General features: G+C 42.7%; 3 protein-coding genes across 10 annotated transcripts; all 3 read left to right on the forward strand.

The window, feature by feature from the left end:
- The first annotated feature begins 1,335 nt into the window (after positions 1 to 1,335).
- Positions 1,336 to 164,487, forward strand: LOC126284081 (PAX-interacting protein 1-like). Of its 6 annotated transcripts, none has more exons than XM_049982720.1 (23): positions 1,336 to 1,584; positions 1,673 to 1,857; positions 2,660 to 2,837; positions 5,757 to 5,928; positions 7,685 to 7,998; positions 15,660 to 15,815; positions 25,842 to 26,441; positions 29,271 to 29,405; positions 32,439 to 32,705; positions 49,620 to 49,791; positions 54,599 to 54,843; positions 76,224 to 76,307; positions 79,846 to 80,043; positions 103,464 to 103,776; positions 118,163 to 118,341; positions 131,696 to 131,805; positions 136,156 to 136,305; positions 138,006 to 138,190; positions 138,633 to 138,868; positions 140,062 to 140,230; positions 140,319 to 140,419; positions 155,923 to 156,130; positions 162,278 to 164,487. In XM_049982720.1, the coding sequence occupies exons 1-23, from the start codon at positions 1,447 to 1,449 to the stop codon at positions 162,337 to 162,339; spliced, it is 4,557 nt and encodes a 1,518-aa protein (XP_049838677.1). In that variant the 5' UTR covers positions 1,336 to 1,446; the 3' UTR covers positions 162,340 to 164,487. The 6 variants fall into 6 exon arrangements, with proteins under 6 accessions (XP_049838677.1, XP_049838681.1, XP_049838679.1 ...); XM_049982724.1 differs by having other exon boundaries at positions 1,348 to 1,584; positions 54,599 to 54,813; XM_049982722.1 differs by having other exon boundaries at positions 1,364 to 1,584; positions 103,467 to 103,776.
- A 22,013-nt stretch (positions 164,488 to 186,500) lies between these two features.
- On the forward strand, positions 186,501 to 196,037 carry LOC126284082 (NADH dehydrogenase [ubiquinone] 1 beta subcomplex subunit 5, mitochondrial). The gene is made up of 4 exons (XM_049982727.1): positions 186,501 to 186,692; positions 186,845 to 187,062; positions 187,890 to 187,996; positions 195,799 to 196,037. The coding sequence occupies exons 1-4, from the start codon at positions 186,599 to 186,601 to the stop codon at positions 195,935 to 195,937; spliced, it is 558 nt and encodes a 185-aa protein (XP_049838684.1). The 5' UTR covers positions 186,501 to 186,598; the 3' UTR covers positions 195,938 to 196,037.
- A 60,050-nt stretch (positions 196,038 to 256,087) lies between these two features.
- LOC126284057 (lysosome membrane protein 2) lies at positions 256,088 to 899,828 on the forward strand. Of its 3 annotated transcripts, none has more exons than XM_049982647.1 (11): positions 256,088 to 256,202; positions 306,271 to 306,341; positions 801,573 to 801,664; positions 828,386 to 828,546; positions 872,560 to 872,701; positions 875,500 to 875,706; positions 878,828 to 879,054; positions 888,880 to 889,046; positions 889,577 to 889,698; positions 889,847 to 889,972; positions 897,047 to 899,828. In XM_049982647.1, exons 2-11 carry the CDS (start codon positions 306,317 to 306,319, stop codon positions 897,365 to 897,367), a joined length of 1,590 nt encoding a protein of 529 aa, XP_049838604.1. In that variant the 5' UTR covers positions 256,088 to 256,202; positions 306,271 to 306,316; the 3' UTR covers positions 897,368 to 899,828. The 3 variants fall into 3 exon arrangements, with proteins under 3 accessions (XP_049838604.1, XP_049838605.1, XP_049838603.1); XM_049982648.1 differs by lacking the exon at positions 256,088 to 256,202 and adding an exon at positions 300,894 to 300,984; XM_049982646.1 differs by lacking the exons at positions 256,088 to 256,202; positions 306,271 to 306,341 and adding an exon at positions 677,372 to 677,750.
- The last annotated feature ends 14,609 nt before the right edge of the window (positions 899,829 to 914,437 follow it).

The raw sequence follows: 914,437 nt of genomic DNA on the forward strand, positions 1-914,437 counted from the left end.
AAAGACAAAGGTCTCGACTTCGAGTCTCGGTTCAAAAAATGGTTCAAATGGCTCTGAGCACTATGGGACTCAACTGCTGTGGTCATTAGTCCCCTAGAACTTAGAACTACTTAAAACTAACTAACCTAAGGACATCACACACATCCATGCCCGAGGCAGGATTCGAACCTGCGACCGTAGCAGTCGCACGGTTCCGGACTGCGCTCCGAGAACCGCGAGACCACCGCGGCCGGCTTCGAGTCTCGGTCCGGCACACAGTTTTAACGTGCCAGGAAGTTTCATATCAGCGCACACTCCTCTGTAGAGTGAAAATTGCAATCTAGAAACATCCCTCATGCTTTGGCTAAGCCATGTCTCCGCAATATACTTTCTTCTGGGAGTGCTAGTTCTGCAAGGTTCGCATGAGAGCTTCTGTAAAGTTTGGAAGGTAGGAGACGAGGCACTGGAGGAATTAAAGTTATGAGGATGGGGCGTGAGTTGTGCTTGGGTAGCTCAGTTGGACAGCCGGCACGGTGGCTCAGCGTGTTCGGTCAGAGAGCCGCTTGACCTCTGTAATAAAAAAACTGAGTGGAAGGATCGACCACCGAACTTGAACAGGATGTCTTGCAACGTCCGCAACGACCAACCACAACGATAAAAAAAAAGTTGGTAGAGCACCTACCCGAGAAAGGTAAAGGTCCCGAGTTCGAGTCTCGGTCCGGCAAACAGTTTTAATCTGCCAGGAAGTTTCATCGTTTGTGCTACTTGTGACTGAAACGTGATCGTCCATTTTCAGATATTTTTGTGGTTAATTTTGCAACTGCAGCACTTTTACAGATCTCCGAATTTAACTTTCGAGAAAAGAGAATAATCAGTACGTAAAGTGTCATAAACATATGTTGAAGGCTTCCCCCCGTGACTGTTCGAATAAGTTAAAAACTTTTTTTTTTGTTGCAGGGGCTGGAAGCTCTTTAGCTCTATCTTTATCGTAAGTTCAGCTGAGGTTATTTCTCAGAGACAACGCCGTTACAGCAACCTGCAAGATTTTTTTCATTCTTTCTAAGATCTTACTTAATTTTCAATTAGGAGCTTGCTCTGAACGAGTGTATACCGTAATGGATAAAATTTATTCTGATATTACTTTCGAAAACAATCTTATAACCTTTTAAATAAATTACTGTGTGTGAAAGTAATGTTTTTTTTGTATTGCGATAAATTTGTTAACATTATTTCAACTTAGCAATCTACTAAATCCCGAATCGGGATATATATCGTTTTAATCAGTTACATACACTGCCGACTATCGATATACCTGGTGTATGTCTCCACAATGATAATCGAAGGGAATATTTATCGATTTCAATTTTGTTTGTGTATACTTACGCCCGCCAAAAGTGATGTTGCTCGCACCATCAAAGATAATAAGTAGCGCCATTATTGTTATGTTGTTTAGATATGTGTTGAGCCATGGGAAGCGAAAATGAAAATACTGACAGCAATGTAAAAGTTTACGGACGTCTCGGAGAAAATGAAGATATAATTCTCACTGATACTTCACTTTTTAAAGATGTTAAATTTTATATCAGCGGGAAAGCTCAAGATAATGTAAGTTTTTGCTCACTCAATGCTTAAGAAATGCTAATGTGGAACAGCTGATTGTATTGTAGCCCTGTAAATAAATATTTTGTTGCAGGTTTTGCGTTTGCTGTTGGACGGCGGCGGGGAGCGTATGAATTATTTTTATGATTTTGTTACCCATTGCATTATAGGTGAAGATGCGTCTGAAAGTGATATTAGTGATGCAAAGGAATTATATGAAGTCCCAGCTGTAAATCAGAATTGGGTTTTACTATCAGCGCAGTGCAGGAAACTTTTACCGTATCCTTTGCATGAAGTTATGATAATACTTTGTGAAACCTTTGGAGCAGTCACAAGACAGAATTGTTTAAAAATTGTTGGAGCATTAGTTGGAAACCCTTTGATATTGCACTTCGTTCTCCCATGTGTTGTGGTCCTTGTATACGCAATTTGTTGATTCGTCTGCTTATATTAAATCTACTATTACTTGAAAATTCTGGACCTATGGTATCACTTGGATCATAGGCCGGAGTGAAGCACTTCTTAGTGTAACATGTTTATTGTAACTTACGTGAATTTCGATGCTGTCAGTAATGAAAGCAGAAGTAATATAGGCTCTATGCCTAGTACTTTTTTTTTTGCATCGAGTGTGAAGTTAGTTTACTACCACTCCTATTGTTCTGCTGTGATGGAGCCCTGTCTAATGAGTTGTGTTAAGGCATCAGGTGATGCAGGATGTGCAAGTTGACCATTAATGGCTAATTGTAAATGTATTATGTAAGACAGAAGTGTGCTTAATCTATCACAAAGGAATGTGCTGTTTTGGAATTACAGGAGAGTAGTGGATGTTCAGTGATGTGACAATGTATTTTCTTGTCATCCAAATAAAATGTGTTTGGTGGACCACTAATTTCACTTTTACTGTTGATGTTCATAAACACTGACAAATTCTTGGATTTAGTTGAAGATGTGATGAAATGTCTGGATTTTGTCTCTCTTGGGGGGGGGGGGGATGTGGCTATATTTCATTGCACTTGTTTACAAATTGAAATAATGAAATGTGTGTGAGTTTATTTGATAATTTCTTTAATCATGTGCTTAGTACATCAGGATTCCCACCAGAAGGAACACAGCTTTTTGTTAGAGTCACAGCATGTCTGTCTCAACTCAGCTACGAAGATGCCAAAGCCCTTTGGGCAATGGTAACATTCAATGGTGGTAAATGTCAGCTTCAGCTTGATAGAAGCTGCACTCACTTGATTATATCAAAACCAGCTGGTGTAAGTGGATAACAACTCAGTGTTTTATGAAAGATTTTTATTGTGTTTTGCTTTTATGTGCTGAAAATTTGTCTAATTGAAGACTGTAATTTCATGAATATAAGCTAACAAACTTTTCCTTCAGTTGTAGGCCTACTGCATAGTTCTAATCTGTTATGACCATTTAACACATTCGTCAAGATGATTCTGTTTGATATGGTTAACTACTTTTAGATTGAATTTGGTTGAAGATATATTGCCTTTTACAGTAACATTCCTCAGTATATCTAAACTGTTACTTTTAATTATTAAACTCACAACCAAATTATGAGTTGCCAACCTACCTCAACCTCAGGCTAAGATTCAAAGTAGTGTGGCACGACCACAGTCTTTCTTTCCTTTTTTTCTAACTTCTAATTCTTTTTTTCCACTTTCATTGGCTTTACCAGCTTACAACCAGTTTGTTACCTTATGACTAACTTGGACCTAAGGTTATGTTACGGATCAATCTGTCACCTGATCCAAAATTTTGGGATAAGACACTGTCACATACTGACCAACTAGTTTGCAAATACCTTGCCATTATACTTTTCAGAAATGATTTCATGTCTGTTGCGTATGATGAAAGATGTTATTCTCATTTAGTATTTACTTTATTTTCTAATGGGGTGCTAATAACTATGCCATTGAGTGCCCTGAAACATATGTGCTTCACCTTGTCCTCTACTGTTCAGCATTCCACCTGTCTGGATGTTGAACTCCACCTCTCCAGTGGCTCCATAAAACCCTCCCACCATATACGTCCGACCAACTCTTAACTCCTAGCCACATCAACCATATATATTTAATCGATGTGTTTGTTGCAGGTTTTGGCATTATAACATTGACGGTCAGTTGTGAATAAAGGAAGTAATAGATCTCTGTTCGTTGATAGGGCACTGGACAAATGCTGTCAGCTTATAATAAAGATTGCCTACACAACACTCGTGCAACCCACCCTATAATAATGCTAAAGTGTGTGGAATACGTGCAAAATAGGTCTAAAAAGGGATATGAAATGTATACAAAACAGGACAGCACAGGTTATTTGACTCATGGGACAGTACCAAAGAAATGCTTGCAAACCTGTACTGTCAGGTGTTTAAACATGTACACCAAATATCCTTCAAAAACCTATTTACACAGTTCCAAAAACCCATATCGGATACCCCGTAGATATCACTCCATAAGGATCCCAGATACTTTTTTTGGATAATTACCTCATTTGTAGAGGCATTTAAGTCTTACTTCCCTCATCTCAGGAAGTAGAATACAAAGTTCCCTCTGCCATCACTTCATAGTGGTTAGTAGAGAGCAGGTGGAGATGTAGATATCATTACGGTGACCCAAGTAAGAGACCTGTCCTGTGCTAGTCTCATCAGATATATGCTGCCCTACCAGAACCACCTGAGGAAAATGTCATGTCATATTCCAACTCTGCTGTAATGTGTGCACTGCCTTTTATGTGGGCATGACCACCAACCAGCTGTTCATTTGAATGAGTAACACATTATGAAACTGTAGCCAAGAGCAAAATTGACCTCAGAGAGACAGAATATGCTACATAATATTCATATTCTTCAGTGGCTGCTTCAAAATCCATGCTGTCTGAACCCACTTCCCTGATTACCTGCTTCTCATCGTGCAGGTGGGAATTGTCATAACAGCTCCCTCATTTGCACAATTCTTCTGATCCAGTGAGGTGAGACAGTGGTTAGCACACTAGACTCGCATGTGGGAGGACGATGGTTCAAACCCGTGTCTGACCATCCTGATTTAGGTTTTCTGTGATTTCCCTAAATTGCTTCACGCAGATGCCGGGATGGTTCCTTTGAAAGGCCACAACTGACTTCTTTCCCCATCCTTCCCTAATCCGATGGCTTAGCTGTTTGGTCCTCTCCCCAAATCAACCAACCAACAATTCTGTTTTCAGTCTCCATCCTTGGCATCATGCTCCCTACTTCATACCATTAATCTACATGCAACCCACTCCTCCACTTCATCATGTGCTGCTCTGCCCTTACCTGCACCAATGCAGACTCACAGGTGGCATATTGCTATCCCATTCAAGTGCCACTTCTGTGTCCTAGATGTAACTGTTCTCCCTTTTCTCCATCCCTCACTTCCCCTCCCTATCTCCTTATTTGTCTCATCCACTCCAACACCACAACATGTAACCCAAGATTGTTTGAAATGCTGGTACAAAGTACTAGTACAGGTGTTTAATGTATTTTGTTAGCTCATGTCCTAAAGCTTTGTGACAAATACGATCTCGTTTGTGTGCCTGTAAGCTGGCAAATGCTTCACAGTAGTTGGTTTCCTTTACTCCTTCCATTATTTGTATTCCATCCAGTATTGTATTAATATAACAGAGTAAGCATTATTGAAACAGCATTTGCTTGATGCTTTATTGGAAATGATTATTGACTAATCACCTTCAGGCAAGACAAAAAAAGGATTTCTTTTAATGAGTATCTGAGGAGTTAGTGTCATGCTGGAACACTCGTGTTGAAAGATTTTAGTCACCTACCAACATTAGCAATAAATGTTGTACAAATTGGGGAGAGTTGTAATGGAACCTGCAGCAGTTCATGATGTGAGTTCCTGGAGGAAGCATCTCCCTCTGAGGCATTTATTTGTCATATATGTCTTGTAAACAACTGTTCTGGTGTGGCACTAATCCTTGTGACACAGGAAGGTAGCACATTTCTTGGAACACCAAAAAGTATTTATCCACCAATCAAAAACAGTCATATCAGTAAAGCATTGTGCAACTGTAGTTACCCATTTCATTATAACACATTTATAAAGTACAATTGTCTCATACTAATCGTGAACAGCTAATTGGATCTGTGGTGGAGTTGTTTGCAGTTTTGTTCAAGAAGTGTAATTTGTTTGCAGGACAAATATGAGTGTGCACTACGGAAAGGTGTTCAGATAGTGACTCCTGACTGGATACTGCGCTGCATTTCAACGCGTTCTTTGTGTGATGAGAAGCAGTATGATCCACGACTTTTAACGTTCCCCAAGCCTCAATCTCCTACACAACAGACATCAGATTTTGAGTTAGCAGGTTTGTGTTTTACATAAGCAAATTTTATATATGAAGTATGTCTGGAAAGCAATGCAATTTTTTTGGTGCTGGCACTTAAAGTGGCTGCATTGTGTTCCGACCGGTTGGGTTAAGTGGGGAGACAACTTCAATGCAATACCTTCGCTAGTCCGCTCTGAGCAGTTGAGGTGTCAGGATTGTTGCCTCCCCGCTCCCTGTTTAGTGCATGTGACATGAAATGCGATGGAATTCTTACTCGAGCAATGATATGCAATTACAAATCTCTTGTAGAGACCTGCCAATTGGTTGTGCAATCTTATGGAGGCAGTGTTCAAAATATTCCCAAGTTTTGCTGTGATTGAAAGCATTTATGGGAGGCCAGGAAGAGGTGGTTGATGAAACCTGTGCAGGAAGGCCATCAACCGGCACAGTCAATGGCAATTTGGGACAACCTGTTAAATTCTAACCATTGGTTGAATGTTTGGATGATTGTGGAAACTCTCAACATTCCCAATACAACTGTACACGAACTGGTGACCGATAAATTGCGCATGAGGAAGCTGTTCGCCAATTTGGTTTCCAAGCTTTTGACAGATAATCTGAAGAATCAGTGGGTGGCGGACATGGCTGAACGTCTCGAATGCATGGAAATTGAACCTTCTTTCTGGGATAGTGTCGTTATTGGGGATGAGACATGTTTCAAGTACTACCCAGACCGAGCGAGGTGGCGCAGTGGTTAGCACACTGGACTCGCATTCGGGAGGACGACGGTTCAATCCCGTCTCCGGCCATCCTGATTTAGGTTTTCCGTGATTTCCCTAAATCGTTTCAGGCAAATGCCGGGATGGTTCCTTTGAAAGGGCACGGCCGATTTCCTTCCCAATCCTTCCCTAACCCGAGCTTGCACTCCGTCTCTAATGACCTCGTTGTCGACGGGACGTTAAACACTAATCACCACCACCTACTACCCAGAAACAAGAGGTTAAAGCTGTGAGTGGCACACTATACTGTTCCCCAAAACCAAAAAAGTGAGAATGAGCACAGTGTTGAATGTGTTGTCCACAAAACTTTGTGCACACTGTCTACTACATTGATAAAAACTACAAAAGAGAGTTGTCCGAGTGAGAAAGGGGATTGTCACTACCCGGGAGTTCCTCCAAGACACTGCTCTAAGACCCACTGCTCTGTGCGTCCGTGAGTAGCTGGAGAAGCACAACTTGGTGACCCCACTGAAACCTTCCTATAGTCTGGACGTGGCTTTGACCAACTTCTATTGCTTCCCGAGGATCAAGGCCGCACAGAAATGAAGCTTTTTAGGATGCTTACTGCCCATGGCAGAGCCACTGTCACAGTGTGTAGGTGCCAAAGATAATTACTTCAGAGAATATTAAATGTTTCTGATGATATCTACAGTAAATCTGTTCGTTTAAAAAAATGCATTGCTTTCCAGACACATTTTGTATATCATGTTCTCATAAATATTTATGTATCACTCTATATAATGAGATTTGATTTTTTGACATTTGATACTATTATTGCACAGTTGTATGATATAATAAATGTGGCTGTCAAAGCTTAATGATCTGTTTTGTTGGTAAGGTTGCAGCAATTCCTTTCTGTGATTTGTGTACTCCTACTGTTCTGCGTCATTGCTTTCCTCTTTAGCGTTGACCAGGGCTCTTTACATTTGTAAATTCAAAATGTTCAGTTGAATAGCATTCTATTACTCTGCTGCAAATTGTGTACTTTCTCCTGAAAAATATTTGCCTTCTTACAGGGGATTTGTCTACAGCTGAAATATTAGGTTTCTCAGATGTGACTAACTTCAAGCAAGAGCAACAGTCACAACAGCAGCAGCAACAACAACAACCACCACCGCCACTACCACCTCCACAGCAGCAGCAACAGCAGCAGCAGCAACAACAACAGCAACATCAACAACAACTATTGCAGCAGCAGGATGGCACTATTCTGTCGTTGCCTACGGCACCTCTTGGCATCCAACAGGCAGCTGGAGCAACAGTTAACAAAGCTTCTCTTCTTGAACAACTGAAGCAGCGTATGCCTTGGAATCAGCCACCACAGCAACAGGTATGGTGTCCTGATACTCTTACATAGAAAACATGATTTGATCTACAATAATTAACACTTGTAGATTAAATGTCAACTACAGTGATTAAAGGTAACTTTTTGTCACCTCGTGCATAAACTGTTGGCTCAAATTTAGTATGACACATTTGTAGAAGTGACATCCACTGTTTGGCCACAATAAGTTGACTCTTCATAAGGTGGTTTTTGGGAACTGCAGCACGAGACATGCCTTGCCCCTGCATTAGGAGTGTTGAGAGCAGGAGTGAGGGGAAAGGCAGTGCTTACTACTCCTGCAATACTGGTACCGTTACCCATATTTCGTGCTCATACGAAAGTGGAAGTGACACACACAGAAATATTGACAGCACTCATATACAAATGAATGTCTTTCAATTAGTGCCGATTTTCTCCATTACTGGCAGCACCAGCAAAAAGGGTCAGCTTACCGTGGCTGAACAGTGCAGCATGTAGCTCATAGCATATGCCATGCGGGCTAAAAGAGCACTTACAGTGTCTGCGGATCTTCATTTACGTGCTTCTGTTAGCAATTCCTTATTGTAGGTTTCAACCAATTGGTTGATAGTATACGGTAGCCAATCAGAATCGCCTGAGCTTATGATGTTGTTTTTTCACTAATATTTAGCTGATTTTTCAGAATATTTCATGATTTCCTTGTTGGTGGTTAGGGTAGGACCTAATATTTTGGCGTAAAGAGAATTCCAGCAAAGTTAATTTACGAAGCAAAGGAAATTACTTACGGGCAGTGTGATTGGTTACCCATATCCAGCTCATGATTTGTAATTTTCGTTTCCCGTCATTTATCACGTGAACCATTGCCAATTACAGTATGCAATAGTACAGTCACAGACACTGTAAGTGCATGTTTACCTGTCACATGGTGTGCACCACTAAAGTATATGTCTAAGGGGACCAACAGATGTCCTTTGTGCATTTTGCTCTCTGCTGCCTTAGGTAGAAAAAAGTGATTTATGTTAAGTTATAAGATGGAGTGATTGTTACTGTTCTACCGGACAAAAATACATTTGGTAGTACAATCGTGGGTGTTTAAGTTTGCTCCCGGAGGAGACTGAGCGGATACTACAACACATAAAATATTGGTTCACTTCATTAGAGCATACATAAGAGGAATTACTTAACTTAGTACAGTCAATTTCCACAGGAATGACACCTGTATTTACAATTGTCTGATCATTAACATGTAAGTTGATATAGACAAAATACAAGTCTCTCACTTAGAATACTTTTAACCATAACTTTCACATTGAGTTCTGCATGTTACATTGATCACGCAGCTGATCTGATGTAGTCTGCTTAAAATCACTTCATAGTTGGTCTCTGTCACTTGCCTCTACAGTGTTGCCACGTTTGCTGCTGGCTACCACTTAGTAATAGGTAACATGCAAACGTGGCAGGTCACTTCACAAATGCTGATAATGTGTAACGTGGAGCAGTGTTGCAAGTGGCTGCCGCAAGCTATATTGGAAATGTGAGAAGCTCTATTGACAGCTGATTTAAGTGACCAGTGACTGAACTGTGGCAGGAGACTTGTTTTGTAGCTCTGAATTTAAACTCTTGTCCTAAACCAACCACAACCTCCTTAGATGTTATATATCTGAGACAGGGGTGGTCAACAGTCTGTGTAGAACTAAAATCATTATAGATTTCTTCACAGCTGTTGAAGCTAACCTCAACAAGCAAATTCAAGACAGAAAAAGTTCAGTTTCAGCACTAAAACAAACTGTAATTTCTTGCTGTCACCGGTTGCCTGAAACTATCCTCTCACTGGCTACAAGAGCTGCCACATTACCAATTGATGAGCAGTCCTTGTTGGCACTTGGTTCCAGATTATGGTAGAGACAGATTCCGGGCAAGAAAAGAATGATAGAGAGAAGAGTAAGAGCAAATAAAAAACTCAATGCAATGAAGAAAATACCATGTCAAAGAATTAGGAATTTAAAAAATGACATTGAAACCAGTTAAATGAATAAAAATGATAAAATCTTTTGCTTAGATTTAAAAACAAGAAATTTCACAATGTTTGACAAGATTAGCAAACTACGGTCAGGATTTTTAGTGGAGTATATTGTTTGTGGCACTTTATCCTACCACTGTACAAAAATGTGCGACTATATGAGTTATTTCCCATATTCGACCTTTTTTTGGTCTTTATTGACTGGCCGGCCACCAGTTTAGTCAGCCATTGTGTTAACATTATCAATTCAAATTTTCCTGTGCTGGAAGTGAAAGAAAATAAGTGTTATGCAAAAACCAGTTGCACTTGCCATTCAGTCTAAATTCAACCTTTATGTGCATAATAGTTTCATAGTAACAAGCCCAGACAAACATAAAAATTTAATTATTAATTTTATGCTGTAAAAATTCATGGAATTATGGGGTAAACTTTATGCAAACCTCAGTTTTACAATTTGTGAGTCTGTGAGTAGGATGGTGGCATAATAGCCCAGTGAAAAAAGACCAAAATAGGTCAAATACAGCAAATAATGAGAGTAGTCACAAATTTTGGTAGGTAAAAAAGTAGTTGGTAGTGCCACAGACAACATACTAAAAATCTTGACTGATGGGTACTGAGTGTGAGGAAGGACATATGTTTGAAAGTCATTTTCATATAATTTTCTTGAATAACTCGAAAACTACAGCCTCTACTGAAAATGCGTTACTGTACAAAATTATACTACATTAAATTTCCTACAAATAAAGGTCTTATTCATTTCTTCTCTAGGACTTATAGTTTGTATGAAGAGAGCTGTAGAATATTGAAAATTTCATGTGATCAACATGCGCTGTAGCTTTAGGTGGCTTTCACAGGACAATTTGAGGTATTTTCCCAGCTTGACAGACCATAAATGTCCTGTATCAAACTGTTCATCTCCATTTCCTTTACACCACTGTGGTACGTTTTGAATGATTATTGTTTACATCCTATGTATTAGACAGCCCTGGTCTATCCTATATGCAGTTATCAGTTGCATGGATTGATTACCATGGTCTAATTTCATCAAAATGTGTCTGTGACTCACGAGTAGGTGGTCGCACGAGTGGGCTTTCACGATGGCCCAAAATCGCAGGCCGCATCTGTAACAGATCAGGCCTACTGATATGAAGTCCATTGTTTCCCACTAATGTGTTGGCCCGCCAATCAGATCTAGTCTCACCAACCTGCCTGCAGACGACATCTTTTTGTGTGTGGCATGATGCAGCGGATTTTCATGGTTTATCCCAGGATACTCGAGAGACCAGAGGGCAGGGGCAATGGATTTCAGAGATTGTGACCGTTTTACTACAAGTACATTGTACAGTGCGGCATTTTATAGACATTTTATTTATTCTATTACGTTTTGGCACTTTGAAAGAAGTTCGTATATTAGAAAGTATGGCAGTCGCTGGAGGTTAGTACTCTGTGTACTCTTATATTTCTAGAAAGAAAAATGCCGATAGTTGTAAAATGAAATGACTGGCATTGATGGCTGGAAGGCTCCGTCTGAGGAAGGTTATCTGCGGGGTTGCAAGTCTTTGTTCAGGTGATGGCGCATTGGGTGACTTGCATCTCAGTGATCATGAAATGGTGATGAGGACAACACATCACCTTGTCCACGGGTGGAGAAAATCTCCTACCCATCAGGGAATCGAACCCAGGCCCGCTGCACGGTAGGCAAACATGTTACCACTCAGCTAAGCCACAATATTTCTAAAATAATAGACATAATGCAGTGGATAACAACTGATATAATGAATATAGTAGCACCAATATTTCATTGGCGGTCATTTACAATGTTGGCTTACACAACTCTTCCCCACCTTATACACTTCTTTCGAGAGGCCTACTTTTTTCTGAAGTTATTTCTGAAATCAGTGAAGGTATTTTAAATCTGCTCTGCGACTCCAAGGAAATGAATATATTTGTCACCAAATATCATTTGTTTTACTGAAATATTATAACATCAGTGGTCTTAATGAAACACATATTTAATTTTGCTTGCTTTCTCCATTTTAAAAAAAGTTTGTTACAAAAGATGTTGATGTTAGTACCTATGATTTTTGCTTACATGTTTAGAAATACAGAAGTCCTTACACTTATTTGTCAACTTGTGTCTTTATGCACCCTTGAGATCTCAAAATTTGTTAGGGAAGAATGCTAAAACTTATCTGAAATCATGGAAATATCAGGGAATTTCACTTGGGGCAACCCTGATGTAGTGCGCTCTTAACTGATTTGATTATGAATCTATATTAAAACATCTTATTCACTTTTACATGATCATTGTGTTTGCTTTTGAGTTTGGTGTATTTCAATTAGATAAATATTGCCTTCTGAGAATAGCACTTTGTTTCTGGCCTGGGTTGTGTTGGTGCTTCTTCTGGTGGCTATATGAATGTTGCTGCCTCACTGTTCATGTGCTGTCATAGCTTTGAGGTGGTGAAATAGGATAATATTAGTGTTTTTGATTCAGTGGAAGAAATACTTGATGGTTCTGGCTCAGGAGGGGAAAATGGATAATTTTGGAACTGATTAAGATTTCTGTGCAGTTGAATGTTGAAGTATGTGGTAAGGAAATGAAGTAATATAGTGTGTCATTTGCAAGAATGTGCCTGCCGAAAGAACATGTATAAAAACAGTTAGGGTTGTATAGTGTGTCACATTTTGGTTAAAGCTAAAGAATATGACATTGCAGTATCTTTTGCACTATCAGCTTCACTACTGTTACTACGTAATACATTCATGGCAGCAGATGAGACACTTAGATGTTAGCAGCTGACTGTCCTCCTGTACACACTTTTCTTGAAATTGGTGATGTGAAGGCACCACTTGACATTTCTCAAAGCTCAACTGTTTCTTCCGCATTTTAATTCTGTGTCATCTTTTTCATTTGTTCTATATAGATGTTTGATAGTTGATGAAGATATGTCGCATTTTTTGGGCCAATTCATTTTTGCATTATTCAAAAAGCAAGCAAGAGAAGTTCGGCATAAAGTTGTTTAGCTGCTTTATCTTGTATGTGATTTTGGATGGGGAAGTGTGTTCAGGGGAAAAAGCACAGGAAGCAAGTGTTGTCAGACCTTTGAATAGACTACTGGAAAATTATTTCTACAAGCCACAAAAGATTTGAGAGTATTATAAATTGCTTCACTACACATCATTATCGTAGAAGAAGGTGGGCCTCAATGTTTTGCAGGAACATCAACTGTATATGATTAATATATCACCTACACCTGAGGTACAGGCAAGATTAACCTCAATTTGCTCATTGTTAAGGTGGTATTCCAATATTGGAGAGCCTCGGCAATACTGATGCAAGTTTAAAAGGGCCTAGCAATGGGCTGAGGTGTGGATCAGAATTTGTATCGGGAAGGGAGATGCAATAGGGTAGTCCATGCATCTGCATAGTAAGCAGGAAATCTGGGTTCGAGTCCTTGTGGTACAAATTTTAATTCATTGTTTCAGATTATATCATTATTGTATTATGAAAAAGATAGATTTCTACTCACTATACGGAGGAGATGCTGAGTAGCAGGGAGGCACAGTGGAAAGAATGTTATGTATAAGTTTTCAGACACATTTCTTCTTCTAAAGTAGAAAACACACACACACACATCTGTCTCCAGCCACTGTGGCACGACTGTGAACTGTGCCTGTGTCTGTTGTGTGTAGTAATCTGGGGTGTGTGGTGGGGGTAAGGAGGTGGCATGAGGTCTGGAGGAGGAGGGTGTAGTGCTGTTTGTGTGATCAGGATATAGTGCAGGGAGGGTTTCCACCTGTGCACTTAAGAAAAAACTGGTTTTGGAAGGAAGAATCCAGATGGCACAGGCTGTAAAGCTGTCATTGAACTGGAGCACATTGTGTTCGGCAGCTTGTTGAGTGACTGGCTGGATCAGCTGTCTCTTGGCCACTGTTTGTCAGTAGCCATTGATGCAGACAAGCAGCTTGTTAGCTGTCATGCCCATGTAGGAAGTAGTACAATGGCTGCGGCTTAGTTTGTAGATCACATGACTGGTTTCACAGGGAAGGGATGGGAGATGCCTGTGACTGGATTGGAGTAGGTGGTGGTGGTAGTGGTGGTGGTGGTAGTGGTGGTGGTGGTGGTGGTGTATGAGATAGGCCTTGCATTTAGGTCTATTGCAATGATATGAGTCATGAGACAAGGGATTGACAACAGAAGTATAATGGGGATGGACCAAGGATATTGTATATTGCATGGAATACCACTGTGGGAGGTGTGGGAAGGATAGTGGATATGATATTCATAATTTCAGGGTGCAACAAGAGGTACAAGTGGAGAATACGACTCAGTTGCTCCAGTCCTGTGTGGTGTTGGGTCATGAGGGGGATGGTTTCTTGTGACAGGGCACTGGGTACATGGGATGTTGTTGGCGACTGGAGGGATAAAGCTTGGGAAATTGTTTCTGTATGAGGTTGGGAGGATAATTTTGGTCCATGAGGGGCTCATTGAGACCCTTGGTCTTCATGTCAATGATTGCTTTGCAGTCTGTGCCATCTGGATCCTCCCTACCAGCACCAGAATGCGCATGAACTCTTGTGTCGGTACATCCTATGGTCCTGTAATCCCCCTTGCCTCAATGTTGGTAATCCCTGTCATCTATGTACCCCTTCCCTGCTCCCATTCCAACATTGCACAGCCTTCTACTCTGCTAACACACCACTTATTTCGCCCTTCTCTACTTGCTTACTCGCCCCCCCCCCCCCCCCTGCTCTTCACCTCAAACATCATGACTGCATCTAGCAGCCCTACACTGTCCCCACTATTTCCAACAGCACTATACCTTCCCCAATTCGAACCAACCAACCCTGCAACCCCCCACCCTCCCCCCTCCCACCCTTGCACTATGCCTCTTCCTTAGCCCATCACCCACTACAGGTTGTTGGACACTTCAGGCACTTGCACATTTCGTAGCCCAGTCACTGCTGCCAGAGAGAATGGTCGTGTGTGTGTGTGTGTGTGTGTGTGTGCTTTTCCTACTTTGTAATAAGGTCTTTTGGCCGAAAATTTAAGTGTAACAGTCTTTTTGTTGTGCCTGTCTGCGACTCAGTGTCTCCTCTATTTGGTGAGTAGCAATCTGTCCTTTCCATAATACTGTTGTAATACTGTCCTGAACTTTCCATTGTTTGAAAACATTTGAGAGGTTATTTGCTGCACAAACATAAACTTTATGCCCATTTTATTCCATGTATTCAGATTATGTTTCAGGAAGAATGGCTTTTTGTATACGACTTCAAGCTTTATCAAACTGAAAAAAAATAATTGTTGAAAACTAATTATTTTACTTGCCCAACAGTACTGAAATTGCATGGTAAATTGTCGTGCACATGGCTTCCAGATGTCTGTATAGACTGAGCTACAACAGTTTTGTAATTCAATTTTCTTTTCCCTTTCTTTATTTTTCCAGGCCATGAAAAATTAGTGGTTTGCCTTTAAGACTTTTGGGATAGAAAGCAATGTGACGAATACACACACAGTGGGAAGGACACCAATACTTTTAAACTTGAATTTTGTTTAACTTGAATTTTGAAATTTGAAACGTCTGGAAAATATTGTACAAAGTAATGTTTTTGGATAGCAGCAAATGTTTACTACTAATTTCTGATAAAACATAACTTTTTCCAGGCAACTCCTCAGCTACAACAGTTGCAACTAATACAGCAGCAGCAGCCCCAGCAGCAACGGGTTATGCAACCTCAGGCTGCAATGCTGCGGCAGCAGGCTCTCCTTCAACAGCAGAGAGTCATTCAACCACCTGGGCCTCCTTGGAGGCAAGTTGGGGTTAGTATGACCACATCAGACTGTAATCCATATAAGCAAAACTTTTACTGTCCACCAACCTGTAATAAGGGCCTGAAAAATATTTGTGAATATAGATACAAAATTATTTAATAAACACCATTTTGTGGCTAGTGTATTGTATCCAGATAAACAATTTTTTCAGTGATAGTTTAAAACAGCTTTATTTTCTGTACATAAATATCAAAATATTTACTAATTTCGCTTAAGTATAGTGATGTTATACAACACTTGGTGAAGATGTTATATCCTGTTGTGGACAACGAACACACAAATGGAGAAGGGTGCCCAGATAGTCAAGAACAATAGAACTTTATAATTACAGAGAAAGTACACAATTCATTTCACAGCTGAAACAGCTTCTCAAACTCAACAACTGTTTGCAGCTTTGCTTCTCCTTGGCTATGTAACCTGTTCGCGTCGAGGCCCATCAAACACTGAATTCTTCCCACGGTGTTACGCTAGGTTGCTCGATGGTAGAATGGCAATGGCAGAAATCCAAACATACCTCTCTGATAATGGTGTCATTGCAGTCCATCAGATGATGAAAAAGGTAGATGCATCCTTTGTGTCTACATGGACTCTTTTTTTTCACTTTTGATAGAGTGGTGCTTCTGTCCAAGATCAAAGCACATTTTGAAGCTATCACAGTCTGACCATACATTCTGAACCTGTTACACTGACACCAGTGTCAATCATTTCAACCCCATTCTAATGTCCCAAAAGCAAAGATGATATAACTAAACAAAAGTGTTGGCATGTTGATAGACATGCAAACACATACACAAAATTCAAGCTTTAGCAACCAACGGTTGATACCTGTCCAAATGTGTAACCTGTTGTAGGGATGCTCATGAGGTCAATTGTCAGCCTCTTCCTACCCTCTGTATCAACTGCAAAACTAAACATGCTACCTCCCATTGAGATTGTCCCATGTATCTCTATGAGTGGCCTGCCCAGGAGATCTGGCTGAAGGAAAAAGTGCCTTACACGGTCGCTCAAAAGTTTTTGGCTAGCCAGAAACCCTGCGTTCTATGATCCTTCACCTACAGTACTGTTCGTGCTACATCTCGCTCCACGAAGGACAGGGCCACACAGACATGTGACCTTAAATTTACCACCACGGTTGTGAAATCACCCAGCATCATGGTAGCATCCCCGTTTCCTTCTCCAGCTGTGTAACAAGCCACGAAACTTTCGCTTCATGGTGAGGAGTAACTAGGTACACAACTGGCAAGCCGGAAAGGACAGAAGGAATACTCCCGTGAAGGCTTCCTACATCCCTCCAGCCAGCAAACATCTGAGTTCCTTTGCAAACCTGAAAGGCTCTAAAAAGTCAAACAAAGGCAAATGGTCTTATCCTTTGCCGAATCGAAAATCGTCTTATATAGTGTCGCCACGTGATACCCTCTCCTGCCTGACCTCCGTGTCGCTGGTGTGCACCACCAGCTGTTTTTCTGTCCTGGACTCCGCAGGCCGACAGAAGGAGAATGCTGATGCTTCTGTGGAGCTCTTGGAGCACGATCCTCCTGCCCCTGTGCCGTGTAGCAGCGAGTTCGAACGCTGACACTCAGCAGCCGCTGAGGTGACACCCCTTCATTATTTCCTGGTAATGACTCTTCACCAATGGACTGTTTGTGGTCTTCAATTCAACAAGTGGATTTACGGCTGCTCTTACAATTGCTGCGTCCACCTGTCCTCTGCCTCTACGAAACAATATAGTGTCCTCACGACCGCTTTGAGCTCTCGCATTTCTTCTCAGACCATTTTGACCTTACCTCGAGGAGCCGTCCTTTTTCTTTTAATCTCATCTACATCTACATCTACATTTATACTCCGCAAGCCGCCTAACGGTGTGTGGCAGAGGGCACTTTACGTGCCACTGTCATTACCTTCCTTTTCTGTTCCAATCGTGTATGGTTCGTGGGAAAAATGACTGTCTGAAAGCCTCTGTGCGTGCTCGAATCTCTCTGATTTTACAGTCCTCTCATAGGGGAGTCATGCTGCTCATACGGGATGATGATCGTAGTCATTGTCTAGACTACCTGCCTTCAAGCTGTTGCAGTTCGCCTTTTCCTTCGTCACTTGACATTTTCCCTTTGTACCGTTTATCCCCCTCTGTCATTTGATGTCACCAGGACAGACTTCCTCCAACTTATTGGGCAGCTACCTCACCCCTTTCTGCTGCTCGGTGACTTTAATGCGCGCCATCCCCTTTGGGGTTCTCCCAGAACCTATCTTGAGAGGTGCCCTCTGGGGTGACCTTCTCAATCAGCTTAACCTCTTCTGCCTTAACACACAGGGACACCCACCTTCCTTTCAGGCTCCACGCACACCTATTCCCATTTGGACCTATCCTTCTGCACTGCCCAGCTTGCCCATTGTCTGAAGTCTGTACTCTCTGACACATACTTGTGTGACCATTTCCCGTGTGCTATCCATTTACTGACTCCTACCCTACCTATGTGTGCACACCCAAATGACAACTAAGGCTTACTGGAGGCTTTATTCCTCCCTGGTGTCCTTCGATGAACAACATTTCCCTAGTTGTGTTGACCAGGTAGAATCGTTTAGAAACTTTATTCTTACCACTGCCCAACGTTCTATTCCTCGCACTTCCTCTTTACTGTGTCTTGTCCTGTTCCCTTGGTGGACTGAGGCGTGGCATGTTGCAATTTGCACACAGAGACATGCTCTCTGCATTTGTAACTGTCATCCTATGATGACAAACTCCATTCATTATAAACGATTGCTTGCACAGTATCATCGCATTCTTCGAGATAGCAAAAAAACCTAACTGGATTTCATTCACTAGTGCTTCTAACAGTTACAGTCCCTCCTCTGGCAGCTCTCTGGGACTAAGATCTAGTCCCAAACTTCTGGCTTGACAGTAGCAGAAGATGTCATCATGGATCCTACTGCTATCTCCATCACCTTGGGCCGCCATTTTGTGGAGATTTCAAGTTCCACCCATTATCACCCTGCCTTCCTTCATCGGAAATGAGCAGAGGTGGCTCTGGCGGTACCCTTCTTTTCTCAGAATCGTGAGTGCTACACTGACATCTTTACTATGAGGGAGCTAGATCATGCACTCACTTCGTCCTGATGCTCTGCCTCAGAGCCAGACGATGTTCACATTCAACTGTTACAGCACTTTTCTCTTATTTAAAAAACTTCTATTCTCATCTTGTTTGAACTGCTAATATTCCACATTTTACTTCCGCACGAGGCTGCACACTGGAAGAACATGTTCAGAAAGGACTTCCTAACACTTAATTTTTATTAAAGTCCTGTTTTTCAGAAATGCTTTCCTTGCTATTCCCAATATGCATTTTATATCCTCTCTACTTTGGATTCATCAGTTATATTTTGCTACCCAGACAGCAAAAGTCGTGTAATAGTTTTACTGTCTAATTTCCTACTCTAATTACCTCAATATTTTCTCCTCCTCTGCCTTTTCTTGTGCCTTTGTCTCGCATCTTAGTGGGATGGCATGGTTACTGTTGGCTTTAGTGTAGCTAATTTAAGGTGTAGCTGGATACCCTTCCTGATGCCACACTCTTGTCTCCCGAAGTGGAATGTGTGTACCCAAACTATCTGTAGACAAAGATTGTGAAAGTTTTCCAAACATTTGCAAATTGTGTAGCTGAGGCATGGCATGGATACAACAGTATTTAGCTAATGAACTGTGGGCAACTGCCTAAAAACAACATCCAGGCTGGCCTGCTACCTCACCATTCTGGATGTGATGCTTTAACATCATGAATGTAAATTTCATTTTAAATTTCTCCTTAATTTCCTTTATTGCTTGCTCAGTGTACAGGCGAATAAAATGGAGGTAAGGCTACAACCCAGATGGTGTTCTAGAAGAAGTAAGGCCTAGTCACTCCATCTGTCCAAAATCCGCAGCGAACAATGGCTTGCCCCCCTGGGGTTTCGGGGGTTAGAATAGGCCTGCGGTATTCATGCCTGTCGTAAGAGGTGAGTAAAAGGAGTCTCAAACGTTTCGGTCTTATGTGATGGTCCCCTCTCGGGTTTGACCTCTATCTTTCTAAATTCTTCCGTAGAGCGAGCCAATTTGGGAAGGGCGCCTTACATGGTGCACTGTATCTGTCGTGCATTCAGACCTTTAGCCGGCTGTCTCGTTGTCGCAATGCTATCCTGCTCGTTTTCCACATCTTGGGAGAGCATACATTCCTGGGTGCGATTACAACTATGCACTGTGCAGTGTTGCTTTTTTCTGAGACGACGACCTTGGACATTTTTGCACCTAAGATCCAGCACGGTAGCCATTCTGTTGTGGTGGGGCCGCCATGTACCCTGTTGGTTGTAGCCCCCTGACAACACAGGGATCGCTCTGCTGATGCCTGTGCCGTTAACTCCCCACGTATGCCAAGGAGTAGTTGCCTATCCTTCTGGGGTATCGGGACTCCCGGCAATGGCCATCCTACCAGGTGGCCCTTGCTGAGGCTGGGTGGCATCAGGGCAGATGACCCAAAATGAAGTGTGGTACATCATCTCTTGCTGGTGACCAGCCTCCAGCAGTCTCTAAGCGTTCTCGGGCTTAATGCTCTGAAATGCGATCCGAAAATGTTCCTGTCCCTGGCCACACCGTGGGAGGAGTGTAAGTCTCAGGATGGCAATAACAGTTATTTGCCCCAGTTCCTAGTTTGTACGAGAGCTGATGGGGAGTCTTTCATGTGCACAAAGCCTCAGTTCTTCGTCGAGCATTTAGAGGACAAGTTTGGGGAGGTGGAGGGCTTGTCCAAAATGCGCTTTGGGTCAATACTGATACAAACGACATCCTCTGCCCAGTCAAGATGGTTACTAGCTTGTGACAAGTTGTGGGATGTTGCCGTTACGATCACACCCCATAAGAGTTTAAATATGGTCCAGGGTATTATTTACCATAGGGACCTTCTTTTGCAGTCTGATGACGAACTGCGCGCCAATTTAGAGTGCCAAGGTGTCCGCCGCATTCATCGGAGTCCGAAGGATACTCAGATTGCTACCGGTGCCTTCATCTCGGCCTTTGAGGGTGATACATTACCGGAGAAGGTCAAAGTGATGGTCTACTGATGTGACATCAAGCCCTTTATCCCTCCCCCGATGCAGTGCTTTAAGTGCTGGAAGTTCGGCCATATGTCTTCCTGCTGCACTTCTAGCGTCACATATCGAGATTGCGGAAGCCGATCACATCCTGATACTCCATGTGCCCCGCCTCCCATCTGTGTCAACTGCGGAGAGCGTCATTCACCTTGCTCGCCATACTGCAGGGTCTTACAGGAAGAGCGCAAAATCATGGAATATAAGACCCTAGACCGACTGATCTATACTGAGGCGAAGAGGAAATATGAACGACTACATCCCATGTGAATTACTTCCTCCTATGCTGCTGCATCGACAACTGTGTTAGCCCCATCAGTTCAGCATATTCCAGCCAAATCACAGAGCTGTACAACTCTACATGCCCCCTTGCCCGTGGGGGGCTCTCCCAACTCTGTTGCAGCTCCTGTGCCACCTACCTCGGGAGTAACACCCTCCCACCCATCGGGGACGTCCGTCCCCGCTTCTCACCTGGAGAAGCGTCCAACTTCTTCGGCTACCCTCACTCGGAAGGGTCCTTCCCTACCCAGGTTTCCACCAGCGGGAAGGATGACACCCGATAGTGGCATAAGTTCCCACCAGCGGCTGGTCGTAGAGCTTCGCGAACCTCCTATGTCCCAGAGACTGAATCAGTGAAGCCCTCCCAGCTGGTGAAACCCAAGGTTCAGCGAGAGAAGTCCAAGAGAAAGACCTCTAAGGCCAAAGAACTTGCAGTGGCACCCACCTCACCGCACCCTTCGAGCTCTGCGTCTGAGGACGAAGTGGAGATCCTGGCGTCTGCTGAGGACCTCAATCTCGTCGGTCCCTCGGATGCAATGGGTAGCACTTGCACAGGTGCTCAAGCGGAGGCAGCAGGTGGCCCAGTGGTGTAATCTGCCTCCCCAGTCCCTTCACGCCTTTCTCAGCCATGACAATATCATCCTCCAGTGGACTGCAGCGGTTTCTTCCACCATCTTGCTGAGCTCCGACAACTTATCAGCCTTCACCCTTTCCTCTGCATTGCTCTTCAGGAAACTTGGTTTCCGGCAATGCAAACCCTTGCCCTCCGTGGCCAGCAGGGTTATTATAGGTACCAGGCAGCTTCTGAAAGGGTATCTGGTGGCGTCTGCATCTACATCCTTCACACCGATTCTGTCCCTCTACAAACACCTTTAGAGGCTGTCGCTGTTCGGGTGTGGATGCCACAGGCTGTTACTGTCTGCAGTCTCTATCTTCCACCGGATGGTGATGTCCCGCAGAATGTCTTGGCTGCGCTGATAGCCCAATTGCCACCACCGTTCCTGTTATTGGGTGACTTCAACACTCATAACCGTCTGTGGGGTGGGTCAGTGGCAACAGGTCGAGGCGCCACCGTCGAGCATGTATTGATACAGCTCGACCTTTCCATTTTAGTTGATGGTGCCTTCACACATTTCGTTGTGGCGCATGGCACGTACTCATCCATTGACCTTTTGCTCTGCAGCCCTAGCCTCTTACCGTCTGTTTAATAGAGTGTGCATGACGACCTGTGTGGTAGTGACCACTTACCGATCTTTCTGTCACTGCCACAGTGTCATTCTTCTGGGCGCCCTTGCAGATGGGCTATGAATAAGGCTGACTGGGACTTGTTCTCCTCCACTGCCACTAATGAGCCTCTCTCTAATGATGACATTGATGCGGTGGTTCACTCGGTCACCACCGGCTTTGTTATTGCCTCAGAATCTGCCATTCCCCGTTCTCCTGGGTCCCCTCAGCGGAGGAGGACTGTGCCTGGTGGTTGTCTGCGATCGCCAAGGCGATTAAAGATCGCAGGTGGGCACTCGAGCATCACAAGCGGCATCCCTCAATAGAAAACCTCGTCGCCTTTAAACGGCTGTGTGCACGGGCCCGCCATATCATTCGCCAACACCAGCAGGACTGACGCAAAGTTTTCGAACTTGGGACACTGAATGGCACAACCTGACCACGCCAAACAAACTCCGTCCGACGGAATTGTGGCGGTCATCCATGCGAGCCACTCGCAGGGTCTCAATAGTCCTTTGTAGGCTCCGCATTGGCCACACCCGCTTGACACACAGCTATTTACTGTGCCATGAGGACCTGCCTCTATGTCGTTGCGGGTCGGCTTTGACAGTAGTCCATATTTTGTTGGCCTCTCCCCTTTTAACTGTGCTCAGGCAGATGTTTTGCGCTGCCTGATATGCTCCCTGCCCTTTTAAAAGATGACACTGCTATGGCAGCCTTAGTTTTGCGTTTTATTTGAGCAGGGGGCTTTTATCACTTAGTCTAAGTGTTTGTCCTTTTTGTATTGATCTGGCCTTTGGCCTACGATTTTAGTCTGAGTTTTTAGTGTGTTTCTCGGTGGTTGGCTTTTTCTTTTTTGTCCCTATGGTCGGCCAACCACTAACACACACTGTGTGATTTTAATTACTTTTGTCTGGTCTCAGTCTAAGTCTGTCTTGTCCTGTGTAGTCTTTTCCATTGTCCTTTTTATTCTGTGTGGATGTTTTTCAGTTTTGGACCGTAGCAGTCTGGTCCCTTTAATCCCCCAAACCACCAACCCAACCAACCAACCAGCCAACAATGGCTTGTGCATGCATTGATTGTTGGATGGTTATGCAATGATTCTCCTTATCTTGACTCTAAAAATTAAGCTTTTTGACATAGCCAATCAATAGAAAATGTGCCTCATCACTAAAGATGACATTCCTCGCAACATTGCACCCACATTTTGGTTTTCCAACACCTAACTTGCAAATTCAAAATGCCGGAAATGCTCAATTTGCAGTATTTGTGGCCTAAGTTGATTCATGTAGGTATTTAGATGAAAATCCTGTGTCAGAATTTGCTGCATGGCTCTCCTTAAACTCTTCATTTCTTGTTATCAAGGTTCGGAGACTTGGACTATGCTGTCATTTACTGATGCAATATTTTCAGCAGAGTGGCTATTACAATGTCACTTTGATGTCTCAACATCCAGTACCTGAACCACTTTTTTCAAATTTTTCAATGACTCAGTAAACTGTCAATGAGCCAGGTATGTTTTGCTGACTGAAAATTTGTGCGTTACTTGCAAAATATCTTTGAAGTTTTCCCACACTTGTAAAAAGTTTTGTCAATGGCAGTGCATTGCTTCATCATGTATAAAGTGAATCATTTTCACTGACTTGCCATGTAGAAAGATGAGAACTGAACAGTAGCAAGTGTTGTTAACTGATTGAAACTATAATTGTGTGCAATTAAAATTGTGCATTTCTCATAGTCCCGTCCCTCCCCCTTCGCACCACTGTGACCATTCATTTCATTGTACTAAGTTGCATACAATTTCTAGGTAACTGCGAAGCCCCAGTAAAACCATGGTTTGTATCCTGCAGCAGTATATGCAATACGAAATGTGTTAAAAAAAATAGTGAGCTTTGAAGTAGCACGTCTACTGCAGAGGAAGCATGCTGTGGCTACAGAGCATCCCTAATGGCAGATTTAGATAACAAAGTTCTGCTGGCCATGTTTTACTATGACTGATAGTTGCTAATCTACAGCCACCGAAGTGAGCACACGCACAAGCTGTTTGTCGGATTAGTGAGAAAATGTCTGTGAAAGAGCTTGAAGAAGAATGTGGTGTGTGTGTGTGTGTGTGTGTGTGTGTGTGAGTGAAATTTTGCTACGTACTTGGGAAAAGAGTTCCTCATGTAAAATAGTTTGCTCCTAGATCAGGGTGATGTTTAACTATGAAGGCATTGTCCATCATGAATTTGTACCACCTGGTAAACAAGGAAGTCCGTCAGCAATTTTAGTGTGTTTGAGGAATACCGTGTGCAGTAAGAGGCCTGAGTGTAGAGGCATCAGACTTGGTCATTTTATAATTACAGTGCACTCGCTGAAATGTCACTTCTTGTATGCCGCTATCTGGCGAAACATTAGAGTCCCATTGTGCCTCATCCATCTTATTCTCTGGACCTAGTAGGCATAGTACAATTTTCCAAACTTGAAAACACGACGAGAGAATATTGTTTCCAAACCGTAGAGGAGATACAAGACAATGTGCACACCCCATAAGCAGCGTTTTAGGAGGCTTACCAGAAATAGAAGAAACCTTTGATCTGGTGTATTGTCAGTGGAGGGGACTACTGTGAGGGTGGGGGAGGGGGGGGGGGGCGACGACAGTGCTTTAAATGTATTACAATCAGCACTAGAGATGTTATAATGAAAGTTTAGACTTATTTTGAACACAGCTTATGCATTAATCTGTACAACAAGATAAAAGAAATTAATATATCCATCAGTAATTATTAAGTGTGAAAGAGTTATATCATCTTTCCAAATGTCTGGGGCTCAGTACTCAGTCTGTACTAGGAAGTTTTTCTGTCACTTACCACTTTTTTTTTTAATTTGTTAATGTAAAAAATTATGAATTGAACTGCTGGTCCACTGTAACTATTCTTATCTACTTGTAACTGTCTTAGTGAGTCATTTTGAAAGTTGAAAGAAAGAAAAGGGTTCACCTCAAATATGACAATGTGTATTAAATACTGTAGTATGTAATTAACTTAGTTTTACCTTTAATGATGTTCGCCTTGTGACCTCTTTTCAAGATTATCCATTCCATTAAACTAATGTAATTGCACATGCCATTAAACTGTTCTTCCAAGTCCTTTGCAGTTTCTGACAGAATTATATTTTCATCTGCAAATTGCAGGGCTGTAATTTATTGAAGTCATGTGATGATGACTTGCCAAGAATCGAAACCAGTTATGATATTTGTTCAAACTGAGACTGAAAAATACTATGCAACAATTTCCTTCCAGTTTTTATTTCTTCTACTTTAATTCATTTCTTAAAATTCCCTTAGGTTTTTCTTACGGTTTGCTCAATATAAGGTCTTACTGTTTGGCCAGCATATAGCGTTTTGATTGCTGCTTTCAGCAACTTCAGCAACAACAGATTCAGCAGCAGCAGCAGCAGCAGCAGCAGCAGCAACAACAACAACAACAACAACAACAACAACAGCAACAGCAGCAGCAGCAGCAGCAGCAGCAACAACAACAGTTGCAACAACAGCATCTTGTGCAGCAAGTAGTTCAGCAACAAACTCAGCAGCAGCAGCAACAACAACAACAACAACAACAACAACAGCAGCAGCAGCAGCAAGTGCAACTTCAGCAACAGCAGTTGCAACTTCAGCAGCAGTTACAGCTGCAGCAACAGCAGCAACAAGGCCAACCTCAACAGCAGTTGCAGCTCCAGCAGCAGTTGCAACAATTACAGCTCCAAAAGCAGCAGCAACAGCAGCAGTTGCTGTTGCGAGAAGCTGGCCAGCAACAGTATACAGTAGCGGCAGTGCAGCGAGATGTGACGTGGCAACAGCAGCAGCAACAGCAACAGCAATACCAGCTTCAGCAGCAGCGTCAGATACAGGTAGTGCAACAACAGCAGCAGCACCAGCCTCAACCACCACCACAGCAGCAGCAACAGCAGATCCAATTGCAGCGACAAGTTGTATGGGGCCAGCAGGGCCAACCTCAGGTTAGTTGTGGTTGTACTGATTTTTGTTGACATAAGTATGTGCTTAAGATATCAAATTGATGTGTTTATTTTTGTGTTACTGTAAATAATCATCTTAATTTTCAGAATTCCCACCACCAACATCATAGTACTTTTCAGATCCTTAATACATTATTTCGAGCTTTAGTATCCCCACCAGCGGACATCACAGCTGTTAGCCATCCATTCCAACCGTTCACGGAGTTCTTCGCGTGCAGGTCTCTAAGTGGGTTTGGACTCTGTGCTTCCCATAGATTGAGTCGCACCACAGATTTGCTTCCCATGTGTGGGGTTCTGTTCCCTCTCTATTATCGAACCACCATCAGCACTTTAAGTACACACACCAACTGTGTAGTGAAGCAGTGTTGTCACTCCTGGGCATCTACTAAAGTAGCAACAAAGGGTGTTCTTACACTTGGGACTCTTCTATATTTTCTTTCCCTTTTCCTAGTGTTCATTTGGGTTACCGTGGGCCCATCACTTTTACAATGCTGGGAGGAAGAGTTGCACTTACAGAAGGAGCAGCAACAGGAGCAGATGCCGACCTGATAACACAGAATGGGAACTACTTTGCACCTTTGCCTTGCTAGGGAGGAGCTGGGCATCCACTGTTCCGTTGTCTGCAACCCCCCCTCCCCCCCCCCCCCCCCCCCCCCAGCACCACCACCCCATCCACCCTCCCACCTGTCAATCAACCAATCCACCCACCCAACCACTCATCCCTGTTGCCGTATGCCAGTTTCAGTGAGTCAGTGGAAAGGTGGGAAATTACTTTTGCCAGTTCTTGCTGCATGACTAGCTAAGATAGGTAAGATATATCATCAGTCAAGTTAATAAGGCTGCATTTTTGTCCAGCAGTGCAGGTTTGTATAAAGTTGTCCAAAATTTGAAGCCCTCTGCTGAGTTTGAGAAACTACCCTTTGACGAGCTTTGTCAGTTGCTTCCAGCGCCCAACCATGACCTTCACACTAGAGCGTTGTTGACCTTGTCCGACCTTTCTTTAGGTCTTGTTGCCCAATTTTGGAAACATCAGCTGCAAGAAATGACGTTTATGATAACTGACACATGGCTCAATCTGGTGTACATGCTTAGAAGCCCCCAGTGCCCCATGGGATACCTCAGGCAGCCCTGACTCCCACTAATTCGCACTGTATTTCCTCCATTGACAGTGCCAGTGCAGTAGCATTGCATTGTTGTCTATCCGTGTGTGTGTGTTGATCTTGGGAGGTTTATGTCACTCGCATCATTGTAATTCGTGCCATTGGTGTTTCTTGGGTCCTTGGCATTGTTCTTTCACTTGTTGAGCTAGCCAGCGGTCCTGCCTCCATTGTCATTTGTTACATGTTTGATGTTGCCTGCATGTGGAGGCTATGTGTGGGGCATGTCGGCGTGAAGGTCATTTGGCAACTGTTTTTGACAGTTGAGGGCTGCGAGTCAGTCATTTGACCCCCAGTGTTTCCACTGAATGCTACAACTGTCTCCAACTGCGGCTCCGTCAGAGCGTATGCTAGGGTAAATAGCACATTCCTTTGCGGGGGCAGTTTTCAGTCTGCACGCTATAAGAATGTGGAACGGAACCTTGCCTTGTAAGTGGTAAATTCACTGACGGTGCAAAATATCTTTGAGCTCTAACAATTTTCCTGTTTTTGGCTTCCAGATTGTTTACGAAGTGCATTTGGTGTGTCAGTCTGTTTCTTTACACCATTTGGTCTCCTTACTGCAGTCCTACAGCCTGCTGTTTTGAGAATACCTTGGGCCACGTAGAAAATTTCAAGGCACATGTTTCTGTTAAGCAGTTGGCAGTTCCCAAATTTTGTCATCCCCGCCCTATTCCCTTCACCATTCGTGACAAGGTAAAGGCCAATTTGGAGCGTTGTCAGGATCAGAAAGTTGTTTCTCCTATTTTGTTGAGACAGTGGGCGACTGCTTTGGTGGTGCTTCAGAAGCCCAATACCACCTTGCACCTATTTTAAACAGATGGTCAGTGCACAACGTGTTGCGAATTCGTATCCCCTTCTGCAGCAGGTAGAATTGTTGGCAAAGTTGTTGGGAGGAGGCTAATATTTTTCCCACATCGACTCGTGTGGTGCTTACATGTAGTTACCATTTGATGCAGTTTCTCAGACTTTCCTGGTTATCAACACTGCCTTTGGACTTAACTAGTTTAACTCTTGCCATTTGAAATCTTTTCTGTGCCGGGAATTTACCAACAGTATTTAGAGCAGTTGATTCATGACATTCGCTATTGCATCAGTTACCATGATGATGCAGGAGGAGCATTTACAAAACTTTCAGTTGGTTTTCCATTCCCTCTTGGAGAATGGCCTTCATTGCAAGCTTCAGAAATGCAATTTTTTTTTATTATTGAAGGTGACTTTTTTGGGACTTGTGCTTAGTAAAGGTGGTCTTATCCCCACAGATGAAATCAAGACCATTGTCCACATAGTGGCAGTCAGCACCTGAAAGAGCTTTGGTCTTTCTTGGTTAAGATTTTGTATTATGCTCAGTTGAGGGGAGAGGTGGGGGGGGGGGGGGGGGGGGGGGCAGAAGACTACCCCACAAAGGCAGTGCCGTTTTTAACTTGTTCATATGTTATAACATGCTATTGACTCTTATAAGTCTGTGAACTCTTGTTCTCCTATTATGTTTACCTAGTGTGTTATGTTGTATTTTTGTAGACGCATGACAATGGCGCAAGGCACATAAGTAACACAAACTGTGAGAGGGTTTAATGAGTTTCTACCTTTATCTTGTTCTCAGTTTAAAAGAGTCTAAATTAGTTACGTATAAACTGTTGTATCATCCTTTCAGGGTCCTCCACGACAACTGATTCACCTAGATGCTCAGATGGTAGCTCAGTTAGAGCAAATGGATAGTCAGAGGCGAGTTTTGGTTTTACAGAAACTACAAAAACAAAGGCAACTTCAATTGCAGCGTCAAATGCAGGTAAGTATTATTGTAGTTTGTTCCCTTTTTTTTTGTTTTGTTTCAAAGTTTGATACGGTTAGGCAAGCGTATAGTTTTTCGCGGAAGTTTCAGGTTAGGTGTTGCCACGACAGAATGAAATTTAGGTTAGGTCGTTAATTTTACTACAACTTCCTGTCATCTACATCAAAATATTTTTTCTGTGTTATTTGAAAAGAACTTAAACTGACTCATATGCATGCAAATTTTCACATTTTTGCAATTTACAGCACTGAAATTTGGTTGCCAGCTCTATGTGCTTTGCACCTTATTTGTATAGTTATATTTTATGTATTAACGTTGCTTGCTATGTACTTCATCAAAATTAAAATGTTATAATGTGGGATATGCATTGATGGTGCATGTTTTCGAATCTTAAAAGTTGCTTGAAGTACTGTACTGATATTTCACTGTTAATTTTCTACAGCACTTTGTTATTTATAAGTTTTATTGCGAAAATGCATGTATGTGTGATTATTTATATGTTGTTATTATTAAATTAGACACACACATGCTCACTCTGCAGCTGAACCTTCTGGCTTGTGATGTACGGCCCCCACCCCTTCTGTCCCATGCACATCCTTGATAACATCCAGTTGCTTTTAAGGATTAATTATTACATCCTGAATGGTGTGATGGCACTGTTGAAGAACAGGGCACACACTATTCCACAGGATTGTTTACTGTACACTGCAAATTATGTGATGGCATACATGGAAGAAGGAAACTGTTTTGGGTGTGGGTGGACTGAGACTTTAGCCTCAAAGTCACAACATGTGCATGTACATTGATACTTCAGTGGATTAGTCTTGTATAATTGACCAACAGTCCACCATGAACATGGACTCCGTTGCAGTAGGGTAACTTTTGTGCCTCAATAATACAGTTAGCTGTACATGGTTCAACCACATTTGATGGGTATTTATTGAGATGCCAGACTAACATGTGATTCTTGAAGATAGGAAGCAATCTTTCCAGTAGTTGAAAGGACAACAGCCTAAATGATTGACTGTCCAAGTCTTGTAACATTAACCAGTATGGTCTTGTTTTATTCGTACTGCAAATGGCTGAAAACAAGGGGAAACTGTAGCCATTATATTTTGTGTTGACGTGCAGCTCTATTGTATGACTTATGTGATGGCATCCTTTTGTGTAAAGTGCTGTGGAGGAATATTATTGTCTCAATCAGATCTACTGGTGGAGACAGCTCAGGAGGATGTAGTTATCAGGAAAAATGAACCTGGTATTGTATGGATCAGATGGCGGAATGATTAGCATCCCTTAATTGGGTTCGTAGAATTGAAATTTAAAAAGAGAAATGGGTTGGTTGAAGTTAGATAAAGTGGGAAGTATTGAAATGCGGTGCCAAGGAGAATAGGTCTTTTGGTCAGATGAGCACAGGTTTATCAAAACAAAATCAAGTATGGGTACTGCAGGAGTAGTTCTTATAATGAATAGGAAAATATGAATTTGGATGAATTTATACAAATGCCATTCTGAGATAAAAGGAATTATTCGGGCCTTAAGAGAGCTGAAAATTTAATTCTAATGGGGGATTGATACAGAATAGCAATAGAGAAAAAGGAAGGGCACCAGCAAGAAAATGCTTCAGTGGGAGCACAAAAAAGGTGAGTAAGCACCTGTTTATTAAAACGCTCTGACTGAAAGGTCAGCTACTTCATTCTACCTTCTTCTTAAATATTGCAAACGCAAACATATTCACCGTTTTTTGTACTCAGATAAGAGGTGACAGTGGCAGTAGGAAAGAGATTGAAAAGTAACAGAGACTGAAAGATAGGAGACAGTGGTTATGGTGTAGATATAGTGCATGAGACAATAGCAATGTGAGAGAAAGATTGGGGAACAGTGGCAGTGGAGCATAATTGACAGTGACAGAACAGTGCTAGGAAAAAATTTCAGGGGTCAGAGCCAGTGCCAGTGAAGAGGAATAAAGAGGAGGAGAAAGTGGACCTGGGTGAGAACCAGTGATAATGACAGACAGATTCTAGGACAGTGGCAGTGAGGATGGGGGGCGAGAGAGAGAGAGAGAGAGAGAGAGAGAGACAGAGATAGAGAGAGAGGGGGGGGCAGACAACAGCATTAGGAAGGAATGAAGGTGGTAGCAGTAAGATAGAGCAAGAGGGAGACAGTGACTGTGAGAGGAAACCTTGTAGGACAGAATGAAGGAGACTATGGCTGTGGAGGCAGGGCACCCTGACAGCGATGGACTAATGGGTGTGAGCGAGTTACAATTATGGGAGCTTGTGGGAATAAGAGTTGAGTTGTGTGTTAGAGAGAGTATGAATATGTTAGTATGCCAAAAATTTTTGGGAAAATTTTTTAAGGGTGCTGAGGAAGGTTGAATGAGGCAGCTGGTTTCCCACTTTTAAGTCTGTCATTTTAATAAACAGTAGCATATTTGCCCTTTTTATCCTCAGATTGGAGCATTTTTCCACTGATTATTGCACAGAATTGCTGGCCAGTACATGTATTCAGGACAAATGTCAGTATTGCCAATAGATACATATAAAAAGACCTTGTGCGCGCGCGCACACACACACACACACACACACACACACACACACACACACACACACACACACTCGCGCCACAGCACTACTCTCTCCCATGCCTGCAATTTAAATCAGGTGGACAACAGCATTGGGGTATGTGTGTGTGCATGTTGTATGTATTCATGTACTTCGAGAAAGGATGCAACTTCAGAAACTGAGTCCTAATGTCCATTCTTTGTTTCAATGTATGGATCAACACATCTTTTAAATACTGAATGGTTGTCTTCTTATTTCCTTTTTTGTGATATTAATTTAATTTGTTGCTTGCTTAATGAAATAAATCATTTTTTGGAACCATATATGTCAAAGGCACTTTACTGATAACTGGGGTTTACAGTTTCTGTTGAATGTGTTGTCTCACCAAATATTAGCATCAGCCATAAGTACTTAATGATGACACTTCTTGCCTTCACTTTAGTGGTGTGCTCTGTTTATGTAACAGCAACAGCAGCAGCAACAACAGCTAGCGAGGGCTGCCCCTCCTGGCACTCCGGCACCTGTTATGCAGCAGCAGGTGGTGCAGCAACCACAGCAAGCTGTCCCACAGCAACAACCGCAGCCACAGCAGCAGTTGGTGAAAGTGCCTCACGGGTTGTCACCTCAGCAGCAATTACGCTGGGTGCAACAACACCGCCAGCTGCTTCAGCAGCAGCAGCAGCAGCAGCAAGCACAGCAGCAACAGCAGCAAGCACAGCCTCGTCCTCAGCAGGTGTGGCAGAAAGATAGTAAGATTGGCACTGGTCATACACCTACCGAGGAAGCTTCACCGGCGTACTTTACTAGGATCCTAATTGTTTATATACTCGTGAGTTGAGCTCTGACACAGAGAAAAGTGTGTTCGTTAAAGCAACAACGTAAGAATTTTTTAGGCTTGGATTGCTTACATGTAAACTGAGATATAGTGCTGACTTGTTACAGAATTATGTATTTTAATGTGCTAGTTAAGAAAACCATAAATATCACCCAGCTGACTGGTGACAATATAATAAGGCTACCACCCCAACCCTCCTTCGTAATTGGATGGAATGTGAATTGGCATACAAATCACATGGATTTTCTTCACTTTGGCACACTTCATAAATGACTAGACGTTGACATTGTATGATACACGGACTTTTTGGAGACTGTGTCACCCAGAAATAATGGCCTGAATGAATCCAATATCAGATGGTGGCTGCAGCAGTGGCATCTTGTTTTCAAACATATCATTTTTGTAATCTTGGTTGTATATGAGAAACAAAGTACCAGTTTTCTTTGTTGGTAATTCTAAGATTTTTTTCAAGATCTCAGTGCTTTTATTGCAAAATATGGAGGCGACCGTATAGTCGAGTACTGCTTTCAACTCTGTTGATATTTTGAATGATAGCAGAAGTTCTGAAAGGTATTCTGGGAGTGCATTTTACTATTCTGAAATTAACTGAGGGAATATGAGATTCAAAAATGACCAATAATTCCCTGAAAAAGTATAATTTTGTAGAAAATAATTTCAAATGCATTGTGTGGCACTGAAAATACTCATGACCAGTTAATAAGGCAACATAATTAAGATCAAACTAAAGTTAATTTGCAATACCAACTTCTATTTCTTTATGATAAATCCAATGATTTTTAGTTCATACTATGTATCATTTGCTATACTCCAGCTTTTTTTACGTTACTCAAGTTGCTTCATTTTTGATAAACAGCTTTTGTTTTTCTGTTTCCACTTCAAATTACTCCTATTTGAGACATATATTTCTAATGTTCTGTTGCAGTCTCCATTTGGGCTAAAGTTTATTTTACAATACTCGTTTTGATTTCAATGTGAAATTCCAATATCCTAGAATTTATTTTGTACCGCATTTACTCATCTCCCCTCCAGCTACAGCCCCTTTTTTTTCTACAATACTCTATTTTCTTTATTTTATTAACATTTGGTTGAGTATCATAGTTGTAACTCATGATATTGTTTTTTAATGTAAAAATTGTGATAATCACAGCTGTTTAATTTATGGTTCAAACCATGATTTTATAGTCACCATATTTATTATGTAGTTGCTGTGCTTATTACTTACTGGTCAAAGTAGACACACAATATTGCAGTCTCCACTTTAACTGATTAGTGCACCAGAAACAAGTGATCTCTGAGGGAAGTAAGTGATATCTGAGGGATTGTGCACACATAGGCCCAATAGTTTCTTTTCTGTGGTACCAGGGAGGTTACAGTTGCATCCAGCTTTTGAAATGAAGAACTGTCAAACAATGTTCCAACATGGAAACATATCCCAGTATGACTCATTGCCATCAAAGTCTACAATACCATCATGTGTGATCTCTTGGAAATGGATTTGTTATAACATTTCAGCTCATGCAAGATATATTACTATGACACTAAAGGGTGTGGGGTGCCAATGGATGGAAGAAGATTGCTCTCAATGATGAGTGGATTCTGGACCATAACATATGCTCATAATATGGGAGATTGCCACATCATATGTATGACCATAATAGACTTTAAAATTAATCGTCGTGTTGTCTCAGTACTGTGGAGGACTACCATAGGTATGAGACCAGCTGTATCGACAATTAGACATGGTATTCTGTGGGCCAGATATGTGGCATGTATGTCATTGCATCAGCTTCCACTCTCCAAACTCACCATCTACTGTGTATCAAAATTTAGTGCTTTTGGCAGATTCCTGTCTTTCTGCATTGACCACAGTCTTGCATTGTTAATACTGGGCAGCATAAAATACAACTGTGAAGCCTGATTGAGTGGAGCACCATTGGTTACAGCATATAATTTCAGCTTGAATGCATTGAAGGCAATCTTGAGCAGCAACCAGAATACCAGGGAGGTATTACAGGTTAGCATCCTGAGCCTTCTAACAACTCCACATGCCGTATTTTGGCAGGAAAGTGCCCACACTACCTGTTGTGAGGCACATATGAGCCTTCTTCAAATAATGTTTAGTAACACTGCTACACTGGTCTGACATGTTTACCTGACATGCTGCCCATCAAACATTTCTAGGATACAATTGGATGACAGCTTGTTATGGTTCTTTAGCAATCACCATTGATGCTTCTGGGAGTTGAGTACAAACCATATGTAATCCAAATCGCTTGTGTGTTGTCATGTACATAACTTGTGGTATAAAGTTCATTTCAGTATCATTTATCGTTAGTATTGCTGTTTTTCCAAGTATTAATGGAAAAAGGGTATTGTGAGTTCTTTCAACACAATAGTAGGATGAGAGAGAGAGAGAGAGAGAGAGAGAGAGAGAGAGAGAGAGAGAGAGAGAGAGAGAGAGAGAAATCATTTCATACCGATACACAGTATTAATTGAGCCAATGAGAGATACTAGTCAAGACCGAAAATTCACCATATGCACAATTTTAAGTTGATCCATGCGCAGGAGGCACACTCTCGCCCTGCATATTGTACCCGGGCTGGTGAAAAGTGTCACTTGACATCTCGCGTGTAGTTGGTTGTACTGTGATTCCAAGGTTGCAATGACTGCCACCACACATGCCCACAGCTCCGAAGTATGTTGTGTAAATATAAGCTACAATCAACGTTTATACATTAGTACAACAAAGTACGTTTTCCTAACAATGGAGAGAATGACGACGAGACAAAGCGTTTGATAGTATATGAAATCGAGAAATAAAAATGCCTGAAGTGAGTGACAGTTAGAGGCGGTCAGCTGTTGCCGTATTCCCACTCGTTCTCGTAAGTGGGACTGAGCAGTGAGAATGCTGCCTGCGAGATTATCGGGTTCCGAGAGCGCGGTCTCGAGAATGAGGTGACCCGACACTCTCTGCTGGCCATCTGCAGCGCTGCCGGTCGCTTGGTTCCGTTCAGAACATGGGTCGTACTGTGTACGGCTATCCGACTTACAAGTACAGTAGTAAGGAACATGAACATGTGACATGTCACAGTTGTGCTGGTATGTGTGAATGCATTTTGGGAGATTTAAGACAGATTTCGGTCGATCAAATAAAAACTGAGACATTCGAAGAAATCTGGTCTATGTAATTATAAATTTAAAGCTACCAAACTTTCATGTAAAAGTGCTACCAGTGGTGGCATTCTGGTTACTCAGAAACTGTATGTAACGGCAACAAGGGAAATAGTGAAACCTTATGACAAAGCAAGAGATGACGTCTGTAAATTATATTCTACATGATGATACGATTATCGTGGAGTCTAAGCTAAGCACTAACACAAAGTCATTTCTTGCAGTAGCAAGGAAAACCAGCCACCCACTTTCATGACTACCATAAATATTAATGTTGAGTTTCGTGTGTGCGCGTTTTGTAGTTACGGCTGTTTTTAAAGTGACGTCTCATTTTATAGATGTTTCCTATTTCGTTGTGGAACTGCGCATACACAAGATTTTCTTTCGCGGAATTAGTTTTGAAGTTTATTGCCTTTATCCTTGTGTTTATTTCTTCCTCTTTATTTAACTACAGATTTATTATCCCACTGTTTCTTCACTCGTTGACGACTTAATATGGTTCCTTGTGTTTATTACGACCTCCGTTAGCGTTAAAGATTGCCATCAACTAGGGCAAGGTTGTTAACGTATTATCTGTTTCAGAGTTAATTTTGTAACGTTTGCTATCAAAGCTAATTGTGTGACTTTTGTGTTTTATTTTTATTTTGTTGTAGGCCCTAGTTCTATTAAAAATATTTCACTTTTGCAACAACGCTGTACAAGTAGAATGTTCGAGAAGGCAGGTGCTTTGGACTTACAAACAGTCTTTCGCAGGCTCTGTAGCTACATACTTGGAACGCTTGGAGGAAATGACCACCTTTTGAGTTGTTCCACTTTTCAGGTCATAGGTGCTTAATGTATTAATCACTGTACATAGTTACCGTTTGTTATTGTTTGATACCCTTTTGTTAACCATTACCGCCTTGCAATTTTATTTTCATATGCTGTTTTTTCTGACTGAAAATATACAAATCACAGCAACAGGCATAAGAAAAACTACAAAAGGCCATATCCACCTGTTGCTAAAGCTGGAAGAACCTGAAGATTACGATGCTTGAACTCAACAAAGAGAAATGCGGTATGGATAGATGTTCTTAGGTAACTCATCTCTTAGAAAGAAAGTATTGATTGCACAAAAGAGAGCAGTAAAAATAATATGCGATGTTCACTCATGGAAATCATGTAGGCACAATAATCTTCAAGGAGGTTAGCATTTTAACTGCACCATCAAAATACATATATTTGCTAATGACATTCATCATAAACAGCCCATCACAGTTTGAGAAGAACAGTGATGTCCATAAGGGAGAACACTTGAGGGGAAAAAGATCTTAGCCATAATTAAAGCTGTCAGTGGCTCAGAAAGGAGTACAATATGCAGCAACAAACATCTTTGATCACATGCTCAATAATATAAAATGTCCGGCAGGTTGCAAAGTAAGTTTTAAATCAAACTTAAAAATTAAAATGTCTGGCAGGTAGCAAAGTGAGTTTTAAATCAAACTTAAAAATCACTTCTCCTGGACAACTCCTTCTGTTCCATTGATGAATGTCTATTGAAAATGTGGTAGCCAGAGAAAAAAAAAAAAAAAAGACGCTCTTTCCATGTCATTTCCATAAAAGAATCATTCAAATGATCTATCGAACATTTAATTAACCAACTTACCAACCGAAGACTGTTGTACCGACAGTGATACAATAGCACCCAAAAGAAAAACCATTTAAAGCAACAGCTGAGGATTTGATCCACCTGCTAAACAGTACGTTGAAATTATTCTGTTATACACGACTAGTTTTCTTCTACTCAAGCTATGTAAATGACCGTAGTACACAATAATAAATTCATTTAATTAAAAGAAAGTGTACATAGTCAAAAAGAATAATGTACAATATAGTTACGCAAATTAATCTGAAACCTTAATTCAGCAGTCCAATTTCTGAAGATATTGCACTGCAGTCGAGTCTGTTCTCCTGTTAGTACCATAGTTATACAACAATTTACGTTACTTAGTATGAAGTATGTAATATCCACTGCATAATTGTGCAGTCATTACTGATCACTTCTCAATATTATATTTGATTACGTATACACCTCATAAAACCAGTTTTCAGTTCCCCTTGCTTCTGTGCTTCAAATTTAGCTTATTTGGTTGTCTTATTGTTATTGATGATGAGAATATCATTAACGCGATTGGAATCTAGACAGCCTCTTTTCTGAGTCAATGCCATCCCTGCCTTACTAAAATTTCTTTCACTCGAGGCACTACTGGCAGGTATACAGAAAACCTTTTATCTGAGTTTCGACAGGGCACACGAATTTGTTTTCCACCATGAGAGAAGGTCTGTGAACTAATCGTTTGGACCCTCCATGTTCATATGTTGTGATATTGTGATCAAAGACTGGAATAAAAAAACATTTGACACTGTTTTTTAGTTTCCATTTGTCCGTCAACTCATAAATGTAGCTGGACGTGACAGTCAGGAAATGGGTCTTACGGTGACTGTCTGTCCACAGATTGCACGTCGTTGAACACTAGTTTTTACCAATTGCATCTTTCACTACTGGAATAAGTTCACTCCTGACTTGATCAGTCAATTCCTTAATATGTTGTGCTATGGTCCTTGGGGAAAGTAGCACGCCTTGGGTGGTGATTTGTCCATGTTTTGCTCCCCGTATTTATCAGTTCTTAAGCCAAGCTTATGAATCCTTCACCACTTACCATATTAAATGGTTGGAGTTCTGTTGCACACATTGAAACACATTTGTCCCTAATAGATATTTTATCAGCACTGGCAGCTGCAACGCTTGACAAGTGTCGATTATCCTTACATTTATGTCTGTTCATTCTGGTTGTGCTTCCTTTGTAAGAAAGCAATGCTCCACAATTTCCATTTTGGCACTGAACATAACCAACTGGAAGATGTGTATCTCTTTCAACGACCACTTGAAACAGTCGTAATAAACACCTTCATGTATGTTTCACTAAGCCAATTTTTCTTTTCGTTTACGGACACAACAGTTCATTAAAAAATGCTACACAAATGAAGCGATTCGATTAATCAAATACTATCACATCTCGAATTTGGAAGCTCTATTCTGTAATTATTTAGTAATAATTGAAGGGCTTACCTTAAATTTTTCCCAACTGGAACTGCCACTTCTTACTCCCACTTTATTTATCAGAATGCCCATCCCATTGGCAAGTTTCTTCAACACAACATCTTTTCTGATGGTAGTCATCATCATTGGTCCCGGTTCAGCAACCACTCATGCTGTGTTTAGTCCTGTGACAAATTACTGCCTATCGCTACGTTACGATAATGCGAGTCTCTTGGCCATCTCACGCTTTCGCAGTTTCGGGCCGGCACGTGTCCTATTCAACAATCCTTGTCTCAGCTCAGTTTCGTAGCATGACGTCAGTCATCTCCACCTCATGCACCTGTGCCAGCGATAATGAGCCGCGTACTCAGTGAGAAGCGAGCGAGACTAAGCAGCGTTTTGACGTGCTCTAGTGACAGTTTCTATGAAAAGTTGTTCCAAATTGTTACCAGAATAGTTGCATACCAATGTACGATGTCAGTAGTGCAGTTCCATCCAATTCTCCTGCAGTATCAACAGAATTGGTGCCAAAATCTTGTCTTCGCCATCATCATCGTCGTCATCATCAGTTGTTTGTTTTTGTTTATAATTCAGACTATAGACTGTACCTCTCTTATGAGTTTAGCAACATGGTCTACTTTCTTCCTCCATGAGGTTGTGTGTACAGTCGCAAGACCTTCACAGAGCAGTCTTTCTACATCTGTTATTGTAAAAGTCTTGTTATTACTTCTAATGTACGCCTTGACATTACTCCAAACCAATTCAATTGTAATAATATGGCAGTGATAAGGCAGTAACTTACTTACCATTTGAACCTGTTTGCTTGCAATATCATCTACAATGTATTTAGACGTGACAGGCTTATTTTGTTTAACGAGAAAACATAACAACAGTTTTGTCATGTTCTTTATGGCCACTAGTGGTGGGAGTTTCGTCTAAAATTACAGAATAATATGGTACATTGCCCATCACAAACACTGTTGGAACACTAAACTGGAGCAACAAATTTTTAAACCACTGTAGAAACTGTGAGTAATTCATATCCTCACGATAGTCACCAGTTTTTCTCAATTGAAAAACTAAAAGCCACTAAGCCGTTTGAAGATCCGTCATGGGCCACAATTAATTGGTATCCTCTTCCTGTTGGATGATGACCGCTGCTATTTGAAGTATCATCTGTCCAGTATTTATCAACTGATTCTCCAGCGTCTAACCATATGCCTGAGTGTATGTCCAGTCCTACAATTTTGTGTAAGAAAATGCTACAAGCTGCAACAACATGAGCTTTTTCAAGTAAGAGCTTTTGCCCATCTAACTTTTGAAAACAAAATCCATACTTTTTGATACCATCTCAAGTGATGTTTTCCTTCTGAGAAAAGTTCATTTTCTTTTAAAGAAATTAGCAACTTCGCTATTGTGGGTATTGTTTCCTATATAATATCCGTACGTGTGCCGACAAATTGCATCAGTTTGGAAAGAATCAATATCTGTAATTGGACGAGGCTGATTTTTTTCTTTCCATGAGTACTTAAAAAACACACTATTTTTCCCTCTGGGGCTTCGTTCCACACAGTTTACTTCAGTATCTTGTACATCTTGAAGTAGCACACCTTTTCTTATAACTGTTCTTTGACTGAGTCCTAGAGTTTCCAAGGTACGCTCTGAAACTTCATCGGCAGGAATCGACAGCTGCTCATGAACAGAAACAAATTCTTTTTCTTGCTCATAAAACTCATGCATCCTCCATAGCAATTCCAAAGACTGTTTAATGGCACTCCATGGTGCAATGGATTGTCGCTTGGTGAACAGCGTCATTTTGGTGATGCTGTTTAATAAACAGAAGCTGTAGTCGAGGTGCTAACACTACACAACACAAAAGCAGGCAGTTGCGCACTAACATACGATGTTTAGACGGAAGCCGGCAATGTGGGAGCATCAACACCAGAACCGGCTTTTGTTGCGGTGCTGTTACTGGTTCAGAAGACACAGTGCTTTGCGCTCCTCACTCAGGGAGTGACCTTGAAGTAAAATGTTTCAACGGCCTAGGTATAGACAAGTTCATCTCTTTGTTCCAAAGGGGCAGCCAGCATGGTTGCCTGCGGGGTGCCAGCCAGTAAACTTTGAGTATTGTTATCTGCTACTTCTGTCACACACACACACACACACACACACACACACACACACACACACACACACAGTATCACAGTGTCCAAGTACGTTGTGTGCATGGAGAGTATTTGATAGTCGGACTTGTAGGATTGTGTGTAATTTCATGAAATTTACATTGGAAGAGACCAATGATATTCAGTATTTCCAGTGTTGGCCGCTCTTAATGGAACCTCCACATTTTTTACATACATTCTCTTTCTTGCGTGACTGTGTTTCAAGTTGTGCTCAGACACTATAAAAGAGAGAAAGAAATTTTTGTGATGAGATACACATGTTGGTCACATATTGTCAAAATATCATTGCATGAAGAACAATGCAAAATCCAGGACAGAATATTGACAGTATTGTGAAAAGAATAGATTGCTACTCACCATATAGAGGAGACGCTGAGTTGCAGCAGGCATAACAAAAAGACTACTAAACATATGAGCTATCAGCCAAACCACACACACACACACACACACACACACACACACACACACACACAAAAGCACAACTCACCCGCCCATGACCTGAGGCCTCTGGTCAGAGACAGTGGTCTTGTAAATACATACATACGTGTGTGTGTGTGTGTGTGTGTGTGTGTGTGTGTGTGTGTGTTTTTTGTCTACTTTAGCAGAAGGCCTTTTACCCAAAAGACACATGTTTAGCAGTCTTTTTATTGTGCCTGTCATATCATCTGTATGGCGAATATCGACGTACCCTTCTCATAATGTTGCCATTGTACTATTACAGTATCATGCATTGACAATGTCTCCCAGAAATAAAGCAAATAATGGTTAAATTTGAACACGGTACAAGGTGTGATTGCATACTACTACTATGTTTGTGTCTGTCATTTGACAAGAACTAATTTGTAAATGGTAAGGCAGGCTCATGCACTGCAGACTGCACATTGTATGACTTGACCTGGTTTTTTCATTTAAAGACTGATCTGAAAGTTTCTTAACATGAAGATTCTCTGTAAGTATGAGAAGCGACATGCACCCAAGTCCCTCATTCAGTGACTGACTTCAGACTATATAAATGTATATGTAGTGTATGGGGAAAGCATTGAGGCAAATTGTAAAAATTAAAGCAATGATAAAGTAGCATGGCAGGATGCATCAAACCAGTCAGAAGACAGATGACTCAAAAAGAAAAAAAAAGTAGTAATCATTTTCATTTGATATTTGGCGCTTAGAGAAGAGCTGATGTGTATCTATTTGATAAGGGAGGGCACAGAAATATTAACATCGTGTGACTACCAATAACTGTGCAATTCGGCTGCCCAGAGAGCATTTGCCCAGTATCTGCAAACATTTTATACTGTTAAGCAGAGATACTTAGTTTGAAATACTCACATAAATCTTCATGTAACATCATTGTGTGATGGTGTTCCTCCTGAAACTGAAGCCTGTTTAATATTGAAATTTCATCATCTTTCATTGTGAACCATTGAAGTGTTTGTTTTCTAGCTTGAAAATACCTGCTTCTCCAAATTGTCATTTGAAAATTAGAGGTATGTTTAGTGGCAGGCTTGTAACTACAGATCATTAATCAAAAAATATTGTACAGGTATATTGTAACCAATTGAGATCATTATTATGTATGTACATGTCTTGGACTGGAAAGCAGAAGGAGAATGCGGTATATTAAGGAATATTATGAGGATTTTCTGAGTCATGACAAAAATGAGACTTCATTTAAATGCATTTAGTGTACAGTGCAGGATACGGTGCCCTTAGGGACTGTATCGGAAGGAAATTTCTGTGCTGCTGTTGCTGCTACTGCTGTAATAAGATTTAGAGTTTAAGTTTAGAAACTTTAGTTATAAAAATCTCTGATATATTTTGGAGCAAGAGCTACCATTTGCACTCTGACTGGCCTGGTTGTCTGTATGAGTTGGTTACTGTTTTACAAATTTCTTTGATGTTGGACTGCATGGTCTGCATGCCACCAGATGCACTCAAATACTTGATGTAAGAAGTATGCACAATTTTGTAGTTTTTTAATTACCATTCTTTTGTTTTCTGGCATGCTGCACATTCACTGTGGCAAGGAAAGCACACCTGTGTGAATATTGAATATGACAGTATAAAAATGACTCTTAAACTAAGAGTCAATGTATTTTCAATTATAGCTCGAGATAAAACTAGCCTTTTTTATGATACTCAGATAGTAAAGAAATTGCAAATATACACTGGTTAATGCCATTATTAATTTCAGAAGTATCTTTTGATGTGTGTGACAAGGCATGACCTAGCAAACACAGAATAGTTTCTGTATGATGAGAACTATGAAAATATGAATAGTAAGATAGACTATTAATAAGGCAACAAATACATGACATACAAAGTCTCCACATCTCTTTCACACTGTAGCAGCATGTACGTACTACAAAAATGCCACGTAAATATGGTAATGAAAAGTGCTGGTGGAATGTAAATAATTCGGGGGATAAAGGTGACAACTCATCAAATAGTAGCAGCGCCGATTCGTCGAAGGACACACAAAAAAGACTGAGAATATTATTAACTTTCGGATGAATCATTTTTCAGCGCTTGTAGACTCACAAGAGGAGCTAAAGCAAATATTGGAAGAGTATTGCAAGAAGGGTGTGTAATATGGAATGAAGGTAAGTGCAGGAAAGACAAAAATGATGCGAATAAGTAAGAAGGAGGCTCCAGTAACATATTTGGAGAAAGAAAAAATGTAGAACAAATGAAATCATTTCTGTACTCTGGAAATTTAATGATGTGGAATGGAAGCTGTTCAGAAAAAATAAGAAGGATATCAATGGAGAAGAGAGCATTTGAAAAGGCGATGCAGTTATTAACATCTAGAAGAATTCCAATGGAACTCAGGAAAAGATTGCTAAATGTTATGTCTGGAGTATAGTATTACACAACAGTGAATTATGGATGGTTAAAAAGATATTTAGAAAGTTTTGAAAAATAAAGGAAGAAAGCTTAGAGTTAACATTTCATTGACACCAAGGTCATGAGAGACAGATGGTAAGCTTGCAATGTTTCAAGGATAGGGAAGGAAATTGGCCATGCCTTTTCAAAAGAATCATCCCAGCATGTGCCTGAGCAATTTGGGAAAATCATGGAAAACCTAAATTTGGATGGCTAGATGTAGATTTAAAGTGGCTGATTTGAAGTGACTGAGCTGCTGAAGATGTCGTGACCATGTGAGGCAAGGCAAGAACTGTAGAACAGAAGCAGTGATGAAGTCCAACCAAAAGCTCAGAGAGAGTGCCCCGAAGAGAAGAGCCTGGCACTATGCTTGAAAGAGAAAGCTCTTGAGGACACAGGAGGCAACCAAAATTGCAGTCCAGTGAGGAGCAGATCTGGGAGAAAGTACATTGAGCATCACAAAGGTGTCTGTTAGAGAAGAAACCCAGTGCATGCCCCACACCCTGAAGAAATGTTGGCAATATGCAGAAATGGCGATGATTCAAAGGGCTTGGAAGGAATAAGATGCAGTCAGCAGGGATGACAGAGGATGGGTGATGTCGCCATCACACCGAAAAGATGAAGGCACAAAGGAGGCAGAAGCTGATGCCACATGAAGCATAACAGGACCACCAACGGTGGAGGACAGCATGTGGGCTGTTGGTGTGTGATATGGTGGGTTTGGGTTCAGAAGAAGTGTCAGGTGCAGTGGTGCTGGAACAGTGTGGCAGGCACCCCACATGGTGGCCTCAAGGTGTGCTGTGTGGTGCTGATGGAGGCTGGGCAGGAGAACAGCACCAGGGTGCTGGCAGCCAGTGGGAGATAGATGTTCAAACCAGTGGTAGCCATTATGGTGAGAAGCTGCCAGTGCTGCCAGTCAGATAGTAATGGCTTGAGAAGACGTGGGAGCAGCTGGGTCCGAGTGTGACAGTGGTACCAAAATGCCCCTTGAGTTTGGTGGACGCATTGCTGCTGTGTTATGATGGAGAGCCCAGGTGCTGAGCCATACTGGAAAGGAAAATCGACCTCGGCCAAGGGCTCCCAGGAGAAGGCACAAGCAGCGTGGGTGTGGCCAGTGAAGGGCAGACACCATACAGGAAGGTGTATGAGGTGAGGAGTAGACCTGGAAAAATGAAGAGACATAAAGGACTCTCATTGAGAAATGGGACCAGTCCACTGAAGGCGATTGAACAGTGCGTGGCCTTGGAAAGAAACTTCAAAGACCGCAGAATAGAAGGTGCACGGAAGTCAGAGGCCGCATGAAATGACTGTGATGAACTGATTTTTATATTTGACTGGTTTGGTTTGAATGTTTGTGTAACGGTCTGCAATTGATGAATGAAGGGGTAGCCTTATTCAAAAGAAGTAAGAAATCTATGGATACCAGTAATTGTATGCTGGCCACTGTTTTGATTGTACAAGAGGTGGGATTCTTCCTACACGTCGGACAGGGCATCCTGAAGACATTGTGGTCCAATGTCAAAACTGGTAAAAAAAAAAAAAAAAAAAAATTGGAAATTTAGATAGCTGAACGTATTTTTGATAAGACATTTTTTATTGTGATGAAAGATGTATGGGAGTAGCGACCGGGACATGGTGGCATCAGGCAGGGTCCCCACAGGAAGCGGATTGCGCACCATGTAAGTGCCTGTTGGAGAAGAATGCGAGAACAGAAAATGGACGCAACTCACACGGAGAAGAGAGATGGTCCAAGAGGGGAAGGAGGACACCGAACCGTCAGTGACAGACAGAACTGTGGGGTTTGCATCTGGAGGTGACAGGCCAGGTTAGGTAGAAGCAAAAAAGAGATGAGTGATGCCTCCGTAGGATGGTGAATGGGGTCCACAGAATGGATGGGTGCTGAGGGTATCGAAAGTACAAGAGATTTTCTGTCAGAGAGGGGTGTCGATCGGGCTGGCTGTGCTGGGGTAGGTGGTGCCAGGGCAGTATCAGAGGAGGCAATGCTGGAGGCAAGTGTGCAAGAGGAAGAGGGGCTGGAGGTGGCCCGAAGAGAAACGTCTGGAACAGCAGAAACATGAAGGAGGTGGTTCCATGAAGCACAGAACGTGGGCCGTGAATCCAAGATATTGTCAAACTTCTGAGGGAGCAGAGATGAGTCCTAGGCAGAGGGAGTATTGTGACATGTGAGGTGCCGTAGAAGAAGCCCAGTGGTGTGGAGGAGATGTTGTGTGTGATAAACACTCTGTGCTATCCCATCTATAGTGCATGAAGACTTTGCACAGAAAATTTCTTAGTCAAGTGAGTGGTGCCTTGGTCTAGTGGTGCAAGTCAGCCCCATAACTGGCAAAGCTGCAGGGATCACAAGTCCTGTGCAGAAGCAGCCATGGCAAATAGGCAAGTGAGATCAGTGACAAAAACACAAAAGAGGGTTAAGTATTGACAAGGAACAAGAGACGCAGATGGGTGCAATTAAACAGTTTATACAAGAAACACCGGAGCAAAGGAAGGAAGCCATTCTAGTCTATATGCAGTGTTTATATGCAGCCCTGGTGACATGTGAGGTCCCAGCATGGCTCTGACAACTACATACACAGAACATGTTGTTAAGCATTGAGCCTGAATCTTGCATTGATTGACTAGCTGCTGGGCGGCGTCCTTATGAATACTGCGAAGTTAGGCCAGTATCACATGGCTTGCGGAGGTGAGTTAGTGCCACCACAACAGTGCTGTATCTGATAGATGTGGCACCTGCAGATACTGCAGCGGATGTCGCAGGCAGGATGGGTCTGGTTGAGTTGCAGGTGCCTTAACAGGATGGCAACTTGCAGCACTCTGTTCTGTGACTGGATCGTAAGGTGTCAGACAGATGCCACTGAAAGCATTCATTTGAAATCAGACATAAGACAAATATGATAAAGAATAAAGAACAATGAATAATCCTTGCATAACTCAGCTGGTATGAGCATTATCTGCATAAGGCGAAGATCTGTATTGGAATCTTTGTTGCATGTAGTTACATGTAAAATTACTGTTGGGTCGATGCTCAGAATTAATTGAATCTTAGATGACATTCACAGTGTCAATACACTAGTTCCAGTAGATCAGTAAATTTGAGAAGGTATGTGAATTTATTTTGGCGATTACACTATTGAATGAAATTTATAAAGAACTTGGCAGTATGAATCCAATTATCAGTAAAATGTTGCACTTACTCTGGCATTGATTTATTTTTGAAGAGTGTCGTAAATTGTTGTATCCTGGCCCACAACTGTTGTAACTTATCCTGGGTATTGACGCTGGGACGGAATTGGCATTCGAATTGGATTGACTCATGTTCTATAGGGGCAGATCTGGAGATCTTGCTGGACATGGGAGTACCTCAACATCTTGCAGACAGTTCATAGAGAAATGTGATGTATGTGGATGAACCTTGTTGTCCTGTTTATACATGGCACCAACATACTGTTGCATGGGACTGCAGGTTGTCTATGATGTATTTTTGCAGAGAGTTCCCTCAGACGCTACCAGCCTTGACCTTAAGTCATAATCAATCCACTCCCTCCCCACCCCACACACATACATAATGACGCCAAGAGTGCCTCTCCAACACATTGCAACAATGGGTCCCCTCTCTGGATTGTTACTGTAATCGCTGCCCATTTCTCATCAGGGATAGTGAAGAGCTGTAATACAGTGCTAAACACTGAAACACCATTCATTAGCAGCCCATGCCTCCCAGTCACAGCATCTTTCCAAATTCAACTTTGTGTGTTGTGTTAATAGCAGTCTATGTGAGGGACAGTAATTCCCATGTCCGGCTGCTGCTAGTCTCCAATCTGTGGTGCGTCGTGACACACAATTTTGCAGTGAGCCTATTACTTTTTCTAGGATGGCGGGTGCAGATATGAAGGGATTACAATGTGTTTGGTGCTCAAATACGGTGGTCCTTCCTTGTGATGTTCAGGTGTGGTCAACCAGAACATTGATGGCAAGTGTGCCAGGTGTGGTCAATCAGAACATTGATGGCAAGTGTGCCGTTCTTCATGTTCCCATACAGTCCAACGAAGTCCACTGTCACATCAGAATGTGGGCAAAAATCTGATACTCCACGATTTGACTAGCTGGCCAAGTGCAACCCACAATTAGGCATCTTTTCAAACTCTGTCATGCTGCTTCACATGTGTATGCAGCATCTGCATGTCCTTCACAATGTTCGTTCAGCATCTGACACTTTTCACCCCCCTGACATAGTCTACCAGGCCTGTTAACAACTCAAAATGTGAATAGTACTAATGTACTCTGGTGGCTGTTCTACCTGCCACAAAGAAGTACAGCTCTAATCATTTACGTACCCAGCAGTGGTGTGTAAATGTAAGAAGTAAGATAAGCATCTGGCCATGTCTTCTGGATGATACACTTTTTTTGTCAGTCAGTCTAATATTCTACTCAAAAGGTAGGGAAAATTTCTGTAGCTGACATTATGTTTGGTAACAGAAGGCACAGAGCAATTGGCATGAGAATTCAATATGTTGTAATGATGAACTTCCTTATTGTAAGGGGGTTGGTTACACATTAGATAAATAAATATCTTAATTGTTATATGTAAAAACTACTAAATTGTCTAATGTCTTTACAGGTAACATCATTGTCCTGCAATGTATTACACACATTTTCCATTTGTAAGAAAATTTCTCTTAAAAGTATTCAACCGTATAAAGCTAGTATAAATATTGTGTTTTCATTATGGAGAAGTAAATGCTTGTGCTTCCATTTTTATTGCTGTTTTGACAACTACTATGTATTTTGAGTTTGCAGGATTGGAATTATTTCTAATATATTTGTTACAGAAACTGAAAATTGTAACGTCCAATGGTGAAGTCCAAAAGTACCCCAAAGATTGGGAAATAGTTATTGGCTAAATAATACCTGTACACCATTAGCAATAAAAATTTGTTTGATTGCAACTTTTTGTTGACAAAAAATTGCTTTTGGGAGCTAAGGAATAAAGAAAGTAAATGAGGTGTAGTTTATTTTGAAAAGTGAACAAATTTAAGACACGAATTCTAGTAATATAAGAACGTAGTGTTTGGTTTGAATGCTTCACATTAAAACGGAACATTGTAGTAAAGTATACAAAGGTAACACACAGACAGATGCTGGACAGCAGTGGTTCATACATGTAAGAAAAGAGGGAAAAGCATGAATGGAATAGTAGTTAGTAAGATAGAAATCTTTCCTTGATTTTTACGTATTTCTCACTTACACCTACACTTTTTATCTCACTGGTCTGTCACAAGGCTTGTTTTGCTACTAATCTTTTCCTTATCAATTATATTGAGACACTTTTTTATTGAATTTTATGCTGATCCTGATATTCTAAAACTTGAAACTTTTCTAGTTTGCGTTGAGCTGATCTTCAGCTTTCTTCTCTTTCCTCTGCCGTTATGTAATGTGTGGTGCTGACATCGTAGGTCCTCCAGCAGGCCGGTGCAGTGCTGAGGCAGGTGCCGGGTCAGCAGCAGCTGGTGGCGGCAGGAGTGGGGCAGCCGCAAGCGGCCGGCGGGAACTGGCTGCCGCAGCAGCCGGTCGCTGATGGTGCTCAGCCTGCAGCAGCAGCTGCTGCTGCTGCTGCTGCTGCTGCAGGTATGTGGCTTTATATTTTCTGTAGCAGTGTGAAGACACCACAGAGGCACTTCTAACTTTACAAGTGGTAATAGAAGCAGTACTTAGCAAAAGTCGAAACATGCTTGGAGCATTTGTTGACCTAGAAAAAGTGCTCCACTGTGTAAAGCGTTCCAAGATATTTGAAATTCTGAGAAAAATAAGAGTAAGCTGTAGGGAAACGTGGATAATGTATAATATGTCCAAGAATGGAGAGGGACCAATAAGAATTGAAGACCCAGGACAAAGTGTATAACGGTGTAAGACAGGCATGCAGTCTTCCGCCCCTGCTCTGTCTTGAATCTACACACTGAAGAAACAATGATGGAATTGAGTTCAGGGTGAAAGGATATCAATGACAACATTCCCCTATGGCGGTGCTATTTTCAGTGAAAGTGAAGATGAATTACAGGACATTTTAACGTGCACACACTTTGGCTTGAGAGTAAACTGAAGAAAGAAGTATCAGAAATGAGATTAGGGATAAAATTGACATCAAAATTGGTGACTGCGAAGTTGATGAAGTTAAGGAATTCTGCTACCTTTAAAGCAAAATAAGATATGACAGATTAGGCAAGGAGGATATAAAAAGCAGTCTAGGCAGAGAGGTCATTCCTGGAAAAAAGAAGTTTGCTAGTATCAAACATGTGCCTTAATTCAGGAAGAAATTTCTGAGAATGTACAGGGTGCTGGAAAAGTTGGTGGACTGATAAGATATAAGGAATAAGGAAGCATTCCACAGAATCGATGAAGAAAGAAACATACGGAAAACACTGACAAAAGAAGGGACAGGATGATACGGCATGTGTTAAGACATCAGGGGATAACTTTTGTGGTACTAGAAGGTGCTGTAAAAGGTAAAAATTGTAGGGGAAGACTAAGATTGGAATAATCCAACAATTAATTGAGGACGTCAGGTGGCTTGCAAGTGCTTCTTTGAGATGAAGATGTTGGCACGAGGGTACTTTGTTGCAGGATACATGAAACGAGTCCAAAGATAGATAACTGAAACTTAAAAGAAAGGTATGCAAAGCAGAAAGTGGAGTCTGAGACAAATGCTCAGCTAATAATCGCAAAGAGACATTTATTATTCCAGCACCTTTCAGGCATGTGTCCAGAATTGCAGTACTTCAGTTTCCAGTGATTTAGCTGTTGATCATATAGTTTCTTCAGGGTGACTTCTGTGTGTTTTGGCATATGTATTTAAATGCTGAAATTTGGAAACCACATGATTTAAAAATATACTGTGGAGTAAAATGTGCGTGTATCATAGATAAGCCAGTCATAGGTAAACTTTAAGTGCCTGATATAAAACTGTAGCAAGCACTGAGTCAGGAAATTCACAGTGCCTTAAACACCAATAGTACGTCCCTTACAAATCTGCAGTGGTTGAGCATTGTATTTCCATTTGCTGTTGTACAAACCATCTGAAAGGCAAGATTAGCAGCATCTTGTAACTGCTTGCAGATGACACTAGTGTATGCAGCTCTCACGCTACGTCTTTAAATAACTGTTGGAGAATACAGAATGACTTGGGCATAATTTCTATTTGATGCAATGAATAACAACTGGCAGTAAATGAGGAAAAACCTAAATTTTGGCAGATGAATAGGAGAAATATGTCTATAATGTTCAAATACTGTTTTAGACATGGGCTGCTTGACGCAATCATTTTTACTAAATATTGAGGTGTACTGTTGCAAAGCAACATAAAATGGAATGAGTACATAAGATCTTCGTACATCTTCATCTGCATTTACATGATTACTCTGCAATTCACAATTAAGTGCCAAGAAGATGGTTCATCGAACCACCTTCAGGCTATTTCTTTACCATTCTACTCTCGAACAGCTTGCAGGAAAAATGAAAACTTAAATATTTCCCGATTCCTCTTATTTTATTATGATGACCATTTCTCCATATGTAAGTAAGTGCCAGAAAAATATTTTCACACTCTGAGGATAAGTCAGTGTTCCAATTTTCGTGAAAAGATCCTTTGTTTCAACTATTGTCACCCCTATTTGTGTATCACATTTGTGGCACACTCACCGTATTTTGGGATAATACAAAATGAACTTCCCTTCTTTGAACTTTTTTGAGTCCTCCGTCAATCCTATGTGATGCGGCCCCACACGACACAGTATTACTCCAGAAGAGGGCGGGACTGAGCAAGGCAGTGCAGTGGTTAGCACACTGGACTCGCATTTGGGAGGGCAACGGTTCAAACCCGCTTCCGGCTGTCCTGATTTAGGCTTTCCATGATTTCCCTAAATTGTTTCAGGCAAATGCCGGGATGGTTGCTTTGAAACGGCATGGCCTATTTCCTTTCCTATCCTTCCTTAATTTGAGGTTGAGCTCCATCTCTAATGACCATGTTGTCAACAGGGTAGTAAACACTGATTTCCTCATCTGCCTCCTCAAGACAGTGGACGAGCATGGTATAAGCAGTGTCTTTAGTTGACGTGTTGCTTTCTTTAAGTGTTCTGCCAATAAATTGTGGTCTTTGGTTTACTTTTCCCCTCAATATTCTACATATGTGATCACTCGCATTTAAGGTATTTGTAATTGTAATACTTAAGTATTTAGTTGAATTTACAGCCTTTAGATTTGTGTGATGCATTGCGTAACCAAAATTTAGCATATTCCTTGTGGTATTTATGTGGATGACTTTTCCACAAATAGTCTAAGAGGGCTGCTCAGAGTATCTCCTAAATTATTTATGTAGATCAGGAAAAGCAGAGGGCCTGTAACACTTGCTTGGGAAACACTTGATGTCACTTCTGTTTTTCTCTGTGACTTTGTGTCAGTGACTATGAGTTGTGACCTTTCTGGCAAGAAAACCTGAATTGACATGCCATAGGCATGTAATTTGAATAGAAGTAGCTTCTGAGGAACGATGTCAAAAGACTACTGGAAATCAAAAAATATGTAATCAGTTTTACATCCCATGTCAATAGCAATCAGTACTTTGTAAGACTAAAGAGCTAGTTGTGTTGCACAAGGGAAAGGGAATGGTCTGCTTCAGTTTTTTGAGATAATTCTCATAAAGAGTAGCTCATCTATAAAGGAGATGCATACAGAGAACTTGGGTGACCCATTCTTGAGCACTGTTACAGAATTCGGGATCACTACAAGATCGGGTTAAATTAACACACCAATTCAGAGGCATGTTGGAGATTTGTTGCCAGTTGGTGAAATCAAGATATGTCGAATGTTACAGTAATGCTACATGTCAAGATATGTCGAATGTTACAGTAATGCTACATGAACTCGGATGGAATATCCTGGGGGGAAAGGGGATGTTCTTTTTCGAAACACAGTTAAAAGTTTAGAGAATTGTATTTGGCAGACTGTTGAGCAGTCCTAATGCCATCAGCATACAAATTGTGAAAGTGCCAAGACAAATCAGGGCTCATATGGAAGCTTACAAATAGATGGTTTTCCCTGCTCAATTTGGTAGTGTAACAGGAAAGGGAATGACTAGCAGTAGTGGAAGGTACTGTCCCTGTGCACCTTATGGTGGCTCACAGAGAGAGGCATGATTGTGGCCACACCTCATCCTACAGGGGGTCAGTAGTTAAGGAAGCTGAGGATATACAATTAGCAGTTTACCTTAGATGCATACATTTTATTTATGATTGGTGCTGTTGTACTGACTTATCTGTGATGCCTACTCAGAATTCAGCCACCGACTTGCCATGTAGATGGCTGTACAGTTAACACTGAAATATTGTAAGATGGAGTATTGCTGTCCTGGATAAATGCGTGAATGATGATAGAATATTCTATCTGCAGTGGAAACTTGAGAGTCACATTACACAAGAAATTGTCACATAAAGAACCTTACACCAACATTACGAAACAGAGTACAATAATTAACAAGGATGCTGTATTAATGTAACAATAACAGTTGTAGAAAAAAAATGAGTAGAGAAGAATGGAACTATAAACTAAGAAAATTGGTCAGAGCATCATGCTTTATTTTGATTGTAGTGTTATTAATTTAACAGTGACGTGTAGTAAATCAGAACAGACATTTGTTGTGAGGAACCAATCAGCAAGAATGTATCAAAATAGTATACCGTCTACAAAAAAACAAAAAAAACCACCAACAGAGTTTTGAGTCTTATTTCATTGGTATTGAAGATTTTATGTTTATTTTCATCGTGTAGATAGGTACAGAAACATGTTGCCAGAAGCATTGCGGAATGTTACTGAAAAAAATCTTAAGATTATATTGATTTTATCACAAGTTTGGCATGTTTTTGTCCTTAGATCAGAGGCATCTTTGTGAGTGTTATTTGGGAATGGTAGGGTAATATGCTGGCACTTGGTTTCATGCTATCTGTACTTTCATCATTACACAAAACAAGCACAATGCCACATTGTACATAAGCACACATCGGTCATGAACACTTTAAGACTCCATCTCTCTTTGCTTTGCAATGGAAAGGTGCCATTGTGTACAAAAGAAGAAAAACCTTCCAGTCGGGTGACTGAACATAACCCATAGGATCTCTCAACTAGCCATTCCATACAACTTTACTTCTATACTGAAGAATAGAGAATGGGGGCCCTATAATGATTAGTTGGAGGGACGAGAGGAACCTAATACAAGAGTGTATCATACAGATGTGAATTATTTTGTGAAAAGTAGTTTGGGACCTAAAAGGAGGAAATTGGGGGGGGGGGGGGGCGGCAGAAGTCAGGAACCCATAAAAAATGTTTTCCTTGTGATTATATGTTTCTTGATAATGCAGCTGTTTACCACATTGGCGTAATTTTCCAGCAGGTGTCGTGCAGCAAGCAGGAGCAACTGTCGCAAGTTCTACCCAGCAACAGCAGCAACAACTCCAACAGCAGCAGCTGCAACTACAAAGGCAACAGCAAATGAGGCTGCAACAGCTGCAGATGCAGAGGGAAGCAGCAGTTTTGGCACAAGCGCAGAAACAGCAGCAGCAGCTGGTTGTTCAACAGCAGCAGCAACAGCAGCCTCCGGTCCAGGCAAGACCCACACTTCCACCACAAGCACAGGTTTATGAGTTATACTTTTACATAAGGTACCTTGAAAAAGTACCTCCTGTGCCAAGTAAGTACTGGTAAACAATAAAACAATGTTCTGGAATGTGATCGAAACTCATTGTCATTGGGCATTATTGTCCATTTCAGGAAGTCAATGCCTTTTGGGCTGTTGGGTTCAGCGGCTCAAATACTGCCAGCATTTCAGTGATTTCAGCATCTAGAAGAAATGGGTGACTGGGAAAGTTGTGTTGCAGGAAGTTTGTTGAGAAAGAAAACTCAGTAGAAATCTTTCGTTTTATTTACAGCATAAGGAAAAGGATATATTGCCACTCATTGTAAAGATAACACGATGAGTATCAGACAAGTGCAACAAAACTGCATTTCAACCTGAGCTGCCGGAGATGGCACTTGTGTTAACTCATTGTGTCATCCTTACAGTGAGTAGCAGTCCATTCTTTTCCTTATATTGTCAACATTCTAACCTGGAGTTTCCATTGTTTTATTTAGTGTTGGTAATGTGACTCACTATGACTTTTTCGGGGATTTCTTTGTAAGAGATGGTCTCAACACTGCTTTCTGTTAGAAATTGTGTGGTAGTGCCTGTATCAAAGTGGCATAGATACCGTTTCTTGTAACCCGCGTCACATAGGACAGCGTGTCTGCACATAGAGGCAGAGCAGTAGAGTAGTGTGGAGCAGATTAGGTTTGCATAAACATGGTGACAGAGAAAGGGCAAACAAAGTCCGCATTGCCAAACCATGTTGGTGCTGAGAAGAATCAGATTCATTTGCGTACTGTGCATCTTGTTACACATTCAGATCTGTGAGGGATGAAATAAATTTTATAAACGATTCAATCAGTTATCTGTATGAGACAAGTCTTAAGTCAAATGTTGATGAACTGCATCAGGTGCTCAACAGCTTTATTCCGTGTAATGTCAGAAGGCAAGAACAATTGATGCAGTTTTGTGAATGCATAAAGTACAATTTTTCTCAAAAAGACAATTGTCCAGTGATAAGACCATCAAGACCGCTTACAATATTTGTCATTTTGGTGTGATTGTAAATAAAAATGTAATACGAAGTTGTGTGTAGATAAAAAAAGTGTTTGTCACACAGAAACTCATAACAAGGGTAATACATAATATCCATGTTATAACTTGTCGAAGGCAACTCATTAAATAGTTGTTTTCAACAATCAGTTGGATTTTGAAAACAACACTAGGCTAGCATTCGTCATTACGATAAGAGGAAGAGAAATTCTTTACAATAATCAGTGATTCATAATACTGGACACAGAAATTAGTAAGATATTTTCTCACGGAAATCTTTCCCAACTTAATCATTGAAGTGAAGAATCTAATGGGTAACTAAATAACTTCAAACACAAGCTGAAATCATTATTTTTGCTTGACAGCTCCTCCTCCATAGATTTTTAAGAAATGTGAATTTTTGTAATATGTTTATGTGGCTGTGTTTGAATGTAGTTAAATCTGAATCACTGTGTGCAAAAAAAGAATTACTGGTAGCATAGACTAATGCAACAGACTGCAGTGTAAATGGTCAGTATGTTGTCATATTTTTCTCTGACAAACACCATTGTTAGTGTAAACTAACACTTTCGACTGTAGAGTTAGAGACCACACACTAACATTTTTCAGATGACAAGAGACAGTGTGGTATTGGGTTGCAAGACACACACGTCTCTCAGTTCAATTAACTTGCACATTGTGTGTAGCCGATCCTCTTTTCTGGGCCGTCAGCTACGTCGATCTTCCATGAGCTTCTTCTCCGAAGGTTAAGGGAATTTATTAAAATACTTCTCTATCCTTGAAATAATTTTGGTACTCATATAATACTTTTCAGTTCAGTCACTTTATATTTTCAACTTTCAAAGATAATAACTTCTGCAAGCTAACTTATTACTTACATGTTAGACTCATTTACACATATTCAAATGGCATACATGTGTCTTGTTTCGTTCACAGCCGAGCCATGAAATAATTTAAAAGTCTCTAGTCTCAAGCGAATCCAATACGTGAATGTGCATAGCACTTTATATTCAACTGTTCAATAGTCTTTTTTACAGTCGCCACAGACACTAACACATCAAAGAATACAACATAATTATTCGTTGAGTTCTCCTCAAGTCTCCTATGATGCCGGTGGCAAACACTTGTTGTTGTCAGTGACTCGCCTCTCTTACAGTCTTCTAATAACAATCTTCCGGCCTGCACATAGAAACAGGTGGAACAGCAGAAATGTTCTCACTCTCCCGCACTCGTACCTAAAATATCAGGTGTTCAAGACGGTTGAAGGCCGAGTGTTCCTAGAACTTACACAAAAATACTTGAACACTACATCACCTGTTAGCTATGGAACAATCAAACAACTTACATCATCTTCGAATAACTTGAGGAAATGCTGCCCTGTTGTTGTGGTCTTCTGTCCTGAGACTGGTTTGATGCAGCCCTCCATGCTACTCTACCCTGTGCAAGCTTCTTCATACCCCAGTACCTACTGCAACCTACATCCTTCTGAATCTGCTTAGTGTAGTCATCTCTTGGTCTCCCTCTACGATTTTTACCCTCCACGCTGCCCTCCAGTACTAAATTGGTGATCCCTTGACTCCTCAGAACATGTCCTACCAACCGATCCCTTCTTTTGGTCAAGTTGTGCCACAAACTTCTCTTCTCCCCAATCAGATTCAATACTTCCTCATTAGTTATGTGATCTACCCATCTAATCTTCAGCATTCTTCTTTAGCACCACATTTCGAAAGCTTCTATTCTCTTCTTGTCCAAACTATTTATCGTCCATGATTCACTTCCATACATGGCTACACTCCATACAAATACTTTCAGAAATGACTTCCTGACATTTACATCTATACTTGATGTTAACAAATTTCTCTTCTTCAGAAACGCTTTCCTTGCCATTGCCAGTCTACATTTTATATCCTCTCTACTTAGACCATCATCAGTTACTTTGCTCCCCAAATAGCAAAACTCCTTTACTACTTTAAGTGTCTCATTTCCTAAACTAATTCTCTCAGCATCACTCGACTTAATTTGACTACAATCCATTATCCTCGTTTTGCTTTTGTTGATGGTCATCTTATATCCTCCTTTCAAGACACTATCCATTCCGTTCAACTGCTCTTCCAAGTCCTTTGCTGTCTCTGACAGAATTACGATGTCATAGGTGAACCTCAAAGTTTTTATTTCTTCTCCATGGATTTTAATTCCTACTCCAAATTTTTCTTTTGTTTCCATAACTGCTTGCTCAATATACAGATTGAATAACATTGGGGAGAGAGCTGCCCTATAAGTACATAAAAAATGACTGATATCTTGACAGGTAATCCTTCCTCTTATTTTAAGACGTCCTCCAATTTGCTCCTTGAAAATGACAGGTTGTTGCTTGTCAAAAGTCAGAGTTTTAGACAAATTTATCCGGTTACCTTCTCATGAGTGCATAGTAAATGCTGGAAAAAGATTGAACTTCACAACTAGCAAAGAACTAGCTTATTCACCCTGTGCAATACATTAAAAATTATAGGTATACCACTCATAAAAAGTTAACATCTGCATACTTCTTAGAATACAAATCTCCAATCAATAAAGGCCGATACGTATACTATATTGCAGCTGATGTATTGAAACACAAAAACATATTTTTTTAAATTATGAGTCTATAAAAATAAATACTATTATTATCTTTCTTTGTTCCTGAGTCTACGTGTAGTAATACCATTGTCACTGCTATCTGAGTCTGTGTATGAACCATTTGACTACAAATTTATGATTATGGGTTCAAGGCTTCTATCCATCTTCACCTCCCTATCAAAGTCATCTTCCTAAAGCTTTTCAGCATGCCACATACAACATGCCCATGCTGAAGGGGATATGTTGTCTATTGCTTCATGCACAAGTGATTCAGTGTCTGCTATCTTGAATGTTTTGTTCCTTCCTGCCACATTGCCTTTAACTTGTGCCCAAATTAATTCGATTGTGTTATACTGGCAGTGGTACAGTGGTAAATACAAAACTGTGTGACCACATCCATATGCAAGTAAGTCAAGTTTGTATGTTTTCTTATGTGACTTGTTTAAACTAATGAGCTGCAATAGTTCCCCACTGGTCTGGCTAATATTGTGCGCAATATTTTTAATTTTAAGCAGAGCACAATATTCGCTTTCTTGGTGTTTGTACTATGTGTTTTCTCTGTCACAGTGAGTGATAGCTGACATTGTGCATTACAATGACAGATTATGGAGTCAAGTATGGCAAGAACTGTTCAGCGAACCACTTCTGGAATGTGACAGTGTTCATTTCTGTATAGTGGTCACTGCTGGTTTTCTTACATCTAAAAACAATTTGCTCTATTGAACAACCTTCTCTTATTTCATGCATCTTTCTCAGAATGTGGCTTGTGCTGCAGCTGTCACATCGTTTCATTAAAAACTTTCTCCCATCATTACTTTTAACATATTTGAAACCAATGACTTTCAAAATTCTTTGCATTGATGAAGCACTTCCTTTGAAGCCAGTTTTGTCATTAATGATTTTAACAAGTTTTTGTGAAGTCTGATATTCACCATTCATATACATTTCAAAACATTCTTGTCAAAACAATCCATTTGTGCTACAGGTTTCTTGCAATTTCTATGCTTTCCAGGTAACACGAAACCAACATCACCTGACATTTCTAGAGCTTTGACACATTCATTATAATTCGCTGTACAGTTCTCTTGCCTACACCACATGCTTCTGCAGTCTGTTCTTGTGTCTTCAAAATGTCAACGATGGGAGCCTCACTTTCAGATTCACATTTGAAGAAGTTGTAATACGGGAGATAATCTTCGCCTGTTTGTGAAGCACTTCACATTTATTGCCCTCAACTGACATAGTTATTTGGAAACCGCACTAACACGTTTAAAGATAGACATTTACAGCTATGAGGCAGTAAGAAAATAGGACCGATAATTGAAAGAACAATATGCTTGCTCTTTGAATTAAATTGCATTGTTGTGAAGTATGACAAATGTACAGTTTTCAGGAGAGAAATTCTCATAACTCGTTGCTAGCCGCTCAGAAAGAGAATGATTTTAATGGCTGCCAGCAGTTTATGGAGGGGTACCGGCAGAATGGCTGAATATTGGTCCTCCTTCCTATATGAGGTGCACTGTAGAGGAGGACTTGTTAGCATCTACTTTGTCACTTTTGGAATCCTGCCAACAGTTTCCCCATGCATGGTAGTGTCTTGACACACTATGTTTGTATGGCACACTGTGAGGTAAATTGCTAGATTTCCATAACTGCTATGGGACAGGCTGCTTGTTCGGGTCCTGTCATTCTCTATACAGTCAATGTGGGGAAGTATGGCCACTATGTTGGCATAGAGCGCCTCTGATAGGTTGCTGGAAAACAGGAACTCTTAGGCAACTTACGCATTGCAGACAAAGTTCTTGCAGACATCTTTGGAATTTGTCATGTATTTTAGATCATATATTGGGCCTTTCGTGGCATCTCGTAAACTCTTGATTTGACATACACTTTCCAATGATGAATATTTCCTGTTTTGAAATTACATGTTGGATCATTCAGAAAGCCACCATGACTGTTGAACTGTCTGCGTGGCATCAAGGCATAAGAGACTTTTAAAATGGCAGTATGGTGTGTAGCAGAGGATATTTTGTGTACCATGTCACTTCCCCTTTTTCGTGTGACAGTCATGAGTGGTTTGCTGGAAGTAAGATAAGCTGGCATACCTCTGCGTGGGCTCGACTCTCTCTCATTTTATCTTGTTGGCCTTTTCCTGAAGTATATATAGGAGAAAGCAATATATTGGTTGACTTTAGTAGTAAACCGCACTGTGGTGCACAATGCCTCTCTTGCAGCATCTGCCACTGGTGTCACTGAGCATTTCCATGACACTTTTGTGCTTTTAAATCAACATGGAACAAAACTTACTGCTCTTCTATGGATGTTCTCTATTTCCTCTATCAATCCTATGTGGACTGGATCCCAGACCGATGAGCAATGTTTGAGTATCGTTCTAACCGCCTCTTCGTACTACATTTCCTGAGGATTCTTCAAATGAATCTCTGCCTGGCATCTGCTTTACATGCAATTAATTTTATGTGGTTCTTCCACTTTAAATCACTGTACACACATTCGTAGATAACATACAAGTTGGTGTGAGAATGGATCTTTTTGTGGACATTGAGGATTGTTGCGTTCGTAGACAAGTATCACAGAAGTCTGGTTAAAATCATTCCATCTTAAAGGGATGTATGTGGTTCACTTAAGGAAGCCACCATAATTTTGGAAATTGCTGTTAGGGTTAAACTCCCAAACGGAACACACAATAGGAGGAGAGACATGTTGGTGCATCGGAAGGCAGCAGCCAAGAGAGAGAGAGGCATCTCTGTTGTGACCCTCTGCTACTGAAGCACGAAATTCCATGTGATCCTCCCCTATACTTATATTGATCAAAGATTGCAGCCGATGCTCAGCAAGGTGTCTGTCTGTGAATAATCTTCGCCATGAGAACCACACCTAATCCAGCATCATGTGTTGGGACAGTGGATAGGCTGTGAATGGTCATCACAGCAACAAACTCCAAGTGTAGAAGTTAATTCTTGAACAAAAAGTTTTAATTAATGAATCCCTACTCCCTCCAAGTGGGTGGCCCGTGCTCAGCCCTTCCCCCCTTCCACGGAAGTAGAGCATCAACTTTACGAAAGTGCTTCTGTACTGAAGGCTCCTTTTAGCCAAGTCAATGAAGAGCAAAAAATGTTAACTGGGGAAACAATTTTGCAGTCTCAAATTTTTGTTATGGTAGGACAGAGTGTCATGACCAACATACTAAAGATTCTAACCAGTGAGTGTGCAGGTGGCTAGTGGGTAGAAGATCACATTTCTACATTTTTCTTGAATATCTCAAAAATCATGGCATATAGTGAAAATGTTTTCCAGTACAAAATTAAACTACATTAAATGTCTTACAAAAAGGGTCTGTTTATTTTTCCTCTAAGACTAATAGTTCCCATGTTGCAGGGTATGGAAAAATCACCGATTGTTAAAAATTATGTTTTAATTGTATAAAATTGATGTTTATTGTTAAATGAAGTGGGTTAAGAACAGGTGTTAAATTTCTGTACTATGTATAAGGGCAGTAGAACCGTATTAAGGGATAAATTGTGTTCTGGGGCTGTAACAGGGTTGAAAGGCAGGGGTGCAGATTAGAAGCGTGAGGGAAATTAGGTCACCAGAATAGTGGTCATGCATTTCCCTCCTTCATAGGTCTGCAACATGAAGAGCAAGCAGGTAATTCCTCGTTCTCTCTATCTCACTGTGTCCCAGAAAGCAACATCAGGATATTTCATAAAGTTGTACTGAACCTTCTGCAGCTCTCCTTGTGAATGGTAATACACTGATTGCAGACACTCATGGAGGAGGATTTTGTTTTTTCTACAAAATGTACTAACATTATATTGAATACAGATATGAGTCGCTATTAGTAAAAACCCAAGAAAGGCATATGGGCAGAATGTACGTAAATTTCTGAAATCCCGTATGCTTGTATTTTACTCACTAGGTGGCAGTGTGGAACTGTATCGAATTCCTTCTGGATGTCGAGGACGATGACTTCTGCGTGGATGCCAGTATTTACTGCTCTGTGTGTCTTGTGTACGAGCAGCACTCTGGGTTTCATATAGTTGTTTTTGAAACCAATGTTGATTTCTACAGAGTAGACTTTTGTTGCATACATGAGTATGAAACATGTTCCAAAATTCTGTAACAGACTGACATCAGAGATGTGTTCACACAGTTTTGTGCATCTGTTCAATGACCTTTCTTAAGAATGGAAATGAACTGTTGTTTTTCGCAACCATTAGGAACACTTCACTCCTGCAGAGGCTCACAGCACCCTGCAGCTAGAAGAAGGGCAACTTCTTCCGCAAACTCGACATAAAATTGTGTTGGTGTTCTGTTAGGTCCTATGGCCTTTCCTCTGTTAAGCAGTTTTTGTCCCATGGTCATCTATTTCAATATTTGAAACTTTGACATTCATTGACTCTTGGAGAGAAGCTTTGTATCCTCATGAAAGTCATAAAATTCAAGCATATAATGTGATCTACAATCTTGCAACAGATGTTAAGGATATTGGCTTCCAAATTGGGGAGATCTACGTTCCTTTACCCTTTTTGCAAACAGCAGTGACTTGCGAAAAATTTCTGTCATAGGGAACAATGCAATGCGTGTATTCTCATTACATATGGTCTAAGAAATGTAAAACGTGATAGGAATTCTGTTAGTGTCACCTTGAGCATTTTGAGTCATTTTAATTTTCTGTGTTGGGAGATGTGACTTTAATATTCAACAATATTTGAAATTACTGGATGAGCAGTAGGTGAAGTATGGGAATGGCAACCACACACCTACAGCAGATTGACATGCAGAGCACAGTAACATGAAGCAGAAAACAGCATTCACATTAGCTCTCAAGCACTACTACTTTTTCTAGCAGTAGTACACACATTCACAAATACTACCACACATGCGCCGACAGGCTCACTCCTATGACCACAGCAACACTAATATCTGTGATTTTTGATGGGTACAGCAGACAAGGAGAAGCATGTGACTTCTACAAAGAGGGGGGCATGGAGTACAGAAGGGATTGGGAGGGGGGGGGGGGGTGAGTTGCTGTGAATTGCCAATGCCAAGAGGGAGGTGGGGGGACTACAGTTTGTGGGGGATTGTTTTATCAATGGATGACTGGTTCTAATCTCAGTTTGGTCATTTTCCTTTGGTTTTCTTATTTTTCATTTTTATCTAAACACATTCATCATTTAAATATAAAATTTATGAAATATATGCTAATTAACAAATACCTAATCATCTTTATGAAAAATGCATGTCTTTTTGTTTCTAATTACATGTTGTTGTTGTTGTCTTCAGTCCTGAGACTGGTTTGATGCAGCTCTCCATGCTACTCTATCCTGTGCAAGCTGCTTCATCTCCCAGTACCTACTGCAACCTACATCCTTCTGAATCTGCTTAGTGTACTCATCTCTCGGTCTCCCTCTACGATTTTTACCCTCCACGCTGCCCTCCAATGCTAAATTTGTGATCCCTTGATGCCTCAAAACATGTCCTACCAACCGATCCCTTCTTCTAGTCAAGTTGTGCCACAAACTTCTCTTCTCCCCAATCCTATTCAATACCTCCTCATTAGTTATGTGATCTACCCATCTAATCTTCAACATTCTTCTGTAGCACCACATTTCGAAAGCTTCTATTGTCTTCTTGTCCAAACTAGTTATCGTCCCTGTTTCACTTCCATATATGGCTACACTCCAAACAAATACTTTCAGAAACGACTTCCTGATACATAAATCTATATTCGATGTTAACAAATTTCTCTTCTTCAGAAACGCTTTCCTTGCCATTGCCAGTCTACATTTTATATCCTCTCTACTTCGACCATCATCAGTTATTTTACTTCCTAAATAGCAAAACTCCTTTACTACTTTAAGTGTCTCATTTCCTAATCTAATTCCCTCAGCATCACCCAATTTAATTTGACTACATTCCATTATCCTCGTTTTGCTTTTGTTAATGTTCATCTTATATCCTCCTTTCAAGACACTGTCCATTCCGTTCAACTGCTCTTCCAAGTCCTTTGCCGTCTCTGACAGAATTACAATGTCATCGGCGAACCTCAAAGTTTTTACTTCGTCTCCATGAATTTTAATACCTACTCCAAATTTTTCTTTTGTTTCCTTTACTGCTTGCTCAATATACAGATTGAATAACATCGGGGATAGGCTACAACCCTGTCTCACTCCTTTCCCAACCACTGCTTCCCTTTCATGCCCCTCGACTCTTATTACTGCCATCTGGTTTCTGTACAAATTATAAATAGCCTTTCGCTCCCTGTATTTTACCCCTGCCACCTTTAGAATTCGAAAAAGAGTATTCCAGTCAACATTGTCAAAAGCTTTCTCTAAGTCTACAAATGCTAGAAACGTAGGTTTGCCTTTTCTTAATCTTTCTTCTAAGATAAGTCGTAAGGTCAGTATTGCCTCACGTGTTCCAACATTTCGACGGAATCCAAACTGATCCTCCCCGAGGTCTGCATCTACCAGTTTTTCCATTCGTCTGTAAAGAATTCGCGTCAGTATTTTGCAGTCGTGGCTTATTAAACTGATAGTTCGGTAATTTTCACATCTGTCAGCACCTGCTTTCTTTGGGATTGGAATTATTATATTCTTCTTGAAGTCTGAGGGTATTTCGCCTGTCTCGTACATCTTGCTCACCAGCTGGTAGAGTTTTGTCATGACTGGCTCTCCCAAGGCCGTCAGTAGTTCTAATGGAATGTTGTCTACTCCGGGGGCCTTGTTTCGACTCAGGTCTTTCAGTGCTCTGTCAAACTCTTCACGCAGTATCGTATCTCCCATTTCGTCTTCATCTACATCCTCTTCTATTTCCATAATATTGTCCTCAAGTACATCGCCCTTGTATAAACCTTCTATATACTCCTTCCACCTTTCTGCCTTCCCTTCTTTGCTTAGAACTGGGCTGCCATCTGAGCTCTTGATATTCATACACGAGGTTCTCTTCTCTCCAAAGGTCTCTTTAATTTTCCTGTAGGCAGTATCTATCTTACCCCTAGTGAGATAAGCTTCTACATCCTTACATTTGTCCTCTAGCCATCCCTGTTTAGCCATTTTGCACTTCCTGTCGATCTTATTTTTGAGACGTTTGTATTCCTTTTTGCCTGCTTCATTTACTGCATTTTTATATTTTCTCCTTTCATCAATTAAATTCAATATTTCTTCTGTTACCCAAGGATTTCTACTAGCCCTCGTCTTTGTACCTACTTTATCCTCTGCTGCCTTCACTACTACATCCCTCAGAGCTACCCATTCTTCTTCTACTGTATTTCTTTCCCCTATTCCTGTCAATTGTTCCCTTATGCTCTCTCTGAAACTCTGTACAACCTCTGGTTCTTTCAGTTTATCCAGGTCCCATCTCCTTAATTTCCCACATTTTTGCAGTTTCTTCAGTTTTAATCTACAGGTCATAACCAATAGATTGTGGTCAGAGTCCACATCTGCCCCTGGAAATGTCTTACAACTTAAAACCTGGTTCCTAAATCTCTGTCTTACCATTATATAATCTATCTGATACCTTTTAGTATCTCCAGGGTTCTTCCGCGTATACAACCTTCTTTCATGATTCTTAAACCAAGTGTTAGCTATGATTAAGTTGTGCTCTGTGCAAAATTCTACTAGGCGGCTTCCTCTTTCATTTCTTAGCCCCAATCCATATTCACCTACTATGTTTCCTTCTCTCCCTTTTCCTACTACCGAATTCCAGTCACCCATTACTATTAAATTTTCGTCTCCCTTCACTATCTGAATAATTTCTTTTATTTGATCATACATTTCTTCAATTTCTTCGTCATCTGCAGAGCTAGTTGGCATATAAACTTGTACTACTGTAGTAGGTGTGGGCTTCATATCTATCTTAGCCAGAATAATGCGTTCACTATGCCGTTACCCGCATTCCTATTTTCCTATTCATTATTAAACCTACTCCTGCATTACCCCTATTTGATTTTGTTTTTATAACCCTGTAGTCACCTGACTAAAAGTCTTGTTCCGCCTGCCACCGAACTTCACTAATTCCCACTATATCTAAGTTTAACCTATCCATTTCCCTTTTTAAATTTTCTAACCTACCTGCCCGATTAAGGGATCTGACATTCCACGCTCCGATCCGTTCATATTGCCTGAAAAATTCCAGTTTTCATTGCAAATATAAATCTCAGTTATGTTTCTTACAGATAGTTCATAAAGGTTACGTCGACTCAAGCCAGTGGTCGCTCGGCCTCAGCAGTCTCCAAGCGCGTACGAAATGACTTTGATGCTGGGACCTACGATTCCCGATCGTTCCTTTCCCTGGCCATGCCTTGGAAGGACCGTAGGGCGACTTGGCCTCGTGAGCCGTATTCACCTCGGTACCTAGTTAGCTGCTGGACTGATGCAGAGACCTTCTAGACAACGAAGCCCCAGTTTTTCATAGACCACCTTGAAGATAGGTTTGGGGAAGTGGCGGAGTTGTCTAAAATGTGCAGTGGGGCGATTTTGATCCAGGCGGTCTCCCCAGCCCATTCACGGGCGTTGCTCGCCTTTGAAAAGCTGGGTGATATCCCCGTCTTCGATTACTCCCATAAAAGCCTTAACTTGGTCCAGGGTCTTATTTTCCATCATGACATCCTTTTGCAGTCGGATGAGAACCCCCCAGGGGCTCAGCATTCACTTGCTGAGTACGGGCTTGGCGACCCCGGGGTCCTGAGCTGGGGACTGGTCTGCGCCGCCAGTGTCCTGTCACCGTAACCCCCGGACATGCTTCAGCGACCACCGTACGGCGCGGCGGTGAAATTTTGTGTGCTGCGGGGAATGGTAATCTTGGCTTGACCGCCTGGATTGCGAGGAAGGCCAACCTCTATAAAAACCCCTCAATCTTTCGGTGTGCTCCGCGCCTAGAAGATGCATGGCTGTTGGGGTGGAACAGTCGCAAGCGGGCAACCTCTGGGGCACCTGCCGCACCCCAGTTGTATAAGGCTTACTCAGGCACGCGGGGCTCTGTCTGAGCGGACTTTTAGTTCCCTAGCTGCTCATGGGACCACAATGGACCCTTCGACCTCTACATTTCCCCCTACCAGTGGCTTGGGTGGGCCGCTGGTAGGAAAACACACCCAATCGAAAAAGCGGCTACGCGCTGCGTGTCCTCCAGCACCTGGTGCTGCTAGAGGTTTAACAGAATGTAGTAACGGAGCACATGCTGATAATCAGAATGTGTTTTTGATTATTAAAAGGAAGGAGGGTAGCTTTGAGAGGGTTTCTCCCTTTTACATCCACAAGGGTCTTGAGGGAATTGCAGGAACACTGAAATCTGTAAAGCGACTGCGCAATGGGACTCTGTTAGTTGAAACTTCTAGTTCCCGTCAAGTCGCTGCCCTTCGGAAGGCAAATTGTCTAGGAGAGTACGCTGTCGAGACCGAGCTCCACTCCACTTTGAACTATAGTAAGGGTGTTGTGACGTGTAGGGACTTGGTGGATATCCCCATAGACGTGCTTAAATCTGAGTGGGCTGACGAAGGAATTGTTGACGTGCAGCACATTATGAAACGAGTCAATGGGGACCTCGTCAAATCTGACTCGTTTATTCTCACATTCAGTTGCCTGAGACTCCCGGAGCATGTTAAAGCGGGGTTCTTACGTTTGTCCGTACGGCCATATTTCCCCAACCCAATGCGCTGTTTTAAATGTCAGCGCTTTGGGCATACTACGTTGGGGTGCAATGGGATAGCCACGTGTGGTAAATGTGGTCAGCCTGCCCATGACGGAGCCGATTGTTCATCGCCTGTGAAGTGCGTGAATTGCTCTGGGAGTCACCCGGTCTGGAGCCGGATCTGCCCCATCTATCTCGAAGAGCGGAAGGTACAGGAGATTAAAACATCTAAGCGCATCCCCTATGGTGAGGCCAAGAAGATCTTTAAGGCCATGCAACCTCCTGTGTTTTCCACATCTTTCGCTTCCGCTCTCAAAAAACCGGTACAACTGGCCACTGTTGCTACACAAACGGAGGTTGCTAGTGTTAGCACTAAAACCTGCGCTTGCCAGTGCACTTGTGCTGCTGCGGTTGTTTTGCAATCTGCGGCTCTCCCCGCTACATCGGACAAGGCCGTGGTTGCTGCCATTGAGGTACTTTCAGCCTCCCCCCATATGGCGCCTTCTGCCCAGGCGAGTCAACCTCCAACTGTTGACAAGGCTCTGCATTCCAAGCCCCCCAAGACAAAGCCTCAGAAGATGAAGGTACTGCCACCTGAGGAGACTAGTCAGCGTCGGTCCGATGATGATGCCATCGTACTGTCTGACATCTCCCGTGGGTCGTCATCGGATCTTATGGACATTGATGTCGACCGGGGGCGATCTTCTCGCCCCAGGAATAAATCTCCGGCCAGTACGGTCTCTCCTCCAAAGCACGGAGGCAGGGTGAAAGTTCAGCCACCCTGATCACTGGCTCCCATATTACAGTGGAACCTGAATGGTTTCAGGACGCATGTGGCCGAATTACAACTCCTCATACGAGAGTGCCCCTTGTGCTTATGTATCCAAGAGACACATTTTCGGGCCACTGATTCTCCTTCTTTACGCGGCTATACCGCATATTGAAAAGATGATCTGACGGGGCAAAGGGTAAAGGGTGGTGTTGCGGTTTTTGTCCGTGATGTGCACCCCTCATCTGAGCTCCCTCTCGTCACCGACTTGCAAGCAGTTGCAGTTGACATTCTTGTGGGTCGGAGGCTCACAGTCTGTTCTGTTTATTTACCACCTCCGGATGCGATAGACTCTGAGGCTCTCACGGACCTTATTAGCCAACTCCCTCGCCCATTTCTTCTTCTGGGGGACTTCAACGCTCATAATGTCTTATGGGGCTCTCCGACTACTTGCCCCAGGGGTCGCATTCTGGAAAGCGTCATGATGTCTGAAGAACTGTGCCTCCTCAACTCTGGTGCTCCCACTCATTTCTGTACTGCTTCCGGATCGTCATCGGCTATTGACCTTTCCTTTTGCTCTCCAGCACTCGCAGATTCTGCTCTGTGGGAGGCTGCAGCTGACCTCCATTCTAGTGACCACTTCCCCCTCTGGATTCGCCTCCTGGATGAGGCTGTGGCATTACCAGTGCCGCCCCGGTGGCACCTTTGCAGAGCTGACTGGACACTTTTCAGCCAACTGGCTGTTTTGGAACACCGTGCCAGCGTCCACGAATGGGTAGACCATGTTGCAGCCGTGATCTCTCATGCTGCTGAATTGTCAATCCCACGATCATCCGGTCATCCCAAGAGGCGTCCTGTCCCTTGGTGGACCACTGAGTGCCACTCAGCCATCCGCGCCCGCCGTGCAGCACTGCGCCGCTTCAAGTGGCGTCCCTCAGCTGACAATCTTGCGGCCTTTCGGGTGGCAAGGGCCAGAGCGCGGCGAGTGATTAAAGAGAGCAAACGACGGTCATGGCAATCGTTCTTGAATTCCATCTCTCGCTCCACTAGTTCTACGAAAGTATGGGAAGCCATCAGGAGGATTTCCGGGAAACTCAGCCAGCTACCTGTCACGGCATTGCTGCATCAGGGATGTCTCCTCACGGCGCCGAGAGACATTGCCCAGACACTGGCTATGCATTTTGCGGAATCTGTTGTTGTTGTTGTCTTCAGTCCTGAGACTGGTTTGATGCAGCTCTCCATGCTACTCTATCCTGTGCAAGCTGCTTCATCTCCCAGTACCTACTGCAACCTACATCCTTCTGAATCTGCTTAGTGTACTCATCTCTCGGTCTCCCTCTACGATTTTTACCCTCCACGCTGCCCTCCAATGCTAAATTTGTGATCCCTTGATGCCTCAAAACATGTCCTACCAACCGATCCCTTCTTCTAGTCAAGTTGTGCCACAAACTTCTCTTCTCCCCAATCCTATTCAATACCTCCTCATTAGTTACGTGATCTATCCACCTTATCTTCAGTATTCTTCTGTAGCACCACATTTCGAAAGCTTCTATTCTCTTCTTGTCCAAACTAGTTATCGTCCATGTTTCACTTCCATACATGGCTACACTCCAAACAAATACTTTCAGAAACGACTTCCTGATACATAAATCTATATTCGATGTTAACAAATTTCTCTTCTTCAGAAACGCTTTCCTTGCCATTGCCAGTCTACATTTTATATCCTCTCTACTTCGACCATCATCAGTTATTTTGCTCCCCAAATAACAAAACTCCTTTACTAATTGAAGTGTCTCATTTCCTAATCTAATTCCCTCAGCATCACCCGATTTAATTTGACTACATTCCATTATCCTCGTTTTGCTTTTGTTAATGTTCATCTTATATCCTCCTTTCAAGACACTGTCCATTCCGTTCAACTGCTCTTCCAAGTCCTTTGCCGTCTCTGACAGAATTACAATGTCATCGGCGAACCTCAAAGTTTTTACTTCGTCTCCATGAATTTTAATACCTACTCCAAATTTTTCTTTTGTTTCCTTTACTGCTTGCTCAATATACAGATTGAATAACATCGGGGAGAGGCTACAACCCTGTCTCACTCCTTTCCCAACCACTGCTTCCCTTTCATGCCCCTCGACTCTTATTACTGCCATCTGGTTTCTGTACAAATTATAAATAGCCTTTCGCTCCCTGTATTTTACCCCTGCCACCTTTAGAATTTGAAAAAGAGTATTCCAGTCAACATTGTCAAAAGCTTTCTCTAAGTCTACAAATGCTAGAAACGTAGGTTTGCCTTTTCTTAATCTTTCTTCTAAGATAAGTCGTAAGGTCAGTATTGCCTCACGTGTTCCAACATTTCGACGGAATCCAAACTGATCCTCCCCGAGGTCTGCATCTACCAGTTTTTCCATTCGTCTGTAAAGAATTCGCGTTAGTATTTTGCAGCCGTGGCTTATTAAACTGATAGTTCGGTAATTTTCACATCTGTCAGCACCTGCTTTCTTTGGGATTGGAATTATTATATTCTTCTTGAAGTCTGAGGGTATTTCGCCTGTCTCATACATCTTGCTCACCAGCTGGTAGAGTTTTGTCATGCGCCGAGAGACATTGCCCAGACACTGGCTATGCATTTTGCGGAATCTACCGCCACTATTAACTGTGATCCAGATTTCTGCCGCTACCGCACTGCCGTCGAAAGGGGTCACTTGGACTTCCGGTCTCTAAATTCTGAACCCTATAACTGCCCCTTCACAATGTGGGAACTGGATTCTGTGCTGTCTGTGGCTCATGATACTGCGCCTGGTCATGATCAAATCCGGTACAGCATGCTGCGGCACCTGTCGCTGCCATCCAAGGAAGTTCTCCTGAACTGTTTCAATATGATATGGTTATGTGGCACGTACCCTAACTCGTGGAGGGAGGCAATTTTGATTCCCCTCCTCAAACCAGGGAAGGACCGAACGCATCCCAATAGTTATCGGAGTATTGCCTTGACGAGCTGTGTTGGGAAGACGTTGGAACGCATGGTCAACCGCCGCCTGGTTTGGCTGCTCGAGACCAGGCAGCTCCTTAGCCCCTCTCAGTGTGGCTTTCGGAGATGTCGTTCCACTATAGACAACTTGACCCTGCTTGAGGCCGCCATCCAGCAGGCCTTTCTACGTAACCAGCATTGTCTAGGGGTCTTCTTTGACATTAATAAGGCGTATGACACTACTTGGCGCCGCCTTATCCTCAGTCAACTCCATGAGTGGGGCTTTCGTGGCCGTCTCCCCATCTTCATTCGGTCCTTTCTTTCTCACCGCCTCTTTCGGTATCGGGTTGGTAATGTGCTATCGGATTTGTACGTGCAGGAGAATGGTGTTCCTCAGGGCAGCGTTTTAAGTGTCACCCTCTTTGCCGTTGCTATCAACAGTATCACGTCCACTATCCGGAGTCCTGCCCAATGCTCCTTGTTTGTGGACGATTTTGCTGTTTTCTGTTCTTCCTCCAGTCTTGTCAGTGCTAGTCGGCAGTTACAGCTTACGATAAAGCGCTTAGAGGCATGGACTGCAAAGACGGGTTTTACCTTTTCTGCAGACAAATCTGTGTGTGTTCATTTTAATCGTTCTCGGCGTCTTTTTACCTCCCCTGAATTGCGTCTGAGGGACACCGTTCTTCCTTTTAGAGACACTGTGAGGTTCCTGGGCCTCACTTTTGATTCCAAGTTGTCGTGGTTGCCTCACCTTAAAGACCTCAAGGTGCGGGCCCTGAAGGCACTGAATATTTTGAAGTGTCTGAGCCATCGGTCCTGGGGAGCAGATCGGGCGCGTCTGCTGCAGTTTTATAGGGCTTTCGTCCGATTGCGTCTTGACTATGCTTGCACCGTGTATGGGTCAGCAAGGCCTTCGTATCTGAAGATCCTTGACGCAGTACACCATGAGGGTATCAGGCTGGCCACTGGTGCCTTCCGTACCAGTCCCATCCCCAGCCTGTGTGCTGAGGCAGGGGAACCGCCACTCGCCATCCGGCGGAAACTCCTCATGGTGCGACGGGTGTGTCATTTCCTTGCCTGTCCTACCTCCCCTGCGTACCCTACCGTTGCCCGACCGCCTATGGAACGTCTCTTTTCCAGTCGTCCCAGGGCAACAAAACCATTTGGGATTCGTGCCAAGCATTTGCTTGAGTCCCTTGGTGTGGAACGTGTGGCCCCCCAACGACAAGGTTTTACTCGCCTGCCTCCCTGGTTGCTCCAGAGGCCCAGCATCCTTTTAGACTTGTCGGAGAACCCGAGGAACTGCACTCCGGCGTTTGTTTTTACCTCCTTATTTTACGATATTTTAAACCAGCATCCGGACCATGTACCTGTATTCACAGATGGCTCTAAACAGGGGGACACTGTTGGTTGTGCTGTTGTTTTCCCTGATCGAGTCGTCAAGTTACGGCTTCCTGCGGTGTTTACCATCCTCGATGCCGAATTGTTTGCAATATTGCGGGCATTGGAGCAGATGAGATGTGTTCCCAGTATTAAGTTCCTCATCTGTTCTGACTCCCTGAGTGCCCTTCAGACCATTCAACACTTGTACCCAGCGGATACGGTCGTCCAGAACATCCATGATGCCCTACTCCACCTGCAACGGCAGGGGAAGGAGGTTTCTTTCTGCTGGGTGCCGGGGCACGTGGGTATTAGGGGAAACGAACTGGTGGATGTGGCTGCCAAAGATGCATGTTCCCTCCCTCACGTTGTTGAATGTGCCGTCCCCCTCCATGCTGTAACCTCCCTTTTGCGTTCTCGTGTTATGCATCAATGGGAAGAGGAGTGGTTGGCAGTTTCTGACAATAAGCTGCGTCTGGTAAAGGCCACTACGCGACCATGGCGTACGTCCTACCAGTCATACAGGCGGGATGAGGTTCTCCTCACTCGCCTCCGCATTGGACACAGTCCCTTCACGCATGGTTTTTTACTCCGGCGGGAGGACCCCCCAATCTGCAGTGCTTGTGGCGTCCAGATTACTGTCCGCCACATTTTACTTGACTGTCTTTTATTCTCTGACCAGAGGGCGGTGGTTTCCTTGCCACCGGATTTGCCCTCTATTTTGCAAGACGACGCAGCGACTGTGGTTAAGGTTTTACGGTTTTGTGTCCTGTGCAATCTGTTGCCTCGGATTTTAGGGAGAAGGTTTTAATGTGCTGCTGGGTGACTGGCTCACCCAGTTTTTAGGTAAGAGGTCCGCCAGTCACGATTACCTCCTTGTTTCACTTCGGTATCTGTTCTCTTTTCCTTGTGTTTCCTTTCCTTTTTTAGTGTGTTTCTTCTCCTCTTGTTTTGCCTCTGTATGTGCGCATTTGGAACTGCGTCAGGCCTGTGTCTTTTAGCCGTTCTCATTGTTCGGCGTCCGTCTTCGTCCCTTCACCGCCTGTGTTCCTGTTTCTATGCGCTTGGGCGCTGATGACCACGCTGTTTAGCGCCCGTAAACCTCAAACACACACACACACACACTCGGATGAGAAGGTATGTGCCAACTTAGAGCGATGGGGTTTGCACTTCGTCCGGCGCACGCATAGGGGACCCAAAGACAACAGAGTTGCTACCAATGCCTTCATCTTGGCCTTTGAGAGTGACTGGTTGCCTGGAAAGGTCAAGGTGATGGTTTACCATTTGACATGAAATCATACATGACTCTCCCTATGCGGTGCTTCAATTGTTGGAAGTTTGGTCACAAGTCATCTTGTTGTACTTCCAGTGCCACATGCAGGGATTACGGTCATCCTCTGCACCTGGGCGCTCTGTGTGCGCCTCCTCTCACTTGTGTCAACTTTCGGAATAACCACTCCCCCTGCTCGCCTGACTGCCCTGTTCTCCATAAGGAGCGGCAAATAATGGAAATAAAAACCCTGGACAGGCTCACCTATCAGGATGCAAAGAGGAAATACGAACCACTTCATCTTGTGCCGATGACTACATCCTATGCTGCGACTGCAAGTTTGTTACACCCTGTGGCGACATCTGTCCCTGCGGTTGTTAAGCCCCCAGTGGGCCCTTGGGGCTGCCCTGGCTCTTCTTCGATGTCTGTGATGGGGGACACTGTTTCTTCTGATGCTCCCAAGATACCTCTTTTGGGAGACCAATCCCCCAAACTGACGGGGATATTGGACCCCCCTCCTCCCCATGCCGGAGGTACGCCAACCTGCTCCGGCTTCTCTTGCACGGAAATGGTCACCTGGAAGTCTATCTATCTTCTAAGGCCTCCTCCAGTGTGACAGCTGACATCAGTCAGTGGCTCAAGGAGCCACAAGCGGCGGATTGAAGAGCTTCCCGCTCTCTGTCTGTCCCTGACACTCCTGAGTCTCCCTCCCAGGTTGCTCCTAAGGAACAGCAGGAGGAGGTGAAGAAGAAGAAGAATAGGCTGGGTAAGATGGGTGAGGTTCAGGCTGCCTCTGTGCCCCTGTTCCTACCAGCTCTGAGTCTGGGGACGATTTGCAGAGTTTGGTGTCCCCCAATGACCTCAATCTTGCCCCTGCCTCAGACGCACTGATTCTCGATTCAGGCTCCCCTTTGGTGGCGGTCGATGACCCAACGCCATAATCTGCCTCCTCAGTCCCTTCACGCATTTTTCGATCTTGGACAGTGTCATCCTCCAGTGGAATTGTAGCGGTTTTTTCCACAGCCTTGCTGAGCTCTGACAACTTTTCAGCCTCCGCTCTTTCTTCTGCATTGCTCTCCAGGAAACTTGGTTTCCAGCATTGTGAACCCCTGCTCTCCGGGGCTATCAGGGTTATTATAAGAATCGGGCAGCTTATGAGAGGATATCTGGTGGAGTCTTCATTTATATTCTTCACTCTCTTTACTGTGAGTGTGTCCCTCTTCAAACACCTTTAGAGGCTGGACATTTTAAGCAGTTTTTCCAAGACTTACCAAGCAGGAAAGCGCCGGTAGATAGGCACAATGAATAAAACACACACACAGAATTTCGAGCTTTCGCAAGCTGCGGCTGCTTCGTCAGGAAAGAGGGAAGGAAAAGGAAAGATGAAAGGATGTGGGTTTATCCTTTCATCTTTCCTTTTCCTTCCCTCTTTCCTGACGAAGCAGCCGCCGGTTGCGAAAGCTCGAAATTTTGGTGTGTGTGTGTTTGTGTGTTATTTTATTGTGCCTGTCTACCGGCACTTTCCCGCAAGTCTTGGAATCTTTGTTTTTAATATATATATATATATATATATATATATATATATATATATATATATATATATATATATATATATATATATATATATATTGGTTGAAATCAGCCATTGTTTCTTCACTGTACTGATATTTGCTGTTAACATTTTCAGGTTCAGTCCTTGCCTCAAGCGGCAGTCCAGTCTCCAGTTCAAGCTGCACCCACTGAGGATGTTCTGCAACAAGAGGCATTTCAGGTATATTTTGAAATTAGCACTGGAATGAGCTCATATTCTTAATATATGTTTGGTAGTTGATTTAAGTGTGCCTCCCCTTTTTTACAAATTCTCACAAACAGTGCAAATGCCAGGTTAAAAAAAAATTCCTTAATTATGAAAGTCACCAAATCAGATTCGGTCTAAGTAGTGGATAGTGCTAACAACAGACGGTTTTCAGTTTGGAATGTTACATCATACTTTATGCTATATTTCACATACATGTTTGGTGAGGAAAATACTATTAGCAGACATTAGTCTTAGTACCAGTCACAGTTCAAATTGCAATTTTATTTTTTACTCACACAGAGTATTTCAGTTCCCCCCAGATTGTACTATCTTGTGTTTCATCATGCACTTGTATTTATTTAGAGAGGCTGGTCACCTTGTTCATTGACACACTGATGCTTGTCTCATGTGCAACCACTTTACTATGTTTTATGTCCTCACCTAGTGGCAAGGGTGGTGTGCAATAACTAAGGACTGTTATAGTTGTAGTTATGTACACCTTTATTAACAGCACATATTGTTCTGGATAATAACTCAAAGATCGTCCATGATCACTAAGAATAACATAAATATTACACATTAAGTATCCAACAGGTGGAAGGGTACCCACAGGAGTTTGACAGTCACTTGACCCGCAGAAGAAGCTGGTGCCATGACAGCATTGCCACTGTTTGCTGATATGTGCACTGCTCAAGAATGTTGCTGATTCCTCCTGGTGGTGGCTGGAACAAAGTGTGCAAACAGTTTGTAAAAGATACTGCATCTACAAAAAGTGATCCCATGTGATATTTGTAAATAGTCTTAGCAGAGGAACACCTGTGGCCCAAGGTTAGGCCAACATGTAGTGTGCAAGCAGGGACCAAATTGGTGAAGGCTCTTGCAGTAGGGTGGGCAACAGCCCGAGATACCAATTTTATTGGTAAGCCCATTGGGTGGGATATCAAGTTCCAGGCAAGACTTCTGAAAGAGGATGAGCAATTGGAGTTTCTGTAGGGCCAAGGAGAGTATTCAGAATTGCCAAAAATAAAATAAGCAGGGATTGGTGGTTGGATGGTCAGGAGACAAAAGAAGTGAGTGATAAAATAATTTATAAAGGTTAAAAATAAGATGATTAAAACTTACAGTAGAAGGGCCATGTTTTCAGAATGAAAGGAAGAGTCAGTGCTAACAACAGTTGTGATAGAAGAGGAAGATCTTACCAGATGCCTGATATTGACATGCACGCAAATTCAAAGACCCAATTGACTCCCTCTTTACTTTCAGGTTCTAAATCTTTGTGCTGTTGAAAGAGTTATAGTAAATATGTCACCTCGTTAGTCAACACACTGGCTACACAAGGAGAATGCTTTTGAAGATTGTGACAAAAGGCTCAGCAGATCTCTGTCTCTCTTACACACACACACACACACACACACACACAAAATCAACCTTTGGTCTATCATTTATTTTTGAAGAACGTGTCACAAGAGCAGTGTGATGATGATATTTACTTACAGAATGTGTTTGAGGTTCTTGACTTGAGATCCTCATTACCTGAGCATTTTATAGGTATTCTATTGCTTTAGGATCAGTCAGGTAGTTTTTGTTTTAAGGTTACACAGTAGGTCTCATCTTCAAAGTTCACTATGTTATTTTCCATTCAAGAAGGCAGCACCGCAGTTAAAGTCAACATTGCTTGCAGAATCTTGTGTGTCATGAACAGAGATTCACCCCCCCCCCCCCCCAAAAAAAAAAAAAATCCAATATTGAATTAATGGGTTTACTCAACCAGTTTGCTACAGTAACTGGAAATGGCAAGATTGCATATAACTAATGAGATGTTTCCCACAAACACTTCCATCGTAATGCAAGCAGTGATTACTTCAGTTGTTGGAGGGTTTTATTTTTTGGTCACACTGTTTACAATTTCCTGAGCTTTTAATGTAATATGTTCTTTTTCCAAAGGTTTGAAGATCCTTGTTAGGTCACATATTTTTCTATCAGCGTAATATGAGTCCCCCCCACCCGCCTCTCCCCCCACACATCTCATGTCACTTCATGGCATTAGGTGTGATGTGACGTGAAACATTATTGTTCATGTTGACCATGAAATTTAATAATACATTCTTGATAGTTGTATATTTTTAAGAGAAACATCTGCTGTGTACTTTTTGAAATCCAACTATATTAAATTAGTTTATCATCCAGTAAATCCCAATATTGGATTACAGAGCATCTGGGGTTTACATTAGATTAATCTGTCAGTTTGCTCATAACTGATAGTGAAAGAAAAGCTTTAGTTTCCTCTTCCCCATCTAATAGCTTCTTCTTATTTCTGTCTATACTGATACAATTTAGTCATTTCTTTCTTTATTTCTGCACCACACCAAAAATTGCTACGTAGCCACCATATCCTCTGTAACCATTTGTACCAAAGTATTGTATGCTCTATGGTACTCACATTGCTCCACAGTAATTTTTGTAGTGCTGCCCATACGTAGTGCACATTTTTTTTGTTATTAATAAGCATAGAATTTCTAAATGTGAACATATTTGGTTAGGCTTCACCATGACTCTTATTGATATTGAATGAAAGAAGTGTACTGTTAGCAATCACTGTTTAATTTAATTCCACAATGCGTTTTGAAGGTTTAAACTTGTCTAGTTGATTTATGTATTTAAATTGGCATATGTGTATTGTGTTTTGTATTATGATAACATATGACACTGTCTCCATAGTCACATGCTCCTTTCAGTGCAATTTTATATTGTACACATCATCATGCCTTGTAGTTTACACTTTGTAAATGAAAATGAAAGGATCATGTTACCACTGACTGCCACAAGTTATTCTAAACTTGTAACACAGTAGGTACATGCCATATTACATACATAATTTCACCTGATGATGGAGGCTTAAACTTTGAAACACATTGTGGAATTAAAATACAGTGACTGATAACAGTAAACCCGTTATTTCATTTGATATAATGTCTCATGTGAGCCTTTAAACAATTTTTATGACACACTTCAGGTTGGATGTCAAATAGCATAGCGGCAAATATCAAAACTTTGATGTTACTGTTAGAACATTCTTTTCGAATCAAGTTGCAATCGTTTGTCTTTCTAATGTCTCTCTTGATTTTAAGTGCAGAGTTGATGAGTACAGTTACATTAACAAGAAACAAAAATGAGTAAAAATGTAATTCTTTCTGTGCCCCTTTTTTCTCTTTATAGTACTTCTTATGAAATATGTTCCGTATGTTCTTGGCTGCCACAGTAATTCCTTGTATTTCACAGTGTTACAATCTTACAAGTTTTCATCTTTCACTGCCATCATGTATTGAAGTTTAATGTGTGTATTCTATAACTTAAAAGGTGAACAGTTCCTGGTATCAGTCCAATGATTTGTTGACTGTTGTGATGTAAAAATAATGTGACTTTAAAGGTAACAAAATAGTGAGCATACTAATGTAGCTGAGCATTTTTTCTCACCATTGTCATGTTCGAGATGTTTCATTTGGTAATGCAGGTGCAGCAACAGCAGCAGCAGCTGGTAGTAAACCCAAACACAAAGACTGCACTGGCCAACATGCTAAGCATTCGGTTGCAGAGTGGAGGGGAACGAAGTGCTGCGGGCCAGCTAAGGCTCATGACAGCACAGCACCATGCTCAGCAACAGCAGCAGCAGCACCCCTCCCTGGACCCTCAGCTGCTTGCTGCCTACCAGGTACATTCTTAAGTATGCAATATGATTACATTGATACATTTCTCTTTCAAGTTAATATGGAGCCATGTCCAGTTGCCAATTAACAATAAAGAAGTGGAAGTAGCTTCCTGTTGCTTCCCTGGTTGGAAAAGACTTTGAAGGTCAGAAAATCTTTGCGTCAGACAGCTCTCTGTTGCATTCGTCAGTATGTAGGCCACATGTGGTTGACATTGACAGTGTTGCTTGTCTACACGGAGAAAGAGACTGTATAGGTCAAATTGCAGATCTGCATAATAAAAGTGTTTAAGAGATACATTCAGAAATGACAGATGAACCGGTGCAACGTGGTAAGAAAATTGCACAGGCAAGATATGTGTCCAGAATTTCTGGACATTCTGCAAATGTGCCTCAGATTTCATGCACAACCCTCTTTAACACTGTCACAGAGAGGTTACGTTACCATAACTTTGGTGGCCAGTAAGTACCAAAATGCATAAGCGATGCTCACAAAAGTGAAAGAATAGGTTCAGCCTTGACAGTCTTCCAGCACTATACTGAAGTGGGGGAAGAACTTCTCAACAGAATCATGACTGGCGACAAGACATCAGTGCAGTACATGAACTCTGAAAATAAGGAACAGTCCAGCCCAAAGAATTCGAGCAGGCTCTGTTGAACTGCAAAATGGTGGTTACTGTTTTTTGGGATCACAAAGGAATATTGACAACAGATTTTGTGAGGGTAGCACTTGATAAAACTATAACATCATAATTTTATTGTGGACTCCGAAGATCAGTCCAATACAACCCGCTCGTGATGTGGTTACCAAAGGTACCATTGCACTGTATGACTTTCATCTCTTCTTAAAGATGGACCTCTGACCAGCTACTCAGCAACTAATCAATGATGTGCTCAAGGATGTGTTCAACAACTGGGTGAAGCATCAGGCAGCTCCACTATTTAATGAAGGGACAGAGATGGTGTCACAGTATCACAGATATTTGAATTTTGATGTTGGCTATGTGAAGAAGTAATGCCAAGGTGTTGAGTATAGATTATATACAAAGAATATCTTTTATGTATATATACAGGCTGAAGCACTGAATGAAAATCTGTACCAAGGCAGGCAGGACCCTGTTTTGTTTGATGCTCGGGTGTATTCCAGTTCAGTTGGAGAGCCTCTGCAATGCTTTTCAAGTTTAGGGATAATACCAAGTGCGCTGAGATGTGAATGGGATATTGGATTGAGGAGGGAGGGTTGCAAGGGTAGTCTGTGCAGTCGAGCAGGCTGAAGCACTGAATGAAAATCTGTACCAAGGCAGGCAGGACCCTGTTTTGTTTGATGCTCGGGTGTATTCCAATTCAGTTGGAGAGCCTCTGCAATGCTTTTCAAGTTTAGGGATAATACCAAGTGCGCTGAGATGTGAATGGGATATTGGATTGAGGAGGGAGGCTTGCAAGGGTAGTCTGTGCAGTCGAGCAAAGCCACTGTGCCAGGGTGGCATAGCAGCTAGGGCATCTGCCTTGTGAGCCCAGTCTTGGTAGAAATTTACATTCATTGCTTCAGTCTGCATGTGCACATCATTGGTGTTTAAGACCTGGAAAGGACTCTGGAACCATGTATTTTCATTTGATGAAAAAAAATCCTTTTTTTAAATAGCCAATTGGAGATTAATTTATGAATAACCTTTGAAGTCTTACAGTATCTGCACATATTACCTGCCTGAAATATCTTTACTGGTACCAAATCCTGAAACTAGATAGGCAAACTGTCAAATGGATCGCATACTATCCCAAAAGTTATGCTACTTCATTATGAAGGCAGGTTGTATGTTTTTTGAAGAAATCTGTGATATCCATAAATGTTTGTTACAAAATTAGAATAATCATGGGGAATAATATGTAGCTGAATGAAGTAACTACAAAATCATGTTAAGAATTATTGTTGTTCATACTTGAAGATGCATGACAATCCATATTACAGATTAATTGCATTTTCTTAAGCAGACCCAAAGCTTAAAAGTTCATATTAACTTTATCTGTAGTGTAGTGTAGTGTAGTGAGAAATCACTTACCCTGTGAATATAAACTTGTTTCATATCATAAATAGACAGGTTCTGTTATTAGTCACTTCTTCGTTGCTCGTTTATTGTTTAATAGATTATGTGTTTTGAAAATTCATTCTTGTGTCAAAGGCTTCATGCTTGTATTTTTATATGTGATGTGCAACATATTCATTTCTCCTGAGCAAAGTATAGTAAAACCTCTTATTAATGGTCCCACTTTTAATGAATATTTCTGTCTGTTCTGATGAAATTGCCATAATAACAATGATCTGCAATTTGGTTTTAACGAACCCTGCTTTCGGAAAAAAAAACCCTTTTAAGGAATAAACATTAAACATTTTACAAACTGAAACCCTGCTATGATGAAATTCATAATGTGTTCAAGAGTTTACGACTATTTCTTTCATTTTGTATCTCCTTGCATTAAATTGCTTGTACAGGAAATTTCAGTAATTCATAATTGATTGTGTTGTAGTTTTGGTCAAAAAAATTGAATAAGTGCCAATTTCTGCATGTATGTGATCTGAAATTACAAAAAATATTACCATTATGTCTGGGCATGCAGATTGATCACCTTGTCATAGTGTTGAATTCTCTACTGTGAAAGTTTTTGTAGTTATTCAGCAAAAGAAGAAAGCGTAAGATTCAGCATAGCTGACAGTTATTGTGATACTGAAGGCAAGCTAAAACATTAAACTCTCCAACATGGCAGAGAAATACAATTTAGTGCAATCTTATTTGTGCTCTATGTATGGAGACATTTCTGAATGCTAAAACTCAGGGCCCTTATGTATTAAAAAAGGAGGACATTCTTGCTTCATTATTAAAGTTCTGTTTATCTGTGCAGTTATTAACCCAAGCCAAAAGCTGTATAATTATCTGAACTGCAAGTGTGTGGACTACATTCAGATTTCCCCTCAGTTATGTCATTTATGATGATAAAGTGACAGTGCGACAGAAAAAGGGGAGTTGCAGTTTGTTGTGTGGTTGCAGCTGTATTGCTTCTTTAATTCTTTCTGGAAAGCAGATTGAGATTGTTTAATTTCTTCACTACATCATCAGATGTCATATCAGGACCCAGGAAGTTTGTTTTATATTGGAATATCTTATGTGAACACTGTGTTATGAAACACGTATTATATCCCAGTGTTTATGAAGGTTTCGGAAGTCTTCAATAAAATTGAAAAGTAAATTTTTTTTATCATGTTAATTATGATAACAGATAATAGGTGATGATAATAGTGTGAAGACTGTACAATTACTGGACGGTGCTGCACAGTTTATGGTTACTCTTGTGAGCATAGTCATATCAGACAATTGTCTGGTTAATGTGCCATGTGACAGGATGCACAGCTAAGACTTAAGGTGTGTTGGGTTCTTAAGTATTTGGAAACCACTTTCTTACTAATAAAATGTCTTCATTAAATGATTACTTGAAACATTCCCATTGATGGAAATTTATTATTGAGAAGGCCCAAGAAATCTCCCCAAAACTTGGAAATAAAGATTTTTGTGCACTGAATGACTGGCAGGATCCCTTGCATGGGGTAGTGGGTGGATGTTAAGTGAGGTGGCATTGTGGAAAGTATTGGACATAGGAAGAAGAATATTTTGCCATGGGTGATTATGGATATGAGCTCAGGAATGTTTTCAATACTGATGGAACTGTAGCCTTTCATAATTTACATACCTGAAAAACGTAGGCCTATTCTGTTCAGAGAGAAAATGTTACAGAGACAACAAAAGGAAAAAAAGATTGATGGCCCTGCTGACAAGGGGAAGGCCTCAGACACGGCCAACCAATTTGGCTCAAATTTGTCAGGTCGCATGTGTAAACCTAAAACGAAGGAATCTAAGATATTTTGGGTCAACACCCCCGCGTTTTTGAGAGAATCACCCCTAAAGGTTACGGCGAGAATTGACTCAAAATTGGCAGGATCGATAGACAATTGTAAATAGAGCATTTTTCATCATCAGGTATGGGGTCCAAAAACGCATATTTTTCCAGAAATCGAGGTAAGAAACTTTTATAATGGCTGCTTCTGTACTCACATGGTAAACGCTTTTTGCCGACAGCACCGATAGCACAACAGCCAAGGTAACTGGCTGGGAATTGGAGAAACCTAGCAGATGTTCTTTTTGTTTGTATTTTTCCATATCTCAATTGCTAGGGATAGGAGGGTTAATAAGGTAAGTAAATCAATAAGGAATGATGATAATAAGGTAGGCAAATAAATGTCTCAAACCTCTTTGGGGTAGTAAACAACTAAAATGTTACTCCAGGTCAATTTATAATTGCTCTTCCAGTCACTGTTACTTGTCCTCACTTTTTTTCGAACAACTAGATGGATGGTACTTGTCATATAAACATTCGAAACAAATATACTCACAGCACCAAGAACCTCTAATGAATGTAATCTTTCAACAGCTTCACTGTTCCATCCAAAGAGTCAGTGGAAAACAAACTTGGTTTACATTTAAAAATATGTTCTTTTCGGGAATTAATTTTGATGCGTACCACACTTACGATATCATTGCCTGAAAAATCGGTGCTGAATGTTGGTTATGGATTGTGCAATGAATAGTTATTGCATCCGTGCGGTTATTCTGGGTTTCCAGAAGCACACTGTAATTCTGAAGCCTGGAAATAAAGTTTCTAACCTGGCGATAGAAATAAACATCACATGGCTGGCACACAGGTGTGCTGTTTGGCGGTATTACTTTTATTGTGCACGTTGGCTGAGCCTCGCCATCTATAAACATTGTGTCATATATTGTAGTATTAATTTGCCCACTCCAGGAATCCAGTATTAGACAGAAGTTGTTATCAGAAATATATGGTTTTAAAACATTCTCAAGAAATGTTCTGTAAATCACATTTGTCAGTTTCCCGGATTTGGAGCAGGTAATGTAAACATTTTTCAATGAGTCGGTTAAGCAATTGACCTCTTCTATAACCCGAGGACCAAAAGTAACATTCCTTTCCTGTAAACACAGGAAAACCTTAGGCAACACTTTTCCACAGGCTGTGATGGCATATTGCACCATGTACAAATGTGTTAGTTTGTTTTTACTACCAACTGTGACAAGGGTTCGTTTTCCCCCCTTACGCGATAATGTGCTTCGAATGTTCACCTGATACTGGCATCCTGTTTGGTCGGTGTTGATCATATAATCATGATTAAAACTGATCATAAGTGACGCCATTTGTATGCTGAAAAGAGCCGCCACTTTCTGTATATCTTCTATATTTTGTACCTCCTTATGAGAGACGTATTTAGTGACTTGATGAATTTTATACTCTGATTTGAAATTTCTTGCCTAAGATAATGATGCAGCAAATGTAAAATCCTTGTTGGCCGTATATTGAAGTGCTGCACCTGCAGCCCATTCCTGAAGTATTCGCATTGTTATATTCTCATTACGACAACAAGATTCGACAAATTGGTTGTATGTCCACTTATTTATCGCATGGTATTTGTCATATCTTGTCCCTCCTTTAACAACATCACTTTCCCACAATTTCAAGTCCTCCTTCCTTTTTGGGGCTGTTGTTGCTCCATTCTTTTGCAGTGTTTGTAAGTTCCAATTTGGATGATTCCTGGCTAGCACTACCGCCTTTACTTTTACTTCAAGGGGTATAGTGCCGTAGTTCAATCGTTTAGTAACCAGTTCGTAATACTCATCGGGAACAGATGAAGCTAATATTCCCAGTGACGTGAAGATTTCCAAAGTGTTATGACCATTTTGCGATTCACTAGTCGGGATATATTCCACTTAATCACCTTCTGCTTCGTCTTCATGGTATAGTACTTCAGTATCAACAAAAGTAATTTCGTTCGTCAGCTCCAAAAATCGCTCGACGATAGCCGCTCCTATCAATCTGGAATGCTGAGAAACAAAACTACCTGCTTCCAATAGTGCATTGATAATGCATCTGTCGTGCAACTCTTTTACAAACCAAAACACAGTGTCAGTAACTTCCTGCTTGCCATCATCTGTGACATGCTCCCAACACAGCACTAGCCGAAAGGTGTACATCCTTATTCAGATTATGCACCTGAAAGATATGACACAACAAACAATAACTAGTTACTACGGCATAAACAGACGAACTAATTACTACAAACTACATACAGTACTCGTCATATGTTAGTTACGGAACGACACTGTATTCATCCACAAAATGTATTTCACTCGGCGCATTAACAATGCAAAAATCACTACATGTATCCGCAAGGTTCATGGCAGCCTAATGACTGAAGACAACTTTTTCCGATTGACTTCTATAAGGCTCGTGCTGGACACCTTCACTCTTCCAGGTTCACAACTATGATGTGACGAAGAGGCAACCGGGACAACATAACTCTTCTCACATGCATTCTGTCCCATGCATTGCTGTAAATAAGCGTCGTGCAGTTGGCTATCTGTGATCCCTCATGAGGAATTCGCAGCACTCTTACTCGGAGTTGTTTTCATGTGACAAGGCTTAAAAGTTTAATACTTTACTAACTTACAGCATTTGGGAAATTAGTTTGCCTACCTTATTATTGTCCATTGTGAAAGTCTAAATTTTAGTACATTATTATTAATATCATTCCTTATTAATTTACTTATCTTATTAACCCTCCTGTCCCTATCAATTGAGATATGGAAAAATACAAACGAAAATAATAACATCTTAGGTTTCTTTGAGATTCAAGCCCGGGTTCCCCAATTCCCAGCCAGTTACCTTGACCGTAGCGTTATCAGCACTGTTGGCGTTTACCATGTGGCTACCGAAGTGGCAGTTGTACAAGTTTGTTTCCTCGATTACTGGAAAAGTTTGCGTTTGCGGACTCCATACCTGATGATGAAAAATGCTCTATTTACAACTATCTATTGATCCCTCCAATTTTGAGTCGATTGCTCGTCATAAACTTTAGGAGTGATTTTCTCAAAAATGTGGGGGTGTTGACCCAAAATATCTTAGAGTCCTTCAATTTAGATTGTACACAACTGATCTTCCAAATTTGAGCCGAATTGGTTGGCCGTGTCTGAAGCCTTCCCCTTGTGAGTGTTAATAGTAACAACAGTGAAAGTTGCCACCATTAATAATGGGAAAATCTAAAACTTCCAGGTGACTTAAAAATAAAAACTCACTTTTCAGCACCTGCAATTTTATTAGCAATGCTTGGATTATTGCTGAAATTGATACTGAGTTTCTTAGCACTTTAGATGCCAAGATGGATGCAGCAAGATGAAAGTTCACTGTTATTACTGACATATGCCCTGCATACCCAAAGGTCTGAACTACAGCCTCTAGACTGGACCTAATTCAGCATGTGAAAGCTAAATACAAAATGGCTGTTATACAGTGGAAAATTTAACTGCTTGAAAGAAAGGGTGTAATAAGAGTGAATATTTTACGGTCTGTTCACATTTGGCACTGAGTGCAATCTGTAATACAGCAAACTGTGTTGAACTGATTTTCAAATGCTAGCTGTTGGGCAGTACCAGATACTACAGAAGTGAAAGAAAACTATTTACCTGGATGCTGTCACAGATATTCTGGCAAATGTGACATTTCAGGACCTTTTTGTGATTATAAATTATTGACTTTTGCAAAGCAGATAGGTTATGAGTGTTATTTGGGGGAAGGGAGGCGAAGTTACAACTTTTCAAAATGAAGAATTTCTTCTTCATTTTGAATGTTGTCTTTAAACCGAGAGACCAGTTGATGGAAAAAATGAGATACAAGCGCAAGTACACAGTACAATAAGATACAGAACAATTCGTGTTTGGGATGCCACCACAATCAGAATATTCCATTTATTGTTTTGAATACAAATATTCTTCAATTTAATATTCATTGCAGTACATGTGTGTGGATCGATTGTTAATTTGGTAGGTGTTAGACAGCAAACCTAAAGATCTTGGAGTCTATCCTCACTCAATCGTAGAAATTTTTGTGTCCGTTCTCTCTTCATTCACCTCCAAAAAGTATGAAAAATGTTAGGTTCCACATGGTTGTAGTTAGTACAGCTCCTGTTAAACTACTGCCAAAGTTCACCACAGTCAAGCAGTATACAAGTATGAACCACAGTACTTCAGTGCACCATAATTATGGTAACAACCTAATTTGCACTGGGCACAGCTCACATAGACTGTTATGGAAATTCGGATTTAAAGACGATGTGCTATTCTTCAGTTGAAATTTCCTGCTCTTATTCTCTTGAGTTATAATACGGTGATGTACTGGAAATATGTAACTAAGAAAGCAGATAGAAGCCTAGCTCTTCTCTTTCAACCCCAAACTCTATAACTCTCACTTATGTTTTTATTAATCAGAGTCTGGTTTACAGGACACTGCTTTTATATGTATCAGGCATGTTCTTTGATCACATAAATTCATGTATGTCACTGCATCAATATCAGAATACTTGACTGTAACCATTTCCACATAGCAAACTTGCCTTTAAAGATCAATGAGAGCCCCACTCTTCATTTCACCCATTGTATCTTAAAATTATCTTGTGTTTCATCTCTAGGTCTGCTTATATGCATAAATTTCACTATGCCATGAGACTACCTTTCTTATTAAGTCATCAGAATTGTAACATACATATAACTTTGTGCCTTCTTTTGGTTTAGCCAGTCATCTGTATAGGTCCACTGTCAGTGTCATGTTCAGTTGTGAAATCTGTTCCCATTGCCTCAACTTATTACCGTCCAAGGTTTGTGGATTACTACCACTTCGCCTTAGATAACTTTTGCATTGGACATGTCATCATGCTAATTCAAGGATTTAGATGTGAGGTATTTCATAAGCTTCCTTTTGTCCAATCACCTTATATTTATGATTGTATACTGTTTCTTTTATGCAGCAGTAGCCACTGCCAGTTCACTCTAACTCATTGAATACTTAAGCATAGGCCAGTTGCATGCCTTCTTTTATGCACATTCTGATTTGTAGATTCAATCTGCCATTGTGAATTGCAAATCTTAGACATTCAGGAAGTCAAACATGCACAGAAACACTGCTGCTCAACTGCGATGTTAGCCTGGTAAGTCTTTTTACATTGTACTAGCTTGAAGTAACCTTTGTGAATGAGAAAAACAATTACTTGCTTCTACACCATCTTCTGTAGCTGGATAATTCATAATTACCTTTCAGTTTAAGATTCTGATGTGTCTATACAAACCAGCCTCTCCTAACATGGTTCAGGTCATTCTTTCTGTGGATTCACCTAATCTAGGCATAGGCCATCTCTTCTATGGGTCCACTTACCCCTTACTCTTACACACTCATTATACTGGGTATATTGCATCACAAACACTCACCAGCATGCAAAGCACCCTACCCTTTTCCCCTGTTCGTTTGCATGAGGACATTGCTCCTTAACCTTTTGATTCTTCCTGGTCACTATACACTTGAGTTACCACACTCTTCTAGATTTACATTCACACCTAGACTTCTTTTCATTTGGTATCTCAGTGCTGTTATTACATATAGTTTATTATTTATGTTACTGTGTTTCAGACCAATGATCATTTTAGTAGAGCATTTGTAAAATTGTCAGTCCTACATGCTACCTTAAAATATTGTTGCTCTTATTTTCGATATTTTTATCTGTCCTAGCATAAACATATTATCTCTTTTTAAAACTTTAAGGAGTATATTAGTGCGAAGTTATAGCTTATCTTCATCTCCTCTCCCTTCATCATAGCTTGCACTATGTAGGTACCTGCAACTACTGTTCATCTGGGAATAACTCTACATTCTAGTTTCCTCCTTGTTCAGTATGAAGTTACAGCCTCTTGCTTACTCTTATGTTAGCATGCCACAACCTCCTTTAGGGAACAGCTTCCCTTCCTCTTCCCCTAATTTATTTGAATGTTGCTAACATGTTTTCAAACAATAATATAAATGTTCCTATAATTTTTAGTGAAAAAATGTCATTTGTATGTAATACATGTGTGGTTTGTGTCACTTCATGCTATGTATGTAGATTAGATTAGATTAGATTAGATTAATACTTGTTCCATAGATCATGAATACGACACTTCGTAATGATGTGGAACGTGTCAGGTTAATAAAAGATGTCTGTACAAGAAATTACATTACACAAAATATTGCATGACACTAATGATTAAGTTTTTTTTTTACTTAGTTTATATCTAAAAATTCAGCCAATGAGTAGAAGGAGTTGTCATCTAGAAATTCTTTTAATTTATTTTTAAATGTTAGTTGGCTATCTGTCAGGCTTAGCATAATTTACCCCTTTCTGTGCCAAAGTCAGATTTAACCCTGCATAGTGAAGATCATCCTTTCTCCTGGTGTTATAGGTATGCACACTGCTATTACTTTTGAATTGGGTTGGATTATTATCAACAAATTTCATAAGGGAATATATATACTGTGAGGTTACTGTGAGGATCCCTAGATCCTTAAATAGATGTCTGCAAGATGACCGTGGGTGGGCTCCAGCAATTATTCTGATTACACGTTTTTGAGCAATGAATACTTTTCTACTCAACGATGAATTACCCCAGAATATGAAACCATACAAAAGCAGTGAATGAAAGTAGGCATAGTAAGCTAATTTACTGAGATTCTTATCACCAAAATTTGCAATAACCCTAATAGCATACGTAGCTGAACTCAGACGTTTCAGCAGACCATCAATGTGTTGCTTCCAGTTTAACCTCTCATCAATGGACACACCTAAAAATTTTGAAAATTCTACCTTAGCTACAGACTTTTGTTCAAATTCTATATTTATTACTGGAGTTGTGCCATTTACTGTACGGAACTGTATATACTGTGTTTTATCAAAATTTAAAGAGAGTCCGTTTGCTGAGAACCACTTAATAATTTTGTGAAAAACATCATTTACAATTACATCACTTAGTTCTTGGTTTTTGGATGTTATTACTATACTTGTATCATCAGCAAAAAGAACTAACTTTGCATCTTCATCAATGTGGAATGGTAAGTCATTAATGTATATCAAGAACAGTAAAGGCCCTAAGACCGAACCCTGTGGGACCCCGTGCTTGATAGCACCCCAGTTTGAGGAATCAGCTGTTGTTTTAACATTACACGAACCACTTATTTCAACTTTCTGCATTCTTCCAGTTAAGTATGAATTAAACCATTTGTGCACTGCCCCACTCAAACCATAATGATTTAGCTTATCTAAAAGAATTCCATGATTTACACAATCAAAGGCCTTTGAGAGATCACAAAAAATACCAATGGGTGATGTCCGGTTATTCAGAGCATTTAATATTTGATCAGTGAAAGCATATATAGCATTTTCTGTTGAAAAGCCTTTCTGAAAACCAAACTGACATTTTGTTAGTACTTTATTTTTACAAATATGGGAGGCTACTCTTGAATACATTACTTTCTCAAAAATTTTTGATAGAGCTGTCAGAAGAGAGATTGGGCGGTAGTTGTTGACATGTGACGTATCCCCCTTTTTATGCAATGGTTTTACAATGGCATATTTCAGTCTATCAGGGAAAACACCCTGCTCCAAAGAGCTATTACATACGTGGCTGAGAATCCTACTTATCTGTGGGGAACAAGCTTTAAGTACTTTGCTGGAAATGCCATCAATTCCGTAAGAGCTTTTACTTTTCAGTGAGTTTATTATTTTACTGATTTCAGAGGGAGAGGTTGGTGGAATTACAGTTGTTTCAGACTGTGCAGGTATGGCCTCTTCTATTAATAGCCTTGCCTCTTCTAGTGAAGATCTAGATCCTATTTTCTCCACAACATTTAAAAAATGATTATTCAAAATATTTTCAATTTCTGATTGTTTGTTAGTGCACTTGTCATTCAGTTTTATTGCACTAAAGTCTTCCTGTGCTCTTGGTTGCCCTGTTTCCCTTTCAATAATATTCCAAATTGCTTTAATTTTATTATCAGAGTTACTGATCTCAGACATGATACACATGCTTCTGGACTTTTTAATAACTTTTCTTAGTACCGCACAATAGTTTTTATAATATTGAACAATATCGGGGTCAGTACTCCCTCTTGCTGTTAGATACAGTTCTCTTTTACGGTTGCAAGATATTCTTATTCCATTAGTTAGCCAAGGTTTTTTATATGTTTTCTTGGAATTATGTTTAACTATTTTCTTGGGAAAACAATTTTCAAATACCCTTAAAAATGTATTGTGAAATAAGTTATATTTCAAGTTTGCATCGGGTTCCTTATACACTTCATCCCAGTCTAGCTGCTGTAGGCTTTCCCTAAAGTTTGCAATATTTATATTGTTAATTGAACGCACTGCTTTGAAAGTCTGATTTATTATACTGCATGGAGCTATGTCATGTACTGTAACAAGCTGTGCACTATGATCTGAAAGACCATTCTCAACAGGATAAGCATTTATGTCCTTAAACTTATCTTGGTCTATAAAAAAGTTATCTATCAATGTACTGCTGTTCTTTGTTATCCGAGTAGGAAAATCAATGACGGAGCTCATATTGAAAGAACTGAGTAATACTAAAAGGTCATTCTTCCTATTACACTCTTTCAGGGAATCAACATTGAAATCCCCACAAATGATAATTTGCTTCCCCCTGTCTGACAGATAGCACAACAAAGCATCCAAGTTTTCTAGAAATAGCTGGAAATTCCCTGAGGGGGACCTATACACTGTTACAATTATGAAAGTGCCATCATTTAGTTTAAGTTCAGTGGCACATGCTTCCATATGTTGCTCTACACAAAATTTTTTAGTTTCTAAATTTTTTGCACTGTGGAAGCTTTTGACATATATGGCAACTCCTCCTCTCATCATATTATCTCTACTTACATGTGCAGCTAATTTGTACCCATTGATGCTAACCTTTTGCATATCAGTGACAATGTGATGCTCAGACAGGCATAGTATATCTATTACATTCTTGGTTTCTATATCTTCTAAACAAAGCGGAAGCTCATCAATTTTATTCTTCAATCCCCCAATATTTTGATGAAATATACTAACAGTATTTTTCACTTTACTTTTGTGAGTATCTTGAACTTTTTTAACATCTTTAGTACTTGCCTGGCTGAGTTTCCCACTGGACACTGATCTTACACTAAAAAAGAGTTTCCACCATGAGATGTAGTTCCTCTCCCCTTTAAATTTCCTGCTATCAGCCCAGCCAGTTTACCCTTCCCTTTCCTGTTGAGGTGTAGGCCATGTCTAGTATAGTCCCACCTACAGAGTGAATCAACAGGAACCACACCAATGTGTGACCCTGCACCAGATCCAAGTAGCCGTTCCAACTCCAAATTAACTCTCCTGACAGAAGAGGTCAAATGAGGTCGGTCGTGGCGCTCCAGAACCGACACAAACCCAACACTGGTATGATTCGATGCTGATGCAATCTTTGCCAGGTTACACTTTATGCTGTACCCCGGATCTCTGTCAATACTGTTGCCCGGCCCACCCACAATAACCACGTTGTCTTCCTTAGTAACACCTTTACATAGTGAACCTAAATCCTCTGTAACCTGCCCAAGTTCAGCACTAGGTTTGAAAAAACTTGTGACCTGGTAATCCAACCCTAATTCATCCTGCAGAAGTTGGCCCACACCCCTAGCATGCGAACTACCTAGCAACAAGACTTTCTTTCTCTTTGCAGACTTCCCTACATTCTTAATCAATTTGCTGCTGAAAGCTTGTTGAGCCCTGTCTACATCTACTTCTGTGAGAGGCTCATCAGTTTCTGACTGAGGCAATAGGTCAAACCTATTTTGTACATTAATAACAAAGCTGTCAGAAGAATTTCTTGGCCTGTTCCTCATGCCTGTTGCCACTTCCCACCCCTGTTTACCCTTCTCCCCCCTTAACTTGCCCAGTTCTCGCCTAGCCTCATCTAACTCAGCCTGAAGGGCAGCAATTTTCCCCTCCTGTTCCACAATCTTCCTATCTCTACTGCATAGCCTACAGAACCACTGATGAGTCTCGCTCATTTTCCCAATTCCCACGCCACTACAGTCGCCCCAATGAAAAAAGTTACTACATCCATCACACCAGACCCGGAGCTAACGATCCTACGGCACGTCAGGCACTTTACACTCATGGTACAAATCGATTTTAGTGACAGAAAGACAATTAAGTTACCGGAAAACAATGAAAATACGTGTACGAAAAATTAGGCCTACTCGCGACTATGTAAACAGTGGTTCAGAAGTTTTTTTACTGGAAATTACTTAAGAGATGACGATACTCTACAGATATAAAGGGGCAGCAAACGTATTTAGCACACTAAACTATCAGTAAATGCACTTAAGATTGCGGTATGAAGTTTAATCTGAAAACTCAAAAGTTCGGCCTGGCCGCGATATGTAAACAAAACGAACTTTACGTGATTACTGTGAAAATATGCGAGTAAGACAAAAACCTTTAATGGTACGCTTGCAGAGCACTATAATTAACGTAATAAATTAGTTTAAAGTGTTAAAAAACAGTTTATTACTACTTAAATTACTTATCTTGTACAAGAGCTGTGACTCAGACGTCCGTGTAGCAGGCGCAGGGCTACCAATGTATCTCTCTCTTATATTTATTCTCTTGGCTTTCATATGAGAAGCTTGTACAAATAAATTTCTGTATTCTGTTGTTTCATTTCAAAGTAGATTACACAGGCTCTGATTCTATTAATCTTTTCATATTTCCCCCTGTAAGAGAACAGTATAATTCTCACTTAATGTAAAATATGTTGTTAGCCTGGCTGATGGAATATTTGCAGATCACATTCCATTGGTTTTAACAGTTTATCATGAGCAACCAACTTATTCCATTGGATTTAGTGTGACATGGGTAAGAGGTCAAAGAGACAAGTTAAAGAACACAAATTGGGATCATAGATGAGTGTCAGACAGGAAAAACTGGAGTTAAAAGTTATTTTGATGACTTTTTAATATAGGGTCTTCCAGTTTTCAGTGCTCCCCATTAATAAAAGCTTTCCAGATAAACATAAAAATTTTAAAAAAATAAAATAACTGGTACGCAAAAGAACTGCCGAAATTTGAGAAAACTTGCTCATACTATATTAAATATGTAAAAGCGAGAATAACCAGGGGCTGAGCTGTGGGATTTGGTTTACCATGTTTACCTTAGGAGTAAAAAGTATTACAAATTTCAAGCTTATAAAAGCTAAAAAAGCAGAATGTTAAAAAGTATGGATAAGGTACTCCAAATAAATGTAAGAAAGCATGGAAAGTTGTTAGACAAGATACATTCTTCCAGTCAGGTATGCTCAACCCGGCTTGAACTATGAGAATTGAATGATTACTTTGTCATGTAAGAGAACTTTGAGACTAAATTAAGGCAACAGACAAATCTGCAGTGGATCTGCTTGGTCCCCAGCTGTCTGAATTGGCTCTGTTGCATTGGATAAATTCACGGCTGATGGAAATTGTTTCGAAATTATCTAATTTCAAAAGTATGGATTTGTGCTTAATGTCTGATTATGTTGATAAATGAACAGTTCACTTGATAAGTAAGCCACTAAGTTCTGTTTTAGTAACTTGAGTATAGAGTTCTCCCAGATTCCCCCAAAATCTCAAAAATTATCACCATATTAAAAAAAAGGTGATAAACAACTCCCCCAGAACTATGGACCAATAGTTGTTGTGCCAATATTCTTAAAAATATTTGGATCACTCATATGCATTCAATTAAGCAATTATTTTGAAAGTATGACCTCCCTTGCAACAATCAGTATGGATTTCGGCCAGGTAAAAGTACTACTGCAGTTGTTCTGGAAATTGTTGATCAGACTACTTATTTCCAAAATAAGAAGATGGTGTTACTTGTATGATGTGATATTGAAGCATTGACTGCATACCTTTTGGCATACTGTGAACAAAATTTGAGAATTATGGTGTATACAAATCTACATTATCAGTAATTTCCTTCTACTTCAACAACAGAAGACAGTTCGCCTCATTATGCATTAAATTGATTTGCAGCCAATAAACTTGTTTGTAATTCAGACAAAACCCAAAAGCTTATTTAAGGATTGTCTGAGAATGTAGGAAATAAATGTGTCAAACCCTTAGGAATACATATTGACACCAAACTAATGAGATGATCATATTAACAAAGCCTGTAAAGAGATCTCACAAGTGTCCTACCTCATGTGGAGACGCGGAGATATGGTCAGTAATAATTCTCTCTGTATGACAAATTTCACACTCTTGTAGCCACATATTTCATATGGCCTTCTCATATGTGGACATTCTCCTCATATAAGTCATGTAAAAAAAGTCTGTGTAATGTGCAAGCCTGCTACTATAGGGCAGGGGTTCTCAAACATTTTTGTTACACCCCTCTTCTGTAACATAAATTATTTGGTTCCCACCCCATTGCTCTTTCCATCCTGAGCACTTCTCATACTTGACACAAAAGCTATTTAGTTCTGTCCGGTAATTATACAGTGTTCTCTGAGCACACCATGGTTAAGCATTTTTTTTAAAAATTTATCATATGTTATTATTATTATTATTCAAAGGCAGTCAAAAGTTAAGAATTACAACGTGTTTATAAATAACCATAACTATGTGTGCAGTTATTGGGATTGAGCAAATATGTCTATTTCCCTATATATTTTCAAACAATGGAAACATCAGGCAGGCACAAGTGAAAAGACAATTACACATTTAGCTTTCAGTCAAAGCTTTCTTCAGAAAAGGAAACATGCACATTAATTCACACAAGCAAGCACACATGGCAGCAGTCCTTCTTTATATTGTTCACTACATATTTTTTTATAAATTAGTTCATAAATTAGCCAGATAGTTAAAGTTTGACTGTGTCTGTGTATATTGCTTTTAAATAATTCAGAATTTTTAATTTGTGAAGGAGCAAAATTTACAAATGATTATAGAACAATTGTCATTATTTTAATGCCAATTTAAAAACTTATATTCAGACTGATCAACCAAGAAGGAGATAAACAAGAGTAAAAATACACACAGTTCAAAATTCGGAACTTTTCTGACATTTGCACACTTAGTGTGATGTGCGTGCTTGAATTTGTGAAGAAAGCAAATCCAGTCTTAATCAGATATTTGCAACAGCAACTTACAGATGACATCTCAGCTATACTAGAGATTGACCCTTTTTCCCCGATGAATGCCGTTGCAGGAAATGTTGACTCATACAAGTAAATTGATGTGAAAGTTAATAACATGTCCACTGTCCTCACTGAACTGGGGTATTCATTCTGAGTCTGCACTCAGAATTGTTTAAGGGACTTTGATTTAAATACATTTTTAAGTGTTCTGTCACTCGTGAGTTCTATTAGCTCCTGCTGTTCTAGTGTTGGCAAGGGGTCTCGTGATTGATTGAATGGACTGTGAATCCAGTCACATTTAAGATGAAGGTTCTGAAAATTTATTCTGAGATTGTTGCTGAAGGTTTTTGAGATGTGCTATGCCGACTACTACCGACTACTAATTTTACCTACATCCAACTCATTGCACTTCACGAAATCATTCAGGCATGAAAACATATCGCAGTTACCCTTCTCCATCTGGATTTTCCATCATCTAAGTTTTTTTCATAAATGCAAGCACTTTATCGATTAGATAGATGATAGGACCTTTTTGGCCTTGGAAGTGATACATTAAGATCGTTCAATTTTTCAGAAACATCAGGCATTAGAAGCCGTTTCGTATCCAGAAACAGAACCGCAAGTGCAAGGCTGCTGTTCAGTAGGAGAAAACAAATTTATCCATGTGCTCCATTACGCAACAAAGAACTTTACCAAGAGACAACCAACTTACCTCAGTGTGAAATAGAAGCAACCCATGAGTGAAACCCACCTCCTTGCAAAAAAAAATGTAAAATACCCTGCTGTGTATAGCTCACCTTTTCACAAAATTTACAGCTCTAACTACATCATTCATCACATTATTGACTCCTGGTTGTACTACATGTGTATCAAGCAGTGTGTGAATTATACAGGAGGAGAAACTGCACCCACTGCTGCTGTGAACTCCTTCTTAATTCCATCCCATCAGTACATATGCTGACACAATTTGTCTGTGACAGATTGTTGTCACCGAAAAGGGAATCCACAAAAGGAAATATCTCCATCTGTAGTCCTCTCTTCCAGAGCTTTATGAAACAGAAACTCTTTCTGCCCTTCATTTTCATAACAGTAGCATATGGAAACAAGAAGGTGGGAAGGATTTCTGATATAATTTTTGTCATCAAGCTGCAGGGTGAAGTTTGGGGCTATAATGAAGATGTGGTAGCAGTTTATTTTTAATATCAGTGGTCATTGCGTCAATACAGTGAGAGTGGTATTGACTTCAGACTTTCAAACCTTTCTCCGTGCATGATTTTGCACATTTCGACAGCTGCTGAAAGAAGTTCCCCATGATTGTAATTAAAGGATAACTACTCACAGAGGTACAGCGTAGGCTGTAATTATCGTATGGTAGTGAAACTTTGTAGCTATGCTAATGAGTTAAAGCAGATCCGATTTACGCAGGAGAAACAATTAGTTTGAGTTGTGGCCACCAGGTGCAAATCTGGTGCTCTACACTGTTTGTATGACGGTATGATGTCCACACTGATATTTGACAAGCCATAACATGTATGGCCATTGAGGAAAGAAATTGTGTGCTGTTAATGAAACTGTTTCATGTGAATAGCAGCAGTTAAAATGATACATTGAGGGAATATCATTGACAGTAAGATCTGAGGAGAGACCCAGTATCATTAAATGGTATAAAGAAGATTATAATGAAATGCAAAAATGTGGGTGAATTTGGGGTGGCACCTGGAAGAGGAAGGCATGCTGTCCTGGTGGAAATTGTTGATGAGGTTGCTGTTACTGTAACTAACCATGCACCATGAGCCCCAGATAGTGCTAGTGCTTGTGCAGTGTCACAAGAATTTTCCATGCCATGGTCTGTTTTACATTGGTACCTGTAGAAGATCCATATGGTTGCAGTGACTGAAACCTCATGATCCGCAGCAACATTCTGAATTTGCTCTTCAGTTTCTGCCGTGGTTCAAAGTTGATGACATATAGCCAGCCAGTATTCTATCGAGGGATGAGACACATTTTAGCCTGCAGGGTGCAGTGAATGCACAGAACTGCCGAATTTGGGGTACTGTTAAGCCACATCTTGGCACAGAGAGCATCGGCTTTTAACAACTCTTGGAGTGGGCTAGCTTTGATACAAAAGTCTTTGATTAAACGACGGTAATAAGAACATAATCTGAGGAAGCTTCTCACATCTCTAATGCTTTTAGGAATAGGAAATTCCGTTACAGATCTCACCTTTTCTGGGTCTGGCCGCACATCTTTGTTTGACGTAAGGTGTCCAAGTATTTTGATTTTGTTTGCTTCAAAGACACACTTTCTTGGATTAAGTTCAGTCTGCCTTGTTGGAGACACTTAAGAATGGCCCTCAGTCTTTTTATGTGTTCATCAAATGTCTCTGAGAACACTATAATGTCATCTAAATAACAAAGACGCATCGTCCACTTCAGGTGACTTAGAAGATTATCCATCATCTGTTGAAAAGTTGCTGGTGCATTACGAGACAGCATTACATTAAACTCATACAGGCTCTCAGGGGTGATGAATGCAGTTTTCTCACGATCAGCCTCATCTACTTCGATTTGCCAATGTTCCGAGTACACGTCCATGGCTGAGAAAAACTTAGCCCCCTTCAGACAATGTTGTGTATTGTCAATTCGTGGAAGAGGGTAAATGTCCTTTTTAATTATCTTATTAAGCTTCCTGTAATCAACGCAAAAGTACCAACTGGCATCCTTCTTCCTGACAAGAACTACTTGTGATGACCATGGGCTCTGCGAAGGCTTAATGATGTCATTCTTCATCATTTTCTCTACCTCATCACGAATTATTCAACGTTCCATTGCTGACATATGGTATGCTCTCTGGCTTATTGGTTGGTGGTCTCCAGTGCTAACCGGTGCTTCACCGTCGATTTTTTTCTAATTTGCTCTTCACCTATGGATTGAAACACTCGGAGAACTCTTGAAGAATGGCAGGTAGTTGCTTCTGTTGTTCCTTAATGAGATCTAGCGATAGTTGAGCTAGAAGATCTTGTGTCGTAGTGGTAGTGCCAATTTTGCCCACAGACTTGGCATGGGAGGTTTCTATGATGCTCAGCTGTTTGGCAATTAACGACTCAGCGTTTGCTACTCACATGTGTCTTGGAAGGATCTGCGGTTCTCGGCGACAGTTAACTATCCACAATTCACCGAATCCATTCTTAAATGAGACAACAAAGGCTGGGATGACCAAGTTATTCTTCAGTGGTATGCTTCTCTTACATTCCACTACAAGATCCATGGGTTGATGCATGGCATGACACATGACAGTTACCTTTCAAGCACTGACTGCGGGAATGATCACTTCATCCAGCACACATAGTCTCCACACAATCGGACGCGCATCTTCGTGACCATCAGTATCTCATCTCGTCTAGCATAATCTTCAAGCGACCACAATCTATAATTGCCTTAGAAGCTTTCAAAAAGTTCCATCTGAGAATGACGTCATGACCCTTGTAAGAGGATGAATTCTAAGGGCTGTGTACGGCCACTTATACCCAACTGAATGACACATCTTCCTGTAGGTTTTACATATTTCCCATTAGCCACCTTCAGCACATATGTTTTATTGTCGACAAATACTGTTTTCTGCAACTGGCGACAGTACTTCTCCGAAATGACTGAATATGATGCTTCAGAGACCATAAGAGCTTGGGCTGGTTGGCAATCCATGAGGATATTGACGTCGTTTCCTGTTATTTTTGGAGTGATTGATAGTGGAAGAGTTTTCTCTTCGGTGGCCTCACCTCCAAGGAGGGTCACACCTTTAGTTTTCCAGGTTGTGGCGGTTAGGTGATAGGCTGGAGCTTCTAAATGGCGATGGAGACCTTGATCGGCATGTTGGGGAGCGTCCTCTCCAGTGGCTAGCTTGCGGCGATGGTGATCTACATCGTCCTGCACCCACATCTTCTTTTTCATTTTCATCGTCCTGCACACACATCTTGTTCATCTTGTCTCGGAGTTGGCATCGGCTAAGATCGGTGTGCTGTCTTCTGGCGCGGGTATCATAAAATATCTGCCACCTTTCTGAACAGTAGCGCACCGCATGTCACAGTCGTCCGCAGTGAAATAATACTGGTTGGTTATCCTGAGTCCTCCAGAAGTCAGTCTTCCTTGGTTGCCAAACAGATTCCTCATGTGGCACTGTAGGAACATAACTTAGCCTGGGTCTTGACTTTTTCACCATTTTAAAGGGAAATGAAGGACAAGAGATTGGATTCAATGTCTGTTCCACTTCCTCCCTTATGACCTCTTGAAGCATCTCGGATTTTTGCTCGCCGTGCAATCCAAGTGCCTTCTGAACTTCCTCTCCCACTATCGGATGAAGAACACTTGTGAAATCAGTTCCTTTCTTCCATCGCAGACATCGATACAACGTTTGGAAGCCGTTCAAACTTCTTGCATTTAATTCTTTTTCGATCCATTGTCTCTATATACTGGCACCAGTTTATGAAGTCGGCTGCTGTCGAAACCTCCTTCAGAAATAGGGCTTGATACATGTCTTCAGCAACCCCCTTCATGAGATGTGCAGTCTTAACGAGCGAGGTGGCGCAGTGGTTAGCACACTGGACTTGCATTCGGAAGGACGACGGTTCAATCCCGTCTCCAGCCATCCTGATTTAGGTTTTCCGTGATTTCCCTAAATCGTTTAAGGCAAATGCCGGGATGGTTCCTTTGAAAGGGCACTCCCGATTTCCTTCCCAATCCTTCCCTAACCCGAGCTTGCGCTCCGTCTCTAATGACCTCGTTGTCGCCGGGACGTAAAACACTAACCACCACCACCACCACCACCACCACCAGATGTGCAATCTTATCTTCCTCCTTCATTCTAGGCTCCACTATTTTACACAGCTTCAAGATGTCTTGAATGTAGGATGCTGTTGTTTCTCCTGGGCGCTGTGCCCTGCACTTTAATTTATCTTCAGCCTTACACTTCTGTCGTTATGTGCGCCGAAATACTTGCGCAGTTCCACCTGGAATACTTCCCAGCTTGGGAACTTCTCCTCGTTGTTCTCATACCATTGCTTGGCAGTGCTTTCCAATTAGAAAAATACTTTAGCCAAACACACAGTGTCATCCCATTTGTTAAGTTTGGCTGTACGCTCATATACCTTCAGCCACTTGTTTGGATCTTGGCCATCATCACCAGAGAACCTGACAGGATGTCTCATGTGGTGGCACACAGTTGCTGTCATCGTAGTGTCCTCTTCTTTTTCTGTCTCCAATAGATTGTCATCTGTTGAATATGGCTCGAACTCGGGTTTCTTGCTACGTAAACAGCGGCTCTTTTGCCACCTGATGGGAGCCACTGTGTCGTCGATGTGTGTGCTATCACAAGTTCCAATACCCAGCATCTCCACCAGAATAATGTCACGTAGAAGAAGATGTAATTAGATGAATGACAAACACTAACTTCACTTAACAAAGGTTTATTCAGCACTTGCACTTTCAAGTGTGCGGAGCAAACTGCCTCCGGCCAGAACACACACGGTATATATAAAGTTACAGAACATTCCAGTACAATGATTCTTGACATTTGTGGATACTTTTAGAATGTACTCTAATCAAATATAGAAATTAAAATTGTACAGTTCAGGTGAGTTTTGAACTCACGACCCTCCATGCAATAGTCTAGTATCATAACCACTCCACCATGGTGACTGTGCTACTCAGCTTCTTCTGCAGGAATATTTTATTCCCAAATCTTCCTTCCTTCCTTCCTTTAGTCACTTGAGTTAGCAGGATCCTACATATAATATTTTACACAGTCTTTACCCAGCTGTTTATTTTTCCAAATGAGCATAAAACAGTCCATGTTTACCTTAAGAAGACCAGTGGTGAGTAGGTGGTAGTATGACTGTAGGTACAGTGCTGAGATTAGAGGTTAGTATTGTCCACTGCCTTTACCATTCACAATTGGGGATATTCTTGATGACTTTGCAATATTACATCCAGAATGTAAACAGAAACCACTGCACCAGTTAGACATATGTTGTTGGGTTACATTGGATCAAGATGACACTTAACTTGGCTGCAGACCAGAGACGATTTGCTCAGTGGAATTCACTTGGAAAAATGTGTGTTTCATTGTTTCTTTGTAGCATATTTGTTTCGCGATAGCTTTATTTAATGTATTCACACTGGAACAGCTTTTTCTGTTTCAGATTTGCTTAGCAGCCCTGATGTTTCATTTCCAAGGGACAGTATGATTATTTGCTTAATCAACTAATACCCTACTTTGTTACTCAGGCAAGTATTTTATCTGTGTCAACAGCAGCAGCGACGTGCTCTAGCCAACGTAGCCAACACTACAGTAGCGGGTGCGGGGCTGGCTCCTCCGCCTGTCGTTGGACTGCAGCAGCAGCAACAGCAGCAGCCACAACCACCAATACCTCAAGCACAGCAGCAGCTTGCTGCAGTTCCTTCACAACCACCGCAAGTCCCGGGAGCCATACCGTACTCTCAGACAGCAGCAACCGCAGCTAGAGTGGCAGCAGCACTTGCAAAATCCGCCCAGGGAGCTGCGGCTCCACCTCAGCCACCACGTGCACAACAACAGTTTTATGGTCACAATCCTAACCTTAAACGTAAGTCTTGAGTTGTGTTGTTATACAAAAACATTTTCCTAATTTGTTCATGCAACATGTGTGCCTCAATTACAAGACCTTGGGAATTATTCTATAATACATTTGTTAGAATACTTTTACTCCTTGCATCTTTGCTGATATAACTGAAAACCGAGGCTTTTGGCTCTGGTGCTTTACATGTGGCTTTTCCAACATGATACTGCAAATGACTGCCTAGAAGTAACAATTGCTAAGAAGCATGTTAGTTCATTGGCAGCATTCAGCGCTAGGAGACACTAGAGCATCTTGCTTCACTTGCTTATAAATCACAGAATTAATGTATGAAAAGGAAAGTTGCTACTCGCCATATAGTGGAGATGCTGAGTCACAGATAGGCACAACAAAAAGACTGACACAAATAAAGCTTTCAGTCAGTAAGGCCTTCATCAAAACTACACACACACACACACACACACACACACACACACACACACACACAAATCACACACACACACACACACACACACACACACACACACAAATCACACACAACTGGAGCCTCAGGCGGCTGAGACCACACTGTCTAGCACCAGTGCGAAGGTTGAGGCCAGGAGGGTTATGGGAATGAAGGATATATTGCAGAGAAAGTTCCCATTTGTGCAATTCAGAAAAGCTGGTGATGGTGGGAAGGGTCCATATTGCACAGGCTGTGAAGCACTCATTGAAATGAACGATGTTATGTTTGGCAGTGTGCTCAGCAAGGGGTGATCCACTTGTTTCTTGGCCGTAGTTCGTCGGTGGCCATTCATGCGGACAGACAGCTCTCAGAGAATGCAGCACAGTGGTTGCAGCTTAGCTTTTAGGTCATGTGACTGGTTTCACAGGTAGCCCAACTTTTGATGAGGTAGGTGATGTTTGTGACCTGACTGGTGTAGGTGGGGGTGGGAGGACATATGGGACAGGTTTTGCATCTAGGTCTATTACGGGGGTATGAACCATGAGGTAAGGGGTTGGGAGCAGGGATTGTGTAGGGAAGGACGAGTATATTTTGTAGGTTTGTTGGATGGCGGAATATGATTGGAGGGTTGGGAAGGATAGTGGGCAGGACATTTCTCATTTTAGGGTACAATGAGAGTTAGTCGAAATGCTGGCGGAGAATGTAATTCAGTTGCTCCAGTCCTGGGTGGCACTGAGTTTCGAGGGGAATGCTCCTCTGTGGCTGGACGGTGGGAGACTGGGAAGATAAGGCACACGAGATTTGTTTTTCTACAAGTTTGGGAGGATAATTACAGTCTGTGAAGGCTTTGGTGGGACCCTTGGTATAATTCGAGAGGGACTGCTCATTACTGTAGCTCCGATGACCACAGGTTGGCTGTATGGAAGGACTTCTTGGTATGCAGCGGGTGGCAGCAGTTGAAGTGGACGTATTGCTGGTGGTTAGTTGGTTTGATATGGATGGAGGAACTGTTGAAGCCATCTTTGAGGAAGATGTCAACATCTAGGAAGATGGCTTGTTTGGTCAAGGAGGACCGGCTGAAGAGAACGGAGGAGAAGCTGATTTTCTGAAGAAATGTGGATAGGGTGTCCTCACCCTCAATCCAGGTTGCAGAGATGTCATCAGTGAATCTGAACCAGGTGAGAAAAGGGCAATAATGGAAGTTGAACAAACAAATTTTGGTATAAAAATGGTAACTGAGGAAAAGTGTGGGCTCAAGAAGAAATACAATTGTTCGTAAACAAAAAAATAAATAAATAAATAAAAAAGTAATTCAAATTATTGAGGGGGAAAAAGGGAGTACAACAAAATAATAAATTAAAGGAATAGGAAGTGAATGTGCAATGAGAGGAGAGAGCGGACATGTGGAAAGGGTACATTTGGGGGCCTGTGTGAGGAGAAAAAAAAACCTTTATTATGATAGAAGAAGAAGTGCTTGTCAATATGGAAGATATAGAGGATCCAATCTTAGATTCAGAGTTTGGTAAGATTCCTTCAAATTTCCAAAATCATTGGTGGAAGTGGCAACTAATTGTGCTTGATAATGGAAGCAAAAATTAAGTAAAACTAAGACACTGTCATTGGATTTGTCAACCTAGAATAAGTTCATGGAGGTATGTTCCATCTATGCAACTAGTTAAAGACAGTTTGCTTATTGACATATGCGTTTCACTTCTTCTATTTGTGAAGCATCTCCAGTGGCAATTTCCAACATTGTTGGCCCATTTGTGTGGTTCTGGAGATGTTTTCATTAGTCTCCAAGCTCCAGTTGACTGATTTCTGGCATTTCTTCACCCACATTCTCTAGGGATGTAGATACTGCAGTAATGAATACTACAGCAGGTTACTTGTGTTGAGAAAGAATGGATAACCCTGAAAAGAATAATAACAGAAGTTGAACAAACAAATTTTGGTATAAAAATGGTAACTGAGGAAACTGTGGGCTCAAGAAGAATACATCATTTGCGCTTTATATTTTGTGCTCAGCATATGTGTGTTTTGGGTGTGTAGTGTTGCCAACTGTTGGCAACACTACACACTGAAAACACGCGCATGTTAAACACAAAATATGGAGTGCAAGTGATGTATCCGATCTGTTGAATCAAATGTGGGTGAAATAATGCCAGAAAGAGGCCCACTGGAGCATGGAGACTAATGGATATATCTCCAGGACCACACAAATGAGCTAACAATGCTGGAAATCTTCACTGAAGATGTCTCACAAGTAAAAGAAGTGAAACATGTATGGCAGTAAACAAACTGTCTACTAGTTGCATAGACAGAACATACCTCCACCAAATTTTTAAGCAAACAAGAAACTATGGAAAATAGAAAAAAAGACTAGAAAAAGTGTTCAACCATGTAAACGGGTAAAAAATAATTAAATCCTCACAAAAATATATGCATGCTATGGAGAGATATTAGTAATTACCATATACGCTAGAGCCAAGAGTAAACAGTAAGAATGGAAGTCCCAGAGAGAAACTCTTACCAAAAGGCAGGGATGCAGTCTTTCTACTCTATTGCCCGATCTCTTTACCAAGAAGCAATAAAGGAAATAATAGAAAGGTTCCAGTATGGTATTAAAAGAATATCAGTGATAAAGATACACTGAAGACCTTCCTATCCTCTGTGAAAGTAAGGAAGAATTATAGCACCTGTTAAATAGCACAAACAGTCTACAGCACACAAACTATGAAAGGATGATGACAGAAGTGTTTAGAATAATCAGAAATGAAATAAGTGATAAATGTAACATCAAAATAGAGGACGAGGTGTAGCACATGAAGTGAAGGAATTCTGCTACCTTAGAAGAAAAATAACATGTGTTGTATGGAGCAAAGAGAACACAGGAAGCAGATAAGCACTGCCAAAGAAGTCAGTCCTTACTAAAAGGACATTTGACATAGGTCATCATTTATTATACTACGAGTTTTTGTATTTATTTGTCAGACTGAAATTCGAGCACATAGTCCACCATCAGTGGCATATATGGTACACGCCTACATCAAAAGATGTATCTGTCAAGTATAAAATATTTATTGTGTTCAAAAATGATATGGATCTCTGCAGTACTCAAACTGTTGTTTGTATATGTTCTAATGGTGAAACACTAAATGACTGCTTGTATTGGGCACTACTGTAACGGTAAGAAAACAGGGCACTGGTGGGGGAAAATTTCTTAAAAAATATCTCTTTGTGCACAGCATTGTATGATTCTGAATCATGGACTGTGTGAAAAACAGAAAAGAAGATAATTTAAACTGTGGGGTGTGGTGCTATAGAAAGATACTGAAAGTTAAGTGGACTGATAAGCTAGGAAATAAGAAAGTTTAACTAGGAAGGACAGGGTGATGGGACATGGATTAAGTCATCATATTACTAGAGGGAGCTCTAAAGGACAAAAATTGTGAAGGCACACTGAGAGTCGAGCTACAGAAAGCTGCTATGGTAGCAGTGGGATTTTTTTCAGAAAGTTTAAGAGTATATCAAAAGGACAGGCTATTGGGAAATGGAGTTGGTGTATTTGTTGCAGTAGACAAGAAACTCAAATCCACCAATATAAAAATTGAAGCTGGATGCAGAATTGTTTGCGCAAGACTCAGCATTATCAGTGGGCATAAAACCTCCTGATGTAACTGAAAACTTTAGAGGAAACTTCACCTCAGTTGTACGTAAGTTCCCCAATCGTACTGTAATCACTGCTTTAAGTATCCAATTATCAGTTGGTATCATTACAGTTTCATCAGTGGTGGACTGACAAGACAGCCCATGAAATATTACTAAATGCCTTCCTTGAAAACTATTTAGAAAAGATAATTAGGAACCCCATTCATAATGGAAATGTATTAGCACTAATGGCAACAAATATACCTTACCTTTTTGAGGGTGTCCACATTGAAACTGGTATCAGTTATCATGGCGCAGTTGTACAGCAGTGATTACCAAAGTACAAAGAACAACTAAAACAAGCAGAAAGATATCCATGTTCAGTAATGTCATATCTCAGTGAGTGACTTGGAACTTTCAGCGCAGGACAAGAGCCGGTATAGGAACAATGGCTGAAGCTTAAGAATAGTTGACAATGCACTGGATAGATGTATACCCAGTGGAACAGTTGATAATGGGACAGTCTCTCCATTTTATAATCACTGAAAAGAAGTTTCTAAAGAAACAGAGGCTACTGCATAATCAATGAAGAAGGAAAAAAAAAACAAAAAAAAACCATAGGACTGTAGATAGAGAGGTGCTAAATGAAATACATTTAGCTATCAAGAGAGCAATGCGTGAAGTATTTAGTGACTATTGTAGCTGAACATTTTCGAATGATCTACCACAGAACCCGAAGAAATTCTGATCATATGTAAAAGCTGTTAGTGGCACCAAAGTCAGAGTCCAGTCACTTGTGGATGAGACATGCATTGAAATGGAGGGTAAAAAAGCAAAATCAGAACACTTGACTCTATTTTTAAGTGTTCTTTTCAAAGGAAAACCCACGAGAGTTGCCCCAGCTAATCCTGGTACCACTGAATGGATGAATGAAATGGTGTTGGAGTTAGTTGTGTTGAGCAACAGCTGAAATACTAAAATTGAATGAAGCTCCAGAGCCCACCGGAATCCCTGTCAGATTCTATACTACATTTGCAGCAGAGTTAGCCCATCTGTTAACTATAGTCTGTTGTAAATCCCTCAAACTAAAACCCTTGCCCTGTAATTAGAAGAAAGTGGAGGTCACACCCATTTACAAGGAGAGCAGTAGAAGTGAGCCATAAAACTACCATATTTAACATAGATTTATTGTAGAATCTTAGAACATATTCTGAGTTCAAACATAATGAGGTATCTTGAAGAGAATGACCTCCTCTATCCCAACCATCACAATTTCTGAAATCATTGCTCACGCGAAACCTAACTTACACTTTTTTCACATGACATGCTGAGAGCTTTGGACAAAGGCAGTCAAGTAGATGGAGTATCTCTTGATTTCCAAAAAGCATGTGGCTCAACCTGTGCTTACTATCAAAAGTACGATGATATGGGGTATCAAGCAAAATTTGTGACTGAACTGAGGATTTTTTGATCAACAGATGTAGAAGTAATTTTGAAAGTACTCCAGTGAAGTGTGTCAGGACCCTTGCTGTTGATATTGTATATGAATAACTTTGTGGGCAGTGTTCATAGTAACGTCAGACTTTTTGCCAATGATGTGTGTCTCTAATGAAGTACTGTCTGAAAGAAGTTGTGTAAATACTCAGTCAAATCTTGATAAGATTTCAAAGTGATGTCAATGCTGGCAACTTGCTTTACATGTTCGGAAATGTAAAAATGTTCACTTAAAGAATGGGGAGCACTGGGGTGGAGGGGGGACCCACAGTATACTTTGACTGTGATATCAGTGAGTCACAGAATCAGTTAACTCATACATAAACCTGCTTGTAATGCTTTGTAGGGCTATGAAATGAAATTGTCACATTAGCCAAGTCGTAGGTAAAGCAAAGGGCAAACTTCAGTTTATTGGTAGACAAATGGGGAAATGCAATCTGTCTATGAAGGAGATTCCTCAGAAATCATTTGTGCTACCTGTCCTAGAGTATTGCTGGAGTGTGTGGGACTCATACGAAAGAGGACTAATGGGGGACGTTGGCCTGAATGGTTGCAGGTTTGTTTGATTCCTGGTAGAGTGCCACAGAGATGCTAAAGCAATTGAACTGGCAGTCTCTTGAAGATAGATGTATGCTATCCCGAGAAAGCCTACCAACAAAGTTTCTAGAACAGACTTTAAGTGTTGACTCTAGGAATGTACTACAATCCCCTACCTATTGCTTCTGTAGTGATCATGAGGGTGAGATTAGATTATCAATCATTTATCCCATACTCCAGACATGAAATGGCATGAAAAAAAACCATAATAACTGATACATGGGACGTACCCTCTGCTGTGCACACCACAGTGGTTTGTAAAGAATAGATGTAGATGTAGACTGGAATATAGACAGCAAATAATTGACAACATTGAGTGCTTCTTTTAAATGAAGAAGAAATTTTGGTGGGCTGTATCAAATCAGTCAAAAATTGGATGACCCTAAACAAGATCACCGCTTTAATAATCTAATAGTTATCATAATATTGTCCTGGAATTCAAACAATCTAGTAGTTATAATATTGTACTAGAATTCAAATTGTCTTTTAGTAGTTACATTTGCCTCTAATTTGTACAGCAGTGATGACTTACATCACATTCTTCTTGACTTAAGTGCACTAAAAACACATTAACAAAAGCAATGTTCCTACTCTACATGTGCAGATCAGTTACAAAATTTATGAGTTTACACTGTACAACACGCATACTTTAACATCCAGTTCTTTATTCCATCTTTGGTACAATCGACCTAGACCAAGCAAAGTGGCACAGTGGTTAGCACACTGGACCCACATTTGGGGTGATGATGGTTCAAACCCTCATACGGGCATCTTGATTTAGGTTTACCATGATTTTCATAAATCTCAACAGGCAAATGCCGGGAAGGTTCTTTTGAAAGAGCACAGATGATTTTCTTCCCCATCCGTCCCTAATACGAGCTTGTGCTCCATCTCCAATGACCTTGTTGTTGATGGGACATTGAACAATAATCTCTTTCTCCTTCTCCTCCGCCCACCTAATGAGGTGTAGTGCAATTGACTGCATCACTCGTTACAGTAGTGAAGATATTAACATCAGGTGCAAGGAACCTTCATCTGTCAGATAATGGGAACTACATTAGGAATATCAACAATTTAGGTAAGACAGATTGCTACTTACTGTAAAGAAGACATGTCTAGTTGCAGACAGGCACAACTAAGAGACACTTACATAAAGCTTCGAGCCACAGCCTTCATCAGCAAAATAAAGACCACACCATTCACACGACCGCCAACTCCAGCATCTCGAGCTAAAATGCAACGATCATGTGGGATGCAACCAGCACTATTAAGGGGGGCAGGGAAGGGGAAGGGATAATAGTGTACGGGCGGGGAGAGAGACAAACGCTGTCTGATAGAGTGTGCAGGGATTAGACTGCCAACAGACACAGCATCAGGATGTGGGGCAGGGAGGTGGAGAAAAGAAGAAAGGAGCGAGGAAAGATGGGTGGATGCGTTGACTGAGGGTTGCAAATAAATTAGGTGGGAGATAGGAATGGGGAGAAGATGATAGGACAGAGGGAATGGAAACTGTTGGGTGGAGGGTGTGGAGATAGTATTTTACTGTAGATTGAGGCCAGGATAATTATGGGAACAGAGAATGTGATGTAAGGATAGCTTTGCTCTTGGCCACAGTTTGGAGATGGCCATTCATCCTAGTGGACAGCTGGTTGATAGTCATACCAATAAAAAAAGCTGTGCAATGATTGCAACAGAACTGGTAAATGACAGGACTTCTTTCACATGCCGCTTGGCCCCTGATGGCGGAGGATAAACGTGTGACAGGACTGAAATAGGAAGTGCTGGGTTGATGGATTGGGCAGGTTTTGCACCTGGGTCTTCCACAGGGATGTAATCCATGTGATGAAGGGTTGGGATTAGGAGTGGCGTAGGGATGGACTAGGATGTTGTGGAGGTTGGGTGGACGATGCAACACCACTTTAGGAGGGGTGGGAAATATATCAGGTAGGATATCTCTCATTTCAGGGCATGATGATAGGTAATCAAAGTTGTGGTGAAGGATGTGGTTCAGTTGTTCCCATCCAGTGTGGTACTGGGTGATGAAGGCGACACTCCTTTGGGACTGAATCTTGCGAGTTGGTGAGAGTGTCGAGGCTATGAGAGGAAATGGCACGAGAGATCTGTTTGGGCACTAGGTCTGGGAGATAGTGCCCATTTGTGATGGCCTTGGTGAGATTCTCAGCATACTGCGGAATGGACTTTTTGTCACTGCAGTTGTGCCATCCCTGGGTAGCCAGGCTGTATGGGAGTGAGTTTTTGGTGTGAAAGGGATGACAGCTGTCAAAATGCATCTACTGTTGGTGGATGATGGGCTTATGTCGACAGAGGTGTGGGTGGCGCCATCAGAAAAGAGGAACATCTAGGAAGGTGGCATGATGGGAGGGAACATGTTGAAATTGTGAAGGAATGAAGATAGGTTGTGTTGGCCCTGAGTTCATATCATGAAGATATCTATACCAGACTAGGGGTTTGGTGTTTTGGGAGGCTATGAAGGTCCCCTCTATATGTCCCATAAAAAGTTGGCACAGGAGGGTGGCATGCAGGCGCCCGTGGCTGTGTCGCAGATTTGTTTATATTCCTTCCCTTCAAATGAGAAGTATCTGTTGGTTAGGATAGTAAGGTGTACGAGGAATGAGGTTGTGGTTTTGGAGTCTTGAAGGACATTGGGAAAGGTAGTGTCCAATAGTGGTAAGACCTTGGGTATGAGGGATGTTGTTATATAGGGTGGTGGTGTCAACAGTATAGGGAGGTGGCATCAACAGTGACAAGTAGGGATCCAGGAGGTAAAGATGTAGGGCTGGTGGACAGTTGGTGAAGGAAGTGGTTGGTGTCTTTGACAAGGGAAGGTGGATTACGGGCAATTGATTTGAAGTGTTGGTCAATGAGGGCCGAAATTTTTTCAGTGATGGCACAATAATTGGCCATAATGGGGTGTCCAGGATTGTAGGGTTTGTGGATTTTGGGGAGTGTGTAGAAGGTGGGTGTCATAGGGTGAGGGGAGAACGGGTTCAGGGAAGGGCCTAAGGCCTTAAGCAGGGTTTGGAGTTTGTATTGGACTTCCGGGATGGGATCACTCTGGCAAAGTTTGTAGGTGGAGTAGTCAGATAATTGGCAGAGGTCTTCTGCCAGGTAGTCACTGCTGTTCATAACAACAGTGGTGGAACCTTTGCCTGCAGATAGGATGATTGAGTCAGGATTTGTGTTGAGGTTGTGTATGGCTGTTCTTTCTTCTACTGAAAGGTTGGTGTTCTGAAAGAGAAACCTAGGGAGGAATAGTGAGGCTAAGTTTGAGGTGAGAAATTCCTGGAAGGTGGTTAGGTGAGAGGGGGAGAGGATCACAATTGGATGGTGGTATGAACAGGAAGTGACAGGGTTCAATGTTGGAATTGGGGTGGTTTTGGTTGGAGAGGTTGGCAGCAAAGCTTTATGTTAGGTTTTTTTTTTTTTTATTGTGCCTGTCTGCAACTTGATGTGTCTTCTTTACAGTAAGTAACAATCTGTCATTTCCTACATTGTTGCTAAACCTTTATCTGTCTCGTGTATACAGAACACACAGGTGTAGTTGTTGGTAGGAAAGCTGTCAGTATTAAGAAAAATTTCATGTAGAACAACAATCAGGCACTACTGGCATTACTGTCCAGTTCTAACAATTTAAGAAGGAACACCCATGATTTTATGTTAATGGTTACTACTTTGAACATAGTCAAGCACATGTTAAAGTTTGACTGAGTTGAACTGGTCATAACTGAGTATTGCAGTGTTTGTGTTGTTTCCTGGTACTGTGATTTGCAGCAAAGTGTGTTTTCTTTGCTGTGAGGGGATGTTGACATCATCTGGTACCTGAATATCCACATTATGTGCTGTGGCAGTTTCGTTCCTAGCACCAGCCTCACCTATATTTTCTGTGCCTCAAAGTGCTGTCTCATTTAGAGACTAATTGGTCTGCTACATTATTAATGCACATGGCTCGTGGAAAGGGCGTATAGACTGCAATACATGTGAAATAAAATTAAATGAATCCCACAGTTCTTTATAAGACACTACATATAATATAAGCGACATTAAACTCCAAACTGTTCTTTTCGTGACTTATGGAAATAACACACAGATAATTTTAGAAAATGTCCCAATAAATAAATCTCAGTGGGCATTTGTTAGATTTGGGACCATCAGAAATGTGGTTTCAAGAACTTGCTTCTAAAATGTTGCTATAAGACCTTCGGGAGACTGTTAAAGTTACACTGTTTTTGTTAATTCAGCAAAAAGTACGATAAAACTACCAGACCTGCTGTGTAAAAAATGCTTATTACATGTTGCTCACTAAACTAAAATGTAGTACAGTAATAACTCATTAATTTTGTAACTCAGTTTCATTGAATTGGCCTATTAGCTGCCAAGTCATATCTTGGAACTGCATCCCATCATTTCTATCTCTTACCATCAAGAATGAATTGGCTGCTATTGCCACTGTGTCACACTGATACATCAGTTTACTTGCGACATTTGAGTAAAGTAGTGCACAGCAGCTGATGAACTCTGAATAAGTGTCATTGAACATTTGGAGGACAGAGTCCTGCTCGCAGTCATCTTGCATGTCATCAGCTGTGGTGGCATGTTCTAGCCACTGGGGTGTTCCCTACCTTTTTGACCTAGTCTTAACTGGGATTGCAAGCAGCTGGTGAGGCACCGCTGTAGTGGCTTGTGAATAATGAAAGATACTATGAACCAGCTGACAACATTTATAATGTAAATTAAATTAAAGTTGTTACATGTGGACATACAACATTGTAGCACCTTAGCTTCTCATTCACATTTTTATGAACCAAGTGTTTTTCAGTATTTGATAAGAGTTGGTCTTTAGACAGTATAAGGGGCAATCAAAAAGTTTCTGTTCGGAGGCTGGTACAGCTCAGAATTGGTATGCCAATCAGGCGAAATTGTTGTGAGCACTGAGGAAATCATCCAGCCGACATACCAGGTTGAAGTAGCCATAGGATAAAACACTGTGTCCTGCTGTGTGATGGAGCTTGTAACTGCCTCCTGCATATCCTCATCTGACAGCAATCATTGACCCATCAAGTCCTTTTTCAAGGGACCGAAGGTGTGATAATTGCATGGGGAGAGATGAGGCCTATAGAGCGTGTCTTCAAGTGTATCCCACTTGAGTTGACATTACAGCATTTTCCATATAGGTAATTGTGTTGTAATGAACCAGCAGCACCCTTTGTTGTAGTTTTCCCCACAATGGTGGTTTTCGACAGGCGTGCTGCCCCGTACACATTATTCATTTTCTGATGATGTCTACTGGTGTTTGTCCTTTAGCAGCTAAGAAAAGAATAATAGCTTGTGGATCCTATTTGGGTGGATTTAGTAATAGCATTGCCATTGTTCAGATTTCTGCATTTATCTCACATATTTGGAAAGACATGAATGCCATGCTAATTCCTTGACTACATGTCTGGTTATATACCTACATTGGAGTCACGTTACATTGCGTACGTGCTGCAGCAATGCCCTCAAATGGAAACTTTTTGACCACCACCAATAACACAGGCCAATGACGGAAAAACTTTTTTGCTGAACATACCTTATTCTTATGTTTTTTAGGGTGGGAAATCCAAATATGATACTTAAAAACTTTATCACCAACCATTTCTTCACATTTTATGGTTAAATTTATTACATTAAACAATTCTTTAAATAATTTAACAGCTTTTATATAGTTAAAGTAATTCAAAAAGGAGGTGTATTGAATGTAGATGACGCTGGTAGCGCTGCTGAAAAACATTTGCTGGCAAAAAAAGGTTGTTTCTATTTTTGTGTTAGCAGATGGTGTTTTGTTTACTGTCAACCTAACCTCACTTTCCCGTTTCCTGCACACATGCTCAGTACAATGTCTAATCGTGGTTGTAAAAACTCTGCTGACTGTTTTTGTTATATTTGTAGTGAATTTGTGATTAAAAAACACCAAAGAAACATTACAGACTTTGTGAAAAAGGTTTATCTATCGTGCTTTGGATGTAAACTTGGTGATCAAGATAAATCTTGGGTGCCACATAAGGTATGTTGTGTGTGTGTTGAACATATGAGCAAATAGTCCAAAAAGGAGAGAAAAGCCTTCAGATTTGCTTGATATGGAGGGAGCCAAGAAATCATCCTGATGATTGCTACTATTGCAGTGTTGATATTACTGGTCATAATTCGAAAACCAAGAAGGTAATTTGCTACCCTAACCTTCCATGCGCCATCAGACCAGTAGGGCATAGTGTAGATTTGTTGGTTCGTGAACCACCAGATGATTTAAATTCTATTCCAAGGGAAGTGTTTTCTGATGTACAATCTGATTTAGATGAACCAGATGATGATGAATTCCATTGTAATACAGAAAGTATAGAGTCGAAATTGTTTACTCAGACCGAGCTTAACGATTTGGTTAGGGATCTGGGCCTAACGAAAGAAATAGCTGAACTGCTTGGCTCTAGATTAAAAGAAAAGAACTTATTGGCAGTTGGAACCAGCAAATACTTGTATGGAAAGAGAGAGCAGCAATTTTTAAGTTTTTCAACAAGAAAGTGATTTTTCCCAGTCTGATGAATGAGGTTGGTATTTAATACAAAAAGGAAGACTGGAGGCTGTTTATTGATTCATCCAAAACTAGTTTAAAGGCTGTTTTATTACACAATGGTAACATGTATGCATCTATACCTGTTGGAAGGAAGCTGTGAAAACCTAGAAATACTGCTAAATAAAATAGGCTATTCTGCTCATGGTTGGATGATATGTGACGGTCTAAAAGTAACATGCATGCCCCTTGGTCAGCAAGGTGGCTTTACCAAATTTCCATGTTTCTTGTGTGAATTGGACAGTAGGGCTAGGGATCAACACTGGTGCAGAAACTGGTCTGTGAAGGAGTCTTTAAAACCTGGTGAGAAGAACATTCTACACAAAAACCTTGTAAATAAAAAGAAAGTTGTACATATAAAGTTGGGCCTAATGAAACAGTTTGTAAATGCTTTGCCTAAAGATGGACCTTCTTTAAGTATCTCTGCCGAAAGTTCCCACACCTTTCAGAAGCTAAAATAAAAGACGGCTTCTTTGTTGGACCTTACATTAGAAAATTGATGTTAATTTTGAATCCACAATGACCTTAAATGAGAGAGAAACATGGGTATCGTTCAAGCAAATTGTTACAAAGTTCTTAGAACATGATAAGACCCAGAATATGTTTCTATTGTAGCTACAGTGTTAAAGAAATTTAAAACTTTAGGATGTTTAATGAGCCTGAAAGTTCACTTTTTGTCAGTCACCTTGATTACTTCCTGGACAATATGGGAGATGTTAGTGAGGAGCAAGGAGAGTGTTTTCACCAGGATGTTAAAATGATGGAAAAACACTACCAAGGTTGCTGGAACACCAACGTGATGGAGGACTACTGTTGGTCACTTCACCAAGAAGTTCAGCAAGCGACTCATCGTAGAAAAAGCTACACAAGAAGAAGCTTCAATGAAAAAAAGAGAAAGAAAATACAAACCAATTCCAGCTGACAAGTGAAACCTCTATTAACACATATCATTGTTTTAAGTAGCTTACTGTACATACAAACCATGCTTATGTTGCAGCAAAGTCTTTCATTAATTTCCCCGTTTTCTGTATACCATAGGATTTTTATACTATATAATAAACAGCATATTGCTCAAAAACTATGGGTGACACAAAAAAACCAAGGCTAGATTTGGATTCAGCTCATAAAAATCTATAAAGATCAGCTATAAAAGTAAAAAAAAATTGTTGGCCTGTGTGATTTTTTCTTAAATGTGTTGTGTTCGTGCCAAACATGTAAAACTGGTTACAATATCTTTGGTGTAGATGGACTGTTGTAGAAAGGAAAAGGAAACTTGTGTCTACCATTTCCTGTTTAGCTATTGCTGGGTTGTATGTAGCTTCAGTTGTTTCCTAGTCTTTGTTTCGCTGAGTAAATGTTTATCTTTTACTTTACTGAGATTAGCTTGTAGGCCTGTCTTCTCTGCCATGTATGTGACAGAAATACAGTGTTCCCAATACTACAGTAGCATTTCATAATTGAATGTACGTTTCCATTTTGTTCAAATTATTTTTAAAGGTTAGGGTATGTTAAGACTGTTGTAATTGTTATCACTTTTGAACCTGAACCTGACTTTTTCAAGAATAGCATATAAAATTTTTATTCTGCAGTTCCACCTGACCTCTGTCTCTTGGGCTGTATCTTTTTCTTTGTGGGTTATGAAAATGAACCAGAGCTAAATAACTGGAAGACCTTAGTTCGAAGAAGTGGTGGTGAGGTTGAAGAAACATATGTTCATCGTGTTACACATGTAATATGTGATACACAAAAGAACTCATTTGTACAACAGGTAAGAAAGAAAACTTACGTTATATCTCTAAAATTTGCATCTATGTTTCATTTGTAGTCCAGTGAATTGGTCAAATATAATAGAATGAATTTTTTAAAATATATGCTCTGTTAATTACTATCTCTGAATGACATGACATAATCAGGACCCACATACACTCCGCACACTTAAATTAGACATTTGTTATTGCAAAAGAATATTACCGAACCCATACACATTTTGTGTTTGATTTCTGTAATATATCTTGCTCAAGTTTTTATTGTGCAGTATTTGTTGAGAGCTTATGCCACTTAAGCTCTAGGGTTCAAATCACAATGTAGGCTGTGGTAACTAATATTTGCATGATACCACATAATTTTTTCCAAGTCAGTTTGTCCCCTTTGTTTATGGTGATTGTTCTCTTCTAAAAATAACATAAACAGACACAAACCAGTAAGGCTTTTGTTGTGACTAGAATTTCATTACATGATATTTTTAAAACATTTCATGGAGGCTATAACAATCCACCTTGTTGAAAAAATAGTAGCAAATGGACAGCCCAGAGCACTTATACTAATTGATCATCACTGGGTGAAATGAAAGCAACTGAAAATAATTCCTGAAATTTTAAAACTGTTTGCAAAACCAGGATTATAATGCAGTTACTTGCTTTACATTGAAATGTGTTTACCAACCATTCTATTTGATCTTGCATCACTGACTGACTCAATGTCAATAAACCTCAGATGTTTCTCCATATTAGCCATTTCCTGTAGAAAAGTTAGCCTGTAAAAAAGTACTCTGTTAGTGCAGTCAGTACCACATTGCTCGGGAAAGATAAGTATTTGTATCCAAGACTTAGCCTGATACACAGTTTTAACTTGTCACTTATGATCAACAGCGCAAAATATATTTTAAGGACTATAAGATGCACATTAATTTTTAAGCAGATTTTTTAAATAACATTTTTACCATTTTTATTATTAGATTGTAAAGCCAGACTAGAAAACAATTCTTAGTGTACAAAACCAAAATAACCCTAAAAATTGTCATCTCAACTGTCTTCTTCTTCTTCTTCCTCTTCCTCTCTTCATTGTTGTCCTCTTCATACATAAGATGATCTTCACTGCCATCTAGAGCATTACTTATGCTACATGTCTTGAAAGATTTAACAATAATATCTGCTACCACTGTAGACCACGGCTGTTTTATCCACTGACACACTTGTCTGTGGGTCATTTTAAAGCTCCCTTTGATGTGAATTGATGTTGGGTTTATCCATCTTCCATCATCCATTTGTTCCATTCCTCTCTCATATACAGTTTAAATGGTTTATTTATTGAGACATCAAGAGGTTGCAATTGTGAAGTAAGTCTTCCTGGAATAACAGCAAGCTCTGTATTTCCCAGTCTCAATTTGTCTTTCACAGACTTTTTTAAGTGATTACCAAACTGATCTAGCATGAGAAGAGACATCATCTTCAATAAAGCACCTTTCCTTCTCTCCTATATGCTGTTAAGCCATAATTTCATATCATACTCACCCATCCAACTCTTACGTGACTACAACACCTGGCCGTATTTAAGATGGTATTGGCATTGTTTTCCACTTGAAAATGATCATTGGATTAAGTTAAATGCTGTCAGCTTAACATGAAAAAGACAACAGCATTTTTTCGTGTCCACCATTTTTTGTTTTTTAGTTACAATTTTAGCCTCTTTCATAGCAACAGTTCAGCTACTTGACGCATCAGATATCAGAGGAGTTCCATCCATATTTGCTATTTGGCTTAGTTCCACACTGGTTTCTTTCAACGTTGAATAATAAAGTGATGGAAAGATGAACGTCCATGATGCTTCCTAAACTTGTAGTACCAACTAACTTCACGCGTAAAGTCTGTGAACTTCCACTGCAGTGCTTGCGTATGAGTGTGTATTTGGATCCACTTCACTACATTGTCTAGTTCTGGCCATTTTACATTAAGTCTTCTGTTTGCAGATTTAGTTTTCCTCTTGTTTTTTAGTTTTTATTTACTGTCCTGTCAGTCACGTATTGATTTTTCTGTTGGTGGAGGGCCAAAATACCACTCAGCTACTGAGCGAGGTGGCACAGTGGTTAGCACACTGGACTCGCATTCGGGAGGACGACGGTTCAATCCCGTCTCCAGCCATCCTGATTTAGGTTTTCCGTGATTTTCCTAAATCGTTTCAGGCAAATGCCGGGATGGTTCCTTTGAAAGGGCACGGCTGATTTCCTTCCCAATCCTTCCCTGACCCGAGCTTGAGCTTCGTCTCTAGTGACCTCGTTGTTGATGGGACGTTCAACACTAAGCACCACCACCACCACCACCACCACCACCACCACCACCACCACCACTCAGCTCCTCTGTTCCCATGTTGTTCAGCATATACTATTGCTTTCAATTTATAGTCTACGTCATATGAATATTTTTTATTTTTTCCATTACAAAATAGCTACTAATAAAAATATTCTACGGTTGCTGATAACACAAATCACTTTCAGTTCAAGTTCACCGGCAATGTAGACTGCAATGACTTATCATAGACTAGACAGTGTTCTGGATGTGCGATGCTGGTGTGTGAGGGAGACAAGTGTTAGCAAGCTTGTGAATCCCCACCCCACAACTCACGTTTGTTGCATCAGTGCACCTCTGCTAGTTGAATCTGATGTTACCAGGTAGAGACAGGTTTCCCGTAGCATCAAATATATGGCCCTTTTCAAGACTATCAGGAATTTTAAATCAAACACTGGACATTTTTATATTAATTTCAGATATAAGATGCACCTGAATTTTGGAGGCAGGTGTCGTACAGTCTGAAAAGTAGGGTATACTGTGCAAAAGAGTGGAAGAACTGATGACTGGATATATTTGCAAACAATGCAGAGGCAGCAAAGAACTCAGTCTGTGTATGGCGCTTGTGCATGTGTGCGAATTTCTCTCACCTGTTTGCGCACTTACCCCTCCACCATGCCATGCTGTCTGAATAGGTAGAGGGGGAAGGGGTGAAACCTTGAAAGCGCCACATGTGACATGCAGTTCTGTTCCATGTTTCTCAGCAGCGTTGGTCACAAGCAAATCAATTTTTTAATATTATTTTTGCCATACTGAGGACATAATAAAATTCATATCTCCCTCACCCCCCATGAACCATGGACCTTGCCGTTGGTGGGGAGGCTTGCGTGCCTCAGCGATACAGATAGCCGTGCCGTAGGTCCAACCACAACGGAGGGGTATCTGTTGAGAGGCCAGACAAACATGTGGTTCCTGAAGCGGGGCAGCAGCCTTTTCAGTAGTCGCAGGGGCAACAGTCTGGATGACTGACTGATATGGCCTTGTAACACTAACCAAAATGGCCTTGCTGTGCTGGTACTGCGAACGGCTGAAAGCAAGGGGAAACTAAGGCCATAATTTTTCCCGAAGGCATGCAGCTTTACTGTATGATTAAATGATGATGGCGTCCTCTTGGGTAAAATATTCCGGAGGTAAAATAGTCCCCCATTCGGATCTCCGGGTGGGGACTACTCAAGAGGATGTTGTTATCAGGAGAAAGAAAACTGGCATTCTACGGATTGGAGCGTGGAATGTCAGATCCCTTAATCGGGCAGGTAGGTTAGAAAATTTAAAAAGGGAAATGGATAGGTTAAAGTTAGATATAGTGGGAATTAGTGAAGTTCGGTGGCAGGAGGAACAAGACTTTTGGTCAGGTGACTACAGGGTTATAAACACAAAATCAAATAGGGGTAATGCAGGAGTAGGTTTAATAATGAATAGGAAAATAGGAATGTGGGTAAGCTACTACAAACAGCATAGTGAACGCATTATTGTGGCCAAGATAGATATGAAGCCCACACCTACTACAGTAGTACAAGTTTATATGCCAACTAGCTCTGCAGATGAGGAAGAAATTGAAGAAATGTATGATCAAATAAAAGAAATTATTCAGATAGTGAAGAGAGATGAAAATTTAATAGTCATGTGTGACTGGAATTCGGTAGTAGGAAAAGAGGAAGCCGCCTGGTAGAATTTTGCACAGAGCACAACTTAATCATAGGTTCAAGAATCATAAAAGAAGGCTGTATACATGGAAGAAGCCTGGAGATACTAAAAGGTATCAGATAGATTATATAATGGTAAGACAGACATTTAGGAACCAGGTTTTAAATTGTAAGACATTTCCAGGGGCAGATGTGGACTCTGACCACAATCTATTGGTTATGACCTGTAGATTAAAAGTGAAGAAACTGCAAAAAGGTGGGAATTTAAGGAGATGGGACATGGATAAACTAAAAGAAACAGAGGTTGTACAGAGTTTCAGGGAGATCATAAGGGAGCAATTGACAGGAATGGGGGAAAGAAATGCAGTAGAAGAAGAATGGGTAGCTTTGAGGGATGAAGTAGTGAAGGCAGCAGAGGATCAAGTAGGTAAAACGACGAGGGCTAGTAGAAATCCTTGGGTAACAGAAGAAATATTGAATTTAATTGATGAAAGGAGAAAATATAAAAATGCAGTAAATGAAGCAGGGAAAAAGGAATACAGACGTCTCAAAAATGAGATCGACAGGAAGTGCAAAATGGCTAAGCAGGGATGGCTAGAAGACAAATGTGAGGATGTAGAGGCTTATCTCACTAGGGGTAAGATAGATACTGCCTACAGGAAAATTAAAGAGACCTTTGGAGATAAGAGAACCACTTGTATGAACATCAAGAGCTCAGAGGGAAACCCAGTTCTAAGCAAAGAAGGGAAAGCAGAAAGGTGGAAGGAGTATATAGACGGTCTATACAAGGGTGATGTACTTGGGGACAATATTATGGAAAAGGAAGAGGATGTACATGAAGACAAAATGGGAGATGCGATACTGCGTGTAGAGTTTGACAGAGCACTGAAAGACCTGAGTCGAAACAAGGCCCCCGGAGTAGACAACATTCCATTGGAACTACTGACTGCCTTGGGAGAGCCAGTCCTGACAAAACTCTACCATCTGGTGAGCAAGATGTATGAGACAGGCGAAATACCCTCAGACTTCAAGAAGAATATAATAATTCCAATCCCAAAGAGAGCAGGTGTTGACAAATGTGAAAATTACCGAACTATCAGTTTAATAAGTTACGACTGCAAAATACTAACACGAATTCTTTACAGATGAATGGAAAAACTAGTAGAAGCCAACCTCGGGGAGGATCAGTTTGGATTCTGTAGAAATGTTGGAACACTTGAGGCAATACTGACCCTAAGACTATCTTAGAAGCTAGATTAAGGAAGGGCGAACCTACGTTTCTAGCATTTGTAGACTTAGAGAAAGCTTTTGACAGTGTTGACTGGAATACTCTCTTTCAAATTCTGAAGGTGGCAGGGGTCAAATATAGGGAGCGAAAGGCTATTTACAATTTGTACAGAAACCAGATGGCAGTCATAAGAGTCGACGGACATGAAAGGGAAGCAGTGGTTGGGAAGGGAGTGAGACTGGGTTGTAGTCTCTCCCCGATGTTATTCAATCTGTATATTGAGCAAGCAGTAAAGGAAACAAAAGAAAAATTTGGAGTAGGTATTAAAATCCATGGAGAAGAAATAAAAACTTTGAGGTTCGCCGATGACATCGTAATTCTGTCAGAAACAGCAAAGGACTTGGAAGAGCAGTTGAACGGAATGGATAGTGTCTTGAAAGGAGGATATAAGATGAACATCAACAAAAGCAAAACTAGGATAATGGAATGTAGTCGAATTACATCAGGTGATTCTGAGGGAATTAGATTACGAAATGAGACACTTAAAGTAGTAAAGGAGTTATGCTATTTGGGGAGCAAAATAACTGATGATGGTCGAAGTAGAGAGGATATAAAATGTAGACTGGCAATGGCAAGGAAAGCGTTTCTGAAGAAGAGAAATTTGTTAACATCGAGTATAGATTTAAATGTCAGGAAGTCATTTCTGAAAGTATTTGTATGGAGTGTAGCCATGTATGGAAGTGAAACATGGACGATAAATAGTTTAGACAAGAAGAGAATAGAAGCTTTCGAAATGTGGTGCTACAGAAGAATGCTGAAGGTTAGATGGGTAGATCACATAACTAATGAGGAAGTATTGAATAGGATTGGGGAGAAGAGAAGTTTGTGGCACAACTTGACCAGAAGAAGGGATTGGTTGGTAGGACATGTTCTGAGGCATCAAGGGATCACCAATTTAGTATTGGAGGGCAGTGTGGAGGGTAAAAGTCATAGAGGGAGACCAAGAGATGACTACACTAAGCAGATTCAGAAGGATGTGGGTTGCAGTGGGTTCTGGGAGATGAAGAAGCTGGCACAGGATAGAGTAGCATGGAGAGCTGCATCAAACCAGTCTCAGGACTGAAGACCACAACAACAACATCTGGTACAAAGTGCTGGCATTCAGACAGTTTCACAGACTTTCATCACCCAAGTTGCCATGTACTTGAGACTTCTGTTGTTTCATAATTGAAAAAATCTTTTCATGCAAATATGTTGGTGAAAATAACCAAGAGGCCACTGCCTAGTGAAAACATTACAGAAGAAGAACAGGAATAGGCACACAGAGCCAGTGCTCCTGTGCCCGCTCCCCTGTGAATCACCTCCACTGTCATACCATATGCGTCGGCAACAATTAAAATAAACTACGCAAGCTTTTAGTCGCACGTCCATTGTTTCAGTTTAGCTTTCTGTTTACTTGTACGCAGTTGAACGTGTTTACGACATGATGTTTGTCTATAGCTGACATCCTGGAACATTTACATATGACGGAACTGTTTTACATTGTTGAGTTTGCAAGAAAAACGTTTCGTGCAAAAAAAAAAAGTTTAAAATAGACCAGCATGTCAAGACAAGTCTTCATATACAGGAAAAACACAGAAGAAAGGACCACAACAACAACTTCTGACAACAGGAAGTTGCAGTAGGAGGGATTTGTCCCAAGGTAACCATAACAGTTGGTTTAACATGGATCTATATGAAGCATTCATTGCAAGCAATATTTGTCTTCACAAACTTACAAACCCTATCCTCAAAGGATTTCTGCGTACATATTGCTTAATGCAAGATATATCAGATGAATCAACATTGTGTAAAAATGACGTACTGACAATTTATGTAAACGTTCGGGGGGGGGGGGGGGGGGATGCAATGAACTCAAGGACAACTTTATCTGGATTTCAGTTGCTTAAACCACAGATACTTCTCACTGCAAATTTAATTATTGGTGCCTTAAAGAAGAACCTTCTGCTTCCTATTTAGTGGCCTGCAAAGAACTTAACAGTTAATCATTCTACAGTTGCCAGATTTACAAATGTGGATATCAGAAAATTATTTTTAGAATCTTCTGCACATGAAAGGGCGTTTGTGTTTATTTCAGATGCTGCTCCCTATCTTTTATCCCAATTTGATTCATGTGACGTGCTTTGCTCATGGAGTACATCGCCTTGCTGAAGAAGTATGTTCTACTTTTGTGAATGTAAATAAACTGATTTCATCCACAAAGAAAGTGTTTCTAAAGGCTCCTGCTACAAAATAAAAATACCAAATGTGCCTTTACCTCCCAAACCAGTAGTATCTCCTTGGGGTATGTGGGTCAAAGCTGTGTTGTTTTACAATGAACATTTCGAGACCATTAGAGGGGTAGTAAATGACTTCGATAGTACAGAGGCTTTGGCAGTTCGCCAGTGCAAGGCAGTTTTTAATTATTCCGGTACTAAAAAAGACGTTATTGTGATTAGCACTCATATTTTTCCATTTACCTGCAAGTATTAAAAAGCTTGAAAGTCAAGATTTGGATTTAATGAACCTATTCAGTTAATGAATAAAATTATGCTAGTGAACTACTCATTGGCAGAGGTATTCCCAAGAAAACTAAAACTAAAGTTTGAAAACATTTTAAACAATAACCAAAGCTTTAAACTGTTGTGCTAAATTAATAGTTTTATTAATGGGAGGGGTGAACTATTACCAGAAACAGTAAGTGACAATGTAGCACCCAAATTCAGATATTGCCCAGTTACCTCAGTTGATGTAGAATGGTCCTTTTCTGATTATAAAAATGTTTTGAGTGACTAAAGACACAATCTATTTACCAAATATTTGAAACAGTACTTGGTCATTTATGTTTACAATAGTGTAAAAATGTAAAATAAATTGTAAATAATGATTTGGTCCAATAGTATTAATTAAAAGTTAATGCTGTTCAAAAAATTCAAGATTTTATATTGTTTTTTTAATTAAAATGTTATTGAGTTTTTGAGCGTGCCCCTCTGCGTGTGAGATATCTCAAAGTTGGTTATGTACATACCGATTTTTTCGCTATGAGTCACTCGCATTGCATCTACTTGTTAGCGTCAACAATAGCAAGGAAGGAGTAATCGTTGAAACACAGTGTGCGTCCCTATCTTGAATATTTTTAGAAAATAATCCCAGGAAGGCCCTCTTCCTTACCTCTACCAGAAAGTATTCAAAAAGTAAATTTAGCGTTCTAAATGTACCAATTTTTCGCATGGCTGGCGCTCTCCCTCATAATTGATATGCACAGGTTCGATTTTGAGATATAATGCATGCAGTAAATACCATGTTCTTTTATTATTTGATCTTGATATTTCACTAGTTTTCATGCATATTTTAAGGTTTTTATGATACATACAATCCGGTTTTTAGATATCATCTTTGCAATTCAGTCTCAGTACAGAGACATAGAAACTCAGCCTCAGGAAAACAATGTTGAATACCTGGACAGTTTTAACTTAAAAGAGTTTGCCATTTAAGAAGAAATTACATTGCAAATCAACCCCGGTCACACTGCAGATGCGCAGGGATGCTTTCAGCTGAAATAGTAAACAGACTCGAAAACAGCTCAAAAACAGGTGTGAGTATGACAGTGTCCTCAAACATTTAGAAAGCTGTTGATCTAATTCTTTCAACACCACAGTATATTGTGCAGAATTCTTGTTTTGTTTGAAGCAAATGACCTTAGGGGAATGGACTGATTCTTATCAGAAGCTGAATGTTCCACATTGCAGTTTTCTTTTTAAATGCGTCGACTTTTGCGGACAGTCACTGGTCTTGTGAGCTTCATTTATACCATGAATGAATAGCAAAGTTTTAGCAGTATTCGTGTTGTAGACTTAAGCAGTTTCAGTAGGGAGTTGTTTACTACTCACGGAATGCGCCTAAACAGGTCAGGAAGAAAGTGTTAGGTCCCCTTCTCAGCGCAGAAACTTAGGAACAACTATGCTGTACAAAAGGTAGTGCATATAGACAGACCACATTAAATGAATGGTTTCCGAAATAACAGGTTAAGAAAGCATGCCTGAGCTCACCGACTCAGAATTCATTTTTAAGTACAATGTTTTAACTAGCACTGGAAAGCACCACCTGGCAATCATCCACCAGAACATTAGAGGCTTATGTAATAAACTAAATAAACTCTCTGTCAGTGTGAAAGACAATGGAAGTACAGATCTCTTATGTACTGTGCTTCACTGAGTATCAAGGCTTCTCAGGAATGGAAAGACTTGTAGTACCTGAAAACAATCTTATTCTTTATACTACAGAAAACAAGGAAAAGGAGATGGTATTGCTATTTTCATAAAGAACTGTATCAATTATAAAGCAATTAATGTAAATGATTTTTATTTAGAGCAGAATTTTGAAGCACATGCCATTGAGTATTCTGTAAGTAAGTCTACCCTCTTAATTTTAGCAATATATAGGACACCCTCAGGCAATCTTGACCTCTTTTTGAAGCAGCTTGACTGATTCTTACTTTATCTATTTTATTCTAAAAGAAACATCATAGCACTTGGAGATTTCAGTATCAGCTTCTTCACTCACTGTAATAGGAAATCAGATCTGGAAAATTTGATGTACATCTACAACCTTGTCCCAGTGGTCAGTTTTCCCACCAGTGTAACTTTTAATTCAAGAACCCTAATTGGCAATTTATTTGTAGACCAAGGGACTCTAGGCAGTGTTACCATTTGTAAAATACTGAAAGGCCTCTCTGATCATGATGGTCGTTGACCTACCATTCATAATATGATTACTTGCTGAATAAAACTGAGCCCCAGTGGAACATAGCCAAGCTCATAAATGATGAAACGGTTAAGGCCTTTAAGTCATGCCTCGAAAATATAGATTGGAATCACATGTACTATTAAGCAAATGTCAGTTCAAATCCAATTGTTCAGCAATGAAAGTGTGTCATTATTTAAAATTTCCTTCCCAGAAAAGGTTTACAAGAATCAACCCAAAGATATCACAAGAAAATCATGGATCACCAAGGGATAAGAATATCCTGAAAACCTGGAAACTCAAATGTGAATTGTACATCACAGCAAAACATTCATGAAGTCTTCCCAAAGAATTCATTGTAAAAAGTACTATAAAATAATAAGCAAAGTAATGAAATGCCCAAAAGTTCATATTTTAACACTAAATTCAACCAATCCGCAATGAAAACAAAACAGTCTGAGACATAATCAGGAATGAGACAGGTGTCAACATTGCTAATAAACATGTAGATTTCATTTAAATATTGACAATAAACATATAAGCCTTCAAGAGAGAGTTGCAAAAACCTTCAGTGTGCACTTCATAATTGCTGTGGTCCAAATAGGCTGCAATGGTCTTTTAGAAAGTGCCGTGGACATATTGAAATACCACATCCGAATTCAGTAAATGAAATAAGTGTATCCCCAGTCTCAGAAATGAGTAAAGAATGCCATTGAATCACTAAAAAGCATAGGATCATCAGGTGTAAATAATATTTCCAGTAAAGTACTAAAAGCCTGCTGTGATCAACTATTCAAAGCTTTATGTGAATATGGTGTCGAAAAGAACAGACACCATTGGTGATCTTGCAGCTCTCTAAGAATGAAATTACTGTGAAATCCAGACATTTGTAGCTAATCCTTAAGAGTTGAGTAATGTGAGTGCATCTGCACTACAAATGTAGTGGGTGGACAATAAACTGGAAATGTGGGTCTCACGGGGAGAGTGCCAGAGACAAGTCTCTCTAGTCGCACTGTCCTCTGTGTCCTCGGTGGCTCAGTCAGGTAGAGCATCTGCCATGTAAGCAGGAGATCCCAGGTCCAAGTCCCGGTTGATATTTATCAACACCTGTAAACAGCTACAAAGGTCTGGATTTCACTGTAATTTCATTATCCAAAGCTTTGGCCTACACATTTAATGCCTCTACGTATCAGGGTGTCTTTCCAGATGGAGTGAAGCTTGCTGTAATGAAGCCACTCCACAAAAAGCGAGACACAATACATGTCACTAACTATTGTCCCATCTCTCCTTTGACCACTTTTGCAAAAAGTCCTCAAAAAATTACTGCATTCCATAATTGTGAGGCACGTCGAAAATTTTGACATCAGTGATAATTTGGTTTCCAAAAAGCTATGTCCACTACTGAAGCAATATTTTCACTCACAAATGACATATTGGAATCCATTAATATAAAAATGAAGTCAGTTGGGATCTTTTGTGTTCTCTCTAAGGCTTTTGACTATGTGGATCAAAAAATACTTCTCTAACTATGTGGATCAAAAAATACTTGGCAATAAAGCAAGCCACAATGGCATTAGAAGGCAGTGGGAATCTGGCTACAATCTTAACTAAATGAAAGGAACAAGAAGGTAGTTCTTCATGAGAACAGCATAGCAGAGGAGGAGGTGGAGTCGAACTGGGGCACTGTACTCCATGGAGTCCCTCAGGTATTTGTCCTCAGTCCTCTGCTGTTTTTGATTTGCATAAATGACTTACTTTCGTCATGCAAAACATGCGAGTTCCTCTGGTTCAGAATAAACTCACTAACATTAAAACAGAGCAAAACCAGTTACATCCACTTCAACTTTGCTCACAAAGTCCCACTAGAGATCCCTGTTTTACATGGCAGTCAGCAAATGCAAAGAGTGCATTGCACCAATTTCCTAGATCTCTTCATATAGCCAGCTGGGAACATCATATCCTCCAAATCCAAAAATGTTTCTTCTCCACTACTTTTGGCATTAGGACAGTCTCACAAATTAGGGTGTCACAATATCTTCCAAATAATGTGCGGAGTACAGTGGAGAACTTTGTGGCGTAATCTGTTCAAGAAGCTTGAGATACTTACTACAGTGTCCCAATATATTTACTCAATTATGAGTTTCATGGTTGGCTGTCCTGCCCACTATGAAACTAATGAAAGGTTCCATGGCACAACACAAGGAGGAAGTAACCTCCATTGTGAACTAAAATATCAAACTCGGGTGCAAAAAAGTGTACAGTACTCAAGTATTAAAAATTTTAATTCAGTGCCAAACTATATCAAACACCTACATAGTAACAAAGCATTATAAAAAATAAATTAATTATACATTTACCTGAAGAAGCCTTTCGTTCATTTTCGATAGAGAAGAGAGAGAGAGAGAGAGAGAGAGTGGTGTGTGTGTGTGTGTGTGTGTGTGTGTGTGTGTGTGTGTGTGCGCATCACTGCATGTTTTTTAGGTTTTAAACAACACAACGTGTTAAACCATGTCTTTATCACTTGTTTTTTTATGTTGTAGTTTTATATTATGTACTTTCCATGCAATTGGTTTTGTAAAAAGACTATTATATCCTGTGTCTGTTTTTGGAAAGTAACTACTATGTTCTGTGCAAATACGTTTGTGTATTCTTTAAGCCGTTCCACATCCTAGCACCTCACATACATTAAAGGACCCAAGGAATATGTATATAAATAAATAAATAAAAATAAACAGTGTTTGCACAATGAGTCTGCCAAACTGAAGAAAGTTCTGCCAATCAAAATTAGCCAAGCCAAATGATGGAAGAAGTGTCACATCACAATGATAAATGAAATGTTGCACTATACCAAGGAGGACTGACCAAAGCCGAGATGTATCAAGTAGTGCCTGCTGGATAGCAGCAAATTGTGCACACATGAAGTTTTGTGTGCTGTAGTTGACCGTCATCTACTGCAATGTACTAGAAAATCTGCCTAGAAGAGTAGAAGCTGTATTAGGTTTGAATAATGAACCTATTTCATACCACCTTAAGAACTCCAGATAAAGAATTCTATGTAATGTCCAGTTATGAACTTCAACGCAATGTACTTATCTGCTTTTCTTCGACAACCTTACTAATTTCTGCATTGAATTAGTGTGTATTTGAATTCTAATTGGTGTTGTTCATAACTTGATGTGGGAACAAATGAAGTTGTATGTACTTGTGTGTGTGTGTGTGTGTGTGTGTGTGTGTGTGTGTGTGTGTGTGTGTGAGAGAGAGAGAGAGAGAGAGAGAGAGAGAGAGAGAGAGAGATCATAAATTGTGTTTCTGTTTTGGAATCTTACAGTTAACTTTCATTCACTTTAGGCCTTGAGAGATAGTAAACGATGTGTCACGCCATACTGGCTCAGTGATGCCCTGGAGAAACAACAGGTAGTGCCACCATCATTGGCAGTTCATTTTCCACGCCCTTACAAGTATGTATGATATTTTACCATCTTAAAAGTAAATTGTATTCCAGAGGTGTTTGCCTGTTGTGTAGTTGGTAAGTTTTAAGTGGAGGGTCAGTTATTTTAAATAGATGCAAAAATGAAATTAAAGTAGTACATTTAGGATGCAGCAAGCTCAGATTTTGAGAAGGGATTATGGGTAGCATTAATTATTCATGCGAGTTAAATTTTAGTATATGTAGGTTCTGTTATGGATGTGACTGATCACACAAAATTAATGGAATGTAGAAGTAATGCTTAATATTTGAGCTACTTTTATGTTACGAACACATAAGTTGCTAGCATCTTCAATTTTTGTGGAACTGTTGTGCAGGTGTAATCATGGGTAACTGATACTCTGGACATCTTAATAAATTTTCATTGGTATTTTGTAACTGTTATTAAATAAAGACTGTAAAGACATTATAAGTTAACTGTGAAGTGTTATTATTAATATATGAACTAAAAAACAGTCATGTAGTGTAACAGTTATCATTTTCAGTGACACACAGCTCATCATTCTTATGTGTGTGGAATTCAAAGGAAGTCTTAAAGCAAAAGTATTGTGTTACATTATTATGGGGAATGAAACTACAGACAGCATTCCACCCCATGCAATTTTAATTATATTAGCACCCATCACAGCTCTAAAACTATAACAGCCAATCTACTCTTGTAGTTGTAGTAATTCCTCCACCGTCTACGAAAAAAAGGCTAAGAAACTGCACATTTGCAGATTTGACAAATATAATGTACTAGCTGAGTGCCTGGCATTAACCCAGATATGTGTTTATTCCAGGCTTCTGTTGGCCCCCCTTTGCCTCTCCCCCTTGTCCAACTGCACCACCTCCACCTCCAACCCCCACTTTCTATTCATCTTCTTCTGCCCTTCTCTCTGTAAATCTCCTACTCCCCCCTCTCTGTCCATCTCCTCTTTCTCTGTTCATTGCCTCCTCCCTCCTACATGTGTCCATCTGTCCCTTCCCCCTTCTCTGTCCATCTCCTCCACCCCACCTTTTCTCTCCTTCAGTAGGTTATCACTCTCACCCCAGTACAGGGCTCATTGTTCCTTATCCCCACAGTATTTCTTTCCAGATAGTAAGTAATGCGTGTACCAGGTTTTGTTGAAATCAATCCAGGGGTTTAGGAGATGCTTTTATATCCAGCTTTGCTAGATATTGCATAGGTTATTTACATTTCACATACAATTAACTTGTTTGTACATATTTCACCTTTATTTGTAGTGAATTTTGCCCTGCCATTCCCTTTTTCTCATGGTTCAATCTTTGCGACATAGTATCTTCTGATCTACGTGTAGTGCAATGATAAATCTACAGATACATTTAGTGGTATATGTGATTACTGCAAAATGTGCGTGAAAACAGTTAGTTGTAAAGAAGTAATAAATTAAAACATTTATATATTTACTCAATTATGAGTTTCATGGTTGGTAGTCCTGCGCACTATGAAACCAATGAAAGGTTCCATGGCACAACACAAGGAGGAGGTAACCTCCATAGGGAACTAAAATATCCAACTCGGGTGCAGAAAAGTGTACAGTACTCAAGTTTTATGTCCAATTACAACTTATTGTAAGTTATTTAGGGAGAATAGTCAGTATTCGTTTCAAAAACCAAGAACTGATACTTTTGATTTCTGCTGTGAGTATGAAGTTATATTGAGTGCGAATGCAGACAATCTCCATAAAGACACACGTGAAGAGCTACCTGGAGCCATGCTGGACTTTCCATATCGGTGGTCTCAGTGTTTATTACTTTGATTATATGAAGTGTTGTGTGATATTCTCCAGAAAGTATCAACAGTAAACTATGTGACTACCATGTGGTCCAGGTTGGAGTATCGAAAGTTCTGGAAAGAATAGATAGCTACTTTCTGAGACACAGACAGGCACAGCGAAAAGACCGTTGTACACTAAGCTCTTGACCAAAGCCTTCCTCAAAAAAGAAAGGAACACACACACACACACACACACACACACACACACACACACACACACACACACACACACACCTCAGACATACATGACTGATATCTGTGGCCACTGTGACTAAGCTACAACTATTGCGTTGAACGAAAGCAGCTATACAGAATGGGAAGGGAAGGGGGAGGGGGGTTGGGTTGGAGAGGAGCAGTGTCCGGCAGAGCGTGCAGGGAGTAGAAGGCGGCAGGACAAGGCTGCCAGGCACATGCGAGGAGGGGCTGAAAAGGGGAGGAGCAGATAGGTGGAATGACTGGTGGGTGGGTGTGCAGAGAGCGGCCCACAGTGAGAGTGAGGGGATGTGAATTGGGACGAGTTTATAGGAAAGAAGGGATGGAAACTGTTGGGTGGACAGTATGGGGACAGTAGGTTAAGGCAGGGATAATTTCAGGAGTGGAGAATGTGTTGTAAGGATAACACCAATCTGCACAGTCTGGAAAAGTTGGTGGTGGAGGTGAGGTAAATCTGTTTCCTGTGCCATATCCTCATTCACACCCCAATCCTCCCAGCACTCCCAAGAACCAGCTACAGAGGAACGCCCACTTTGTCACTCAGTACCACCCCGGACTGAAACAATTGAACCACACCCTTTGTCAGGGCTTTGATTATTTACCATGCTGCCCTGAAATGAGGGACATCCTACCTAAGTTCCTTCCCACCCCTCCTAAAGTGGTGTTTCATTGCCCATCCATCCTCCACAACTCTTACATCTACATACATTCTCTGCAATCCACCACATGGTGCAAGTTACCATGTGGTGCACGATACTATTAGTAATTTACTTTGCCCTGTTCCAATCGCAAATTGAGTGAGGGAAAAACAACTGTTACATGCCAATGTATGAGCCCTAATTTCTGTTATTTTCGTGGTCCTTACACAAAATGTAGTCTTGGAACTGTTGGTACACCTCATGTCACTTGGTCCTGGCCTTTGAATGTATTAATCACCTACTTCACAAGAGTACTTTCTAAAACTGCACTGTAAAGGAGAAATTTATTCTGTCTGACATTTTCCCACTACGCCAAGAACAGCTTTTCCTTGTTCTCTGAATCTCCACAATATTCTTGGCAGACCCCATGATCCTTCTGCATCCATTTCCCTACCCTATGGCTCTTACCTCTGTGACCATCCCCGCTGTAAGATTTGCTGTATGCACCTTTCTACCACCACCTATACCAGTCTTGTAACTGGCAAAACATATGCACATCAAAGGAAGAGCCACCTCAGAAATGACATGTTAAATACCAGCTGTTATGTAAACACGTTTGGCCTTTCATATCACCATGACTAACACCAAGTTATAAGTTAAAATGAATATGCATAGGAAGAGGGTGTGTACAGACAATGTGGAATATCCCATTGCAAAACATGCTGCTCAACATGATAGTTGTGACCTCGGTGCCTTTGTCACCACACGTGCCATCTGGATTCTTCCTTGGAACTCCGTGAGTGGAAACTGGCATCACAATGTGCCCTTCCTTGCCACCCACTTGACCTAAAGTTATGTTAATTTCTTTGGAATTGGCATTTCTTAACAGTAAGTATTCCTTTCTTCCCTCCTTTTTAGTTCTCTGTATCTTTTATTTTCTGACGTGTCTATTTTTTCCTGCCTACCCCACCTCTGCCACATACAGTTCACTTGGCTTTCCACTCTTATTAACTTGTGCACTATATTTTGGCAGTAATCTGTCTTGGACATTAGCCTGTCTTACCCGTAGTCAGTATATTAGAACAAACTGTTGTGGCACTAGCCACTAATCCCTGTTTTCAAGCATATTGTGTGTACGTTGCTCAGAAGTGTTCCTTTGTTAGGAATGTCTTAGAAAATGTAGAGTAATACTTCACAACACTTTTTTGTTTACCTACGTTGTGGCCGGCCGCAGTGGCCGTGCAGTTCTGGTGCTGCAGTCCGGAACCGCAGGGCTGCTACGGCCGCAGGTTCGAATCCTGCCTTGGGCATGGGAGTGTGTGATGTCCTTAGGTTAGTTAGGTTTAAGTAGTTCTAAGTTCTAGGGGACTTATGACCTAAGATGTTGAGTCCCATAGTGCTCAGAGCCATTTGAACCAACTTTGTGCCAGGAAGTAAACTGTAGTTTAAAGTGGAATACTTCTCTAGGATACATCATTGTTAGACTTAAAATCATGTATGTCTTAAATTTTTTGTTTAATATCAAGTAAATGCCGAGCAGCATAATATTTAGTAAAATAAGCAATGTGTCACTGACAAGTCACCAATATCTTGACCTCACAACTGTAAATTTGTCTAGAGACAACAAAAAAATCAAATCAAATAATTGAAATGTGAAGTCATGCTTCATTAATACCGTACCTTGTTATAGGGTTGACGAAAAACCTTGCAATAACCACATAATATCATATTCTGGTTTTGAGAAAGAAGAGAGAAGAATGGTCCATTTCATGATTGTTGAAATTGGTGCCAAACCTACTGCCTATTTCTCAAGAGAAAATCACATTCTAGTCTGTAGAAGGTAAGTTAAACTAGTTTTTCCTTCATTATCTACCATTCAGAAAGCCAAATTAATCATACAAGAAATTATTATTAATCAGCAGAAAAAAGCTGGTTTTTTTTTACAATTGTCGACATTTCTTGCTGTTCTCACCAGCATTGATAAAACTACACTTTGGTAGAAAACTGAGACAACTTTTGTCCAAAAATGTCATAAAAACTACTTTCCCATAAAAAAGTACTTTCCTATAAAAACCTGCAGTGGTAAGGTGCATTCATATTATTGGAATAACAGAAAAATTGCCAGCAAAAATTACTCCTGTAGTAAACTTTCACGGACTTAAAAAAAAAGGAGGGGTGAGGATTCTAATCTTGCTACAATTATGAAGGTATTGTGAGACAGAAATACGCTTATTAGCTGTAAAGTTGGTATGAGCTGAGCATTGCATGCTGTAAACAAAATTCTGAATTCTCAGGATACATTTGAAAGCTTAAATCTTTCAGCTCAGTCATTTTCCTCTTCTATTAGCTTTCAGAATTGAGTTTTGACAGAACATCCACCAGAAGCACATTATGCTCACACCAGAAGCCTGTCCCTGTCTTTTTTTAACACAGATGGTTTCTACCTTAAGCTTTTTATTGGATATTCAAATGGCGTTGTTTGGTAGTCTCCCTTCTGAACTCTTACACATTGCGGTGACACATCATCACATATTTTTGACAGTGCTGTCCAGGAAACTATCATCTCCTCCATCTTATTGTCCCAGTGAGTCCTGACAGGCTTTGATTTGATAGTGTTAATGGCATTGACTGGTGCACTTGTTAGTGATGATTATTTCATCGCCAGGCCAGGCACACCTTCTTAGTCACTAGACTTTTCTCTGGCTGCTAGTGGTCATGTGGCAGCAGCTGTGAGGCTCCACTGTGGCTGTTGGTGGCCTCATGGCAGTCATTGTGTTAATGTCTTTGACTTTGTGTCACTGACCTTCTGCATTTGTGGTCAGCTAGGGCTATTAATAGTCTCCAGTTTGGTAAGACAGTGGTTTCTATTTTGCAGCCAATTAGATGTTACTTTCCAAATATCCCTAATAGTAACACTTGCAAAAGAACACTGCTACTCTAGATTTTAGGACACATTCATCTTCAGGGGCATAAGGATGAGAAAAGTGGAAAGAACGAGCTAATTCTGAGACCAGGTATTGATTGGCATGGATTCGGAATGGCCCCCATTCTCTCAATCATGGCCCATTCTCTCATCTGCTTTTTCTCTGCTATTTGGCACCTGTAGTTGGAACTTTTCTGGCCTAAGTTCTCTCTAATCCAGTTATTCTTGCTTGATTTAAGAATTACGTAGTCTGTTAAACACCCTGCTTCTCCATTCCTGTCCCCCTCCGTGAACTCCAATCCAACATTTTTATCTATCCGTTATTTGCCTTTATGTTCTTTTAAGAAGGGAATCAAGATTCTAAAACCTTGTAACTCGCAAATTTTTTGTAAAATGTTCATATTAATTTCCATCGTTGATAATGTCCGTTTTCTCTGCTTTCTTTTTCTCTGCCTTTTTTCTTTGCTTCTATTCCGAATACTTTGCTTTTGTTTTAAGCTTTTTTACATGGTGCTGCTTAGTTACAAAAATGCACCATTTTATGGATTATTTATAGAGATATTTACATTGATGATAATGGGTTATTTACATATCAGTAAAACTGTTATTTGTTTTAGACCAGATGGGCAGAAGTACAAGAAAGCCCGAGAATGGGGCAAACCAGTAGTCAATGTGCAGTGGCTTACAGATATTCTTTTCGGACAATATTCATGCATTCAGCAACCAGATAATCCAAAATATCAGCAGTTTAACCTTGTAAATCCTTTTCGAGTTGAATATGCTTTAATACCAAATCTGATGGGTGAGTCATAGCAGTTAAAAGTGGTGAAAGTATTTCTACTAGATTTAATTCCCCATTCATTACTACACTGACATAAAAGTTTTTTACTTAGAAGTAATTCACGTTGTTCAATGTCTGACATTGGAATAGTTTATACAATGCTGTATATCGTAAATTCAGTAAATATGTTCAGTGGTTCATATACAGGATATTTCAGATAAAAATGTGTGTGTTTTTTAATATCTTCTGATATTAATTTTTAACACTAGCTATGGACAGAGTAACTACAGCTTTGAGTTCATAATAAGTTTGTTTTTATAAGTTAATAATTTGAATGAAATTACTTTTTGAATTAATTTTTTACAATGTTATGCAAAGAATCTAGGAGTATGGGTTTATGTTATATGTGTATGTATGTTATTTTTTGCAATACTATACATATTCGAATTTATCTAAAATTTAGCTGCGTGGAAAATGCCAATCAATATAACACAGGAATCTTATGACAAATTGCAAAAAAGTCCACCTAGTCAGCGGAGACATAAACGAGCTCGGCTGGACTGTGAAAATTCTGTGATTCCTCCAGTTGAGGAGGAGCCACTGGGTGAGGTAGCAGTTACAAATCCTGATCCACCACCTCCTGACAAGAGGCCACGCTTCATTCTCTCAGGGTTATCTAATGAAAATGAGGTTACGAAGGTTAGTCCACTTTGTTTATCTGCATGTGAAAATGTGATTTAATTAGTCTTAATAAAATTATCTGTATGAGTATGCATTTTCTCTTCATTTGAAAGGTCGCCCCATCTTCTTTAATTGTTTTCAGGAAGGAAGCTAATCAACCAAATTATGTTTCTATTGTTAAACCTGTATAAACTTCTACAATTTCTCATTTCAGTATTTCTTCAGACTACATATATGTATTTTTGCCTTCTGAGCAGCTGAGCGACTGAAAAACACCACCTGTTAATGTATTTCGATCATGCAGAAAGTCTTTCCCCAATATGTTAGTAGAGTTCTTTTTGGCTCTCTTTTTACATTATGTACTTTGTCAGTTCTATCTGTAGTGTTGTCAAATATGGATCAGATGACTGTGAATGCCCACCAGGGTTCAAAATCAGTATTCTGCAGATTTTTGTAATTATCAAACTGGGTCAGAAGAAAAATGATGTTGAGAAACACGTTAAATCAGAGCAGCACTCAGGTCACTGGCAGGAAAGTGCTGCTGCTTCTCAACAGAAACAATCATTTATTGAAAGCTTAAATAGGGCCAAAAGAAACAGGCAAGCAGAAGTGTTTGCAAAAGTCAAAATTCCAGCCAGAAAGCTCCCCAATTACCATCTTTTTATAGCAGGCAATTTCAGGCACACAGTTTGACAATATTCTAAATTCGTATGTGTTTTAGAAAGGGTAGGTTAGGGAAGGTAAAACGAAGAGCAAGTCACTCAGAGCCTGCCTGTAGTACAGACAAGGGTATACAAAGGAATTCTTTCCAAACCTAAATGTTTTTTGAAGCTCGCTTTATATGTCCATGTTTGCTTAGCAGCGAAGTAATATGAGATCACTGCCTTCTCAGGTTTTCTTTGACCCACACATCCAGTACTGTTGCCCCATTGTTATATGGGTGATGCAACATTACTGAAACCTGATTGGTTCAAAAGAGAAAAAGAAGAATGTCATTACTCTAAAGAGTGACCTCAAAATACTTTTATTATATCCTTATTTATGTTGTTGTTTGTGAGAATTAAGTATTATGCCATAATATTTGATTTCATGTATTGAGATGTAGCTGCAGTTTTATATGTGCAGTTGAAGCTGTGCTGCACTTCTTTGAGAGACATTTCATTATTGCCAAAATTGTATAGTTGTTTGTGATTCTGTTTGTAATTTTACAGAAATTGCTACAACTAGGGTGTGAGAAAGCAACCTCGTGTAAGGATGCAACACATTTGATCATGCCAAATTTAGTGCGAACTTTGAAGCTTATGTGTTGTTTGTCCAGTTGTCAGTATATTGTTTCGGTGGTGTGGGTTCACGACAGTCATGCTCAAAATAAAATTTTGGGTGAGTGCTTGTTTGTAGCTGTTACTAAAATTTACATATGTTGTATTACAGAATTATTGAAAATCTTACAAATGTTTTCTTTTTCTAGATGAAAAACCATACATTTTAGATGATCCAGCTTTTGAGAAGAAATTTGATTGTAACATTCCTAAACTTCTCGAAAAACCCAACCGACGGGAACTGTTCAAGGTAAATGGAATGTATATTTTTAAGTGATGAAAGATAGATATGGATTTATTGGATAAGATTTAAGATCTGTGGCTTTCAGTGACACTTCTGTGGCAATGCACTTTCTGTTCTGGTGAATATTACTGTAATTGCATGATCATTATTCATGTAGTTCCTGTGCGTGACTGACTGGATATGTCTGATCTTGAAGTAGTGCACATTCTGCTTTCTTCTTCTGGAACCATTTTTCAGAAATCCTTTCCCATACTTCAGTCCTTTGTGGAACCGTAGGCTGTATAGTGATGTAAGGTTGGATGCACACATTGCCATTGAGCAGTGCTTCTCTGCAGTGCACTGAGATGTATGACATGTTGTCACTAAGAAGAGGCGTAGCTGTTGTCATTCTGTGCAGCTGTCATGCTACCACTACTGCTAAGTCAACTGCTGCCCCTCAAAGTTTCTGTTGCATCATAGAGTCTGATGAGGTGCATGCCTTTCTTTTACTTCTTGTACTGTATAAGGAAATCAAAAATTGAAGTTTAAAAGTAAATTCTGGATGTAACGAAAAATAGTTAAATGCCAATTTCATATATTGAATGATTACCTTAAGTAAGTCAATGGGAAATTTTTTCTGTTTTTCTGAATGTCACAATACTTTGACATTTTTTAGATGTATTTTCAGCATTCTTGTTAACAAGTGGAGAAATTTTCATTAACTTTTAAACACATGTCCTGAATTTGCTGAAGATAATACAGAAACAAACTGTGTGTTGCACAGTTTTGTACTTGATCGAAATAACAGATTTGAAGACAATTGACTCCTTGCAGTTTACATGAATGATAGTCATCATGTGACGATATGTACATTTATTGAATGTTGCTTGACTTTACGATGTTCAAAGTGCTTAAATGTATTTGTTTGTCTGTATAAAGCTTTTTGTGGATTAAGAACATCTGAAGATGGCAATTATTTTCTGAAATTGGTAATATGAATATTTCCTATGTATATAAGCAATTGTTTGTGTAGTAAGCTATTATGGCCTACCTCCTTGTTTGTATACTTTGGGTGTGTGATTGGCTGCTATAGTGGGTTGTGGAACTAGGGTGTCTGTTGTCTGGATGTCAGAATACCATCACCTAAGGCATGGGTTGCAGTCAAGGGGTGAGTGGATTCCTGTTAGATGTCCGAGGAGGCATCAGAGAATAAACGTTATAGAAGCATTCCTTTATTACTCAGAGTACATGAATCAAATCATTGTCGGATGCCAGCTCCCACGGGACGTAAACAGCTAGTGCCCTGTCGAGGAAGGCAGAGCAGTCAGCATGCAATGGCATGCTGACTCAAATGGTACGACAAGGCCACTAACCCAGTAGGACAGGAATCTGTGTCAACCACCCTGTTTGAAGCTTTTAGCAGCCCAGACTAGGACAGCCAAGGTGTGTGTGTGATCGTGCTAGAGACCCTGCACAGCAGAAGTGGCAGCAGAGTCCGCCCAGAGCAATGGTGTGCAATAAGAAGTTTTCCCACCCAGGTGATGGATGAATGGCTGCTCATTTCCACAGGGGAACCTGAGACCTCCAGGCTATGGCAGCAGCAACTAAGGTAGGTCCTCTAAAATAGGTCCTATGCATGGTCCACCAGTGAGCGTTAAAAGCACAGCGTCAAGCTTGGCACCAGCAGCAGTGTCACAGTTAGCAGTGGTGGAGTCTGAAAAGAATAGGTCCCTCGTCAGGACAGGTAGTCGGCAGACTGCAATACCGTGATTAAAAACTGTGGTTATTGTAAACTCGCTTGAAGAATACTTGTTTTGTTACAGCGTTGGTTCTGATCACATAAGGACAATAAGTTCATAGCTCAGTTGTGAAGCAACCATGCCATCAAAGCTGCAGTGGCTCTCTTTCTGCTGAATCAATGCTTTTGCTTGGTGGCAGCATAAACTAATGACCTCGGCATCATAGCACTTACATGGCCAATTGCTTTAGCTGAAGAAAAATCATAGTTTTTTCCAGCTATGTCAAGTACATCAGTTTGCAGTGAAACACTGTTCCCTCGTTTAGAACCAATCACATTACAGATCATCAAAGTAGAAAACATATCCACTGTGGACAGATCAGACATCATTGTATATTATTGTTCAGTGTGCTGCTTGTGTATTGTTGTACAAAGTGCTGCCACATGTACAATGTGGACACTTAAATGTGGCAGTTTCAGAAGGGGGCGGGGGTCTTTGAACTAGGGCTGTGCAAGATACCTCTAAAGGTCAGGCCAGAACTCAAATGTTCATGACCCTTCTAACCTTGGCAAACAGTTGCACTGTAGCCATTACTGAATGCTCTTTGTGTTCCAGTTAGCTTTGTGTTGTACGTTTCTCGTTGGTTTTTAATTTTATTTATTTATTTTTTTTATTTATTTTTAAATGAATTGAGAGACTAATCCTGGTCCATGACAGCATAAGAGTACAACCTTCACAACACCAGAATGGATCAGCAATACCTATGGTTGTTATGCTAGTTCCACTTTTTCAGGAACACAGAATATGGACAGCCAGCCCAGTGATGTGGGCCTAATTTGTACTCTCAACTCCTCAACCATCAGGAGGTCTACTTTCACTTTTTTGTTTACATTGTCAGCTGACTGTCCCATTGTAATGTTGGAACATTATTTGTATAGAAACATAAACAGGTTACAAATATGAGCCTCATATACATTACCCATTCGAGGCCGCAAATCACCTGCAATGTTTTAACTCAAAAGTGTTGACAATGTTACAGTTTTCAGAACTATTAGTTCCTTCCTCGTGGAGAAGGGAGGGATAAGTTGGGGATAGTTGAAGAGGAAGGGCAGATCACTCATATCTCAGGATGCCAGAGACCCATCTGTAATGAGGAGGGGGTTAGACAATGATGATCATGATAAAATATTTAAAAATCCACAATGGAACAGGAAAAACGCAAGAAGCTTTTTTTAAAAAAAGGGGGGGGAGTATAATAAGTAGAATATAAGAGAGAAGTAGGACAAATAAAGTCGCTTTAAGGCATTCTCTAGCCGTGTAATAATGCTCTTAAAAGTTTGTAAAGACCGGTTGACTTCTAAAATGTTGGCTCCTGTCTCTGAAATGCAAGCCAGTAGCGTTGGGCGAAGATGAGTCAATCATTTTGAGTGTCATTGTGATGTTGGAGACATACTTAGTAGTGTTACAGAGCATGTTGCCAATATGTACAGTGTCCAATTTTGACTGCCCATTATAAGAAGGGAAAAAAGTTTGTTAATATGTAAAAAATGAAAGTAAATGGTTTGAGAAAAGATCTTTAACAATACCATCTGTCAGTAATTTGTTTTCAGTTTTAGTGCTGTTACAGCTGGAGAAATTTGAACAGGAATTCTAGTCTGTGACATAGCTCAGATGTTCTAGAATGTGGGGCTTAGAGACACATGATACAAAAAAAGCCGTGTACGAAGTCCCATATATCAATCAGCGTTGTTATCACTCTCTTACATTTGTTTGAACTTGATATAAATACCTGTTTCTTGAAAACAGAGAGCTGTACAGAGCAGGCATTTATACCGGGTAGGGGTAGGGGAGGGTGATCATAGGTAAGTTAGATAACATTCTGAAAGTAAAATCGAAGATTCAGACATTCTGAAAGTTAAATCGAAGATTCAGCCATTCTGAAAGTAAAACCGAAGATTCAGCAGTGGTGTGTATGTAATTCTCAGTGATATTACTTGAAACTTTAATTCTTGCACCTTTTCTGCTGGCTCTTTGTGCCTAAGAGCATGTTATCCATTGGCAAACAAAAGTATGACCCTTGAAGGATGTTATGCTAATTGATGTTGGGGATGTAGGATCTTCACTGTGAAGCTCTTGATGGGGGTAAAAACATGTCTCCGAAAACAGTGCACTGTTTGTATATCTTCTGTGCTGCATGGTTGCTGTCTCTATTTCACATTTTATTGTGAGCATTAATGTCCTAAGTGACAAAGAGAGTTACCAAGGTGTTGTTTTTTAAACCTTCCTGAATAGTTATCAAGCAAGGTGACAAATGGGCTCACATTCAACACCTGTTCAGCCATTGTGATTATATTTTTCCAAGGATTCCCTAATTTCATATGGTTAGTCTTCAGATGGGTTCTATGAGTGGGACACACCTAATTATCTTGCCTAATTACCTTGTCATCAACAAGACATTCAACTATCACATCTTTCCTTTTTTTTCGCTGAGCACAGATCAGTTAATAGTGTGTTATTGTGTAGGACCATCACAGCTTTTCCTCTGTTGTGTTTGCTGTCTGTTTTATCTGCCTACATTCCCATTTGTTATTTACACATATAAACATGTACATAATTATATGAAAATGGATGCATGCATTTGTGAAAGTGTAATTTCCACATTTCCTCCTGAACCACTGAACTGATTTCAGCCAGATTTGGTACACATACTACGTATTGCAAGAGGCAACTGTTGGGAGGGCACGAATAGAGTTTGCTTTGATGGGAGGCACTCTCCCATTCCACTCCTTGCCAGTTTTCGGCTGAAGGGTGTAGGTTACCTGTAGTCGCCAGTAGGTGCAGTGAAAGAAGATTCAGAGTTAGTTATTTATTTCCATGAAAATACAGTTAGCATCTTGACTCGTGGTTGGCATCATCTGTCAATGCCCCCTGAGGAATCGCATCACAAGCAGCCTTCAATTCACTCACGGCAGCTGACACCGCACACTTCAGTCCAGCTGGCCGCTACACTGACAGTTCACTGATTGTGTTGGCCGCAGATCTGGCTGTACCATGAATCTACAGCAGTGAGTGATGGCAGCGCCTTTATTGAATTCTCACATGCTGACTTGGGAAGTGCTCTGTTCTCTCCTGCTCACCAGCCTTCTTCGTCATCCCGTGCACCACAATGTTCATCATCCCTGTACCACGGTGACGGTTGTCGTGAAGTTTGACGATATTGGTCTGCTTTACAGGTAGGCTCTGTTTAGTCTGCCAGAATGTCAGGAACACTGGTGTCCTGATCCTGTTGGGACAGAAAAACCTCAAGGCCCCCTTATCAGTGACAGAGGCAGACTGTGGTGTTGAACTCTGCAATTGGTAGACTGTGATGTTGAACTCTGCGACTGGTGATTATGGCAAGATAGCCATCTCTCCCAGTAGTGGCTGTTGTTGTCTGTAGTGTGCTGGAAATCTACGACGACTTGTGCTGGACATCATTTTGCTGTGATGACTGCCTCACAATCTAAACTGCTGGGATATTTATGGAGCAAAATAGTGACTAATGTTTACCTGACGTCATTCATCATGACCTATTATGAAGGTATTAGCAGTTTCCCTTCTGCTGTGCTTGCTTAACATGTTTATTAAAGCAAAGAAATAGTTCATAAGAGCTCTAAGTAACATTTGTTGCATTTGCCTTAGCCTTTCTTTTGTCACAAAACGAAGGTGGCATGATGCTGTGTGGTTGCTCTGACCCACAACATTCTGTTGAAGTCTGCTGTCTGGCTCACCAGAAGTGCTGATGTTGTTTTTTGTCCTGTCCCAGTCTCCGTGGTGAAATGTTCCCATTCTGATCACCTTGCGTCAACATTGCCATAATGTACCTAGGTAGCTTCACTCAGGGACTTGGAAAATTTTACCAGTTTTACTGCACTGTACAAAGTTGACATGCAACATACCCGTTTTAAATTTTTAGGCAAAAAAAAAGTCTTATTCTTTAATATAATAATCTTACTCCACTTATAAAATTCTTTATCAACTTAACCTATGTTGCAGTTTCTCATTGCCTTTTGGTACAACCCATTCCAGACAGATCTTGTGTGTGAGTTTCGACTCTGCTTTTGTTATTTTACTCCTTAGGAAAAGATAAACTGCGATAGTGACTGTTATTACTCCAATTATACTAGTGTTGATCTGTGCTCCGTGTTCACCCACAGTGATAATTCTGAACATGTCTTAACATTTGATCAACAGCATTTAGCTCCTTTTATGCAGCAATCAATTTGTCTATGCCCTGTAATACCGTAGCATCCGCATTCGGGAGGACGATGGTTCATTCCCACGTCCGGCCATCCTGATTTAGGTTTTCCGTGTTTTCCCTAAATCGCTGCAGGCAAATGCCGTTATAGTTCCTTTGAAAGGGCATGGCCGACTTCCTTCCCCGTCCTTCCCTAATCCGATGAGACCAATGACCTCACTGTTTGGTCTCCTCCCCCAAACGACCCAACCCCAACCATAGCATCTAGCGTGTAATTTAGAAAGGAAATATTCTGAATAGGTAAAATGCTGAAGGGATTTTCTGGCCAATACAGTGTTGGGTCTACACAGGAAAGATGTAGGGGCATCTTCTTTAGTGCATAATTGTAACCATTTTTATATTCGTATTTTTCTGCTGCTTGGTGAGTAGGTTTTTTATCTATACAGTTACATTATATTGTCAAAAATTGATTGTTTTTGTTGTAATATTAGACCAAGTGGTCATCGTTCCCTCTTGTGTCCCTCTTGTCAGTCTTTGTCTATTGAAACTGTGTTTTTTCTAGCTTATGTGCTAGTCACCAAGATTAATCAACACTTTGCGCATACATCTTTTCTAGTGCGTAATTATAACCCTTTTTTATGTCCATGTTCTGCCACCGCTAGGTGAGTAGATTTTGTATCTACCCAGTTACATTCTACTATTACCCATGTATGCTTCTTAATTCTAGTATGTGGCACCTCTGCTGGTACTTGAGGAAAGAAATCTGTGGCCCCTTTAAAAGGTTTAATTCTATTAATATGGACTAGTGAAGTTCATCCTAGTAATTGCAACTTTACATTTACAGGTGACTTTACTTCGACCACTTGGTAAGGACACTAAAACTTCATCAAAAACTTTTTTATCTTATTGTTGAGAGTGTAAGGGTTTGCATGTAATACCCATTGACCCATACAATACTGTTGTAAATTCCTCTTACTTAATCCTACGTGCTCTTGACGTTAAAGCGCTTTTGTGTTTTCCTTTTCGGACTTCCTTTAGAGTTTACGCTAACACCTTAACATGTTCACTTTCTTTTCCCAATGTTGGTTGAATAACATCAAATGGAGAAGGTATTTTGCGTCCATATACTATCTCTTAAGGCAATAATCCTTTTCCTGTATGAGTTTTTGAATAGTACGCGCATGTTACAGAATGTAAATATACATCCCAATATAGGTGTTGAGAATAATGTAATGGCTTAGCAACTTAGATATAGTCCTATGAACTCTTTCTGTACGAACATTTGCCTATGGCTGGAATGGGCTTGTATATAATTTCTTAATGTTCAGTAAGTAACACATTTGCTTAATGAGTTCAGACATGAAATTTGTGCCGTGGCCCATAATAATTGTTTGTGGCACCACAAATCTAAGTATCCAGTCCTTTATCATAGCATGAGCTCCTTTGCTTGCCTTCTGATCTAGTATTACTATCATTACCAGCTACCTTGAGAAGTGATTGATAACACATACTTGTTACCTGATTGACTCTTGTGAAACAGCTCCAGAATATCTGCTCTCTAGTAGTTTTTGTAATTCTATTTTTTGATGACATAAATCAGCACATTGTGCACACAGAATACAGTTACAGTTCTTGACATACTGTTGAACATCAGCGTGTGTTGTTCTCCACCAGAACTGTTCTGCTACTCTTGTTCTGTTAGCCCCATGACCCGATAATGCATGATCATTTGCTTTTCGTAGTATGTCTGCTCGAACCCCAACACACAGTCCACACTTGGTTGATCTACACAAAACCCCATATTGTATGTCAAACTGTATCTGCTTGCGGTACACCTGACACTGTACCATTAGTTTGTGCTCTCTTCAGATCTTTTAGATCAAATGCATATGCTTACAGTGTTCCAATCTTCCTGCTAAATGTGTCTGCATTTCTGAGTCTTTAACACCCATTTTGGGAATCACATCGTATTGAAATTCACACAGTTTCAAAGCCGATCTCGTTAGATGATTTGGGATCTTTTACCCCTGGTAGCCATTAATCAATGTGAACTTATGTCCATGTACATAATGTCTAAAATAAGAGAAACTATGTAGAATAATATTGTTCGGCCTTATCAGGCTGACGTGATGCATATGCCACTGGGTGTTCATTACTGTAAATGATTTGCCCTGGAATCACTCCCAAAGCAGTACCACTTGCATCACATGACCATATGAATTCATTTGTGAAATCTGGTAAAATCAAAACTGGATCTGAATAAATTTTGAAATGCAGTGTGACACTCAGGTGTCCAGCTAAACGTCATCTCATGAATTTCCTATAGTAATTTCTTAATCCAAGGAAAGACTGCAATTGTTTAACTGTATGAGGGACTGAAAAGTCATGTACTGCTGATGTAAGGTGTGGATCTATCCTTACTACATCTTGGCTTATTATATGGCCCAGATAGTTTACTTCTGATTGTGCAAAGTGAGGCTTATTAGCATAAGTCAAGTCTTTCTCAACCTGACAAATACCATCTCCAAATGCCGAACATGCTCTTCCAGGCTTTTTGTGAGTATAATTATATTGTCGAGATACATCATGCATTTGTTTGGTTTTTAAAGCTCTGAGGACTCCATCTGATAAATTCTGAAATGTAGCTGGTGCATTTTTCAGCCCAAAAGGCATCCTACAATATTAGTAGTGACCAGAAGTCATGGTAAGTGCTGTTTTAGGACTATCCTTAGGGTGTACCCTAATTTTATGATACCCACTTTTTAAATTGAGGGATGAAAAAAACTTGCACTGACCCAAATTATCTAATGTGTCACCTAATATTAGTGATCGGATACGCATCTTTTACTGCTTTTCCATTTAAGAAACTGCAGTCGCAACAAATCTGATATTTTCTTGTTCCATCTGGTGACTTCTTACCCACAGTCATCATACTCGCTGGCCATGGTCTACCAGTATGTTTTATAATCCCATTTGATAACTGCTGATTCACCATGCCCTCTACTAAAGGCTGTAAATGCTTAGGTAGCCGATACTGTTTTCTAAATACTGTCAGATGGATTGCCTGTTGATATTCTATGTTGTGTGATTGGTGTAGCAGGTAACACTCCTTGTGGATTGAACAAATCCTTATACTGTGTTTAACACTGATTCGATTAATGCCCCATATTTGTCCTAAAGGTGTTTAACTTTTTCTCACAGCACAGATATGTCGACTGTTCACTCTGTTCTACCGTGTACCGTAGACTCCTCAGTATCTTCCTCTTCGAGAACCTCTAATGTGGCTATCAGTAATTCCTATGGAAGACTCACTTCATCTCTCCCAAAATTATCCAGGTTTATTGACAGCATAACCTGACCATTAATATGCCTTGTATGCGTTATACACCTACGTACAAAACAATGTTGCTCATTGCCAATGGTTGATTCTAGCACAATGCCTACCCAGAAAATCTAACCCAAGTATCACAGTGACACATTGTCTCACACTTGACCAAACTTACATTTGCTCATGAACCTTGTGTTTCCTATTTTAAACCCATGCCATGTTGTCTTGACTGAATCAACTGTGTTAGCCGGCCGGTGTGGCCGTGCGGTTCTAGGCGCTTCAGTTTGGAACCGTGTGACCACTACGGTCGCAGGTTCGAATCCTGCCTTGGGCATGGATGTGTGTGATGTCCTTAGGTTAGTTAGGTTTAAGTAGTTCTAAGTTCTAGGGGGCTGATGACCACAGATGTTAAGTCCCATCATGCTCAGAGCCATATGAACCATTTTCAACTGCATTACCGCACGAGGTCCAGACTGACAATCTATACGTGTGCTCCTGTTTCTATCAAAAGTTCATATTGTTTCCCGTTCAGACAAGCCACCAATGAACAATCTGTCTCTGCATTTGCATTGAATGCACTTCTAATTGAGGCATTCCAAGGAAAAATGACATTACATTCATTTTTCTAGTCATTTTTCCATTTCGTGCAGTAATAGTTCTCACAAATTATTATTAGCCTACGACAGGCGCAACACCCTCTAGAAACATTTGAAGGCCGTGTTGCTTCATCTCATTCCACTGACCACCATAGCATGATAGACAGCTTCCATGCCGTTTTTACCAGTGTTACGTGTGCACTGCACTGAGACCTATTTGTCAGAGACAAGATATCTGTGCCATGGAATTTATGTTTTCCAGCACCACATGGAAACTAAATAGTGACTGTAAACAAAATATGGGAAGTGATTGTGATAGTATGTCCAGTATGGAGTGTGATTATTATGAGAACCACCTAATTGAAAGGAAACATAAGATGCAGAAAGGGAAGTGGGAAAAAAAGAAGTTGTGAAGAAGAAAAGAAATTCAGGACAATAATCCATTTCGGCAAAAACCAGTAAGAAAGCCTATTCTAAGAAATTTGCAGTCGGTATAAAGGTTGCCCAAAGGAATGCTATATAAAATTATTCCCAACAAATCCATGAACAGTTTTGGACTTTAGGTGACAATAACACACAAGATACATTGATGTTAAGTTTAACTGAAAAGAAAACACTATCTTGAGCATCAAATGCAGCTAGGTCTGCTCAGAATTGTAGCACCACACATATATACCACCTAAAATGCAACAATAATAGCACCATAGTTTGTAAATCCCAATTCCAAAGTATCTTGCAAGTTACCGAGAGTCACCCAAAAACAGTTTTAAAGAATGAATGCTACTGGTCTTATGGTAGAAGACAAAAGAGGGAAACACAGCAACAGACCACATAAAATTGCAATGGAAATTTGGGACATGGCCTGCTCTCTCTGAGACCAGTTTCCTTTCAAACCCTGTACAAGTATTTGAAGTCGGCTAAACTTAACAACACATATACCTCAGTGCTCAAATTTGATTATGCACAGAGCATGCCTCTGCCTGCACTGAGCATTACTATGCCATTCTGTAACAGGCTACTGCAGTTCTATGTAATTAATGTTCACTGTCCAGTGACCAGTCAAGTACATTTTATTGGTTCCTCAAAGGTTCAGTAAAAAGAGATTCAAATTCTGTTTCTTCCTTTTTATATGACTTCATAAGTAGGAAACTCCAGGAACCAAACAATATTAAGACTCTTATGCTTCTATCGGATTTTTGTGGGGGGTAAAACAAAAATATGAGTGTGCTACTATTTTGTACTGTGCTTTCAGAATCAAACAACCTACCATACAACACGTATTTCCAGTTCAGGGATACTCATACAGTCAATTTGACCATAACTTCGGCATGTATGGAAAAATGATAATGAATGTTGGAAACACTGAGAATGTGTGCCATTATATGTCAGAGCTGCAGAAAGAATCCAGCACCCTTTGGAGTGGTGAAAGGAGTGGACATTATTGAGGAGTGTTATCACCATACTATATCACAAAACTCAAAGAAAAAGACACTATTTGGAATACAAAAATATGTCATTTTGTGTTACAGTCTTGTCTACTTATGCAGCAACATTCAGTCCTTAACAAATAAAGAAACGAGGTTGTACATTGCTACTGCACAAAACAGACGTGGTGACGGCAAAGAAGTCTCATCCTGGGATTATGGATGCAAAGAAGAAAGATATCTTCGCACTACTCAAGTTCCTTTGAGACAACAATGCAGAAATGCTAAAGAATATTGTCGACATTTGTGCATCTGTGGCAGACAATGACTGCTCAGGATGCGAAACAGACATGTGATCAATAGTAATCATGCATAGACTGTTGCAGATCTTTGTTGAGGACTGTGTTGTGTACTATTTATGTCTGTAATTGAATAAATGCATTTCTTTCACTTTGTGGATGATTATATTAATACATTTTTAAAGAGGATTATTGTGTGTTATGTTCGTTGGTATAATGCCTTCAGGAACACCTTTACACTGTACTGTTGCTTTGAAAACTAATTGTGTTTGCTGAATAAAAATATATTTTATTGCTTCACAGCCTGACTATGCTACTTTTAGATTTGATGACTGTTCAATAGTCAAATATGGAAAATGTCATTTTCTTGTTCATGTTATACAGTGATTTGTGGAAGAATAACTTAAATGTGGTACTGTATTTTAAGCTCAAATCAGCATGTAAGTTGTACGTAGAACAGTGTTGTGTCATTTATCCTGAAACAACAATATGTCATTTCTGTTTGAGTGAAATTTTGTCCATGTACATGGGATTTAAATGAATGAAAACATGTCGTCAAATATTTGATGTTTACATCTATATTTCCATATATTGCCATTAAGTCATTGTTTCAGAAAACACCTCAATTAATGGGAATGCTTCTCGATGGAAGGAAGATTACCATTGTCATTTAATGATTTCTTTTTCCCATTGTAGTTACCCTGTTCCTTTGACCTAGACTCCTATGCCTTATGACCAATCAATTGACAAACATTGTGGTTGGCAACTCTGTGCTTTAAAATGACCCTTTCTTCTGCAGTGATAACATTCTTTGTTCAACAGAAACATTTCCTGATCATTCCAAGACTCAGTAGTACTGTCTATCTCTTGCAGCTTATTGGTTGCCTGCAGTGCTGCTACTACATCTAGTGGATTTTCCATTCTCAGCCTGCAAAAAAATTCTGGAGAAGCCCCTTTAGCAACAGATCCAGTGCCCTATCCTCAGCCTCTCTCAATAAAACTGGATCACTGTCCGGTTTGTTAGTCAACTCGTAAGTTTGGATGTTCAGCTTGCGTATCCTGTCCGATAATGCTTTGGTGGTCTCATTTGGCAGTTGTCTCAAAATTACTTTTCTCAAAAGAAATGAGCACTATTTTGTTTCCTGTACAGTTGCTGTAAGCCATATGCCAACTCTGTAATTGTGGTTACTTTACTTGAAACCTCATGGTACATGATGTACATCGTAACCTCACCCAGAAAGTGCAATGATGTTTGTTCAGACTAGTAGCACAAGCTGGCTGTGGACAACACATTCTGAATAAAAATGGAGCCATCCTCTGATGTTTTCCCAGAAAAAGGGAAAAATAAGACTAGCGACCATAGGGTCCACAAATGCGGAAGGTATTGCCAGTATTGATTTAACTTGACTGAGGCCTGACTGTGAAGGCTCTCCCATTAGGTTATGTAACTGCTGTGCCATCTGCTTGTCCTCTTTCTCTTTCTTTAATAATGTAACCTGTTCTGCCAGAGCTGATATTGTGTCTGCTGTAGTAGTTGCTCGCATTTGTGCCATATTTTTGCAGCTTCCTTTTCTATCAAAATAAGCCTTACACACCACACACAATATACACTATAATGAATATCAAAATTTACTTATTACTTTGTCTCATTGACACCATTGACACTTAAAAAAGTTATCTTTTGCATGACCATATTGCCAATGGAATATATTACAGGAATAAACCTATGAAAAGGCACTCTGTGCCTCGACAGATTTTACAATGTACTGTTACAAAATACATTGTACTGTAACTCCTCTTAAATTGAGATATTAGGCATTGCAAAAAGTAACCCAGAAATCACTGTCTCTTATTCTGGACATTGATACACCAAAATGAACTTGGGTGAGAAACAAAGCTTTTCAATGATTCACTCCATGATTATTGTAACTGCTGTTGTGGCTCTGTATGAAATACTCATACAGCCTTCTGATGTAGATCAGAAAGACGACCACTTCCTGACACCAATTTTGCAGAAAGCTACTATTGGGAGCGCACTCTTCCACTTCCACAGAAGTATGTTAGTGACCCGTCGTATTCAGTAGGCACAGTGAAAGAAGGTTCAGAATTAGTTTCTTATTTCCATAAAAATGCAGATAGCATCTTGACTTGTGGTTGGGATCGTCTGTCAGTGCCTGCTGAGAAATTGCAATGTAAGTGCCATTCAACTGGCTTACAGCAGCTAACATCTCGCACTTCATTCCAGCCTCTGCTGCACTGGCAGTTTGCCGCTTGCAGTGGACCTGGCTGTGGCTGTACCACAATGCTGCAGCAGTGTGTGACGGCAGCGTGTGTATTGAACTTACACATGCCGAGTTGCGAGGTGCTCTGTCCCGTCCTGCTCACCACCCTTCTTCTCATCTGTCGCACCGTGATGGCGGTTGCTGTGTAGCCATGAAGTTCAGTGATATTGACCTGCCATCTAGGTAAGCCCCATTGAGTCCACCTGAATGTCAGGAACGCTGTTTTCCTGATCTTGGTGGGACCGAAGAACTCCAGGTCCACCGATCAGCGACGGAAACAGATTGTGGTGTTGAACTCTGCAATTGGTGATTAAGGCGAGGTAGCCATCTCTCTCAGTAGCAGCTGTTGTAGTCTGTAGTGTGCATGAAATCTACAACAGACTTGTGCCAGATGTCACTTCACTGCAATCAGGGAATTGAGTGTTAACGTCGCATACTCGATTGATCTGTCTGACTGACTGCCTTACGGGCTAAACTAATGTTTACGCAACATTATTCATCATGACTGCATAGGGCCTGCTACTATGAAGGTATCAGCAGTTTTACTTTTGCTTTGGTTCATAAGAAAGCTGTAGGTACCATCTGTTGCATTCGCCTTAGCGTTTCTTTTGTCACATAATGAAGGTGATGTGACTCTGTTTGGCTGCTCTGACCCACTACATTCTGCTGAAGTCTGCTGCCTGGCTCGCCAGAAGTGCCGATGTTGTGTTTTGCCCTGAGTCAGTCTCCGTGACAAAATGTTTTCATTGTGGTCCCTTGTGTCAACATTGCCGTAATATAGGGAGATAGCTTGGCTCTGGGACTTAAAAATTTTTATTCATTTTACTGCCCTATTCAAGGTTCACATGATACAGTACTGTCCGAAGGTCGGCATGAAACAATACTGTCTGGGAAGTAGTACTGTGGCAATTAAAATCACCAAGCGCCTATATGGATGGGATAATGGGAAAAGGGTTGATAACCCCTGACATCTAAGTTGACATGTGTGACAGATGTGTTGTGTGGGTAGTATTGGAATGCATTCGAGGTGCTATATGTGTGTAAGGGCACATCTGAGCAAAGAGACACGGGGCAGTGAGGCGGGGGGGGGGGGGGGGGGGGGGGTTGAGAGTGAGAGGACAGGGAGGGAATGGACAGACAGATAGAAGGGGAAGGCAGAGATGGACAGATGGGAGATGGTCAGAGAGAGGACAAGAGAGATGGTGGAAGAGGATATGAGCATAGAGGTGGGGGAGGAGGAGATTGACAGATAGACGTGGGAGAATGAATTGACGGAGAGGGGGGAGATGGACAGGCAGGTGTGGTAGGAGGAGATGGACAGAGAGAGGCGGGAGGAGATTGACAGATAGTGTTGGCAGGAGATGGGCAGAAAGAGGTGAAGGGGAAGATTAGTGAGAAGGGGAGGAGGGAGAAGTGTCGGAGGCAGGTACAAGATGGAGAGGGGTAGTGGGTATGTGGATGAGGAAGAAGGGTGAGGAGATGGACAGAGAGAAGGGGCAGGAAAAGATGAACTAATAGGAGGTTTGAATAAATAAATACCCAGGCAATGCCGAGTGCTCAGCTAGGTTTTTTTAATGTAAGTGAACATCTATTATGTGATATTTAATAACTGTTTTATTTAACAGGGAATAACTTTTTTTATGACTCCTGGCATCAACCCGTCTCCATCAGCTCTCGCTGAAATGATTGAATGTGCTGGCGGAACAGTGGAGAAGAGACGGAAGGCCTTGCGAAACTATGCCCTAGAAGCACGACAGGATGGTCGACGTTTTGTTATAGTTTCGGTGAAACATGATATGCATCTTCTCCTGCAGTGTTTTCCCTCTGGTTATGGTGAGTGTTTTCTCAGTGCAATATCAAGTCTCTCTATATTCCGTATATGGTGTATTTCAAAGAAAACTGAATGTATGTGGAAGCTTGTAGTCACATACTACAGAATGTTCTTAGTAAAATGAGTGTTGGTGGAAGATGCAAGAGCCTTATATTGCTATTCTGGGCAAGGTCCCAGTGAAGATTGCATTTCTCTGACCATTTATGAAATGTCAGATGTTTGTTTGTGTAATTTGGATAACTGTGATGGGTCTCGTACAGTGTAGTGCTATGTTTTTGTTGTTGTGGGTGAAGGGAAGGGAGGGTGAACCTGCCACTGACACACAGTTTACTTCTCTCCAGTAGCACCAAGGAGTAAATCCAGTGAAATATCCCCTGCTGACTAGCAGATCATCAGCAACAATGTCACATGACCTCACCATGAGGGACTATGAAGAAGTTTGGAATTTAACCTTGGTCATTGGCACAAAGTATGATGATCAGTAGCTGTAAGCCACCACTTCTCATCCCGTTGAAAGTAAAATACTGACCGTGAAAATTTCTTCCACTATTGCACAGGTGTGCATTAGCCATCTCTACTTTGAAGGAAGGGGTGGGGTCCATATGGAGTGAAGAATTAGAATTTGCTACTTTGGTGCAATCTCACAACTTTTTTCCCCATAGTGCAATGGATGAAAAATCTTTGATAAAGGTGCATAAACCCAACCTATTTAACAAACCTTATTATTAATATGATGCAAGAAAGTCCTGGATGGGATGCAAATAAGGAGCCACGGAAACGACTCAACCTATAATTTAGGTGCAGAGCCTTTGACAGACATATAAACTGTAATCCATTTTCTCTTACAACCATACCCTCAAAAGTAAGGCAGAGTGGTTCAGCTCTATTCTGTTATGATTACATACTATATCTTTTCAGATATAGCATAATTTTTAGTAACATAACATAAAACACAAAAATTACAAATATTGAATAAATACACATATTTCCACCTCTTTTCTATCGAGCGAGGTGGCGCAGTGGTTAGCACACTGGACTCGCATTCGGGAGGACGATGGTTCAATCCCGTCTTCGGCCATCCTGATTTAGGTTTTCCGTGATTTCCCTAAATCGTTTCAGGTAAATGCCGGGATGGTTCCTTTGAAAGGGCACGGCCAATTTCCTTTCCAATCCTTCCCTAATCCGAGCTTGCGCTCCGTCTCTAATGACCTCGTTCTCGACGGGACGTTAAACACTAACCACCACCACCACCACCACCACCACCACCACCTCTTTTCTGGCATGCCACATTCTTCATCTAATCCTGTTATTTATTGTTTATTTTATTAATTCATGGTTTCAGACTATTAAATTTAAATTCATTGCCACACTGTTAACAGTCCTTGGCCTTGTAATTTGTGGATTCCTAAACGATGATAAATGGTAAATTATGGTATGGTATTCTTTTGAAATTACATGTACTCACCAGTTGGGGACCAGCATATAATAGTTTCCACAGGGTTCATAGTTCTCTCTGGTTTTGGGGGAGATAATGTGAGATCTTCTTCCCGTTTGTAGCTCATGTCACATGAGAGAATTTTGGCGGATAGTTGGCCTCCTACTTGCTCTCTTCTCATTAAACATTCAGGGAAGGGAATTATTCATATCAAGTAGCAACAAACCATTTGCATTACATACTTGAGAGGAAAAAAATTTCACAACAAAATTGACCAGTTATAAACAGCCTATTTATTGTTCTTATTTAAACTGAATATCAATGGGCTGAACAATTTTGTTGTTGTTGTTGTGGTCTGTAAAGAAAGAGCCTCCATCTCCCAAGACGTCTTTGGCAACTTAATCAGTATTTGCCACTGAGAGTATAGACTCCAAGGCAAATTGTTTACAGAGCCCTAATAGAATGCACGTGGAGGCTTCAGTGTAAAAATTTATTGTTGTAGGTATGTGTGTAAATATTTTTGGTCACAAGATAGATGTGTAAGTAAGCAGTTTAAACAATGTAGGGAACAAAGGGGCTGAGCTAAATAGTCATTGGGGAGTTATGGATCACAGTTCACTTGTTAAAGGATGTTTGTAGTGAGTATCACAACAAATAAGAGACTTACTGATTTCAAAAGCTTTTCTAGTTATTGGGGAAGCTGAATGAGCAACATGCCATGTTCACACCTTGAAATATTTGCTTCCCTTTTCTGCTTCACTGTAGCTCATGAAAGAAATGTAGTCACTTAGTAATTGAAGAATCTTTCATTTAACTGGCCACATTTTCAATGTTGGAAAGTTAAGTGAATTGTCTAACTACATTTACTTAATTAAAGTATTACATATTCTATTTTTTTAACTTAAAGAACGCATATATCATACAATGGAAACTCCACATATGAATGTTAACAACATAGAAAAACATAGATTTCCACAATAATATATAACATCCAATAATGTATATAGGAAAAGAGAGATTGCTACAAACTAGACAGAAAACACTTTAAGTTGCAGACTACACATAGTTTTCAGCCACAGCCGTCATCAGCAAAAGAGAAACACACAGCATTCATATGCACAAGCAAGCACATCTCACATGCACATGACTGCCAATTCCAGCAGCTCAGATCAGAATGAATTCTGTAAATGTCTTTTAATTGTGCCTGTCTGCTAACATGTCTTCTGTATGGTAAGTAGCCTTCTCTCTTTTCCTACATATATTATCATGTTTGACTTAATGACATTAGGTTGTTGCTTAGTTTGTAGCATTTTTGTTTTGCATGTTAGTGTTCTGGTTGGTACGGGTTTATTTATCAATTGTAATTTTTTATTTGTAGTTCATCATTACTGTTTGAATTTACATTTGTCATTTGGAGATAGTGAGTGGAGCTGCAGATGCTAGAAAATAAAGTGCCAAATGGAGAAATCGGAACATTTACGACATGATTTCAGTAAAGGGTAACATTTGCACTGTGTATGGGGGTAATCCCATTGCATAGAGCATGGCAAGAAAATGGTTTTCTCATTTTAGGGAGGATAATTGTGACATTAGTGACTCTCCACATTCAGAAAGACCTTTGGAGTTTGTTGAAGATTGTTGAAACACATTAATGCACAATGATCCACATCAGTGTACAAGAGAACTGGAAATGTGATGAACTGTGGTCATACCACTATTGTACAACATTCCTATGCATTAGGGAAGGTTCATACATTGAGTGAATGGGTACCACATGCTCTAAGCCAAAATTACAAAAATGAGTGGGTGGCCATATGTACATCTCTGCTTGCTCTTCATCATTTGGCTCGTGAGGAACACTGACCACTGCTGACTACCAGCAACTTCCTGTGCAAAGACCTGCATGCATCCATGGAAGATAATGTTAAGCATTTGGTGGAGCGGTGATAGTGTGATGTACTATGAATTGCTTCCCCAAGGTATAACCCTCAAGGCTGACATTAATTGTCAACAACTGTGACATCTTATAGACGCATTCCAAGAACAACCAGGAAGACTATGTGAAGTGATGACACTCCACAATAACTCTCGCTCATGTTCTGCTATACTGACAAAAAATACTGTACAGGAGATTGTTTGGGAAGTCATTCTGCACGTACCTTATTCATCTGATCTTCCACCCTCAGATTTTTAACTTTTCCACACTCTGTTAAACAACCTTAAAGAAACTTCCTTTCCAAGTGAAAAATAACTTCTGAACATGGCACAATGAGTTCTTTGCCTCAAAACAATGTGATTTCTACAGTCTATAATCAGAAAGTTACCCCACCATTGGCAGACTGTTCTAAATAGTGAGAGAGAATGTATTATTGATGACTAAGGTTTCTGTTTTGTGTATGTGTTGTGTTTGTTAAACTTATGGAAAAAAGTAATGAACTTGTGCACCAACCCAGTAAATCAAATTGCAAGCAAATCTATATGCTTACTAGAATTGTGTGTCTTCCCCTCGTACCTTCCCCCTTCCACCACCCTTATTCCTTACACATATGATATAGTACAGTTGTTAAGGCACTGACTAACCATACAAATTTAGTTTTTCCGTGGGATCTCACACCTGCTGGTTCCTTTGAATAGAACACTCTTTTTTTTCCTACCCATCCTAGCTTGTGCCTACTTGCTTAACAGCGTTATCATAGCATGTTTGTTAAATTGTAATCTTCATTACTTTGTCTGTTTTTTTGGCTGTCTGTACATGAAACAGTATTACTCTCCTTGTTTGTGTCATATTTGTCTTCTTTCTTTTTGTCACCCATGGTGAACAACACAAAGATGGAAGCAACCATCACAAGTGTGATTACATGAAAATCCCTGCTCATTATTTCTATTTGCTCTACAAAATGCACACGTGAACAGAAATGTCAAAGTGATGATTTGAAATTGGGTATAAAATTGTAGACTTTATTTTGTTGTTGCACAACTCCTCATCAGTTTTCTTCAGGTACACATACTACTGTAATACTTTCGTTGTCCATGAAATGAACACTTACTTTTAAACTTGCAGGTAAAATGCCGCTTGTGTATAGTACGTTAGCAACAATGCCTGTGTGTTGGAAAAATTTTTGACTGTAATGCTTTAATGATGTTGAACATATTAGTACTGTGCCCATCCCCTTTATATATATAATCACTTTCTTGCATATTTCTTTATAAATGTTTCGCATAGTATTTCCAGCTTTTTATGTTTTTTGTCATTCCTTAGTCTCCCCACGGGGTAGCCGCACAGTCTCAGGTGCATTGCCACAGTTCGCATGGCTCCCCCTGATGCGGGGGTTCAAGTCCTCCCTCGGGCATGGTGTGTGTGTGTGTTGTTCTTAGCATAAGGTAATTTAAGTTAGATTAAGTAGTGTGTAGACCTAGGGACCGATGACCTCAGCAGTTTGGTCCCATAGGAACTTACCACCATTCCTTAGGTGCATCTGTGCTTACCCGTTAATGCAACAAAATCAAAGATTGTTTGTATCCTATTTTACACGTTATGCTTCTTTGTATTTGTAAAGCATCATCAGTGGTCTGTAATACATGTTTGTTTTTGTGCATAATAATTCTGTTATACAGATTTGCTATTACACTACAGTTTTTTGTGCTACAAAAATTTGTTTCTCACCTAACACCAAGAAAGTACCAAATAACAACAATGTAGTAACAAATCTGTAATTATTACATAACAAAGTTATTATACAGGGTGATTGCATGATGATGATGATCAAAATTTTCAAGGTTGATGTATCAATTTGAGGATTAGGGACTCTGTTCTGGAAATAAGCATGTTGAAAATTATGGGCGAAAATTGTTCTGATACCTCATGATGGTGGAATAAGTGCATCAGTACTGTGGTCAATAAGACTGTAGGGCAGGCAACTTTTAGAGGTGTTAGCATGGTCAAAAACAAGAAAAACGTCTAGCAAACACGGGCTCTACAGTTGATACTAAAAAAGCACACCCCTTCTGCAGTAAGCTCTTTGCTTTCCATATTATTGGAGTAGATAGAATGTACCAAAACAAGAAAAAAGGTCCATTAAATATGGGCTCTAAAATGCATATCTTAGCTGTGTATGCTTGTTCATCTTTGCTTCAGTGAAACACATATCTTTACCAACCAAGTGCGCATAGCTCTCAATGTATGCACCTCAGGGCCCATATTTACTGGACTTGTTTTAATTATTTGTATCCACACTGTCTCCCCCCCCCCCCCCCCCAAAAAAAAGAGCTTGCAGTATAAAAGATGTGTTTCACAGTATCGGAGTTGAACAAGTGGCCATAGCCCCTGTTTACTAGACACTTTTTTTCTTGCATTGGTCCATACTAGTACCCCCTAAAGTTGGTCAGCCTACAGTCTGTACATGTATTCCACTGTTGGAGGTATGAGAACCATTTTCACTTAACTTTTGACTTGGTTGTTTTCAGACCAGTGTCCCTTACCTCATATTGATAGTTACCCTTATCCATCACCTCTGAAAGTTTCTACTATAATTGTGGAATCACACTAAATACTGAAATAAATGTGTTGCAGGCCGATGAAGGTGTTAAAAAAAAGGAGGCGTATATGCACAGTGCAACCAGCTTTTCATTTAGTTACATTAGAGAAACCACATGTCCAAGATTCTACAATGATTTGCTATTTTGCTATTTATTGCTTCTTTTCATTTGGTTCCAGAAGTGTACAATTCTGAGTGTGTTATGGGATCTATCATGAGGCAAGAGTTGATGTTCAGCTAAATGGAAACACACACAACGTCTGCCAATGTACTGAGAAAGTGACCTTATGAAGCAGAAAAAAAACCAATCAAAATATGTTATGTACTTCAGAGGCAAATCACAGGCTTTAAAAGGCATCATAAACAAGAGAGTAGGCACTTTTTTATATTGTACATGTTTTACTGTTTGCATAGCTTTAATGTTGAATCTTTTAAAGTTTATGTTGTAGCCTGTAAAGGGGTTATGTAACTGTTGAAAAATAATGTATTTTAGTATAGACACAGAGCTGTAGAGGGTAAGAATTATTGCTGTGTTTTAAATAGCATCTCCTCTATGGGATGTAGTCTGATGCAGTACCCATGCTAGTGTGTATAACTTTACAAAACTGTGATCTCAGTTTGAATTGAATTTCAATGAAAGATTGCAGTTTAACAGCAAAAGGGTGTCTATATTTTTGATTTGCAGAATTTACCTCCAATTTTACCAAAGAATAATTTAAAACATCCCATAGGTTGTGCTTATTTAATTAATGAAGAATTTAAGTAGTGAAGATTAATAATATATAGGACTCCAAGGGTCTCTTTCAATAATAGTCAGTTGCTTATTTGCGTAGATTGGAGACGAAAAGTCATTAACAAAACACTGTGCAATGTTCATGTATAAAGCTAAAGGATGATTCAGATTCAAAATGTGTGCAACACTTTTGATGAGGAAAAGCCATTAAATGAGATGCTCAACAGTGAAATACTTTTTATTCTCATAGGAGTTTACATTTCCAATCATCAGATGTCCATAATGCTTTCTGGAGGGACATTTTCTGTACTCTCTTTCAGTTGTATCCTTTTTTTCAACTACTATGTGGAGCACTGTAAAGTATGCCTTGTTATTGGACAGAAGACAGTCCAACAGTTTCAAAATTTTCTGCATTATTCTTTTTTCTTATGAGTCACTCTTTTCAATATGTGTTTTAAGACTGTTTTGTCTATATATGACATGTATTTTAGTTTGAAGACTGATTTTCTTTTGAAACATAAAACATTTTGTCAGCCACTTTGCAAAATGTTAGTACATTTCTAGTGTTGTTATTTACCTTATAATATTGTTGCTATTAAAAGTCTTGAATTTAAATTATCATGACAAAAATATTCTTATTTTAATATGACATAAATCATTTTTAAAATGTGACAAGAAGAGAGTCATTCTGTAAATGTTCGTGAATGCAATGAAAGTGACTGATAAACTCATGCAAAAACAAAGCTTTCAAGAAATCAGATTCCTGTGTCAATAGTATCTGTAACTCAGGTGTGACCACACAGCAGAGCAAACTTATCAAAGGGAAGAAGTTGTGAATCCTTTGTTAATTAAATTACCAGAGGAGGGTCTTAAATTGCTTTATTTATTTTTATACTGTGAAATAGGGAAATGGGACCAGTCTTAACTGTTTCATACTAACCACTACAGCAAGGGAAATATTAACTCTTTTCTTAATAAATTCAGTAAAACAAAGTGGGGAAGCATAGAACAATCAAACTTTAATTGCTACTGTCAGGTAAATTAGCTGACTAATAATGTTTGCAACTCTATCCTCCTAAATTGGTGTACTTAGCAGTTTGTCGAGCTAGAGCTATAGATGTTTGCGTACTAAAATGTGACACAGTTGCTGTCTGGCCATCAACCATTCACCTTTTGTATGTTCATACAAATTTACTATTTTGTACTTTTTTTTCATGAGCTGTGCTACTCAAACTGTACTCTTATGTAAATTTATGGTACCTGGTCTTCATACACATTTAACAGAAAAAACAGTGATGTGATAAAAAATTATTTAAAAGTGGAGATGGTTATCTCATACAAACTTTTTGAAAGTGATATCTATAGTACAGCACAAAAATGTAATCTCATGAACTTAATTCAGTGTGTTGTTGTGATAAGCAAGAATTGAAGACAGGAGTCACTTCTAGACATCTGTGTTAACTTATGAGGAGTGATCATTCCATGTACTTGAAAGAAGGATTTTCTAAGTAAAGGAAATTTGGTCCTATGGATTTCTGAATGCTGTAAAACTCGTGTGCCAGTCTGTAATGTTACTGTCCTTAATTTATTTGAAATATCTCTTTTGTACAATTGTTTGTTGTTTCTGGTGGCAGTTTAATAAAAATGTAAAGTGATCTTTTTTTTTTACAATTATTGCCGCGAAGTTGCAATAAACTTGTGAGGTTTCACTCCTGCATATGGTGACGATGTGCAACAGGAAATGCATGGCCAGTTGTAATGTGTTGACTTACAACCAGTTGCAAGGAAAAAGAAAGAGAGAGAAACTTGCAATTTTTATGTGGCAATGAAAAATTTTCAGGGGAATACAAGTAATAGAAGAGTAAAGATAACAAATGACCCTAAAGTAGAGACATCGAGTTGTCAAAACAAAATAGATGTTTGTTGACCTTTAGACAAATACTGCTTCAGAGCTAACAGAACACACAGACACTTGCACGGCTACAGTATCACAACCAACTATGTTGTGCAAACACTGCAGCGCTGCTAGTGCAAGATGTTTGTCAGTTGAAGTGGGTAAGAGGGAAAGGGTGGTAGGAGCTAGGAATGTGGCACAGATGAGCTCATTCTGCCGCAGGTGGGGGGGAGAGTGTAACCTACAGGACTGGGCTGGATGGAGGAGGGAGAACAGAGGAAGAGGGGGACTGTGTAGGGAAGAACATGACTGTAGGATGAGTGGAATGGGGATAGAAGTAAGGGTGGAAGTGAGTGTGGGCCAGAGGCTAGCAAACTGGGGGCAGGGGCTTTACAGGACTGAAGGATGGGTTGCAAGCTTATTTAAAATTAGTTATTAATACTTAAATTTGAAACTTGCACTTCATGTAACCAATTGTAATGTGTTGACTTGCAGTTGGTTTCAGAACAACATTGCAGTTTACTTTCTAAAAATTTGACCGTTGTGGGCCTTCCATTTTCAGTAGTAGTGTGAACATAATTTGAGTTGATTGAAGAGCTACAACTATGTGCCGCAGTGCTAGCCAAACTTGTAACACCACCATACTATCCCAGCAGGCTGGAGAATTAAGTTTCTCATCACCAATAATATGCTCTGTATTTTCTTCATATTGTTTAGCAACCAGCAGATATATTGAAACTCCACTAAGATACAGCTGTCAAAAAACATAAACTCTTTCACTGATATATTTTGTGCCTTCTCCCTTTCATTAGTTGCTTCAGCTTTCAGAACCAGTGATGATAATTTTTTCTCCTCTTAACAATTTTTGACTATTTGGAAAATGTTTATGTACTCTTAACTGACAAGTTCATTACTATGTTTAGTCCAGTTTTGAAGAAAAGACTACAAATAACACTATATCTCTCGAAGTTGTTAATTCATCATTTTTGATAGGTCACATATGTAATTGAATCAGTGAAGTCCAATATTTCACAAATTCAGATTTAAGTATTTTTGCATTCTCCATCTGTAGACATATGTATCTGTGTTGGGAATGTCATGAGTTTCTGCCTTTAAAGCCAAAAAAGTCACTGCCAAACTCTAAAGCAAATAAAATCATTGCCAAAATATTTAGTTTGTTCGAAAATGTCATGAGTCCAGGACTCATGACTTTTCATACTACATCTTCTCATCAGTTTTATTTAATATTTTTTAAATCACTGGAAGTAACCTACCGTTTATATCCCTGCATTAATAACAGTCAGACTTTACCAGTTCCGACTCATGATCTATTGCTGGCACCATATTGTAAGGCAAATCCTGTGTGGTGGTTGTCTAATCTTTCATTAATAGTGGCAATTTAATCAGAAAAGAGAGCATGGACTCATATGAAGAAGGTAACAGCTGTAACAAGAGGAAAGGTATACAGCATTATGGTAAATACAAACACATCTTAATAAAGAAGGCTAGATTATGAGGAGAAGTGTAAATTAACTACAAAGGACAAAACATTCCTTCAACTGCAACATGGAAAAATTCCATGTAAGTATGAATTTAAGAACTAAATTTGAATACATGTTTTGTATATGTATAGTAAAACTTAGAGCCAAAGTTTCCCTTGTTTATTCTAAACATTGCTTTCTTCTATTGCATTTGTAAGCTTCGATGTTTTGATGCCATTGATGAGATTGACAGGGTCCAGATCCTGGAAATGTTCAAGGAATTTGGGAGCAAGGATGCGCAAGATGGAAATTATGGAAATTATCTGCAGACACCAAAGGAAGGATAATCGAAAAAGCAGGGAGAAGAACTTCAAATAAATGTTCGAGTTCAGGGAAAGAGACTACTGCTATTTAAAACAGGGGTAAGAGCATGGGATGGAGAGTCAGGGCTATAAAAGGTGATGTTACTGATAATATAAAGGAACACATTGAATCATTCGAGGTAATAGTTACTTACTATACAATTGTAGTTAGAGGTCTGGCAGATCTCAAAAAGATGTTTGTGGTTACTGTGAGGAACTGAAAATTCAACTAAAAAGCTCTTACCTTTGTGATTCAGCTAAAGGAGTGATTGTTGCTGGGCAAATGGTTCATATTCAAAGGACCAAAAAGTTTTATAAAAAGATAAAAGCTGTACAGGAAAAGTGCAAGCAAAACGAAGATGTCGAAGGCGTATGTCTGGATTTTATGCAGAACGTACCACTTCCCTGCATTGAATATATTGAACTTATCCTACTTTCTGCCAATAAAAACAACTCATTCATCAGCTATCTTGAGGATAACAACATTGTTAAGAACTATAAGGACTGGTGACCAGATCATTTAAACACAATTTGTAGAGTTTAGAAACAATGGGAAAAGACAGTTCAGTGAAAGTCGACTTAAGTGTTTCACAGTACAATATGTTTAAGTATGGCAGCCACAACCCAGGAGTATTACTACCCGATCATTCATTGATGGACTGACTCAAAACTCCTTCAGACTTTTAAAGCCCCCTAGCAAATAACAGACTCCCAACAACCTTAACACATGTAGAGAAATGTGCAATAAACAAAGTTAAGATAAACAATATAAAAAAAACCAGGAACAATATATTCCAGAGGAGTACAAAAACTTTTATATTGATTTATCCACTCGGCCTACAACAGCTGAAGATGAAAAATATATGAAACCTACGGAAAGTGCTGCAACAATGCTTATCTGTAATGATGATCATGTTATTTGTAATTTGTGTTTATTAATAAATTTTCTCAAAATTCTATAGTTTTACTATTATTTATTTTAATTTGGTTCAAAAAGGTCGTGAGTCCAAGATATAAAAAAATTAATTTGGAGAAAATGAAAATAATAATTGATGATTTGAAGACGTAAATTTAATGGTTTCCAGGTACACCAGAGTATAAAAATCCAAGTACTTCATATCTTCTACCATTGAAGCATAAAACAGTTTTCTATGAATATCTCAAAATCATGTTTTATGGACTTAGGACCTTTTCATAATAACCGATTCAATTAATCTTTTTGTGGATATTGCAGGGGACATTCACTACTGTAGGTTTCATTGTGCCAGTTAGTTTAATTTTGTCTTGTATAAGTCACATCTCTATCTTCATCTGCCATTCATTAATGCCATACTGTTGCTCTTCAATGGGGTTTGCTATCTATCCCAGGTATGAAACAATGGAAACTCCAGATTGGAATATCTGCAATATTAGGAGAAGATAGATTGCTAGCCATAGTAAAGATGACACATTGATTTGCAGACAGGCACAGTGAAAAGACTGTTACACATTTAGCTTTCAGCTAAAGCCTTTTTCAGAAAAAAGACACATACAACACATTCATGCAAGCAAGCACACCTCATGCACACATGACCAGTTTGGAATGCTTTTCTGAAGTAGGCTTTGGCCAAAAGCTAAATGTGTAACAGTCTTTTTAATGTATTTGTACGCAAGTCAGTGTGCCTTCCTGCAGTGAACCTGCAGTCTGTCCTTTTTCTAATATTGTTCTCATCCCTGGAATGACTATTACAATAATTTAACTTCTTTGTGTGGCAAGATTTAACACTGCAGTAATTAACAAGTTCAGCATGATAAGTATATAGACATTAGTTGAATTAATCAGTTCATCACTGTAGCTCTTACTGTAGGATATCTAAACAGAGTCATCAGCCTGAACAGTTCCTATCACTGGAATTATAAAAAGAAACATCATGATTGTTTCTAAAAAATTACACACAAAATATCAAAAAGCTACAAAAATAGTTGTAACATTGCTGAACCATTGAATCAGTTTATTAATGTTTAGCTTTACTAAACCATATGCTTTCTTGTAATCATAAAATGGTATTTCAAATATGTATCACCAAGAATTCACTTCACAGTAATTGAAAATGAGGTTTTCAGTTGCATACAAACATTCATTGTATCATATACTTCCACCATGGTAATAGGACACTGGACTTCCTTACCCACAGTCCTGGGGACAGCATTTTTATTTACATAAGGTATTGCACTTCACCTTACTGGGTGTACCATGTGAGGGTGGCAACGTATCTATAAATTATCAGGGGAATTGAATGTATACAAAGCCAGGCAATTACGAACAAATCTGGAAATTCTGAGAGACTGGGGAGCTGAGTAGTTCATGTACTGAGTAATTTTGTTAAAAATCACTCGGAAGTTATGCTTGTTCATTCCTGAGGAAGGAGATGGCAGGTTGGGTGGAGGAGGTCAAAAAGAAAGGTCATATTACTCATAGTGAGGAGGACTCATCTGTTTTGCAACAACTGATTAGCTGGTGTATAATATGTATGTCCCTGTCATTCCTCTTTTATTTCCCCCAACTTATCTCCTGTCCTCTCTTAGAAATGAACTGTTCTGAAAGCTAGGATAGTGTATTTACTTTTACACGCATCTGTTGATAATACTGAAATTTTGCCTCACAAAGGTAACTACTAGCCAGCAATCCTGCTTCATAATTTCATGTTTTTTTCTACTCGGTTCCAGATATAATTTTATTCCCAGTGAGAACATTTACAACAAAAGTATTTGGGCTGTCACATAGAAAAATAAAAACTGAAATAAAAATATAATTCATTTAATATTGTTACTAGCACAACATGATCAACTTCAATAGTTACTTCTGCAATTCATGTCAGATCTGTAGTTATATCTGCATGCTGCCGAGAATGATGGCTGAAGTGAAATGAATGTACGGCATTATTGGCTGGAAGACCCCATCTGGAGCTGTTTGGCTGCTTGGTGCAAGTCTTTCTATTTGATGGCCCTTTGGTGAATTTTGTGTCGAAGATGAGATGAAACTATAGAGGCAACAAAAATACAGTCCCGAGCAAAGAAAATTTACATGCATGGGAATTGAAAGGTTCACTGTATATCATTGTAACTGATTGGGGCAGTATCAAATACTGTGCACTTCTTATCTGAGAGAGCAGGCTAAAAGTGTCCATGACAAGTTGTGTCAAATGTTTCCACTGCTACCTTTATGAATTCATTCTCTTGAGAAATACTGTCCTGGAGAATCATACCAGGATGTTTCCCGGTGGATGTGCACACCAATTAACAATGGACATTTGCTGCATTTTTTTTCTTTCCTTGCTTTCTCTCTGGGCCAAATTCTATTTTCCACAATTTTGCAAAGTAATCGGCTGCTAAATTGAAGGAAAACAGTCAACACCCTCTCCTAGAGATAAAAGCATTATATCCTCTTTTGTTTATGCTTGTGAAACACATTTCCGACCCAGTTAAACTTAAGTTTAACATGGAAAACAAACCTGTACTGTAAAGTAGCTTTGTTTCTTGCATATATAAAGCATTGAGGACAAAAAAAGTGGCGATGGGGCTGGGCTCAGGCCATGAAACTGCCCGTAAGTCTTATCATTTGTAACAGTTACTTAAAAAGTACATATAATTATTCCATTTATGTAGAGACCTGGAGGTAACAAAAAGTTTTGGATAGGTTTCATAATGGTAAGACAGATTTTGTCGCAGATTTTAATCTGCCAAACATTTCTAGAAACAGATATGGAATCTGGCCATAATTCATTGGTTGTGAACAGGAGAAATTGCAGAAAAGTGGGAAATTAAGGAGACTGGGCCTGGATGAATTGAATGCAATGGTTGACAGAAATGGGGAAGAAAGATGATAGAAGTCGAACAGGTAACTTTCAGGCATGGAATAGTGAAGGCAGCAGAGTAGAAAAAGGACAATCCCTTGTGGAAATCCTTGGATAACATACAAGATTTTGAAGTTAATTGCCGAAAGAACAAATTTAAAAATGCAGCAAATGAAGAGGGCAAACAGGAGTACAGGCATCTAAAAATGAGATGGCAGAACATGCAAAATGCCTAAATGGGTATTATTACAGGAGCAACACAGAGCAGTGGAATTTTGCAGGACTGTTAGAAAGATGCCACCTATAGAAAAATCAAAGAGATCTTTAGAGAAAATAGGAGCAGTTGTATGAATTTAGAATTGAGGTGATGAGGCAATACTAAGAAAAAGAAGGGAAATCTGGAAGGAGTATGTGGAAGAGCTATACAAGAGAAATGAACTCAAAGACAATATTCTAAAAATGGAAGAGGAAGTAAATGTAGATGATACTGCGAAAAGAATCTGACAGAAAACTGAAGGCTAAACAAGACCCTTGGGAGAGAGAGCCAGCCATGAAGAAAAATATAATATTTCTGATTCAAAGAGGATACGAATGTTACTGAACTATCAGTTTAGTAAGTTATTGTTGCAAATACTGACAGGAGTTATTTACAGAAGAATAGAAGAACTTCATAACTAACACATTGTTCAAGAATCATAAAAGAAGATTGTATACATGGAAGAAGCCTGGAGATACTGACAGGTTTCAGATAGATTATATAATGGTAAGACAGAGATTTAGGAACCAAGTTTTAAATTGTAAGACATTTCCAGGGGCAGATGTGGACTCTGACCACAATCTATTGGTTATGAACTGTAGATTAAAACTGCAAAAAGGTGGAAATTTATGGAGATGAGACCTGGATAAACTGACTAAACCAGAGGTTGTACAGAGTTTCAGGGAGAGCATAAGGGAACAATTGACAGGAATGGGGGAAAGAAATACAGTTGAAGAAGAATGGGTAGGTCTGAGGGATGAAGTGGTGAGGGTAGCAGAGGATCAAGTAGGTAAAAAGACGAGGACTAGTAGAAATCCTTGGGTAACAGAAGAAATATTGAATTTAATTGATTGTAGAAGAAAATACAAAAATGCAATAAATGAAGCAGGCAAAAAGGAATTCAAACGTCTCAAAAGTAAGATCGACAGGAAGTGCAAAATGGCTAAGCAGGGATGGCTAGAGGTCAAATGTAAGGATGTAGAAGCTTATCTCACTAGGGGTAAGATAGATACTGCCTACAGGAAAATTAAAGAGACCTTTGGAGAAAAGACAACCACTTGTATGAATATCAAGAGCTCCGATGGAAATCCAGTTCTAAGCAAAGAAGGGAAAGCAGAAATGTGGAAGGAGTATATAGAGGTAACAATTTGTCCATTTTATTTGGACTGTTGAGCTCCGTGGCCGTGGATAATGATATTTCACTGAAAAAATACGGCAACCAGCCACTTTTTAATGCGTTTTTTATTTATGCCAATAATTTGCCAGCTGAAGATGGGTGCAAACCCGAAATGCATATTGGCGTAAATAAAAAAACGCATTAAAAAGTGGCTGGTTGCCGTATATTTTTTCAGTGAAGTATATAAAGGGTCTATACAAGGGCTATGTACTTGAGGACAATATTAAGGGAATGGAAGAGGATGTAGATGAAGATGAAATGGGAGATATGATACTGTGTGAAGAGTTTGACAGAGCACTGAAAGACCTTAGTCGAAACAAATGTCCAGGAGTAGACAACATTTCATTAGAACTACTGACACCCTTCGGAGAGCCAGTCTTGACAAAACTCTACCATCTGGTGAGCAAGATGTATGACACGGGCGAAATACCCTCAGACTTCAGGAAGAATATAATTATTCCAATCCCAGGTGTTGACAGATGTGAAAATTACCGAACTATCAGTTTAATAAGTTACGACTGCAAAATACTTACTCAAATTCTTTACAGACAAATGGAAAAACTAGTAGAAGCCGACCTCGGGGAAGATCAGTTTGGATTCCGTAGAAATATCGGCACACGTGAGGCAATACTGACCCTACGACTTATCTTAGAAGCTAGATTAAGGAAAGGCAAACCTACGTTCCTAGCATTTGTAGACTTAGAGAAAGCTTTTGAGAATGTTGACTGGAATACTCTCTTTCAAATTCTGAAGGTGGCAGGGGTAAAATACAGGGAGCGAAAAGCTATTTACAATTTGCACAGAAACCAGATGGCAGTTATAAGAGTCGAGGGGCATGAAAGGGAAGCAGTGGTTGGGAAGGGAGTGAGACAGGGTTGTAGCCTCTCCCCGATGTTATTCAATCTGTATATTGAGCAAGCAGTGAAGGAAACAAAAAAAATTGGAATAGGTATTAAAATCCATGGAGAAGAAATAAAAAAGTTGAGGTTTGCCGATGACATTGTAATTATGTCAGACACAGCAAAGGATTTGGAAGAGCAGTTGAACGGAATGGATAGTGTCTTGCAAGGAGGATATAAGATGAACATTAATAAAAGCAAAACAAGGATAATGGAATATAGTCTAATTAAATCGGGTAGTGCTGAGGGAATTAGATTAGGAAATGAGAGACTTAAAGCAGTAAAGGAGTTTTGCTATTTGGGAAGCAAAATAACTGATGATGGTCGAAGTAGAAAGGATATAAAATGTAGACTGGCAATGGCAAGGAAAGCATTTCTGAAGAAGAGAAATTTGTTAACATCGAGTATAGGTTTAAGTGTCAGGAAGTCGTTTCTGAAAGTATTTGTATTGTGTGTAGCCATGTATGGAAGTGAAACATGGATGATAAATAGTTTGGACAAGAAGAGAATAGAAGCTTTCGAAATGTGGTGCTACAGAAGAATGCTGAAGATTAGATGGGTAGATCACATAACTAATGAGGAAGTATTGAATAGGATTGGGGAGAAGAGGAGTTTGTGGCACAACTTGACTAGAAGAAGGGACCGGTTGGTAGGACCTGTTCTCAGGCATCAAGGGATCACCAGTTTAATACTGGAAGACAGCGTGGAGGGTAAAAATCGTAGAGAGAGACCAAGAGATGAATACACTAAGCAGATTCAGAAGGATGTAGGTTGCAGTAGGTACTGGGGGATGAAGAAGCTTGCACAGGATAGAGTAGCATGGAGAGCTGCATCAAACCAGTCTCAGGACTGAAGACCACAACAACAGAAGAACTTTTAGAGACTGGCAGAAAGAAGCATGTTGTATTATGTCTTCATTGAATCATTAGCTAGATCATGGTGGCCCCCACTGAGCTGCATAATCTACTAGTTGGAGCCATCAGTGTGAAGCCAACAGAATCAAGTTATGGTTCAGGCTTCGTGCGTGATCTGCCAGGACGAGGCTGTTCAGCAGTCATCACTGTCTGACATACCAGCCTGTCTTCAAGGGTCTTGGGTTCGGGCTGGTGTGCTTGTACACATTGTGGGATTGCCGGAGTACAACAGCTGTCTGGCCTTGTGCTGGCTGAGCTGACGGGGTACCTGGTCAGTCAGGATGTTGAGATCTTAGGCGCTATTGTGCTGCCTGAGCATTTCGCACTGAGGATGTCACGCATTGCCTGAAGACACAGGCAGCTACCATTGTATTCCTGTATGGACTTAACCAGTCAATAAATAGAGTACCAAGTTCATTTACACCTAATTCAACACCTGCCACAGTACAGGAGAACCCATCCTGTACCCAGCACTGAAGTCTGAAGCGACTGTGCTGCAACAGACTGAACACTTATTATAATTTCTAACAACAAAAGAGTATTACAAGATTTTGAAACAATAGCTTCTGTATAAATCGTTCCAGCTACCACTTCCATTGCTTCCAAGTATAATCAGTTTTGTCCAGAATTACAAATCTATCAGTACCGTATTTTACTATAATGTCTTAGAACATATTTAATCAGTAATTCACTTGCAAAGTGCAATATTTTCCTGTTCAAGATGTAAGCCTGTTGTGTTCCAGAAATAAATAAATAAACAAATAAAAATGCAGCCTGGTGGACAAACTGGATAGCAAATTTAATTGACTTTCACATACTATTGGTAGCTGAACTGTGTCTCTGGGGATTATATCATTTGAAACAAACAACTAACTATGTTTACTCTCACTTTATTTATGTCAAGATGCATTTGAAGGTCAGTCAGTAGAGCACGCCCATGAAAGGCAAAGATTCTAGTTTCAGATCCCAATCTGGCACACAGTTTTAACATGACAAAGATTCAAAAGGCGGAAGGCTCAGAATACAATGGAAGCCGAAAGACGGTTAATATTATAATCAGTGATTTTGGTAATATTATTGGCATGTGAAGAGAAGGAGAAACTATCGGCCAAATGCGAATGCTCTGTGGTGCATCACTGCATTTGTGAACCTGAACTCTTGTAAGTACGTGTGTCGTGAGCATGGGTTGTGATCCATTTCAGTGCTTCTTATTTTCCAACTTAACTCGTCTAGGTTGGACATTCAACTTTGCAGATATGCAGGGTAGATTGCCCAATACCCAGCATGATAACCAATTATGTGGAGGGGGTCACCAGGTAACCGTGCTGTGGTGGACCCCTGGCTACGGAGGATGGAGGGAACATCCTATTGATGCCTGAGCTGTTACCTCCTTGTATCTTCTGAGGAATAGGTGCTGTCTGCTTAGAGACTCTGGGCAGTGGCTATCAAGCTAGGTGGCCATTGTTATGGCTGGGTGATATCCATGGGGGGAACCAACATTTGGAGTAGACAGCATCATGGCAGATACCTCAAGCAGTGAAAAGATCAAATATATCTTCCAGCAGCTGTGAGGATCTGACAGTCTCTTCAGATAGACCTGAATGGTACAGTGCAGATTATTACAACCTTAACAACTTTTTTCTTTGGCTGTGCCATAGGAGGAAAGCGAAATCAAGCAAACTGCAGAAACTTATTGCCCTTGATTCCTGGTTTGCACCTCTACTGACGGAGGGTCATTTTTATCTACTAACTTGAAGGTTGTTATCAACAAAACAAAAATGTGTTTGGAGAAATCTCTTCCCTTGGTAAATTATGAAGTGGTTCCATCTTAATTAAAACGGCAAATACCACCCAATCCTGAGGATTATTGATGTACCTGTTACAATGAAACCAAAAGAAGCACAGGACTTAGTACAGGGATTTATATTTCATTGGAATTTACGTATAAACCTGGAACAGCAAGGTGTCCACTTCATATGCTTTATACATCAGTGCCTCTTCCCCAGACAATAAGGCTGATTCCACAGCAATCATCATCACTTCTGAGGGGGTTCATTTCATAAAAAAGTCAACATCATAATCTTCCAGTGTGATATGGAGCCGTATTTCCTACACCCAATGCATTGTGCTTTAAATGTCAGTGGTTTGGGCATACATTTCCCTATTGTATGATGAACCCAATTTATGGTCAGCCATTTCATGGAAGTTCACCATTTGAGCAACACCATTCTGAGTTAACTGCGGAGATGATCATCTTCCCTGATCTCCAAAGTGAGCTACACTGATTAACGAATGTAAAATGAAAGAAATTAATCTGGAAAAGTATGATGATCTCATCCCAGTGGATGCAACTTCATGACAGTACCTCGAATACTTTCTCCTTACATTTACTGACCATCAGCCTCTGGTAATCACCCAAGTAAATTAGGTCATGCGAGAGAGAAGCCCTTCCCTCCTGTGGTTTGTGCAGTGCCATCTTCAGGGATCTCAACTCCCTGTGCCCAGCCAGAGAAACAACATCCTCCTCGAATGAGATTTTCACTCTGCAAAGAAGTGTGTGCTGATATGAAACTTCCTGACAGATTAAAACTGTGTGCCGGGCCGAGACTCGAACTTGGGACCTTCGCGTTTCGCGGGCAAGTGCTCTACCATCTGAGCTACCAAAGCACATCTCACGCCCTGTCCTCACAGCTTTACTTCTGCCAGTATCTCGTCTCCTATCTTCCAAATTTCACAGAAGCCCTCCTGAAAACCTTGCAGTACTAGCACTCCTAGAAGAAGGGATATTGCGGAGACATGGCTTAGCCCCAGCCTGTGGGTTGTTTCCAAAATGAGATTTTCACTCTGCAGCAGTGTGTGCACTTATATGAAACTTCCTGGCAGATTAAAACTGTGCGCTGGACCGAGACTTGAACTAGGGATCTTTCTGCCAGGAGTGCTAGTTCTGCAAGGTTCACGGGAGAGCTTCTGTGACGTTTGGAAGGTAGGAGATGAGATACCAGCAGAAGTAAAGCTGTGAGGATGGGGAATAAGTTGTGGTTGGGTAGCTCAGATGGTAGAGCACTTGCTCACAAAAGGCAAAGGTCTCGAGTTAAGAGTCTCGGTCCAGCGCACAGTTTTAATCTGCCAGGAAGTTTTCAACATCCTCCTCCATTGCCTAGCAGTGACAGAGATCGCTTAGGGATCCTTTCCTCACAAATCTACAGGCAAGTGACCCAACAACATCCAGTGGGTGAAGGCACTAGGTCTCAGGACTGCTCACTCCTCTTCTGGATAAGTTGTCACTGGAGTCTTAATCCTCTGATATAGTTAAAAGAGAAAAAGAAGAAATCACAAGAGAAGGCCGCTTTGATGACCTAGAGATGCGAGATCCTCCCGCATCATTAGACCGCAGACCTATATTTGTCATTGTTGTTCCACTCTCATTGTTAACAGAAAGTGCTCCTGGGGAGTCGCATGTCCCTGTGGCCCTTCACACCTATCCAGGGTGATCTTAACGTGGTAATTCGATAGAACTGCAATGTACATTACTGCTGCCTGCCAGAACTACAACTAATACTCTTCTGTTCTGTGATTTGTATTGCTTTCCAATAAACATAGGTCACTGATCACCTTCCCCATCCCTTAGAGTTTACTGTGCTCTGTATCAAAATCATACTGGTCCTGAGAGAGCATCTGTTAATAGTGGGGTCTGTTCTTTACTTTGCACAGATGTTGTCAGTGAGTAGATTTTTCTTGGTATCACGCTGGAAGAATAGCAGTGTGAGTGCAGATGACTCACGATCTCCACTTGAAATGTTTATTCACCTCCCAGGCAGGATATTTTAAGTACCTTGAGATGGCCACCTCAGTCTGATAGTTCTTCCCTTATTCTCTTGGTTGGGAATTTCAACACAACCATGTGGGACCTACCACTTCATCTGGTGGTAGGTTGCATCCTGACTAGCCAACTATTTTCTAAGTGTGAACCGTCTCATTAATTGCACCCTTTCACATTTTAGTGCTACCCAAGGCACGATGTTGGCTGTCGACCGTACAATCTGTTCTCACTATCTTATGGCTATGCTGTAAAGGTCACTATATGACAATCTTTTTCACAGTAATCACGCTCCAGTAATCTTATCACTTCTTGATGGACAACCTGCCACTTTAAACTCTCTAAAGGGCCCACTAGCAGTTATATACCTCTGCTGTCACCTTCATCCACTCCCCATCAGACTGTATTGACAAATTTGTTAGAGACGTTTCTAATGTGATCGCGTATGTCTCTGGACAAGCAACAGCTATTTATGACCATCAAAAGGCCCTGATCTCAAATGATATCCTTTGCAGACTGCCCTCATCACTTTTAAGCGCATACAGACTGCTCATGTCACTTTTAAGCACCTCTGAGTAAAGGTCTGCTACCTACAACAAGTAATTAAGCCTGGGAACACTGTGTCTCCTCCTTGGGAAAATATGCCTCTTCATCCAAGTTGTGGGCCAAGCCATGTAGTCTACTCGGCCGCTAAAGGTCGATAACTGTTCTGGGCATCGTCCTTAATGATGTCTTCTTCTGTGCCCTCTCCTTTTGGGGAGCAGATAGCTTTACTCTACCTCACATTTACAAGGCCTTGTCTCATCCTGACTGGACTCTGGGCACCAGATGTATGGTTCTACAGCACGTTGGGCTGTGAAATTATTGGACCCATTACATCACTGTGAGGTAACACTGACCACTGCACTTCTCAGACTAGTCCTGTTGACAGTCTCCTCACAGGAGCAGGAATATTACCTCTCCAGTTCGAATGACGCGAACTCTTATTCTCTTAGGCAATCACTATACAACAATTTCTTAACCATCCGGCTCATCGGACTCGTCTTCCATACTACTTGTATCAGTCCCAGTATGCTTGCCCTTGGGTGGATTTCCCAGTTGAAATGTGCCTCATGACTCTGCCGGGACCAATGGCTACTTCCTTACAGTGTAGCCTCCTTGTATTCCTATGCACTCCTCTTTCGTTAGATTCCAGACCATGAGTTGGTACAAATCTATTTCAAGAACCTAAAGTTCCAGTTGCCCCCATATCCTTTCGGTATATGTTCCTCTCAGTTCTTCAGGATGTTACTCTTATTTACATTGACCACTCTAAAACCATGGATAGGACAGGATACACTTTATCGTCTCTTGTGAGTCAGGAACCACATTTGTCGCTGGGAGCATGTAGTGTTATTACAGTGGAGCTGAAATCAGTTAAAGTGTCCTGATTTATTAAAGAGGCCCCCATATACTGTGTTTTAATTATTTACTCAGTGAGAAATCTGTGAGACACTGATCTATGTTACTCCTGTTATTCTGTGAAATGTGCTATCCATGGTGATCTCTCTAACCTTAGTCATACTACCTGCTCAGTCGTCTTTGTCTGTGTGCTAGGTCATGTTGGAATGAACTGGCTGACAGCTTGGCTAGAGAAGCAATTACTGCCTAACATTCACTTTATCAGTCCAGGCACAGATAAGAGTTGCACTTACTTGGAACTGGAAAAATATCTGATGCATTACTGCCCCCTCTTATAAATGCTGCACTATCAAGGAGACTGGGACTACATGGCGTTCCTCATTAGTTTCTTCCAGGGGGAATCCACTATCCTACATCACCTTCACTTTTGTCGTATCAGGTTAATCCATAGTTTTATCTTATTAATTTGCCACCCTCATGTTGTAGAGCCTTATGTATAGTAGTTCACAACCTAATTAAATGCCTTCTCCTGCTGACTTTTCGATGTCAATCACAGTCTTCCTGATTCTTTACCTCTGTTACTGATTGATAATGTATAGATAGTTGAACTGCCTTTTCATTTCGTTTGAGAAAATGGTTTGGATTCTCAGATCTAATGTTTTAATCTGCTATCAGTCTAGGGTTGGGTTTGGGGTGTGTCTGACCACATACTACACCTGCGGGTCCATCAACACTACCTCCTACACCAGCCACTCTGGTCATCCCTCTTTTACTTGTTTTTTTTTTATTATTTTTAGATGAGATTAGCCCTTTTTTCTGCCATATCCTATTTTACTTTTTTTATGAGTGCCCTTTGTATAATATCTTAATGAAGGCAAGACTTTAAGGATTCCTTATCCTTGATACTAGCTGGTAAGGAAACTAGTTGTACAGGTCTCTATGTTTCCTTTGAGAAGGTGGGTGCTATTCCCATATTTACCAGATTAGGGGTCGGACAGCTGTGAGAAGGACATCTTCCACTACAAGCCGAGGGTCCACACAGCTATGCCCAACCAATGTACTGACCTGATTATTTCCCTCACCTTATTTTGCCACTGATGGTGCTATTGGTGTTAATTATGTTTTATTCTTTTCACTTTTAAAATTACAGATCTCCTCTTCATCCCAGCTAGAAGCAATTATTTATTCCATTATTGTCTTGCTCCTTCACCGAGTTGGAGAGTCAGATATGGGCAAGGTGCCTTTCACTGCAGATGAGTCCCGGAGGCCTACATTGGCTGTAGCCTGTAGACCGGTGCCAATCCCAAATACTTTTACCTCTCATTCAGTTATTTCTTGTCTCTGACATCAATATTGTTTTCAGTCCCAAATACTTTTACCTCTCATTCAGTTATTTCTTGTCTCTGACATCAATATTGTTTTCAATCATAATTCAGTCAAATTTCTGTTATATGTCATTGAGTACAGATTAAATAAAGACATTAAAAGAGGGACTGGTGTCCTAACTGTTTACTCCCTTAACCTCTCCTTCTCCAACTAACCAAAATACACCTTACAGGAATATGGTTAAAAGATTTTCTTATGACAGACATTGTCTGCATACTAAAGATACCAAATGTAAGGGTCATGGAACTATGCAACTGGACAAAAACAGGAGATCTTGCACTAAAATCATGTAACACTGTCTCTAGTCTGAGCAATGATCTCAGTCGGCAAGAAAGAGAGTTCACAGATTGCTTTACTTATGCCTTGTCTAGCAGAAGCAATCTACTGATGATAGATCGTCCTGAGATACCAAACTGAAATGACATGATTGCTATGTTTCACCTGCTGTTCTATATAGTCAGTCATCTATTAGATTAAGATCATGTGACTGAGTGGACCAGTCGAGGTGGGACAGCGTGCTTAAAGGTTTGTCAAACCAGGGATTTTTACATGCAGACCGTGTAACAAATAGCCTGTTGTAATCTTGCTAGATAGAAGTATTCATAGCCATCATATAGATTTGGAAGATGCAATACATGGTCACCAAGATTGTTGAAACAAACGTCTTGATTCAGGCTGATAGTAACCCGAATGAACGAACCCAAGTCATGGTATAAACACCAGACCACTTCTGCCCTCACAATCTCCAGCATAAATTACGAGAGGCATTCAGTAAGTAATGCAACACTTTTTTTCTCAAAGCAATTTGTTTTTATTCAGGATTCCTAAACACCATATTATTCCCCACTCCTTTGAGTACAAAATCCCATATTTCGACATAATCTCCATTCAATGTGATGGTCTTACACCGCTTTACTGTGAAGACCTGTATGCCAACATGATAGCACTCTACTGGTCGATGTTGGAGCCAACATCTTGCTGCATCATTAACCTCCACATCACCCACATACTGCTTGCAGCAGAGTGCTTCCTTCATTGCACCAAACAGATGAAAGTCACAAGGTGAAAGATCTGGGCAGTAGGATGGAAGAACAGTCCAGTGAAGTATTGTGAGCTCCTCTTGGATGTGCAGACATGAGGCTGTGCGTTGTCATGGAGGAAAAGTGCATTTGCATTTTTGTCTCAATGAATGTGCTTAAGGCATATCTGCAATTTCCTGAGGGTATCTCAGTATACTTCATACTTGATCATTATACCACAGGGTGTATACGACCTTGGAGATCTCATTCTTGAGAAAACCAGGAATTTTTTAGAATAACATGTTGCCGGACATAACACACTGTAACAATGCAATCGCTGAAGCTCAGTTGTTTAGTGGTGTTGATTGTGCAGAGGCCTATTTGCAAATTCCGCCCATGTTGGGTGTTATTTATGAAAACCCATGGTAACAACACCTTTTTGAGCTGTTTCAAAATAGATTTAAGGTCTTCTGATTGAGAAACTTTGCACGAATGTGGCAGCATTTTATGCACTAAGTATTAGTATTATAGGGTGTGCCATTTTCTCCTATTACATGCACAATATTCTCATATTTTCACCAACAGCTGAGGTGGAGATTTGTCGGTGTTTGCAAGAATTCAGCATAATAGTTAATCCTGATTAGTGTGTGTCCTAGAAGTGCCCTTCTAGCATATGTAGTTTCTTTGGTCAGGCTGGCACTGCTGCTGGGAATGCTCAAGGCAGAACCGAATATTCCCATTTTTTATCAGTGACATCTTCTGGGTCTGGCAAGGCAGCAGGAACTGTTCAATGCATTGCTCGTGAAAACACAGGACCCGTAATTGGAAAGTACATTAATCTCTAGCAAGCAAAGCCACATTTCTCACAGTCAAGTGTTGTTTAGAACAAGTGACACAACTGGCTCATCCATGAATTAATGCTCCATTGGCCATCATCGTGGATGCAAACCACCTCATCCACGGACCCAACGATATTTTCACGTGCATATTTCCGCTTATTTGCGGGTTCACCACTTTATTGAGCTCCTCAGTATCCATGTAATTAATTTCTACAAATACTGTTTCAGGAAAACTATAACTTTATTTGCAAAAGGCCTAATCAGTTCCACACAAGGAGCGAAGTGTTGAAGAAACGAAGAAAACGAATGTAACAGATTACAAACAACATCTTCTTTCACGGGCGAAACAACAACATGTACTGTGCACTGAGTTTGGTGATGGCTAGTCCCTCATCATAAACCATTCTGTCAGTTACTTGTATAAGATTATTTCCTTCTGTTGCCAGGAAAACTTTCCAGTAGGGCTTACTTACACTGAGTTTTCGCTATATAATTACATGTGCTTAACCAGTAATTTTTTAAATATATTTATGACACTTCACATGTTGTTAAAACAGTGTCAGTTATAAGACAGTCCACTAACCATTTACAGTTAATGATCGGTTCAGCTGGTCCAGAGATTCCACTTTATTCTATGTAAATAAAGCGCACACCATTATGGAGCGACCACCAACTTGGACAGTGTTGTTGACGACTTGGATCCACGGCTTTGTGGGGTCAGCACCACTCTCAAATCCTATGATCAGCTCTTACAAACTAGAATCGGGTCTCGTCTCTCCAGGCCACAGTTTTTTAGTCGTCTATTGTCCAACGGATTGGTCACGAGCCTAGGAGAGCCGCTGTAGGGGATGTCGTGCTGTTAGCAAAGGCACTCGCGTCGGTCATCTGTTGCCATATCCCATTAACGTCTAATTTCATCGCCCTGTCTTGATGGATACTTTCGCCGTACGTCCCACATTCATTTCTGCTGTTATTTCATGTAGAATTGCTTATCTGCAGCAATGACAACTACGCAAACGCCACTGTTCTCAGCCTTTAAATGACGGGCGTCGGACACTGCGTTTTCCGTGGTGAGAGGTAATGCCTGAAATTTGGTATTCTCAGCACACTCTTGACAGTGTGAATCCCGGAATATTGGATTCCCAAACTATTTCGGAAATGGCAAGTCCCATGCATCTAGCTCTAACTGCCATTCCACGTTCAAAGTCTGCTAATTATCGTCGTTCGGCCATAATCACGTGGGAAATCCTTTCACTGGAATCACCTGAATACAAATGACGGCTCCGCCAATGCGCTGTCCTTTTATGCCTTGTGTATGCGATGCTATCACCTTCTGTATATGTGCATTTCCTTATCCCATGACTTTAGCCGCCGCAGTGTATACTGAAGTCACAGTTTTACATACTCTTTGCGTTTGTGTCTCCTATTTGAGAACGGCATTAACATATTATGCTCCTTTCTAGGTTTGGCTGTTTATTATTAAGTCTTCAAAAAACCGTAAAAGTAAAAATCTGTTGTAGCTCAAAACACCTACCAATACTTCCTTACACAAAGAGTGGTTCATACTGCTAAATGCGAAGTGAAACTCCATATACCGGCATCGGACCCCAATCTTGTTATATTGTGACTGGAGCTGTGGAATTACGTGCAGAAGGAAGGGAGGGATTTGACTGAAGTCAGTTTTCGTAATAAAGTTTTTACTGGAGCACCTAACAGCCAATAGTACACACACGAAGGTGTCTTTTGTAGTAGAGATGAAACTGGGTGACCCTACACGTCTAGCCCAGTGGAGAAGCAGCGTGAAACCCCAAATTAATGTGAAATAACAGACAATTAAATAAAAATGGCGAAAGATATCTTGTTTGCGAGGAAAATTACTTTTTTGTGATTTTATACTATACAATACTGTCTTGCCCAGTTCTTAGTGTGCGGACTATGTTGTACTATTTCATATGATGACGCCTTAATACTGTCAAAAGGACTATGGTGCTATCTCGAGTCAATAAAATACAATACAATACAGAACAAAGACGAAAAGACTCATACACTTTGAATAAGCGTTAAAGTTGGTTACTATGCTTTAAGAAGCCCTTTCACGTTCAATAATATTGTCAAACCACCGCTATACTGAACGTCTGAGGACTCGCAATGACATATTGTCAATATTAAAAACACTGATGAGCGATATTGATGACCCTCAAAATATTCTCAATACTGTCAATATCCTCCATTCATATGTGGACAGAGCTTCATGAACCATCCACAGTATGTTAGTGTGCACTATTTATGTTTTCAGTTCGCTTTTGGGCGTATCGCACCTCAGATTCAATTCTCCAAAGTTGACTTTTAACACAAAACAATTGTAATAATTCTACACAAGCATAAACATTGTATGCAAGACTACAACTTTAGGATAATCAACGGAAGATTCTCTATAACTCGGTATGCTGTATTAATTTAGAAAGATAGTATAGGTTCGAGAATTACATAGCAGTTCGAAAAAACCCTTTACATTTCGAAAAATGCATCGCATACCTGCAGTGACTAGTAAAAAGTATGTGAAGTACATGTCGATTTCACCAATTATAACAAGTCGTTAAAGATGTTTTACGATAATTGTCTGAACTTATCTTTCCCATACAGTTACGATTGCTTCACAGGTTTCCATAGTATTTTACTAATTGTGTTTGCTGATATTACAGAACTAAAGTTTGGAGCATTCTGATGATGTGCCAGCCGCTAGAACTCTCATCGAATGCAATTGCCTCTCTCATTATCGTATTTTACTTCTGTATTTTATCTCGTATTCACCTTAATAAATTGTCGTATGCTACAGGACTCTTTGGAAAATAATTCATAAAATTATCCGGGTGCACAGTTCTGATTTCAATTAGTAAATTAACTTGTGACCAGCCGCTCCTTTTTTTGTCAACTACTCTTGGAATCATTTCCACTTTTTCGTTGTTTTCTGTTGCTCGCAAGCTAACTTATATAATTGCGGAGCATGCTTTCTTTTGGGTATTCGACATCTTAACCTTGTAAAACCGCGTGGTTAATGTTAATTTTTTCGTATTATTGATGATGTAAGGTCGCTTCAATATGTTGAAGGCTTGACATGCTGGTATTGTCAATAAATACGTTCAGTATGCATTGAGAATATTTCAAGCCATCAGTACTGCTCGTGAATATTTTTAGTCTTGACAATACGTTGATATGAACCGTAACGTTCAATGTATTGGAGGTTTGACAATATTATGGTACGTGTGAAGGACGCCAATTGACAGTGATACCATATGATGATGATAACATAGTTTTACCGAAACTGGTCATCCAAAATACAGTGTTTTACTGCGATCTTGGTTAAGAAGTTGCTCTTATCCTAAGGAAGCAAGTACAGATAATTAACATTGACAAAAATGTCAGTTGACAGCGAGATTTTACAGGGTTAAGCTGTCGAACACCCAAAAGAAAGCGAGTGCTGCAGCTATATTAGCTTACAAGCAACAGAAAACAACGAAAAAGACGAAATGGGTCCGAGAATGGTTGAAAAAAGGAGCGATTGGTTACTTGTTAATTTACTGACTCAAGTCCGAACCACGGACCGGAAAGATTTCATAAATTATTTTCCGATGAGTCCTGCATCGTACGTCAAATTATTAGCGCTGTTACCAGATAAAAGAGAGAAGCAAATTACATTAATGAGAGAGGCAGTCGACAAAAGATTAAGAGTAATTTAGAGATTTCTGGCGGCAAGAAGGTCATTCTAATGCTCGAAGTTTAATTCTGTAATATCAACTAGCATAATTATCAAAATTTTGTGGAAACCCGTGAAGCAATTATATCTGCCTCGTAAGGACCTGTTCAGGCAGTTAGCGTAAAACAGTTTTTTTTAATCTTTGTGATAATTTGATGAAATTGGCTTCTATTTCGCAGACCTCTTACAAGTCTTTGCAGATACATGACGTATTTTCCGAAGTGGAAGTGTTTTTCCAAACTGGTATGTAAGACACCAATCTATACTCCGTGGGATTACTCTTTCATATGCCTATTAAAATTATTTCATGTTAAAATACTTCTTAAAAATTAAATCTGAGATATGATCTACCGCAACGACGTGCTAGAAATATAAACACACTAGCGCCGCATGTCTGGTTCCTGAAGCTCTGTCAACAACTGAATATTGTCAGACCTTCAATACTTGACCTCAGGCATTCAGTATGTATTTACAATACTGAGAATATTTTGTGGTCCATCAATACTGGTCGTCAATATTTCTACTATTGACGAAACGTTAGTATGCTCCCTCAGACGATCAATATATTGGTAGTTTGAAGGTGTTATCGAATTTGGGAGGGCCTTCCGGACAGTCAATATGTCTTTGGTTTTCTGTGTGGTTGGTCTTCCGCCCGACAGATGTTTGATGCTTTGCACAAGGAGGTGATTGTGTAGGTAGGACTAGGAGTAAATAAGGTACGGAAAAGAAAACGGGATGGTGGTTTGGAGTTCGTTGAGTACAGCTCTGTTGAGAGTAAGACCGAACATAGTGACAGCAACAAGTTCTGCCCTAAAGAATGTTAACAGTGGCAAGTATAAATTTTATTTATACTGAAATGTGGCATACCGCAAATGGCAGTTAATGAAATATGACCACCAGGAACACTGAACAATGATTTCGATACCATAGTTGTTTAATACAACAGACCAATTTGTGTTTATTAAGAGACCTTCTTTTCAGTTCCAATAAGATGCATGAGTGGACATGGCCCAAGAACAATGCCACTTCAGCCATCTCGTTTCCAGTGGAATAAATACAAGGATTTACTACACTTTTACATATTCCTTGGAGCAATACCAGTTGGTTTAATTATTTTCTTTACGAACGTGTTTGTTGGGCCTGCTACACTTGCAGAAATTCCTGAAGGTTATGAACCAAAACATTGGGAATATTTCAGGGTATGTGTCAAAAATCAATTTTAGTTACTTACATTAAGAATTAATTTCAAAAATCATAGTGCACTTTTATGTGCCTACAAGATTGAGTTCAATTCAATTCGACCTCAGTGATCATTTCATCTTACTGGATATAGCCTGTGTAGAAATTGAGGGAAACATGTCAACAGCTGTTGACCACTTTATTCAGTTTTATACTGTTCGTATTTATTCCAAAACGAACAGATTGAATGTCGTAATGTATTCGAACATATGTTTGCTCATGGTCTCGTGGGATAAACCCGCCCGAAGCAGCAGTTTGTTTATATTTGTAATTTTGTCATGTTTGTTCTATTATTTCTTTCTATCATTATTATTTTATGTATTCATACAGCATTTTTCTAAGAGGAGCTATTACTTTTGTTTATCTAATAGTTAAAATAAAAAATTAATCTCTCTCCTTGTTTAAAATGTTAATGCACATATATGATAGCATTTTTGCAAGTATGCTATAAGAATTCATTCGGCAGCCTAAGCCCTTACTCATCCACTGAACCAGCTACCATATTCTCTAGATTGTCCTTCCAAAATTTTGAAAGAGGTTCTTATTAATATTGATTTTCCTCTGAAGTAAGTTTTTGTATTTGCTAGTTTATTTGTACTGATCATAAATACACACAGTTCCTCATACAAATTTATTGTAGGTAACCTAGGCGTTTTTTGCATTTTTGATGTACTAAGAATAGTTCGTCTCCTCTTCGTATTGAATGTGTAGAATAATTCAATAAATAAAAATGTAAATGCAATACAAATAATAAATTAATACAGGTTGTATATACGTTTGTTTTCAGCACCCTATTACACGATTTCTTGCACGGTACTTATTTCCAAATCCCCAGCAAGAATATGAAAAATTCCTTCATTATTCTTATGAGGAGGATGAGAAAGCCAAGATAAGGTGAGATTCATTATTTTAATTTCCAGTTTGAATGAGAAATGTAATGTAACAACTTCAAGATAATGTTGTAGAGGAGAATTGCAGCTAAATTTTACAGTGTGCCCATGCACTGATGTTGGCAATGCCTGTGCATGTATGTTTAAGAGTGAATGTGCTTTACTTTCAATAAAAAACCTCATCGCTTATCTTTCCCCCTCCATCTCACTATACCCATGCTTTAATTCAGAAAAACAAGAAATCTTAATAAACATTGTTTCACAATTCTGGTGTTCTGCCACATTAAATTTTTCCAATAGTCTGTTGTAAGGTTTTAACAGAATTTCTATTAAGAGAGGGAACAAAAATCTCTCTGCCTGTGGAGGGCTGACAGTGATAGGTTTTCTTCCTAGCTGCCTGTGCTGTGTACTTTTTAAGCAGTTGGTTGGCCATCACGTAGCAGCATTAGTGATGTTCTTTTAGTAACTGACAGTTATCTATCTCCTGTGTGGTTTCCACCAGCAATCTTAACACATACTTGTACTAGAATGTTCCCTCTTTCCTGAACCTTAGATAGGGATACTTTTACTTCTGACATTACATTTGCGAATTGCTCAGATAATCCTAAATTTACCCTTTTATTAACCAGAAATACCATTGTGGAGTATGTGTATTGAAATGTAAGTGCAAGAATCTTAATGTCCCCGAAAATGCCTGTGAAGCATGTTTATCAACTTTACACAGTTACTCTTACTATACGCTCCTGTAGAGTGAATACGGTTTGATTTTAGCTGCTTTTCTGAATAAGATTACACCCTATGACAGTATTGACTAAAAGTCCACTAGGAAGTCTGTCTGTCTGTCTGTCTATGTAAATACAATCAGAGAATTTTTGAATAAAGAGTAATATTCTATACTAGTTGGTAGCTTTGAACAGTGCTGTAGGAAATGTGACAAACATAAGCAGGATGATGACTATAACATGATACCAGTGTCATTGTTTTTTCAAATGGACTACGCTATGGATCAGTGTGTCATTATAAATAAGTTTTTTGAATTTACATCTGTTGGCTTCAACTCTCAACCAAGCTCTGAAAATATGTGCCAAAAGGTGACACCACAGGAGCCATCACATTATGTCCATGTTAAAAGCCAATGACTAATATGTTTTTAGCTTCTCTTATGTCAGTTGGGGCTGATGTGTAGCTGTTTCTTAACTCCCCTCTGTCTTCGTGTTCTACAGTTGGACTTAGGCGTGTATGACCCCAGTTGTTTTTTGCACCCTAAAACAATACAAAGCTAAACCAAACCAATGACTGGTACCAAATATTCCTCCTGATATGAAATTTCTAACAAGAAGAGCAAAGCAGCCAAAACTGAACTACTGCTTTCTTACCCACAGCTGTTTCACCTCAGTTTATTATTCATCTTGCTACCTAAGAGCTGCACTTGGGCGATCTCATACATTGTAATTCATTGATCAACACTGCTTGTACCATAGTCATTTTTATTTGTATATTTATTTTTGTAATATGAATCACTGAATGATTTGCTAATTAGTTGTAAACCTGTCCCATTATTCTGCATGTTGTCAGGTATGTATGTGTTTTGGTCCTTGATCAGCAAACACTACAGTCTTTAGAGTTCTCCAATGACGGAGACAGACAATTTATCTGCACTTATGATGTACCAAGGCTTTTTTGCTGTGTGCTGATGTTAGCGGTTTGTTTCTGTCATTATTATCTGGGTGCTGAATCTAATGATTCCTTTCAGCAAAATATGTGAATTGATATGGAGAGTAGGAAGAAAACGAGATGCGCTGAGAGAAGACTGATCTTTAATGTAGCCTGTGGCCTAGATCATTTTCGTATATGACAATTTGGATGTGAATTAGCAATGCCAGTGAATCTCAATACCAATTTCTCATTTTGCTGAAAATTCTGACGATTTAATGAAATTCTAACCTAATAAAACAAAGTACCAGCTGTCTTCATTTTATGAACTATGGGAAATTGCAAACGAGTATTCCAGTTGGCCAACAGTTAACCAACAGCAGCTTACAATGAAAAGCTGCAATACACTGTAAGTGTCCTTTTACTGATCAAGAAGAGGGGGGGATTGACTTTTGTGAGGCTCTGTAATGTGTCCCTACTATGAATCCTATCATATTTCTGTGCTAGCATTTGTTAATGTGACAATCTGTTTTCTGCTATTAAAAAACTGAGTTCATCTGTGCAATTGAGTGTCTTTAATATCATAATATCTTAGGTTTCATTAGTAGAATTTTATGATCCAAACAATCTCACATGAGCTCACAGAAATTTCAACAACATAGTTGTTCTTGTTTAATTCTAACAGAACCATTTGTGAGATATATTGCTTTCTCAATCTTAACGAAAGCAGAAAGTTGATTCAATAATTGGCTGTTAACTACTTGCCATTGCATGAAAATGTGTGTCCCTTTTAATTCTGTTTTCATTCTAGAGAACAGCGAAAATCACAGTGGACCGGATCAGGTCAGTAGTGTAGGTGTAAACCTCTGTGATTTTGTTTTTGGCTAACTTCTGCATAACATGCAACATGGTGACAGTGTGTGTTTTAGTGGTGTATGAGCACCACAGTGTGGACAGTTTTATCCTTAGTGCCTCTCAATCATACCACATGAAGGTGGTGGAAACCAAGTGGATTATCATATAAATGGAGGGAAACTAGATGTGCCACACCACTGATTTTACACTTGATGTTAACTGTGTCATTGTATGCAAAATTATGGTTTTGAAATGGATCACATTTGCAGAGGACATGGTGAATTGTTTGCTAGTAATGTTAACGATTCATTGATCCCTTTGAGTGTCGCTTGTGAGAAGAATGTTGGAAATGTTTGTAATATTTCGGCTGAATACTGTCCAGCCACCTTCAGAGTGAGCCGAGGTGACTAATGCTCCAGCACTTGCACTGTTCTTTTAAACCTGAGCATCGAACCACTGTCTATGTGGCCCAAGATAAAGGTGCCAGAGACATTGATAGGTGGCAAAGAGGTGTAACATATGCATGGAAATTAAAGCTATGACTGTACCATCGTTCCTCATGGTGATATCAATATGTCATGGAGAGCTGCACCGTCATGTCTTTGTGATTAATGACAGAAATTGATTGATTCCATGATTTGTCCAAGCCAACCAAATTTCAATTGCATCTTTCACTACTGAGTCCCAGGAAGATGAAGTCAGGGCTAAAATTTCGACATTATCGTACACCAGAGTGCCCAGTGTCAATACAGTGCTCCTCCACTACAGATTTATTAGGTTGTAAGAGACGGGTGTACCAACGGTGCTCTGTGCATCTCTCCTGGACTGTACATGTTGTCTGTCTGATGTATGAACAGCTGCACTCACAGGGTATCTCATAAACCCCAGGCTTCCAAAGCACCATATCATCTTTAACGGAACCCAGGAGTGCTGCAGTCTTTGGTGGAGGGCGAAAAATCACTTTCAGTTTGTGTTTACTGAAAAACCGGCCTATTTTTGAAAAAATGGTAGGAAAGCTGTGGATCTAAAATTTTACGTGTCTCCCATGTTTGGATGTGTTGGTGCGGTGCAAAGATGATGGCACTTTGGGACATGCAGTGTATTGAAAACCGACCCATACGGATTTATATTTACGTGCAAATAGCTGCCACCATACTTCGCAGACGATGTGTACTCAGAACTCTAGTACACAGAGCACATGTCATTGCTGACGAGAGCAGTCTGTCGGACGAGCTTCTACACCTGAGAAGAGTTTTTGAAGCCAAAGGGTACTCTCCACAGCAGATACTTAAAGCACTACAAATTAAATCAACAGTGGGCACAAGAAAAGTGGAAGAAGACATGGAAAATTCTTAGAACTCCGCAGGTAGGAACTAGCACCACCACATGTCCTTGGTTCTTGCCACCACCTGGTCTTTATTTACATTAATTCCTTCAGATGCCCTCAGCAGACTCTCAAGATCCCTTACTCACTACCCAGGTATTAGGAGACAATGCCTCGGAGCTGATTTAGTTTTACATGTTATTTCTGAAGGCGGCTTTTACCACTCTGTTTAAGGGAGGGCAACTCAACATTATTGGCCCATTTAGGGTTTGGCAGAACACTGTTACTTCCTCTGCCCAGACTGGGCTGAGGCGGTCTGGGCTTGGTGGTCCACCCTGGCCCTCCATCGTACCTACTCTTTTACTCTTTCTCCCCCTCTTGCATGGTTTATTTGACTTGTTCATTCTTTGTCTGCTTCTCTTGTCCTGTCAGTGTTCCTAGTCTGGCAATTTCTGAATGGGGTACCTCTGGTAAGTGACTGTTCTTGCTAAATCTCCCTTTGTTCTTTTTGTTCCTTATCTAGCGTTCACTGAGCTTTGGCAGACCTTGGGGTTTTCTTCCCTTGGGTTTTGCACGGTAGGCCATATCTGATGAACAGTTGTGTATAGCTTTCTGTCTGAGAGTAAAGGGACTAATGACCTAGTTGTTTGGTCCCTTTAATCATCCAACCAACCAACCAACTCCTCTAACAATCTGTCCAATGCCACTTACAGAAATTCTGCAAATTGACAAGAATCAAACAGGTGCTACTGGCTTATTGCAAAGTGTGTAACAAAAATCGAGCTCCTGGTCTTCAGGTGGTGTTTCTACATTGGTCTACATAAGCGGTTAACAGATCCCCCCTCTGTACTTCACTTGAAGCAGTGGCTGTGCTTTTACAAACATACATAAATCTTATCCTCTGTAACATTTATCTATTTCCAGATGGGGAGGTCACACATCAGCTGATCACTGATTTGATCTTCTAGCTATCCAAATGCCTATTAATCTTAGGGCATTTTAATGTTCACAGTCTTTTGTGAGGCAGTCACAAAAATCTCTGTGAGGTAGGATACTAGAACAGGTATTATTCAGTTATAGTCTTTCTGTTTTAGACCCCAAGTCGTCCACTTATTTTAGGCAGCCTATGGCACCTTCTTCGTCATCCATCTATCAGGATGGTGCCATTTATTCTGATGTCACTATTCTTGCTGTACAATTGCCAACACAATTTGCTCAAGCCTCAACATGTGGGAGTTAGCCTCCCACCTTCCACCATCATAAAAATGAGTGAACAATATTTAACTATTCTGTAATTCTCAGTGCTCAGAAGCATACATTTACCCATGCTGTGAACAGGAACGTCTCACTGCCTTGGTGCAATGCTGTGACATAGCTCCATGCTCAGATTGCATAAATAACCAGATGCTACATTATGTACTCCTGAAGTAGAAACATCATATTTTTGCTGTTTTTTTACCATTTGGTCTCCAGCCTTGCAATCCCCTCCCCCACCAGTAGAGCAAAAGTGCAGGTGTCACTATGTTGAAAATAGGGAAGAACACCTACAAGATGGACAGCTATTTCCATGTTTCTTACAAATGTTTTATGCAATTGTTCAAATGAATGGTGCACAGGTAACTTATTTGGACTCTTGAGACTAAGGGACGTATCAAAATTTCAGTGTGGATTTTGAGAGAGCTCACCTACCAGTGACCACCTAATTTGCTTGTAATCCACTATCAGAATGGACTTCAGTCAACATCAGTAACAAAGTATGACCCCACGTCATTCCCTTTCCTTGTCATGCTTTGGGTGGAGTGCAGGACTGGACAACAAGGAGCAAAATCCCCCCCCCCCCCCCCCCCCAATATCTGGTCTGTACCAGGGTTGACACACACATTTTGGCCACAAAGCCAAATATGGGGAATTTGGAGCCATCTCAATGATGAAGACCAGTCCCTTCCTCATTAAAACGTCATCTCTTGTGCACAGGCACTGCTCTCTTTTGAGAAGTTTGTGACATTCCTGTGACTGTCATTCTCCAAGTTCAGGGCATCATCTTTCAACATGATCTTCTTCTGCAAGCTGACAGATGAGCTGTGGCCCAACTTAGAAGCAAAGGGATGTGTACTTGATTTGTTGGGTCCATAGGGGACCAAGAGGAAATAGAGTTGCTACTGGGGTCTTCATCTTGGCTTTTGAGGATGATACATTGTGTCAAAAGTCAAGCTGATGGTTTATCAGTGTGATGTGAAACCCTGTGTTCCTCCTCCTATGACATGCTTCAGGTGCATGAAATGTATTACATAAGGTATAGTGGAAACTACCAATCTCTAGGACTTAATTTTTGATACTAAGATAATATAGCTGTCTCATATACACTACCTGAACCTGAAACTGAAGTGCTAGTCAAAACTTTATGCTTTATGATGTTTGGGCAACATTATTTGGGGGTGGTGATAGCTCCATCCTCTCCTGACTTTATTAAAGTTCTCATGTCACCCTCTTATGTTATGGTAGCCTATGTTATGGATTAGAAGTCTCACCAGTGCTACGCCTTTTAGATCGAGAACATCATTGTGAGGTCAGACTTGCAATCATTGCCTTTTGGATAGAGGTAAAGATAACCCCTCCTCATTTATTAAACCTATTACTTTAGTGTCAAAGACAATTCAAATTACCATATTTCCTTCCCGATAAAACAAGACATGACTTCCACAAAATTGCTCTCAGTTAGGTGTCCCGATATTAGCCTATCCTGTCTGAACTGTACATGACCTCCTTGAACTTTGTCATGATTATTCTCATGAACCCACTGGGAAGATTCTGTGCCTGCAACTACAGATACATCTATCTTTCATGCCAAAAGACACAACAAACCTATCTGTTATAAGTGATTGTTTTGTGCAGTAGTGAACAAATTTGAGTTTGGAAATCATTTGCACTGATGGCTCATGCGTTGATCGTCAGATGGACTCTTCCTTCACATAAACAGGCAGTGATGGACAATACTCCCTATCACAGGAATGTAGTGTATTTCTTTTGTGGATCTAGGAGCAATTACGCAAACATGTACAAACATGAGCATCTGTCTAAAAGTGCATTTCATAATTTTTAATGACTGTCTGGGCAGTTCACAAACAATAAGTCACTGTTACCCCTGACAGCCACTGGTATTGTCCATTGAAGCCACTGCCCCCCCCCCTCCCCCTGCCACCTCAGTTTATTTAACTTTTTTTTTATTATTCTATAATTTTGTCTTCCATGTGGTCATCTTCCTCAAACAGCAAATAACATTTTTTAAGGAAATAACGATTCATTTTATTTGGTACTAGCTGTTGTCTGCAGCTGTGCAGAGATAGCTGTAGTTTTGATATTGTGAGTAACAGTTAATAAGTAAGCTATTCTATGTGCAGTAACGGCAGCTGCACTCGCTACTATTGCCATTAATGTGGACTATGGTCATCAAAAATACTTTTAAATCATCGCAAAAAGCAGTACAAGACACACCATAGCTAATCAAAACTTCAGCCAAAACAAAAAGTCACTATCACCACAGTGTGAAAACACAGTATATGTCAAAGTGGTGCAAACAAGTTTGTCAGAAATTTCGTGGGAAACTTGTTCATCATGAGTCTATGTTTGTCATTCAGATAGCTTTTAAAACTAAAATACTGAGATACTGTAAAGTCAAAAAAAATTAGGTATCTAAAAGTGATGTAAACATGAATGACATCCTGTCTGAGTTGACCCTTGTCATGTCAGCCTCACCACACCATGTTTTATCATAAAGGAAATGGAAATAAATACAAGCGGCATAATAAAGTTTCATGGAGTGGAGCCGTACCTCTTTTTGTCGCTTAACTCTGTTGACTAGTTCTGAAATAACCAGAACAGTTTGAACATTCCTTTGTTACGTTCTTTATATAGATAGATAATTGTTTGAGTAAAACTGCCTTACTTAGTCACACCATTTTATTTATTTTTTTCAGGAAACTTGAAAAAGAAATCAAAGCCAAGATGGCAGAGAGAAGTGATTACCAGGCGTATTACTATCGGCCTGCAATTGCCAAATATCACCGCATCTCTAAAGAAGCATCTAATTATCTGGAATCTTTGAGAGGAGATTAGTTATTGAAGAAATACAGAATTTTTTGTAGCATATTGCTAGTGTATATATGGAATGATTTCTGAATCAATTTACTTGTACAAATATATTATTTATAAAACATTGCGTGTGTTTGTTGTGTACACATGTACTGAAACTTTAAAGTGCCAATCTGATATCATAGTGTTGATAACACAGGTCTAACAAGTACAGTTACTAAAAACAGAACACTTTTAAAACCAAAATGTCAAAGTAAAATTAGAATGATGCAGTTGTTGGTAGTATTAGAGTGAATGCCTTATATCATCAATTATGTAGTAATCTGTATTCCACACTGTTCAGTGATTTAAAGTGCATCCCATACAATTCCTGTGAATGAGCTCATCAGAAATTTGTCAGTATGCTACCTTATCATTGAAATCATAACATTTTGAAGCATCCTGTAAACTTGATTTAATTTTAAAGCAGCTGCAGTACTTATTCAAACTTTAGATCCCATTGTAAGTTATGTATCACTGCAGTTCAGATTAAGATCTATGCCACAGCAATACTACAACTGAACATTAACTGGAACAACGGTGACAATTTTGTGACTGTGCTCAGTGAAAGACCTGTATGCCTACGGTGGACTGGATAGCCGAGCGGTGACCTCTCCAGTTGTCAGGATACTAGGAAATGACTGTGGATGCGTCAGAAACGCCAAAGAAACATTATTAATTCATAACACCTTTATTCCTGCCGAGTAAAATGTGGCTTGGTGATATCAACGACATTCCCCAAGTCCTCGCTGACTCACAGTGATGACACCAGCTCCGGGCTGCACGTCTTGCTAGCGCAGTGCCACGTGCGGTGGCGTGGCGATGGAATGTCCTTACTTCGTACTTCGGCCGCGCATGGCTGGTTGCGGTTGGCTCAGCTGCAGACAGCGGAGGCTCTGGGTTGGAGTCCTGGCGCTGTCAGCACGAGAGGCGTTCTCGTAGTGCGGAGTGTACTCCATCCCACCCCGTCTTCTTCCCGGCTCCTCCGTGGTGGGCGGGCAGAGCGGGCTGCATTCCCCCAGCGTCGTCGGCTCACGCGGTTGGACGGCAGATGCACAGAGCCTATTCCCTGCACTATCTTGATGACAGCGCACTGATGTGGCCAGCATTGGCGGCGAGCGAGTCTGCTGCGATGTCTGCTAATCCTGGGTTGATGATTGACAGCGGCAGCAGAGAGGACCAGAACTGGTACTGTCCCCTCACGTCTGCTGCTGGATGGGCCGCCCTTATTGCAACATCTCCTTAATAAAGATTAACATGTCGATCACCGAGCTGAGTGCTATGCAGCGACTCAGTGCGTATCTAACTGCAAGTGTAACTGCGAGTGCCTTGTCGCTGTCAAAGGAAGCACGAGCGACGTCCTGACGTCACTCTTTTGTAATGAATGCATTCGTTCCACTTATACTGCTGATTCATCTGTTGTACTCGCCCCTTAGGTGTTCTTGCGACTGAGTTACGTGTTGTTATGACAGACTTACGCGAAGTTGTGAAATGCAGTACAGCTGACGCTATACCTCTGTCTTGCAATCTACGAAAGTCTCCGTCTAACACAAACCTGCATGCTAAGCAATTCGCTCTCGCCTGTTGTGTGTAACCAGGCCATTGCCCCTGTGTGACGACACATTCCGATACATGTGCAATCCTTACATCTTGGCTAACCTACTGCCTCTGACTCTCGGCATAAGCAACGAAACTTTGACAATATTCCACGTTTCCAACTCTTTACTATTCCGCGACACTACAGACCCACAAGTCTGTAGAGTGCAGCTCTAAGAAGAGCTAATGATGTGTGAAGTCATTTCACCCTTTGACAGAAACTTTTACTTCTCAGTGCAAGATCTGAGGACAAAATACATGTATATCCATTTTTATTAATAGCATAGAATGTATTACAATGGTTTTCCTCCAGGAGGGTAATTTGTTACAATAATTGGGCTAATTATGAAATACACTTGAACTTGCAGATGTCCTCGGGACAGAATAAAATGTTGACTGAAGGATGTGGACAAGCACTTTGTAGAGAATTTATAATTCCAGCACTGTGAAATGAACACTCTCATATCTTTGTAATATTATTTGATGTTAAAAATGGATTTGGCCAGTAAGGGTATTGCAATTGTGTAGTTCATCTACCACTAATCAGTGTGGTGCTTAACTCTCCAAAGAAATTTTTTTCAGTTTTCCTCTTCAGAGAAACACAAGATGATTTCAGTTGTCTGTGACAATGATTACAGGTAAAAGAATATTACATATTTTTGTCTGGTTTTTGAAGATAGATGTCTATCTCCCTTGGACATCGGGACTCCTGGCAATGGCCATCCTGCCAGGTGGCCCTTGCTGAGCTGGTTGCGCCCATGTGGAGGGCCATTGGTTGGAGTGGGTGGCATCAGGGCGCATGACACACAATGAAACGTGGCACATCTTCTCTTGCTGGTGGCCAGCCACCAGCAGTCCCCAAGCATTCCATTGCAGGCCTAAATTTAATGCTAACATGTATGACCCCAAATAGTTTCTCTCTCTGGCCACACCATGGGGGGAACAAAAGGCTAAGAATGGCAGCGAAGCTTATTCACCCAGCTACCTAGTATGTATGAGAGCTGATTGGGAATCCTTCGTGTCCATGAAGCCTCAGTTCTTTGTAGAGCATTTAGAGGACAAGTCTGGGGAGGTGGAGGGCTTGTCCAAAATGTGCCCTGGGTCTGTTTTGATAAAAATAGCATCCTCTGCCTAGCCACGGGTATTACTTGCTTGTGACAAGTTGGGGGGATGTTTCAATTACCATGAGTTCAGATATGGTGCTGGGTATTACATTCCACAGGGACCTCCTTTTACTGTCTGATGACTAGCTGCATGCCAATTTAGAGCTGCGAGGTGTTAATTTTATCCTGTGTGTTCATCGGGGTGTAAGGGATAATCAGGTTACCATCGGTGCCTTAATCTTTGCCTTCAAGGGTGATGGATTGCCTGAGAAGGGAAGGTGATTATCTACCGCTGTGATGTCAAATCCTATATCCGCCCCCCGATGCGGTGCCTTAAGTGCTAGAAATTCGACCATGTCTTCCCGCTGTACTTCCAGCCTCACATGTTGAGATTGCGGACGCCCATCATATCCCAATACGTCATGTGCCCCACCTCCCGTCTATGTCAACTGCAGAGAGCATCATTGATCTTGCTTGCCAGACTGCAGTATTTTACAGAAAGAGGAGAAAATTATGGAATATAAGGCCCTGGACCAACTGACCTACTCTAAGGCTAAGAGGAAATAGAAAACACTCCATCCTGTGCAAATGACTTCCTCTTCTGCTGCCGCTATGACAACCGTAGTAGCCCCATCAGTTCAGCAAAGTCCAGTCGGTTCCCCGAGCCATAAGATTACACCTGCCCCCTTGATGGTGGAAGGGGGGGCATTACCCTCCTTGTTGATGCTGCATCCCCCCCACCCATTGGGGATGTCCATCCCCACTTCTAAGTCAGAGAAGCGTCCAACTTCTTCGGCTCCTCTTGTTCGGAAGGGGGTCCTTCCCTTCCCAGGTTTCCACCAGTGGGAAGGATGACACCCGCCAGTGGTGTAAGTGCCCACAAGCAGCCGGTCGTAGGGCTTCACGATCCTCCTGTCCTGGAGACTGAATCAGTGAAGCCCTCCCAGCCAGTGAAACCCAAGGAGCAGAGAAAAGGCCAAGAACAAGACCTCTAAGACCAACGAACTTGCTGTGGCCTCAACCCCACTGCAACCTACAAGCTCTAAGCTCTGCATCTGAGGATGGAGATTCTGGTGTCCGCTGAGGTCCTAGATTTCTCCGGACCCTCAGACACCATGGAAGTTGATCGCACAGGTACTCAGTTGGTGGCAGCAGGTGATCCAGCGGCGTAATCTGCCTCCACAGTCCTTCATGCCTTTTTCAGCCGCAGACAGTGTCATCCTCCGGTGGAATTGCAATGGTTTTTACACCACCTTGCTGAGCTCCAACTACTTCTCAGCCTTCACCCTTTCTTCTGCATTGCTCTCCAGGAAACTTGGTTTCAGGCGTTGCTAACCCCTGCCCTCCATGGCTATCGGGGTTATAAGAATTGGACTGGTTTTGAGAGAGTGTCTGGTGTAGTCTGTGTCTATGTCCTTTAACTCTCTGTATACTGTGTGTCCCTCTTTAAACACCTTTAGAGGCTGTCGCTGCTTGGGTGTGAATGCCTCAGGCTGTTACTGTCTGCAGTCTGTCTTACAATGGATGGTGATGTCCCGCAGCATGCACTGGCTGCGCTGATAGCCCAATTGCCGCCACCTTTTCTGTTATTGGGCAACTTTAATGCCCATAACTCTTTGTGGGGTGGATTGGTGGCTGCAGGCCGGGGTACTGTCGTTGAGCAAGTGTTGGCACAGCTCGACCTTTCTCTGTTAAAGAATGGTGCCTCCACACATTTCAGTGTGGCACATGGCACATACTCAGCCATCGACCTTTCGGTCAGCAGCCCTGGCCTCTACGATTTGTCCAATGGAGTGTGCATGATGACTTTTGTGATAGTGACCACTTTACGATCTTTCTGTCAGTGCCCCAGCGTCTTCTGGGCGCCTCCCCAGATGAGATTTGAATAAGGCCGACTGGGACTCGTTCGCCTCCATTGCCCCACATGAGCCTCTTTCTCATGGTGCCATTGATGCGGTGGTTCACACGATCAGCACTGGCAACGTTTCTGCCACAGAATCTGCAATTCCCTGTTCTTCCAGGTCCCCTTGGTTGAGGACTGTGTCTTGTTGGTCACTGGAGATCGCTGAGGTGTTTAGAGATCGCAGATGGGCACCTATCGTTGGAACGCCTCACTACCTTTAAACGACTCTGAGACCGAGCCTGATGCCTTATTCACCGATGGAAGCAGGAGTCTTGGGAACGGTATGTCTCCACCATTGGCACCCATACCTCCCCATCGCAGGTTTGGTGCAAGATTAGGCGACTCTATGGGAATCAGATGCCCGTCAGCATACCTGGGGTTTTCCTGAATGGGGCAGTCTGTACTGAATCAGACACGATTGCAGAGAATTATGCTTAGAGTTCTTCTTCTACGAATTACCCACTGCTCTTCCACTTCCTGAAAGAGCGATTGGAAAGTCGGAGCCTTTCATTCCATACGAGCCATCCCAAACCGCACAATGCTCCATTCAGTGAGTGGGAATTCCAAAGTGCCCTATCCGCTTGCCTTGATACGGCTCACGGCTGGATCACATCCACTATCAGATGCTCAAACACCTGTCAGTGGACTGCCACTTTGACCTTTTCAACCGTATCTGGGTTGAGGGTGAGTTACCCTCTAAGTGGTGGGAAAGCATTATCATCCCAGTGTTGAAGCCTGGCAAGAACCCCCTGGAGGTGGACAGCTACTGCCCCAATGTTATGTGCAAGTTGCTCGAACACATGGTGAGCTGGAGGTTGAGTTGGCTACTCGAGTCTCTGGGCTTTCTGGCTCCGTCCCAGGGTGGGTTCGATAAGGGCCGCTCTGCCGCCAATAATCTGGTCTGCCATCCACACAGCATTTGCCTGCCATCAGCATCTAGTTGCCATCTTTTTTGACATGCGGAAGGCATATGATACAATGTGGTGACGTCACATGCTCACCACGCTTCATGGATAGGATCTTAGGAGCCCGCTCCTTCTTTTTATTCAAAATTTTCTGTAACTTCATTCCTTCTGCCTGCAAGTTGGTTCCTCCCATAGTTCCTCCCAAGTCCAGGAGAATGGTGTCCCAGAAGGCTCTGTCTCGAGTGCCTCTTTTTAGTTGCTATCAGTGGGCTAGGTGCAGCTGTGGGAACGTCTGTAGCGACTTCTTTGTATGCTGATGACATGCCTGTTCTATAGCTCCAATGGCATTGTGGTTGCTGAATGGCACCTACATTTTGCCTACATGGTGCTATCTGCAGGGTGCAGTCTTGAGCCATCATGCGCGGCATCCAGTTATTGGCTGCCAAGACCTGCATCATGCATTTCTGCCGGCATCGCACTGTTCACCCTGAGCCATGGTTTTATCTTGACGGCGAACCTCTTGCTGTGGTGGAGACGCATCGGTTTTTGGGCTTGCTTTTTTATGCCCAGTTGACTTGGCTCCATCATATTTGGCAGCTTAAACAAACATTGTGGTACCATCTTAATGCTCTTTGTTGCTTAACAGCTGGTGAGTCGATCGGTCTACCCATCTACAACTGTATCAGGAATTGATACAGTCCCATCTCCATTATGGGAGCCTGGCTTACAGCTCGGCATTGCCTTCCGCGTTGTGGTTGCTTGACCCCACACTTCACTGTGGGATCCGACTCACAACTGGAGCTTTCTGCACAAGCCCTGTAAACAGCCTTGTGGAGCCTTGCGTTCCTCCTTTGTGGATCCGGTGCCAACAACTACTGTCTGCTTATGCTGTACAAGTTTGTAGCTTGCCCGGGCATCCAAATTACCGTCTCCTGTTCTTCAACTCGGTTGTTCATCTTCCAGTATGACGGCCCTCGTAAGGGTGTATGATCACTGTTGGCATCAGGCTCTTCTGTCTGGGATTGAGTTTTCCTTCGCCCACCTCTTTTCCGTGCCCATATACATACACCCCCATGCTGTGTGCCCCGTCCATGCCTTCGGCTGGATTTGGCACAGGGCCCAAAGGACTCAGTCCCTCCTGAGGCTCTCTGCCACTGCTTTCTATCCATCCTTGCCATGGTACTGACGTGGTCTATACCGATGGTTCGACGGTTACTGGTCGAGTTGGTTATGCTCTTACTGTTGGGGATTATTCTGAACAATGCTCATTGCTGGCTGGCTGCGGTGTTTTCACTGCTGAGCTGGTCGCCATCTGTTGCACTCTGGAGTATATCCACTCCTCAGGTGAGTCCTTCGTTATCTGTAATGACTCCCTGAGCAGTTTGCAAGCTATTGACCAGTGTTGTCCTTGCTCTCATCTGGTGATGGCTATCCAGGAGCCCGTCCATACTCTTGCCCATTGCAGCCGCTCCGTGGTTTTTATGTGGATCCCGGCTTGTGCCGGCATCCCAGGTAATGAACATGTTGACACGTTGGCCAAACAGGCTGTTGGTGCACCGACTTTGGCCTTTCGGAGTGTGATCTCCATTAAGTTTTGAGGCAGAAGGTCCTTGGTACCTGGGGTGCTGAATGGCGCACCCTGCCTTCACCCAACAAATTTCAGATCGTCGAGGAGACTACCGGTGTGTGGCACTCCTCCTTGCGGGCCTTCCACAAGGACTCTGTTGTACTCTGCTGGCTACACATTGGCCACACCTGGATGACGCATGGTTATTTATTGCACTGCGAGGACTTACCTCTCAGTAGCTGTGGTTCAGCATTGACAGTGGTCCACATGTTGTTGGACTGTCTGCTTTTAACTGCACTCCCTGCACTTTTAACAGATGACGCTGCCATGGCAGGCTTAGTTTTGAGTTTTATTCATGCAGGGGGCTTTTATCACTCGATCTGAGAGTTTCTCTATTTCTTTTGTGTTTAATCTGATCTTTGGCTTACGGTTTTAGATTGAGGTTTTTAGTGTGTTTCTTGATGGTTGGCTTTTCCTTTTTTTTGTTTCCGTGGTCACCCAACCACTGTAACAATGTGTAATTCCTCTTTTTTTGTCTATGTCTATGTCTTTATTGTTCTTTATCATCTCCATTTCTTGATTTTGTTTCTTGTGAGTGTTTCATGATCGGGAAGAAAGGGAATGATGGCCTTTGTAGTCTGGTTCCTTCAGCCCCCACAAACCAACCAACCAACCATCTGTTGGTGGAGGTAAAGATCAAGATGGCCCTGGTTGTGAAACAGTCATGTACATGTTGTTCTCAGCTGCATGTTGTGTCATCAGATGCTCAGCTTAGCAGTGGTCATTTATTTTTGTTGACAGCTGGTTGTTGTCATGCCGACATACGCTGTGCAGTGATTGCAGCAGTGTAGGTATATGACATAGCTGCTCTCACAGTTTGCCTTGCCTCTGGTGGGTTGAATAAGCTTGCAACAAGATTGGAGTGGATAGTGCTGTGGGGATGGATTGGCCAGGTTTTGCACCTGGGTTTTCCACATAGATATGTGTGGCAAGGGTCTTAAGAGAGAGTAGCATTGGGATGGACTGGGATGTTGTACAAGTTGGGTGGGTGGTGCAACACCAGATAGAATCCCAGATAGAATGTCCCTCATTTCAGGGCATGATGATGGTGGATGGTGATGGTGGTGGACGGATGGATGACAGATGATTAGGTAATCAAAATGCTGGTGTAGGATACGGTTCAGTTGTTCCAGTACAGGGTGATATTGTGCGATGAAACCTAATCCACACATTCCCCATGCTGTATCCTGACCTGTGCCACTAATTCTCCCACCACCCCCACAATCGGCTACAAATAAGGTCTCCCTTTGTCACCCCATACCACACACGACTGAAACAACTGAACATACCCTTCGTCAGGGCTTAGATTATCTATCATGATGCCCTGAAATGAGGGACATCCTACCCAAGATACTTCCCATTCCTCCTAAAGGAGGATCACACTACATCCTGGTTCATCCCTATATCACCCACACTCCTAGTCCCTTGCCTATTTCTGTGGAAGACATAGGTGCAGCATCTGCACAATCCATCCACACAGCACTTCCTGCTTCGTCCTGTCACAAACTTATCCTACCCCATCCGAGGCGGGGGTCACTTGTGAAAGCAGTCTTGTCATATAACAACTCTGCAAATCAGCGACCCGTGTTTATGTTGATATGAGAATAAATTAGCTGTCTGTTAGAATGGCATGAACAAAGTTGACCACCGCATGCTACATTTCAGTGCCTACTTTACAACTCAGGTCATTAGGATCATACCCTCCACTACCTGATTTTCTGAACTGTACTGTCACCCCTCCCATTCATATCACCTTTGCCATATGCCATTCCCCATTGATTCTGACACCCATGCACAAGATGTCTTGCTCCCTGCACCTACCACCACTCCCTTACACATTCCAGCCAGCAAACTGGGTGTTTCCCTCCGAGCCGCTAACTGCCCACCCCAACCCACATTGATGCCTTTCCCTCCACATCCACTCCAACTGTTAAACTGTAGTTAAGGCATTTTGTGTCCAGCTGTCACTGTGTGTGTGTGTGTGTGTGTGTGTGTGTGTGTGTGTGTGTGTGTGTGTGTATTTTAACTTAAACTAGAGAAAGGATTCATTCTGAGTGATATGCATAGTGCCTAAATTTCCACCTTTGAATAGTGTGCATAAAAATATTGTGTTTAAAGACTGACTCGGGCGTGCTGCTACTCCATTATCCAGTACTCCAAGTCTGTGCATTTGTCTTCTATTGTTATTTAAGTAAATTAGACAGGAGAAATAAAATTTCATTAACATGGGTGTGCGAGTGAATTATCCAGATCGCGATTTCATTTTTTTTATGCTACACAAGAAAAAGCTCAACACAGCAAACAACGTAATATTGTACTTTCAGAAAGAATGTTGTTAACTTAAACAACTTTGGAAACTAGCAATACTGAAACGTCATTCTACTTACTCTGTGACTTATATTTAAAGCTCTCCTCCAATTGATATTATTGCCAAACCCAATAACCACTCCTGATACAATTAGAATATTGAATCTTTCTTTAAATGTTTTTAGCTTCAAAACAGAATACTCTGCTTCTGGAACAACCTCAGTTCTGCTACGTCAAGTCAAGTCAAGATGGTTGTGCATCTCTCAGCTCTCCTAAGTCTTCATCAGACAGTTCTGATATTTATTCTTTAAATGTGCTCGTCAACATCAGCTGAGCTGGATGCAGAAAGTAAATGTCATGAGAAGATGTCACTGAAAGAACACTGTGTTACATTTTTATATCTTAGCCTCTCCAGTACCTTTAAAACAAAATTTAAATTGTGATTTTTTTTGCTCCATTCTTTGCCACTTAATAAGGAATGCTCCACAATAACATTTGCCACTACATTTGCTGATATTTAGGTCCTTTTATAGATACAGTTAATTCCTGTTTAGCCTCTTGATAATCGAATTGGCCAGTGGTCCAACTAGTGTAACTGCACATCAGGGCAAACTTGGACTCTCCTCCCTCACTGCTAACAATCAACATCCCACTTTTTGTATTTATCAAGTCTCATTGTCACTTAGCCCATTTGTTTACTGAGATAAACACGAATTCGCAATTGCCACGCGATACCATAGCCCAGCTGGCCTCCATGTCGCCTGTGCTTACCACCAACCATTTTTCAGCATTGGACGTCACTGACCGACCACACAAGCAAGCCGGTGCTTCTGTGGATCCAATGGAGCAGGATCCTCCTGTTTCTGTGCCCTGTAGTAGCAACTCTTCACAGGCTGTCAATCGGCAGCTGCTGTGGTGACACGCCTACATCTCTTCGTCATCGTGACTCTCCTCTAGTGGAACGTTTGTGGCATTCAGTCCCACAAAGAGGATTTATGGTTGCTTTTAGCATCACAGTGTCTGTTCCCTTCTACTCAGCCTTCAGGAAACGAAATTGCGCCCTCATGACCGATCGTCATTGTGTTGGCCAGGCGAAATATCTCACTAACTCTATCCTTATTGCTGCAGAATGTTCCATACCTCACACTTGCTCTTTACCACGTTGTGTCCCAGCCTCTTGGTGGACTGAGGAATGCCGCAATGCAATTCACACACAGAGACGTGCTCTCTGCATTTTTAATAGTAATCCTACGATGGCAAAACTGCTTTCATTTTAAACAGATCTGTGCAAAGTGTTGTCACATTCTTTGGGATAGCAAAAGAGCTAGCTGGATTTCATTCACTAGTTCTTTTAACAGTTCCACCCCTTCCTCTGTCATGTAGGCTAACCTCTGATGGCTCTCTGGGACCAAGATCCATTCCCCAGTTTCTGGCTTGACAGTAGCAGACGATGTCATCGTGGATCCTATTGGTGTCTACAAAACCTTCGGCCATCACTTCCTGGCAGATTAAAACTGTGTGCCAGACTGAGACTCGAACTCTGGATCTTTGCCTTTTGTGGGCAAGTGCTCTACTATTACTAATTTTGTGACAGGAATGGGTATACAATGTAAAGGGAATATTACTATATACATAACTAGGTCTAGACTGATACTTAGCATCTATTCCACAATCCCAGGTCTTGTAGACGATGACATCTCGGTCAGCGAATGATTCAAATCGAGGTAAGGAGGCATTCTCACATCGAACGATGGCTAGAGTAAACCATCCACTTCCAGTATTATCAGTGCCATCAAGACTGAAATTCCGCCAGTAGGAGGTCATTTTAACTAGGCTGCGTACTGAGCACTGCCTTTTTAGCCTTCACCATTTGATAAGCTGTGCTACCCCACCACTTTGTACATATTGTGCCCAAGTTTTAAATGTTCACCACTTCCTGATGGAATGCCCGTTTTTTAACTGTTTACATTCCTGCTTGGGTTTGCTGTCTGAGTTATCGGCCATTTTTAACAAATGACACGTGAGCTGTTGACCTTATCCATTAAAACAATATGGTGAAGGCCATTTAATTTTTTTTTACCTCTGTTTCCTGTATGGTGTTTTTTTACCCCTTTTTCCCTGTGCCTGTTTTTGGCTGTCTTCTGTTATGTCAATAGGGAGTGATGTATAGTCGTTTTTAACTCCTGTCTTTGTGTTCTATAGTTTTGACTTGGGCACGAATGACCCAAATTGTTTTTTTGCGCACTAAAGCAGAACAAAATAAAACAGTGATGTAAAAGGTACACATTAGAATAAATTCGTGTGTTGCACTTTTAGAACATGGAGCAACATGCTGTCTAAAGTAAAATTGTTTGCTATAACATTGACTGGAATACTCTCTTTCAAATTCTGAAGGTGGCAGGGGTAAAATACAGGGAGCGAAAGGCTATTTACAATTTGTACAGAAACCAGATGACAGTTATAAGAGTAGAGAGGCATTAAAGGGAAGCAGTGGTTGTGAAAGGAGTGAGACAGTGTTGTAGCCTCTCCCCGAAGTTATTCAATCTGTATATTGAGCAAGCAGTAAAGGAAACAAAAGAAAAATTCGGAGTAGGTATTAAAATTCACGGAGAAGTAGTAAAAACTTTGAGGTTCGCCGATGACATTGTAATTCTGTCAGAGACAGCAAAGGACCTGGAAGAGCAGTTGAACGGAATGGATAGTGTCTTGAAAGGAGGATATAAGATGAACATCAACAAAAGCAAAACGAGGATAATGGAATGTAGTCGAATTACATCAGGTGATGCTGAGGGAATTAGATTACGAAATGAGACACTTAAAGTAGTAAAGGAGTTTTGCTATTTGGGGAGCAAAATAACTGATGACGGTCGAAGTAGAGAGGATATAAAATGTAGACTGGCAATGGCAAGGAAAGCGTTTCTGAAGAAGAGAAGTTTAACATCGAGTATAGATTTAAGTGTCAGGAAGTCATTTCTGAAAGTATTTGTATGGAGTGTAGCCATGTATGGAAGTGAAACATGGACTATAACTAGTTCGGACAAGAAGAGAATAGAAGCTTTCGAAATGTGGTGCTACAGAAGAATGCTGAAGATTAGATGGGTAGATCACATAACTAATGAGGAAGTATTGAATAGGATTGGGGAGGAGTTTGTGGCACAACTTGACTAGAAGAAGGGATCGGTTGGTAGGACATGTCCTGAGGCATCGAGGGATCACCAATTTAGCATTGGAGGGTAAAAATCGTAGAGGGAGACGAAGAGATGAATACACTAAGCAGATTCAGGATGTAGGTTGCAGTAGGTACTGAGAGATGAAGAAGCTAGCACAGGACAGAGTAGCATGGAGAGCTGCATCAAACCAGTCTCAGGACTCAAGACGACAACAACAACAACATTGCAATTCTTTTCACTGCTATTCAGTGCAAGATCTTAACAAAGGAAACAACAAACGCAACATTAAATGTTTACACTTTTGTACTGGTGGATTACTTTCCATAATGAGAATAGTTCCATCTAACAGCAAAAAACAAGAAACAAGTGTGTCACAACCAGGGAAAAGTAGAGCTTTTGGAACTGTTGCTCAGCACAGTTGAATCAGAATCTCATCGTGATTTCCTTCATACATCCCTACCATTCATTCCCATTTTTGTGTCTTCATCATCGTCTTCCTCTACACCTCTACCACTATTTATGCCGCTGGACCTGTATAAAGGAAGCAAATGATTGCAGACCTTTTCGTTGAAAGATTTCCAGGACTGTCTCTATTGATTTTAACTTAGCGAAAGACTTCTTTGTTTATTGATTTTACAACTTTTCCTGCGTTTTAAAATTCTTCCTGTTCTTAGTGTGTTTGGGGACCTTGCTACAGGGTGATGCCTTGTGGTATTGCCCCACGTGCCACAGTTAGGTCACATCCCTCAGTTATCACTAGAGTTTCCGTAGTTATGCAGTTATTTTCTTCCGCATATCCTCTTTTATAAACAAATCATGATGAGACAGAATTCTAGGTGTATAGGGGTCAGCGTAGTATCAGGTTGAGACAAGATGTTGGTAAGCAACATGAATATTTCCGTCTTCAGTTAGAAAAAAAAAAAGTTAAGAAAACGGCGAAAAGCGGGAACAGCATGGAGCAACGATGGTAGTCAGAAACTAAGCCAACAAACACGAATTCTGCCAATCCGTGGCACCCAAGAGAGACATTAAATTGATTTCACCTTCTGTTGCACCAAAACATAAATCCTCGTAATGAATACAGAAATCGACTCAGAGGATACATTCAGGGTACTTTGAGCATGCAAAGCGTTTCACACGTACCCTTCATCAAAGTTAGTGTGAAGTAGTTTGAGTTAAAGAAGTCCGAATTTTATAAATCCTTGTAATGGGAGGTAAAATTGTAATACTGCAATTATTGATTGCTGTAGTTTCTGTGCCGAGTGTACAATCGAGTCCGCTTGTACAGATAATGTTTGACATCTCCAGTGTATCTATCCCATTGTCTCGAAATACATACGTACACGTTTTTATAATGTTTGATAGACGGATTTCATCGTTCTCTTGTTAGGAAACTAAGTTGTCATTTAAATTGTAGAAGCCTTAAAAAGATTGAAAACACGAGGAATGAATTGTCTGAAAAGGTCTCTAACACGCAGTTAAATAAGGCGAATGAGTTTTTGCGTCTTTGTGCCATTGCATTTCGTATCCTCAATCTCACTACAGAACTGGCATATTTGACTTCTCGTGTCCCTAGCATCAAATCAGTAGACATTGTTAGGCTTAATACTCAGCGTTGCTGGCACCATGGACGTACTCATGGAAGATGTTTTTACATCCTAGCACCGTAGCATACTGTGGTAAAAAATTGTAAATATCAGTTGTTTTGAAACGGATTTTCTTTGTTCACCTTTTACAGCACTTTTGCGGGCTAAATGTAAATTCTCTTTTCACAGTGTCGAATACGCTACTCGTGTCACAGATGCCTCGTTTCCTCATTAGGGTTTTGTAAATGTTTCGAACTAGTGATGTTCAGCGACAATGTTCAAACTGCCGTATGATAAATATTGTTTTTGAGAGTTTTCTGAAAAGTCGTCTGTTCACATAAATGCTCAACTGGTCTGCGAGATAGCGAGTATTTAACACGCTCAAAACAACCAGGTGTTCCACAAATACTGCCCGCAGCTTCAGCCAGAAGTGTAACCATATTTTCTGGTCTCGGATGTGCTGTACGCCAAATGCTTCGTCTCCTCCGCAAAAATCAGTAGATCAGCAACCTCTCTAAAGTAATATTCCTCACACTGCACTTGCAACATTGCCTCTGAACATTACTGGCGTGGAATCCTTCACGGACTCCTAGTGGGAAGATGACGTACCTGTGGCATTTTTGTCACGTAAAAGGAGTTTTTTTCTATATGCTCTAAACACACTAAAATTTTTATAAAGCTAACATTTACACCTTATACGTATTCGGTTAATCGATGTTGTACTCCAAATATAGACCGATCTTTGACTGTGTAACGGAGGCAAGTTTACTATGCTGCCCCTTCCCCGTTCCTTGTCAGTGGTGGTACTCGGTTATTGGTGCGGTTGCCACAGCCTAGGAACCCCACTGCTCAATAGGCACATAGTCTTGTTTGAAATGTAGCCAGCTGCTGTAGAGAGCGGGCTACTGTAGAGAGGCTATGACCTGCCACAAGCGTTAGTCAGTTGCTGCTGAAAATACTGATTATAAGTTTTTTGCTGTACCATTCAGGTGATACTCTTGAACTAAACATAGTTCAAGTAGTGGGATCCGTACCTGGTTTTGTACTACCGAAAACCATAGGAGAGAGTGTCACAGTCATGATACAGGTTTTAAGGTGGACATCACTAAAACAAACGCGTTTCTCACTGAGGCAGGATCTTCATACGAAATTTCAATCACCAACTTTCTCCTCCGAATGTGAAAACATTTTATTGATGCCCACCTACATAGGGAGAAACGGTCTTCATAATAGAATAAAGGAAATCAGAGCTCTCACAGAAAGATATCGGTGTTCGTTTTTTTTTTTTCGTGCGCTGTTTGAGAGTAGAATAATAGAGAATTATTGTGAAAGTGGTTTGATGAACCTTCTGGCAGGCACTTACGTGTGATTTTCAGACTATGCATGTGCTGTAGATTTCTTGTATAGCCACCTGGTGTATCTCCACCGGAATTTCGATTGGTACTTCTAATTTCATTTTTGAAAGAAGTAGATGTAATTACAAACAAATTTCTCACCGGGCGTTCCGTGTAACGGCAAGCGTTTGGAAATCTCGTGCTCATTCTCATGAAAACTCATTTTTTTCAAGGGTATAGTTTACTAGATCTGTTACATCTTCTAAGTGCTCGGCCAATAAACTGCAATCTTTGGCTATTCATTTGCGCTAAGCAACGGAGAATACCAATAAGAACAGTGCTGTATGTAGTTACTGTGCTATTTTAGAAAAAACAAACTAATCTCTTAGCAAATTTTAATTTTTTTTTTGATGAATGAAATATAAATTGAGTGACGAGCTGTTTTAGTAAGTAACAATTCGTGAAATTTAATTATTATAATAGTATCAGAACTATGATAAGGCAGGAAATGACAACTATGACTCGGCCTCGGCTACCATTTGGGAAGACAGCTGTTGCGTTGGAACCAATTTTATTTCTGTCCCCATTATCAATATGGATTAGATTTTCCTGAAAGTACACTGAAGGTAATAAGTTTCTGTGCGGGTTGTAACTTAATGTGGTGTGTCTCAGCGGTAAAGTGCCAGATTATGGGTCCAAAGGCATCAGGTCTGATACCCAATTAGTGCTTGTAGTATTATCTGTTAATTCTTTCATCTCGAAATATTTGTTAATGTGAAGAACGCACCGAGGTTTGAAGTCTACTTTAAACTGTAGCATCTTCGGCAACTGGCTGGACAAGACAATCCAAAGGCAGGCGGAAGGCAACGGCTTACCACCTCCATCTGTCATATCCATTAAAGTACTGTAGTATTCAGACTAACATTTCAGCTAATGACTGCTTTACCTTTAATCCTAGTCTGTATGAATTCAAAGATTCAAGGTGCAGTCCTCGTTTGGCCCTAGAATTTTTTCCCGCCTCAGGAAGGCTCCTCGGCGAACGGTCTACCCGACGGGAGGCCCTCGTCACACGACATTTCATTTCAGTGTACCAAACAATTGGAAATTTTTTTTACAGTACTCGAAGGCACATCGTAGTTCTCCCACTACTACACCCACTCCTCTCCAAAAAGACTCGCATACATGTCCAGAGGTATAATTGTGATACCGAATCTTAATAGTCAGGCGAAAATTACAGAATTGAGTTATAAGCTTATGTAAATGAACAACTATAATTACTTGTCTTCGTCAAAAAAGAATTTGTCCATATCATTTCCAAATGGGGAACGGCACGTCTTTTGCCCTTGTGTGTAAACAAAATTGCTTAAAATGACTGGCTGGACCGGGCACGTTTGGGTTTGTTACGTAACTACACTGACGAGTCAAAACATATGAACAACAGTGTGTTGGTCCATCTTTGGGACACTATGCCGCTGCGTTTTTGGTTTATATGGATTAAAGTCCTCTGTAAGTTCCTAGAGGTAAGAGGGCATTTGAAAAGTCCGTGCAAAAATAAAAACTGCTAGTGTGTTTGGGGTAAACCTTTTTTATTTTTCGACATAGTCTCCTTTTAGACTTACATACTTCGTACAACGAACGCTGTTCAAATTTGTTGATCCCTTCCGAATAACAGGAATTGTCCAAGTTTACAAAACAGCTATTAGTTGCTGCAGTCGCCGCCTCGCCTGAATAAAATCTTTGTGGCGCCAGCCATTTCATCAAATTGGGGAACAAACAGAAGTCCGAGGGAGCCAAGTCTGGAGGATAGGGGGATGTGAAACGAGCTAGAATCATATTTCCATTAATTTTGCGACCACAACTGCTGAGGTGAGTGCTAGTCCATTGTCGTGATGGAAAAATGACTTTTTTGCGGTCCATAGCCGGCGTTTCTCTTGCAGCTAAGTTTTCAAACGGTCCAATAACGATGAATAATATGCACCTGTAATAGTTTTACCCTTTTCCAGATGATGATTATCCCTTGCAAATCCCAAAAGACAGTCGCCGTAACCTTTCCGACCAAAGGAATGGTCTTTGCCATTTTTGGTGCAGATTCTTCCTAGGTAACCCATTGTTTAGATTGTTGTTTGGTCTCAGGAGTATAGTAATGTATCCGTGTTTCATCCACAGTGACGAAACGACGCTTAAAGTCCTGCGGATTCTTCCTAAACAGCTGCAAATCATCCTTGCAACACTTCACATGATTCTGTTTTTGGTCAAGCGTGAGCAATCATGGGACCCACCTTGCGGATAGCTTTCTCATATCCAAATGTTTATGCAGAATATTATTTACTCATGCATTAGAGATGCCCACAGTACTAAAAATCTCATGCACCTTAATTCTTGTGTCATTCATCACCATATCATGGATTTTATCACTGATTTCTGGAGTCGTAACCTCCACAGGGTGTACAGAACGTTCAGCATCATATGGCCCATATGGCCACTCCGAAAATTTTGAAACCACTTACAGACTGTTCTAATCGAAGATGCAGAGTCACCATAATGCTTATCAAGCTTTTCTTTAGTCTCCTGAGGCGTTTTGCCTGTCATAAAGTAATGTTGAATCACCACACGAAATTCTGTTTCGTCCATTTTTTGACAATCACTCGACCTCCTTGATTCACACGGATGCCAAACTCAAAGAAATAGACCAATATGGCTGAAACTTGGTATGCGTTATTTCCAAAGATGCTACTAACTAAACATAATCTCTATACGTGCCAGTGGTGCCATCTCTCGGACGTTGCACGGACTTTTCAAACGGCCCTCGTATGGTGACTAAGAATTCAATGTGAGTTCACTATCATGCCCGCAAACTATGGTAGGCCTTGTGACATGGGCAGTTATTCTGCTGGATGATATCATCATCAGAGAAGACACCAAGTGTGAAGGGATGCAGGTGGTCTGCAATAATGTTTGTGTAGTCTGTAGCTGAAATGGTGCCTTTGATTACGATAGTATGTTGCATGGAAGCCCAGGTAAATTTCCTCCATAGATAACACTGCCCCCCCCCCCTCCCTCAATTGCCTTGCCTTCCTGGCGCGCTGCTTGTTTTGAGTAGCCTAGACGATATTACACTGCCAATGTAGTGTAACAAGAAATGTGATTTGTCTGACTATGGTAAAATCTCCAGGGTCTCGTGTCCACTGTAGTCATAACTGATGATGTCGTTGGGCCAATATGGGAACACACAGAGGTCGCCTGGTAGAATCCCATGATCAACAATGTGCGCTGAACTGTGTGCTCTGAAACACTTGTGCCCACACAAATATTATTCTCTGTCATCAGGTCTGCCACACACGGAGTGGGCAGGCCTCTGACCTCCAGGTTCTGTGATGAGAGCTAGACGTTCAACAACGTGTCGCATACTTGTGGTTTCACTGCCCTTCTAGCATTTTCCATAGATGCTCATGGCAAGAGCACGTGAAAGCTTACCAGTTCCATCGGTTCTGAGGTGCTCATTCCAAGGCCTGAGGTGCTCATTCCAAGGCTCTGGACCATAACAATCTACTGTTTGCCAAAGTCACTCATGTTAGTGGATTTCTCCATTTGCGGCTCGTATATTGATTGAATAATGTCCCTGTCGTCTCTGCTCCGCCTATATTCTTTCCTTACCACCTTATTTGCCCGCAACGCCACCAGGCAGCATTCAGTATCACAGTGGGCAGTGGTTTAATAGATGCACAGTAGTAGGTAGAATTCGGTATAAAGGCAGTCGGCTGTGTGTGTGTGTGTGTGTGTGTGTGTGTGTGTGTGTGTGTGTGTGTGTGTGTCAACGACTGCAGAAATCTGCTCTTGAAGCCCAAACGTAAACAGGCTAATGTGGAATTTGCTGAAAAACATATGTCATGGACTTGAGAATGGTATAAAGTGATTTATAAGAAGTAGTTTAATTCGAATGGTCTGAATGGATTTCAGCATGGGTGGCATGACCTGAGAACAGAGCAGCAGGTAAAAATGAGCAGAAATTTTGATGGTGGAAGTGTTATTATTTGGGCAACATTCTGCACTGCTGAGGACACACTAGAATGAACTCTAATATGATCATGGAGATGCTATGTAAGAATGGATGTATGAGGACTTAGCTGACGAAGTCTAATCTTTCAACGAGATGGTACCTCTGTCCAGTTTTCTGGCCTTGCCCTGGCCTACACGTATCCTGGGGAATACTTGCAAGGCATGTTCGTCGCAATGGAAGGCAATTTGAGGCCATTTGTGAACTGAAAAGAGCGATACGAGAAGTCTGGGCAACAATGTCGCCGCAAGAACTGCAAACCCTAATTAAATCACTGCGAAAGAGAAATTCTGAGGTAATTAAGAAGAATGGAAGTTAGACAAAGTCTGATAATGCAACATGACAGTGAGTGTCTTTACATCGGTTTTCATCCTGGAAAGGCAAACACCTTACTTTGTTACTAGTGTTATGAAAAGAACAAAGTAATTCAGTTATTATTTTTTGATGTCATATATAGTTACTACTATCGCAATGAGTTTGACACACGTATGCTTCGGATAGTGTTTCATACTTAGACTGCCACTACTGTAGTGTGGAGGGAGGCACAAAATGTCGGAACACTATTTCACTTCAAGTTTTGCCATTGGAGCACGGCGAGCCAGAAGTAGTATATCGATCGTAATTGAAGTATTGATAACCTGCAAGCTAAATGAACTACTGTCTGTAAAAAGTTGTTCATGCACCCAGTTAGATCTTGATAAGGTTTCAAAGTGATGCAAAGATTGGTAACTTTCTGCTAACGTTCATAAATGTAAAATTGTGCACTTCACAAGACTCAAAGTCCTATGAATACAATATCAATTGGAATTAGTTAATTCACACTTTGGTGTAATACTTTATGTGAATATGAAATGGAATGGTCATACAGGCTAGTCATATGTGGCGAACTTCGGTTTTTGATAGGATACTGCAGGCAGTTGACAAAGAAGGTTGCTTACAAAACCCATGTGTAACCCAGTTTAGAAGATTGCTGGGCCCATAACAAACAGAGCTAACAAGTGACATTAAGTGCATGTAACCCGTGGTCTAGGGGTAGCGTCTTTGATTCATAATCAAAACGTCTTCGGTCCCGGATTCGATCCCCACCACTGCCTAAATTTTGATAAATAATCAGCATTGGCGGCCGAAGACTTACGGCATAAGAAGTCAGCCTCATTCTGCCAACGGCCTTGTCAAAGAGGGCGGAGGAGCGGATAGAGGTTCAGAGCACTCTCTTGTCCTAGGGGTGGGAAATTGCCCCTAAAGGCGGAAGAATCAGCAATGATCAACGACATGAGGATGCAGAAGGCAATGGAAACCAATGCGTTAAAGACACGTAACGTGTATCCACAGGACATGTGGCCTGTAGTTGAAGAAGTGTCATGATGACCTCTCCATTGGCAATAGATTCTGGAATAGTCCCCCATTCGGATCTCCGGGAGGGGACTGCCAAGGAGGAGGTTACCATGAGAAAAAGATTGAATAATCAACGAAAGGACAATGTTCTACGAGTCGGGGCGTGGAATGTCAGAAGCTTGAACGTGGTAGGGAAACTAGAAAACCTGAAAAGGGAAATGCAAAGGCTCAATCTAGATATAGTAGGGGTCAGTGAAGTGAAGTGGAAGGAAGACAAGGGTTTCTGGTCAGATGAGTATCGGGTAATATCAACAGCAGCAGAAAATGGTATAACAGGTGTAGGATTCGTTATGAATAGGAAGGTAGGGCAGAGGGTGTGTTACTGTGAACAGTTCAGTGACCGGGTTGTTGTAATCAGAATCGACAGCAGACCAACACCGATAACGATAGTTCAGGTATACATGCCGACGTCGCAAGCTGAAGATGAACAGATAGAGAAAGTGTATGAGGATATTGAAAGGGTAATGCAGTATGTAAAGGGTGACGAAAATCTAATAGTCATGGGAGACTGGAATGCAGTTGTAGGGGAAGGAGTAGAAGAAAATGTTACAGGAGAATATGGGCTTAGGAGAAGGAATGAAAGAGGAGAAAGACTAATTGAGTTCTGTAACAAGATTCAGCTAGTAATAGCGAATATCCTGTTCGAGAATCACAAGAGGAGGAGGTATACTTGGAAAAGGCCGGGAGATACGGGAAGATTTCAATTAGATTACATCATGGTCAGACAGAGATTCCGAAATCAGATACTGGATTGTAAGGCGTACCCAGGAGCAGATATAGACTCAGATCACAATATAGTAGTGACGAAGAGTAGGCTGAAGTTCAAGACATTAGACAGGAAGAATCAATACGCAAAGAAGTGGGATACGGAAGTTCTAAGGAATGACGAGATACGTTTGAAGTTCTCTAACGCTATATATACAGCAGGCAGCACAGTTGAAGAGGAATGGACATCTCTAAAAAGGGCTATCACATAAGTTGGGAAGGAAAACATAGGTACAAAGAAGGTATCTGCGAAGAAACCATGGGTAACAGAAGAAATACTTCAGTTGATTGATGAAAGGAGGAAGTACAAACATGTTCCGGGAAAATCAGGAATACAGAAATACAAGTCGTTGAGGAATGAAATAAATAGGAAGTGCAGGGAAGTTAAACGAAATGGCTGCAGGAAAAATGTGAAGACATCGAAAAAGATATGATTGTCGGAAGGACAGACTCAGCATACAGGAAAGTCAAAACAACCTTTGGTGACATTAAAAGCAACGGTGGTAACATTAAGAGTGCAACGGGAATCCCACTGTTAAATGCAGAGGAGAGAGCAGATAGGTGGAAAGAATACATTGAAAGCCTCTATGAGGGTGAAGATTTGTCTGATGTGATAGAAGAAGAAACAGGAGTCGATTTAGAAGAGATAGGGGATCCAGTATTAGAATCGGAATTTAAAAGAGCTTTGGAGGACTTACGGTCAAATAAGGCAGAAGGGATAGATAACATTCCATCAGAATTTCTAAAATCATTAGGGGAAGTGGCAACAAAACGACTATTCACGTTGGTATGTAGAATATATGAGTCTGGCGACATACCATCTGACTTTCGGAAAAGCATTATCCACACAATTCCGAAGACGGCAAGAGCTGACAAGTGCAGAATTATCGCACAATCAGCTTAACAGCTGCTTACAAGAATAATATACAGAAGAATGGAAAAGAAAATTGAGAATGCGCTAGGTGACGATCAGTTTGGCTTTAGGAAAAGTAAAGGCACGCGAGAGGCAATTCTGACGTTACGGCTAATAATGGAAGCAAGGCTAAAGAAAAATAAAGACACGTTCATAGGATTTGTCGACCTGGAAAAAGCGTTCGACAATATAAAATGGTGCAAGCTGTTCGAGATACTGAAAAAAGTAGGGGTAGGCTATAGGGAGAGACGGGTCATATACAATATGTACAACAACCAAGAGGGGATAATAAGAGTGGACGATCAAGAACGAAGTGCTCGTATTATGAAGGGAGTAAGACAAGGCTGTAGCCTTTCGGCCCTACTCTTCAATCTGTACATCGAGGAAGCAATGATGGAAATAAAAGAAAGGTTCAGGAGTGGAATTAAATTACAAGGTGAAAGGATATCAATGATGACATTGCTATCCTGAGTGAAAGTGAAGAAGAATTAAATAATCTGCTGAACGGAATGAACAGTCTAATGAGTACACAGTATGGTTTGAGAGTAAATCGGAGAAAGGCGAAGGTAATGAGAAGTAGTAGAAATGAGAACAGCGAGAAACTTAACATCAGGATTGATGGTCACGAAGTCAATGAAGTTAAGGAATTCTGCTACCTAGGCAGTAAAATAACCAATGACGGACGGAGCGAGGAGGACATCAAAAGCAGACTCGCTATGGCAAAAAAGGCATTTCTGGCCAAGAGAAGTCTACTAATATCAAATACCGGCCTTAATTTGAGGAAGAAATTTCTGAGGATGTTCGTCTGGAGTACAGCATTGTATGGTAGTGAAACATGGACTGTGGGAAAACCGGAACAGAAGAGAATCGAAGCATTTGAGATGTGGTGCTATAGACGAATGTTGAAAATTAGGTGGACTGATAAGGTAAGGAATGAGGAGGTTCTACGCACAATCGGAGAGGAAAGGAATATGTGGAAAACACTGATAAGGAGAAGGGACAGGATGATAGGACATGTGCTAACACATGAGGGAATGACTTCCATGGTACTAGAGGGAGCTGTAGAGGGCAGAAACTGTAGAGGAAGACAGAGATTGGAATACGTCAAGCAAATAATTGAGGACGTAGGTTGCAAGTGCTACTCTGAGATGAAGAGGTTAGCACAGGAAAGGAATTCGTGGCGGGCCGCATCAAACCAGTCGGTAGACCGATGGAAAAAAAAAAAAAAATGACAGCACAAGTGGTGACTGATTTTTCACCCACAAAAGTATGTCAAGTAACTGCTGAGAAACCTAAACTGGCAGACATTTCAAAAAACAGACGCCAACTATCGCACGAAAGCTTACCTCTAAAGTTTTAAGAGCCAGTAATGAGTGAGCAATCTAGAAGAATCCTGAGGCCCCTATGTATCGCTCTCATAGTCTCTCTCTCTCTCTCTCCCCCCCCCCCCCCCCCCCCCCCCCCGAAGACCAGATTAGACTATTACAGCAAACACTAAAGCATATAAAGTTATTCTTCCCGCGCTCCAGATGCACGGAATCCTAGAACTTGAGACAGTAGGAAGTACCTTCTGCCATGCTCTTCCCAGTGGTTGCAAAGTATGGAAGTTATGTAGAAAAGAATGAACGCTTAAAAATTGCACTGGAGAATTGTGCTGAAATTGTAGTGCAAGCCCATCTCAGGATAGCACACAACTGAGAAAAATAACATATGGAGAAATAGACTGGACGGCAGAAGTTCAATTGCGGGAGAAACCTTCAGTTTACTGCATCCGACACCTGCGAGAGCACGTGACATATGATCTACAGACGAACGAGAGCATAGTAGACGGGTCCCAGATACTACCGAAACTGCGATATACTACAAAGATAATATCTGGAAGAAACAAGAAACCCCAAATCGAGACATTAAATGTTGACATTCAGAGACGCCCAGATTTACAAAAGGAGTAGGAAGCGTTTATCCATCCTAATTGGAGGCATTGTTTTGCCTTTCAGCTAGAGTCACTTGAGGAATCATCCATGTCAAAATACATTTGAGATAAAGTAGCCTGCTACTCATCTTTTGAATACCGATGATGTCTGCTATGACGCGATCTGGGCTATTGACCACCAAAAGAACATCGCTGTTCAGCAACAACCTTTGGACGACATTCCTACTGACTGCCTCATTCTCATCCTATTCTCCAAACCTAAATCTAAACCTTTACCTCTGACATTACGCATTTTCAGCGTCCTCATTCCATCTCCAGCGACTTTCCTGTAATACTTCATAGCTTGACACTGTGGACGAAAGAGTTTCAGCTAAGTTGTACTTCGTTATCGCCAGACTTTTCTCAGAGCCGCAGAAGACGAACAGGTGCTGCTCATGTTCTGTGCTCTGTACTGAAAGGGATGACCCATTTGAAGACTTGCTGGGAGCTGAGAGCGCTGCCGAGTTCCCAAGGACCTGAGACACTTAAATGTCCTTAAGGATCTTGCCATTATAAACAAATGGACTTGCTGATAAATTGAAGCTTTCTTGGCGACTCAGGAATTCAGAGAACCATCTGGAGCCATTCACAATCGTTTCTCGACAAAATTCGGATTCTAAGCTGCTGGGGTACTTGTTGCAGGCTGTTACTTGTGCCGCTACTTGAGACGGTGTGGAAACGCCTTGTGATGATTGCCAGCTCCGCCCTGGGACTTTTCTAAGAGGGATCCAAAGCATCGGCACCCTGTAATGAGGATTGCCAGGGTGAAGTGACCCAGCGTCGATCGTTTACTGGGTGATATTGCAAACTGAGCCAACCAATGACAAGATGATATAATAGGAAATTCAGCGGCTTCAAGGTTAATAGTGGGGAAAGAACTACAAAACAGGTGCATTCAGAAGATCATTCGAAGGCTCTTTCAGAGAGGGAATCACTCTGGGAGGAATGAGAGAGATGTTTTGAGGTTACTGAGAGAGTCCTCAGAGAAGTATTCAGAGAGTTATTCTGAGATTGATTCTGGGGATTCCCACAGATGGTTTTCATACAAAGTCTACCTTAAATTATTCACATGCTGTTTTGTTGAGACACTTGAATGGCGTTCTGACTTTGCATTCTGGAGACACGACTGTTTTCTACTAGGCTTTCAGATTTTGAACCCTAGTCCTACATTCATCTCGATGGCTACTGTCTCTTTGTGACACCCTCAGGTTCCATCTCATGTAGGTTAATTTTTCTTTAGGATCGTTGTTCGGAACCTATTAAACATAATTTGGGCCCCGCATCTGCACTCTGATTACTGCAGACAATAGATGCCGCGTTTGCATCGGGAACCAACGAACAGCTGCGCATGTCATGACAATCGTGCTGTATCGACCGCCATGTAGCGGTTTTACGTGGAGTAAGATTAGCCAGGAGCTGAGGAAAAGGAAACGGGCCAAACTGCTCTAAGCATCACCCGAAAAGTCGTGGAAATAAAAGTTGCTGGCTGTCAGTCGATAGCCTCACGACAGCATACTGGCCCGCCTGGAGGACGACACGTCGCACTGTCACCATACCAGGCGATCAGGCCACCATACATCACCAATTCCATTAGATGGTGAGATAAACTTGTTAACCTCCATTTACCAAGTCATGTCTGTGCTCAGTGAAATCGACCCTGACAGGTTTCACTTAAGATTCTTGCATAGTAATGAATGTAAATTTTGTTACACCCTTTCCCTGTTTTAATACTTCCTTGGGCGTGTCATCTTTTGGCGCCAAAAGTGGGGTCATTCCGCTACATTTCTGTTTTACTGTTGATTCTTTCTTCTGCAGTACCTTTTCCGCCTATATTATTGCCCCAGATCTAAACATCCGCAGTCAATACCCTCCAGACCAAAACACTCGCTCAGTTTACTGACGGCCTCCAAGGTGAAATTGTATGTGTCTCACAGCATACCCGTCCCGACAGCAACTCCAGATGCTGTCTGAACATCTCCTAACGCCCTTGGACACATGACTATACAAGTCCTTGGTCCTATTGTAAGTGAAAACCACTGGGCAGAGCAGCCTCTGACATTCGCAAGCCGTGAGTAAATACAGAGACACATCAGAAATCTGCTGAATGCAAAGAAACACCGGGAGCGACGCTAAACATCTGCCAACTTCACCACTACATTAACTATAACGTACTGGAAACCTCGCTAGTACCAGTCCTACTTCCTGCTACCCAATCCTGTTCAGTAATCACTCACTTCCTGGGAACCTAAGTAAAGCAAACCATCTTGCGTCCTGTCTCTTGTGTGCATTTATAATCCATGATGGTGGACCTCAGATGAATTGATCCTTATTCCCCATAATTCATGACCAAACACCTCAGTCTGAGCTCCAGTACCTACATCACATACTACAAAAATATTCTAACACTCTAGTCACAGCACTTTATACAAATGTTAAACAAACAACGAAACACTACCCCTGGTCACGAGTGTATTACCTGAAAGAATGTCCACAGCTCCTTCGCTGAAATCCTGGTAGACTTAGAAAATGTCATCCTTCTTGCAGGCCATCCTGAGGTGTCGAAAATTCCGTGTTCTGTGCTCTTCTTTCAACTGAACAAACCTGTTAGTGACACCTATTAGCTTCACCTCAGTGTTGACGATAGTTTTCGAATCCGTCCTCTGCCAATTCAAACAGAAACCTCCAAGTCCCTGTCCCTGTCAACTAGTGTGGCTTCTCTCCTAATTTCTCTTATGGTCGGCTCCTGCACGTTACCTATTTCCTGTCCTACCAACTCAGTAATTGTATATGATCCACCTCTGTGTCTCTTCACATTGAGAATGTATTTGACCACATATGACATTCTGCCTCCCTTTTCAAATACCAGATGTGTATACTTTCACTAAACTATATCTGCCTTACTGCATAATTTCTGTCCAACTGTCCATCCTATGCAGCCATATGCAGTATGAATTCCTACATCTTCAGCTCCAGTGCAGGTGTTCCCCAAGGTTCTGTCCCTTCTCCATTCTGTGTATCCTCTGCAGTGCCGATATGTATAAACCCCTGTTACTTTCTACGTCCTCCAAAACGCTGATGAAACCATTTTTTCAGTCCTACACCTCATCCTCCAGAAATCCCGACGATCCCTTCAACTACGTTTCAACCAGTTTACATCCTGATGAAAACATTGCCTCCTCAGAATCAGCCCTTCCAATGTACAGACGAATAATTGTGGGATGAATTACCTGCAAATTCCATTCCAGCGACCTCTGCCTCGCTGTTAACAACAGTTCTATCCGATTAACTATGATACTAAAAGGGAATAACTCTCGACTGAAAGTAACGTAAAAACGGGACTTATTAATACCCTAGCACAAAGCCACTAAACAGCCTCGCAAGCAGATTGCGTCCCTCCATCATATTCTCACACCTAGAAAGCCTAAATATCACTAATGCTTTGTTATGCTAACATCACCTAGATTTCCGCTTTACCACAATTTCGTTGCTCCTTTTAAATCCTCATACAGCACAGAATATGTCTCGCCTTGGGTAACTCTATCCTGACTGTACTAGCATAGTGTATGAGCCTGTTAATTACGCTCCTCGGTTCTATCACATCGAACACCTGATTTCCTACAACTCCACATTTGTTACACCAACCACTCTCTATCGTTTCATCTCTGATTGTTTACGCTAATACTTTTCCGCATTTGTACCAACTCATCCTTCAGCCATACCCCTAGACAGCCTCCACATCATATCCCAACGACAATTTAACCGTCTTCCCGACCTAACCATGCCCTTTGCCCAGAGATCTAGCCACCCATCCAGCTCTAACGTAGAGCTGACCACTAGATTCCATGAGAGGCGGATCCACCAGTGTAAGAGGAGGCGGGGAGAATTGTGTTCTCAGCAGGGGAGCAGTAACGGCAGGAGGTATCATTCAGGTAAACTCCGTCACTCGAACGTGGACTAACAATTGTGCACTACTGGCCATTAAAATTTCTACACCACGAAGATAAAGTGCTACAGACGCTAAATTTAACCGACAGGAAGAAGATTCTGTGATATGCAAATGATTAGCTTTCCAGAGCATTCACTAAGGTTGGCGCCGGTGGCGACACCTACAACGTGCTGACATGAGGAAATTTTCCAACCGATTTCTCATACACAAACAGCAGTTGACCGGCGTTGCCAGGTGAAACGTTGTTGTGATGCCTCATGCAAGGAGGAGAAATGCGTACCATTACGTTTCCGATTTTGATAAAGGTCGGATTGTAGCCTATCGCGATTTCGGTTTGTCGTATCGCGACATTGCTGCTCGCTATGGTCGAGATCGAATGACTGTTAGCAGAATATGGAATCGGTGGGTTCAGGAGGGTAATATGAATCGCCGTTCTGGATCCCAACGGCCTCGTATCACTAGCAGTCGAGATGACAGGCATCTTATCCGCATGGCTGTAACGGACCGTGCAACCACGTCTCGATCGCTGAGTCAACAGATGGGGACGTTTGCATGACAACAATCATCTGCACGAACAGTTCGACGACGTTTGCAGCAGCATGGACTATCAGCTCGGAGACCATGGCTCTGGTTACCCTTAATGCTGCATCACAGATAGGAGCGCCTGCGATGGTGTACTCGACGACGAACCTGGGTGCACGAATGGCAAAGCGTAATTTTTTCGGATGAATCCATGTTCTGTTTACAGCATCATGATGGACGCATCCGTGTTTGGCGACATCGCGGTGAACGCACATTGGAAGCGTGTATTCGTCATCGCCATACTGACGTATCACCTGGCGTGATTGTATGGGGTGCCATTGGTTACACGTCTCGGTCATCTCTTATTCGCATTGACGGCACTTTGAACAGTGGACGCTGCATTTGAGATGTGTTACGACCCGTGGCTCTACCATTCATTCGATCTCCGCAAAATCCTACATTTCAGCTGGATAATGCACAACTGCATGTTGCAGGTCCTGTACGGGTCTTTCTGGATACAGAAAATGTTCGATTGCTTCCCTGGCCAGCACATTCTCCAGATCTCTCACCAACTGAAAACGTCTGGTCAATGGTGGCCGATCAACGGGTTCGTCACAGTACGCCAGTCACTACTCTTGATGAACTGTGGTATCGCGTTGAAGCTGCATTGGCAGCTGTACCTGTATACGCCATCCAAGCGGTGTTTGACTCAATGTCCAGGCGTATCAAGGCCGTTATTACGGCCAGAGGTAGTTGCTCTGGGTACTGATTTCTCAGGATCTATGCACCCAAATTGCGCGGAAGTGTAATCACATGTCAGTTCTAGTATATTATATTTGTCCAATGAATACCCGTTTATCATCTGCATTTCTTCTTGGTGTAGCAATTTTAATGGCCAGTAGTGTATGTTGCATGAATGTCAAAGCCATCAGTAACATTTTAATCCTTTTAAAGGTGTGCATATCGACTGTTGGTGATGTGACTGTTAGGTGGAAATTCAAAGGAATAACGACAGCTAAAACAAGACGAGGCGGACCTCATGTACTGACAGACAGGGATCATTGATCATTGCGGAGAGTGCTTATAGAAAAATTGCAGGAAATCAGCGGAAGAAATCACTCGTTAGTCCCAGAGTGCTACCAGCAGTCCAACTTGCACAATGATTGTGTGTGAAGAGCTACAAAGAATGGGATAAGGGACTGCAACAGTTGAGCAGTTGCTCATAAGCCGGAAATTTCTGTAGTCACTGCTAAATGACACTTGGGATGATGGAAAGAGTGATGCCAGTGGACAGTGGATGACTTTGGAGCGATGAATCACGCCTATATCCTACGTGACAATCTGATGGAAGGGTTTGAATTTTCCAAATGCGTGGAGAACATTACCTGCCATCATGTGTAGTGCCAACAGCGTAGTATGGAGGAGACGCTTTTACGGTATAGGGGAGCTTTACATGGCTAAGATGTGGCCCCCTTAATCTGCGTAAGGAAACGGATATAAACACAATTCACAGATTGATTTATCAGCATGGAAGTGTATTCCTGCCATAAAACAGCACCTGTAAGGCAATGGTTTGTGGACGATAATATTCCTGGAACGGACTGGCTTGCGCAGAGTCTCGGTTTGAACACAATGAGACATCTTTGGTATGAGACAGAACCCAGCGTTCAACGACCCTACCTTCCGTGGTTTCAGCTCTTGACGAAGAATAGGTCGCCATTCCTCCATAGCAATAAGAAGAGAAATCGGCCTTAGCAGACGCATTTTTGTAAGTAAACAACTTGTCCTGAACTGTAACTGGTGAACTGATGCTGCGTGCGTACTTTCTCAGTATATTAAAACACGATTTTGAGCCGCGCGTTCTAACCGCACGGTCTCTGGCGCCTTGTCACGGTCCGTGCGGCTTTCCCCGTCGGAGGTTCGAGTCCTCCCTCGGGCATGGGTGTGTGTGTTGTCCATAGCGTAAGTTAGATTAGGTAGTGTATAGGCTTAGGGATCGACGATCTCAGCAGTTTCGTCCCATAACACTTTACCACAAATTTCCAAATTTCCACGATTTTGAACCGTTAGGTTGGCGCAGAAGTTAGCAGCGTTTTTCCATAAGTTTCATAAACACATCAGATACACCAGGAGAAATTTTAGTCATCAATAATATATTCTCCTTCACTATTTACAACAGTCTGCCAACACTAGAGTAACTATTCGATTCCGCGGCTGTAGAAATCACGTGGTTTTCAGACGAAGAACGCGGATCGCATTTTCATCCGGAAAGGAAGTTCTTTGAAGTTTCTTCGACAGAGGGTGCAGGCCCTCTGCTGTTCCTGATTTACGTAAATGATCTAGGTGATCATCTGAGCAGCCCTCTTAGATTGTTCGCAGATGATGCTGTAATTTACCGTCTAGTAAAATCATCAGACGATCAATTCCAATTACAAAACGATCTGGAGCGAATTTCTGTATGGTGCCATGAGCGGCAATTGGCATTAAACAAAGAAAAGGGCGAGGTCATCCACATTGGTACTAAAAGAAATCCGATAAATTTTGGGTATACGATAAATAACACAAATCTAAGGGCTGTCAATTCGACCAAATACCTAGGAATTACAATTACGAGCAACTTAAATTGGAAAGACCACATAGATAATATTGTGAGGAATGGGAAACAAAGACTACGCTCTGTTGGCAGAACACTTAGAAGATGCAACAAACCCACTAAAGAGACAGCTTACATTACATTTGTCCGTCCCCTGCTGGAATATTGCTGCGCAGTATGGGATCGTTACCAGGCTGCATTGACGGAGGACATCGAAAAAGAGCAAAGGAGGACAGCTCGTTTCGTGTTATCGCGCAATGGGGGTGAGAGTGCCACTGATACAGTACGCGAGTTGGGATGGTAGTCACTGAAACAAAGGTGGGTTTCTTTGTGGAGAGATCTATTTACGAAATTTCAATCGCCAGCTTTCTCTTCTGAATGCGAAAATATTTTGTTGGCACCCACCTACTTAGGGAGAAATGATCATCATAACAAAATAAGAGAAATCAGAGCCCGAACGGAAAGTTTTAGGTGTTCCTTTTTCCCCACCCGCCATTCGAGAGTGGAATGGTAGAGAAGAAGTATGAAAATGGTTCGATGAACCCTCTGCCAGGCACTTAAGTGTGAATTGCAGAGTAACCATGTAGATTAGATGAAGAAGGTGGCTGCGGAATGGCTTCCCAGCCTAGCTCCTGTGAAGTGTTTTTTGTCAGTCTAACAGTAAGGGGATGGGCATTATCGTAGAGTAGCATCAATTCATGCAGTCTTCCTGGTCGTTGTTCTTGGACTGCATCTGCAAGATGTCTCAGTTGTTGGTAATAAGTATCAGCAGTGATGGTTACACCTTGGGGTACCAACACGTAGTAAACAACACCGTTGCTATTCCACCAGATACCTAACATTATCTTTTGTGGATGCACGCAAGTCTTTGTATGGGGAGCTGCTGCTTTGTTTGGGCTCAGACATTCCCTTTGTTTTCTTTGTGTTGGCATAAAGACGAAATTTCTCGTCACCGGTAACGATACAGGATCGAAATGGTCGGTGTTGTTCACGAGCCAATTGATGACGAGCAAGCAGACATGCAGACCTGCTGATTTTTGCGATTTTGGACTATAACATGCGGTACCCATACACACGATTTTCGAACCTTTCACACTGCATACAAATGTTGCACGATGGTGGAATAGTCACAGTTCATAACATTTCCCAGTTCCAGAGTACACTGAGGTGGATCATTGTGAACTAATGAGTTTAAACGATCTCAGCCAAATCCGTACGGTCTTCCAGAATGTGGAGAGTCACTAATGTTAAAATGATCCTCATTAAAACTAGAAATCCATTTTCTTTCCGTTCTGTGTCCAATGGCATTATCCCCATAAGCGACGCAAATGTTTCTGGCTGCCTCCGCTGTTGTCATCCCTCTGTTGAACTCAAACAGAAGAATACGTCGTAAATGTTCCGATTTCTCCGCTTGACACTCCATTTTTTAGCGTCCACAGCTCCACTCACTATTTGCAAATGACAATATGACAATATGTAAATTCAACTATCAACACTGGACTATAAAAACAAAATGTTGTTGTTGTTGTGGTCTTCAGTCCTGAGGCTGGTTTGATGCAGCTCTCCATGCTACTCTATCCTGTGCAAGCTTCTTCATCTCCCAGTACCTACTACAACCTACATCCTTCTGAATCTGCTTGGTGTATTCATCTCTTGGTCTCCCTCTACGATTTTTACCCTCCACGCTGCCCTCCAATACTAAATTGGTGATCCCTTGAAGCCTCAGAACACGTCCTACCAACCGATCCCATCTTCTGGTAAAGTTGTGCCACAAACTTCTCCCCAACCTTATTCAATACTTCCTCATTAGTTATGCGATCTACCCATCTAATCTTCAGCATTCTTCTGTAGCACCACATTTCGAAATCTTCTCTTCTTGTCCAAACTATTTATCGTCCATGTTTCACTTCCATACATGGCTACACTCCATACAAATACTTTCAGAAAAGACTTCCTGACACTTAAATCTATACTCGATGTTAACAAATTTCTCTTCTTCAGAAATGCCTTCCTTGCCATTGCCAGTCTACATTTTATATCCTCTCTACTTCGACCATCATCAGTTATTTTGCTCCCCAAATAACTCCTTTACTACTTTAAGTGTCTCATTTCGTAATCTAATTCCCTCAGCATCACCAGACTTCATTCGACTACATTCCATTATCCTCGTTTTGCTTTTGTTGATGTTCATCTTATATACTCCTCTCAAGACACTGTCCATTCCATTCAACTGCTCTTCCAAGTCCTTTGCTGTCTCTGACAGAAATACAATGTCATCGGCGAACCTCAAAGTTTTAATTTCTTCTCCATGGATTTTAATACCTACTCAAAATATTCCTTTTGTTTCCTTCACTGCTTGCTCAATATACAGATTGAATAACATCGGGGAGAGGCTACAACCCTGTCTCACTCCCTTCCCAACCACTGCTTCCCTTTCATGCGCCTCGATTCTTATAACTGCCATCTGGTTTCTGTACAAATTGCAAATAGCCTTTCGCTCCCTGTATTTTACCCCTGCCACCTTCAGAATTTGAAAGAGAGTATTCCAATCAACACTGTCAAAAACTTTCTCTAAGTCTACAAATGCTAGAAACGTAGGTTTGGCTTTCCTTAATCTTTCTTCTAAGATAAGTCGTAAGGTCAGTATTGCCTCACGTGTTCCAGTATTTCTACGGAATCCAAACTGATCTTCCCCGAGGTCAGCGTCTACTAGTTTTTCCATTCGTCTGTAAAGAATTCGTGTTAGTATTTTGCAGCTGTGGCTTATTAAACTGATTGTTCGGTAATTTTCACATCTGTCAACATCTGCTTTCTTTGTGATTGGAATTATTATATTCTACTTGAAGTCCGAGGGTATTTCGCCTGTTTCATACATCTTGCTCACCAGATGGTAGAGTTTTGTCAGGACTGGCTCTCCCAAGGCAGTCAGTAGTTCCAATGGAATGTTGTCTACTCCGGGGGCCTTGTTTCGACTCAGGTCTTTCAGTGCTCTGTCAAACTCTACACGCAGTATCGCATCTCCCATTTTGTCTTCATCTACATCCTCTTCCTTTTCCATAATATTGTCCTCAAGTACATCACCCTTGTATAGACCGTCTATACCGTCTATATACTCCTTCCACCTTTCTGCTTTCCCTTCTTTGCTTAGAACTGGGTTTCCATCTGAGCTCTTGATGTTCATACAAGTGGTTCTCTTATCTCCAAAGGTCTCTTTAATTTTCCTGTAGGCAGTATCTATCTTACCCCTAGTGAGATAAGCCTCTACATCCTTACATATGTCCTCTAGCCATCAGTGCTTAGCCATTTTGCACTTCCTGTCGATCTCATTTTTGAGACGTTTGTATTCCTTTTTGCCTGCTTCAGTTATTGCATTTTTATATTTTCTGCTTTCATCAATTAAATTCAATATTTCTTCTGTTACCCAAGGATGTCTACTAGCCCTCGTCTTTTTACCTACTTTATCCGCTGCTGCCTTCACTACTTCATCCCTCAAAGCTACCCATTCTTCTTCTACTGTATTTATTTCCCCCATTCCTGTCAATTGTTCCCTTATGCTCTCCCTGAAACTCTGTACAACCTCTGGTTCTTTTAGTTTATCCAGGTCCTATCTCCTTAAATTCCCACCTTTTTGCAGTTTCTTCAGTTTTAGTGTACAGATCATAACCAATAGATTGTGGTCAGAGTCCACATCTGCCCCTGGAAATGTCTTACAATTTAAAACCTGGTTCCTAAATCTCCGTCTTACCATTATATAATCTATCTGATACCTTTTAGTATCTCCAGGGTTCTTCCATGTATACAACCTTCTTTCATGATTCTTAAACCAAGTGTTAGCTATGATTAAGTTGTGCTCTGTGCAAAATTCTACCAGGCGGCTTCCTCTTTCATTTCTTAGCCCCAGTCCATATCCACCTACTACGTTTACTTCTCTCCCTTTTCCTACACTCGAATTCCAGTCACCCATGACTATTAAATTTTCGTCTCCCTTCACTATCTGAATAATTTCTTTTATTTCATCGTACATTTCTTCAATTTCTTCATCATCTGCAGAGCTAGTTGGCATATAAACTTGTACTACTGTAGTAGGTGTGGGCTTCGTATCTATCTTGGCCACAATAATGCGTTCACTATGCTGTTTGTAGTAGCTTACCCGCATTCCTATTTTCCTACTCATTATTAAACCTGCATTACCATTATTTGATTTTGTGTTTATAACCCTGTAGTCACCTGACCAAAAGTCTTATTCCTCCTGCCACCCAACTTCACTAATTCCCACTATATCTAACTTTAACCTATCCATTTCCCTTTTTAAATTTTCTAACGTACCTGCACGATTAAGGGATCTGACATTCCACGCTCCGATCCAGTTTTCTTTCTCTTGATAACAACATCCTCTTGAGTAGTCCCCGCCCGGAGATCCGAATGGGGGACTATTTTACCTCCGGAATATTTTACCCAAGAGGACACCATAATCATTTAATCATACAGTAAAGCTGCATGCCCTCGGGAAAAATTACGGCCGTAGTTTCCCCTTGCTTTCAGCCGTACCAGCACAGCAAGGCCGTTTTGGTTATTGTTACAAGGCGAGATCAGTCAATCATCCAGACTGTTGCCCTTGCAACTACTGAAAAGGCTGCTGCCCCTCTTCAGGAACCACACGTTTGTCTGGCCTCTCAACAGATACCCCTCCGTTGTGGTTGCACCTACGGTACGGCTATCTATATCACAGAGACACGCAAGCCTCCCCACCAACAGCAAGGTCCATGGCAATAGATAAATGAACCCAAGGCCAATTCCAATATGAAAGACTGTATTCCACATATAATCAGACTAGCAATCATCCAACAGTTTTTAGTTGCTGTTGATTTATCTCTTTGGTGGTAGGACCCAAGGAATTCATTAAGGTAGTTAGAAATAACAATCAAGTATGTACGTTAATATTTTATTGTCGATCATCAGTACAGCGGGAGAATGGCAAATTTCATAGATGCCATACATCTACGACCCTTGTTACAGGACATGAAAAGTAATATATACAAAGACCGCAATAGATTGCAAGCTGCTGGCAATGAACACGTGAACACGTAAACAAGCTTAAGAAAGTTTAGAAATGTTAAGAACCTGTGTAGAATACAACTGCTTCTCACTACTGCATTTGTACTATGACGGTAGCAGAGAGAATGGCCGGCCGCGGTGGCCGAGCGGTTCTAGGCGCTTCAGTCTGGAACCGTGCAGCTGCTAGGGTCGCAGGTTCGAATCCTGCCTCGGGCATGGATGTGTGTGATGTTCTTAGGTTTAAGTAGTTCTGAGACTAGGGGACTGATGACAGATGTTAAGTCCCATAGTGCTCAGAGCCATTTGCACCTTTGAAGAGAGAATGTCCTCTTACAGGTTCTGGACTTTGTGTACACACTGACGGAAAAAACTGCAACACCAAAAAATAATTAATGTAGAATGATGAAATATCGGGTACACGTTTGTCTAGGTAGCTTATTTGAATGAGTAACATTGCAGAATCTCATATAATGAAAGCGCGAGATAAAAAAAAGAAAAAAACTTCGTCTTCAGGTCACGAGTGGCCTACTGGGACCATCCGACCGCCGTGTCATCCTCATGGAGGATGCGGATAAGAGGGCGTGGGGTCATCACACCGCTCTCCCGGTCGTTTTGATGGTGTTCTTGACCGAAACCGCTGCTATTCGGTCGAGTAGCTCCTCAATTTGCGTCACGAGGCTGAGTGCACCCCGAAAAATGGCAACAGCGGATGACGGCCTGGACGTTCACCCATCCAAGTGCCGACCACGCCCGACAGCGCTTAACTTCGGTGATTTCATGGGGTGTGTCCACTACGGCAAGGCCGTTGCCTTAAGCGCGAGATAAGCCATCGCATATCTGAACTGCTGGCAGATTAATAACCGACGTAACTGCCAGAATGTGGAATGCAAGCATGCAGACGCGCATGCATTGTGTTGTACAGGTGCTGGATGTTAGTTTGTGGAATGGAGTTCCGTGGCTGTTGCACTTGATCGGTCAGTAGAGGGGCGGTTAATACTGTTTGTGAATGACATTTGAGTTGTCATCAAATGATGTCACGCATGGCTCGATTGGAGACAGATCTGATTATCGAGCAGGCCAAGGCAACATGTTGACTCTCTTAGAGCCTGCTGAGTTACAACGGCGGTATGTGAGCGAGCGTTATTATTGGAAAAAACGTCCTGGAATGCTGTTCATGAATGGCAGCACATCAGGTCGAAGCACCAGACTGACGTACAATTTTGCAGACAGGGCGCGTGGGATTACCACGAGAGTGCTTCTGGTATCGTCCGAAATCGCACCCCAAACCCTAACTCTAGATGTAGGTCCAGTGTATCTACCACACAGACAGATTTTATTGTTGGCCATCAACTGGCCTACTTGTAAACAACACACAGACATCACTGGCACCGAGGCAGAACAAGCTTTCAACAGGAAACACAACAGACCTCCATACGACCCTTCAGTGAGCTCTCGCTTGACACCACTAAAGTCACAAATGGTGGTAGGTTGGGGTTAGTGAAATGCACGCTAGAGGGCGTCTGGCTCGGAGCTGTCCTTGAAGTAACCGATCTGTAATAGATCGTTGTGTCACTGCTGCCCTAATTGATGCTGCAGATGCGGCACGATGGTATTTTCTCCAGGTAGTGCGGTGTGGCCTTCCCCGTTCTCTTGCGACAGTATATTCTCGTGACCGCCGCTACCAAGAGCGGCTACATTCCTGCCACGGCTTTCCGCAATATCGCAGGAAGAACGTCTAGCTTCTCGTAGCCCTATTAGTCGATCTCGCTCAAACTCAGTGAGGTGTTGACAATGGCGCCTTTGTCGTCTTAAAGTCATTCTTGACTAACATTAACTTACCATGTCCAATCTTAAAGGTAACAATTGTCACAGGATGTATTTAAAACAAACATGATTTGCGTTCTCTCAGTGCCGCTACAAACGCCTCTATTTTGCGCCTGGCGCGAGATTTGAATATCATCTTTCAGCTATAGAAACATGCCTACCAACTTTTGTTTATATTGTACAACAGCTTCTTCGTACTGCGATTTTTTCCGTCAGTGTATTATCTTCTGTAGTCCATAGCTCTGATCGTAGACGCACTTATCACATTTATGAAATTCGTGGCACTCTCGTTTGTTCGCTTCTACTTCCATACAGACAACAAACAAGTCGAAGTCTAAGTGCAACTGCTACCTTTGAGCTGAACAGAGATAATAATGCTTCACCACTTAGATTACGTGAAATGACGTCGTAACATGTCGGCGTGAGAAAGAGGAAGAAAAGCTGGGAGTTATGCGAGGTTCGCCCCACTGAAGTGGTACGATACGTGGTGCGACCAAAGAGTATCTATGGAGTGAGCTAGCCTGTTGTCCATGTTCTCAACATCAAACCGGGCTAGTCACGTAATTATGGGACGACGCTGCTTGTCTACAGTTTGCAGTAATAGAGGAACTTAAGTATCACACGTTTTCGCCCTGTTCTATGTACCTCTCTGCACGTTTGTCCGCCCCGATAGTTGAGTGGTCAACGTGACGGACTGCCGTCCTAAGTCGCCCGGGTTCGATTCCCGACTCGGTCGGGGATTTTCTCCGCTCAGGGACTGGGTGTTGTGTTGTCTTCATCACTATTTTATCCCCATCCGGCGGGCAGGTCGCCCAATGTGGCGTCGAATGTAACAAGACCTGCACCAACGTGGCCGGACCTGCCCCTTAACGGGCATCCTGGCCAATGACGCCAAACGCTCATTTCCATTTTTTCTGCACATTTGAGTTATAGTAGCAGCTATGGTGCAGTACTGACGTTTCAACGGATGTATTATGGAAAAGGAGGACCAGTTACTTTTCATAGGTATGTACAAGAAATGTAGAATTGTATATGTTATATTGATATGAGGCACTTTATACGTTGAAAAATATCGAGACGCGGTAATACAAAGTCTTGTATTGTAGTTCTGCGGTTTTCTGGTCATTAGTTTCTGAGGCGAGAGATAAACTTGCAGTATGTTTGAGACTGATGACAGAGCCGCTAAAGCACAGTTATTAAACACGATTTTCCGAAACTCCTTCACCAAAGAAGACGAAGAAAATATTCCTGAATTTCAATCAAGAACAACTGCCAAAAGGGAAACGTAGAAGTAGATATCCTCGGCGTAGCAAAGCAGTTTAAATCACGTAATAAAGGCAAGACTTCCGGTCCAGATAGTATACCAGTCAGGTTACTTTCAGAGTATGCTGATACAATAGCTCCATATTTGGCAATTATATACAACCGCGTGCTCACAGAAAGATCCGTACCTAAAGACTGGAAAAGTGCTCAAGTCACAGCAATACCCAAAAAGGGAAATAGGAGTAATCCGCTGAATCACAGGCCCATATCACTAACGTCGGTTTGCAGTAGGGTTTTGGAACACGTACTGTGTTCGAACATTATGAAGTACCTCGAAGAAAACGATTTATTGAGCCATAGCACGGATTCAGAAAATATCGTTCTCGCGAAACACGATTAGCTCTTTATACTCATGAAGTAATGAGTGCTATCGACAGGGGATGTCAAATTGATTCCATATTTTTAGATTTCCAGAAGGCTTTCGATACCGTTCCTCAGAAGCGTCTTCTAATCAAACTGCGTGCTTATGGCACATCGCCTCAGTTGTGTGACTGGACGCGTGATTTCCTGTCAGAAAGGTCACAGTTCGTAGTAATAGATGGAAAGTCATCTAGTAAAACAGAAATAATATCCGGCGTTCCCCAAGGAAGTGTTATTGGCCCTCTATTGTTCCTTATCTATATTAGCGACATAGGAAACAATCTGAGTAGCCGTCTTAGATTGTTTGCAAATGATGCTGTCATTTACCGTCTTGTAAAGTCATCAGATGACCAAAACTAATTGCAGAATGGTTTACATAAGATGCGAAAAGTGGTAATTGACTCTGCCCTGAATAACGAAAATTGTGAAATTATACACATGAGTACTAAAAGAAATCAGCTAAATTTCGATTACGCGATAAAAAAAAAATATGGCTCTGAGCACTATGGGACTTAACATCTATGGTCATCAGTCCCCTAGAACTTAGAACTACTTAAACTTAACTAACCTAAGACGGCACACACATCCATGCCCGAGGCAGGATTCGAACCTGCGACCGTAGCGGTCACGCGGTTCCAGACTGAAGCGCCAGAACCGCACGGCCACACCGGCCGGCTACACGATAAGTCACACAAATCTGAAGGCTGTAAATTCAACTAAATACTTACGGATTGTAATTACAAATAACCTAACTGGAATGATCAAATAGAAAATGTTGTGGGTAGAGCAAACCAAAGACTGCCATTCATTGGCAGAAAACTTATAGGTGCAACAGGTCTGCTAAAGAGACTGCTTACACCACGCTTGTCCGCCCTAATCTGGAGTATTGCTGCGCGGTGTGGGATCCGCATCAGCTGGGACTGACGGATGACATCGAAAAAGTACAAAGAAGGGCAATTCATTTTGTATCATCGCGAAATAGGGGAGGTAATGTCACAGACATGATACGTGAATTGGAGTGGCAATGATTAAAACAAAGGCGTTTTTCGTTGCGACGAGATCTTCTCATGAGATTTCAATCACAAGTTTTCTCCTTCGATTGCCAAAACCTTCTGTTAGCACCCACCTACGTAGCGAGAAATGATCATCACGATAAAATACGAGAAATGAGTGCTTGCACAGAAACATTTAGGTACTCGTCTTTCCCGCGCGTCGTTCGAGAGTGGAACGGTAGAGAGACAGCTTGAAGGTGGTTCATTGAACCCTCTGGTAGGCACTTTATTGTGAATAGCAGAATAATCACGTAGATGTAGATGAGTAAACTGCCAATCAGTGTATACATGCTGGTGCTATGTTAATATGCACAAAACATTTATGTATGATAGTCTGATTAATCTCCTATGTATATGTGTATATCTATATGTAAATATTTCTGCATGAGACAGTTTCCTATACACTTTCATTGTAACGTAATTAATTGTAACAGGTTCGACAATATGAATCATTGCATTAGAAAGTATTGTTGGGTGTCACTTCTTTTATTCACATACCGACTAAGGATGACACGACGGTCGGTCGGTATCGTTGAGCCTTCCGAGGTATGTTCGGACAGAGAGTCACTTCTTTTATTGCACCAGTATTCGGCCCTAGATCTTGTATTTTTCATTTTTTTTGCGCGTCGAGTATGGTTAATTTTTCTGAAGAGATTGCGAAACAATGTTATAAACATTCTACTTGTCTATAAAAAGCAGAAAGGTAAATAAAGAAAAATTGAAAATAATGATGGTGCAAATCACTGTATTTACTGTAATACGTTCATAGTTCCAGATGCGTTGTTTTTTCGCGACGTTTCGGCGCCGTCTACAGTGTCAATGTAACGTAATCAATTAGAGCAGAGACTCGACAATATGAATAAGTGCAACATAAACGAAAAAAAATTGTTGTCTGTCAATTCTTACCTCGTTACCGAAAAATGTAAATGAAATCGAACCTGAGACATAATGCTGTGCAGAAAAAACACAATACCGTTGCTCTTCACATCACCAAGCTAACTTTAGTTCCTGGTACAAGCAGTTGTGCTGTCTGTAAAACGCGTATACAATGTTTCACGGTACTTCTGAAGGTGATCTATCTGTATCAGCTAAGTAACAGCACTCAAAATATGATTACCGCTGTGCCGGCGAAAGTGCAATGTCCCAAAATCACATGACTTGGGCCGCAGGTGATACTGCGTACAGAATTCTCGTTCTGCGAAGCGCCCAGAAACTTTACTGGAAGCGACGTAACTGGTTCGCACAGGGGTGACAGCAATACGACATCGATACGTGTCTCTACAGCATTGCCTAGCGCAGAAGGGAGTGCTGGTTGCTCCACGCAGCTTGTATCATATGATACACAGAGAAGGAAATTTGAAGTCATCAGATGTGGCTCGAAAAAAGCTGTTTTATGAAGACGATGCAAAGCACATCTCTCTCTGTATTTAGTTTCTCTTTAAAACTTTTACTTTTGCGTAAAGCCGGCCGTTGTGGCCGAGCGGTTCTAGGCGCTTCAGTCCGGAACCGCGCTGTTGCTACGGTAGAAGGCTCGAACCCCGCCTCGCGCATGGATGTGTGTGATGTCCTTAGATTAGTTAGGTTTAAGTAGTTCTAAGTCTAGGGGCTGATGACCTCAGATGTTAAGTCACATAGTGCTCAGAGCCACATGAAGTATTTTTTTTGGCGTAAAAAATTAAAAACCTCTGTTTTGGGATTCACGTGTGTTCTTCGCTATGGAGAAGTTCTCATTCTATTTTGGGGAAATTATTCGGTAAAAAAATTGATTTTTATAAGTCCTGTAGTCCGTCATCACTGTCCGATAATGAACTGATTTTATTTTCGCTATTGCCCGTATTTATCGTGATACTTTGCAAATAAGCAAATCACCGGGTTTATTTTGAAAAGTCTGCAATGAAGAATGTAGTTTATGGCCAGTAAATTGTGGAAAGGGGCTAAAATAAGCGGCTGTCAGTTACGCTCGAACATACACCTTTATTATTTGATCAAACATTACAAGGTCCCAATCTTTTTTTTAACAAACAAACAGCTTTAATCTTTAGGACTTAATTACTAGCTGAAAGCCACTTTAATTTAAAAATGGTTAAAGGCCAATAACTTAAAACGCAAGCATAATCAGAAATTTAAAAGGCAAGTTTTATCTTAAAGGAATCTTTTAGTTGGGCTGAAGTAAACAACTTAAACTCTAATCAGCTGACGTCTTAACACTTAAAAGACCATAATTTTTTTTTTTAAATACCAAAGGCCTTACTTGAAACAGTTCTTTAATTTAGGCTGAAGGCCTTAAGAGCAAAAGAATTCAAATTCAGCTGAACGCCCAAGACTTAAAAATTTAGCAACATTAAAATTTTCAAAATGCCAAAGAGCTTACGTGAAACAATACTTTAAACTAGGCTGAAGGCCTTAAGAGCAAAACAACTCTAATTTAAAAAAAAATTGGGCTAGGAGCCATATAAGTGCAAACAACAAGAACAAATTAAAACGACATAGGGCAGTACACCCAAGGGCGCTCAGATGTTCGAGGGTCGGCATGTAATTCAAACATTAACTCTTGCTTAGGTGAGACAGGCAGTCAGGTCAACCATTCAAGATCCAATGATAACCCAACCGACCGACAGTCAAAGGACCCACTGACAAGATAACTTCCACTTCACCCGACCAGGGCACAACAGGGAGTTCAACGGGTCACTGGTTGTGGGCACCAGTATCTTCTACAATCATACATGGAGCTGGAAAAACACACACTTTGCTGGACAGCAACCACACGATGAGGAGACTACACTGACTGATATGGCCAGGGCAGGTAACCGGAATATTAACGGCCACAAGGCAGAAGATTCCACTAGTGCACTTCAATTCAAATAACGAAATACAGTGAAACTCCACCGGAGGGTGGCTAGAATTTTCCAACTTGGAAAACACATTGTTGCTCGCAGGAATATCCCAACAGCAGACAACGAACTCCAAACGACACAATGTGAACAGTCTTGACTTGCTGGTCGGCTAAATCGAAACTTAACTTTCGTGTCCAGGGTCGGTGAGCCACGAGCCTCGTAGCAATGGGAACAGCGCCACACACTCTGACACTGAGTAGAGACCGCCAGCAGGCCTGGCCAAACCACGCCCCGCCGATTATTCCTCGCTGCTCCACGCCAACCAACCTACTGGTCGCACACCGCCCAGCCAGAAACTATAAGCACCAGGTCAAAGATAGTCCAAGGTGCGAATATCGATACACACCGCTGTTGTCACGCGCGGATGGAGAGGATAACAGCATAATCGCAATAACCGCGGGAGACTAGACACAGAATCGCAACGAAGGTGTAATCCAGCGCATAGCATGAACCAGCCACAGCTCATTACGTTTGGTACTCTTAGGCTACACATTGCCGCATTCGAAATATAGCTAAGGTATGGAAATTGTTTTTATAATGGTGGAAGGAGAGCGATACCTCTTTACATTGTCGAGAAAGTACATGATATGTTTTGGAGGTTGCCCAAGGCGAGATTTGTAGCTATGAGGGACACACGTCGCTATTGCTGCCTCTATGCAGAGTGTGAAATGTTTCTCAATTAGTATGCTGCCGATACAACCCGAAATAATTATAAGTTAGAATAATGTCCTCTTTAGAAGAGTTCATGATTGCAACTGTGTGAAACCCGCTTGCGTGAGTTGGTATGGTTAGCTGAATCGGACCTAGTCCCAGAAACAGCCTTAAGGGCCAGTGTTGGCGAAACGTGCATAACACATGTAACTCGCAAAGACATTGCAGTCATAACATTGAAAATTAAGGTGGGAAGTGACAATTTTAGTATTAAATTATGTACGAATGCATGCTTTCTTGGCGATATCAGTTAATAAAACATTCTCGGGTTTCAAGCCGTGTCATGTGGTTTTCTGCCCATGAGCTTTCGGCAGAGATCTCCTCTGCCATTGTCAAGTAGATGACAGTCATGGGCAATAAACTACTTGACATGGTTTGAAACCTGAGAATGTTTTATTTACTATTAAATTTATTGCAAATGACGAGGATTATTTAATAATTGTGTAAGAGTCAAATTCAAATGTTAACTATTTGGGGTATTACCATAGAACAAAACTTGTAGAATACTGATCAATCACAAAACATGTAACTTAAAAATGTTACTTTATAATACTGAGCATGAAGTTTCTGGAGAAGCTAATTTGTGGCAAATTTACTGGAGGCAGAGGGAATGAGCTCTTTGCTTGATCTGACATAACGCCAAATAGTCGTTGTAGAGTCTTGTACCATAAGGAAGCAAGGAGAGGATGTTGTTATGGGTGGCCGGTATCCTCTTTCTACAACACAAATGTACATGGGGATTAATACAGTTCTTCATTTACATGACTTGAAGTTTTACTTATCTGGAATAGAGCCCATGTTTTGTGGCACAAGCTCATCAGCAATAATCCTCTTGCACACTGATGTCAATAACGGTAATCTTGCTATTACAAATTTTAGTCACACTGCTGGTGAAGTACACATCCTGCTATAGACACGGATCTGGTCGCTGTGTTCTGTTGTAGCCTGTGACGTGAACTGAGCCATGTCTGCAATTATACTGACAGACGCCAAACTGGAAGAGTGAGTCGAGGCCGACCGATTGAGTGAGGCCCTCTGGTCAGCGGGGGCGGCCTAAATACCTGGCTGCCAAGAGGGCGTTGGCGGTTTGTTGCTTGTCAGCGTGGCTCTGACCTCTCGTGATGGGTGCACTTGATCCAGCACCTGCTATCGATCTTCGCCCTTCATCTTTGCCGACCGGTGTACTGGCGACAACTTACACCATCACAGTTGCCTCACCTATTAGTAGCTGACAGTGTCTGATCGTCTGTAGATGAAGTTATGAAATGGATCCATGGTTATGACCGTCCGCTGATGGACTGCAAATATGTACCGTAGCCACTGATGAGATTCTAATATCTGAACTTCCCTAATATCGAGATGCTGCACTTATGCTCACCATAATATTCGTCATCAAGTGAGTTGAGTGGTTTTGAGGGGATAGTGTGTGGACCAGTACAGCACTTGTGATGATCTGCTAGTGACGTCTGCTGTTGGAAGTGGACCCAGCACCGCGCATGAAAATATAATTTACAATTTTCCTTGTTACACTCCACATGAAGGTCTACCCTCTCTAGTGATCTGGATTCGAATATTCCTCCCCCCTCGTTCTAAAACTGCCTAGCCATTACTTCCCCACCAAGCGTTTCGAGAGCCAATCACCTGTTAAACTAATCTCCTACGTTCATTTGACGTTACAGAACAACTGACCAATCGGTGGTTTTTGTGAAGTAGCTAGCCTCGCAACACAGTCCGCGATAAAGCAGAGGGCTGGGCGAGAGGCTGCTTCCAGCACTTCCCACATTCTTACTCTGTGTTGATTGCATACAGGAGAATATTCATAGTCGGCGGATCGTATCACAACGGAGAATTCGACACACCGCGGACGCCTGACTTCGGGCGAACTGCCGCTTCGTTCCCCAACGTGAAGACAGTTTTGTGGGCCTTTGTAGCATTGCGTAGCGCCTGGTCTGACTCGGTCACTGTTCAGCTATTCAGGCTACAATTCTCACTGGGACACTCTGGGGGGATGCTCCTGTCTAACTAATCCTGAGGAGTACCTTTAGCCTGTCCTCACCACTCACGAAGCCCACGTCTTGCTACCAGACTCTGAAGGAAAATTTACAGGCACCACGTTACTTGGCGTGTTAATTAGAAAATGAAAACTGTCTTGATCCTCCACTGCAATGTAAATAAATCGTTCTAATAGTTAATGCCATACCCACACCTATGTAATCTGCTACTTTCTTACCTCATTACGCAAATGAACAATTATAAATAGGTAAATAACTATGGAAAGAAACAGGCTGAATGGCTTGCCGCTTTTCAACTGAAACTGAAACGTGATTCGTGCTGTCGTATGCCGATCTGCATCACGTATAGCACTGCTTATCGTATCAACCACTGTAGGAATAGCAATGTCGCACCGATTAGCCTCACATCGGGTGATCTTAATTGCAGTGTCGTTTCAGTGTGAACCGCCGCCTGAGGGGGTAACATTTACAGACAAGCACAGGGGTGGAAATGGTCTACCCAGACCAAGTATTCTCCACTCTTGGTGAAAATACCGGCAACACCTTGGCCATACCTTGACAACTATATGCAACTGGGGATGTTTTACCAAATATCGATGTTGAGTGCTGGAACATCGTTATTTCAGTGTCGATACTGAACTCTTAAAGACAAAATATCGACATTTGATGTTGACAAAAAAAAGAAGGCTACTTGTTACCACTGACAAAAGATTTTTGGACATATAAACGAATCATTTTCTGAATTTGTCTCGTAGAGACACCACGACTGATGAAACGTGGCTGTGACCAACATTCAAGCTCAGGTTTTCGAAATATCTGAAAATATGCTTCGAAAACTGCAACGAAAAGTGTAAACACGTCTAAAGCAACTGTGGGCTTGATCTGTAAAGGAGCACAATCTTTTAGAATAGGTGAGAATGAAGGCCCCTTAAATCCGCCATAAGTCATTGCATCTTTGTGCAACGTGTCTTCGAGACATACATTCAAGAGGTTTCTGAAAAGTCTATTTGAAGTTACTCACACATTTCAGTGCAGAAGTTGTCTGGAAATTTCCATTCATTAGTTTGATGTTAACTAAATGGAAACGCCCAGTCTTCGTACCTGTGAGTCGTCGGGATCACTATTTCGAGCATATCACTACAGACTTGTAATGAATTGGCAAAATACTGAGGTAGGAGGTAATATGATTACAGAAGTAGAAATAGCATTTGAGAGAAAAAGTCGTACATAATGTTTTGCCCATGTGCTTGATTTGGCCGGCCGGTGCGGCCGAGCGGTTCTAAGCGCTACAGTCTGGAACAGCGCGACTGCTACGGTTCGAATCCTGCCTCGGGTGTGATGTCCTTAGGTTAGTTAGGTTTAAGTAGTTCTAAGTTCTAGGGGACTGATGACCATAGGAGTTAAGTCCCATGGCGCTCAGAGCCATTTGAACCATTTTTTGTCGGCAAAAGAATCGTCTGGATACATTGGCAACATGCCTGAGTTGATTACTGCGGTAAAATGGCTTATAATGTGGTTTAAACAATGTGTAGTTGCAGGTGACGACTTAAGAAAAGCATGAGACCCTAAAATAATTCAAGAAGTGTCAAGTAGATGGGACTCAAAGTTCTATATGGTTGTAAGATTTTTGCAGCTGCGTCCGGTGATTAATAATATCGTTAACTACCATACTTACGGGGCATCCATGCTAACAGCCATAGATATTGTAGATTTGGCGGATGTTTGTGATATTCTACGGTCTACAGAAGTAGCTACTCGTGAAACCTACTTAAAGTAATAGCAATACCTATTATGTTGATATCTAAATATCTGGCTCGCAACCAATACAGGCTATTGGAGCGAATCTAATAAATAACGGCGTAACGGAAATCAAAAAGCGCTTAATGCCAGTTGAACATGTTAACAAATAAGCCATATCAACGTTGCTTAGCCCTTAATTCTTTCGGCGGACATGCGACAGATCATCATCTACCCTATTTTACAGAACAGACAAGCTTCCGAACCCCACGTTCTCTGAAGAGTTGTGGACGCCCAACCATTTACCGCCTAGTGGTAGTTTCATTAGAGTAGCACAGGAACATTCGACCAGCTTCGCCGTTTCCGAGGTAGTCGTCCACATGGTCTGCGTAATAATAATTTGTCCTTCGTTGAAGTCGATTACCTCGATGGAATTTCCCCTTCTGCAGGCCGTATCTTCGCTACGGTGATCGCCCGACCGTGTCTGGTCCGCTTACATACTTTTGTTACTGTCAAGTGAGCGCAGAGCCACCAGACGGCATCCAATATCGCGGAGCTGTGGTCATGATGCTTTGGCTGATCAGTATGGGGAAACCATATTTGATTTATGGAGCATTATGAAATAGAAGAAGAAAACAATAACTTGCAAACTGCAACAGAAACTGACTTGTCATCAAAATGTCATCATTATATGTAAAAAAATGCCTTCTAGATTTTAAACAAGATCCATCAGAAGTATAAAATCATATCATCTGTCCTCTATCTATGAGCTAAAAAAAAAAAAAGAAAAAAAGGCGCCTCTTACGAGGTGGAATCCAAAATTTTAGGGACTGGTGCTGCCTTCTGGAAAGTAGGAGTAGTAGAACTTTGCACCGCCAGGTAGCGAGAGCTCCATATCTGATGGGGCAGTGTGCGGAGTGGCATTCAGCTGGAAGGACGTGTTGCGTGTCCACAGTGATTTCCGTAATACTCTGTGTTTGGTGAGTGGCGATTTTACGATGGAAACCGCGAACAGAGCAGCGTGTGTGTATATCAAATTCTGTGCGAATCTCGGGAAAAGAGCTACAGAGACCCTTGCGGTGATTCAACAAGTGTTTGAGGGACAGGGCATGGGCCGTACACGCGTGTTTGAGTGGAATGCTCGGTTCAGGACCGGCCGTACAGACGTCGAAGATGATGCTCACACTGGAAGGCCTGTTACCAAACTTCAACAATTGGTTCCTGCAGATCGACGTCGAACCATTCAAGACCTTGCGAATGAGTTTGGTATTGGTTATGGGACATGTCAACGAATGCTGACTGATGAATTTGGGGATGCACTGTGTCGCCGCAAAATTTGTGCCAAGGATCTTGACTGCCGATCAGAAAGCACAGCGTGTTGAAGTGCGCACGGACCTTCGTCAGACCACATCTGATGATCCAACCTTCCTGTCACAGGTTATCACCAGCGACGAGAGCTGGATTTACGGTTATGACCCAGAGACAAAGCAACAATCGTCCCAGTGGAAGAGCCCAGGTTCTCCAAGACCCAATAAAAGCGAGACAGGTGAAGGGCAAAGTGAGGAGCATGATCATCGTTTTCTTTGATACCAAGGGAATTGTGCACAAAGAATTTGTACCACCCAACAAAACAGTGAATTCCGTGTATTACTGTGATGTTTTGTGATGGCTCCGTGAAAACGTGCGGTGACGACAGCCCGAACTTTGGCGTCAAGGGAACTGGCTGCTGCATCACGACAACGCGCCCTGTCACACGTCCTTGCTCACCAGGACCTTTTTTGGCAAAAAACAACATGGTGGTTGTACCCCACCCACCGTACTCGCCAACCTCGAGACTTCGCACTATTCCCAAAACTGAAACTCAAGGCCGTCGGTTTGACAGAGGATTCAAGAAGCATCGCTGGTAGTGATAAACATCCTCAAACAACAGGACTCCAAGAAAACATTTGAGCAATGGTAAAAGCGCTGGGACCAATGTGTACGTGCGGATAGGAACTACTTCGAGGGTGATGGCGACCATTAGTCGAAAGCTATGGTTTTCAACATGTTGCAGCACCAGTCCCGAAAATTTTGAATAGCACCTCGTAAATACTTGAGACAAATCGTCAGCTTCTGAAAGTCTGTTCTCAATAGCAGGAAATGTTCTCAGTCAAAAACGCAATAGACTAAAGGGGAGACGTCTCTCAACAATATTGTTGTTGCAGTCTGTGGACAAGAAGGTGTAGTAAGTGTAATGTTAAATATTGGTGCTTTTATTGATTAAGAAATTTGATGTCAGATGTATTTCGATTTTTCTTTTCACGACATTTTATAGGGTGATTACGTGATGATGAAACAAACTTTCAGGGATGATGGAGAAGGATATGTGTATCAATCTGGTGTAAAGGACGCTGATCCGGAAAAGGTCGAGTCGAAATTTACAATCGAAAATCGTTCTGATGCCTCTGACAGTTGATTACATGTACCGGTACTGTTGCTGCTAAGACTGTAGCGCATACAACTTTCAGAGGTGGTAGTATGGACCAAAACAAGAAAAAAGTCTTGGGAACATGGGGTCTGAAATGCATGTCTGAAGAGCTATGGGCATTTGTTCAGTAGAAGGCGTGTCTTTCACCGTAGCGAAGACGAACGAGCGCCCATGGCTCTTCAGGTATATGCATTTTAGAGCCCACAATTACTAGATTTTTTTCTTATTTTAGTCCATACTACCGGATGGTTATAATTTAAAGTGCAGCCACTCTTGGAGATACAGTGTGGGCTGTAATCATCATACGGCAGTGAAAATTGGTAGAGACTCAGTCCCGTCGACGTCTCTGGTGTTCATATTGAAGAAACAGTGTAAGTGACGGTTACGAACAAAATCAACATTATGCCTCTCTCACTTATTTGACCTTTTCTGTCCAAGTCCCGTTTCCAACCCATTACAGATGGAAACATTTCTACACGTATTTCCTGCATCCACAGCGCCAGATTTGCACCTGGTGCCCAAAAAAATTTTGTCCTTGCATAATTCTGATCCACATTAACGCACTAGAATATCTACCATGTTTCGCTGCCATGTAATTATTACAGCTCATTCTCGACCTCTGTGAGTATCTGCACTTTAACTATAACCACCCGTTGTCTCCTCAAAAAATGTGGGAACCAAAGAGCTTGTAGTAGAAGAGATGTTTTTCACAGAATCGGAGATGGACAAGGGCCCATGTTCTTACAGTGTGCATTTTAGAGCCCATGTTTACTTAGCAACTTTTCTTTCCGTCCGTACTACCGCCTCTGGAAGTTGCCTACCCTCCATTACCGACACATGTATTCCGCTGTCAGAGGTATCGGAACGATTTTCGCGTATAACTTTCGACTCGGTCGTTTCCGGACCAGGGTTCCTCACCTCACCTTGGTACGTTTCTCCCTTCCCCGTCATCCCTGAAAGTTTGTAACATCATCACAGAGTCACCGTCTATAACTTCATCATTTAACATCGACGATAAAAAGATCGATGTTCTGGGGTCGATTATTATCGGACATCGATGTGTGTATGCTGATGGCGAATTGGTAATTCACTTCGATGATTTGTCAACATCGGTACAACCATAACTGCAACAGCCTGCCCCATTGCCAATATTGCCTAACCATATCGCAATATTGCCATGTACTGCAGCCATGTTTTCCCTCAATCGCTCCATGCAAAGGCCGGGATAGTTTCTTTGAAATGGCATGGCCGATTTCCTTCCGCATGCTTGACACAGTCCACGCTTGTGCTCCATCTCTAATGACCTAAATGTGGACGGGCATTAAATTCAATCTACCTACCTCCCTAGCAGCAGGCTTTCAGGGCCAGTATTTGTGTCCTCGTTAATATCTGTTTACGGCATTAAGCCGTGGTCCAAGGGAAATCACGATGCCTAAAGTTTCGTCTTCCCATTCTGGGAACATCATCAGAAGCTATAATGACTCAGAAAGCAGTTACAATTTCAAACAAGCTCAGCAAGCCAAAGCGTTTATGCGTAGCCACGCAATGGTCGGCTCCTGACGTCCTCAGACCGTTTTTTAGGGTGGCGGTGTCGCGCCGACATGCGTGTTATGGAGCCTGTAGGATGTGGAGTTGGCGCTGTGTGCTTTATTTAGTACTAAGGCCCATAATTTGTTCAATTCAACCCATCTTTTTTTCTGCTAAAGTTGTATTTGTAGTTTTGAATTTCTATGACCTCTCTCTACATCCTAGCATAGTGATGATTGGATGTTGATAAAATCATAGTATCGGAGAAATGGATTTGGTGGTCCCCTTGTTCCAGTATGTATCTGCTGCCGCTAGTTTATCAGTGTTGCCCAGACGACTGTTGGTTTGTGTTCCTTAAGCTTAGTGCTTCTGTTGATCTGTTCCCATAGACACTTCATCGCCTGTCAAGGGGTTTTACATACTCCTGGTGTGGCAAGCCGCTTAGAGTCGTCATCTAACAATCAAATAAATTCATCACTAGTGTATGCATTCTTTTTGTAGAGTTTGGAAAGGCCTTCGGATCCATTAAAGGAAGTCATATGCGAAAATTTTTGAAAAAGTGCACGATGCCAGAGAAGATAGTATAGGTTTTCGGGGAGACTTAAAATAGCTACACGCGCCGAATCATATAGGAACGTCAAATTATGGAACCCTGCGCAGTTAAGCCTGGGGTTCCTTTGATTGGTGCTGCATGAAGTGACGAGTAAAGTGGTGGAGAGGATTAAGAGAGGGATGCGTTGGGGACTGACTAAGCGATTGGGAGATCATGATTTTACCGATGACATGTGTCTCCTTTCGCAGAACCGTGTTGTCATGGAATGAAACCTGCACGACCTTGAACATGAAACCAAGATTGTTGAGCTGAAAGTGAATGCTGCCAAAACGAAGATTATGAAAATCAATATAAGATATACGAGAAAACTGAGAGTGAACAGTGAGGTTGTTGACAAGGTAAAGGAATTCACACACCTTGCCAGTGAAGTTGCTGAAGACGGAGGAACAACTGCCGATCCCAAAGCAAGAATCCGACAGGCGAATGGTGTCTTCATCCAGCTGTATCCATTAAGGAGGGCAAGAGAGATTTAAATACCAACTAAACTACGAATATTTAGAGTAAACGTAAAAGCAGCGCTGCTACATGGGTATGAAACTTGGAAGGTTACCTCTACAATTAGCAAGAGTTTGTAAATCTTCCTCTGTAGATGTCTTAGGAAAATTCTTAAAATGTTTTGTCAAAATGTAACATCCAACAAAGTCCTCTGGAATCGCATGAGAGAAGAGCCTATCGCCATCCAAATCAAGAGAAGGAAGTGGAGCTGGATCGTACACACCCTCCGAGAAAGCCAGGATGCTATAGAGAGACAATCTTTGCGTTGGAACCCACAGAGCAAGGAAGATGAAGATAAGGGACGTTATGAAGGAGGACAGTGCAGGAAGAGGGCAAGAAGGAAGGAAAACATTTTCAGAGTTGAAGATCCTCGCCCACTGGCGGAGCAATGTCGAAGCTCTGCATAAGAGGAATGAGAAATAAGTCAGGCTGTGGAAAGCGGCGGGCAAACGATGCCAACTCTAGGCCAATACAATCTTCACGACATACGTCGGCACCCCCCGCGATCTTATATGAGTAGCCGTTCTTGAACACACGAGAAATAGGTGAATTTTGTAATTTTTCCAATCAAAATAAAAAATAATGATAAATTTGATGATATAGTTTTATTCCTTACACTTTTATCTTTAAGAAACAACTTTTGTGTTGCTTCTATTTAAATAATCGGTTGGATTCTTCGTCATAATTGGAACCCAAAATATCTTGGTGTCATCCTGGACCGTACACTATGTTTCAAACAACACCCTCTTAACTTAGCTCAAAAGTTGAGGACTCGAAACAACATCCTCCATAAGCTATGCGGAACTACCTGGGGATATTCAGCAACCACCATGCGATCTTCAGCTGTGGGCTTGGTGTACTCAAGGGCTGAGTATTGTGCATCTGTTTGGATGAACAGTCATCATACAAGGATTGTAGGTACCCAGCTGAATACGAAAATGCGCATAATATCTGGCGCAATCAGATGTACTCCAATTTATTGACTTCCACTGTTAATCGGTATAATGCCTCCTAACCTACGCAGATGTACTGTTCTTATGAGAGAATTCCACAAGATGTCCAGGAATTCTAACCTACTTGTGCATAGTGACCTGCCACTTTTAAATCGTAAGAGACTGAAATCACGCCATCCAACTCTGTGCAATGCTGCTGACATGGTTGCAAAGGATTTCAAACCTCTTGAAGAATAGAAAGGTCGGTGGGAAGCAGTGACAGATGTGCACCTGCATAACATCTTCTCAGGTGCTAAATTTCCAAGTGGATTCGACCCACCACGCCAGACCTGGACTACTCTCAACAGAATCCGTACCGGTCATGGGCGATGCAGGGATGCTCTCTAAGTGGAAGAAGCTGCCTAATCCAGCCTGTGACTGCGGGGCTCCATACCAGACTGTTCACCACATTGTCAGTGAATGCAGGATTCGAGCCTACCACGGTGCCGAAGAGGACTTCCTGCTAGCAACTCCAGATGCAGTGCTCTGGATTGAAGGACTGGATATTCAGTTGTAAAGACAAACTTAAGTTTCTTGTTTGTCAATATGTACATATGTATATGTAATTTAATTTTATGATATGTCTGTATTAGCCATATGCTAAACAAATGTGTCCACAATGGACGCTCCCTGCAAACGCTGCACCAGCTTGAAAGACTCGTTGCAACCGGAACATTGGTCATCGGAGAGAACTTTGGAAGCCCTCCTACTGGACCTGTAACAAAATAATTCGTGTAAGCAATTTTTGATTTATTTTCTGTCAGTATATATCGCATAAATGAAAAACGCAAGTTTTATCAAAATGTTAACCTGTGAAAAGAAAAGTCGTTTACTTCGCCCACAAAGTCAATACAAAAGCGTGTATCGAAAATAGATCTTTGAAGATATTGCAAAACGGCTACGTAAGCTAATAGAGAAATGAATTTACAAGGGACGTTCAATAACTAATACCGATTTCTGTTGAGGAAAAGCGAAATTTATTGTGGAGGATCGTGGAATATTCCCGCTTCAGTTCCTATAATTTTATGAAGTTCCGATAGGTGGCAGCGCTAAACGTAGACTTCAAAATGTCGTCTGCAAGGAAGGTGCGTTCCAAGCAGTGAGCTGTCATTGAGTTCCCTTTGGGCGGAAAACCAGAGCATCGCAGATATTCATAGGCGCTTGAAAAATGTCTGTGCAGGCCTTCCAGTGAAGAAAAACACGTTGAGTCGTTGGGCGACGCGTCTATCATCATCGCAACAAGGTCGTTCAAACCTGTTCGATCTCCCGTGTACCGGCCGGCCGCACACAGCTGTGACTGCTGCAGTGTTGGAACGTGTGGACACTCTCATTCGAGATAATCGACGGAACGCACGCACCTCGCTGCACAACTGGACATCTCTGTTGGTAGTGCAGACACACTCGTCCACCACTTGGGATACTCAAAGATGCTGGGTTCCACGACGCCTAACAGAAGACCATAAAACGAACGAAGGATGCACACCGCGGGAAGCAGTACGTGAATGGTGAGGAGGTTATTGATGTAAGAAGACGTTGGCTTCGGCGTCGACCAGTAGAGTGGTTACACACGGGCGTACAGGGCCTCACAGTAAGGTAGGGTAAGCTGTCGCATTGAACGGACATTATGTTGAAAAATAAAGTATAGTAGCCAAAAGAATTCGGAACTATATGGCGTATTGGAATCTTGAATAAAACCGACCCGCTTTCAGAAAAATGTGTTGCGTTACTTATTGAACTTCCCTTTAGAATGATGACAGCAAATTACGAGTAAAATCGTGTGTACCGTTTACAAGTTATGATTCCCACCAATTTGAAAAATACGTTTCCGAGAAAAACTCGTTTAAAGACTTGGCTTACAAATTTTTTTGGTTAAGTTAAAGATAGCTCCAGTCAGATATTCCTGGACGATACACCAATCCTTCCAGGTCGAAAAGAAAATCCTCTCGCATCTTCTTCGTGGCCGTGGTGTTTCTGTGGGTCTCTTTGACAGCTTCTGTCAACCGCTGCTCTCAGAAGTTTGTAACGGGCTGGCCCGATCTAAGTTCGAGCACTTTCATAATTTCCACAATGGCTGTTAGGCCGCCGTTGAAATTACGAGGGTTGGAGCTTTAATAGTGGCAACTATTTATTTACAGCTCGTAAAAAATATAGATGTGTTTCAAAGTTTTACTGACCATCAAACTAGTCATCAGCATTGTTGATAGCCCGTTGCCAGCGATGTGGAAGAAGTGGGATACTCTTAGCAGTGCCAGTTGTATTGGCAGTTCGAGCGGCGCGGTCTCTTGCCCGACGACTCAGTAGCAGTTCTGAAGCGAACGCCGTGAAGTGTTTCCTTCAGTTTAGAAATTTAAGCCGCGCGGGATTAGCCGAGTGGTTTAAGGCGCTGCAGTCACGGACTGTGCGGCTGGTCCCGGCTGAGGTTCGAATCCTACCTCGGGCATGGATGTGTGTGTTTGTCCTTAGGATAATTTAGGTTAAGTAGTGTGTAAGCTTAGGGACTGATGACCTTAGCAGTTAAGTCCCATAAGATTTCACACGCATTTGAACATTTTTAGAAATTTAATTGAACTTACGAGGGCTTAACTCAGGGGAGTGCAGTAGGTGGTATAGCACCTAGCAGCCGCATCAGTCAAACAAATCAGCAACAGCTTGCACAAACGTGCTTGAGCATTGTCCAGCAAAATGATGGTCAGGTCCTGCAGAAAGTGTCATCACTTCTGTCTTTGTGCTGTTCATTTCTGGAACACAACCTAGGACAAGCTTAGAGACAGAATGACGACACTTTCTGCAGGACCTGGCCATTATTTTGCAGGACAATTCTCAAGGTCGTACAGTGCAAGCTGTTACTGATTTGTTTGACTGATGCGGTTGCTAAGTGCTGCACCACGTACTGCATTCCCCCGATTTAACCCCTCGCAAGTTCAACTCGATTTTTAAACTGAAGGAAATACTTCACAGCGTTCGCTTCAGAGCCTCTACAAATTCGTCGAGCAATAGAACGCGCGCTCGAACTGTCAACACAACGGGCATTGCTAAGAGTATCCTACGACTTTCACATCGCTGGCAACGGGTTATATACAATGCTGATCACTACTTTGAAAGTCAGTATAAGTTGTATCTATTTTGCACGAGCTGTAAATAAATCGTTGCCACTATTAAAGTTCCAACCCTCGTACATGCTGCCATATTGGCATCGATGTCGGCTTTTTTCCAGCTACGAATGGTTTTCGGAAACAGTTGTTCCCAAATCGTCGTTTACTCGTAACTCGATAACGGAGGGCGAAGTTGGGATACAAAAAAGAGGAAGCATCCCAGGAAACATTTTTAGCAGAATGAAATAGGAGGAGATTAGTGTTTAACGTCCCGTCGACAACGAGGTCATTAGAGACGGAGCGCAAGCTCGGGTGAGGGAAGAATGGGGAAGGAAATCGGCCGTGCCCTTTCAAAGGAACCATCCTGGCATTTGCCTGAAGCGATTTAGGGAAATCACGGAAAACCTAAATCAGGATGGCCGGAGACGGGATTGAACCGTAGTCCTCCCGAATGCGAGACCAGTGTGCTAACCACAGAATGAAATAAATCGATGTTTTGAAATTTCGCTCCCTTCAAGTAAGGGGCAGATGACGTAACGAAATGAGCACTACGTGGATACTTATAAAGAGATCGGCTTGATCATCTTGTTTGATACTGCAACTGCTTTCTGAGTCTTTACAGCTTTTGTCGATGTCTCCAGCACTGGAAGGTGAAACATTATGCAGAGATACATGCCTTGGACCACGACCTAATGCAAATACACTACTGGCCATTAAAATTGCTACTCCGAGAAGAAATGCAAATGATAAACAGGTACTCATTGGACAAATATATTATACTAGAACTGACATGTGATTACATTTTCACGCGACTTGGGTGCATAGATCCTGAGAAATCAGTGCCCAGAAAAACCGCCTTTGGCCGCAATAAAGGCCTTGATACGCCTGGGCATTGAGTCAAACAGAGCGTGGATGGCGTGTACAGGTAAAGCTGCTCATGCAGCTTCAACACGATACAACAGTTCTTCAAGATTAGTGACTGGCATATGGTGACGAGCCAGTTGCTCGGCCACCATTGACCAGACGTTTTCAATTGGTGGGAGATCTGGAGAATGTGCTGGGCAGGGCAGCAGTCGGACATTTTCTGTATCCAGAAAGACCCGTACAGGACCTGCAACATTCGGTCGTGCATTATCCTGCTGAAATGTAAGGTTTCGCAGGGATCGAATGAAGGGTAGAGCCACAGGTCGTAACACATCTGAAATATAACGTCCACTGTTCAAAGTACCGTCAATGCAAACAAGAGGTGACCGAGGCGTGTAACCAATGGCACCCCATATCATCACGCCGGGTGATACGCCAGTATGGCGATGACGAATACACGCTTCCAATGTGCGTTCAGTGCGATATCGCCAAACACGGATGCGACCATCATGATGCTGTAAACAGAACCTGGATTCATCCGAAAACATTACGTTTTGCCATTCGTGCACCCAGGTTCGTCGTCGAGTACACCATCGCAGGAGCTCCTGTCTGTCATGCAGCGTCAAGGGTAACCGCAGCCGTGGTCTCCGAGCTGATAGTCCATGCTGCTGCAAACGTCGTAGAACTGTTCGTGCAGATGGCTGTTGTCTTGCAAACGTCCACATCTGTTGACTCAGGGATCGAGACGTGGCTGCTCGATCCGTTACAGCCATGCCCCAAGATGCCTGTCATCTCGACTGGTAGTGATACGAGGCTGTTGAGATTCTGCACGGCGTTCCGTATTGCCCTCCTGAACCCATCGATTCCACATTCTGCTAACAGTCATTGGATCTCGACCAACGCGAGCAGCAATGTCACGATACAATAAACTGCACTCGCGTTAGGCTACGATCCGACCTTTATCAAAGTCGGAATCGTGACGGTACGCATTTGTCCTCCTTACACAAGGCATTTCAACTACGTTTCACCAGGCAACGCCGGTCAACTACCGTTTGTGTATGAGAAATCGGTTGGAAACGTTCCTCATGTCATCACGTTGTAGGTGTCGCCACTGGCGCCAACCTTGTGTGAATGCTCTGAAAAGCTAATCACTTGCATATCACAGCATCTTCCTCCTGTCGGTTAAATTTCGCGTCTGTAGCACGCCATCTTTGTGGTGTAGCAATTTTAATGGCCAGTAGTGTAAAACAGAAACCGAACGTAATGACAGAACTTTTTGTCGCTGGAGTGACAGTCCTCTGGCAGACGCAGTGATGCAGGAGGGGAGTGGCTAGTGGAAGAGAGGGGCGTAGGTCCGCAGCGCTGTGGGCCGCGCTTCCCCCACCCCCCGGCAGACACCCCTCCCGTCGTGCACGCTGCCGCCGGTAGCCGCTCTTCAGCAGTGCGGTCAGCGGCACCTCCCGCCAGTGCTCAAGCCGCGGCTTCCAAGGACGGCCAGACACCAGGTACCTGCCATCGGGCGCCGCAACACACAGCAACAGGTGCGTGCGAGCGCTTCGCCTGCGCTGCTCAGCGGCTGGTGAACCCAGCGGCCGGCCTCACCGTGCGATTACCTTACTCTGCCATTACCGCGCCACCTGATCACCGTGCTTCATCTGTTTACGATTTGCCGAGGGAAGTATTACAACAGCTTACTGCAGAATTCTGTCGATATCGCATCCACTGTTTTTTGTACACAGTGTGATTCAACTTCCCCTATCGTCGTCTTTTTATGCAACCCGCAATGTTATATCTGGCCTTCAAAAACTATTCGCGCGATTTTCTGATTCTCTCGTTCGCTACACGCCAACTTATAGTAGTACAGAAAAACTGTGGACTCCGTCCCCGCCGCAGCCGCAGTGGTCCACAACCCCACGACGACTACCGCCGCCCTACACCGAACCCAGGGTTATTGTGCGGTTCGGCCCCCAGTGGACCCCCCAGGGAACGTCTCACACCAGACGAGTGTAAGCCCTATGTTTACGCCGTAGAGTAATGGTGCTGTCCGCGTACGTGAAGAACTTTGCGCAGCAATCGCCGACATAGTGTAACTGAGGCGGAAGAAGGGGAACCAGCCCGTATTCGCCGAGGCAGGTGGAAAACCGCCTAAAAACCATCCACAGACTGGCCGGTTCACTGGACCTCGGCACAAATCCGCCGGGTGGATTCGTGCCGGGAAATTTAACGTAGATAATTTTTTTTTATTCGGAAATGTTTTCGCTGGAGGCCACGGATTTCGAGGTATTCAGGAAAAAGGTACAAAAGTGATCGTCAAACGCACCTTCACCCCCACATTCAACGCTCAACAGTCTTTCTAGTACGCTGTTCATGGCACCTCCTCCCACAACTGTACAACAATTTCCGACTGCACGATCTGTTCCAGATATGGACAGTTTTTGATATCTCTTGATTAGGTTGCTATGCCACCTGCATAGTCCGCTATTTCGTTAACATTATTAATGTAAACGTGACCGCGAGGGTAATGAAAGAAAAACGACTTTTGTAAACGTTACGCTAAAACTAATTGCGTTGACAATTCGATCCAAACTTAGCTCTTACGAGCATAGTAACTTTGGCCGGCCGCTGTGGCCGAATGGTTCAAGGCCCTGCTGCTACGTTCGTAGGTTCGAATTCTGCCTCTGGTATGGATGTGCGTGATGTCCTTAGGTTAGTTAGGTAGTTCTAAGTCTAGGGGACTGATGACCTCAGATGTAAGTCCCAGACTGCTTGGAGCCATTTGAACCATAGTAACTTCATTGTCAGAACGCCTGACGAGAAGAACGATGTAATTATTGATTTTATACTGTTAAAATTGACAAAATTGTTAGGTAAAATTTTTCGCAAACATAAATTTTACAATTTGTAAGCGCTCGATTAAGGTGTTGACGTAATAAAAGAAGCCTATGAAGACCATTAAACTTCGAATGTGGGAAATAATTGGTACAGTCGCAAGTTTTTGTACGGTTACAGGAAGGAATGCTACGAACGACATTAGTAATCCTGATAGGTGTAAGCTGAGTGTGGGAGTGAGGGTACGTTTGAAGGTCACTTTTGTGCGTTTTTCTTCAGTAACTCGGAAACTACAGCCTCTAGCAAAAACGTATTCCGTTACCATATCTGTGTTGATTTCCTACAAAGAAGGTCCTGTTCATTTTTTCCGTAGGTGTAATTGCTTGCTCTTAGCGAGTGGAAGAATACAAAAATTTTGCGCGTGGTTTTCGAAGGCCACGTATAAAATTTCGTGTCGCTTAAAACGGCAATGGCAGGGGCAGCTGATTCAACCTTTTTCTAAAAAGTGCAAATGTGTTCCGAAGACCGCATGGATCATGCGGAAGCAACCAGAGGTTACAGCATTGCTGGTTGCCTTTTGAACCTGACAGATGACTTGTATACCAAGAGATAACAACGAAACGATACGATACGGCACACCAACGTGAAGTCAGAAGTGGGAAAAGAAATCTTTGATTTGACGGTGCAATTCTCGGAAAGCGCGGTGCATCAATTTGGGAAAACTGCGTAGGAGACAGATTTCTGCATCTATATTCCGCAAATCAAGATACGGTGTGTGGCGGAGGGTACTTCTCGTACTACTGTATTGTCTCTTGCCCTGTTCCATTAGCAAAATGTGCATGGTTTCCTGCTCACCTCCATCCACTGTTGAGTGCAGTATTTGTGGTGTTAAAATTTAACAATATTTTAAATTACCTTATGTTTGCGTAATAGAGGCATATTAGAACGAGCAAGTACAAGTACAAAGACAAAGTTAATGGTTTGTATTTAACTTATACACTAAAGCGCCAAAGGAACTCGTATAGCCATACCTATTCATATGCAGAGATACGTAAACAGGCAGGATACTGCGCTGCGGTCCGGAACACCTATATGATAACAAGTCTCTGGCGTAGTTGTTAGATCGGTTACTGCTGCTACAATGACAGGTTATCAAGATTTATGTTTGTATGAACGTGATCTTATGGTCGGCGCAGGAGCAATGGGACACAGCATCTCCGAGGTAGCGATGGCGATTTTACCGTACCATAAATTCACAAGTGTACCGTGAATATCTGGAATCCGGTGAAACATCAAATCTCCGACATCGCTGCGGACGGAAAACGATACTGCAAGAAGGTACCAACGCCGACTAAAGAGAATCGTTTAACGTGACAGAAGTGCAACCCTTGTGCAAATTTCAATACTGAGCCATCAATAAGTGTTAGCGTGAGAACGATTCAACGAAACATCATCGATATGAGCTTTTGGAGACGAAGGCCCATTCGTGTACCATTGATGAGTGCACGACACAAAGCTTTGCGCCTCGTGTGGGCCCGTCAACACCGATATTGTACTGTTGGTGACTGGGAACAGGTAGCCTGGTCAGACGAGTGTCGTTTCAAATTGTGTACAGCGGATGGACGCGTACGGGTAGGGAGACAATCTCATGAATCCATGCCAGCAGGGGTTGTTCGAGCTAGAGCAGTGTCTGTAACGGTGTGGGGAGTGATATGGGACTCCTGATACGTCTAGATACGACTCCTACAGGTGAAACGTACATAAGGATCCTGTGGTATCACCTGCATCCATTCATGTCCACTGTGCATTTCGACGGATTTGGGCAACTCCAGTAGGACAATACGACACCCCACATTCCAGAATTGCTACAGACTGGCTCCAAGTTCTGAGTTTAAACACTTCCGCTGCCCATGAAACTCCCCAGACATGAACATTATTGAGCATACCTGGAATGCTTTGTAACGCGCTGTTCAGAAGAGATCTCCAGCCCCTCGTACTTCTGCGGATTTATGGGCAGCCCAACAGGACTCATCTTGTCAGTTTCCTCCAGCACTACTTCACACATTCGTCGAGTTCATGCCACGTTGTGTTGTGGCACTTTTGCGTCATCGCGGGGGCACTACATGATATTAGGTAGGGGTACCAGTTTCTTTGGCTCTTCAGTGTAGTACCTACTTGCTGAATCGTGAAGTTATTAGTTGGCACACTGTGTAGTTGTGCAAGACGAAGTCGAGTTTTAATTTTAAAATATGAACTACGAAAAAATACAGGCAAGTTTGTCTTGACATCCACTTTAATAAACATTAGCACTTCTTCTAGACCATTCCTTAGCGCCGCAATACCACAGTGCACTGAGAAGAGTGAAAAAAACAAACTGTACTACAGAGATCTTACAAAATATCGAGTTTATACACTCAGAAGAACTTATAAATGATTAATTGTTCACGTAAGAAATGTATTTTAAATTATCTTTCAGAACAATAATGGAAACATTAAATACTTTTGTAAAAGTTTTAAACATCAGTGACTTCAAAGGCGATTACGGCTTTGACATACATCGCCGGCCGCGGTGGTCTGGCGGTTCTAGGCGCGCAGTCCGGAACCGTGCCACTGCTACGGTCGCAGGTTCGAATCATGCCTCGGGCATGGATGTGTGTGATGTCCTTAGGTTAGTTAGGTTTAAGTAGTTCTAAGTTGTAGGGGACTAATGCCCACAGCAGTTGAGTCCCATAGTGCTCAGAGCCATTTGAACCATTTTTTTTGACATACAACGAAAATATATAAATAATTATGTTTTCTGAAGTATAATAACGTATATGTTAAAATAAAATGTCGTGTGACTAGGGCCTCCCGTCTGGTAGACAGTTCGCCGTGTGCAAGTCTTTCGATTTGACGCCACTTCGGCGACTTGCCTGTCGATGGGGATGAAATGATGATGATTAGGACAACACAACACCCAGTCCCTAAGCGGAGAAAATCTCCGACCCAGCCGGGAATCGAACCCGGGCCCTGAGGACTAACATTCTGTTGCGCTGACCACTCAGCTAGCGGAGGCGGACAGTTTATTGTTGAATTTCATGTTTATTTTGATGCTTACAAATTTATAAGACCATTTTAGTTATGTTGCCAAAATTATACTAAATGTAAAGTTGCTATTTGTATTTTATTGGATTGAGTTGGAAATTTATCTGCTTATCAGATACTCGAGTATGTGACAAAGAGAGACGAGTGACCAGTTCCAACACAGCGGGTAGAACAACTATCAGGCTGCCAATTTCTCTAATTTTCTCATCATGGTGATTTAGGCGAGACGTATGTGAGAGGAAACAATAATATGTTGCGCAACTCTTCTTGGGGCGCACAACCTTGGAATTCTAAAAATAAACACTCTTTATGATGCGCAACGTCTCTGTTCGATTTCGTTGAGCTTCTCTGTAAGTCTGTCGCGTTAACCAAACGAAGCAGTGACGTAGCGCGCCGGTCTTTGCTGAGGTCTCTTCTGTCCTCCATCCCCATCTGCATCTATGTCTACATGATTGCCCTGCAGTTCACAGTTAAGTGCCTGGCTCTGATTTGTCTTTATTTTATAATAATGATCATTTCTCCGTATGTAGGTGGGCGCCAACAAAATACTTTCACGTTCTGAGGAGAAAGTTGGTGATTGAAATTTCGCGATAAGGTTCAACCGCAGCAGAAAACGCATTTGTTTTAATGGCAACTGTATTCGTGGCACTCTCTCACTTATTTTGCGATGATACAATACGAACTGCCGTTCTTTGAACTTTTTCGATGTCCTCCGACTATCCTACCTGATGCGGACGACACTCTGCACAGCATTACTTCAGAAGAAGGCGGACAAGCGCAGCGTAAGCGGTCTACTAAGATAGATCTGTTAGTGCAATCTGGTAAGGATCACAGACTGAAAAGCAGTACGGAAGTACCGGTTGAAAGAGCGATTTTTCGAAGCCTCTTCTGTCTTGGATCAATAGTACTTCTTTAAGATTTTTTCAGTGAATCTCAGCTTAATGTATGCTTTCCTGCAAAACGTTTTATGCGGTCAATTAATGCATCTCTTCGCCTAGTTACGTTACATTATTTACGTTCAGGGTCAACTTCCAATTCCTGTAGCAAACGATTATTGTCTTTAGGTCTTGCTGCATTTCACAAGTCTTCTGACGCTGCAACCTTTCTATAGAGAACAACGTTGTCGGCGACTAGCCTCACGGTGCTTGCCGTGTTACCCATGAAATTGTATATACAGAGTTGTCCATTGATAGCGTCCGGGCCAAATATCTCATGAAATAAGCGTCAAACGACAAAACTACAAAGAACGAAACTTGTCTAGCTTGAAGGGAGAAACCAGATGGCGCTATGATTGGCTCGCTAGATGGCGCTGCCATAGGTCAAACAGATATCAACTGCGTTTTTTTTTTAAAATAGGAATCCCCATTTTTTATTACATATTCGTGTAGTACGTAAAGAAATACGAATGTTTTACTTGGACCACTTTTTTCGCTTTGTGATAGATGGCGCTGTAATAGTCACAAAAATATGGCTCACAATTTCAGACGAACAGTTGGTAACAGGTAGGTTTTTTAAATTAAAATACAGAAAGTTGGTTTGTTTTAACACTTTATTTCGGTTGTTCCAATATGACACATGTATCTTTGGGAAGTTATCATTTCAGAGATTGCATCTTGTTACAGCTTGATTACCTCTAGATACCACAGTAATGCAATAAATGCTCAAAATGATGTCCGTCAACCTCAATGCATTTGGCAACAGTGTAACGACATTCCTCTCAACAGCGAGTAGTTCGCCTTCCGTAAAAGCACATGCATTGACAATGCGCTGACGCATGTTGTCAGGCGTTGTCGGTGGATCACGATGGCAAATATCCTTCAATTTTCCCCCAGAAAGAAATCCGGGGACGTCAGGTCCGGTGTACGTGGGGGCCATGGTATGGTGCTTCGACGACCAATCCACCTGTCATGAAAATGCTATTCAATACCGCTTGAACCGCACGCGAGATATGTGCCGGACATCCATCATGTTGGAAGTATAGTACATCGCCATTCTGTCATGCAGTGAAACATCTTGTAGTAACATCGGTAGAACATTACGTAGGAAATCAGCATACATTTCACCATTTAGATTGCCATCGATAAAATGGGGGCCAATTATGCTTCCTCCAGTAATGCCGCACCATACATTAACTCACCAAGGTCGCTGATTTTCCAGTTGTCACAGTCATCGTGGATTTTCCGTTGAATAATAGTGCATATTATGCCGGTTTACGTTACCGCTGTTGGTGAATGACGTTTCGTCGCTAAATAGAACGCGTGCAAAAATTCTGTCATCGTCCCGTAATTTCTCTTGTGCCCAGTGGCAGAACTGTACACGGCGTTCAAAGTCGTCGCCATGCAATTCCTGGTGCATAGAATTATGGTACGAGTGCAATCGATATTGATGTAGCATTCTCAGCACCGACGTTTTTGAGATTCCTGATTCTCGCGCAATTTGTCTGCTACTGATATGCGGATTAGCTGCGACAGCAGCTAAAACACCTACTTGGTCATCATCATTTGTTGCAGGTCGTGGTTGACGTTTCACATGTGGCCGAACACTTCCTGTTTCCTTAAATAACGTAACTATCTGGCGAACGGTCCGGACACTTGGATGATGTCGGCCAGGATACCTAGCAGCATACATACATAGCACACGCCCGTTGGGCATTTAGATCACAATAGCCATATATCAACACGATATCGACCTTTTCCGCAATTGGTAAACTGTCCATTTTAACACCGGTAATGCATCACGAAGCAAATACCGTCCGCACTGGCGGAATGTTACGTGATACCACGTACTTATACGTTTGTGACTATTACAGCACCATATATCACAAAGCGAAAAAAGTGGTCCAACTAAAACATTCATATTTCTTTACGTACTACACAAATATGTAATAAAAATGTGGGTTCCTATTTTTTTTAAAAAAACCAAGCAGCGCCATCTAGCGGGCCAATCATAGCGCCATCTGGTTTCCCCCTTCAAGCTAGACGAGTTTCGTTCTTTGTAGTCTTTTTGTTTGATGCTTACTTAGTGAGATATATGGGCCGGTCACTATCAATGGACCACCCTGTATACGTACGTAATTTACACCATACGAGGTTGGTATCATCACACTGATGTGTAACTGATACTCTGGGAGTATGAATAGCTTGAAAGAAAACGATACTGTTCTCGTGATTTATTGTTGGTATATCTACAGAATCAATATTCGAGTTACAGCAGGGTACACATTATCTCTGTCATATATTTAGTACAGGAATAGTCAGTATGTTAGACTGTATACAGGTAATAATTTTTTCCTCCATACGTGTGTGAATGGATTACGACAGGAAGTGTCTAATATAGGTAGAAAATACTGACCACTATTCACTCTACAGCTTGAGAATCGTCAACAATATGAGTAGTTAGCGGATAATAAATTCTCAGATTATTACTTGATTTGTTTTTATTGTGAACAGCCGTTTAGAAGTACACCGGACAAGTCACCGCCAACTTCAAGGCACTTTGCAGCTCTTGTAAGGCGATGCTATGTTGTTAATCGTGGTTAGCGACTCCAGTCCTCATGGGCAAGAGTAATGAATGATGAATTAGTTCCTTGTGTGTAATACTGGCCTTAGACTTCGGCCTTGAACCAGTCCACTGGGAATATCGTAGTGGAGGAAGGCCGTGTGGCGTCGGTGGTCACATAGCAACGCCGCCACGCCCAGCTAAGGTTTCACTGGGGAACTGCATCACTGGTTTCGATCCTGCTGTCCTTCCCTTCCTGCCCTTGCTGCCTAGGAATCATCCGGAACGCAACAGAGTCTGTGGAGTTTGCGTATACCGTACTCTATTTAGGTGGTCGTCTACACCAATCGGATCAATAAACCGTCGCTTATTCAGAACCTTTTCGTGAGTGAAAAGGAAACCTTATCTGATTTTTCCTTCACTGCTTGCATAACATGACGATGATATTAAACAGGAAACACTTTCCTAATGTTCTGCAAAACCACATTAATTTGTTCACGAATTGGCTTTCAGCGCTTTAGACCAGTGTCAGATCTACATCTACATCCATACTGCGCAAGCCACCTGACGGTGTGTGGCGGAGGGTACATTGAGTACCTCTACCGGTTCTCCCTTCTATTCCAATCTCGTATTGTTCGAGGAAAGAAGGATTGTCGGTATGCCTCTGTGTGGGCTCTAATCTCTCTGATTTTATCCTCATGGTCTCTTCGCGAGATATACGTACGAGGGAGCAATATACTGCGTGACTCCTCGTTGAAGGTATGCTCTCGAAACTTCTACAAAAGCCCGTACCAAGCTACTGAGCGTCTCTCCTGCAGAGTATTCCACTGGAGTTTATCTATCATCTCCGTAACGCTTTCGCGATTACTAAATGTGCCTGTAACGAAGCGCGCTGCTCTCCGTTGGATCTTCTCTATCTCTCCTATCAACCCTATCTGGTACGGATCCCACACTGCTGAGCAGTATTCAAGCAGTGGGCGAACAAGCGTACTGTAACCTACTTCCTTTGTTTTCGGATTGCATATCCTTAGGATTCTTCCAATGAATCTCAGTCTGGCATCTGCTTTACCGACGATCAACTTTATATGATCATTCCATTTTAAATCACTCCTAATTCCTATTCCCAGATAATTTATGGAATTAACTGCTTCCAGTTGCTGACCTGCTATTTTATAGCTAAATGATAAGGGATCTATCTTTCTATGTATTCGCAGCACATTACACTTGTCTACATTGAGATTCAATTGCCATTCCCTGCACCATGCGTCAATTCGCTGCAGATCCTCTTGCATTTCAGTACAATTTTCTATTGTTACAACCTCTCGATACACCACAGCATCATCCGCAAAAAGCCTCAGTGAACTTCCGATGTCATCCACCAGGTCATTTATGTATATTGTGAATAGCAACGGTCCTATGACACTCCCCTGCGGCACACCTGAAATCACTCTTACTTCGGAAGACTTCTCTCCATTGAGAATGACATGCTGCGTTCTGTTATCTGGGAACTCCTCAATCCAATCACACAATTGGTCTGATAGTCCATATGCTCTTACTTTGTTCATTAAACGACTGTGGGGAACTGTATCGAACGCCTTGCGGAAGTCGAGAAATACGGCATCTACCTGTGAACCCGTGTCTATGGCCCTCTGAGTCTCGTGGACGAATAGCGCGAGCTGGGTTTCACACGACCGTCTTTTTCGAAACCCATGCTGATTCCTACAGAGTATATTTCTAGTCTCCAGAAAAGTTATTATACTCGAACATAATACGTGTTCCAAAATTCTACACCTGATAGACGTTAGAGATATAGGTCTATAGCTCTTCACATCTGTTCGACGTCTCTTCTTGAAAACGGGGATGACCTGTGCCCTTTTCCAATCTTTTGGAACGCTACGCTCTTCTAGAAACCTATGGTACACCGCTAAAAGAATGGGGGCAAGTTCTTTCGCGTACTCTGTGTAAAATCGAACTGGTGTCCCATCAGGTCCAGCGGCTTTTCCTCTTTTCAGCGATTTTAATTGTTTCTCTATCCCTCTGTCGTCGATTTCGATATCTACAATTTTGTCATCTGTGCGACAATCTAGAGAAGGAACTGCAGTGCAGTCTTCCTCTGTGAAACAGATGACAGCTGCGTGTCTCAAACGCCAATAAAAATGACATATGACTTACACAGATAGTACTTATACAGGAGATACAAAAAGTACCGAAAATGGACTTGTAGAGTGTTTAGAAACACTAACATCGACTGAAAAAAAAAACGGGCAAGCGAGCGCAAGAATCGTGCTTTGAAGGTTCTGCAGAAACTTAATTATGTATGCAGGTAGTTCTCGTACAGATTTTGATGAGCGAGCTCGCGAGTGTCAAAATATGTGACATAAATGGCTGTATGTTTTGACTGCATTGAAAACCACCAAGAGACCGTAGAACTTAATATTTGACGTATATTTCAACTTAACACGTCTACTCATCTCTTGAGAAAAAGGGGGTCTTAAGAGACGCACAAACAGACGGACCTCCAAGTGACCCTGTAAGGCAGTTGCTCGTCAAACGTTTTTCCTCAGGAGCCGTCTGAGATTATGGGACGTCACTTCGGGCAGCATATGTATCGATCTTGTTATTATTTGCTAACCTATATAAATTAGGATACTGTGAGCCCCCAGTAGATTAGCTACATTAAAGGCACAGTAAGCTGGTCGTCGGCTCCCAACTATCGATCGTTAAAAGTCGGGACCATTTGGAACACGTGGCGTCGGCTGTTCTCTGTTTCAGACAGCTGCCACCCTCAACAACACGAAAGTTATGACACTGAAATTGCGTGACGATGTGTTGTTGTCTGTGTGAACGGATGATACAGTGATCAGTAGTAGTAGTAACTTAAGGTTGAAAAACAAGTTCACTGTTTTTTATACTCATTTTTGTTTATTTCGAACTAATTTTCGGCTTATAAGTCCGTCTGCAGTTGTTTCCTGCAGATGGCCTAATAAGCTGAACGCTAGGTCGAAACAAACAAAAATGAGGAGGTCAAAAACAGTGTACTTGTTATTCAATCTTAGATGTGGAACTGTTCTACTCTGACACTTCACTCCTTTTCTCTACCGTCAGACATCAGCAAAAACGCCCTGTGAATGCGTTAGCGTCTATAGAACAAATGACTGGAGTAAGGAGTGGACTCTTATCTATGACAGAGCACAACGGTGTTTAGCTGTACACAAATTGTTTTTAATTCAGCATTATTGTCAAGGAAATACACGTATTTACATAGGTTGTAACTTGACAATGTTAGGACAGTTATGAAGGCAACCCATTTCGTCCTGTTTAATCGAAATCACTCTGAACACAACAATATCAAATTTTAACCAGAAGGTTTTCCACAAAAATATTCTTACTGCTACGTCGTGAAGTTGGCCAATATTACGACAAATCATCCGATTCCGGTTCTAAGTTCGGTACTATTTAGGATGGCAGTCAAGTCTACGGAGGATGGTTAGTTTTTTGTGACAAGCTGAGCAAAAGATTAGTCAAGGTAGCTCGAGTTCACAGTGGACACAAGCTGGTGAACCAACAGGTTTACGCATCTGCTAGTGGCATTTACCTTACCAGCGATGAGCTGTCGGCTGCATGGCTACTCTCGTCCTCTGAAAGTCCTGTAAAAGCTAATCAAAATCTTTGCTGATTTTATCAGCAGAAACTGTCCTATGTTTCTCGTTAGGCGAAAAAATATGCACTCATCCCTAGAAATATGGCGATATGCACGTGCATGGATGAAGCAGTGTGCATATTACAATGCCCTCTCAGTTCTCGCAAGAACAGTTATTTACAAGACTGTTTCGTTTCTCCGTTGTTGGAGCTCAACAACGCTACAGCTAATATCTAGCTGAATGTCAGCCAAAGTGAACGCAGTGTTCACACAATATTAGCGTCGTACAGAGCGTGAGGCGTCCTGTTCAGCACTTGACGCTGGTTCAGAGGATAGTCCACGAAATTTTTCGGTCTTGTGTCTTTTGTAGCGAACCGTCCTCCACCTAGGTTCTTTTGTGCTTCACGTCACAGCTTTTTCCAACCAATAGGAGCATTCTTTTCATCTTGTGGAAACTACCTTTACCAATTGCAAAGGGCTTAGCTTCACCCTGCGTCGGAATTTCGGTACTTTACTCCTTCCTAGTTCATTTCAGCCAATCTGACATTTTGTACCCGCTCCAGACGCCGAAACGTTACACGTATACATCACGACCATATCACGAGCATTTCACATGATCAACTGCGCCGCTGGTGTGTTTGTATCCATCTGGAAATTCTCCAACGAAGTTTTCTATAGATTCTCTCCATACCATGCCGCTGGCTCGCTACCTGCCCTCTTTGATGAGGGCGTTCATTGTCCCTCACCACGCGTCACTCTAAGAGTGTTGTTCCCTTGTACTTGGGCTGTGACATCGCAACTCCCAAACTAATACGTTTCCTCCAGCAGCTTTTTTCTTCTCTTGCTCACTGACATGCAGGATTTACGTTTGGTGTGTTAATACCGTCGACTAAGTGTCATCCCTTTGCATTGCGTACTGCAGAATTTGAATAGGCAAATCTGCTCATTTTCGCCGAAGTATGTCAGGTGACATATTTACCTTCCAGTTATGATGAGTAAAATCTCTCATGTAAGGTGCGAAATCGACATTCATTTAATCTGCCAGCTTACGCTTCCAAACATAACTGAAGAATCCATAAATAACAATAACAGTAATTGTACTTATCTTTATGCAGTATGGGACACGATCACAAATGTTTGTTAAATGTTTTGAATGCCATTTTTTCTACTCATTGCGTTATATTACAACAGTCTTCATTGAACTCTGACTTGTTACATATACACTATATGATAAAAAGTATCTGGACACTTGGCTGAAAAAGTTTGTGGCACCCTCCATCGGTAATGCTGGAATTCAGCATTTTGTTGGCCCATCCTTAGCGTTGATGACAGCTTCCACTCTCACAGGCATAGTTCAATTAGGTGCTGAAAGGTTTCTGCCGGCCGGGATGGCCGAGCGGTTCTAGGCGCTACAGTCTGGAACCGCGCGACCGCTACGGTCGTAGGTTCTAATTCTGTCTCGGGCATGGGTGTGTGTGATGTCCTTAGGTTAGTTAGGTTTAAGTAGTTCTAGGTTCTAGGGGACTGATGACCTCAGAAGTTAAGTCCCATAGTACTCAGAGCCATTTGAACCATTTTTTGAAAGGTTTCTTTGGGAATGGCAGCCCATTCTTCATACAGAGCTGCAGTGAGGAGAGGTATCGATGTCTGATGGGGAGGCCTGACACAAAGTCGACGTTCCAAACACCCCAAAAGTATTCTGTAGGATTCAGGTCAGGACCCTGTGAAGGCCAGTCCATTACAGGGATGTTGTTGTCGTGTAACTACTCCGCCACAGGCCGTGCATTATGCACAGGTGCTCGATCATGTTGAAAGATGCAATCGCCATCCCCAAATTGCTCTTCAACAGTGGGAAGCAAAAAGGTGCTTAAAATATCAATGTAGGTATGTGCTGTGATAGTGTCACGCAAAACAACAAGGGGTGCAAACCCCCTCCATGAAAAACACGATCTCAACATAACACCACCGCCTCTGAATTTTACTGTTGGCTCTACACACACTGGCCGATGGCGTTCACCGGACATTTGCCATAACCACATCCTGCCATCGGATAGCCACATTGTGTACCGTGATTCGTCACTCCACACAACATTTGTCCACTGCTCAATCGTCCAATGTTTATGCTCCTTACACCAAGCGAGGCGTCGTTTGGCGTTTACCAGCGTGATGCGTTGCTTATGAGCAGCCGCTCGACCATGAAATCCAAGTTTTCTCACCTCTCGCCTGTACTTGCACTGGATCCTGATGCAGTTTGGAGTTCCTGTGTGATGGTCTGGATAGATGTCTGCCTATTACACATTACGACCTTCTTCAACTGTCGGTGGTCTCTGTCAGTCAACAGACGAGGTCCGCCTGTACGCATTTGTGCTGTACGAACCCCGTCACGGTTTCACTTCACCATCACATCGGGAACAGTGGACCTAGGGATGTTTAGGAGTGTGGGAATCTCGTGCGTAGACGTATCACACAAGTTACACCCAATCACCTGACCACATTCGAAGTCCTTGAGTTCCGCGGAGCACCCCATTCTGCTGCCAGGATGACTAATGATTACTGAGGTCGTTCATATCGAGTACCTGGCGCTAGGTGGCAGCACATTGCACCTAATATGAAAAACGTATGTTTTTGGAGTGTCCGGATACTTTTGATCACATAGTGTATGTTTCGTATTTGAAGATGACCATCTCTGTAATACATAATCATGGATCCATGTGATCTTCGTGTAAAAATTGATACCGTAGCAGCTGATCGATGCGAGCCGTGCACTCCCGTGACCTGTCAGCACTGGAAGACAAACAATGAACCTTTCCCCCTCTCACACCCTGTAACCCCGCAGTGTCTGCGCTTCTCACTACTCTGCCCCTGAGGTAAGCGGTCAGCTTTACTCAGCTCAAGGCCGAATTCACGAAAGCCATGAAAATTAAGCATATCTTAAAATATTACTGTCTTTATAAGTTCAAAAAATGGCTCTGAGCACTATGGGACTTAACATCTATGGTCATCAGTCCCCTAGAACTTAGAACTACTTAAACCTAACTAACCTAAGGACAGCACACAACACCCAGCCATCACGAGGCAGAGAAAATCCCTGACCCCGCCGGGAACCGAACCCGGGAACCCGGGCGTGGGAAGCGAGAACGCTACGGCACGACCACGAGATGCGGGCTCTATAAGTTTTTCTATTTCTTACTGAGCAGGAAAACTACACTCTTAAGAAGATGCTAGCGTTAGTTGACATTTTATTATTTTGCTTTTAGTTTCTACGTACATATTATTATAAAATATGGCTGAGAACTGCGGACTAGATGAATACATGATTCGTGCCGCATGCAGCCGCGGGCCGCAGTTTGGCGACCACTGCTGTAAGGGTTTAGTTTTTCCCAAGTAAGGAAGGGAACCATAAAAAGAACAAATAGAGTTATTATGTGGATTTCAGTTTAACAATAAATGAAAAATAAAGTTGAATTTGCAATTGGAATCTGATATTTATGTAACACTTCTGTCCAGGCTTGCAGTTCTCCACGTGGGGCCAGATTCATCTGTTACGTATCTCGTAAAGTGGGACGGTTTTCCACTTACTGCCTTTTTATCTATATGGCCGCCGTTTTCTAACCTGTTTATGCTACTGGTTCTCGCTCGTTCAGGACGAAGAGAGGTATGGCAATAACTTCGTTATAGTTCGTTTGTGTTTTACTTCGCAACATAACAAAGGGTATAATCGTCGCTTTCACAGAATTACATTTCAAAACCGCTGGTCGTTTGTGGTTCAACATTATGAGTAAAGAAAAAGTACATGTGGACGAAGGATCATTCAGCTCTGTTAAAGGAAATGTGCTCATAGATAAAGCAGAGACTGAAAAACATCTTTTATTGACCATGCGCCTTAGGCCTTAATTTGGCAATGAAATATCTAAGAAAGTGCGTCTGGAGTATCGCACTGTGGTTGATGGCCCGTGGGAGTAATGGAAGAGACTGAGTCTAAGCGATTCATGATAAGATAACAAACGAGGAGATTATCCGCTGAATACATCTACATCTACATGTACATCATACTCCGCCAGCCAGAGGGTACTTCTGGTACCACTAACTGATTCCCCCTACCTTGTCTCACGAATGGCGTGAGGGAAGAATGATTGCCGGTAAGCCTCTGTATTAGCTCTAATTTATCGCACTTTCCCGTTGTGGTCATTTCGCGAGATGTATGTGGGAGGAAGTAATATGATGTCTCAGCCTTAGCAAAAAGTCGTCTCACAGCATTTCAACAACAAACGTTTCCGTGATGCATGTTGATTTTTATAGAGGAGATTTTCATTCTTCATAAACGTCATAATTGTTAGCATAAAACACATTCCATAATTCTACAACAGATTGACGTCAACGATATAGGTCTATACTTGTACGCATCTGTTCTGTGGGCCTCTTTGACCAAGGGTATGGTGCTAGGTCATGTGTTAAGAGATCAGCGAATCCGCATCTCTTTTTACATCCGTACTCTGCAAACCACAGTGAAGTGAATGTCAGCGTTACCGCATGTCTGAGTTTCTTCCAATTCCAGTTGCTTCTGGAGCGCGGAAAGAATGACTGCCTCAGCAGTATATTCTTGGATTACCCAATCATGAGGGACGTTCTGAAAGGAGGTTTCGTCACTGTTTTTGAAAGGGAGGATGATACACCATGTGACACAAACAAACGCCGTTGCTGGTTCAACGACGGAAGGGTCGTCAGTGGGGGAGGAATGACGCATTCGCAGAGCTCCGAAGAAGAGGGATTGGAAGCAGACCGGCGTGCCCGAGGTTATTCGAGTACAAATCACGATAGCAGACGGACGTAGTGGAAATTCATGCTGTTATCCGGTATGAATGGGCACATGTCTGTCAACAGTCAAAGCCTACAGACCAGGTACGCTGAAAAAGTCGTAAACGATCTGCCCTCAAACCACCAACCTGTAATACTATACATCGCGGAAACACTGCAGCAAATGGAACAACGCAAGATGTTGGACTACGGGCGTGCGAGTTGGACATTGATCAAGCAAACACTCGGTAGCCACATCCCACCTATACACGAAACTAACGAAACGGCATAAATTGACGAGGCAGTAGAAACCCTCACTAACGCCGTCCAGGACGCAATGGCAGGCACCATACCTGATCGCACCTCACAACAACGCAGTGCGGCCCTGCCCCAGGAAATCCTGGGCCTAATCTCAATGAGGAATCGCCTCAGGAGACAATGGCAGCTCACCAGGCGTCCGTACTTCAAACGGCACATTAACAGGCTATAGGGCATCATACACGATAAAATGCAAACACATAGAACACAACAGTGGAACCAGAAACTCGAAGGGCTGAACACCGCACGACCTGGCGTGTGGCAACTAGCCCGACACTTCACCAGGGAGAAAATATATACCCCAACGCTTCAAGGGCCTGACGGACCTGCATACTCAGCGGAAGAGAAAGCAGAGCTAATGGTCCGAACACTCGCAGCGTCATTCACACCGAACCTGGTACCATCAGATCCAGTGTTCACACTTGCTACTGACCAAGAGGTTACACGCATTCTAGCCCAACCATCGCGCGACAACATTCGACATGCTACCACAGCCGAAGTCTTCTGGGCTATAATGCATTCCGCTGCTAGGAAAGGCCCTGGTCATGATGGCATTCAAAACCGTGTCCTCCAGGAGTTCACGGATAAAGCAACTGAGTACCTAACACACATAACGAATGCCATACTAAAACGCCAACACTTCCCCGCCTTTTGGAAGACGGCCAAGGTCCTGATGTTCAGGAAGCAGGGGAAAGACCACAGCCTCCCACAAAATTACCGACCCATCAGCCTTCTGAGCTCTCTCAGTAAGATTGTTGAGAAGGTGATTCTCAAACGCATCACTAGGCACTGCATAACAAATGCCATCCTGAGACCGGAGCAATTCGGCTTCAGGAATCACCACTCCACAACACAACAACTCCTACGGGTCGTTGAACACATAACATATGGCTTCAACATAAGAAAAGCTACAGGGGCGGTGTTCCTGGACATCGAAAATGCTTTCGACCGTCTGTGGCACAACGGCCTCATCCGCAAACTCAGCGACGCGGGATTCCCCGACGGGCTACTGCGTCTAATACACTCATACCTCACAGACAGGAGTTTCAACACTGACGTGCAGGGAAAACAATCAACACCGCACGGTATACACGCGTGAGTACCCCACGGAAGCATCCTAGGGCCCCTACTGTGTAACCCCTACATAAACGATCTCCCAACCACACACAACACAACGATGGCAATCTACGCGGATGACACAGCCATCCTTGCGCAAGATTGGAAACCATCAAACATTACGTCACGCCTACAGACTGCACTCAGAGTGGTCGGAGAAATGGCGTGTTAGAGTAAACGTCGACAAGTGCGAAGCCGTTCTGTTCACTAGAAGACCGAAGCAACTGCGCAAACACCGCTGCTGCAGACCAATACATGCACGTCCAATACGTTTCCGCGAGAAAGTCAAATACCTCGGTGTCTGGCTGGATCGGAAACTACTCTGGGGGGACCACATATAACACATGACCAACCGAGCAAGCGCGAGGCTCAAACAGATCCATCCTATACTCAACAGTCGTAGCACACTGAACAGGAGGGTGTCGAGGTCCATGTACATGACACTTATCCGACCCCTGATGACGTACGCAGCCCCTGTCTGGGGATACGCTGCGCCCACGCGCCTGCGCCGTCTGCAGCTCATACAAAACAAAGTACTCAAAATCATAAGCAATGCTCCACGATACACACGCATCGCGGACCTTCACCGGGGATACCGTCTTGAGACTCTCAAGGAGGTAATCCATAAACTCACCACAAGACTATACAGGAACTCCAGACATTCGCAGAACCCGTTTATTCTGAATCTGGGGAACTACGACCACAACCATAGATGGAAACATAAAAGACCAAAAGACATACTTGTAAGGACATAACATCTATGGCCAAGCATACGCAAACATAACGGTACAGGCGAGCCCCTGCTAATTAGACGCCATTACTGGATATGCAGCTGAAACACGCTGCCGAATAACTGGCACCACACAGGGAAGCTGTACCGCACACTGCATGCAGACAAGCTCCACACATCCCCCACACAGTGAGATGATCTATGGCCGATCTCCCACTACTGTATAACGTTCTTGATTGTTCCAGGAATGTAGCACCTGCAGCAACTGGGACGCATCGCCATCGCTTGTCACGGTAATGATGCATTATACCTATACTAACAAATCCAACGTTGCATGAACTATCGCAGCTAATAAGCCACTACAGCTCTTACTACCCATCCCACTGTCTCAGAGGTTTTTTTCCCACGGCACGAGCCATGGCACTTTTTTCCCTCTGCTCTTCAAATCGCTACCCTCGCTCGCGTTTCGTCCGCTATCTATCACCTGATAGGCCGTGTTAATGCGTAGTCGTACCCAGACGCCCGGACAACATCACAGCCCAGCATCCTGTGATCCACTTACTAGACAACTAACATGTTTACGGAGGTGACAGTAGAACTTTCGGTTTGGTCACCACGTTGGTGCGGGCGTGGAGGGGCCCCATCTCTCTCCATGGCTTGACAAATGGTTGGTCGCTGGTGTGTATGTTGAGACGAGGAAGGTCGAAGTGGGCGTCTCTTCACACCCACGAATGAAAACAAGATTGCTATACAGTACACGGTGTTAGCGGACAGGCGTATAACGGTGTCAGACGTGATGTCCACACTGCCTATTGGCCGCAGCCGGGCCCGTCACGGGCTCCGCGATGTGTTGGGTTACCAAGAAGTATCTACAAGAAGCGTGCTGAGGAACCTGACCCCGGATTATAAGAGCGCAAGAATGGGATTCGGCTGGAGTACTTTGTGCTGTACACGCTTGTTTAGAATCATAAAAGGCGATGAGAGGTGGGTGCAACAGTTTACTCCAGAAACCAAGGCCGTCTCACTTACATGGAGGCATCCAAACAAATGCTGAGGTGGAGCAGGCTGTGCGACAAATTCGCTGAGTTTTACCAGAGTGGTTTCTTCAAACTGATTGCACGCCACGACAAATGTCTCACTGTCGGTGGCAGCTACATCGAAATATAGTGCATGGTGTACAGTTCACGATGCAATGGTGTGCTTGTTTTTTGTAACAAAGTTTCCGTATGAAAAACAATGATGAAATTTACTTTCAAAATTTACTTAGTAGCACTGCACCTTTAAAATTTGTAGGTAGGCTTTTGTGGGATAAATGCTTTCTATCTTCACGCCTTTGCCAGATGCTTTCGTGAGTGAAACAAATCTTTGTGCTGCTCTTCTCTGTATATCTTCAATGTGCCCTGTCGGTCCTATACGCTGTGAGTCTCACACATTTCAACAGTATTCTAAAATGGCGCGCACTATCGATTTTTACGTAGTCTCCTATGTAGAATGAGTGGGTTTTTGCAGTATCCTGCTGTAGAGACGACACTTTTCTCTAGCCTACCACAAAGCGTGCAGTGGCAACGACTGCAGCCACGTCCAGTCTTCCTGAGAAAGAGAGAGTGTCCTAGTGAAATATAATTTGCGTTTCAGATGACAGACTCAGACTGTACGCAAATTTACGAGTCATTTGATATTGGTCATGGGTCACTCCGAATAATATCCCGAATGTCAATGGAATTAATCTTTAATAAATAAAATGTAAATGTCGTGTGACTAGGGCCTCCCGTCGGGTAGACCGTTCGCCGTGTGCAGGTCTTTCGATTTGACGCTACTTCGGCGCCTTGCGCGTCGATGGGGATGAAATGGTGATGATTAGGACAACACAACACCCAGTCCCTTAGCGGAGAAAATCTCCGACCCTGCCGGGAATCGAACCCGGGCCCTTAGGATTTACATTCTGTCACACTGACCACTTTTTTTAGTCTCATTTGGTTCGCTTTTACTCGTTGTGTCTGCTCGTAGCGGACGTCGTAAGACATCCGTTTAAGTTCGTTGATGATCGATTAACACAGTTTTTTTTTATTACAGAGGGCTGCTAACCCTCTGACCGAACACGCTGAGCTACCGCGCCGGCAGCACTCAGCTACCGGGGGCGGACATGTCATATTAGATGGTATCACACTAATTTTTCCCGGTATCGCCGTAGCGTTGCCTAATCAGAGGAATGTTGTCTGGTGGTGGCGGAGGACTTTTTCGAACCTTGTTTGAAGCTATAACGGTAATAATTCCGCAATACCATCTTTTCTGTCTGTCTTTGAACACGCTAATCTCCAAAATCACTAAACGAATTTTCATAAGTTGTAGCAAGTCACCTGAGCATTGTTTGGGGCACCGTATAGGCTATAGCCCACCAAAATCGTATCACGAAAAAAAGTTATTATGATTTAAAATTTAACTAAAACATTCTTGTCTGTCTACCTGAACACACTAATCTCCAAACTACTAGACGGGTTTTTATGCGGTTTTCATGGCTAACTTCAACTCACCCATGGCACCGTATAGACTATTTTCAACGAAATAAGGTCACGAAAAAATGTATTCATACATATTATAAAAATATACGTATGTTCCAGATCTCTTCCAACACACAACTGTACTAAGTTCACCCGAACTTGGTACATATGGAAAGAATCGCTGTGGGGGTCAGAACTACCTACCTATGAAAGGGTGGAGGTGAAAAAAAAGTGTATGCTATAAGGCGACAATACCCATACTTTTTCATGCTGTATTTTAGAATAAGAGCACTTAGTGACATGTAACAAACTTTAAACAAATTTCAAACCTCCAGGAGACTCTTTCTCGCAAAATGATGAAAAGAAAAAAAAAGTTTATCGCTTACTACATTTTGGATGTTTAGTTTCACATCAGTCATGACATTTTAATTTACTACTTCTTTACTACTAACTCTATTCGTGACTCATTGTGTAGACAGTGATCACATGTACCACGGTACGTATCTACAAAGTTATAACTATGCACGAGATATAGTTCGGGGTATGCGACAGCATAAACACTGAGATTCTTATGAAACTACCGCTTCATGCATGTGACGTTTACATGTATTGTTACTAACCTTGACCCGATTTCTATGAAATTTGGTAAGCGATAGCTTGAACACTGAGGAAGAACGTAGGCCACTTGGGAAAGTTTGTAGTACAATGTACTTAATCAGTGGAACAATATTAGGCGAATTAGGGAACAACATTTTCTCTTTGAGAAAGCTATTTACTTTTCGACTGTCGAACTTCATCATACTTCTGGAAATGCTTTTCCTGGTTCGTTTGTACTACGTGATGCGATTCAAATTAGTGAATACAATGCATATAGCATCTTAAATGTGTTTATTTCATACTTCCATACTATTGTTACATATAAGAAGCAGAGAATTTAGTGGCTTACTTTATACATAGTTACAAATCTTCATGAAACACTCTCGCTGACAACCCCCACAAGATGATGAAAGGAAAAAAAGTTGATGGCTTACTACATTTTCGCTGATCATGCAAAAAAATCGTCCCTTGAGACCTGACGTCATGGCGTTTACATTTATTGCTTCTTTGCTACTAACTCTATTCTCAACACATTTATCAGCCAGTATCCACGTAGGCTGCTCAGTGTACCTACAAAACAACGTTGAGGTGACAAAAGTGATGTGACAGCGACATGTGCGTACACAATCTAACGTGCTGAGTGCTCTGGTTTTTTAGTAAACTACCACACCATTTAGCGCGCAAGGATTGCTCTGAAGAGGAACGTATTAAGCCTGTGAACCCAGACCCTGCCAGGTACGTAGATCACAGATATGGCCACTCTTATACAGGTACATCGGAAGAACAGCTGTTGTCGGTGTTCCCAAAATACACTCCTGGGAATGGAAAAAAGAACACATTGACACCGGTGTGTCAGACCCACCATACTTGCTCCGGACACTGCGAGAGGGCTGTACAAGCAATGATCACACGCACGGCACAGCGGACACACCAGGAACCGCGGTGTTGGCCGTCGAATGGCGCTAGCTGCGCAGCATTTGTGCACCGCCGCCGTCAGTGTCAGCCAGTTTGCCGTGGCATACGGAGCTCCATCGCAGTCTTTAACACTGGTAGCAAGCCGCGACAGCGTGGACGTGAACCGTATGTGCAGTTGACGGACTTTGAGCGAGGGCGTATAGTGGGCATGCGGGAGGCCGGGTGGACGTACCGCCGAATTGCTCAACACGTGGGGCGTGAGGTCTCCACAGTACATCGATGTTGTCGCCAGTGGTCGGCGGAAGGTGCACGTGCCCGTCGACCTGGGACCGGACCGCAGCGACGCACGGATGCACGCCAAGACCGTAGGATCCTACGCAGTGCCGTAGGGGACCGCACCGCCACTTCCCAGCAAATTAGGGACACTGTTGCTCCTGGGGTATCGGCGAGGACCATTCGCAACCGTCTCCATGAAGCTGGGCTGCGGTCCCGCACACCGTTAGGCCGTCTTCCGCTCATGCCCCAACATCGTACAGCCCGCCTCCAGTGGTGTCGCGACAGGCGTGAATGGAGGGACGAATGGAGACGTGTCGTCTTCAGCGATGAGAGTCGCTTCTGCCTTGGTGCCAATAATGGTCGTATGCGTGTTTGGCGCCGTGCAGGTGAGCGTCACAATCAGGACTGCATACGACCGAGGCAGAGGCACACAGGGCCAACACCCGGCATCATGGTGTGGGGAGCGATCTCCTACACTGGCCGTACACCTCTGGTGATCGTCGAGGGGACACTGAATAGTGCACGGTACATCCAAACCGTCATCGAACCCATCGTTCTACCATTCCTAGATCGGCAAGGGAACTTGCTGTTCCAACAGGACAATGCACGCCCGCATGTATCCCGTGCCACCCAACGTGCTCTAGAAGGTGTAAGTCAACTACCCTGGCCAGCAAGATCTCCGGATCTGTCCCCCATTGAGCATGTTTGGGACTGGATGAAGCGTCGTCTCACGCGGTCTGCACGTCCAGCACGAACGCTGGTTCAACTGAGGCGCCAGGTGGAAATGGCATGGCAGGCCGTTCCACAGGACTACATCCAGCATTTCTACGATCGTCTCCATGGGAGAATAGCAGCCTGCATTGCTGCGAAAGGTGGATATACACTGTACTAGTGCCGACATTGTGCATGCTCTGTTGCCTGTTATTATGTGCCTGTGGTTCTGTCAGTGTGATCATGTGATGTATCTGACCCCAGGAATGTGTCAATAAAGTTTCCCCTTCCTGGGACAATGAATTCACGGTGTTCTTATTTCAATTTCCAGGAGTGTATGTCGCTGAGGAAGGAATGTCTCTATTTTAGGACAAACAAACACTCTGTTCCCTGTACATCGAAGTTTTTTGTTACATAAAATAGTATACACATTCAGCTTCACGTTGCGAAAGTGTTAATCTTAAGAATATCCTATACAGTCTAGGAAGATCCCGTGCTAAAAACGTAAGGCAAGAAAAGTACAGTCATCAAATTAAAAAAAAACTTAATACGAAAAAATATGACAAAAGTGCAAGTAGAAATCTCAACCGAAATTTCCGTCAGAAATATTCACTCTGGCAATATAAACTAAACTACTGAAGTTGGGCAATGTTTCCTCATTCGAATATAAACCACAGGATGATGTGACAGTCACGAACACGAGGAAATTCTTGCTATCACTCCAGGCTTACGCAGTTCTGAAGTCAAGTACTCTAGTGACCTCAACAGTTAGTATCTCAGCAGCGCGTCATTTACCTTTCGAAATGTGCAGCGACAGTGTTGGAAATATCTGGCTGCCGCGTGCAACGTTTCTTGTACGTGTCAACCTAATAATATTATGCTGGCCTCTGACTGAATTTACCCAGTCGAAAAATACATAAGTTTCCGTGAAGCTGAAGACTGTATGTTTCCATGGGCTAAGACAAAATGCCCAGTATACACTAGCCAAGGCTGGGCAACGTGCACAATATTGTCCTCAAAGTTCTCACAAGAAAACTAGAACTACTCATCTCGTTTCCTCCGCTGTGGAGATCTATGAGGGATTCAACACAAATATGGCTGAAGCAGAGCCTGATGAAACAAAAATGGTCACAGAAAAACCTCTCTCTGCGTCTACGCGCTCTTTAAGGTTCCAGTGCCTCGAGAGCCTCAATTTTACTATAAAAATGAACTCATTTATCTGCAAACAAATTAGGAAGGAACTATTAATATCATTTACACGAAAGTCATGTATGTGCCCATTGCTCACTGCACTCCTCAGAATGGAAATGAAGATATTTACATCCGAAGTATGGCATGTGCCATATCGATTTCTGTGTCGTGGAGAATCGCATTTCAGGTGCTAAAATATCCTCCAACCTTACAACAGATGACGGTAGTATCACGTACACAAGTTAAAAAAGGGCAGGTCATTGGCGGAGCTGTCATTTGTACTCAGACGATTCATGTGAAAGTGTTTCCGACGTGATTATGGACACACACCGGGAATTATTAGTAACAAAAAAATGGTTCAAATGGCTCTGAGCACTATGGTACTCAACTGCTGTGGCCATTAGTCCCCTAGAACTTAGAACTACTTAAACCTAACTAACCTAGGAACATCACACACATCCATGCCCGAGGCAGGATTCGAACCTGCGACCGTAGCAGTCGCACGGTTCCGGACTGCGCGCGTAGAATCGCGAGACCACCGCGGCCGGCTCTTAGTAACAGACTTTGAACAGGGGATGATAGTTGGAGGAGGACGTATGGGACATTCCATTACAGAAATCGTTAGGGAATTCAATCTTTCGGGATCCACAGTGTCAAGGATGTGCCGAGAACACCAAATTTAGCGCATTACCTCTCATCACGGACAATGCAGTGGCCGACGGCCTTCCCTTAACGACCGACAGCTGCTGCATTTGCGATAACTGCAGAAATCAATGCGAGACATGCGACGAAAATATCCATTAGGACAGTGCGGTGATGCTTAGATGTAATGGACTATGGCAGTATCAGCACGGTATAGCCTGCAGTGTCTGTCCTGGGCTCGTGTTCACATCCATTGGACCTTAGACGACTGGAAAACCACTGCCTGATCAAGTGAGTCCCGATATCAGGGGAAGAAATCCAGTGTGCACTCCGTGTGCATTCCGGGAGGAGTCATTCCTGATGTGGAAAGGGTCCTTCCGGATGCCATGAAGAGCACAGGGTGCAGCCAGCTGCAGGTGGTGGCACATGTCGGCACTAATGACGTGTGTCGCTTTGGATCTGAGGAAATTCTCTCTGGATTCCAGCGGCTATCTGATTTGGTGAAGGCTGCCGGTCTTGCTTACGAGATGAAGGCAGAGGTCACCATCTGCAGCATCGTTGACAGAACCGACTGCGGACCTTTGGTGCAGAGCCGGGTGGAGGGTCTGAATCAGAGGCTCAGACGGTTTTGCGACCGTATTGGCTGCAGATTCCTAGACTTGCGCCATAGGGTGGTGGGGTTTCGGGTTCCGCTGAATAGGTCAGGAGTTCACTACACTCAGCTGGCGGCTACACGGGTAGCGGAGGCTGTGTGGCGTGGACTGGGCGGTTTTTTAGGTTAGAAGGCCTCGGGAAAGTGCGGGATGGGCTGCAATGTCAAAGGGTGCTTGGCAATTACAGGACGTGCTTGGATCAAGGAACAGTCGGAATTTTAGTTGTAAATTGTTGTAGTTGCGCTGGAAAAGTTCCTGAGCTTCAAGCGCTAATAGAAAGCACAGAAGCTGATATCGTTATAGGTACAGAAAGCTAGCTAAAGCCGGAAATAAGTTCTGCAGAAATTTTTACGAAGTCTCAGACGGTGTTCAGGAAAGATAGATTAGGCAGAATTGGTGGTGGAGTGTTTGTGTCTGTCAGTAGTGGTTTATCTTGTAGTGAAGTCGAAGTAGATACTCCGTGCGAATTGGTGTGGGTGGAGGTTATACTTAACAGCCGAATTAAGTTAATAATTGGCTCCTTCTACCGACCCCCAGACTCCGATGATACAGTTGCGGAACAGTTCAGAGAAAGTTTGAGTCTCGTAACAAATAAATACCCCACTCATACGGTTATAGTTGGTGGGGACTTCAACCTACCCTCGGTATGTTGGCAAAAATACTTGTTCAAAACCGGTGATAGACAGAAAACGTCTTCCGAGATTGTCCTAAATGCATTCTCCGAAAATTATTTCGAGCAGTTAGTCCACGAACCCACGCGAATTGTAAATGGTTGCGAAAACACACTTACCTCTTGGCCACAAACAATCCAGAGCTGATAGAGAGCATCATGACTGATACAGGGATTAGTGATCACAAGGTCATTGTAGCTAGGCTCAATACCATTTCTTCCAAATCCATCAGAAACAAACACAAAATAATTTTATTTAAAAAAGCGGATAAAGTGCCACTAGAAGCCTTCCTAAAAGACAATTTCCATTCCTTCCGAACTGACTATGCGAATGTAGACGAGATGTGGCTCAAATTCAAAGATATAGTAGCAACAGCAATTGACATATTCATACCTCATAAATTGGTAAGAGATGGAACGGATCCCCCGTGGTACACAAAAAAGGTCCGAACGCTGTTGCAGAGGCAACGGAAAAAGCATGCGAAGTTCAGAAGAACGCGAAATCCTGAAGATGGGCGAAAATTTACAGACGCGCGAAATTTGGCACGTACTTCGATGCGAGATGCCTTTAATAGGTTCCACAACGAAACATTGTCTCGAAATTTGGTAGAAAATCCGAAGAAATTCTGGTCGTATGTAAAGTACACAAGCGGCAAGACGCAGTCAATACCTTCGCTGCGCAGTGCCGATGGTACTGTTATCGACGACTGTGCCGCTAAAGCGGAGTTATTGAACGCAGTTTTCCGAAATTCCTTCACCAGGGAAGACGAATGGAATATTCCAGAATTTGAAACACGAACATCTGCTAGCATGAGTTTCTTAGAAGTAGATACCTTAGGGGTTGCGAAGCAACTCAAATCGCTTGATACGGGCAAGTCTTCAGGTCCAGATTGTATACCGATTAGGTTCCTTTCAGATTACGCTGATACTATAGCTCCCTACTTAGCACTCATATACAACCGCTCGCTCACCGATAGATCTGTACCTACAGATTGGAAAATTGCGCAGGTCGCACCAAGAAGGGTAGTAGGAGTAATCCATTTAACTACAGACCTATATCATTGACGTCGGTTTGCAGTAGGGTTTTGGAGTATATACCGTATTCAAACATTATGAATCACCTCGAAGGGAACGATCTATTGACACGTAATCAGCATGGCTTCAGAAAACATCGCTCTTGTGCAAGGCAGCTAGCTCTTTATTCGCACGAAGTAATGGCCGCTATCGACAGGGGATCTCAAGTTGATTCCGTATTTCTAGATTTCCGGAAAGCTTTTGACACCGTTCCTCACAAGCGACTTCTAATCAAGCTGCGGAGCTATGGGGTATCGTCTCAGTTGTGCGACTGGATTCGTGATTTCCTGTCAGGAAGGTCGCAGTTCGTAGTAATAGACGGCAAATCATCGAGTAAAACTGAAGTGATATCAGGTGTTCCCCAGGGAAGCGTCCTGGGACCTCTACTGTTCCTGATCTATGTAAATGACCTGGGTGACAATCTGAGCAGTTCTCTTAGACTGTTCGCAGATGATGCTGTAATTTACCGTCTAGTAAGGTCATCCGAAGACCAGTATCAGCTGCAAAGCGATTTAGAAAAGATTAGTGTATGGTGTGTCAGGTGGCAGTTGACGCTAAATAACGAAAAGTGTGAGATGATCCACATGAGTTCCAAAAGAAATCCGTTGGAATTCGATTACTCGATAAATAGTACAATTCTCAAGGCTGTCAATTCAACTAAGTACCTGGGTGTTAAAATTACGAACAACTTCAGTTGGAAGGACCACATAGATAATATTGTCGGGAAGGCGAGCCAAAGTTTGCGTTTCATTGGCAGGACACTTAGAAGATGCAACAAGTCCACTAAAGAGACAGCTTACACTACACTCGTTCGTCCTCTGTTAGAATATTGCTGCGCGGTGTGGGATCCTTACCAGGTGGGATTGACGGAGGACATCGAGAGGGTGCAAAGAAGGGCAGCTCGTTTTGTATTATCGCGTTATAGGGGAGAGAGTGTGGCAGATATGATACACGAGTTGGGATGGAAGTCATTACAGCATAGACGTTTATCCTCGCGGCGAGACCTTTTTACGAAATTTCAGTCACCAACTTTCTCTTCCGAATGCGAAAATATTTTGTTGAGCCCAACCTACATAGGTAGGAATGATCATCAAAATAAAATAAGAGAAATCAGAGCTCGAACAGAAAGGTTTAGGTGTTCGTTTTTCCCGCTCGCTGTTCGGGAGTGGAATAGTAGAGAGATAGTATGATTGTGGTTCGATGAACCCTCTGCCAAGCACTTAAATGTGAATTGCAGAGTAGTGATGTAGATGTAGATGTAGATGTAGATGGTAAGGTCTGATAGTAGGGTACGAGTGTGGCGCAGAGCCTATGAAGCAATGGACTCACGTTGTCAAGAAAGCACTGAAAAAGACGGTGATGGCTCCATAATGGTATGTGCTGTGTTTGCATAGAATGGACCTGGTCCTCTGCTCCAAGTGAACCGATCATTGACTAGAAATGATTATATTCGGCTACTTGGAGTCAGTTTGCAGCCTTCATGAACTTCATGCTTCCAAACAACGATGGATATTGTCACGTAGAAGAAGGTGTAATTGGATGAATGACGAACACTAACTTCACTTAACGAAGGTTTATTCAGCACTAGCACATACAAGAGTGCGATGGGAACTGCCTCCGGCCAGAGCACATGCGGTATATATACAGTTTCAAAACATTCCAGTCCAATGATTCTTGACATTTGTAGATACTCCTACAATGTACTCGAACCGAATATAGAAAAATTTTACAGTTCTGGTGAGTTTTGAACTAACGACCCGCCATGCAACCGTCTAGTATCATAACCACTACACCTCGGTGACCGTGCTGCTTAGCGCCTGCTGTACAATATTTTAAGGATGACAATGCTCCATGTCACCGGGCCACAATTGTTCGTCATTGGTTTGGAGAACATTCTGGACAATTCGAGCGAATGATCTGGCTCCCCCTCGATCATTTATGGGACATAATCCCAGTTCCTGCACAAAATCCTGTACCGACAACATTTTCGCAATTATGAACGGCTGCAGAAGCAGCATGGTTCAATATTCCTGCAGGGGACTTCCAACAACTTGTGCAGCCTATCCCACTTCGAATTGCTGCACTACGCGAGACAAAAGAACGTCTGACATGACAGTAGGAGGTATCGCGTGACTTCTGTTATCTCAGTGTGTAGCACTATACTGGACAGAGTTCACGAGACATGATGGGAAGGAGGAGATGGACAAAGAGAGGGGGAGGAGGGGTAGCAGATGACAGAGAGAGGGACGGGGAGAGATGAAGTAATAGAATAGAAATATATACGTACCAGGGCAACGCCAGGTACTCGGCTAGTTATTAATAACAATTCCCAAATTGGCCACTAGTCACAGAAGCTGGTCGAACTGTTACTTTGACTATCCTGCCACGGCTTCACCGTGGCGCAGAGACTCTAGTCTGTTCCACTCTTTCACATAACTGCAACCATTCCTGCAACCCAACGTCTGAACCAAGAGTCCATGCGTTACTGAGCGGAACAGATCCTAACTTTCTCCCTGTTGAGGTTGATCACTGCGCTCTTTTTCCCGGCAGGCGTATACTGAGGTGCAGCGCCCACAGTAACAAAACTGACGAGAGAGCTCCTATCGTCCTCAGTCTTTTGCAGTTCTTGTTTGGAGTTCGTTCGTGATCTTCAATAGCGCAGGTGTTGCCGCAGTTTGTACGTCCTTGTGTATGCTTACAGTGCTTAATAGCAACCATGGACACCATAGCTCGGGTTAGTACTGTTTCGCATCCACTTTAATGCAACCGATACTGTTTCAGTCGTTAATCATAGAAATTCAACGGTTTGGATCTCAATCGGTGGATGCGATGAACCTATCGATGCTTTTGTAATAGTACTTTGTACTGTCCCAGCCCGGGCTTCAATTTCCTCAGTTTCCGTGACTATCATTTTGACGATCTCGTAGAGTACTCTTTCTCTGATCAGGAGCTGGACGTGTTATCAGAACGATCGTTTATGTTGCAATTATTTTTTTCTTTCTTTTGTCCTGCAGCAAGACTTTTCAGGCTAAGTTGATCAACTGCCTGTGGATAAGTTGTAATTAACTTGTAACAGGCTACGTCGCCTTTTTCATTTTTTTTACTAGTATATGCAAGTATTTATCAGATCTGTCGAGCTTCTGGCCTGTAAAATTTCTCGGTTTCCTCCTAGAACGATTTCATTTAGCAACCAGATGCGGTCCGATGCCGGCCGCGATCAAGACGGAATTAAATTAGCAGGCAAGGCTAAGTGTACCTGTTACTGGGAAGAGGGAAAGCAGTTTTTCATGTACTATCTGTATCGCTACGTTCTTGTAACAGAATACAGCAGCATCTAGACAACTGTCGCCCGTGACAGGAATCTGCTTTAGCTACGATGTTATAGTCATAGGATGTTACTTGATTCGCAGACGGGTTGTTATCTGGAAAAGGATGCAATGGGGATCACCACCCCTAACAGCATGATCAAAATTCTTGTATGCCTTTAGTAATTTGCGCCAAAGTTGATCACAAATGACTTACGAATTGGAATAAAATATCGCAGGGATAAGACACTCCTAAATTCCCAGGATCGGGGATGGATTCACAGTTATCAGTGATGAATCTATACTTTTCATGGTTGCTAAGCAGACTGGTAAGTCTGATATTATATTTGGTTTATCAATATAATGGTGAATTTGAAAACCATTTACATTATAACCTACATATTGCACTTGTATTAAAAACCATGTGTATAAAGTGAAATGGGCAGTCTGATAAAGCCAGATAATATACAAATAAGAAAATAAAAGATGTTGTGTCTGGTATTGTGAGTTAATTTCATGTGTTAGCTCCATCATCAAAGTAAAGCCCAGGGATGCTACCGGCGATCCATTTGGCGCAGCACCACACCTGCGCTTATTATCGAAAGTACGATTGTTTGAAGTAGCAAACAAAATTTGTAACTGCATTGAGGATTTCTTGATAGATAGGACACTGCATATTATCTTGGATGGTGGGTCGTCGACATATTGTGGAAGTAAATGCAGGGGTTCCCCAGGGATGCATGCAGAGGTCATTGCTGTTCATTTTGTATATTAATGACTTTGGAGATAATGTGAATAGTAATCCAGCCTTTACCAGGTGGTACACTTACATATAATGAAGTACTGTAGTTTTGACAAGGTTTGAAAATGGTAGAAAGATTGACAACTCGTTTAAATGTCTAGAAATGTAAAATTATGCACTTCACAAAACGAAAAAAACGGGTGTCATGTGACTGCAACATCACTGAGTCGTAACTGGAATCGATCAAATCGCACAGGTTCCTGCGTGTAACAATTTGTAGTGTTAGGGATCACATAGGATCAGTCGTACTTATGGCACATGGCTGACTATGATTCATTGGTAAGCACTAATGGTCATAAGTTTGTTCGACCTATGGGATAGTGTCACGGAAATGGTGAAAAACCGAATTGGCAGACGTCTGAAGATAGAGAAAACTATCGTTCCAAGAAAGTTTACTTAGGGAAGTTTCAGCAGCCATCTTTAACGAGGAATATGTATTGCTACCGTATGGATCACGAGGGCAAGATTAGATTAATTACAGCACGCGCGGAAGCTCGTAAGTAAACGATCTTCTCACTCCATACGTGAATGGAAGGGGAAAAGCTCTAATAACTGGTGTAATGGAACACACCCTCTACCATGCGCTTCACAGTGGTTTACAGAGTACAGATTTAGACGTAGATGTTGGCGAAATGTTTTGCGTACTGTTGGCTGCTAGCATACATACTTTTTAGCTGTAACAGGTTTAAAACATTTATGAACATAGAAATGTAACATTTTACGATGTTAATACATACATTTTAGAGCGTACCGGGTGGTTATAATTAACTGTTGCGAGCGCTGCAGTGCGGGCTGTACACATCGCAGGACTCTGAAACATCATAGGTACGTTGATTAACCAATGTGCTCACGGAATATGCTCAAAAATAATAGTTCCCCTTTTTGCCTCCACGTAAAAATATGGCGCTGTAGAAGGCTGAATGTGAAACATTTCCTGTTTTGATGTCAGTATGCTATTTACTACACGGCGATGCCTGTTGATTAATTTTGTGAAGTGACTGTTGGTGCAAAGGGTTAATAAGTTTGAAGTTTCCGTACTAAGCGCAATGGCTATTGAGAAGAAAGACTGTGTCCTGCTGGTAAACTTGTTTTATCAGAACGGCAGCAACAGAGTGCTGCATTGCGGGAATACCGCCCATAGGATAGAAGAGGCCCCGTGCCAATATATGGTCTAAAGAATCAAGAAATTTGAAGAAACAGGTGATTAGGTGGTGCAGCAGGGCACGTTCCCATGGCAGTTGTTGATGAAACTGTTGTAGCTATAGCCGGCCATGCAGCACAAGTCTCAAACTCTGCAGCCATGAGAAATGTCTCACCTTTAGTAAACAGTTCAAAAGATTTTGGGGCGCATTTTACACTGGTATCCCTACAAGATTGGGAATGTGCACTAAATGAAGCCCCAAGATAAGCTGCTATGCCATGACTTCGCCCTCCGATTTTTGGGGCGCATGGAAATGGATGAGATGTGGCTGGGGAATATTTTTTACATGAACTTGCCACATTTACTTTACACGGAACTGTCACATATGGTGTTCTACTCCGTCAAATGTTGCGCAGAAACATCCTTTGCACTTAGCTTATACGACCCTGTGGTGTGGTTTCACAAGCTTCTTCATTTTCCGTTCGATTCTCTTCAAGGAGGCCTGTTAGGTATACAGTAACATCTACACGTTATAAGGACCTCTTTGTGCAACACGTGATTCCAGATTTTCAAGAACGCAGCTGCGTCCACACCACTATTTTCGTGCGAGATGAGATAACATCACATGTTCCTGGCCAGGTGAAAAATTTGCTTCGAGAAGTCTTCGTTACTGACCGCAACACACATAGTTAATTTCAAGATTTATGACCTTCCACATTCTCCAACCAAAATTCATGTGACTTCTTGTTATGAGGACATCTGAAAGATCATGTCTCTTAGGGACATATGCGGACTCATCCTGATCTGAAGGATAGCATACGGCGACGTATCGCTCCGTTTACACTGGATATGCTGTGAGCAACTACCGACCAAGTCGTGTTACAGATGCAGGATATTCCTGAGTGGAGAGACCATATTGAACAGATGATGTAACTTGGGACCATATCTTAATAAAGGTGTCAGAACCACCGTTATCATGTGTTCGATTGTTCCTCTCCTTTTCCTGCAAGCCACACCACACTCTCTCTATTTACAGCGGCATATTTTGACCTGGTGGCAGAAAGTGGAATCATTATTTTTTCAGCACACACCGCTAATGCACCGATTAATGAACATACCTATGATGTTTCAACGTCCTACGATGTGTACAGTCCACGCTGCAGCACTCAGAACATCGTTTGTTTAATTATAACCACCCGTTACAGTCTTAAATTTGGACGTTTGGTTGAATTTTTTTACTCAAATACAGTTGTACCACTAGATATAAATATACATCTGACCACACGTTTATATTTAAAAGATTTCATTCAATCCTTACAAGAAGCTGGTCGCCCATCATTCTTTTTTGATTTTTATATCTTTGTGTGCTACAAACCTGGTTATTTTGTCATATGCAACTAGCTGTATCTCTCAGAACTGGTATACTGCAAATCGGCAGTATGGCTGTTGACAAAGTACGAGGGTGGTACAATTAAAACTTTAAGAAAGCAATAAAATTTCTAAAAGTTCTACTACCTGTATGGCAGCTGGCAGGAGTTAGCCTTGTATTTCGAAAATGACAAATAGCCGGCAGTCTGTTGTTGTGTCATGGATAAGGAAGCTAAGTCAGTGCAAAGATACCCACCCCATTGTCGACTTGTACTTTGTTGGAGCAGCAAGCCGTACTACAGCTGTGAGAATGCGTCGCAGGATGAAAGCGCAGTACAGTGGTTCGTGTGTTTTCCTGCAGCAAACCTACGAGCGGTGCAGAAACTTTAAGGGGTGAAATTTCTCTGGAAGGTTTACCGCGGCCGGGCCGAGCACACTGCGTAGTGAGAAACGAGAGAAATGCCGCAGTGTAAAAGCTTCTGGAGGAAATCAGGCGTGTTACTGTAAACGAAATGCTAACTCTAAAGTAACTGATTCCCTAACAGAACTGTGACAGAAAAAGACACTTTTGTGCACTATAACCAAACAAGAACGAAAATATCTAGCCTCAAATGGGTCATAGCCCATCGCAAAAAAGAAAAAAAGAGAGTATAAATTCGCACTAACTATCGGTATGAAAAGCCATCCTCACTCTCTTTTGCGATGCAATGTGGCAATTTTGGAGCATTACATGCAAAGGGGATTAACACTGACCAGTAATTCAGATTCAAATCTGTTATGAAATTACCTTCTCCCTGTAGGGAAGAGTAAACGGCGATTACTTCTGATTGCAGGTGTTTTGTCGCAACATACTGCCGATCAATTGTGGCTAGAATATAGGATATGAAATTTAAATGTCTTAAACAGCCACTAATCAGACCTCGCCCCCAGTGACTTTCCTGGGTTTGATGGCTCCAAGAAACGCTCGGACGCAAGCAATTCAAAGGCGCCGGAGACTTGAAAATTGCGGTTCATGAATGGCGGCATTCACAATCAAAATAATTCTTCTGACGAGGTTCAAAATGGTTCAAATGTCTCCGGGACTTAACTTCTGAGGTCATCAGTCCCCTAGAACTTAGTACTACTTAAACCTAACTAACCTAAGGACATCACACACATCCATGCCCGAGGCAGGTTTCGAACCTGCGACCGTAGCGGTCGCGCGGTTCCAGACTGTAGCGCCTAGAACCGCTCGGCCACTCCGGCCGGCGTTCTAATGAGGTATCCATGTACTTCCGCAGTGGTCGAAAAATTATATGTCTTTATAATGAACAAAGGGAATCGCATACTCTGTAAGAATTATAAGAGATACATTGGAATGATTAGTCTTTTGATTGTCCGTCTATCGTTTCCATAGCAAACGATTAAAAGACGTAGGAGGGGCGTTCAATAAGTAACGCAACACATTTTTTTTGTGAAAGCTGTTTTTTTAGTTTAATATTCAATATAACATGTTATTCCTCAGTATTTTGTCTAGAAAACCCTATTTTTAACACAATCTCCATTTAATGCGACTGTCTTACGCCACCTTACTGAGAATACCTATATGCCAGTATGTTGCCACTGTATTGGTCGACATCGGAGCCAACGTCTTACTGCGGTTTGGTGCCACTCCATGTATTGCAGTTTTGCTTCCGGTTCGAAATGATAAACATATGTTTCATCGCCTGTAACGATGTTCGACAAAAATTGTCACTATCTCTTTCGTAGAGTGCAAGTAATTTTGCACAGTTGGTCCTTCCTTGCTCATTATAGTCTTCTGTTAGGGGAACACACGCCTTTGAGTATCCCAACTGGTGGATGAGTGTTTCAGCACAACCAGTAGAGATGCCCAGTTGAGCACCGAGGTGGTGGTTTCTAATCCGTCGATCACATAGAATAACAGTGTCCGTGCGTTCAAAATTTGAGGAGTCACAGCAGTTTGCAGCAAGCTGGCACGCGTGAAATAGGACAGGTTTGCGCGATTTTTATGCGATGATGACAGACCCATCGCCCAACGACTCCTTTGCTTTTGTTGACTGTCAGGTCTCTGTAGACATTCTGCAAGCACCTATGAGTATCTGCGATGCTCTGGTTTTTCGCGAAAAGACACACCATGCAAGGTCTCTGCTTGAACACCTTCGTTACAGCCACCATTTTGAAGGCTATGTGAAGTTCCGCCACTAATTAGAATTTCATGAAACTGTAAGGCCTGAAGAGGGAATATCCTACGACGTCTCACAACAAATTCTGCTTTTTTTCAGCCGAAAATGGACAGTGAAAAAAAAATTGTTGCAATCCTTTCGTTTATGTGTGTATTCACTGTAATTTCCTTTATGGAGTGCTAAACAAATAATTACTTTTACTAGGACCGACAACTGGTGAGCCGATATGAGCGTGAATACAGAAGAATCATTCTAATAATTATTTCAGTTTTACTGTCCGCCTGCTTAGCTGAGTGGTGATGTACTTACCTGCCGTGCAGCGGGCCCGGGTTCAATTTCTGGCCGGGTTGGACTGGGTGTTGTGTTGACCTCATCATCATTTCATCCTCATCACCGGCGCTCAAATCGCCCAATGTGGCGTCGACTGCAATAAGACTTGCACTTGGCGGCCGAACTTCCCCGATGTGGCCTCCCGCCCAACGATGCCATACGCTCATTTCATTTTATTCAGTGTTACTGCTCCTATTTAAATACCGTTTTTCACGGTAGATTCACTATCGAAAGACACCGGTGAGAAAATATCACACGTGGCAGTGAAAACACCATTTTCTGGCAAGAAAATATAAAGATATGGTTTTTTTGCAAGTGGAGTCGCAGTTTATTGGAGCAGATATTAGCAGTGAAGTAACAAAGTATCATTACTTTTTCGGGTCGGTTGATAGTGAAGTTGCTGCACTAGCTTCAGATTTCAAGCCAAAACCATTATCGGCTTATCCGTATACTGACTTACATCAGAATTTGAAGAATCGGAATCACAAAGAGTTAAAGAATTGTTAACTGAAGTAGAAGCTGGAGACGAAAAGACTTCTATTCTGCTCAGAGAGATGCATCCCCTTGGCGGACAGCAAGTAACCGATGATTTATTAAGAACTACAGAGACAGAAAAAAAAACATCGCAACATAAAGAAGGAGTTGTGGACCATAAAAGAAATCTGGTGTGCTTGTTTGTACATCTGGAGAAAAGATAACTACACTACAGGCCATTAATATTGCTACACCAAGAAGAAATGCAGATGATAAACGGGTATTCATTGGACTAATATATTATATTACAACTGACATGTGATTACGTTTTCATGCAATTTGGGTGCATACATCCTGAGAAATCAGAACCCAGAACAACCACCTTTGGCCTCATTAACGGCTTTGATACGCCTGGGCATTGAATCAGAGCTTGGATGGCGTGTACAGGTACAGCTGCCCATGCAGCTTCAACACGATACCTCAGTTCATCAAGAAGAGTGACTGGCGTATTGTGACGAGCCAGTTGCTCGGCCACTATTGACCAGACGTTTTCAATTAGCGAGAGATCTGGATAATGTCCTGGCCAGGGCAGCAGTCGAACATTTTCTGTATTCAGAAACGCCCGTACAGGACCTGCAACATGCGGTCGTGTATTATTCTGCTGAAATGTAGGTTTTGCAGGGATCGAATGAAGGGTAGAGCCACGTGTCGTAAGACATCTGAAATGTAACGTCCACTGTTCAAAGTGCGGCCAATGCGAACAAGAGGTGACAGAGACGTGTAACCAATGGCACCCCATACCATCACGTCGGGTGATACTCCAGTAAGGCGATGACGAATACACGCTTCCAATGTGCGTTCACCGCGATGTCGCCAAACACGGATGAGAACATCAAGGTGCTGTAAACAGAACCTGGATTAATCCGAAAAAATGACGTTTTGCCATTCGTGCACCCAGGTTCGTCGTCGAGTACACCTTCGCAGGCGCTCCTGTCTGTGATGCAGCGTCAAGGGTAACCGCAGCCATGGTGTCCGAGCTGAAAACTTCGACGACCTGATCGTGCAGATGGTTGTTGTCTTGCAAACGTCCCCATCTGTTGCCTCAGGATCGAGGCGTGGCTGCAGCATCCGTTATAGCCATGCAAATAATATGCCTGTCATCTCGACTGCTTGTGATACGAGGCCGTTGGTATCCAGCACGGCGTTCCGTATTACCCTCCTGAACCCAGCGATGCCATATTCTGCTAACAATCATTGGATCTCGACCAACACGGGCAGCAATGTCGCGATACGATAAACCGTTATCGCGATAGGCTACAGTCCGATCTTCATCGAAGTCGAAACGTGATGGTATGCATTTTCCTCCTTACACTAGGCATCACAACAACGTTTCACCAGGCAACGCCGGTCAACTGCTGCATGTGCTTGAGAAATCGGCGCCAACCTTGTGTGAATGCTCTGAAAAGCTAATCATTTGCATATCACAGCATCTTCTTCCTGTCGGTTAAATTTCGCGTCTGTAGCACGTCATCTTCGTGGTGTAGCAATTTTAAAGGCCAGTAGTGTACCTCTCCCAAAGGAGTTCCATACAGCTCTGAATATTTTTCGAGGAAATTGACGGTTTCAGTCCAGCTTTAGTTACCTTTGGGATTGGACGTGGTGGATTGAGATACCATTATCAGCACCCCGCTGAGTTTGAGCGAGCTCGTATTATAGGGCTATGAGAAGCTATATGTTTTGTCTGCGATACTGCAGGAAAACTTGGCAGAAATGTATCCACAGTACATGACTGCCAGCAGTGGTGGTGACGAGAAAGTGTTGTCGCAGGAAGGCTGGTCTCCGAGCGGCCAGGTGGCACTAACGAGGAAAGACCATCGTGTTCAGCGTATGGGTTTGGCGCATCGTACTGCATCTGCAGCAGCAATATGAGGAGCAATTGGCACCACGGTGACACAACGAACTGTTAAGAAATTGGTTACTAGGACGGCTCCGAACCAGACGCACTGAAAGTGTATTCCATCACCACTTACGACTTCAATGGTGTCAAGCGAGAGTCCACTGGAGGGCATGGTAGAGGCCTGTTGTGTTTTCTGATGAAAGCTGGTTCTGTCTTGGTGCCACTGATGGCCGTGTGTTGGTTACGAGGAGGCCAGTTGATTGTCTTCAACCAAACCGTCTGCACGTTAAACACACTATCCCTAAAGCTGAAGTTATGATCTGGGATACGAATTCGTATGACAGTAGGAGCACTCTCGTGTTTATCCTACGCACCTTGACTGTAAATTTGTACCTCAGTGTGCTGATTAGACCTGTTGTGCTTCCATTGCTGAACTGAATTAAAAAATGGTTCAAGTGGCTCTGAGCACTATGGGTCAACATCCATGGTCATCAGTCCCCTAGAACTTAGAACTACTTAAACCTAACTAACCTAAGGACTTAACACAACACCCAGTCATCACGAGGCGATGAACAGAATTCCAGAGGGTGTTTTCAACAGGATAACTCTCACACACATACCTCTGTTGTAGCCCAACATGCACTACAGAGGTTCGATATGTTGCCTTGGCCTGCTCTATCACCAGATCTGTTACTAACCGAGCACATTTGGAAAATCATCCAACGACAGCTCCACCGAATCCACAACCAGCCTTAACCGTCCCTCTGCTGACCGACCAAGTACAACACGCATGGAACTACATCCTACAAACTGACATCCGGCACCTGTACAATAAAATACATGCAGGTTTGCATGCTTACTTTCAAAATTCTAGTGGTTACATCGATTAACAATGTACCAGCATTTCACATTTGCAATGGCCGATCTCGTGCTTATATTAACCTGTGATCTTGCAATATTAATATTTTAAATACGTTACCTAGACAAATGTATTCTGAAAGTTTCATTACTGTACATTAATAGTTTTTGGTGTTGCTATTTTTCCAACGTTAGTGTGTATTTCTTCAACGGCTACCAACCAATGCTCGTTCTATACTAGCAGCTAGTCAAGATGTAAATCTAGAAGTAATGGCTTCTATGGCTGACAGAGTCGTAGAGATCGCCAGTCCCAATCAGTTCGTATACAGGGTGGTCCATTGATTGTGACCGGGCCGAATATCTCACGAAATAAGTATCAAAAGAAAAAAACTGCAAAGAACGAATCACGTCTAGCTTGAAGGGGGAAACCAGATGGCGCTATAGTTGGCCCGCTAGATGACGCTGCCATAGGTCAAACGGATACCACTACATTTTTTAAAAATAGCAACCTCCATTTTTTATTACATATTCGTGTAGTAGAATGTTTTAGTTGGACCACTTTGTTCGCTTTGTGATAGATGGAGCGGTAATAGTAACAAATATATGGCTCACAATTTTTGACGAACAGCTGTAACAGGTAGGTTTTTTAAATTAAAATACAGAACGTTGGTATGTTTTAAGATTTTATTTCGGTTGTTCCAATGTGACACATGTATCTTTGTGAAGTTATCATTTCTGAGAACGCATGCTGTTACAGCGTGATTACCTCTAGATACCACAGTAATGCAATAAATGCTCAAAATGATGTCCGTCAACCTCAATGCATTTGGCAATACGTGTAACGACATTCCTATCAACCGCGAGTAGTTCGCCTTCCGTAAAAGCACATGCATTGACAATGCGCTGACGCATGTTGTCAGGCGTTGTCGGTGGATCACGATGGCAAATATCCTTCAACTTTCCCCACAAAAAGAAATCCGGAGACGTCAGGTCCGGTGAACGTGGCGGCCATGCTATGGTGCTTCGACGACCAATCCACCTGTCATGAAATATGCTATTTAATACAGCTTCATCCGCATGGGAGCTATGTGCCGGACATCCATCATGTTGGAAGTAAATCGCCATTCTGTCATGCAGTGAAACATCTTGTAGTAACATCGGTAGAACATTACGTAGGAAATCAGCATACATTGCACAATTTAGATTCCCATCGATAAAATGGGGCCAATTATCCTTTCTCCAATAATTCCGCACCATACATTAACCCACCAAGGTCGCTGATTTTCCAGTTGTCACAGTCATCGTGGATTTTCCGTTGAAAAATAGTGCATATTATGCCGGTTTACGTTACCGCTGTTGGTGAATGACGTTTCGTCGCTAAATAGAACGCGTGCAAAAATTCTGTCATCGTCCCGTAATTTCTCTTGTGCCCAGTGGCAGAACTGTACACGGCGTTCAGAGTCGTCGCCATGCAATTCCTGGTGCATAGAATTATGGTACGGGTGCAATGGATGTTGATGTAGCATTCTCAACACCGACGGTTTTGACATTGCCGATTCTCGCGCAATTTGTGTGCTACTGATATGCGGATTAGCCGCGACAGCAGCTAAAACACCTACTTGGGCATCATCATTTGTTGCAGGTCGTGGTTGACGTTTCACATGTGGCTGAACGCTTCCTGTTTCCTTAAATAACGTAACTGTCCGGCGAACGGTCCGGACACTTGGATGATACCGAGCAGTATACATAGCACACGCCCGTTGGACATTTTGATCACAATAGCCATACATCAACACGATATCGACCTTTTCTGCAATTGGTGAACGGTCCATTTTAACACGGGTAATCTATCACGAAGCAAATACCATCCGCACTGGCGCAATGTTACGTGATACCACGAACGTATACGTTTGAAATTGTGAGCCATATTTTTGTGGCTATTACAGCGCCATCTGTCACAAATCTAAAAAAGTGGTCCAACCAAAACATTCATATTTCCTTACTTATTACTCTAATATGTAATAAAAATGGGGATTCCTATTTAAAAAAAAAAAAAAAAACGCCGTTGGTATCCGTCTGACCTATGGCAGCGCCATCAAGCGGGCCAACCACAGCGTCATCTGGTTTCCCCCTTCAAAGCAGACGAGTTTCGTTCTTTGTAGTTTTTGCTTTTGACGCTTATTTCGTGAGATATTTGGACCATCCTGTATAAGGAAAATACTGCGTGTCCAACTGAGGACGACAGACCTTCCCATCAGGAAAGGCAGCTATCGGAACTAACGAGCCACAGTCAGAAACCACGAAATGGAATAAGGTCGAGAAGCAGATCGAAACCACCGCGGCGTGCCCAGTAACACTCCGTGTGCTGGTATCGCTGTAAATTCAAACAGAACACTAAATGTACACCTCAATGTTCATTTCTTTCTTAACAGTCCGCTAACGCTCAGACGGAAAACTACACGGTCCAATCACATTAATGTGACCACCATCTATGTTTGACGACCGCGTGCAATACCTACTCACAGAAGGGACGTGGCAGCACTAGCGGTGGAGGATAAACACTACTGGCCATTAAGATTGCTACACCACGAAGATGACGTGCTACAGACGCGAAATTTAACCGGCAGGAAGAAGATGCTGTGATGTGCAAATGATTAGCTTTTCAGAGCATTCACATAACGTTGGCGCCGGCGGCGACACCTACAACGTGCTGACATGAGGAAAGTTTCCGACCGGTTTCTCATATACAAACAGCAGTTGACCAGCGTTGCCTGCTGAAACGTTGTTGTGAAGCCTCGTGTAAGAAGGAGAAATGCGTACCATCACGTCTCCGACTTTGATAAAGTTCGGATTGTAGCCTATTGTGCCACTGCTGCTCGCGTTGGTTGAGACCTAATGACTGTTAGCAGAATATGGAATCGGTGGGTTCAGGAAGGTCATACGGAACGCCTTGCTGGATCCCAACGGCCTCGTATCACTAGCAGTCGAGATGACAGGCATCTTATCCGCATGTCTGTAACGGATCGTGCAGCCACGTCTCGATCCCTGACTCAACAAATGGGAACGTTTGCAAGACAACAACCATCTGCACGAACAGTTCGACGACGTTTGCAGCAGCATGGACTATCAGCTCGAGACCATAGCTGCGATTACCCTTGACGCTGCATCATAGACAGCACCGCCTGCGATGATGTACTCAACGACGAACCTGAGTGCACGAATGGCAAAACGTCATTTTTTCGGAGAATCCAGGTTCTGTTTACAGCATCATAATGGTCGCATCCGTGTTTGGCGACATCGCGGTGAACGCACATTAGAAGATTGTATTTGTCATCGACATACTGGTGTATCAACCGGCGAGATGGTATGGGGTGCCATTGCTTACACGTCTGGGTCACCTCTTGTTCGCATTGACGTTACATTTCAGATATGTTACGACCCGTGACCCTATCCTTCATTCGATCCCTGCGAAACTCTACATTTCAGAAGGATAATGCACGACCGCATGTTGCAGGTCTTGTACGGGCCTTCCTGGATACAGAAAATGTTCGACTGCTGCCCTGGCCTGCACATTCTCCAGATCTCTCAGCAATTGAAAACGTCTGGTCAATGGTGGCCGAGCAACTGGCTTGTCACAATACGCCAGTCACTACCCTTGATAAACTGTGGTATCGTGTTGAAGCTGCATGGGCAGCTGTACCTGTACACGCCATCCAAGTTCTGTTTGACAATGTCGAGGCGTATCAAGGCCGTTATTATGACCTGAGGTGGTTGTTCTGGGTACTGATTTCTCAGGATCTATGCACCCAAATTGCGTGAAAATGTAATCACATGTCAGGTCTAATATAATATATTTGTATAATGGATATCCGTTTATCATCTACATTTCTTCTTGGTGTAGCAATTTTAAGGGCCAGTAGTGTACTAATACCAGAATTGCTGACCCCTGTTTAGACCACAAGCGGGCTAGATTATACCTACACGTCGGTCAGGTGCTTGAAAATGACGTAGTAAAATGCTGAAAATAGTTGCCAAATAAAATAAGGTTGAAAACTGACGGCTGAAAAGTGTTTAATTTGACATCTTCTATCGATCAGCCGAGTCTTACAACTCTCGCTAAAAAGATGGACATACAGAGAATTATGTTTATCTGTTCATCATTTCCATCGCAATTACTTTTAAAACAAAAATAAGTGTGCGTTCACGATAGTTTCCGTTGTGTGGTGCTAGATAAATAATTATTTTTACTAGCACCCACAATATATCCGTATTTTTTCTAAATTATCTTATTTGCATAATAACAAACAATGCAGACTTTCATCTCAATCAGCCTCGTATGGTGATGGCAGAAATCCAGTTTTGCACACCTGGATGCTGACGCCATAAATATTTCTGTTTTTTAGAGTGGCTGATGTTCGAGGGACAAACTTGTAGTATGAGAGGGGAGATTCCTCCCGAAAACAAGTGAGAAAATAAAGGAAGGAAATTGTAGACATCTTTGGTAGTATACATACAATATGCAGACTTCATAAATTCAGTTTTGTTTCATAAATAGAAGACGTTTTAATATGTAATATTAAACGAAGGAAAACTGATTTCAGAGTAATATTTTAACGGCTCTAATCACCAGAGATGATTGATAACAGTGCAGAACTCAGTGACGTTGCGCTTCGTGTTTTAAGCGGCGGGATCTGACAGAGATTGATAGTTGCGTTTTGTCGCGTTAACGGTAAGTAAAAAAGTCTCAACATATTGTATCTTCCCAATATATGTCTCCTGCGAGTAGTGAACAAACAGTTTTGATTTTCTGCACGTAATTAGCTTGTTCAGTAGATAATATTGCTTATGCTGTCACAGTAGTGTCTACGTTTATTTTGAAGCAACGACATACGCGAAAGATACGGAAGTCTTCGTTTATATTTTTACGAAACCAGAATAATGACTGACTAAATATGCTGCTTGGATATCGACCAGATATGTAAACGTAACTTGTAGCACTCATGTTGAAGCTGAAGCCCTTTTGTCCGTGTTTGTTTACAAATGAAATTAGTTTGTGATGGGATTCGCCTTGCACAAACACATCTTTTTCTTCTTTTGCCGAGACAGGTTTCGCTGAAATGACAACAGCATCAGTGTGTTTTTAAATTTTTATTTCTTTTTACCCTATACTGTGGTTTTTGTGGTTTTTTATGTTTTGGATTACAGTTGGTTTTCTTTCCCATTCTGGTTTTCCCATTATTTTCACTGTGAAAAACTTCCACTGTCACTTTGTTAAATAGTGACACAGAAAACCACAAAAACCACAGCATTTGGAAACAAGGAAAAGAAACCACTGTTGGTGCTATAGCTTTAGCAAGACGTGTTTTGCTAAGGCAAGGAAAAATTGTGTTTGCACACGGTGGATCCGATCATAAACAAATTTACTTCTGTCATTCAGTTAGCATAATTCTACATCTTGTAAAAGTCAAGAGACTAATATTAGCAGTTACTGACTTCAAAAAATATTGTGTCAAGGAAGATATGTAAGTTACTTTCACAATCTCCACACACCCCTATCGTTGGCTTGTGGAAAACTATTTTTACAATTTTGTTTTCTGCAAAGAACTGGAATGCACTCAGCACGTGTGTGTCTTCGAAACAGTCTACCAGATACTTCCCGGGGTTTGAAAGGTTTAAAGAAAATAAGGTACAGAGAAGCGTGCAACTCCTCAGCATTACGTCTGTGGTGTCCTTACCGTACCAAGTAATGGAGATGCATTAGTATTCTTGAACATTTAGAACGTCGAGCAGCGAACTTGTTCGGTCTAGATTTATTACTGGTATACCTGTTATAAAATCCACGTTTGTTTAAAAGGCGTATCTGCGTTGCCATAAAGCTGTTTTTCGACTAAGTGACACGGTTTTTCTCAACACTGTGCAAACCTAAGATGACTATAATTGCAGACAGCTTACAAACAAATTTGTTGAGTCGTCTGCAATCTAGACAGTATAGATACATGATAGACCCAAATTCAATGCACAAACGCTTCGAAGCATACTAATAATTACGTCTTGGTATTAAGTCTTTATGTTCAGTTATTCTGAACAAGGTGACAGATGGATGGTTCTTTTGTTATTATTACAGGATGTTTCAAAAATGACCGGTAAATATTAGAAACGGCAATACAAACTAAACGAGCAGCGATAGAAATACACCGTTTGTTGCAATATGCTTGAGACAACAGTACATTTTCAGGCAGACAAACTTTCGAAATTACAGTAGTTACAATTGTCAACAACAGATGGCGCTGCGGTCTGGGAAACTCTACAGTACGATATTTTCCACATATCCACCATGCATAGCAATAATATGGCGTAGTCTCTGACTGAAATTACCCGAAACCTTTGACAACGTGTCTGGCGGAATGGCTTCACATGCAGATGAGATGCACTGCTTCAGCTGTTCAATTGTTTCTGGATTCTGGCGGTACACCTGGTCTTTCAAGTGTTCCCACAGAAAGAAGTCACAGGGGTTCATGTCTGGCGAATAGGGAGGCCAATCCACGCCGCCTCCTGTATGTTTCGGATAGCCCAAAGCAATCACACGATCATCGAAATATTCATTCAGGAAATTAAAGACGTCGGCCGTGCGATGTGGTCGGGCACCATCTTGCGTAAACCACGAGGTGTTCGCAGTGTCGTCTAAGGCAGTTTGTACCGCCACAAATTCACGAAGTATGTCCAGATAGCGTGATGCAGTAATCGTTTCGGATCTGAAAAATGGGTCAATGATTCCTTTGGAAGAAATGGCGGCCCAGACCATTACTTTTTGAGGATGCAGGGACGATGGGACTGCAACATGGGGCTTTTCGGTTCCCCATATGCGCCAGTTCTGTTTATTGACGAAGCCGTCCAGGTAAAAATAAGCTTCGTCAGTAAACCAAATGCTGCCCACATGCATATCGCCGTCATCAATCCTGTGCGCTATATCGTTAGCGAATGTCTCTCGTGCAGCAATGGTAGCTGCGCTGAGGGATTGGCGCGTTTGAATTTTGTATGGATAGAGGTGTAAACTCTGGCGTATGAGACGATACGTGAACGTTGGCGTCATTTGGACCGCAGCTGCAACACGGCGAACGGGAACCCGAGGCCGCTGTTGGATCACCTGCTGCACTATCTGCTCGTTGCCCTCTGTGGTTGCCGTACGCGGTCGCCCTACCTTTCCAGCACATTCATCCGTCACGTTCCCAGTCCGTTGAAATTTTTCAAACAGATCCTTTATTGTATCGCTTTTCGGTCCTTTGGTTACATTAAACCTCCGTTGAAAACTAGGCAGTGGAATTCCAACACCAGAAAAATCCTCTGTTCTAAGGAATAAACCATGTTGTCTACAGCACACTTGCACGTTGTGAACAGCACACGCTTACAGCAGAAAGAAGACGTACAGAATGGCGCACCCACAGACTGCGTTGTCTTCTATATCTTTCACATCACTTGCAGCGCCATCTGTTGTTGAAAATTGTAACTACTGTAATTTCGAAAGTTTGTCCGCCTGAAAATGTGCTGTTGTCCCAAGAATATTGCAACAAACGGTGTATTTCTATCGCTGCTCGTTTAGTTTTTAATGCCGTTTCAAATATACCGGTCATTTTTGAAACACCCTGTACAAAGTAAATGTAGGTATGTCAATGATTGTGCGTTTCTATCGTACCATATTTAGTGTAATCGTGTCTCAACATCTTCTGCCTATTTTATGTGTAAATTAGAGTTAAACATTTTTGGGATTACCTTGTTATTGTAAGTGTAATAATGCATCTAATTTATGAGTTTATAAACAGCAGCGTTTCAGATCTATTAACTCAGTGACGTTTTGGCAGACCGCCAGTTTCCGGTCGCCGAATTCTGTATAGCTGCTTCTACGAGAATGTATTAAGGAAAAATGTAATTTTTACTGGGAATACAGGCACCAGGCAACAGTGTTACATAACACTGTAGGAAATGCTGCAACCAACCTCAAGTTTTCTTGAAATGATTTTATTATATTATTACTAGTTTCGAGCCTGAGCCCATTGTCAAATGGTAGCGTTGACATCTTCGCAATTTTAACCTTTGTGTCTTCTTGAGAAGCCCTCCTTTACATATCATAGGACAGAGGTTTGCTTTTCTTTTACAGTCTATGAACTGAACTAAAAACAAGATGGGAGATACATTTCATTTTCTTTTACAAACATCAAAAAACGTTTTGCATGACCTCGGTTCGGAGAGTTCCGGAACCTGTACAGAAAATTGGAACAGAGATCAACATAAACATCATTTCCGCCCTTTTTATTGCACGTGAAAACCACACATTTCATGTTGTACCACCATACAACGAGACCTTCAGAGGTGGGGGTCCAAATTGCTTTACACACCGGTACCTCTAATACCCAGTAGCACGTCCTCTTCCATTTATGCATCGCTGTATTCGTCGTGGCATACTATCCACAAGTCCATCAAGGCACAGTTGGTTCAGGTTATCCTACTCCTCAACGGCGATTCTGCTTGGATCCCACAGAGTGGTTGGTGCGTCACGTCGTCCATAAACAGCCCTTATCAATCTATCCCAGGCATATTTGATAGGGTTCATGTCTGGAGCACATGCTGGCCAGACTAGTCGAGCGAAGTCGTCACCCTGAAGAAATCATTCACAAGATGTGCACGATGGGGGCGCGAATTGTCGTTCATGAAAACGAATGCTTCGCCAGTATGCTGCTGATATGGTTGCACTATCAGTCGGAGGACGGCACTCACGTATCGTACAGCCGTTACGCCGCCTTCCATGACCACCAGCGGCGTACCTCGGCCCCATATAATGCCATCCCAGAACAGCAGAGAACCTCCACCTTGCTACACTCACTGGACAGCGTGTCTAAAGCGTTCAGCCTGACCGGGTGACATGGACGTCTGGAGTGAAATTGCGCATCATGCAGCCTATTGTGCACAGTTTGAGTCGTAAAACTTCGTCCTGTGGCTGCACGAAAAGCATTATTCAACATGGTGACGTTGCTGTTACGGTTCCTCCGAGGCATAATCGGTAGGTAGCGGTCATCCACGGCCTGAGCGAGGCATGTCATCGACACCTCCTGTCTCTCTGTGTCTCCTTCATGTCCGAACAACCTCACTTTGCTTCACTCCGAGACTCCTGGACACTTTCCTTGTTGAGAGCCCTTCCTGGCACAAAGTAACAGTGCTGTCGCGATCGAACCGCGATACTGACCGTCTAGGCAAGGTTGAACTACAGACAACACCAGCCGTGTACCTCTTTCCTGGTGGAATGACTGGAACTCATAGGATGTTGGACCTCCTCCGTCTAATAGGCGCTGCTCATACATGGATATATACATCTTTGGGCGAATTTAGTAACATCTCTGAACAGTCAAAGGGACTGTGTCTGTGATACAAAATCCACAGTTAACGTCTATCTTTAGGAGTTCTGGGTAACGGGGTGATCCAAAACTTTTTTTGATGTGTGTACAATCCATACTAATCAATGAACTGAACTAAAAAGAAGATGGCGGATACATTTAGTTACAGATGTCAGCAAATGTATCCGTCATTTGTTTACATTTGTACACAAATGTGTCATCATCGTGTTCTTAGTTTAGTTCATTGATCAAAATGGATTGTAAAAGAAAATCAAACCGCTGTTCTATAATATGTAATGGAGGGCTTTTCAAGAAGACGCAAACGTAAAATTTGCATAGAAGTCAACTCTATCATCTAACGATGCGCTCAGGTCCGAAACTAGTGGTGATATAATAAAATGGTTTCAAGAACACTTGACTGGTTGTAGTATTCCTTGCAGCGTAATCTACAAGAACAGCTGTAGTGTTCGCCAACCAAGAGGGATAAAAAGAAGTTACAGATTCTGCTAAAGAAAAGGGAAATACAAAATTACAGAACAAAAACCGATTAGAAAAGAGTGTCATTGTTTTTGTAGTTTATAGGTTTCATGTTTATTCTCTGATGATAGTGACAATGTTTTCTCGTTCTGCAGAGTTGATTAGCCGTCCTCGAGGTGCGAGAAGACGCAGACCTTAGCCATGCACAACAGGCTGCGCACTGCCGGTGAGTACGCCTGCTAAACAATGCGCCAGACAACGTTTTTAAAAAAATGTATTTGTTTATTTAGTTTCAAAAGCGCTGCGTACAGTACCCACAAAAATGACGTCCTCATAATGACACAAGGCAACAGCAATTGCTGTTATAAACTGTACATGTACCAGAGTGCTTAAATAATATCACGATATAATTAAAGGGAGCGATTAGCAACAATACTAAATAAAATTTGGAGTGTTCTGTCCAGTCTGTAAGTTATGTGGTGTGCTATACTCATGAATAAAGTTTCGCTCGCCGTTCTTTAATGATTCAAACTACTTCTGTTTAAACCGAAAAAAAGGAACCAAATCCCATGTATATCTTCGCTGGTATAGACTACGTTTCCCTCTGCCAATTCTTCTTTGCCGGAAGTTAAAAAATCTCTCACAAATTTGTATTTTCAAAGAAATGATGTAGAAGCTTTCTTCTTTAACAGCAGTTTACTGAAGATTCGTATAATACTCGAAAACCTCATACAGTACTTTTTGAAAAAAAAACGAGCTGTATCAATTACAGTTTTATTTGATATTAACTGAGGTTCATTCTCAGGCGAATGACAGATAACAGAAAAGTGACAGCCAAAACCTCTTCCGCCGTTCTCTCAGTGTCATTGCTATTGTCACGGCAGTTCTTCTTGCATGGTGCGCAACATATCTTCCAAGGAAAGATTAGACGACAAGAAATAAACCGCCCAAACGGCAGGTACCGCTCGAAAGTAGTGAATACACGCACATAAACAAAAGAAACTTCCAAACAGCATACTACACTAACCCATTACTTAATAAAACTTTTATGATGGTGATCATCATTCGTCGGTTACGTAGATGCCTTGTGACACATCACTTCACCAAAGCGGTATAATACACTACAGCATTTAAATTGACCTGCGATAAATTATTAAATTATGTCCGTCCAGAAACTTGCTTAGTCGACAACATAGTATTTGGCCAGATCAAGATCTTACACTGCACATGTTGCGAAACGCGACAGGCAGGGGAACAAGAGCTACATATTTTGTGGTTCCCTGCAGCCCACAGATCGGTTTGTTCCTCAACGATATCCCATCTTCCCATAGGTATTTTTGTTATATTTATTTCGCTCCTTAATGTTAGGAATTTCCCAATTTTTCCAGTTCACATTTTCATCAGGTGCAAGTGCTTCCTTAGGAAAGATCGTGATCTGTAATTGTTGACTGTAGCTCGCCATAGCTGGAGTGTAGATGCGCTCCGTATGGTACCAAAAGAATTTGTACTACTCAGGAAGTTGTCTCTGGCTTCTGATAACTGTGTGATTTGTTGATGTCCATACAGAGGGTGGTGTTTTGTACGTTCCGTCTTACGCCTGTATTGATTTTCGGCCGCTTCATGGCTTACGCTATACACTGTGATTTGAATCTGGACAGAAAGTCCACTTGAGACAGTTCATCTTCTCTGATTTTATTAGTACCAATATTTGAAATAAAAAACAATACTAACTACAAAATAAAATTTAAAATACACGTAAATCTTCTGAGTTTTGTTATTCTAGTTCATTATTGTACAGGCTCCACGTATCCGGTGGCCCCTCTCCCGTTCCCTTCAGATTCCTGTCACTCATTCTTACCTCCATTCTCCAAAAACCAAACATAACTTCTATTGGTACGTTGTTCAGGTTGACAATTCAACAATTATGATACGCCAAAAATTCGTCCAATAAATAAAATGCGACACTTAATTACAATAAAAGAATATCAGAGAACTAACTAACTACCAAAGTATCAATCTTAACAGCACGTTCAGGAAAAAAAGAGAAATATTGACTGGCTCTCTTTTATTATATAGAACGTACAGAGGTCAGTTTCTCTCCAGTTTTATATCCACTTCTACGCTCCTAATAACGATTTGAAAGTGAAACTTGAGCACAATTTTAGCAGCTGCGTTATTGTACGATTGTGGCCTGCTGTAGGCCTTTGAATCTAAGAAAATGCCACTGACCTCACCGAGGTTTGAAACCGTGAACTTGAGCTCAAGAGGTGGACACATAAGGACTCGTCCACTGGCACCAGTACAGATACGAATAATCATGTAATTAGTAATAAAACTTAAAGGGACTAACAACTAATTATGTAGGGACTCAAGAAAGTAGATTGGACATGTCGTTCCACACTGACAATAAGACCATTACGCAAAAAGAGTGGGGCATTGTCAGACGAGAGTACTAGTTTCGGGTTTCCTGCAGACTTTCTCGCCAGTACTACGACCCCTGAGTTCTCCCACTTGAACTCATTGGACTTTTCTGTGCCGAAAAGCTTTGGTGTATTCCAGAACTGTTGACAGTTTCGACGAACTCTGGGAATGCATTGTGGATGGATGTCAATGCCTGGGGTTTTTGAACATGTGCGGGTGTCGATGAGGAGACTTAATGAGGACTGCCTTCCCACGAACGGTGGTCACGCGGATCATGCACTGAAGAGCGCAGTAAACTGGAACACCTGTATAATATCGTGTAGGATCCCATGTGTTCGCAGAAGTGCTGCAGCACGACGTGGCATGGACTCGACTAATGTCGGAAGTGGTGCTGTAGGGAACTGACACCATGAATACTGCGGGCTGTCCATAAATCCGTAAGAGTGCGAGGGATGGAGATCTCTTCTGAAGAGCACATTTCAAGGCATCCCAGATATGCTTAATAAGTTTCATGTCTGAGTTTGGTGGCCAGCGGAAGTGTTTAAACTCAAAAGAGTGCTCATGGAGCAACTCTGAACATGTGGGGTGTCTCTTTGTCCTGCTGGAATTGCCCAAGTCCGTCGGAATGCACAATCGACATGAATGGATGCAGGTGATCAGACAGGATGCTTACATACGTGTCACCTGTCAGAGTGGTATATAGACGTATCGAGGTCCCAACTGCACATACCATTACAGTCCCCTGCTGACATGCAGGACCCATGGATTTATGAGACTGTCTCCGTACCGATACATGTCCATTCGCTCGATGCAGTTTGAAACGAGAGTCATCCAACCAGGCAACATATTTCCAGTAATCAACAGTCCAACGTCGGTGTTGACGGACCCAGGCGAGGCGTAATGTTTTGTGTCGTGCAGTCATCAAGGGGACACGAGTTATCGCTGATGTTTCGTTGAATAGTTCGCACTCTGACACTTGTTGATGGCCCAGCATTGAAATCTGCTGCAATGTGCGGAAGGGTCGCACTTCAGGCGTCGTTGGTCCCGTTCTTCGAGGACCTTTTTTCATCCGCAGCGATGTCGGTGATTTAATTGTTTACCGTATTCGTGATACTCTCGGTAAATTTGTGAAATGGTTGTACGGGAAAATCTCCACTTCATCACTACCTCGGAGATGCTGTGTCCCATCTCTCGATCGCCAACTGTAACACCACGTTCGAACTCACTTAAATGTTGATAACCTGTCATTGTAGCAGCAGTAACCGATCTAACCTGCGCCAGACATTTGTTGTCTTATATAGGCGTTGCCGACAGCAGCGCCGCATATTGCCTATTTACATATCTCTGTATTTGAGTACACATACCTACACCAGTGTTTTTGGCGCTACAGTGTATGTTTTAATCCTTTTAGTCCTTGTGGACTGTTATAAAGTGTCCATGTACTCAGTGATAATACGTTATTTCGGGAAAACCATTGGTTTCTTGGTCTTTGTTTATTAGGTTAGTTGCTTGTTTCAGTGTCCTCTATTCACCCTTTCGTTTGTCCTCGTAACAGTCAAGCTCCCTGTGTTTGTTATTGGCTCTATTGTAACATCTATTAGTTTGGGCATTGAATTTTTAATCATCCTTTTCAACTCTCGCTGCTGGTTGCCGTGAGCAAGACCCGAGTTCGAATTCCGGTACTGCCAGGGATGTTTCCTTGGTGGGATGGCTGGAACAGAACTTACTCAGCCTCGTGAGGTTAACTGAGGAGCGGTTCAAGAAACCTGATAATTTGTCTTCTTTACCTTTTTACCTCTATAACTCTACTGGGCCATGTGGCAGATGACGTGGATGGTGGTTGGAGCTGGTGATACTGCCGGATGCAGTGGTGCAAAGGGAGCGCCGTCTATTGTTGGACACCCGTTCAAGTGAGACACGGTGCTCTAAACTGTCTGAGATGACGACGGCGCGCATACCACAAAAGTTACCGGTTTTAAGGCAGACCGCTCCCATGTTGTCCCATATAACCTTGACTTTGGGCATCTGTGTGTAAACAGCTTCCACACGGCATTTTGGCAGGACTCTTAACATCGAGTGTCGACACAGTTGGGAACGGGCCATTTTATGGCTGCTACAATCCGGAGAGGCTCTTTAGCCGCAGGTGTCGTGTGCGAGGCGGTCGGGGTGGCCGAGCGGTTCTGGCGCTACAGTCTGGAACCGCGAGACCGCTACGGTCGCAGGTTCGAATCCTGCCTCGGGCATGGATGTGTGTGAGTTCTAAGTCCTAGAGAACTGATGACCTCAGCAGTTAAGTCCCATAGTGCTCAGAGCCATTTGAACAATTTTTTTTTGTCGTGTGCGACTCTAGTGTAACATTTGGTGACCGCCGATTTTCATTTTTGCGTGCAATTGGCAGAGCGGAGGCCACGTTATGAGCCTGATGAAGACAGACAGACTCATGGACGTATTTATGTGTTGTCAGTGTTCTCCAGTTCCCGGGAGTTGAAGCTGAAGCGTCAGATTCAGCCTATGGTGCGACTGAGTAGAGACGAATCCGTCTGCGTCGCAAAGACCACAGCGGCGGTGGTGAGTTTCTTCAGCGTTCGTCACTCGATGAGTGAGATGCCAGGACAACTGAGCGTTAGGTATACAAGTGCTCGACTGCCGCAGCCATTATCACTCTATGCTCCTATCTTTAGATGGTGGTGGTGTACCAAAGACAGTTTCCGTCATTGGAACTAGTGCGTAACTGACTAGGTTGCTCTCGTACAGTAGCTCGACCCGCTGTGTAGGGCCGAGTAGGTGACAGGATCGAAGTCTACATACAGTTCCTGCCAGCCCTTTCCTATTTATTGGGCTACTCCTGTAAGTGCTTTGCCATATCCTAAAAGTATGTTCTAACCGTAACACTTATCAGATTCAAAAATGACAATACTGAGCCTATTATATCCCTGCTGGCACAAAAGTCCTATAACAATGAAGAGATTAGACCATTACTGACGACGACCATGCGCGATAAATGTGTAATGGAAATTCTTGCGTTTTGAATACTGTACTGATATTTGGGCAGTGCGTTCGACTGTATTCTCTTACGATATAGAAATATGTGCGATTCCAAGATTCTAGTTGGGCAAGCTACAGGATAATTATTTGTTGCGGTGGGTGGGAAGGGGTTAGGCGGGGGAAGGAGTGGAAGGTGAGAGAGAATGGTTCCGTCTGCTTCTGTGCTCACAGTTTGCATGTTCATTCCCTGTAATAGCCAACACACGTTACGCATGAGAGACCCTTCGTATGAGGCATGCCCCAGGAGTTCCTGTAAAATAACACGAACCGATTGCACTGCTCCTGCATCATCGCATCGAGCGCCATTGCTGTAGCTCGAATAGCTTTGTGACTGGCAGAATGCAACGGGGCAAGGGGGCAAGGGAGTCGGCGGCAGAGTTAGCACTCGTACAGTCAGCCACCCTTTACAAGGCACTGCACGTACCAAAAAAACAGCTTTATGTGGCCCACATCAAAGAAGTAAGATTGGCTCGCGGCTGGCCTCTACAACTCCCCACTGGGACGTTGTTCAATCGACGTATTGGTCTTGTGTATAGCTTTGTAGCGTTTTTCCATAAGTTTGATGTACGCAAGAGATACACGTGAGAGAGACTTCATTCATCACTGTTTGCAACAGTCGTCAACGCAGGGGTAACTTTTCAGTTCCGCCACCGTAGAAATCGCGCGATTTTGAGGCGGAGAACTCATCGAGCCGTGTTAGGAGCGCATTTTCATCCGGAAAGGATATTCATTGAAGCCACCACCCACATGATCTTGCCACGTGACATAGTGAAGTAACAAGATCGCACTAATGCCGAAATAATAGATATTGAGACAAGTGTTCACGAAACAAAAATTCAACTAAAACAGGTCAATAGAGGAAAGGCGACTAGACGATATGAGATACCTGTACCATACTACACAGATCACGCGGGATAAGTTGGTGCCTTAGAGAACGGAAACAAAAAAATATGAGGAAGCAAGAGCAGCTGAATAAAATGGGTGGGGGATGACTTCCCAACCACACTCCTGTATAGTGCTTTTTATCAGATCAACAGAATGCGCGTAGGCGTTGCCGTAGAGCAACGTCACTTCACGCAGTCTTCCTGGTTATTGTTCTTGGACTGCGACTGCAAGATGTCTCAGTGGTTCACAATAAATGTCACCAGTGCTGACTACAACTCAGCGAAGCAATTCGTAGTATACCACATCGTCGCTGTTCCACCAAATGCGTAACATTACCTTTCGTGGATGCACGCAGATCTTTGTATTGGGAGTTGCTGCTTTGTTTGGGATCAACCATTTCTTTCTTTTCCTGATGTTAGCATAAAGACACCAATTCTTGTCACCAGTAAAGATACGCGATAGGAATGGTTGGCGCTGTTCACGGACCAATTGATGACGATCAAACAGAGATGCTCATCTGGCCACATGCTGACTTCTGGTATTTTGTCTTAGAACGTGCGGTAACCATACACTCGATTTTTGAACCCTCCCCATTGCATGCAAATGTCGCACAATGGTGGAATGATCGCAGTGCACCATATTTGCAGTTCTCGTGTACACTGACTTGGATCATTGTGGATTAATGCGTGTAAACGATCTTCATGAAACTCCGAAGGTATTCCTGAACATGGAGATTCAGTAATGTCAAAACGGGAAAGCCATTTTTTTTCTGTTTGCCTTGCTCTGTTCAGTGGTATTATCCCCATACAAAGGGCAAAAGTTTTGTCTTTCTCTGCTCCTGCCAACCCTCTACTGAACTTAAACAGAAGAATATGTCATAAATATTTCGGTTTCTTCACTTGGCGTTCTATTTTCTAGTGTCCACATGTCCAAATGACAAAATGACAATATGTAAACTACAAATAAAAAATAACAATCGATAAACCTATAACAACCGGAATACCAACGTGCAAAACAAAAAATATTACTAACTTACATCCTAACCTAACTCCAGCCACCATCCACATGATCTTGCCACGTGGCATAGTGAAGTAATAAGATCGCACTAACGCCAAAATAACAGATATTGAGACAAGTGTTCGCGAAATAAAAATTCAAATAAGACAGGTCAACTTGACGGTATGAGATTCCTGAACCATACTGCACAGATCACGCGAGACAAGTTGCTACCTTTCGAGCAGCAGTTTATCGTAGGTTGCAGGAGCTATGTAGCGTTGAAAGGGTTTCGAACCGACAGGTTCATCATAAAACAACTGTTCACATTAAGATATACATTTTATATTTAAGTCTTCAGGCTTTCGTAGCTGTTGTTACTGAAGTTAAAATCTTCTGTGTTTCTTCTAAAATGATCGACGTTTCGAGCCATCTGTTGGGATGTTCCTCAGAGTCGTCTGGTGTCCACTACTGTTAAAGCACTGTCAGAGACGAGTGTCGCGTCCTTTTATAAAGGGGAGTTTTCTCGCGTTCGTGCTAGAGAAGTGATCGTATTGGTTAAAAATTCATATGGTTACCATTGGTGGGCCTTAGTCATAGGCTAATATTCCCACTCTGATGCAGAAGAAAGGGCGTTGTTGATCTCCTGTGGATGCCATTGGCGGCCCATCGTCAGTGGATAGAAAGGCACTATTCCACACTTATGCTGGAGAAGGATTATTGGTTGTAATTCCTTCTATTGCTACTGATTGGTCGTCATCATTGGCTAGATTCGAAACGGACAGAGAAAGAGAGGGGTAATATTTACCCAAAATATTATTGTCCGCCGAGGTGACTTGCAGCGCGTTGTTTATGTCGCTCGCACACCGCGGCAGCGTATTCATTTCTTTGATGGCGGGGAGCCACGATGCCGGAACCCTATAGCAATCCTCTCTATTGAAATTAGATGCAATCTTGGAAATTTCAACCGCTTCTCGGACATTTTTTCTGTAAATGTTTGTTTCCTTAGCCAGTACACGCACGTTATTAAAATCAATGTCAGAGCCACAGTTCTCATTATGTTCCGCTACTTCCGATTTTACACTTTCTTTAACAGTTCCTCCCGTTTCGCCTGTACACACTTTTCCGCAGCCACATGTCACTTGCGGCTATGGCACTTTCCATTTGCGTAATATTTGCGGTGTAAGTTTTATGTGATTCAGCCTGTATAGATAGGAACAGTGATATGTATTGGAGCGGCATAACTTATGGCGTGCAAATTAACCATACTGCTCGTATATTCGTCTAGTATTTGAGAATGTGAACACTTAGCGACTTCGAACATACTTAACACATAATTTCAAATCTTTTCGATACTTTTTCTCGCTGACATCTCCCACAGTACAATAAAAGAAAAAGCATATCACTTACTACATTTTCACCATTCATGCTGCAAAACTTCAGCCTCAGGCATGATGTACTTATTTACTACTGAGTCTATTCGCAACTCATTTTGCAATCAGTATCCGCATGCATCACTGAACGTACCTGCAAAACTATGCCTATGTAAGCCCGCCTGGCTAACCGCGCGGTCCAACGCGCTGCTTCCCGAGCGGGAAGGCGTGCCGGTCCCCGGCACGAATCCGCCCAGCGAATTAGCGTCGAGATCCGGTGTGCCGGCCAGCCTGTGGATGGTTTTTAAGGCGGATTTCCATCTGCCTCGGCGAATGAGGGTTGGTTCCGCTTATTTAGCCTCAGTTACATTATGTCGGCGATTGCTGTGCAAACACTGTCTCCACGTACGAGTACGCCATAATTACTCTACCACACACACACTTGCGTCGACACTCGTCTGGTATGAAACCTTCCCGGGGTGCGGGAAGGCGGTGGGGTTCGGAGGCCGCACCGCACAATAACCCTGGGTGGACCTCTGTGGCCTGTTGTGGGATAGTGAACCATTGAGGGCTACGGCGGGACGAAGCCTCTCTGTCGTTTCTAGGCCCCCGGTTCAATACGCAATACACAATGCCTTTGTATGACACATAGTTCAAGTGATATGATGTCATAAACATTTTAAAAGTGGGGAGTCGAAGGTTGAAAGAATCGCGGTGAGGGTGGGGGGTTTAGTGGTGAGATTTCTGTGCAGTAAACACTGCTATGCGCACGTGATTTAAAGCTCCCCGTGACTGATGAAGTCTCCTTGATATCAGATGGTACTTTATCGTGACATAAAAATAGATTCGGGAACAAAGGGAATGAACTACCAGAAAGTGTGAAACGCAGAACCGGGAGAAGAAACGGGAACAGGTCGGCGCCGTTACAGAACAGTAGTGGTTGCTGTCCCAGACGCCTCCGTCGGAGGAAACTGCAAATGAGGTGGAAACTACGGCCAGTTTCCTTGATGCGGGCGACGGGCGCTATCTGCGGTCGCGTTTGTTACCGCAGCCCCCTCCCCCCTGCCGGGTAACAGTCTCTCATAAAGCAGCCAGCAGCGCCGTGAGGAAGAAAGAGAGCGGTGGCGGAAGACACTCGCTATTGTCGAGAGTTCTCAAGAGTTGCAGAACACTTTCAGGTGTACGCTGCAAAACGGCTCTCTCTCGGCGAAACACCGTCCTTATCTTTTCTGTCGGCTGCGTCTGCACGCGATGCGTTCCTTTGACGCAGCATTTCCCGTGTGCCCTGTCGTCGATTAACGGTAGTCATTTTCTGTAGGGAAGACGGGGGCAGGTTGGTCCACATTCTTCTCGATTTTCTCCAACTTGTATTTTAAATGTTCCTATTAATAGTTTCATGTGGAAGCACTGGTCTATTATTTCAGCACCTTTACAGCTGAGTAATTATGGTTGTCCACTGTTTGCCTGCTTATAAAAAAAGTATTTAGTGCAGTAGTATCATCTGTGGCAGACTGCCCCACCGACAGGGCAAGTTGGCCCAGTAGTTGGAGCAAGCTGGCCCAGATGATTTCATCATTTAATTTAGTTACATCATGGGTTATTTATACTGTGTAGCCGGCCAAAGTAGCCGAGCGGTTCTAGGCGCTACAGCCTGGAACCGCGCGACCGCTACAGTCGCAGGTTAGGTTAGGTTAGTTAGTTAGGTTTAAGTAGTTCTATGTTCTAGGGGACTGATAACCTCAGATGTTAAGCCCATAGTGCTCAGAGCCATTTATACTGTGTAGAATAATATCCACTACCAGTCACAGAAGAAGGTGATGTTATTTAATGCGTGCGCGACCGGTTACGGACTTGTGCACTCTTCACGTGGTTTTACATACAATTACATGTTTCACTGTTATTATTTGAGAGCGCTGTTTGAATAAAAAGCGGATAATGTGATGATGACAAAATGGATCCGTCTGGAACAACTTGAATTTGCTAAGCGACATGTGTTGTAAAGTATTATAGTATTCACGTACAGCTGAAGTATCCATGTCGTTTTCATATTACGTTGATCACATTTTTACAAAAAATATAATCGGTTTTTTACATATTAACTGTACATTATGCATGATAAAAACTGACACTTTCGTATTATGTCTTTGATACAGTAGATGTTAATAACAATAGATGCACACATACTCACAACATCTAAAGAGTTTACATAGGAAATTAGAGGTTAAGGTAAAAAGCCTTAGAGCTAAGAACCTCAAAGAGGTAAAACATACAGAAATATAGCAGATGTTACCGGTTCGTGAAAAAATTTCATTTTCATAATCTGTTATATCTGCTATATTTCTGTATGTGTAACGTTTCTGAACATCGTAGCTTTAAGGTTTCTGAGCATAACCTGTGATTTCCTGTGTAAACTCATTAGGTGTTGTCAGTGTGTGGTTTTCTGAAATTATTAACATCTGCTGCAGTAAAGGTACACTCCTGGAAATGGAAAAAAGAACACATTGACACCGGTGTGTCAGACCCACCATACTTGCTCCGGACACTGCGAGAGGGCTGTACAAGCAATGATCACACGCACGGCACAGCGGACACACCAGGAACTGCGGTGTTGGCCGTCGAATGGCGCTAGCTGCGCAGCATTTGTGCACCGCCGCCATCAGTGTCAGCCAGTTTGCCGTGGCATACGGAGCTCCATCGCAGTCTTTAACACTGGTAGCATGCCGCGACAGCGTGGACGTGAACCGTATGTGCAGTTGACGGACCTTGAGCGAGGGCGCATAGTGGGCATGCGGGAGGCCGGGTGGACGTACCGCCGAATTGCTCAACACGTGGGGCGTGAGGTCTCCACAGTACATCGATGTTGTCGCCAGTGGTCGGCGGAAGGTGCACGTGCCCGTCGACCTGGGACCGGACCGCAGCGACGCACGGATGCACGCCAAGACCGTAGGATCCTACGCAGTGCCTTAGGGGACCGCGCCGCCACTTCCCAGCAAATTAGGGACACTGTTGCTCCTGGGGTATCGGCGAGGACCATTCGCAACCGTCTCCATGAAGCTGGGCTACGGTCCCGCACACCGTTAGGCCGTCTTCCGCTCACGCCCCAACATCGTGCAGCCCGCCTCCAGTGGTGTCGCGACAGGCGTGAATGGAGGGACGAATGGAGACGTGTCGTCTTCAGCGATGAGAGTCGCTTCTGCCTTGGTGCCAATGATGGTCGTATGCGTGTTTGACGCCGTGCAGGTGAGCGCCACAATCAGGACTGCATACGACCGGGGCACACAGGGCCAACACCCGGCATCATGGTGTGGGGAGCGATCTCCTACACTGGCCGTACACCTCTGGTGATCGTCGAGGGTACACTGAATAGTGCACGGTACATCCAAACCGTCTTCGAACCCATCGTTCTACCATTCCTAGACCGGCAAGGGAACTTGCTGTTCCAACAGGACAATGCACGTCCGCATGTATCCCGTGCCACCCAACGTGCTCTATAAGGTGTAAGTCAACTACCCTGGCCAGCAAGATCTCCGGATCTGTCACCCATTGAGCATGTTTGGGACTGGATGAAGCGTCGTGTCACGCGGTCTGCACGTCCAGCACGAACGCTGGTCCAACTGATGCGCCAGGTGGAAATGGCATGGCAAGCCGTTCCACAGGACTACATCCAGCATCTCTACGATCGTCTCCATGGGAGAATAGCAGCCTGCATTGCTGCGAAAGGTGGATATACACTGTACTAGTGCCGACATTGTGCATGCTCTGTTGCCTGTGTCTATGTGCCTGTGGTTCTGTCAGTGTGATCATGTGATGTATCTGACCCCAGGAATGTGTCAATAAAGTTTCCCCTTCCTGGGACAATGAATTCACAGTGTTCTTATTTCAATTTCCAGGAGTGTATAACATGGAAGTACCAATACTTATCATAATGTATAAATACAGTTAATGTGGAAAAATCGAGATATTATTGTAAAAACGTGAAAATGACATTAATACTTGGGACATGTCGTTTAGCAAGTTACAGATGTTAAATGGATCTATTTAGTCATTATCACATTATTTGTTTTCTATTTAAACAATGATGTCCAGTACTGAGCAGTGAAACATGTAATTGAATAAAAAACCACCTAAAATTTGTCCTAGCCCAAAACTGGTCGAGCTTTAAATACAATCATTTCTATTTTGACAGTATCTGTTATTCTATACCCTCTGAAGGAACAGTCACGTAGTTCAACTGCATTCATTATGGATAACATTCACTTACTGGTTATTTAAGGGAAAGATATCGACTTAAATACTTTATTCTAATACAAATTCTTAGGCATTTATAACAAAAACTACAATCTTAAAGTGTCTTATCATTGACATACTACTATTTTGACAGAAAAGTATTTCCAAAATTTTCATCATTCTTCCTCTGGATGCCCGATAGTAATTTCACAGCGTAAAAAGCCATGAAAGTAGTCTGTTCATATCGTTTTTAACACGTGACTGCTGTGATCACCGCTTACAACTTGTACACTGTATCCTGCATTTCTGTGAGAAAATTGTTTAACACACCTAAGACACAGGGCATCCTCATCTTCTTCATGTCGAATATCTTTCTTAGAAATACCTACTTACTTTCTGTGCATTATTTGAGGACTTTTATCAAGTGCTTTTACTTGACAACAACACCCCCCCCCTTTTTTTAGAATATAGTTTTTTTACACAGAACATCCATATTTCTTTTTAAAGCGTTTTCTTTTCTGCTCTGGAACGCTTGTTGTTTGCATTCTAACATAGCTAATCTCATGATTGATGCAGAAACAATGCCTATTTCAGAGTCTTTTATAAATTTGAAATATTCTAAGACCAAAATGGCACAGCGACAGTGAGTAAAAATTTGCCTACATTCGAAGATACGCGTAAATTTGAGACTCGAAAATGTATGTTTTTCGATATTCCGCAAGTAAAAATTTAAAATTTGTAGTAGAATAGTTTTCGCTGAGTAACTGAGCGCAACGGCTCTGGTATGGAAAAAAAAGTAGAGAAAATTAAAACATCGCGTAGATGTTACTGGTTTAAAATCAATCGAGTACCCATTGTCTCTGAACACCGTCCTCAAATATGCCAGTTCTACGGAGGAGAAAAGTTAATGGAGTTTTTTCAAAATGGTTCAAATGGCTCTGAGCTCTATGGGACTTAACTGCTGTGGTCATCAGTCCCCTAGAACTTAGAACTACTTAAACCTAACTAACCTAAGGACACCACACACATCCATGCCCGAGGCAGGATTCGAACCTGCGACCGCAGCGGTCACGCGGTTCCAGACTGTAGCGCCTAGAACCGCACGACCACTTCAGCCGGCAGGAGTTTTTTCATCATCTTAACTGCATCCATGAGAATATTCGATTTACCATGGAACTAGAGAAAGATGGCTGCCTTCCATTCCTGGATGTTTTGGTTAAATGGAAGAGTAACGGCACTGTGGGACATTCTGTCTATCTTAAGTCCACTCACACTGATTTGTATTTGCATTCTTCAAGTTGCCATCACCCATCCCAGAGCATGAGTGTACTTACAACCCTCGTGCACAGGTTACACACGGTGTCGGATGCACAGAATTTGCGTAAGGAACTGGCATATTTCAGGACGGTGTTCAGAGACAATGGATACTCGACCCGGAAAATTAACAGGGCCTTCTCAACTAGAGACAGGAACCTGGAAGTGAATAAAGAGGAGAACGCGCCAGCCAAGTCCCTAGGTTTTGTTCCCTTTGTCGGAAATATCTCCTTCAAGCTAGCAAGCATTCTTAATAATTTTCATGTGAAAGTGGTTTTTCGTCCGCTTTCTAAGATTTCGGATTTGCTGGGATCGGTGAAGGATGATTTGTTACTGCGGAAGGCGGGAATTTACAAAATACCGTGTCAATGTGGTATGGCCTATATAGGACAGTGGAAGAGCGATGTACAGAACATCGACGTTGCACTCGCCTACTGCAACCCAGTAAGTTTGCACTTGCGGAACATTGTATTTCTAACGGACATTCAATGGAGTACGACAAAACTTCGATTTTGGTCATAGCAACAGCTTTTTGGGACTCGAATATCAAAGAATCCGTTGAAATACGCATTGCGGGATATCTAATGGACCGTGACAGTGGTTACCAACTGAATAACGCACGGAATCCCGTCATCTCTGAAATTTGCTCGAGACGAATACGCCAGAAGACTTCGATAGCTGCGGCTAGCAACAATACCGACGGCAGCTGAGTATTGCAGTACCACCAGCGAGGGCGCTGCCCCTGGGCTGTGTGGCCCTTCTGTCTCCGCGACTGAACCGCTTGCGTGGCAGTACCATCAGCGCAATATACACTCCTGGAAATGGAAAAAAGAACACATTGACACGGATGTGTCAGACCCACCATACTTGCTCCGGACACTGCGAGAGGGCTGTACAAGCAATGATCACACGAACGACACAGCGGACACACCAGGAACCGCGGTGTTGGCCGTCGAATGGCGCTAGCTGCGCAGCATTTGTGCACCGCCGCCGTCAGTGTCAGCCAGTTTGCCGTGGCATACGGAGCTCCATCGCAGTTTTTAACACTGGTAGCATGCCGCGACAGCGTGGACGTGAACCGTATGTGCAGTTGACGGACTTTGAGCGAGGGCGTATAGTGGGCATGCGGGAGGCCGGGTGGACGTACCGCCGAATTGCTCAACACGTGGGGCGTGAGGTCTCCACAGTACATCGATGTTGTCGCCAGTGGTCGGCGGAAGGTGCACGTGCCCGTCGACCTGGGACCGGACCGCAGCGACGCACGGATGCACGCCAAGAACGTAGGATCCTACGCAGTGCCGTAGGGGACCGCACCGCCACTTCCCAGCAAATTAGGGCACTGTTGCTCCTGGGGTATCGGCGAGGACCATTCGCAACCGTCTCCATGAAGCAGGGCTACGGTCCCGCACACCGTTAGGCCGTCTTCCGCTCACGCCCCAACATCGTGCAGCCCGCCTCCAGTGGTGTCGCGACAGGCGTGAGTGGAGGGACGAATGGAGACGTGTCGTCTTCAGCGATGAGAGTCGCTTCTGCCTTGGTGCCAATGATGGTCGGATGCGTGTTTGGCGCCGTGCAGGTGAGCGCCACAATCAGGACTGCATACGACCGGGGCACACAGGGCCAACACCCGGCATCATGGTGTGGGGAGCGATCTCCTACACTGGCCGTACACCTCTGGTGATCGTCGAGGGGACACTGAATAGTGTACGGTACATCCAAACCGTCTTCGAACCCATCGTTCTACCATTCCTAGACCGGCAAGGAAACTTGCTGTTCCAACAGGACAATGCACGTCCGCATGTATCCCGTGCCACCCAACGTGCTCTAGAAGGTGTAAGTCAACTACCCTGGCCAGCAAGACCTCCGGATCTGTCCCCCATTGAGCAAGTTTGGGACTGGATGAAGCGTCGTCTCACGCGGTCTGCACGTCCAGCACGAACGCTGGTCCAACTGATGCGCCAGGTGGAAATGGCATGGCAAGCCGTTCCACAGGACTACATCCAGCATCTCTACGGTCGTCTCCATGGGAGAATAGCAGCCTGCATTGCTGCGAAAGGTGGATATACACTGTACTAGTGCCGACATTGTGCATGCTCTGTTGCCTGTGTCTATGTGCCTGTGGTTCTGTCAGTGTGATCATGTGATGTATCTGACCCCAGGAATGTGTCAATAAAGTTTCGCCTTCCTGGGACAATTAATCCACGGTGTTCTTATTTCAATTTGCAGGAGTGTATAAGATGGAGCGGAGAACGTCTTTGTCAGTCCTCGTTCGGCACACCTGGTAGTTGTCCAGCCGAAATATCGTGCAATGAAGTTTACGACGACCGGCTGCAAGCCAGAAATCTTTTTGAATAGGAACTACGTCGTTTTAATTCGCATTTCACTGAAATTAATCTGAAGATTCAGTTTACTATGGAAGAGGAGATAGGGAGCAGATTACATTTTTGGTATATGTAGGCTTAAAAAAAAGCTTGGGACATACATTACTCGAGAAATCTGTACACACGCACACTGACCAGTGAAATCTCCACCCACACCAAAAACGAGGTGTTATAAGAACGTTAGCGTATAGAATGAGGAACATCTGTGAACTGAAGCTGTTCGATGTGTAATTGGAATATCTCACTAATATATTCCTCAAGCATGGATGTTCGTCTGCTGAGATAAAAAGAGCATTAAGACAACCACGATCAGAGCATTGCGATGTACAGATGTATGTGAAATCCTAGGTTTCCCTGCCGTTTATGATAGACATTACCGGTCACATTGAAAAGCCCTTGACGGAAAAGGAATATCATTGTAAAATACAGGAGCAGTAAAAGTTGGGCAAGGATGCTCGGGAACCACTGGAAAAAGTTGGAATTTGCAGGATTTCGTGTAACTGTGGGGACGTGCATGTCGGTACGACCAAAAGAACGATCGAAAAACGACTAGAAGAACACAATGAAGCTGTAGGAGAGGATAAATAGACAGATCAGCTATTGGGTAACATGCACTGCAGCCAGGAGACTGCCGAATTCGTTTTGATAAAACCCAGGTACTGGCAGGCATTAGCAGATACTCTGAAAGACAATACAGGGAGGTGATAGAAATTGCTAAACAACCAAAAAATTGTAATCGGAAGGAGAAGTGTGTGGGAGCAATGGAAACGGAATTTCGCTTCAGTTAGTATCGAGCTAGGGAGGGCATTAGACGTTCCAAGAAGCTACAACCTCCTTGAAGACGTTCTCCATGCAGATGGGAACGAAACATGTTTCAATATGAAATTCGTCAGTCCATGTCATAATAACCCATACAACTTTAAGTTTACATTCTACAGTTGTACATTTTACAGTTTATTGCAGTTACTACTCAATGTAAGTTATCACCTTTGGATCTAAAGTTCTTGAACCCAGAACAGTATCTTTGGTGGAAATATTTTTATCCTATCCTACTCGGCGTAGGCAGAACGCAGTCAACGATCATTCGCATACGCGGTGATGCACAGTCTGGTGGAACAGTGAAGCGGTTCTGGCGGTTGATGTAACAGTAGTAGAGTTTACAAAGTGTACTGCTAGATAGAAACAAAGTCCAGAGTGTAGCAAAGTCATCATATGCATGCGCCAATAGCCCAAGGAGTGACCAGAATAAAAAATAAACACAGGTAAAGTCAATGACGCTTACTGAAGTCTTGAGAGAATAGCGATAACCGATGGATAAGTGTGGAGCCGCGGTACTTACAGACACAAGGACATAAGTGGATGGGCCCTGCGGTGGCACGCCTGCAGCTGAAGTGGGAGCCAGCTGCAGCCATGGTATGAAGAGAAGTACCTCTGGCCTTTCCTCCAAGTTGATAGTTTGGCTATGTGGAGAATCCAAATCACTGTTGGATGCTAAATAATGTTCTTACCATCTTAGCTACCCAGGTATGACTCACGACCAGCTCTGACAGTTTCAGTTCTATCAGAACCCCTCTTCTATTTTTCAAACCTGAAAGAAGCTCTCCCGCCTGTCTTGCTGGTTTTGTGACACACACTGTGTAGAAAATAACCAGAGTTTCAAACGGAGTTGTAGAGAGCGGCTGGAGGTTGATCTCTATGGTGGGTGTTGGAACTGGGTTGTCAGAGATCCTGAAGCCAGAAGTTCACAGTGCTGGGCAGATAACGATGGAGTGGCGAGTGGATCCCTAGTAGCCATCCGACTTATTATCATGAATAAATATTCATTTATTATTTGGCGAGAATACAACAGTGCGAACATGCTCTGAGAAGCGAACGCCAACGACATAAGCCTATATGGGCAGTAAAGTGATCTGGGCGTCATTAGGCGGCCCGTCAGCTAGAAGGATCGTACGGCCGGTGAAATGATGACGGTAGCGACCCTGCAAGTATGCTGACTCCAGCAGCGGACTAAAGCCCACAATGCAGATTAGAGACAGCCTGGATGCGCAGGACGGGATGCGCCGGGGAACTACCCAGCGTGGACGAGGTGGCACTACATTACATTAATATTTGTTCCATAGATCATGAATATGACATTTCTTAATGATGTAGAACGTGTCAGTAGCTCACAGCAGCAGTTTCTCCCAACTCGAGGCAATGCGTTTGCTGCACAGGCAATGACGGCTGAGCAACTGTACCCCACCAGGGTAGGAGGCTGGCAGCGACCGAGTCACGTCCGCATCTGGGCTACCGATTAGAGGGCGCTAAGTCATCAGCATTCCACACAGCACGCACAGCGGTGTCGGAGCTAGCAGCATCCCAGTCCAGACATGATCACTTGTTGATCTATGTAGACTCACAGACTGTCATAGGACCCCATCAGAGCTGGTAACTAGCAAACAGCAATGCCTCTGGCTGGAAATGTGTAGTATTTGTATGGTCTTGTCTCATTCCTGGCCACGTGGGATAGACGCGAGGTCTGGGGCGCCCTGTTACGGTTCGCACGGCTCCTCCCTCGGGCATAGGCATGTGTGTGTGTGTGTGTGTGTGTGTGTGTGTGTGTGTGTGTGTGTGTTTGTGTTTGTGTGTGTGTGTGTGTGTGTGTGTGTTGTCCTTAGCGTAAGTTAGATTAAGTAATGTGTAAGCCACGGGATCAATGACCTCAGCAGTTTGGCCCCATAGAACTTACCACAAATTCCTGTTTTGGTAAAGCATTGGTTCCTATCACGTGAGCCACAACAGAGCTACAGCTCTGGCGTGATTAGGTCACCCATGCGACTCAGCTTTTCTGCTAAGTCAATGTTATTATGACACTGGTCTCTGCGGTTGTATCGAATAGTAGCTTCAGAGACAGGACTCGCCATATGAGCAGGTAGACCCCGATATAACTTTAACTAGCGAGCACGGACTGTCTTGAATCACATTTTTGTTACACAAGATCGGTGGTAGTCCCCACAAACGCGGTCATCGAGATGAACGGCGGCTCGAAACGTGCAGCACGGTACAGACGCAGACTGGTGACAGCAGTGTGTGTGTTCAAAAATGTGTGTGAAATCTTATGGGACTTAACTGCTAAGGTCATTAGTCCCTAAGCTTACACTCTACTTAACCTAAATTATCGTAAAGACAAACACACACATGCCCTAGGGAGGACTCGAACCTCCGACGGGACCACAGCATTATGCTACGGGAGACATTCTTCTCCGCTCGCATGGCTCCTATGGCAGTAATCCGAGACACGCTGAGGCAAAACACCTGCACCCCTTCATGCTTGATGTCTTCCCCGACGGCGATGTTATCTTTCAGCAGTATAATTGTCCGTGTCTCAGAGCCAGAACCGTACTACAGTGGTTTGAGGAGCATTTTAGTGAACTCACGTTTATATCTTGGCGAACAAATTCGCCTGATGTAAGTCCCATCTGGGTAGCTATCAGGTGCCATCGCCGCGTACACAAATCAGCGGCCCATTATTTATGCGAATTACATGATACGTGTGTAGACATCTAATGCCACACACCTCTACAAATTTAACTACAAACTGTCGGATCCCTGTTACGCGGAATCAGTGATGTATTTCGTTACAAAGAAGGACAAACAAACTGTTTTGACTCATTATAATTACTGACCAAATTTAAAAATTTAGAATTGATGTCATAATCTGCTCTCGAAGAGGTACAATCTATTTATGGATTCACACAATAAGTCAGCTTAGAAACTGTGGAGATTTCTTGAGACAGCGTTACATATTAAGTCATTTGTAAAGTGATCAAACGTTTTAAGCTGTTCTATACCTGGAGGTTCCATTCTTTACAGAATAGGGGGTGGGGTAACTGCTTTGGGAGAAGAGGCGGTCAAATTCTCATCAAGCCACACAGGTTCATATATGACACCGATTTTCATTTTTTGCTGGAAATATTGCGTCGAGTGTTCTGTGCTAAGGAAGTTTCTGTTTCCAAGACAAGTTCCAGTTTTGTTTGATGTAAAGATCTAGTAACTTGGCAGGTATTATACCGCATTCGAGACAATAATTTATGCGAAAATAATTATATGACGGCGTAAGAGTATGTTGTCAACTAAGTGACAATATTATGTAACTTCCCTTCTAGTTGAATTTACACAACTTCTGCAGTTTTAACTGAAAGATCGCCCTGATGGCGAAGTAGGATTTACAGTAATTAGTTATGAACGGTTTTGATGTTTCTTTGTATAATGCAATTGCATGTATAGGGTGAGCATAAAGTATTTCCTTGATTACAAAACTTTATTTCTATAGAGCCATGCTAGATCAAGCTATACGGTTTGTTGCTCATAAAATTTTTAATTCGTCCACTTCCAGATGTCTACACCACTTTTAGCAAATCATGAGCAGCATTCGAGATGAGGGTCCGAAGACCAGCACATTGTGCTACAGCAAATAAAGAAAAGCTCGAAAGCAAACGTATGGTGTGGTTAATGCACAGAGAAATTCTTGGACCAGTGCTTTTCACTGGGCTTACCAGTACGGCAACAGTTTACCAAGACATGTTGGAACTATACGTTGCAGGAATTTCAACAACATATTGCATTGCCAAACTGGGCGCTATTTGTTCGTAAGTTCCTGAAGAAACCTTTCCGGACAGATGGCTCGGTATAACTGTGCAATGTCATGGCCACCACTTTCACTAGACAGAATCAGTGCTTAATTTCTAAAATTATTGGTGCCGGAACGCACGCGAGAGGAGCTCACAAGAGTTCGTTTGACTACAGGCCGGATCTCATCTTCCAACATCCATCCGCTTGGCCCACTGAAGGATACACTCCACGGGAAAGCAGTACGTGAATAATTGGGAGGTTATTCATGCAGCAAGACGTTGGCTCGGACGTTTACCAGGAGAGAGCACCACGCCACCATACAGGCCTTCTCAGTAAAGTAGCGTAAGGCCGTCGCATTGAACGGAGATTATGTTGGTAAATACAGTTATCTACCAAAAAGAGTGGGGAATAATATGGAATCCTGAACAAAACCAACCTGCTTTAATAGAAAAATTGTGTTGCATTACTTATTGAACGCTCTTCGTAGTTTCTGAAACTATATCGAGTAATCTTAGATGGTTCAAATGGCTCTGAGCACTATGGGACTCAACATCTTAGGTCATAAGTCCCCTAGAACTTAGAACTACTTAAACCTAACTAACCTAAGGACATTACACACACCCATGCCCGAGGCAGGAATCGAACCTGCGACCGTAGCAGCCCCGCGGTTCCGGACTGCAGCGCCAGAACCGCACGGCCACCGCGGCCGGCAGTAATCTTAGAACGGAGACGCTAGTTGCCTCAGTACTCGAAACAGATTGTCGGAAGGCCATAACTGAGGGCTTATTGCGAATGAGCAAAAAACTATGCGCGCTCGAGTGTTGCTGGGAACTTGCCCGCGGCGTCTCTCCAGGCAAACCGTTAATCGCTGCGGCGCCAATTCTGCTTCCGTAGGGTAAGGTCCGAATAACGGGTTCCCAATTGCGGCTTCCTACCGTTCTATTTTTTTTACTGTCGTGCCTAGCGCCGATCTGCTGTATTACACTGTGCGTCCTAATCCCTGTGGCCTGCGGTAGTTCAGCATCAATAGCCTTCAAAGCACTTAATCTAGTGGAACAACTGGAGCTCTAAGAAGTTTCCAGAAAAATAACAATATGACCATGAGACTTGTTAATATAGATAGTCTTTTCCTAGATATTCATCCTGCAATGCCACACATTTTCTCGAACGATGCATGACCCGGCGTAGAAATCTGCACTTCGCGTGTTGAGGAAACATTCCACCTGAAAAAGCTCGTTTTCCTCATCGTGTAAATGCCTGCACACTCACACTCACAATCACACACTCACACATTCACGTAACATGTGCTGTGCACACTGTGACCTGTCATCAGATAAAAGGCATCTTAAATATTTTCAAGAAATCAGAACAGCTATATGAGGCCTGTTTGCCGTTTGCCAAAAACATGGATAGGCCGCAAGATCCAGCCACTCAGATACCTGTTACAACACCCTAAGAAATAGTTAATGAAATCATGACTTCTCAGAAAATAACTATTTTTTCACTCTCAATAATGTCAGAAAAATAATAGATGTTTTACAGATGATCAGACGTCGTCATTTGAAAACATATGCATTTATCATGGCTGTTACCTTGTCACAAGTTGTCCACCAGGCTACTGGCAGTAATTCAATTCGTTTCTGGATAACACAAATTCGTGGAGTGTTGCGAATGTAGTTACTGAGTGCTACTAGTAGTTCAGCCCAAAGATCCACAGCGGCAGAAAAATGCTACAGTTTATTAAGGTAGCCATTGCACAGTTGCTGCTTAGCACTTATTTTATAGGGCGTTCTATGATAGAAATGTGGCAACACAATAAGAAATAATAAACAGCATTTATTACGAGGATTTTACAAAGTGGTACGCAACTTTGATACAATTTAATGTATGGCACCTGATGTTCTACTTTACAACAATGATACCAAATACTTTGTTGCCTCTTGGCAGTCAATTATATACTGAGGCGGCAAAAGTCATTGGATAGCGATATGCACATATGCAAATGGCGGTTGTGTCTCACACACAAGGTTTAAAAGGGTAGTGAATTGTCGGAGCTCTCATTTGTACTCAGGTGATTCATGTGAAAAGATTTCCAACGTGATCCTGGTCGCACGACGGAAATTAACAAACTTTGAATGCGGAATAGTGATTGGAGCTGGATACATGGGACATTCCATTTCGAAAATCGTTAGGGAATTCAATATTCCGTGATGCAAATTGGCAAGAATGTTCGGAGAATACCAAGTTTCAGGCATTACTTTACACCTCGGACAGTGCAGTGGCCGACGGCCTTCACTTAACGATCGAGAGCAGCAGTGTTTGCATACAGTTGTCAGCGCAAACAGAGAAGCAGTTTCACCTTAAAATTGTATTTTAATAACACATCAAACTCCAAATCAAGATAATTTCAAGTGACTAAAGACATGCAGTTACAATTACACACACACACACACACACACACACACACATATATATATATATATATATATATATATATATATATATATATATATATATATATATATAATGGCTGAAGGCCCACAGTAGAACCACATGCAATCGGACAGCTCGACACACGCTCCGTCACTGTGCAGGGACCACCAGCTGACTCAGCCGACTGCACCGCGCGGAGATAACTTCACTGGTCCGCAGCAACCGACCGACTGCCTCAGAATGCTGACAACATCAAACATCGTCGCCAGTGGAAATAACGCCAACTAACACAAAACGTGACAAACACTTGCACGAAGACCTGAACGATACCCAACAGTAACCAAGCGCGCGCGCGCGCTCACACACACACACACACACACACACACACAGCCGACGCATGAACGATCGGCGTGCCAAAACGCGTCGTCTGGTAGGACGACCGACCGACGATCCACCAGGACCGTGGGCCGGCTCAAGTGATGCGTGGCGGCAATGGTCGGGCGAGCCATGTCGACGCAGACCTCACCGCTGCTCCAACCCGACTGCACCAGTGGCGCATTGCAACTCCCCGACTGGCAGGTCCAGACAGCGCTCCAGACGCGTTCCAACTGGCTGTCAGCCTGAACTCGTGACCAGAACTGTCTTACAACGACCGGGAAGTAATAGCAGTTGAGCAAAGATACTACGAGAGGGGATATATAGATACGCGCTGCTAGCTTCGGTCACGGCCAGGCAAAGCAGCAACTCAGTGACAGTAGTAATTTAAATTAACGTAGTGAGGTGGAAGTACGTTAAAATAGGGTGTAAAATACATGATGGCTAGAACACGAGCCGCGCATGGGTCAGGAATGTACGACAAACATATCCGTTAGAACAGTGGGTTGAAATTTGGCGTTAATACAACATGGGAACGGATGACCGACGTGAGGGCCTTTGCTTACAGCACGACATCGCCAGCAGCGCCTGTCATATTCTCATGACGATATCGGTTGGACACCAGACGACAGGAAAACGAAGGCCTGTTCAGATGAGTCTCGATTTTAGTCGGTAAGAGTTGACGGTAGTGTTCGAGCGGGGCGCAGACCCCACGAAGCCACGGAATAGACTGGGCTCTCTGGTCCAAATGAACCTTTTCCTGACAGGAAGTGGTTATGTTCGGCTACTTGGAGCCCATGTGCAGCCATTCTTGACTTCATGTTCCCGAACTACGATGGAATGTTTATGAATGACAATGCGCCATGTCACCGGGTCACAATTGTTCGCCATTGATGTGAAGAACATTTTGGACAATTCGAGCCAATATTGCTCAATCAGATCGGCCGATAGGACATCGAACATTTATAGGACATAATGGAGGGGTCAGTTTGTGCACAAAATTCTGCATCAGCACCACTCTCGCGATTATGGAAAGCTATAGAGATAGAATTTGTCAATATTTCTGCAAGGGAATTCCAGTGAATTGCTGAGTCCAAGCCACGTCGAATACCTGCACTATTCCGGGTAAAAGGAAATCCGATACGACATTGGGCGGTATCCCATTGTAACCTACCAACAGAAAAAAATAATTATCATGTTCACATTTAGTGTAACCTCACAACAGAAAAATCTAGTTTAAGTTTCCGATAGAAAAATTTCTTTACAATAATAAAATTTCAAGTTTTAATGTGACCTTCCATTAAAGACTGACTGCATATCGACATTAATAAGCTTTGACGTCAGCAGCGCTGCGTCATGGCCCTGTGAAATCATCCTGAATAAACTGAAAAATTCTTACTTCACAATGATGTCGCCGGATAACGCTATCTATATATCTGCTCCAATAAGAACTTTTTGGCACAGCCCAGTGCAGTGTTGGCCATTAGGTTTTCATTTGTAAGAAAACAACTGATTTTGTCTTGCTTAATCAACATGAGTATGCACAGGAAAAATTCGTTAAATCTTTAAACTCAGATAAATGACTGGTAAAAGTCATCTTCAGAACCTGCACTTCCCTGTCCGAACTCCATAAATCAAGTGCTCTGTGCGAGCTACAAAATACGACTGCTCTCTGCGAGCTACTAAACTCGACTTACTGCCAACACTGCTCTGACCTGCGATTCTATTGTAGCATAGATATTCCATATCACAGGCAGCGCGTGAGCAATCCATCGAAATTACATCTGCTCAAATGCGCTAGCGAATAGTAATGAACCCCTTACACCATTACTTCTGTCACCTCATTACATTGTTACGTTCAGGCACTCTTAATGCTTCGGGTTATTCGTAAATAGCAACTGCTAAATTGGAAGGTAGTCTTCATAGTACTGTACTGAAATGGCAGCAGGCACTGATGTGGCTGTCTAAGTGCTGGTAGATGACTGTGTGCATGTCTGTTTTTGTGCCCGTGGACTGAAGGGTTATTCTGTCCACCAGTACAAGGGAGAATCAATGTAATGGTGATCGACAGTGTTTCCAAAAGCTTGCCCACGCTCTCGGTAGACATAAACAAAGTGCTGGCGGAAGCGGCACGGGAGCAGGAAGAGTTTTGTGTCTGTGAGCGTCATCTGGGTGCTTCAGCACAGACTTGAGAGACACCGGGCGAGTGGTTGTGCCCCTGAGGAGGCGGCATTTCGCAGTGTTTGTTATGTAGCTCTTGCTTGATAGGTAATGAGGAGCTAAAAGCGTAATGTTTTCATGGAAAAAAGTATCTTCAAAATGTTACTTGGCTGTCATTCCTGCTGCCTCAACCCAGAATTTCTTTGAAGCTTCTTTTAGGTGCCGACCAGATTATTGTGTAGCGTGCCATTGTTGACGAGGTCACTAGAAACGGAGCATAAACTGGGACTGGACAAGGATGAGGGAGGAAGCCAGTTGTGTGCCCTATTCAGCGTAGGTGGGGCACAGTTTATAATCATTTACTGGCGGTGGAACAAACAGGAAATTCCAGTGGTCGATGATGGTGGAGGTAAAGAAGTGAACACGTAACCAGATGCATAGTGAAAGTTTTCATAAGAGTGTACAAACAGTGAAGGTAGCGATCCGAATCTAAGTACGTAAACACAGGCATGATCAGTCCCTCTCCTAACACTGTCACATAGCGAAGCTTCAGGGAGTGGCGAGAATTGCCGGACAAGCGCGGAGACGCGATATTTGCGCGCACTCTCGCGTTAGTGGACCGGGTTTTGCGTGACATGCCTGTGGATACGGCGGCGCCTTCCACGGAACAAATTGCGAACTTGATAAGAAGACCGAATATCCCTGCCTTTTCCTCCATACTTGTATCTGGGCTGGGCAGGGAATCAGAATCATTGATGAATAGTGAAATCGAAAGTACCCATGTCAATGAACCCTCTTGGTATTTACCTTCAGCAGTTTACGATCAGGATAGAAAACCTAAACCGAAGTAGCTAGACAGGAATCTGAACTCCGTTCGTCCTAATGTAAGCCCGTTGCCTAAACCAACGTACCATCTTGCTCGATTCTAAATAGTTACCGCCATTCATTATTCACTCATGCGTTAACTTCTTCCTGCGAGTGAGAAAATAGTCGTAAAGGTTGCTGAGCGAAATCAGACGTTGGAGAGGGGGGAGGGGAGGAAGGAAAGAAAAGAAACTGATAATATCATCTGCATCAGGACTTCATGCAGAATCCGTGGCGATGAGTGAAAATATGTAGCACACCGAGACTCCAACCCAGGATCTCGTGCTTACTAGGCAGTAGCGTTAACCACGCACTGTGCCACCTGGACACAGTGTTAATCACAAATGAGTGTACTATCTCGGTACGCTCCTCGGCCGAAACACATTCCCACTAACGCCAGGCCCGGTACATGTCCTCTGTGCTTCCTAATTCTACATTCCCGCTGGAGGTCGAACGTAAATATGCATCTGTACTGAAGGTTGTGGATTCATAGCCCATTGACGCGTGGTGGCGCTAGGTGGGAATGTGGGTCAGCCGAAACGCGTCGTGGGATAAAATACACTCCTGGAAATTGAAATAAGAACACCGTGAATTCATTGTCCCAGGAAGGGGAAACTTTATTGACACATTCCTGGGGTCAGATACATCACATGATCACACTGACAGAACCACAGGCACATAGATACAGGCAACAGAGCATGCACAATGTCGGCACTAGTACAGTGTATATCCACCTTTCGCAGCAATGCAGGCTGCTATTCTCCCATGGAGACGATCGTAGAGATGCTGGATGTAGTCCTGTGGAACGGCTTGCCATGCCATTTCCACCTGGCGCCTCAGTTGGACCAGCGTTCGTGCTGGACGTGCAGACCGCGTGAGACGACGCTTCATCCAGTCCCATACATGCTCAATGGGGGACAGATCCGGAGATCTTGCTGGCCAGGGTAGTTGACTTACACCTTCTAGAGCACGTTGGGTGGCACGAGATACATGCGGACGTGCATTGTCCTGTTGGAACAGCAAGTTCCCTTGCCGGTCTAGGAATGGTAGAACGATGGGTTCGATGACGGTTTGGATGTGCCGTGCACTATTCAGTGTCCCCTCGACGATCACCAGAGGTGTACGGCTAGTGTAGGAGATCGCTCCCCACACCATGATGCCGGGTGTTGGCCCTGTGTGCCTCGGTCATATGCAGTCCTGATTGTGGCGCTCACCTGCACGGCGCCAAACACGCATACGACCATCATTGGCACCAAGGCAGAAGCGACTCTCATCGCTGAAGACGACACGTCTCCATTCGTCCCTCCATTCACCCCTGTCGCGACACCACTGGAGGCGGGCTGCACGATGTTGGGGCATGAGCGGAAGACGGCGTAACGGTGTGCGGGACCGTAGCCCAGCTTCATGGAGACGGTTGCAAATGGTCCTCGCCGATACCCCAGGAGCAACAGTGTCCCTAATTTGCTGGGAAGTGGCGGTGCGGTCCCCTTCGGCACTGCGTAGGCACGTGCACCTTCCGCCGACCACTGCCGACAACATCGATGTACTGTGGAGACCTCACGCCCCACGTTTTGAGCAATTCGGCGGTACTTCCACCCGGCCTCCCGCATGCCCACTATACGACCTCGCTCAAAGTCCGTCAACTGCACATACGGTTCACGTCCACGCTGTCGCGGCATGCTACCAGTGTTAAAGACTGCGATGGAGCTCCGTATGCCACGGAAAACTGGCTGACACTGACGGCGGCGGTGCACAAATGCTGCGCAGCTAGCGCCATTCGACGGCCAACACCGTGGTTCCTGGTGTGTCCGCTGTGCCGTGCGTGTGATCATTGCTTGTACAGCCCTCTCGCAGTGTCCGGAGCAAGTATGGTGGGTCTGACACACAGGTGTCAATGTGTTCTTTTTTCCATTTCCAGGAGTGTATAAAGAGTGACTGACCCAGATAATTACTTTATTTGACCTTTTATAGTCATAAGCCGACACTCTTCCGTGCAACAATTCAACATGAGCGACATAAAGTTAAAGATGCGAATGTGTTACAAATACGAACTTTTTAGCTGATACTTTGTAAAACGTGTGTTGTAATGCTTACTAACTGTTGTACGTGAGTAGATGTGTAAACATGACAATGTATTGAATAATACAATAATACAGAAAAACAAATAACTATGTATATTAAACGTGTTCAACCCTGGAAACCATTCGAAATAGGGCATTTGTTCATATGAAGCTTTTTGCTTCGGATGATTGTTCTTGTCATATCCACGAATACTGAGCGTTCTTCCTGGGTACCCTGTATAAAGTACGCAAAAATCCAACTTTAATTTTCTTATACGATGTCTGTCTCACTATGCATTAAATAGCTATAGCTGTTTGTAATGGCTATATTCGTGTTTAAATCGCCATGTAGATTTAAGAGTAAAGTGCAGAATTTCTACCGGCCGCGGTGGCCGTGCGGTTCTAGGTGCTTCAGTCCGGAACCGTGCGACTTGCTACGGTCGCAGGTTCGAATCCTGTCTCGGGCATGGATGTGTCTGATGTCCTTTGGTTAGTTACGTTTAAGTAGTTCTAAGTTCTAGGGGACTGATGACCTCATATGTTAAGCCCATAGTGCTCAGAGCCATTCATTCACAGAATTTCGAAGGTTTTCAATTTAAATGAACACGTAAGATAAGTGGATTGTTTTAAAGAACAAAGGAAGCAGACCAACGTTCACATGAAGGACTGCTGTAGACAGGAAAGAGCAGACGAAAAGAAGAAAATGAAATAAAGTTTTGGCGGTGATACTGAGTGTAAAATTCGCTTGTAACAGTAAATATGGTGAATAAAACATCGTGGGGGTGTTCGGGTTTACTTTTCCGCCAGCGCACTTTTGCAACGAGCGAGTAGTTGTGCGTCAACGAGCTAGCCGGTTGGTCCGGAGGCGCGCCTGCGCAGTGCGGCCTGTAGCAGCCTCCGGCGCGGTGGCCACTGTCAGTGACCGCCGGTGACCGCGGGAGCTCCGAGTACCTACCCAGCTTCTCACAGGGCACGCACGTCTCTACACTCCTGCCCCATCATATGGTGGGTATTTCCAAAGTTTCGCTAACTTATAATCTGAAACCTTTCGTCAAGCTGAACACAGTGCACGATAGCTGATGCATGTGGCACTTAATCACACACACACACACACACACACACACACACACACACACACACACACAAGGTTACCATATCTTGTAATGCAAAAAAGGGGACACTGTCTATATTTTAGGATGGAAACACAGGACGCTTTCCATGTTTTAAATGTAGTACATAACAAAAAATGAAAACATGATATACATCACACATAACTACATAACATCACAGCCCATGTCTTATGTGTATCTTTCACTGGACTGGATCTTTTCAGAACTTTTTTTTGAATATTTAAAAAAAATTTACCACAGATGTTAAGTCCCATTTTTTTTTGATTACTCAACACCTGGCGCTGTTCACTCTATGGCCTACCAGGAATGGTAAGAACACTAACACACTTCGATGGCCGTTCTCCCTGCTACAGAGAGTTGCAGCAATAATCAAAAACGTACCCGCCGATAATGTGTAAGAGTAAGAAGTTACATTCACATCGGACCATATGTTATGTCCCGCAATGTAAAACCATTTTAGGGTGTGGGTTTCCTAGTTCCATTACAACCCGTTGCATACACTGCAGTGTAAAACGTCATGCGTACCTCCTAATATGGTGTCGGACCTCCTTTTTCCCGGAGTAGTTCAGCAACTTCAGGTGACGTGGACTCAAAAATTCCTTAGAAATCTCCTGCAGAAATACTGAGCCATGCTGCCTCTATAGCCGTTTATAATTGCGAAAGTGTTGCCGGTGCAAAATTCTATGCACAAACTGACTGAAATCTGGTTTCGCAGGCCAGAATGCATCAGGCTGTGGAAAGGGGCCAAGGTCAATTACTGTTAGTTATAGAACACACACAACTTTATTTCTCAAACCAATGCACAGTTTTCTCTTTAAAACAACAAAGATCAATTCACGGCTGATGGCCCATGTAACTTCTCCAGAATAAGTTTAAATGATTGCTTTTAAGACACCAGGATTTAGAATAACGGCTGAAGGTCTTACTTAAGTAAAATTACAATATATTCTCGGGTAAAGGCCGAAATAATATTTCAGACCAGGTAAGGAAATTCTTTAAACCCAGTCATTTACAAATTCTACCTAAAGGCCATATAAAGAAAAGTTCAAGTTAATTCTTCGGCTGAAAGCCCAATTAAAATAATTTTCTTCACATAATGAAAGAGAGACTTTAAAGGTAAGCCTTAACACAGTACAACAGAAAAACATCTTAAGAAAACTTGAAGTATCTTGTCGGCTGAAGGCCCAAACAATTACTCAAGAATAATTAAAGACAACCTTAAGATAAACATTTACAGAAAACGACTGATGGCCATTTCAAGAATTCAAGATAATTAAAGAGAAAACTTACAGACAAGGATTTACATATTAAAGCCACTGATTTTGAAACAAACGCAGCTGAAGGCCTAAATGCAGAGCAACAGGAATTTTAAATGAAACCCGACTGAAGGCCTAATCTTGTTATGAAGTTCGGCTGAGGTCCATATACTGAACATAAAACAGACAATATTAATAAGCGGCTGAAGGCATCGCACAGTACTTGCGACCAAATAAAATGACAATCACATACGACAAACAGTGGCGCTCAGAAGTGTTTCAAGGGTCAGCCTGGAGAGGAAACTCTGACAACAGTTTAGCTGAGACAGGCAGCCAAGCAAGACACTAATTAATCGGGTGGCAGCACGAGCTAGGGACAGCTGACGAACCTTCCAACAACCTAATCAGTTCTCTTCGCAACCGACCTACTGGCTACTCCAGTACGCCGACAGCATTCATCTACTCAGCGGAAATCACAGAAGCTACACTCAGTTCCACGTAAACACTTGCACCAAGAACTCCGACAATCCTAAAACCAATCACCGTGGAACAACAAGAAGGAATGTCAAGTCACACACACATACAGTTTCCATAAGCGGTCGGCGGCCAAATACACGTCGTCCGATGAGGTGGCCGACTGAGCGACCAACCAAGGTCGTCCCCGCTCAAGTTATGAGTGTCGGGTGAGTCTTGGCTGTCCGGAGCTCACTGCAGTTCCAACCCCATTCAACTCGATGTCCCTACGGAACTCGGACACACGGCGACCCGGGCACACTGGCTCGGACCCACCCATGAAGAGATAACTCTTGCACATCGGTGGCGCCATCTGTGCACGAGGAAGGAACCGACGAGGCCCAGAAACGGTCAAAAGACCTAATACATGTCGCCCAATGAGACGACCAACCGAACGACCAACCGACAGTCGGTCCTGCTCCAATCTCCTTCCGTCGGACAGTTCATGTGTGTGGCCAGTGGTCGGAAAGTACTGGCTGTCCGCGCCTCACTGGCGCTCCGTCCCCGACTGAACTCCAGACACACGACGACCCGGAAATACTAGCGGTCGCTCTTATCGATAGGCGCTGCTATTGCCACTCACGGGCAAGCAACCTAGTGACGCGAGTAAATCGAATTAAAAGAAAAACGAGGCGACAGAACCATAAAAACAAGATGACGAGCAATAAACGGCATGACCACGAGCCGTGCACGGCTCACTGACCTGTCAGTTATGTCCCATAAACGTTCGAAGGGAAACATGTCGGGCTATCTGGGTGGCCTGTTGTTCGTTCGAGTTGTGCAGAATGTTCTTCAAGCCAATCGCAAACATTTGTGGACTGGTGACATGGCACATCGTGTTTTGGGGACACGAAATCTATGAATCATTGGAAATGGCCTCCAAGTAGACGAACATAACCTTTTCACCCAATTGATAGGTAAAATTGGACCCTAGGACGCAGTGCTTGCCGTGGAGTCATCATCAGCTTGCACGGTGTCTCGTTGAAAAACTTGGACCCATGGCTTCGTGGAATCTGCGCCACACTCGAACTCTACCGTCAATTCTCACCAAGTCACAACTCGTCTGACGAGGTCACTCCACCGATACGGTCACGATCCCGGGAGAGGCATTGCAGGCATCTGTCGTGTGGTGCGTATTAATGGCAGATTTGGCCTCACTGTCTTAACAGATATGTTCGCCGTACGTCCCACATTGATTTCTGCAGTTATTTCACTGATAACTCTGCACAGACTGCGGTGCTCTGGGCCCTCAAGTTAAGGTCGTCACCCACTGCGTTGTCCGTTGTGATAGGTAATGCACGAAATTTAATATTCTGTTGTCACTGTGGATCGCGGAATACTGAATTCTCTAACGATTTCCGAAATGTGATGCCTCATGCGTCTAGCTCCTACTATAATTCTGCGTTCAATGTCTGTTAATTGCCGTCGTTCGACCATAACCAGGCCGGAAACTTTTTCGCAACAATTACCGAAGTACAAATGACAATTTCGCCATGCATTACCGTTTTATACCTTGTGTACGCTACACTACGGCCCTCTGTACAATTATGTGCATATCGCTAACCCATGAGTCAGTGTATGTTCGTTAGTATTTAAATTATTTTCGTTTAAGATGGAACCCATATTTTCACTTGATTTTCCACGTGCGAGCTGTGGGTCGGAAATTTAATACCCATTGTTAGAAAATAGTTTCTCGATGTGTGGCTAGGGTATACAAAGAATGCTCTCGCCAGATGTCATGTTTCTAGAACCGGTACTTTAACTGCACTGAACACCGAGCTACGAAGCTGAACATCAATTTCACTCCCCTTACAATTGAGTTTTGCAATGTCATCCGAATTTCATGTTTCTAGAATGATTGATTTAGGCTGGGTTAATGTCCTTTTACGTTTTTTATGATCTTCTCCATTACTTTTGAAGCAAGGAATGGCCAAACTATCAGAATACTTTCCTGAGACCTATGATACGTGGGCATGGATTTGGAAACGGTTTATTTCCATGTCAGAGCTCGTTTTGTACTACTTTTCATAATCACATTAATCATGGGAAGCACATAGAAACAATAGGTAGCAGCGCTACATTAAGTTTTCTTACACGATACGTTAAAATACTATCTCGGTTAAGGTATGGAACACTTCCCTAAATGAAATATTAAAAATGCCATCCATCAGCAAAGAAACATGCATCAACCCGCCGACACACTGAATTCCTGATGCACCGATCTATCCCTGGAAAATCACCTCATGACAAACATATTCTGCCAACGTTTCGGTCGGCATTCCTTCTTAGAAGATACTTTACCTGTTCCGCTGCAACATGTGCCTTTACGAATGCGACGAAAGTGGACCAGAGAAGTTACAGCATTAGAAAATTGTAGGAAATGCAGGAAGATCTGCAGCGGATAGGCACTTGGTGCAGGGTGTGGCAACTGACCCTTAACATAGACAAATGTAATGTATTGCGAATACATAGAAAAAAGGATCCTTTATTGTATGATTATATGATAGCGGAACAAACACTGGTAGCAGTTACTTCTGTAAAATATCTGGGAGTATGCGTGCGGAACGATTTAAAGTGGAATGATCATATAAACTTAATTGTTGGTAAGGCGGGTACCAGGTTGAGATTCATTGGGAGAGTCCTTAGAAAATGTAGTCCATCAACAAAGGAGATGGCTTACAAAACACTCGTTCGACCTATACTTCAGTATTGCTCATCAGTGTGGGATCCGTACCAGGTCGGGTTGACGGAGGAGATAGAGAAGATCCAAAGAAGATCGGCGCGTTTCGTCGCAGGGTTATTTGGTAACCGTAATAGCGTTACGGAAATGTTTAGCAAACTCAAGTGGCAGACTCTGCACGAGAGGCGCTCTGCATCGCGATGTAGCTTGCTCGCCAGGTTTCGAGCGGGAGCGTTTCTGGATGAGGTATCGAATATATTGCTTCCCCCTACTTATACCTCCCGAGGAGATCACGAATGTAAAATTAGAGAGATTTGAGCGCGCAGGGAGGCTTTCAGACAGTCGTTCTTCCCGCGAGCCATACGCGACTGGAACAGAAAAGGGAGGTAATGACAATGGCACGTGAAGTGCCCTCCCCCACACACCGTTGGGTGGCTTGCGGAGTATAAATGTAGATGTAGATGTAGACAAAATCCTTGGCCTCCACGCCTCCGGACCTAAACCCAATAGACTTTTATTTTTGGGAGCATTTGAAAGCTACTGTGTACGGTATCCCCGTACAGGATGTACAGCGTCTTCGTGGCTGTGTTGTGGAAGGCTGTGAAACAATACGCAGTTCTACGGGACAAAAAAGAGCATCAGGGATTCAACGTGACTGTGGTATTTTTGCGAATAGAGAGAATGTTGAATATTTCATTTAGGAAAGTGTTTTACACTGCAACCAAGAGGTTAGGCTGAATATTTCATGTAGGGAGAAAGCTTCATGTAATACTGGTACGCTCTGTTTCTGTGTGTTTCCCATTGTTAATGTGATTTACATCTATATCTACGTCAGTGCTCTGCAATTCACACTTAAGTGCCTGGCAGAGTGTTTTCGAACCACTTTCACTGTTTCCTACCGTTTTACTCTCTAACAGCGCGAGGGAAAAATGAACACTTAAATCTTTCCATACGAGACCTGATTTCTCTTATTTCATTACGACGATCATTTCTCCTTACGTAGGTTGACGACAATATAATACACTACTGGCCATTAAAATTGCTACACCAAGAAGAAACGCAGATGATAAACAGGCATTCATTGGACAAATATATTATACTAGAACTGACATGTGATTACATTTTCACGCAATTTGGGTGCATAGATCCTGAGAAATCAGTACCCAGAACAACCACCTCTGGCCGTAATAAAGGCCTTGATCCTCCTGGGCATTGAGTCAGAGCTTGAATGGCGTGTACAGGTACAGCTGCCCATGCAGCTTCAACACGATACCACAGTTAATCAAGAGTAGTAAACTGGCGTATTGTGACGGGCCAGTTGCTCGGCCACCATTGCCCAGACGTTTTCAATTTGTGAGAGATCTGGAGAATGTGCTGGCCAGGACAGCAGTAGAACATTTTCCGTATCCAGAAAGGCCCGTACAGGACCTGCAACATGCGGTCGTGCATTATCCTGCTGAAATGTAGGGTTTCGCAGGGATCGAATGAACGGTAGCGTCACGGGTCATAACACATCTGAAATGTAACGTCCACTGTTCAAAGTGCCGATAATGCGAACAAGAGGTGACCGAGACGTGTAACCAATGGCACCCCATACCATCACGCCGGGTGATACGCCACTATGGCGATGACGAATACATGCTTACAATGTGCGTTCGCCGCGATGTCGCCAAACACGGATGCGACCATCATGATGATGTAAACATCACCTGTATTCATCCGAAAAAATGTCGTTTTGCCTTTCGTGCACCCAGGTTCGTCGTTGAGTACACCATCGCAGGCGCTCCTGTCTGTGTTGCAGCATCAAAGGTACCCGCAGCCATGGTCTCCGAGCTGGTAGTCCATGCTGCTGCAAACGTCATCGAACTGTTCGTGCAGATGGTTCTTGTCTTGCAAACGTCCCCATCTGTTGACTCAGCGATCGAGACGTGGCTGCACGATCCGTTACAGCCATGCGGATAAGATGTCTGTCATCTCGACTGCTAGTGATAAGAGGCCGTTGGGATCCAGCACGGCGTTCCGTATTACTCTACTGAACCCACCGATTCCATATTCTACAGTCATTGGATCTTGACCAACGCGAGCGGCAATGTCGCGATATTATAAACCGCAATCACGATAGGCTACAATCCGACCTTTATCAAAGTCGGAAACGTGATGGCACGAATTTCCTTTCCTTACACGAGACATCACAACAACGTTTCACCAGGCAACGCCGGTCAACTGCTGTTTGTGTATGAGAAATCGGTTGGAAACTTTCCTCATGTCAGCACGTTGTATGTGTCGCCACTGGCGCCAACCTTGTGTGATTGCTCAGAAAAGCTAATCATTTGCATATCACAGCATCTTCTTTCTGTCGGTTAAATTTAGCGTCTGTAGCACGTCATCTTCGTAGTGTAGCAAATGTAATGGCCAGTAGTGTATTTTGTCAATCAGAGTTAAATGTTGGGGATATTTAGAGAAAAGATCTGGCCGCAACGGAAAACGCGTTAGTTTTGATTACTTAATCTCCAACTCACGTATCATATCCGTGACACTAGTTTCCATATTTCGTGATAACACAGTACAAACTACCCTTCTCTGAACTTTCTCCACGAACTCCTTTTATTCAATGTGGTAAGGGTTCCACATACCACGAAGCAGTATTCTAAAAGAGGAAGGACAAGCGTAGTGTAGGACGTCAAGGAACAAAACCAAATACGGGGTGTTCAAAAAGTCTCTCCGCAGTGCCGTACGATTGTTAGCCGCGCGTGCCGTTATGATTGTTTGCCTGCCTAGGTTTTTCAACGAAACAATAAACTCACAACGATACTTCAAATTTCAAATGGCTCTGAGCACTATGGGACTTAACATCTGAGGTCATCAGTCCCCTAGAACTTAGAACTACTTAAACCTAACTAACCTAAGGACATCACACACATCCATTCCCGAGGCAGGATTCGAACCTGCGACCGTAGCGGCAGCGCGGTTCCAGACTGAAGCGCCTAAAACCGCTCGGCCACACCGACCGGCCCACAACGATACTCAGTGATATTCTGTACCCATTCATAGGAGAATTTGTGTTAAGTGAAATGCTGAACGGTTATTCTCAACAAGATGGTGCAACCGCGCATACAGCTCGCGTCTCAATATCACTGCTTGCTGATATTCTACACCCACTTATCTTTCGTTCCCTTTACAACCCCATTCTCTGGCAATCGTGTATAAAAACTATACATGAAGAGTGAGTTCACATCATAAAGATACAAAATTTTAGTAAACGGAGCGGAGACAATGCGTGTCGAAAGTTGCAAAATCGTGTCCGTCTATGTCATCATCCGTGCGGACGGCTGTTCGAAACACGCAACACGCCTCGGGTGCAGGTGTGCGAGGTATTGTCTTGTCCGACCGTGACTTTTTATCTTGCACCAAGATAACTGACCGCGTCACAACAGCGCTTAGGGGAGCCACAATGAAATCACGTCTTGATGTCTTGGCAGCCAAATTCGCCCTATGTGAAGTCGACGGAACACATCCCGGACACTATCAGCTGCCAGCATCGGTCTGTAATTCGTCGAATCCTTGCCACGCAGAATAGCTTTTAGCGCGTGCTGGAAAAGTGGCTGTGGTGACCAGTTGGCTGCACATGCGTGCCCAGTGGTCTAGATCCCCTGGCAGGCTACGCGCGTTCCAGGAAACGGCGCTTCCACGGCTGTGCTCTCTACGGTCCACCGCCGGCCGTGTTGCCTGTTGCTCATGCGAAACCGGGACAAGCTCGCCTCTACGCAGCTCTGCTACCGAGCCCTCCGTTTTACAGTCTCCCTCTCTCCCGTGTGCCTCCATAGATATTGGTCATTCACCAACAATCTGCACATTTTTGGTGAAGTAATGGGTCCTGCAAACCATTTTCAGATTCAAACATGATTATGCCGTTTTCTTTTTGACTTCTATGACATTTCTGTTCATAGAGGCTTGTATGAAAGAGTTATATACCAATTACACTGAAGCGCCAAAGAAACTTGTACAGGCATGCGTATTCAAATACGGAGTTATGTAAGCAAACACAATACAGCACTGCAGTCGACGACGCCTGTATAAGACAAGTGTCAGGCGCAGTTATTAGATCAGTTACTGCTGCTACAATGGCAGGTTATTAAGATATAAGTGAGTTTGAAAATGGTATTACACACGGCGCACGGGCGATGGGGCACAGCATCTCCGAGATAGCGAGGAAATGGGGATTTTCCTGTACGACCATTTCGCCAGTGTATCGTGAATATCAGGAATCCGGTAAAACATCAAATCCCCGACATTGCTGCGGACGGAAAAAGATTCTGCATGAACGGGACCAATGACGACTGAAGAGAATCGTTCAACGTGACAGAAGTGCAACCCTTCCGTAAATTGCTACAGATTTCAATGCTGGGTCATCAACAAGTGTCAGCGTGCGAACCATTCAACTAAACATGATCTATATGGGCTTTCGGAGCCGAAGGCCCACTCGTGTACCCTTGATGACTGCACGACACGAAACTTTACGCCTCGCTTGGGCCCGTCAACACCGTCTTTGTACTGTAGATGAATGGAAACATGCCTGGTCGGACGAATCTCGTTCCAAATTTTATCGAGCGGATGGACGTGTACTGGTATGGAAACCTCATGGGTCCATGGACGCTGCATGTTAGCAGAGGACTGTTCAAGCTGGTGGAGGCTCTCTAACGGTATGAGGCGTTTGCAACTGGAGTCATATGGGACCCCTGAAACGTCCAGATTCAAGCAAGTATCCTGTCTTATCGCCTGCATCCATTCATGTCCTTTGTGCATTCCGACAGACTGGGGCAATGCCGGCAGGACAATGCGACACCCGACACGTCCAGAATTGCTACAGAGTGGATCCAGGAACACTCTGAGTTTAAACACTTCCGCTGGCCACCAAACTCCCCAGGCATCAACATTATTGAGACCATCTGGGATGCCTTGCAACGTGCTGTTCAGAAGAGATCTCCATCCCCTGTACTCTTACAGATTTATGGACAGCCCTGCACGATTCATGGTGTCAGTTCCCTCCAGCATTACTTCAAACATTCGTCGATTCCATGCCAAGTCGTTTTGCGACACTTTTGCGCGCTCTCGGGGGCCCTACACGACATTAGGCAGGTATTCCTGATTCTTTGGCTATTCAATGTATAAAGTCTTTTAATAGTCCAGATCCAAATATTTTAACAATAATTGTTTTCTAGTTTCGACTGAGCAATCAGCCATCTTCAGATCAATTAATGAAATAAATGCAGTGTCTAATCAAATGAGTGGAGGCAGACACATTGTTAACAATCAGTATAACGGACATGCTTGTGCCATGATATTGTGATTAGAACCTTTACTCTATTTGTTAATTGATCTGAAACTGGTTGATTGCTGGGCCGAAACTGGAACCAGCGAATGTTAATATATTGCGATTTGGACAGTTGATGTACTTTATATAAAAAATGTTAACATTTAGAAATATAAAAATTTTTTCGCAGCTTCATAGATCGCTATCTCCACTCTGACCATGTCAGGGTACAACACAATATTATATTTCTGTTGCAAAATGTTTCTTCATAACCGTGCTTACTGAATCAAACAGTTGCCCGTTGTGGCTGGTGTTCAGGGCGGGAGTGCGTAAAAGACCGGACAGAAATGCCAGTGTCGCAGTAATACATTTTCTATCGGTATTATTCAAGATGCCATGCAGGTGGTATGGGCCAATCTACATGGACCGAAGACAACTTTTGGTTTTGATGAGCGCAGACGAAACCGTGTCCTAGGCTGTCTTGTAGAGCACACATTATGCAATATGGGTCCCACTATAGAGGTGTATCTTTGCAGTGCTGTTAAATTGAGATCTCATTTATCCTCCTCCCGGCGCTCCAACTCACCTGATAACTACCAATACTATTGACTTACTTCAAGTCCTCTATCATGCACTTTCTGAAAACTGAAATCACTTCCTGTCGAAACAGCTCCAGAACTCTACAGCTTAAACTTACCGCCGAGCGAGGTGACGCAGTAATGCTGTTGTTGATACGATTCATATTTGTGCAGCGGGTTGCCTACATTGCAATAGTTTAAAGGCTAAGTTATTCTCACAAGCTCAAGTCCGCCAAATTATAAAATCTTGGATGCCTTATGTGTCCCTAGACGCTAAGAATGGTTTCGCAGCATTCCACAATGGGAAAACGAAAAATTAATCAGGTGTAACAAAGACAGCTTTCAGAAAATTTCATGTTCAAAGAGTTTCGTTTGGCGTGCTTGTACGTACTGTTCCTATCTTTTGCGTCGCGATTAAACGTACTCTGAAGAAATGTAGAAAATGAATTCTAACAGAGAAATAAAATGTGGCTCCAGCTTTTTGCTACAACCTGCATACTTTGCAGGCCATTTTAAGAGGGGAAACTGAGTATTACATTGTGTGACACAAATGCCAGAGTTGCCTCTGGCAGTTATTCATTTTTTCATCAGTTATGGTCCATCAAAAGAGTTATTACTCTTTCTGTGACCTTGTGTACTGGTTTTCCGATATTTACGCACGCAATTTCTGGACCAAGGGGCAGCTCAACATTTAAGGAACAGGATTTCGACTGGAGGGGAGAGAAACTCATATGGCGGTGCGAGGATTCTCTCACTCTTGATGTGGTTAGCTTGCTCATTTCGGGGGACCCCGCCTTCCACGATACATTCCATCGAGATGACGACTATTGCGTTGTAACAGGCTCTATGGCAGGATCACAAACAGGGTTTATTATTCCAATCACAAATCGGCTAACTTTCGATGGACAATAAGTTCATACAACTAGATAATAGCATGAATAGACACTCCTTAAGATTCCAAGTCAAATCTGGTTCTGTGTTACGCATAGAGCTATTTACTGGGGCCAACCATCACGGAGCTTCGCCATGTATAGAACTCCATGGCACGCCGCACTGCTCTTCGGTCTCTGAGCTCCTGGCTGCTCTGACGTCACGAGCAGTTGTCCGACCTCCCGGAATATCTCCAACATAAATCATCACACACACACACACACACACACACACACACACACACACACACACACACACACACACACACATACCAAACATCGTTAACGTGCAGTGATGAAATTTCGGAAATACATTTGTCTAGGTAACATATGTAAGTGATTGACATTACAAGACCACAGATTAATAAAAGGTGGAAATAAACCATTGCAATTGTGAAATGATGGTATATTAATAATCCCTGTGACCGCGTACAAACATGCATACATTGTGTTGAACAGGTACCGGCATCAATTTGTGGGACGAAGATCCGTGCCTGTGGCACTTGGTCGGCCAGTACAGAGACTGATGTTTGCGAATGACGCTGCAGTTGTCGTCCGAGGATGTCGCGTACGTGCTCGATTGGTGACATCTGGTGATTGAGCAGGCCCAGGCAATATGTCGAGCCTCTGTACAGCATGATGGCTTATAGTAGCGGTATGCGGTCGAGCGTTTTTGTGTAGGAAAACACCCCCTGATATGCTGTTTATTAATGGCTGCACAACAAATCGAATCACCAAACTGATTACAAATTAGCAATCAGGGTACTTGAGATAACCACAAGAGTGCTCTTGCTGTCACACGAAATCGCACCCAAGACCATAACTCCGATCAGGTCTCGCCTGAAACCAGTGACGTCGCTAATGGCGGTTGTTTCGCGTTGAATGCACGCTACAAGGCGTCTGTCTCGGAGCTATCTTTGAAGTAACCTATTTGCAACAGTTAGTTATGTCACTGTGGCGCCACCTCCTGTTCAGATTGCTGCTGCAGACGCAGTACGATGCGCCTGAGCCATAAGCCCGAACGATATCTTGCCTCTTGAAACTGCCACGTAACCGTCTGGAGCCCGATTTTCACGCGACCGTGCATTCTCGAGATCACAGCTGTCAGCAATAATACAGAGTGGCTACATTCTGCCAAGTCTTTCTGCAGTATCGGACAAAGAACACCCGGCATCTCGTAGACCCGTTATACGATCTTTTGCAAACTCAGTGAGCTGTTGATAACGACGCCTTTGTCGACTAAAAGCCATTCGTGACTAACATCAACTCACCACATCCAATCTGAAAGGTAACTGATGCTCATGACCGTTACAGCGTGCATTTGAAACAGACCAGATCTGCATCCTCACAGTGGCGCTACTAGCGTCACACAACTGCGACTGGCGCGAAATTTGAAGAGACGCCATCTCTTAGGAGTAGAAAGACATCAACCAACTTTTCGTTTATATTGCACAATTCCTTCTTGGTGTTCACATTTTTTTCCATCAGAGTATATGCACAAACACACACTCCATCCCACGATCTCATTTCAGCAGTAAATAACACAAACTCCTACCGGCTGTTTTCACTCCTACAGTGTCTGGTAAAGAAGGGTAGTCAACGTAAAAAAAAAAAAAAAAAAAAAAACATGGGAATGATTTTGACGGTATCATATTCTGTAAAAATAAACGAATATGATAGGAGGAACTCTCTTGAGATACACATTAAACACAGTCAGGTGGAAACAAGACATGTTACTACAGTTGCACTCACTTGCTTATTTAGCACTGAAAAAATTTACTGAGTGTTCGTTAGCAGTGTTACACTGAGTAGTCAGTCTACTGCAGCCGTGCAGAACACAGTGTTGTAGTTGACGATTTTTGCACTTGCCAGTAATTCGAAACTGACTGCTTGAAAAGTGTGATTCTATAGTGCAGAAATACGTAAATTAGTCCCAAAGAAAGAAGAGAAAATAATTTCAACATACATTAGGAGAGAGCATCTTGGAGTTCTGAGCATTTCGTGTGAAAAGTTATGTTCCGTAAAGAAAGTAATCATCATAACGAGGTAGTTTCAGAGTCGTTGCTCCTGACAGTTAAACTTTCCCTGTTGGCGGATTTTACCTCAGATAAAGGCGCAATTTCTCCCACAGCTTTTTGCTGCAATGTGCTTTTCGTCATTTTGAAGTGATTACCGCTTCACGGTTTCGTGTCATTCATCTTGCACAAGCTGATTGTTAATGATAACTCCGTCACTAGTATTTTCATTCCAAACCGCATTACCTTATTACCGCAGAGAATTGCTGCAGATGAGAACTGAAAGAAAATCTTGAGATTCGAACATACCTTAAAACGTAGTCGGTAATCTAGTCGTGGAGAATATTTGCATTACTGGAAGAACTCACTGAGGTGAAGAAAGTCATGGGAAGCTTCCTAATACCGTGTCGGACATCATTTTGCACGGCGTAGTGCAGCAGTTCGATGTCACATGGGCTCTAAAAGGCATTGGAAGTCTCCTGCAGAAATATTAAGCCACGCTGCTTCCATAGCCATCCATAACTGCGGAAGTGTTGCTGGGTACAGGATTTTGTGCGCGTACTGACCTCTCGATTACGTCCCATAAACGTTCGATAGGAGCCATGCTGGGCGATCTGGATGGCCGAAACATTTGCTAGAACTGTCCAGAAGGTTCTTCGAACAAATCCCGAACAGATGTAGCCCCGTGACATGGCGTATTGTCATTCATAAAAATTGCAATGTTGTTTCTAGCGTTGTTGGGAACATGAAGTCCCTGAATGGCAGAAAAAGATCTCCAAGTAGCCGAACAGAACCATTTCCAGTCAACGGTCGGTTCAGTTGGACCAGACGACGCAGTCAATTCTATGTAAACACAGTCCACTCCACTATGGAGCCACCACCAGACTGCACAGTGCCTTATTAACTACTTGGGTCACAGCTGTTAAGTCCCATAGTGCTCAGAGCCAACTACTTGGGTCAGTGGCTTCGTAGGGTCTGTGCCACACTCTAACTCTACCATCAGGACTTACCAACTGAAATCGGGACTCATCTGACCACGCCCCTTTTTTCCCCATCGCCTAGGGTCCAGCCAATATGATCTCGAGCCCAGAAGAGGCGCTGCAGGCAATATTATGCTGTTGGCAAAGGCACTCGGGTCATTTGCTGCCACAGCCCATTAACACAAAGTTTGCGGCATTGTACTAATAGATACGTTCGTCGTACGCCCCACATTGATTTCTTCGGTTATTTCACTCGGTATTGCTTGTCTGACAACTCTGCGCAAACGCTGCTGCTCTCGGTCGTGGGCTATGTCGTTGTATGTGTATGGGGTAATGCCGGAAGATTGGTATTCCTGGCACACTCTTGACATTTTGGACCCGGTAATGATTTCCCTAATGACTTTCGAAATAGACTGTCCCATGCGTCTAGCTTCAATTACCATTCCGCGTTCAAAGTCAGTTAATTCCCGTCGTGTGGCCATAACCAAGTCGGAAACCTTCTCAAATGAATCACCTGAGGATAAATAACAGAACCGCCAATCCCTTGTCCTTTTATACCTTGTGTACGAGATACTGCCGCCATCTTTATATATGTATATCGCGATCCCATTATTTTTGTCACCTAAGTGTGTAGGTGGGGGGAGAGGGGGGGGGGGGGACGGCGGTAGCCGGAGGGTGCTGTGGAAAGTGTCGATTTGTGTAATAGTTTGACAAGGCTCTGTTTATACTGTTATCAAATTATATTTGCTTTGTATTTATTCTGCACCTTAGGTAGGCACAGATGATGTATAGGGTAGGCAATACAACACGAGGACTTCTTACTGAGACCGTGCGAGATGGCGCCGTGGTTAGCACAGTGTACTCCCATTCGGGAGGACGACAGTTCAAACCTGCGTCCTGCCATGCTGATTTACATTTTCGATGATTTCCCTAACTCATTTCAAGAAAATGCCAGGATGGTTCCTTTAAAAGGGCACGGTCGTCTTTATTCCGTCATGCAATGGGATCGATGATCGCTTCGTTTGGTCCCCTCCACCAAATAAACCAACTTTTTGCTGAGGTCTCGGGGTACATTTTCTCTGGTGCTCATTCATTACCGAGCGAGTTGGTGCAGTGGTTAGCCCAGTGGACTCGCGAGCAGAAGAACGACGGTTCAAATCTGAGTCCTGTTAACCTGATTTATGTTTTCCATGATTTCCCTAAATCGGTTAAGGTGAATGTCGGCACGGTTTCCTTGAAAGAGCATAGCTATTTCCTTCCCCATCCTTCTTTAATCTGAGCTTGTGCTCCGTCTCTGATACCTACTTTCCTTCCTTATTTCCTTTTGCTTATTTATTCATTCGGATATCGTGATATGTAAATCACGAAACAGACCACAGTTGCAATAAGGCAATGTGCAACATTTATTTTGACCATAGTATTGAAGTCATGTAGAATTTAGATTCCTGATTCCAAGTATTCTGATAAATTGTGGAAGGAGTAGTTAATGACGTAGTCCTTTACTTTCTTGTTAAATATGTGAGGACGTTCAATTTCTTGTTATAGATTTTTTGCTCTAGAAAATGAAACTCCATTCGGAGTCCTGAGGAGGGACACATAGTCTACACAGAAATTATTTCAACTCGTTCTTCCGTCGCTTCTTGTAGACGATGCACAGCATTGAGCTTTACATTTACAATTACAGTTTATGGAAATTATTTTCTATTTCTAATATTGTGATGGTAAACTTTTGTGATCATCGCATATTCGCTGTTGTTAGTAACTAGAAATATTATTGTGGAGAGTAGGTACTGACATGCAAATGCAAGAATCGCCAGACCCCTGAAGAGACTACTACGATATGTTCAGTTCTTTACCCAATATTTTCTTACTGGACGCTTCCGTATAATATATACTTTTTTCACAGCAGCTGTAATCCTCCAGAAGATCATGGCGTCGGATAGAATTTGGCGATAGTGTACAGACTACGAGAGCAATTCTCTCTGCAGGTCACTACAGGAGTGCAAGAGAGATTTTTGGCCAATTTATACACATGCTGGTGCCTCACCCAATTATCCTTTCGGATGCCCAGGAACTTTACATATGGAGGCACATGCACTGTATGCCCATTCTACTCTGCACGTGGCAGGGTAGTTGGGTGGATGAGGGGGGGGGGGGGGGGGAAGGCAGTGGGCAGATAAGTGGTACTTACTTCTATATATCATGACCAATACTACAGACCAGATTTGCTTATAACACTTTTACATGAAAAAATATCATCCGTCATTCCATCCATTTCGGATGATTTGGAATTAATTTGTATTATTTATAGCCGTCTCTGTCTTGTTGTATTTAGCCTAGTATAAAACTCCAATTGAAAACGGTCTGCTGAAGCCGCTTGGCATTATTTCAGATACCTGGGCATCAAGTTTTCTACAAAATATGGTCGAAAATTGAAACGAAAAACGTAGTATACTGTAGCGAAGGTGTGATCATTATGTAAACCTTAAAAGAAAAACGTATAGTTCCTACATATTTTTTCTTTCTCACTTAAAAACATTTGTTGTGATATATGGATAAGGTGTCTCTTCTTTCGGACATGTGTGAAAGAACAGACATCGCTGATGACCTGCGGCCGTCTAGAACGAAATTAGAATTACACTACTGGCCATTAAAATTGCTACACCAAGAAGAAATGCAGGTGATAAACAGGTATTCATTGGACAAATATATTATACTATAACTGACACGCAATTTGGGTGCATAGATCCTGAGAAATCAGTACCCAGGACAACCACCTCTGGCCGTAATAACGGCCTTGATACGCCTGGGCATTGAGTCAAACACAGCTTGGATGGCGTGTAAAGGTACAGCTGCCCATACAGCTTCTCCACAATACCACAGTTCATCAAGAGTAGTGACTGGGGAATTGTGAAGAACCAGTTGCTCGTCCACCATTGACCAGACGTTTTCAATTGGTGAGAGATCTGGAGAATGTGCTGGCCAGGCCAGCAGTCGCACATTTTCTGTATCCAGAAAGGCCCGCACAGGACCTGCAACATGCGGTTATGTAGTATTCTGCTGAAATGTAGGGTTTCACAGCGATCGAATGAAGGGTAGAGCCACGGGTCGTAACACATCTGAAATGTAACGCCCACAGTTCAAGGTGCCGTCAATGCGAACAAGAGGTGACCGAGACGTGTAACCATTGGCATCCCATAGCATCACGCCGGGTGATACGCCAGTATGGCGATGACGAATACACGCTTCCAATGTGCATTCACCGCGATGTCGCCAAACACGGATGCGACCATCATGACGTTTTGCCATTCGTACACCCAGGTTCGTCGTTGAGTACACCATCGCAGGCGCTTATGTCTGTGATGCAGCGTCAAGGGTAACCGCAGCCATGGTCTCCGAGCTGAGAGCCCATGCTGCTGCAAACGTCGTCGAACTGTTTGTGCAGATGGTTCTTGTCTTGCAAACTTCCCCATCTGTTGACTCAGCGATCGAGACGCGGCTTCACGATTTGTTACAGCCATGCGGATAAGATGACTGTCATTTCGACTGCTAGTGATACGAGGCCGTTGGGATCCAGCACGGCGTTCCGTATTACCCTCCTGAACCTACCGATTCCATATTCTAATAACAGTCATTGAATATCGACCAATGCGAGCAGCAATGTCGCGATACGATAAACCGCAATCGCGATAGGTTACAATCCGACCTTTATCAAAATCGGAAACGTGATGGTACGCATTTCTCCTCCTTACGCGAGGCATCACAACAACGTTTCACCAGGCAACCTCGGTCAACTGCTGTTTGTGTATGAGAAATCGGTTGGAAACTTTCCTCATGTTAGCACGTTGTAGGTGTCACCACCGGCACCAACCTTGCGTGAATGCTCTGAAAAGCCAATCATTTGCATATCACAGCATCTTCTTTCTGTCGTTTAAATTTCGCGTCTGTAGCACGTCATCTTTGTGGTGTAGCAATTTTAATGGCCATTGGTGTATATATTAATACCTTCAGCTGCTGACGGGCTTTTATATGTATCAATGGGGACAGGAGTAAATGTATGCCTCGACTCGGACTCGAATCTTGGATCTCCTGCTTACATGGAGACGCTCTATTCATGTGAGCCACCGAGGGCACAGAGTATAGTGCGACTGCAGGGACTACCTCGTGCACGCCTTCCGCATGACCCACATCCTCACCTTATATGTCCACACACTACATTCGTAGTGTCCCTACCCAACACACTTATTACTGAAAATTACCAAATAAGCAGCAACCAGTCCCAAGATCATGTTACCCTATTTAATTTTGCATATCGATTTCAACTGATTAACAGCCATCATCGGTGCTTTCAACGTGTATGTTTCCCTCTGGGTTAGTCAGGCAACATACACGTTGAAAGCACCCATGATGGCTGTTAATCAGTTGAAATCGATATGCAAAATTAAATAGGGGAAACATGATCTTGCGACTGGTTGCTGCTTATTTGGTAATTTTATGGTTTACGGTTGCTGCACAACTTGGGAACCATGTGGAGCCCCCCCATTCAACACTTATTACTCGTGGAAGACATTCTTACCAAGACCAGTAAGAGTTCGGGTTATATGTTTGCATCCGCACAGAAGAAGAAGGTCATGGCCAGAACTATATACTTATATGGATATTGTGTCTGTTCTTTCGGACATGCACGCGTATTACCCGAACTCTTACGGGACTAGGTAAGAATATTGTCCACGAGTAATGAGTGTGCTGAGTAGGGACACGAAGAATGTAGTGTGTGGACATATAAGGTGAGAATGTGAGTGTCGCGGGAGGCGTGCACGGTGGCTTAGCGTGTACGGTCAGAGGGCTGGTTGGCCTCAGTAATAAAGAAAAAACTTAGTGAAAGGATCAACAAGGAACTTGCACGGATGTGAAGAGACTTCCGCAACGACCAAACGCAACGATCAACAACGAACAAAAAGATGCCGGCACGGTAGCTCAGCGTGTTCGGTCAGAGAATCGGTGGCTCTCTGTAATTAAAAAAAAAAAAAAAAAAAAAAAAACAACTGAGCGGAAGGATGAACAGACGAACTTGAACGGATGCCATGTGACGTACGCCCAGACAATACACACCGAAACAAAAGATGGCCTAGAGCGTCTGGCCTGTAAGCAGGAGATCCCGGTCGGGGCACACATTTTCTCCTGTTCCCGTCAGCAGCTGAAGGTATTTATTTATCATTCTAATTTTGTTGTTAATATGTGGATTCATAGTGTTTAAGCGGCAAAAATTCGGTTCAGTTTTCCTTAGTGAGACCGCTTTACCCCAGCTTTCCCTAAGCCATTTTTATTTATTTGGGATTGTGTAATGTGATTTTTTGCAAGACTAAGGGTTAAGCTGTTGGTATAAAGCACGTTGTTGACAGTTTGTGTGATCTCCTGCTGAAGCGTTGTGTTATTGAGTGTGAAGAGTAGGCCACGCTCCACATCGGCAATGTGACGAAATACGCGGCTGAGACAGCAGCAGCGGCAGAAGCAGTGAGACATAGACGTGGGCCGCCAGCGTCAGCTCCGCATTCCAGGCGGCCGCTGGCCGCGACGGTGGTGGAGCGACTCCAGCAACCGACGGCTCCCAGGACTGTCAAACAATCTTACCGATTAATCATAGCGTGTAGTCTTTCACGGCCGACGTCTTCAGTAATTAAAACTTCCGGGCTAAGAGGCCGTGGTCCAATAGCACGGAAATTTTAATTACTGAATCTTACCGATTGTAATGTTTATTAGACACACTGCGAAAAGAGATATCGAAGCGGTATTCGCTTTCAACGGAGCTGTAGCATCACTGATTACTGGATGCTCTTATCCCTTCCACTCTTCGGTTTTAAATTTGTTGTGGCTCAGCTACTCCACTTTCCTGTGTAACTCCGGAATGCGACGATTCTGCGAATTCGCGGCTTCCGTTTGGCAATCGCTTTGTTCAGTATTGTGACCGTCAGAGCGCAACATATCGTTTCAAACTTGAACGAGAAGACCCATCCGTCACCGAGATAAATATTTCTTATATTTCCTTAGTTTAACCAATTCCTGCATTGTTTCAGATTGAGAATGTTTCATTTAACTTATGTAAGGTATCCAAACACATGGATGAAGAGCCTGCTGGATATTATACATGTTTGTATTTTGAGTAGCACTATCATGTTAGCTACCTCTTGAACAAACTATCACCATGAGAATTGCAATTTTGTCATATGATGAAGTGTTGGAGACCGTCGCTATTGTTTGAAGACAAATGTTGAAGGTGTTAGGACAGCAACCGTGAGAATTTTTCAGCATTTTTACGTAATTCCAGAAGTTATAAATATAGAAACATATCCATCAGATAAACTTCTAAGAAATTTTCTCTCAGAGTGGAAAGGGTCTGTGTACGAGTATACCTAGGGTATTCAGTATGATTTCCCTGTCTTCCAGTGTGAGGGCACGACGACATATCCAGGCGCAACAAATGTTTCGTGTAACATGCTGGTACGTAATGTTTATTTAGCCCAAGAGGGAAGGATAGTTACGTATTAACATCGCATCGATGACGAGGTTCAAATGGTTTAAATGGCTCTGAGCACTATGGGACTTAACTGCTGTGGTCATCAGTCCCCTACAACTTAGAACTACTTAAACCTAACTAACCTAAGGACATCACACGCACCCATGCCCGAGGCAGGATTCGAACCTGCGACCGTAGCTGTCGCGCGGTTCCGGACTGCACGGATGACGAGGTGATTGAAGACGTAGCACAGTTTGTGCAAGGATGTGGCCGTAAATTCAATGTAGCCTTATTAAAGAACTCAACCCTGCATTACGTGTCTAGTCATTTAAGGAAATCAGCATGTGAGTGACAGGAAAGGGCTACAATGCCTCATCCAAAGCGGCATCTTCTTATGACAGAGATTTTGAAATGTTGCAGTTAAATATCTAGAATAAAGTCTTTCATCACTGCCTAAAGCTTAACTCTTGGAACATTGTCTAAAGATTTTTAAAAATCTTAAGTATCCCTGTGGATCTCCACGCCACATTCTTTTTGTTCCTTTACTATTTGTTTCAAAGTACACGATCCTCCTATCCTAAATACCATTTTATTTCTCACGACGACACTCTCTTATAGCTTTAAAAATTTATTCAAAAAAATTGTCACATATTTTTGTCGAAAAATTGTAATATATGAGGTGAGTCTCACAATTTCTGTTACAAGGTTCTAGGGACTTTACAGGGGACTTAGTAGATAAAGATTTCATAAGGAACCCATGTAAAGCACCCCGTCTTCAGGCCTCGAGTGGCTTACCGGGACCATCCGACCGCCGTGTCATCCTCATTGGAGGATGCGGATAGGAGGGGCGTGGGCTCGCAGAACGCTCTCCCGGTCATTAGGGTGGTATTCTTGACCGAAGCCGCTACTATTCGGTAAAGTAGTTCGTTTATTGGCATCACAAGGCTGAGTGCCCCCCGAAAAATGGCAACAGCGCATGGCGACCTGGATGGTCACCCATCCAAGTGCCGACCACGCCCGACATCACTTAACTACGGTGATCTCACGGGAACCGGCCGTTGCCCAAGGAACCCATGTCCAGAAATGAATGATGTTGGTATAAAATAAGATCTGATCACTTTCAAGCCTCCCAAATCACCCATACAAGCTGAGAACAGGGCGCCATCGTCAGTGCGTGTTCTAAATATGACATCACATATCATTCTCGTCCGACTACAATGGCTACGAGGAACTGGGACTTTAGAAGCTAGGACTGACTATGGTGCTTCATGGACGCGTCACGCTCTTGTCTTTAAAAATGGCGTCCTTTTCCATGTAGAGTTCGCCCCAATAGCTGAGTGGTTAGCGCGACGGCCTGTCACGCCAAGGGGCTCGGGTTCGATTCCCGGCTGGGTCGGAGATTTTCTCCTCTCAGGGACTGGGTGTTGTGTTGTCTTTACTACCATTTCATCATCATCAGTGGAAGGCAACGGGAAACCATCACTGGAATCACTTCCCTAGACGCTCATGCGGTGGACACCTCTGACGAGGCTTCCCCCATGACAAGACGCGCCGTAAGGCAGAACACAAAGTAAGTTGCATGTAGAGAGCTCATTGTGCGTTCCGTAAAGCGAGAGATTTGGAAGTGATACGAACTTCAAGCTTATTTTGCAACCAAACAGTGCATTTTCAGACACGAATGCCGATATACGTACATACTGAGGGCAATGTCTATTGCAGTGAATTGATACTTTTGTGTTACTTAGTAACATTTTGAAGAGTGTTAGTCATTTGTTCGATTAATTTTCATGTAAAGATAACGTCTTCAGACCTACAATGGCGCCTCCCACCGAAGAAAGTAGTTTTGGAGAACACCGATCTGTGATTCGAATTTAACATTCTGGATGTGTATAGCCATCAGAAATATTCTTTGTGATAAACAAACAGTACATAAGTTGTTGCAGGAACAGTGTGAGTTTTTACTAGTGGGTGAAAAAGTTTTAAGCACTGCTCCGGTAGCAGCATCGACCTCTACGTTGTAAGCTCATACTGATTAACTTATCCAAGGATACTGACGACTTGCAGTTGAAGAAAGTGTTGCATAAGATCGTGAAAGTGTTGGGAAAACGTGTTCCACCATTCGAAACAAACTGAACTACCGTAAGTCTTGTACAAGGTAGGTCACCTGAGAGATTACCGTCCACCACAAAGAAGAGCGGTTTTGTAGTTTTACCGAGCACTGAAGTGATGCATTTTTGGATAGTATCTTAACCTGTGATGAAAACGTGCAGCCGTGCGAGGTGGCCGTGCCGTTCGAGGCGCCATGTTACGGATTGCGCGACCCCTCCCGCCGGAGGTTCGAGTCCTCCCTCGGGCATGGCAGGCTATCAAGATTTAAGAGCGTTTGAACGTGGTGTTATAGTCGGCGCACGAGCGATAGGACACAGCATCTCCGAGATAGCGATGAAGTGGGGATTTTCCCTTACGACCATTTCACGAGTGTACCGTGAATATTAGAAATCCGGTAAAACATCGAATCTCCGACATTGGTACGGCCAGATCCTGCAAGAACGGGACCAACGACGACTGAAGAGAATCGTTCAATCGCCCTTCCGCAAATTGCTGCAGATTTCAATGCTGGGCCATCAACAAGTGTCAGAGTGCGAACCATTCAATGAAATATCACCGATACGGGCTTCCGGTGCCGAAGGCTCACTCGTGTACCCTTGATGACTGCACGACAAAAAGCTTTACGCTTCGCCTGGGCCCGTCAACACCGATATTAGAATCTTGATGACTGCAAACATGTTGCCTGGTCGAACGAGTCTCGTTCCAAATTGTATCGAACGGATGGATGTGCACGGGTATGGAGACAACCTCATGAATCCAGGGACCCTGCATGTCAGCTGAGGACGGTTCAAGCTGGTGGGGGCTCTGTAATGGTGTGGGACGTGTATAGTTGGAGTGATATGGGACTCCTGATACGTCTAGATACAACTCTGACAGGTGACACACACGTAAGAATCCTGTCTGATCACCTGCAGCCATTCTGGTCCATTATGCACTTCGACGGACTTGGGCAATTTCCAATTCCGGCAAGACAATGCGACACCCCACACGTCCAGAATTGCTACAGTGTGGCTCAAGGAACACTCTTCTTATTTTAAACACTTCCATTGGCCACCAAAGGCCCCAGAAATGAACATTGAGCATATATGGGAAACCTTGCAACGTGCTGTTCAGAAGAGATCTACACTCCCACGTACTCTTACGGATTTATGGACAACCTTGCTGGATTCATGGTGTCAGTTCCCTCCAGCATTATTTCAGACATTAGTCGCGTCCATGGCACGTCGTGTTGCGGAACTTTTCCTTGCTCGCGGGGGCCCTACACGATGTTAGGCAGGTGTACCTGTTCCCTTGGCTCTTCGGTGTATTTCGATTCTTAAATTAAACCCTAACCAATTGTACTGGATAGTTATTTTAAACAGTTGGTCTAGGTAAATGGCTAAATATAATGTAACAAATGACGTGATACGTGAAACTCAAGCGTTCAGAGTATTTTTGAACATGATGCCGGATATTTAGTTTCGAAAACCATCGACAAGGGCACCACCGACCTTAGCTGCTGAAAATGGCGGCGAACCAGTCAGACAAGCATTTCGTATGCCATAAGTCGCCCGTTGCTGTTCTGTAGTAAATTTGCAAGGAGATTTCTGTGGCGAGCATTACATGAGACTGCCAGTTTACAACAGGATAATGAAATGTCGAAAGTAATTCGACGATGATGGTTGTTTGTGCGATACAAAACATTCGGGCCGACTGGACCTTACAGAACACAGTGGACCCTAGAAGGGACGTGATGTTGAAGAGTCCCAGAAAGTCTACCTGTGGAGCTAGTGCAGAACTGAACATCCCTCAACCAACAGCGTGAAAAATCCTACGTGAGCGATTCAGAGAGAAGTCGTCAAATTGGACTTCCTTCAATCCATAAACTATAGCAACAAATTTCGCTGTCTACAGTTCTGCATTCGATATACAGAACCGTCTTGCAGATTTTGACTTACCAAAAAAATTACTGTTCAGTGATGGTATCACTTTTCATACACATAGAGGCGACAGGGAGTCCACATGCAAAAGGAAAACATCTTCGGGATTCCGAGAAAGTTAATATGTTCTATGACGTACCCAAAATCACAGTCTATGTACCCTTGCTTTTCGCTGGAGAACTTCCAATGGTAACATCTGCTTCACAACTTGGAGCAGACAGCAATTATTTCATCTTCCAACAAGATGGCGCCCCTCCACATTTCCAAAATTGCGTTCGAGGCTAGGTCAGCGAGACGTTGCCACGGCGCTGGATACGCCGTCTTGCAACTGACGACCTGGCACTACTCCAGTGTCCACTACGGTCGCCAAACTTGACGCCTTCAATTTTATTTTATTATTTTTGGTCGGTTTATATAAATAATAGCGTTTAAGTTCCACTTCTACCACAGAACCTCTTAAGACTTGTAACACCGCATTGTAGCAGCTGTTTTTAGCGTTACTCCTGGTATGCTGGGTCGAGAGTATGGGCGGAATTGGACTACCGATTAGCTGTGTGCCGTCTGACGAAGGGTGAACGCTCAGAGCATTTATAAACACTGTAAAAAATTGAGACCTTTTCTTCCACATACAGTAACATTTGTTTTATTTTTCTTGTCCATTTATCTGCACAGATTTTTTTGAAATTTTTCATGGACTTGATAATTATCCTTCACAGCGCGTATATGTCTGATGTGTGACGCCAACGAAAAATCCTCGGATAGAATGGGATCAACCAATGAATTCAGAATCCTCTTCCAATTCGTGACGGCACCAGCCGTGAGACTCTGTTGCTGGAAGAGGTACGATCGTCCTCACTGGACGCGATTCCAGAGGCCGGGGAAACCGAGGAAAGCCTGTAGGAAGGACGACACGCTCCACATCTGACTATGCTGCGCGCTCGTTAGTTCCGCAAACTGCCGCGTGGTGTGTTGTGGCGCCGCATTCGCCAGAAATGTTCCGCATTGTTCGAGGAAGTGTCAGGGCTCCCTTCCGTTTGTAGTTAAGTATACTTACGCAAAAAAACTGTACGAGAAGGCAGATGTGGTACCCAGCAGTACCAACGCCAGGATTGCAGAATTTATGTAACGTTGCAAAAGTGAAATTGGCGAATAGCGAGGTGGGGGAAAACTTCAGAGCAGATTGTGTAACTCCAAGTCTTTTTATTTAATAATACAGTAGGGCATCGATTATTCGAAACATGTGATTGGGGACGGGGATATTCGGGTCACTGATTTTTCAGATAACCGATCATTTACGAAAACATTTTGTACCATGTGTTCGTAGGAATATGAAACTAACACCGGATTAAACGCAATACGGTACATGTTTGTTCCATGTGAGAAATTACAAAGAGAACTGGGTACATGGCCTGGTTTTAAAAATTCTGAATGGGCATTAAAGTAGGCCTTCAGTGTACCAAAAGAAATACGAAATATCTTTTTGTTTCAGAGTTAAAGCTCACTTTTTCTCTCTAAATCGCGCAAATATTTTAAAGACACCAACTGTAAAGCAGCTTATTATTCTTCTCGCTCTAATCACTTCATAGCCGTCTCAAGGCAATGGAACGCTTCCTCACTAGGCGACCCTTTCTCAGTGCGATTGTCGTCGCTAGAACCTTCCTCGTTGGCCGACATCTGTGACCGAGCGGTTCTAGGAGCTTCAGTCCAGAAGCGCGCTGTGCTACGGTCGCAAGTTCGAATCCTGCCTCGGGCATGGATGTGTGTGATGTTCTTAGGTTAGTTAGGTTTAAGTAGTTCTAAGCCTAGTGGACTGATGACCTCAATGTTAAGTCCCATAGTGCTTAGAGCCATTTGAACCGTTTTTTTCTTCCTCGTTGTCATAAGGGTCTTTATCGTCAATGGTAATTACTTCGTTCTCTGTCAGTAGTTGACAGCCAGCGTCATCAGCACCACATTCAAGTCTTTCATAAATATTTTACTGATCACATTCTTCAAACCTTGAAGATTGTTTAATCAGTGTTGCCAGTTCGTATAAAAGTTGTCTTTTTGCTGTCTCTTCACGTACAATGATAGACATCTGAAGTACGGAGCTTATTTCCGACTTTGTGCAGTGTCCAGAACCAGGTTTTTCTGCCATTTTCAACGTTTTTATGTGCAAGCAAGTGAACCCGCAAATTTTGTAATGTCATCTCTGTCCTTTCCTATGTCCAATACTGTTGCATTTTCAACTCCAATAGCTTACTGTGCAGCACATGCCTCAAATATGTGGCTATAGGTGCTTGCTGCGTATACTGTTCACAGTTAGGATAGACTCCCAACAGCGGGCAACACCTAAGGAAACTACTGAGGTAGTTTCAATAGTTGAGTCAGTGTAACTTGATCACTAACACTTGCAGTGGGCTTGGCGCGGCATCTTCGCGGACCTATCTCAACCAATAACGTAACGCGATTTTGTAAATTACTCATCCAGTATGAGAGTACATGGCGACTTCCAACAAGCTTTAAACATAATTTCAAACCATTTTGAAACATATTTTTTAATGCTGACATCCTCTAGAAAATAATGAAGAAGCTGCAATTTATTACTTGCAAAATTTTCGCTGTTCTGCAGCACAATTTCAGTTTTGGGCAGGACTTTTAAATTTATTACTTACTGCTTACTCTAGTCGCAACGTATTTTGTAGACAGTATCAAAAAATAGTTCAAATGGCTCTGAGCACTATGGGACTTAACTGCTGAGGTCATCAGTCCCCTAGAACTTAGAACTATTTAAACCTAACTAACCTAAGGACATCACCCACATCCATGCCCGAGGCAGGATTCGAACCTGCGACCGTAGCGGTCGCGCAGGTCCAGACTGTAGCGCCTAGAACCGCTCGGCCACTCTGGCCGACTAGACAGTATCCGCATATACCACTGAATCTACCGGATGCCTATAATTCAACTTACGGTGTTCCGAGGGCTGCAGTGCTGCCTGTGTACAACACAGGATGCTGAACCTTCGTAGGAATGTTCACTCATCGAAATATGCTGGAAAAAAATCCCTTTTTTTGCCAGGTGATGATATGGCGCAGTTAGCAGTCACAATGCGAAATGTTTCCTCTTTTTACGTCATTATTCCGCGTGTCGCTTGGCAACGTGTGTTGATTTCTGTTGTGAAGTAATCTTGTGTAAAGCGTTGTATAAAACACAATGGCTGTTGAGAAGAAAGGCAGTGCACTGTTGGTAAAGTTGTTTTATCAGAAGAGCAGCAATAGCAGCTCTGCATTGCAGGATATCGAAGACAGAAGCAGCTGCGAAGAGGCCCCATAGCAATAAATGGGCTAAAGAATATGATGAAGAAATCTGAAGAAACAGGTGAAATTGGTGGTGTAACAGGGAGAAGGAGGAGGGTCACTCCCGTGGCAGTTGTTGAAGTTGCTGAAGCTATAGCATACCGTGCAGCACATGCCTCAAATTCTACAACCAGTGCTCTAGGTTTTTCACGATAATTGTCTCTCCTCTGGTGAACAGTTCATACGATTTTTCGGCCCGTTTAACACTGGTATCCCTATAAGATTCAGAATGTGCACTAAATTAAGCCCAGAAGATTACCCATAATGCCGTGACTTTGCCAGTCCTTTTTTGGCACTCATGGAAATGGATGACTTGTGACTGTCTAATATTCTTTAGACGCATGAGGCTCTTTGTAATCTGCACGGTGCCCTGATTGCACAAAACTATGGCATATGGGATTCTACTCTCCCACCTGTTGTGCAGGAAGATCCACTGCATTCAGATTATGTGACCGTGTGGTGTTGTTTCACAAACTTCTTCATTCCTGGTCCGTGTTTCTTTGAGGAGATGACACGCCCTGGTCCCGTTAGGTGTATAACGATATCTGCACCGTACAGGGACCTCCCAGCGCAAAACGTGATTCCTGCTTTGCAAGGATGCAACTGTGTCTACATCAATATTTTCAGGCAAGACGGAGCGACGCTAGATGTCGCTTGTCAGGTGAAAGATTTGCTTTGAGGAACCTACAGTAACGATCACATCATCTCTAGGCAAGTTCAAGATGTGTGGCCTTCCAGATCCTCTGACCTAAATCCATGTGACTTCTAACACTGAGGATGTCTGGAAGACTATGCTTGTCAGGGATGTAGCCGGACTCTTCCTGATCTGGAGGATAGCATACGGCGACATATCGCTCTGATTCCAGCAGCTGTACTACGAACAGCTGTTCACCATGTCGTATTACGGATGCAACAAGTTACTCAGTCGGAAGACGGTACTGAACACACGTTGCAGCCTGTGACCGCATCCTAATAAATGTGCCAGAACCACCATTATCACGTGTCTGAGTATTCCTCCCATTTTCCGGCACCCACACCACACATGACTACTTATAGCACCGTATTTTCACCTGGTGGGATAAAGTGATACTATTATTTTTTTCAGTATATTCCGCGAGCGCACCAATTAATGAACACACCTGCGATGTATACCACCCTCACTGCGGCACTCGGAACACTGTCAGTTTAACTATAGCCACCTGGTACCTACAAAATTATATCACTCCACGACACACAGTTAAGGAGATATGACGTCATAAACATTGGAATGCGTGGAAAACTAGCTTTGATTTAAATGTAGCGCAAATGACCCAGACTCTGCTCAACCAATGGATAAATCGAAACTAAACAAACCAACATAAATAGGATTTAGTGCCATTAACCATACAGGTTTTAAATGTTCAATGTCAAATATTTAACACAGTAACTCATTTGTGAGGTAATGATACCTCTGGAGCTATTTTATTCATCGGAATTAGGTTGTTTAAAGAATCGGGGCAGTGAGGGTTTGTCTAAACAAATTGAAAATACAGTGACAAACCCTGTTGCAAAGCAGTTTGAAACTCAGTCCTCTGAAAACTATGCGTAACAGTAGGAGCTGTAGACGTATTTAGAGATTTATAACAATAGGATAAACCTCCTGAAGCAGGAGCCAGCAGAGGGCGCACAGTGGTTAAGATGCTCAAATTGCTGTCGGTACGAGCAGGTTTCGAACCGTCGTCCGCTCTTCCACATTTGCTTCTGAAAATAGATAGATACCCTTCGGCATCCTTCTCAAACCCGTGCAAAGCTTCGTATCTTATGAACAGGGGATGGACGAAAATATGGAAACACCAAAAACACACCATGTTACAAGGCCTAATACAATGTAGAAAAACCGTTGGCATTCAAAACAGCGTCCACACGTCTCGGAATGAGTAAATGCAGGTGCTGTATGGTTTTCAGGGCAATCTTATATCATTCTTTTTGCAAAATAGTTGCAAATTTAGGTAATGATGATGCAGATGGATAGCGATCACGTATACTTTTCGCCAAAATAGGCCACAAAGGCTCAGTGATATTGAGATCTGGCGACTGTGGGCCCATGGGAGACGTGACGGTTCCTCTTGCTGCGCCGGCCGCTATGGCCGAGCGGTTCTAGGCGAGTCCGGAACCGCGCTGTCTGCTAAGGTCGCAGGCTCGAATCCTGCCTCGGGCATGGATGTGTGTGATGTCCTTAGGTTGGTTAGGTTTAAGTTAATAGTTCTAAGTCTAGGGGACTGATGACCTCAATGTTAAGTCCCGTAGTGCTTAGAGCCGCCAGCCAGAGTGGCCGAGCGTTTCTAGGCGCTTAAGTCTGGAACCGCGCGAATATTTGATATAGCACTTACGATCTGTTCTAAGTTGTTCATCAGTCAGGTTCCATTCCGTATGGCTTGTGTGTCCACTCGACCTATCGGAGACATTTCCCGTGCAGGCTAACACAACAGCGATGAGTGGTTACACAGGTAGGTGGTACATCCGTACACTTTGCGCCACTCACTACAGACAGAACCGTGGTAGCTGAGCTGTCACTTGTCAGAGTGTTGTTTTGGAACTATTCAGGTAAAAAGTATTTCACGCAGAGGAATTAGTTGCGGCTTCTGCAGATCTCATCCTCATGAAACAACGCAAAATACGCGATAAAAGTTCTGACTCTTTTTCTCTTCACGAACTAGACAGCTAAACATAGCCCCCTGACCTAAGCTAGAGATCACAAAGCCAGATGTGGGATTTGTGTTCCTTGCAGACGAAGCATTCAGTGTGCCCACAGGACTCGAACCCGGGACCTTCGCCTTTTGCGTGGAAGTGCTCTACCAACTCAACTACCTGACCACGACTACTGTCCCAATCGCTCAAGTCACCTCGCTATATGGTGACGAATCAAAATATTCGTCTCATTACAATTGCTTATTGTTTAACTGATGCACTGTGTTATAAAGTTAGTACTGGCACATGGTGTTGTACACACCGCAGGAACTTAGCTAATGTTATAGTGCAAGAAGTCTATGTTGTAACGTTATAGTACTGAAGTGCTCTTTCACAGGTATATATTTTTTACATGCAATATAAAAGTCTAGGGGACTGAAGACTTTGTAAGAAGATTACTGTTAAAAGATCCACGCAGTGGACACCAAATGAAAAATCTACTCCTCATGTTTCTGATCTAGATTGCCATAAAAATGCGAAAGAACTGTTAATCAGAGCTCAGGGCGAAGCTGTAGTCTAATTCACAATCGATTTATTGATCTTAAACAAGACAAGACAACAAAATTATTAAAGAAACATCATACAAAAAATATTTATTTAACAAAAGCCTTGCTAAAATGGGATCTATAGTGGAGAAAGTGATCTGCTGGGGATCAACACACTAACCAGAACACTACTCGCTCTATCTCACTTCATATGTGTGAATCCAGGCTATGGCATCAAACTGTGCCACCACCAAGCATCTATATTCTACCATACAAAAAAAGGAAAAATATGGTTCGAAACAGCAGGGTGCTGAGAAATATATATTGTAGCCCTACGTCGCAGCGAATACTTTACCATCCTACTGGTCAAGGCGCCACACTACGATGCGTTCAGCGACTGAAGTCGCGGACGGCGGCAATCTGTTATTAAATGCGCGTTCCCAAAAAATGCAAGTACGCGGTCTCGCGTTCGGTTAATTCAGAACACAGGTACTTCCTTAAGAGCCTCTGAAACCCCGACAGATTCCAGTTGGCAGGTGGTCTGCCAAACCAATTTGACTCCGTGCCATGACTGTGTCGGAATATGTCAAATGTTTGGACAGCCCACTCAAGACAAATAAGTACACCCACGCATCACTCGTCGTGACCATGATGATATAAGTAGTACCTCTGATGGTTTAGAAGGTGAGTGGCACAGGCTCTAAGTCGCACCCTAGCAAAAGACACAAGTCTCACTGTTTAGGTAGAGACCTGAAGTTCTTTACTAGCGAAGCGCCAGTACAAGAGACTTGTAAAAGAGTGCCGATCTCCCTTTCTCCTCGTTCCCTCGTCAACTCGGTTCTAAAAGCACATTTCTCTTTTTTGACTTCTCCCTTTTTCACACAATCATGAGGTGGAGCCCGGCATTCTAAGCTCGGTGAATGGTCTTTGCACTGCAAACCGATTTGACCAATCAGAGAATTAAAGCTAATTGGCAGAAAACGGAAAAAAATTCAGCTTCTTAACCTGTTTCCCACATATTTGCCATGTCTTTTGATAACACAATACAGGGTGGAAGCACAGTCTCCATAAACAGCTTGTTATCTCCCCTGTTGCGTCCATTTCAAAGTTTGCAAAGAACAGCCACAAACTCGCATTGACAAAACATATTTTGAAACAGAGTCTGGACATCTGGGCGCCAGTTTCCCTGTCCCATGGACATTTGCAGAACGTTTACATTTCTTTTGGCGGCTTGCTCGCTAACAAGGCCTACAACGCGCTGTCAGCGACTTTTCGGCGCTAGGCTGTATACCTGGACGTCTGGCGCCAAAGCTAATGTGTTTTGCACAATGCGACCGCTGTACGTGGCTGTCAGGAAATGTCTCTTCATCGTTCCCCAGAAAAAACGCGCTTTGTCGCCCCACCAACGCCGTTCTTTTACTGCAGTCCTTTAAGTCGGCACCCTGTTCCTTTGAGCGCAGGTAAAGCTTACTGTATTTCTTTCCATAGAGCACGCAAAGAAGACCATAAACTGCTGCCCACCATTTCATCACAATGTATGGTCAAATCGCCGTATGTCATATTTCCTACACCGAATCAGAAGCGAGAGGGCCCTGCAATCTCTCAACATGTTAAGTCCCATACTGCTTAGAGCCATTTGAATCCTCCTGCTGCTCACAAAACCAGACCTGGCCGGAACATGTCATCAGCACTGGGGAACAAAGACTGTACCATGAGATCGACCTGGTCAGCAAAATTGTCACATAATTCTTAGCAGCAACGAAACCTTGCAGATTTCCCAAGGGGCCATGGAATACTATGACAGGGATGCTAAAACTATCACCAAACCCTCACCATGTTTCAGTCTTGGCACGTAAACTAGGCCAGTAGTTGGAAACAATAGGGAACGAACTAATCCTAACGAAATGACATGATTTCATTGCTCCATATTCCAGGTTTTATGGCTTCGGCACCACGTTTATCTTTTACGGGCATTTTAAACACTGATTTTGGAATTTCCAGAACGCTCTACAGTTTCTTTCTTATGGCGTTCCCTTCGTGTTGCTTTGGTGCTGATGTTCGCGAGTGTGACATTCAGTTCTACAGCGACTTCTGCAGCTGTCGTCCCCTTCTTTTTCGAAGCAGTCCTCTTCAATGACCATCTGTCATGACCAGTCAACACACGCTTTCGTCCACGTTGTGACTTAGCAGACCATGTTTCTCCGCTTTCCCTGTGTGCGGTAGAAATCGTCGATACCGTACCTCCTGAAGCACCACACACTTCGGCTAACTCGGTTGCGGAAGCATCCACCAAACGGGCACCAACAATTTGCCAGCATTCGAATTCGTTCAGCTCCTAATACAGTAACGTATTGACAACTACACAGAACACTGTTCCGACCAAAAAAATGGCTCTGAGCACTATGGGACTTCACATCTGTGGTCATTAGTCCCCTAGAACTTAGAACTACTTAAACCTAACTAACCTAAGGACATCACACACATCCATGCCCGAGGCAGGATTCGAACCTGAGACCTTAGCAGTCGCGCGGTTCCGGACTGAGCGCCTGAACCGTGTTCTGACCACAATTGACCCGTGCAACGTACTGAGGATATTTCACACGTACTGTTTGTGGTCAAATGAAACAGTGCAACCGGGAGGCTTGGCTAACATCAGCATTTCTGTTCATGAACGCAATGATGGAGGTGTTTCCAGATTTTTGTCGACCTCTATATTTTTAGCCGTGGAACGTAAACACTTGACGTAGAGCGTACCCAGAATCTATGTGACGATAGTTTGTGATCGTATCACATCGCATTATATGATAGTCGATTTTGATAAAGCTCTTCACAGTGTAGGAACACAGCTGAAAGTCGAAAAACAGTTGCTCACAAATACGATGAGTGGTCATAACCTAGAAAAAATATAGTTACGTTCAAAAATGGTTCAAATGGCTCTGAGCACTATTGGACTCAACTGCTGAGGTCATCAGTCCCCTAAAACTTAGAACCACTTAAACCTAACTAACCTAAGGACATCACACACATCCATGCCCAAGGCAGGATTCGAACCTGCGACCGTAGTGGTCGCGCGGTTCCGGACTGTAGTGCCTAGAACCGCTCGGCCACTTCGGCCAGTAGTTACGCGGTTATTACTGGTTTATATGGAAGTTTTTTTAAGCATTGTACACATTAAAAACGCCGCATTCCGTTGCAGGCAAAAGAAGTGACGAAGCCAATTCATGAAGTGGAGTTTTTCTTATTTATTCATTTTCCGTTGTCTTTATCCCGCCTAGTACAGGATCCGCTTGCTCCAGATCTGGAAAATTTTATTTTACTATTTAACTTCTTGGCCGGATGCTATTCCCGACGCTACACTTGTTAAGCTAACCTAAAACCGTCCTCACACGGGACGAGGCAGCTAGCACGACTTCCTGTGGTTGCACCATACGCATTATTCAACATGGTGGCGTTCCTGTCAGGGTTCCTCCGAGCCATAATCCGTAGGGAGTGGTCATCCACTGCAGTAGTAGCCCTTGGGCACCCTGAGCTAGGCATGTCATCGACAGTTCTTGTCTCTCTGTTTCTTCTCCATGTCCGAACACCATCGCTTTGGTTCACTCCGAGACGCCTGGACACTTTTCTTGTTGAGAGCCCTTCCTGGCACAAAGTAGCAATGCGCACGCGATCGAACCGCGGTATTGACCGTCTAGGCATGGTTGAACTACAGACAACACGAGCCCTGTACCTCCTTCCTGGTGGAATGGCTGGGACTGATCGCCTGTCGGACACCTCCGTCTAACAGGCGCCTCTCATGCATGGTTGTTTACGTCTTTGGACGGGTTTAGTGACATCTGTGAACAGTGAGAGGGAATGTGAGATACAATATCCACAGTCAACGTGTATATTCAGGAGTTTTGGGAACAGGGATGATGCAAAACTGTTTTTTGATGTGGGTGCCTTTGAGATTTCACGACAAACGGCTCTAGGAGCACTTCCTATAATCAGTGTGTGTGTGTGTGTGTGTGTGTGTGTGTGTGTGTGTGTGTGTGTATGTGTGTGTGTGAAATCTTATGGGACATAACTGCTAAGGTCATCAGTCCCTAAGGCTCTAGGAGCACTTCCTATAATCAGGTGTGTGTGTGTGTGTGTGTGTGTGTGTGTGTGTGTGTGTGTGTGTGTGTGTGTGTGTGTCAAATCTTATGGGACATAACTGCTAACGTCATCAGTCCCTAAGCTTACACACTACTTAACCTAAATTATCCTAAGGACACTCCACCGGGACCAGCCGCACAGTCCATGACTACAGCGTTCAAGACCACTCGGCTAATCCCGCGCGGCTACTAATCAGTGTCGCGTACGTGATTAACTAATGTATCTTAAATTCGTGTATGTAACTGCCAAAAAATTATTATTCAGTTTTCCACAAGAGTATCGTTTTATATAACTGAAATGTCATCAGTGATTGCATTTTCTACTGTTCTCTCTTTACAGCTGGAAGTGTCGCCTGCATGCACATTTGCCACTGATTTATTTACTTTGTTACCTGTTTACACTTTCACTGGTAGCGCTAAAAAAAAAAAAAAAAGGTTCAAAAGGCTCTGACCAGTATGGGACTTAACATCTATGGTCATCAGTCCCCTAGAACATAGAACTACTTAAACCTAACTAACCTAAGGACATCACGCAACACCCCGTCATCACGAGGCAGATAAAATCCCTGACGCCGCCGGGAATCGAACCCGGGAACCCGGGCGCGGAAAGCGAGAACGCTACCGCACGACCACGAGCTGCGGACTGCTAGTGCCAGATATTGCCTCAAATTAAACTATGGTTAAATACTGCACCATATCACACACAAATATTTGTTTACGTTTCTCTAACTGTTCGTTTATGTGCAATAATGTACAATATTTTATTGCGTTTTGTCTTAAGGGAGAGTGAAAATGTGACACCATGGACCGATACATTCTGGATTTATTGAGACTAATACGAAACTGATACACCTGTCTATGTATGGCGGGGGCAGCAAGATACAGTGGGGGGGGGGGGGGGGGGGGATGGGTGGATGCATCTGTTCTGACGCACGATGCGACCGCCTTTGCAGGTGACTCTTACAAAGTATAACGACGAGCAGAATGTGTAACAAGCACGGGCATAACGTCTGAGTTCTTAGACTGTTTTTTCCTCTTAACAAACGCGTCGGCAGCGCTGGTTCCACTTTCTCCTCTGTGGTGCTGCGGCCTTCAGACAATGGTGTTCCGTTATTGCCGCTGCGGCGGTAAGCGGCAATTTTCTCCAAAGTGACACCTTTTATGAAGACGGCTAAATTACGCCTTTATGTGGCTACAGTTCCTGAAACACTGCCTTTCTGTTATCTTTTCGCAGAACAATTAAGCCCTCGGAAAAGAAACCTTGCAGCGCTATTATGCAACTAGACTCGTTACATTCCGCTGCTTCTCTGGTAACAAGAAACCATTAAATGTCTCGCTTCCGTCCTGTGGCTGCTCTCTCTGCCTCTCTTTCTTGAACGAGACGTCAGATTGTGAACTTAATAGTCAATTAAATGAGTGTTTCCGTCGACCGTCGTACAACAGCGTATTTTGTTCCCTAAAGTACGTTTCCAAGCACAGCTTTATCTTCAGAGTTCTGGCTAACTGTTCCGGGATATTCACGGAATATTAACGCATACGGCGGTATAAAAGAATTTAAAAGAATAAAAATGGAAAAATTATGTTAGAATAAAATACACTACAGGCCATTAAAACTGCTAAACCAAGAAGAAATACAGATGATAAACGGGTATTCATTGGACAAACATATTATACTAGAACTGACATATTATTAAATTTGCACTCAATTTGGGTGCATAGATCCTGAAAAATCAGTACCCAGAACAACCACCTCTGGTTGTAATAACCGCCTTGATACGCCTGGGCAATGCGTAAAACAGAGCTTGGATGGCGTGTGCGGGCAAAGCTGCCCATGCAGCTTCAACACTATACCACAGTTCATCAAAACTAGTGAGTGGCGTATTGTGAGGAGCCAGTTGACAAGACGTTTTCAATTGGTGAGAAATCTGGAGAATGTGCTGGCCAAGGCAGCAGTCGAACATTTTCTGTGTCCAGAAAGGCTGCAACATGCGGTCATGCATTATCCTGCTGAAATGTAGGGATTCGCAGGGATCGAATGAAGGGTAGAGCCACGGGTCGTAACACATTTGAAATGTAACGTTCACTGTTCAAATTTCCGTCAATGCGAACAAGAGGTGACCGAGACGTGTAAACAATGGCACCCCATACCATCATGCCGGGTAATACGCCAGTATGGCGATGACGAATACACGCTTCCAATGTGCGCTCACCACGATGTCGCCAAACACGGATGCGACCATCCTGATGCTGTAAACAGAACCTGGATTCATCCGAAAAAATGACGTTTCGCCATTCGTGCATCCAGGTTCGTCGTTGAGTACACCATCGCAGGCGCTCCTGTCTGTGATACAGCGTGAAGGGTAACCGCAGCTATGGTCTCCGAGCTGATAGTCGACGCTGCTGCAAACGTCGTCCAACTGATCGTGCAGATGGTTGTTGTCTTGCAAACGTCCCCATCTGTTGAATCAGGGATCGAGACGTGGCTCCACGATGTGTTACAGCCATGTGGATAAGATGCCTGTCATCTCGACTGCTAGCGATACGAGGCCGTTGGGATCCATCACGGCGTTCCGTATCAGCCTCCTGGACCCACCGATTCCATATTCTGCTAACAGTCATTGGATCTCGACCAACGCGGGCAGCAATGTCGCGATACGATAAACCGCAATCGCGTTAGGCTACAATCCGACTTTTATCAAGGTCGGAAACGTGATGGTACGCATTTCTTACACGAGGCATCAAACAAAGTTTCACCAGGCAACGCCGGTCAACTGCTGTTTGTGTATGATTAATCGGTTGGAAACTTTCCTCATGTCAGCAGGTTGTAGGTGTCGCCACCGGCGCCAACCTTGTGTGAATGCGATGAAAAGCTAATCATTTGCATATCACAGAATCTTCTTCCTGTCGGTTAAATTTTGCGTCTGTAGCGCGTCATCTTCGTGGTGTAGCAATTTTAATGGCCAGTAGTGTATATGTTTTTGGATATTATGCTATCTCTCCTTTCAGTGTCTGGCGCATTTTCTTTGATGTTTCGGCAGATATTTTCAGTTTCTTTTTTGCAACGTATAGCTGGAGTCAGTCCAAACAAATATTTGTCATCGCGTCTTTCATGTGACGCTCCGTCTCCATGAAAAGCGTTGATTTTTTCCCCGTTACTGACAAAATTGTTTTTAAAGCGGCATTTTCTCACCCATTCGGTAGAACGTTCCCAAGTCTTGAGCGATATTCGTTTTGTCGATGTGTATCAATAGGGCAGTGAAACACGAAGAAGAACCAGTACTACAGCAGCGATACTCGTACAGCTGTGCCACGCACTGACTGTTAATGCCATGCTGTGGCGCCTACTAAGACACTGCTGTCATGTTTTACTGTCCCTGCCGACAAAACAAATATCGCACTAGACTAATTTGGAGACATTCCATTGTAAGAACATGCAAAAATTCGGCTTTAAAAATCATTTTGTTTGTTATGGAAAAAACGAAATTTTGCGTCGCCAACGGTCGTCACATGAAAGACTTGCTGAGCAGCATGTGGTTGGGCTGATTCCAGCTTTCTCACTGGTCTGGAGCGGCCCGCCACGAATTCCTCACCTGTGCCAAACTCTTGACCTCAGAGCAGCACTAGCAACCTACGTCCTCAGTTATTTACTGGGTGTATTCCAGTCTCTGTCTTTCTCTGCAGATTTTGCCCTCTATAGCTCCCTCTAGTACATTGGAGGTCCTATCACCCTATCCCTTCGCCGTGTCAGTGTTTTCCACACATTCCGTTCCTCCCCGATTCTGTGCAGAATCTCCTCATTCCTTACCTAATCAGTCCACCTGATAGAAAACATTCGTCTGCAGCGCCACAACTCAAATGCTTCGATTCCCTTCTGTTTCGGTTGTCCCACAGCCCATGTTTCACTACCATACAATGCTGTGCTCCAAACATACGTTCTCAGAAATTTATTCCTCAAATTTAAGCCGATATTTGATATTAATAGACTTCTCTTGTCCAGGAATACCCTTTCTGCCATTGCTAGTCTGCGTTTGATGTCCTCCTTGCTCCGTCCGGCATGGGTTATTTTTCTGCCTAGGCAGTAGAATTCCTTAACCTCATCTACTTCGTGACCATCATTCCTGATGTTAAGTTTCTCACTGTTATCATTTCTGATACTTCTCGTTACTTTCATCTTTCTTCAATTTACTCTCAGTCCATATTCTCTAATCATTATACCGTTCATTCCATTCAGCAGATCACGTAATTCTTCTTCGTTTTCACTCAGGATACCAATGTTATCAGCGAATCGTATCATTGATATCATTTCACCTTGAATTTTAATGCAACTCCTGAACCTTTCTTTTATTTCCGTCATTGCTTCTTCGATGTAAAGATTGAACAATAGGGGCGAAAGACTACATCCCTGCCTTACACCCTTTTCAATCGGAGCAGTTAGTTCTTGGTCGCCCACTCTTGTTATTTCCTATTGGTTCTTGCAGATCCAGTGTATTCCCGCTGTAGCTTACCTCTATTTTTCTGAGAATTTCGAGCGTCTTGAACAATTTTAAACTAGCGAACGCTTTTTCCAGGTCAACAAATCCAATTAACTTGTCTTGATTTTTCTTTAGTCTTGCTTCCATTATCAACCGCAACGTCAGAATCGCCTCTCTCGTGCCTTTACTTTTCCTAAAGCCAAACTGATAGTCATCTTCTTTTTGTTGCCATTTCCCTCAATGATTTTAGAAATTCTCATGGAATTTTATCTAACCCTTCTGCGTTATTTGACCTAAATCCTCCAAAGGCCTTTTAAATTCTGATTCTGATATTGGATCTCTTGTCTGTTCTAAATCGTCTCCTGTTTCTTGAAATATCGTACCAGACAAATCTTCCCCCTCTGCATTTAACGGGGGGTTTCCTCTTCGATTCCTAATGTTGTCACTCTTGATTTTAATTTCATCTAAGGTCTTTTAACTTTCCTATATACGGAGTTAGTCCTTCCGACAGTCAGTTCTTTTTCGATTTCTTCACATTTTTTATGCAGCCATTTCACCTTTGCTTCCGTCCACTTACTGTTTATTTCATTCCTCAGCGACTTGTATTTCTGTGTTCCTGAATTTCCTGAGTAATAAATGAGAAAAATGTTTTCATCTAAAAGCTAATGTTAAACTCGTGATAAACATACGAATGTACATAAACAGAAGGGAGTATGATGACTTCGCGACTCTAACTTACGCAAAATACAAAGGAATTAATGACAATAGCTGCCCATGGGCATTGATTTAATCAATGGGGCTAGTTGAATGTTTGTGCCAGGCAGGGATTCGAACTCAGGTCTCCTGTTTACTAGGAAGACGAGCTGACTACTACGCTATCCAGACACACTGGTCGCCTCAACCATACGGACTACCATAGCACGCCTCTTGACCGACCCAAATTCTTAACTTAGACCGCGCACTACTGAGGTAGTGCCACTGCTCTTTAGCCTCATTACTCGCGGCATCTCGCCGGCTTCAGTAAGAGTTAGAGCTTGGTGTGCGTCTGCACTGAAGGGATCATTGGCCGTCATTGCCTTAATTATATACGTAGTTCCTGTTCTTTTGGACATGTGCCATTTTTCAACAGGACAATGCTCATCCGGATATTTCACGTGTCTGCGAACTGTCTGCATGAAATTGAGGTACTCTTATGGCCAGAAAGATCCTCCGATCTGTCCCCAAAAGTGTATGTGTGGAATTAGATCAGATGTCAACTCCATACCACTGCCAGTATCCGGGATATCGACCTTCTCTCGATCGTTTTGAGTGCTTCACTTGTTTCATCAGATGGTGTACCTATATACAGAAAATGCTATATACGCTTTCACTGATCAAATATTAAATGCTCTGAATAACCGGACATCTTCCATTGGTATTTTTTGTGATCTCTCAAAGGCCTTTGACTGTGTAAATCATGGAATTCTTTTAGATAAGCTAAATCATTATGGTTTGAGGGGGGCAGTGCACAAATGGTTTAATTCATACTTAACTGGAAGAATGCAGAAAGTTGAAATAAGTGGTTCATGTAATGTTAATACAACAGCTGATTCCTCAAACTGGGGGGCTATCAAGCACGGGGTCCCACAGGGTTCGGTCTTAGGTCCTTTACTGTTCTTGATATACATTAATGACTTACCATTCCATACTGATGAAGATGCAAAGTTAGTTCTTTTTGCTGATGATACAAGTATAGTAATAACATCCAAAAACCAAGAACTAAGTGATGTAATTGTAAATGATGTTTTTCACAAAATTATTAAGTGGTTCTCAGCAAACGGACTTTTTTTAATTTTGATAAAACACAGTATATACAGTTCCGTACAGTAAATGGCACAACTCCAGTAATAAATATAGACTTTGAATAGAAGTCTGTAGCTAAGGTAGAATTTTCAAAATTTTTAGGTGTGTCCATTGATGAGAGGTTAAACTGGAAGCAACACATTGATGGTCTGCTGAAACGTCTCAGTTCGGCTACGTATGCTAGTAGGGTTATTGCAAATTTTGGTGATAAGAATCTCAGTAAATTAGCTTACTATGCCTACTTTCATTCACTGCTTTCGTATGGTATCATATTCTGGGGTAATTCATCGTTGAGTAGAAAAGTATTCATTGCTCAAAAACGTGTAATCAGAATAATTGCTGGAGCCCACCCACGGTCATCTTGCAGACATCTATTTAAGGATCTAGGGATCCTCACAGTAACCTCACAGTATATATATTCACTTATGAAATTTGTTGTTAATAATCCAGCCCAGTTCAAAAGTAATAGCAGTGTGCATAGCTATAACACCAGGAGAAAGGATGATCTTCACTATGCAGGGTTAAATCTGACTTTGGCACAGAAGGGGGTAAATTATACTGCCACAAAAGTCTTTGGTCACCTACCAAACAGCATCAAAAGCCTGACAGATAGTCAACCAACATTTAAAAATAAATTAAAAGAATTTCTATATGACAACTCCTTCTACTCATTGGCTGAATTTTTAGATATAAATTAAGGGAGGGGGAAAAACTAACTTAAGCATTAGTGTCATGCAATATTTTGTGTAATGTAATATCTTGTACAGACATCTTTCATTAACCTGACACGTTCCACATCATTACGAAGTGTCGTATTCATGATCTATGGAACGAGTATTAATCTAATCTAATCTAATCTAACTCAAGAGAAAGGTCACATAATTTGTGAAGTGATTCCACAAATGAAAATAAACGGAAGAAGTCCTATGATCATGGGTCCAATTTTCGATTGTTACAGAGCTGGAGTGAGTTGAAGATTCTATGTACCCTTGAATGGTTATGAAGACAAGTGTGAATATTACTTACTGAAATGCTGTATAGGCGCTGTGGTGAACAGAATTCTTCGTGTGTATCTTCGTGTGTATCCACCTTCATAGTATACAGGTTCATCTTTAACAAGCCCATTAAACAGAATTGTAATGGCGTTAGGTCGGGTGCTGTGGCATGTCAGTTAATGGGTTTGTCACAGCCACCGTTGAGGAGATGTGTTACTCACGTACTGGGATACTTGTCTGGTACACTGAATCGGTGATCCATCATCTTGCAGGTGCATTTGATGTCGTTGATCTGTTGTCAAATGTTCCAAACGTGTTGGTAGGTCTTCTGTTAGGAAATGTGTGTGTGCTACGGCTGTCATGCGATTTGGCAGGAACACAGGTCCTATCACCAGGTCATCAGTCATACCACATCAGGCATCCACTGAGTTGTTTCCCTAGACACATGTGGGTTCTCCATCGCTCGTGTATGAGAATTGTGGGTGTTCATGATGCCACTGAGTGTAAATGTAGCCTCATCTGTAAATAAAGTTTATTGCATGACATCTCTGTGTACAACCAACCATTCAGAAAATTGTTGTCTTCCTACTGAGTCACTTGGATGCAGATGCTACACGGGCTGGGCATGGAATGGGTACAAGCTGTAGGAATGTAACGTTCGCCACGGTACTTTACAGGTTACTAAACGTGATAGTGAGCCTGAGAATTACAAAAATTGGATACTGCAATAGAACTCATACGTGTAGGATAATAAGAAGTTCATTAATTGTAGCACCTGTAACAGTTCCGTCACAGACTGCATTATTATAAAATTTTACGTCTGAGGCCGGCACAAGGGTTTTGGCAAGCTTCATGAGATCTTTATATTTCTCACATTTAACTGGCAGATGTACATCATAAAGCTTTCACCAAGGGAAAGCCAACGTAGTTGAGGCTATCTGGATGACGAAATCGTAATATGGAAGTTGAGGTAATGATGCACTATGGCGAGCTACATACTTTGTACTTTGAAACAGTAAACCTCGCATTACCAGCGCTCTAAATGTTAGACAGAAACACCTTTTTTGGGTGAAACAAGAAATCTAAAAAAATGGATCTTCAGTAACGTCAACCTCACTGAACATTTTGGATGTATTTCATGTGCCAAAATTTGACTACTGTATGCTTCAATGACATATCTGTTTCTTGTTCCAAATTCCTGACATCGACAAGTCCATTCTTAATTGGTCCCGTGCCCAGGTCTCATCCTCAAAAAAATGGTTCATATGGCTCTGAGCACTATGGGACTCAACCGCTGCGGTCATAAGTCCCCTAGAACTTAGAACTACTTAAACCTAACTAACCTAAGGACATCACACACATTCATGCTTGAGGCAGGATTCGAACCTGCGACTGTAGCAGTCGCGCGGTTCCGGACTGAGCGCCTAGAACCACTAGACCACCGCGGCCGGCGTCTCATCCTCGCACCGCAAGATAGAGCCATTTTTAAACTAATCAATAGTACTAAAATCTCATTTTTGGCGAAAACTGGACTTATCTGGTTATTGCACCAATGTTTTCGTGCCTTGTTGTGACTTAATATTAAGACCACTATGGAGTTTAAAGAAAATATTGCCTTATTGTGTTCAAAAATGGCTCTAGGCACTATGGGACTTAACACTGAGGTCATCAGTCCCCTAGAACTACTTAAACCTAACTAACCTAAGGACTTCACACACATCCATGCCCGAGGCAGGATTCGAACCTGCGACCGTAGCGGTCGCGCGGTTCCAGACTGAAGCGCCTAGAACCGCTCGGCCACTATGGCCGACCCCTTATTGTGTTACCTAAGGAACTCTACATCATTCTTTACATTTCTTAGAAAACGAGTTTTCCATTTATTAAAATTTCATTTGTTTGTTAAATTTACGAGTATATACGAGGGCTGTTCGATAAGTAAGGCCCGATACGTCGCAATATGGAAACGAACCCCCCCCCCCCCCCCCCCCCCCATGAACCATGGACCTTGCCGTTGGTGGGGAGGCTTGCGTGCCTCAGCGACACAGATAGCCGTACCGTAGGTGCAACCACAACGGAGGGGTATCTGTTGAGAGGCCAGACAAACGTGTGGTTCCTGAAGAGGGGTAGTAGCCTTTTCAGTAGTTACAAGGGCAACAGTCTGGATGATTGACTGATCTGGCCTTGTAACAATAACCAAAACAGCCTTGTTGTGCTGTTACTGCGAACGGCTGAAAGCAAGGGGAAACTACAGCCGTAATTTTTCCCGAGGGCATGCAGTTTTACTGTATGATTAAATGATGATGGCGTCCTCTTGGGTAAAATATTCCGGAGGTAAAATAGTCCCCCATTCGGATCTCCGGGCGGGGACTACACAAGAGGATGTCGTTATCAGGAGAAAGAAAACTGGCGTTCTACGGATCGGAGCGTGGAATGTCAGACCCCTTAATCGGCCAGGTAGGTTAGAAAATTTAAAAAGGGAAATGGATAGGTTAAAGTTAGATACAGTGGGAATTGGTGAAGTTCGGTGGCAGGAGGAATAAGACTTCTGGTCAGGTGACTGCAGGGTTATAAACACAAAATCAAATAGGGGTAATGCTGGAGTAGGTTTAATAATGAATAAAAAAATAGGAGTACGGGTAAGCTACTACAAACAGCATAGTGAATATATTATTGTGGCCAAGATAGACACGAAGCCCACACCTACTACAGTAGTACAAGTTTATATTCCAACTAGCTCTGCAGATGATGAATAAATTGATGAAATCTATGATCAAATAAAAGAAATTATTCAGATAGTGAAGGGAAACGAAAATTTAATAGTCATGGGTGATTGGAATTCGGCAGTAGGAAAAGGGAGAGAAGAAAAGGTAGTAGGTGAATATGGACTGGGGCAAAGAAATGAAAGAGGCAGCCGCCTGGTAGAATTTTGCACAGAGCACAACTTAATCATAGCTAACACTTGGTTCAAGAATCGTAAAAGAATGCTGTATACATGGAAGAAGCCTGGAGATACTGACAAGTTTCAGATAGATTATATAATGACACGACAGAGATTTAGGAACCAGGTTTTAAATTGTAAGACATTTCCAGGGGCAGATGTGGACTCTGACCACAATCTGTTGGTTATGACCTGTAGATTAAAACTGAAGAAACTGCAAAAAGGGGGGAATTTAAGGAGATGGGAACTGGATAAACTAAAAGAACCAGAGGTTGTACGGAGTTTCAAGGAGAGCATAATGGAGCAATTGACAGGAATGGGGGAAAGAAATGCAGTAGAAGAAGAATGGGTAGCTTTGAGGGATAAAGAAGTGAAGGCAGCAGAGGATCAAGTAGGTAAAAAGACGAGGGCTAGTAGAAACCCTTGGGTAACAGAAGAAATATTGAATTTAATTGATGAAAGGAGAAAATATAAAAATGCAGTAAATGTAGCAGGCAAAAAGGAATAGAAACGTCTCAAAAATGAGATCGACAGGAAGTGCAAAATGGCTAAGCAGGGATGGCTAGAGGACAAATGTAAGGATGTAGAGGCTTATCTCACTAGGGGTAAGATAGATACTGCCTACAGGAAAATTAGAGACTTTTGAAGAAAAGAGGATAACTTGTATGAATATTAAGAGCTCAGATGGAAACCCAGTTCTAAGCAAAGAAGCGAAAGCAGAAAGGTGGAAGGAGTATATAGAGGGTCTATACAAGGGCGATGTATTTGAGGACAATATTATGGAAATGGAAGAGGATGTAGATGAAGATGAAATGGGAGATACAATACTGCGTGAGGAGTTTGACAGAGCACTGAAAGAACTGAGTCGAAACAAGGCCCCTGGAGTAGACAACATTCCATTGAAACTACTGACGGCCTTGGGAGAGCCAGTCCTGACAAAACTCTAACATCTGGTGAGCAAGATGTATGAGACAGGCAAAATACCCTCAGACTTCAAGAAGAATATAATAATTCCAATCCCAAAGAAAGCATGTGTTGACAGCTGTGAAAATTACCGAACAATCAGTTTAATAAGTCACAGCTGCAAAATACTAACGCGAATTCTTTACAGACGAATGGAAAAACTAGTAGAAGCCGATCGGGGAAGATCAGTTTGGATTCCGTAGAAATGTTGGAACACGTGAGGCAATACTGACCCTACGACTTATCTTAGAAGCTAGATTAAGGAAGGGCAAACCTACATTTCTAGCATTTGTAGACCTTAGAGAAAGCTCTTGACAATGTTGACTGGAATACTCTCTTTCAAATTCTGAAGGTGGCAGGGGTAAAATACAGGGAGCGAAAGGCTATTTACAATTTGTACAGAAACCAGATGGCAGTCATAAGAGTCGAGGGGCATGAAAGGGAAGCAGTGGTTGGGAAAGGAGTGAGACAGGGTTGTAGTCTCTCCCCGATGTTATTCAATCTGTATATTGAGCAAGCAGTGAAGGAAACAAAAGGAATATTCTGAGTAGTTATTAAAGTCCATGGAGAAGAAATAAAAACTTTGAGGCTCGCTGATGACATCGTAATTCTGTCAGAGACAGCAAAGGACGTGGAAGAGCAATTGAACGGAATGGATAGTGTCTTGAAAGGAGGATATAAGATGAACATCAACAAAAGCAAAACGAGGGTAATGGAATGCAGTCGAATCAAGTCGGGTGATGCTGAGGGAATTAGATTAGGAAATGAGACACTTAAAGTAGTAAAGGAGTTTTGCTATTTGGGGAGCAAAATAGCTGATGATGGTCGAAGTAGAGAGGATATAAAATGTAGACTGACAATGGCAATGAAAGCGTTTCTGAAGAAGAGAAGTTTGTTAACATCGAGTATAGATTTAAGTGTCAGGAAGTCATTTCTAAAAGTATTTGTATGGAGTGTAGCCATGTATGGAAGTGAATCATGGACGATAAATAGTTTGGACAAGAAGATAATAGAAGCTTTCGAAATGTGGTGCTACAGAAGAATGCTGAAGATTAGATGGGTAGATCACATAACTAATGAGGAAGTATCGAATAGGATTGTGGAGAAGAGAAGTTTGTGGCCAACTTGACTAGAAGAAGGGATCGGTTGGTAGGACGTGTTCTGTGACATCGAGGGATCACCAATTTAGTATTGGAGGGCAGCGTGGAGGGTAAAAATCGTAGAGGGAGACCAAGAGATGAATACACCAAGCAGATTCAGAAGGATGTAGGTTGCAGTAGGTACTGGGAGATGAAGAAGCTTGCACAGGATAGAGTAGCATGGAGAGCTGCATCAAACCAGTCTCAGGACTGAAAACCACAACAACAACAACATGGAAACGAAAGTGAAAATCCGATGAAGCTCTGCAGAGATGTGTTTGGCAGTGTCTTTAATATCTCTGTCGATCGCGTCATCCTGTTCTTTTCTGTTCTGTGCACGTAAAGGGAACAATAGCGTCTCCCGCCAAGCATTTTGTTGTTGTTGTGGTTTTAGGGCGCACAACTACAGTGGTAATTAGCGCCCAGACTAAGCTATGAATGCCCTGCGAGGAACAAGGTTAAAACAGCAACTAAAAAGCACAACACTAAAAAGGCACATTAATAGGCAAGGGATTAAAAGAAAACAGCATAATCAAATGTCCTTAGACAGGTTTGTCAAGTGGATAAAACTAAGAACGCGAGCAGCTGCTCCTGGGCCATCCGCTAAAATGGCATCCGAGTACATGGCAGGCCAAGATCAATGCGCAATGTATTAAAATTCGGACAGGACGTTAAAATGTGGCGTACCGTCAGCAGTTGCCCACATGTGGCTGCTGCGATGTTTCGCCTGATTTCAAGCAACTCTATACAACATACTTGTTAAGCATTTCATTCCTCATCACCGTTCTCGATCACACAATGCAGGGGCAATGAGGATACCACTGCAGCGTTTTCGATTGGAAACGATTGATCTCCCACCATACACCTCAGACTTGGCCCCCTCTGACGTTCATCTCTGCTCGCGCGAACCGCTGGCTATGTAGACAACATTTTGGCACGGACAATGAACAGTAGACCAGCGAAGAAAATTGGCAGAAAGCGCAAGTGGCTGCCTTCTATGACGAGTATATTGGAACGTTGGTACACCGCAAAGACTGATGTCTAAGTCGGTGCGGCGACTATGTAGAGAAGTAGCTGGAATGTGTAGCCAACTGTTGCAAATAAAACATTTTTGAGTTTCACTCTGATTTCCATTCCGCGACCGGCCCGACGTTACTTTCCGAAGTGCCTGTACAGATGCTTTCCGAAGAGCCTGTGCAAATAAAACACATACTATTAAAAATAGTCAATCGACGAAAAATTAACGAGAGCGCTAGAGAGATAGAAAGTCGTATTTAACGCCGACAGGTGTATGAAAAATCTTTGTGTCTGCCAGTTTTTATTGCCACGATTCATGATATCGAATAGGGAGAGTCTAAACTGGTAGCTACAATAAAGGTATTTCATAGCAGCTGATGATGATACGATGTGATTTTCAATAAACATTTGAGGTTGTCAGTTTAGATGGTTCACCGTGTATAACCGTTTTACCGAAATATCTACAATCATGGTCATAAATTAAGGATAATGCTGATACATGGTGAAACAACGCTCTCGTGGGCGGGTTGCTGGCTTAAATCACCTCGGGGTATGACCATGTGGTGCATTTGACCTGCGGTCGTCGCACGCTGGCGCTGGCAGCAGTCCACATACGCAGAGGTGTGTTGGTGCTTGTCAGAGAAGGGTGCAGCGAGTAAATGTGCAGACGTTTTCAGACGTGCTAATGGTGACTTTGTGTTGAAAATGGCTCAAAAAACACATATTGATGACGTCATGAGGCGTAGAATACTAGGGCGACTGGAGGCTGGTCAAACAGCAGGTCATAGCATGGACCCTCCGTATGCCACAAAATGTGATCTCAAGATTATGGCAACGATTCCAGCAGACAGGAAACGTGTCCAAGCGGTAGAGTACGGTACGTTCACAGTGTATAACACCACAAGAAGACCGATATCTCACCATCAGTGCCCGCAGAACGCCACGGAGTACTGCAGGTAGCCTTGTTCAGGACCTTACCGCAGCCACTGGAACAGTTGTCTCCAGACACACAGTCTACAGACGACTGAACAGATATGGTTTATTCGCCCGGAGACCTGCAAGCTGTATTCCACTGACCCCTGGTCACAGAAGAGCCCGTAAAGCCTCGTGTCAAGAACACAGTACATGGTCATTAGATCAGTGGTCCCAGGTTATGTGAACCAGGAACCAGATACCAAACCCTTAATGCCCTTGAAAGGGAGCTGTGTGGAGGTCGTGGTTTGATGGTGTGGGGTGGCATTAAGATTGGTGCACGTACACCTCTGCATGTCTTTGACAGAGGAACTACAACACGTCAGGTGTATCGGGACGTCATTTTGCGGCAGTACGTCCGCCTTTTCAGGGGTGCAGTGGGTCCCACCTTACTCCTGATGGATGATAACGCACGGCCCCACCGAGCTACCTTCGTGGAGGAGTATCTTGAAACAAAAGATATCAGGCGAATGGCCTGCCTGTTCTCCAGACCTAAACAACATCGAGCACGTCTGGGATGCTCTCGGTCGACGTATCGCTGCCCGTCTTCAAACCCATACGACACTTCAGGAGCTCCGAGAGGCACTGTGCTTCGGAAACTACTACTGGTCTCCCAGGAATCGATCAAAGCATAGCTGCTCGACCACCTGATCCAGAGTATGCAAACCCATTGTGCGGCCTGTGTGCGTGTCATAGTATGAAGGCTTTCACGACCGGATGGCATATCTTCTGGTAAACCTTCCGGAATGTAAGGTCGTGGTCCATGAAACTCTTCAGCTCCTAACGTTTCGTCTAGAGATGCGAAGGACATCTTCAGAGGGGTGTTTCTCCTCCGGTGAGTCTTGCCGACTGACGGGTCGGACGTCTGAGAGCGACTTATATATCGTAGAAAGTGGGCGTGGCCAGAGTTACACGTGATATGCAAAGATAGTTTAGGTCAGAGATAAAACTTAACTATCGATCGTAATCTCGTCACAGATAAAACTGTCTAGCAATTCTGTAGTGCTACTGTCCAAATATCACTAAGTTTCATGGTCTCTGTGTACGTGTGCCTGGTGATCATATACTAATGTCGGGGTACATGCGCAGGAAACAGTGGCGTTTTGTATCACACGTGTTTCGGGATTGTTTGCTCAACTTACCACCAATACCGTGGACTTACAGATCTGTGTCGTGTGTGTTCCCTATGTGCCTGTGATATTAGTGCCAGTATTGTGTAGTGCCATGTTGTGTAGCACCACATTCTGCAATTATCCTTAATTTATGAGCATGAGTGTACTTTCGAGGACTACAACATAGACAAGTTGTTCAAAATACCAGTCTGGGCACTGAACTGGGAAGCTACTCCAGGCTGGAGTGTGGTCTACGCAGTACGAGGTTCCGGCATGCGACCTAAGCACCGGGAGGCCTAGATCCGGCGCGATCACTACACACTTGCGGAACTGAGTGGCCCGCAACGTTAACGGCCAAGCCGTCAGTGTGTCTGCCGGCGGCGTATGTAGACCGCGTCGCCTTCCCTGACGTCCAGCGCGCTTTCCGCCTGTACAGAGAGACCACGTGGCAATCGGATTTTTGTAATTATTTGTATTTATGGTACGTCAGAGTCAGATGTCAGATATACTCTACTGGCCACTAAAACTGCTACACCAAGAATAAATGCAGATGATAAACGGGTATTCATTGGCCAAATATATTATACTAGAACTGACTTGTGAATACATTTTCACCAATTTGGGTGCATAGATCCTGAGAAATCAGTACCCAGAACAACCACCTCTGGCTATAATAACGGCCTTGATACGCCTGGGCATTGAGTCAAACAGAGCTTGGATGGCGTGCACAGGTACAGCTGCCCATTCAGCTTCAACACGATACCACAGTTCATCAAAAGTAGCGACTGGCGTATTGTGATGAGCCAGTTGCTCGGCCACCATTGACCAGACGTTGTCAATTGGTGAGAGACTTGAAGAGTTTTCTGACCAGGGCAGCAGACGAACGTTTTCTGTATCCAGAAAGGCCCGTACAGGACCTGCAACATGCGGTCGTGCATTATCCTGCTGAAATGTAGGGTTTCGCAGGGATCGAATTGAGGGTAGAGCCACGGGTAGTAACACATCTGAAATGTAACGTGCACTGTTCAAGGTGCCGTCAATGCGAACAAGAGGTGTCCGAGACGTGTAACCAATGGCTCCCCATACCATCATGCCGGGCGATACGCCAGTATGGCAATGACGATTACACACTTCCAACGTGTGTTCACCGCGATGTCGCTAAACGCGGATGCGACCATCATGATGCCGTAAACAGAACCTGGATTCATCCGAAAAAATGACGTTTTGCCATTCGTGCATCCAGGTTCGTCGATGAGTACACCATCACATGCGCTCCTGTCTGTGATGCAGTGTCAAGGGTAACCGCAGCCATGGTCTCTGAGCTCATAGTCCATGCTGCTGCAAACGTCGTCGAACTGTTCGTGCAGATGGTTGTTGTCTTGCATACGTCCCTATCTGTTGACTCAGGGATCGAGACGTGGCTGCACGATCCGTTACAGCCATGCGGATAAGATGCCTGTCATCTCGACTGCTAGTGATACGAGGCCGATGGTATCCAGCACGGCGTTCCGTATTACCCTCCTGAACCCACCGATTCCATATTCTGCTAACAGTCATTGGATCTCGGCCAACGCGAGCAGCAATATCGCGATACGATAAACCGCAATCGTGATAGGCTACAATCCGATCTTTATCAAAGTCGGAAACGTATTGCTACGCATTTCTCCTCCTTGCACGAGGCATCACAACAATGTTTCACTAGGCAACGCCGGTCAACTGCTGATTGTGTATGAGAAATCGGTTGGAAACTTTTCTCATGTCAGCACGTTGTAGGTGTCGCCACCGGCACCAACCTTTTGTGAATGCTTTGAAAAGCTAATCATTTGCGTATCACAGCATCTTCTTCCTGTCAGTTAAATTTGTGTCTGTAACACGTCATCTTCCTTCACCAGGGAAGACGAATGGAATGTTCCAGAATTTGAAACACGAACATCTGCTAGCATGAGTTTCTTAGAAGTAGGTATCTTAGGGGTTGCGAAGCAACTCAAATCGCTTGATACGGGCAAGTCTTCAGGTCCAGATTGTATACCGATTAGGTTCCTTTCAGATTACGCTGATACTATAGCTCCCTACTTAGCACTCATATACAACCGCTCGCTCACCGATAGATCTGTACCTACAGATTGGAAAATTGCGCAGGTCGCACCAGTGTTCAAGAAGGGTAGTAGGAGTAATCCATTTAACTACAGACCTATATCATTGACGTCGGTTTGCAGTAGGGTTTTGGAGCATATACTGTATTCAAACATTATGAATCACCTCGAAGGGAACGATCTATTGACACGTAATCAGCATGGCTTCAGAAAACATCGCTCTTGTGCAACGCAGCTAGCTCTTTATTCGCACGAAGTAATGGCCTCTATCGACAGGGGATCTCAAGTTGATTCCGTATTTCTAGATTTCCGGAAAGCTTTTGACACCGTTCCTCACAAGCGACTTCTAATCAAGCTGCAGAGCTATGGGGTATCGTCTCAGTTGTGCGACTGGATTCGTGATTTCCTGTCAGGAAGGTCGCAGTTCGTAGTAATAAACGGCAAATCATCGAGTAAAACTGAAGTGATATCAGGTGTTCCCCAGGGAAGCGTCCTGGGACCTCTACTGTTCCTGATCTATATAAATGACCTGGGTGACAATCTGAGCAGTTCTCTTAGACTGTTCGCAGATGATGCTGGAATTTACCGTCTAGTAAGGTCATCCGAAGACCAGTATCAGTTGCAAAGCGATTTAGAAAAGATTGATGTATGGTGTGTCAGGTGGCAGTTGACGCTAAATAACGAAAAGTGTGAGATGATCCACATGAGTTCCAAAAGAAATCCGTTGGAATTCGATTACTCGATAAATAGTACAATTCTCAAGGCTGTCAATTCAACTAAGTACCTGGGTGTTAAAATTACGAACTACTTCAGTTGGAAGGACCACATAGATAATATTGTCGGGAAGGCGAGCCAAAGGTTGCGTTTCATTGGCAGGACACTTAGAAGATGCAACAAGTCCACTAAAGAGACAGCTTACACTACACTCGTTCGTCCTCTGTTAGACTATTGCTGCGCGGTGTGGGATCCTTACCAGGTGGGATTGACGGAGGACATCGAAAGGGTGCAAAAAAGGGCAGCTCGTTTTGTATTATCACGTTATAGGGGAGAGAGTGTGGCAGATATGATACACGAGTTGGGATGGAAGTCATTACAGCATAGACGTTTTTCGTCGCGGCGAGACCTTTTTACGAAATTTCAGTCACCAACTTTCTCTTCCGAATGCGAAAATATTTTGTTGAGCCCAACCTACATAGGTAGGAATGATCATCAAAATAGAATAAGAGAAATCAGAGATCGAACAGAAAGGTTTAGGTGTTCGTTTTTCCCGCTCGCTGTTCGGGAGTGGAATAGTAGAGAGATAGTATGATTGTGGTTCGATGAACCCTCTGCCAAGCACTTAAATGTGAATTGCAGAGTAGTCATGTAGATGTAGATGTTGATGGGTCCCATGATCAGCCTCAACTACAAGCTACGCAAACATTTAGAACAATTTCTCACACTTGTGCACAGAATTTACTCTATACCCTGAGAGACTGGGTATATTATTTGGGAGGGGGGATGGGGGTGTTGGAGAGGAGGTGGGGGGGGGGGGGGGAGGTGGCGAGTAGGACGCTGATGACCTTCGCTGTTCGGGATCCTTAAACATTTTCTCAGCATCAGTAGCGAAGCATCAAGCAAAATTTCCTGTCTCCTTTCGTAATCGAACGTTCGGATGCCAATATTGCAATTTACACTCGCCCATAAGTTTCAGGTCTTACTGTCACACCCCAATTTAGCAATCGTAGGCACAGTAGCAGAATAGCACTCCCAATAAAAAGGAAGCTTTTCACTGTTTGCACGTTTTCAAAACGAAAGACGCAACTTTCTTATTTTCTTACACGTCCGTAAAAACACGAAGCTGTGGAGTAGGAGTAACGGTATTTTGCTGCTTCAGAACTTTTCTGGCACGGATGAAATAGGCTATTTACGGCTCGAGACTTCCTTGACGACAGCAACTTACCCACCGGTAATTGAGCGCACCGGTGATTGAGTAGCGTATCCAACTACACGGTTGTTGAGACTTAGCCTTTCGTTTTGAAGGAATATTTGCAAATCCTTTCACGTAGATTTACGATTAGATTCCTTGTATCATGCATATTAATTACCTGACAACTTTCATTGAAGAAAGAGAGGAGGTTTTAACGCTACATCAACGACTGGAGTATCAAACACAGAGGCACAGTTTGGAATGACGGACAGATGACAAAGGAAATCAACCTCCGCTATCAAAGGCACAATCCTGGCGTCATCTTGTCTACGAAAATGGCGGAGAGTCTAACAAGGACCCCTCGAGTACGAGGTGACAAAAGGCCAATGATGTTTTCGGCACACGACGCCCCACATATTGTGTACCATGCAATCACAATATTGGAAGTTAATGGCAACAGGGGGCGGGCTAGAGGTACCCAATGGCGAGCACAGCATGACGGTACCGAGTGAAGTTGAACTTCTTAATCGACGAGATAAGCAAAGCAAACATTGCATTATATCTACAACAACAGTTGCCGAAGTTGACATACCTTCAGAAAGGAACCCAAGGAATTTCACATAGTGAGGAAGAAATACCAGAGCAAATATTGACGTTTCTGTAGAGTAGGTCAGTGGAATGTGTGGTGTGTACCGTCGACTGGGCGAACAGTGTACATGAGAAGTTCAATGACGACGAAATGTGCTTAACAAGTGAAAGTGGTATCCAAACAGGCGTAGAGTCATGCAGTTTTTCATCCTTGTCGGACAGGGAGCCACAAATTCCGTCTCCAGTGAAATGTGGTAAAGGACGACCGTTGTCCAAGGAGCGGCTACTAAACATAATTACGTACATGGAAGATCATGTGTAACTTAGAAAAAAAAAAAAAAACAAAGGGAAGACAAGGCGCACTTATCACAAAAACTACTGTTTCCACGTGTCAAGGAAGCTCGACACAATTTACAGGATGTGCATGATAGTAACCTACTACCCACATCAAACTGCGCGCGACGTAGATTACAGCGATTTCAAGATTCAAATGGTTTAAATGGCTCTGAGCACTATGGGACTTAACATCTGAGGTCATCAGTCCCCTAGACTTAGAACTACTTAAACCTAACTAACCTAAGGACATCACACACTTTCATGCCCGAGGCAGGATTCGAACCTGCGACCGGTCGCGTGGTTCCAGACTGAAGCGCCTAGAACCACTCGGTCACAGCGGCCGGCTGATTTCAAGGGAAGCAGTGGATGGTTGTTTAATTTGAAACTGTGCTACAGAAAAAAATGGTTCAAATGGCTCTAAGCACTATGGGACTTAACATCTGAGGTCATCAGTCCCCTAGAACTTAGAACTACTTAAACCCTACTAACCTAAGGACATCACACACATCCTTGCCCGAGGCAGGATTCGAACCTGCGACCGCAGCAGCAGTTCGGTTTCCTTACTGAAACGCTTATGACCCCTCGGTCACAGAATTGGAAGACGTAAGATAATGAAATTTCAAACAAAGCGTCAACTTGATACACAGAAAACTGGGGAATCGGCTCGAAAATTTGTGGATGATATAAACAAACATATCCCATCGTTCAGCATAGAATGTGTTTTCAACTCCGAACAATCGGGATTTCAAGAGGAAATGTAACATGGAAAGAACCCTGGAAATAAGAGGTATTAAGTGAGTTGTATCAAGATCAACTAACGTAAATGCCTTAATGCATTCGTATACAATTATGCCGGCTGTTAATTTGCATGGTAAATTGAATGGAAAGTTATTTATTGTGCTGCTAGAAGCTAGAGTTACTCTGCTCTCTACGATTTTTTCCCACGGTCGTGTTCCCGCAAAACGAGCAGGGAATATCTATGTCACAGGAAGACTGGGAAAATGGGCGTGAGAGAACAACTATGGCATAGTCACTGATTTGACCAATAGATCGTTAAACTAATTTTCTTTTGCTTGATTCCTGGTTTGCGTATAAAAAACATACTTCTTTAGAGCAAACTTTTCCGGCTGAGTCCTGTGTGGCGTTGTTATTCATATCACCTGGAACCACTAGACAAATTCAGCCTCTGGATGTTTTTTTTTGTGCCTATAAAACTTATTATCTTACTACCTACAGCTACGCCAGTTTCACGATAAACTCCACGACGCACTGTTTCGCATTCAGTTGCGTGCCATTACATTCCATCAGTTCTTATCACTCCGATACACCAATATGATTCTGTATACATTCCTTTAGAGTGGATACCTAGCTGAACGTCCTTCACAGTTTGTAACTTCCAAGGAGTTTGCCTTCGATCTTGTTGGTGTGAATCTTTGCGATCACTGTGGCGCGCTTCTTATCATTCGGTGTTCGTGGTGCAAGTTATTAGGTTCTTCGAACTTTTCTTGAATGTCAACGATGTCCATTTTTGTGACATATATATTTTTTATAGACCATAGAAGGTTGATCTGCACCCCCCGGACATTCATTTTCCGTCGTTCTCCTGATGTAGATGGTGAGTCCTTAGCAGCTAATATTTTTCCTGTCGTAATTGTTAACACAACACTTTCAAATGAGCCATACCAAAGACTGAAGTTGCGACCTCTTACTCAAGGGGTTTCTTATAAGTCTGCATAGCAGTATGGTTAGAACTTCCCAGATGTGAATACCATATCTGATCACTGCACCAGCGCGCTCGCAAAACTTTGAATTTAGCGTAAGACTCATCTCATAGTAAGACAAATAAATGGAAGAGGTCTGGTCTTATGGATTTTTGCACACAAGTGCTGAAATCTGGTAACAAACAAGACATTAAGAAGCCATTCATACTGTAATCATAGTTTTATTGTTAAGCTCTACATTGTGAAACCTATTTACATTAATCAAAGTTTATAAAATTATAAAAAAATACTTGCCTTTCCAGTCAGTATAAAATAAATGAATTACCTGTACGAAGTGTACGAATGTAATTAAATGACTTGTCAATAATCTTTATTTTCATAAAATTTTCCACTTTCGGCCACAGACAGATCGACTGCATTTACGCTGTATTAGTAACCTGCTAGGACGGTGCATGTTGGAGGAACCATGTTGCAGGCTGCCTATCTAACACCTTCCAGGGGCAAAAAAAATGAGATATTCAGTATTTTTCATGTAATTATCATCCGAATTTAAAATTTTAAAATTCTTTCATAATATACTAATTACGAATAATCTTACGTGAAAGGCGTAGCACAATAAGTCAGATATTAAATTTATTCCTCAGGCAGCCATGTTTACCTAGATTACATTCATCCAGTCTTTGAGAATCAGAACACTTAGTGATTTCCAACGACCTTTACACATGACTTCAAACTCTTCCGGGATACGTTTCGCTGACATAGCCCTCCAAACTACGTAAAGACAAACGTTTATCGATTATTGGATTTTCGCTGTTCATTCAGTAAAACTTCAGCATCAGGAACGACGTTTTAATTTACTAAAGCCTTACAACTAACTTCGTTTGCAACACATTATGCAGACACTATCCACAAGTGCCACTGATCGTACTGAAAAATTATATCTTTGCGTGACACATAGTACAGGAGATACGATGTCATTTATACTGATGCAACGTCAACGGCCATGCCAGGGAGGATACAGTGGTTCTCGTCAGATCGTCTACGCTGACAGCTGTCGGGAGCGGCCAGTACTTGGATGGGTGACCGTCCGGTTATGCCGCGTGTTGTTGACGATTTGCCCTTTGTCTTTACACCAGAGGGGCAGGAAGGCTGGTGACATAAACATATGCGCCAGCCCTTGCGCCAATATCCTCCACCATGTCACATGAAGTGCGGGCACGGGACACTGTTGATGATGATCCGTCCGTCGGATTTGGAGGCTAAGCTCCTTTGAGGGGAGTAGGCTATGCAGCGGCAGCAGGTTGTGGCGTTTACCAACAAAAGAGCCAACATTCTCGTGGAGTATGGAGAGTGTAGGGAGAATGCAGTTGTTCTTGTACGGTGTATGCGGCAAGGTATCCCAGTAGACGTCAACCATCTCGGTAGTTATTTATCTTCAACCACTTACGTAACATAAGGACACAAGTGACGACAGAAGAGGGGGAAATTAACATTCTTGCTGCTGTTGCAGTTGAACCGCATGTTAGTTCCCTAGCAATCGCTTGAGGAAGTGGCGTAAGTCTCAATCTGAATCGATTTCGGTTCAACCCTTATCACAAAAATGTTCAAACGTGTGTGAAATCTTATGGGACTTAACTGCTAAGGTCATCAGTCCCTAAGCTTACACACTACTTAACCTGAATTATCCTAAGGACAAACAGACACACCCATGCCCGAGGGAGAACTCGAACCTCCGCCGGGACCAGCCGCACAGTCCATGACTGCAGCGCCTTAGACCACCTTATCACATCTCTCTCCATTAAAAACTGCATGTCAACGATTATAAGAATCGTGGTAACATCTGTACATGGACTTTAAGACAGGATACATCAGATGTAGCATTTATCTTGTTTATTGATGAAGCCACATTAACGTGATGGCCTTCAAAATATGCGCTATTGGTTTGTTGACAGTTCCCGGTTGGATTCGCAGGTAGAACGTCAGCGTCCATGGAGTGTAAAAGTGTGGTGTGGAATAGTGAATCATCAGCTAACAGACCCGTTTTTCATAGACGGAACACTGAACGTGCACAAGTATCACAACCTTCTAACAGACCATCTTTCGCGGATGCTAAAAGATGTTCCTCTGCCGAGTAGGAGGAACCTTTGGTACCAACACGACGTTTGTCCAGACCATAGCGCACGAAGTACTACAGCGTGACTTCACGAATCGTTTTCAAATCTTGGACTGGTTACAGAGGACCTGTACCTTGGTCGGCCCGTTCCTCGGATTTGACACCTGTAGACCTTTTTCTGTGTGGACAGCTGAGAGACGTTGTCTACAAGTACACATCAACTATACCCGATGATATGCAAGAACGTGTTGTACTGCAGCTTGCTCGGACATCTCTGTTGAAATGCTAGCACGTGTGCAGAGGTCGTTCCATATTAGACTGGAAGCATATGTTGCCACTATCGGTGGCCATTTTGAACACAACTGTCTCCCTTCTGTCATCATTTCAAACAAGAACATGACACACACACACACACACACACACACACACACACACACACACACACACACACGCCATTACACTTAACAGATACACTTACGCACACAGCTCTCGTAGTTCGCCTGCAGGCCGGAGGATAGGAAAAATCCTTACAATCAGACGGCTGAACCTGTACTGTCAGCCCTTGACGTCACACAACTTTACTTTACTTCGCTATTGAGATGTGTGAACAACTAGCTTTTTCATAAAACGAGCGCATATTACCCAGAGTGTGCTCATGCAGTCTTTGATAATGAGAGCTCTTAGAGACTTTCAGCAACATTTGAAGGTAATTTTGAACCTTATGTAAACTTTTTCATTATGCTGTGAGTGTTTTGAATCTTTAACCGTAGAGGCTTTATAAGCTTAACGCCGGATATTGGATTGAGGAAGTTACTGGTCTATTCTGACACAGAATATCCCATCATACACTAAGCCAGTAACAGCTAATTTTTTAATTTTTCCGTAATTGTTTTTCAATACTGTTTTTTAATACTGCAAAATATTTTTTGACAGTTTTCAATTTTTACTCCGATCCGCAATTGGGAATTTGTGTCCACTGTACCCATTCAAATTAATGAAATGAAAAAGTGCCGTTATCATACATAATTAACACTTATCAGAAATCAAAAATAAGCCTCAATCTGCAACATGTGATCTGCCTTCAAACCCACGCATTTGTGACAAAAAGAGGTGGGTGAAGCCGGAAAATTAGCAAGTGTGCTCCTCCTCCTCGTCCCCCCCCCCCCCCCGCCCTCTCCCAAAGCATGCATATGATTACTTTAGGTTCGCTGTTACATGCGGCATCCTGTGGAAGCCGTGAAAATCTTATTTTTCTCCTAGAAACACAGATGGCATTACTGGGCGGGTTGGAGTATGTGATCCCAAACGGGGACCACGATAGTTAAAGGTCTAATGTTTAAGAGAAAACGGTGGTATGCCCATTACATTAGTGATGAGGTCAGCCTCCTTTTTCTGAACGTTAATTACTATTTTTAGACTCGCAGAAACTGAGTTAGGTGACGTATTGGTCAGCACACTGGACTCACATTCGGGAGGACGACGGTTCAAATTCCCGTCCGACCATCCACAGTTAGGTTATCCGTGACTCCCGTCAGTCGCACCAACCAAATGCAGGGATGGTTCTTTTGAAAAGAGTACGTCCGATTTTGTTCCCCATCATTTCTTTACGCGATCTTGTACTTCGCCGCTAATTGGCGTGCTGCCGACAGGGCGTTAAACTTCAGACTTCCTTTCTTCCTGAAGACTCACGGGATACTGGCAGGCCAACTTTTCTTGGAGTGGTTTAGTGCGTGGTAGCAACAGGTGAGCCACGGCGAAGCGCTGCCGCTGTGTTCTGCCCGTAGCTACGCCGTTAGAGGTGAGCAATACGGCCACGTGGCAAGTGCGCAAGCGGTGTCGATGACTCCCACTGGGTGTTGAGCGATACGCGTAGAAGTAGAAACCAAGACTCAGAGGAATTAACGACGTTAGCTGCCACTGGGCACTGATTTAAATCAACGGAAAAAGGTGAAAGGTTGTGCCGTACCGGGATTCAAATCCAGGTCTCCTGCCTACTACGCAGATGCGGTGACCACTAAGCCATCCGGACACACTGGTCATTGCAGCTGCGTGAACTACCCTCGCACGACTCGGGTCAGACCCAAACTCTCAGCTTATCCACACACCATTGATGTAGTGCCGATTCCCGCAAGAGTTCCAGTTTGGAGTGCATTTGCTCTGTACGGATCATTGGCCGTCCCCACCTTAATTGTACAGGGTGTTCGAAAATTCCCGTTACAAACTTCTAGGACTTGTAGAGATGAGTAAGTACTTAATATTTTGAACGGGAACCTATACCTGTAAATGTACCGTTTATGTTCTACGACAGTTTCAGTTCAGATGTTTAACTCATCCGCTCGTGCTTGAGGATCTGAATTAGGCGTAACGCAGTACAGTTGTTAGGTAATAATTCTAAAGTAAACTTGTCGAAACATCCATTTTGCCCTTAAGCACATTTATTTGTGTTAACACTTAAATAGTAAGTGTTTGCATTACTCCAGTACAAAAAAACAAACCGTACATGGTGAACTTATTGTTTAAGTAATACATGGATGTTTCGTTATGTTTTCTTTCGTATTATTACCTGCTAATTGCACTGCTTCACGCCTAATTCAATTCCTCATGCAGAAGTGGATGAGTTAAACTTCTGAACTGAACTGTCGTAGAACGAAAACGGTAAATTGCCGGACAGGGGTTCCTATTCAAAATATTATGTACTCAGTCCCCTTTAAAAGTCCTAGAAACTAGTAATGGTAATTTCCGAATTTCCGTATACCATATACACTAACGACCACCAGCTTAATAGCTTGTTGGGACATTTTTGGAACGCAGTACATCACTGATTCTGCGTATCATGGATTCGAGAGTTTGTGGAGGTTGTGGCACGAGACGTCTAAGTACAAGTCATGAAATTTCCGTATATAGCGGGCCGCTGATTTGTGCACGCAGTGATAGCACCCTATAGCTATACAGATGGGGACCATGAGGTTCATATTAGGCTAATTTGATGGATAATACATCAACGTGATTTCACTATCATGTTTCTCAACCCACTGTTCTTTTGGACACGTCCAACGCAATAGACACCACACATATATGGTAGCAGAGGCGCATGACGTCTGGTCGGGCAGTGAAATTCTCACACTACACATTAGGAAGAGGTCTCCACAAGATTTGACAAAATTTTCTCTACGCATGTCCTTGCATCTGTTTGTGCAGCTTGGATTCTTTGTGCCGCCCGTTGAATTACCTGTTCGCCACTTTCAGTGCTGTTGGATAATATGCTCTTATGATGCGCTAAAGGAAATACGTATTCACCAAGAATATTCCTCACCGACAGTATTCTTATCTAATCTTGAACCATGTTTAGCAGAATTCTTTTTCTCTTGTGTTGTAAACGTCGTAAGCGTTTAATTTGGTCTGAAATTATTGTCATATACACCTACAATGATGGATTACATGTCACCTAACTTATCAATAAAATGACTATTGACCCTAAGGATGTGGAACTTCCCCTTTTTTCTGTGTAGTTAGACGTTCGCTCTTCTGCCTTTAAACATTGGTGTAGCCTTAGATCCAGTGAGCGGTGGCTAACATCACTTGCTTAATGTCCACTGCAGTTCTTCTTGGCGGCGGCTTTAGTTGAGTCCTGATATAAGCGCTGAGACACCGTCCTGATTCTGCCTGACGACTGTCTCGAGATAATACCTGTTGTATGGAGCCGTGTGTCTGCTTATATTCATTTGTGGCGAATGGAGTACACATGAGAACTATTTGCGTGACATAAGGCTAATGCCTAACATAGCTCTTACTGTGTGCGCCCTCTGTTGGAGTCTAACCTTAGCTACGTTGTGCCAGAGTCGTATGTGCCTCGGCGATCTTTTGTGGAGGCTGTGTCCCATGTTTTTTGGAGTACACAGCAAATATTGTTACTGGACTTTATACATCTCCGAGTCAATTCTGATATGGGAGTTCCTCTGGTCAAGGACAAAGTTTCGCACTGTGAGAGCTTTCCCTCTCTATAGGTCCATGTATCTTAGCCACCCGTCATTTGGTAACCTATTTTTCTGTGGCATCGCACAGCCTTAGCAGGCATGTACTTGTTTGCCGACAAGACATCCTGATCCTCAGTGTGGAGTAAACGCCACAAACGCTTTGGCGCCACGAAGCATACGTGGCAGCCTGCACTGGCAACATAAACAAGTCCAGAGATTATAACGCATGCGACGGCCAGTTGCCCGCTACTCTGCTGCGACATTCATAAACGGCCTTCGTGAAATGAGCCTCGCCTGCTTTCTTTGATGCGCTGTGGGAAGGCTGATTACAGCTTCCACCGCTCTGTGGCTGTAGAACAATGAAAGCCGTCACAATAGAGCTGTTATGCTGTGACGCTTTTCACACCGGCTAAGGTAGTTTCGAACGGTGTATATAAACGCGGTCTCGATGTCTCACTGAAATGCTCCCACCTACTGTCAGCGGAAAGAGCTACAAACATTTTGCGTGGTTTCTCTTGCGGTAACGACACCCATTTATAGTCATTGTGTAGGATATTCTATCGTTACTGTCACAAGGTTTAATCTTAATGGAAGACTTTACATTAACGTCTGCTACCCTGAAGCCGTATCTTGTTTCCATCTGCATTAATACTACGCAAGTCATATTACTGTGTGTGACAGTGGGTACTTTCTATGCTACCGTTATTTCCCTCTTACCTCTTCCATGGCCGGCCGCGGTGGTCTCGCGGTTCTAGGCGTGCAGTCCGGGACCGTGCAACTGCTACGGTCACAGGTTCGAATCCTGCCTCGGGCATGGATGTGTGTGATGTCCTTAGGTTAGTTAGGTTTAATTAGTTCTAATTTCTAGGGGACTGATGACCTTAGATGTTAAGTCCCATAGTACTCAGAACCATTTGACTGCGGTTTATTAATTTTTTTTTCAATTATCTCGTTTGGTCGTCTTGCGAGACTTAACTATCAGAAATCATATGGTGCTCACTCGTTCTCGGAATTTCAACGGCAAAGCTCTCCACGATCCAGTCCGTCTACACTGTGGTGACGTAAGTCGTGCATTGCTTCGCAATATCGTGTCGGAAGTTTTGTTCCCCTGCGCCGTGCTGCTACTCGACGTTACATGGACTCAACAAGTCGTTGAAGGTCCTCTTCAGAATTACTGAGCCATGCCACTATGGCCGTCCGTAATTGCGAAAGTTTTTTCAATGTAAGATTTTGCACACGAACTGACCTCTAGATTACGAACCACAAATGCTCGATTGGACTCATTCTGACGATGTGGGCGGCCAAACAAATAACTTGAATTGTCCAGTGCGAAGAATTGTGTCCCAGTGACATGGCGCATTGTTTTCCATAAAAATTACATCGTTGTATGGCAACATGAAGTCCATGAATGGCTGAAAATGAAGTACCCGAACATCCAGAGGACCCAGTGCATTCCATGTAAACTGAGCCCACACCAATACAGCTTGGTCAGTGCCTTGTTGACAACTTGGGTCAATGGCTTCGTGGGGTCTACGCCACACTCGAATACTACCATCAACTCTTACCAACTGAAATCGGGATTCGTCTGACGAGGCCACCGTTTTCCAGTCGTCTAGGATCGAAGCCAACGGCCTTGCCGCAGTGGTAACACCGGTTCACGTCAGATCACCAATGTTAAGCGCTGTCGGGCTGGGTTAGCACTTGGATGGGTGACCATCCGGTCTGCTCAACGCTGTTGGCAAGCGGGGTGCACTCAACCCTCGTGAGGCAAACTGAGGAGCTACTTGATTGAGTAGAGGCTCCGGTCTCGGAAAGGGGAGAGCGGTGTGCTGACCACATGTCCCTCCATATCCGCATCCAGTGACGCCTGTGGGCTGAGGATGACACGGCGGCCGGTTGGTACTGTTGGGCCTTCATGGTTGGTTGGTTTGGGGAAGGAGACCAGACAGCGAGGTCATTTGTCTCATCGGATTAGGGAAGGACAGGGAAGGAAGTCGGCTGTGCCCTTTGAAAGGAACCATCCCGGCATTTGCCTGGAGCGATTTAGGGAAATCACGGAAAACCTAAATCAGGATGGCTGGACGCGGGATTGAACCGTCGTCCTCCCGAATGCGAGTCCAGTGTCTAACCACTGCGCCACCTCGCTCGATGGGGCCTTCACGGCCTGCTCGTGAGGAGTTTAGTTTTAGTTTTTAGGATCCAATCGATATGATCACGACCTCAGGAGAGGCGTTGCTAATGATTTCGTGATGTTAGCAAACGTACTCGCGTCGGTGGTCCGCTGCCATAGACCATTAACTCCAAATTTTGCCGGAATGTCTTAACGGATACGTTCGTCGTACGTCCCATATTGATTTATGCTGTTGTTTCATGCAGAGTTGCTTGTGTATTAGCACTACGCAAACGGCGCTGCTCTCGGTCGTTAAGTGGAGGCCGTCGGCTTTTGCGTTGTCGGTGGTGAGAGGTAATGCCTGAAATTTGGTATTTTCGGCACACTCTTGACACCGCGAATCTTAGGATATTGAAATCTGCAACGATTTCCGAAATGGAATATCACGAGCGTCTAGCTCCTACAACCATTCTGCGTTCGGCGTCTGTTAATTTCCGTCGTGCGGCCGTTATCACGTCGGATACCTTTTCACATGAATCACCTAAGCACAAATGACAGCTCCGCTAATCACTGCTCTTTTATACTCTGTGTACGCGATACTACCGACATCTGTATTGTGGTATGACTATACTATGACTTTTGTCTCCTCAGTGAATTTTGCAGTGTCCGGAACTTCAGTCTGATGAGTGACACTTGAGCACTTACTAAACGAAACTTGTGTAGTGCTTCCTAAACGAAACCGAAATTCTACACTGTTCTCTATATCATTTCTTTATACTGTGTTATGAGGCTCCTGTACTGGCGACCAGTACTCAATTATCCACCGAACGAAGATTTTGTAAGCTACTTTCTCCGTGGCTGAATTTCATTTCGTAAGGAATTTTTCAGGGAATTTCTCTGGCATATGATTTTGCTAGGATATTTCTTAAGCGGCCGTTTGTCTATAGTTAGCTCCGGCAGATACTCAGAGTTATTTTAGTATTTTGACTGTTTGCAATGATTCATCGCCAATGACAAATCTTTCTTTAAAGCGAAATACGTTACATTCATTTGTGCTCATGGTCACCAAGTGTTGACAGTTCACAGATCGTTGTGTATAAGGGGTAGTCAAATCAAAGCGAGGCAGATTATACGATGGCGAGTAAAATGAAAACCTTAAATTTTTTAAAAATATTATTTATTGTGCAGAAGTGATACAAAGCTGTATCAATTTTCAATATAATGTCCACCACGCTCAATGTAAGACCACCAGTGCTTACAAAGGGCTTAAATTCCTTCAGAAAATTTTTTTTGGTAGTCCGCACAGCCACTCATGCACCGCGTGGCGTACCTCTTCATCAGAACGGAACTTCATTCCTCCCTTGTGTCTTTGAATGGTCCAAACATATGGAAATCACTTCTGGCAAGGTCTGGTGAGTATGGTGTATGAGGAAGACACTCAAAATGCAGGTCTGTGATTGTTGCAACTGTTGTACGGGCAGTATGAGGCCTTGCATTGCCCTGTTGCAAAAGGACACCTGCTGACAGCAATCCACGTCGTTTTGATTTGATTGCAGGCTGCAGATGATTTTTAGGAGATCTGTGTATGATTCACTGGTAACAGCTGTTCTTCTAGGCATGTAATGCTCCAAAATGACGCCTTTTTAGCCCCAAAAGAGAGTCAGCATATCCTTCCCTGCTGATGGTTGTGTTCGAAACTTATTTGGTTTTGGTGATGAGGAATGGCGCCATTCCTTGCTCGCTCTCTTCGTTTCCAGTTGGTGGAAGTGAGCCCAGGTTTCGTCATCAGTAAGGATTCTTACAAGGAAGCCATCACCTTCTCGTTCAAAGCGACGAAGGAGTTCTTCACAAGTATCAACACAACGTTCTCTCATTTCTGGAGTCAGCTGCCGTGGCACCCACCTTGCAGACATTTTGTGAAACTGGTGGACATCATGATGTGGTGTGCTGACCCATGACTAATCTGTAAACATGTTGCAATGTCATTCAGTGTCACTCGGCGGTTTTCCTCCACTATGGCTTCAACTGCTGCAATGTGGAGTCACAACTCGTTGTGCCTGACCTGGACGAGGAGCATCTTCCGCTGAAGTCACAACATTCGTAGACTTGCTGCTGTGACAAACATGCATCACCATACTGAAACTTCATTCGTCGATGAATTTTAGTAGGTTTCACACCTTCACTAAGCAAAAACTGAATAACAGATCGCTGCTCTTCCCTGGTGCAAGTCGCAAGTGGGGCGGCCATCTTTGTACTGATACTGCGACGGTATGTGTGCATCTGCACTATGCTGCTACCTAAGGCCATTTTGCGCGCTGTTTGTAGCGCGCTTACCAACTTACAGGATAACGGCGCGAAATTTAAATTTGTTATTACAAATTTAAGTTTTTCATTTGACTCACCCTCGTATAACAAGCATGGCATAGACGTTGATAACTCAGGTAGGTGTGTGTACAGAATCAGGGAATCAGGGAGCAACAGCGCGGACGTTCACCACTGTGACATCTGTCTGGTCGACGTGTTCGACGTAAGGTCAGCGAGTCGTTTGTATGAAATAACGTGTATGTCACTTGATCAAGTAGTATCAAGATAATAGCGTCGCAAACCATTGTTTCGCCGTCACGAGAAGAGATTCCACAAACGTCTACCATATTATACTAAATGTAAGTAAACACGTAACTCAGGTACAGTTCGTGAGTTTATTGTCACATCTGTCATACGTAATGCTCATGTTGGTCTTGAGCACTGCACGTTGAATTTCATCCGCAGTTAACGGTAGCACAGGCCTGTTTTGTAGGGCGTTTCATGCACTGGGGATTCGTCGGTGTTTCCTAATAAACCATTTGTTTTAATTTTCACCACAGATAAATATGAAGAATTGTTTGGTGAATGTGCATACTATTCTGCGTTTTCTGAACAAGCGTTCCAATGCTCTCCAAATGTTCTCTCAAGAGAGTCTTCCGTTACATATGCGGAATGGAAGGAACATCCGTTATGTTGGTGTTACGACTTGCTTTACACGCTTTGTGGCTCTTTAGTGGATACAGGAGCGAGTAACGAATGCCGTTCATGAACACAGAATTCAGATATTAATTTATTCTACATCTAATGTCAATGCTTTACACGCTTTGTGGCTCTTTAGTGGATACAGGAGCGAGTAACGAATGCCGTTCATGAACACAGAATTCAGATATTAATTTATTCTACATCTAATGTCAAGTAATAAAAATAGTACATAATTTTGTTGTTCGAGTTGCAGTGTTAGTTGCTAACACTACTGGCCACTAAAATTGATACACGAAAAAGATGACGTGCTACAGACGCGAAAGGAAGAAGATGCTGTAATATGCAAATGATTAGCTTTTCAGAGCATTCACACAAGGATGGAGCCGGTGGCGACACCTACAACGTGCTGGCATCAGGAAAGTTTCCAGCCGATTTCTCATACACAAACGGCAGTTGACTGGCGTTGCCTGGTGCAACGTTGTTGTGATGCCTCGTGTAAGGAGGAGAAATGCGTGCCATCACGCTTCCGACTTTGAGAAAGGTCGAATTGTAGCTTATCGCGATTGCGATTTATCGTATCGCGACATTGCTTCTCGCGTTGGTCGAGATCCAATGACTGTTAGCAGAATATGGAAACGGTGTGTTCAGGAGGGTAATACAGAACGCCGTGCTGGATCCCAACGGCCTCGTATCACTAGCAGTTAAGATGACAGGCATCTTATAAGCACGGCTGTAACGCAAGGTGTAGCCACGTTTCGATCCCTGAGTCAACAGATGGAGACGTTTGCAAGACAACAACCATCTACACGAACGGTTCGACGACGTTTGCAGCAGCATGGACTATCAGCTCGGAGACCATGGATGCGACATCGCGGTGAACGCACATTGGAAGCGTGTATTCGTCATCGCCATACTGGCGTATCACCCGGCGTGCTGGTATGGGGTGCCATTGGTTACACGTCTCGGTCACCTCTTGTTCGCATTGACAGCACTTTGAACAGTGGACGTTAGATTTCAGATGTGTTACCACCCGTGGCTCTATCCTTCATTCTATCCCTGCGAAACCCTACATTTCAGCAGGATAATGCACGACCGCATGTTGCAGATCCTATACGGGCCTTTCTGGATGCAGAAAATGTTCGACTGCTGCCCTGGCCAGCACATTCTCCAGATCTCTCACCAATTGAAAACGTCTACTCTTGATGAACTGTGGTACCGTGTTGAAGCTGCATGGGCAGCTGTACCTGTACAAGCCATCCAAGCTCTGTTTGACTCAATGCCTAGGCGTATCAAGGCCGTTATTACGGCCAGAAGTGGTTGTTCTGTGTACTGATTTCTCAGGATCTATGCACCCAAATTGCGTGAAAATGTAATCACATGTCAGTTCTAGCATAATATATTTGTCCAATTAGTACCCGTTTATCATCTGCATTTCTTCTTGGTATAGCAATTTTAATGGCCAGTAGTGTATATACAGATATAAAAGATTTATTTATCTGTCACTTTTCAATACAACGTGTATTCAGAAGATGTTGGGCCCTGGCCACTATGAAAGACTGTAAATATTTTTCAACAGGAAAACACATAAAATGAGGCTAGTGTATGAATGTTCGATCTTAAGCACAACCGTTGCTGTAGCCCTAGAGATGAGATGCTTGCATCTCATTGGCAGCTGCGTAATCGTTCGTGGCAGCTGCCTCGTGCCGCGGTGGCGGCTGTAGGTAACGCGGGGGCGTAAATGATGGTTAGCCTATTTGAAAGTGCGGTCGACCTAATAACGAACGATACCTTAGTTGGTGCCTTTTGGCCAGCCGGATGTCTTCCAGTAACAGTATATCTTAGGAAACTGAGATACTTGATCGTATTTAGATTCCCATCAATAACACAGGGACCAATGATGCGAGTCTTGAAAAGCAGGCACCAGGCGTTGATAGACTAAGAGCGTTGCTTTTATCTACTGCTTTGAGTCGGTGGGTATTTTCAACTGACGATTAGTGTATATGAGAAGACTGATTTGCCCATTGTTTGTAAATGATGCATTTACCTTAAACAAAATTTTGCATAAAGAAATCTTATCACTTAGTACTTTTCGTGGATAACATTCAGGGAACTTAATGAATTTTGCAGGTCACTGAAATAAAGCTGTAGATGCAGCAAACTGTGAAGTGGATGAAATGTGATGGAATGTAGCGTTACAGAACACCCGTTTAGTTGATCCGTCTCGTACTTCCCAAATGCCAATTAACTGACATTTTTGTTGTCTGTTACCGCTGCTAAAATATTCTATTCATTTCTTTCATCAAATGCTCTTCTTTTTCCTTGATGTCTGTTATTCTCCACACTTCCAGTTTCGATAACTTTTTTGTAGTGTTTGCGAAGAAAGACACTGAGTGATTAGCACATGGTGGATACTCTTCAGCATACTACGGCACCGCTGCTCTAGCAGTTTGGTGACATTCGCTACAAACGATATTCAGTGTTTCAACTGTCATATGCATCATCAATGTCTCGATAACTTTAGGAGCAAGATATTCGATTGCTGCAACAACAAAGCACAGAGTGATGGGCTCCAAGGGCACAGGTAAATGCAGGAACGACACCTGAGTTAAGCGTTGGCTCCAATTCCGTATGAAGGAGCAGCGATTTGTGGAGCCTCTTCCCATGACGCCAGGACAGTGGTTTTCGGCTTTGTTGTCTTGATACTATTTGATGAAGTCCCAAAGATGTTATGTCGTTTTTCAAATGCCATAGAAAATAGTATATAGTTCCTTAAAAAAAAAGAAAACAAAGTCGGTGCCGTAATTCGGCAACTATAAACAATAAAAAATACTTGCGAACGTCAGGAAAGTTTCCATGTCATCCGCTATGACTCAACGAAAACCGCACCTCGATGTACGAAGGTTATTCGGAAAGTAAGGAACGATCGGTCGCGAAATGGAAACCACACTGAAAATCGGATGAAGTTTTGCACAGGTGTATTGGGCAGTGTCTCTAGTATGCCCGTCGATAGCGTTACATCGTTCTTTTTAGTTCTGAGTACAGAGGGAGCACATAAAGATACCTAGAACAATAGTGTCTCCCGCCGAGTACGAGGGTCTGGTGAGAAATTTCGCCTGAAGGTATGCAGCCAACATTACATACCTGTCGTGCGGTTTCTTTATCAAAACAATTCTCAGCCGCAATTTATAGAGGCAATGAAGATGCTCTTGCATCGTTTTCAAATAGAAATGTTTGATTACCCACAATACAGCCCGTAATTGTCTCGCTCTGAGTTTCATCTGTGCTCACATGAGCCGCTGGCTATGAAGACAACATTTTGGCACAGACAACTAGTTGTAGGCCAGCGTAGAAAATTGGCGGAAAGCACTGGCGGCTGCCTTCTTTAATGAGGGTATTGGAAAGTTGGTGCAACGCTACGACAAACGTCATTGTCGGATCGGCGACTATACAGATAAGTAGCTGAAATGTCTAGCTTACTGTTGCAAATAAAACAATTTTGATTTTCACTGTGGTTTCCATTTCGCGACCTATCGTTTCTTACCTTCCGAATAGCTGTCGCATTTATTCATTCTGAATATACGTTTGGAGTGGTCTGTCTTAGCTGTCTGACCCTGTATGTCGTGTACAGTAACAATACTGTGGTGCTCATTGGGGTACGATCGAAATTACCGTTAAATCCGAAGGTAGAAACGACGGGATGAGATCCGTTCAAAATGTTCAAATGTGTGTGAAATCTTATGGGACTTAACTGCTGAGGCCATCAGTCCCTAAGCTTACACACTACCTAACCTAAATTATTCTAAGGACAAACACACACACCCATGCCCCAGGGAGGACTCCAACCTCCGCCGGGACCAGTCGCACAGTCCATGGCTGTAGCGCCTCAGACCGCTCGGCTAATCCCACGCGGCGATGAGATCCGTCTGCTAGGAAGAGATAATTACACTTGTGTTTCGATATTCCATTAGCGTGTACGAAGGCGTTCTCAGAAGTAACGCTTCCGAATATTTTATGTGAAAAGTCTAAAAGTTTTTCAAATCAGAGAAAATTTATTTAACTTCTGTCTCTTTATTCTTCATATCTACATATTTGTTTCTCAACAGTCACCGTGGCGATAAATAGATTTCTTCCAAGGAGAGACCAGTTTGTTGATACCGTAACTGTAAATTGTTTAACTTTGTTGAGAGAGCCACAACTTCACCCCTGTTCGCACCGCTTCGTCACTGTCAAAGTGAAGTCCTCGAAGGTATTCTTTAAGTTCTGGAAGCAGATGAAAATCGGATAGGCGTCAAGTCGGGAATGTATGGAGGATGATCGATGACAGTGAACCCAAGACGTCGGAATGTTGCAGATGTTACAGCGTTCGAGTGTGGTCTTGCTGGAAGAGAGGGTGGTCCTCATGTGACCAACTCTTTCTCACGCACAGCAATTCAGAGTCCACTAGTAGCAGAGGGTTACAACCTGTGTCAGCCACGCGCGAAAGTCGACCGACAATTATACATGACGTATAATACCTCAATCGATATTGAGAACAGAAAAAAAATCGGTAGCATTACTTTTCATCATGCCCCCGTATTTTGTTCAGTACGCAATAGTGCGAAAACACACTAAGCACCTTCCAGAAGTTAATGAACACGGCGTCGATTAGGGCGCAGTAATTTACTGGCTTTTGTATTTCGTGGACGAATAGAGCGAGCTGAGTTTAACAAGATTCTGTTTGGGAAAATTTGCTGACACCTACAGAGGACATTTTCATGTTCTTTTCAAGCTCCACGACGATCATAAAACGCGAGCGTAAGGCCGTTACATAGTTCTACAGACTGACGTAAGTGACTGAGCGCTATAATCGTGTGTATCTGTTCGAGGAACCTTTTTGAACATTGCAATGAACTGCGGCTTTTTTTCTGATCCCCTACAAAACTTCGTTCCTCCAGCTTACTACGTTTAAATGGTTGGTTCAAATGGCTCTGAGCACTATGGGACTTAACATCTATGGTCATCAGTCCCCTAGAACTCAGAACTACTTAAACCTAACTAAACTAAGGACATCCATACAACACCCAGTTATCACGAGGCAGAGAAAATCCCTGACCCCGCCGGGAATCGAACCCGAGAACCCGTACGTTTAAATTATGCTGGAAGTCGAGCAAGTTATTTCGCATGATGTAGACAGAATGATGCAGGTACATCATTAGAAACGGTTGCCTTTTCTCTATTGACTGATCTTTACTGACATTTTATATCGTGATCACTAATCTCAGTATGTCATTCACACGTTCGTGCGATGATTGAAAGAATGAATCGTATATACACTCCTGGAAATGGAAAAAAGAACACATTGACACCGGTGTGTCAGACCCACCATACTTGCTCCGGACACTGCGAGAGGGCTGTACAAGCGATGATCACACGCACGGCACAGCGGACACACCAGGAACCGCGGTGTTGGCCGTCGAATGGCGCTAGCTGCGCAGCATTTGTGCACCGCCGCCGTCAGTGTCAGCCAGTTTGCCGTGGCATACGGAGCTCCATCGCAGTCTTTAACACTGGTAGCATGCCGCGACAGCGTGGACGTGAAGCGTATGTGCAGTTGACGGACTTTGAGCGAGGGCGTATAGTGGGCATGCGGGAGGCCGGGTGGACGTACCGCCGAATTGCTCAACACGTGGGGCGTGAGGTCTCCACAGTACATCGATGTCGTCGCCAGTGGTCGGCGGAAGGTGCACGTGCCCGTCGACCTGGGACCGGACCGCAGCGACGCACGGATGCACGCCAAAACCGTAGGATCCTACGCAGTGCTGTAGGGGACCGCACCGCCACTTCCCAGCAAATTAGGGACACTGTTGCTCCTGGGGTATCGGCGAGGACCATTCGCAACCGTCTCCATGAAGCTGGGCTACGGTCCCGCACACCGTTAGGCCGTCTTCCGCTCACGCCCCAACATCGTGCAGCCCGCCTCCAGTGGTGTCGCGACAGGCGTGAATGGAGGGACGAATGGAGACGTGTCGTCTTCAGCGATGAGAGTCGCTTCTGCCTTGGTGCCAATGATGGTCGTATGCGTGTTTGGCGCCGTGCAGGTGAGCGCCACAATCAGGACTGCATACGACCGAGGCACACAGGGGCCAACACCCGGCATCATGGTGTGGGGAGCGATCTTCTACACTGGCCGTACACCTCTGGTGATCGTCGAGGGGACACTGAATAGTGCACGGTACATCCAAACCGTCATCGAACCCATCGTTCTACCATTCCTAGACCGGCAAGGGAACTTGCTGTTCCAACAGGACAATGCACATCCGCATGTATCCCGTGCCACCGAACGTGCTCTAGAAGGTATAAGTCAACTACCCTGGCCAGCAAGATCAGCATATCTGTCCCCCATTGAGCATGTTTGGGACTGGATGAAGCGTCGTCTCACGCGGTCTGCACGTCCAGCACGAACGCTGGTCCAACTGAGGCGCCATGTGGAAATGGCATGGCAAGCCGTTCCACAGGACTACATCCAGCATCTCTACGATCGCCTCCATGGGAGAATAGCAGCCTGCATTGCTGCGAAAGGTGGATATACACTGTACTAGTGCCGACATTGTGCATGCTCTGTTGCCTGTGTCTATGTGCCTGTGGTTCTGTCAGTGTGATCATGTGATGTATCTGACCCCAGGAATGTGTCAATAAAGTTTCCCCTTCCTGGGACAATGAATTCACGGTGTTCTTATTTCAATTTCCAGGAGTGTAGATCACCCGAACTGAAATAATTCCCGAAGAATGAATTCAATATGTCGATCTTTTGTGTGTTAGTTTTCGTTTCGGTGCCACTGCGTGTACCATTGGTCAATTGTACAGATGATATTTCCAGGCAGATTGAAACTGTGTGTCGAACCGGGACTGGAACCGGCGCTTTAAATGTGTTGATTCATTATTATATTATTGTAATCGATTTTCAGGTTTAATTTCAAACTTGCTTTATTTAGTTCCTCCATTCGTTGAAATTCATCCGCTGTAGAGGCAGCCAGGACAATGTCATCAGCAAAACTAAAGTGATTCAGGTATTGTTCATGAATACTAACTCCTTCCTCGTTTTGCTAATGTGAGGATCTAAAACCAACCGAGCCGTACAGAGCATAAAGCTACTATTACATGAATGTGTTGGAAGACGTGCCGGAGACCGCAAAGTCAGTACGACATCCAATGCGCATGAAAAAGAGATTCTTAAACAACTTTCGTACGAGGCTCGGGAACGATACCTTCGAATGCACACTAGTTCTCATAAATCGGTGAGTTATTGTATTAATTTCTAAATCAAATTGTATTCCAATTTTTTGTCTTCTTCGGAAAGACTTCAGATCGGCAATCGGAAGGTCAACGTGTCAATTTCCTATTCAGAAATTTTTGTTGTCAAATTTTACGTTACTTATACTGCAAATAAACTGACATAATTATCAATATATTGCATTTAGTAATATTTTATTAAAGGCGTGAAAAGCAAAAGCAAAAGAAAATTTGGGACTGCAAATAAATTTCCAGGAAAGGATTGTAAAGCAAACTCGAGAACTTCCTGCATAAAATTAGGTTCCTCTATTGTTTTACAGTTGATGACCTACAGATGCTCGGGCGATTTTCGTCGTAAAAACTTGGGAACCTACTGTTCGCATGCTCCTGCCAAGGGCTGCTCGAAGATCAAAACGAAATTGTGGGAATACGAGGACCTGTACGCTTTAAATACATTCACTTCTTAGAAACTTATTTGCACATTCACGACGCTGAAAGTACGATACTTTTTTTGGAAATTATTTGCAATGGCAAAGTTTTCTTTTATTTTTCCTTTTCATGCATTTTATGAAGATATTAATGAGTACAATATATCGAACATTATATCATTTTAATTGCAGTCTGAGTAACTTAAAAATTGAAAATAAATGTAGAAGTATGGCCGGCCGCGGTGGTCTCGCGGTTCTAGGCGCGCAGTCCGGAACCGTGCGACTGCTACGGTCGCAGGTTCGAATCCTGCCTCGGGCATGGATGTGTGTGATGTCTTTAGGTTAGTTAGGTTTAAGTAGTTCTAAGTTCTAGGGGACAGATAACCACAGCAGTTGAGTCCCATAGTGCTCAGAGCCATTTGAACCATTTTTGTAGAAGTATCTGTGTGAGGCTCAATCTCACGACCCTCGGATCACCGTTGTATACTCTTTCCGCTGCGTCATCCGATGTCTGGAAACTACGCTAACATAAATGGAGCATGCCTCGCCCGACACACACACCAAAAATGCTATCATTTTCTAAACGCTTGGTTATCTGAAACTCCCACTTTTGTTACTTTCAGTTGCGTCCGAGCGCAGGATACACCGTAAATTTGAACGAAATCGATGATGAGCATTAGACGCGGTCCCCTTGCTGGTTCTTCCTCGAGCGCCACGTACTCGGTGTGTTGCTGCCCTGTTTTGTTGGCCCTTAGAGAGCCTAGTCAAACGTGGCTGGGTGCACACAGACAACACAGCCCCTTGTCACTGCAGTGTCAATCACGAAGGGTTTTTCTTCAAGGTATAATGTCCACTGGTTATTACATCAATATTGCTCTGCACTAGATCTAATGTATTCAGCTCTCCCAAACGACAGGATTGTTGTATGTAGTTAAAATGATCATAACTGTATTTGTATTGCAATCGTAGATATGAACATCGTCAATAACAAGATTCTTTGTTTTTCCAGGTAAGTGTCCTGCATCAGAGATCTAAGGCGTCCCGGAAGCTCAGCTTCAGTAAGTACTGCAGCAGCTTGTGTCTTATATTACTTGCAGTGGCTGGGGGATGGGAGTGGGGCTGCTCACATTAGTTTCGAGGAAGGGAGGGTGGCGTCGACTAACACGGATGTCACATGGCAATCGGATTTTTCTGTTTTTTTATTTGTGGTCCATGAAGTCCAGAACTAAAAAAAAAAGAAGAACAGAAAAATCCGATTGCTGCGGAAACTGGTGGTAGTTGTGATACCCATGTGCAAATGAACAAATGATCACAATTTAAGAAATACTGGATGATTCATTCGACAAAAAGAGCTTCACAAATTGAGCAAGTCAATAACGGTCCACCTCTGGCCTTTATGCAAGGAGTTATTCGGCTTTACATTGATTGACTGAGCTGTTGTATGTCCTACTGAGGGATATCGTGCCAGACCGCTGTCTGGGGTGTCTCTAGGAGTGTCTCAGGGGTGGAGCCACAATGGCTGGAGTAGAATAGTCTTCAGTGATGAGCCCCCTAGTGGGGGATACCAACCCGAGTGTCGCACGCCTTTCCGCACGGCAACCAGGAATGGGGTGCCATTTCATTTTCATTGTTGCGCTTCATGGCAAGCCATCCCGGGATTACATTTCAGCAAGATAATGCCCGCCCGCACACAAGGAGAGTTTCTACTGCTTGTCTTTGTGCTTTTTCCAATCGCGACCCTAGCCAGCAAGGTCGCCAGATCTGCTCCCAGTTGAGAACATTTGGAGCATTATGGGCAGGGTCCTCCAACCAGTTCGGAATTTTGACTAACATTTCGCGGCACTAGCCAGCCGATATGGCAACATCATCAACGACTACTCTGATTCTAATTCGGCAATCGTCGTAATCACTTATTTCATTTTTTCATGATTTCAGCGGCTGATGGTATGCTAGGGCGTCCTGAGTGCTTGTCGTCTCCGACGTCTTTACAGCATTCTTTCAAGCGCTTATACCACTCGTAAAGCCTTGTTTTACTCATAGCAGACTCAACAAAAGCAATAGTTTGTTGCACTTAATTCCGTTCTTATAGCAAAATTAGATACAAAATGAATAGTCACGAATACCATCAAAGCATGCCGGAGGAATGTAGGAACACCCGAGGCCTTGATGGCCCTACGCCTTATCGTAGAAGATATCCTGAAGCCAAACAAATCTGCATTTATAGCATTTGTCTATTTAGAGAAAGTTTTCAACAGTATTGATAGGAATACACTCAATGATGAATCGAACCCGGGTCCCCTGCATACAGTCAGCAGTGAAAAATATCTCATCGATATTATCCTGTCCGCAGATTGAGAATTCAGGGGGAGCTGAAGAGAAATTTGAAAAAAAGGAGTTAAAAGTTCAGAGAGAAAAAATAAAAACTTCAATGTTTGTCGATGAGACTGTAATTCCGTCAAAGACGACAAAGGACTTGGTGGACCAGTTACACAGCATGGGTAGTATCTCGAAAAGCTGTTATGAAACGAATATTAACTGAAGTACAGCAAGGGTAATGGGAAGCGGATTTAATATCGTGATTTTGAGGCAATATGATTAAGATGTGAAACACTAAAAGTAGTCGTTAACTTCTGATATTTGGTCAGCAAAGTAAATGATGATGGGCGAAGGAGAGAGAGAACACAAAACGCAGGCTGGCAATGACAAGAAATGCGTTAGTGAAAACAGAAATTTATTAACATCGAATATAAATATAAGTGTTATAAACTCTTTTCTGACGATATTTGTATGGGGTGTAGCCTTGCACTGAAGCAAAACTACACGATAAGCAATTCAGGCAAGAAGAGAGTAGAAGCTTTTGAAACGTAGGCTACAAAATAATGGTGAAGATTATATGGGTAGAACTGGGAACTGATGGGCAGGTACTGAATCGAATGAGGGATCAATGAAATTTATGGCATAGCGTGACTAAAAGAGCGAGCGAGGTAGCGCAGTGGTTAGCACACTGGACTCGCATTCGGGAAGACGACGGTTCAATCCCGCGTCCCGCCATCCTGATTTAGGTTTTCGATGATTTCCCTAAATCGCTCCAGGCAGTGCTGGGATGGTTCCTTTGAAAGGGCACGGCCGACTTCCTTCCCCGTCCTTCCCTAATCCGATGAGACCGATGACCTCGATATTTGGTCTCTTCCTCCAAACAATCCAAATCCGTGACGGCCGGTGTGGCAGAGCGGTTCAAGGCACTACAGTCTGCAACCGCGCGACCGCTACGGTCGCAGGTTCGAATCCTGCCTTGGGAATGAATGTGTGTGATGTCCTTAGGTTTGTTAGGTTAAGTATTTCTAAGTTCTAGGGGACAATGACCTCAGAAGTTAAGTCCCATAGTGCTCAGAGCCATTTGCACCATTTTTAAAAGAAGCGATCAGTTGATAGGACTCAACCTGAGGCGTCAAGTAAAAATGAGTTTCTAGAATAAGCCCCCAGGCCATGTCTCCGCAATATCCGGTCTTTCAGGAGTGCTAGTTCTGCAAGGTTCGCAGGAGAGCTTCTGTAAAGTTTGGAAGGTAGGAGACGAGGTACTGGCAGAAGTAAAGCTGTGAGGACGGGACGTGAGTCGTGATTGGGTAGTTCAGTTGGTAGAGCACTTGCTCGCGAAAGGCAAAGGTCCCGATTTTGAGTCTCGGTCCGGCACACAGTTTTAATCTGCCAGGAAGTTTCAACAAAGAGTTTGATAGTAGAAGGAAGTGTGTACGTGTATGTGTGTGTATGAGGGGCGGAGGGGGGGGGGGGGGAAGGGGCTGGGGGGAGGGAACTGTAGAGGAGACCATATTTTGACTACAGTAAACAGACGGAATGGATGTAGGTTGCAATTTTTGCACAGAGATGAAGAGGATTGCAGAGGATAAAGCAGTGTGGAGAGCTTCATCGAACCACTCCTCGGGCTGAAGATCACATCACTACTAAAATACATGGAACCTTTTCCACAGCCGACTGGAAACTAAATATCTGATATTACAAGCACAGTGCACATACTTTTCATACATGTTTACTATCCCAACAAATAGAACAGTCATGTGAATCGGTCTAATACAATACCCAAAATTACGAATTTCTTGTTATTTTTGAACACACTTCGTATTGATATTCATTTCATTTCAGTCAAAGAAATGTTGTGACAGTGAGAAACGGGGGGACAGAATCGACAGTGCCTACTGAGAGAACGAATAGACACGATAATCGGGACGTGGTTCGCTGTATTGTGTATTGAGACCGCCTACAGTGAACAATGCTTTTATTTGGAGCGCATGACTGAAACCGACGCAGTGCGTGCACAGACAGCGCTTACACTGACGCAACCGCCTCGCGCCGCTGGCTCTGCAGCTGCTGATTCCGCAGTGGCCTCAAAGCGATGAACCCAGCGCTCAGCTGTTGTTGGCGATGATGTACCTCACTAGCCTCTCGCAACCAAACTTACGTTGTTTGGTTTAGTTTTTTTGCATGTTCCGTGCATCATATTCGTGACAACTCGCCATGATGTAGAAGTTTCAGTAGGATCATAAGTGAAATAGGGCTAAATACTTGCCAGTTGTATAAACATTTTATGTTTTAATCTTAATACGAGGGTCCTCTCAAAAGTTCTGCACACTGTGGATGGGCAAATATTATGGTGGTGTGATAAAGCTGAAATGCATGTCAGTTTTTGAGCGAGACTTAAGGCGTGACCGTCATATATGTGTTTGCCGGTTTGCGTGGCTGTGTCGCGAGTAATTAAGTTTTAAAATTGAATCTGGAAACGAGTCAGGTCGGATTACAGGTAGTAACTAGGTTTCCTACATCAGAATCGAATCCCTGCGTGGAAAGAATGCAACGGAAATTTACAACACTTTGAGAGGTATCTGGGAAAGGTGTAGTGGATCGTAGCACAGTGTTACGGTGGTCTGCTTGTGTCCGTGAAGGTCGGGTAAGCACAACCCAACAACCCAACAACTACAGCAGGCTACACCTTTCAGGTTATTGTTAGTGACGTTTGGAGAGAGTATCGGCGAAAACCTTATGAGGAAATTGGATATGAGGCAAGAATGCCTGTCACTTCAGTTTGCAGAATTGTATTTGGAAAGTTGAGGTGAGAAAAGGTGCTGCCAGATGGGTTGCTCATGATCTGTTCAACGTTATCGAACACAAGGAGAACAGTTTCTGAAAAAGATTTTTGCACTTGAAACCTAAATTCGAGATTTTGAAGCGGAACTGAAGTCAGTCGTCACAATGGTCCAAAATGATTCAAATGGCTCTGAGCACTATGAGAATTCTGAGGTCATTAGCCCCCTAGAACTTAGAACTGCTTAAACCTAACTAACCTAAGGACATCACACACATCTATGGCCGAGGCAGGATCCGAACCTGCGACCGTAGCGGTCGTGCGGTTCCAGGGACGCTGTCGTCAGGCAAAGGCATTGTACTTCTTCATAAAAATACAAAGTGTAGCTAGATACTGAAAATAAATCATTTCTGATTTTTACTATGATTTACATTTGGCGACCGATCGTATGCAGAAAGAAAGCATTCGAATCATCTGTTCCGAAATTCATCTGTGGAGTAGAAGGGGTTGTCAGATAGAAATGAATTAATTTTATTTTTAAAACTTTCAGTACTTGCCAGCACTTTTAATGCACAAGAAAGGTGGTCAAACATTCTTATCTTTGCATATTTTGCTTCTTTCTCTGCAAAGCTAATGTTAACTTGTGGATAGAAACGACTGTTATTGTTCCTAGTGTCACATTTATGCACGATGCTATTATTTTCAAATACTCTCTGCTTCTTCGCAACAAACTTCATAAGAAAGTAAATAGCAAGGTCATCATAAAGCAGCTGTATCTTGTCCTGACTAAAGCTGGACCACAAGAACATGAGTGGTTGCACAATTAACCGATTCGAACGCCGTACATGAATAGCAGAGGTATAAGTAGGTGTTATGAAGAACGTCATGTAGCATTTTGATTCTTGTTTCTTTTCGCTTCACTGAAACTTAGCTTCAGAAACTTGTTCTATGTGGCGCATTGTCTATTTTGCATCAGTTGACTTCTTCTTATATAGGAGTGTTTAAAAAGTTTCAATGGTTATTTTGGAGGATTCTGTGTTCCGCACGTCTTCGAAACATGTTAATGATACTTGAGGACTCGGGTCGGTGTCGACCCTATAGGCATGCTTTGAGCCATGCTATTCCCCATGTTGCAGTATGTATGGACGACTGAAAAACATAGCAGTCATATTCAAAATGGCTACCTATTCTATAATTAAGGTTTTGGGTTTGACTCTGTAGAAAAATCAGTGAATCATGGAGAGTAACTCTATTGAAAGTTTTAAAGATTGACTTACAGCGCTGTGGACAGTACCAGATTGCTTACGTTAGATGCAGGGCAACTAGATATCTCAAAATTACAAAACATTGACGCACACCACTATGTTTCTCAGTCATCCATATCATGTTAACATTGTTCTATGTAGAACCCCGATTATTTAGAGTAAGATTATTCTCTTCCCCCAGGAGGAACGTTCAAAATTCAGGTTTATGAAGGGAACGATCATTCAAACAAAAAAGGCTAGTAAAGATGGGCTCTAAGAGCTATGATCACTTATTCAGTAGAAGAGATGTTTCTAAGTAGCCAACATGAGCCAGTGCTCATGCCTCTTAAGGTGTGCACTCTACAGCCCATGTTTGCAGGACATTTTCTTCTTGCTTTCAAGCACACTAGAACCTCTTAGAAAATGGAAAGCAAAGAGCTTGCACTAGAAGAGATGTGTTTCACGATGTCGAAAATGCAGAAGTCTTCATAACTCTTAAAGTGTGCATTTTAGAGCCCAAGTTTACTAGATGTTTTTGCTTTGAACAGCTCCTCTCATATCCTCGAATACTGACAATTTCTCATGGGACATCATGCATTGTGGTATAAACAATGTGATATGAATTTTTATAATTCTTATTTTTAATTTTCGACGGTGCAAGGTGTTGCTAATATGCAACATTGTCAATGAGATATACTTGCCCTACCCACGCAGCTTCAGTAACACAAAGTAATTTTTCAATCTTATTTTTCATTGAAATCTATATTTATTATAAAAGTAAGTGTACAATGTGCTTGCCGCTAAAACTTAGAAACGAGTCCCGTTACGATCACGGGAGCTATATGGTGTGGTAGCTCTCCATCCCTATCTACTAAGAATCTTCCCGTTTATACCTGAAAGGTGTGGTTTGGAAGTTACGCCATCTAGAAGTTTCTAGAACATTCCAGAACATTGGAAAGTATTCGAGAACTTTCCGGAACATTCGAGAGCATTCCACAACATTCCATAATGTTCCAAAAGGATCTGCGAATAGCCTGGAACATTCGGGAAACTTTCCAGAATCTTCGAGAACTTCCCAGGTTATTGTGGATCATTTCAGAACACTCTCCAACGTTGTGGAATGCTCTGGAACATCATGGACTATTCGAAGCATTTTTGGTATATTCTGGAATTCGCCACTGATGGGGGAATTTGAAGCGAAACCCGTCGTGTGTTCGAACGTCAGTCTCTTAGCAGTGGCGAAGAGAGGAACCTAAAAATTAGTGCAGTGAGTGAATAAAAACGAAGAGTGAAGTGTGAGCAGTCAAAACGAAATAGTAACTGAATATAAATAAAGTGTGAAAATTGAGTAAAGTGTACTTAGTGTATTTGTTAATAACAAGTTGATTTGATTTATACTTTAGACAATGTCCAAATGTGAAAGAGTAGTAGTAGGAATCCATACATATTGTGTGCGTGTGTGTGTGTGTGTATGTGTGTGTGTGTGTGTAATTTTCAGATTTTATTCATCCAGTGTTTGAGAATGAGGGCTCTTAGCGGCATGCATTATCTTAAACCTTTAAAAAAAAAATTCTCGCTGAAACATCTACAAAATAATGAACGAAAAATATTCATCACTTACTTCTTTTCCGCTGTTGACGCAGTAAATGTATCGCATTAGATACGGCGTTATAATTTATTCATTCTTTGCTACTAACTGTATGCGTGACACATCTTAGAGATAGTACACTCATGTACCATTGTATGTAAATTCAAAATTCTATCATTATAATACACGTAATTCAGGAGGTATAATGTCATAAACTACAAGATTCGTGAAAAATACCCGATCATGCATAACGTTTAAATTTATTACTTCTTTGCTACTAACTTTTTTCACAATAAATTTTGCGGACATTGTCCACATACGATGCTGTACGTACCTACAATGTTATACTGTTCCCTGACACATAGTTCAGGAGATATAACGTCATAAACAGTGGGATATGTGAAAAACTGCTTCACTGTGCATTGAGCACGACGTTTAAATTTATTACTTTGTTGCTACTAACTCCATTCGTAGAATAATTTGCAGACAGTATGCACATATGCCGCTGAATGTTCCTATAGAATTATATTATTGTACAACACATACTTCAGGAGATACGACAACCATAAATATTAAGGCCAAGGCCAGATGCAGCGTGGTAACGGCGTGGATGCACAGTCGTAAATAAATAGCCGGGAAACGGCGGGTTTCTCCTCTAGTACACAAATATTGCTGCTCCCCTTCATTTCAGTTTACATTAGCTGGTCTGCTGAAGCGAGCAGAGCTTTGTCTCCCTCAGCATTGAGTTAACTATTGCACAGTCGATGAACTGTTTGAAGTACCACAATGATGCGTCACTAATAGTCTAAAAGGGAAATGAACTGTTGAGTCTGAAGAAGTGTGTACTTCTATACTGTGCATGAGTACTTTCTTTCCCCTGGCTCTCAGTTTTGTCATTAGTTGATATGCTGTGCAAAGTAACTAAAACTGCACGATTAGGTTTTTCAAAATCAACACTGTCACTTTTAATTCTATATCTCTGATTCTTCTATCACGCCATCAGATTTGTGGAAAGAATAGGTTCCCTATATGCAGGACCATTGTGACTGTTATCTGCTACAAGGTCAGGATTGAAGTCTTCTTCTAGACCACCGGCAGATTGACATGTCATTTCAGGAAACATTACATGGTACCGCTCTGGATTGAGCATCAATTTCCTTCTGCAAAAACTGACCACAAATTGACAATGTTGCCAACAAAAAATTAATCATAGATCGGCAACCTTTTCTACAAACAAGGTAACTTTTGTGAACACTTTCTTATATACGAAACTGTACGCTCATTAGATATTTAGTTGTAAAACTCATCTTTAGAATGTCTGCTGTTAAATAAATGCAACGAGTATTGTTGATCAGAAGATACAGAGAGTAAACAATAAGCTGAAATCGCGTGGCAACACTTATACAGCAAAAACTCTAACTCACAAGTTTGTTGCTGACAGTTTTTGCAATTATGAGTACTAAATGTCTCTGCATCCCAGAGAGTAAATGTTGATTGGACGTGTCACTGCCGAAGAACGGGTCAGATAATGTATTCACTTCTCTAAGTTACCCCTTGCTTGTATGGTGCTTCAGAGCAACACTGCCAAATAAAGGGTGAATATACACTCCTGGAAATGGAAAAAAGAACACATTGACACCGATGTGTCAGACCCACCATACTTGCTCCGGACACTGCGAGAGGGCTGTACAAGCAATGATCACACGCACGGCACAGCGGACACACCAGGAACCGCGGTGTTGGCCGTCGAATGGCGCTAGCTGCGCAGCATTTCTTCACCGCCGCCGTCAGTGTCAGCCAGTTTGCCGTGGCATACGGAGCTCCATCGCAGTCTTTAACACTGGTAGCATGCCGCGACAGCGTGGACGTGAACCGTATGTGCAGTTGACGGACTTTGAGCAAGGGCGTATAGTGGGCATGCGGGAGGCCGGGTGGACGTACCGCCGAATTGCTCAACACGTGGGGCGTGAGGTCTCCACAGTACATCGATGTTGTCGCCAGTGGTCGACGGAAGGTGCATGTACCCGTCGACCTGGGACTGGACCGCAGCGACGCACGGATGCACGCCAAGACTGTAGGATCCTACGCAGTGCCGTAGGGGACCGCACCGCCACTTCCCAGCAAATTAGGGACACTGTTGCTCCTGGGGTATCGGCGAGGACCATTGGCAACCGTCTCCATGAAGCTGGGCTACGGTCCCGCACACCGTTAGGCCGTCTTCCGCTCACGCCCCCCTACATCGTGCAGCCCGCCTCCAGTGGTGTCGCGACAGGCGTGAATGGAGGGACGAATGGCGACGTGTCGTCTTCAGCGATGAGAGTCGCTTCTGCCTTGGTGCCAATGATGGTCGTATGCGTGTTTGGCGCCGTGCAGGTGAGCGCCTCAATCAGGACTGCATACGACTGAGGCACACAGGGCCAACACCCGGCATCATGGTGTGGGGAGCGATCTCCTACACTGGCCGTACACCTCTGGTGATCGTCGAGGGGACACTGAATAGTGCACGGTACATCCAAACCGTCATCGAACCCATCGTTCTACCATTCCTAGACCGGCAAGGGAACTTGCTGTTCCAACAGGACAATGCACGTCCCCATGTATCCCGTGCCACCCAACGTGCTCTATAAGGTGTAAGTCAACTACCCTGGCCAGCAAGATCTCCGGATATGTCCCCCATTGAGCATGTTTGGGACTGGATGAAGCGTCGTCTCACGCGGTCTGCACGTCCAGCACGAACTCTGGTCCAACTGAGGCGCCAAGTGGAAATGGCATTTCAAGCCGTTCCACAGGACTACATCCAGCATCTCTACGATCGTCTCCATGGGAGAATAGCAGCCTGCATTGCTGCGAAAGGTGGATATACACTGTACTAGTGCCGACATTGTGCATGCTCTGTTGCCTGTGTCTATGTGCCTGTGGTTCTGTCAGTGTGATCATGTGATGTATCTGACCCCAGGAATGTGCCAATAAAGTTTCCCCTTCCTGGGACAATGAATTCACGGTGTTCTTATTTCAATTTCCAGGAGTGTAATTCATTCAGCAAAGGGTATAAATTTAGCCACATAACTTATTGTGTAGTCTTCCGCATTGTGTTGTCTTAAGTATTTGACATTACTGCCTTGTGTGTTTATTATGATATAAATAAATCTATGGCTCGCTGGCTAAATTGACCAAGCATCAGATTACACTTTTCAAAGTCCCGGGCTCAATATTCAGGTCAACGTGGGACTTTTTTCCATGTAAATTTTCGATCCTTTTCCTTTTGGCCATGATTTTAATATGAAAAATACCATCTTAATCCTTCGTTCGAAGACGGGCGTTAAACTATAGGGCAGCCCTATAACTGGCTGGGTAAGTTAGACAGGAGGAAGCAAGGACCCTCCGCGTCGAATAGGACAACGTTATTGTCATTATTCATTGGTACATATTTTTACAAGATAATGAGGTGATGATAACGGTTTAAAAGACTATAATTACGACCTCTAAGATCCCGACGTACTATTCGGCAGGTGTTATTACATCTCCCTTCTGCAGTTCCCAACAGAGCGAAGTTTGAAATTCTATGTCCTGTAGGCTCTTAACAGTACATTTTGTGGCAACGCCGAAGTCCAGTGTTACCACAGGATCGACGTGTGTAGACTTATCCACATTGCTACATTTGTTGGATTATCCTTAACAGATGGTGTGGTATCTCTCTTCTATCTAGTATTTCCCACTATATTCTCTTGTCTACATTCTCAAAGGCTTTCACGTGGTCAATGATCACCACATTTGTTTCTCTATGAAATTCTACATGATTTTCAATTATTTATCTGATGACAAACGTATTGTCTCAACAGGATCTCCATTTCCTGAACCAAGATTGCTCTTACAACAAAGTTACTGAGATGCTTTGTGAAATTATTTTCGAAAATATTTTATATTTAGTGTTAAGTAAAGAAATACAATGTTTCCTATCTCCTTTCTTAAATATGGTATTACTTTGACTGTTCAGAATTTTTTGTTTTGCAGCATTTGTTGATAAAGAGAAGGAAGTTAGATTTCAGAAGAGGAGACACATACTTGTTTAGTTTGTGTTTTTGTTGTCGCTTCTTCTTGTATCCCTGTTTTTCATTTTTTGTAGCACACTGTCTGTTTTGTGTCAGTTCTATTCTGTCTACATAGTGGCCCAGGATGAACCGTTCGGACCAAAAATTCTATGGAACATATATTCTAAAACGCGTACGTTAAGAGCCATGAGGCCTTTTTCAGTAGAAGAGATGTGTTTCACAGTAGCGAAGACAGCACGTGCTCATAGCTCTTAAGGTATGCACGTTAGTGCCCGTCTTTACTGGACAGTTTTTTTGTTGTTTTGTCTCGTAATGCCGTTTCTCAGAACATGAAAGCAAAGAGTTTGCAGCAGAAGAGATTTGTTTCACGGTGTCGAAGTTGGAGAAGAGCTAACAGCTCTTGCAGTATACATTTAGAGTCCATGTTTGCTAGAATTTTTGCTTCGTACGATCGTTCATGTCAAAAGCATATCAGTGAGTACTTACCATTCCTCCTAGGGTACCGTGCATAATTACTTTCTCCTTCTCTTTAGGGGTTCCAGTTTGTTTATCTAAGTTTCCGTCTGGTTCGTACTCTTTCGTTCGAAACTTCTTATAGTAATACTACCATTGTAACTTATTTATAGCTTCGATCTTCATAGTATCTTTTATACGTTATTCAAGGAATAAATTATTTATACAAAAATTCCTGTCCTCCATGTATATCGTTTTCTACTTCTCAAATGAATCTGCCCCAAGTCTCCTGTTTAATTGACCTGCAGAGTTGCTTCACTTCCGTAATTAATATCTTGCATTTATCTGTGCTTTCTGTTGCCCTGTTAATAGCCGTTTTCTCTGTAATCACTTTGTCTATACCATCATTCCAGCATTTTAATTTGTTTTTCTTTCTTTGACCTTTTTTATCCAACAGCTTTTTGGACAGTTTTCCTATTACAGTTTTGTTGTACTCTTCTGCTTGTTGAAAATCTTTACTAGCCTCAATTTTGTCATTATATTTATTCATTCGGTTCACGTAAAACGTTGTAATGGTTTCTTTGAGCATGTAGGTTGTCCATTGCTTTTTGTGACTACTTTTACTACATTTAGTTTTCACGCATCTGGCTTTAATGTTTATTGCTGTCATTAGCGTATAGTGATCTGTGTTTAGTTCTACTCCGCTGGGTACTATTACATCCGTAAATGCCAAGGCTGTTTTCTCAATGGGTAAAAAGTAATCTATTACTGATTGTCATCCTCGCTCTTCTCAAGTAGTATACTTCTTTCTTATCGAGTGGTGTATGGCATTCGTAATAAGGATGTTACTGAGGCAGGCGATATCTCTCAGGAGTTTCCCGTTGCCATTTGTAACAGATACTCCATTATTTTCCATAATGTCACATGTTGGGATATTAACAATTCTTCCATCCATGTTCCCACCAGTAACGATGTAGTCGTTTTTGTTTAAAGCGTTAACTTTTCCTGCAGCGTTTCTGAAAAAAATTCTGTATCTTCTTTTATTCCCTTTTCTGGGAAGGAGGTGCCTACCACACTTAGATAACCTCTCTGTACTTTAAGTCTTACTGATACGATACATCATTCACCCATGTGTACAAGTGTATCTTACTTTTCTGTTATTCATTTACTAAGATTGCTTTTTCTGCTAAGGCCCTAACAACTCGTGGAATAGTCTCCTAGGTCTAGATCCTATTAGTTTCTTTTTCGTCTCAGTTATTAAAGCAATTCATATCTTTATTTCATTCAGACCTCTTAGTAGATGTTACGTCTTATTTGCTGCAGTTCTTACAGTAGAATTTTAAGATAATATTTAACACCAAACCTCTTGTTCTCCTTCCTTTTCCAACGGACATTCTTGTAAGCGATCATGTTTTTATCCGAGAATCAATTGTGCGGAGTGCCAGCAGATACAACGTCCTTCAGCATTGTATTTTTCACAAATATATTATTTTACGCAAGTACTTTATGACGGTCTAATTGAGAGAAAGAAACAAGTTTTAATGTAAATGTTTGCTATACAGCTGAGCGATTGTGCTTCCTGATATTCTGAAAATATATTACAGTTGTCGACCATCGGCTACGGAGGTGATTGCTAGAAATGTTTATGTTGTACAAAAATCTTCTCTCCTATAGCAAATTATCACGCTGACACACAAAGGTAACGACAATATCACAGAACGAAAATACCTAATGAGTTACCAAACTGTCAAACGGTGTCCTCGATCATCCGAAGAAGAACTGTGGTTGTAGCGAACAGTGTATTAGTTGGTGGCTAGGTAGCAGCACAGTGCAGCGCGAGAAAGTGCTGCCGCGAAGATGCCGCTAGTAGTTCGCCCATTTCGTCGTACGATGGCGCCACATATCTTGTTGGCGCGTAATCTGTGTCGCGTTTTCTCTCTTTTTTCGAAGTGTACGTAATTTTTTTTACATAACTGTTATTCTTGTGTTTTTACCTTACTGTTATACTTGTTATATGCCTGCACCTTACATGTACTGATAAACTTTAGTCAACACATAAACATAAAAAACATAAAAGCACGATTTTAGTCTTACGAAACCCAAATTTAAATTCAGTACCCTCGTATCCTCTTTTTCCTGCGGCCTATATCCTAATCAATACTTCCGATCTTTCAAGTCGACACACTTGTTATAGTCTTCTGGTGCAAGATGCACTATGATAAAATTCCCCTACCTTCTTTAGCTTCTGTTCGTTTTCCTCCAGATAATCATGTCGCGTTCTGTACACTTGTTTCATGCACTCCAACTTCTACGCTTTGCTATCGCAAATCCGTCCACTTACCAAACCACCTGCTTCTTCGGCACGCTAGAGAACCACTCAACTTCTCCTCCTTTGCTAACAGTGTAAAGGAAGTACAGGCTTCATGCAGTCGAAGTACCATGGAGATTGACCTTTATTTTTAATAAGCAAAAATACATGCCCCATTTTATTTTATTTTATTCGTTGTAAAGATTTTATGTTTGGATGTTATTTTTGGCATGGGAGTTGGTTATATTTCTGATGGGAATTCATTCGGGGAAGTGGCAGTCAAATCACTATTCAAGTAGGTAAGTAGAATCTGTGGGACTGGAGATATACCGTCAGACATTCGGATGAATATCTTCTGTATAATTCCGAAGACAACAACGCAAATAAATGCGAATACTTCCGCTCAGTCACCTTGGCACCCCATGCTTCTAGAATAGAAGTAGAATCTGTGGGACTGGAGATATACCGTCAGACATTCGGATGAATATCTTCTGTATAATTCCGAAGACAACAACGCAAATAAATGCGAATACTTCCGCTCAGTCACCTTGGCACCCCATGCTTCTAAGTTGTTGACCACAGTAACACAACGGTGTGCGAAATTTAAGCACGAGAATAACTTTCACATTTTGCGCTACAGCCACGTAACACAGCTCGATGAAACTTGGACCACACCCAGAAAGAAATACTACGTATAGTACGGAAGGTAACAGAAAGAAATACGCTATGAGACGAACAGAAATGAGACTTTTATTAAAAGCCAATAATTACATTGAAGTCACTGCGATTCATGGTTGTCCCCTGCTGGGCATTAGGGACTACCACGAATTGCAGTGACATTCCATGCTAGTTATGGTAATTCCTTCTATGTATGGTCCAACTTTAAACGAGCTACGTTTCTTTGCTCTGACACATCATGCAAACGTTTCTTTCGTTCTTAAGTATTGCAACGCAATGTATATGAAAAACGAAATAAAAAAACAACTAAAAACCTCCGTAGCGGCTGGGAAGATAAAGACAACCTTCGTGAAAGTAAAGTGGAGTAAGATCTTCGACACTGTCAAATAAAAATGCGAAACGTTTGTATTAAAATGAGCGAGTGTACAACTGCAGATTATTATTTTCCAGTTTAACCTACAGGTCAGGGACTCAGTGATGGGAGTAAAGTAAAACTTCAAAACAGGAATAAGACTGAAAGGGAAATAGGTTACCATAGAAAGAGGTTCAGACAACATAGCTATTCATGCCGAAGGTGCGGAAGACTTGGAAAGTTTGCTGAAAGGAATGGTCAGCACATCTATCATAAAATATGCGTTAAGGGAAAACACAGAAAAAGTGATGATGAGTATGCAGTATTATGTATCAGTTTGCCACCAGGTCCCAAGGTTTAAGTGCAGAGGCAGTGGGTGTAATCATCTCCGCATGTTCAATACGTAAGATTGCAGTGGTCACTATTTAGATATATTTTGTCTGTAAAATTTCCTCATGCCTATATTTGCGACTTATTCTTTTTATAGTTTCTTCTTAAGCTCTCGTAATGGGCGGAGAAAACATCTTGTCGTCTTATGTAGATATGGAAACTTACAGATAGATCATGGCTTGATGTTCCAAAGATATTTCATAGGTCATATATTGCAGCCGATTTGTATTCATTTATTAATGATTATGGACTTTGTTTGTATCTCATTAAAAATGAATACATAAGACTGTATAACTTTGGATTGCTCACTTCCTATCTATTGTTAAAATTGCTTGTAACAACTGCAGAATTATATCTACTAGAAAAAGTCTTGTAAAACATACAAGGTATTTTCAAAAAGTAACGGAAGTGTAAAGATTTCGCGTGTTATTCAAACTCGCGCGACTGTTTGGTTATTGTGTTGGTAAAAATTTCTAAAATGTGTCTACACAGTGTTAGCCATATTGGATATTCAGTCTGTTGTCAGCTGTTAAAAAGGTTACGTGAGTTTCGGCAGTTGTTGTAGTCCTTATCCCTAAGACTAGTTTCATGCAGCTCTCCACAGTAGCCTATCGAGGACAAATCTTAAAATCTCTGTGTAACTTTTACAAGCTATACCCTTTTGGACAATTTTGACCCCGTACCCCTCTCAACCGCCCGGCCATACTTCTCTGCCTTACAAATTGATGGTTACTTCATGTCTCAGGATATACTCAATCAACTGATCCCTTCTTAAAATTAAATTACGCTGTAATTTTTTCCCGCCAATTCCATTAGTATTTCCTCATCTGTTTTCGATGTACCCATCTGATCTTCAGCATTCTTCTATAACAGCACATTTCAAAAGTTTCTTATTTTCTTGTTGTCTGAACTGCTTGTCGCCCGCGTTCCTACACCGTATAAAACTACACTTAAGACAAATATCTTCAGAAAAGATGTACTAAAACTTAACTTTATTCTTATTTATGGATTCTTCCGTCGCTTCTTGATAGAACAATTCCATATTGAAGGTTGAATACCACTTAGGCGGTTTTTGTTTGTATGAACTAGTTTTCGGCTTATTGGGCCATCTTCAGATAACTACTGGCTATTGTTTACGAGGAGCTTGTGTTCTTACGAACCAAACATTCTGGACTAAGATACAAGGCACTTACATACGTATGTATGTGGACAGGTACCAACAGACAACTGAACATATTCCTAGAACATCTAAATTCACAACACAAAAACATACAATTCACCGCGAGCTAGGTGAAAAATCCATTAACTTTTTAGACCTTAACATAGATATCACCACAAATACACGTACTTTCAAAATTTACAGAAAACCCACAACAACAGACACAGTAATACCCTCATGTTTACAACACCCAATAACACACAAACATGGAGCCTTTCATTCCAGGATGCATCGCGTCACATGCATACCAATGTCAAAACAAAATTTCCAAACAGAAATAGACACCATTAAATATATTGCATATAACAATGGCTGTAACCCTGAATTAGTTGACAAAATCCTGCACGAGAAACAAAGAAGGAAAATTTTGCTCTACTTTTATGCCCCCTCTACGATAACAACCACACCAAAAACCAACTGGTGTACCATTCCATATCTAGTTAAGCTATCAAGCAAACTAGCCAAAACACTGAAATCCCAAAACTATAAAACATCATTTTATGTAAGAGGTACTACAGCAAGGACAAAACAGATAAACTAAGCAACAGTGGTGTCTACAAAATAACCTGCACTGACTGCAATAAACTGTACATTGGTCAAACTGGCCGGGCCATATCCACAAGGCTGACTGAACATGAATGCAGCTGGAGATTAAATAAATCAGACTCCACCTTTGCTGAACAGGTGCTCAAAGAAGGACACAAATATTTAACACACACAGAAGTGCTACATACACCCAACAAAGGCAGAAAGCTCAGCCTACTAGAAGCACTTAAAATTAACAAACACCCAGCCCTAAATCCCCAGCTGGTCCTAAATGACTAATTGCAACTGAGTACATTAACACTCTTAAACGTTACACAATAGAGTAAACCTGCTACTAACCCCAAAGTGTCCCAATAGTAAACAAATTCACACCCCAATATAATGTAATATCCTTTATGTGTTTACATTCCTAATTGTAACTCAACTGTAACAATGCACTATTTGGTATTTATCAATGCAAAATTTTTCTTATAACGAAATATAATCCTTAAAGAAAACATCGCCGTTGTACAACCAACAAGTAATGTCCAGTGCAACTGTTCACAACAAATACCACAAAATTGTAATATCCAATAATATGTATTCTAAAGAGTTCTAATTGTTGTCATACATGGTACTGACAAAACCATAAAATGTAATGTAATATGTTACAGAAGTTTTACAGAACAAAAAGTCAAAGACCCATTTGACAACTCCAAAGACAATACCACAACTAAAGATCGTATGTAAGTGCGTTGTATCTTGTAAACAATAGCCAGTAGTTATCTGAATATGGCCTAATAAGCCGAAAACTAGTTCATAAAAACAAAAAACCGCCTAAGTGTTATTCAACCCACTTAACTTTATGTTAAATGTTAACAAATTACCTTTTCTGAGAAATGGTTTCCCTCCTTTAAACGATCTGCATTTTATATTATCTTTGCTTTTCCCATCATCAGTTAGTTTGCTTCCTAAATAGCAAGTCTCATCCACTACTTTTAATATATCAGTTCATAATCTAATTCTCTCAGACACCTCATTTCATTCGACTACATTCCATTAGCCCTATTTTTCTTTTCTTGATCATCTTATAACTTCCTTTCAAGACACCAACAATTCCTTTCAACTGTAAGACCTTTGACGTCTCTGACAGACTTTCTGTGACGTTGTTCTGTCTAAAAGTTTTAATTTCTTCGTCTACATCTGGATCTAGGTGACTACTTCGCAGTTGACACTTATGTGTCTGCCAGAGAGTTCAGCAAAACAATCTTCAAACAATTTCTGTAGGGTTCCGCGCTCGAACAGCGCACGAGGAAAACGCACAGTTAAATTTTTCAGTGCGAACCCTGATTTCCCTTACTTTACAATGATGGTCATTTCTCTTTATGTATGTGGGCACCAACAAAATACTTTCACGTCCCGAGTAGAAATTTGGTGGTTGAAATTTCGTGGAAAGAACTCGCTGTAACGAAAATCACCAATGTTATAATGGTTTGCACTCCAACTCGTGTATCATATTCGTCACACTCTCGTCTCCATTTCGCGATAACACGATACCAGCTACCGTTCTTTGGACTTTTTTGATGTCCTCCGTCAGTCCTATCTGGTAAGGATCCCATTACCTCACAGCAGTACTGTAGCAGAGAGCGTATAAGAGTAGAGTGGGCAGTCTCTCTGGCAGGCCTTTTGCGTCTTCTAAGTGTTCTGGCAATAAAACGCAGTCTATGGTTTGCCTTCCCTACAACATTACCGATGTGATCTTTCCAGTTTAAGTTGTTCGTAACTGTAATCCGTAGGTGTTTATTTGAGCTGACAGCTTTAGATTTCTGTGAATTTACGCGTCATCGATAGTTAATGGACTGATTTTATTGTTCATGTGGATGACGTCAGACTTTTCGTTACTGAGAGTCAGTTGCCCCTCTTCGCACCATACTGGAGTCATGTCTAAGTCATTTTGCAATTGGTTTTAACTTTATTAGACTGTGAATGTCAGGATCATCTCTCAACAATCCGAGAGGGCTGCTCAGATTGTCTCGTAAATCTTTCATAATGGTGAGGAACAGCAGAGAGCCTGTAACACTTCCTTGCGGACACTGGATATCACTTCTATTTCATTAGAGTGCTTTCCGTTAATTACTACGGACGATGACCCTTCTTATAGGAAATTCCGAATCCAGTCGCACAACTAAGACAATACTCCACAGGCACGCAATTTGATTAGAAACCGCTTATGAGAAACGGTGTCAAAAGCCTTCCGGAAATCTAGAAGTGTGGAATCAATTTGAGATCCTTGCCTCTGAACTGATGTAATATTGTACGGGAACCGCCTGTTAGTGGAGGGAGGGACCGGCAGGAGAAACCGAGCCGCGTGTGTCGGGCTTGCCGGCACGCCAAGTCCGCGGGTGCGACGCGGAAGAAAGCCACGGCCGCTTTCTCCGGCGGAAGAGGCCCGCCCGGCGCAGCGCAGGTGGGAGCCGGAGAGATCGCACGCCGCTTCCGGACTCGCCGCGTCATCAGCGAGCGATGCGACGCATGCGAAATGAAGCGACTGCGACACGCGCGGTACCTCGCCTGCAGGACGTCGTTGGTTTCGGAAGCACGGCCTCTTGAAATATGCGTATATATGAAATATGAATATCAAGAATCCGGTAAATCATCCAATCTCCGACATCGCTGCGGCCGGAAAAAGATCCTACAAGAGCGGACCAGCGACGATTGAAGAGAATTGTTCTACGTGACATAAGTGCAACCCTTCCTCAGACTTCTGCAGATTTCAATGCTGGACCACCAACAAGTGTCAGCGTGCGAACCATTCAGCGGAACATCATCGGTATGGGCTTCCGGAACCGAAGGCCTACTCGTGTACCATTGATGACTGGACGACACAAAGCTTTACGCCTCGCCTGGGCCCGTCAACACCGACATTGGACTGTTGATGACTGGAAACATGTTGCCTGGTCGGACGAGTCGTTTCAAATTGTATGGAGTTGATGGACGAGTGCGGGTATGGGGACAACCTCACGAATCCCGTGGACCCAGCGTGTCAGCGGGGGACTGTTGAAGCTGATGGAGGCTCTGTTATGGTGTGGAGCGTGTGCAGTTGGAGTGATATGGGAGCCATGACACGTCTAGATATGACTCTGACAGGTGACATGTACGTAAGCATCTTGTCTGATCAGCTGTATCCATTCATGTCAATTGTGCATTCGAACAGACTTGGGCAATTCCAGCAGGAATATGCGACAACCCACACGTCCAGAATTGCTACACACTGGCTGCAGGAACACTGTTCTGAGTTTAAACACTTCCGCTGGCCACCAAGCTCCCCAAAGATGAAAATTATTGTGCATATCTGGGATGCTTTGCAACGTGCTGTTCAGGACAGATCTCCACCCCCTCGTACTTTTACGGATTTATGGACAACCCACCAGGATTCATGGTGTCAGTTATCTACAACACTACTTCAGACATTTGCCGAGTCCGCACCACACGCTTTGTTTATGTAGTCTCGTAGCGGCCAGCCTCGGTGGACGAGCGGTTCTAGGCGCTTCAGTCCGGAACCGTGCCACTGCTACGGTCGCAGTTTCGAATCCTGCCTCGGGAATGGATGTGTGTGATGTCCTTAGGTTAGTTAGGTTTAAGTAGTTCTAAGTTCTAGGGGACTGATGACCTCAGCTGTTTAGTCCCATAGTGCTCAGAGCCATTAGAACCATTTGTAGTCTCGCAGCCTCCGGAAACAAGTACAGCAGGGCAATCAACAAGAAACAATACTTCACACTGAAAGCTGGTTTATTGTACACACATCAAAGTGCGCATTGAGTTGAATTGCCTGCTTCGTAGAAAGTGCTCAAATTGATGCACACACAGAATGTTCTAGCAAATTACAATAATGAATAAGTCATTCCCAGAACATTCCAGGAATAGCAAATTTAAATGGTAAAAAATTGCTGGAAGATGAAAGCGAATCGGTGAAGCACATGGCGCCAGCTGGCGATTATAATTGCTGGTACAGGTCGGAAGATGCAGAGCACGTCGCAATATTTCGTACACATTTTTCGGTACTTAAGTAATTGGTGTTGTAGCAAGTTCGCCGTCGTTGCATCTTCCTCCAAAATTTACAAAATTGATAAGAAATTACAGGTTGTGGCTTACAATGGATTTGACATAAGCACACAGGCACTTCTTATCAAAAGTATATGAAAGTGAATTCAGTGAAATGCAGTTTATGCGAAAAATGTAAAATCATTTCTACTGGGGGTCAGGGATTTTCTCTGCCTCGTGATGACTGGGTGTTGTGTGATGTCCTTAGGTTAGTTAGGTTTAAGTAGTTTTAAGTTCTAGGGTACTGATGACCATACATGTTAAGTCCGATAGTGCTCAGAGCCATTTCTACTGGTGATGTAGGAAGAAGGTAATATCGATGTTGAGGGAATATTGTTTGTAAACAGGAGCATTCCACGTGCGATCGTAAAGTGTTTACGCCCAGTGTGGCTAAATGTCAGTGAGGTGTCGTAAAGTACGGAAAAATTACACCGAAGATATTTCTGACCAGGAACTGTAGGTGCCATTAAGCTGGACACATGACTAGCCGTAAACAAGGCGCTATTAGCGGAGTACTGCTCGAGAAGCGCGCCATACAGTAGCCCCGACAGCAATCGACGCTACTTGGCGGGCTGCTGCTGAAATGCCTGCTGCCTCTGTGCAGTCCAGGGTTTTATGCAAAGCTGTCATCAGATCGAGTCTGCCACCGCAGTTGAGTGGTGAGCGCGACTGACTGCTTTGCTTCAGACTTGGGTTCGATTCCTGTTATTGCCATAGATTTTTCTTGGTGCTAAGACTGGAACGGATTGCTTTCAGCCTCGTGATGCCAAATCAGAAGCTACTTGATCGAGTAGTAGCGGCAGCAAGTCAGCTAATCCGACAACGGCCGGGAGAGCGGTGTGCCTCATTGGTTGAGGATGACGGCTGAAGATTGGGCCCAATTAACCCGGATCGGAATGGTAATCAATTCTATGGCTGGTCTGACCACCACAGCGCTTCACTAGAGGTGGTCCTCGTGGAGGACTCACCCAAACAGTCCCAGGGAGTAGGTTTGTGGGTAAGACAACCACAGCTGCGAGTAACCATCTTGGGTATTAATAAACCGCTTCATCTGTTTTTAGTGCTTTATTTTCAAAACGCTGTTTTAATCAATGGCATATCGCCTTTTAGCGGTGTTTTGTTTTGACGGACAACGAATACTGGATATAAAGTTCCGAGTTTTTTAGCTCTAACGTTTTAGTTATGCGAGTACAAATATTTTAATATTCTCATGTAAAATTGTGTAACAGCTCTTTAAAAAATTGAAAACCTTAGAATAATTTTAGAAAATTATCAGTGAATATCTCAGGATTGTCATTTCTGCTTGACGTAACGTTATGCAGATATTCACCTGAACATGTGGCTTTGAGTGCCACGAAACCGGTAATGATCTAAAAATAAAGTATTAATTTCAGCTGAAGCGGTTTATTAATACCCAAGCCCCAGCGAGACTCATACGAATCGTTGAATGTTGCCTCAGAAAAACGAAACAGCTCGGAATTTTTCACAGCAACAAACATTGCCAGAGGTGAAAGAAGCGGCGAGTGACTGATGAAGTCTTAGAACTACGCGGTGATGAAATCCGAGACCTTTAACATCCATAGTGAGACACATTGCCACCTTCTTTTCTTTTTCTTTTTTTCTGTTTTCCTTTTAATATATTAAAATATGGAAATTAAACAATTTGTAAATGGCAAATCAAAACTGAGACAATGATAGAAAATTGAGATTGCTTCATTGAAACGAGGTATAGAACGCTCCATCGCAGCACACAGTAATAAAAAATGCGAGAAAAATTGAGTAACTAAATAATCTTCAGCCTCTCGATTTTTAATTCATCATTATAGGGAAAAAGCAAAAATCTCCCTTGCTCGATAAAATGCTACGTTTTGCTCAAATGATTTCTTCTTAATGTAGTGTCTGTGTTTTTCTTTTGTGTTTATCTAATTTGTATCTCACTGAACTAGTCTGATAACGACTTTTATTAAAAACAGCTCAATTTTTTTATTTCTTGTCATGAATTGTTTTGTGGTGCTGAGTAGCGAGTATCGAGGCTCATTTCAGTTCGTTTACTGATCGTGTAGTACATATGATTTGCTACGAGGCAGTAGCATGCATTGGTTTTTGTTTTGCAGCGGAGGGCCGGCCGCTGTGTCAGAGCGGTTATAGGTGCTTCAGTCCAGAACCGAGCAGCTGCTACGGTCACAGGTTCGAATCCTGTCTCGGGCATGAATGTGTGTGATGTCCTTAGGTTAGTTAGGATTATGTAGTTCTAAGTCGAGGGGACTGATGACCTCAGATGTTAAGTCCCATAGTGCTTAGAGCTATTTGAAACATTGTTTGCGGAATACAATGTTTTCTTGACTATCTGCGTACGTTGCGTTTCTAGTTATGCTAGCTTGTGTCTGTCTTGTCAGAGTGGCCGCGCTGTTTGAGGCGAGATGTGACGGACTGCGCGGCCCTCCCGCCGGAAGTTCAAGTCCTCCATCAGGCATTGGTGTGTGCGTTGTTCTTAGCATAAGTTAGTTCAAGTAGTGTGTCACTGATGACCTCAGCAGTTTAGTTCCGTAGGGCATCACACACATTTGAACATTAAAAACTTCACCAGTTCGATAAATTCAGGTTTTATTTGCACGCGAATTGTTTAAAAGGCTCTGGTATACAACTTTGAATTATAAGTTGTATGGATCTTGTCCTCCTGTGGAACTAGCCCGGTTTGAAAACTGGAACGTCTGTTTGCGTTTATTCCTTGCATTAAGAACTTGTCTGTGTAGTCGATGCCATTGTCCAGCTCTGAATCATAAGTTTCCGTGGGTATCATTCTCAACTGTAAGTTCGAAAACTGTGACGTAATTTTATATCTTTTAATTCATAAAACAAACTTTTCTTTATAGCTCACGCTTTTGTCATTGTTCTATTGTAAAAACTGCACTAACGTTAACTTGACATTCTTGTAACTACTGCTGTCTGTCTGGTGTTCATCTTTTAGTGTTTTATTTTCCATTAAGAACTTATGCCAGTACATCGAACTTCACGTTATTGTTCCAGTGTGGACTTTTGTTTACACTATTGGTTGTATGTTCTTTGCTGCCCAAGGAAGAAAAAAGGGATACTAATATATAAATAAGAAAGAAAAATATTAAACTTACTGGCACATTAAAACTGTGTGCCGGACAGATACTCGAACTAGGGACCTTTGCCTTTCACGGCCAAGTGCTCTACCAACTGAGCTACCCAAGCATGACTAAATACCAGTCCTCACAGCTTCATTTCTGTCACTACCTCGTTTCCTACCTTCCGAACTCTTCTTCCAGGAGTGCTAGTTCTGCAAGGTTCGCAGAAGAGCTTCTGTGAAGTTTGCAAGGTAGGAGACGGGGATATATTTTGAGACATCAATTAATGATCAATTTAGTACTGGAGGGAACAGGGGGGAGGGGGAGGAGAGGGGTAATAATAGTAGAGGGAGACAAACAGATGAATACAGTGAACAGATTCAGAAGCATGTACGTTGCAGTAGTTACTGGGATGTGAAGAGGCTCGCACAGGATACAGTAGCTTGGAGAGCTGCATCAAACCAGTCTTCAGACTGAAGACCACAGCAGCACAACCTTGAGCGGTTGAAAAGCTACTCGTTTGAATATCCGAATATGCAGCTCCTTTCATGCCAGACTAACGTTCGTTACGTGTTGTCTTCATGGTGTTTTGCAATTTTAGTGGCCAGTAATGTATTTCTTCCGCTGCATTCTGACATTCGGCGTGCTGATTCCTTTATCATAAAGTTCCGTTAATCTTTCAGAATCTAGTGTGGAAATGAGAACGTGCATTGTGTGATAGACTTGAAACAGTAGTACGTTATCTGTATCCAGCACATTATGTGGTATTTATAACTGCTTTGAATCTTGATCGCAAAGTGGGGAAACGATTGTATTGCGGGTTGCGAACACTGCAGGCGTCGTAAGTGGCCGCATGCCAAAGAGTGACGTCAGCAGCTTCACATGGAAGCCTCTCCGGCATGCAGCCGTATTGATTGGACATCGTGGAACCAGTTTTCGACGGCGTAGCGTATTATCATCACCAAGTTACAATCCGTCTGCTTGCCCGAGAGACTTTGGAGCAATATATTCGCCGTGAAAAACTACGCTCACGCAGAAGCTTTGCAATTAGGAGTTGACACAAGTTCCTCACGTTGTTTGCATCTGCGTCCACGTATATACTCCGCAAGCCACTGATAGAATATTCTCAGCTGGTTCCGCCTTTGCTCCACCGCCAGATTGACTGGTAGTTGGCTGCAAAGTCCGTGACTTTACAATGGATCGTTAATGTAACAGGCCATTTTACATTTTGGAGTAGGATGTAAAAATTAAAAAAATTACAGTGGCGTGCTGGAGTGTCTCTGTACATACACTATGTGATCAAAAGTATGCGAACGGCCCGAAAAACATATTTTTTTCGTATTAGGTGCATTGTGCTGCCACCTATTGCCAGGTACTGCGTATCAGTGACCTCAGTAGTCATTATACATCGTGAGAGAGCTGAATGGGGCGCTCAGCGTAACTCACGGACTTTGAACGTGGTTAGAAGATTGCATTTCACTTGTGTCGTACATCTGTACGCGAGATTTTCACACTCTTGATCATCCATAGGTCCACTGTTTCCGCTGTGATAGTGAAGTGGAAACGTGAAGGGACACGTAAAGCACAAAAGCTTACAGGCCGACCTCGTGTGTTGAGGGACAGATGAAGAGGGTCGTAATATGTAATAGGCAGACATCTATCCGGACCATCACACAGGAATTCCAAACTTCATCAGGATCCGCTGCAAGTACAATGACAGTTAGACGGGAGGTGAGAAAGCTTGGATTTCATCGTCGTGCGGCTGCTCATAAGCCACACATCAAGCCGGTAAATGCCAAACGATGCCTCGCTTTGTGTAAGGAGCGCAAACATTGAACGATTGAACAGCGGAAAAACGTTGCGTGGAGTGACGAATCACGGTGCACAATGTGGCGATCCGGAGGCAGGGTGTGGGTATGGCGAATGCCCGGCGAACGTCATCTGCCAGCGTGTGTAGTGTCAACAGTAAAATTCGGAGGTGGTGGTGTTATGGTGTGGTGGTGTTCTTTATGGAGGGGGCTTGCACCCCTTGTTGTTTTGCGTGACACTATCACAGCACAGGCCTACATTGATGTTTTAAGCACCTTCTTGCTTCCCACTGTTGAAGAGCAGTTCGGGGATGGCGATTGCATCTTTCAACACGATCGAGCACCTGCTCATAATGCAATGCCTGTGGTGGAGTGGTTACACGACAATAACACTCCTGTAATGGACTGGCCTGCAAATAGTCCTGGCAGGCCGAGTGACCAAGCGGTTCGAGGCGCTTCAGTCCGGAACCGCGCTGCTGCTACGGTCGCAGGTTCGAATCCCGCCCCTGGCATTGATATGTGCGATATCCTTAGGTTAGTTAGGTGTAAGTAGTTCTAGGTCTCGGGGACTGAAGAACTCAGATGTTAAGTTCCATAGTGCTTAGAGCCATTTAAACCATTTGAACAGAGTTCTGATCCGAATCCTGTAGAACACCTTTGGGATGTGTTGGAACGCCGACTTTGTGCCAGGCCTCACCGACCTACATCGATACCTCTCCTCAGTGCAGCACTCCGTGAAGAATGGGCTGCCATTCCCCGAGAAACCTTCCAGCACCTGACTGAACGTACGCCTGCGAGAGTGGAAGCTGCCATCAAGGCTAAGGGTGGGCCAACACCATACTGAATTACAGCATTGCCGATGGAGGGCGTCACGAACTTGTAAGTCATTTTCAACCAGTTGTGCAGATACTTTTGATCACATAGCGTATATACCTGCTTTTATGATCTGGAGCTGTGCTGAGTTTATATAGATTCTAACTCATTCATTTACGTCATATATGCTCAAAAGTGGGGTGTCCTCGAAACATAACGGGTGTTAATATCCTGCTGTTAGACTAAATATGACATAGATTTGCACTGTGCTGCTTTAGCTTTAATCCCTCCTCCAAATTCCTCTCTGGCTTTATTTACAGCTTGCTGTAAGTGTATATTGACTAACAAAAGAACTATGTCTGCTCCCTTACTTCCCTTTCATAGCTTTCGAAAATTACAACTGAAGCCTCGTTTCTGTACAATTTGTGGATAAGCTTTCGCCCCCTGTATCTTACCCTTGCTATCTTAAGAATTTCACAGAATGTATTCTATCACCGATGTCAAAATCTTTTTCTAATACTTACAAAATCTGTAAATGTGCTTTTGTTTTCTTCGGTGTATCTCCTAAAATAAGTGTTCTTTCATTTCTCCAGAACCCCAACTGATCTTTCCTGAAGGTCGGTTTCCCTAATCGTTTTATTGTTTAGTAGACCAATCGTGTCAATATTTTGTAACCATAATTTATCAAACTGATGTTTCGGTACAACACCTGTCAGCAGATGCTTTCTGTGAATTTTGCAGTATCACGTTCTTCATCAAGTTTATGAGTATTTCACCCATTTCATATTCAGCACCAGATGGAAATGTTTTGCAGTGTTTGGTGCACTCATGATCTCTCAAATTGTCCTGGTATTATTGCATCACCCATTTCAAGTATATCCTCTTCGTCCTTCCTGTCTGCAAAAATAATGTCCCGCTCTTTATGTAGGCCTTCTATAAAGGGCTATTATTATTAACGTTTAAAGGGCACCGAAGCGAAGTAGATGACATTGAGACAAGTAATTTAATATCAGACATCTCCCAATAGTGGAGGACAAATGTTGAACGTATGACGCCACTAGATGAAGTACTTCGCCGCACGTGCAGCGGTTGTATTTGTCGATAATACTCTTGCTGACAAGGAACAATGTTACACGTCTCTCCGGTAGGCTACCCTGTTTTCACATGAGTAAGCCGATTCATCGTAGTCTTGTCTTGCCACTCCCGCAAGCGCTACCATGTCACATAGGATACTGCAAGAACGGAAACAGAGTAGTCTGACGAAGCGATGTGTAGCACTGTCCCCTATCGATGATGGTAGTACCGACAGGCCCAACCGATACACTTGCGACGGGGCTAACGAGATATACAGGACCGTTATTGAACTTGTGACGTCACACTCTTCGGCTTGTCCGCTACACTTCACGAACGCTCGGCTCTGTGCAGAGTACACGGGAAGTCAATATGTAATTGAAAAGGCGCCCGCTAAAGATTTTAATATTGTCTTGTGCTATCGAGAATGTGCATGTATTTAAACATGCAGTCAAGAATTGTTAATGTCTTCGGAAATAGTTATTCACTCTCCGCGGGAGACGGCTGCTGTCACTCATAAGACCTGCAGTGTCACTTGCTGTGGCGTACGTGCCACAGCCTATCTTTCTCGTGGGCCTCGACGTGCGACACTGTACGTCATCTGGCACGTCACAAGTTCAATAGTTGTCATCAATTTCTGGAGTATTTCCCAACATTTGGGGCCCCATATGTCTAAAATTAAGTTACTCGTCTCAGTGTCATCTACATCGCTTCGAGGGCTTAAGGTCTAATAAACTTATGTTCGGAAGTGCATGTTTTCCATGCTAGAGATCATTTATTCAATCATTGTTACAGACACTGCGGTCCAAATCTCGCTGTACCACGCACCGACAGTTGCAGGAGCCTCAATGCATGCTTGTACGCGTCGTAGCACGTTCTGTTTCACACGTTCACACCGCGCAGGCTGCTTTTGAACAGTGTTAAAGCCAGCATGAATACGCTGCTCCAGTGTCTCCACACCTTGAATAGCTGCATACACGACACTTTTGAGATGGCTCCGTAACAAGAAATCGCACGAGTTGAGATCCGGTGAACGAGCAAGCCATGCAACTGGACTCCTTTGTCCGATCCATCGACCAGGAAACACACGATTGAGTTGCGTCCGGACGTTAACGACGAAGCGGGCTGGAGCACCATCATGTAGCAGAAACATAACCCTTCGAATCATGAATGACATTTCTTCTAGCAGGGGAGGAAAAGTGACCATGAAGGAACGCCGATAGTTCTGGCCTGTTAGTTGACGTGGAGGGAAGACTGGTCCCAAAATACGGTCGCAAACCATCCCGATCCACACATTCCGTCTGCACTGATGCTGATGATTCGCTGTCACCATAACATTGGGGTTCCGTATACTATCCCGCAGATGCTATGAACGTTGAAGATGCCCCTTCGCCTAAAGGTGGCCTCATCTATGAATAGGATGGATGACACTGATTGTGGACTCGAGGTTACCTGGTGAAGAAACCAATGACAAAACTGCTCCCGATGAGGGAACAGTCGCTAGGAAGCCCTGCACACCATGTGATTCGCGTACTAACACTTGTCACGGGAAATGTTCCACACGGTCATCTGGCTTATCCTGTACTGGAGGGCCGACTGTATGGTATTGACACGGTGGTCGCCTTCCACAGTGTTAATCACATTTTCCTCCAAGTCTGGTGTCCGAACATTTCGGTTACGTCCTTCATGATTTCCTGCTTCCCGAAAAGACCCTCAGACAAACAGTGACAATGCTGTGGTTCTTGTGTATGTCTCCTGATAGTACCTCGGTGCCCGCCGCCCGTTGCCATTTGCCTTCCCGTAAGTAAACATCACGTCGGCAAGCTCTCGATGCGGACACGAAACCATTGTGTACAACGCTGAATCAACTCCACTACAAGATGAGTCAGCAAAAGAAGTGAGTCCGAAACAACATTACCGATTACTGCGGCAGGAGAGGGCACTAGGGCATGACATATGAGCAAGAGTACCACCCACTAAGAGGAGATAATGCATACTGTAACTGTGAGTGCATGATACAGTGCTTTTTAGACGCAGTCTCTGTAATAAAGCATGATTGAATAAATGGTGTCCAGCATGGAAACCACGCATTTCTGGACATAAATTCATTAGACCTTTTTTGTTCCATATCCTCTCATCAATCCCTAGAGCTTGAACACGATTCAAAAACCATCCTGTGCATTGCTTCCAGTTTCACACCTTCTGTTCTTTGCTTTGTCTCGCTCGCTGTCTGGCCTCTTGATGTTGACACAGCTGCTTCGTTTATCTCCAGGAGTTTCTCTGATGCTCCTAAAAGCGCCATCTAGCTTTCCTTTTGCGACACTTTCTTCTACAACTTCGCATTTCCCTTCTTGTCAATTCTACTACGTTTCTTTTCTGTCAGTATCATATTTTAGTCATCCGTGTTTCATGCGTGTTCATTTGTCGTCCTACTTACGCATCTAAAGGTCACTGCAGGTTAGTCATCGAAATCTACCTCACTTAAATGGTATCGTCAACGCTTCTGGAACCCGGAAAATATGTCGTCTTCTCCGACAACATTCTGAAACCTGTTGATTTCCTGTCACAGCGGACTATACACTGTTAATTGACGATTGTGAGACTACAGAGAAAGATCGTAAGTACTTCTTGTTAGCTGCCGGCCATGTTCCTGGAGACCGTGGAATGCTGCGAAGGGCGACAACTCGGTACGCGGAATTTCCGTGGCACGCAGAAAGCAGAGCTTCCGGTGGCCGGCTGTCAACCTGTATTGGCCTCCAACACGTGGTAACACACAGCATCCAGGTCACAAAATCTGTTTTAAACCTGGAAGTACATTGAAGCTTTACCCGGAAATTATAGCGATATGCGCACGTCGTTTTATGGATCCGTTCAAGAACACATAAATCTGTCACCCTGATGGCGGGCTGCGAGGACGGCCACCGAAATCAAGCACTCCGTTGGTTTAGCTAATCTTCACAATCAACCCCGTAGGGAACAGAAAACTACGTTACCATACAAGTAGCTTATTTGCCAGAAATGTCAGTCCAGTCATATTATTTGTACTATACAAACATACTTGCAAATTCAAGAACATCAATAATGGACCGTTAAACGCAAAAGTTTATATTTACATCGTAAATGAACTGTAGAATCAAATGGAATTGCAAATGGCAAAAACAGCGCCATTTGCCACTCATAGGAAACAATTGTATAGGTTAACTGCACGAATTTTTCTAGTGTAGAATCCGAATATGCAATGAAATGGAGCGGGGGTGAGGCATCCGATTTGAAAATACAAAGTTGACTCCTCCCACACAGGACGGATGGTCAGGAGGTGGCCATTTGCAGTATAGACAGATGCCCCCTTTACTTTACGTCTAGAACATTTCTTCTCGTTTGATGCGTCTGTTTCGAGATATTTTGTCATCTAAAATTAAAACAAACACTTTGTAGGTGATTTTCCACAATTTTATAAACATCTGTTTTGCGCAAATCTAAGCCGTCTTTGGGCAATACCAGAAGCTTCGAGGTTTTTGACGGAGAACGAAAGATCACTTTAACCTTTCGCGGAAATGTTTCCGAGGTACGGCAGTAGGCTGTCGTCTTGAAGGTGTTATCCTTAACCTCTTTCTTGTTGTGTCGAGGAACTATGTATCTGTAAAATGGATATTCATCACAGCAGAATAAGAGAGCTTTACTGACGTACTAGTATAAATGGCAGAACAAGGCAAAGGATGAGCTTGAGTCGTTTAAGACTACAGCCTACCTGCCTTATATTGGAAATGTCTCCACGAAAATAACTACGGTACTCCGAAAACATAACGTTAGAGTGATATTCCGTCCTCCATCAAACATTTCTGCGCTCCTCAGTGTATCCGACGTGCAGCGTGGCTGTTGTCTGTTGCCTTCATGCAGGTTTGATGGATTTTGGTGAAAAGGGTGTTAGGGCACCTGGTTTCAGAATGTGGTTCTTGTAGTAGTTTTGTCGTGGATGTGCTTTGCATGTACCTTTGGGCGCCTATTATTGCAGTATTCTGTAGCCAATTTTTGCGTATTGGTTTCGTTTCGGTGTTTCTATAGACCATTTCGTTTGTAGTCCTATAGTTCATTCCTGTAGCTGTTCTAAAATTTTTCCTCTCAGTCGTTATCAATTTTTAGTACATTGCTTCTGTTTGTCATCCACACTGGGGGAGCATATTCGTGGACTGGGCGAATTGTTGGTAGGGCTTATATGCTGTTGTGTCTTTTGTACCGTTAGTTCTATCTCGTAGCCCAATTTAGGCTCCAGCTGTCTTATCCTATGTATGTTGCCTCCACGACAGAGTTTTCGTCAAGGGTGAGGCCTATCCTTAAACAGTTGACTGCGTCTTTTGATAAGATTACGTGACCTCCATCCTTTTAGTTTGCGTCTTTTGGTTTTCGTTTCTTATTTTGTATTGGTTGTTGATGTTGTTATTGCCTTCTGAAGACTGGGTTGATGCAACTCTCCACTCTCCATACCAGTCCATTCTGTGCAAGCCTTTTCGTTTTTGAATAAGTACAATATCCATTTGCTCATGTTACTGTTTTCATCCCTTGATCTCTACAAGTCTCCTCCTCCCCTCTCACCCCCACCCCCAAACTCACATGAACACACCTCCTACCATTACAAAACTGACGATTCCTTGATGTTTTAAAATGTGCATTATCAACCGACCTCTTTTTTAGCCGTGTTGCCGCAGAAGCCGTAAACATATTCTCAGCTCGAATATAATAAATTTTCTTGAGGCCAAAAAGATTATGCCAACGAATCAGCACGGTTTTAGAATGCATCGCTCTTGCAAACCACAGCTTTCCCTGCTCTTATGTGATATGCTGTGAACAACTGATGAAGGAAAACAAGCAGATTCCTTATTTCTAGATTTCCGGAAAGCATCTGACACGGTGCTCCATTGCAGACTGTTAACGAAGATACGAGCATGTACGATAGGTCTCCAGATATGTGAGTGGTTCGAAGACTTGGTAAGTAATAGAACCTAACATGTTTTCCAGAGAAGTGTTTTCTATACACACAAATGGTTTGACGGACAAAGTGGGCAACAATCTGCGATCATTCGCTGATGATGTTGTAGCGTATGGCACGGTGTCGAAGTTCCGTGACTGTAGAAGGATAGAAGATGCTTTAGGCAAAATTTATAATTGGTGTGTTGAATGGCAGCTAGGTCTGAATACAGAAAAATGTAAATTAACGCGTGTAAGTAGCAAAAACAAAACAAACCTGTAATGTTCGGATACAACATTATTAGTGTTCTGCTCCACACAGAAATTTCGTTTAAATACCTGGGCGTAATGCTGAAAACAATATGAATACTGTGGTAGGGAAGGCAAATGGTCGACTTCGGTTTATCGAGAAAATTTTGAAAAGTGTGATTCATTTGTAAAGGATGCTGAGTGTAGGACGCTGGTGCCACCTAATACTGAGTATCTGTAGAGTGTCTGAGATCGGCAGCAGATCGGATTAAGGGAAGACATCGAAACAATTCAGGGGTGGGCTGCTACCTTAGTTACCACTAGGTTCAAACAACACGCAAGTGTTACGGAGATGCTTCAGGAACTCAAATGGGACTCCCTGGAGGGAAGGCGACATCCTTTTCGAGGAACAATACTGAGAAAATTTGGAGAACCAGCATTTGAAACTAACTGCAGAACGATTCTACTGCCTCAACATACATTTCGCACAAAGTATGCCGCGCGGAGTGGCCGCGTGGTTTAGGGCGCCATGTCACGGATTGCTCGGCCCCTCCCGCCGGAGGTTCGAGTCCTCCCTTGGGCATGGGTGTTTGTGATGTTCTTAGCGTGAGTTATTTTAAGTAGTGTGTAAGTCTAGGGACCGATGACCTCAGTAGTTTGGTCCCTTAGGAATTCACACACGTTTGAAAATGGTTCAAATGGCTCTGAGCACTATGGGACTTAACTTCTGAGGTCACCAGTTCCCTAGAACTTCATTCAAATGGTTAAAATGGCTCGGAGGTCATCAGTCCCCTAGAACGTAGAAGTACTTAAACCTAACTAATATAAGGACATCACACACATCCATGCCCGAGGCAGGATTCGTACATGCGACCGTAGCGGTCGCGCGGTTCCAGACTGTAGCGCCTAGAACCGCTCGGCCACTCCGGCCGGCCCACACATTTGAACATTTGCACATAGTATATTAAAATATTATGCGCTATATTCATGCAAATTCAACTGCAACATTCGGTCTGTTCTTTTATATGGATAACAGACTAAAAGAAAATGACAAATAAAATACATTTCGCGTGACGAAGATAAGATACGAGAAATTACACCGTAAGATGGCTTGTTGAGTAAGTTTGTAGATGTAGATGTAGTACCACCAATTTCTCTTTTCCGTAATTCGTCCCTCCTCCCCCCTCCCCTCATATTTAGTTACTCGGTCTAACAATCTCATCTTCAGCATTCTTCTGTAGAACTACATTTTATAGCTTTCATTCTCTTCTTTTCTGAACTGCTTATCATCCATCTTTCACTTCACTGAAGTGTTTAGAAGCGTATACTCGATACAAACACGTCTGGAGTTAAGTTTTTCACAACAGAATTTCTATCAGATTTTAAAAAATTTCTCGTTTTTAAAAATACTTTTTTTTACTATTAGCAGTCTGCAGTTTATAACTTTTCTACTTTGGCCATCATTGATTTGTTGCCCAAAGAACAAACTCGTCTATCTCTTTTAGTATCTCATTGTCCATTCTAATTACCTCAGCATCGCCTGATTTACTTCGACGACATTCCATTACCCTCATACACTGTGGCTGATGTTCATCCTACAACTTCTTTTCGAGGCACTACCCGTTCCGTTCAACAGCTCTTACCTGCCTCCGACAGAATTACAATGTCATCTGCAAACCACGATGTTTTTATTTCACGTTTAAAAATTTCTCCTTGGTTTATTCACAGTTCGTCAAATGTAAAGTCTGAACAGCATTGGTGGTAGGCTGCAAACCTGCCTCCTTCCCCCCCTCCCCTTCATGCCCTTCAGCTCTTATAGCTACGGTCTGGTTTCTGTATTTAATCCCTGCTTCCTTCAGAATTTGAATGATAGTGTGGCTGAAGAGTATGAGGTGCGTTTTTGCTGCACTAGGTTTGATGTCCACATCCTACGCCATTCCAGACGGTCTGTGCGGTGTTGCGTTGGTGGTTTGTTTTTGTCTATCACCGACGACGCGTGGCACCAATAAGCTGTGTCGTCAGCGTATAGTGTTTAAGCTTCCGTGCCATTCATTTAGTTGAGGGGCGTCTGGTGTATAAAAGTTGCTCAACAGAGAAGAGATAATTGTCCCTAACCTTGCGACTGAAGTGTTTAGACGACCTCGTTTGCAAATACTCTGGACGGTCGGCTAGTATTCACACATGTCTTGAAATGGACATACGTATTCATGTACGTATGTATGTTCCACAGCTTCTCCTACACCATTCGATTCATTTCAACCGATCTTGGTATACGTAACCCTCACTGTATGGAAATCATCGCTGTGGGGATATGAACCGCCTACCTAACAAAGCGGTGTGGATGAAAAAGCAGAATAGTCACGACCGCGCGAATACTCATACTTCCTCGTATTTGAGAATGAGTGCACTTTGAAACTTGCAACAAACTTAACACATAATTAAAACATTTGCTTGCTGAAGACAGACTGATTAAAATATAATTCTTTACCACTTACTACATTTTCGCAGTTAATGTAGTAAAACTGCCGCATGGAGAGCGACTCGCTAAATGTACATAGGAAAATATACTGAAAAAACGTCATAATACCGAAAAATAATAATTTAGAGTAATGGTATTGCGGGAATACTTTTGCCTAGTTAACATTGGTAAGTGATTAGGACTGCGAGATCACAAGTTAACGTAAGCTCGAGATAAGCCAAAGTGTGAGTTGTTGGCATTTAAAGAACTAGTGTAATCTCCAGAATGTTGAATGCAAGCATACAAATGTACATTCATTGTATTGTACAGGTACCGGACATGTTTGTGGGATGCAAAGTGGCTGCGAGCACTATGGGACTTAACATCTGAGGTCATCAGTCCCCTAGAACTTAGAACTACTTAAACCTAACTAACCTAAGGACACCACACACATCCATGCCCGAGGCAGGATTCGAACATGCGATCGCAGCAGCAGCGCGGTTCCAGACTGAAGCGCCTAGAGCCGATGGGTCACAGCGGCTGGCTGTAGGATGGAGTTCCATTAATGGAAGGACGGTTATGCTGTTTGTGGATGACGCTGTAATTGTCGTCTGATGATGTCCCATATGCGCTCGACTGCAGATAGATTCGCTGGTCGGGCAGGCCAACGCAAAATGTTAACACTCTGTAGAGTATATTGGGTTAGAACAGCGACAAGTGGACGAGCGTTGTACTGTTGGAAAACACTGCACTGAATGCAGCTCATGAATGGCTGCACAGCAGGTCGAATCACCAGACTGACGTACGAATCTGCAGTAAACGTGCCCGGGACAACAAAGAGAGTTGCTGTCATACGAAATCGCACCCCACACCATAACCTCAGGTCCAGTGTTGGACAGGCAGTTGGTTGCAGGACCTCAACAAGCGCCCATTACTAGCACTGAGGCAGAAGCAGTTTTGATTAGAAAACACAACAGACCTCTGGCCTGCCCCCCCCCCCCCCCCCCCCCCCCCAGTAAGCTCTCGCTTGACACCACTGAAGTATTTTTTGTGGCGGTGGTTTGGGGTCAGAGAAATGTTCGCCATGTAAAGTCTGGCTCGGAGCTGCCCTTGAAGTAACCGATTTGCAAGAGTTCTTTCTGTCACTGCGGTGTCCATTGCTGCTCAGATTGCTGCTGCACATGTAGTCGTATGCACCAGAGCCATACGCCGATCACCATGATCTTACCTCATGGCAGTTTTAAGTGGCAGTCCGGAGCGCTGTCTTCTAGCGGCCGTAAATTCCTCTCACCACTGCTGCCAACAATCATGTGCAATGGCCACATTCCTGTCAAGTCTTTCTACAATATCGCAGTAGGAACATACGTCTTCTCGTAGCCCTATTACACTGCCTCGTTCGAACTCAGTTTGTAGTGGCGTTTTTGTCGTCTTAGTGGCATTCTTGACTACCATCAGCTCACCGCGTCCAGTCTCAAAGATAACAAAGGCTCCCCACTTTTACAGCGTTTATTTAAACAAACCTGATTTCCATCACCATAGAGGCGAATGGCGCGAAATTTTAATATGTACCATCTTTCAGCCGTAGATACACACGCCTACCAACTTTCGTTTATCTTGCACAAGTCCTTTATGGTGCTGCCATTTTTTTTTGCCGTCAGTGTACATCACTGCAGGCCAGCTGTTTACTCAAACTCGTAGGCAGAACTCTAAGTGAAAGTTATTGTTAAATGCAGTCTGATGGAGAGACTTGTATTTCGTCCACATCAAGTGATATGTCAGTGTTCAGAGACTGTAAACACTCATGACATTCCTGTGTAAATAGACCTTACAAAGTTAAATTGAAGGAAAGTGAACTGTGTGTTAGAGTTTTGGTTTGTTTGGGGAAGGAGACCAGACAGTGAGGTCATCGGTCTCATCGGATTAGGGAAGGACGGGGAAGGAAGTCGGCCGTGTCCTTTGAAAGGAACCATCCCAGCATTTGCCTGGAGCAATTTAAGGAAATCAGGAAAACCTAAATCAGGATAACCGGACGCGGGATTGAACCGTCGTCCTCCCGAATGCGAGTCCAGTGTCTAACCACCTCGCTCTGTTATGTGTTACAGTATCCACTTTGTCTTCTCCTGAAGCAGACCGTAGAACTCACCGTTGTACTGGTGAGTGTATTTCTATACGGCACAGCAGATGAAAATGAACAGAGAGAGGAGAGAGCAGGAGATGGACAGAGAAAGGAAAGAGGAGGACGTTGACACAGACAGGGGGACGAAGTGATAGGCAAAGAGAAGCGGAGGAGGAGATGAACAGATAGAAGGGAAGAAGAAAATCGACAGAGAAAAGGACGAGGAGGAGATAGGTAGAGAGATGTGCGAGAAGATGGACAAAGGGTGGGTGAGAGAAGGTGGAATTAGAGGAGGAGAAGGGGATGGACGAGGGGAAAGAACAGATGGATAGAGAGAGGAGAAGTAGATTGATAGAGAGGAGGAAGGAGGGGATTGACAGAGACGAGGAGGAGAAGCTAGACAGTATAGGGGGTGTAGGAGGCGGATGGGGAGAGGAGAGGACAGAGAAGAGGGGGGTGGGCGGAAGAAGGAGATGAGGAGATGTACTAGTAGAAGACTGGAATAAAGACATGTGTGGGCAACGGCAGTACTCAGTTGGTATTTGATAAAAGTGTTGTGGATTTTCTAATATCTGGATATCTGCATTAGGGTGATCGTGCGATTTCTTTTTTCAGCAACGGCCGGTTCTACAGTAGTTACTGACAGCTCGGCAGACTATTTTTCGAATTATCCCCTGAATTGGAAGAGTCACGGTGACGCGACGCGAGGCGAGCGTCCTTGCGAACTCCTTGGCTGCCTGGCCAGCCTTGACACGAGCCGAGATGGCGCTCACGTGCCGGGCGCGTGTCGGCTGTTGCTACCTGGCTGGGCAGGGCGCCACCAGCCTGGCCCACTGCTGGACGCATTCCAGCGCGGACCGCATACTTGTCCGGCATAAGGCCATAGTGACTCCAGCAAACTTTTCTTCTGAGTCAAATACCGAATGGCTTCATCATCAGCACTAAAACAAATTATCTACTTTGTCCACTTACGTAGTGTGCCGTTTCTTCGTACACTGCCGGATAATAAAATTGCAATCCTCAAGGACAAGGCCATTTTATTGGTAAGTGATCTGACAGACTGTTCATCATTGTAGGAGTGATAACAAATTTTAACGTTCTTATTTTTATTCTCTCTATTATTTAATGAGCGCTTTATTGACGTGATTGCGTATTGTTATTAATTGATTTTTATTTATGGTTTGGTTAGCGATTCCTATTTTCCTGTTTGCTACTTTTAGCCGGCCGGCGTGGCCTTGCGGTTCTAGGTTCTACAGTTTGGAACCGCGTGACCGCTACGGTCGCAGGTTCGAATCCGGCCTCGGGCATGGATGTGTGTGATGTCCTTAGGTTAGTTAGGTTTAAGCAGTTCTAAGTCCTAGGGGACTGATGACCTCAGCAGTTGAGTCCCATTTGAACCATTTGCTACTTTTCTTTGAGTCCTTTTAATTATGCTTGCGGTGGTTATGAAGTCTCTATTGCTTACTGTTCTCCGTAAGTTGAAGAATATGCTAATACCATGTGCGTTTCGTTGAATCTCCTTGCTGAATCTTCTCCACCTGAAATCGCTAAACATAATTTATCCCTCTATGGAAATCGATCGGTACAACCAAGTGCTATGCAGTGTCTTGTGCATGGAATGTGGCGTCCAACTTTATTTCGTGAAATTATTTAGCTCTTCGCAGAAATATTCTCGACGAATCCCAAAACCGTGTAAAGCTGCAGGTTCGCTCCATCAAACCACACAATACTTCCGAACGACTTGCGTCTTTATAATCACTGAATATTTCTTTTGAAATGATTAAGGGTTATGAACTCTACACACCTGATACTCCTTTTGTGCTTTTGTATGTATTTATTTTCTTCAGTACCATAAAACACAGATTACTGCCATAATGGCGGCTTCCAACAATTCCCTCTCAATCCGACATAGAACATCACTCTCTCAAAATCAACATGGAATAATGGCACATACACTGGTCAGCCAGAACTGTATGGCCACCGATCTTCTATCGACATGAAGCCGTCCAGATGATAGCAGAATCATCTGGCGAGGAATGACTGCTAGTCAGACACAAGTACGGTGCATATACCGTGTGATCAAAAAGTCAGTATAAATATGAAAACTTAATAAAGCAAGGGATAATGCAGATAGAGAGGTAAACATTTACACACATGCTTGGAATGACATGGGGTTTTATTAGAACCAAAAAAACACCACATTTTGATAGATGCGTGAAAGATCTCTTGCGCGCGTCGTTTGGTGATGATCGTATGCTCAGCCGCCACTTTCGTCATGCTTGGCCTCCCAGGTCTCCAGATCTCAGTCTGTGCGATTATTGGCTTTGAGGTTAACTGAAGTCGCAAGTGTATCGTGATCGACCGACATCTCTAGGGATGCTGAAAGACAGCATCCGGCGCCAAAGCCTCACCATAACTCCGGACTACAGTGCTGTTCACAACATTATTCCTCAACTACAGCTATTGTTGAGGAATGATAGTGGACATATTGAGAATTTCCTGTAAAGAATATCATCTTTGCTTTGTCTTACTTTGTTATGCTAATTATTGCTGTTCTGATCAGATGAAGCGCCATCTGTCGGACATTTATTGAACGTTTGTACTTTTTTTTGGTTCTAATAAAACTCCATGTCATTTCAAGCATGTGTGTCAATTTGTACCTCTCTACCTACATTATTCCGAGATTTATTCAGTTTTCGAATTTATACTGACTCTTTGATCACCCGGTAGTATCAGTCAGCGTGCTGTTCGTGTGCAGAATGGGTAGGGCGCGCGATCTATCTGTGTTTGACCGAGAGAAGATTGTGATGGCGCGGAAACTCGCAACGAGCATTTCGAAAACTGCACGACTTGTCGTGTGTCCAAGGAGTGCTGTGGTGAGTGCCTTCAACATGTGGCGAAACCAAGATGGAACCACGGCCAGACGTCGTGGGGTGGGCAGCCATCGCTCGTTGCAGTTGTCGGACTTCGAAGGCAGACTGGTAAAAATAGTACAGGAGGCGAACTGTGGTGGAACTAACATCAGACTTTAATGCTCGACAGAGTACAAGTGTATCTGAACACACAATGCACCGAACACTCATAACGATGGGCTGAAATGGGCACGTAATCATCGGCAGTGGACACTGGCGCAGTGGAAGAGCATTGCATAGTCTAATGAATCCCGATACTTTCTTCCTCATGCCGATGGGAGGACGCGAATGCCTCGTCTTCCAGGGGAACAGCTCCTTGACACCTGTACTGCGGGATTATAATGTTCGAGTATAATGACTTTTCTGGAGACTAGAAATCTGCTCTGTAGGAATCAGCTTGAGTTTCGAAAAAGACGATCGTGTGAAACCCAGCTCGCGCTATTCGTCCACGAGACTCAGAGGGCCATAGACACGGGTTCACAGGTAGATGCCGTGTTTCTTGACTTCCGCAAGGCGTTCCATTACAGTTCCCCACAGTCGTTTAATGAACAAAGTAAGTGCATATGGACTATCAGAACAATTGTGTGATTGGATTGAAGAGTTCCTAGATAACAGAACGCAGCATATCATTCTCAATGGAGAGAAGTCTTCCGAAGTAAGAGTGATTTCAGGAGTGCCGCAGGGGAGTGTCGTAGGACCGTTTCTATTCACAATATACATAAATGACCTTGTGGATGACATCGGAAGTTCACTTAGGCTTTTTGCAGATGATGCTGTGGTGTATCGAGAGGTTGTAACAATGGAAAATTGTACTGAAATGCAGGAGGATCTGCAGCGAATTGACGCATGGTGCAGGGAATGGCAATTGAATCTCAATGTAGACAAGTGTAATGTGATGCGAATACATAGAAAGATAGGTCCCTTATCATTTAGCTACAAAATAGCAGGAAAGCAACTGGAAGTAGTTAATTCCATAAATTATCTGGGAGTACGCATTAGGAGTGATTTAAAATGGAATGATCATATAAAGTTGATCGTCGGTAAAGCAGATGCCAGACTGCGATTCATTGGAAGAATCCTAAGGAAATGCAATCCGAAAACAAAGGAAGTAGGTTACAGAACGCTTGTTCGCCCACTGCTTGAATACTGCTCAACAGTGTGGGATCCGTACCAGATGGGATTGGTAGAAGAGATAGAGTAGATCGAATGGAGAGCAGCGCCCTTCGTTACAGGCACATTTAGTAATCGCGAAAGCGTTACGGAGATGATAGATAAACTCCAGTGGAATACTCTGCAGGAGAGACGCTCAGTAGCTCGGTACGGGCTTTTGTTGAAGTTTCGAGAACATACTTTTACCGAGGAGTCAAGCAGTATATTGCTCCCTCCTACGTATATCTCGCGAAGAGACCATGAGGATAAAATCAGAGAGATTAGAGCCCACACAGAGGCATACCGACAATCCTCCTTTCCCCGAACAACAAGAGACTGGAACAGAAGGGAGAACGGATAAAGGTACTCAAGGTACTCTCCTCCACACACCGTCAGACCACAACAACAACCTCTGAGAGTCGACGTCTTCTGCAAGCTTTTTGCTTTGCATATGTTGGTAGAAGGTAGTAAGTACCAAAACAAGGAAAAACGTCTAGTAAACATGGATTCTAAAATGTTTATCTTAAGAGCCATGATCACTTGTTCAGTGGAAGATATGTTTCCCACACTAGCGAAGATGAACAAGTGCTCATAGCTATTGAGGTACGCATTTTAGACGCCATGTTTACTAGACTGTTTATCTTATTTTATTCCATACTACCATCTCTGAAAATACCGATACATGCAGCACACTATCAGAGGTATCAGAACGATTTTCCCTATGGGCTTTCCACGTGGTCGCTTGCGGACCAGAGTCCCTTGCCTCAGGTTGGTATACACTCCTGGAAATCTTTTTAAACTGCATAGCACGTATTTTGAAGGAACCTGATTCTGAATAAATGTGATAATTATCAACAAAGAACATCTGGGGGCTGGCAATACAGAGAGCCAATTATTGGGCCGCAGAAGTGTCAACGCGGCGGAAAAACCACTTGTCTTATTATATATATATATATATATATATATATATATATATATATATATATATATATATATATATATACTCCTGGAAATGGAAAAAAGAACACATTGACACCGGTGTGTCAGACCCACCATACTTGCTCCGGACACTGCGAGAGGGCTGCACAAGCAATGATCACACGCACGGCACAGCGGACACACCAGGAACCGCGGTGTTGGCCGTCAAATGGCGCTAGCTGCGCAGCATTTGTGCACCGCCGCCGTCAGTGTCAGCCAGTTTGCCGTGGCATACGGAGTTCCATCGCAGTCTTTAACACTGATAGCATGCCGCGACAGCGTGGACGTGAACCGTATGTGCAGTTGACGGACTTTGAGCGAGGGCGTATAGTGGGCATGCGGGAGGCCGGGTGGACGTACCGCCGAATTACTCAACACGTGGGGCGTGAGGTCTCCACAGTACATCGATGTTGTCGCCAGTGGTCGGCGGAAGGTGCACGTGCCCGTCGACCTGGGACCGGACCGCAGCGACGCACGGATGCACGCCAAGACCGTAGGATCCTACGCAGTGCCGTAGGGGACCGCACCGCCACTTCCCAGCAAATTAGGGACACTGTTGCTCCTGGGGTGTCGGCGAGGATCATTCGCAACCGTCTCCATGAAGCTGGGCTACGGTCCCGCACAACGTTAGGCCGTCTTCCGCTCACGCCCCAACATCGTGCAGCCCGCCTCCAGTGGTGTCGCGACAGGCGTGAATGGAGGGACGAATGGAGACGTGTCGTCTTCAGCGATGAGAGTCGCTTCTGCCTTGGTGCCAATGATGGTCGTATGCGTGTTTGGCGCCGTGCAGGTGAGCGCCACAATCAGGACTGCATACGACCGAGGCACACAGGGCCAACACCCGGCATCATGGTGTGGGGAGCGATCTCCTACACTGGCCGTACACCTCTGGTGATCGTCGAGGGGACACTGAATAGTGCACGGTACATCCAAACCGTCATCGAACCCATCGTTCTGCCATTCCTAGACCGGCAAGGGAACTTGCTGTTCCAACAGGACAATGCACGTCCGCATGTATCCCGTGCCACCCAACGTGCTCTAGAAGGTGTAAGTCAACTACCCTGGCCAGCAAGATCCCCGGATCTGTCCCCCATTGAGCATGTTTGGGACTGGATGAAGTGTCGTCTCACGCGGTCTGCACGTCCAGCACGAACGCTGGTCCAGCTGAGGCGCCAGGTGGAAATGGCATGGCAAGCCGTTCCACAGGACTACATCCAGCATCTCTACGATCGTCTCCATGGAAGAATAGCAGCCTGCATTGCTTCGAAAGGTGGATATACACTGTACTAGTGCCGACATTGTGCATGCTCTGTTGCCTGTGTCTATGTGCCTGTGGTTCTGTCAGTGTGATCATGTGATGAATCTGACCCCAGGAATGTGTCAAGAAAGTTTCCCCTTCCTGGGACAATGAATTCACGGTGTTCTTATTTCAATTTCCATGAGTGTATTTATCTTTCGCCTTCATCCCTGTAATTTTGTAACATCATCAAGGAAACGCTCTATATGCCAGTATCTAGTCTCCTACATTCCAAACTTCACAGAAGCTCTCCTGCGAAACTAACTAGCACTTTTGAAAGAAAGGATATTGCGGAGACATGGCTTAGCCACAGCCTAGGGGCTGTTTCCAGAATGAGATTTTCACTCTGCAGCGGAGTGTGCGCTGATATGAAACTTCCTGGCAGAGTGAAAATCTCATTTTGCAAACAACTCCTAGGCTGTGGCTAATCCATGTCTCCGCAATATTCTTTCTTTCAGGAGTGCTAGTTCTGCAAGGTTCGCAGGAGAGCTTCTGTGAAGTTTGGAAGGTAGGAGAGTAGAGACTTGAAGAAGTAAAGCTGTGAGGACGGGGCGTGAGTCGTGCTTGGGTAGCTCAGATGGTAGAGCACTTGCCCACGAAAGGCAAAGGTCCCGAGTTCGACTGTCGGTCCGGCACACAGTTTTAATCTGCCAGGAAGTTTCAGCTACTTTGTTTATATGTAGCAATATTATTTGCTAAAATTCTAGCTACATTTGTAATCAGATTCCTTTTTCCATTTTTATCTTTTATTAAATGAAGAGGTCTGTTTATTTTGATTCCTTAAGTGAACGCTGTTCTTCAAGTCGTATTTTTAACAGACGGAGGACTAGAATAATTAGATGGCTTTGTTAATTTCGCACTTCCTGTCTTATGAATGTATGAACACATACGAGAATGTAGAATACTCAGTTTACTGTAAGGTTATTTCCTTCGTTTGTATATTTATTTTCTTACTGTAACACGTCAAACATATTTCCCTTTATTTTACGACGGAAAAACCTTTACATTTTATCAGTGTACTGATCACTGACTTGTTCACATGTCACGTGACTGACTATGTAACCTTCTCCATTGCATCCTCTGTATTTTTTTTTTTTTACGTAGTTTTGTTGCCAGTTATTACCGCTATTGACAAACTACACCTTGCAGCATTTGCGTGAATAACTACATAAGGTTTTAATGTTAGTTGTAGCGCTGTTGTCAGTATTATTTGTAGTGCTTTACTTATGTATTTTTTATACTGTCGCACCTTAATCTAAAAGAAAGAAACACGACGCGCCACTCTCAGGAACTGTCCGAATGGAATGGAAATCGGTAGCTGTGATTTACATGTACAGACAAATTATTAAAATTTCAGAAAAAATAAATGATTTATTCAACAGGGCGAGCTTCACAAGTTGAGCAAGTCAGTAACATCTTGTTTTGCCTCTGACCCTTAAGGAAACAGTTATTCGGCTTGGCGTTGATTGGATGTCCACCTGAGGGATATCGTGTCAAATTTAGAGCTGGTATAGGGCCCTTCCCATAATGCTCCAAACATTGTACACTGGGGAGAGATGCGGCTACCTTGCTGGCCAAGGTAGGCTTCGCCAAGCGCGAAGACAAACAGTAGAAACCCTCGTCGGGCGTTATCTTGCTGGACTGTAACCCCAGGATGGCCTGCCATGAAAGGCAACAAACGGGGCGCAGAGCGTCATTAACGTACCGCTGTGCTGTAAGGGCGCCGCGGATGACAACCAAAGCGCTCCTTTTATCAAATGAAATGGCACACCGGATCATTACTCCTGGCTGTCAGTTTGTGTATTGAGGGACTGTCAGGTTGATATCCTGTTGTCTACGAAAATATTTTTGCTTCAAAATAATAGCACATGAGCGAACCATAAAGTTTACGTCAATGTCTATATTTTGTTTGTGTTTGGAATTTTTATCCTCTAGTGCGTATGTTAATATGTCATTTTGTACTCAAGTTGGTTCATATCAAACATTGAATAAGGCTGCGTCGTATCCTAAACGTGTGCTTATTGTATATAATAATTATGTGTTTAAGAAAAGCTTAATAATACATACAAAAATTAATCATTATCTTGCGATACTACTAGTATTCATTCCTTAGTTCTGACTTTATCGAGGTATTGATGGTTCAGGTGGCTCTGAGCACTATGCGACTTAACATCTGAGGTCATCAGTCCCCTAGAACTTAGAACTACTTAAACCTAACTAACCTAAGGACATCACACATATCAATGCCCGAGGCAGGATTCGAACCTGCGACCGTAGCAGTTGCGCGGTTCCAGACTGAAGTGCCTAGAACCGCTCAGCCACTGCGGCCGGCGAGGTATTGATATAATTTTAAATATTCACATCGGTACGAAATATCGTATAGAATTTTCTTTGTTTTCCGGTTTTACAATGCCAACATTTGTAGCTCAGAAAGATTTGTTAAAACTTCTGATTTGAGTGGACGTTAACTTAACTGAGTTTTTAAGCAGATTCGGCGTCACCACGTTACCTGTCTAACTATCCGTGTCTATTAGACAGAATATTTTCTGTGATTGTCAAGTAAAAATGATGAATGTACAAATAAAAAATTATTCTCTGCCTCCAAGCAAAAATGTCATTTTTTTCAGAACCAGCAAAGTAAAAAACGGAGTGGGGGTTATAGATACAGTATAGAAGCAAAACTGTGTCATTTAATACATACAATACTGAGAACACCATTACCTTCAAAACAGAAGACGTGAAGCTGAGCCGACCTTTAGTGTGGACAAACAAGAAGTCTTCGATAAATATGTGACGTCAGGTGAAGACTGTTATGACCCTGAAACGGAAGTGCAAAGTAAACAGCAGAAAGTAGCAGTGTTTTCCACGCCAAAGATAACTTTGACTGCGCTAGCCGTACGCAAGGTCATGATGCTAATGTTTGTTTTCGAATGTCAAAGGCGTTCCACTGGTGGATACTTTATGAAGAGTAGGCACAATAAAAGGCCCTTTTAAACGTGGCTTAATTACAAAATTACGTTCAGCTCCTAATGGAAACTGTCGTGGGAAGATTAGGACCGGTGCGATGTTTCCTGACAACACGCGCAGAAAGACCATGCATTGCAAAGGTTGGCGTTTATACAGTGGACCTTGAACAGATGAACCAGTGACCATCTTCACTGCCACCGTCTCACAGGCGCTACGGGTTATTCCCACCGATATACAATCTGACTTTTCGAAATGGAGTTTGGTGGTCTTCGTTGGATATTCCAAACACAAGAAGCTCCAAATGTGTAGCTTTCGGACGATGGGGACTTCATTCCAGGAGAAAATGCCGGAATATTTCTGGGAAGAGATATGCACACAGGACTAAATATTCGTCACCCTTTAAGAGATCGCAGTGGTCGGTCTGGAGCGGTGTAGCTAGCACAGAACTCGTACCTGGTGGTCATGCGACCCTTCAAAGTCATGGCAGTGAAGTGGTATGCGTACGCTGATAAGCCAGAACATTATGACCACCTACCTAATAGCAGGTATGTCCACCTTTGGCACGGATACCAACGACGACGCCTCGTGGAATGGCAGCAGTGAGGTCGCTGGAGTTGGCACCACATCTGAACACACAAACCACCTGTTGTTGTTGTTGTTGTGGTCTTCAGTCCTGAGTCTGGTTCGATGCAGCTCTCCATACTACTCTCCTGTGCAAGCCTCTTCATCTCGCAGTACTTCCTGCAACCTACATCATTCTGAATCTGCTTAGTGTATTCATCTCTTGGTCTCCCTCTACAATTTTTACCCTCCACGCTGCACTCCAATGCTAAATTTGTGATCCCTTGATGCCTCAGAACATGCCATAGCAACCGGTCCCTTCTTCTTGTCAAGTTGTGCCACAAACTCCTCCCCTATTCTATTCAATACCTCATTAGTTACGTGATCTACCCATCTAATCTTCAGCATTCTTCTGTAGCACCACATTTCGAAAGCTTCTATTCTCTCCTTGTCCAAACTATTTATCGTCCATGTTTCACTTCCATACAAGGCTACACTCCATACAAATACTTTCAGAAACGACTTCCTGACTCAAATCTATACTCGATGTTAACAAATTTCTCTTCTTCAGAAACGCTTTCCTTGCCATTGCCAGTCTACATTTTATACCCTCTCTACTTCGACCATCATCAGTTATTTTGCTCCCCAAATAACAAAACTCCTTTTCTACTTTAAGGGTCTCATCTCCTAATCTAATTCCTTCAGTCTCACCCGACTTAATTCGACTACATTCCATGATCCTCGTGTTGCTTTTGTTGCTGTTCATACAAACCACCTAATCCTCGTAAATTCCAGGGAGGGGTGCAATTAGCTCTGACGTCACGTTCAGTCGCTCCCAGATGTGTTCGATCGGGTTCAGATCCGGTGAGCTGTGGAGCCAGAACTTCATATGAAACTCACCACTATTTTCCTCGAACCACTCCATCACACTCCTGGCTTTGTGAAATGGCGCATTATCTTGTTGAAAATTGCCACTACTGTTTAGAAACACGATCGTCATGACTGGGAGTACGTGGCCTGCAGCAACTCCTTGGCCGACACGGTGCCTTGCACCGGCTCCACTGGACCCACGGATGCCCAGGTGAATGTTCCCCAGAGCAAATTAGAGCTGCCGCCAGCTTGACTCCATCTAAATCTGCGTCAAGTCCAAACACTGGTTTGATGCAGTTCTCCATGTCACTCTATCCTGTGCAAGCCTCTTCATTACCGAGTACCTACTGCAACCTATATCCTTCTGAATCTGCTTAGTGTATTCATCTCTTGGTCTCCCTATTCGATTTTTACCCTCCACGCTTCCCTCCAATACTAAACTGGTGATCCCTTGATGCCACAGAACGTGTCCTACCAAGAGATTCCTTCTTCTAGTCATGTTATGCCACAAATTACTCTTCTACCCAATTCTGTTCAGTACCTCCTCATTAGTTACCTGATCTACCCATCTAATTTCATTCATTCTCCTGTAGTACCATGTTAACAAATTTCTCTTCTTCATAAACCCTTTCCTTGCCATTGCCAGTCTACATTTTGTATCCTTTCTACTTCAACCATCATCAGTTATTTTTCTCCCCGAATAGCGAAACTCATCTACTTTAAGTGTCTCATTTCCTAATCTAATTTCCTCAGCATCCTATGATTTAATTCGGCTACATCCCATTATTCTCGTTTTGCTTTTGTTTATGTTCATCTTATATCTTCCTTTTAAGACACTCTCCGGAGATATCAGAACGATTCATTCTTATGACTTTCGACTCGTTAGTTCCCGTTTGATGGACCCTTACCTGAAACTGATACGTTTTACCTTCTCCATCACTTCTGAAGCGTCGGAACATCATCAAAGAATCGTATATTAACTGTACACCAAACATTTAATTTGCACAGTTAAAAGGTTATGGATTAAAGGAGAGTACGCGCATCATATGTGGAATACATGTACTTGGAAAAAGCTATATCAGACATTTCAGATAACATGTCCCCTTGCATTTGCGTGGAGTATTGTCCTACTCTGAGAAAGCCAGATTGTACGTCGCACGGAATTCCTCTTTAGTATGGGCGAACTCAGGGCCCTAGTTTACATATCTTGAAAATAAAATCAGTTCTTTTATTTGGTTAGCATCTTTTTTCTCTTCTGGAGTAACCTGCCTCCCAAGGTCGGGCAGTGAGTGTTCCATGTGGTCCATAGTTGCTCGCTAACTCTCAAGGTGACTTTCAGCGGCGGATGGAACCTTTACACAGCTCGCAAAACTTCCTTGTCTTGCATGACTGCAATAATGTATTACCTGCTTCCCCAGAATCGCATGCCGAGGATCCACATTTATCATCTTCGTCCGGCCATAATATTTATGTTTCCTGAGGTTTTCCTAAATAACAGAGGACATTTGCTCTGACGGTTCCTATGAAATGGACACGACCGACGTACCACTAATATCCAAGCTTATTCTCTCGCTCTGATGATCTAGTCGTCAACAGTACGTTGAACTCTCAACTTCCTTCCTTCTTTCCTACCTTGCTTTACCAGCGACAGCACCCTTAGAAGCGTTCCGCTGTTACTGAATTGAGTAAGTATCGATACTTTCGTTTCGACGCCTGCGGTATAAATATTGATACCAAGTGGTCGATTATTAAATATCTTCAACATTTCGCGGCCCTGTCAGCAACTGTATAAATAATAATTTTAATTTTAACAATCAACAGACTCAGTTGCTCCATTACAACACTCGTGGCTCCCGCATCACGGTCGCGAAGTGGAGCCGAGGCAGTTTCAGATAAGTTTTTACTGTCTGACGATAATTTATGGATTGTAGTTTGAGCTTGACGATGTCCACTATGGACAAACGGTAGTTACTGTTATTCTGAAGAAGGTTGGGTAATCCCGACTGAAACCTAAGTAAATTCTAGTTAAACGGTGCAATTGAGGCAGTTGATTCTTAAAATTAATGTTCGATTATTTCATGGTATCGTAAGAAATATCAGATTATCAGTATTGGAAATATAGTATCGAATGGCGCCTTGGAAAACAACAGCATGTCAAATCTGGTGTAATGGGAATTAAAATGTGTGGAGTATCCAAGTACACTACTGGCCATTAAAATTGCTACACCACGAAGATGACGTGCCACAGACAGCACAGAAAGAAGATGCTGTGATATGCAAATGATTAGGTTTTCAGAGCATTTACACGAGTTTGGCGCCGGAGGCGACACCTACAACGTGCTGACATGAGGAAAGTTTCCCAACGATTTCTCATACACAAACAGCAGTTAACCGGCGTTGCCTGGTGAAACGTCGTTGTGATGCCTCGTGTAAGGAGAAGAAATGCGTACTATCACGTTTCCGACTTTGATAAAGGTCGGGTTGTAGCCTATAGCAAATGCGGTTTAACTTATCGCGGCATTGCTGCCTGCGTTGGTCGAGATCCAATGACTGTTAGCAGAATATGGAATCGGTGGGTTCAGGAGGGTAAGACGGAACTCCGTGCTGGATCCCAACGGCCTCGTATCACTAGCAGTCGAGATGACAGGCATCTTATCCGCATGGCTATAACGGATCGTGAGGCCACGTCTCGATCCCTGAGTCAACAGATGGGGACGTTTTCAAGACAACAACCATCTGCACGAACAGTTCGACGACGTTTGCAGCAGCACGGACTATCAGCTCGGAGACCGTGGCTGTGGTTACCCTTGACGCTGCATCACAGACAGGAGCGCCTGCGATGGTGCACTCAACGACCAACCTGGGTGCACGAATGCCAAAACGTCATATTTACGGATGAATCCGGGATCTGTTTACAGCATCAAGATTGTCGCATCGATGTTTGGCGACATCACAGTCGACGCATATTGGAAGCGTGTATTCGTCATCGCCATACTGGCATATCACCCGGCGTGATGGTATGGGGTGCCATTGGTTACACGCCTCGGTCACCTCTTGTTAGAATTGACATTAGATTTCAGATGTGTTACGAACCGTGGCTCTACCGTTCATTCGAACCCTGCGAAACACTACATATCAGTAGAATAACGCACGACCGCATGTTGCAGGTCCTGTGCAGGCCTTTCTGGATACAGAAAATGTTCGACTGCTGCCCCGGCCAGCACATTCTCCAGATGTCTCGCCAATTGAAAACGTCTGGTCAATGGTGGCCAAGCAACTGGCTCATCACAATGCGCCAGTCACTACTCTTAATGAACTGTGGTATCGTGTTGAAGCTGCATGGGCAGCTGTTCCTGCACACGCCATCCAAGCTCTGTTAGACTCAATGCCCAGGCGTATCAAGGCCGTTATTACGGCCAGAGGTGGTTGTTCTGGGTACTGATTTCTCAGAATCTATGCACACAAGCTGCGTGGAAATATGATCACTTGTCAGTTCTAGTATAATATATTTGTCCAATGAATACCCGTTTATCATCTGCATTTCTTGTTGGTGTAGCAATTTTAATGTCCAGTAGTATAATATACAGGAAACAAGTGCAGTAGTGAATATAACAAACAATACGCAGTCTCTACAACAATAATATTAAATACGTCTACACTGCCCTGGGAAAGTCGTTCGTGCGTTTATATACATATGAACTAAATTTAAATGAAACAAAGTGTTAGGAACACAAATTAGTTTATTTTCAAGAACACTGTTTCTGCTCTGAATTACTAAAGGACTGTTAATCAACAATTGTTGGTGAGCTTTTCCAGTCACTTCGAGTTTCTGGCAAACATAGAGGTTAATATTTTTAGGCAAAATATCAGAAAAAATAATGGCCCAAGCAGACAATCAGATTGATATCCCACCACTACAGACTCCTTTTCGCTGGTCATTGGGGCTCAGTCCGAAGAGGAGCTCATCACAGAAGACAATTCTACTCCAATCAGTGAGATTTCAGGCCGGTGGCGTGTCTGGACACACACCAGACAGAGCCCGACATACGGCCTGCAGAACCTCTTTGGTTGTCATCTGCGGCACCGTTACAGCACAGCGACGATATTCTACGCCCAGTTTTGTTGCCTTTCGTGGCAATCCATCCTGGGCTTCCGTTAAAGGAGGCAACGCGGATAATGTATGGAGCACCTAGGTCCTCCACATGTGTCTGGCTCCCCGTTCTAGCAAACGTAGAGTCTTCCGGAATCAGGCGCTCATAGTTAGCCACAAGAGTATACAGAAAAATCCTACGCACCCTACACACCAAGACCTGAGACGTACAAACAATCTTAAATACAGGTCACCGTTATGGGACATCGTCGGAGAACTTTGAGGTTTCGACTCGAAGACACCTTGGAAAGAACTAAGGCTGTAAGTGAACGTAAGAATCGAAGTTTGGTGGTTGTACTCAATAAGATCGAAGTATTCAAACTCCAGATGAAATTGTGGACAACTTCGAATCATGTCATAACCAGTGATGAATAAATTAGGCCTGTCGTACAGTTCTGAATGTACGATGAAATCCAGTCAGTGGACCATTTACTTATGGGTGAACTGAAGAACACACATCGAGCTAAAAATTTAATGTGGTGATCGCATCTGGAACGAGTAAACAAACAAGTAATATGGTTCGTCTTTTCTGTCAGTGTAACACTTCGAATCCGCTCATACCCTTGACTCAACTAACAATCGAAGGCGTTCGCTAAATATGTGTTGTAATTGTCGGGCGTGACAATCGCCGAGGCGTGCGGGCCGCTGTCCGGGTTACGTCGCATTGCCGTGTGCTGGCACGCCGGTCACACGCGCCGCGTATCCTGCTGACACACTGCCCAGGGCCGCAGCTACTGCGCATGCGCGCCGGCGCTGGCTGGCACCCCTTGCGTTGGAGCGCCGCTGCATGTTCGTCCAGCGGGACTGTCGGCGGTGGACGCAAGCACGGAATGGGCCGTCGTGCCCCAGTGCTCGCACACTGGAATTATCTACACTCAAATCGACACACGCTGTATGATGAAGAGTATCCGGGCACTTATTAGTGGACATTAATATACAGGGTGTCCGAAACGTCTTTCCCTGATTACATAAATTGATAGCTCAGGCTAGAAGTAAGATACAAATATGAAACTGGTGTCTAATTGTTTACCAACTGTCAAAGTTTTTTTCACACATCAGTAAACTTCCACATGGGAACCCTTGGTAGCCCGTAGCACATCTAGGCGACATTCAGTTTCCGTCCACACATTAGTCAACATCACTGGAGGGATCGATTCAACTACTGTGATTATCAGTTGCCGCACGGTTTCAAGATCTGGTATACGTGTTCGGTAGACCTCGTTCTTGACATAACCCCATAAAAAGAAGTCTAATGGGTTTATGTCAGGAGAGCGTGGAGGCCAAACCGTTGGCGCATCACGACCAATCAATCGCTCAGGAAAGGTCATATCGAGATAGGCACGGACGTCCAAACCCCAATGAGGCGGTGCACCGTCTTGCTGAAACAAGAAATCGGGGTAATGCTGAAGCATCTGAGGAACAGCATACAGTTGCAACATGTCCAGATACACTGCAAATGTTATGGTAGCCTCAGCGAAGAAGAATGGCCCGATAATTCGATCGTGCAATAGCGCGCACCGAACATTCACCTTTGGACTGCCTCTGGTGCACTCCATGACCTTGCCAGGGGGTTGTGAACCCCAAATGTGCACATTATGGCGATTCATTACTCCACTGACAAAAAAAAGGTCGCTTCGTCGGAAAAGGCTATTCGTCTATCATCGTCCTCAATACGTGATAGCATTTCGACCGCAAAGTCACATCGACGTGTACTGTCATTGGGCAACAAGGCCTGAACGATTTGCACTTTGTATGCTCGAAACAATAAACGTTTGTGTAAAATGTCATGGAGAGAGCTTTTTGGCATCTGTAATACGCGCGAGGCCCTGCGCACCGATTTCTTCGGACTTCGCAGAAAAGACTGCCTTAACAGCTTCCACCTTGTCTGCTGAGGTTCTTGGTCGACCAGACCTCGGAAGGTCAGCAACCGATCCTGTGTTCTGGAACCTGTCATACTACGCTTTGATGCTCTTGACATCAGATGGATTTCTCCCAAATCTGGAAGTGTCTCTGCACTGTGGTTAGTGATCGTGTCTCATGGTACCACAGGACACACTGTGCCTTCTCCTGATTGGTTAACATGGCTTCTTGGACACTGCACCTCATCCAATACTTACGTACTGTGAACCTAAAAGAAAAAAAAACTTTGATAGTTGCAAACAATTCGACACAAGTTTTATATTTGTATCTTACTTCTAGCCTCAGTTATCAATTTATGTAATCAGGGAAAGACTCTTCGGACACCCTGTACGGTCTGTCCAATTCTTTGCATTAAATGACGTCTTGAACTCTGCTAGAAACACTCTGAGTGAGGTGCCTAAATGTCTGTCGAGGAATGGCAGCCCATTCTTCGTCAAAAGTCGAAACCAGAGAAGGTAGTGACGACGGACGCTGGCTCTGGAGCGAAGTCGACGCTGTAACTCATCTCAAAGGTGTTCCATTCGCTTCGGGCCGGGACTCTGTGTAGGCTAGCTCATTTCCGAAATGTTATTGTCCGCCACCAATGCCTCACTGGTACAGCTTGACGACAGCATGCAATGTCATTCATGTTGATATAAACAATCATCGTGTCCGAGTTGTGTTTATATCTCCCTGTATTTAGAGTTTTGTTAAGAGCAGTTGGGGGTCACGCCTTAATAGCGGAAAAGAAACCTCTCTACCGTAACACGACCTCTTTCATACTTCACTATCGGAAATATGATGGCATTCGCCAAACCTAAAAGATTCCATCGGATTGCACAGATTACATCATGTTTCATCATTGGAAATCACTGCTTTCCAGTCGTTTATTGTGCAGTGGCGTCGCTGTTTACACCACCACAAGACTCGCTTATCTTCGACCACAGAAATGTGAGGCTTGTGAGGAGCTGGTCGGGTATTGGGCTCGATTCTTTTTAATTTCCTATGTGCTAGATGGGTGGCCGGTGACAAATTTTTGCCGGCCGCGGTGGTCTCGCGGTTCTAGGCGCGCAGTCCGGAACCGTGCGACTGCTACGGTCGCAGGTTCGAATCCTGCTGCGGGCATGGATGTGTGTGATGTCGTTAGGTTAGTTAGGTTTAAGTAGTTCTAAGTTCTAGGGGACTGATGACCACAGCAGTTGAGTCCCATAGTGCTCAGAGCCATTTGAACCATTTTTTTGGTGACAATTTGAAACTCACAAGTAATTCCTTCTACTGACTGCATACGATCTTTTTACAACTATTACCCGCAATGCTCGACGTACCTGTCCCTCAGTGCACGAGGTGTACCTGGTCTTCGTTAGCTGTTTTTTTTTTCAGTTCACAATCACAGCACTAACAGTCTACCTGGGCAGCATTTGAAGTGATTAAATGTTCCTGATGGATTTTTTTTGGGGACATCCAGTCACTAACTCACGTTCAAAGTTGTTTGAGCTCTCTTGATCGAGGCACTCTGCTGTTATTGCCTCTCTTCTGACGATATAATACTTCCTGCCGCCTTTTATTCGGGATGGTCCGCCTCTCGTCACAACTAGTGTCAGTGCTGTATTACATAGGGATATTCGGGTACTTTTGGTCAGATGAGGTATGTGTGGTATTCAACAACTCAGTTCTCAAACTGACAGTCATGATGATCCAAGCAAGGAAGATTACTGTAACGACATGTCAACAAAGAGGTCACTGGAGCCGGAGCACAAACTCAGATTAAAGAAAATTTGGAAAGGAAATTGGTCGTGCCGTTGTGAAAGAAACGAACAAGGCGATTTAGAAAATTGTGGAATTATATCAGGATGGCCAAGGATGAGGTTTTGAACCGTCGTCCTGTCAAATGCGAGCTCAATGTGCTAACCACTGTTTTACCTGTCTCAGGTGGAAATTGGAAACTGCTGGGGTCATCGGTCCCTAGGCTTACCCACTACTTAATCTAAATTAAATTAACTTATGCTAAGGACAAGATACACACATCCATGCCCGAGGGAGGACTCGAACCTCCGATGGGGGAGCCGCGCGAACCGTACAAGACCGCACGGCTACCCCGCGCGGCTGTCTCGGTTGGGATGACTGATTAACAATAAATATTTCCCCTACTCTAGTAAGGATCGATAAAGCTTATTGAGTGAGTACAGAGTATCCAGGAGGTCATTGCATGTGCTGGAGAACAAAACAATGTTAAATTTGTTTAAGTCTTTTATTTTTGTGATGAATGTTATAATACGTGTTCGAAACGACCCCTGTAACTTCAGCGGAAATCCCAGTTTCGACGTAGCAGGACATCACGTGTTCCTTGGAAAATACGCTACAAGAGCTCTTGCGACTATTTCCTCCTCTTAGCCTACAGGGATAGAACACATCGGTGTTCACGTAGCCATAGAAAAGAAGTCAAATGGCGTGGATCTCTCACAGTTATCTCTACGTATAGCACTGCGTATTACGTACTGCGGCCGTCAGCGAGGCCCTACTGCACTACGTGCTGTTTACTGGCGCAGTGCGAACGTTAGTGCGTCGCAACACTATGTATCTCAACCCAACTTTGGCGTAAAGATGTTTGAAGAAGGTACTTTTTATTTACCTCTTTCTCCACGGGCATGCTTAGTGCTCACTCAGTATGATATTGCGTATCGTACTATTATGTCTTGCGGTTTTCCCTTTGTTGATGGGTAATAGGAATTTTTTAATTGTGTGACTAATGACGCGTCTAAGAAAGAACGAACGATATTTTTAAAAATCCCATTGATGTTAGTAATGGTATTGTTATTTACAATTGTGTAAAGAAATTATCTGCATTTCTGTTATGAGCAGAAACTTTTTATAGTTCAAGATTTGGCTTATCGTTTGCGTAAAAACGCTTCTATGGGATCTTGCCGTTATTGCACGCATTTCCCACCGTGTCGATAGCCGTTGTGTTCTTCTCGCAACCAAAAAAACCCTAAGTTTGAACTTCTCACATTTCATGAAGTGATTTCTAGGAGAAATCTAGGAATTTAAACGTACGGCTCTCACGCAACACTCTCTTAGTACCAATCTTGATTGCTCAAAGAAACTTTCGGGATTGATATGTATATATGAAATTTCGAAAGACATTTTATGTAATTGTCTCCGCTTGACAGGAGACTTTAACGCACGACCAAAAACGAAACACACATTTCGCAACGACCTCTTGTCGTAGAAGGATAAATGTAAATGACGATCGAAGTCTGACAGAAGGAGGGCAATTGGACATTCAAGCAGTAGTAAATACAGAGCAATGCAGTTGCAAATGTAAATAAAAATAGTGCAGACCTGCGTGATGTCCTTGTCTTGAAAGCCACAGTAAATAACTTGGCAGACGTAAGTCTTTCCTGAATTTAGGAATAATAGTACGTTTTATTTAAATACAAATATAGCTACAAAATTATGGGATCAGTTTATTCAGGGAATGTATTTATTTACATAATTTGTAGTTACACTTCCGTCAAAATTCTTCCGTCCTCCAATCAATCACTTTCGCCAACGGTTAAGAATCAACCACACTGGGCAGTTTATTGACGCTTCGCTATTTCATCTAAAACTACATCTGCATGGATACTCTGCAAATCACATTTAAGTGCCTGGCAGAGGGTTCATTGAACCACCTTCACAGTCCTCTAGTATTCCAATCTCGTATTGCACATGGAAAGAATGAACACCTATGTCCTTCCGTACGAGCTCTGATTTCCCGTATTTTATCGTGGTGATCGTTCCGCCCCTATGTAGGTCGGTGTCAACAAAATATTTTAGCATTCCGAGGAGAAAGTTGGTGACTGGAATTTCGTGAGTCCGCAGCTCGTGGTCGTGCGGTAGCGTTCTCGCTTCTCCCGCCCGGGTTCCCGGGTTCGATTCCCGGCGGGGTCAGGGATTTTCTCTGCCTCGTGATGACTGGGTGCTGTGTGAAATTCTTAAGTTGGTTAGGTTTAAGTAGTTCTAAGTTCTAGGGGACTGATGACCATAGATGTAAAGTCCCATAGTGCCCAGAGCCATTTGAACCATTTTTTGAATTTCGTGAGAAGATACAGTTGCAACGAAAAACGCCTTTCTTTTAGTGATTTCCAGCCCAAATCCTGTATCATTTCTGTGACACTCTCTCCCATATTTCACGATGATACAAAACGTGCTACCTTTCTTTGAACTTTTTCGATGTACTCCGTCAGTCCTATATGGAAAGGATGCCACACCGCGCAGCAATATTCTAAAAGAGGACGGACAAGCGTAGTGCAGGCAGTCTCCTTAGTAGTTCTGTTATATTTTCTAAGTGTCCTGCCAATAAAACGCAGTCTTTGGTTAGCCTTCCCCACAACATTTTCTGTCTTTTTTCCAATTTAAGTTGTTCGTAATTGTAATACCTAGGTATTTAGTTGAATTTACGGCTTTTAGATTAGACTAATTTACCGTGTAACCGAAATTTAACGAATTCCTTTTAGCACTCATGTGAATGACCTTACACTTTTCGTTATTTAGGGTCAAACTGCCACTTTTCGCACCACTGAGATATTTTTTTCTAAATCATTTTGCAGTTTGTTTTAATCTTCTGATGACTTTATCAGTCGATAAACGACAGCGTCATCTGCAAACAACCGAAGACGGCTGCTCAGATTGTCTACCAAATCGTTTATATAGATAAGGAACAGCAAAGGGCTTATAATACTGCTTTGAGGAACGCCTGAAATCACTTCTCTCTATCTGGGAATCCCTGAAACGTGCAACTTAATGGAATTTTAAGTCGCGGAAACAAAGATAAATTATCAAATTTGAGCTACGATGAGTATGATAATACTATTCTTGGCAAGTTAAATCAATAATCATCAATGTGAACATCTTCAACAACTAGGGTGCAGAGGAAACTGTATGGAAGGTGCGCTGAACAAGATCTGTGGGGGCAGTCTGCAAGGTCGGCGAGTGATGTGAAAGTCCCTGATGTCCAGTTTGGTAAGTAGTACCTAAGTTATCATGAAAGTGAAGGGTCACGATCATTGCTGCAGATTAGGAGTTCAACTAAACATCTTACATCATCAATCTCTTATTTACGCCCAAAACGGAAATAGTTCAACCCATGTGTCTGCATCTAAAGTAAATCCTACGTGCAAGTGAGGGAACGTTTTCTAAGTGTTTTCGTATCGTGCGTGGGAAGCGGGGCTGGTGAGCAGCATCTTTATTCGATGAACGCACAATAATCAAACGTGAAACACTGTAGAAATGTTTGGAAATAAGCCTAGGAAATTATTGCTTGATATGAAGATTAAGAACTATAGAGGGCAAGGAAAATAAAACTATCATGGACAATATTTCATGCTCTGTAAGATAGGCAACCCGACGTACATCAAATGCCACACATATGGGTGATGTAAGATGGGTTGCCTACATTAAGGTGCACGAAATATTTTCCGTGACAGTTTTATTTTGGCCACACTCTGCAACACAACCTTTCCAACTCATGAGCTAAATTTCGCCTATGAAAATAGAGCGCAATACCTATTTTCTGATAGGCTGCCTTAAAAGCCGAGCGCCATTTTGGTAATGTGAGTTAGCAGTTTCGACATACGGAGCGGGATTTGACGCGTGTACGGAATATCTTGAGATGTAGAGACTTGAGCAGAAGTAACACTGAGATGACAAAAGCCCTGAGATAGCGATGTGCACTTATAAAAGTGGAGGTACCACTGTTTACACAATGTATAGGAGGGCAGTGCATTGGGGGAGCTTCTGATTTACTTGGAAAGGTTTCCGACGTGATTACGGGAGGACGACGGGAATTAACAGATTCTTATCGCAGAATGGTAGTTGGAGTTAGAAGCATGGGAAATAGAGAATTCAGTATTCCGAAATCCATACTGTCAGGAGTGTGCCGAGACTACCAAATTTTAGGCATTACCTCACAGCACGGACAGCGCAGTGGCCGACGGTCTTCGCTTTACGACCGAGAACAGCAGCGTTTGCGTAGAGTTGCCAGTGCCAACAGACAAGCAAGACTGAATGAAGTAGCCGCAGAAATCTATGTGGGACGTATGACGAACGTACCTGATAGGACAGTGCGGCGAAATTTGGCGTTAATGGACAGTGGCAGTAGACGAACGTCGCTTGTGCCTCTGGTAACAGAACGACTTCGTCTGCAGCGCTCCTCCTGGGCTCGTGACCATACAGGTTGGAGCCTAGACGACTGGAAAACCGTGGTCTCGTCTGATAAGATCCCGTTTCAGTTGGTAAGAGCTGATGGTAGGTTCAGAGTGTGGCGCAGACGCCACTAAGCCATGGACCAAAGTTGTTCAAAACAATGGTTCAAATGGCTCTGAGCACTATGGGACTTAACATCTATGGTCACCAGTCCCCTAGAACTTAGAACTACTTAAACCTAACTAACATAAGGACATCACACAACACCCAGTCATCACGAAGTAGAGAAAATCCCTGACCCCGCCGGGAATCGAACCCGGGAACACGGGCGTGGGAAGCGAGAACGCTACCACACGACCACGAGCTGGGGACAACCAAAGTTGTCAAGAAGGTACTGTGCTACTGGCGGGTCTATAATAGTGTGAATTGTGTTTACATGGAATGAACTGGGTAGTACGGTCCAACTGAAACGATCATTGACTGGAAATGATCAAATTCGGCTACTTGGAGAGCATTTGCAGCCATTCATGGACGTCATGTTGACAAACAACGAGGGGATTTATATGCATGTCAATGCGCCACTTCACTGGGCTACAATTGTTCGCGATGGGATTGAAGACCATTCTAGATAATTCGAGCAAAGGATGTGGCCATCCAGATCGCCCGACACGAATCTCATCGAACATGTACGGGACATAATGTAGACGTCAGTTAGTGCACAAAATACTGCACCGACAACACTTCCTCAATTGTGGACGCGTATAGAGGCGGGATGGCTCAATATTTATCCAGGGGACTTCCAACGACTTATTGAGTTGATACCACCTCGAGCTGGTGCTCTGGGCAAAAGGAGGCCCGACACGACATTCAGAAATATTCCATGATTTTTGTTACCTCAGTGTTTATTGCCGTAACTAGTTAACCCCGGATTTTAAACGCTGAAGAGTCCTGCCCTGAGGTAGGTTTCGACATCAGTGTTTATCGACGTCAGCAGAAATAAGTGGCGCTGTTGAGCGGGAAAAAAGTTAGGAACCTGTCGGCAGCGAAGGTCGGACGCACGCAGCAGGACCTGTGCAGCTGCTCGTGTCTCTGGCCGCAGCGCTTCTACAGCTGCAACAACACACGATACCAGTCTGCTCGACACATCACGTCACATAATGGCTGACATAAGCCACTTACCGAAATCTGTTATGAGTAATTCGCCAACTCAGATCTAAATATTCAACCTAATTTAGACTTCGGGATATGCTGGAGATGAGTGTTTTCGAATAATAACGTAAAACAAAATAAATAATGCTACTCTTCTGTTCTACCCCTGTCTGAGCACAAAAAATGTGTGTGTGTGTGAATTCTTAAGGGACCAAACTGCTGAGGTCATCGGTCCCTAAAAAATGCTTCAAATGACTCTAAGCACCAACATCCATGCCCGAGGCAGTCAATTTTATTCTTTAAACTTTTGTATCCTTATTAAATCACTTTGTATATAACTTCCAATAATTATGTAGCCAGTATTTACAACAAAGAAACTAAAAATACAATAAATAGAACATAAGTTCAATTATTAAGCGCAAATCGTGGTTTTTATATACTGCAATGTTCATGTTTTACTTTTTGCTTACAAAAAACATGCAATAAAAATGAGCTTGATAAAAAAAATTAAAAGGGATATTTGTGAAGTACTCTTAGGTCTCGGCGTCACAGAATATCGTCAGTTCCGGCAGAACACGAAAAATTTGGCAATCGGTAGCAGTTCTGAAACAGTGGACATGTGATCTCTCATTAGCATGGTATCTCATAAAGTTTATTATTATAAAACAGGATTTGCTATTCCAGGCACAGATATGATCTAGTTTAATTTAATTATCCGAGATTACATTCTTTAATAACTTACTTTGGTAACAGAATGATGGGAACGAAAGCTCGGGTTCTGCAAGTTTTCGTTCTTCTACAATTCGTCTAGCAGGAACTTCGAACTGTCTACCAAACTCTGTGTTCAGAATGAGATTTTCACTCTGTAGAGGAGTGTGGGCAGATGTGAAACTTCCTGACAGATTAAAACTGTGTGCCTGACCGAGACTCGAACTCGGGACCTTTGCCTCAAACTCTGTATTTTTCTGGACTTACCAGTACTGCTTGATTCTGCATATTCCTTTATCAATTAGGACACAGGTCGCAATAGGACATAACGCAAAATTCGATTCCGCCACATTGCAGCGCAGAGAAGATTATCTCAACTCTGCTGTGTTAGCAAGAATCACGGGCTTCGAAAAAAAGAAAAAAAGTCAACAATGATATTGCATTGAACGATGTCAACAGTGAAACTTACATACCTTCAGAAGAAACAACAGCAACAACAACAAACAGTATAGCTCAGAAATCGACACTTGTAGGACGTCATTCTTTTTGTTTATGTTTTGGATGTACTTGACCCGTTTTCACAGCGTATACCACATTTTTATTTGGATGAAGCTCTGAGACTAAAATAATTACATTCAACTTAGTTAACTCAACTGAAAGTATGTCTGATTTGTCACAATTCCCTCTATACAGGAGTAATTTTGGACAGATTAATTTTCATGCAGCACCTTACAAACTGTAATTATTGATGGTCATCAAAATGGGATTGGCCGTTAGAGAAGGTCCTTGGTTTGAAGAAGAGCGCCAGGAAGGCAGGGACACATTTCCGCGGAGGCAGTTGGCTTTTAGGACAAGCCAGGTAATGGGAACATAATAGAACTGAAGAGTTCCATCAGAACGGACATAGCTTTCAGTATGAACGGCAGCTTAGGGTGGCTATAGAAAACAGCGCTTACTCTTACAGTATGCTGTTTTACTGCTGTGCCCCAGCTTTTAAATGAGACGCATCAGAGTCGCTCATGCTCAGTTTTGTCGATCTCCTGGAGCAGTCAACACGTAGCGTCCGAATAGTTACTGCCCGTCAAAGTTTGGCTGGAATGCCTCGCACACTTACTGAAGGAGTCCTTGAAAATCGAGTACATTGTTTACTGGTCTCGAGATGTAAATGAAACGCGTGATTCACGCTATCAGAACACAACCACCGGCCTCCGTCTGCATGACAGGGGCTTATAGACTGGGTGACACGCCATTTCAATCCACTGCTGCTTCTGGTATTTTCCCTCTAGCTCCCCTCAACCTTTTGCCATCCTTGATTATCATTTTGTATCTTCTATTTTCATTCATGTCTGATCACACGTTAACCTGATACTCAAACTAGTGCATTTTTTCGTGCTTAATATGCAATGATTATTACAGGATATATTTGATACGGTACTTCCTTTCCATCTACATTCTCATGGGAAACTTTGAGTGGAGCATGTTCAAAATGATTGCGTGATCGCGCCTGAGTAGGATCGAGTCAGAAGCATCCAAGCCATACGGACGGCATACCTTCTTCGGGTCGCGTTTCTTAAAGAAAGGGGGGGTGGTGGGGGGGGGGGGGGGCAGGCGAGGTGTACGACCACAACGTCCGGCACGGATGGGTCAGCCCACCCTTCGGAATGCATGAGAGAACTTAGCGGAACTATACACAATCCGACTCAGATGTAATGAGGTATCTGGAACACAGTTACCTCCTCCTTGCCAACCAGCATCGATTGCGATACAATCGACCACACGGAACCCAAATCGCACTCGACTCAGGTGACATCTTTCTTGGCTTCCGAAAACTTTTGACTCGGTTCCACACCAGCGCTTATTACCAAACGTACTTTCACATCGCATATAAGGTGAAATTTATGACTGAAGATTCTTTGGTAGAGAGAGAGCAAAATGTTATCATGCACGAAGAGTCCTCGATAGACGCAGAAGTAACGTCAGGCGCACTCCGAGCAAGAGTTTTGAGACATTCACTGTTGGTGCAGCATATTAATGGCATGGAAGACAATATTAGTCTCAGACGTATTGCTGATGGTACAGTTATCAGTAACGAAGTACTATCTCAGAAAAGCTGCACCAATATCTAGTGAAGCTTGATAAGATTTACAGTGGTAAGAAGAGTGCCATCTTCCATTAAGTGTTCAAGAATGTTATACAGTGCACTTCGTAAAACGAAACACTGTAATATACTATGACTACAAAAACAATGAGCAACCGTTGAAATTAGTTAACTCATACAAATATCTGAGCGTTACAATTTGCGGGCATATGAAATGACCGCATAGTATTAATCATTGGTTAGACATATGCGAGACTTTGGTTGCCTGCTGGTATACTGGGGAAGTACAATCAGTCTACAAAGGACACTGCTTTCAAAATGCTCTCTAGACACATCCTAGAACATTGCAAAAGTGCGCAGGAACCATACTGAATAGGGCTAACAGGAGTTATTGAACGTATACAGAGAAGGGGAACACGAATAGTGACAGGTTGTTTTGACCCTTGGGAAAGTGTCACAGAGATGTTGCAACATTTGGAGTGGCAGACTCTTGAAGATAGATCTAAACTAACCCGCGAAAGCCTACTTACAATGTTTCAAGAACCAGGTTTAGATGATGATTCTAGGTATGTACTACAATCCCCTGCGTATAATTCCCGTAGTGCTCATGAAGATGAGATTAGATTAATTTGCAGTTCTCACAGAGACATCTAGAGAATCATTTTTTCCCGATCGTGATTCGAACGGTACTAAGAAGTATCATAAAAGTGGGAAAACGAGAAGTACTGTTTACTGCTCACTTCTTAACGGTTACCAGAGTGTGAACGTAGATGTAGATATAGATTTAGATAAAAATTTGCAGCTTGTTCTTATAGAACAGACAGTCTCTTAAACTGGCCAGAAGGGATGTACACTACTGGCCATTAAAATTGCTACAGACAGCACAGGAAGAAGATACTGTGATATGCAAATGATTAGCTTTTCAGAGCATTCACACAAGGTTGGCGCCGGTGGCGACGCCTACAACGTGCTGACATGAGGAAAGTTTCCAACCGATTTCTCATACACAAACAGCTGTTGACTGGAGTTGCCTGGTGAAACGTCGTTGTGATGCCTCGTGTAAGGAGGAGAAATGCGTACCATCACGTTTGATAAAGGTCGGATTGTAGCCTATCGCGATTGCGGTTTATCGTATCGCGACATTGCTGCTCGCGTTGGTCGAGATCTAATGACTGTTAGCAGAATATGGAATCGGTGGATTCAGGAGGGCAATACGGAACGCCATGCTGGATCCCAACGGCCTCATATCACTAGCAGTCGAGATGACAAGCATGTCATCCGCATGGCTGTAATGGATCGTGCAGTCACGTCTCGATCCCTGAGTCAACAGATGGGGACGTTTGCAAGACAACAACCATCTGCACGAACAGTTCGACGACGTTTGCAGCAACATGGACTATCATCTCGGAGACCCTTGACGCTGCATCACAGACAAGAGCGCCTGCGGTGGTGTACTCAACGATGAACCTAGGTACACGAATGGCAAAACGTCATTTTTTCGGATGAATCCAGGTTCTGTTTACAACATCATGATGGTCGCATCCGTGTTTGGCTACATCGCGGTGAACGGACATTGGAAGCGTGTATTCGTTATCTCGATACTGGCGTATCACCCGGATTGATGGTATGGGGTGCCATTGGTTACACGTCTCGGTCACCTCTTGTTCGCATTGACGGCGCTTTGAACAGTGGACGTTACATTTCAGATGTGTTACGACCCGTGGCTCTACCTTCATTCGATCCCTGCGAAACCCTACATTTCAGCAGGATAATACACGCCTGAATGTTGTAGGTCCTGTACGGGCCTTTTTGGATACAGAATATGTTCGTCTGGTGCCCTGGGTGGCACATCTCCACATCTCTCACCAATTGGAAACGTCTGGTCAATGGTGGCCAAGCAACTAGTGACTGGCGTATTGTGACGAGCCAGTAGTGACTGGCGTATTGTGACGAGCCACTCTCGATGAACTGTGGTATCGTGTTGAACCTGCATGGGCAGCTGTACCTGTACACGCCATCCAAGTTCTGTTTGACTCAATGCCCATGCGTATCAAGGCCGTTATTACGGCCAGAGGTGTTTGTTCTGGGTACTGATTTCTCAGGATCTATGCACCCAAACTGCGTGAAAATGTAATCACATGTCAGTTCTAGTGTAATATATTTGTCCAATGAATAACCGTTTATCATTTGCATTTCTTCTTGATGTAGCAATTTTAACGGCCAGTAGTGTAACTTCCGCTATTTGCCGCATCGATTTAGGGGAATGTAAGTTGTTCCCGTACCTCCATTTAGATATGCAATACGCAAACAGTTGGAACATGTGATTAGCAGATGGGTGACGTACTAGGCTGAGGGTTCAGCAAGACCTCGCAGTCGCAGAAGCAATTTCCAAGTGCATTGTGACTATGTCGCAAAGAGACGAAACGCTACGAAGGCAAAAAAAGGAAGAAAACGATTCCTCAGGGGCGTAATACGGAATATGACGAGGTTCAAGAACTGTTGCCAAAATACAGCTTTATTGCTCTTATTTTCAATGTTAAATGTGTACATCACAGACTCATTGTATACTCAGGTTTGTCGGGGACCGCTATAGCACACTATCATTAACATTACGTCGCTATTCCGCTTCATATCATTTATAAACAACATTTTTCTCAGTTCGAGTCAGTGCTTCGTCATGAGTTATTCAGTCTGCTCATTTAATCGTCATTCTCTGCAGCACCACATGTCAAAACCTTCTATTCTCTTCCTATATGAACAGTTTATCGCTCACATTTCATAATGCTTCACGCCACAGAAATATCTTCGGAGGAGACTTCCTACAACTTAAATAGACACTCATGAATCAGTACATAATGACAACCGGCTTAGAAGCTTGTTTTTCGGTCTTTGGAACGAAATAAATCACTGATTCTGCGTATCAATCAGGGATCCGACAATCTGTTGGTAGGTTTGTGAAGATATATGGCATTAAACTTCTACGCAAAGACCATGTAATTCGCATAAATAACGAGATGCTGATGTGTGTACGCGGTGATGTCGCCCGATAGCGACCCAGATGGGCTCCATAGAATTTCCATCAGGCGAATTTGTTCGCCGAGACATCAACGTTAGTTCATTACAATACTCCTCAAAACCGCTATAGCACGCTTGTAGCTCCGAGAAGCGGACAATTATACTGCTGAAAGATGACATCGCTATCGGGAAAGACATCAAGCATGAACAGATGCAGGTGGTTCGCAGCTGTCAGCGTGTCTTCGATTACTACCACAGGCCCCATGCAAGCGCAGGAGAAAATCTCCCATACCATGGTACTGCTCCCGGCAGCCTGCGAGCCGTCGTTCACCTTGATGACGGCGTTTCTGGAGACGACCATCGACCTAGTGTAGTAAAAACGTGATTCATCCGAAGATCTGACACGTTTCCATTGATCGGCGGTCCAATCCCGAAGGTCCCGTGCCCACTGCAATCGTAACTGACGTAGTTGTTGGAGCAGTAAGTGAACATGTAGGGGTGGTCTGCTGGACAGCTTCATCTTCAACAATTTGCGATGAGCGGCTCCGAAACACTTGTGCGTGCAGCAGCATCGTGCTCTTACGGCAGAGATGCCACAGATCACCATCTATCCTACTTTATAGAGCAGACAAGCCTCCGAAACCCACGTTCTTTGAAGAATTGCACTGCACCACGCAAGTGGCTTGTAGTGAAATTGCGTGCTTATGGAATATCATCTGAGGTACTTGACTGGATTCGTGATTTCCTGTCAGTGACGTAACAGTTCGTAGGAATTGACGTAAAGTCATCGAATAAAACAGAAGTGACTTCTGGCGTTCCCCAAGGCAGGGTTGTAAGCCCTCTGCTGTTCCTTATCGATATAAATGACTTAAGACACAATCTGAGCAGCCATCTTAGGTTGTTTGCAGATGATGCTGTCGTTTATCTTCTAGTAAAGTCAGTAGAAGATCAAAACAAATTGAAAAAGGATTTAGAAATGGTACCTGTATGGTGCGAAGTCGTTTCTGAAAGTATTTGTATGGAGTGTAGCCATGTATGGAAGTGAAACATGGACGATAACTAGTTTGAACAAGAAGAGAATAGAAGCTTTCGAAATGTGGTGCTACATAAGAATGCTGATTAGATGGGTAGATCAGAAAACTAATGAGGAGGTATTGAATAGAATTGGGGAGATGAGAAATTTGTGGCACAACTTGACAAGAAGAAGGGACCGGATGGTAGGACATGTTCTGAGGCATCAAGGGATCATTGCATTGGAGGGCAGCGTGGAGGGTAAAAATTGTTGAGGGAGACCAAGAGATGAATACACTAAGCAGATTCAGAAGGATGTAGGTTGCAGTAAGTACTGGGAGATGAAGAAGCTTGCCGAGGAGAGAGTAGCATGGAGAGCTGCATCAAACCAGTCTCAGGACTGAAGACCACAACAACAACAACATGGTGCAAAAGTTGGAAATTGACCCTAAATAATGAAAAGTGTGAGGTCATCCACATGGATGCTGAAAAGAATCCGTTAAACTTCGGTTGCGCGAATAATCAATCAAATCTAAAGGACGCAAATCAACTAAATACCTAGGAATTACAATTACGAACAACTTAAATTGGAAAGAACTCATAGAAAATGTTGTGTGCAAGACAAACCAAAGAATGCGTTTTATTGGCAGAAGACTCAGAAAACGTAGCAGATGTGATAAAGAGCCTGTCTACACTAGCTTGTCCCTCCTCTTTTGGAGTACTGCTGCGCGGTCTGGGGCACTTACCAAATAGGTTTAACGGAGTACATCGAGAAAGTTCAAAGAAGAGCAGCACTCTTTGTATTATCGCGAAATATGGGACAAATTATCACGGATATGATATAGGGTTTGGGGTGGACATCAGTAAAACAAAGACGTTTCTCGTTGCGGCGGAAGCTTCTCACGAAATTTCAGCCACCAACTTCCTCCGCGAATGCGAAAATATTTTGTGGACGCCGATCCACATAGGGAGAAACGATTATCATAATAAAGTAAGAGAAATCAGAGCTCACGTGGAAAGGTATAAGTGTTTGTTTTCTCCTTGCACTGTTCTAAATTGGAATAATAGGGATTTATTATGAAGGCGGTTCGATGAGCCCTCTGCCATCTACATCTACATGATTACTCTGCTATTCACAATGAAGTGCCTGGCAGAGGGTTCAGTGAGCCACCTTCAAACTGTCCCTCTACCGTTCCACTCTCGAACGACACACTGGAAAAACGAGAGCTTAAATTTTTCTGTGCTAGCCCTGATTTTTCTTATTTTATCGCGATTAGCATTTCTCCCTATGTAGGTGGGTGTCAACAGAATGTTCTCGCAATCGGAGGAGAAAACTGGTGATTGAAATTTCATGAGAAGATCCCGTCGCCACGAAAAACGCCTTTGTTTTAATGACTGCCACTCCAATTCACGTATCATGCCTGTGGCACTATCTCCCCTGTTTCGCGATAATACAAAACGAGCTCTCCTTCTTTGTACTTTTTCGATGTCATCCGTCAGTCCCACCTGATGCTGATCCCACACCGCACAGCAGTAAACCAGAATAGGGCGGACAAGCGTGCTGTAAGCAGTCTCTTTAGTAGACTTGTTGCACCTTGTAAGTGTTCAGCCAATGAATCGCTTTCTTTGGTTGGCTCTACCCACAATATTATCTATGTGATCGTTCCAAATATTGTTATTTGTAATTGTATTCCTAAGTACAGCCTTAAGATTTGTGTGACTTATCCCGTAATCGAGATTTAGCTGATTTCTTTTAGTACTCATGTGAATTAACTTCACACTTTTCTTTTTTGTTTTTTCTTGCCCCTTTTCGCATCATGCAGATATCTTATCTAAATCATTTTGCAAGTCGTTTTGATCATCTGGTAACTTTACAAGACGGTAAATGACAGCATCATCTGCAAACAATTTCAGACGGCTACTGAGACTGTCTCCTATGTCGTTAATACAGGTCAGGAACAATACAGGGCCTATAACACTTCATTAGGGAACGCCGGATATTACTTCTGTTTTACTGGATGACTTTCCGTCTATTACTACGAACTGTGACCTTTCTGACAGGAATTCACGAAACCGGTAGCACAGCTGAGGCGATACTGCGTAGGCATGCAGTATTGTTAGAAGACGCTTGTGAGGAACGGTGTCGAAAGCTTTCTGGAAATCTAAAAATATGGAATTAATTGGACATACCCTGTCGATAGCACTTATTACTTCATGAGTATAAAGAGCTAGTTGTGTTTCACAAGAACGATATTTTCTGAAACCGTGCTGACTATGTATCAATAAATCGTTTTCTTCGAGGTACTTCTAATGTTCGAATACACTATATGTTCCAAAACTCTACTGCAAATCGATGTTAGTGATATAGGCCTGTAATTCAGCGGATTACTCCTGCTTACCTTTTTGTGTGCTGGTGTGACTTGAGCAATTTTCCAGTCTGCAAAGTGCCCGTGTAGATATAGATGTAGACGACCAATCATTTAGCGCCTAGTGGTAATTTAACTCTCCTTGTAACTCTTTCCGTAGATGCTCACGACAGTAGCACGCGAACATTCGACCATCTTCGCCGTTTTCGAGAGACTCGTTCACAGGCTCTAAGTAATAATAATCTTTCCTTTATCAAAGTCGCTTATCTGAATGGATTTTCTCATTCGCAGCCCATATCTTCGCTAGGATGATCCCCCGTCCGTGTCCGCTGCGATGACACGCTTTTATTACCGTGTCACGTGCCCGCAACGCCACCAGGCGGCATCCAACGCGCGCTATGGGTAGTGGTCATAATGTTTTGACTTATCAGTGTATATTGAATGTCAGTAGACTTTCTTTTGAAGAAAACCTTTTCTTGTTATTGGCAACCTGCACTTTATATCCTCTCTATTTCTGGCATTGTCAGTTACTTTGCTGCCCGCATAGAAAAATTAATCTGCTACTTTAAGTATTTCGTTTTCTAACACGCTTCCATCGCTACCACGTGATTTAATTCGATCCGTTACCCTTATTTTCTTTTTGTTGATGTTCATCTTATTATCTCTTTTCAAGATGTTATCCATACCCTTCAACTAATCTTTCAAGTCCTTAGACGTCTCTGACTACCCAACTTTTAAGTGCCTTACCACTTGAAGGAGCAGCTTTCAAAACTGTCTCATTCTCTTCTCAACCACAGCTTCCTTTTAACGTCCTTCGACTCTCTTAGCTGCAGTTATGGATAATATTTCATTCCCTGTATTTAAATCTGTTAATATTTCGCTTCCTATATATTATCATAGCTATTTCCAAACATTTTGTTCAAATGTTCAAATGTATGTGAAATCTTATGGGACTTAACTGCTAAGGTCATCAGTCCCTAAGCTTACACACTACTTAACCTAAATTATCCTAAGGACAAACACACACACCCATGCCCGAGGGAGGACTCGAACCTCCGCCGGGACCTCCGAACATTTCAAGGGGGGTAGGACGTCAAACGGGCCGACTTGGAGCAGGAGAGGCAACACAGAACATTTTAATTTGCACTGTCTATAAATTTATAAATAAATTCATAGAACTTTGTGACCAGGAAGGATTCAAGATTCACACTCATAGCAGTGGAAGTTCAAAAACACGAAAAAATAATATGTGAAATTTCATGATTTTTATCACTTACCTGTTGGCTGCATTTGTTGCTATAGGTACACTTCTCTTTATAAGTAAGAGAGATTCTTCGATGAATTTTGCACAGCTTACAAACCATACTTACAGGTGTATGAAACTCTAGAATTTATCTAATGTATGGAAAAGTGAATGGGCTTTTACGTTTTAAATTTCGTGTTTAGAGAAAACTCGAATTTTATAGTTAATTATCTGAATTTTTACCATAGTTTTTAACATATTTGTGAAATTCTAGAGTTTTATACACATGTAAGTATGGTTTGTAAGCTGTGCAAAATTCATCGAAGAATCTCTCTTAGTATGAAGAAAAGTGTGCCTACAGCAACAAATGCAGCCAATACCAAGTGAAAAAATGATGAAATTTCACATTAAAAAATTGTTTTGTTGTGTTTTTGAACTTCCTCTGCTAAGAGTGTGAATCCTGAATCCTTCCTGGTCATGCTAACAAAGTTTTATGAATTTATTTGTAAAAGTATAGACAGTGTAAATTAAAATGTTCTGTGGTGCCTCTCCTGCTTCAAGTCGGCCCGTTTCAAGTCCTACCCTCTAAAAGAGCATATTCCAATCAACATAGTCAGAAGATTTCTCTGAGTCTGAAACGCTGTAAATGTGGGTTTCTCTTTCTTCAGTCTGAGGTAAGTCGTAGGATCAATACTGCCTCGCGTGTATCTCCATTTCTCTGGAAGCTAAACGGATCTTCCCATACGTGTATTTCGTGAAAAGATCATTAAGGTAAAGAGAAAGGGGCTCGAACTTCCGCGGAGGATTGTAAAAAATCAATCTTCCCGCGACTGGAAAAGGGAAGGGCGAAAGTACAGTGGTACACATAGCACCCTCTTCACACATCATAAGGTGGCTTACGGAGTATATGTCGATGTTTTCATGGTACTCGAAATTCTTTTATTGAGTTGGCTGTAGCAAGCATACGTTCATATTACTACGTACATGCACTAATGTCAACATCTAAATCTACATCTACTTACTGCAAACCAATGCGAGGTGCGTGGCAGAGGGTACGTCCCACTGCACCAGTTTTTGGGTTTCTTCCTGTTCCATTCACGTTTGCAGCGAGGTAAAACTGTTTGGTTTAATGCCTTTGTGCTTGCAGAAATTATTCTAATTCTCACTATCCCTGTGCGACCGATATGTAGGGGTTCTAGTATATTCCAAGAGCAATCATTTAAAGTCTGTTCTTGAAATTCTGTTAATAGACTTTCTCAAGATAGTTTACGTCTATCTTCAAGAGTCTTCCAGGTCAGTTCCTTCATTATACCTGTACCACTCTCACACGAATCATACAAACCTGTGAGCATTCATGCTGCCTTCTCTGTATACGGTCAATATACCCCGGTAGTCCTATCTGGTATGGGATCCACACACTTGAGCAATATTCTAGAACCGGTCGCAAGAATGATTTGTATGCAATCTTCTTTGTAGACTGATTGCATTTCCCCAGTATTCTACCAATAAACCGAAGACAACTACAGGGTGTTTCAAAAATGACCGGTATATTTGAAACGGCAATAAAAACTAAACGAGCAGCGATAGAAATACACCGTTTGTTCCAATATGCTTGGGACAACAGTACATTTTCAGGTGGACAAACTTTCCAAATTACAGTAGTTACAATTTTCAACAACAGATGGCACTGCAAGTGATGTGAAAGGTATAGAAGACAAAGCAGTCTGTGGGTGCGCCATTCTATAGGTTGTCTTTCTGCTGTAAGCGTGTGCTGTTCACAACGTGCAAGTGTGCTGTGGACAACATGGTTTATTCCTTAGAACAGAGGATTTTTCTGGTGTTGGAATTCCACCGCCTAGAACACAGTGTTGTTGCAACAAGACGAAGTTTTCAACGGAGGTTTAATGTAACCAAAGGACCGAAAAGCGATACAATAAAGGATCTGTTTGAAAAATTTCAACGGACTGGGAACGTGACGGATGAACGTGCTGGAAAGGTAGGGCGACCGTGTACGGCAACCACAGAGGGCAACGCGCAGCTAGTGCAGCAGGTGATCCAACAGCGGCCTCCGGTTTCAATTCGCCGTGTTGCAACTGCGGTCCAAATGACGCCAACGTCCACGTATCGTCTCATGCGCCAGAGTTTACACCTCTATCCATACAAAATTCAAACGCGGCAACCCCTCAGCACCGCTACCATTGCTGCATTAGAGACATTCGCTAACGATATAGTGCACAGGATTGATGACGGCGATATGCATGTGAGCAGCATTTGGTTTAGTGACGAAGCTTGTTTTTACCTGGACGGCTTCGTCAATAAACAGAACTGGCGCATATGGGGAACCGAAAAGCCCCATGTTGCAGTCCCATCGTCCCTGCATCCTCAAAAAGTACTGGTCTGGGCCGCCATTTCTTCCAAAGGAATCATTGGCCCATTTTTCAGATCCGAAACGATTACTGCATCACGCTATCTGGACATTCTTCGTGAATTTGTGGCGGTACAAACTGCCTTAGACGACACTGCGAACACCTCGTGGTTTATGCAAGATGGTGCCCGTCCACATCGCATGGCCGACGTCTTTAATTTCCTGAATGAATATTTCCATGATCGTGTGATTGCTTTGGGCTATCCGAAACATACAGAAGGCGGCGTGGATTGGCCTCCCTATTCGCCAGACATGAACCCCTGTGACTTCTTTCTGTGGGGACACTTGAAAGACCAGGTGTACCGCCAGAATCCAGAAACAATTGAACAGCTGAAGCAGTACATCTCATCTGCATGTGAAGCCATTCCGCCAGACACGTCGTCAAAGATTTCGGGTAATTTCAGTCAGAGACTACGCCATATATTGCTACGTATGGTGGATATGTGGAAAATATCGTACTATAGAGTTTCCCAGACCGCAGCGCTATCTGTTGTTGACAATTGTAACTACTGTAATTTGGAAAGTTTGTCTGCCTGAAAATGTACTGTTGCCCCAAGCATATTGCCACAAACGGTGTATTTCTATCGCTGCTCGTTTAGTTTGTATTGCCGTTTCAAATATACCGGTCATTTTTGAAACACCCTGTACCTGGTTTACACACGACTGAACCTATGTGATCATTCCATTTCATATCCCTACAAAGTGTTACATCCATGTATTTGTATGAGTTGCCCAAGTATGAGTTGCTCACTGATATTACAGTCATAGGATACTACAGTTTTTTGGTTTTTTGAAGTGCACAGTTTTACATTACTGAATATTTAGAGCAAGTTGCTAATCTCTGGACCGCGTTGAATTCTTATCAAGATCTGACTGAATATTTATACAGCTTATTTTAGATAGTAGCCGGACGAGGTGGCCGAGCGGTTCTAGGCGCTACAGTCTGGAACCGCGTGACCGCTACGGTCGCAGGTTCGAATCCTGCCTCGGGCATGGATGTTTGTGATGTCCTTAGGTTAGTTACGTTTAAGTAGTTCTAAGTTATAGGTGACTGCTGACCTCAGAAGTCCCATAGTGCTCAGTGCCATTTGAACCATTTTTTAGATAGTACTTCATTATAAGTAAGTGCATCATGTGCAAAAGCCTGATTTTATTATTGATGTTGTTTGAAAGGTCGTTAATATACAACGTGAACAGTAAGGGTACCAACACACTTCCCTGGGGCTCATACGAAGCTACTTGTACATATGACGATGACTCTCCATCCAAGATAGCATGCTGTGCCCTTCCTTCCAAAAATGTCTCAGTCCAGTCACAAATTTCACTTGACACCCCATCGTACTTTTGACGATAAGCGTAGGTTTTATATTGAATCAAATGCTTTTCGGAAATCAAGAGCTGCTGCATCTACCTGACTGCCTTCGTGGAAAGCTTTTAGTACCGGTACGTCATGTGAGCAAAGTGCGAGTTGGGTTCACATCATTGGCGATTTCGAAATCCATGCTGCTTGGCATTGAGGTCATTCTGTTCAAGATACCTCATCATGTTTGAGCTCAGAATATGTTCTAAGTTTCTATAACGAATCAATATCAAGGATGTTCGACGGTACCTTTGTGGATCACTTTTGCTACCTTTCTTGTAGATGGGTGTGACGTGCGCCTTTTTCCAAGAACTGGACACAATTTTTTGTTCGAGGGATCTACGATAGATTATAGTTAGAAGAGGTGATAACTCAGCGGCAAATTCAGTACACAATTTGACAGGGATTCCATCGTGATCTGGAGCTTTGGTCAATTTTAACGATTTCAGCTGTTTCTCAACATCATTGACACTAATACTTATTTCATTCATCTTTTCAGTGCTAAGAGGATTAAATTGGGGAAATTATCCTGGAGTTTCCTTTGTAAAGGAACACTTGGAAACGGAGTTGAGCGTTTCAGCTTTTGCTTTGCTACGCTCAATTTCAGTTTCTGTCTCATTCGCTAGGGATTGGACACTAATTTTGGCGCCACTAACACCCTTTACGTAGAACCAGAATTTATTTGGGTTCTGTGAAAGCCCACTTGACAGTATTCTGCTATGATAGTCAGTGAATGCATCACACATTGTTCTCTTGACAGCCAAATGTGTTTTATTCAGCATCACTTTACCTCTAGCCAATGATTTGATTTACACTTATTATGCAGTAACCTCTGTTTCTTTAGAAGTTTCTTTATTGTGATTGTATACTATGGAGGTTCCCTCCCTGTATGGTCAGCTATTATTTTAAACTTGAGCCAGAGTTCCTCTACAGGCTCCTGCCCTGTGCTGAGTGTTTCAAATTCCTCATTAAGATATGACACTACCGATTTTTTATCTAGTTTACTGAACATACATATCTTTCTGCTTATTTTTGTTGTCTTTTGTACCTTGCTAATCATTATTACCACAACTGCATCAGGGTCACTGATACCAGTTTCGATGTGTACATCCTCAAAGACGTCAAGCATATTTTTTGCCATTAATTCCAATATATTTCCGTCATGAGTGGGGTTCCTAACTATTTTGGCTAGCTTTGACAGAAGGCATTTAGTAAAGTTTTATGGGATGTGTTATCACGCCCACAAATAAGAAAACTAAGATTTTCCCAATTAATTGTTGGATGATTAAAGTCTCTGCCAACGTTTACAGTATGATTGGAAAACTTACATACAGTTGACCTGAGAGTTTCTCTAAAGTTTTCGATTACATTACGAGATGAGTCTGGTGGGCGATAGAAGGATCCAGTCACCATTTTATGCCCGCCCTGATACTGAGTCTTGCCCAAAAAATCTCACACGCGGCCTCAGTTTTTATCTCGGTGGATCTGAGTTTTCGTTTCTACTACGACAAATACTTCACCTCCATTTCCCATTTGCGTATCCTTTCGGTATATACTTAATTTTCCCCAATCTCACTTCTATCAGTTTCAGATTTCAGCCAGCTTTCTGTATCTACAAGGTAGTATTACGTAAGGTTCTTTATTTTTCATGAGCGCTTCAAACTCTGGCACTGTGCTACGAATGCTTCGGCAACTTACCGTTAGGATTTTAATACTGTCACCTGTCGGAGGCATTTCTTTCGACATTACACTGATACTTCTGGGTTTTCTACAGCTATCGTTATCAGGATTGGATAGAGTGTCGCCTAACGTAAAAAAGCCTTGTGTGCATCCACACACAGTCCGATACCTGATTAGGACTCCTGATGTGTAGTGCACACCTGAGATATTTAGGGGGGTCCTACAGGTCTCAGACCTGCGGTACAAGTGCAGGAAGTCACGGCCTACCTTGCCACAGAACCTTCGAAATCTCTGGTTCAGTCCTTCCACTCGACTCCGAACCAAAGAGCCACGATCAGTTCTGGGGACAATATTTGAGCTTTGTTGAAACTCCATGCACAAGGCTGGTTTTCTCTGCCAGTCGCTGGATTGAACCAAGAATGACATCAGAGCCCAGACGACAGGAATGATTTGTTCTAATGTGCGCCACAATCTGCAGTTGGCTGCACCCTGTTCCTTCAATGGCTGCCGGTATAGTCCCTTCAGCATAGTGAAGGAGGCTCCCATTCAAACACACGGAGAGCACCTGGTGTCCTTTTCTGTCCCTTGCTGCCATTTCCATAAGAGGTACCAGCATTCGCCGTAAGTTTTCACTGCTGATGATTAATATACTCCTACCCTTTTGCGTTTATCTCGTCCTGACACAGGACAAAACAAGCCTCAGACTTGTTGGTTAGGTGATTGGTATAGCACCCCGAGTCATCCCTGGTCCCTGCCCACGCCGTACAAGATGCCTAGATCTACCACTGACACACCACTCACAGTTAAGTGGACGGGTAGTGACAGACTCTGCACTTTCTGCGGAGGAGACGGGACCCACAGGAAAAGATAGTACTTGAGGTACCTCTGGCACAGGTATCACAGATACACGTCTCTTGGGAACTCTTCCAACATACCGATTCGGAACAGCTGCCAGTCGTTTGACAGTAGTCAAAGCGATATCCAGGTGCTTACGAAAGCCAACCAATTCATCCCGTGTTTGAGAACAGCATTGACAATGGGCCTGCATGGTGCAGTATATTACAAGTCAGTGAACAAATAACTTTAAATTAAGCCTGCTGATTATCTTTTGATCTGTTGAACTAAAAAATTGCTAATTCCCTAAAAGAATTGAAGCAGATGCACAAAACTAGGTTTCTATTACAGCAACATAAACACCTATGGTAAAAATTATTAGTTACCTAAAGCGTTCTGGTGTTAATTATAGTGGCTAGCAAACTCTAAAACAGAGTTAATGTACGATAAGTGCAGATAACATATAGGGCTACTCCTCTGTAAGGGAAGACTAACTGTAACGCAATATATTAGTTACAAAATCTGCTAACTCGTAGGTTACGCAAAGGATAAAGGTAGCTTCCGAAAACTGTCAAGGACACATGTTTATTTACATCGATATACAGTGAAGTACAGGGGTGATGTATTCTTTGGCGGAACTGTGAACCACAAACGCCGGTTTGCTACGAAATAAGTTACGTATGGAAAACACTTGTACCAGTAACTAATTTTGAAGCGTTCGAAAATTCTGAAATTAACCTGTTTCTCACGTAATTGTACACTGAAATTGGAGAAAGATTGTTTTGAAAGAGGCTAGACCTACTGTCCTCAAAAGTTTCAGAAGACCAGTATTTAGTTTAAGCCTAAAATTGACGATAACAGTACTACATTATCGCGGCATTCGCGAGTGTTCAAAATTTCACAGTATATGATAATACGAACGGGTACTGATACAATCAATGAAAGGCTACGAAGAAGCGAAGCCACCAGTTAAAATGGCAATCTAGAACTTAAAATCGGCACACGATCTTGTACTCGCGGCGTGAGACAAGGTTACATTCTTAAGTCGGCCCTTATATATAGATAAACGTGCGTATTGCACTATTTTTCGCTTAGCTGATTCTGTGCGCACCTCTACACTGGCTTGCCGAAGAAACTGCATCTTTAGATTATCTCGATCGAAATGGCTGCAACGTGCAGCATCAAAAAAAGACGTCCTTTACCTGTTGCAGGGTTCCAGCACAGCCTTCTTTAAGTTATGTTAATTAATAATGGAACTAGTTTTATGTCAGCGTGTCTGTCCACTAAGTTGCATCGGAGCTGTGCTTATCTAGAGAGAGTAAAATTGAAGAAATGTGACCTCATTTGCCAAAAGGACATGTAGTGATCTTCGTTGTACAACTGCTGTTTTGTTTCAGCCGTAAGGAAAAAGGGGGAACATTTGACTGAAATCCCTAATGGTGACCAGGAATGTGAACTCAAGGGTAACAGACCATCACGAATAATATAAAGACAATAAGGAAGAGAACAGGTGTTAACGGTCGTCAATATGTTATGTTCGCAGTCAAAACGCAATAAAGAATAGAAAGATGGTCAGTAATTTAGCTGATAGTGGTAGTGGGTCCTCAACCGAGGCGCGATACCTCTTAGTGGATTACGCTATCATAATAATTAACTGCAGACTTCCAAGAATGCAAAGTAAAACTGGAGAGATAAAGTTCTGAGTGTAGGTCAGAAACAAAAAATAAAATCTGCGAGGTCGGCTAGCGGCGAAGTATACGAAACAAAATGGCCTAAACGAGCGTCTAGGATGTAAGAAACCTCATGTGAAATAGACTACTAAATCTTTGAACGGGGTCCGGGATTTTCTCTGCCTCGTGTTGACTGGGTGTTGTGTGATGTCCTTAGGTTAGTTAGGTTTAAGTATTTCTAAGTTCTAGGGGACTGATGACCATAGAAGTTAAGTCCCATAGTGCGCAGAGCCATTTGAACCATTTTTGAACCAAATCTTTGAATATCTTACCGTAGAGTTAAAGATGTAACTTTCTTGAGAAGCCACACAAAACAGGAGCCTAAGTTTATTTCGTTTACTGCGATTTCAACAGCAGGTAGTGTGGCATTTGGTAACCAGTCGATTACAATTTTGCGAAGGACTCTGTTATGGTAAAAAAGTACTTCTTTTACAGCAGATTTCAGAATTTTACCAAATAGTTTATGTTGTTGATGAAAACGTATATTCCAACGGAAAATGTAACAGCCTTTCAGAAATAATTGAACTATTTAAGTATTTCTCTTGACCTTCGCATGTCACCATACCACGGAATAAAAAGAAGCAAAACGAAAAACAAACATGTAACTCAGCAGACGTTCCTCATAATCATCTATGACAACAAAACTAGGCTGAATGGCGTGTGATGGTTCCTCATACTCTATGTCGCTTTATAATTATTCAGAGGAACGGAGAAATGACAACTCAAACTGAAACTTTAACTATTCTGTCAAGAAGAAAAGTGTTCAGAAATGATGTGTGAAAACCGTGATGAAGAAGTTGGAGACAGTACAAGGAAAGAGGGGAAAGCATGGGGAAAGGGAAAATAGAAAAAGCTCTACAGCTATTTAAAAAGCAATTCAAAATAATCAATAGACGTAGTAACAGCACATTAAAAGAAAATGGGAAAATGATGTTTGGAAGTAAACGAGCAGGAGAAAGATTAATGTAATACACAGAAAAGTTAAACGAAAATCCAGCAGGTATAAAACATCTTGAAAATGAAATTAGCGTAGCAAGTGATCAACTGGAAGCTTCTTTAACAAAGAATCTGTTGTCACACATGCCGAAAATATTTAGAAGAATAATCTACAATGAGGTGACTGAAGTCTTGTGATAGCGATATGCACATATACAGAAAGAGGTAGTATCGCGTACACAAGATATAAAGGGGCAATGCATTGGCGGAGCTGTTATTTGTACTCAGGTGATCCCTGTTAAAAACGTTCCCTGCATGATTATGGCCGCACGACGGGAATTAACAGACTTTGAACGCAGGACGGTAGTCGGAGCTAGATGCATGCGATATCCCAGTTCGAAAATCAGTAGGGAACTGAATATTCTGAGATCCACAGTATCAAGAGTGGGCCAATAACACCAAATTTCAGGCATTACCTCTTACAACGGACAACGCAGTGGCTGGCGGCCTTCACTTAACGACCGAGAGCAGCGGCGTTTGGTTAGATTGTCAGTGCAACACTACGCGAAATAACCGCAGAAAGCAATGTCGGATGTACGACGAACATATCCGTCAGGGCAGTATGGCAAAAATTTGGCTTCACTGGGCTATGGCAGTAGACGGCCGACGGAAGGGAGGCAGGGTGTGGGAGGGGGGGGGGGGGGGAGGATAGGAAGGGTATCTGGCCACTCCCTACCAATAACATTGGAGAAACCGTACATCAATACGCTGACCCCAGGAAAATACGGGTTAATGGTTAGGGAAAAGAAAAAGGAGTAGTAGATAATGTGCACTGGAATGAAGATTACGTGTAGAACAGATCTAGATTTCAGAGGAAGTGAATGGTAAGCAGATTGTACAAAACTTGAAGAGACGTCATACACACAAATGGTAAAGTGCAGCAGGCTTATGTGCAGAAAGGGGATGCGTCGGCGATATAACTTTCCACAAATGTTGTTCAAACTGTAGACTGAGAGAGGTCTATGTGGAGAAAGGGTATGCGTCAGGGGTATAACTTTCCGCCAGTGTTGTTCAACCTGTATACTTATAGATGATTTGAGAAATGTAAATAGGATATGGAAGGGATAAAAGTAATGGAATGTAAATCAAAATGATACGATTTGTTGACGACATGACTCTCGTTTAGCAAAACCGAGAGAGATAGAGAGAAAGACGCTAGCAAGAATGAGCTAGATCTTGAAAGAAAAGTAAAACACGAACAAGATCGAATTATGGTATGCAACCGCGAAAATATTGCAGTAGACATTAGAGTCAATGATGTAACTTTTAGACAAATAAAGGAAGTAAAATCGTAACACTGACAGAAGATCGGCAGACACAAACTGCAGAATTTCCCAGACAGAATCAGGATATTCATGGAAGTAACATTTTTTAAAATGTTATTGGCGTCTCATGTACACAGCATACAGCCAGAGCGTTAGTAAATAGAAAGACGTTGCATTATACGACTAAAAACGTGCGAGGGCATGCAGAGCAGGTAATAGCTGATAACAGATGGTAATGTGTAATGGCAGACAGAACTGGTAATAGCTGATAACAGTTCGTAGTAAAACACCATTGTCAGTGGCAGTCGCCGTCATAGCTCAGCGCTCAGATCGTGTGACTGCCACGCAGTGGGTCTGCGTTCGATATTCGGTCGGGGACTCATGATCACTTCTTCATCATCGACACGCAAGTCGACTAGTGTGGCGTCACCTGAAAAGACTTAAGACTTGCAACTCGGTGGCCGCACAGACCCCAGGTTGGGCCTCACAGCCATCAATGCCATCCGATCATTCAATTTTTTCACTGTAATCGGCAATAGATACAATTATTTCATTGAAAATAAAAATATGTATGAGTAATAAATTTACACCAATTTGTTCTGAAATGAAATTGATTCATGATCTTGTTATAAGATGTATTTCATACGGTAAAGAGGAAATAGCATAAAGCTGTAGCTCTATAAACAGTTCATGGGATGATGGTATGGAAACTCTTCCTAGAAAACACGCTGAAGTGTCTGTGCAGGTTACAATCGCTGAAAACATCCGTGATAATTCTTCATATCGGTACATTCTATAGTGCTAAGATAGTGGTGATATTAGCGGGAAACTGGAGTTTCCTAATACGTAGTCTCTTGCAGACAGTAACTTGCTCAGCCGCGAATTAGATCATTGCTATGACTAAGCGAGCTGTTGTCGAGTGAATCATAGGTTCTGCCAATGCGTTCTGGTGCCGTTTACAAGGTTTTCTATAGGGCGACTTCTCTGTCCTTGGCGTTTTATATCAGTCACTCTAATACACTCTGTCTAGCACCTTTTTCGCCACAGATGTGGAAACAGAAAAGGTAAAGTATAATTCTGCCCACGATCAACCCATTCTACAAAACATGACTACGGAAACATGATACAGAAGGGTACACCGCCTATGATGGGCGGAAGATGTGACTAAATCCAGACCTCCTTTTATTTGCCCACTCGAGGAGGTGTTAGCTGTAAACTTTTTTCCATTAGAAATGTGATGAAATGCCCAAGACATCTCATCACAGATAGCTGATTTGGCACCCCGTTTCAGAGCCAATGAAAATGGTCAGTTTTGCGGAACGAGTCTGTTTCCTTGTGGATGAACTGGTATTTTGTTGGCAGGAAATAGAGCTTCATCAGTTTTTTTTATACACTGTCTGAGAAAAATTGCAATGCCAAAAAATAATTCATATAGAGTAACGAAATTTCGGGATACGTTTCTCTAGGTAACATATTTGAGTAAGATTTCAGGTTAATCTAAGAGCGAAATAACGCATTGCAAACGTGAAATTCTGGTACGTTAATAACCCGTGTAACCGAAATAATGTTGAAAGAAAGCGTAAAAACGTGCTTGCATTGTGTTGCACAGGTGTCGGATGACAATTTTGTGGGATGTTGCACTTGGTCAGTCAATATAGCGATGGTTAATGCTGTTTGTGGACGATGATAGTTTTCGTCCAATAATGTCCCATACGTGCTCGGCTGAAGATAGATCTAGTGATCGGACAGGGCAAGGCAGCATGTCCACACACTGTAGAACATGTTGGGTTACAACAGAAGTATGTGGGCGAGCCTTATCCTGTTGAAAAACACTCCCTGGAATGTGGTTTATGAATGGCTGCACAGCAGGTCGCATCACCAGACTGACGTAATTTCACAAGCAGGTTGCGGGGGATAAGCATGAGAGTGCTCCTGCTGTCACGCAAAATCGCACCACAGATCATAACACCAAGTGTCCAGTGTGTCTACGTCGCAGACAGGTTGGCTGCACGAGCTCACCTGGCTTTCTTCTGTCCAACACACAACCATCACTGGCTCTGTGGCTGAACCAGCCTTCATCAGAAAATACAACAGACGTCGACTCCGCCCTCCAATGAGCTTTCGCTTGACACCACTGGTGTAATATGGCGGTTATGTGGGGTCAGTGGAATGCACGCTACAGGGTGTCTGGCTTGGAGCTGTTCTTCAAGTAACCGATTTGTAACAGTTCGTTGTGTCACAGTGGTGCCAACTGCTGCTCAGATTGCTGCTACAGACGCAGTACTATCGGCCAAAGTCGTATGCCGAATACGATGGTCTTCCCTCTCGGTAATGCCACTTGGCCATCCGCAGTCCAGTCTTCTTGCGACCGTTCATTCCCGCGTCCACCAATGACACCAATTATGTACAGTGGCTACATTCCTTCCAAGGCTTTCTACAAGATCGCAGAAGAAACATCCAGCTTCTCGTAGCTCTATGACACAGACTTGTTGAAACACGGTGAAGTTTTGATAATGGCATCTTTGTCGCCTTAAAGCCATTCTCGACTAACATCAACTCACTACACCCAATCTCAAAGGCAACAAACGCTTACGACATTACATTGTGCATTTAAAGCAAACCTGATTTGCATCCTCATAATGACGCTACTAGTAACACTATCACACGACTGGTGCGAAATTTGACTAGACATCATCTTTCAGATGAAGAAACACGCTTGCCAACTTTCATTTATGTCGCATAACTCCTCTTGGTGTTGCAATTTTTTTTTTGGTCAGTGTAGTTAAAGCATTTTTTGTAATTGCAACAAACGGATTTAACTTTTAATTACTTGCGCCTATCTTTGGAGAGCTCGTTCGAACTTAACAGCTCTTCTTTTTTTGCACATACTCCCAGTGTCACTTCATTTGTTCGCTGCGTATTTTTTTCCATCTTCTGTATATCCTGTAAATTATGGGTGGGGCTTGCCAGAAAATGGTGATTTTTTCATTATGGTTGATATCAGAACGGCAAAATGGAAAGAGAAAAGATAACAAATCACGCTTAGTGACTACGAAAACATCCTCCAAAAACCAGAATAGTCCTGTGCTTACGAAAAGAAAGAGTTCCTGTTTCTAACAGACACATCATCAAAAGAAAACACAGTATAGGGAACTAAGCCAATAATCGCTGTTGCGCTTCCGTTGCAAGCATTGCGTAGTCTTTGTTGAAGCTTGCAAAGCTAGAGAAAATCCATTTGGAACCTCTTTTGCCTCATCGCAGATCTCACGTAGAGCCCATCTCATCAGCGATCAGAGTAAGTTAGTGTTTTGTTTCAAGGCTCTGGAGACTAAGGAAGTGGTGTTCTTGGAACAGTTCAATATCGACCAAGGATAACTGCTTGTAATCAATGCCAATGTCTGGCTTTAACTGCAGGACGAAATACAGCGAGTCGACAAGGGCAATTGCCTACCAAACTTACAGAAGTGACACGATAAACTTCGTATCGCTGATCCATCTCTGCCATACGGAGCAATTACTTGTGGTTCGCCGACTGGAGTGGCCGAGCGGTTCTAGGCGCTACAGTCTGGAACTGCGCTGCTGCTACGGTCGTAGGCTCGAATCCTGGCGCAGGCATGGATGTGTGAGATGTCCTTAGGTTAGTTAGGTTTAAGTAGTTCTAAGTTCTAGGGGCCTGATGACCTCAGAAGTTAAGTCCCATAGTGCTCAGAGCCATTTGAACCATTTTTGAACTCATGGTTCCGTAAGTGTGTGCTCCGCGTACGTCGGCGAAGAAACAAACTTCTGTGTTGTTTAGAATGGAAAACCCAAGTTGAACCATAATTAATGGAAGAATGCCGTCATCATATACGACTGTCGCTACAGTGTGGAGAATGATACCTGTCACATACACACCGAGATAGAAAGTTTTATCCATTACAGTTACAGCAACATTCTGAAAGACGCCAGGTTCATTGAATCAGGATGAGTCATGTTGAATAGAAGTTCAACCCTTTACATATTCTTTGATAGTCTGTTGCACTCAACAAATGTACTTGGAGTGAAACAAATAAATGAGGCAGAAAGCGATCCTCCCACCACTAAAGTGGCTGTTATTATGTGTCAGGTGGCTGGTTTACAAGCAGCAACTATATACAGGGTGGTCCAGTCATAGTGACCGGGCCAAATATCTCACGAAATAAGCATCAAACGAAAAAAACTACAAAGAACGAAACTCGCCAACCATAGTGCCATCTGGTTTCCCCCTTCAAGCTAGACAAGTTTCGTTCTTTGTAGTTTTTTCGTTTGTCGCTTATTTCGTGAGATATTTGGCCCAGTCACGATCAATGGACCACCATGTGGATTCGTCACTGGAGAGAATAGCATGTGGAAGATCTGTGGAAAAAATAGATGGCAACACAGATTAGCAACAATTTACAACGGTTTACTGATATAAGTTTTACAATACTTAACTGGGGACGAGGATTGTAGGTGGAAACACCAATGTTCACTTGTTCTCCTCTGTCTTTAAACACTGGTATGGTCCTAAAAGAATTGAACAATGACTAAGGTAACTTGTAAAATGTGATTTTTTGCTTCTTACGGCGGTCACTGTAGATGAAACGCGAGACACTCGCTGACACATTGACATAACACTGCCTGACCATTGTCCGATGACCATCTTGAGGTTCTGCCTTCTGGTTTGAGCCATCTGTCTGTTTATATTCACGTTTAGCGCATGGATGTCCATATGGGAACTGTTTGTGAGACATTAGTTAGGATGCGTAACATAATCCTTGTCTTGTGGGCCCTCTCTCGAGTATAACATTGACTATGTTGCTCCTGAATCGTAGGCAGCTCGGTGTTCTCCTATGTAGGCTGTGTCCCCTATCTTCTGACGGACACGGCTTAGTGGAAAGAATACTGGGAATGCCTAATCACATTATAGCCTTATGAACTGTGGATCGCTGGCTTACTGGGGCAAGTTTCAAATTACACTTCGAAAGGCGCAGGCTCGAGCCACAGTACAACCTAGGATTTTTTTCCCTTATGACATATCACTTCTTATGCCTCCAAAAATAATATTAATGTCAAAAATACCATGTTGATCTGTCGTTTGAAGCCGGCGTTATACTAAAGGACCTCCATGTGAATGGCTGGATAATTCAGATAGGAGGAACGCAAGGGCATTCCGCATCCGATAGCACTACAGGGGTTGGGCAAAAATATGGAAACACCAAAAACATTACCATGCCAAAAAACAGCGAAGGAAAACCCTGGAGTTCAAAGTAACTTGCGGTCGTCTCGGAATGGATAACAACAGGTCCTGTATGATTTTCAATGGAATGTTATGCCATTCTTCCTGCAAAACAGAGGGAAATTAAGGTAACAGTGATGTAGGAATATAGCGATCACGCACCTCCTCTCCAGAGTAGACTGCAAGGGCTCGGTGATGTTGAGGTTTGTTGATTATGGTGGCTACAGGAGATGGAACAATTCATCCTCATGTTCCCAAATGCAGAAGTGGACGATGGCGAACTGTGTGAACAGAGGTCCTGTCGGCTTAGAACAGTGTGAAACGAAGCTCATAGGACCAAATGACATTCTTCCATTGCTCCAAAGTCAGATTTTATGGCTGCAGTACCACGTATTCCTGTTAGGTAGGTGGTTTCGGAATTTCAGTTCGCCCTGAAATTCGCTGCATAGAGAGCTCTTTTCATTTTGTTTTCTAACTAAAAGGGTTTGCGAATGTGACATTCAGCTCTGCAGTGACTTTTGTAGCCGTAGTCACGTTATAGTCCTCTTCAATAACCGTTGATCACGATCACCCAGAATATTCCTCCATCCGTGTTGTGACTTAGGGGACGATGTTTTTCCGCTTTCCCTGTAAGCGGTATAAATCTTCAGTATGATGGTTCTTGAAACACCAACCATACGAACACCAACTTTCCCACGTTCGAATTCACTTAGCTCCTACATCATGCACTCACACCACACAGAAACTGTTCTCACCAGGTCTGATGCAACATATTCCAGAGGTGCCGTTCTGGTCAAATTCGACAGGACAACTTGCAGGCTTAGCTTCCATCTGCATTTGTGTTCAGGCTTGCGTTATTCGCGATGTTTCTGTATTTTTGACCGATCTCTTTGTGTGTGTGACTGATGGGACTTAACATAACTATTATTAAGTGTAATTTTGTGGAAAAGACTAGGCCATCATTGTTTTTAATGTGTATATCTTGGTACAGAATTTTCGTCGTGGCATGTTATATTGAATGTAAATTGAAGGGGGAAAGGGGAGGGGAAGAAAACAAGCGTTACATGTATGCGTCCGGATACTTTTGATCGGGTAGTGTGTGTCCCTGCAGTATACTTCCTTTCATTGCGAGGCCCTCGAGAGCGGGGCAGCTGTTGCGCCCTCTGACGGATGTCAGTTGCATCGGGACATAATGCGGAATCAGCGGCCACTAGTGAAGATGTGTACCGGACGGGGATTCGAACCTGCGATCTTCTGCTTACTAGACAGGTGAGATAACTACTGCGTCTCAAGGCCGACCCACATTTCACCGAGCGCCACCTACCCGCAGTCCCTGTCCATTTTCTCCATGCTTACTACTGTAAGATCGGACGTACTTGCGCATCTGCAATGAAAAAGGTGGATTCATTGCCCGTCTAGGCGAACCAGGTAACTGAATGCGGACATGTCCGAAAGGACAGATACCATGGGGAATTCGGAGCTGTGATACATTGTACCTAATTGATGGTGTAGGGAGGGATAAAGGAAAGCATGCATTTTTTCTCGTCGCCGCTGATTCCGCGCAATGTCCCGACGCGTCTGACATCAAGAATCCCTTTCCTCCCCACCTCCCACCCCACCGCCATCCATCTTCAATTTACATGTAATGTATCACAGCTGCGGGTCCTGCGTGCTGTCTGTTCTTTCGGACATGTGCGAAAGGACAGACACCACGCATTCAGTTAATTACTAGTGGTGTATTTTGGACACTATCTTGTGAGAATGCACTACTTTAGCAGGTGAAGGCAACAGAAAATTTGTGACAGACTGGAATTCGAAGCTGGTTTGGGTGCATGTTGCGAGCAAATACAGCGTAAGCGAGCACTGTTGTAGCCTGCTGGTCGCCAGAGGCAGCACAGGTACTGTGGTTTGCCGGCTATGGCGTCACAAAGTACTGACTACGCGGGCAGCTCAGATTGCGAGATGCTCTGGCGTCAGCGCATGCTGGCTTGGCCAGCATCCTTTTGATCCCTGGCTACTGACAGCCATTAAGGAAGACAACTGTATATACACCAATAATAAATCTGTATTCTGATAACAATGGCTCATTAGCGCCTTTAGGCGTTCGATAGATTCTCTCTGACACACCCCGCTCCCCACCACCTGAGAATAAGTCACAGCTGTGGCTCTCTACGTTATTTTAATTTTTTTACATGAAAAATAAGCACCAGAATTAAGGCTGCCACTGTTTTACGCAGACGAAATGTGGATTTATGCACATAACACTCCAAAGAAGTGTTGTCCAAGTGTGCAAGAAGTTATATGAATGTGTGGTGTCTGTTTTCTCAGACATGTCAGGAAAGAAACCACGTGAAGTCTGCAGCTGTTATACATGTTATGTAAACTGAAGGTGGAAGGGAGAGAAAGGAAAACAAAGAAATTATCGGTGTCATTTGCTTATTGTAACGGCGTGGACTATTTCGATATGTCTCTTGTTCCACCCACACTGCCACATAGTGCCATTTATCCGCACGCCCCATCCATACCCTTCATGCTCGCTCCTTTGGCATTCCCGAACGAGGTCGTCCGCACTGACGATGGTGGATACATCGCCAATCGAGGAGAATCAATTATGTGAATTGTGTCTGTTCTTTTACATCTTCAACCTGTTGCGGGAATCTCAAAGCAGCCAGCATGGAGAACATAAATGGGGACTGCAGACAGGTCGCATAGGAGGGTGTACCGTGATAGTCCAAGCGATGGTGATAAGCATTGTGCATGGGTAGTGCAGTAGTTAACACGGCTGCCTAACAAGCAGCAGATGCTGGGTTCAAATTCCGATTTGGCAAACATTTTCACGCGTCACCGCCGGTTCCGCATAAGGTCTCGTTGCGTCTGACATCAATAATCCCTTTCTTTTCTTTCCTTTCACCCACACCCCTCCACCTCCAATTTAAATAATAATGTGCGAGGTGTGTTATGAAAAAAAACTGCAGGTCATATGCTAATTTTTGTGCTGTGCAGGACGTTGTCATATAACGTCCAGTGTGTTACAGCAGTTCACTCATGAGGATACGCTACGCTATAGCTACCTCTCGTTGCCCGTATCTCGGGAGTATAAATGACGATGTATCCATTTGTTCAGGTCATCATTTCGCTTTGACTCTTTAAGTGTCTGAGATACATTGTGTAACTTTTTTCATTGTGGTTAAATTTATTTAAACAATGTGTCGTTGCCGCACTTATTTTATTGGTAAGCTGCTTGTTAAAAAGTCAAGCTGCCAAACTAAAAAGAAAACATATATGTGGACCAAAATAAATAGAACACATATGTTAAAAGAAACTCCCATTTTACGGGGTACCTTTCTTTACGGCAGAAAATCGTCTCAAAATAGCCAGAAAGCTACAAAGGAGTAAAGTAGTCATGGACAATGAAATAAACGCAGCAGAAATGTAAGATTGCCACGTTCCTGTGTCTAATTTTGTTTACTCTATGGAAATAATTTTCTCTCTACATAGCCGACAGAAAATTAGAATTAATTTTGTACGTGTTGTACTAGCTAAGGAGATCTACAACTCATCTGTAATAGCATTTTATCAGTATTCGGTTGCCCTCTCTCCCTCACTCCCCCCTCCCCCACATACATTTCCTAAAGAATTGAACCCCCATGTATAAAACAGCTTCAAGCGTTCGATTAATTTAAAAATAATTTAATATGTTAAATAGTTCACTTTATGTATCTAAAGCCTTTACGAATGAAGTGCAAGATCCTAATTATGTATTTCGATAATTCACCCATAGACGTATGAAAAATGGTAGAAAAACTTTGAAATTGTGTTTAAAGTTTGTTGGAAGTCGCTAAGCGCTCTTACTATCGAGCAATGGATGAATATAGTCTGGGTAATTTGCGCTAAATTTTTAAAAATCTATTTTTTCGCGCATCTTAGTGTTTGACGTCATATCTTTTGAACTATATGTCGCACAAGGATATATGATTTTGAGGTATGTATGGATACTGTTTGCAAAATGTGTTGCGAATAGCGTTGGTAAATAAACGTCGTCCTTGATGTTAAGGTTTCACTGCACAGCATAACAGATAGTCCTGCACTCAAGGACGGCTGCTGCTGACGCAGGGATCCACTCTCGCCGTCCTGGTCAAAGTCCTAGCGAAGCTGGCTTACCGTTGCCTTTCTCCCACATGAAGTGTCAAGCGTGTATCTGCGTTGTGTAGTTCTCTGTCATGAGTGCTTATACAGTGTAGTTTCGGGTTTGTGTTGTTATGGATGAAGGGAAGGGACAAGATGAAACTCAGTGCTGGCCTATACCAGTTGGTTATAACTGAAGTGCAGCTGTTCAACGGGGTCTTGCGGCAGGACAAAACTTGGTATATTTGCTGATGCGTTCATGCGTGACTGGTTTACACAGCAATAAAGTTAGTTCCAGTTTTGGTCTCAAGGTGCAAGTCTGGCACTGTACAACATTTCGTCGACGTTGAACAAACTTCGTAAGTGGCAGTTCATAATAAAATCGACATTATGCCTTTCTCACTAATTTGACCGTTTCTGCTCACCTCCTGTTCCTAAACCGTTACATATCGGAACATTTCTATACCTCTTTCTTACATTCAAAGGAAGCAAGGAAGCAAGATCGTGTTTAACATCTCGTCGACACAGGGGTCGTTAGAGGCGTAGCACAAGCTCGAACCGTGTCAAGGATGGGGAAAGAAATCGGCCATGCCCTTTCAAAGGAACCATTCCGGCATTTGCTCGCAGCGATTTGGATAAATCGCGGAAAATCTAAATCTGGATGGCCAGACCGGATTTTTCTTGGATACAGCGCCAGATTTGCTCTTGGTGGCCAAAATTGGAACTAATTTTCTTTCAGTATAAATCGGTTCGAAATGAACGCATTAGACTGTTTACCCAGTCTGACTGCTTTAGGGTAATTACAGCTTTCCGGCAGTCGTTCTTCCCGCGAACCATACGCTACTGGAACGGGAAAGGAAGGTAATGACTGTGGCACGTAAACTGCCCTCCGTCACACACCGCTGGGTGGCTTGCGGAGTATAAATGTAGATGTAGACCTCCGCGAGTAGGCTGCACTTTAGTTATAACCAACCGGTAGCGTCGAATAGCACCGAGGTACCCTCGCGGGTTCAACGTCCCCATCCTATGTTCAGATCGCCATCAACAGTGACAAGTTTTGCTTCAAGAGACTCTACGCAGACGTCTGAAATTAAATTTAGGATCTTGTCGGACAGACCTGTCATCAGGAACTGTAGGCTATCACTTTTTTTTTCCTTGCCACCAAATTCTGCGAATAAAAATTTTACGCCAACCGGATCCGGACGGTCTTACCTCCGATTCAAGCGCCACCACAAAAGCATACGGTAGCGCCCCGGGCTACGGAGGCAGTTTTTTTACTTGATGAACAGCCATTTAACAATATAGAGTGTACATGACACAATCAAAGTGGGGACTGCGACTGTGCGTTGTGCGCAAAAGGATGACTAGGACTTACGTAATAGTAAACTTGAAAACTTGATGTACAAAAAGTAGAACATATGTCCGACAGGTCAAAATGGTGGTGGCACTTATTCTGCATGAGTTGGTAACACTGTGTAGCGACGGGCAGGTATTTTCCTGCGCTTACGAAACGCTCGGCAGTCACGTGCGTGGCCGGCCCCAGGGCGCTGGGAGCCGCGGGCCGTCTCCTCGACCAGAAGCCGGCCGGCCTTGTGAAAGCCAGGCGGCAGCTCCCCGTCAACAGAGCATTTTAATTGACAGCTTGCTTTCGACGCCTTCCTTTTTCTCTAGTGCGGCTTCCAGGCAATAGTCCATGGGAAGTGATAACACTGTCACTGGGATGTGGCGATCGCAATACTGTTAGTAAAATGCATTAAGCATCTTCATCTCGACAGAACAAATTTTTCCACCGTGTACGAACTCTACGGCTTGATCGATGAGAGGATACGGGACAAAACAGGTCAAATGAAGTTACTTCCTAGAGAATATTAATTCTATCATACATTGTTACAGAGACTGCACTCTATGAACTTATTTCAGGAAACGCTTGGTTTCCATGCTAGAGACCTTTAATATAATCATAGGCAGTTGCAGAGAGACTGCGGTCTAATAGGCGCTGTACCATGCAGCCACAGTTACAGTATATATCGAAAATGGTCTACATGGCCGGCCGCGCGGTTCTAGGCGCTTCAGTCCGGAACTGCTCTGCTGCTACGGTTGCAGGTTGGAGTCCTGCCTCGGGCATGGATGTGTGTGCTGTCCTTAGGTTAGTTAGGTTTAAGTAGTTCTAAGTCTAGGGGACTGATGACATCAGATGTTGTCCCATAGTGCTTAGAGCCATTTATTTTTGTTCCCATGTGCCCCAACGCATGAGTGGATGAGCCATAGCATGTTCTGTCTCACACGTTCATATTGGCCAGAGTGCACCCGAACAGTGTTAAAATCAGCATGAATATGCTGCTCCAGTGTCCCCACATCTGGAATGGGCTCTGCAGACACGATACTTTTGAGTTGGCTCCATAACCAGAAATCGCACTAGTTGAGATGATGTGAACGAGCAGGCCATGCAACTGGACGCCCTCGTCCGATCCATCGACCAGGGAAGACACGATTGAGAAGCGTCCGGACGTTAACGGTGAAGTGGGCTGGAGCACCGTCATGTAGCAGCTACATAAGTCTTCTAATCGTCAATGATACTTCTTCGAGCAGGGGAGGCAGAGTCACCCGCAAGGAACTCCGATGGTTCTGGCCTGTTAGGCGACTTGAAAGGAAGACTGGTCCCAAAATACGGTTGACAATGATCCCGGACCACACATTCCGACTGCAAAGATTCTGATGATTTGCTATCATGGGGGTTCTGCATATTATCCCACAGATTATTGTCATGAAAGTTGAAGATACCTCTCCGCGTAAGGCTGGCCTCATCTGTGAATAGGATAGATGACACAAATCCAGGAATCGTGTGGTTGCCTGGTGAAGAAAGCAGTGACAAAACTGCTCCCGATGTGAAAACTCTGTCCCTGCACACGCTGTAAGTGATAAGGGTAGTAACAATTGTCATGGAGAATGTTCCACACGGTCGTCTGGCTTACCCTGTACAGGTGGGCCAGCTGCCTGGCACTGACACGGCGGTCGCCTAGCACAGTGTTCAAATGGTTCAAATGGTTCTGAGAACTATGAGAGTTAACTTCTGAGGTCACCAGTCCCCTAGAACTTAGAACTAATTAAACCTAAGGACATCAGACACATCCATGCCGGAGTCAGGATTCAAACCTGCGACTGTAGCGGTCGCACGGTTCCAGACTGAGGCGCCCAGAACCGGTCACAACGGCCGGCGGAATAGCAACAACATGAATCATATTTTATACGTTATATTGTGTTATAACGGTAAAAGAAAATTTGCAGATTGTCCCTTTCCTATCTTTATATTATTTTCTTCTAAATTAGTGGCATTTATTATTTCAACACTCCGTTTTCTGCAACTAATTTAATTTTCTACGTGACCCACTGTTATTGCCCTTATTTTGTTGTTCGAAAGAAATTTTATTAATAATGTGGAACAATGTAATATTACATGCCAACTTGTCTTTAAATGTGCAATAAATGAATTGAAATGAAATATTACTCCTATCTGCTATGGATCTCAGGCCCTTGCAATAACCAAGCATTGGTCGAAGGAGGGTCTTGTAAGCTATGTACCACGTGCGCTGCTGCCATGTTAGCCATGGACGTTTGCTCGGTGGTAGTTATATGTTTACGATGATAACTGGAGAAAATTACACTTTAAATATGACACTGCGATCACAGCTTACGTCTTCTCGAAAGCATAACAGAAACACGAGGGGTAGAAGATTGCACATACGTCTCCTGCAGAATCAGATCTAGGATTTTCATCTGGGTTTGGGGAGGAGGCAAGTGGGATGCTGAAGTCATAGAGATCTTTTATAACCATGTCACCTCCAAATTCTGTAGAGTAAACGGAGATGTTTTCTTGCCCTATTATAACATCTGTGGTATCATGTGTTGATACTACCCCACAGGCCCCATAGCAGCAGAATTGCAAGTTTCCGTTAGACGCGGATTACGATGGTGCCGGGTCCGAGGGACCCAATGGAGCACGCCCGCTGAGCCGTGACTCCAGTAACTCTCGACTACGTGCGCCCTCTGCCGCCACGATATGGGACGGCCTGCGGCGTCAACTCAGCCCACTCGCATTTGCTGCCACTTCTCTACGGGACGCCACAGAGGCGCCGCTCAGTCGCAGCTCTAACCTCATCATTGTTGCTATTGTATGAGCTGGACTCTATTTCTTGTTGCATCATTTGTAAGACTCTTCGGATGTGTGGAGGAATGCAAGTTAAGACAATCTTCTGTTACTTGTGTTAACTTGTTCGCAAATCATTTCTGCTCCGGTCCAGCTTTCGTACGATTGTTGCTGCAGCGCTCTGTAGCCCACGTCTCCTTATCAATGTCTACGACGCGTACACAATATTAACAATTTTCGAGACTCAAGTCTGAAAGCCGTGTTACAAAAAAAAAGAATCTTTTTTGAGATTAAGAAGGAGCACGTGTAGTTGAGAGGGGGCTGCAGTCATATACCCCCGCCCCCTCGCCCATAGATTAGCCTCCGTTCTCCTGGTTTGCGTCGCTCTGTGCCAGCAGCCTCGGCGGGAGCGTCCCTCGCCACGTCCTTGGTGAGGAACCGTATGGAAGGAGCCACGCAAGCAACAATCAGGTGAAGCCGCGCAATTGAAAGGGCAGTAGCGGTTGTAGCGGACGGTCTTGTTAACCGTGGAAAGCGGAGGAAGTGTGCCACGGCGGTTCTTGGCCATTCGAGCGCACAGCGGGTCATAACGTCCGCTGCTGCGGAAAAATGGCCAGCCAGACCCTCGAAAAGATCTGCCCTGGATAGCCAGTTGCAGCTCTTTAGAGCACTGCATCGCGCGCGCTGAGGCACTTCGTTGCAGACAGTCTAGGAGACCTAAGAGGGCATCCTTATTTCTCAATATATTCATCCTGGCGACGAACACATTTCTCTCAACGAGAAGCCAGTTTGTGGATACCGTCACTGCAGAATGTTTTATTTTGCTCACGGAGCCGCAACCTCACCTCTGCTTGCATCGCTTCATCATTATGAGAGTGAATCCTCGATTTTTTTGTATGTCAATCCTTTTGGCAGAAGGTCTTTGGGATGACGGCCGTGACAAAATAAAACACGCACAGCCGCTCTAGTGATTTTATTTTATTTTGTTGCAACCAATTTCAACGCTTGAAAGCGCCGTCTTCAGGGCTGCGTGCATAAAACGGTAACGATGGCATTATCAACTTATGAATCAAGTTACACAGAAACATATTAAAAACAAAAATGGTTCAAATGGCTCTGAGCACTATGGGACTTAACTGCTGAGGTCATCAGTCCCCTAGAACTTAGAACTACTTAAACCTAATTAACCTAAGGACAACACACACATCCATGCCCGAGGCAGGATTCGAACCTGCGACCGTAGCGGTCACGCGGTTCCAGACTGAAGCGCCTAGAACCGCACGTCCACACAGGCCGGCTATTTGTTGTTATATCTTTGCAATTGTCGAGCTGCTAGGTTAGTTTCGTTATTGCTGCCCTGCTGGTAATCATGCCTGCTCCGCTGTGTATTTGCGCGAAAGAAAAGCAACGTTCAGTGATCTGTTTTTTGTGGTCGGAAGGCGTAACAAGGGCGAAAATACATCGAAGACTTACGGTACAGTAAGGGTACAGTGTCTACGAATTGATTGAAAAATTCCGAAATGGTCGCACAAGTGTTACGCACGATGAAGGAGTCGGACGACAGTTTACGGCCACAAATGAAGAAACCATTGAGCGTTCACGTGAAATGATACTCTGAGACAGACGATTAACCAGTGACAAAGTGGCGCATCGTCTGCCTACGAAATAATTCACAACAGACTTGGGTTTCATAAAGTTTGTGCAAGATTGGTCCCAAAACAACTCACCCAGTTGCATAAACAAACGCGCTTGGACATCTGAAAAAGAAAACCAATTGAAACATCCAAATTAGCCGTGCAAGAAAAAGTTCAAGACCCAACCGTCCGCAAGAAAGCTGATGCTTACGGATTTTTGGGTCGCACCAGGTCCAGTACTGGAACATTATGGGGAAAGGGGGACAACGATAAACAGTGTACGTTACAGTGGGATGCTTACTGCTAGGCTAAAGCCTGCAATTCGAAGCAAACGCTGAGGATTGCTGTCAAAAGGTGTTGTGCTGGTGCACGACAATGCCCGTCAGCATACTGCTGCCCACACTGCTGAAACGCCCCAGAAATTCAAATTTTAAGTACTGAATCATCTTCCATATAGTCCCGATCTTCCTCTTCTGACTATCACTTATTTGGTTCACTCAAACAGGCAATGCCTCGGAAGAAGCAATGAAAGAAGCGGTGCATTCCTGACTCGCAGCTCAACAGAGAATCTTTTTTTTAATTTTTTATTTTTATTAGTGCATCAGAAAGCTTTTACAACGATGGACCAAGTGCGTTGAGCCGGCTAGTGTGGCCGAGCGGTTCTAGGCGCTTCAGTCTGGAACCGCGTGACCGCTACGGTCGCAGGTTCGAATCCTGCCTCGGGCATGGAAGTGCGTGATGTCCTTAGGTTAGTTAGGTTTAAGTAGTTCTACGTTCTAGGGGACTGATGACCTTAGATGTTAAGTCCCATAGTGCTCAGAGCCATTTTAACCAAGTGCGTTGAGACCCAAGGAGACTATGTCGAAAAATGATGTTCTTGTAAGTCGTCTATTTGATTACAATAAAATTTTATAACTACTTTGCGGATAATAATCGACTTATCCTCGTACTTATGAGTAAATGTATTGTAACCAACACACACCTTGGTCTTTGAACCACATCAAAAATAAAATACCATCATATCTATGCAGTCTTGTTTCAGAAGAGCCATACTGGCCATACATATCGTGTCACAAACCTGTTCATCAATTGACCAGTGAGGAGCCCGCAAAACATTCCAGTAATTGAATCGTAAGTGAATCCAATACTTACGTTTCATGTGAGACTGTGATCACTGAATCCTTGAAGGTGTTCTTGAAGTTTTGGAAACAAATGAAAATCGAATGGGACCCAGTTGGAACTGCGGGGGATGATCGCTGACAGTGAACCCAAGGCTTCGGATTGTTGCAGACGTCGCACCGCTCGTGAGTGGCCTCGCATTGTCATACTGAAGGGGAGGGTGGTCCTTGTGTGGACCAACGCTTAGAATTCCGAACTGCATGACAGCACACTGTTTCTCGCGCACCGACATAGACGTACCGAGCGAGGTAGCTCAGTGGTTAGCACACTGGACTCGCATTCGGGAGGACGACGATTCAAACCTGCATCCGGCCACCCAGATTTTGGTTTTCCGTGATTTCGCTGAGTCACTCCACCTAAATGCCGAGGTGGACCTTCTGAAAGGTCACGGCCGATTTCCTTTCCTGTCCTTGACACCATCCAAGCTTGTACTCTGTCTCTAATAACCGCGATGTCGACGTGACGTTAAACCTAATCTTCCTTCCTTATTTACCACCATAGTTACGTTACACTCCGCAATGTAACACGCTACAATTCGGACCGTCTAGTACTAGAGGGCTGCAGATATCCAAAGATGAAGAAGAAAGATTTAGAATGTTAATTACGATTTTTTTAATTTTAATAGTTTTCACATATAAAATTCGGAGGCATTACTTTTCAGCACGCGCTCGCTGTCACAGTACTGAATGGCTAGACCCGTCGCCATGTCACACAGTCCAATTCCAGGATTCCTTTCTAACGGTTTCCAGAGGCGACGAAAATTAGATTTTCAATAACTGTCGTGATTACTGACCGAATTTATAAATTTGGGATGGCGTCACAATCTACTTATTAAGAAGTATAATTCTACGTTAAAGGCTTAACCCAATAAGTAAAGTATTACAATTAAAAATTTTGTCGACATGTTTTTAGGCAGCGTAACTCAGGGTGCGCAAATTACGCAAGCTGTATCTATCCAGTATTTCTGAGTGAGAACACTTAGCGACAGCCATTAAATTTTACACATAATTTCAAACCTTTACGACAGTTTTCCTCACTTAGACCGACACAAAATTGTGAAAAGGAAAAAAAGTTTATCTTTTACTACATTTTCGCTGTTCATGCAGTAAACCTTCAGGATCAGCCATGACGTTTAGATCTAAGCATTTAGATGCGTGAAAAATTGGCATTTCTTAAAACGGAGCTCTAATTTCATTATCTGAAGAATCAGAGGGGGGATGGGGTGGGGAGGGGAGGCGTCTTGCTGATTGAATACTAACAAGAGGGCGGCGTAACGACTGTTGACAGGTTCCAGAATGAACCTTTCACTTGCCAGCGGAGTGTCCGCTCGCAGGTTAAAACTTATGGATGTGGCCGGTAAGTGTACTCGTAAACGTGTCTTTTGCGTGCAACGCTCTTTCCGAAGGAAGTGGCGCGATTCACGAACTGTTCTCACAGGCTTACTTCTGGGAATGCGTGTTTCCTATTTTCCAAACTTTATGAAAGCTCTCCTACACACCGCTATTGACAGTGTATGTAGGAATAAAAATTTCGTACATATTTCGGGCGTCGTATATCACGTGGTATTCCTTAATTCTTCGTAACGGATACAGAAACAGAGAAACGGTTTTGTGTTGGACAATACGCAAAATGAGAGTCTATCGTTCAACAGCAGAGTAACTGAATGTCGTTGGTTATTCGCTGAACGTGAAAGATAGCCAAAAAAAGTGAATGTATTGTGTGTTGCTAGGTCTACTATATTTATCGAGAGCAACCTCTCGCTAACGTCATATACGTTGACTCATTGCAAAATTAGTTAGTTGTCAAATTAACAGAGGTCAGAATGTGTTATTTCTAACCCTAACCGTATTTAATTCTACAGGTTGTTCGGAAATACCCGTTACAAACTTCTGGAGCTTCTATAGTGGACTAAGTAGAAAATAATTTGAATTGGAACTCATGTCCGTAAAAATACCGTTTGCGTAGCACAACTATTTGAAAACATGTTGGTAATGCGACCACTTTTACAAATAACTGATTAGGCGAGTCCAGTATATCACTTGTTTTACGATTTCACTCATTCAAATGGTTAAAATGGCTCGGAGGTCATCAGTTCCCTAGAACGTAGAACTACTTAAACCCAGCTAACATAAGAACATCATACACATCCATGCCCGAGGCAGGATTCGAACCTGCGACCGTAGGAGTCGGGCGGTTCCGGACTGAAGCGCCTAGAGCCTCTCGGCTACCACTGTCGGCTTCACTCATTAACAGTCAAAGAAATCGCTTGTGTACTGATGACAAGTTCTCTACAAGGTGATACAGTGATACAGTTCGGCCTCTTCTCCTTGGAGTACCACACTCAAGCCAGTTGAAGGTGAAGGTACCCTTCCAAAGTCGTTGCGTTATTGTAGCGAAAAGGGTATGCGGTGGATTGGGAGGTTGTGTATAATGATCTTGATAAAGGCGACGAGCACCTCTTCCATTACCGCGAACACCATTCAGTAGGATCAGGGCGATGTATTCTGCAAATGTGTACTCATCCATGTTGCTCTAATACTCACGATACGCGAATGAGGTTCGAAATAGGTGAGAGCAGTGGGATAGATGTCAAATGACATCAGCCGATCGGACATAGTCTCCCCCACCGCAACCATCAACCATGACTATCCTGTTGCATACCTAACTAGCAAGCATATTTTCAAACGGCTCCCGTTTCCGGACATGTGTTCCTATTCAAAATATTATGTTCTCATTCCCCACTACAAATGCTAGAAGTTTGTTGGGTTGTTTGGGGGAAGAGACCAAACTACGGCCGGCCGGTGTGGCCGAGCGGTTCTAGGCGCTACAGTCTGGAACCGCAGGACTGCTACGGCCGCAGGTTCGAATCCTGCCTCGTGCATGGATGGGTGTTATGTCGTTAGGTTAGTTAGGTTTAAGTAGTTCTAAGTTCTAGGGGACTGATGACCTCAGCAGTGTGCTCAGAGCCATTTGAACCAAACTGCAAGGTCATCGGTCTCATCGCATCAGGGAAGGATGTCGGCTGTGCCCTTTAAAAGGAACCATCCCGGCATTTGCCTGGAGCGACTCAGGGAGATCACGGAAAACCTAAATGGGGATGGCTGGACGCGGGATTGAACCGTCGTCCTCCCGAATGCGAGTCCAGTGTGCTAAACACTGCGCCACCTCCATCGGTGCTAGAAGTTTGTAATGGGAATTTCCGAACACCCTGTATAAGTAGGGCACTGTGTTAACCAACTCATTCCTGAACGGTGGGAGAAGTGCAGTATCTTAATGGCCGTCTTGTGTCGGGCGATGTCAAATAATTCGCTTCGGCGGGAGACACGTTGCATTATCACCACTGTGAACTCGCCGACTCTAGACTTATCAACACGAAAAATAGTGTCGCTTTTATAGTTGTGATACTACACACCGGGCTAACGTAGAATGCGTACATTTCAAATAGGTGCAAACCATCATGGAAACCTCTTTCCATAGCTGTGTCGTTTATCTCTCTATCACGTGTAGTTTACCTATCATCCGCCCGTTACCTCAATGTACTGAAGTAGGTAGTTCACAGAAAAACCAGGTGCCTATTCGTGGTACAGAAGCGCTTTCTCATGCCAATGTTTCTCAAACTGTGTGTACAGTCAATACCTGAAGTCGTTTGCGTACTTATCCAGACGCTCGTACCAATGTAACTGGCGTACACCGGCAGCAGAAATCAGAGGCAGAAGTATCGCGTAAACGTCCTCTGGAGCATTTCATCAAACGTAGCCAGTTAAATTTCTTCTACACAACCCGTACCTAAGAGGTAAAGGGGGCAAGTACAGATTCTGCAGTTTCGACGCAAGGACATACTTGCAGAACCTACACATTGGTTCATTTGTTGACTCCGCCAGGTTCACTGTCGAAATGGACCCTTTTAAAACATTACTTGAATCATTCGTGGAGTGGAGCAGGACCGCTGTCTTTCTATTGTATACAGATCTGCATGTATATTCCGCAAATCGCCTTATGGTGCCTGCCAGAGGGAACTTTGTGCGCCACTGTGACTTCCACCCATTCCTGTTCCAATCACAAACAGTCCGTGGAACAGCTATTGCTGGTAAGACTCCCTGTGAACTCGAATCTCTCTTACTGCTACTTTCATCGTCTTTCGCGACATATACGTAGGTGGATGTAATCCATTGTGAGCACAAAGTCTTTCCCTGATTACAGAATCTTCTTTCTAATGGACTGTTCTAGATACAGCTATGCAGTGGCGTTTTTTTATGAATATGAGTACACTTCCAAATGTATATTACCTTTTTTTCAAATTATAGCTTAACTCACGCAGTCTTTATGGATACAGTTCTTCATGTGCTCTCGCACCATCTGATTTCTTTTCTGTCTATGTTGTTACACGTAGCATATATGCAAGATAAAGCGCAAAGTGTTCGTGTGACTTCGTGAAATGCAGTCGGCTTGTTACAGTTCAGCGACTGTTCCGAAATGCCTGCGGTAGAGGTCCGCCATACGTGGGAATCCAAGGATGGTATGAAAAGTTGGAGGCGACTGGCAATGTTGGTGACAAGGCAAGGAGTGGCGGACGTGGAGTTAGTGACGGCAATATTGATACCTTATGTACAGCACGTCGAAGCAGTCCGTCGAAATCGAAGCAACTTGTTTCCAGCGAAACAGACATACCTCAGAGGACTGTGGTGAAGATTTACGCCAACGGCTGCGTCTCCATGCATTCAAAGTGCAACTCGTGCAAGCTTTGCAGCCAGATTATAGTTTTCTAAGAACATGCTGGAAGAATTGATGCCGACGTTGACTATCTTAATATTGTTTATTTCACCCATAAAGCGACTTTTCACACCTCTGTGAAAGTAAACTGGCATAATGTCTGGGTCTGGGGATCAGAGAACTCATATTGTGCAGCAGATTAGGAACAGCCCGAAAGTGAATGCGTGGAGTGACTTAATGCACAGCACAATTATTGGAGAGTTCCTTTTTCCTAAGCTTACCATTACGGCAACAGTTTAGATGGAGATGTGGGGACCTTATGCGCACCACACTTACAGGAATTTCAGTGGTGAGCTGTCTTTCAAGAAGATGTTCCACTGCCACACTGTCGGTTATTTGGTCGCCAGTTCTTGGATGAAACCTTTCTGGACAGATGGATCGATAAAGACGATCCAACTTAATGGCCACGACGCGTCCGCCACTCATAACCTCCTCCCCCCCCCCCCCCACCTGACCTTTCCTGTGGTGTTACGTTAAGGATAAAGTGTCCATTTCGCCAGATACTGATGTGCAAACAGATATGGGATGTTAAAGCGGCCTATACTGCCATTGACATGGAGAACAGTTGAGTATCGCCAAGACATTCTGAATGGAAACAAACGGAGCACATGTGTAAATGTAGCCACAGAAACTTTTATCAGTCAACCTACCATTTCAAACAAACCGCATAGCTGTGTCTAGTATATACGTCCTTAGATATAATTTGTTTGTAATCACAGTAGCCTCTCGAAACATTAATCGTATCCCACACCATGTTGCAAAATGCCACTATTGTAGCGGCCACCTCTGGAAATGGAGGCTCTCTAGAAATGAAGAGAAAAATATGCGCATCCTGGTGCTCTTCCAACCACGCCCGTACAATGCGAGCTGTATGACAAGCAATGTCGTGTTGGTAGACGCCATCGTGCTGGGAAAAAACAAACTGCAGATAGGGATGGGCGTGGTCTCCAAGGATAGAAGCATACTTGTGTTGAACCACTCTGCCTTCCAGAATGACAAGATCATTCAGGGAGTGCCAGGACAAGATTCCCCAGACCATAATGCTCCCTTCTCCGGTCTGGAACCTTGCGACGATTGTTGCATGGTGTTTTCTTTCAGAAGTTTCACGCCAACCGCCATCTGGCCAATGGAGCACAAAATGTGATTCATCGGAAGAGGCCTCCTGTCACCTCTCAGCGGACGCACAGTTGCGGAAGTGGCCCGCAAATTACAGCCCTCCTCGACGATCAACAGCGGTCAGCATGGGTGAATAAACCAGGCGCTTACTGTGGAGATGCATACACAGCAACGTTCGTTGAATGATCGTTGAGGAGATACTCATGGTGTACCCTTGGTCCATGTCGATAGGTAGTTGCTCAACAATTGCACGTCTATTCGCCCGTACAAATCTCCGCAGCTGTCGTTGACCCTTGTCATCTATGGCTCGTACTGCCCCACAGTTGCCACGGCACTGGTTTTGGATAGCGCCATTTTGCCGTGGACGTTGTACTATAACCATGGCGACAAGAGAACATTTGTGGAAGTGCTTCCACTCTTGGCCGGAAAGCCAATGATCACTCCGTTTTGGACAAGTCGTTCCTTTCCACATTACAGCAAGAAAGAATGCACAGTTTTCTGCGCCCTCCCCCGCCCCCCCCCCCCCCACCCCCCCGTCCACCGATTGAACTATATGAAATAAAATCGACATAGCTTCTGAACGGTTTGCGTTAGGACGTTCAAACTGCACGGATGGCAGCGGGTCATTATGGGAATTAGTATGCACATGTATGGTTTAGTTTAGAGACGAAGTTCACTTTCATTTGGATGGGTTCGTCAATAAGCAAAATTGGCGTGTTTGGGGATCTGAGAATACGCATTTCGTGATCGAGAAGTCTCTCCACCGTCAACGTGTGACTGTGTTGTATGCAGTGCCCAGTCATGAAATAATCGGTGCCATATTTTTTGATGGTGGGCTGACTACCGAACGGTAGGTGAAGGTTTGGTTTTAGAATATTGATTCATCCAAAGTAACCCTGATTTCGACAAGATATGGTTAATGCATGATGGAGCTCGACCTCATCGAAGCAGGAGAGTGTTTGATGTCCTGGAGGAGCAGTTTGGAGGTCGTATTTTGGCTCTGGGATACCCAGAGGACACCACCATGGGCCTCGATAGGCCACCATATTCTCGGGTTCTGAACACATGTGGCCCCTTTTTATAGAGGTATTTAAAAGACAAGGTGTACAGAAATAACTCCAAAACCACTGCTGAGCTGAAAATCAGCCATTCAGGAGGCCATCGACAGCGTCGATGTTCCGACACTTCAGCGGGTCATGCAGAATTTCGCTATTCGTCTGCGCCATGTCATCGCTAATGATGGCAGGCATACGGAATATGTCATAACCTAAATCCGAATATCTGTAGTGACGTTTCCACGTTGAATAAAGTATGTGCGTTTCGTAATTCGTAGCTAATTTACGTCTTTTTATATAGTTAAATAATTGTCACTCTGCATATCCTCCATTGCTAGAGCTGCCACCTTCCGTCTGTGATTGCTTATTTCACGTTGACGTCGAACATATGAGGTGATCGAGTTAACGAGATTGGACCGCTTGGTGGTATACTGGGGAAGTACAATCAGTCTACAAAGGATACTGCTTTCAAAATGCTCTCTAGACACATCCTAGAACATTGCAAAAGTGCGCAGGAACCATATTGAATAGGGCTAACAGTAGTTATTGAACGTACACAGAGAAGAGGAACACGAATAGTGACAGGTTTGTTTGACCCTTGGGAAAGTGTCACAGAGATGTTGAAAGATTTGGAGTGGCAGACTCTTGAAGATAGATCTAAACTAACCCGAGAAAGCCTACTTACAATGTTTCAAGAACCAGGTTTAGATGATGATTCTAGGAATGTACTACAATCCCCCACGTATAATTCCCGTAGTGCTCATGAAGATGAGATTAGATTAACTTGCAGTTCTCACAGAGACATCTAGAGAATCATTTTTTCCCGATCGTGATTCGAACGGTACTAGGAAGTATCATAAAAGTGGAAAAACGAGAAGTACCGTTTACTGCACACTTCTTAAAGGTTACCAGAGTCTGAACGTAGATGTAGATATAGATTTAGATACAAATTTGCAGCTTGTTCGTCTCTTAAACTGGCCAGAAGGGATATACACTTCTGGCCATTAAAATTGCTGCACCACGAAGATGACGTGCTACAGACGCGAAATTTAACCGACAAGAAGAAGATGCTGTGATATGCACATGATTAGCTTTTCAGAGCATTCACACAAGGTTGGCGCCGATGGCGACACTTACAACGTGCTGACATGGGGAAAGTTTCCAACCCGTTTCTCATACACAACAGCAGTTGACCGGCGTTGCCCAGTGAAACGTTGTTGTGATGCCTCGTGTAAGGAAGAGAAATGCGTCCCATCCCGTTTCCGACTTTGATAATGAACGGTTGGATTGTAGCCTATCGCGATTTCGCTTTATCGTATCGCGACATTGTTGCTCGCGTTGGTCGAGATCCAATGACTGTTAGCAGAATATGGAATCGGTGGGTTCAGGAGAGTAATAAGGAACGCCGTGCTGGATCCCAACGGCCTCGTATCACTAGCAGTCGAGATGACAGGCATCTTATCCGCATGGCTGTAACGGATCGTGCAGCAACAGATGGGGACGTTTGCAAGACCACAACCATGTGCACGAACAGTTCGACGACGTTTGCAGCAGTATCGACTATCAGCTCGGAGACCTTGGCTGCGGTTACCCTTGACGCTGCATCACAGATAGGAGCGCCTGCGATCGTGTACTCAACGACGAACCTGGGTGCACGAATTGCAATACGACATTTTTTCAGATGAACGTGTGTTCTGTTCACAGCATCATGATGGTCCCATCTGTGTTTGGCGACATCGCGGTGAATACACATTGGAAGCTTGTATTCGTCATCGCCATACTGGCGTATTACACGGCGTGATGGTATGGGGTGCCATTGGTTACACGTCTCGGTCACATATTGTTCGCATTGACGGCACTTTGAACAGTGGACGTTACATTTCAGATGTGTTACGACCCGTGGCTCAACCCTCCATTCGATTCCTGCGAAACCCTACATTTCAGCAGGATAATGCACGACCTCGTGTTGCAGTTCCTGTACGGGCCTTTCTGGATACAGAAAATGTTCGGCTGCTGCCCTGGCCAGCACATTCTCCAGATCTCTCACCAATTGAAAACGTCTGGTCAATGGTGGCCGAGCAACTGGCTCGTTACAATACGCCAGTGACTACTCTTGATGAACCGAGGTACCGTGTTGAAGCTGCATGAGCAGCTGCACCAGTACAAGCCAACCATGCTCTAATAACGTACGGGTTTGCTGCCGGGTGACGTCGCCTTTTTGCCTTCCGCAGAAAGCATTTCCAACAGGATTGGCCGTATTTTGCGGAAATATGATGTGAAATGTGTTTTTCGACCACCTTCTAAGATTAAGGCCCTGTTGGCGTCCATAAAAGATGATCTTGGTTTACGTAAGGCTGGGGTCTATCGTATGCCCTGTAGTTGTGGCATGTCATATATTGTTCAGACAACCAGGACTGAGGAAGACCAGTGTACTGAACATAAGCGTCACACACGCTTACAACAGCCGAGCAAATCCGCTATTGCAGAACATTGCCTTGACACCGGTCATCCTATGGAATACAACAACACGGAGATTCTGGCTTGCGCGTCCAGCTATTGGGATAGTGTTATTATGGAAGCTGTTGAAATCAGACTATCAAGCAACCTTATTAACAGAGATGGTGGATTTTGTTTAAATGCTGCTTGGAATCTCGCTCTGTCTCTCATCAAAAAACAGAGGGACAGAGTTAGTGCTACCTCACCTGTTGGTTAATAGTAACTATCGACATTTCTGATGTTGGTTATCTTTGGTTGTGTTGACATTCTGTGTGTGGTGTCTTCCTTGTTTTTCCTCTGTGAACCGAGGTATTAAATTTGCTTGCACATTTTTTTTTCCTTGCATTTGTGCCTTGAGAATGGCAGGGGGTGCTCCTGTCGAAATATCGGCGGTGTTCGACGACGTCACCCAGCAGCAAACCCGTAAGTTATTCTAACATTCGATTCGCCGGGAAAAGTTGAGGTCTCATATCCAAGCTCTGTTTGACTCAATGCCCAGGCGTATCAAGGCCGTTATTATGGCCAGAGGTGGTTGTTCTGGGTAGTAATTTCTCAGGATCTATGCACCCAAATTGCGTGAAAATGTAAGCAGATGTCAGTTCTAGTGTAATATATTTGTCCAATGAATACCAGTTTATCATCAGCATTTCTTCTTGGTGTAGCAATTTTAATTGCCAGTAGTGTATTTAAAAAATGGTCTTTCTTTTTCGTACACCATGTGCGTAATTTCTCGGAACAAATCTGCTGAGATTATTATTTTCTTTTAATAAAGTAGGTACCCGCTCCCTCTGTATCCTGTGACGCAGTAGCTTGTTGGCAGTCGCGCCGCGCACGGACAACTGTCCTCGACTTTGGAGCGTTGCGCATCGTTCTTGCGCCACAGCTCGGCCACAGTGGCAGCGGCGGGCAGGTGAAAGTCGTCGCCGGGCGCTACCGTGGGCGAGCCGAGCTTGCACGGGAAGAAAGCCGCCGAGCTTCCGGACGGGCACTTTCGCAGCTCCCAAATCTGCGCTGCGCCGGTCACCGCCAGATCTCAAATATTAACACAATAGACGGTTGTACGCGGCCCCTCTGTTTGCTCGTAATTTAGCGATAGCACAGTTGTTTTGTTCTTCAATCTGAAGCAGCTCTCCACGATAGTCTATTTTGTGCCAGTCACTTCATCTCCGAGTAACTACTGTAATCTACACCCATCTGAATGTGCTTACACTTTTCATCCCTTGGTTTACCTCCTCTACAGTTTCAACCCTTCTCCCCCGTCCCCGCTCCACTTTACTCAAATACCGAAACGACATTTCCTTGATACCTCAGGATATCTCCTACCAACTGATCTCTTAACCAGGTAGTGCCATAAGTTTCTCTTTTCCCCATTTGGTTTCAGTACATCCTCACTATCGATTACATTTCGCTTCCAGATAAGGCTACACTCCAGACACCTGCAGAAAAGGCTTCAACAAAATGGTTCAAATGGCTCTGAACACTATGGGACTTAACATCTGAGGTCATCAGTCCCCTAGAACTTAGAACCACTTAAACCTAAGGACATCACATACATGCCCGAGTCAGGATTCGAAATTGCGACCGTAGCAGTCGCGCGGTTCCGGACTGAAGCGCCTAGAACCGCACGGCCACAAAGGCCGGCTAGAAAATTCTTCCCAACATTTAAAATTACATTCGGTGTTAACAAATATCCCTTTATGAGAAATTCTTTTTTTGACATTTCCGATTTGTATTTTATATCCTGTCTACTCCTCCCATTGTGAGTTTTTTTGGTGCCCAAATAGCAAAATTCATCAGGAAATTTTTGTGTGTCACTTCCTGATCTAATTCATTTTGCGTCAACTGATTACTTTTGTTTATGTTCATGTTATAATCTCTTTCCAAGTCGTTATTCCCTCCGCCCAACTGCTCTTACAAGTCTTTTGCCATCAGTGACAGAATTTCAATATCATCTACAAACCTCATTGTTTTTATTTCTTCTCCTGGAACTTTAATTCCATGCCCAAAATGGGTTCCTTTACTGCTTCCTCAAAGTAAAAATAGAAAAACATCGAGGATAGATTGGAACCATGTCACGCTCCCTTCGCGAGTACTGCTTCCCTCTCATGTCGTTCAAGTCTCATAACAACAGTCTAGTTTCTGTATAAGTATTTTACCCCTGTTTCTCCACAATTTCAAAGACTGTTGTCCAATCAACATTGTCAAAAGCTTTCTGTAAATCTACAAATGCTATAAGAGAAAGTTAACCTTTCTTCAGCGAGTCATCTAACGTAAGTTGTAAGATCAATATTGACTAGCATGTTCCTACGTTTATCCGGAACCCAAACAGATCTCCCAAAAGTTGGCTGCTACCAGTTTTTCGATACTTCTGTGAATAATTCGTATCAGTATTTTGCAGTCATTATTTGTTAATCTGATGGTCCGATAATATTCACTCCTGTAAGCACCTGTCTTCTTAGGAATTGGAATTATTGCATTCTTCTTGAAGTATAAAGGTGTTTAACCAGTTTCATCTATCTTGCACACCAGATAGAAATGTTTTGTCGTGTTATGTTCTCCCAAGGACCTCAATAATTCTAACTGAATGTGCTTCGTTTCTAGTTAGGTCTTTCAGTACTACGGATGATACTTGAAATCTCTCTAGCGCGAGACAAATTTAAGCATCATGTTTAGACATATCTCAAAATTGACATCCACAAATACGGCCCAGTCTTTAGTATAACTGCTTTTTTGTTTCAACAGTAAGTGAGTAAGTGCCATTTACAGCACACACTTCATGTGCGTCTGTATTCCGCAAGCCTAAATATATGGTGGCAGAAGATACGTTTCACCTTTCCTATGCCATCTGTGGAGGATATGCGGGGAGGAAGGCCGTCGGTACCCCTCGTTATGAAGACTAATTTATTTAATTTTGGAGTCGTGATCTTACGTGAAATGTACGAGATGGTGTCCAGAAGTTCCCGATATATATTAATTAAAATTACTACGTATTTTGGTTGGATATTATTCTGCACCACCATCTCCAAATGGACCCACTGGGAGCGAATACAATAATACCAGTATTTCTGCCTCTTTTGAAATGCGTAATGGAAGTCTTGGTTTGTTAGGTTGTTTAGTATCCTCATCGTTTCAGCTTGAATTTTCTACACTGTATTAAATCTTCGCCTATTCAATTTTTTTTTTTCATTTTGGGAAAGAAGACACACGGAACTAAGTATGGTAAGCACTGAAGAGGAGAACAGCTGACATATTGGTTTCAGTCGATAATCCCTGAATTATGTGGGCCGCGTACTGCCGTGGATTCTCTTGGTGGAGTACGCTACAAGTTCGCACGTCACTTATGCGGACGTTTTCTTTTCGTGTACTCATTCAATCACCTTAGAACTTAGCGGGAAAACTCTTTATTGATCGCCTGACCAGGAGAAATGAACTCTTTACGAACAATGCCATCAGTATTTTTTTAAGAAACAGATAAACATGGGATTAATTTTACTCTTGTAGAGCTGCTTTGGCCAAGATGAAGAACGACACTTTCATTACCAAGACTGCTGCTTAATTCCTGGGCCATAGCCGCCTTGATAGTGTTGAAGCAGTCCTTAAGTTCTCAGCAATTGCCACGCAATCTTGCTTCTGTTCGCCATAAACCAGTCGTGAGACAAACTTCGCCGCAGTCCTTCTGCTGTTCAATTCTTCTGACAGAAAACACGTTGCACGTTGAGTGACCAAGAGGTTCGTCTCATTTGCTCCAAGCCGTACTGAGGTGTTTGCTTCGTGCCTGGACTCCAACCAGGCCGTCAGATTAAGTCTATCATCGAAACGTTTAATACAGAAAGGAATCATCCTATCAATTACAAACCCAAAAACATCCTATCAATCAGTCACAAAATTCATTTTCGTTTGTACTGATCCATAGCTGTAGCCTTATCAAGATAGGACGGATTAACTTCAGTCAGATCGTGTTCTTAACTCTCTCTGCCGAACTGCATGCGCATTTGTCTCGTGTTGGGTAGTGCCACATGCCATCAACGATATGTGGTTTTAAGTAGGAGGGAGGAAGTATTATACCGAAATTGGTTTATCAAGGGCTGGGTCGATTTGGTGGAAGAGACCAAACAGCGAGGCCATCGGTCTCATTTGATTAGGGAAGGATGGTGAAGGGAGTTGGCCGTGCCATGTCCAAGGAACCATCCCAGCATTTGCCTGAAGCGATTTAGGGAAACCACGGAAAACCTAAATCAGGATGGCCGGGCGAGGGATTTAACCGTCGTCCTCTCGAATGCGAGTCCAGTGTGCTAACCATTGCGCCATCTCGCTCGGTACCACTTATCAAGTAAAACGTTAGGTGTGGAGAAACAGGAATAAAAATATTACCTACAGCTGGAAAATAATTTGCTACAGAAGACGGAATGGTAATCCCCAACTTACATCCGAAGAGTGTTGCCGCGGTATAGTGCTCAAATTTCGCATAGTCCCGAATGATTACTAATGCGGCGTACACAGGATTGGTATGAGTGCTAAAACAAGGACACTGCTATTGCAGCGTGTCGACTACGCTCACAGTCATGTCTGAGGGGAGATCAAGAAGGTGTGTCAGCAGCTGCCGATCTTCCAATGAGAGAGCACCAGAGTGACGAAGTGTTTCCAAGAAATTAATTGAAGTAATTGTGCCAAATGGTGGCTTAAACAACCATGAAAATGGATAGCGTTCCGCTACGAACATCTTGACCAAACCCAATCAAAGTGATCCTCCAGTATTTACGTGGCTGTGGAATAGTTTTATTTAAACTGCATCCATATGCAAACTTACTTTCAGCACAGGAAAAACCCATTACTACAAATGAAGAAACATGTGAAAATATATTGGCTATTGGATATGACTAACGTTACTAGAACTTTTTGTCAGTGATCGCAACACAGCATGCCCAGAAGTGTGCAAGCCTATCAACAATATTTGAACCTTGAGAAGGCTGCATTATTAGCACACAGGACACCCATCTGGACAGATCTTATAGACATGACTGCAGAACGGGTGGTGTAGAGATGAGCTCAGAGCAACAATGTGATAATAGGTGAGACGTCTTTCTAGAACAACTACACTACGCGAAGATTGTGGGATTGCCCTACCGGCTCTGATGACTAATGTGAAACAACAGCAGAAAACCGAGCAGAGATTGCAGGGACAGTGTCACCATGAACCGTCTGAACAGATTGCTGGCAGTTAGGTCGAGTTAACGAATTGCATTCGTCGTTTGCAGCTGCCACCATACGACAGACAACAGAGATTTCCAGAGTCAGCTGGGGCATTGAATGGCATTCTGAAGTGTAGAGCGACAAGTCTGCTTCTGTCTTGTTTGTCAGGTCGATGCCAACGTGACTGCAGACGACCCTTCACAGGAAATTGCCCATCTGCCGCTAGAGGACTCCGGATTGTAGAGTGTATGAGACGGTGTGTAGCTTAACTATGTTGACACGCGAGGAGCAGTATGATGTAATCGAGTTTCTAATTGCAAAAGAGTTCGTTCACACATTGAGCATCCGCATTTTCAGTATGACAATTCCAAACCAGATACCACTGCTGCGATATCTGCAAGAATCTGGCGCTTTCGGTTCACTGTCATCAATCATTCTCTATACAGTCGCGACTTGACCCAACCCATTTTCATCTGTTTCCAAAACGTGAAGAACGCCTTCGAGGATTCACTTTCATAATGATGAAGCAGTGAAAGCATAGCTGAGGTTGGGGCACCGTCAAGAAATTCAAATATTCTACACTGATGGTGGGGGAACGGTATTCGTTCCCATGGTGACTACATCGAGGATATGTGCACTCGAAGAATAAAGATATGGAATGTTAATAAACTCAGTTTTATTTAAAAATCGTTAAGAGTTTTAACATAAAAAATTCGGAGTCAATACTTTTCGGCATGCCTTCGTACATTCACTAAATAAAGATATATTACACAGTAGGATTCTCAGTGCATAAAAGCGTTTGATTGTTTATTGTTTGTGACAAGGCCGTGTTATTCCGTGTCTAAGATGGAACGCCCATTAGCATTTGTTGGGAAAAGACACGATAGGATAGTGACCTACTGAGGTTGTGGTTTATCGCCTTCACGGCTGTCATGCGAATATGGAAACGATGGGTTCAGGAGGGCCGTTCTCAACACCATGTAGTGACCCACGTGATTAGCGTTAGAGAGGACATAAATATTGGTTGCTGTTCTGTGTAGGGTAGCACAGCCATGTAATGTACCTTGAGCCTGGAAATGGACTTGTTTGCAGCACACGGTCAGTGCGACAATGTCTGGAGTCCCAAGTAGAGACGCGCTGGTCGCAGCAGTGGCATCCCGTCTCTACTGTGAGTATAGCACATTGATGAGCGTATCCGTGTGTGGAAGCTCAGAAGACAACGATCGTTGACATGTTGCACTCGTCATCGTCATACAGACCCAGCATCTGGTGTGATGGCGTGGTATGCTGCTGGGAACACAACACGATCACCACTGTTGCGTACAGACGGTAATTTGGGCAACAGCCGTTACATTTCTGAGATGTCCGTTCGCTGCTCCCTAACAATCTTTTCTTTCAACAAGATAATGCAAGATCGCGTGTTGTCCTTGCTGTCGTCATCTAGCTGAAGACCGTTGACCTGGTCAGCACATTCTCCAGATCTCCTGCCGAAACAAAACGTCTGGTTATTGGTTGTCGAGAGACTGGCTCGCCTCCATTAACCAGGCAGGACAGCTGATGAAGTCTGGCGTAGAAGTGTTGAGGTGAAGCAACATGGACTTACGTATCCGTATGATACGTGAATTGGAGTGGCAATCATTAAAACAAAGGCGTTTTTCGTTTCGACGAAAATTTCAATCACCAGTTTTCTCCTCCGATTGCGAAAACATTCTGTTGGCACCCACCTACATAGGGAGAAATGATAATCACGATAAAATAAGAGATATCAGGCTCGCACAGAAAAATGGAAGTGCCCCTTTCTCCCGCGTGCCGGTCGAGAGAGACAGCTTGAAGGTGGTTCATTGAACCCTCTGCTAGGCACTTTATTGTGAATAGCAGAGCAATCACGTAAACGTAGATCCGTATTTGTCATTGAAGTTCAGGTGAACTCGGTAGCCGGCACTCAGCCGGGTTAGGGCTCTTGCTGCTCGGAGACGAGGCAATTCTGTGTACTAAATTTCTCGCCCTGCATTCAGTTACAAATCGGTTGATGTTTTCGACGTACTTTGCTGCATACGCATGATAAGCAAAATTTTCTTATTTGATGTCCTTCTTGGTGTCCCAATTTTAATGCCGAGAAATTTATTGTAGAGGGTGGTCAGTAACAATCTGAAAGACTTGAAATGGTGTTATAGAGTAAGCTGTGCTGAGAAATAACTGTTAAGAGAAAAAATACGTCACGTTCGTCGTTTCCGATTTACTTAGCATAAAGCTAGCCAATCAGGTCGCCTTTCGAGCAAATTTAAGTTTCAGCTAAGCAAACGAAGAGCACGTTTGGCGTCCCTGTCTTTCTGGCAGGCTGCTGGAATGAGCGAGCGCGACCTGATTGCCTGTTTTCAGTGCTAAAAAACTCGGGAACAGGGCAATGTATCAGTTGTTTTCTTAACAATTACATCTCAAAAGTTATTGCTCAACACAACCACCTCTGCAACACCTTCACAAACTTTTCAAACTGTTTCTGACCGCCATGTATTCTGTCAACATGTCGATGGAAGAACTGTCAGTTATGTCGCCAATACTGTCCCATATACGGGTGTGTTGTGTAGCTTTGAAACTACTTATATGCGCGGGAGATCGTAAGTGTAAGAACTGAAGAGGCTGTATTCAGGATGTGGTACGGAGTTCCCTCCTGACCGGTTGTTCATGTTCCTCCTTTCCAGACACAAGTAATAAGGGTTATCCGTCGTCGCGAAATTCACAATGACCCTTCTGCGTTTGACACGGCGCATTTTATATTCTTGAGTGTTATGGAAGAAGGATCAAACTTCTTGGCGCATGTCTGAGTCATCCTGTTGGCTCCTCCATGTATCCACTCGCTGACATTTGACTTGCAGTTCGTTACGCGTTTCCAATCCAGTTATATTCCAGGATTTTACGATGCTGTATCGCAAGCGGTAAAAAACGAAACTCTTACAAGATCACTTTGTGGTTCGTCTGTCTGTCCATCTGTTAAGAGCCCTTTTCTCAGGAACGGGTGGAGGTATCAAGTTGAAATTTATGTCAAACACTAAGACCACGGTTCCTTGACAGTATAAAAAATGAAGCTTCTAAATGAATGGAATCAAAAGATACAGCGATTTGTCTCATATTTTGATACTCGCAAACTCAGTCATGAAAACCCGTAGATGCATCATTTGTCTGTACGGAAGTCTCAGAACGGCTCCTACTCCTATTTGTTATTTTTTTTCTCTATGTGACTTCTTTTTAGCTAATAGGCTGGAATATGATACGTTATGCGGTCTGTATCGGCTTCCCCTCGAAAACTATGTACAGAGCGTACACTGAAGTGGTTATCAAAATATATTTCTGCCCTCGGTGCACACAGGTTCTATAGAGATGTTAAACCATGATAAAACTTACAAAAAATAGTTAAAGACACAAGCCTGAAGCGAATTGTGGAAACCGTTAAGAGGCACCATTGGGTAGCCGCTGTCTACAGTATATTGTCTGGAACTGGAAATCAGTGGAACCTGTTTGGGAGGTTGGAAAGGTGAAAACAACTGCGGAGTGTCCGCAAGGCCGACTGCCTGCCGTAACCGAGAACACTTTTTTTGTTATTTTATCTTCGGTCAGGCAGTTTTCACGTCACTGTACAAATACTAAGCGTATGAATGAGAGTATGGAACACATGTGGTCGTTTCATTTGCGTCAGGTTTCCTACCACTCTTGCTATAGTCTTGTTACTCGCGGATCACTTGGAATGACTGCTTTTCGCTTAACCTTTGAATTTTTTAGGTGATGTCCATCTGAACTTGATATCTCCAGAACAATTGTGTTAGTAGCACAGGATGATTCAAAATGAATAAGATAAAATATTCCTATGACCGCAGTAGTGACTTTATTTCAGAAATACATCTACAGACTAGAAGGATAACTCTCATAGGTCGTATGGACAGGTGTTCGGTATGGTCTGTGACACTGTAGATACCTATGCGCTAGTGCATTTCCTTCCAGAAACGGTCCAGTGTAGCACAGTAATGGGAGTTACTCGTGCAGACTAGCAAATGCCTTAGGTGCGGTAATTCCTGCGGAAATTGGGGTATGTAAACCATATCGTTTACACATTTCCACAAAAAAATCGATTGATATAAGGTCAGGCGATGCGGTGGACCACAACCTGAATGGTGTATCATTTGACCCTGCGCGGCCAGCCCACTGCTGTGGAGGATGTCCGTTGAGATGAACAAGTACGAGATTATGCCAGTGAGGCTGGGCTCCGATTTGCTGCAAAATGTAGTCTGGCAGCTCTTCTGTCAACTAGGCAACTACCAGAGGTAAAGCATACTGAGATAGGTTATGCCTATTACGGTTAGATTCTGCGAAGAAGAAACGACCGAAACCTCTGCCGATGATTGCGGCACAGATAATATTAGGTTTCGGAAAATCAGGTTCATGTCTTGGAGAGGCAAGCGGGTTTTTTGTACCCAGTATTCTTAGATTATGCTTCGTCGCTTTGCCACTTAAATTAAATGTGGCGTCGTCCTATAATACAATTCTATCTGCGAAACCATCCACCGCCTTCCATGCTTGAAAACCAATGGATAATTGTTTCTGTTTCTATATATCGGCAGGTTTTGGCGCCTGCAACATTTGATTTCCGTAAGGATCTGACTGCTAAGGCTTGCCGAATATACGCTACACATTCACTTTTCTGCTGGTTCGACAAGTGAATTTCCTGGGGCTTCTTTCGTAGATTGTAATAATATTTTTCACCCTAGATTTTCGGCGGGTAGCCATCCTATGGCTTTCTTCTTGCAGATGCATATTGCCTCCTCGAATTGCTTTGTCCATCTGTCAGTGTTGTGACGGTATGGTGCCACTTTTATTTGTTTAAATTTTTATTTCAACAACAATATGATTACTACATTAGCCCACCACCTAATACATTAGTGAGTCATATTTTTATTCAATAGAATAGTTTTCAGCATATCTACTACTACACGAACTGTTAGCAGAGTTTATGACCAACAACTGAGCCGGCCGAAGTGGCCGAGCGGTTCTAGGTGCTTCAATCTGGAACCGCGCGACCGCTACGGTCGCAGGTTCGAATTTTGCCTCGGGTATGGATGTGTGTGCTATCCTTAGTTAGGTTTAAGTAGTTCTGAGTTGTAGGGGACTGATGACCTCAGATGTCCTATAGTGCTCAGAGCCATTTGAACCACTTTATTTGGCCAACATCTACATCTGCATCCATACTCCGCAAGCCACCTGACGGTGCGTGGCGGAGGGTACCTTGAGTACATCTATCGGTTCTCCCTTCTATTCCAGTCTCGTATTGTTCGTGGAAAGATGGATTGTCGGTATGCCTCTGTGTGGGCTCTAATCTCTCTGATTTTATCCTCATGGTCTCTTCGCGAGATATACGTAGGAGGGACCAATATGCTGCTTGACTCCTCACTGAAGGTATGTTCTCTAAACTTTAACAAAAGTCGGTACCGAGCTACTGTGCGTCTCTCCTGCAGTCTTCCATTGGAGTTTATCTATCATCTCCGTAACACTTTCGCGATTACTAAATGATCCTATAACGAAGCGCGCTGCTCTCCGTTCGATCTTCTCTATCTCTTCTATCAACCCCATCTGGTACGGATCCGACACTGTTGAGCAGTATTCAAGCAGTGGGCGAACAAGCGTACTGTAACCTACTTCCTTTGTTTTCGGATTGCATTTCCTTAGGATTCTTCCAATGAATCTCAGTCTGGCATCTGCTTTACCGACGATCAACTTTATATGATCATTCCATTTTAAATCACTCCTAATGCCTACTCCCAGATAATTTATGGAATTAACTACTTCCAGTTGCTTTCGTGCTATTTTGTAGCTAAATGATAAGGGAACTATCTTTCTATGTATTCGAAGCACATTACACTTGTCTACATTGAGATTCAATTGCCATTCCCTGCACCATGCGTCAATTCGCTGCAGATCCTCCTGCATTTCAGTACAATTTTCCATTGTTACAACCTCTCGATACACCACAGCATCATCCGCAAAAAGCCTAAGTGAACTTCCGATGTCATCCACAAGGTCATTTATGTATATTGTGAATAGAAACGGTCCTACGACACTCCCCTGCGGCACACCTGAAATCACTCTTACTTTGGAAGACTTCTCTCCATTGAGAATGGCATGCTGCGTTCTGTTATCTAGGAACTCTTCAATCCAATCACACAGTTGGTCTGATAGTCCATATGCTCTTACTTTGTTCATTAAACGACTGTGGAGAACTGTAATGGAACGCCTTGCGGAAGTCAAGAAACACGGCATCTACCTGTGAACCCGCGTCTGTGACCTTCTGAGTCTCGTGGACTAATAGCGCGAGCTGGGTTTCACACGACCGTGTTTTTCGAAACCCATGCTGATTCCTACAGAGTAGATTTCTAGTCTCCAGAATAGTCATTATTCTCGAACATAATACGTGTTCCAAAATTCTACAACTGATCGACGTTAGAGATATAGGTTTATAGTTCTGCACATCTGTTCGACGTCCCTTCTTGAAAACGGGGATGACCTGTGCTCTTTTCCAATCCTTTGGAACACTACGCTCTTCTAGAGACCTACGGTACAGCGCTGCAAGAAGGGGGGTAAGTTCCTTCGCGTATTCTGTGTAAAATCGAACTGGTGTCCCATCAGGTCCAGCGGCTTTTCCTCTTTTCAGCGATTTTAATTGTTTCTCTATCCCTCTGTCGTCGATTTCGATATCTACAATTTTGTCATCTGTGCGACAATCTAGAGAAGGAACTGCAGTGCAGTCTTCCTCTGTGAAACAGATGACAGCTGTGTGTCTCAAACGCCGATAAAAATGACATATGACTTACACAGACAGTACTTATACAGGAGATACAAAAAGTACCGAAAATGGTGACTTGTAGAGTGTTTAGAAACACTAACATCGGCTGAAAAAAGAACCGGGCAAGCGAGCGCAAGAATCGTGCTTTGAAGGTTCTGCAGAAACTTAATTATGTATGCAGGTAGTTCTCGTACAGATTTTGATGAGTGAGCTCGCGAGTGTCAAAATATGTGACATAAATGGCTGTATGTTTTGACTGCATTGAAAACCACCAAGAGACCGTAGAACTTAATATTTGACGTATATTTCAACTTAACACGTCTACTCATCTCTTGAGAAAAAGGGGGTCTTAAGAGACGTACAAACAGACGGACCTCCAAGTGATCCTGTAAGGCAGTTGCTCGTCAAACTTTTTTCCTCAGGAGCCGTCTGAGATTATGGGACGTCACTTCGGGCAGCATATGTATCGACCTTGTTATTATTTGCTAACCTATATAAATTAGGATGCTGTGAGCCCCCAGTAGATTAGCTACATTAAAGGCACAGTAAGCTGGTCGTCGGCTCCCAACTATCGATCGTTAAAAGTCGGGACCATTTGGAACACGTGGCGTCGGCTGTTCTCTGTTTCAGACAGCTGCCACCCTCAACAACACCAAAGTTATGACACTGAAATTGCGTGACGATGTATTGTTGTCTGTGTGAACGGATGATACAGTGATCAGTAGTAGTAGTAACTTAAGGTTGAAAAACAAGTACACTGTTTTTTTATACTCATTTTTGTTTATTTCGAACTAATTTTCGGCTTATAAGTCCGTCTGCAGTTGTTTCCTGAAGATGGCATAATAAGCTGAACGCTAGGTCGAAACAAACAAAAATGAGGAGGTCAAAAACAGTGTACTTGTTATTCAATCTTAGATGTGGAACTGTTCTACTCTGACACTTCACTCCTTTTCTCTACCGTCAGACATCAGCAACGGCGACTTCCCGTTGTTTCATTGCGAGAGGGAATCTTTTAGTCTATATGTGTATTTCGGAAATAAAATCATTATTGCAGACTCGGGGGATTGACCTGAGTTACTTCGTACAAACATACAATGAATTCTAAACAAGACTGTTGGAACAGTTAATCACGGTCTCATCAAGGGAATTTGTTGTGATTTAGGGAAAACAGAACAAAATCTCTGCGTCAACAACTATAACGGTATGCAATGGACCATTGTTGCTGTAAAAATATACGTGTATTACCTACAGTACTGGCCATTAAAATTGCTACACCAGGAAGATGACGTGCTACAGACGTGAAATTTAACCGACAGAAAGAGGATGCTGTGATATGCAAATGATTAGCTTTTCAGAGCATTCACACAAGATTGGCTCCGGTGGTGACACCTACAACGTTTCCCACCGATTTCTCATACACAAACAACAGTTGACCGGCGTTGCCTGGTGAAACGTTGTTGTGACGCCTCGTGTAAGGAGGAGAAATGCGTACCATCACGTTTCCGACTTTGATAAAGGTCGGATTGAAGCCTATCGCGTTTGCGGTTTATCGTATCGCGACATTGCTGCTCGCGTTGGTCGAGATCCAATACCTGTTAGCAGAATATGGAATCGATGGGTTCAGTAGAGTAATACGGAACGCCGTGCTAGATCCCTAGGGCCTCGTATCACTAGCAGTCGAGATGACAGGCATCTTATTCTCATGGCTGTAACGGATCGTGCAGCCACGACTTGATCCTTGTGTCAACAGATGGGGACGTTTGCAAGACAACAACCATCTGCACGAATAGTTCGATGACGTTTGCAGCAGCATGGACTATCAGCTCGAAAACGACGGCTGCGGTTACCCTTGACGCTGCATCGCAGACAGGATCGCCTGCGATGGTGTACCCAACGACGAACCTGGGCACACGAATGGCATAACGTCATTTTGTCGGATGAATCCAGGTTCTGTTTACAGCATCATGATGGTCGCATCCGTGTTTGGCGACATCGCGGTGAACGCACATGGGAAGCGTGTATTCGTCATCACCCGGCGTATCGGGTGCCATTGGTTATACGTCTCGGTCACCTCTTGTTCGCACTGACGGAACTTTAAACAGTGGACGTTACATTTCAGATGTGTTACGACCCGTGACTCTACCCTTCATTAGATCCCTGCGAAACCCTACATTGCAGCAAGATAATGCCCGACCACATGTTGCAGGTCCTGTACGAGGGTTTCTGGATACAGAAAATGTTCGACTGCTGTCCTGGCCAGCACATTCTCCAGATCTCTCACCAATTAAAAACGTCTGCTCAATGGTGGTCGAGCAACTGGATCGTCACAATACGCCAGTCAGTACTCTTGATGAACTGTGGTATCGTGTTGAAGCTGTACACGCCATCCAAGACTCAATGCCCAGTCGTATCAAGGCCGTTATTACGGCCAGAGGTAGTCGTTCTGGGTACTGATTTCTCAGGATCTATGCACCCAAATTACGTGAAAATGTAATCACATGTCAGTTCTAGAATAATATATTTGTCCAATGAATACCCGTTTATCATCTGCATTTCTTCTTGATGTAGCAATTTTAATGGCCATTTGTGTAGATAATGCAAATTAATTAATGTAAATATACAAAATATCCCGGAATTTCGAACCTAAATCCGTATGGCGGGACGTCCGTTTGAACCGTCGTCCTGTCGAATACAAGTCCAGTCTCCTCACTGAGGCACCTCGCTCGCTGGGCACTTGAAGGCTAACCGTCGCCCATAAATTAAACGTAATGCAGTCATGTTTGCAATTTGCTTGAAGCCGGTTTACAGGTAGGCCCTTTCAAATTAGCATTTGCTTATACTGTGTAGCGACAACAGGTAACCTTCACATTTTGGACGCAACGCAATACAGTTAATCAATCGTCAGTAAAAGTTATACTTGCAAGAATGATTATTTAGCCCAGACAATGATTTATAGAATGTGCAGTTGAGAACTCTGAGCATAAATGGAGTTTTCCATAAAGAAAGCGTTGATGCCATGCACATGTCATTGTACGAGTAGTAACATCTATTATCCAGCCATAAACACTTAATTAAGTCTCCCTTAATACAAACAGAGAAGTTTTAATTGAGCGCATGTTAACAGTCGATTTGTAGAGAGTGATGATTGTTTTGAATTTTCTCTATTAGAAAAACTAACATTTTACAGAACAAATAAGTCTACAATGAGGGTTGTTAATCAACACCGAAATTCAAACAAGTACAGAAAATAACTATGAGAAATGATTCAAAGTAATACATTCCAAGAATCGAACTGGCGATTGAGAGGGGGCAGTTGTCTATGGTATGGACAAGGATGCTGATGCAATGTGTAGCTATCCTTTTTCATACAGGCACAACAGGCAAACCCGTTCACAAAGCTCACGTACCTGTTTCATTCAGAATACAAATGAAAAATGAAGTTATTTACCGCATTATTTGCCATTCACCTAAGTATGAATTACAATAGCTGCAACATAAATTTAGACAGCTCACCATTCGGCAGACGACAACAGCTCGACCGACTAGAAGAAAGGCAGAAATAAATTTAAAGAGCCGAAGTTTAGCCGCCATGAATCGAATGCCTCACATAAGACATGTCACTCATCCAACTCCCTGTTACTCCAAATATCTATGCAACGTATTTCAGCCAACTCAGCTCGTGTACATACAGGGACGCTAATTATGGGATGCAGAACCCCGTAGTAGTGTTGACAGCGGCGTCTTAATAACGTACAAGGGGCAGTCAAATGAAAACGATGAAGATTGGGAAAATGGCCATAACTGTTAATACAATTGTTCTACTGTGAGACAAGACGGTCAGCGTCTTCATGGAAAAGTGTTTGCGGTTGTCTATGGAAATACGATATTACCCCGGCGTGCACCTCTTCGTCCGAAGCAAATCGACGGCCACGAACGTCACTCTTAGGGGTTCTAAACATATGCAAATCGCTTGTTGAAGATCGGGACTATATGGAAGATGTGTACAGGCTCCCTACACTAATTCTGCAGTGTAGTCGAAACAGTCTTGGAAACGTGGGGTCGGACCTTACCCTCCGGCACAATGATGGCGTTTCGACTACGCTGCAGAAGTTTCGCTGAGGAGGTCTTACACATCCTCTGTGCAATCCCGGTTCCATATTTTTCGGGCCTTGAAGGAAGACATTCGTTGAATTGCTTCGGACGAACAGTTGCACGCCTGGGTACAACCACTTCCCCATGTAAACACTGACCGTCTTGTTTCACAGTGGGACAAATACACTCCTGGAAATGGAAAAAAGAACACATTGACACCGGTGTGTCAGACCCACCATACTTCCTCCGGACACTGCGAGAGGGCTGTACAAGCTATGATCACACGCACGGTACAGCGGACACACCAGGAACCGCGGTGTTGGCCGTCGAATGGCGCTAGCTGCGCAGCATTTGTGCACCGCCGCCGTCAGTGTCAGCCAGTTTCCCGTGGCATACGGAGCTCCATCGCAGTCTTTAACACTGGTAGCATGCCGCGACAGCGTGGACGTGAACCGTATGTGCAGTTGACGGACTTTGAGCGAGGGCGTATAGTGGGCATGCGGGAGGCCGGGTGGACGTACCGCCGAATTGCTCAACACGTGGGGCGTGAGGTCTCCACAGTACATCGATGTTGTCGCCAGTGGTCGGCGGAAGGTGCACGTGCCCGTCGACCTGGGACCGGACCGCAGCGACGCACGGATGCACGCCAAGACCGTAGGATCCTACACAGTGCCGTAGGGGACCGCACCGCCACTTCCCAGCAAATTAGGGACACTGTTGCTCCTGGGGTATCGGCGAGGACCATTCGCAACCGTCTCCATGAAGCTGGGCTACGGTCCCGCACACCGTTAGGCCGTCTTCCGCTCACGCCCCAACATCGTGCAGCCCGCCTCCAGTGGTGTCGCGACAGGCGTGAATGGATGGACGAATGGAGACGTGTCGTCTTCAGCGATGATAGTCGCTTCTGCCTTGGTGCCAATGATGGTCGTATGCGTGTTTGGCGCTGTGCAGGTGAGCGCCACAATCAGGACTGCATACGACCGAGGCACACAGGGCCAACACCAGGCATCATGGTGTGGGGAGCGATCTCCTACACTGGCCGTACATCTCTGGTGATCGTCGAGGGGACACTGAATAGTGTACTGTACATCCAAACCGTCATCGAACCCATCGTTCTACCATTCCTAGACCGGCAAGGGAACTTGCTGTTCCAACAGGATAATGCACGTCCGCATGTATCCCGTGCCACCCAACATGCTCTAGAAGGTGTAAGTCAACTACCCTGGCCAGCAAGATCTCCGGATCTGTCCCCCATTGAGCATGTTTGGGACTGGATGAAGCGTCGTCTCACGCGGTCTGCACGTCCAGCACGAACGCTGGTCCAACTGAGGCGCCAGGTGGAAATGGCATGGCAAGCCGTTCCACAGGACTACATCCAGCATCTCTACGATCGTCTCCATGGGAGAATAGCAGCCTGCATTGCTGCGAAAGGTGGATATACACTGTACTAGTACCGACATTGTGCATGCTCTGTAACCTTTGTCTATGTGCCTGCGGTTCTGTCAGTGTGATCATGTGATGTATCTGACCCCAGGAATGTGTCAATAAAGTTTCCCCTTCCTGGGACAATGAATTCACGGTGTTCTTATTTCAATTTCCAGGAGTGTATATTAACAGCTATAGTGATTACTTGATCAAAGTTCCAATGTCTCGTTTTCATTTGACCGTCCCTTATATATTAGTGAAATGAGGCAGAAGCAAACTCATTTCATCCTCTACGAAGTACTCTAGAGAAAGTTAGTATGATGTGAATTTGAATATATGTCCACAGGAATTTAGGCAGACTTTTTAAAACAAGTGTAGGTTCTCTGATTGGTACCATGCATCAGATAAATAAATGTACTATAATTTTATTTTTGTACTGTTCAAGCAACAAAAACACATTACTTTTACAGACGGTGATAACTGAACAAGGAACAAGGAAAATAGTGTCCATCATAAGGATGCATAACGGTAACTTCTTCCGTCACTTCCACGGGCGAGGCGTCTAAATCTCTCATAGTTCGCTCATACAGAACATCTTAATTAGAAAATCAAGTCACCTATTCTCTCCGTGTGAGCGGTATCACGACCTAGACATACTGAAACTTAATATCCACTATTGTCAACGCTATCCAAGCATCAGAAAATGCAAGAAAATACGAAATCCTAATACAGTTTTTTACGAAATTGTAACCTGCATATGTAATTATGTGTATCGTATTCTCTTTGTAATTCTGTAAGTAGCAGGGGCAAACTATAGGGATCGAAAGGCTATTTACAACTTTTACGGAAACCAGATGGCAGTTACAAGAGTCGAAGGGCATGAAACGGAAGCTGTGTTTGAGAAGAGAGAGAGACAGGGTTATAACCTATCCCCAATTAATTCGATCTACATCTACATCTTCGTGATTACTCTGCTATTCACAATTAAGTGCCCGGCAGAGTGTTCAGTGAACTACCTTCAAGCTGTCTCTCTACCGTTCCACTCTCGAACGGCGCGCGGGAGAAACAAGCACTTAAATTTTTCTGTGCGAGCCCTGATTTCTCTTATTTTATCGCGCTGATAATTTCCCCCTGTGTAAGTGGACGCCAACAGAATGTTTTCGCAAGTGGAGGAGAAAACTGGTGATCGAAATTTCGTGAAAAATCACGTCGCAACGAAAAACGCTTTTTTTTTTTCATTGAGTGCCACTCCAATTCACGTATCATGTCTATGGTACTATCTCTCCTATTTTCGCGATAGTACAAAACGAGCAGCCGGCCGCGGTGGCCGAGCGGTTATAGGCGCTTCAGTCCGGAACCGCGCTGCTGCTAATCTAAATCATTTTGCAATCTGCATTCTAAGAAAGCAGTATCGAGATTTGTTAACAAATGTAAGACAGGAATAATGGTATGTGACCGAATTAAATCAGGTGATGCTGAGAGAATTAGATTAGGAAATGAGACGCTTAAGATAGTAGAATTTTGCTGTTTGAGAAGGAAAATACTGATGAGGCCAAAGTAGAGAGGATACAAAATGTAGATGGAAAGAAAAGCGTTTCTGAAGAAGACAAATTTGTTATCGTCGAATATAGATTTACGTATTAGAAAATATTTTTTTATAGTATTTGTATGGAATGTAGCCTTGTATGCAAGTGAAAAATGGACGATAAAGGAAGTTTTTGAACTGCGATGTTACAGACGAATACAGAAGAATTAGCGAGGTAGATCACGTAACTAATGAGGAGGTACAGAACATAACTTGAGATAAAATGAATTTGTTGTGCAACTTGACTAAAAGAAGGGATTTGTTGATAAGACAGAATCTGAAGCATCAAGAGAGCAGCAATTCGGTATTGAACGGAAATGTGTGTGTGTGTGTGTGGGGGGGGGGGGCAGAGATAAAAATCGTAGAGGAAGCCCAAAAGATGAGCACAGTATGCAGAGTCAGAAGGATATAGGTTGCAGTAGTTATTCGGATATGAAGAGGCTTGCAGGTTGGAGAGCTCCATCAAACCAATCTTGTAGCGGAAGATTACAACATCGTACCACGAAAACCCTGTATACCACATTATGGACTATTTGTCAGGCAATAATGTCATATCTACTTATTGATCTATCTTTACCTAATGGAGTCCTTCGCATTACCAAAATAACTGGCAGCATTTTCAAATGGATCAAATGGCTCTGAGCACTATGGGACTTAACATCTTAGGTCATCAGTCCCGTAGAACTTAGAACTACTTAAACCTAACTAACCTAACGACATCACACATATCTATGCCCGAGGCAGGATTCGAACCTGCGACCGTAGCGGTCGCGCGGTTCCAGAGTATAGCGCCTAGAACTGCTTGGTCACTCCGGCCAGTGGCAGCATTTTCGTTTGCAAGCAAACCAGAATTCATTTTTTTGTTCTTTACCTTCTTTGGTGAATTGTTTGAGCGAAGTGAAAACAAGTCATCCTATAAATTACACAATGAATTTTTGTTCGATATTCAAATGATGACTGGAAAATGGATAAATGGGCTATTAAACTGACCGGCTTGGGATCTAGTTTTGTAAAAAAAATATTTAATAGCTTGAAAATGAATCAACTGTCAAATCAGATCACTTTCACTGTCAAAATTTTGTTAGTAAATTGTCGAAGTATTCGTAACAAAGTTCCCAAATTTACTGCAATCCAGGAAATTTTTTTCGGGATCGAGGGCTGACTGAAACCTGAAGTAGAAAGTCCATCCGAACAGGCCTCGGCGGGCTGAACGGTACCGACGGACCGCCGTGTCGTCCTCAGTCGATAGGCGTCCCTGGATACTGATATGGAGGGTCATGTGGTCAACACACCGCTCTCCACGCTTTGTCAGTTTTTGTGACCAGAGCCGCTACTTCTCAGTCAAGTAGCTCCTCATTTGTCCTCACAAACAGTCAGTGAAACCACGCTTGCCAATAGCGCTTGGCAGACCCGGCCGGTTACCCACCCAAGTGCTAACAAGGCCCGACAGCGCTTAACATTGGTGATCTGACCCGAACCGGTGTCATCACAGCGGCAAGGTCGTTGGCCCGAAACAAAAAGTTCTGAATATTTAGTGAACCATGGAACTTATATTGGAAAGGCGGATTAGAATCTACATAACAGGGAGTGTTCATTGCAGGTGACAAAAATACTGTTTGTATTGATATAGAATATGAGTGTGACAGTGAAGTTATCTGGTAACGTTTAACATCTCTAAGTGAAATGATGTTCGTTGTTGGATGATTTACCTGGCACCCCATCCGCCATGACAGTTTTACAATCATTCAAAGAGTGTCTACGGTTAGTAGCGCGGAAGTACCCAGATCATGCAATTACTTAGATGCAACTTTAAGCTATCGAGTATAGACTGGAACGTTTATGGATTCATTTCATGGGCTGCGGAGAGACAGTCTCGCTAACCACTCTTGAACACGTTTACCCAAAACTTTCTTGAACAATTAGTTCGACTGCCCACATTCAGTGGAAATATTTTAGATCCAGTAGCTACAAACAGACCTCATTTTATTGGCGGTGTCAGTATAGAGAGGGGGATTAGTGATCACGATGTCTTCATAGCGACAATTGTTACCAAATTTAATAAATCGGGAGAGTATTTTTGCTGGAAAATGCAGATGCGCAGTTGTTAGCATCCCGCTTAGACACTGAATTGACATCACTTAGTTATAGTACGACGCTCGTAAAGAAACTGTGGTCAAAGTTTGAACAGACTGTAAATCGTGCTCTAGAGAAGTGCGTGCAGAGTAAATGGAAACGACCCACCGTGGTTTAACAACATTCGGAAAATGCTCAGAAAGCAAAGACTGCTGTGCTTTTGTTCAAAAGAGAACGCTCAAAGACGACAGGCTGAAATTGAAATAACGCATAACTAATTTTACACCTCAGACCGAACTTTACGGTCACAAAAATTTTGCATGTGTTTCAGTACTACAACATGGGGCTCCCATAACCCTCTGATGATAAGAGACAGCATATTTCTCCGCGCTACGTCACTTTATAACCTACGTTTTTGCCTCACAAGGAATTTCACGTGCATATTTTGCCTGTTCAAGTAGGTTAACTCTGAATTCTGTAGCTCGGAAACGGGTAACGATATAACAAAAAGACTGAGATCTGGATCGTAGCAATATATCGTAAAAGTTTCAGTCATTAGCCACGTATAGCCATTTTGGAATGCGCAGCTCTGTTTTGGTACCCAAAAACAATGTTTTTGTGGTGTTTCTCGATAACGGATAAAGATTTTTGAAAACGGGAAGTGGCACTTTTGGATTAATGGCAGGGGATAGAGAATATAATGTTAGTTCCTGCGGTTATCTGTTATGTAGATTTTATCTCACATTTGATTTCGCGTGAACAAGTAGGTTAAGTATGAAATTCTATACCCGGAAGCGAATAAAGATAACAAAATTTTCATGGTTATTTGAGATCGCGACCTTAGGAATCTATCCTAAAAATTTGAGCCGTTTACTGTACGGAGCTGTCTAGGAATCAGCGGTTCGGTTTTGATAGGAAAAATAGTAAACAACACATTTTTTTGTGATTTTATAAGGAATCCTGCATGAACTAATGGTGCCTCCATACGCTTAAGGTCCACTGTAGACTACATGAGCGAAAAGAACCAAACGATTTGCTCCATTCTCCTAAGCAGGGGAAGTGTGTGCTATTCATACTTTGTACTAATAGTGAGAGCCAAAGCACTATCGCCATAGATCCCGAGATATGAGCAACGCAAGAATCCCCTTCTTATGCAAAGCGTTTTGGAACATACTCGGTACCGATTTCCTTGAGACGGAAAAGTTTCTGCCCACAAATCAGCACGGCTTTAGAAAGCCGTGCTCATTTGTGGGCAGAAAGAAAGCGTCGATCACACGAAACTCAGCTTGCCCTTTTCTTACTTGATAACCTACTAACTATGGGTGAAGGGCAACAGACAGATTTCCGAAAAGCGTTTGTCACGGTGCCACAATGCAGATTGTTAACGAAGGTGAGGACATGCAGAATAGGTTCTCAGATAAATGGCTATCAAGTAACAGAACCCAGTAAGTTGTCCTCGACGGCGAGTGTTCATGAGACACGACGCTATCATCAGCAGTGCCCTAGGGGAGTGCTATAGGACCGCAGGTTCAAATGGCTCTGAGCACTATGGGACTTAACATCTGTAGTCAGCAGTCCCCTAGAACTAAGAACTACATAAACCTAACTAACCTAAGGACATCACACACATCCATGCCCGAGGCAGAATTCGAACCTGCGACCGTAGCAGTCGCACGGTTCCGGACTGCGCGCCTAGAACCGCGAGACTACCGCGGCCGGCAAGATGTCTTAGACAAATTTCATAGTTGGTGTGACGAATGGCAGAAAAACTTAAGTTAATGCAAATGAGTAGGAAAATACAAACCCATGATGTTTGAATAAAGCATCAGAAGAGTGCTGCTTGTAACAGTCGTTTAAATATCTGCACGTAACAATGCAAAACCATATGAATGAAACCAACATGAGAGGACTGTAGCAGGGAAGGCAAAATGTCGACTTCGGTTTATTGGGAGAATTTTAGGGAAATGCGTTTCATCTGTGCAGAAGCCGTGTATAAGACACTAGTGCGACCCATTCTTGAGTACTGCTCGAGTGTTTGGTATCCCAACCAGGTGGATTAAAGGAAAACAGCGAAGTATTCAGAGGCAGCGGCTGCATTTGTTACCGGTAGGTTCGAACAACACGAAAGTGTTACGAAGATGCTTCAGGAACTCAAATGGGAAGACGACGTTCTTGTCCAGAAACACTACTGAGAAAATTTAGAGAACCGGCATTTGACCGTGACGGCAGAACGATTCTACTGCCGCAGATGAACATTTTCGTGAGGACCACGAAGATAAGATAGAGAGGTTAGTTCTATGGCATACAGAAAGTCGTTTTCCCTCGTTCTATTTGCGAGTGGAACTGGAAAGAAGTGACCAGTAGTGGTACACTTCACCACGCCCCTCAGGGCGAGTAGCGAAGTATGTATGTAATTAAGAAAACTTAATTAGTTTTTTGAGGGAAAATTGCGCAGTGGATTATTGTCCGAATTTTCTCAGACAAATGAAGTGTCAGAAGTGGACAGTGGACAAACGAGGTAGAAAACTGATCAACGTGAGGTACTGTTTTGAAAAAAAAAGAAAAAAATAACAAGAAAAAATGTTGCTTGGTAGTAATCAGGGTACTTACGGAAGTTTAATTAGTGATTTGCCGAAAATTGGAATATTTCACCAACTGCTGTTGCGAGTTACGTAAGTGATGTGTCGAAAATTTCATCTCTTCAAGGTCTAACTATTTTGCTCGTAAAAAATTTAAATAGTTTTAGAAATTGTGGAATTCCTTATGTCATATTTAAAAAATAAATAAATACAAAATTTCAGCATAAGTGGAGACGTCTCTATTTTCACTTGAGCTATTCAGTATACTCTTAATAATAGTAGAATACCGATTTTTGAATTTGAATATAGACCATGCTTAACGAATAGAACTTGCATATGAACAACAAACAGAAAAGTGTTTTGTGGAATGATTTGTCTAAAAGTAAGAAATAAAAGAGATTATAGAAATATCTGACGCACCTCGTTTGCTGTGCATGATTTAGAGCACCAGTCAACGGCGCGTAAAATATTTCTTATAATCTATTTTATTCCTTGCTTTAACCAACTCATATCACAAGGCACTTGAAAGTTATATATACGTTCTCAATAATGTGAAATAAATGCATTTGTTATTAGTTGCTATAGTGTTTTATTATGATCCTTTATCTGCTGTTTGCTTTCGGAAGGCAGCTATACACCAATGTACACATGTGACGTATGTGCTGTGTCTGTAGGCATGTAAGAAAGCCTTCGTTTCTCGGTTTCTGGAAGGTGGCGTATCGGTTTTAATCAAACCTGCGGCTAGGAACGACCTTGGAAAGAAGTAGGAAAAAATCGTTGCGTCATTAAACACTTGCTTCCGGATTGTGAATAGTACGTACTGCGAAGCTGAGCAAAAAGGTCGGATATTTCCTATCGTCATAAAAACCTTGTAATACAGTCGTGTAAACATTGAAGGTGTTGTCCTATGTCAATAACCGTAGGGGGTCAATGTCTTTTCGTTAATTCTTACAAGGGGAGGCTACGACTTTCAGATCATGAATTTATTTAAGAATTTGTACACTTTTAGTAGACCATTACTACAACGTAAGTGCAAGTAATAAGGTGTACTACTCAGGCGATTTCGAGAAAATCGCGAGAGAAGTTTTACGTGTCAATGACGTACCGCTGCGTTACGATCCTGAACACGAAATGGCGGCAGTCATGTGGTTGGCGTTCAAGCTCCGTAATCAGTGAGTGGATCACTGGATCAAGTCCCGCTCATCTTTTTTTATAATTTATACTTTTTTCATTTTATTTCCTACGTGTTACATTTGAAAGGTAACACAATGGAAAGACATGTGAATTTAAATGAACTTTTATTGAATCCCAATGTTATAACTCTGTTTACTAATTTTTATTATTACAACTAATATTTTGTGACTTTTTTGTATACGCAAGTTACAAACTTTATTAAGCGTATTAAAATTTTTCATATTTGAATGACAACGAATGGGGAATTGCTTCTCTTCAAGCGGTAGAAATGAAGATGGGGAGTATTGTATCGTCAACAGAGAAGCGAAAAGAGCAGAATCGGTCACTCAGGAAAGCTCAGAGTTCGAACGTGGACTAATTATTGTATGTCATCCGAGTAACAAATCCGTCAGGGACATTTCAAACCTTCTGAAACTGTCCAGGTCAGCTGTTGGCGATGTGATTGTGAAGTGGGAACGGGAAGGAACACCACAGTTATACCTAGACCAAATAGATCTCATGTACTTGTCCGTCGAGAATTTCTGAGGCTGGCGGTAAAAAATCGAATGAAATCAGTAGAAGGAATCATTCGTGAGTTTCAAAGTGCTACCAGTAGTCCATGTAGCACGATGGCTGTGCGTAGGGAGTTAAAAAGAATCGGACAAAGTAGTCGAACAGCTGCTTGTAAACCACATATTTATCTTATTTTTTGTGGGAAGAAGGAATACCAAGAGCCGTACATTTTATAAACTGCATATCCACTGCCTTATAATTGTTAGACGGCTGGAAGCACACAGTGCACATAGATAGCCATGAGGCCAGTGAATATACATGGTACCTGTCGTAGTGCATCGAGGGTCGAACATCACCATTCAGTCTGCATAGGGACCAGGAGATCGCTCTAATGTAATGTCGAAAAGGGTCGCGTAATTAATGTATTCTGTAACAAGTACGGCTTTTGGTATGCCTTATTTCTACAAGTTTATCACCCGTCACAGTCCCACATCCACTTTAATAATGGATAATCTAGAACATATTTCTGTGTTCGGCGCTAAACTGCGCTTGAGGTGGCGTAAAGAGAGACGCCAATGGACAGTGGACGACTGGAAACAACTAATTTGGAGTATGGGAACGAAGTATATCGCGACGGCACTTATATGTAAAACATTATCGGTATTCTTGCCGTGTCAGTTCTGGATAAAATCTCGATCCTCCTTAATAACACAATGGGGCAGAATTTTTGTTTCATCGAACAATATTTTATGTTTGTTCGAGAGGCTGTGCTCTGCAATTGCCGATTTCTCCAGTTCTCTTTATTTAATATGGCGTTGGCGTTATGCACAGCTGTCGGAAACGGTACGAATCGTCTGACCAATATAATAGCTTCCACACTCACACGGGATATTATAAACTCCAGGGACCCTGAGGCCGAGATTGTTCTTAACAGGGCGCATCATCTCCTTAAATTTCTTAGTAGGCGCTACGATCGCAGGTTCGAATCCTGCCTCGGGTATGGATGTGTGTGATGTCCTTAGATTAGTTAAGTTTAAATAGTTCTAAGTTCTAGGGGACTGATGACCTCAGAAGTTAAATCCCATACTGCTCAGAGCCATTTGAACTATTTTTTCTTAGAACGACGAAAAATCGGTCTTACACCTCGTCTTCCTACTTTGATGGATATCGCGCCACAAAAAGGAAGAACCGCAATCGGTGTTTCATCCTGTGAGTGTGCATGCAGCATTTTCACGTTTCTCTTTTTTTTTTGCGTTCGCTTCCCTTTATATCACCTGCACCATAGCCATTCTTTCGAAATACGTACTTCAGATGGTTAATCTCGGACCTTAAGTGGTCCTCGTCAGAAACAGTTTTTGCTCTATATACCAACGTGTTCAAAACGGCTCTCTTCTGAGCAGGATGATGGTGGAAACTCTGTGCATTCAGGTATAAATGGGTATGCGTCGGCTTACGGTATGCAGAGTGGCCAAGACGCCCGTCCACCTGTCGTTGTACTAAAACCTCAAAGAAAGGCAGTCTCCCTTCCTTCCCCATCTCCACAGTGAACCGGATGTTCGAATGTATGATGTTCATGTGTTCCATGAAATGTCCGAGAGCGTCTGCGCCGTGTGGCCAGATCATAAATGTATCGTCAACATAACGATAAAATAAGGATGGACAGAGGGGAGACGAATTTAATACACGTTCCTCAAAGTTCTCCTAAGAAAGTTAGCCAGTGATGGAGACAACGGAGAGCCCATAGCCATACCGTCCGTCATTTATAAAATTTGCTACCATACAAGAAGTAGATGGTCGTCATCACATGCCGTGCCGTGCTCTCCACGGGCTATAAAAAAGGCTACCACAGAAGCAGTGAAGACAGTTAGTTGCTCCTGACGATGACGGTGGAAGTAACCGTCGAAAGCTCGTGATTTTATCCACAACTGACGTTGCAAGAATGGCGAGCATGTTTTACATATAATTTGGAGTGATGAATAACGCTGTAGCCTGTGGCAATCCGACGGAAGACTTTGTGTTCGGCGAATATCTGGAGAACGTATGGAGAACATAGCATGCATAGTGCCAAGGGTGAAGTGCGTAGGAGGTGATGTTGCAATGTGGGAGTGTTTTCCGTGGTCAGAGGATTGCGTCCCTGTGGAAGGATATGAACACATTTTATAAAGCAGAGGATTAACGTGACAATGCCTTCTATCATAAAGCAGCATCGGTGAGGTAATGCTTCGTGGACAATAACGTTCTTGAGTTGGCTGACCTGCCCAGAGTCCCGATCTGAAACCGATGAACTCCCTCGGGATGAGTTGGAATTCAGATCTCGCTCCAGATACTAGCATTCAACATCACTGTCTTCCGCTCTCGAGGAAGAATGGGTTGTCAGTCTTCTAGACACATTCAGACACATCACTGAAAGTGTTCCCATCGGAGTTCAAATGGTCATAAAGGTGAATGGTGGAATCACACGTTATTAACTTCCAATAATACGTGCCCGATGCTTTCGATATATAGGGTACGCAAAATTTACTGGTATAAGTTTCAACCTAATCCATGTGGTATTTTATTTCCAAAACGCTAAGAATGCAGTAGCCAAGCCGTATAATAGAAAGAGCTATTTTATGGGTTTCGTGAATGTACAAATTAATTGAGAGAAAATGTGTTTCTTGATCACTTCCGTAAATTAGTAGAATCCATGTGACATTAATTTGTGTTTCCTCCTAAGACGTGAAATATTGTCATATACTCGTTGGTTGGATACTACACGGTCATTTAATGATCCCTGACGTGTATCTACTTCCTGAGAAATGCGTAACCTGCACAGTGCAATAAGATCCGGTCTGAGCATCGCGATCGTTCCATCTGCAGAAGCGGTAATTTAGGTAGATAAAGAAAGAAGAAAATTGCTGAGAGAATTCTTACTGTTATTTACAAGGTAATGGACCCAGAATGGAACCGTAGCCTTCGTATTTTATGGCGTGTTGTCTCCGGGTTTTTCACACCGTGCTTTACGTAAGGAGTTATACCGGATTCGCTTTCTAGCTGCAGGCAAGACATTGTGCCGTAAAAATATGAGGTATGTTGCTCGTGTGGATCCAAAATAGTCTTTATTGGACACGATGTATCTGAGAGTTTGTCGGAGAGAGCTATTTCACGCGATACGGAAACTCGTATTGGAGCTTATAAAAAAATGGGTGTATTTGTGCTTGTCTTGCGTGTTAATAATCGCTTCAGCTGTATTTTGGTCCTTTATTACTGTACCACTGCCGCTTTCGCCGCCTTAAAGCCACAGCTTCAGGTGACATCTGTATAGCAATAAACCCAGAAGGAATAACAACCCTGACACATACATTGGTATGGTAAATTTTTTTAAGATATTAAAAATATTGGCTCCTGGCACTGCTTTCCACAGCTTTCAACTACGAAACGCAAAGGGCTTTAGCCGAAAACAAAACCATCCATAGAGCTGTGAAGAGGCGTTGCCGTAGAGACGTTCACAAAATCGCGTTGTAGACTTGCGAAGTAGCTGTACTTATACATTTGTACGTTATGCATATTTCTTTTTACGACGGTTTCACAATTTCAAAGATGTTTTCACAAACACATAGAAATAAAATTTCTCGATATTACGCTATAAATAGTTCAGTTTTTAGCGTTTCTAATAGAAAATAGGACAAATGAATACCCTGGCCATGCAAACGCGAAAGTGATACTTTCAAAAAAATACCATATTTGTAAATTTGTTAATTATAATAATCTGGTTGTTGTAATTTGGATTAGAATAACACAGCTGCATTTCATAGATGTATGGTCAATGTAAGTTTTTAATATAATCCAATTTCACTGCCTGACGAAGAAAGTGCCTGCCTCAGGGAAGCGTACAGACACCAACTTTATTCAGTTTATACAAAAATGATCACCAATTTTCAGTGACATGAAGGATTTCCTCCACGAAGATGATTTTGCTCTTGCATCAGGGAACAAAAATTTTGAACTTACTGAAGAGCAACTAAAGGGACATAACGTGTTGAGACCAAATGCTTTAAAAACTAAACTATATGCACTTCACTTAAAATCTAGGCAGGCAAAACAAAAACTCAAAATATATTGGGAGGGTCAGCAGCTGGGACACACAGACACTCCAAATCCCCTGGGAGTATTGATTGACAGGTTTTCGACCTACAACAATTACTGCATCGAAACAGCTAAGAAAGTAGCAACGAGGAGCAACGTTTTGACGAGATTACTTGCAATGAGTGGGGAGCAGGCCCTACTGATCTGACGCTCTGTCCCTCGACTTTTCATGTATTTGTCGATCAGCAGCAGAATACACGGAAAAGTTCAAGCAGACCTTAAATGAAAAAAAATGAAAAAAAAGAATACATGGAATGTTCTTGGCAGAGAAAAAGTTTCCAGTGAGATTAAAATTCACAAGAAGCTTCATGAACAGTGCGGACGCAGGATCTCTCGAATAGTTCCGATCACAAGAAACTGAGCTTAGTTATCCAACATTGGAACCTGAGGACCCTCAACAGACTAGGAACAGGTGTTGTGTCAGTTTGGGAGTTACAAGACGACAGTGACATTTTGTGTGATTATGATGACGTGGAGGGTGTGACACACTCATTAGTCTTGTAAATCCTCAAATGTGCACCCTCGAAGATCTATAGCTGCGAAGAAATGAAGCTATTGGCATCTGGCAGTACTGGGCCGAAAGCCTTACAAGAAGTCGGTTAGCCTTCCACCCTGATTCCTTAAGGACTCGAAGCCCCATTTATGAATTAACTTGAAGCGTCTAATTACTTCACCAGTGAGTTAGTGTGCTAAATATTTGTTAAGTTTCTATGGGTGAAGACACAAATTCCTAGTTTTTCGCGCACCTCAATGCTGACGTCATATCTTCTGAACTATTTAATATGCATCGTAAAATGATAAAATTAGAATGATAAAATTTTGCCCGTACGTTCGTGGTTTGTGTGGATACTATCTGCTATACATGTTCGAACAGATGTGTTAGTAAAGAAGTAATGAACTATATAACATTATTTGTGTCGCTGAAATTTGCTCGACGAACAGTGAAGATGTAGTATGCGATAAACTATTTTTCACGTTTCATTAATTTGTGAAGGGTATAACCCAGAAAAGTTTCGAATGAGTTTTAAATTATCGTTAAAGTATATTGGAAGTCGCGAAGTGTTCGCATTCTCAATACAGGATGAATATAACCTGGGTACTTTGCACGCCGTGAGTTACGCTGCTTAAAAAGCATGTTCATACTTACTGTATTAAACCTTTAGAGTAAGGCTATACCGATTTATGGGTAGATTACGATAACATTTCAGATTTTTAAATTCGGTCAGTAATTACACTAAGGTAAAAAAGTAATGGGATAGCGTATGCACATGTACAGATGGCGGTATAAAAGGGCAGATCATTGGTGGAGCTGTCATGTCTACTAAGATGATTCATGTAAAAAGGTTTCTGACGTGATTATGGCCGCAAAAGCCGGCCGCGATGGCCGTGCGGTTCTAGGCGCTTCAGTCCGGAACCGCGGGACTGCTACGGTCGCAGGTTCGAATCCTTCCTCGGGCATGGATGTGTGTGATGTCCTTAGGTTGGTTCGGTTTAACTAGTTCTACGTTCTGGGGGACTGATAACCTTAGATGTTAAGTCCCATAGTACTCAGAGCCATTTGAACCATTTTTATGGCCACAAAGCGGGAATTAACACACTTTGAACGCAGAATTGTAGTTGGAGTTAGACGCATGGGATATTCCGTTTCGTAAATCGTTAGTGAATTCAATGTTCCAAGATCCACAGTGACAAGAGTGTGCCGAGAGTACGAGAATTCGGGCATTATTTCCCACCACGAACAATATAGTGGCCGACAGCCTTCACTCAACTACTGTTGGCTCCCAGTAGTTAAGTGGTTAGCGCTACAGAATGTCAATCCTAAGGGCCCGGGTTCGATTCCCGGCTGGGTAGGTGATTTTCTCCACTCATGGACTGGGTGTTGTGTTGTCCACCGACACGCCAGTCGCCGAAGTGGCGTCAAATTGAAAGACTTGCACCCGGCGAACGGTCAACCCGACATTTACATTTACTTAACTACCAGATCAGTGGAGTTGTCAGTGCTAATAGACAAGCACCACTACGTGCAGTAACCGCAGAAATCAATGTGGGACGTACCACAATCGTATCCATCAGGTCAATGCGGCAAAATCTGGGTTTAGTGGTATACGGCAGCAGACGACAGACGTGAATGCGTTTGCCAACGCATGACGTCGCCTGCAGAACCTCTCCTGGGCTCGTGACCATGTCGTTTGGGCCCTAGTCGACTGAAAAACCGTAGTCTGATCAGATGATTCGAGATTTCAGGTGGTAAGAGCTGATGGTAGGGTTCGAGTGTGACGCGATCCCACCAAGCCATGGACTCAAGATGTCAACAAGGTACTGTGAACGCTGGTGGTGGCTCCATAACAGTATGGGCTGTGTTTACATGGAATGGACTGGGTTCTGGTTATGTTCGGCTACTTGAAGACCATTTGCAGCCATTCACGGATTCATGTTCCAAAACAACGATAGAATTTTTATGGATGACCTTGCGCCATGCCAGAGGGCCGCAATTGTTAGCGATTGGTTTGAAAAACATTGTAGACGGATTGAGCGGTATGTCCACCCAGACCGCCCGACACGAATCTCGTCAAACATTTATGGGACACAATTGAGAAATCTATGTGTGCACAAAATGCTGAACCGGCAACGCTTTCGCAACTATGGAGGGCTATAGAGGCAGCATGGCTCAATTCTTCTGCAGAAGACTTCCAACGACTTGTTGAGTCCATGCCACGCCGAGCTGCTGCAGATAGGAGGTCCGACACGATGTTAGGAAGTGTCTCATCACTTCTGTCACCTCAGTATGTATGAATTGCTGAAACTCAAATTTTGTTGTTCCTGGAAGCCGATAGATAGGCAAACTTGTAACCGAGGCTGGGTTATTGTTTTAGCCAGTCACAGATGTACAGGAGATTACAAGGACGGCGTATCATAGCTGGAAACTCGCCCGGTCAAGAAAATGTAAGGCCGTTTGTGTGCATATGATCGGTGTTCGGGACTAATGCTCGCGCTGCCGTGTCGCCGTAACCCATAAACTGAGTTATGTACCCCTGTAATACGTGTGAGTGCCTCTAGCGATGGACTGAGCAGAGACCTGCGCTTTTTACGAGAGGCAGCGAGTCTGTAACGGGGTCGGCTCGGATCACGGCCTGAGATCTCCGATGTTTTTCCGCACTTCTTCTTAAGCTCGGTTGCCACCTGACCTCCAGGCGCGGGGTCGACGTCAGCACAGCCGCAGCACTGCTCCGGGCCTCGTTTCGTATCCGCCTGCTGCAAAAAGTAGCCACTGAAGTTCCTGCATCTCATGCATCAACTTTTAGCTTTTGTGTGCATGTTGTTTTACGAAGAGTGGTAAACGTGTCAGAGGGCAACTGCATGGACAATTTCGAGCTAAATAATTCACAAAATGTTGCGTTCACCAGATGTATTTGGCCACAATGTGGCAGGAAACTCCTTTCCTACCACTGAAAGTAGTCGCTGTTATGAGGTGTCTTGGTTGCCCGTTGCAGCTATACAGCCTCGTTATAGGATCATATTTACAGCAAGATGCTGGTGGCTGCGGTATCCTCCAGAGATCGCGGTACCACACGGAAGTCGACAACGCATATCAGTATCACAGACGTTAGCTGGGGCTCTTTGCAGTCTCCAACGACGTGCGGTAGACGCTCCTGAAGACCACGCCTCCCTCACAATACAGTAGTGCCCTCACACTGAGGTCAATATAGTGCCGAGCGTGCAAGAGCTCTTCTCAGTTCGAGATATAGCAATCACATCACCGTGCAGGACAGTGACAGGTGACGGAATGTGCAGGCTTTCGTAAATGTGGCATTTGTACTGCAAGAGAACAGTTTGTTAATTAGTGAATCGACTGATGCTTTGCTTGCCAGTATCAGTTGTAAATTTTATAACAATCCTGTAGCAAAGAAGTATGTCAAAGTTAAGTAAACTAATTTATGTAATAAAGTGAACTTCTTGTTTGATGAGCTTTCTCCCAGAGCAATCAGAGAAAACAGTTGTGGCCGGACCAAAGTAATATCCTTTGGTCACAATATTGGCAACACAGATTATGAACAATGTATAATAATTTATTAATAGAGACTTCAGTATGAAGGTGGTGTGAAACGATAGCTCAGTGTTTACTTGTCCTGATCAGTCTTTAACTCTGGTCCTTTCTCGAATCCAGTGAACGATAACCACGACCACATGTAGAACGTGTAGTCTGGCGGTGCCATTAGACACGATCCTGATGCTGTCTTGATATAATATTGAGACTATGCCGATAATGTTGAAACTGTGTTGATACTGCCTTGAGTGGAAGCGTGTATCGGTTTATACCCATGTTGGACGGATGGATATTCACTTAGGAACTCCTTATGTGACAAAAGGTGGAAGCATGAAACAAATATTGCCTTGTATGCCCTATGTTGGAGGCTAGCTTTCCTCCGGAGTACTAGGCAGCTCGGTGGTCTTATATATATATATATATATATATATATATTTGTGTTCTGGATCTTCTTGAGGGCACGACACGTAAACACATGCACTGTTTTTAGTCACAGTAGAATTGCAGCTGATGTAAGTTGAAGCCCCTAGTTTTAACACGAGCATGTAAGATTGAAACAGGTGACTGCCACTTGTAACTTGTAACTTGAAATCAAAGGAGAACACGCTAACAAGAGGACAGAAAAAATATTTTAAAACCATAAGGAACGAAGAGGTTATCAGCTGAGTGGATGTTTGCAAGAACATGTGGAATGCATTGACAAGAAGGAGGGACACTATAGTAGGACTTGGGTTTAGACATCAAGGAATAATTTCCATGACAATACAGGCAGCTGTAGATAGTAAAACTGCAAGAAAAGACTGATATTCGAATATAGCCAACAAGTAATTGAGAACTTCGACTGTAAGTGATACTCTGAAGAGATCTGCACAGGAGAAGAATTCATGGCTGGCCACATAAAACTATTCAGAGGACTGTTGACACAAAAATCCCCACATGTTTACACATATAGAATGTGTGCAAATTGTATTTTGTAGTGAATAGTCTCTCGCTGCTTGTCATTGTAGTCGATTTCCTAACAACGAAGTACCAGATTCAAGAGTGAATAAATCTTTCTCTGTATTAAAGCCGCATCACGTTTGTGTTAAAACTCTGTCTTCCGTGATATTCATCACATTAATTGCCAGGAGCTGATTACCAATATATATAAGGGAGCGGAGACTGTCACCATCACTAGCGCTTGATCATATTGGTTTTGAAGCCCCCCTAGTAACCATGATTGTAGACTAAATTATACGAGTTCAGATCTGCCTGTTATGGAAGCGCCCAACCACAAGTATCGGTATTCACAAGCAGTCAGACCACCCACTGACACACGAACAAGTAGGCCTCAGATTCATTCTCCCCTTGATGAAACAGAACACCTATTAACAAAGAAAACTGTTCAGAAGTTAAACACAATAAAACAGATAGCATTGGAGAATGGTTACAATATGGACATGATAAACAAGCTGAACCATTAAATGTGCAAACGGACAGAAAATTGACATGTCACATGCATACTAGACCTCGTGCAACAACACAGAAGAATACGACACAAAGTAGATGACTGCACACAAGACACGAACGAGTAAGAATCTCCATAAAACACCAAATAGTACATACTCACCAACACTGACAAAACCATTCGCAGAATGGGCAACATTTAACGAAACAGGTGCATCAAAATAGGACGCATAACAGACAACAAAGAAAAATCTCAGTACACAGGGAACACCCACAGACATCACAGACACATCCAACAGATTAGGTATTTGCCAACTTACATGCAATTCTTGTCAGTCGGTACACATACGGCAGACATGTCGGAACTTTAAAAGAAGATATTCAGGACACCTCATATGAGTCTTAAAAATTAACTTTCGTAGCACATTTGCTGACCACCTAATACATTACAACCACTAACCAGCCTAAAGTAGAGACAGATTAAAAAATACTAAAATCCAGTTCTAGCCTATTCCAAAAACTTACAATAGAACAAAACTTTCATGCACAGAACACATTACCAGAAGGAGAACAGATTAGTAACCAATACATGAAAAGTAATATACAAAAAAGTCGACACAAACAGATAAAAACACGCATACAAAGAGAGGGCCAGAGAAGGTAAAAAAAATAGAATTTCGCTTCCAATTGATATGTAAACAAACCAACAATGACAAGAACTAGACTCACAACAGCAAGCATAAACATTTTTCTGTGAAGTGCAAAAGTGTAACTTGTGAGTGGTGTTCTTAAAAACCATACATCGTGTTTCTGTGTGCACTTCCACAACAGAGGATCGCTCGTATAAGGACAGATACATTGAAAATAATTAAGTAATCGCAAAATATAGTCGCGAACTATTTTCACGCAACAAATGGCAGGCTTCCGCTATGTAACACTGTAAAGTGGGTCCTGCAGAACACGCTATTGTAGGAAATAAAGCAGTAACCACAATAAAAATAAAGTATTTTAGTGCTAAATTTCGTTACAACAATTAGTGTTTAAATCATGCTTACATTTTACAGAACTGAATAAAGGAACCCACTGATGACTGCAAAATGGTGCTCATACATGCCTGTGCATTTATAAATAACAGTTGCTTGCATAACAGGCGAACCTGAATTCCAGAAATCGTGCCACCAGTTTAGTTTCAAATAAGATACTGAGGTGAAACTTCCTGGCAGATTAAAACTATGTGCCCGACCGAGACGCGAACTCGGAACCTTTGCCTTTCGCGGGCAAGTGCTCTACCATTTTTATTTTTTGTTGTTGTTAAATCTCATTTTGACCGCTTTCGTTCGTTGTATCTGCACGGGGCGGACGTCGTAAGACATCCGTTTAAGTTCGTTGTTGATCGATTAACTCAGTATTTTTTTTTATTACAGAAGGCTGCTAACCCTCTGACCGAACACGCTGAGCTACCGTGCCGGCTGTATCTGAGCTACCGAAGCACGACTCACGCCCGGTACTCACAGCTTTACTTCTGCCAGTATCCGTCTCCTACCTTCCAAACTTTACAGAAGCTCTCCTCTCTTCGCAGGAGAGCTTCTGTAAAGTTTGGAAGGTAGGAGACGGATACTGGCAGAAGTAAAGCTGTGAGTACCGGGCGTGAGTCGTGCTTCGGTAGCTCAGATGGTAGAGCACTTGCCCACGAAAGGCAAAGGTCCCGAGTTCGAGTTTCGGTCGGGCACACAGTTTTAATCTGCCAGGAAGTTTCATATCAGCGCACACTCCGCTGCAGAGTGAAAATCTCATTCTGAAGATACTGAGGACTTCGACATAAAGAGCACAGTTCACGATTACCTCTAGTTCGAGTTCAAACATTTGAAGGGTCCAGAATAACGGCTACAAACCGCATCAAGTTAGATCTGCGTTTACTGACAAACAACGTTCCAAATCTATTTAGTCGACGCAAAAACATACTGTAACGGCTTGCCATTTATTCAGTATGAAAAGCTCAAGAACGGTATTAGACAAATAATGTGTTACATTTGTGTTTGGTCCACCGCGAAATATTGAAGGCTCCAGCGTTCAGTAGAAAACTGCCTTGATTAAACTGAACCTGATGTTCCAAGTGATTGTGACGTCAGTTACGTAAGGCAGACAATCCGCGACATGTTCGAGCGCTGTACTGAACATAAACTACATGTCGATTTCAGAAACGTAGAAAAGTACGCGATAGCGGAATCTGACCACACATAAACATGACATAGTAAAACATACATTGTAAGGTCTTTTTTAAAATGCGAAGATCTTACTTCATTATCCGTCTTAAATGTATTAGTGCACATCCAAATTCCTTTTATAACTTTGATAGAATTCACTGGGTTGTTCTTAATGGCGAGGCGCTGCCACAAGCAAAGGTAGCGTCCACAGTACCTGAAGGTACTACACTCCAAAGGAGTCAGGTCATGATCAGTGTGGTTGGAGCCCCACGATGTCCTTAAAGTAGGACTGAAACGCCCAGAGGCTGGCAGCGGTTGTCAAGAACGTCGTTCTGTTGCACGTGGCACTGCTAACTGTCGTTTTGTCCCGAAATATGTTGGAATCAACGGCCCAAGTGAAGAGGTGGCTTCAGTGACGCCCTTTATGGCACCCCCTGAGGCCTTTCCCTGTCGATTCTGATAGGCAGTGTGTCTGACATGTATTCCTCAGGCAAATGTAGGAAAAGTCCACGATTTCAACGCTGAGCGTCGTCGTTCTGACCTCCAACGCAAGTGCATCAAATGAAGGGGTAAAATGAGATGGGCTGTGACGACTTTCTCTTCGTGTTACATGTCCATGCCGACGCTGGGCAGAATTGTGGTGAAATTTTGTTCCAATATGACATCATTAACTCATCTACAGCTCACAGGAATTTCTGAGCACTGGCCTTTTTCTCCGCATATGTTGACATCTTACTGTTCGAATTGTCGCCAAGCCATTAGGTGATGTCAAATGGTGCGACGGTTTTGTAGCGGTACAGAGAAACATTTGAGCTATAATTTAAACTTCTATGTCGCTCTTGGGTCACGATTAGGGGGTTTGTAAACGTAGTTCCTTTTTTTATTCAGTAGTATATTGCTTAACACACTAGCAATCCATTTAAAACAGTTTTCTCATCGTTAAGCAACTTTCATTTAAATTTATTTCATTTCCATCATTTTTACTTTTCCCTGATCCGCTGTAATCGATTTCCGAAAGTATATTGCCTCTCACCATCGCTTTTTATATACACCATTCTGGGCTGTAATGAATGCTCGAACAACCTGGAACATTGTGCAACATTTTCGAACGTTGTGGAAGATTCTATAACGTTCCAGTACATTCTTCAGCGTTCTATAAGGAAAGTTCTGGCGAGGCTCGTCCACCTCGTCATTCGATTCTCAGCTGCTTTGCAGACTTCCCATAAGAAGTCGATTACTGCGCTGCTCTCTTGGGTTTCGGAGTTATTGCGGCACGCAAGGATATATATATATATATATATATATATATATATGATTTTAAAATTCTGTGTGTTTCATTTCTTTTTAGAAAAATTTTTGCTCATATTAGATGATTTTAATCATTTATTTCTCTTCTTTGCAGGTAAGTTGAAGGCTTCGCTCGAAGAAAAATTATAACCACAAAAGATTTTTCGTGAGTATTAATAAACTTTCAGTGTTCTAGAGTTTTTTACGGTCGAAGTTACAGAGATACTAGAGATTCCTGAGCTGGGATATGCAGGTAATGATCAGAAATCGTGTATTGAAACAACAAGTTACACCTAACAGTAACAACTTAAGCTTATTGTAAATGTTTGAAGTGACGACTGCCAACCTCATTGCATATGTTACGTTGGCACAACGGAACTGTGCGTCCTAACCATTTGTACCCACAGCTTGCCGAATTTTGTAACTGTAAGAGAGTAATATCTGCTGCACCAACGCTTTCTATACATTATTCTTCTAAGTGCAGCATCACGGGCAAGTTCACTATGACTTGTTAATTAATCTTCTCCCCCACCATCTCCACAAATCCTACAATTATTGGCTCTCTGTTCTAGCCGATCGCAAGCTTTTATCCACAGCTATGAATGTCTTACCTTTATGACGACACCTGTTGCGAACCTTTTCTCTGTATATTCATTCATCTTCCCGCACATTGCGTCATACAGTTCGTTCAAGTTCCTTTCCGCAAGTTCCTGCAACGAGTGTTGCTCCAACTTCGATAACTAATCATTGATTGTAAACACTAGTAAACTTCTCTGCGGACACATTTCTAACTATTGTATAGTGTTTTTAACACTGTGCCACTAATTTAGAGGCAGCAGGAAATTTTTTTAATGAACCATAAGTAATTTACAAATACGTCCTGTAAGGTGCCTCTCCTTACAAAAGCGACGCCTGAATGATCATACAGGATGAAGCACACGTTTTTAGAACCGAAATATTCCACCAGGCAGTGATTATGACCCATTAATAACGCGATATGACTTAGGAAATTTAGTCTGGAGATGGCAGAGCTCACGCAAGGAGTAACGATGGGGGAGGGAATGGGAGGAGAGGGTGGGAGTGACGCGTTTGTAACACAATTGAACACTGAAGTAGAACGTTAACGGCAAATCTCATGTCACGCAACCTCGTGTTTAAAATCGTGCATTACAGGCTCGATTGGTGAAAGGACGGGCGTTTTTGCCGTCTGCTACCTAGACTACCTAATAACCCGAAAGTAGAGAGCTTGTGTGGTGAAAGGAATACGATGACGCCGTCGTACAACTGGAAGCACTGCACCAGCGCCACATTAACTGGACTGCTGAAATTTCCTGTGGAAAACAAATGTAGGAATTCCATAGTGCGCAGCTTAGCCACTGAGAAAAATACAGTTTAAGTGACTGGATCATGTTTTGTATGAAACAAGATCAAATTATGAAACACGAAGACAAGATACACGTGGTGTAACATGTGAACAAGGTAAAGGTGTGAGACGATAAATCAGCAAAGAACAACTGTTTGAAATATTTTTATAACCCATGAACAGACATGATGTTCAAATTAGCCATTGTGAGTGCCAAGAAACATAGTCAGAAGATTTAGTGTCACTTCCGAACGTTAGGATACAAAGTTGAGTAAAATAACTTTACAACTGGTTTAGAATGTTCGCGAGTGAGAGAATTTGTAAGTCACTTGAACTTAATAATGGCTAAAGACAGATACAGCCAGCATTATGTATGGAAATCCACCAAAAGGCACCACAGAAAGGACAATAAGAATACTCGCTGGTAGCTACTATCTCACCATTATTTTGTAGGTTGCTGGTAGAATACATCCATTTTAAATATGGAAGACAAATGTCTGAATACTTCTGCTCCATGGGGACACGTTGAAAGAACTGACGAGAGAAAAGAGCCTTTATGTTCAAACAGCACGAGGGAACCAAGGAAATGATATGCATCTAGTGGTCTGATTGATCGGCTCCGATCAAAGCTTTAGCCGTGCAGTAAGAAGGTTCGTGCACTTTGCTGTTTTGGCAAAGATGAGGTAATCCTGCGGACATGGAGGACGTAATTCACGTTGCAACTGCCACGTCGTTGCCTCCACTTTCTGCTCTGCTTATAAACCCACCACTACTATACTCTGCTCCTAGATTTTGACTATGTTGTCGAGAGACAACTTCACCGGTTTGTATTCTTTTTTTTGTTCTTTCTTCTTCTCGGCGTCTAATCGAATATCGACGCTGTCATATTCACATAAGATAGTGACTTTCCTGCTAAGCAGTTGCTGTTTTCGTGTGCATCAACAGTCGGCACAGAAGACACGGAACACAACCGTTACTACAGAACCCTACGTCTTCAGGACTCGCGCGGGGACCGAGTCACTGGCCTCCAAAATCGCAAGTCACGGCCGGCATGCGGATAAATGCCTCTCTGCGTGACTCCTCGGCATCATTATTCCATGCCATGGGCAGTGTGTGTGAGACACATGTGACTGATTCGTGGCCTCCTTACGTCCACTTCCAATACTCTTCGCATTATTTCTCTAGTGGTATACAAACATAAAGGGGCAACAAATTGTAACCTTATCGGTTCCATGGATACGTATGTTTTGTGATACACTGCTAGCCATTAAAACTACGACATCATCAAGACAGCATCCACCAAAGGTAAAACTGGCATGTAGCGTAGGTCTTGGATTTTATTTCATTTTTAATTTACACATGTAGTTCCGTAGGATTGGGGAGCTTACCTCCAAGGTCATGGAAAGTATCATTACATGAAATTGCAAGGAAAAAAGTAATAAAAGATAAAATAAATTGGTTATGCTATAAGTTTTATAAACGCAATCAACAATTTAATAGAGAAACACCTAAATTTTTCAAGAAAAACTTCGACAGAATATGAGGAATGACTCATGAGGAAACTCTTTAGTTTAGACTTGAATGTGTGTGGATTACTGCTAAGATTTTTGAATTCTGGTGGTAGGTTATTGAAAATGGATGCATCAGAATACTACACGCCTTTCTGTACAGCAGTCAAGGAGCTGCGATCGAAATGCAGACTGAATTTCTGCCTAGTATTAACTAATTTAAAGGTGCTAATTCTTGCGAATAAGCTGATATTGTTAACAAGAAACGACATTAAAGAATATACATATTAGGAAACCAGCGCCGGAATACCCGGATTAATGAAAAGGGGTCGACAAGAAGTTCGCGAACTTACACCAGTTACTTCCCGTACCGCCCGTTTCTGAGCCAAAAATAACATTTGAGAATGGGTAGACTTACCCCAAAGTATAGTACCATACGTCGTAAGCGAAATAAGCTTACTACTTTTCCTGTCGAACTATCACTTACTTCAGATAGTGTTCTACTAGTAAAAATAGCAGCAGTAAATCTTTGAAAAAGGTCCTGAACATGGGCTTTAGTGACAGTTTACTACCTACCTAACCAGTAGACCCAGATGAAGACCACTGCCACCGTGTCCGAAACGTAGTTTTTTTCTGCAGAAGCAGTAGTTTTAAACATTATGACGTGATACCGTACCCAGAAAACTTTTATGTCGACTGTCTTTGGCTGCGGAAGCCTAAGAAATTATAGTACGAAGTACCCTTTTCACGCTGAGCCGGATGGTGAAAATACCAGCCTGTAGCCAGTTGGCTTGAAAACGACTGGCTGTGCATCTGTCGAAATGTCGTCCATTGTCGACGACGTCACCCGGCTACATTCCCGTCAGTTATTAATAATAGAAGACAGGGCTGGAGCGTCCCTGCTGGATGTTGTCCACAGAGCCTCGCCTGGCCGCGGCCTGTGAACAAGAAAACCAAACTGTATTTCGAGCAGTCGCGTCAGAGGCGGCCACGATGTTCAAACACTGAGGCGTACCGAGTGTTCGGAATGTGGTCAGGTAAATTACGGACCCAAAGCGGAACCGGTGAGTAGCGCTGCTCGCGCGGGGCCGGTAGACGGGCCGTAACGGGACGCGGGCACCAGCGCCGTGTGCCGTGCTGTGCCGTGGCGTGATGTAGGTCGCGATCCGACCACCAGGCGGCGGGCACCTCGACACGCCCACGCCGCGTCCAGAGTGCAGCTGAGGGTGTCTGCCACCAGCTTCACTACCCTCTCTTGCTTCCTCTTCCATTCACGGAGCTGTGGGAGTCCGAGCGGGCCATGCGAAGTCGCTGCACCGTGCACTGTACAATGACTTGCGGAAAGTGGGCTGCTTTGATGTGGCACGTTACAGATTCCTCTCCCAGAGCAACATTTCATCTTACGTCTTATACTAATACATTTGAAATTTTTGGTAAAATACAGGGCTACTATACACCGTGGTGACAAAACTCGTGGGTACCTCCTTTTTCCCGGCATAGTACAGCAAATCGACGTGGCAAGGACTTAACAAGTCGTCGAAAGTCCATTGCAGAACTATTCAACCATGCTCCCTCTACAGGGTGAAAAGTATTTAAACCGACAAACTCTGGGAGGTTGTAGGGGACATCAAAACAAATATTTTTCCCTATTGTTATTTTTTCCTATGAGGAGTATTTAAACCGGTAGAGGAAGATTTCTCTGGTCGCAAATTAATTAAGCCAACTAACACTTTTCCGTTTTTTTATGACCAAGAGACAACACATTAACACAACCTAATTTCAGTTATATTAGATTTTCAAAAATGCCTTCATTGACACGTAAACAAAGGTTACACCGTCGGATCATGTTCTGTGTGACACGGGCAAAAACCCCAAGAGTATCCTGAATTGTTCCTGCTGCTGCTGCTATCCGGGCAACCAGATCCTCTTCTGATGCAAGAGGAGTTGCGTAAACAAGGTTGCCCATGTCTCTCCACACAAAAAAGTCCAGGGGGAACATACCTGCGGATCGAGCAGGCCACGGTACAGGACCACCTCTGCCAATCCACGTTTCTGGGAACCGCCGGTCCAGGAATCGGCGCACACGACGACCGAAATGTGCTGGCGCCCCGTCATCTTCCAGCAATTCTGGCAATGCTCTGGCGAGAAAATTGTAATAGTGGCTACCATTTAATGGCCTATGTAGCAGATACGACCCAGTTAAACAGTCCTCAACAACACCGACCCATACATTAACGAAGAACCGCACTGATTGAAGGATCCCGCTCCACATGCTGCAAGACAGCTTCCTCAAATTGCAGCATTCTTATTGTGCGACGGCATCTCTGACCAGGTAATCTGCTAAATGACCCGGTCTCACGCAGACGTTGGTACACAGCAACAAAGGTCGTGTGATGCGGGATACGGCGATTAGGATATTGTTGTTGATAAACCCGCTGTGCAGCTCGTCCGTTGTGGTGCGCTACGTAGTACGAACCAACCATATCAGTGTACTCACTCCAGGTGTATAGCTCCATTAGTAAACAGAGACAATGCACTACTACACTGGTGGACAGCAGTTGCCTACAACCGAAGAGCGTAATACGCCCTCTAACAACTGAAGATCGTAATACGCCTTCCACCGGTTTAAATAATCCTCATAGAAAAAAATGACATTAGGGAAAAGTATTTGTTTTGATGTACTCTACAATCTCCCAGAGTTTGTCCGTTTAAATACTTTTCACCCTGTATAGCTGTCTATAATAGTGAAACTGCTGCCGCTACAGATTTTTGTGCACAGACTGACCTATCGATTATGTCCCGTAAGTGTCCGATGGGATTCATGTCGGACGATCTAAGTGGCCAAATCGTTTGCTGAATTTACGTCAACGGCCAGGGCCGGTAACCGGAACGTTAACGGCCACTGGCAGAAGATTCCGCTGGGGCGCACTACAATTCAAAATAACCAAGTACAGTTAAACTCCACCGGAGCGTGGCAAAAATTTTCCAACTTGAAAACGCACGCTGCTGCTCGCGGGAATATCCCAACAGCCGACAACGAAATCCAAACGACACAATGTGAACAGTCGTGACTCGCTGGTAGATTAAGTCAAAACTCATTTTTCTTGTCTAGGATATGTGAGCCACGGACTTCGTAGCAAGGGGAACAGCACCCCACACTCCGACCGCGCGTAGACGCCCCCAGCAACCCGTCAAGTAATGCGCCGCGGAGATTTCCTCGCTGCTCCACGCCAAGCAACCAACTGGTCGCACACAGCACAGCAGTAAACCATAAGCGCCAGGCCAAAGATAGTACAAGGTGCGAATATCGATACACATCGCTGCTGCCACTTGCGGCGACAGGGGATATCAGCATAATTGCAATAACCGTGGGAGACTAATCACAGAATAGTAACCGAGGTTTAACCCAACGCATAACATGAGCCAGCCACGGCTCACCGGCTTTCGGCTTTTGAGGCAACTGCAGTTGTACTCTAACATTTATATAAAAATCTTAGTTTAACGGAACAAAAAAAGGAAACTGAATTTGGTCATTTAATACTAATTAGCATTCTGTGTCATATGTTTATTGATTTCTAGTATTTTGAGTAGGGTAATGAAAAATTTAGGAATCTCCATCATAAGGGTGGTTTTATGTTAAAATATCTTCGTCAAAGGCTGAATCTAACTTTCTTAGTTCTGTTCAAGTAACGTAATCGGCACAACTTGCCTGATTGACCAACATGTACTTTACCGTAGTGCTTTCATGTTATTTTATAGACACCACTTTTTGCCATATGTTGCCATTCGTCTTCATTATTTAATACAAATTTTGATATGTTGTTGGTATTATAAAAGGCTGTTATGTAACTGTGAGACTTAACTTTTTACGCGGTTTTCTGAAATTTTTCCAACGTATGGGACGGTGCACTAACTACTGACTGTCAGCATACAGAAGTACATCGAGAATACTCTTCTAATTAGTAATTTCTGAGATGTTACGTTACTTTTCAACCATATGGAATGTGGCTACCATAATTCGGATTTCCGTTTTCGCATGTAGTTGCTTAAAAAAGACAAACTGAAGTAAGAAAACCAAAGCTAATAAAAGTAAGTTTGTTCGCTTGTAATAAATTGTCTGCATTACTGCATAATGTTGTAGTCTTCAGAATAAAGACTGGTTTTAGGCAGCTTTCCACGCTAGTCCGTCCAGTATCAGTCTCTTGATCCTCCAATAAGTATTGCAACCTTCAGTCTACTTCCATTTGAACGTGAACCTCATTACTGTATTCATCCCTTGGTCTCACTCTCAAGTTTTTACGCCTGAATCTTCCCTTCAAAACCAAACTGATGATTCTTAATGCCTTAGAAACATCCAATGTTTTCTATTGTACCATTATTTTCCCCCAGTGCAACTTACTATCAGACCATTACGCAATAGATCTACCAATCATATTTTCAGCATCCGTCTGTAGCACTACATTTCAAAAGTTTGCATTATCATCTTTTCTAAACTACTTATCGTCAACGTTTCACTTCCATACAAGACTACGATCTAGACACATACTTCTAGAAAATACTTCCTAACACTTAATCTAATGTTGACAAATTGCTCTTTTTCAGGAATGATTTTCTTCCTATAGCCATTTTGCATTTTCGATCCCCTCTACTTCAACCATCATAAGTTGTTTTGCTGACCAAATTGCAAAACTCATCTAACACTATCAGTGTCTCATTTATTAATCTAATTCACTCGGAATCTCGTGATTTAATTCGACTGCATGTCATTACCCTTGTTTTGCTTTTGTTGATTTTCATCTTGTACCATCCTTTCAACACACCATCCACTCCCTTCAGCTGCTCTTCCAAGCCTTTTGCTGTCTCTGACAGAATTAAGATCTCAAAAGTTTTTTACTTCTTCTCTCAGACCTTTGACATACACTCCTGGAAATGGAAAAAAGAACACATTGACACCGGTGTGTCAGACCCACCATACTTGCTCCGGACACTGCGAGAGGGCTGTACAAGCAATGATCACACGCACGGCACAGCGGACACACCAGGAACCGCGGTGTTGGCCGTCGAATGGCGCAAGCTGCGCAGCATTTGTGCACCGCCGCCGTCAGTGTCAGCCAGTTTGCCGTTGCATACGGAGCTGCATCGCAGTCTTTAACAGTGGTAGCATGCCGCGACAGCGTGGACGTGAACCGTATGTGCAGTTGACGGACTTTGAGCGAGGGCGTTTAGTGGGCATGCGGGAGGCCGGGTGGACGTACCGCCGAATTGCTCAACACGTGGGGCGTGAGGTCTCCACAGTACATCGATGTTGTCGCCAGTGGTCGGCGGAAGGTGCACGTGCCCGTCGACCTGGGACCGGACCGCAGCGACGCACGGATGCACGCCAAGACCGTAGGATCCTACGCACTGCCGTAGGGGACCGCACCGCCACTTCCCAGCAAATTAGGGACGCTGTTGCTCCTGGGGTATCGGCGAGGACCATTCGCAACCGTCTCCATGAAGCTGGGCTACGGTCCCGCACACCGTTAGGCCGTCTTCCACTCACGCCCCAACATCGTGCAGCCCGCCTCCAGTGGTGTCGCGACAGGCGTGAATGGAGGGACGAATGGGGACGTGTCGTCTTCAGCAATGAGAGTCGCTTCTGCGTTGGTGCCAATGATGGTCGTATGCGTGTTTGGCGCCGTGCAGGTGAGCGCCACAATCAGGACTGCATACGACCGAGGCACACAGGGCCAACACCCGGCATCATGGTGTGGGGAGCGATCTCCTACACTGGCCGTACACCTCTGGTGATCGTCGAGGGGACACTGAATAGTGCACGGTACATCCAAACCGTCATCGAACCCATCGTTCTACTATTCCTAGACCGGCAGCGGAACTTGCTGTTCCAACAGGACAATGCACGTCCGCATGTATCCCGTGCCACCCAACGTACTCTAGAAGGTGTAAGTCAACTACCCTGGCCAGCAAGATCTCCGGATCTGTCCCCCATTGAGCATGTTTGGGACTGGATGAAGCGTCGTCTCACGCGGTCTATACGTCCAGCACGAACGCTGGTCCAACTGAGGCGCCAGGTGGAAATGGCATGGCAAGCCGTTCCACAGGACTACATGCAGCATCTCTACGATCGTCTCCATGGGAGAATAGCAGCCTGCATTGCTGCGAAAGGTGGATATGCACTGTACTAGTGCCGACATTGTGCATGCTCTGTTGCCTGTGTCTATGTGCCTGTGGTTCTGTCAGTGTGATCATGTGATGTATCTGACCCCAGGAATGTGTCAATAAAGTTTCCCCTTCCTGGGACAATGAATTAACGGTGTTCTTATTTCAATTTCCTGGAGTGTATTTCCCAGATTTCTGTTACGTTTCCTTGCTACTTACTCAATGAGAAGACTGAATAGCACTGGGAATAGGCTTAAACCCTGTCTCGCTTATTCTCAACTACAGCTTCCCTTCCTCTACTATAAATACAGTCTCATTTCTGTAAAAGATATAAGCAACGTTGTGATTCCCGTATTTTACTCCTATATATCTTCAGAATTTCAAAGAATGTAGTCCAATCAAAGTTGACAGCCGCTTTCTCCGTCCGTGCAACTACTATAAATGTAGGCTTGCCTTTCTTTCTCTCTTCTAAAATAAGTCGTAAGGTCAGTTTTGGCTCAATATTTTTCCGGAACCCAAACTGCTCTTTCCTGGGGTCGGCTTCCATCAGTTGTTCCATTCTTCTTTAAATAATTCGTGTCACGGTTTTGTAACCATAACTTGTTAAAGTGATAGCTTGGTAGTATTCACATCTCTCAGTGCCCTTTTCTTTATTGGAATTACCACATTCATGTTATAGTCCCAGGATATTTCGCCTATCTCATATTTCTTCCACAGCAGATAAAATAATTCTGTTAATGGCCAGCCCTACCAAAAATATCAGTAACTCTGACGGAATGTCGTCTACTCAAGTGGCCCTGTTTCGACGTAGATCTTTTAGTGATGTGTAACATTCTTCTCGCAGTATGTTATATGTCATCTAATTTCCATCTATTTCTTCTTCCTTTTCTATAATATTGTCTTCAAGTTCATTTCCCTTGTATAGACACTCCATATATTCCTTCCCCCTTCCAGCTCTTCCTTCTTTGATAGTACTGGTTTTCTATCTGTGGTCTTAAACTTGTACAAATGATTGTCTTTTATATTAAAGCCTCTTTAACTTTCCTATAGACGGTATCAATCTTTGTCGTAGCGTCTACAGTCTTGTGTTCGTCATCTAGAAATTTCTATTTAAACAGTTTTCCCTTTCCGTTAGTCTCATTTTTTTTGCTTCGTTTGCTGCACTTTTGTATTTTCTCGTTTCATTAATTAAATTCCATATCTCCAGTGTTATCCAATGATTCCTGATCACCCTATGCTGTTTTCTGCATCTCTTCTCTCACAACTATCTCTTCGTTGTCTATTTTATTTCTTTCCTCGTTTCAGTAATGCTTCCTCTTAAGCTCTCAACAACCGTCGTCTTTTTCAATTTATCCTCGTTTCTCATCCTTAATTTCTTACCTATCTATAATTTCCATCTGCAGCTCATTACCAGGAACCTATGGTCAGAGTCCACATCTGCCCCTTGAAGTGTTTTATAATTCAAAACACGTGTCTTAGCATTACATAAATAATCTAAAATCTTCCAGTGCCTCCTGGAGTCTTCCAGATGTAGAATCGTCTTACATGGTTCTTAAACTAAGTGTTAACGATGATTATATGATACTATGTGCAACATTCTACCAGGCGGCTTCCTCTTTCATCCCTTTCCCCCAGTCCATATTGTCCTAATACTTTTCTTTCTCTTCACCTTCCTACTGTCGAGTTCCAGTCACATTTAACGTTTTCTGTCCTTTATCTGTTTCAATAATTTATTTTAACTCGTCGTCCATTCTTTCAGTTTCTTCACCATATGCGGGGCTAGTTGGCATATAAACTTGTAGACCTACTCTTAGTGGTGGCTGTTGTCTTCATACCTAGGTTGGCTACGATAATGCGTTGACTATGCTGTTAGTAGTAGTTTACACACATTCCTATTTTCGTATTCATTTAGCATTCTCCCACCTTACCCCTATTTGATTTTATATTTATAAATCTGTACTCACCTGACGAGATGTCTTTTTCATACCACTTCACGACACTAATTTGCACTGCATCTAACTTCAACCTATCCCTTTCCCCTTTTAAATTCTCTACCTATTTACACGATTGAGGGCTCAGACATTCCGGGCTCCGACCCGTAAACTGCTAGTTTAGTTTTTCCTGATGACAATATCCCTGCGACTAATGTACGTCCTGAGATATGCATGGGGACTACTTTACCTCCGGAATATTTTATCCAAGAGGATGCCACCATCATTTAACCACACAGTAGAGCTGCATGACGTCGGGGAAAAGAAGTTATTTTCTACCGTTAGCAATACGAACGTGGCAAGGCCACGTTGATAAAATTACAAGACACGATCAGTTACTCATGCAGACTGTTGCTCCTGCAATCTTCAGAAACCACATGTGTGTCTTGCCTCTCCACAGATATCCCTCTGTTGCGGTTGCACAGTAATATGTGTATTTTTGCCGCTGAAACACGCAAGCCAACCGACCTCGGCAGCCCCATGTTTCTTGGACATTACTGCATATGAAACAAGATATGAACGAAAAGTTATGATGAATCAAGGAGAGTTGCGAGACGGTCTCAACTAAGAGCATTTCGGCCTTGTGTCTAATTGCTTTCTGCTGTAGGCAGTATTTCCCAGGGCGCATCGCCTTGCAGACCTCGTGATTATTGCTGCTCGCTGGATTCTAAGGTCACAGACAGAAGTTCTGTATCTCCCAGAGAAATCTACGCATCAACCTCTGCGAACGCAACGCAGTTCCGTTAATTGTAACAAATATCAGACGAGGAGTCGATTCTTTATAAGAAACTATATCGATAACACCGGGCTTTGGGTAAAGAAAACCAAGGTATAGCAAAGGAACGGCCACCAATAAGAGTCAGCTTTTCAAAAAATGGTTCAAATGGCTCCAAACACTATGACACTTAACATCTGAGGTCATTAGTCCCCTAGACTTAGAACTGCTTAAACCTAACTAACCTAAGAACATCACACACATTCATACCCGAGGCAGGAGTCGAACTTGCGGCCGTAGCAGCAGAGTGGTTCCGGACTTAAGCGCCTAGAACCGCTCGGTCACAGCGGCCGACTAATCAACTTTATTCGAGTCAGATGTTTCAGGGTATTCTCCGCGCGCACTTCATCTTTAGTTCATACAGAATGTGTATTTATGCTGAGGCGGAAAAGTAGTCAAGAAGACGATATTCCGGCAAGGTCACTTGTTGGCCAATCTTAGCTGACCGAAATATCGCTCCATTTGGACATGATCCGCCTGAATATACGATAACTTTACAAAATCATCATACACCGGGAAAACCTAAAATTACATAAGACGTTACCGATACCTTGGTCAAAACGTTAGTTTCATCAGATACCTCTTCGTTTCCCTGGTGTGTAAATATCAAATATACTGTTGCGAACCACCTACGTAACAGTCGTACATTCGAAATAAAGATGCTTCTTTTTCTGTAGGAGGACGTACTGATTTTAAATTTACTTATTACACGTTTTCATGTAATCTGAACTATATTTGATAAATAACTTAATCATCTGCATGTTACCTATGTAACAGCTTCTAGGAACAACAAAAATTTAGTTTCCAGTATTTGGTATAATTAGTGATTTCTCTAAAAATTTAAAGTGCTATCAAAAATCTGATTATTAAGAGATGTAATCTTATGTTAAAGGTTAAACACAATAAAACAGATATTAAAGGTAGCGACTATGCACATACAGGGTGATAATAATTAAAGCTAAACTTTCAAACCGCTGTAGAAATAACATCACAGGTCAGAATGACGTCAAATTGCAACAATTATCGGAGAAGGGGCAGAAAAAAATAGTTACAAAATGTAGCAATAGAGGGCGCTGGTATGCAAATAACTTAATAGTGGTCGTCTACAAATGAAAAATGAATCATACAACAATGCCTAAGCTGTACATTTAGCGTTAAACAAAGTGGACTACTCAGTGTGCATGGATATACAGATGTGACAGTGTTAGTTACATAAGCCTATCCACGGTAAGGTCATATCGTATCGGATGGGAAAAATCAATTTTTGTCCTGAGGCCAAAAACCGCATAAATAACATCAATCAAAATCAGATCGGACTCTTAATTTCCGTGTGACAGGCGCAAAACATGTTTAATATGCTGTCTATCGTTTTTTGCAACAAGATGATATCGAGAAACAGCATGTTTCCAGGGTCACGTTCAGAATGTGTTGCGCAATGTGTGCCTTCAATGCAGCTAAGTTTTCAGTCGGAACACTGAACACATCTTTCAGATAGCCCCACAGCCAGAAGATCAGGTGATCTGGACGGCCAGGCTATAGGGAAATGGCGGCTGATAATTCTAGCGTTTCCGAAATGGCGCTTTAGCAGCTGCTTAACTGGATTTGCAATGTGTGGAGGCTCGCCATCTTGCATAAATACACGCTGTTGGAGAGCTGGAATGACGTGGTTGTGCAAAAGACACTCATAGTGTTGACCAGTAACGGTGCAGATAACAGGACCGGAAGCACCTGTCTCTTCGAAAAAATGTGGCGCTATGACAAATGATGCCGTAAATCCGCACGATACAGTGACCTTTTCAGGATGGAGTGGTAGTGGTTGATTTGCTTGTGGACTTTCCGCTGCCTATATTCGGCAATTCTGTGTATTCACATATCCTGTCTGATGGAAGGGGGCTTCGTCTGTCCACAAAATCTTCCACAGTCACTCATTGTCCACTTCCATACGAGCAAGAAATTCTAAAGCAAAGGTCTCTCTTGCAGGCAGGTCAACAGGAAGCAGCTCGTGCACATGGGTAATGTTGAATGGGTAGCACATAAGGATGTTTAGTAGGATTCTACGCACCGTGCTCACGCGTATCTCCAATGCTCAGGCAATTCTCCGTGCACTACACGTTTGCACACCACCACTAGTCTCCTCCTGCACTGCTGTGGCCACTGCTTCCACTGACGTCGAATCAATCGTTTGCTTCCTCTACCATGTTGTACACCAAGAATTCGAATTTCCGGATCATTTTCTCCAGACCCACGGTAGTCATCGGTCCAACGTCTTTTTTCAAACCCATTAGCGTCAGGAACTTCTGCAGAGCGACCTGTGCACAATCATTCTTGTAATACAGCTGTACAATCAGAGCGCGATCCTGCATGGGGATATCAATGGGTCGTGCACAGGTGTTTTCATTTATGTATTCTGACACATACAGCACCATCTATTGGTCAATTTTCACACTATTTTTTTCTTCTACCATACGTTTTCTCCATATTCCGTTGCAGCGTTTCGAAAGTTTAACTTTTCTGACTGAGAAAGTCTGGATGTGGAGTACACTGAGCATGGAGGGTCAAGGTCCCTATAATGTCACTCATTAAACACAAAACTACCAAATCAATAAATTAACAATTTATTCAAGACAATATTTATAAAACAACTTAGAGACTATCAACACGTGGACATCTTTAAGGCAATATCAAATTATCACAGATAGCTTGCTTCTTAAGCTAGGCAGCAAATTACAATTACCAAAACTGACTTAAAGAGATGATCCACAATGATTTCAGTGGTTAAAGAAACAATAAATTACAATCTGGAAGTGATTTAAAGAAATGTCACACAGATAATTCTTTTTTCTAAAGAGGAATAATTTGCAATATGAAAGTGATTTATGAAACTCACACCGGTTCGTTAACAACCCAAATAACACAAGCAGCAGAACAAGTTACAAATTAATACAATTCACTCCCAAGCAAATTAAAAAAACCTTCTTTTTTTTAAACATGCATGTAACGGGCAGTGATGCCAGGCTGCCCTGGGCATAAGGTGACTTAACTTAAAATGCTGGAAGCAGCAGAGGAGCCGTCCAAAACGACACCTAAACCCCGGGGCCCAACCGGCAGTCACTCCCCATTAGACGGCACGTCACGTCACAGCTTCTGTGCACCGAAGCGAAACGTGGCGCCGCTCCCATACACCCCAACTCGCAGAAAACTGGAACACAAACAGACTGCAGAGGACACGGCAAACACCAACCTAACATCAATTAGTATAAGTTAAGAGATCAATAAATAACAATATAAATGAAGAAGCAATTGCTCTTTTACTAATACTGAGTGAGTGTATTCAAATAAATGATGGTATTTAAAGGAACTGACAAGCTTTACAGAATACGAGTCTTTCCTGCTAACTGAGTGAGTGCTTTCAAATAAATGCACGTATATAAGTGACCCAAATTTTACAGCAATATACAAGGGACGTCGACTTGATGGCAATCAAAATACACTGAAAATCGCATACAGACAATACAGAAACTTCCGAATACTGTCCCAAAAACCGAAAATATAACACACACACCTTTGTGCTAATCAGCTTCCTAATAGTAATCCAACCAGCGGATTTTTAAAAGGAAGTAGTAACTGCTGGTCTCCATGCAGTCACACACTCTGCCGGCTGCTCTTAGTTCAACAACGCGTATATTAGGGCAAGCAAGCAACAAGTACACTCGCAGGAACGCAAATAGTTCAATGAAACAAAGCCACCAAAATCACTTACACCTTTGATGGAGCGCGTTGTTCGAGGTGGTCTCCAGGGATGAGTCACTCCGAGAAAACAGGCACCAAGGCAATGCGACAAACAGCGCCAGGAGTTGATAGGCAGGCCCACCACAAATCGCGGCCATCTTAGGAAGTAGACCCTGTGAGCCGCTGCTGGCCGAGTCCGTGTGTTTGCTCTTACGTCCACGCAAGCACGTCCTTGTGCCCCGTAGCGAGTCCAACCCCAACTGTCGCGAGCGCGAAACACCTGCGAGATCACAACAGGGGCAAAGATACTATTACAGCCAGGTAATCGATAGTGTCGTGCCAAAGAGCTGGTGTGCCAGAAAAGACGCACCACGGCTCAACTTTAATTATAATCACCCTGTATTCTGAGGCGACATAACTGACGGCGCGCAGATATATTCATGCAGTATTTGGGAATGAGTGCTTTAGCGACTTTCAACAAACTTTACACATAAATCCAAACATTAAAAAAAATTCTCTCTGATGCGCCCCCAAAATAATGAAAGGAAACAATTTTATCGCTTATCACATTTTCGCTGTTCGTGCAGTATTACATCAGACTGGCCCATGACATTTTAAATTTATTACTTCTTTTTACTAACCTCACTCTCAACACATTTTGCAGACAGTATACACGTATAGCAGTTGTGGTGTGATGTATCGATACCAGCCCATGAGCATCACAGTTGGCAATTGAACAGCATGTTTCCGTCTGACACTAATATTGGTCATGCCGGATCTGGCGGACCCATTAGAGCACTCCTGCTGAGTCAAACCTCCAGCCTCCCCGTATCACGAGCGCCCTCTTCCACCGCAATATAGGACGGCAGGCAGCAGCCACCCAAGTGACTTGGAGCCTCTCTGCTATAACACCGTCGTTCATGCTCAGTACAGCGAGCCTCATCCTAGCTGACATTGTGATAGCTGGACTCTGTTTCTTGATCCTATATTTGTAATGTCCTCGTTCGCTTGGAGAAATACAAGTAATCTTCTGTTAGTTATGTTAACTTATTCGCTAAGTATTTCTCCTGCTTTTCAGCTATCCTACAATAGTTGCCACACCACTCTTAGCTCATCCCTCCTTACCACATATACAACACCACTGAATGTACTCACAGAGCATAGCACTGTATGACGCATAGTTCACGAGGTAAGACATAAACATTGAGATGAGCGAAAAACTACAATTTCTTCAAACATACAAAGGTTTTACATCCGTTATCAAAATTGACATAAAAGTTTTCTGGGTATGGTACCGCGTCATAATGTATAAAGCTACCGCTGCTGAAGAAAAACCAATGTTTCCGCCACGGTTGCAGCAGCAGTAGTTTTATACATTATGGCGCGGTACCATACCCGGGAAACTTTTATGTCGAACGACTCTGGCCACGGAATCCTATGCAAATTTCTTTATGACAATTATTTAATACATTAACACATTCATAGAGTAATCAGACGTTTGAAACTATTTTGCATGTGGGAGTTCAATAAGTTGAAGAATTGAAGATGTGGAGGTTACTGGTTACTCGTTAATCAGTTAGGTGTGAGCCATGGTAACCTTGCAGTCCTTCTGTTGACTGTCGATGCTACTAAGCCATGAGCTTGGATCGAGGCAGCGTGTCGCGAAATTTTCAGCATAGACACTAGAGACGTGTCCCTCATTCCAAGTCTACAATTTACCGTTTACGTGGTAGTGATTTACTCAACATGAATTAAACATTGGTCCTCTTATTTTACAATTATAATTTTTATTTTATTATTATTTTCATCTTCTTCTTCCTCCTCTTCTTCTTCTTTTTCTTCTTCAGTTCATGAAGTGGTTTTACAGCCTGTTACGTTTTCACTGAAGCTACTAGTATTTGTTCCTTAGTCTTCCTATGTCTGTCTTTTTTATTAGTTTATAATTGATTACTTGGTTAGCTAATCTGTCTTGCCCTATGCTGTTGATATTGTTTGCATTTTATACAGCCTTGGTGTATTTTCTTCATTTAAGTAGTGCATATTGAGTTGTTCTCTTATGTCGTATTGTATTTGATCTCTGAGGGAATACTCTTTAACTTCCCTTTAAAATTGCATTTCATTTTAGGGTAAGGATAGCCCTTACATTGCAATATTTTAGCTTTGTATCCTCCCTTGTGTCGTCAATCAGTGTTCACCTCTGTATTGTAATGATTTATTTTAGTGTTCTTAGAGAAGCATTGTTTGTTATAAGTTCTTCGTAATCTCAACCTCGATCCTTTCCCCTGTAGCCGATTTTCCTACATCATTTTCAGGTATTATTTCTCCAAATTATTTGAGTTTTTACCGATTTTATTTGAGAAATTTTTATACTTTTTTATTATTTTATGACACTCGGTCCAAGGTCCGTGAGGTGAAAGAAGAATGCCAGTTCCAAGAAGAAAAGAGAACATAGTGCGACAAGCAGCGAAATAAACTCACATCAGACATCGTCGCTATTGTTATGATTGTTAGTATTGTTGCTCATAATTTATGCACTGTCCATTCACATTAATGTGACCACATATCAAAATCCTAAAGGACCTCGTTTAGCAGCCCAGATCACTGCCAGACGGGTAGGAAGAGAGTTAATGAGGTTGGGGAAGAAACCGACAGGGATGTGGAACCTTGGCCAGCTGCGGTATGTTTCTCGGTTGAGGATCTGTGGAACGTACGGTGTCATTGTGAGGGTCCCACAGATTTTCGACTGGTTTTAAATCTGGGGAGTTTGGTGGCAGCGGAGTACGTTACTCGTCCTGGTGCTCTTCGTTCCACGCAAGTACACTACGAGTTCTGTGATACACATTGTACTGCCGGTAGTCGCCGTTGTGTCGAGGAAAAACAAACTTGACATGGTCCCCAAGATTAGGTGCTCACCTTTGCTGCTTTATTGTGCTTTCCAGAATCACGAGTTCACCCAGAATCGCGAGACGCCACGACCATTATTCTCCCTTCTCCGGTCTGAACCATTTCGACGATTGTTACAAGGTGTTTGCCATTCCATGTTTCACGCCGTAAACGGCAAGGGCCGTGTGTCTGATGGAGAATAAAACATGAACTCCTCCCGAACAGGCCATGGAGGCCCAACGGTACCGACCGGCCGCCGTGTCATCCTCAACCCACAGGCGTCACTGGATGCAGATATGGAGGGACATGTGGTCAGGACACCGCTCACCCAGCCGTATGTCGGTTTAAGAGAGCGGAGCCGCTACTTCTCAATCAAGTAGTTCCTCAATTTGCCTCACAAGGGCTGAGTGCAGACCGGATAGTCACCCATCCAAGTGCTAGCCCAGCCCGAGAATGCTTAATTTCTGTGATCTGAGGATAAAACATGATCTATCTGAAAAGGCCACCAGTCACCACTCAGTGGACGTCCAGCTGCGGTATTGGCGTGCAGATTCCAGACTTCGTCGGCGATAAACTGCAGTCTACATGGCTGCGCGAACCAGGCGTCTATACTGAGCAACGTTCGCTGAACGGTCATTGAGGAGAGACTGTTATGAGCCCCTTGGTTCGTCTGGGTGGTTAAATACTGAACAGATGCATATCTGTTCGTCTGTACATATCTTCGCAGCCGTCGTTAACCTCTGGCATCTATCTGCGTGGTACCTTCTGTCTTGATTCATGTCGTGATTCATAGTGACCAGTGCAGATGACCACCAATCTCGAACTCTTAACGGGACTCGCCGAAATGCCGAGAGTAAGGAGGATATTGGGCAAGGAGCACTACGTTAGTAAGAATTTTTAGCATATACACTACTGGCCATTAAAATTGCTACACTACGAAGATGACGTGCTGCAGAGGCGAAATTTAACCGACAGGAAGAAGATGCTGTGATATGCAAATGATTAGCTTTTCAGAGCATTCACACAAGATTGGCGACGGTGGCGACACCTATAACGTGCTGACATGAGGAAAGTTTCCAACCGATTTCTCATACACAAACAGCGGTTGACCGGCGTTGCCTGGTGAAACGTTATTGTGATGCCTCGTGTAAGGAGAAGAAATGCGTACCATCACGTTTCCGACTTTGATAAAGGTCGGATTGTAGCCTATCGCGATTGCGGTTTATCGTATTGCGACACTGCTGCTCGCGTTGGTCGAGATCCAATGACTGTTAGCAGAATATGAAATCGGTCGGTTCAGGTGGGTAATACGGAAGGCCGTGCTGGATCCCAACGGCCTGGTATCACTGGCAGTCGAGATGACAGGCGTCTTATCCGCGTGGCTCTAACGGATCGTGCAGCCATGTCTCGATCCCTGAGTCAACAGATGGGGACGTTTGCAAGACAACAACTATCTGCACGAACAGTTCGACGACGTTTGCTGCAGCATGGACTATCAGTTCGGAGACCATGGCTGTTGTTACCCTTGACGCTACATCACAGACAGGAGCGCCTGCGATGGTGTACTCAACGACGAACCTGGGGCACGAATTGCAAAACGTCATTTTTTCGGATGAATCGAGGTTCTGTTTACAGCGTCATGACGGTCGCATCCGTGTTTGGCGACTTCGTGGTGAACGCACATTGGAAGCGTGTATTCTTCATCACCATACTGGCGTATCACCCGGCGTGATAGTATGGGGTGCCATTTGTTTCACGTCTCGGTCACCTCTTGTTCTCATTGACGGCAGTTTGAACAGTGGACGTTACATTTCAGCTTTGTTACGAGCCGTGTCTTTACCCTTCATTCGGTCCCTCCGAAAGTGCAGGGTAATACACGACCTCATGTTGCAGGTCCTGTACGGGCCTTTCTGGATTCAGAAAATGTTCGACTGCTGCCCTTTCCAGCACATTCTCCATACCTCTCACCAATTGAAAACGTCTGGTCAATGGTGGCTGAGCAACTGACTCGTCACAATACGCCAGTCACTACTCTTGATGAACTATGGTATCGTGTTGAAGCTGCATGGGCAGCTGTACCTGTACACGCCATCTAAGCTCTGTTTGACTCAATGCCCAGGCGTATCAAGGTCGTTATTGCGGCCAGAGGTGGTTGTTCTGGGTACTGATTTCTCAGGATCTATACACCCAAATTGCGTGAAAATGTTGTCACATGTCAGTTCTAGTATAATATATTTGTCGAATGAATACCCGTTTATCATCTGCATTTCTACTTTGTGTAGCAGTTTTAATGGTCAGTAGTGTATACAAGAATTTTTAGCATATTGCAGCCCTGTCAGCAACTACGTTAGTTGAGAATTTTGGTCTTACGGGAGGCGTGCTAGGGTGGTCAGTGCAGCCGCAGTGTCCGAATGGCTCACTGGACAGAGCGTCTGCCTAGTAACGAAGAAGTATTCCTTGTGTTTTTGTGGGTTGGCGCACACACGTTAGTCCCGCATAGTATAGTTTCTTCGCATTTTAGATGGGCGGTGGTTGCGTATAGTTAGGAAGGCAATGCCTGAAGAGATAAGAATTCATTTTTGTTTGGCAGGGACACAGGTGACGGTGCCCCGTAGGGATGGCATGATTTTGTTTTATTTCTTTTTGTTAGGTACTCCACAAAAAAAGTTGGTGCCGTGGGTAGAGTCTTGGGTTAGCATGCAGAAGGTCTATGGTTCGATCCTGGACTCGGGTGCATTTCCTTTTTTATTTGCTAATTTCATTCTGATATTTCTTAATGTAATATGTGCCTAAAATAAAAAATAAACAAAAAAAAGAAAAAGAAACTGCTTTATCCCGGTCCGACACAAATTTTTAATTTTCCCCATTGATTTCAGTCAATCCCCGCTCGCAGCCAATGTCTGTAATTCCCTTGTGTCTTAATTTATAATGGCTGGTGGGTCAAAAAATGGTGTCTGCTCTTTCGGACTTGACACATACACACGCGCGCACTCACTCAAACACACACACACACACACACACACACACACACAAAGAGAGACAAAGAGAGAGAGAGAGAGAGAGAGAGAGAGAGAGAGAGAGACATCAAGGCAGGCAATGATTTTCCCGCATCAGCAATTATGTCGTACACAAATACGAATAACTGAAGATCTGTACTGCTGATACAGCAACTCCATTGTCTCGCTTGCTATTGTTCATGACCTTGACATATAATGTGATTTTATGTTTCTAGATGAGTGATGTGTGATTTGTATTGGCCAATTTTACGTCTTAGACCGAAACAGGTAGCACATAAATTGTTCTAATGCAGCTTTGTGTCATGAGTTTCCTGAATGAATGAATGTACCTTTCACTTATTATTTTGCAAATTACTAGGCGACATACCTCATATGAAATACCCTATAAAACGTCCTCTGTTTCATGACGTATGTTTCTCAGGTAAGCTTTTTGTTTTTCCACGCTTCAAATATGGTTAGTTTTCACTTCCTGTAGCGTTTTATTTTGCTTTCTTGGTTCGAGAATTGTCGTCATCGTGTAAACAACGAGTCCGTGCTGCGTTAGCTCCTATTATGCAGTTCCGTTGATGGTATTACAATGCTGAGAACATTCATACCACAGCATGCACGCAAGCAAAGTCATACAAAAGACGAAAGAAGGTCACTCGAAACACTCGTCTTTGGGGCTCCTTGAGGGACGCCAATGGTCCCACACACTGATCCAGCAGGTGACGCGTGAGTAGGGCTCACTAGGTAATCACAGCCTCTTTTTGTTCAGTAGCAGACGGGAATAACTCCTGCGAACAGAAAAAGCAAAGCAAATAGCTTTAGGAACTGAAGATGTGTCTTATGTACTGGACTACAATAACGAAGACGTACCTAACAATTTTAAAATTTCTCAACCTTCCTGTAACTGCACTAGTTACCTTCAGTGTCTTTACATCATATTCGTGATATGTCACATTGATTTACTACCTGCCAACCGATTTACAAATATCAGACAATTTTTTTTCCCATTTTCCCTGAATATGTTAACTACGTGGACGATTTAAAATCTTATTTATTTAGGCTGTTTTTGACACATTATCTGACACACAAGCAATGCTTACAGTTTTTGATTAAACTTGTTTTATTTGCAGGAGCTACATGGTTTAGGTTAGATGGCCTCGGGCAAGTACAGAAAGGGCAACAGCCTCAAAGGGTGCGGTGCAAAGTCAGGACATGCGGGGACCAAGCAGCAATCGGTATTGTAATTGTTAACTGTCGAAGCTGCATTGGTAAAGTACCGGAACTTCAATCGCTGATAAAAAGCACCGAAGCTGAAATCGTTATAGGTACAGAAAGCTGGCTGAGGCCAGAGATAAATTCTGCCGAAATTTTTACAAAGGCACAGACGGTGTTTAGAAAGGACAGATTGCATGCAACCGGTGCTGGCGTGTTTGTCGCTGTTAGTAGTAGTTTATCCTGAGGTGAAGTAGAAGTGGATAGTTCCTGTGAATTATTATGGGTGAAGGTTACACTCAACAACAGAGCTAGGTTAATAATTGGCTCCTTTTACCGACCTCCCGACTCAGTAGCATTATTGACAGAACAACTGAGTTAAAATTTGGAATACATTTCACATAAATTTTCTCAACATGTTATAGTCTTAGGTGGAGATTTCAATTTACCAGATATATACTGGGACACTCAGATGTTTAGGACGGGTGGTAGGGACAGAGCATCGAGTGACATTATACTAAGTGCACTTATCGAAAATTACCTCGAGCAGTTAAACAGAGAACCGACTCGTGGAGATAACATCTTGGACCTACTGATAACAAACAGATCCGAACTTTTCGATTCTGTAAGTGCAGAACAGGGAATCAGAGATCATAACGTCGTTGCAGCATCCCTGAATATGGAAGTTAATAGGAATATATAAAAAGGGAGGAAGGTTTATCTGTTTAGCAAGAGTAATAGAAGGCAGATTTCAGACTACCTAACAGATCAAAACGAAAATTTCTGTTCCGACACTGACAATATTGAGTGTTTATGGAAAAAGTTTAAGGTAATCGTAAAATGCGTTTTAGACCGGTACGTGCCGATTAAAACTGTGAGGGACGGGAAGAACCCACCGTGGTTCAACAACAAAGTTAGGAAACCACTGCGAAAGCAAAGATAGCTTCACTCCAAGTTTAAACGCAGCCAAAACCTCTCAGAAAAACAGAAACTATACGATGTCAAAGTGAGCGTAAGGAGGGCTATGCGTGAAGCGTTTAGTGAATTCGAAAGTAAAATTCTATGTACCGACTTGACAGAAAATCCTAGGAAGTTCTGGTCTTACGTTAAATCAGTAAGTGGCTCGAAACAGCATATCCAGACACTCCGGGATGATGATGGCATTGAAACAGAGGATGACACGCGTAAATATGAAATACTAAACACCTTTTTCCAAAGCTGTTTCACAGAGGAATAACGCACTGTAGTTCCTTCTCTAAATCCTCGCACAAACGAAAAAATGGCTGACATCGAAATAAGTGTCCAAGGAATAGAAAAGCAACTGGAATCACTCAACAGGGGAAAGTCCACTGGACCTGACGGGATACCAATTCGATTCTACACAGAGTACGCGAAAGAACTTGCCCCGCATCTAACAGCCGTGTACCGCAAGTCTCTAGAGGAACGGAAGGTTCCAAATGATTGGAAAAGAGCACAGGTAGTCCCAGTCTTCAAGAAGGGTCGTCGAGCAGATGCGCAAGACTATAGACCTATATCTCTGACGCCGATCTGTTGTAGGATTTTAGAACATGTTTTTGGCTCGAGTATCATGTCGTTTTTGGAAACACAGAATCTCCTCTGTAGGAATCAACATGGATTCCGGTAACAACGATCGTGTGAGACCCAACTCTCTTTATTTGTTCATGAGACCCAAAGAATATTAGATACAGGCTCCCAGGTAGATGCTATTTTCCTTGACTTCCGGAAGGCGTTCGATACAGTTTCGCACTGTCGCCTGATAAACAAAGTAAGAGACTACGGAATATCAGACCAGCTGTGTGGCTGGAGTGAAGAGTTTTTAGCAAACAAAACACAGCATGTTGGTATCAATGGAGAGACGTCTACAGACGTTAAAGTAACCTCTGGCGTACCACAGGGGAGTGTTATGGGACCATTGTCATTCACAATATATATAAATGACCTAGTAGATAGTGTCGGAAGTTCCATGCGGCTTTTCGCGGATGATGCTTTAGTATACAGAGAAGTTGCAGCATCAGAAAATTGTAGCGAAATGCAGGGAGATCTGCAGCGTATAGGCACTTGGCGCACGGAGTGGCAACTGACCCTTAATATAAACAAATGTAATGTATTGAGAATACATAGAAAGAACGATCCTTTATTGTATGATTATATGATAGCGGAACAAACACTGGTAGCAGTTACTTCTGTAAAACATCTGGGAGTATGCGTGCGGAGCGATTTGAAGTGGAATGATGATAATATAAAATTAATTGTTGGTAAGGCGGGTACCAGGTTGAGATTCATTGGGAGAGTCCTTAGAAAATGTAGTCCATTAACAAAGGAGGTGGCTTACAAAACACTCGTTCGACCTATACTTGAGTATTGGTCATCAGTGTGGGATCCGTACCAGATAGGGTTGACGGAGGAGATAGAGAAGATCCAAAGAAGAGCGGCGCGTTTCGTCACAGGGTTATTTGGTAACTGTGATAGCGTTACAGAGATGTTTAACAAACTCAAGTGGCAGAGTCTGCAAGAGAGCCGCTCTGCATCGCGGTGTAGCTTGCTCGCCAGGTTTCTAGAGGGTGCGTTTCTGGATGAGGTATCGAATATATTGCTTCCCCCTACGTATACCTCCCGAGGAGATTACGAATGTAAAATTAGAGAGATTAGAGCGCGCACGGAGGCTTTCAGACAGTCGTTCTTTCCGTGAACCATACGCGACTGGAACAGGAAAGGGAGGTAATGACAGTGGCACGTAAAGTGCCCTCCGCCACATACCGTTGGGTGGCTTGAGGAGTATAAATGTAGATGTAGATGTAGATTATCTAGTGGTCGATTACTGTTATGGGACATAATCTGCCACTTTCTGTACTAGGGTATTTTTAAGTCGTGAGCAGCTGAAATAGCATCTATTGAAAACCGGATCAGGAATGAACAAATTAGAAAAGAACTGAATATTGAAAGGATAATGAACACAACAGAGAGATACGGAAATAGGTGAAAAGACCATGTAAGCAGAATAACAGAAGAAACAAATGTTGGTATACAGTCCGAGAGAAAGAAAAAAGCCTTATAGGCACAAAATGACATGGGCTCAGCCTCTGAAGACAGAACAGATGTTTGGCCTAATCCCTGGCCTAATCCCTGAAAGTGAAGAAGGCTTGAATAAGCACCTTTTGCAACGTGGAGTGGTTGTGGAACCACTCCAATTCCATTCTCCTGGCCAGCTGTGGTAAGTTTCTGGGTCCGTGGCGGGAACAGCCCGATCGAGGTGGACCCACAGATTCTCGATTTTAATTTAAATCCGGGGGCTGTGGTGGCCAGGTGAGTATGGTAATGTCATCCTGGTCCTCTTATAACTACGCAGGTACACTGCAAGCTGTGTGACACGTTGGGTTGTGCTGCTGGTAGACGCCATCATGCGGAGGAAAAACAAAATTGCATGTAAGGGTGGGTAGGGTCCCCAAGGATTGATGCACGCTTCTGTTGATCCATTGTTCCTTTCAGAATTACGAGATAACCCAGGAAAGGCCAAGAAACCATTCCTCAGATCGTCGGCTTCGACCTTTTGCTTTCAGACGTTTCACGCCGTGCATGTCAAGGACCGCCTGTCCGATGGAGAATAAAAAGTGATTCACCTGAAAAGACGACCTGTCGTCACTCAGTGGAGTGCAGTTGCGGACTGGCGTGCAAATTACAGCCTTCTTCGTGTATGTGCAGCTGCCAGCATGGGTGAATGAACCAAGTACGTGCTGCGTTGTGCAGAAACGTCTCCTGAACTGGTAGCCTCTTGGCTCATCCGGACGGTCGGTTGTTAAACAGCCGCACGCATCTGCGCAGCCTTCGCTCATCCCTGTCGTCTGCGGAACCTTCCCCTCCACAGTTGCCTCGGAGCCGATTTAGGATAGCGCCATTTTCCCATGGTTCACTTTAACCGCCGAGGCACGTGAACAGTCGTTTCGGAAATGATTTCACCCTTGGCCCGAGAGCCAATGATCATGGTCTTTTGGACATCAGATAAACTGTTCCGTCTCCGGACTACGACATGTACTGCCCGCATCTCGTGGTCGTGCGGTAGCCTTCCCGCGCCCGGGTTCCCGGGTTCGATTCCCGGCGGGGTCAGGGATTTTCTCTGCCTCGTGATGGCTGGGTGTTGTGTGTTGTCCTTAGGTTAGTTAGGTTTAAGTAGTTCTAAGTTTTAGGGGACTGATGACCATAGATGTTAAGTCCCATAGTGCTCAGAGCCATTTGAACCATTTGAACCATTTGACTGTACTGTTTCCCGATTTTTCCGCCGGCCGGCACGGACGAGCGGTTCTAGGCGCTACAGCCTGGAACCGCGCGACCGCTACGGTCGCAGGTTCGAATCCTGCCTCGGGCATGGATGTGTGTGATGTCCTAAGTGTAGTTAGGTTTAAGTAGTTCTAAGTTCTAGGGGATTGATGACCTCAGCAGTTAAGTCCCATAGTGCTCAGATCCATTTGAACCAATTTTCCCCGACACGTTTTAATAAATACATCCTCCACTGCTAGTTCTGCCACAAGTCGTCTGCGAGTGGTTATTGCACGTTGACGTCGAACATAGGTGATGGTCACTTTAACGTGGCTAGACCTTTAATATTTACGGATACTATTGATGTTTGCAAATTTCAAGAACTGCTAATGAAAAACTTCATATGAAAACAAATGTGCTGCAAAGCTGCAAAAAGCAAAAGCAAAGCTGTTTCATTAAAGGTTAATAAAAAGCAAATGTATCCCAAATCAAATGCGTTGAACAGTTGCAAAAAGCAAAAGCAAAGCTGTTTCATTAAAGGGGATGTACAGGCGACTCGTGGTTGTATCAACATATCTTTCACGCTTTTCTACAATGAATATTTTATGTCTCAACACAGAGATCCCTCAAAATAATACAACATGTGTAAATGAAATAACTTTATGACGCTCTGACCACCATAAAAAGCAATTACGCGCGGAGAAAAATTGGTCACTTTTGCTTTTTGTTTTCTCAATTGGAGAGAAGTGCAAGTCATCAAAAAATGTTCAAATGTGTGTGAAATCTTATTGGACTTAACTGCTAAGGTCATCAGTCCCTAAGCTCACACACTATACACCCTAAATTAGCCTAAGGACAAAGACACACACCCATGCCCAAGGGAGGACCCGAACCTCCGCCGGGACCAGCAGCACAGTCCATGACTGCAGCGCCTTATGCAAGTCATCATCTCGTTTGTATAGCACCTAACATATCCCATGTACAGTCTCATAAATTTGGTGTTTTACTTGCGTGTGAAAAGTATGAGATTTGTATCTGTCCAACAATCGAACAAGCTAGATAATTAGTGAAGCCTGACGTCGTCCGAAAGCAGACAGCGGTCTTCATATAATTTATTAAGTTAAGAAAGTTAATTCAAATGGCTCTGAGCACTATGAGATTTAACGTCTAAGGTGATCAGTCCCCTAGTACTTAGAACTAATTAAACCTAACTAACCTAAGGACATCACACACTTCCAGACTGTAGCGACTAGAACAAAGACGGGAAAAAAGTTAATGTTACAAGCTTTTAATACCTAAACGGTAATTTCCATCAAAAAATTAAAACATGATGACTAGTTTCGGTTGCTTTTTACAATCATCTTCAGAGCGTTGAATTCGTAAAAACGTGTAGAATATGCATTCAAGTCATCATCGCCAGCTACAGTCATGCAACAATATGCGATCATATTAAGAACCAACAAGACTAGGCGAGTATGTTGTTAAAAAATTCATCGAGAGCAGATATAATGAGCGCAGAACATGCAGCAGCAACAAGAATTGACATCTGTTCCATAGTCCATCATAGAGCATAAAATAGTCATTCTTATAAAATGGGCACAAATTAAAGATTAAAAGTAAAATGTTACGAACCAAACAGCTTGGCAAGACATGTCAAAACTTACAAGGGTGGCTAATTTAGCCATTATGGGTCACTTCTTTGCAAGGTAGGTTATGGAACATGTGACAGTTCTTGTCTCACTATATCTTCTGTACAATAGTTGCAAATAATGGTCATTTGATGCAATTATAACTTATGCAACTGGTGAGTTTACCGCTTTATTACTTGTTTCTTCCGAGATTACTCGCTCTCGATGGTGCTTTTATCTACATGCTGTCCTGGTCTTGATGGCCCATAATATGATTGGGTGTCATTGTATGACTATAGTTAACTATGTTTTTCAGTGCATATTCAACTTTTCGGATCTGTCATTTGTATTCAGATGGTTCATGTGAAAAGGTTTCCGACGTGATTATGGCCGCACGACGGGAATTAACAGACATTGAACGCGGAATGGTGGTTGGAACTAGTCACATGAAACATTCCACTTCGGAAAACGGTAAGGGATTCAATATTTCGAGATCATGTGTCAAGAATACCAAATTTCAGGCATTACCAACGCAGTGGCCGACGGCTTTCACTTAACGACCGACAGCTGCGGCGTTTGCATAGAATTGTCATGCTAACAGACAAGCAACTCTATCTGAAATAACAGTAGAAATCAACGTGGGGCGTGCGATGAACATATCCGTCTGCTGTGGTAGCAGACGACACGTGGGTGCCTTCCTAGCCTGCAACGCCTCTCCTGGTCATACGACTCCCTGTTTCAGTTTATAAGAGCGTGACACAGACCTCACGAAGCCATGGACTCAAGTTGTCAACAGGCACTGTGTAAACAGGTGGCTGCTACATAATGGTATGGGCTGTGTTTACATGAAATGGACTGGGACCTCTGGTCCAGCTGAACCGATCATTGACTGGAAGTGTTATGTTCGGCTACCTTGAGACTATTTGCAGCCATTCATGTACTTCATGTTCCCAAAGAGCGTTGGAATTATTGTTGTTGTCGTGGCTTTCAGTCCTGCGACTGGTTTGATGCAGCTCTCGATGCTACTCTATCCTGTGCAAGCTTCTTCATCTCCCAGTACCTACTGCAGTCTACATCCTTCTGAATCCGCTTAGTGTATTCCTCTCTTGGTCTCCCTCTACGATTTTTACCCTCCACGCTGCCCTCCAATACTAAATTGGTGATCCCTGATGTCTCAGAACTTGTCCTACTAACCGATCCCTACTTCTAGTCAAGTTGTGCCACAAGCTCGTCTTCTCCCCAATTCTATCCAATACCTTCTCATTAGTTATGTAATCTACCCATATAATCTTCAGCATTCTTCTGTAGCACCACATTTCGAAAGCTTCTATTCTCTTCTTGTCTAAACTATTTATCGTCCACGTTTCACTTCCATACATGGCTACACTCCATACAAATACTTTCAGAAACGACTTCCTGACATTTAAATCTATACAACACTGTCTCATTCCCTTCCCAACCACTGCTTCGATTTCATACCCCTCAATTCTTATAACTGCCATCTGGTATCTGCACAAATTGTAAATAGCCTTTCGCTCCCTGTATTTTAGCCCTACCACTTTCAGAATCTGAAAGAGAGTATTCCAATCAACATTGTCAAAAGCTTTCTCTAAGTCTACAAATGCTAGAAACGTAGGTTTGCCTTTCCTTAATCTTTCTTCCAAGATAAGTCGTAGGGTCAGTATTGCCTCATGTGTTCCAACATTTCTACGTAATCCAAACTGATCTTCCCTGAGGTCGGCTTCTATCATTTTTCCATTCGTCTGTAAAGAATTCGCGTTAGTATTTTGCAGCTGTGACTTATTAAACTGATAGTTCAGTAATTTTCACATCTGTCAACACCTGCTTTCTTTGGGATTGGAATTATTATATTCTTCTTGAAGTCTGAGGGTATTTCGCCTGTCTCATCCATCTTGCTAACCAAATGGTAGAGTTTTGTCAGGACTGACTATCCTAAGGCTGTCAGTAGTTCTAATGGAATGTTGTCTACCCTGGGAGCCTTCTTTCGACTCAGGTCTTTCAGTGCTCTGTCAAACTCTTCACGCAGTATCATATCTCCCGTTTCATCTTCATCTACATCCTCTTCCATTTCCATAATATTGTCCTCAAGTACATTGCCCTTGTATAGACCCTCTATATACTCCTTCCAGCCTTCTGCTTTCCCTTCTTTGCTTAGAACTGGGTTTCCATCAAAGCTCTTGATATTCATGCAAGTGGTTCTTCTTTCTGCAAAGATCTCTTTAATTTTCCTTTAGGCAGTATCTATCTTACCTCTAGTGATATGCGCCTCTACATCCTTACATTTGTCCTCTATCCATCTCTGCTTAGCCGTTTTGCACTTCCTGTCGATATCATTTTTGAGACGTTTGTATTCTTTTTCGCCTGCTTCATTTACTGCATGTTTATAATTTCTCCTTTCATCAATTCAGTTCAATATTTCTTCTGTTACCCAAGAGTTTCTACTAGCCCTCGTCTTTTTACCTATTTGATCCTCTGCTGCCTTCACCATTCATCCCTCAAACTTACCCATTCTTCTTCTACTGTATTTCTTTTCCCCATTCCTGTCAATCATTCCCTTATGCTCTCCCTGAAACACTGTACAACCTATGGATTAGTTAATTTATCCAGATCCCATCTCCTTAAATTCCCACTTTTTTGCAGTTTCTTCAGTTTTAATCTACAGTTCATAACCAATAGATTGTGGTCAGAGTCCACATCTGCCCCTGGAAATGTCCTACAATTTAAAACCTGGTTCCTAAATCTCTGTCTTACCATTATATAATCTGATACCTTTTAGTAACTCCAGGGTTCTTCCATGTATACAACCTTCTTTCATGATTCTTAAACCAAGTGTTAGCTATGATTAAGTTATGATCTGCGCAAAATTCTACCAGGCGGCTTCCTCTTTCATTTCTTAGCCCCAATCCATATTCACCTACTATGTTTCCTTCTCTCCCTTTTCCTACTCTTGAATTCCAGTCACCCATGACTATTAAATTTTCGTCTCCCTTCACTACCTGAATAATTTCTTTTATCTCATCATACATTGCATCAATGTCTTCGTCATCTGGAATTATTACGGATGACAATGTGCCATGTCACTGGACCACAATTGCTCGCGGATGGTTTGAAAGACGTTCTGGACAGTTCGAGCGACATGAGACACAGTCGAGAGTTCAGATCGTGCACAGACTGCGGTATAGTCAACACTTTCGTAATTATGGACGAATATAGAGGCAGCATGGCTCAATATTTCTGCAGGGGATTTGAGTCCATGCCATGTCGCGTTGCTGCACTATGCCGGGCAAAAGGAAGCACGACACGATGTTAGGGTATACCCTTAACTTTCGTCACTTTAGGGTATTACAGGGAATTGAAGCCTTTTTAAAGATTAATAGTAATTCGGTTGAAATAATTGCAAATTGTTGCGCGAATACTTATTCTCTCCTTTTCCGGATAATATTGTAAATTTTGTGATGAAGCTATTTTACGAAAATTTGGAATTCTGTTGGAAAATTTACGCTTTCGTCTTGATTAATCATTGTGTCAATGGATTTAAGTATTTGTCTTGCATTATTAACTATCTGAGGTAGTTTCTACAGTATAAATTTACGTTCAAGATAGAAGCTACGTAAGTTCATGCAGTGTGCTATAGTCGGATGCAACACAGCATAGTTACTCGTAGAACTTCAGAGAGAATAATCAAGTTTCAGTTTGCAAAACTGAAGTCGTGTCATTTCTTCTAAATGCGTAACTGTTCGTTGGATGCTGCTATTTACTTCTAATCGCGATAGTTTGTCTTTGTTGTAATAGTCGTACTGTATGGAATGGAAATCACGACGTGTCAGCTACAGTTAAATTAAACCCACCAGGTGTTCTTCTAAAGCAAAAAATAGAAAGCAATAGGTTGTCTTACATTAGGTGTTAATAATGAAAGACGTAGGTAGATGCAGTCACTTGACACTGATAAAGCAAAATGTTATGACCACGTGCTTAATAGCCTGTTTGCTCAACTCTGCAACGGAATGCACCAGCCATTCTGTGTAGTGTGGACTGAATAAGCAATTTGTCGGTTTTGTGGAGATGCGTGGCACCAGAAGTCTACGCACAGGTAACATATTTCGTAATCTACAACCTGGTTGTTTGTGGACGCGGCGCTGACACTTGATAGCGTACGAGATGCGTCCCATTGGGTGGCCATGAGATCAATGTGAATTCGCTATAATGTTCCTCAAACCACTCTAGCACGATTCTGACCTTGTGACACGGGCGTTTATGCGGATGAAACCATCACCATCGGGAAAGACATCAAGCCTGAAGGGATGTAAGTAGTTCGCAATAATGTTCATGTAGCCCAGAGCCGTCATGGTGCCTTATATTTCTACAGTAAGTCCCAGAGAAGTCAAAATGAACATCACTCATAGCATAGTACGCCCCCTACCTACCTGCTTCCTTGGCGCGGTGCATGTTTCGAGCAATCGTTCACCTGGATGACGGCGTGTTCAGACACACCATCGACCCGATGTAACAAAAGACTTGAACCATCTGTTCGGATGGTTCAGTACACCGATCAATGGTCCAGTATCGATGTTCCCGATCTCGCGGCAGTCGTAATTGGCGATGTAGTTGGGTCAAAATGCGAACATGTAAGGGTCGTCTACTGTGGCTCCCTATGTTGGACAGCGTACGTTCGACGATGTGCTCCGAAACACTTGTGCCTGTACCAGCACTGTACTCTGTACAGAGCGCCGCCTGTCCTGCTTTGCAAATTGACCAAACCTCCGACCCGCCGCAGCTGAGTGGCCGCGTGGTTCGAGGCGCCGTGTCACGGATTGCGCGGCCCCTCCCGCAGGAGGTTCGAGTCCTCCCTCGGGCATGGGTCTGTGTGTTGTCCTTAGCGTGAGTTAGTTTAAGTTAGTTTAATTTGTGTATAAGGCTAGGGGCCGATGATCTCAGCAGTTTGCTCCCATAGAACCTTACAACAAATTTCCAAAATTTTGTTAGTTACACTGAAGCGCCAAAGAGACTGGAATAAACATACGTATTCAAATACAGAGATATGGAAATGTGCAGAATACGGTGCTTCGGTCAGCAACGCCTATATAAGTAAGACAACAAGTGTCTGTCGCGGTTGTTAGATCGGTTACTGCAGCTACAATAGCAGGTTAACAAGATTTAAGTGAGCTCGAACGCGTTGTTTCATTCGGCGCATGAGCGATAGGACACAACATCTTGGAGGTAGCGATGAAGTGGGTATCTACCCGTACGACCATTTCATGAGTGTACAGTGAATATCAGGAATCCGGTAAAACATCAAATCTCCGACATCGCTGCGGCCGGAAAAAGATCCTGCAAGAACGGGACCAACAATCACTGAAGAGAAACATTCAATGTGACAGAAGTGCATCCCTTCCGCAAGTTGCTGCAGATTTCAATGCTGGGCCATCAACAAGTGTCAGCCTGCGAACCATTCAACGCATTATCTATCTGGGCTTTCGGAGCCGAAGGCCCCCTCGTTTACCCTTGATGACTGCACAACACAAAGCTTTAAGCCTCGCCTGGGCCTGTCAACACCGAAGTTGGACTGTTGATGGTTGGGAACATGTTGCCTGGTCGGACGAGTCTTGCTTCAGATTTTATCGAGCGGATAGACGTGTACGGGTATGGAGACAACCTCATGAATCCATGGACCTTGGCTGTCATCAGGGGACTGTTCCAGCTGGTAGAGGCTATGTATTGGTGAGGGGCGTTTGCAGTTAGAGTGATATGGGACCCCTGATACGTCTAGATACGTTCTGACAGGTGACACGTTTATAAGCATCCTGTCTGATCACCCTCATCCATTCTTGTTCATTGTGCTTTCCGATGGACTTGGGCAGTTCTAGCAGGACAATGTAACACCCCATACGTCCAGAAATGCTGCAGACTGGCCCCAGGAACATTATTATGAGTTATAAACTTCCGCTGGTCAGCAAACTCCCCAGACATGAACATTATTGAGTATATCTGGGGTGACTTGCAACGTGCTCTTCAGAAAAGATCTGCAGCCTCTCGTACGGATTTCTGGACAGACCTGTAGGATTCGTAGCGTCAGTTCTCTCCAGGACTACTTCAGACATTAGTCGTGTTGCGACACTTCTGCATGCTCGCGGGGGCCCTATACGATAGTAGGCAGGTGTACCAGTTCCTTGGCTCTTCAACGTGTATGCAGCCCCATAAATTTAAAACTTCTTGTCGACTTAAGCACTACCGGTCACTTACTACAGCCATGATTGTATTATACACATTGGATGAGCTGAACTAAATGCCATGTAATGCATTTATGAGTAAATGGTAGGCTATCCGCAGAAAATCACTCAGTTTCTTAACAATGTTTATCATTTCCATTTGTTTCTCTTAGGACTGATTAAAAGACTGCTTCCATTTAAAAGATCTAGGTTTACTTTTTCATACTAAATTGGAAGCCTTTGAAATATATGTGGAACAATAGTGGACCTGAGATCGAGTCTTGCGGAACTGGTTCACGTCGTAAGGAGGATTTTGTAACTCTGTCGTGCTTCTATTATTTGAATTATTTAATGCAGCGTATTGTTCAGTGTGATGTAAAACCAATCATTCGATAAAACATAAATTTTCTATAAGCACAATTTGCAGCAAAATTTCATGGTTTACACTATGTCTTGAACAATACGCATTGAGCGGATGTTTTAGTGTCATTCTCAGCCGAGAAACGCTTCTGAAATCCTAACTTGTACTTTTTTTTTATATTTTAGTTTGGAGAACGAAACCAGCTCTTTTATTTTATTTTATTTTTTATTTATTTATTTATTTTTTTGCCTGCAATGAAACAGGTCCCTGCCGATGACTGCCACGATACCCACTGTAAACCTCAGTGTAAACAGGGACATGCATGCTTCATAAACGACGTTAGAGGATCTCGCGCGTGTTGAGTTCGCCGGGACGGGGAATTGCGCCTATCTGTATAGCAAGGAACGCGGTGCCGAGGTTGTCCTTCGACGGACCAGGTGCGCCTCGTCGCAAAAACTCGTCCGGGGAGCAGAGTATGAGCGAAACCCCACTCTACCAGTTTTTCTCTTGTCCTTTCCTGCAACAGCTTACAGTTGTTCTGCTTTACCCGTGGTGCACTCAGATGCAAATGTGTCTTTTGAGGACGAGATGAAATACGCTCAAAACATTGGAGAAGGTGACCTGTGAAATCTAACACCCTGCCATGCACTGCTTACAAGATGGCATACGTAAAACGGCCATTCTTCTTCAAGATGAAGATCTCACTTGGTTGGCAGTTCTCCGCCTGGATCCATTACTAACTAGCTACACTGAAACAGGATATTGTCTCTAGCTTAGTAACGTGCAAATTTTTTAAAATTCCATTTGGGATTCTGGAACTGATTGTCCCGTATTAAGTGACCTACTCTGGCGTCTCGTTCAGTTGCCTTTAATGACAACTTCGCCCTCACCGAGCGAGGTGGCGCAGTGGTTAACAGTGGACTCTTATTGGGAGGACGACGCTTCAAATCCACGTCCGGCCATCCTTATTTACGTTTTCCGTGATTTCGCGAAATCGCTTCTGGGAAATGTCGAGATGATTGCTTTGAAAGGCCACGGCGACCTACTTTCCGTAATCCGTTGGCATCGATGACCTACCTTTTTGGTCCCCTCGCTCAAATCAATCCCCTTTCCTTCAGAGACCTCTTGTTCGATGCTTCTTCCTCCTAATTTTGTGTTTAGCAATGGGCATCAGCATTATATCTCAAATGCATCAATAGATTTCTCTTCATTTTTGCACACTGTCCACATTCCTTCAGTTCTCTATAGGCAGCTTTTAAGTGGTTTTTTCCTCATTTTAATATCTATGTTGTTTTTCTTTTATTCATCTACATTTCTTTTTCTTTAGCTATTATTTGTTTTGTACCTTGTCTGCTTCAGCCGCTGTTAGTTATGCGATCTCTAACGTACTCTCGGCACAATTGATTTATGACGTACTTGCTGGTATCAGCTGAGTTGCTGTTTCCATTTTACGTATAGTATTTCTGCGACCGTCCCTGTCGTGGTTTTTGTTGTTGTTTGTTTTTTTATACATCTAGTTCAGCTGAACCAAACTGAGGAGCGAATCTCCATGGTCGTAGAATCAGTCAGCTCATGAAATTAACATTAAAATAGTAAATAAAATAAAATGCACACGCATCCTATAGAGGCGACAAACTGTGGGTATATACGAGCATAATCAACAATGTAACACAGAAATTAGCTTGAATTTATTCAGGAACTTTTGCTTCAGTTTAGGCTTGCAAGTGCGAGGGTCGCTCCTAAGATTCTTTAATTCTTGTGGTTGCAGCGGAATACTGCGTGTCTTTCTGCACATGTCAAGGAAATGCTATCTAAATGCAGACGAATTTCAGCCTAGTATTAACTGAGTGAAAGCAGCAAATTTTTGGGAATAAGCTCATATTGTTAACAGCTAACGGCAATGAAAAAAAGGAATATTGAGGGCCCAATTTCAGAATTTGCAGACTCCTGAACAGGGGTCAAGAGTTTCGCAAACTTACCACATTTTGCTCCAGCTGCCCGCAATAAATGGTTCAAATGGCTCTGCGCTCTATGGGACTTAGTTTGAGGTCATCAGTCCTCTAGAACTTGGAACTACTTAAACCTAAGTAACCTAAGGACATCACACACATCCATGCCCGAGGCAGGATTCGAACCTGCGACCGTTGCAGTCGCGCGGTTCCGGATATTGTTGGTGTCGCACAGGTACAGCCCCTTCACGCTCATTTGTTACAGAGTTATTGTGTGCGTCGCATTCAGTCAGGTGATCCTCAGGGAACCAGACTAGGAAATGAGACACCTGAAGTAGTGCTTTTGATACTTGGGCAACAAAATAACTGACGATGCCGAAGTAAAGAGGACATACGATGCAGACCGGCAGAGAGCAAGAAAAGCTTGTCAGAAGAAGAAAAGTATGCTATCACCTAATTATTAGGGTCTAGTGAAGCAGAGAATACAACCCGTCGGCTTTGACCAATGACGTCATAAATTAGCCATAGATAGTAATGTCTTCACTTCGAGGCACAGATAATAAAATAGTTCCGTGTTCCGGATAAGCGCTATCATTGTACATTAAAAAATTGAATGTCGATCTAAAAGCGATCGCTTGGTATTCCTTAAATTATTCATCGTGTGGTTTAATTAAATTAATTGGTTGTTTCTTATTCAAACGGTACTTAATTTTATTCGTAATGATATTGAGATAATTTGGAGTATTAGTTTGTTATTGTAGAACAAGTTCTAGTGTCTTATTTTCGTTTATAGGATGGATTTGTCTGTTCCAATGAATCTCGACGATTTAAGAGGAGCTATGGCGACTACATGTTGACCACAATTTGTTTCTTGCAATTGTGTGGTCTTATTGCTGAATACGTCCGATGTCGTGAGTGCGGCGAACATATGCGCCTCACCAGTGTATCAAGTCGCCGTACTCACGACTTATTTGTATGGAGGTGCAGCAGAGACCGGTTGTGGCGATCTATTAGGAGGGGAACGTGGTGCGGGAAATGTAAGCTCGCCCTGAGGGACATAATGAAAATCACTTACTGTTGGTCGTGTGAGTAAGTGTACGGTAGTGGACTGGTACTTGTTCTGTAGGGATGTTTGTGAGGAATATAATAAATATAAGGGGCCGTTGGAGGGGTGGGGGTGGGGGTCGGGGGGAGGGGGCGGTTGTTATGGTCGAAATTGACGAGTTGCCTTTTTTGAAAAGGAAGTACAACAGGGGGGAACCTCCGGTGTGATTATGGGTGAGGGGGGCAGTAGTTTCAGGTGAGCATTGTGACGATGTAGTGTTCAGAGGAAAGGAAGTTTTGGTTGTTATTTCAGACGGGTTTTCTTCATATAGGGATTTAGGGGATAGGGGTTATCAACATCTTGTAGTAAACCACAACACTGAATTTAGATTGTTATCCACAGGCTCCTGCATTAACAGTATGGAGGGGTACTGGTCAGCGGTGAAATCGCTTATAGGGGAAGGGAAACGTCAGATTTCAACACTTCAAAGCCACGTAGATGAGTATACGTGGAGACAAAGTATTCCGCGGACTTATTGCCCGTTTAAATGTTTTATTAAACATGTTGGTAAAAGGTACCGCCCAAAACATCTCGGCTAATTTCACTGTCACTGTGGCGGGGGGGGGGGGGGGGGGAAATGAGGGAGTGTGTGTGTGTGTGTGTGTGTGTGTGTGGGTGTGTGTGTCTGTGAGAGAGAGAGAGAGAGAGAGAGAGAGAGAGAGAGAGAGAGTTAGGTAGGTTTCGTAATGTTGTGTGTGTTGTGAGTGTGGGTATGTGATTTTCGTTACTGTTCGTCTAGGCGAGCTTCGGTTATTCCTCGATATTTCCGTGTAGTAAGTTCACTTTTCCAATTGCTCGTTTCACTATATTTCACTATTTTGACGTATTTTAATGTTTTATTCCGCCAATGTGTGTATTTAAGTGTTGTGAAGTACGTAATACAAATTTCTCAACTGTCGATCTTCTTTCGTTTCCCAGCAATAGTATCAGTACGACATTTTCGAATGTTTACTTGCTATATTAAAGGCGAAAGCCCCGACACAACTACAATTTGTATCCCGTCCTTCACTTCGCCTATACACTTGCACTATATACGTCAATTGGCGAGCAAGGTACAAAATGTTGCGTATAGCTATATAGCTCAAGTAACGAATGGGATACTACACTCCTGGAAATTGAAATAAGAACACCGTGAATTCATTGTCCCAAGAAGGGGAAACTTTATTGACACATTCCTGGGGTCAGATACATCACATGATCACACTGACAGAACCACAGGCACATAGACACAGGCAACAGAGCATGCACAATGTCGGCACTAGTACAGTGTATATCCACCTTTCGCAGCAATGCAGGCTGCTATTCTCCCATGGAGACGATCGTAGAGATGCTGGATGTAGTCCTGTGGAACGGCTTGCCATGCCATTTCCACCTGGCGCCTCAGTTGGACCAGCGTTCGTGCTGGACGTGCAGACCGCGTGAGACGACGCTTCATCCAGTCCCAAACATGCTCAACGGGGGACAGATCCGGAGATCTTGCTGGCCAGGGTAGTTGACTTACACCTTCTAGAGCACGTTGGGTGGCACGGGATACATGCGGACGTGCATTGTCCTGTTGGAACAGCAAGTTCCCTTGCCGGTCTAGGAATGGTAGAACGATGGGTTCGATGACGGTTTGGATGTGCCGTGCACTATTCAGTGTCCCCTCGACGATCACCAGAGGTGTACGGCCAGTGTAGGAGATGGCTCCCCACACCATGATGCCGGGTGTTGGCCCTGTGTGCCTCGGTCGTATGCAGTCCTGATTGTGGCGCTCACCTGCACGGCGCAAAACACGCATACGACCATCATTGGCACCAAGGCAGAAGCGACTCTCATCGCTGAAGACGACACGTCTCCATTCGTCCCTCCATTCACGCCTGTCGCGACACCACTGGAGGCGGGCTGCACGATGTTGGGGCGTGAGCGGAAGACGGCCTAACGGTGTGCGGGACCGTAGCCCAGCTTCATGGAGACGGTTGCGAATGGTCCTCGCCGATACCCCAGGAGCAACAGTGTCCCTAATTTGCTGGGAAGTGGCGGTGCGGTCCCCTACGGCACTGTGTAGGATCCTACGGTCTTGGCGTGCATCCGTGCGTCGCTGCGGTCCGGTCCCAGGTCGACGGGCACGTGCACCTTCCGCCGACTACTGGCGACAACATCGATGTACTGTGGAGACCTCACGCCCCACGTGTTGAGCAATTCGGCGGTACGTCCACCCGGCCTCCCGCATGCCCACTATACGCCCTCGCTCAAAGTCCGTCAACTGCACATACGGTTCACGTCCACGCTGTTGCGGCATGCTACCAGTGTTAAAGACTGCGATGGAGCTCCGTATGTCACGGCAAACTGGTTGACACTGACGGCGGCGATGCACAAATGCTGCGCATCTAGCGCCATTCGACGGCCAACACCGCGGTTCCTGGTGTGTCCGCTGTGCCGTGCGTGTGATCATTGCTTGTACAGCCCTCTCGCAGTGTCCGGAGCAAGTATAGTGGGTCTTACACACCGGTGTCAATGTGTTCTTTTTTCCATTTCCAGGAGTGTATTAGCGTCCAAGGCAACAAAAAACTGTACCCCATAGTGAAGTACTGGATACAAATTGTACATGTGTCGTCTTCTTGTCTCCGTGTAGTTTAATTGAGGTTCAGGTTGCAAATGTAACGTACGTCTATTTCCACCTTTTCGTTACCAGTGTACTTATATAGACGGAAGTCTGGAATACATATATTACATACGTAGGTCTTCTGTCATCAGTGGTACTGATATGTACGTAAAAAAAGACTGTTAGTAATAGCGGAAACGAAATAAACAACACATCTACAATTTGTATCCCGTGTTCCATTTAGGGTTTACTCAAGCGGAGGATACATCGTTCAAGTAAAGAACAGGACAGTAATGCATGTGAAAACGAAGAAATCGACTTACGACAAACTCGTATTCCGTACTGTACTTAAGCAACACACTTCGAATGAGCTTTTAATTTGAATCGGGTTTTTCATTTTCGTTTAGTGAAGCAGGGGATACATAGTTCAAGTGAACAACAGAACAGCAATGCTAGTTAAAACTAAGGAATCGACGTACGCTAAACTTGTATCTCGTAATGCACTTAAGTAATACAGTTCGAAAGAGTTTCGAGATACATGTAACGTGATGCATTCTTTGCTAGTAATATATTTCATTCATTTCTTTCCATTGTATTTTGCGGAGAAATACTAAGATACAGACACACGATATCGTTAACGTGAAAATAATACTGGCCCTTATATATGTGAAGTACAGTTTTTCTCTCTTACATTCCTTTGTTTCTGAACATTGTTCTCAGCTCTTTCATCTTTGTAATACATGCTCACTGGCCAATTCTGACGTCATTGGTCAAAGCCGACGGGTTGTATCCCCTGTTAAACTAGACCCAATGATTATGTGATACTGATATAAACAATGCAGTGACAATACATTAGCACATCAGATGGTTCTACTTAGAAGTTCATCAATGGAATTTAAGAAGTTGGCTACAAGTAAGTCTTTCAGGTTCCTCTCAAACTGAATATTATTTGTAGGTAAACTTTTAATGCTTCCTAACTAGTTTCTGAAAATGTCCGTTCCTGAATATTGGACTCTTTTCTTTTTTTTTGGTTTTTTTTTTTGAACCAAAGTAGTTATGTAGATTGTTCTTATTCCTGGTGTTGATTTTGTGAACTGAGTTGTCTGTTAGAAAAAATGGATATATTATTGACAGCAAATTTCATTAAGGAATAAATATACCGAGGAGCGCTAGCAAACATACTCCGTTCCCTTAACACACTTCTACAGGATGTTCGTGAATTCACCAGCTTCTGGACTCTGAAAACTCTTGCTTCCCTTGAGGAGTTATCCCTAAAATATTACCAAGTGACTTTTTTATTTTTCTGTCACCTATGTCTCATAACAATTTTTACAAGCTTATGGAGTACTATGGTGTGCTCTTCCCAACTGAATTCATTATCAAGTTGTAATTATTGGAATTAAACGTCCTCAACATCTACCTATCTGTGCTTCTTCGTACTTATTAATTTGCTTGGTGGAAACCTCCTAAATGTTTTGTATTGCATGTAACGAGGCTTTTCAAACCATTTCTTAATGCCTATGATAATCCTACTAGAAACTTCCTAAAACTACACTCGAGTTGCTACTTGTTGTAGTATTTGTATTTGTATCATTTCAGACTAAAAAAACATTGCGAAAGGCTCTGTAGCCTCAAAGAGGTCATTAATGCACACAAAATGAGGAATGGCGATAATATGACGATCCTTTGTGGACGGCAACAGTACCGCTGTGGCGGCAGCCATATTGTCGCGCCAACCTACGGCCCTACAGATACGTTTCTGCTTTTCTGTCGTGTGTATCTTGACGCCGTATCGGTACGATCGCTCCGTTCTGAATGGTGTAGCCATCAGTTACACTGGATCTCTTTGCGCTTTTCGGAGGTCTTGTATACATTCACTCCATGGGAACTAAATTCGATACTTGCACTTGTGTTTTCATGTTTGATAAGAATGAGGCATTCGACAGGTTTGAGCGAGGATGAAATTAAAGAAATGCTTCCATATACTTGGGTAGCTGCAGAATCTAGTAGTGATTTCGAATAGAATGAAGACTGCGTGGAATTATCCAAGGAAATCAAGATTCATCGAACGGTGACGAAATTATTCGCAGGCGAGAAAGAAGGGAAAGGTTGGAAATAATACAGGTTGCATACAGACAGCGTGTTTACACCTCAGAATTACGCTCTTTCTAACGATAATTCTGGAGCGAATCGTCATTGAGCACTAAGTGGGGAACTTAGTGAAAGTAAATGTTTTGAGCCCGTATTTGTCAGGCAGTTGGTAGGATAAACAACTATGAAAAAGTAATGCATAAACAATGCCAAGGATCTTTCAAGGGAATAAAATCAACAGATATAAGCACAGACGAGGTATATCAGTTTTTAGCAGGCTGTATGCTGACGGCTCGCGTAAAAATGAACAGACTGAAAAACTGTTGGTCTACAGACACATTCACTGAAACACCTTTCTTTTCGAAAGTAATGCCTAGGGGCAGATTTCTAGCAGTTCTTCGAAAGTTACTTTTAGCGCTTCAAGCGTTCTGGGACACGCTGAGAAAGCGAATGGGCTTTATAAGATAGTGCATGGTGAATTTCTTTTTACAGTGAGGAGAGCTTCTGTGAAATATAGAGGGTGGAAGACGAGGTACTGGCAGAATTGAAGCTGTAGAGATGGTTCGTGAGTCGTGCTTGGGTAGCTCAGGTGGTAGAACACTTGCCCGCGAGAGGCAAAGGTCTCGAGTTCTAGTCGCCGTCAGGTACACTGCTTTAATCAGCCAGGCAGTTTTATATTCATGTAATTGAAGTTATTTGTAAATTCTACTGTCAGGTATTCTAGGACATTATTTATGGACCCTGGTAATTGCCATAACAAATATAAAGTACTTGTTAAAGAGGTTTGCCACACTACACCCATTTGTTGCCAACGTTATCATCTGCTCTTAAATCTATTTGCTCCTGTTTCTTCCTAGATCTATCAATATCCTCCTTCACTGTATCGTATACTGTTTTTGTTCTGTTCTATCTTCTTCTTCTGGATTTCTCTAGTTATTTGGATTACTTTCGTCAATATTCTGCAGTAATTTTTGTAATGAGCTAAGGCATCATCTTTAAAGCTGTCCCTGGCTGACAGATACAGTTTCCTTTTATTCTACATGGTACCTTTGACGCTTGAATGACCTATAACTTCCCTGTAGACTTCTGTTTAATCTGCATTACTTCTAGAAGAAAGCAGTTTTGAAACAAGGTAATTATTTTATTAACGAATGTGTCGTATTTTTCACTCATGTTAAGAGTGCTGTAAATATCTCTCCAGTTCATATCTTTGAGCAGTTTACTAAAATAATTTTTAGTATATTACCAGCTCTTCTGAACTCATATTTAGTAGATTTTTTTAACCTATTCAGTATTTGCACCTAGAACACGGAGCTGCATGTCGTAGTCTGATAGACCCTTAATGGTTTTTTAAAATGATTTTGTTCCTTTGATTTGGCTCTAAAGTTATAATGCACAGCTATCTGAGAGTATTTATGTATCGGAGTTAGAAAGTTTACTATAGAAATTAGATTTCATGACAATTGTAAAAAAATGTTTCCAAGAGTAAATATGTTAAATCATCAGCAATCACAATCTTTTTTTTTTTTTTTGCTGTTCAAAAGGCCAATAGAACTTCTAGATGATTTATGAACAGATTATAATTTCATTAGGTGTTCGGTATTTAGTTACTATTGTAAAGGATGTGTTATAGAATTCTACTTCTGTTGCAGATGCTCCTAGACGCTGCAATTGGGAGAATTTATTACTCTCGATATTCTTGAATTTAAGGAAGTTCCTAATAAATGTAGCAGCTCTTTCTCTTATCGTATAGACCGTACAGAAGTAAGAAGTTAATTTCTGGAAACGTTAAACACATCTATACTAGTGGTCACTTGACGAGAGAGACGTTATGTCAACTGGGTTAGCACTCTGTATTCTGGCCCATCAGGACCTTCCGATCGCCGTGTCATCCTCAGTTGAGGATGCGGGTAGGAGGGGCGTGTGGTCAGCACACCGCTCTCCCGGTCGTTATGATGGATTTCTTTGACCGGAGCCGCTACTATTCGTTCGAGTAGCTCCTCAAGTGGCATCACGAGGCTGAGTGCACCCCGAAAAATGGCAACAGCGCATGGTGGTCAGTATGGTCACCCATCCAAGTGCCGGTCACGCCCGACAGCGATGCCTTAGTTGATCTAACGGGAGCCGGTGTATCCACTGCGGCAAGTCCGTTGCATTCAATTGGGTTAGATGTGTCTGACTCATGAACTTCGCTTTTAAGGGCACACATCTTCTGGTGTTACGATGGTAACTGATCTTGCATAGCGACTGAGTTGTAACTGATTGCACAAAAGTTGTGTCGTAATTTCAGAACATTTTTTGTTAAGAGCTGTTTGCACGGAATTTGTAAGCTTAAGTCTGCTTGCTCTGTAGCTGTCTTTTTTTCCTTTTTAATGTTTCCTTCGATCCTATATTCTCTTGAAATTCGTTTCGTTTCTCCCCTCCCTACCCTAAAAAAAGGCACCCCATTTGGCACGTGTAACCACTGTTAATTTACTTGTGACAGTGCGCCCTTGAAGTTATCGCGTAATAGCCCAGTCAGTTTCCCCATCCCTTTTCTGTTGAGGAGAAGGCCACAGCTGGTATAGTCGCATCTACTGATTGTACCCGTAGGAATCATACCACTGTGAAATCCCATACCAGGTTTAATCAGCCTCTCCAACTTCTCATTAACTCTCTTGATGTAAGAACTGAAACGAGGTCGATCATGACGTCCCAAAACATACACACCTGTACGCTTCACTGCTGACGCTGTCTTTACCAGGTCACTCTCTATAGCTCTCTATAGAACACTTAGAATATCTGTCAGTACTATGACAACGCACTCTCACTTTAACCACGGTTTCTTCCTTTGTAAATTCTTTCCATAATAATTCTACATCTTCTGTCACCTGGCCAAGACCAGAATTATGTTTAAAAAAGGTTTTGATCTGGTAATCTGGACACAGATCACCCTGTAGAAGTTGACTAACATCCCTACCAAGCGATCTACCTACCGATAACACTTCATTCCACCTTGCAGATTTTTCTACCTTCTCATTTCGCAAATTCTTTTTGAAACTTTGGTGTGGACTTCCTAAGTTACGTCTGTATGAGATTCTTCTGTTTCCAAACTGGGGAGACGGGTAAAATCGATTTTCTACGTTAACGACAATACTGTGTGAAAAAGTCTTATGTCTGCTCCCTCTATTACCTGCAGACACTTCCCTCCTTCTCGCTTCTCAACCTGTACAGATCTTTCCTTTCTTTCTCTAATTCAGCTTGAAGAGCTTCACCCTCGTCCTCCAGTCCCCCTATTTTCCTATCTCTAGTGCATTCCTGCAATACCGCTGCAGAGTCTCATATATTTCCTAGTATCTTAAGCCGCTGTAGTCGCCCCAGTGGAAAAAGTTGCAACAGCTACTTCTCATTCATGGTAAACTACATAATAATAAGCTGAAATAAGTTGGCACATTATTGAATAAACCAGACAACAAGTTCACAAAAAAGAGGCTGAAAAACACGAAATACTATGCAACTTTGCCGAGCCAGGAAATTTAAATTTAGTTTATGTCCCTTAATCGTATGTTGGAGAATAAAGTAGTTAGGGCTACTTAGTTATTTCGAATGAAAATAATCGAAAAACATTATCCTCGTTTGTCGCAACTGCTAACCGATCGAGTATTCAGATGTGTTTCCAGAGCTTCCTTTAACATACATAGTCGGCGATAGGTTATCCGTAGTTATTTTGTTTCTAGTTTTGTCCAGTCGGTCCTTTTTTTTATAGAAAGACGAACTCTGTTTTTGACTGCGATGGCATTTGAAATTTCCTGTGCATATTAGTAGGAAGATAAAAGATGATCCCCAATGCCATTTTCATTTATCAGTTTTGGTGCCTAGGTCGGCGCTGGCGGATGAACGATTTTTGTCACTTACTCAGCAGGTTAAATCCGAAGTACAAGCCTCGTTTGGAATGTAAATATTCCATCCTGAGCGAAATGTTCATCTCTAGCTGTTCTCTGTGGCGTGATATATTAATACTTTCTGCTGATATCCAGCACTTGGGGAACCGTTATTATATGGAAAACACACTTATTTGCTGTTTATTTCATTAATTATTTGTTTTTAAGACCTAGGTTTCCGACTGTTAAGATATTGTCTGTCCTGACGTAGATATTAGTGTGCGTAAGGGCACAAACGTATGTAGGAAAGAAATTACAATCATCAAAGGAACTTTTTGCTAATACTGATCATGAAGATACTACATTCACAGTTAAAGAATACTACTGTCGTGACTTTCAGTCTGAAGACTTGTTTTACGCAGCTCTCTATGCTAGTCTATCCTGTGTGAGCCTCTTTATCTCTTCTTAACTACCATAATCTATATCTAATGAAACCTGCTTACTGCCAAACTGCGTATTCCTCGATGCTCCAGCATATGTCCTATCACTCTTCCCTTTTTTAAGTCAAGTTGTGCCACAAGTTTTTTTGTTCTTAATTCGATTCGGTATCTCCTCATTTGATATTCGATGTACCCAACAATCTGCAGCACAACATTTCAAGAGCTTCTATCTTCTTCTTGTCTGAATTGCCTATGAACAACGATTCACTTTCATAAAAGGCTACACTCAAAACAAATACCTTCAGAAAGTCATCCAAAAGCTTGACTGATATTAGACTTTAACAAATTACTCTTTCTCAGAAACTCTTTTCTTGCTGTTGTCAGTCTGCATTTTGTACCATTCCTACATCGGCAGTTGTTTTGCTGCACAAATAGCAAAACTCTTCTGCTACTTTTATTGTCTCATTTTCCAATGTAATTCACTCAGCATCGCTTGATTTAATTCATCTACATTCCATCACGCTTGCCTGACTTTTGTTGTTGTTCATCTTATACTTTCCTTTCAAGGCACTGTCCAATCCATTGAACAGCTACCGCTACGGTCGCAGGTTCGAATCTTGCCTCGGGCATGGATGTATGTGATGTCCTTAGGTTAGTTAGACTCAAGTAGTTCTAAGTTCTAGGGGACTGATGACCTCAGATGTTAAGTCCCATCGTTGTCGGAGTCATTTGAACCGTTCAACAGCTCTTTCAAGTCCTTTGCCGTCTCTGATAGAATTACAATGTCATTTGCAAAGTACAAAGTTGTTTTTTCTTCTCCCTGAACTTTGATTTCAATTTCTAATTTCTCCTTGATTTATGTTACAACTTGCTCATTGTACAGATCGAATAACATCGGGGGCAGCCTACCATCCTGTCTCACTCGCTTCTCAATCACTGCTCCCCTTCCAAGTTCTTCGAATGTTCTGGCTTCTGTACAGGTCTTTCAGACACTGTACTTCAACCGTGCTACCTTCAGCCAACAGTGTCAAAAGCTTTCTTTATGTCTAAAAATGCTATAAAAGCAGGTGTTCCTTTTTTTCAGCCTAGGATAAGTTGCACTGTCTGCATTCATCACCAAGTTCCTACATTTGTCTAGAATCCATGTTGATATTATTACTAGTGTATTATTTTGCATGTTTAGTATCAACAATTAATTTCTTTTACGATTATAAATTATTTTCTGTTTATGTTTGTAGTGTTATGGACAAGAGTGGCTTTGTCAGTAACATAGACAACGGCCTAACGCGAAACCTTGGTCGTAAAAATAAATAATGATACTAGTGGCAGATCAGAGATATATTGTCCATATCTTAATACGTTCTGGGGTGCAGTTAACAAATCTGAAACGGTGTCAGTGCTTCTTTCTCCACCACGGTGAATTAAAACTGCAATTAGCCCGTGTCATAAAACCCGTCCTTGGTCCGTACTGTGTCTGTTTTTACCCTGGAAGGCGCGACTAAACCAGGCCACGGTCGGCGGCTATCAGCTGCCTTCCTGGAGGCAGAGTTTCATAAGTGCTGGCTGGAACGTGAAAGCGACAGCGCTTCCACAGTCGGGTAAACATCTCGCGATAACGTCGGCTCACGGCTGTGAACGAGCTGTGGGAAGCGATCCAGAAGATTGCCGGCACTCCGTAGCGTGCAACCTGGAGGAACCCGTCCACGTAAACGGGAGACCAGCCACCGGCACCGATTTTCCTGCCTGTACATGGATCAGCCTGTATGACGATAACAGGAGCCCGAATTTCATCAGTAAGGCATGAGGCTTCTGGGAACTAGGCACCAATGTTATGCCGTACGATGTGTTCACTTTCGTGCTGTAGGGACAAGACGAGCTCTCGAAATATAGATAGTGCCCCATTTATCTTAACCATCACAAATAACTTTTTGTCCAGGACCAAAACAAAATGTGAATCAAACAAATGTTGCTTAGCTACCAGGGGGACATCAACCAGCATGACTACCTTTTTTATTACCAAGATACGTCTTTCATAAACAGTACGTTATATAATTTATTCGGTAATACACTTCCTGTCCTCGGGCGTGTTCTAAAACGTATCAGCTACCACGCACACTGGATGAAATAATTCACCGCTGCTTCCAGTTTTGTCAGCTAAAGTCAATTACAAGTAAGCACGTTATGGTCCTGCATATTCTCAGCTGTTGTTGGAATATCGCGGAGGACAACGTCTTTTATGTAACCACAAGAAAGATTTCCAGAGGAGCAGTCCAATTGACTGTTCTCCACGATCAATCCATGCAGCAGATATCTTCCGTCTCAGAACACGACGTACACGCAAGGTATTATGAGTTGGTGTTACATTAACATTCTAATTTTCGCGGAACTTCATCCAGAAGACGAACAATAATTCGTGTGAGAAAGTTGGCATATGCCCTGCCATTTAAGTTACCACTGCTGAAATAAGGGTCAAACATAGTAGGGCCAAGTATCTCACACCAGACATTAACTTTCTATTGACACCGATGATCGATCTGTCTAAGCCATCCTGTGTTTTCGTTGGGCGAATAATGCATATTCTTTGTATTTAGCTTTGCTTTGTTTCAGAAGGAACATTCATCGCCAAAAAGGATGTCGGTGAAGTGGCTCTGGCTGGATAGGCTACGCTGCTGTGTCCAATGACAAAACTGCACACAGTTTGGAAATCATTCCCACGCAGTTCTCAGTGTATGTGTACGTGATACGGATGAAACGGATGACATGTTGGAGTGCGATGTATACATCAGCGATAGTAACTTCGGCGGCTTTGTCTGTGCGAGTTCCACGATGATTGCGTCGCCTTCGCTTGAAACTTTCCGTTTCCTGGCGTGTCACAAGAAGACCAAAACCCTTCCGTCAGGAAGGCGAATTCTTTTCAGGATATTGCTCTTCGTAGAGTTCCTCTGCTGACTAGCATTACGCCTAACTTCAACCGCAAATGAAACAGTCTTTAATCGAGGATTGCCATTACTGTACACATCATGTCTTTTAAAAGTACTGGAATACTTTTCTATGCGGCCCGTACTGTAAACAAGAAAACATTATTGCAATTAATATTCCACTAACTTACATCCTCCGAAGATGAGTAGCATTTCTTTCTTCTCTTCGTTGTTCTAATTGTGTATCACAAACCTTCAACCAAAGATTGGCGACTGGATGATGGATGTGCAATTTCCTTCTGTTTTTATTTGTGTACTGTCAAGTCCGACGAGTGGATGAGTTACATTACTCCGTGCTTCTCCGCTGTGTGCTATTACAAGGGAGCCCAAGTCAGTCTAGTGTCACGTTTCCGCGAACGGTAAACTTTGATACTTTTCTGAACAGGTCTTGAGGAGAGAAAACTGAAAACCGAATAAAAAAAGGCTATTCGTATCAAGAAAGTTACAAGAAAAGCAATGACGCTGGTTGATGTCCCTCTTGTAGGCAAACATTTACTTGATACTTTTTTTTTCCTTGGGGTGGTCAAGATAAATGGGACATCTTGTATATGCTGTAGTAATCTTATGCAGGTAATACAGGGCAACTAAAAATGAATACAGCCTTTACTAATGGCTATAAGTATTTATTGCACAGATACATCGATAATAACTACGGAGGTTGTGAAAGAAAATAGAAAAAACTTTCATATTTTACACTGTTTTACATGACTACCTCTGTTCACAGGCCAACGTCAAAGCAACAAGTAATTTTACGCAATGCGACTTGCACGGTAAAATACTTTGAAATCAAAGTTGTTTGGTTCTGTCTCTGTGTCGTCTTAGGAGACGCTATTAACAGTACCTCTGCTCTTTTCTTATCTAAAATAATAAAGTGTTCCTGATGTAAGACTCATATTAAATCGAATGTTTTCAAGTTGAGAAATCAGAAGGAGCCATCCGTTTTACTTGGTAATATTTTCTAAAGCCTAGACCGCATAAAAATTTCTTTATTTACAAACAATCGGTTTCGACAGACTTTGCTGTCATCTTCAAGTCTTTAGTAATTTTAATTCTAACGTGTTCATTTTGAGCTGGACCTCATGCATAATAAACACATTTTGTGACAACCATTTTTCAAGGACTGAAGATGACAGCAAAGTCGACGGAAACTGGTTGTTTGCAAATAAAGAAGATTTTAGCGATCTTGACTCTAGAAAGCTTTTACCAAATAAAGAATGCTAGGTTAAATATAGGTGCAGTAATGTAGATAATGTTCCCCAACTACAATTTTTAAAGTTCAATAATAGGTTATTCTGCTTTGTCGCATATTGAATGCAGACTAATGGTTAATCTCATTAACAGAATTAAGCGGATTTAAATTGCTCGAGCCTCCAGTATAGCGAACAGTATTCCAACTACAGTGTAATTAAAATAACCGATAACACAACATGTGTCCACAGCTCAAAATCTTTCAGAGTTCAGATCTACACTAAAGCTAAAAAATACTAGTCATTATGGAATGATTATATGTGTCTATCAGCGCTGAAATAAAGAGTACAGACTAAGTTAGAATTCAAGTCATTCATTATAAGATCATTCTAAGTCGGAAATAGCTTAACATGTGAAGACCGCAAGTAGTAACGAACTACTGGCAGTATAAATCAGAGTACTGACCAATGCGATATTTTCGAAGTCTCCACTGAGCTGCCGCGCAAAATATTTCTAAATGTCGAGACCATCGGCACGAAAAAACTTGTGTGTCCAAAAAGCGAACGTCTCGATCACTGCACAAATCAGCATAGGGTTGCCTTTTTATCTATGTCCAAGCAAGTGCTAATGAGCAATAAGGCGATCGCCTTTCTATGAATTCAGTACTCTCTGCTACGGAAATACCAAGCATCTACGTCACTTACCGACTCAGAGAAATCATTATTTACGACTATTTGCTAAGTGTATTCATCTCTTGGTCTCCCTCTACGATTTTTACCCTCCACACTGCCCTCCAATGCTAAATTTGTGATCCCTTGATGCCTCAAAACATGTCCTACCAACCGGTCCCTTCTTCTAGTCAAGTTGTGCCACAAACTCCTCTTCTCCCCAATTCTATTCAATACCTCCTCATTAGTTATGCGATCTACCCATCTAATCTTCAGCATTCTTCTGTAGCACCACATTTCGAAAGCTTCTATTCTCTTCTTGTCCAAACTATTTATCGTCCATGATTCACTTCCATACATGGCTACACTCCATACAAATACTTTCAGAAATGACTTCCTGACATTTAAGTCTATACTCGATGTTAACAAATTTCTCTTCTTCAGAAACGCTTTCCTTCCCATTGCCAGTCTACATTTTATATCCTCTCTACTTCGACCATCGTCAGATATTTTGCTTCCCATATAGCAAAACTCCTTTACTACTTTCTCATTTCCTAATCTAATTCCCTCAGCATCACCCGACATAATTCGACTACATTCCATTATCCTCGTTTTGCTTTTGTTGATGTTCATCTTATATCCTCCTTTCAAGACACTGTCCACTCCGTTCAAATGCTCTTCCAAGTCCTTTGCTGTCTCTGACAGAATTACAATGTCATCGGCGAACCTCAACATTTTTATTTTTTCTCCATGCATTTTAATACCTACTCCAAATTTTTCTTTTGTTTCCTTTACTGCCTGCTCAATATACAGATTGAATAACATCGGGGAGTGGCTACAACCCTGTCTCACTCCCTTCCCACCCACTGCTTCCCTTTCATGCCCTTCAACTCTTATAATTGCCATCTGGTTTCTGTACAAATTATAAATAGCCTTACGCTCCCTGTATTTTACCCCTGCCACCTTTAGAATTTGAAAGAGAGTATTCCAGTCAACATTGTCGAAAGCTTTCTCTAAGTCTACAAATGCTAGGAACGTAGGTTTGCCTTTTCTTAATCTTTCTTCTAAGATAAGTCGTAAGGTTAGTATTGCCTCACGTGTTCCAACATTTCTGCGGAATCCAAACTAATCTTCCCCAACGTCCGCTTCTACCAGTTTTTCGATTCGTCTGTAAAGATTTCGCGTTAGTATTTTGCAGCTGTGACTTATTAAACTGATAGTTCGGTAATTTTCACATCTCTCAACACCTGCTTTCTTTGGGATTGGAATTATTATATTCTTCTTGAAGTATGAGCGTGTTTCGCCTGTCTCATACATCTTGCTTACCAGATGGTACAGTTTTGTCATGACTGGCTCTCCCAAGGCCGTCAGTAGTTCTAATGGAATGTTGTCTACTCCCGGGGCCTTGTTTCGACTCAGGTCGTTGCGCACGCAAATTCAAGCGGAGGGCCACAGACGGTGTCACCAAACGTGTGCTTCGCTTTGTTTCCTGAAACCGAACAAGAGAGCGATATAATAACTGGACATGAGACGGTAGTAATGATCGAATCCGTGCCAAAGGCTGAGCAGTGCAGTGCGCTGTCGTCTACGCTATGGGAACAACTGACATTAGTTGTATCCAGCTGGCCGTTTGCATTTGTGCGGGCAATGGCATGATTGGCTAACTTCAATGCTAATAAACTCGTAAACGAGGAAATGCATAGAATTTCTTTTCTTAGCAGTTGTTTCTCAATACAACCTACTCTGCGACCACGTTACAAGCTTTTCAGATTATTTTTTGAGTAACCTGTATGTGTGAAGTATGCGTGGAGTCCTAAACACAAGGGCATTGGAAACGTAATTTTGCTGTTCTGTAATTGTTTTCAGTAAAGTAGGGACAAAGACTAGGGTTTTCTTATAATCTTATAATCCCAGGTGTGAGTCCAACAAATCTAGGTGGCCAAGAGCAGAACAAAGTATCGTTATATCTAGTACAACCAAGCCAACGGTTTGGAAGATATTTCATTTTCAGCTTTGGTTTGAAAACATGCCGAACGGTTATTCATGGCATCTGTACTCCATAGTGGCTCCGTACATCGTTTTCAGCGTACTGATGCAAGTCGCCTGCTGTTATTTTTGTTTCCTTTGCGTAAACATCTTGTTTCTGAAAACTGCAGGTAACATATGCTAATTTTGTGGACATTTAGAGTCGCGGGCTGTATCACTGACGAAACCTCTTTAACTGTTAAATTCTAAAACGCAGAATTCATTCTGTACCGGATCCTCCGCTTTCCCTTATTATTCAGAACGTTTCACTTATGAATCGTCGCACATGTACCAGCTTACGATTCATGCACTTGCGTAACAACCCCAATTTTTAATCATCTTTTACAGTCTTTGTAATATGCATCAATGTATCACTGTGAACTGAATAGCTAGAGCCGTTTTAAATCGCTGTATTAATTTTTTAACTGCTCGGTACAATGATGAGTTTCGCGCCTATGTTTGTTTCAGTCAAAACTTTCTGGGCTGAGAAGCCAATTTTTGATAGATTCTGACCTCGTCCACTCAGGCCAGACGCTTCAGCTGAAGAAAGCTTGAACAGAATCAGCTCGCAGATTTGGACCATCAGTAATACGGCCCTTGACAAAATACCCGACTGTCACTGCGCATATACATATAAATATTCCCAGATGAGGCATTATAGTAGGTTTGTAAATCTACTTATATGTGTCCAAATCTCATAGTGGTTTGTAGCTACTGTTTGAAGAAATATTTTTCTGTGCTAGAAAAATAAAAATACTGAGAAAAGTACTAAGTCCCAAAAGAGGTGGATGCCAAGACTTAGAGAAGAATTGTACCGAAACATGAGAACTATATCCGGGGAAATCAGACTCAAAAGCGCAAGATTTGCTGGACATCTAGTTAGGATGAGTATGGACAGAATGACGAAGAGAGTGTGGGAAACAACAGGGAGGACACGGGGAAAGACAGGAACCAAGTGGGTTGTTGAGCTTCGGAAGGACTGGTTGGAACGGGGGACTCAGGTCGAAGGAAAGTAATATTGGAGGAACAAATATACACCGACCAATATGCCGGAGATCAATGACGGAGAAGAATACAGGAAAAGATTAGAGTATCACCAGTGGAGCCGATAGGAGAAACGGACACTGAAGATCTCGGAAGAAGAGCGGGAGAGAAGAAGAGAAAGAATGAAGAGGTTCTGGGAGAAGAAGAGAAAAATGCAGTTCACGAAGGGGCTACCCGTGGTCCTACGGATGCCGTAACGCAAGAAGAAGAAGAAGAAGAAATAGGAAGTTGCACTTGACTCAGGTAGGATAAAGGGTAAGAGATTTTGTGTTGATATGGCATTATTAGCTGAAGATGAGAAGACAAGCAGAGAGATACGGTTCTAGAGACTCCTGTTAAAGATAAAAAGGACCGTTAGGGTCTCCACCCAAGATGTCTTTCAAAGAGTGACTGAAGAAAGCACATTCAGGGAAACAGCTACGCCACAACTGATTCCTTTTAAAAATTATAAATGGAGTATTATAAGGAAAGTGATAGATTCCCGGTGGGAGACGAGCATAGGAGCTCAAGACGGCACTGGGCTATGGCTGGTTGGAAGCTGTTCCTGTGATCTGTACCCAGTGCACCATCTCGATATGCAGATCGGCTCCCACCAACTCAAATATGAAGTGACAGAACGGAAACGAGTACGAAATTAATGGCCCCGAAAATGAATGGTGGGTATGCTCCTTGCTAAAATTAGTAATAATTAAAAGAATTAAGGGGTTAATCGAAAAAATGAAGATGGGTCCGCTTTGATTAACATTTATTGTTGTAATAAAAAAAGGGACGAAAGGGAAGCAAAAACATTATTTACGATTGAAACCGCCACTTCTCCGAACCAACAGAACGAGAAAATTGGACCACAGGATCTGTCCAGTATTCAATTAAAATGAGGACAATACAGCGCATCAGACTCCACGGAAAAAATAGGGGAACGCATATGGAACTACATTCGCCCTTGATAAAAATGGATTAAACATATGATTCCGAATCGAACAAGATGGTTTGATCCATCATTACGGGCTAAAAAAATGAGACACATGCAGGAACGCAACTGCTTGAGTCATGAACGAGGCATCGCACGTAACATAATTCGAAACAAAATCCCTCAACTTTAGAACACGCCTAACACTGACACGACAATCAACCCGGAATCACACTGACACTGTGAATTTATCGTGTTTCAGTGCTAAAAGAAGCTAGACTGCAATCTAAGGAGTTGCAGAGACCGAATAAAATTCATGCTTAGCGGAAGTGGCTCCGCAGAAGTGTCCGTAGAAGGGTCAGCCAAAAAATGTCGGAGAAGACTCTATCCAAGAGTTTGCCTAGAAGTCCCCACGAAAATAGATCGAGATTGTTGCTCCTCAGACCTCTACACGGAGAAGCAGCAAATAACTGTCCATTTGCCGTCCCACAAGGTTGGTAGACGAGCTCCCACTGGATACTGTGAAACAAACCTTGCCCTCGCTCCTCCGGAAAGTTTATTTATCCGCTGGCCACTTAATTATTAAGAATCTGCTACAAACTACCGTTCTCTAAACATGCAGCAACTCAGACGAATGCGAGAAACCCATGCTTGTTTTCTTGGAAAGAAACTGCCCTGCCTCCCAACTCTGTCTACGTTTTAGGCACCTACCAATGACAATGTCTCCCACTCTTTCAAAAGCCTCCGAGTCCCGGCAAGAGAAAGACGTGGTGAACAGTCCGCAACTTCAACACACCCACAAACCTGCCGATGTTATCTCGAGAGATGTCCGCCCACTGTCTGTTTGTTTGTCACTAATGTCCGGTATGTGGCGAGCAAGCGCTTCAGGGGACTATTTGGACGAATAGAACAAACCGTAACGAAACGTTTCCGTGCAGTTCCAACGATTCCTTTATTGCACTGTAGTGGTTATTTTGTGTGGATCGTCTACCAGACACCTGCTCAGCTTCTACAAAAAAATTACCAAAGCGGCATCCTACACACAAAGTTCAGTGAACCTGTGATTGACTACTGTCCTTGGTCCAGTGGGTGGGGAAGCTACCTCCTACAGCGGTAAAGCTCTTAGAACCGCGAAAGTCGGTTCACAAGGGGGCTGCATCTTCCAGACAACCGTACACTCTATCCAGACGGCTTTCTGAGACGCAGCCAATTTGACATCCCAGCACAACATGCAAACTCAATATCAAATTAATCTGAATGACGTAATTAGAGGGATGTTATGACTTCTGCAATCTCTGCAATCATATATGTCCTAGTTTTAATGTGAAATTTGCTTCACTTTATCGGTGATAGAAAAACTAATCTAATTACTGTATGATCAAGGAGGCAATAAAAATGAAACGAAGGAATGCGTCCAGACAGCCACCTTTCAAAAAATTCTGCAATTGTTATTTGCCCTTTCAGTTTTTCGTAGAATAGTTCTATTTCCAGTTGAGTGCTCGCCCATCCAGTACAATTCTAATTTTTATATATTGACGGCATGTCATATCCTCCATTAATGGGACATCTGAGTATTTGACTTATTTATGTGATCTATTGTATCATGTTCTAATCGTATCGTTCTTTAGTTCGTACCAACTAACATTCTCTTTGTTTTATTATCGTTAATTCTATGTCATACTCTTGGCATCCTGCAGTCATATCTTCTTTCATTATGCACACTGCCAGTTCATGTTCAGCAAAAAGCACTATATCATAAGCGAATCTTATAATTATATCTTTTTCCTGCCGGCAGATAGACCCCTTTTCTCTTCAGAGCATTTCTTTACAATCTACTTCAAACATATTTTAATATCCTCGGCGGACTCTGACTTCGGGATCGAGATGGAGACACCAGCGCTGATCATCCAAAGTTGTATGGTTTCGCTGGTAGCGTGGAGTTTACGTCAGTTGGTTAAACCCTCCGGCGGTATAAGCTAGGAGGAATGTGTGGGAGCTATACATCCTTATTTCTATATCTACGTGATTACTCTGCTATTCACAATAAAGTGTCTGGCAGAGTGTTCAGTGAACTACCTTGAAGCTGTCTCTCTACCGTTTCACTCTCGAACGGCGCGTGGGAAAAACGAGCACTTAAATTTTTCTGTGCGAGCCCTGATTTCTCTTATTTTATCGCGATGATCATTTCCCCTTATGTAGGTGGGTGACAACAGAATGTTTTTCGCAATTGGAGGACAAAACTGGTGATTGAAATTTCATGAGAAGATCCCATCGCAACTAAAAACGTCTTTGTTTTAATGACTGACATTCCAGTTCACGTATCATGTCTATGGTACTATCGCTCCTATTTCACGATAGTACAAACGAGCCGTCCTTCTTTGAACTATCCTTAAACCAAGTAAGAGCGATGATTAATGATCTGAGCAAAATTCCACCAGGTGGCTTCCTCTTTCATACCTTTCCACCAGCGCATGTTGTCCTACTAGTTTCTCTTCTCGTCCTTTTCCTACTACAGAATTCCAGTCCCCCACCACAATTAATTTTTCGCCTCCGTTAACTATCGTAATAATTTCTTTTATTTCATCATAGATTATTTCAATATTTTCATCACTATAACATCTTGACTGCTCGTAAAATTTAATCAACCATAAAAGGCACTGTTTTAAAAAGTAGGATTAGAAGACCGTACATACACATGAAGTCGCATAAATGAGTCAGCTGCAGTCCTGGCATTAAAATTGTGACACTATGAATGTGGCATGCAACAAACGTCAAACTGGCATGAAGTATGCTACATGGTTGGATAGACAAGTGAGTGCTATTTCAGCGCAAACGCACAAAGCAGGTAGAGGTAACGCCGTGTACATTTTTCTTGTTAGAAGAATGACGACTAATGGCACACGTCGGAAGCCGACAGCGGTAGCAGTCCGGAACCTCGCTGCTGCTACGGTCGCAGGTTCGAATCCTGCCTCGGGCATGGATGTGGTGATGTCCTTAGATTAGTTAAGTTTAAGTAGTTCTAAGTTCTAGATGACGGATGACCTCAGCAGTTAAGTCCCATAGTGGTTAGAGCCATTTGAACATTCGATCAGAATGAATCAAGGCAATTATTTCCCGTTCTCTACCTATCTTGACTTCCTTCAATGACTCAAAATTATCGTTTTCAATATTTGGTAAAAGCTTCATGTGGAGGCTGTGAAAGAGGTCCAGTGTCCACCACACGCATAGTGAACACTCTATAAGGACTAGAACTAATACGCATGTGCGTTATGAAGCAACATCTTCCTGTTTATCCATGTCGGTGCCCCATGATCTATTCGGATAGTTGCGAACAGACACGTTACTTGTCGCCCATACGCCACGTCTCCCTGCACTTCATCGCCTTCTAAATGAGCATCCCCTCAGTACCATGCATGATCTCATTATAATCGCAAAGCAAACACAATATCTTTCTTACCTGGGATCCTAGACGTACTCATTCATAAACTCATTCCAAACTCCCCCACTTCTGCTTTCCGACTTTGAAACAAAGTAAAACGCACTCTACGTGCAAGTCAATAACCCTGTTGCGTTTAAGTAAAAGCTGGAACACGTCCTTACATAAGGTTATCTCAAAAATTAGCTTTTATGGTCATTTATCTCTGTCAGAAAGTGAAGCAAATGTTTATCTCCCATTTGCATTTCTTTCTCTATTCGTTCCCTAAGGATAGATGCATAAGTCTGTTGGTCCAAGGTGCCTTCCAGACTCGACCACCCAGGGAATACTACGAAAACGTTCCCTAGAGCATAACGTTCCCTCCAGGTTGCAGGGTGTTAGCTTTCAGATGTTTCACGACGCACATGACAACGGACATTTGTGCGATGGAGCATAAAAGGCGATTCGTCTGAAAAGACCTCCTGTCACCACTCAATTGACGTCGAGTTGTATAGGCGTGTAAATTCCAGCATTCGTCGCCGATGAACAGCAGTCCGCCTGCGTGCATGAAACAGGCGCCTGCTGCGGAGGCCCGTAAGCAGCAACTTTCGCTGAACTCTTATCTAGGAGACACTATTGATATCATCTTGCTTCATCTGGGCAATTAGTTGCTCAACAGTTGTACGTCTGTTCGTCCGTACACATCTTCACAGGCGTTCTTTCTCCTGTGTCACCTATGGCCTGGGGCGCACCAAAGTAGCCTTGGCGCCGGTTTTCGATAGCGCCATTTCACTACGCACTGTATACTTAAACCACAGCGGAACACGAACAGTTTACAAACATAGCCGTTTCAGAAACTCTTCCTTGGTACAAAATGACTCTGAGCACTATGGGACTTAACATCTATGGTCATCAGTCCCCTAGAACTTAGAACTACTTAAACCTGACTAACCTAAGGACATTACACAACACGAGGCAGAGAAAATCCCTGACCCCGCCGGGAATCGAACCCGGGAACCCGGGCGCAACGCTTCCTTCCTTGGCCCGAAAGCCAATGACCATGCCCTTTTGGACGTCAGATAAATCGTTCCGTTTCCGCTTCACAACAACAGCACAGATTGTCGCATCCCACAAACACGCTTCATATCCTCAACTGCTAGTTTTTTCACAAGACGTCTGTGTGTGGTTATCGGCCGTTGACGTCGAACATGAGTGGTGGTCACTTTAATGTGACTAAAGCACTCCGTTTTCAGGCCAGGAGTGGCCTACCGGGACCATCCGACCGCCGTGTCATCCTCAGCTGAGGATGCGGATAGGAGGGGCGTGTGGTCAGCACACCGCTCTCCCGGTCATTACGATGGTATTCTTTGACCGCAGCCGCTGCTATTCGGTCGAGTAGCTTCCCAATTGGCATCACGAGGCTGAGTGCACCCCGAAAAATGGCAACAGCGCATGGCGGCCAGAATGGTCATCCATCCAAGTGCCGACTACGCCCGACAGCGCTTAACTTCGATGATCTCATGGGAACCGGCGTAGCCACTGCGGCAAGGCCGTTGCGATGTTAATGTGACTAAACGGTGCATATAGTCCACACACAAGGTCCAACAAAATTCCTTTTACAGATACTGAGTGGTAATGGGCATGCAAGACGGTTAAATTTAGCGTTGGAACTGATGTCCGGTAAGGTGCCGTTATCCCGCTACACGTAAAATGCCAGCACACGTGTCATTGTCTGACTCCTGTTGCTTGTTGTCTTGGTCCATTTACAAGCCTGGCTCGATTTGACAACTCTGGTGTTAATGCAGATACGGTACCTACGTACGATAGTCTGGTACACACGGAAACCAATGATTGCTTCTCCAGTATCCGCCGCTGCCATAACCAGCTCCAATAGGTCTTCCTCGGATGCCAAGGGTGTTTCGTAAATCAAGGATTTCGTGTGACCCCACAGGTAGTGCCCAGAGCGTTCAAGTCGGGAGAATGTGCAGGCCAAACAGTCGGACCGCCGTAACCTATCTGTTATTACCCAAAAATTACTTGAAAAATGAGGCGGTCAGCCATCGTGCTGAAACATGTTTTTACATAAATTCAGTGGTATATCTTCCAACAGCCCATGTAACACGCAGCCAAAAAATGGCAAGTACGAGGCACCCGTGAGATGCGGTGGAAGAAGGAATGGCCCAGTCGCACATCCATTGAGGATTTCCGCACAGACGTTCAGACCTTGTCGTCTCTGAAACCTACGGAAGCGCGCAACACGCGGGTTTTCAGCAGCCTATTTAGGACTTTTGTGGAAACTAAGAACACGTTCCCTGATGAGCTTTGCTTCGACTGTGAAAAGCATCCGCCGTGAGAAGTCTGGCACAAGAACCACTTGCAATGTGCGATCGTGATGCAAAATCCTGTGGCTGCATTACCCGCACCTTCTGGGTGCATTGTTGATGCAGAATGCGCCAGACAGGTTGCTGATCCACATTCAGTATTCCTGATACGTTTCTGGTACCAATTCAAACACGAGTAGAGTACCACAGTCGATCCTGCGGGGGGTGAATGTACCCGTCTCAGAGGTCACACAGTAGCCAAGAGGGAGTGCGGAAGGAGTCTGGCGGTGTGGGAGACGCTCCGCATATAACTGACGAACGGCTCTCCCATTGCACTGAGCTTCGCCATTCATTAACATGTCGGCGTATTCCGAAAACGTGTAGTTCCCCATAGTCAACAGCAACAAACTAAGAATGAAACTTACGTAAAGCTTGCATTTTGTACTGTAGTGAATGACTACGAGTACAACTACCAGACAGTAGTGCAGTGTAAACAAAGACGACAAACCTCTCTGGGCAGATCATAAACTCAACTGAACGGCACGTAAACAAACCTGTAACGGGTGAGGGCCATCAGGTGACCACCATGGAGTACGTAATACTGTAGTCAGTGGCGCCGACAATGCAGGAGATTTGAATGTAGCGGGAAAAGAGAACGTGCCCGGAGATGAGTTGCATGCTAAACATAACCCTTTTGGACCCCAATAAGTCCTTAACGTCTGTAAAGAGAATTTAGTTACACCCTTTATGTAAAGATACTGTAAAAAAAATTAAGACTGCGTGGTGAGATGTGAAGGAGTAAATAAATTCATACATAAAAACTAGAACAAAGCTCTCACAACTATTGAGAAAATTGTGAGAGCTAGCATCTCTGGACTGCACGATATTTTAATCACGCATTTCGCAATGACAAAAAAGGTCAACGGTGCATGTTTTGGAAGTGAATTCTCGTCTCAACAGCTCTGGTGTACGTGGGTAGTGTTACACCCTCGTTTGCGTGCATTTATATAGGTTTTTAATCAGATAGTTCTGTCATATGTTCTGCATTAAAAGACCGGTATATGCACATGAAAGTTTGAGAGCAGGTGTATTTCGAGGTGACGGTGGAAGCGGGCGGAACAAGTATTTTAGATCGACCACCATGAGAGGTCGTCCACAAGCCTAACTTAAATCTTGTTTGAAAATTATTCTGGACGTTGTCTTCTTACATCGCCGCTCACCCTCGGGGAAACTCACTCGCCGTGAGCAAGTACCCTCGCTTCTTCCTTGTGAACGCCGACCGCTACTGAAGGACGGGCATCAACTGCTCAGAGTCACAAACTGACTCACGGACAGGTTTTTATTCTCAGAAATATTCCATTAGCCTCTTTTTATACACTCAAATCGGAACCGGTGATTATAAGTGCAGTGCAGCTGCTCACAGAGTTCAAGTGTGGGCTGTAATTACCGTATGGCAGCGCAACTTCGTAGATATTCTGCGCGTTATTCGGAACTGATTTATGCTGGAAAAGCATTAGTTCCAACTTTTCCCAGTAGGTACAAATATGGCGCTCTGAATGCAAGAAAAACGTATAGAAATGTTTTCATATATAATGGATCAGGAACGGGACATGGGTAGAAAGGCCAAACAAGTGAGAAAGGCATAAAGTTGATTTTATTATTAATCGCTGCTGCCATAATGTTTTGAATATGAGCAGCGGGGACGTTGACGAGATGCTGCACGACGTCAGATCTGCACCTTGTGGCCAACATTGGATTATTTTTTTCCAGCATCAATCGGTTCTGCATTAAAATTTATATCAAGTTTCTCTGCCATACAATAATTGTGGCCCACACTGGACCTCTGGAAGCAGTTGCACTTTAATTATAATCACCTACTGCACATTGTTTAAGTACTCAAATAACTTGTCACATGTCAGGGGGTTCACAGCTGTTCAGTACAGCTAAGGAGATACAAGCTTTTTACAGAGCATAAACATAGATTCTAATTTACTTAATTTCAGTAGGTATAGCAGCAAAAGTGACACAAATATATGAAATTTTAATTAAATCAAGTGGTGATGAAAGAATTACATTAGGAAATGCGACACTGAAAGTAATAGATGAGTTTTGCTACTTCGGCAGCAAAGCAGCTGGTGGTGGCCGAAGCAGACAGGAGTCATCTCTGGGTATCTTTGTAACTAATTCTTAGGACTGTAATACATTCCTTTTTTTTTGAGAAAAATTATTAAATTGTTTCTCGTATTCTATGGCTTTAGTAATTCGCTTTCCTTCTTTACAGGTAAGTTCAAAGCTTCATTTGAAGAAAAGATAGAGCTGTGCAAATGTTTGCGTGAGTATTAATGCAGTAACTCTTTTGTTTCAAAATATCAAGCTGAAAATTAGACAAATGGTGGCGGATCCCATATTGTGCAATTAAAGTGAGAAACTAATAGTCGAAAATGAATATTTAATTGTTTATTGACGTAAACAATTTACAGCTCGTAGTAACCGTTCATTGTCGACCGCTCATCTCAATGCATGCATTACTAAATGCCCTATTGACAGAACCGAACTCTTCACCGACAACCATTTGGTCCCATTGCTTGCACACGTTTTCCATGATAGGGGTGTAATCGCTGCTTCGCCACTACACTCCAAACACAATAAATCCAAATGAGCGTTCCAAGGGTAGATTCAAGGGAATTATTAATTAACCATCTCCCACATGAGTAAACAACGTCTCCAAAATTCCACTGGGGAATAATTCTTCCGTAATAAGGAAAACAAATTTCGTGAGTGAGTCTGCGATTATTGTGGATTTTTGTGGATAGAATCACCTACATCACTTAATATGTAAAAAAAAAACAGTGTCGCGAGTGTGCGCGCACTGTGTGTGTGTGTGTGTGTGTGTGTGTGTGTGTGTGTGTGTGTGTGTGTGCTGTTCCAATGTCTGCAAATTTAAAGGAGTGGTGTTAGTAGAGGCAGCCAGGCTGCGTGAGGAATGAGAGGGGAGAGCTGGAGACGGAAGGGGATATTTAAATATAGTTGCAAGAGGGGTGAGTGGGAGAAAAAGAGGGTAGGTGGGATGTGATAAGAAGAGAAATTGGATCCTGTAGTTGTATTTTATATTATAGTATACGTTCCATTAACTGAAGAAGCCTGTGGTTTGGCAGCTTGGTGTGACCGTTGAAGAACTGTTTCTTTTCTCTTATTGTCATATGAGTGTTTCAGTTACCTTGTAGGGCGAGGAGATTTTTCTTGCTGCCTGCCTTATGATTTGTATGTCAGTGTCTATTCCTACATGGTTTGGCGATTGTTGTATATGTCTTTTTTTATTTCTTGATTATGTTATCTAAATTCATAAGTAGGGTTTCTTTATAGACATTTTTCGCCGTAGTCTTCATATCGTTCTGATAGTTGTTGCTAACTTGACCGCTTTAACTGTCTTGTAACCACTTTCTGACTCCCCTCTCCTTCACTAGCAGCGACGCGACTCCCCATATATCTACACAGCTACCCCTAACATCACTTCTTTAATATCACACACGTTAAAGAGAGAGTGAGAAAAGAATATGAAAGTGAGCATATAATCACAACATTCTCGAAGTCAGCAGTAGGCACAAAACACATAAAAAACAAAAGTACATACAACACAGTACTAACTGCAACACAAGTACGGCTTCAACCGAACTTGTGTTAAATCATATATAATTCTAAGTTTTACGAAATTAGAGTGAAGTACACAGTAAACTCAAATATATTTAACAGAAAAGCTGAACTACTTTAAGTGATATCAAGTGCTTTTCGGCTGAAACTTCTGTTGGAACTGAAAACAAGAATCGGTTGTCATCCAAACGTGTAAACAGAAGAAATAACCACCGCAAATAAAACGTCACAGTAGTAAGCAGAACTGACTTAACTCTGTATTAGTCGAAATGTTAAAAAATATGCATGCAAAATTTTTACAAAATCGCCACTGCAAAATATCTGGGAGTAACTATTCAGAGCGGCCTTAAGTTGAATGACTTCGCAAAACAAACAGTACGAAAACCATATGCCATATGTTAAGGAAATGTAACTCATCCACGAACGAAGTGGCTTATAAGGCGCTTGTTCGACCGATTCATTAGTATTGTTCGTCAATATGGGCTCGTTACCAGGTAGGACTGATAGAAGAAATAGAGAAGACCAACGAAGAGCGGCGTGTTTCGTCATGGGATCATTAAGTCGGCGTGAGAGCGCTACCGAGATCCTCAACAAACTCCATTGGGAGACATTACAAGAGGCGTTGCATCACGGAGAGGTCTATTACTAAAATTTCGAGAGACCACTTTGGGGGGAAGAGTCGGACAACATATGCCTTCTTCCCACATATAATCTCGGGTAATGATCACAATGAGAAAATTCGAGAAATTAGAACCAGTACAGAGGCTCACCAGGAATCATTCTTCCCACGTGCCATTCGCGATTGCAAGAGGGTAGAGAGAAACAGTTAAAGGTACCAGAAGTACACTTCGCCGTACGTCAGTAGGTGGTTTGTGGAATATGAGTAGGTGCAGATGTAGGTGGCGTATCAGTAAAGCGAAATACATCTGGGGAGAAACTTTAATGTACAATAGGCTTAGGACATGAAAAGCCAAATAATATTTGTTATACAGCGTGTTCAATTTATCTTGATCCTCCCAAATAACTTTTTGTTCAGAATAGTACAGGCTGTGGCCCAGATCCGTGACCGGTCTACTGATATCACTGTATGTAGAGCGTAGCCTTCCTTTATCGTGGCACTAAGAGTAGGAGAGTTGCGAGCCCAGAAAAGATCTAAAACTGTATTCCACCTGAAAAGGCTATGAAGGCATAACGGTACCGACCGACCGCCGCGTCATCCTCAGCCCACAGGCGTCACTGGATGCGGATATGGAGGGGCACGTGGTCAGCATACTGCTCTGCCAGCCGTTTTATCAATTTTCGTCACCGAGGTCGCCACTTCTCAATAAAGTAGCTCCTCAGTTTGACTCACGACTGACTGCAACCCGATTGCCAACAACGCTCGACAGATCGGATATTCAACCATTCAAGTGCTAGCTCAGCCCGACAGCGCTTAACTTCGGTGGTCTGGCGGGAACCGGTAGTACCACTGCAGCAAGGCCCATAGCAACAGAGGAGATAACCGGAATTCATTTTGGTAGCAGAATGAGTGGACTTACGGTCGTCCTGGAACGGCTGGAACGAGGAAATATCCCCGCCTGATTCAGGATTTACATCAGGACCTCTCAAGGGCCGGAGTCTAGTGCTCTTGACCACCACGGCCACTCTGTCAATGTTTTTGTTGTTGTTATTGTTGTGGTCTTTAGTCGCAAGATTGGTCTGATGCAGCTCTCCATGATTGTCCTGTGCAAGCCTCTTCATCTCCAACTACCGCAATCTACATTCTACTGAATCTCCTTAATGCATGCATCTCTTGGTCTCCCTCTACGAATTTCACGCCCCACACTTTCGTCTAGTACTAAACTTGTGATCCCGTGATGTCGCACAATGTGTCCTATCAACCGTATGCTTGTGCTTGTGAGGTTGCGCTGCAAATTTCTTTTCTCCCCAGTTCCGCTTACAACCTCCTCCTTAGTTACGTGAACTACTCATCTTCACCATTCTTCTGCAGCATATTTCAAAGCTTCTATTGTCTTTTTGTCTAAACTGTTTATCGTCCACACATGGCTGCACTCCACAGAAATATTTTCAGAAAAGACTTTCCAACACTTAGATCTATATTCGATATTAACAGACTTCTCTTCTTCAAAAATGCTTTTTTTTTGCCGTTGTCAGTCTGCATTTTATTTATATCTTCTGTATTTTTGCCAAATAGCAAAACTCATCTACTACTTTAAGTGTCTCGTTACCTAGTGAAATTCCTACAGCATAACCTGATGTAATTCGATTACACTCTAATATCCTTGTTTTGCTTTTGTTGCTGTTCATCTTCTAGTCTCCTTTCAAGGCAATATCCATCCTGTCAGCTGCTCTTCGAGGTCCTTTGCTCTCTCTGACAGGTTTACAATGTCATGGTCAAGCCTCTGAATCTTTATTTCTTCTCCCTGCACTTACATTTCAACCTCTAATTTTTCTTTTGTTTCCTTCACTGCTTGCTCAATGTACAGATTGAATAAAATCGGATATAGGCTACAACCCTGTCTCACTCTTTTCACAACAACTGCTTTCCTTCCATGGTTCAAATGGCTCTGAGCACTATGGGACTTAACTTCTGAGGTCATCAGTCCCCTAGCACTTAGAACTACTTAAACCTAACTAACCTATGGACATCACACACATCCATGCCCGAGGCAGACTGTAGCGCCTAGAACCGCTCGGCCACCCCGGCCGACCTTTCCTTTCATGCCCCTCAATTCTGTGGTCCGGTTTCTATACAAGTTATAAATATCCTTTTGCTCCCTGTACTTTACTCCTGCTACCTTCATAATTTCAAAGAAAGTCTTCCAATCAACATTGTCAAAAGTTTTCTCTAAGTCTGCAAATGCTAAAAACGTAGGTTGCCTTTCTTTAGCTTATCTTCTAAGATAAGTCGCAGGGTCAGTAGTGCCTCGCGCGTTCCTAAATTCCTCCAGAACCCAAACTGATCTTCTCCGAGGTAGCTTCTACCAGTTTTTCCATTCTTCTGTAATAAAATCATGCTAGTATTTTGCAGCCATGACTTATTAAACTGATAGCCCAGTAATCCTATCTGCATCTGCTTTCCTTCGAATACGAATTATTATACTATTCTAGAAATCTCAGAATATTTCGCCCGTATTTTGTCCGTAGACAAAATAAAAAAATGTGTCAAGCAAATGTTGTTTACGCATGAGGGATACAGCAACCAGCATGACTGCGTTTCCTATAACTTTGTTACTTATGAAAATATGAACAGCAGTAGGTCTTTTTTTTATAAAGAACTCTATTTTTTTATTCGGTATTCCATTTTTCTCTTCTCAAGACCTGTTTAGAAAGATACCACAGTGTACTATTCACGTAAACAGAACGTAGCACATAAATAATTTTGACTCCTCTGTACTAGTACACGTCCACTTGCTGGAGTTGATAGTAAACAAATGGAAACGCGAGGAAAAAGCACATCTACCATTCAGGTAACCGCCGGCTGTTTAAGGTCTGTGTGAGTACGGTGTACACCAATCCAAAAGTATGGGTATGAACAAAAGAAAAGGTACGAAAGAACATAGTGGGTATAATTAAAGTATTCATTCAAAAGCAATCACCAGAAGCCCGAACACATGTATCCCACTGTTTCACGAGCCGAAGGATTCTCTGTCCCCAGAATTTCTGTGGCCGTGACAGGAGCGAGTCCTCCACTGTGTGCTTCAATTCGTCGTCCGGGCTGAAGCTCTACCCTTAGAAATTTTTTAAAATTTTATTTGTTTCTTTTTAAAATATCGGACCAGGCACACTGAAGTGACAGGGTGACATGTCCGAGCTGTAGGACGGATACTCAAGCTGTTCCCAATTGAACTTGGCCATTATTTTTCGTGTGGCCGTGGAGACGTGTGGACGCGTGTTATCAAGGAGCAGAATCACTACCTCCCTGGGCAACCCAGGCCGTTTGCTCTTGTTGGACTTGCGTAGGCTACGGAGTGTCTCACAATACAGGCCACTGTTAATGCCTTTTTGGTAATCGAGGAATTCGATGAGTATCAGACCTCGGATCTAAGATGGTGAGCATTACCTTGCCAGCTGAGGGCACAGCTTTGAGTTTTGGTGAAGGTGACGACACTACATTTGCGTTCCTAGATGTCCATATTATTTCAAAGTGGCATATGCAGATTTCAAACGGTTTAGTTGTTACAAAGTTTCGTACCTTTTTTTTTTGAACACCCCTTATAGAATCACTACATATCGTTGTAAGTACGGCAGCAGTGTATTACACGTACCCAGATTGTGAATAAGGAAAAGATACTGCAATTTCTGTTCGGCAATCTTACATTGTCCACAGATTAGTGGCATTTTTATATTCTCCGCGTTGTTGCACATTGTTTTCACATAGATCTTCACCGGAAGAAGTTTGACTGAATAAGCACTGTGCATTTTCCTTCTGTTTCCATACGTTTGCTGTCAGTTCCAGTAAGTGGTCGAGTTGGTGAGGTAAGAAACTGGATTACCGAATAAAAAAAATGTAGGGTGCCATTAAAAAAAGATGTACTGCTGTTCATATCTCCATAACGAACTACATTTCAAGATAAGCAGCCGTGCTGGTTACTGTCACTTTCGTAGCTAAACAGCGTTTGCCTGATACGTTTTACACTCTTTATTACACAGAAAATATAATCATTTGAGTTCACAATTCCAATCCGTGCCTGGCCATCGTAAATTGTAGAACACACCAAAGCAACAATGGAGAGTGTGCAGGGTCCAGCAAATCCTCCAATAGTCCGTAGAATAGCATACCATAACGTAGTCCTGTTGAAATCCAGTAAAAATCCAGGTCATAAGAGTAATTGTAAGTGATACAGAGTCTCTGCTACAGCACCATTCGAAGAGTCTTGCATCCAGCCGTGTGGCAGGTGGGATTTGTCTCCGGCTTGACGTCAGCACCCAGGCCCATGTGACAGTCCCCTGGCGCCTCTTACTAGCTGCATCTACATCTACGTCGCACTCACCAAACCACATTATGGTGTGTGGCGGAGGGTACTTTTTGTACAACTAACTGACCCCTTCGATCCTGTTCCACTCCCGAATAACGAATGGGAATAATGATTGTCCGGTAAGCCTCTGTATTGGCTCTGATTTCTCGAATTACGCCTCATGGTCATTACGGAAGACAGGGGGAAGCAATTTGCTGTCCGACTCTTCCCAGAAAGTGCTGTCTAGAAATTTCAGAAGTAAATCTCTCCGAGATGCACAACGCCTCTCTTGTAACGTAAATGGAGTTTGTTCAGCATAACGCTCTCGTGCCGACTAAACAATCCTGTGACGAAACGTGCCGCTCTTCGTTCTACATGAGGCAAGAGCAAGCCATTAATGCTTATTTTCCTATGTTCAGCAGATCGTTTTTGACGTGTTTGTGGGAAGACTGTTCGATACAGATAAAAAAGCAACCAACACACTAATATACTTACATATTAAGGTACCACATAAAAAATATCTGCACTTATAACCGTTAACAATCTCTGTATGTATGCTTTCAGCACTGACTGAGCATGTCCAATCATTCGGGTTTAAATTTGTAAATCACTAATGTAAATAATTAAATTATTGAAACGTTGTAGTATGATGAGAGGGACTTGTTGCTGGCTGCAGCAGACGCCATATAATGGACTTTATAGTGACGAATAAACAGAGGGCATGTGACGTTGGTGAGACGACCTGAATATTGAAGGGGTACATCGTGGTGATTCACAAGGCAGCTGTATCAGAGCGACTGGCAGTCACACGTCACCCTTGAGCAAGTAATGAACCTGTCAGACTAGGTCCAAGTCACACGCAGTGTGATTCACGGCAGTCCATAAACCATGAGAGGGCAGCGACTGACTGCATTCGTCAGTGGAGTGCTGCCAAGGATAAAAGGTCGATTTTAGTTGAAACGCATAGTAAAAGCAATAACTTTGTTCGGTGGAACAATGGCATTTCGCGGGAAGTGAATAAGTGCTCCGCGGTAAACCATTAATAACAGGGCGTTTTTTTAGCTTTTTGACGATACTAACTCTTGTTGCTGTTGTTGTGGTCTTCAGTCCAGAGCCTGGTTTGATGCAGCTCTCCATGCTACTCTATCCTGTGCAAGCTTCTTCACCTCCCAGTACCTACTGCAACCAACATCAGTCTGTATCTGTTTAGTGTATTCATCTCTTGGCCTCCCTCTACGATTTTTTACCCTCCACGTTGCCCTCCAATACTAAATTGGTGATCCCTTAATGCCTCAGAATGTGCCGTACCAGCCAATCTCTTCTTCTAGTCAAGTTGTGCCACAAATTTCTCTTCTCCCCAATCCTATTCAATACTTCCTCATTAGTTATGTGATCTACCCATCTGATCTTCAGATTTCTTCTGTAGCACCACATGTCGAAAGCTTCTATTGTCTTCTTGTCTAAATTATTTATCGTCCACGTTTCATTTCCATATTGGCTATCCTCCATACAAACACTTTCAGAAACGACTTCCTGACACTTACATCTATAGTTGATGTTAACAAATTTCTCGTCTTCAGAAACGCTTTCCTTGCCATTGTCAGTCTACATTTTATATCCTCTCTATTTTGATCATCATCACTTATTTTGCTCCCCAAATAGCAAAACTCCTTTACTACTTTAAGTGTCTCATTTCCTAATCTAATTCCCTCAGCATCACCCGACTTAATTCGACCACATTCCATTATCCTCGTTTTGTTTTTGTTGATGTTGATCTTACACTCTGCTTTCAAGACACTGTCCATTCCGTTCAACTGCTCTTCCAAGTCCTTTGCTGTCTCTGACATAATTACAATGTCATCGGCGAACCTTAAAGTTTTGATTTCTTCTCCATGGATTTTAATACCTACTTCGAATTTTTGTTTCCTTCACTGTTTGCTCAATATACAGATTGAATAACATCGTTGAGAGGCTACAAGCCTGTCTCACTCCCTTCCCAACCACTGCTTTCCTTTCATGCCCCTCGTCTCCTATAACTGCCACCTGGCTTCTGTACAAATTGTAAATAGCCTTTCGCTTCCTGTATTTTACCCTTGCCACCCTCAGAATTTGAAAGAGTATTCCAGTCAACATTGCCAAAAGCTTTCTCTAAGCCTACAAATGCTAGAAACGTTGGTTTGCCTTTTATTAATATATTTTCAAAGGTAAGTCGTAGGGTCAGTATTTCCTCACGTGTTCCAACATTTCTACGAAATCCAAACTGATCTTCCCCGAGATCGGCTTCTACCAGTTTTTCCATTCGCCTGTAAAGAATTCGTGTTAGTATTTTGCAGCCGTGGCTTATTAAACTGATAGTTCTGTAATTTTCACATCTGTCAACACCTGCTTTCTTTAGGATTGGTATTATTATATTCTTCTTGAGGGTATTTCGCCTGTCTCATACATCTTGCTCACTAGATGGTACAGTTTTGTCAGGATTGGCTCTCCCAAGGCTGTCAGGAGTTCTAATGGGATGTTGTCTACTCCCGGGGCTTTGTTTTGACTTAGGTCTTTCAGTGCTCTGTCAAACTCTTCACGCAGTACCATATCTCCTATTTCATCTTCATCTACATTCTCTTCCATTTCTATAATATTGTCCTCAAGAACATCGCCCTTGTATAGACCCTCTATGTAGTCATTCAGCCTTTCTGCTTTCCCTTCTTTGCTTAGAACTGGGTTTTCATCTGAGCTCTTGATATTAATGCAAGTCGTTCTCTTTTCTCCAAAGGACTCTTTAATTTTACTGTGGGCAGTATCTATCTTACCCCTAGTGATATGCGCCCCTACATTCTCACATTTGTCCTCTAGCCATCCCTGCTTAGCCATTTTGCACTTCCTGTCGATCTCATTTTTGAGACGTTTGTATTCCTTTTTGCCTGCTTCATTTACTGCATTTTTGTATTTTCTCCTTTCATCAATTAAATTCAATATCTCTTCTGTTACCCAAGGATTTCTATTAGCCCTCGTATCTCTACCTACTTGATCCTCTGCTACCTTCACTATTTCGTCTCTCAAAGCTTCCCATTCTTCTACTGTATTTATTTCACCCATTCTTGTCAATCGTTCCCTAATGCTCTCCCTGAAGCTCTCTACAACCTCTGGTTCTTTCATTTTATCCAGGTCCCATCTCCTCAATTTCCCACCTTTTTCCAGCTTCTTCAGAGATACTAACTATATTTTAATTTTTATTGTTATGTCTGGATTATTATTTCCGATTTTAAAATTTGAGTTATCACTAAACGAAACAGATATCTCTCTCTCTCTCTCTCTCTCTCTCTCTCTCTCTCTCTCTCTATATATATATATATATATATATATATATATATATATATATATATATATATATATTAATTGAGGCCCTGAGCTGAGAACCAAAAGTGCAACTAAATCAGAACATGAAGAAGAGATACTAAATGCTACACACACACACACACACACACACACACACACACACACACACAATTATGATCTCTCGTTACCATCATTTTCATTCAGCATGTGGCTTGAGGATGAGATAAAACTGCCCATACACTTCCGTTTATGAAGTGTTACAAATAGATACATGGTGTAGACACGGAATTACGTGTGTGCCCTAGAGAGCAATCGAGCAGTGCAGAGCAACAAAATTACACTTCGTGCTTCGAGTCCATATGGAAATGAATATCCCAGAAATCGGTGAGACAGCTTTTCGTGAAGGTTCATACGTACAATATGAGGCTACAGATATAGATACAGCTGGATCACCGTAATATTAAAAAATCTCAGGAGCATCCACACATGCTAAAATCACAAAATCTATGTGAGTGTGCTTTAGGCCTTTACTGTTCTCTGTGCTTAATTTTATTAGCCTTCAAAATAAACAGTGTTCCATCAAAGTAACAGGAGTCTCGAAATGTTCTCTCAGAGGAAAAGTTAGGGAACCGCTGTCTTAGACAACAGTCTTACGGGAACAAACGTCAGTAATGAAATTCTTTAACAAATGAATCTTCTTAGTTGCTTTAGTTGAGTTATCGTGAAATCACGTACAGAATACGTGAAATAAAACGAAAATGGTTGACATGATGTATGGAACGATTCACGAGCACCTACCACAAAAATGCAACTAAAATTTTGTAAGATGACTGCATTGCTGATATTGCTGTAGCGAGACAACAAACTAGAATGGAATATCGGAAGTGAAAGAGCAGATGATGACACAAATGACGTGGGCGTAACAATGTATGACAGAAGTTGAAGAGAAACAGGAGAGATATGATCAGAGGTTGAATCCAACAATAGTCCTAATAAAGTACTAAGAATACAAAAAGGCTGCTAATAATAAACACAGGGGCTGTAGGAACCAGTAACTCCCACGACCTGAGCTGAGGACACTATGGTATTATTTTCTTGCTTCATTTAGTGTGTACCTGACTAAAAAACAACTTTCGCTGTGAGATTTCCAGCTTTATGCATTTTATTGCATCTTCAATCGCCGCAAATATGTTTAAAGAAAACTGGCTTACAACTGATATGTTTCTGCACACACATATAGCAAAGAAGATTATAACAATGTTACAACTGTAAATAATTCCGCGAAGCCGTGTACGTGTAAAGGTATAAATTATGCTTAAAATATGTATCAGCTAAACGTGTGTGCAGCAAAGAGAACGTTAAGTAAGGCCAGTAGTGGGTAAACATGATAACACAGAAAGTACACTATGCACAAACACCTGTTTACGAAATCGTATCAGGCCAGTGCAGCGAACGCAGCAACGTGAGATGATTTATTTTTTCCTCTTGTGCCCCCAATCATCTTATTTGTCCATTAAGTCCTTACGAAGTGTATCATTGCATCTTTTTCTTGACGTACTCAGTGGTTCTTCCCCCAACTGAAAAAAATGACTGGATTGACTTTCCCCAGTTAGGCACTTAAGTGTTAATTGCAGAGTATTCACTATGCAGAGTTCACTTTTCATCAGGGCTACGATTTCTAGTCCGACTGCACGTTTCGTCCAGCTCACTGCACCTGACCTGCCACACTCAAGTGAATCTGGAAACTTGAACTGCACGCAATATATTTTTCTTAACACTTTCTAATCATCACAGATTACGTAGAGTAACTATTGATAAGCAGTATGTTTACCTTTCATACCAACATCTCTGCTCATTAGAAAAAGAAACAATATACGCGAAGACGTTAAATCACATAATTTGTTCTAGGAAGTTGTCAGCTATTCAGGAACACAGTTTTTCACTGGCTACTTGCCAGAAGATAGACATTAATTTTAATGAAGCTATGTTGGTCGATGCAGACTGTTTGCTTTTATTGTGAAGACGGCAGTTGTCTAAAGTACCTGATGATCACCTCGGAGATGACTGCAGCTTAGAATTTGTGGTGGCTTGTACCTAGTTTAATTAATCATTGCTAATATCTAGTTAAAAAATCAAAGAAGGTTATAGACGTGGAAGGTTTCAAATAGATTACATAATGGTAAGTCAGAGACTTCCAAACCAGATTTCAAACTACAGAGCATTTCCAGGGGTAGATGTGGATTCTAACCGTAATTTATTGATTATGAACTGAAGCTGAAAACTGAAGAAGTGGCAGGAACGTAAAAAATTAAGTAGATGGGATATGGATAAGTTGAAAGAACGAGAGATCATTCAGAGTTACAAAGCTTACATTAGGTAACGATTAACTGAAACAGGGATAAGGAACAAAACAGAAGACGAATAAGTAGCTTCGAGAAATGAAATAGTGAAGGTAGCAGAGAATCAAATAGGCAGAAAGATAATGCCTAGTAGAAATCCTCATATAACAAACGCTACATTGAATTAGACTAACAAAAGGAGAAAATATCAAATGAAGCAGGCGAAAGTGAACAAAGACGTCTAAAAAATTTGACAGATAGGTGTAGTTTTGAAGTTCAGGACTGACGTGCAAAGTGGCAAAGCAGAAATGGTTAGACGAGTAATGCAAGGCTGTAGAAGCCCGCGTGACGAAGGGAAAGATAGATGCAGTCTCTAGGAAAACTGAACAGACATTTAGAGAGAATGTAAACTCATGTACGAATATTAAGAACTCAGATGATAAGTCAGTATTAACTAAAGAAGGGAATGCGGAAAGGAGGAAGGAATACGTAAAGGCAAGTCGAAACAAGTCACATGGAATAGAAGACATTCCTCACAACCACTGAGAACCTTTGGAGAGCCAGGGTATCAGGCACGCGGAATACCGTCATATTTCAAGAAAAATGTAGTAACTCCTATTCTAAAGGATGCAGGTGCTCACAGAGGTGAATATTACAGAATTATCAGTTTAATAAATCATATATATCTAAATAATCTTAGTTTTGAGACATTTGTCAATTGTGTTTAGAGCATTATGTTTGTGTTAATTTCAATGCGAGGTGAATTTATTGCTTTCATTTTTCGACTGTTTAAACCATATAAAATTAATTCTGAAAACAACACTAATACACCACATTCTTGCACGTACCTGATAATTTCTGCAGCTTATATATATATATATATATATATATATATATATATATATATATATATATATATATATATATATTCTAATGTAATTTTAACCTTTGTATTTCGATACATGTTAAGTTTTTATGAGTCGTAACATTACATTGAATGTCTATTAAATCTCTTATATTTCCATCTATATGCATATTACACTGACGGAAAAAATCGCAGTACAAAGAAATATGTATAGTGCTGAAATTTCGAAAGAACATTTGTCTAGGTAACATACGAGGCGTGTTTTTTTAAGTAAGTACCGTTTTGAAATTAAAAAAAGACGTGCTAAAATATCTCAATAATTTTGTTTTTAAATGAAAGCCTGTAGCTTAATCTACGCACTGACGCCATTACAGTCTGATTCTTCCTTGTTTACGTTGTGTACTGAGTGTTTAAGATGCCTCCGATAGTTGTGAGTCCCGCCTACTGTGAAGTATAGGCTGTTATAAGATTTCTTCGTGCTAAAGGCCTAAAAGCGGTCGATATTCACCGTGAGATCTGTGCAGTTTACGGAGAAAGCATTATGAGTGATGGAATGGCAAGAAAGTAGGTGAGAGCATTTAAAGATGGGCCCACAAATATGCATGATGAACAACGGAGTGGGCGTCCTTCGGTCGTTAATGAAAGTTCGGTGCAGGAAGTGGACAATAAGGTGAGAGAGAACAGACGCTTTACGATTTCCTCCTTGCGGGATGACTGTCCTAATGCTTCTCGTAGTGGTTTGTATGGTATTGTGACCGAGCACTTGAATTACCGAAAATTGTGCGCACGTTGGGTACCGAAAATATTGACGGATGTGCACAAAATCAAACATTTAGACAGTGCATTGACTTTCCTTGAGCGGTACCACAACGACGGTGATGATTTATTTCATTTATTAAGCCAAACTGTTACGGGTGGTAAAACGTAGGTGGCCTACGTCACACCAGAATCAAAGCAACAGTCGATGGAAGTTGAGCAAGGGCATCGTTTTGCTGCAAGACAATGCCTGTCCGCATGTGGCGAATCAGACCAAAGATCTCATCACATCTTTTCGATGGGAAACTCTAGATCATCCTCCGCGTAGCTACGATCTTGCGCCTAGTGACTACCATCTGTTCCTGCACTTGAAGAAACACCTGGGCCGTCAGTGTCTTCAAGACTATGATGAAGTCAAAACAGTGGTGATGCAGTGGTTAACAAATCAGGCGGCAGACTTCTATGATGAGGGTTTTCAAAAATTGGTACAACATTATGACAAGTGCCTCAGGCGGCAGACTTCTATGATGAGGGTTTTCAAAAATTGGTACAACATTATGACAAGTGCCTCAATATTGACGGAAATTATGTAGAAAAGTAGGTTAAATTAAAGGCATTCATGTAAAAATAAAATTACTGAGATACCCTAATACGTCGATTTTTAAGTTCAAAACGGCACTTACTTAAAAAACACGCCTCGTATTTAAATGAGTAATACTGCAAGATTGCGAGAAAAGGTATTGGAAAAGTGAAATGGTGGTACATTTATAAGCACCGTGACCGCCTGTCTCTGGAGTTGTCCTTAAAGTAACCGATTTGTTACAGGTCACTGTGTCACTGTGATGCCAGCTGTTCCTCAGATTGGACCCACACGCCGAACACGATGGTCTTACCCCTCTGTGGTGCCACTTGGCCGTCCGGACCCCGGTATTCTGGCTACCGTACCTTCCCGCGATCACCGCTGCCAGCATCCATGTACCGTGGCTACATTCCTGCCAAGCCTTTCTACAGTATCGCAGAAGGAACATCCAGCTTCAAATAGCCCTGTTACACGACCCCCTTTGAACTCAATGAGTGTAGATAAGGGCGTCTTTGTCGCTTTAAAGGCATTCTTAACTAACATCAACTAAGCACGTGCAATCTCAGAGTAACTAATGCTTACGACCTTTCCAACGTGTATTTAAAGCAAAGTATTAGCGCAACTCTTGTGCGATTGGCGCGAAATTTGAATAAAATCATATTTCAGATGTAGAAACACACCCAACAACTTTTGTTTATGTTGCACAACTCCTTCTTGGTGTTGCGGTTTTTTTTCCGTCGGTGTATAAAGTCTTCCAATTTTCAGAAGTAACCGAGTAATTACACACTGCTAGCCTCAGACATACTGAGCATATCCATTTTCTTAGAAACGCAATGGTTTAAGATCGAAACAATCTTCGAATAGCTTTTTTTGTAACGAAATGACAAAACAAGTTGCTGCGCTGGTGTGTAACTGACGCACGCAACCATTTTGTTTGGCGTTTTGGTGCTGTCATACTTTGCTAGGCTACTACGCAGGTTACATTCTGGTTTGTTAGCTTGTGTAACGCAAGCGTACTTTTCATTTTTGTTTTGCTTTGAAGAGAAACCTTGTCCTGAGTTGTGTAGTGTTCTGTAGCAGCAATTTAACTCAAGGGCGATAGGTTGCGCAAAACCCGCGGCTATGTTTTAAAAGCTCTGACTCCATCTTTTTTACACTTACTTCCAGCAAAACAATCTGAGCGACATAGACCATCCAACATGTGACAACAACCGAACGCAACACGTTATTAAACACTAGTAGTAATACGTAATGTGCATTAACAGACTCAAACTTTAGTTTATCTTATACATTCTAAAAATTGCAATAAAATCATATATTCTTTCAATTCGCACGTCCTTCTTTCAGTTAAAGAAGGCTGCTGTATCCTTTCTTTCAAAACTTTTTCTGGAAACAGTCTGTTATATATTAGCATATTGCATATTTGAAAAAAGGCTTGAGATGTGCAGATGGTCACAGAGTAACTATCTATTCTATTTTCTTGAGCAAAAACTAATTACTATGGTTATTACTCGTGATGTCTCTTAACTTACTTTAACGTACCGAAGATAGATAAAATACGAATATTTGGAATTTTCTTGCACCAGGAGTAGTTCGTTTTAACGTAAGCATTTTTAAAGTAAATGTCGTATTATTTTTAATATTGGAAAGATCTAGGACGTCGATACTTTCATATTTCAATCTACTCCGGTATCCACCACGAACTTAAAAACAAGTTGTTCCAACGTGCTTGTGCATAACCAGTATAAACTCATTTACCAAAGATTATGTTTTCTTCGCTTCTTATGTAACATGCATGTCCATAATCTGTCTATATATATGGGATAAATCACGTAAAACTTGCATCTCAAATATTGCGGAAATGGAAAGTGCTATTGATGTGCTGTTTTCACAGTATCAATTGGTAGTCGGGGCTCGTATTGTAAGTCAGTAAAGAGATTGTAATAATACTTGGAAAGAGTATTTTTTGTGAAAACGTAGACTTTATAAATGGACAATGCCTGTTTACATTAACAAAGTAAAAATAGGGTAAATTAGAATTTCATAGGATTCTAGGATTCTAGTTCAAGTCGTTTGCAGGATATCGTATTGTGCAAATTTTCCACGCCGACAGTTGTTTGTACCATTCAAGCTGCTTAGTTGCTAGGCACGATGCTGTTGTGTCTTTTTCAGCGTATTTGTGTGTGCCTTGAGTACTTTGCGACGCTTACAGTGTATTTGTGTGTTCCTTGAGTGCAATGCGACTTCCTGGTCAGTTACAGTGTGGGAGACCAAGCAGAAGGTCGTGAGCGGACAACGCGATTTATCAATGCAGAAAAAGCCGACATGTTCGTAGTGTATGGAGAGTGCAGGAAGAATGCAATTCATTTTTTACAGTGTACGCGGCAGTATATCTTAATAGAAGTCAACCGTCTCGGCAATTATTTATCAATCTCTTCAACCAGTTACGTGAAAATGGTAGTGTGACAGCTAGACAACGTAACAGAAAGCAACATCTGACACCAGAAGAGTGGGAAGTAATCTGCTTGCTGCTATTGCAGTTGATCCGCACGTGGCATGAGTCAGGCAAGTGTCTTACGCAATTTCCATCGACATAGGTTCTGTCCCTGTCTCATCTCTCACAATCAAGAACTGCATGCAAACGACTACGAGAATCGTGTTAACTTCCGTACAGGAGCGTTAAGACAGAATACTTGAAATGTTTCACATATTTCGTTTAGTGATGAAGCCAAATTTACCAACCATGGCCAGGTAAACCACCGAAACATGCACTATTGGTCTGTTGACAATCCCCATTGGCTTCGTGAGGAATAACGTCGGCGTCCATGGAATGTTAACGTGTGATGTGGGAAAGTGGACCATCAGTTCGTAGACCCGTTTCTCACAGACGGAACAGTGTACGCGCACAAGTATTGTAGCCTCCTAACTGCCCGTCTTCCACGGATGTTATAAAAAGTTCCTCTGCAGACTAGGAGGAACCTGTGGGACCAACATGATTGTTGTCCAGCCCGAAGTGCACGAAGTACAACAGAGGTATTCAAGAATTGTTTCCAAATCGTTGGATTGGACGCACAGGACCTGTACCTTAACCGGCCCGTTCCCCGTATTTGACGCCTGTGGGGAAAGTTGAAAGACGCTGTCTGCAAGGACATATCAACTACACCCGATGGTATGCAATGACGTATTACTGCAGCCTCCTCGAACATCTTCGCTGAAATGCTAGCACGTGTGCAGCAGTAGTTCCATACCAGACTGGAATCGTTTATTGCCTCCGCCGGTATTCAAATGGTACAAAAGGCTCTTAATTACTATGGGACTTAACATCTGAGGTCATCAGTCCCCTAGACTTAGAAATACGTAAACCTAACTAACCTAAGGACATCACACACATCGATGCCCGAGGCAGGATTCGAACCTGCGACCGTAGCAGCCGCGGGGTTCCGGACTGAAGCGCCCAACACCGCTCGGTCACATCGGCCGGCCCGCCGGTGTTCATTTTGAAGACAATCTGTGATGGTCAATTGTCTCCTCACTGGTCAGAACCTACACAATTAGTGTATGTACTTGTGTTATTCTTTAGTGTGTGCTACCACAGGTATTGTACATGTATCGGTGTGGGGACAATTCAAAATACGGTATCTCGTAAACAACACTCACTAGAATCCTGTCTCAGACACTCTAATTTACCTTACTTTTAGTTTGTTAATGTCAATAGGCATTGTTCCATTTATAAAGTGTATGTTTGCATAAAAACTACACTTTCTAAGTATGATTACAATCGGCAGCCGCGGTTCTAGGCGCGCAGTCCGGAACCGCGCGACTGCTACGGTCGCAGGTTCGAATCCTGCCTCGGGCATGGATGTGTGTGATGTCCTTAGGTTAGTTAGGTTTAAGTAGTTCTAAGTTCCAGGGGACTGATGACCAGAGTAGTTAAGTCCCATAGTGCTCAGAGCCATTTTTTTATTATTACAATCTGTTTAGCGGCTAACAATCCGCTGAATATCAATCCATTCCGTGAAAACAATACATCAATAGCAATTTCCATTTGCGCAATATTTGCGGTGCAAGTTTTAGGAGATTCACACTGTACATAAAAGGCGATATCCTGACTGACTGACTCGTCACAGCCCAAACCGCTAGGGACGGAAACCTGAAATTTGGCGAGGATGTCGATCTTATACCGTAGGCGTCAGTTATTCGTGTATTTAGAAATCCAACCCCTGTGAGGGTGAGATAGACGGTACAAGTTTTTATGGAAGTATATCAGTATGCAAGCATTTTTGAAGCTAAATCAATACAAATTGGTATTTGGCATCTCGGTTGAAAACGAATTTTTTTTTCCACTGTGTTCGGAAATTCAATCTCTAAGGGGGTGAAATCGGCCTGACTGATTCATTCAAACATCATCGCCTAGCCAAAACCGCTAAGAATAGAAACTTGAAATTTGGAGAAGGCGTGCATCTTATAGTTTAGGCATCGTTTAAGAAGGGATCGTTGGAAATTCCATTCCTAAGGGGGTGAAATAGGAGATGAAAATTTTTAAGAAAGCATTTCGTTGAATTAAATAGATTTTAAACTTAAATCTACTAAAACTGATATTTTACTTCACGCTTGGATATAAAGAAATTGGATGAAAGTTTTTAAAGCTAAATCTACGAGAAATGGTGTTTCACTTCTCGCTTAGATATAAAGAAATTGGATAAAAGTTTCCATGGCAATATCTACGCAAAAAACAAAAGGCACTATTAACGAAAATCTTGGATTCCAGCAAGCAGAATCGCTTCTTGGTCAGAGGTACATTAGGAAAAGACCATGCTTCAATGGCCTTACTTAGCATGAACAGTTTAGAAGGTATTGCAATTTGTAAACAGGAAAAGAATTCGATTAAAGAAAACAAAGAAATCTGTGCAGACTGTAAAGTCAACGCGACCGAAGCAGCGGGCACTAATATAGTGTTGTATGAATGATTCGCAACATCGAAACATATCCAAGTTCGAATAATTTGTCGTGTTGTTAATGTACCTAACCTTCTCTCTATCAAGGTATTAAACCAACGATAGTTCTAAGAAGCCGATTGTACATTTTAATGCACTTGATAGTTCAAGAAAACGGTACAATGATACAACACATATCGATTAAGAATGTTATAAAAATTGATAGAATAGGTGCTAATGTGAGGTCGGAGGCTGTCGAAACAGAAGTTTCACCTCCGTTGCTACGTAAAAATTAACGTATGGCGTACTAGCCTGGAGCATGTCTTTCACTTGGGCGCAACTGGGCGTCACGTCACCGGCTACTTGCGTGTACCTATCCTATCCCAGAAATACAACCGGGGAAAAGGGACCTACAATTCAACGTGGACTCCGAACCACGTTTCGTTCCTGACGACTCTACATATCGTTTAGAAGTGATGGCTAAGTTCGCAGAGTAATTATTTTGCTATTTTCGTTTACGAATTTTAAATTAAGGCAGTTCATGGTGCGCTTTAAAAAAATCTGTATACTTGAATCGAACAATTAAAGCTTGACGTGGAAGGCTTCAAAAGTGAAAAGACGTGAAACAGAAAATTTGTAAGTCGAAGTTTCCCATTTTTATTCATGTAGACAACAATAATTAAAAAACTAATGGCATTATTACCAAAATCTTCTTGAAAGAAAACGATGTACAAATTAAACCGAGTTTGAACGTGTCACTAAGATTGTGGATACCTCATTAAAATCGTCATCAGCAATTAAAGAGTGGATACCCTTTACACAATTATCATCTGATGGCTTCATATCATAGTTTTTTTTTATTTCTTACCTTTCTTGTACTTCCATTATATATAAAAAAATCTCGCTATGAAGCGTATTCACCTGTAAAAATTATTTAAATACTACAACAAAATAACTATTGGGTAATAAGTCGTTGGAGCTTAGTCATATGGAGGAGAAGTCTGAGTGTTAGTAACGAAATGCCTTTCTGTATACGTGGTCTAAGGCAGCGGTCAGAAAACTTTGGAATAAATCGACGTAGATGTTTACTGACAGTATTTTAAGGTGTTGTGCCCATATATATATCGCTACGTTGTTGACCTATTATGGCGAAGACCGTGCGGCGTAAGAGCCACACCATCGTGTTGCGTTTCGCCCTCAGAGGACACAACTGACCGTCAGGAACGCAGGTGTGGTCCGATTGATAAATGTCACCATTACTTGGCATATTTCCGACACTGTTGACACGTTAGAAAACACATAGCGGTGCTCTTGTGTGTTGTTGTTTGTTTGTTGAGGTCTTCAGTCCTGAGACTGGTTTGATGCAGCTCTCCATGCTACTCTATCCTGTGGAAGCTTCTTCATCTCCGAGTACCTACTGCAACCTACATCATTCTGAATCTGTTTAGTGTATTCATCTCTTGGTCTCCCTCTACGATTTTTACCCTCCACGCTGCCCTCCGATACTAAATTGGTGATCCATTGATGCCTCAGAACATGTCCTACCAACCAATCCCTACTTCTAGTTAAGTTGTGAAACAAACTTCTCCCCAATCCTGTTCAATACCTCCTCATTAGTTATATGATTTACCCATCTAATCTTCAGCAATCTTCTGTAGCACCACATTTCGAAAGCTTCTATTCTCTTCTTGTCCAAACTAATTATCGTCCATGTTTCACTTCCATACATGGCTACGCTCCATACAAATACTTTCAGAAACGACTTTCTGACACTTAAATCAGTACTCGATGTTAACAAATTTATCTTCTTCAGAAACGCTTTCCTTGTCATTGACAGTCTACATTTTATATCCTCTCTACTTCGACCATCATCAGTTATTTTGCTCCCCAAATAGCAAAACTCCTTTACTACTTGAAGTGTCTCATTTCCTAATCTAATTCCCTCAGCATCACCCGATTTAATTTGACTACATTCCATTATCCTCGTTTTGCTTCTGTTGATGTTCATCTTATATCCTCCTTTCAAGACACTGTCCATTCCGTTCAACTGCTCTTCCAAGTCCTTTGCTGTCTCTGACAGAATTACAAATTACAATGTCATCGGCTTATCTCAAAGTTTTATTTCTTCTCCATGGATTTTAATACCTACTCCGAATTTTTCTTTTGTTTCCTTCACTGCTTGCTCAATATACAGATTAAATAACATCGGGGATAGGCTACAACCCTGTCTCACTCCCTTCCCTATAACTGCCATCTGCTTTCTGTACAAATTATAAATAGCCTCTCTGTATTTTACCCCTGCCACCTTCAGAATTTGAAAGTGAGTATTCCAATCAACATTGTCAAAAGCTTTCTCTAAGTCTACAAATGCTAGAAACGTAGGTTTGCCTTTCCTGAATCTAGCTTCTAAGATAAGTCGTAGGGTCAGTATTACCTCACGTGTTCCAATATTTCTACGGAATCAAAACTGATTTTCCCCGATGTAAGCTTCTACCAGTTTTTCCATTCGTCTGTAGAGAATACACGTTAGTATTTTGCATCCGTGACTTATTAAACTGATAGTTCGGTAATTTTCACATCTGTCAGCACCTGCTTCCTTTGGGATCGGAATTATTATATTCTTCTTGAAGTCTGAGGGTGTGTTAGGCCTATTAAACTTACCACAAGTTGCTGAGGCCATTAGGTTAATGTGTGCGAATCAGTCGTTCGTTAGTATTGTATTATCTACTAACTTAAAAATGCACTCACATCTGATGGCGTATAGGATTCTTGACGTTAATCCCCACTCGTCGCCAGTTCAGAGTGGGTAGCCGAGATTCCAGCTTGTGCACAGGATGATGATGATGATGATGATGATGTTTGGTTTGTGGGGCGCTCAACTGCGCGGTTATCAGCGCCCGTACAAATTCCCAACCGTTGCTCAGTCCAATTTCGCCACTTTCATGAATGATGATGAGGACAACACAAACACCCAGCCATATCGAGGCAGGTGAAAATCCCTGACCCCGACGGAAATCGAACCCGGGACCCCATGCTCGCGAAGCAATAACGCGACGGCGAGACCACGAGCTGCGGACTTGTGCACAGGGGCTCGGCTTAACAGTCATATAGAGCTTCTGGACTGACTGTTGACGAAATAGTCTTTGGTGAAAGATAGTTGAAAAGGAATGTACGCCGCCATGACGGATGCTCGTGCACACCTGGACTGATACAATGCGAGCAGTGCTGCTGTCGTTCCAACCCAGTTGCTGGACTGCATGGAGCTGTGCGGTGAGCTAGCAGTGCCGACCACTTGCGCAAAAAGTCCGAGGCACCTGAAGGACAGATCTATGGCACAGGTCGATGCACTCATCTTAAAAATTGCCTGTCCCCAAAGAAGCAAATAAACTGCACATGAACTTTGGCGCATTTGAGAGCTTAGTGAGATACCAGGCATTAGAGAGAAGTAGGATGTTGAAGACGGTCACTTTTTGATGGAGATTTAGTCGCCTTGTTGCATGACATCCACAAAGGCCCTTTATGGAAGTGAGGGTCGTTCTCCAGTTCCATGTCTGCAATTGCTGTGGGCACGCAGTTACATCTACGCCCAACGTATTGAGATTTCGCACAACACGGTCGAGTGACGTCATTGCCGAGCAGGTCCAGAGGAAGCAGCACAGGTTTGCGGCTGTTATCACTGCTCCAGATGCGCGTTCTTACAGCTGGAGAGAAGGGCGAATTGAATAACTGTCGGCAGTATAATCGATGAAAGCCCCAACGTCATCTGTATATGCTACACATTTGATAATACCATCGTGTATCTGTATATCTTTGGATGTCAGACCTATAGCCCTGAGGAAATGGTGTAAGGCGACTATCTAAAGGCTGTCAATTCAGCTAAATATTTAAGAATTAGGATTATAAATATCTAGGCATTAAGTTGTAAGGCCGTATGAAATGGAACTAGCGCTAAAGTGGGGTAGTGGGGAAGGCGAATGGTCTATTTAATTTTGTTAGGGGAATTTTGGGAATGTGTAGCTTGCCTATAAAGGAGGCCAGGTATAGAACTGTAGTGCGACCCAGTCTTGAGTACTGCTCGAGTCTGTGGGATTCCCACCACGTCGAAATAAAGGAAGATATCGAAACAATTCAGTGTTACCGGCAGGTTCGATCACCACGCAAGCATTACGGAGATGCTTCGTAAACTCGAATGGAAATCCCTGGAAGCACTACTTCGTTCTTTTATCGAGGCTTTATTAAGAAAATTAGGAAGTGTCTGTTTTTCCGCGCTCTTTAGGGAGTGAAACATAGAGAAACGGCTTGAAGATGGTTCGATGAACCCTCTATCTGGCACTGTTTTGTGAACTGCACAGTAGGATAACTGCAGAACGATTCCACTGTCACCAAGGTACATTTGACGTACGAGTTACGAAGATATGATAAGAGAAATTAGGACCCGTACGGAGGCACATAGACGTTTTTCCTTCGTTCAATTTTCCAAGAGGAACAGAGAATGAAATCACTTTTGTGCTACAAGGTACCCTCTGCCACGCACGATACGGTGACTTGCGGAGTATGTACGTAGCTGTAGATGAATGTGTACCTGTAGATATAATACGCCACTTGACGCAGCAATCATTAGAACAAAGGGTTTGCCGTTGCGGTGAGATCTATTTACGAAATTTGGAAATAGAAATTTGTGGTAAGGGCAATGGGACCAAACTGCTGAGGTCATCGGCCCCTAGGCTTACACACTAATTAAACTAACTTACGCAAAATTTCAATCTCTAAATTCTCTTCCGAAAGTGAAAATTTTTTATGGGTGTCTACTTCCACAGGGGAAATTATCACCGTAATAAAATTAGAAAAATCAGAACTCCCACGAAAAGGTACTGTTTCGCCCTCCGCTCCCTCCCGCCCCCCCCCCCCCCCCCACGCACTGTTCGAGAGTGTAATGGCACAGAAAAGGGTTGGGGGTAGTTCGATGACCCCTCTATGAGGCACTTATTTGTGAATTGGAGAGCAGTCATGTAGATGTAGGAGATAGTACTTCAGATTCTTCCCGTTCCAGCTTCCTATGGAAGAATGACTGCTGTTTATAATCGTACAGAATCATTGAGTGGGGACTTGCAAGAGGGATGTTCAGCCACCTGGTGCAAGTTTTTCAACTGGGTAACACTTGGGTGACTTGATCGCCCCTGACCTACGCCTTAATCCAACCGGGGAAAGAGGACGTACAGTTTAACGTGAAATCCGAACCACGTGTCATTCCTGGCATATCTTCACATCTCTACGAGGTGAAGTCTGTGGTAAATGCAGTCTGACCTTTCAGTTCCCAAGCATGAGTTTTACCACCAGTCTACCAACCAGATGCAGAACCACTGCTTAAATGCCTCTGTGCAGGCTGTAATTAGTCTAATTTTATCTTCACTTTATTGACAAAGCGATAAGTAGGAGGCCGTAATACGTTCCCAGATTCCTAATTTACTATTGTTACCAGGAACTTCGGTGGCAGACGCTAGGAGGATAGATGACGTCCGACAAACCTGTAACCATTCTTTCAGTCCTCCTGTGTGTGTTGAACTGTCCATGTTAGTTCTGTTTGCTAGGGATGATAAACATATGTGTCGCAAAAGGTTTGTATCATACCAATTTACCGGAGGAGGCCATCTGCTTCTCATACAGTGAGGTGAAAAAAATCTTGGGATACATCTTAATATCGTGTCGGACATCCTTTTGCTCGGAGTAGGGCAGCAACTCGACGTGGCATGGACTCAGCAAGAAATATTGAGCCACGCCGCCTTTACAGCCGTCACTAACTGCGAACGAAAGTGTTGCCGGTGCACGATTTTGTGCACGATTTGACCTCTCGATTATACCATATCGCTCGATCTGAGTGGCCAAATGATTCATTCAGATGTTCAGAATGTTCGCCAAACCAGTCGCGAACAATTTCATTGTTGTTAGAGAATATGAAGTCCATGGATGGCTGCAAATGGGCTCCAAGTATCCGAGCAGTATCAATTCCATTCAATGGTCGGTTCCGTTGGACTAGAGAAGCCAAGTACATTCCATGTAAACACAACCAATACCATTATGGAGCCAACTCCAGTTTGCACAGTGCCTTCTGGCAAACTGGGTCCATGGCTTCGTGGGATCTGTGCCACACTCGAACCCGACAAACAGCTGTCACCAAATGAAATCGTGACTCATCTGACCAGGCCGTGGTTTTCCAGTCGTCTGAGGTTCAAACGAAATGTCACGAGCCCAGGAGGGGCGCTGCAGGCAATATCACGCTGTTAACAAAGACACTCGGGTCGGTCATCTGCTGCCATAGGACATTTACGCCATATATCGCCGCACTGTCCTAAGGTAAACGTTCGTCGTATGTCCACACTAACTTCTGTCGTTCTTGCACGCAGTGTTGCTTGTCTTCTAGCACTGACAACTCTACCCAAGCGACACTGCTCTCAGTCATTAAGTGACTCCCATTGGCCACTGCTTTGTCCGTAGTGAGAGGTAATGCCTGAAATTTTGTATTCTCTTCACACTCTTGATACTGTGGATCTCGGAATATTGAATTTCCTAATGATTTTCGAAATGCAATGTCCCATGCGTCTAGTATTCCGTGTTCAAAAGCTGTTAATTCCCATCGTGTGGCCAGCATCACGCCGGAAACCTTTTCACATGATTCACCTGCGTGCAAGTGATAGCTCCGCCGTTGCCCTGTCCGTTTACATACCGCCATCTATAGATTTGCATATAGTTATCCCATGACTTTTGTCACCTCAACTCAAGTGATTCTATGAATTCACTGGTTCCAATTATAATTCATGGATATTGCAGGTTCGCCGTTGTGAAGAGGACAAATTTCTATTTGTGAACAATTAAAGCAAGTTTCCAAACTTCAAACCACTTTCAAATCTTATCAACATCGAACTGAACTTTTGAGTGTGTTCTTTCTGATAGTACTTGATTATAGATAGCTCCATATACTGTGAGTTTATCATTAATATTGCCTACCATATGACTCATACAGAACAAGATCAGTAAGGATCGGAACACACTTATTTCGGACACAACTGAAGGTACTTCTACACCTGTCTACAACTTTTCATCCTTGATTACGTGCTTCGTCCACCTTACCAACAAATCCTCAAGCCGGACGCAAATTTCTTTTGATGCACCGTATGATCATTCTTTTGTGTGGTAACAAGTAAAATGATACACCAGACATCCGTGTTCCATGATTCCCAGAACATCGGGAGAAATAAGCACAATTTGGGTTCCAGATATCCAAAGTTTCGAAATCCATGCTGGTTGGCAGGCAGGAGCTCACCCTGTTCTTTATACCTTATTATGTTTGAGCTTAGAGTATGTTCTAAAATTCTAAAACATATACAGTGGTTGGACAAGAACATGCAAAAACTGCGCGAAATGCGTGACTGAACATAAATATCAGGCCTGCAGGCTGCGATGTTGTACTTGTTGACGAACGACACCTGCTCAATGTCCTCAACACGTTGCGAGTGACACTCGGGATGAGAACAATATTCTTTGTAGTTATGAGTGCATTATGTCGGAGATAGGGACTTTGAACATTGGTAAGTTGTTGCTGCTTGTATGATAGATGCTTCCTTAACCAAGATAGTCGGGATTTCGTGTTTGAAGAAGCGAAGTATCGATTTCGAAAACATTGTTAATGTATACATACTGGACAAAAATACGGAATAACACGAGAACCGTATGAGTGAACATAAATGCAGGTTGCGCTGTTGTGTTTGACCACAAACGGCACCACTGTAATTTACTCAATAAATTGCAAACGTCGGTCGTGGTCAGAACATTGTTCTATGTAATAGCGAGTGCGTTACGCCGGAGCTAAGTGATTTTGAAAGACAATTAATTGTTGTGATTGTTGGTAGTCGTATGGTTGGTGCTTCTGTATTTCAAGAGGCCTCGTATCAAGATTTATACCGCATATAATGAAAGCGGAAAAATGTCATCCGCTAAATCAAAAAAATGTTCAAATGTGTGTGAAATCTTATGGGACTTAACTGCTGAGGTCATCAGTCCCTAAGCTTACTCACTACTTAACCTAAATTATCCTAAGGACAAACACACACACCCATGCCCGAGGGAGGACTCGAACCTCCGCTAAATCACAACGCAGACGAAAGTGTTGAGTGGTAGTGTCGGACGGCCATTGAAGTGGTTTGTGACGAAAAGTAAAGAGGACGGCAGCTGTAAAAGTCACTGCAGAACCGAATAGGACACTCGCATACCCACCTGTCAGCGCCAAAGTAACAGGAAGGAAACTTCATAAGCAGATAACTGCAGGGACTGCTGTAACTCCAGAACCACTCATCCTTGACGTAAATGCTCGTGACAGGAAAACATGTTGCCGAACCCATAACACCTTGTTTATGGAGCAATGGAAGAAAGTTATTTAGTGGGATGAGTCTTGTTCCATACTGTTCCCAACTTCTGAGACCAAGAGTGAACATAGTGGGGGTTCGGTGATAATTTGGGTAGCCATATCATGGTCTTCCGTGGGACCCATCGTTACTCTGCAAGTTCGTATTACCGCAAAGGATTATGTCACGATTTCGGCTGATCAGGAATCCCATCGCACAATGTTCGTTTCCCAGTGGTGATGCCAGAGGCCCTGTTTACACAGCTCGCAATGCCCAGGACCAGTTTTTCGAGCACGAAAATGAACTGTCGCATCTCCCTGTCCACCACAGTCACCAGATCTCCATTAAACCCTTCGTGGTCTACTTTGGAGAGAAGTGTGTGTAATCACTTTCCACTTCCATCATCTCTGTCTGACCTTGCCAGTATTTCTCAGAAAGAATGGTTTACGATCTCTTGAAAACCATACAGGACTTGTGTTTTTCCATTCCGTGACGACTAGAAGCTGTTTTGAATGCCAACGGCTTTCTGCACAGAGTTAGGCATGATAATGTGTTCTGTTTTTTTCTGTTTACGCTTTTCTGCCCACTCGCTGTGTGTCAGTGATATAGAACAATAGTTTCGTGAATCCTTTCTGTTACCTTCTAGTAGTTTTCAGTGGTTTCGTGGGATTCGTTCGAGGTACATAGCTGTTGGCCCACTGCCCATGAAAGTGTGTAGGCGTGAGTTCGGATCCTCCTCACGGTTCTATGTTGCGGCTTAAGTAAAAAAAAAGGGTGCTACACTTATACTTTGAGGTAAACAACTAGCCGTCAGAAATTAATATTAATTTTTCTGACAACTTAACACTTCGCTGCAGGCAAGAAATTAAATTCCTAGCAGCTGCTGAAATCAAAGCATTCATTAAGAGCGAAGTAAAAACTTTTATCTTTCTTCCTTTAGTTTGTGCCGTTTTTCCCGCGGATACGCAGGGCCGGCATGGTTAATCGGATGTGGCAATGTTAGTTGAAGGGGTGGCCGGATACCCTTCCTGCCACCACCCCGCACCCCCAGGACGGAATTAGTGTACCCCAACTGTCGGCGACCAGTGTAATCCATGGAATAGTGTGAAAGTGTTCAGATATCTGCGAGCCATGTAACTGAGGTGGGACGTGGGGACCAGCCCGGTATTCACCTAGGAGGATGTGGAAAACCGCCTAAAAACCACATTCATTCTGCCCGGCACACGGCCCACGCCGTTAATCCGCCGGGCGGATTCTATCCGGGTCCAGCGCGCCTACCCGAGTCCAGGAAGCAGCGCGTTAGCGCGCTCGGCTGACCTGGCGGGTTTCAGTAAAAACTTTGATCACTCTCCCTTAAATGTTGTCTGGTGTGTAATGAGACGAGCAGCTAGTGCCCAACCAACCACTTTCCCCTCAGTTCTCACCACGGTTTGATACACCAACGACTTAATGTAAGCCTGTAGAAGACGTTCTGTAAGAGTGATATCAGTGGCATAGTGCACTGATGTGTTAAACGACATTCATTCGCAGACAAGAGGTACAGTGTCCAACAGTTGCGACAGCAGAGCTCGAGTAAACACCAGGTAACGTGTACCATTCAAACGGGTTTGCAGCAAAAAACAACTGATTGTCGACCACGTAGAAGTCAAGGTTACATGCTGTTGACAGTCGTTCCGGCGATCTGAAATTACCGTCATTACGCACACATGGTTATTTCAACAGCTAAAAACACAGTCGCGTTTAATAAAGGTACCATCTGTGAACGTCGAATGCTATATGAAGTTCGGCTCTGTGTTACCGTGCTCAATAGTCCATTACTAAGTACGAAAGCGTCAAGAAGTTGCTCAGCCAATTCAAGTGGCAAACGCTGAAAGTGAGGTGTTCTGCATCACTGCATTCTTCACTGTTAAAATTGCGAGAGAGTGAACGTTCCTAGACAAGTCAACCGTATATTGCTTTCGGCTACGTATATGTCGTAAACAGATCCTGGAGATAAAGTCGGAGGAATTCGACTTTCATAGAGGCTTATCAACAATCGGGGTCCCCGTGAGCCATTTGGGTGAATGACAGTGCTGCACGAAGTACCCTCCGTGATGTACAGTATAGTGTAGATGTATCAAGAAAAGCCTTTATGAAAAAGATACGCTTGTCCTCACCAACTATAAATTAAATGGTTAAAAATATTTTTGAAGCAATTTGTCTAGAATGTAATTTTGTACAGAAGCGAAAAATGAAAGATAAAAAGTATATCCAAGAAGAAAATAGCAGCTTGTGGTACCTGGTACTACAGAAGAACCCTGGAGATAAAATGGGTAGGCCGGATTAATGAAGAGATACTGAGTCGAATTAAGGGAAAACGATGATGATGATGGTCTGTGCTCATCAGCGCCCGTACACGTTCCAGTCTTCCCATTTACACTCTCGCCACTATCAGAATGATGATGAGATGGTGATGAAATGATGACAACACACACACAAACACCGAGTCCCAAGGCGGAGAAAATCCCATACCCAGCCGGGAATCGTACCCGGAACCCAGTGAAATTAGGAGAAGGTAATTGTGTGGCACAACTGGACTAAAAGGAGATATCAGTTGACAGAGCTTCAAGGCATCGTCAATTTCGTAATGGAAGAAAATGAAGGTGGGAAAAAATGCATAAGGAGACGAGAGTGTGAGTACACCAATCTGGTACATACAGATGTAGGTTGCAGTACTGGGTAGTTATAATTACATTGAGGGTGTTCCGAGTGCTGCAGTGTAAAAACTGATAAATGTTGTCTGGTGTGTAATGAGACGAGCAGCTAATGCCCAAACAACCACATTCCCCTCAGTCCTCACCACGCTACAAGATTCAGAATATGTGCCAATGGAGCCCCAACATAAGCTACAAGGCCGTGACTTTGCCCTTCTTCTTTTGGCACGCATTGAAGTCGATAACATGTGGCTGGAAAATATTCTTTGGGCGGGCGAGGCACATTTTATTCCGGACAGTGTTGTGAATGCACCGAACTGTTGCATATGGGGTGCTCCTCCGCCACACGTTGTGCAGAAACATCCATGAAAAAAATAAGTTTCACATTCTGCCATCGGTTGACAATACCGCCATTGGAAGCAGTCAGAATGTAAAATGTTTCCCGTTTTTATGTCTGCATGCTGTTTGGCGCTCTGTGACGCGTGTAGATTTATTTTGTGAAGTGACTGTTGGTGCAAAGGTTTAAGGAGGTTGAAGATTTCCGTAATGGCTATTGAGAAGCAATACTCTACAGTGGTGGTAAAGTTGTTTTATCAGAGCGGCAGCAATAGCAGTACTGCGGGAATATTGCCGACAGAAACAACTGCATAGAGGCCTCATGTCAATAAACGGACCAAAGAATATGAACAAGAAGTTTGTTGATAGAGGCAAATTAGATAGTGCAGCAGGGACAGGGAGACGGCCCATTCCCAATGCATTTGTTGAAGTTGCTGCAGCTATAGCCTGCACATGTCTCGAATTCCGCAGCCAGTGCTCGAGCTGTGTCACGGGAATTGTCTTTCCTCTGGTAGACAGCTCAAAAGATTATGCAGCACTTTTTAACTGCTATCGCTACAAGAATATGTGCCAAATAGAGCCCCAACATAAGCTACAAGGCCGTGACTTTGCCCTTCTTTTTTTGGCACGCATAGAAGTGGATAACATGTGGCCGGAAAATATTCTTTGGACGAGCGAGGCACATTTTATTCCGGACAGTGTTGTGAATTCACCGAACTGTTGCATATGGGATACCGCTCCGCCACACGTTGTGCAGAAACATCCACTGCACTCGGTTTTATGCCGGCCGCTGTGGGCGAGCGGTTCTAGGTGCTTCAGTCTGGAACCGCGCTGCTGCTGTGGTCGCAGGTTCGAGTAATGCCTCGGGCATGGATGTGTGTGATGACCTTAGGTTAGTTGGGTTTAAGTAGTTCTAAGTTCTAGTGGACTGATGACCACAGATGTTAAGTCCCATAGTGCTCAGAGCTATTTGAACCAACCTTATCGTGTGTTTGATCGTTCACCCCTCTACCTGCATGCACACCGCATTTTGACTGGTTTCAGCTCCACATTGTCATCTGGTGGCAGAAAGTAGAACTATAATTTTTTTTTCATACTGCTTCGCGAGTGCACTGATGAATGAACATACCGGGTGAACAAAAAGTCAGTATATATTTGATAACTGAATAAATCACGGAATTATGTAGATAGAGAGGTACAAATTGACACACATGCTTGGAATGACATGGGGTTTTATTAGAGCCGAAAAAAATATATACAAACGTTCAAAAAATGTCCGACAGATGGCGCTTCATCTGATCAGAATAGCAATAATTATCATAACGAAGTAAGACAAAGCAAAGATGATGTTCTTTACAGGCAATGCTCAATATGTCCACCATCATTCCTCAACAAAAGCTGTAGTCGAGGAATAATGTTGTGAACAGCACTGTAAAGCATGTCCGAAGTTACGGTGAGGCATTGACGCCGGATGTTGTCTTTCAGCATCCCTAGAGATGTCGGTCGATCACGATACACTTGCGACTTCAGGTAACCCCAAAGCCAATAATCGCACGGACTGAGGTCTGGGGATCTGCGAGGCCAAGCATGACGAAAGTGGCGGCTGAGTTCACGATCATCATCAAACGACACGCGCAAGAGATCTTTCAAGCGCTTAGCAATATGGGGTGGAGAGTCATCCTGCATAAACATTGTACGTTCCACCATGTGTTTATCAGTCAGGCTGGGGATGATGCGATTCTGTAACATATCGGCTTACCTCTCACCCGTCACAATAGCAGTTACAAAACCAGAATCAAGCATTTCCTCGAAAAAAAAAAAAGGCCCTATAACGGTAGATCTGGCAAATCCAACGCATACCGTGACCTTCTCGTCGTGCAATGGAGTTTCCACGACAATTCTATGATTTACGGCAGCCCAAATTCTGCAGTTGTGGGCGTTGACAGTCCCTAGGAGCGTGAAATGAGCTTCGTCAGTCCACAGCATGTTACTCAACCAATCGTCATCTTCCGCCATCTTTTGAAACGCCCACACCGCAAATGCCCTCCGCTTTACTAAATCGCCAGGTAACAGTTCATGATGCCGATGGATTTGGTACGGATAGCATCGGAGGGTACGCCTCAGTGCCAACCAAACAGTAGTGTATGGAATGCCGGTGCGATGTGCGACTGCACAAGCGTTGACTTCCCCGTGCATAGACGAACCCGCTACAGTCTCCATTTCTTCCTGAAATGTATCAGCAGCATTACGCCTTGTGCTCGGTCGGCCACTACGGGGTCTACCGTCTAAACAGCCCGTGGCTTCGAACTTCGAAATCATCCTCGCCACAGCTGCATTTGTCAACGGACCTTTACCCGTTCGAATCCCATTCCTATTGCGATAGGATCGTAACGCTGAACTAGCACATTCTCCATTCTGATAACACAGCTTCACTAAAAGCGCCTTTTCAGGTAATGTCAACATGCTGCGAGTGCTGGCGGATCTGATTCTCTCTCTCATTACAGCTCCTTTTAGACACGATTGTCATGCGCAGCCACTGATGTTTTGCTGTCCAGCGCTATCTGTCGGACATTTTGTGAACTTTGTTTTTTTTTTGTTCTAATAAAACCCCACGTCATTCCAAGTATGTGTGTCAATTTTTACCTCTCTATCTACATTATTCCGTGGTTTATTAAGTTTTCAAATTTATACTGACTTTTTGATCACCCGGTATTTACTATGTTTCACTGTCCTGCGATGTATACAGCGCGCACAGCAGAACTCCGAAAACACTCCGTTTCCACACAGATGTAGTGGTTTCTACAGCATAGAGTTGCATCAGAACAGTCTGAAGATCACAGCAACAACAGAACTGGTGTGTTGACGCATGTTTCAGGCGAAAATGATCGATAACTGCCCGAGACAGGCCACGAGCCTGGTGATTACGGGGAATGGTAACACTCAGAGCGTGATTCAGGCATTCAAACCCACAGCAGTGAGTGGTTTCACGCAGCCAAGCGCGTTGTTCAGAGTACTGGTGAGTCAGCGCCGGTGCCTCAACTGCGGGCGGAAACACTGCAACCCGTCGACACGCGGCGACGTTAAGCGACTGTTTTCCACGCTCGCGTGCCGAACTCCCGGAAGAACGGACACGGCGAGTAAGGCAGCGCGGAGCCGGCCCGAAATTCCACGTTAATGGGACCGCTCGTCTGCGTAACGACGCGGCTGGGAGCGAGGGGGTCGCGGCGTAGCCGCGCTGCATTGCGTTCTTCTGGGACAGCGTCAAGGTCAGCGGGATGGTGCGTCTGTGTAGAAGGATCGCGTGACACAGATCACGTCCTCTCTAAACACGTCGAGTCCCTCAGAGGAAAATCACCCAATAGGCACTTACCTCGTCTCCTCGTACATTTAAAATTATGCAAAAAATTTGCACGTACGAAGTGCGACAAAATAGGGTTAAACTAGCACTTGAAAAGCTGTTTGAGGAGGCTGCAACTAACGTACGAACTGTTTCACAATCAATAAGCTAGTAGTCACGTTAGTCTTCTTCTTTTCTTCGTCTCCCCTCAACCATTAAATGCGCGCTGTAATTAGGCTAATTACAGCGGTCGCTACGGAAGCGAGATGTTGGATTGGGTTGTTTGGGAGAAGAGACCAGACAGCAAAGTCATCGGTCTCATTGGATTAGGGAAGGACGGGGAAGGAAGTCGGCCGTGCCTTTTCAAAGGAACCATACCGGCATTTGCCTGGAGCGATTTAAAGAAATCACGGAAAACATACATCAGGATGGCCGTACGCGGGATTGAACCGTCGTCCTCCCGAATGCGAGTCTAGTGAAAGCGAAATGTATGGGAGTGTAGTACACTGAGGCGACAAGGTTACAGGGTAGCTGCATAGACATATACAGTTAGTGGTAGTATCACGCACACATGGCATAAAAGGGAAGTGCATTGGCAGAACAGTCATTTTTACTTGGGTGATTCAAGTGAGAAGATTTCCTGCGTGATTGTGGCCGCACGACGGGAATAACAGACACTCAACGCGGAATGGTAGTTGGAGCTAGACACACGAGGCATTCGATATTCCGACATCCACAGTGTCAAGAGTGTGCCGAGCATAGCAAACTCCAGCCATTACCTCTCACAAAAGGCAACGCAGAGGCTCACGGCCTTCACTTAACGACCGAGAACAGCGTCTTTACGTAGAGTTGTCAATGCTACCATAAAACCAACACTGCGTGAAATGACCTTAGAAATCAATATGGCATGCACGACGAACGTGTCTATTACGACAGTGCGGCAATCTTTGGCGTTAGTGGGCTGTGTCAACAGACGATCAGCGCGAGTGCTTTTGCTAACAGCACGACATCGCCTGCAGCGCCTCTCCTGGGCTCGTGACCTTATCGATTAGACCCAAGACGACTGGAAAACCATGGTCTGGTCCGATAAGTCCCGATTTGAGTTGATAAGAACTGATGGTGACACAGGCCCAAAGAAACCAAGGCATAATGGCGCGGGTTGTGTTCATATGGGATGGACTGGATTCTCTGGTTCGACCCAAGTGAACCGATCATCGAATGGAAATGGTTATGTTCCTCAACTTGGAGACTATTTGCAGCTTTTTATAGTCTTCATGTTCCCAAAAACAATGTCATGTCACGGGAGCACAACTCTTCGCGACTGTTTTGAAGAACATTCTGGACAATTAGAGCGAATGATTTGGCCTCCCAGATCGCCCAGCATGAATCCCGTTGAACACTACACCATCCACCAGTAACATTTTCGCAATTATAGACGACTGTAGAGGCAGCATGGCTCAATATTTCTGCAGGTGACTTTCTACGACTTGCCACGTCGCTCTGCTGTACTACGCCAGGCAGCAGGCGGGCTGACACGATGTTAGGAGGTATCCCATGATTTTTGTCACCTCGATGTATACCCTATGTTCCTCGACCAATACTGATTCGTGAAACTTTGTAGTCTTGTTATGGCGGGACAGTTGGTGTTTGTCTTCAAACGTTACCAATTCAGGTTTTTCAGCATTTAAGTGGTGTATATCTGTTTGTCGATCAAACCTCTGACCACTTGTGCTGCCCTTCCCTGTATATGTTGAAACTTAGTGTGTAGTAATGAGGGGGGGCGATGGGGGTTCTCCCTTTAACTTCGAACAGCTGGTGGCTGTATTTCGTCACTGTACGCTTCGAAAACAAGGCCACAGTGATAACAACAAAATTTAGGTATACAACAGCTTATATTTGTTATTTGTGGGCCACCTAACCACGGAAAAGTTGTAGGACATATTAAGGGATTTTGAAATTATAGCCAGTTCTGAGAACTTAGATTCCTGTTGCTCTTAGTGATGTCAAAATTCACGCAAAAGCTGACAGAGAGCTCAGTTTTCTAAAATCTCAGTAGAAACTAAACAATGACGTTAACACTGCGGGAGGCACCTCATCTGGGCAGCTATCGAATTCAAAGTTAGCGAAATAAAAGAGTCCGAAAATTCTAGTAAAATAAGCAACGCAAGTTACATGATAGTCAAGTTGTGAGCTGTTCAGAATATGGATCGCACTACCGAAATTGCAACGCCTACATTTCCTCAAAATCAGCTAGGGTGTGCTGTCTGCACCAGAGGGACAGAAGACGAGTTGTTCAGCAACTTGATCCTCCAACCTCCTGTTGACAAACAGGTACTAGAAACTATAGTGGGAACGCACCTCCCCAGCGAGAAAAACGCAAATGTTTCCAACCAAGCAAATATGCACATTATTCTCAAAACAATAACCACGAGAAAGTGGCAGACAATGAAACAGTTTCACACAGCGATATTCGCCAGTCATGTCACAATGTTCTATATCCCTTTTATTCCTATTTAGTATGAGCCCCACAAACATGAGCAGTATTCTAAGATGGTTCGTAGAAGTCCTTTGTAGGCAATCGCCTTTGCAAATGAACTGCATCTTCCTAGTATTTTATTGGTAATGGACTAACTAACAAAAAGTTGCAGCGGTGTGCTGATCACATGCCCCTCCATACCGGCAGAAGATGATGCCTGACCCCGGAGGATGACACGGCGGCCGGTCGCTACCGCTGGACCTTCACGGCCTGTTGGTCGGACAGTGTTTTTTTTTATTTTCATTTTGTTTGGACAAATGAACAGAATTCTGCCAGCCACTTTACCCATGACTGAGCCTATTTCATCATTCTATTTCATAGCCCATCAAATTATTACAGCCAGGTATATGCTTGTACATTTATTCAATTATGTGTTAAATGTTTTCAGAATATTGTACACTTTGAAATTGTTTTCATTTCTTTCATTCTATGCGGTCTAGCCATCAGGCTCCTTCAACCCTTTAAAAAAAATTCTATTTCGGCTACATTAACTCTATTTCTATTTTTATTTTTCGTGGTGTATGTTTCACTACCATAGAGGTAATTTTAAAGGTGTATTGTATTGTATTAAGCCGAGGACCTAGAAACGACGGAGAGGCTTTGTCCCAACCTAGCCCTCAGTGGTTCACAACCCCACAACAGGCCACAGCAGTCCACCCACCCCACCGCCGTCCCACACCGAACCCACGGTTATTGTGCGATTTGGTCCCCAGTGGACCCTCCGCGAACGTCTCATACCAGACGAGTGTAACCTTAAATGTTTGCGTGGTAGAATAATTAGGGTGTACGCGTACGTGGAAACGGGATTTGTGTAGCAACCGCCGACACAGTGTAACTGAGGCGGAATAAAAGGAACCAGCCCGCATTCACCGAGGCAGACGGAAAACCGGCACACCGGACCTCGACACTAACCCGTCGAGCGGATTCATGCCGGGGACCGGCACGCCTTCCCGCTCGGGAAGTAGAGCGTTAGACTGCGCGGCCAGCCGGGCGCGCAATTTTAAAGTTGGAAAGAAATACAGTAGAAGAAGAATGGGTAGCTCTGAGGGATGAAGTAGTGAAGGCAGCAGAGGATCAAGTAGGTAAAAACACTAGGGCTGCTAGAAATCCTTGGGTAACAGAAGAGATATTGAATTTAATTGATGAAAGGAGAAAATACAAAAATGCAGTAAATGAAGCAGGCAAAAAGGAATACAGACGTCTCAAAAATGAGATCGACAGGAAGTGCAAAATGGCTAAACAGGGATGGCTAGAGGACAAATGTAAGGATGTAGAAGCTTATCTCACTAGGGGTAAGATAGATACTGCCTACAGGAAAATTAAAGAGACCTTTGGAGAGAAGAGAACCACGTGTATGAATATCAAGAGCTCAGATGGAAACCCAGTTCTAAGCAAAGACGGGAAGGCAGAAAGGTGGAAGGAGTATATAGAAGGTTTATACAAGGGTGATGTACTTGAGGACAATATTATGGAAATGGAAGAGGATGTAGATGAAGACGAAATGGGAGATACGATACTTAAGAGTTTGACAGAGCACTGAAAGACCTGAGTCGAAACAAGGCCCCCGGAGTAGACAACATTCCATTAGAACTGCTGATGGCCTTGGGAGAGCCAGTCATGACAAAACTCTACCAGCTGGTGAGCAAGATGTATGAGACAGGAGAAATACCCCCAGACTTCAAGAAGAATATAATAATTCCAATCCCAAAGAAAGCAGGTGCTGACAGATGTGAAAATTACCGAACTATCAGTTTAATAAGTCACAGCTGCAAAATACTAACGCGAATTCTTTACAGACGAATGGAAAAACTGGTAGATGCGGACCTCGGGGAGGATCAGTTTGGATTCCGTCGAAATGTTGGAACACGTGAGGCAATACTGACCTTACGACTTATCTTAGAAGAAAGATTAAGAAAAGGCAAACCTACGTTTCTAGCATTTGTAGACTTAGAGAAAGCTTTTGACAATGTTGACTGGAATACTCTATTTCTAATTCTAAAGGTGGCAGGGGTAAAATACAGGGAGCGAAAGGCTATTTACAATTTGTACAGAAACCAGATGGCAGTCATAAAAGTCGAGGGGCATGAAAGGGAAGCAGTGGTTGGGAAAGGAGTGAGACAGGGTTGTAGCCTATCCCCGATGTTATTCAATCTGTATATTGAGCAAGCAGTAAAGGAAACAAAAGAAAAATTTGGAGTAGGTATTAAAATTCATGGAGACGAAGTAAAAACTTTGAGGTTCGCCGATGACATAGCAATTCTGTCAGATAGCAAAGGACTTGGAAGAGCAGTTGAACGGAATGAACAGTGTCTTGAAAGGAGGATATAAGATGAACATCAACAGAAGCAAAACGAGGATAATGGAATGTAGTCAAATTAAATCGGGTGATGCTGAGGGAATTAGATTAGGAAATGAGACACTTCAAGTAGTAAAGGAGTTTTGCTATTTGGGGAGCAAAATAACTGATGATGGTCGAAGTAGAGAGGATATAAAATGTAGACTGGCAATGGCAAGGAAAGCGTTTCTGAAGAAGAGAAATTTGTTAACATCGAAGTATAGATTTATGTATCAGGAAGTCGTTTCTGAAAGTATTTGTTTGGAGTGTAGCCATGTATGGAAGTGAAACATGGACGATAACTAGTTTGGACAAGAAGAGAATAGCAGCTTTCGAAATGTGGTGCTACAGAAGAATACTGAAGATAAGGTGGATAGATCATGTAACTAATGAGGAGGTATTGAATAGGATTGGGGAGAAGAGAAGTTTGTGGCACAACTTGACTAGAAGAAGGGATCGGTTGGTAGGACATGTTTTGAGGCGTCAAGGGATCACAAATTTAGCATTGGAGGGCAGTGTGGAGGGTAAAAATCGTAGAGGGAGACCGAGAGATGACTACACTAAGCAGATTCAGAAGGATGTAAGTTGTAGTAGGTACTGGGAGATGAAGCAGCTTGCACAGGATAGAGTAGCATGGAGAGCTGCATCAAACCAGTCACAGGACTGAAGACAACAACAAAACAGATTACATCGTAATTTTGTCATAAATAAAAAATAGACTTGGAAGATCCGTTAAACGCTTAAACAAATGTAAAGCAAAGTTAATGGAACGTAGACGATTAAAGTCATGCTATGCTAAGAGTATTAGATTTAATACAAATTTAAGCTAGAAAATGTGGTTTTAAAATACTTGTCTGCAGAGTAGAAATGTATGGAAGCGGCAAAAAAGAACGGTGAACAGTTTAGAGAAGAAGCAAGTAGAATTTTCTGAAATGTGTTGCTGTGGAGGAATGCTTGCAGTTAGATGGATACATCGTGTATCTAATTACAAGATTCTGAGCTGAATCAGGAATAAAAGAAATGTATGATACTTTGATTAGACATCCTGAGGCATCAAGGGATAGTTAATTGAGTAACGGAGGGAAGTGCAGGGGGATGGGCGTTAAAAATTGTAGATGAGAACGAACGCTTGACTATAGTAAGTAGGTTGAAATGGATGTACGTTTCAGTAGTTATACAGAGACGAACAGGCTTGCAAAGGATGTACTAGCATGGAGAACTCCATGAAATCAGTTTCCGAACTGAAAACCCAAATAACCGCACATCTGCTTCATTCACCCTAGGAAGTCAAAATCATGTTTAATATCCCGTAGTGTCTTTGCATCCGTCTGGCCATTTTCCAATAAAAGCCATCACCTAAGTCTTGCCCTTAGAAATTATCAATTCCTTTTCTTCATTGTCTTATAGATTTCAGTCCCCTTTGTAAAATACTTTCATTGTTTGCAAGAATAGCTTTGTGATTAGTATACAAGAGGCCACTTTTGAATTTCAGTCTCTCCAAAGTTACAATCTTTCAGCGAAAGTTTCCACTGTGTAATAGGCTTGGTCATTGTAGAAACCAAATGCGATGAGTGGCACACTGTCACCTTGTGTACAGTCGTCTTAGCTTGTTTGGAGATGACGCTGTCGTTTATCGTCCAGTAAAGTCATTAGACGATCAAAACAAATAGCAAAACGATTTAGAAAAGATATCTATATGCTGCTAAGATTGGCAATTGACCTTAAATAGTGAAAAGTGTGAGGTCATCCATATGAGTGATAAAAGGAAAATTTTAAATTGCGGTTGCACGATAAATGAATCATATCTGACAACCATAAAGTCAATTAAATTTATTTCCGCGTCTCAGAGAAAAATGCAACACTCCTAGAACAAACACTGGAATAATACATTGTGGATGGGATGCATATCACGCATATCACTGCTAGAATACATTCTAAAAAGTAAATTTCAGATACTTTCATGCGAATAAAATCTTGAGCCCAGACAGTTCCATTCATTTCGTTTGACTACTTTAACTGAAAGCTCGTAAAATCATTCGCAAAAAGAAAAAAGAAGTTCGACATAGAACCTCTTTTTCTGATACATGTAAAGTAACAGACCATTTCCACTAAAGATGAAGAAAGAAATGTTTCAAAGACGCGCCAGAAACCAAATTATTCTAATATTGCGGGTAGCTTATTTGTTGTGAAACAGTACGTACTTCTCCGCAACTATAAGCACTCAAACCTCTAAATCAGGTACCGACAATAAAGTGAAGCAAATCGTGTGTTACAATCTCTAAGACGTTACAGAAGAGCTTGCGTTCCAGACTCAGTACTGCAATTTGCGGCTGCCTTTATTAACTGTCTAATTAGTAACTGGTTCTGTCATATCAGGTGAGAAATCACAAGTTACGCAATTCAAAGGACGAGGCTGAGCTGCAAACAAGCAAAAACATTTTGCAGAAAGCTCTACAGTTACGACAGGAAAATATATTTTATTACATAAACAGATTCTCTTTAAATAAACTACCAAATAATCAACGCGACACGGTTTTCCACGTTTTTACGACAATAATCATATCCGCGCTACAAATAAACGCACGAAGCAGCGCCAGTAACAAACAATGAGGTCTTCGTTTCAAATCCTTGTTGCACTCACAAAATAACTTATCTCTACAACGCACAAGCTTCTAAGGACGACACTGAGCTGTAAACAAGCAAAATATTTTGCAGAAAACCCTACAATTAGTAATGTAAAAGATATTTTATTACATAAACAGATTCTCATTAAATAAACGCAAAATAATAAACGCAAAATGGTTTTCCTCGTTTTTATGGCAATATTCATATCCGAACTAAAAAAACACAAAGCGGCGCAGGCAACAAACAATGAAGTTTTTGTTTCAAATCCCTCTCGTATTCACAAAATAACCTACCTCTACAACGCACAAGCTTCTTAAAATCCAATGCTTTAATGAGAAAGTTTAGAGACTGCGGAACAAGCCGAAAGCCACAAACATACACTTCGCAAGCCAACATATGGTGCGTGGCGGAAAGTACTTTGTACCATTGCTAGTCGTTCTCATTCCTGTTACGCTTGCAAATGAATTGAGAGAAAAACGACTTCCAGCGTGCTTCCGTACGAGTCCTGAATTGTCTCTTTCTCGCGGTTCATGCGCGAGATGAACGTTGTCAAAAATGGCTCTGAGCACTATGGGACTCAACTGCTGTGGTCATCAGTCCCCTAGAACTTAGAACTATTTAAACCTAACTAACCTAAGGACATCACACACATCCATGCCCGAGGCAGGATTCGAACCTGCGACCGTAGCAGTCGCACGGTTCCGGACTGCGCGCCTAGAACCGCGAGACCACCGCGGCCGGCTGTACGTTGTCGGCAGCAGAATCACTCTGAAGTCTGTCGCAAATGCCGGTTCTCTAAACACTCTAAATAATGGTTCGCAAGAAGAACGTCTTCTTCCCTCCATGGAAATTTGGACATTTGTGGTAAGTTCCTATGGGACCAAACTGCTGAAGTCATCACTACCTAGGCTTACACACTACTTAATCTAACTTAAACTAACTTAACTGTATGAACCACACACATACACCCATGCCCGAGGGAGGACTCGAACCTTCGACGCGGGCAGTCGCGCGAAACGTGGCAAGGCGCCCCAGACCCCACGGCTACCCCACGCGGCTATAAATTGGAAATTTGTGGTAAGGTTTTAAGGGACCAAACTACTAAGGTCATCGGTCCCTAAGCCTACACAGTACTTCATCTAACTAACTTACTCTATGAACAACACCCACAGCCATGGCCGAGGGAGGACTCAACCTCCGACGAGGGGAGCAGCACGGACCGTGACAAGACGCCCCAGACCGCGCGGCTACCCCGCGCGGCACCCTCCAAGGATTCTCAATTCTCATTTGAGTTCACATAGGATTTCCGTAATGCTCACGATGTGATCAAATCTGCCAGTAACAAATCCAACAACATACCTCTAAACTGCCTCGACTTTTTCCATTAATCCGACCCGGTGGGGATTCCAAACACTCGAGCATATTTTGTACGAGGTCTGCTTCATAGATGAGCTACATTTGCCTAGAATTCTCTCTATAAACGGAACTCCACCAATGACCTTCCTTACAGCCGATATCAAGCGCTCGTTCCATTTAATATCCGCAACACTGCAGTTAGATATTTAATCTCCGTGACTGTTTCGAACAACAGATCAGAAATAATGTAACATTGCAGAACTATTTTTTCCTATTAATCTGCATTATCTTACATTTTTTCTGCATTTACACGAAGCTGCCATTCACAACACCAAATATGGATTCTAAGTCATCCTGGATAACCTATTCCTACAGTCACTTAACGATGACATTTCCCCGTACACTAAAATACACACATCAGCCAACTGTCGCAGATTGCTGCTCGCCCTTCCCATAAGATCATTTATGTACACAGAGGACAAGAACAAAAATCGGAAAATTTGCAGATATTGATGAATATGACATATCACCATCCTCAATCAGTTTTTTTTTTAAATTTTGTTTACTGTAGACTTTATAAAGCGATTGTTATTCTCCTTAAAAGTAAAGGGCAATCTGTAGGTTTTAATAGTATTCATTTTACGTGTCACTTATGATTAAATTTAAGAAATAGCGTGTATCGATAACACAAAACTGTCCAACTTACTTCTAATGCTTTTTGTCAAATATTTTTGCTGGAAAAAATTGTGGCAGTTTGAGCTTTTAACACGGTGAAAGTGTTTTACGTATTTTCTCGTAATTAAGTGGACAGTTTAAATATGTGTTTTAGATGGATAAATAAGTGTAAAAAGTCTGGACACCAAATTACAAAACATAAAAATCATTACCAGCTTGACAACAAAATAATCTCGTAAAAACAATACTTTCTCAGTTAAGTACGTTATAGGTTGCTGGTATCTTACATAAAATGGTAGCGTTATTATCGTTCGAGATTAATATATACAAATAACCAAAAGCTGCCTTGAATTTATAGATGATTTTGCTACACTAACTGAAAATCTAGCGGATGTAGAAATACAAGTCATTCTTTTGAAACGGATAGCCAATGAAGCTGGTTTAAGAAATTTCTGCAGAGGAAAACAAATCTTTAAGTGTTATAATTATTGCTCCAAAAATTTTACTGACGTGGTTCATATAGAAGACATTAAAAGCTTCAAGTGTATAAGAGGGATTACTTACAATAAAATGGGTTAGAAAAATCTGCTATAACTCAAAGGCCTTAGAAAGTTGGAGGAACATACCGAATAAAAACAAATTTTTCTAATAAAAAGTACGTGTCAATAAATGTAAATATTTATGATTTACGATATGCTAACGAAACCAGAATGCATCCACCGACAGTCTGGAACCGCGAGGCCGCTACGGTCGCAGGTTCGAATCCTGCCTCGGGCATGGATGTGTGTGATGTCGTTAGGTTAGTTAGGTTTAAGTAGTTCTAAGTTATAGGCGACTGATGACCTCAGAAGTTAAGTCCCATAGTGCTCAGAGCCAGTTTTTTGAACCGAATTATAAATTACACAAAATAGAAGTATTGGAGAGGAGGATCTTGAGGAACATTTTAGGTCCAAGAAGAAGCACAAAACCCTGAAAATTAAGAAGTGATGATAAAACACACTGTTTGTCGAAACATTATGGCTACGTGTTTAACAGCGTGTTGGTTCACCTTTGGATTCAATAAGTCCTTGGGAGGCATCTGGAGGTACCAGACAACAGAAGTTACGCACGCATCACAGAATTCCCGTGAATAACGGACTGGTGGTTTGTCGACGCGGAGCTGGCATCCGATTGCGTCCTAGATGTTTTCCGTCGGTTCAGATCAGGCGAATTTGGTGGACAAGAGATCAACGTGAGTTCGCTGTCACGTTCCTCAAACCACTGTAGCACAATTCCAGCGCTGTGACGTGGACCGTTACACTGCTGGAGGATGCCATCAGAGTCGGGAAGACATCAGGCATGAAAGGATGCAGGTGGTCCGCAATAATGTTCACGTAATGCACAGCTGTTATGGTGCCTTTGGTTCCCACCGCAGTTTGTAACAAATCATTGTTTCTCAAAGGTGGTAGCGATAAGAATATATCTCAGAGTATGAAATATAATTCCATGTAGTAGTTATCTCTAAAAATTTCCATAAAAAAGAAGGAAACTGGTTGTCAGTTTTCTTGTTCTTGTCCAACTTTGTTACTAGAATGTTGTATCCTCCATTACATGATGAATTTTATTGTGAAGTAATGATATCTTTAAGCATTTACGACTTTATTTTCTAGCTGAATGCGTGACCCTGTAGACATGTAACAATGAATTCATTTGTATAGTTTTTCAGTCATTTAAATTAGTTGGAAGTTATCAATTTGATGGCGCAACGAATGCCTGCCATAAGCGCGCTATCGTACTTTCAGTTCAACATTCGTAAGTCGATCCTGCATTCTATACTTTAACGAAGTCTTATAGTAATTATTATTATGCAAACTATGTCTTTGCAATCAACAATTAACAGTGACACGGTTTTGTGTCACCAAGTTCACTGCTTTCGGACAATGGCTTCTGGGACTGTAGCAAAGCTCGTATGAGAAATGAAATATGCTATTACAGAATTATTTTAGGCTCCAAGAACGGTGTAAGGTTCAATGCCCTCCTCTAGTTTTCCCAACTATATGTTTTCACTTCACGCTGGCGATTCCTTCTCCAACATTTCACCTTCTTATTTAAATTTAAAATCACAAAAATTAATGCCCTAGGAAGAAAGGTAACATTACAAGTTCCAATGGAATAGGATGTGAAAGGACCGCACAGCATAAAACTGCCCCCACCTGCTTACGTCCGTTGCGCGATGCGTGTTTCAAGCAGCCATTCGCATCCGAACATGATCATCGGTCTAGATAACAAGAAACCTGATTCTTCCAAAAAGGGTTCAAATGGCTCTGAGCACTATGGGAGTTAACATCTGAGGTCATCAGTCCCCTAGAACTTAAGAACTACTTAAATCTAACTAACCTAAGGACATCACACACATCCAAACCTGCGACCATAGCAGTGGCACGGTTCTGGACTGAAGCACCTAGAACCGCTCGGTCACCGAGGCCGGCCTGATTCACTTGACCAGCTAACACGTTTCTGTTGAACCACGGTCCAGTCTCGATGATCCCTGAGCAGGTGATCGTAGTTGACTCAACATGGGAGTATGTAGGGATCATCAGCTGCGGAGCCCCATGTTCGACAATTTGCGCTGTACTCTGTCATCAGGGATGCCATAGATCGCCGCCTATCCTGCTGTACAGAGCGGCCAAGTTTATTGACTTCCACCATCTTTGATGTAGCTTGTACATCCAATACATTATTGCCTGATCGTGGCTTCACCATCCTTCAACCATTTTCCATAGATACCCACAACAGTACACATGAAGAGCAAAAACCAGCTTCGACGATTCCGAGATACTCGTTCGTAGGCGCCGAGCCCTGTCCTTAGTCTAGTCCCTTAGCCAGTGTATTTTCCCATTTGAGTCCCATATCGTGATAGAAATGATACGAAATAATTTTATGGCACTGACTGCCGTGTGTCTCCCATCTAGAGAAGTTCGGCCACTAAGTGGCAAGTCTTTACAATTGGCCCCACATTGGGCGTCTTGTGTGCTGATGATCATGAAATGATCATGAGGATAACACATCACCCAGTCCCCGAACAGAGAATATTTCTGACCCGGCCGGAAATCGAACCCGTGTCCGCTCCATGGCAGTCAGAGACGCTGACCACTGAAAGGGGCGGACGTCGTGGTAGAACGAGTCCGCATTCGTCTTTGTACCGCTTAAATACTACCCTCACAGCGTCACGTGAACACAACGCCACTTGACGGAATTCAGTTTCAAATGGTTCAAATGGTTCTGAGCACTATGGGACTTAACATGTGTGGTCATCAGTCCCCTAGAACTTAGAACTACTTAAACCTAACTAACCTAAGGACATCACACACATCCATGCCCGAGGCAGGATTCGAACCTGCGACCGTAGCAGTCGCGCGGTTCCGGACTGAGCGCCTAGAACCGCGAGACCACCGCGGCCGGCCATTTCAGTTTCGAGGTGGGCTGCACTCATAAGGTTTTGGTTCATCGGCACACATCAAAACACAGAAAAAGTAACTGAAACGATGAGGAAAAGAACGATTCTACGTTTTCTAACAGCTACAGAGCTCCATGGTGAGTGACTGTAACTGAACAGATATCTTCAAATGTATCAGGGAAAAGAAATTAAGGAGTTGCATCCGAGAAAATAAGAAATATTTAGAAATACACAGTATAAAGCAGAAGAAACAACAGAAAGAAATGTTTTTCGGAAGGAAAGCGTTGAATTTGTGAGAATATTTTAAGGCAGAAGCAGTAAGAGATGTGAAGAGGTATATAAAAAAAGTAGAGGCGTGGTAAAAGTTTGAATTAATGTTGTAGAAAAGAATGTTCGTCCACTAACCCAGAAGGCAATAGATACAGGCGCTCAGATATATGCCGTGCTTCTTGACTCCTGTAAGGCGTGGTAGAGTAATTATTGTGTACGCGTGCGAGGCTCATATTAGCTTCGTGGAAGGGAGAGTGGTGGAAGAGACGAAAAACAATGTGTTACAAAATAAAACTCATAGCTCTGCAAGTCACCTTATGGTGTGTGGCGGAGGGTACTTTGTATACCGCCGTCACTTCTCCCTTTTCCCGCCCTAGTCGGATAGGGTACACAGGAAGATCAATTGCCGGTAAGCCTCAGTGTGGGGTCGAGTCTCTTTGAGTTTGTCTTCCTGGATCCTTCGCGAGATATACGTCACAGCATATTGGTTCACTCTTCTAGGAACCTACGCTCTCGGAACTTTAACAGTAAACATAACGCCCCTCTTGCAGCTTCTGCCACTGGAATTAGTTGATAATCTCAGTGACACTTCCGTGCGTGCACTACTTCTCTTTTCTCTCGTCAGTTTTATCTGACACGAGTCCCACAATGACGAGCAATATTCAAGTATTGGTAGATTGAGTGATTTGTCCTTTGTTCCCGGAAAATTTTGAGAGTTCTTCCAGTGAATCTCAGTGTGCGTGCACTACTTCTCTTTTCTCTCGTCAGTTTTATCTGACACGAGTCCCACAATGACGAGCAATATTCAAGTATTGGTAGATTGAGTGATTTGTCCTTTGTTCCCGGAAAATTTTGAGAGTTCTTCCAGTGAATCTCAGTCTGGCACGTGCCTGATCCGCTATTAATTTTATGTGGTCGTTCCACTTCAAATCACTCCGCACGCATACTCCGAGATATTTTATGGAAGTAACTACTTCCAGTGATTGTTCTGCAATCATGTGATCATTCAACAAAGAGTCTTTCTGTCTGTATATGGCAATACCTTACATTTGTTTATGTTGAAACACAACACCCACTTTGGTGCCTTAGGAGTTCACACACATTTCCACACCTACATCTACATCTACGTGATTACTGTGCTATTCACAATAAAGTGGCTGGCAGAGGGTTCAATGAACCACCTTCAAGCTGTCTCTCTACCGTTCCACTCTCGAACGGCACGCGGGAGAAACGAGCACTTAAATTTTTGTGTGCGAGCCTTGATTTCTCTTGTTTTATTGTGATGATCATTTCTCCCTATGTAGTTGCGTGCCAACAGAATGTTTTCGCAACCGGAGGAGAAAACTGGTGATTGAAATTTAAAAGATTCCGTCGCAACGAAAAACGCCTTTGTTTTAATTATTGCCACTCCAATTCACGTATCATGCCTGTGACACTATCTCCCCTATTTCGCGATAATACAAAACGAGCTGCCCTTCTTTGTACTTTTTCGATGTCATCCGTCAGTCCCACCTGCTGTGGATCCCACATCGCACAGCAATACTCCAGAATAGGCGGGACAAGCGTGGTGTAAGCAGTCTCTTTAGTAGACCTGTTGCAACTTCTAAGTGTACTGAAAATGAATCGCAGTCTTTGGTTTGCTCTACCCACAATATTATCTATGTGATCTTTCCAATTTAGGTTATTTGTAATTGTAATCCCTAAGTATTTAGTTGAATTTACAGCCTTCAGAGTAGTGTGACTTATCGCGTAATGGAAATTTAACTGATTTCTTTTAGTACTCATGTGAATAACTTCACACTGTTCCTTATTCAGGGCCAATTGCCACTTTTCGCACCGTACAGATATCTTATCTAAATCATTTTGCAAGTCGATTTGATTATCTGATGACTTTACAAGACGGTAAATGACAGCATCATCTGCAAACAATCTAAGACGGCTACTCAGATTGTCTCCTATGTCGTAAATATAGATCAGGAACAATAGAGGGCCTGTAACACTTCCTTGGGCAACGCTGGATATTACTGCTCTTTCACTCGATGACTTTCCGTCTATTACTACTAACTGTGACCTCTCTGGCAGTAAATCACGAATCCAGTCGCACAACTGAGGCGATACTCCATAGGCATGCAGTTTGGTTAGAAGACACTTGTGAGTAACGGTGTCGAAAGTCTTCTGGACATCTAAAAATATGGACTCAATTTGACATCCTCTGTCGATAGCACTTATTACTTCATGAGTATAAAGAGATAGTTGTGTTTAACAAGAACGATATTTTCTGAAACCGTGCTGACAATGTGACAATAAATCGTTTTCTTCGAGGTACTTCATAATGTTCGAATACAGTCTATATTTCAAAACCCTACTGCAAATCGACGTTAGTGATGTAGAACTGTAATTCCATTTTTGGGTACTGGTGTGACTTGAGCAATTTTCCAGACTTCAGGTACGGATCTTCCTGTGAGCGAGTGATTGTATACAATTGCTAAATATAGAGCTATTTTATCAGCATATTCTGAGAGGAACCTGACTGGTATACAATCTGGACTGGTGGCCTTGCCTTCATTAAGTGATTTAAGCTGATTCGTTACTCCGAGGATATCTACTTCTATGTTTCTCATCTTGGCAGTTGTTCTTGATTGAAGGTGTTTCGGATAACCGTGTTTAATAACTCAGCTTTATTGGAACTGTCATCAGTGACTTCACCGTTGTTATCGCGCAGTGAAGGTATTGATTGCGTCTTGCCACTGGTGTGCTTTATGTATGACCAGAATCTGAGTTTTCTGCCAGATTTCGAGTCAGAATTTCGTTGTGGAAATAATAAAAGCATGTCGCATTGAAGTACGCGCCATATTTCGAACTTCTGTAAAACTTTGCAAATCTTGGGGATTTTGCGTTCTTTTAAATTTGGCATGCTTTTTTCGTTGCTTCTGGAACAACGATCTGACCCGTTTTGTGCACCATGGGGGATCAGTACCATCATTTATTAATTTATGTGGTGTACATCTCTCAATTGCTATCGATACTATCTCTTTTAAATTATTCTATAACTTTTCTGCACTTACATGATCAGATCAGAAGGAATGAAAACTGTCTCTTAAAAAGGCGTTAAGGGCATTTTTATCAGCTGTTTTAAATAGATATACTTCGCGTTTCTTTTTGATGGCTGTAGGTGTTACGTTATTTAGCCTAGCAGCAACTGCCTTGTGGTCGCTGATCCCTGTATTCGTCACAGTACTCACAATTTCTCCGGGATTATTTGTTGCTAAAAGGTCAAGTATGATTTTGCAGCCATTTACGCTTCGAGTGGGCTCATGAACTAATTGTTCCAAATAACGTTCTGAGAAAGCATTCAGTACTATTTCGAATGACGTTTTGTGCCTGCTGCCGGCTTTAAACGTATAATTTTTCCGGCATATCGAGGGTAGATTAAAGTCACCACCGACTATAATTGTATGAGCGGGGAACTTATTGGAAATGAGACTCAATATTTGTTTGAACTGTTCAGTAACTACATCGTCTGAGTCGGGGGGTCGGTAAAACGATCCAATTAATAGTTTAGTCAGATTGTCAGGTGTAATCTCTACCCATACTATTTCACACGAACTATCTACTTCAATTTCGCTACAAGGAAAGCTACCTCTGACAGCAATAAATACTCCATCACCAACTGTATTTAATCTGTCCTTTCTGAACACCGTTAGATCGTTTGAAAAAATTTCGGCTGAACTTATTTCCGGCTTTAGCCAGTTCTCTGTACCTACAACTATTTGAGCTTCAGTGCTTTCTGCTAGGGCTTGGAGCTCTGGTTCCTTCCCAACACAGCTACGACAATTTACAACTATAATACCAATCGTTTCTACAACTACCTTACTGTGTTTTACCTGCCCACTTTTAGACGGACGTCCCTTCTGTGGTTCCATGAGACCCTCTAACCTAAAAAAAAGCCCAGTCCCTTCCACACAACCCCCGCTACCCGTGTAGCCGCCTCCTGTGTGTAGTGGACTCCTGACCTATTAAGTGAAACCTGGAAACCCACCATCCGATGGCGCAAGTCAAGAAATCTGCAGCCTACACGGCCACAGAACCTTCTGAGCCTCTGATTCAGACCCTCCACTCGGCTCTGCACGAAAGGACCACAGTCGGTTCTATCGACGATGCTGCGGATGTTGAGCTCTGCCTTAATCTCACAAGCAAGACTGGCAGTCTTTACCATTTCCGCTATCCGCCCGAAGCCAGACAGAATCTGCTCCAATCCAAAACGACACATATCATTGGTACCGACATGAGCCACCACCTGCAGTTGGCTGTACCCTGTACTCTTCATGGCATCCGGAAGCACCCTTTCCACATACGAAATGACTCCCCCCGGAATGCACACTGAATGCATACAGGGTTCCTTGGCAACCATGTTCGTAAGGGGCCCCATTACGCGCCTAACGTTGGAGCTCCCATCCTCTGTGAATGCCCATACCTTGTGGGCCGAGAAGTTTCCTCTGGAACAGGGTGGACGACTGCATCCAGCTCAGAGACATCGTCAGCCACAGATAAGGCCCAAAAACCTGTTCGTCAAACAAACCAGGCAGGCCCTACGATTGGCCCCTCGGGCAGTTTTTCACTGCTTGCCAGACTTTGGAATGATCTCCCACTCGACAATGGGTGAGCTGTCAACGTCAGTGTAGGCAGTACCTGGGGTGGCCACAGCAATGGACTGATCGGAGGACATGTGGCATGTGCTCGACGTCCCTCGCATCCCCGCGTACGATTCCCCACAGAGACGCCCCTCAGCAACAACCTGAAGCTGTGTGACAGAAGTCAAAGCAGCCTGGAGCTGTGATCCAAGGGTCGCCAACTCACGTCGCATCTCTACCCAACAATCACAGTTCCTATCCATTACTGCAGTCAGTCCTGTTTGAAGCTCGTAAAAATATGTAACAAGTGAATGGTGTACTCGCCTTATTAGCAGCGGGAACTACACAACACCCACTCCCTGCACGAAGCGCCAATCCGCAGTCTTCCGCATTTTGCTACAATTGTCAGCATTGCGTTGCAGCTTCTCAGTATACAACAACATCATCTACGAAAAGCCTCATGGTACATGCCATGTCATCTACTATGTATGCATATATTGTGAAAAGTAATATATTTTGAAAAGTACTGGTTCTGTAGCTTTCACTTGGGATACACCCGAGGATGCTTTTATGTCTGAAGACTCTCTCTGTTGAGAACGCTGTTTTCTGTTTGCTAGAAATTTTTCGATGCAATCACACTCGTCTGGTATGAGACGTTTTCGAAAGGGAGGGTGGTTATCCACTGGGGGCCGAACCGCACAATAACCCTGGGTTCGGTGTGGGGGCGGCGGTGGGGTGGATGGACCGCTGCAGCCTGTTGTGAACCACTGAGGGCTACGGAGGAACGAAGCCTCTCCGTCATTTCTAGGTCCCCGGTTCTATACAATACAACCCTCTCGCACCCCCAACCACCCACACCCCCACTCTACCACCAACACCTCCTCCTGATCCTTAGCTGATCTCGATCTCTATCACATTCGGTGGAGGAACAGAATCAGATTCCACCTGCCACTGCTCTCCCGCCCGTCCGCTGACGTCCTTGGAGTACCGTCGGCACTCAGGAGGCCTTCCCCTTCCTGCTGCTGGCACCTCTCCCTCCCCGGCAGAGGTGTCGCCGCCAAGTGGCTGGCGCGGCAACTCGCGCTTGTCGCAGGAGGCGAGGCGACCTGGAGGCCACACCAGTTGACGTTCGGCGCGCGTTCAGACAGCACCAGCGGCGGTCCTGCTATCCCTCACAGCCACGCGGGTTGTCGGTCTGCGTGCTCGCGCGGCCGCAAGCGGCTATCGAGATCGGAACAGCGACAGCTGCTGCAGTCTGTTCAGGAAGCCGCGTTGAGACGCGGTACGCGTGTTGCCGTTGCCGAGTAGTGTTGACGAGTGTCGCAGTTTGTATACGGCCGCAGGGGGAGAAATCGTGCCAGGATGCGCGGACGCCGTAGCGGTATCTGCTCCAAGCTGACGAGCACGTTCCTCAGGAAGTGGTGTAAGTAGCTCTGCACTGCGCCTCGTCTCTTTCTCTCTCCAGAGAATCGCCTGTGTGGAACTTCTCAGCAGTGTTTGTGACTGTGCCATGTCGCTAGTACGTGCTCTCGTTTCGTTACTGAGGAAACTGGAATCTTATATTTGTAAAAGGATGATTTATATTCAAATTGGTTTAGCAATATTCGTAAAATTTACGTACATTCTTTATTCCGGACATGCCTTTAATAAGCTGCTGCGGTTCTTTAGTAGTGTACAACATCCACAATTTTATGCTTTTCATTTATAATAAAGTTAAACAACACAAACATGATTGCGTCGTGAGATGTTGACACACAATTCTAGAAAGCACAGATATGCTGTGTTCAAACATAGCTATTTGGAGCTAAACCACATACTCCATGGTAACCACCATTGCTTTAGAAATCACCGATCGTCATAACCACAAACAAATTTCACGTTTGATATTTTTGAGGGAGACAGAGAGATTCGTTGATGCTTCTAGACTCTCGAGCTTCGGAAAATTTTCAAACCGCCTTGACACCTGCTGAATACAAAAAGATGCCTAATACTGTTTACAGTGTGGAAAGTATGAATATTCCACTCTCGAAGGAATTAAACGATATCCCGCACACGGCCACATAAGCAATCTGTTTCACCAGGATTCTTCCATCAACATCGGATTAAAAGCACCCTCTCTCGGGTCCTTAACAGTTGGCTGATGTAGAAATAGGGTAGGGAACGTAAGCATCATATTCAAACCCGAAACCATAATGCTGGTGGATCTCAGAGATCTGATGTTTGACAGAAAAATATTGCTACTTGTTGACCCTCCGGGGTATCTAACAGTCAAGACAGAATTTTTAATTATTGTGATGTAACGGGGCGGAAACAGTTTCTTCTACTCTTAAACCTAGCTATCATCAGGGTTAATGATTTTCTCTCTCTTTGTAGAAAATGCTATTAAATGATTTTACTCTTATTTTCTCGAAATCTGTGAATAAAAACACTGAGAAAATTAAACTGTTATAGTTTGTTACTGAATATCTTTCATTAGTTTTATTTTTTAAAGATTAAAGAGCCTCTCCTTCTTTCATATACCAGTACTGTTCGGGTTGAAAGTTAAAGACAATATTTTGGTTTTTCTTGTTGTTAGAGCCGCAGACTTGATTTGCAGAGAGCTATTGAGATTTTGGTATCTCTCACTAGTTTAGATATTCCTTTTCTCTCTCTCTGCGGATCTTGATACTACAGAAATGTGTCCCCAAATCATTTTCTTTGCTTCTCGGTTTCTTATTTAATTTTCGTTTCAATTTTAAATGGAGGCGCCTAACGAGTTGTATTTGTGGGGAAGACGAACTGAAAGCTGTATTTTATTGTCAGAACATTTAGAAGATGCAACAAGTGTACTAGAGACGCTGCCTATGGTACGCTTATGCCTCTTCTGCACTGCTGCTGCGCGATCTTTACCAGATGGGATTGACAGAGACCGTCGAGAAAAAGGGTGCAGCAGGGTAGCTCGTTTTGGGTTACCGCTAAATAGGGGAGCGTCTCGTGGATATGATGAGCGAGTTAGGATGGCAGTCATTAAAACAAAGGCGTTTCTTTGCGGCGAGGTATTTTAACGAAATTTTAGTCATGAACTTCCTCTAGAGAATGCGGAAGTATTTTTTAGCACCTACAAATAAGAGATACCAGAGCTCGTACAGTAAAGCTTAGGTGTTCATTTTTAGCACATGCTATTGGAGAGTGCAAAGGTCGGGAAATAGGTCTGAGTCGGTCTTAAACTTGAGTGTGAATTGCAGCGTAGTCACGTGGCTGTAAATGAGTACTTAGCTGATGTTCATTGATGTGATCGCCAACCAAATTCAGCAGTCAATGTAACGCCCAGTTTTGCGTTATATCAAGTCTGCTGGTAGTTCTTTCCTCGGTTTTAACTGCGCCTTTCAGCACTTCCAGCGGGCCAAAATTATGAGATATTTATGTCCCATTCGTTTGAAACATCTGAAATCTTCGACGCGTAAATGCGCGCTCGGATTTGACGCGCGCGCCACAACTCAGTGTTTCACGGCGAGCTGCGCTTTCTCCGTGAATAGCGTGGGCGGTACTAAAGCCAGCCAGAAACGAGCGACAGCACAGGCGCCGGCAGCATGCGGTGCCTGCGTTGCGCCGAGCGGCTCTCACTTTCTCGTTCGCCTCCACCACCCGGCTGTTTGGGCAGTTAGCAATAAGAGCAATGCTATTGCAAGGTCAGAATAAAATGCGCAGTACACAAAACATTCTAAACTAAAATCGGTCAACATATGATAGTCTCCACCCTCCATGTAGCCCCAGGTCTAGCGAAATTGAAGGGTGGCAATTTGGTGGAGACGGCGATGACAACGACTGTGAATGGAAAACGGAGTTTCATCTTTAACGTGGCTTGATGTCTATGATCACACCACATTTAACACACATTCCTGGGTATGCATATTAACAATTGGAAATCGGATATTATATAAAGTGATTCCGTGATGTTACAAAATTTCAGAGATGATTTAGAAAGCTAAATATATCATTCAGAGGTAAAGAACTCTGGTCCAAAATGACTGAGTCGATAGTTATAAGCGAAAATCGTTCTGATGTTTCTGACAGTGGAATAAATGTATCGGTACTGTTGTTGCTTAGATTGTAGGGTTGCCCACTTTCAGAGGTGGTAATATGATCCAAACAAGAAAAAAAAATTAAATTGTTCTATATTTCTCTAGCTATCTGCCATTCACCACACCAACTAGAATTTTTGTCTAAATCGTCTTGTATCTTCCTACAGTCACTCAATTTCGACACCATACGCACACCCCAGCGTCATCAGCGCAAAACCGCAGATTGCTGCCCACATTGTCCGCCAAATTACTTACGCTATGTGATCAAAAGTATCCGGACACCTGGCTGAAAATGACATATGTTCTTGGCGCCCTCCATTGGCAAAACTGGAATCAGTATGATGATAGCCCACCCTTAGCCTTGATGACAGCTTCCACTCTCGCAGGGATACGTTCAATCAAGTGCTGGAAAGTTTCTTGGGGAGTGGCAGCCCATACTTCACGGAGTGCTGCACTGAAGAGAGGTATCGATGTCGGTCGGCGAGGCCTAGCACGAAGTCGGCGTTACAAAACATCCCAAAGGGGTTCTATAGGATTCAGGTCAGGACTCTGTGCAGGCCAGTCCATTACAGGGATGCTGTTGTCGTGTAACCGCTCCGACACAGGTCGTGCATTATGAACAGGTGCTTGATCGTCTTGTAAGATGCAGCCACCATCACCGAATTGCTCTTCAACAGTGCGAAGCAAGAAGGTGTTTAAAACATCAGTGTAGGCGTGTGCTGTGATAGTGCCGCGATAAACAACATGCGGTGCAAGCCCCCTCCACGAAAAACACAACCACACCATAACACCATCGCCTCCGAATTTCACTGTTGGAACTACACACATTGGCAGATGACGTTCACAGGGCATTCGCCATACCCATACACTGCCATCGGATTGTCACGTTGTGTACCGTGATTCTTCACTCGACACAACGTTTTTCCAATGTTCAATCGTCCAATGTTTACGCTCCTTACAACAAGCGAGGCGTCTTTTGGCATTTACCGGCGTGATGTGTGGCTTATGAGCAGCCGCTCGACCATGAAATCCAAGTTACCTCACCTCCCGCTTAATTGTCATAGTATTTGCAGTGGGTTCTGATGCAGTTTGTAATTCCTGTGTGATGGTCTGGAGAGATATCTGCCTATTACATATTACGACCCTCTTCAACTGTCGGCGGTCTCTGTCAGTCAACAGACTAGGTCGGCATGTACGCTTTTGTACTGTACGTGTCCCTTAAAGTTTCCACTTCACTATCACATTGGAAATTGTGAAGCTAGGGATGTTTAGGAGTGTGGAAATCTCGCGTACAGACGTATGACACAAGTGACATCCAATCACCTGACCACGTACGAAGTCCGTGAGTTCCGCGGAGCGCCCCAGTCTCCTCTAAATGGTACAAATGGGTCTAAGCACTATGAGACTTAACATCTGACTTTGTCCCCTAGACTTAGAACTACTTCAACCTAATTAGCCTAAGGACATCATTCACATCCATGCCCGAGGCAGGGTTCGAACATGCGACCGTAGCAGCAGCGCGGTTCCGAACTGAAGCTCCTAGAACCGCCACATCGGCCGACGAATTCTGCTCTCTCACGATGTCTAATAACTACTGAGCTCGCTGATATGAGTACTTGGCAGCACAGTGCACCTAACATGAAAGATATGTTTTTGGGGGTGTCCGGATACTTTTGATCACATAGTGTGTATAGATCCCTTAATATTATGTGATTGCAAACAGCAGCACAAGAAACATAGTGGATCATTGACAGATAAAATGTTATTTAAGGTTGAGTAGCTGATTAAGAGATAAAGTGAGAGACATACAGACATTTCTCAGCTAAATCCTCTGTTGCTCTGATATCGGGAAAATACACGTTCAGTAATAGCCTCTAGGAACTGACAGTACAGAGCGCGATTTTTTTGGTACTATTTCTCAACGTTTCCTTCTGGTACTTACTACTTATTTATAAACGCATCCTAAAGTATTAACGCATAAAATATATTCCAGAATAAATTTTCACTCTACAGCGAAGTTTATGCTGATATGAAACTTCCTGGCAGATTAAAACTGTATCGGACCGAGACCCTAAATCAGGACGTTTGCCTTTCGCGGACGAGTGCTCTACCATCTGAGCTACCCAAGCATGACTTACGACCCGTCCTCATAGTTGTATTTCCTCCAGTTGCTCGTCTCTTAGCCTCCAAACTTAACGGTGGAATGTTCCCTTCTTTTGGCCCTTCACTCTATACTTAGCCTTCCAGATTCCTTGTGTTTAATATTAGCAGACAATTAACGGATGATTGAAATGGTCCTCAGTTTACTTCGTGATAGTGGTTTTTATTTTCAGTTACAAGGTTTTGCTTTCCTCCAGGGGCGGGATGGTTGTGGTTGGAGCCTCTCTTCGTGTTTTCTGAGTCTGGGACCCATGATCATTCCCCTGTCCAAAGACTGCTCTTTTATCCCTTTGTTTTTCCATTTTTTAAATTGGCCTAGCGTTTTATGCGTTCCACTGTGTTTTTAGCTTCCTCGCTTTATAATTTGACCCCTACGAGATTCGCCCACTTTTAGCGGACGCCTCTATCTTAAGCAGATAGCTTTGAGTTGTGGCACATTTGACCTCGCCGCTTAGTCCTGTAAGCCCCCTCGATCAATCAATGAATTAATCAATCAATCATTAACAGAAGTTCTCCTGCCGTGTTTAAGAAACCAGCAACTGATATTTTTATCCATTAAAATAAATCAGCGAACTTCATCTCACTCTGCACGCAGAAGTTTACCGCACAAACAGTTCACAAAACTGAGCTACCCAAGCATGACTTACGACCCGTCCTCATAGTTGTGCTCCTTATGTACCTGCGTGTACCCCGCTTTGTCGAGATACCATGAGAACACCTGAAAACTATGTTCATCTGTGCTGATAATTACAGCATTCCGGCAACGACGAAGAACTAGAAACTGATGAAAACTTTGTGGTCGCCGGCACTGTAATCAGAATTTCTCACTTCTGTAGAAGACACACCGCAATTACGCTATCCGAGCACGCCTCCAGGACTTATTCAGACTTTCATAGTTTCTGATGTTTTCCTCGAATTACTTCCGAATAAAGACAGGTAATTTTGATTCCAGAAGAGGAGCTCCGTAGGTGGAGAATCGGGGCTTTCCTGTCACTGGGAATACGTATCAATGCAACTGATTTCACTGACGTGAAATGAATGCATTAGATGAGGTTGCATTTGATAAAATGCGATAAATAAGACGATATCTCAGGACACTGAGAGCATGATAAACGCAAACATGACGTTATTGCATTTCATTCTAGGCAGCCTCATATTCCGCCTGTAACTGATTTAGGGAAATCGCGGAAAATCTAAGTTTTGTGCTGCGGACGAGGATTCGAATCCTTGTTCTGCCGATTACGAGTCTGGTGTCACAACCGTGGTGCCATCCTGTTCGGTAAGGTACTTTGATTCGAGTAGCACACGCTACGAGGATTTCTTGGACGGGAGTGTGACCAGATATAGGTTTAGATTGGGGTCCGAGTCTTCATACGGAATTAAGTTTTCATTTGACGGTATTATCAACATCGACGTGCAATACACTCATTAGTGGAAATTTTTAGTATTACTAGCATCTTAATAATCTGTCTGTTCAGTTCTAATACGGTTTTGTATGTTCATGGTACAATGGTTCACAACTAGCAAGCGTAGAACAGTACGACCTTGTACAGTTACGTATATTGCTGCGAACATAAAGGTTAGTGCCATATACGAGATTTTTCGTGTTTTGGATGCTTATCCAGCCAATGTAACTTATTCTAAATTTTGATAGAAGAGCTGTGATTTCGTGAAGAATTGTATATCCCCTATTTTGTTAAAAGTGGATATGCAATTCTGAAATGACCCCTCATTATTCTACCAAGAAATTTGACGAGGATATTAAAGTTACGTGCACAACTTCTTAGTTCGTCATTGCTCTCTGGTTCTGATAAAGCCATACCCGACACTTATACCGAATCTGCAGATAAATCGATTTGCAATCACATACATTACACTCGAGTTTTTTTGCAAGTGAACCTATCCAGTTTCAATAAATGTTTGCTCAACTCTTACTCAGAATCCAAATTGTGGTGAGTACGGTACGATACGATGTTGCAGTATGTGTGTTCAGAAATACGACGCGATGTTCTTTCAGATAACCTGATGCTAGATGAACATTCGTGATAAGCGGCTTCCAATCCCAGTTCGTCAGAAATTTTCACTATCGTCACATCATTATATAGCTGATGGTTGTCCATATTCGCAACTACGAATACATTTCATGTACAAATTGTGATCCTTGCACTACAAATGAGAACAAATATCAAAACATCATTAGCCAGTCACATTAGACACAGACAACTCAAAATACTAAAGTAGTTTGCAGACGCTGCAAATGAAGCTGAAATTTGACATAACACTGAATGTTTACGAAAACACGTTACGAATTTATTATATTTTTAAAAAATTTCGAGATTAAATATTTCTTCTCAGAACCGCAGCTTTTCTATGGAATTTTTATTTAAAAAAATAGTTACATTGGCTGGCTAAGCATCAAAGCCAATGCGATTAACCTCGCATATGGTTGTTGTTGTTGTTGTTGTTGTTGTTGTTGTTGTCTTCAGTCCTGAGGCTGGTTTGATGCAGCTCTCCATGCTACTCTATCCTGTGCAAGCTGCTTCATCTCCCATACAAATGCTTTCAGAAATGGCTTCCTCACACTTAAATCTATACTCGATATTAACAAATTTCTCAAATGCTTTACTTGCCATTGCCAGTCTACATTTTATATCCTCTCTACTTCGACCATCGTCAGATATTTTGCTTCCCAAATAGCAAAACTCCTTTACTACTTTCTCATTTCCTAATCTAATTTCCTCAGCATCACCCGACATAATTCGACTACATTCCATTATCCTCGTTTTGCTTTTGTTGATGTTCATCTTACATCCTCCTTTCAAGACACTGTCCACTCCGTTCAAATGCTCTTCCAAGTCCTTTGCTGTCTCTGACAGAATTACAATGTCATCGGCGAACCTCAAAGTTTTTATTTCTTCTCCATGGATTTTAATACCTACTCCGAATTTTTCTTTTGTTTACTTCACTGCTCGCTCAGTATAGAGATTGAATAACATCGGGGAGAGGCTACAACCCTGTCTCACTCCCTTCCCAACCACTGCTTCCCTTTCATGCCCCTCGATTCTTATAACTGCCATCTGGTTTCTGTACAAATTGTAAATAGCCTTTCGCTCCCTGTATTTTACCCCTGCCACCTTTAGAATTTGAAAGAGAGTATTCTAGTCAACATTGTCAAAAGCTTTATCTAAGTCAACAAATGCTAGAAATGTCGGTTTTCCTTTCCTTAATCTATTTTCTAAGATAAGTCGTAGGGTCAGTATTGCCTCACGTGCTCCAACATTTCTGCGGAATCCAAACTGGTATATGGTAACAATCTTTATGTTCGCATCAATGTAAATAACTATACAAGGTTATACTGTTCTATGATCAAGATGCTAGTAATAATAAAAATTTGCGCTAATTGGTATATTGCACGTCGATGTTGATAACCGTGTCAAATAAATTCCTTACGAAGGTTCGGACCCGAATCTTGCCAAGTTTGAAATGTCGCTGCAAGATGTTGGCCAGCAGACCTTGAGAAGTGTCCGCCTTCCGCCAGTCGGCGCTACATTGGCGGCGGCAGTGGCTGCTGGTCTCGATCGATGTCTCGCGCCGCAGCGACGGAGTATCGGGGCCACCGGCTGCGCCTCATTATAACCGGTTTGCTATCCTCCCTCGTCTCGCTAGTCGTTTTGTGTTTAGCGCCCGCCTTTAGTTTTATTTGCCGCGGCTCGCCGCTGCCGTCAGAACTGCCTTGCGACATTCTTCGGGAACAGGTCTCAAGCAGGTTACATAAATGCTGGTCGCGGACTTGTGTGTTCCTTTAATTTGCCCCCTCTCAGAATCGGGTAGTTGCTCTAACGAATAGGAAAGAAAAAAATATGTGACTAGGGGGGGGGGGGGGGCTACCCCTTGGCAGAATACGAACTTCTGTACGGCTGCGTGATATCTACATCTCTCAGCGGTGGATGTTTCCACTTGAAGCTGTCCGGTCGTACACGCCAGAGTCCGTAAGAGTAAAGGCAGCTGTTCTATCCGCTGGACGCTCAAGACATATCGTTGGATCAAATAAGACATCAGTCCTCCATTTCTTACTAACCCGACTGTAAAATACGGACATGTTTGTTTTACCATTGTTTGTGCATTTCTATACTGTCGATGACTGAAGATTGACGAATCTAAAATTAAGAGCTTAAGCCACTAAAGAAAGAATACGATATGATGGACTGTTATGATCAGCAAATTCACAAGGATCGTGAATGTTGTATTATTCGGAAAAAAACTGAACGTTTGCTTGAAACTATGTGGTGCCATCTGCAGTACTTAAAAAGAGACCGCGACTACTCATCACCAATTTCAACCTAGTTTATAGCTCATGCGGGGCCTACCCAGAAATGAATGTGACAGAAATGGAAGCTCCAGACGGCTAAGCGGTTATAAAGAAATTTCAATTTTGGTGAGGGACGGGCGAGGCACGAGCATTTATGTTAGCACTCTTTCTATGCAGAATGGGGCGCAGCTGGATGAGCTCAGAAGCAGAACGGTAATCCCGAGGGTCGCCTGGTCGAATCCGCATGCGGAATCTTTACTGTCAATCTTTAAAGTTACTTGTACTGCAAATAAACCGAAATAATATTGATATTTTCCCACCTCTCTCAAATTCCATTCGAACAGGCCTCTGAAGACCCAACGGTACCGACCGACCGCCGTGTCATCCTCATCAGACAGGGGTCACTGGATGCCAATATGAAGGGGCATGTGATCAGCGCACCGCTCTCCCAGCCGTTGTCAGCTTTCGTGTCCGGAGCCGCTACTTCTCAATCGTGTAGCTTCTCAAGGGCAGAGTGCACCCCGTTTACCAACAACGTTTGGCAGACCCGGACGGTCACACAACAAAGTGCTCGGCAAACCCTACAGATCCTAATTTCGGGAACCGGTGTTAATACTGCGCCAGGGCCCTTGGCATTAATATCTTGTTAAAGTGCTTGAAAAGGAAATGCAAAGGAAAATTTGTTTGTAAATAAGTTCCTAAGAAAGGCCTGCACTTAAACGTCCACGGGGACTATCCAAGAAGGAATTGTAATTAAAGCATATAGAATTTCCTATTGTGTTAGTATCATTTTGACTCCCGAGCTGCTTTACGCGCACAGTAGGTTCCCGGCGCAGGTAAAATCGACTCATCGGCCATCGCTTGCTAGCATAGTGAGAATTTGTGAAAAATACAATACTGCAGTGTTATTCCGATTACGATGCAAAGCTCCTTTAACACAGGCACTGCAATATCGTATTTATCTGCCGATACTGAGCAAGCGACTTTAAAATACAACGTCTGATGTGTACGGGAATATACAGAATGGATGTAAGAGTACGGGTCGTAGACGCATGGTTGACGAAACACGGAGGTTTCGGTCTGGCCGTGAGCCGTGCACGGATAGCCAAATGGTAAGGCGACCGATCGCGATAAGTGGCAAATCCAGGTTAGTCTCGTTCAGGTAGAAATCTTCATTGTCATTCCATTCTACGGCTGATTGTTGTCTTACTCCGTTCCGCTGCCTAGTAGCTACACTAACATACCTGTAAATGGCTCATATTTCGCCCGAACCATCACAGCGCTTGGTCATCTGGAGCACCTACTTCCGTCACTTTCATTTTTGGCCAGACCCTGTAAACAACATGAATTTGGATGAAATCGGTGATGGAGAATAGGTGTGGCTTCCTTGTTAGACATATTTTCTGAAAATAGTTGCTGTGTTGTCGTGTATTCTTCCCTTATTAATCATCAAAGAGCAGATATCTAATTTTAATGAAGTGATTGAAACAAAACCTGATCACTGTGGTTTTTGATGTTGCAATACGGTAGTGCGGATGCATGGAATATATAGAGAATGTCCATGTGTTGCTCTTGTCAAGTGCGACTTTTGTTCCATTCTGTCGTTTCAATCGCTTGAAGCCCCACGCTAAAAGACCACATAGCAACATACATACTTTGTAATAATGACTTTAAGTACTGTATGAATAAGACACATTGTTCCAAGCGATTGTTCAACAATTTCTCAAATACCTTATACATAATTCTTTTGGAACATAATTTTTTTAATACATCGCCTCCAGTGAATCGCTGGAGTCTGTCACAACCGCCAAAAAAATGGAGAGATTCGGAACAACCACCTAAATGTAGTCACGGTGAATGGTGGAGGCAAAGCTGAGGTTAATTAGAGCATGGAGAATAATTCACGCACGAAGGTCGTCGCTCTTAAACATTCGTCATACCAAGGGCTCGTAGAAGAGCTGCAAAATTGGCCGTGAGTTTGTAAATACGAGAGCGTCACAGATATGGTTATCGGGTACAGAGAGACATAAAGGCTTGTTAGTGAAATAATCTTTATTGCCGTAAAATTTAAAAACTGTACTTTCACACTGTTATTGCCGTCTCCTATTATTAGCCTTGGCAGGCAATTTTTAGACATCCACTGGAACGTCTAGTTGGGCTAGGCTTCCCAAGATCCTGAACTAAAAGCAAATACCGTTTTGGACTTTGTACCCTATTTCGGAAGATCCCTGGCCATGGTAACTATTGACTGGAGGGTAGTCGTATAGTACAAGGTAAAAAAAAGGTGAGAGATTGGTGCTGTAAAATAGCCACACAATAGGCACTTCTATAGCAGACCTCGTACGAATAAATGTTTGACGAGAATATTTCTGACTTAAAAATTGAAATTTGTTTCTATGAACATAGAGAACGCTAATAGGGATTCCGTCAGGAGGAACTCAGAAGTGTTCTGGTTCTAGAAAGGAAACTGCGTACAACACTGTCGTCTGATCTTTTCTAGAGTTTTCGATCTCAGTCTACTGAAGAACGAACAGTTGTTTCAAAAATTCGTGTTTATTGTTAAGTAACCGGCTGATTCGGGCGAGGGGGCGTTAATTTTCAGGGTATGTTCAAAGGGGTCAATGAAGACAATAACATTAATTGCAAGACTGTTACATAAATATAGCGTATTATTTTAGACGTATTTTTCGTGTAAGTGGAATAAGAAACGATTTCGGAGCCATAGTTATTTTTTCCATCCCCTATCGGGGAGTTGAACTGTAATAGCTCAAGGTACCCACCACCATCCATAGTGCAGAGCTTTCGTTGTATTTCCCTCACTGAGTCCTTGACTGACCTCCCCATGCGTTGGACGCTGCTAACAAATTTCCATACGCCTACGGTAACAAAAATATAAGGCTGTGGAAACCTCGACTGCAGTACCCAGGAGAGATAGCGTCTATATCTAAACAAACATTTTATTGCCACATATGAAAGTTATCACTTACGAGTAACTTGAACAGTATCTCTTCCTTGACATCGGTTTTTTTTTTGTTTTGTTTTTTTCTGCTGAAGGCATCACCTGTTTAAGTGTCGTACATTTAGCTCATTTTTTTGTGAAGTATCTAATTAAAAATACCGCTTCGTCGATTTGTTGCACTATCCTAGAGCATATTCTAATCTCAAAAATTATGACGTACCGGGGGGAAAATAAGCTCTCCAAGATCCAGAACGGATTAAGGAAAAATAGCCTCGAGTGAAATTTTGCTTGTCTTATGCATGAAATGAAATCTCTCAAGGCCAGAACTACCTCCTCGGTGAATTTGGTTCCGGGCATTAAATAGTGGTCCATGGCATTTTCCTTTGCCTAACGTTTAGTCTCTTCGTGCTGCAGAGGTCATTATGGGCTATAAAGAGTCACAGACTATGATAATGACTCCAGATTTAAGACATGAAATACCTAAGCACCAAAATACGCGTTGGACCTTGGCCTGATGTGCACAAAATAAAATTCATTATCCTGCTTGACTCATACGTGACGTCCCGCTAATTGTTGGAGCGGAACAGATTCCGTCTTCCTAGATTTCAGTAAGGCGGCAGGCTATGAACACATACGATGACTATCAATATAACAGCGCTCCCTGTCGTAAAGAAGCTTCTGTGAGACAATGGATTTTGGTCAATCACATTCCTATAGCTCCTAACTTTATTTTGCTTTTTTGTGCTTTTCAGCGTGTCCTTTTTTTTTATCGCTACTAATATTTAATATTACTGTTCATCTTTAAGCCCTTTCTCCTGGTTGTAAAATTGTGTTCATTTTAGAGCTGACTTGATTTGATGGCCGTCTTCTTTACTCTGCCTGTTTTAAATTTTGTCTTTTTGTTTTTATATTATAACCTAACAGGGACTAATGGGAACGTCCAATACGCTCAACATTCTCATGTTGACTATTATATTAATATTTGCTTCTGTCAGTTATGTATCGCATACCACGTTACACTGTATTTTCTTCTCTCTAGGTTCTTGCCATTTATAAATTTTTTAAAATTTCAAATCCCTCCTGTGCTGTTCTTCTTTATATGGATGTACCTGAAGATACAACTCTTTGTAAAACCAGCAGTACAATTTAACAATCATACAACAGCTGCTCGCGCTTTCTTCGATACGAGAACTATGAGTGCTCATGACTAACAAGAGGACCCTTTGCGAATTTCATCATACGTGTAGGATGTGAAACTCAGTACCCTTAAAACCATTTCCTCGAAAAGTATGACATGATTCTCAAACAAACTCGAATAAATCGCCTTTGAAGATTAGCAGATTTGCGAGAGGCATTGAAGCATAAAACATTACTATGTTAGTAACACTGCCAGCGTATGGTACAAGTCTTCTGTTAGTTAAGTTACTGGGTCTGATCTTTCAGGTAGCAACTTTCCTTTAATTTACATTCAGTATTTATTAAAAATGTAAATGTGAATAAACAAATTTTCAAGCTTTTTTTTTTACAAAAATATACTATTTTGCGTTACCGGTTGTGTGAACATAATGTTTGATACGGCCATGTGAAACGCCCTATTGTTAAATCAAAATTATTTAATACTGTTCAGTTTTCTGTTTCAAGTTCCGCACACTCAAAATTCACATATTCATGAGAATTAAAAATAAAAGAATGTTATTTGTAGCCACAACTCACGAGATGCACTCTCTCAGAGCTCGCTACAGTTTTCTAAGTCACTGTCTCGCCGACGTAAGTTCTGGCGAAATGCTTCTTCATTTTCCTGCCCTTCACAGATACCCAACCCTGCAGTGTTTTACTTTCGGTTGCTTTATCGCCCTCTTCGTTTGTTGTTCACGTGTTGGAGTTTTCTGGAGCGTGCCTCGTGAACTACGTATGTCTTCTTCAGGGCGGTTTCGCAAAAACGTGTCAGTTTTGACTGTCTTAAGTATGATGAAATTGTTACTCTGTGGATGAAGAAAAATGTCAAGAAACAGAAGAAAAAGATTACGATTTTGCAATAGCTGGTGATGACATTCAGCTAGAGAACAAGAGGATCACTCGGCGGAGGAACTTCCGGCCAGTGGCCGATGGAGATCTCTGTGCTTCTCCAATACGTAATTCAATATGAGATAAGAAGTGTCCGGCCACTTGCTATTGGACATTAATATGTCTTGAGTCCATGATTCGCCTTTCTGGTACCGTGAACTCTGCTGACACTTTCAATGAGCTGTCTGCATAACCGCAGGGGAATGCAGGCATTCTTTCTCAACAGCCGAAGCTACATAAGGTAGAGATATTGGAGGCTGGGTTCGAGAGCGAAATCGACTCTCTAACTCCTTCCGAAGGTATTCCGTTGAGTTAGTGCGACGCACAAGCTGCAGTAAGACGCCAAGCTGTGAAATGTGATGAGTCAGGTTGGAGTAAAGGTTTGTCCGTCATTACATTTTGTGTGCACGTAAGTCCTGTCTCACTCAAGGTGGTTCCCAGGATTATCCTAACGACGAAACTGTAAATAACTTCCTCCGTTCTCTTCAAACACAAGTTAGTAATCTGGATTTAGTGACCATATTTCAACTGATCCTAAACACCGTTACATCGTCACCAACATTCGCAAAATCTTGCTTTTGGAAAGAAGTGGGACTGCTCTTGTGTGTAGTGTCCCGCAGACCAAGGAATGCTCTTAGTGCAGCAACCTGCTGGCGAGATAGTCACGGTTGCACATGCGGCTGTCTACTCAGGCTGCAAGAGGTCGCTGAGCAGTCAAAGACCTCGGCACAGAAGTTAGCGCAGGGAACAGCATGAGGCACTAGAAGAATACATCTTCAGTGCATGCTTTCCTACATCTACCTCGTGTTTCTCTTAAGTCATGAGGCGTGTTTCTTCTAGCGTTTCGGCAGATATTTGCAATTTAGTTTCTGCGATGTGTCGCTGGAGGCAGCCCTCTGCTCACCAGGTCTTCCTGCCAAGGCTCAGTGTCAATGGAAAGTGTCGCTTTCTTGCCAGTAACAGGTAAAATTATTTTTATAGCGGAATTTCTCGGTCTCAAAATAGTCTAATGCCATATCGATTTATCGATATCTGAAAGACGAAGCATAACCAGTAACCAAGCAGCGACTGAGTAGCGCTGCTGCGATAGCACACAGGGCCGGGCAGGGCTGCAAGCTGGGAATGGAAGACGTGGCGAACAAAAATATTAAGAGACCTTTAGGTATGTGTTACAGTTCTCGAGTGCATCAGAGAATGGTTGAGAACGGGCGCCCTGGTGTTTGTTTCAGTGTTTCTAATGCGATACTATTTGCTGTGTTTCACTAAGGTTTCGAATCATGAAAAAAAAGCAGAAAGTGTGCGAAGCACTTTTAATGTAGTTTAGTTACTGCCCTTAGTGAGTGGGAATATTATAGTTTTACAAAGCAATTTCTAACCAACTGAGCTGTTAGTAAGTTAATTGGGAAATAGCAAAGAAAATTTTGTAACTGATGTTGGGTTGGGTTGTTCTGGAGAAGGCCAAACAGCGAGGTCATCGGTCTCATCGGATTAGGGAAGGACGGGGAAGGAAGTCGGCCGTGCCCTTTCAGAGGAACCATGTCGGCATTTGCCTGGAGCGATTTAGGGAAATCACGGAAAACCTACAACAGGATGGCCGGACGCGGATTTGAACCGTCGTCATCCCGAATGCGAGTCCAGTGTGCTAACCACTGCGCCACCTCGCTCGGTTTTGTAACTGATGTGCGTTCCTTAAACAACAAAGAACCTATTTTTTTCAGTTTCTTCATTGATTTCTGGCTCTGATTACGTGATCTATTAACAATCCACTTACAATAAAAATAGGCAATAAAAATAGAGTAAAAAGAGAGAAAGCAACAAAGAAACAAAGAGCATACCAAATTAATCATTATATCTACCTATTGAAAAACGAAGTTAAAATATCTGCCGACATACCAGTGTATATTACTTTCTTGTGCCAATAATTCTCCACTGCCCCTGCGACTGTTTAAATGCCTCTGAAAGCTCTGTAATTAATCCAGTCTTGTCCTACGATAGTGAACTGTATACGATCAGTAGCTCTTGTTACTTCTGCGTAGTACGGGTTCCACACGCTTGAGCAATATTACAGGATGAGTCGCACGAGTAATATGTAAACAAACTTCTTTTTAGATTTATTACATTTCTCTAGTATCTAGAAATCTAGGTCTGCCACCTGCTTTACCTACGACTAAACGTGTGTGATATTTCCATTTTATATCTCAAGAAGTTGTTACATGAAGGTATTTGTACGAGCCGACATTCCTGTTGAGACGTATTGGTACTAGTCATAGAATACTAAGTTCCTTCGTTTTCAAGTGCACAGTTCTACACTTCTGACCATTTCATACAAGACCAGTTACGTTAGTCTGCCGAGCAAGTTTCCACATACTGCAGATGCAGCCTCCTCACTGAAAGTGCAGAGTCACGGCGACTTCTCCTAAGGGCAATGTCCCTGTAAGTTCATGTTGTACTGAAACAGGTCTGCCGGCAACGGTTTAGGGTTTCCCTTATTCACGCTACTACAGACCGCAAGCGTAATTTCCAGCAGGTGTTTGGCTCATTTTACGGTCAGCAGAAGCTACCCGGAAATGACATGACTTTCATAAACTTATTTCGTTGTCTAGAAAAAAAAGTCCGTTTCACTTTGCTGAGTTATCCTTGCGAGGTCTGTGGATACAATTCGCAGTCAAGTGTAATCTCACAATGAGTCAACCTTTCTTACTGCTGGCAGATCGCAAAAGCAGTAGGGAAGTTCACATTATGTATAAGTTACAGCCTCGTTGGAATATGTGAGACTCAAGATCCAAAGGTCTGGGATCCGAATTCCAGTCGATCCTACGATTATTTGTCATCTATCGCTTCTTTAGCATCCTGGGAATAATCAGTAAATCTGAAAAATTGCAAATTGCGCCGCGGTTACGAGTTCACCATAACTTGTAGGGTTAGACATTACAAATGTCGGAGGAAGACAACGGCATCTCACCGTTATTTAAGACCATTCGCGACAAAGCAATGAGTTGCTCAAACGTCCTTCAGGTCGAAGAGTTTGCTGTTTTTATATCCGTGCACTGTCGGTACCATCTCGCAAGATAAGCTGCAGAGGAGGAGATCTGTCATATCATAAAACTGCGTTACAGTCGTTTAATAATTTATGTCGTGCTAGTGACACACCGTACTTCACGTTACAGTCTGATTTCTATTTCTCTGTGCAGTCATGGTACGTATTACTTGTAACATAAGTTTTAGAATGATGTGCGATACGTGTCAGTCATAACTGGAAAAAAAGCAGTGTGTGCGATTTCTCAGATATTTACCGACGCAGTATAATCCTTCACCAGTGGACTTCTTAATTTCTTTTGATTCCATATATCACTGTTTAACGATTCTTATGATAGTATTCTAATTCGTAAAGCTACAATTTACAAGCGTGTCATTTTTGTATTGTTACTTGCCCTATGGGTCGAAGCAAATATTTGCTTCAAATTTTTTCGGTTGAAAAGCTTATGTTAGACGAGTGTGGATATTATGTTGCTCAATCCATCATATAAAACTCTAAATGTCAACGACTGTCTTTTGATGCCCTTTGTGTGAATGTTATTACGAACATTGTGAGCTTCTCAAATCAGTGCATTTTCCATTTGCTCCACCTTAAATTAGTAAAAGTAGTTATTTCTAACGTATGTTAAGCTCTTTCTATATCTTACACTTGTCTCATGTGTCTTACTCGATTGGTGCTGCTGTTATCGCAGATCTCATTATAGAGATCTTGTATCTGGAAAGGCTGTACGCAGGTTAGCTGCCGCTTGAGGGAATTTTCCATTTTGAAGTATCTATCTCGGTTGTTTGCTTATATGTTTCACCGCGCTGTAGTTTTCCTCGCGTAACGAGTTGTCGCAACCAGTGTTGGAACCAATGTCATTAGCCAGCCGGATCACCCTTCACCGCAACTCTCTCTCTCTCTCTCTCTCTCTCTCTCTCTCTCTCTCTCTCTCTCTTACGACACTTCTCCCTTTTCAGACAACAGGTGACTGTAAGGTTATTTATGATTGTTGCTATGTAAACAACATGTAATGTATTCACACAAAGAAAAATCTAAATTTAACAGAACGTACGTCGCCTCGTAAGACTGATGGGAAAACAATCCATTTCTCTTTGGGGAAAACAACCTATCACACAATAAAAAGCGAAATGTACATTGTTATTGCTCTTGGTGTGAAACAACTCAAATAATTGTTATGTGCTATAACGGAGTGACAAACTGAATGAGGCGAACACTGGATTCCACTTGAAACATGAACTCTTTCAAAATCAACACAGGAACACAGTCTGAAAGACTTTTGCACGTTAAAGACGTAAGTCGTAGGTTGTCTTTTGTTTTGGCTCTTCAGGCATCCAGTTACTGTAGGTGAGGCACAGCTATTTCAGTGTGTAGGACTGTAGATGGGTGCCAGCAAACAAACAAAAATTAATTACCTAACTTTAATTTTTCCAAGTGATAATTAAAACTGACTACCCCTAGTACAATGAGCAACAGAGAAATCTTATCAGAGGTTCAGTACTATTTTCCTATTGTTTACTGTATTAACAGTACCCTAAATTTTAATTATTAGTGCAAGTTAATTACTGATTGAAGTTTTTAACTTCAGTGTCGATGATCTAATCATTGGGACTGAAATGCTCGAACACTTAGATAAAAGCGACGTAGGAAATCGGTCTTTTCCTATTCAGAGTAACAATGCCAGCTTTCGCCTAAAGGAGTAATTTAGGGTAACAGTCCCAACGGAGATCTCAAATACAGTAACCAAGCAGTGCCTCAATGGCGCAGCGGAGAAGTGTCTGATTACATACTCAAATTTCTGGCGTACGATCCCCAGTCGATTTTCTTGTGTCGCATTTGTTTACAGTATGGCAATAAACTCGTTAATGTGTAAAATAACGAGTCTTACACCGTTGCTCGAAGTCCACATTCAGCTGCTCTTCCCCCTCTCCATCTCCTTGCCACGTCTTTGCGGGCCAGTGCGCTGGCGACAGCTTACTCCGGTACAATGATGACAATCCCCCTTCAGTAGGACAATGCCTAGCACAAAAGTGTTCAAATGAATTTGACAGGATTACCTCCCCAATCCATACAAAGCACTTCTTGACTGTTTCCCCACATCACGTTCTAAGGAGACCACAGGAACATTAAAAGAAAGAGTAGTGTAACATACAAAAGGGAGCCCATAACAACTCCCGGACATGCCAGAAAGCTAATGACGCAGGTAGGCATCGAAAGCTTGGGATATTTTACAAATTTGACGCGACACGTTTCTCGATAAATTTTTGTCAAAGGACTCTGTCTCGAAAGAGTTTGTAGCCATATGGCCATAAGAATTAAACATTCAAATGTTTGTTTCGGTGCAAGTTAACATGGCACTACTTATTAGAAAGCACTGGAGCTTTTTAAAGTGTGTTCTTCCAGCGATCGGTAGTACGCAGAAGACATGTCTGTGAAAATTGATGTTAGGGGTCAAATACAGAAGGGACCTCGTGAAATAATGTATGAAGAAAATTTGGCTTCAAGGCTGTAGATATTTTGCTGTTACCGTTATCAGAATTGTTAATGTCATATCTACACATGGAGCGCTACGTGTCGACACTTCCAATAACGTGTGGAGGTACTTCAGTTGTTGACATCTGCACGGTTGTGTTCACAAAGAATCCAAGGAAATTATTCAGGTTGACTCCGGCACAGTCGTCAGAGCTCAGAAGGCTGATCAGAGTACCACGTCATTCGCCTTCGTTCTCCATCTACAGCGATCCGAGCTGCAGTTCGCGACTCTTTGAGTTGCGTCTCCCCGTTGCATGCTTAGGAGTAGTCGGCCGGAGAGCCAAGGAGAACCAGTCCATTGCTGTTGTGGCAAATTCCACGCGCCATTCTGCTTGCGCAGGTTTCTCCTACTGATACTCACTCTTCCAGTACTCTATAATTACACTCCTGGAAATGGAAAAAAGAACACATTGACACCGGTGTGTCAGACCCACCATACTTGCTCCGGACACTGCGAGAGGGCTGTACAAGCAATGATCACACGCACGGCACAGCGGACACACCAGGAACCGCGGTGTTGGCCGTCGAATGGCGCTAGCTGCGCAGCATTTGTGCACCGCCGCCGTCAGTGTCAGCCAGTTTGCCGTGGCATACGGAGCTCCATCGCAGTCTTTAACACTGGTAGCATGCCGCGACAGCGTGGACGTGAACTGTATGTGCAGTTGACGGACTTTGAGCGAGGGCGTATAGTGGGCATGCGGGAGGCCGGGTGGACGTACCGCCGAATTGCTCAACACGTGGGGCGTGAGGTCTCCGCAGTACATCGATGTTGTCACCAGTGGTCGGCGGAAGGTGCACGTTCCCGTCGACCTGGGACCGGACCGCAGCGACGCACGGGTGCACGCCAAGACCGTAGGATCCTACGCAGTGCCGTAGGGGACCGCACCGCCACTTCCCAGCAAATTAGGGACACTGTTACTCCTGGGGTATCGGCGAGGACCATTCGCAACCGTCTCCATGTAGCTGGGCTACGGTCCCGCACACCGTTAGGCCGTCTTCCGCTCACGCCCCAACAACGTGCAGCCCGCCTCCAGTGGTGTCGCGACAGGCGTGAATGGAGGGACGAATGGAGACGTGTCGTCTTCAGCGATGAGAGTCGCTTCTGCCTTGGTGCCAGTGATGGTCGTATGCGTGTTTGGCGCCGTGCAGGTGAGCGCCACAATCAGGACTGCATACGACCGAGGCACACAGGGCCAACACCCGGCATCATGGTGTAGGGAGCGATCTCCTACACTGGCCGTACACCTCTGGTGATCGTCGAGGGGACACTGAATAGTGCACGGTACATCCAAACCGTCATCGAACCCATCGTTCTACGATTCCTAGACCAGCAAGGGAACTTGCTGTTCCAACAGGACACTGCACGTCCGCATGTATCCCGTGTCACCCAACGTGCTCTAGAAGGTGTAAGTCAACTACCCTGGCCAGCAAGATCTCCGGATCTGTCCCCCATTGAGCATGTTTGGGACTGGATGAAGCGTCGTCTCACGCGGTCTGCACGTCCAGCACGAACGCTGGTCCAACTGATGCGCCAGGTGGAAATGGCATGGCAAGCCGTTCCACAGGACTATATCCAGCATCTCTACGATCGTCTCCATGGGAGAATAGCAGCCTGCATTGCTGAGAAAGGTGGATATACACTGTACTAGTGCGGACATTGTGCATGCTCTGTTGCGTGTGTCTATGTGCCTGTGGTTCTGTCAGTGTGATCATGTGATGTATCTGACCCCAGGAATGTGCCAATAAAGTTTCCCTTCCTGGGACAATGAATTCACGGTGTTCTTATTTCCATTTCCAGGAGTGTATTTGCGCATGCCATCTCATATAGAATTCCTGCTAACCGTCTTTTGTAGCCACTTTTTTTACAGATATACATCACCGTTTTGTCATTCTTACTTCATGACACCACTTCTTACAAGTTCTCCTAATATGGTTACATGTTACTTAACATAACTTTAAGGGAACGTAGCTATGTAAGCCACTATCTACGGTACTTAGACTAAGGCTAGAAACTGTGACTTCGTAGCCTGTCCCGACGTAATAATTCATGGTAGCTTCCTCTTGCTTGGTGCCGGATTTTGATATCAAAATGGCTCTATGTTTCGGTGATCCATCTGTCCGCCAACTTCAGGAGAATGGTGGTGGTGGTGGTGGTGGTGGTGGTGGTGGTGGTGGTGGTGGTGGAAAAATAATGCCAAAGCTGTAAATCATCGCCCTTTATATGGGCTGGTGGTACCGAACCTAGTAGAATGTCAATGAATAACATACCGCGCTGAGTGTCTGTCTTGAAATACTTCGGCAGGCCGCACCAAAGAGCTGTGTGTTTCGTTGCGAGATATTACGGGGTTGCACGTCCTGCTAAAAGGAAAACTGTTTCCTTTATTATATTGTTTGCCAACTTAATTTCAATTGCTTCTTTTGTAAACACTGCATAAAACTCGCAAGTAGTGACGTTTATCAGTCTTGTCAAATTTCATCCAGTGTCCCCCGTTTAAAATATATTCCAATTCCGTTGATTTTTCAGGCTGTTGTAGCCTCGTGTAACGGCGATGTTCACGCACCTGTCCAGAACTGTGCGAATCAAACGGAATGTGTAAGCCTTCGCACACGAGACGGAATGTTTCAAATGCCAGTCTTCTTAAGACCCAAATCATCTCTGACATAGCCAGGTAGTACTCTAACCTTGAACGATGAACGAAACATCTTGATTTTAAAATTCCTTAAAATGGTTACTCTGAGAAGCAAATTTGTCGGGCTATGGAGTTTAGGCCATCATTGCGGGTGCCTGAAGAAGAGCATTGATATACGGCATTCATTTAAGACTGGATGAATTTTAAGGAATTTTAGAATTGACATTGTGTTCTGTCCACCTTCCTAGACAAAGGCAGTGCTTGGCTATGTGAAAGATGGTTAGGGACTTAGGAAGCCTGGCATATACTATATTCCGTGTCATTGTTGGGAGCCCTACAATGGACTGTTAGATTCGAAGTCTAAAACAGGTGCATGAAATAAAGCCATCAGACGAGACAACAGCCTATAAAGAGACTACACTATTCTGGAGCATAACAGATGGCGATACAGCTGTATAATCAATTGTTCAACACGATACACATTTTGACCTTTTAATATTTTATGACACTGGTAAGGCATATTATGTCGGTATGAATAAACTGATTTATTTCGATGTTTATCCGTAATTCTTTTATTGTGAAAGAAGATAAAAAAACAGAAATAAATCAATGAATGCGCAATATGGATTAGCAACGTTACAAAATATTAAAAGGGAAAAAGTTGTATTGTGTTGTAAGATAGATAACAGCTTTATCGCCATCTACTATACGCCAGAATATCACGTGCTTTGTCTTGTTACATGCCTTAAAAACCGACGGTAGCGAAACACTGTAAAACCCGCTTGTAGCTATCAAAGAGGCATCTGAAATTGAGTTGGTAAAAAATTTGTTTAATAAAGAGAACGGTTTTTCTCTTAGCAAGACTTGGAACCCTGTACTCGGTCACAAGAAAACACAAAACAAAACACACAGCCATCCAGAGTGTTAGGAGATAGCATTAGAGTGCAACATATCGCTGGCGTCGATGTTCTTCCAGGGGCGGTGCCACTAGCCCTGTTTCGGGGCAGCAACTGAGGTGGACGGCGCATGCGCCGTTTACGCTACGAGGGGTTATATAGGACGACAATTTACAGCCTTGGCAACAGTTTTTACCGGGACTCAGCAGCAGATAGCTGACAGATGAATAGCCGAAATATCGAGTTAAAATGATTTTAGGATCCGGCAGCAAACCCGACGAGACTACTAACAAAGCTAGAAATAATTTCCACATTCGCATCTCTCTCCGTGAAAGGGAAACGGCAAACTTAATTTTTCCGTGTATTGACTGCTCACGTCAGTGTCACTAATTGCGTGAAATACGTATAACAAATATTTTCGGTTTACAGTGCCTTATGAGTGAAGTAAAATCTACTGAATCATATCGTAGTTAACTCTGAAGCATAATAAAACTGTGCTGACAGGACTCGAACCTGGAACCTTCTACAGGCAATGCTCTTGCCGACTGAGCTATCCCAGCAAGACTGGTGGCCTGCTCTGACAGCTTCATTTCTGCCAGAAGCTATCTTATTTTCCAAATTTGTAATCGCTCTCCAGCATATCTTGCTGGACTACCAATACTGGAGAAAAGGATTTCGCGGGGCATTGACTTAATCACGGCTGAGTTGACTGTTACTGGAAACTCTTTTTCCCGAACTGGTCCATGTAATTGGGAATGCATCCAATTGTGTCCCGGCTTTTTCCTGTTGTCCCTGCTAGAATTTTGAGCCTCTATAATCAATCATGTTGTCTCTGTAAGAGAGACTGTGTTCTGCTCTGAAATATCCTCGTATTACTGTATACATAGTTTATACATCTTTGATAGCTCTTCTACATTGCTCGATGAAGTACAGACTTTTTTAAAAAAGTACAATCAAATTGTATTCAAAAGTAATATTCGCAAACTTACTTTCCTGTCTGTTTTATCACGCAAACAGTAATTTGTCCAGTCACTCTAATATGCTCACGTCGATATACTAGCTGCAGTGACTTAATTTCCTTTGAGCGAGTGCGTGCCGGAAGCTGACGGCGTGTAGGAGATTTGTACACCGCCTTAATTGTGTGCGTGGCTCACCGCAGAACTGACGCACCCGGAAACAGGTCAGAGCTGCGAACACTCTAGCTCGTCGAATCGGAACGGGAGATCGCCCGTGACAAATGATGGTCTTAACCGCAAGCCATTCCGCGACTGGTGAAGCAAGCTAACCTCTGACGCAATGCAGGAAACTCATGTTGCTGCCGCTTAAGTAATCGCTCACCGAAGACGAATAAAGCGCTAAAATCGTTCCTGCCTGCCGTACGTAAACACAATTGCCGATTCCACGAGACTGCAGACGCTAAACCTAGCGAGGTATCGTTTTATTGAACTAATGGTCCGTATTATTTCAATCGGTGTCGATGAAAATTCATGACGATAGTCATCACTGCCTGCGCACCATTGCCAGACTCGATTTGCAGAACGTTGTGTTCTGGATTTTGTCAGTACTGATTGGAGAGCAAGCCGTTTGAACACCTGACCTTGTGCAGCAATAAGGTAAAGTTGATTCCAACTCGAAAGATCGTTTGAACACAACAGGACTATTCAGGATTCTGTTGAGTGATACGTACTGTCATTCCTTCGTGATTTCAGCAGATATACTCAGCCAGTTACAGGGGATACATACCTCTCACACGGGTCAAAGAAGTCAAGAGACAAGAAAAAAATTTTTGATCAACTGCAAGTTCGACAAAGACCCTTGGATTGTAATCTGACACCGCTTACCCATAATCAGACAGCAATATAGCATTCTCTTGTAATGTAACCGTTTTTTATATAATTTGGCAGGTGTGCGCTACTCTAAGCTTTTCTTTATATCTTCTGCAATCGTTTCAACCTCAAGATGCTTTGTTTGAAGTCAAAAAGAAAAATGTCAACCACTAGGAAACTTTCGCTCTGTAAATAGTAACAAATGGCAATCCTTAGACTACGCGAGATTGATTTCAGTTATTGCATCACAAATTTTCCTCAATTTCACCTGAAACGCGTCAAATATACCAAGAATCATACTGCTTCTGCATTTTGTCATCAAAATACCATTCTCTTACCTATGAGACCTTTAAAATACAAGCAAAAAGTCATATATTTTGCTCTGTTGTAACTACTATAGGTTTTTCTTGTACTCAGTTTGAAGCTACAGAACTAAGATCCTCCCGACAGCGGACCACAACTTCTATAACTGTTTGTCCTTTACTGCTGACATTATTCGTTCAAATTTGTTGTGTGTCCCATTTTATGGAAACCATATATTTTGTAACATATGGAGAGCTGAATACGTAGTATTACAGCTGAGAAAGACCTCATTGATAGCTGTAGACTTCTAGTATTGTGCAGTTTACGTGGATCGTGAATCTCTTATAAACTGTATTCAGCCCTCGTAGCTGAGTGTGTTGTTGAAAACGTCCCCCCCCCCCCCCCCCCCTCCCTCCGCCGCCCTGGATACTTGAAATTTCTCATTAACGCACGATATTTCATGCAGACATGTAATGCCTAGCTTCATGCTGATGTGTACTGCAAGTACGTCGCAGCATTAGCAGGAGACATAAACGACAATAGTTCAGTAAGGACGACAGTAGAAAAGCCCCAATAGAAATGACGTGAAAAATATTGTATTATAGTAAAATATTTAAAAATAAAATGAGATTTATTCCGTATTTCCCAGTCTTGTCAATAGGCATTGACATGAAAACTACCTTTATCTGCGGTAAAATTCTGTGAATCTCACTGTACGGTTCTGAGGTGAAGTTGGTGATTAAACGCATGAAATGTAAAATGTTATATACCTAGTGTAGCTGTCACTCATCACGAACTTGCTATGACACCATGAAGGTCTAAGGCACTACAATAGAGAGGGGAGACAAACAAGACTCTGGTCGAATCATCTTCCCCACATTAACACCTGCCACGCTTCTATACTACAATCCCGAATTGAATTCTGATTTATGTTTGAACCGTCAGCACGACTCGTCGCGTTTTTTCATCGGATGGGGACGAAGCAATAAGGTGTTAAAAAGTAATTATTGGTAGATTAAGTGCTAATAAATGACACATAATAGTAAACCATCTGCAATTGCTCAAAAACTGATTATAGTGAAAGAACTGGAAGCGAGGTGTAGCAAAGCTAATGCAGTGAGCGCTCAGCTACGATCTACTCTTTTCTGCAAGCAGGAAGTCAGTACCAAGACTAAGTTATCTGTGCACTGTTCAATCTTTCGACCAACTTTGTTGTATGGGAGCGAAAGCTGGGTGGATTCAGGTTACCTTATCAACAAGGTTGAGGTTACGGATATGAAAGTAGATAGGATGATTTCAGGTATTCGTAGAAGGGAACAATGGCAGGAGGGTGTCCACAATGAGGAAGTCAAAGAAAAACTGGGAATGAACTCCATAGATGTCGCAGTCAGGGCGAACAGGCTTACATGGTGGGGTCATGTTACATGGATGAGCGAAGCAAGCTTACCCAAGAGACTCATGGGTTCAGCAGTAGAGGGTAGGAGGAGTCGGGGAGACCAAGGAGAAGGTACCTGGATTCGGTTAAGAATGATTTTGAGGTAATAGGCTTAACATCAGAAGAGGCACCAATGTTAGCACTGAATAGGGGGTCATGGAGGAATTTTATAAGGGGGACTATGCTCCAGACTGAACGCTGAAAGGCATAATCAGTCTTAAATGGTGGTGGTGGTGGTGGTGGTGGTGGTGGTGGTGGTGGTGGTGACGTTTCAAACTGTATCATGTGGGATCTCTAGTGTGTCGTAACGATTTGTGTAGGGTCATTACTTACCACTGTACTGCACCAAACGTGGTTGGAGTTCACTACGACGTAAATCTACCTAAGAAGAACTGTAGCTTTAGACTGGGGTTCGTAGCAGAAACAGCAAAGGGTTTAGGAAGTTAGACTCTGCGGTTAATGGTATCTCCCAAGTCAAAGGGTAATATGAGGCCAGTGAAGAACGTATTGGCATCTTGAGTACCTGACCCCGATGTAAGGCAGAGCGGATCGTGTGATACATATCGCGCAGATGGTATCGGTGTCTGCGGAGCACAGAGCAGCTCGAGGTGGTGACGTCACGAGGCGATGCGGTAGCGGCTGGTCTCGGGCCAGGCGGCGAGGTCGCGTCCGGCGCGTGACCGGGTTGGTGCGGGTGCAGGCCGCTCGCCGCCTCAGCCGCTGCCGCTCCCTGCGCGATGGCCCACTTACCGCCACCACCGCTCACTACCTCACGGAATTCCCTCGTCGAAGTTTCCTCTCGAGCACAGTTTACACCGGAACGAAAAGAAGCGAACGAGCATCTGCGAACGAAAATTCTCTCCGGTGTGAACGGTAGGCTAGGGCGAGCAAAGTGTTCGGCCGTTCAGTCTTCAGGCAATCAGTCCAACTGCGGACGTGAGAAAGACGATAGTCATTAGATGCTTCCCTCAGGCGGGAACTGTCACGTAACCGCAAACTTTAAATTTATTGATATTAAAAGTAACAGCTAAATAAATTTCCTTGTAGAATTAAATTTGCGAGCCGGCCGCATTGGCCAAGCGGCTCTAGGCGCTTCAGTCTGTAACCACGCTGCTGCTGCGGTCGCAGGTTCGAATCCTGCCTCGGGCATGGATGTGTGTGATGTCCTTAGGTTAGTTACGTTTAAGTAGTTCTAAGTTCTAGGGGACTGATGATCTCAAGTGTTAAGTCCCATAGTGCTCAGAGCCATTCGAACCATTTTTTAAATTTGTGCTTTAAGGGGGGGGGGGGGGGGGGGGGTAGGACGTCAAACGTGCCGACTTGGAGCAGGAGAGGCACCACAGGATATTTTGATTTTCATTGTATATAGTTAAACAAATAAATTCAAACTTTGTTAGCGTGATCAGGAAGGATTCAGGATTCATACTAATAGCAGTGGGAGATTGAAAACATTAACAAGATAAATCGTTTTACATGCAAAATTTCATCATTTTTTCACTTGCTATTGGCTGCATTTGTTGCTACAGGTACACTTTTCTTCGTGAGTAAGAGAGATCCTTCGATGAATTTTGCACAGCATACAAACCATACTTACAGGTAGATGAAATTCTAGAATTTATTAAATTTATGAAAAAAATGAATGAGCTGCTACATTTTAAACTTCATGTTCAGAAAAAAAATCAAATTTTGTAGTTAATTATCTCAATTTTTGCCACAGTTTTTAATAGATTTGGAAAATACTAGAATTTCATACACCTGCAAGTGTAGTTTGTATGCCATGCAAAATTCATCTAAGAATGTCTCCTACTTCTGAAGAAAAGTGTACCTGTAGTAACAAATGCAGCCAATAGTAAGTGGAAAAAATGATGAAATTGCGCATCTGAAAAAAAAAACTGCTGTGAGTGTGAATCCTGAATCCTTCCTGGTCATGCCGACAAAGTTTTATGAATTTATTTCTAAAAGTATTGACAGTGGAAATTAAAATGTCCTGTCGTGTCTCTCCTGCTCCAGGTCGGCGCGTTTGACTTCCTGCCCCCCCCCCCCCCCTCCCTCTTAAGCGGAGTGTGCACTGACATGAAACTCCTTAGGAGCTTAAACCTTTGTGCCACACTGAGACTCGAACCCAGGACCTTTGCCATTTGCGCACTCTATCGACTGACTAACGTCCCGTCCTCACAGCTTTACTGCTGATCGTGTAGCTGAGTCGGATACAGTCACGGTGGTGTAGTGGTTATGATACTAAACTGTTGCATGGAGGGTCGTGAGTTCAAAATGCAAGTGAACTGTAAAATCTGCCGACACAGTAGCTCAGCGTGTTCGGTCAGAGGGTTAGGTACTCTCTGTAACAAAAAACTGAGTGAATGGATCAACGTAGAACCTCGAGTGTAATCGGACGTCCGCCCCGAACAAATTCAACGAACAATATAGATCAAAATGAGATAAAAAGGTCGGTAGAGCACAATCCCATGCTCTTAAAAGGCATAGGACCCGGGTTCGAGTCTCGGTCTGGCATACAGTTTTAACCTACCAGGAAGTGTCAAATTTCTTTCTAATCAAACAAATACGAATATGTGTATTATGCTGATTAAAATTAAATATGCACAAAACTCAGATAATTTTTCGTTGCTTGTATTTCTTATAACTGTAATTAATGACGTATGTATCACTGTTATTTTAGAGGTTGTTGTTATAATTCCCGAGTAAAGAAAAATAGTTTTCCAGCCTTGACGCTATCTTCTAACAAACTTTATAGCAGAATTTATCAAGTTGCTTATGTGACATGTTGTATCTATGTTCACATTTCATTAATCGTACTTCGCCATTATCTTTGTTCCAACTGCTTTAGAAAAATTCTATAAGTGCTTCGCATATGTTACTGCAGACTTCAGGAAGATACAGCAGTTATTTAAAAGAGAAACCGTTTTAACGTAAATGACTCCAGGTGCTAGCACCCAGAGAGTGAATGTTATTCTTCCTTCAGGTTAATGTTCCTCATTGGTTATTAAAATCCCGCCCCCCCCCCCCCTCGAATTGTATGAGAAACCACTGAAAAGCGCCGGCCGCGGTGGCCGAGCGGTTCTAGGCGCTTCGGTCCGGAACCACGGTGCTGCTACGGTCGCAGGTTCGAATCCTGCCTCGGGCATGAATGTGTGTGATGTCCTTAGGTTAGTTAGGTTTACGTAGTTCTAAGTCTAGAGCACTGATGAACTCAGATGTTAACTCTCATAGTGCTTAGAGCCATTTGAACCACTGAAAAGCGTCAACCGAAGCAGTAATACTAAAGAAGGCTGGAGCTACAATGTAGCCTTTAAGTGCGCATCTCGAAGTGCTTCACACAAATTCACACAAATTCAAACACCTACGCCGACATTCTTTTCATCCATTGTGCTTGCTTCATCAAAATATACGCGTTTGCATAAAAATGGTTCAAATGGCTCTGAGCACTATGGGGCTTAACTTCTGTGGTCATCAGTCCCCTAGAATTTAGAACTACTTCAACCTAACTAACCTAAGGACATCACACACATCCATGGCCGAGCCAGGATTCGAACCTGCGACCGTAGCGGTCACGCAGTTCCAGACTGAAGCGCCTTTAACCGCACGGCCACACCGACCGGCAACGCGTTCGCCATGGAGACTAATCCTCTGCGAGAACCAGAGTTTTACATCGTGTTTGTAACTAGTGTTGAACCCAGTGAAACCTGACTGGCGATTATTAACGTCAAAAACCACCACCGCAGCGTTCCTAGACTTCGCACACTATGCTCTTTCTCATGTTCACTTCTGGCCAATCCATTCTAAACCCTTGTTTACCGATACAGCCGAATGGTAGTGAATGCTGGCGAATTCTGTGCGAATATTCGTCCGCCATTGTTCTCTTCTGTTTGTTCCGATTTACAGAAAGTCTTCACGTACACGATCTCTCTCAATGCACAGATGGGACAAAACGGACTACAGCGCAACGCAGTTGCTACGAATGGCAGGTTCTACAACACGTATGACCTCGAATACAGCTACTTTTTCCTTCTTGAAGTTCAACACACTTCGTGTGGTCTCGATTGCTCTCGGTCCGGATCGCCCACAGACAGAGCGAGCTGGTTTCCAGGAGGGATGGGTATCTGTGTTTAAAATTCGTCTGTTTACTTCAAGCGAATGCTGGGATTATTCTTCACAAAAGGGGTGTCGCATACTTTGCACTTCACTTTCGAAAAACTTTATACGAGAAAGTGAAATACAACGAAATGAAAGCTAGTTCATAAAAGCCGAAAAAACCGAGGAAGTTGAAAGTACAACCTAGATGTTTCAACTGCAGTCTGTGCAAACTAGGAGAGAAAAAATGTCGACTTTAACTTGCATAAACCGGAGTAATAAATGCTATAAGTAAACTGTACACCACTTTCATAACCAAAACCTGTTTGTTATGTATGAATCGAAATGTAAAAACTGATTATGTACACTATATTTACAGAACCATCTGGGATGATCTTTTATCGGTAACAGCGAAACAAACAAAATACTTTCCTGACTTCAAGAAACATAGCCGATTCCTACAGCGCTCTGGATTTCATGGTATGAGCTGAATTTCGAAAGATCTCTGTTCGCGGAATCTGTGTTCATTTTTATATAGGTTTTTCGGTCTCCAAACTCGTCGTTGTTCGTGCGTATACAACACATTCTACAAGTCTGCAAGACACTGATGTCAGCTGTATAGCCCTGTAATTATGTGAATGTGTCCTATGAGCCATCTTGAAAACTAGAAACCCCTGAACATTTTTTCCAGTCGCTAAGTTCACTTCGTTGTTCCAGCGACTTAAGATAAAAAAACTACTAGAATAGGAGATAATTCTGTGTTTCTATAGAATCTCCCAGGTACTCCATACTATCAACATGCCTTTCCACTGGTGTGATTGTAGTTACTTTTCTGTTCTACGATCACTTATCGCAGTATCCCCATTATCACGCCAAAAAATAAAAACTGTACATGAAGAACAAAAATTCATGTGAATGTAACGAAATACATACTTCACAAATTCAAGAGTTTATTTTCATGCTTCAAATGACAGCTGTGGATAAGTTAAATTTCTTCAGCTTTCCTTAACATAACTAACGTTTTTAAAAGTGACGTAGTTGGAATGTTATTTGTGGGGGAAGAAAGGTGGGGTGATATGTAATTTGAGAAACTGGAATGAGATTAAAGAGGCGAAGTATGTTGCCTGTCGTCACACTCGATAAGTAGTACGTGAGAACGACCTAATAGTGGATGTAACTGCTGATCCGCTATAATTTCAGAGAAGTAGCACGACGGTTACTAACGATCTCCAGCATCCTGAATTTCATACCTCTAGAATTACTTGTAGTTGTTCCTCGTCAAAAGCAACACGTGTTATCGTCGTCAGTCACAGACTTCAACTATTATTCGTTTCTTCTCAAAAGTTCACTGCAGTTACTGAGAATTTTAGACAAGCATCTTCTATGGTCATTGATGTTTCTGCGTCTTGTTGTGCAAACCATTGCTTTACCTTCGTTGTTAACAGGTCCAGGTCGAAGCGAACATCGTAGTGCATTTGCACTCGGCAGTTTTTTTGCCTTATTTGAAAGTACTTTTTCTCAAGCTGCATTGGTGTAAGACAATGAAATCAATAGTAATTGATAACAGCTGCTGCGGTAGATGACCATGCAAACAAACTTATCACTAACTTCCTGTTTATAATTTTATAGAAAAAAAACTAAAGAACAAGACGCTTTTAAAAGTACCGTCCACAATTATTGACACCAAGTCTTAGTAATGTGCGTGTCGCTTCGAAAATCATATTTCTACAGCCTGGGTCGCCGGCCGGAGTGGCCGAGCGGTTCTGGGCGCTTCAGTCTGGAACCGCGCGACCGCTACGGTCGCAGGTTCGAATCCTGCCTCGGGCATGGATGTGTGTGATGTCCTTAGGTTAGTTGGGTTTAAGTAGTTCTAGGGGACTGATGACCTCAGAAGTTAAGTCCCATAGAGCTCAGAGCCAGCCTGGGTCATTTAGGACTCACCGATTCCAATTATTTACAGACTCGGATGTGTGCATCATCTTCAGTTTCTGATTACTTTAAAAATGAATTTACGTGATAAATATTTGACGATAAGTGTGTAAGCGAGAAAAGGTTTAAAAGCTTCGAAGTGCGTTGGAAGTCACTAAGTGCTCTCATTCTCAAATATTGGAAGAATATACCCCGAGGTGACAAGTCATGCGATATTTCCTGCTATCGTGTCGTACCTCCTTTTGTCCATCGCAGTGCAGCAACTCGACGTGGAATGGAGTCAACAAGTCGCTGGGAGTCCTTTGGAGAAGTACTGATCCATTCTGCCTTCATAGCCGACCGTAATTGCGAAATTGCTGCCGATGCAGGATTTTGTGTACGAACTTCCCCCTGGGTTAGTCCCATAAACGTTCCATGTGGTTCACGTTGGGCGGTCTGGGTGGCCTAATAATTTGCTCGAATTGTCCATAATGTTCTTCAATCGCGAAAAACTGTGGCCCAGTGACACATCATTGTTTGGGAATGTGAAGTCCGTGAATGGTAGTAAATGGCTTCAGAGTAGAAGAATATGACCATTTACGGTCATGATCGGTTCAGTTGGACAAGAGGACCCAGTACATTCGATGTAAACACAGACCACACCAATATGCAGTCACTACCAGCTTGCACAGTGCCTTGTTGATAACCTGGGTCCGTGGCTTCGTGGGACCTGTACCACCGTCGGACCCTAGCATCAGCTCTTGCCAACTGAAATCGGGATTCATCTGACCAGGTCACGGTTCTCCAGTCGTCTAGAGTCCAACCGATATGGGCACAAGAAAGTCACTCGCGTCGGTCGTCTACTCCCATAGCCAATTAACGCCAAATTTAATCGCACTGTCGTAACGGATACGTTCGCCATAAGTCCCACATTGATTTCTGCAGTTATTTCGCACAGTGTTGCTTATGTGTTAGCACTGTCAGCTCGGCGCAAAAGCTGCTCTCTCGGTCGTTAAGTGAAGGCAGTTGCCCAGGATTTTATCGTGGTGAGAGGTTCAAAATAGTTCAAATGTGTCTGAGCACTATGGGACTTAACTTCTGAGGTCATCAGTCCCCTAGAACTACTTAAACCGAAGTAACCTAAGGACATCACACACATACATGCCCGAGGCAGGATCCGAACATGTGACCGTAGCTGTCGCGCAGTTCCAGACTGAAGTGCCTAAAACCGCTCGGCCACTCCGGTCGGCCGGTGAGGGGTAATGCCTGTAATTTAATGTTGTCGCCTAGCTCGTGACACCGTGGCTGTCGGAATACTGAATTCGTAATAACTTGCAAAACGGGTTGTAACAAGCGTTTAGCTCTAACTTCCATTCCGCGTTCAAAGGCTGTTAACTTCCGTCGTTATGCCATAATTATGTCGGAAACCTTTTCACACCAATCACCTGAGTACACATAACAGCTCCGCCAACGCACTGCCCATTTATACCTTGGGTACGCGATACTACCGCTATCAGTATATGTGAATATCACCATCCCATGACTTTTGTCATCTTAGTGTGATCAAGGTATTTGCGTGCTGCGAGTTACGCTGCTAAAAACATATATCCAGTGCCTAGCTCTAAGGCATATCTTACTGTGTTAAACGTTGAACGTAAGGGTATACCACTTAGTGAGTACATTTGAAGGCATTTTAAATTTTTAAATTAGGTCAGTGTTTACGCGAAATACTGGAAATAAAATTTTTTGCTGTCCCAGCAACTTGGACTGTGAACTATGAATCAGGATAGCCTGTTATTAATTAAAATTAAAATTACACTGAAGTGTAATATTATATTGCAGGCAGTTGTTGGTCGTCCACCGCAACCCAATATCTACGCCTCCTTATTAGGAGCTGCCTTTCCTGCATGTGCTCTGTGAATTGAATTGTTGGCATGTAAATGTCTCATACGGCCAGTATGAAAGAATTAGTAAACAAACCTGCTACACAGGCACGTGTCGTGTGCCCTACTTCTGGTGCACATATAACTTACATACACAAGTAGTTGGGAAATTTTGTGCCAGTTTTGACTTTCAGAAGGATTTCTCCACAGTTACACAGAAACTGTGATTATTTTTGATCTAATATTTGCGATATACGTGTAACCGGTTTTACCCAGGGTTGCAAAACTAAAACTAGCCCGAAAAATATTTCATTCACCTCAAGATAGGCAACCCAGCTTCCTTCCTCTGCTACGACAGCTCTTTTTAATTTAAAATTGGGTAGCCTATCTTAAGGCGCGTGAAATGTTTCCTGGCAGGTTTATTTGGGTTACCAAGTGATATTACCCACGTAGCTGGAGCGTAAATACGTCTCCATCGTGAGCACCTCTTCAGCTGACGACCTGCTATGTAACGTATTCATATCATCTGTTGAAGAATTGGCATTAAATTTAAACTTTTAATAGTACAATTGGTGTGTCCGGAAGCTGAAAAATTAAAATATTGTCACTACTTTGTCTTAGGCGGTATGCATAGTTAGTTTTAGGTACGTTGTGAATGGCGACAGTTGCGTCAGCGCCACACTTTGTGCAAAACAGATGCACGCACTGGATATTTTCCACTGTTCCTTTAAGGTCTTCAGATTAGTTTCAAAATCCTACTTTATATTTTCCGTATTACTATTATTCCGCGATAGTCTTACGGACCGCACTGAGTAATTGTCAATATGACTTCAGCGGTAATATTAACTTATGCTCCGCGAATGATGTGGGATAAAACTTAACAGTAACACGAGCACATCTATTAAATCTAATCATACTCAAGCATTACAAGGATTATTCTTCACAGTATTATTAGGACTATATTTCACAATATTCGGAGACTGTCGTTGCAACTGTGATTTCGTGGGTACGCGCAGACACAGGCGGGGTAAGAGGCGTCCAGCTTTCGCCGCCGCACAGGGGCAGTGGCAAAGTGGGCAGCCACCCACGCTCAAAGCGAGAAAGCGCCGCGCGCTCTTCCCGACACGGTACTCACTCTGACCTTGGTAGTCCGCTTAACGCCTTCCGTTACGCCCTAGTTGGGCACCTCGTGGCCACGAACAGACGCACTCCGTATATGCAATAAGCACCCGAGGCTGCGGTCACTGTGGCACCGACGCTGATCGCCAGAAGGAGATAAGTTCGGCCGACTGCTTGGTCACATTGGCGCCAAGCTGCCTTAACACTTCCGTGTCTGACAAGTAGTGTACTGCGGTTTTCGTTAGACTGATAGACATTGTAAAGGCGAGAAAAATAAGATTTTTGCCCGGTTATTCGAACAACTGGACATACTTTACGAATAAGCGAGTATAATAAGGAAAATATTAATTTTCAGCTATGCATTCCATGTTAACGGCTGAACATTAGGTTTACTTACACACTAATACAGGCAGAGTACCATAGAGAAGAAATAAAAACTTTGAGGTTCGCTGAAGACATTGTAATTCTGTCAGAGACAGAAAAGGACTTGGAAGAGCAATTGAACGGAATGGACAGTGTCTTGAAAGGAGGATATAAGATGAGCATCAACAAAAGCAAAACGAGGATAATGGAATGTAATCGAATTATGTCGGGTGATGCTGAGGGAATTAGATTAGGAAATCAGACACTTAAAGTAGTGAAAGACATTTGCTATTTGGAGAGCAAAGTAACTGATGATGGTCGAAGTAGAGAGGATATAAAATGTAGACTGGCAATGGCAAGTAAAGCATTTGAGAAATTTGTTAATATCGAGTATAGATTTTAAGTGTCAGAAAGTCGTTTCTGAAAGTATTTGTATGGAGTGTAGCCATGTGTGGAAGTGAAACCATGGACGATAAATAATTTGGACAAGAAGAGAATAGAAGCTTTCGAAATGTGGTGCTACAGAAGAATGCTTAAGATTAGATGGGTAAATCACATAACTAATGAGGAGTTATTGAGTAGAATTGGAGTTTGTGGCACAACTTGACAAGAAGAAGGGACCGGTTGGTAGTACATGTTCTGAGGCATCAAGGGATCACAAATTTGGCATTGGAGGGCAGCGTGGAGGGTAAAAATCGAAGAGGAAGACCAAGAGATGAATACACTAAGCAGATTCAGAGGGTTGTAGGTTGTAATAAGTACTGGGAGATGAAGCAGCTTGCACATAATAGAGTAGCATGGAGAGCTGCATCAAACCAGTGTCAGGAGTGAAGACCAAAACAACAACAGGAACCACTGCTATTTCCAATTCAAAGCTTCGTACGTATCTTCAGCAAAATTTTGTACAAAGTCTACACCTTCCGAACGTAAATAGTGTAAAGGCAGGTTTATTATACAATTTGTGTTTGCTTAACTAATAACTAGATTTAACAATTAGAGGAATAGATAGTTTGATCAGTAGTTATTTACGAAGCTAAAATGCTATTTTATTACGTGTAAAATAATAAACATTTTATATGAATACTTCTATCAAAATTGGTTGAGAAACATGCGTCAACGTAATATCTCGCTAACATAAAACTTCCCATTTCATTATTATGAAAACTAAAACATTTAGAAAAGCAATGTCTCCACAATACATGTAGCGTGCTCTGATTTAGATAAAAAATTGGTTTCCTGTAAATGATAGAGCTACTAAAATCGCTTATTAAGGTTAGTGTAGATAGTAAAATCTTACTTATACATATAGGAATATTGAAATGTCAGCATTCGTAACACCTCAGATTTACATCTGCCTTTGCAGGTAAGTCGCTGTTGAACGGTTAATAGCGAAATTTTTTGACTCGTCTATGTTTTCATATTTGTTCACAAAGAATTATGCATTCTTGTAACTAACTTAGACAGTTTTGGTGTGTAGCACCTAGAACGACGTGGTTGAGATCTCAGTCTTGTGGATGTTGATTGCATGTAGGAGAGTCTACCACTCCAATGCTATAGAGGCGTGAAGAGAAACGTGCATGTCTCAACCTCATTCCAGTTGTCTGCTTGGAAGTGTCTTCTGACTGTACCATGGTTTGAAACTCGGAGAAAATGGGAATATGAATGTGCAAATGTGGCCTAAGACTTTCTGTATTGCTTTGAGACTTTCTGGGCCGTTACTACAAGTCATTCGCATCTTTACAGTCATCTGTTTGACGGACATATGAAAAAAGTTGTCGTATCAGTAAAATGAAATGTGTAAGAAAGATGACGTTCACCGACCAAGTACTGACGTTTCATAGGAGAGACATCTGAAATGTTGCTTTGAGTACAGTAAATATTTACTATGTTTTATGCTGCTGTTGGCGGTTTGCTGTTAACTGCCTCCCACGTGCACAAACAGTCTGTTTCAGCCAGTGTTATAGGAACCTATTGTTTCTAGTTTCTAAGAGGGGTACAACTCTACATGTTTCGATAGAACACACTGGCGAAAGGGAAAATTATATTAGAAGAACTCTTTGTCCGCTGTTTTCGAACACCTAACAAGTGAATTTTTAGTCTGATCTTTATCCATTGAGGTTTGACTTCGATAAATCACCGACGGTCTGGCTGCAGAGCAGAAGGTGGCAACCACCACTCGATCGTTTTAATTTGCCCGTCTGCGATAAATAAAGGAATTTTGACATCACAGTGGATTTTCATTTTGCGTTACAGTCTGCACATTGAAACAATGGACATAATTTGTCACCGATTCGTTCCTAATGCATAGAACCGCCTACAGTCATGTGTTAGAGGTTTCGAAATGTTAATGCAATCTCGTCTTTAATGAGCGTGGCGCTAGCGTTAACGAGCTGCTCTGTTGTTGTTTTATGTTACGACGGTACACACACTTACAGGCGGTAACGAAATTTCCACAACGCGTAACGACTATTATCGGCTTTGTTAATCAATTTCTTGACTGCATTTACGTGAGCCTAGTCAGTGAAATGGCGGTAGAGGTGCTCGCGCTTGCGGTAACACTAAAGTTAAATCATTCATGTCTCTTCATTCTCAGAAGCACTATACGCTAACTGTGGACGTTGATTAAAGACATATTTTATCCGCACAGCGAAAATTCATCCGCTGTACGTGTTAACATTTTACGGCTAGTGAGGTTAATAGTGTCAGTTTTGTGAAACCGGTATGCATGGGCACACCAGACTGTAGTCGGAATTAATGAAAAGATCCGACTGGCAGATGCAGAATATTACATTTATATGAATATTGTGTTCGAAGTGAATTGCAGGGCGGTGTTGTTCGGAGTCAATTTGACCGGTAGTAATACGCAAAGTGTGCGAAGAATACCGAGGAAACGCCTTCTGTTCAAATCCAAAGTCCATCAAGTCGGTGTCAGTTCAATGCCGCGAAGCTACAGGACGACGGACAATGAAAACGAGTGTGTAAACATCCGTTGGGTCTGAAATTCTTCCGGTTTCCCTGGCGTCATTGAGAAACTGATAATTCTGTTTTTTGTACTTGGAAAGTACAGCTAGCTTCGCTCTCTCTTTCACTTGATAACGAGATTAGATCTGCAGCAAACAGAGAGAAATTTCTTTACTTGTGACCAAGTGTGCATTTGGATCTTCCGCCAGCGTACTTTGAAAAATCATGCTGTGTGGGAAGTGATGGATGAATGGACTGCCCTGATAGTGCCCCCAGCGAGAAAGAGATGTATCAGTTAATGTTCAAATAACGGAAATGTTTTCGTTAGCCTGGTGTTGCCGATTCTATAGATATCGGCCATTCTACAGAACATGACAGTAGAGCAACACAGTAAATGTTGTGTAGATTGGAATCTACGGAAAGATGCCGTTCTTCAGAACAGCCTTGCACGATACAGGACTAAGCGGTAACAGCTCTCAGTCGCGTACGATAACGGATTTTCGTGCCACGGACTCTGGTAAACAGTAGCAGATACTCCTCGCCTTTTCCGCCTTATGGGTTTCATATTTCAGTATCTGAAATAAATTCAAATAATTTAACTCTCTCTCTCTCTCTCTCTCTCTCTCTCTCTCTCTCTCTCTCTCTCTCTAGAAGAGGTTTGATTACCTGCGCGATCGTAATGTACCATACTTCCTTCAACTAACCTATTTTTCTTTAGAGAACTCGTACGTCTCATCAAGACTGTAAGGTAAGATCAAATGATATTAATGTAGTACGCGTTTGTCTCAAAGTACAGCTAGCTTCGCTCTCTCTTTCACTTGATAACGAGATTAGATCTGCAGTAAACAGAGAAAAATTTCTTTACTTGTGACAACACCAGATACTGAAGCACTTCCAAGAAGAGTGCTCTTTTCTTTTTTATGCTGCATAGTGTTTGAAATGAGATTCCCAATGCAGTTAAAGAATACACTTTTAAGAGAATCCTATGTGAAGAAGTGGTACCGTGTTGGTAGTGTCTGGTTAAATGAGAAGCGATAGGATCTGTGAAAGATAAATAAACGCGGTAACTGTTCGATTACATGGTAAAGAACCTCGCTACTTAGCGCGTCATTAGGAGTCAAGTAAAGAGAACACATTTTAGTGATATGAGTGCTGCTTTAGTAATAAGCAGTGCAATGTTATTTAAGTCAAAATTGGGTACCACGAAGTGGACCAACAGAAGGAATCCTGCTACCTTGGAAGCAAAATAACACTTGACGGACGAAACAAGAGCGACATGAAAGGGGAATTCGAGCAGGTAAAGAAGGCATACCTGGCCAAACGGCCTCTACTAGTCTAAAAAATCGGCTTTAATTTTAGGAAGAAAATTCTAAAAACTTATGGTAGGCGCACAGCACTGTATGGTAGTGAATGAATATCGGCAAAACCGAAAAAGAGAAACCGCTTGAGTACTGGTGCCACAGAATGGTGATGAAAATTAGGTGGGCGGATAAGGTAAGAAATCAGGTGGTTCTCCGTAGAACTGGCGAGATGAGAATCATGTGGAGAGTCTTTACAAGAAGAAAGGACTTGTGTTAAGAAATCCGGGAATAACTTCCATGGTACTTCAGGGACCTATGGAGGGCAGAAACTGTACAGGAAGACTGAGATTGGAACATATCCAGTAGATCAACGACGTTGGGGTAAGTGATTCCCTGACACGAAGTAGTCGGCACAAGAGAGGTATTTGTGGCGGGCCGCGTTAAACTAGTCAGAAGAGAGACGACATAGAACAAAAAATGTTTAACTGTTCAGGAGTACTGATAAAGTACAGTTGTGCACTTCCAACTATAACAAAGAATTATCTGTATGATGTGTAAAAATACCTCTCGAGTCACTTTTTTCTTTGAACTGCGTATACGTCAAATAGAAAGTTTTCTTCACGAGTACAAATGATAAATTTAGATTTATGGAAGTAGTGCGTAGCATCGACGAACCTAGAAGCGCGACAATTACCTAGCTAAATTCTCTTCAGGTAACTGCTTCGTTTCAAGCTTTCTCACGCGAGTGTAAACATGGCGCTACCATTTAGCTTCCTATCGCGAAGTCCGCCTACTGTTTGGGGTCGTAGGCTAGGAGTACTGCTGAAGAATCAAAGGCTCGGCTCACAGGTACGCCCCTGGTGTAGAACGAGGCTTTGTTCTGTCGGCTACTACCTTATGTTGCCATAACTAGCTGCCCACGCTCTACTAAGAGGCTATTGCAGGCTTATCAGCGATCATTTCCTCTCTTTCGTACGTTGGCTGACTGTACGTTGTGGCAGGTTGCGTTTGAGTCTACGAATTTTTAAGTTCAAATGGTTCAAATGGCTCTGAGCACTATGGGACTTAACTTCTGAGGTCATCAGTCCCCTAGAACTTAGAACTACTTAAAGGTAATTAACCTAAGGACATCACAAACATCCATTCCCCAGGCAGGATTCGAACCTGCGACCTTAGCGGTGACGTGGTTCCAGACTGTAGCGCCTAGAACCACTCGGCCACTCCGGCCGGCACAACAGCCACATACTGCTCGTTTTCAGCCCTCCGCTCTTAAGACAAAAAGACTACTAGTACAGCGAAGACGGTGTGTTTGTAAACATACCGTCTTCGCTGTACAAGTAAAGTATATTAGAACAGACAATGTCAATGCCCGTCCACTATCTTTCGCCAAATGACTGCCTCGTCTACTTCCTCATTGCTTAGTGGACTACTTGGAACTCACTCGCTCGCCGGTTAACTGTATCAACTGACCAGTTAGAGGTTACGCACCCTTCGCCACTGACTGAACAGTGGGTTGCGGAATTTGACGATTCCCGGTTGTGGGCTGTCAGTGGAGCAGACGCGTGACCGGGTTGTGTGGACGCGCCCTGCGCTCGCCATTCTGTACGCCGGCTGCGGACGACCTCGAGGCTTCCTTTCCCAGCCGGCCTCGCTTCCGCCTTCCGGAGGCGGCCGCATCTCAGCCTTATCTGTTCAAGGCTACTGGCTCGCTCTTCACGCGGAAGCTAATCTAGTGCTATTACGTCCCGCATAACTTGCATTTCCCACAAACAGACTCCATTAGCGGCGTTTCGTAACACTGGCACCTCATTCCGGTTCACTCTCGGTATCAGATGCTGGCACGAAAATAAGAAAGAAGTTGCTGAAAGTGTACATGGGGGGCACGCCTTGTCTGGAAGTGAAATGTGGGCCATCGTAAGTCAGGAGGAAAAGATGGAAGCACCTAAAATGTGATGCTATCGAACAATGATAAAAACCAATTGGAAAGATTAAATACGGAACCTAAATTATTAAATGCTTAAAACGGTCACCCAGCCACAGTTGGAGGCAGCCTATATGACGGCTTCCAGGGCAACAATATATATACTTCCAGTGTTTTACATAAGTAATGACTGAATTTAAAAATTTAAAATCGTGTCATCTACTCGGAAAGAGGTATAATCTGACGCAAAATGGTTATAAAAAGTAAGTACTAAAGATAGAAAATATGACTTGAGGTACCGTGATGCATGGTGCGCAAATTAGGCACACTATATTAATCGAATATTTGAAAATGAGAGCATTTCGCAGCTTCCAACAAACTTTGTATACAATTTCTAATGTTTTCGAAACTACTACTCGCTGAAATCTACCCCCCCCCCCCCCCCCACACCCCCCACACACACAGGGCGCGCGCACGCGCAATCGCTTACTACAATTTTAAGTTGGGTGTTTAGGTTTTTATCTTGGTAACGCCACGTAGCACTCTGCAAATCAGTCACAGACTGCACACAGCACAGTCAGTAATTTTCATACATTGTTGGAATATTTGCTACTGTAGTGTTGGGCAGTTGGATGTGAACAGCGCGTAGGGTTGCGCAGTTGGAGATGAGCCGCCAGCAGTGGTGGATATGGGAAGAGAGATGGCAGAGTTTTGAGAGCGGACGATCTGGACGTGTGTCCGTCAGAAAAATGAAATTTGTAAGGCTGGATGTCATATAATGACTTTTGAGGTAAATACATTGTTTATTCTCTATCAAAATCTTTCATTTGCTAACTATACCTATCAGTAGTTAGTGCCTTCAGTAGTTAGAATCTTTTATTTAGCTGCCAGTATTGGCGCTCGCTTTATTGCAGTAATTAGAGTTTCGAAGATTATTTTGAGGTGATTCATGAAAGGTATAGCTTATTGTTAGTCACGGCTATTCTTTTGTAGAGATTATTGAAAGTCAGATTGCGTTGCGCTAAAAATATTGTCAGTTTACTGATGTCTGAGTACGTTCAGTTTGAAAATCAAATGACATAGAGATTTACCAGAACAGTAATTCATAAATTTTTCTAAGGGGATGTTTCACAATTTCGCTGTTCATGCAAAACGTCAGCCTTAGGCATGACGTTTTAACTTATCCCCTCCCGCCGAAGATTCGAGTACTCCCTCGGACATTGTGTGTGTGTGTGTGTGTGTGTGTGTGTGTGTGTGTGTGTGTGTGTGTGTGTGTGGTGTTCTTAACATAAGTTACTTTAAGTTAGTTTAAGCAGTGTGTAAGTCTATGGACCAATGAACTCAGCAGTTTGGTCCCTTAGGAATTCACACGCATTTGAATATTTTATCAGTTATTCAATAATAGCTCTAATCGCAGCATACGCAAACGGGGAAAAAATCGCAAGGAGTAGTTGTGCGACGTATACGAAAGTTGGTAGGAGTGTTTTTACCCCTGAAAGATGATGTCTAATCAGATTTCACGCCAGTGGCATCAGGGTGGAGCTAGTACCACCACTATGAGGATCCGGTTTGCTTTAAATACACTCTGTGATGGTCGTGAGCGTTACTCACCTTAGAGATTCGACGTGGTAACTTTGTTCGTCAACAATGCCATTAAATCGACAAAGACGCCTTTATCCGCACCTCACTGAGTTTGAACGAGGTAATAGCGCTACGAGAAGCTGAATGTTTCTTTCGCGATATTCCAGAAAGACTTGGAGGGAATGTAGCCACTGTACATGACTGCTGGCAGCGGTGGTCCGAGAAAGTGAGGTCTCAAGGAGACTGGGCTCCTAACGGACCGCCACGTGGCACTACCCAGGGGGAAGGAGGACCTTCGTGTTCGGCGTACGGCTCTGGCGCATCGTACTGCATCTGCAGCAGCAATTTGAGCATCAGTTGGCACCACAGTGACACAACTAACTGTTAGGAGTCGAGGACAGCTCTGAGCCAGACGCTCTGCAGCGTGCATTCCTCTTACCGAAAACCATCGCTGTTTGCGATTCATTGGTGTCAAGCGATAGCTCCAAGGGAGGGCAGGGTGGAGATCCGTTAAGTTATCTGATGACAGGTGGTTCTACATCACCGCAAGTGATGGTTGTGTGTTGGTAAGAGGAGGCATGTTGAGAGCCTGCAACCAAACTGCCTGCGTGCAATAGACACACTGGACCTGGAGATATGGCCTGGAGTGCGATTTCTCATGACAGCAGCAACACCCTCGTGGTCATCCCACGCACCCAGACATCAGAATCTGGTGATTCGATCTCTTGTGCTGAACATGAACTGTATTGCAAGCGGTGTTTCTTAACAGGATAAAGCTGGACCGCATACCGCCGTTGTATCTCAACATGCTCTACAGGGTGTCGACATGTTGACTTGTCCTGCACGATCTACAGATGTGTCTCCAGTAGAGCACATATGAGACATCATCCGACGACAACTCCAGCGTCATCCACAAACAGCATGAACCGTCCTTGTATTGACAGACCAAGTGCAACTGGCATGGAACTCCATCCCACAAACTGATGTCCGCCACATACACAACACAATGCACGCACGATTGCATGTTTGAATTCAATATTCTGGCAGTAACAACAGTATTAATATACCAACATTTCACATTTTCAGTAGCTTATCTCTCATTACCTTAACCTATAATGTTGCAATGTTAATCACCTGAACATGTTACCTGTACAAATGTATTTCCGAAATTTCGTCACAATACATTATTTCTGGGTGTTGCAAGTTGTTTCTGTCACTGTTTTTTTGTAGACTGTCCACGTTGACCAGGGAATGTATCAGCAAATTTATATCATTGTACCACTCATAGTTCAGGCGCTATGACGTTTTAAAGATGTAGATGCGTGAAAAAGCAGCTTCGTCTTAGATGGGTTTTTAATCGCAGACGCGCGCGCCCCTTGTGTGTGTGGCGGGGGGGCGGGGGGGGGGGGGCAGGGAGGGTGTCATTGCCATAGGGAGGAACAGATTACTGCTACCGTATTCATGAATAATTGAACCGGCTCCGGGAGGAACAGTAAATCTAATGGGAAGATAAGAAGTAAACAAAGATTAGCGTTTGCAAAACTGGTGGTGGTGGTGGTGGTGGTGGTGGTGGTGGTGGTGGTGGTGGTGGTGGTGGTGGAGGATGTAGTAGTTGTGTACAATTGCGAAATTGAAAAAAATCGCTCAATATACGTAGTTACAGATAGAAGACAGCATCAAGTCAGTAGAAAGATGACAAAAAAAGGGGAGGGAGGAAAGCTAACGTGGTGAGGCTCAGTCGGGAAATCCCCCCTAGTACTTAAACATGCGACGAGCTTCCGTTGATTGTGCTGACTTCGCGAAACCACCGTGTGCTTGTGACCGCTGCCAATTCTGAGGACCTGAGTCACCTTAAGGAACGTGTCCAGCACGTAGCAGCGGTTTAATACAAAGAAGCGGTCAGCAGGACATAGTCCGCATGTAATTTATTCTTGGAAACAGGTTCGCGGAACGTGATCCAGGAGTTTCGCTCTTACGTCGATTCCTATTCCCCAGCCTAACTTTGAACACAATAGGATCGTGATCTCCATGCGACCGTACAATGTCACCGGTGAAGTGTCTGATTCGCATTTGGTTTGTTACGGGGTTAATTGCCGAAAACCACCAAATTAGTCTCAGAATGAAGCTGTTCCTATAAAGGAAAACATTCTACAACACCAGCTTTTTAATCGTGAAACAAGGCGTCTTTGTCGGAGCCTCAGATGACATTTTTCTAGAAAATTCAGTTGGTGTGTAATACTCTGCTCCTCGTCACAATGCGATGTCGCGAAAGCATACCTCAGCTATGTAGTTCTCCAGATCTTTGAGTCAAGCGCGGCGTAATTTCACTGCTGTTTGCGGAGCGGTTGTTAATCCGCGGAGCCGGATCAGCTATCCGCACTGCTGTATAAGAGCGACAACTTTTGAAAGGGGCCGCCAGATCCCCGCCGACCCAGAACGTTAGTGTGTTGTAGCTCATGCGCCGCAAGTCACTGCTGTGGCAATCGAACTGCACACCCGACAGTGCTTAACTTCGGTGATCTGACTGGAACTAGTGTATCCAATGCAGCAAGGTCGGTGCCTTTATTTCTAATTACTCACCAATTATTTGTATGATCACAACGAATCTTGTTTCCTCGGTAAGGTATATTAAGCTTCATAAGGAATCGTGGTGAAATGATAATTTATTTATGGGTACACTTATGTGCCAATTAGTTATCGTATTATACTTAAAATTTTTGGCCGTCATTGGTACGCTGGGGAGACTTGGCTTGTTGACTATCATAAAAGCATGTAAGGAGTACTCTAAGAATATGCAACAAATCTACTAAACAGAGTGCTCACTACACTACGCTTGTCGGTCCACTTCTGAAGTCTTCTTGCGCGGTGTTGGTTTCTTACCATATTGAACTGACGGAAGAAAATAAGTACCAAGAATGGTACTTATGCTTGTAATATCACGAGATAGGTGGGACATTGCGTCACGGATATAAGCGTATTGCGAAAGCAATAATCAAAACAATGCCTTTTTCACTGCCGCAAGGTATTTTCACGAGATTACAATTACCAAATTTTTCCTCAAAATGCCGAAATATTTTGTTGATCCTCAACTGCTGCAGAAGAAATTACCATTATTGTAAAGTAAGAGAAATCAGAGCTCGCAATTAAATCTTTAAATGGTTTTTCCTACGTGCTATTAAACATTGAAACGGTATAGATAATCTGTAAGTGGTTCTATGGACTGTCTGCCAAGAACGTTGTGTGAACTGCAGAATAATCATGTGCTGTAGACGTAGAGAAAAACACAGTGTGGACTTCCAACCAACCGCGTGTTATAAATATCACTTTCTGACACAGTTTTTATTAATGGTAGCGGCACCTCGCTAAGATTTGAAAGGATATAAATTTTGACACAAACCGTGCATATTTCGACATAAACTAATATTGGAATTGTCAACTGATAAAAGTACCAGGGAGTGAAGAGTAATGCAGTGCAATTGTCGCAGAATTGTATTTATCTCTGGCCGTGCAACATTAAATATTCTCCAGCTGCTTTAGCAAATTTTTGACTTGGCTGTGAAAGTACTCAGCCCAAGTCAGGTACAGGCAACGGTGATGTTTGAGATACGCGCTTGAAGTATCTGTAAATAAATGTTAATGTCATGACGATTCCTATTTACACATGGATTATACACAAATACAACACAGTGATAACGATTATTATTACTACTGCTATTATTGTTATTTACTACTACTACAGTTCTTTTCCGAATATACAAGAGTTTGTTGAAACAGTTCTACTGTTTGGTGAAAGATTAGATGGAAAATAAGACAGTCTCAAATACAGAGCAGGTGGACTTGCAATCTGCCACCTTACCCTATTGCACTAACGCTGCTGATCCATGGCTGCTGCACTAGTATAGTATTCAACTGCGTCGTAAAAGTTCAAGTTTGATTCCTCGAAAGTGCTTGAAAAGTGCATCGTACTTCAGCAGCATAGCTACATATAAGTATTCGCTACAAGCGTACGAAAGATGAGAGAAGTAAGCAAGCAATTGAGTGTCAGATTCCCTTGCGTATTTGGTTGAGACTACTGGACTGGAAACATACAACGCTAACAATCTCAGTTAAACCTTCAAGCGGCCCCTTGCAACGTCCTCGGATATGTTATCAAAGAAATAAACTCTCAGAATAACAGTTCAAAGATGTGGAAGTCATAAATTTGCGCTAAAACCACTCTAGATTTCTCGGGAAAAACCTCATTTCTTCCCTCTTTCTTTGACAAATACTATAAGCTGTATCATCCGACACAAAACTGTTACCGAGTTGTTACACCAGCTTGCGCGTACACCTGACCGTAAGTCACATTGCCGATCCACTATCAGAACAGCGAAGCTGCTGCCGCAGAGCCACGCTAAAGTGATAAAAGTAACAGATCCAGAACTGCCGTAATTCTTCTTGTTCTAGATTTAACAAATTCAGTGCAACTCCAGAAATTGAGAGGATTTAGGCTTCTTAGCCAATCTGCGCTGCAACTTCAGAAAGCTTGGCTGTCTTCATTTTTTATTTTGCGTGTGCGTGAGAATTTTGTTTCAGCTCACTCTACACTGAAGGACACCATTAAAATGGTGGCCATATTTGCGAAACCACAGTTGCCATGACGTTACGGGAAATCTCAGTGCAGTCAAAACATTGGCAAGTGCCACCCTATGCTTGAATCTGGGGAAAATCGTACCATCCCCCCCTCTGACTGCCAACAAAGGGAATTTCATAACTCTTAGTCTTTCCCTACTATGTGATACATTTGATGCAGAAGTTGATATGCGGCTGTTCTGTCCAGAATGATCTAAGATATTGTCGTGAAGCATAAATTCCCATAGGACACCATTCTGCGATGCTTCGTTTTGACAGTCTCCTATAAATTCGTCAGGGTATTTCAGTGGCATGCTGTAGCATTCTCTTGCCCTTCGTGAACAATGTCTGTGCTGAAATAAATGTGCCGACAAAAAGGATAGTTTCACTGACACCCTTTGTGCCACGCCCTGAGGCCTTTCCGCTTAGATTCTGTACGACAGTGTACCTGAAATCTTTTTCTCAGCCGCCCATAAGAAAACAGCGTGACTTCAACCCTGAGCGTCCATCACAGAGACAACAAAAGAAGGGGTGAAATATGGATAAGAGGGGGTGTGACAACCTTCTCATCGTGTGATGCGCCCACACCAGTTTTGGGCAGAGCTGTGAAACGCGGTGTCAATGTGACACCGTTACCCCACCTTACATCACATGAAATTCTGAACTCTGGCCTTTTTTTTCCGGATGTGTCGACACCTTGCCCTTCGAATCGTCGTCGAATCCGAAGGTGATGTCACAGGGCGTCATACTTCTGCACCATTACAGAGGAAGGTTGGCGGAACCTTCGTGCCAAATTTGAAATTTCTGTGTTATAGTGGAAGAAAATTAAGAGATTTTGAAAAAGTGGTTCTTTAACTGTCTTAGTGTAGATTTGCGTGAGACAGTTGCAACATTTTCACTGCTCCCTTCGTTCGGCTGGCTTTTTACTTTATTACTTTTTTTTAATGGTTGACAGCAATAGCGAAACTCAACGGTTGAGGAGCACTATCGTTTTAAAGATGACAAAAAGTGATCCGCGAGTGAATTTCACTTTCCGTTACTTCTTACATTGTGGTAAGTTGCGTTCGAGCCCCAGCGCCACTACTTCTGTTGCGATAGCGGTTCTTCATAGGGGGGTGGTCTACCATATCGTTCTTCATCGTAACAGACTTGTTGGACTGTACTGGAAACGTCCGCGCTATCTGATAACTGTTGATATGATGGTGCGGTGTTTCCGTACTCTCTAACTACTTCAGCATAAATTGTTGTTGCGTTGTTGCCCGTCAGATGCAGAAAATGAATTACCGCACGATACTCTACATCATCGACGGGCTGAGCTATTTAGTTTTGGCTCACGTAGTGGCGTGCTGTTTCACTATGGTGCGGACATTTCTGTGTGCTGGGAGTGCAGACATGCATCTGCAAACAAACAAAAAATGAATTACATAACTTCAATTTTTAGATGTAATAAGCCAAACTTTATTACCCTCTCATAGCATTCTAGCTCCTATAAAGTTCGGAATACCTTCCAAAAACATCGCTGCCCGTCTCACTGAGTAACGCGGCCTTCCGCACGGCAATTTAAGCTCATAAAATCAAACAGATGTAGTGAATTTAATTCAGCTTTCATACTTTAAGCATTCTTCAATAATAATAGGAAACAACTGTGGTGAATAATAGTGGGTAGCGGTAAGCCGGCCCAAAGATACAAACATTATAATAAACACAGGAATTTTAATAAATAAAGAAGCATAACAAGGGCGCCTAGCTTCACCTACTCTGTCAACATTTATATAAATAACGCGTAGAACATGACGAAGTTCAACCACGTAGCTATTAAAACACGAAAAAGAAATGTTGTAAATATTTTAAAATATGCAGACAATGCTTTATAAGAATCAGAAGACAGTTTACAGCAAGCTGTATGTTACTCAGATGAAATGTGACCTTGGAACTTCAAAAGCTTAAATAAAAGTAATATTGCTCTGGCCAAAAGATGAACAGGCAAGTGAAATGATGTATTGGCGAAGCTATCATAATTCAACTATTTGAATTGTGAAATAAGATCTTGAGAAAACGCTAGTCAGATTTGAACATACATATGGCACTCTGTATAACAAGAACAATACTCGAGTAGAGATGGCAGCAAACTTCTATAAAACTATGGCCCTTCCCCTTCTTGTACAAGATTGCGCAAGCTGGATAGAAAAAGTAAGTAAAATACAGAGCTCCGAAACGTAATTTGTGAGGAGGAGGAGCAGGGAAACGTATAAGAAATGAAAGAATACGGCAAAAGCTAGAGTCAGTTCTGGCAAAAACGAAGTACCAACAGTGGTGTAAACATATGCTAAGAATGGACAAAAAGACATCCCAAATTACTTTTAAATTGTAAACAATATAGGAAGAGAAACGTTGGAAAACCAAATAGGAGGAGAAGGTGAAGAAAGTTGAAGAAGGAAAAATTAGTCTATGGATTAAAATCCGGATCGAATACATTATTCCTTTGACGTGCTACACTATTCCATAGGTTTTCTGAGGACGCTGGATGATACCATAAAATTTCCCACTTCTCCGTTTGTCGGACGTAAACCCCAAGATATGACAGTGCGTCATGAAAGAATTAAAGAGTGTATAAAATATGCAACGTTAATCTGAGCCCGGCTGAGTCAGACCAGCTGTCGTGACGGGTTCAGCTCACGCACCGGAGCTGACGCTTACGAACGTGCGCCACGTGCAGAGCATCGGAATGGAGTGCGGTCACTCGTGTCATCCACAACCAGTCCTGCCACCGACTACCGCTCATGTTCGTCTCTACCTTCAGCACACTCTGGCAAAAGCTGAAAGTACCCGACTAGTGAGAAATATAGGACAACTGCTCGGTTTTATAAATGTATACAATTTCATTCTAGTAGAGCAAGACTACTACTCACTCGTCGCTCCCTATTGCGTCTTCGGGGCGGAGGCCACCACTCTTCATGTTCTTGACGACGACTTCAAATTACTCTGCAATACTGACTTTGAAAGCAACAGTATGGACGTAGCCAGAAGAAAGGCTCTAGAGTAAAGCGGTGATTACCCTGAAACAACTGAAACAACAGAATATAACTGTTACTGACTGAAGATTATCCATGCCCGAGGCAGGATTGGAACCTGCGACCGTAGCAGGCGCATGGTTCCGGACTGAAGCGCCTAGAACCGCTCGACCACAGCGGCCGGCACCCAACTCACTACGTGTAAATTACCCGGACTACTTTCGATGATGACAGAGCTTAGCGATTTCTAAAAAGTATGAACATAACTTCAGACTTTTATAAACTTTTTCTCGAATACAGCATCACAGAATAAAGTAAGGGAAACAGCTTAACGGCTGCTAAATCTTCGTTGTCATGCAGTAAAGCTTCAGTAACAGGCATGATGTTTTATTTCTTAGCTACCAACTATTCCCTGCACATTTTGCAGAATCACTGAAGATACCTACAAAATGTACGAGGAGAAAAACTAGCTTTTCAGAAAAATGTAAATAGCTCTCAATATCTGTTGTATAAATGAAAACTATGTTCAGGGCTAATTCTTCAAAGATTCTGAGACACTTGGGTTACTGGTGTACTGTTAAAATTCGTGAGGAAGTGATCCTCAGTGATCGCGATAGTAAAAAGCTCGTCTGAAGCAGCTTAAGCTTAGAGTTATAATCGTCTACCTTTGGCTTTTATTGTAGCTACTCAGATTTTGATAAAATATGGGGAGCTCCACAATCCCAAGTTCTGTTTGAAAACAGCGTTGCTTTACTAGCTATGACATATTGCTTGTGGTAACCCTTGTCTGCCTCTGAAGTATGAACTAACTTACCAAGGCAGATGTAGAGGTGCTTACCGTTTAACGTGGACTCATAATCACGGTGTAACCGGGAATTTTGAAGTTAACAACCACTGTTAGAGGTAAAAAATGGATGACTGGCAGAAAAATCATGGCACTGACAGGGGGATTAAATTCTAGAACTGGTTTCCACGAACCGTCAAAGATATCGGGACGAATTTTCCAGCAAGTGACAGTACGGAAATGGGCACGTAACTTCGGTGAGTGTTCAACACTCCTAACACTTGCATCAGAGATATTGAAGCATATTTAGTTTCGTCCGAATGAAACAATATCTTAATGGAGTTGTATTGTATGGTATGTATGAGAACCAGGGGCCTAGAAACGACGGAGAGGCTCCGTCCCCGCCGCAACCGCAGTGGTCCACAACGCCACGACGACTACCGCAGTCCACTTCACCCCTCCTTCGCCCCTCACCGAACCACTCTTTCAGGGTTATTGTGAGGTTCAGCCCCCGGTGGATTCCCCCCACCCCCCCTCAGGGAACCTCTCACACCAGACCAGTGTAACACCTATTTTTGTGTTGTAGAGAAATGGTGGTGTACGCATACGTGGAGAACTTGTTTGCGCAGCAATCGCCGACATAGTTTAGCTGAGGTGGAATAAGGGGAACCAGCCCGCATTTGCCGATACAGATGGAAAACCGCCTAAAAACTATCCACAGACTGACCAGCTCACCGGACCTCGACACAAGTCTGCCGGGCGGATTTGTGCCATGGACCAGGCGCTCCTTCCTAATCCGGAAACCCATGCGTTAGACAGCACTGCTAACCGAGCGTGCTTCAATGTGGTTAGAAAGTTATCGAAAAGGCAAACGTTGTTAATGTTGGTGTTGAATCTTTTCGTAAAGATGGCTGGGAATCTTCTTGGCCCTAATTTATACGACAACAATAAATAGTGAGCCGCGATTTTTGTAGCAGGAACTATAAGGTAAGTTGTCCATCTGAAGGGGCTGAGCAAAACTATTTCAAACGCGGTTTTTAACCGTCCTGCTTTCAATGTTCACTAAGGTAGTAATTGTACAGAGTTTGTGAGGGTCGTTTGCTCTAAAAAATTATCCAGTATACGGCTATATATTCAAATTTATTAAAGAGTAGGAAACTATACTTAGCTTTGTTTCGATGCTCTCGACGATTGTTGAATGTTACCATTCCATTAGTCTCAGAAAATTCCTGGATTGTAATTTACTTTGAATTCGTTGTGTAAATAGTTTTTCCAAGTCAAACCCAACATCCAGTGGCTATTTCTTCACGTCTCGCACTGTACACACCAATTTCCATGATACAACTTTCTTCCATGCTACGCAATGAACGACTTCTCACATTGCTTGCCATACGCAAACTTCTCACCTGCCAAAATTCCCGACATCAAACCAAATGTATGTTTTACACACATAGAAAAATAAAATACAATGATTGGAGTTAACATATACTTGTAACAAGTACACACAAATCTTAGAAAGATTATGAATTTGAAATTATAATTTACTTTTGGAGAGCGGTGTGCTGACCACATGCCCCTCCCCGTCGGCATCCAGTGACGCCTGTGGGCTGAGGATGGCACGGCGGCCGGTCGATACAGTTGGGCCTTCCAAGGCCTGTCCGGACGGAGCTTTTTTTAGTCTTTGCCGAATGAAATAATTATTCTGTAACATTTTAATCCTAAATTGCAGTTATAATAAGTAAACAAAATACTCATATTTTGAACATGCATGGCTGCACTACAACAACGGTTACAGAATAGCAGGAACAAAGGGCAGCCAAACCGCTGCAAAAAGCTTGAAAACCACCATTTTTTTGCAGGTGATTTGCCATCCTATATTCCTACCAAAAATATGAATAGCCTTTTTTTATGCGACAGGATCACATACATAATGGATTACTTATACAGTCTCTGCAGCAAAAAATAAACTTAAAGATTTGGCTGAACCTCGAGCATGGATGTGTGTGATGCCCTTAGGTTAGTTAGGTTTAAGTAGTTCTAAGTTCAAGGGACTGATGACCTCAGAAGTTGAGTCCCATAGTACTCAGAGCCATTTGAAACATTTGGCTGAATTATACGTACGAAAGTGATAATATGAATGTGCCCTCACCCTGCCGTGTTAAAAAAATGCAGAAACTGATACCCGCAGAAACAGATTCACATACCTTAAACTTATTACTGTGCACGTATTCTTCCTCAGGTGCACGCCATTCATGGAAAAACAGTCGAAGGGCTCGATACAGTGACTGACCTAGCTCTCCTGTCTGGAGAAAACACATCACGTGTTTTGTCCAGCTGACGTCGCTGTGGGGCCTGCGAGGGTCGCCTCATTAGCAAAGGCCGCAGACCGCCCAACGGCCGAGGGCAATTACTCCCGAGCGGGTAGGCTGCGCGCTACGTGCCCTTCCGCTTGGCAGTCCATTGACTCCGGCCGGCCAGCGGAAGAAAGGCGGCGCTGCGGCGGTGACGCACCGGAATCGAGGCGACTCGGTGGCGCGTGACGGCGTCTTCCCAGCCACGGGCGCTCAGTTTACGACCCCTCAGGAATTTAAGGCGCTCGCAGCATCTCCTGGCTACTCACTCATTCACTCCCACCTGTCCTCACATTCTTCAAACACATTTAGTACGTGGCGACATTGTTCCAGCGCTGCTGAGGCGCATCAGTCATCTATCGGCCAATAACACCGTACGAACATTGTCTTCAGAGATCATCATATCATTCTTAACAGGAGAGATCTTAAGTCTTGACATTGGCTTCGGACGAACTCATTTGTTCACAATTGATGCTGCTGTGTTTGTTGACAACTTATGCCGTTAGTGTGTGGAAAAATTATATATACTCTTACAGAAAGTCGTAACAGAAAAAAAGTAATGAAATTTCGGAAATACTCTTCTCTACGTAACATATTTAACTGATAAACATTCCAAAATCACAGGTTAGTGTGACAGCAAGATTAGCAATTGTAGATGTGAAGTGCTGGTAAATTAGGACTGGCTGAAGCGCTAGAACGTTCAATGAAAGCATGTAAACGTGCATTTTTTGTGTTGTATAGGTGCTGGATGTCCGTTCGTGGGATAGAGTTAATGTATATTGCGCTTTGTACGCCAATACTGGGACTGTTAATGCTGTGATCTGGTGATCGAGCGGATCCAGGCAACATGTCGACACTGTTTAGAGCATGCTGAATTACATCAGCGGTATGTGGCCCAGCGTTATCGTGTCGGAAAGCACCCCTTGGAATGTTGTTTATGATTGGAAGCACAATACATCGAATCATCAGAATGATGAACGAATTTGCAGTCAGGAAGCGTGGGATGACCGCAAGAGTGGTCCTGCTGTCATACGAAATCACACCCCAGAGCCCAACTCCAGGTGTAGCTCCAGTGTGTTTAGAACGCAGTCTGCTTGCAGGCCCTCATCTGGCTGCCTCCCAACCCATAGACGGCCATCTCTCGCACCGAGACAGAATAAGCTTTGAACAGAAACCACAACAGACCTCCACCCTGCTCTCCAACGAGCTCTCGTTTGGCACCACTGAAGTCGCAAATGGTGGTGGATTGTGGGCAGTGGAATTCAGACTACACGGCATCTGGATCGGCGCAACAGATTTGAAACAGTTCATTGTGTCACTGTGGTGCCAGCTGCTGTTCATGTTGCTGCTGCAGATACAGTACGATGTGTCAGAGCCATACACATAACACGATGGACTTCCCTCTCCATAGTTCTCGCGACCAACCGTCTCGTGAGCACCGCTGGCAGCAATCATATACAGCGGCTACATTCCTGCCAACTCTTTTCTCGTCAACGTTCCCCTTCTTTTGTTTGGAATACTTCTTTTTTTATTTTTGTCTCACAATATCATTGGACATTGGTGGTCTCCTCCTGAAGCAAAATTCCGTCGAGAATGCCTTTTTTTGGTCCCAAAACACGGAGGCCATTATTTTTTGCCCTAAATTGTGGTTTGGAATTTTTTGGCCGATGGGGAATTGATGTGACGCTAGTGTAACTCTTTTTTCTCAGGCGTGTAATGAGCTACCGACGTTTCATCTTCAGTCACAACAGGGCTCAGATAATTCTCACCTCCCAATTCAAGTCGCTACTGACGCACTTTTTCTTGTGCTGCTCTGTCAGCTGTTTACGGACCCATCTTGCGTACAGGTCGCGGTATCGTAGCATCTCTGTGAGTGTCTTGTATAAGAGAGATCTGGAAAGTTGTGGAAACATCGCAGGACGTTTCATCCACGCTCAGTCGGTGGTCTTCACCAACAGTGTGCTAGAGTTTCTGAAGCAACGCATCATACAGAGTGGGAGGTCTTCCACTCCTCTGTCAGTCATGAACATTTGTTCTGCCTCCACCAAACTTCCGACACCACTCACACACTCGATCTGTTCATAAAAGCTTTGCCGGCCGATGCGGCCGAGCGGTTCTAGGCGCTGCAGTCTGCAACCGGGCGACCACTACGGTCGCAGGTTCGAATCCTGCCTCAGGCATGGATGTGTGTGATGTCCTTAGGTTAGTTAGGTTGAAGTAGTTCTAAATTCTAGGGGACTGATGACCTCAGATGTTAAGTCCCATCTTGCTCAGAGCCATTTGAACCATAACTGCTTTGCTGTAAACCGCTTTGATTCGAGAAAAAATTTCGGTATTTGTTGTTCCTTCAGAAAATAGGAAGCGAATAACAGCAAGTGACTTGCACTTGGCGTTTTTTTTATTTGTATCTTTCATGCAACAGGACACTACAACGTGATTTTACGTACTACCGTGTTCCTCTGGTCAGAGGATGACCTTTTACCACCCAGTGTTGTGAACCGTCAGAAAACAAAACCACTGTCTGTTATGGTCGCAGGAATACTATTTGAAGAAGCCTTCTGTATGGAAATGAAGGAAGAGAAGATACTGAATGTTTTACAGGAACAGGCAGTTGAGCATCTACAATAGAAATTTGTGGTCTTATGAGACCAAACTGCTGAGGTAATCGGTCCCTAAGCTTACACACTATTTAATCTAACTTAAACTAACTTACGCTAAGGACAAGACACACACCCAAGCCCGAGGGAGGACTCGAACCTCCGGCCTGAAAAGGCGCCTCAGTCGGCTACCCTGCGCGGCGAGCCTCAACATTAATAAATCTAACGTACTGCGCATAAATCGTCAGAAACATCTTTTCTTGTCTTATTAAACGATTGCCGCACAATCATGGACACAATCGCACTTAATAAATATCTTTGTGTGGGAATGGAGCGAGTTAAAGTGGAACGACCACATAAAACTAACCAGAAGAAAGGCAGGTGCCAGACTGAGATTAACTAGAAGAATCTTCAAAGAGTGTGTTACAGCTACGACCATTGTCGCTTATAAAACCCTCGTTCGAACAGTGCTTCAATATTACTCGCCAGCTTTGGATCTGTACCAGGAGGACTGATAGAAGAAATAATGATCCAAAGATAATTTTCGCGTTTCGCAACAACTTCATCTAGCAATCATGAAGCAATCACAGCGATGGACATCAGAGTCTGGTAGCAGAGGATACAAGAGGAAACGATGTGCGTCAAGGTGTGGTTCAATGTGAAAATTCAAAGAACTTACTTTCCCAGAGGAGCCATCCTACGTAAATTGCGCTGAAAGACTATGAAGGAATGTAAACATAATGAGACTCCATCTCATACGGGGACTTACCAGCATTCTACCTTTCGAACGCAACATTCGTTGATGAATGAGGAGGTGGGGAGGGGGGACGGGGTGGTGGGGAAAAGTGGTGGTGGTGGTGGTGGTGAGGGGGGACAGGGTGGTGGTGGTGGTCGATGATGAGTAACAGTGGTAAACACAGCACGCCTTGGCGCACACCGTAAAATTTAGGTCGGGGCAAACCAATCTGATGGAGGTAAAATCATCAACACATGCAGTGAAAGTAGAAAGTGACTGGTTACAGTGATGTGTGTGTTTCGTAAACCCTCGTCGCCACTTTTGTAAAGGCCTCTTTGCTAATGCTGTGAAGGCCGAGTTTGTGAACTTTGGTGTAGTACACTGCTAAGAATTTTTCTCCCTGACACTATCACACAGCTGTGGGCCAGGGTCAGGTAACAGAATGGGAGAACGAAGCTTCTAGAACATTCCAACAAATTAGTAAAAGTCACACAAATGAGTTAAAAGGTTTACTTACCTTTGTGTTTTGACGAATAAGAAGCCTGCAACAGTACTTATAATGTGACACCAAGATGTCCCTGAATGGCTAAGTGCAAGTAGTCGTACGTAAACTTCACAGCACATAGCAAATGCAATTTACAACAACTGTCTGTTCATTTCCAAGAGTTCGCTATATGACTTTCCCTGTCTGTCAAACCTAGACTATGATCTATACCTGAAGTGTCCCGATAGCCGAGTGGTCAGCGAGACGGGTTGCCTTCCTACGGGCCCGGGTTAGATTCCCGACTGGGTTGGAGATTTTCTTCGCTCAGGTACCGGATGTTGCGTTGTCTTCATCATTTCATCCCCATCCGGCTCGCAGGTCGTCCAATGTGGCGCCGAATGTAACAAGACCTGCACCAAGTGTATGTTCCGAGTAGGGTTCTGTTCGTTGTCGTCCAGTAATTGGCGGATTGTACTCGGCTGGCAACTGTCAGAGGCGAAGTCGATACCTACATCCTCGGGGCCATCAGTGGCGCTGAATGATTTCGCCCAAGTTGCAGTCTCTATGGCACCGGCACCAGCTCGCATCATTGCGCCCGAGGTGCTTTTGCCCCCGGCTGTTTCTCGTTCGGGCGACACAGCAGTGTGTTTGTGTTATTCACACTCCTCCGGTTAGCGTCGATGAGCGGTGTGCCAGGCGACTGCAGATGTCACGGATTGGGTCGGTGCAGCAGTTTCCACGTGCGAGCTGGGAGCTCAGCTCAGCGGCCGCCTCCCAAGGCTGTACCGGCCGGTGGGGCGACGTGCCAAGCGTCCCTGTGGCCTACGCGAGTCGCTTCATAACCGCCGTCGGATACCGAGGCGTCTCTCGCAGGCTGCAAGCGTTGCCATATCTCCCACTCTCCTCCTCTTACTGAGATTCTTTTCTGTCTGCAACTGTGTGCTGCTTCTTGTGTCTGTCGGAAATGTCACGGAATGACTGGAGAGTAACTAAAAAATTCAGAGGAAAATTGTGGTTCTCCTATAGTGTCATATTTCGCAAAGGAAAGACTGAACTTGGACAATGTTATCGGGCATCCGGGCGCGTCAGGTGGTTCAAATGCAACGGGCTCTCAACCAAGCATCCCTCGGAATTTGTCTGATAGGGACAACTATTATGGGGCATTGATCTTCTCCTCTGCTCCCCATCTTCAGAGAAGGCATAGCCCTCCAGGCTGACCTTCAGAAGTCAGTAAGTCTGTCATTAGTATCTTTTCTTCTTGGGTGTCTTTCCACGTCTCGTGCTGAAACACACATATTACTGGTTGTTCCATGGGTAGTACTATAATTTCATTTGGTTATTATGAGATACAACGTATATTTACTATTACGTCCTGCCTTGTCGTCAAATAGTATTTCTCTATGCTCGTCGTCAGCTATGTGGAGTCCAGGAATCTTACGTACACGCTTCGAGAGACCAACAATTCAAACAAATCGTGTAAAGAGGAGTAGGGCGTCAAACTGGCCTATTAGGAGCAGGAGAGGCATCACAGGACATTTTAATTTCCACTGTCTATAGTTTCACAAATAAATTCATAAAACTTTGTCAGCATGACCAGGAAGGATTCAAGATTCACACAAATAGCAGTAGAAGTTCAAAAATGTAACAAATAATTTTCTTTAAGGGTGAAATTTCACAATTTTTTTACTTAATATTGGCTGTTTTTTTTCTATAGGGACACTTTTCTTCATAAGTAAGCGAAATTCTTCAATGAATTTTGCATAGCAATTTCTAAAAAAACTGAATGAGCTGTTACATTTTAAGCTTCATGTTTAAAGAAACTCAAATTTTATAGTTAATTATCTCGTTTTTTTACCACAGTTTCTAATAATTTGGAAAATTCTAGAGTCTCATACACCTGTAAGTATGCTCCGTATGCTGCGCAAAATTCATCGAAGAATCTCTTACTTATGAAGCAAAGTTTACTTATAGCAAAAAATGCAGTCTATAGTAAGTCAAAAAATATTTAACATATGAAAAAAATTATTTTATTATGTTTTTGAACTTACAGTCCTAGGAGTGTAAACCTTGATTCCTTCCTGGTCATGCTGACAAAGTTTTATGAATTTATTTGTAACAGTATACACAGTGGAAATTAAAACGTCCTATGGTGCTTCTCCTGCTCAAAGTCGGCACTTTTGACGTCCTACCCCCCCTTAATAAGCTTTATTTCAAAAGGAAAAGACATTTCCTAACTTGCAAGTACACAGATGGGTCGCACGCAAAGGGCGACATACGAAGTAAGCAATATTCTTCAGTATAAACAATTCAAAGTCTGCTACACAGTGTGTACAGGTGAAATGACGATCGTTGACGCTTCTATCCAAGTGGCTAGTCTTAAAGCTGCTAGTGGGTCGGTCAGTATTTGCTGACCTCACAGCCTTCTCTTCTCTATCGTTCCCGGCTAGCGTGCCGGCGTTTGACTTAACGCCGTAACATTACACCAGTATGACTTATAGGTAACTGTTCTACACACACAGCCATTACTTAAAATCCAAACGCAAACCCATTTCCTAGAAAGTGAATCACACCGAGGCTTTGTCATTCGCGATGCATTCATGTTACTGCTCCTCATTATGTCTGAATCGTTTCTTGAGGAATGACCTCTCTCTCTTATCGGATGGTCGGTTTCAACTTATCAGTATCGTGGACCCACCGTGCAAAAAAAGAAAAAAAACTACTTTGAGATGACGCCGCAGAAAAAAATCAGTAGCTGAATGATTAGGTGAAGTCGACGGCCGCCAGATGCCATCGAATCGTGAGAGTAATAGACGTAGGAAGTGTCTTCTCAGCGCAGTCATTGAATTATGGGCCATCTGGGTGTAACCTCATTGTTGCTGGAACCATCTCGTGTGTAGACAGGTAATGTCCACACAGCTGGAATGAACCGTTTGCCAATTATTGCCGCGTACCGTTCGTAACTGACATTCACTGGCAAAATGTTGTTGTCTTTCGAGAGAGGGAAAAAAATACCCATGGACTGTCCAAAAGCACATCAGACGACTATCTTCCGGGTACCATGGCCTTTTTTGTGAATGAGCTACACGTTTGTGCCCGAGAAATATTGGAGGTTTTGTTAACTGACAAATCCATTCAGATGAATATTTACCGCATCACACATGACAAGATTTGTCAGAAATGCGTCACCTTCGTGCACAAAATTGCGCTTCTCACTGTATCTCTAGGGCGTAATTACTGAGCCACTTGCAGGTTGCAAGTATGGAACTTTAACTTCCGTCTGAAAATTCTCTGCAAAGACGTACGCGGAATTTGTAATGTTCTGGAAAGGCGACGGGCAGATTGCTGAGGGTTTCGTCGCAGAGCTGCAAGAGTTCTTGGGTTATTTCCCGGCATTCGAACTGTCATATCAAGTTCGGTATATTCCACATCGGTTACAGAATCCGTCTCACGCCATTGTTTTATTCATTTCGACCTTGTCCTTCTCTCTGGAACACGGCAGTCTCTTCCACGGCACAACTCTCTTCACGCAATAGAACCCCTGCACTGCTTCAGTATGCACCTGCCATGGACAGCGTTCCATACTGTACAGAACGACATGTGTGGGTCTGATTAGGTGCAGTAGACGGTGCTAACACACCTACGTCTTCGCAGGGTAGCCAGCTGAAGCACCATTTCCTGTTAGTCACCCTGCATTATGGTACAAGAACATGCTATTCCTCCAGCGAGAGCGGCCATTGGATAGCTTTAGAGAGCTGCAGCCTGGCGTACAGATCGCTGATGTGTCGTCGCTGTGACATTCTATACCTCGTAAAAGTCAGTGGTGGATCGCATAAACCTAGTGGTACCCGGATACCTGACGGAGTTCCACTGTCGGGTAATCTCAAGGTAGATGCAATGTGAATTTGGCAGCTTGACTTTGTATTCTCTGTTTAGGGTGATGTCCATAATTTTATTTCAGTAGCTGCTTTGATTAATTGTCCCACATACCATTAGAATGAGCCACGCCAGAACTATCTTCAGACTTGATCCGATAAATGTTTGCTGAAGTTTGCACGTCTACAATAGACTTTTTTGGTCTATGTAATGCTCCTTTGTGCGCTGATTCACAGTGTATACTGTTCGTTCGATATAAAATTGTCCGCACTCGTACAGTGTTTGGTGAACCTCCAGACTTCGTGACTTCAGTTTGTATTGCTGTTCGAAATTAAATAAACTGAAATAAAATCTAGATACAATGACATGAACTGAAAACCTTTGCAAGCCGTTCAGATGTGCTGAACAAAAATTGTGATCAATATATGGTGACAACCGAAAATCTGAGCCAAAATGTTTCTCCCCGTGACGATATTCCCACATAACTGGTGAGAGAACCTCTAGCAGCAGTATCCGACAATATAGTGGTAAGGGGCTCAGCTTTTCAGTTCTTAAAGCTTGTCAAAATATAGAAACTTTCCAGACTCTAAATGGCCAAATACATTTCAATGAATGAAGAAAATATTTGTTATACTAAATATGGAGAGAATTTTCATTTTTTCGTTAGAGTTCAGCAAGAAACTGTCACCCAAATAACGACAGGCGTATGACTCAGTTAATGCAGTGGTGACTGAAGCTAACGTAAGTTAATTAGTCGGCTTGTCCGTTCCCCAAGAAACAGCCTGGTAACGGCGTATTTCCTCAAGCCAGCGAAGCAAAAGATGTCATCCGATGTCGTTCCAGATTCGGTCAAGTTAGTCTGTGATCGGCCGTGACTGGCCCCGTTAAAAACAAATAGGATACGGCTCAACGCTCAATTAAATCTCGTTCCGCTGACGTAGATGTATAATTAAAGGAACTTAATCGGGGCAAATATTCACATTGACACACTTAAGCAACGTTCGTGACATCGTTATCTTGTCCATAACGCCCTTATGTGTACGAAACTGATTGTCAGTTCACTTTTCTGGTCCTGAAGGTTTTTTCGGTTAACTAAATCTTCTTTCGTCACAAGTATCGTGTGTTTAGAGCGACGAATATTTTCCTACACTAACGTTACCAAAATTATTTATACATTCCACTCTACAAGGGTTCTTCGAACACCAGCTGCAGTTTCCATACCAAACACTTCACTAGCTTTTCCTTAGTTGTTTACTTAATGTACTACAAAAAATAGTACTTCTGTAAAACATTTTAATAGGTATCGTTAATTTTAGACCGCTTGTAGGTGAATGGACAGCATAGATGGCTGCCAAGTGGAGGACACGGGGTCGATTCCCGGTGCTGCCAAAGAGTTTTCCTTGGGGGAAGGAATGGTAAGGGGGCAGTCAGACTCGTGATGCCAACTGAGGAGCTGCTTGACCGATAATAGCGGCTGCACGATTTAGAAAGTCTGCAAAACGACCGGGAAAGTTGTGTGCTGACCATGTGATCCTCCACAGTGCATCCTTATGACGCTACAAGGCAGAAGATGACACACTTTTTTTTTTAAATCCTTAGTATTATTCCTTGACTGCATGTCATGTTACTGGTTAGTGTGCATCCTAGTACCTGAATTTACCAACATGTTCGCTAACAAATCACAAATTTCCACTTTTACAGTCAGTATTTCTCTTGTAAAATCACTTTTCGTTGTTTCCCACATGTATCTTCATTCCATATTCCTCAATGACAGTGTTCTGCTCTTGTAACATACTGTTAACTGGTTTTCATTCAGTATTGGTAATGCCATGCCATCATTAAACATTATACATTTGATTGTCCTGCGTCCTATTGGTGCACCATTTTTTGCTAGAAGCAGATTTTTTAATAACGTATTGTCCAGGTGTCGGAGTACCGCTACGTCGTTCCTGATAAAACGACGAGTGGCCGATTGAACGACGGTAAAATCCTTACGAAAATTCGAAGAAAAAACTAGGAGTAATCCAAAACGTAAAAGCAAAGAATCGTAGACAGCATTCGAACAAAAGCATAATAGTAAACCGAGAGAAATAACAAAGAGCAAGAGAGTAGCTGTGTGCATATAGTAACGGCAGCGATCGGAAAGCTTTGCGTACGTCAACACATTAACAACACACTTTCTTCCTAGTATACGGCGCCAAGGGGTCTTGTCAGCCGACGCAGTCACAACTCTCGACAGCCAACGTCGATGAATTCTTCGATAATGGATATCAGGTTCCGGCGGTTAAGGAATGTAAATAGATATCAGCCAGGCTAGGTGAAACAAAACAGCCTTGTCTTACCCGTCTTCCAGTTTTAATTCCTTCTGTCATCTCCTAATCTTACTTTCATTCTTTGTGTGTCATATAAATTGCATACCACACTCCTTTCCTCCCAGTTAATTCTGATTTCCTTCAGAAAATCCACTAAACTGTCAAAGGCTTTTTACAAACTGCACGAATTTACATCTTTCCAGATAGCGTCATGCTTGTAGCATAGATATGTTGTATTCACGGAATGCTCTTCGTCCCAAACTTAAATACATGGCAGGAAGAGAAGCCCCTACCATAGTAATAAGTTGCTGTTATGAGCTAGTTTACTTGCGCATAGCAGTTACACAGTTCTGTCACAGGGCCAAATAGGGTTAGGCAACATCTGTGGCAGATTTTTGCCAACACAGACTAGCAGCAATTTACAATAATGTTCATAAATAAAAACGTAAATACTCAGAATGAGATTTTCACTCTGCAGTGGAGTGTGCGCTGATATGAAACTTCCTAGCAGATTAAAACTGTGTGTCGGACCGTGACTCTAACTCGGGACCTTTGCCTTTCGCGGGCAGGTGCCCTACCAACTGAGCTACCCAAGCACGACTCACGCCCCGTCCTTGCAGAAGTAAAGCTGTGAGGGCGGGGCACGAGTCGTGCTTGGGTAGCTCAGTTAGTAGAGCACTTGCCCGCGAAAGGCAAAGGTCCCGAGTTAGAGTCACGGTCCGACACACAGTTTTAATCTGCCAGAAAGTTTCACGTAAATACTCCTATATTCAAATCGTGTTCTACTATAGTTCTTGACCAGTTGTGTCAAAATTCTAAAGCAACGTTACATTCTAATATGGGCGTGCATTAGGTTGTATGTAAAGTAAAAACATTGTTAGCAAAAATCACAAAATGTATCTTTCTGATTTGAGATTTCTACTCGTTACTGTTGTAGATGTTTGGACACACAGTATGTACACTTTTTAATATATATAAATATTTATGTAAAATATGAAATAGTGAAACGTTTTTAACAAAAGGAATGTTTTATTTATGGCTAATTTGTTTATAACTAGAGTACTACTACATAATCTTAATTTGCAATAAAAATAAACAAGGCTTAAAGAGAGGGGGTTAGAGGCGATGGTCAAGGAGAGAGGGGGCAGGAGGATATGGAGAGCGAGGGAGGGGAGGAGAAGATGGACGGAGAAAAGAGATGCTAGTGGAGGAATGCGAGATGGACAGAGATAGGGGAAAGAGGGTAATATGGACAGAGAGGAGTGAGGAGGTGACGGACTGAGAGGGGGGAGGGGATAGGAGGAGATGGAGAGGGGGGGAATAGAAGACGGAGAGGGGGAGGAGGTGATGGACACAGGGAGCAGGGGGAGGAGATGGACAAAAAGGGGAAGGGAAGATTGACAGACAGGGAAGTGGAGGAAAAGCACTATAGGACTTAACATCTCAGGTCATCAGTCCCCTAGACTTAGAACTATTTAAAACTGAACAACCTAAGGACATCACACACACCCGTGCCAGAGGCAGGATTCAAACCTGCGACCGTGGCAACAGAACCTGTCGACCACAGCGGAAGTGGAGGAGATTGGGGGTATATTGAATTGCCTTACTCAATAGAAACGTGTGCTTTCTTTTCTCCCTTTTCTATTTAAGCAGATTGAGCCACAGTAAAGTGTGCCTGGGTACAAGTAGTTTATTAATAGACGCCGTATAATACTTGCAGTATGAAGACAATGAGTGGCAGTTGTTCAGTATTCACTTGCACTGATGCCTGTTTAACTTTGGTGTAGTCCTGAATCCAGCGAATGATAACTACGATCACTTGTAGAATGGGAAGCTGGACTTCCTTCGGTGGCGACTATAAACCCGTTTATGATGTCTCGAGGTACTTACTTGCCAATACTGTGTGGAGCAGTGCGTCTGCTTATATCCGCGTTTCGTGAATGGATGTCCACTTGGGAAATATTTGCGTCACGTAAGACTGAAGCAGAGAACAGATCTCTGTTTGAGCGTCCTCTATCGGAGCCTAGCACCTTGTCGATAGGCAGCTCGACGCTCTACCATGTCTGGCTATGTGTCGTATCTCCGGGACGACACGACTCCGCGTAATGCCGAGATGTCGCTTCTTCTAACACGATTTATCAAGGTTGTAATTGCGCTACGTCAGTCAACTGTGTACTGCCCGTCTTCTGAATGGCCGGTGGCAGACCGGCCCGCACCTACTGCAGCGGGCAGCCGTGTGCGTCGGCTGCAGCCGCGAGAACAATAGGTCGGCGGTAATTGCTCGCTCGCTTGCGGCGGCGGGGCGGGGCTTTGGCCGCGAACCGGCGTCTTTACGAGCGGCTGGAGGCCGCGTGTTCTGCCGGTGCCAGCCACGTACGTGCCCGGCTGCGTGCGCCTGGCTACGTGTCGCCAAACGCGTCCGTGCTTTTTTTTCCAGCCGCACGTGGTTGGCATCACGTCGATCGTCATCACCCAACCACACGATTCCGCCTATCAAGATTTCAGGCAGCCTCGATAGAATTCAAAGTGCCGAGCCAGTACGAGGAACTCATTGTCTCAAGACTGCCGTAACGTATGACGTCTGTCTCCTCCCTACGTCTTGTAGCTCTGAGCTGAATAAATCAGTTTCTGTACAGTACTTTTGATAGTGAAGAGTTTACCACAAATCCGTCACAGTTACAGTACATAATTATATTTCGGCAACTAATTTCGAAGCGACTGGTTCATTGTACTGAGGCTGCCCTGAAAGTGACTGGTTTTAATGACAACCATTTACAGTTGGCAATACATAAATCAGTGACAGTAGATAAGTGTCATAATATACATATGATCACTATAAAAGAGTCCGCCCCGGTAGCTGATAGTGCGACAGAATGTCAATCCTAAGGGCCCGGGTTCAGTTCCCGGCTGGGTCGGAGATTTTCCCCGAAAAGGAACTGAGTCTTGGGTATTCCTAATCATCATCTTTTGATCCCCAGCGACTCGCAAGTCACCGAAGTGGCATCAAATCGAAAGACTTGGACCCGGCGAACGGTCTACTCGACGGGAGGCCCCAGTCACATGACATTTTACTATAAAAGTCAGAATCAAATCTCTTGATTCGTTACTAGGTTCCGTAACGAAAATATAACCGTATTATAATTATCAGTTACGTTTCGCCCTGAGGGTGTTACTGTCCTCTAGCTTCCATTTGGAGAGCGCATACGAATAAACAACTTCCAGAGGAGACTGAATCTATAACTTTGAAGAAACATATTAAAGGAAGTGATGAAAGTATAAATAATGTTTCATACTATCCTTTCAGTAATGTTGAGTCTCATTTTCTTCTTCTATTTATTTAATTTTTATTTCTTACAACGTAACAATGACACATGTTGTTATTGCGGTCTTTGGTACAAAGACTGGTTTCATGCAGCTCTCCATGGTACTCTATCCTGTGCAAGCCTCTTCATCTCCGAGTAATCATTGCGACGCACATCCCTCTGAATCTGCTGACCGTATTTATCTCTTGGCCTCCCTGTACAATTGTTACCTCCCACGCTTCCCTTCAATGCTAAATTGGTGAGCCCTGCCGGCTGGGGTTGCCGAGCGGTTCTAGGCGCTACAGTCTGGTACCGCGCGACCGCTACGTTCGCAGGTTCGAATCCTGCCTCGGGCATGGATGTGTGTGATGTCCTTAGGTTAGTGAGGTTTAAGTTGTTCTATGTTATAGGGGACTGATGACCTCAGATGTGAAGTCCCATAGTGCTCAGAGCCATTTTTGAACCTTAACGCCTCAGAATATGTACAACCAACCGATCCCTTCTTTTAGTAAGGTTGTACCACAAATTTCTATTCTACCCTGTACTATTTAGCAGCTCCTTATGAGTTATATGATCTTCTCATGTAATCGTCAACATTCGTCTGTAGCAGCACGTCTCAAAAGCTTCTATAATCCAGTGACATATACACCAGGCAATTTGTACTTATCATAATTTCCACACCAAACACATATATAAAGCGTTGTTCTTCCTTCGCTTAGGAACACGCCCTTGATCTTATCCCAATACACTCTCGTGCGCAACCTGGTGTTTCCGTTGCTCCGTCCATGTCTGTTGTTCAAAATATCTCTCTCTTCTTCCTCAAAAACTAATGTTTGCAGTTTTCCGATTGCACACTGATCCTGTAAAATTTGGTGATCCTAATTCCTTAGATGCATTTTTTCTTTGTACTATTGGATCTAATGATATTGTTTTTAAAGGAGCTGTGAATCTGTTGGCGCCATGCATTCCACGTGTTCCACTTTGTTGGATTCTTTTCGTACACATTGTTACTGTCATTTGCTTCTCGATTTCCGTGCTGTTTTGTGGGAGATGACATTCCATCTTTCAATTCTCTTATAAATTTATTTTATTCCTAACTGCTGTTTTAATGTTCTGTTGGCGAGTGTTTATCTCTGGATAGTGCACTAATGCTTTGATCACCGTTGTATAATAGCAAACTTGACAGTTCCAGGAAAGGAGTTTCGTTACCATAACTATTTATTGTTAACTGAAATTCTGCTCCTTTTTTTGAGAATTATGGACATTCTGGCCTTCTTCCCGCTAAAATTTTTTAGTGATATTCACCCAAGTATTCAAATTCTTCGACACAGAATACCTTGTTATTATGTAAGAATGCAGGCTTTAGTGGTTGTTGTCACTAAAGTTAAAATATTCTGGGGTTTTAGGCCGCTTCATATTTCCTCTAAAATAATCGACGTTTCGACCCCTCTGCTGCGATCTTCTTCAGGATCTTTTGTTGTCCATTATTGTTAGCAATAGTGGACACAGGAAGATCCTAAAACAGATTCCACGAGAGGGGTCGATTATTTTAGAGGAAATATGACGCGGCCTAACACTCGAGAAGATTTTAACTTTACTTTGTTATTGCCAGTTTTGAACTCAACCGGCGCTGTTCTTTAGTGTCAGGAATGTTTTCGCACCTAATCAGTAGTCAAGCTTTCGATACCTCACCCCACAATATTGTCAGTTATTTTTGTGCTACAGTGTCTTAGAGTACTGTTAAAGACAGTCGGAAAGAAGAAAAAGGGGAAAACAAGAAGAAGAATCTGGGGATTGGGAAAGGACAAAAGACTAAAGGCAACGTTACCGAACTGATAGTAGCACAGAAGCAGCTACCTTGTGCGGGAAAAGACGCAAAACTCGTGCGAGGTTGGCAAGAAGTGCTGTGAACACAGTTTCGGTGATGTCACAGTGGACGAGCAGGCACCATCCGGCGTGACGTGGCCGTTGGCCTCAGACCGAGTCGCGAGCAGACAGCCGGCGCTTGCCTTCCTGGCTGCCATTCACGGCGGCAGCCGTCTGCAGCTGACTCACGGGCACCCCAGGGGCGCCGCGGCAGCCTCCAGTCACCGCACTGAGCGGGTCCCTCATAGCAGGAAGTTTTGATGCCAGCGGCTGTGACTCTCCGCAGAAGGCCCACCTTTGCCTTATACGGCGCTCTGTCCTGTCACGCGAGACCATGCCCTGCCGTAACTGTGTGGAAGAACAGTGTGATGGTCATTGTCGCCACAGTCGTATTCAATCCTAAGACTGGTTTGATGCTGCTCCCCTCGCTACTCTGTCCTCTGCATGCCTCTTCACCTCCGAGTAACCATGTCTGTTTGAACTAGCTTACTATGAGGCGTGTCTGTTGGCGAGTGTTTGTCACTGGATAGACGGAATGAATGGTGCTAACGCATTCATAGCTAAAACTTTCTGGAAGATTAAAACGGTGTGCCGGACCGAGACTCGAAATCGGGACCTTTGCCTTTTTCGGCAAGTGCTCTACCAATTGAGCTACCCAAGCACGACTCATGCCCTCTCCTCACAGCTTTACTTCCGCCAGTACCTCGTCTCCCACTTTCCAAGCTTCACAGAAGCTCAGTTGCTAGAGCACTTGCCAGCGAAAGGCAAAGGTCCCGAGTTCGATTCTCGGTCCGGCACACAGTTTTAATCTGCCAGGAAGTTTCATATCGGCGCACACTCCACTGCAGAGTGAAAATCTCATTCTAGGTTCATAGCTCCTTGAAAAATGATATTATACCAAAGTTTTATATTTTTTTGAAATAGCGTATTTGAAAAAAATTGGGACATTGTTGATAAACTTGTTGACTATTTTTCCACATAATCTCCCTCCCGTTCAATGCAATTGGAAAGCCGTAGCATAAGCTTATTTGTGGCCCCCTCAAAGAACTCTCCTGCTACCTCCTTTCACCACTTCAGAACCTCTTCCTGTACCTGTTCGTCGGTTGAAATTTAATCCAACTCTTGTGGGAGGCGAAAAGATTATAGTATGAAGGCGACAAATCAGGGCAATATTGGGGGTGGGGGGTTCAAACCAGTACCAGCCAAACAATTTTCCAACAGCGCCTTGGTGGCCAAGGCAGCGTGAGGACGGACGTTGTCGTGCAACAAACATACTCCTCGTGTCAGCGTTCCCCTCCTTTTGCTTCGAATGCTCCTTTTGATTTATTAGGGTCTAAGAATATGTTTCCTTACTTGCAGAAATGTGACCAAAACGCCTCTTCGTCCCAAAACAGACGCAATGCTTTTCTTTTTGTTATGTTTGTGTCCGGTTTGAATTTTTAAGAGATGGTAATTGGTGTGACGCTAATACGACGACTGTCTTATGTCTTTTTGTCTCAGGCGTGTAATGAGCCACCCACGTTTCATCTCCATTCAAGAAACTCCCGAGCGCTATTGACGCGATTGTCCTTGTGCTCCTCTTTAAGCTGTTTTGGACCCATCTTGCCGGTATCGTAGCGTCTCTGTGTCTTGTATAAGAGTTCAGAAGAGTTGTGGGAAAATCACATCAATTCTCGTGCACGGGCAATCGGTGGTCTTCACGAACAGTTTGCTCGATTTCTTGCACCAATTCATTAGACAGCATGGAAGGTGTTCCACTCCTATGTTCATCATGAACGTTCGTTCTGCCTCCACTAAACCGCATACACTACTTCCACGCCCGTTCTGCTCGTAACAGCTTTGCCGCAAGAAAGTCTGTAGGTGTTGTTCCTTCGCCAGTAGGAAGCGGGCCACACCACATGGTTCCCACTTGGCGGGACGTCTTACCGACATCTCTCACGCAACAGGACACCAACACGAGAGTTTACGTACTACCGTATTCGTGCGATGTTGGCTCTTGGTCAGAGCCCCACCCACCCTCCCTCTACCACTCACCGGTGCCAATGCAAAAAAAAAAACCGCAGCGCGTTATGATGACAGTGCAATTACTTTCTGAGCATGGCTCGCATATACGGGCCTCAGTCTTCCTCTAAGATTTTTAATCGTCATACCTCCTTCCATTACCAAACTGCTACATCCTATTCACCGATCCATGCATTTACTTGTCATAAATTTCTTTTCCCCCAGCTCGATCTCGATTCAGTGGCTTCTCGTTAGCTATTCGATCTTCCCATCTAATCTTCAGCGTTTTTCTCCATCATATCTCAAAAACTTCAATCATATTCTTGCCTAAACTGTTTATCGTTCAGGTTTCACTTCCGTTCAACGCTGCTCTTCACACGAATAGCTTTAGAAACGCCTCCTTGCCATAGCCATTCTACATTTTATACACTCTTTAGTGCGGCCATCATCAGTTATTTTACTGTCCAAATAGCAATTAATGAGACTTCACTTTCTGTCCTCATTTTACTTCTATTTGTTCACATTATAACCTCGTTTCAAGACTATCCATTCCGTTCAACTGGTCTTGAAAGTCCTTTGCAGTCTCCAACATAATTACAATGTCATCGGCAAAACCTCAAACTTTTTCTTCTCCCTGAACTAAAATCCAGATTGCTTCTTGGTTTCCCTTATTGCCTTCTCAAAGTACAGATTCAATAATTTCGGGAGAATATTATGACCATGTCTTAATCTCTTCTCAACTATTGGTTCCGTGGATGATCTTAGACTTTTATAACTGTACGCTGGTTTCTGTAAAAATCATAGACCCATAAAATACTGTCCAAACGATCTCAGCCGCTAGTCTGGCAAACTTATTGCATTTCACTGTTGAGCTGCTAACCACCCTAGGACCGCCAAGCTTCATTTCTTTCTTTTACACAAGGTTTCGTCGACCACAGATCACGTAGACATACCTGTTATTACTTCCTAATGCGTTGTTTGTCCTTTCGATGCCGACTGTCATCCAAGCTACTTCATCCCAGATGATTTCCTCCATCTACTCGCTGGTCTTTCTCTTAACCGTGTGCGATCTACTTCTTTCGAGAACGCAGTACTTCTTTGCTTATCGTCCCACATCCTTACTGTAAGCCGGGCCCAATTCGGCCTTCTCATCTTAACCATAGTAACAACGTTACGGTGTTTGTACCGCTCTGTCAGTTCTTTCCAATTTTCCAGAGTCTTGTATTTTCATCAATTTAAAGTCCAGTAATTACCGTACACATTGTCGTTTAGAGTGTTAATGCTTTTGCCACGGCTGTTTTTTCTCTTAGACCTTAAAGCTTCACCTACCTAAATAGTGCAGGTATTACAGTACACTGCGGATTTTCAACTTAGTGCTAGATGTACTTTTTCTTAGGTTGTTCGTAGAGTTCTGAAGCGTTTTGTTAGAAGCTGCGCGAGGTGATTTATCTTTACATCAGATCTCCTGTTCTACCCTTGCGTTGTTGCTGAAGAAATTTTCAGCACTAGTGTTTGCACCAATGCCGTGGAATAAATTCCAAATCTCTTCACAGGGCCTCATAGAGAGTTGTGAGTCATAGAACACTAACATGACACCACTATGTACACACAGTGGAAAGGGGACCTTTTACGCTGAGGAAGGAAAGCTTTCAGACTGGGCGGCTAAACAACTTCTCATGATCCCCCAATGCCATATGAATATTTAGTTTTTACTGTAATATCTTTTGTTCTGTATGTCCCTTGCAAATAAAACCAGCACAAAATGTAATGTGTGCTAAAGTCAGCAGCAATCAGCATTACAGTTCTACAACTGGCATAGAACATGTACATGCGGTCTAGGCTGTCCGATATTATGTAGACTGCAATCCATTAGTGTTACTCAGATGTGCTGGAATCATATGACAGAATAGTGAAGAGCTGAGTTGCTTTATTACTTGCAACATGAGCGACGTTTAGCAGTCGTAGGTAGTCGTGAGAGTGGAGGGCAAAGGGAACGCTTTGCTGACCTCAGTATAAATGGTGAACAGCTGCGCTTGGCCAACAAACCGGAGAATTCATCAAGAGGAGGTAGTTGGTTGCGGCGGCTACCTTTGTTAGCTCGTAAAATGACGTAACAGCCGTAGTTAGTTATCAGTAAGATGGTCGCTGGCAATTCGTTTCAGTTGCTCTAAGTCGGCACAGAACTGTGTGTAACTTGAAACAGTTGATGTGGCCTTTCTTGACGCCTTAAACGTGGGCATTTCTTCCGTCTTTCGCTGACCGTGGTTAACGAACTGGCTTTTACAAGGATGTGTAACGTGGAGAAGAAAGAATGCATTCTAGCTGTAGCTGCAGACATAAATGGTAACACAAAATGGAATGAAAAAAATAGATTTACTGTAGCATTCTCTCCAGCAAGTAGGATGATTTAATTTATTGAAATTAGTATGTATTACATTCGATAGTTTTAAAACTATTATCAACTATTATTTAATTATTTCGACCTTTTTAATGTCAGTATACTTTCAGATTTTTCTAAAGTAGAACCAATGGCTCAATGATACGACCACTGTCTGAAAGAGAAGTGAGATGCTGTAAGACGAAACTTCATGATCTATCCGTGAGATATCAGTTATTGCTGATCACAGAATCAGAAAGGTCTGGATTATTCGTTTCAGCCAACTCTCTGTAGTAAGCTGTAAATGGTTTTTCTTTTAAGATATGAGAGTAATAATCATCTATAATGTTCCTGCGTCAAGGTTTAACACAGTCATTAATCATTAAAACAGCTACAGGATGGTTGGTTGTGGACAGACTTCCGCATATGTGGGCTCTGCTGATCCTCTTCCACTCGCCGCGCTATGACAGACTGAATACACGGACATGTTATGATGATGAAAAAAACACCTTCCTTTCTGTCTGTTCAGTAGCAGAAGTGTGTCGAAATGTGTGTCTAAGAGGTGAAAAATGTCAGACTGCTTTTAATGTCGGACGAAATTCGTAGGCAGTCACCAGTGAAAGACACGACTGAGGAACAATTAGCAGGTGATAATATTTGAAAATGTTGAGTTATATGCAAACACAAATTTTTAAATAAGCAGAGGCACAGTAAGCCTAATTTCACAGATCACAAAGAAAGATGAAACGCAGAATCACAAGGGAGACTTCATGTCACGTCTTCTGTCTGCGGCCCGCCACCACGAATTTCTCTTTTATGCCAACCTCTTCATCTCAGAGTAGCATTTAAACCCGACATCAATTATTAAGTACTACACATTCTAATAAATCTTTCCTTACCCTTCTTGCCGTCAGCGGCTCCCTCAGGTACCATGAAAGTTATCTCCTGATGTCATGACAGATGTCCTATCATCCTGAGACTACCAGTTCTTTCCAGGTATTCTTTTCTTCAGAGGTTCTGGAGGGAACCGTTTTACTTAAATGTACTTAATTTCCAACATGAGCTCATAACACATCATCTCGGTTGCTACAAGTCTCTTTTGCTAGTCTTCCAACAATGCACGATTCACGTCTATTTAATGCAGTGCTGGAAAAGTATAATTCTAGAAACTCGTTTATCAAATGTTTGATACTAACAGACACTTTAGGGGGAATGACCTCGTTGCCTCGCTGACAAATTAAGGTGATAGTTACCGTTTTTGGGGGAGTAAGATTTGAAACTGAATCCAATGATGTGGTGGTCGACTTAGGTAAGGCGCTTGAGCTAAATGCTGGGTGGATTATCCTACGGAATCAAAACGCCTTCTGCCGATCAGTACTTGTAACTTAGGGCTGACTTGTGAGCCATAGGCAGATCGAGTCCGTGCAAATGACTGACGAGCGTCGATCTGGTCACCGGTTATGCGGAGTATGGTGTTCAAGCGGTTTTCCACTCCCGTTTTGGCAAACACTTCGCTGATTCCCAGTCTTTTTTGTGTACTGTCGTACTTCAACTGTTTGTGTATTGTATTTTCTGATGAAAAGTTCACACGTTTCATATACATACGGATCATATAACCTTCCCCGCCTCCACCTCCCCCCCCCCCCGTCCCACCTCCGAATTTAGCTTCCCCCTCCAAGTAACTGACGACTGTGGCGCCGGAAAGGCATGCGGCCACAAATTTGAATTTTGTTCCAAACCATGAGAACAGCGGACTCCGTACGGTTGGATGAACGCCAAGCAAGATAAAAACACGCTATTGTTTTGTGTGGCCGGCTGGCGAACATTCATTAAGGCACTTAAGCATTAACAACCATGAGTGATTTAAAATGGAATGATCATACAAAGTTGATCGTCGGTAAAGCAGATGCCAGACTGAGATTCATTGGAAGAATCCTAAGGAAATGCAATCCGACAACAAAGGAGTAGGTTACAGTACGCTTTTTCGCCCAATGCTTGAATACTGCTCAGCAGTGTGGGATCCGCACCAGGAAGGGTTGATAGAAGAGATAGAGAAGATCCAACGGAGAGCAGCGCGCTTCGTTACAGGATCATTTAGTAATTGCGAAAGCGTTACGGAGATGATAGATAAACTCCAGTGGAAGACTCTGCAGGAGAGACGCTCAGTAGCTCGGTACGGGCTTTTGTTAGTTTCGAGAACATACCTTCACCGAAGAGTCAAGCAGTATATTGCTTCCTCCTACGTATATCTCGCGAAGAGACCATGAGGATAAAATCAGAGAGATTAGAGCCCACACAGAAGCATACCGACAATCCTTCTTACCACGTACAATACGAGACTGGAATAGAAGGGAGAACCGATAGAGGTACTCAGGGTACCCTCCGCCACACACCGTCAGGTGGCTTGCGGAGTACGGATGTAGATGTAGATATGTGGGAGTATGCGAACCGAGCGACTGAAATTGAAAAAAAAAAAAAAACTTATCGCAAAAGTACGGGAGGTGTTACAGATATGCAGTCGAAGAATAGTTAGGCAGCGTAGCCCACCTTCGAAGCAGACAACTTACAAAGTCTCGTTGGACCGATACATGAATGTTGCTCGGCCTTGTGGGACCCGTACCATATAGGACTGATAGAGGAAAGAGAGAATCGAAGACGACCAACGCGTTTCTTCACAGTTCGTTTAGCAATCGCGAAAACATCGCAGAGATGCTCGTAGTTTCCAGTGCAGGCGTTACAAGAGAGACGTTGTGCATCACGGTCTGATTTACTGTTTCCAAGCGTGTACCTCGCTAGAACAGCCAAGCTATTTACTGCTTTCTCCTACGTATAATCCGCGAAAAGACCATGAAGGTGAATTTCCAAGAGCCGTTTAGCTATTCATTGAGTCCTCTTACGTATATTTAGCGGAAAGACCGTGAAGGTGAAAAGAGAGATTCGAGCTCAAACGGAAGATTACCAGCAGTGTTCCTTCCCGCGAAACCTTCGCTACTGGAACAGAAAACTGGGAAGGTGGCGGTGGTATGCGCCGCGCACCATGAGTTGCCTTATGGAGTATAGTGGAGTATAGGTGAAGATGTAGCCTCCGCGCGGTCTAGGTGCAATGTCACGGATTGCGCAGCTCCTCCTGCCGGAGGTTCGAATCGTCCCTCGGGCATGGGGGTGCGTGTTGTTCTTAGCATAAGTTAGTTTAAGTTAGATTGAGTATAGGGACACACACTTGAACATTTTGAACGTGTATCCTTTATCACAAAAGTGTTAAGTCCCAATGAAGAAAGAGGCCAAGTGGAACTGGGGAGAAGTCGCTAGACGAAGAAATAGTAACGAAAGATCATGAAATGTTTGCTGTGACGAAAAGAACTGTACCGAGAAGCGGAGTTCACAGCTGAGGAGAGCTAGGGTTCAGCTGCAGCTGGACCGCACGTCTGTGTGTTGGTTGTGTTCCAGTGACAGTGGCACAACGCTGCGGCACGCAGGTGTGCCGAGGCCTCTGGTGGAGTCTTGCCTCCGTCTCTGGGAACAGAAACTACAAAAGCGGCGACGTCGAAAGCAGTTACAAATAATAATAACCACTGCGCGAGTGCCAGCACTGTAGATATCAGCACAAAGATCTGCAGTTGACAGTCACAGAGCAATAAATGTCTTACGGATCTGTCCACACTCCACTGCACCGCTGAACGCAGATTACAAGCCAACTGGCTCGAACTATCTAGCAGCATATATATTCTTAGCTGTCGGTACGCGACAGCCTTGGAGTGTCTCCTTTCTTGGTATGGTGTGCCCTTGAGTGTAAGATAATCGCTGAACAGTGCATAGAATGCAGGTTCAGGACGACACGAAGGAACGGGACATTCTGACTGACGGGCAGAGCTACTTTTCATTCTCCTTGAAGAGCTGGCTGTTCTAGTAATGACCACTATGGGGTACCTGATGTCTCGGCCAAATGCAAGGCAAGGTGTATCTATGCTTGTTTGTATGTATGTATGAATGTATGAATGTATGGAGTGGTTATAATTATAGTGCATCCACTCCCAGACGTGGAGAGTGGGTTGTATCTTATGAGAGCAAAACTTGGCAGATATTCTAATGCGTTAACGCGGACCGGTCGTTGTGGCCGATCGGTTCTAGGCGCTTCAGTCTGCCTCGGGCATGGATGTGTGTGATGTCCTTAGGTTAGTTAGTGCTCAGAGTACTAGAGCCGTTAACGCGGAAGTGATTTATGTAGGAAGCAAATTAATTCTAGTTTTGGTAAGCACATGAAAATCTGGCGCTGTGAGTGCAAGAAAGACGTACAGAAAAGTTTTCATGTATAATGGGTTCGGAACGAGACGTGGGCAGCAAAGCTCAACCAAATTGGAAAGGCATGATGTTGATTTTATTGCTAACCGCCGAATAGACAATTTGTTAAACATGAGCTCCAGAGACGTCGACGAGGTGCTGTACCGCGCCAGATTTGCACCTTGTGGCCAAAACTGAAACTACTTTTCTTCGGCGCAAACCTATTCCGCATTAACGTATTAGCATATGCACAAAGTTTCACTGCCATACGATAATTGTAGACCACACTGGGCCTCCGTGATTAGTTGAGCTTTTAATTACAAGCACATGTTATAAGTGTATTTAGCTATGATTTCACAGAATAATGTCGATGACTTGTTAGCATGTGTAGCGTATCTGACTTGCTGTCCATGACTCGATGCGTGAAGAAAATGCGGACACACTGTGCTCAGTGGTACCACTGTGTAATACTCGCATATTGAGGGGCTGTAGTGGTAGTGATTCATTTGTCACGATCATCGGTAACGTGACGGCGCTCAGGAGGCACGTTTGAGCCCTTCGTTTTTACTCTGCAGGCACTGACTGTGTTGAGTTACACTTCAGATATCACACTAAATCTTACACAGAAAAGGCGGAGATGACGAGCTGAAAATTTGCACTCTTTTAAGTCGCTAGATTAGTACTAGAGGGTGTCTTAATATTAGTACCAGACCTCAAAATATTAGGCTGTTAAGTTACAGGCTCCACGGTAATCGAAGCAACTATAGTAGCAATTTTTCCTCTTTTTCTTCTTCTACTTTCAAGACTAGGTAATTCGCCTGCAGCAATCACACACGACGTTATCAATCTTTCCTTGGGGTGTAGCCTCTCCACGCTCACAACGGCATGATGGCCAACACAAAAGGTCTGCTGCCATCTCTGAAAAAGGGTTAGTTTTCACCAGAGTGAGGTGTCGCAGGATGTGGGTACTGCGATGTTTGCGTACGTGTGGTTAAGGTTTACCATTAAAACGCGCTCATCAAGATCCTTGGTCTAAAAATGTTCCAATGTGTGTGAATTCCTAAGGGACCAAACTACTGAGGTCATCGGTCCCTAGACTTACACACTACTTAAACAACTGGCTTACGCTAAGGACGAAAAACACACACATGCTCAAGGGAGGACTCGAACCTTCGTCAGGAGAGGCCGCGCAATTCGTGACATGGCGACTCTAACCACGCGGCTTCCTTGGTCTTCCACTGGCTTTTATAATGCGGTCTATGTTCAAATGTGTGTGAAATCTTATGGGACTCAACTGCTAAGGTAATCAGTCCCTAAGCTTACACACTACTGTACCTAAATTATCCTAAGGACGAACACAAACACCCATGCCTGAGGGAGGACTCGAACCTCCGCCTGGACCAGCCGCACAGTCCATGACTGCAGCGCCCTAGACCGCTCAGCTAATCCAGCGCTGCGCGGTCTCCCTGATAAGTTTTTCAGCATGTAGTATACTCCGGACAGTTTTGTTAATTATTCATTTGTATTCCTTCTCTAGAGATCAGAATAATACAGCATGTAACGAAGAATATTTTCTTGCGATATTGTTTGCGGCTTTTGGTTTAGTTACGTCATTGTCCCTGAGTTCAAGGACTTACATCTCAGATGTGCCCATTTGTACGAAGTATACTGTCGCGTTCCCCTCTTTGTTGATGTGTTCTCTGAACACACACACACACACACACACACACACACACACACACACACACACACACAAGCACAAGATGAATAAGATGTGAAAGTGGAATCTACGAATAATTATCCTTTTTCATGGTACGCGTATGGTGATGAACTGTCGATTAACACATCAGGCTTGCACCGGGATTGATGATGATGTAAGATATGTAAGCCATAAGATTGTCAAAAAAACAAAAACAAATTAGCAGACCAACTGGTCAGACCTCGGGGGCGCTTCATCTATGGGACTGTTAGTGTGCTCATTTTGGAGAACAATAGCAAGTGTTGCCACGCCTGGGAAGGGAATCCGCCGGGTCGCACAGAGACGCACGCTTGCCTGTTACGTCACCAGCTGGCCACCTCCAGCATAGAAAGTGCGACCAGCTCCGCTTCACTGCTGTCGGCGGCCAAACCGTGAAACTCTCTCTCTCTCTCTCTCTCTCTCTCTCTCTCTCTCTATCACCTGTAATATCAATACAAGACGCAGAGAACACCAAGCGATACATCATGCATGAAATGTGAACGTATGATCGGTCCGCTAATTGCAGGAGACGATCTATTTGACTCTACTGGCGAGAGTGAAGATCTCGAGACATTTTGTTCCGAAGTCGTATGCCTGGATAGCATATAATTCACGAGCACAAGACTTAAAGTTAATATATAAGTTTGTCGTTTTGAGGACCGACATTATCCATAGCACTACTGTAGTACACGACTGGCCATTAAAATTGCTACACCAAGAAGAAATGCAGGTGATTAACGGGTATTCATTGGACAAATATACTAGAACTGACGTGTGATTACATTTTCACGCAATTTGGGTGCATAGATCCTGAGAAATCAGTACCCAGAACAACCGCCTCTGGCCGTAATAACGACCTTGATACGCCTGGGCATTGAGTCAAACAGGGCTTGGATGGTGTGTACAGGTATGCTGCCCATGCAGCTTCAACACGATACCACAGTTTATGAAGAGTAGTGACTGGCATATTGTGAAAAGCCAGTTGCTCGGCCACCATTGACGAGACATTTTCAATTGGTGAGAGATCTGGAGAATGTGCTGGCCAGGGCAGCAGTCGAACATTTTCTGTATCCAGAAAGGCCCGTACAGGACCTGCAACATGCGGTCGTGCATTATGCTGCTGAAATGTAGGGTTTCGCAGGGATTGAATGAAGGGTAGAGCTAAGCGTCGTAGCACGTATGACATGTAACGTCCACTGTTCAAAGTGCCGTCAATGAGAACAAGACATGACCGAAACGTGTAACCAATGCCACCCCACCATGCCGCCGGGTGATACGCCAGTATGGCGATGACCAATACAGGCTTCCACTGTGCGTTCGCCGCGATGTCGCCAAACACGCATGCGGCCATCGTGAGGCTCTAAACAGAACCTGGATTCATCCGAAAAAATGACGTTTTGCCATTCGTACAGCCAGGTTCGTCGTTGGGTACACCATCGTAGGCGCTCCTGTCTGTAATGCAGCGTCAAGGGTAACCGTAGCCATGGTCTCAGAGCTGATAGTCCATGCTGTTGCAAACGTCGTCGAACTGTTCGTGCAGATGATTGTTGTCTTGCAAACGTCCCCATCTGTTGACTCAGGGATCGAGACGTGCCTGCACGATCCGTTACAGCCATGCGGATAAGATGCCTGTCATCTCGACTGCTAGTGATACGAGGCTGTTATGATCGAGCACGGCGTTCCGTATTACCCTCCTGAACCCACCGATTCCATATTATGCTAACAGTCATTGGATCTCTACCAACGCGATCACCAATGTCGCGATACGATAAACCACAGTCGCGATAAGTTACAACCGTACCTTAATCAAAGCCGTAAACGTGATGGTACGCATTTCTCCTCCTTCCACGAGGCATCACAACAACGTTTCACCAGGCAACGCCGGTCAACTGCTGTTTGTGTGTGAGAAATCGGTTGTGAACTCCCCTCACGTCAGCACGTAGTAGGTGTCGCCACCGGCGCCAACCTTTTGTGAATACTCTGGAAAGCTAATCATTTGTATATCACAGCATCCGCTTCCTGTCGGTTAAATTTCGCATCTGTAGCACGTCATCTTCGTGGTGTAGCAATTTTAGTGGCCACTAGTGTATTATGAGAATCGCATCAAATGGTTCAAATGGCTCTAAGCACTATGGGACAAAACATCTGAGGTCATCACTCCCCTAGAACTACTTAAACCTAACTAATCTAAGGACATCACACACATCCATGCCCGAGGCTGGATTCGAACCTGCAACCGTAGCAGCAGCGTGGGTCCGGACTGAAGCGCCTAGAAAGGCTGGGCCACCGCGGCCGCCTAGAATTGCATCAAATCGATCTTTCACCACCTGTCTAGGGGCACTATCTCGTTTACTTCCCATTCTAGTTGTTCCGCACTTTTTTCTTGCCTATCGTCTCAGCTGCATTTCTCACCGTTGGCTTGTAGTACCTGATCTTTGCGTCCCTATAGATGTTTGCAGAATGAATTGTAAGTTATCGGGGTAATACACGCTAATTTGAAACTTGTTTGCCGACTGAGCTATCCCAGCGGTAGAAACGACCCACTCTCACAGCCAGTAAAGATAGAACACTTATCGGGCAAAGACCAAAGTCCCATGTTAGAGTCCCAGTTCGCCATTCAGTTTTAAACTATATATATATATATATATATATATATATATATATATATATATATATATATATTACTTTATACTTCCTCTGGTGATCAGAATACATCATGTTTTTCACCTTCTCTATTCTCTCAGTTGAATTTGTTAGCCACAGTTTATAAATAGTTGGATTCAATCTAGTGATGATGACTGAATTTGATTAGGAAGTAACACACTAAAACTAATAAGTCCTGCTATTTGGCCAGCAAAATAACTTACGGGATATAGCAAAAAGAGCATTTCTGTAACAGAAATTTAACATCTAATACCAATTTAAGTGTTGGAAGTCTTTTTCTGAAGGTAATTGTCTTCACTAGAGGCCTGCATGGACATGAAATGTGGCGGATAAGTAGTTCACACAAGAGGTGAGTAGATGCTTTCGAAATGTGCTGCAACAGAAGAGTGCCGAAGATCGGTAGTAGGCATAACCAACGAGGAGGCATCGAACAGAACTGGTGAGAGAAGAAATTTATGGCACGACTTGACTAAAAGAAGGGCTCGGTTGATCGTACGCATCGTGAGACACAAATGTACCGCGAGTTTGGTAATCGACGTGTAGAGGGAGAAAAATTGTAGAATGCGACAGAGGGATGAGTAGAGTAAGCAGTTTCAAATGTAGGTTGAAGTAAGAGGGGGGGGGGGGGGGGTTCAGTAAGTAATTCAACACGCTTTTTTCTTCGCCAATTTCGGTTGAGAATATGCGTAATTTATTGTGGGACATCGTGGAATATTTGCACTTCTGTCGCTATAGTTTCATTAAGTTCCGATAGATGGTGGCGCTGCAATTAACCTCCAAACGACGTCTGGTATCGTCCAGGCGTACAGGACCTCCCAGTGATGTGGCACATTGAAAGGAGATTACGAAGAAAAATGGGGTTTTGTATCCATTAGAGTGGGGAACGATGGGGTGTATTGGAATCCTGAAGAAAACCAACCTGTTATTTGAAAAGGAATTGTTGCATTACTTATTGAAGGCCCCTTATAATATTGCAGGAATGAAAAGGCTTGCACAGGGTAATGTAACCTAGAGAATATCGTCGAATCAGTCCTAGGTCTGAATACATGAACAACAGGTTAATAAAGCCTGGTCGTGGGATCGAGAGCAGCACAGCCTTCCAGTCCCGAAGTGATCGGAGGAACACAAACGATAACGGGCACTACGGAACTGTGTCATTACCAGAGCTGCTGGTAGTGGAAAACTTTCGTGCGTGACGCGGCAGCTGCGGCCGCTGATACGTAAACAGCTCAGACACATTGTCGGTGCCTCCCGGCACTTGGCGTGCAGTCGCGGAACAAGGGTCGTGACTGAAAGCTGGCTGCCAGCTGACTCAGCGCAGAGGAAGAGAACCTGCTTTCTCCGAAGCACTTCTGTTCAGCGCGTCGGCTGCTCAAACACGGTGGCAGTCTCGTCTCTCGAAATCACAGCTGCTGTGCTTGGCGGCTAACGAGGCGACATGACAGCTTATTTCAAAGTTTCTGAGCTGGAAGTAATCTGCTTGTCGCCGGCTCGCGACGCAATTCAGCCGTTATCAGTGGCTTCTTCGTGCTCGTCTCTATCGCTCAAATCGACAGTCGCGCAGCTTGGCCGTTATGCGGTTGGAATTCTCTTGAAGACCAATTCCCGTGATCGTAAGTTCATCGGCGGTGAAGGAGACACGTTGACAAATAGTCTCAGCGCAGCGAAGGAATTCGCTCTTAAATTTCGAATAATGAGGTAATGGAATATACTGGACGAGAAACAAAAAGTATTCTATATTTTGAGAGAGGGTATTACAGGCCAAAACAAGAAAAAACGCCCAGGGTACGCGGGCTGTAAAATAGGTTTCTTAGAAGCTATGAGCACTTGTTAATCTTCGCTACGGTGAAACATCTCTTCTACTGCAAGCTCTTTGCTATCAGCGTTTAATGTCCCGTCAACGATGACGTTGTAGGGACGGAGCACAGCGTCCAGCAGGAAAACGTTGAGGTAAATCGCCATGTCCTTTTCAAAGGAATCCTACCTCCATTTGTTCTTATCAGTGTAGGTGAAAAAGAATACTTAAACCTGGAAACTGGGCAGGGACTTCAACCTTGCTCCTCCCGAACGCGAGTCCAGTGCCTTAGCCATTGGGTCGTCTCTCTCCCCGTGGAAAAAGACATTGAACCCCACTGTTTCGGGCTCTTGTTAAACTTTATGTCCGAACTAATGTCGTTTGAGTCAAGTGATTTTGTGAGCAAGGGTATAAGTTTGGTGACGCCTACATTTCCATTTCTTCACTATTCTGATGCTTACAGTTTCAGTACTTACACGAGTCTACTTTAGTATCCATACAGTTAAAATCTAAAGCAATCAAAAACATGGTCAGTTTAAACACCATAGTGCTTTGCTAGTCATGGTCCTATTGCAACTGATATATCGTTGTCTTCTTCCTCCGCCCTTCGAACTGACTCAGCTAGCCAGTTGTACGGGGATTTTCAGTTCAACGTTTGTTTCTAACTACGGTGAAACGCGGACTTTTTCACACCAGCAAACATTACCAGAGGTGGAAGAAGTGACGAGTGATAGATAAAAATCCTAGGACCGACTAGGGATCGAACTAGAGACCTTTGGATTCGTAACCCGGCACTTGCACAAATATCACATTTTAAGAAAATTTTGACTGAAAACTAGATGAATCCGCATTTAAGCTTCTTAGCATTTGCAACAGTAAATAATGAAAAAAATAGTAATACCACGAGGTAAAGGAAACCAAAGAAAAATTTGAAATAGGAATTAAAGTTGAGACAGAAGAAATATAAACTTCGAGGATTTCCGATGACATTTTAATTTTCTCAGACACAGCAACGGACTTGGAAGAGCAGTTGAACGGAATGGACAGCGTCTTGGAAGTAGCATATAAGATGAACATCAACAAAAGAAAAACAAGGCTAATGGAATGTAGTCGGATTAAATCAGGTGATGCTAATGGAGTTAGATAAAGTAATGTAACACTAAGAATAGTGGATTAGTTTCGCTATTTTGCCGAACAACAGAGAATGTATAATGTAGAATGGCAACGGTAAGTAAAGCGTTTCTAAAGAAGAGAAATTTGTTAAAATCGAATACAGATTTAAGTGTTACGAAGTCATCTGAAGGTATTTGTCTGGAGTGTAGCAATGTATGGAAGTGAAACACTAACGATAAATCAGTTTAGACAAGAAGAGACTAGAAGTTTTTCGAAGTATTGTGTTACAGAAGAATGTTGGAGATTAGATGGGTAGATCATATAATTAATGAAGTTGTACTGAATAGAATTGGGTGGCAAGTAATTTATGGCACAACTTGACTAAGAGAAAGGATAGGTTGATAGGGCACATTCTGAGACATTAAGGGATCACCAAATTAGCATTGGAAGGAGGTGTAGAGGATAAAAATCGTAGAGGGAGAGATTAATGCAGTAAACAGATTCAGAAAGATGTAGGTTGCAGTAGCTGCCGCAAATGAAGATGCTTGCACGGGATAGAGCATCATGGAGAGATGCATTAAACTTGTCTTAGCACTGAAGGCCACAGACCACAGGTTAGACATAATTAAGGAATATTACAGTTAGCCAACATCTGGAGTGGTCTTCATTAATAATAAACTAAGAAGAAACAACATTTATACTGTCAGTTATGGCTATCAAAAAATTTTTGTACTAATATTTCGATAAACTAATTTCAGTCGGAATTCGTTTCTCATGTTACGTGAAGTTACGGCGCGCGCTGATCTTTCTTCAGCTCATTAGTTTCCTGGCAGGCATGTGTGGCTTGCACAGTTAAGGGCTCTGAGTTGGTCACCTCTAAAAGATGTTTCTTTTTTATAATTTGTGGTAAGGTCTTATGGAACCAAACTGCTGAGGTCATCGGTTCATGGGCCTACACACTGCTTAACTTAAACTAACTTACGCTGTGGACAACACACACACCCATGCCCGAGGGAGGACTCGAACCTACGACGGGGAGGGGGGAGCAGCACGGACACTGACAACGCGCCCTAGACCGTGCGGAAAAGATATATTTTAATGTTTATCAGTAATGTTACAGAATGTAAAGTATCAGGAAGGATTAGAACATTTTCCACGCGGATTTAAATAAGTCACCTTCTTGTATCTGCTAAAATAGTAGGCTAAAGGCAGACTGAAAACATCGTTGATCCGAACTGAATTTGATCCCGCAACTTCGTGGTTACCAGCAATGTTTTTAATCACTGTACCACGAGGCTCGTGTTTTGAATTGTTGATACAGATTCACGTATTTCAAGGAGGTAAGAGCTAGGCTAAAGCCTGCAACGTGAAATTCTTGTTATTTCCGTGTATTAGAGGCGTTGGGGCGCCGCTGATACGGAGTACAGCTCCTACTGGCTTCCAGAAGGATTGAGTAGCAGAGCCTAATGGAGTTCTACAAACCTCGATGTTTCCATTTTTGCTGCTTACAACAGAAACCAGATGGCAGTCATAAGTGTCGAGGGGCATGAAAGGGAGGCAGTGGTTGGGAAAGGAGTGAGACAGGGTTGTAGCCTCTCCCCGATATTATTCAATCTGTATATTGAGCAAGCAGTAAAGGAAACAAAAGAAAAATTTGGAGTAGGTATTAAAATTCATGGAGACGAAGTAAAAACTTTGAGGTTCGCCGATGACATTGTAATTCTGTCAGAGACGGCAAAGGACTTGGAAGAGCAGTTGAACGGAATGGACAGTGTCTTGAAAGGAGGATATAAGATGAACATCAACAAAAGCAAAACGAGGATAATGGAATGTAGTCAAATTAAATCGGGTGATGCTGAGGGAATTAGATTAGGAAATGAGACACTTAAAGTAGTAAAGGAGTTTTGCTATTTAGGAAGTAAAATAACTGATGATGGTCGAAGTAGAGAGGATATAAAATGTAGACTGGCAATGGCAAGGAAAGCGTTTCTGAAGAAGAGAAATTTGTTAACATCGAATATAGATTTAAGTGTCAGGAAGTCATTTCTGAAAATATTTGTTTGGAGTGTAGCCATGTATGGAAGTGAAACATGGACGATAACTAGTTTGGACAAGAAGAGAATAGAAGCTTTCGAAATGTGGTGCTACAGAAGAATACTGAAGATAAGGTGGATAGATGACGTAACTAATGAGGAGGTATTGAATAGGATTGGGGAGAAAAGAAGTTTGTGGCACAACTTGACTAGAAGAAGGGATCGGTTGGTAGGACATGTTTTGAGGCATCAAGGGATCACAAATTTAGCATTGGAGGGCAGTGTGGAGGGTAAAAATCGTAGAGGGAGACCGAGAGATGAGTACACTAAGCAGATTCAGAAGGATGTAGGTTGTAGTAGGTACTGGGAGATGAAGCAGCTTGCACAGGATAGAGTAGCATGGAGAGCTGCATCAAACCAGTCTCAGGACTGAAGACAACAACAACAACGAATCTGAACCGGCGGAGTAGTTCAACCTTCACTCTCGAATCCCTGTCTATCTCTTTTTGTATCTTACGTTTTGTTGCATCATTAGTCGACGTTTGATTGTTTTGATAGTTTTAATGGTACTTTGTAATTTCTTGGCATTGACAGTTCTATTCATTGCATTAAAGACATCTACTCATGGTCAGATGAAACATTCGGGATTTATAAATCCCACAATAAACGAATGTGATAACAATATTTTAACGCTAAAGTGCGTTCGAAAATTGCAGATTCCTGTGATATTCCACTGCGCTACTATGTAAGGGGTAAGTATTTGTAATTTTCATATTACTTTGTTATCGCTGATCGTTCATCCAAAAGACGTGGACAAGTGGAACACTTTTTTTTCCTTTGTTCTCGGTCTTGCGTGTTAGATCCTTAGATTAAATCCTCGAATAGTCATTCAAAACGTTGCTGAGACAGCGCTTTCGACGTGCTGTCGATTTTCAAGAGAGAATTTACAACTTATCCCTATTATAACTTAGAGATAGCCCTCTTGTCTCTCTAATACTTTATGTACTAAGAGGAAGTAAGGTCAAATTGGTAAATATCTTACAATACGAGATACATAATAGTTCCAGTGTAGAAAATATATGCACACTAAATATATAAAAATTATACCCAGTATTGAGCGTGAAGCTTCCTCGCGATTAAAACTGTGTGCCAGACCGGAGTCGAACCTGGGACCCATGCCTTTCGCGGGCAAGTGCTCTACCGACTGAGACATCAAAGCTCGACTCACGACCCGTCCTCACAAATTCAGCGAAGTTTGGACGCTAGGAGAAGAGGTACCAGAGAAAGCAGAGCTGTGATGGCTGGTCACGAGTCGTGCTTGGGTAGGCTCAGTCGGTAGAGCACTTGCCCGCGAAACACGGGGAGTCCCAGGTTTGTTCCCGGCCAGCATGTCTCAAGTCATAGCGCACTCCGCTGCAGCGTGAAAATGCATTCTCGGAATATTCAGCGTATTTGAAAAATTGCCTGGAGGTATGTTTCGGAGGTGGGAGGGTAGTGAGAAGGGAGAGGAGGGAGTGGGTTCTAAGAGAGAGCACTCCCAGACGCACAGGATAAAAGCAATGAAGTTGCTTTCCCTATGATTACAGTTGAGTTTCCTGCGCTTGAGTTCCTGTGTGCGTAATGACCACATTGTGTGCGGTGCTTCCTGTTAACATGGGAGGCGAGCGTGAAAGCTAGTGACTCCTGTTATCTTCGCTGAAACAAAACTGTCAGTGGCCTGGAACTTTTTCGGTAGAAAGCAAAAGTAGCTGGATCCGTTTGTTTCTTGAAGTCTTAGTTTGAGTACCAGCGAAATATTGTCATGGGCAGCATTTGTCTGATTTTGTGGAAGACTTTCTGGGTCTCCTAAAAGAGCGGGCAAAGTTGCGCTGTCATTTTATCCGGCGTGCGCTAGACCGCAGAGGAGTTCGCTCATTAGATTCGTCCGTGACCTGCTTTCCGAAGTGCACCAAGGTGAGCGATCAAAACATTTTTAACTGAGTCAAAGGTTTTTAAGTTTAGGTGTCAATTAACACTGTTTCTGCCTCATTTCTCAACGAGAGTATTGCTGCAAGTATTTCACGTTGTGTGCCTTTAAGAGTGAAATAACAATCGCTTGAAGGTGGTGGCGTTCGATCCAAAGTGCGCTTAAAGTGCTGGCAATGTTCCACCATATAATTAAAGATTCTCTCCGATAGGTGCTTTTCACCAACATTGTGTGTATTCTTCGCTCTGTAAAATACTGCTAAGTGACTGAAGGTACTATTAACTAAGGTAATCCGTTTTACCGCCACGAAAAGAAACAGGTGCTTATGCCTGCGGAAAGAGAAATAACGTGAGGACGGTAGTTGATGAGAAATGTGAAAGACTAACAAGGGCGGTTGAGTTATCATACCAGTTCGCCAGCAACCTTATTACGACGTGGTGCTGGGTCGTATTGGCATGTAGTAGGATGGTGCTTCCCATGCTTCCGGCAAGTTCCTGTGCGTTAACTGGCAGGGCCGGCGTGTTCTCCAGGAACGGGGGCTACCTGGAAGTGGAAGGCCAGAGAAAGCGGTAGTCGACGTAGCGTTGCGTCACGCACACTCGTCTTGCTCACCAGGCTGGAGACAACACGGCCTACAGTGTAATGTGTCACCCTATGCTGGATAGCTATGCTACCTTCCCTAATCACAGCGTGGTGCAACGAGACTGGGCTTAAATTACTAAGTCTTTTGTCTTGTCAGTCATTTCACTTCTGAAAACCGATTACGTGATGACAGTCGCCGTGATTTTGCGCATGTAGGATAGTTGAGACTCTGTTACCACTGTGGTCAAATTTGAGAAAGCCGGCGTCACCTACCAGTTTTTTGTCTTTTTTGTCTCTAAATACGTGGTTCTAGCCGTTTTCAAGTAACTTAATAACAACTGCAAGTAAAGCTTTGGTTCGCGCTCTTACTTCATTAGAGTCGTTCGTGAAGTCCTAAATAGTGACCGAATCTTGGGGACTCACATAAAATGTGTGTGATGCCTAGGATTTTTTTCCTTCAGATTTACACTCTGGCACATTCACTATCTACTTTTCGACAGCTTCGTCTTCGACCGTTCCCGGCTACAGATACCGACGTGCCCAACGAGACGCACGGAAGTGCAGTGACCGTCCCAATCGTCCCTCCACCCTTCTACCCCCTTTCCCAAAATAATGGTCTTAGAAGCCAGACTCGCATACTACCGCGCTATGCTGACAGATGTGCAACTTTGAAGAAAGCCAGGACAGCAGGATGATAAAGCAAAGTGTCTTACAGACTACGCACGAAACTAGTAAGAATGGCGCCACCCTATTTCAGGTCCTCAGTATGCTCTTGGTTACAGATAGTTACGAAATACTCCCATTCAAATTGGAAATTTGTGGTAAGTTCCTATGGGAGCAAACTGCTTAGGTCATCAGTCCCCAGGCTTACACTTCCCTAGGCTTACACACTACTTAATCTAACTTAAACAACCAGCTTACGCCAAGGACAACACATGCACACGCACGCACGCCCGAGGGAGGACTCGAACCTTAGACGGAGGGAGCCGCGTGGACCGTGGCAAGGAACCCCAAGACCGCGCGGCTCCCGCTCATGTAGTAGCAATGTCATGCAAGACAAAGGGCGACCACCTGCTCGTGCGCCCTTGGGGAAACGGGAAACGTCATGACTATAAGACGTCAGCCTCTCTTTTTGGTAGTCATGGTCTCATTTCCTTACTGGTTCTAGGAAGTGAAGCCGAGCAAGGCTCTGGGGTCGGAGTCATCAACCTTCACAGTCAATGCCGTGCTTTACTCACGGAGTGACGCATCAAAGCAACCAGGATTGATGAAATGGCAGTCCTTGGACCTCATGTGAATCTGTAAAAATGAGTTCCCCCGTCGAAGATACTTCCCCACATTATCAGCAGTGCTTGCACTGGTACGTCGTGCAGAATAACTTTTCAGCAGCTCGGCTGACATACTCCACTTTTCCTTCAACGCAAAGTTCTAAAAATTACTTTGTATTAAATCAATAAAATGAAGGTACTATAACAGAAATTTCCTTGTTTCAAAAATCTGGGACTATTATAAAATTCATAAACATTAAAAAACCTTGTTTGTATGAAACTAAAGTAGGAAATATTTTTCGTTCGATAAACACAGCTTTGCCACACCGAAGATTTTAAATACAGAACTGTAACTGAAATTTGGTCCCAAAGGAGGATAACGGCGAAATGTTAAAGACCTTCGACGTTCGTTCAGACCCATTCAGGGACAAATGCCATGTGTCTTCCTTGCTTTCCATAAATCATATTTAATGGATGATGGATCTGTTAAACAAGGTGAGCCATTCAGGGGTGGTAGTATGGACCAAAATAAGACAGAATGTCCAGCAAACATGGGCTCTAAAATGCATACCTTCAGAGCTATTAGGACTTGGTCATCTTCGTTTCTGTGAAAAACATCCCTTCTGCTGAAAAAGTGCTCACAGTTCTTAACGTATGCTTTTTAGATTCCGTGTTTAATGACATTTTCTTCTTATTTTGGTCCGTTCTACGACCTCTGAATGTTTATAGTTGGTGCTTCGGTTCACGCTCTATAATGCCTTCGTATATTGTCGTCTAGCTGAAAGGGTCCTCGCTTTTGATGGGGCGTTGAACTACAATATTTTTTTCTAAATGTATATAGAAAGATGTTTACTAACATAGAAACTCTGCAACGTATTTTAGTTTCAGCAGTAAAATGACTGCGCTAACATAAGAATTGAAGTAATTGCCTAAAAGTTGCCATGTACTCCGTCAAACGTTATATGGCAGCATAAACGGTAGTTAAAGTAGATACATTCCGTAATGAGTCTATTAACTTGAGCGTCGTTGAAAAGTCATCTTTGCTATCGCTCTGTGAACGCCCCTCTCTTTTAATCTCCTATCGGGTCACAGACGTAGGTGTTGAAGGGAGAGTCTGGTAACTTTGAAAGTTGCCTTTATTTGTTGGCTGTACGCTGAAGCTGCGATTAACTAAATTTCTCGCTAACAATTTGAAAACAGTCTGACTTGTAAACTTCCGATTATAGATTCATACATCGAGTCGGCGTAGCTACTCTACTTTGAACATGAACTTATTTATGCAGATTACTTTTTATGAATGTGAGTTAAATTAATCTGAAATGCACCTGTCTGTAAATTACATTGCACAAAAGGATGACTCAATTATAGCTCACGCAAGGCGTGACAGTGTAATTTTACCGAATATATTTCTTTTAACAGTGAGGCTGCTCAGAATACTGAACATACGATCGACAGTTTTCCATGACTGCCAGCACGTAGATATTCTTGGACACAATGAAATCCTTGCACAGCAATAAGTATTGAACTCGCGCTGGCAGCTAACAAACTCAAAGTAAAATCATCCTCCATTCTCAGGTTACATGTTATGGAAACTCTCAAACAGAAATGTCTGCGCGGCATCTGCGCTATCTAAGCTCACTGTGCTCTCTCCCATTTCCTTCTGCTTTACGCAGTTTTTGCGATACGGTGACAGAGACTAGCCTTATTGTATTACTGTTCCATCGATTTTGGTGGCACGCCGTTTCTCCAACTACATCTCGTGAATTAGCCATTGCTTCAATAAGTTCAAATGTACGCATTCGTATAACCATTGCCAGTACGACTGAGGTAGTGGGGTATCTCTTCATCAGTACTGCAGTGCAAAATGAAAATGTCAACCTGTAAGAGGCAGAACGCCAGTACAACGTACTCGTGTTTCACTTGGCTTCTTCTGTCCTGTGCTTATTGGAGTGGCTACAGATATACAGTGTACCCTCGCGTTATCAGGTTGAAATGCGAATTAGCGAGCAGTTCCGAGACTTTGCGCCACGGCCATCAACAAGTAAAAACACCTGCGAACTGGAAAACCTGAACTGAAGCGAGACTATGGCAGGCCCATGTTGAGCTCATGGTGTCGTTTGCCTTGCGACTTGAAGGACGGCGCGCTGGCATTACTTGTACTCGATTTTTTGTGCCGAATGTATTTCTATAATTAGGAAGGTAAATAGGAAGCGAAAAGATAAAAATATTTTGTAGCCTCTGGTACTTGTAATTTCACTGATTTCACGAATTTTTGTTTTTATCGGAATGAACGTAAAAGAATTTTTCACACATCACAGTACATGGCGTAGTTTGTAATTAGCTACGTTGAAGCAATTTTCCGGCCACCGTCAGTGCTTTAGAATTTTCTTCAGTTTTTCACCTTTTGTACAGGTGAACATGTAAGGTATTCGTATTGTGTAAAAATTTGTTTTCTACATTCATTCCCACGTTCTCTAAGAAGACAAACTGATTCGCTCGTGGCTGTAGGTATTGTAGTTGTGAAATCTCTAATTGTAAGTAGGTGCATTGACAATGAATCTTTGTCCTGCGCTGCATCTCGCCAACTTGAAACAGTACGCTTCACTGAATCTGCTGTTCTTCAGAGTATTTGTATATGAGAAGTAATAGTAAGTGAAGACCATCGCTATCATTCCTCCGTAGCCGAAATAATTAATCGTATTCTTGAAGGAGGCGTGCAGTAATTTGATTAATGTCGGTATTGTTCTGACTCATGAGCACTTTTGTGTTTGCTGCCAGAGGAATTCGCATCGCTGATGGGTTTTCCCACAGTTCATTTCGGTGCAGAGCGTGAAATATAACGAAGTTCAGATCTGTCACCTTCCGGATGTTCGCTACATCTGGGAGAGTTACACTAAGATATAATACAGCTATGCAGGCTGGTCCATACTTATCTCACCACTACTTTTTTCTTCCGCCTGTCTCTCACACTATTATTCCTCGCTCTTTGCACCAGTGAACCGCCTCTCTGCCGTTGATTCTTTCTATGCTGATACCGTATTCTTCTGTGATGCCATTAATTGTATTCGACAATAATGTAATGGGGAAATTGCTTAACACAGTTTCAATAATACTGGCATTTGTTTACTGCATTTCTTCATTACTGTCTGTAATATTAGGTGATTCAAGCGGCAACCAGATCAGTCTCAGTTGCAGACTACGTATCTAATGGCTATCAGAAGCAACAAAAGTTTCTCTTTCAGTATTTCATACAATACTGACTGAACTCCTATCGGCTTAATACAGTTAGTGAAGTATTGAAGTTAGAAAGTGTGTGTGTGTGTGTGTGTGTGTGTGTGTGTGTGTGTGTGTGTGTGTGTTGAGACAGTGTAACTGGTGGCGCAGCAGATTACTCAGGCTACATTCATCCAAAAAACTGTTCAAATGGCTCTGAGCACTATGGGACTCAACTGCTGTGGTCATTAGTCCCCTAGAACTTAGAACTGCTTAAACCTAACTAACCTAAGGACATCACACACATCCATGCCCGAGGCAGGTTTCGAAACTGCGACCGTAGCAGTCGTACGGTTCCTGACTGCGCGCCTAGAACAGCGAGACCACCGCGGCCGGCTACATTCATCCAGTATTAACAGATTACTCAGGCTATATTCATCCAGTATTAACAGATTACTCAGGCTATATTTATCCAGTATTCGAGAATGAGAACACTAAGCGACGTCCAATAAACGTTATATTGATTACTTCTTTACTAGGGCGGCCGCCACGAAAATAAGTATTTCTATGTCATCTGTCTTACAGCCGGCCGCGGTGGTCTCGCGGTTCTAGGCGCGCAGTCTGGAGCCGTGCGACTGCTACGGGCGCAGGTTCGAATCCTGCCTCGGGCATGGATGTGTGTAATGTCCTTAGGTTAGTTACGTTTAAGTAGTTATATGTTCTAGGGGACTGATGACCACAGCAGTTGAGTCCCATAGTGCTCAGAGCCATTTTTTTTCTCCGTCTTACAGCTTTGCCAGTTAGTGGTGATTTCAACTGTTCGTAAGAATTCCGAATCTCTATCCTACATGTAGGCCGTTCTAATGCATTTCACTCTGTAGCAAACGCACTTCAATGCACCGTTCCAATGCAAGACAGAAACGACAAGTCTCGCTAACTACTAACAGCGACAAAGCTGTAAAGCGGGCGAATCGGAGCTTAGCACCTGTGAACTGCAGGAAGTGGGTGTGATCTTCAGGTGTCTACTATCGTGACGGGTCACTCTAGTAATTCTGTGCGCAACGTAACTTGCAAACCGTATCTACATACACTACTGAATGTTCCTGCGAAGTTGCCATCGATATGACATCATAGAAGTTATTTTATACATGGCGTTTAGATTCTTTAAAGAATTTTCACTCTGTAATGACGTGTGCGCACACTGAGCAAGTTGGTACTGCAGTCAGCACACTGTAGACAGCGCACTGGAGTCGCATTCGGGAGGACGACGGTTCAAATCCACGCCTGGCCATCCGGATTTATGTTTTCCGTGATTTCCCTAAATCGGTTGACAACTTCTGGGATGATTCCTCTGAAAGTGCACGGCCGATTTTCTTCCCCATTATTAGCCTATCCGAGTTTGTGCTCCGTCTCTGTATTATTAGCAGTTTCTCTTCTTACTACGCGCAGTCTCCTGTTCATTGATTTGCTACTTCTTCGTGCTGATTATTTTTTTTAATTTATTGGCTTTCGAGACGTGCCCATGTTGTCGTCTCAACAGTGGAATTTAAATTACGACGGTACAAACGTAAGGTTCAAATGGCTCTGAGCACTATGGGACTTAACATCTTAGGTCATCAGTCCCCTAGAACTTAGAACTACTTAAAGCTAACTAACCTAAGGACATCACACACATCCATGCTCGAGGCAGGATTCGAACCTGCGACCGTAGCAGTCCCGCTGTTCCGGACTGCAGCGCCTAGAACCACGCGGCCACCGTGGCCGGCAAACGTAAGGACAACACAAGACACAGTTCCTGAGCGGAGAAAGTTTGTGCTGAATCTCTGTATGCTCTTTTTACCACATGAAGTGGTCGGTTTTATTTCGGTTGTGATTGTGTACTCGCTCCTACGTTAGAGCCTCCACGGTGGGAGGGCGTGCGTTACCTCACTTACGCCTGCTTCCAGCGGTGCAGGTCTGCGTGGCCAGTTTCCCACAGCGCTGTCGAGTCGTGAGAGCGGCTGTTGCCTCAGACTGCGCCTTGTGCAAGGCTGCCTGCTGTGTCTGGCACGGCCGTGGCCCGGCACGCACTCGCACGCACACAAGCACGCAAAGTGCGTGAGGTACGCCCGCGGCTGCGTGTCGCAACGCTCACCTTGCGACAGTCCGGGCTGACCAGCGCACTGCGCCCCGTGGCCGCCAGTCGAAGCTAACAGTCGACCACGGTATTACTGCACCTGGGGGTGAGGGCGTTTCGGTCATCGTATCGTGAATGTTTATCGTAATACTTGGCGAGAGCGCGGTCAACCACTTTATAGTGTATGCGCAGCTGTCCTGAAGGCACTCACATTGTGATGCGTTTTCCTTAGACACCACTTCACCTGTTCATGGTGACGATCCCACGTGCTTCCGATGACGACCATGTATAGTGTATGCGCAGCTGTCCTGAAGGCACTCACATTGTGATGCGTTTTCCTTAGACACCACTTCACCTGTTCATGGTGACGATCCCACGTGCTTCCGATGACGACCATGGGAAGCATAGTGCAATAAAACAGTGTTCGTTTAATACTGGAATCTCACTGATGGACTGCTCGAGGCAGCGGATACATTCTTCCCTTAAGACCGAACGCACCGACTTCGGGACAAAGTTGAAAAGATGATAGGATAATGTGCAGTAAAGACTAACTTGGAAAAGAGAGCAAAAGGGACCAGGATTTTTCCATCAGTTAGATAGATTCCTTACTTCACACATGCTACCTATACAGGCTCAAGAGTGCTTCTCTACTTCGATGTTTCCTTAGTCCAGATTTAGAAGCTACGTCTCTCAATTGGGGAGTTTCAAGAACACAATAGAAATTAAGAAATAAAATGATGCTTTATAACATAATTATCCAGAAAAGTATCTGAAGTTCCAGGAGGCTTTCCACTGATGGTGCTGCTGTGTACAGAGGAGTCGTAAGACTAAAATACTGTACCGAAATGCTGGAGGACCTCCAGCGGACCAACACTTGATGTAGGTATTGGCAGCTGATCATCAACAGAAACGCGATGAACTGCGCATAACTAGGCAGAAAGACCTGGTACTGTATGCTTATGTAATTCCAGAACACTCACTACAAGCAATCATACCCACAAAATATTCACCCTATCCGTACTAAGCGATTTAAAGTGGAAAGACTACATAAAACTAGTCGCAGGTGAAACAGAAAGACTGAGATTCATTGGAAGAATCTTCAGGAAGTGTCGTCCACTCAGAAGTACGGTAGGTTACAAAACCTTCGTTCGACCGAGTCTTGAATGTTGCTCATTAGTCTCGGTCCTCAGCCAGAAAGAATAGGGAGAGGAAATGGACAATCTGCTCGAAGTACCATCCGCCACACACTGCAATGTGACTTGCGGAGTATAGATGTAAGTGTACATGTACAAATGATCACCTTTCTAAAGGGGACGTCAAATAGTGAATTTGAGTACCGACAGCAAACACAGCAACTCTTACACCGGCGTTGGTAAGGGTAAGAATAATCACATAATTACTTCTTGAGCTGATGGAAACTAAAACCTAATAATGGCTACGGCACAGATTTTAGTATATGAAGGAAAGTAGATGCTTAGGAATTTGAAATAATAAGAGGTAGTTTTTGTATGTAAACTACGGCTTCTATACGAGTATGTCTTAATTTTAGAGGTCGCTACCTTAATTGGTAAAAAACAGAACCCTTAAAGAATCACTTTGTTGTCTGTCTGTCCGTCCGTCTATTACAAGCCTTTTTTTTTTCAGGAAAGGGTAGACAAGTCAAACTCATATACTAGTCTATGGTCCCTTGTCGATATAAAAGTAGAAGCTTGTAAGTCAACGCAGTCAAAAATTCGATCATTTGTCTTATATTGATACTCGCAAACTCACTCAAAAAAATCCACTAGGGTTCTCCCCGTTGGCCTAGGAAATTTTGCAGGAAGCAAAATTCCACGGCACAAATAAAGCAAGCAAACGAAATGTTAATTTCTAAGTGTAGCACACGAAAAAATTTTGTTTTTGTCATGTTATCCAGTTGTCTGTGTATTAAGACCAATGTTTCTCAGAAACGGGTAGACGCATCTATTTGAAATTCGTCAGATACTAAAGTCCACAGTTCCTTTCGGTGTCTAAATTTAAACTTGTACATCATACGTAAATTTATGTAACATATTTTGATATCTTGCTAGAATCGACAACAGACAAAATTCGTCTAAATTCTATATTCCCGGACGAATGATTTATCTGTTCATGTAATTAAGTTTGTACGGAACCCTAGGTGCTAGATTCCTACTCGCAATTATCTGGATTTTTTAGTAAACTATTGGAAAAACGAGTTGGAAGGATCACACGGTGCTCTGTACAAGAGTAACGGTTCTACATTATGCGCATGACGATGTAGAAGAAATAACAATGCGGACAGAGAACCAAATTTTGATAATGCTCTCATAATCATCCATCATCATCAGACAATACTGCGAGACATAAGATTAGCTGAAAATTTATTGATTTCATCACAGAATATGGCGGCCCCCAATTTGCGCGGCCTCCTGTTAGCCTATATGGTATCACATACCCTGCCGCTATCTTTCCATAGTCGATATTTTTCTCTAGATGCTATCGGGTAACCATCAAAAATGGCCGAATTACCACATTATCGTCAGGTAATTTGTGTGAATCCTGTAAGAAATAGCAAAAAGAAATCGTTTGCATACGAGAGTCACGTGGAGCAGCGACAGTCAGGTCGACCGGGCGCCATCCGACACGCTCGAGGTCGACCGGTGTCCGTGTCCGAGCAAGGGCCGGCGAGGTAGCCAGTGGGACACGTGCCGCCCTGGAGGTCGCTCAAATACGCCTCTGGTGTTAGACACGAGTTCTGCCTGTCCTGCCGGACATGTTCGACGGAACAGACACCACTTCTGTTAATTCCATGGACGCGACGGTTGTTTGATGAAAAATATTTCAGTGCGTATGCACAACCAACGAGCGAACTCGTGCATGAAATCTCCGGACAGGGCGTTAATGGACGGTGTTCGTTGCGGTGCGGCGAGTGGAAAGTTGGAAATCTGGGTCTGACGGAAAGCGTGTCCGGATGGCCGAGGCGGTTAACGCAACCGTTATAGAGAAGCAGAGCATCGGCGTTAGTCCTGGTGCGGCACAAATTTTCAATGCCCTGTGCGGCTGAAAGTCGTTATTTCCTCTGTCTCTTTCCCACCCCACTTCGTTTCCATTCTTTTCATCCCAATTTTTCATGCATCTTTTGGATGCTGGAGGGACATCTACTTCTCAACGTACACGGGCCATTATAGTTGCGCAACTTCATTTTCTGCGGCTAGCACAGAATTCTTGCACGTCAAAAGACGTCGTAGCAGCTTGTAGGTGCGTCACCTGGTGCCAACGGTGCAACTTGGTGCCAACGCTGACCCACTTACAACCTAACAATAAGTCCAATTTGGCCGTCGTCTCCTCAGACAGCAGACATCTCGTGTCAGGACCACAGTATTGCATAGCTGAGCACCGCGGAAGGCAGCAGCTGCTGGAGACTTTCACTGATGCAATCGCTAGCCGCGCACTTTTCGCAGTCGTAAGCAGTCTTCGAGGTCGAAATTTTAAGTGGGAATCGAGTGAAAGACAAACTGAAGGAAATGACATTTCAGAGGGATTTATGGTCCTATATGAAGAAAAATATTTTAAAATCATGATCGTAGAGATACAGTAGCTTTGGTTGCAAAGATGTATTAGAATTTAGATGTTCCTGTCGATGTGTAATATTTGTGAATTCAGATGAAACACAGCGGGCCAACAAAAACACATTACCACGTGTAATACGGCGTAGGAAACTTGCTGCCGTTCAAAACAGCTTTCGGACGTCTCCGAGTGGAGAAAGACTGCTTACGTATGATTTTCAAGGTTCTCTCATACCATTTTTCGTTGAAAATAGTGGCACCTTCAGGTAACGATGGTTGAGGTGGAAAGCGGTCACATACGCATCTCTCCGAAATGGGCTATAAAAGTTCAATAAGATCTGGTGGCGGTCGTGGAAAGGGAGAGGTGGCAATTTATCCCCGTGCTCACAAATCCAATCCTGGGTGACGCGAATTGTGTGAGCGGGGGCACTGTAGTTTTGGAACACAGTCGCCATTGGCGAACAGGCATTCTACCATGGGGTGGACCTCATCAGCCAAAATAGTAACTAAATTCTCTGCAGTAGTACGACCTTGCAGAGTAACCGTGGGGCCCATGGAATATCACAATATGGCTGCCCAAATCATCGAAATCTCGCCATGTTGTAGTGTTGGGACTTAAACTCGTTGAAAATGGTGTGCAACAAGATTCATCCGACAAACTGAATTTCTCACATTGCTCAGAAGCCCATGTTTTATGGCTCCAGCTGTACGTTTTGCTGTTACGGGCACTTCCATGACTGAGTGGTTTTGCAGTCACAGCTTGCAGTGCAGTTCCAAGTTTGTGTTCATGTTGTTCTGGTCCTGACAGGGTTAGCGGGTGCAACATTCCGTTCTGCTGTGGCTTTCACAGCTATCGTCCTCACATTTTTCGTCACATCCCTCTTCAGCGACCATCTGTTACTATTACTCAACACACTCTTTCGTCCACCTCGTGACTTAGCGGATGTTTTTCTGCTTTTCCTGTGGGAGATGTAAATCTTAGAGACGTTGTCTCTTGAAACACAAAATCCTTTGGCTACCTTGGTTGTTGGAACACCCCCTCCCCTTCTATCCCCCATATTGCATTCTTGCTTAGTACCTGTCGTTTCCTCTGGAACATAGGGCCGTGACGAAATTTCTCCACCTGGTACGATTTCTAGCAAGTTTCTTCACTTCACTCCAGGTTTTACCATCCTCTGCAGCTTCTCTCTCGATCGTCCTTTCCCACGTCTGTTTGGGACGACCACGTTTTGTAGCTCCTTGAGGATTCCAATCCAAAGCCATCCTTTCAATAACTCCATCTGGCTTCCTCAATGTATGCCCAATCTAGTTCCATTTTCTTTCTTTGATTTGTGTATAGATTGCTTGCTGATTTGTCTCCCTTCAAAGATCTTCATTTGTCATTATATCTGGCAATCTCACATTTAAAATACGCCGGAGACAGCAGTTGATTAAAACTTGGAGCTGGTTTTTGACGTGCTTAGTCAACTCCAAAGTTTCGCAACGATACAACAGAACAGCCTTCACATTGCTATTGAAAATCCTGAGATTGGTCTTCTTTGAGAGGTTCGTATTTCTCCAGACAGGGTACAGGTTGTACAAATACACCATTTGCTTTGCGGATGCCACTACGGACGTCGTCCTCAGCGCCTCCTGTAGTCATGGCTATACTTCCGAGAAAGTCATTTTGCTGAGCGCCAAGGGAAACGTCTAACTTCACTGGTGAAATAAATTGAAATGCTGACAGAAGAATGCTAACAATGTTAACTGTGCCATCCTGTATTTGTTGTTGTTGTTGTTGTTGTTTTTTCAGTCTAGGTGATAATTAATGTAGCTCTCGTGATACATGACGGTCACGTGCTGATAGTCGTAACATTCTCCATACTAATAGAAAGTACCGCCACGATCGCACCGGAAACAGTTTCACTAGAGACATCTGTTGCAAGGGAAGCTCGCAATTTGCGATCAGCGTGCGTTCCTTGGCGACAGTAGTTATGGCGAAGTGAAAGTAGCTGGTCGCCGTGCGTGGGCGTTCTCCGTCTCGACCTTACGAGCAGGAGGCGGTGTGTGACGCGTGCCGCAGGCAGCTGCAGCCACGCGTCACCGCTAGCGGAACACGCATTCTGAACAGTAATAGCTGCCGCGTCGTGTCGTAACGGCGTGGGGGCTGTAGGCCGTGGAGTTAAGACTGTTTTCCAATCCATCTTCGCCACAGATGAAATGTATTTCTCTAGAATTGTTCCGGTGAATGTCGGTCTGACACCTGCATTTCATGCAGTTACGTTGTCTTACACAGCCATTCCATCTTAACCCTCTCACGAAGCATACCTTCTATATATATATGACTGACCGTCGTTGGTTATGCCAAATAATAAAATATCTCCTCGTTTCTTTTCATGTAGTGCGATACATTTGTTTACGCCAATGGTCACATGTCATTATCTGCACTGAGCACTGATGTTCCCCAGGTCTTGCAATTTTCTAGCATTGCAGCGTCCATGTGAGAGCTTCCGATATTGTCCATTGTACCATGTGTACATAGCGTATCACCAGACGAAACTACACTCGTCCAGCCATAACTGTGCATTTTTGATCCCTCTAGGAGATTGCCCATCGGAACTATAAATAAGAATCATTAGTTCGCTTTATTACATGAATTATAAAAGTATTTACTTTCCTTGATACAATACTTTGCCACACGAGTGCTTGAATGTTCACAGCTCTCATTGACTGTTAAAGCACCAATTGTAACACTAATTAACAAACACTTCTCTCTACGTACAATGTTCAATTACAAAAGTACTTTTCCATCTGAGAGATGAATAATGCTTTAGTTTTGGACAGTGATGTAAACAGATTCAGCTGAGGTCACGAACTGGCCAGAGCACATCCATGTTCAACTCTATATTGACCTGTGCGCGAAGGCGCTGCCACGTTGAGAGATGGGGCGTCTCTCCCATTCGTCGTTGCAGATTACAGCAAGACATCAGCAATGCCTGTGCTATCGATGCGCATTGCCGACTGTGCTGTGGCACCACGATCTTCGAACGATACCACATAGTGGAACATAATTAACTGCGATGAAGGACATGCGTGAAAATATACAATAGAGGCAAAAACATTCCAGTTGACATGAATCCATGAGTAAGCCATTTGCTAGACAATTGCGAATGGTTGGGTACGTGCTATCCCTGGCGTCTGTCTGAAATACAGGCCTAGTTATTACTTGAAATGTTAACTTTTCGGACACATTGGGCTCAAATTTCAAAATCCTTGCGACATTTCATATAAATTTGTATTAACTACTAAAATATCTCACACTAAAATCAGTGACGGCTCGTAACAACACAAGAGCAGTTATCTCTGACGGTTCGTTTGCGGATCCATGTTAACTTGAAACATTTTTGCTTCTATTTTTGTGTACTTCGAAGAATGTTCAAATGGCTGTGAGCACTATAGGTTTTAACATCTGAGGTCGTCAGACCCCTACACGTAGTACTACTTAACCCTAACTAACCTAAAGACATCACACACATCCATGCCCCAGGCAGGATTCGAACCTGCGACCGTAGCGGTCGTGCAGTTCCAGACTGAAGCGCTTAGAACCGCTCGGTCACAGCGGCCGGCTCGAAGAATGTATTTTCGCTAGTAATTATACATACCCTGCACAGGCCTGAACACATTCGTTTAAACTTTATATCTGTAGCTAGAGCCTTATTTCTGTCTTTCTTTCCTTGTGTAGCTCGCCATTCTTAAAAGAAAACTCATTACTACCGTTAAATGTGTGGTGTTATTTCTTTCGGACAGGTCATAAAGAACAGACACCTCAGTATAATGTTGTCTATAGCTCTTGACGGCAAATTACGAAATATCTTGGAAGCACCCTAGGTCCGACCTCTTGCGGGAATCATGCTAAATGCTGCGATCAATGAGGATGGTGGGTAGAGGACGCTACAGAAGTAGCGTGCGACAAGCTGGAAATTTGGGTCTGATGGGAAGCGTGTCCGAATGGCCGAAATGGTTAAGGCAACCACTCGCGTAGAGGGGGAACTAGGGGTTAGTCCAGGTCCAGGACAAATATTCACTTGTCGCCATTGAATTACTTAACTACCCTCATCCTGATATTTCTCTTCCATCACCTTAAAAATGTCATTTTCACTCTCCACAACTTTCGTTCTTTCACTTTTATTAGACTCCATACAGACATACAGCAAAGAGGTGTAGAAGGCGTACCTAAGCAGTCAGTAACAGGCGTCCTAGAGCAAAAGACACAAGATACGAACGTAATACTTCCCAGAAAAATATCGTGAATGATTACATCCTCCATCTCCGCCTCAGGAAGAAATGGTCATTTACTTTCTACATGGCTCATTGACTCGTTCAAGCCTTCAGCCGGACATCTTGTCATTAGTTTGCATGTCGACGTGTTAGATACGTAAGTATGCATTACAGTGGACTGTACATGTATGTTAACGATGGGGGCGAGGAAGGTACTCGTACTGCTACTTTAAATGGTTCAAATGGCTCTGAGCACTATGGGACTTAACATCTAAGGTCATCAGTCTTCTAGACGTAGAACTACTTAAACCTAACTAACCTACGGACATCACACACATCCAGGTTCGAGGTAGGATTGGAACCTGCGACAGTAGCAGCAGCGCTGTTCCGGACTGAAGCGCCTAGAACCGCTCGGCCACTGCTACTGTTGTTGCTAAGATTGTCTGGTATGCAACTTCCAAAGTTGGTAGCATGGGCTACAACAGCAACAAAAAAATCTAGTAAACACGAACTCTGAAATGCATACTTTAAGAGCGTGCGTGTGTGTTAAAATAAACGAATGTGGATAAGAACGAAAACTGTCGTACATGCATGCACACGAAATGACCACACAATTACCCTATCGCACAGGAATTCCCACATGCACTAAAACCAATGAGGAGGCAAGATAGCTAAACAAGAAAGTAAAAGAGGGAAAACAAACCACAGAAGGCCTAAAAGAACAGCACAGGGAAATGAGACTGGCTGACTACTTGCGAAAAACATTGACACATTAAAAATATATCCACAAAATCTCGTTAAAATGCGGGACAATTAACAGAACTTTAAACGCGAACCACATTCGTTTGATCATTGCATAAAATAGACTGCAGATCCGCCGGCAAACCCGCTGCAGTCCGCTGGTCAGCAAATAAAATGCAGTCCAATAAAATGTGGTGCACCGTGATCTGCACGCCACGAGCACCACACATCGGAGGGTCCTCTCTCCAGAGTAAACATCCATGCGTCATAGGGCTGTGGCCGATGCGAAGACGAGTAAGGATGACCTCGTCCCGTCGACGTGGCTGGAGGGAAGTACGCCACGACCGAGTTGTGGGCCTAACGACATGGAGTTGTTGTCGGTCACTTCTAGCCACTCATGTTCCCAGCGACACAAGACTTTATACCGCAACAGCGAGGTGAGGGCATGCAGGGGGTTAGCACACTGAAAGACCTGTCGGTCACGCCTCCTTGGCGGCTCGATCAGCCCGTTCATTCCCCAGAATTCCCATGTGCCCTGGTACCCAGCAGAAAGACACTATGAGCACTTGTTAATCTTCCCTATTGTGAAACACATCTCTTCTATTGAACAAGTGCTCATATATCTTAACGTATGCATTTCAGAGCCCATGTTTATTAGACTTTTTTCTTGATTTGGTGTAAGCAACCTGCCCCAAAGTTTGTAAAAGTATTTTTAAAATAACCGTGTATAGAGGTTTTTCTTCTTAAAAATACCATTGCTAAAGATAATTTCTACATAAATATTCCATCTTCGACGTGTTTCCATAAATTTCTGTGTATGTAGCACTAACATATTTACTTAGTACTAACGTTAAGTGATTTAGCTTTCGCTTCTGTTTTCTGCTTCAGTATTTTTCTTGCTCTCACTCGCAAAAGAAAATGTTGTGGCTCTTTTGGCTTGCAGAAAAAATTGGTGCTTAAAAACCTAACACTCTTTCATAGTCAATGGAGAACCCGTCAGGAATGAAAGTTTAACGGCGCTATTTCTAAACAAAGGTCAGTTTTACTGCGCAAGTGGATTTGTTACCTTTATTAAGTTGAGGTACAGACTCAGACATGATAGTAATTTGGACGCTCCGTTTGTTTGGCTCCCAATACGAGAAGTGGGATGGGAGAGGTGCCCACCTCTCACCGGCTTCATGGTCCCAGGCCAGCGTGTTTAAAGGGCAGTTGCCGCCGCAGATAACATCGGCTATTAACGCCACCCGTGGTGGACGCCGCAACGAGGTGGGATAGGACGATTCTGTAATGGCAAGCGGCCGGTGATTATACACTCGGCCCAACTGTTCTTACAGACCTCGTATAGAAAACGTGCTAACACGACCCTCGCAAGTGAACGCTGTATTTAGGATGAAAACCGTCTCAGAAAATTTAATGAATTTCTGTGTACGAGTAACTACGTATATTCCACGCCCTAGCCAATAGTGTGGCTAAGCGCAGACCAAATTAGAGGTAAACACAAACTGGCAGTATCTTTATAGACCCTGTCGCACTGGCAAACGTTTTACGAATTTGTTGTCGCGTCAGATTTGTATTTACATACAAGCTTTCGACGACTTCGTTTGACATCGTCACGAGTTACCTCTTGTAGCGATGGCGACGTAATACTGTGGTGTTTCGTCTGCCGAACTGTACAGAGATACGTCACGAAGTCCTGAAACTTCATCACATGCCAACAGAGATTATATCGATGTCTATGATGGAGGAACATTAGTAGCTATACTGGCTTCATTAGATGGTGGATAAGTCAGTTGACTACCGTCACATTTCAACACCAAGCGTCAGTTCCCACGTACCACTAAGATTATAGTCGTTATCCCCTTTAAAGTAGATGTTGCACATTTTGTTCTCAACGGCTTGTTTGACATATTTCCAGTAGGTGGTAACATGGGATAAGATTCTAGTTTCCTCAGACGTAACCGTTCGTTTGTTTAGGAGCCTATGTTCGGCAATAGCTGATTCGTCTGAATCTCAGTATCTCACAAGGCGACGGTGTTACGTGTCGAGTTCTGGAATCGTTCATATTAGCTAATTAATGTACCCACTTTCGAGGTATTTCATAAATTCCAGGATCACTGAGATCTAAGCTGTTTTTTAATGCTTGCAGCATCTCTAATTTTCTTGGGTGATAGGACAACAGGTTGAATACTGTGGTCAACCCAGGTGCTGTCAGGTTTGAAAGGCAGGAGTCACATAGGCTAATCATTTTATGCTGATTAAGTATCTTCATATTTTAGTTTAATACTAGAAAGTGGCCGGCCGGAGTGGCCGTGCAGTTCTAGGCGCTACAGTCTGGAGCCGAGCGACCGCCATGGTCGCAGGTTCGAATCCTGCCTCGGGCATGGATGTGTGTGATGTCATTAGGTTAGTTAGGTTTAAGTAGTTCTAAGTTCTAGGCGACTGATGACCTCAGAAGTTAAGTCGCATAGTGCTCACAGCCATTTGAACCATTTGAACTAGAAAGTGTTAGAGAGCCTTTACTGTTCACAATACAGTGAGATTAAAGTGCTCCTACCGATAGGTTTTGTGCAACCCACGACGTTTTCAAGTACCATGCGCAAGATTTTCATATTCACTTGCTCGCTACAAGCGAACTATTAGTCCTACAGGAAAAATTAAGAGGACTTTTTTGTAGGACATTTAATGTAGTAAATTTTGTGCTGGGATGCGTTTCACTAGAGTCCGAAGTTTGCGAATTATTCAATAAAAACAAACAAGAGTGATCTTCAAACGCGTTTTTCTTGATTAAATCGAAAACCGTGGCCTCCAGCGAAAAAGTAACCCAGAACAAAATTTAACTACATTGAATTTTCTACAATAAGTTCATGTTCATTTTTTCTGTAGGACTAATAGTTCTCACATAGGCAGCGAGAGGATATGATAATCTCGAATGTGGTTTTTGAAGGCGTAGCTAGTTGCACAACACAACTGTGGGAGCAGTTCAGTCACCCTAGACACACAAATAATCTAGCGGATAACGTCGGAAGCTTCCTCAGGTAGATGACAGACTTGTCTTAAGAAGCTGGCAACGTCAGTACACTGTGACGAACTGCAGGACCACATGCAGCAGATTGATGAATGATGCAGGGACTGAAGTCATATTGCACATACAGAGCAGAATAAATTCACTACTATACAATCAGCACTAATAGTGACATATTGCTGGGAACAGTAAGTAACGTAAAATATCAAGAAATAACTATCCTTAAGTGGAACGACCACATAAAACAAATAGTAGGTAAACATGCTGATACGTAGGAAGAATATTCAGGAAATGTAGTTCATCGACGAAAGAAGTGGATTAAAAAACACTCGCTTGACTGATTCTTTTACTATTGACCATACCAAGATGGATTAATAGAAAGCAGGCAAGATCCAGCGAAGAGCGGCGCGTTTCTTCAGTGGAACGTTTAAGTCGACGCAAGAGCGTTGCAGATATGCTCAACAAACTCGAGTGGGAATCGCTAGAAGAGACGCGGTATGCATCACGGAGAGAGTTACTATTGAATTCCGGGAAGAGTCGGACAACATACACTACTGCCCATTAAAATTGCTACACCACAAGATTACGTGCTACAGACGCGAAATTTAACCAACAGGAAAAAGATGGTGTGTTATGCATATGATTAGCTTTTCAGAGCATTCACACAAGGTAGGCAAAGGTGGAGACACCTACAACGTGCTGACATGAGGAAAGTTTCCAACCGATTTCTCATACACAATCAGCAGTTGATGGGCACTGCCTGGTGAAACGATATTGCGATGCCTCGTGTGAAAAGGAGAACTGCGTACCATCACGTTCCTGACTTCGATAAAGAACGGTCGAATTGTAGCCTATCGCGATTGCGGTTTATCGTGTCTCGAAATTGCTGCTCGCGTTGGTCGAGATCCAATGACTGTTAGCAGAATATGGAATCGGTGGGTTCAGGAGGGTAATACGGAACGCCGTGCTCGATCATAACAGCCTCGTATCACTAGCAGTCGAGATGACAGGCATCTTATCCGCATGGCTGTAACGGATCGTGCAGCCACGTTTTGATCCCTGACTCAACAGGTGAGGACGTTTGCAACACAACAACCATCTGCACGAACAGTTAGACGACGTTTGCAGCAGCATGGACTATCAGCTCGGAGACCATGGCTGCGGTTACCCTTGACGCTGCATCACAGACAGGAGCGCCTGCGATGGTGTTCTCAACGACTTACCTAGGTGCACGAATGGCAAAAACGTCATTTTTTCGGATGGATCCAGGTTCTGTTTGCAACATTATAATTGTTGCATCCGTGTTTGGAGAAATCGCAGTGAACACGCATCGGAAACGTATACTGGCGTATCAGCCGGCGTGATGGTAAGGGGTGCCATTGGTTACACGTGTCGGTCACCTCTTGTTCGCATTGGCGGCACTTCGAACAGTGGACGTTACATTTCAGATGTGTTACGACCCGTGGTTCGACCCTTCATTTTATCCCTGCGAAACCCTACATTTCAGCAGGATAATGCACGACCGCATATTGCAGGTCCTGTACGGGCCTTTCTGGATACAGAAAATGCTAGACTGCTGCCCTGGCCAGCACATTCTCCAGATATCTCAGCAATTGAAAACGTCTGGTCAATGGTGTCCGAGCAACTGGCTCGTCACAATACGCCAGTTACTAATGGTGATGAACTGTGGTATCGTGTTGAAGCTGCATGGGCAGCTGTACCTGTACACACCACCCAAGCTCTGTTTGACTCATCGGGCATCAAGGCCGTTATTACGGCCAAAGGTGGTTGTTCTGGGTACTGATTTCTCAGGATCTACGTACCAAAACTGCGTGAAAATGTTATCACATTTCAGTTCTAGTATATTTGTCCAATGAATACCCGTTTATCATCTGCATTTCTTCTTGATGTAGCAATTTTAATGGCCAGTAGTGTATTAATTACTCCCACACACGTGTCACGGAATGGCCACTACTCGAAATTTCGAGAGATTGGCGCTAATACGGAGATTTACCGACAATCTTTCTTCGTTTGCGGCATCCGCAAATGTAACAGGGAATGAAGGATCAGGTAATGTTAGCAGAAGTACTTTCCGCCACAAACATTGAGGTGGACTGTGGAGTACGGATGTAGATGTGTTCCATACAAGCGAGTTAAACTTCACTGTCAACAATGATGTTAGCCGTGGGGGGGTCAGATGACCACCTGGTACCAGCGCTCCAAACGACCATGTGCTCTTTTAAGTGGATGACTAATATATTGTCTGAGGTGACTCGTAAGATAACAGGTCAAAGTCGAAGTTAGCTGCGCACTAAGACGCAGCGGTGAAAAGTAGCTGGTAATGCGAGTAGTGTCGACTGTTTTGTGTCAGAGTAATATAGTGCACGACGGCTGCAAAATTCTGTACATGCGGTCGCGGGTTCGACGGCCGCCCGGAGTGGCGAGATCGATGTGACGTCACTGCAGTGCTAATTGCTGTGGCGCGCGGAGGTGAGTGGGGTCGCCTCCAAGGAGAACTGCTCCAGAGCTTCACCAGCCGAGGCGCAGCTGTCCGCGTCTGAGCAGCTCTCCAAGCGATCCTTCATAAACCGGCCAGCACCGACTTCTCGTTACTGAGACTGTTCCCATGTCACATCAACGCTACCTTAGTAATGGTTACCGGACGTGGCAGAAAACCAAGTAACGTCGCGGGACACTTGTTGAAACGTGTGTTCGCGAGCTGCCAAGCTCATTTCCGTGGCCCATCTCACCGCAACCAATTGTATTATCGGTAGTCATATTAGTAGAGCGACGTTTGATGGATTTTTCTCTAAGTAGAGACGGAATACTAACAAAACTGCCTGTTGCATTTTCTACTACTGAGTAATGCTGAATAAATTTGATCAAGATAGAAGCATCCTCCTATCAGGATATTGCAGATACCCCATCGCTATTGGCGGTTTTCCAGTTCTCGGAAAAATGGAATAACAATGAAAAAATTTGACGTGCTGTCGTGACGCTTCATCTGTTCGTTGGTTTGCTGGTAGGGTATAGAGAAACTAAAAACTATTTTGATACAGATGTCAGCTGCTAAGCATTCCAGCTGTGAGCCATTGCACAGCATTTAATAGTACTCTATGACATACACCTGCTCGTTGCTCAAGCGTACCTCGATGCACGTTTGTCTATCGCGTATCGTTGGTGACGCAACTGAACTAAGATCTGCGCTAGCAGATGGGCAGATATTGTTGCTAAATGATCCCGCGTACCCACCGACACCCTTATGTCTCCTAAAGTCATTCCTCAAAATTTCTGTTTTTTATAAAACGTCATACACAGCTACATATTTTTCGAAACCGTCAACACTCGTTAAAGCGCTGTAGTTACTGGTTCTTTCGTTCCTTACTCGGCATTACTAGGTACGTGTCTTCGGTAGGCATGTGCAATTAAAATGTGTTTAACGAATTACTCTGCGAAATCTTTTCCTCTAAAATAAAACTGTTGTTATAAAGGTATACATTACAGAGCGGTGGTCGTCAAACTGCAGCCGATGGACGGCATGCGGCCCGAATCAAGCATTCGGCCCGTAATCGACCCGTATAGATCAGCTGCGGTGACATAAGTTTCAAACGGAAGTAACATGGATTCGAGAATGGCCATCTCCAAACGCGGTGTACACTTGTAGCAAGAAACATGAAATTACATTAAGGCTGTTGTATTACAACGCAGTGTCATTACTATCCACACACGACACGACCATTTCGTGTTTGAGGTCGCTGAGAGTGGCAGCTAGTCTGTGGCGGGGGCCTTATAACATTCTGTTTTCTGTATGTTATCACTTAGTTATAAAGCGGGTACACATGCTACCCGAGGTGCCGCCACACAATCTTGAGCAAAAAAATTTGACCAGCAATGTCTCAGAGTACAGTAACTAGACGCCTACAAGAAATGTGCACGCACATATTGTCGTTCTGCTTTGCGCGACTGTGCCTCCTGTCCGATAACGCAAAACAAAGGTGTCACACCCTTTCGCGGAAGTTTGTCCTGCAAATTTCTCAGCCAACACTAGGCGCTTACCAAGAAACAAACGAAAAAAATACATACGACAAAGGAAGTCATATATGGGTTACACACACACACACACACACACACACACACACACACACACACACACACTCTTTTTCTCTTTCTCTCTCTCGATCTTTTTCTCTTTCTCTCTCTCTCTCTCTCTTTTTCTTCTTCTCCCTCTCTCTTTTTCTTCTTCTCCCTCGTTCTACTACTTCTAGGCATGGCCGTATTAGAGATGGTGTAGTTTTAAGTTCCTCCAACCTCTGAAGTGACCTACTCAGTCACTTTCAGCGGGCCTACACTTTTGCGTGGACTGATAACTACAATACAACTTGGCTTTTATCACATGAACAAATCAGTGTGAAAAGATGAAGGATGCAACAAGTTAGCGAAAGAAGAATCGCAATATTGATTGGATATAGAACTCTGACAGTCTCGGTCTGTATTCTCGGATCTACTAGTAAAGCCACAGAGGCGCATTTTCCTTAACAACGCATTTTATTGTGCAGAAATGCAATCAACTGCAGCGTTCTACAAATATTGATGCGAAGCTTAACAGCCATCAACAGATTTTTCGAATTTTTCACATTAAATAAATAATCTAAAAAAATTTAAAAATAGGTGACAGCACCAGTTATATCCTCAAGAATATAATTTGAAAAATGATTTAAATTGCTTATGGAGTGAAGGTTCTCTGTTGTTCAATCAATTATTCGCTGACTAGGAAATGATGGAATAAGTGGCCTTAGGAGATGTACTAACTGTCATTCCTCCCTCACAGACCACCCACTTGCTGATAATCTGGTCAGGCGTTGGTTTCCGTCTCCTACTACAGGCGTTTCGTAGCCTAGCAATGAATTAAACGAAGCGGGACAGCAGGAAAACTACAGACCAATGATAGTTAACAGATTCTACTAATGAAATCATATGTTCAGAAGTTGGCACACAAGTGCGAGGTAGCCCTGTCACAATGCTTCCTTAAGGTATGGTTCGTAAATAGTAGTCTCTTTGATAGCAATTGACCTGGTGCAGCACAAGTCAGAAGCTACAGTGTTTCACTTACAGAATAAACAGTCCCCTTAGAGAGTGCAGAAAGTGAATCAACCTGAAACAGGATAATGAAGGAAGCCAGCCATGGGTAGCGAATGCTACCACAGAAAACACGGGTCAGACGATCAAACTTACTACCCCACGACATGTTGATTGGCAGTTCCTGTACCTCGCGGCGCAATTTCGGAATTTGCCGCGCGATTTCTCTCACTATGTACCCTCGTTCAGAAACTGCAGACGAGGGGGTTGGGAAGTTTGGGAGAGGCCCTCAGTACTATGTGTAACCCTGTCTGCCGCACAGTCGACTACGTGCGCGGTTGACAAATAGCACAAGTAGCTTCCCGTTGCCAACATAACAGGGTTTTGGGGCAGAACCGTTCCCGCAGCCTCAGCTTTGCGGGGCGGCAGTGTTCTTTCCCGTTCAGGTTGGGACGCCTGTTCGGGGGCGAATTCTCAGAACGAGAGATGTAACTTGTATGTCTCCGCCACCGCTTGGCTTCCAATTAAATCTTAAATAACGGCTAGGGAACACACTAGAGTTCGTCATCTTGCCGTTTTCTTTGTTAATTGTACTAGAGACGTTAAAATTCACCTGCCTGCTCCAACCGATGGCCCTCTTCGGTGATGTCTCCTAGCCTGCGAAAATTAGTTTAACAGAATAAAAAGGATAAATGAAGGGGGTAGAAGAAAAGAGGTGTATGTGACAAAACCGCATATTTCGAGATCTACGTACTCTACACTGTAGTGGAATAACCCATCTATCTTACATTAGGTGGCAAAGTCATATAGGCGTGTCGGGTGACTTAAACTGCTTCCTAGCGGTTATTTGAAGAACTACTTAGTAAGAAGCGTTCTGCCTTTGGATGCAAAGAGATGCGAGTGGACATACACGTCAAAAAGCTTTTTCCAAACCTTATAGGCGATCACCAGCAAATGAAGAGCCACGCCACAATCTGCTGATGGTATGGTGCCGTCTGATGTTGCTGTTTGGTACTCTTAATAGACATTTCCCGTGCGAAAAGCAAATGGGGGGGGTCTTTGTATCTGATAAGAGCTCGGTGGGAAATTTGTGTGTGTAATATTGTTAATTCATTTGTCTTATCCACATCATTATATGTATACTGAATAAAAGTTATGAGTATGGATTAATATAAGACGTGAAAGTGGGACAAAATATTATATTACATCGTTGTGGGTCATTCCTAGCCTGTGATTGAGAGGTCAAGGTATGTGACATCCATCGTGGAGGAGGGGTGTAAGTTCCGACTGAGCACAACCTTTGGAGTTTAATTCACTTGTGTTGTGGGTGTGGCTTCATTAATAACTGCTGCATATGATGGTTCATGTAGACAGTATGAAAAATGAATTTGATGCAGACTTGAAGCTCATTTTCTCAGAATAGTGAATTTGGCATTTATCTCCCTTTGATTTTAACCGTTTCATTTAAGTTTGGCTACTTGTTAAGTAATCAACTGACCAATCTGAGTTTAGTATCAACTTACTCGAAATTTTATCAGGTGTCCGAACCTGTGATCGAAATTAAAGGATTAATTTTATTTCTCTCTTCCATTGTGGTAGGGACTGCAACACCTGTCCTTACGTAAATGACTGCATTACAGTCTGAACTGCTTTTGGATCTCAAGCACATAATTTAAGCGGCAGAATTGAAATAATTGTCACAGAATACATCTTAGCCCATGAGAAGAATTTCGTAATTATGCTTTACATGAAAGTGTATATGTGACTTGTGTTAATGATTTTGCTGTAGATTGCTTCGGTCACATTTTTGCTAAACTGCATACATTGTAAAATTAAGACATGAAAGCCGACATATTATTTTCTTCGCCTTTACTAAAAATTAAAAAAAGGAAACAAATCACATCAAATAAGGCGCTTAGAAGGCGGCCTGGCACACAGCTGTAACTTTCCACAAGTAATACATACTTGCGTGTATAGAAAGCATAGAATAATCTTATGTTAGCACCTGATACCTCATACAGAGAACGGATTTCTCTCGCTTCGAACAGTAGTGAGCTGTATTGTCACCTGAAAGACCTGCGGATACCGTGATAACGTTAGTATGAGATGAACAAATACAGAGAGACAGAAAGTGGCTTAGTGTGTTTGCACTTTCACTCCCGCGCCCGACGTCGTGTTCTTGGGAGTATCGTCATCACGGCCTGTTTCCTGCATTTAATATGCACGACGAGCGTTCTGCCAAAGAAAGGTAGCTGCCTGCCGCTCTGCTCAAAGCTTTCTCTCGGCTGCCTTTGCCAGCTGAGACAAGTGTTGTACAGTAATTCCACTACCGCAGTACCGTTCTCGTGACATAATATAAACTGTGCCCGTGTACTGGAGACGCTCAGAGCTACCTAAGCTTGAAATTTCCGTTTTACTTTAATTTTGTTGGTTATTTTCAGTTTCTATATAATGCTGATAAACAAAAACCCGTAATTTTGTTTTAAATCTTAAATTACGTTTGATGTTCGACTTTAAAACATCATTTAGAGCGGAGCATAACGACACAATGCTCTTACATCTACACTTGGCGAAGCACTAAAGCTGGAAATGTTGGATTTGTTTTGCGCGTGCGCAGGTAGCGACGTCCGCTTGCCACGAATGACGAAGCACTTCTCATCCTTTCGCTTTAAAACGAGGCCAAGATGGAGACCCCATTTCTGTCCGTTAGAGTTACTGAAGTTTCAAATTATTCATCAAGAACTTGCCGCTCTTCAACAGATGTTATTTTCAAAGACCTTTTCAGGTACACATAAAGGGTATTTACCGTACAGCAAATATTCGTCATTTGTCCTTTCTTTTGGTCATGAGCTCTAAGGTCATTATAAAGTCCTGTCACGTAGCAGCTATTATCGTCATAACACAAATGCTGCACGCCAAATAAACGACCTGCATTACATAGTTCATACTTACGCCCATCCCCTGTGAATTTTTTCCGTTCAACCATCAATTACAGTTCACAACAAGAATACCTTCGTAATATACATTCAGTCTTTGTTAGGTAAGTGTTTCACTTTGACGTACTGCAGGACGTCTTTGTTTCTAAACACACAAATTTCTCCGACTTTCAATACAACTCGGATGTTTCTATTTAGTTTTTTTCTTTTCCAGTATCCACACAAAAAATGAAGCACGCATAAGGGGAGGAGAAAACGAAATGAAACTTCACTGGTTCAGAGGGTATGTGGCATTATTTCAGTGATCGCAAAGTGGAGGGAAACCAGCACCAAGTATTAGATGTCATTACAAAAAATAGCCGGCAAAAAATGGAGGCTCTCACTTGGCTCACCAAACAACATAAAATAAGAGCGGTAGTAAAAGATCTTAGCTGGTAGAAATATAGCTAAAAAAATAAATGGTTCAAATGGCTCTGAGCACTATGGGACTTAACTGCTGTGGTCATCAGTCCCTTAGAACTTAGAACTACTTAAACCTGACTAACCAAAGGACATGACACACACCCATGCCCGAGGCAGAATTCGAACCTGCAACGTAGCGGTCGCGCGGTTCCAGACTGTAGCGCCTAGAACCTCTCGGCAACCCCGGCCGGCAAATATAGCTAAGACAGAAAGAAACGAGGTAACACATAAGCAAATACTCGCAAAAACATGATAGTTACTCTGGCGCTACCGGTGAAAAAAAAAAAGGGCTACACAGCACGTGCTGTATTGGTTTATATGGAGGAGTGAAATGTTTGTTTTTCTGCAGAACTGAACCGTTAGCTTTAATAACGGTGGACGGGGACTAGCGGACTCGGACGTAAAATGCGCGGCACTACACGTCATAGAAAAGGGATCACACTTACAAACTGCTGTATAGTTTCACAAATATTGCCCGACATCAGAACCGGCGCCAGTTAATGTTGTCAATTTCTCACACTCTTTAATGTTCGACCAAAATTATCATCTCAATAAAAGTTACACACAAACACATGTCCTAAAAGAAGGAAAAGTTCGTAAAACGACCTTAGCTTTTAAACGAATTCCAGTTCCTAATGAATGGGAACTGCGACTGTCGGAGTACCAGTGGCAAATTATGAGGAAATGTTTAGCAGAAAAAATACCAGACGGTACGAAGTGATAAACCGGACAATGGCGACCAACTCAAAGCTTTTCTCTATCCAGTTAAGTGTCGGCTACATGTGGAAATTATTATTCCGATGATGCAATCGAACACATTTTTGAGAGCCCAAAATTTGTCGTGATACAGAACACAGCGAGGGGATTAAGCTGATTAATAGATCGGGAATTCGCAATATATAGGTTCCTGCCTGCTTTCTACCTGAATGAAAACCGTTTCCCATAACAAAGCCACATGGAACAATATGATTCATTGCGCACACATTTCATACAATTGTTGGACTTAAATCAGGACAACCCACAGTACCTGGCATACTTATGGGATGCACACTTGAAAGTAGCGAATGGTCTCAAGATTTCGATATGTAAAGCTTATGGCAATATTTTGACAATCTCATGTACAAACAAAAAATCTGAAATGTAAGTTCTACTAAAATGCCACCTAAGAAATATCTTAATGGACTTTCTCAAAGGTTTACGTACTGAAGACTGAAGGCTGATTTGAGGGGCAGGGGACCAAACAGCGAGGTCATCGGTCCCATCGGATTAGGGAAGGTATGGGGAAGGAAGTCGGCTGTGCCCTTTCAATTGAACTATTCCGGCATTTGGCTGAAGCGATTTAGCGAAATCACAGAAAACTTTAATCAGGACGGCTGGACACAGGTTTGAACCGTTATCCTCCCGTATGCTAGTCCAGTTTGCTATCCACTGATCCACCTCGCTCGGTATTGAAGACTAAAATTCGATTAGTTGCAAATAAAGATTCAAACCGATGATTTTTCAAAGTGTTCACGGTTTTGTGTATGTTCATTAGGTTCCTAAAGTTTAAACTATTACTTATGTTACTGCCTTGAGATTCTTGCTCAGTTCCGAGAGGAAATAAGAAAAAAACACCCGAACTGTATAAGAGCAGGTCATGGGTTCTGTATCCACACAACTCACCGGCTCTTATCGCAGTGTCTGTTACGAGGTTCCTAGCGAAGTATAGCACTCGAGTGTCAGACCACCCAACTTATTCCCCTGACCTAGTACCATGTGACTTTCACCTATTCCCCAAGGTCAAATCTGCATTAAAAGGAACAAGATTTGAGTCCGTTGAGCAATGAAAGACAGGGCGGCAAGCGTCGCCAAGGTGTTCACAGAGGAAGACTTCCAGCACTGTTTCCATCACTTTGAAAATTCGCATAGGAGTGCACCGAGGGTAACGACAGCTAAATATGTACGCTAATGGCCATTAAAATTGCTACTCCAAGAAGAAATGCAGATGATAAACGGGTATTCATTGGACAAATATACTATACTGGAACTGACATGTGATTACATTTTCACGCAATTTGGGTGCGTAGAGCCTGAGAAATCAGTGCCCACAACAACCACCTCTGGCCGCAATAACGGCCTTGATATGGCTGGGCATAGAATAAAGGAGACCTTAGATGGTGTGTACAGGTGCAGCTGCCCATGCAGCTTCAACACGATACAACAGTTCATAAAGTGTAGTGACTGGCGTATTGTGACGAGCCAGTTGCTCGGCCACCATTGACCAGACGTTTTCAGTTGGTAAGAGATCTGGAGAATGTGCTGGCCAGGACAGCAGTCGAACATTTTCTGTATCCAGAAAGGCCCGTAAAGGATCTGCAACATGCGGTCGTGCATTATGTTGCTGAAATGTAGGGTTTCGCAGGAACCGAATGAAGGATAGAACCACGGGTCGTAACACATCTGAAATGTAACGTCCACTGTTCAAAGTGCCGTCATTGCGAACAAGAGGTGGCCGAGACGTGTAAACAATGGCACCCCATACTATCACGCTGGGTGATACGCCAGTATGGCGATGACGAATACACGCTTCCAATGTACGTTCACCGCGATGTCGCCAAACACGGATGCGACCATCATGATCCTGTAAACAGAACCTGGATCCATCACTCAAAATGGCGTTTTACCATTCGCACACCCAGGTTCGTCATTGAGTACACCATCGCAGGCGCTCCTGTCTGGGATGCAGCGTCAAGGGTAACCGCAGCCATGGTCTCCGAGCTGATAGTCCATGCTGCTGCAAACGTCGTCGAATTGTTCGTGCAGATGGCTGTTGTCTTGCAACCGTCCCCATTTGTTGACTCAGGGTTCGGGACGTGGCTGCACGATCCGTTACAGCCATGCGATAAGATGCATGTTATCCCGACTTCTAGTGATACGAGGCCTTTGGGATCCAGCTCGTCGTTTCGATTACCCTCCTGAACCCACCGACTCCATATTCTACAGTCATTGGATCTTGACCAACGCGAGCGGCAATGTCGCGATACGATAAACCGCAATCGCGATAGACTACAATTAGACCTTTATCAAAGTCGGAAACGTGATAGTACGCATTTCTCCTCCTTACACGAGGCATCACAACAACGTTTCACCAGGCAACGCCAGTCAACTGCTGTTTGTGTTTGAGAAATCGGTTGGAAACTTTCTTCATGTCAGCACGTTGTAGGTGTCGCCACTGGCGCCAACCTTGTGTGAATGCTCTGAAAAGCTAATCATTTGCAAATCGCAGCATCTTCTTCCTGTCGGTTACATTTCGCGTTTGTAGCAATTTTAATGGCCAGTAATGTATGTTTTTGAAATGAAATGTTTTATAGCAGTAGTCCCGTTATTTTATACCCACGCCACGTATCTTGATTAGTAGTGGACGAAGTGGTATATTGTCGAACACCTTCTGGATGTGTAGGAAGACAGAATCGAGGTTGTGATGGTGAGACTCAGAGTACGGAGGCGAATACGATTTCAAAACGTGAGCACAGGGGGAGTGGAGGTGCGGCGCTGACCCGTAGCCGCGGAGCAGCCGGATGCCGGGGAACAGGTGTGCGAGAAGCTGCGGTGTGGGCCCGGCGACCTTGTGGAGGCCGCACATCCGTGACCACCGGCAGCGCCGCGCTCTTACAGTGCTCCGCCCGACCACTCAACAGCGCAGCCCTTGCGGCCCACCATTGCAAAACAGTAACTTCCCCTCCCTCCTGTAAGATGGCGTTTCATGGTCGCTCGCCTGAGTGATCTTCGTGTTCGCCACTGTCGACACCACACCCAATTTCCGGCAGCCTGAGGGTGCGGGTTACCATCCCCCCCGTGCCGTCGCGCCGTCCGGTTGGCCGTGCTGTCTAACGCATGGCTTTGGCTTTCCGGGCGGGAAGGAGCGCCTGGGGCGTCCACCGAAGCCGGACCGCACAATTACCCTGAGTTCGGTGTGGGGCGGCGGAGGGGTGAAGTGTACTGAGGTAGTCGTCGTGGTGTTGTGGACCACTGCGGCGGGGGCGGAGCCTCTCCGTCGTTTCTAGGTCCCCGGTTAACATACAATACAATACAATTCCCTGAATTTCTTAAACGGACCTATTAGGCTGGCTTAAAGGTGTGTAACTTACCCATATCGGCCAATGCTTTCCAGCATCGCGTGGAAGATCCTAGCAGTCAGCAGTACTGTTCAGAGATATTGTAGGCCAATGGGAACCTGAAAGCCTTTTCTGGGTCCGACTGACTAAAAGGCAAAACGTTAGAAAAAATTCAAGAAGTCGTGCCCCTACAGCTCTTACACAGGGTGAATATCAATAAAACCGGCAAACTCCAGGGACGGATTCCTGACTGGAAATTGATGGAAAATGGTCCTATGAACATGTGTCTGGAAATTGACATTGTGCACGCAAAGAGATCGTCCCGGAACAAAATTCTTCTCGTAGAGAGGAATGGGTTGCTGATAATCTTTGATCTCGTGGCAGGTAATGGGGATAGTAACGGTTGTCATGCAAGATACACACAATCGTAATTTTGCTTAAACAATGTTGACGGGCCACTTGCCCGGAATTTCTGATAGGGTTCAACGTCCTGTAGAACCCTTTCCTCCAAATCTGGTGTAGGCACAATCTGTCGCCTCCGTGCACGTTCGTCCGTATGAAACGACTCATGATTACACAAACGCCCCAAAAGGCGCGGAAATATTGTGTGATAGCCGTGCTGCCTCCAGACTGTCTCCATCTGCTTGCTCGTACACACACACCAGCTCGGCTTGTTCCCGACATGAATGCCATGAATACCGGACCGTTCTGCTGCTTATCGTACGCTTCCTCGCTCACAAAGACTGTAGCGAACATACTTTCGTTGATGAGGAACATCTACCATGCTGAGGATGCTTTACCGGACACATGTTCATAGGAACTAATTTCTCCATTTCCCGGCAGTTTCTCGGTTTTCTTAATGCCAGCTCTGTATATTTGAAAAATGTCATATTACCGTCTTGAGCTGATTTATTTGTTCAACCAGTTTCAGTCGTCTGATCATCACCATATATCAAATAAAATAATACATATGCAACATTACAACCTTAAACCCACACGAATCTGGCAACTTGTAAATGTTAATAACACACACTTAATGGAATGTCATGTAAAGTATTCACAGCCTCATATCTAGCGAAATATAAAACCGTTATCGTCAGATGATAAAACCACAAATAAGGCACTGAAAACAAAAATATACCTACAGGCAGAGATGTGAATCTTTACAAAAACCACATATCATAAAAACGTAAATCGTTCACATGTTTACACAGTTACCTGTTACAATATCGTAATATAAATTACGCCATCAAAGTACATTCCATAGCACAGTATCTATAGACTGAAGGCGTAATTTATATTAAGATATAATAGGTAACTCTGTACAAATGTGAAACATTTCTTTGATGCATGGTCTGTTTTGTGAACGTCTGTACAGCAACTCTACTTCATAGCTCTATAGATGGCTGCTGTTTTCGCCTATAGCCGCTGGCGTTTAGCAATTGAAAACTATGAAAAGCGCCGCCCGGTGTCGTGGATTTCCTAAAGTTGACTCTACTGTAAGTGTGTCCTAGTGGTAAAGCATAAACGAGTCAAAGCTTCATGGATGGTTCAGTTTTTTCACGCACCTTCGTTTATGACGTCATTTCTGTTGATCTACGTGTCACGCTACGATATAATTTTTGAGGTACATTCAGCAGCATGCGTGAATAAGAATTACATAGAAGTAATAAATTTAAACGCCATGCATGATGTGGCAGTTTTTGACGCATCCCATTGTTTATGATGTCATATCTCCAGAACTATGATAGACAAATGGTGGTTCTTACCCCCACAGCGATTGTTATCTGACGGTAAGGGATATGTGTACGACGTTTGGACGAAATCTGTCCAGTGGCTCAGATGATGATGTGGAACACACACACACACACACACACACACACACACACACACACACACACACACACACACACACACACACACACACACAGAGAGAGAGAGAGAGAGAGAGAGAGAGAGAGAGAGAGAGAGAGACACAGACGCACACACACACATCCATCCATTTTTATAATACATATCGAAAATATCGGCTGTTGCAGATTAATATGAAAGACCCAGTCTTCTAGAAAAGAAAAAAATGGAAGAAAATTTATAGGTAGATGCATGCGGACCTGCTATCTTTCACTGTAACGCGCTCACGACGCCATCAACTACGCTTTGGTTTCGACATTGCTGCAGCGCATCAATTGTATGGTATCACTATATATCGGCTGTATCTAAAAATCTCATTATTTGATATTTAAATTAGACAAATTTTACCCAAAACGACGCGCGTTTGCATTGGGGAGTAGCACTGAAAGGGTATACCTTTATAGCACACAAGTTATAACACTAAAAGCGTCAAATACGGGAAGTATTTAACTACCGATATATAGTGACCTGTTATTTTATTACAACAAATCGTACGTAAAACGCGCTTTCAAGAGATCCTCAATGTGCTGAAGACATAATAATGTCTTCAATTTCCATTTGATTACAATACCATTATCTCTGGTGCCGTTGTCGCCTCTAGGATTCTCACACATGGATTTGGCGGGACAAGAGGGACGGAGGGAGGGAGAGAAATGAACCAGTGACAGACAGATTCATTAATCTCGCCTCAAAATATTGTAATTACGTGGAGTTACGTAATTATCGTATTACATGAGAGCGTGTCTGTAATGTTTCCTCTTGTTGTTTCAGGGTGCGTCATCGCATTTTCGGTGCTGCTACTCATTTTCGGAATCGTCATCTTCGTCTTCTTCATGACATGGGTCAACATGGTCATCCACAAAGTAAGTTCATTCCCCTTGGTTTTATTCATGGCCACTCTATCTATCTATCTATCTATCTATCTATCTATCTATCTATCTATCTATCTATCTATGTCTAATCTCTCTCGTATACAAATAGTAACATACGTTAAAGAATTGTTCTTTCTAGTGACTAGTATTTAGAACACTTAAGAATTCGTATTACCTTGGAAACTAATGATAAAATGTGTAAGACAATATACGTCAGTTACTCACTAAAATTAAAATATGAGTAGCGTTAAATGGTTTTTTAAAATTGTACAGGTGAATACTTTGAATTAATATTGAGGGGACAACGAAAATTGAGAGCTAACTGTAAATACGCCAGACATAAACTTAGAGTGGTTAAAGCTTATGCTGCGATTACATAATGAGAAACAAGACTTCGTTTTTATCATACTCTTACTTCGAACCTTGCATATTCAATATATAACAGCGTGTTACCAAGTGAGCTACATGGTGAGAAAGATAACATGATACTCTCAGGAGGCATTAAAAGTTTCGGAGAATCTACTTCATAAATTTCCAGAAACTGCTTTCCACTTAGAAGGTGACAATAGAGGATGAAGTTAACAAAATGAATACTGTGACATACACTGTGTGCTTTCGCTATTGAGACGAAATGTTTAGATTTTGGTCATGCTTTTCTTCCCGCAAATATTTGTACACAACTCCGTACGCGGTATACGGTCTGTAATCTGCAAGGGTTGTCTACATCATTTAATTTTTTTCTGTCAGAAGTAGTACACTACATAAATTCAAGAAACAAGTTGTTAATTTAACAGAACATAAGCTTTTAGTAACTATACACCTGTTTTGTGCTCTTTTTGCAGCAGCATTAAAAAAATAATAATAAATAAATTGGCCAAATGCGAGGAGGACTTGCACACTGAGGCTGCCGTGTATATATATATATATATATATATATATATATATATATATATATATATATATATATATATATATATTCAAAGACCGTATCAAAATCTCTACAGTTGTTCCCCTGACTAACCTGGACATACAAAAAGAAACGAGCAGGGTATTACAGTGTATACAGGGTGTTACAAAAATGTACGACCAAACTTTCAGGAAACATTCCTCACACACAAATAAAGAAAAGATGTTATGTGGACATATGTCCGGAAACGCTTAATTTCGATGTTAGAGCTCATTTTAGTTTCGTTAGTATCGCCAGTTGGTCCAATTGAAGGAAGGTAATGTTGACTTCGGTGGTTGTGTTGACATACGACTCATTGCTCTACGACTCAAGCACATCAGTACGTAGCATCAACAGGATAGTGTTCATCACGAACGTGGCTTTTCAGTCAGTGCAATGTTTACAAATGCGGAGTTGGCAGATGCCCATTTGATGTATGGATTAGCATGGGGCGATAGCCGTGGCGCGGTACGTCTGTATCGAGACAGATTTCCAGAACGAAGGTGTCCCGACAGGAATACGTTCGAAGCAATTGACCGGCGTCTTAGGGGACACGGAACATTCCAGCCTATGACTCGCGACTGGGGAAGACCTAGAACGACGAGGACACCTGCAATGGACGAGGCAATTCTTCGTGCAGTTGACGATAACCCTAATGTCAGCGTCAGAGAAGTTGCTGCTGTACAAGGTAACGTTGACCACGTCACTATATGGAGAGAGTGCAGGCACTATCAGCAGCTGATTGGCCTCCACGGGTACAATTCTGCGAATGGTTCATCCAACAATGTGTCAATCCTCATTTCAGTGCAAATTTTCTCTTTACGGATGAGGCTACATTCCAACGAGATCAAATTGTAAATTTTCACAATCAACATGTGTGGGCTCACGAGAATCCGCACGCAATTGTGCAATCACGTCATCAACACAGATTTTCTGTGAACGTTTGGGCAGGCATTGTTGGTGATGTCTTGATTGGGCCCCATGTTCTTCCACCTACGCTCAATGGAGCACGTTATCGTGATTTCATACGGGATGCTCTACCTGTGCTGCTAGAACATGTGCCTTTACAAGTACGACACAACATGTGGTTCATGCACGATGGAGCTCCTGCACATTTCAGTCGAAGTGTTCATACGCTTCTCAACAACAGATTCGGTGACCGATGGATTGGTAGAGGCGGAGCAATTCACGCTCTCCTGACCTCAACCCTCTTGAATTTCATTTATGGGGGCATTTGAAAGCTCTTGTCTACGCAATCCCGGTACCAAATGTAAAGACTCTTCGTGCTTCTATTGTGGGCGGCTGTGATACAATACGCCATTCTCTAGGGCTGCATCAGGGTTCCATGCGACGGAGGGTGGATGCATGTATCCTCGCTAACGGAGGACATTTTGAACATTTCCTATAACAAAGTGTTTGAAGTCACGCTGGTACTCTCTGTTGCTGTGTGTTTCCATTCCATGACTAATGTGATTTGAAGAGAAGTAATAAAATGAGCTCTAACACGGAAAGTAAGCGTCTCCGGACACATGTCCACATAACATGTTTTCTTTCTTTGTGTGTCAGGAATGTTTCCTGAAAGTTTGGCCGTACCTTTTTGTAACACCCTGTATATATGTAGAGAGAGAACATTTAATAAAATATTTTTCATTTACTTACTAAAACATGGCTACAGATCATCTTTTATGTCTGACTGCAGTAATAGCCATCTGTATGCTTGTGACACAATTACAGTTTAACAAGTTTCAGATGTTTTACTTTACTTAACTTGTACTGTGAAACCTATATTCCTGCCAAATTCACGATTCTTGTCAGCAGGAAGTACTTCATAGGTTTCGATGAGTGAGGTTTTGAAGAGTGAGTTCTCGAGTAGCAAAACACTTGACATAGATGAACGTATCTTTTGACTGCATTGACTAAGAAGCTTAAAATTTTTATGCCGCCAAGGGACCGTAGACTTTAGTATGTGAAATAAATTTGAGCTTGAAACGGCTATCCCTTCCTGAGAAAAAGGATTCTTAATCGTCTGACGGACAGACAGACAATAAAGCGATCCTCTACAGGTCCAGTTTTTAGAGACTGAGGTACGTAACCCTAAATATTTCTTCTTAAGTCGCACACATATAGGTCAGAAGAGTAGCATAAGATAAGTTTGAAATTTATATTAACCGGTGGAGCCCAGTCTTACAATTTGAACCTCCCAATACGAAAGATTGAGGAATTATTAACAGCAGCGTTACTTTCTTGTGTTGGTATGCTGCCATCGTTAGGGCTGTGTCACTAGGTCTATTAGATAGCACGAGGGCAGATTTTGAATTCAGATTGAAATAAACGACATTGAGTTTTTGGAATCTCGAAGGGGATACAAATCTTCTAGTGGATCCTCTTTCCTCATGGCTCATATCTCTGTAATAGGCCTAGATACAAGAACTGTCCCATACATCCTCCCACCACCAGCTGCTCCAGTCCAGCCACAAGCATCACCTATCCCATCAAAGATAGGGCTACCTGTGAAACCAGTCATGTGACATGCAAGCTAAGTGCCTCCTGGCCTCGACCTTCGCCAGTCGTTATCCTTAGCCATTTAGCCCCTTCCCCCATTTCATCCCTATACAGTCCTCTTTTCCACCAACGCACCCTCAGTCTTTTTGTTTCTCTCCTTTTCTGCGACCCCCTCCCCCCCTCCTTCCCTCTGTCTAATCTCCGAACTGCACCTAGTGCCCTACCCTCTCACCACCTTGTCTGTGTATGCTCCTGCAAGCAGCACTTTACCGTCCCCCCCACCCCCACCCCCACCCCTGCACGGCTATAACTCTTCCTTACCCCAACCGCACAGTTGCTTCTACCATCATGTGCTACTGCTCGCAGTCTGGCCTCAGCAGCCAGAGACTCTGATCAATAGTGTATGCATGTGTATTTCCAGTGAAGGCTTTACTGGCCAAGAGCTTACTTTCTGACAGTCTTTTTGTTGTGCCTATCTGCAACTCAGCTTCTCCACTATATGGTGATTAGTAACTATCCTTTGCATAATACTGCCACTATAATGAATTGCGTTTACACAATATAAGTCAGTCTGTGGATGGCTCCTCAGGGGGAAGCTGGTTTCATCCACCCAATCGCAGTGCACACAGTTGATTTATATTGATCCACACAGGCTTTCTCCAGTGATTATGCAAGCGTTTGGGCCATCTTCATAAAACTCCTCCTTCACCGGAGCCATGACCTACATTAAATGTATTGATGCAAAAGGCACTTACAGAGGAAAATACCGTAGCTGTAACAGGTAACCTGAATATAAATAAATATGGAGCTCTGGCTGTTGCACTATCCATCAGGGCTATCATCCGTAAGACTCTAGAAATGTTTAGATGTTAATGAACGTGAAGACCACAGAAGGTAATGTCGCTGAAGGAATAATACAGTTTAATGGACAATTTAGACCAGCAGATTCGCAAGAGTCGTAAATGATGTAGCCTATTATCTGACAAAAAGCTAAATATTTCCCTGAACCTATGTATGTTGACACTTGTACCACTAAAAGTGAGACTTTCCGAAAAAATTAAGTAGCTGTGCTGTCGTACATTCTTCCTTTACACATCATCGAAGTGCAGATGTGGAGTATTAATGAATTATTACACAGCGACATGTCATAGTATGCAGACATTACAAAGGTAACACGTGGATGCACTGCGAGAGGTCTTCAATAACTAATGCAACACATCTGTTTCTCTGCCAGTTACTGCTTAAAGCATCAGCCCTTAGTTTCAGGAAGTCCCGACTGCTGGCGGCGCTATACTTAGCTTTCAAAATGGCGTTCGTAACGGAAGTATATTTCCTGCAGACAGCTGCCATCACGTTTCTTTTGGCGAGAAACCAGAGCTCCTTTAAAGTCAGTACCCCCATTAGACTTGTTTATTTACAGTTTTACATTTACACTTACACAATCATGATTTAGGATTCAAAGTGCCATTATCAAATGTTTTAAGTGTTATACATAGCCTATGATGACCCGCCAGGGTAGCAGAGAGCGCTAACGCGCTGCTTCCTGGACTCGGGAAGGCGAGCTGGCCCCGGATCGAATCCGCCCAGAAGATTAACGACGAGGACGGATGTGCCGGCCAGACTGGATGTTTTTAGGCGGTTTTCCACATCCCGCTAGGTGAATACTGGGCTGGTCCCCATGTTCGGCCTCATTTACACGGCTCAGACACCTGAACACTTTCGCACTATTCCATGGATTACACTCGACGCACAGAGTTGGGTTACACTAATTCCGTCCTGGAGAGTACGGGGTGCCAGCAGGAAGGGCATCCGGCCACCCCTTAAACATTAACATGCCGAATCTGATTAACAGTGGCTGACCCTGCGTAACTTTGGGACAAGGCTCAAGCGATAGAATAGGTAGCCTATGATGGCATACTGTCGTATTAAAATACACTATTAGACACATTGTCTAAGAGACGATATTACTGCCAACTGTCATTCAGTCGAGATGGTATACTCGATCATGAAACATACCAGTAGGCTCTGCCAGAAATATCGACTCTTAGACAAGGGGCCTAATAGTATATTTGAATATGACAGTACGGCATCTTAGGCAATGTATAACACTTGATAATGGCACATTGAAGCCGAAATCATGATTGTGTAAGTGTAGCAGCCAGCCAGTGTGGTCGTGCGGTTCTAGGCGCTTCAGTCTGGAACCGCGTGAGAGCTACGGTTGCAGGTTCGAATCCTGCCTCGGGCGTGGATGTGTGTGATGTCTTTAGGTTAGTTAACTTTAAATAGTTCTAAGTTCTAGGGAACTGATGACCACAGATGTTAAGTCACATAGTGGTCAGAGCCATTTGAACCCATTTTTTTTTAAGTGTAGCTGTAACACTGTAAAGATACAAGGCTAAGGGCGGTACTGACTTTAAAGAAATATATGATGACTGGCCCCACATTATGAAAAAATTATTGAAAACTAGAGCACTGCTGATATTTATAGACGCTTGCAGAAGGTCTGTGGAGACCTTGCAGTGAGTTGTTTGGCAAGACGTCTGTCATCGTCGCAACGAGATCGCGGAAACCTGCACGATCTCCCGTGCACCGGCCGACTGCACACTGCTTTGACTTCTGCGATGTTGAAACGTGCGGACCCTCTCATCCGAGGCGAACGACGAATCGCAATCCAAAATCTATCTGCACAACTGGATGTGTCTGTTGGTAGTGCAGAGCCACTATTCCACTAATTGAGGTACTCAGATGTGTGCTCCCACTGGATTCCTCACCGACTAACGGAAACCGTAAAGAGCAACGAACAACCTTTTATGTGGAACTGCTTGCGCGTTACGAGCCGAGTTGACAGTCATCGACACGGTTGAAGAAGTTAATCACTTGGAACCACAAAGAAAACGGCAATCCATGGAGTGGCGGCACACCACTTGTCCTCCGAATAAAATGTTCAAAGCCGCACCCTCAACAGGTAAAATAATGGCGACAGTCTTCTGGGACTCCGAAGGGGTTTTAATGTCCTCCCTCGCCGCACGTAGTGGCCGCACGATTTGAGGCGCCATGTCACGGATTGCGCGGCCTCTCCCGCCGGAGGTTCGAGTCCTCCCTCGGGCATGAGTGTGTGTGTTGTTCTTAGCATAAGTTAGTTTAAGTAGTGTATAAGTCTAGGGACCGATGACTTCAGCAGTTTGATCCCTTAGGAATTCACACACATTTTTTTATGTCCACCCTCATTCCGCGAAGATCAACTCTGAAGTGTACGGCGCTATCCTCAGGAAACTGAAGAAATGAGATCAGCCTGTTGGTGACTACAAAAATGCAAACGACCTTCGCCTTCTCTGTGACAACATAAGGACCACACAAGTATCTGCATCGAGGGGAAGTCATAAAACTTCATTCGACTGTCCTTGGCCATCCACCACACAGCCCGCATCTAACACCTTCCGACTTCCTTCCCAGTGAAGGATTCACTCCACCGGGAGTAGTGCGTAAATATTGGTAGGAAATTGACACAGCAAGATGTACACTTCAACATCGACCAGTAGAATGGTACCATGCGGGGAGGCCCTTCCAGTAACGTGGCGTAAGGCCGATGCGCTAATAGGAGATTGTTGGAAAAAAACGGGTTTTGTAGCCGAAAGAGCCGGGAATAATATGGTGTACTGGAATCCTGAATAAAACCAACCTGTGTTGCATTACTCACTGAATGCATCATGTATATAGTTTTTGGTGTATCTGTACTGTAGTATATCAATATAAAAGCTGAAATGATCGTATTATTAAGTAGGCACTCGTCCTAGCTTAACACAGGAAGCACTAAATACCTACGACTGGGCTGTTTGTCCGGGAGACCAGAAAAAAAGGAACTTAAGGAGAGCTTCCTTACAGCAGACAAGAAAAAATGTCTAGTAAATAAGGGCTGTAAAGTGCATATCTTAAGAGAGATGAGCACTTCTTCAGCAGAAGAGATGTTTCACAGTAACGAAGATTGAAAAATTGCTGATAGCTCTTGAGGTGTGCAATTTAGGCCCCACGTTTACTAGACATTTTTTACTTATTTCTGTATAAGAAACCTGTCCCTAAAGTTTGACTGTGTCTTCTTCCAATATGTATACACAAACCTTTCTCGTGAATCGGTCTATCACAATCCCTCAAATAGGTCCTGAGATTGGCCTTCACATACATACAGAAAAACGCAGCTGTCATTACACCGTAAATACATGACAACTTAAACATGATTTACAATGTCGGAATGTCCTATTCCAACATTGGAAATCAGAGAGACGAAGCAGACAGTAGGCAAAAGTGACTGCGTTTAGATTGCCAGTGGTAAACAGTAACGGTATAGGTGTGCGAATTGTAGACGCTCTGGGCAGTTGACCCAGGGGGAAGTTTCACTTCAGAGAATTAACTGGTAACTCCATCCGCCGCCTAAACGCTGTTGGAAGGCGTCACAGTAGATGAGGCTTGCAAAAAGGCACGTCCTAGACGGGGCATCGAGCTTGATACTTGCTCATGAGAACCGCAACGTCAGTGAGTTTACACAGGTTACTGCTACAACAGCGGACACCACTCAAGAGAGGCTTCTGGGTGAAGCCAAGTGACGTAAAATGGATGTTGCTAGCCATTGTAGGAATGGCAGTGACGTTTAGTTTCCAGCTGAAGACTGTTGCCACCAGGAGTTTGTTGATGTAAAGACCACAAACATCCCTACCTACCGCGTAGGAGACAGGGAGGGAATCAATGTGGTTGGCCAGAGGTGATTTGGAGGGTCAGTGCCACTCGTCAGATTGGCGGAAGCCCGCAAAGTGCCGGTGCATTAGTGGACCGACCATAGGAAGGGAGAAAGTGTATGCCACGAAAATCCTTTAAGAACGCATGTCTTTGCATTTAGAGTTCTGTCACATCATTGAGGCGCAAACTCCATGTCGCTCATCGCAAGCCTCGGTAAGCTCCGACAAGTCTGTTTCTATTTCAGTGCAGTTGGAGTGTCTCTTCAATGCTATTTAAGTTTAGGGGGAATACCAAGTGTGCTGAGGCTTGAATGGGAATTTCGATTTAGGAGGGAAGTGTGTAAGAGTAATCTATTCAGTTGTGCAAAGCCACTGTGCCAGAATGGCGTAGTGTTTAGTGTATCTACTTAGTGAGCAGCAGATTCTGTTTTCGAATCCTGGCCATGGTATAAACTTTCATTTGTCACTTCAAGCTGCGTATATACATCATAGATGTTTGATATTTTAAAAATTCTCTGGAAACATATTGTTTCGTTTGAAGCCTTTTTTCTCGCGTGGAGTGGTTCTCTCAATGTCCATGCTTTACAATGCAGCTAGTGATTGCCATTTCTACTAGCTCTCATCCCACGAACTCAGACACTGTCTTCTCTCTTTTAGCCAGTAGTATTCTTTGCTGTTTCTAGTATTTAGAATTAGCGTTCAGTGTAATAGGCAGACTGCAAATAAATCATGTTAATCAGACACCCACTGCGTATCCTTGAGTCTCCTGCTGCGAGCATCCTATTGGCGCCCATTCATGCACTCAACCTGCATTCACTAGAAGTTTATCTTCCTGCATTTGGTCCTAGCTGCTCGGAAAGTGTAGACTGACCTTTAACCCTTCGTGTTCCTTCTAACCCGCGTTGGAACACAAGGTTAATACTATGTGTACATGACCCATCAGCTTCCCAACCAGATCATTGCCATTCTTACGCGTGTGTTAACACAGCTCTGTCTCGGTACAGAATGGTGACTGTACCTAATAAAGTGAAAGTGGACGCTGGAACATGAACTATGTAATGTGACCTGCGGTTTGCCAATTAACATACCTGATAGTTTGTTTTGTGGCAAAAAATACAACAAACCCAGATGTTGGCAGTGCGTCCTTGTGATACTGTTGACCCTAATATCGTTTCGGTAGAACAAATATCGGTGGTACAGAAATATAGAGCTTCGCACATAAATTGGATTGGTGGGTGCTTAGACAGACATATCCCCGTTTTTTAAAAATAGGTTGTATTGGGTTTTAGCTGTTAGAGCTGGATCACTTCCCCTGTTAGCAGGGACTTTCCTTCTAGTGTTGAATTGAGCTATTCCTGCTGCGAGTCAGGAGGGCTGAGTTTGAGGCAAGTGCTGATGACCCTGAAAATAATTTTTGGCCCAGTGTATCTTCTTGGTACAGTGATGGGACTCGCCCTTGACAAGTTTGTTTTCCGGAAACGACGTGGACTGGCCTCCCAGCACAAGCAGCTATATGGATGAAGAATCAGACGCACTCAGGTTGCATACCAGGACCACAGCTTGCACCCACAGATAGCGTTGTTGCCGTTGCAAGCATGTGACGTGGGCCCATCGACTGTTGCGACATGCTATGAATACTGCAGCCACCAAATTTGTCCCGCAGTTCTCGCTATACTCTGAACTATTCGATACGCTCCACTGATAGTGCGCTTGACTTCCGCCTGTGTTAACGTTTTTAGATTTACATCGCTCCCTGGACACTTGTGCAGGGCCGGCCGGAGTGGCCGTGCGGTTCTAGGCGCTACAGTCTGGAACCGCGCGACCGCTACGGTCCCAGGTTCGAATCCTGCCTCTGGCATGGATGTTTGTGATGTCCTTAGGTTAGTTAGGTTTAATTAGTTCTAAGTTCTAGGCGACTGATGACCTCAGAAGTTATGTCGCATAGTGTTCAGAGCCATTTGAACTTTTGCAGGTCTCCGAGGACTTTCGTTACGCTCTGGACAGCGCTTCCGGCTAACTGTTCTTTTCGTGAATTGTGCCATCATCGGCCACAGAAACAGCCTGTTTGTTCCTCTGGTCTCTGCATCATTGAAACAAGCATATTCAGCTTCAGATTAGCATAGCTCAATGGATGCACACAACACAATTGTGGAGCTTACCCTCCATCAGGAACCGACAATTTACAAAACATATTGTCTCTGTCCAAAGTTTCTCAGTTTTGTGAAGATGAGTGTCCTAACTATGCTGAGACCTTGGTACATTGCTGTGTTTGTTTTTAGCAGTGTGGATCCATTGCATTCTTTCCAGCTTCTTTTTGGCTTGTGGGTTGTTGCTATGAATGTTTTGATGGATTCAGTTTCACCTGAGAGTCTTTGCACTAGTTACAGTCGCAACCTCTAATGTCCTCTCTACATCTTCTGGTTTTTCGGGCTGTGCGACCAGAGCACGATTGTCAGCACACACGAGAGATTGTGCCTTTGGGACGAGGTTGTTCATTGGCATACACACAAAAGAATATGGGAAACAGTACACTTGAGATCAAACGTTCCTCTGGACTGTATACTTGTTCATCCCACGTCAGTCATGGAAGTAAGGCTGTAATAGTCGTCAGCTGCACAGGAAACTGCAAAGAAAGCTGGCATGACAATTTTTGGAAGAGTTGATGTAGTGGTCGTCAGCTCGATGACTGGTCTGACGCAGATATCCACGCTGGTCTATACTGTGCAAACCTCTCCATCTCTGGTAACTACTGCAACCTACGCCCGTTTCTAACCTGCTTTTCGTATTCAAGCATTAGTCACCTCTATAATTTTTTAACCCCACATTACCTTTCAGTACCAAACAATTTGTTGGTGCCTTCTTTTAGTCAAGTTTCACCATAAATTTCTTCTTCCCCAATTCGATTCAGTACCTCCTCGTTAGTTATTCTTCTGTAGCACCACCTTTCTTAAGCTTCTGTTATCTTCTTGTCTGAACTACTCATCGTCCACGCATCACTTCTGTTCCATTCTATACTCAAGACAGTTACCTTCAGAACAGATTCCCTAACACTAAAATTCGTATTGGAGGTTAAAAATTTTGTCTTCTTCAAAAAGGCTTTCCTTGCTATTCTCTGTCTGCATTTTATATTTTCTCTACTTCAGCCAAATAACATAACTCATACTACCTAGTGTGTCGTTTGCTAACTAGTTCCATCATCATCGCCTGATTTACTTAGACTAAATTTCCTTACTGTTGTTTCACTTTTATTGAGAGTTGTAAAACTACCGTAGACCATCATATGTAAACGTAATTTTTCTAGTAGCTTCGGCCGGTTAAGGCCACGACCACGTTACCTGAACATTACATGTGATGCATACCTGTCGGGCGTAACCCCCAAGAAAGATTGCCGTCTTTGCAAATGCTATCTGAAATGGTGAATCATCTAAAAAACTGAGTAAGGATATATAGTGGACTGGCCAACCTAAGAAACCTTTTTCTTGCTCATAGTTATCTTCCTATCCGTTACTTAAGAATAAACAGTACTTACTTATTTTTATTCGAAAACTACATTTGTAATGCGAAACACAGATGCTGTATTAAAAATATAGAAAACGATACAGATATAACACTTCCCCAACAAAAAGGTAAAATACAAAAAACGATAAAAAAATATTAAACATCGCTTCAGTACTTAGTCAGACTTACATAAAACATGTGTGTTATTCATAAACAACTTTCGAATTTATCTGTAATAACACGAAAATCTTACCTTTGATCACGGTGAAGAACGTTCTGTTGAGTCCAAAATAAGAAAAGTTATGTTTGTGCATGAAAAGTGTACTTGCAGCAAAAGTAACTGCTTTGGTTACACAAAAATGCAGAAGGTTTCACTAGATCAACTAATTTTTACTACTTATAGAATGCAATTTATATTCTGTAAGTACATAAAATACACAATGGACTAACAGTGAATGATGCGTGATTCTAATTACGTGCAAAACAAACAAAAAACGTTGTGGGCTCCCATTTTCTCTCTTACATATCCATTTGTGTTTCTTTCCCTCTTAATATTACTGGTGATAACTGCAATGTACTACGTCATTCGACGCCGAAGTGGCGTCAAATCGAAAGACTTGCACCAGGCGGTCTACCCGACGGGAGGCCCCCATCACACGACATTTATTTATTATATTTATGTATGTAGTGTGCCTAAACTACTGAACTGTATTACCGGTAGAGCGCAACTACAGATCTTAATCTTACAATTTCTTCTGGAGAGACTATCTATTCTATTAATGTGGTTCTCGTAGTCCATTGTTGACTTACATTATCAGCAAAATAGCGGTGTTTTCATTTCTTGTCCCTGAACTTTAATTTCCTTTCCAAATTTCTCGTCGGCATCTTTTTAACTGCTTGGTCAATATGCAGATTAACATTGGCTGTAGACTAAAACTTTGTGTCATTCCCGTTAAACTATTGCCTCCTTTCCATTTTAGTAACACGTCAGTGCTGAAGAAAGTAACACGCACAAGACTGACAGCATGTTATCGACAGTGAATAGCTTCTTCGACAAAAGTTTTACTCTGCTCCGGGACATTTTTGTCTACCACAAAGCGCCTTGTCCACGAGATACATTTCAGCTAGTCCATACTAGCCATACTAGATTCTTTGTCCATTCTGGCGTAGGGCAGGACGACATCAACGTTTGCTCTAATTTCATTCCTTTTTCCCAATTTTGTACTTGCATGTGATCATCATAATTGCGACAAGTACAGTAGTGCATTAAGTAAAACACCCTCCATCGAAATGTAGAACTACATTGAAACTGATGCGTCTAAGAATAATATTCAGTCTGGTTCAGCGTATTCTAAGGTATTGGTACTAATTATGTGATGTATTTCGCTCAGTAACACAGGTCTGTCGAAACGGCCGGTCATTACACCTTTCCCCTTCGCGGCAGAGGCAGTAAAAATAATTTACAGCGTCACAAACGGGACGCTATTGCGTAATCGCGCAGTGTTCCGTTATCGGGTCCTGCCACTTCCTCCACGGCCCTAGGCGGCTCTTTAAGGACTACACTGCTTCGTGACGCTCATGCCAAACTCTTCCATTGTCTACTGTTTGAGGTATCAAACAGCTCATCGTTTGGTGTACGCAACTAAAGATACCGAGGTACAGTACCAGATGTTGAATCTGTCCAGTTCAGTTTCGTATACCCAACAAACGAATAGCAATATACTGATGTGTGCATCCACCGCTACAACGCGTGTATATTAAAATCCACTTTCTCAATTGCATGTGCATAAGTCAGTCTTCAGAGTGAACTAGCTTTGGGAATGCCTGCTCAGTGTTACCACAGATGGCACGTAACTGTCGCCCTTTCGTACTGGAGCAGCAGGACGTGGAATGTCCTTGTTGTCCTTCTACGCGAAGACAAAACACAGAAGGTCGCCACCCTCGCGTCTTCAAGTTATGTTCTCGTCTCGGTGCAGAGGTAACAAGTATCTTGCGCCCACTACGCTTACTGTAAGGTTGTAGCGGAGCTATTAATCAACTTTATACAGGGTGGTTCATTGATCGTGACCGGGCCAAATACCTAGAGAAATAAGCGCCAAACGAAAAAACTACAAAGAACGAAACTTGTCTAGCTTGAAGGGGGAAACCAGATGGCGCTATGGTTGCCCCGTTAGATGGCGCTGCCATAGGTCAAACGGATATCAACTGCGTTTTCTTTAACAGGAACCCCCATTTTTATTACATATTCGCGTAGAACGTAAAGAAATATTAATGTTTTAGTTGGTCCACTTTTTTCGCTTTGTGATAGATGGCGCTGTAATAGTCACAAACGTGTAAGTACGTGGTATCACGTAACATTCCGCCATTGCGGACACATTACGCGTGTTAAAATGGTCCGTTTACCAATTGCGGAAAAGATCGATATCGTGTTGATGTATGGCTATTGTGATCAAAATGCCCAACGGGCGTGTGCTATTTATACTGCTCGGTATCCTGGACGAAATGATCCAAGTGTCCGGACCGTTTGAAGGATATTTACGTTATTTAAGGAAACAGTAAGTGTTCAGCCACACGTGAAACGTCAACCACGACCTACAACAAATGATGCCTAAGTAGGTGTTTCAGCTGCTCTCGCGGCTAATCCGCACATCGGTAGCAGACAAACTGCGCGAGAATCGGGAATCTCAAAAACGTCCGTGATGAGAATGCTACATAAACATCGATTGCACCCGTACCATATTTCTAAGCACCAGGAATTGCATGGCGACGACTTTGAACGTCGTGTACAGTTCTACCACTGGGCGCAAGAGAAATTACGGGACGATGACAGATTTTTTTGCACGCGTTCTATTTGGCGACGAAGCGTCATTCACCAACAGCGGTAAAGTAAACCGGCATAATAGCACTATTGGGCAACGGAAAATCCACGATGGTTGCGAGAAGTGGAACATCAGCGAACTTGGCGGCTTAATGTATGGTGCGGAATTATGGAAGGAAGGATAATTGGCCTCTATTTTTTCGATGGCAATCTAAATGGTGCAATGTATGTTGATTTGCTACGTAATGTTCTACCGATGTTACAAGATGTTTCACTGCATGACAGAATGGCGGTGTACTTCCAACATGATGGATGTCCGGCACATAGCTCGCGTGCGGTTGAAGCAGTATTGAATAGCATATTTCATGACAGGTGGATTGGTCGTCGAAGCACCACACCATGGCTCGCACGTTCAACGGATCTGACGTCCCCGGATTTCTTTCTATGGGGACAGTTGAAGGATATTTGCTATCGTGCGTCAGCGCATTTTTAGTTCATGTGCGAACATTACGAAAGGCAAACTACTCGCTGTTGAGAGGAATGTTATTATACGTATTGCTACATGCATCGAGGTTGACGGACATCATTTTGGGCATTTATTGCATTAATTATTTACAGGTAATCACGCTGTAACAGCATATGTTCTCAGAAATGGTATGCTCACAGAGGTACATGTATCACATTGGAACAACCGAAATAAAATGTTCAAACGTACCTACGTTCTGTATTTTAATTTTAAAAACCTACCTGTTACCAACTGTTCGTCTAAAATTGTGAGCCATAGGTTTGTGACTATTACAGCGCCATCTGTCTCAAAGCGAAAAAAGTTGTCCAACTAAAACATTAATATTTCATTCGTACTACAGAATATGTAATAAAAATGGGGGTTCCTGTTTTTAAAAACGCAGCTGATATCCGTTTGACATATGGCAGCGCCATCTAGCGGGCCAACCATAGCGCCATCTGGTTTCCCACTTGAAGCTAGACGACTTCAGTTCTTTGTAGTTTTTTCGTTTGATGCTTATTTCGTGAGATATTTGGCCCGGTCACAGATATCTTGACTAAATCGTTTTTCAATTTCTTTTGGTCATCTGGTGACACTGTAAGACGGTAAATGACAGGAGACTATCTGAAAAGGCTGCTCAGATTGTCTCATATGCCGTTTACGTAGATCAGGAACAGCTGAGGGCCTATAACACTTCTTTGGAGAATGTCTGGTATTACTTCTATTTTACTCGATGACTTTCCGTAAGTTATACGAATTGCAATCACCTTCACAAAAATTCACCAATCCAGTTGCACAGTTGAGGAGATACTCGGTAGGCAAGCAGTTTCATTAGAAAGCTGCTGTGATAAACTGTCAAAACCCTTCTGGAAATATTAAAACACAGTCAATTTGACGCCCACTGTCGATAGCACTCGTTGAAGAAAAATGGATCTGAGCACTATAGGACTCAACATCTGAGGTCACCAGTCCGCTAGAACTTAGAACTACTTAAACCTAGCTAACCTAACGACATCACACACATCCATGCCCGAGACAGGATTCGAACCTGCGACCGTAGCGGTCTCGTGGTCCCAAACTGTAGCCCCTAGAACCGCTTGGCCACACCGGCCGGCAGCACTCGCTACTTCATGAGAAAAAACAGCTACTCTTGTTTCACAAGGGCAATATTTTCTGAATCCGTGCTGACTATTTGTCAGTAAATCGTTTTGTTCGTGGTAATTCGTGATGTTCGAACACAGAATACATTCAAAAATTCTACTGCAAATCAACGTCAGTGTTGTTGAGCGGGTTACCCCTGTTTCCTTTCTTGGATATTGGTGTTACTTGTGCATCTTTCTAGTCTGCAGATACCGATCTTTCGACGAGCGAGTGGTAGTATATGATTCCTAAGTCTGAAACCGCTTCGCTACTCCGAGAATATCTACTTCGAATTTACTCATTCTGTCAGTTGTTCTAGATTCGAATTCTAGAATATTTCTTTGTCTTCTTCGGTGAAAGAGTTTCGGAGAACCATGTTTAGTATCCTGCTTCAATTGCCCCTTCATCAGTGATACCACCATTGTTATCGCGCAGTAAAGAAATTGATTGCGTCTTGCTGCTGGTGTACGATAGACATGATCAGAATATCATTGCGTTTTCGGCGAGATTTCGAGACAGTGCTTCCTTGTGGAAACTATTATGAGCGTCTCGCATTTAAGTTCTCGCTAAATACCGAGCTTCTGTAAAACCTCGGCAATATTGTGGGTTTTCCGTTTTTTTTAAATTTGGCATGCATTTTTCGTTGCTTCTGCAACAGTGTTCTGACCCGTTTTTAGTACCATGGGCGATCAGGACCCACGTTTATTAATTTATTTGGTATATCTCTCTCAGCTGCCGTCGATACTACTACTTTGATTTCAGACCACGTGGTCTACGCTTACATAGTCAGACCGGAAGGAATGGAGACTGTGTGTTAGGAAGGCGTTAAGCGAAGTTTTATCTGCCTTTTTAAATATACTTCGCGCTTATTTTTGGTGGATGTTATTGTACACAGTCTCTTTACAACATCCTTGTGATCACTAATCCCTGTGTCCGTAATGATGCACCATACTTGCTCAGAATTTTTTGTTGCTAAGAGGTAAAGTACGTTTTCGCCAAAATTTACGGTTCGAGTGCGCTCCTTAACTAACTATTAAAAATAAGTTTCTAAGCCAGCTATTGTACCAAAGCAGACACGGAAGTTTTACATCTAATGTGTATCTCCTCACTGGTGGTCTGCGTAGGTGTTGATGACTGTATAAGCAACAATAATACTTACATTTTGCATTACTTTTGACCACAGTGTCATTTAAACCTGAGTGAATGTAGGCATAATTGTAGACACCAAATAATGTATGCGATTGAATACTAGGTAACGGCTATACTGCAGTACAGGCAACAAAGGGAATAATTTATAGATCTGGACAGTGAATCTTCCGTACAACCGTTCTATGCCTGTAGCATAGTGCATCAGTCAGTATGGCGGTGAGAGGTCTTACGTAACTCTTCTACATCTACACCACAGTCTAACATGTACTGTCGCGACACTGCTGTGAAAATTGCTAAATTCTGATAGTTGGAATTACACTATGACTCTAGCGGCGAGAAAGCCAGCCGTAAGATTAATCTTTGTTTCTAATTATTTTTCTACTTAACGAAATAGTTATATTTTTTGCGTTCCAAGCACTGGTAAATGCTAAAGAGATACGAATGATCGTGACATGAATGAAAGAGTAGCTGAATCTCAACGATTCTACAAACTATTCGTGAAGAAACACCTTCGAACAGAAAGTACTAAAGCTGAAAGCCAGAAATAAGTTGAGCTGAAATTTTTACAAAGGACCGTGTTCCGAAAGGATAGATTGAACACAGTTGGTTGTGGGGTGTTAATTGTTGTCAGTAGCAGTTTACCTTGTAGTGAAATTGATGTAGCTGGTTCCTGAGAGTTAATATGAATAGAGTTTACACTGTACAACAAGAATAAATTAATAATTGGTTCGTTTTACCGCCCACCTGATGATTCAGCTGCTGAGCAGATCAAAGAAAATTTGACTTTTATTTCAAATAGGTACGCTCTTATACAATTATGGTTGGTGGTTATTTCATTCTACCTTTGACGTGTTAGCAAAATTACATGTTTAAAGCCGGCGGTAGGCATGAAATGTCCGAAATTCTCTCCCATGAACTCGTCTGACTTTTGGTACTGAACCATACGTTGTGCTTGATCATAGCTGACATGATTAATGTTCTACCTGTAGTTGTAGGGCTGGAGGACAATTTACAACCGTACTCATATAAGTCGTACTCAAACGTGAAGCACTTACAAATAAAAACACGCTGACAGAACCTTTTAAATGCACTGAAACTAGCAGGAAAGATTGTCCCCTTCATAGAACTTGAATCCAAAATTAAATCCGGCAGATATTTCTCGGATAGTTGGAATCTCAAATAAAAAAACAGCGTCAGATAATGAGGCGGGTGAGACAGGGGTCTCCAAGAAATAATACAGCGGAAATACACGACTTGACGTTAGCTGGGTGGCAGCAGGGATGATCTCATGGACTGGTGGTATCTATTGAACGCGAAAAGGTTCACTGTTTGCCCAACAGTTCGCTGGCAGTTCCGGCATTGCCTCAGCAAACGGGTAGAATGCGCGTGAGTGTTTTATTTGCTACTTGGATATGTTTGCGCTGAACTGTTAGTGGTACTGTTACCATTCGTCACTTTCTCAGTGCCAGTTCGTACTCTTTGCTGGTCTGGTGATGGAAAATTCAGGTAGCTACAGTAGTAACAACACCGATATAGGTAAATGGTATGGCTTTTCTTCCTTCCGTATAAGTTGGCGGTGCTATTGTTGGATTTAATGAGCATTAAATCTGTAAGTGAAAATGAATAAGAATAGTTTCCTTGTCTCTTTAAATAACTTGATGATGCCCCACTATGGGCATGAGTATTTCATCAAGCATTTTTAACGACACCTATTACTTGTGGTGTTTAAGAATCAGAATGAGTCCTAAGTCTCTGAGAATAGGAAGAAAAATGCTGTAGTGCCACTTGATTTATCTTCCGTGCGCATATGATCACTCCAACATCAGGTAAAACCTAGTCTGCAGCAGTTGGGATCACCCTGATCTCGTGACTCACCGACGATTTAATAGCCAACGAGTTACCGAGACTCATGTGGTGGTAGCACGATTGAAAGTAGTGCTTCTTCAAACGGTAACCTTTCCTAATTGTGAAACAGTGCTTTCATTACCTCTATTTGAACAAAAATGCTATTTAAAAGTCCGATACAGGTTCAAAGTTGGACACTGAGCACAAACTTGTGGCTGTGAATCACTAAATGTCCGCGAATAAATGCTAAATCTGTCTTGCTGTTACGAGAAATCCAGTCAAACACCAGAGAGCCCAAGCTCGAAGCATAGGTTACCAAGAAGAGGGTAGTCTGTGTATACGTTGGAAGAATGTAGACTCAAGGGGATACTGGCTTGTTGTAGCTGTACGGGCAGCTTCACTCAGCTCCGGAGACGTGTCCACGGGATCTCACCACGTGACGTGGAGAAAGAGGGCGCGTCTCTGGACGATGCGATGTGCTGTAGGAGTGAGCGAGTAGCCCCGTCCTATCAGAGTCGCTGGCTGCAACTCTAACAAGAAGTTACTGTTAAAATCAGTATTGATCAGAAATTTATTTATTCCCTCAAACCGGTTTCAACGACGCCTGAGGTCATCTTCAGACCTATAAGTCAAATACAAAGTCTGATAAGAGGACTTCATACATTAAAGAAAATTATGTAATATTGACTTATAAAACGATGAATTACCAAAATGCTTTGAGCAGTAACCTCCTTCTGGTGGTAAATCACTGCTAGGTAGAGCAGTGAACGTCTTACTTATATATTGGTGGCTCCGCCCACTTTTGACAATATCATCGCCAACCAATGGGTTAAAAGCCAACTAACAACGTAAAATTTCGTAATTGAAAGAGTAATGACAAGAATGAAAAATAAAAATACATGGCACTTGGCTGGTTTAACAGCTATTGTCGGATAAAATATGTAAAAATATTAAACATATGAAATAAATAAAAATCGTTTCGACAGTACTTGGGTTGTCCTCTCGGAGCCTGTTGGAGAACCGTTTGGAAGCTACTGGTTGCAATGGTAAGTATAGACGCCATTCCAAAGATGTGGCAGCAGTCTACTCTCCAACGAGGTTGTTGTAATATCGATAGGCAAACGCTTTGTGATCAAGACTGGTTTTAATAGTAACTAATAGTAATAACGTTGATCACTGTCTGCTCCCACGATGTATTCAAAAGTATCTAACAAGAAGTTTCTGCCACTGTAACCCTCGCGTCAATTTCTACCAACATGGCGCCTAACCTGTTGATTCATGTGGTCTGGTCACTGGCTATACCGATCGAAGGAGCGCGTGTTGTTTCTTCGAAGCCAAGCTATAGCGAGAGGTCGGCTGTTCTTCAAGGTTTCTATGTAAAATCTCCAGACTGGAGAAAACCAATAGTGTCATCGGAGTGGCACTACATTTTGTGACAAACCTAGCTGGGTCCTCAAGAAGAGTTACGGATAGGAGAACGGTGGGATGTCGGATTGCGAGGCTGAGGCGACATTTTTACTGCTAATTTCACCTTGGAGATGTATTCCCGCTCCTGAAGGTGGGCTTACGAGGGACCTACAATTCTCCATCTTAGCTATAATATTTAATATTTTTTTTTCATTAGTGTAGAGGAGTATACAAACTGATAGCGAATGCAGACACCCATTACTAGGCATTAATGTGAGATGTGTCCACCCCTCGCCTTAATAACGATTTGAACTCTGCTGGTAAAACTTTCACTGGCGTCTAAATGTTGTTGGACCAATGTTAAGCTATTCCTCCACAAGAGCCAAAACCAGAGAAGATAGTGGCATTGCACGCTGGAGTCTGTGGCCAATTCGACTTCTAACTCACAACAAAGATGCTCCAATTGGATCAGGCTGGGAATCTGAGTAGGCCAGTCCATTTCAGGAATGTTGTCCACAAACCATTGGCCCATAGATGCTGCTTTGACAGAGAGCATTGCCATGCTGATACAGTTATTGTCTCCGAACTGTTGCTCTGCTGCACACACTACACAGTGCCGTAAAATGTGTTCACATGCCTCAGCATTTAGCGTTTCCTTAAGTGCATATAGAGTGGACCAAACCCTAACCATGAAAAACAACCCCATGCCGTAATACTACCTCTGCCGTACTTAGTTGTTGGCATTACACTAATTCTCAAGGCATTCGCCAAACCTACACCCTTCCATCGGACTGCCACATGGTACAGCATGATCCATCACTACAAATCACTCGTTTCCAGCCATCCAGTGTCCAGTGGCGTCGTCCTCTATACCACCTCACGCTACGGTTAGCGTTAACTACAGGAATTGGTGTCTTTCAAGGATCTGCTCGAAAATCGTACCCTAATCTTTTTAGTTCCCAACGCTGCGAAGCCTCCTGTTAGCACTTTGGGACTTGTGAGTGATTCCTTTCGTTGACTCTATAACCGCCCTCTTCAGTGCTAGACTACCCCTGCCTGGCTGTAAATGAGTTCTACCTGGTCTTGGTTTAGCTGTGATTTTCCTTCGTGCTCCCACTTCAGTCACGTCACCAACAGCCGACTTGGGCGGCTTTACGAGCACTGAAATATCCTTGATGATTCTGTTACTCAGGCGGAGTCCAACGAGTAGTCCACATTCGAAGTCACTGAACTCAGCTGACCTACCCATTCTACCGTTACTGATCGTTTAATGACACCACAAAACGACGGGTCTTTTTATACTAGCAGGTCGACCTCTCGTGATATCTGGTGATCCAGTCTGCATTACGTAGGAGTGTCCTGATACTTTTCATAGTGTACCTCTGTAACTTAGGAACGAAGTTATCTTGTCCTTCGACCTTCGTCGCCTCCAGTAAACAGACAAAACTAAAATCCCGTGTTTGGTAGGTTCCCTAGTTCTTGTCTTTAACTACATTATTGTACGTAGCCTTTTATTTTACAATCGGCATTGCCACCTCTGAGAGTGTTGTACCACTATATGACTCGTCTGTGTGCCGGCAGAACAGTGACAGCTTGTGTGTGACTTCAACACGAGCGTTCGATTATGGGCTACGGCCTTGAAACTAGTCCTGACTAACTACATGAAGGAAAGAAACTATAGCTGTGAAAAATTACTTTTTTAAATAAAATCCGTTACAGTCTTGCGACAAAATTCTTAGACATCATTATGAATCTGTATATTATTGAAGGGAGAAGACGTTCACCCAATCCTACCTGCAGGTTGCCTACCTAAGGTGTTTCAGGGGAACAGAAATTTGATTGTCAATATTTCTCATAACACTGATCGAATATAAAGATGTAAAGTGTTGTCATCAACTTATTGAGAGATTTAATCTTAAGTTACAGGTTTAACGCAGTTAAGTGCTATATTAAAGACTACCTTGGCGCCCGATGCTTCGCTTGTGCAGCCTATGTAGTCTGCGCAGATTGTTTTGTATATCTTTAACGAATTTTTATATTGCTAACAAATTGTAACGTCTTCTAAATTTTTCATGCTAATTAATGTACTGCAGGCCGAAAAACGATTCTGTTAGCTGGATTAAGAGATCTTTGTTAACCGTGCGTTTTGAGTTCTTGTGGTGGTATTTACACACACACACACACACACACACACACACACACACACACACACACACACACACACACACTTCCTTAGAAATAACAATTTTAATAGATTTTGATTTAAAACGTATTAATATACCGATGACGAAATATATTCATTATAACTTACATCCTCGATTTCACTCCATTAGGGTATGAAGTTTCAAAAGACAATAAAACATGTAATTTTTTTATTTCTAACCTTGAGGCCAGGTACAAATTTTAAGAGTCTCCGATTAGAAAATCTATTTCGTAATGAAATATTTGCATGAAACTTTCCAGTCCCTATTTTACCCACTAGGGGTTGAATTTCCGAAAACTGAAACACATTTTTGGAAGTCAAACACCAATTTTCATTTCTGTAGTTTACAAATTATTTATTTTAATTAATCATCATTAATAATTTATTTTCAAAAATAGTTTATCCCATTTATTTTCAAAAACAGTATTTTACCCCATTAGAGGTTGAATTTCCAAAAATTCTGAAGCACATACTTTTTTTTATTATTGACCGAGAAACCAAATACTAATGTTCGTAGTTCCAGCTTCAAAATTACCTTGATAATAACTTATGTTTAAAAAACCTCCCATTGTCTACATCTCCTCCTCAGGGGTCGAATTTCGAACAATCCCTTACTAAAAGAAGACTACAGTATAAGACCTCTTCAAAATTCAAGCTTCTGTACTTAGCGGTTTGGACTGGACAATGATGAGTGAATCAGTATGTATTGAGGCAGCGTAACTCCTGGCGCCCAAGTTAAGGAGTGTGCATTCATCCAAAACTTGAATCAGAGCACTTGGCGACTTGCAAAAGGCTTCACACATAGTTTCAAACCTTTTCTCGTTGACACCCGCCACAAAATAATGAAAGAAAATTTATCGATTACCAGGTTTTCGCTATTCATGCAGTAAAACTTAAATACAAAGCATGAATTTTAATTTATTACTTCGTTCCTGCTGATTCTATTTGCAACACATTTGCAGACAGTATTTACGCATACCACTGAGTGTACCTGAAAACGTGTCATAAGAACACACGGTTCAAGAAGTATGACATCATAAACATAAGGATACGTGAAAAACTAAAATGTCTTCAACTATAAAGATTTTAGACAGTTAAAGTCAGTTATTTAACACTTTAACTCATCTGTAAAGTAAGCAGATATCTGAAGCTCTTTTATGCTTGGTAATTCGATTTATTAAAGAATCGGGATTTTGGTGGTTGTGGTGGTGGTGGTGGTGGTGGTGGTGGTGGTGGTGGTGGTGGTGGTGGTTGTTGTTGTTGTTGTTAGTGTTTATTACTATTACGTCTATTTATGTCCCTCTTCACCATCATTATTTCTACTAATCGTATGACAGATAATCACAGAAATATGTCTATCTGCACCATACTAAATTGTTTGCAATTAACGACATTGCAATTTTTGCATCCAATTGCCCACATGGGACGACACCCTAGTCTGTAGGCGCTGTGCCGCAACTTTGAGTACTGCAGAGAGCGTTGACAGACCACAAAATCTTCGTCTGTTCCTCAGTCTTTCATACTTTCCTCCTACTTTCACATGCTGCAGAGTTCATTGCCCGGTCCTAGGGTGCATTGCCATATTCGTTGTGGACTGTCGACCCATGACGGCGCACATCTCCCTGGCTTCTAGGATTACTATAGTGCACAGAACAGCACCACAAGGACGTACTGCAGGAGGGGGGAGGGGGGGGGGGTTAAGGAGAAGGGGGCGGGTCGATTCAGATAAAGTGCCTTTAAAGCCTTTCAGGACAGTGCATCAGCAATGTTGTTCAGGAACTCGTGATGCCGCTGTGGCAGCGCGAGTTAACCGTTAGCCATAATGTCAGTCCATTTGGTATGTTGTGTTCTCGTACAGTATCTAATAATAAACGTGATGTATTCCACGCCGGTGGTGTATGCAGGAACAACAAGAGGCACTTTGAAATCTGACGCAATAGCTAAACAAGTATTATCTGTACTAAGTCAACAATATTTCGTCACCGCAGTATGAAGAAACTTACACTGTTTCATGGTAGAGTGATTTTGCCACCTGGTATCAATTGCTTCGCCTGTACTCCTTACTTTAAAAATCATATTTGGTTGCAATTACTGCTTCGACGTGACTGTTTAAGCGGCTGTGTAACAATAAAAATTTCTGCATCTGTCTTTTAGCTGCTGGATTCCCCTTACGCAGTCTCCAATGTGCAAGTAATATTCCGAGAAGTGATTATGTAATTCTACGCAAATATCCTCACTCAAGGACGCGGAACTTCGGCCGACCGTGAACAGCAAAGGATGCGCTTATGTTAAATAAACTTATAACTGTCGTTTCCTTCCAAAGATTTACCGTTCGTGAAGACAAAATAAGGTAAAATAACGTGTTAAACAAAAATAATGCACACTGAATGAAATTTACTTACAAAAAGCGAAGCAGGTAAGTTACTTGGACCATGCAAGATCGTAAATTACCTTACATAGAATGTAATACTTTTTTCCTATTCCAGTCTTTACTTGTTACGACGTACTGCAATGCTAAGTGGGAACACACGTTTTTGCAACGTTCACATGTCATATAATTAATATATTCCAACACATCTGCAAGTATGAAAATAGCCATCTGCGTCTTCACTGCTTCAGGCAGCTCTGTAGTATGGTTGACAGTACACAACAGGACCACACGCAGTGGATATGTGCGGTGACGATTTCAGCGGTAGTCTCAGCACTACAGAATCGACCTTCTCTGCTAATATGTAATACGCTAAATTTCGGGTTGCACAAAACGACAGCGGTACGATCAGCCGAATCAACCTGTATACCTGTCCCCACTGTTCCTTTTACTGGAGTAAACATGTTAAATAGCTACTCTATTATTTAATAACACTGCTTAACTCATGTAACATTTAATTAGTTTCTGGATTGTAATCATCGTAAAAACAGCTCGGAACCTGAATCTAAGGGCTTTGTGATTTCCCTGTGAAGGTAAGATCTGAGACAATGAACGATCTGGTCTAGTGAGCCAAAAGAAAGTCACCGTAATAGGCTATTAATCAGGGGTAAAGGTTAATGATAGAGAAGTGACGAAGAGAATATGTTAAGCTTCCAGTGTATGAGTGATGATGAACATAAGTTCCACATTTCAAAACGTCCTGCTGGAGTATATCTAACAGGTATGATTCTCAGCTGCTAACGAAGTGCATAGTAGAGTAACTATTGAGAAAGAGAGGAAATGTGATACGTTGCTGTATGGTGATGGCCAAATGTCAATAAAGGGATTTTATTTTCTCTGTCTGTACCACTTCCTTCCTTCCCTTTACTACTTCTTCCTTGCTTTTCTTCTTCTTCCTTGCTTTTCTTCTTCTTCCCTGCTTTTCTTCTTCTTCCCTGCTTTTCTTCTTCTTCCCTGCTTTTCTTCTTCCTTGCTTTTCTTCTTCTTCCTTGCTTTTCTTCTTCTTCCTTGCTTTTCTTCTTCTTCCTTGCTTTTCTTCTTCTTCCCTGCTTTTCTTCTTCTTCCCTGCTTTTCTTCTTCTTCCCTGCTTTTCTTCTTCTTCCTTGCTTTTCTTCTTCTTCCCTGCTTTTCTTCTTCTTCCCTGCTTTTCTTCTTCTTCTTCTTCTTCTTTCTTCCTTCATTCTTCTTCTTCTTCTTTCTTCCTTCATTCTTCTTCTTCTTCTTTCTTCCTTCATTCTTCTTCTTCTTCTTTCTTCCTTCATTCTTCTTCTTCTTCTTTCTTCCTTCATTCTTCTTCTTCTTCTTCTTCCTTCCTTCATTCTTCTTCTTCTTCATTCTTCCTTCATTCTTCTTCTTCTTCTTCTTCCTTCATTCTTCTTCTTCTTCTTCTTCTTCTTCTTCTTCCTTCCTTCCTTCCTTCCTTCCTTCTTCTTCTTCTTTCTTCCTTCATTTTTTTCTTTATCTTTTCCAGACAAACTTTTTCCTAGACTCAATACTGTCTTCAACAATGATTATAGCTCCTGTATCATTGTTTTCCATTGCAGGAGATCGTGCTGCGCAATGGGTCGATGACGTTCGACTGGTGGCGCGAGCCGCCCGTGGACCCTGTGATGAACGTGTACATCTACAACGTGACGAACGCGGACGCGTTCCTCAACAACGGCGACAAGCCCATCCTGGAGGAGCTCGGACCCTTCGTCTACATGTAAGCTCACTTTCTAAATTACCCGCATCCGCCTGTGCTCGGCAGTGTGTTAATGCGACCACAGCACTCATAGGTTCGCTTGGCACTTCATAAAAGCGCTTCGCAGTGAAGCAAGTAGTGTGGAGCGCAAAGAGTTTCAACTATTAAGGGAAAGGTCTCAGACACGGCCAACCGATCCTGCTCATACTGTATGTATCAACTCGCTCGTATACAGCCCGTAGCGAAAGATTATAAGAAAATATATGCACACATCAGAAAAGGTTTCGCATCTCCCCGGCTTCCAGAACTGAAGATAGACGTTGACTGTGGATATTGTATCACAGACACAGTCCCTTTGACTGTTCATAGATGTCACTAAACCTGCCCAAAGATGTAAACAGCCATGCATGAGTAACGTCTATTAAACGGTAGGGATCTGACAGCCGATCAGCTCCAGTCATTCCACTAGGAAGGAGGTTCACGGCTCCAGTTGTCCGTAGTTTAACTATGCCTAGACGATCAATACCGCGGTTCGATCGCGTCCGCATTGTTACTTTGTGCCAGGAAGAGCTCTCAACAGGGGATGTGTCCGGGCGTCTCGGAGTGTACCAAAGCGAAATTGTTCGGACATGGAGAACATACAAACAGGGAGGAACTGTCGACGACATGCCTCGCTCAGGCATGCAGTGGATGACCGCTCCCTACGGATTATGGCTCGGAGGAACACTGACAGCAACGCCACCATGTTGAATAACGCTTTTCGTGTAGCCACAGGAAGTCGTGTTACGACTCACTGTGCGCAATAGGCTGCATGTTGCGCAACTTCACTGCCGACGTCTATGCCGAAGTCCATCTTTGCAACCACGACACAATGCAGCGCGGTACAGATGGGCCCAACAACATGCCGAATGGACCGCTCAGGACTGGCATTACGTTCTATTCACCGATTAGTGTCGCGTATGCCTTCAACCAGACAATCGTCGGAGATGTGTTTGGAGGCAACCCGGTCAGGTTGAACGCCTTAAACACACTGTCCAGCGAATGAGGCCGACATACGCCGCTCGTGGTCATGGAAGGCGCCGTCACGGCTGTACGATACGTGAATGCCATCTTCCGACCGACAGTGCAAACATATCGGCAGCATATGGGCGAGGCATTCGTCTTCATGAACGACAATTCGTATCCCCATCGTTGCACATCTTGTGAATGACTTCCTTCAGGATAACGGCACCGCCCGACTAGAGTGGCCAGCATGTTCTCCAGACATGAAACCTATCGAACATACCTGGGATAGATTTCAAAGCGCTGTTTATGGACGACGTGACCCACCAACCACTCTGAGAGATGTACGCCGAATCGCCGTTGAGGAGTGGGACAATCTGGACCAACAGTGCCTTGATGAATTTGTGGTTAGTATGCCACGACGAATACAGGCATGCATCAATGCAAGAGGACGCCCTACTGGGTATTAGAGGTACCGGTGTGTACAGCAATCTGGACCACCACCTGTGAAGGTCTCGCTTTATGGTGGTACAACATGCAATGTGTGGTTTTCATGAGCAATAAAACGGGCGGAAATGATGTTTATGTTGATCTTTCTTCCAATTTTCTCTACAGGTTCCGAAACTCTCCGAACAGAGGTGATGCAAAACTTTTTTTGGTGTGTGTGTGTGTGTGTGTGTGTGTGTGTGTGTGTGTGTGTGTGTGTGTGTGTGTGTGTGTGTGTGCGCGCGCAATGTACTCAAAATTGACAATATCGATAGTTAATCGAAAATTCAGTATTTTTTTATCATATGTGGCATCTACAAACACATACTGGGCGCCTGAAATTTAATTATAACCACTCAGTGTTTTCCGATGAATCTACGGGGACGCATTGGTCGGTGACGCATCGGGCTAGCAGTGCGGCAGTCTAGCAGGCTGCTCACGAAGCTGCTGACCGCGCCGTCTCGTAACGCGGGTTGCACGACGTCTTGTTTTGCAACGTCGGCTCTGTGTGTGCGCTAGGAGGGGCCCGCGTCTTACCGCCCTGCTGCAGTTGCCAATCGTAACTGCTGTCCTCGCCCGACCGGCTTATCTAGTCCTTCACTTAAACGTAACGCCACAACTGTTCGCCGGCCGCGGTGGTCTCGCGGTTCTAGGCGCGCAGTCCGGAACCGTGCGACTGCTACGGTCGCAGGTTCGAATCCTGCCTCGGGCATGGATATGTGTGATGTCCTTAGGTTAGTTAGGTTTAAGTAGTTCTAACTTCTAGGGGACTGATGACCACAGCAGTTGAGTCCCATAGTGCTCAGAACCATTTGAACCATTTTTGAACCACAACTGTTCATTTGCAACCTGTAGCACTATGCATCCAGAAGCGCTTCTAGACGCATAATTGATAAGACTTTGAGTGAAACTTCCTGGGAGATTAAAACTGTGTGCTGGACCGAGACTCGAACTGGGGAAATTTGACTTTCGCGGGCAAGCGCTCTACCAACTGAGACAAGCCATGTCTCCGCAACATCCTTTCTTTCAGGAGTGCTACTTCTGCAAGGTTCGCAGGAGAGCTTCTGTAAAGTTTGGAAGGTAGGAGACGAGGTACTGGCAGAAGTAAAGCTGTGAGGACGGGGCGTGAGTCGTGCTTGGGTAGCTCAGTTGGTAGAGCACTTGCTCGCGAAGGGCAAAGGTCCCGAGTTCGAGTCTCGGTCCGGCACACAGTTTTAATCTGCCAGGAAGTTACGTATCAGCGCGCACTCCGCTGCAGAGTGAAAATCTCATTCAATAATTAGTGCTTGAAGTTTTGACAGGACATGGAGTTTCTCGAATGTACAGATTTCATTGTTGTTATCTAAGTAAGCCAGAGCTCCAAATGTAAAGTTAGGTTACAATCTATCGGGAATCGCTAAAATCTGCTTCACAAAAACAAAAATTCAGCGATCTCTCTCTATATGATGATGGTGATGATCTGTTGGTCTAGAAAATATTTACGTGCATATGAGTAACTGACAACCGACTGTTCCTCGAAGCAACGCTCATCCATTGAACCTTCCACACGAAAGTAATGCTGAAATACACGAAAACATAAAAAATACCGGACAAGTGCGACTGTTGGTCTCGCACTTTGAGAGTTACGCAAAAAGTTATATATTTAGACAACAACAACAATACTTACAATAATAAATAAATCTGTGTGGCTCAGTGGCCTAGTTCAAATGGTTCAAATGGCTCTGAGCACTATGGGACTTAACATCTGAGGTCATCAGTCCCCCAGAACTTAGAACTACTTAAATCTACCTAGCCTAAGGACATCACACACTTCCACGCCCGAGGCAGGATTCGAGCCTGCGACCGTAGCAGTCGCGCGGTTCCAGACTGAAGTGCCTAGAACCGCTCCGCCACACCGGCCGGCACAGTGGCCTAGTGCAGGTCTTTCTATTGGACGCCACTTCGGGGACTTCAGTGCCCCTAACCTATCCCAGTTATCCAACTGGAGAAACGGGACCTACAGTTTAACGTGGCATCGAAGAGCGTGTTTCAGACGACTCTGCACGTTGAGAGGTGAAGGCTAAGTTAAAACGAAGATGGAAACAGCCGTGGTCCAATTGAGATTTGAACATGCACTTCTACCGGTAGACCACTAGACCCGACATGTGTGTAAATAATTCATCATTTACTTTCGATGAAAAAGTTCCTGTCTGTATCAGAATATGTGACAGAAATTTCCGTATCTTTTGATACATTGATTTAAAAGCTTAAATATTTTACACACTCAAAGGACTGTAGACCTTAGCACCCGACAAAAATTTCGCATTTGATATCACTATCTTTCATGAGAAAAAGGACTCTTAATAGTCTGACACAGTCGGACGACACAATGATCCTGTAAAAGTTCTGTTTTTACCTATTGAGCTACAGAGCTCTAAAAATAAACACTAAGGAAATTAAGACTGAAATTTTTTCTACTTTCATTATGCGTGACTCTATGCTAACGAAAACATATCATGAAGTGCACAAAGGAAGGTAATTCTAACCAAGCACCAAGCACACTACTTTTTAATTAATTTCGTATTTTTCTGAACTAATTTCGGGTCACAGCTCTGATTTCTCGTACAATTTTCTGCGGGTGACTGGACGTCTTATTAATTCTAAATGCTTTTATTCTTTTGTTCGCATACGATGTATGTATATGTTTTACTTTGTCAGATATATTTTTCTACTGATTAACCTTGCTTAACAGACTGTAGATCCTACAGCAGTTAAGAAAAATCACTGATTCAAGGAATTGTGTGCCTGGTTGGTTTTCCTTCTCACGGATCTTTCAAACAAGAAAGCGCTGTTCTCACGCCTTCGTGTATAAAATAAGACCTTAGTGTCAGTGCAAAAAGAAAGTAATAAGAAGTTAACAAGAAGGTATGCACTTGGAAACATGAAATTTTTTTCACGTGAAATGTTAAAATCAGCATTATTCCAAAATAGAAGCAGTAAGGCGACAGGTGTAAATTCGTCTGAAGAAAGAAAGAACGCGTGGAGGAACGGAAACAAGCAAATAAGAAGAAACTGGCACTAGGTCACTAGTTGGCAATAACGTAAAGAAGTAAACTAGGTATGTTACTCAGTACGTTGTCAAGACGTAACAGGCGTGGGTACTGTCTGAAGTGAATTTGTGCCTTAATATCTCCAGTCCTTGTTCTTCGTTTGTCAAGAGTTACTAGAAATGACAAGTGCCATTTTGTATGTTGAAACACTGTAATCCTGTGCGTCGTGCCGGGGAAGACAATTGTAAACGCCTAACGTCGAGGCTCATTGTATTCACCTTTCCACATCCAAGCGCAGAGTCAGCAGAGACTCCCTGTACACGTTTAAGAACGCGTCGTAACAACCGTTCCTCCAATCAGCGTCGGAAACCGACAGGACTTCCTTATCGTGCCGTGAGGTTGATATTCGCAGGGGTCGCACTATTCGAATGTAAATAGCGCGTGCGTCGAGCTTTATAATGAAACAAATCCACATGCGGGCGGCGAAAAAAGAGACGACCAGACAGCAGCTGACCTTCGATCGCAAAGTGGAGGTGAGGTGCGAGTAATGCTGTGTTGTTGGGAAAGCCCTCACGGTCGCGGTTGACGCACAGGCGTCGGCAGCAGCGAGAACGAGTTGTGCAAGTCAAACGTTCAGAAACACGCCATGAATGCAGTATTTTTCGGTTCGCCATCTGTTGTCTAAGAACGGAGGCTGATGAGAGAGATATGCAGTGACGCCCACATTTCTACTCCTCCAGCTATTGTGCAGGCTGTCCTTTTCAGACCTCCCACATTTCAAATGACTAGGTAAAAAACATATGTTAGACATCTCTGTAGAATTTTTTTTGAAAACAATCATCAGTTTACCTTCACGCGTGAGCCATCTGTACCACAAAGAATATCGAATCTGTGTTCAGTTTCTTGACATGTTCTGCGTAACATCTTCTGTCACTGTTGCAATCGTATCACTGATACGACGCCTTAACGCGTGAATATATCCACTTTGATCGCGTACATGAGCTGCCCAAGTCAATTTCCGCGCACGCGTAGTTTCGGCGCTCTCTGATTGGTGCCAGCGGCTGTATTCGTGGCTACATAACAGGAAAATCGTGCCAGCCGCGGCAGTCAGTAGTTCCACTCCTGACGACGATGCTGGAGATAGCCACTGAAAGCTTGAGAATAATATTCGAACTGACATTTACTGAAAACTGAGGTTATTTTATTCAATAAACATCTTCTCAGGAATCTGGCATTCATGTCCATAAGCTGCGGCATTTCCACAGCAAAATGTTGTCAGAATGGTTTGTAGTTTGTCATCAGATGCTGTAGGATTTCCACTTTGTAAGCATACGAACGAAGACGCTGATGCATTGTTGTTCGGGTACATTAATTTCCCTAGATGCCAGACTGTGGTGTGTGCTTCTGAGAAACGCTTGTCTGATGTCCTTTTCTCTCTCTCTCTCTCTCTCTCTCTCTCTCTCTCTCTCTCTCTCTCTCTCTCTCTCTCTTCCGAAATACTACGACTTACACCGCCAGAATGTTTCAGAACACGTCCAGCTGCCACAAACTTAAGATACCGCTTCTTAATTGTTTTCACGTCAGGTGAATCACACACACACAACATACGATAATTTACTTGCACAGTAATTGGCAGATTTTGCTTCTGCAAAACACATTACTGTTCGCTCCCGCTACTGTGGAGTCACCATTTTCGCTATATGGGAGCGTGCTGCTCTCTGACAATAGATCGCACGACTTAACGGGAATATAAATTCTTTTGAGATGCTCTAGCGTATGCTGTGATCTGTTTAGCAGTTGTACCGTGTATGACGGAGTGTATGTTGTGTACCGTAATCAGCTTCGATTCTTCCTGCTCCGTTCGCGGATGGTACAGGAGAGAGGGATTGTCGGACCCCTCTGTAAAAATATGAATGTTTAATTACCTCGCTGTAGTTCATGAGATGGAATTAGCGGTTCAAGGCACTCGTAAGAACGTTCCAGTACACTGATTCGATACGATATTTCGTATCAGTATCATTTCCTGGCATTTTGTCGATACCTCGATATTATCGGAGCAAAAGTGTACCTGATGAGTCAAAACGACCACCTTCTGTTTAGTAATGTTTTGAATCATTTTTGGAAAGCAGTTCTGCGTGTCACGGATTCGATAAACTAACATAGTTTCTGATGTACACTGTGACGCCAGATGCCTACTCGCAGATTACGCAATTAGCATAAACTACGGGCGGATGATTTGTGGGGGTGGAGCGCCAGTTCAGACCAGGCAGTTTGGCGTCCAAGACGTCAACGAGAATTCACTATCGTGCTCCTCAAGCCACTGTAGCACATTTGTGCCGTGTGACACGGACAGTTACCGTTCTGGAAGATGCCATCACCTTCAGGAAAACGTCAAGCATGAAGGGTTTCAGGTGTTCCAGTGCAGCTGCCACAGTGTCTTCGATTACTACCATGGGCCCAATGGATACCCAAGGGAATGTCTCCCACAACATAACGCTGCGTCCACCTACCTGCGTTCACAACACGCATGTTACCTCTGGAGGAGACATGTCTTTCATCTGACCACGCGACGCGTTTCCATTGATCCACGGTCCAATCTTGATGATCCCACGCCCACTGCAACTGTAATTGACGCTAACGTTGGTTCAACACGGGTCGTGTGCTGCGGATCCCCGTGTTCAACGATGTGGCCTCGACGGTACGCTCCGTAACACTTGTGCCCGCACCAGCTTCTTAGTCTCTCGTCAGATCTTCCAGAGATTGGCGCCTAATCTAATTGTCATGGGTATTAAAGCAAAATTATCGTTACTATGCCTAGTGTCTCCCAATCATGGTTCGTCGTAACTCTCTCCTAACGCGTATATAGCTAATTTTGCTTTTATAGAACGACTTAAATCTTAATCAGTGAACCTGTACATCCTTCGAAATAATACTTTCTTTGGTAATTGTCTGATACCAGGTGTACAAGTTAGGTGCATAGATTACTGCGTCATTTGTTTCTTTGCTTTAGAAGCAAGAAAATCACATGCGGCGAGATCGAAGCCACAAAGAGGAAGCTGAAGAACTTCTGAACTCACTGTTGTGCACCGATCTTGTAAAGATGGGTTTAAGCGTCTATGGGACCTCGCGAGTTACACGGAACTATGCTTCCAGAACATTCTTTTTTACTGTGAGTTTCAACAGGCACCACAAGGCCATGATTTTCTGCTTGGCATACCAGGATTTCTAGAGTTAAGACAGCTGAATCATGATTTTGAGACATGTCTTCTAAATAAATGTATTTGGGTTTCCATCAGAGCTATCGTTTTCTTTACGCGATATGTAGTCACCTTTCCTATTTTCTTCGTCACGTGTCGAGTGCACATTCCGTTCGTCGCTGTGTGGACTCCAGCCAAAATCTTTAAGGAAAATGAAATCTTTGCTACAAAGCTTTCAATGAGGGATCACATCTGGACTTTCTTGCGGTACTTTCGAATTAATCTATTATCTCGCCGGTATCAACACTGTTCACACGTCATTGAGAGTTAAAGATGAGACAGATCAAAGGAAGAGTGAAAAATTTCCGTGGTCCGATGGTGATTCGCTCCTTAGACTTCTGTGGAAGATGACCGCTAGTTAGACAGCAAAAACATCAGAGGGAGAAGCTTACATCCTGCTGCAGCTCTGAAATTTCATAGACTACTCAGTTCGTCGGAAAATATGGTTATCTTCGCGAATCAGTACTTCGTCAAAAGGGTTTTCCGCGGAGTCGAAATGCAGCATTATTGTAAACTTTGGTATAAGAGTGCCTCCGAAGTTCACTAGTGTCTCAGTTAATTCTTAATCTCCATCTCATTCTATTCCAACGTCTGCTGCATATCAATGGGGTGTACTGCCAAGCATCCCGCGATCCTCTACAGAGGTTGTTACTCATGTCAAGCAAGTGGCCTCGACCTGTCTGTTTACATGCTTAGAATAAGACGAATGAGACGACAAATGTCTGTACCAGAACACAAATAAAATGAGGACAAACAGTAAGAAATTTGTTTACAGCGCCCCGCTGTCGCTGGTAAGAGCACAATACTTCCATCGCTGCCAGCTGCCTGGTGTGTGTACTGGGTTGACCGTTACTGTGGCAGGACACTGAAAGGAAAGCAGAAAACTGGTTCTGTTGATACAAATGTAACTAACAATCAAAGTAGTTGGTAGTTTTGAATTGCCTAGTAGTGGTACGTCCAGAATGTCACCGTTTTGTTGCTGTGGCAGAGCAGGGATATGTCAGATGGAGAAGTCTTCAGAGGATTCCCAAGCAGGCGCAGGTCAAAGATTGGGGTGGGGGTGGGAATAACATGATATGCCCCCTAACAAAAAAAATTGTAGAAGCGTTCGAAATTTTGACAAGTGTTCAAAACATGAAGGAAATGCTGAATTTTTTGGAAATAATTTTATTTATTCGTCTGCATGACTGTTACGCCCTTCAAAATAGTGCCAGTTAGATATTGACTTATACCAGCGTTTTTACAAATCACCGAAACATTTCTGGAACTCCATTTCAGTGAATTCGATTTCTTTACAGATTTGTTATACTTTTCCAGAACACTTTCAGCAACTATTATCCAGTTGCATCACCTATCACACATTTTAAGTGTTCGTCCAAGTTCACGTGACAGCAGGAGGATGCATCATGACTTGGAAAAAATGTAAATTAATTTAAATGAGTAGTAAAAACAATCCTGTAATGTTCGAATACAGTATAGTGGGTTCTTATTTGACACGATCACCTCGATTAAATCCGAAAGCCTTTCAATACATAATGCTCCACATTTTTCCTTCCTCAGAACATTTGTTTTTAATTGTTAAATTTAGTGACGTTTCTTTTTTCACTTACTGTTTTCCTACATAGTCCCCATCACAGTCTATGGCCTTAGGCCGGCGTTTTGTTAGTATGTATTTCCTATCGGTAAAACTTCTAGTTCTTTGCTCGTAGTGACGTCTTCACTGCACGGATTACGCTCCCATCATCTTCAAAATGTGTTCCATTAAGAGAATACATCACTCGCCAAGCTGATGGAAGTACAGGGGCAACAGGTCTGGTCTATAGCGTGGATGAGGCAGTGATGTCCAACCCAATTTGGCGATGCGTTCCCGGGATCTGAGATCTCTGTGTAGGCGTGTATTGTCGCGTTGGAGCAAGATTTCTTTCGGATTGTTGTCAGACCGAGCACGTCGGGACTGGTTCTGGAGTTTATTCGGTCTTCAGATATCTCAAAAGACTGTCATAAGATCACCAGGAGAGAGAGAGAGAGAGAGAGAGAGAGAGAGAGAGAGAGAGAGAGAGAGAGAAGCCTTGAATTTTATCTCTTTTGGTGATTACGTTTGGTGCCATTCCAGTGAATGCCTTATGTGGCAAGTCCTATTTGGTAAATCGTTTACGTACACTAAAACTGAGAGCTTTTAATATGCTTTCTTGCGGTACACCCGATGTTACTTTGGTCTCTGGGCAATATTCGCTGATCAGTATATGATACTCGGTCCTATTAGCCACGAAACTCACCGAACCCACATCACGTGTGCGAGAATAAAGCCTGTACTGGCAAAATCATATCCCTCTCAGAACTGGCTACATTGTAATGTCTTAGATGACTTTTTAATGATTTATACAAAAAAATGTACCTGTTTTAATAATATCCTTTTTTCAACTGGCTTCTTTTTATAGAGTAAAATAACTAATTTTGAAATATTCATTGTTGAGGTAAATAAACTGATCATTCGTTGATTTCCAATGAAAGTAACAATAACAATCTTCTATATAGTGGAATACTGCCAACCAACTGCTGCCGTGTATTCTAGTGGTGACAGGCAGAAGCAGGAGCTGCTGCTGCTGCTGCTGCTGCTGCTGCTGCAGCATTGACTTCTGGAAATTTTTACAGTGATGCCCAACAGTTGGCAGTATTTGTGCATGACGAAGGGGTTGGACATTTACGGCAGTGTACATGAGGTTTGCATTCGAGAAAAATATTTGTGTTGCAGCTAAAGCACTGGAAACGTTCACATTAACGATCGTAGCCAGTGCGTCTGAAATGGATGTTGTAGTGTGCAGTTGCCCCTGCCGGGGTTACGTGGCAAGTACACGCACTCCGTTTCCGCTTCGGCCTTCCTCGATAGTGACGTAACAGGTGTCAGCGGCGAAAGCCACCCGGCGAGCGACAGCGCCAAAGTCGAGACGGAGAAAGTGCCGTGTGTGTTTTAACGTCTGCACGCGTACTGCAATAGCTGGCGCGGAAAGCTGCGCGCCCCGTCCGATTCGCAGAACCGACAAAACCCGCCAAAAAGGAAAGCTGTCCTGCCATCTGCCATCCTCTGAAGAGAAGAAGAATGGACGCTGATTTATTTAACAATAAGTCACAACTAAGAGAAGGATGCTGTAGTCATTAGTTACTTGTAGTAATCACATTTATTTAGCGTGTTTCACGCAGTTTTACTGAAGTAGGTTCCAGTAGCTATCAGAATCAGTGTAGTAATTGTTTGTTCGGTTGGTTCCAAGATATTATCAAAAACAGTCCACCACACGGTTTCTTTAAATAACCGAAAAGCATGTACAAAACAGCTTGAATAGCTCTGTTAGAAACTAAATGATTGCTAGAGATAAAGATACTTCAAAACTTGCTTGGTGGACTTAGCCCGTTTAGCATCTCACTGCAAATTTGTTTAAAAAGTCTGTGTTTGTTATTTGTGGACAACTCCAGGTGGTAACTTGTTTGCCTAAAGTCAATGAGCAAGTGTCAGTGTGAAGTCAGTACATGTTTATGTCCTTGTTGTTCGAATACAATTTATTCTGAGTGACCTAGAAACTACATTTATTTACTTAGTCCCTTTATCATGATAACCCTCGACGTGTTTACGTTTCTATTCGTGCCCCTACCATAATCGTACAGGATGGGCCAAAGAAGTGTCCCAGAGAACAGAGTTCCAGGGTACAAAGAAACACGGCAGAGGAAAGGAAACACAGTACTTACCTGACTAAGATAGATGTTGAAAGTGACCACTATCTCTGTGCTTTTGAGCCCTGGTCAGCAAATTGCTGCAGGCGGATCGAAGTTGGACTACTGCAATCTCATCCAAAATGCTCTTCTGCAGTTCTTGGAGACTATGAGGGTTGTTTGGATACACCTTAGACTTGATAGTTCCCACACAAAGTAATCACACACTGACAAATCATGTTACCTGGGTGACCTGCTAGGGCCGCGTGCAGACTGACCTCTGCTAACAACGCTGTCAAACGCGAAGATTGTGTAAATATGCTCCAAGGTTCGGCCGGTTTATGGGCAGTTGCTCCATTTTGCTAGAAGCAACTACATATCTTTTCCTCCTCCGTTAATGCAGTCACAAATGGTATCCACTGGTCCGGATCACTTTTATTTGCCTCTACCTGTACATGGAATACTTCGATAGAACTGTCGAACGAATGAATCTTTCATTGTAGTCCTGCACTAAAAACCAAATTTTTTGTCGCCCTTGGCAGCCATCAGATACGGAAACCGTGCTCCATGCTCCCGTTTCAGACGTTTGATAATACAGATTTTCTTTCATATATAAGGTATTTACCAGGTGTGACCTAAGTTTGAACGATGACCTCCAGAAAATGAAGTTACTTAATTAATCTTCCATTTGTTTGCCAGTACTTGTCTACAGTCGTGAAACACATTGAAATCCTTGTACTACAATACTGCAACCCACCGCTGAGGGGAGAAATCAAAATGGCACAGCCCATTTTTCATTTGGAGTATCGAGCGGTAATTCTTCTGCTGTGGAGCGGTAATTCGTCTCCCGTGTTTGAAGGGGAACAACATTGTAAGGAAGGGTGCTGAGTCAATGGAAGCGTACGGAAGCAATTCGCCTTCATATACAGTGTAGTGATCAGGGGGTGGAATCATTTCCAGTCTGGTCAAACAAGTCTGAATAACGAAGAAAAAAGAAAGGGAGATTACTTCTATGTGGAGAACAAGGACTCTTCAGAGTAGTGGAGGCCTTTGTGCTCGAGAACCGGCGTATCACAATCGTGGCGACAGAAAATGAAAATTAGTTAGGTCTCCGTTTTCAGCCTCATGCGTTTTGAACACGACAATGTCGCCCTCTTCTCTGTTCTGTGATTGCTGGCAAACATTCAAAAAACCCGCCAAGGAGACGCAGCAACTGTATTGTTGCAGCTGTATCATCGATTCAGATGACTCCTGCAAACTTGTAACCTAATCATTCTTCACCATAAACACTATGGATGTATCAGTATGATTCCCGAGGCAACGGAACAAAGCAAGCAGTAAAAACACAATTACGAGGGGCATTTAATAAGTAATAAAACACATTTTCTGAAAACAGGTCGATTTTATTCCTCACTATTTTGGCTACAAAACTCATCACAATCTCCGTTCAATGCGACTGCACTACACCATTTTACTGGAAAGGCCTGTACATCCGCTTGGTACCACTCTACTGGTAGATATCGGAGCCAACGTGTTTCTGCTTCAGTAATCTCCCATCACCCACGCACTGCTTCCCGCGGAGTGCGTCCTTGGTTGGGCCAAACCCTTTATAGTCTTCTGTTAGGCGACGAGGAACCCAATGGGTGCACACGCCTTTGAGTACCCCAGCGGGTGATGGTGATGTTGATGTTTGGGTTGTGGGGCATTCAACTGCCCGTACAAAGTCACAATTTTTACAAAGTCTATTTTCTTTTCACAATCCTAGTCACTGTCACAAATGATGATGATGATGATGATGATGACACAAACACCCAGTCCCGGGCACAGAAAGTCCCCAACCTGGCCGAGAATCGAACCCGGGCCCCCCTGATCCACGTTCTGCGCGACGTTGTTGCGATGATGGCAGGTCGCGCAAATCCGTCCAACGACTCACCGTGACCTTATTCACTGCCAGATCTCCGTAGACATCCTCGTAGCTCCTATGAATAGGTACGATGTTAGAGTTTTCTGTCAAAAGAAACTCGGTGATAGCTCTCTCCGTTACATACGCCACATAGGTCTAGCGCAGACACCTGTCGGAACACCATGAAACTGTAGGGCCTGAAGCAGGAATATTCCACAATGTCTCACAACAAATATCGCATTTTTTTGAATTGAAATGGGCCAAGAAAAAATGTGTTCCATTACGTACTGAATGTTCCTTAAGTATTTTTAACTACATTTTTTAACTACCACGGTGTGGTGCTAACAGGTGATGCTTTTAAAGTAACAAAGCGTGACAGGAGCTTACTATAGGAATCTTCAGGCGAGACAAAGGGAGACTGACAAGACGGAGCACCGCGGGAAGATGACTGAGGTGTCTTTCTGCTCCACAATACCATCCCAGCTCATTCTGCACACAACACAGCCACACATTCGTATTCTTCTAACAAGGCACCCACTGACTTCCTCTATACTCCAATGAAGGAACCATTCCACGGCAGGAATTTCTAGAATGACGAAGAGGTAACCCTTGAAAAGCCTGTTTCTCGCAGTTAATTTAAGAACTGTAATATCAAAATCCTGGTAGCCTCAGTACCTGTGTGGTCAGTGTGTGACTGACTGACTGACTGACTGACTGTCATGCAGATGGGCCAGTTTCGATTTCCGGTATTGCAAAGGATTTTTCCATGTCGGGAGAACTGAACTTTATGTACTTAGCCTCATGATGCCTATTGAGGAGATACTTGAGCCAATACTAGTGGCTCCAGATCACGAAAACTGACAAAGACCGGGAGAGCGGTCAGCATCCACTGACGCCATTGTTGGAGGATGACACGGCGGTCGGTCGGTGTCGACGGCTCTGCGAAAGCCTGTTAATAGGGAAAAATTATCACAACGTTGGGTATTCCACCCACATTTGTGAAGGTGGATTTTTTTATTTTATTTTTGAAATGGACTCATTTCGGAGACTTAACTTCTTTAATACTTTATAGCTTGAAAGTTATCTTTGAAATTTAGAAATGAATATACGAGGTGAGTTCAAAGGGAATTTTGCAGATTCGTTTGTATTAGTGTGATTTGCGCATTTTTTTTTTATTTTGTTAGGGGAGAGGGGGAGAACGGGCTGATAAACATGACAGACAAGTGTCTGTACAATAGTAACCATACCAGATATTTAGCCTGCTGTCAACTGTCAAAGGTTACATGTGCTTTGGTAGTGGCGGTGACTGTTTTACTTAAATATGGATCGCTAATGAAATTGACGTATCAGTTGGCACATGCCAGCAAATTCTTTCAGAGCTTTTCGGCGTGAAACGTATGACAAAAAATTTAGTCCCAAAATTCTCGAATTTTGAACGAAAAACAGCTGTGAATGCAAGTTGCTTAGAAGTAGCTGGATGAAGTCGACGACGATGCAGAATTACGTAAATGTGTCGTAACAGGCGATGGAACATGATCTTACGGATATGACGTCGACATTAAGGCTCGATCGTCGCAGTGGAAGCATTATAAATCACAAAGATCGGAAAAAGCTTGGCAAGTGAGGTTAAATGCGAAGGTTACACTCACTATATTCAATTTTTAGCTGCATTTTGCGTCTCAAATTCTTGCCGTGAGGTCTAACGATCAATAAATAGTAGCATTTGCATGTTCAACGCTGTGTGCGTGAAGCAACATGAAAAAATGTCGAGTTTGTGGTGAATAATTTCATGGCTTTTACACTTCGATGATACACCTCCTCACACTTCATTTCTGGTTCTTGAATTTTTGTCAGAAACGGGACTGGAATAACTCGCCAGCCTCTATATTCTCCAGACGTGAGACAACGCGACTTTTTACAACTATGTCTTATTAAACTGATGGTTGGGTAATATTCACAACTGTCAACGTCTGTCTTCTTTGGAACTGGGATCACTTCATTATGTTTGAGGCAGTAGTATACCAAACACCAGTATTATCTTCATTTTCAGTCCCATTTTTAATTTTTTTCGACGTGACATTCAACGTGCTGACGCCTAGCGATGAGGCAAATCTTATCTTAATGCGATACAGTTCCGAGTGTTCTTTTGCCATTTCCGTCCATGGCATGGAATTTCCCTCTTATCTTATATACGTTACAATATAGAGTATGAATATTCTCTACGTTTTCCCATTATTTTGATGTCTCAGCAGTTTCCATGTAGAAAAATACAATATATTAGTGTTCCATAACATAATGAAGCAATATGTGAACCAAAATGACGTCAGAAGGATGTCGTAATAAGATATTGTCAGGTGTGGCTGACCGCGAGAAGGAGCAAATCTGAGTGAATACAGTCGAAGCTGCGTACAGCTGGACAGGAACATGGAACCACCAAAAACACAGCACATTGCCGTATCTAATACGGCCTAGGAAAACCGATGGCTTTCAAAACAGGTTAAGTCATCTCGGAATGAGTAAATACAGGTCCTGTATGGTTTTCAAGACTATCTTATAATATTCTTCCTTCCGTGTTGTTTTGTTGCTGACAGGGCTGGCGAGTGCGACTTTCAGGTCTGCAATGACTTTTGCAACTGTCATCCTCTCATTTTACATTATATTCGTCTTCAAGGACCTTCCGTCACAATCCCTCTCAACACATTTTAGTCCGCTATGTTTTTTTTTTCGATTTTCCGATGCGCGGTATAAATCTAAGACTCAGTGCCTTTTGAAACACGAAACACGAAACACTTCTGCTGCCTTGGTTACGGTGGTACTCTCCACAGGAGCACCAACATTTTGCCCACGTTCGAATTCACTTAAGCTTCGGTATAACGCACGCTGTTCCTTGTAAAATACAACATCGCAACCAGAAGGCTTGGCCAGTGTCTGCATTTATGTGTAAGCAAGCATTTCTCGAATGTTTATTACTCAATAGAAAAGCAGTCAGAAAGGAACGCACAGTAGCGTCTAAGCTATGACGTAACACCAGCTCTCACTTAGTAAATGTCACACACAGTATGACCGCCGCAATACGCTGAGAGGTCCTGGTGACGGGTAATAGAAAAGCAAGGAGTAATAGATTTTCTGCAACAAACCTCTAAATACCTTCACTACTCATTCTGCGTACAACGTAATCTTTTTTAGCCCTCGGACTCGTACAATTTTATACAATATTGTACTGGTTGAAATAGACAGCTGGGCTGCACAAGCAGGAAGTCCCATTTAACACACTGTTTGGAATGTTTATGAAAAGTATAAATTACTGTAAAGACAAGATTACCCCGGGGGCTGCTACACATGCAAAAGTTTCTCCATATTCGAGAACTGCACAACTGGATAAGTAATATCTGGGTATAATGAGAAGTTGACAAGCTAATGTAACACGTCGTTAGTCACTGCCTCAATAACGAACCACTGTCTCCTTCCTAGTTTTACAGCTCCCGGTACGCTCAAAGGAAAGCCTTTCTTATTGTAAGGAACTTCACTTCCCTTCCTGCACTTAGATCTAAGTGCATTCCTATCCATTTCTTGTTATATAGTGAGGTCCATATGCAAATGCATGCAAACAAATACATACCAAACAATAAAGACCCAAATACATTACTTTTAGTGTGACCACTTACATATTTCCCTTATACAGAAGCTCACACCCAAGTAACTTCTGAACTATTCCAGACATTGGTTTTGTAGCTTGGCCAGACTGAAAAGGCATGTCACATGACATTAATCTACTAAATTCAAGTAAATACTGTGTGTTTTAACTTCTGAAGTTTTTTCATTTTATTCTCCGAGTGAATATCAGACTGGATAGACCAGCAAATTGCGTTAGGTCATCGATATATTCTTCAGTCCAATGCAGAAGAAATAGAGAACGAGAGAGATAAGTTAGTGGCAGCTGCGTGCTCTAAACATAGTAGCAACGTCCCTGTCAACAGATCCTCCTCCTCCACTACCACCACAAAATAACGTTTGACTTCATGCTACAAACTTTCTGCTGGACTTCATATCGTGGTTTTTAATAGGGCAGTCCAATAAATCCACTTGACTGTGTCAAAACCAGCGTCAAAAAGTTCCAGCTTCTCGGACAAAATCATTGTTATACTGATACAGAAAAGGTCATATTTCAAACTATTGCCACAGCGTGACTTGCATTGTTATCTGTTCTCGTAAAAGAATTTCAGTTTGTCATCGACAAGAAACAGAACCAAAAACAGAAAAAAAGAAATCATACCGCTACAACAGCTTCATCGAATTTGTCTCAATAACAGTCAGTTAAATTCTGATAGCAGGTCGTCTATCGGCTCCAGATACGTCCATACGAATACTACACAATCTACAGCGAATGACTAATCATCCCGCAGAACTTTCTTCCATTGCTGTACAAACGAATGACCACATTGTTTCGCATAACTCTAATCCTTGTCGGGCATTATTTCCTGAATGGTTCAATGGTTGAGTTACATCCATTTTTTTATTCACCGCTAAAATATTAATGTAAAACTTAAGTTACGAAAAACATTGATACCAAATTATTATTGAGTGGTGGTGAAAGGGCTACAAGTGGGGAGAAATCTTTTTATCAACCCTTACATGCTTCCAGAATGAGATTGGAAGGTAGGAGACGAGATACTGGCAGGAGTAAAGATGTGAGGACCGGGCGTGAGTCGTGCTTCGGTAGCTCAGATGGTAGAGCACTTGCCCGCGAAAGGCAAAGGTCCCGAGTTCGAGTCTCGGTCGGGCACACAGTTTTAATCTGCCAGGAAGTTCCTTGCATGCTTGTTCGAAAGAAGTGTCACTGTTGACGATCCACAGGTGTGCAAAATAATTCGAAATTAATTCACTAAATGCGGAATTCCTTGAGATTAAATGTATTAGGTACGGATCTACTACCCAACAGTTACGTATGAAATGGTGATGAATTCAGAGCACTACGATATAAGGATGCAGACATTGCGTGACATATGGAACTGTAGGTCGGTGCAGGGAGCATGCACTGGTAGCAGAAGTAGTTAAGGTGGCCGCTCGCGATAAGTCGGGTATTGTACACAGACCACTACAAATTTTCTCATGTCACACTGTCTACATCATTATATCATGTGTCAGTATTGAGTAGTAGACCTATACCTAATACAGCTGATGACTAGGAACTTTACACAAGCTTACCTCCTGCGAACTTTGCAGAACTAGCACTCCTGAAAAAAGGATATTGCGGAGACGTGACTTAGCCACAGCCTAGGGGATGTATCCAGAATGAGATTGGAAGGTAGGAGACAAGGTACTGGCAGAAGTAAAGCTGTGAGGACGGGGCATGCTTGGGTAGCTCAGATGGCAGCCGGCATGGTAGCTCAGCGTGTTCGGTCAGAGGGTTAGCTGCCCTCTGTAATAAAAAAAAAAACTGAGTGAATGGATCAATAACGAACTTCAACGGGCGTCAGGGGACGTTCGCCACGAACAGTTGTAACGAAATCTCGTTTTGTTTCAAACTTGTCTTCGCACGGAAGTCACTGTGCAGTGAAGCATGCCTCTTACATTTTGAGCTCTATTATATTTTTAGTGGACGATACATTATTTGTGGTATTGTGGAGTAGTAGCTGTCGTAATCGTTTGTGAGGATACTATCTAGCCTCTGGCGAAGAGATCGAATAATCATCATTCCGATAGTTGAGTGGTGAGAGAAATTTTCGTGCTAGTTTCGGCTATCTTCGTGATTTTCTTTCCAATTATTAAGCTTCTTGGCCTGTTGCGGTTTCGTTGAGAAGTTCTGCCAACATTTCGGTGCTCGGCCTACCGATCTTTACTACTGACTTGTTAGTGTGGCATAGATTTTTGCAACTTATTTGATACTCATTCGCTTTAGATACTTTCTCCAGTCGTTATAGTAAGAGGGTAACCCCAAAGTAAAGTCTACTATTTTTTATAACTGTTTATGTGGCAGTTGGTCACACTGTTATGAAGAGTGCTTCACACGCTGTGTGTAAACATGCGCACGCCGCGCTGAGGCGCTCTGTCTTGGCTTGGCAGTCGTTGAGAATCGAGCTCCCGTTGTATGTTACTGCCAAGTGTGAATTGCGCGCAGTTATTGGGTTTTTGAACGCAAAGGGCACTGCGATGATTGAAATCCATCGCCAATTGACGAAAGTGTATGGTGACTCGCGCATGGATGTCAAAAATGTTCGCAAGTGGTGTAGCGAGTTTGCAACTGGTCGGAACGAAATTCACGACGAACAAAGGAGCGGGAGACCGTCAATTTCGGAGGAGACAGTGTTGAAGGTTGAGCGAAGCATACGTGAAGATCAGCAGATCACTATGGATGATCTCTGCACGTTGGTTCCTGAGGTATCCGGAAGCAGCGCTCACAGATTTTTAACGGAAACATTGAATTACCTGCAGGTGCGAGCAAGATAGATGCCACGCATGCTGACTGAGGACCACATGCGGCAACGAGTTGATACTTCCCGCGCATTTCTTCACCGCCTTGCAGCCGAACAGGACAACTTTCTGAACTCAGTTGTCACGGGTGACGGAACATACCACTTTACACTTGAGACCAAGCAACAATCACGCCTGTGGCGGCATCCTTCTTTGCCAAAGCTGTGGAAATTCGAACACAGTCTGCCGGTAAAATCATGACAACCGTTTTCTGGGAACGGAAAGGGGTGTTCTTGGTCGACTTTTGCCCACTGGGACCACAATTAACGCTGACAGGTACTGTGAGACTCTGAAAAAAAAAAAAAATCGAACGGGCAATTCAGAACCGGAGAAGAGGAATGTTGAGCAAGGGCGTACACATTCTCCATGACAATGCTCGCCCACACATCGATCGGCAAACCGTTGCTCTCCTGCATTAGTTTCAGTGGAACATAATCACCCACCCACTCACCCACCCACCCCATAGTCCTGACTTGGCGCCCAGTGACTATCACCTGTTCTCTAGGTTAAAAGAACATTTGGCCGGAAAGCGATATAGCTCCGACGACGAGGTGAAAGAAGAGTTTCATAACTTTCCGAACAGCATGGCGGCGAGCTGGTATGGCATTGTCATACAAAAATTGCCACAGCATCTACAAAAATGAATCTACAGAATTTGTGATTGTCGAAAAATAGCTAAATGTTAAAGCTGTAAACTGATGCCAATCATTGTAGAAATAAACAGGTCTCAGTACTTTTTAAAAAAAGAGAGACCTTACTTTTGCGATTACCCTCGTAGTTCGGAATATAATGTGTCACGGGCTCCATTTTAAATTCTTTTAACAGATTTTCTTTTTTTTTGTGATCTCATTTGGTGTAACCACCTATTTGTCTCAAGAATATCACTTCACAGGTTGTTCGTCTTTTCGCATTGTTTGGCTTTATTGTCCAGGCTTCATCGCTGTAGCGCAGCTCAGGTCTTGCTAAGGCTTCATAAATGCGTATTTTCGAGTGGTTCTGGACTAGGTAACGTTTAAATACTATTATGTCTTACATTGTTTTTGTATGCCCGGTGGCTTTTTCAGCTATGTCTGATATTCCAGAAAGGATAGTCTGTAGCCCAAATATCTGAATATGTACACTTTCTAGAATTTTGTTTTTCAAATAGATCTTACTCTCTATTGGGTATTTCTCGCAGAAGGTCATCGTTTTGATTTTTCTGCGTTAATGACCATGCTGTATTTCTCGGGTATAATCTGAAAATTGTATACAGAACGTTGCAGCTCATCCTCTGAAGATGCTGCAAGAGCTCAACCAGCAAAAATTAAAGCAATTAGTTTTGTATTTCTGTTGATTTGAATGAAGTTGTGTGCATTTCCCCACTCTTGGATTTTATGAATAATAAACAAGAGCGACCCTGTCGTACTCCTGAAAGTATTCCGTCCCATTCTGGAAATCTGACCTCTTTTTGACACTGATCAAATTTATTCTATAAACTTTTGTACATGTTATCGATAAGTTGCCGGGGAGCATCTGCTAGAAGCTGCAATAATTTGTTTCTGTTGATTTTATCAAAACCTTATTTTGAAGTCCTGGAAGCTAATATATATTTCTATACTGAATTATCTGTATTTATATCAGGAATTTCAGTTAAAAATACCCATCGGAAGATAATCTTTCTTGTCGAAAGTCATTTGGCTAGTTTCCGTAAATGCAGGACATTATTTGTCGTTAGTTCCACGAAGCCACCACATGAATGTAGTCATAGCCTTGACGGAAAAATCTGAACAGAAGGAAGCCACATTCCTTTGCAGTTTACCTCTTAAAAAGTGAATTGTACCGAAAGTTTTCTGAAAAAAGTATGGAATTTTCCACAAGCTAGATTCCCTGCCAATAAATTATAGCATTCTCATTGTCTAGCTCTACTTCTTCCGCTTCATAGTCGCAGGAAAGCCTTCTCAGCCGTAAATATATCTTTATTGTACCAAAAGTCACGAAAATTCGAAAGAACGAAGTAGAGAATGACTGATGTGAAGATAGTACCGCAAACAGAAAATTGCCAAGATCTGCAGTCGCCTCATTCTTATGTGTAATGTCGATCAGCTTATCACGGTTATTATTCGGTATTTTGTTCTCTCCCGGTGAACGAATGTACACTGTCTTACTTGTGTTCCACTGAGAGAAAAATATTCTAAGTTCTCGTCCACATCAACACGTGTGGACCGCGCCTTACAATCCTGCTTTATCCATCACGATGCCATCAGTGAGAAGCGCAAACATAGAAACCACCCCCCTGTCGAATGTCCTTTCTCGGGCATTGGTGTGTGCGTTTTCCTTAGCCTAAGTTACTTTAAGTTAGATTAAATAGTGTGTAAGCCTAGGAACCGATGACCTCAGCATTTTAGTCCCACAGGAACTTACCACAAATTTCCAAAAATTGTCACATAGAAGCGCATTCTCTCTCTCTCTCTCTCTCTCTCTCTCTCTCTCTCTCTCTCTCACTCTCTCTCTCTCCTCCCTCCTGTTTGGAGTGTTCCCTACGTGATGCAAAAAGACCATAGGCCGTGGTGCTACCTCAACACTATGCCACTCATTCTGTGGACGGTTCGTCGATCGTTTGATCTCTCACGATGACCCTTTCGACGGAATCCCTTGCACAGCGCTTACATGCAGCAGTTTTGCCCTGAAAATGACAGGGTGTGCACCAGTCGCAATATCGGTGGTTCTTCGACAATGTGACCCGGCTGCGTTCCCGTAAGTAATTTGAACATGAACTTTATTTCACGTTATCGTTCAAACATTTTAACTGATTAGTCTTAAGCATTTTAAGGATTATTATTATTATCATCATCATCATCATCGATCAGATAGAAAGCAGACAAACGATATGGCTCGCCACTCAAGAGGTGTTGCCCTCAGCAAAAAGGGTTAGAGCTCTTAGAATGTTCTCGATGAAGATAAGCACTCGACTGGAAGAATGTGACAATGGTTAAGCACTGCAGGTTATGCATATTGCAAGGCAAAGGTGTTTCTGAGATTAGATTTGTCTGATACCTTTCGTAAAAACTGGTAGAATTAAGTTTACTCGAGATCTGTTCGAAGACTTTGTTGCATTCCCTCACACGAGAGTTTACTTTGTGTTTGCATGCAACCGAATACGCGCGAATTCTTATGACACCAATACCATGCTTTCTCCTCTCTCCCCCCCCCCCCCCCCCCAACCATCAGATGACCCGCTTGTCTCGAGTATTGTTTGGCCAACTGTTGCAACAATGACAAAAAACATTTGGGAAATGGCCCAGAATGGTACACAAAAAAGTTAATTGTATTTCACAGCTTACGTATACCAGTAAAAATGAAATAAATGCAATTTTACGTTAGACTGAGGATTCTAGAGTAACTTATGTTTAAAGAAATCAGTGAAAACTAATTTCGCTATGAATTCAGAACTTCAAAAACGTTGCCAGCGTATCATTTTGAGCTATCAAGTGGGGCAAAATGACACACATTTTCTTTTAGAGTTATTTCTTTACTTTTACTATAAAATTGTTAGTGTAACATAAATTATAGCGTAAATATGTAGCAGATCTTAACTATGACTTATAACTCTAAATCTAATAGATTAAGATTGTACATTAGTAAAATATAACAACATTTTTGGAGAAATTATTTCCAGAAACTTACAATATTGCAACTCAGTTTTTCAAAATGGTATTTGTTGGTGCTAGTTACTGTTTTAATTTTTAATAGCTTTTTTTTAATAGTCTCATTCGTAAAGCAGTCCCTCCGCGTCAGCCTAAAAGAGAAAGAGGAAATCCACCAGCACCGTATCTCGCTGCGGAACACAGCTACCGCGCCAAATTCAGCGTTGCTCAAATTACAAAACAAAGTCCCTGATACTACGCTCCGTTGCGCTGTAACCGCATAATCGCGCGAATTACCAGCGGCTCATCTTCCCCCAGCTTCCACGAACTTTTGCAGACGTCTCCGAGCAAAATCTCGTGAAATGCAATTCGTCACTAAACACAGGTTCCTTACATCAAACCCGTCATCAGACTTCCATAATCAAGATCCGAACGTTTGTCGGTAGGGTTCGTGGTCGTTCGGTATATTTCAGGCTTTACGTATTTTTTAAACAAATTAACCCCTGTGGATAAGAATCTTTAGCAATTTTATTCTTATAACTACACAGTTTCATGTCAAACTAATTTATTTTTTATTTTATTTATTTTTTTAAAATTGTTCCTTCAAATGGCGCCCCCCGTTTAAGCTAATATTCCGTGTATTTTAATACAAGCTTATTAACATCTCTTACTGAAATAAGGTTCAGATTGAACGTTCCGTCGACAACAAGGTTATTAACGATAGCACAAGTTCACAGTGGGAAGGCTGGCGAAGGAAATCGGACGTTCCCTTTCGAAGGAAACAACGCGGCATACACTCTAAGCGATTACGGGAGGTCGTAGAAAATCTAAATCTGGATCTGAGCAGCCGTTCCAGAGTTCAGTATGTTATCACTGCGTCACTTCATTTGTCTCTACTGAAAGAATTAACTACTACAATTCTCAGAATTTTCATAATCACTTGAGCATCAATGCCAGCACTGCACTGGAAGTGAAACTTGAAGCTTAAAATATTTTCTGTCCCTGTCTTTCACAGTATTTTTACTTCTGCACACACTGTATTGCAAATACATTTCTGTTGTCTCTCATATATTTAAACCTAAGAGAAATTTTGTTCTCATTAAACGCCTTACACTAACTATACACAGAAAACAAGGAACTATAGTATTGAATACTACAGTAAAGGGGAGATACGGTTAACTGTTTCCTCTGTATCTTTGTAGGGTCTGCAGTTCGGGACCAAGACTGATTTCTCGATCTTGCCTTTCATTACGCTACTTCTGATGGCTTATTCCTGTGCATCAGAACTCAGTCTTTCAGTGAACTTCCTTAGGGTTACGTTGATTAGCCAAGAACAGGTACTTTCTTCGCCTATGTTTCCTTAGATCTTCTCCAAAGACTGTCCACACAATGTTTTATTGTACAGGGAATCAGACCGGCATTGGAGTGCCTTTATCATGTTTTAGTATAAACGCCACATCCGCAGCAGGTAAAGACTCTTGACAGCATCGCGCATTGCCGATGTCCTGTGCTCACGCTTCTCGCATCGTTTCTGTACAAACCGAAAATGCGCACAGTGGAAATTCTGTAAGTTCTAATTACCTAAACACAGCTTTAACCCTGTGACGAACATGTTGCGTCGGCCTAAGGATTTAAGAGTGGAACACGAAACTCTAGAGAATCTCTGTTCATTTTAGTTTACGAGATGACTAACCTTGCCCCTTCATGAGGATGGGATGAAGATTTCCACCTTTGGTAACAAGACTTCGATATCCCATAGACATAGGGTTATTCCTAAATATCTCTGGGGCTTAAATGATGACTGCACGATAGCTAAAAGACGTAAAAAAACCATCAATGAATGGAGCGTCTCTCCAAGTTTTTAAATCACTTTACAGGTGCTCGGTATAGGCGCCCTCTGTGATGCATCAAAGGTGCATACGTCCTCTCAAATCCTTGAACTCACTGGCAGAAATTTATTGCCAGGGAAATTGCAACGACAGCAGCCCGCTTTGAATCACTCTTCCTGGGGTTGCCTATCTGCAGGCGCGAACTAATTCGATGCGACATGTTGTGACACGACTGCGCCTCCTGCAGTCACTAAACGAAACTTGAAAAAACGCTCTATTGACTGATACGCACCATTTTACTGTATGTCTTTTAATTTTCATTCAGTATTCGGAAATCCCGGAGGTACTTACAAGTAACGCTGTATTAAATAGCTATAGAGTTACTCCATAACGAGCCACTGGAAACTACACAAGCGTTGTATCAAGTGACTGTTGTAATGGTGGTCTGAAAGTTGGCCGAGACACACACTTGGTAAATCCTAGCCAGTATATGTATATATGCTTTTGACCAAATAATAAACTACCCTGATTCGCTGTTAGCTCACATAGTTTTGGGTAAACGTTAATAACTGCACATTTGAAAATATTCCTACCCTCAAATGCTATCGCTGTTCCAGTTCCTTCCGCAGCGTTTCTTCGTCTTTGCAACTTAGCAGCAAACCGATACTGAAAAAAGGCAAAACTTTCCATAGTAAACTTCGATTTATTATTTCATACTGTACTTGGTAATACAGCTTGCAACACCCGCCACATGATGGTCCTAATTTGTTGCTGCATAACACATCGCTTGTCATAAGCTGCCAGTCAGAAACAGAAAGAAGTAACAAAGAAGTCTTTCACTTTTTTTTGTCTGGATTACTCGATAAGAGTGTATGTACCACAGCTACAGTATATTCAAACATTTGCCAATTTTTTTTACCAAATATATAACTATAACTTTAATTCTCATAAAATAAAAGTGATCGAATCATTTTAGCATAAGATTCCAAAACATGTTCTCCCGCAGATTTCATATTATTTAATGCTTGCAATGCGAAATCTTGTCGACTTTGTGATCTTGGGTAATAAATCCCGTCTGATTGCTGTTAAGAGCTTTAGGTGCCGAACTGAAAGCTAACGTCTGACTATGGTAGTACAATGTTCGAACCTCATGAGAACCATTTGGATCGTAAGAATAGGGCACACCTCAGTAGTGAGACCTCCGTACCTGGCTAGAGAGAAAGTTTCACCGCGGCTGAGAACAGATGGTGTTAACGAATCGACCACGCTGTGCAGTGCGACTTCCATCGGCTCCTTTCACTTTGAGGTACGGAAAAACACCGCTCCTTTGCGCAGACGGCACAGTAGCCGAGATCTGCAGAAAAATTGTCACTAGGCGTGCCCCAAACATTGTTCTGGATAGAGTGAAAATGAAAGGAAAAAAATAGCTGAGTGCATAACACAAACTTTCTTAAGCTTGTTATCTAACAGTAATACCGCCAGACACTACCTTCAGTTAACTAGTCAAGAAGCAGAAAACAATTTCCCGTCAGGAACAACTTCTGGTAGAAGAAGCGCGAAGAAATACTAAGCTTACAGAAGAAGGGCAGGAAATCGTTTTCGGCTACAGCATCTACCGAATTTAAACAGCAATAAAGTCAGAACTGTTTGCGTATTACTTCACGCTGATCAGTCCGTGTGATGATTGTTCCTTAAGCGACCGTATTTTGAAACGTGCACTATGTCCCAACATAATGAAGTATCTCGAAGAAATCTATTACCACATAACCAGATTCATAAAATATCGTTCTTTCGAAACACATCTGGCTTTTCCTCACACGAAGTAAAGAGGGGTATCGAAGGTAGGTCTCGAGTAGCTTTCATGTTTGATTTCCAGAAAGTTTTGGCAACGTTTCCCACAAGCGGCTTGTAGTCAGATAGCGAGCCTGTAGAGTACCGTCGCAGGTGTGCGACTGGATTCGTGACCTCCTGGCAAAAAGGTCACAGTTCCTAGTAATTGACGAGAAGTCACCTAGTGTAATCAAAGTTTTACCTGTAGCTGTCACACGAAGCTTTAATAGGTTATTTGCTGTTGTTATTCGCTTTAAACCATTTAGGAGACAATCTGAACAGTTATCTTAGATGGTTTGTAGATGAATCTATCCAGTAAAGAGATCAGAAAAAAAAACTAATTGCAAAATGATATAAACAGGATATCTGCATTGTAGCTAAAGTGACAATGGGCTATGAACAATAAGAATAATAAAATGTGAGAACTCTTTCGCGTGAGTACTAAAAAAAAAAATTCTTTGGTTAGACAATTAGTTAAATTGGGGAGGGGGTGGGGAAGGAGGAAAGAATTTTCAATCACTAACTTTCTCGTTCGAATGTCAAATTTTTTTGACTACCGCCTACATAGGCAGAAATGACCATCGGGATAAAACAAGAGAAATCAGAGCTCGCACGGAAAGATTTTGGTGTTCATTTTTCACGTACTACTCGGGAGTGCAGCGCTGGGAAGATAGTCTAGAAGTCATTCTGTATACCCTCTGCTAAAAACTTGTGGGTGAGTTGCAAGGTAACGATATAGATGTCGCCTGGTGAGAACTGTTGGGTGAGACTATTTAAAAGTTCTCAGTTTAGAATTCTCAGATGTGTGCGATATTGGCAATAAACGTTTGGGACCCACCCTGTGTGTCGGACATCCTGCATCTTCCTTTCACAGTTCTATTGATTTAAAATTACAGGCAGCTGTAGCAAACCAGTATTATTCTAGTTGTAAGGGGAAATTTGCTTGTATGAGTGAACAAAAATTGAGAGGCTGCTCAAATTGTCCAAGCGGCGGCCTTGTTCATTTCTGCGAGGCATTACTCACGGAATATCGGATATTTAATGCAGTACATAGAAGAAATACAGTATTAAGCCATGAGTAGACGGTGTTTTAATTAAATTGTGCAACACTGTTTCTACCATTCGATAGTTGTAACTTCCAGAACCCTCCATACATCAACTCATCTACTAAACTGCGAGCGATGTGCTGTTGAAACTGGTCGTCGATGTTGGGAATGTGGCGGTTCTGGAGTAGCAAAGGGAGCGTACATGCGTTGCGACTGGTAGCACGTTCGCCTTGAGCTTCCGTCGACTTTTCTTTTTTCGTACCCTCTTAATTACCAGCCAATTTTGCATCATGAGCTCATAGGAGAATGTTGTCTCTCACCCCACACAGTTCTGCTAACTGTCTTTTCTTTTTCTGAATACGACAAGCGTGATCACGTAACCAGGAGTTCCTGTTAGCACTATATTTCCTATTATTACACCTTACCTATCGATGAAAAATGCAGTTGATTTGTTGCACACGGATTTACTAAAGAGTAACTTTCAGGTTTAGAAAAATAAAGAATTCACCGGTTCCATACCGGACATGTGAAATTACTGAAAGTGATCGAAGTGTCGGTTGGAGACGTGAAACTTGGCGGACCGCTTTTTGAGCTCCTCCCGTAATATCCTCTTGTTGGGTCTTATTTCGGTCCTCGAGGTAATGTGCGGGCCGCATAGAGAGCGAGCTTACAAGCGTTGTTAGGATCCTGTTCTACCACGTTCAGAAAGTGTGTGATACACTCGCAGGTTAACGCGCAAGTCACCGAATATGCAACAAAGCACACTTTATTTTATAGGTTCGACAAAACGTCATCGAGACAGTCCTTATGACAATGTGCCACTATCGTGCAGGCAGTCCTGCTACTCAGTAAACCGGCCAGACCAGTACGGCTCTCGAGCATCCTACTGCACAACAAACGCTGCACGCTGCCGAGCGTCAAATACAGTCTAATGCTGAGACCAGAAACAATGGGCAGTGCAGTTCCACATTCACAAAACAGTATAAATATGTCGGGCTTTATGGTTTAGTGGTAAAAGCGCGAGCCTGGAGACCGTAAGGACGCGAGGTCATATCCCGGTCAGACACCGGATGTTTTCAGCCTGCCTTTATGCTGTCTTCACCTCTCGTGATGTGGAGATACTCTGGAAATGACACTGGGTTTGGATTCTACGTTAAACTGTATGTCCTTTTTACCCCGCTAGGATTACTGGCATAAATTAAAGGAGCGCAGCGCAAAAATCCGAAGCAGTGTCCAGCTGGAGGGACTTGGAAACAAGTGACAAAACGTTCTTCTTTAAGTGCTACTAGCCAGTCATGAATACAAACTTAATTGCTTTCCTTTCGCTATATAATATACTGACGTGAAAGAACTTATGGGATAGTGATATGCACATATACAGATGGCGGAATGGCCTTTTATACCTGACGTACACGTACACAAGGCATAAAAGACCAGTGCATTCGCGGGGCTGTCATTTGCTCTCAGGTGATTCATGTGTAAAGGTGTCCGACGTGGTTAAGACCGCACGACGGGAATTAAGACTTTGAACGCCGAATGGTAGTTGGGGGTAGACACATGAGAGATTGTTTCGGAGATCGTCAGGGAATTAAGTATTCGGAAATCCTTAGTGTCAGGAGCGTGCTACGAGTAGCAAATTTCAAGCAGTAGCTCTCACCGCGACAACGCAGTGGCAGTGGGCCTTCATTCAACGAGCGACGGTAGCGGCGTTTGCGTAGAGTTGTCAGTGCTAACAGGCAAGCAATACCGCGCGAAATAAAGGTAGAAATGAATATGGGGTATACGACTAACGTGTCCGTTAGGATAGTGCGGCTAAATTTGGCGATAATTGACTATGGCAGCAGACTACCGACGCCAGTGCATTTGCTAAAAGCATGACATCGCCTGCAGAGTCTCTGCTGGGCTCGTAACCATATCGGTGGGACCGTAGACGACAGGAAAACCGAGGTCTGGTCAGATGAGTCCAGATTTCAGTTGGTAAGAGCTGATGGTGGGGTTAGTGTGCCACAAACCCATGGATCCAAGTTGTCGCAGGGTATTGTGCAAGGTGCTGGTGGCTCCAAAAGCAAGAGAGCTGTGTTAACATGGAATGAACTGTGTCGTCTTCGTGTATGGCTACTTGGAGATCATTTGCAGCCATTCGTGAACTTAGTGATCCCAAATAACGATGGAATTTTTATTCATGACAGGGCGTCATGTCACTGAGCCACAATTGTTCGCGATTGGTTTGAAGAACATCCTGGACAATGAGAGCCACTCAGATCGCCCGACATGAATCCGTCAAATATTTATGGGTCGTAATAGAGAGGACTGTTCGTGTAAATATTCTGTGCACCGGCAACACTTTAGCAATTATTTTCTGCTATAAAGACAGCATGGCTCAATATTTCTCCAAGGGACTTCCAGCGACTTCAGCCAATGCGAAGTCGACATGCTGCACTAGGCCGGGCAAGAAGAGGACCGATAAGATACTGGGAGGGATTCCATGACTTCTCTCACCTCACCATAAATTGCTAATTTGCTGCATGTCGTGGTTCAATTGTTCTGTGTTTATTTTTAAAAAGTTTCACTTTGGCGTTCTACGAAGATATTTAGCAATGCTGCCGCAAGATAATTTATTAAAACAGACTTACTGCAGTAGAACATGTAAAACTAACGGCGGCGATCTCTTCTTTACCAACAACAAAAAAATTGCCGCGTGACCAGTGAAATTTGACGCAAACAAGTGAATTGGCCTAGTACTTATCTCTTAAAACCTTCAAGACAAGTTCATTCCAGATATAGAATGCAAATTATAAGGATATGTATGAAACTTATACAGGGTGAAAAGTATCTAAACCGACAAACTCTGGGAGGTTGTGGGGGACATCAAACCAAATATTTTCCCTAATGTCATTTTTTCCTATGAGGAGTATTTAAACCGGTGGAGGCCGTATTACGCTCTTCAGTTGTTGGAGGCCGTATTACGCTCTTCAGTTGTAGGCAACTGCTGTCCACCAGTGTAGTTGTGCATTGTCTCTGTTTACTAATGGAGCGATACACCTGGAGTGAGTACACTGACATGGTTGGTGCGTGCTACGTAGCGCACCACAACGGACGAGCTGCACAGCGGGTTTATCAACAACATCCTAAGCGCCGTATCCCGCATCATACGACCTTTGCTGCTGTGTACCAACGTCTGCGTGAGACCGGGTCATTTAGCAGATTGCCTGGACAGGGACGCCGTCGCACGGTAAGAACGTTGCAATTTGAGGAAGCTGTCTTGCCGTCTGTGGAGCGGGATCCTTAAATCAGCACTGGTGCAATTGCTCGTAACATGGGGACGAATAAGACGAATGTAAGACGAGTCCTTCGAGAGCAATTGTTACGTCCATTCCATTGACAGCGTGCCCACAATCTGGAACCAGTTAATCATCTACCCAGAGCACAGTTTTCGCAGTGGTACCTGGAACAGTGTGAAATGCATCCTACATTTCCATCCCCTGTGTTATTTACCGATGGAGCAACGTTCGGGCGTGATGGAGTCTTCAACATGCACAATTCGCATGTTCGGAGTGAGGATAACCCACATGCCACAGTTATTAGCGCTCATCAAATGCTGTTCTTCGTTAATGTGTGGGTCGGTGTTGTTGGGGACTGTTTAACTGGGCCGTATCTGCTACCTAGGCCATTAAATGTCAGGTACTATTACAATTTTGTGCCAGAGCATTTGCCAGAATTGCTGGAAGACGTCCCGCTCCCTACAAGACAACGCATGTGATTCCAGCAGGAAGGGGCGCCGGCACATTTCAGCCGTCGTGTGCGTCGATTCCTGGACCGTCGGTTCCCACAATCGTCGATTGGCAGAGGTGGTCCTGTACCATGGCCTGCTCGATCCACAGATATGTCCCCTCAGGCCTTTTTTGTGTGGAGAGACATGGGCAATCTTGTTTACGCAGCTCCTCTTGAATCAGAAGAAGATCTGGTTGCCCGGATAGCAGCAGCAGCAGCAGGAACAATTTAGGATACTCTTGGGGTTTTTGTCCGTGTCAGACAGAACATTACAAGCCGCCACCTCCCCGAGTTACTCAAAACCAGATGATGTAGCAAGGGCGGTGCTTGCTCAGACTCCGGACCACAGAGGCCCACGACACCGACCCTAAATCACCCAATCGAGGTGTGAATGAAACGACCCGACCAAGAAGCAATTACAACATTCCCGTGGGCAGGTAACGAAAACTGTGGTGAGACGACCCCAACAAAACCACTGGTGATGACTCATACACTTCACTAGAACTTGAAAAAACCCCTTTTATATATAACTAACTCTGTTACATAAAAAAGTACTCAACTTCTTACACCCCACCACAGCGCCGGCAACACGTTGCACTTCCTTATGCTGGTCAGAGGCAACCGCTGCCAGTGGTTTCAATGGCCGATAAGAAGAGCTACGACCTCACGCGCTGATCTCCTGTACCACGGCTTCTAAGCTTCATAAGCCACGTACATGCGGCTAAGGCAGACTCAGCCCCTGACAGCCACGAGGTCGGGCAAAGCACGTGGCTAGCAGTTGACCCCCAACAGCAGGGCTGCGCTCGCGCCACCATCTCTCTCGATCACCGCCCAGTACGTACTCCTCGATCGTCACGCGACCGTACACTTGCTCCACCTCCTGCCAGAGGGCGGTAGCGATCCAAACAGCATGCCAGACCGAAAGCGCCACCGCAAACACTAGACGAGAAGCGAAAGCACTCCGCCTGGCGCGCTTTTCGAAGAGCCGGACACAATTACGGCTCACCTACGCACTGCTTCCTGTAGAAAGCATCCTTCACTGGGCAAACAGACGAAGTCGGAAGGTGCCAGATCCGTGCAGCAGTGTGGATGAGGAACGACAGTCCAGTCACCAGTTACTGTGGGCTCCTCTCGCTGGTGTAGACTTGTGTGAGGCCTTGCGCTTTCATGAAGTTCGTTTGCAATTTTCTGGCGACGAACAGGCACGAGTTGTTTCTTCAGTTTTCTGAGGATAGCGTAATACACTTCATAGTTGGTCGTTGCCGTATGAGGGAGGACATTAAACACCTTCAGAGTCCCAGAAGAGTGTCGCCATGAATTTACCGGTTGAGACTTCGGCTTTAAACTTTCTCTTCGGAGGAGAGGTGGTGTGCCACCATTTCATGGATTGTTGTTTCATAACCTGTGGGGATGTAGGACAAAAATTGTCACGATAAGCCTCGTAACACGCAGCAATTCCACAAACTTGGTCCTTCGTTACTCTTTATGGTCTGTTAAGCGGCGAGGAACCCAGCTGATGGACAGGTGTCAGCACTACCAATAGAGACGTCAGGTTCAGCAGCGAGGTGTTTGCAATCCGTCAATCACCTCGAATGTGTGTGTATCTGCACGTACCAGCATTGCAGGAGACACAGCTGCGTGCGGCCCGCCGGCACGAGAAACATCATACAGGTTTCCATGGCCATGTTGCGATGATGACACACGCCTCGCCCAACAACTCAGTGCTATTGTACGCTACCAGGTATCCGTAGACATTCTGCCAGCGCCTATGAATATCTGCGAAACTCTGATTTTCCGCCAAAGGAACAGGTCTCCGCTAGGAGCACATCTCAGGTTACAGACGCTATATTGAAGTCTACGTGTAGTGTCGCCTCCTGTCAGAACTTCTTGATACTCTAGGGGCTGAAACGGGAATACTCCGCGACTTTCCACAAAAAAGTCTGCATTTTGTCAACCGAAATTGGCCGAAGAAAAATGTTGCATTACTTGCTGAACGCACGTAGTATAATAGCGATTATTAAATTTCATATCAAAATAGCCTGCAATGTGGCTGTTGAATACTGCATCATTTATGTACGTAGTTACTAGATCTAGGTCTGTAAATACTCTTTGCAGTCTCCTCAGGCAATATGCGTAACCTAACAGTTTTTTTTTCCTTTTCCCAAACATACGCTGTCTGATCAAAAGGATCCGGGCACCTCTTTGTGGGCATCAGTATGGAGTGTGTCTAACTTTCGCTTTTTTGTCGGCTTGTGCTTTGCTGGGTACACTTTAAATGAGTTGTCTGAATGTCTGCTGGAGGAAAGGCAGCTCAATCTTCTAAAGTGCCGAAACCAGAGAACGTAGCGACATTGAACGCTGGTTTCTGGAGCGAGGTCGAGGTTCTCTTTTGAAGGACGTTCCATTGTGTTAAAGTCGGGACTCTGGGCAAGCCAGTACATTTCAGGAACGTTATTGTCCACAAGCGATTGCGTCATACGTTTTTTACATCTACATACTCCCCAAGCCAGCGCACGGTGGGTGACGGAGGGTAATCTGTACCCCACTACCAGTCGTTTAGTTTTCTGTTCCACTTACAGATAGAACGAGAGAAAAAAAAGGTGGCTACATGCCTCTGTAAGAGCCCTAACTCTGTCTGGATGTTGAGAGCAGTAGGAACTTCCAGCAATCAGATTCGAAAGCTGCTTCTCTAAATTTTCTCAATAGTATTTCTCTAAAAGAACGTCGCCTTACCTCCAGGATTTCCAACTGGAATTCTCGAAGTAACGCCGTAACACTTGTTTGTTGTTCAAATCTACCGGTACAAACCTAGCAGCTCTCCTTTGAATTGCTTCGACGTCTTCCTTTAATCCAACCTGGTGCAGATCTTAAACACTCGAGCAGTACTCAAGAATAGGTCGCAGCAGCGTCTTACAAGCAGTCTCCTTTACAGATCCAAACACTTTCCCAAAATTCTCCCAATAAACCGAGGTTGACCATTTCTCTTCCCTACCACAGTCCTCACATGTTCGTTCCATTTAATACCGGTTTGCAACGTTACGCCTAGCTATTTAAACGACGCGACTGTGTCAAGTAGGACATTACTAATTCTGTATCCGAACATTACGGGCTTGTTTATCCCATTCATCCGCATTCGTTTTCATGCTAATGTCGTCGTCTCAGAGGTGTCCCTCCTCTGTAAACAGTAAACATTGCCGTAAAATGGATTCATATTCTTCCGTAATTAGTGCTTCCTTTGGCACGGTAAGCGGACCACGCGCCAGTCACGGAAAACGCCCCTGTATTGAACACCCCCCCCCCCCCCCCCCCCTCCGGGCGTTCATCGCTGTTGGCAATAAGTACAAAGGCAGCTACGTTCTCCAAACATTCGCCAAACCGTTCCGTCAGATTGTTACAGGTTATAGAGCGATTCGTCTCCAAATCACTCGTTTTTAATCATCCTCAGTGCATTAACGTCGCTCATTACACCACCTCAAGAGGCGCTTAACATTGACAACAGAAATGCATTGCTTATGAGAAGCTGCTGGATCATTATACCCCATTCTGTTTTAACATCCTACTCACAGTCATTGGGCTAGTTGGAGTGCTGCTAGCCCTTTGGAAATCACGATTGACTTCTTCCGCTGATTTCATACGATTTTTTACAACTACGCTCTTCAATACTCGATAGTCTGTCCACCAATCCATTAGGTCTGCCTAGTCTTGGTTAAGCCGGTGGTTGTTCCTTCGCGTATCCACTCACAATCATATCATCATCAACCGTCGACTTAGACAGCTTTAGAAAAGTTTAAATGTCCATCATGGATTGATTACTCAGCTGACTCTCTTCTTTTATATTACCATGGCTTTCGAAACTAGCCCATACAACCATCTCGACAGTAGAAATAGTATAAGACAGCGTTTCGAGAATGCAGATTATTCAGCAGGGTCAAGCGTTCCCTAATACGAAGTTACATAGGCTGAGACTTGTCATGTGACGCCATGTAGGCGATTTAGTATCTGTTATGACAATATGAATTTAAGAACAACACAATACCGAGTCGCCAAGCGGAGAAAATCCTCCGACCCGGCAGGAAATCGAACCCGGGACTCTTCAGATAACAATCTGCTGCGCTGACCCCGCAGCTAGCCAAAAAAAAAAAAAAAAAAAAAAAAAAAAAAAGCGTTGGGGGGGGGGGGGGGGGGGGGGAGAGAGACACACACTACTATTCCACGTTGGGCCACTGAGCTCACCTGACGGAGAGCTGATACTCCTGAAGACACCATACTCTCTGCGTCCTTTTATACTGGTGGATCCGCCTTTGGTGACATCTTGTGGTCAATTTCGCAATACATAGCGGTGTCCGGATACTTTGCATCAGACAGTGTACTTACTGTGTCCGCTCCATGAAAGTTCGTGATGCATTACAAAACTCAGCACTTTTACAATTCCTATATGATTCACGCATGTGGCTTTGCTTGAGGCTGTTTTTCTGTTCATTTTTTTTAGACAAGACTCCTCCCCCTTTCCGAATAGCACATCTGATTCCAGGACTGTCTAGGTGGAATTACTTCCTTTGGCAATAAGAGTGGGGTTATCGGTGAAATTGTAGGCCGACTGAAATGGCATACGCGGGAGGGTGCAGGGATTGGGCCAATGTAATCTCTCACGTTTATCTCGCTGTGAACTGTTAGTGTGGTTGGAGTCCAGTTAGCTAATACACACTACAGCAAAACTTGCAGCAACTGAAGACTGTTGCATCGTTCGTCGAAATACTATGCAGAAAATGGAAAAAGTACTCAAATGAAAACACTGAAGCACACTATTCATTACTGAAAAGATTATTTTAGTTTTGAAATAAAGTGAATGAGCTGCAGGCTCCATCTTTAATAATAAAATATTAAGGACTGTTATAGCGGTTAGAAATCTCTTATTGCATATGCTGGCGATACAGCAATGAAGTTCTTTGGTGAGAAACTTTTCTGTTACAGTAACAAAAAGGGAGAGTGGAAAGCATAGGCTGTAAGAACACAGACTGATAGAAGCAAACTAAAATGAACAGTTGATTATATCCTCAGCGAATATGAACGTAATTGGAATTAATCATTCATGAATACTAACAGGCAGTGCAATCGCCACAACGCTAGCCTCTAGGTGCACGTGGTCCATACAGTAATGTTCCTGTAGCACCTCCATCTGATATACATAAAGAGCCAACTGAAATTGACAAATTCAGCAAAAAAGGTCTCAAATTTTATCAGCTGATCTGAGTTTTTAACTTTGTTCTGAGGCCACTGGAACTGAACGGTGGGGATGGCTTAGAGTATTTTCCAAAGAATTCTAGACACAGTGAGTAGCCAAGAATTAAGTGTGGTAGTTGTCTCCGCTGGTGCGGTTCTTCAACTGTTCTGTGTAACAGCGAGAACCAAGCAGCTAATTAGCTGTGGTGTCGCTTGCTTAACAGTGATCGCTTTAATGACGCGGAAGTGATGAAGACCCCGGCGTAGCGGCTTGAATGAAGGCTACTCCGAGAAAGTCGACCAAATGGCGACACCGTGCTAACGTAGTGTTTGATATGCAGTTCGTTCTGCTTCTTTCGCCTGTTTAATTTCCCTAACTGAATTTGTGCGAGAGCTGTGGTAGCACCTGAGTGAATGCTTGCGTCAGCTTCTTGTTATAGCGTTAACAAATCTACGTGGAGAGGCTGGTGGAGCAGATCAAAATACCGGCGAATCTCCATCTCAGAAAACTTTAAAGAAAATACTATCGCAATGAGGCACTAGTTCATTATATCCAACGTCATCGGGGACTGACAATCTTAAATTACCGAAACTCTCTCCCGAAACCCGGTACCAGTTGCAGCGTAGGGGCAACAAAAATCAGATTTTCAGTATTTCCCATAGTTATTCACCGAATTTAAAAATTTAAAATGCATTCATAATCTACTCAAGAGGTAAAACCTTATGTGAAAAGTTTAACATATGAAGGCAAGTTTGCCGGCTGCTGTGGCCGAGAGGTTTTAGGCGCTTCAGTCCGGAACCGCGCTGCTGCTAGGGTCGCAGGTTCGAATCCTGCCTCGGGCATGGATGTGTTTGATGTCCTTAGGTTAGTTAGGTTCAAGTAGTTCTAAGTCTAGGGCATTGATGACCTCAGATGTTAAGTCCCATAGTGCTCAGAGCCATTTGAACCATTTTTGTCTCCTGAACTGTATTTCGAACAAAGACAAAATTTTGCAGGTACGTTCAGTAGTATATGTCGATATTGTCTGGAAATTCCGTTGCGAATAGGTTAAGTGGTAAAGGAATAATGTCCACCATTTCCTTCATCTGTGTGCCCATCTCCTCATTCTCCCTCCCTCTGACAGCATTTTACTCCCCCTCTCTTTTTCCATCTCTAGCTGCCCACTATTCCTCTACATTGTCCACACTCGTGCATCGTCGCCACTTCCTCCCCTCTCTTCTACCTCCATTCTATCTAACCACTTCTATATTGTACTGCGCCACCCTCTAGATACCACTAACTCGTAGGAGGTACAGTGTACGAACAGCGTTACCGTACGCGCGTAGGTGAAACGCATCGTCGGGCAGTGTAGCTCACTCTCGTAATACTACAAGAAGTTGTCGTGACAAGACTTTGCCTTCACACGACGACTTAATCTGTGTGACATGAAATAATCGTTTGTACTAACACAACGACGTCACGCGAGATTTGATAATCAGCGTCTCACGCTATAAATTACTCTACAGCTCACTACAACACCGTTATTAAAGGATGGACACAATAACACTTTCCATGGTATAATGGGATCAGTGGTAGCCATCTGGATATAAAAACGACGCATCTGTGCATCAGGGTTCACTAGATTCGAAAGATAAACTACCACCAAAGCTAATATTCGCCAGAAAAATACTAAATGTGACAGTCTACAGGGAGTACGAGTGATGTATTCGCTTTACCAATAACAGCAGCCTATTGAGAAGCTTACTCTATGTACTCTGCCAACACAATTACACTTTCTCAACAACGTAGGTACCAGAAACGGTAGGTTTCGTACATATCTGATGAATTCGTGTTATAGTCGTACATCCGTTGCATCTTGTAGTTGCTCCTCTCTTAACGCTTCAACGAATAATCGTACATACAACCAATCAGTGAGAGGGTTATTAATTATTACATAAATTGGAGAACATGTTCACAAGGCAAATATATAATTTAATATTAATTATATCTCGTTGTTAATGACGATAACTGCTATAAGTCAACATCATTCACCGGAAAAACTCACAAAATTATCGAAACATAGTTCGCCTTCCATCCCAGGGCTATAAAGCAGCACAACGTACCATTAGCTACACATAGGAGAAACTAATTTCACACTTCAGTGAATCGGTACTTTTCCTGTACCTGGCGAGTCTATACTCCACCAAAATTGGCGAAATAATCATTTTCTACACAAGCCAATAATTTTCTCAAAATATCTATCTAAACAACTTAAAACTGCTTTGAACATACTAGAGTACTATCCCCACTGCAGACTAGTTCACATACCGTACGTACGACCTAATCTCATCACACTCTCGAGATAATCTTCTCGAGGGTCACTACTCGAACAATACTCGGATAGTAGGCCTACTACTGAAATTCTAAATCCACAAGCCAAGAACCGTTCTCTACGAACAAACATATCACGTTAATTCTCTTGAAGCTTATCTTATAGGGCTATAAGATAACACTAAATTGCGTGTGATACGTGGCGTACAGATGCGGCAAATGTGTTATTCTTTCTTCTGTATTAATAATAAATAAATAAAAACTCTCTCCACTTTAAACCACATAAAGGAAAGTCGTGTAAGTCGCTGACTTGACAGGATACAGCTTTTCCCAACCATCAGGTTCCACATATTTACAACCTTTCAACACAAAAATATAACAAAACGATAAATGGCACATAAAAATCGATAAGAAGTTGAGACGATGCAAACAAGTGATGCCTTTTTTCCCCCTGAAGACAGTTTGGCATGTTACAGTATCAATTTCGACCTGTCCCCAGCCATATTAATTGGCACATATAGCCACTGCAACACATTTCAGTAATGTGGGCCAATACTACTCCAATACACCTGTCATGCAGAGCAGGTTACACATCAGTAGCTTAAAATCATTTGCCCCCTGACGTTCAGACCACCATGCAACGCAGGTCGATAAAGAAAGCCAGTACGACTCCGATACAACACGCCTGTCATGCAGGGTAGCTTATATATAGGGGCATAGAAAACCGTTTCTTGCCATTCTAACATATAGAATACCATGCAAAGCAGGTTTATGTAGTAGGCCAATGCTATTTCCACACAACATGCCTGTCATGCAGGGCAGCCTATATGCCAGTGGCTGTTTCTCCGCTCCTGTTGGAGCTTGGAGATTATAAACCACGTAGTATTGATAGTCATGAGACCTACTCTTTCTGTGCCAAAGTTGGCTGAAATAGATTCAGAGGTTCGGGATGAGGTATCTTTCAGATATTATTAATACTTTATTTTTTATAGTAAACCTAATACTACTGTTATATGAACATTTGCTTTTTATGAATTATTTTCTAGCTTTACTTCATAACTCATTGGACAAGTTCGATTCAATTGTATGACGATCTACCTTCAGGTCATTAAATCAGAGAGGTAGTAGCATCTATATTTCTAGAATGAAATTTTCACTCTACAGTGGAGTGTGCACTGATATGAAACTTCCTGGCTGATTAAAACTATATGCTGGACCGAGACTCAAAGGCAAAGGTCCCAAGTTTTGGGTCTCGGTCCGGCACACAGTTTTAATCTGCCAGGAAGCAGAATCAGTATTGATACTAATAAGATTTACTTCGCAAATGATAGCAAAATCTCTTTTAGGAACATATCAAAGTAATTTACCAAAAAGTTATGGCTCATTTACCACCCATCAAATTTAGTTTTGATGTATGACACATTTTCAAATTCACTGAACTAGGTATTGTACATGTGGTCACTGTAGAATTTTACTCTCTTGTGTATAAATTTCTGCAGATACGCATGAACGGAATAAAAATACCTCAGCAACTTTGCAATTGCAGTGCAATAATTTTTTGTTTTTTTTTTGTTTTTTCGGCTTGTCCAAGAATAATTGTTTCTTATTGATAGTTGTTTCTCTCCTCAGTCGATGTGACTGCAAAATGGATAAGGTTGGCCACAGAGCCTAACTATTCACAATGTACATTGAAAGATGATTATTAACGTTTAAATATCTTATTGACTTATTCTGAAACATGTCATTAACTTTTTATTACCAGCCTAAAGTTGGTACTTTCAATGAACAGAAAAGTACAGTACTTTGGAGTACAGTTGCACCAGTGTACCAATTTTGTTCAAAACATTTTATAAAGAAATCCATATCTAATGTTCCAAAATGTACATACCTCTATCCTTTCTTTCTTTATTTCTTTCTTTTTGTCCTCACTTATACATATTTCCCACAGATTTTTCAAACCATCTCTCCAAGAGCCAATTCTCTGTAAATTAGGTCTGGCAACACAATGGTGGGGCACAAGCACTCTAATACCATGACACATTCCTCAAATATATGGAAACATCAAAGTGGTGGATTGTCGACCAGAAGGTACATGAAACTTGCAGGATGCTGTCAGTGAACAAACAAATGTTTGAGACGGTACATTGCTCTATAGTTGGCTGGTGAGAGAAATGACAGCATGTCACATTCCCAGTATCATTCTATGTAAACGTCTCTCACTGGAGAATCACTCAACTGTATTCCAGAAAGAGGTAAAGTTGACAAGCAGCACATATCATCTTCTGAGGATACCACAGTAATAAAGTAATTCAGTACCAGCTGTAAACTAAATATGAAACTGGTTGCTAAGCCTAGCAGTTACCATACCACAGCCATGCTGAACAACATAAACAAAGAGTATAATGAGCACTTCACAAAATTTGCACTTAAAGGTTGGTCTATGAGCAGCATGGATGTGTGTCATCTGCATTGCATACTTTGATGTCATAGAATTGTTAATTTTTGTAAATGTACCCTACATCCGTTTAGCAACAGATTTATAGTAGATGTGGCACATGATATTGACAGGTTTGAAGGGAGAGTGAACATGAAGTTATAGCTAAGATATGCCCTGCAGTTCCATAGTTTCATGATCCCTTACATGAGAATACTATCACCATTCTCAGTCCCCCACATTAATTTCACTACTATCAAGATGTAGGAAAGTATAGAACCTCATCCTGCTTTGGACATATTTTTTACCTTGCCATACACATGTACCAACTCCAGGAGAGATTTGTTCCATGTTTTGAGCAACCAAAAGTGTGTTCCTATGCCTAGACTAGTATCTACAAAGAGTAGCAGTACATGAACATGGGTGGTGAGTTCTGTACCTCATAACAAATTGGCAGCTGTGTACGGTATGGCTGGTACATTGGTTTTTGTTGTCCAGCATTGGCTTTTGGAGTGATTTGCTCCCTCCTTCCTTGTTCCAGTTGCAAATGGTGAGTGCAAATGACGATTGCTAGTACAACTCAGTGTCAACTCAAATCTCCCTCATGTTATATGTATATGTGAGAGGTAGCAATACACTGGTTGACTCTTGCAGGAAATTACAATCTTTGAATTTTAAGTGTCTGTCACAGGAGTTGAATGAGCATCTCTGTGACCTTTTCACATTGCCCTGCTTTTGATGTTGTGTATTTCTTACATCAGTTCTCTCTTAGTAAGCTTCATCCTTCAAGGATAGTGTTCTTCCACTGATTCTCTGTCTAGCATGTGCATTTTATGTAGTCATTCCACTTTAAATCACACTGTATGCATTTAATGAGTGTGACCGTTTTTGGTGATTGTTTTCTGTGCTAACAAATAATATAAAGTATTTCTGTATAACTCTGTCCTATATGTTATATTTGTTTATGTTGGAGGGTCAACTGCATGTCCCATCACTAAGCATTTATCTCCTGTATTCCATTTTGATGTGATCCTAGTGTTCTTATTTGTCTGTACAAATCAGCATCATCAGTGAACAGCTTTCCATTTATCCACTAGGATATATATAGACATGTATCAAATAACTTTTGACTTGTTAAAATATTTGTAATCTCTCTTCACCCAAAAAAATAGTGATGCAGGCTTAATTAAATAAATACCAATGTTTTTGTAACAACATTAGTCAGTAAAGAACATCTTTATTTTTGTGAAACAATGAAATAGGAAATCTGTAAAACATAAATTCCTTTGTTGGTCTAAAGTAAATGTCGGGGTTAAAAGTAGATGTATGTGGGGATTTTGTGCTGTCATTACGACCAGCTGAATGATGTGTCATCTGGAAACTAGCACCAACAAACGATATGTGATGTATACACCATGTATAGAGAGTGGAAAGAGGAATAACTTCCACGTGATGCTTCACCGAAACAGCTGCAAGAGCATAAAAATCTGCATATTAAGTGTGTGTTTACTCCAGACCTTGTTGGATTTACAAAAGAGTTATATCACTAAATTTTTCTCACCATAGACCAAAACACAGTTCAATTTTTAAAGAAATATTTTCATTGAAAAAGCTTTAATTATGTTGGACACACACTATTGACACTTTGTTCAATGATGTAAAAAGCTTGACACATTAAGTTAAATTTTTAAAAGTAAAATGAAACCTGTTCTCCCTGAATGCTCGTCTACTCCATAGAATGTTTTGTTATTTAAATTGTATATTGTAAGTGATATGAATTGAATCTAGGCTAGCAGTGTTAATCACAGTGTGGGTTCATGTACTGAAGTGTCTTACATTGCTGTCCTGGACTTATTTCAAATCATAACATGCTATAGATGACACTCTGAACCATCATACTTATTCCAAGTATTCTGTATAGAGATGTTTATTAACTGAAGTTTCCTTGTTTCCTCTCTTTAGCTGTGTGGAATCTGCCATTTCATATGTGAACTTGTCTTTTTGTTTTCTTCTCTACTCAATAATTAACTTTGTTGCTTACTTATACTAAGTAAGACATAATGTTGTGAGACATTGTGTCTCTTAGCATCTTGTTACAGTTGGTTTCATTTGATTTCCAGACAACACTGGGAGAAGGTGAACCTGGAATTCAATGACAATGACACTTTGACATTCAACCAGCGCAAAGTGTTTAAGTTTGATGAACTGAATTCTGCTGGCAGTGAGGAGGATATGGTTGTGGTTCCCAACATACCCATGCTGGTGAGTTAAACTTTAAGTATTGTGCACGTATCAAGATAAACACCTTTCAATAATGGAAAATCCAAGATGGAATGTAAAAATATTATGAAAAGCATAGTTGCTACTCAATGTGTGCAGATTCACAGACAGGCACAACTACAAAAAAACTGTCAGAAAATGATCTTTCAGCCAACAAGGCCTTTGTTGTAGACAGAACATAGAAAAACTTGTGCATGCAAATGTGACTCGCACACACGACCACAGTCTCTGGCTGCTGAAGCCACTCTGCAAGTGGCTGTGCATGATGGGAGATGCAACCATGTGGTGGGAGTAAGGAGGTGGTTGGGGCAGGGAAGGGGAAGGATAGCCTGGTAGAGTGGGGCATGGTAAAGTGCTGCTTTTGGGAGCATACATAGGTGAGGTGAAGAGAGGTAGGGTAACCAGATACTAGTCAGAAGGTTAGATGGAAAGCAAAAGAGGAGGGGGTTAGAGTAAAAGGAGAGAGGTAAAGACTTTGCGTGCATTGGTGGAATAGAGGACTGTTCAGCACTGAAATGGGAACAGGGAAGGAGATAGGTGGCCAAAGGACAATGAGGTCATGAGGGTTATGGGAACATAGGATATATTGCAGGGAGAGTTCCCACCTGTGCACTTCAGAAAACCTAGTGTTGGTGGGAAGGATCCAAGTGGCACAGGCTGTGAAGCAGTCATTGAAATGAAGAATGTTGTGTTGGGTGGTGTGCTCAGTAATAGGGTGGTCCAGCTGTTTCTTGACCACAGTTTCAGTAGCCATTCATGCATCATATGGACAGAAAGATTGTTTGTTGTCAAGCCAGCATAGACTGCAGCACAGTGGGTGCAGCTTAGCTTGTAGATCACGTGATTGCTTTCACAGGTAGCCCTGCCTTTGATGTGATAGGTGATGCTTGTGACTAGACTGGAGTAGGTAGGGGTGGGAGGATGTATGGGACAGGTCTTGCATCTAGGTCTACTAAAGCGATATGGGCCAAGAGGTAAGGGATTGGGAGAAGAGGTTGGGGAAGGATTGACAAATATACTGTGTAGGTTCGGCGGATGATGAAATATCAATGTGGGAGGGTTGGGATGGGTAGTTCATAGGACATTCATCATTTCAGGGCACAATGAGAGGTAGTCAAAACCCTGGTGGAGGATGTGATTCAGCTGTCCAGTCCTGGATAGTACTGAGTAAAGAGAGGAATATTTTTCTGTGGGCAGAAGGTGGGACTTTGGGAGGTGGTGGGTGATTGGAGAGATAAGGCATGGGACAACTGTTTGTACAAGGTTGGTAGGGTAATTATAGTCTGTAAAGGCCTTAGAGAGACCCTCAGTGTATTTTTAGAGGGACAACTCATCAATATAGATGTGATAGCCATAAGTGGCTGGGCTATACAGAAGGAACTTCTTGGAATGGAATGGGTTGCAGCTGTTGAAGTGGAGGTAATGATAATAGTTAATAGGTTTCATATGAGTGGAGGTCCTGGTGTTACCATCTTTTGATGTGGAGGTAATTGGCAGATGGATCACTCTTATTTTGAGAGCATAGACTTTTAAATTCAACAAAGCTGTTGTTCCTATGTCCACCCTTTCTCCCCCAAGATACAAAGGTCGCATTGCACATCTATTCTAAGTTAAGGCATTTCAGGGTTATTAGACTTTAGTCATATACTAGAATATTCCAGCATATACAGTATTTTGTCCAAAGGACAAAAGCAGTTAGTTCAATATTGTTATGTTAATGGGTGGGGAAAACTATGTAGCAACATGTTTTCCATTACTATCTGATGCCAGTTCTGCATGTTGTGGGATTTTTCTGTTGTGCATTAAAATACATAATTTGGAGCCGGACACTTATCTAAAGTTGAAGAATTTCTGTAAAATATAATTACATGAAAAGTAAATAAAAGAAAAGTTATAATTAGAGAAATGCAAATGATTAGTGAAAAGAATATGGCCCCCTTCTATTTTTTGTGAGGTGGCATAGTGTTCGCTTTGAAAGGGCATGATCAATTTCTTCCTCCATCCTTTAAGCAATTGGAGCTTGTGCTCTCTCTATAGTGATCTCAATATTGACACAATGTTGAACCCACCCTTCCTCCTTTCTTTCTTTCCTTCCTTCCATTTTCTTTAACACATCCATGTCCATTGCCAAATCCTGTAGTATCCATAGAATACATATGTCCTGTCCTTTCTTGATGTTACCCACAGAATACAAATTATTAATTGATTAATGGGAATGATAGTAGATAAAACCCCTCCACTTAGAATACCACTGATATTACTATCTCTCAAGGCCAAATGAGGACCCATATTCTTACCTTTTATATAATTCTTTCTCCACCATGATCAATTTTCTTATATGCATAGCCAAATAGCCTGCTAGCATCTGATGTCTTTTTCATTTACCAAATTAAAATAAATGAAATATCTGTTAATGTTTCATTATTTCAATTAACAGGCTTTCTTAGCTATACAACTGAACTGCACCCAAGAACTTTTATAGCTTCGCCCCTGCAATATTGCTAGAGCATAAATAAATGTGGTGAAAATTTATGTTGTCTTCACAGTCCTTAGACTATTAGTGACTAAGACAGAACTTGCATATGCAGCTAAATATCAAGTGAAAAAAAAAAAAAAAGAACAAATCTGGTCATTCACTGATAATCCAATTGTTTGGTTCATTCAGAATTTTCTATTTTTGTAAAACAAAAATTATTTTAAAAGTTGACATACTTTCAGAGCCTTATAATGGTATGTCCTTGTTTGTAACAACTTCATATTTACTCTCTTATCTACAACAGAGTGCAACATCTCAGAGCAAGCATGCAGCACGTTTCTTGCGACTGGCCATGGCCTCCATAATGGACATCTTGAAAATAAAACCTTTTGTAGAAGTGTCTGTGGCCCAGCTGCTTTGGGGTTATGAAGACCCTTTGCTCAAACTTGCAAAGGATGTTGTCAGCAAAGAACAGAAGCTTCCATATGAAGAGTTCGGACTTCTGTATGGGGTGAGTATTTTATTTATGACACTAAAAGTTTTCACACTTCAATTTTTTTTATAAATAAGCATTTTTCAAACAATTATTTTAAGGTTAGTTGTTCCATTTATTCATTATACACAAAAGCAGAAAAGTGGTTAGAAACCACCAGTTAGTGTCTTACAACAATAACTGCTTGCAAATACTGCTGCTCTGCTTTTAACTTTATACTCTAAACAATGCATATCCAAACAAAAGCATATCCATGACATGAGCCGAGTGAGAGGGAGGGGGGTAGGTGGGGGAGGGGGGAGCAGAACATGACTTTATATTACTTTTGTGGAAGAGGGAGGGGTAGAGGAAACAAATCACAATCTCATATAGAATAAAAATCAAAACTATTGGATAAACCATATTTATTAATTGCTGTACATCCAAATGCTATCACTGTATAATCAGTACCTGCATAACTATTATACAACCACTTGCCGCATAGTAAACCACACGGTAGCTACTCTGTTTGCAAATCCTTGTTTCATATTTGAACATAGTTGTGATTGTTGTTGTTGTTGTTGTCTTCAGTCCTGAGACTGGTTTGATGCAGCTCTCCATGCTACTCTATCCTGTGCAAGCTGCTTCATCTCCCAGTACCTACTGCAACCTACATCCTTCTGAATCTGCTTAGTGTACTGATCTCTCGGTCTCCCTCTACGATTTTTACCCTCCACGCTGCCCTCCAATGCTAAATTTGTGATCCCTTGATGCCTCAAAACATCTCCTACCAACCGATCCCTTCTTCTAGTCAAGTTGTGCCACAAACTTCTCTTCTCCCCAATCCTATTCAATACCTCCTCATTAGTTACGTGATCTATCCACCTTATCTTCAGTATTCTTCTGTAGCACCACATTTTGAAAGCTTCTATTCTCTTCTTGTCCAAACTAGTTATCGTCCATGTTTCACTTCCATACATGGCTACACTCCAAACAAATACTTTCAGAAACGACTTCCTGATACATAAATCTATATTCGATGTTAACAAATTTCTCTTCTTCAGAAACGCTTTCCTTGCCATTGCCAGTCTACATTTTATATCCTCTCTACTTCGACCATCATCAGTTATTTTACTTCCTAAATAGCAAAACTCCTTTACTACTTTAAGTGTCTCATTTCCTAATCTAATTCCCTCAGCATCACCCGATTTAATTTGACTACATTCCATTATCCTCGTTTTGCTTTTGTTAATGTTCATCTTATATCCTCCTTTCAAGACACTGTCCATTCCGTTCAACTGCTCTTCCAAGTCCTTTGCCGTCTCTGACAGAATTACAATGTAATCGGCGAACCTCAAAGTTTTTACTTCGTCTCCATGAATTTTAATACCTACTCCAAATTTTTCTTTTGTTTCCTTTACTGCTTGCTCAATATACAGATTGAATAACATCGGGGAGAGGCTACAGCCCTGTCTCACTCCTTTCCCAACCACTGCTTCCCTTTCATGCCCCTCGACTCTTATTACTGCCATCTGGTTTCTGTACAAATTGTAAATAGCCTTTCGCTCCCTGTATTTTACCCCTGCCACCTTTAGAATTTGAAAAAGAGTATTCCAGTCAACATTGTCAAAAGCTTTCTCTAAGTCTACAAATGCTAGAAACGTAGGTTTGCCTTTTCTTAATCTTTCTTCTAAGGTAAGTCGTAAGGTCAGTATTGCCTCACGTGTTCCAACATTTCGACGGAATCCAAACTGATCCTCCCCGAGGTCTGCATCTACCAGTTTTTCCATTCGTCTGTAAAGAATTCGCGTTAGTATTTTGCAGCCGTGGCTTATTAAACTGATAGTTCGGTAATTTTCACATCTGTCAGCACCTGCTTTCTTTGGGATTGGAATTATTATATTCTTCTTGAAGTCTGAGGGTATTTCGCCTGTCTCATACATCTTGCTCACCAGCTCGTAGAGTTTTGTCAGGACTGGTTCTCCCAAGGCCGTCAGTAGTTCTAATGGAATGTTGTCTACTCCGGGGGCCTTGTTTCGACTCAGGTCTTTCAGTGCTCTGTCAAACTCTTCACGCAGTATCGTATCTCCCATTTCGTCTTCATCTACATCCTCTTCCATTTCCATAATATTGTCCTCAAGTACATCGCCCTTGTATAAACCTTCTATATACTCCTTCCACATTTCTGCCTTCCCTTCTTTGCTTAGAACTGGGTTGCCATCTGAGCTCTTGATATTCATACACATGGTTCTCTTCTCTCCAAAGGTCTCTTTAATTTTCCTGTAGGCAGTATCTATTTTACCCCTAGTGAGATAAGCTTCTACATCCTTACATTTGTCCTCTAGCCATCCCTGTTTAGCCATTTTGCACTTCCTGTCGATCTCATTTTTGAGACGTTTGTATTCCTTCTTGCCTGCTTCATTTACTGCATTTTTATATTTTCTCCTTTCATCAATTAAATTCAATATTTCTTCTGTTACCCAAGGATTTCTAGCAGCCCTCGTCTTTGTACCTACTTTATCCTCTGCTGCCTTCACTACTTCATCCCTCAGAGCTACCCATTCTTCTTCTACTGTATTTCTTTCCCCTATTCCTGTCAATTGTTCCCTTATCCTCTCCCTGAAACTCTGTACAACCTCTGGTTCTTTCAGTTTATCCAGGTCCCATCTCCTTAATTTCCCACATTTTTGCAGTTTCTTCAGTTTTAATCTACAGGTCATAACCAATAGATTGTGGTCAGAGTCCACATCTGCCCCTGGAAATGTCTTACAACTTAAAACCTGGTTCCTAAATCTCTGTCTTACCATTATATAATCTATCTGATACCTTTTAGTATCTCCAGGGTTCTTCCACGTATACAACCTTCTTTCATGATTCTTAAACCAAGTGTTAGCTATGATTAAGTTGTGCTCTGTGCAAAATTCTACTAGGCGGCTTCCTCTTTCATTTCTTAGCCCCAATCCATATTCACCTACTATGTTTCCTTCTCTCCCTTTTCCTACACTCGAATTCCAGTCACCCATTACTATTAAATTTTCGTCTCCCTTCACTATCTGAATAATTTCTTTTATTTCATCGTACATTTCTTCAATTTCTTCATCTTTTGATTATTCCAGTAATATATTATCATTATTCTAACACAGGTAATAAAATGTTTCAGAAAAATGGTACAGCAAAGGACAATGTAACAGTCTTCACAGGTGGTGATGACATCACACATTATGGCTTAATTGATACATTCAATGGCCGTACTCATCTGCCGCACTGGAAAACTGAGGAATGTAACAGACTTAATGGTAGTGATGGATCAATTTTTCCTCCACAAATTACAAAAAGTACAACTCTCTATGTTTATGACAAAGATCTATGTCGGCTGCTACCTCTCAGGTAAATATCATTTTTGTTATTGGTATCATGTGTTAACACAACTAGTATGACCTAGACTTTAATTATATGTTTTGTCAGTGCTGGGAATCAAATAATGAATGATGAAAATCTTTGTGGTCTAATGCTGGAATTTCTATAACAAATAACACAATGTTTCATTTGATAGCTTTTTATGTACATGTATTTCACAACTTAACACATTTATGCATCTATCATCAGAATTACATTTAACAGGGCAAATGAACCATTGCATTAATTAGTGCTGTTTTGATTGTGAACTTTAAATGAGAGGAAATATGATTTTTTATGCAAGTACAGCAACATAAACACTTTTTTCTGATTATTGACATTGTTGAAGTAATAGACGTAAAGCTCCTTCACTAATAAGTCACAGTATGGAAAGAAGCACTACCTAAAATATATAAACATGTATCTGAGACAATTGCTCATGAAATTAAATGATTTTTACTGTGAGGAAGGTCAAATGAGAGATTGACCACAATGACATCAGAGGCCTATCTTACTGTTCAGAGGTCATAATTTACATGAAAGGTGCATAGCGTATTCCTTATAGCAAAGTTATAAAAAAGCAGTATACATTAACTCTTTTCATATAGTGAACAGCTGATCTCTTATTATTCTTATGATTAGTGCAAGAGTGAAAGAGGCCCTTCTACAGCACTAGATATGTTTTAAGGAAAATGTTCTACTTGTTGTTATTCTGTATTGCCTTCATCCTTCATATGGTACTCACTGCTACTGAAAATTGGCAATATTTTCCATAAATATAGTTCAGTAAGTATATCTCTGATAGGCCTTAGGTGTATTTCTTGTAACAGATCAGCAGATTTTGACAATAATTTTTTGGATTTCACTATAATCTTAATTATGTTCTACACTGAGAAAGGACAGTCATTAATGAAACAAATTGAAAGGGAAACAGCTAACTTATGGAAAACTTCTAAGATTTTATTTGATGTTAATGAGATTACCAATGAACTTAACATTCAAAAGTTAGTTAGCTACTTGACAGATCATGATTGTTATAGGTGTCACATTTTCTAATGTTAAAATATTGAATTGTGTATGCATGTGAATTTTCTTTCAACTAAATTGAGGAAATTCTTCATCACAAAAGCTGCACATCTTTTTTTTTAAAAAAAGGGCAAGGAAATTGTTGTCCATTAGTGTACACAAATAAATCCTCAATCTTTAAAAGTTCACTCGAATAGTGATTGTTGCTTATATAGCTTGTGCAGTTTTTTCCTCTATATGAAGGATAAACAAAGAAAAAAAATCATCATATAATATGCCTTGGACAAGAATGTCCTGAGAAAGGTCTTCATGTTTGGAAGAAACCCACAATGTTTTAGTGAACCTGTTAGAAAACTGTTATCTAAACAGAGCTTCATCACAGATTCAAGAGAAGTCAAAATCTAGCTTGACAAACAAAAGCTGAACAAAGTGAAAATGAGCATAAAGAGTGCTATGAGAGAAGTGTTCAATAACTTTGAAAGTAAAATATTGTCAACCAATCTGACTTAGAAACTTAAGAGGTTTTGGTCTGATGTAAAATCATTAAGCAGTTTGAAATTGTCTATCAGTCACTTAGTAACTGTACTGACAGTGAAACAGAAGGTAACAGAAAAGGCTGAAATATTGAATTTCATCTTCCAAAATTATTTCTCCATTGAGGATCATAGTAGTCTCTCCGACCAATCATCCTATGAACATCAAAATAACAGGTATTAAGATAATCGATCACAGAATGGAAAAGCAACTACAACCACTTGGTAATGGCAAAGCAGCAGGATCAGATACCTGTACGATTCTACAAAGATCATGAGAATGAACTTTCCATCATGACCAGATACCTGTACAATTCTACGAAGATCATGAGAATGAACTTCCTCCCTTTCTAACAGCAATTTATCATAGTTCACTGGAGTGACAGATTGTACAGAGCAACTGGAAAAAGGTACAGGTCATTCTAGTTTCCAAGAAGGGTCATAAGACAGATGCACATAATCACAGGACTATATTATTGATGTTAATCTGTTATGGAATTATGGAATGTGCTTTATGCTCAAGAATTGTGAAGCTTTTGGAGACTGAAAATATCCTCAATAAAAATAAACATGAATTCTGCAAAGAGAAATCTTGTGGAACTCAGCTTGCTCTGTTACTTCATGAGGGTTATAATGCTGTACACAAGGGCACTCATGTTGATGCTGTGTTCTTTGAATTCAGAAAGACACTTTACACTGTCCCACATTACTGTTTAGTGAAAAAAAAAAAAAACATGAGCTTATCAAGTATAGGACCAAATTTGTGTATGGATTAGATACTCCCTTGTGACAGAACTCACCATGTCACTCTTAATGGAACAAAATTGACAGGTGTAAAGGTATTTTATGGAGTACCTCAATGAAGTGTGATAAGACTGTTCCTGTTTAAATGTATGTAACTGATCTAGTAGAAACTGTCAAAAGCTCTTCAATACCATTCACAGGTGATGCAGTTGTCTAAAAGAAAGTAGCAATGCCAGACGACAGTATCAACTTGCTGAAAGATCTACATAGGAATGGTGCAGGATCTGGCAGTCGACACTGAACATATATGAATGTAATGTACTGCACATACATACAAAAAGAAATCTACTACCAAACAACTACACCACTTGTGACAAATGGTTGGAAATTGTATCTACCATTAAAAATCGAGGAGTAACTATCTGGAGTGTCCTTAAGTGGAATGATCACATAAAACAGATAGTATGAGAAACAGATGCTGGATAGATTCAGAAGAAAAAAATTAAGGAAATGTAACTTATCCATGAAAATAAGTGGCTTACAAGGCACTTGGTTGACAAATTTGAGCACTGTCCATAAAACAGGTACTCCTACTAGGGAAGATTGATAGAAGGATAGAAAAGATCCAATTAGGGGCAATGCTTCTCATCACATGACCCTCTGGCCAGAGGTGCTCAATAAATTCCAGTCACAGACTCTACATGAGAGACATAATGCATCATGGAGAGGTTTACTATTGAAATGTTGAGAGAGTACTTTCTGATAAGTGTTGGGCAACCTATTACTTCCTCCCACATATGTCTCACAAAATGACCATAACAAGAAAATTTGAGAAATTAGAGCTAATACGGAGGCTTACTGACAATCATTGTACCCATGTGCTATTTGAGAGTGTAACAGGGAATGGGTACCAGTTAGTGGTACCATATTTACCCTCAGCCACATACCATAAGGTGGCTTGCAGGATATTGATACAGATGTAGATGTATGAAAAACTGAAGTTAATTCAGACAGAAAATATTGCAAAGGCAGTTTAAATGAGATTCCTTAGCGCACACACACCTGTATTAGAACATACTACCTAGATCATAACACTGCATGAAAGAACTGCCAGGAAAAACATTAATACCAAAAGGTAAATATTATGCCACTTTAGTGTAGCTGAGATAGTATACACAGAATTTTATATAGGACCATGTAATTCAAATTGTTAATGGCAGTCCACACATCAGTTACCAACTGCTTAATTTTCACTAATGATGTGCCATCTTTCCTTAGTGTGTCTAATTTGCACATCTTTCTTTGAATGACCCTTGTAAGGGAGAGAGACAGGCAGATACATTTAGCAACTTAACCAGTGGCTATAATCAAACTGATGATGCTTAGAGTACTGCAATGCAGCTTGTATATACTGTAGTATGCTGAACCATCATATTTTCTTTAAAAAAAAAAAAAAAAATAGATCCACTTTCTGCCACTAAGTGAAAATGTGGCACTGTGAGCAGTCGCAATGTGAAATTTTTGCTGTTTTGATGTTGGTATGCTGTGTGTCGCTAGGTGACACTTATTGCTATCTTTTCTTAAGTGACTCTTGGTATAAAGGGTTATGAATGTTGAAGTTTCCCATATGAAACAAAATGACTACTGAGAAGAAAGACCATACACTGACAGTAAAGTTATTTTATCAGAACATCAGTAATAGCAGTGCTGCACTGTGGGAATATCATCAGAAACAGCTGTGATGAGGCCACATGTCAATAAACGGGCCAAAGAATATGGCCAAGAAATCTGAAGAAAAGATGAAGTAGGTGGTTCAGCAGGGAGACCAATGGGTCATTACATGTCAAGTGGTCTAGGACTCCCTGTTCAACCATCTTGGATTTTGCTGAAATTTTGTATGTGGAATACCACATGTCTCAAATGAACTTTGGTTAAACACAGTGAGCTTTCACCAATTTTGAGACGTAATATGTCTCTTGGTATATTATAAAATGAAACTTAGCTTGCTTGTACAACTTTTTGCTCTCTGTTTAATTGTAATAATAATTGTCAACCTAAAAAATTAGCACTCTAAAAAAATTTAAAAGTTCAAAGTTACATAGCTCCTTAAATAATTAAGTAATAGATGTCAAATTTGATGCATAGCATGTCTAAAAGTTTTTCTTTTAAAATTTTTAATTTTATGTCACTAGCTCTTCCTGTTACTATACAAATTCAGTCTAAAGTTGATGATTTTTGTAAAAAGCCAAAAATAGGGTACTTTCAATCCCATGTTGCACCAAAGTGTCTTCCAGAAAACATTTTAAAACTACTCTCATTAGATAGAGTAGTTTTGAACCTCCTAGAAAAGTAGATTTGATGAAATACCACTAGCTTACAGTGCCCTAAGAAAAGAGAGCATTTCCATACAACAGTTTTTATTTTAATACTGAAATTCTGACTTTTCGTTTATACAGACTTCTTTTAATGCTTTTGTTATTGAGAAATTATTAGTACTCTATTGCATTGGTCCATGCTGATATTGTCACTACCAGTTCGAGAACTTGAACTGGGAACCCTATTGCCATAAGGGGTCACACCCGATAGCCATGAAATACCAGCCACAGGTGGTGTGCAGATTTATATATGTATACGCATACATAGCAATAATAAGAAAGGGTGCATAAATAAAGGGATTAATAGAAATCAATTATTTTCAATTAATGCCCAAATTTTGGGTTTTTATACTAGGTCTCCTTTGAGTCCGTTTTAACATGAACTTACTTTCATGTAGTCAGAATCTGCACACTCCTGTTAGGTGCTTCTTCTTCAGATGCCACAAAACTTATGATTGACCATGTAGGTAATGTAATTTTCATTTTTATCAGACTTCCTCCTCATTTGCAGGCAGCAGGTGTGACATGACCATTTTGTGATGCACTGAGAGAAATTATTATTCAGATACCGTGAAAGCTACTACATGCATCTCATATCTAAACATGTCCTCTCTCCACGAGAACTCAAGACATAAGGTGACAAAAAACTGAATGAGGTCTTTATCGTTTGTTCTTGCCTTCCGGCATAGCAAAATACATCTTTTGCGGGAGCTTACAGTGGTTATCCTTGGCTTTTCCTACATACCAGTACAGTGGGTTTCTTAGTACAGATTCTCAGGTCTGTAATTTGGTTTCATACTCATGGTTCCAAAGCCTCAAGTAGGTGTCTGCCTGGTTCCCATGGCAATGATTAGGCATCTTATCCTAGGACCCCAAGCCTAAACTTCGTATCTTATATGGTTCCCAAGCCAGTGTCCACAGCTTTATTTCAATTGATAGTAATCTTTCCTCACATCTTGTTACATTTACAAGCCACTTCCTTCAGCATGGTTTCTGGAAATTTATATTGCCAGCCAGACTATGTGACTGAAAGAGCAGGAAGCATGTAAATCAGGTGTTGCTCCAGAATCCGACATATATCTTGCCTTTCTGGCCAATGAAAGAAATGAGCACGACCTGGCAGATGCATAAATTTGATCAATGCACCATTTTTTTTCAACTGAAACTTCAGCAACATTGCCAGTCAACTATTTGTTGTCATAAATACAGGCAACATATCAGCCAGGGGACAGGTCAGGTAATTTCAAATACAGTATAGCGGTGTCAGAATTCTGGCAACAAAATATATCATGTCATTGGAAACTTTGCAGATACAAATTCAGTTTGAGTCAACTGGTACAAGTTGGTGATGCTCTCTCATACCAGCTGTTGTGCAGTTTTATCACCAAATTTCTTCTGAAACTTTGTTTTCTCCAATTTCAGTTTTTCTGACAAGTATATATTTAATTCCATTTACATTTTGATCACAAAAGTTGAAGAGATTCTTCGGCATCAATATTTGGTTAGATCAAGATCTTTGGAGGCTTGCCCATGCAGCCAACCATTTAGTCACTCCACCAACTCCATTTCCCATGGCTTGTACCAAAGAAGTTCCTTTCAGCCTAAATATTGAAATCACTTCTACAGTTGCATAAATTCACATAGTTCTTGTAGATAGTTCTTGTAGATCACTGGAGTAGTATATTTTGGTCTTTCAGGGTTTTTCCATAAAGTTCTCCACTATGGAGACATTTGTTTCTAGTGTTTCATAGTCAGTGTGAAACCACTGTTTGAATTCAATAAATTCTTCTGCATCCCTGTGGTGGAATATTTCTTCCAGGAAAAGTTTAACTGTATCTTCACCAAGGTAGCTTTGACAATGATGCATCATACAGTCCTTGGCACTCAAAGATGGCATAGTAGCAACTACTTTTTTTTATATTTTAATACCACCAAGTTGAACTAAAACACAGTCCTCTTTGCCAGGGCACATCCTGCTGTATTCGTTGTCTTCATTGAAACTGTTGAATCTATTAATGAATTTCTTTGACAATGGTTTGCCAATCTTTGCATTAAGTAATGCATCAATAACTTTTTCTGCTGTAACTTTCCAGGCTGTTTTGTGTTCAGAAATACCAAACTTGTTTCCTTTGACCAACATTATGGGGCCATAGTCAATAACTGAACTTCTGTTGATCTAATGGATACTTCAATTTTTGCTTTCATTTCTTTGATAAGCTCAGTGTGATCATTACACAAACTTCATTCAGCAGAGTGATTAGATTTTGCAATGTCTTCAGTCATTCCAGAGATACATTATTTTTTCTGCTACTGTATTTTGCTCATATTCAATTTTTTGTTTCATGTATCCAGCTTTGTCTCTGCTGCTTATTTTTCATATTTTCAGTGTAGAAGTGGCTAAAACAAGTCAACCTTTCATCCAAATGGTCAGAAGCATTGGAATCAAAATCATCAGAAAATCTTGCTTTTCGTCACTTTATTCAATTCCTTGGACATTACTTTAGCAATGTCTAACAAACTGCCTTTGTCAAAGCAATTCTGCTTTTCAAACGGATTGCAGCATGACTTTCGGCTCATTTCATATTTGTGGAGATACTTTACTTAGTGATGCAAGCAGAACTGGTTGTTGTTCTTAAGCTTAACTTTGGATCATCAAATAATTAGATATTTTTCATTTTCTGATGAGCTGCTAAGAGAAATGAGCCGAATTTTGTTTGAATAAAATGAGCTGTGGTGGCATTTTGATGACAATTTGCACCCAACAGTGTATCTGGCTACAGGATAATCATTATCAATTGATTCATTGATGTCCAGTTCAAATTAAGCTAATTAGCAAATTAATACTAATGTGAATCTAAAAACCTGTATACTAGGTTTCATACGGCTATTGTTCATGTTTAGAATTTGCAATGGATTCCCAGAATGATGTAGACCATCACCAAGAAATGCAACAGATAAAACAATAGACTCCACAGAACACTTGGGATCAAAATAATAGGGATCTATAAACAAACATGGTGGGGGGAAAAAAAAACCCTGGTAATGCGCTTTCACAAGTCCTGCGACTTGTCCAAATTTAGCCCTCTTCTTTTGACACTGTATGCCAGTGTTAGTCAATCTAATCCACTTTTATAGGATGTTCAAAACGTGCTGTTTCTAATGAGTGGTTTGAATTGTTTCTAAAAGCTGCTTCTGTACAACATGGGATTGAAAATACTCTATTTTTAGTCTTTTTGCAAAAGTAGTCAACTTTGCACTAAATTAGTGAATTAACAAAAAGAGCTGGGAACATAAAATTATAGATTTTAAAAGAACAACTTATAGATTTATATCTTCAAATCTGACATCTATTACTAATTATTTAAGGATCTATATGTACCTCTGAACTTTTAATTTCTTTAGGACGCCAACTTTTTGGGCTAACCTGACACAATTTATCTACTCGTGGCACACACAGAAATAATAATTATTGTTGCCATTAAATCAAGTGCAAGAAGTTATAGAAGTTAGTTGAGTTTCATATTTTTTAAAAAAATACCAAGAGACATTAGAGCTCAAAGGAAACAGCTGTAGCTCAACAAGTATTCGGCTGGAGAATCTAAAACTTAACCAAAGTTCATGTGAGACATGTGGTACTCTACATACAAAATTTCAGCAAAATCCAAGATGGTCAAGCAGGGTACTTTTAAAAAATTAGACCACTTGACATGGAATGTCCAAAATGGCAATTGTTGATAGCCAACTGTGCAGCACATGCCTTAAACTCAGCAGCCAGTGCTTGAGCTGTGTCATGAGAATTCTCTGCCCTCTGGTCAACAGTTCAAAAGATTTTGTGGCACACTTTACATTGGCATCCTTGCAAGATTCAGAATGTGCACCAAATAACCCCAAGATAGGCTGCAATACCGTGAATTGCCCTACATTTTTTGGCATACATGTAAATGGATGATATGTGGCTCGGGAATATTCTTTGGATGGATGAATCACATTTTACTTTGCATGGTGTTGTGAATGCTCATAACTGTCACTTATGGGGTCCTAAAACTGCTTCCACATGACTGCACTACTATTTTCATGCAAGATGCAGCGACAACATGTCACTTGCCAGGTGAAGGATTTGCTTCAAGGAACCTTTAGTTTTGACTGCATCATCTCTAAGCAATTTAAACATATGTGGCCTTCCAGATCCCCTGACCTAAATCCATGTGACTTCTGGTTATAGGGATATCTGAAAGATGATGTCTATCAGGAATGTATCCAGACCTTTCTTGGTCTGAAGGACAGCACAGAATGACATATCACCCTGATTCTACTGGATATGCTGCGAGAAATTGTCAATAATACAACGTTACGGGTGCACCATGTTATTGGGTTGGGAGACCAAACTGATATGTTGTAATTTGTGACCATATCCTAATGAACATGCCAGTGACACTGCATTCATTGGATTTGTTCACATGAAAAGCTGATACCATAAACATTAAAGATCAGCAGTTTGTTGTAGTTCTTCCACATTTTATTAAAATATTATTAATAATTAGTCATTTCAGTGTCAATATTAGTTAACATTCCTTCCTCTAAAATGCTATCAGCTTGTTACATATCAATCACTCGCATTTGGGGGACAGTGGTCAAAACCTACATCCAGCTATCATGATTTAGTGTTTTCTGTGATTTCCCTAATCACTTTAGGCAAATGCCAGGATGGTTCATTTGAAAGGGCACAGCTGACTTCCTTCCCCATCTTTCCCTCATCTGATGGGACTGATGACCTCCCTGTTTGGTCCCCTCCCCCAAACAAACAAACAAACAAACAAACAAACCATCAATCAGGTATACATGATTACCTTTTCTCATCTTTGCCAATTTGTTATTGTAATTTCCATTATTGTAAAAAGAATCTCCATATAAAATTTAGGTCCCATAAATAAGCCAATGATTCACTTGGTAAGCTTCATTTTACTATATTTGATCTGACATAACAGAAGTGGCAGCCAAAAGCTGTATGTCATTTAAGTTTATTAGTCCAATTTTAAATGAGTGATTTCAGCTTTGTAAATTGTGTTATGTAAAGAAAAGGAAAATTAGGCATGTTTCCGAGTTGTAACTTTGTTTATAAAAAGTTTAATTCTTCACAGATTTGAAAAAGAAGTGGAAACAAATGGTGGAGTGATGGGTTACCGCTTTACCCCTCCACAGGATGTCTTTGCAGAAGTTGCACAAAACCCTGAAAATGAATGCTTCTGCCCAGGAGGACCACCGTGTACTCCACATGGCTTGTTCAATGTTAGCTTGTGCCAGTATGGTAGGTACTTTTCTGTTTAGAAATATGAATATAAGTGCAAAAAAATTAATGTAATTATGTCATACTGGCCAAGAATTTTTTAGATATTTCTGCAGTAACGTTCATTAAAAATATGATCTTTTTTGTTGCCAATAAAATTCCTGTCCACATGACAAATACAGATAATGCCAAGTCTGATGAAGAGTTATCCTCATTGTTAACACTTTCATGAGTATTTAATTAGCTTTTAATCAAAGAAACAGATAAAAATAAAAATATCATTTTACTTTCATATTTTACTATACTGTACTGTACTGTGTGAAGGGAAACAGTGAGCTTACTTTAAGGCAAAGTACCAAACTGTTTGCCTTTGTAATTATACAGGGAAAGATACCACCATGCAGGTTTAATTTTTTTTTATCTAGAGTAAAATGATGATGAGAGAGAATGCCAAATTATGTTTACAAAATATGTACATTTGACAGTGTAAACCCATGCTAATTAACAAATTCCTTAAAATGAGTACTTATTGGCTGTTCTGTTCCTTTCAGATTCACCAATCATGTTGTCCTTCCCACATTTTTACCTTGCCGATCCCAAGTTTCTCGATGCTGTTGAAGGCATAAGCAAGCCAGAAAAGGATAAACATGGTTTTTTCCTTGATGTACAACCAGTAAGTACACTTTTATTGCCATATTGTGAATGATCATATACCACTCAGGGAAATGTTTAAATGTGCTTTAATTACCACAAAATTAATAAAACACAACCTGTTTAAGGTTTATCACCAACTTTCTAAGCACTGCCCCATTGTCTTTCAGGACCTTGGTGTTTCACTGCGTGCACGAGCCAGAATGCAGATAAATCTGGCGGTCAGCCAAGTGACAGACATCAAGCAAGTTGCCACATTCCCAGACATACTGTTTCCTATCATGTGGTTTGAAGATGTAAGTATATCAGGTGTCTGTTTTGTATTTTATAATACAATCAACTTGTGTAAAATATGAAACTGTGATTCATGGAATATGATGTACGCTAAAAATGTACATAGTTACTGTTTGTGATGCACAATGTTCAGCATCCTGTTAAGACACAGGCCTTATAATTATGATGCAGATAGCTGCTATAAAGTGACATTTCAGTTGACTTCTTAATTTACCACTCACCATATGCAGTGTAAACAAGCTTTTTTTTCAATAGTATTCATTGTTTTTACATGAACATTCCTAAAAACTTGTGCCAATGTTGCTCATATCACAGTAAGCATTTTCTGCAGTTAAATCTACCTGCATAATTTTCTTACTAGCAATAGCAGAGTTCACTTAAAGAAACCCAGACATTATTCTTACATTGGTATTTCCTAAAAAAATCTGACACAGTATCCAATAAAAGTTTAGATCAAATGTTTGTTACAGAAAGAGCATCATCTATTTTTACAGATTTACATGTCCTTGTCTCTATGAGACACTCTATGAAGGCCAATTGATCTGAGTAGAAAATAAAATCTGAATAGCAACTCGACAACAAATTTATTGATTTCACAGAGAAGGCACTGGATAGAAACAATCCCTACCGCTATGTTCACCCATCATATAAAACTTGGCTTTGGTATTTTAACATGGCCCTGTTAGAGTTGAGTCAAGTCTGGACTATCCACATAAAGATCACAGCTGAATGTCACTAAGTCTCGTATTCATTGCGTTTATCACTGGTACCTCACTCGCTATGTACTCTTTTGGTTGAGCCCCCTGAACACAGAGTAATCACACTTCTGATACCTGAGCTGTGACCTCCTCATGCAAGCCTTGGAGTGGTTGCTCGTCATTCTGGAGCATTGGAATTCCCGGCAATGGCTACCATGCCAGACGGCCCTTGCTGTGGCTGGGTGGTGCCCGTGAGAAGAGTCCCTGATCAGAGTGGGTTGTATCAGGGCAGACGCTATGCAAATGAAATGCATACGATTCCAGAACTCTGGCCGTTCTTCTGCGGCCGACTCTCTGTGTGGAACTGATTCTTCTAGTGCTGCTTCTGTGCCCCTTCTGCCTTCCCTTCCCTTCCATGGCTCCCCCCTTGGAAGAGGGTCAGGCCCGTCGGCTAGGGGCAAAGCCTTTCCCCCGCTATCTGATGTGGATACTTTCACCAATACCAAACCTTTATTCTTTGTGGAACACATTGAAGAAAAGTTTGATGAAGTGGACTCCCTGAGCAAGGTGTGGTTGGGTTTGTTGCTGATCAAAACTGCTTCAGCTTCCCAGTCTGCGGCCCTTCGTGCCTGTACCCATTTTGGCACAATTCCTGTGTCTATTACCCCCCCCCCCCCCCCTCCAATAGTCTCTAAATATGGTTCAAGGTGTGATTTTTCACAGGGATCTCATCCCTCAAACTGATCAGGAGCTTCCCCTTTGAAGGGGATACCCTCCCTGAGAAAGTAAAGATAATGGTTTATTGATGTAATGTGAAGCCATACATCCCACCTCCTATGAGGTGTTTTATGTGCTTGTGTTTTGGACACATGTCTTCCTGCTGTTCGCAGGCCCCTCTCTGTGGTGACTGTGGATGTCCACTCCATGAGGGGAGTCCCTGTGTTCCCCATCCTGTGTGTGTTAATTGTCATGTCATGGCAATCTATCTCTACGTTCACCAGATTGCCCAGTATATAAGAAGGAAAAGAAGATACAGGAGTATAAGTCCCTTGATCGTTTAAGCAACACAGAGGCTCATAAGAAGTACACACGTCTTCACCCTGTGTCCATGACATCTAGTTATGCTTTAGTTACATCTTCACCCCCTTTCTCCCCCATCCTTACCCCTGTCCCGGACCCCTCCCCCTCCCTTGCGGCTCCCACACCTTCTCATCTGGGTGGTACTCCCCCTCCCCAACCAGAGAAATGTACCGCTCCTTCAGCGTCTGCCGGACAAGGGCGCCCATCCCAGGATGCCCCTTCCCAGCACCTTCCAGGCCAAAGGTCTGCTGCCACGCGACGACTATGAGAACTGCGGTCTGTCGGCCCCCAGGTCGCCCGATCTCTTTCTGTTCCTGATCTTGCTGCAGCTGGCAGCCCTCCTCGATCTCAAACAGAAAAGAAGAAGAAACGTAAGTCCCTGGATAAAGAGCCTCTGGTGTCACCAGAGATCCCATCCCCAGCTTCACAACCAGATTCTGACTTGTTGTTCATGGATGTCACCCCCTCCTTGTCGGTGACAGGTGGTAACCCGGCAGTATGACTGGCTTTAGCCTGTTCAGCCCCAATTTAAATCATTGTTCTGTGGCTATCCAATGGAATTGTAATGGACACTAACATCACTTTCTGTAATTGAAATCCCTTCTTTCGTCTTACTCTGCAGCTTGTGTGGTTCTACAGGAATATCATTTTACTGTTGATCACTCACTGACCCTCTTTGGGTTCCGTGTTTCTGTCGAAATCAGGTCGGACCCCTGTGGGCTTTGTGGGCTTCTGGTGGCATTTGTACGTTGATCCATACAGACATTGCTAGCACGTGGATTCCTCTTCAAACTACATTGGAAACAGTTGCTGTTAGGGTCCACTGGACTCTGAGGTCACGGCTTGCAATCTTTATCTCCCTCCTGACAAGACTCTTACACCTGCTGCCTTAACTGCCCTTTTTCAGCAACTTCCTCCTCCCTTCCCCCTTCTCGGGGATTTTAATGCTCATCATCCCTTGTGGGGCAGTTAATTTCCATCTAGACGAGGTCCTCTCATAGACCAGTTTATTACAGATCACGACTTGTGCCTTCTTAATGATGGCTCCCCTACTCAATTCAGTGCCGGTCATGTTACCTTTTCTGCCATTTGGCTAATAAAGGTTAAGGCCGAAAGGGTTACAGGAACATAGGGTATATTGCAGAGAGCGTTCCCCTCTGTCCACTATTCTTACCACCCCTCCCACAGTGGTATTACGCCACCCACTGATCTCTCTCTCTCTCTCTCTCTCTCTCTCTCTCTCTCTCTCTCTCTCTCTCCCCCCCCCCTCCCTCACTCCTCCCTCTCTCTCTCTCTCTCTCTCCCCCTCCCTCCCTCCTCCCTCCTCCCTTCATTACACTGGTTGCCACATGACAACCTTCGTGATAGTGACCATTTACCGTTGATTCTCTCTCTCCCTTCCCGCTCCCCAATGGACAGGTTACCTCGTTGGTCTTTCCAACGGCACCGATTGGCCTCTATACACTGCACAGGTTGTGTTTTCTCCCTCTTTGTCAGGTTGTATTGATGACGTCCTACATGATGTATCTGACGTGATTGTCCGTGCTGCTAGCCTTGCTGTACCACGCTCATCTGGACCATTTCATCATCGGCAAGCCCGTGGTGGAGTACGACTATTGCCATCCACGATTGCCATCGAGCTTTGCAACACCTTGAGAGGCATCCATTCATTGCCAGCCTTATTACCCTTAAGTGCCTTCACGCTAAAGCCCGTTATTTAATCAATCAGAGGAAACGGATATGTTGGGAACGATTTTTTTTTTCCCCTCGGTTCTACTGCTCCTATGTCATGGGTATGGGCTACACTTTGCTCTCTCCAAGGTTGCCATCGGCAGTCCACCCTCCAAGGCCTTCACCTCCCAGATGGCCTTTGTATGGACCCGTTGATTCTTGCGTAACATCTTGCAACCCATTTTGCAATGGCATCAGCATCAGCCTCCGATCTGGTTGCTTTCATTCACCGGAAACAGCGGGTCGAATCTTCCACCTTATGTTTTACCTTTTACTGAATGGGAATTTCTTTCCACACTTTCTTCTTCTCATGATACAGCCCATGGCCCAGACTCCATTCATAAAAAACTGCTTCAACATCTCAGTGCTCCACAACGCCAACATCTTCTCCGGGTGTTTAACCATATCAGGCTCCAGGGTGACTTCCCTTCTCAGTGGGGGGATAGCATCATGGTTCCTGTCCTTAAGCCTAGTAAGAACCCCCTATTTGTTGACAGCTATTGGCCAATTAGTCTCACCAATGTTGTTTGCAAGTTACTTGAATGGATGGTAGCCTGTCGGCTCAATGGGGTCCTCAAATCTTGGGATCTATTGCCCCCTTACCAGTGTGGCTTCCAAGAGGGACGGTCTCCGATCGATCATTTACTTTGCTTGGAATCTGCATTTTGGTAGGCTTTTTCCCAGCGCTGCCATTTGGTTGCAGTATTTTTTGACCTATGCAAGGCCTATGACACGGCTGATGCCACCACATCTTACTTACACTTCATCAGTGGGGTTTTCGGGGCCCACTCCCGAATTTTTATTTACCAATTCCTGTTCAATTGGTCATTGAGGGTACGGGTTGGTACTGTTTTTAATTCTCCATGGACCCAGGAGATGGGCACCTCACAGGGTTCTGTCTTGAGTGTACTTCTTTTCCACATTGCTATTGATGGACTTGTGGCCTCTGTCGGTCCTTTGGTCGCCTCTGCCCTGTATATGGATGATTTCTGCATTTGGGTTAGTTCCTCTGATGGCATCTGCAGAGAGGCAGCTCCAGGAAGCTATATGGCGTGCCTGCACATGGATCCTCTCACACGGGTTTCAATTCTCTCCTTTAAAATCATGGGTGGTCCACTTCTGTCAGCGTACTACAATCCACCCTGATCCAGAGCTCTATCTCGATGCACAACGATTTCCTGTGGTCCCACAGTTTCGTTTCCTGGGTCTTCTTTTCAACAAGCTCACTTGGCTGCCCCATATCAGACTTCTGAAGGTAGGTTCTGTAAACTCAATGTCCTTTGCTTCCTTGCCCATGTCCTCTTGGGGTGCGGATCGCTCCCTCCTTCTCTGTCTTTATCATGCTCTAGTTCTGTCTCACTTGGACTATGGTTGTCAAGTTTATGGTTCAGCTGCTCCTTCCACACTGCAGATGCTGGATCCAGTCCACCATCGTGGTATCCATTTGACAACTGGTGCCTTCCCTACTAGCCCTGTTGATAGACTCCTGGTTGAAGCTGAGATCCCCCCCCCCCCCCCCTCCCCATCCCCCTTTCTGATCGGTGGTCACAGCTTCTGCTGTCTTATGCACTCGCTGTCTGTTCCTCTCCCACTCATCCTTCCTATTCTATCCTGTTCTGAGACCATGGAGGTCCCCCACCTGATTCCTGCCGTCGGGCGGGTTTACCCGTTGGGCTCCGCCTTGCGTTTCTTTGCCGTGATTTTCAGCTTCCTTCTTTGTCCTGTCTTCCTTGCTACCTCCGCTCCAACCCTCCTTGGTTAGTTCCTAGGCCTCGAATTCAGATGGATCTCCACCAAGGTCCAAAAGATTCCATCCCCCGATGGTGTTCCATTCCTTTTTCCGCCGAATTTTATGGGAGTTTTGGGATGCTGTTGTTTTTTACACTGATGGCTCTAAATCTGCTGATCATGTGGGATATGCCCTCATGTCCTCTGTTGGAATGGAAAATCATCTGCTGCCACCTACATGTGGGATGTTTACTGCGAAACTGATGGCAATGTCCCAGGCCCTTACCTTTATTAAACAGTCCCAACACACCTGCATTTTGTTATGTACGGACACAATGAGTGGCCTTCTGGCTATTGACAGATGTTTTTCGCGCCATCTGTTGGTCTCTGCTCTCCATGACCATCTCACTGATATTCACCATGCTACTTGTTCCATTGACTTTCTTTGGGTCTCTGGCCATGTGGGTATCCCAGGTAATGAGCTCGCTGATCGTTTGGCTGGGGAAGCAGTCTCTTACCCCCCATTTTCTGTAACCCCTCCTGCAGCAGATTTACGGATTCACATCAAATCCCATTTAACACAATCATGGGCCAACTCTTGGGAGGCTACCTCCCTGTCTACTAAACTTCGTGTGATTAAGGTGACACCAGCCCATGGCGTTCTTCCTTTAGCCTCTCCCGAAAGGACTTCACCACACTGTGTCCGTCTTCACATGGCCATACCAGGCTGACTCATGGTTTCACTTTGTGTGATGGGCCACCCCCACTCTGTGGTTGTGGAGCCTTCCAGTCAGTAGCCCATATTTTGGTTGAATGCCTCCTTCTTTTGGCTCTGCGTGCTAAGTACAGACTCCGCCGCACTTTACCTTTGATTTTGGCTGACGATTCCCGGATGGTCAAACTGGTTCTTGGTTTCCTCCGGGAAAGTGGTTTTTATTCTCAGTTTTCAGGTTTTTAATCTCTCTCTGGTGTTGGGGCAGGGCAGTGAGTGTTGAGATATCTCCCACTGTAAGCCGTGTTTGGAGATTTCTGACTCCCCTCCCTGACCAATATCCTCTTTTCTTCCTCTTTTACTCTGTTTTTATCATTTTTAGGATTGGTTAGTCTCTTTTTTCCCATTCACACTTCTACATTCTAGTGGTTGCACCTTTTAAGTCACAGGTGGTTTTGCCTCTGCTGCTTCAGAGGTGGGATATTTCCTGCCTCTAGCAAAGTGTTGGGTTCGCTCTCTTCCTGACTTACCTCATTTTGTTTTTACCATTGACAACATGACTGCCCTTTTACATTTTTTAGCCTTTTCCCTTTTATCGTTCTGACTTTTCTGAGATGTCACACTATCGGAATGGACCACATTTGAAACAAAGGACTGATCACCTTGCTGTTTGGTCCCTTCAACCCTAACCAACCAACTGGTACCTCACAATATACATGCAAAAATAGTATATTGGAATTCCATTTGATGACTAGTCTGCTCATGTTAATTATGAACAATTACTCAAATGCATTCTAGGAACATACTTTCCATGTTCTACATAAACTTTCTGTAATATTATTCAGAAGCTTAAATGTCCCCCTCTGCTTTGTTCAGTATTTCTAATAAATTTGACAGCTTAATGGAATATCTACTGAGGAGAAACACATACATTACATTATAGGTAAATGAAACAGTACATGATATTAACACCTTTAAAATTTAAGACTCTCTTTTTAATTATTTGCCAATAATTAAGAGTTTGCAAATAATAAATTAGAAAACTTCATATATGGTTGTAAAGCATATTGACACTGATAGGACATAACAGCCTAAGACAATCCAAACTGATGTTTGATTTTCCACAGGGTGTTGATGGACTCCCAACTGATGTCACTGAGCTGCTCAATCTTGCTGCCACAGCCCCTCCTATTGCTAGATCAGCCATCTCATTTGGTCTGATTGCTCTTGGAGCCCTTCTGCTGCTTATTGCTGCAGCCTGCTTGTGGCGTTCTAGCAAGCGACAGGAAACACTCCACTTGGAAGGTACGAGTCACTATGTGAAGCCTTCAGAGAAGCAGAAGAAGGACATTGCTGCAAATGGGCATCCAGCAAATGGCAATGGTAAAACATTTGAAACTCTGAACCCTGCATTCCTCACAGGACCTGAAAATGGTGCAACAAATTAGATCTGCAGGGTGTTTTGGATCACTAATCTGCAGCAAGCAGGCTTGTGGCCCAATATTTGTGATTTTGAATGATATTAAGACTCTGTTTCATACAGTGGACAGTGGCTACACTAATGTCAGCCCTGCAATGGCAGTTGGAAGTACATGGATGTTTGATGGTAGCTTGAACTGCCACCAGAACAATTTTTTATTGTTAACATGTCAGTTCATCTTGCAACTGGCTTTAATTTCCATGGTGTATTGTGTTTGTTACTGTTGTGAATGCAGTGAAAGCAGTGTTTTCCACAGAGAACTCAAAATGTGAACAATTTGGAAGTACTCCTTCAACTTGTTTTATCCATGACTATCTGTAAAGCTCAAAGGAGTGGAGATCCTTATGTATGTATACAGCTTTGTATCGATGACTGATCTCTGAACACTGACATTACAAGTAAAATAATAAGACATATTGCAGTTTTGTTTTACGAAAAATATGTACTGCAGCAAGATGCATGTAGATTTTTTGCTCAATTCTGTAAAGAAGAAAATAAATGATTGCTCTTTTGCTCACATACCAGCAGAAGCAAATTATTAAAAGTGTATATAACTACCCAGATTTTTTACTCCATGTTTCAGCATCTTCATTTAAGCTATTTGTTGTGCATACATTAAAAACTGAATTACCTATACTTAAAAAGGTGCATATCAGCTGAATGAGAGAAACAGTGTATTGTGTAAGACCACTATCTTTGGAAGCAGCGAAGAAAAGCAGGAAGAACATCAGATGTATACAATAAGTATTGATGCTATTAGCAGTTATTGCTCAATGTTTCATAAGAAGGATGATAAACATTTCGCATATGATTAATTGATGACAAATGTTGGGCATGGTAAAATACTGTTATCCACATAGGTAAAGATTGCTAGTGTGTTTAAAGACAATACAGTTAAAATTTTCTATCACTTTACTTAGTCTCGCTATAGTTATGTCTTCAAAACATTTTTTTTACCCTGCAAGTTCATCATAAATATTAAAAAATTAATTTTCCCTCCTTAAGTATAGAGGTCTATTGGACCAACAAAACTGATAGTAACTATGTCTAACACTACACAAATTGATTTTGGTTCTGGATTCTTTTGTTGTAGAATTACTAAAAAAAAAAGATAAAGAAAGGGGACAGGGAGCATTGTCAGAGACACCAAAAGAAATGTGCAGCTTTTGACTCTGATTTAGACAAATTTATAGTAGACTGAAAGTAAACAATTGCAAGTAAGATAGACACATGACAAAATATAGAGTATTGCCAGAATGGTAACACTTTCAAGAAAAAAATAATTTGAGTAATTCTATACAGACATGAAAAGGCCAAACATATTCACAGATGACAGTATGTTAAATTAGGGAGATGTGCACAAGGTGGCATACAGTTCTAGGTTGTATGAATTTAATGAGAGTTTAGCAGAAGAGGGAGAAAAAGTTTAGAGATCATAGGTTGCTTGGAAAAAATAAAACAAAATGGCTGATTAAGAGAAAATACAAGATGGTGCAAGGGTACCTGGTATCTCTACTTCTGGCATATGGACTATTATTAAGCATTCACTCTCTTTTCTAATTAACCTTGTGATCTTACTAACTTTTTATTCTCAGCTGCATTGCTCCTTTGTTATAGAATCCTCTATCTTATGAAACATCTTGGTTTTTTGTGTACTACCCAGCAATCTTGTCTTAAAAATGGACAAACCCTTATATCTGTCATTTGGTGCAATTGGCACTCAACATCTTCTGGTTGTGTTTTGGCTTAACATTTTAGGAACTGCACTTCGTGTGCTTTTATTATGTTTCTAATACTTTACACAACATTTGAATTCATCAATTTTGCGTAAGTTTTTCTTTCTTGTATACAATATTTTGTAGAATGAATGTAATTTATATGTGAACCACAGAAACTGTCAGAGTAAGAATAACAAATCTTGCTCTGTATGTGGAAATTGAGTACGGAGAATAGTGACTCACTGTTTCAAATGTTCTAAAGAATTTTTGTATTACCAAGAGGTACATATTTTAAGAATTTTGATCTTATGTTTGCTGTATGTGCAATCTAACAAGCTGCTCTGTGATGTAATACATAGAATAAATACCATAAAATTTTACTCTGTTAAATTGGAACTTCCTATATGTAAACCTCTCTCTTTCAGGAGTGAAATGAAGAAAAAATATTTATTTTTGTAGGGGTAAAAATTGTACACTATGTTTTAAAATGACTAAAAAATAAATTTCGACAATAAAATTTTATATGCCACATGTTAACTTACAGCATTAAGTGAATTAGCTGTATAGAGTACCTGGAATGTAATGGCAGTACTGTTAATTTTATATGACCCTTTTTTTTAATGTTAACTTTGAAAAATATTGAAAATTGCCATTACAGTAACTTTGTGTAATTCGTGATGTAAAATCAAATAAAAACTGATCTTTAAAATAGTGAATTTTTTTGCTGCATTACTCATATTATTGCATGATAATTACACTTAAAAGATTGTAGCTGAGCTGCAAGATAGCCACAGGAAATGGGAGAAATATGGCTAACAAACAAGTGTTAGTTTTTCCACAGATGTTAAAACAGAGTAATTGTTTTTAAAAACTATGATTTGTGGCACTATTGAAATGCACACAAAAAAATAAATTTTATTAATTTTGTCACTAGCAGAAGGTAAGCATGAAGATACAGAATCAAGGCATAGCAGTATCTTACTTTCCTCTTTTCTGCTTTTCTGTGGATTTAATGACATTAAATTCCCCACTTCATTCAGTGTGAAATAACTGTTTCACACATTAATGCAGATAAGTTATTATGTAAACACACAGTTTGATAAATAATTTTAGATTTTTCCCATGTTAATGGCTTGGGATGCCATCTGGGTAATCAGCCATATGGTGAAATGCTGATTATATGATATTTCAGCAGCTACTCTCTTCTGCTGAAATATCATATAATCAGCATTACGCTATATGGCTGATTACCCAGCTACTCTCTTCTGATCCTACGACTCATCTTGGAAGATTAAGGAAAGGCAAACCTACATTTCGAGCATTTGTAATTATGAAGGTGGCAGGGGTAAAATACAGGGAGCGAAATGCTATTTACAATTTGTACAGAAACCAGATGGCAGTTATAACAGTCGAGGGACGTGAAAGGGAAGCAGTGGTTGGGAAGCGAGTGAGGCAGGGTTGTAGCCTCTCCTTGATGCTATTCAATCTGTGTATTGAGCAAGCAATAAAGGAAACAAAAGAAACGTTCAGAATAGGAATTAAAATCCATGAAGGAGAAATAAAAGCTTTGAGGTTCGCTGATGACATTGTAATTCTGTCAGAGACAGCAAAGGACATGGAAGAGCAGTTGAATGGAATGGACAGTGTCTTGAAAGGAGGGTATAAGATGAACATCAACAAAATCAAAAAGAGGATAATGGAATGTAGTCGAATTAAGTTGGGTGATGCTGAGGGAATTGGATTAGAAAATGAGAAGCTTAAAGTAGTAAATGAGTTTTGCTATTTGGGGAGCAAAATAACTGATAATGGTCGAAGTAGAGAGGATATAAAATGTATACTGGCAATGGCAAGGATAGCCTTTCTGAAGAAGAAAAAATTGTTAACATAGAGTTTAGATTTAAAAGTCAGGAAGTCGTTTCTGAAAGTATTTGTATGGAGTGTAGCGATGTATGGAAGTGAAACGTGGATGATAAATAGTTTAGACAAGAAGTCTAAGGACTGAAGACCGCAACAACTACTACTCTCTTCCATCCTCATAATGTCCCAATGACTCACAATCTTGAGAAGATGGCAGCAAACTGACTTTCCAAAATACAGAAGAGCTCAAAAACACATTTTGATTATTTGAAAAAGATTTAAGAAAGGTAGTGCTACAAAGCCCTAATAAGTTAACAGTGAAGTATGAAACAACAAGAACAATTAATTGTAAGAAAGTAATTAGATTAGTAACTAGGGGAAGTGATGTGCAGTGGATAAGTACAGAAATAAGATCTGAAACTAGGCATATATATATCTCTCTCTCTCTCTCTCTCTCTCTCTCTCTCTCTCTCTCTCTCTCTCTCTCTCTCTCTCTCTCTCTCTCTCTCTCTCTCTCTCTCTCTCTCTCTCTCTCTCTCTCTCTCTGTCTGTGTGTGTGTGTGTGTGTGTGTGTGTGTGTGTGTGTGTGTGTGTGTGAGAGAGAGAGAGAGATTCTATACCTATCCCTTTTCCCCCCTAATGTAAGTCTTTCCACTCGCGGGATTGGAATGACTCCTTACCCTCTCCCTTAAAACCCACATCCTTTCATATTTCCCTCTCCTTCCCTCTTTCCTGATGAAGCAACCGCTAGTTGCAAAAGCTCGAAATTCTGTGTATGTGTTTGTGTGTTTTCTTTATTGTGCCTATCTACCGGCACTTTCCCGCTTGGGAATCTTATATTCTTTTAAGTCTACATCAAGGTTATGAAACTTCCTCATTTTAACTCAATATATGGAATGAATAACTGCAGTATCAAAATAATTAAGATATGCCTTACATTTAGTGGCACTAATTACACAACACACCAGTGATCTACACCAGAATAAATGTCTATGTTGTGGCCAGCATGTCAAATACTGCAGTCAGTTTTATGCAGTAAATACACTGCCTCTACCATAATATACAAGGGAAATGAACTTGAAGGCAATATTTTAGAAGAGAAAGAAGATATAGATGAAGATGACATGGGACATGTGATAAGATTTTGACAGAATACTGATAGATAAAGTTGAAACAAGGCGCCTGAAGTAGGTAAAATTACCTCAGAATTATTGAGATCCTTAGGAAAGCCAGCCATGACCACACTATTACACCTGGTATCCCAGATATGAGACAGGCAAAATACTTTCAAACCTCAAGGAGGATATAATTCTACTTCCAAAGAAGGCAATTGTTGACGGTGTGAATACTACCAAACCATCAGTTTAAAAAGTCATGATTGCAAACCACTGAACTGAATTATTTACAGAAAGTTGGAAGAACTGATACAAGTTGAACTTGGGGAAGACCAGTTTGGGTACAGAAGAAGTACAGTAACAAGTGGGGCACTATTGACACTATGATGTATCATACAAGATAGGTCAAAGAAAGGGAAACCTATTGTGTAAACTAAACTAAACCTTTTCTGCTTTGTTTCACACATCTTTCTTATTACTATATGACCAAAGTTTCAAGTTAGAAGTAAATTTTCTAGTACATCACAAAACCCAAAGCTGGAAACCAACAAATACACAACTGTAAACTTCTTAAATTTATCAATTATTGACCTGACCTATAAAAATTCTCTCTGTTGACAATTTTTTTTCACAGAAAGATTTGCACATTCTACAACATTCATTACGACAGCATTTCAAATAACTATGAATACACACACACACATACACACACACACACACACACACACACACACACACACACACACACACACACAGGAGTATAGCTATGTGCACAAGAGTGTGGGTATTTGTATCACTATCTATTTATAAATGAAAGCACCAAGATTCTTCTCCCAAGTAGAAGCTGTAACATTGTCTAATAGTGGTGAATACTTGAGTTTGCTCATTTACTTGGTAAATGTGGGACTACACATATCTGCATTTTTTATTCCTAATTTTTCTAATTGAGTGTGCTATGCACTCTTTCTTGCCTTTGTGTTAGCACTTCATATGTATTGCATATTTGTGATTTTGGTTTAACCTGTGTTTGGTACAGTTTAAAGAGCTGAATTTTAAAGAAGCAAAATTCAAGCTTTGTCAGGCAACATTGTTTAATTCAAAACAACAACAAAGAGATGTAGCAGTCATAACACAAGTAGGGGAAGGATGCAAATCTCACTCAACCAGAAATGTTTGGAATTAAAAAAACAGGTGCACATATTTTCACATTTACTATTAAAAGAGCAAAGTGAATGCTATCAAGTTTTTTTCAGCGCAACTGACATGCCGTTTTCTGATGTCCTGCCAAGTTGTTGTTTTCATTTTGTACACAGTATTTCAAAGACCAATGCACCCATCTTCTTCATGTGCTAAGAGTTTTGCTGTTACATGCAGTCACTACCTGGAGTCCTCAATTTCTGAAGCTCGCTATGTCTTTGGTTGCTTTTTTGCTTTCCACAGCTCTGTATTTGGCAACCTTGGTAGGTTTGGTGGATGACTAAATTTTAATAAGAGATTGAGACAGAGACCAAAGAAGTAAGGCAAAATCACTTACCTGTCTGGCCTAGTATTTGGAATGGTTGGTAGACTCATATGGTATTTTTCTCTCTTTAACTAGGACAAAAGGTATTGTTACAAGGTGTACAACTTTGCTTCCATCATTTTTTCCCCAACTTTTGATGCTTTAACAAAACAAATTGGTTACACATGTATCATTCAAATTATTTTCCATTGCTGGACGTTACTTTCTCCCATCTTTATGACAGTGTATGAATCTCGTGTTGAAAAAATTGTTCATCTTTTGAAGCAATCCACAAATCGATCCAAATTCTCAGCAGCTGAATGGCCTTGGTGACAACCACCCTAGGACAGAGCCAGAAGAGCCTGAGCCTGAAGGTACTTGTACAACTGACAACTCACCATACATTTGAGAAATTTGCAGAGAATATTAGTGAGGCTGACTAGCTAATAGGCATCCATCTCAAGCCAATGTTTACCTGCTTTCAGTATTTGGACAAATAAGATTTCTTGACTCTGAGAAGGGAACACCCTTGCTCCAGATAGAGTTGAAAATGACAAGGATGTGAAGTTGGCAATCCACTGATAAGTGTTTGAACATTTGGCTGTGGCTGTCGTCTGGTCCTGGAGCCATGTCAGGCTAAGGAGCTGGGGCACTGAGGAATTCCCACTCACTTAATGGAGTTTTACCAGTTTCTAGGTGGCACACAGTAAATGGTAAAGAAAGTCATTTTACCCACTGTTTGAGGCCATGAGATGCAGGCTGACAGTTCTCAGATGCAGCAGTTTGAGCATAATCAAAAGCAAAATGTTTGGCAACAGCATCTGGATCAGTGTAGACATCATTCACAGAGATAGCAAGTACAACCATGGGCCACTGGTGACCACAGAGGCTTCGAATCTTCATCCAAACCAGTGGAGGAGGGGTAAGTGGTCCAATGGTAGAAAAAGTACCACTCCCAGCTTTCTCGTTTTTTTCATTTTATGAGGTGGTGGGTATGGTCACAGGCAGTGAGTTGTCACGGCATTGGAGAGCCCACCTGCAATCTATACTGGCCAAAGCAATTTCATGCCCCACTGAAATGTGTAGGAACACTGGTATTTAAGAGGCAAAGATCAAGCTATGTGGGAAAATTTTGGACAGCTTTACCATGGCCAATGGTCATAGTTCCATCACACAAAGCTGTGTAAGCATTGAAGTCACCCAATACTAGGAAGGGCACTGGGAGCTGATAAAACAGTGCATACAATGCATTCTGGGACACTGTATTTGGGAGGGATATTACAGATGTTATGTTTCAGAGATATCTTTACATGAACAGCCACAGCCTCCAAAGTCATTTAGAGTAGCACATGTTCACTGTAAACAAAAGTCCAGAACAAATTTGCAAACACTGCATACTGTCATTGATGTAGCTACCAGTTGCACAGTTGTGTTTCACAGTTCTTTACTTTCACTTTTCACAACCACCCAATATTACACAATTATATGGCCAGTACACTATCAGTAAATGTTGATAAGCCTCATTAGTAGGTTGTATGCAACATCAACATACTGCTACAATACTTTGCTCTTGAACATCTATGTGCAGTAAAAACAACCATACAGTTCACAGTTCTTGCAGAATAATACAATATGTGTGACACTATTTTTCAAATAAATTAAACAGATATTGTCATTAGTTGTTCTAATAAATGGCCTATTTGTGTTACACTTATTCCACTGTAAAGTTGATGCATTGTTGTTACTCGAACCAATACATATTTCCCATCTGAAAATTTAACTTGGACTATCTCAGGACCAAAAATTGGTCCTACATAATTCCTCACAATAATAGGTATCAAAACTATACATTGTTCAATATTCAAGTTATAGGAATTACAATTAAAATATATTCAATTAACTGAATACATCAAAAAATTCCTCATTTTTAACAGTCCCTTCTATCACAAAGGTTAGGCCAAATTATTTGTTTAAATAATGAAATTAACAGATATAGTTATACAAACAATACTTTTGACAAACCTTATTTTGGAATTGATTAAAGGCTGGCTTTACTAATATGTTTTTGAATAGAGCTGAATAAATACTTTAAGAATCCTAGTAGTTCTTCTTCCAAATGTTTATAATTAGAACAGAATTTATATTTGTTTATAAGTCAACAATAGAATCTAAGTCAAGAAGCAATTACTGATTTCACACTCTAACAAAAGATATTATCTAGGAATGGTCAAAATAAATTAGGAAATTAATTACATACACAAAACTAAGCACAAATCAAACAATGAAAATCCAGGATAGAATGTAACAATATTATGAGAAGGAAAGTTGCTACTCACCATATAGCGGGAGATGCTGAGTTGCAAACAGGCAAACAAAAAGATTTTGCATCACTATATTCGGTGTTCATACTCTTTCACTTCTTTATTCTGTTTCTCTTGTCACCTTACAAACTGCACAGAGTGTTCTAAGTGTGAAAATCTATTTGTTGTGCCTATCTGCATCTCAGTATCTTCACTATATGCTGATTAGCAACTTTACTTCCCAGAATAAACTAAGCACAAAATTAGACCTGTTGCTTTATTCCTTAAGACTGAGGGCCAACCTTTCTCTTTTACAGGAATGCAGATTATACTCACACATGTTAATGGTGATTAGGCAAAAATAAAAATAAAATGAATTTAAGGAGGCAGATAGCACAACAAGAGAGGAAGTGAAGAGATCATAGCTTTCTTCATCAAGTTACACTCTCATTGGATTGAACAGATAGATATTGCAAATAACTAAATCGGCAATTCAATGACTGCACATGACCCCAGAAAATGAGTTTAACAATCTGTGCACAAAATAATATTACATAAGAAATCTCCTTATCAAAAACTACAGTACATATGTTTTTCAAATTTATACTTACACGAACAGGCCGTAAGAAAATCCCCATACAAAATATTTACATATAGTGTATTGTACAATGGCACAAAATATCCACAAACTATATTTTTAGTAAAATTCTTTTCCATTTGCAAAATCACTAAAATGTCAAATTCTGGTTTGTAATTCACACCTTTTATGAACTCATTTCACCGTAATGTCCAAAATTTGTACATTATCTCTGGCAAAAACTCAAGATGTGGAGTAGCATAGGTTTACTAATCATTACATTATGAAAAAAGAACAGAGTCACAATCACATAATTACTACTCAAATCAAAATTAAGGGCATGGAAGTTGTACCAAGTCATTGCTGTACTTCTCCACACAACTCTGAGCACTACTCTCATTCAGCCAGAAAATTAAATCTTCACAAAATCACAGAATGTTACCAAATAATTGACCTGTCAGAATATTCACATCACTGTAGCACCTCTGTTATCAGTAAATCAATAAAATTACTTTACCTTGCCAAAGAAAGCATTACCACTTTCAGCTCATAATTCCTCAGAATACAAATAGAAGTTTTCAGATAACCTATAGATCCAATAATGCAGCATTATATAACTTGCTCTTTGTGTTAAGCTCTCATTCCCAAATGCAGTGTCATGAATTGTATAATATACACAGTACCCAAAGTTGCCTAATTCAAAAATAGATCACTATAGTTACACCACAGTTGTTTTTTAAGCAGTTATCTTTTTCATTACCCAATCATGCCTGGCAACTCCATTATTTTACTTACATTTCATACTTTGTTAGCTAGTGCAGTGTGTTCTCACACATTATTCCAGGCAACTATGTTTAATGTGTTATTTCCTTAATGTTAGAAGATGCTGTACCATGACACACTTCTATAGGTGGATAGTTATCTCCATATACTGTTTCCACTGAACACTAGTACTTCTAGATACCACAATTAATATTAAGACCTGGTAGTCAAGATGGTTTTTAGTGCGTATTGCCTCTGCTGTTGCAACAAATTATACTAATTCCACACATGAGCTGATTACTTCAGATGTTAATTATAGTTTTCAAATAATCTGCACCTTCTCCTCCACACATGCTGACACTTTTCATTTTCTGTTTATCTTAACTCTTCATTTGACAGAAATTCTTTAACCATGACACCAATTTACTTTCATCATATTTCATAAAACCAGAATAAACACAGTATCTCATAGAGTTTTATTAAATACCAACCAAAAGTAATGGCATGTTGATAGACACACAAACATACACACAAACTTCAAGCATTCACAAACAATGGTTGTTTCATCAAGAAAGAGGGAAGGAGAGGGAAAGACAAAAGGATGTGGGTTTTAAGGGAGAGGGTAAGGAGTCATTCATATCCCGGGAGTGGAAAGACTTAACATAGGGGGAAAAAAGGACAGGTATACACACACACACAAACACACACACACACACACACACACACACACACACACACACACATCCACATGTACACACACACAAGCAGACATTTGTAAAGGCAAAGAGTTTGGCCAGAGATGTCAGAGGCAAGATGCAAAGATGTTGTTGAGTGACAGGTGAGGTATGAGTGGCGGCAACTTGAAATTAGCAGAGGCTGAGGCCTGGTGGGTAACGAGAATAGAGGATATACTGAAGGGCAAGTTCCCATCTCTGGTTTTCTGACAGGTTGATGTTAGTGGGAAGTATACAGATAACCCAGACGGTGTAACACTGTGCCAAGATGTGCTGGCCGTGCACCAAGGCATATTTAGCCACAGGGTGATTCTCATTACCAACAAACACTGTCTGCCTGTGTCAATTCATGCAAATGGACAGTTTGTTGCTGGTCATTCCCACAAAGAAAGCTTCACAGTGTAGGCAGGTCAGTTGGTAAATCACATGAGTGCTTTCACACGTGGCTCTGCCTTTGATCATGTACACCTTCCGGGTTACAGGACTGGAGTAGGTGGTGATGGGAAGGTGCTTGGGACAGGTTTTACACCGGGGTGGTTACAAGGGTAGGAGCCAGAGGGGAGGGAAGGTGGTTTGGGGATTTCATAGGGATGAACCAAGAGGTTACATAGGTTAGGTGGACGGCGGAAAGACACTCTTGGTGGAGTGGGGAGGATTTCACAAAGGATGGATCTCATTTCAGGGCAGGATTTGAGGAAGTTGTATCCCTGCTGGAGAGCCACATTCAGAGTCTGATCCAGTCCTGGAAAGTATCCTGTCAAAAGTGGGGCACTTTTGGGGTTCTCCTGTGGGAGCTTCTGGGTTTGAGGGGATGAGGAAGTGGCTCTGGTAATTTGCTTCTGTACCAGGTTGGGAGGGTAGTTGCAGGAAGCGAAAGCTGTTTTCAGGTTGTTGGTGTCATGGTTCAGGGATTCCGGACTGGAGCAGATTCATTTGCCACAAAGACCTACGCTGTAGGGAAGGGACTGTTTGATGTGGAATGGGTGGCAGCTGTAACTATGGAGGTACTGTTGCTTGTTGGTGAGTTTGATGTGGACAGATGTGTGAAGCTGGCCATTGGACAGATGGAGGTCAACGTCAAGGAAAGTGGCATGGGATTTGGAGTAGGACCAGTTGAATCTGATGGAATAAAGGAGTGAGGTTGGAGAGGAATTTCTGAAGTTCTTCTTCACTGTGAGTCCAGATCATGAAGATGTCATCAATACATATGTACCAAGCTGTGTGTTGGCAGGCACACATGAAAGTTGAAGATAGAAAGTTTCTGAGTCACTTATAAACTACAGATAGGATAGGAGAAGAGTTTGATTGCCTCAAGAAACATGAAAAATGAGACAGACAGCTGATGTAAGCATTATCACCATATAATTGCATCCAATATAGAGTGTTGAACCCCCTACTTGCTTAGTTTACCTGGTTTAATTTAGAATTACCACATTCTCCCCCTTTCTGTACCTTGAATTTCTCCTATCATTTCCATGCCCATTCTGGCTATCCTCCACAGAAGCATTGCTTGAGTTTCTACTGGAATTAGTTCTGTTCATCCTATCTACCTGAAACTCTCTCCCTGATTTATTATTATCATCAAAATTCCTCTTACAATCTTCCACTGAGGGCTTCACTGTCTCCACTTCATCAACATAATTTAAAAAAATCACTAATATTACCCCTAGGGGCAGGTACAAGCAATTCTCTAACTTTCTCAGGCAACTTAGTTTCTAAACCCATAACTATTGATTCACTACCCTCTTGGTCTAAATAATTCAGTTTGATTATCCAAAACCTTTCACAGTACCCTTGCTAGAATCAAATCTCTCTGCTCCCCAAAATTCATTCCAAATTCTCTCCTGCTTCTCTTTGGACAAATATTCATCTAAAAATGCTTTCTTAAAGGTATGCCATGATGTACAACTATCAGCTACCTGAGCTGCTCATCCATAAGCATCCTCTTTCAAAAAAACCTCTCGTAAATGATATTTTCTCTTTGTCATTCCATGTTTCAGGCAAATCCTTAAATTCCATAACAAAATCCAGTGAATGCCCTTCCCCATATGGTTCAAAATTATTAAATTTCTTACAACTAGCAAATGAAGAACTGTTTGGGCCACTACACAATCTATGCTTTAGATTTTGTACCTCTTTCACCTTTTTCTTAATTTCAGCCAATTCTGGATCTACATTTTCATTTACTTTTACCAGTTTTTCCTTGTTACCACTTGGTTTCTACTTCTGTTTCTAATTAATTTTTAATCTGATAAATTTGGTTCACAAGTTTAGCCCTATTTTCAGCACAAAATTTGCTGGTTGCTTTGACTTCATCTTTACACTGTTTCTCAGAAAATTCCACCCTCCTACTATAATCATCACAAAAGTTTATTTCTCTCTTCTGCCCATTTACTACTCATTAATGTTAATTTGCATTAGTATTCTGTGCTACTTTCTTTATCTTTTCATCACAATCTTTCACTACAGTCTCAGCCTTCTTATTCAACTCTGAAAGATTAGAACTGACTATCTTAATTTCATTTTTAATTTCTTTCTTCAGTTCATCTTTTCAGCTAGCTATGTCAGTTTTAATGCTATCAGTTTTATTTTACACCCTGCTAATGTCTTCTTTCATACTCATACCATTAAAAGTACTCATAATTTGTCATAACATTGCTTCCAATTTGCCATCTGCCATAAACTTTTGCCTTTTCTGACTTTCCCTACTAGATTCTTCCTCCTTAGCCGTAACAATTTCACCCACTTCAGTCCTGTTTTCATCCATTTTGCTCATAACACCACACATTGTCGATGACACTTTTATCATCTCATCTACAGTATGACTTTCATCCCCATTATTCAAAGTTACATTCATGTCTGATTTATAACCACTATCATCTACTGAATCAGTCCACATTAAGTCTTTCTGTTCATTTAAAAACTTAACCTCTCTAGCTTTGTTATCAGTCACATCACTCCCCTGTTGTTCATTCTCCTCCATCACATTATCTTGTTCATTAAGGCCACTCATTATGTATCATTAACATAAAACGGTTTTTGCTATGAATCACCTTATTTTTATTCACTAGTCTCCTGCTGCTGCTGCAGTTACTCCCAACTGTCCAAACCCCACCTGTTTATATCAGTTGGGTTGAGTCCAGCTGGCACACTGAGTGGCTACTGTGACTTCTCTTCATAATGGCTGTCCACATAACATCGACCAACAATTTTCTGGTGTTATTCTAGTGTTACTTGTTCACTTTTGGAATACTGTAATTAATTTTCACTGTAAATTAGTCTGTCCACTGTTTTCAGTCATACTGGTGCTACATGTGCTGTAAATTCAGTCATTCTGTTTAAACTGCACTGTTCACTGTTCAAAGTTAACAAGTCCTTGCTTATTGTGTTCAAATACAATAGTCCTCACCCAAAATGGCACCATATGTGACATTTGCCTACTTTATTTCCTTGTTGATAGTCCTTGGTGTTGAATTACTGCATTGTTATACTGGCTGCAAAATGGGTAGTGGACGTTCAGCACAAAATATTGTAAGTGATGTAGCCAACAGTTGCACAATTGTGTTTCACAGTTCTTTACTTTCACTGTTCACAACTGCCCAATATTACACAGTTATATGGCCAGTTCACTATTGTTACATGTTGATAAGCCTCATTAATATGTTTCAAGCAACATCAGCATACTGCTGCATAAGTTTACTGTGGAACACCTATGAGCAGTAAAAACGTAATCACACGGTTCACAGTTCTTGCAGAATAATGCGCTATGTATAACACCATTTTTCAAATAAATTAAACATACATTGTCATTAGATGTCCTAATACATGGCCTATTTGTGTTACACTTATTCCACTGTTAAGCTGATGCATTGTTGTTACTCTAAAAAACACATAGTTCTTATTCTACTATCAAGGTGATGCATTGTTGTTACTCTAAACAATACATATTTCCCATCTGAAAATTGGCTGTGGACTGACTGTCTTGGGACCAAACCTCAGTGCTTTATATACCCTCTCCAGTATTCACGCTGCTTTATGTTTAAGTTACAGAAGTTACAATTAAAACATAACTCATTCAATTAACTGAATACATAAAAAAATTTTCCTTTTTAACAGTTCCTTCTACCACAAAGGTTAGGCTGAATTATTTGTTTAAATAATGAAATTATCAGATATAGTTATACAAACAATACTTTTGACAAACCTGGTAATTATTTTGGAATTAATTAAGAGCTGGCTTTGCTAATATGTTTCCAAATAGAGCTAAATAAATACTTTAAGAATCCTAGTAGGTCTTCTTCCAAATGTTTATAATTAGTACAGAATTTATATTTGTTTATAGGTCAATAATAGAATCTAAGTCATGAAACACATTGATTTCACCCTAAAACAAAAGATATTAACTATGAATGGTCAAAATAAATTAGGAAATTAATCACATACACAAAACTAAGCACAAAGTAGACCTAGTGCTATATTCCTTAAGACTGAGGGCCGACCCTTATCTTTTATGGAAATGTAGATTATACTCATGCATGTTAATGGTAACTAGGCAAAAATAAAAATAAAATGAATTTGAGGAGGCAGATGGCACAATAGGAAAGAGATCACAGCTTGCTTCGTCACAGAGTCACCTTCAAAGGCCAAAATGAAAGCTCCAGTATTCACACTCTTTTCTTTAGGCCCTGATGGGTATGATGGATTGTTGATCCAAATTAGCACACAACTTGTCATCAGTCTGTAAACAAAATCTCAGTGGAAAATGATAACCAGTACTATACATAATCATATGGCTGCTATAGAGACAAGAATATCATTCAGCTTGTCACAGGCAACAGCACCAATGACTGTTTGGGGGAGGTCATTTTAAGCACAACAGAGCCACTTTTCATCTTTTAAATCATTGTCACATCCCCAAACCTGTCCTCAAGATGATCAATGAGGAACAAAGGCTTTGTAGTCAAAAATAAATCCCTGTCTGTTCTAGAAAAAACAAAATAGTTGCAGGAGTATTTCTTGTCTTCTCTCTAAGCCCTATGTGAAACAATTACTAACAATGAGATAGAGGGGCTGGCCAGTACTTACCTCAGCTCAGTACAGCCGATAGAAACACAAAAAACAACCAAAAATTTAAGTTCCTAGCTTTCGGAATAAATGTTCCTTCATCAGGGAGGAGAGAGGGGAAAGAAAGGGAAGAAGGGAAAGTGGATTTAGTTACTCACAATCCAGGTTATGAAGCAACAGGGAAAGGAAAACAGGGAAGGTAGCAAGGATGGAACCATGCCTTAGCTTCAGAGTTGGGGCCTTGCACCTACCAGCAGAAGAAGGTATAATCCACATCATGTGCAAATCTTCTGCCATGATATCAACCACTCTACAAGGGGGCTTCCTTATAGGTGCCATCCAGCTACAGCTACCTGGCCAGTAAGTCATAGCCTGGAGTCCCTTTGCCCCGGCCATTATGGGGATGAACTCCTTGGCTTGCATGGGGTGTTTCCAGCTCAGGCACCAAAAGTGCAATACCTGCATGATCATGGGGCAACCACCATTCAGGTACTCGATGACTTTGCCTGCAATAGAATGGCTGTTGAGCTGGATTTTATGTGTAGTACAACTTCAAGAACGAAGGGTGCAAAGAGAGAAAGGCACAAAGGCAGATTATACACTGCACTGGGTGTGCTTCCCAGTATGATCTACATTTCTGTGAAATTAAGAAGAGAAGTAGCAAATCTAATTCAACAAGGGAATCATATGATTAATAATGAGAAGATGTAGAAGATGGGAAGGTAAGTAAATAAGTGTCCAAAACAAAAACCATATCCAAGCAAAATCAAAACCAAGAAGACCTTCCACTGGAAAGGTAGACATGAAGAAAGAATAGTAAAAAGACAGACAAGCAGCATGGAAAGAGAAATATCAGTGCAAAGGCTGTATAGCCTCATGGTGGCCATCCATATACTCACAAAACAGATGTGAACCCCCTGGGGGTAATCTGTCAGATTTGCTTATGTCAGTAGATTTACCCATTTGCAGCTCTCATTTTCCCTAGAATGATTACCCATTCATCTGTACTTCACTTACATACTTTCCTTACAATGTTACTTGTCTGCAGTGGTAACAGGTGACATGAGTAATGAACTATTATTCATTACAAAATACTCTGCTAAATTTCCATTCACAGTATTCTTTCATTATCTGCATACTATCTTTATTTCCTTGCCTATAAAATTTCATCCAATAACTTGTCATTTCTGAATGAATTCTGAGATTTTTTTGCAGTCTGAAGATATCTGGTTTCCATTTACGTTTTAATATAATTACCATCTAACTAGTCTTCTGCTACTAGTCTTCTGCTAATTTCACAGAAATGTAGATCATACTGGGAAGCACACCCAGTGCAGTGTATAATCACTGGCCTTTAGAAAACATAACTATCATGTACAGCACCCATATGGCAGTATTCAACTGTTCTGT

The sequence above is a fragment of the Schistocerca gregaria genome, chromosome 8 (assembly GCF_023897955.1).
Source record: "Schistocerca gregaria isolate iqSchGreg1 chromosome 8, iqSchGreg1.2, whole genome shotgun sequence".
Lineage (NCBI taxonomy): Eukaryota > Metazoa > Arthropoda > Insecta > Orthoptera > Acrididae > Schistocerca > Schistocerca gregaria.

Excerpts from the sequence above, each read along its gene's own strand:
- LOC126284082 (XM_049982727.1), top strand. The coding sequence starts at position 186,599 with ATGGTGGTTTGGAGTTCGTTGAGTACAGCTCTGTTGAGAGTAAGACCG. Across the intron at positions 187,063-187,889 it reads AACATTGGGAATATTTCAGG|CACCCTATTACACGATTTCT; the intron begins GTATGTGTCAAA and ends GTTTGTTTTCAG. Across the intron at positions 187,997-195,798 it reads GATGAGAAAGCCAAGATAAG|GAAACTTGAAAAAGAAATCA; the intron begins GTGAGATTCATT and ends TATTTTTTTCAG.
- LOC126284081 (XM_049982720.1), top strand. The coding sequence starts at position 1,447 with ATGGGAAGCGAAAATGAAAATACTGACAGCAATGTAAAAGTTTACGGA. Across the intron at positions 138,191-138,632 it reads TTTAATACCAAATCTGATGG|CTGCGTGGAAAATGCCAATC; the intron begins GTGAGTCATAGC and ends TCTAAAATTTAG. Across the intron at positions 140,420-155,922 it reads ACCGACGGGAACTGTTCAAG|GGAATAACTTTTTTTATGAC; the intron begins GTAAATGGAATG and ends TTTATTTAACAG.
- LOC126284057 (XM_049982646.1), top strand. The coding sequence starts at position 677,690 with ATGCGCGGACGCCGTAGCGGTATCTGCTCCAAGCTGACGAGCACGTTC. Across the intron at positions 677,751-801,572 it reads CACGTTCCTCAGGAAGTGGT|GGTGCGTCATCGCATTTTCG; the intron begins GTAAGTAGCTCT and ends TTGTTGTTTCAG. Across the intron at positions 889,973-897,046 it reads CTATCATGTGGTTTGAAGAT|GGTGTTGATGGACTCCCAAC; the intron begins GTAAGTATATCA and ends GATTTTCCACAG.